Source organism: Phocoena phocoena, chromosome 7 (genome assembly GCF_963924675.1).
Source record: "Phocoena phocoena chromosome 7, mPhoPho1.1, whole genome shotgun sequence".
NCBI lineage: Eukaryota > Metazoa > Chordata > Mammalia > Artiodactyla > Phocoenidae > Phocoena > Phocoena phocoena.
The window spans coordinates 22,460,368-23,613,800 of record NC_089225.1 but is presented as its reverse complement, the minus strand read 5'-3'; the positions used below and the strand labels follow the sequence as shown (position 1 = coordinate 23,613,800).

The following is a 1,153,433-nucleotide window of genomic DNA, read 5'->3' as shown; positions in this document are numbered from 1 at the left end:
CCGCTGCTTCTGTGGCTGCTGGGAGAGATTTCCCTTTCTCTTCTTTGTTCTCACAGCTCACAGGAGCTCAGCTTTGGATTTGGCCCTGCCTCTGCGTGTAGGTCGCTGGAGGGCGTCTGTTTTTTCGCTCAGACAGGACGGGGTTAAAGGAGCCGCTGATTCGGGGCCTCCAGCTCACTCAGGCCGGGGGTTGGGGGATGGGGGAAGGAGGGGCACTGCGTGCGGGGCCGGCCTGCGGCGGCAGAGGCAGCATGACGTTGCGGCAGAGGCCGGCGTGACGTTGCACCAGCCTGAGGCCCGCCGTGCGCTGTCCCGGGGAAGTTGTCCCTGGATCCCGGGAACCTGGCAGTGGCGGGCTGCACAGGCTCCGCGGAAGAGGGGTGTGGAGAGTGACCTGTGCTCGCACACAGGCCCCTTGGTGGCGGCAGCAGCAGCCTTAGCGTCTCCCGCCCGTCTCTGGGGTCCGCGGTTTTAGCCGCGGGTCGCGCCAGTCTCTGGGGTTTGCGCTTTCAGACGCGGCTCGCGCCCGTCTCGGGGGCTCGCGCCCTCAGCCGCGGCTCGCGCCCTCAGCCGCGGCTCGCGCCCGTCTCTGGGGTTTGCGCTTTCAGCCGCGGCTCGCGCCCGTCTCGGGGGCTCGCGCCCTCAGCCGCGGCTCGCGCCCGTCTCTGGGGTTTGCGCTTTCAGCCGCGGCTCGCGCCCGTCTCGGGGGCTCGCGCCCTCAGCCGCGGCTCGCGCCCGTCTCTGGGGTTCGCGCTGTTAGCCGCGGCTCGCGCCCGTCTCTGGAGTTCCTTTAAGCAGCGCTCTTAACCCCCTCTCCTCGCGCACCAGGAAACAAAGAGGGAAGAAAAAGTCTCTTGCCTCTTCGGCCGGTGCAGGCTTTTCCCCGAACTCCCTCCCGGCTAGTCGTGGTGCACTAACCCCTTCAGGCTATGTTCAAGCCGCCAACCCCAGTCCTCTCCCTGAGCTCCGTCCAAAACCAAAACCCGAGCCTCAGCTCGCAGCCCCGCCCGCCCCGGTGGGTGAGCAGCAAGCCTCTCGGGTTGGTGAGTGCTGGTCGGCACCGATCGTCTGTGCAGGAATCTCCCCGCTTTGCCCTCCGCACCCGTCGCTGTGCACTACTCCGCGGTCCCGAAACTCCCCCCTCTGCCTCCCGCAGTCTCCGCCCGCGGAGGGGCTTCCTAGTGTGTGGAAACTTTTCCTCCTTCACAGCTCCCTCCCACTGGTGCAGGTGCCGTCCTTATTCTTTTGTCTCTGTTTTTTCTTTTGCCCTACCCTGTTACGTGGGGAGTTTCTTGCCTTTTGGGAGGTCTGAGGTCTTCTGCCAGCCTTCAGTAGGAGTTCTGTAGGAGTTGTTCCACGTGTGGATGTATTTCTGGTGTATCCGTGGGGAGGAAGGCGATCTCCGCGTCTTACTCTTCCGCCATCTTCAAGGTCCCCCTGAACAAGTTTTTAAAAATTTAGATTTACTAATTTTCTCTTAGCTCTACCAGTTGGTCCTAATTTTTCACCTATACCCTTAACTCCAACCTTTTCCTCCACCCCTATATCTGCATAGAGAAAGGAAAGGTTTTCCTCTTTCATTCATACATGTAGTCATCTGACAAGTCAACTACTGTGTATATAAGGTGTGTGTTTGTGTATTTAGTGCCTACTACATATTAGGCACCATGCCAGATACTAGAATAAAACAATGATTAAGGTAAAACGTGCAGCAGCCCTCAGAGAATTTACTGGCTAGGAGTAACATGGACAGATGAACTGTCCATTTCAATATATGGTCAGTAGTTCAAATCTTTGCATACAAGTTTTGGGAAATAACTTTGTATTGAATAACCTTATCTGTGTTTGAACCTTCCCACTTTTCAAATTATTAATATTAACAATATATTATATTTGTACAGTACTTAAGATATAATATTGCTTACACCTGTACCATACTTAATAGAATAATAATTACAGACCTTGTTTATAATAACTGAGAGTGCCGTTTCAATAGTAGTTTAATGTGTATTGTTACCCTGACCTCATTAAGTATGAAGAGACTGAGATTCATCCAAAGGACTTATTCAAAGTCATAGAATTAGTGAGTAGAAGAAAGAGATTCAATATTCACTTCTCCAACTCTTAGGCCTCTGCTGAATATCAGCTATGGAGAAAGAATCTTTGCTTTTGCATGGGGAAGGGGGATTCTCCACTTTTGAAACAATCCAATAAAGTGATAGTAAACAGTACAAATGGCAAGCAGTTCCATCAGTGAAATGCACATTTAAAAAGGACTTCTTATATATATGTATTTAAAATAGGAATCTTTATAAAAATGGTTTTAATTGATGCTCAAATAATAATGATATGGTGATAAGAAATACAGCACTGCAATTTTAGAACTGAATAATTTTAAATATGTTTGTAAGAAACAAAGACACTTCTTTAAGCAGCCCTGGGAAAAAGTATTGAGGTTGTCTCCATTTACTATTCTAGGGGACTTCAGGATTCACCCAGTCAATTAAACCTACTGTAAATAAACTACAAAAATAGTTATAAATACCAAGGGGCATCACAGAACATTTGGACTTCACAACTCTCAGTATGTTATCTTGAGTAATTTTGAGAGTGATGTCTGGTAAATACACATTGTCCTGAAATGTTAAGGACAGAAGAGGCAGGGTCACTAGTTATCCCTGGAACATTTTTCAGACATTACCCCAAATTTAATGTAAAATATTAATTTTGCTCACTTCCCACCCCTGCCTATGATAAGCACCAATCTGTATCTATGAGTTTAGTTAGGTTTCTTAATTCGTAGATCTTTTGAGTTTTAATCATTTAAGTTTAGATCATTAGTTTAGTTCATTAGTTTAGATCATTAAGTTTTAATGATGATTGTGGTAGAAAAAATTTTGCCCTCCATCCCCATGTTCTTGAACTTCTATTTAATATCTGCCTCATTAATAACAACTCTATTATCATGTCAAGATGCCCTATTGTCTCTGGCAGCTCGATCATACTTTTCTTTTTTTTTACATCTTTATTGGAGTATAATTGCTTTACAATGGTGTGTTAGTTTCTGCTTTATAACAAAGTGAATCAGCTATACATATACATCTATCCCCATATCTCTTCCCTCTTGCATCCCCCTCCCTCCCACCCTCCCTATCCCACGCCTCCAGGTGGTCACAAAGCACCTAGCTGATCTCCCTGTGCTATGCGGCTGCTTCCCACTAGCTATCTATTTTACCTTTGGTAGTGTATATATGTCTGTGCCACTTTCACTTTGACACAGCTTACCCTTCCCCCTCCCCGTGTCCTCAAGTCCATTCTCTAGTAGGTCTCTGTCTTTATTCCCGTCTGACCTCTAGGTTCTTCATGACATTTTTTCCCCTTAAATTCCATATATATGTGTTAGCACACAGTATTTTTCTTTCCCTTTCTGACTTACTTCACTCTGTATGACAGACTCTAGGTCCATCCACCTCATTACAAATAGCTCAATTTCGTTTCTTTTTATGGCTGAGTAATATTCCATTGTATATATGTGCCACATCTTCCTTATACATTCATCCAATGATGGACACTTAGGTTGTTTCCATCTCCGGGCTATTGTAAATAGAGCTGCAATGAACATTTTGGTACATGACTCTTTTTGAATTATGGTTTTCTCAGGGTATATGCCCAGTAGTGGGATTGCTGGGGCATATGGTAGTTCTATTTGTAGTTTTTTAAGGAACCTCCATACTGTTCTCCATAGTGGCTGAACCAATTCACATTCCCACCAGCAGTGCAAGAGTGTTCCCTTTTCTCCACACCCTCTCCAGCATTTATTGTTTCTAGATTTTTTGATGATGGCCATCTGACTGGTGTGAGATGATATCTCATTGTAGTTTTGATTTGCATTTCTCTAATGATTAATGATGTTGAGCATTTTCTCATGTGTTTGTTGGCAGTCTGTATATATTCTTCGGAGAAATGTCTATTTAGGTCTTCTGCCCATTTTTGGATTGGGTTGTTTGTTTTTTTGTTATTGAGCTGCATGAGCTGCTTACAAATTTTGGCGATTAATCCTTTGTCAGTTGCTTCATTTGCAAATGTTTTCTCCCATTCTGAGGGTTGTCTTTTGGTCTTGCTTATTGTTTCCTTTGCTGTGCAAAAGCTTTGAAGTTTCATTAGGTCTCATTTGTTTATTTTTATTTCCATTTCCCTAGGAGGTGGGTCAAAAAGGATCTTGGTGTGATTTATGTCATAGAGTGTTCTGCCTATGATTTCCTCTAAGAGTTTGATAGTTTCTGGCCTTATGTTTAGGTCTTTAATCCATTTTGAGTTTATTTCTGTGTATGGTGTTAGGGAGTGTTCTAACTTCATACTTTTACATGTAGCTGTCCAGTTTTCCCAGCACCACTTATTGAAGAGGCTGTCTTTTCTCCACTGTATATTCTTGCCACCTTTATCAAACATAAGGTGACCATACGTGCATGGGTTTATCTCTGGGCTTTCTGTCCTGTTCCATTGATCTATATTTCTGTTTTTGTGCCAGTACCATACTGTCTTGATTGCTGTAGCTTTGTAGTATAGTCTGAAGTCAGGGAGCCTGATTCCTCCAGCTTAATCTTATGTTCTCAAAATTGCTTTGGCTATTCGGGGTTTTTTGTGTTTCCATAAACATTGTGAAATCTTTTGTTCTAGTTCTGTGGAAAATGCCAGTGGTAGTTTGATAGGGATTGCACTGAATCTGTAGATTGCTGTGGATAGTAGAGTGATTTTCACAATGTTGTTTCTTCCAATCCAAGAACATGGTATATCTCTCGAGCTGTTTGTAACATCTTTAATTTCTTTCATCAGTGTCTTATAATTTTCTGCATACAGGTCTTTTGTCTCCTTAGGTAGGTTTATTCCTAGGTAATTTATTCTTTTTGTTGCAATGGTAAATGGGAGTGTTTTCTTGATTTCACTTTCAGATTTTTCATCATTAGTGTATAGGAATGCCAGAGATTTCTGTGCATTAATTTTGTATCCTGCAAGTTTACCACATTCATTGATTAGCTCTAGTAGTTTTCTGGTAGCATCTTTAGGATTCTCTATGTATAGTATCATGTCATCTGCAAACAGTGACAGCTTTACTTCTTCTTTTCCAATTTGGATTCCATTTATTTCCTTTTCTTCTCTGATTGCTGTGGCTAAAACTTCCAAAACTATGTTGAATAAGAGTGGTGAGAGTGGGCGACCTTGTCTTGTTCCTGATCTTAGTGGAAATGCTCTCAGTTTTTCACCATTGAGGACAATGTTGGCTGTGGGTTTGTCATATATGGCCTTTATTATGTTGAGGAAAGTTCCCTCTATGCCTACTTTCTGCAGGGTTTTTATCATAAATGGGTGTTGAACTTTGTCAAAAGCTTTCTCTGAATTTATTGAGATGACCATATGGTTTTTCTCCTTCAATTTGTTAATATGGTTTATCACGTTGATTGATTTGCGTATATTGAAGAATCCTTGCATTCTTGGAATAAACCCCACTTGATCATGGTGTATGATCCTTTTAATGTGCTGTTGGATTCTCTTTCCTAGTATTTTGTTGAGGATTTTTGCATCTATGTTCATCAGTGATTTTGGCCTGTAGTTTTCTGTCTTTGTGAATTCTTGTCTGGTTTTGGTATCAGGGTGATGGTGGCCTCGTAGAATGAGTTTGGGAGTGTTCCTCCCTCTGCTATATTATGGAAGAGTTTGAGAAGGATAGGTGTTAGCTCTTCTCTAAAAGTTTGATAGAATTTGCCTGTGAAGCCATCTGGTCCTGGGCTTTTGTTTGGTGGAAGGTTTTCAATCACAGTTTTAATTTCAGTGCCTGTGATTGGTCGGTTCATATTTTCTATTTCTTCCTGATTCAGTCTTGGCAGGTTATGCATTTCTAAGAATTTGTCCATTTTATTGGCATAGAGTTGCTTGTAGTAATCTCTCATGATCTTTTGTATTTTTTCAGTGTCAGTTGTTACTTCTCCTGTTTCGTTTCTAATTCTATTGATTTGAGTCTTCTCCCTTTTTTTCTTGATAAGTCTGGCTAATGGTTTATCAATTTTGTTTATCTTCTCAAAGAACCAACTTTTAGTTTTATTGATCTTTGCTATCGTTTCCTTTATTTCTTTTTCATTTATTTCTGATCTGATTTTTATGATTTCTTTCCTTCTGCTAACTATGGGCTTTTTTTGTTTTTCTTTCTCTAATTGCTTTAGGTGCAAGGTTAGGTTGTTTATTCGAGATGTATCCTGTTTCTTAAGGTAGGATCCTACCTTAAGGTAGGATCTCTTAAGAGATCCCTCTTAGATCTCCTTTTGCTGTATCCCATAGGTTTTGGGTCGTCGTGTCTCCTTTGTCATTTGTTTCTAGGTAATTTTTGATTTCCTCTTTGATTTCTTAAGTGATCACTTCGTTATTAAGTAGTGTATTGTTAAGCCTCCATGTGTTTGTATTTTTTACAGATCTTTTCCTTTAATTGATATGTAGTCTCATAGCGTTGTGGTCGGAAAAGATACTTGATACAATTTCAATTTTCTTAAATTTACCAAGGCTTGATTTGTGACCCAAGATATGATCTATCCTGGAGAATGTTCCATGAGCACTTGAGAAAAATGTGTATTCTGTTGTTTTTGGATGGAGTGTCCTATAAATATCAACTAAGTCCATCTTGTTTAATGTATCATTTAAAGCTTGTGTTTCTTTATTTATTTTCATTTTGGATGATCTGTCCATGGGTGAAAGTGGGGTGTTGAAGTCCCCTACTATGAAAGTGTTACTGTCGATTTCCCCTTTTATGGCTGTTAGTATTTGCCTTATGTATTGAGGTGCTCCTATGTTGGGTGCATAAATATTTACAATTGTTATATCTTCTCCTTGGATCGATCCCTTGATGATTATTTAGTGTCCTTCTTTGTCTCTTCTGATAGTCTTTATTTTAAAGTCTATTTTGTCTGATATGAGAATTGGTACTCCAGCTTTCTTTTGATTTCCATTTGCATGAAATATCTTTTTCCATCCCCTTACTTTCAGTCTGTATGTGTTTCTAGGTCTGAAGTCAGGCTCTTGTAGACAGCATATATATGGGTCTTGTTTTTGTATCCATTCAGCCAATCTGTGTGTTTTGGTGGGAGCACTTAGTCCATTTACATTTAAGGTAATTATCGATATGTATGTTCTTATTCCCATTTTCTTAATTGTTTTGGGTTCGTTATTGTAAGCTTTCTCTTCTCTTGTGTTTCTTGCCTAGAGAAGTTCCTTTAGCATTTGTTTGAAAGCTGGTTTGGTGGTGCTGAACTCTCTCAGCTTTTGCTTGTCTGTAAAGGTTTTAATTTCTCCATCAAATCTGAATGAGATCCTTGCTGGGTAGAGTAATCTTGGTTGCAGGTCTTTCTCCTTCATCACTTTAAATATGTCCTGCCAGTCCCTTCTGGCTTGCAGAGTTTCTGCTGAAAGATCCGCTGTTAACCTTATGGGGATTCCCTTGTGTGTTATTTGTTGTTTTTCCCTTGCTGCTTTTAATATGTTTTCTTTGTATTTAATTTTTGACAGTTTGATTAATATGTGTCTTGGCATATTTCTCCTTGGATTTATCCTGTATGGGACTCTCTGTGCTTCCTGGACTTGATTAACTATTTCCTTTCCCATATTAGGGAAGTTTCTAACTATAATCTCTTCAAATATCTTCTTAGTCCCTTTCTTTTTCTCTTCTTCTTCTGGAACCCCTATAATTTGAATGTTGGTGCATTTAATGTTGTCCCAGTGGTCTCTGAGACTGTCCTCAAGTCTTTTCATTCTTTTTTCTTTATTCTGCTCTGCAGTAGTTATTTCCACTATTTTATCTTCCAGGTCACTTATCCGTTCTTCTGCCTCAGTTATTCTGCTATTGATCCCTTCTAGAGTGTTTTTCATTTCATTTATTGTGTTGTTCATCGTTGCTTGCTTCATCTTTAGTTCTTCTAGGTCCTTGTTAAATGTTTCTTGCATTTTGTCTATTCTATTTCCAAGATTTTGGATCATCTTTACTATCATTATTCTGAATTCTTTTTCAGGTAGACTGCCTATTTCCTCTTCATTTGTTAGGTCTGGTGAGTTTTTATCTTGCTCCTTCATCTACTGTGTTTTTCTGTCTTCTCATTTTGCTTATCTTACTGTGTTTGGGGTCTCCTTTTTGCAGGCTGCAGGTTTGTAGCTCCCATTGTTTTTGGTGTCTGTCCCCAGTGGCTCAGGTTGGTTCGGTGGGTTGTGTAGGCTTCCTGGTGGAGGGGACTAGTGCCTGTGTTGTGGTGGATGAGGCTGGATCTTGTCTTTCTGGTGGGCAGGTCTACGTCTGGTGGTGTGTTTTGGGGTGTCTGTGGACTTATTATGAGTTTAGGCAGCCTCTCTGGTAATGGGTGTTGTTGTGTTCCTGTCTTGTTAGTCATTTGGCATAGGGTGTCTAGCACTGTAGCTTGTTGGTCATTGAGTGAAGCTGGGTCTTGGTGTTGAGATGGAGATGTCTGGGAGATTTTCGCCATTTGATATTATGTGGAGCTGGGAGGTCTCTTGTGGACCAGTGTCCTGAAGTTGGCTCTCCCATCTCAGAGGCACAGCACTGACTCCTGGCTGGAGCACCAAGAGCCTTTCATGCACACGGCTCAGAATGAAAGGGAGAAAAATAGAAAGGAAGGAAGGAAGGAAGCAAGGAAGAAAGAAAGAAAACAAACAAACAAAGAAAGAAAGAAAGAAAGAAAGGAGGGAGGGAGGGAGAGGGAGGGAGGGAGGAAGGAAGGAAGGAGGGAAGGAGGGTAAGAAAGAAAGAAGATAAAGTAACTTAAAATAAAATAGTTATTAAAAGAAAAAATAAATATTAAGAAAAAAAATTTTTTTAAGGAAAACAAAACAAAAAACGGACGGAGAGAACCCTAGGAGAAATGGTGGAAGCAAAGCTATACAGGCAAAATCTCACACAGAAGCATACACATACACACTCACAAAAACAGGAAAAGGGGGAAAAATCATAAATCTTGCTCTCAAAGTCCACCTCCTCAATTTGGGATGATTCGTTGTGTATTCATTTATTCCACAGATGCAGGGTACATCAAGTTGATTGTGGGGCTTTAATCCGCTGCTCCTGAGGCTGCTGGGAGAGATTTCCCTTTCTCTTCTTTGTTCTTACAGCTCCTGGGGCTCAGCTTTGGATTTGGCCCCGCCTCTGCATGTAGGTTGCCGGAGGGCGTCTGTTCTTCACTCAGACAGGACGGGGTTAAAGGAGCAGCTGATTCGGGGGCTCTGGCTCACTCAGGCCTGGGGGAGGGAGGGGCACGGAGCGCGGGGTGAGTCTGCGGCCGCAGAGGCCAGCAGAACATTGCATGAGCCTGAGGCATGCTGTGCATTCTCTCGGGGAAGATGTGTCTGGATCCCGAGACCCTGGCTGTGGCGGGCCGCACAGGCTCCCCGGAAATGGGGTGTGGATAGTGACCTGTGCTTGCACACAAGCTTTTTGGTGGCGGCAGCAGTAGCCTTAGCATCTCATGCCCATCTCTGGGGTCTGCTCTTTTAGCCACGGCTCATGCCCGTCTCTGGAGCTCCTTTAAGCATAGCTCTTAATCCCTTCTCCTCGCACACCAGGAAACAAAGAGGGAAGAAAAAGTCTCTTGCCTCTTCGGCAGCTCCAGACTTTTCCCTGGACTCCCTCCCGGCTAGCCATGTGGCACTAGCCCCCTTCAGGCTGTGTTCATGCCGCCAACCTCAGTCCTCTTCCTGCACTCCAACCGAAGACCAAGCCTCAGGTCCCAGCCCCGCCCGCCCCGGCGGTATCAGACAAGCCTGTCGGGCTAGTGAATGCCGGTCAGCACTGATCCTCTGTGCGGGAATATCTCCGCTTTGCCCTCCGCACCCCTGTTGCTGGGCTCTCCTCTACCGCCCCGTAGCTCCCCCCCCTCCGCCACCCTCAGTCTCCGCCCGCCAGGGAGCTTCCTAGTGTGTGAAAACCTTTCCTCCTTCACAGCTCCCTCCCACTGGTGCAGGTCCCGTCCCCATCCTTTTGTCTCTGTTTATGCTTTTTTCTTTTGCCCTCCCCAGGTATGTGGGGAGGTTCTTGCCTTTTTGGAGGTCGAGGTCTTCTGCCAGCATTCAGTAGGTGTTCTGTAGGAGTTGTTCCACGTGTAGATGTATTTCTGGTGTATCTGTGGGGAGGAAGGTGATCTCCATGTCTTACTCTTCCGCCATCTGCCCTAATCTCAAAGCTGGTTCCGTTTTGGTGTTAGCAGTCCGAGTCCCTCCCCTGCTCAGCCTTGGGGCCTGAGCCCGGTCCCCAGCACCAGGCCACGGGCCCCTGTGAACAGGTGCCACACAGTGACTCTCAGTGGGGGAGTGAGGCATTGATGAAGATGGGGTTTGCTTGATAGGTGATGAGAACCAGAGTCCTTGTGAACGAGTCTGGGACCAGAGGCCTCTAGCCTCCGCCACACACCGGTATTTCTCACCCTAGGGCTGTCCTGCCAGCCCGATCATACTTTTTTTGCTCTTAGTTGGCCACAAACGTGTAGACTGACAACCTCGCTGAATAAATAGTTGAAGAATGATTTTTTTAGTAAAACTTAAGAGGACATATTATTTTTTTGATACCAGTAGCTCTAAAATACATTTATTTGGTACTTTGCATAAACATGATTCACTTTAACAGTAACCGAACAACTACTCCCATACAACCAAATTTCTCTATTCATAAAGTATAGACACCAATGAATCATTGTTAGTTGAGACCCCTGAATGGAAAATGCTGTGAAGGGGACTAGACAATACATGTATCATGTATTTCAGATGTCTCCGCTTTGAGAGTTAATTGCAGTCACAAAAGCAGTTATTTATTTACTAATGGATAATGTTGATGGAGCATATTACTTTGCTTGCATGCTGTAGCCAAGCCACTGAATATAATCATGTTATTATTCCTGCAAAGAAGTGAGGTTGGTGTTCTAACCCCCCTTACTGTCTTCTCTAGGAGTAACTGCAGAACAATGGGTATATACCAATTTATTTTTTATTGTTTGGGATATAAAGAAATATCTGTAGGTAACACTTCATATATAGATATGTATATATAATATACCTACACCAAAAAAATCCACCAAACAAGATTTTAAACAAAAGGATCAGTAAGTCATGTGTTCTTCCTTAGCACACATTGGCAAGAAACACAGAAAATTTGAAAATAACTTGTGTTGAAAACAATGAAGCAATAGTTTCTTAGACCCATACCCTTTCCATGAGAAGGGAAAAGGTCATAGTAGACACCAGACCCCATTTGAGTTTGCCCTGAGAGTTTCTAAAGATAATGCCAAAATTAACAGCTCTTGCTTCATACATATGCTGCCATTGAGGGTACTGTTGAGGAAAAAAATATGGACGCAGAAAATAAGAATGTTCTATAGAAGCCCATCTATAGTCTTTTTCTTTGTAAAAATTTCCTTTCATTGGTTACATCTCAAGTAGCTTGAATTAAGAAAAAATCAGAGCATGTGGAAAGGAGGGCCTCTGGAGTGTGGAGTTCCAGAGTTTGGAGAGATAGGACCTTCAATATGGCAGAGGGGTAAGACGTGGAGATCACCTTCCTCCCCACAAATACATCAGAAATACATCTACACGTGGAATAACTTGTACAGAACACCTACTGAATGATTGCAGAAGACCTCAGACTTCCCAAAAGGCAAGAAACTCCCTACATACCTGGCTATGCGGCTGACAGGGTCTTGGTGCTCTGGCCGGCTGTCAGGACTGTGCCTCTGAGGTGGGAGAGCCGAGTTCAGGACATTGGACCACCAGAGACCTTCCGGCTCCACGTAATATCAAATGGTGAAAGCTCTCCCAGAGGTCCCCATCTCAACGCTAAGACTCAGCTCCACTCAATGACCAGCAAGCAACAGTGCTGGACACCCTATGACAAACAACTAGCGAGACAGGAACACAACACCACCCATCAGCAGAGAGGCTGCCGAAAATCATAATAAGGTCACAGACACCCCAAAACACACCACCAGATGCGGTTCTGCCCACCAGAAAGACAAGATCCAGCCTCATCCACCAGAACACAGGCACCAGGAAGCCTACACAACCCACTGAACCAACCTGAGCCACTGGGGACAGACACCAAAAACAATGGGAACTACGAGCCTGCAGCCTACAAAAAGGACATACCAAGCACAATAAGTGAAGGAAAATGAGAAGACAGAGAAACACACAGCAGATGAGGAGCAAGGTAAAAACCGACCAGACCTAACAAATGAAGAGGAAATAGGCAGTCTACCTGAAAAGGAATTCAGAATAGTGATAGTAAAGATGATACAAAATCTTGGAAATAGAATAGAGAAAATGGAAGAAACGTTTAACAAGGACCTAGAAGAACTAAAGAGCAAACAAACAATGATGAACAACACAATAAAAGAAATTAAAAATTCTCTAGAAGGAATCAATAGCAGAATAACTGAGGCAGAAGAACAGATAAGTGACCTGGAAGATAAAAAAGTGGAAATAACTGCCACAGAGCAGAATAAAGAAAAAAGAATGAAAAGAATTGAGGACAGTCTCAGAGACCTCTGGGACAACATTAAACACACAAACATTTGAATTATAGGGGTCCCAGAAGAAAAACAGAAAAAGATAGGGACTGAGAAAATATTTGAAGAGATTATTGTTGAAAACTTCCCTAATATGGGAAAGGAAATACCTAGTCAAGTCCAGGAAGCACAGAGAGTTCCATACAGGATAAATCCAAGAAGAAACATGCCAAGGCACATATTAATCAAACTATCAAAAATTAAATACAAAGAAAAAGTATTAAAAGCAGCAAGGGAAAAACAATAAATAACGTACAAGGGAATCCCCATAAGGTTAACAGTGGATGTTTCAGCAGAAACTCTGCAAGCCAGAAGGGAGTGGCAGGACATATTTAAAGTGAAGAAAGGGAAAAACTTAAAACCAAAAATACTCTACCCAGCAAGGATCTCATTCAGATTCGATGGAGTAATTAAAACCTTCACAGACAAGCAAAAACTAGGAGTTCAGGACCACCAAACCAGCTTTACAGCAAACGCTAAAGGAACTTCTCTAGGCAGGAAACAAAAGAGAAGCAAAAGACTTACAATAACAAACCCAAAACAATTAAAAATATGGTAATAAGAACATACATATTGATAATTAGCTTAAATGTAAATGGATTAAATGCTCCAACCAAAAGGTATAGACTGGCTGAATGGATACAAAAACAAGACCCATATATATGCTGTTTACAAGAGACCCACTTCAGACCTAGGGACACTTACAGACTGAAGGTGAGGGGGTGGAAAAAGATATTCCATGCAAATGGAAATCAAAAGAAAGCTAAATTAGCAATTCTCATATCGGACAACATAGATTTTAAAATAAAGACAATTACAAGAGACAGAGATACTACATAATGATCAAGGGATCAATCCAAGATGAAGATAAAACAGTTGTAAATATTTATGCACCCAGTATAGGAGCACCTCAATATATAAGGCAAATAAAAATAGCTAACCGCCATAAAAAGGGGAAATTGACAGTAACACAATCATAGTAGGGGACTTTAACACCCCACTTTCACTAATGGACAGATCATCCTAAATGAAAATAAATAAGGAAACATAACCTTTAAATGATACATTAAACAAGATGGACTTAATTCATATTTATAGGACATTCCATCCAAACACAACAGAATATACTTTCTTCTCAAGTGCTCATGGAACATTCTCCAGGATAGATCATATCTTGGGCCACAAATCAAGCCTTTGTAAGTTTAAGAAAATTCAAATTGTATCAAGTATCTTTTCCGACCACAATGCTATGAGACTAGATATCAATTACAGGAAAAGATCTGTAAAAAATACAAACACATGAAGGCTAAACAATACACTACTAAATAACCAAGAGATTACTGGAGAAATCCAAGAGGAAATCAAAATGTACCTAGAAACAAATGACAATGAAAACACGATGACCGAAAACCTATGGGATACAGCAAAAGCAGTTCTAAGAGGGAAGTTTATAGCAATAAAATCCTACCTCAAGAAACAAGAAGCATCTGCAATAAACAACCTAACCTTACACCTAAAGCAATTAGAGAAAGAAGAACAAAAAAACCCCAAAGTTAGCAGAAGGAAAGAAATCATAAAGATCAGATCAGGAATAAATGAAAAAGAAATGAAGGAGGCAATAGCAAAGATCAATAAAACTAAAAGCTGGTTCTTTGAGAAGATAAACAAAATTGATAAACCACTTGCCAGACTCATCAAGAATAAAAGGGAGAATACTCAAATCAACAGAATTAGCAATGAAAAAGGAGAAGTAACAACTGACACTGTAGAAAGACAAACGATCATTAGAGACTACTGCAAGTAAATATATGCCAATAAAATAGAGAATCTGGAAGAAATGGACAAATTCTGAGAAAAGCACAACCTTCCGAGGGTGAACAAGGAAGAAATAGAAAATATAAACAGACCAATCTCAAGTAATGAAATTGAGACTGTGATTAAAAATCTTCCACCAAACAAAAGCCCAGGACCAGATGGCTTCACAGGCAAATTCTATCAAACATTTAGAGAAGAACTAACACCTATCCTTCTCAAACTCTTCCAAAGGGTAGCAGAAGGAGGAATACTCCCAAACTAATTCTACGAGGCCACCATCACCCTGATACCAAAACCAGACACAGATGTCACAAAAAAAGAAAACTACAGGCCAGTATCACTGATGAACAGAGATGCAAAAATCCTCCACAGAATACTAGCAAACAGAATCTAACAGCACATTAAAAGGATCATACACCATGATCAAGTGGAGTTTATCCCAGGAATGCAAGTATTCTTCAGTATATGCAAATCAATCAACGTGATACACCATATCAGCAAACTGAAGGAGAAAAACCATATGATCATCTCAATAGATGCAGAGAAAACTTTTGACAAAATTCCACACCCATTTATGATAAAAACCCTGCAGAAAGTAGGCATAGAGGGAAATTTCCTCAACATAATAAAGGCCATATATGACAAACACACAGCCAACATCATCCACAATGGTGAAAAACTAAAAGCATTTCCACTAAGATCAGGAACAAGAGAAGGTTGCGCACTCTCACCACTCTTATTCAACATAGTTTTGGACGTTTTAGCCACAGCAGTCAGAGAAGAAAAAAAAATGAAAGGAATCCCAATTGGACAAGGAGAAGTTCAGCTGTCACTATTTGCAGATGACATGATACTATACATAGAGAATCCTAAAGATGCTACCAGAAAACTACTAGAGCTAATCAATGAATGTGGTAAACTTGCAGGATACAAAATTAATGCACAGAAATCTCTGGCATTCCTATACACTAATGATGAAAAATCTGAAAGAGAAATCAAGGAAACACTCCCATTTACCATTGCAACAAAAAGAATAAATTACCTAGGAATAAACCTACCTAAGGAGACAAAAGACCTGTATGCAGAAAACTGTAAGACACTGATGAAAGAAATTAAAGATGTTACAAACAGCTCGAGAGATATACCATGTTCTTGGATTGGAAGAATCAACATTGTGAAAATGACTCTACTACCCAAAGCAATCTACAGATTCAGTGCAATCCCTATCAAACTACCAGTGGTGTTTTTCACAGAAGTAAAACAAAAAATTTCACAATTTGTATGGAAACAAAATAGTCCCCCAATAGCTAAAGCAATCTTGAGAAAGAAAAACAGAGCTGGAGTAATCAGGCTCCCAGATTGCAGACTATACTGCAAAGCTACAGTAATCAAAACAGTATGGTACTGGCACAAAAACAGAAATATAGATCAATGAAACAGGATTGAAAACCCAGAGATAAATGCATGCATGTATGGTCACCTTATCTTTGATAAAGGAGGCAAGAATATACAATGGAAAAAAGACAGCCTCTTCAATAAGTGGTGCTGGAAAAACTGGACAGCTACATGTAAAAGAATGAAATTACAGCACTCTCTAGCACCATACACAAAAATAAGCTCAAAATGGATAAACACCTAAATGTAAGGCTGGACACTATAAAACTCTTAGAGGAAAACATAGGCAGAACACTCTATGACATAAATCACAGCAAGATCCTTTTTGACCCACCTCTTAGAGAAATCGAAATAGAAACAAAAATAAATGAATGGGACCTCATGAAAATTAAAAGCTTTTTCACAGCAAAGGAAACCATAAACAAGACCAAAAGGCAACCCTCAGAATGGGAGAAAATATTTGCAAATGAAGCAACTGACAAAGGATTAATCTCCAAAATATACAAGCAGCTCATGCAGCTCAATATCAAAAAAGCCAACAACCCAATCCAAAAGTGAGCAGAAGACCTAAATAGACATTTCTCCAAAGAAGATATACAGATTGCCAACAAACACATGAAAGGATGCTCAACATCAATCATTAGAGAAATGCAAATCAAAAGTACATTGAGGTATCACCTCACACTGGCCAGAATGGCCATCATCAAAAAATCTACAGGGCATCCCTGGTGGTGCAGTGGTTGAGAGTCCACCTGCCGATTCAGGGGACACAGGTTCGTGTCCCGGTCCGGGATGATCCCACATGCCACGGAGCAGCTGGGCCCGTGAGCCATGGCCGCTGAGCCTGCACATCCGGAACCTGTGCTCTGCAATGGGAGAGGCCACAACAGTGGGAGGCCCGCGTACCGCAAAAAAAAAAAAAGAAAAAAAAAAACTACAAACAATAAGTGCTGCAGAAGGTGTGGAGAAATGGTCACCCTCTGGCACTGTTGGTGGGAATGTAAATTGATACAGCCACTATGGAGAATAGTATGGAGGTTCCTTAATATACTAAAAATAGAACCACCATATGACCCAGCCATCCCACTACTGGTCATATACCCTGAGAAAACCATAATTCAAAAGAGTCATGTATGACAATGTTCATTGCAGCACTATTTACAGTAGCCAGGACTCAGGAGCAACCTAATTGTCCATTGACAGATGAATGGATAAAGAAGATGTGATACATATACACAATGGAATATTACTGAGCCATAAAAAGAGTTATTTGAGTTATTGAGTTATTTGTCATGAGGTGGATGTACCTAGAGTCTGTCATACAGGGTGAAGTAAGTCAGAAAGAGAAAAACAAATACTGTATGCTAACACATATATATAGAATCTAAAAAAGAAAAATTGTTCTTAAGAACCAAGGGCAGGACAGGAATAAAGATGCAGATGTAGAGAATGGATTTGAGGACACGGAGAGGGGGAAGGGTAAGCAGGGATGAAGTGAGAGAGTGGCACTGACATATATACACTACAAAATGTAAAACAGATAGCTAGTGGGAAGCAACCTCATAGCACAGGGAGACCAGCTCGGTGCTTTGTGAACACCTAGAGAGGTGGGATAGGGAGGGTGGGAGGGAGACGCAAGTGGCAGGGGATATGGGCATATATGTATGCATATAGCTGATTCACTTTGTTATACAGCAGAAACTAACACAATAATGTAAAGCAATTATACTCCAATAAAGATTTTTAAAAATTCAATGGCTTTTAGCATATTCACAGAGTTGAGTATCATCACCAAATCAATTTTAGAACATTTTCATTTTCCCAGAAGGAACCTTGCCCCCTTTAGCCATAACCTCACAATCCCCCATTCCCTCCACCATCCCTGCCACCAGCCCCAGATGACCACTAATATACTTTTTGTCCCTATAGAAAATTTTCTATCTGAAAATTTCATATGAAGAAATCACATAATAATATGTGGTCTTCTGTGACTGGTTTCCTTCTTTTAGCATAATGTTTTCAAGGTTTATCTATTCTATAGCAGATATCAGTGATTCATTCCTTTTTATTACCAAATAAAACTCCATTCTCTGAATATACCACATTCTGTTTAGTAGTTCATCAGTTGATGGACATTTGGGTTGTTTCCACTTTTTGGCTATTGTGAATAATGCTGCTATGAACATTCATATATAAATTTTTATGTGGATGTATGTTTTCATTTCCCTTGGGTATATATCTAGTAATGGAGTTGCTGGGTCATATGTAACACTGTGTTTAACCATTTGATGAACTGACACACTTTTCCGAGGTGCCTGACCATTTTATTTTTCCATAAGCAATGAATAAGTGTTCCAATTTTTCTCACATGCTTTTCAATACTTGTTATTGTCTGTCTTTTTGGTTTTAGCCAACCTAGTGGATGTGAATTGGTACCTTATTGTGGTTTTAATTTGCATTTCCCTAATGATGTTGAGTATCATTTTATATGCTTATTGGTCATTCATGTATCTTACTTGAAGAAACATCTAACCAAATCCTTTGCTCTTTTTAAAATTGGGTTATGTGTGTTTTTATTGTTGAGTTTTACATGTTCTTTATATATTCTGGACATCAGATATATGGTTTTAAAATATTTTAACCCATTTTGTGGGTTGTCTTTATTTTCTGGATAGTGTGTTTTGAAGCACAAATGTTTTTGTTTCATTTTGTTTTGTTTAATTTTGATGAAGTCCATTTTATCCCTTTTGGGTTTTTGTTTGTTTTTGCCCTCGGTGTCATATTTGAGAAACCACTGCATAATCCAACGTCATGAAGATTTACACCTATATTTTTCTCTAAGAATTAAATAGTTTTAGCTCTTACATTTAGGTTTTTAATTTTGAGTTAATTTTTGATAAGATGTGAGGTAAGGGTAATGCAACCTCCTTCTTTTGCATGTAGATATTCAATTGTTTGAGTACTATTCATTGACTATTCTTTCTCCATTTGGTTGTCTAGGCACCTTGGTTGAAATCAATTGACCATAAATATATGGGTCCATTTGTCTTCATTCTCAGTTCTATTCCATTGATCTATATGTTTATTCTTACACAAGTAACACACTGTCTTGATTACTGTAACTTTGTAGTAAGTTTTGGAGATGGGAAGTGTGAGTCCTACAACATTGTTCTTCTGTTCCAAGATTGTTTTCACAATTGTGTCTTTTAAATATCTGTATGAATTTTAGAATCAGCTTCTCAATTTCTACAAAAAAATGTCAGCTGGGATTTTGATAGGGATTACATTGAATCTGTAAATATTTTGGGGAAGTATTACCACCTTAAAAATATCAAATCTTCCAATTCATGAACAAGAAAGGCTTTCCTTTTTTTTTTAGGTCTTCTTTAATTTATTTTCAACAATGTTTTATATTTTTCAGAGTACAAATTTTGTACTAGTTTGATTAAATTGGTTCCTATTTCATTCTTTCAGATACTATAATAAATGAATTTTTTTCTTAATTCCATTTTCAGATATTTTATTGCTAGTATATAAAATATAATTGTTTGGGTATATTGATCTTGTATCATGCAACCTTGCTGAACTTGCTTGTTAACTCTAATATTTTTTGTTTGTTTATTCATTTGTGAGGCTTCCTTAGGTTATGTCATCTGTAAATATAGATTATTTTACTTTTTATTTTCAATCTGGATGTGTGTGTGTGTTTGTGTGTGTGTGTCTAGAACCTATAATGTTAAGTAGAAATGTCAGTAAGGGACATCCTTACATGTTCCTGATCTCAGAGGAAAGCTTTCAGTCTTTCACCATCAAACATAATGCTGGCTGTGGTTTTCCATAGATGCCCTCTATCAGATTGAAGTAGTCCCCTTTTATCTCTAGGTTGTTGAGTTTTTTACTAGGGGTAATATACATTGATTTTTCATAGCTCTGAATAAATTTTGCATATTTGGAACAAATCCCACTTGGACATGGTATACATCATTTTTTGTGTGTATTGCTGGATTCATTTGCTAGTATTTTGTAGAGGATTTTTGTATCTACTTTCATAAGATATATTAGCCTTCAGTGTTTATTTTCTTGTGATGTCTTTGGCTGGTCATGGCATCAGGGTAATACTGACCTCATAAAATAAATTATACTTTCTCTTCTATTTTTGGAAATGTTTTAAAGTATTGATGTTAATTCTTCATTAAATATTAGAATTCACAAGTGAAGTCATCTTGTTCTTTTCTTGTGGGAAGTTTTTGATTGGTAATGTAATTTCTTGTTTTAGGTCTATTCAGGTTTTCATTTTATTTTCTTGAGTCAGTTTCAATAGTTTGCATCTTTCTAGGAATTTGTCCATTTAATCTAGGTAATCTAATTTGTTTTCATACAAGTGTTCATAGTATTTCCTTATAATCTTGTTTTTTCCTGTATGATTGGAAATAATGTTTCCTCTCTATTCCTGACATTAGTAATTTGAAATTTCTTTTTTCCCCCTTTGTCAGTCTAATTAAGGTTTGTAAACTTTGTTGATGTTTGTGAAGAACTAACATTTGGTTTTGTTGATTTTCTATATTGTTTTTAGTTCACTATTTTTCTCACACAGTAATATTTATTACGTCCTTCTGTTTGCTTTGAGTTTAATTTGCTCTTTGTTTTTACTTTTTTAAATAAAAATTTATTTCTTTGAAACTTTCTACTTTTTTAATAAAGGTGTTTACTGACATAAATTTTCCTTTAGGTACTGCTTTCATCACATCTCATAAATTTGGTATATTGTGTCTTCATTCTCATTCATCTCAAAATATTTTCTAATTTTCCTTGTGATTTCTTCTTTGATGCATTGGTTATTTAGCAGTATGTTGTTAATTTCCACATATTTGTGAATTTCCCAAATTTCCTTCTTTTATTGAATTCTAATTTTATTTCACTTTGGTCTGAAAGGATACTTTGTATGATTTCAATCCTGTCAACAGTTTATTGACATTTGTTTTATCTTCAAATATATATTGTGAAGAATGGTCTATGTGCACTTGAGTAGAATGTATAACATGTATTGTGGGTGGAGTGTTCTATAGATGTCTGTTAGTTCTAGCTATATAACAGTTTCGTTTAAATCTTCTATTTCCTTTTGATCTGATCTTCTGCCTGGTTGTTCTTTTTTTTTTCTTTTAACATTCATCTACGTGCTTTATTTGATGCTCACCAAAACTCTGTTGGGTGGACAGGACAGCACCAGCATTCAAAGCTAAGGTACCAGAACTCAGAATGTAAGGTAGATGAGATCACATGTTTAATAAATTGAGGAGCTTCCTTATAGCTACACTGTCTTTTTTTTTCTATTCTTTTTCAAATTCTTTTCCCACTTAAGTTATTACAGAATATTGAGCAGACTTCCTGGTGCTATACAGTAGGTCCTTGTTGGTTATCTGTTTTAAATATAGCAATGTGTACATGTCAATCCCCAACACCCAGTCTGTCCTGGTTGTTCTATCCATTATGAAAAGTGGGACATTGAAGTTTCAAACTATTGTTGAACTATTTCTCCCTTCAAGTTGGACAATTTTGCTTCATAAATATTAGGGCTCATTTTTTAGGTACATATATATTTATAATTGTTATATCTTTTTAATGGATTTGCCCTTTTAGCTTTATAAAATATCCTTCTTTGTGTCTAATAACAATTTTGTCTTAAACTCTATTTTGTCTGATATTAGTACAGCCCTCCAGCTCTCTTTTGTTTACTCTTTATGTGGTATATCTTTTTCCATGCTTTTTCTTTCAAACTACTTCTGTCTTTGAATCTAAAGTGTATCTCATGTAGGTAGCTTATAGTTGGATCATATTTTTTGTCCATTATGTTAATATCTGTCTTTTAATTAAAGTATTTAATTTAAGTATTATTTAATTAATAAGGTAAGGTTTACATTTGTTGTTTTTCTGTATCACTGATGTCTTTCTTTTTCTCTATTACTTCCTCCTTCTGTGTTAAATAGACATGATCTAGTGTACCATTTTAATTCCCTTTTTATTTGTTTTGAGATATATGTGTGTGTGTGTGTGTGTGTGTGTGTGTGTGTATACACACACACACACACACATTTTAGTTTTCTTAACAGTGACTCGGGATTATAAGTGACATTTTAATGTCTAATCATCTATTTTATGTTAGTATCCACTTAATTTCAATAGTATATAAAAATTTTGTTTCTATATTAGTTCCCTTCCCTCCCCATCTTTATGCCATTACTGTCATACAGTTTTTACATCTTTATATATTATATGCCAATTAACACAGATTTATATAAGCACTTTATGCAGTTGCCTTTTAAATAGGAGGAAAAAAGATTACAAATAAAAAATACATCTCTTCTCTCTTTTATACTTACTTATGTAGTTAAGTTTACTGTTGCTCTGTATTTTCAAAGAGTTTCAGTTACTGTCTAGTGCCCTTTGATGTCAGCCTGACGAACTCCCTTTTGTATTTTTTTTTTAACATCTTTATTGGGGTATAATTGCTTTACAATGGTGTGTTAGTTTCTGCTTTATAACAAAGTGAATCAGTTATACATATACATATGTTCCCATATGTCTTTCCTCTTGCGTCTCCCTCCCTCCCACCCTCCCTATCCCACCCCTCCAGGCTGTCACAAAGCACTGAGCCAATATCCCTGTGCCATGTGGCTGCTTTCCACTAGCTATCTACCTTATGTTTGTTAGTGTGTATATGTCTATGCCTCTCTCTCGCCCTGTCACAGCTCACCCTTGCCCCTCCCCATATCCTCAAGTCCGTTCTCCAGTAGGTCTGCGTCTTTATTCCTGTCTTACCCCTAGGTTCTTCATGACATTTTTTTTCTTAAATTCCATATATATGTGTTAGCATATGGTATTTGTCTTTTTCTTTCTGACTTACTTCACTCTGTATGACAGACTCTAGGTCTATCTACCTCATTACAAATAGCTCAATTTCGTTTCTTTTTATGGCTGAGTAATATTCCATTGTATATATGTGCCACATCTTCTTTATCCATTCATCCGATGATGGGCACTTAGGTTCCCTTTTGTGTTTATTATATGCCAGGGTTTGCTAGTGATAAGTTCTCTAAGATTTTTCTTATCTGGGAAACTCTTAATTTCTACTCGTTTATGAGGGATAGTTTTACTTGATTTATAATTCTTGATTGACAGTCTTTTACAGCACTTTGAATATGTTATTCCCTCTGCCTTCTATCTTCCATTAGTTTCTGATGAGAAATTAGATGCTTATGTTATTGAGGGTCCCTCGTACAAGATGAGTTGCTTCTTTACTGCTGCTTTTAACATTCTCTGTCATTAACTTTTGATAATTTGATTATGATGTGTCTAGATGTGGGTATCCCTAGGTTTATCCTATTTGGTGCTTGTTAAGCTTCTTAGATGTCTAAATTTATCTTTTTCATCAAATCTGGGACATGTTTGGATGTTAGCTCATCAAATATTCTGTGTACCTCTTTTTCTCTCCATTCCTATCTGGAGTCCCACTATGCATATGTTGGTATGGTTGATTGTGTCCCAAGGTTTCTGAGGCTCTGTTCACTTGACTCCACTCATTTTTCATTCCTGTCTTCAGACTGAATCATCTCAATTGATCTATTTTCAATTTCATGCATTTTTTTCTTCTGCCTGCTTAAATCTGCTGTTGAGTTCCTGTAGTGAATTTTCCATTTTATTTGTTATACTTTCCAACTCCAGAATTTCTATTTGGTTCTTTTTCATAATTTCTACATATTGCTATTCTCTATTTAGTGAGACATTATTTTTACTTTCTTTAATTCTTTAGACATGGTTTCTTTTAGTTCTTTGAACATTTAAACTGGTTGATATAAAATCTTTGTTAAATCCCATGTCTGGCTTCTTCAGAGATAGTTTTATTTCTTTATTTTTTTTCCCTGTGTATGGGTAATACTTTCTTGTTTCTTTGCATATCTCATAACTTTTCATTGAAAACTGGACATGTCAAACAATATAATATGGCAACTCTGGAAATCAGATTCTCTCCTATCCCCCAGGCTTACTCTAGTTGCTTTTTGTTATTTGTTCAGTAATTTTTTTTCTAAACTAATTTTGTAAAGTATGCACTCTTTGTTGTGTATGGCCACTCAGGTCTCTGCTCAGTTAGCTTAGTGGTCAGCTAATGATTGGATAGAAAGTTTCTTAAATGCCTGGAACCAATATGTCTCCCTGTCTTTGTCAAGGGGTTCTGTGCATGTGTTCAGGTATGCCTTCAACACCAAACCAGGTAGGTGACAACTCTACCTTAGCATTCACTTCCTGCTTTTACAGAGCCTCAAGTTCAGCCAGAAGTGAGAGGCTGGACACGGGCATGTCCTGTTACATTCCAAGGAAAATGTCAGGGCTTTTCAAAGTCCCTATGGACGTCTTATTCCCCCACTTTTCCTTTGTAGCTTTTTGGTTAGCCTCTTGTTTGTACCTCTGTTATCTACCACCTCATGCAGTTTGAAGTTAAGTAACTGTCTCTAAATATTTTCATCACCTGTGGGAGAAAGGCTGTTCATATTGTGTGAGCTCTGAGGCAGGTAAAATAAAGACAGCCTGTGTGTGGGGTCTTCCAAGGAACCACCAGATGAATAAAATAGTGACAATTCTCTGAGAAAAGTAATTTCAAGGAGCTTTAACCCATTATGCCCTTTACAGTGGCTACCAGGCTGCTGTTTTTCACTGAGGTTGCAGGCTGTTTTGCAAGCCATAGCAAATTTGGAGGGGTGGAATCGGAATAGAGCAGGTAAAAGAGTCACAAAACTAAATGTTTTTATTGATATTCTGCCATTTCTTTGCATAGCTGCAAATCTTATTTAACTTTTAGAGTTCTGAAAACATTGATTTTGATAATCTTTGCCAGTTTTCTCATTGCTTTTATAGAAATGGGAATTTTTGAAGGTCCTTACTCTGCTGTTTTTATTGCCACCACCCCTGAAAAAAATCTCCCTCGAATGTAATTGATAATGGTGTGTCTGTTATAATGAAAAGTATTTTATAATAATAAACTACATATGCTTTGCACAATGAAGGATACTTTTTTAGTATGAATTATGAGAAATGTTTTAATAATATATGTCCAATGATTTTGGATTTTTTTTTAGCAAAATCCATCACAAAGGTAATGAATTTCTGAGGCAAGCAAGAGTGCATCAGCCTATCCTGGATTAAGCTGTAGGTAATCTCATGGCACAGGCAGTAGCAACCAACCAAACAGTTTATGTACCCCAAACAAAAAGAGGGTGCCCATTTTAAGCAAAGTCTCCAGAGCATGTCCAAGACAAACAAGAAGTAGGTTATAAAAATAGCAGAGGCTATGTTTGCCAATAGAAAACCATCCCTAGATGAAAAAGCTTCAGTCATACACTGAAGCTCTTAGACACATCTGTGAGCACAGCTGTGTCAGTTTGAAAAGTCACATTAAAATAGGAAGGCCAAACATCAACTATTACAGGAGGATTCTAATAGCCAAATATTCTGAGGGGCTGTTCTTGTGTTTGAGATTTCAGGTAACATTTTGGGAATTGTCTTTTATAGACTTATGAAAAACACAAGGTTGCTCAAAAGGATAATCCTATATTGTAAGCATTTTTCAGTCTTCATGTTTGAGAATGCTATTTGGAACTAAACTAAACATTCTACCACTGCAATATTTAGCTATCTAGTCATTTTTCTAATTTGGATTTAATATGAATGTGACCTAACAGTGATTAGTATGCTTTGTTGTTTGAAAAAGTTCCAAAATAATGCAGTTAGATCAATATTTAATAGAAGCTTCCCTGAAAATCAATCTAGTTTACCAGTGGAAAAATGTTGAATAAATCATTTTACTTTGTTTCATTGTGAAATATATGTATAGGAATGTGTATACAATTATGACTTATATGTAAAGTCTAAAAAATATTTATGTAATATCTTGCAATCAAATATAATTATTGCAATCATGGTAATGCTGCTGCTGCTGGATGCCCAAATTATACAAAACTGATGAGTGGGAATCCTTCAGGGTATCTCCTATATCCTTTTAAGATGTCCAATTCATTTTTTTAAACACAACTTAAGATATCCAGACTCACCTTATATTTTCCTTGCCTCAAGCATGGAATTAGCCAGTAGCTCTGATTGTTTTTAGTGAACAGTGATATATAGAAACCAAATAAGGGTGCCAGTTATACCCATTGCCACTAGCATGAGATTGCTCCCTGAAATGTTCAGTGAACTGAGATAGAAGTATACTCATACACACATACATATTTAAATATCATAAGTTAGTTCTGATATTTTCAATTCAATTTTAACATGACATTTATGTTTATATTTTTATTCACTGAATAATACTATTTCGAACAGCATTAAAAAATTTACTTTATCCTTCCTATAACACAGGATTTTCAAATGTTAAAAATGGTTTTAAAATTATCGTATCATTATTTCTGTTAACTATAACAACAATAAATGAAATTTCAAATATCTTTGCACTTTTTTTATAATTAGACAGTTTTGGGTCCTTTTAATTTGTTTTATTTGTTTTCACTATGTAAAGCATTACATGATTCAGAAGCCAAAATTAATATAAAATGGCAGACTCCACATTCTCACTTCAATCCCCCATACTGTGAACTCCCCACTCTCACTTTTTTAAAATAAAATTTTAATATTAAAACAGTTTTAGATTTATGAAAAAAAAGCCCAAAGATAGTAGAGAGTTCCCATGTGTCCTAAACCTAATATCCCTTACTGTAACACCTTACATTAGTATGACACATTTATTTCAATTAATATATTACTACTAACTAAAGACCATAGTTTTTTCAGATGTTCTTTGATTTTTATCTGATTTCCTTTTCCTGTCCCAGGATCCTGTCCAGGACACTACATTATATTTAGATGTTATATATCCTTTGGCTCCTCTTGACTGAGAAAGTCCTTCAGACTTTGCTTGCTTTTGATGACCTTGACAGTTTTGAGGAATACTGCTTAGATGTATTATAGAGTGTCCTGCAATTTGAATTTGTCTCTAATCCATTTTGAGTTTATTTTTGTATATGGTGTGAGAAAATGTTCTAATTTCATTCCTTTACATGTAGATGTCCAGTTTTCCCAATACCGTTTATTGGAGAGATTGTCTTTTCCCCATTGTATATATTCTTGCCTCCTTTGTCATGGGTTAGTTGACCATATAATTGTGTGTTCATTTTGGGGCTTTTGTGTCTGTTTTTGTGTCAGTACCATACTGCTTTGATTACTGTAGCTTTGTAGTATAGTTTGAAATCAGGGAGTATGATACCTGCAGTTTTGTTCTTTATCAAGATTGTTTTGGGTATTTGGGGTCTTTTGAGTTTCCATACAAAGTTTTACATTATTTGTTTTAGTTCTGTAAAAATGCCATTAAATTTTGTTAGGGGTTGTATTGAATCTGTAGATTGCTTTGGGTAGTATTGTCATTTTAACAATATTAATTCTTCCAGTCTATGTGCCCAGGATATCTTTTGATCTGTTTGTGTCATCTTCATTTTCTTTCATCGGTGTCTTACAGTTTTCGGAGTATAAGTTTTTACCTTCTTAGGTAGGTTGATTTTAAGTATTTTATTCTTGATGTGATTGTAAATGGGATTATTTTCTTAATATCTCTTTTGATAGTTAATTGTTAGTCCGTGGAAATGCAATAGATTTATGTATATTAATTTATCTGTTTTGTTTATCTTTTCCAAAAACTATCTTTTAGTTTCATTGATCTTTTCTAGTCTCGATTTCATTTATTTTTGCTCTGATTTTTGTGATCTCTTTACTTCTACTAACATTAGGTTTTGTTTGTTCTGCTTTTTCTAGTTCCTGGTTGGTGAGTCTGGGTCATGGGCCCTCTGGTGGGGTGGGGCCATGTGCCAGGGCTCCTAGGGGCTCAGTGGGTATTAAGGCAGCAGCCTGCTTCTGGGCAGGTCCCAGCACTAATAAGCTTTGGAGGGTTCCAAAATGGCGTTTACCAACACTAGTGTCCTCATGGCAGAATGACCTCCCAAAAATGGCTGCTGCCAGTGTCTTATCCTCAGGGTGAGCTTCAGTTGCCTACTGCCTCTCTGAGAGGCTCTCCAAGATCAGCAGGTAGGTCTCACCCAGGTTCCTTTCAAATTACTGCTTCTGCCTTGGGTGTCAGAGGGTGTGAAATTTTGTGTGCACCCTTTAAGAACAGAGTCTATTTCCGACAGCCCCCTGGCTCTCCTGAAAGTAAGCCCCACTGGCCCTCAGAATTAAACTTTCTGAGGGCTTATCTTCCCAGTACATGACCTCCAGGCTTGGGAGCCCAATGTGGAGCTCAGATTCCTTGAGACTTGGGGAGAACCTGTGCAACTGTAACTATCCTATTGGATTACTCACCTGTGGGTGTGAGTCTTGACAATCTTCTATCTCTGCTCCTCCTACCCATCTTGTCGTACTTTCTTCTTTATATCCTTAGTTGTAGAAGATCTTTTCCGGTAGTCTTCAAGTCTTCCTCATCAATAGTTGCTCTGCAAATAGTTATAATTTTGGAGTACCCATGGGAGGAGGTGAGCTCAGGGTCTTCCTACTCTCCCATTATGGTCACTCCTGTACTTTACAGTATTTCTGTACATTGCACTTTGCACATTGCAATACACTTACATGTTTATTTAAAGTCCTATAGGATGATATTTGGATTTACAATGGAATGGGTGCTTTTTTGATTAATCAATAAAATGCATTACTGTTCAAATTTTTACTTTACTCATATTCAAAGGAAATTACATGTATATAGTATCTTCCTAACTAATATTTAGGATTCCTAAAGAGCAGCTATTGGTTTATTCTAGAGACATCATTTGAATTCAAATCTACCACTGTCTTGCTACAAAAAACAAAGCAAAACAAAAAAGCCCAAACAACAACAACAGCAACAAAAACCTTGCAAAATATAACCATGGCTTACATATTGTCTTCTTTCCGATGAGGAATAATGGGACAGCTGAAAATTGTCTCAGCCTCATGACAAAGATGGGAGAATTACTTTATGGTTTCTAATTATACTAGCTAGAACAAACATGTGAATTGTCCCTGTAATATTCTAGCTTTTGCAGAGCCTATGCTAGCATCTTTTAAACACATTTCCATTGTGGTTGAGTAATTAAGTGCACTTCATTTTGCATTTTTATTCCTGTGATATTTACATGACAATGGCAAAGTAAGATAGGACCAGAATAGCACAGTGATGTCCCAATATCAGTTCATTTGAAAAGAACAAGTACCTTATAAAGTAGGCGATAGCACTGGTTATTAATCCCCTTTCAACCCTTTTTTATCCTGTTCCTGTGTCATTTGCCCTTTGGATATGACTAAAGAGGGCATTGGCGGATGGTCAGAGGGCAGGAGGAGAAAAAGTTCTGTATTCCTCAGATTGCCTCTCACCAGTTAACAGTAGTTGTGCTGCTCCAACTACACCCAAGGCTCCTGTTGGGCAGCCCCTCTGTTACAGCTGTAGCTCTCACAGGTTCTGGCAACCACTCACCCTCTTCACTTCAGGCCTTGCAGCGGTAATGGCTTTATACTTCTTGTTTTCTTGTCAGTTCCCTTAACCTGGCCTCCTGCTTTCTAAATAGTCCCCTCATTAAACTCTTTCAATAGCCATGCTCTCTACACCGTTTGTCTCCTGTCCAGGTCCATGATTCATACAGTCATCTATTATGTACTGCATCCTACAAAAATGGTAAGGATGAGAATAAGTTATAGTTTTCCAACTGGCAAGTCTTTTTAAAATCATAAAAATGAGAATCAATTAATCTAGCCTCTCTTTCTAATAGATTTCTTTTGACACGTTCTTTTTGCGGTACGCGGGCCTCTCACTGTTGTGGCCTCTCCCGTTGCGGAGCACAGGCTCTGGACGCGCAGGCTAAGCGGCCACGGCTCATGGGCCTAGCTGCTCCGCGGCATGTGGGATCTTCTCAGACCCGGGCACGAACCCGTGTCACCTGCATTGGCAGGCGGACTCTCAACCACTGCGCCACCAGGGGAGCCCTGACACGTTCTTTTGACAACTGGGTTGACTCTAGTTTTCTAATCCTCTTCCTTAGTCTAGGTCCCAAATACTTTGACTCCCCAAACCGGTTGGGACCTGATGTCTATTGAGGGAAACCAGGTGGTTTACCTGATTACTTGGATTTTTTTAGTATATTGGGATAATTTATTCACTTAAGAGAATCCTTTTGTGTGGGAAAAAGATTTTTGCTGTGGTTATTTAAAAATATTAGTCCTTCTTTCTAATGACATGAATAATACATGAATATATTATAATATGAAAGTGGTATTTCAAATATCAATATAAAGCATATAGAGTAACATATAAAAAACCCTCTTGGTTACCTCCCAATCTTCAGTCCCCAGAAATAACTGCTCTTTGACAGTCAGTTAAGCCTCCTTTCAGTCTGTGTCTGTGTCTGTGTACTGATATGCATAACTTATTTTTGTCCTTAAAATCAGTGGAATCATATTATATGTATAACTATGTGGCATATGCATTATATATATATGATATATCTTATATACGATATATGTATGTTGTATAAATGCATATCTTGACATGTATATTGCTATATGCCATATACATATTATCATATAAAAGGCATATCTCTATATCTCAATTTGTATAGTCTATCTATATATGGCTTTGGTCTCTTTCCAAGTCTGTACATATTATTATAATTTGTAAGTGCTGCATAATATTCCACAGAATTAATATATTTTCTCACTGTTGCAAACAATGTGTTAATAAACAATTTTCTCATAACATGTTTAATTGCTTACTTTCTTTGTACACTTTAGATCTCTGAAAGTAGATTGCTGACTCAAAAATTAAGTTCTGTAATATTTTTGATAGATACTCTCACATTGCCATACCCATTAGCAGTCACTCCCCATTCTCCCTTAGCTCTGGACAACCACTAATCTACTCTCTGTCTCTGTAGATTTGCCTATTCTGGGTGTTTCATATGAATGGAATCATACACATAGCCTAATGTTTTTAAGGTTCATCGTATAGCGTGTGTCAGTATTTTCATTCCTTTTATTTTACCAAATAATATTTCATTATATGGATATACTACATTTTTATTTATTCATCAGTTGGTAGAAATGTAGGTAGTTTCTGCTTTTTGACTATTATGAATAATGCTGCTATGTCCATCCATGTACAAGTTTTTGTGCAGACATATGTTTATACTTCTCTTGGGTATATAAGACTGGACATGCTGGGCCATATGGTAACTCTAACGTTTAACATTTTAAGGAATTTTGCTAAGAATATTCAACAATACATTTGTTTGTAATTCTGTTGGTGACATTTGCAATAGCATCACTATGTCTATAAGATAAAGTTTTATGAATATCATAAATATTTTGTCTGTATAATTAATCAAGAGATATTATAATTTTGCTCAAAATTAGATTTGCTATTCCAAAAATACTCATAGAAACTATAAAGAGAACACTAAAAAAAATAAATTCTATGTTTTGAACTAATTCAATTTAGATTATGGTCTAGGTTGAATGATTATTAGAAATGTTTAGAGTTTCAATTCCAGAGCATTATAGATCTTAGAAGTCATTATTTCAGATTTTTAAATTTTACATTAGAGGAAAAAGTAATTATTGTTCACATATGACAGAATTGGGGATGAAACTTGGGTTTTACATTGTTAAAGCCCCATTTTTTATCATGAGGGTCATATGATGTTATGTTGTATATTTGTTTTTATTTGTTTGGGGGTTGTTTGCTCAGAATTAATATCCGTCTCTCTCTAAATGGTTTGGAGTAGACAGAGATTTTTCAATAAAGCCTGACTTGTTTGGTTAGATAAAATACTATATGTACATAGTGGATGACTTCTTGACAGTGATAAAGGTTAAAAATCATTATATATAATTTTATGTGGAAATTTTAGTTCATGTCTACATAAAAAGGGTATGTTCAATCTAATAGCTTCTATATGCTAATCACCATGATAAGTACTTTAAAGTATTTAATTAATTAATTTTTTAGCAAGTTATGCTACAAAGATATTATTGTGTTCATGTTTTAGGTAGAAACCAAATACTGAGAGTGGTAATTGATTTTTTAAAAGTCAAATGGTAAGCAGATGTAATTTTAATCCCCTTCTCCTAATTCCGTATGTAGATTTTTATATCACAGCTACAAAGATTTGAAGATATAAAGGAAATTCACTTTCTGGATTAATTACCCATGATAGGTGACTTTCAGTGAACTGTGAACGCTTCAGGAGAATATTATTTAAACCTTATTATACTGCTACAGGTTGCCTAGGAAGAACTTTGGTGAGATGTGGTGTTTCTAAGAGATACCTGCTAGGATCACAGAATATATTTTAGGCCTTCTCAAAGGGTTCATAGGGGTAACTTTACTTTAATTGCAACCTTAGTTGAAGGATATGTAATTTGTAATAAAGAAAAATGCTTTAAATCAAAACTGTCTTGCATTGTTGTGTCACAGCTATAGTTATTCAATGATATTTTCTAAAAAGGTACTGACAGTTAATACTGACATTTTCATGTCAAAAGCTCTCAGGCCTGTAGGATTCATCCAAACATTTTTCTTTGTAACAAACAATATCAACAAAAGACATTAGAAGTGATGACTTCTAAGGTGTATAATGCTGCTTTTATAAATTCAATATATTCTGGACTCTCTATAGGTAGTAATCAATATTATTTTTTCTTAATTATTATTTTATTTCCTAGTCTTGGAATTAACTACTTTCTATGTTCACCCTTTTGACCTTCCTTCCTTTGTATTTTTATTTGTTTTTTGAATTCCAATTGTCGACTTTTCTTGTATGCCTGTAGATTCTTGGGTTGCTATTCATATTTAAGAACAAGGCAGTTGAAAAGTTGACGGAGGCTTTGGTTTACACGAATGGGCATTGTTAATTGGCAGGAATAACTAAGGGAGAAGTAGATAAACTATCCCATTAGTTGGGCAAATTTTAAATGATTGAAGCCAGATATCTTTGAGTCAGGGCACCAATCCCCATAGTAGTTGAACTACTTCATCAAACGGTATGTTTAGTTATTGCTGTGTATTCTTATCTTAGGAAGAAGAGAAGATAAGCACTGTGCTCAAGCCACCGTCTAGGAACAATTTATATAACACCTATTAACATTATTTTGGGGATTGCTAGGCTCAAAGGATATAATTCTAAAACTTGGATTTGGCCTAAAATGAGCCCATACTGTTTTCTTGTTGTTAAACCAAAACTTATTTTATTACTGGAAACCAGCTTGTTCTCTAGTTTTTATAATACTATTTCCATTAGTGGCCCTACTCTATCCCATATTCAAACACTTGAAGTTGTCCTTGGATCCTCATCTCTCTTCTAGAATTCAATTTAGTGATTTAGCTTGCATCCGTTCATCATCTCTATTTCTCCTGGAGCCACCCTTTGCCTGGACTTCTTTTTTTTTTTTCTTTCGGTACGCGGGCCTCTCACTGTTGTGGCCTCTCCCATTGCGGAGCACAGGCTCCAGACGCACAGGCTCAGCGGCCATGGCTCATGGGCCCAGCCGCTCCGCGTCATGTGGGATCTTCCCGGACCGGGGCACGAACCCGTGTCCCCTGCATCGGCAGGCGGACTCTCAACCAATGCGCCACCAGGGAAGCCCTGCCTGGACTTCTATAAAGTTCTTTTAATAAATAAATTATACTCATCATGAATGTGTCCACACTTGAAGGAAGATAGTGTATATACTCTAGAGCCAGGTAGAACTGGGTTCAAATCCTGGTTTTGTCACTCATTATCAGCATGAAATAAGGAACTTATCCTCTGTAAACTGCTATTTCCTCTTTTATGAAGTTGAGATAATCATAATTCCTACCATAAAAGGTTTTGGGGAAGATTAAACAAGATAAAGAACATAAAATACTTCATTCAGTGCCTGACACATAACAAGCACTAAAAATGTTATGTATGGTTATTTTTAATTGTATTATCTGTCAAAATTTAAATATTATAATTAATCCAACATTCTTAACACATAAAAGAAGAACTATAGTTATTTCTTTCAAGTACTTTCTCTTTTCTATAGCAAACCCCTTCTAGATTCTTAATGACAAATCAATGACTTCTGGCATTTTGCTTTTTTAAACCACTTACAATCTATACCCTACTTGGAATCTAAAAATCACAGATTCCTATAATGACTTGTTGCATGTCCACCTCATACTGAGAAATCTTGACTTTTCTTCAAATTGCCTGGATAATAAAGCTAAGATGTCTTAGCTGATATTCAAGGTGCTTTCCTATCTGGTCTCTACCTACTTTTGATACCCTGTTATTTCTGTATAGGAATGAACCATTCATTCCAGCAAAATTCATTTGTTTATTTTATGCAAGTATACTGTTATATATTCCTATCATTTTTTCTGATGAAATGATCTAAATTATTCCTTGAATTCACAATTCCAGATTCAGTTCCTACTTTAAGTCTGAAATTTTGGTCCTTAGTTTCTGCATCATAGTTTTTTCACATTTTTGACATGCTATGTAGTACTTTTGTTAATCTTTTTTACAAATATGACGAATCTCTAAACATAAAGTCAGGCACCAGATATAGTTCACTATTATCAGTTAGTAGATGGTAAATAAGGAGAGGAAGGCTACTTGTAATAGAGTGTTTAAAAAGTATACCCCTTGGGCTTTCCTGGTGGCGCAGCGGTTGACAGTCCGCCTGCCGAGGCAGGGGACACGGGTTCGTGCCCCGGTCCGGGAAGATCCCACATGCCACGGAGCGCCTGGGCCCGTGAGCCATGGCCACTGAGCCTGCGCGTCGAGAGCCTGTGCTCCACAACAGGAGAGACCACAACAGTGAGAGGCCCAAGTACCGCCAAAAAAAAAAAAAAAAAAAAAAGTATACCCCTTAAATGCAGCCAATCCAGTTGGCAAAATCTAGAATGAAGAATAACGCAAAATGCAGAAACAGTGTTATGCATACAGATGTTCATGATGAGTTTGTTTACAATTGCAAAAATTTCAAAATAACCTAAATGTCTAACTATAATTAGGCTATTAAAAACATCCCAGTGCATTCATTTGGTGAAGAAATATTAATATATATTGTTAAAAATTAAGTAGCAATCTGTCTGAAAAACAGGGAAATACTACTCATATTCTTTACCACTTACTGAATACTTACCCTATGCCAGAGTTGAGTTAAGAGGTTATACATCCATTAATTTCATTCTACCTATATCACCTGATGAGGTTGGTATTACTACCCTTTTGCTATTTACCTATTTACAGCACTGAAGCCACTACATTTGCAAATACTCTGGAAAGCTTGCTGACAGTATTCATAATAGTCACAGGACCTGTCTATCAAACAAAATATGGAAAAGTAGAGCTCTACCACCATTTTGCATTTTGATCATTTTTGGAAGGTCTTGTCTTCATGGGTTTAGGCTGTTATAGTCATAGATAGAAGTAAGGTTGAGCTTCCATATCATTGCCAAGATAGGTGGCCTGGAGTCATTATCTTGTTATGGGTTCTAGCTTTCTCTAAGGGTAGTCATCCATCTGCAGAACAGATGATCTTCATAATGTTTACAAACTAAAACAGCATGGACATTAACCAATCAGAACAATGCCACAGCCAATCAGAATGTATACCTGCACAAGTAAGCCATAAGACTATACCTGTGCATACTGGGTGAATATCTGCCCTGGTGGTCAGAAATTAGAGAGTTACTTATGCTATCCTGTGCCCTTTCAGTCACACTTCACCAGCAAACCCAAAGCCATTAGGCTCATAGGAATCAACTTGTGCTTCCACAGACGGCTGAGCAAAGTTTTAATGAGACGCTCCTCTAAGACATTGAAAGCAGTTTCCTCATGAAATGGCAATAACCAAGATACGTAGGGTTTCCAAAAAGTTATCCTGGGAAATCTTTACAGAGTTCTTAATGATGTGGCAAAGATAATTACAGACTTCTAATTAACTACTTAATTGCTATGAATTAGTAAATCTCCCAGGTTGGATCACTTTTACCCAGTTTTGTAGTTGAAAAAATACATTCTCTTCGATGTTCTTCTTCTTCTTCTTTCAGTGTAATTAACTATTTCCTTGAACCACTGACCTTTCTAAGAGACACTTAATTATTGTTAACCCATAGCTCTTATTTTTAATCATCCAAAAAATTAATGGCTTTAACAGCAGTAAGCACCTTAGCTTAGAACTGGGTCTATGTAAATTATAGAACATTGAGTCACATGACTTTGGGACTAATACAGCCTATTTCTTAAATAGATAAGAAGCTGTACCAAACATCAATTACCAGGAAAAGGAAAGCATTAGCTAATATTTTATGATACATTCTGGGCCTTATTATGTGTTAATGCATTTCTATTCATCATCACCTTTTCATTATAAGATAAGGAAGTGCATTGTAATGAGACAGTTGAGTTTCACCTTTATTTCAGGCCGTTGAAGGGGAAACGTTAAGTATCTACTTCAAAACAATCCTTTTCACTTACTGGACTTATTCACAGAAGCTTGACACAAATACCTGTTGACCCTTTCTGCTGATTGTAGAAATAAAGAATCATACAGCAGAAATGAAATTTTAATTCAGTGTGCTGATAGAGGAAACCAAGAAATTTTGTCATATTTAATATATACCATGTAATGTATCTTATCAAACAACTGTCCTTCCTTTATCTTATAGCTGGGATAAAACATTCTATTGACTTCCACTTTCTCCCACCGGTTACTCTTAATAGTTATTGTACCAATCTGCTTATCTATTCTTATATGATTTTATTTGTTTAAAAATTATTTTTATTATTAAGTTTTTTATTTTAAAGTAAATAATTTAAAATAATTAAGATATATTTATTTTATTATTTTTATTATGTATTTATTTTATTTAATAATCCTGTTATCGCCTGGATTATCATTTGTCCAAAGGGGAAATGATAGTTCTTAACCCATTATGAATGCTCTCAATGAAAATGCATCCCATAAACAATCCAAATGAGATAGACCCCTCTCGGACTCACTTTAATATGATGTAGCAGGGAGGGTATAGAGGCGACCAAAGTTGAAGAGGGGACAAAGATAAATTGTGTCTGAGGAGACCAGTTAAATAAAAATTAGCAAAGTCAATTAAATATGTTTAAGACTGATTAGTTTTTTGGTTTATATATATATATATATATATATATATATATATATATATATATATACACACATATATATATTAGCTGCTGTGTTCTTAGGCAACATAGAGGAAATCAAAGGGGTTAAAGATGTGAGGGAAATATCAACATTCATCTTTACTCTCAGTGTGAACTTGGGAAAATCATTTGACTTCTTTAGACCTCAGTTTCATCAGTGATTAATTCTGCCCACCTAATAGTGTGGTTAATAAATAATGCATATATATATGTATGTTTAGTAGAGTGTTCACCATTTATAAGGAACTAAATAGATATTATCAGCCAGTTTGATCCAAGTTCTGAATTGAACTAGCTGCTTCTTTCTAAAAGCTACACTCCACAAAACTTCAGGGTTCAAAATATTCCCAGTGAGGCAGAGAGGAACAAAATATGCTGGATTTTTGGGTGAACCCTTTCCATCATGCCTGTAACAGAGCTCACCAACTCCCAGGTCTGCTGCAATGTGTCCTTAGCTACCACCTACTGGACTGAGCTGGCAGTCTTGCCACACTGAATTAGTGTGCTGCCTGGCATTTCCATTGAGCTGAGGGTTGGAGACTTCTCAAGTATAAAGCTCCGTGACTTTCTCTGAGGGAGAAAGGTGCTTGGCATATTCACAGCAGCGCCATGGGATGTTCTTTCCAAGGTACAGCTGCCTACATACTCTGCAGTAGCCTCGTTACCTAAGCCATGACCACCTCCCCCCCAAGTCAGCCTCAGCCTCAGCTGTGTAAAGTCAAGATAGAGGTCTGGTTTGTCAAGCCGCATGCGATATCCTCTTGCTGAAGTCCCCGGGATTTAACAAACGTTAAGCTTATGCAAACCCGAGAAATACGATCTTGTTGTAGGTTCTAGGTTTTCTAGTTGCCATGTAGTCCTTCATCTCCTGAGGTTTAGAGATGCCATCAGGAGTAGAACTGTAGCCACATCCAAAATGCAGAGACCCTTCTCAATGCTGCCACCTAAGTGAGAGGGTTGACAGAAAGTCAGGAAGGACTGGTCATGGCCAAACTCTCCCTTTTTGTTCCAGGAAGCTCTAATAGGCCTGGAGGGAAGTGTTCCGTTTTCTGATCCTCTTGGGGGAATCAAAAAGGCCATAGGGATAAAAGAAGAGCTTAAAGTTTGGGTGTCCTTTTTTATATTTCTAATGTGCAAAATAACTTTTAACTCCATAAGTTTCTGTATTCAAAAATTCATACACGGGCTTCCCTGGTGGCGCAGTGGTTGAGAGTCCACCTGCCAATGCGGGGGAGACGGGTTCGTGCCCTGGTCCGAGAAGATCCCACATGCCGCAGAGGCTGGGCCCGTGAGCCATGGCCGCTGAGCCTGCACATCTGGAGCCTGTGCTCCGCAACGGGAGAGGCCACAACAGTGAGAGGCCCGGGTACCGCAACAACAACAACAAAAAAATCATACACCATAGGCGTGAAAGAATTATATAAAATCCTAAAATAGAATATGCATTAAAAACAGTGTATGCTACAAATTCAGAAATTTTTACAAGTTGCAGAAGTTACCTTCTCGAATGAACATGTTCCTAAATAAGCTTATTATTGAAATAGCATTATAGGAAACACATAGATTTAGCCTATGTAAAAGCATAATTTTTTTCATAATTTGAGTACACTATATATGGATGGCTTATAACCAATGAACTTTTTCATTCATTATTCAGAACTTCCACTTGAAAATAAATTTTAGTATCCTAAGAAATTTTTTGTTTTTGCTTTTTAACATTTAACTTCATTGCCCAAAATTTCTTATTAGGGTTAAAAGAGATTTTGGTATAATTTGTTGGCATATATACATGTATGGTAGCTATAAACATACATACATATATATGATGTTGCTGCCCTCAGTTAGCTTTAGGGAACAAGTTAGGATGACCATCTTTCTGTGTGTACCCTTATGCAATATATAAATAGTCACTGAAGTGTTGACATAGGTATGCATATTCTAGAGAATGAAGACTAGGCAAGAATGAAGGAAACATTGTGTTTCTCTTCTATGACGTCTTCAAATGCACCCACGTAAAGGTGTCTGACTGGGCAAATGCTATACCTATACATAAGGTACAACAGAAGCCTTCATTTACCCATTTCAGAAGAAGAACCTCACGGTACCACAAGTTTTGGTCTCCAGTTTCACATATGAAATCTCATCCCATCCACTGGAAGTAACTCAGTGAGGATAGGCACTGTCCTTTCCTTGTTCCCCAAGCATCCAGTGCAGTGGTTAGTTAGGTGTTTAGTTAACCTCTCTTTGAAGATTGAATGGAAAAATCCTCATTCTCAGAAATTGTTCCTTAGGACAATCTGAGATCATCACATAGTGCCATGTGCTCTTTGGAGGTTCTTTTATTTAAGCCTTACAATGATACTATGAGAAAGATATAGTGACCATTTTAAGGTTGAAGAAACTGAGCTTAGAAATGCTAAGTGAGGGCTTCCCTGGTGGCGCAGTTGTTGAGAGTCCGCCTGCCGATGCAGGGGCCGCAGGTTTGTGGCCCGGTCCGGGAAGATCCCACATGCCGCGGAGCGGCTGGGCCTGTGAGCCATGGCCGCTGAGCCTGCGCGTCCGGAGCCTGTGCTCCGCAACGGGAGAGGCCACAGCAGTGAGAGGCCCGCATACCGCAAAAAAAAAAAAAAAAAAAAAAAAAAAAAAGCTAAGTGAAATACTCAGTAATGTATTCAAGCTTTCACGTGTGGGGATGAATCTTAAACTTAAGTCTATCTGAATCTATGCTCTTATCTACTGTTAAAGGCGACTTGGAAAAAGTGAAGGTAGAATTTCAGGGTGGATATGTCCTCATGCATGCCTGCAAGGCTCCTTGCAGTTTTGTGAAAGTGGGGAGGGGGTGGGAGGGGAAAGAAAGGACTCTGGATGGTGACTGGCTCTCCCAATGCCACCATGACCCACAGTATGAAACATTCCAGTCAAGATTTCTCTTCTCTTGGATGTTGGAGGGGAAGAATCCCTCCACCGCCACCCCCCTGCCAATGCCAAAGATGTCCATACCTTAATTCCTGGAACCTGAGAATGTATTACATTATATGGCAAAGGAGAATTAAGTAGCAGATGGAATTAAGGTTGCTAATCAGTTGCCCTTGAAATGGGGATATTGGCTATTATCCTGGATTACTGTAGTGGGTCCAGTGTAATCATAGAGTCCTTTAAGGTGGAAGAAGGAGACGAAACAGTGAGAACCAGAGAGGTGGAAGTGTGAGTAGGCCTGGGACCCACGTTGCTGATTTTACAGACAGAAGAGACCCAATCCTGCAGGTAGTCTGTAGAGGCTGTAATAGGCTAGGGATCGGATTCTCTCGTGGAGCCTGCAGAAGGAATACAGACCTGCTGACATCTTGACTTTAGCCCGTTGACACCCATTTCAGTTTGTTGACCTCCTGAATTGTAAGGTAATAAACATGTATGGTTTTGAGCTAGTAAGTCTGTGGTAATTTGTTACAGCAGCAGCAGCGGGAGACTACTGCTAATACTAAAAGATGTCTCAGGGGCCTTAGAATGTGTATTTTATAGTGGGGTGATCAGAGCTGCACCTTCCTGTTCGACGTTTACACAGAGGCATTCATCATTGCATTACCTATGTTGAGGAGGAAAAAATTCTCCTCTACCCTTTTTGGTTCTTCTGGCTGGTCTAAGAATTAAATTGACGTGAGACAGATTAACAGGAGAAAATCAGACCAAAGTCTAATAACGTGTATACATGGGAGAGACTCGGAAAAACTGAGTGACTCCCCCAAATGGCTGAAACCCTCACCTTAAATACCATCTTCAGCTAAAGACAAAAGAGGATGTTGGGGGTAGTGGTTTGGGACTCCAAATGGGGAAGAAGGTAATTCACATGGAGATGGAAAAGCAAATGTTTGGTAAATAAATGTTTGCTGGGTTGGGCAGAGACAAAGGGACAGAGAGAGGAATTTTAACAGACTTTGCTAGGTTTCTCCCTGCCTACTCACTTAGTTCGTACAGTAATTATATATGGTGATAGCTCCCTTCCTGGAATAGGTCCTGTATCTATCGACAGGTTCATATAAGCAGTTAGGGGGAAGGTCAACGTTTGCTTCCTGAGTCTTTTGGGCCTTGATTGTTTTCAGCTCGAAATAAGCGGCATGCCAAAGACACTTCGAGGCGGCAGGATTTTGTTCACCTACAGCTAAAGGTTGTCTTACTCCAGGGGCCAACTCACATCCATGTGTCCTGAGTACTATTAGTACCAGAATCAGCTCTGCCGTCGGCTTAGCATAGAAACTATTTTTGATGGACAGAAATTGTGTTTTCAGGTATGAAAAATGATTCAAAGCAAATCTGTTAGTCATTTTTGTCTGAACTCCTCCCTAAAATTGTTGCCAGATTAGAGTCAGAGGGTCACAGTTTAGTTAATGGGACGTCAGGAGAGCATAGGTTTTTTGCTTGTGATTTTAACTATTGCTCAACTGCAGTCTGAGTCTGTGTGTTGAAGGTGAGCCTAATTCTCTCTCTCTCTGTTACAGGTGGGGTACATTTATGTGAGACTGGTGTACAGAAAAAGTGTGCGTGTGCGTGTAGAGGCAGGGGCAGGAATTTGATGTGGATTTTGATTGGGTCACAATTTCAAGAGCAAAATTTAAATACAAATTAATTACCAATACCAAAAAACGAAGATGCCAGAAATGGCCTATTCTGCCATTAATTATTTTCCCACTAGATGGCAGTGCAGTGTAAGCAAAAAGAAAACCAGGCTCCTTACCCTTGGCTTCTCTTGTTACTGGTAGCGATGCTTACTTGCCGTTTCAGGAGAAGAGGAAAATCAGCCAGGTCAAGGCAATCAACGTAGAAGTGTAGGGCTAATCTAGACTGATTCCAGGGCAGTGGAGTCATAGAAAGAGCATGGACTTTGTGGGTCTCAGCACCTGTAATTCCTAGCTGTAGGATCCCGGCAGATTACTTAACATCTCATGGCCTCAGTTTCCACATTTGTACAATGGGTGTGAATGTTAATATCTTCCTTGTAGGGCTATTATAAAGAGAAAATAGCAATATCATTACAAATCTTAGGACATGATAGGCAGTCACATACTAATAGTTCTTTCTCTCCCCTGCTTAGAGGGAAAAAATAAATAGCATTTAAATTTTGGATCTTAAGCTCATATAATCTCCAGGCATGGTTGTGAGAAGATGAAGGGTCTTGTAAAATAAGGAGAGATGATTTATTCTTTACTCTGCATCAGTTTCGCAAAAACTTTCCAAAAATCAATGTCATAACCTTTGCTTCATGCTCTCAAGTGCTGTAGCTCTATCTCATCTCTCCCTTACAGGTGAGGTTCATCTCCTGTGAGAAGGTCTGTCAACTTTCCCTGAGGTCTACAAGGCTGGACTAACATTTCCTTCTTCCTGTGCCTGCAGCAGGTTGGCCTTTAGTATGTGGGGCTGCAAGAATCATGTCCATAGAGCAGAATTGGATGGTATAGTGAGTTGAATGATGACTCCCAAAAGATATGTCTACCTGAAACCGGGGAATGTGACCTTAATTAGAAACAGGATCTTTGCAGATGTAATCAAGTTAAGGATCCTGAGATGGATCATCCTGGATTATCCAGGTGGGCCCTAAATCCAATGATAAGTGCCTTCAAAAAGGCAGAGGGAGGGCTTCCCTGGTGGCGCAGTGGTTGAGAGTCTGCCTGCCGATGCAGGGGACACAGGTTCGTGCCCCGGTCCGGGAAAATCCCACATGCCATGGAGCAGCTGGGCCCGTGAGCCATGGCCGCTGAGCCTGCGCGTCCGGAGCCTGTGCTCCACGACAGGAGAGGCCACAACAGTGAGAGGCCCGGGTACCGTAAAAAAAAAAAAAAAAAAAAATGCAGAGGGAGATGTATGAGAGAGAGAGAGAGACAGAGAGGAGAAGGCCGTGTGAGATGGTTACCGAACTAAAGTTGGTCCGCTCCGGTTTCAGGAAAGCATTTTTAAAGGCCAGGGGAGGGAGGGGAGTCGCGAGGTATGTGATCAGCTCGTGTGCAGTAACAGGGTGGTGTCAATCGTTAACATTATCAATCCTCAGGGTCTAGTAGGTCTGGGGGCTAAATGCTCATGGTCATCAAGTAGTTAATGTCTTCCATTTGGTGGGGGTTTTAGCATCTGTAAAACAACTCAGGAAACGTGCATCAGATACTGTTATCTCTGTAATTCAGGGAGGAACTAAAGATTCTGTGACTGCCATATGGCTAATTTACTGCTTAAATTGTTGCCAGTTCTTCTGGCCCAACTGCCATTTTTGTCACTACATGTTCACATCCTTTCTTTTTTTTTTTTTTAACATCTTTATTGGAGTATAATTGCTTTACAATGGTGTGTTAGTTTCTGCTTTATAACAAAGTGAATCAGTTATACATATACATATGTTCCCATATCTCTTCCCTCTTGCATCTCCCTCCCTCCCACCCTCCCCATCCCACCCCTCTAGGTGGTCACAAAGCACTGAGCTGATCTCCCTGTGCTATGTGGCTGCTTCCCACTAGCTATCTATTTTACGTTTGGTAGTGTATATATGTCCATGCCACTCTCTTGCTTTGTCAAAGTTTATCCTTCCTCCTCCCCATATCCTGAAGTCCATTCTCTAGTAGGCCTGTGTCTTTATACCCGTCTTAACCCTAGGTTCTTCATGACATTTTTTTTTCTTAGATTCCATATATATGTTAGCATACGGTATTTGTTTTTCTCTTTCTCACTTACTTCACTCTGTATGACAGACTCTAGGTCCATCCACCTCACTACAAATAACTCAATTTCATTTCTTTTTATGTCTGAGTAATATTCCATTGTATATATGTGCCACATCTTCTTTATCCATTCATCTGTTGATGGACACTTAGGTTGCTTCCATGTCCTAGCTTTTGTAAATAGAGCTGCAATGACCATTGTGGTACATGACTCTTTTTGAATTATGGTTTTCTCAGGGTATATGCCCAGTAGTGGCATTGCTGGGTCATATGGTAGTTCTATTTGTAGTTTTTTAAGGAACCTCCATACTGCTCTCCATAGTGGCTGTACCAATTCACATTCCCACCAGCAGTGCAAGAGTGTTCCCTTTTCTCCACACCCTCTCCGCATTTATTGTTTCTAGATTTTTTGATGATGGCTATTCTGACTGGTGTGAGATGATATCTCATTGTAGTTTTGACTTGCATTTCTCTAATGATTAATGATGTTGAGCATTCTTTCATGTGTTTGTTGGCAGTCTGTATATCTTCTTTGGAGAAATGTCTATTTAGGTCTTCTGCCCATTTTTGGATTGGGTTTGTCTATTTGTTATTGAGCTGCATGAGCTGCTTGTAAATTTTGGAGATTAATCCTTTGTCAGTTGCTTCATTTGCAAATATTTTCTCTCATTCTGAGGGTTGTCTTTTGGTCTTGTTTATGGTTTCCTTTGCTGTGCAAAAGCTTTGAAGTTTCATTAGGTCCCATTTGTTTAATTTTGTTTTTATTTCCATTTCTCTAGGAGGCGGGTCAAAAAGGATCTTGCTGTGATTTATGTCATAGAGTGTTCTGCCTATGATTTCCTCTAAGAGTTTGATAGTTTCTGGCCTTATGTTTAGGTCTTTAATCCATTTTGAGTTTATTTCTGTGTATGGTGTTAGGGAGTGTTCTAGTTTCATACTTTTACATGTAGCTGTCCAGTTTTCCCAGCACCACTTATTGAAGAGGCTGTCTTTTCTCCACTGTATATTCTTGCCTCCTTTATCAAACATAACGTGACCATACGTGCATGGGTTTATCTCTGGGCTTTCTGTCCTGTTCCACTGATCTATATTTCTGTTCTTGTACCAGTACCATACTGTATTGATTACTGTAGCTTTGTAGTATAGTCTGAAGTCAGGGAGCCTGATTCCTCCAGCTCCATTTTTTGTTCTCAAGATTGCTTTGGCTATTCGGGGTCTTCTGTGTTTCCATACACATTGTGAAATTTTTTGTTCTAGGTCTGTGGAAAATGCCAGTGGTAGTTTGATAGGGATTGCATTGAATCTGTAGATTGCTTTGGGTAGTAGAGTCATTTTCACAATGTTGATTCTTCCAATCCAAGAACATGGTATATCTCTCCAGCTGTTTGTATCATTTTTAATTTCTTTCATCAGTGTCTTATAATTTTCTGCATACAGGTCTTTTGTCTCCTTAGGTAGTTTTATTCCTAGATATTTTATTCTTTTTGTTGCAATGGTAAATGGAAGTGTTTTCCTAATTTCACTTTCAGATTTTTCATCATTAGTGTATAGGAATGCCAGAGATTTCTGTGCATTAATTTTGTATCCTGCTAGTTTACCAAATTCATTGACTAGCTCTAGTAGTTTTCTGGTAGCATCTTTAGGATTCTCTATGTATAGTATCATGTCCTCTGCAAACAGTGACAGCTTTACTTCTTCTTTTCTGATTTGGATTCCTTTTATTTCCTTTTCTTCTCTGATTGCTGTGGCTAAAACTTCCAAAACAATGTTGAATAAGAGTGGTGAGAGTGCGCATCCTTGTCTTGTTCCTGATCTTAGTCGAAATGCTTTCAGTTTTTCACCATTGCGGATGATGTTGGCTGTGGGTTTGTCATATATGGCCTTTATTATGTTGAGGAAAGTTCCCTGTATGCCTACTTTCTGCAGGGTTTTTCTCATAAATGGGTGTGGAATTTTGTGGAAAGCTCTTTCTGCATCTATTGAGATGATCATATGGTTTTTCTCCTTCAATTTGTTAATATGGTGTATCACATTGATTTATTTGCATATATTGAAGAATCCTTGCATTCCTGGGATAAACCCCACTTGATCATGGTGTATGATCCTTTCAATGTGCTCTTGGATTCAGTTTGCTAGTGTTCTGTGGAGGATTTTTGCATCTATGTTCATCAGTGATACTGGCCTATAGTTTTCTTTTTTGTGATATCTTTTTCTGGTTTTAGTATCAGGGTGATGGTGGCCTCATAGAATGGGTTTGGAGTGTTCCTCCGTCTGCTATATTTTGGAAGAGTTTGAGAAGGATAGGTGTTAGCTCTTCTCTAAATGTTTGATAGAATTCGCCTGTGAAGCCCTCTGGTCCTGGGCTTTTGTTTGTTGGAAGATTTTTAATCACAGTTTCAATTTCAGTGCTTGTGATTTGGTCTGTTCATATTTTCTGTTTCTTCCTGATTCACTCTCTGCAGCTTGTGCTTTTCTAAGAATTTGTCCATTTCTTCCAGGTTGTCCATTTTATTGGCATAGAGTTGCTTGTAGTAATCTCTCATGATCCTTTGTATTTCTACAGTGTCAGCTGTTACTTCTCCTTTTTCATTTCTAATTCTATTGATTTGAGTCTTCTCCCTTTTTTTCTTGATGAATCTGGCTAATGGTATCAATTTTGTTTATCTTCTCAAAGAACCAGCTTTTAGTTTTATTCTTTTCTATTGTTTCATTTCTTTTTCATTTATTTCCGATCCGATCATTATCGTTCTTTCCTTCTGCTAACTTTGGGGTTTTCTTGTTCTTCTTTTTCTAATAGCTTTAGGTGCAAGTTTAGGTTGTTTATTTGAGATGTTTCCTGTTTCTTAAGGTAGGATTGTATTGCTATAAACTTCCCTCTTAGAACTGCTTTTGCTGCATCCCATAGGTTTTGGGTCATTGTGTCTCCATTGTCATATGTTTCTAGGTATTTTTTGATTTCCTCTTGGATTTCTTCAGTGACCTCTTGGTTATTAAGTAGTGTATTGTTTAGCCTCCATGTGTTTGTATTTTTTACAGATCTTTTCCTGTAATTGATATCTAGTCTCATAGCATTGTGGTCAGAAAAGATACTTGATACAATTTCAATTTTCTTAAATTTACAAAGGCTTGATTTGTGACCGAAGATATGATCTATCCTGGAGAATGTACCATGAGCACTTGAGAAAAATATGTATTCTGTTATTTTTGGATAGAATGTCCTATAAATATCAATTAAGTCCATCTTGTTTAATGTATCATTTAAAGCTTGTGTCTCCTTATTTATTTTCATTTTGGATGATCTGTCCATTGGTGAAAGTGGGGTGTTAAAATCCCCTACTATGAATGTGTTACTGTCGATTTCCCCTTTTATGGCTGTTAGTATTTGCCTTATGTATTGAGGTGCTCCTATGTTGGGTACGTAAATATTTAAATTGTTATATCTTCTTCTTGGATCGACCCGTTGATCATTATGTAGTGTCCTTCTTTGTCTCTTGTAATAGTCTTTATTTTAAAGTCTATTTTGAGACTTTTGATATGAGAATTGGTACTCCAGCCAATTGATATGAGAATTGGTACTCCAGGTATTCCATTTGCATGGAATATCTTTTTCCATCCCCTCACTTTCAGTCTGTATATGTAGCTAGGTCTGAAGTGGGTCTCTTGTAGACAGCACATATACAAGTCTTGTTTTTGTATCCATTCAGCCAGTCTGTGTCTTTTGGTGGGAGCATTTAATCCATTTACATTTAAGGCTATTATCAATATTTATGTTCCTATTCCCATTTTCTTAATTGTTTTGGGTTTGTTATTGTAGGTCTTTTCCTTCTCTTGTGTTTCTTGCCTAGAGTAGTTCCTTTAGCATTTGTTGTAAAGCTGGTTTGGTGGTGCTGAACTCTCCCAGCTTTTGCTTGTCTGTAGAGGTTTTAATGTCTCCATCAGATCTGAATGAGATACTTGCTGGGTAGAGTAATCTTGGTTGTAGGTTTTTCTCCTTCATCACTTTAAATATATCCTGCCACTCCCTTCTGGCTTGCAGAGTTTCTGCTGAAAGATGAGCTGTTAACCTTTTGGGGATTCCCTTGTGTGTTATTTGTTGTTTTTCCCTTGCTGCTTTTAATATGTTTTCTTTGTATTTAATTTTTGATAGGTTGATTAATATGTGTTTTGGCGTGTTTCTCCTTGGATTTATTCTGTATGGGACTCTCTGTGCTTCCTGGACTTGATTAACTATTTCCTTTCCCATATCAGGGAAGTTTTCAACTATAATCTCTTCAAATATTTTCTCAGTCCCTGTCTTTTTCTATTCTTCTTCTGGGACCCCAAATTCCAAATGTTGGTGTGTTTAATGTTGTCCCAGAGGTCTCTGAGATTGTCCTCAGTTCTTTTCATTCTTTTTTCTTTATTCTGCTCTGCAGTACTTATTTCCACTCTTTTATCTTCCAGGTCACTTTTCTGTTCTTCTGCCTCAGTTATTCTGCTATTGATCCCATCTAGAGGATTTTTAATTTCATATATTGTGTTGTTCATCATTGCTTGTTTCCTCTTTAGTTCTTCCAGGTCTTTGTTAAATGTTTCTTGCATTTTCTCTATTCTATTTCCAAGATTTTGGATCATCTTTACTATCATTACTCTGAATTCTTTTTCAGGTAAACTGCCTATTTCCTCTTCATTTGTTAGGTCTGGTGGGTTTTAATCTTGCTCTTTCATCTGCTGTGTGTTTTTCTGTTTTCTCATTTTCCTTATCTTACTGTGTTTGGGGTCTCCTTTTTGCAGGCTGCAGGTTCAAGATTCCCGTTGTTTTTGGTGTCTGTCCCCAGTGGCTAAGGTTGTTGGTTCAGTGGGTTGTGTAGGCTTCTTGGTGGAGGGGACTAGTGTCTATGTTCTGGTGGATGAGGCTGGATCTTGTCTTTCTGGTGGGCAGGTCCACGTCTGCTGGTGTGCTTTGGGGTGTCTGTGGCCTTATTATGATTTTAGGCAGCCTTTCTGCTAATGGATGGGGCTGTGTTCCTGTCTTGGTAGTTGTTTGGCGTAGGGTGTCCAGCACTGTAGCTTGTTGGTCATCGAGTGAAGCTGGGTCTTGGTGTTGAGATGGAGATGTCTGGGAGATTTTTGCCATTTGATATTACGTGGCGCTGGGAGGTCTCTTTTGGACCAGTGTCCTGAAGTTGGCTCTCCCACCTCAGAGGTACAGCACTGACTCCTGGCTGGAGCACCAAGAGCCTTTCATCCACACGGCTCAGAATAAAAGGGAGAAAAAATAGGAAAGAAAGAGAAAGAGAGAAAGAGAGAGAGAGAGGGAGGGAGGGAGGGAGTGAGGGAGGAAGGATGGAAGGAAGGGAGGAAGGAAGGAAGGAAGAATATAAAATAAAATAAAGTAATATAAAATAAAGTTATTAAATAAAAATTAATTATTATGAAAAAAAAATTTTTAAGTAAAAATATAAAAGGACGGACAGAACCCTAGGACAAATGGAGAAAGCAAAGCTATACAGGCAAAATCTCACACAGAAGCATACACATATACACTCACAAAAAGAGGAAAAGGAGAAAAAATAATCTATCTTGCTCCCAAAGTCCACCTCCTCAATTTGGGATGATTCGTTGTCTATTCAGGTATTCCACAGATGCAGGGTACATCAAGTTGATTGTGGAGATTTAATCCCCTGCTTCTGAGGCTGCTGGGAGAGACTTCCCTTTCTCTTCTTTGTTCGCACAGCTCCCGGGGCTCAGCTTTGGATTTGGCCTCGCCTCTGCGTGTAGGTCGCCTAAGGGCGTCTGTTCTTCACTCAGATAGGACGGGGTTAAAGGAGCCGCTGATTCGGGGCCTCTGCCTCACTGAGGCCGGGGGAAGGGAGTGGCACGGAGTGTGGGGCGAGCCTGCGGCCGCAGAGGCCAGTGTGACGTTGCACCAGCCTGAGGCGCGCCGTGCGTTCTCCCGGGGAAGTTGTCCCTGGATCCCGGGACTCTGGCAGTGGCGGGCTGCACAGGCTCCCCGGAGGGGAGGTGTGGATAGTGACCTGTGCTCACACACAGGCTTCTTGGTGGCGGCAGCGGCGGCCGTAGCATCTCATGCCCGTCTCTGGGGTCCGCGCTTTTAGCCACGGCTCGCGCCCGTCTCTGGAGCTCCTTTAAGCAGCGCTCTTAATTCCCTCTCCTCGCACACCCGGAAACAAAGAGGGAAGAAAAAGTCTCTTGCCTGTTCGGCAGGTCCAGACTTTTCCCAGGACTCCCTCCCGGTTAGCCGTGGTGCACTAACCCCCTGCAGGCTGTGTTCATGCCACCAAACCCAGTCCTCTCCCTGTGCTCCGACTGAAGCACGAGCCTCAGCTCCCAGCCCCGCCCGCCCCTGCAGGTGAGCAGAGGAGCCTCTCGGGCTGGGAAGTGCCGGTCGGCCCTGATCCTCTGTGCAGGAATCTCTCCACTTTGCCCTCCACACCCCTGTTGCTGTGCTCTCCTCCGCGGCTCCGAAGCTTTCCCCCTTCGCTACCCGCAGTCTCCGCCCTCGAAGGGGCTTCTAGTGTGTGGAAACCTTTCCTCCTTCACAGCTCCCTCCCACTGGTGCAGGTCCCATCCCTATTCTTTTGTCTCTTTTGTTTATTCTTTTTTCTTTTGCCCTACCCAGGTACATGGGGGCGGTTCTTGCCTTTTGGGAGGTCTGAGGTCTTCTGCCAGCGTTCAGTAGGTGTTCTGTAGGAGTTGTTCCACGTGTAGATGTATTTCTGGTGTATCTGTTGGGAGGAAGATGATCTCCACGTCTTACTCTTCTGCCATCTTCCTGGAGCTCCTCCTCACATCCTTTCAATCATTAATTCTTGAGCCAGGCTTTTGTGACTCAGGGGAGGCCTGGGAAACTACAGCTTTTCCTCAAACAAGAGTCAGGCAGAGGACATGGAGGGAGGGATCTGTCCCAGGAAGGCTCCATAGGGTCCTGCTCAGTTACAGGATGGAGGCAGAGATTGGGGTGATGCAGCCACAAACCAGGGAACAATTGGAGTCACCAGAGGCTGGACGAGGCAGGAAAGGAATCTTCCCTAGACTCTTCAGAGGAAGCACGGTTCTGCTGACACCTTGATTTCAGACTTCTGGTCTCCACAACAGTGAGCAAATTAATTTCTGTCGTTGGAAGCCACCAAGTTTGTGTTAATTCATTATGGCAACCCTAGGAAATGAACACAGATTTATAGCAAGAAAATTCCTGTCTGCAAGTACATTTCCGCTATTGTTAAAAAATCTATTAGCAAATTTATTCCTTTGGTTTAAATAGCAGCCTCTTTTAAAACAAAATTCATAAGGTCCCTTAGGAAAAGTAACATATTTCAGAGAATGAATTTTCACATTATGTCCTCCGTGAATGGAAAGCTTGGCTCTGCAGAAAAGCCGTGAGTACTTAGAAGGAAGTGATTCTAAAGAGGTGAAGGGAATTGGCTTTAAAAGACCAACTTGACTTGCAAAGCCACTTCTCTGGCATTTGGCCCAGTGATTCCTCATTATTTCAATGGTTCTGAATGAGAGAAGCCAGGATTTAGAGAAATGTCAAGCAATATTGCCATGTAAGAAGATCCCACTCTGTACTAATTGCAGTGTGCCCTTTGCTGCAAGATAAGGCCTCCATGAGGCCAGTGCAACATGCCCTCAGAACGGGCACCTGCCCCTCCCAGACCATCATCCAGGTGCCCAGAATCTCAGAATTCATTGCCCAAATGGCCCCCAAGCCCTTTTCCAAGGCCCACCGAGCCTTCTTCTCTAGATCTGCTCTCCCTAGGGTGGATCACACCGTAGGCATGCACAGTCCTAGGCCCAGGGTGGTGAACATGAGAGGCCCTTCTCAGCACAGAATGGAGCCAGAAGTGGAGAGAAGAGGCTTACTGGGGCCCAGGGCCTGTCTCTTTTTTTTTAATTTTGCGATACGCTGGTCTCTCGCTGTTGTGGCCTCTCCCATTGCGGAGCACAGGCTCCGGACGCGCAGGCTCAGCGGCTATGGCTCATGGGCCCAGCCGCTCCGCGGCATGTGGGACCCTCCCGGACCGGGGCACAAACCCGTGTCCCCCTCATCGGCAGGCGGACTCTCAACCACTGCGCCACCAGGGAAGCCCAAGGGCCTGTCTCTTTTGGCATCACCACATTATCAAGGAATCTGATAATTCTAAACTCAAACGTAGCCTTCCTGGTTATTGTAAAGGTATGCTTGTCAAGGTAGAAGGACTGAACACGTTTTATTAAACAGTTTGTTATCTTGGTCTGTAAATTAAATATTTCGACACATGGAATGTGGGCCTGCATTGATACTCTTTCCCGTGCCAGCAGAAGCCAGGGATGTCCCTGACTCGAGATCGGCAGAGGCTTTAAGAGCCCTCTGGGAAGGCAGAGTAGGCAGCTAGCAGCAGTCCATAAAAGGCAGGGCGTTCAAAACAGAATCGTGGTGCTGGAAGTGCCACAAGGAAAAACAAAACAAAACAAAAAAGGAAAGGAACTGGTAGTAAAACCTAAGAATTGTACCAGGCATGCAAATAACTCCACGGTAGGAAGCAGATACAGCCTCCCCTGTCTCTCAGGTATTTGACTTTAGAAAAGACTCTTGAAGGCTTTGAACTGCAGTTTCTTCAAATATAAAATCGGAATGATTAGACCTATGCCAGAGAGTTTCTATGAGAATTCAGAAAGGAATAAACAAAAGTCATTGCTTTAATTGAGGACACATACCGAGTGCCATATAAATCGTAACTATCCTTATGATATTGATGATTTCTCTCATGATATCACTGGGACTTGGTAGGATGAGACTTGGCATGCGACGCGGAACTAGAATGGACACCCTGCTCCAGACATCATATATGAGGCAAACTCTGCTATCCACAGTTGAGTTTTATATGGACGTCAACCTATGTATGGTGAAAGTCAGCTGCATAAGACAACATTGCAAAAGGGACTGCTTATCCGCTCTGCTTACTGTAAGCCCCAGAGTCATAAGTGTGAGTCTTACATGTGATTTTCAGTTTGGGTTAGCTCAGATCAGACCTCTCTCTGACATGAGACAGGGAGAGTAATTATTGTTAATTTTTAATAATAGGGTACTTTATGAGAAAATAGATGGGCTCTTGTGAAATGAAAACTATACGTAGGTTATTAAGAAGTAACTTGAGAATAGTTACATATAGTAAACTAAAAATGATAGATGGCACACTCTTACATTTCATTCTCTCTTTAGTCATATCTGGTGAATCTTTGGTCAGCTGGGAATGCTGATGGGCATGGCTTCTGGCTTGGGTTAGCTCAGAGTTCCTTACTTTCCTTCTCTGAGCAGAACTTAATTTCCTTTGTGAGTTGCATCCCTCTGGGTCCCAGGCTGCTGGGATGATGGCATCCTTGTATCACAATGTTTATTGTAATTTCTGAGATATTTCCTCCCTATAGCTACAACCAGTGAAAGATTTTAAGTAACAAAGCCTTCACCAAGTGTTTCTAAGGGGCACTCTTTCTCCACTAGAGTCTGCAAAAAGCCAGCCCGCCTGCTGTGGGTTATTCAATGGCCAGGAGTGAACGGCCTCTTTTTCTGCTTTCTTGGGTCTGTGTACTCATTCTGTCTCGGCCTCTTGTACTTGCTCTGTGTTCTGCCCAGTTGACTCCATGTTGTTCTTAAAGCTGTGGCAGTGGGTAGGCTTTTAAGATCCATGAAACGTTGTTTTCTTTTGGTATGAAAGAGGAACTTTCCAATGAGGTCATTACTAAATATTGATTCTCCACTAAGCAGAAACATAAATACCACTTCATTTCCTTTGTTAACACCATTAAATGTCCTCCCTGGCTATAGTAGTCCAAATTTTATGATGTTTATTATTTATTACCCAGTGGCCATTTGGCTGCTGAAGCACCCAGGATAGTGAAGAGTGAGAAAAAGAAGAGACTGGCCAATGTTCTGTCACTAGGCATGAATACTGTAGCTTAGTGGAGATCGATGATTTCAATTCTAATTTTTAGGCACGATCCAGTAAGATCTTTCTTAGGAGCTTGTCAATAGCTTGATTAAAGATATTGTTAAATGTGGAAAGCTGGAAAAGGTAGCTAATACACAAAAAGTCAGAATCAGGAGACAAAAATATCTTGATGTTGGAATGATGAGGGGAAACCAAGAATGTCAAATGTAGGATGGATACGTGTAACTTCCTGCACTGAAGTTAGAAAACCTGCCATCCAGGTGCAGGATGGGGAGATGTGTCTTCACAGCTGGGCGTTTACTGGAATTTTAGTCTCCCTGTCAGCATTAGAAGCTGGTGTGGTCTTTAAAGCACTACACACTCTGGTCTTTACCTTCCCGTCAGCCTCATATCTAATGACCTTTTCTCCCAATCCCACTCCCTTCACACAGGTAATGGGGAGGTAGATTTTAGCTCAATATAAGGAAGAATTTTCTAACAACAGAGCTGTCCAAAAATAGAATGAACTTTCTCCAGAAGCAGCCAATCCCCCTGGCAGTAACAGGGGTTCCAGCTGAGGCTTAATAACCTTTTGTAAGGTATTTGGAAAGGGGATTGAAACAGTGTAATTAAGAAAATAGACTTTGGAATTAAAAAGTTCAAAGGCTGTCTCTAAATAGATGTGTTATTTGGGGCAGAGTGGTGCTTTCTAGAGCTTGTGGGCCTCTTTTCAATACAGGTCTGCCACTTACTAGCTGTGTGACCTTGGCAGGTCATTAGAACTCTCCTGGTCTCAGTTATCTCATCTATAAAGTGTAGACAAGAGTACCTCCTTCCCAAGGACTGTGCTCAGTGTTGTGTGAGGACTAAGAAGCCAACATAATGTAAAACTCTTGGAATCTCATCTGGCATATAATAAGCACTTGATAAATGTTAATAATGATTATTATTATTTAACTACTTAAACCTATGTTTTCTCGTTGGTAAAAATAAAGATAATATTTATCTCATAGATTTCTTTTGAAAAACTGAACAGCTATGGTTATTAGTGTGATGAAATGTTTTGCAGTATATAATATCTAACATTTCTTATAAACCTGAGATTCTGTGATTAAATGACTCACCAATGGCCAGATGACAGGAATTTTCCCTGCATACTCTGTGGAGGCAGATGCCTATAACTTGTGTATAGAAACAAAACATTCCATCATTCCAGCCAATACATGAATGATGAAAGAGGAAGAGAGGGAGAGAGAGAGAATATGAATGAACGAGGGAGAGGAAGAAAGAAAATGAAAACTCGAAGATTATAATCCTTATTCCCAATATTCCATGAAACAATATATGGACAAATTGGTACCAAAAGAGAGATTTAAAAAACTGCACTGGTTATCATAATCTTTCTGATATGCAAGGTATTTATTTTTCCTCATTGTCATTGTGTTTTTATTGCGTTTTCAGAGTATGCATTTTTTAGGCTGAAGGATGGAAACTGATGTTAAAATTCCAACATAATTTTTCAATTATATTCTAAAAACTATGAATTCCTTCTCAGTTTAATCACTTATACTGAACTGTCAGTATCAAGACACATGTGAATTGTGCTTCTCTGTGAAAAATATTTTTAGTATATAGTTTTTGTCATTGTGGATTTAAAGACATTTCTATCTTTTAACTTAGCTCTTCTATTCTGGTATTAAAAAGTTAGAATAGAAACACCCATTTTCATGGGTTGCAAGCTCCTATGAATTGCAATTGAGCTCTTTCTCCAGCTGCTTTCAGTGGACAAAGGGAGTGCAAGATCTCATCCCAGATTCTAGTTTAATATACTCCAGCTGGGGTGGAGCAAGGGGGAGGAAATAAGAAGTGTGTCTACAGAATAGTTAAGTAACAGCACAAGCAGTTGGCTGTTTACAAGGTGGGCACTGTCAGTACTTTGGGGTTCAGAGATATTGCTGGGCAGATGTGGGGAGGAGTTATCATTTTTAAGAGGTGCTTCTGCAGGGCAAGAGAAGATGCTGGCTCTTGACACCTGTGCTCTGTGATAGTGGGCAAAATAACCTCCCAAAGCTTCCGCTGCTTCATCTATGGAATGAGCATAATGAGGTCTCCCTCTTCTGGTGGTGTAAGAACTGAAGATAATACACACACACACACACAAACACACACACAGGAATACTACTCAGCCATAAAAAAGAATGAAATAATGCCATTTGCAGAAACACGGATGGACCTAGAGATTATCATACTAAGTGAAGTAAGCCAGATAGAGAAAGACAAATACCATATGCTATCACTTACATGTGGAATCTAAAATATGACACAAATGAACTTATTTATGAAACAGAAACAGACTCACAGACATACAGAACAAACTTGTGGTTACCTAAGGGGAAAAGGGGGTGGTGGAGGGATAAGTTAGGAGAATGGGATTAGCAGACACAAATTACTATATATAAAATAGGTAAACAACAAGGTCCTACTGTATAGCACAGGAAACTATATTGAATATTTTATAATAAACCTTAATGGAAAAGAATATGAAAAAGAACATATGTATATAATTGTATGTATGATACACATATACATTTGAATCACTTTGCTGTACACCAGAAACTAACACAACATTGTAAATCAACTTTACTTCAATTAAAGAAAAGGAACTAAAGACAATGTATGGACGATGCCTATCACATGAAAATAACCAATAACTATGAGTTTGGTATCTTTATCTTTGACATGCAGTGTGGCTAGGGTGCCAAAGGATAGGTAGAATTCAGACACATACCCGAAGGTTTGAGGGGAAAAGGAGTAAACAACAGGAGGAGAAGTTCCTTGCTGACAGTCATGGGGTTGGGGAAATTTGGAATAAATATGAACATCCCAGGAGAGAGGGCACTGAATCCCAAACTAGTCGTATTTAAAAAATACACATAATATAAGCAGGAGTGGATCTTTTTTTTTTTTAATCTTGACGCTTATATAATTGGGTACCCTCATAAGAATTTTTATACAAAATTAGGTACAAATGTGTATTTCAAGTGGGGAAATAAATCACAACATATAACAAATTTTTAAAGGCTGACAGATTTCAAAAACATTACAAAATTTAGGAAAATAACACAATGTGATTGTGAACCAAAGAGGATATATAGCAGTAAATGGGACTGAAGTGTATTCTCTAACTAAAATTCCCATTATACAGATCCAAAATACAGATCCACTACTCCATCAACTCCTGACAAAAGGGGGTGTGTCAGCAAGGGGAAGCCAAAGCAGAAAGACATGGCAGTCTTGATGTGGATTAAAATATCTTACTTCTGCTAATTTTACAATAGCATATGACCACGTGAACATGGTGCTGGATTCAATGCCAGGGAGTACCCTCAGCGTTACGCCTCATTAACTTTGTGGCAAATTCACCTTTGCCTAAGGAAAATGGGAAAACCACTGGAGTGAGTCGTCAGCATTATCCTTTAAGGAAGATGAATCTAGTGTTGTCATAGCTAGAAAAGCAACTGAGTATGGAGAGAACAACACTTAGAAGTCAAAAAGTGAGAGACATCAGAGAGAATATCAGCACTTACGAGATGTCTGACAAGATACAGTGACAGAGAAGGAGGTGCCCAAAGTGACAGGAAGGTTGAGAATATAAACTAGAGGGTTTAGCAAGGAAACAGCTATTGCTTGTAAGAAAGTCTGTCCGCTTTATATTGGCCATGGAGCTCAGGAGGTAAGAACACCCAGTGGTTGAAGAAAAAGAAAAAAATGCCCCTTTTCTGGCCTGAATGACCACATCAAACGTGGAAATAATATGACTAGTCATTCCAGTTCTTACAGTGGTTAGCAATCATGAGAAGTATGCCGTTCTCCTATGGCAGTACTATTTCCAGAGTCTAGGGGTACCCAACATAACCGAGACCCGGTTTTTAGAAGATTGCAAAGGAAAATACTCATAGCAAATAGAAGGTACAGTATTCTTGGCTACTGTGGGTATTCTTTGCCAGTCACTGAAAGAGAACTGTAGAAACTGGGTTCCACCATGTGCAGAACTCCTTTTGCTCAGGTTAGAAGCCTTCTCCTTAAGTCTGATCCTGAATCCCAATCCCAGCCATGATGGGGGTGGAAGCTGATAGACAGCAAGAGAAAGAGTGTTTGCCCCTAGTGCCTCTGCTGAGCTAGCCCGTCCAGGAGCCTGGGTACTAGCCCCACCTGGCTTCCAGGTGAGATGAAGAGTGAACATCCAGATTAAGAGGGGGTAGCTCGCCAAACCCAGGTAAGATGACCCCTCCAGCCATGGAAAGGAGACGCGAGAAGGGGACCACATCCATGTTCTGTCTCTAGTTGGCAGCTGGACTCCATTTGCCATCTTCCTGGGCAACGACGAACCTAGAGAATGATTCCAACTCCTTGGCAGCAAGTTTATTTTTTCATCTAATCATCACATTCACTAACAGGCAAGCATTGTTATTCTACTTCACAGGTGACCTAACAGGCTCCAAGGTCAGCTACTTTATCCAAGACTATGTAGCTACAAAGACAGCACCAAGCTAATAATAATTGTAAGTAGTTATGCTGTGTTAGCTCAGTTAATCACCACCACAGCCCTCTGAGGTGATGCTATTATTACTCGTCCCTTTCCACAGGTGAGGCAGCTGAGGCACAGTGATGTCAGGTAGCTTGTCTGAGGTCACCAGCTTATGAGAGGTGAGGCTGGCATTTGAATCGATGCTTTAGGTTCCAGAACATATGATAGTCACCATGTGCTATTCTGCCTCTCCAAGATTGCAAACTGTGACTTCTGATTCCACAGCCATCCTTCTTCAGCTCATTCCATCACCCTGTCCTTCGTTCACCTAAAGACAGAGAGGATAAATCTGTCCCAAGCATCAATAGGAGTGGTAGGAAGAGGAAGAAGCACTTGGAGGGAAGGTGATCAGTCCATTTTTGGAAATGTAAAATGGAGATTGGTGAATGTCCCCAAGGAAAAGGGGCCTTTAGGGATTTGTCCTAGAAATGCAGATGTGAGAGTCAGCAGCAGGAGGTAGGAGTCAGAGCCTTGAGATAGAATCCGCTCGTGTATAATTATGTAATTAAAATAATGATACCTTAGAGTCATTTAGTATTTGATAATTTTCGAAACACTTTTATATATACCATTACATTTAATCGCCTGCAATGTTTTTAAATGTGATTCGGAACCTGCTGCATGTCACAAAAATGTTTGACTATGTTTCTATTCCAGAGATAAAAGAACAGAATGATACAGGAAGGTGAGGAAAGCAGCATGTGTTGAACTCATGCTGTGTGCCAGGAAATGGGCAAGGTGTTTGTGCCATTATCTTACTTAATGCAACAACAGATTAATGAGAGCAAAGCATGTCCTCACTTTACAGACGAGGAAACAAAGGCTCAGAACATTTAGGTCACTTGCCCAGCATCACACAACTAGCAAGTGTTGGGCCAGGCTCTTTCAGGACTGCCATCTAGCAGATGACACTGCCCAAATATATATTCCCACTTGTGGTTTCTCATAGTGTTCATTTATGAAGTTCTCTTTGTTCTGGACACATATCATTCACACATTCGTACAAAATAAATAGAATGACGATTAGAAAATCTGTTCATCTGCTTGAAATTGTCCACATGGACAGCCTTGTCTCTGGAATCAAGCAGTATCCCCATCATCGTTGCTATTTCTCATGTACCAAGACTTGCTGAATTAACCCATTTTTATTTTCCTCCCATATTATTTACTATCTGTTTCCCAGGATTTCTGTTGGCCTTTAGAACTCATCAGTTTTGACCCTGACACCTGCTATGTCTCCTGTAAGCTCAGTCCCCAGTTGACCAAGCCAGATTGTTGACCACTGTTGCTAAGAGATTTAGGGGTCAGGAAGATCACTCAAACAGCATGACATCATCGTAGATCCAGATAGAAAAAGACCACCATGCCAACTTGAATAAATGTGTTTGTTGGACCCAGTCTTCCCTGGGCCAAACCCTTTTCTGGGCAGTCTCTAGGCTGCATGTTCAAAGCTACTTGTCAAGCACCTAGGGCAAGGAGTCCTGGGTAGGGGCAGTATGATATAGTGGTTAAGGCTTTGGGGTGAATCTTGTGTTCAGATCCTGCCCCCATTCTTTACCTACCTTGTAAGTTCGAATCATGTTTTTTAAGATATTTGAGACTCAGATTCCCCATTTATAAAATTGAGGAATAATATCTACCTCAGGGTTGTTACATGAATGAATGAATGTGAAACACTTGTTACCTATGAAGCACTCCGTGAGGCTGCTACTGCTACTATTACTTTTATCACTGAGAGTGACAGGCATAAAATTTTTGAAAATTTATGGCCTGTTCGTAACGTTACTATAGCTGTCTAAGGGGCTAAGTGTGACGTAGACCAGTGGTCCCCAAACTTAGCTGCATATTAGAATCACCTGGGGAACTTTTCAAACTTCAGATGCCCATCTCACCCTAGTTTAATCAGAATGTCTGGATAAGGGAACTAGGCGTCCATAGTTTTCAAACATGCACAGGTGATTCCAATGTGCAGAAAAGTTTGGGAACCACTGATGTAGACAGAGTTGCTTTCAGTTCTTCCAACACCAATTTCAAGGACCAATGTCTCTCCATGCGCACCTCCACGGCCCAGCAAGAAGGGGCAGTGACCCCGGCTCCGCTGCTCTGCTCTGCTTTCTCCCCTCCGTACACGTCCTCCATCAATGGAACCATTGCTGAGCCGATGGCAGAAGAACGTGACATATTAAACAAAAAGCAGGTGGGGAGGTGTGGAGGCCACAAGTTCAACAAAATCACAGATGAGGAATGTAGGGCTTTGGGGCTCCAAGATGATAAGAGCAGTTATTTAAATCCTAGTCTGTCCCTCTCTGGAGCCAGAGCCCTTTCAGTGCCCCCAGGATAATTTCACTCCCACTTTTGCTCCTGCTAATGGGCTAAAATGGGAAAATGCAGAGGAACTAATGAATAGGGAAATTAAAGGCTCTAGAGAGGATATTTCTGTGGAGATTGTCAAAGAGAAAGCCAGACACTAGTTAGAAGTGTAGGGATAGCTTCTAATCTGTAGTAACTGTTGCAAAAGCAGAGTCCAGCATGAACCGAACTCAACTTGTGACTGGGTGTCTGAAGGGGAGGATGAAGGATTAGCAGGGGGTCGGGGGGGGGGTCAGTAGAGTCAGTGGAAAATGACAACAAGCTAGAAGGGGCTGGTCCACGTGAAACCCAACTGGGTTTGCTAACTGGAGCTTCTTGAAGTTGGATTCCTGCAGTCCCACAGAGCCCAGGAGGCAGGGGCCAAATCTTCAGGTGTTGGCTGGAACGAACAGTAAATTCTTTTAGCAGCCTTGAGTTTTCTTAGGCAGGCACTTTAATGGGAGCTAAGGTCACACTAGGGATGTGGCCTTGAGCTATTACAACCATGTTAGTGCTTGTTCAAGTCTTTATAGGCCAAGGTTGAGGTCTCGTGGAGAAGACGGCTCGGAGGAGCCTGGCTGGCGTTTGGTCAAGGAGGGTCTTTGGCAAGACAGAGGATTGGTGAGTGTTGTTTACAATCTTTCCTTCCCTTTGGTGCCTTTCTGCCATTCTGCACAAGTAAGGTTCAACATGTATGTAGCATGAGCTATGTAACCCAAGCAAAACAAGGAGCAAGGGCCTGACACATAATGAAAGAGGTTTGATGTCAGGACCTCCTCTCATTCAGCACTGACTCAGACCCCTTGTTCTTCTCCACTGTCCTCTCTGCTTCTTCTTATCAAACATATGGTTCTCTGCTCTTTGGCTTCTCTGCTCTTTTGGGGAGAATATGCCAAAAGGAAGGTGGCAGATAGTCAAAGAAGCCCTCACAGTAGTGATGGTCCTGGCCTTTGAGGTCTCAGCCCATTTGTCAAGATCTCGCAGCCCCAGGGCCACAGAAGCTGCATGTTGCCATGGCAACACAAGTACACTGACCTTCGCTGGACTCCTGGAAGTATTTTTTTAGGATTGGAAAGGAAAAAATGCAGAAAAGGAAGAATGCAAGCCAGGTTATTCCGTAAACCACCACTACACATCCAGATGGGAAAAACTATCACTTACTTCACCATTTGTTTTAAGCATGCTATAGTCTGGTCAGCGTAAGTGCCATTCTCCTGAAACTGTGGCATGATGGAGAAGGATGTACGTGCTTATACCAGACTCTGTGGGTGGCATTGCAGCTCCGACACTTACTAGTTGGCTGACTTTGGTGATTGCTTCTCTCTGCATCAGCTTTCGATCTGTAAAATGGGATAATAAGCTTGTGATTATTATACAATTAATATGTATAAAGTAGTTAAAACAGTTCCTGACATATAATAAGCGCCTTTATGTATTTGTCATTGTTATCCCAAAGTTTCCAATACCTTTCCACTTGTTTTTCTCCCTGGCAAGAATTTACACTGTGAATTATGGATTTTTCTTGAAATTTATTTCTGTGACTCAGACCCACTTCTGTCTTCTGGTTTCCTCTCCTTCTCCATGTTCTTACTCTTTCCTCCTTCCCACTATCCACCCAAATTCGACTATCTCAACATTTTGTTCATGGCCATCTTTCTCTTGATTGCTATATGTTCCCTTCAAACAACTTCAGTTTCTCCCTGTAGTTTCTCTCATGATAGGGTAGGCAGGGTTTCTCTCTGTCCGTGCCTTCAGATGGAGCTTGAGATCTGGTCTTTTGTTTGGAACTTGTGTATTTATTTAGTGGTTGATTAGCTTTGGCGTCAGAAAGACTTTGTTGTTTGGGCTTTGATAGATGAAAGGTATAATTAGCACATCACTTTAATTTCTCTAAGTCTTCATTTTCCTCCCAATAAAACAGGAGGTAATAATAATAGTTTCTAGTGCATAGAATAATTGTAAGCACTAAATGGATATTCTATAGCAATCGCTTGGCAGAGTGCCTGGTGTACAGAACGTGTTCTAGGTATTCTGGCTGACTCCTCAAATCTCACGTGTCTAAAGCCCAGATTATTGCCCACTTCTCACAAAACCAGCTCTTCTTCTAAATTTCTTAATACTCTTAATGATACTGTCATGTTCTTAGTCACCTGTTTTCATGAGTTGAGTCATCCTTGACTCTTCCCTCTTTTTCACTCCTCTGGTGGGTCAGCAAATTCTGTTGACCTTCGCTATTCAGATTCTTGGCTAATATCTACACTCCCTCCCCCATTTTCATTGTCACTGTCCTCTATCTTGTTTGGTGTAATTCAGTAGTCTCCTCAATTATCTCTTTGATTTCAGAGCCCCACTACCTATATTAGTATCAGCAATTGCTACTGGCAAAATCAGGACACGGAGTGTTAAAGGCCTGAACAGGATGAATATGTGTGTGTGTGCGCACGCGTGTGTGTGTGTGTGCACGTGTGTGTGTGCACACGCGTGTGTGTGTGTGTTTACAGTTTTAACACTGAATGTTCTTTCTCTTTCCATTATGTCACAAACCCCATTACTTCCTTTACTCTTTTATTCTGTTTGGCGCTTGAAGATTTTTGGACTTGTCACATCTGTTAATCCACTTAATTCCAATCCTTTGATGATATAATAAGCAGAATTGCCCCCAAAGTAACCCTGGCAGCTAGCTGGGACTTGCGACCTCCATCGAAACTCAGCCTCCCATATGGTTTCCTCTTTCCACAGAGGATACAGCAACACCTCATAGGTCCCAAGGGCTCCAGATCAAGACTATCTGCCTTCCCCAGATGCTTCCTATAAATACCTGGCACCACAAATTCAGACTCAGTATGACTAGGTAGTCTGAGCATTTACCCACTGTGATGCTTAATTTTATGTGTCAGCTTGACTGGGCCATGAGGTACCCAGATTAAAATTATTTCTGGGTGTGTCTGTGAGGGTGCTTTTGACTGAGAAGAATATTTGAATCAGTGGACTCAGTAAAGCAAATGGCCCTCCCCATTATGGAGGCATCACCCATTCTGTCAAGGGCCTGGAGACAACAAAAAGGCCGAGAAAGTAGAAATCCATCCTTTTTGATTCCTGCCTGGTTGCTTGAGCTGGGACATCAGTCTTCTCCTGCCCTTGGACCGGGATTACACCACTGATTTTCCTGCGTTTCCAGCTTGCAGATGGCAGATAATGGGACTTCTCAGCCTCTGTAATCACATGAGTCAGTTCTTCATACTGAATCTTTATATATATATATATCCTATGGATTCTGTTTCTCTGGAGAACCCTGACTAATACATCCACTGATGGGCTAGGTTCCCATACTTATCCTGTAAGAAGTGAGAGTAACAGAGGAAAGTAATCTGATGACTGGTGCATAGAAACTGGGCAAGTTCAGCACTGCCTTGACCCCAGTACAATTCTCTGCGGTATGAAGGGAGTACCGGGGACTCCCTGGCTTCTTTTCCCTTGCTTACCTTTGGCTTATGGAAGCTTCCCAGTGACTCCTGTTCCTTAATCCATACCACGTGAAGCTGTGAACTTGGTCCTGAACCCAGATGTATTAGAGGAGGGAACGCAGAGGTGACCTAGCTTGCCACAGCTACCTTTTAGTCTGTCATGTAGAGTTCATTATAACCCTGTGACCAGCTTTTCTCTCCAGATGTTTCTGCCATTAGTCCTTCGGGTTGACCTTCTATGTACACCGAGGGACTTGCCCTTTTAAATCACCACCTTATGGTTTGCTGCCTCTACCTTTAGTAAGTTCCCACCCCACTCCTAACTCCTCCTACAGAAATCCTGCCCACATCTAATTTAAAGGCTACCTTCTCTAAGAAAGCTTCCCTTACAGACTAGTTCAGAGCTGTCTTCCCTTATACATTCTTTTTCAGACCATCCTTGCGGGATATAACCCACAGTGCCTTGGGTTGTAAATATTTGGACATACTGTTTTAAACCTCCTTATCCAATGGATATAGGACTGCTGTTGCTTCTCATTGTACATCCCATAATCAGCACACACTGCTTGGCTTGAAGTAGTCAGTAAATGTGTGGTAAAACAGGGCTTCTGTGTCATAGCATACATGAAGAAAAAGATGGGCCTTTGAAATGTTGGGGGCTTTCAAAACTAACACAGAGGTTTTCTTGAATTGTAAAGGCTGCACAGGCCACTGATTTACTGAATGCAAACTACAACTACAGCCTTTCCCTGCTATTCTGACTCACTGGAGATATGTCTTCCAGGTCTGAATGCCTGAGAAGTACTCTGAAATTAGTTTTTATTTGTTGTCTTTCTTAGCTGTACACAGTGAATAGCCCTGATATTTTTATTTGATTGTGTTTGGCCTTTAAATTACTCTCAAGCAATGTGGCTGGACGTGGGACCTCATTTCCTAACCGGCCTGCTTATCAATAAGCCAGCTGTTTTCTGTATATAGACCACCACACCTATTTTACTGTGTGACTGTCTTTTTTATTCAAATATATTTCAAATATGAGTGAATACTTGAGAAGAAATCTGCATGATAAAATATCTTTCATCTTCTTTAAGTAAGCCTTTATCAAAAGGGTGTAAAACTTCTGGATGTGATGTCAAAAGAATACAGGTGTTTGACATAAGCCCTACATCCTCTAAGTATTGGCTTTTTTCTCCCACAAGATGTTCCGGATCCTTCAAAAGACATTTTTAAAATTTGTGATCTTTGGACTGATTTATTGTGGCCTAAAATAGGGATGAGTGGAAAGCAAAGCTATCTATACTTATGTTCTGACCAACAGCTAGTTTTTGACCAAAACCAAGTGGACATAACATAACTAAAAATTGCAGAGGAACAGCTTCCACTCCCAATCAAGAGTAGCAAGATTGAATTTCTCTCTATATGGACTGAATGTATGTGTTTCACTAAAATTCATATGTTTAAGCCCTAACCGTCAGTGTGATGGTATTAGGAGGTGGGACCTTTTTAAATGAGGTTATAAGAATAGGGACCCCCTGATGGGATTAATGTCTGTTGTAGGGCAGAGATATTGAATAATATTCTCCAAACTGAGAAGGAACTTTAAGACTGAAAAAATGAAGCAGGCATCTCTGTAAAATGCAATTCTGAAGTTTATTGTGGGTAACTCACATACAGGCAGTATCAGTTGGACTGCAATCTAGAAGCATTTACAGCTGTATTCTACACCACCAAAAGGGGTACAAGGGGATTTGAAAGGGCCAAAGCTAAAGACAGGATCTGACTACTAAGGGAGAATCATATTCACACCAGTGGGAACCAGGGGTTTTTCCTCCCCCGAGGTAACCATCTGCATCAGCAAAAGGCATTCTTCCAGCTTTCATATCAACTGAAGGCTCATTCCTTGTGAGTATCTCAGTCATGCAGAAAGGGCAGGGGATGGGGCTGTGGGACCTAAGATGGAGCTAACAAAATGGAGTCAGTGAGGTTCAGCCACACAGTGTCCTTATAGGAAAAGGAAGAATGACCAGAGCTTGCTTACTCTCTCTATCCCCACTATGTGAGAACAAAGCAAGGAGTCAGCTGTCTGCAAGCTAGGAAGAGCGTCCTCACCAAGAACTAAATACAGGGAATTCCCTGGTGGTCCAGTGGTTAGGACTTGGTGCTCTCACTGCCTGGGGCCTGGGTTCCATCCCTGGTCAGGGAACTAAGATCCTGCAAGTCACGTGGCACAGCCAAAAGAAAAAAAAAAAAAAAACGAAATCTCTTGGTATCTTGATGTTAAACTACCCATCCTCCAGAGCTGTGAGAAATAAATGTCTCTTTTTGAAGCCATCCAATTTATGGTACAGAGCTAAGACACTCTCCTGTCTTAAACAACTAAAGAAGACAAAATATGTGAAGTGATACTTTTCAGATATTGAACAATAGAGAGTGTAGACCACAAAAGACCCTGAATAGCCAAAGCAATATTGAGAAAGAAAAATGGAGCTAGTGGAATCAGGTGCCTTGACTTCAGACTATACAAAGCTACAGTCATCAAATCAGTATGGCACTGGCACAAAAACAGACACATAGATCAATGGAACAGGATAGAAAGCCCAGAAATAAACCCACACACCTATGGTCAATTATTCTGTGACAAAGGAGGCAAGAATATACAATGTAGAAAAGACAGTCTCTTAAGTAAGTGGTGCTGAGAAAACTGGACAGCTACATGTAAAAGAATGAAATTAGAACATTCTCTAAAACCATACACAAAAATAAACTCAAAATGGATTAAAGACCTAAATGTAAGACCAGACATTGTAAAACTTCTAGAGGAAAACATAGGAAGAGCACTCTTTGACATAAATAGCAGCAGTAACTTTTTGAATCTTTCTCCAAAGCAAAGGAAATAAAAGCAAAATAAACGAATGGGGGACTTCCCTGGTGGTGCAGTGGTTAAGAATCTGCCTGTCAACGCAGGGGATGTGGGTTTGATCCCTGGTCTGGGAAGATCCCACATGCCACAGAGCAACTAAGCCCATGCACCACAACTACCGAGCCTGCACTCTAGAGCCCGCGAGCCACACTTAACTGACCCCATGTGCCTAGAACCCATGCTCCACAACAAGAGAAACCACCACAGTGAGAAGCCCACACACTGCAATGAAGAGTAGCCCACACTCGTCACAACTAGAGAAAGCCCAAATGCAGCAACAAAGACCCAACGCAGCCATAAATAAATAAATAAACTAATGGGACCTAATTAAACTTAAAGGCTTTTGCACAGCAAAGGAAACTAAACAAAATGTAAACACAACCTACAGAATGGGAGAAAATATTTGCAAACAATGGGACTGACAAGGGATTAAGCTCCAAAATATACAAGCAGCTCATACAGCTTAATAAAAAACAAACAACCCAATCAAAAAATGGGCAGAAGATCTAAATAGACATTTCTCCAAAGAATACATACAGATGGACAATAGGCACATGAAAAGATGCTCAACATTTCTAATTATTAGAGAAATGCAAATCAAAACTACAATGAGGTATCACCTCACACCAGTCAGAATGGCCATCATCAAAAAGTTTACAAATAATAAATTCTGAAAAGGATGTGGAGAAAAGGGAACTCTCCTCCACTGTTGGTGGGAATGTAAATTGGTACAGCCACTATGGAGAACAGTATGGAAGTTCCTTTAAAAGCTAAAAATAGAGCTACCACATGATCCTGCAATCTCACTCCTGGGCATATATCTGAAGAAGACCATAATTCGAAAAGATACATGCACCCCAGTGTTCATTGCAGCACTATTTACAATAGCCAAGACATGGAAGCAACCTAAATAAAGTATAAAGATGTGTTACATATACACAATGGAATATTAGCCACAAAAAAAGAATGAAATAATTCCATTTGCAGCAACATGGATGGACCTAGAGATTATCATACCAAGAGAGTGCAGAACGATGATCCTCCAGAGAAAAGGTACCAACAAATATGAGTCCTATGATTGTCCCAGCCCACAGACTGGAGAGAATTTTTGGGCAATGATGTAGGGAGAGGAACCAAAATGGAGCCTGGCAGTCTTTCTGAGTTGAGGCAAACCCATTTGAATTTCAGATAGACCAAGACAACTAGAATTTATGGGGCAGAATACTAGAGACAAAATAGCTTCAGAGAGAATTAGTTCTAAAGTTCTTCAGAGGGTTTTCCTTAGGTCTTTACCTAAGTACTGATTAGTACATGTGAAGGAACTACCAATACCAAGCAAAGAATTATCAAAAAGCAGCAGGAAGTATAATACTCAGAGCACATACGAGTCCAGAAATAGTTTGTTTCCAAGCAGCCAAAGTGGAAATATCTCCTAATATATGTACCTCAAGAGGGGTCTTCAAAAGCCCCCAATTAAAGGCTATTTTATCCCCAACTAACACATTTAAAAGCAAGTCTCAAAAAGATAAAACAAGTGATTTAACTGCATCCCAGAACAAAGCTCCAAAATATTTAAAGAAATTGGAAAAAAAAAAAAAAAGTCAGACCCACCAACACAAAATTCACAATGTCTGGCATGCACTGATAATATCATGTATACCCTAACTCACGGGGGAAGGAAGAAACATACTGCTTTTTGACTGAATGAAGTGAATGGCACTTGAGCTATCCTTTGCTAATATTTGATTGGTGAAGAGGATATGGTGGGGGAGGACTGAATTAGGTTTAACCTCCTTTACTGTCTGTCTCATAGTTTGTGGGAACCAATGCACAGCATCTGTCGTTTTAGCCTTGATTTGACATTGAACAATGCTAATATTTGCATCTTTGTCACTATCTCTGAATAATCTACAGAGAGGAAAAGAATATATAACTGCTTGGATTTCAGTGAACAACAGGGAAACAGTATACCCACTATTTATGCCGCTGATAAAATGCATTTTAAAAATGTCTCCTTTATATAGAATTTCTCTGAGTTTGGAAATTGCAAATAAATAACATCTATTTATTGTGTTATTCTCTTATTTTGAGAAACAACAAGATACAAACAAACTACAATGTTACAGCATTCAGTCTAAACCATTTAAAATCATTCAGCATGCTGTGAAGGAACTAGCAGATGATTTGAAGCCAGTCACATCCAGAGTTGGTTCTACAACTTATTAGTCCTATGACATGGACAATTTATTTAAACTCCCTGAGCCCCAATATATACCTTTATAAATTGGACATAGTGACACCTAACAGAGTTATTGTACAGGTTAAATGAGGTTATGCAAATAAAGAATCTCTCTCACTCAGTTCTTGGCACTCAGTAGGTGATCAACAAATTTAGTCCTCTTTCCTTCCCATCTTATATCATTCTTGCCTAAATATCTTAGTATAATTAAAATATTTCATCTAGTAATGAACAGATTCATAGTTTTATTCAATAGTCAGAAAAACTAATTTGGTAACTTCCTAAGCAAGAGAGCAGCCTGAGATACATGGACACAGCAATCAGAAAAGAAAAGAAATTAAAAGGAATCAAAAACAGAAAGGAAGAAGTAAAAGTGTCACTGTTTGCAGATGACATGTTACTATACATAGACAACCCTAAAGATGCCACCAGAAAACTACTCGAGCTCATCAACAAATTTGGTAAAGTTGCAGGATACAAAATTAATATGGAGAAATCTGTTGCATTTCTATACACTAACAACAAACTATCAGAAAGAGAAATTCAGGAAACAATCCCATTTGCTATCACAGTAAGATACCTAGAAATAAATCTACCTAAGGAGGTAAAAGTCCTATACTCAGAAAACTGTAAGACATGGATGAAAGAAATTGAAGACAACACAAACAGATGGAAAGATATACCATGTTCTTGGATTGGAGGAATTACCATCATTAAAGTTTTTTCACAGAACTAGAACAAATAGTTTTAAAATTTGTATGGAAACACAAAAGACATCAAGTAGCCAAAACAATCTTGAGAAAGAAGAATGGAGCTGGAGTATCACACTCCCTGACTTCAGAATACACTACAAAGTTACAGTAATCAAAACAGCATGGTACTGGCACAAAAAGAGATACATAGATCAATGGAGCAGAACAGAGAGCAGAAATAAACCCACACACCTATCGTCAATTAATCTATGACAAATGAGGCAAGAATATACAGTTGATAAAAGAGTCTCTTCAATAAGTGGTGCTGGGAAAACTGGACAGCTACATGTAAAAGAATGAAAATAGAATATTCTCTAACACCATATACAAAAATAGACTCAAAATGAATTAAAGACCTAAGTGTAAGACCACATACCATAAAAATCCTAGAGAAGAACATAGGTAGAACACTCTTTGACATAAATTGCAGCAGTATCTTTTTGGATCTATCTCCTAAAGCAAAGAAAATAAAAGCAAAAATGAATTAATGGGAACTAATTAGACTTAAAAGTTTTTACACAGCAAAGGAAACCTGCGACAAAACAAAAAGACAACCTACAGAATGGGAGAAAATATTTGCAAATGATTTGACCCGATAAGGGGTTAATATCCAACAGATGTAAACAGTTCATACAACTCTACATCAAAAAAAAAAACTGATTTAAAAAAATGGGCAGAAGACTTGAATAGACATTTTTCCAAAATGGACATGCAGATGGCCAACAGGCACATGAAAAGATGCTCAACATCACTAATCACCAGGGAAATGCAAGTCAAAACCACAATGAGCTATCACCTCACACCTATCAGAATGGCCGTCATCAAAAAGAACACAAATAACATGTTGGCAAGGATGTAGAAAAAAGGGAACCCTCATATACTGTTGGTGGGAATGTAAATTGGTGCAGCCACTGTGGAAAACAGTATGGAGGCATCTCAAAAAACTACAAATTGAACTACCATATGATCCAGAAATTCCACTCCTGGGTATATATCTGAAGAAAACAAAAACACTAATTCAAAAAGATACATACACCCCAATCTTCATAGCAACATTATTTATAATTGCCAGTATATGGAAGCAACCTAAGTGTCCATCAACAGATGAATGGATAAAGAAGATATGTGTGTACACACACACATACACAATGGAATACTATTCAGCCATAAAAAAAGAAATTTTGCCATTTGCAACAACATGGATGGACTTGGATGGTATTACACCAACTAAAATAAGTCAGACAGAGAAAGACAAATACTGTCTGATATCACTTATATGTGGAATCTAAAAACATAAACCACTGAATATAACACAAAAGAAACAGACTCACAGATACAGAGAACAAACTAGTGGTTACCAGTGGGGAGAAGGAAGAGGGGAGGGGCAATATAGAGGTATAGGATTAAGAGGTACAAGCTGTTTTGTATAAAATAAGGTACAAGGATATATTATACAACACGGGGAATACAGCCAATATTTTATAATAGCTATAAATGGAATATGACTTTTAAAATTGTGAATCACTATATTGTATACATGTAACTTACATGATTTTGTACATCAGTTACACTTCAATTTAAAAAAGAAAAAAAGAAAGAAGGGAAATTAAGGAGGAAAATTAATTAATGAAGGAGGAAAATAATAAAATTTATTGGAACTAGAGGGAATCAGAAATGTTTAATTGAAGTATGAATGAAACAAGGTTGATACCTAGACACATTCTTGTGAAAGTTCAGAACACCAAAGATAAAGACAAGATCTTAAATTTTCTTGAGAAAATATCTCAATAGCAAATAAATGATAGTTAAATTGGTATCAAACCTTTCCTCAAAAGTAATAGATGCTGGAATAGTAATTCAGAATTACTTAAAAAAAAATCTCAGCCATGCATATCAAGCCCATATCAGTGAGAATGGACTACATAATGCTGAGATAACAAATAATGCCACATGCTTAAGTTACAGGTTAAAGAGCTATGACTGTTCCACAGTGTCTTCACCCCAGGATCCAGGCCTTTTTCTGGGCTATGGCTGTTCTGGGGAGAGGAAAAGCCAGTACAAAGAAGACTGACTAAAAGGTGGAAGTGTCCTTATTCATCAAATATTACTACTTAAAATTTGGAAGATTTCAGTGATGCTATAAAGAAAACATGATTTCTTTTAATCAAGAGAAGAGAGGGCTTCCCTGGTGGCGCAGTGGTTGAGCGTCCGCCTGCCAATGCAGGGGACACGGGTTTGTGACCCAGTCTGGGAAGATCCCACATGCTGCAGAGCAGCTGGGCCTGTGAGCCATGGCCGCTGAGCCTGCGCGTCCGGAGCCTGTGCTCTGCAACGGGAGAGGCCACAACAGTGAGAGGCCTGCGTACCGCAAAAAAAAAAATAAAAGAAGAGACATGGGACTTTTCCCTGGTGGTCCAGTGGTAAAGAATCCACCTTACAATGCAGGGGATGCGGGTTCGATCCCTGGTCAGGAAACTAACATCCCACATGCCGCAGGGCAATTAAGCCCGCGTGCCACAACTACTGAGCCCATGTGCCAAAACTAGTGAGCTCGCACGCCTCAACTGGAGATCCCGCGTGCCACAAACTACAGAGCCCACGTGCCCTGGAGCCTGCGCGCCACAACTAGAGAAGAGAAAACCCACCCGCCACAGCTAGAGAGAAGCCCACGCACCACAACAAAAGGTCCCGCATACCTCAACAAAGATCGTGCGTGCCTCAACTAAGACCTGACGCAGCCAAAAATAACATGAATAAAATAATAGATAAATCTTAAAAAAAAAGAGAAGAGGCATGATTGCAAACCATCAGACAAACAAAGATCTGTACGAGAAGGTCATGCTTGAAATATACAGCAAAGCAAAATGTGGCATGCTTTGAACAATTGATAGAAAATTGTAAAAGATAATTATTTTGATTAATGAGAGGCACATTCTCTTGTCATCAACATATTCTACATGATGTTGAATTATATTTCTTTCTGTGGGTTCAAGCACACTACTTGGTTCTAAAAGGAGTAGTATTCAGTCAAAATATTAATACTCTTTATTGGCATGCTGATTTTTAGAGTCTCAAACTGTGAGGTATCTGAATTTTGGTTTTATGCTATAAAGTAAATTTCATAAGTCTTGAAACTCCAATAATGGTACAGGAGGAAAGAGGGTGTGGAGAGAGTAGAGTAGATTGGTGTATGAATTTTATTCTCTTTTTTAGGTTTAAAGTTGATGGAACAAAAATACTGGCCCAGGTATTTTATTTATACTTTAACGAAATGCGTAGAACTAAAATAATCTCTCTCAGAACTTAGAATAAAGGGAAAGACTTGGTGGGTGGTGAACTGAATTTTTAGTCTTCAATAGCTGAATAAAAGAACATTATCCTAAGATGGTAAATCAAGCAATGGACTTGTATCCATATTATTAAAATATGGTTATCCTCTAGAAATCTAAAAATGCAAATAGTTACAAGTGTGAGGTTAGCTGTGAAGTAAGTGAGAATAGCAATCATGTCATGGCTTTTTTCACTGCATTTTATACGTGTACGTATTGTTTTATAATGAAAATATCGATCAAATTCGACCGAATATGATAGAATTTAGACAATTTTAAAGTAGAAAGTGCCTGTAACCCATCATAATACTTACACGGCAAAGTTATTTGAGGAGTAAATGGGTTACTGAATTCAGGAATGATTAGCAGATAGTACCTACACATCCAAAAAATTAGGTTGTATATCGTTTTTTCAAAATTTATATGTGTCATCCTAGTTTTTCCATAGAGCCTAGTTTTATTTATTTATTATAATCACATTTATCTCCTCACAGGCCCTAAAGGAAACCGTACTGCTTTTGACTATCATGTCTTTTGTTCACTTTTCTGAAACGATTGACAAGTTGATGTCCCATTTAACTAGAATATTCTTCTTATCATTCAACCATGTGATAATTTTTTGGAGTACCCTTGAGGGGCCAGGCATCATTCTAGGGGCTGGTGATGGAGCCCATTTATAGACCAAGGATATGCTGCCTTTGATGAGCTTATAGACCGTCAAGGAGAAGGCAATTTCAGGACATTGTGGTAACTTCTAGGACAGAGGTAAAGGAAGATATCTTAGCAACACACAAAAGGGGTTTCCTGATCCAGCCAGGTGGGGTCTGAGAAGCATCCCAGAGTAAATGATGTTTGAGTTGCTTTTGAATGGCTAGAAAGTTGTGGTCAATATAGGGTGAAGAGTTGGGTACAGCTTTCTAGGCAGAAGGAGTAGCAAGTGCAAATCATGGAGGCATCACACCAAATGGGGTTTGGGGGTAACATTAAGTAGTCTGTAGCCTAATCCAGAAGTTTCATATGAGGGAATGGATGAGGATTACGCCAGAGATGGAAATGGCTCAATCATGGCAGAGTTTATTCTGGAGTATTATTCTGGAGCCGCTGCTTCCTGGAATAATAACTGGATCTGACAGGCCAGAGTGATCACTCCCTACTCAAGCCTTTCTCTGCCACTTATTCAGGCTTTTATTCAGCTTGTCTTGCACTCATCAAAAATGTCATGCATTTCACTTTTCCTCTGCACGATTATATTCCAGGAGGCACAGACCGTGCTTCATTTGTGTCTTCTATCGATGTTAGTATTGTTCTTGGTGTACAGTGGCCCTAACTATATAGTTGTTGCATTAAAATGTTTAGGAACATATTTATTAAATACAGTGTGATCGATCTGTGACAGTCTGCTTCTTAGGATGTCAGCTAAACAGATAAACACAGTGTCATTGTAGTTTTTATTTCTTCCACATGAATTTTGGCACATCTGATTTTAGAATATTTCTCTTTTTTGGGTTGCTGAGATTGAATGAGAAATACAGATGAAATGCTACACTGTTTTCTCAATTTATTCCTACACTCAAGCCTTTCCCTAAGTTTAAAATGGAAATGCTCTCATCAGAATATGTCTACATATTCAAGAATATCATCACCATAAAATGAATGTTAAAAATAGCTTTTTGTTCTCCTGTCAGTCCAGACTGCCATAGTATTGTGGCATTTTTAGCAAAGTCTAGATCCTCATTTTCAAATGAGAGCTTGATTTTGTCATCTAAATTCTGGGCAGTGTATCAGCCAGACACATCATTAAAGCCCAGCTTTACTAACATAGAGGAACTAGCAACTCCTAGCATTGCTTCTATAATGTGCACTATCTATAACAAGCCCAACAAATAAAACTTGAATGGCTGTAGAGTAAGGAAATAACTGATTAGTGAGATGCATTATAATGAACTATGAGAAGTTAGAATATACAACCTGAATAATATAAAGCCAGAATGTTTTATGTATAATCACAAGGGAACTCTAGGAAAATATCATACTATTTCCAGGGCTTCCCTGGTGGCGCAGTGGTCGGGAGTCCGCCTGCTGATGCAGGGGATGCGGGGTTCGTGCCCCGGTCCGGGAAGATCCCACATGCCGTGGAGCAGCTGGGCCCGTGAGCCATGGCCGCTGGGCCTGCGTGTCCGGAGCCTGTGCTCCGCAACGGGAGAGGCCACAACAGTGAGAGGCCCGCGTACCGCAAAAAAAAAAAAAAAACACCAAAACTAAAACAAAATATCATACTATTTCCAAATAATGTAAAACATTATTATTATTATTATCCCTATGGGAGAGCAGATAATTAAAGCTACCCCTTTTACTTTTGGTTTAATTATCTCTTTTTATGCCATGGTAAATGAAACTATTGTGTTTTTTTTAATTTTTTAATTTTATTTTACTTTTTATACATAAATGAAACTATTGTTTATTTTATAATACAAAATAATCTCCCTCTACGGCCGCATCTTTACTATCCAGACCATAGAAGAATATTCTAGTTAAATGGGACATCAACTTGTCAATCATTTCAGAAAAGTGAACAAAAGACATGATAGTCAAAAGCAGTACGGTTTCCTTTAGGGCCTGGGAGGAGATAAATGTGATTATAATAAAGAAATAAAACTGGTTATATAACAAGTGCTCGGTAAATGTTGTTTGGATCGAATTGAACTCCCAGATCCCCCATCTTTTTCTATGTATTTAAAAAAAGCTTTACTGAAGTATAGTTGATTTACAATGTTGTATTAATTGCTGCTATACAGCAAAGTGATTCAGTTATACATATATATTCTTTTTCATATTCTCTTCCATTATGGTTTATCACAGAATATTGAATAGAGTTCCCTGTGCTATACAGTAGGACCTCGTTGTTTATCCATCCTATATACGATAGTTTGCATCTGCTCATCCCAAACTACCAATCCTCTCCTCCCTCCAGCACCTTTTTCTGAGATGAAAGACAAGAAAGCCAAGTCAGAATAAATCCTCTTTTAAATTTTTTAAAAGATTTACCTCCCTGCTTCCCACCTTAACCTTTTCAGAGCTGCTTTGGGTCCACATCTGTTAACTTTTCTAAGTGCCACATCATCTTCATACGGTTTCCTAAGTGGAATTATAGCCTATCCCCGCTACAAACCTCTTCCTTCTCAATTTTCTCTGAAGAAGTCCTCCAACTAGGCATCCACTGCAGTTATAAATTTGTGGTCACCAACCTTAACCAGACTGTCATTTCTGTTGTGTTTCTGTACTCAACTCTGTCCCATTTTCTTTAATCTTCCAGCACTTACCTCTGTGGGACTCACAGCAGAAAATCTAGTCTTCTATTTCTTTGAGTAAACAAATGCTAACAGAAGCAAACTATTTCAACTTCTTAGGAAAACCTCAAATCTCCCTGCCCCTAAACCCACCTGTTCTGCCTTGCCTTTTGTCAAAGTGAAAGCAAAGCCCCTCCTCCAGTCTAAGGCCAGTCTTCCCTCTGGTACACTGATGCCTCCTCAGAACTGTCATTCATTTGATTATCTTCTTTCTTTTTGGTACCTTTAACCTCTCCTTCTCTGCCAACTTGTACATACTATGTTTGCAATATGCTCCAGACTTCCTTGTTTAAAAACAAACACACTTACCCAACTTTCACTCTTAGCTACTACGCTCTCTGTGCTCCCCTTCACAGCCAAATCTTTTTGGAAAGAGTTTTCTACACTGAGTATTTTCAATTATTTAACCCTTGCTTATGCCTCAACCCATGGCAAACTAGCTTACCCTACCCCTATGCAGAGACCACTTTACATCACCAGTAAGAGCCCTGTCACGTTATTTAATCAGGCTCTTAGCTCCCTCTAGCTTTAACCCTCTTAAACAACATCTTACCCTTTGACGCTGTGCAGAAAAGAGTTAACAAAACAGGTCTGACTGCTTATCCTTAGGAAGGCCTGTTTGCAAGGTTGGCCCTTGGGAAGCATCTGGGGAACTTGAATTTCAGGAGGGTTCCTACCACTCCCAGAACTAATACGCGTGGCTCCCTATACCTAAGCTGTCTGTGCAGACAGCAGGATTTACGCTGAACACCTGCTTTCCTGCAAGGACCCTGGCATTTTGATTGCACCATGCAGAGGGTGCCTACCCGACCAGCCTCCAAGAAAACCTCTGGCCGTGGAGTCTCTAATGAGCTACCCTGGTTGGCCGCACTTCACTAGTGTTGTCACAACTTCTGGGGGAATTAGGCATGTCCTGTGTGACTGCTCCCAGGAGAGAACACTGGGAAGCTTGTGCCTAGTTTCCTTTGAATTTCATTCCCGTGCCTTTTCCCTTTGCTGATTTTGTTTTGTGTCCTTTCACTGTAATAAGTCATGGTCGTGAGTACAGCTCTATTCTGAGTCCTGTGAGTCCTTCTAGAGAATTATTGAACCGGGGGATGGTCTTGGGTGCTCCAACGCAGATACATAACCCCTTTTAAAAACTCTCTCCACCTCTGGAAACGCACTTTTCTGGTTTTATTCTTGCCTCTCTGTCTCTTTCTTAATTCAATTTTTAGATGCCCCTTTCTCTCCCAATCCATTAAATGTTACTGTGCGGTGGGCTTTCTCTTTTGGAGATGCTTCATTCACTACAGCACCATCAGTGACAGTTTTTAGGCCAACGATTCCCAAATTGGTATCTTCTCTCCAAGTCTCTCTTCTGAGTTCCAGTCTTTATATCTAACTGTCAAACATCTCCACTTTAGTGGCTCACAGATTTGTCAGATATAACGAATCCAACACTGTACACTTGCTTTCCTCTTCCAAGTCTTTCCTCTCCTTGGCTTTTCCACCTTAGCAGTGGCATCACCTCCCACATCCAAACCATTTACAAGTTCTAATGTTTCTACCTCTAAGCATTTCTTGAGTTCATCTACTTTTCTCTAACATGCTAGCATTAATTGCTCCAAGTCCCAGTCATGCTCCTAACATACTTGTGTCTTTCCATTTCTGTTCTTGACCTCTAATCTTGTTATGGGCTGAATTGTGTCCCCAAAATTCATATGTTGGAGTCCCAACCCCCAACATGACTGTATTTGGACATGAGGCCTTTAAGGAGATAATTAAGGTTAAATGAGGTCATAAGGCTGAGGTCCTAATCCAACAAGACTAGTGTTGTTACAAGAAGGGGAAGAGATACCAAATTTCTCCCTCTCTGCACATGCAGAAGGAAAGAAATGAGAGGACACAGCAAGAAGGTGGCCATCTGTGAGCTAGAAAGAGAGGCCTCACCAGAACCCCACCCTCTGACACCTTGGTCTTGGACTTCCAGCCTCCAGAACTGTGAGAAAGTAAATGTCTGTTGTTTAAGCCCCCCAGTCTGTGGTATCTTGTTATACCAGCCTGAGCTATCTATTGGAAATCAATTCCCCATACAGCAGTTAGAATAATCTTTAAAAACCTAAAGCATAAAGGTAATATAGCAGGTCATGTTACTTTCTGTTTAAACTTTCAATAACTTCTCATTGCTCTTCAAATGAAATCTAAAGCCTTACTGTTGCCTGAAAGTCATCTATGACCTGGTAAACCTTCAACTTCACCTCCAATCACTCTCCCTTCCTTTTACACTCCAACCACAGTGGCTGTCTTTCATTTCCTCATATTTCCCAGCATATTTCTCTCCTCTGGCCTGTACATATATTGTTCCTCTACCTAGAATCTTCTTCATCCCACTCTTCATGTAGCTGCCTTCCTTCTTATCCTTCACTTATTAGCGTAAGTTGTAATTCCTCAGAGAAATCTCCTACACCACCTTACCTAGGTGGGTTACCTGTTATTAATCGCTATCACTATAAGAAGGTTTGTTTCTTCGTTATGCTGATAGCAGTATTGCATATTTGTTTCTTTACTTATTGTCCATTTCTCAACCTTCTTCATAAATTTCACAAAGACAGGAAGTGTGTCTCTTCTCTCACACAAAGCTAGTTCCTGCTACAGTGCCTGCCACATAATAGACACTTAATAAGTATTTGTTAAATAAGTATATATATATATACACACACATATATATGTGTATATATATATATATATATATATATATATATGCTTGTTTAAGCATATATAGGATAGATGAATGGGTGGAGAGCTATCTTAAATTTCAAACACAAAATATAAATTCTTTAAAATAATTTATAAGACTCTCCACAACCTGGCTCCTAGTGACTAGTCAATGAGTGGCTGAACAAGAAAGCCTTGGTGTTGGATATGGACTCTTCTCAGAGGTCACTGATCTGATCCATGGATATATTCACTGATTGATATTTTTTGAATAATTGTTTATGCCAGTTACTATGCTAGCTCCATCTGTCCCCAGTCTCCCTTTACCCTACACTTATGTGCAAATCATAGTGAACTCATTGTATTTCCACCAGGGTCAGTGCTCCCTTTGTGTTGCTTATCCTCCACACATACTATTCTTGCTGCCTAACACGCTTTCTACAGCCACTTTCCCTTGGATCATCCTATTCATCCCTGTGGTTTTGGCTTTGATAAAAGAAAATTTCACATATTGAGATATAGGGAAGTCATTCTGGCTTATACATGAGTTAACTTGAATTTTATGCTAACTAAAGCAGCCTGTTTGTGACCTATCACACATACATTGTACATCTGCTTTAATTATTAGAGAAAAGGGCACACCAGAAGTAAAGACTGTCCATGTTGAAAATAAAGATGAAATGCCCCTCTTCTTGGGACACCAGTGCTGGTCGTCCTTCAGTGATAAGACTCCCTTTCCAGATGCCAAGGCTGTACTGACTTGGTGTATATGTGCTGATCTGGTTTTTTTTTGAAATCTTCAAGGAATGTATCCCTGACTTGTTTGATATTCTTTGTTCTGAAAATATATAAAACTGTGCTGGAAACTCTGCTTCTCTGGAGCAGTTTCTAAGAGTTATCTGGAAAGCAGGCTTCCAGGCTAGTCCTCAGTTTGGCTCAAATAAAACTCTTTTCTATTCTTATCATTGATTGTTTATTAATTATTTTCATCAACAGCTTAAACATCAGTTTTGAAAGGAAGGCTCTCTATGCTTCTAGATTAGTCAGGCCTCCTGCTGTAACTTTCCCAACCCCTTGAACTTTTCCATAACTCTCTTCTCACAATGTCATTATTACTTGTCTTAACTGTCCGCCCTCCCCTTAGACCAACAGCTGTATGACATAATGGACCAGGACACACACTTGTGCCCTGCCAACCTCTAGGAGGTAGCACAGTGACTAGCAAAAACTATCTGTGGGATTAGCTCGGTGTTCTCTAAGTTAGCAAAGTTAGATTCCAACTCTAGGCTTTCTGGATCAACCATCCATCAACTGGTGGTTGTTAATATGAAGACCCTACTTACCAAATTAACTTCAGAGCTAACAGGTTATAAAACTCTGCCTTTAAACAATGTGTCACAATATTTTGTGACCGGGCAGGCTTTGTACCAAGGTACTCGACTCTCTACCCTTCATTCAGTCCTTCTTAAGTCAATGGTTCTGAAACCATGGGTAATCAGTCAAACCCATTTCACCTGCCTTTAATAATCAAGGTCGTTTTAATTGTTGCCACAAAAGATTTGCGTGTCTTCTGACCACTCATAGCCTAAATAATAAGACATTGCCTGAGTTGTTTTCCAGGAACTTGGAGTCAGCTGTGTCTAGTTCAAGCTGAGCTGGTTAAGACTGGATAGGACCAGTGACCCTTTAACTGGGCATGCGCGAGTGTCTGCTTGGTGACCTTTTGAATGTGCAGAGGCCTGTAGCTTAGTTACACCTGCGTAGAACGATGATTATCACACGTTTTTCCAATCACATTTCCCCATGCTCCCCACGCCTCAGACCGCCCTGCTCCTTTATTCTTTATCCCATAAATACCTCAATCCCCTGGCCTTTGGGGAGGTAGATCTGAGGCTTGCTCCTTTGTGTCCTCACTTGGCTGCCTTGCAAATAAATCCTCTCTGCTGCCAACCTCGGTGTCTCAGCATTTTGGCTTGCTGTGTGTCAGGCAAAACGAACCTGGTTCGGTAACAGTTCTACTTCAGAGGCAGTGATCCTTCAGCAACCAAGAGATTTTGTGAATGCTTAAATGAGCACAAAATGGAATAATCCCCATTTTTCTCTGTGTTTTAAATTCTTGGCTCCTTAAATAGGATTTAAATAAGCCCAGTGCTTCCCAGAGAAAGCAGGCTTCTGCTGGCTCTGGATTTTCACATATGATTGCAGTGTTAAAGAAGACTGGTTGGTGCCCTTGTCCAAAGACAGACATTTTACTAGGAAACCAAGCATTGCATTGGTTCACTGAGGCTGGTTGGTGGAGACCAACATGCAGGAGTATACGATCAAGAGGCAGAGACCTTGGTTACTGGGAACCTGTGGAATAGTACAACCTGCAAGACATCCCCTGATTCACTGGATGCATTGGGTGAGTGGACCAAGTTGTGTGCCTTAGACTATTTCTTGACCTGTGACCTATCCTCAAATCGTTGATGCTGACACATGTCTCATGTTCCATACCAGCCTTATCTTCCTCTGCTCCGTTTCTTCTACCTGTCCTACACGTCCTTTAGGCTCTCTTCTTTGACACAGAACCTTGATTACACTCTAGCAATGCTGCTTTCTTTATCTCCTAGCTAATTCCACTCTTTTAGTCCCTATTTTTAATTTTACATTTTGTACAATTTTAAAGGTTACTTTCCATTTACAGTTATTACAAAATATTGTCTGTATTTGTACAGGATGTTTAGAGCCTCTCTCACACCCAATAGTTTGTACCTCCCACGCCCCGACCCCTATGTTGCCCCTCTCCCCAACACTGGTAACCACTAGTTCTCTAGATCTGTGAGTCTGCTTCTTTTAGGTCATATTCAACAGTTTGTTTTATTCTTTAGATTCCACATAAAAGCGATGTAATACAGTATTTATCTTATTCTGTCTGACTTATTTCACTTAGCTTAATGCCCTCCAAGTCCATCCACGTTGCTGCAAATGCAAACTTTAATTCTTTTTATGGCTGAGTAGTATTCCATTGTGTGTGTGTGTATGTGTATGTATATATATATGTATGTATATATATATATATCACATCTTTTTTTTAACATCTTTATTGGCGTATAATTGCTTTACAATGTTGTCTTAGTTTCTGCTGTATAACAAAGTGAATCAGCTATATGCATACATATATCCCCATATCCCCTCCCTCTTACGTCTCCCTCCCACCCTCCCTATCCCACTGCTCTAGGTGGTCACAAAGCACCGAGCTGATCTCCCTGTGCTATGTGGCTGCTTCCCACTAGCTTCTCAACTAGCTAGTTGAGCTCGCTATTTTACGTTTGGTAGTATCACATCTCCTTTATCCATTCATCTGTTGATGGATACTTAGGTTGTTTTCACATCTTGGAAACTGTAAATAATGCTGCTATGAACATTAGGATGCATGTATCTTTTCGAATTAGTGGTTTTGTTTTTTTTCGGGTATATACCCAGGAGTGGAATTGCTGGGTCATATGGTAGTCCTAATTTTAGTTTTTTGAGAAACCTCCATACTGTTTTCCACAGTGGCTGCACCAATTTACATTCCCACCAACAGTGTAGGAAGGTTCGCTTTTCTCCACATCCTCGCTAACATTTGTTATGTGTTTTTTTAAATTAATTTATTTATTTATTTTTGGCTGCATTGGGTCTTCGTTGCTACGCACCAGCTTTCTCTTGTGGAGAGCAGGGGTTACTCTTCATTGCGGTGCAAAGGCTTCTCATTGAGGTGGCTTCTGTTGCAGAGCACGGGCTCTAGGCATGCAGGCTTCAGTAGTTGTGGCACGCAGGCTCAGTAGTTGTGGCACCCAGGCTTAGTTGCTCCACAGCATGTGGTATCTTCCCAGACCAGGGCTCGAACCCATATCCCCTGCATTGGCAGGTGGATTCTTAACCACTGCGCCACCAGGGAAGCCCCATGTGTGTTCTTTTTGATGATAGCCATTCTGACAGGCGTGAGGTGATATTTCGTTGTGGTTTTGATTTGCATTTCCCTGATGATTAGCTATGTTGAGCATCTTTTCATGTGCCTGTTGACCATCTGCATTTCCTCTTTGGAAAAATGTCTATTCAGTTTTTCTGCCCATTTTTTAAATTGGGTTGTTTTTTTGATGTTGAGTTGTGTGAGCTGTTTACAAATGTTAGATATTAATGCCTTATCGGTCTTAACATTTGCAAATATTTTCTCCCATTCAGTAGGTTGTCTTTTCATTTTGTTGATGGTTTCCTTTGCTGTGTAAAAGCTTTTAATTAAGTCCCATTTGTTTATTTTTGCTTTTATTTCCTTTTGTACTCTGAGTAAAAGATGATTTCTCATTTTACCTTATTATATTTTAATACATCAACTATTGCAAGGGAGAACAATACAATCTGAAGCATCTTAAAAAAACTAATAAAATAGAAGGCATTTATTGGCTTAGGAAGCTAGAAAGGATACCAAGATTTGAGGAAGAGCTGGAAGAACCAAGGCCTCACCCCACAGAATAACCCTGGGATTCAAGTCCCATTTCTGGTTTTTGTTTTTAACCTTCACTTTGAAAATATCCCTCTAAGTGGATGGGAGACACCTTCCAACAGCTCCAGATTCATACCACCGGTTTATTAATTCCTGTGCAAGGATGGCTTCATTTTCTCAGCATCTGCGTATGCAAAACAACACAAAAAACAAAAGCTAAAAGTCAAAAGTAAGAAAGGACTGTCTATCTCTTGGACCAAATACTTGTTCAGTTAGAAGGTATATAAAAATTGGCCAGACTTAGAACATGTGCCCATTCCTATATCCTAAGGAAAGTAGATTAAGGAAGTGTGGTTCTCTGGAAGGAGTGGGAGAGACCGACATTGGGCATATCTGCTGATGTGCTGTAAGAATCCTGTGATAGTAAAGAGCTCATGGACTGACCCAGCCAATAACTAGCTGAGTGGCTTACCTTCCCTGTGTCTCAGTGTTCTCTTTTTCCATCCCACCTAATAGATTTATTGCATTATGAGTGCAAGGACATAACAAACTATTTGAAAACTTTTTAGAATGTTGTACATAATTAGGGGGTTGACATCTTCCAAATTTTGTGTAATAACTTTTAGCTTTTGATGGTTGTCATTTTTTTTTTTTCCTCTTTACCATGGCAAATCCTGGCTTAGATGACTTCTGGGGTCATATCACATCTGACCAATTTGAGTTTCAAAATAGGACAATTTCTGCTATGTTGTTGTAAAAAAAGTTGTATCCTAGATGCATTAAGCCCCAAGTAGGCCTGGAGGATTGTCACTCTCTGCATGTCCCAGGAGAGGGCTGCAGATGTGTTCACCTGCCCTGGCTAGGTAGTCTGCTGCCTGGTGGCCGTCTTGTAAGTTACTCTATCTTAAATCTGAGAGGTGCCCTGCATCCTGGAGGCTAGAGCATATGCCCAAATAAGACTAGGGATAGCAGTCCTTATTCCACAAAGCAAGTGCACTGAGACACCTATAGATACAAGATGACGCAAACTGAAAGTTCAGGGTCACGTCACTCAGGCGTCAAACCAGACAGCCAAGGAGGTTGAGAGAATATATTTTAGAACATGATCTTCCTGTCCCTGTTCCTCACTTGTTCTGACACAATGATATCTCGCTTTGAACTCAATCCATTTATCCACATCTGTATCTGAATTTCTTTGTTTTTTTTTTTTTTTAAGGTTGCAAGCAGGAGGTGTAAACATGTTTCATTTGGTAACACAGCTCTTTCAAAGATACAGAGATCTGAAGGGCAGCAAAGAACTTCAGTACTTCATCCAGATAATTTTTCAGGCTTCCAGTATTTCTAAGACTGGGAGGGAGGCAGGTCCTATGGAAAACTACAGAAATGTCTCAGAATTCTTCAGGGGTCACACCATAGGCATATGTATTGCCTCATCTTTGCACCTATGATTTTATTTCCACAAGAGTGGAACTGATAGGTGCTTTGGCTACCATACAAAAGAGCAACCCTACTGGGTAGAATTTTGCCCCAATATATTTTACAGGCTGCCTTTCCTTCAAGCGCTAATCCATGACCTAATGAGTTAAGACTAAGAGAAAAAGTTTGCGATTATACAATACATGAACCACAGTTATTCCTGCAACTTCTTTTCTGCAAAAGTAGCTGGGCTTATGGCAGGAACGTGAGGCTTCATTGTCTGGTGAACATCCTTTCCCTAATCTAGAAATTCAGACCTAATTTCCAAAGGGAATAGACCCAAGAATTTATGCATGAAATTCACTCCTTCTTTCACTCATCGAATGAATATCACCTAAACATTGCAGGTGCTGTTACACTCTGGAAATTGAAAGATAAATAAACCAATGTCCTTAAATCTGGAGGAGCTTAAAATCAAGTGAAAGAGAAAGATATGTAAATTGTCATTGTAATTTAATATGCTAAGTTCTGTGAAAGATATACAAATAGAATGTTGTGGAAACACAGAAAGATGAGTTGAAAACCCTGGAGGCATTTCTGGAGTGACTAGAATACTCCAGTTATCCGTCTCCTAGAAGATTGCAGGAAGAGGAAGTGAAGGACTATTTAGAACTGTTGGCTCCAAACTAAATCTTGAAATACAGGTAATATTTTCTGCAGTTGAGTCCAACAGTGATACATCCTGATATATAATGACAAGGCTGACTATCAGCTACCTACCTATCCATGCATAAGCTGAGAAACCTGAGACAAAGAAGGCTCTTTTCAAAATTACCCAAGGACAGCAAGCATGTCTCAGGGTTTCTTCCACCAGATGCAGAATTGGAGACAAGTATTTGAAAATAAGCCACTTATTTGGGAGGTTCCAGGGAGCAGCAGTGGGACATGGAAGAACTAAGACAAGGACAGGAGGGAGGCCAGTAATAGATACACATCAAGTCAATTACCATCGTGGTCATCAGGGGCCCAGTCGCTCTGAGAAGCTCACTTTAGAATACACCTCAGAGTTATCCCCCAAGGTAAAAAGTGTTTATTCTTCACCTTCCATCTTTCATTGTCTGAGGCTCAATCTCAGAAGCATAAACAACTATACACTCTGGCTCGCCTCTATTTTGAGCCAAGAGAAAGCCATTATAGAGGAGAGTCCCAGGTGCCTACACTGGGACACCTTAGACACGGACTTGAATGTGATGCCAAGGTGTTATAGGTGAAAACCAATAGCATCTTCTATGTTAACTGAGATTGTCCCAGGCAAACTGGGACATATGGTCTCCATACTGTTGGCCTCATATATTAGGAATATGTTTGTCTTTCCCTACTTGAATATGAATCTGAAGAGTTAAAAACAATTAAATTTTGGGGAGGCAAATAAAAACTTCCATTATTAGATTTCCACTAAGATCCTCTCCTGATATCTTGCTCATACAATCCACAACTATATAAAAACTCAGTGGCTTGCATTGCTGTTTCTTCATTCAGTTACGTTTGCTCCATTTGTACTTGCTTGTGGAAATTCTCTAATTATCAAGTACACATTTAATTAAGCACCTTTTTAGTCACTTAGCATGAAGTTGTGAAAGTTGAAAAAGTGAGAGTCATATGAGGCGAATAGCAAAAAGCATAATAGACCCACCTGTTCAAATTGGTGGAATAAAATGAGTGTGTAGAGTATTAAATATTCCGAGGAGCAACTTCCACTTTATTGTTTTGCAAAATGGCTTTTGAATCATCATTAATGTTCTTAGTAATGAATGAACACCAGATGGAATATGCACGACGGGACCACATCCATCCAGAGGTGTTTTCTCAGAGTTAAATGAGGCAGATCGTGGAAAGTTTCCTCCTCCCTTAGTCTTGGATCAAGAAAGGTCCTTAGATACATTTTTACATACTTTGGAGGAAACCTAAATGCGTGCCTTGGCCTCTCTGATACCCAGATATGAGACACTGCACTTTCCTGCCACCCATCTATTTCTAATACAGAATTCTGCGATCTGACTCCAAATGTCTTCAAGCAATTTTCCTTCTTTCCCACTAGGTAGAAAGAACAGTTTTGAGAAACTACAAATGGGTGAAAAGAGGAATAAAGCAAGCCGTATCATTCCATGTGGCTGGATCATGGAAGTGAATGAGCCAGTTGTTACTCCATGACTTGGGAAAGCAGGTGTACATCCACAGCTAAAGCAATTAGTACTTCCAAATAGTAATAGAAACACAAGTTTTGAGGTTCTCTACGGTCCTGAAGGACAGGGTATCGGGGCATAATTTAGGGAACTTCAACGTGCAGAGGACTGATTGAAGATGAGATATGGTGGGATTAGGTAGTAAATCAAGGTACAGTGGCTATGCACCATAACACAAGAATGAGAAGATGATCTGTTCTTTAGACTTTTCTATAGTTTTTCTTTTATCTGAAACTTGGAGAAGTCTCAGAGAATGGAATGAACTCTTTAGTTCTAAAAATAAAAATTATTAGAAGAGGTGGAAAAGAATCAGAGATGAAGCAAGGGAGGATGAGCTATAATGTAGGGAAGTTCTCCTAAGAAGTGAATAACACACAAATGTATATGGATAGCTTTGTTGATTATACTCCAGGTCCTGAGTTTGCTTCTTATCCAAACCAGTTAGAAAGTTGGAAATAGGTGTTACGTACGTTGGAAATAGGGGTTAAAAATGAACAAATTTCTACCTTTCGAGAATAATGATATATTGAGCTGTTTCCTTGTTTGACCTTACCACGCTCACTCTCAAATCTGGGCCCCTGGTCATGTAGTCCCCATTAATTGAATTACTGTCTCCCATTATCTTTGCCCTTCCGTCTATCTGTATGATGGAACTACCTACCTTAAAGGCCCAACAAAAGTCTAACCCTCTCTGGGAAGATTTTCTTTAACCTTCGAGTCCACCCTGATCTCTCCGTCTTCTGAAATATTTTGACACTCATGATCTGTTCCACCCAATTCATGACTGAAATATAGTCTGTTCTATAATGGTTGCTATTACTTTATGTGAACAGCCTTATATCTCCAACTAGACTATAGGTTCCTTGAGTCATGACTGTGATTTATACTTCTTCCGTATACCCATAGCACTGAACGTAGAACAACATGGATTCATGGACTGTTTGAGCTGAAATAGATTTAAGTTAAAGTCCTGTATTTAAGGATAAGGCAAGTGAGACCCATAAAAGGAAAAATACTTTTCCAATGTCTTTTAAAGAGTAAGAGTGTCAAAACTTGGGTATAAAATTCTGACCCAAGTCTAATGCTTTTTCTTTTATACCAGATAGCCTCCAACATCTGATATGTATCGGGATAAATTTAATTACTTTAAAGACCTGGAAATGCTTAGGGGCATTCTCCAAAACACATGGATCGGAACCCACCACTTATTTTGCAGGGGGAGCATTTTTCAAAGTTGGCAAACTGAAGAGTTTCCATTGAAAGCACATTTAATCCATTTTGGTTGGAGCAGAGAGCTTTGGCTTTTCTCACCACTGTCTCTGCTTTTTGGTTCTATCTAATAATCATCAAGAAGGAGAGTTAATATCATTTAAAGGAAATCACCTACATGACTATGAGAGCTTCCTTCTGTCTCCTCTAGCAGTTAGGAAGTCTGAATGTGGTGCCAAGTGACAAGTGGAAAAGGTCTAGCTCGAACTTAAGACTTCATCAGAACCCCGCCCGTCCCTTCCAGCTATAGATCTCTCAGCATTTTCCCAGCAGCATGTAAACTTTCTTCCAAACGAAAAGGAACGAACATGCAGTAAGAGAAGGAAGGAAAAGGGCAGACAAAAAGCAAAAGTGACAGAAAACACCAGACAGGTCTCTCTCTTGCAGAGATTATACTACCTGACCCCCATCCCAAACCTTGCCCACAGACAGGTATGTAGCAGCTGCCAGCCTGCAGACACAGGTGTGAGCTGCCAAAAAGTGTACACTAGTCGGCTTTCTGAAAACCTGAAAGCAAAGATTAGCCTGATGGAGTTTTATAGGGACAGTGCACATTGAGCATAAGGACACAAGTTGCTTGAAAGCAGCAACGATGGGGATGTACAGAGCGCCCTGTGAAAGTAACAATCAGTATACATTTCCCTTGAATCCTGAGCAACATAGCTGAGCCTTAATCTTAGGGGAAAATGGTGGCCAAATAATGAGTCCTAGGCTTGGAAACTTGAAGTGTTGCTAATCAACTTCTTGATTTTTAAATTCAGTTTGGACTAATATTTTTCTTCTCTCTGCTGGGCTAGGAAGCTATCAGAGCTGCCTTAAAATCCTCTCTCACATTTCTTTCTCTTTTCAAATGCGTTCGCAAAGTTGGATTTCTCAAATGTGCCAATTTATAAAAATTAATTCACACAGGAGAGAAAACACCAGGTATCTTTTATGTTCTGAATATCTCAGAAAAATAACTGAGGCTGTACTGGACAACTAAAGCAAATTAGAAAACATTTTATGCTTATTGCCTCTTTGAAAACCACTCCTTCACCATACCTATGATTTTCTTTCTGTTGTACTGAACCACAGTGGTTCCTGGAAACAAAGATAGTAAAGGCATGTCCTACATGGTGTTGATTAATTATAAAATAGTTTGTTACTGAAATATATTTGTGTATGGTGTACACAGTTTAGCACTGACTTATAGTTCACTACAAGTTAAAGCTGATTTTTTTTTTTTTTTTTTGCGGTACGCGGGCCTCTCACTGTCGTGGCCTCTCCCGTTGCGGAGCACAGGCTCTGGACGCGCAGGCTCAGCGGTCATGGCTCACGGGCCCAGCCGCTCCGCGGCATGTGGGATCTTCCCGCACCGGGGCACGAACCCGTGTCCCCTGAATTGGCAGGCGGACTCTCAACCACTGCGCCACCAGGGAAGCCCAAAGCTGATATTTTTTCCAAGCTTCAAATGCTATTATACGTTTATAGCCAAATGTGATGATACTGTCGCAGTTCAGGGCCAGGACTAGGGCGAAATCAGGAGACACTCTCAGAGCTGACACTGTATTTACACGACTCTCTGAATGAGCACCTTCTTTTTTTTTTTTTTTTTTTTTTTTTCTGCTGTACGCGGGCCTCTCACTGTTGTGGCCTCTCCCGTTGCGGAGCACAGGCTCCGGACGCGCAGGCTCAGCGGCCATGGCTCATGGCCCCAGCCGCTCTGCGGCATGTGGGATCCTCCCAGACCGGGGCACGAACCGGTGTCCCCTGCATCAGCAGGCGGACTCTCAACCACTGTGCCACCAGGGAAGCCCCTCTCTGAATGAGCACCTTCTTAAATTTTGCACCCTAGGAGTTTCACTGGCCTCACCTTGGTTCCAGCCCTAGTTGCAAATTATGTTCTTCACTCTTTGCTAATCAATGATCTGCCATATTATCTTGAACTGAGTATTGCAGTGTTGTCTTCCCTGATAGTCTCTCTTCTTATCACCTCTTTGGGTTGTAGTAAAGAATTTAGACCTATAAGTGTCTGATTAAATGTGTACAAGGGATAGGCATGGATCAAAGGCCCAAAAGAGAATATCACACTAGAAGCTAAAATGCCAACTTCATGGTGACTGAAAGGAATGGAGGAAACCGTGGTCAAATTCCAGAAAGTAACTGGGATGGTGGAAGAGTTTCGGAATTATTATTTTTCTTCGTAGCCTTTTTTTTTTGATCTTTAAGATGTGCTGTGCTTTATTAATTGTGTTATTGAAACCCCATTGCACTTTATATTTTCCTAGGTTGAGTTTTGGAATTATAAGGAGCATTATAAATTTCTCCATCTGGGATTATTTACCAACAGTTATTTCAAGTGTAGGTAGAAGAAACTATGGGTGGGAACATGTCCAAACATCAGGGGATTTGAAGAGAACAGAAGAAAAATTGCCAGTTTACGGATCTGACAACCATCTCCTCGGAGACTAACCTATAGAAGCTCAGCATAGCCATGATTCAGCTATCTCTGGAGCTCACCATTTTGGGAGCGTTATTGACCTTGTTCCAGATATTTTGCTAGATATCCATCTAATTTTCACAGCAACCCGTTTTACAGATGATATTACTAAGTATCAGAGTGATTGGAGTAATTGTTTGCACCCATAAAGCTAACAAGTGTCAGAACCTACATTTTAAGCCAAGTTCCTCAAACCCCAAAGCCTTCAGTATAAACCACTGTTTGTGTTACATGATTGTAAAATGGAAACAAACAAACACTACCATAATTAAAGAAGCCAGGATGATGTTATAATCCATTAGAATATATTGTGATTAGGCTTATGACTTGGTCAATATTTAAGCATCTCACCCTAAAACTGTTGCTGACACTTTGGCCTCTGTTCACTGGTGCTGAATAGAAATGCAGAGGCAGAGTTTTGGGTGAACTAGAAAAGAATAGCTTTATTGCTTTGCCAGGCAAAGGGGGCCACAGCGGGCTAATGCCCTCAAAACCGTGTGTCCCACCCTGGGGGGGCTAGTGAGGAGACTTATCGTGTTCAAGGAGCAGGGCCTGATCAGCTCGTGGGCGTTCTTCTGATTGGTTGGAGGTGAGGTAATTGGGAGTCAGCATCATCAACCCGATGGTTCCAACCGGTCTGGGGTCTGCCTGCTTGTGGGCCGCATACGGTTAACTTCTTCCACCTGCTGGGGGTTTCCGTAGCTGCAAAACAGCCCAAAGGAGGTGGCTCAGAATATTATCTATAGCCCTTAAGGAGGAACTAAAGGTCCTTGGCTTTGTTTAATGGCTAAAGTATTATTATTTTGCCTTGCTTGACTGTTTTCCTTTCTTTCTGCATTTTCTCATTTCTCTGATTAAATTTATTCTTTGACTAAAGATTTTCTACAGACAGAAGGCAGGCAGAGGACATGGGTGGGGATCTATTCTGGGAAGGCCTCATAGATCCTGCCTGGTTCCAAAACCAGATCACTAGACTCTCTTGATTGGATGTTAGAAACACTGTAGAAACAGTAGAAACACTGAACTACACTGGAACACAGACTCAAACAGAAACATGTTTCTCTCATCTCAGTATGCAGAATTAAAGATCATCTTACTTCCTCAGTGCTTTCTGGGTTAGTATAACCTTGCAAATAATCAGCTTCCCTATAAACTTTTAGCAAAGCAAATATCTCAGCCAACTGGCAATCACAGCAATGTTGCATGGGTTCAAGAAGATTCAAGTTCCTCATATTTTAGCATTATGAGCCTTATTTATCAATAGGAAAATTTTCATTTGCATTTGCTTTTCATGTATTTGAAGAGGAGCTGCTATATCTAGTGTTTACAGAAAGTGAGAAAAATAACACTCTCCTTTACAGAGAACACATGTGCCTGACCCCATAGTTATTAAGATATATTTTTCTAAGTTGTTCCTTTCTGATTTGGAGGATACATTTGAATTACTCCATCTGTTCTCATACATGTATCACTGTTTGTGTTAGAACAGGAAGTGTGTATGGGGGAGGGTGGGAATCTGTTAAACATCTTACATGTGACCTGTTCAGCTCTTTACGTTGTTTTTCATTTCACAGTCACAAAATTTGATGATGCTCTATATTTTTCAGAACTTACAAGGGACAGAAATACAACTCAACATGGCTTAGGCAAAAACAATGGTTTATAAAACAGGCTTATATAACCACAAATTCAGGGGCAGCCTGGCTGCAGTCACAGGTGAATTCCAGGGGCTCATATAATATCATCAAAATGCATTCATACTCTCCAGCTCTGAAGTCTAAACAGTGTCATCTTGGCTCAGTTGTCCAGGAATCTCAAATCATATTAGCAAAATGGCTGCCAGCAACTTTTATCTGTATCTCATCAGCCCCAAGAGAAACCAAATTCGTCTTTCAATTACTTCATCGTGTCCCAGGATTGAGTCCACCTGGACCTCTTTGGGTCACATGACCAGCTTTGAGCAAGAAACAGTGCCACGGAGACTTTAGTGCCTGATTAGCCAGACCTGTGTTCTATTGCCTGTTTAGTTTCTTAGACAAGAAACTCTCTACCAGAAACACATGGGCTTACTTTGAGGGTTGGGTAGTTTCCCAGGGAAAATCAGGAATTCTCAGAGAATAGGGGGATGGGCGAAGCATAGGGTTGCTGGATAAAATGACAGGATTCTCATTTAAATTTGAATTTCAGGCGAACAACGAATGTTTTTAGTATAGGTATGTCCCCAATGTTGCATCAGTTTTAGTATAAATAAGTCCCATGCAATATTTGAGACATTCTTACACTGAGAAATTATTCATGTTTCCTTGAAATTCAAATTTAAATGGATGTCCTCTACTTTTATTTGCTAAGTCTGGCAACCCTAAATGAGCAGAAACAGCAGAGGTCCACTACAGAGATCCTATTATTTACATTTTTCACATGAAAATATTTTAGCCCAGAGCAATTTCGTAACAAGCCCCCAAATCATACACATATCACAGATCTTGACAGGATATTGTCTCATGGCTACCTGGTTATAAAGCCCCTGTTTATTCTACTCCCAACCTTACTGATCCCAAACCCCTTAAAATAAGAGGTACCAGGCATTCCCTGGAACTAAGGAACTAATCTTGGCATTCAGCTTAGTAGTGCTTACCTGGGGTTCATTGAGATTAGCTCCTGACTCCAGGAAGATCAGCAAACATTTGCAAGCTTCACTTTTTTCTAAGAATTCAAATCAGCCAATATTGTATAAAACGTGCCTTTTCCCACTGGGTCCCTTGAAGAGAAAGATAATCTGGGAAGGAACACAGAGATTACACAGAAACTGACCTCCATCACACACAGCTTACTGAAAAAGCAATAAGAAAGGGGTTTTTGTAGTGTTGGAGCCAGAGGGTTCCTCGTGACAAGAAGAGCTGACAACTTGGATATTACAGCAGATCAGGAAGGTAAAAACCTAATAGAGGGCTTAAGAAGAAGAAAAATCTTCTTTCATTGGCTTTAAGTACATAAACTAAACACCTAATTTTAGACTCAGTTTTATCACACCAGTGTTACCCGCTTTGCTGTCATTTCAGGAAGCAAAATGCAACTGGTTCCGTTTCGTTTCCCGATACAGCAGATCCATAGTTTTCTTTAATCACCTCACACAAATTGTACATTAAGGTTAAATGAACCTTTATTTTAACGACCGATCTTCTCACTGTGCTTACAAATGTCCCTCTGGAGACAAAGTACAAAGAATTGAGAATGTAGACAGGGAAAGAGCCAAGAGAATGCCTGCTTAGGTGGATTTATTAGCTCATTCAGATAAACATTAGCCCCTGTCACTTACGGACACTCCGTCTAGATGAAACCAAAACAAGAGGTTGCTTCAGACAAAATAGTAAGGTGTAGTAATGAAATCAATCATTGGATTCAGTCGAGGAATAATAATCGGAGTCAGTTAATGATGACTGAGTCCTGTTCAGTCCATCCATGTTTCAAGAATTGAGATAGGCTGGAACCCTTTCCCAGAGTGCTTGCACTTGCACCTGGACAGATGTCTCCTCCAGCAACAGCATACAAAGAAACTAGAAGGAACTAAAAGTAACTACACAAATATTATAACTACAGGCATGGGCGGGGGTGGGGGGGTGGGGGTGGGGTCGGGGGGAGCAATTATGAACAATAAGATACAAAAAGGGCACAAATTAACTGCCGCTTCTGAAGTCCTGGGAGCAAAAGCAGGGTACTCTGCACGCATAGCACCACCAAGGGGGCGGGCAGACCACCTAAGCCACTCTCCAGCCCGACCCACCAGCCCACCTACCCTCACCCCATTTAAGGACCAGTTTCTTGTTTTTGCTCCCTCCTGCTGCCACACAAGCCCCAACGAAGCCTTGCCCGAATTCCTCCTGTGGTCTCCTATCGGTTTCTATTGATTAAAGAGTCCAAGGACCCTAGTTGGTAACAGAACGATCCAGCACCACCAAGTTGACGTAATCAGGAAGAAAACAATCATAACCATGACAACAACACCACTTTCAATGATGTAGACTCTAAATACTTGTATTAGCTTATTTAACATGTGCAACAACTACATGAGGTAGGTTTTATCTTCACATTTTACAGATCAGGAGCCTGGGGCTGCAGGATTTGTAATGAAACTTGCTCAGTGGCAGAGCTGGGGTTTGAACACAAATCTCTTCAGTTTCAAAATCCATGCCGTTTACCACTGCACCATAATGCATCTCTGGGTTGCAAAATAAGTATGAAAGCAAGGTCAGAAAAAGCTTTAAAAAACCTTTTAACAATGTTCGAAAGCATCTTTATTCACACACTGGCGACTCATCAAAATAATGTAAGTAGATGACCTCTAAGATTCTTTTCGGGAAAATAATCAGGGAATCTGTCTTAACTGTGGGACGCAGAGCTTTTACCTGTGCTCTGATGCTCAGGGCTCTCATCTCAGGGCCTGACCTAGCACTTCCTTCCCTGTTTGGCGCCTGAAGGTCCCAACAGAATTCCCCCACCTGGAATGGGCACTGCGGCTCTTATTATGTGGAGAATCTCGGCTGGCTCTTCGTGGCTAACACCCCAAGCAGAAGGGGATGAGACACCCTCATCAAACACCACATCGTGGGTGCTGTATTCTCAGCCCTGCTGCTCCTCTCTGTACCCCCTTTTATTTCCAGTCCAGAATGATGCACCAACTAGTTAATTTAAAAACTACTATTCTTCAGGACACAATTAAAGAACCATCCAGACATATATTTTGGAGGTAAAACTCATATAGGGGCTGGTATTCATTTTTCCTGATGCCCCCAAATTCCCAACCTGACCCCCCACCACTTAGCTGTTCAGACCACCAATCCTGATGGACTGGTCAGATAACTAATCACCTATGGCTGTGGGGTTGATAAGGGTGCGTGTTAGGGTGGAAAATAAACCACAGCCATCTGGCTGAGGACTCACAACTTGTTTAACTCTCTGGTCAGTTTTGTGCGTGGTGTTACCTCTCAGATTAACTGTGTGCTCTTTAACAAGGACAATACGGAGTGACCTTAAACCCAGGAGAGTGAGTCCCCAATCCCAAGTGATGAGTACAGAGAGTTATATAAGGAGAACCGTTATTTTTTTTCATGCCTCCTCATGCTTTCACACATGGATGCCATTTCATGTTTATCCAAAGCCAACCTTAGCAGGGTTGAAGGAAAGAGCCTGTACTGGGAACTGAATCCAGAGAACCCTGTTATTATATTGGCTGCCACTAAAAAGGGGGGGATTTGGGGGGAAAAAGCCTTTTAATCCCTTTAAGACTGATTACAGAATTGTAGAAGTTCTCTAGAACTTTGTCCAGATTGCTATGCTTTTCTGATTCCATATAATCTAGTAAGAGGAATCTTTTTACCTAGAAGCATCTGAGTACTTGACTCAGTTCAGGCTGCTGTAACAGAATGCTTTGGTGGGATTGGGTGAGACCGTGTCTCTGGTTTGCAGATGGCTGTGTTCTTGTCAGGACCTCATGGAGGCTGTGCGGAGTGGGTAGGTCTAGTGTCTCTTCTTTTTATACAGGCATCACTCCCATCATAAAGGCCCCATTCTCATGGCACACTGGCATCAGGGCTTCAACATATAAATTTTGGGGGGACAAACATTTAGTCCCTAATAATACTTTCTGTCTAAACATTATTATCATTATGCTCATTAAAAAGTATTTAAGTGTCTGCTAATGTTTCTGTGCCCACAGGAATTCCACAGACAGGGAACTTTCCTGGGTAATTCTTAAACAGTGCTTATTAAGTACTTGCTATGCTCCAAAAACTGTGCTAATACATGTTCTCATCTTTAAAATAACTCTTTAGGGTAAACATTATTACTCCCTCTTTGCAGGTAAGAAGACTAAAGCTCAGTGAAGTTTGTAACTTACCTAAGGTTAAAAAAAGCTAGTTGGTAGATGCAGTAAGATTTAACTCTAAAGAACTAGATTCTGCTTCTGGTCATAGGTATGAACAGAAAATTAGTATCCTTTCTGTATTACTGTGTTGATGAAAGTAATAAACAATCTAAAATAGGAATAGAAAAGATTTTTATTTGAACCAAACTGAGGACTGTAGCCCAGAAACTAGCTTCCCAGATTACTCTGAGAAACTGATCCAGAGAAGCATGGTTTTCAGCAGTTTTATGTCTTGTCAGAACAAAGAACGACATCAAACGAGTCAGGGATATATTCCTTCAAGGTTTCAGAAAAAAAGAAAAAAGACAACAACAGGTCAGCATGTACACAGTGAGTCAGTATGGCCTTGGCACCTGGGAAGGGAGTCTTATTGAAGGAGGACCAGCATTGGCGTCCCAGGAAGGGAGGCATTTAATCTTTATTTTTAACACGATATTCTTTACATCTGGTCCGTGTGCCCCTTAATAATTAAAGCAGATCTACAGTGTTCGATAGACCACAAACAGGCAGCTTTCATTAGCGTAAAATTCAAGTTAACTCACGTATAAGCCGGAATAATTTCCCCATACCTCAATATGTGAAAATTTCTTTTATCAACTGCTAAGTGGAGTAACCTGGACAGAAAATGCAAGAGATGGAGGAATATCATTTCATTCCTCTGATGAAGTATAGCAGAGTTATTAAGGGATTGACAGTTCCGTAGCCAGGGTTCAAATTCTGCTTCTGTTACTAGCTTTGTGACCTTGAGTGTTACCATGTGTTTCTGATGTTCTGACATCTGAGACCCCTGGAGAGGCTGCCCCTCCCAGGCTTAGCCTATTTCTAGAAATATTAAAGGACTCACCTGGAAGTTCACCTTTTCCCTGCAAACCGACCAATACAGAGCCTGTATCCTCAACAGCCTCCATTAGGGGACTCCTACACACCAGGCCACTCTCCGCCTGCCTTAATCACCCCTACCAGACAGCTAGGGGCAGCCCTTACACCCTAGAGCCAGCTGAAATTGTTCAAACTAGCCAACCAATCCTAAGCCTGTTTACCCTGCCTCGCCCATTCCTTGTCCTGGGAGGAGAATAAAGGCTCTGGCCGTGTCTTCCTCCTGCTACTTCTGCCTGCTGACCAGCCCTGGTGCTTCTCTGCGTGGCCTTCCGTGGCGTGGCGTCATCAGTGTGATGTATCTCCTCCACTCGGTAACCGTAAGAAGCTCTTTTTTAAATTACAGTTGTTTCCTGATCTGTTGGCTTTTCCATACCTGAAAGTTAATGAAATCTATGTTTTGAAACACCTTGGGAAATTCATTTAGCCTCTTTGAGCCTCGATTTTTTTCTTTTTCTATGAAATTGTTGCTCACAGGTTTCTCTATGAAAATGTGCAAGAAAGGCTCAGTACAGAGCCAGGCTTGTGGGAAGAATTCAACGGGTAGTATTGATATTATCCTTAATCAGACTATTAGTATTGTTACATAGTACGCCTCTGGAAAGCATGGGCCAAATCTGGTTCACCTCTAGCATGCATCTGTAGTAGCTGACAGAGAGAAGACACTCAAAAAAAGTTTGTTGAATTTTAAGTAAGTTAAGGCGTTTATTCTTCTCAGAGGTCCCTGTGACTGAAATTAAAGACCTAATTAAGCAACCTGCCTTTGTGAGCAGAGTGCTATGAATTAGCAGCACCTTTGCAGGATGGCTGAGCGAAACCATTCATTCTTGGGTATATGTATTTTAATTTATTTTCTAGGTAAACACATGAACATAGCTAAACACACGCAAAAAATAAAGTGACGGGACAGTTCTTCCACGTACACTTTTCTCAATCCTGCACTATAAACTATTAAGAGTTTGGAATTTGGGATATATCCTTTGAGGAAAAGAATTTTTAAAAATGCAATAAAATAATAAATGTTCTTCCCTCAGAGCCTGGTGTCTGCCGGGGACGAATGATTGCCACATTAAGTGGAAAGAGTGTGCATCCTTTATTAACAGGGCTCTTCTAAAATTGCTGCCTCTTCCTTGTTTTATTCTGATTGTGAATTCCAGTGGCATAGCGTAGCAGTGAGTCCTGGTAAGTGAAGTGGAGCCACTCTCAGGAAGGCTTTGGACTCAAATGACAATTAGTGAGGAATGAGATGGTCTGAATTTCTGTCCCATATGTGCAGGCTCTGATCTGCCTCCAACGTGGATTTCTTTGCTCTGCTGGGGAAACGTTACCCAGTGCGCCAAGCAGGAAGTGTTAAGAGCAGATACTGTTGTGTCTGGGCAATCATTTCTTGGAACCTAAAATTCTCTATAATAATTTCAGAACTTATGGTGGCTATGGGGGAACAGGATATGAGAGAGAAAAAATGTGGTGCTGTGGGAAACTCCTAAATACCATCAGCGGTGATGCTGACTGACAAGGTGATGAAGCGGTAATGGCTACAGAATTGCGCACGGATCCCCTCCTCTCCTTAATCTTGCCTCTCAGGTTGCCCTCTCTCTGGGCTGATGCGTATTGGTTTAAAAAGGAACATAATTTCTCTTTTTCCAGGTCATAGAGTCTCCCTTCTTTTCTTGCTGTTTGTCTTTTCACTTGTGTTGCGACATTTAGCCCTTATTTCAATATATATTAGGGCAATAGACAAGTTTGGACCCATATCAAGAACACATACCTTCTTGAGAGTTTGATTTTTTTTTTAGAATTTATGATTTTTTTAAAGTACTTTTAAACACTGATTTTACATGGCCAAAATTGCTTGTTTTTTCCCAACAATGGCTAACTATTAGGGTTGGCCTGAAAAAATAATCTATAAATAATATTAAATCATTACTTACTGTGTGCTAGACACTGTGCCAAGTTTATTGCATTTATTACCTCTTATCATTACAAAAGTTCTCCAGGTTATACGTACGCATGTTACAAACGAGGAAACTGAGACTCAGGTTCAGGTGGGCAGCAAAAGTCACTCAGGTGTAAGTAGTGGCTTATAAACCCTACAACTGAGGTATTTTTCTATCTGCTCCATTTTAGTGCTTCAAATCACTATCATTTTCAGTGAATTCCTAAAGTATGAAAAAAGCATTCATTTGGTTATTTAATATAGACATTCACGTTATTTGTGTCCTTGGGTAGATTAAGAAACAGGAAAAAAGGATAGATTTTCTGGTTGATTCAGATAGGTCTAATTCCATAGCATTTCTGAGGAAAGCTGATCTTTTCAGTCTTGTCCAGGCTCCAAATTGCGTGTCTGTAACTGGATGCTTTTTCATTTCCTGTGGAAACTTTCTCCTCAATTGTGAGGAATCCCAGGAACGCACCAGGCCCCCTCCTGATGTCACAGTCCCCAAAGCTGAGTTAGGGTGGCAGACATTACAGGATTTCATGAAAGCCTGGGATTAGGTGGGCCTTTTGATGAGGCATTTAATTTGGAGTTCAGCTTTAGCACTCTTTCACACAGCAGTTACCGCTGAGTGGTGGATAATGCCTGGGGCCTAGGCCTTTAATCACCGGATGTTTGTTCTGTCTTGCTAGAGTGATTTCTTCAGCTTAGCATAGAAAACAATACACATTATCAAACAAAGCTGCTAGAATGCCAGCGAACAAGCACCTGTCTGAAAAGTTTAATAAAAGTCGTCCACAAAAGGCTCATCCTAGGGATAAACAGTGAAATACAGAGGAAGGAGAGGGCTGAGTTTCTCCCCTCCCCCTGCCCAGGACCCAGGGAACCAAAGGGCAGCCAGCTTTCTGGTTTGTTCCCTCTGTTAGCACCCACATGAACCGAAGGCCATTGTGGCTGTGATTTTCTTTTCCCCCATCTCTTTTTCTTTCCTTTGTTTTTGCTTCTCAAATGTTCAAGGCTTAAAGCAGAGGAGGTTTGCTTGTTGTTTTCCCCCAGCCTTGTCATAAAGTGTTAATGCTGAGAAACTGGAAACCTCTCAGGACTCCTGCCCCTCTGTGGCTTCAGCTGTTCAGTGGTGTCAATCCCAAAAGGCTACATACTGTACAATTCCAACTATGTCGCATTCTAGAAAAGGCAAAAATATGGAGACAGTAAAATGATCAGTGGTTGCCAGGGTATGAGGGAAGAGAAGAGTACATAGCTGGAGCACAGAGGACTTTTAGGGCAGTAAAACTATCTGTATGATACTATAATGGTGGATATGTCATTAAATACGTGTCAGTACTCATAGAATATACAACTCCAAGAGTAAACCCTATTGTAACTATGGATTTGAGGTGATAATGATGGGGCAATGAAAATTCATCAGTTGTAACAAATGTGCCACTCTGGTGTGGAATGGTGATAGCAGGGGAGCTTCGCGTGTGTGGAGAGGTGGACAGGGCAGATGGGGCATATATGAGAACTCTCCCTGTACTTTCCACTCCGTTATGCTGTGAATCTAGAACTGCTCTAAAATATTAAAAGTACACACGAAGATGAAGTGTTAACAAAAATAAGAGAATGTTTTTTTTAATCAACATAGTTCGATGTTATTTTCTAGATATCAAGATAGGTTGAATGATTTATAAATAGATGGATAAGAAATAGATATAAGTACTTGTATAAAATTATAAAGTACATGCTATTTTAATAACAAGGTGTTGACTATTCTGGGTCTTTTGCCTCTCCATATATACTTTAGAACCAGTTTGAGATAGCTATAAAATAACTCGCTGTTAATTTGACTGGGATTGCATTGAATCTATAGCTCAAGTTGGGTAGAACTGACATCTCGACAATATTGAGTCTTCCTATTCACGAACATGGAATATCTCCCTCTTTTTTAGTTCTTTGATTTTGTTCATTAGAATTTTATAGTTTTCTTCATATAGATCTTGTATGTGTTTTGTTTGATTTATATCCAAGTATGTCATTTTGAGGGGAGGTACTAACGTAAATGGTACTGTGTTTTTAATTTCAAATTCAACTTGTTCATTGCTAGGAAAGCAGCTGACTTCTGTAATCGAGCTTTGTATCCTGCAAACTTGGTGTAATCACTTATTAGTTCCAGAAGATTTTTGGTCAGTTCTTTCAGGTTTTCTGCCTAGATGATCATGATATCCATAAATAAAGACAGCTTTATTTCTTCCTAATCTGTATCTCTTTTATTTCCCTTTCTTGACTTATTGTATTGACTATGACTTCCAGTATGATATTGAAAAGGAATGGTGAATGGGGACATCCTGTCTTCTTCCTGATGTTAGTGGGAAAACATCTAGCTTCTCACCACTGAGTATGATGTTAACTATAGGGTTTTTGAAGATGTTCTTCATCAAATTGAGGAAGCTCCTATCCCAAGTTTGCTAAGAGTTTTTATTATGAATGAGTGGATTTTGTCAAAGGCTTTTTTCTGCATCTGTTGATATGATCACGTAATGTTATTGACTTCCATATATTATATATTTTTTGGAATTGATACTTTTACAGTCAATTTCTCTCTGACTGCTTTAATCTTCAGCCCACCCCTCCTAAAGATTGACTTTGCTTCTGTTACGAGGTTAGGCTAGGGCAGATTAATCCAGTCAGGAATTGAGCTAATTTGGAATTGGGTTTCTGTCTTTGAAAACTCCCTATTTCCAGTTTACCTTTATTTCTTGTGTGTGGCCCTCCTATCGTGTGGTCCTTTAAGGTTGGTTACAACTGGAAATCTGGAATACTTAACAAGGCTCTTTCTCCCTAGTGGTTCCTGAGCTCTAAGTTTTGTTGTTCATTCCTGTGAAATAGCCCAAATCCCTGCTCAGATTCTCAGTTTCTCTACCCTCTGCTCACATTCTCAAACTCTGTGCCACAACTTTGAACTAGCAAAGTTTAAAGTGAGAAAGTGGCACAAATATGGGCTTCACCTCTCTGGGATTCCCCTCACTCTATGCTTTTAGCCCTGGACTAACTTTTTGCTTTGTTTCTTTTTTAATCTCCAGTAGTGAATTTAAATATATTTAATAATATATTCGTGTTTTTATTTACTGAAGGAGATTTGGTCTGAATTGTTTGTCCACCATTGCCAGAAATGGGATTTTTGTTCTTTGTTTTTGAAAGATATTTTAGCTAGGCAAAATTTTTTTGACTGTCTTTTTTTCTCAGAACTTTGAAGTCATTGCTGTTGTCTCTGACATTGAATAATGCTGGGAGAAATCTCAGTCTCACCTTGACGATGGATTTGAGTTTTCTGCTTAGGTACCTAGCCTAGGTATCTAAAAATAACTTTTCTGTTCCTGACCTTTTACAGATTGCCTAGTGTATGTCTTTGTATAAAGCTTTCAGGATATATTTTTCTTAAAAATGAAATAGAAATTTTTTGATATACAAATTTTTGTCTTTAGAAATTAAAGTATTCTTGCATTGTATTTTTCCTATTTCTTGTAGTATTCTCTACCAGTTAACATTGTGGTATACTGTTGTCTGTTGAATTTCTTTAACTTATTTTTACTGTCTTTGTTTTTCTTATTTTCTGTGTTTATATTATGTTTTACATCTATGTCAGTAATTTGAATAACAGAAATATTCTGTTACTTTCTAATTTATTTAAATGTATAATGTTTTTGGTTTTCTTTCTCATAACAATGGTTTTTGTACTAGTTCCCTTCTTATGCATCATTTTGTTTTAATATGTTGTCTTTTGAGTTCTTTTTGCACTAAGATTTTATAATTTGAAACAGTGAGAGACATTTACTTCTGATCTTTGAATTTTATTTTCATTTATCATGGACTTGTTTTCTATTATTTGCTTACACAGTGCATTTGTTAAGGTAATGCTAGCTGCCATAACAAAGAAATAAAAAATACCTATAACGTTTCATATGCAATATAAGTTTCTCTCTTATATGGGCATTCCTGAGAGTAGACAGCTCTGACAGGTTTCCTCCCAAGAACCCAAGCTCTTTCTCTGTTGTGGCTTTACCATTTTCAACCCGTAATTTTCAGAGTCAACGTATTTGTCTGTAGCAAGCTGGTAAAATGCAAGCAACCATATTGTATCTAATGTGGAATTTTTGAATGGGCCAGTTCGTTCTTCCTTCTTCCTTTTACCCTCCCTTCTCTTTCTTTCTTTCTTCTTTCATCCTTTCTTTTCCTTTTATTTTTTCTTTAGCCTAGCCTAGTAGCCAAGGTTGCTTTATTTTCTATTTTGCTCCTTTTGGGGAGTCTGTATCTACACATTCTATTTCTTCTGATACATTGTGGTTAACTTTTAGACACACCCCATAGAAGTATATCTTTCCTTTATTATTTTATTTTTATTTTTCATCATGAGCTCTAGTGAGAGCTGAATACTTTGTATTATTTCCATTTTTCTGCAGCCTGAGGAAATGGCAAAGAAATGGGTAAAACTTAGCTGAGGTGTTGTGTATTCTTAGTTGGAATAGTTTTAATCTGTTCTCTCTCCTGAGACTTTCATAATGGAAATAATGAAGTAGTAACATGTATTACTGTGGCTAGGGTGAACTGGTTACACCATTCTGATGGGAATAGACCAGAGAGATTGGTTTTATTGCACTTAATCTAGGTGGGGGAGGGAGGGATGCACTATTTCCTTGGCAACACACCTTTATATAGCCCTCAGGCTTTTCCATCTCTACAAGAAGGTTAGTTCCCTACTTCACTTTTTTCAATTACCTATTATAGGGATCTACAGTCTTCTTTCCAGCATTCTTGTCATTATAATCCAGAATTTCCAAAGTGTTCTCAAGTATGCAAGTTGTTCAGTTCCTCTGGATCCTTAGAAGCTAGAGTAAAAACCCATTACCATACAGTCACATAAAGCAAAATAAACATGTCACCTCATGTCCCCTGACTATAAAGAGGGCAACAAGTAATAGATTCCTGATAGATAAGAAGCCACCTTACTGTAAAAAATGTTCTACCTACATCTCTAATAAAGGAAAAGTGATTCCTAAATCTTATTCCCTCTAATTAGGCTTTTAAATTATTTCCTTTTGCCAAAGCCACACAGAAAACTTAGGGCTCCCCTAAGGAAAAGATTGCCTTGGATAAATTGGATCTAGCCTGGCATTAAGTGAGGGTTTCTACCTCAAAACTCTCCTTTTGGCAACCCAAATAATATATTTAAGGGTAAGACATTTATAGTCAATTTAGATTTATTAATGAAAAAAAAGAAACAACTTTTATGTTCCCAAATAGAGGAACAATTATGTAAACAATTGTAGTTCTCAATCATGGAAGGATTGTGATGCCTGAAAATGCTTAAATAGTTGTAAATGACATAGCAAAAACTGTGATAAAATGTCATAGCAAGTTGTCAAGTCTGCAAAGTCAGATACAATGTCTGCTCTTCACCATTTTATCCCTATGCCTATTACAGTGTCTGGCTGTATAAATGGACTGGAGGAACAGATAAATGAAAGGTCAGATCTGACTATAGTTGACCCCTGAACACGTGGGGGGGGTGCTGACCCCCGCACAGTCAAGAATCTGCATATAACTTTAGAGTCAGCCCTCCATATCCAAGGTTCCACATCTGCAGATTCAGCCACCCACAGACCCACAGATCATGTAGCACTACAGTACGTTTTTTTTTTTTTTTGGATTTGCTTTTGTGTATTTTGTTAACTTTTTCCATGTAACAGATTTCCCTAGAACTTTGTGGTAAAATTATCACACACTTTCTGTGGGTCAGGAACCTGGGCATAGTTTAGCATGTGCCTCTGACTCAAGGTCTCTTAAGGGGTTGCAGACACACTGTCAGCTGGGCTGGAGGTCTTATCTGAAGACTTCACTGGTGAAAGATTCATTTCCAAGCTCACTCATGTTCTTGGTAGGATTCAGTTCCTTCCAGGTGGTTGTTGAACTGAGGGCCTCAGTTCCTCACGGGCTATTGGCCAGAGATGCCTTTAATTCCTTGACACATGGGCTCCCCCATTGGGTACAGTACGTATTTATTGAAAAAAATCCACATATAAGCAGATCCATGTAGTTCAAACCCATGTTCAAGGTCAACTGTACTTTCCTTCAAGAAAAGGCAGATCAGGTGATAGGTGGTCAATGTAATCAATTCCAAGACACCACTCCCAAATAGAGGTACGTATCTAAAGGACACTACCTAAGATACTACACAAATTAACTTTTTTTTCTCCAAATGGAATTTGAAGTTTTTGAGTCTTCTTAATGAATTCAGTCCATTTAAAAATCTCAAAAGAAATATATCACATTGAAATTCTACCAAGTTCTAAGCAGCCACATTCTTTTTTTCTTAGCTCAGCTCCTAATTACTATAAAATTTTAACAAGTAGTTCACACATTCAAAATTCTGTGCTCTGCTCTTCAGATACCCCAAATCCTTTAATCATCTCAGCACTGCCAGCTGTGTCGGCACAGAACCAGGGAGGAGTACCGTAGCCAGTGAGGAGTGGAGTGGCCCAGGGCTTCCTTCTTTCAAGCCTAGAGTAGCAGACAGGATGCAAAGTAAATCACAGTCACAAAGCTTGGGTGTGTTTTTCAAAGACCAACTGAATATTTAATGAAAGGGGAAAGTTTTCAATAAGCTGAAGAATCAGAGAAACCGAAAAAGTTTGAGACATTTCTCTTTTAGAAGAGTCAGGAAATAGCAACTTTGAAATCAAAGAATGTTGAGCGTTTTGAATACATGGTCAGGTATTTTTAAAATACCGACTCTGCAAAGTTACCTGTAAGCGTACAAAGAAGGAGAACAGTATGACAGTTTTCATTTCTCAGCACTTCAAAGTTTATTCATCTGATCATCAGAGTTTTGTGAATTATTTGACTTATACTCAATGAGCTAATAATTCATAAAAGAGATATGTTGTCCATTCATTCATTCTTCATTCAGCAGGTGAGTGTAGAGTTGCTTTCTAAGCACAGGAGAAAAATACACACCCAGACCATGTTGTGCACAGGCAGACAAATGAACAGATAAGTAAGTACAGTAAAATTCTGGCTGGCTATCAGGAAAAGACACATAGTTTGATCCCTACCTCATTCTGTGAAGTAAAATAAATCCAAAATATTCGTGTGGCATTGCTTAAAATGCATACAGAAAGACTCGGCTTAAATGTTTATGCCTCACTTTTTGAATGGTGGGAACAGACAAAAATAGTTAAGCAGGAAACATGCTATTATATGTAAAGACTTCAAGTTCTTCCAGGTTTTCTAGGGGCCAGCCAGCCAGCAGAGGGAGAAGAGTGTGATTACCTGTGTTTGCATCCCAGCTCTGCTTCTTTCCAGCTGGGCGAACTTGGCTAAATTATTTAATTCCACATACCTCATCATCCTGAAAGTTGAACAGTAATAGCACTTAGGGGGTTTGTCTGGGAAGTCCAATTCATTCGTAAGTCCAACAAACTTAGCCTAGGTACCCAACTAACACAATCAGCCATATAGTACTGTACTGTAATAGGTTTATAATACTTTTCACACAAATAATACATAAAAGACAAAAAATAAAACATTTTAAATCTTACAGAGCAGTACCTTAAAGTACAGCAGTCCAGTACAACAGCTGGCATCCAGGGGCTGGCATCGAGTGAACAGGCAAGAAGAGTTACTGACTGGAGGAGGGAGAGGAGATGGGAGATGGTAGAGCTGAAGGATGATTAGTAATAGGAGACAGAGGGCAAGCTGCAATTTCACTCACGCCTGACGTTGACAGAAAGCACGTTCACATCTTTGAAAGTGTGGAACTTTGAAGGTTCGTATGTAGGGGACTTACTGTATACGCAAAATGAATATTTAAATAAAGTAGTGAAACAAAGGTAGAAAAAAAATCCCCAGAAAGCCGAGATACCAACAACAGGGTTACAGGAATATATCATGTATTTGAAATAAGCTTGGAACTGGCAGAAACTAAAGAATTTCTGCTCAACTCAGCAACATAAGTATATGTGAATATTCTGAGAGTTTTGCCATCATCAGTATGACTCGGCTCCAAACTCCCAATCTCTATTTGCTTCTATTACAAGTTACATATTCCCTGAAGGAAAAGGCGAATGGGCCCCATCTTTATTTGGCTGTGGGCAAGAGGAGAGGGTGATATTAAGCAGACCTGGGCTAGTAGCACCCTCGCCAGTACTCTCAGAGAAGAGGAAATAGTTTTGAGCTAGGAAGACACACCAAGATATTCATACTACATCAAATGTCCAGTTTTCTTTTATTATTCTCCATCTTTTATTCCCAATTTAGAACATTTGTTATTTCTTTTGTTGAAATTACCTTCTTGCATGTATCTCAGGAAAAGCCAGACAGGATTTATCTAGTTCCATGCTAGTCATTTTTCTTCAGTTGTTCTAGTGGTGATAAGTTTTCTTAAAACATTTATTTGAAGAATCATCTAGATCAATTAAGTAAAAAACTAACAATGAGACTTTTCACATTGTTTCTCTATGAGTCTTATATCATTAAATTAAAAAGCAGTTCTAGGCTTACAATGAGTAAGCCCAGTTTAGCTCACAAATAATTACTAGGTAGGTCATGTGAAATTAATTTTTTAAAAGTTACATTATGAGGCAATTAATTTTATCTCAGTTACCTAGATTTGTCCAAAGAAATTCTTGAACCTTAATTATTTGCCACATACTGTCAAATTCAACAATTCTATAGCATTAAATCAAGAAAGTAAACAACTTTAAAGATATACATATTAGGAGTAAAAATATTAATTGCAATTTATCAGTTTCTCATTGTTAATATTTCATTGCTGGCTTCATGAGGAAATTAGATTTAATAATCCATATAGTTTTCTCATGCTACCATTGATAAAAATGGTACAGTAGAAGGATCATTGGCTTTAGGAGTAGACAAACTGAATTCAAATCTTAATTCTGCTCTTTTAGCAGGCATATAATTGTCTTCAATTTCCTTAACCACGGTGATCTCATTTGAGTCACATATCATACAAAAATGATGTATAACATGATGTGTTATGAGATAAATTGATAATGAAAACATTAAGGCAGAACCTCACACATAGTGGTTGTTCCATAAATGGTTACACTTATAAGTTTTTCTTATATGAGAAGGAATGAACAGAAATGCTGACACATGGCTGAACATAAAGGATAGTGAATGAATCCTTGCTTAAGAAGGGGGAGGGGAGAGAATGAGAAGGAACAGAGAGAATTTTATGATTAATATCAGGAGACATCAACAAAGGTATGGAATAGACAATCTTAAAAACAGCAAATGGAAGACGAGAAGAAAAGCTCATAGTTTTCTATTTCCAGAAGCTGTATTCTTCTTCAAATATACAGAATCTGTGGTGCTTTAGAAATAACAGAATGCTCTTTGATAATTTTATCTATGTTCTGTGGTGATAAATAACCTTTCTTACGGCCCCTATGTCAGATAACTTAGACTAAGTATCAAATAACTCCCTAAATCTCAGTGACTTCAACAGAAGTTTCATTTTTGCTCAAGCTATATGTTCATTTGGGGTTAAATTTAACTCCTTTTCTTCGTTCTGGGACACAGGATGAAGGCATGACCCCCATTTGGGACATTTCCAATCTCATGGCAGAGGAAGAAGGGAACAGTGACAGAAGGACAGGATAGTTCCAAAAGCTTCTACTCATCAATAATACCCATCACTTCCGCTCACATTTATTGGGCAAAACAAGTTATGGGTAAGACCGAAGTTAATAATCTGGGATATTTAGTCTTCCCACAGGAAAAGTAGAGAATTCGTTGTGTAGTAATATAATAATCTAAAAGAGGCTCCATCCCTTTCTTCTCTTCCCAGAAATAGTCTTATGGATTAGATAAGTACTTAAATACTGCTATGGCCGTAATTTGATACTCTGCTTTTCGTTAGCAGTAGAATGCAGTATCCTTTCACTGTATGTCAGGTATATCCTAAACAAACAAGAATTCTCTCACATGTCTGGTGATGATCTCAAGATATATAAAGGGTTGAACACTGGCCTTTATCATGCTATCAAAATATTATCTTCAGCTGACATGAATTGTTATACTACCAAAATATTTGGAGAACTATTGAAACCCAATTCTGAGGAAAATTTCTGAAGTCTAAAACATGTAAGAGTTAGGAAAGAAAAAAAAAAACTTTAGAAGGAACTAGAGAAAACTAGCCTTGTTAGTTCAGCAAGTTCATCGCTGATATCTGCCGGCTAGAAAATTAAGCAAAAAATTGACTCAGCTTAGGAGAACTGTTGTTCTGATTGGCATATGTTGCATTAAAAAAAAATTCTAGAATTGGCTATTAATTTTGGGGGGGACCCATCCAATTACACTTGGAAGTCACTCTTTTATGGTATTATGATAGTAGCTATGGCCACCCCCCCCACTATTTCACAGTAATAGTTTATTGAAAAATTTGACCAATCGCTCTGTCAGTATACATTAAGCTTTCCTGTGTGCTAAGCATTGTGATATGCATGGGAACGATCTCTGACAGCTTCCAGTATTAAGGTTACTCATTGTATTAGGAACTTGATTAGCTACCTATGTATAATGTTTCACCTTGCCTTATTGTCATGAATTCTGAAGGTTCTGAGATTTTACTCCTCTTGCAGACTAGCAAGTTAACCTGCCACAGTTTTATGGATGCTGGTAGATTACATACAGAGACTCCTGGTTCAGAAAAGGACTGTTTATTACTCATAGTAATAGTGATAGCTAGAGTAGTTCCCTTTTTTTTTTTTTTTGCATCGTGAGTCCAAATCCCAATTCCTGTGTGGTTACGTGAAGAGGAACAGAAAGCACTTGCACATGTTTTACAGGAGACAAACTGTGATTAGAACCCTAATATTTTGTAATAGGAACTAAGCATGCCTGTCCTTTGCTCCATTATATTTGACAGTAAGCATGTTTTCTCTTAGCTCTGGTGTGTGTGTGGGGGGGGAACACTGTATTTTCAATGCTGTTCTCTCTACAAACATCTTTAAAAGGATCAGAATAAATGACTGTAAATTCCTCCTTTTATAAGACATGCAAAAATATGAGAGGTCCCTGGAGAATTCTTTCCCAACAGTATCTGCTCCTCATTGGTACTCATCTTGTCTTCTGGCGAATTTCCCCATGAGTACGCCACTGTTTTTCATGCTTATTGATCTGAACAATGTAGGATGGGACCAAGTCCATTGATTTGCTTTATATGCCTTAGCTCTTTACTGTAGTTACAGTTGATTTTTACATTTTTTTGTCTTTTAACCTTCATACTAGCTTTTTAAGTGGTCAATCCACTGTGCTTACCATATATTTGCCTTTAGTAGTAAGATTTTTTTTCTTTCATATATTTTCTTATTTCTAGTTATGGCCTTTTTTTGCTTAAAGAAGCCCTTTTAATATTTCTTGTAAGGCTGGTTTAGTGGTGATGAACTCCTTTAGGTTTTGCTTGTCCTGGAATTCTCTCTCTCCAATTCTGAATGATAACCTGACCAGGTTGAGTATCCTAGATTGTAGCTTTTTTCCTTTCAGCACTTTAAATGTTATCACACTGAATGAAAGAGGTGGGAGAGTTGGGTGAAATAGGTCAAGAGGATTAGGAGGTACAAACTACCAGTTATAAAATTATGAAATAAGTCACAGGGATGTAAGGTACAGCTCTGGGAAAATAGTCAATAATACTATAATAGCTTTGTATGGTGTGTGATATATAAAAATATCACTGTTGTACATCTGAAATTAATGTAATGTTGTAAGTCAACTATGCTTCAATAAAAAGAAAAAGAATGCATCAGCAGGACTCCAACTAGCAGGAGGCAGCCAGTCTGCAATATTGACCATTCCCCACAGCTGGACTCAGCCAGCCGAATGAATTCCGTAAATCTTCAGGGTCTATTACAGAAATACAAGTGATTTTCTTAAAAATATGCGTTGACCTTTCTACTTGGTCCCAAATCGTAATCCAGGTACAATAAGGGGCATCAGTGATTTCAAGTTTCATCTTGTCCCACAAAGAGGAAGTCTGTGGCAATTCTAGCCCATATCACACCTCTGGCCATTGAGTTGTTGCTTACCTGAATGGATTTTAGAGCTGAGATGGTATGATTGATCATGTCAGCCAAGTTAAGGGCCAATTTCATACAATCTTTCCTAACTGTATATCTCCCATTATAAGAATAACTGCCCACAGGGTGTATATAAATAATGAGCCATTTATCTCAAGAAATCTGAGTAAGTAAGGGTGACCAGATTTGGGGGAGATTTCCACAGTTATCTGAGGGTTATATGGTCTACTGATAGTGTTTTCTTAAATACTTGAAGGTCTTCTGAGGTCAAGTCATCGTGCTTTCAGGAGGAAGTCAAGTTAAAGCCTGACTTACACACAAGAAGCAAATGGACATGGTACCCTTGGGAATAAAGTGCTATTTACAATTGTTGGTGCCCCCAAAGTAAAACCTCCATTGGTCAGGGTCACAGGTTAACAGGGCATCCAACATGGTCATTTGTTTAGTCGATAGATCTTAGGGTCCCCAGCTCAGTTAGATGAGAACTTGTCTCAATTATATTTGGAGGAACTGCTTGAGGGAAGCCTGTCCCGTTTGTCTGTGCTACCAGTTGGGAGGAATTAACCTCATGGGACTGAGGAAGGGCTTTAAGAATGGAGGTGGGAAAAAGATCCACATGTGTTGACAGATGTACTAAATGGGAGATATAGGAGATGCTTTTTCCAATAGACTTCTCTGTGAGGTTAAGAAAGATGGTGATCAAATCATGGTCACAGATACCTGGTGGGGGTTGGAGGATGGTACCTCAAGTGGTCAGTTCAATTTAAAGCTCTTACAGCATTTTTGGAGGACAAAATCAGGAGATTTTCCTTTGTGAAAAGGCTCTAGAGGTAGTTGTGAAAAACAAAGATTGTTAACATTCCTCCCTTCTGGTGTCGGAGCCATTTCTCACTCTGGTGCCAGGATGTTGTTCTCTCTCCACTGCCACAAAATCAGTGTGCCCCATTTCATTATCAGTAACTTCACTTTTTTTTTTTTTTTTTTTACAATTATCCCCTACTCACAGCTAGACTTCTCATTGAGAAAGCCATGTATGAGAAAAAAGGGCATTTTTACAAAATTACAGAAACCTATTATGTTCCCCAGTTTGGCCTGGATGGGCCACTGCAGGGGGACTCAGTGAGCAATGTAGTCAACCATTATCCTGATAAAGGACAATGTCAATCCAACAAGAGAACTCAAGTGGTTGAACCAGAATTAAGTTTATGTCCTTTATGCCCCCTTTTGGCTGCCATCCAAAGAGTATACCAACCAAGCTGGTCTGGGCTTTCCCTTAGGGGAAGGTAAAAAGCTTCATGCCCAGGAATGGTAAGGGAGGAATCCTGAATTTTTAAAATAGGTTTGTATAACCTTCTACCCCATTGATTTTGATCATTACCCAAGAAACAGCTGAAAGGAGATGATACTTTTCTGGGGATAGTTGCATTCAGCGTCCAAACTGCCTTACTCTAAGGTAGGTTGGAGCAGGAAGAAATGAGAAAGGTAGAATTAAAAACTGACAAACAATTTCAGGGAATGATTTTGCAATGCACAATATCAGATATATGTGGATGGAAGGAAACATTGAAATTTCATCAAATATCTTGATAATCAACTCATTAAGTGATTTTTTTGTGATAAAAAACACTTATTAGACTGCAAATGATTTGGAAGGCCAAATACATGACAAGGATTGGTTTCAAAGGACACAACTGTGGCCAGATACAGCTGATCATACAGGAACATCATGACAAAAAGTGTAAAGAGTACTGAAACACCACTGTTAGCCTTCAGAGGGAGTCAAAGCTTTGATCTAGTCAAGCTATATGAGTGGGTAAGAGCTATGCTTTGTCCAGTGTGGTTTCCCACGCTACAAGACAAATGGGTCAACTTTTGTCATGAGTAACAACTCTGGCAAGTGGTGGTAACAGAAATGGTACATGGGACTACCCTTGTGGCCCAGTGGTTAAGAATCCACCTGCCAATGCAGGGGTCGTGGGTTTGAGCCCTGGTCTGGGGAGATCCCGCATGCTGCGGAACAACTAAGCCCATGTGCCACAACTACTGAGCCTGCACTCTAGGGCCCGCGAGCCACAACTGCTGAGCCCGTGTGCCACAACTACTGAAGCCCACGTGCCTAGAGCCTGTGCTCCGCAACGAGAGAAGCCACTGCAATGAGAAGCCCACACACTGCAACGAAGAGTAGCCCCCGCTCGCCGCAACTAGAGAAAGCCCGTGCACAGCAACGAAGACCCAACGCAGCCAAAAATAAATAAATAAATTTATATATTAAAAAAGTGGTACATAAAAAATGGAGTCCTTGCAATTGTGTCCAGCCTATGATGGTGGCTGTGTTGCCCTATCTGGTATGATGCTGAATTCAGGCAGCAGTGATGGCAATCTGAATAGCACAAGCTCTAGCCGTCAGTCTTATCAAAGAATGGACCCTGACCATGGTCATCTACATGAGTAACCAAGATGGCTCCATTAATAGCCATGATTTGTTTTCACAGTTTGTGGCCCCAAAGAGGGTTTACTTTAGTCTACCAGTATGTAATGTAACAAGTGGTAGACCAAACAGCTAGGCTATTGGCAAGAGCCCAATAGCCAGTAAAAAATAAGAAGGTTCACCAAGGCAAGTATTACCCGCCAAAGAAAGCGATCGCATCCATTTTGGTTCTTCATAGATGGTTGAACAGCACCGTTGGGTTTCAGCTTAGGTGTGCCATCACAGCAAAGACACACAGCCCAGGCAGTGTATTGAGAGGACAACTGCACCAGTTGTGCTCTCAGTACACTGCCTGGGCTGTGTGTCTTTGCTGTGATGTTGCTTCAGACAGTGGAGTAAAGCATAAAGATTCCCCCAAAGTGATAGTTGTCAGATTAATATAACGCCAAGTTGCTGCCTGGGACAGGCTTCCATTTGGCAAGTGAGACTTGATGGGCCCTTTCACAACCTGTTAGCCATTGAGTCTAAACTGACCCATGCCAAGATGGGACTATCGGGCTGGAGAGTCATTAAAGCCGCCATAGGGCCAAGGTTCAGTATCAACAAGAACCCGATAGCAAGCCAGTAGCTGCTTTTCCTTAAGGATGTTCCTGGTAGCCGTGGGAAGAAGTGGCAAGTCCAAAACCCAAAGGAATGCCTGCAGATGGAGGCTGTCTCTCTTTGCAAGGGGATCCAATCGACAGAATCATCAGTTACAGAGATTTGTAGCTTAAAGGGTCATTAGAGAAATCCAAGCAAGATGAATATAATGAAAGCTATACCCAGGCACAAACATAACCAACCTGCTGAAATCTAGGGATTAAAAAGAAATTCTTTCAAGAAGTAAGAGAAAAAGTGATACATTACATAAAGAATAATAACCATAATAGCCAACTTCTTGTCAGAAAAAGGTCAGCAGAAAATGGAAGGGCATCTTTAAATTGCTGAAAGAAAAAAAAATCTTTATCTAGAAAAACTATCCTTCAAACCAGAGGGCAAAATAAAAATATTTTTAGATTAAAAAAAAAAAGAATTCATCTCAAGCGCCTTGTGTTGTAAGAAATGCTAGAAAAACATCCTTCAGTCTAAAGGAAAATGATACCAGATGATAACCTGAATCTCCAGAAACAAAAATCATGGGCAACGGTAAATACAGAATACTATATATATAAAATACCAATTTCTTCTCTTAATTAAAAAAACCCATATATTTAAGACAAAAATTTAACACTGTATATGTTAATATATATGGATATGAATATATGATAGCACAAAAGGCAGGGTGTTAAATGAAAATATTGTTACAAAGTTCTTATACTTTACACAAAATATATATTTTAAGTATATTGTGATAACTTAATGATTCATACTGTAACCCCTAGAGCAACCACTAAAAAAAAGCAATACAAGGAAGTACAGCAAAAAAGCCAAAAGATGACTCAAAATGGAATACTAAAAGTATATTTGTTTAACCTAAAACTGGAAAGGAAAGAAGGAACAGAGTGACAAACTGATGATCCAAATAGAAAAATATTAAATGGCAGATTTAACACATGCATATTAATATATAGGTGGGCATCAGCTCGGTGCTTTGTCATCACCTAGAAAGTGGGATAGGAAGCATGGGAGGGAGACGCAAGAGGGAGGAGATATGGGGATATATGTATACGTATAGCTTATTCACTTTGTTATACAGCAGAAACTAACACAATAATGTAAAGCAATTATACTCCAATAAAGATGTTAAAAAATAAAATTTTAAAAAAATGTGAAAGAACTTAAAAAAAAAAGGCAGAAATCAGGCTAGATAAAAAGCAAGACGCAACTATTCTCACAGAGATGCATTTTAAATATAGAGTAATTTGTACTTGATATTCTCATTGACAATAGTCACACTATCTTAGCTAAACTTAAGTCTATAGTTTGCAAATATATAGGTAAAAAGTGTAGAGATTTAGAGAGTCAGACTGGAATTTATTGTTATTATCACAAGAGAGCAGTCCTAAGTCCTACAGAGAAAAACATGAAAATCTGAAAGAAGAAAAAACTGGAATGGGGGACAAATTGGATACAAAATGGGATGAAAGTGTGAGAAATGACTTAGGACTTATTACAGAGGCATTTTGAAATTAACATTGAGCAGCGTTTTTTTGCCCAGTGATTTTAGTGGTTAGCATAAAGAGAGTAAATATAGTTTTGTGCATTTGATTTCTTCTCCCTCTTTCCCCCGCTTTTGACCTCAATTAGTGACAAATATGTTCCAGAATGGGGAGAAGCTACCATCCAGAGCCTTAAATTGTAAGAAATGGCAGAATTCAAGCAATTCATGAGAGAAGAGAAATTAAGTTTCTACCAATTTTGTTCATAAAGGTGTTTTTTTTTTCCTCCTATTCCTTAATTAAATTTCCCCTTCTAGTACTGTCAGAATGCTCAGCTACCTTTTTCTCCTTACTAATTCTTACACATAATCTTACATGTAATGGAAAAGCTTATCTTCCCCAGGATGTAAAACTCCAGATACAAAATTTAGTCATAGTACAAAGAATCCATAGTGTGTTCGCCATCTCAACTCAGTATACAGAGACATGCACGTTATCACATTATGAGAATCCGAAGTGAATTCCACACATACAAACCTATTCAATTTCAGTATCTCTACCTTTTGAATAAATGACACCTAAAATCAAATCTGCTTTGGTTTTTCCGTGAAGCAAAAATAGGATTCATCCTATAGGATGAATCCTATTTTTGATCCTATTTATGATCCTATGATAGGATTCATCCTATAATCATTCTAGGGACCCGCCTGGAGGGAGAGAATGTTGTGTTCATTACCCTTTATATTTGTTATTTCTTGGCCAAGTCTCATGGAGATGTTTTCTGAACAGATCTTTTGATTTTTTTTTTTTTAATGTCAGTGGTGCCCCTATGTTCAGATTAGTTTTATAAGCTCACAGCAGGATAAAAAATAACCTCATGGGGAGAATATCCCTGAAAAAGAGACATTAATAATCCAAATAAACCCACTGTCCTGAAGAGATAAGATATGAAGAAATGAGTAGAAGGCTGAATGTAAATTGAACAAGAGACATCAGGTACACAAAAGACTATTCTAGGAAGGAACCTACCTAGTATTCTCCATTTGAATACACACAGTGTTAGACACTGATGTAGTGATTTACTAGAGTAAGCATTGCTAAGGCTGATAAGAGTTCCTGTATCTTCCAAAAGCACATATCCTAAGTCTTAAAACATATTGCATTACAAAGTCAGTTGAGAGAGCACCATATAAAGTAATTCTACGGTTTTCTTCCTTTCCCAATCCTGCTGAGATGTCATGAGCTAAAGCAAGGAGACTTCACATTCGATGGTAAATAGAAAGTATTTTGGAATGTAAATCTGTTTCCATAGTGTTAAAAAGTACAGTCTTGGATAAAATATATATTTTTGGAATAGTTATTGATTTTGTGTCTTGGGCTATATATTATTCATTTGTGTGGAGTGTAGAGGACAGAAGCCTTATTAGGACTGTGTTCTATACACACGACTGCTTACCTGTTCCATCCACTCAGGGCACCAGAGTTTTGACTCTAATTTTATAAGATGGTTTCCATTCAATCCTGTATCACAACAGGGAGGGCTCTTTAATTTGGTAGTGTATGAGAGGACAAAAAAGGACCATAAGAACTACATAACATTTCATGTGCCCACATATAATGAACTCTAAAGTAATTCAATGGCTTTTGGTGTTTTTTTGCTGTTCTAATTACCAAGGAGCAGATAATTTCTAACCGTGTAATAAGGGTCTAGTTCTGCTCTTCTCTGTGTTCTCTTTTTGGCTATGTTCAAAAAGAGAAGTCTGCTTCTTTCTTTAGGTTCTAATGCCTTATTTTGTTTTCACTTTTGCTCATGGGACAGCCTTTAGCAGTTGATTTCCATAGAAGCTGTATTTTACTCCCGTGAGTTCTGCTCAATGCTAGCTTCCAGTTTTTCATATTATCAAAAATAGATGTGGGGGGCTTCCCTGGTGGCGCAGTGGTTGAGAGTCCGCCTGCCGATGCAGGGGACACGGGTTCATGCCCCAGTCCGGGAAGATCGCACATGCCGCGCAGAGCGGCTGTCCGGAGCCTGTGCTCCGCAATGGGAGGGGTCACAACAGTGAGAGGCCCGCATACCGCAAAAAAAAAAAAAAAAAAATAGCTGTGGGCTCTTGCAAGCTCCTCCCCTCTCTCTGAAGCCTGTGGCTGTGCTCTCTGTCATCTGTGTCCTCTCTGTGAAGTCAGTATTATCCTGGGTACTGTTGAGATGGGAGGGGCATTTCAAAACCTCTTCAGTGGAGAAAGTCATTTTCTGCCCAGAGACTTTATAGAAAAGGCACTGCACTCTAAACCAATGTAATAAGATGTTTCAAAATTGTGAGACTCTCTTTTGGTTGATACTGGGAAGTCTCCAGTACCTTGGAGGTGGTTGAGAGCTATAGATACTTCCCTTACAGACTCACTATGAGGTAGTAGGTTACAGTGAAAACAGATTCTGTTATGCACATCAGGATTTGTTAGCAAGCGTGCACAAAAATAATCATGGAACGTGTTCGGTAATATTGATGTGGTCCCAGGTCTCTGTCCATTTCACTGTTCCAACATCGCCGTATGTGATGACTAAAGGCAGATGTGACATCATTCTAGAGGCAGCACTGACAATGTTATAGTTGGGGCAGATGTCAAATTCTCTGATAGGCGATTATGATGGTTAATTTCGTATGTCAATTTGACTGGGCCATGGGGTGCCCAGATATTTGGTCAAACGTTATTCTGAGTGTCTCTGTGAGGGTGTTTTTGGATGTGTTTAACACTTAAGTCAGTAGACTGGGTAAAGCAGATTGCTCTCCCTAATGTGGGTGGGCCTCAACCAATCAGTTGAAGGCCTGATAGAACAAAACAGCTGAAGTTCCCCCAAATAAGAGGGGAATTCCTTCTGCCTAAATGCCTGTGAGCTGAGGCATGGGTTTTATCTTGACTTCGGACTCAGACTGAAACATCAGCTCTTCCTGGGTCTCAGACCTGCCTGCCTTCCAACTGGAGCTTTCACCATCAGCTCTCCTACGTCCAGCTTGCCTCCTGCAAATCTTGGATCTTGTCAATCTCTGTAATTGCTTTAGCCTGTTCCTTACAACAACATAATCTCCTGTTGGTTCTGTCTCTCTGGAGGATGCTAATATAGTGATAACATACAGGTCTCATTACAGAGTCCTAAGCCTAAGACAACATTCTGTAGGACTGGGTTTGCTGTCTCTTATTCTCTGTTCTTACAAAGGTGCTGGAGTGGGCCCTGCTGCCATGAGCAATAACTCTCCTCCACACTCATATTAAATGCCACTCAGTTCGCTGATGAAAACACATTGTATCACCCAGTATGTTAACTTTGAAGGGCCCTGATGGTGATTGGAGATAAAGACAGCTAAAGCCTCTGGACAGGAGAATACAGAGTTATAGGCTGGTGTATTCCCAGTCAAGGCACTTTAAATGTTCACTCAGTGCCCCTAAGTTATAGATTAAAAATAACACACACACATATATTGTCTGTACTGAGGTATTTTAAAAGTAAGTACAGACAATATAACTAAAACAGGCTCCTTATTGCTGGTACATGGGCAGCAGAACGCTTTCTACATAAGCTAGTAATTTCCTCTCGGCAGTGTAACTTGAGCCCTTCCTGTTTTATTCTACATTCTATATTACGGGGCTTTGTGAGAAATACGGCATTTCATATTTTGTACAAGACCAAATCTTCAGATTCAGGCTTTCTTATCAACTTTTAAGAGCATTTAGAGACAGGTGTCTTAATGTGACACATTCTCACAGGCTTGTATTCAGAACCTTAGCACACAGGTTTTTCTGAAGATAGGACATTTCATTTTCCAAGTATAAATGCATCTTGCAGCATTTCATGGAAGCCAATTGCATGGCTTCTGGGTTCTTTTGAGTATGTGAATTCACAGACACAAAACAGATACTCACTCCGTATTATCCCAGCCTCTCAGTCGGATAGCTCTTTCTTTAAGTTCCTACACACTTTCCTTCATATTCATATTCATTTCCTTGGAATAAGAAAATAATATATACTTCCCTGTCTTTTTACAATGTTTTAAAAAAGAATACCTTAGGACATGGGGCTGGTCCTCACTACCCCCCTGTGAAACCCTGGCATATAGATGGGATTATCCAGGGACTAAAACCTCTTCTCTTTCGATAATAACCTTTGTACTTTAACATCGCCATTGCTGGTCACCTTCCAGTGTTGACTTAGCTCAGCAGTGCCACCAACGCACTGGTTATCAATAACCACTAGCTAACCCTGCTAACTGTGCTGGTTTTCAGCCTCAAATGCAGTGACCAATTTAAATTCCACGTATATGAAAAATATGTGGAAATATCAAGCCAAAGGCGATATCAAATAAAATGTCTCTCCCATCAATTTGGTACTCAACACAAGAGAGCGACACATTGAGGGAACTTCTGCGTCTAACCTGAGTGCTCCTGGGGAGACAGTTGATTCCTTTCTCCTGGATCCTTCTCGAGTCTCATCAGGCCATCAGGAAAGCTTCAGCTCCATTTTGGGCTTTTCGGTATCATAACGACATACTCCTTAATTAAGCTCACAGCTTGTTATTGGGGTAAAATGTGGGCTGTTTCCCTTGGATACAATCTGAAATGGAGGCATCGGGCCTGGTCCCCAGGTTCAGCCAACTAATGTGCAAAAATAGTTTTCACGATTCCTTAATAACAGGCCAATTAGCTAAAAGCAATAGGCCAGTGAGTTATTTGAGCAACCCTGTTAATTGACTGAACTTAGCAGCCTGTTTAGTTAAAATAAGTAACCTGGAAATATCAAGTTAATTAAGTGGGGTCCCTTCTTTCTAGTATGTTAGAAACTACTAGCAGTCTCTATGGCCTGACTGGATGGATTGTTGTAGCACTTTCTAAATTCGATGACACAACCAGTGGGAGAGGGAACAGTGATTTTATGATTAATTTTGCTCTTGCATCCTCCTTCCCATCTCCAGAGTGATTTTGGAAGCCCCTGTGAAGGCCAGAGAGGCCGCTAGAGGCTACGAATGTCAGATACTTTTATTTTGGCAAGTTTTAGTTTTACTCCATGGACCTGAATGCCTGGAGGGTATGGGAGGGTACAGGGCTGCAGCTTCAGACTGCCTTTGGGTCTCAGGTAGAAAAAGTATCCTGAAACAAGATGTCAAGGGCAGAAAAAGAAGAGCACAGTAGAAGCTTCTGTGGGTGACAGGGAAGAAGTACAGTGCAGAAAGCAGAGGACGTAATGACCTGGCGTGACTGGGCATCACCCCAGTCACCCCCAAAAGTGACACAGCTGACTTGGTTGGGAGGGATTAGAGCACCTTCATGGGCTGGGGCAGCAGAGTGAAGTGCCTATTTAATAATCAGATCAGGGGCTTCCCTGGTGGCGCAGTGGTTGAGAGTCCGCCTGCCGATGCAGGGGACACGGGTTCGTGCCCCGCTCCGGAAAGATCCCACATGCCGCGGAGCGGCTAGGCCCGTGAGCCATGGCCGCTGAGCCTGCGCAACCGGAGAGGCCACAGCAGTGAGAGGCCCGCGTATTGCAAAAAAAAAAAAAAAAATCAGATCATTAGCCGCCTGTGCACTGCGATAAGGAAATGCAAATGTGACACGGTTCAAGTAGGGGGCATAACGCACCATGTCTTCAATTGACAAGTTCTAATTGTCCTGTAGGGCTGGGAAAGGCTCAGCTTTCTAAGGAATGCACTTCTAAAAATACTGGGCAGAAGCCTAAGGTCTTTCAGGCTGCTTGGAAATCTGCGTGCCCTTTCGGTATCTCTCATTTAAGGGAGCACGCAGCCTTGCAGCGTTCAGCTGGTGGTAAAGCCACCGAAGGGGAGGAGCTGAACAAATGGGCGTATAGCAGGCTGAACTTCCAGGTCAGCATTTTGGAAGCCAGGGTTAAGACTGGTTTTGTTTTTTTTGTTTTGTTTTTCCTTAAAGCAGTATTAGTAACTGTTCAGAAGAAAAGTTCTGGAGTCATATGGATTCACATTCTAAGAGCTCTGCCACCTGCTCTGCGACCCTGAGTCGCTCAAGTTCTCTGCCTTGCTTTACTCAACCTGTAAAATGAGGAGGCTCATGTTGTTGGGAGGATAAAAGGGACGATGGGTATGGAGGGCTTCGAGGAACTTGGCACAAAAGGATTGATCAACCAGTGTTCGCTGTGATTTCTCTTGGAGCCCACATCCTGTATGTGCCTCGGCTGAAAGAAAGCCTTTAGAATTCTATGCCTATCTATGAAACAGAAACAGAATCATGGACATAGAGAACAGATTGGTGGTTGCCAAGGGGGCGAGGGTTGGGGGAGGGATGGAGTGGGAGGCTGGGGTTAGCAGATGTAAGGTTTTTTATATAGAATGGATAAACAAGGTCCTACTGTATAGCACAGAGAACTATATTCAATATCCTATGATAAACCATAATAGAAAAAAAATAGAATTCCATGCTTTCTCTTGACAATGAGAATGTGCATGGTGGCATGGTCCCTTTCTGTGTGCCTTTTTAAGGGAGGGATTTGGGTGGTGATTAAAGGAAGGAAGCTGACAAAGAGACCTCCAGGGAATGGGGGTCTCCCTCAGAAGTCTGCTCAGAGGAGACTGCCAGGCTCCCACACACAGACAGGATTGGGGGATCATTGCTGTTTTTGTCTTCTTTTCTTTCCATATTTAACTGAAGCAACAAAGCTTCTTCATGTCCATTCTTGGCATTTTCATCACATGCCTTTATCTGGTCCCTGGTTTCACAGTGGGATAGCTTGGTGGTGCTAAGCTATTTCCAAAAATCTGTTGGAAAACAGCTTTTGAAAGAAAGAGGCCAAGCACCTTACCCAGCTAAACTACATCACATACTGTGAGGAACCAAAACCGTTTGCTCAGTTATTGAAATAACAGTCTCTCACCTACGGCTTACATCACCTTGTCAGTTCAATTTACCTTCTTGCCCATTTTCCCTTCAGAATGCAAGGCTTTCGGAACTGAGCTTCGTTTCTTTTTGTGGAGGTACTTTTTATATTCATTTAGTTACTGTGTGGCATTTTTCTGTCAGAATGACCGCATTTGCTGTCATGAAATGACCCTAACATAATAAACCATGAATTATCTTTAAACCTGGTAAAGGATTTTGAAGTTATAAACAAGTAATAAAATAATTTGCAGGCACTGTTATTTCCCCACCAGATTTCCCTAAAGAGACTTCTGTGGCAAGATCAATTTATTATACAAATCATTGTAACGCTGGTTAATGGCTGTTCCGATTTTCATTTACTTTACTTTCAAATTGAGAGAGAGCTGCGGGTGGAAGGTGTGAGGGAAAGTTCCAGTATCAGGTTCATTGAAGAATTAGAGAAAGAATTTTAAAGTGAGTAAGCACTTTTAAGGTCTCACATCATGTTTAATGTAAGTATAAGAAAGGGGGGAAGTTGCTTTGAATCTGGTATGGAATAAAATTTTAAATGTTCTTGTATATGCATACACACTGACATTTTATGACAGCAAGTGGTATGTCATGCTATGAAAATTGCTAGGATCAAAGATGTAGCAAGAGGACTTCTATTTTTCTTTTTTTTTTTGCCAGTAACGTGTTATTTTATAACAAAAGCTCTCTCCAAAGAACACTGACCAAGTGTGTGTATAACACACGTGTGTGTGTGTGTGTATTTGTGTGTGTGTAGCTAGTTCACTGACACTGTTAGTCATTGTGTTTGCCTGTCTCCTCTTTTTATTTTCCAAGATTTCAGTACCGCAGGCATTTGGGACGGTGAGAGAGAGAGAGAGAGAATCAAATATTAACTGATTTTTCACAGCTGTATATTTTAAAATGCATAAAATGGAAAAATAGATTAAAGAAGAAAAGAAATGGAGGTGAGGAAGAAAAGATAAGAGAAAAAAGGCAAAGGAGAAAGGTAGAACAAGAAGGAAAGTGATGGGATATTGAAGAAAAAGAACTGGAAATCAGGGAAAGGAAGTGAAAAAGAACGCGGAGACACTGTCTCTCAATTATCCACAAGTAAGAGGCTCAGAAATAGTTCCTTGAGGGGAGAACAGCTTTATTAAAGAATGGGAGAAAAAGACAAGGAAATGACTACTGCCTGTCTCATGATTGAAGGGATGATGGGAAAAGGAAATCTTGCCAACCGTATACTAAAAGGACAGAAAGCAGACCTGAAAACAGTTTTGAAAAATCATCATCTCTTATACTCCACCTCCTCAAATACACATAATTCGCTCCCTTTTTATTTGTTTTTCCCTGAGCCCTGTAACTATTAGGGGTTGAATTTGTTTGCCTGGCTTCCTGTCATTTAAACAAATTGGGGATTTATAGTCCACTCACACAAGAAGTCTGAAGCCAGGTATTTGCAGACATTGGTCCTGCTGCTAAAAGGTCTCCACACCAGGTTTCTGTGTCTCTCTTGGCTTTTCATGAATAGTTTTAAGAGGACTATTGCAGCACCAGCTCTCATTCTGGCAGCAGGCAGGAGGGAAGGTGATGGCAAAGGGTAAAAGGGTGTGAATCCATTGAGACTATTCCCTTTAAAGAGGCTTTTAAGGAAGATCTGTTAATTACTTGGACTTAGATCTAGTTGGTCAGAATTGCTCACTTGGCCATCACTGTTTGAGAGAGGGACAAGCTAAAGCAGGGGTTTTGGTCGTCTGTTTAAGCTTAGCCCTTTGTTGCTGCCCTTAAAATTGGGATGCCAGTAAAGAAGGAAGGAATGAAAGCTAGGTAGACAGCTCTTTTCAAACTACATACATTAACTATACTGATGTTAAAATAATGGATGGGACTGGCCTTACCATTTTGTTGCTGATGATATAAAAGTGTTGTATATTTCAGTGACTACTTACGTCTTAGAAAAAATGATTCGTCCTAAAACAGAACTAAATGTTTACCAGTGGCTGCATTTTCTTTCCTTTTTAATATACTCCGGATAATCACTGGGTGAAGTTGAAAAATTGACTTAAATAAATGTAAAGAATGAACTATCTACATGAATGAAATCAACAGGAATAAAAACTATGAAAGTACTTGTGTCCATGACCTGGATGTCCACAAATCTCTGGAAACACTTGGGAATCGTTTGTAAGCAAGATTTCCTTATTTTAAAAATAATAACAAGCATGTTTGGCACTTTCTCATGGGGTTTTATGATAAAATAAGTTAGGATTAGTTTGTCTGCATGAAAGAAAAAAAATAACAATGAGATAAAAACACGTAAAAGGAAGCTAATCCAGTCTCATCTGATGATTTCACGAATGACTCAGCCACCTCCTAGTTTTCTGCTCAAATATCTTCACTACAGGGCTTCTATTTTCAAGTTTGCTTCCTGAACAAAGATGACTTCTAGGGTTAAGTCATCTTTATCTTCAATACAGACAATACACAAGTAGAAGGAAGGACAGAGAGGCTGTGGAGCTGAGTCAACTCCCCCCTAAGTAACTTTAGTGGATGTCCCACACCGCACCGCTGTATATGTCTTCCGGGCTGTAATGTAGTCTCATGCCCACACCTTGTGGAAAAGAAGGCTGGAAAAAGTAGTAGAAGGTTGATTATACTGTCTCTCTAAATAAAAATTGAGTTCTGTTTTTATGGAAGAAGTAGAGAATGGATATTGGGTGGCAATTATCAGCATCTCTGCTTCCAGCAGCTAGCAGGGTTCTTGACACACTGTGTACCTCAGTAAATAGGGCAGTGGCCCCCCAGCCCAATGCATGCTTAGAAATAGCAACTTCATGGCATACATAATGCAACAATTACAGCAAAGCCAAAAGGTTTTGGTTGCTAGCGGTAACGTGTACCTTTGCAGTCTCTGCCCCGCTTGTGTTCATGGCCAGGCTAGTCTTAGCTTTTGATAGCCAAACCCCCAAATCCCAAATATCCGACCTTGAAAGCTTTGCTAAATAATAAAGATATCAAGGAAGCTTTGTGTGGGGAAAGAGATGTTGATCACTGCACATCTCGCAGGAAATGTCCCTGGATGACACTTTAAACCAGTAGGTCTTCCTTCATGGGTGTTTCCCTCTGGTAACATCTCCCCTCTCTTCCAATCCTTTCTTCAGAAGTTTCTCCTGCCTTCTGTTCGGGCCAAACTCTTACTCAAATTCCCAAAGCCTTCGTATTTCATTTATGGTAACACCAACAGCCCGGAAGTCCTTCAAACAAGGACCAGTGTCCCTTATTTAACCTTATTACTTATTAAGCAGTTGTTAGCTAATAGATACGACAGGGTTCTGGATTCTTAGCAGAGTACAAACGTGTATAAAGCATGGTCACAGGGCTCCAGAAGTTTGAACTTTGGTATAATGTAGAATGTCAGTTCCATGGGGACAAAGCTTGCTCTGATTGGTTACCAGTGAGTGCTGTGAGCATCAGTGAGAAAACTCGTCAACAAGGCTTCATTTCTAATGGGGCCCAACGTACCTTTTCTGCAGCTCCTTGATTCGAGAGATTTGATTTATTTGTAACAGTAGAAGAAGGTGTCTTCCCCACAGGGCTAATAAACATAGCTATACTTATTACACTTTAATGTGTGCCAAGCACCTTACAGGTGTAACTTCATTTCATCCTCTAAACAGTACATTGAGCTAAGTATTTCAAGCAGAGCATAACTAAAATACTTGAGGGAGACAGGGGTCTTGACTAAAATTGGGTAGTGTTTTCACCAATACAGAAAAAAACTATAAATTGTGTTTCATAATTTATGTGGATGCTGTTTTCTACTTTTGACGGTTTTATTATAATCTCAGTGATTAAGATATTTCCTACCCAGCAATCCCTGACCTGCATTTTGGAGGTTGAGAGCAAGGTACCTGTCTCTGTTCTCTGTACCTGGACCACATATACCTTACCTAAGATAATTAACATATCTATGAAGTATAGGTGAAGAAGCTGAAGCCTAGAGACATGAAATAACTTGCCCAAGGTTATGTAACTAGTAGCAGGACAGGCATTTAAAGCAAGAAGTGATCAACCAGAAAGTTCATTCTCTTAACCATTATGCTGTTCAGCTTTTTAGGTTCTTAATATTAGGGGGAGGCTTTCCCATAAACAAAGAATTAAACTTATGGGGGTCAAACTTTGAATGACCAGATCTCTCATTAAAAAGAATATCCTGGTAAATGTTTAATGACTGGCTGTCAAAGAAAGAAAACCAGCCCCGATTTTTAGCATTTGCCAATTCTGTGCCATAAATACCCCTCTCCTGGCTGATGTCAAGCAACCAAGGTGACAACATCCAAAGAGGGGCTGGGGAAAGATGTACGCAAGAGGCTCTTGTTGGCCAGTGTGAGCCCACATGTCACTCATCTATGATCATTAGTAACAATATCTGTGCTCTGCATTCACAGTTAATTAGATCATTAACCAATCTGTGAACTAACAAAGGTAGTATGTTGTGTGGCAAAGGCTTAAACGGTTTAGCCAAGTCAGTCAGAAGTGAATCCTGGCCACACTACCAAATAGCTACGTGCCCATGTGATTGTGGACAATTTACCCACCCTTTTGGAGCTTCAATTGCTTTATCTCTTACATGGAGGTAACACCACCTACCTCAGGAGATTTGGTGAGTTTTTAATGTAATAACATATGGAAATTGCCTGATACAGGGTGAGTGTCAAGTATATTTAGTTGCCTGTATACTAACACTTATTTCTCTTCACTCATTTCATTGACAAGCACTGATTACTAAAAATAAAAGAATAATATTTACTGGCTTTATGAAATATTTGTTTTCTTAATCATATGAAATCTTATACCTTTTATTTTCCAACTTTTCAAAGCGATGCTAATGTAAGAAGTATTTTACTTTCCTCTAATGCTACTATTAAACAACAAACAAAACGACACACAAAACTAGCACAGGTTAAATGGTGACTATTACCTTGGTCTCAGTAGGGAGTAGTGGGGTTTGCTCCATCTAAATAAAGCAGCAAATACTCAGATCCTGCCAATTTTTCAATACTATGAGACAGGGGCTTCCCTGGTGGCGCAGTGGTTAAGAATCTGCCTGCTAATGCAGGGGACACGGGTTCAAACCCTGGTCCAGGAAGATCCCACGTGCTGCAGAGCAACTAAGTCTGTGTGCCACAACTACTGAGCCTGCGCTCTAGAGCCCGTGAGCCACATACTGAGACCTCACGCCGCAGCTGCTGAAGCCCACGTGCCTAGAGCCCATGCTCCACAACAAGAGAAGCCACTGCAATGAGAAGCCCGTGTCCCGCAACGAAGAGTAGCCCCCCGTTCGCGGCAGCTAGAGAAAGCCCACGCGCAGCAACGAAGACCCAACACAGCCACAAATAAAATAAATAAATTTAAAGAAACTACCATGAGACAACACGCAGGCTCAGTGTTGCCAGATCGTTCCATTTTGCTGAAGAACCAGGACTCAATCTTTTGGTGAAACCTCCTAATTTTTAAACACCTTCTTTTAAGATACTATAAACCCAGTACTCCAAGCCAGATCTGACAGATCAGCTACCAGTTTGCAGCTTCTGAATTAATGGATAAGGAGGGCTTGGGTAGTAGAAAAAGTGGAGAGAGAAGCCTGAACTAGGCAGAGAGGCAGGAATGATGAAGGGAGGGGCATACTCCAGGCAGAGTAGGGAGCCTGCCATGCTGGAGAGAAGCACTCTTGCGTAGATAAGCTTGGACCAGTACCTTTGGGAGAAATTGAGCCTAGTCTATCTAGTAGTCCGAGAAATAGGATTTTTCTTCCATTAAAAAATGGAGAATTTTTTTTTGTCATGGAAAATGATATAATGAATCTGATAGTAGTTGGAGATGAATTCAAGAATGGGAAGCAGAACGTGTGTTTTCAGAGCCTCATCCTTGGTGCCAAACTTGGTGCCAAGTTTATATCTGGCTTAGCACTTTATACTTCTGCTGTAAATGGGGAAGATACTTTATCCCTCTGGGTCTCACAGTAATAGACTGTTGTGAAGATCAAATGAATTACTGATTCTGAAGTGTTGAGGCAGTGCCTAACACATAGGAAGCATTCAAAACAAACTTAGCTGTTATCGTGAGTGTTCAAATAAAGAAAATGAGCAGCGTGAACGTTAGTTAAGAGGTTGCTATAAATTGCAGGTGTAAATGGTTCGATGAAAGGAAGTCATTTATGGCCATAGATAAAGAAATGAAAGTGTAAAAGTAAAGACAGTGTTTTTACATTTTTAAAAACATGGCTAACAGGAAAAATGTCCTACCTTGACAAATATAAGGACTTGTTAAAGAGGAATCTTATGATCATGGGAAGGTGAGTTCAACTTGAGATGTGAGTAGAATTCGAGCTAAAATATATATCATGTGCTGTCATCAGTTGTGTAGAGCAAGACAGATTGCACTTTAGATACGACACATTTACTGAAAAGGGAATGGTGTGCAGCACCTTGTGTTCAGTGCTTTAGAAGAAAACCAGATATGTGAAATGCAATCTACACCCTTCATCAAACGATATGCATTTTATTTAACATGGCAAAGTAGACAAGGACACACATGGCCATTCCACCAGTAAACGCTGGACAAATGGCGGCTCTGAGTGTTCACAGGACAGAAGGATAAAGTAAGTTGGAGATGGAGGAGCGTGGGGGACTAAGTCTTCCTATGGAATGTGTGACAATGCGGTGCAGAATCTGGAGGGAAGAAAGTAAGCTTGAGAAAAGATACACTGGGGAGTATATAGGTACGTCGGTTGGGGATCAAGAATAAAGTTAGTTTGGCTGGAATGTGGAGTTTTTTGGGTATGTGTACACGTTGTTGAAGCGGGAAAGATTGGGTAGGGGCCTATTAAAGAGGGTTCTACTGTCAGGATGAGGACTTTCCCTGTATAAGGTGAGGAGTTCGTACTGTGCATTTTGGCAATGCAGTAATACAAGGAATCTCTGCTTTTGAAACATGGCCATCTGTCTACGGGACTGAGTCGACAGATGAGGCAAGTACATGAGGTGCGATCTGCGTCATTTTGTTCTATATGAGGGTACTTGGAGGAGGAGATTAGATATGCCTTTAAGAAAAGCAGCAAAATTCTGCAAAGCAGCTGGTGCCCAGGAAAACATCTGTAATTCAGGAAAGAGAATGGGATTTAAATTGCAAATTTAATAATCACCTAGAAAGCATTGTTGAAAGCAGAAAGTAAACGAGATTTTCAAAGGAGCATATTCAGAATAAAAGAGATTCTGTGTTAGAGCCTTGGGTGATACCCATATGGGAGGAATGGGAAGAAGAAGAAGACTTAGTTTTCTAAGTTTTCTAAGGACAGAGAAAAAGGGTCATTGAGGTGGAGGAAAAGCTGAGACAGGGCCCTGTTGTGGAAAACAAAGATGCCAGAGTGCTGGGCAGCAGAGAGCCAAAATCATGCTTGGAGGTGAGTTCCTGGGGCACCTCCACTCTTTTCCCCCAAAGAAAAGAGGACCTGTGGAAAAAGGATAAGGGACCCCTGAGCTCAGCCAAGTCTGCAGAAGTCCGTAGTATTCCAAATTATAACTACAACTGCAACTGGATTTATTGGATAATTCATCTATGTGATATATGCCTATATAAATTAAACTATTTAGATTTTATAAAGTTGCTTACTTTTAATGGAAGTGTCTGGTTCTATGTAGACATATCTTGATAATGAAACTCCATAGCACTAAGGTAATAATTCTGTAGTTCAAGATTTATCAAACTTGGCACTAGTGACATTTTGGACTGGATATTTTGTGGTGTAAGACTGTCCTGGGACTTGTAGGATGTTTAGCAGTATCCCTAGCCTCTGCCCACTAGATGCTAGAAGCACCTCTCAACAGTTGTGACAACCCAAAATTTCTTCAATAGCCAAATATCCTTGGGAGAGCAAGATTGTCTCTTCCCCCTGCATTGGGAAGCACTGCTATGGTGTAACAGTAGCCAAGGAAAGGTTTTTTTCTTTCTTTCCTTCTGCAACGGGAGAGAAAACATACCTAGGCAATGAAGTTCTTGGAGTAATAAAATTATAGTTACCATATTTGTGACATCAAGATCTTTATATGACATAGACATATACATATTCATATATTTGCAAAGAGAAAGTTACACTTTTGACCATGAAGAGAAAGAGGCTGAAGTTATAAAACCACAAAATAAATTATTATATCTAAACAGATATGCCAGAGGGTAGTATTTTCATTTAGTGGCAAATACAATTAAACAGGCATTCAGTTTGAAGCAAATAAAATCCTCCACGTATCTGGTGGCATCTTTATACTGATATAAATTGCAGTGAGAAGCAATTTGTATAAATCACTATTATTCCAGAGAGAGAGATATAGACCAAGCAAATCTAATGGGACAGATGTTATAAATGTCATCATTATGGTTTTTCATTTCAATTCAAACAGTTCATAGACTTCTGATGGTATTAAATAGGGGATTGGAGCTTCTACTGTCAAAAAAGACAGTAGGCTTGTCACGTAGCAACTTTGCGCACGTTGAGCATTTTTACCTTTTTGTGGATAAAATGGGCTCCGTTATATGGTCTTCAAAGCAAGTATCTTAGAGTCTCAGCCTATTCCTGATCCATCTGAAATAACAGATTAAGACAGAACAAGAAAGAAAATAATTTAGTCAGTATGTAAACAATTTTTGATGTCTATGTAAAACAATAATGGATTTTATTTTTTTCATATCAAAAAATATTAAAATGCACGATACAGGGCCATACCAATAGTTCACAGAGGTCTCAGTTCTCATATGCAGAGAACATAAAACTGTCTTGTGCAGAAGTTGGCAATTTCTTTTTACTCCCTCAAATGCAGTGGATGATGTAGAGCAGAATTTATGTGTCTATAAATGTAGGTTTGTAAGGCTATTTCATGAGAAATATTATTTCCCCTGAAGATCTTTCCTAAAACAGCGATATATGGCTATCTACTGGCTAGAGAGTCCATCTTCCATATTTGTGGGTTTCTCATCTGCTGATTCAACCAACGGCAGATCCAAACGTGGTTAGTTGAACTTGTAGATGTAAAACCAGTGGATACAGAGGGCTGAGGGTCAAGCGTATTCTTTGCACTGTACCATTTTATGTAAGGGACTTGAGCATCAGGAGATTTTGGTATCCAGAGGGACTCCTGGAACCAATCGTCTGTGGATACAGAGGGAGGACTGTATATTCTTTTTTTTTTTTTTTTTTTTTGTGGGGAAAGTTTAAGGAGTTTACTTTAGGTTAATACTATTTAAAATATGTGACAGCATGATTTAAAATATGTGACAGCATGATTTACTATTCTTTTTTTAAATTAACTGTAGTTGACTTACAATATTATATTAGTTTCAGGTGTACAACAATGATTTGATATTTTTATACATTACAAAATAATCACTAGTGATTTAGTTACTCTGAGTCTAGTCACCACCTAGCAGCAAAATTATTACATTAGTATTGACTACATTGCCTATGCTGTACATTATATCACAGTGACTTATTTATTTTGTAACTGGAGGTTTGTATCTCTTATTCTCCTTAACCTATTTCACTTATCCCTCTGCCCCTCTCCCCTTTAGCAACCCCTAGTTTGTTCTCTGTATTTATGAGTCTGTTTTGTTATGTTTGTTCAGTTGTTTTGTGGATTCCACATATAAGTGATATCATACAGTATTTGTCTTTCTCTTTCTGACTTACTTCATTAGCATAATGCCCTATAAGTCCATCCATCCCTTATTGGACATATCATGTGCAAATATCTTCTTCCATTCAGTAGGTGGCCTTTTCATTTTGTTGATGGTTTCCTTTGCTGTGTAAAAGCTTTTAGTTGAATGTGGTTCCATTTGTTTATTTTTGCTTTTGTTGCCCTTGTCTGAGGAGACAGATCCAAAAATTACTGCTAAGACTGATGTCAAAGAGCATACTGCTTATGTTTTCTTCTAGGGGTTAATGGTTTCAGATGTTACATTTGAGTCTTTAATCCATTTTGAGTTTATTTTTGCATACAGTGTAAGAAAGTGGTCTAGTGGCCATATTTTTACATGTCCAGTTTTGCCATAAACATTTATAAAAGACTGTCTTTTCCCCATGGTATATTCCTGCCACCTTTGCCATAGAATAACTGACCATATAAGCATGAGTTTCCTTCTGGGCTCTCTATTCTATTTCATTGATCTATGTGTCTATTTTTCTGCCAGTGCCATACTGCTTTGATTACTATATCTTGGTAGTATAGTTTGAAATTAAGAAGCATGATACCTCCCGTTGTGTTCTTCTTTCTCAAGATTGTGTTGACTTTTCAGGGTCTTTCATAGTTCAGTACAAATTTTAAGACTATTTGTTTTCATTCTGTGAAAAATCCCATGAGTATTTTGGTAAGAGTTGCACTGAAACTGTACTTTGTTTTGGATAGTATGGACATTTTAACAATATTCTTCTAATCCATGAACACATTACATCTTTCCATTTATTTGTGTCATCTTTGGTTTCTTTAACATCTTGTAGTTTTCAGAGTACATGTCTTTCACCTACCTGGTTAAATTTATTCTTATGTATTTTATTATGTTTGATGCAATTGTAAATGGGATTTTCTTAATTTCTTATTCTGATAGTTCATTATTAGTCTATAGAAATGAAACAGATTTCTTCACATTTATTTTGTATCCTGCAACTTCACTGAACTAATTTATTCTAATAGTTTTGGGGTGGAGTCTTTAGGGTTTTCTAGGTATAGTATCATGTCATCTGAAAATGGTTGACAGTTTTACTTCTTCCCTTCCAATTTAAATGCCTTTTATTTCTTGTCTGATTGCTGTGACTGGACTTCTAATACTATTGTACGTTGATTAAAAGTGATAAGAGTGGACATCCTTGTCTTGTTCCTGATCTTAGAGGTAAAACGTTCAGGTTTACTGCTGAGTATGATCTTAGCTGTTGGCTTGTCATATATGGCCTTTATTATATTGAGGTGTGTTCCCTCTATACCCACTTTGTTGAGAGTTTTTTTTTTTGAAACCATAAATGGAGGTTGAATTTTGTCAAATGCTTTCTTTGCATCTATTGAGATGACTGATCACGTGATTTTTATCCTTCATTTTGTTAATGTGGTATATCATATCATATTGATTTGTGGTTATTGAACCATCCATGTATCCCTGGAATAAATCCCACATGATCATGGTGTATGTTCCTTTTAATGTATAGTTGCATTCAGTTTGCTAATATTTTGTTGAGAAGTTTTGCATCCATGTTCATTAAAGATATTGGACTGTAATTTTCTTCTTTTGTAGTGTCTTTGTCTGGTTTTGATATCAGGTTAAGGCAGGTCTTGTAGAATAAGTTCAGAAGCTTTCCTTCCTCTTCAATTTTTTGGAATAATTTGAGAGAAACAGATACTAACTTTTCTTTAAATGTTTGGTAGAATTCACCAGTGAAACTTTCTGGTCATGGGCTTTTATTTTGGGGGGAGTTTTTTGATTACTGAATCAATTTTACTGATAATTGGTCTGTTCAGATTTTTTAATTTCTTCCCAATTCAGTCTTGGAAGATTGTATGTTTCTAGGAATTTATTCATTTCTTCTACAAGGGCTATCCAATATTTTGATGTATAATTTGTATTTTTGTGGTATTGATTGTAAATTCTTTCATTTCTGATTTATTTGAGCCCTTTCTCTTTTTTTCTTGATGAGTCTGACTAAAGGTTTGTCAATTTTGTCTTTACAGAGAATCAGCCCTTAGTTTCATTGATCTTTTCTATTTTTTTAGACTTTATTTCATTTTTTCTGCTCTAATTTTTTTCTTTTACTAATTTTAAGCTTTGTTTTTTTCTTCTTTTTTTTAGTACCTTTAGATATAATGTTAGGTTGTTTGAGATTTTTCTTGTTTCTTGAGGTAGGCCTGTATTTCTATAAACTTCCCTCTTAGAACTGCTGTTCCTGCAGCCCATTGATTTTGGAACATTATGTTTCCATTTTCACTTGTTTCCAGGTATTTTTGGATTTTCTCTTTGATTTATTTGTTGATACTTTGGTTTTCAGTCACATGTTGTTTAGTCTCCACATGCTTATATTTTTTCCAGTTTCTTCGTATAATTCATTTCTAGCATACTGTTGGAGCCAGAAAAGATGATTAATATGACTTCAATCTTCTTACATTTACTAAGACTTGTTTTGTAGCCTAGCACGTGATCTATGCTGCAGAATGTTCTATGTGCACTTGATAAAAATGTGTATTCACAGTTTTGGGGTAGAATGTTTTGTAGATATCTATTAGGTCATCTAGTTTAATGGTGTCATTGAAGGCCAGTGTTTCCTTATTGATTTTCTGTCTGGATGATCTATCTATTCATGTAAATGGAGTATTAAAACCCCCTACGATCATTGTATTGGTGTCTGTTCTCTCTTTAAGTCTATTAATATTTGCTTTATATATTTAGGTGCTTCTATGTTGAGTGTATATATCCTTACAAATATTATGCCATCTTCTTCGATTGGCTCTTTTATCATTATTTAATGCTCTTTGTTCTAGTCTTTGTTTTAAAGTCTATTTTGTCTGATATGCATATTGCTACCCCAGTTTTTTTTTTTTTAACCTCTTTATTGGAGTATAATTGCTTTACAATGGTGTGTTAGTTTCTGCTTTATAACAAAGTGAATCAGTTATACATATACATATGTTCCCATATCTCTTCCCTCTTACGTCTCCCTCCCTCCCATCCTCCCTACCCCACCCCTCTAGGTGGTCACAAAGCACTGAGCTGATCCCCCTGTGCTGTGCGGCTGCTTCCCACTAGCTATCTATTTTACGTTTGGTAGTGTATATATGTCCATGCCACTCTCTTACTTTGTCACAGCTTACCCTTCCTCCTCCCCATATCCTCAAGTCCATTCTCTAGTAGGTCTGTGTCTTTATTCCCATCTTACCCCTAGGTTCTTCATGACCTTTTTTTTTTCCTTAGATTCCATATATATGTGTTAGCATATGGTATTTGTTTTTCTCTTTCTGACTTACTTCACTCTGTATGACAGACTCTAGGTCCATCCACCTCATTACAAATATCTCAATTTCGTTTCTTTTTATGGCACTACCCCAGTTTTTTTGTTGTTTTGTTTCCATTTCCATGAAATATCTTTTCCCATCCTTTCACTTTTAGTCTTGGTGTGTTTTTAGATCAGAAGTGAGTCTCTTGTAGGAGGCCTATACAAGGGTCTCATTTTTAAAATCCATTCAGCTACCATATGTGTATGTATGTATGTGAGTGTGTATGTGTGTGTATATTTTAATTGAAGTACAGTTGATTTATAATGTTGTGTTAACTTCTGCTTTACAGCAAAGTGATTCAGTTATACATATACATACATTCTTTCTTATATTCTTTTCCATTGTGGTTTATCTCAGCATATTGAATATAGTTCCCTGTTCTACATGGTAGGACCTTGTTGTTGATTCTGTATGTAATAGTTTGCATCTACTAACCCCAAACTCCCAGTCCATCCCACCCGCACCCCCCACTTGGCAACCACAAGTCCGTTCTCTATGTCTGGAACTCTGTTTCTGTTTTGTAGATAGATTCATTTTTGTCACATTTTAGGTTTCACATATAAGTGATATCATATTTGTTTTTCTCTTTCTGACTGACTTCACTTAGTATGATAATCTCTAGTTGCATCCATGTTGCTGCATATGGCATTATTTCGTTCTTTTTTATGGCTGAGTAGTATTCCATTGTATATACGTACCACATCTTCTTTATCCATTCATCTGTTGATGGACATTTAGGTTGTTTCCATGTCTTGGCTATTGTGAATAGTGCTGCTGTGAACATATGGGTGCATGTATCTTTTTGAATTTTAGTTTTGTCCAGGAGTGGGATTGCTGGATCGTATGGTAATTCTATTTTTAGTTTTCTGAGGAACCACCATACTGTTTTCCATGGTGGCTGTACCAGCTTACATTCCCACCAACAGTATAGGAGGGTTCCCATTTCTCCACACCCTCTCCAGCATTTGTTATTTGTAGGCTTTTTTTTTTTTTTTTTTTTTTTTTTTGCGGTACATGGGCCTCTCACTGCTGTGGCCTCTCCCATTGTGGAGCACAGGCTGTGGACGTGCAGGCCCAGAAGCCATGGCTCACAGGCCCAGCCGCTCCATGGCACGTGAGATCTCCCCGGACCGGTGCACAAACCCATGTCCCCTGCATCGGCAGGCGGACTCTCAACCACTGCGCCACCAGGGAAGCCCATTTGTAGGCTTTTTAATAATGGTCATTCTGACTGGTACCTCATGGTACTTTTGATTTTCATTTCTCTAATAATTAGTGATGCTGAGCATCTTTTCATGTGCCTATTGGCCATCTGTATGTCTTCTCTGGATAAGTGTCTATATAGGTCTTCTGTTCATTTTTGTATTGGGTTGTTTTTTGTTTCCAGCTTTCTAATTGTTGCCTCTGCACTTGGACTTGGAGTGAGTTTGTGCATGAGCCCTTTAAGAGCAGAGTCTCAATTTAGTACAGCCCTCTGGCTCTCCCAGACTGAAGCCCCATTGGATTTCAAAGCCAGTTATGGGAACTTACCTTCCATGTGCCATTGTCAGACCTGGGGTGTTTGATGTGGGGGTTCAAACCCCTTGCTCCTTGGGGAGGACCTCGATGGTTGTGATGTCCCCTCCTGTTTGTAGGTCACCACACTGGGGTTTGGGTCCTGACTCGGTGGTGTCTCTGCTCCCTTTATCTATCTCAATGTGTTTTTTTCCTTTATATCCTTAATTGTAGAGGAGACGTTTGGCTACTCTTTAGGTTGTTCTGAGAGTGAGTTGCTCTATATATTGTGGCCTTTGTGTGTTCGTGCAGGAGGTGAGCTTAGGATCTTCCTACTTCACCATCTTTTGTTTTTAATTTAATTTTTATTTTTTATTGGAGTATAGTTGATTTACAATATTGTATTAGTTGCAAGTGTACAGCAGTGATTCAGTAATACATATACATACATCAATTCTTTTTCAGATTCTTTTCCCGTATATAGAATACTGAGTAGAGTTCCCTGTGCTATACAGTAAGTCCTTGTTGAATATTTATTTTATATATAGTAGTGTGTATATGTTAATTCCAAACTCCTATTTAATCCCCTGCCTCAACGTTTCCCCTTTGGTAACCATACGTTTGTTTTTGAAGTCTGTGAGTCTGTTTGTGTTTTGTAAATAAGTTCATTTGTATCATATTTTTAGATTCCACATATATGACATCATATATTTGTCTTTCTCTGTGTAACTCACTTAGTATGATAATCTCTAGATCCATTCATGTTGCTGCAGATGGCATTATTTCACTTGCTTTATGGCTGAGTAATATTATTGGGTTGACCAAAAAATTCATTTGGTTTTAAGTAACAATAAAAGACACATTTTTCATTTTCACAAAGAACTTTATTGAACAGCGTATTCACTAACCAAACAAACTTTTTGGCCAACCGAAAACATTGTATATATGTACCACATCTTTATCCATTCCTCTGTTGATGGGCATTTAAGTTGCTTCTATGTCTTGGCTCTTGGGAACGGTGCTGGGATGAGCATAGAGGTGCATGTATCTTTTCGAATTACAGTTTTCTCTAGATATATGCCCAGGAGTAGGATTGCTGGGTCGCACTGATAGTTCTATTTTTAGTTTTTTAAGAAACCTCCATACTTTTCTCCATAGTGGTGGTACCAGTTTACATTCCACCCAACATTGTAGGAGGATTCCCTTTGCTCCACACCCTCTCCAGCATTTATTGTTTATAGACATTTTGATGATGGCCATTCTGACCAGTGTGAGGTGATACCTCATGGTAGTTTTGATTTGCCTTTTTCTAATAATTAGCGATGTTGAGCATCTTTTCATGCTATCTCACTGTCTTGATCCCATCTCTTGACCATGTAATCTTAACAGCAAAATGAAGACTTTATTTTGAGAATCTTTTCAGAATTTTAAGTGTAATACTCTATATGCATAAATATGTATTATATAATAATCTTTATATGATTTGTTTTATATCAGAATGCAGCAACATTAAAGATTATTCCTTTGACAGGGCAGATACCCATGATATCCAAGAATCCCGAGTTTTATTAGATCTTATGGGCTGGATTGTGTCCCTCCCAAATTCATGTATAGAAGAAGCCCTAACCCCCCACTGTGACTGTATTTGGATATAGGGCCTATAAGGAATTAATTAAGGTTAAATGATGTCCTAAGGGTGATGCCCTAATTCAATATAATTAGTGTCCTTATAAGAGGAAGCGACATCAGGGTTGCACATGCTCAGAGAAATGGCCATGTGAGCACACAGTGAGAAGTTGCCATCTGGAAGCTGGGAAGAGAGGCCTCTGGAGAAACTTAATCTTTTGACACCTTGATCTTGGACTTCCAGCCTCCAGAAATGTGAGAAAAGTAAATTTTTGTTGTTTAAGACACTCAGTTTGTGACTGTGATATTTTGTTATGGCAGTCGTAGCAGACAAATACACCGAAGAGTCACCTTTGCCTGAATTTCCCAAAAGTCCTATGCTCACTGCTATCATCTCTTAGACTTACAGGAACATACAGACTTTGAAAGATTCTGCCTCTTCAAACATCTCCAAAATTCCCTAGGAATGCATATGTTTATATCCACAACTGAGAATTTAGTGAGACTTGCTATTCTCTCCCAGTAGAATAGCAATGCATGTGTGCCTTTCAAGAGAGGATTCTACAAACCTTTGACTTAATGATGTTACCCAGGAAAATTTGGACCACTACCATCTTGTCCATTGCTCCACGAAGATAATCATATAAAATCTGACAAAATGCTACTGTTCTTGACAGATTATCCTGGAAATTTCATTGCTGCCATGATATTCTAGATGTCATTTCTACAGAAGTGAATGGGGCTGCTGCTACCACCTCTGTGGTATTTTGTGGGCACAGATTTAAGAGCAGCAAGGGCAAAGTCCCTAGTCACATGAAGCTTGTAATACTGTGGGAGAAGCAGCAATTAAGTTATCTTGTAATTAAAATGAGAGCATTTTCATGTAACTGAAGTACCTAATCTTGGAAGTTGGGGAAATTTTCTCTGAAGAAGCACCTTTAAGGCTGAGGCCAGAATGATGAATAGGGGTCAGCTACTTGAAGAGTTAACCAATGAAGAGAATTAATGAAGACCTGAAGAAGCACAGAGCTGGGGGAACCCAGGCAACAGAATACCCATATGCTAGATCATAGTGAGTGTGCTCAATGGGGCTGGGTTGGTAGTGGGAGAAAAGCCTGGTAAGAATACACACTAGAGGAGGATGGGGAGAGCCCATGTGACATGATATCTTGGAAACCACATTTTGTGTCTAGCAAAAAGTGAAATCTACTTTGTAATACTTCCAGGTGATTAATTTTACTACGCCAAGTAATCATAAAACAAATTACCTTGAAGTGATGATTTAACATGTGTATTGGCAGTAACTGAGTAGTCAAGTGAGATTAATTCAATTGATTTCGTTATGTGAGAGTATTTCTTTGGAGCTGGTGCAGAGACTACCTGTGTTGGATCTGTTGCTTGAAATATATTCCTGTGGGAAGCATTTAAGGTGTTGGAGACAGAGCTAGAGAGTGTGTTCACAGTATGTAAAAACTCTGACTCTTGATAAGAGTCTCCGCTTGCCCAAAAAAGAATGGGGTTGTCTCTTAGTTTGTGGCAGCCCCAGAAGTCATCTGCCTGAAGACCTCTGAGACTGTTTGCCAAACCAGAGAGTTGCCCAGACTCTGATAATTGATACTGCTAGGACCAGAACTCCACCTTTCTGCCATATGCTGTGTCTCCAGTAGGAAGGCAGAAGAGCGGGTTCCTCCTGCTGCGTTAAATGCCTCACTTAGTCTTAGATACAAGAACATTATCTTTTATGACAGAGCTAGTAAGTTTATCCTCAGTTTACAATGTTAGTAGAGAAATACTCGTGCTTACTTTAGAAATCATTTCTAAGTCAAAGTAGTTTTTGAAAGTCTTAAGCAGCAGGTGCCTTAGCCACAATCTGTTATAACACAGCCTGATAATTTTCAGCAAATGAGTCTTAAATGCAAATGGCTCAACAATGCCTTTAGCTTATAATTTATTTCTAAGACACTTACTATTGTCTACCCCAGAGCTGTTGAAATTGTTTAAGCTAGAAAAATAGTGATGCCTTTAAAAATGAAAACTAAGTAATTAGGGATGGCCCTCACAATATCCCCTGGGTAATCACTGGATCCATAAAGCAAAGATAATTGGTGAAATAAGACTTTAAGTGTGTATCATTGTGAAACTAGTTGGTAGTCTATACAGTAAAGATTGGGACATTGTAGGTAAAAGAAATCTTGGTTTGCCCAAACTTTATTTTCACCTATTTCTCATTCAACGACGCACTGAATTCTTTTTTTTTTAATCAATTGCTCCTGGGTCACATGGAGGCACAACCTAGCAACTTATTACTGAGCACTGGCTGTACATCAGACATGTACTAGGGGCTGCCTGGGTATGATGGGGAAGATGAAGATAAATAAGAGCAACATTTTTTTTCCTCAGGAGAATAACACTTAATGGAAGACAGAGAAAGATACATTAATAAATATAATACTGTGAAATGACAGGTACTAAAAGTGAAGAATGAAACGTGCCATCAGACCAGGGCTTTGGTGCCAGTTGATCATGAAATAAGGAAAATGTATAGAAATTTTTCATAAAGTTAAATATTTAATTGAAAGGACTTAATTCTAAGGTAAATGTCCTTCCTGATTTTTTTGAGGTGAACATGATTATTTTATGAAAAGATGGTGATATAGATGGTAACATGGGAAATTCTGTGATGGACTCAGTCTCTTTCCTTTAATGGATAGAACAGCTAAATATCTGAGATCCACTGTTTCGAGAGCTGAAGAGGAACCATTCTGTGCCTGTATTTAAGGATGTCTTCAGGAAGGAGGTAGCTTTGAGGTGGGTCTGCCTTGAATGAACTACCTAGCATTCTATCTGATTTTGTTCTCTGCTGCCCACAATTCAAAACTAAAATGTTGTTGATAGAAGAATAAATGTTGAACAGATCAATCTAGTCACCTTAGTATTCTGAAAATAGTGAAAATGTTCTTTACAATCAAGAGATGTAACTCATACATATTGTATTAGTAAAGTCTCTTTCATTGAAAGAAAAATAAATCAGGTCAAGGAAAAATGTAAACACTAAATATAAAAACCCATAAGTATTCCCTAAAAGTCAAGAGATAACTACAGCTGGGCCTCAACAACAACAACAAAATTAAGCATAGCCACAACCACAACTCCTAAGTTCACTTGTTCCAATTCAAGTTATGAACAGACACTAACCTGTTCTCTCAGTATAAATTCCATATTCCCAGGAGATTATCTGCTTAACTCAGCATGAAACAGTCAAATTAATTTCATCCTGGGATGAAGATGGGGAAATGGACCCATGGGTTTCTGTAAAGTAATAATCATATGTCAGATACTCTCTTAAAAGCAGTACTTGTATCAATATTATTTAGTTACATTAGGGAATCAGTATTGTATTTATTATTTAGTCCACCCAGCAATTCAGTGAGGAAGTATTATATTCATCATCCTCAATTTGGAGAAAGGGAACTAAGGCCCAGTAAGGTTAAGATCTTTGTTCAAGATCATATAACACTTAAGTAGAAGAGCTGGTATGAAAACTTACGTAACTTGGCTGTGGAGCCAGAGATTATGTGACATAACCCCTAGGCTCTCATGCCTGTGGATGAGAGACCAATTCCCTCAAAAATGGGGATCATTGTGAGCTGCAGGGTAAATATATGAGAGCTATTCTAACTGCAATCACTGAAGGATTCAATCATTCAAATTGCAGGAAGAGCTTTATTTTTTAAGACAACTACAAATGGAAAGTTAATTTTTAGAATGTGCAGTTAGGATATGACCACAGATATAGCATATTATTAATCTTGTTCTCATTTTGATACAGTTATGTAAATATGTTCTACCTGACAGAGAAAACTCTATTTCTCTGTATTAAAATAGGAGTAAGATAATTGTCATGCTGAATTCTTTCTTATTGAAATTACAATATTATATAATCTTAAAATTAAGAGAGAGAACAACAACTTACGGATATTTTAGTATCCACACATTAATGAATATGCTGCTTTGGACGTTAGAATATATCTTGACCATAACAGTTATAAATATCAAGTCATTTTAAGTACCATAAGACAATGCAGGGTTATCATTGTGATAAAACACAACATCCAAGATGAGATGGGGAAATGTTATTTAAAAGATAAATTTGTGCAGTCCCTCCCATTAGGAAACTTGCACAAGCCTCTTAGATAGCCTCATCCACCAGAGGGCAGATAGCAGAAGCAAGAAGAACTACAATTCTGCAGCCTGTGGAACAAAAACCACATTCAAGAAAGACAGATAAGATGCAAAGGCAGAAGGCTAGGTACCAGATGAAGGAACAAGATAAAACCCCAGAAATACAACTAAATGAAGTGGAGATAGGCAACATTCCAGAAAAAGAATTCAGAATAATGATAGGGAAGATGGTCCAAGACCTCGGAAAAAGAATGGAGGCAAAGATTGAGAAGATTAAAGAAATGTTTAACAAAGACCTAGAAGAATTAAAGAACAAACAGGGGCTTCCCTGTTTGGTGGCGCAGTGGTCGAGAATCTGCCTGCTAATGCAGGGGACACGGGTTTGAGCCCTGGTCTGGGAGGATCCCACATGCCACAGAGCAACTAGGCCCGTGAGCCACAACTACTGAGCCTGCACGTCTGGAGCCTGTGCTCCACAACAAGAGAGGCTGCGACAGTGACAGACCCGCGCACCACAACTAGAGAAAGCCCTCACACAGAAACGAAGACTCAACACAGCCAAAAATAAATTAATTAATTAATAAACTCCTACCCCCAACATCTTCTAAAAAAATAAAAAATAAAGAACAAACAAACAGAGATGAACAATACAATAACTAAAATGAAAAATACACAAGGAGGAATCAATAGCAGAATAATTGAGGCAGAAGAACAGATAAGTGAACTGGAAGACAGAATGGTAGAATTCACTGCCACGGAAGAGAATAAACAAAAAGGAATGAAGAGAAATGAAAACAGCCTAAGAGACCTCTGGGACACATTAAATGCAACAACATTCACATTATAGGGGTCCAGGAAGAAGAAGAAGAGAGAGAGAAAGGACCCATGAAAATACTTGCAGAGATTATAGTCGAAAACTTCCCTAACATGGGAAAGGAAATAGCCCCTAAGTCAAGAAAGTATAGAGTGTCCTGGGCAGGATAAACCCAAGAGGAAACACGCTGAGATACATAGTAATCAAATTGGCAAAAATTAAAGACAAGGAAAAATTATTGAAAGCAACAAGGGAAAAACAATGAATAATATAAAAGGGAACTCCCATAAGATTAACAGCTGATTTCTCAGCAGAAACTCTAAAACCCTGAAGGGAGTGGCATGATACATTTAAAGTGATGAAAGGGAAGAAGCTAAAATCAAGATTCCCCTACCCGGCAAGGATCTCATTCAGATTCAATGGAGAAATCAAAAGCCTTACAGACAAGCAAAAGGTAAGAGGATTCAGCACCACCAAACCAGCTCTACAACAAATGCTAAGGGAACTTCGCTAAGTGGGAAACACAAGAGAAGAAAAGGACCTACGAAAACAAATACAAAACAATTAAAAAAATGGTAATAGGAACATACATATCGATAATTACCTTAAACATAAATGGATTAAATGCTCCAACCAAAAGACACAGGCTCGCTGAATGGATACAAAAACGAGACCTATAAGTATGCTATCTAAAGAGACTCACTTCAGACTTAGGGACACATACAAACTGAAAGTGAGGGGATGGAAAAAGATATTCTATGCAAATGGACATCAGAAGAAAGCTGGAGTAGCAATACTCATCAGATAAAATAGACTTTAAAATAAAGAATGTTACAAGAGATAAGGACGCTACATAATGATCAAGGGATCAATCCAAGAAAAAGACATAATAATTATAAATATATATGCACCCAGCATAGGAACACCTCAGTACATAAGGAAACGGCTAACAGCTATAAAAGAGGAAATTAACAGTAACACACAAATAGTGGGGGACTTTAACACCTCACCTACACCAATGGACAGATCATCCATACAGAAAATCAATAAAGAAACACAAGCTTTAAATGACACAAGAGACCAGAAAGATTTAATTGATATTTATAGGACATTCCATCCAAAAACAGCTGATTACACTTTTCTTCTCAAGTTCACATGGAACATTCTCCAGGATAGATCACATCTTGGGTCAGAAATCAAGCCTCAGTAGATTTAAGAAAATTGAAATCATATCAAGCATGTTTTCTGACCACAGTGCTATGAGATTAGAAATCAATTAGAAGGAAAAAATGTAAAAAACACCAACACATGGAGCCTAAACAATACACTACTAAATAACCAAGAGATCACTAAAGAAATCAAAGAGGAAATAAAAAAATACCTAGGGACAAATGACTCTGAAAACACGACGATCCAAAGCCTATTGGATGCAGCAAAAGCAGTTCTAAGAGGGAAGTTTATAGCAATAAAGCCTACTTCAAGAAACAAGAAAAATCTCAAACAATCTAACCTTACACCTAAAGGAACTAGAGAAAGAAAAACAAAACCCAAAGTTAGTAGAAGGAAAGAATTCATAAAGATCAGAGCAGAAATAAATGAAATAGAAACAAAGAAAACAATAGCAAAGATCAATAAAACTAAAAGCTGGTTCTTTGAGAAGATAAACAAAATTCATAACCATTAGCCAGACTCATCAAGAAAAAGAGGGAGAGGGCTCAATTCAATAAAATTAGAAATGAAAAAGGAGAACTTACAACAGACATCACAGAAATACAAAGCATCCTAAGAAACTACTACAAGCAATGCTATGCCAATAAAATGGACAACCTTGAAGAAATGGACAAATTCTTAGAAAGGTATAGCCTTCCAAGAATGAACCAGGAAGAAATAGAAAATACAAACAGACCAATCACAAGTAATGAAACTGTGATTAAACATCTTCCAACAAACAAAAGTCTAGGACCAAATGGCCTCACAGGTGAATTCTATCAAACATTTAGAGAAGAGCTTACACCCATCCTTGACAAACCCTTCCAAAAAACTGCAGAGGTAGGAACACTCCCAAACTCATTCTATGAGGCCACCATCACCCTGATAACAAAACCAGACAAAGATACTACAAAAAAAGAAAATTACAGAACAATATCACTGATGAATATAGATGCAAATATCATCAACAAAATACTAGCAAACAGAATCTGACAACACATTAGAAGGATCATACACCATTATCAAATGGGATTTATCCCAGGAATGCAAGGATTCTTCAATATATGCAAATCAATCAATGTGATACACCGTATTAACAAATAGAAGAAAAAAACCATATGATCATCTCAATAGATGCAGAAAAAGCTTTTGACAATATTCAAAACCCATTTATGGTAAAAACTCTCCAGTAAGTGGGCATATAGGGAAACTACCTCAACATAATAAAGACCATATACAACAAACCCACAGCAAACATCATTCTCAATGGTGAAAAACAAAGTATTTCCTCTAAGATCAGGAACAAGATATGGATGTCCACTCTCACCACTATTATTCAACATAGTTTTGGAAGTTCTAGCCAAGGCAATCAGAGAAGAAAAACCTAAAAGGAACACAAATTGGAAAAGAAGAAGTAAAACTATCACTGTTTGCAGATGACATGATACTATACATAGAGAATCCTAAAGATGCCACCAGAAAACTACTAGAGCTAATCAATGAATTTGGTAAAGTTGCAGGATACAAAGTTAATGCACAGAAATCTCTTGCATTTCTATACACTAATGATGAAAAATCTGAAAGAGAAGTTTAGGAAACACTCCCATTTACCATTGCAACAATAAGCATAAAATACCTAGGAATAAACCTACCTATGGAGGCAAAATACCTGTATGCAGAAAACTGTAAAACACTGATGAAAGAAATTAAAGATGATACAAACAGATGGAAAGATATACCATGTTCTTAGATTGGAAGAATCAATATTGTGAAAATGACTATACTACCCAAAGCAATCTACACATTGAATGCAATCCCTATCAAATTACCAATGGCATTTTTTACAGAACCTGAAAAACAAAAATTAAAATTTGTATAGAGACACAAAAGACCCCCAATAGCCAAAGCAGTCTTGTAGAGGAAAAAACGGGGCTGGAGGAATCAGACTCCCTGACTTCAGACTATACTACAAAGGTACAGTAATCAAGATAGTATGGCAACTGGCACAAAAACAGAAATATAGATCAATGGAACAGGATAGAAAGCCCAGAGGTAAACCCACGCACCTATGGTCAACTAATCTATGACAGAGGAGGCAAGGATATACAATGGAGAAAAGACAGTCTTTTCAATAAGTGGTGCTGGGAAAACTGGACAGCTACATGTAAAAGAATGAAAGTAGAACACTCCGTAACACCATATACAAGGATAAACTCAAAATGGATTAGAGATCTAAACGCAAGACTGGATACTATAAAACTCTTAGAGGAAAACATAAGAAGAACACTCTTTAACATAAATCACAGCAAGATCTTTTTTGATCCACCTATAGAGTAATTGAAATAAAAACAAAAATAAACAAATGGGACCTAGTGAAACTTATAAGCTTTTGCACAGCAAAGGAAACCATAAACAAGACAAAAAGACAACCCTCAAAATAGGAGAAAATATTTGCAAATGAATCAATGGACAAAGGATTAATCTCCAAAATATATAAACAGCTCATGCAGCTCAATATTAAGAAACAACCCAATCAAAGAATGGGCAGAAGACCTAAATAGACATCCCCAAAGAAGACATACAGATGGCCAAGAGGCACATGAAAAGCTGCTCAACATCATTAATTATTAGAGAAATGCAAATCAAAACTACCATGAGGTATCACCTCACACCAGTTAGAATGGGCATCATCAGAAAACCTACAAGCAACAAATGCTGGAGACGGTGTGGAGAAAAGGGAACTCTCTTGTACTGTTGGTGGGAATGTTAAACTGATATAGCCACTGTGGAGTGGCTTATAAAACTTAAAATAGAATTAAAAAACTAAAAATAGAGTTACTATATGATCCAGCAATCCCACTACTGGGCATATATCCAGAGGAAACCATAATTCAAAAAGACACAGGCACCCCAATGTTCATTGCAGCACTATTTACAATAGCCAGGTCATGGAAGTAACCTAAATGCCCATCGACAGATGAATGGATAAAGATGTTGTACATATATACAATGGAATATTACTCAGCCATAAAAAGGAATGAAATTGGGTCATTTGCAAAGACGTGGGTGGACCTAGAGACTGTCCTACAGAGTGAAGTAAGTCAGAAGGAGAAAAACAAATATCGTATATTAACGAATATATGAGGAACCTAGAAATATGGTACAGATGAACTGGTTTGCAGGGCAGAAATAGAGACACAGATGTAGAGAACAAACGTATGGACACCAAGGGGGGAAGTGGTGGGCAGGGCATGTTGGTGGAATGAATTGGGAGATTGGGATTTACATATATACACTAATAGGTATAAAATGGATAAGTAATAAGAACCTGCTGTATAAAATAAATACATTTCAAATATCCAAAAAAATTTTAAAAACAGAATAAATAAAAATAAAAAGATAAATTTGTGTGTGTGTGTATGGTAAATTTTCTTGATCCAGGAAAATAATATGATAAACTAGAATTCACTATGGAAGAACTATGATGTATCTCAATGTCTTAAAGGAATATCCAAGAAAAATTAATAAATCAACTGAAGGGTGGAAGAGGCCAATTATTCTTTTATATAAACATAAAAGTAGGTTGAAAAGTAGATTAAATATACATGAATCATATAAAACAGCAATTTTTATTAAATATTTGCCATAAAAGGATGAAGAAGAATAAAAATATATTCATAAGGAAGAAAAAATCAACATTAGAAAAGAGAAGCGTGAATCCTCTATGTAATTATTAACTATTCAAATAAACATTGAGTATTTCAGATGCAAGGTAGCTGAATGGAAAATACAATTTCATTAAATTAGTGGGTAAATGTTTTGGTTTAAAAATTCTATCATGAAAATGCTATTTTTATAAATGTATTAAAAGTCTTGTGTAAACAAATAGTATGAAAAGTACACTTATTTTTAGTCAATCTAAAGTGAACACGAAGATGTTTTTAACCCTTAGGAAGCTGGAAATAGGAAAAAACAGCCCTATCTTTTCAGCCTAAAAAAGAGCTGGATTCCCCCTTTCCTGTATTGCAGGTCTAAAATCTAGGCCAGCTGATCCTACGGGTACCTCAGATTAGATGTGTCCCCAAATCATCTCATCATGTTTTTCCTCAAACAAGACGCACATAACTTTTCAGTTCATCTCCTTTTCATTTCCATAGCAACTTCCTCCTTGCCTCTATTACCCTGCCCCTATTCCATGTTACTAAAATACAGATCAGAGTTGTGTTCTGCTTAAGTATACTGAATGGATCTCCAGGCCTTTGGATAATTTGCACGCTGCTTATTATGTTATGGATAACTCTCTAGAATTCAACTCTTCTCTACTTCTCAAGAATTCATTCCGTATTCCCACTTATATCTATGCTCCTGTAATTATGGTCTAATTATAGTTTCTAAATATTTCAGGTATCCTATACCTCCATGATATCCTGCCTCTGTTTTATTTGCCTGGAATGCCATACCCCAATCTATCCCAAAACTTAGTTCTAAATCCTTTGAGAAGACTTCTCCTGATCATTCCAGGCAAATTTAGCATCTTTGGGCCTCTAATATATTCTGAACATGCTTTTTATAATGCTAAATATTTTATTGCTAAATGTTTTATTGTACCATACCATTCATGAGTCTTTCTTCCCCATAATAAACCATAAGTTTCTTGAGCATAGCATGCATATCTATTACATCTTTCTGTCCCCCAACCCCTAATGTTGAGTAGGTGTGGTTACATACTAGTATCCTAGCAGTTGTGGCTACACAATGTCCTAGATAAACTAGAAAAGACAAAGACATCCTGGATTGTAATGACTTATGAGATTTTATTATCTTTCTGAAATCAGGACTATCAAAGCAGGTAGCAAACAGAACTCCCATGCCTATCTCAAAGGCATATATTTGACATATGTTTATATCAGAAAAAATATTTCTTCTCTCTTTTTAGTTATGATTTGCTTATGGATTTTGGCCTTTATATGTTAACAGTGGCGTCATTTTGAATAATGACAGTGCCTTTCCATTATTTGTCTTACCACACGTGATAGGATGTTTAAAATAATATTGAATAGTAGCAGTCATACTGTGCACCCTTGAGTTACTCCTAATTTTCAGAAGAATACCTCTGACATCTCCATTAGCAATGATAAGTCATGTAGATGACTCACATTAGGCTACGGGAGTTCCCATTTATTGTTAGTTTGCTAGAAGTTTTTATCATTAATGAGTATTGAATTTAATCAAATGCTTTTCATAATTTTGAGATAATAGATTATTTCTCTTTAATTTCTAAATGTAGATAGTTACACGTATAAATTCATTTTTAAATGTTCACCGTCATTCTTGGGAAAAACTGATAGAGTCATGACATTTAAAAAAAATTTTATTTTGTATTGGAGTATAGTTGATTAACAATATTGTGTTCGTTTCAGGTGTACAGCCAAGTGATTCAGTTATACATATACATGTATCTATTCTTTTTCAAATTCTTTTCCATTTAGGTTATTACAGAATATTGAGCAGAGTGCCCTGTCCTATACAGTAGGTCCTAGATGGTTAATTTTTAAAATATAGTAGTGTGTATATGTCAATCCCAAACTCCCAATTTATCCATCCCTCCCCACCTTTCCCCTTTGGTAACCATAAGTTTGTTGTCAAAGTCTGTGAGTCTATTTCTGTTTTGTAAGTAAGTTCATTTGTATCATTTTTTTTAGATACTGCATATAAGCAGTATCATATATTTGTCTTTCTCTGCCTGACTTACTTCACTTAGTATGATATTCTCCAGGTCCATCCATGTTGCTACAAATGGCATTATTTCATTCTTTTTAATGGCTGAGTAATAGTCCATTGTATGTATGTATCATATCTTCTTTATTCATTCATCTGTTGATGGACATTTAAGTTGCTTCTCTGTCTTGGCTGTTGTAAACAGTGCTGCAATGAACACTGGGTGCATGCATGTTTTGAACCATGGTTTTCTCCAGATTTACACCCAAGAGTTGGATTGCAGGGTCATATGGTAGTTCTACTTTTAGTTTCTTAAGGAACCTCCATACTGTTCTCCATAGTAGCTGTACCAATGTACATTCCCACCAACAGTGTAGGAGGGTTCCCTTTTCTCCACACTCTTGTCAGCATTTATTGTTTGTAGACTTTTATGATTGCCATTCTGACTGGTGTGAAGTGGTATCTCATTGAACTTTTGATTTGCATTTCTCTAATAATTAGTGATGTTAAGTATCTTTCATGTGCTCTTGGCCATCTGTATGTCTTCTTTGAAGAAATGTCTATGTAGGTCTTCTGTGCATGTTTTGATTGGGTTGTTTTTTGATATTGAGCTGCATTGGAGATTTTGGAGATTAATCTTTTGTCGGTCGCACTGTTTGCAAATATTTCCTCCCATTCTGTGGGTTGTCTTTTCATTTTGTTTTTGATTTCCTTTGGTGTGCAAAAGTTTTTGAGTTTAATTAGGTCCCATTTGTTTATTTTTGTTTTTATATTCATTACTCCAGGAAGTGGATCAAAAAAGATACTGTTGCGATTTATGTCAAAGAGTGTTCTGCCTATGTTTTCCTCTAAGAGTTTTATAATATCCAGTCTTACATTTAGGTGTTGAACCCAGTTTGAGTTTATTTTTGTGTATGGTGTTTTAAAATGTTCTAATTTCATTCTTTTACATGTAGCTGTCCAGTTTTCCCAGCACTACTTATTGAAGATAAGTGCTTTTCTCCATTGTATAGTGCTTTTCTCCATTGTATAGTCTTGCTTCTTTGTCATAGATTAGTTGACCACAGGTGTGTGGATATATTTCTGAGCTTTCTTTCCTATTCCATGATCTGTATTTCTGTTTTTGTGCCAGTACTGTGTTGTTTTGTTGACTGTAGCTTTGTAGAATAGTCTGAAGTCAGGGAGCCTGATTCCTCCGGCTCATTTTTTCTTGCTCAAGATTGCTTTGGCTATTGGGGGTCTTTTGTGTCTCCATACAAATTTTAAGTTTTTTTTTTCTGGTTCTGTAAAAAAATGCCATTGGTAATTTGATAGGGATTGCATCAAATCTGTAGATTTCCTTGGGTAGTATAGTCATTTTGACAATATTGGTTCTTCCAATCCAAGAACATCTTATAACTTTCCATCTGTTTGTGTCATCTTTGACTTCTTTCATCAGTGTCTTACAGTTTTCTGGGTACAGGTCTTTTGCCTCCTTAGGTAGGTTTATTCCTAGGTGTTTTATGCTTTTTGATGCAATGGTAAACGGAATTGTTTCCTTAATTTCTGTTTCTGATCTTTCATTTTTAGTATATAGAAATGCAAGTGATTTCTGTGTATTAATTTTGTGTCCTGCAACTTTACCAAATTCATTGATGAGTTCTAGTAGTTTTCTGGTAGCCTCCGTAGGGTTTTCTATGTAAACAGTGACAGTTTTACTTCTTGTTTTCCAATTTGGATTCCTTTTATTTCTTTTTCTTCTTTGATTGCCATGGCTAGGACTTACAAACTTATGCTGAATAAAAGTGATGAGAATGGAAATCCTTGTCTTCTTCCTGATCTTAGAGGAAATGCTTTCAGTTTTTCACCCTTGAGTATGATGTTAACTGTAGGTTTCTCATATATGTCCTTTATTATGTTGAGGTGGGTTCCCTCTGTGCTCACTTTCTGGAGAGTTGTTTTTTTTTTTTATCATAAATGGGTATTGACTTTTTTCAAAAGCTTTATTTGCATCTATTGAGATGATCGTATGGTTTTCATTTTTCAAGTTGTTGTGGTGGTGTATCATACTGATTGATTTGCAAATATTGAAAAATCCTTGCATCCCTGGGATAAATCCTGATCTAGTCATGACATATCTTTTTAAAGTAAATGTTTGGATTTGGTATGCTAATATTTTTAAAAAGATTTTTGCATCTATGGTCAAAGTTGGCCTGTAATTTTCACTTTACTTATTTCTGGTCTTTTACACTTTCTTTTAGAGCTTTAATAATTACATTTTCTATTGTTTATCTTGTATTTACACTACTGTTCATTAACTGTAAATGTGGTCATATTATTAGGGTTGTATTTTTCTTTTTAAATGTGCCTAATTCTGTTGTTCTCATCTTTCCTTGTGTATCAGTTCTAACCTTCTATCTAAGAATGTAAGCACTATTGAGAATTTCTCCAAGATCTCACAATAATGTATAAATAGGAATATGAATATAAAAGATATATTAATATGCATTCAAACATATAGATAATTTTATAAAAATTGAAAACCCTACACCATTTTCTTACTTTTCAGCACTTTGCTTTATTCACTTGATATTTCACAGAAATATTTCCAAGTTCAATGATAACTCTAATTTCTTCTAATGGCTGCATAATATCCACTATGTGCACATATCGTTACTTATTAAACAGTCCTTACTGAAGGCCATTTACCTCTATTTTTTTTACTATGAAAAATGCTGCAATTAACATTATTGTATACATGTTGTTATACACTGGTCTAATTTTATTATATCCTAGGAAATAGATTCCTGGAAACATGTAAATGTATATATGATTCTTTCTCAGTAAACTTTTAATAACATACACCATACGTACTGAATGGTGCACAAATCATAAATGCACACCACATAGTTTAAGATATAGAAGATTAGTAGTACTCTATAGTTGAACATTACATAGACTCAGACAGTATACACTCTCTTTTTTTTTTCCTCTGAGTATTTGGTTTTTTGTTTTTAATTTTTTTTTGCCTATCTTTAATATTTTATTTTAACGGACATTTAAATGTATACATTTATTGGCAAATCTTTTAATGTGGAGCCAAGGCCTTTCATTTGACTAGGATCCAGTGATGGAGCTTCTCACTGTCTTCTAGGCATAAATAACACCCATGATACAATGTCAAAGATTCCCAGGTTTGTTTTCTTTAACGAAGAGTGAAAATTTAAAGACACTTGTGAAGCAGTATGAAAACAGAATCTGGAAGCTGCCCATATTTTTATGATTTTCCCTGATCTTTTATAATTGACTCATCTTTATCCATCTGATAGTAATTTGTCTTTATGGAGTCTTTCCAAAGGTTTTCACGGAAATGACAGCTTTCTCTATTTTAGCACACACATTTCATCAGTTTTCATTCCATTTAATTAAATTATGCCAATCACAGTAACAAGAAGACCACATATAAACATATTTGGGAACAGAGTGCCTCTTGGTAAGCATTTAACTCAGTGAGTGGGCATCTTCCCCTTTATTTAATTTTTATACAGCAGGTTCTTATTAGTTATCTATTTTATACACATTAGAGTATACATGTCAATCCCAATCTTCCAATTCATCACGCCACCCCCACCCCCACCCCTTTCCCCCCTTGGCGTCCATACATTTGTTCTCTACATCTGGGTCTCTATTTCTACCCTGCAAACCAGTTCATCTGTACCATTTTTCTAGGTTCCACGTATGTGCATTAATTTACAATATTTGTTTTTCTCTTTCTGACTTACTTCACTCTGTATGACAGCCTCTGCATTCATCCACATCTCTACAAACGACCCAATTTCGTTCCTTTTTATGGCTGAGTAATATTCCATTGTATATATTTACCACATCTTCTTTATCCATTCATTTGTCGAAAGGCATTTAGGTTGCTTCCATGACCTGGCTGTTGTAAATAGTGCTACAATGAACATTGGGGTGCATGTGTCTTTTTGAACTATGGTTTTCTCTGGGTATATGCCCAGTAGTGGGATTGCTGGGTTGCATGGTAGTTCTAGTTTTAGTTTTTTAAGGAACCTCCATACCATTCTCCATAGTGGCTGTATCAATTTACATTCCCACCAACAGTGCAAGAGGGTTCCCTTTTCTCCAGCATTTGTTGTTTGTAGATTTTCTGATGATGACCATTCTAACTGGTGTGAGGTGATACCTCATTGTAGATTTGATTTGCATTTCTCTAATAATTAGTGATGGTGAGCAGCTTTTCATGTGCTTCTTGGCCATCTGTATGTCTTCTTTGGATAACTGTCTATTTAGGTCTTCTGCCCATTTTTGGATTGGGTTGTTTGTTTTTTTTAATATTGAGCTGCATGAGCTGTTTATATATTTTGGAGATCAGTCCTTTGTCCTTTCATTGATTTGCAAATATTTTCTCCCATTCTGAGGATTGTCTTTTTGTCTTATTTATGGTTTCCTTTGCTGTGCAAAAGCTTTTAAGTTTCATTAGGTTCCATTTGTTTATTTTTATTTCCATTACTCCAGGAGGTGGATCAAAAAAGATCTTGCTGTGATTTATGTCAAAGAGTGTTCTTCCTATGTTTTCCTCTAAGAGTTTTATAGTATCCAGTCTTGCATTTAGATCTCTAATCCATTTTGAGTTTATCCTTGTATATGGTGTTACGGAGTGTTCTACTTTCATTCTTTCACATGTAGCTGTCCAGTTTTCCCAGCACGACTTATTGAAAAGACTGTCTTTTCTCCATTGTATATCCTTGCCTCCTCTGTCATAGATTAGTTGACCACAGGTGCGTGGGTTTACCTCTGGGCTTTCTATCCTGTTCCATTTATCTGTATTTCTGGTTTTGTGCCAGTACCATATTGTCTTGATTACTGTAGCTTTGTAGTATAGTCTGAAGTCAGAGAGTCTGATTCTGCCAGCTCCGTCTTTTCCCTCAAGGTTGCTTTGGCTATTTGGGCTCTTCTGTGTTTCCATACGAATTTTAAGATTTTTTGTTTTAGTTCTGTGAAAAATGCCATTGGTAATTTGATAGGGATTGCATTGAATCTGTAGATTGTCTTGGGTAGTATAGTCATTTTCACAGTATTGATTCTTCCAATCCAAGAACATGGTATATCTCTCCACCTGTTTGTGTCATCTTTGATTTCTTTCATGAGTGTCTTATACTTTTCTGGGTACCAGTCTTTTGCCTCCTTAGGTAGGTTTATTCCTAGATATTTTATTCTTTTGTGGCAGTGGTGAATGGGAGTGTTTCCTTAATTTCTCTTTCTGATCTTTCATTGTTAGTGTACAGGAATGCAAAAAATTTCTGAGCATTAATTTTATATCCTGCAACTTTACCAAATTCATTGATTAGCTCTAGTAATTTTCTGGTGGCATCTTTAGGATTCTCTCTATATATTATCATGTCATCTGTGAATAGTTACAGTTTTACTTCTTTCCAATTTGTATTCCTTTTATTTCTTTTTCATCTCTCATTGCCATGGCTAATACTTACAAAACAATGTTGAATAATTGTGGCGAGAGTGGACCTCCTTGTCTCCTTCCTGATCTTAGAGGAAATGCTTTCAGTTTTTCATCTTTGAGAATGATGTTCGCTGTGGGTTTGTCATATATGCCCTTTATTATGTTGAGGTAGGTTCCCCCTATGCCCACTTTCTGGAGAGTTTTTATCATAAATGCATTTTGAATTTTGTCAAACGCTTTTTCTGAATCTATTGAGATGATCATATGGTTTTTATTCTTCAGTTTGTTAATATGGTGTATCACACTGATTGATTTGCATATTTTGAAGAGTGTTGAAGAATCCTTGCATCCCTGGGATAAATCCCACTTGATCGTGGTGTATGATCCTTTTAATGTGTTGTTGGATTCTGTTTGCTAGTATTTTGTCGATGATATTTGCATCTATATTCATCAGTGATATTGTTCTGTAATTTTCTTTTTTTGTAGTATCTTTGTCTGGTTTTGTTATCAGGGTGTGATGGTGGCCTCATAGAATGAGTTTGGGAGTGTTCCTACCTCTGCAGTTTTTTGGAAGGGTTTGTCAAGGATGGGTGTAAGCTCTTCTCTAAATGTTTGATGGAATTCACCTGTGAAGCCATCTTGTCCTGGTCTTTTGTTTGTTGGAAAATTTTTAATCACAGTTTCAATTTCATTACTTGTGATTGGTCTGTTCATATTTTCTTTTTCTTCCTGGTTCAGTCTTGGAAGGTTATACCCTTCTAAGTATTTGTTTCTAAGTTTCTTCCAGGTTGTCCATTTTATTGGCATAGAGTTGCTTGTAGTAGTCTCTTATGATGCTTTGTATTTCTGCAGTGTTTGTTGTAAGTTCTTTTTTCATTTCTAATTTTATTGATTTGAGTCCTCTCCCTCTTTTTCTTGTTGAGTCGGGCTAAATGTTTATCAATTTTGTCTTCTCAAAGAACCAGCTGTTCATTTTACTGATCTTTGCTATTTTCTTTGTTTCTATTTCATTTATTTTTTCTCTGATCTTTATGATTTCTTTCCTTTTACTAACTTTGCGTTTTGTTTGTTCCTTTTTTTCTGGTTCCTTTAGGTATAAGGTTAGATTGTTTATTTGAGATTTTTCTTGTTTCTTGAGGTAGGATTGTATTCCTTTAAACTTCCCTCTTAGAATTGCTTTTACTGCATACCATAGCTTTTGGATTGTCCTGTATTTGTTGTCATTTGTCTCTAGGTATTTTTTGATTTCTTCTTTGATTTCTTCAGTGATGTCTTGCTTATTTAGTAACATATTGTCTAGCCTCTATGTGTCTCTGTTTTTTATGTTTTTTCCCATGTAACTTATTTCTAATCTCATAGCATTGTGGTCGGTAAAGATATTTGATATGAGTTCAATTTTCTTAAATTTACTGAGGCTTGATTTGTGACCCGATATGGGATCTATCCTGGAGACTGTTCTATGTGCACTTGAGAAGAATGTGTAATCTGCTGTTTTCAGATGGAATGTCCCATAAATATCAATTAGATCTGTCTGGTCTCTTGTGTCATTTAAAGCTTGTGTTTCCATATTAATTTTCTGCCTGGTTGATTTGTCCATTGGTGTAAGTGAGGTGTTAAAGTCCCCCACTATTATCGTGTTACTGTCAATTTCCTCTTTTAGAGCTGTTAGCATTTGCCTTATATATTGAGGTGCTCTTATGTTGGGTTGATATATATTTATAAAATTGTTATATCTTTTTCTTCGATTGATGCCTTGATCATTATGTAGTGTCCTTCCTTGTCTCTTGTAACATTCTTCATTTTAAAGACTATTTTATCTGATATGCGTATTGCTACTCCAGCTTTCTTTTGATGTCCATTTGCATGGAATATCTTTTTCCATACCCTCACTTTCAGTCTGTATTTGTCCCTAGATCTGAAGTGGGTCTCTTGTCGACAGTATATGTATGGGTCTTGGTTTTGTATCCATTCAGTGAGCCTGTGTCTTTTGGTTGGAGCAATTAATCCATTCACATTTAAGGTAATTATCAATATGTATGTTCCTATGACCATTTTCTTAATTGTTTTGGGTTTGTTTTGTAAGTCCTTTTCTTCTCTTGTGTTTCCCTCTTAGAGAAGTTCCTTTAGCATTTGCTGTAGAGCTGGTTTGCTGGTGCTGAATTCTCTTAGCTTTTGCTTGACTGTAAAGCTTTTGATTTCTTTGTCAAATATAAATGAAATCCTTGCCTGGTAGAGGAATCTTGGTTGTAGGTTCTTCCCTTTCATCACTTTAAGTATATCATTCCACTCCTCTCTGGCTTGTAGAGTTTCTGCTGAGAAATCAGCTGTTAACCATATGGGGAGTTCCCTTGTATATTATATGTCATTTTTCTCTTGTTGCTTTTAATAATTTGTCTTTGTCTTTAATTTTTGTCAGTTTGATTACCATGTTTCTTCTTGGGTTTATCCTGCCTGGTACTCTCTGCCCTTCCTGGAGTTGGGTGTCTGTTTCCCTCCCCATGTTAGGGAAGTTTTCAACTATAATTCTTCAAATATTTTCTCAGGTCCTTTCTCTCTCTCTCCTCCCTCTGGGACCTCTGCAATGTGAATGTTGTTGCATTTAATGTTTTCCCAGAGGTCTCTTAAACTGTCTTCATTTCATTTTATTCTTTTTTCTTTGTTCTGTGGCAGTGAAGTCCACCATTCTGTCTTCCAGGTCACTTATCTGTTCTTCTGTCTCAGTTATTCTGCTACTGATTCCTTCTAGTGTATTTTTCATTTCAGTTATTGTATTGTTTATCTCTCTTTGTTCTTTAATTCTTCTAGGTGTTTGTTCTTTAATTGTTCTAGGTCTTTGTTAAACATTTCTTGCATCTTCTCGATCCTTGCCTCCATTCTTTTTTCTGAGGTCCTGGATCATCTTCACTGTCATTATTCTGAATTCTTTTTCTGGAAGGTTGCCTATCTCCACTTCATTTAATTGTTTTTCTGGGGTTTTATTTTGTTGCTTCATCTGGTACATAGTCCTCTGCATTTTCATTTTCTCTATCTTTCTGTGAAGGTGCTTTTCATTCCACAGGCTGCAGGATTGTAGCTCTTCTTGCTTCTGCTGTGTGCCCTCTGGTGGATGAAGCTATCTAATTGGCTTGTGGAAGCTTCCTGATGGGAGGGACTGGTGTTGGCTAGTGCGGGGTGTTGCTCTGTGGGGGCAGAGCCCAGTAAAACTTTAATCTGCTTGCCTACTGATGGGTGGGGTTAAGTTCCTTCCCTGTTGGTTGTTGGGCTTGAGGCAACCCAGTACTGGAGCCTGTAGGCTCTTTGGTGGGGCTAATGGCGGACTCCAGGAGGGCTCATGCCAAGGAGTACTTCCCAGAACTTCTGCTGCCAGTGTCCTTGTCCCTGTGGTGAGCCACAGCTTCCCCCCGCCTCTCCAGGAGACCTTCCAACACTAGCAGGGAGGTCTGGTTCAGTCTCCTGTGGGGTCACTGCTCCTTCCCCCTGAGTCCTGATGCACACATTGCTTTGTGTGTGCCCTCCAAGAGTGGAGTCTCTGTTTCCTCCAGTCCTGTCAAAGTCTGGTAATCAAATCCCACTAACCTTCAAAGTCTGATTTTCTGGGAATTCCTCCTGCAGTTGCCAGACCCCCAGGTCGGGAAGCCTGACATGGGGCACAGAACCTTCACTCTAGTTGGTGGACTTCTGTGGTATAACTTTTCTACAGTTTGTTTGTCACCCACCCAGTGGTTATGGGGTTTGATTTTATTGTGATTGTGCCCCTCCTACTGTCTTGTTGTGGCTTCTCCTTTGTGTTTGGATGTGGGCTATATTTTTTGGTGAGGTCCAGTGTCTTCCTGTCAGTGACTGTTCAGCAGTTAGTTGTGATTCCAGTGCTCTTGCAAGACGGAGTGAGCTCATGTCCTTCTACTCCGCCATCTTGAACCAATCTCTACATTCTTGTGTGTATAACTGCTTTTGCTTAATCTGTGTGTGAAATTAATCATTGTTGCAAGTAAAACTGTTTGCATCCTTCTCATTGTATAGTATTGATTGTGTTACCACATTTTATCCAGTTCACAGTTTAACATTTAAGTTGTTTCTAGTTTAGGGTTATTAATAACAGTGAGGTTATACATTCCTCTGTATATCTTTTGGTGCACATAGGTCCACACATACCTATAAATGGAATCCATGTGTCACAGGATGTGCTTTTATTCCACTTCATTGAAGTTTATCTAAACTTGCTGTATCAATGTACACTCCCAATTGTATTAATAGTATATGAGGGTTTTTATTGTGCTACATTTTTACCAACATCTGGTACTATCTTTTTCTTTTAATTTTTTTTTGTGTGTGTGTGAAGAGAGCAATGAGGCCTTGGGGCTTAGAGTCTTCTTTTATCAGCTTAATGCCCTGGAAGACCTCTTTACTTATAAGGTATTGATTACTTCTAGGGAGAGGCTTTGAAGGGTCAATTTGGATCTTAACAGGAGGTGCACTGTGGATTCTGCCAATATCACTTGAGAATATTGCCCATAAGGAGGGTGGCAGCTGATCCAAGAGGGACAAATGATTGGTGTCTTTGGAAATTACTTTAGCATCTTCAGAGACAGAGCAAACAAAAGATGCTGAAGGATCATTTGATTCATCTGATTGGCTATTTTGATTGCTGCTGTCAAATCCTGAAATTATTTTTCTTTTTTAGGATAAAGTAATTCCAGCATAACATTTTTCTAAGATATCTCAGCCCAATAAACGAATAGTGACAGAGTAACTAAGGAGCAATGGGTGGGTATCTCTTAGAGGGCCTAAACAAAAGGGGATAGTTTGGAGACAGGAACTCATTGAGGTTTGTTTGAGATTCCCACTATTTGAATCATTTTAGAACTCCAAGGCAGGAGTTGTTTAATGACAGTGGATTTCAGCACAGAGAGTGTAGCTCTGGTGTCATTAAAGAGAGAGAGAAATTTATTCCCAATCTAAATAGGAATTCCCAATTTCTCCAAGTTAATTATGGGGAAGGACTGGGCAAAGCCCCTGTAGTTTCTAAAAGTCCCATCATTGGGAGATAGGAGAGCATTGGAAAGACTGGTCAGAAAACTAAAGGCACCTGGAGGGCTTAAGATTGTAATTGCCTCTTTCAACGTCCTGCTTTTTGTAATAATGGCTAGAGGATTTTGGTTTTGTTTAGGGTTTCCACCTGTTGGAGTTGGAAATTAAGGATTTCAGTGGGTTTCCTTTTTTTTTTTTTACATCTTTACTGAAGTATAATTGCTTTACAGTGGTGTGTTAGTTTCTGCTTTATAACAAAGTGAATCAGTTATACATATACATATGTTCCCATATCTGTTCACTCTTGCATTTTCCTCCCTCCCACCCTCCCTATCTCACCCCTCTAGGTGGTCACAAAACTTTTTTTTTTTAATTTTTATTTTTATTTTAGCCATTTGGCAAATGTGTAGTGACATATATTTGTGGTTTTAATTTCAATGTGTTGAGGACTAATGAAATTTAGCACTTTTTCATTAATTGGCCATTTAGATATTCTCTTCTATAAATTGGTTTTTCAGGTCTTTTTTTATTTTCCTGTTGTGTTTTCTTCCTTTTATGGACTCATAATAGTTCTTCATATATTCTGCATACATATATATCTTCTTCTTGTTTTACATTTTCTCTCTCTGTAATGGTGGCTTTTGATGAATAGGTATTTTAAATTTTTATGTAGTTCATCAACCAGTCTTTCATTTCATGGTTTATGTTTTTATGTCCAGTTTAAAAAATCTTTCCTAATCCCAAGCTTATTAATATATTCTAACATATCTTCTTCCAGAAGTTTTATTGCTTTATCTATTACATTTTATAGCCCTTCTGGATTTGATTTTTGCATATGATGTGAGGTACGTGTCAAAACTCAATATTTTTCTATATGTATATCCAATCGACTGAGCATCAATTATTGAAAAGACAGTACTTTCCACACTGTATTAGAGTCAACTTTGATATAAATCAAGTGATTATACATATATAACATATATAATAAGATAACATCATAATCAATATAATTTATATTACTAATGTAATATATTATAATTAATATATAAATATTATATATGATAATATATATAATATATAAATCAAGTGATTATATATATTATATATATATAGTTTTTTATTTTATTCCTTTGATTTATTAGTCTGTCTTGAACCAATACCTTAATTGGTGTAGCTTTATAATATGTTTTGATATCTGGTAATAAAATTCCTCCAACTTTGTTTTTCTCCTACAGATTTGTCTTGTTTATTCTTGGCCCATTGCATTCTCACATATGTTTAAGAACCAGCTCATGATTCTCCACACACACACACACACACACACACACACACATATTCTGAGATTTCACTTAATTTATGGATCAATTTGGATAGAATTGGTATCTTTACATCTCAAGATTGCAATTAATAAAGCTCCATTTTCTTAGGCAGACCACCTTTAATTTAAGCATAGTGGAGAAAGGTGAAGTTTAGATATTCAGGGACATAAGCTAAACATGCATCCTTTTTCTTCATCAGACTTAACTTTCCTCTTTTGTTCCCATATGAAGTCCCAACAGATAGCAATTCAGTCATACTTCTTTCTGAAATCTAAAACACTACTCTTTGCTCTTTTTTGTGTGACTATCTATGACTTAATTGAGATAGCAAGAAAAAATGTACATTGCAGTTTTGATATCAGTTAAGTCATAGATAGTCACAACATCAATTGATCACTCTTGTAACATTAAGAAAAAACAGATGGACTTTAAAAATATATACTTTTTATGCTACAGTAATCAAGACAGTATGGTACTGGCACAAAAACAGAAATATAGATCAGTGGAACAGGTTAGAAAGCCCAGAGATAAACTGACGCACATATGGTCACCTTATCTTTGATAAAGGAGGCAAGAATATACAGTGGAGAAAAGACAGCCTCTTCAGTAAGTGGTGCTGGGAAAACTGGACAGGTACATGTAAAAGTATGAAATTACAACACTCCCTAACACCATACACAAAAATAAACTCAAAATGGATTAAAGACCTAAATGTAAGGCCAGACACTATCAAACTCTTAGAGGAAAACATAGGCAGAACACTCTATGATATAAACCACAGCAAGATCCTTTTTGACTCACCTCCTAGAGAAATGGAAATAAAAACAAAAATATCCAAATGGGACCTAGTGAAACTTAAAAGCTTTTGCACAGCGAAGGAAAGCATAAACAAGACAAAAAGACTACCCTCAGAATAGGAGAAAATATTTGCAAGCGAAGCAACTGACAAAGGATTAATCTCCAAAATATACATGCAGCTCAATATCAAAAAACCAAACAACCCAATGGAAAAATGCGCAGAAGACCTAAATAGACGATTCTCTGAAGAAGATATACAGATTGCCAACAAACACATGAAAGGATGCTCAGCATCACTAATCATTAGAGAAATGCAAATCAGAACTACAATGAGATATCACCTCACACCAGTCAGAATGGCCATCATCAATAAATCTGCAAACAGTAAATGCTGGAGAGGGTGTGGAGAAAGTGCACCCGCTTGTACTGTTGGTGGGAATGTAAATTGATACAGCCACTATGGAGAACAGTATGGAGGTTCCTTAAAAAATGAAAAGTAGAACTACCATATGACCCAGCAATCCCACTACTGGGCATATGCCCTGAGAAAACCATAATTCAAAAAGACACGTGCACCCCAATGTTCATTGCTGCACTATTTACAATAGCCAGGTCATGGAAGCAACCTAAATGCCCATCGACAGCTGAATGGATAAAGAAGATGTGGCACATATATACATTGGAATATTACTCAGCCATAAAAAGAAATGAAATTGAGTTATTTGTAGTGTAGTGAGGTAGATGGACGTAGAGTCATACAGAGTCAAGTAAGTCTGAAAGAGAAAAATAAATACTGTATGCTAACACATATATATGCAGTCTTAAAAAAAAGGTTCTGAAAAACCTAGGGGCAGGATAAGAATAAAGATGCAGATGTAGAGAATAGACTTGAGGACACGGGGAGGGGGAAGGGTAGGCTGGGATGAAGTGAGAGAGTGGCATGGACATATATACACTACCAAATGTAGAAGAGACAGCTAGTGGGAAGCAGCCACATAGCACAGGGAGATCGGCTTCATGCTTTGTGACCACCTAGAGGGGTGGGATAGGGAGGGTGGGAGCGAGACGCAAGCGGGAGGAGATATGGGGATATATATATATATATGTATAGCTGATTCACTTTGTTATAAAGCATGAAAGTAACATACCACTGTAAAGCAATTATACTCCTATAAAGATGTTAAATAAATAAATAAATATATATATATACTTTTTAAAGTCATCAGAGAGCTATGGGCACAAAGAAGTCTAAATAAAATAATTTATAAAGATGGTAGCCCTTCAGAAATGAGCAAAGTCCAGCAGCATTCTTTATTTCCCAGTGCTGTTGCCAAGTGTATATAAACAACTGGATGGGAAAATAAGACTCTTCTATAATGGTCTTACGTTAATGAGAAGAGATTTGCTGAGATTTTACCACTGGAAAATGACTTACATGGCTGCTTACCAATTCTCCACATAAAGAATTTCTAGTGTTCCTAGAAAATAGTTGGAAAATAAAGAGAAGTTGCTTAATTTCTCTTTGATTAAATTTCAAAGTCCTGCTGGAAGCCAGGGCTTGACCTCACTGCGGAGAACCAGAACACGAATCACATAAACTACTAATTAAATTGAAGTTATAAGCACCTAGCTGAATAACAAAGGAACAAAGCAAGTCCTTTCTGGAAGAATTTATTATCCACATGAGTCTCTACTGCTATTTTATACCCTAAGTACAGTGTATACACAAAAATCTAGAAGACATGAAAAGTAGCAGAACAGTGTGACTCAGAATAAAAAGTCAAAAGAAGCAGACCATAGATGACACAAATGCAGGAAGTAGTAGGCTAAAAAATAAGAAAAAGATGGATGAAATGGTGTAAAGATGAAGAATTTCAGCAGAAAAACTAAAAAATTGTAAATCCTAGAACTGAAAAATGTTACATTTGAAATGAGTAATTCATTTGATTGGCTTGCAAGTAGGCTGGACACAGAAAAAAGGATTATTAACTTCAGAGAAGGGCATTTGGAATTATCTGAAATGAATCACAGAAAAAGAAATAATTTATAAATGGGTTAGAAACTCTTTAAGAGACTGTAAAATGTTCTTACATAGTTTATTAACAAATAAGTACAATTGTAAAACGATGCAATTGCAGCCCTCCAACATATAAAATACTTAATAATTTTAAAGACCTATGTGTAAGACCTATATATTAAAAATTGTTAAAAGAAATTAAAGATCTAAATAAATAGATATACTATGGTCATAGATTACAAGTCTGAGTATTAAGATGCCATTTCTCCTGAAGTTGATCTATAGGTTCATATTTATCCCATCCCATTCCTATTCAAATTCTTTTTTAGAACTGGAAAGTTTATTTTTAATAAAAGAATTATAAAATTATATATAATTATACATTAATATATAATTAATGTAATAATTGTAATGTATATGTTATACATTATATAATTATAAAACATAATGCATATGTAAGTTTATAACATATACGTTAATGCAGAGAAAGAAGAACCAAGGCAATCTTGAAAAAGAAAAATAAAGATGGAGGACTGACTTACCATACTTCAAGACTTAGAATAAAACTACATTAATTGAGCCAATGAGATATTAGTAGAGACAAACAGATCAAAGAAACCAAAAAGAGAGTCTATAAATAAACCTCTATATACAATTACTTGATTTTGACAAAGGCATCAGTGTGATTCAATAGCTTAAGGAAGGGTTATTTTAAAAATTATTAGGGTTCTTCAGAGTACTAGAACCAATAGGAGAGATGATAGCTAGCTACCTGGATAAATAGGAAGATAGGAAGAAAGAATTATGATAGGAACTTTCACACAGTTATGGAGGCTGTGTCCCATCATGTCCATCTGCAAGCTGGAGGACCAGGAAAGCCAGTGGTATAATTCAGTCTGAGACTGGGGCCTGGGGCTGGGCAGGACTTGTGTATGTCCCTGGGTCCAAAAGCCCCAGAACCAGGAGCTCCAAGGTCTGAGGACAGGAAAAGATGGATGTCCGAGCTCTAGGGGAGAGAGAGAGCGCGCACGAGAGCGAGAGAGAGCGAGCGAGCGAGAGTGAGAGAGAGCGAGAGAGAGGAAGGACAGGAAGGAGAGGGGGAATCCACTCTTCCTTCACTCTTTTGTTCTATTCTGGCCCTCAGTGGGTTGGATAATGCCCGCCCTCTTTGGTGAGGGTTGATGTCTTTACTCACTCTGCTGAAACAAGCGCTAATCTCTTCCAGAAACATGCTCATAGATACACCCAGAAATAGTGTTTTGTCAGCTATCTGGGTCTTTCTAAACCCAGTCAAACTGATACATTAGGTTAATCATCACCACAAGTATTGCTGGATATCCAAATGGCAGAGTGTTTACAAAATCAGTTACAATTGACCCCCGCATTCTTGCTCCTTACACCAAAATTAATTTTTAAATGTATCATAAACCTAAATGTCAAAGCTAACATTTGAAAGCTTCTTGAGGGAAACATAGACAAATCTCCTGGTCTAGGCAAATATCAGTATTTCTTAATTAGAATGAAAAAGGCACTACCCATAACACTTTTTAAAAATCGGGCTTAAAATGGAAATCTTCTGAACACCAAAGATAAAGAAAAGGAAGTAAAGAGACAAACCACAGACTCGGAAAGTATATTCATAAAACATATATCTGGCAAAGGATTCATATCCAGAATAGATAAATCCTACAAATCAATAATAAAACGACAAGCAACTCTGTTTCTTCAAATGAGCAAAATATTTGGATGAACACTTCAGAAAATGAGATACTGAATGACAACGAAGCATATGAAAAGGTTCTCAATGCCATGGCTAATGCAAATCACACTCACAGTGAGATTTTAGAATTAAAAACAAGTAAAAACAAAAACTACACCTATCGGATCAGCTAACCTTAGAAAGACTGAAAACTCCAAGGATTTGTGAGAATGTAGAGCAACTTAAACTCTTGTGTTGAGAGTCACATTGTACAACCACTTTGGAAAACTATCTGCTAGTCTTTCATAAAGATTACCAAACTTTGATCATATAACAAGCATTTCTGCTCTAAGACTGACTTGCACAAGGTGTTCATTAAAATTCAACTTATGAAAGCTCATAACTAGAAACAACAAAAATTTTAAGCAATAATAGATTGGCTAAATGAATTGAGGGCTCCAAGACCTTCAAACACGTTAAATCCCCAGCTGCTATGAATAAGGAGGTAAAATTTCTTTGTTGGATGATTTGGTGGAATCCTAAGAGGAATCACTCCTACCCTGCAATGGACTGAATATGTGCCCCGCTCCCAAATTCATATGTTGAAGCCTAATCCCCAGTGTGATGGTCTCTGGGAGGTGATTAGGTCATGAGAGTGGAGCCCTCAGGAATGGGATTAGTGCCCTTATAAGAAACACCCCAGAGAGCTCCCTATTCCCATCATGTTGAGGTTAAAGCAAAAAGACTGATGTCTAGGAAGTGGGCTCTCACCATACATTGATTCTGCTAGTGCCTTTATCTTGGAATTTCTAGAACTACAAGTTCTTCTACTTCTGAACTGTAAGAAATAAATTTCTGTTGTTTATGAGCCATGCAGTCTATGATATTATGTTATAGAAGCCCAAACGAACTAACACACATCCCCCATTTTGATTTTACAACCTGTTCATGGGGGAGACCATGGCTGGTTTAAGACAACTTAAAGGGACTTACTGTATCCACAGTCTCCTAATTGATATCATCCATAAGCAATTCCACCATTTGAGCCCGCTTCTTATGGTTTATGGAAGCATGTGGTAAGTCTACTGAATTTAGTGAGCCTATTTTCACACCTCATGTGTCATACAATGAGTTCCATAGTTCAAGGTAATATTTTGTGGAACATTGGCAAATAAGAATACATTCTGTAAGTCCTTTAATGGAGGTGCTGAAAGAGGAAAGGGATACTAAATCTGACCCCAGAATGTATTTTAATCTCTGTAAGATCAACTCTTTGTTCCCCTTCTTTTTTTTCATTTTGAATTTTATTTTTTAATTTTTTTATTCAGCAGGTTCTTATTAGTTATCCATTTTATACATATAAGTGTATGTATGTCAATCCCAATCTCCCAATTCATTCCACAACCACCAACAACAACCCCCAATGCCACTTTCCCCCCTTGGTGTCCATATGTTTGTTCTTTACATCTGTGTCTCTATTTCTGCCCTGAAAACTGGTTCATCTGTACCATTTTTCTACGTTCCACATATATGTGTTAATATACAATATTTGTTTTTCTCTTTCTGACTTACTTCACTCTGTAGGACAGTCTCTAGATACATCCATGTCTCTACAAATGACCCAATTTCGTTCCTTTTTATGGCTGAGTAATATTCCATTGTATATGTGTACCACATCTTCTTTATCCATTCATCTGTCGATGGGCATTTAGGTTGCTTCCATGACCTGGCTATTGTAAATAGTGCTGCAGTGAACATTGGGGTGCATGTGTCTTTTTGAATTATGGTTTTCTCTGGGTATATGCCCAGTAGTGGGATTGCTGGGTCATATAGTAATTCTATTTTTAGTTCTTTAAGGAACCTCCATACTGTTCTCCATAGTGGCTGTATCAATTTACATTCCCACCAACAGTGCAGGAGGGTTCCCTTTTCTCCACACCCTCTCCAGCATTTGTTGTTTGTAGACTTTGCTGATGATGCCCATTCTAACTGGTGTGAGGTGGTACCTCATTGGAGTTTTGATTTGCATTTCTCTAATAATTAGTGATGTTGAGCAGCTTTTCATGTGCCTCTTGGCCATCTGTATGTCTTCTTTGGAGAAATTTCTATTTAAGTCTTTTGCCCATTTTTTGATTGGGTTGTTTGTTTTTTTAATATTGAGCTGCATGAGCTGTTTGTATATTTTAGAGATTAATCCTTTGTCTGTTGATTCATTTGCAAATATTTTCTCCCATTCTGAGGGCTATCTTTTCCTCTTCTTTGTAGTTTCCTTTGCTTTGCAAAATCTTTAAAGTTTCACTAGGTCCTATTTGTTTATTTTTATTTCCATTACTCTAGGAGGTAGATTAAAAAAGATCTTGCTGTGATTTATGTCAAAGAGTGTTCTTCCTATGTTTTCCTCTAAGAGTTTTATAGTGTCTGGTCTTACATTTAGGTCTCTAATCCACTTTGAGTTTATTTTTGTGTATGATGTTAAGGAGTGTTCTACTTTCATTCTTTTACATGTAGCTGTCCGGTTTGCCCAGCACCACTTATGGAAGAGACTGTCTTTTATCCATTGTATATCCTTGCCTCCTCTGTCATAGATTAGTTGACCATAGGTGCGTGGGTTTATCTCTGGGCTTTCTATCCTGTTTCATTGATCTATATTTCTGTTTTTGTGCCAGTACCATATTGTCTTGATTACTGTAGCATTGAGGTATAGTCTGAAGTCAGAGAGTCTGATTCCTCCAGCTCCGTTTTTTTTCCCTCAAGACTGCTTTGCTATTCGGGGTCTTTTGTGTCTCCGTACAAATTTTAAGATATTTTTGTTCTAGTTCTGTAAAAAATGCCATTGGTGATTTGATAGGGATTGCACTGAATCTGTAGATTGCTTTGGGTAGTATAGTCATTTTCACTATATTGATTCATCCAATCCAGGAACATGATATATCTCTCCATCTGTTTGTATCGTCTTTAATTTCTTTCATCAGTGTTTTATAGTTTTCTGCATAAAGGTATTTTGTCTCCCTAGATAGGTTTATTACTAGGTATTTTATTCTTTTTATTGCATGGTAAATGGGAGTGTTTCCTTAATTTCTCTTTCAGATTTTTCATCATTAGTGTATAGGAATGCAAGAGATTCCTGTGCAATAACTTTGTATCCTGCAACTTGACAAATTCATTGATTAGCTGTAGTAGTTTTCTGGTGGCATCTTTAGGATTCTCTATAGTATCATGTCATCTGGAAACAGTGACAGTTTTACTTCTTCTTTTCCAGTTTGGATTCCTTTTATTTCTTTTTCTTCTCTGATTGCCATGGATCGGACTTCCACAACTATGTTGAATAATAGTGGTGAGAGTGGCCATCCATGTCTTGTTCCTGATCTTAGAGGAAATGCTTCCAGTGTTTCACCATTGAGAATGATGTTTGCTCTGGGTTTGTCATATATGGTCTTTATTATGTTGAGGTAGTTTCCCCCTATGCCTACTTTCTGGAGAATTTTTATCAAAGGCTTTTTCTGCATCTATTGAGATGATCATACGGGTTTTTTTCGTCTATTTGTTAATATGGTGTATCACATTGATTGATTTGTGTATATTGAAGAATCCTTGCATCCCTGGGTTAAATCCCACTTGATCATGGTGTATGATCCTTTTAATGTGTTGCTGGATTCTGTTTGTTAGTATTTTGTTGAGGATTTTTGCATCTATTTTCATCAGTGATATTTTTCTGTAATTTTCTTTTTTTGTAGTAACTTTGATTTTGGTATCAGGGTGATGGTGGCCTCATAGAATGAGTTTGGGAGTGTTCCTGCCTCTGCAATTTTCGGAAGAGTTTGAGAAGGATAGGTCTTTCCTCTTCTCTAAATGTTTGATGGAATTCACCTGTGAAGCCATCTTGTCCTGGTCTTTTGTTTGTTGGAAGATTTTAAAACACAGTTTCAATTTCATTACTTATGATTGGTCTGTTCGTATTTTCTATTTCTTCCTGGTTCAGTCTTGGAAGTTTATACCCTTCTAAGTGTTTGTTTCTTCCAGGTTGTCCATTTTATTGGCATAGAGTTGCTTGTAGTAGTCTCTTAGGATGCTTTGTATTTCTGCAGTGTCTGTTATAACTTGTTTTTCATTTCTAATTTTATTGATTTGAGTCCTCTCCCTCTTATTCTTGCTGAGTCAGGCTAAATGTTTATCAATTTTATCTTCTCAAAGAACCAGCTGTTAGTTTTTCTGATATATGCTGTTTTTTTCTTTGTTTCTATTTCATTTATTTCTGCTCTGATCGTTATGAATTCTTTCCTTCTACTAACTTTGGGTTTTGTTTGTTCTTCTTTCTCTAGTCCCTTTAGGTGTAAGGTTAGATTGTTTATTTGAGCTTTTTCTTGTTTCTTGAGGTAGGCTTCTATAGCTATAAACTTCCCTCTTAGAACTACTTTTGCTGCATCCCATAGGTTTTGGATCATTGTGTTTTCATTGTCATTTATCGCTAAGTATTTTTTGATTTCCTCTTTTATTTCATCAGTGATCTCTTGGTTATGTAGTAATGTATTGTTTAGCCTCCATGTGTTTGTGTTTTTTACGTTGTTTTCCCTGTAGTTGATCTCTAATATCATAGCATTATGGTCAGAAAAGATGCTTGATTTGATTTCAGTTTTCTTGTATTTACTGAGGTTTGATTTTTGACCCAAGATGTGATCTGTCCTGGAGAATGTTCCGTGCGTACTTGAGAAGAAAGTGTAATCTGCTGTTTTTGGATGGAATGTCCTATAAATATCAATTATATCTATCTGGTCTATTGTGTCATTTAAAGCTTGTGTTTCCTTATTAATTTTCTGTTTGGATGATCTGTCCATTGGTGTAAGTGAGGTGTTAAAGTCCCCCACTATTATTGTGTTACTCTTTTAGAGCTGTTAGCAGTTGCCTTATGTATTGAGGTGCTCCTATGTTGGGTGCATATATATTTGTAATTGTTATATCTTCTTCTTGGATTGATCCCTTGATCATTACATAGTGTCCTTCCTTGTCTCTTGTAACATTCTTTATTTTAAAGTCTATTTTATCTGATATGAGTATTACTACTCCAGCTTTCTTTTGATTTCCATTTGCATGGAATATCTTTTCCATCCTCTCACTTTTAGTCTGTATGTGTCCCTAGGTCTGAAGTGGGTCTCTTGGAGATGGTATTTAAATGGGTCTTGGTTTTGTATCCATTCAGTGAGGCTGTGTCTTTTGGTTGGAGCATTTAATCCATTCACATTTAAGGTAATTATCAATATGTATGTTCGTATTACCATTTTCTTAATTGTCTTGGGTTTGTATTTCTAGGTCCTTTTCTTCTCTTGTGTTTCCCACTTAGAGAAGTTCCTTTAGCATTTGCTGTTGAGCTCTTTTGCTGGTGCTGAATTCTCTTACTTTTTGCTTGACTGTAAAGCTTTTGATTTCTCCGTCGAATCTGAATGAGATCCTTGCTGGGTAGAGTAATCTTGGTTGTAGGTTCTTCCCCTTCATCACTTTAAATATGTCATGCCACTCCCTTCTGGTTTGTAGAGTTTCTTCTGAGAAATCAGCTGTTAACCATATGGGAGTTCCCTCTATGTTATTTGTCGTTTTTCCCTTGCTGCTTTCAATAAATTTTCTTTGTCTCTACGTTTTGTCAATTTGATTCTATGTGTCTCGGCATATTTCTCCTTGGATTTATCCTGCCTAGGAGTCTCTATGCTTCCTGGACTGGGCGGCTATTTCCTTTCCCATGTTAAAAAAGTTTTCGACTATAATCTCTTCACATATTTTCTCAGGTACTTTCTCTCTCTCTCCTTCTGGGATCTCTATAATGCGACCGTTGTTGCACTTAATGTTGTCCCAGAGGTCTCTTAGGCTGTCTTCATTTCTCTTCATTCTTTTTTCTTTGTTCTGTTCCATGGCAGTGAATTCCACCATTCTGTCTTCCAGGTCACTTATCCATTCTTCTGCCTTAGTTATTCTGCTACTGATTCCTTCTAGTTTATTCTTTTTTCAGTTATTGTATTGTTCATCTCTGTTTGTTCTTGAATTCTTCTAGGTGTTTTTTCTTTAATTGTTTTAGGTCTTTGTTAAACATTTCTTTCATCTTCTCGATCTTTGCCTCCATTCTTTTTCTGAGGTCCTGGATCATCTTCACTGTCATTATTCTGAATTCTTTTTCTGGAAGGTTGCCTATCTCCACTTTATTTAGTTGTCTTTCTGGGGTTTTATCTTGTTCCTTCATCTGGTCCATAGCCCTCTGCCTTCCATCTTGTCTATCTTTCTTGAATGTGGTTTTTGTTCCTAGGCTGCAGGATTGTAATTCTTCTTCCTTCTTCTTTGTGCCCTCTGGTGGATGAGGCTATCTAAGAGGCTTGTACAAGCTTCCTGAAGGGAGGGACTGGTGGTGGGTAGAGCTGGGTTTTGCTCTGGTGGCCAGAGCTCAGTAAAACTTTAATCCACTTGTCTACTGATGGGTGGGGCTGGGTTCCCTCCCTGTTGGTTTTTTGGCCTCAGGTGACCTAACACTGGAGCCTACCTGGTCTCTTTGGTGGGGCTAATGGCAGACTCTAGGAGGGCTCATGCCAAGGTGTACTTCCCAGAATTTCTGCTGCCAGTGTCCTTGTCCTCATGGTGAGCCACAGCCATCACCCCTCCCGCCTCTGCAGGAGACCCTCCAACACTGGCAGGTAGGTCTGGTTCAGTCTCCTATGGCGTGACTGCTCCTTCCCCTGGGCCCTGATGCACACACTACTTTGTGTGTGCCCTCTAAGAGTGGAGTCTCTGTTTCCTCCAGTCCTGTCGAAGTCCTGTAATCAAATCCCACTAGCCTTCAAAGTCTGATTCTCTGGGTATTCTTCCTCCCATTGCCAGACCCCCAGGTTGGGAAGCCTGACGTGGGGCTCAGAACCTTCACTCCAGTGGGTAGACTTCTGTGGTATAAGTGTTCTCCAGTGTGTGAGTCATCCACCTAGTAGTTATGGGATTTGATCTTGTTTTCGTTTTTTTTCTGTGGTACGCGGGCCTCTCACTGTTGTGGCCTCTCCCGTTGCAGAGCACAGGCCCTGGACACACAGGCTCAGCGGCAATGGCTCACGGGCCCAGCTGCTCTGCGGCACGTGGGATCTTCCCAGACCGGGGCATGAACCCATGTCCCCTGCATCAGCAGGTGGACTCTCAACCACTGCGCCACCAGGGAAGCCCTATGGGATTTGATTTTATTGTGATTGTGCCCCCTCCTACCATCTCATTGTGGCGTCTCCTTTGTATTTGGATGTGGGGTATCTTTTCTGGTGAGTTCCAGTGTCTTCCAGTTGATGCCTGTTCAGCAGTTAGTTCTTTGTTCCCCTTCTGATGAGAGGTCTGTTAGAGGCAATCAGCCATCTAGTGCCTAGCTGGTCTTCCTTGGAAATGGTGCCATTTGGATCTCAGTGTTGGTCTCTGTTATTAACAGGTTTTGCACACAATAAATTTGAGCTTCGTTGAGAGAAATTTCAGGCTGCTGAGCTCTGTATAGCCTCTACCCCTCTATCAGGGGCTCATTGCACATGAGCTCATTGAGCAAACATCAGAGTGCCTGGAGAGAGAGGCTGACTTCAGAGAATGAGTGTTGTGTATCTAATTCTTGAGAGCGTCTGATGTGGATAACCTCTGGTGGGTATTTATGTAGAACACTTTTATACTCTGTGCCAAGATATACATCAACTTACTTCACTCTCAGACCTCACTGTCAACTTTTTTCAAGTCTGTAATTTATCAGCCAGCATATAATGTCACCTAGGAATTGGTGTCAGTTTTTACCATGAGCCATCTCCATCTTATGTAAAGTGGAAAACCAACCCACTGGGAAGATACCCCATCACCACTCTCTTTCTCTTTTCTCCATTTCCACCTAGGACAGAACACTGTGTATGTACAATTAATAATGCAGATCTTTCCTTTTTTCTTTTTCCATTAACGGGTCTTACAGTGTTTTCTGTGAGGCTGTAAGTCGGATGAGGAAGAGACAGTGAAGCAGAAGGTGTAGGCACTGAAATCTGAACCACTTTGTGCATTTTACCCATACACTCTGGATTGCTAGTGTTGGATTGTGTGCAGTTTCCACTTTACAGTGCAGTGACTGCTGAAAATGTCCCAATTTTATGATTGGTAAATGTACAACACCAAGTACATCATAAGTGATTTAGATTGCATAGGTACTTGGTACCCTGTAGTCATGTATTCAGTTTCTTCTTGTGCCCAGTCAGCAAAGCAGAGGCTGCTTTCCAACTGGAGTATAGTTGTCAGATAAAGAAGGCCAGCAGGACATAACCCAGCTCCAGAGTGCTCAGGGTCTGCACTGTGGTTCTTCTATCGGAGTTTGCTAGATGTTTTATTCAGCATCTCTCTAGCACAGGTATTTCCAGAACAGTATGTCTACAAGTCCCAAATGACAGGGCGGCATGCACTGCACTCTATACTTGCTGCAGAGCCTTTTTGCTTCAAGCCCTCACTCAAAATCAGGAGGCTTTCAGTTAACACAGTAAATACCTTGAAACAGTGTGCTGGAATAAATGATAGTTACCCCCAAATTTAGAGTACCACTACCATTGGGTCTCTTTCTTCATTGGTGAGCCGCCATCCTATCCACAGGCTCTGCTCTCACAGAATCCTCTGTGAGAACCCATACAGAACCCATGGATACGGAGGGCTGACTGCACCACACCATTTTATATAAGGGACTTGAGCATCCACAGATCTCGGTATCTGTGGGGATCCTGGAACCAATCTCCCGCCCATATCGATGGACGGCTGTGTAGCAGGGGTTTTTTTGGTGGTGGTGGTGGTTGGGTTTTTGTTGTTATTGTTTTGTGGTGTTGTTTTTCGTTTGTTTATTTTATAGAAGATACTCCAGAGTGTTACAGGTCAGTGGGTCCAGAAGCCTCACTGTGGCAGGCCTCTAAATGTTCATGGGTATTTGGTGCCCACCTCTGGCACACATTTGTTAGTTCTTACTCATTAGGTTCAAAGGGGAAAATATTATCAATATAAGGAGCCAGAATAATATTTTTTTGGCTATCAGGAAAATCAAGCTCCCTTTGGAATATATTATGGACAGAGAAGAGGAGGTTAGTATAGTTCAGTGACAAGATAATAATAGCATAGTCTTGTCCCAAAGATGTGAGGACAAACAGCTTCTAACTAACTTTGCACATAGTAATAAGGGAAGAAGTCGTCAAGTTAATATCTGTATACTGGGTGCCAAGGAATGTGTTGTTTTGTTCCTGAAAACGACCGCATTCACGAAGACCACTGTAATTGACATCATTGCCTCACTAAGTTTGTGCTGATGTATATTAGAAAACATGATGGCTTTTGCACTGTTCAGACAAGATAAAAGGGAATGAATGGCTCTCATTACGAGGGTCAGAAGATCATTTTTTGAGGACTGCTGACTTAGAACACGAGTTGGTTACCTGAACCAAAGAACAAGGGCTATTATGATAGGTAGGGTTCTCAAAATATGATGCCCAGACTAGAAGCATTGCTATCACTTAGAAACTTAGACATGCAGATTGATGGGCTCCATCAAAGCCCTACTGAGGCAGAGACTTAGGAGGTGGTACCCAGCAATCTGTATTTTAACAAATCCTCCAGATGACTCTGGTGTATGATAATATTTGAAAACTACTGTTCTCTACTTCTTAAATCTATACCAAGTCTTAATTCTTGGACAGCGTAAATCATCACAGGATGTCTTTGAGCTTTTGAGATGGATTGGAGTCATCAGTCTACCTATGACCTGACCTCCGTAAGTCCCCTCTGTGATTTGTGAAACATATTAATATTTTCAGTACCTAGGGATTAGCATTAGTGACTAGCCAGTACCTAATTATATCCAGAAGGTCTGTGCATTTTCACTTGTGTAATGCACAGAAATGGTGGGAAATGGCCACAGGCATCTCTGGGTAAGGCTCGATCTGTGATTTTTAGTATACTGCTCTGGTTACATTGTAAGGTCTGCTTTTCTATCAAGGGATTCTAGGTCCCTTAAATTAGTTTAAGTCTGGGCATTTTATAAGAGGCCACAATTCTCTAGTTAGTCATATCTGTGCCACCAGACATAGACTCTTTCTCCCTATATATGTAAAGCACTGCCTTAATAAACTTTAGTCTATTTTTTAATTGAAGTATAGTTGATTTACAATATTTGTTCCAGGTATACAGCAGAGTGATTCAGTATTTTTACAAATTATATTATAGGTTATTACAAGGTATTGGGTATAATTCCCTGTGCTACACAGTAAATCCTTGTTGCTAATCTATTTTATGTATAGTAATTTGTATCTGTTACTCCCATAGCCATACTTTGTCCACCCCGCCCTTTGGTAACCACAAGTTTGTTTTCTGTGTCTGTGAGTCTGTTTCATTTGTATATCATTCATTTGTATTGTTTTTTAGTTTCCACACATAAATTATATCATATAGTATTTGTCTTTATCTGACTTATTTCACTAAGCATAATATTCTCTAGATCCATACACATTGCTGAAATTGACAATATTTCATTCTTTATTATGACTGAGTAATAATTTATGGAGATTTTATATACATATAGAAAATCTCCACATCTTCTTAAGCCAATAACTTGTTGATGGGCACTTGAGTTGCTTCCGTGTCTTGGCTGTTGTAAATAGTGCTGCTATGAACATTGAGGTGCATGTATCTTTTTGAATTAGTGTTTTCATTTTTCCAGGATATACACCCAGGAGTGGAATTGCTGGATCATATGGTAGTTCTATTTTTAGTTTTTGTGAAGAACCTCCATACTCTTTTCCACAGTGGCTGCACCAATTTACATTCCCACCAACAATGTATGAGGTTCACTTTTCTCCACATCCTCTCCAACATTTGTTATTTGTAGAATTTGATTCTGACAGGTGTAAGGTGATATCTCATTGTGGTTTTGATTTGCATTTCTCTAATAAATAGCAATGTTGAGCTTTTTCTGTGTGTGCCTGTTACTCATCTGGATGTCTTCTCTGGAGAGATGTCTATTCAGGTCTTCTGTGCATTTTCTGATCGGGTTATTTTTTTGATACTGTGTTGTATGTATATGTTGGTTGCATTGTTTGCAAGTATTTTCTTTCATTCCATAGGTTGTCTTTTTATTTTGTTAATGGCTTCCTTTGCTGTGCAAAAGCTTTTAAGTTTAATTAGTTCTCATTAGTTTATTTTTGCTTTTATTTCCTTTGTCTTAGGAGACTGATCCAAGAAAACATTACTATGATTTATGTCAAAGAGTGTTCCACCTGTGTTCTCTTCTAGGAGTTTTATGGTTTCAGGTCTTACATTTAGGTCTTTAATCCATTGTGAGTTTATTTTTGTATATGGTGTGAGGGAATGTTCTAATCTCATTGGTTTACAAGTGGCTGTCTAGCTTTCCCAGAACCACTTGTTGAAGGGACTGTCTTTTCTCCATTGTATAATCTTGCTTCCTTTGTCATAAATTAATTGACCTTAGGTGCACACGTATATTTCTGGGCTCTCTATTCTGTTCCATTGATCTGTGTGTCTGCTTTTAGCCAACATCATGCTGTTTTGATTACTGTAGCTTTGTAATATAGTCTGAAGTCTGGGAGGGTTAAATCTCCAGCTTTTTTCTTTTTTCTCAGATTACTTTGGCAATCCAGGGTCTTTCATGGGTCCATATACATTTTAGGATTATTTGTTCTAATTCTGTGAAAAATGTCCTGGGTATTTTGATAGGGATTACACTAAATCTGTAGATTGTTTTGGGTAGGTTGACCATTTTATTGATAATAATATTGATTTTTCCAATCGAAGAGCATGGGATATCTTTCCATTTCTTTGAATCATCTTCATTTTCCTTCATCAGTATTTTACAGTTTTCAGAGTATAGGTCTTCACCACCCTAGTTAAGTTTATTCCTAGGCTTTTTTATTCTTTTTGATGTAATTTTAAAGAGGATTTTTAAAAACTTCCTCTTTCCTATAGTTCATTATTAGTGTATAGAAATGCAACAGATATTTGTATGTTAATCTTTTTTTTTTTTTTTTTTTTTTTTTTTTTTTTTTTTTTTTGCGGTGTGCAGGCCTCTCACTGTTGTGGCCTCTCCCGTTGTGGAGCACAGGCTCTGGACGCATAGGTTTAGCGGCCATGGCTCACGGGCCTAGCCGCTCCACGGTATTTGGGATCTTCCCAGACCGGGGCACGAACCCGTGTCCCCTGCATCTGCAGGCGGACTCTCAACCACTGTGCCACCAGGGAAGCCCTGTATGTTAATCTTATATGTTGTAACTTTGCTGAATTCATTTATTAATTCTAATAGTTTTTAGGTGGAGATTTTAGCGTTCTCTATACACAGTATCATGTCATCTGCAAAGAGTGACTGTTTTACCTCTTCCTTTTCCATTTGGATACAGTCTATTTCTTTTTCTTGCCTGATTGCTGGGGCTAGGACTTCCAAAAATATGTTAAATAGAAGCAGCAGGAATGGGTATCCTTGTTCCTGGTTTGGAGTGCTAAAGCCTGTGCAGGGCTTAAGGCAGGACTTCCTCTCTGCACCAGGGCTGTCAGGGGCAGGGTCTTCTCCCCAGGTGCTGGAGCAGAAGCCCTGAGGGTCAAGTTTGAGCAGGCTCTGTTCCCTTAGAGTGCATGTTTTGCCCCAAAGGAGGGGAGTGCTGAAATAAGTGAGGGTTGTGCACTCCCTAAGGTTCAACATGCTGCCTGTGTAGCTGTTCACTGCTCTGCTTTGACGAAGGCCAAGGTTGTGTCCCTTCCCCTGTTGTGGTTGTCCCATATCTAGTACCAGACTGTGGCATAGGGTAGGTGGAGCTGACACATTCGCTAGGCTGGGGCTGGGGTTCGGGCCATCGTGGCTGAAGGAATTGAAGGGGTGGCACTGTTAGCAGTAGTTTATGTTGCTTCTGTGGTGCTGGTTGAGTATCAACACTGGCTGCTGCTGGCCCTCCTGGAACACACCTCAGGCCCCTGAGCCTCCTGTGCATCCCTGGATCAAGTCTTCTCCCAGGACCTGTCTGCCCCAGATCCCTCACTAAGCAGTGGTGTGGAGTGAGTAGAGCAGGGCTGTTCACCCAGCTTGGACTGGGGAGTGCAGCAAGGTGACAGCTGCCAGTGCAGAACTCTTTCTGCCCTGTCTATTTGCTAGATGGCACCCACACACTCCTTGCAAGTGGAGTCTAGGCTTCTCCACCCCTTTTATCTATCCTAGTGGTTCTCCCAGCAGCCAAGGGGGCTTGTCTCCTGTGCAGGGGACCCCAGGACTGGGACTCCCAGTTTGAGGCTCAACCTGCTGACTCCCCAGGGTGAGTATCTGCCCTTGCTTTCCTTCTTTTCCTTTCATATCCCTCCCAGGGTCACTGGTCCCAACCTGATACCCCTTTTCCATCTACCTGGTTATGTGGAAATCCCTTGATTATATAGGAGTTCTGCTGGCTTCCAGTTAGTTTTCTGTAAGAATTGTTCTACATGTAGATGTATTTTTGATGAGTCTGTGGGGAAAGGTGTGCTCCATGTCCTCCCATTCCACCATCTTGGTCCGACTTCTCAATCTATTTTATTTCTAGGGAACTTGTGATCAATTAACAATCACCACAGACCCCTATGGGTCAGAATATTCTGATTATCATACTGCTCCTGTGAATTTTGGTGAAAATTGTGCCGAAGTTTTGTTGCTGACTTTTCAGTATAACAACCTGCCCCTTCCCATGTAGAGTCTTATTATTCTCTTTAAAAGCAGGGATCTCAATTCCATTGCAGCATCCTCCAGCATTATCTCTGACCTGCAGAAGTTAGCTACCAGAGAACTTGTTTTGGAAGCTGGTGCTCTTTTGTCAATGTATTTTTTTAAATTTTTCTTTCAGTTTTATTGAGATATAATTGACATAGAACACTGTACAAGGTTAAGGTGTACAGTATAACGACTTGACTTACATATATTGTGAAATGATTACCACAATAAGTTTAGTTAACAGCCAGCTGGGGGAGCCAGATGTCCACCCCAGGTTCTCTTTATCCCACCGGAGGAACTACCTGTAGGCTCAGGGAAGTCCTCTAGGTTTGGTGCTGTTCCAGCCCTGGGGAAGGGCGAGGGTGGTCAGTGTGTAGCCATTACTGTTACCCTTCTAATGCCGTCCATCTCTGTCTCTGAGGTGCAGGGTGTGCTTCAGCCACACCCCCATGTGCTAGGATTTTCAGTGTCCATAAATAGTTCTTAGTTGTTCTTGGAAGGGGAAGTGAGGTCAGGAACAACCTCTGACACCATCTTGGTGACATCACTCTCCCAATTTGCCAATGTATTTCTTAATGCATTTCTGAGCCTTCCATGAAGATAAACTGAGTGGGTGGCTGAGCAACTTCAAAGTAGTTCCATTCAGACATCTCCATCTCCTTGAGCTTTTGTTCTCTTCTTCTAGAGAAGGTTTAATCCACCATTGAATCCAGGCTTAAATTAGCCAGCCTAGATGTCTATTAATATGACTCCTAGATGCTCAAGGTAACACATTAAATCATGAATTCTGGGTGACAATATAAACTCAGGTTAATAAAGTCTTATATTGTTTTGCATTTTTGGTCTAACATCCCTAGAATCTACTCACATGAATGCTCCTCAGATTCCTGCCTAAACAAATTTGATGAATATTTTCATTTTTCTCACCAGGTCTATACTTGATATTGTGATCTAATTCTCCTGTGAGCCTCTAGGAAGTAAGTAGTGATGGTAATTGGTCCTGAGAAGAGTTGGCATCTTCTGTGATAACAACTTTCAAATGTTTCTGTGCAAGGAGAAAGCTAGTTCCATTCAAAAAAATAAAATGGGGAGAGGAGGTGTCTGTTTGGTAAAGGAGTCCTAGGGATATTTGATGGTTTAAAGCAGCAGTCCCCAACCTTTTTGGCACCAGGGACCGGTTTCATGGAAGACAGTTTTTCCATGGATTGGGGGGATGGTTCAGGTGGTAATGTGAGCAATGGGGAGTGGCAGAGGAAGCTTCGCTTGCTCCCCCACTACTCACCTCCTGCTGTGTGGCAGGGGTTGAGGACCCTGGTTTAAAGTTCACAAGATTATTTGTGTCTGCTTAAATGCCCTGTCCCCATATCTCAGAGTCCCATGATTATAATCAAGACTTGGGCTTATGTTTCAGCCATAATTGTCCGGATTCACCAGCTGGCATATAGGTGTTCTAATTTTTCACCTAAGTTCTAAATTGGCATTCAGGGCCTTTGATTTCTTTCTTTTCCTTGTTTGCACTCTCCTGCATCTTTTTAATCACCTTTGTCATCATAACAATGAAGAGTCATACATGATCTCTCAACGTGTTACATTTTATTTTCATTCCATGACACTTTACCACAAATGTTAATCTGGGTATTTGTGAATCCATTACATTGTCATCAATTACTAGAGCAAGAAAGTAATTTGTGTTCTTCTTAAACATATGAGCAATGCAATACTAGAGTCCCATTTCCTAGGGTCACTTGTACAAATTACTTGATCCCTCAGAATTTAAGCAGAAAAGAAGTAACTTACTCAGTTGATTAATTTGAGTTTAATAAAAATATTTTAAAGTAAGTGAGCAGGATTAAGGGAAACCAACAGTCACGGGCAAGTATCTCTCTTATGTCTGAAGGGGCAAAGGACAGGAGAAAGAGTGAGTGGGAACCAGAACCAGGAGGGAGAATCTCTAGTCTTATGAGAGAGTCACTTGACAGAAGCTGTAACCTTCACTAGAGGGATGTAATCAATCCATTGCAATCCAGCAGGGAGGTGGGTGGATGAATAAATACTCTCTCTTTGCTCTCTGATCTCCTGCAATTACCTCTTATTGGCTGATGTCTAACAGAATCCAGAGTTCAAGGGAGCCCATTATGTAGTCCATAAATTCAGTCTTCCAGAATTGGAGAAGAATTGAGAGTAGGTCTGGAGAAGTCATGGAAAGCATCTAAGATACACTCCCATTTATTTGAGTTTTCTTTATTGCTTCTAAATAAACTGTTATCCTACAGAAAGGTCTTATTTGGAGGGGCTTACTATTTAAAATGGCATTTTAAAAATTGCATTTCTAACTATATTTCTGTTGGTATAAGGAACGGCAGTGGACGTCGATATATTTTTGGTTTCAGGTATACAACATAATGATTTGATATTTGTACGTATTACAAGATTATCACCACAATAAGTCTACTTGACATCTGCCACCATACATAGTTACAAATTTTTTCTTATGATGGGAACATTTAAGATTTACTCTATTAGTAACTTTTAAATATACAATAATGTATTATTAACTATAGTCACCATGCTGTACATTACATCCCCAGATCTTATTTATTTTATAACTGTAAGTTTTTACCTTTTGACTTCTTCCTTCATGCATTTTACACACCCCCGAAACCCTACCTCTGACAACCACCAAACTATTCTCAGAAGCTATGAGCTTGTTTATATTTTATTTTGTTTTTAAGATTCCATATATGAGAGATCATTGGTATTTGTCCTCTGTCTGACTTATTTCACTTAGCATAATGCCCTCAAGTTCCACCCATGTTATCACAAATAGCAAGATTTATTCTTTTCTATGGCCAAATAATATTCCATTACATAGATATACCACAATTTCTTTACCCATTCATTCATGGATGGACATCTAGGTTGTTTCCATTTCTTGGCTATTATAAATAATGCTACAATGAACATGGGGGTGCAGATATGTTTTCAACTTAGTGTTTTCCTTTTCTTTGAATAAATGCCCAGTAGTGGATTGCTGGAATATGGCAGTTTTAGTTTAAATTTTTTGAGGAACCTCCATACTGTTTTCCATAGTGGCTGCATCAATTTACATTCCCACCAACAGTGCACAAGTGTTCCCTTTTATCCGTGTCCTTGCAAACACTTGTTATTATTGTTTTATTGAAAATGGTTATTCTAGTGGGTATGTGATATCTCATTGTGGTTTTGATTTGCATTTCCCAGATGATTAGTGATGTTGAGCATCTTTTCACATACCTGTTGGCCATCTGTAGGTGATCTTTGGGAAAAAAGATCTAGTCAGATGTTCTGCCTAATTTTTAATTGGACTTTGTTTGTTATTCAGTTGTATCTATTCTTTATGTGTTTGGATGTTAGCTCATTATCAGTTATATGATTTGCAACTATTTTGTCCCATTTGGTAGGTTGTCTTTACACTTTGTTGATGGCTTCCTTTGTTGTTCAGAAGCTTTTTAGTTTGATATGGTCCCCCTTGTTTATTTTTGCTTCTATTTCTTTTGCTTTGATGAAAGATCCAAAAAAATCATCAGCAAGACCAATGTCAAGGAGCTTACCGCCTATATTTTCTTCTAGGGGTTTCATGGTTTTAGAGTTCCATGGCTACATTCAAGACTTTAATCCATTTTGACTTGATTTTTGTGTAAGGTGTAAGATAGGGATCCAGTTTCATCATTTTGCATGTAGCTATCTGGTTTTCCCAACCCACTTATTGAAGAGACTTTCCCCATTGTATATTCTTGGCTCCTTTGTCATAAATTAATTTGTCATATAGGCATGGGTTTACTTCTGGTCCCATTGATCTATGTGTATGTTTTTATGCCAATATCATACGGTTGTGATTACTATAACCTTGTAATATAGTTTGAAATCAGGGAGCATGATGCCTCCAGCTTTGTTCTTCTTTATCAAGATCGCTTTGGTTTTTTGGGTCTTTTTTGGTTCCATACAAATTTTGAGATTGTTTGTTCTGTTTCTGTGAGAAATGCCATTGGAATTTTGATAGGAATTGCATTGAATCTGTAGATTGCTTTGAGTAGTATGGGCAATTTAACAATACTAATTTTTCCCATCTATGAGCATAGAATATCTTTCCATTTGCTTGTGTCTTCATCAATTTCTTTCATTAATGTTTTATAGATTTCAGTATACAGGTCTTTTACCTCCTTAATTCAATTTATTCCTAGGTTGTGTTTTTTTTTTTTTTGATTAAACTGTGGGACATATGTTTGGCTATAATTTTTTTTAACATCTTTATTGGAGTATAATTGATTTACAATGTTGTGTTAGTTTCTGCTGTATAACAAAGTGAATCAGCTATACATATACATATATCCCCATATCCCCTCCCTCTTGCGTCTCGCTCCCACCCTCCCTATTCCACCCCTCTAGGTGGTCACAAAGCACTGAGCTGATCTCCCTGTGCTACATGGCTGCTTCCCACTAGCTCTTCCTAGGTATTTTATTCTTTTTGATGCAGTTGTAAATGGGATTGTTTTCTTAATTTGTCTTTCTGGTTATTCCTTGTTAGTGTATTGAAATGCAGCTAATTTTTGTATATTGATTTTGTGTCCTGTAACTTTACTGAATTATTTTGTTAGTTCTAACAGTTATTTTGGTGGAGACTTTAGGGTGTTTTATATATAATATGTCATCCGCAAATAATGAAAGTTTTACTTCTCTTTCCAATTTGGATGACTTTTATTTCTTTTTCTTGTCTAATTATTTTGGATAGAACTTCCAATATTATGTTGAATAAAACTGATGAGAGTGGGCATCCTTGTCTTGTTCCTGATCTTAAAGGAAAAGCTTTCAGCTTTTCACTGCTGATAATGAAATGATGCTAGCTGTAGCCTTGTTATATATGGCCTTTATTATGTTGAGTTATGTTCCCTCAATACCCAGTTTGTTGAGAGTTTTAGTCATAAATGGATATTGAATTTTGACAAATGCTTTTCCTCCCTCTATTGAGATGATGATATAATTTTTTTATCCTTCATTTTGCTAATGTGGTGCATCACATTTATTGATTTTGTAGATGTTGAATCATCCTTGCATCTCTAGAATAAATCCAGCTTGATCATACTGTGAATTTGGGTTGCTAATATTTTGTTGAGGATTTTTGTATTATGTTAATCAGGGATATTGGACAGTAATTTTTTTTTCTTTTGAATTCCTTGTCTGATTTGATATGAGGGTAATGCTGGCCTTGTAAAATGAGTTAGGAAGTGTTCCCTTCTTTTCTAATTTTTTGGAGACTTTGAGAAGGGGATGGTATTAATTCTTTGAATGCTTGGTAAAATTCACCAGTGAAGCCATCTTGTCCTGGACTTTTCTTTGTTGGGAGGTATTTGTTTACTGATTTGCTCTCCTTACTAGTAATCAGTCTGTTTAAATTTTCTATTTCTTCATGAATCAGTCTTGGTGGGTTGTATATGTTTCTAGAAACTGATCCATTTCTTCTAGATTGTTGAATTTATTGACATATAATTGTTCATAGTAGTCTCTTATCCTTTATATTTCTGTGGCATCAGTGATAACATCTGTTTCATTTCTGATTTTATTTATTTGGGCCCTCTTTTTTTCTTCGTGAGTCTGGACAAAGGTTTGTTGATTTTGCTTATCTTTTCAAAGAACCAGCTCTTAGTTTCATTGATCTTTTCTATTTTTTTAATCTCAATTTTATTTATTTCTCCTCTGATCTTTATTGTTTTCTTTCTTCTACAAACTTTGGTCTTTGTTTGTTCTTCTGTTTCCCTGAGATGTCATGTTAGATTGATTATTTGAGGTTTTTCATGTTTACTGTTGTAAGCATGTTTTCCTATAAACTTCCCTCTTAGAACTGCTTTTGCTGCATTCCCTGTTTTGGTATGTTGTATTTCCATTATTATTTCTCTCAAGGTATTTTTTTAAATTTCTCTTTTGATTTCTACTTTGACCCATTGGTTGTTTAGTAGCATGTTATTTAATCTTCACAATTTGTGAATTTTTTCAGTTTGCTTCTTGTAATTGATCTCTAGTTTCTTGCCATTGTGGTTGGAACAGATATTTTATATGATTTCAGTCTTAAATTCATTAAGACTTCTCTTGTGGCCTAATATATGATCTATCCTGGAGAATGTTCCATGTGCACTTGAAAAGAATGTGCTTTTGATGGAATGTTCTGTATACGTCAGGTTCATCTGGTCTAACCTGTCATTTAAGGCCAATGTTTCCTTATTGATTTTCTGTTTGGATGATCTAGCCATTGATGTAAGTGGCACATTAAAGTCCTTTACTATTATTGTATTGCTGTCTGTTTCTCTCTTTAGGTCTGGTAAATTTTGCTTTATATATTTAGGTGTTCCTGTGCTGGGTGCATAAATATTGATAAATGTTATACGTTTGATCCTTGAACAATGCAGGAGTTAGTGGTGTTGACATCCCATGAAATCAGAAATTTGCATATAACTTTATAGTCAGCCCCTTGTATAGATGGTTCCACATCTGTGAATTCAACCATGGATTGTGGAGTACTATAGTATTTTTTTGAAAAAATCAACATAAAAATGGACCTTTGCAGCTCTCTCTCTCTCTCCCCCTTTCTCTCTTTCTCCCCCCCCCCCCCTCTCTCCTTTTGGGATCCCTATAATGTGAATGTTAGTCTGCTTGATATTTTCTCATTAGTCTCTTAAGCTATCTTTACTTTTATCTTTTTTATTTTTTCTGCTCTGATTGGATGAGTTCAAATACCACGTCTTTAAGGTCACTGATTCTTCTGCTTCATCTAGTCTGTTGAACCCCTTTGGTGTAATTTTAGTTTGGTAGTTACATTTTCTGTCTCATTGTTGAAGTTCTCACCATATTTATCTATTCTTCTCCTGAGTTCAGTGAGCATCCTTATGACCATTAGTTTTAACTCTTTATCAGGTGAATTACTTATCTATGTCTCATTACATTTTTTCTTTTGTTTCTTTCTGAGTTTTATCTTGTCATTTTGTTTGGAACATTTCCTTTGTTTCTTCATTTTACTTGACTCTTTGTGTTAGTTTCTATGTATTAGATGAAACAGTCAACTCTCCCAGCCTTGAAGAAGTGGCCTTGCGTAGGAGATTAACCTTATTGTTCAACCCTTCCCTAGCTCTTGGTTATCTTTCAAACCTTTATGATTGTCCCAGCAGCCTATTTTATTTCTAATAGCTTCCAGTAGTTGAGTATTTGCCAGGACCTGTCAGTATCCCACAGCGGAGGGTCTCAGTCAGCACCTAGATTCAGGCTGATGCAAGCCAGATCCTAAGGCAGCAGCTTTTAAAATGATCAAATATATATAGTCCTGTGGGAACACAAGTGTATGACCTACTGGCCACCAGAGCCAGGCCATCTGGAGTCGTCACCTGGGTGTCAGTTGCAAAACTCCATGCTCCAAGCAGGTGTATAAACTCCTATCTGGGTGATACTGGGGAACTGTAGCAAGGCAGAGGGAGAGTGCAAACATAGCATCCATTGGCCTACATTCCCTGAGAGCACCTCCATAGGCCTCTCAATGTGTGCCAAAACCTGAAGCCTGGCCCTCGGGCTGAAACTCCAGAACAAGCAAATAGGCCTCTTTCATAGAAAGACTTGGGGTGTGTTTCATTCTGCTATCTGTGCAGTGCCCTGGGAGTGTAGCTTGCCGAGAACTGCAGGGGTGTTGCAGTCCCTGGGACCCAGTAATGCAAGCCACTTGACCACCAGGGCCAGGGGCTCAAGGGGTGTCCCCTGGGTGGCAGTCATAGAAACTGGGGTGCCAGATGTGTGTCAGAGCTCCCCTCTGGGAGACACTGGCACTCAAGAGCACTGCAGAGGGAGAGCACACATATAATGCTGACCCTCCAAGGTCTCTGGAAAGCGTTATAGTCAGCCGTTAGATGTGTGTTTAATTAGAATTCTGCTCCTCAGGCGGAAGCTATGATGAGAAACTAATAGGCCTCTTTCACAGAAAGACTGAGCTCCTGGGTCTGTTGCCTTTTGCTGAGCCCTAGGAGTGGTTGCTCTTTAAGAATTATTTGTCGGTTGCTTTTAGTCCTGTGGGACCTGTGAGCATAAACCCCGCTGGCCACCAGGGCCAGGTGATGTAGAGCTGTCCCCTGGTAGCAGCCACTAAAATGGGGGCACCAGACAAGGGTATAAGTTCCTTTCTAGGGAACACTGGCAAGCTAGAGTAAGGCAGAGGGAGAGTGCAAAGATTGTCTCTACTGGCCTCTGTTTTCCGACAGCCCCTATGCATGCCCCTAGGTGTGTGCCAAACCAAAAGCCTGACCCTCAGACCAAAGCTCCAGGATAAGCAAATAGGCCTCTTTCTCAGAAAGATTGGGAGTGTGTTTCATTCTGCTGTCTGTGCAGTGCCCTGGGGTTGGTGAACTGCCAAGAGCCATCCCTCCGATCGTTCTAGTCCTGCAGGACTGTCGTCCCCCTGACCTCCGGAGCCAGGTGATCAAGGCACATGCCCAGGGTGGGTCCCACAAAAACCAGAGAACCAGAGAAGAAACCCAGGGCACCAGACACATGTAAAACTTCCCCTCTGAGAGATCCTGGCACACTGGAGTGTGGCAGAGGGAGAGCGTGCAGGTGGTAACTGCTGGCTGGAGTGAGGCAGAGGGGGAGAATAAGGATAGTGCCGCTGGAAGGGAAAAGAAGATGGTAAGTGAAGATGGTGCCCACCAGCCCCTGACCCCAGAGATGATCCCAGCAGACTTCTAGGTATGTGGTAATGTAGATGCCTGCCCCTCAGGCTGATGCTTTAAGAGTAGCAAGTGAGCTTCTTTCATATAAAATCTGGGCAAGATCAGCTGTTTCCCCGGGGCGAGTGAGTACTGAGTGTGTGAGCCCTTTAAAAGCTGTTTCTCAGATTGCTATTGCCTTGTGGGTCTCGTGGTCATGACCCCCAGTGGTTTTCAGAGCTAGGTGTTTGGAGGCTCATATCTCAGGTGCAAGTCTTAAAAGTTGGGGTGCCCAATGTGGGGCTCAAACCCTTCACTCTACAGGGAGAAGCTCCTGATGGGGGGTCATTACTCCAGGGGCGGGCTTTATGGCAAGATTGTGTCTCAGCTTCTCCTACCCACTTCATTGTGGGGTTTTTTGTAGTTCACTTGATGTGTAGTCATTGTTTAGCTAGTTTTTAGGTTTTTCTCAGAGGAAATTGTTCCATATGTAGCTGTAGATCCAGTGTGTCTGTGAGAGGAGGTGAGTTCAGGATCTTTCTATGTTGCCGTCTTGAACCAATGACGTCAATATTTTGATTTCCTATCTGTCTAACTTACTAAATTCTCTTACTTACAATTTTTAAATTTTTTTTTTTTTTTGCGGTACGCGGGCCTCGCACTGTTGCGGCCTCTTCCGCTGCGGAGCACAGGCTCCGGACGCGCAGGCTCAGCAGCCATGGCTCACGGGCCCAGCCGCTCCACGCCATGTGGGATCTTCCCAGACCCGGGGCACGAACCCGTGACCCCTGCGTCGGCAGGCGGACTCCCAACCACTGCGCCACCAGGGAAGCCCTTACTTACAATTTTAAGTGTGTCTGTATATTCCTTTGCATTATCTATTGAGACAGCTTTTTATCTGTAAAGAATTTTTTTTTTTCTGATTTCACAATCTTTGTAACTTTTCCTCCCATCTGTTTTGGTTTGTTTCTCACTGCCTCTTTGATCAGATCTTTATTCGAAATGAGCTGTCCAAAATGATTTGACCTTTTGATGGAATAAATAAATTTAAGTTTATGCAGCAGCCTTCTTCTGCGGATTTCTTTTCTGCTGGCTTTTCAGCTGGTGGTTTCTTGGTAGCAATCGCCTTTTTTTCTTTCCCTCCAAAGCTTTCAAGCACCAACAGTCTTTTCTTTCTACACTACCACTGGCTTCTTGCCTGGAAACCCCTTCTCATCTGATCCGGCTTCTAGTGCTGTGTTGTCTCCCTGGACTTTGTGATTCTTGGCCTGCTGAGGAATGTTCCAGTGCATGGTTTTTGCATATGGGTTTAGCTTCAACGTGATTCTCAGATTTTTAAGTGGATTCTTCTGTAGGAGTCTGTGATGAATCTTCTTGCGTGGTTCTTGGATCTTTGGATCTCTGGGCTTTTCAAGATTCTGCTAAGGTCTGTATTGAGCATCTTATGCATGGGAAGGTTGCAGTCATTCTTGAGGGAGGCAGCTTCGCATCAAGCGCCACGCACATCACATCCTTTTGTGGAAAGCACTTTCAGTCCAAATGCAGAAACGTCCCACATGCCCACCAGGAGCAAGTTTCAACATGTTCACTTTGCTTATTTTAAGCAGAGTGATCGTAGGAATGTTTCTGAAGTCCTTGATAATGCAGGGCTCCCTGTGCCGGATACAGTTATAGCTTCTCATTTTGCTTTGCCAGCTCTCATTTGCTGAGAGGCATAGACCTTTTTGATATCATTCCAGGCCCTAAGCTTCTTAAGAAGCAAGATAACCTCCTTGGTCTTCTGGTAGCCTTCAGCTTTATCTTCAGCCACCAAAGGAAGTTCAGAAACTTCCTCAGTATGATGAGCTTTAGACAGGACCAGCACAGGCAAGGCTGAGACAGGGCACAGCAAATGGCACATCACTTCTGTGTTTTTGGTTGATGCCAACATGCAGCGCACAATACATATTTCCAAAAGCACCCTAGCCATAATCATGGGCTAAATACTCACTACCTCGTAAATAAAACTGTAGGTCACTTTGAAACTTTGTGGCATCCCTTGTGTTTTCTTTCTAAGACACACACGCTTAGTGGACATCTTACTCTTCAAAGCAAGGAACGGACTTACTGGGTGCGGATTGTGGAGGTACCAGCAAGGTCATGCTAGTCTAAAGAAGAGTGAATTTGTTGGCAGTTCCAACCCAGAATTCTTGATGGCTATCTGGGGGACAGGTACCAACACTAGAACAAAAACAAACAAAGGTTTCTCAAAATTTGGGAACTGGACCAATGACCAGATGAAAAGCAAGCTGGATGTGAACATGTTCTGGGATGGCTGCCTGAAGCCCAGAGGATTTCTGATGCATTGTCTTTACGTACAGGCATTGCTTGCTGTGTGTATTGAGCTGGCATGAAAGTATAGCAGCAACTGGGACACACTGGCTTTTGTCTCTTAATCTGCAAGCCCGTGGGTTTCTAGTGGGCAGAATGGTGACAGTGTGATGATGATTCTCAGCTCATATGAAAAAGCTAATTCTTTATGGTAATATAAATCCATCAACCACGAGCTGAGTATAGCTGTGAAGAAAATTTGTCAGGTTAAGCAATTATAGCACCTTGGTGACACAATATTTGACAGAAACCACATTTCTGTTACATTAAGGCATCCAAGTTGATCTTTTAAAGCATGACTTTCTCTTATTTTTTAAACTGTATTATTATAACATGTCACTTTTGAGCATCTAGCAATATACCATCCTGCCCTATTTCTCTTGAATTTGATATGAGTGAATGTCTGCCTTAAAATGCTCACAGTGACACGTTCTTTGCTCCCCAGCCCCCAGGGAACAATGTGTTTTAATTAACATATACATTATACAGATACCTGCTCATCTTGGTTTTCTGCGTGAAAGGGATTGAGACTTATTCCACCAAAGAAGCAAAATCAACACACTCAAAGGCTGGGTACAGGTATATTAGCATTTCAGAGGCTCAAGTGTCATAACTGGTTTAACTAAACAAAGCCGTAATGTACATTTCAGAAAACTGCCAGGAAGGAAGATCAATTCTGTATTTGAATTGAATTCAAATAAATCCAGCACCATGTATCTGCACTCAGCATATCCCTACTAGGGTTTCTATAGATTATTTGCAATCAAAATCTTAAACTTGTTTGAAAAGAGACGAAACTGAAAGGTTTGTCCTCACAGAGTTATGGAAATATTTTGTGTCCTTAAGAGTGGTTAATGGTGACAAGCTACTTTTCAATTTCTACCTTGGTATAATTAGTAACATTTTAGACTTTACTAATAAATGTATTCATTTTGTTTGGGAGATGGACTGAGTGAATAGATGGTATATAATGCCTAGAGTCAGATTGATCAAATGGTAGTGAAGAACGCATACCAGCTATTATGTGTACATTTATATGTTTCTGCAGATTGACAGGAAATTGGTCTTTTAAAGGAAATCTAGGAAGCTGAGGAATTGGGATTACTCTTTAGTACTTAAACAGTTATTTTTCATCTATTCTGAATCTTAGGATGAGGCAAGATGCTGGTGTAGTGTTATAATATTTCAAAGATACGGTGCAGCTGGAAAGCTGACAACTTTAAGATCTGTTTAAAGAATAAAATCAACAGAACACAGTTTTTCAGGTTAAAAATAAATTTATAGGATTTCTTTTTTCCTTCAAGTCTCTGTTTATTTGGCGCTCTAGTTTGTGTGAAACGTTGTACCTTATTCTTCAGTTAAAATATGAAATATGATACGTTTCTTTTAGAAATGCTAATATTAGAGGCAATTATTCCACATCATGAAGCCCACCAGAGCTGCAGCATTGCACAGCTGCAGTTGGAATTGTTCATATAGAAAATGGCAGCCCCACTATGCAACTACTTGTGAATGGAGCTTGCCGGTGCTGAGCAATGCCCGGCAGCCTCCGTGAGGGCTGTGAATGTTTCTCATCTTTTGTATCAAGTACATAAAGAGGAGGACTTGAAACTCTTCACTAGTTTTCCACTCTCTGTGTCTCCCCCACTACTGACAGCTCTTTAAATTACCTGAGTATCTTCTCCATTCCCCTGGAGGTGATTAGCCTCATTGGCTTGTCCTGTTATTGTGTCCAAGGGAGATGCAATACAGAGCCCTTAAGAGAGTGCTAGCTTCTTTTTCTGTTAAAGATAAAAGAACGGGAACAATAAACCAGGATTCTTCAGTGACCCTATGTAGAGCACAGCCACACGTTCTTGCTTGACATCACAGACAAATCTGTATAAAGATCTTAGCTTGCAACGTGATACCCCGCCGTTGTTAACATTGGTTAGGCTAGGAGCTTGCAGATCATAGCCTGTCTTGGTTAAAAGATGAATACCCTAAGTACTTGCAGGCCTATTCTAGTGGATTCGTTACAACTTATTGATGGAATCGTGTTTCAAAGTACTTACCTCATTTGTAAAATGAGGATAATTCTTTCTTGGCTAATGTAGTGACTCTACAATGTATTAATATATTAACTCTTGAATGGTCTCAGATCTCCTCTTGTTGGTCTTAAATTTGGGTCCCCCGAGGAAATGCGTACACACCTATGTATCTGTGTGTGTGTGTGTATATATGTATATACATACATGTGTATCTGTGTATACACATCTCTATATGTATTCTCAGACAATTTTAGTTATGAACAAACTTTCATAAGTTGTTTCTTGTGGCAATGGCTTTGGATCCTTTCAATTTATGATGCAATATTTAGTGATTGAAGATTTCTGTACATTTTTACCTCTTTTTATTCAATATCTCTGCCACATTTTGCTGTCTCCTGCCTGTGTTCCAATTGCATGTTTCGTGGTAACTTTTTTTGTTATATGTAAGTACGATGATGTTAGCTAGGTATTAATCAGAGATGTTTGGGTAAAGGGTCTGATAATAGAAAACTTGGGGGAAAGTGCATATTACTCCATTTTAAAGACACCCTCTATAAAAATAATGTCTGTACTGAACATATTTACTAGGGGTGAGTGATCACACACAAAAAGTCCTTTGACTGCTCCCCTTGTGCTTTTAAATATGCAGCAAATCAATAGTGTTTGGTAGGGCTTCCCTGGTGGTGCAGTGGTTGAGAGTCTGCCTGCCGATGCAGGGGACTCGGGTTCGTGCCCCGCTCCGGGAGGATCCCGTGTGCCGTGGAGCGGCTGGGCCCGTGGGCCATGGCCACTGAGCCTGCGCGTCCGGAGCCTGTGCTCTGCAACGGGAGAGGCCACAGTGGTGAGAGGCCCGCGTACCACACACACACACACAAATAGTGTTTGGTAGAAAGATACTTGGGAGATTTGAGAAATAAATTGAAGCTGTATTTTTAGTATCCAAAACAACAACAACAAAATGAAGCTCAAGTGGTTATTTATTCCTGAAATGAAAACCAAGCCCATGGAAAATAAACATGCATATCTAAAGCTCTAATGTATTCACGGCCCTTCAGAAACACAATTCTGACTGGCTGTGTATCAAAATCTCTTTGGGATTACGTTCTCCGGATTTTAAATTTATAAGGAAAACACTGCAAAACACAGCATCTGTCAGATATGATGTGAACTACTAGCTTAAGGCAGTTAATATTTCTACATTAGTTTGTACTCCATTTCTGTCGATGATGTCATATCTTTAAGAAGCTGGGTTTTCATTGATTGTTCTGACAAAAAATAAATACTGAACAAAAATCAACATGGAATGGGAAAGGAGGGTGGCAGCATCCCATCTGATGCCTTGATCTGATAAGTTCCAAGAGTTGGGGACTTCCCTGGTGGTGCAGTGATTAAGAATCTGCCTGCCAGTGCAAGGGACATGTGTTTGATCCCTGGTCTGGGAAGATCCCACGTGCTGTGGAGCAACTAAGCCTGTGCACCACAGCTACTGAGCCTGTGCTTTAGAGCCTGCGAGCCACAACTACTGAGTCCACATGCCACAGCTACTGAAGACCACGTGCCTAGAGCCCGTACTCCGCAACAAAGAGAAGCCACTGCAATGAGAAGCCCGCGCACCGCAACGAAGAGTATCCCCCGCTCGCCGCAACTAGAGAAGAGCCTGCGTGCAGCAACGAAGACCCAACGCAGCCAAAAATAAATAAATAAATAAGTTTATTTTTAAAAAAAAAGTTCCAGGAGCACAAATCCATTTAGTGGGTAACTGTGGCTATTTTAAAATGAAACATATTCTTTTTCTCTTTTAATTTATATGCATTATTTATTCAAAAGTTACTAAGTTGTTAAGACATAAATTATTAAGTTGTCTGAACCTAACTACTTCATAAACAGAATGATTAGGTGTTGCTTTTGGCCTATCAAACATCATGGAAATATTACTGAGACACTAAGTGTCCTGTAAACCAAGGGAATCTGGGAACCTCTGAATTACACAGTTTTGTTGTTTGACACTTGAAAACTTTGGATCTGTTGTTTTTCTTTGAAAATAATCAACAAAGGCCAAGTGATACTCTAGGAAGTTTATTTTGGGGGGGTGTGCGTATGATTTCTAGACTATGGCTAAATATTCCCCAGATCACCAGTCTCTAACTCCCAATGAATTGAACTGGCGTTTTCTTATTTAGATTAGTTTAGTTTAGTTTAGTTCTACTTTCCACAGCCCTCACTTCTGGTGTGAGACCGATGAGGCTGCTCCACGGTAGACACAGAAGTTCTTTACTAGGGGGACTCCTAGTGATTTGGTTCTGAGAAGCCCAGCCATAAGGAGGTGTAAATGGGAAACCATTTCACACTGCTTGATGAAGGAATTGTTACATCCGGGTTTGGGATTCATTCTTGGACCAACCTGAGAATGTGAAAATTATTCTCACCTTGGTCCTCATTCCAAAGGATATGAAAATTATCTTAAATCTCCAGGGCAGCAATACAGAGTCAATTAGCAGTCACCTTTCCTCTACCTCATCAAAAAGTCTTCACTCTTCAGTGTTTAGCTCAAATTCCGTTTTCTTCCTGAGTCTCGCCTTAATCCCCCAAATGGTCCAAGGCTTCCTTGGATACTCGTTTATATCAGTGTTCCTTATTGTTTATTTGTGCTTCCCCTTGTTTGTAAATTCATGAAAAATAGAAATATACTTAGGAAATCTTTTTCCAGTTGTCCTAATGAGCTTCATAATCGCAGCAGTAGCCACAGACTCAATGACTTCTTTGTCTTTTGGAAAACAAGTATCATTAACAAATTATTACTGTTGTCCATTGCAAGACTTCTTAACCTTCTGGCACTCATATAAAATGATAATAATTCTATAACATATCAGGATAAATGGATAAGGGCATGACTGACTGAGGGGGAAGGCTCTGGTCACCCCCACTGTTGTGAGGCATTGATATCTCAGCGCACCTGTAACCCATGGGTGGCACACCAGTGCACTCTGATATATTGATTGGTAAGCTGGGTTTTATTGTACTTTGGTTACAATAACATCTTTGTGTATTCTCAGAAGACAACTTATAAACATTATAACAAATGTAATGTGTAAAACTTACAAAACTCCCATAAAATTTCTCTGTTCCAAAATCACTGAGCTTGCTATTTAACGTTGTTATTGAAGTACTGTGCAGAGCTTGCCAGGAAACCCATCTTTCCCTGGGGCTTCTGCCCACAGAGGGATGTTCTGGGGTCGAGTCATTGAACACTAGTCTTTTGAGATTCCATTACTGTAATCATTTCTCATTCATGGACTATTTGCTGGACTGAGATCTGGAGTGTAAGTCAGGGAAGTAAGACAGATGAATAGGCCTGAGTCAGTTGCAGGGTAAGGAATGTAAAAAGTCATAAGACCATAGTAGTCTGGATCCATCATGTAACACCACTGTTTAAAACCTTACAGTGACTGTCCGAAAATTTAGAATATCCAAATTCTTCACTATGATTTCCATGGTTGTATGCTGTACACTGCTTATTTCTCTAGCCTTTCAATCATTCCACAAATAGTCATTGAGTACCTACCATATTCCAATCACGTGGGATATGTATGTGAACAAAATTAAGATCTTTGCTCTCATGGTGTTAACATCTGAATGTAAAGAAAAAATAGACGATAAGCCATAAAATAAACATGTAAATAGAATTTTAGAGGTGATAGGGCTGTGAGAAAAATAGCTGGGGAAGTTATAGGGGATTGAGAGTACCAACAGGAATGGAGTCAGCAATTTTTTTTGTGTGTAAAGGGCCAGATAATATTTTAGACTTCGCAGACTGTAGGGTCTCTGCTTATAACTCAAAGAGAGCTACAGACAATATGTCAATGAATGGGCGTGGCTATGCTCCAATAAAGCTTTACAAAAGCAAGCAGTTGGCCTGATTAAACTGATGGGCTGTAATTTGAAGACTCCTAGATTACAGTATTAAATCATCACTCAGGAATGCATCATTGAGAAGGTAGAATTTGGGCAAAGTTACTTTCTGTCCCATTGTCCTATATCATTTTAATCAGAGCATTTATCACGTTAACATGTTTTACTAGGATGTTTGTTGGCAAGCTTTGTTTCTGTCTCTCCTAATGAGTACGTAAGTGCCATGAGAGCAATGAGCTGATTTCCTTTTTGCTCAGCACCTAGAAGAGTGATGGCACATAGTAGATAGCAAATATTTGTTAAGTGAATGAGTGCAGAGTGAATGTCATTCTAAAGAGAGCAGCCTATATTTAGTTCCAGCAAATTATAATCATGGTAGATTGAGGTGTTTGTTACTAGATCTTCTGAGTTTGCAAGAGATTCTAGAGATCCAAATTTATATGTAAAATCTCTCAATTTCAAATGACTGTAACTAATAGAAAATATAAAAACATTTGCATGTCAAACTAAATATTTGTGCAAATATTTATCCTGGACTTCTATATTCATTTATGGGGTGAATCAGTTGGTGTTTTTACTTGAGTATCTTTTCTACACTGTGTGGTATGAAAGGTGATTTAAGTGACTTGTGTAGGTCAATGGGTAGTTAGTAGCAGTATAAATTGCACTCACTTCTTATGCCTTCCTACCAAATATATTCTCTGCCGGTAAGAACTGCACATGTTAAAATCCCATAGATTTTGGGTTGGTGTGTATTCCTTGTCATTTGTTTCTAGGTCTTTTTTAATTTCCTCTTTGATTTCTTCACTGATCCATTGGTGGTTTAGTAACATACTGTTTAATCTCCACCTTAGTGTTTTTACAGTTTTACTTTTTTCTGTAATTTATTTCTAATCTCATAGAAATAGATTGGAAAAGTTGGTTGGAAAAGATGCTTGATATAATTTCAATTTTCTTAAATTTACTGAGGCTTGATTTGTGGCCCAATATATATCCTGGAGAATATTCCATGTGCACTTGTGAAGAAAGTGTATGCCTTCTTGCTGCTTTCAGATGGAATTCCCTGTAAATATCAGTTACATCCATCTGGTCTAACCTGTCATTTAAGGCCTGTGTTTCCTTATTGATTTTCTGTCTGGATGATCTGTCCATTGGTGTAAGTGGGGTGTAAGTGGGGTGTTAAAAGTATTGTGTTACCGTCATTTTCCCCTTCTATAGCTGTTAGTATTTGGCTTATATGTTGAGGTGCTCCTATGTGGAGTGCATATATATTTACAATTGTTATATCTTCTTGGATTGATCCCTACATCATTATGAGGTGTCCTTCTTGTCTCTTGTAACAGTCTCTATTTTAAAGTCTTTTTCTCTGGTATGAGTATTGCTATTCCAGCTTTCTTCTGATTTCCATTTGCATGGAATATCCTTTTCCATCCCCTCACTTTCAGTCTGTATGTGTCCCTAGGTCTCAAGTGGGTCTTTTGTAGGCAGCATATATACGGGTCTTCGTTTTTGTATCCATTCAGCCAGTCTATGTCTTTTGGTTGGAGCATTTAATCCATGTACATTTAAGGTAATTATTGATATGTATGTTCCTACTGACATTTTCTTAACTGTTTTGGGTTTGTTTTTGTAGGTCTTTTTTCTTCCCTTCCTCTTTTGTTATCTTCTCCTGTGATTTGCTGACTATCTTTGATGTTGTGTTTGGGTTGCTTTTTCTTTTTTGTGTGTGTATCTCTTGTAGTTTTTTGGTTTTCTATTCTCTTGAGGTTTTGATATAGCAGTCTATATATGTACAAGGTTGTTTTAAGCTGCTAGTCACTTTCCCACCTAGAGAAGTTCCTTTAGCATTTGTTGCAAAGCTGGCTTAGTGGTGCTGAATTCTCTTACCTTTTGCTTGTCTGTAAAGCTTTTAATTTCTTGGTTGAATCTGAATGAGAGCCTTGCTGGGTAGAGTATTCTTGGTTGTAGGTTTTGCCCTTTCATCATTTTAAATATATCATGTCACTCCCTTCTGACCTGCAGAGTTTCTGCTGAAAAATCAACTGACAACCTTATGGGGATTCCCTTGTACATTATTTGTTGCTTTTAATATTTTTTCTTTGTCTTTAATTTTTGTCAGTTAGATTAATATGTATCTTGGCATGTTCCTCCTTGGGTTCATCCTGTATGGGACTCTGCGCTTCCTGGATTTGAGTGTTTCCTTTCCCACGTTAGAGAAGTTTTTGGCTGTAATATCTTCAGATATTTTCTCAGGCCCTTTCTCTTTCTCTTCTCCTTCTGGGACCCCTGTAATGTGGATGTTGGTGAACTTAATATTGCCTCAGAGGTCTCTGAGATTGTCCTCATTTCTTTTCATTATTTTTTCTTTTCTCTGTTCTGTGGCAGTGATTTGCACCATTCCATCTTCCAGCTCACTTATTCATTCTTCTGCCTCAGTTATTCTGCTATTGATTCCTTCTAGTGTATTTTTCATTTCAGTTATTGTATTGTTCATCTCTGTTCTTTAAATCTTCTAGCTCCTTGTTAAACATTTCTTGTATCTTTTTGACCTGCGCCTCCATTCTTTTTCTGAGGTTTTGGATCACCTTTACCATCATTACTCTGAATTCTTTTTCAGGTAGACTGCCTATCTCCTCTTCATTTAGTTCTTCTTGTGGGTTTTTATCTTGTTCCTTCATTTGCAGCATATTTCTCTGTCATCTCATTTTGTCCAACTTTCTGTGTTTGTGTTCTCCTTTCCACAGGCTGCAGGATTGTAGTTCTTCTTGCTTCTGGTGTCTGTCCCCTGGTGGGTGAGGTTGGCCCAGGGGCTTGTGCAGGCTTCCTAGTGGGAGGGACTGGCACCTGCCCTCTCGTGGGTGGAGCTGTGTCCTGCCCCTCTGACGGGTGGGGCTGTGTCAAGGGGTATTTTTTGAGGTAGCTGTGAGCTCAGTATGGCTTTAGCCAGTCTGTCTGCTGATAGGTGGGGCTGTGTTCCTGTCTCACTGGCCTGGGCGTTCCAGCTCTGGAGCCTGTAGGCTGTTGGGTGGGGCCTGGTCTTGGTCCAAAATGGGGACCTCCAGGAGAGTTCACGCTGATCAATATTCTCTGGAGCCTCTGCCACCAGTGTCCTTGCCCCCACAGTGAGTTATGGCCAACTGCTGCCTCCCCAGCAGACCCTCCCAGACCCCTAGTCAGGTCTAGCCCTGGTGCATATGGACGTCTTGCTTTGTGCTGGATCCCAGTGCACGTGAGGTCTTGTGTGCACACTCTAAGGGTGGAGTCTCTGTTTCTCCCTGAGTGTGGAGCTCCTGGACTCAGGCCCCACTGGCCTTCAAAGCCAAATGCTCTGGGGGTTCTTCCTCCTGACACCTGACCCTCACACTGTCTTGGACGGCTATTTTAACGTGGAAACACCCCTGTATAGTGTCTGCATGTTTAATATTTTTTGATGCAAGGGCTGTTTTTATTTTTATTTATTTGTTTATTATTATTTTTAAAAATTTATTTATTTTACTTATTTTTGGCTGTACTGGGTCTTTGCTGCTGCGCGCAGGCCTTCTCTAATTGTGGTGAGCGGGCTTCTCGCTGCGGTGGCTTCTCTTGTTGCGGAGCACAGGCTCTGGGCACAAGCTTCAGCAGCTGTGGTGCACGGGTTCAGTTGCTCTGTGGCACGTGGGATCCTCCCAGACCAGGGCTCGAACCCATGTCCCCTGCTTTGGCAGGCGGATTCTCAACCACTGCGCCACCAGGGAAACCCAACAAAGGCTGTTTTTAGAATGGATGTCTGCTACCTCTTTCCTCAGTGTATGCTGGCCATTATCCCCTTGATAGGAGATGTGACAGTTGTTGTGGTGACCTAAGCCTGCAGTGGATATTAAGCGGGGCCTCCCCTTTGCTCGGTGGCTGTTACTGCTGTCAGGGGCAGGGTGTACTCCCTAGTTGGTGGAGTAGAAGCCCCCAGATCTGTTTCTGAGCTGTGTTTCTGATCTGTGGTGTGAGCTAGGTGGGATTGGAACACTCCCACTGGGAGAGAAGCCACTGAGTTTTCCTCCTCTGGAGGTGTTCACCTGTGAGTATACTCTGTTGTGTCACTTTTCACTCATTGTGCTGGCTCACAAATTACACTGTTGTTGGAACTGCTCTCCGCCCCACCTGAATCATGGGTATGAATTGATGAATTGGCCCTGGTGTCTCTCAGGCATTGTTTTCACCAGGCCACCAGCACAGATCCACCAAAGTCAGGTCCCAGAACTGCAGGAACTGTGTACGTGGACCTGCTGCGGGAGCTATGGAGGCAACTCAGATTCTGGCCTGGTCAAATCCCTGCATGTACATGCCCACAAAGCCCACAGCTGCTAAAGCTACACCCATGTCAGCTGTGGGAGCACTCGTCCGTTCAGATATTCCACAAGCACTGAGTTTACAAAGCAGCATCAGGGGTGTATATTGGTGGTTTCTGCAGCCACGAGGAGAGATTTCAGCTCTTCTTCCTTCATTACATGGCCCCTGGTTTTCAGCTGTGGTTTCAGCCCCACCTCTGCCTGTGTTCCTCCCATGAGCATCTGCTTCTCTAGAGTATCTGCTTCCCTAGAGCATCTGCTTCTCTAGGCTTCCCTAGAGCACACACAGCTGCCCAGGCAGGTGGGGGCAGCGGCAGTGATGGGTCGGGGTGGAGGTGATGATGGGCGGGGCGCATGATGAGCTCACTGGGCCTGGTGGGTCCAGAGGAGGCATTGGTGGGCAGGGCAGGTGAACCTGCTCAGGCACATGTCCCTCCTAGTGCCCACGGAGGCAGGAGCTGGTGCATGGAGAAGGGGGCTGCAATGGCGGCCCCGCCTCTTATGCACCACTCAACAATGACACCCTGCTTCTATGGTGGCCTGGGCTTCTTCCACTAACATTCCCAGTTGTGGAGCTCCTTACTCCCATCCCTTCACTATGTCTCTTCACAGCCAACAGCTGTCCCCTTCCTGGGTCCGCTCTCCAAACCCCATGTTCCAGCACCCAGCCCCCTTTTGTACCAGCAGACACATGACTCAGGCTGGGGCATGCAGGGTTGCAGCATGTACCATCTGTGTAGGTTTTTTTCTGTCCTGCCTGCCACAGACCAGATGCTGTGCTCTCCTTTGAGCCCCCAAAGCTTCCTTTCTGTCCCAGTTGATCTCCCTGCCACTGAGGGGGCTTCCCTCAGAGGGGGAACCTCTCCTCTCCTTCAGCTCCCCACACCAGGGGTGCAGGTTCTGTCCCATTTCCTTTTTTCTTCTTTTCTTCCTTTCATCCTAGCAGGTTGTGTGGGGATTTTTCTTGTCCATTTAGGTGTCCAAGGTCCTCTGCTAGTGTTCAGCAGGTGCTCTGTGAGAACTGTTCAATTTGTACATGTATTCTTGATGTAACTGTGGGGAGAGGCGAACTCCATGTCATCCTATTCTGCCCCCTAAAATCACATTATTAATCTTATACTTAGTAAATGGTAACAGAACTATTAGTACATACTAGTAATTTTAGTTTTTCCTACATTTTTCTTTTTTGTTCTTAATTGAGATAAAATTCACAGATAACATTAGGTTAACTTCAGGTATACAATATAATGATTCAATATATGTATATATTGTGAAGTGATCATGGCAATAAGTTTAGTTATTATCCACTACCAAATACAGTTACAAGTTATTTTCTTGTGATGAGAACTTTTTTTTTAATACTGCAGGTATTAGTCATCAATTTTATACACATCAGTGTATACATGTCAATCCCAATCGCCCAATTCGTCACACCACCACCCCCATCCCCCCGTGGCTTTCACCCCTTGGTGTCCATACGTTTGTTCTCTACATCTGTGTTTCAATTCTGCCCTGCAAACTGGTTCATCTGTCACATTTTGCTAGGTTCCACATATATGCGTTAATATACGATATTTGTTTTTCTCTTTCTGACTTACTTCACTCTGTATGACAGTCTCTAGATCCATCGACGTCTCAAAAAATGACCCAATTTCATTCCTTTTTATGGCTGAGTAATATTCCATTGTATATATGTACTACATCTTCTTTATCCATTCGTCTGTCGATGGGCATTTCGGTTGCTTCTATGAGCTGGCTATGGTAAATAGTCCTGTAGTGAACATTGGGGTGCATGTGTCTTTTTGAATTGTGGTTTTCTCTAGGTATATGCCCAGTAGTGGGATTGCTGAGTCATATGGTAATTCTATTTTTAGTTTTTCAAGGAACCTCCATACTGTTCTCCATAGTGGCTGTATCAGTTTACATTCCCACCAACAGTGCAAGAGGGTTCCCTGTTCTCCACACCCTCTCCAGCATTTGTTCTTTGTAGATTTTCTGATGATGCTCATTCTAACTGGTGTGAGGTGATACCTCATTGTAGTTTTGATTTGCATTTCTCTAATAATTAGTGATGTTGAGCAGCTTTTCATGTGCTTCAGGGCCATCTGTATGTCTTCTTTGGAGAAACATCTATTTAGGTCTTCTGCCCATTTTTGGATTGGGTTGTTTGTTTTTTTGATATTGAGCTGCATGAGCTGTTTATATATTTTGGAGATTAATCCTTTGTCCGTTGATTCATTTGCAAATATTTTCTCCCATTCTGAGGGTTGGCTTTTCGTCTTGTTCATGGTTTCCTTTGCTGTGCAAAAGCTTTGAAGTTTCATTAGGTCCCATTTGTGTGTTTTTGTTTTTATTTCCATTACTCTAGGAGGTGGATCAAAAAAGATCTTGCTGTGATTTATGTCCAAGAGTGTTCTTCCTATGTTTTCCTCTAAGAGCTTTATAGGGTCCAGTCTTACATTTAGGTCTCTAATCCATTTTGAGTTTATTTTTGTGCATGGTGTTAAGTGTTATAATTTCATTCTTTTACATGTAGCTCTCCAGTTTTCCCAGCACCGCTTATTGAAGAGACTGCCTTTTCTCCATTGTATATCTTTGCCTCGTCTGTCATAGATTAGTTGAGCATAGGTGCATGGGTTTATCTGTGGGCTTTCTATCCTGTTCCATTGCTCTATATTTCTGTTTTTGTGGCAGTACCATACTATCTTGATTACTGTACCTTTGTAGTATAGTCTGAAGTCAGGGAGTCTGATTCCTCCAGCTCTGTTTTTTCCCTCAAGAATGCCTCGGCTATTCGGGGTCTTTTGTGTCTCCATACAAATTTTAAGATTTTTTGTTCTAGTTCCGTAAAAAATGCCATTGGTAATTTGATAGGGATTGCACTGAATCTGTAGATTGCTTTGGGCAGTATAGTCATTTTCACAATATTGATTCTTCCAATCCAAGAACATGGTATATCTCTCCATCTGTTGGTATCATCTTTTTTTTTTTTTTTTTCAGTACGCGGGCCTCTCACTGTTGTAGCCTCTCCCATTGCAGAGCACAGGCTCCGGATGCACAGGCTCAGTGGCCATGGCTCACGGGCCCAGCCACTCTGCGGCATGCGGGATCTTCCCGGACTGGGGCATGAACCCGTGTCCCCTGCATCAGCAGGCGGACTCTCAACCACTGGGCCACCAGGGAAGCCCTGTTGGTATCATCTTTAACTTCTTTCATCAGTGTCTTACAGTTTTCTGCATACAGGTCTTTGGTCTCCCTAGGTAGGTTTATTCCTAGGTATTTTATTCTTTTTGTTGCAGTGGTAAATGGGAATGTTTCCTTAATTTCTCTTTCAGATTTTTCATCATTAGTGTATAGGACTGCAAGAGATTTGTGCATTAACTTTGTGTCCTGCAACTTTACCAAATTCATTGATTAGCTCTAGTAGTTTTCTGGTGGCATCTTTAGGATTCTCTATGTATACTATCATGTCACCTGTGAACAGTAACAGTTTTAGTTCTTTTCAAATTTGTATTCCTTTTATTTCCTTTTCTTCTCTGATTGCCATGGCTAGGACTTCCAAAACTATGTTGAATAATAGTGGTGAGAGTGGCCATCCATGTCTTGTTCCTGGTCTTAGAGGAAATGCTTTCAGTTTTTCACCATTGAGAATGAGGTTTGCTTTGGTTTGTCATATATGGCCTTTATTATGTTGAGGTAGGCTCCCTCTATGCCCACTTTCTGGACAGTTTTTATCATAAATAAAATGCTGAATTTTGTCAAAAGCTTTTTCTGCATCTATTGAGATGATCATATGGTTTTTATTCTTCAATTTGGTAATATGGTGTATCACATTGATTGACTTGTGTATATTGAAGAATCCTTGCATCCCTGGGATAAATTCCACTTGATCATGGTGTATGATCCTTTTAATGTGTTGTTGGATTCTGTTTGCTAGTATTTTGTTGAGGATTTTTGCATCTATATTCATCAGTGATATTTTTCTGTAATTTCCTTTTTTTGTAGTATCTCGTCTGGTTTTGTTATCAGGGTGGTAGTGGCCTCATAAAATGAGTTTGGGAGTGTTCCTTCCTCTACAAGTTTCTGGAAGAGTTTGAGAAGGATGGGTGTTAGCTGTCTTCTAAATGTTTGATAGAATTCACCTGTGAAGCCATCTGGTCTTGGACTTTTGTTTGTTGGAAGATTTTTAATCACAGTTTCAATTTCATTACTTGTGATTGGTCTGTTCATATTTTCTATTTCTTCCTGGTTCAGTCTTGGAAGGTTATACCTTTCTAAGAATTTGTCCATTTCTTCCAGGTTGTCCACTTATTGGCATGGAGTTGCTTGTAGTAGTCTCCTAGGATGCTTTGTATTTCTGCGGTGTCTGTTGTAACTTCTCCGTTTTCATTTCTAATTTTATTGATTTGAGTCCTTTCCCTCTTTTTCCTGGTGAGTCTGGCTAATGGTTTATCAATTTTGTTTATCTTATCAAAGAACCAGCTGTTAGTTTTACTGATGTTTGCTATTGTTTTCTTTGTTTCTATTTCATTTATTTCTGCTCTGATCTTTATGATTTCTCTCCTTCTGCTAACTTTGGGTTTTGTTTGTTCTTCTTTCTCTAGTTCATTTAGGTGTAAGGTTAGATTATTTATTTGAGATGTTTCTTGTTTCTTGAGGTAGGCTTGTATAGCTATTAACTTCCCTCTTAGAACTGCTTTTGCTGCATCTAGTAGGTTTCATTTGTCTCTAGTTATTTTTTGATTTCCTCTTTGTTTTCTTCAGTGATCTCTTGGTTTTTTAGTAACGTATTGTTTAGCCTCCATGTGTTTGTGTTTTTTACCTTTTTTTCGCCTGTAATTCATTTCTAATCTCATAGCATTGTGGTCAGAAAAGATGCTTGATATGATTTCAATTTTCTTAAATTTACTGAGGCTTGATTTGTGACCCAAAATGTGATCTATCCTGGAGAATGTTCTATGTGCCCTTGAGAAGAAAGTGTAATCTGCTGTTTTTGGATGGAATGTCCTATAAATATCAATTAAGTCTCTCTGGTCTATTGTGTCATTTAAAGCTTGTGTTTCCTTATTTATTTTCATTTTGGATGATCTGTGCATTGGTGTAAGTGAGGTGTTAAAGTCCCCCACTATTTTTGTGTTACTGTTGATTTCCTCTTTTACAGCTGTTAGCAGTTGCCTTATGTATTGAGGTGCTCCTATGTTGGGTGCATAAATATTTACAATTGTTATATCTTCTTCTTGGATCGATCCCTTGATCATTATGTAGTGTCCTTCTTTATCCCTTTTAATAGTCCTTATTTTAAAGTCTATTTTGTCTGATATGAGAATTGCTACTCCAGCTTTCTTTTGATTTCCATTTGCATGGAATATCTTTTTCCATACCCTCACTTTCAGTCTGTATGTATCCCTAGGTCTGAAGTGGGTCTCTTGTAGACAGCATATATATGGGTCTTGTTTTTGTATCCATCCAGCAAGCCTGTGTCTTTTTGTTGGAGCATTTAATCCATTCACATTTAAGGTAATTATCAATATGTATGTTCCTATGACCATTTTCTTAATTGTTTTGGGTTTGTTTTTGTAGGTCCTTTTCTTCTCTTGTGTTTCCCACTTATTGAAGTTCCATTAGCATTTGTTGTAGAGTTGTTTTGGTGGTGCTGAATTCTCTTAGCTTTTGCTTGTCTGTAAAGCTTTTGATTTCTCCATTGAATCTGAATGAGATCCTTGCTGGGTAGAGTAATCTTGGTTGTAGGTTATTCGGTTTCGTCATTTTATCATGCCACTCCTTTCTGGCTTGTAGAGTTTCTGCTGAGAAATCAGCTGTTAACCTTATGGGCGTTCCCTTGTATGTTATTTGTCGTTTTTCCCTTGCTGCTTTCAGTAATTTTTGTTTATGTTTAATTTGTCCCATGTTTATTACTATGTGTCTCAGCATGTTTCTCCTTGGGTTTATCCTGTATGGGACTCTCTGCACTTCCTGGACTTGGGTGGCTATTTCATTTCCCATGTTAAGGAAGTTTCGACTATAATCTCTTCCAATGTTTTTCTCAGGTCCTTTCTCTCTCTCTCCTCCTTCTGGGACCCCTATAATGCAAATGTTGTTGCATTTAATGTTGTCCCAGAGGTCTCTTAGGCTGTCTTCATTTCTCTTCATTCTTTTTTCTTTATTCTGTTCCGCAGCAGTGAATTCCACCATTCTGTCTTCCAGGTCACTTATCCGTTCTTCTGCCTCAGTTATTCTGCTATTGATTCCTTCTAGTGTAGTTTTCATTTTAGTTATTGTATTGTTCATCTCTGTTTGTTTGTTCTTTAATTCTTCTAGGTCTTTGTTAAACACTTCTTGCATCTTCTCAATCTTTGCCTCCATTCTTTTTCCGAAGTCCTGGAACATCTTTACTATCATTATGCTGAATTCTTTTTCTGGAAGGTTGCCTATCTCCGCTTCATTTAGTTGTTTTTCTGGGATTTTATCTTTTTCCTTCATCTGGTACATAGCCCTCTGCCGTTTCATTTTGTCTGTCTTTTTGTGAATGTGGTTTTTGTTCCACAGGCTGCAGGATTGTAGTTCTTCTTGCTTCTGCTGTCTGCTCTCTTGTGATGAGAACTTTTAATAATTTAATCTCTTAACAAATTTATATATATAAAATAGCATATTATTAACTATGGTTACCATGCTCTGGATTACATCTCTAGGACTTATTTATTTTCTAACTGGAAGTTTGTAACTTTTGATGTTTTTACCCATTTTAGTGACCCCTACAATCTGTACCTCCCAACTCTGGTAACCACCAAGCTCTTCTATGATTCTTTTTAAGATTACACATATGAGATCATATGGTATTTGTCCTTCTCTGATTTCTTTCAGTTAGCAAAATGCCCTCAAGGTCCATCCATGCTCTCATAAATGGCAGAATTTCCTTCTATTTTATGACAGAATAATATTCCATTTTATAGATATCACATTTTCTTGATCCATTGATCTGTTGATGGAGGGAACAACTTAGGTTGGTTCCATGTCTTGGCTATTATAAATAGTACTGCAGTAAAAATGGGGTACAGATAGCTTTTTGAGTTAGTGTCTCATTTCCTTCAGATAAATACCCAGCTATTGAATTTCTGGATCATATGGTAGTTCTATTTTTAATTTTTTGAAGAACCTCATACTCTTTTCCATAGTGGCTGCACTAGTTTACATTCCCACCAACAGTGCACAAGGGTTCCCTTTTTTCCCACATCCTCACTAACACTTGCTATTTCTTGTCTTTTTTAATAAAAGCCATTCTAATAGGTGTGAGATGATATGTCATTGTGGTTTTGATTTGCATTTCCCTGTTGATTAGTGATATTGAGCACTTTTCATGTACCTGTATGTCTTCTTTGGAAAAAAAAATTTCTGATCCTCTCCACATTTTTTAATAGAATTGTTTGGATTTTTGCCATTGGGTTGTATGAATTCCTTAAATATATTAGATTTTAATTCCTTATCAGTTATATAATTTGCAAATATTTTCTCCTGTTTGGGAGATTGCTTTTTCATTTTGTTGATGGTTTCCTTTGCTGTGCGGAAGCTTTGTAATTTGATACAGTTCCAGTTGTTTATTTTTTGCTCTTGTTGCCTTTGCTTTTGTTGTGAGATCCAGAACTATCACCAAGAGCAATGTCAAGAAGCTTATCACCTTTGTTTTCTCCTAGGAGTCTTATCGTTTCAGGTCTGTGTCCAAGTCTTTAATCCAATTTGAGTTGATTTTTGTGTATGATATAAAATGGGGGCTCAATTTAAATCTTTTGTATGTGACTGTCCAGTTTCCCAGCACCATTTATTTGAAGAGACTATCCTTTTCCCCACTGTGTATTTTTGGCTCCTTCATAATCAATTAATTGCCCATATATGTGTGGGTTATTTCTGCATTCTCTATTTGTTTCTGTTGATGTATATGTCTATTCCATACCAATACCATACTTTTTTGATTACTAAAGCTTTGTAATATAGTTTGAAATCAGAAAATATGATGTCATCAGCTTCATTGTCCTTTCTCAAGATTCCTTTGGCTATTTGAGGTCTTTTGTCATTGCATAAAAATTTCAGGATTGTTGTTCTATTTCTGTGAAAAATGCCATTTGAATTTTGGTGGGAATTGCACTGAGTCTGTATATTTCTTTAGGTAGTATGCACAATCTTAACAATATTCATTTTTCCAATCCATAAGCATGGAATATTTTTGCATTTATTTTTCTTGTCTTCAGTTTCTTTCATCAGTGTCACGTTATTCAGTGTAAATATCTTTCACTTCCTTGTTTAAATTTATTACTAGGTATTTTATTTTTTTGCAATTGAAAATTGGATTATTTTCTTAATGTCTCTTTCTGATAGTTTGTTATTAGGGTATGGAAACACAACCAATTTTTAAAATATATTCATACTGCATTCTGTAAATTAATTTATTAATTCTAACAGTTTTTTGGTATAGTCTTTAGCGTTTTCTATATATAATATCATGTCATCTGTAAATAGTGAATTTTTATTTCTTCCTTTACAATTTGGATGGCTTCCCCCCCCTTTTTTTTTTCCTAATTTCTCTGGCTAGGACTTCCAATACTATGTTGAATAAAAGTGGCCAGAGTAGACATCCTTGTCTGTTCCTGATCATAGAAGAGAAGCTTTCAGTTTTTAATATTAAGTAAGATGTTAGCTGTGGCCTTCTCAAATATGTCTGTATTATGTTGAGGTACAATCCCTCTATACCCAGGTTTTTGAGAGTTTTTATCATAAATGGAGGTTGAATTTTGCCAAATGCTTTTTCTGCTTCTATTGAGATGATCATATGTAATTTTATCCTTTGTTTTGATAATGTGGTATATCACATTGATTGATTTATGGATGTTGAACCAACCTTGCATCCCTTGGATAAATTCACTTGATCATGGTGTATTATCCATTTTAATGTATTTGAAAATTCAGCTTGCTAATATTTTATTGAGGATTTTTGCATCGCCATTAATCAGGGATATTTACCTGTAGTTTTCTTTTCTTGTAGTGTTCTTGGTTTAGTACCAGGCTAGTCCTGCCTCATCAAATGAGTTTAGAAGTTTCTTCTCCTTTTCTATTTTTTGGAAGAGGTTGAGAAGGATTGGCATCAGTTCTTTAAATTTTTGATAGAATTCCCCAGATAAAGCCATTTGGTCCCAGACTTTAGTGTGTTGGGAGGATTTTGATTATTGATTCAATCTCCTTACTAGTAATGGGTCTGTTCAGATTTTCTGTTAACTGTTGTCTTTTAAGACTCCATTTCATTTAATTCCATTGTGACCTTTATTATTTCCTTCCTTCTACTAACTTTGAGCTTTATTTGATCCTCTTTTCTGTTTCCTTGAGGTGTAAATTTAGGTTGTTTGAGCTCTTTCTTGTTTACTAATCTGGGTGTTTATTGCTATGAACTTCCCTCTTAGAACTGCTTTTGCTGAATCCCATAAGTTTGACACATTGTATTTCCATTTTCATTTGTCTCAAGATACTTTATTTATTTTTTTCTTTGTGGTACGTGGGCCTCTCCCGTTATGGAGCATAGGCTCTGGACGTGCAGGCTCAGCAGCCATGGCTCATGGGCCCAGCCGCTCCGCGGCATGTGGGATCCTTCTGGATCGGGGAACGAACCCGCATCCCCTGCGTCGGCAGGCGGACTCTCAACCGCTGCACCACCAGGAAAGCCCTCAAGATACTTTTTGATCTCTTTCAATTTCTTCTTTGACCCTTTGGTTGTTCAGTATCATGTTGTTTAATTTCCACATATTTGTGACTTTTCCAGTTTTCTCTATAATTGGTTTCTGTCAAAGACACCTGATATGATTTCAATCTATTTAAATTTATTAAGATTTATTTTGTGGCCTAATATCTGATTTATCCAGGAGAATGTTCCTTGTGTGCTTGAGAAGAATGTATATTCTGTTGCTTTTGGATGGAACGTTCTTTATATGCCTGTGATGTTCATCTGCTCTCATGTGTCTCATAGGCCAATGCTTCTGTATTGATTTTCTATTTGGATGACCTATATATTGATGTAAGAGGGGTATTAAAGTCCCCCTACTATTATTGTATTCTTCTTGATTTCTTACTTTGGGTCTTTAATATTTGCTTTATATATTTAGGTGCTCCTATGGTGGGTGTGTAAATATTTACAAATGTATCCTCTTGTTGAATTGACATCATTATTATTGTACAATGACCTTCTTTGTCTCTTATTAGAGTTCTTTGCTTAAAGTCTATTTTGTCTAATATAACTAAAGCTACCCTAGATCTCCTTTGGTTTTCATTTCCATGGAATATCTTTTCACTTTTAGTCTGTGTGTCCTAACATTTGAAGTGAGTCTCTCATAGGCAGCATATAGACAGGTTTAAAAAAATAAAATAAAATCCATATAGCCACTCTGTCTTTTGACTGGAGAATTTAGTCCATACACATTAATGTAATTTTTGATAGATATAGACTTATTGCCATTTTGTTAATTGTTTTCTGGCTGTTTTCTAATTCATTTCTTTCTTCTACTCTTGCTCTGTTTCCTTGTGATTGGCTGATTTCTCTAGTGGTATGCTTAAATTTCTTTCTCTTTAGTATATCTGCTGTTGGTTTTTGCTCTGTGGTTAGCATGAGGCTTACACATAACAATTTATATTTATAACAGTCTATTTTAGTTCATATATCATCAGTTTGAACACATTCTAGAGCTCTACATATTTACTCCTCCTCCCACATCTTATGTTTTTGAATTTACATTCTTTTAATCTTGCATATCCATTAACAATCTGTTATATTTTTACTACTCTTGTCTTTTAACCTTCATACTACCTTTTTAAGTGATTAACTCACCAACTTTACCACATTAGATTTTTAGATTATTCTCACTTTTACTATGTATTTGCCTCTACCAGTAAGATTTACATTTGCATACATTTTCCTGTTACTAATTAATGTCCTTTTGTTTCAGCTTAAGAAATTTCCTTAACATTTCCTGTAAGGCCTGTCTTATGGCTTTTTGCTTCCAGACAGCTGTTGCTTGTCTGGAAATCCTTTATCTTTCTTTTAATTCTGAAGAACAACTTTGCTGGGTATTCTTTCTTGGCAGTTTTTTTCTTTCAGTACTTTGAATATATCATGCCACTCCCTTCTGGCCTGCAAAGTTTCTGCTGAAAATTGCTGATATTCTTATGGGGTCCCTGTATGTAACGAATTGTTTTTCTTGTGTTGCTTTTAAGATTCTTCCTTGTCTTTAACTTTTGAAAATTTAAATATAATGTGTCCTGGTTTGGGTCTCTCTGTGTTCATCCTATTTGGAACAGTCTGGACTTCCTGAATCTACACATCTGTTTCCTTCCTCAGGTTAGGGAAGTTTTCAGCCATTATTTACGTAAATAAGTTTTCTGCCCTTTTCTCCATCTCTTCTTGTGGAAATCCTATAATGGAAATCTTGCTCCACTGAATTTTGTCCTGTAAGTCCCTTAGGTTGTCTTCACTCTTTTTCATTATTTTTCTTTTTGCTGCTCTGATTGAATAAATTTGTCTTGTCTTCAAGTTTGCTGATCTATTCTTCCACTTCATCTCATCCATTGTTGAACTCCTTTAGTCTGTTTTCTAGTGCAGTTATTGTATTCATCAGCTCTGTGACTTCTGTTTATATGGTCTTATATTTTCTGTCTCTTGTTGGAACTCTCAGTTCATGCATTCTCTTGACCTTGATAAGCATCTTTATGATGATTATTTTGAACTCTTTATCAGGTAAATAATTTACCTCCCATTTCATTAAGGTCTTTTCTGAGGGGTTTTCCTGTTCTTTCATTTGGAACACATTGCTCTGTTTTTTCATTTTCTTTGACTCTCTTTGCTGGTTTCTATGGAGTAGATAAAACCATCTCTCCCAGTCTTGAAAAAGTGGCTTTTTGTAGGACATGAACCTTTGCATTCAACCCTGACCTTTCTTGGTTCTCTATCAAACCTCTTAGATTGTCCAGTTAGCCTACTTTGTTCTTAGTAGCTACCAGTAGTTGAGGGTTTGCCAAGACACGTCCGTGTTCCAAATGAGAGGATTTCTGGTAACAACACCTAGATTCAGGCTGAATGGATGCTGGGTCCTCAGGCAGCAGCTTTTAAACTCTGCAGATATACTTTTTCCAGAAAAAGACTGGGAGATGGACATTTCTGTCTGTCCCTTCTGCACCTAGCCCTGGGGTAACAGACAGTTAAGAACTGTCTCTTTGTTTGCCATCATCATGTTAAGCCCATGAACACAGACTGCACTGGCCAGAGCCAGCCTCAAAGGATGTGTCCTCTAGGCAGCAGCCACAAAAGCTGGGGTGCCAGACATGTGCACAAGCTCCTTTTTGGAGATACCAGTGATCTGGGGTGAAGTAGAGAGACAGCCCAAAGATAGCACTCACCAGCCTTTCTGGTTTCCAGAGAGGATTGCAGTTGGCTCTTAAACGTATGCCTGTGCCTCAGAGGACAGCTATAAAGAAAAGCTAATAGTCCCCTTTCGTGGAATGACTGGGCATTTCCGCCTGCTGCCACCTTGCTGTGCCCTGGTTGGGGGGAAAGCTGGTTAAGAAGTGTTTCTCTTATAGCCCTGTGGGACTAATAATGTGTGGGCTAATGTAAGCCCCACTGGCTATCAGAGTTAGATGTTCAGGATGCCCAGATGCCTGGGTGGCAGCTGTAAAAACTAGGGCACTAGATGTGTGAACAAGCTCCTTTCCCGGAGATGCTGGGGACCTGGGGTAAGACAGAAGGAGAGCTCCAGGATGGTTCCCACCAGCCTCCATGGCCTTTGGAGAGTATTTCAGTTAGCCCCTAGATGTGGATTAAATTAGATGCCTGCCCTTCAGGCCAAAGCTTTAAGATATGCAAAGAGGCCTCTTTCACAGAAATTCTGGACACTTTTCGGTTGGGTGCCTCTGTGTTAGGCCCTGGAAGGTGGCCACAATGAGTCCATGCAAGCTTTTTAAGAAGTTTCTTTGTTCACTGTGGCCTTGTGTGTCTTGTGGTCACAAGCCCTGTTGGTTTTCACAGCTAGATGTTTTGAACGCCTGTCTCTCAGGTGCAGGTCTTAAAAACTGGGGTGAAATGTGGGGTTCAAACCTTTTACTTCTCAGAAGCTGGGGATTGTGTCTCCTGATGAGGGTCACTGCACCAGGGGTGGGGCTTACGGAGAGAATGTGTCTCAGCCTCTCCTACCCATTTTGATGTGGGTTTTTTCTTGTGTGCCTGATGTGTAGGAGTCACTCGGCTAGTTTCTGGATTTCTTTTGGAGGACTGTTCCATTGGTAGCTGTAGATTTGGCACGTCTGTGGGAGGAGGTGAGTTCAGAATTCTTCTGTGTCGCCATCTTGAACCAGAACCCCCTTTTACATTTATTGTTAACGTCTACCTTAGGAGGAAAATGATTTCATTATCTCACTTTGTGAGTCAAACAACTGAGGCAGAGACAATTTGTCATCCTTGCATAGGCTCATACAGGCAGTAAAGGGCACAGCTAGGATTCGATCTCTGAAGCAGGATCTCTTGAACTACCATGAAGACTACTGAAGCTTTAGCTAAAGTGAACTAATGAAAGGACAATTCTAGGAGCTGTTTCCTCAACCACAGTATTGACATAAGCTATTCTCTTTTCATGTACTTTTTTCATTTAAAACCATGGTGCCATTGAAGAAAATCAGTTAGTGTTAAAATGGTTATCAAAAGTCCTAGTATAAATAAAAACATCCTCTATCTTGCTCATCGTATCACATTTCTAACAAACAGTTCCATTTTCTCGGGCCTCTCAGTTCATTTACGTGTCAGTGTTTGCATTATTATTACAGCGGTCTGTTCTAATGTTAGCTAAGCTTTAAATATTCCTTCAAAGCTACTCTGTGTAATCATGCTTGGCTCCATTCTATAGCATAACCATTAGTGCTGAGAATGTGGGGTAAGAGTCCTTTTTCTCTGTCAGTGATTTCAGCTGTCAACCTCTAAAACAGTGACACTGGGAATCTGTTATTAAAGCTGTTTTCCTCAAAGCATGGGCTCTTCAGTAGGGAGTAAGAAGTCTGCAACAGTTAACATTTCAGTCTCTTGAGCACTTTATTTGCTATAAATACAAGTCAATACCACAAGATGGCACCGTCTTACTTTCCAACATCTACAGTTACAAACATCGATCTTCATAAAATGGTTTCGGCTTTTTCATGTGTTGTTTTAGATTTTGAAACCTTATAAAAGCAAGACTTGCTACAAACAGGATCAGCGTTCGATATATATTAAATGAGGTCAGATAATTAAATTCAGAAAAAGAATTTATAAATATTCAATAAGAAAATTGAAATTACAAAAGCGGCGTTTTTCATCATTAAACTGAATTACAACTGTGTATGGTTAATGCTGTATCTACACGACTAAGTTTTTTTGTTCAAATACACAGTTTTAGTGATGAAATAATTAATTTACCTCTTTCTCCAATATAACCACCTATTACTTCATTTGTACACCCTCACAAACATTCAATACACATTTCATTCAAAACCACCTAGCTTTCATCTAGTCCAGCAATTACACACATTCCATTTGTTTTCAATAGATGCAACCCATGAAGTACCATCATCCCCCTGGCTACAAAACAAAATACAATTTGTAAAGGTAAAAACTCAGAGAATTTCTGAAATGGTAACCCATTCTCTCTATGTTCATGAAAATAAGCAATCCAATTTGAAAGTCTTTGAACTGATGTAAGCTCTAGAAAACTCAGTGTTGAAGTATGGGAAGAATAAGGATTTGCACTAACATAGTGCATAACAATGCAGTGTCAGGCGACTCATCATTTACAGTAAATGCCTCGGTTGGACTTTCCTCTGGATTGTCATCATGCTGCTAAGGATAAAGTTTATACTCGAGTCTGTGGGAATTCCATCATGTTTTCTTCTTCCCATTTCCAAGCAGGAGGAGAAGGGTTTTCCGGTCCCTTGGGGAAATCAAAGAATTAAACACACCCACAAACAACTTGAAAGCAAAATGGCAGACAAAATATTCCTTGACTCCGTGTCCAAATGAAGTTGAGTCAATATTACTTTCACAATATTTGTATCCTGCCTCGTATTAACGCATCATGAGATTCCTCAAAAAACTGAGAATTCTGAGAGCTACAAAAGAGAAAGCAGTTAAGGCAGTTGATGTCTACATTTGGATTTCTTTTTCAGGTTACATGTCTAAGTCTCCGTCGTAGGCTAAGGTCAGAGGCTTCTGTTGGGGAGGTGTGCTTTGATGTGGTTTTGGCTTCTTGCTGTAAAGGGAAAAGAATTCCTGAGATAAAGAAAGTTCACAGAGCTCTGTTTCACGTGCCAGACACAATTGTGAGGTTCAGAAATTCAAGTGGTTAGGCAAAAGATTGATTTCTCTGGACTGGTGGGTTCCTTTTTGGAATATTGGTGTACTCTGACCCTTAAACCAGGAGAAGCCTTTGGTTTTTTTTTTTTTTTTCAAAATGGTTTAGCAGAAACAATGAATTTGGTAAAGGCTACTTTCCTTTGTTTATAGGCAGTAATGCGAACATCTGTTGCTAATTCCTGAACTACTACGACCTCCACAGCACAGATGTTTAACATCATAAGTAGCTAGAACAGCCAGACTCCCGTGCCTTACTCTGCTCTTGTTTTCAAGTAAACACGCTTCTGCTCTGGCCTGAATCCTGACATCTAGCTGCCAAGTCACCAGAGCCTGTCAGTCAGGAAAAGTTCACTGGTTCTGCACCAGGCAAAGCTATTCTCCCCTGGTCTCTGTTCTCCTTGAGGTCAACCACTTTGCCAGATCAGGGAGGGCTGCCATTCCTTCTCACAGAGAGAGAAGCTGAACTTGATTGAGTTACATTCCCAAATCACACAGCGATGCCCCAGATCTGGGTGAAACATGCTGCATTATGCCCTTTGATTCTCAGTATGTGTGAATCTCAGTTGAGGAGTATTTATAGTTTGAATTCTCCCACACAGTGCCCCACCTCCCACCGTTCTGTCTCCCTTCCCTCCTCAGTGCCTTGGCTTTGCTGTGACTTCGGAGCTCAGCTCTCTTCGGGTTGTCCTCAGCAGCAGGGGAGCCATCAAGTGCCAAGCCCTGTGCTGAGGATTTACAGAAGGTATCTCAATAAATCCCAGGACAGCACTGAGAGGAAGGCATTAGGATTACTGCTACTTGACAGAGAAGGACTAGAGAAGTTATTTACCTTCCCTCAAGTCACTGAGTGAGTGGCACAGCCTGGAATGTAAATGCATCTAAAACACACAGCACAAATGCCTTTCACCCTTCAGTGCATCCTCCCTCTATCCAATTCATTAATTAGGCACTTGGTGGAAACAACTTTTTTGTCTGTATGTATTAATTTTTATACTTCGAGTGAATGTAAATGAAAAACAAACATTTCAGTGTGTACAACTGGCTGGCATTTCGAACACTGCATTAGAGTGTTGTATAACCATCACCCTAAAGGGAAACTGGTCCCACTAAGCAGTCTCTCTCCGTTCTCCTACTCTGTCCCTGGCAACCACATATCAACTTTCTGCCTCTGTAAATTTGCCTATTCTCGATATTTCATATGGAACCATACTATATGTGTGGCCTTTGGGGTCTGGCATCTTTCACTTAATGGTTAAATTAGAGAATCGTTTGATATGTGAATTTTACCACAAAAGAAAAAGATGTTTGATAACATGGTTGTAGGGAGAATCTCCTAGGTTAAAATACTCAGGTTCTAATTCAGGAGAAATTTTGATGTTTGAAGCGATTCATAGATGCTTAGGAGGTAAATTACAGCTACAAGGAACCAGAGATCGTACTGTGTCCCTGCCCGGCACCCAGCGTGTAGCAGGTGCTCAGTGTCTGACTTGCTGAGTGCTGGCTGCAGGCAAACAAACACCTGCCTCGCAGCAGAGGGGGGAAGAAATATGCTTTAAATTCTCTGCAGAGGCGTCCTCGACCTATGATTTCCCGTTTCCCAGGTCTGTTCCGCTTCTCAAGAGCAGTTGCTGTAATTATCTGAATAACATTCAACTTTACCTATATTAAATATATATTCCAGTGTCTCTAGTCATATTGCCAGGCCCAGGCTCCTGCTCAGTTATCTATTTTATATATAGTAGTGTGTCTATGCCAATCCCAATCTCCCAATTTATCCTCCTCTCTTTCCCCCCTGGTAGCCATAAGCTTGTTTTCTACATTTGTGACTCTATTTCTGTTTTGTAAATAAGTTCATTTGTACCATTTTTTAGATTCCACATATAAGCAATATCATGATATTTGCCTTTCTCTGTCATACTGAGTGAAGTAAATCAGACAATCTCTAGGTCCATCCGTTTGCTGCAAATGGCATTATTTTGTTCTATTTGGCATTTGCTAAGGGCTGTTTGTTTGACAGAGAAATGGGAGAGCTGAGTCCTGGGGCGTGGGGAGGAGGGATAGAGATGGCTGGATCTTTACAGAGACAATAATATTTGGTTCCCAAAGTGGATGGGGGGGATGAGAGATAAATTAGGAGTTTGGGATTAATATATACACACTACTCTATATGAACTAGGTAAACAACCAGGACCTACTGCATAGCACAGGTAACTCTCCTCGGCATCTTGTAATAGCCTATAATGGAAAAGAATCTGAAAAAGAACTGATGTGTGTGTATAACTGAATCACTTTGCTGTACACTTGAAACTAATACAACATCGTAAACTAAGAATTCCATAAAAAGAAACAATAATAAAGTTGGCCAGCCTCTAGGACTGTGCCTGGAAAATTCTGCTCAAATATGAGACAGATTTTTCTGCTCAAATATGAGACAGATTTTTATAGCAGCTTCCAGGTATGGAATTATTATGAACATTGTGTTCACCTCTAGGAAAAAAAAAAAAAAAAAGAGAAAGGGGGTTCCCAGTATCTAGGTCTTGGATTTTTCTGGCTCGTGGTGTGTGTTGGGATGGTTGTGATGAAGGCTTCATTTCATATGCATCTTTTCATACCGTGTAAGCTCTCAATAGACAGATACTAAAGTCACGTCGATGAATGTGCGAGATCCGAGAACTTTTAGAGAGTTTAAAAGTTAGCAACCACTGGATAAGATGGTGACTTTGCTGGGGAGCTGTGGCTTTACAAAGCTTCCTGGCTGGTTAAAAAGAGCCCTAAGAGGAAGAGCTGAGTGGGAGGCTGCCCTCTGCACAGGCAGCAAATAGGAGACTTGTCCTTCAAAGTCCCTGTTCCCTTTCCTTTATTAGGCAGCTCATTTAGGGACCATTTTGTAAGTCACTTTCTCTCCTCAACTCTGGTATTGGGGAAGGTGTGACCACCTCACTCCTACTAAATCGGGAGCCACCAATGCCTGGCCCATGGGCCGCCGCCACCCCTAGGCATCCTGTACCCGTGGTGGACGTCTCCCATCCATCACATTATTGTTTACTGCTGAGCCCAGGAACAGCCTCATAACTCTTCCTAACGGAGCACTCTTGACAGCCACCATCACTTTCAGAGTTGGCCCAAGGGAGAAAACCAGTATGCAACCCCGGCTGTAAGAGATCATTGATGGACACGTTTTAAAGTCACCTCTTCCATGACCATTTGCGTTTTAGCAAAGGATAAACCCATTAAGCCAGAAAAGTGAGCTCATTGTAAACGGGCAGGCAAGTGCTGGCACTTCTCAACACTCTTGAAGTCAAGCCACAAGGACCCATCCCCAGACCAGAAGACATTCACAGGCAGCTACTCAGGAGGGCCGCGCCTCGGAAGTGGCGACACCACCTTCAGACTTTCACATTTGAGAGCCCCTTTCCTGCGTTGTGCTGAGCAAGGTAGAATAGCTGCAGTTCTCTGAGTAATTTCCAGGCACTATGTCTAGATTACCTACAAGCTCACCCAGTGGTCGTCCCCACTAAATTACCTCATGAGTCTTTATTGCCAGGGGAGCCGGGCATCAGTAATATTATTTCAAAAACTCCAAATGCTAATGGCAAACGGTCATATCTGCACGAAGCAGTCCTCGAGAAGACGATTTTTCTCACAAACATGTCCAAGTGTTATCATAAATTGCCTTCATCTAAAGTGTACACCTAACAACTGGCATATTTATTAGAGGCGCTCTCTTGTCCTAAGCTTTTTATTTTGGGGGAGAAAATATAAAATCTCCAAAACTGTCATCCTCTAACTCTTCTGCAAGCTATTTAATAGAAATAGATGGTGTGAAAATACCTATTTGGATTCTTTAGGTAGCTCCTATATAACAGTAACTGTTTTGATATCAATAGGGCTGTAGCTTACTTGGGAAATGAAGAGCCCCTAAAAAATGTGAAAGGTGTAGACACTACCTCGAGTCTAAAGAGTTTTTAGGATTACTCGAGGGAAAGAGACTGAAAGTCCAGTGGAAAGAGTGTACATTTGGGGGTTAAGACAAACCTGGAGTTGATTTCACCAGGCTGATGTCCTTATGTAAGTTATTCAACTTTGCTGAGGATTACTTACTCCCCTTTAAAATGAAGGTGATATTAGCAACGCCTCATTGGATTATTATGAAGACTGAATAAGGCAATCTATGCAAAGCACTTTGATGTATGAATATTCGATTTTTTTTTCCTGGCGGCCCGGGTGTGATCCCTGGTCAGGGAGCTTGATCCTACGTGCAGCAACTAAAAAATCCCACATGCCACAAGTAAGAGCCGGCACAGCTAAATAAATAAATAGGCCTATCAACACACCAGGGTATAGGGAAACAGTAGAAAATGAAGTTGAAAGAGTTGTTTGTTTGGGCTCAAATAGTGGAAGACTTTAATTGACTGGTAAGGCAGCCGGAACATGACTTTCATTTTGCTGTCAATGGGTGTCTGTCTGAGGAGGAAAGGGTCTGATCACTTGGCTAAGTTTTAGGAAGATTCATCTGGCTACAGACTGCTGAAGGCAGCATTTGTAAAGAATCCAAATATGGAAGTAACTGTGCTACTTCCAACAGGGGATTATTAAGGCTGGGCATTGAGGATGAAAAAAATAGGTATGAGAAATACTGTACATAAATATTTATATAATTTGGCCACAAAAAAGTAAAGGGCAATTCCATTGATCTTTTATAATAAAAATTTTCCAGAAAATTATGTTTGTCATCAGAATTCAGTGAGGCACCTAATTAATCCCCAGCACCTAGAGTTATACAGAAAGGGCCGCAATAAGTATTTATTGTTGAAGGAATGGATTAAGGGTAACACAATTTTAAGTTGAAGGAAATGGAGAAATGTAAAAGGGTGAAATTTATGACTAAATTTTAATTTTTAATCTTTTAGATATTCTAGGGAAGAAGGAACCATAGAATCTGGAATTGGGGATGTGGCTATGAAGTAGAACACATCCAAGCTTTCACAGACTAATAGACTAGCTGATTATCTTACACTGTATTGGGCCATTGCTTTGAGAGCAGTGTCTCAATTTAAGACGTTTTCCTCCTTCTAATCTTTTTTAGTGGTGAATGCTTCCTATCACTCTCAACCTCATATAGGGCTTTCCACTTCACATTTGTTCATTAAGACAGGACCTAGACAATACTCACAAAACTTACCAATTCAAACATAATTGGTCGAATCATTTGATTTTAGGGTAAACGACTAACTGAAGGTGTTCCTTTTTACTACAACACTGTGGAAATATTAGTTGGATAGAAATCCAACTTCTAGAAATTCAATTTCAATCAATGAAAGTCACTTAATTTTCTTCACTAACCTTCACTGACCAAGAGCAAAGATTTAAAAACCTGTGTAACCTTGGAAGTACAAGCTAGAAATACAAAGACTGGATGTGAGTTGCAATTAAAACTTGGGTGAAAATTCTCAAGGAAATAGTTTGAGACAGATGATGAATATAAATATCTTGATTTAGAGAAAAAAAGGAACACTTTGATCTCATGAAAATTAAAATCCTTTGAAAATTCTTCTTAGGAAGCTAATAAAATATTCTCAACACACTTGAAAACATTCAAATGTATTTACTTCTGTCTGGTTTCAAGACCAGCTCATCAAATAAAATATATTCTATACGATAAGCTAATCATCATTTTCTGAGAGTAACATATTTTGAGGAACTAGTCACTTACAAATTGGGGTTCCTGGAATGGACAGTCAGTTAAGTTTTCTCTCATGGCTGGTCAATGTAGATAAAACAGCTGGCTCTACTATTCAAAATGTACTAATAGGTTGTTTGAACCAACTGGTCAAAATTGGTCATTTTGAGAAGAAAATTTAAGAACTAGCTAGAGTGATGGTTCTCAGCCTTGCCTGGGGCACTTTTAATTATTCCTTCATGTGGTCAGGTTGTTTGGATGCTTAAATCAGATTCCCTGGGGCTAGAAATATCAGAAAGGGAATGTAAGAATACAATACCTTTTAAAATCACACTCCCAAAATAAAATACTTAGGCATAAACCTGATCAAGGAGGTGAAAGACTTATATGCTGAGAACTATAAAATATTAAAAAAGGAAGTGGAAGATGATTTAAAGAAATGGAAAGATATCCCATGCTCTTGGGTGGGAAGAATTAACATTGTTAAAATGGCCATACTGCCTAAAGCAATATACAGATTTAATGTGATCCCTTTCAAATTACCCATGACATTTTTCACAGAACTAGAATAATCCTAAAATTCATATGCAACCATAGAAGACCCAGAATTGCCAAAGTAATCCTGAAGAAAAGGAACAAAGCAGGAGGCATAACCCTCCCAGACTTCAGACAATACTACAAAGCTACAGTAATTAAACAGACATATGGATCAATGGAACAGAATAGAGAGCCCAGAAATAAACCCATACACCTACGGTCAATTAATCTTCAACAAAGGAGGCAAGAATATACAATAGCAAAAAGACAGTCTCTTCAGCAAGTGGCGTTGGGAAAGTTGGACAGCTGCATATAAATCAATGAAGTTAGTTAGAACATGCTCTCTCACCATACACAAAAAAGACTTATACATAAGACATGACACCATAAAACTCCTGGAAGGGAGCATAGGTAAAACATTCTCTGACATAAATCGTACCAATGTTTTCTTAGGACAGCCTCCCAGTGCAATAGAAATAAAAACAAAAATAAACACGTGGGATCTAATCGAACTTACAAGCTTTTGCACAGCAAAGGAAACCATAAACGAAAGGAAAAGACAACCTATGGAATGGGAGAAAATATTTGCAAATGATGCAAGCAACAAGGGCTTAATTTCCAAAATATACAAATAGCTCATACAGCTCAACAACAAAAAAACAACCCATTCAAAAAATGGGCAGAAGACCTAAATAGACATTTCTCTAAAGATGTACAGATGGCCAATAGGCACATGAAAAGATGCTCAACATTGCTAATTATGAGAGAAATGCAAATCGAAACTACAATGAGGTACTACCTCACACCAGTCAGGATTGCCATCATTAAAAACTCTACAAATAACAAATGTTGGAGAGAGTGTGGGGAAAAGGGAGCCCTCTCACACTGTTGGTGGGAATGTAAGTTGGTGCAGCCACTATGGAAAACAGTATGGGAAACTCTTTCTCAGAAAACTAAAAAGAGAATTACCATATAATACAGCAATCCCACTCCTGGGCATACATCCAGACAAATTCGAATTCAAAAAGATACATTCACCCCTATGTTCACAGCAGCACTATGCATAGTAGCCAAGACAGGGAAACAACCTAAGTGTCCATCGACAGAGGAATGGATAAAGAAGATGTGGTACATATATACAGTGGACTACTTACTACTCAGTCACAAAAGAGAATGAAATAATGCCATTTGCAGTAACATAGATGGACCTAGAGATTATCATACTAAGTGAAGTAAGTCAGAAAGAGAAAGACAAATACCATATGCTATCTCTTATTAAAATATGACGCAAATTAACCTATCTATGAAACAGAAACAGACTCATGGACATATAGAACAGCCTTGTGGTTGCCAAGGGGGAGGGGGTTGGGGGAGGGATGGAGTGGGACGTTGGGGTGAGCAGATGTGAGCTTTTATATACAAAATGGCTAAACAACAAGGTCCTACTGTATAGCACAGAGAACTACATTCAATATCCTGTGATAAACCATAATGGAAAAGAATATAAAAAAGAATATATGTATGTGTAACTGAATTGCTTCTGTACAGCAAAATTAACACAACATTGTAAGTCAACTATACTTCAATAAGCAAAATTAAAAAAAAAAAAATCTCTGGGACTAGGATTCAAATATCAGTCCCCAAGAGGTGCCAGGAAATGCCAGTGTGCCATCAAAGCTAAAAAGTACTGATCTAAGTCAAAATTCTAACATGGGAAAGCCCTGACTAATGACGTGCCTCTTATACCTTCTGATAGTATTTGAAAACCAAATAAAAGAATGTTATTTCAAACGAGGACAATAAAGATAATGATTTCCCATTTCAACTATTCACCAATTCTACTGTTGATGATTATTTGTGAGTTCAAGGGTCCTGTTATAATGGCCAATGATCTTAAGTTTTCTTTTAGTATAACATGCCACCCCTGAAAATATGGAATATTAACTTTTGACTAGTTAGTACTTACCAAACAAAGTAGGAAGTAAATACGAGGAAAATCACGATAAGAAAACCACCACCTGAAACGCCATAAACCCAGATTTTCACTCGGCCATCTGTTTAAAATAGAAAATAACAAACTTATCAACAAAAGCTTTATTTCTTATCTAAATTACTGTATTATTTATTTCTCAGCTGAATTCTGAGATTTGCGTAACTCAGAAGCATAGGTGGAAATACCCACATGTGACAGCTATCAAATGTCAAGAAAAAGGTGAAAATATAAAATGTGAGATAGTCTGTCATTTTTTCACAATGCCAAACAAAGACCAGAAACCAGTACTTCATAAAATCTAACAACTGGCAGGATATTTTGAATTTATTTTCATTTGTATATACTTCTAATACAAAAGTACTACAAGACATATGTGTACAAGTATATATTATTTTGGACTTGTTATCTGCTGGAGTTAAAAAAATAGAACCAAACAGTCTGATCTATTTTGTGACTTTTACTGTGTGAGGTATACCCTGACTGTATGTATGGTGTGCATGTGTGTGTATAAATTTGAGCTGTTTCTGGAAATCTCATGGTTTTTGCTCTGTTTTACATGAGCGCACAGTTAACTAAACTTAGAATTGCACTGACAGTAGCAATGCCTTAGCATCTCAAAGGACCTATGTTCCTTTCTGAAAGATATACACACCAAAGGTTCATTATACTACATGAATGTAATTAACTGTGGGTCCAAAGAACATAGCAAAATCTTATGCTAAAGACTTTCGTGAGATGAAAAACAATCAAAATCTGTTGTAAACAACACTTGTTTGGAGGAAAATCACAATTATTTTCCATTGTATTATGACTACCTATTACAATTTTTGCTTACAAGACACTTTCAAGCCTCAGTCAGGTTTTAGAAGGAGGTTTCAATGTAGTAATGATATATTTCTATGGTCATACAACTTTTAACAAAGCTTTGATTCTCATCTCTTAGAAACACTAATGATGAAATTCCCTATTCTGAATTTTTTACATTTGCAGTAAGAAAAAAAAGTCTTTCCTGAGTGAGACTGCATCTGTCATCTTACTACCCCTTAACCTCATAGAGCTGAAGTATTGGAAGATACAGTGTTTTTCAATCCCTAGTACAGAGGTATGTGGTCCATGACCTTTAAGCCATGTTACTTAAGAAGAATCAATATAGCTTTTTATGACAGCATAATGGATAGGATCAACGTTCAAACTATTAAAAAAAGATAATGTAGTGAAAAGCCAGTCTTCCTGCCACCCTCTCTGAGCGCCCTACACAGCCACTACCACTGTAACCAGTTTGCTTGCGAACCATCTTACAGTTTTCTCTGCACATGCAAACAAATGAGTACAAACAGAATACCTGCACTTTTTAAAAAAGACACAAATGGTGCGTATCACTCACTTTGGTACTCTTTTCTACGTCACAATATATATTGGAAATATTTCCATGCTAGTTCATAAAGACAGGTCTGTCTCATTCTTTTTAATACCTCTGTGAGACATATTGCAGTTGTATCTATTTTTGTTTTTCTGTTATTCTACTTATAGACATTTAGGTTATTTCCACTCGCTATGTAATAAGCAATCATATAATGAATATCATTTACATACTTCTCTTAGTATACGTGTGTATATTTGTACGATGAATTCCTAGGAGGAAAATTTTAGGCCAAAATGTATGATAGATTTTTGCCCAATTGCCCTCCTGAGAGGCTGCTCAAGTTTACAATCTCATCATGAGAACCTAATGAAAGTTACTAACCTCCCCAGACTAAATATATATTTTACATATATACTTACACACATACATACATATGTATACAATAGTGTATATATGAATATACATATATGTGTGTGTATGTGTCTTTGTATCTGTATATATACACACACGCACATACACATATACTCACATACGTGCTACTGATGCTTTAGTGAGACCTCCCAAGGTTAAGGACCTCAAGTGTGGATTTGAACACTCATCTCCCTGGAACTTCACCCTAATTCTCTTCCTGAAATAGGGTCTACGAGCAGTGGGTGAACCTAGCTACATTTCATATCACGCTTCCCTCAAATTTAAGTCTATTGCTATAAATTAGCTAAATCACTCAACGTCACAAAATGAATAAGATGTTTTTGAATACCTATGGCATATGCCCCGACATCCACAGGAATCAAAGCTTGAGTAAGATATTGTGGCCATCCTTAAAAGTTAGTTAAGGAGGGTACATCTTGTTTCTTCCTCTAGATGTAGGGTCCTTTGTGCCCGGGCTCTGGTTTTGCTTCATTTAAGCATGTCATTGAGGCACTTTGGTATGGCCACCGCCTAGGGTCTGGGAGGAAAGTTCCCAAGGTATATTGTGGCTGAGATTTCTGGGTCTCTTCCCTCTCAATGCTCCGTTCCCTCAGTCATTCACGGCATTTTGTTTTCTAGAAGAGGTACGTACAGTAGGCACAGAGAATTTTGCTTTCATTTTCTGCCCACTTCACAGAGTGGGAAGTAGAGACCAGTGCTTTGTAGAGATCTTATTGGCCTGCCTTTCAAACCTTCCCGTCACTTACGGGTGATGGGTCCTTGGTCAAATTAGTTTGCCAGTTTCAGCATCCTAATCACTAAAATGGGGATAACGGCATCTCATCAGGTGCAAGAACGTAATGAGTCATGCACCACAGCCAGCATGGAACCACAGGGTACACAGAAGGCATCTAAAACATGTTCATTCTTGTCCCGAATACCCACTAATTTTTGAGTCCTGCAGGCCTGACAATGTGCTAATAGTCATGACAGTCGTGCAGGGCAGGTGCCTCTAGATTGATTCGTAGATGAGGAAACAGTTCCGGAGGGGTGAGGAAACTACAGTCAGTCGCAAAATCAGGACCTTCTGAGCTATGATGCCCGTTAAGGTCTGTTGGCCTCGGAAATGGATGCTCTTTACTATTTCACTGGTGTTTCTCAAACCAGATAGGGTCCCTGGACATTTCCCTAGGTACCTACCTGCATGTTCCTGAGAATCTATTCCAATTTTTGCTTTTAATTTCAATTATATACACAAATTCACAGTTATAAAAATAAAGTCTTTGGCAGAGATAATTTACAATTCAAATATTCTTAAAGATTAATATTTTGGGGCTTCCCTGGTGGCACAGTGGGTGAGAGTCCGCCTGCCGATGCAGGGGACACGGGTTTGTGCCCCGGTCCGGGAACATCCCACATGCCGCGGAGCGGCTGGGCCCGTGAGCCATGGCCTCTGAGCCTGCGCGTCCGGAGCCTGCGCTCCGCAGCGGGAGGGGCCACAACAGTGAGAGGCCCGCGTACCACAAAAAAAAAAAAAAAGATTAATATTTTGGTTCCTTAAGTCAGTGTCTCTTAAACTGGGATTGACAGACTTATCTTCAACCACCCCATGAGAACATTTTACACCACACAACGCTCAAATTTGAGAAACCTTGAACTAGACCATGTTGCTTTTTTCCTTCTCTCCTCTTTTCCTTCTTCCCTCCGTTCTTTCCATCATGAGCAGTGGTCACAATCTGAACCCCAATCCCCCATGAGAGAATTTACGTTTCTGACTCATAACCGATATGTACCTGGATCAAGGGGTTGAAGAGACCATCCTTTAAAAATATCACGTATTTTTGAATTCACAGGTCTGTTTTTCCCAGCAAGATTTTTCACATCAGCTTTTTTGTCCTCTGAGCCAGGTACTTTCATGCAGTAATCCAGGAAACCATTGGACCTCATGATCTCTGTATAGCCCTTCTCACAGCCGCACACTCCACCCTATAGCAGAAAAAAATGTTGACGGTTACACAGTGAGTTGTGTAGATGAAACAAGAACGCTTTAACTGCTGGAGGCACTTAACATTTGCATGGTATGTCATGGCAATTTAGGGTTTTCCAGCACCAGACTTGCCAAAGAGGTGAAAATTCAATAAATAGTTCATCTTTTTGAATTCCAAAGTCAACCGTTAAATAAATCATCAGTTCTTTCTAGTGGTTTATAATTCTTATACCTTCCAAATATGAAACCGCAATTCTTTGTCAATAGTGGGCATTAACTACAACCTTTTCTCTCTTACAGAGATGTTTAAAGCGTCTAATTAAAAATTAGCCTCAACTCTTCCCCCAGCTGTTTCAGATTCCTGCCCACTCACTCCAACCTGCCCTTGACACTGAGAAGCAAAGCAACAGGAATTATGTACGTATCTTCTTTGAGCTTTATGCTCTTTGAGGTCTATTTCTGCCTCTTTCATTTTCTGCCATTGATCACTAACTAGTCTGAACTGCCTCTCCACTCAAAGGCTTAGTTCTTCACTCAGAGGAGACAGCCCAAGACTGTGGAGAAAAAAAGACTTCACCAAAGGCACACGTCCAAGAGAGGGAGGAGAGAGAGAGAGATAGATAGAGATATTGATATCTTGTAGTAATCCGAGTGTCACATCACATCATCACATTCCTAGTTGGCGTCATGACAAGATGACCTTCATATTTGTGGATTCTTGGTAATTTTCATGTACAATAAACCTCTCCAAGAAACTGATTATGATAAAATATAACGGACGAGGATTTCTATCTGTCTCTGGAAGTGAAACTGAAAATAACTGCTCTTCCTTCCTTCAGCAAACATAAAAGCAATAGAAAAGAATAGAAAATAAGCATACGATTATGAATCTCTATAACTCTGCTATTAGGGCTCCTCACATAAAACTATATCTGGAATTTTCTGAACAGCCTTAATAGCCACTCACATCAGTCCTTATGCATCAGCCAGATTTACTTAGGTCATCAACTCTTGAACACATGATTTTGAGAAGCAACAGATACTAAAACTAAAAATAGGGTACCACAATCTTCCACAAAAAGTACAAGAGACTTCCCTGGTGGCGCAGTGGTTAAGAATCCACCTGCCAATGCAGGGGACACGGGTTCGAGCCCTGGTCCAGGAAGATCCCACATGCAGCGGAGCAACTAAGCCGGTGTGCCACAAGTACTGAGCCCACGCACTGCAACTACTGACGCCCACGCGCCTAGAGCCCGTGCTCCGCAACCAGAGAAGCCAACGTAATGAGAATCCCACGCACCACAACTAGAGAAAGCCCGTGTGCAGCAACGAAGACCCAACACAGCCATCCATCCATACATACATATTTATTTTTAAAGCAAAAGTCAGAAAAGCATATAATTAATAAATGCCTACAGTTTAGGTAGCACTCGTATAATAATGCCAATTATTATAGTATTTCCAGCGGTTTTAATTGAAGACATTATTCAGGGTTCAATGGGGAGAACTAATTACGAAAAATTGGTATATGCTCGGCTATGAAAGCCATCTTTTCAAGATGCATCTCTATTTAGTTTGAGTGAAAAGTTGTAACCAAAGTTTCGAGGGAAATGGTAATTTATGTTTTATTAAAGAGGGTATCCAGAGAGTTGGGGGAAAGCCACACCTTCTACTTAGCAACAGCCTTAGCCCATGAAGTTGCTGCTGATCTCTTTTTTTTTCCAAACTGGAAGCTTAATCACTCACTCGCTTTTCTGTGGTAAAGAATTAACCTAACTTGAAGTAGAAGAGCCATATTAACAGGATGGAGCATCTGAATCATTTTTAACCAAATCATTTTTGGAAAGAACACACTATAAGAAGAAACTCGTTTCTTTGAAAGACAGGGCACACCTTTCTTCTATGCGCACCGCACACAATGAGTGCCACTGTTGAGAATACGTGGCACATTTTGCATTAATTCCTGAGCAGTGGTTGACGGGAATTAAGGCAGAGAAAGGGGAAGAAGATTTTCTGCTTTAAAAAAATGTATACACACACACACACACACACATATAATTATTACCCATAACCACATATTCAACTTATGTAAAATCAACTAAAATTTAGACACAGTACAGTAATCATAGTGTAATCAATTTTAATACATAATATTTAGCAAATATGAACATGCCCTTTTTAATATCTTTCAAAATAGTTTAGGTATATAAAAGGCTAAGAAGGAGGAAATAAATCAACTGAGAACACGTTGATAAATAGAGGATAAACGGAGCTAACATAGATGAGATATCTGAAAGACAGGGTCGGCTGTAGGTGGATTTAGAGAAAAAAAGGCTGCTTTCTTGAACACATGCCCTGGAAAGAAATTCTGAATAGCTGTGATACTCCTGCAAATGCCTCTCTGTGGTATCGTGGGCCCATGGAATTGCTACTTGGGCTGCAGGAGACTGGAAAACATCAGACAGCATACATAGAACACAGCGATTACCATACTCGTCCAAGCCTCCAGCACATGACTCACCTGTGTACAGTAGGAGAAAGGTTTTCTGCAGGCCGGGTTACACTGCCGGATAGCAGCAGGGCGTGCCTGAGGGGAACAGCCTCCTACAAAGGAAATCCCACCGTCATTTACAGATTTTTCTACGATGAATACTCATTTCTTTTCCTCTCTGGCACTGGCTACCTTGTAACAGTATTATCCTTAAAAAATCTGTTTGCTGACAGTGTGGCCCAGTTTGATATGATTGATTACAGTACTCCAGGAAGGGCTGTTTGAGATGGGAAACTCTGCTACAGTAGGGAAGCTGTTTACCGTAGAGATTTTATACCTGTGCATTGGCAGTGTGATTCCATCATATGGCCATGCTTGAGGGCAAAGCCTGTGCGTGTCAGGATCAGTAAAAGAATTAATGAAATCTCAAGTGAAGTTCAGGAGCAGAAAATATATATGCGCGAAGATCTTTCTACATATTTTTTTTTCCCATCTCCCGCATACCCCAACTAGGCACTAGACCAATTCCCAATAACCAAACGGTAAAAGAATGCCACTAATCAATTCATGGGACCACAATATCAAACATTTTGGTAACATCTTAAATGTATTTCAACCCGAATACACAGTCACACAGTCACATACATACTCCCACACCTATTTTTAACAGCAAATGTATACACTCCAGGAGGGATAATCACAGATCTGACATAGTACTTGCAGGTCCTTATTAAATATTTTTGAGTAAATGGATGGGATAATGTCTCTATAGTCTGAAAATCACTGAATATTAGTCATGCCTTCCTGGATTCGAGGTACTGAGCAAAGGAGTTGGCACATGACTCAAGGGCAATATTTAAACTATATTTATATACTACTGGTTGCATTTATAGATTCTAGCCTCTGCATTACTATAATTGTCAAACAATTATAGTTTATGATTTTGTAACTAGCGAAAAGCTTTGGGCTTAAGGCTGTGTAGGGAATAGATCTACATTTACCCTAAGAATGAAACAGCTGAACTCCCACTGTTACTTGAAAAAATAAAACAAATAATCCACACAGGAAAAACAAAACAAAACAAAGCACCACCAGGATCCGGAATGAGCAGGTAGGTGTGAAATTGATCACGTGGGAGTTCGTGCTGCCAGCACAGCCCCGTTGCTGCCAACAGAGCTTGGAGGGGGTGTTTTGCACTCAAACCAGGGATCGCCACCATGCAGTGTGTGAACCCCATGGGGAGAGGATCTCCTGGGAGTCGGGAAGAACCTGTTAGAATTTGTACGGTTTATCTAACATTTAAAATTTAAGAATGAAATTAAGGTCTAATAATACTTAGCAGGTGACACTGGTAGCCTGAACTCATTCATCAGATGGCCCCGTGAGGTACACTGGGCACTCCATACAGAGAATTTGATAGTGGAACCCTTACCAGTCCGTTAACTCTCAGCATGGTGCAGTGTGTGATGCTTTCTGTGGTCCTGGTTAGGTAGATTTACCGTATATTAAGTTTTAACAGTGACTTACAAAATGGACGAGCAGCTTAAAATAAATTATTGTATGGAAAAACTGTGGATTAAAGGGACAACCACTAATGCAAAAACAGGTTAACTAGAAAAAGGTGACGCTAACAATCTTTCTATTCCAATAGAAAAATCAAAATTCTCCTATTCTGATGAGCTCTTAGTCAGCCACAGGACTGAGTAAAAAGAATGACAATTTAATTTTCTCTGATACGAAGGCATCAAAAAAAAAGCCCTTTCAAATGACTGAGAAGACCATTTGTAGAATCAAATTGCATTCACTGTCACAAATGAAGACACCTTCCCTCAATCTATAGTCAGATATTAAATAACGATCATGACTAACACATTGTTAAAAAGTGAAGCTTTCAGTACCTGAACATAAGCATCTATAATTTAAAGCAAAATGTTTTTTTACATCGTTAATATATTTTAATTTTTATTATATCCTTATCAACCCTTTTAATTTCACTTTCTGTACATGTTTCATATCATGATACATTAGCACAGTAGTGAAGGATTTTAGAATACGTTGAGATCTGTTCTCAAATACTTTTTACTGAAAAGGTACATCTTTAAACATTTTAGAGACCATTGTTTTAAACTAACATCTGTCTCTTTCAGTCTTTGTCTCAGATCATGATATTTAAGGAAATCTTATTGTGTTTCAGCTTATTTTTTTAAGTTGTCTGATATATGGGACTTCACATAGAAGTGTTTGCTTTCTAAGATGCAAAGGTCTAATGGCAACTTGTCGTGAAGCTCGTCTAAGGCCACTGCCCAGTCTTTCTTTGCTTATAATTTGTACGCTAATTCTTCTCACCACCAGCAACACTCAGAGATCTTTTTGAAGTGCCCACATGAATCTTAGGCAGGGATACCTGTGACGTTAATGCCATCTGAACGTTGGCACCATACAGTTCGTTCATTATTGTTCCAAAGACTTGCTTTCCATGTGTAGTGATAACATTTACCTCCTGCAAGTAAATACGATAACAGCGGTTCTATTATACGTCACATCAAAGCAGAATAAGCATTGATCAGTCAAGGCTAAGAGTTGAAAAGTGCTCTTGGTACCTGTACAAGGGCGTGTTTCTACAACCTGCTGGGGGCAACTGTCTTGGTTCTCAAAAGACTGAATTATAAATGTCCTTGACCTAGACTGGCGACCCATAGTCTCGAAGCTTCTTCCCTCGATGCAGGTCAGTTCACACGTGCTCCACTCTGACCATTCCGTTAAATGGCAGTCTCCTGGAGGATTGCACAGCACAGAGCAGAGGAAAGAACGTGAAAACTGGCCCTTAACGCCATTTACATGCACAGGTTCATGGTGAGATTTGTGTGGCGGTCCAGTGATGGGGTGGGTTCCAGAAACTATGCATTCCACACTGATAAATCTTCTAATTAGAAAATACTAAGAATGAGGAAGTAATCTATGGTTTAATCTAGTTGAGCAAAAGAGCATCAGACACTACACTGCCATCATTTTGCTTCCAATCATGGCAGTTTTATCTAGAGAACGCTGTGACTACTAGCGGTAATAAAATTTTTAAAAGGAAGTGTAAAGATTACATCAACTCAGTTTTTAAAGAGCAGCGTAACATCATAAAATAGATGTTCACAGAAATCATATAAAGGGAATAAGTCAGTTACTGAAGTGGAATATCTTTGAACTTAAAGAACGTTTAATAATCTAAACATACACACATTTATGTGTATACATATATGTCCATATGTAGGTATGTGCTTTTACACACACACACGTTACATGCCATGTTATAAGGATATATTAAGCCACCTTAAACTCATGTCGTATAAGCTAAGCTGTGTTATTAGGATTAAGATAAACTCGTAAATCTTCTGTAACTAATAATGACCTTCACGATTACATAGAACTTGACTGTTTAACAGAGTGTTTCTGTGCACTTACAGCCTTACTTGTCCCCACCCATGTCATCACCCAGGGGTTCATCCACTCATGGATTCCGTCAATATTTTTTGAGCGCTGGCCAATGTGCTAGGTGCTGTCAGGTCAGGTATTATTAACACATTTTCTAGATGGAGCAACCATTGCTCAAAGGGACCAGACTGTATGTCCCAGGTAAAACACCAGTGAAGTGATACTGACAAGATTCTAACTTAGCTCTTAAATTTCCAAGTCCAGTGCTTTTCTTCCCCCCTCTGGCCTACTTTGCCTCTGTTGAAGCTGTGAGGTATATTCCAAAGTGATAACCACAATGACAAATGAATTAAAGTTAGTTAAAAACTTCAACTTGGACGAGAGAGAACTCAGGAAATTAACAGAAAAGAAAGAAATAGAAAGGTCACCATGGAAGGCATTCCCGATCATTTAAAATTGCCTACCTGGGCAAGGCACAGAACATGGCTGCTTCAGGATGCCATCTTGAAAGGGCACCTCTCCACACAGTGCATTGTCTACAGGTACAGTCCAGTGAGACATTGAACCACTGTGGACCACACAGGAGAGGCTGCGGGTCTGGACTCCTTCCCCACAGTCTCCACCCTGTCAGAGGAAAGGATGCTGTCAGCATTACCCAAATCATGATCATCTCAAAGTTTGGGCTCCTGCCATCTCTTGCTCAACAAAACCCTAGTTGCGTATTCCGGCAGCTTCCTCCTCTTGAGAGTTATCTTTCAGTTGTTGACAATAAGGCATCCCTGAGCAATTCTCCTAGAGCTGATAGAGCAACTAAAAGTACAAATGAAGATCTATGCCGTGGAATTTATGCACTCAGAATATGATGATTCATTTTGGAACTCAGCCAGGATTGACTGAAAAAAAAACAATACCTGATTTGTCTAGGTGTATGTGATAAAATGGCCTAGTCCATAATCACTCCCCCAAGAGAGCATGTACAGCCACAGAGCGTTCATTTCTCTTTTCTTTGCTTCTTTTTCTTTTGTAGGGAATTCAGTACTTTCTCACATGGATTAGGTTTGGGTTTCCAGTAAAACGCTGATTTTCTCTATTGCCACGAGAAGTTGTTTTCCCAGAATGCCTTCTGTGCTGAATACTATTCTTTGAAGATATTTCATACAAGTCCCGCTGATATTATTCTTGGCGACTAGAAAAAAACTGTGCAGTGTCTCACAGAAACAGAAGTTTAGAATTGGAAGGCACGTTGTGGTTATCTAGTGCAACCATCTGCCTGATGAAAGATTTCCTACCGTAACATTTTTAGCAGATACCCATGAGATGAGTATTATCTCCTCAGTTTTAGTCAGGTGCTCCTACTTCAAGAAAAGTCCACTGGCTATTTGGATAACTGTAGAGGGGTGGCTCTGTTTTTGCACAAATGCCTTAGAAAACAGAGCCTAAGACAAAGCTTCTACACTAAGGATGTGAAATCCCGGGATAGCAAGAGTGAGGGTGAAATAGCCATCGCAGGTATGGAGGAAAAGGAAATACAAGGTAGTGTGTTGTCAACTGGCCTAAACTTCCGAGCAAACACAGCTGGTTTCTTGGTCAATCACATCTTCTAGACAGGCTGTAGGACCATCCATGAGGTGGGGAGGGAGGAAAAAGGGAGAGACATTACATGTAGCTCCTCCTTGGATTCAGTCCTCATTGATCAACCTTCACCCCGTGGAGTATTAACTCCTCTGTATTTCCAAGGTATGTTACTCAGCTCCCGCTAAGTCCAGAAACTGGTGGAAGAGCTACAGCTTTCATGACTACTACTGGTACGGATGGAGAGAGAGAGAGGGAGAGAGAGGATGACCCTCTGCACGGGCTGTGTTGCTGCAGGTAAGGATATGCTCCACGTTACAAATCATTATTAGGTGACAGTCAGACAACCGGGCTCTGTACTGGGAAACTGAGTTTCAGCTCCTTCTTATTTCCCACCCGCCTCCCACCTCAACAGAACCCAGAAACTGCATTGCTAGGCCTGGGAGCTTCTGTGGCCGTGGCAGCAGCAGGAGCGAAGAGGGATGGGGTGGGCGGTTTCGAAAGCAGCCGTGACAGTGCTTCTGGGCATGCAGCGGGTGACCCAGGGGTTGACGGGCCTGCTGAGCACCAGCCAGGTCAAGGCACTGAGGCAGCGCCTGCTGAGCGTCAAGGGCAGGTTGTGGATGGACTGCCGGATGTGCAGGATGGTACAGAGCGGCTGCTGAGAAAAATTCTTTACAGAAGGAAGTTCGGATTCAAAGCCACACTGGCAGAAAGGAAAAGGGGAGACTTGGAGGAGACTTTTCCTGTCCTCCTCCTGAGTTGCAGCAACGTAGGGCCTGATGAAACTGAGCAGACACACAAATAGGAACGACCACCTCATTTTCTAGAGCCGTCTTCACGAGAATTATCATTTGTTTATCTAACAAGGGCAAGCCCCACACTGGATCTATCAACACCTCATAGCTGCTCTACTCGTCTCTACGGTCACCGTGAAACTGTTTAAAACAGGCAACCTAATCTTGAACCTAAGTGTGCTTCTTTTTGGAGAAGTAGAAGTTCAACACCAATTCACAATATATTCATTCAAACCAAATGTTCTGGTAAATGTTCACTCCCTAAAGTGGAAAATACCTAGCGTAAGTTAAATTTCTGTTTGGGATTCTCTCTAAGTGATAGGATTCTCTCTATCACTTATTATTCCAGATGATGGGTCCACGGCAGAATTGTCTAAGGTGTACGTTTCGCTATAGAGTGTCAGAGTTCGTGAACTTGGAGTCTGAAGATACTGTAGCATGTCTGAAATTTGAAGTTACTGCTCTCTGGAACCTCCGGTAACAAGGAGATGCAATTGATTAGAGCTTTGTTTGACATTCCAGGAGATGGGGTGTGCAGAAGTGACAGGAAACAAGTCTACATCAGGGATCACTTTCAAAACCAAGACGAACAATAATGTGCTCCTAGTATGTATCCATGATCAACCTTAATCTCGTACCTTGACAACAACAGCTACTATATGAAGAGGAATCACCGTCAGCATGATAGCTTCATTCATAAAGCAAGCATTCATTCAATCTCACTCACGAGACTTCACACGCTCGGGCTTGAAAACAGAGCCTGGTGTCTTAGAACCAGATGGTCAACGGCAAGGATCCTGTCACTGACTCTCTCCTGTCCAGATCATTAAGGGACTTTCTGTATACTCTGAATCGGCATCACCAGATGTGGATCAGCAGATGGTGCTAATAATCATAGTCAGAGCTGTAATCAAACCTGTAACAACAGCCTCAATTTACTGAGCTCTGAACTTACGTCAGATACTATGCTAGGCACTACATATTAGTTTGTCTACCCTACCAAAACCCCCTAGCAAAACAGCTACTCTTGCTACCCCCCATGATATACATAAGAAAACAGAGGTTTGGAGAGTTTGAGAACTTGACAAAAACTGCAGAGCGAGGAACTGGAAAAAATCTTGACCAAAATGAGGCCCTGCTGGACTCCAGAGTCTGACCTCCGAAACGGGTTTTGCAGCATACGTGTGGATGCGTGCTATCAGCTGGGGAACTTGGGAAGAGTTAGGAAACCCCAGAAAAAAACTGAAGCCTGAGGATAAAGATTTCCATTTGCAAATCCCTTTCCACATCAGACGGAGGCAGGATTGGCATATCCACTGAGCCCTGTGCGAGCTTCTCTTATTAGGGTTCGGTACATTTGATGGCAATCAGCCACTTCAACATCTCTACCACCTCCAGTGAATGAGCTTTCAACCTGCATTTGGCAGGTATTACAGAACGAGGAGAAGCAGGACAGCTGTGGGAGAAGTGCGCTTCCTTTGTGTGCGGAGGCCCACGTGTATTTTCATCAGGAATTCCCCAAACTCAGCTTACATAAATGTTTAAGAAAAGGCAACTCGCTGAAAAGATATTGTGTTAATTTACCTCACAAAGCATTCACAAGTAGGCTTTGAAGAGCGGGAGTACAGTTCAAACTCAGGAAAAATTCAACTCAAATATCATCAAGATTCACTTTCTCTTTTGCCTCTGCTTTTTAGCGTCACCTTCTTTGTTCTTCTTGCTTCTAAGTGACTAACTTTACCTACAAGGTGGGAAAATGTGGCAGCTAAGAATTCCTGAAGATAGTATCTTTGAACAGCTTCAATGCCATTCCAGATTCTTGGGGAAGAATGCTGACTGGCCTCCTTTGGGTAAGGTGCCCACAAAGGAATAATTACTACAGCCTTGGTTTTTGAGAGCTTTGCCTGGATTGAGTCCAACTCCAGTTGCCTCCCGACTGGCAGTGTCAGTGAGGGAATAACCTCATCTAGAAATCTGAGACACTTCTCAAATTTCTAGATACACCTGCTCTCATGGTCTCCAGGGCCTCCGTGCCCGGGTATCTCCAATAGAAGCCACAACGCCCCCTCTCTATCCCCACCAGCACTGCTACAGAGAATGTTCGCAACCCACCACTCTGGCCCCTGTGGTTCTGGCTAAAGCTCAATACTTGACAGCAAACTGAAACATTACATTTGACATTTCCCCTTAATGTTCCTATGGGACAAATTGGCAGACATGTCTATTAAAAAAAAAAAAAGGTTCCTGATACCTGAGAAGGTAAAAGGGAAAGTACAAAAGAACATGTGAGGTACAGTAGCAGTTGTATGGCTGGTAAGACGTGGAGTGTGGAGTTTGTCCCCCATCCTTCCCCTCTTCTTCCTGTGTTTTCTCTCCCTTCCCCTGCAATGGGTTCCTGAATTCTTTGAATTTATTTTCTGTACTTTCTCAACAATTATCAGGAGAAATCTTCCATTTTCTTAATTGTGATTCCAAGCAGCACTTAAAAAATTGCTGAAGGTTCAGGAAAGAGGGTTTTAGCCTAAGACAAAGTATTCGTATTTAAAGCTATTAGGTTACTATTTAATTAATTAGCATGGTTACCTTCTTTTCTGTAAAAAGGAGACTGAACAAATGTACCACGCATTTTTGTTCCTCTGGGACTTATTAAAATACATGGGCATTTAACTTCTGCAAGGTAATAATGGTGCATGGCAATGTCATCCTGACAGGAACGCTAAACATCTCCATGAGAATACTCTGCAGGTTTCTTAATGCATAATCCAAGTTATTGTTACCTAATTAAAATCTGCTTTGGAATATGAACTGAAGGATAAACCAGTAAAATAAGAATAGAGAAAATCAACGTGCTTTTCTTATACAAGAAGCCAGAGAGAAAAATGCCCTAGAGGATCTTTGCTGACCCAGCAAAAGTTCTGGGTATGTGATATATTATGTTACTAGGCATTTATATTTCAGGTCAATAAAAAGCAATCATTGAGGAAAATGTAGTAACCTTGGTTCGCGTAATGATGTTAAAATATAACTTTCATACACTTTTGGTTTTCTGCCCACATGCAAGATTTTGTCTAAGCCTAAAAGTGCTTTTTTAGGAAATAGAGTCTACGGCAAGCTGTGCATTTCCATAGCATCAGGGTTTTGCCTAATTGCATAATGCTTTGATATTTCCAACAAGCCAAGAAGATAGAGAATTTTTGAGAAGGCCAAAGAGATTGGAAGTCCCCTGAACCAGCTTATTATAAATAGTGCCTAATGAACGGCTATTTATTTTCCTAGCAATATCACTCTGTGTGAGGTTAAGTCATTTGGTTCTTTTTTCCATGTTCTCCATTGCATAAAAATACACCGTGCCAGGCCCCTGGTATTGTGAAATTTATGCCATCAGCACAGAGGTTTGACTAGACAAGTGCTTTGGACATACTGAGAAGCATTTCTCTGTCATTCCATGACCTACCTCCAATTTACATGCAGACCAGTTGCTGAGGACCCAGCTGTAGCAGGGGGTCACTGGGCAGGTTTTCTGCTGGGTAAGCTCTGTGGGGCATGGCCGTCCTTCTCCTTGGGTTGGCATAATGATAAATCGAGTCCGGCTCATTCGACCTAAAATGATAAGGAAGATGTCAGCTTTTCCCTTAGAGTTTGGCTTGGAAAGGGAATTAAAGGACAGAATGTTGCCTTACATACAAAAGGCTTCATTAAAACACACTGAACTTTGTCACGTCCAGGTTTCAGTTTTTCTGCCATTTTAATTTAGGTTTCTATGGAGACACAAGTTATCTAAGGTCTGCATAACGCTTAAGGATCTGAACTTCTGTCTGTCTTCTACTTTAGCCGGCTTAACTCCAAACTCTGTATTGTTGCCAAATAGACTGATCGCCATAAACACTGGCTGAATGTCAACAAATATTTATCTATTAAGCTTTAAAATAATCCAAGAATCCTGCCTTGGGCTAGGGAATATAGTGGTGAAAACGCCAGATGTACCTTCTACCTTCACAGACCTTATATTCCATGCTAGGATTACAAATACTAAAGAAAAATAGAGTTGTATCTTCCTTGTTAGGTTCTAAATCAGAAAGGTAAAAATTGCATATAATCCAAATTACCCTGGAAAATTCCCTAGGAGGGTGCCACCCTGAGGTTCCAATAGTGTCTCTCCATTAATTCAACATGGCCAATTTTCCTAGATTTTAGGACCAATTTCTTTTTTCACTGAGTACAAGATAAAATTGTTGACTTGTGTGAAGAAGCCATGTTGTTTGAAACACATATGTTCAAATGCTGGTCCTCCATTTCCTAATGAAAGGAAATTGGTTAATAAGAATAGCTCAAGAAAGAGTAGGGCTCCCATGTCATCTTATACCCACTCCTAGGCATCAGGTCATAAGCTCATTAAGTGGAAGAGGGGATAGAATTTAAGTGTTTTTGTTTCTGTCTCTTGCTCTCCCTCCTACTCCCTCTTGTCCTTACTCCTTTTTTACTGGTGAGGTATGATGTGCATATAGTTTCATTACTATTAGCTATCTGTGAATCCATGCCCTTCCATTGGTGTTATAAAGTTAATTATGTAATTGTATCTGTGATAAATGTTAACGGAAAAACAGAAGGTCCTATGAGAGCATGTTATGGGGATGCCGCCCGGTCTGGGAAGGAATCAGTTGAGCAGTTGAGCTTTAAGCAGAAATCTGAAGGAGCAGAACAGGTTTGAGGGCCTGACAGGCCAGTGTGGCTGGACAGAAAGAGCTAAGAAGAGACTAGGTTGAGGGAATACTGTTAAAGCTATTAAAAGTGGGGTCTTTTCGTTGATGTCAAAGATTCTACATTTACCTCTTAAGAGAAATGGAAAGAGAGTAATGACTTCACTTCTGCACAGAATTCACTTGAAAACCTTGGCTAAGAATTCCCACATGCCCTCAAGTTCAGGGAGAAGTAAGGGTAACTCACACCTTCAGTGAACTAGACCTCTTAGTGACCACCAGAATATTATCATAGATTTGGTGGTAAACTAATTCTCTCTGAGAAGACCCTTGAGGAAAACTAGGAAGTTCTAGTCATTGGATTCTAAATTCCTTGAGGCCTGGGATTCTGTCCCTAACATGGTACTCCATATATATTAAGCACTAACTGAATATTTGTTTAATTCATATTTTTATAAATTGTCTATATGATATTATCTGGTATCTGAAAATGTGTGATGATATATCACCGCAATTATTTGGCAGATACCACGTGGTAAGCGATTTTCTAAATACTTTAAATATACTGACTCACTGAATAATCATAACAACCCCGGAGGGAAATGCTATTATTTTTCCATATTATAGGTAACATAGGCTTTGAGAATAACAGAATCTACCCATTCTGCCCCCTGGGCACTGAGAAGAACATATGCTTTGGACAGATGTTCCTTCCCAGCACCACTCAAATCAAATCATACAGGTTGGACATCACCTTATTCATATGAAACACTGTCCCTGCTTGATGAACACATTTGGCTCAAGATTTCACATTAATTCTTGTTTAAATACTCTTCAGTTTTATGATAATCTTTATGTTTATTCTCTTGAACTAAGTATCTACTACCCGAATGTCATTATCATTGCACTCTGGTCTCTATCCATCTATGTAAGAATAATGACAACGTAGTATCACTTTTATCACAGCTAAAGAGGTTCTATTTCATTAAAACCAAATAACTTCAAGCTTGTTCTTGAACTGCTGGCATGCATCATGGCCATTACTTTAGGACTATTTTATTGATTTCCATTAAAGTGACAGATATTTTCTGCTGGACATCAAGGTGGGGGGAACCTAATGAAGTCAATGGAAAAAAAAATGATGCCGTTACTTTTTGAAATAATGAAGTCTTACAACCACTCACTGAAAGCACATCCATATGGTTTCTCTGCCTTTTGCTATCCAAACACCAAGATACGATTTTCAAACGATGCCAACTTCTATCAAGAAGCATATAATCATTCTACATTTTGAAGTATATTATCATGTTTAATTGGCTAATATTAAAGTTCGTAAGAAAAATATTGCTAATGAAGGCACGAGGGTATAAAAGGTACCTACTGCACCTCAAGTTTCTTTGGGTTACTTGATATCTTTTAATAAGTTCCTTTTTCTAAGTCAGGGGTATTTGGCTGTCTAAATTAAATAATCAGAGAAAGTATCCCTTAAATTAGGCACTTTCCCCACAATTCCTGAAGTTGTAAATATAAAATCTAGCTACATGGAATACAGATGGTATAGACAAGGAGGCCCACCATTTCCAATGGTCCTGGGAATTCTAAACATCACACTGGATGTAATATTCAACCTTGCACCTATCTCTCGGCAGTAATTATTCTATTATAAAAGGGACCTCTAACGGCAGGAGACTTAAGGAATTGTTTTGTGATAGTGATTTCTCATGACAGGAGAAAGCAGGGGAGGATGTGGGCAAATGAAAGATATTTAAAGTTATGATCTGATATAGAATATGAGAAAAAGAACATTTTAAAATAGCTGATGAATGGTGCTAAGAAACCTGGACTTGGCATCAAAATTCTCTAGTTGGAAACAGTTCTCTCAAATTAACAGCTTGTAAATGATGTGACTGTATGAAAGTACTTTAACTCCTCTGAGCATAAATTTCCTCTCCTGTAAAATAAAATTAAGTATACGGAGAGTCACTATCTGAGGATAATTCATGCTGGGGAAAATGCTACTTAAAAATGAATGTATTTCAAATAGGAATTCAATTATTTTTAATAAATAATGAAAAATGTCTAAATGGGACTTTTTCTGCAAGTAAAAAGTATGCAAGTGGGTTTATTTTATCTAATATCAACTACCATGCAGGTAATTGCAACTATGCAGTTATTATTAGGACAAAGAATAAATCAACCATTGATATTTTTTACATAATTTTATGATGACCCTATGAAAGTTTTATTCTATTGTGACTGGCTTTTGCGGTTTGATCATAGAATCTTTGTTATTTGAGTCACTTTTCATCAATTTTCTCAAGAGCTCCGCTTAATCTTTGGTGTACAGATTGCTCCATTTTGTGCCCCTTTTTTGTGGGTAAACATTCCATTTGCAGCTAGAGACGGACCAACAAATACCTTGATGCAATGACAGGGCATGTGCGTTAATCCAGGAGACTCGTTGACTGGGGGACGGCTTTATAAGTGGTCAGTTCAACAGCAAATATTTTAATAGTATGAGGGGTTTTGCTTCCTATAGATCTCACAGTTATGCTGATTCAGGTGAAGAATACTGAGATGATGAGGACTCCTTGGACTAATCTCATGTTGTATATGAATTTAAAAATACCATATATGAACTACCTTAACAACATAACTAAAATAGAGTAGGTGCTGGCTAAATCTTAATATTTTTAATCATTTATTTTGACAACTACTATTTCATATCAATTCCTAGACCTGGCCCTGGAACAAACCTGTAATGGGTATATAAAGCATGCTACTTGTATTCTATTGGGCTTTTTCACATTAAATGCACACAGCTACGAAGTCCATAATGATTTAGCCTGGTCCCACCCAACCTCTTACACCCTAGCCTACACTCCTTCTGCCCTCGGAGTAAGAGTGAAGGTGGCTGCCGTCCACATCCTCATGCTTCCAATCTAAGAATAAGAGAAATTTCTTGGACACTCTCCAGACAACTCTTGTTTGGGTTTACAAATCTATTTGAAACCTGAATTCAATAGTTGATATAGACAATATGTTTAATGGGTAATACCAATGAGATATAGAAACTGATTCTCTTATTCTTCTGCACTTCAGGCTATAAAAGAGAGAAAAGCACTAGCTCCAAAATGTTTCCACTTGAATAAAGACCCAGATTACTGTAGGTTAAGTTTGCTAGCAATTCTCTCTGAAACTTTTCCTCCCCTCCCTTTAGGAATATTGGGAACTCATTATAAGCAACAGTGATACTAGGCCTACTGTTAAATTAGCAATAATTTCTGGCATTGAAGGAAAAAGGATCGCATGGTAAGACTTCCAGAAGAAAACAGATAGTGGGGCACACTAGTTGTAACAACACACATCCCCCCTCAAAGAAAGGCCAATACTGGTATCTGCATACAGGTTTAAAGCATATTGGACCAGATCACACTCCCATTGAACTCAGCAGCGGTCAGGCTTCACTCTGAGGCTCCACTGACAAAGGGGATGTGGGAAATTTTAAGCAGTAAAAAAAAAAAAAACCCTCAAAACACGTTACATAGGGCTTCCCTGGTGGCGCAGTGGTTGGGAGTCCGCCTGCCGATGCAGGGGACACGGGTTCGTGCCCCGGTCCGGGAAGATCCCACATGCCGCGGAGCGGCTGGGCCCGTGAGCCATGGCCGCTGAGCCTACGCGTCCGGAGCCTGTGCTCCGCAACGGGAGAGGCCACAGCAGTGAGAGTCCCGCGTACCGCAAAAAAAAAAAACCAAAAACAACAAAAAACTCGTTATATATTTGTCAATGTATACATTCATAAAATAGAGATGGAGTCAAACACAATGGTTCTCTGTTCCGACCATACACTCAGATCCGGGGAGCCAGTCACCAACACTGTTACAGTGATAGGCTCTACACAATGGTTCTTCTGGGGCCCTGACAGATGCTCATCGAATTAACTGAAAATCATGGTTTTGATAGCCCTGGACAATTTGAATACGACCCAGGCACACAATGCAAAGTACGTTTGAATGGGAAATTGGAAAAGGAAATACAAGAATAGAGCAATGAAGAACATACCTGTTTAACCTTAAATAGTTCATTAAATATCTGAGCAATTTATATGAACCTACCTATAAACTCCAACATACCGTAGCCATGTAAATACGAAGACAGTAGTATATGAAGTCACTTTGAGCTTATAGAATGTTATTTGAATATTACTGTTACTGGTTTGCTTTCCACCTGGGAACTATTTTTTTTTAACCATGAGTTACATTTTCAAGGCGTGTGCACAACCGTTGGCAGGGAATGGTCTTCCTGAGCTGACATCTGTAAGGGTTGGCCAACCTACACCACAAAGAATGACGTTCAGTGTCACTAACCTCAAGGTGATGACGGTCCTTCCTGATATGCACCAAAAAATTAGGTTACTGAATAAACTGTTTCCATTTTTAAGTATTTGCTACTTTGAATTTATTCTTAAGCCTTTGGTGGCTGCTACCTAGTATCAGTCAGTTGAAAATACTAGCAGATTACAAAATAAATGAAAACAGAAGCAAAGGGATACTAACAACCACCTCGTTAATAGCTGGTCAGGTCAATCTATTAATCAGTTTTAATCACACATGTCTCTGTGGTTAAGGCAATTTATTGTATAATACCTTTTGTCATTATAAAAGTATTCCTCATTATGGAGGGAGGGTCTAAATTAATTGAGTGAATACAACGTTCTAGGATATAGAGATGATATAGCATATTCTTGCTTAGTTCTGTTCCCTTCCTTATCCTGCTTTCTTTGTTTTCTTTCCCCTGAGAGCACCTGTTCTCCCCACCCGCCTCAAATGTATCACTTCAACAAGAATCCCAGTCTCATTTCCTATGTGATAAACTGAAGCCCAGAGAAATTAAATAATTTTTGCAAAGTCACACAGCTAGAAGGATGGGAACAAAAATTGCTTTTACTCCAAAAGCATCTGCTTTCCAACAGATCTCACCTGGTCCAAGTCAGGTATCAGATGCTATGCTGAGGTCATTAGGCCACTTGAACAAGTTTGAGAAGTACACTTAGGCCTCCCCTCTGCAATAAATGGGCTACCTGTATTCACACATTTCATATTTTCCTTTAGAAATAACTACTTACAATTATGGTATTAACACCTTACTCTGTGATAACTCTTTATTTGCTTTTGGGTACTTGTCAGAGTAAATTTCTGAAAGCAGAAGTAAGTTAGATTGTCTATAAAACGCTCGGTTAATTTCATGCAGTTCTTTCTGCTGGACATCTGTTTTTTACTTCTTTTAACACACATCATCTGGAATTTTTATCCAAGTTTATTTTTTAAGTGCCAAGTTTGTCGTAAATACACAGCCTGGATTGACATGGATTGGGGATCAAGGTTATTTTCTAATATAACGGAGTGGAGAAAAACTACGATCTTGATCTGCAGCCTCAAGATAGATCTTCAGCATGTGTTTGGCATTGCTGAAGATGGAAGGTGCAGTAACGATTCTGCCTTCAGAGCTACAGCCCATGAGTTTCCCCTATAGAGGGACTCCTTGGCTTGTCTAAAAATGGCTTCAGGCATCCAGACACCTTTCATCACAGAGAACACTCAAGTTAGGCAAGGCAAAGAGTCCATAAGTTTTTCAGAGTGAAATAGATGAGCCCCAGCCATGACCATCTATTTGGGGGTGGGGTTAGCGAAGTAAGGAAGTAACAAGACCACAGTTTTAGAGGTCAAGATAGACCATGGTATCACGGGAGTGAGATAGGTCTCTTAAAGGCAGATTAGGCACCGTTGCCTTTGCTTGGAGATAGAGCTCCAGATTTCTCTGTGACAGTGCGTATGCATTCTAGCTGCTTATTTTCAGTTCTATTCCCAACAGTCACATTCCAGACCCATTAAGAGGTATCAAAACTTGACAGACCACTGTAAGTATACAGCAGAAATACCCACAACGAGGCTCTCTCCGTGAGATGCAAGATGACAAAGTCACAGAGAGTGATTTTCGCAATCTTGGAGCTATTCTATCAGTCTCACACATTCCCTGTCTGGAAGACTGGCTCCCTGCAGCTATATTCCAATTAGATGGAAGAGATAATAATACGCAACACTGCTAATTATGAGACAAGTATACATTTAGGAGGCTTAAAATTCAGAGAGACTTAAAGCCCTCACTGCCCTTTATGTTCCAATCTGAGATCCATTTCCTCTGCTTATTCTTAAATACACCTAAAAATGATGAGAATTTTTATAAAGTGACATAGCACCCAACCCAGGACCAAGTACATAACATGAACATTTACATATACAGTGTCAGATGTAAAGGGGCACAGTGGAGAAAATGGGGCTTAGAAGACACCTGAACTTGGGTTCAAATGTTTCCTCTACAACTGACAAGCTGTGTGACCTTGAGCAGGTTACTTAATTGCCTGTCCCCGTACCTGTAAAGTTATGCCTATAATTTCACAGTACTCTTGTAAAGAGCTAAAATACTCCTGGTACCAATAATTGTGCCTTTGACCAATAGATATTAAAAAGCAATTATTCTAATATTTCATCTTTTTACCGATAAAAGATAGTGGAAGTGAATTCTGCAAAGGCTGGCTCAGTCTTACAACTGGCCATTGGAAAAGCCAGCTTTAAAACTGGATATTCTCCTCTAGTCTTTCTTTTTTCCCATTCTATAATTCAGCTGCTTGTTCTCTGTCATAGGAACTAATTACTTGATATAGTCAGTAAGTTTGAGCTGTTATAACTATTGGACTGTGTGTGATCAAGGATATGACACTGATCATGTTTTATTCAGACACAAACTGAAGGTTACTGGCTTGCCTTTTAAAATCTTTAAACAAAAAGAGAAAGAAAAAAGCTGGAAAGCACAAACTTGTGGTGCTTTGGAGTTAATACAAAATTATTATTTTCATTATGGACTAGCGTGGACAGAAAAATCATATGCCATCTGTGAAACACAAGAGGCAGGCTGGATTACATAGTATAGAAAAATATTATGAACTCATACACCCTGAATTAAAAACTACGAAAGAGGAACAAATCATAATCTGGGATTAACAACCTTCTTGGAACGTTTTGCTTAAATAATAATTATGAATAATTCATGATATGCTAAATTTAGGGAGTTCTACATTCCACTGAACTGATGAAAATTCAACAAAGATCATCACTAATCCAAATATTAAGCTCTTCTATTACATGCTTTGATCTTGGAAATCTATCTAAAAAGATCCCTTAGTGGAAGTCTAGAATCAGTCTCTCTTTAACGTGAAATAAATTGGATTCAAGCTGTTCTAACCTTGAAATCTTTAACACAATTAGAAAGTATATGCCAAGCATCAGGTGTACATTAAAGAGACAACCCAGACTCTTGGAAATAAAGAGCTCACTTCAAAGTTTCCCCTCAGATCAATGTAGTTCTGTGGGTTTGATGGGGAAGTGTGGCTATGGGGGAAGCATCCAGGACACCCAGCTTGCTAGGATTTGCCCGACAGCCCGGTGATTTCCTAAACGGAGACAACGGTGTGCAGTTTGCTCTTGATAAAGAAGTCAGCGGAGAGCCGCAGGTGCTGAAGTCAGACTCCCCTGCAACTTGCTTGCGCACTTTCATGTGACTAAATAAACTCTGTCTCCTCTCGCGGTCCCTGCCCCATTGCCGTCACCACTTGGAAAAAAGAAAGCGGCTAGTACAAAAGACAGCTGCGGGGCCGCATAGCACAGGGAGATCAGCTTGGTGCTTTGTGACCACCTAGAGGGGTGGGATAGGGAGGGTGGGAGGGAGACGCAAGAGGGAAGAGATATTGGGATATGTGTGTGTGTATAGCTGATTCACTTTGTTGTAAAGCGGAGGCTAACACACCATTGTAAAGCAATTATACTCCAATAAAGATGTTAAAAAAAAAGAATAATAAAAGGTGGCAAACTTATATTAATATAAACTGACTATGGAAAGGCCCTAAATAAATATATTCTGAATTGGAAAAATAAAATAAAGTGATTATTGAAAAAAAAAATTTTTAAAGACAGCTGCGGGCACACCATTTTAGAAGAGACAAGGCGCAGATGTTTTTCAATGGTAGTTTCCAACCTTTTCGGCGCCAGAGTTTGGTCTCTTTTAAGAAACAAGTTCATCTGTGCCATACATTGCTGCATTTGATTATTTGCTGTTTGTCTGTCACTTTTAGCTTGTGCTGCATGAGGATTAAGGCATGATTTAAATGCAGAGTTGTCTCATTTTGGAAACAGTACTATCTACCAGGGGGCTGGTGATCAGAAAAGAGAGGTGCTGGAAGAGTACTGATAGTTTGAGGGCTGGTAGAATAGAACAGAACAGAATAGAATAGAATAGAATAGAACAGAACAGAACCACAAAGGCTGTCTCAGCAGTGTCCTGACGGTAGCTGCCTAAAAATTCAAGGACTATGTGTCCTATTCTTTGTACTGGTCATTTTATTTATTTTTGTAAAGATGAAGATTGGGCACAAATATAATTTATAAATGGTCCTTTTTATATTTTTGTTTGTAGGTTCTGATATAGAGCCTTGAATGCAACAGGCAGTCAAAAAATGCCTGTGAGATTGAACCCTGAGAAGCCTAGTGAAGAAAACACCAGTTACAAGAACTACGGCACCTTGTCATTCGATTCTGACATAAATATCACCTCCTCAGTGGCCTCTCTTCCCACATCCCTCACTCCCCTGCAAGACACTTGTTATTCTCCATCACATAACTTGTTTTTTGTTTCGACACAGCACTCATCAGTGTCTGTTACTTTTGTGTATATTCACTTGTCTATTTGCCGTCTCCCTGTCTTGTCATCACCATCTAGTTTCCTACTAGAATGTTAGTTTTATGAAGTCAGGGGACTTTGTTTCCCTGGGATCTTATCCTTTCTATACATGGTGTATCCTCAGCTCCTGGGAGAATGCCTGGCTTTGGGGAAACTTCCAGTGAGTATTTGTGAAATATATGAGTAAACGTCTCTACAGCCCTGACTTCTAGAAGTCAAAATAGCAGGATGACCATATAATGTATTTTCTGCACTGCCACTTTTGACAGTGAAAGAGTGCGCCAATAGGTGTCAGGATATGGATAATAGATGTAAACTTTATAAATCCTGGTTCAATAAATAAAGGAAAAATAGAATACATATAAATTTAGATTCCTGGAACGTTTGCCAAATATCAGGATTATGGAATATTTTTTTAAAAGGCATTATTACATCTTAATTCAGGAGATCAAGGCATCTAAAGGTCAAGAAAGGATTCTCAAGAACTTATCCTAGCAGACCCTTAGAAGCTAGCTAGAGGTGATTTATAACTAGTGCTATATTTATGTGCCAATGGAAACTATCAAAGGACTTCCAAGTGCTTTACACAATTCGATTTCTCTACGTAGTTAACATCCCTTCTTTAGTCCTTCTGTGCCTTAGGTCACACGATGACTTTCCTTAGGAAATTTTCGATCGTTTGTCTTTGTTTATTATTCTAAGGATTAGAAAAGGTGAATTTAAGTTCAAACTCTAATCGCCTAGAAATCTCTAATAGTGGGATTCAGATTTGGAAAGTATTTTTCCTTGTTTGTTTTTGTTTTTCAAGTAGACTAACGAGGTCTCATGAGTCCACAGCACTAACAGAACTGCTTGAAAAATTAAAGTCATATTTTATAATACTAAACTTACAATTGGGGGTCTTAGTTTCAAAGGTAGTGTATTAGCATAACATGGAGATCTGTTACGTTTCACTGACTTTGTACAGTGGCAGAATTAGGATATCTGGGGCAAAAATAATGATAAACAGAGGTTCTGTCTCCTTGCATTGAACACATTCTTGAGTAGTGATACTCAAGACTTGTGAGTTTAATTAGAGAGAGGAGAAAATAGCCCCTGGCAGGGGTTGGCTAACTTTGGGCTTACGATCCAGTCTGCAAGCTTTTCCCCTTCAAACTTTCCCCTATAGTCCAGAACCACCTGGGCAGTGACAAACGTTAACTGAGATTTCCCCCATGTGCCAGGTACTGTGCTTCATGGGAACTAGAGGGATTCACCTATGAAGAACCCAAACAAGGTCATTGATTCCTTAGACAGATGGATATTAAAATTGATTCAGGGACTTCCCTGGTGGTCCAGTGGGTAAGACTCCACACTCCCAATCCCCGGTTGGGGAACTAGATACTTGCATGCATGCCTCAACAAAGATCCCATGTGCCGCAACTAAGACCCGGTGCAGACTAACTAAATAGATAAATAAATAAATATTTTTTTAAAATGCCATTTGAAACATTGTAAAATGTCTATATTGACACGATGACAAAATAAAAATTCTAAAAAAATTGATTCAATTTATACATAATTAAAGTATTAGAAGGTGATAGTGGGGGTGATGGTGAGATATTCCACGGGAGGCAAGGAATCAAGGTGGAAGGAAGCATACACTCAAGATCGTGACTGAAATATACTATATCACAGCAGAGAGATCCAACATGATGGTGGAGGGTGATGGGGATAGAGAGGCAGGCATGCGGGAGATCCTACAGGTCCCCGTGGACCATGCTCACAATACAGGACTTCATCCCTTCTCTACTTTTCCATGCTACCCTTTATGGCTGTTCTCATAGCTGTAAGAGAGTCACACCTCCTAGCAGAGGCCCAGGAGGACAAGACTGCAGTGCTTCTGGCTGTGGGATAACCAGGGTAGCTCACGCTGGACAGGGAAGCAACCAGTTATTCACATCACTAATGCAAATAACACCTCTAGTTTAATGAACTCATCTACATGTAATATTACCTATTTGTTTACTGTGTATTGTCCCTCAACTAGATTGTAAGCATCATGAGAAGAGGGAAATTGTCTTCCCCCCCCCCCCCCCACTGCTTCATGTCCAACACATTGTACTATGACGGGCAGATTAGTATTTGTTTAATGGATAAATGACTCTTAAGTCAATAGGAAAACAACTCTTTGGCTTTGCATTTTCAAAATATTACTTAGACTGTGATTTTAATGTATGGACTTTGAGTGGGGTAAAAGGACGAGATGTGAGAGTGGACCATGAGAGGAACTGAGTCTATGGGAAAATCTTTAAAAGACCCTAGGGAGTCTCTGATAACACTCTTTCCTGCTGGCGCGTAGGAAGGTGGAGATGGAAATTAACACATAATAAACACCAATGCTGTGTCAGGTACTGTGCTAGACGCCTACATATACTTCATAGCATTTAATTCTCAAACCCCAAACAAAGCCTCTAACATGTGCATGAATTCCATTTTAGAGATGAAGAAGCTGAGACTCAGATAGAGTAAGTCATTTGCCTAAAGAGCTGCAATTTGAAACTCGATTTACCCAACTTTAAAGTTGATGCCCAGCTGGAAACTATACATGCTGCCAATCAGAATATTTGAGAAACTAATATAGGTCAATCGATCACTGAAATCTTGGTCCTAAGATTTGCCATTTGGTTTCCTGAGGTGCTTTGCAGGCTCTCAATTGTGCAGGAGATGGCATGCTGTTATTTCTGGACATTGTGATTCCCAGAGTTTCATTTTGAGTGATGCTCTTTATGGAAATAAATTTCAACTTCCTTAGCTGTGGTTTTCTAAGGCATATCCTGAGTACTGTTGTCAGCTCTGCCCTCTCCAGGATCTTAGAGTTGACTTCGCAGGTGAGCCCCTTTTCCTGCTACATCCTGCGTTTGCTCCTCAGACAATCCCAACTAAGGCAGAGAATTATCAATATGCCCAGTATGCTCATTTGTGAATAGCTTAGAAATGAGCCCATATCCTAGTTCCAGTGGTCCAGTCACAGAGCTTCTAAAAACCTCCTTCCAAATATCTTTGTTTGGTGATCAGATCCAGGTCTTTTAACCCCTTTCCCCATCAGATTCCATGATTCCTCCAACATGCAATTCTTCTTCCCTTTTCCTCCCCTACTTAGTGACTAACCATATAGCAGGATTTTCCCTAGGTCCCTATTCCAAATTTCTGACATTTACCTTGTGATAAACTGTAACTCTTTTTCAGGATGAGAACCCTATCCTAAACCACAGCTCTGTGCTTGCCTGTTATGCTCTCCTTGTTCTCTGTATATGGACACATGTTTTGATCCCTACTTTAGCCTGATGGCTGGAGTGCCATCTGTTGCTGCCATTTGCCTAGCTCCCGAGTATCAGCTGCCCCCTGAATTCCTTGCCATTGTTCATTATTTACCCAGGAACTTATAGTATTAATAGCTATCTGTTCAGCAAAGATTTATACTCCCTTTCCTCCACAGGAACCGTTTCCTCCATAACACTGTTGCTAAGAAGCGACTAGCCATCCAGAAACTACATTTCCTACTCTGCTATCTTGCACTGAGCTGGAGAAGTGCAACCAAATTTTATCCGATGGAATATAGATAGCAGAGATATACACAACTTCCAATCTGGTCCATAAAAACCTCCCCAGGACGAGCTGGATATCACCCTCCAGAGAAACTTGATTATGCTTAAGCGGTAGGGCCTCCATCAATCTGTGTCCATGGTTGACTTCGTGAAGCAGAAACTACCCCTTCCTTTATGGGAGTGAAAAATTAGTTTCTAATCTATGATATGAAGCCACTGTGACTGGGGGGGTTTACCTGATACAGGAACTAATTTTACTTATAGGATACATCTTCTTCTAAAAGCCACAGAGGCTAACAAATTTTGAATTGGTTGAACTTAGGACCTTTACAATAAACACCGTCCCATGGGGTCAGCGGCCCCTCCGGGGTCTGTCACTGTTACTAGGCCAGTTCTTCACCCTCTGCCTCATTATAAAGGACTGATACTACTCAGCCATAAAAAAAGAACGAAATAATGCCATTTGCAGCAACGTGGATGCCACTAGAGATTATCATGCTAAGTGAAGTAAGTCAGACAGAGAAGGACAAACACCATCTGGAATCTAAAATATGGCACAAATGAACCTATCTATGAAACAGAAACAGACTTACAGACATAGAGAACAGACTTGTGGTTGGTTGCCACGGGGGAAGGGTGTGAGAGAGGGAAGGTCTGGGAGTTTGGGCTGAGCAGATGTAAACTAATATATAGGAAGGATAAACAACAAGGTCCTACTGTGTAACATGGGGAACTATAGTCAATATCCTGTGATAAACCATAATGGAAAAGAATATTTAAAAAAAGAACGCCTACTATGTGTATAACTGAGTCACTTTGCTGACAGCAGAGATTGCCACAGTATTGTAAGTCTACTATACTTCAACAACAAAAAAGAAACATTAAAAAATAAAAAAGGACTCATAGGAGGCCAGGCTCGTTCCCTCTGCTCCCCTGGGTCAGCCTCATGTGATGTCCAGCTGGCCAACATGCCTTATCCCGTGTGTCAAGCTATGGCATACGGAGAGATACTTAAAGACTAAATTGTTTTGTGGGAACCAACACAGGGAAGCCACATACCTCCATGACCACAAGTCTGTGAGCACTCTGTCCAAGCCGTCCACCCCGAGAGCTGACAGTTGACCACGCATTCCACCAGGCAGTGAAGGCTCATCCTCTGGGGCTTCTCCAAGTTATGCTGCAGATGGGAGGGAAATGTGATTGTACTGGAGAATTCACAGCAACATCCAATCAAATCACTATCCTTTTATGGGATAATAATCTTTATTCTATGAGAATAACCTTTCTGCATTTTTGTGGGGAAAAATATCCTGGCTTGTAGAAACTGATGGCAAGCCTAGAAAATGATGGTCCTTATTTCACGAAATAGAAACTTGTCAGCCCCAATTTTTTTTGATAAAATCCTCAACTTTAGAAGTAGATTGGCAGTTAAGGTACCGGGAAAGCAGGCAGTTATGTGACACAGAGATCTGTCCTGTCACTCAGCCAGTAAGGAACCAGGAGGATGCCTCGCTGTTAAATCTAGGCTCCTTGCCCTCTGGATGGGCCAACAGTACATAGAGAGCTCAAATTAATAGCTACCTAGGCTAAAATAATAAATAGAAAAAGAATAAAACTCAAATCTACAAACCACCTAAAGTTTGTAAAAAAGACCAATTAGCTAAAAACAGTCACGGTCTTAATCAAGGGAAAAGTTGATGATACTGTTTCTTTTCCTCTTATCCTCTCTGAAATCCACATCTAGGCAAAATTACACATTTCCTAATGGCCAAGGTAGAAGAGGTCTTAGTGAAAGAATAAATCATCCAAGAAACACAGAAAGAATAAAAAAATTCTGTTTTAGGAATCACACACTGTGTGATTGGGGAAAATGCTAACACTCAATACAAGTTACATATTAGCAATGTCCACACTGAGATAAAATTAATGATTATAGCATGATTACTTGCTAAGTGGGCAAAACAGAAATGACCACATGGGATCTATGACCCATTTGAGATATATAGGTATTCTAGTTAGGTTAATTTGGGACTTTAACGTTCTTTAAATATTTGCTGGATATATGGGAATTTAGAAAGCAGAGAAACTGATTTTTCTATTAATGAATAGTTTATATCGCTCTTTGTATCAAAAGGAAAGCTTTATTATGTACACTAAATGTAAGATTTTCACTTATTTGGAGTTGTTGTAGATTGGTGATTTATTTGTCTTGAAGCAGACAACATCTTGAGAGGGAGATGAAATTAAACAAAATGTTAAAATAAATCACTGACACTTGGTAGACGGAACTCTGCCCTGTATTAGCCAGTCTCAGCATTTCATTAAATGGGCTGTTCAATTTCAGATGGTCTAGTCTCAGGGCTGGTGTTGGTCCATGGTGGTACTGTTGGTTTAAAGAGATGTTATGGCAGTACTTAACAAGGCTGAATCAGGATCGGTGAGGAGGGTTTTGTTCTGATTTTAATTTCCACTTGTGGACTCTTCTTACTTAAGGAGAAATGGGACAACTTTTATTTTGCTGGTTTCCGTGGAAACCTGAGCTAACTGGCCCCACCTATTTCCAATTATTCCAAAGACTGTTTTAGTGATTCTTATAATGGGACAGCATATGGTCATCTTTATTTCTATTAAACTGCCCCCATCGTGCATTTCACTTATACATTGGGAAGGAAACGCCAACTTTCTTGGAACAGGTTTGATTATAGTTTTTGTCCAAACTCCACATATTTTGTCATTGGGAAAAAAAGGGAGCAATAAAATTACAAAAATTCAAAAGCCACTAATTTGAAACTTGGTAGGCAGGCATTTTGACTTACCTTGAGAAGAAAAACGCAACTGTGCTAATTACCTAGCAATCATTTGCTCAGCAAATTAGCAAAGTATTCTAATAGCAAGTGTCAGTGTTCATCTTATATGCAAGGAACGGTGTTTCCTATTTAGGCAAATGAATCACCCGCCCGATACAAAGAGTCATATTTAAATATTAGAGTCACCTGATGTCAATAGTTTGTTGGCAAATAAGTTCTTTAAAATAATGGAAAAAACTGTATTTTTAATGAATCCATTTCCCCAATGCAAAATGACCTTTCCTGGTCATTTTAACTAAGTTCAAACGAGTGAGATATAACTGTATGATACTAGTACCTCTACTCTGACTGAACCTAAGCTGTGATGAGTAGAAATCAGACTGTCATTTATATCAAGCACTGTGGAGGTTGCAGACCAATATTCAAACAAATAAACAAACAAACAAAGCCATGGGTGTGGGATACAAGTATACACAACTCACCTGCTCGCACTGGTCCACACTGACAGGCTTGCCATCACTGCGCACACAGCTCAGAAGGCGGGTCCTGATGCCTTGCCCACAGGTCGCATTTTCACTCAGCTGGCACGTGCTCCACTCTACAGGCACAGGGTCACCACACTGAGTTTCAAAGTTATGACCATGTGAGCAAAATACAACACACCTTTGATTCTCTGCATTGGTGGAGGAGAGTGTGCACAGAATCCTAAAACCACTTTCAAGTGGCTTCTAAAAGCATCCTGCAATTCTTTTATTGAAAAACAATCAATCAGATCACCAAATAACAAAAGTGAGCTACCTTCCTAAGTTTGGTTTCTTGAGGTCAAAAGCCAAGTAATTTTTAGAAACCGTCTCATAGTTGGCTGAGGTAGGAAAAGAGAAACACTAAGCACAAGGGCAAAGGAAAACCAGTTTGGAATCATCTATTTGCTGGGGATAATTGAGAGAGGAAAACAAGAACAACAACAACCAGAAATGATGCTAGTCTTTGATGTAAACTTGAAGATGTTTTCAAGGAATAAACATAATTTTCTAAAGGTACATTGGAGCCAAGAGAGGTACCCCAGAAGGGAAAGGGGGCAAGATATATGCACTATTTCAGGAACTCTCATTTTAAGAAAATTATTCTCTCATGAGAGAAGCTTTTGTCAGTCTGGCTAATTGTATTACAAACTGGACACCAGGAGTTAGAATAAACCATCCCATGACTAATTCTTTTTTAAAAAATCTTATTTTGTTCTTGTGGGTAGAAAAAAAGAAAAGATCCTAGATCATATACAGTAAGAACCTATCTAAGGAGATTTTTCATATGTGGTAGATGATCTAAGAGTTTAATAGGAAGAGCAAAGCCATATATAGTAAAATCAGCATTTTAAAGACATGCTCTTCCAGTAAAAGGAAATTTTACTGTATTTCTCAAAAATTATTATGAAAACTAATGATCTGAAGGACCTTTAACTAAAGAAAAAGGGAACATATGCCAGGTCAATGTTTACCTATAAAGACAATCAGACAGCCCCATAGAATTCCCTAGGAGGTTCTCTACACGAGAAATCTCGGTAGTGCCGCTGTGTCCTCAGTGGGGAATTAGTTTCAGGAAAAGGCTATTGTTTTGCCTCTGCAGGCATGTGGCCATTTGGTCATCAGTACTGAATTCTATGCTGAGACAACCGCTTCCACATTTCGTGGCATTCTGTGTGTCTGCCGCTACAGGGAATGGCAGGGAGCAGATCAATGTGACTACACAGTCCTTTGGTATCAGACTGAGCCCTGTGGTGCCCAAGAGAAACCTGAGCTGTGTCTGAATGAGGCTGTGGTGATTTTCAGTGCCTCTAAAACATCCCTATCCAGTCAGGTCCCCCATTCATCCTTCGTGAGCCCCATAGAGCAAGTACATCACAAGCTTGAATTTCTGGAAATAACAAAAGCCATGGACCAGCTCCATTCTATGACAGCTTGGTTCCTTGCTTCGTGGTTTTCAACCGTACCTGTTAGATTGTACTGGAACTGGAAGCAATTTTCATTGAGGAGGCAGGGCCGCACCTGTGAGTCTTCAGCGCACGTCCTTGAGCTCAGTGACGGCCTCAGCAGATGGCGGGTCCTTCTCTGCGTTGTGTGTGGATCACACGACTGTGAAAATCAAAGAGCAGGCAGAGTTATAAAGGACCCCATGTTTGTTGATAAATTCTATGTGCTTATCTGTATACACGGAGACACATGTACAGCAGCCACAGGGTAGAGACTGTTGAGAGTATGAAACAGAATATTTAGAAAACAAAACCATTATGGGATTCAATGTAAATAGTTTTGGGGGTTTTCACCTGACAGCTCTTTCTTGTTCTACATTACACTGAAGCCTACATTTCTATCTCCCATGTATACTTAGGCACATGAGACTATTTTCATCCATTAAACACTCTCTATTCTAAAATGCGTCTGCCATGTAGCAAGAGACGAATGCATTTTGATGTTTCAATGAATGAAAAAAAGGAAGATAATGTCCCTTGTGCCCTCAGATAGTCTAACCCAATAGAAATAATCACACAGAACATTTTAATGAGAAAATCATTAAAAAAAAAACAGAGAGAGGGAATTATGAAATCAATATTGCCGATATACCAAAACTTTCCTCTTATTTGGGAGGACCTCTGATCCACAGAAGATGAGCCACTGCATGCTGTTGCCATTTCAGCAAAATAAATGTACAACTATGAACTTCAAAGATCTCCTGCAAAAATCAAAATCTACCCAGGGGTCTCACATGTCCTCTTATAGCCTCAACTCATATGACATTCTTGAGCCAGGTAAAGCTACCTGCTACCTGTCATCCATCTGCTCTACTCACAGAGGACCTTCAGAAGTTCCCCACTACTGCAATAATCTCCTTTCACATGTCCTAAATCCTAAACTTCTTCTTCTTTAGAACACTAACCAAGGCTTCATCGTTGACAGTCTTTCTCTTAAGAATGACAGATCCTTCTCTTCCTTCCTAAGCAACCCATGCTGAAGAGCACAGGCTTTGATTCTAAACATATACATATAAGTTCCACCTGCCCTTATATGATCATTCTTTGTTTATTACTCTGTCTCCTTTTCTTTATAAACTCTTTGAAGGCATGATGGATCATGATTTCTACTTCCCATATCACTCCCCGAAAATCTTGATATACATTTTACCCGCAGTGGTTGTTCAATAAACACCATTAAATATGGTCACGACAATGTAATTCCAGACCTAAAAACCTCGGGCACATAGATGTTTAAGCCACAGGAAAAAGAGAAGTCTCTGAAGTGATGTCATCAAATCATCATTTCCATATTTGGGATGTTTATTTTTTTATTCCTTTACCTTTTCAGATATTGTAGCAAGAACAACCTGTAAACTTAATCTTGGCTGTTAATTAAAATGATAATGTTGGATGGCACTGAAATATGCAGAAAAATGCCACAAAAGTCTCTTCTAATTTTAAATGTTTAGAGCCATTGAAACACATTTACTATCCATGTGGCTTTATAGTTGAATCATCTCTCAATACTTTTTTTTTTTTTTTTTTTTGCAGTACGCAGGACTCTCATTGTTGTGGCCCCTCCCATTACAGAGCACAGGCTCCGGACGCGCAGGACCAGTGGCCATGGCTAACGGGCCCAGCCGCTCCGCGGCAAGTGGGATCCTCCCAGACTGGGTCACGAACCCATGTCCCCTGCATCAGCAGGCGTACTCTCAACCACTGCACCACCAGGGAAGCCCTGTCAATACTTTTAAAGTCATTTCATGTTTTCATTGTATCAAATTGTCTCTAGATGATCAAGAAGAGCCACTGAAATCAGGTAATTATTCTGAATTATCTGAAAAGGAATCCCATGCTAAATGCTTACAAATAATTTCTTATTGGTTCACCAATTAGTTTGTTTGTTCTCATGGGAAGGAATAATAACTTAAATGATTTACCAATGAAAGAAAATGAAAGTATCTTAAAAGATACTCCTTCTTTGAGAAGATAAACAAAATTGATAAACCATTAGCCAGACTCATCAAGAAAAAAAGGGAGAAGACTCAAATCAATAGAATTAGAAATGAAAAAGAAGTAACAACTGACACTGCAGAAATACAAAAGATCATGAGAGATTACTACAAGCAACTCTATGCCAATAAAATGGACAACCTGGAAGAAATGGACAAATTTGTAGAAAGGCACAACCTGCCAAGACTGAATCAGGAAGAAATAGAAAAAATGAACAGACCAATCACAAGCACTGAAATTGAAACTGTGATTAAAAATCTTCCAACAAACAAAAGCCCAGGACCAGATGGCTTCACAGGCGAATTCTATCAAACATTTAGAGAAGAGCTAACACCTATCCTTCTCAAACTCTTCCAAAATATAGCACAGGGAGGAACACTCCCAAACTCATTCTATGAGGCCACCATCACCCTGATATCGAAACCAGACAAGGATGTCACAAAGAAAGAAAACTACAGGCCAATATCACTGATGAACATTGATGCAAAAATCCTCAACAAAATACTAGCAAACAGCATCCAATAGCACATTAAATGGATCATCCATCATGATCAAGTGGGGTTTATTCCAGGAATGCAAGGATTCTTCAATATATGCAAATCAATCAATGTGATAAACCATATTAACAACTGAAGGATAAAAACCATATGATCATCTCAATAGATGCAGAAAGAGCTTTCCACAAAATTCAACACCCATTTATGATAAAAACCCTGCAGAAAGTATGCACAGAGGGAACTTTCCTCAACATAATAAAGGCCATATATGACAAACCCACAGCCAACATTGTCCTCAATGGTGAAAAACTGAAAGCATTTCCACTAAGATCAGGAACAAGACAAGGTTGCCCACTCTCACCACTCTTATTCAACATACTTTTGGAAGTTTTAGCCACAGCCATCAGAGAAGAAAAGGAAATAAAAGGAATCCAAATCGGAAAAGAAGAAGTAAAGCTGTCACTGTTTGCAGAGGACATGATACTATACATAGAGAATCCTAAAGATGCTACCAGAAAACTACTAGAGCTAATCAATGAATTTGGTAAAATAGCAGGATACAAAATTAATGCACAGAAATCTCTGGCATTCCTATACACTAATGATGAAAAATCTGAAAGTGAAATTAGGAAAACACTTCCATTTACCATTGCAACAAAAAATAAAATATCTAGGAATAAAACTACCTAAGGAGACAAAAGACCTGTATGCAGAAAATTACAAGACACTATGAAAAAAATTAAATATGATACAAATAGATGGAGAGATATACCATGTTCTTGGATTGGAAAAATCAACACTGTGAAAATGACTCTAGTACCCAAAGCAATCTACAGATTCAATGCAATCCCTATCAAACGACCACTGGCATTTTTCACAGAACTAGAACAAAAAATTTCACAATTTGTATGGAAACACAAAAGACCCCGAATAGCCAAAGCAATCTTGAGAATGAAAAATGGAGCTGGAGGAATCAGGCTCCCTGACTTCAGACTATACTACAAAGCTACAGTAATCAAGACAGTATGGTACTGGCACAAAAACCGAAAGATAGATCAATGGAACAGGATAGAAAGCCCAGAGATAAACCCATGCACATATGGTTGCCTTATCTTTGATAAAGGAGGCGGGAATGTACAGTGGAGAAAGGACAGCCTCTTCGGTAAGTGGTGCTGGGAAAACTGGACAGGTACATGTAAAACTATGAGATTAGATCACTCTCTAACACCATACACAAAAATAAGCTCAAAATGGATTAAAGACCTAAATGTAAGGCCAGAAACTATCAAACTCTTAGAGGAAAACATAGGCAGGACACTCTATGACATAAATCACAGCAAGATCCTTTTTGACCCACCTCCTAGAGAAATGGAAATAAAAACAAAAATAAACAAATGGGACCTAATGAAACTTCAAAGCTTTTGCATAGCAAAGGAAACCATAAACAAGACCAAAAGACAACCCTCAGCATGGGAGAAAATATTTGCAAATGAAGCAAGTGACATAGGATTAATCTCCAAAATTTATAAGCAGCTCATGCAGCTTAATAACAAAAAAACAACCCCATCCAAAAATGGGCAGAAGACCTAAATAGTCATTTCTCCAAAGAAGATATACAGACTGCCAACAAACACATGAAAGAATGCTCAACATCACTAATCATTAGAGAAATGCAAATCAAAACTACAATGAGATATCATCTCACACCAGTCAGAATGGCCATCATCAAAAAATCTAGAAACAATAAATGCTAGAGAGGGTGTGGAGAAAAGGGAACCCTCTTGCACTGTTGGTGGGAATGTAACTTGATACAGCCACTGTGGAGAACAGTATGGAGGTTCCTTTAAAAACTACAAATTGAACTACCATATGACCCAGCAATCCCACTACTGGGCATATACCCTGAGAAAACCATAATTCAAAAAGAGTCATGTACCAAAATGTTCATTGCAGCTCTATTTACAATAGCCCGGAGATGGAAACAACCTAAGTGTCCATCATCGGATGAATGGGTAAAGAAGATGTGGCACATATATACAATGGAATATTACTCAGCCATAAAAAGAAACGAAATTGAGCTATTTGTAATGAGGTGGATAGACCTAGAGTCTGTCATACAAGGTGAAGTAAGTCAGAAAGAGAGAGACAAATACCGTATGCTAACACATATATATGGAATTTAAGAAAAAAAAAATGTCATGAGGAACCTAGGGGTAAAACAGGAATAAAGACACAGACCTACTTGAGAATGGACTTGAGGATATGGGGAGGGGAAGGGTAAGCTGTGACAAAGCGAGAGAGAGGCATGGACATATATACACTACCAAATGTAAAATAGATAGCTAGTGGGAAGCAGCTGCATAGCACAGGGAGATCAGCTCGGTGCTTTGTGACCCCCTGAAGGGGTGTGATGGGGAGGGTGGGAGGGAGGGAGACGCAGGAGGGAAGAGATATGGGAACATGTGTGTATATATAGCTGATTCGTTTTGCTGGAGGGCGGAGGCTGGCACACCATTGTGAAGCAGTTATACTCCAATAAAGATGTTAAAAAAAAAAAAAAAAAAGATACTCCTGATTAGTGTTCTGCTACTTTTCTACCTTATAAAAATCCATTAATGTTTGAACCAAATGAGCATGTGTAAGGATTATGAACCTGCTTAGTCTAAACCATCAAATAAAGCAAAAGAGAAAATAACACCCACAAACATACAATTGAAATGACTATGTAACCTTGAACAATTCACTTATATATTCTGTATCTTAGTTCTTCATCTAGACCTGGGTGAGAAAGGGGTTTGAAGAAGACAGGGGCATAATTTGATAGTCTTTAAGAACACCTTCCCTCAGACCTTATATGCGTATCAGTCTCTAGTCCGCTGGATATGCTTTTAAGATGATACCCTCTCTCTGCCTGTCATTCATAGCCATGTAGACTTTAATTATCACTTTCTAGAAATTAATAATATTGAAAACTAACACTGCAGCTAACTGTCTTACTAACACTATCCACAGAAACAGGCAAAGAAGAGGCGCAGATGACTGAAATCCACAAACACAATCCAACCTAATCTCAGGTGATATTTGTACATTCCACCTTTTAAAATTGCCCTAGTGCTGCTAACAAGTCATAGATTGACTTAGTGTGTCTCCTCACTCCTTTCTCTTCATTAGCTATTTATTGGAAGTTCATAAGATAATGAATAGGTCACTAGGGAGATGAGGGTGGGCTAAGAAAAAAAGAATGACAGAGGAGGCTTACACCCAGATGATTTCTTTATTGGATCAAGACTCTTCAGATATAAACTGGGATCTTTTCTCCTCTACAGTATTTATACAAAGACATACTGTCAACTTCCTGAATAGAGAAGCGAGAAACTGATGTGTTGATAACTAACTGAAAGTCAATTTTGGACCAGTCTCATTATAAAGGACAAAGTTATATAGCTAAAGTTTATTTGCTAGGGAAGGAGATGACCAATAAGAACCAGTAGAATCTGGTACGTAAGCCCTTTTATGAGACTAGATTTTTGAACTCTGAAAACCAGCACTTACCGTAAAGTTCAATCCTTCATTACGACATTGTGCCTTCACACCTTTTGTTCTCTCTAACAACAAGGCCTTTACCCCTGGGCCTGACCTAAATATTTGTATTCATCTGTCAAAATTAAATCAGATAGTCCCTCTGAGAGCCTCCACTGACTTCCCGGTACTCTTATAAATGGACTCACCACGTGTAGTAAACATTTCCACTGCACTAGTATTGATATGTGTGTATTCCTTCCCATGGGCTATTTGGAGAGCATGTGTCTTAATTTTCTTGGACATTGAGAGCCTTGTCCTGTGTCTGACATACAGTATGTAAATAATAAATATTTGGTGGTGTAGGATAATTTGGTTCTTTCTGGGCGATAAGACTGGATTTTTGTAAGCTGCCATTAGCAGACAAAAGGTCAACCCTCGACTATGATCACACTGTCTAAATGTAAGGGTTCCCCATAGGTCTGTAAGTCTGATAAAATGAGAATATAATATTTTCTCTCCTTCCCATACTTCTTCTATAAAATCCAAATGGTATTTCCCAGAATTACAGTCTATCATTAAACTAATAAATTATATCAGTAAATGAGTTTTTAATTTACCCATATAAAATAACAATTTAGATGATTTATCTTCAATAAATCCAACTAAGAATGTATAATTTGATACTTTTCTCACAACACCGAACTATTAACAATGACAGTTTAATAAAACCTGGCATAAATCCAGGCACCTGTGAATTGAAGTCGCTCTGTAAATTTCTTGTCTTGAGATAAGCATGACTCCCTAAGGCCTGGCCTTGTCAGCGCCCATCAGATATTGAAACCCAAGGCCTTTACTCTGTTACAGGGTATCTCTGATAATTCTGAGAGTGTCTCTCCCTCATTTAGCCAATTAGCCCTATTGTCAGTCAGTAGTTCTGCTTTCTCTCTGTCTTTCATGAGGCAAAAAATAAAAAAAAAAACATTGCGATGCTTTGTAAGGAAATTTTTGAATGAAACTAAACCCTGATTCTCAAAGGTTGATAAGAGAAAACCTCTAGGATAGAAAAGTTGCCTGAAGAATGTCACTCATGCCTCTCTTGTTTAAAATATTTCTCAGAGATTCTGAGAAACCCATTACAGGCATGAAAAATAAACGTTCTTTGTATATCATAATGCAACAAAGAGAGCAAAGTCAAAACCATACAGACTCTATGCTCAGTAAAATTAAGTGACAGTTTGTCTCCACAAACCTCAAACTATGAACAGGTGGGGACCAATGACTGAAGTTACGGAACTGTGTGAAATCCGCATCCAGCAGGAGAAAGGAGAAGGTAAAAATGGGGCATCTGACATACCCAAGAGTACCAAACTGGAAGACTAAACCTGGGAGTAGGAGATTTTTACATTCTCCAAAAGCAGGTGACTATAAGGGATCCGTGGAGAGATCAGTAGGTGATTATCAGTTTCGGCAAAGTTTCTCCTTACAGTAGTACTTCCACAAGTAAATGAGAAAGGATGAAAGAATTGGAAGGTTGCCATTTTGTGTTTCCTAAATGATAAAGAGTTTAGGCTTTGACCATCAATGATAGCCAAGCACATAAAAAGGGATAACCACACCTTGCGTGCCTCCTGAAAAAGAGCACATCTTCTATGAAGGAGTCTTGCCAAAGACCCGAATCTGATTAACTCTTTGCATCCAACTTCCAATTTATGGGATATTCCAGGACAGAGGAACATGTTAAACTTCATCACGGGGATGCAATTTAAGAGACAGACTGGGAAATTCAATAGGAAAGGTGACCTGTTTCCTTACCAAGAAATTGCTGGAAGAAAAAAAAAAAAGAAAGAAATGGAAGAAGCTAGATTAAAAGAGATTTAAAGACATACATAAAAACAAGCTTGAACTTAATGGCTAGCCCACACAGATTACAGATCTAAAGAAAAAGTAAGAAAAAAGATTATCATAGAAGTCTGTGCAGAGTTGCCTTTTGAGGGAAGTGAGGAGGTCATAAGCTATGAAGCTTTTTGTACGTCACTGGCAAGTTTCTATCTCCTAACCTGGGTGGCTACTTCAAGAGTGTTTACCGGATCATTAAACTGTACAATTTGTTTTACATGGTTTTCTGTATTTGTGTTAAAATTAATATTTTAAAACATTTAAAAAAGTTATCTCTCCTATCATCCTTGGAAAATTTAGGTTTCTTTTCATTATGGGATTTGATAGTCTCCTGATAGCAGTCTTTCCCGAAGTATGTCATTTTCTACAGTGTGTTAATAGGCGCCGAGAGACAAGAGTTTCACAGTCAAATGCATTTAGGAAATATTGAGCTAAATAGTGCTAAACAAGGATCTTTGTAATAGAGCTTTACTATGTTTTTACAGAGTCTTCTATTAAGGCATCAAAATCTGTTTTCTCCTTTCTTCCAGGGCACGGGAGTAGATCATATATCCCAGCCTTCCTTGCAGGTGGGTGTGACCAGGTAACTGAGTTCTGACAAATGAAAGGTAAGTAGGAGGCTATGTGTGACACCCCACCTCTCACCCTAAAACCTCCCACATGCTTTCCTCTGTGCTCTTCACCCTCTCCAGGGATCTGGAACGGTGATAATTGGAATGGCTTTGAAAGCCAAGCTTGAAGATGGCAGACGCTCCATTAGCCTGGATCCCAGGATGACTGTGTGGGGCAGAGTGTCCTATCCCTACCAGGAAATCCCACCTAGGACTGTTTGCTGGGAGATAAATAAAATTTTATTCCATTTCAACAGTTACAATTTGGGGTTGTTTTTGCAAATAATCTATTATTACACTATATATTGTGATTCTCTCAGAGTCTCAAACTTTTATGTATCCATTTAGCATTCCACATAACACATTTTGGGAAGCATGGACTTGCAGATTTTAAGATATAAATGAACAGGAAATTCTTCATAAATTACAAATTTATTATCTATATGAAATCAATTGTTCTCCTTAAGAACTCTTCTAGTAAGGTTTCCTTTCACTATTTTTTTTTTTTTTTTTGGCCATGCCATGCAGCTGTGGGATCTTAGTTCCCTGACCAGGGATTGAAGCCGGGCCCTCGGCAGTGAAAGTGCAGAGTCCTAACCACTGGACCCCCAGGGAATTCCCTCCATTTACTTTAAACAAATTGTTTTTGAGAAAACATTAAATGCAAGGCACTGTAGCAATGAATAAAACATCATCTCAGGGAGGATTTTCCTTTTATGCTTTGGATTTCCAAGAGATCATGCCTTGTCTCCCCCATAGATTTACATTTTAGAAGAACATTTTAAGGTTTTAGAAGGAAATACAGTTTTTTCATCTTCCCTATAAAACAAAGGTGTTTACTACATTTGCCTCTGAGGAAGTTTAGTTTACTAATTCGTGTCTGTTGTAAGGGAAGGTAGCAGGTGAGATTGATCTAGGTCATCTGAAGAGGTGGTTTTTACAAACTTCAAGTTATGACAAATTAGTGGGTTGTGAACACACTTTTAATAACTAATAATTTTATAGTGCTTACTATGTGCTGGTCACTGTTCTCAGTTCTCTAACTCATTTCATCCTCATAACAGCCTTGTAAGGTAGATATATTATTTTCCCCATTTTACTGATAGCACAGAATAGTTTAGTAATTTCATCAATATCACACAGCTAGAAAAGGGAAAAGCCAAGATTTCAACACCATCAGTCCAATACTACAGTCCATGTGGACTATGTTCTCAGTTTAGTGGGTAGAAGTCAGCACTTTAAAAACTGATAGAGCATAGCATGGAATATGTCTGTCATATACTCAGGGTGAGAATTATTTCATGAAACTGTTATTTCTGAGATATATATATATATACATGTATGTATATATATATATATATATATATATATATACACACACACACACACACACATATATACATATCTCCAGAAGTAAGTGATGATGTATGTGATCATTTGTGATATAAAATGTATTTCTCACAGTGTGTCATGGTCAAAAATGTTTAAAAGCCACCAATCTAATAAAAAATGCTTATCAAAAGAACTTTTCCATTAAATAGACTGTCGTGATCATTATTGCAAAACTGCTTTTTCCATTATGTAGGTATGTGGTTTTCATTTTCCAAGTATAAACTATTACTCTATTTAAGAGGTAGATGTTCATCCTATTTTTCATTCTACAGTATTTCTATCAAAAAACCTCTTTTATTCTTTAAATACCAGGATTAATTTCAGGATAGAACAATTATTAAGTTTTTATCTATAAAACCCACATTTGGGCTTTCCTGGTGGCGCAGTGGTTGAGAGTCCGCCTGCCGATGCAGGGGACACGGGTTTGTCCCCCAGTCCGGGAGGATCCCACATGCCGCGGAGCGGCTGGGCCCGTGAGCCATGGCCGCTGAGCCTGCACATCCGGAGCCTGTGCTCCGCAACGAGAGAGGCCACAACAGTGAGAGGCCCGTGTACCACACACAAAAAAAACAAAAAACAAAAAAAACTCAGAAAAAAACCAAAAATCAAACAAACAAACAAAACTCAGAAACCACTGTTCCCCATTTAGGCATGAGCTAATACACAGTGATCTTAGCCCTAAGGGGGTTCTCCCACAGTAAGGCACAAAGAACATTCCAGCACCTGTGATTTCATTCCTCTCATCTAACGATCTGGGCATTCTCTTAACCTTAGCCAACGTCTTCTGCAGATACACCCAGTACTAGAGTAGTGGTTCTCCAAATGTAGTCCCAGTACCGTACCAGCTTCGTCAACATCACCTGAGCACTTGTTATAAAGGCAAATTATGGATCCCATCCCAGACCCACTGAATCAAAAACTCTGGGTGGGGGAAACCCCCAGGAACACCAGGGGTGGGGTTCAGCAACCTGTGTTTTAAGAAGCCCTCCAGGTGATTCTGATATACTCTGTAGTTTGAAAGCCACTGTCTTTGAACCGCTGTTTGAACTTTCTATGTACGATAACAAACTCCTAGTTTTCCATACCCCAGCATCTTCCTCTAGTCTTTCCTATCTTTTTCAATGGCAACTCCAGCCATCCAGAGGCTTGGGTCAAAAACTCCGGAGTCAGCTTTGATTCTTATTTACCTTACACCTTATAACCATACCCTGAGTAGATCCTTTCAGCTCTAACTTCAAAGTAAAATCCATGATGCAGCTGCTTCTCATCCTCTGCACCAATCCTACCCTGGTCAAAGTCACCATCACCTTTCACTCAGATTATAACAATAAGCTCCTATCTGATTCTGCCCTTCCCATTCGATGATTATGTTGAACTATGGCACCAGAATTATCCTTTTAAGATAATGCAAGTTAGATCATGTAACTCCTGTCTGCCACACTCTTCAGTGATTTCCCAACTTAGCCTGAAAACCAAGTCCTTTCCTCGGGCCTACAAAGTCCTGCCCAGTCTGGTGCAGCACTGCGTGTGAATGCTCACAGCCTTCTATGCTCCCTGTACATGGCTTCATAAACCACTTCCTAGTTGTTCCTGGACAGCTGCAAGCACTCTTTGTCTCAGGGCTTTTGTTCTTGCTGTTCCCTCTGCCTGCAATGCTCTTCCTCCCACACGTGCATGATTTGCCACCTTACTTCTTTCAGGCTCCTGCACAAATGCTCTGCTACTTGAGAGGCTTTCTTTGAGCAGGCTATATAAAAACATCAGTAACTCTTCCATATCACTTTGTTTCCCTATAGATTTTTTCTTCTCCATATCACTTACCACTATCTGATATGCTATATACTAAGTGGGTGTTTTCTGATGTGTTTTGTTTGTTTTTAATTCTCTCTCTCCCCTGTATCAGAACGTAAGCTCTGTGAGGCCTGGAACTCCTAGAGGAAAACATAGGCAGAACACTCTTTGACATAAATTGCAGTAATATTTTCTGGATCCATCTCCTTAAATAAAGGAAATAAAAACGAAAATAAACAAATGGGACCTGATTAAACTTAAAAGCTTTTGCACAGCAGAGGAAACTATTGACAAAATGAAAAGACAACCTACTGAATGGGAGGAAATATTTGCAAATGATATGACCAATAAGGCATTAATATTCAACATATGTAAACAGCTCATACAATTTAACATCAAAAAAACAAAAAAAAAAACCCAATTAAAAAATGGGCAGAAGAACTGAATAGACATTTTGCCACAGAGGAAATGCAGATGGCCAACAGGCCTATGAAAAGATGCTCAACATGACTCATCATCATGGAAATGCAAATCAAAACCACAAGATATTCTCATTGATTACTGATATTTCCAGTACCTGGAATATGCCCAGGCCCCTGAAAAATACTCAATAAATAGATTTTCACAAACAGTGTATTAGTGAGTGACAACCCACACCTTGCAAGGGCACTCTGGCCTTCTCATTGGCTCAAACAGAAAAAGCATTTATCACTTAGTCTCTCCAGGACTTTGGGATATTTAATGAGTCAGATGAGATTAATGAATGTAAGCATTCTGAGTGCTGGAAATTTTGGATTTTGCAAGTGCAGGGTACTCTTATTATTGCTGTATTTTGCACAGGTCAAAAGATAGCATACAACAAAGGAATATTTACTATGACATCATAGCAAACATGATCAGAAATTAAAATACTGTAAACTAAAATTACCGGTCAATCAGAAGGGCCACAGGTTAAATTCCTGGGTCCTACAATGATTGGCTCTGTTTCTTCTGATACTTTACCCTAGATGTGAGGGGTCCAAAAAGATATGCAAACCTATGTATAGCAGAATAGCCTCTTAGAGCTTCTGCTTGTCTTTCGAGAGATTAAATGGATAATAACAATAGAGACTGAGACTATATTCTGGATGTGGCCCTATCCCCCAAATAATAGCAAAAGGCAACATTTATAGTATGAAGACATACCTAGCATTGTGGTGAACATTCCATGAGATTATCTCCTTAAAGCCCTTCAACCTCCCAATGATCTAGGTGTAGTTTGAATATCCTTGTTTTTACAGATGATAACATTGAAGGTCAAAGAATAAAACAACTTTATAGTAGGTGCTCAAATCAGGATTTATATCTGGCAGGGCCCTTTGTCCCTCAGTATCTTCAACTGTTCTGCTTGAAAAGTAGCAGTATTTGTGGACCATGTTGAGGTGGGGACAGTGGCTAAAACAAGGCATCACAGTTTCACTGTGATTACTGTGGTTATACGATATGTGGTTGTTGTGACTGCTATTTATTTTAACCTGAAAAACATTTAGTATGGACAATGGTAATGAGAGATGGAAAGGAGAGAGAGAACAGACACAAGGAACTATGGCTTATAAACCAACCAAAAAGCCAGGCAAATCACAGACTGAAGAATGGGAGAGTCAAGCTAAGGTTAGGACAACAAATAAGGCTTCCTGCCTGCCTTTGAGGAGCCTGCGGTTCATGAAAGATGGTCCCAGTCTAGAGGCTGGCTCGTCAGATTTAGGGAGTTAATTGGAAGGAATGCCAGACACGTGTCTTAGTATAATGGGACTGACAAGAGCAGGGGCAGAAGCTACGATATCATCAAGATGATATAATGTTCCCGGTAAGGCTTTGCTGGACAATTGCAAAGAGGAAGTTAGGATGACACATAAATATCAGGAGATTTTTGCTTAGCTAAGATGTTTGGGTAAAAATTTTATAATGGTCAGGGACAACCCCACATAGTTCTTTCGGCTGGTATTTTATGACACCAAGGAGTTGTGAAGGTACATATTTATAACCCAATCAGAGGCCTTGGAACAGATGAGTGATGTATGGCATATCCAATCAGAGAATCCTACTGTCACCTATTTATATTACTGTTGGGGCTTGGGAATGAAGAAAGGAGAATGGCCTAAACACAAGCCAAAATACTTTCAAAGTCATGAAAGAGAAAGAAAGATGGAAGAGACTTAAAGAAATATGCTTAGTGAATGCGGTATGGTTTGGAGCCTGTAATGAAAGGAATGTAAATGCTACAGAGGGCATTATTTTGACCATTGAGAACACGGGAATATGGCCTACAGTTAGCTATAAGTATTGTGTCAATATGGCCTACAGATTAGCTATAAGTATTGTGTCAATAGTCAAGAATTCCTTGACTATTCTGTGATTATGTTAGAAAATATCCTTGTACTTAGGAAATGCATAATGAATTAACAATATTATGGTGTAAAGGGGCACGATGCCTTCCTCATATGCTTAAATGGTTCAGAAATAATACTAGGGTGTGTATGTATGTACACATATACCATTATGTTTTCATGTGTGTGTGAGAGAGAGTTAATAAAGCTTAGGGGGCTAACTTCAAGATTGAGGTTATGAATTTTTTGTAAATTTGAAATATTTCTAAATAATTTTTGTTCAGTAAGAGAACTATAAGTGACACCGGCACACCAACGTTCAGGAGACACTAATGAATGTCATAAATGAAGCTCGATTCGTAGCCATCTCTACGGCACCCAGAGGATCCTAGGTGGCAACTCCTATTTGAGTTGAGGGCAGATAAACTCCTAATCTCAATCTCAATCACTCTCCCTCTCCTTGCTTTCCTTCTCTCCTCCTTCTCCCTTTTAAAAAAATGTTCCATGTGATGCTTACGTCTCTTTCTTTACTCTAAACCCCAACCATTCAAGGACCAAATAAAAAGACAAGCCAGACTAAGCAATAAACTGCGCTGGGGCTCCTGGCCTATAATGGGCCCCAGGATGCCATCTGGAATGAGAATCCCAGGATGAAAGGTTTGGTCTCTGCCAGCAGGGTAGGAGTGCCGGACCCCTCTTTCGACCCCAGAAAGACTGAATGAAAGTCAATTCTGTGATATTTTTGTGCCCCATTCCATTTCCAGTCCCCACCATAAACCAAAGAAAAGGGGTCCATCACTGCATCAATAGAATGTGTCAGGGATCTCCTTCTCCACTTTTGCCTTTCCTCTCCCACCGAAGAGTACTGGGCCCCTTTCCTGTCAGAAGTATCTTATCCTCTGGTAGCCAAAGTCATTTGATCTGCTAGAGGAAGAAGTGTTATCAAGTTCTGTACACCGGGCTAACAACATAGAGGACGCCCGCACGGCACTCTGATCTGGGTTCATTCTTCCTAGTCATACCATTGCTCTAGGCTCTCACTCACACTGAATCTTTTCTTCCTTTTTTCCCCTCCTTCCCCATCACTCCTCCCCTCTCCTTTGCCTAACTAAACCTTACCCATCTCTGAGGTTTCCTAAGAATGTTCTCTCCCTGGAAAACTTCCCTGATCCTCCCAGAGGTTAGAAAATGTGCCAACATATGCTCTCATTATACCCTTCGCTTTTTCCCTATTAACAGCTTCTACTCTGTTGAAATGGATTAGGAATTTTCTGCATTCCCCATTAGACTGGAGGCTCCATGAGGACACGGAATCTTCACTGCCACAGCCCCAATGCTTAACATAGCATTTATCACAGAGGAGGCACTTAATATTGGTATTCACATAATACTTACAATTTATTTTTGTACTTATATGCTAGATACGTGCTAAATGATTTGCACATATGAGTCAACACTCTGACTTCTGAGATGTGCACTACTATTCCAACTATTTAACTTCCTGAGGTTAAATAACTTGCCTGAAGTGCCAGTACTAAGAAGGAAAACAAGGAGGAAAGAAAATACAGTGCACCGGGGATGCTTCTAAATCTCAGACTTATTTCCCACAATTGTTATTCAGCATTGCTATGTACCTAATGCTTGCCTTTCAACATGGAAATGAGGATCTCAAAAATAGACATGCAACCAAATTGCATTTTATCTGGGCACCTCCTGGAATGGGGGAAAAATCTGCAGGAGGAGACTATGGTCTCCATAAAATCTGTAATTATAAACTAATTTTAAGGTTAAAAACACCCATAGTATTTCTATCTGCAAGTACTATTATTTTTCTCTATTACTACCATGTAGCGAATATAGTATTTTAAAACTTAAAAATAAAAACCCTGCAAATATGAAAACCTAAGGAATACTAATAGGATATGATGAATCTAATATAGTCAAACACATTACATCCTTCTTTAAGAAACCATAGTTCACTTGAAATTATTCATAGGGATTTTTCAAGGTAATATGTATATTGTGACCAAAATGGAAAGGAAGTTAAGACTTGGAGAGGAACACATAAATTTTAAAAAGCTGAAGTGTGTACAAAAATCAGCAAGAGAGCTCTCTGTCCATTAAGACCCGTCAGACATACCATTTTACGGAGAGGTTCCCTGGCAATCAATGCTGTAGTGCACCATAAGAGAAATTATTTTTTCACATTTTTTTCCCCATGTAACCAACCTGGGGGATTGAAACGATGCAAAGGAGGACCTGTAGGATAACCCTCTGGTTCTATAAACACATGTTTAAAATTCAAAGTGAAAACCTGGCCTTTTCTTCTTGGACATGAAACATACATTTGGGATGGAATACAAATCACAAGTAAAATGGAATACGGATCACAAACCTGAGTTCAAAACCATTAATACACAGTAGTTTCACAGGAAAGTTAATAAAAGCCATCACAATAATGAAATATCATTGACAGTGAAGACAGATCTCACATAGATCAAAGAGGAATTGAGTCATTTCAGAAAATTAAGTTTTATAGTTCACTATTTAAAAAAGTTGAAATAGTTGCTCTTTTCATACTGTTTGAAGAAAACTTTGTACCTACTTTCAGAAAGCTATGAGCAGGGCTTCCCTGGTGGCGCAGTGGTTGAGAATCTGCCTGCCAATGCAGGGGACACAGGTTCGAGCCCTGGTCTGGGAAGATCCCACATGCCGTGGAGCAACTAGGCCCGTGAGCCACAGCTACTGAGCCTGCGCGTCTGGAGCCTGTGCTCCACAACAAGAGAGGCCGCAATAGTGAGAGGCCCGCGCACTGCGATGAAGAGTGGCCCCCGCTTGCCACAACTGGAGAAAGCCCTCACACAGAAACGAAGACCCAACACAGCCATAAATAAATAAATAATTAATTAAAAAAAAAAAGAAAGCTATGAGCAATTACAAATATTTATTATAAGTGAATTTGGGCTCTGCCTCTGATGTTTTTAAACATTACTAATGCTTTTAAATATTACTAATTTTTGACGTACTTGTAATGCCAATAAAATCATATTTGATACTCCAGAAAGCAGTTATTATACACATTTTTACAGACTAGTAAACAGAGCTTCAAAGAGTGTCAGCAGCCTGTCAAAGTGACACAACATAAAAAGCAGAACAGAAATCAGAATCTCAATGTCCCCTCTTTGCTGTCTTCCTGAATGTCAAGAACTGCATCAAGTACTTTTTGTTTAAATTTGCTAACACCAACATATTCATTTATTAAACAAATTATTTTCATCCAGTACTATCTTTATATGTCTGCTTTATGAACAATGTTTTACCAATATTCATTCAATACCAAGAAGACTAATATTATTATTCTAACAGTGGCTAATTAGTCTTCATTTCCCCGTTTTAAATTATATGGGTGACTAAAATCCTCCAAGTATACTTCAATGATCTGGATGCTCCTATATCAAAACTGTCCTATAAAGAAACAGATTTTTCAGAACCTATGTTAGCACATGGTGATTATGAAGCAGGCACTGGCAGAAGTCAATTTCCTTAAAAACCTGAAGTCATTGCCTCCATAAATAAATAAATGTAATTTTCCTGTGTCTTTGTTTCTTCACTCATCGATTTACCCTATGTGTAATTCACAATGAAGTCAAGACAGTGAAATGAGATCAGATTGAGAGTACTTTGAAGAACAAAAAGCATTCTACAAATACAAAGTAGCGCTGTCCACACTGCAACTGGGGGGCACTCAAGTGAGGGGGGAGCTCATTCTGGGCTGTGCCGAGAGACAGCAGTTCAGCAAAGCATCATCTAAATGAAAACCAAGAGCTAGCAAGTTCCAACTCATCACCAATTACCTGAAGGTTGGAGCCACTCAATCAAGTGCCAACAGAAACAAATTGAAAACTGGTGGAGCACAAAACAGATGGCAGTCAGACAGACCCTGGAATGTGAGTTAGCATGAGAAGGGCTGATGTCCGTTGAAGCAGTGTCTTTGGGGAGGGTAGACGCACATGTGTGGTGTGGCACTAACAGCCCCATTGCAAGGAATCTCTCTACTCCCTATTGCCACAGACTCAGAAATAAGCAATACTTTTTTTTTTAACATCTTTATTGGAGTATAATTTCTTTACAATGGTGTGTTAGTTTCTGATTTATAACAAAGTGAATCAGTTACACATATACATATGTTCCCATATCTCTTCCCTCTTGCGTCTCCCTCCCTCCCACCCTCCCTATCCCACCCCTCTAGGTGGTCAAAAACTACCTAGCTGATCTCCCTGTGCTACGTGGCTGCTTCCCACTAGCTATCTATTTTACATTTGGTAGTGTATATATGTCCATGCCTCTCTCTCACTTTGTCACAGCTTACGCTTCCCCCTCCCCATATCCTCAAGTCCATGCTCTAGTAGGTCTGTGTCTTTATTCCCGTCTTACCCCTAGGTTCTTCATGACCTGTTTTTTTTTTCTTCTTAGATTCCATATGTATGTGTTAGCATACAGTAACTGAAACCATTTTCACTAAGATCAGGAACGAGACAAGGTTGCCCACTCTTATTCAACATAGTTTTGGAAGTTTCAGCCACAGCCATCAGAGAAGAAAAGGAAATAAAAGGAATCCCAATCGGAAAAGAAGAAGTAAAGCTGTCACTGTTTGCAGATGACATGATACTATACATAGAGGATCCTAAAGATGCTACCAGAAAACTACTAGAGCTAATCAATGAATTTGGTAAAGTAGCAGGATACAAAATTAATGCACAGAAATCTCTGGCATCCTTATACACTAGTGATGAAAAATCTGAAAGTGAAATTAAGAAAACACTCCCATTTACCATTGCAACAAAAAGAATAAAATATCTAGGAATAAAGCTATCTAAGGAGACAAAAGGCCTGTATGCAGAAAATTATAAGACACTGATGAAAGAAATTAAAGATGATACAAATAGATGGAGAGATATACCATGTTCTTGGATTGGAAAAATCAACACTGTGAAAATGACTCTACTACCCAAAGCAATCTACAGATTCAATGCAATCCCTATCAAACTACCACTGGAATTTTTCACAGAAAACAAAAAACTTCACAATTTGTATTGAAACACAAAAGACCCCGAATAGCCAAAGCAATCTTGAGAACAAAAAACGGAGCTGGGGGAATCAGGCTCCCTGACTTCAGACTATACTACAAAGCTACAGTCATCAAGACAGTATGGTACTGGCACAAAAACAGAAATATAGATCAATGGAACAGGACAGAAAGCCCAGCGATAAACCCACGCACATATGGTCACCTTATCTTTCATAAAGGAGGCAAGAATATACAGTGGAGAAAAGACAGCCTCTTCAATAAGTGGTGTTGGGAAAACTGGACACTTACATTTAAAAGTATGAAATTAGAACACTCCCTAACACCATACAAAAAAATAAACTCAAAATGGATTAAAGACCTAAATGTAAGGCCAGACACTATCAAACTCTTAGAGGAAAACATAGGCAGAAAACTCTATGACATAAATCACAGCAAGATACTTTTTGACCCACCTCCTAGAGAAATCGAAATAAAAACAGAAAGAAATAAGCAATACGTTTAAAGGATAATTTGAAGTGTATTCCGTCAAGAAGCCTGGTGTGCTCTCTTAGCCTGGAGGCCCAATGCAACCAGAAAGAGGCAAAGGAAAGCAACAGAGGTAAACGTGTGAGGGAGCAGATCACTGCAAGTTTGGAAACTCAAGCACGTTAACGGAGGCACAGTTTCAGAGCATTCTACTGAATAGACATGATGAATTTTCATAAGAATAGAAGAGCTTACCATAGTTATGAACAAATAGGTCAACTTGAAAGAACACAGATGCTGGCTTTTGAATTAGGCTCAATTTCAAATTCGGACTCTGCAACCTCAGGTATTATGAGTACAGTTAGTTATTCTACTTCTGTATCTTTCACTTTCCTCCCTAATAAAAGAAGGCTATATTATGAGTATTAAATGCCTAGCACAGAGAAACACTTTTTTTCACCCTTATTTACAGGAGTGGTTCCAAGGATATAACTGAAATCAGTGGTCTATATTGTTTCCAAAGCTGAATGCCCATTTTACTTCTGATGTGTCCTAAATTCTAATAAAATTGATGGCGTCCAGAGGAGACAAAATGTGTCTGCATTGGTTCCCATATCATAACGCGTGGGGGGTGGGGAGAAGGAGGAGGAGGGAGGAGAAGAAGAAAGGGGAGAAGAGAGAGCACAAAGGAAGCTTAAAGGCACTGGAAAATGGTTACCCCCTGTGACTACAAGCCTACAGGGAATTCCCGAGTCTTCCAAGAAGGATGGCTTTGTAGGGAAAGGGCAAAAGGATACCTGAGTGATTGACCCAGCTGTGAACAGGGAGTCACTCCATATGCTTCTGGTGGATTCCTTCCTGTTATATATTAAACCCTCTACCTTCTATTAAAAAGTAAAGCTTTATAAAAGCATTCAAAATGAATTTCTTTGAGCTAGATGTTTGCCGATCTAGCTCATATGAGAAGGGAGAATAAAAAAAACAAGAGAAAAATCTCTAAGGTTTTCTTTGGAGAGTTGCAAATCATTGAATTATGAATTACACAGGTATTTACAAGCTTGGCCTACGTAGAGTATAGTCATCTATAAATGCTGTGCAAGTGATTTATGGCACAACTGTTCTAACACATTAACAACAGCAGGAAATATATTTAATTTGTTCTCAGGGAGGCACACTTACATTATTCACAACAAGCCATTTATAGGGAAATGTGCAACCCTTAAACTAAAGTGAATGCATCTCTAGTGGGTTTTGAACAGTAATAACTGTCTAATAAATGCTTGTAACCTAACTTACTGTACAGCCAATGTAAATGTTCACTAGCTATCCTGTAAGCACTTTATTCTCTGAATTAGCAAACAGCTGTGGGACGCATGGCAGAATCTGTAATCTGACGAAGTTCTCTGAGTACTGAATGATAAAGAACCTACTTTCCTTGCTGAGATTTTGCTGAAGTGTGCAAAAGAAAACAGTCTTTTATTCCTGATCCTATATTCTAGATTTGTCAGATGTAGCAGAATGATATATTTCAAGATTCTGAAGATCTCTAAGCATATTTGGCAACTGTCTGAAAATGTACCACCTGGCAGACTACTATGGCATTGGACTAATTTGCATTCTACTGCACCAAGACAAAAAAGCTGTCATAAAATGTATCCTGTTTTTATAGTTCCCATATATCTTATTTTTTCAAAGTTGTGCTGAGATTTACTCTTAAACTACCCCTAACATTAGGTACTTCCAATATACTAATCTCCATTCTACCAAATTTCAAAACCACACAACACATTACCTCATACTCATGATTTTGGAACCTGGACTACCAGAAATACTAGTTTCAAACTTTTAAAACTTTTTTTGTGTGTGAAATACCATATAACAGCTTAAATATTTATGAAAGCAACAAACGTTATATTCTTATATTCTATTGTTTCTATGGCAATGCACGTTCTGTAGCATCTCTGAAATTTATACATGCTCACCTTGCTTTTATGATTATTACCTCACTTCAAACCTTTATAAATAATGTCAAATATACAGTAATGGGGGAGTAAATGTACTGATCAAAACACTGTTACTGGACCACAGAAAATACCACACAGTGCTACCAATTGTGAAGAGAAATGAAGAAGGTTCTTTAAAAAACTAAAAATAGAAGTACCATATGATCGAGCAATCTCACTCCTGGGCATATATCCAGAGAAAACCATAGTTAAAAAAGATACATGCATTCCCTATGTTCATAGCAGCATTATTCACAATAGCCAAGACATGGAAGCACCCTAATTTTCCATTGACAGATGAATGGATAAAGAAGACGTGGTACATATATACAATGGAATATTACTCAGCCATAAAAAGGATGAAATAATGCCATTTGCAGCAACATGGATGGACCTAGAGATTATCATACTAAGAGAAGTGAGTCAGGCAGAGAAAGACATATATCATAGGATATCACTCATATGTGAAATCTAATTTAAAAAAAGATACAAATAAACTTATTTACAGAACAGAAACAGACTTACAGATATTGAAAACAAACTTATGGTTACCAAAGGTGAAACATGGGTGGGGAGGGATAAATCAGGAGCTTTGGATTAACACACACACAACATTGTATACAAGATAGATAACCAACAAGGACCTACTATCTAACACAGGGAACTCTACTCACTATTCTGTGATAACCTATATGAGAAAAGAATCTGAAAAAGAATGAACGTATCTTTATGTATAACTGAATCATTTTGCTGTACACCTGAAACTAACACAACGTTGGAAATCATCTATACTCCAATAACATTTAAAAAGAAAAAGAGAAAAAAAAGAAGAAAGAGGAAGAAGAATACTGTGAAGAGGAAAAGGAAAGGAAGGAAGAGAAGGGGAAAGAAGAAGAGGGGAGGGGAGAAGTCGGAAGAGGAGGTAAAGGGGGATGGGAAGGGAAGGGGAGAGAACAAAGAGAGAAGGAAGAAAAATAAAAGAAGCTATACATGTTAGAAACTCATAGCACAACTCTAACATTAACTCAATTTGTGTGCACTTTGATTAATGTGATTGAAGTCAGTTAATTTTATTTCAATGTAAGGTAAGTACAAGTTGAGATACAGCTAGGAACTGTTTGATACCTGATCAGAGTCTGTTTAACTATGAGGATAAGATTTTGGTTTCAGGAGCGTTACCTGCTCAACTGAGCAATCAGAAAATGATGTCAGAACACAGCTAAATGAAGTGCCATTAAAGGAATATTTTTAATGGAAGTCTTTAAGAAGTGTGCAGTTTTCAAAACACATACTAATTCTATATGCTGGCAATTAAAAAATAATTCCTTAATTTGCCATGCAAAACCTTTGTTCTCTGTTCCCATTTAGATGAATTTCTGCTGTTTGTTAATAGCTACACCGTACTTGAGGTAAGAAGCATTCTGCCCTGTCCATGGAGGATGCTATATCATACAGTATGTATTGCTTTTTGCCTGTGTTTGATGACTTTATCATCTTTCTCAGCTTCTTGGGTTTACAATGATCTCATGACCCCACAATAAGATTTAAAGGCTGAAATATATTTGACTATTTTGTATTGCTCTCTGTTTTTGCCACTTGTACCATTTTTCAATACTTAATAATTTGAACTTAAACGGACATCGAATATAACCTTCCCCTAAAGGAGTCTGTAATAAATTACATTATTTTAAGAAGTTTTGTGTGACTAATACATCATTCATGATGCATCTATACCTATGTTCATTACTGTATGTGTAAATGTGTGTATGTGTATTTTTAAAATCAGATTCCTCATAAAGGACAATCAGCAAAAAGGGATATTAGCTTATATATAAAAGATCGTTCATTCTTATCAAAGTGAAAGTTGAGTTCTCCCAAACCAAGCCAATATAGTAAATATTTACTTAAATTGCTCTGGATCAATATTTGAAAAAGTTTTAAGCTAAACTGATTTGGAAATATACAAACAAGACAACGAAAGTGTTAGGAATCAGAAAGGTTTTTTTTTTTTTTTTTTTTTTTGCGGTACACGGGCCTCTCACTGTTGTGGCCTCTCCCGTTGTGGAGCACATGTTCCGGACGCGCAGGCTCAGCGGCCATGGCTCACGGGCCCAGCCGCTCTGCGGCATGTGGGATATTCCTGGACCGGGGCACGAACCCGTGTCCCCCGCATCGGCAGGCAGGCTCTCAACCACTGTGCCACCAGGGAAGCCCAGAAAGTATTTTTATGTATTATACAAACAAGACAACAAAAGTGTTAGGAATCAGAAAGCATTTTTATGTATTACATCACTCTCAGCCTTTTGAGAATGTGTGTGTCTCGGTTTTTAGGATGTGTCTCCTTTAGGGCTGCTTACTTGGCCATATGCTATATATATGATATAAAGCATGCCAAGACTTATGAAATGCTCCACAACAATCTTCTCATACTACTTTCCATGAGAAGATATGAACAGACTGACAAATAAAAGGAGCAGGTGTGACATTTTCATATCTTTTCATACCTCCTTTTAATTAAATATTGTCATTTGGAATAGATAAAGCAGTATAGGAAATGCATCAAAGAGGAGGATTTAGGTTTTGGAGACCATGATATATACTATGGTGATGAAATATAAGGAAAGGAGTCCATCTCATGAAGACTGGAAAGACTGTTTTCTACAGAAAAAACAGTGCTTTTAGCACTAGTGATTCTAGCATAGTAATGACATATAAGGTCAATTTTTGAAAATTAATGAACATCAATCAACAATGGGAAAGTGAAAATAGCAATTTCATTTATAGTACTAAATAACATCAAAAATACAAAAACAGAAGCAATAAGTTAACATATGCAAGACGTCTATATTGAAAACTATAAAACGTTGCTGAAAGGAACTAAAGAAGACCTTAAAATGGAGAGACATACCAGGTTCATAGACTGGAAGACTATTTTTAAGATATTAATCCTCTCCAAATTGATCTACAGACTCCATGCAATAGCAATCAAAAGCACAGCAGCGTTGCTGGAAGAAATTGCTGATTCAATTTTAAAATTTATATGGAAATGCAAGAGACACAATAGGTATGACACTCTTGAAAATTTTGAAAATGGAAGATTTTAATTACCAGATTTTAATTCTTACTTTAAATCTATAGTAATTAAGACTGTGATATTGGTGTGTGGATACACAGATCAATGAAATAGAATAGACAGTCTAGAAATAGAAACATACATAACTGTCCACTTGATGGTATACAAAGAGAGGAAAAGAAGATCTCTTCAACAACTGATGCTGGAGAAATGAGCTATCTGTATGGACAAGGGGAGCATGCATTCTACAGTATATACTCTTGGTGCACTATTTAGATTACTTTGCATATTTTTAATAGTTCTGAGTACCCTTTGTCTCTGTTTCTGCATGCTTTGCTGCTAAGGACTTATAACCGAGACTCTCAGATGATTGCACTTGGACACTTATCCTACCTTTCTGAAACCTTAAGGAGAATCAAGTGCCTATAAGATTTAATACTCAACCCAAAAAGGCATCTTATAGTGGATGAATGACTAGTAGCAGGATACATGAACCTAGTTCTTTTGTCTCAAGAAGGGAAAACTCTGTAGTGTAATTATGCTCCAGATCTGCTTTCAAAATCAGGCTGAATCGTGGACTTCACTTGAAATGGCACCCTTGCTTGGCTTCTTTACCTTTTCAATTCTGCTTCCCCACTACCTTATTGGTTTCTCCTTGGAATATTTTCTTAATAAATCATTTGTACTGAATTATTGGCTTAGGATCCAACTTTGGAAGAACCCAACCTGATACACACCTAAACCATGCTACACACATACAAAAAATTTTGAGGTGGGCCACAGGTCTAAGTGTGAAAATGAAACCTATAAACTTTTTAGAAAAAAATATAGGAGAATGCTTTTATGGCCCTGGGTTAGGCAACGATTTCTTAGGACAAAATAGATATGAAACATAAAACAATAAATTGGATGACATCAAACTAAAATCCTCTGCTAAAACAAAACAAAAAACCTATGGTAATGAAGGTAAAAAAGATAAACTAGAGATTGGGAGAAAATATAACATATCTATCTGACAAAGGATTTATATCCTGAATATATAAAGAACTTCTTTAAATCAATAATAAAAATAGGAGAGTGATGTTTGCAAGATGGTGAAACAGGTGGTTCCCAACTTCAACCCCCCTTATAGAAAGGCCGAATAGCAACTATCCATGGACAAGATGCCTTTGTAAAAATCCCAGAACCTGGAACTAAGACTGAAGCAAGCCCTTGGACTACAAAAACTGAGAAAAACAAACTACATTAGAAGGTAAGACAAATGGTTTCACTTTGACTGCAATGCCCCAGCCCCATCTAAGCTAGCACACTGCTGCCTCCAGAGGGTCCCCCTGGGCCTACAGTTTCTCCAGTGGGAAAAAGAGAGCTCAAGATGGGCATCTAGCTTCCCCAGTGTTGCAGGATACTTCCCAGAAGGCCCACTTAGGTCTTGCCTCATGGGGATCACTAGGAGAATAGGCAAGTTAGACAACTGTGGGTAACCTGGAGATAGAAAAGTGGGAGGGGGCTCACAGCAACCAGCACATAGATCTTGGCTGACTATGTTTCTGCTGCTGGTAGCACCCAATATACTTTGCCCATGTGCATAGCTGAGCTGGTCGCTCTCTGTGGCCAGAGATCTCGATCAGCAGATCTGTCTGATTTGGGTCCCCAGCAAATGGGCCATCCTGGCCATGGACCCCATTTTATAGCCCAACCAGGACAATGAAGCACATCAGCAGCCCTGCTCAACTACTGAGCATAGCCTCTAGTCCCACCTAACCAGGAAGCTTTGCCAGAGACCACAGTCAGCCATGGAGTTCAGCCAATGGCCAGCCTTAGCAGAGGACCAAGCCGGCAGCCCTCCACAACTGTTAGGGAGAGCTTCCAGTCATGCCTGACCAGGGAGTCCAGCCAAAGACCCTGGGCAACCATGGAGGTCATCCTACAGCCCTGCTTAGGCAGAGAGCCAAGCCAGCAGCTTGGCCCAAATGCAAAGCATAACCTCCAGCCCTGCCTAAGCAGGGAGCCTGACAGTGATCATGGGCAGGCTTGTGGCCCAGCCTACAGTACCATCCCACGTTGCAGCTCAGCATACCACCCCACCAAGTGAAAGAACCTGTCCTGTGGTCCTTCCCAATTGCTGAGCACAGCTTGTGGCCTCACCCAGGCAGGGAACACTGCCAGCAACACTGCCCAATTATGGAGTCTACCAAGTGGCATTGCCCTATCATAGAACACCGCCTATGATCCTGTCCAACCAATGGTGGTTGCTGAGGCCAGGTAGTGGCTCCATCTGATGCCAGAGCCCAACCAGCAGCCCAGCGTCACCAGTGAGCCCAGCCAGTGGTCCCACTTGAATGTGGAGCCTAGCCAGCACTCCCATGACCTCAGAGCCTGGGCAATGGCCTGACCCAACTAGAGATCACAACAGCAAGTCTCATCTGCCTGCATATGTTACCAGATAACCCATCCAAAACCCCAAACTGAGCTGACGGGTGAGGTCTTTCCTTGCTGAAGGGAAACTATAAAGCCTGGAAGAAGAGGCTGCTTCCTCAGATGCACAGATAACAATGCAAGGACACGAAGACCACAAAAATATAAGGTAAACATGACTATATATATATATATATAAAAGAATAAAGATCCAATAACTGATTCTAAATAAATGAAGATCTATGTACTGTCTGTGAAGAGTTCAGAAGGATCTTCTTAAAAATTTCAGTGAACATACAAACAGCTAAACAAATTTAGCAAACACTGCATGAACAAAATGAGAAGTTCAACAAAGATATAGAAACCATCAAAAAAACAAGCAGACAAACAAACCAAGAGCTGACACATACAATGACTGCACCAAAAGCATTCAACAGAGTTTTAACAGCAGACTTGACAAAGGAGAAGGGAAAATTAGTGAACTCAAAGACAAGTCATTTGACATTAACCAGTTAGAGCAAAAAGAAAAATGAAAGAGTGAAAAAAGCCTTTGGTGCTTATGAGACAACATCAAACAAAACTATATGTATGTTATGGGAATCCCAGAAGAAAAGGGAGAGAAAGGGATAGAAAGTCTATTTAAAAAAGAATGGTAGAAGGCTTCCCTGGTGGCGCAGTGGTTGAGAGCCTGCCTGGCGATGCAGCGGACGCGGGTTCGTCCCCCGGTCCGGGAGGATCCCACATGCCGCGGAGTGGCTGGGCCCGCGAGCCATGGCCCCTGAGCCTGTGCATCTGGAGCCTGTGCTCCGCAACGGGAGAGGCCACAACAGTGAGAGGCCCACGTAACACACACACAAAAAAAAATGGTAGAAAATTTTCCAAATGTGGGGAGAAAAATGAACATCCAGATTCATGAAGCCCCAAATCCCCAACAGGTTGAAACTAAAAACAGTTAGAGCAAGACACATAAATAAATTGTCAAAGGTCAAATACAAAGAATTCTGCAATCACAACACAAAATATACATAAAAACATATGAATGTATAAAACTCACAAGTAAATATATAGTCAAGGTCAGATTCTCTAGTATGTACTGATGGTGCATAAACTGAAATGGAGCAGGACCCTATGGTCCTTCCCCCACCCCGTCCTCTGCCTGCCTTTTGCCTGTGGAAAAACTTTAGCCAAAGAATAAATTCAATCAGAGAAGTAAGAAGATGCTGAAGCAAAGGAAAGCAGTCAAACAAGACAAAATAATAATAGTTTAGTCATTAAGCAAAGTCAAGGACCTTTAGTTCCTCCTCAAGGGCTATAGATAGTATTCTGAGCCATATCCTGTGAGCTGTGTTATAGATACTGAAAGCCCCACCAGGTGGCAGGAGTTAACTACAGGATGACCAGGCTGTAGCCATAACATAAGCTGCCACCATTCCGAGAGCTGGCCTCAAAGAAATGGGAACAAACTGACCCTGGAACTGAAGATTAACTGTACCTAAAACGATCAAGATGACACTGATCAGACCACCAGATGACCAATTTCAAGAGGACTGTCAGAGCTCACTGTGCTGTTTCTATATGTAGCCCCCTCCCTCGCCTATAAAAGCTCTTGCCCACGGATTGTCATTGCGGGGGAGTTGGTCTTTTGACAGCAGTCTGCCCTCCCTGCCCCCCACCCAGGTTGCCAGCATCCAAAATAAATCAAACTTTCCTTTCCACCAACCTTGCCTCTTTATTGGATTCAGAGTGGTGAGAAGCCAGATACCCACTTTTGGTAAGAAAATCACTTTCAACTCTAGTTTAAAAGGTAAAATAAAAGGTATTAAAAGTAACTATAATTACAATAATTTGTTATTGTATATACAATATTAAAAAAAGATGCCAATTGTGACAGCAATAGCCTAAAATGTGAGGTGGGGGAAGAAAAAGTATAGACTTTCTCTATACTATCAAAGTTAAGTTATCAGCTTAAAATTAGATATTACCACTATAAGGTATTTTATGCAAGCCCCATAGTAACCACAAAGGAAAAATCTGTAGCAGATACACAAATGATTAAGAGAAAAGAATTAAAGCATAGCACCCCAAAAACTTATCAAGCCACAGAAGAGGACAAACAAGAGAGGAGGAAACTAAGGAACTACCAAACAGAACACAATTAACAATATGGCAATAAGACAACATAACGATAATTACTTGAAACATAAGTGGATTAAATTCTCTAATCAAAAAACACAGAATGGTATAATGGATTTTTAAAAACATCCAACATTATGCTGCCTACAAGAGAGTCATTTTAGCTTTAAGCACACACAAGTTGAAAGTGAAAGGAGGGAAAAAGATTCCAAGCAAATGGAAACCAAAAGAGAGCAGTAGTGGCTATACTTATGGCAGGCAAAATAGACTTTAAGTCAAAAATAGTCACAAGAGATAAAGAAGGTCATTATATAAGGATAAAAGGATCAATTCACCAAGAAGATGTAACAATTGTTAAGTATGCACCCAACACTGGAGTGCCTGAATATATAAAGCAAATACCTACAGAACTAAAAAGAAAAATAAATAGCAAATAACAATAGTAGGGGACTTTAATACCCTATTATCAACAGTGGATAGATCATCCAGACAGATAATCAAAATGTAAACAGTGGATTTGAACAATACCATAGACAAAATGGACCTAACAGACATTTATGAACATTTCATTTAGTAGCAGTAGAATACACATTATTCTCAAGAGTACACAGAAAATTCTTTAGGAGAGATCATATGTTAGGCCATAGAACAAGTCTTAACAAATTCAAGAAAATTCAAATTATATCAAGTATCTTTTCCTACCACAATAGTATGAAACTAAAAATCAGTTAACAGGAGAAAAGTTGGAAAATTCACAAATATGTGGAAATGAAACAACACACTCCTGAATAACCAATTGTTCAAAGAAGAAATCAAAAGGGAAATACAAAAATATTTTGAGACAAGTAAAAATGGAAACGCAACCTATCAAAATTTATGGGATTCAACAAAAGCAGTTCTAAGAGGGAAGTTTATAACTATAAAAGGCTACATTAAGAGAAAAAAAGAAAAATCTTAAATAAATAACCCAACATTACACTCAAAGAACTACAAAAAGAACAGACTAAGCTCAAAGTTAGCAAAAGGAAGGAAGTAATAAAGATGAGAGCAGAACTAAATGAAATAGAGAGTATGAAAACAATAGAAAATATCAACAAAATTAAGACTTGGTTATTTTAAAAGATTAAAAAAATTATAAACATTTAGCTAGAATCACCAAGGAAAGAAGATAGAGGACTCAAATAAAATTAAAAATGAAAAAGAAGACATTACAACTGATACCAAAGAAATACAAAGGATCATAAAGGCCTCCTATGAACAATTACATGTTAACAAATTAGAAAACTTAGAAGAAATGGATATATTCCTAGAAACATGCAACCTACCGAGACTGAGTAAGGAAGAAATAGAAACTCTGAACAGACCAAAAATCAGTAAAGAGATGGAATCAATAATCAGAAACCTCCCAATACAGAAAACCCCAGGACTAGATGGCATCACCAGCAAATCCTACCAAATATTTCAAGAAGAATTCCAATCCTTCTCAAACTCTTCCAAAAAATAAAAGAGGAGGGAATACATCCAAACTCATTTTACAAGGCCAGCATTACCCTGATACCAAAACAGAGCACAACAAAAGAAACAATTAACAAAATGTAAAGGCAACATATAGAATAGAATATTTGCAGACCATACACCTGATAAGTTTATTTGAAGAAAAACTCATAAACTCAATAGCAAAAATCAAATAATCCAATTAAAAAGGGCAAAGGACCCAACTAGACATTTTTCCAAAATACATACAGATGGCCAACAGGTACAGGAAAAGATGCTCAATATCTGTAGAGATGCTGCATCAGGAAAGTGCAAATCAAGATCACAATGAAATATCACTTCTTAACTGCTAGCATGGTTATCATCCAAAATACAAGAGATAACAACTGTTGGCAAGGATGTGGAGAATACAAGAGATAACAACTGTTGGCAAGGATGTGGAGAAAACCACTGTGTACTGTCATTGTGAATGTAAACTGGTATAGCTATCATGAAAAATAGTATAGAGGTATCTCAAACAACTAAAAATAGTATTACTGGGCTTCCCTGGTGACGCAGTGGTTGAGAGTCCGCCTGCCGATGCAGGGGACATGGGTTCGTGCCCCGGTCCAGGAAGATCCCACATGCCACGGAGTGGCTGGGCCCGTGAGCCATGACCACTGAGCCTGCGCGTCCGGAGCCTGTGCTCCGCAACGGGAGAGGCCACAACAGTGAGAGGCCCGCGTACCGCAAAAAAAAAAAAAAAAAAAAAAAGTAGTACTACCATAATATTCAGCAGTCCCATATCTAGGTATATATCCAAAGGAAGTGAAATCACCATCTTGAAGAGGTATCTGCACCTCAGTTTTCGTTGTAGCATTATTCATAATAGCCAAGACACGGAAACAGCCAAAGTGTCAGTCAACAAATGAATGGATAAAGAAAATGTGGCATATATATGTACATATATAGACACACATATATAAATGTAATATTATTCAGCCTTTAAAAAGAAAATCCTGCCATTTGCGACAACATGGATGAACCTTGAAGGCATTATGCTAAGTGAAATAAGTCATACAGAGAAAGAAATATACTGTATGATCTCACTTATATGTGGAATCAAACATGTCAAATTCATAAAAACAGAGTTGAATAGTGGTTGCCATGGGCTAGGGAGTATGGAAATGTTGGTCAAAGGTACTAACTTTCACTTACAAGATGAATAAGTTCTGGGGATCTAACATATAGCATGATAACTATAGTTAACAATACTGTACTGTATACTTGAAATTTGCTAAGAGAGTAGATGTTAAATGTCCCCACCACAAAACTTTTACAAAAGGCATTTATATGAGTTGATGGATGTGTTAACTGACCTTATTGTGGAAATCATTTCACAATACATATACATATCAAAATATTACATTATATACCTTTAAACTTACACAATGATATGTGTTAATTATTTCTCAATAAATATGGGGGGGAGAAGAAAACCACCTCCTCTCCCCCCAAAATAAATCGATGCATTTAAAAAACAAACAGGTAAATGATTTGAACAGGCAATTTACAAATAAGATACCTAAATGGCCATAAGCCTATGAAAAGTTATTCAATATTATTAGTCATCAGGGAAATGCAAATTAAAATAACAATGAGATATTACTACAAACCCAATGGAATGTCTAAAATTTAAGAAGGAAAAAAAAGAGAAGAAACCCCAAACTCCAAATGTAGGTGAGGTTGTATTGGAACTGAAACTTTCATATATTGCTAAAAGTAGTGTAAAATAGTTCTGTAACTTTGAAAATTGCCTGAACGTTTCTAATAATAAATATACTCCTATTTTATGACTTAGCTCTTTCACTCTTAAATATGCACTGAAGAGAAATGAGTGCATATATCCACAAAATGACTCAGAATGTTCACAGTAGCTATATTCATAATAGCCCTAAACTGAAAATGACCCAAATGCCCCCTAACAAGAGAATACGTAAATAAATGATGCCTACAATGAAATACTATTTAGCAACAAAAAAGGACAAACTACTGACCTTCTCAACAACACTCATAAATCTCAAAAACATTATATTGAGCAAAATAAGCTAGACACACAAAAACATACTGTGTGATTCCATTTCTATAATGTAAAAGACAAAATATTAAGCTAATGATTTCAGACATAAAAGAGTACATATTGCATTATTCCAACTATGTGAAGTTCAAGGCAGGCAAAAGGAATTAGGTCTGAAAGAAGTACAGAGAGTGACAAACTTGGGGCAGGGAACTAGGCATATAACTGAAAAGTGGCATTAAGGCACCTATAGGGTACTGAAATTAGCCTATATTTTGATGTGTTTGGTGCTTAATCAGATGTATAAAAAGTAAAAATGCATCAAGTTGTAACCTTAAGATTTGTGCATTTTAATGTATTACACTTATACCTCATCAGAAGATTATTAAAAATTTCCTAGAATTGGAAAGGGAAAATGCAGATATAAAGACCTAAGCCATACAACAGTGGATAATAGAATAATGCAACACGGATAAAGAAGCATCTAGTAATGGGTGAAAATGAGAGGTAGTGTAGGAGAAATGGTTATGGGCTTAGAATACACTGAAACACTTGAACTTGAAATTTTGTTAAAATGAAGTAAAGAGAAACATGAGGTTTCATTTCAACTTACTTGAGGTGATATAATTAAAACACAACAATTAGAGTGTAACGTGCTCTTAAAAGCAAAAATGGTCTAATCAGAAAAGAGAAAAAGATTAACATTTCCTATGTCGAAATCTACAAATAATGTGATTAAGTAAGATACAGAAACTGACAAAAAAAATCATCTACCTATAATATCAGATTATATTGACAAAGATAGGAAGTTTTGGGAAGAAATAAAACAAGCTAAATATCTTTGATATACAGGGTTCATAATTTAATATTTTTCATAAGTTTAAAACAGAGATATATATTCAATATTGTTTATAAAAATGAAAGAAAGTAGTAATGTTAAATTATGCAAGTGCATAGAAAAATGAAAGCAAACGGAAACAGTCAAAACTTCAAGGATCCTTCTTTTAAAGCATAAAACACAACAGATGCCAGTTTTAAAAATTAGAATAAATTTTAAACGGTCCTATGAAAAGCCAAAGAAAATGAATGTATACTTGTAATAGAAGTCTTTTTCAAAAGAAAATAGCATAGAAAATATTGAGTGAACATAACACAACTAAAAAGAAAGTAAAGTAGAAGGAAGACAAAATAGAATAAAAAGGCAAAGTTTTGATGAAAAAAGATCCACTGAAGCAAACATTTATGAAGTTTATTGTGCTAAATACCATGGTATCAAACTATAGAAATGAAACACAATTATAAAAGCAAGGAGAATCTGACAGAAATACAATCATAATAGCATGCTCTAGTAGACCACTGTCAGTCTATAACTTTTCAAATGGCTAATGACAAAGATGGACACAAGAATATTGAAAACTACTATAAACAGAGCTGAATTTTTCCATATATGTGCATGCATCCTAAGAAAGGCAATAACTCGTTTTTTTTCAAGCATAGCATATTCTTGAAAAAAGCATATGTCAATATTTGTTGACATCAACAAATATCACACACAAGTCTCCTAAGTAAACCACATTTTTTTTTAACATCTTTCTTGGAGTATAATTGCTTTACAATGTTAGTTTCTGCTTTATAACAAAGTGAATCAGCTATACATATACACATATCCCCATACCTCCTCCCTCTTGCATCTCCCCCCCACCCTCCCTATCCCACCCCTCTAGGTGGTCACAAAGCACTGAGCTGATCTCCCTGTGCTATGTGCCTGCTTCCCACTAGCTATCTAGTTTACATTTGCAAACCACTTTTTTTAAAATGGAAATAGAAATAAATAAAATAAGATTAAATAAGTAAGAAAAGCTTTGAAATTTAAAAATGTAAACAGCTGTTTTACAAAGTATATGTAAGACACAGAACATCTGTATTTTGATGAGCTTTTTAGATAACACTGAAAATGGGAATACTTCATATCAAACTTAAGGTCAGAGCAAAACTCTTAATATTCCAGCTGGTCTCACCCTGCCCAATTCTATTATAAATAAATCCTATAATATCCTTGATATTAACATCCTTGAATGTTTTCATTACTACAAAATGCAGTATTAACACACATTAACAAGTGCTTTATTCTAGTTGGAAAAATATGCACCTTAACCCCCCCCAAATAGATTAAGTACAATAAACAAAAATAAACTAGAAAATTAAAAGATTAGAATTGAGAGAAAAAAATTAAAACTAAAATAGACAAACTTCTGGCATATCTAGCCAAAATAAATGAAGAGAAAAGAAATAAATGAGATGAAAATGAAAGGAGATACAATAACAGATACAGAAAGCCTCCTCCCCAAGGGAAATTTTAAAACTTACTGAAATATATGTATATTATTCTCACAATTAACTCAAGGGATAATATGGAGTGGAGACAAGCCCCCTTGGTTGGTTGGAGGACAAGTGGGAATAAAAGAAGGGCTGTTAGAAGCCTGGACTCTGCTCATGAGGAATGTGTGGGGCTGGCTAGCCCCCAAGGCAGGATGGAGAGGGGTCTGCTTTAGCAGCTGCTGGTTTCCCTGGGCTGCCCTGACACATGCCCCAGCCTGAGACAAATGAACACTCCAGCTCCACTCACTCCATGCTGTGACACTGGATTTGGGGTGGTCACAAGCAGGGAAAGGACTTGACCATAGGACGCAGAGGAGACCCGATCCCAGGGAGGAGCCCGGGTGGGGAGGCGGTGGCCATTGGTGGTGTTTACACAAGCAGTGCCTCAGCAGGAGCCCAGATCTCTGATGGCAGCTGCTCCACCACAGCTCACCCGCTGATATAAGCCAGGAGTCTACAGGGGCCCTGCCTACCCTGTGGAGCAGTTCCACAAAAGGGCAGGGGCAACAGAGGCTGGGGGCAGTGATTAGCTCTGAAGGACCAAGGGGACTTGCACCTAAGGCTGCATCTGAATGGAGCCATGAGCACCTGTACAGGCAGTATATCTAACCTCTGTCTGCTGCTGACATGAGCCAAGAGCCTGCATGGGCCCCTCTTGCTTCAACACTCTGCCCCTCTGAGGTAAGGGTCCTGGTACAGGGAGAGGGAAAAACATACACTTAAAGGGAACAGAACCAGCTTGGGGCCGACTCTCCAAGTCGGGATCAGACCCCACCCTTGGGATCTGACCCCACCCTTGACAGTGCAGTGATGACCCTTGAGGAGAGGGGAAGTCCTGCCCAACATCTGGCACCAGCTGTAGCACCTAGCCCCTACCAGGCAAAAGCTGCCAGCAACCCTGAGGAAAGATGTGACTTGCATCCACATCAAATCCAGCTCTCCCACCAGTGACACAGGGCACATGCAGTCTGTATAGGGGTGCTCCCACATAAGGACACCTTTCAAGACTGCTATATTCATGAAAGGCAGAGAAAGTTAAGCCAAATGAAAAGGCAGAGGAACTAGTCTCAACTGAAAGAGCAAGAGAAAACCCCTGAAAAAATACATAATGATACAGAAATAAACATTTTACCAGATAAAGAATCCAAGGCATTGGTAATAAAAATGTTAACTGAATTAAGGAAAAGAACTGATGTCCACAGTGAATGTGTTAATAAGGAAGGAAACAGAAAATATAAAAAAGACAAAATCATAAATGAAGAATTCAATAGCTGAAATAAAAAACACACAGGAAGGAATGAATAGCAGACTAAGCAATAAAGAAGGAGGCATAAAGTGACCTGGAAGCAGAATGATGGAAACCGTCCAATCAGCACAGCAAAAAGAAAACAAATTAAAAAAACAGAAACAGGACTTCCCTGGTAGAGCAGTGGTTACGAATCTGCCTGCCAATGCAGGGGACACGGCTTCGATCCCTGGTCCGGGAAGATCCCGCATGCAGCGGAGCAACTAAGCCCGTGCGCCACAACTACCGAGCCTGTGCTCTAGAGCCTGTGAGCCACAACTACTGAGCCCGCACGCCACAACTACTGAAGCCCGCGTGCCTAGAGCCCATACTCTGCAACAAAGAGAAGCCACCGCCATGAGAAGCCCGCGTACCACAGTGAAGAGTAGCCCCCACTCACTGCAACTAGAGAAAGCCCGCACACAGCAATGAAGACCCAACACAGCCAAAAATAAATAAATAAATATATTAAAGGAAAATAAATTAAAAAAAACAATTTAAGAGATCTATGAGATAACATTAAGCATACCAAAATTCACATTATAGGGGTCCAGGAGGAGAAGAGAGAGAGAAGGGGATGAAAAATGTATTTGAGGAAATTATGGCTGAAAACTTCCCAAAACTGAAGAAAATAGATATCTGGATACAGGGAGCACAGATGGTCCCCAACAAGATGAACCAAAACAGACCCACACAGAGACATATCATAATTAAAATGGCAAAGGTTAAAGATAAAGAGAGAATTCTAAAGGTAGCAAGAAGAAAAACAAAGTGTCATATACAAGGGTATCCCCATAAAGTTATCAGCTGATTTCTCTACAGAAACTTTGGAGGCCAGAAAGGAGTGGCATGAAATATTCAAAGTGCTGAAAAGGAAAATCCTGCACCTAGGGTACCCTACTCAGCAAAATTATCAGTTAGAATAGAAAGAGAGATAAAGAATATCTCAGACAAGTAAAAACTAAGAGTTCATCGATCCTAACCTAGCCTAAAAGAAATGTTAGAAGGTCTTCCCTAAGTAGGAAAAAAGTAAGAATCTATAGGAGAGGGAAAATTCCACTAGGAAAGGCAAATGTATAGTAATGATTGAGGATCAACCACTTAAATAAGCCATTATGAAGATTAAAAGACAAAAAAAAAGTTGTAAAAGCAACTATAACTACAAGAGACAGTTAAGGGATAAGCATGAAGATGTAAAACATGACATCAAAACCACAAAATGTGGGGGAGGGGAGTAAAAAATGTAGACCTTTTAGAATCTGTTTGAACTTAAATGATTACCAATTTGAAACAAGTAGATATAGTTAGAGGTCAATGTACATGAACTCCATGGTAACCACAACTCAAAACCTATAACAGTTAAACAAAAACAAAGGAACACAAACATATTGCTAAAGAAAATTATCAATCAACAAGGGAAGAAACAAAAAGAAGACATGAACAGGAAGAGCTACAAAAACAACCAGAAAACAAGTAATGAAATGGCAAAAGTATATACCTATCAATAATTACTTTAAATGTCTATGGACTATATCTTCCAATCAAAAGACATAGGGTGGCTGATTGGATAAATAAAAAGGACCATTCAATACGCTGCCTACAAGAGACTCACTTTAGAGCTAAAGAAACAGACAGACTGAAAGTGAGGGGATAAAAAACGAAAAGAAAAGAAAGCAGGGGTAGCAATACTCATATCAGACAAAACAGACTTTAAAACAAAGGCTATTACAAAAGACAAAGAAGGGCATTATATAATGATAAAGGGACAAATACAAGAAGAGGGTACTACATTCATTAAAATACATGCACCAAGTATGGGAGTACCTAAATATATAAAGCAAATAATAATAGTCATAAAAGGAGAAATTCACAATAATACAAAAAATAGAAAAATAGTTAGCAATTTTAACACCACACTTACATCAATGGAGAGATCATCCAGACTGATAAAAAACAAATCAAACAAACAAAAAAAACAGCAATAGGACAAGAGCGGTCTTAAATGACACATTAGACCGTAGGACTTAATGGACATCTACAAGACATTACACCCCAAAACAACAGAATACACATTCTTTTCAAGTGCACATGGGATACTCTACAGGATAGAACACATGCTAAACCACAAAACAAATCTCAACAAATTTAAGAGGATAGAAATTATATCAAGCCTCTTTCTGACAAGTTATGAAACTAGAAATCAATTAGAGGAAGAAAAATGGGAAAATAACAAAAACGTGGTGTCCAAACAACATGCTACTAAAGAACCAATGGGTTAATGAAAGAAAAAACCAAAGAAGAAATCAGAAAATACCTCAAGACAAATGAAAATGGAAACACAATACTCCAAAATCTATGGGATGCAGCATAAGCAGTTCTAAGAAGGAAGTTTATAGCAATGCAGGCCTTCCTCAAGAAACAAGAAAAATCCCAAATAAACAACCTAACTTACTACTTAAAAGAACCAGAAAAAGAACAAACAAATCCCAAAGTCAGCAGAAGGAAGAAAATAATAAAGAGAAGAGAAGAAATAAAATAATGATTAAAAAAATAGAAAAGATCAGTGAAACCAAGAGCAGGTTTTTTTTTTTTAAAAGATAAACAGTATTCATAAACCTTTTGCCAGGCTCACCAAGAAGAAAAGAGAAGGGGACAAATAAACAAAATAAGAAATGAAAGAGAAGGAATGAAAAATGATACCACAGAAATACAAAAAATCATAAGATAATACTACAAACAGTTATTATGTCAACAAATTGGACAGCCTAGAAGAAATGGACACATTTCGAGAAAGCTACAACCTGACAAGACTGAATCAGGAAGAAACAGATCATTTGAAGAGACTGATCACTAGTGATGAAAGTGAATGCAAAAATTCCTAGCAAACAGAAGTCCAGGACTGACCAGCAGGCTCCACGGGGGAATTGTCCTAAACATACAAAGAACTAATACTTATCCTTCTCAAACTATTTCAAAAAATTGAAGAGTATGGAACATTCCCAAATTCATTCTACAAGGCCATCCTTGCCATGATACCAAAACCAGACAAAGACACTACAAAAAAAATAAAATTACAGGCCAATTATTCTGATGAATACAGATGCAAAAAATCCTCGACAAAATATTAGCAAACCAAATCCAACAATATGTAAAAAGGATCATACAACATGATCAAGTGGGATTTATTTCCGAGTTATAAGGATAGATCAAGATTCACAAATCAACTAATGTGATACACTACATTAACAAAAGGAAGGATAAATATCACAAGATCATCTCAATAGATGCAGGAAAAGCATTTGACAAAATTCAATATTTATTCATGATAAAAACTCTCATCAAAGTTGGTATAGAGGGAATTTATCTCAACATAATAAAAGCCATTTATGACAAACACACGGCTAACATCATCCTCAGCAGTGAAAAACTGAAAGCCTTTCGTCTAAATTCAGGAATAAGACAAAGATACCCACTCTCACCTCCCCCCCCCCCACCATTTAACATAGTATTGGAAATCCTAGACACAGCAACCATACAAGAAAAAATGAAAATAAAAGGCATTCAAATTGGAAAAGAAGAAGTAAAACTGTCACTATTAGCAGATGACATGATACTTTATACAGAAAACTCTAAAATCTCTACCCCAAAACTATTCAAATTAATAAATGAATTCAGCAAGGTTGCAGGATTCAATATTAATATACAGAAGTTTGTTGCTTTTCTATATGCTAATAATGAACTATCAGAATAAGAAAGTAAAAAAAAAAATCCCATTTAAAATCACATCAAAAAGAATAAAATACCTATGAATAAACTTAACCAAGAGATGAAAGGCCTATACTCTGAAAACTATAAAACATTGATAAAGGAAATTGAAGATGATATAAAGAAATGGAAAGATATCCTCGTGCTCTTGGATTGGAAGAATTAATATTATTAAAATGGCTATACTGCCCAAAGCAATCTACAGATTTAATGCAATACCAATCAAAGTACCCATGACGTTTTTTACAGAACTAGCACAAATAATCCTAAAATTCACATGGAATCACAAAAGACCTCTCATTGCCAAAGTAATCTTGAGAAAGAAGAACAAAGCTGGAGGTATCACCCTCCCTGACTTCAGATTGTACTGCAAAGTTACAGGAATAAAAACATCATGGTGCTGACACAAAAACATAGATCAATGGAACAAAATAGAGAGCCCAGAAATAAACCCATGCACCTACAGTCAATTAATCTACTGCAAAGGAGGCCAGAATATACAAGAGAGAAAAGACAATCTCTTCAATAAGTGGTGCTGGGAAAACTGGACAGCTACATGTATAACAATGAGATTGAAACATTACCTCACACCATATACAAAAATAAACTCAAAATGGATTAAAGATCTAAATGTAAGATCTGAAACCATAAAACTCATAGAAGTGAACATAGGCAAGAACACTCTTTGACATAAATCGTAGCAATATTTTTTGGATGTATCTCCTAAAGCAAAAGAAATGAAAGCAAAAATAAACAAATGGGACAAACTGAAAAGTTTTTACCTAACAGTGGAAACCATTGACAAAACAAAAAGACAACCTGTAGAATGGGAGAAAATACATGTAAATGATATGACCAACAAGGGGTTAATATCCAAAATACATAAACAGTTCGTAGAACACAATATCAACAAAACAAACAACCCAATCAAAAAAATGGGCAAAAGAACTGAATAGACATTTTTCTAAAGAAGACATACAGATGGCTAAGAGGCTCATGAAAAGATTCTCAATGTCACTATTAGAGAAATGTGAATCAAAACCACAATGAGATATCACTTCACACCTGTCAGCATGGCTATCATCAAAATGTCTACAAATAACAAATGTTGGCAAGGATATGGAGAAAAGGAAACCCTTGTACACTGTTGGTGGGAATGTAAATTAGTGCAGCCATTATCAAAAACAGTATGCAGATTCCTCAAAAAACTAAAAGTAGAACTACCATACGAACCAGCAATTCCACTCCTGGCTATATATCCAGAAAAAAACCCAACTAAAACAGTAATTCAAAAAGATGAATGCACCCCAATGTTCGTATCAACACTACTTACAATATCCAAGATAAAGAAGCAACCCAAGTGTCCATCAACAGACGAATGGATAAGGAAGATGTATTTTATATATACAATGAAATATTACTCAGCCATAAAAAAGAATGAAATTCTGCCATTTGTAGCAATGTGGATGAACCTAGAGAATATTATGCTTAGTTAAATAAGTCAGAGAAAGACAAATAATGTAAGATATCACTTACATATGGAATCTAAAAAATGATGCAAATGAATGTACTTAGCAAAAGAGAAAAGACTCACAAATACAGAAGACAAACTAGTGGTTACTGATGGAGAGAGGGGCACGTTAGGGGTATGAGATTAAGAGATACAAACTACTATGCATAAAACAGATAAGTAATAAGGATATATGGTATAGTATAGGGAATTATAGCCATTATCTTATAATAACTTTCAATGGAGTATAATCTAGAAAAATACTGAATCACTATGCTGTACACCTGAAACTAATATAATGTTGTAAATCAACTAAACTTCTATTTAAAAGAATGGCTCAAGCATCACATTATGATTGAAACCAGTAAAAAACTGAAATAATTTTTATTTGATTTTTAGCATTATTTAGAAAGTTCCTTCTAATAAAATATGTCCAGAATAAAATGATGTAAATATCAAAAAGCTAGATAAAAATAGTTATTTGCAGATTATTTGATTATATGTAGGTTGTATGATTATATGAGGAAAACCTAAATACATGAACCAATAAAGAAAGCAACCAGAATAAGAAAATTTAGAAAACATGCTGAATGCGATATATATAGTTATATATACATATATAAACATATATATATAATACAATAGTTTAATTAGACATCACATCAGAGCTCAAGAAACAAAATATTATTAGCAGTGCCTAAGTCCAGATCATGCCTTCTTCTAGTCACAAATCATTCTTAGACATTGTGAATGTTACACTGTTCAATTTTTATTTTTTTTAATTAAAACAAATTTTGTCTTCCATTTAAGTGTGTTGAAGTTTGTTCTGGCAGGCAGTAAAGTTACTGGTGGATCTCCTTGATCCTTCTAAGGTTTGTCTAAATTTCACTAGGGTAATCGTAGAGTAGACTTTACACTAGGGCTAATTTAGCCCTTCTTCTAGGGCATAACCCTTGTCAGGTCATTGTCAAATGGCCTGAGGGCTTGAAGAGGTATCTCTGAACTGGCTCGGTAGAATTGAAATATCTCCCAGACTTATGTGACCTTCGGAATGTGTACACCTTGCAGCTTCCCAGGAGTCATTCTTTGTCTGAACTCATGGAGCTTCACTCCATGCATGTGCAAATTAGTTTTAACCAAAGACTTAAAGGGACCCCTATATGGATATCTAGATTTCTTTCTTTGCCTAGCTGTACTCTCTTCAATATTTTGCCCTTCAAATTTCAGCCTCCTCTACCTCTCAGACCTCTGACTTCTGCCGTTTCACTATATTCTTGTTGGGGTATCGTTCCTGGCACCATAATCCAGAAAATTCTCTATCCAGAAAGCCATGGTGATTGTAAGGCTCACCTCATTTGGTTTTCTTCCCTTAGGATCATGGTTCCATGCTACCTATTGGCCAATGTCTAAAAACTGTTGTTTTATATATTTTGCTTTTCTTTTAGTTGTTTACAATGGGAGCATAAATTGAATCTAATCCAAATAAAACAATTGATATTCCATCCTTGCTAGAAGTTCTCTGTCCTCTCCAATTCTCCTTGAACCTTACAATCATGCTGCTTTAATCATAAATGAGTTAATTTTTGACACTTTGTATGAGAGTCATGTTTTTAATTTTTTGAAAATCCTCCTCCTACAAGGTGTAAAAAATACTGTGGTTTTTCTGTTGTCATTGTAATTAGTCTTATTTCTTAGGAAGATATATAAAAGTATTTATGGATGAAATGATACAGTGTGGGATATACTTTAAAGTCGTTTATAGGAGAAGGGATAAGAACTGGGGAAGAAGAAATGAGTAAAATTGTCATATGTAGATAACTACTGAAGCTGGGCGATCAATATTGAAGCTGGGCGATCAATATTGAAGCTGGGCGATCAATACTGAAGTTGGGTGATTAATTTATGGGGCTTATTACATAATTTTTTCTGAGAATTTATATCATAAAGTAGAGATAAAGACAGGTAGAGAGAGAGAGGGAGAGAGAAAGACAAGCATAGACAGAGACATTGAGAGCAATGGAACCCTTATTTTGTATTTCAAATTGGTGTTAGTGAGAGTCAGAAATTGTACTGCATAAAAAAGAACGATAACAAACATTAAATTTTAAAAACTGGAACAGCTCAAAGACTGCTTCTATAGGATTGTCATTTGCTGCTAACCTGAATGAAATGAGATACCTTCTGTTATAGGACCTAATGTGGTTGTGGAAATAAGAATGGCTCTGAGTGATATGAAAGCTCACTGCACACAGGGGTGAAATACTCCACAAGTCCCTGAGTAATGAATTACTGGCTTCTGACAAGAGCCAGTATCAATTAAACAGAAGCAACCAGAATTTGCAATCCAGAATATAGGAAATTATCATCTTTCTCCTCTGGCTTTCAGTTGTGAGTCAAAGGAAAGCACAGGGCAGCCTGAGGGTCCTGATCATTAGACATGCCCTCCAGAGACAAATAGAGGTTGTCATGTGCATGTTACAGACTGTGAGGAAAGGCTGATGAAGCACTTGGAACTGAGGACCAGTCGTAAACATTGGGGTAAACTGCTTTCCTGGAAAGGTCACTTTCAGAGGTAATGCCAAGGTGCTGAAAATGCTGAGTCATCAGCAATAGAATGTCCCTGTTGATAGCCCTTCCCAAAAATAACACAGGAGCACCATGAAAAAAGAAAAAAAGGTATTTTTCTTAACTTCAAATGTTTAATTCTGGAGCACTTATCAGAAAACTGGCATGAATTTCTCCTCTTTTAAAGCAGTGTCGGTGTCTTTGCCTGCAGGAGTAATAGCAGTGTGTACATGCCGGTATATATCTGCACTGGCTTTCATTAGTGTATGCTGTATAGATAAAGAATTAGAGAAAAGAGTAAAGTATAGAAGAAATATGTATTTTGGAAGTACACTAAGACTACGATAGAATCTAGATTTGATGACACTTAAGCCCTATATAGTTTCTTTGCAAAGTTTCCCTTTGTGATCCTTCTCCAGAGGTTGTTCTGGTGATAATGCAAAGGTTTGAATCACTGTTTGATCGTGAGCTTGCATTCGGACCACTGTTTAATGAGCCTCCAATTTCCACAGTGTGAGAAGATGCCCAGCTGCAGCTCTAGCCAGCCTTTGATGCATTCAGCTGAGAGTGAATCAACTGAAGTTCAAATACGTTTGCTAAACTTAAGTCATCTTTCTGGAGAGGGTTTGTGCAGGCTTCCTTCTGTAAAGTATATAGCAGCTTGGAAATTCATCTCCAAGACCCTCCTTGCTGCTTCTTATCGATACAATTGTTTAAGAAATTTCTTTGCCAAGCCTCCAAGGAGAATCATAAATAGGAACTCTTTAATTCTCAATGGAGATTTTCTGTCGGGGTTGGTATCATAAATAAAGAGAACCATGTATCCCTTCAGATGTGCCAGGGTCTGAGAAGTTTGTGAATTCAGAAATGTATAAACCTCTCCTGAAGATTCTGTGAATACTCATCAGCATAATTTTGAAGTATGAAGGATAAGGAATAAAAACTGGAAAACATTAGGTAGATTAAAGAGGAATATTGGGTAATAAACAATGAACTATTAAATATATACATATATGTACTTATACATATATGTAGATACATACACATGTATACTTATACACACATGCCTGTAGAGAGTGAACACTATTTCAAAAGGTTTTATATGTATAATTCCAGAAGCTTCCTTTCACATTAAAGCATTCTACAGAAGTGAGCATATTGGAGTCAAAAAATATACATACATATTGATGTGTGTGTGTGTATCTTATGGGAACAAGAAAAAAAACAGAACATGAAAATAAGTGAAACACATAGTTTTCCATTTTCTTCAAATTCTGCTTTGAATTGTGTTTGTTTCTGCTTGATCCATTTATAGTCTCCAGTTCTTCCCAGGACAGTTAAAATGGTCCCATTCCAATTTTTACTGCCTCTGTCTTGTTTCCTTTTCGTTATAATCGGCAATTGGCAGCTACTGTACGTGCAGTAACCCATCCATTCAGAGTTGTCATTCGGATGCCTTGCTTTTGGGGACCACTATTAAATTAGGCATAAGTCATTTTTCAGCAAAGAAGGTGACATTTTATTTCTGTAAGACCAAGTGTTAACTCATTTTGTGTGGGGGAAGGTTTCTTCTGTTTCCTGACATTATAAACAATGTAAGGAGGAACTGTGATTTGCTTCTTCTTCCTCCTTCACCTCCCGCTTCCTCTTTTTTTTTTTTAAACAAACCTGTGCTATTCCTTTTATAGATATTATCTCTAATCCTTAAGCAATCAGGAAAAACAGTTGTAATTATCCTTATTTTTATGATAAGGAACCTACAACTTAGAAGTGTAAGTAACTTGGCCCCAATCACATAGCCAGCAAGTATTTCAGGGCATTAGCTCACACCCTCTGTCATGACTCCCTTCCCTTCCTTCTTTGGCAGACTATTCAAATGAAGTAGACTGTTCAATTTAGAAATATCTTCCTTCACAAATATAATAACCACGTAAACCAGAAAAGGAGACTACAAGTTTACAGGAAGTGTGGCTTCTATTTCTTTTGCAGTGGGTAGGAGGGTATACGGTCTCCTGTGCTTATATAGTCACTGTGCCTCTTCCTGCTCTTTAAAAGCAAGAGGTTACTAATTTCTCTGAGACTCAGTTTCCTCATCTATACATTGTGGGGATAATAGTATCTATTTCATACTCACATTATGCAGATTAAGTGAGATAAGAAAGTGCTAAGTACCTTGTCTGGCAGGTGGAAAGCATCTATAAATATAAGCTAAGTTTCCACATAATGCTAGGTGCTTATTCAGTATTCAACTGAAGCATGTTGTGTGACAGAAACTTACAAAGTTTCGTAGGTCAATTATACTTCAGAAACGAACAAACTCACAGAGAAAGAGATCAGCTTTGTGGTTAGCAGAGGCGGGGGTGGGGGGAGAGGGAACTGGAGGAAGGCAGTCAAGAGGTACAAACTTCCAGTTATAAGGTAAGTATGTACCAGGGATGTAATGTACAACACAATGCATGTAATTAACATGGCTGTCTGTTACATATGAAAGTTGTTAAGAGAGTAATCCTAAGAGTTCTCATCACAAGAGGAAATATTTTTCTATTTCTTTAATGTTCTAGGTAGACGAGATGATAGATGTTCACTAAACATACTGCGGTAATCATTTCATGATGCATATAAGTCAAATCATTATGCTGTATACCCTAAACTGATACAGTGTTGTATGTCCATTATACCTCAATAAACGTGGAAGAAAATAAATTTTAAAAATGCCAGTTCCCCCAAAAATGAATAAGTAGGATTATGCCAAAAAATTTAATTCAAATGAGACTGAGAAATAACATGACTTAGAGGTAATGACCAAAAGCCTTGTGAGTGGAAAGGTGTTTCCAGAATAGCAGAATCAGCATCACCTGGAAAGTTGTTAGACATGGAAATTCATGGGAACCACCCCAGGCATGCTGACTCGGAATTTCCGGGCTGGGGCAGAGGATCTGTATGAAAATCATTGACCCAGAGGTTAGAAAAGTCTATTTTTAATTACTTTATATAGTGCCTACCATCTTATTAGGGAACACTGTGTGACTACTGAATCCTTTGCTACAGTACGTATTTATAAAAGATACTGAGAGCTGTAAACCCCTCGATGTACTGATACTCTGGTAGACATGTTTGGCCTCAGAGGGTAGGACACATACAGGAATTCAAGAAATAGTTTTAATTAGTTAATTGGTTTTGCTGAGTTTCTTTTCATTAACTGCCAAATCTATTTACTTAACCATGTTTAAAAACATTAGTAAGCTTATTTCACAATAAATAACGTTTTTATAGCTAAATCAAAATATAAATTTCAGAGCATTTTGTGGATATATAACAGAAACATATTTTTGTCTCAGAAATACTGGTGGGTTTTTTTGGAACTTATTTTTTTGTTTGTTTATGCGTTTGGCTCTAAATAACCGTCCTGGGAAGAAAAAGAAGAAAAAATAACAGTGAATTGGTTTCATTAACATATGTCACACTGCAGACTATCAAGGAGAACTTGGTAAAATAATGGCCAATATTTAGAATCCATGAATCCACACAATTATACAATAATTGTTTCCTTTTTTCTCAGGAAATGCACACTGAAGTGCTAATTAAACTTCAGGCACGCAGATCCAGCTTGCTAACTTTGCTATAATCGTGACCATGATCACCATCAAGCACCACTTAAGTACCCGTGATGTTGGGGCATTATGCCAAGATGCTGCCATTTATTAAAATGATGCAACATATCTGGAGATAGAGAAGACACTCAGGCATGAGTCCTGATTACCTCTTTTTGTTTCCCCCATTCTAAAGTCTTTATTTACACTTGAGAGCAGGGTGCATCTGAGAAAGAACGAGGCCATTGTGGTCGGAGAGACCTGAGTGACCGTGGATAAGTGTTCTAACATCTTAGCAAAGTGTAGTTATGAAACTTCAGCATGGTGTCAGTTCCATAAGATGTGCTCAATGACAGTGTTGTTGTTGTTGTCAGAGCTATTATTATTACTATGTAACAAAGAAGGAATATAAGCAGTTTAAAAAACAACCTTCTCACTTCATGCTGACAGGCAAGTGACTGTCTGTGTCATCCTCCAGACACATGAAAGGAAGTTAAAATATTCTCTCTAGCTCCAATTTCTAAACACTCCAAAAATAAAGTGATTATGTTTAGAGAAGCAGACCTTAAAGAAAATTGCCTCCAAGAAACCTGAAGAAGCAAACACAGAATGCCAGGGCCATCACAACATTGTATAAAATGCTCCCAAGACAAATATGTTAGCTCAGTGGCCAGATACCTTGACTTAAGGGGGCAACGTTTTCATGGCAAAGTGATTACAGCTTGATGGAGTCTTCTGTGAGCAAATTAGAAAAAAAGAAGCGACGAAGGTAATGACCTCTGCAATTAATTAAACTTGTTCAGGTTGCTAATTCTTCTGCAAGTTGATTAATAAAGAGTATATGCTGTCACACCTTCTAAAGTGTGAATGTATGTCCTCAGTCATGGAATAATCATACAGACAGCTCAAACAACTAGCTGTTCTTAAAATAAATGTTGCAACTTGAAGAAAGAGAAGTAGTGAGTCTAAATCTACCTTAATTCTTCTAAGATAAGTGAGCCAAGAATGTGAGATCAAAGGCACTGGCTCCATCAGACAGAATACAGCTCATCCCCAGCTCCAGCAATGTGTAAATGTGAAACTTTGTGAAAGCTACTTAGCCTTTCTGAGAATCAGTTTCTTCAGCTGTCCAATGGGACTGGTAACAGGATATACTTAGCAGGATTATTGCAAGAGCTAAAGGGAATCATTCTTACACATGCCTTGCACAAAATAAGTCCTCATGAAATGTGAACTCTCATTATATTCAAGTTATACACAAAATAAGTGACTTAGTAGGACGAGCATTCCACTCCTACAAATTATCCTTTATTGGTGCCTCTTTATCTTTTTTTTTTTTTTTTTTTTGCGGTACGCAGGCCTCTCACTGTTGTGGCCTCTCCCGTTGCGGAGCACAGGCTCCGGATGTGCAGGCTCAACGGCCATGGCTCACGGGCCCAGCCGCTCCGTGGCATGTGGGATCTTCCCAGACCGGGGCATGAACCCGTGTCCCCTGCATCGGCAGGCGGACTCTCAACCACTGCACCACCAGGGAAGCCCCCTCTTTATCTTAATACTGTATTGTCCTATCCCCAAAGGACAAGGAAAATCCCTTTCAGGAATAGAATTATAGAAACATCAAAGATAAATTTTCAATAATTAATAAGGAATCAACAATTAAAAACTGCAAATATAAGGTATTAACTAACTTCAAAAATATTTTCCAGGCAAAACATTCTCTGACGTAAATCATGCCAAAGTTTTATTAGGTTACTCTCCCAAGGCAATAGAAATAAAAACAAAAATAAACAAATGGGACCCAATCAGACTTACAAGCTTTTGCACAGCAAAGGTAACCATAAACAAAGTGAAAAGACAACCTACAGAATGTGGAATGGGAGACAATATTTGCAAACAATGCAACTGACAAGGGCTTAATTTCCAAAATATACTAATGGCTCATACAACTCAACAACAACAAAACGAACAACCTAATCAAAAAAAATGGGCAGAAGACCTAGACATTTCTCCAAAGAAGACATACAGGTGGCAAATAGGCACATGAAAAGAGGCTCAACACCACTAATCATTACAGAAATGAACATCAGAACTACAGTGAGTTACCACCTCACACCGGTCAGAATGGCCACCATTAAAAAGTCTACAAATAACAAATGCTGGAGAGGGTGTGGAGAAAAGGGAACCCTCCTACACTGTTGGTGGGAATGTAAATTGGTGCAGCTACTATGGAAAACAGTATGGAGTTTCCGCAAAAAACTAAAAATATGGAGTTGCCATATGATCCAAAAATCCCACTCATGGGCATATACCCAGATAAAACTATAATTTGAAAAGATACATGCACCCCTATGTTCATAGCAGCACTATTTACAATAGCCAAGACATGGAAACAATCTACATGTCCATCAACAGAAGAATGGATAAAGAAGGTATGGTGTATATATATATATATATATATATATATATATATATATATATATATATACAATGGAATATTACTCAGCCATCAAAAAGAATGAAATAATGCCATTTGTAGCAACATGGATGCAACTAGAGATGATCATACTAAGCGAAGTAAGTCAGAAAGAGAAAGACAAATACCATATGATATCACTTATATGTGGAATCTAAAATATGATACAAATCAACATATCTGTGAAACAAAAACAGATTCACAGATATAGAGAACAGACCTGTGGTTGCCAAGGGGGAGGGGGACAGGGGAGGGATGGATTGGTAGTTTGGGATTAGCAAAGGCAAACTGTTACATATAGGATGAATAAACAACAAGGTTCTACCGTACAGCATAGGGAACTATATTCAATATTCTGTGACAAACCATAATGGAAAAGAATATGAAAAAAAACATATGTATAACTGAGTCACTTTTCTGTACAGAAGAAATTAACACAACATTGTAAATCAACTACACTTCAATAAAATCTAAAAAAATATTTTCCATTTTCATACAAAGATTTCCACAATCTCTCCATAAATTGTCAGTATCACCACTGAAATCAAAGTATCCTAATTCTTTCCTTCCCAACATTTGGAGCCATAAAATATGCTCCTCATCTTCATTTTGTTTTTTAGCTTTTTAGGCAGAAAGGTTAAGTCTAAAATATCCAACGTTATCTTCTGAGATTATTAAGTCGAACCACACTACATGAAGAATATTTTATCATACTCCTCTTATGCTTCCATTTTTTTTTTTGAAAAAAAAAAAAGAGGAAAAAGGCAAGTGCTTTAGACTTTTAAAAAAAAAGTGTTTTTTTGGTCAGCTTTGGAAGAAGACCATGGCAAAAGAACACCTCATTTTGGGAAAATAGCACAAGGCAAAAACAGATCATCACTAACGGAAGCTAAATCACACAGTGGAGTTAAGCTACTTAGATATATTGATTCTGCAAGGGTAAAAATGGATTAGAACCAACAGATTATAATGAGGATCATTTTGGTACCAAAGAAGCCCCTTTAACAATGGGCGTGCATTCGAATCCTAGTGTGATCATTACAGGCTCATTTTCCTTGTTCGTGTTCCCAGGATAAAGGCCTTAAAGGAAGCACTGGCATTTTAAATTGCTCAGTTTCACTTGCTGAAATTTTTTTTTTTCTTTCTTAGGCAAAATTATTTTCCCATGTTATGAGAAGAATGCTTTGGAGAGCAGCACTGTGAAAGTGCAGAGAACAAAAGTGATGGCAGCCCTGGAGGATTAGGCCACTGACAAGGGAAAAGAAATTACCTGTGGGCATTTGCTCCAAGGTCCCCACTCAGACATGACACATTCACTGGGACACAGAAGAGAGCAAGACTGGGTTTCTGAGGGAATTTCATCCTGGTTGCAAAGGCTGTTATCCACTGCTCCCCCTTCACCATCGGCAGCATTCACGCATCTGCAAAGCAAGATCACGAGATAGCTTGATCGCTTAAAACAGTGGGAAGTAAATTTAAAATAGCTGTGATGTATCGTAATTACTTACCCCTCAGAGATAGTAAAACATAAAATAAGAGCAGCAGAGAAACCAGGAAAAAAAAAAATCCTTTCTCAGCCAGTCTAGCTTTATTGAGTGATAACTCAGGGCAGAGCCCTTTATTCGGCAAAGCAGAAGACAAGGGACAATTGTCATCTTTGAAGAACTCTCCATCTAAATAGAACTATCTACTGCCGTGGCCTCTCCCATTGCGGAGCACAGGCTCCGGACGCACAGGCTCAGTGGCCACGGCTCACGGGCCCAGCCGCTCCGCGGCACGTGGGATCTTCCCGGACCGGGGCACGAACCCGTGTCCCCTGCATCGGCAGGTGGACTCTCAACCACTGCGCCACCAGGGAAGCCCTTTTTTTTTTAATTGTAACAAATCTTGAAGACGCTCCTCTGAATAAATCCATCACTTTGTAATAACTAGACCTTTCACAGTTCCCGTGACTCTCTTAGACCTTTCCTAGACTTCTCTTTCAGAGCATCTAAGCTTCCCTAGTTTTTGTTTAGTACAATTAAGGTCATAGCAAAGTTATGCAAAAAATAATTGAACATATTTTTCTTTCAGGTATTTTCTGCATTTCAGTAAGGAATTTTCGTAGCATAAACCAAAGGGCAATTAGCAAGCATTTTCATGCGGCAATTGAGCACATGCTATAGAGATGCACGTATTGTAATTGCTCTGAGATAAGTGCTGATGAAGATGAGATAAATCATGTTATTGATTCAATCAAATTAAAACCAAAGTGTTATACTACTATATACCTGCCAGAACGGCTTAAATCAAAACCATGGTAAATATCAAGGGCTGGCAAGAACGTGGAGCAATTGTAGCTCTTCTCACTCTGCTGGTTGGAGCATAAATGCTTTGGCAAACTAGTTGGCAGTATCTACTAAATCTAAACATATATATACTATGTAACCCAACAATTTCACTTCTATTTATATACACAAGAGAAACGTGTACAAATGTGGACCACCCCCCAAAAAATAAAACCTGCCTGAAAACGTTCATAGCACCACTATTTATAATCAACCGAACTAGAATCAACAGTAGAATATCTACAATATTTATTCAGCCACGGTAAAACAGAGAAATATATTGTGATAAACTCATTGAATTAAATGCTATAAAGTAATGAGAATTCATAAACTACTGTTGTATGAATGGAGCTCACAACCATAATGTTGAACAAAAGAAGCTGGACACAAAAGAGTATAGTCTGCATGGTTCCATTCATAGAAAGTTAGAAATAGGCAATACTCATCTATGGTGTCAGAAGACAGAATAGCAGTTACGCTTGGTGGACTGGTTGATACCTAGGGGCTTAGGTAGTCCTGGTAATACTTTGTGTCTTGGCCTCTGGGTTGGTTACACAGGTGAGTTTGTGTTGTGAAAATTCATGGAGCTGTACCCTATGCTGTGGGCATTTCTCTGCATTTATATCATATCCCAATTACAAGCTCATATTTAAATTATTTTCTCAAAAATGTTTAATAAAGACTTGCTATATATAAGCCTCTTTTGCTAGGTGTTGGGATACAAAGATATTTATTAATAATGATTCATTTCATAAATATTTTGAGCGGCTTACTCTGCACCATGCCCTTACTTGGGTGCTGGGGTACAGAACTGAAAAAAAAAAATGGGGACAAGATCCCTTCTTCTTCCAGTGATAATGGTCAAGGTAAAGGTGAAAATGACAATGATGATGAGCTGAATGGTGCCATTTACTAATCTGGTAATTTCTGACAGAAAGCCGCAGCCAAGGAATAAGCATTTTAAGAGGGCTGTGCTGGAGAGCTTTTGGTGCTCCCCAAATCATGCTATGCTGGAATGAATTACCCTATACATCCTGAGTTTCTTTTATACAAACAATATTCTTTTTTTGATTCAGGAAAACTGCAAAGTAGTCTATCAGCTGGTGCAAAATAAAATAAACTTTATGAGGTGCTAAGTAATACAAACTTAGATATTGTATAAAGCAGGTTAACAGAGGATGGTGAAAGGAGAGAAAATGTCGTGCCTTCTAATATAGGGAGGCAAGGTACAGAGTCATCTACGGACTTTAATTTCTTTTGTGGTAACAGTCAATAGTGGAAGGAGGGACCACGAAATGGCTTTAATGTCTTTCCCTGGGCAAACTTAAAAGCTGAAAATTGCTTTCCTTCTTGCCTTCACACTCTCAGCTGATGTTCTTCTATGATTTCACTGAAAAAGAAAAGGTAATACTTCTGGTCAATGGTGTCCAGGTGAACATATGCATTAGTCTTTGTTCACTCCCAATAAGCCACAAAGACAATAGTAAAGGATTTTGTTACAAAAAGACTAACAAAACAAAAAAAAGGAGGGAGGGTAAGGCAGAATCCTACAAGGACAAAGAACATGGGAGAGGACAAAGGCAACAATGGAAAATACATGGGCTAGTGGTAACTGACTTAGCACACCCAGAAAACTGATTACTAAGCCTTCAAGGGAAAAGAAAGAAAGTCACTCCATTTACACATCAGAACACATGGAAAATTCAGGCATTTACCTTTGGAAATGTGAATGAAGGTGAGGTAGAAAAACTGGAGGATTTATTGAAAGTGTGTTTAAGAAGTACCTAAGCTCTCAAATCCCAATTCCCCAATTCCCAAAGCTAGGTGATGGCCCCAGCCCTGCCCCTGCAGGTAACTGAAGGTTTATTATCTGGAAAGGTTCACGACACAGGTCTTTGGATTAGAGAACACATGGCCCAATTAAGGATGGGAACATCATATTGAAAACAGGGTTTAAGGAGAAGTTAACATACTGAAAAGAATGACTACTACCTTAGTGACTTAAACAATGCACATTTATTATTTTTCAGTTCTGTAGTACAGAAATCCAACATGGAACTCACTAGGCTAACGTCAGTGCTCTGGCAGAGCTGCATTCCTTTCTGGAGGCTCTAGAGGAGAATCGTCTCCTTACCTCTTTCATGTTCTAGAAGCCACCCACATGCCTTGGGGCCATGGCCCCTTTCTCTGTTTTCAAAGTCAGCAGCCTTGTATCTCTCTGTGTCTTGCTTCTTTAGTCACATTTTCTGTTTTTCCTTTCCCATCTCCTCATCCACTTTTAAGGACGCTGGTGAATAAAATGTTCCCATCCAGAGGATCCAGGACAATCTAATCTTTCCATCTCAAGATATTTAACTTAATCACAAATGTGAAGAATCTTTTGCTATTTAAGGTAACATATTCACAGATTTCAGGGGTTAGAATGTGGATATCTTTGGGAGCCATCATTCTGTCTACCACATCAGCCTTTTTTCATTGGGTTTCCCAAATACTGGTTGCTAGGATTATCTGTTTCACATGTGATTTAAGAAGAGCATCTTCTAGGGGTCCTGACAAGCACAAGAGTAAAGACTTAAAAGACTGAAATTGAAGGTGTTCCCAAATGAAAATGCCCCTGTAGTTACATATCCTGCATCATCGATTTCCTTGCCATATCTCCCTTTGATCATCACCTTCATTTCCACTCAGGCTCATGACAAAACTGCTTTAAAGCACGTCTATATTTGCTATCTCCACGCCCTCTCTCCTCTTCCTCCATTATTACCTCTTGGACTTACTTTAATCACACTTTTACTACCATTCCAGAGAAAACTCATATCATCAACAGAGTCCCCTTTGCCAAACTCAATAGCCAATTCTTATCTTAGTAAACTTCTCAGAACCATTTGAAACAATTGATTACTCTTCCTTTTTTGAAAAACTCTCATCTTCCCATTTTCTTGGTCTTCCTTCTAGTTGACTGGCTCTTTCCCAGTCTCATTTGTAAGATCTTTCCCTTTGCTCTAATCTATGAATATCTGTGTTCCCCAGGGCGCTATTTCTTTCTTTCTTATAAATATATTTCAGATTTATAGCTGACGCCTAATTTATACCCCCATTACTCTCTGAACTCCAATCTGTCACTCCAAGCCTTCTCAGTTGGAAAGCTAATATCTCAAATTTATTGTGTTCCAAAGCTAGCTTTTGATTTTCTCTCTCAAATTTGCTTCTAATATTTCTCATCTCAACAAATGGCACCACCATTCTCATGATTGCTCAGGCCCTGAAACCTAGCAAGCATCTTCGATACTTCTCTTTCTTCCACATTCTACGATCACTTTATAAGCAAATCCTGTCATCTGTACCTTCCAGATACAGTCCAAATGTGACCACCTCACCACCTTCCCTAGTACAAAGCCCGTCTAACCATCAGCCTCTCTCACCTGGAATTCTGGGATGTCACTCAAACCTTCATCCCTGCTGCTGCTTACACACCCCAAAATTCCTTCTCTATACTCCCATCTAGCAAGGTCCTTTTCAAACGTAAATAAGAGCATGTCATTCACTCTGTCTCAGACCTCCCATAGCTTCATGATGCTGTTAGAAAAATATATTTTAACCTTATTTTAGAAGACTATACAATTTGAGTACTGACACCAGCCATATGGGACGTGGTGTAATCCATCTTGTTATAACAAGCCAAGAAGGTTCCTGCTTTGGAACTCCTTCCCCTCGGAATTCTCTTAATATAGATCTTTACATTCATTTAAGTCTCTCACATTTTTCAAGTCTCTGCTTAAATATTTTGCTGACCAGCCTCTCCAAAACAGTAGCTTCCATCACACCAATCCAATTTTATTTTTTTCTTGGCATTTCATAGCAAAGACATTCCATTATATAGTATTTTATGCATTTATTTTTTTTCCCTGCTGCTCTAAGTTCTTAGAGGACAGTAACTTGTTTTGTTCACTTTTGCATCCCCAGTGCCTGATACATAGAAGGCAAATATTCATAAATATTTTTTGAATTCATAAATGATTGCTGTCATGTATGAACCATGAAGATGTCCTCTAGTCTGGAGGTTTCACGAAAGATAAACGGATCAACTGTTTCACTCATTAGAACACCATTTTATTAAGGTCAATAATGGTTTGGAAAGCAATATGGCTGGAAAACCTGCTTCACATATATATAAAGTATGTAACACAGTGAGTTTGCGTTAGTTAGCTAGGGCTGCCATAACAAAATATCACACACTGTGTGGCTTAAACAACATACGTGTAAGGCTTGAGGCTGAAAGTCTGAGATCAAGGTGTTGGCAGGGTTGGTTTCTTCTGAGGGCTCTCTCCTTTGACTTGTAGATAGCCACCTTCTACCTGTATTTTCACATGGTTTTTTCCTCTGTGTCTATGTCCTAATCTACTCCTCTTATAAGGACATCAGTCAGATTGGATTAGAGCCTGCCCCAATGATCTCATTTAACATTAATTACCTCTTTAAAGACCCTGTCTCCAAATACAGCCACATTTTGAGGTACTGCGGGTTAGGACTTCAATACATAGATTTGGGTCAGGGGGACACAATTCAGCCCATAACACATATCTAGTAGTTGTGTTATTTTTATTATATCAGGCTTCATCCATCTGAGCTGAGAGGCAAGGCTTAAAGGCCCTCTTGTTCAAGTGTGTTTTTCCTCAATCAACCTGCCACAATTCTGCCACTAGCAATTTATTCTCTTAAAGCTTTCCTTTCTCTCCTGAGACTTTGCTTTAATACTGCTAAGAGGCCAGGCTGGGATGAGAGTGAGAAGTGCCACAGCTCATTTACACATATTACTTGATAAGCTAGCCTGGTCAATCATTTCTCAAAGCCATGAGAAAATAGGACGTAAGAGACACAGATTTACCATGTGCTAACACATATATATGGAATCTAAGGAAAAAAAATGTCATGAAGAACCTAGGGGTAAGACGGGAATAAAGACACAGACCTACTAGAGAATGGACTTGAGGATATGGGGAGGGGGAAGGGTAAGCTGTGACAAAGTGAGAGAGAGGCATGGACATATATACACTACCAAATGTAAAATAGATAGGTAGTAGGAAGCAGCTTCGTAGCACAGGGAGATCAGCTCGGTGCTTTGTGACCACCTAGAGGGGTGGGATAGGGAGGGTGGGAGGGAGGGAGATGCAAAAGGGAAGAGATATGGGAACATATGTATATGTATAACTGATTCACTTTGTTATAAAGCAGAAACTAACACACCATTGTAAAGCAATTATACTCCAATAAAGATGTCAAAAAAAAAAAAAAAAAGAGAGAGAGACACAGATTTTGAAGAAAAAGAGGTAGACGCCCAAGTTTGGCGGCCTGAGCAACTAGCCCCCAGGGAACAGGCAGTGAACAAAGGGAAGGAAAGACAATTTGTCTATTAGCCCTTTGCCTGGGTTGGTGATCAGGAGCACGTCTATGATTGTGCTAGCAGCTATTTCTTCCAACAGGCTTACCAGTGATGTTGCAACATTGGGACTAGGTAAGACTCGGAATTGGTGGGTACTGAATTACTGAATCAAGTAAGTTCACTGGTGTTGAATAACAATAAACACATAGAAGTAAGCTCTGCCTTGGCAACTGACTTCATAGATAACTTGATAGGGAGTTACCTGCTTTGGGCACCGCGTGTCCACTTGAAATGGAACTTCCTAAATCTAGCAAAATGATACACTAAGCTCATGCAACTGAATAGTCGACCACACTGGGTTTTCTTCTTGATTCTACATACTAAATCATTGTCTACGATTAATATTTTGGCTTTTGCTTATTCATTCTCTAACATTTATTGCTATTTTCCTCAGTTGGTAATAAAATTATCCTTCTTTCTTCCCAAATCATTTCTAAATAGACTTTTTCGATGAACTCAGGCCAGCTGTTTCCTTTGCACCACTGCTATATTTACCAAACAAAAATGTTAAACAAACTCCCTCAGTAAACAACTGAGCATTCACTAACTTCTTTCAGAGCTGTGTTCTTTTTACATTAAAATATATCATTACTGTTCACAGGTATTCTCATATTAGTTTCCAAGGCTAACAGTGGAAATTATTAAAGGCCTTAAATTGACCTTTCAATGTACTGACATCCAAAATTAAGATAATGCCCATCAATTGTACTAACACAGCGCAAAAGAGAGACATGGCATCACAGTCAGAATCACCTAATTTGTTAGCAGTGATGGCCACGTATCACTGCAGGGATGTGGGCGTGCTCCATGCAGTTGGTTTCTCCACTGATACCATTTGCAGGCAATGTTAAGGATTGTGGCTGCGATGCAGACGGAATCCCACAGTACACGTGGCAGCTCAAGGCACATGTACTTCCAGGGATACTTAAAGATGACCAAAAGCCAGAGGATATTGTGTGAAAATCAGAGTGTACTTGGATAAGCAACACTGTTGTTTTTATAAAAATATATAAATTCCACTGCCACATTTCCCCAGTGTCTCCATTTCCACACACCTGATTTTCCTAGATTGCATTCCTCCTCCACAGCGCAGGGACCTCAGCTCATTGTGGATTTTGCATGGAGACCAGTGTTCTACAACCCAGGAATACTGATTGCACTCACTGTAACACGGGACTGCCTCGTGTACCTGTCAAGAATAGGAAAGGAAAAGAAAATTATGTGGCACTATCCAAGTTATGGAAAAATAGCCTGTCTTTTAGTAAAGTCGGCTGAACAGAACCCAAGAACTATACTCTGGCCCCAATAGCCAAGTTGCGTTCCCCAAAAGCAAGATATATTTGGCTTCTCTGAAATTACTGACTTACCTAAAGAAACATACAGGGGAAATCAACTAGAATATGATGGCATGCCTTTGCAGAAGAGAACAAAGGACAGTCCTTACCTACCGCCAAGAACAGGAATTCCATTACCTTTTCATTTCCTCAAAGAGCTCACACAGCATCTATTAAGATGGTCCAGCTCTCAATTATATGGTATACTGTATTCTCAGATGTACTTCACAATGTCAATTGACACAAATAGAGGTAAGGCAAATTTACTCTTGAATATAAGGTTCTTAGAATGCAAAAGGAAAGTGGTATTATTTGCACCAGAAATTTCTTTTTATGTCCCCAAATGATCAATGCTAATAGGCAATCATTTAGCCTTCTGGGCATTGTGGCTTTATATGAATTTAGAGATGTGTAGGGTGTTTTCAGAGCATAGCTACAACACACAGACACACACATACACAAGACAAACACACACATGTTAGAGGCTGTGCATGATTACTAACTGTGAATATATATAGATTTATAGTAGAAACAAATACAGTCAATGAATTCTTAGGTTACTTCCTATGCATTTATTTGTGATGATTTTCTCCTGGAATTTTATACCATTGGGTGGTCAATTGAGTTTGCCTCTTCAAGACTGAATTTAAAGGACATTCCTCCTCAATAGTGAACACAGCGTTCTCCCTTGGTAAGAAAAAAAATTGTTGTGTCATATGATACGTTACTCTAGATCACAAAGATGGCTCTAGTGTAGCATGTCGATGAGTAGTGACTCAACCTATTACCAAAATAGTTAATTAGTGCTTTTCCTTTTAAACAAGGACTTAAGCCCCATGCCCTTCCTCCCCCTTGCCTTTCCAATTCCATAAAATTGCAAATGATGACTAGGCTGTGCTATCCAAACAGAACCATTACTTGCAAGTTTCCACTAAATGCAAGGGAAAGCACTATGTAATGGGATAACCAGAAAACAAGATTGGAGCACTGTCAGCAGGTGAGATGGAAATCAGATGAGAAAAGGTTATTGGCGAGACTACATCTTAGGAATCACAAATAATGTCAGAAACTATTTTTAACTGTGGGGTTCGATTTGGCTCTCTCATGTAGAGCATACAACAATAAGGGAAACCGCAAAGTGAAAAATATGTGAGGGCAAAATGAAAGGAGATGGGAAAATAGAAGTGGAAATGGATGTGAGGAAAGGAAGGAATTAAGTAATAAAAGAATCACATTTCATGCTGTGAATGCTGACAAGAATGGAATGAAAGGGTCAGAAGCAGTGCCTACATTAGAATAAGGAAGTAATAACTTGGAAAGGAAAAAAGTCTGCCCCCTAAAACTCATAAAGGTAAGAGAAAAAAATCTATAAAAATGAAAAGACGTGACCCAAATCTAAGAGACACCAGGGAACGAAGCTCATGACAGTTGAGGGTTTAGCTGACCCAGCTTCACCATGGAAATTAGGCTGTCACTGAATTTACAGCTTTGTTCTATAAACACTTCAGTATGTATCAGACAATTTAAAGAAAGCTTTTTGGCTTTCCTATGAGATATAAGAAAGTCTGCTAAAGCACTCTGCACAAATGGGGGAGATGAAGAAATTAATTAAAAAAGTAATTTTTCCCACAGCCCATGCATGAATCTGAGAGCAAGTGGATAGTATAGACTCTGAGATGGACCTATTTTTCTAAAGCTCTCGATACTAAGCAGAGCTTACCCTGTCCTCCTCCCTCCCGTATAAAGCCCCAAGGTCAGATGGAAAATGAAAAACTGTTTAGTTGCATGTACCTTTGATATACACATTTGAACACCTGGTCATGTATTGGCTTACTGTTTTTATTCTCTATGCCCCAGTGATCTACATCTGTAGCAGAGTCGCTAACCTCATCGCCAAGCTACTGGAAGGCAGGGAGCAGGTCTGTGTAGGGAGATATTGACCCACCTTCTTGAATAATGGTGTAAAAACGGGACCTCTTGAAGGAGATTCTCCATCACATGGATTTACCTGATTTTTTCCCCAATGTGTCTGCCATTTTAGTCACTTCTGGCTGACAAATCCCTACCTTCATCGAAAGTCCAACTGACTCCCGCCACTTCCACAAGGCCTTTCCCATGACTCCAGTTGGCATGTCTTTGGTACTCAGTGAGAGTTTCAGTTTTAAGCAGATTTGTAGCCAGATGATAATGTCAGGTGCCATGTGCAAGGCTGGGCCAGTGGTGGCAATTAGGGCCACATTGTGTGGAGCTTGGGGACGAAACACATTCAATGAAGTCATCACCTTGACTCCTCTCTATGTGTCTCCTATTCTCTCATCTACTTGAGCTTTTCTGCTAACTTTAGTCTTAATGTCTCCTTTGTACTGTAAATCATACTGAAAGAATATGCCAAGAGAAAAACAATGTGAACCCTCTACTCATAAATACGCTTCTGGTTTTGACCAAAGCCAGACCCGGACTCTCAGTGTCTGTTTATATGACTACCTGAACAAAACTTATCTTAGGAAGCCAGGGACTATGCTTCTACGATGTCCGCATTTTGTAAAACATTCCGAGGAGGGGGTGATGCCCAATCAGTATTTGTTGAATTGAAACAGATTTTTGAAGGGGCGCAGATTGCTAAATGACCCTCACTTAATTTTCCAGAGAAAACAGGCTCATAAATGGAATGTATAAGAGATGTTTTACAAAGCTCAGAGGACAATAAGAGGGAACAAAAATGAAACCCTTTTCTTTCCATTATGGGGCTTTGGTGAAGAACAGCCATCATTACATTAGCAAAAGGTGCTGCCTGACGATTTTCGTTATGGGAAAGAAAGGCTGTCCCTAAAGAACTGTGAGGGCTGTTTGTTTAGAGACCTTGTTCATCAGGCAAGGAATCTTACCTAGAGGATCGAAAACACCCACAAGAGGCAAAAAGGCAGCAGGCCATTAAGAATAAACATTTACTACCCAGATGCCCGATTTCTTCTCATGTCAGTCCTTTATGTTCTGGCTATTCCATACTGGTATCTGTTTGGCACTTATTATAGTTTCATAATGGAAATGTGTTAAAGCATTGACTTTATCGGGGAATCATGCGGAAATGTTCTGAAGGAGAAAAATGAGCCATGGGAAAGTTAAATGAAAATCATTTCTAAATGGCACAAATTAGGAAGAAAATAACAGGGTTTAACAGGGCCACCGATGCTAAGAAATGCCACTGAAAAATCTAAATCCTCTGAGAGAAGTAACATTTCATTCTCCTGGTAATGAGTCCTATTTATTACTTCTTTATTGGGGAATTGTTTTTCTAACATCTTTATTGGAGTATAATTGCTTTACAATGCTGTGTTAGTTTCTGCTTTATAACAAAGTGAATCAGCTATACATATACATATGTCCCCATATCTCCTCCCTCTTGCGTCTCCTTCCCACCTGTTTAGGTGGTCACAAAGCACTGAGCTGATCTCCCTGTGCTATGCGGCTGCTTCCCACTAGCTATCTGTTTACCTATTTTACACTTGGTAGTATATATAAGTCCATGCCACTCTCTCACTTCATCCCAGCTTACCCTTCCCCCTCCCCGTGTCCTCAAGTCCATTCTCTACATTTACGTCTTTATTCCTATCTTGCTCCTAGGTTCTTCAGAACCATTTTTTTTTTAGACTCCATATATATGTGTTAGCATACAGTATTTGTTTTTCTCTTTCTGGCTTACTTCACTCTGTATGACAGACTCTAGGTCCATCCACCTCACGACAAATAACTCAATTTCATTTCTTTTTATGGCTGAGTAATATTCCATTGTATATATGTGCCACATCTTCTTTATCCATTCATCTGTTGATGGACACTTAGGTTCCTTCATGTCCTGGCTGTTGTAAATAGAGCTGCAATGAACATTGTGGTACATGACTCTTTTTAAATTATGGTTTTCTCAGGGTATATGCCCAGTAGTGGCATTGCTGGGTCGTATGGTAGTTCTATTTTTAGTTTTTTAAGGAACCTCCATGCTGTTCTCCATAGTGGCTGTATCAATTTACATTCCCACCAACAGTGCAAGAGTGTTCCCTTTTATCCACACACTCTCCAGCATTTATTGTTTCTAGATTTTCTGATGATGGCCATTCTGACTGGTGTGAGGTGATACCTCATTGTAGTTTTGATTTGCATTTCTCTAATGATTGATGTTGAGGATTCTTTCATGTGTTTGTTGGCAGTCTGTATATCTTCTTTGGAGAAATGTCTATTTAGGTCTTCTGCCCATTTTTGGATTGGGTTGTTTGTTTTTTTTGATATTGAGCTGCATGAGCTGCTTGTAAATTTTGGAGATTAATCCTTTGTCAGTTTCTTCATTTGCAAATTTTTCTCCCATTCTGAAGGTTGTCTTTTGGTCTTGTTTATGGTTTCCTTTGCTGTGCAAAAGCTTTGAAGTTTCATTAGGTCCCATTTGTTTATTTTTGTTTTTATTTCCATTTCTCTAGGAGGTGGGTCAAAAAGGATCTTGCTGTGATTTATGTCATAAAGTGTTCTGCCTATGTTTTCCCCTAAGAGTTTTATAATGTCTGGCTTTACAGTTAGTTCTTTAATCCATTGAGTTTATTTTTGTGTATGGTGTTAGGGAGTGTTCTAACCTCATTCTTCATGGCTGTGCCCATGGCAGACATTACTAGTCATGTATAGTGTTCTTTTTCAGCATCTTTTCCTACACTGAAGGCCAGGCAGCCACTACCAATGGATTACAGTATGTGTGTGCAATCCTGATCGATGTACATTAGAGAGAGTGGGCAGCTGGACCAGCAAGACATCCCTATGACACCAGATGGGGGAAGGGGTGTATTGCTACAGACCCAAGGAAACAAAATTTTATAACATCAACTTAGGTTTCCACACCTTCCAAGAGAAATTAAGGAAACACTCCCATTTACCACTGCAGCAAAAACAATAAAATACCTAGGAATAAATCTACCTAAGGAGACAAAAGACCTGTATGCAGAAAACTATAAGACACTGATGAAAGAAATTAAAGATGATACAAACAGATGGAGAGATATACCATGTTCTTGGATTGGAAGAAACAACATTGTGAAAATGACTGTACTACCCAAAGCAATCTACAGATTCAATGCAATCCCTATCAAACTACCAATGGCATTCTTCACAGAACTAGAACAAAAAATTTAACAATCTGTATGGAAACACAAAAGACCCCAAATAGCCAAAGCAATCTTGAGAAAGAAAAACAGAGCTGGAGGAATCAGGCTCCCTGACTTCAGATTATACTACAAAGCTCCAGTAATTAAGACAGTATGGTACTGGCACAAAAACAGAAATATAGATCAATGGAACTGGATAGAAAGCCCAGAGAAAAACCCACACACATATGGTCACCTTATTTTTGATAAAGGAGGGAACTGTGTTTTTATAATTTTGTAGTTCCAGAGTCATATCATAAACTCATTCATTTAGTCAGTCTTTTAATATTTATTAAATAAGCCTTTGCTCACTGTAACTGATCAATTTAACTAAGGACTGTTTTCTGAAATTACTCTCCACCTATGGACTGACTGGTATAAACTTGGAAGCAGGGTCTCATTGGGGTTCAGTAGGTATCAATATTGTACATCAGAGTCTTAGCGTTCAAGGGCTCAAATAAAGCAAATAATCCAACAACAACCAAAATTTTAAAAAAAGAAAGAAAGAAAGGAAAAGTCATGGCCTCCAATTTTCTATAGAATAAATTTTTGCTCCAGTGAAGATGCCAGTGAAGACCCAGGTAGAAAACTTCAGGCTTGAGACCTCCATGCTGGGCACTGTGCTGCTTGGAACTTGAACATGAGTTCAAAGGTCCAATTGGGACTAGAGATTCCTGCAAGGCAGAGCCAGGGTCTGTCCCATTGGAATGTGAGAGGAAATAGTCTCTAGGAGTGGTAAGATCAGTAAAGCACTACGGGCTTCCTTCTCCCAAAACTCGCAAAAGGTTGTGAGTTCGCAGCCAAAAGTGCACAAATCTGCCTCTGATTAGGTCTACGATTCTCATCCCTTAATTCAAAGAACTTCCGTGCTAGTCCTTTTCTGCTGGTCTATACTTTCTTTCTTCCTCCAGGGCTTACGCTTTCCTTTCAGAAGGGTCCTCTAGGCTACACCTTCCTTCAACTTACCAAATTCTGTCCCTTTTCTTATTCAGTCAGCCGTGAAGTTATGCTCTCCTCCATTACGACTTGTCTTACTGGCTGGAAATTATCACATTTACACAAATAATCTTTTGGTTCCATTTTTTTCATCATGCATTTATAATTTGTTTGTGTACAATGTAGTGTGTATATGCAATGCTAAAAAGTTCAGTCCTAATGCAACTGCAGCCGCATGCTTTACAATGAGCCCATCCATCACTAGTCCTTGGTCATCAGTGGTAACACAATAACACTCTGTGGATCTTTATGGCTTATACAAGACATTCCATGTCTTAGGTCTTGATCATCACAATCGTTTGAGTTAGAAAATGTTGGTGTGATCCCTATTTACAGGTAAAAGTAACTGAAAGTTGAAGAAGCTAAGTTAGTCATTTATGGCTTATAAATGACGAGGCTGGTGCTTAAACTGAGATTATTTGAGAATCCCACCCTGGTGATGCCCAGAGTTCACAGGCTCTGCCTGTTTAGCTTGTACAAGCACATCACCATGCTTCGAGAGCCAGTCACTATCTTTTCAGTGATGAAGATAATGCTAAGATTTATAAATTCCTGAAAAAGGAAAACCAAGAGCGGAATCTTCAAAGATGTCTATACAGTAAATGATGCATATTACTTTATGTAGAAAATAATATTGCCTAAGTGCTTCATTCCTAGTTTTTAGGTATGGAATATCTTTTCACAATTTCAAAAATCCAAAAAATGTCTCAGAAAACTTGCAAATTTAAAGCAAGATTAGGCCTGTGTCTTTTGAAAGGTTGCAACCCTTTGTGTGAAGATGATGGGTTAAAACAATATTCCACGAATGGTTTTAAATTGGTATCTGTGGGAAAATCATTATGCCTGTCATTTCGTGCTATGAGTTGCTCAAAAGGGCAGCACCTGGAGTCAGGATTTTATGGAGATCTGAAGTCTGGTGATCCATAATATAGGGTGTGGGTAACTGTCAGTTTTAGCCCAGACGTTCAAGTCTGAGGCCCTGACTAATCTCCTCTTCCCAGATGTTTTCCCACACTACCTCCTTAGCTTCTTGAGAATTCTCTGAGCTTACCATCATCCCTGGTATGTAAGATTCACCATTGGTTTTATTTATTTATTTATTTAATATTTTTGGCTGCGTTGGGCCTTCATTGCAGCGAGCAGGGGTTTCTCATTGTGGTGGCTTCTTTTGTTGCAGAGCACGGGCTCTAGGCACGTGGGCTTTAGTAGTTGTGGCTCACGGGCTCTGGAGCTCAGGCTCAGTAGTTGTGGCGCACGGGCTTAGTTGCTCCGTGGCATGCAGGATCTTCCCGGACCAGGGCTCGAACCCATGTTCCCTGCATTGGCAGGCGGATTCTTAACCACTGCGCCACCCGGGAAGCCCTCACCGTTGATTTTAAACATGCATTATATATTTTCTTTTCAATTTTGATGTTAAAAAAATCTAAAAATGAACTTAATAATGCTGAATGAGTTTTATATGCAAGATCTATTGACAAAGTGTTGAAGTTTAAAGCCAATGGGAAGTTTATTAAAATAATGACCATGGTAGTTTCATTCCCTATCTCCTAAGTATAGTGGTTTCCAAGATTGCAGATCCGAAGAACTGTCACATTGTTGCAAGGGGCCCGTGAGTTCATCCTCGTTCCAAACCTTGTCTGTAGTCTCAATGAATAATATAATCTCATAAATGTTAGTCCCACCACTTGTCAAATGAAGGCAGGGAATGTGATTTTAAAGTTTTAATTTCATTTGAAGGAACTGCTGAATTTGAAATCACTCATTAGGAATTTTCTCAACCCAGGCTAACTAAGAGCACAAGGTCCTCATATCAAACACTCAGGGAACCACTGCCTTTACATGTAAAGAAGAGAATAAATAAACTGAAAAGGAGGCTATGCCCTACATTGTTTATATTTTGATAAGATGTTATACAGAGAAGCCCTCTTTCTAAAAGTGAATATTGAAATAAAATTTTCCTGAGAAGTTCTAACCTCCAGATTCTTTACTTTTTATTTTCCAGTGGTCTATAACACTTAACCCCTTCCTTCTGGTCTGAATATCACTGCTGACCTTTTAAGCACAGGGTCCTTATTATCAAGACCAACACCCATGCACGGCTAAACTGTCTCTACCATCCACATAGTCTTATTTTCCTCCCCCGACAGCAGGGGGTGGAGGGATGGGAGATGGGAGAGCTGGGTACTGAGATTGAGTAAATGTGGCCTCAAGCCATGCATGTACTTCTTCCCCTTCCCCATGTTTCCTTCCCATTCAAGGATGTCACACACGGGCCACCCATTACAGAGGGTATTTAAAAGAGGAGAACCACAAAGCCCTCATCCAAAAGGCCATGGTTAAGCTCAGTAATCCGTGCTGATGTAACGTAGATTATTTATAATGGTGAAAAAGCAGAAATGCCTTAGTTTTTTTTTTTACTGCATAGCATTATATTTCTCCTTTAGCAGATTTACATTTCTTATCTGTGACATTTAAGCAACTATAAAAATAAACCATGGTCTTAAAGTGGACTACGTGGTAAGGGACATTCGCAGCAGAAGTTGTAGGTGTGCAGATCCCATAAAGCACAGGATATCCTACAGTAAGGTGTGTGTGCGTGCACACACGAGCACTAGGCAGAATCCCTCTGTGCCTGGTACGTGATACAGAACTGGCGGAGCATACTGACACAGGCAACTTGGGGCAAGTTGAACCATAAAGCCCACTCTCTGTACCACGGCAGTGTAAACAATCATAACCAATAGAATGAGAGAGGGAAACTCACTCCAGAGTCTGGATTGCCTTCTCCAGTCCCCTGGGAGATGCTGCCCACTGCCATGCCGTGATATGAGAGCAGATGGAATTGTGTAGATTGCTCACGGTATGCCAGGGACTACTGTCACAGTGGCCCTTTGGATTTTCATAGAACAGATTGCAGTTATCAGTCAAGCTGAAGTGGAAAAAAAAACAAACAAAAAGCAATCCCATGCCAGCTATGATTGATACTTCCAGAAGACTTTGGAAGAGCTGAACACGTAACCCTTCAGAAAAGAGGTTATGGATGAATCTTGAGGATATTATGTAAAATAAGCCAATCTCATAAGGATAAATACTGTATGAATATACATATATGAGGTATATCCGATAGTCAAACTCACTGAAGCAAAGAATAGGATCGTGGTTGTCAGGGGCCGCAGGGACGGAAAAACAGAGAATTGCCAATCAATGGGCAAAAAATTTCACGTGAAAAGTTCTGGAGATCTGCTGTACAGTACTGCGTATGGATAACAATACTGTATTATCGACTTAAAATCTGTTAAGGGGGTAGGGCTATCTTATGTTAAGTGTTCTTACCACCATAAAATTAAAAAGAGTTACATGTCTCAGAGCGGGTTGGATTGTACCATGGAAACCTGACCAGTGAAAGAACCTTTCTGCTCTTAGCAGGTATAAGATGCTGCCTAGGGGTCTAGTGTACAGATTAGATAGATAGATAGAGAGACAGATACAGACAAAGTAAGTCTGGGTCCAGAAGAGGACCACCAGAAATCAGGTGAGAAAGGAAAACTTTCTTTCTCTGTTGCAACACAAAAGAGAGTCTGAAACAGAGACTACTTTGGCTTCTGGCAGGTAACAAAAGTTTTACAAGTTATAGGTATAAGGCAGTGCTAAAGCAGAGATTAGCGGATCTCAGTTCTCACAAACAGATGCCCAAAGGTTAAGTCAGAAAGGTATATGCTATTGTTTAAGGTTTATCAAGAAAGGGAGGAGAAGGGATTTAAGCCCGAGACTTGCAACTCATTATGTAAGTGTCCAACACAAGTGAAGGCTTTGGGGAAAACCGTTACCTTCCTTTGCTGGGAGAGGGTCTTGTATAGCTCTCACTCATTCTCAGTAGTTGAGAGCATTATGCTATCCTTACTCTAGGATACAGGCAACTGTCTCTGCACTCGAATGTAAGAAGCCTATTGGAGCATGCCTAGGAAGTCAATGTAATTTGAGTTATAAAAAAATGTATTTGTGTAAAGAAGCAGTATGACCTAAGTTGCACATTCCTTGGGCAAAGAAACCCTATGTTTGTGTGGCTGAACTATCACATACAAATGGACAAGGATGGGTAGCCCTAGTTGGGATTAATCTACTAGGACCTACTTCAGATGAGAGATTTGTCAATCAAGCAAACAAATCTAAATCTAATTCTCATAAACTATACACAAGGCCCTGATACATACAGGATGAAGCTTGAAGACTGCAGCCACCTGGGGTAAGAAAATGGGAAATTTGATGAGGTAGAACTCAATTGGTAGATAATGGGCACACGCCACTAAAACTTCTGAGATTTATATCAAGAGAGATATCCCAAATGAAGTTTGGGACACGTAAGTCATCTTAAATGTGAGGAAGAGGAGATGGGAACGTGTGAGGGCACTGACAAAGGTGAAGTGGTCCCAATATGAGGTTACGGTTATGAAAAAGTAATCATTATATCTACTATTTTCACAAAGCTTCCAACATAACAAGGAAGAAGAGATACCAAGATTTGGTGGTGAAAATGAAAGAGGCAAGTAAAACCTTAATGCTACTTTTTGAACTCATTTAAGATTAGCATATTCTAGAACCTAGTGACGCGTTAAAGTTTCCTCTTTTTTACCAACAGAATTGGAAGAAAGAAGACAAGGCATCAGCTACCCCAGTGCCCTGAATTCCAGGGGGTATTGCTAATGAGCAGAGCGGCAGAAACTCGGATGTTTGCCAAGAAAACTTCTTCACATAATACTTTTACCATCTTATTTCATCTTAGCTTGGCTTAGTTGGGCTAAATCTGAGACCATGTGTGACCTGAAAAGCAATCTAGTCTTTGGGAGGTTTGCTCAGAACTTCCCAATATTCACAGTAGGCAAGCATAAAACTGGCTTCTAGGACCAAGTCCAAAAGGAAAGCCCCAAATTGGCAAGAAACGACTTTTCACGTGTTTCCTAACATGCAGTGAGAACTCTGGGCCCAGCATGTTACCGTCTCTTAATCATTGCAACAAACAAATCTTTCCTCCTCTAAAATGCATTGGTTCTCATCTGTCACTTACTCCAAAGTCTATCAGGGAGTTAGAGAGAACAGAACAAAAGAAGGAGCCGTCAAAAATGGCCTTTATTCTGCCTAGTAGAAGGAAAGAGATAAGAATTGCAGTCTGCAAACTCCATTCCTAATGTGGCTAATTTCTAAATGCTCCCGCTATCACAAAAGGCAGGAGAGAACAGTGTATTTTTCACCCAAGAAAAAACCAGATAATTATTATTTTCATATAGTTTGGGGCAAAAAAGAAAGAAAATAAAAAAATATTATAAAGAGATTTTTGCACAAAGATATTATGTGTCACACACACACACACACACACACAAAGTAGTCTTTTTCTTCTGCAGATAAATGCATGAGGAAGCAGTTCTAAGGCTGCATTGTGCCCTAACAGTTCTCCCAGTTAAAATACAAGGCCAGGCACAGCACAAAATGGCTTTTAAAAATATGAACTTAGTGTGAGTCCTTCCATAACAAACCCGAGGTGTCCAAGACAAAGTTAAAGTGAAACAGAGCCACAAGTGATGCTTTATAACCAAGGATGGCACAGCCTGACCTTTGCAGAAATGAGAGGCAAGATTGATTGGCTAATGGAATCCCTGCCATTCACTTACATGGTGATAAATTGCGATCCTGGCTCTGATTTCCACCCTAATTTCATCAGTTGGAGGCTCTTATTAGGGACTAATTGAAAGCTGCTTCTTTACGGAATAAAGAGTATTTTGTTGGAAACAGGCTTCCCCTGAGGCAGAAAGTGAAGAAGAGACAAAGACTGAGACAGACCTTTTAGGCCCTTCACAAGATAAAACCAGAAGATGATTGCTGAAGGAAAATGCTAGTTTAAGGCAGACCTGTTCCTGACCTCCATTTGAGTAAATTTTGTTTTGACCAAAGGAAAGACAGCTGATGGTAAAGTAGAAGTCATGTCTAACAAGCAAATATCACTGTATACAACACAAACGAAGAGCCTGTTCCTGGGTACTTGCAAAACACAGGTTATTTGAAAAACTTGACAAAGAAGTTCTTAAAATGTGTTACAGGGTGATCAATTAACCCATTTACATAAAGTGGGCAATTTTCTACAAACCTGGACTCAATAAAAAACTAAAACATGAATACATAGCATGTGTGCAACCACTGACAGCTTTTCTGAGACATTTACTGAGAACTAAGATTTCCAGATACCATATTTTCTATAAACAAGCCTTCCTCCACCTCCACCCCCCAAATAAGAGAACTTATACACTGTGTCCCTGGGTTACACTCTGTGCTCAATAGATATATATTGGTATAAATATGAACAAACGACTACAAAAATATTCACCCAAGCATGTTCCTAAAAAATGTACATAGACCAAACCGTGATGCTGGTATGACCTGGAGTTAAAAGTTGTGCCCTCTTTGTAGTTAACTTTACAGAAACATTAGTATTATGTATCAATTATTCAAATCTAATTGCTTGTAACTGTACTCTGGTCCCAACATTTCAAAGCAGATATCCAAATGAATTCAGAGATTTATATTTCTTAGATTTTATTATTTCAAAATTCTCTCATCTCTGATTTCATTTTTGATTTCTCTGAATATAGATGATAGTAATTAGACAGTGTAACCCCAGTTCCCCAGCCCAATCATGGATGCCTTGAATTAATTATGAAAAATACAAGCTCCTGAAAGGACTTTTTCTCTCCCTGAAGGCAGGTAATATTCGAGGCGCCCAGGACTCAACATGTCTGCTAACTAAAAGCAGACCCTGCTGGTATGAGGAAGCCAGGCTCACAGTGACCACTGGATCTCTCTGAAGATAGGGACCATCTCTTGCACATCTCTTATGTTGCATTTAGCATCTGACATATGCAGGGCCCATAATAGGCTCACGATAAATGCATGTTGAACTGAATGCTAGGAAGTATAGGGCTTATGGTTCTAGATCTGAGCTGGCATCTCACTTGGTGTGTGTGTGTAGGTCTGTTAAAATAGTCTTCCTTAGCAGGAACCACACTGCTTTGGATCGATGACATGGCATCCGTAGAGCAATTTAGGAGATGGGCGGCATCAAGTACTTTACTTGGATTGAATTCCTGTCCTCCATTATTGGATTCCTTGGTTGGATCCTATTAAGTTGATAATGAGTTCCTCTGTGGGGGTGGCTTCATTTCAGTGATGGGTGACATGATCCTTTATACTGTGTTAAAGATTATCTGTGGTCTAGTGAGCAGAGGAGTATGAAGAGAGCCATGAGAAAGGGGTTATGATTCAGGTTCCGCCATTGATTCCTGGCAGCTAACTTAAGGGTCTCTTGGGGTCTAGCTTTTCTCTTCATAACCTGACATGAATACTTATTCTCAAGAGAAGTACAGTAATGGTATATGAGTCTGAGAGAGTTCACTATAAGAAGTAATGTTTGTTTGAGTAAGATTAGCACTGAGGCATGGAGTTGAAGAAATTTTGGAGCTGGAAGTAAACTGTATGATCATCTCTTCCAACTGCATTATTTTCTTCATCAAAAATACACCTGCACTCTCACCTACATTAACCTAATTAACTTTGAACATGAACAGTTATTAACACTGCACCCTCAAAACTTGGGAGATGTGACACATTGAAAGAGACAAATGTCTTGGATTTTTATCCTTCCTCATCCTCCATATCACCTAATACATTAAAGAGAAAGAGATGCCCAGTCAGTAACAGCTAAGCCAGCAAAACAACCTGGATCATTCTAGACATATTATTATTTCTGATAAGGATACAAAAGACTATTTACAATTCCACAGTCACATCCATTTTTGACATTTCTCTTGAGCACTAAATGATTCCTTCTAAAAAGGAAAAGTCTTTAATTTTATAGCTGAGACATAAAACGTGCCCTAGGCTGAAAGTTTTAATTTAAAACTATTAACAATTTAGGGATCAGTTACTACATACAAGGTAGAGATTAAGTTATTGATTAGGAATAGAAAGAGAAGAGTATGAATATCATGAAAATTATTCTGCATTAAAGATAAATGTCATGTGATAACAACAGTTAAGGATCTTTTAACAGTTGGAGCTTTTAACAGTTGCAAGCAGACCTCTTGTACTTACTTTTTTGCTAATGCTTTAATTCACCAGGCCTTTACTGATTTTCTACTGTGTAAAACCCACAATCTCCTTAGACACTGGATAAAGAGCACACAAATTGTTTTCTCTTGTGTTGGTGTTGGAAAATTATGTCCATGGGTCAAATGTGGCTTACCACCTACTACTTTCCTTCTTTATTAAAAAAATGGTGTATAATTTATATCCCATAAAATTCACTCTTTTAAAGTATACAATTCTGTTTTTAATATATTTACAAAGTTGTGCAACCATCATCATTATCTCTAACTTTATAATATTTTATTCACCTCAGAAAGAAACCCTTTATCTGTTAGCAGTCACTACCTGTTCTCTCCTTCCCCGTCCCCCTGGCAACCAACCACTCATCTGCTTTTTGCCTCTACATGGATTGGCCTATTTGGACATTTCATATAAATGAAATCATAATACATGGCCTTTTGTGTCTTTTTACTTTGACTTAGCATAATGTTTTCAAAGTTCACCCATGTCATAGCATGAATAAGTATTTCATTATTGTTTATGAATGAGTAACATTCAATTTTATGGATACACCAGATTTGTTTATCCGTTCTTCAAGTTGATTAACGTTTGTGTTGTTTCCATCTTTTGGCTCTTATGAATAATGCTGCTATGGACATTTGTGTACAAGTATCTGTGTGGATATATATTTTCAGTTCTCTTGGTTATTTACCTAGGAGTGGAACTCCTGTGTCATGTGGGAACTATGTTTGCCTTTCTGAGGAGCTGTCCATGAGTTTTCCAAAATAGCTACAACATTTTACATTTCCACCAACAATGCATGAGGGTTACAATTACTCTCTCTACATTCTTATCAACACTTATTATTGTCAGTGTTTTGTTTTGTTTTGTTTTGTTTTGTAAGGCCAGATACTATAAAACTCTTAGGGGAAAACATAGGCAGAATACTCTATGACATAAATCACAGCAAGATCTTTTTTGACCCACCTCCTAGAGTAATGGAAGTAAAATAAAAAATAAACAAATGGGACCTAATGAAACTTAAAAGCTTTTGCACAGCAAAGGAAATCATAAACAAGACGAAAAGACAACCCTCAGCATGGGAGAAAATATTATTAGTTTTTTGATTATAGGCATCTCAGTGCGTGTGAAGTGCCATCTCATTGCGGTTGCATTTTGTACTTCCCTAATGAATACTGATATTCAGCATTTGAGCATCTTTTCATGTGCTTACTGGTCATTTGTATATCTTCTTTGGAGAAATGTCTATTCAAGTCCTGTGCCCATAGGTTAATTAGGTTGTTTGTCTTCTTAATTTTGAGTCATAAGATTTCTTTATATATCCTGGATACTAGATCCTTATAAAATATATGATTTCCAAATATTTTCTCCCGCTCTGTGGGTTGTGTTTGCACTTTCTCGATTACGCCCTTTGAACTGCACAAGTTTTAAATTTTGTTGAAATCCAAATTACCTTTTTTTCCCTTTGGTTACTTGAACTTCAGGTATCCACTGCCTGATCTAAGATTACGAATATTTATACTGGTGTTTTTCAAGAGTTTTATAGTTTTAGCTCTTACATTTGGTCTTTGATCTATTTTGAGTTAGTTTTTGTATATGCTGTGAGAGTAGTACAGATTCATTCTCTGCATGTGGATATCCAGCTGTCGAAGCACCATTTGTTGAAAAGACTATTTTCTCTTCATTAAATTGTACTGCCTGCCATCTGTGTTACGCTGAACAATGGCTTCACCATGTCCTAGTCCCTGAGGCTAGTGAAAGTTACTTTATATAGCAAAAGGGACTCTTGCAGATGTGGTTAAGTACCTTGTGATAGAGAGATAATCCTGGATTATGAGGTGGTCAAGATGTAATTAAAAGGGTCCTTATAAGAGAATCACAGAATGGTCCAATACAGAGGGTGATATGAAAATGAAGCAGAGGTTAGACTGACGTAGCCATGAATCCCAGCAGCCTCTAGAAACTGGAAGAGGAAAGCAACAGAATATCCCTTGGAGCTTTCAGTAGGAACTAGTCCTGCTGACACCTGTGAGACTCATTTTGGACTTTTCACCTCCTGCACTGTAAGACAATTTATGTTGTTTTAAATTTTATCACTAACTTTGTGGTCATTTCTTACAGCAGCGATAGGACACTAATGCAACATCTTCATCAAAAATCAACTATCGTATCATGGTACATGTTTAGTATCTGATTATTTTAAAAGATGCGACAGATCCATGTTTTCCGGCATAAAAAATGTCCAAGGTATACTGTTGAATGAAAATATAGTCACAGAAAAATATATAACATCCATGTTAAATATATACACACTTAACTATGTCCTGAATATAAATACCAGTAACTGCGATAAAACATTCTGAAGTGATAGCTATAAAACTTTAGGGACTCCCCGCTGCAAAAAAAAATCAACTATCACAAATGTGTGGTTTATTTCCAGATTCCTGGTTCTATTCCATTGATCTATAGGCCTGTCCTTATGTATAATACAATATACTGTTAATTATTGTAGCTTTGTATTAAGTTTTGAAAACGTGAAGAGTTCTCAGACTTTGTCCTAAGATCGTTTTGGCTATTCTGATCCCCTTGCACACTTTGTATGATTTCAATCCACTTAAATTTATCGAGACTGTTATAGGCCCTAACATAAGCCTATCCTGAAGAATGTTCCATGTGTAATTGAGAAAAACGTATACTCCAATATTATTGGCTACAGTGTTCTGTACTTATATGGTTTTCCTTTACCTTTACCAGTACTCTTTATTTCTTCATGTAGATTTGAATTACTGTCTAGTGTCCTTTCATTGTGACATGAAGTACTCCCTTTAGCATTTTGTGTAGGGCCTGTCTGCTAGCAATGAATTCTTTCTGCTTTAGTTTATCTGGGAGTTTTTAAAGTTTTCCTTCATTTTTGAAGAATGATTTGACTGGATATAGAATTCCTGGTTGAATCTTTTCTTCCCCTCCTAAATGTTGAATATGTCTTCCCACTGCCTTCTGGCCTTAATGGTATCTGATGAGAACTTAGCTGTGAATCGTGATATTGATGATCACGTGAATATGATGAGTCACTTCTCTCTCGTTTCAAGATTCTCTTTGTGTTTGGACAGTTTTTATTATGATGTATCTATGTGTAGATCTCTCTGACTTGATCCTACCTGGAGTTTGTTGAGTTTTGGAATGTGCAGATTAATGTTTTTTTTCCCACCAAGTTTAGGAAGTTTTGACCCATATTTCTTTAAAAATTCTTTCTGTTCCATCTTTCCTCTTGCCCTGGGACTCCCATCATGCATATGTCTGTATGCTTGTTAATATCTCACAGATTTCTGAGGCTCTATACATTTCCCTTCATTATTTTATTTTTCTTTTCTTCAGACTGGATAATCTCAATTGACATATCTTCCAATCAGATGATTCTTTTTTTCCACCTGCCCAGATATACTGTTTGGTCCCTCTAGTTAATTGTTTAATTTCAGGTTTTGTACTTTTAACCTTCAGATTATCTATTTGATTCTTCCTTATAATGTCTATTTTGTTATTGATATTCTCTATTTAGTTCCTTCCTTTAGTTCCTTAAATATAGTTAATTAAAATAACCAATTCAAAATCTTTGTCTAATAAGACCAATTTCTCAGCCTCCTCAGAAACAGTTTCTATTGCCTGCTTGCTACGTATGGACCATACTTTTTCCTTTTCATGTCTCATATTTTTGGCTGAAAACTGAACACTGAAAATAACATAATATGGCAACCCTGGAGAACAGATTTCCCCCTCTCTCTAGTGTTTGTTTCGTTGCTATTTATTATTGCTACTGTTTGTTTGTTCAGTAGCTTTTTTGAAGTCATTATGAGAAGTCTGTGCTGTTTGTCATGTCTAATGATGTTTCTGTCTGACAGAGATTCCCTTTAATGGCTGGCACCAATGAATCTCCTAGTCTTTGCTGAGGGGCTCTACGTGCTGGGGCACACATTCAACACTCAGCTAGGCTATTTACAGCTTCACGTTTGTCCTCACTTTCTGCTTGCACAGAGACTCAAGGTTAGCCTGAGGAGAGCGGGTCTTGCCAGGGCTCTCCTAAACATGTGCACTGCCCCATGCTTGTGCATGGCCTTTTACATTCCAGGAATACATCGGAGTTTTTCAAAACCCCTATGGACATCTCATCCCCTAGCCTTTCCTTTTGAGCATTTTTTAAAAATTGAAGTATAGCTAGCATATAGTGTTGTACTAGTTTCAGGTGTACAACATGGTGATTCAACGTCTATATATATTTCTAAATAACCACAGCAATAAGTCTAGTTACCATCGGTCACCATACAAAGTTAATACAATATTATTGACTATATTCCCCATGGTTTATATTATATCCCCATGACATTTGAGCATTTAGACGAAGCTTAGCCACAACAGGAGTTACGACATCATAAAAGTCTTTGGATTTGCTACCTAGCCCCCAATCAACAAAAGACTGGGTAGGTCTGGAGTTGCACGTTTTATACCCTCCCCGGTACCTGGAATCCAAACTACTTAGCCATTTTAGTTTTCCTTCGTCCTTGTAAAACTTTGCACATGAAAAGAAATCCGGATTTTCCTGTGACCGACAAGCTCAGTTTAACTGCACTTAGCTCCAGGTCCCTAAGGCATCACAAACATTACTTTAGTCTACTGTACAGGTAGCCTCTGAAAATATTATGAAAAAAAAAAAAAGTGTTTTTTTTTGTTTTTTTATTACTGATCTTTTTGTTCATTATATGACCAACATATAATATATTTCAAATAAAATTGAGGTGGACAGAAGTAGCATGTGGATTTATTAAAACTATAAAAGTAAAGAACCTGAGATTTATATGAGATATTGATGTAATCTTGAAAAAAGATTAACACCTTTAAAAAACAAGAAGGGACAGAGATTGAGAGAGAGAAGGCTACTGATATTCTGAAGACTATTTGTTAAGAATTTGGTGATCCTAGAATCAGCATCTTGATAGGAGGCTACGTATGGAATTCTCCATACTAAGTCTGGAGCTACAGAGATGGTGCACAATGCCATCTAATATTACTCGGAAAGGAGAAGGTTAATATCAGAAACCTTTTCAGTCTGGTATATTCTGCTGATTCTAAAATCTCAGAGCATTGTTTTCTTTATATCATAAAATAAGCCAGGCATGGCCAATTCAAGAAGACATAAATCCGTTTTCTGGATTTCTGAAATAGTCACTTTGCTGATGTAAAGGAATTCATTCAACAGCAACATATACGTAACTAACTCTCCTATGGGAGGATTTTTTTCTTCCATGTGTGAACAATGTTTTGATCAGGGTTTACAAAGAGAAAAAAAGCTGATTTGTGAAAGAAAACATCAAAGCTTCTTTTCACTAAATGAAAACAGTAAAGATCAAAACGGATTGCAACACCAACCTGAGCCTTTGTAGAAATCCATGTTGGCAGTGCATGACAAGCAAAAGGGAAAGAAAATTATATATGCATTAGTTGAGCTGCTATTATAATGCAAATTAGAAAAAAAGTAGAAATTCTTTCCCTTGGTTATTCAAAATTAATGGCTTACACTTTAGCTCGAATGTGAATGTTTCCCTCCCATTTTTCAAGCAAAATACCCCCTCTAAGTGGAAATCAAACGTATGGGTGTGTGGAAAAATAAAGAACACGTGGATCTGAGAAGGTTGGGCAGACTTCCTCCAGCTGTCCTCTGGTTATGATAGCTGATTCCTAAGACCAAGGCTTAAGGAAATACAATAAAGCTCTGAAGCTTATCCCAAACTCCCTAAGAAGCAGCACAAGTATCACAGTCACAGCTTATTAATCATGGCAAAGAAAGAAAAGAAAAAAACACATAAGACTTATTATTTTTGAAGGTTATAGCACACACAGACCAGACTAAATCTTAGAATACGGATTCCATGACACTTGGTTCTACTGCCCACTCCCCCCTACCATGTATTTTTACTCCTCAATCTTACCACAATTATAATTTTTAATTTACTTAAGTGGTTGTCTAATTACTGTCATCTCTACAAATAGACTGTACGCTCCCTGAGGGCAGGGTTAGCACCATTTTGTTGTTGTTGTTGTTCATCAGTGTATTCTCAATGCTTATCCAGTGCTTGGCATTGAGTAGATACTTCAAAAATATTTTGGAAAGGTGAATGAATGAATGTAGTCCCAAGGCAATATAAATTATAAATATTTAGATTTATCTAAAAATTATAAACCAAATCAAAAATTCAGGCTCAATTTGAATTCCAGTTTTACTCTTTTATGTAACAGATGGAAATCTTAATTTACAGAATATTTCCACAGGAACTAGGTTGGGTAAATTGATCAAACATCCATTTACCTGCATCTTGGGAATTCTAATCACATTGAAATCAACCCACCATCATCACAATGTATAACTAATGATTGTTTACACCTAGAAGTCACTGAACCCAAAGGGCTTCACAAACTTAGCAGGAGGCGAGACTTAACTATCACTACTTCAAAAATAATATTAAAATTGATATATTTGCCAGCTATAAATTAGATAGGTTAATCATAAGAAGAATATATTTGGCTTTAGGTAGAGATATTAAAAGGCTTACAAGTCCTTAAAGATAAGAAGCTCAGGAAAATCTCTGACCTGAGAAAATGTCTGTTCTCAGGATAATAGCTAGATATAATTAACTCAGTTAAGTGCTCAATGAACAATCTTCACAGGATTATTTTATCGCACATCAGTATCACATCTTATGGAAATGATTTATGGGCTCTTTTAATATAACTGTCAAATCTTGATGACTATTGCCCATGATGGATTTAAATCAATGAACCAGGAAACTTGGGTGTATTGCCTCTTTCACTCCTGTTTCTGTGTAGAACTCCTACACATTTTGGACTGTCCAGAACTTAGAGCTCTAGGTATACAGCTCCATGGTTCAGTGATTGCTAAAACTACTTAATTTCAGTTCACTGCACTTCTAGAGCAAATATGTGTAAAAAAACCCAAACATATTATTAACATTAAAGGCCAAGAATTCTCTCCATGAATAATAGTAGGGAATTTCCTTGATACAGATGGTTAAATTTCTACAAGGCAATAAATAAAGGCAATCAAAAGTACCTCTTTTGTTATTCCCCAGGATACTTACTGAAGAAGCTTTCCAAAGCACTGGTAAACATGTTGGATATGGGAATCTGACTGTACTTTGAAGAACTAAGCTCTCCAGAAATTACATTTATTACTTTTCCTTTTGCTGCCTTTTAAAAAATTTGGTGCCATAATTATTTAATTTCTGGTTAAAATATATACATTTTAGATAAAGATTAATCCTCTATCCTCCTGGCTCAAAAGTCTTTGAGATATTTCAACGTCTTTACTTCTATATGCAGCTTCCATTTTTCTCTTTGGCTTTAGTCAAACTGCTTTTTTGGCTATTTCTACTTTAAATACTACTATCATGTAAATATAGGTGCTTAAATAGACCCTGCTTAACATTTCCTACTGGGCCTCCATTTCTACATGTCTAAATACTATTCTTTCTTTAAGATCAATTCAGGTCTTAATTTCTCTTACCTTAAATTTTCCCAAACCTGGGCTTCCATACTCCCCTAATTTCCTGAGGCTCAACAGATAGTTCCACAGATGTGGTTTTTTTTTTTTTTGGCGGTACGCGGGCCTCTCACTTTTGTGGCCTCTCCCGTTGCGGAGCACAGGCTCCGGACGCGCAGGCTCAGTGGCCATGGCTCACGGTCCCAGCCGCTCCGCGGCATGTGGGATCTTCCCGGACCGGGGCACGAACCCGTGTCCCCGGCATCGGCAGGCGGACTCTCAACCACTGCGCCACCAGGGAAGCCCGCAGATGTGGTTTTTTTATACATATGTTTTATCTCCCTAGATGAAGTCCAGGTGTGTTTTGAGACTGGGATCCATAGCACATCCATTAGACAAGTTCAGACCAATTCACTTGACTACTCAAAACACTGCAGGGCTATCACACTTAGAAACATACCTGTGGTTCTCTTCCTCATGGCCCACTGAACTTTAAGTGATCCCACCCTGCCATTTGCCTAAAAGTATCTCCGACTCTTTCCCTCTAGCTCATTTTCTCCAGCTACACCACCCTTCATGCACATAAAATTTCCCCAGAAGTTATGCATTTATTTGGTATTTAGTGGATGGTGGTAAGAATGAATTAGGTATTATATACATTTTCCAATTAAAGATAGAAAAGTTGAACGACAGACACAAGTCAAACATGCTTCCTCTTTCCTTAGAGCACCTGTTTTTTGCTGTCTCCTCAAAGATGAAATGAGAAAAAAAAAAAAATGCATTGTCCCGGAATCTCATCAATGTTATTTTCAAAGAGTACAACTGCTAGTTGGTCATAATATGCCATTCTATGCCCACAATCACATAAAAGGGATTGCTACACACTATTTAATAGCCTACAATGACTTCTGAAAAATAGATGTACTGCTGCTAGAACCCTGGTTCTCATTAATCCTCTGAAATCCTCCAAAAATAGGCAGGAAGGCAGAAAAAGAAATGACTATTTCTATTTGATGGTACAGAAACTAAAAATGGAGGAATAAACCTGGATCAAAGGCAAAAGGGGAAATGGAAGGATTAGGAAAATAATCAGTGTTTCAAACTCTGTGGAAAATCAAAGTTGGAACAAAACAAGCTCCTTTGCTAATACCGTTAACTGTGGTGTGTGTGTGTATGTGTGTGTATGCAAGCACATGCATGCCCATGGGCACATGTGCGAACATGTGTGCATGGCAGAGTTATTTAACATATACTTTAAAAAAATAAATTTATTCATTATTTATTTACGGCTGTGTTGGGTCTTTGTTGCTGTGCGTGGGCTTTCTCTAGCTGCGGCCAGCCGGGGCTACTCTTCGTGGTGGTGCGCAGGCTTCTCATTGCGGTGGCTTCTCTTGTTGCGGAGCACGGGCTCTAGGCACTCGGGCTTCAGCAGTTTTGGCTCGTGGGCTCTAGAGCGCAGGCTCGGTAGTTGTGGTGCATGGGCTTCGCTGCTCCGCCACATGTGGGATCTTCCCGGCCCAGGGCTCGGACCCGTGTCCCCTGTATTGGCAGGCGGATTCCTAACCACTGTGCCACCAGGGAAGTCCTAATGTACACTTTTACAATATTTGAATAAACAAGAGTGATATTGGAGAGAGAAAGCTCCTAAGACGAGCTGACAAATCAAGTGTTTAGTCAAAGTTTTCACTGTGATTCCATCTAATAAGAGAACCAATCAGGCAGTCAAACAAACAACATTATCAGAGGCAAATTGCTGGGTCTAAGAGTCCTTTAATCAGATGCAACTTGCTGAAATCTCAATAACCTAGAAAGCCCAGTGGCAGCCAAGGCTAAGGGCATGCATGCTATGACTACATTAAGACAAATATATTAATCTATCTAGGGAATCATTACTTTCTTCTTTTGCAGAGAGCTATTTACATAACATTTGAAATATGCTGCTTTGCCTATCACTGGACTACGTCACTAAACAAAGCCTTTGTTGGAATGGGAGATCCAAAACAAACAAGGCAAAATCCAAAACAATAACAACAACAACGAATGCTCCCACAGCTTTGCTTAACTTCTTGCTATCTATCAGAATAGCAAGAATCTTTTTTTTAAAGTAGGGAGTTGAGATGAAGGATGGGTAATAGAGTTACTGGATTAAGGTAAGTCTGATAGCTATAAAGTAACATGACAGAGGAGTTTTTATTCATGTGCATATAGAGAGGAGAGGTAGGTTTAACCAGTGTAGGAATAACAGGTTTTATTCTGTATTTTACTTATTTTCTATGAGACAAAATTCTGGACAGTCATGTTATAGGGAATTGGAACATTCCCAATACTAAAGGAATGAGTTAGGAATAATGCATTCTGAAGAAACTAAATTAGCAATAGGGAGTCATTTATACACAAAGCAATTTCATGAGTTAAAATAAAACAAATATATTTTGTCTTTTCCATCTAATATTTCTAAGCTACATTGTTAAAATTATGCTATTTCACTATGCATTTCTGTATCACTATGTATTTATATATAAATATTATGTATTGTGTCTATTACATAATATACATTCAGTATTACATAGATATGTATATATACCTAGATATATACCACAGATATACCAGATATCTATACCATATAACTATATCTATCTTATCTGAGCAAACAATGTGTGGGTCAGATACTCACTGCCCCATTTTTCTAACCCATATATTTTAAGATGTATGAATTAAATTTTTAATATCAAAACCATGGCTTATCCACTACTTTGATTCATTATTTGTCATAAAACTTATTTGTCCTAATGACTGCGATTTTATTCCTACAGTCACTAACAAGTTTATGGACTTGTTTTCATCATGATCAGTTATTAAAAAATTTCTAAATCGCTCATCATTTAAAAAGAAACCAGAAGTGAGATCATAAAACCCTGCAGATAGGAGGAGAGTCAGAATAAGAAACAGAAACGAGGATACAAGGAAAAAGCCAGCCATACTCTGTATCTGGAGACAAACTCTGAGGGATATGAAAAATGTATTTAGTCTAAATTCCATAACCAAGCAGTTCAATTGTTTATAGCAAAGCATTTAATTTCTTGCACTCTCTAATAAGAAAATCTTACCTCTGAGATGTTAATTTTTCCCCAAAGGCTGTGATCTCATCAAATTAAATCTAAATTAAATGTGTTTTATATAGGAATTCAGTAAGTTGTAAAACAAACAGAATCAGAATAATCTAGAATAATTCTATTTTTTCCTTAATCTAAAAGTTTTACCTTTTCTATAATTAGATTATCTCTAGTTTCTTCAGTGATTAGTAATAGCAAAGATCTAAGAAATTCTCTTTTAGACGCTAAGTCAGTAATAGCTTCATCTGTTTAGAAAAACATCCTTTACTGGCATTTAATATGCAGAGAAACTAGCAAAATACATTTGATCAAGATGGTTCTAATGATACCCCAAGATGCAGATTCAAAATGGTCCTAAAGTAATTGCATTCACCAAACATTTATCGACACTTACTGTGTTCTCAATATTATGCTAAACAACTACCTTGGTAAATCAGAGCTTCTAAACTCACTTCTTGAAGATTCAACTCCAAAAATACAATTAATATGAGTTCTTCCTTTCAAGTACACCTTGCTCTGTCAAATACACTCCCTCTGTTTATTTTATAGAAGTTTAATCATCTCTATTTGGCTCTGAGCCCTACATTAGGGCTCATTTCTTTGCCCTAGATTAGGGCTCAAGAAAACACTGCTTCACATTCTGTGAGCAAAATACTGCAACTCACCCAAAGTCTCCATGTCACTCCAGGAAGACACTTTACCTACTGAGAATTTAAAATAATGCTAAATTAAGCATAAGATCCTAGGTAGTGACAGAAAGCACACAAGCACTGAGGGGAAACAGTCACCCAGGCTTCTTTTTCTTACGTGCACCTTTAGCCCTTGCACGTAACTGCAGGGGTACAAAATTGCATGCAGATATAACTGCACCTGAAATTAGCTGACTGCAGGTGTAACTGGTCAGTTGTACCCTCCCAAGTGAGTCTTTGGTTAATTATGCCAATTATTAGCTAATTATAGGTATAATTATATGAAGTTCCATGTAAGTTTATTGCTTAAAAAACCCTACTGCAGAAACTCAGATATGAACATAAGCTTTCATGAAGTTTTTCATTAAGTGAGAGCGCTTCTGGGTTTGAAGTGCTTAAGAACTGAATTTCCCACTAACAGTTCTTAGCCTGGGGGCCTGCCTGTGTAGGCAATCGTTGTTTACTTGAATCATACCCATAGGTTTTCCAACAAAGTGATATGGCAAGGGCATCCGTGACAGGAGATTTTCTTGGGCTCAGTGCCTAATGGGCTCTTGCCTAAATGCCATCATTCATTGTAGAAAACATTATACTCTGATAAGACTGCTTTACTGATCTTCAGAACCCAAGCAATGTAAATACTGTACAGTCCAGTGCTGTTGTCAGAAGAAAGCAGGGTATGTACCTCACCAGGTCAGGCCTTACTGCTGTGAGACAGAATGCCTAAACTCCCCTAGTAGACTGGGCTTGCTCATTGGGATTTTATTTTCTGGCAGTGGAAACAAGGAGGTTGCAATCTTTAAACCCACCTTTTAAGAATAAGATCCAGGCTACAAAAATGCTCAGTACTGGGACTCCCCTGGTGGCGCAGTGGTTGAGAATCCGCCCACCAATGCAGGGGACACAGGTCCGATCCCTGGTCCGGGAAGATCCCACATGCCTTGGAGCAACTAAGCCCTCGAGCCACAACTACTGAGCCCGCGTGCTGCAACCACTGAAGTCGGGGCGCCTAGAGCCCGTGCTCTGCAACGAGAGAAGCCACCGCAGTGAGAAGCCTGCACACTGCGACAAAGAGTAGCCCCTGCTCGCCGCAACCAGAGAAAACCCGTACACAGCAATGAAGACCCAACGCAGCCAAAAATAAATAAAGTTAAAATGAAAAGAAAAATGTTCAGTACTGATAGAAAATCTAACCCGGTTTGAGAATGGATAAATCTAGCTGGATATACAGCAAAATTCAAAGACCAATGGTGCCTCACCTCCTGTGTATTCTAATTCCAGCTACTAAGCTCTTGCCATATTTCTTGTGGGATCATACCCTGTCACTTATCACAATTCTAATCATAGGTCCTATTCTTGTTCCTATATGCTTTAGTCTACTCTGTGCTTTACACAACCCTGTTTGCTCTTTGCAGGCCTCCTGGAGTCCTGCTTCTGCACCCTGGCCCCGAAAATCAGACCTATAATATCGATCACCAGGACTCTCCTTAATGCTGCCTCTTTGGACCTTCCAATTTTGCCCGCAGCGGTGTAACTCATCTTCCTGTGTGAGTAAATGAAAGCGCCTAGTGCTAAAACAGCATCATTAAACAACCAAGGCCAGCGATCAAGCTGACTTGAAGCTCTATCTTGTCGTCATTGTAGGGATCATCTGACAAGTCCAAGAAACACCACTTCTTTTACAATTCAGTCCCATTTCAGTTGTGCTCCAACAACAGTATTTGCAGGGACGACAATATACATAGTGCACCTTGTCACTGAGAAACACGGTGAGGCCTGGCAGGTCTTTTGGCCACGTGCAGCAACACCCCATGCAAATCTCACAAATGGCTTAATAGATCGGACTGCAGCATCTTTGTGGTCAGAGAAAAAGCTGTACCTCTGTGAAACATTCACAATCTCTGAAAAGGTATGCAGTCAAAAACATTTGTGAGACTTTGCATTATATATGTACGTCACCTTTCTTTCACAATGCATATTTATATATCGGAAGTTCTGAGACTACCAGAGAGAAGCAGTTTTAAATTTGTTAAAATTCATGTTTTTTTTTTTTTTTTTTTTTTTTTTTTTTTTGCGGTACGCGGGCCTCTCACTGTTGCGGCCTCTCCCGTTGCGGAGCACAGGCTCCGGACGCGCAGGCTCAGCGGCCATGGCTCACGGGTCCAGCCGCTCCGCGGCATGTGGGATCCTCCCGGACCGGGGCACGAACCCGCGTCCCCTGCATCGGCAGGCGGACTCTCAACCACTGCGCCACCAGGGAAGCCCCAAAATTCATGTTTTTCAAACTTATTTTAATACAGAATCCTTTTGCGAGCAGAATATCTGATAATAGCCTTTATCACATCCCCGGGACATGCTCTGAAAAACACTGTTCAAAAGTTCCTTCTGTAAACATGGCTCACTCATTTTGGATCCCTAGAGCTTCTTTACTCACAATTTAGTCAACTGACTACTGCAAAGGATAGAAGAGATAGACGCATCTCTATACTAATTGCAAGAGCAAAGGTAGGATGCTAATTTTTCCCTACAGATTCGCACAGCTTTTAAGTTCTAATCCTTCCAGGTGTACTACAGAACACACTGCATTATTAACAGTAACTTTTTCAGTTAACAGTCAATATTTAGAGGGAGTAGTAAAAAAATTTTAAAAGGCTCCTTTCTGCTTAATTTTCCCATGCGCTGCTTAAAAGGCACTTTTTTCCCTTTTAATGTTAATTGACTGATCACCCACTTGTCACTCAAATTTCAGCTGCATGCAGGACACTTCTCTAAGGGCTGCCATGTAGTTATACGGCCACACTCTAAACCCACATGTCTCTATTCTCACCTCTCGTCTCAATCACAGCAAGAAAAGCGTGATCGCTAAAGGACAGTGTCATTCTCCAGATGGTTAAAAACATCCCTCTCTAAAAGCTTCAACTTTCTATTTGAATTTCTGAAGTCTCCTATGGTTTCTCTCAGCACAGATGCACTTAAGATGAGAACAGACTTGTGCTTGCCAAGGGAGGGGGGAGGGAGAGGGATGCACAGGGAGTTTGGGGTTAGTAGATGCAAATTATTACATTTAGAATGGATAAACAGTAAGGTCCTACCGTATAGCACAGGGATCTATATCCAGTCTCCTGGGATAAACCATACCAGAAAAGAATATAAAAAGTGAATGCATATATGTGTATAACTGAGTCACTTTGCTGTACAGCAGAAATTAGCACATCACTGTAAATCAACTATACTTCAGTAAAAGAAAATTGGGGGCAGGATTCTATGTTCCTTTTCCAAAAATTTTTTTTTAAATTTTTGTCTGCATTGGGTCTTTGTTGCTGTGCGCGGGCTTTCTCTAGTTGCGGCGAGCATGGGCTACTGTTCATTGTGGTGCGTGGGCTTCTCATTGTGGTGGCTTCCTTTGTTGCGGAGCATGGGCTCTAGAGCGCAGGCTCAGTAGTTGTGGCTCACGGGCTTAGTTGCTCTGCAGCATGTGGGATCTTCCCAGACCAGGGATCGAACCTGTGTCCCCTGCATTGGCAGCCGTATTCTTAACCACTGCGCCACCAGGGGAGTCCCTATATTCCTTAAAATATCCAGACTCCTTGGACATTCTACATTACACTTGCCTGTTTTTACTGCTTGTTTATTCTTCTCCTTCAAGGCTCAAGTCCTACTTCACTTTCTTTATGAGGCCTCCCTAAGCAGAGTGAAATTATTTAGCCTTTATCTTTTAAACAATAGTTAGTCCCTTAGCACCTGCAGGCCTTATCTTGTTAAATAAACCTTAGGAGAAAGAGCTAATTCCCCAATAGCACTGAAAATCCTCACTTTGCCTGTATGTCATTGTATTTCTAATGCCTGCTACAACGAATCATTCATTCTGTCTTTCATTCATTTATTCAACACACATCTATAGAGGACCTCATTATATAATAGTGATCATATCTCACTCATAGTCCAGTGGAGAAAATAAGGGAGGGGAGGTGGCAGTCATGTAAAAACAAATAATTCATAAAAGTGAAAAGGGTCTTAGAAAGAAAAAGGACTATCTCTGTCAAAGTGGGGGAACCCTGAAAGATTTCACTTAACCTCTCTCACTAGAGATAAGTAGGAATTTGCTAAAGAGTGAAGGGAAAGATTTTTCAGGTGAAAATGATCCAAGTATGAAAATTTAATGACTAAAGATAATTGTATGCTCAAAGAATGCCAAGAATTTTTGGTGTGGCTGGAATGTAGAGGATGGAGGAAGAACTAAGTGGTAGAAAGATGAGTCTGCAAAGTGCCAGACAGCTGAGAGCTCTGTGTACCATCCCAAGCAATGTGACCTTTACCCTGTGGGCCAGTAGGTCTTGAACTCTGGCGTGTACTTCAGAAACTCCTAAGGATTCTAATGGAGGAGGTCTACAGTGGAGTCGAGGAATATGTATTTGTAACATCTCTGGTGATCCTGATACAAGTTGTCCACAGATGACACCTTGAGAAAGGCCATGTGTGTGCAATAGGAAGCCTAAGGGGGTTATAAAACAGGCAATGTGGAGGCCAGATTACACTGGGGAGTTTAATTCTCCATTACTTCGAGGCTTTGGCATTAGATCAGGCAAGAGGTGTCGATTTTAATGATATTGATTATAAACAGATTTATTTAGTTAACTCCTTGCTACTATTCTTGCATAAAACAAGACTGTACCTGAATGATCTACAAGTAAAGGCACTGAAATACCTTTTGTTTGATTCATAATATTCCAGCATCTATCACTCTTCTCTTGTTATACAATATGCTATCCCACTGAAGCCTCATAAAAACCCTACGAGGTAGTCATTGCTGTGTCTGACAGATGAGAAAACAAGGGCTCAGGGAGTTGAAATGACACACTCAGTGTTACACAATACATACATAAAAGGAATGTGAATTAAAATCTAGGTCTATCTGACTCCTTTTCCTAGCCATGTTGCCTTCCCAAATAACTGCAAAGTATGCCATGAAATGCAACAGACATCAATTCTGTGCACGACAAAACTGCACAAGAATTTGATATTACTACAGGTTAAAAATGTAGGTGTCCAGGGAATTCCCAGGTAGTCCAGTAGTTAGGACTCAGCACTTTCACTGCCGGGGCCTGCGTGGGATCCCTGGCCAGGGAACTAAGATCCCACAAGCTGCGCAGCATGGCCGGAAAAAAAAAAAAAAGAACAGAAAAGAAAGAAAAAATATAGGTATCCAATTAGCTTGTAACAGGACTGTCCTTACTGCAAACGGCAAAAACTTAAGCCCAAAGAGTTTAAGCAAAAGGGGAATGCATTGATCCTTAGGGCTGAAAAGCCCATGGTAGACTCTAGGTATTACTTGATTCAGGAAACCAAAAAAGTGACTCTAGAAAGCAGTTTCTCCCTCCGCATCTCTTGACTGCTTTTTCTGTTATCTCCGTGTCCGGTTCCACTGATCCTGGCAAGACGGCTTCCTCCAGCGCTCCAGCCTCAAATCCTCCAAAGTTCAAGTCTAATGGAACACAGTGCATTTTTTCCCCAGCAATCTCTGACAAAGGTCAATCACAGTTCTTATTGGGTCACATGTCCACTCCTCAGTCAACCCCACACCCAGGGCCACTCAGTGCTCCGATTCTCCATGTGGGAGTCTCCGTTTACCTGTGGATCCAGCACAGAGTCAGTTCCACCCAAACATCACAGACTACATGTGGGGGAAAATGGTTCTTCAAAGCAAAGTTGGGGTTTCAACCTGGGGACGGCAACACTAGCAAATATCCACCACGTTCAGCTAAAGAGAAGAGCAAGATAACTGACCACGGTTTTATAGTTTTATGACAGAATCAATTAAACTCATTGATGAATTAGATAATACTTCCCTAGGTTGCCCTATTTCCTTAGGATAACACACCACCAAAATAAATAAAACTTTATTTTAACGAAGAATATGTTTATTTTATTATTTTTTCACACACACTGTATTTTATTTTTACAAGAGATGAATCAACTGACACCAAGCATTGTAAATGGATGACCACAACAGAAGCAACAATGATTGCAATTACCAAACACACTCACACTATGTCATAATATTGACATTCAGCCCAGGAATCCTCCACTGTGACAGCTCCTTTATATCAAAGAACATGTTTTAGATGGTCTCTACACACACACACACACACACACACAGAGATTTCTACAAGACTGCACTGTTGATATGAATTGAAACCATAAATAAGATTACTCTGTAAACAACTGACTGAATTCTGTCATTTCGTTTTCAAAATAACCCACTGATCGATCTAATTCAAGCACTTAAAAAAAAACACTTTAATCTGTGTGCACACAGAGCTAACATCATTCCTCAGTCAAAATACATTGGTTCTTTTAAGCCTTTAATCAATACTTCCTTCCAGCAATTCGTATTTCTTTACTCCCTTTCCAAAACCATTCATTTCTCTAAAGAAAGTAGAAGGTTTTTACTGATCTGTCTCTTTGGCGGTTTGTTTCAGATTGGAGAAGCAGTACAAAATTCCTGGCCGTTTTCCTGTTTGGTGATATTTTATGTACCTTTGAGTGTATGTGTTCATTTTCAACCTGCTAATTCTTCAAACCACAGTTCAAGCCTCTAAGACACCACTCCTCTATACTGATACCCCCTTATTTCAAACATTTAGCGCCGTGGGTCGCAATTAAGTATTCAAACCATCATAATAAAATTAATTACACAAATAAAAGAATTTAATTAAACTAAAAAAATCAGTTTATTCCTGCATCAACTGAAAGCTCATTGAGGTCACAGCCCTGATTTTTCAGCCTCCAGTGTGGTGTCTTGTAAATAATAATGGTTGGCTGAATGAACGAGGGTATTATATGCAGTTATATGGTAACTGAGTATTTTGTATTTTCAAAAAGCTGACTTTGCTCCATCCTCCTGGATGAAAAGGTTAGAAATGGAATATACCCAGGAGCCAGGAATGCTATTCTTGCAAGGCAGAGGCTGGTAGGGGACATAGGTCTATCCCTCCCTCTCTCTAGGCAGTAAGTGTACTGACACTGGGGAAAGGAGAGAGAAGTGAGTCAGAGAAAACAGGTCAGATAGCTGTCAGATTGGGAGGAATCGGCTCCGTGCAAATATCTGGAGCTGAAATGTCAGACGGAGCTGGCAAGCAAAGACCCAGGGGCAAGAGAGGAGATACTTACAGACTAAGGAGGAAAGGGGCTGGCTGGCACTCCAACTTTGACAGTCTGGGTGAAGCTGGCTCTTATGTGAGCCCTAAATCGGGATGTATGACTATATTATGAGCTAGAAACAGAGGGAGTCATTTGGTTACAGACACTTATCCAGCCCCCTCTGACTCATTAGATACTTATAAATGTGTGAACTCACCAGCAGCGCTTTACTCTTCAGCTTTGCTTGCCATTAGTTGCTCCTTTCCGACTGTAAGATTTCCATTTGTAAGCAGGGCGCATCATGAGATATTGGTATTCATGATATTTAAACAAGGTAAACTGCACTATTATTTTTGCCAAGTGTGGCCCACATCGATCAACACAACAAATTACAAATGTGAAATGCTACTTAGGCTGCATAATGACAGCATATTTTAAAATCTGTCCCTGAGTGGCAGAGAGGAGTTTCACGAGAAGAGAGAAGAATTGTAACATGGCTGGGAAATGGATAAATAAGTAACCTGTTCTTGCAAAAGGGTTTGCCTCATGCAATGTGTGCTCCAAAGGCATGCCAGTAAGCTGCCTGCAAAGTGAGGAGGATTTGCTGCTATCAAAGAAGTGAAAGTTCCCGCCCCAGCCATCATCTGGGGCGGTGGTTCTCTTTTTCGATGTTAAGAATTAGAACAAACTGAGATGTCTGGGGTCAGTCAGAGAGAGTGCTAGAAATTGTGCACGGTATGTATTTTATTGTCTCTTTAGCAGTTCACGCTCTGGAACTATCGACTGGAGAAAAACGCACAACCTAAAAATTGCCAGTTAGGGGACCGTACAGAGGACTAGAGCCTGGGAGACAGCCTCTCAGATGCTCTGAGGAACTGATGCAAAGAGGTATGGGAGGAGCCAGGACACATAGGAGTTTTTGGCTGGAAAAAAACAAAACAAAACATGTAGTCGAACATCAAAAGATGACTGCTAATCGCGAAAACAGACATCTCAAGTTAATGATTTTAGCACTTTTCTATGTATGGTAAAATGCAAGAATCTGAGCTCAATGAAATTATTCTTTAGATATGCAACTTAACTTTCTAGGGCCAGTATCCAAAGCGCATAATAGGTCCAGTTTTCCTCTGTCCTGAATTCCCCTAGGGCACACTAGGGGAGGGTAGCTGATGGCTCGATCCTTTACTGGAATGGCAGGCAACATTGCTTGTCCACAAAGCCATCCGTTTTAACCGTATTGCTCGAGTGAACAGAACAGGCATGAATGATCCCACTGCTCTTGGTACTGTGAACCTCCTAACCAAAAAATAAATATTTATTTCATACTAAGTACCAAGGATGTGCCAAGCATATGGGAAATATAAATCAAACTCAAGCCAAGGAACAAACAAAAAGTCACACCAACAACAACCCCACAAAACTCCTCTCTGTCTTCAATCCTGGTTGTTGTCACTCATGAAAAAGAGGAAGCAGCAAAATACCAAAAACTATTATCAATAATTCAAGTGAATAAAAGTTCTAGAGCAGTGATGATATTCAAAATACTTCAACCTGTTTGGCTGTGTGACATAAGAAGAAATATATATTTAGTCTGTCCCCTGTCCCTGACCCAGAGCTCCTAAATCCTAAATCTCTTGGAGTTTCCCGGGTGATAAGAGCATCCTTTGTTCTAATGAGGCAACTCTTGATGGTCTCCCAGATAGCTTCAAGATGTGGACTGGTCACCAGGGAGACCAAGCCATGATTAGGAGCCTGGATCTTTCAGCCCCAACCTTTGACTTTCAAGGTGGAGAGAGGGGCTAGAGATTGAGTTAATCACCAATGACTCATGATTCAATCAACCATGCCTAGGTAATGGAACGTCCATAAACTCTAAACAAAGGGGATTCAGAGAGCTTCTGGGTTGGGGAACACATCCACGTGCCAGAGGATGACACATCCCACCTCCGAGAAGAAGAAGCTCCTTCATACGGGACCCTTCAGGACCACACGCTAAGTACCTCTTCAACTGGCTGTTCATCTGTATCCTTTATAGTAATACCCTTCATAATAAATCAGTGAATGTAATAAACAAATAACTGTTTCCCTGAGTTCTGTGAGGTGTCCTAGCAAATTATGAAACCTGAGTTGGGGAGGACTGTGGGAACCCTTGACTTTATAGTCAAGTCAGACAGAGATGTGTGGTACCTTGGGGGCCCAATACTTGTGACTGGCATCTGAAGTGAGGACAGTGAACCTTGAAGCCTGTGGGATCTGAAACTAACTCTGAGTAGTTAGTATCAGAACTGAATTTAGTTATAGGATATCCAGTTGGTGTCCAGAGAACATGTCTGTCCTAAGAGGATGGGCTGCCCCACTTAGGAACGACCTAAGATTGGAAGTTCACCTCAAACCACTGCACATGGACTTCGTGACCTTATGAACGCATATTCTTTTTCTGCACACTCAATGTCTAAAGAGCAGAATCTAAGCTCTTTGTGAATTGGCACTGTTTCTTATTCAACATTTAATGCATGGCGGGTGACTCTCTAACATTGGTTTGGCAAACAGAAACAAGGAAACTGGAGGCACCTATTAAAACTGGAGACACTTCTGTTCTTGATTGTGTGGGAAGCTGAGGAGGCACACTGTGCTCCAGAATACCCTGGACCCAAAAATGGTAGTGAGCAGGAAAGAAAGCAAAATCTACCGTGAGCTCTAACAAGCATGGGCCCCGTTGTGCTGCCCACCAAGCGGCAAATTCCAGTAGCCAATGGCAGGGATGGGGAGGAGGGGGTTCCACACAACAAACTCCTTCATGAGTTGGAAAATGTCTCTTAGGCGAACTGCACAGCCTCCTCAAGCTGGGCTGGGATTTTCCAGTGGCTTACCAAACCTCAAGGCATTCTTTTAAAAATGAGCTTTTGATGTCAAATCTTTTGATATTTTGACAGGCTACAAAACTCAAAGCAGCAGGAATTTCTGTTTGTTGCTGTTGTCTGGGTTTCAATGCAGTAACATACATGCAGTTTCACTCAGTAGACTGTAAACAGAGCTGGATGAAATCCAGACATTGATTAGTAGACTATTTTAATGGGGGAAGAAATCCATAAAGAAACTACCTAGATATAAATTAAATCCCCTCAATGTGTTTTTTAACTAAGAGGCATGTGTTGAGAATGTATTTGTTCAAATGTGCTACAGCAGTGGTTTTCCACCATGGCTTCACATTTAGAACATAAAATGATCTTTAAAAAATGATGGTACCCTATGCCAAACAAATAGCAAGACAGGAGCACAACCTACCCATTAGCAGAAAGGCTGCCTAAAAGCATAAGTTCACAGACACCCAAAAACACACCACTGAACATGGTCCTGCCCACCAGAAAGACAAGAACCAGCTTCATCCACCAGAACACAGGCACCAGTCCCCTCCACCGGGAAGCCTACACAACCCACTGAACCAACATTACCCACTGGGGCAGACACCAAAACCAACAGGAACTATGAACCTGCAGCATGTGAAAAGGAGACCCCAAACACAGTAAGTTAGGCAAAATGAGAAGACAGAGAAATACACAGCAGATGAAGGAGGAAGGTAAAAACCCACCAGAACAAACAAATGAAGAGGAAACAGGAAGTCCACCTGAAAAAGGATTCAGAGTAATGACAGTAAAGATGATCTAAAATCCTGGAAATAGAATGGAGAAAATACAAGAAACATTTAACAAGGACCTAGAAGAACAAAAGAGCAAACCAACAATGATGAACAACACAATAAATGGAATTAAAAATTCTCTAGAAGGAATCAATAGCAGAATAACTGAAGCAGAAGAATGGGTAAGTGACCTGGAAGATAAAATAGTGGCAATAACTACCACAGGGCAAAATAAAGAAAAAAGAATGAAAAGAATTGAGGACAGTCTCAGACCTCTGGGATAACATTAAATGCACCAACATTCGAATTATAGAAGAAGAACAGAAAGAGAAAGGGACTGAGAAAATATTTGAAGAGATTATAGTTGAAAATTTCCCTAATATGGGAAAGGAAAGAGTCAATCAAGTCCAGGAAGCACAGAGAGAACCGTACAGGATAAAACCAGGGAGAAACATGCCAAGACACATATTAAGCAAAGTATCAAAAATTAAATAAAAAGAAAAAATATTAAAAGCAACAAATAACATACAAGGGATTCCCCATACAGTTAACAGCTGATCTTTCAGCAGAAACTCTGAAATCCAGAAGGGAGTGGCAGGGCATATTTAAGTGATAAAAGGGAAAAACCTACAACCAATATTACTCTACCCAACAAGGATCTCATTTAGATTCAAAGGAGAAATTAAGACCTTTACAGACAAGCAAAAGCTAAGAGAATTCAGCACCACCAAACCAGATTTAAAACAAATTCTAAAGGAACTTCTCTAGGCAGGGAACAAAAGAGAAGGATAATGGGCTTCCCTGGTGGTGCAGTGGTTGAGAGTCCATCTGCCGATGCAAGGGACATGGGTTCGTGCCCTGGTCCGGGAAGATCCCACATGCTGTGGAGTGGCTAGGCCCGTGAGCCATGGCTGCTGAGCCTGCGTGTCTGGAGCCTGTGCTCCACAACAGGAGAGGCCACAACAGTGAGAGGCCTGCGTACCGCAAAAAAAATAAAGCAAGAAAGAAGACCTACAATAGCAAACCCAAAACAATTAAGAAAATGATAATAGGAACATATATATCTATAATTACCTTAAATATAAATGGATTAAATGCTCCCACCAAAAGACACAGACTGGCTGAATGTATACAAAAACAACACCCGTATATATGCTGTCTACAAGAGACCCACTTCAGACCTAGGGACATACACAGACTGCAAGTGAGGGGATGGAAAAAGATATTCCATGCAAATGGAAATCAAAAGAAAGCTGGAGTACCAATTCTCATATCAGACAAAATAGACTTTAAAATAAAGACTATTATGAGAGACAAAGAAGCACATTAAAATAATGATCAAGGGATCAATCCAAGACTAAGATATGACAACTGTAAATGTTTATGCACCCAATAGGAGCACTTCAATACATAAGGCAAATGCTAACAGCCATAAAAGGGGAAATCGACACTCACACAATCATAGTAGGGGACATTAACTCCCCACTTTCACCAATGGCCAGATCATCCAAAATAAAAATAAATAAGGAAACACAACCTTTAAATGATACATTGAAAAAAGTGGACTTAATTGATATTTATAGGACATTCCATCCAAAAACAACAGAATATACTTTCTCTTCAAGTGCTCATGGAACATTCTCCAGGATACATCATACCTTGGGTAACAAATGAAGCCTTGGTAAATTTAAGAAAATTGAAATCATATCAAGTATCCTTTCCGACCACAGCACTATGGGACTAGATTTCAATTACAGGAAAAAAATCTGTAAAAAATACAAACACATGGAGGCTAAATAATACACTACTAAATAACCAAGAGATCACTGAAGAACTCAAAGAGGGATCAAAAAATACCTAGAAGCAAATGACACTGAAAACACGATGACCCAAAACCTATGGGATGCAGCAAAAGCAGTTCTAAGAGGGAAGTTTATACCAATACAATCCTACCTCAAGAAACAAGAAAAATCTCAAATAAACAACCTAACCTTACACCTAAAGCAATTAGAGAAAGAAGAACAAAAAAACGCCCAAAGTTAGCAGAAAGAAAGAACTCATAAAGATCAGATCAGAAATAAATGAAAAAGAAATGAAGGAAACGATAGCAAAGATCAATAAAACTAAAAGCTGGTTCTTTGAGAAGATAAAGGAAATTGATAAACCATTAGCCAGACTCATCAAGAAAAAAAGGGAGAAGACTCAAATCAACACAATTAGCAATGAAAAAGGAGAAGTAATAACTGACACTGCAGAAATACAAAGGATCATGAGAGATTACTGCAAGCAACTCTATGCCAATAAAATGGACAACCTGGAAGAAATGGACAAATTCTTAGAAAAGCACAACATTCTGAGACGGAACCAGGAAGAAATCGAAAATATAAACAGACCAATCACAAGCACTGAAATTCAAACTGTGATTAAAAATCTTCCAATAAACAAAAGTCCAGGACCAGATGGCTGCACAGGCGAATTCTATCAAACATTTAGAGAAGAGCTAACCTATCCTTCTTAAACTCTTTCAAAATATAGCAGAGGGAGGAACACTCCCAAACTCATTCTACGAGGCCACCACCACCCTGATACCAAAACCAGATAAAGATGTCACAAAAAAAAAGAAAACTACAGGTCAAAATCACTGATGAACATAGATGCAAAAATCCTCAACAAAATACTAGCAAATAGAATCCAACAGCACATTAAAAGGATCATACACCATGATGGAGTGGGGTTTATCTCAGGAATGCAAGGATTCTTCAATATACTCAAATCAATCAACGTGATAAACCATACTAATAAACTGAAGAAGAAAAACCATATGATCAACTCAATAGATGCAGAAAAAGCTTTCGAAAAAATTCAACACCCATTTATGATAAAAACCCTCCACAAAGGGCTTCCCTGGTGGCACAGTGGTTGAGAGTCCGCCTGCCGATGCAGGGGACACGGGTTCGTGCCCCGGTCCGGGAAGATCCCACATGCCGCGGAGCGGCTGGGCCCGTGAGCCATGGCCGCTGAGCCTGCACATCCGGAGCCTGTGCTCCGCAACGGGAGAGGCCACAACAGTGAGAGGCCCGCGTACCGCAAAAACAAACAAACAAAAAACCTCCACAAAGTAGGCATTGAGGGAACTTTCCTCAACATAATAAAGGCCATATATGACAAATCCATAGCCAACATTGTCCTCAATGGTGAAAAACTGAAAGCATTTCCACTGAGATCAGGAACAAGACAAGGTTGCTCACTCTCACCACTCTTATTCAACATAGTTTTGGAAGTTTTAGCCACAGCAATCAGAGAAGAAAAAGAAATAAAAGGAATCCAAATTGGAAAAGAAGAAGTAAAACTGTCACTGTTTGCAGATGACGTGACACTCTACATAGAGAATCCTAAAGATGCTACCTGAGAACTACTAGAGCTAATCAATGAATCTGGTAAAGTAGTAGGATACAATATTAATACACAGAAATCATTTGCATTCCTATACACTAATGATGAAAAATCTGAAAGTGAAATTAAGGAAACACTCCCATTTACCATTGCAACAAAAACAATAAAATAAAATACCTAGGAATAAACCTACCTAGGGAGACAAAATACCTGTATGCAGACAACTATAAGACACTGATGAAAGAAATTAACGATGATACAAGGAGATGGAGAGATATACCATGTTCTTGGATTGGAAGAATCAACATTGTGAAAATGACTCTACTACCCAAAGCAATCTACAGATTCAATGCAATCCCTATCAAACTACCTATGGCATTCTTTACAGAACTAGAACAAAAAAGTTTACAATTTGTATGGAAACACAAATGACCCTGAATAGCCAAAGCAATCTTGAGAAAGAAAAATGCAGTTGGAGGAATCAGGCTTCCTGAGCTCAGACTATACTACCAAGTTACAGTAATCAAGACAGTACAGCACTGGCACAAAAACAGAAATATAGATCAATGGAAAAGGATAGAACACCCAGAGATAAACCCACAAACATATGGTCATCTTACCTTTGATAAAGGAGGCAAGAAGATACAATGGAGAAAAGACAGCCTCTTCAGTAAGTGGTGCTGGGAAAACTAGACCGCTACATATACAAGAATGAAATTAGAACACTCCCTAACACCATACACAAAAATAAACTCAAAATGGATTAAAGACCTAAATGTAAGGCCAGACACTATAAAACTCTTAGAGGAAAACATAGGCAGAACATTCTATGACATAAATCACAGCAAGATCTTTTCTGACCCACCTCCTTAGCAAAATGGAAATAAAAACACAACTAAACAAATGGAACCTAATGAAACTTAAAAGCTTTTGCACAACAAAGGAAACTATAAAGAAGATGAAAAGACAACCCTCAGAATGGGAGAAAGTATTTGCAAATGAAGCAATTGACAAATGATTAATCTCCAAAATATACAACCAGCTCATGCAGCTCAATATCTAAAAAACTAACAACCCAATCCAAAAATGGGCAGAAGACCTAAATAGACATTTCTCCAAAGAAGATATACAGATTGCCAACAAACACATGAAAGGATGCTCAACATCACTAATCATTAGAGAAATGCAAATCAAAACTACAATGAGACATCATCTCACACCGGTCAGAATGGCCATCATCAAAAAATCTACAAACAATAAATGCTGGAGAGGGTGTGGAGAAAAGGGAACCCTCTTGCTCTGTTGGTGAATGTATATTGATACAGCCACTATGGAGAACAGTATGGAGGTTCCTTAAAAAACTATAAATAGAACTACCATATGACCCAGCAATCCCACTACTGGGCATATACCCTGTGAAAACCATAATTCAAAAAGAGTCATGTACCAAAATGTTCATTGCAGCTCTATTTACAATAGCCAGGACATGGAAGCAAGCTAAGTGCCCATCAACTGATGAATGGATAAAGAAGATGTGGCTCATATATACAATGGAATATTACTCAGCCATAAAAAGAAATGAAATTGAGTTATTTGTAGTGAGGTGGATGGACACAGAGACTGTCTTACAGAGTGAAGTTAGTCAGAAAGAGAAAAACAGTACTGTATGCTAACACATATATATATGGAATCTAAAAAAAAAAATATCATGAAGAACCTAGGGGCAAGACAGGAGTAAGGACACAGACGTAGAGAATGGACTTGAGGACACGGGGTGGGGGAAGGGTAAGCTGGGACGAAGTGAGAGAGTGGCATGGACATATACACACTACGAAATGTAATATAGATAGCTAGTTGGAAGCAGCCGCATAGCACAGGGAGATCCGCTCAGTGCTTTGTGACCATCTAGAGGGGTGGGATAGGGAGGGTGGGAGGGAGACGCAAGAGAGAGGATATATGGGGATATATGTATATGTACAGCTGATTCACTTTGTTATACAGCAGAAACTAGCACACCTTTGTAAAGCAATTATACTCCAATAGAGATGTTAATTAAAAAAAAAGAAAAAATGATGGTGCCTGAGTCCCACCCTTGAGCTTACAAAGAGATCTATAAGTAGAGATTGTAAGAACTGGGTCATGGGCTGACTAAAGCAGCATCATGGAATAACCATGGCTCGCTTAGACCATCTTGATAAACTCATTGGAGCTGAATGTATAATTGACTGAACACATTTGGGTTGAATGAGCATGAAGAAAGGAATGGAAAGAAGAACTGCTATTGGCAGTTAATCGTTGGGTGGGCAACCGACTGTGTCTGTCATATAATCTAAGTATCTCAAATGGTTCTTAGAAATTGTCAGAGTGAGATGAGAAACTTACCAGAGCACAGTTTGAAAATAAAGTAGTTATCATATCAACTCTTCTAGTACCCTTCCTGTTCTGTGTGAGGGCACAAAGTAATTGACAGTGGCTCAGGAATCTATGGATTGGATTCAGTAATTTCTAAGCTTCTTCTTACCTCTAAAAGCCCATGATTCAAGACACTATGGGAAATTCCAAATGTGAGAAGAACCAGGGCTTTCTGGCATTGAAAATATGATGATCTCTTATGGAGACGTAACATGGACACATGGAAAACATTTGAAGACTATACTGACAAATGAAATTAATGTAGCAAAACTTGAACTTTGAATTAATGAAAGCAAAAGCGATTAAGATAACAAACACAACCTATAATCAGAGCACTGACTATCCTCACGGTCCATTTCTGTATCCGTGAATCTGAAATGATATTTATAGCATTACATTGGCCTAAAGAAAGTACATCACTCCTTGCAGATTTGTAGATTGTGGCATTTACAATGTCAAACACTAATCCTCCAGCATATTCACTCAACACACATGTCTGTTTAGTAACTGTGATGTGGAACATTCTCCACCATGTGTTAGGGATATTTAAAGATGAGTAAGATGTGATCCTTGCCATCAGACAGATACACAACTAGTTTGAATGCAATCACCCAGCACAAATGGTAGTACCTGGCAGAGTCTTAAATGCAGAAATGATCTATCTGGAGTAAATATATATTGTATCACAACGAATAATTCTAAGTGCTCCATTCTGCTCTGCTCAGAGATTTCTAATCAAAATCTGCTTTGTTTTCATTCAAGCAGCAGGTGGGTTTACTGCAAAACTTTGCCGTCATGAAGCTGGGTTTATAATGTCAATGAAATAACACAAAGGAAAAGAAAGTGCAGAGCCAAAGGAGTTGCAACTAAGGTTTCTAACTGCTAAGGAATTTCATTGTTACCCCATCCTTATTCTTTCCTCATTTATTAAAAAAAAAGCCACTTGGAATTGCTTCCTTTCCCTCTCCTGAAATTCATTCAACAAACATTCATCAAGTCATTCCTACGTGGCCGGAAAAATGCTAACCACAGAGAAGAAAAGTAAGCATGAAAGGCAGTCACAACACTGTGGGATTTCTGGGTTGTTATCATTCTGCTTTCGAGGTGAAGAAACTGAGACACAAACTGACCTACGTTACAAAAGAAACATGCACAAACTTAGGAATTAAGTGTAGGTTTTTTACACCTAGATGCTATTTATTCAGAGCATCCATAGGGATGCTGTGGTTACTGCACCAAGAGAAGGTTATCTGAGCTGGTCCAAACCTCAGAAAAAGATGGCCCAGCCTATACAGTCCTCAGGCTGAGTTCAGGAGAAAGGGACATTTATCTCCTTGTAGGAGGCTGTACAGGTTTACGGAGGGCAGGGCCAAGGAGGACTGGGACTGTGCTTTATAACCTCCCCAGGGTGGGGGGGTGAGGTGGGATTCAAGCACTGGGTATCTCATGATCAAAAGTAACACGGGAGGACACGGGCTGAGGTTACTTAACAGACCAGGGATACCCGCCAGGGACACATGCCTGCTCGGCTGTGTGGATGCCCTATAACTGCCCTCCAATGCTCTGCCGTTCGACACGGTGGCCACATGCTAAGGAGCACTTCTGCTGTACGGGAAGCCAAATTGTCAGAGAAGTCTCAACAGCCAGGCCGATGCCAGCATCCCTCTACTGTCCCTGATCTTCCAACAACAGCCTTGCCAGCTGTCATCTCCGCCCCCTCCAACCATGCTCTGATCACAGACAACAAACAGGGCTGAGACACTAACAGCTCGATTCCCCCGTATCAGGACAGCCCTGCCGGTGAGGGGTGAATGCATGGGCCAGGGAAGGGGTCCAAAGAGAGGGCAGAGAGGCAAGGGGTGAGTCTGACTGTGCCTTCCTCTGGGCTTCTTTTCCTTAGACAAGCCTGCATTGCACTTTGCATGACCCATTCTAATTTATCTCTTGAGTAGTTACCCCTACCCATCAGAGTTCCAGCTTCTTGGTGACAGGGATGGTCTCACGGTCCTCAGTGGTCACAGCTCCTACCTCGCACGATGGCTGGGACAGAGTGAAAGTTCAATATGTTTTGGGGTTTTTTGGTCAAGAATGATGCTGTGGTGATGAACTGAGATAGATTTCCTTCCAAACAAGGACTGTGCCATTTCCGTAAGGTGGGACCCTGAGAGCCCAGGAACAGCTCCTTCTCACCCAGAGAACCATACAAATTACATGTCGCTCCACACACTATCCCCAAATGGCTAATTGCCTCTAGAGCAATTTCACCCCTGTGCCAGCTATACTGCCAGGCGGCAGAAACAACCACCACCACCACAACCCCACTCCAGGTCAGAGAAATGACTGGAAATCAGGAGTGCTAATATTAACTTCTGTCTGACCACTGAGTTCACCCACAACAGTTCACTAGACATAGCTTTCAAACAATTTGGAGATGTGTTCAAAGCCCAAGTGCTGATGCCTTCTAAGCACTAATCATGACTCATCGAGGATATTAAATTATCAAATGTAATTCTGTAGAAATTACATCACCCTCAAGCATTATGAAAGCAATAATATATACTTGCAATTCAATGTGGAGCATTGCCCTATTTATTGGTTTCCTAACATCAATACGTATAGTGTGCTGAAGTATAAAGACATAAAGATGCTGAAGATAAAGTACCTTATACCAAAGAACAGCACATGACTGGACTGGTAAAAAGGAATCAAGCATTAAATGACCTTACCATTCTCCCAGGTGTTCCTGCTGTAACAGTGCCTACCTAGGAGCCTTTGGACGTAAAACACATCTAGTTATTTACAGGCATCTTTCTCCTACACATTCAATGCTTTTATCGGAGAGTCGAAAATTAGTTTCAGTTCTGGATTCAGCTGTCTTCACATAAGCAGGGTAACTAGTTCACCTCCTTACACCTAATTTGCTCCTCTGTTAAATAGGGGTGCTTCAAATATATTAATTAGGATGATTATTTTATGTACAGTGTAGAGTCTAGTGTCTGGCACATGGTTAGCTAGAATTCATAACAATTAGATCCTATTAGTTATAGAGTTTGTCCTCATCATCATCTTTGATGAAACAGAACAAAAAAGCTGGACGAGACCTTAAGAGACCTAATTAATCCAAGCTCTCTTTTTTCTCCAGAGAAGAGAAAGCACACTGTGTTAACCAATATCGTACACCAAAATCATCCAACAAGGCAGGGAGAAAAATGAAAACAGGAATGCATCCTAACTCCAGGTCTAGAGCTTTTTCATACAACTGTTAAATGACATGTTTTTAGGTTACTAAGGGCGTTGGAACAGGAGGTCTCTATCTGTTAGCATATCTTTTGCCAAGTTCCTGTGACAATGCTTCCCATACCTCAGGGCTCTCTGTCAGAAAGGAAATGACAACAGGTATTGAAAACTTTTTATAGTTTTTTGCTAACATTCATTCATTCTTTGACGTGTATGTTTCCTTTTAAACGTCTCAGTGACCAAGTTATTGTTTCTACATTTTAAGTATTATAAACTGTTTCTAAGAAACCATTTTTAAAGAAGACTTGAAAGACATTATAAAAAGGTCTAAATGTATAAAAATAGGACCACTAAAACTCCTACCTTACGACAGATGCTTTAGCTTTTGTTTCCTTTTAATCTGTGAGACGTTTACCTATTACTTTTCAGCCCCAAACTTGTCCTTCTAGGTTGCCCTTAAACCTGCTAGGGCAATTTGCAGGCTTCCTTGCTAGCAAGTTTCTGGTTATATTCTGTCACTTAGAATTACTCCTGCCAAAATGGAAATCAGTAAGAAGTCAGACATTCTGTTTCTGGCGGACACTCTCAGAAGTGGTAGCCACAGCAGCAGGACCAGCAGCTCAAGTTCCACTAATGAAGCATTTGAGAAGCAGGAGCTCCATCAAATGAAGAGACAACGGCACCCGCTCACAGCTACCTGCTGCGGTTTCAGCAGCACCGAACGTGGCAGTTCTAACAATTTTGGGGGCAAGAATGCTCTTATGGGTATGGGCCTGCAGCTGGTAGTGTCTACCTGACATCTGGGTAAGGTCTTCTCCTTTTACTTCTCCAGCTCTTCGGAGTCTTTCATAAGCTTTTCTATTAAAAAAAAGTCCTTCTCTGACTTCAGTATCAGATTGGTGTTGATTTCCTGACTGGACAATGATACTGGATTAAGATACACTTAATGTTTACAATGACTTTTACAAATTTAGAATGACTCTTCAAGTCCGTATTTTTATCTCCACTTTACAGATGAAAACAATAATTCTTAGAAAATTTAAGTGATGTGCCCAGGGTAAGCTGGCTAACAAGTAAAAGAATTAGAATTGGAACTATAGTTTTACAGGGCTCAGATACCCTCATTATTCAATGTTAAGTACTACCTATTTAAGCAGGTTATGAACACTTTAAGTGGGTTTTATTCTAATTTTCAAACAGTCCACGGTAAATTTTTAAAACTTGGAGTAAAGAAGAAATAAACATTGCTTTTAAGTCTCCAAATGAACTGAGCAGCTCTCTGATCATTTCCCACGGGCCTTTAATTGATGTGATATACAGTATAGTATATTTCACATACCTGTCATATATATCAGCAGTAAGGGAGGGTACAAGGTCAATTTTAAGGCATTCATCAATTTTCAGTTGCTGTCCAGTGAGAAAACACTATCAATAATGAAAAGAGACCATCATCAGAGAAAGGGGGAGAAAAAGAGAAATACAGTGAGGTATAGAGGTTGAAAACAACTGAATTACTACTTTGAGACACATAGAAACTATATTTAACAAAGGTAAATGGAATGGTATAGTCAAGCTCTGCGTCTGACACAATTCATGTGCCCTCTCAGAGCCTCTGGATATGACGTGTCTCCTAGTACTCGGGCTTTGTCCATAAAGACTCCCACCTTCCACCACTGCCCCATCTGCAAACTCTACTTGTCGCCTGGACAACCCCTGATTAAGCATTTGGTTCCAGAACACCCCTCCACCATGCTTCCTCTAGATTTGTGCCAGTCTCTGTTTCCTAGGGTACCTTGAACAAGACAGAAGGCAAAGAAAATCATTCTTAACGAAAAATTTACCTATTTGAGCTAAATTACAGTATTTTTGGTCAAATTCATACTACAAGATGCTTATTGGGTTTAGTATGTGACTATATACACTGTAAGTTACTAAAAGTTTGAAGTTATCAATGCACACAATGTATTTATGCCTACCTGCGATATCTGGATCATAGTTTTCCGACTATAAATTAAAGGATCTTTTTTTTCGCTTTTCTGCTCTATTGATCAAGTCTAGATTTTTAAGTGAAGCTGAATCCTATACTCTCCATTTCCTCCCTCTCCAATTAAAACATCAGTGCTATAGACATGTCATGAATTTTTCAACAATTCACTTTATTATGTCCTTTCAGATACATGTTGCAGCAAAAACCTCCTATCTTCCCCAAATTCTTGACCTCAAAAAAGTCATGCAGAATGGCAATGCAACCTACTGCATATTATTATTTCACTGGTTGACAGTACTAAGTATGGGGTGCTAGAGAAATAAACACCATTGTTAAAAATATGATGAATATGTCCCAATGGCTTAAAGAACCTTGAATTTTTCTATGTGGGAAAGCTTTAGGGAAATATCAGAAATCTATACTTTCACCCTTCTGAGGTTTTCAGTGGTGTTGCTTGGACATTTTCAGCTTTTTTTTTTTTGGTTAATTCAGCCAATGTCAGAAGGTGAATAACAGTCTTTGAGAACTTCTGATATGATGTCAGGTTTGTTTCTCTAATATTATGAAAGAAGAGATTGCGTATGATGGTGATTGTCCCAGAATGCCTGAATTTGAACTCTGTCTCTGTCATTTAGTAGCTGGGTGGTCTTAGGCAAGTCATTTATCCTGTTTCTGCTTAGTTTACTCATTGAAAATAAGGATAATAATAATACTCCCTCCTTGGAGTGCTGTGAGGATAAAATGAATTATTATAGGTAATGAATTTAGAATTGTGCCTGAATTAAGTTAATCTTTAGGAAGACTGGGATTGACATATATATACTAATATGTATAAAATAGATAATTAATAACAACCTGCTGTATAGCACAGGGAAATCCACTTCGCTGTACAGTAGAAACTAATCCAACATTGTAAAACGACTATACCCCAATAAAAAAATAAATAAATAAATAAATAAAAGTTAACCTTTAAATACATGACATCTTTTATCATAGGCTTTTCAAGGACCTTTAAAAGTCTCTAATGCTGTTTGAAAAGAAAATAAAACTTATATACATACAGATTCTATGAATGATTTAAATAATCTATGGAAACATTTAAAATAAAGTTTAAAAATTTAAATTGGTCAAAAATATTAAAAATAATCATTTCAGGACATTGAAATATGACCAGAGGTAAGCAATTTGAAAATTGTTTATTTGTGAAACACTGCTAACTCATTCATAAGACTAGTGATTTTGTGGCCATAGTGCTGGACACATTTCCTTTCCCTCACCTCAGGTGGCACAATCCTGTAGCTTTACCAATTGGTGTTTGCAGACTCAGTTCAGGGCAGCTGGCAAAGCAACTAGAAATTTCAGTGAGGAATTTTGGAAGTGAGGAAGATATAGAAAGCCTGGAAAAATAAACTCTCCACACATCGCTGGCTTATTCTTAAACTATACATGCAAGTAGGACACACCAGGGATCCAGGTACAAACTGAACATCTGGGGAGAATTGAGCATTTGTCATGCCTTTGAGACCATTTGTCATGCCCTTGAGACCATTTGTCAAGCAACACATAGTTCAGGTGACAGAGGATGGAAATCTCACAGGAGCATAACGTCTGCATATATCACTGGTTGACCATGAACTCTACAAGGGATCCAAGCTATCAAACGCTGAGCAAACACATTAGAACTGTACACTGTAGGGCATACAGGTATTGCAGCTTAAATCCAGGAAACCTAACTGCCTGTTAAAACAGCACAACAACCCTCAGAATAAAAGGACACTGACATAAAAGGAATGAAAACATATCATCTACATGGTTCAGTTTCTCACAAAGTAAATTACTAGACATGTAAAGAAACAAGAAAGTTACCAATGCCCAGGGAAAAAAGACAGTCAATAGAAATTGACTTGAAGTGAATTTAGCAGACAAAGACTTCAAAGTAGGTATTCTAAATCTGCTCAAACTTAAGGAAAACATATACGAAGAACTAGAGGAAAATACACTCAAAGCATTTGAAAATATGGAAATAATAATCAAAGAAATAAATCTGAGGACAGATCAATATCTCATTAAAAGAACAGAGAGGAAAAGTGCTTAAGAGAAATGAACTAGAGTCTCAGAAATCTGTAATACAGTATCAAGCATTCCAACACTCATATAATTGGAGCCCCAGAAGACAGTGAAAACAGGAAAGGGGAAGAAAAATATTTTAACACTGATGGCCAAAAAATTCCCAAATTGGTAAAAAATATTAACTTATGAACCCAGGAAACTCAGCAAAACTCCAAGAGATTGCACCGATATACATGATAGTCTACTGCTGATATAGACTATCTTAAAAGTAGCAAGAGAAAAATGACAAATCACATACAAAGGAAAAACTATACAATTGATGGCAGAATTTTCTTCAGAAACAGTGGAAGCTAGAGACATTGGGATGCCGTTCAAAGAGCTAAAAAAATTCAGAAAAAAAAAAAATCAATGAAGAATTCTATATCCAGCAAAATCATTCTTAACTTCTTTAAGACTTAGAATTGTATAAAGCAGAATTTATATTATATTTGGGGGCTTATAATAATACAGATGTAGCATACTTAACAGTGCAAGGATGGGGGAAATGGAGCTACACCTGTGCAAAGTTCCTATAATTTATCAGAAGTCAGTGTTATTTTATGTTAGATTATAATAAGCTAAAGATGGTATTATAATCCCTAGAGCAATCACTTTAAAAAAGTAAAGGAATACAGCTAAAAAGTCAATAGAGGGTGAAATTATTAACGTATATAAATGAGGATAGAAAGGAAAAAATAGAGGAATGAAAAATAAAGAAATAGAAAACTAGCCAAATACCATATGTAAATCCAACCATATCAATTATTATATTAAATGTGAATTTACTAAACATATAAAATGGTAGAGATTTTCAGACTGGACAAAAACCAAACTCCAACTATATAATGTCTCTAGGAAACATGCTTTAAATTCTAAGACATAAATAGGATAAAGGGTTAGAAAAAGTTAAACTAAATAAATAATAAATAGGAAAGAGATGGGATTGCTATACTAATACCAGACAAAACAGACTTCAAGAGAAGAAATATTAGAGAAAGTATTAGAGAAATACTAGAGAAAGGAATTTCATATTTAATGATAAAAAGAATAATAAATCATAAGCCTATAACAGTTACAAAAGTAGAAGTATCTAACCAGAGGAGTAATTGCAAAAGGGCAAGAGGGAAATTTAAGGGATAACAGAAATGTTCTAAAACTCGATTCTGGTAGTGGCCAAAACTCTTCTCACAGTATAGTTAGAATGGCTGGATTTTATTGTACCTAAAGAAAGCTAAAGAAAAAATGGAACACACACACACACACACACACACACAGAGGAAGGTGACCTTAGACTACATAGGGCTGTCATACGGGCTGCAAGTCTCTGGGCAATTATTTTTGATGGCCCTCCTGTCTCCATAAATGAGTCCTCCAAAATGAATGTCAGCACTCTTCTGGAAGCCTGATCTCATATGATGCTGAAAAAGAAATATTGCTCTGGTTGGCAAGAATAATTCCCTTGCCAGGTTTTCCTTTAAAAACCAGAACTTGGCCATCATACACTAAGACACTGGTGAGTCTTGGGAATTCTTGGTTAACCCTGCATTTCTCTGAGGCAGAAAACAAAACAAAATCCCAACTAGGTCAGGTCTAGTTCTGGCTCAGGACCCGACCCAGACAGCACTGCTGATCCTGGATGATTCTAGGCTCAGGATATTTTCTATCAAGGAGGGCATTCCAAAAACTCAAAGTCCTTGAGAAGGTACAGAGGCCCTACTTTCCCAGGTATAAGGGCAGTACTGAGACTACACTTATGCACATAAATTCACTGAAACTAATTCACTTTCAAAATTATTTCTTTCAAACCACTGAAATCTAAACTCAGGTCAACTCAGCTTGTCACTTTTCAAATAATACTTTAGGCATCTTTTTATTTAACAAATACAGTGATTATCATATGCCAGTCAATATTTTCACTGTTTTGCAAATATTAAGGTATTATAACAATCTCATGAAGTAGATACTATTTTTTTCCCCCACTGTAAAGATGACAAAACTGATGCACAGAGAAGTTGAGTAACCTGTCCATATTTACACAGCCAGTTAGTGGGAACAGGATTTAATCCCAAGGAGCCTGGTTCCATAATACCTGCTCTTAATTACTATGGTACGTTAATTAAAGCCTATATATGCAGAAAACCTATTGTTTGGGGTAATGTTTTCAGCCCAAAACATCTTTCAAAAAACATCTATTTCATGCAACATAATTTTTTTTTTTAAAGGAGGGAAAGAAGGAAGGGAGGAGAAAAGAAAAGAAAATGGATCTGAACGTAGCAAGAAGGATTCAGGTTTGATATTAATCTACTATTTGGAGAGAAATTACAACTTTTCAAGGAGCTTGGTTTCCATTTATTACCTATTTCAGGCCTTTATTAAAGTCAAGAGGGAGGAAGTGGGGATTTATGACTTCATGGAGGTTAAGCCACCTACCCAAAGTGGCAAAATAGCTAGTAACAGAGCAGATCTGATTCTGACCCTACCGAGTTTATTCCATCAAATGGCACTCCAGAATTTTTAAATCACAAAACTCCAAAGTCAGGGGAATTTGTTGCTGAGGACTTTCTCGCATGATTTATATTCTGAAAATCCCAAATTTACAACGTGTGATTGCTGTTTGACCTCCCCTGGGGCTGGCCATTCTTGGACTTCCTGTTGAGGTGGCCCTATTTCAGCGGTTTGAAGAGACACCTGAAGGTAGAGCGCTACCCACTTGTAACTTCCCTCCTACTGCTGTCACTGTAAGGTGATGGTTGAGAGGCCAGATTTTGGATGAATGAGAATACTCCATTCCTGGAGGGATTATCTACTTTCTTTACAAGGATATAATTATGCACTCCCAAATATCTTCAAGCACCTCAAGTCTGCCAGCCGAGCTTCTACTGTTATTCTAAAGTAAACGCTACTTTCTTCAGAGAACACCGATTACGATCACGTGGTTGTTATGTTTTGCAAACCTCTGGGAATGAGTGTGTTTGCTTAGTTGAAGGTTGCCAACTCACCTTTCTTTAAATGTGCTGTGCAGGACTCCTTTCTGATGCAGAGATTTTTACTATTTGCTGCCTCCTGAGCCCAAGAGACCAGGCAAGTCGCCACAGCTTCCAGGACATTCCCAGACAACAAAGGCTTCAAGTGCATTACCACTGAATTGGGTTTTCCTCAGGAGGTCATCACAAAACTTGAAAGGACATTGTAAAAGAGATAGTTCTGGAGAGAAAGATGCCACTCTGAAGCTTTATTTTGTTGTAAATGCTAATGTATGAGTCTCCTTGTGGGCCTTCCTGACCCTCCCTCCTGAGTGTTTACTTTCCACTTCCCCTTTGTTCTCCACAAAGCAATGTTTGAAACTCAGAACTACCGGAAGTCAAAGGAAGGTAGATTCAGCCTTCTTAGAGAAATAAAAGGGTTATTTTAATTGACATTAACTGATATTTGTACAGAAGGAAGGATTCGCTTAAGTTTTCATCCAGGAGTATTAAAGAAATCAAGAGGAGGGGTAAAAAATGCTTATTCTGACTAGAAAGTAGTTCTCCCAAGGGCATAACAAACCTCTAGAGCAAATCCCCCCTTGGGTATAAGTGAAAATGCTTAGGATGAAGAGGCATCTAAGGGCTTTTTCTGCCCACAAGTCACTTCTGAAACAAAGCCCCTGGCTGTATTAACCACAGTTCTAGCTTCTGTAAATTTGATACTTCAACATCTAACCTACATGCATATGCCGGACATCCCTAGTTCTGGACAATCTGACAATATGCCAGAGCCACCTTGCCATGGCCTCTTGACTCCCTCATCCAGCCCCACCACTCCTCAGGAGGAATCCTTTTTCCTGGGGATGCCCTTTTCAAACACAAACCAATCAATCCAGAGCCCACATTCAACCATCTCCGTTATTGGGCTCTCACACTCTGGGCTACTATACACCTGCCTTCATCACCCTAGGGCCAGATATCAGATAGCTAGAGACAGTGCCTATGTCCAAGAGCCTGCTGGAATCATTCAGGCCAGTCCATCCTAAGCATGCTTACCCTGCCTTGACTGTTGCTCCCTGTAGAAACCACAATAAAGACCCTTACCCACCATCCCCCCCACCCCTTCCCTCTACCTCCTGCCAACCCTCGTGCTATCTAGTGTGGTTCCCCATGGCGTGATATGCCCCGTCCTTTTGGGATCAGTGAAACCATCTTTTCCAAAGCAGTCATTTTCCTGATCTATAGGCCTTCTAGACATCCAATTTTCTAATCATTCACTGAATGCTCTCTACCACTGCAACCCAATGGTGGGCCTTGAACCAGCAGGTTAAGCAGTTCCTGGGGGCTAGTAAGAGCGGCAGAATCTCAGTTCCCTCCAAAGACCTCCTGAAACAGAACCTGCACTATAATGGAAATCCCTAAGTGGTTTGTATGCTCATTAAAGTTTGAAAAGGACCACGTGTGGTAGTCATGGGAATGAGTCGCTCAGTACCCCAAGCTGCTGAACTCTGAAATCCTTCACTGTGTTTGCACGGAGGCCAAGCTTCCCATGGGCTGCTCCCAATCTATGACTGATTGCAACAGGAATACTCTGCAGGCCCGTTCTTGGGAAATGTGGGCCTCCCCTGACAGGTAAATTTGGCTCAAGGACTCTGATGGCCTTGGTAAATTTTCCTTAGAACGGCATTCTAAGATGTTTGCCCCATCCTTCCTTCCTTCCCTCTATCCTTCACCCAGGGTCAGACCTGCATGGTGGTCCAATGGCTCTCTCAACACACTGCCATTCCTTCTCACTGCCATTGCCCCCAGTAAATTGCTCAAGACTTTAATTCTGCCTTGGAGTCTGCCTTTAGGATTAACACACAGGTCTATACCATTTCAAGTGGCAGCTTTCCAGATCTTCAGAGGTTACAAACCTGACATAAAGAAAGAAACTGGTTGGAGTTGCAGTTACATGATTAAGGCAATATATATATATATCCCTAATGATGCCTCACTAACTATGCAACCGTCTTATATATCCCTTCCTGAGTTTATGATCCAAGATTGAATATCGGATAGATGTTGGACCCAAGATGACTATGCAGAAATGAGCAAAATATGTAGTAAGACTCCTACATATCAAAGAGTTCCATTCCAAAAGTGTGTTCGTAAGTCCAATTTGTTTGTAAGTCCAACAAAGTTAGCCCAGGTACCCAACTAACTCAATCGGCTATACAGTACTGTACTGTGATAGGTTTATGATACTTTTCACACAAATAATACAAAACAAAATAAAATACAAAATAAAAAACAAACAAAAAAATAAAACATTTTTAATTTTACAGTACTGTACCTTGAAAAGAACAGTAGTACAACAGCTGGCATACAGGGGCTGGCATCGAGTGAACAGGTAAGAAGAGTTACTGACTGGAGGAAGGAGAGGAGGTGGGAGATGGTAGAGCTGAAGGATCATTAGTAATAGGAGACAGAGGGCAAGCTGCAATTTCACTCAGGCCTGATGTTGACGGAACGCATGTTTGCGTCTTTGAAAATTTGCAACTTGAAGGTTCGTGGGTAGGGGACTTACTGTACCAAATCTGCAATGAGGATCTAATTTTTGTTCGACTCAATTGTATTTGTATTACATCAACAGCCTTTTTTTTTTTTTTTTTTTTTTCTGGTACGCAGGCCTCTCACTGTTGTGGCCTCTCCCGTTGCGGAGCACAGGCTCTGGACGCGCAGGCTCAGCGGCCATGGCTCACGGGCCCAGCCGCTCTGCGGCATGTGGGATCTTCCCAGACCGGGGCACGAACCCGCATCCCCTGCATCGGCAGGCGGACTCTCAACCACTGCGCCACCAGGGAAGCCCACATCAATAGCCATTTTAAGTAAAGAGAGTAATAAGTATCCTTGTTTAAAGAATAGGTGTACCATGGAGAACAGTATAGAGGTTTTTTAAAAAGTAAAAATAGAGCTACCATATGATCTGGCAATCCCAGGCCTAGGCATATATCTGGAGAAAACCATAATTCAAAAAGATACATGCATTTCAATATTCATTGCAGCACTATTTACAATAGCCAAGACATAGAGGCTACCTAAGTGTCCATCAACAGACGAATAATAACGAAAATGTGGTATATTTATACAATGAAATATTATTCAGCCATAAAAAAGAAGGAAATAATGGCATTTGCAGTAATATGGATGGACCTAGAGATTATCATACTAAGTGAAGTAAGTCAGACAAAGACAAATATCATATGATATCATTTATATGTAGAATCTAAAAAAATGATACAAAGGAACTTATATACAAAACATAGATAGACTCACAGACATAGAAAACAAACTTATGGCTACCAAAGGGGAAAGGGGTGTTAAATTAGGAGTTTGGGATTAATATATGCACACTACTATATATAAAATAGATAACCAAAAAAAAAAAAAAGATAACCAACAAGGACCTACTGTATAGCACAGTGAACTATACTCAAGAGTTTATAATAACCTATAATGGAAAAGGATCTGAAGAATAGATATATGTATATGCATAACTGAATCACTTTGCTATACACCTGAAACTAACACAACATGGTAAATCAACTATACTTCAATAAAATAAATAAATAATTAATTAAAGGACAGGTGTTGGAGTTGCTGCTGTTATTTTGGGTTAGCTCATAAAGAAAAAAAAAATAGTCTATGTGGATTAGATGAGAGGGAAATAATCCAACACCACCCTTAGACCCTGATCTCAGCAGCACAATAGGAGTTAAGGCAGAATGGCTAGGACATACTTAGATTACACAGATGTAAGAAAGACTATCTTCTTAAAAACACACAGGGAAAGGCTTTTTCCTATTACACTGTATTCCATGTATGAACGTATATACTTCCCATGAATTTCTGAAGTATTCTAAGAATGCTATAAATTCAATTCATCATCCTGAACATAATAACCCATGGAGTTAGAGATACTGACCAGGGTTAAGACAGACCAGAAGTGGTCTTCAGAGTAAAAGTAATTTGAGGGTGAGGTATGGCTTAGCACCTTAAAGGTGACAATCCCTGCACTGAGTGAATCATCCATGGGATCTCATTTACTCTTTTGTATTCTCTATAAGTAGATGTCATCTCCATTTAACAGGAGAGAAAACCAGGCTTCACAGAGGTTATGTAACTTGAATAAGAATGTTGCATCAAGCAAGTAAGTAATCTGGAATTTGAAAGCACTGAAGCCCAGTACTGTTTTTATTACTCTCCATCTGCTTTGGTTAATGTTCTCCCCATGAGAAAGGTATAAACATCAAATTTTAAAAACTGTAGTGTCTACATGTACAATTTTGAAAATATTTTCATGTGTCTCTGTCCCCTAACACATAGCATGTTTATTAGTACTGAATATGAAGACAAGCTTCAAATGGGGAATATCTCTGATTTTCAACCATACCATAGAAACTGAAGCAAGAGTGATGGTGACTGAAAAAAGGGCATGAGGAAACCTTTTTGGGGAGGAATGTTCTATATATTGATTGGGGTGGTAGAAGTATTTTGCATTTCAACTGGGTGGCAGTTACACAAGTGTATACGTTGGTCACAACTCATTGAGCTGTACCGTACACTTAGGAATGAATTTCATTATATACAAATTAAATCTCTAAAGTTGATAATATGAGTTAAAAAAAAAAAAGTCCCAGGGTTACAATAATGGTATGCTTACAGATTATATGTTCTTTTTGGATACATGTTTCTCTGCAAATAGCAATGACAGAATGAAAGTTTTACTTAAAAATATGCATTTTTCCCTGCTACTACTTTGAAAAGGTTTCTTACTGTTTATAGCCTATTATAGAAAATATATAATACATAATAATGACTATCATCTTCTAAAAATGACACAGGGAAAAATTTTTTTCCAATTGCCTTGTATTCTATGAACATATACACTTTGCATGATTTTCTTCAGTACTCTAAGAAGATAAATTCTTCAGCCTGAAAATAAACATTCCAAATCACGACCAATGTAGTCAGAGACATCATACAGGGCTGAGATTCACTAGAAGTAGTCTTCAAAGTAAGGGTAATTTGAGGACAAGGTGTGTCAGTGAAACCGAGCAGGACCCTGTGGGGCTCCTGGTACAAATCTTTTCCGTCCCCCATTTCCTGTTTGTAGGAAATGGGCTTCAGTCAGCCTCTGTGACCTTCCCAGAGTTCCAAAGGGCAGGTTCAAACAGCTGCTAATCAGGGAAGGGAGGGGATGCAGAAACAAGGGAGGAGCAGTCAAGAAACCATAGTGCAGCCTTGGGGCAGCGTCCTGTTTCCTCCTCAAGGGACATATAGAACAGTATCTTTGAGCTCTTCTGCAGAACTCAGGCCCCAACCCAGGTGGAGGATGGCAACTTCAGGCTGAGCACAAGATTCCTGGAGCACCACCTTGCTACCTCACCACCAGCCAATGAGAAGAAAGTCACACACCCTGCAGCCCTCACCCCAGATATTGCCTATGAAAACTTTTCCCCATAAACCACTGGGGAGTTCAGGGTTTTTGAGCATAACCCACCCGTTCTCCTTGCTTGGCCCTTGGAATAACCCTTTCTCTGCTCCAGACACCAACGTTTCGGTTTGTTCGGCCTCACGGTGCACAGGGTACACCAATTTCATTTGGCAGCATCAGCTCTGGATTAAATACAGTGGGGTTGTCCCAAGGTGTAAAAATCCCAATTCATTTACATTTATCCAGCTAATATTTATTGCAGCCATGATGAAAATTTTAGCTTGACAGTCAGCTGGTCTCACCACATTTTAGTCTTAATCCTCAAGAAAGGTAGTGCTTTGGAAGTGTTTACTTAGTGCCAAGGGTCAAGTTTGGCAAGAAGCTAGATTGTATTATTTTGCTCTTGAAGGTTTATTAACAGAATCAGTGCACTCCCTTTCAAATGTCAGAGTTGTTTCCTCTCTTTCTCTGGGTCTCTGTCTCTCTTTCTCTAGATGTATGTACGTATGTACACTAATACATATACACAAATACATGTATGTATGTATGTATCTAGTTCCCTATCGTTAGGATTTATGTTGCATAGGGAACTGCTAATCTGATTTATTCTCTGACTTAGTAAAAGAACTACTAAAGTGCAAAATCATTATGATGAAAGAACATTAATGTTGGAAGAATAATAAATACAAGGATCCTATCCTTAAGGCACAGAACCTGACTTCATCATTCTTGGTTTTATTAGCTAACATATTTTCAGATTACGCTAAAACGTTTCACTATTCATCATTCATTGGTTTATGAGTTTCTTGTATTTAGGATTAGGATAAGCACTGAGAGCTGACAAATCAACACTTTTAGCTTATGCATTGATCATCAGTGCCCATTTAATCCTTTCCTGTTTAAAACTACACAATTCATTAGCCAAACCACAGTCACCAAGACATTTGCACTTGCATTCAGGGGAAACTCAATGTTCTTCATTGAGGGAGAGCCCAGTTTAGATTTCTATAACAATTTCCCTTACAATTAGCTGCTGATTTTAACTTACCTCTGCTCTTCTGTGGTTTCAGAGATGTTAATTTCCTTACTAACTCACAATTAGAGGAGTAAAGCATGGGCAATTTTCTTGAAGAAATCTTGAGTGAAATGCAAATTACTTGAGTGATTCCTATAAGTAAAATCAAATTGCTCATGCACTGATGACCCTTTGTGTGCGTTTAGAGGGGGCGATTAGGGTGCAGAGGATAGGGATCGTATGTCTCTTTTATTCTACTTTAAGGCTTCCCATCTCTGAAGCAATCTAAAGAGGCATCAACCAATATGAGAAACGCAAAATAAACGGAGGAATGGATTAATTTTCACGATGTCATAGGGTAAAACCCAATCAAAATCTTTTTTTTGAGATTACGTATTTTGACCTCTGATAAAATACCTTTATCAAATATATTATCTTCTTTTAAAAGATAGAAGCGGAACACCTCCACGTAACACTGACGTGATCCTAACATTAGGAATGAATTCATTTAGCATTCCACACATATTGGGCATTTTTTTTGGGGGGGGGCTAGCATATTATTAGATACTTTGTGGGGAGAGACATACCCACGTATTCTACTGTAGGTGAACAAAATTCTGCCACTTCTAAGTGTCTCTTTGGCATGCTGATTATTTTAGGCTAAAAACAGTCAAGGACAAAAAGACTCAGGAAGAAACTTTGACCTTCTCTCTAGCTGCCTGAAGAATGTAGATAGAGGACCTGTTCCAGGAAGGGAGCTATCACCACAGATAAAATAGTATGAACTAGGTGTATAGACAAGGAGGAACCTAAGAAAGTCCGTCAAAATTCCTCTCTGTGTCCCATTATCTCTTCATGCCCCAGCAAACATTTGTTTATGAAACATTTGCTTTTCCATCTCCATGTGAATTGCCTTCTTCCCCTTTGAAGTCCCAAATCACTACCCCCAACATCCTCTTTTGTCTTTAGCTGAAGATGGTATTTAAGGTGAAGGCTTCAGCCATTTTGGCAAGTTACTCAGTTTTCCTGGGTCTCTCCCATGTATATATGTCACTAAACTTTTACTTGATTTTCTCCTGTTAATCTGTCTCATGTCAACATATTTCTTAGACCAGCCAGAAGAACCTAGAAGGGTAAAGGAAATTTCTTCCTTTCCCTGACGCTATTCTATCAAGAGAGGTATTTCTATTAGGAGAGGTAATCTGTCCCCCACCCTTTTGCTAGATTGTGGAATCTCTTCTTTTCAGTATATGAATACCCTTCAACGTTGATTCCTGCTGCTGACTAAAAACTGTCACTTGCCATCTGGTTCTACAAGAATGAAGTCACTAGCCACTGCAGTTACTGACCTTCAAGACCCCCTGAAAGGAGTTCAGGGAGGAGATCAGGATTGAGGTACTCTGTGCTCTGGGAAAAACTGGCAGAACAGGCCCTCAGATAGTTAGACATTTTCAGGAGAAGATTTTATGAGCCCAATTCTTGCATCTCCTCGTATCTAGAAAGGCACTGAAATCATTAATGGTGACATGTGCTCCTCGTGACTGGCAGCAACCTTCTTGAGACTAGCAGCCAGCCTCTGCCAAAATGTGTACCTGACTGCACGTACCCCCTTCACCCAAATCACGTATATACTGACCTCCTCCCTTGCTTCTTTGGATCAGTTCCTCAGAGCTCTCTGAGATGCCATTATCTGGGCTATAGTTCTAATTTTGCCCCAAATAAAACTTAACTCACAACTCTCGTGACGTGCATTTTTTTTCAGTTGACACTGTTTCCCTATATCAATGGTATCTAATTCCAAAAGGAAGGAGGTCCTAGTTCTATGACTTTAGAAAAGGGTGCTAGGTAAAGCCCTACAAGAACTGCCCTTTTAAAGTAAATGTCACAATTCAGGCAGTTGATTTTACTCTTGTGTGAGGCACTAGAATGTTTAATCTTACAAATCTAACAAAATTGGAAGATGTTCCTGTTTTTCTTTACTTTTTTTTTTTTCCTTCATAAGATAAGAAGCCACAAAATCTATAAGGTCTGAAGGTCAAAGTCACAATGTTCATTTTCAGTAATTCTTTCTTGTGCAACTGCCATGATCTAGGCCGTAGGTGAGGCTGCAACAAGGCACCAAGTGATAGACTTAGTGGATATACAGCATCCACTTCTCACGTGTACTGTAGTACTTAGAAATGCCCCAAATACGTTTTATGAATGTGTGTATAAACAAAATGATACACATTACTGAATGCTTGCTGAATGGCAGATTCCATGTTAGAAAATGTACACACATCATTTTGCTTAATCCTCGTGGAAAACCTCGGAAACACAGGACATGTGTGCCTGTTTTACAGATTTAAAGAATAGCTTCAGAGCTAAGTGACTCTCAGGGTTGCACTGTTAGTAAGTGATTGAGCTGTAAAGCAAACAAAAGTGAGCCGGACTTACAACTTAGATCTTTTTCTCATTTGCTTCCTTTGCTTTGTTGTTGAGTCAACTCTATAGGCCCTGGAAACTTGACAGAACTGTGGCACATACTGAGCTGAAATGAGGACTGAGCCATCAGCCTAAATATGCACACCTACACTATCTAGATCTTTGCTACTGAGTCAGAAAGCCGTGTCTCTCAATTATCCACATAATTGCTTTAATGTACAATTCCTGTGGGAGATCTAAACATAGAGTCAAAGTTTATACTTCTGTTAGGTTGTTATGATATTATCTTATGCTCACCTAAGTTTTGTTATTCAACATTCAATTCTTTATTCTGAGATTTCAAAATGGATATCTTAATTAGGTCAGGATTTCGCTAGTGAGTGATGAAAGAATGGGTTTTTCAAAGAACAGGGAGACTTTAATTGGAATTGAGAGTTTTTGTCTCAACTCTGTGCTGAAACAGTGGGTGTCTTGAAATCTACATGCTTTTGTTAACTTTTCTCTATATTAACAGGGATTAGACACCACTACAATTTTTTATTATCCTAATTTTCTTCATAATCTTTTTTTCTTCTTAGAAGATTTTACCCTCATCTTTTCCCCTAGGATTTGTATAGTTTCAGTATCCTCCTCATTGATTCTGGATCATACTGTATTGCCTGATCTCTTGCAATGTACTCCTTCTCCGAGAATATCTGACAGTCTTCAAGGTGTGGAGCTACATCTAGCCACTTTCTTGTCATTCAGCTACAATCACCGCATGGTGTTTCTCAGTCAGTCAGTCCTCTCCTGGCCCAGCTCATGTTCCCCATTGCCGCTGTGCTCTGTTCGTGAGGCCACTTGAAGGAGCTTCAATTGTCATGGCTCATGGTGCAGCTGGAGAGAACACTATTATCCATTGATGGACATTGGTAAGAACTTAAGCAATTTAATACTTTTCATATGTAAATAACATTTGGAACATATGAAAACCCTTTGGTGCCGTTGGCTGGTAATCTTTGCTACAAAATGTTGAAAGAACATAAGAAGAAGATGAGACGGATCCTCCAGTGCAAAATTGGGAATGAGTGTAAAACTAGAGAACTTGTGAGAAGATGATGAATGTCGCAATGAGGAAATTTTGCTGTTGCTTATGCAAGCATTCATTAGAATATACTTGTGCCTTTGCCAGGCTGAAAATATCCATATGCTTGTTTCCCCCAAGGTATATTCAAAATTTCTCAAAATTCTGCAGGTTGGACAGGTCCCTGCAATCTCTATTTTACCTTATGTTTACAATAAACAATTGAGTCTAAAAGAGAAATTGGATCCTGGAATAGTTTGAAGCAGTAAATACTCTCTGTATCCTACTATTACATACATATAATTGGTCCCATTACACTAATTATTGAGATTTCCTGATCTTGCCTCATTTGCTCCCAACATACCTCCACATTTACCCCTCTCCTAGAAGAGGTTCCCCAACTACCCCAAGTTTCTTATAGTTCTGAACAGGAGTCTACAGATGCTTGTGAGTCAGACTCTCAATCACAATGATACACAAGAGCTTCAGAACCTCTTTGCCCATATTCTGTGCCCAGGAAGCCACCAGAGGTAGGCTCAGTACTGCCCCTACCGGTGGTCACGGTCATGCTCACATCCATGTCAAATGTTCACTCTGTCTTGATCCCTCAGAGGTAGAACACCACTGTATTCTCAGCAGAAGTGGGGAGTATATCCCTTTCTCCAACATAGCACAGCTCACTCTCATTTGGGTCCTGGGATAGTTTTGCTCTCTCCTAGAGTTTCACAGAGGCTACCATGAAGATCATTTTCTTCAGGTTATAATACTCATCTCTCTACCTTCTTACTCACATCTAATCCAGGTGGCCAATTCCTACCTTTTCCCTTTGTGTATCCCTTTGTCTCTGAATGATTTCTATAGGTGACTACAAAATATCCAACAAACCATTAAAAGCCTCCTTCTTCCACCTTTGACTTCTCTCCTCAAAAATAAAATACCCCCTTAGAATATATCCAATGAAGGTCACTGGCCAGTAAACTTTATAAACTCTGAGCTTAGTTTGAGATTGGGAGGACATCTGTTCTAGATTATTCAACTTGAGAAGATACATACGATCACCTGGTCAGATGCTTTCATTTAAGGATAAGAGACTGAGACCTCAGAGGCATACCCGGTGTCTTAGAGCTACTTGGTGATGAACTCAATTAAAATAATCCAAATCATGATAATAAACTCTGCACGTAAACCAAGACTTCACTCTCCCTTTACAGAGATGTGATATACTAAACTCAATAGTCTTAATTTTTTTTTTTTGACGTGCACCACTTTTAAAGTCTTTATTGAATTTCTTACAATATTGCTTCTGTTTTACGTTTTGTTTTTTTGGCCACAAGGCATGTGGGATCTTAGCTCCCTGACCAGGGATCAAACCTGCACCCCTTGCATTGGAAGGTGAAGCCTTAACCATTGGACCACCAGGGAAGTCCCTTAAATTATCTTTTTATTCCCTGTGCCTAACAAAATACCTTGGCATACAGGGAGTGGGGTGGCTCAAAAAATACCAGTGATGGGGGGGGGCAATATAGGGGTGGCGGAGTGAGAGGCTCAAACTATTGGGTTTAAGATAGGATACAAGGATGTATTGTACAACATGGGGAATACAGCCAATATTTTGTAATAACTGTAAATGGAGTGTAACCTTTAAAAATTGTATTAAAATACATTAAAAAATCATGAAATCACAATAAAAACTATGTTCTCAATGAAGTCAGAGAAGGTAGTATAATGTCTAAATTAATTTCATTTCATATTTACCTGAAAATATTTAACAAATCACAAGAAACATTAGTTACCATACTACCATTTTATATCTGGCTAAGTTCTTTATGCCTTAGATATTCAAATTGCAGTGGTAGTGAAGCCAGTATTCTATGGTACAGCGAGTTCTCCTATGGTGCTCAGCATCCAGGATTACAAGAAAAATAAATGACCATCGAATCTATACTCTCGACCGGAAGGTTACATTTTGTCTCATCTTGGTAGAAAATATTCCCTTGAGATTTCTGATCCTTAAAATGAAACCAGCTTTCCATGCAAACTAATATTAGTTTACTCTCTTAAAGTTGAACATGTGTGACTTTAAAAATGGGAGCCATTGGGCTTCCCTCGTGGCACAGTGGGTGAGAGTCCACCTGCCGATGCAGGGGACAAGGGTTTGCGCCCCGGTCCGGGAAGATCCCACATGACGCGGAGCGGCTGGGCCCGTGAGCCACAGCCGCTGAGCCTGCGCGTCCGGAGCCTGTGCTCCGCAACGGGAGAGGCCACAACAGTGAGAGGCCCGTGTACCGCAAATAAAAAAAAAAAAAAAAAATGGGAGCCATTGAAGGAGTCATGAAACCTTCCTGCTATTTTAATAATGCCTTTATTTCATAAGGGCGATTTTAGTCAGCAGCCTGTAGCAGTCGGAATTAAGTTATACTGCTGTTAGAGATTTTTTAAAGTAGTCAATAATTTTTCCTCATATTTCCAAGGGAAATTCTTCGTTCAGGTAATTTATTATTTTTTTTTTTGCTATATTCTATCACAGAAAGATTATATGCAATTGGCACATTTGGAAATGAATCTAGTCTCAAAACAAGGCTAAAATAACCATGGTTAATAATATGTTGATCATGGATATCGATATAGTTTACCAAAAAGTTGAAAAAACTTTTAGGATCTCAGATTCTTTTGCCAGGAAGTTGAAAGAGAAGCTAATTATATTAAAAGTAATTGTATCATCAATGTTAATAAACAGGCCTTTAGGCAAGGGTTGGCTTGAATTAGTATTTCTTAACCTTTTTTTTTTTTTTTTAATGAAACTTTGAAGAACCAAATGAAAATTATGGCTATTTTCTGCAGGAAAAAAAAAAAGAATAAACAATCACATAGAATTTTTCCTACAATTTCAAGTGGTTCACTGATCCCAGAAGAACAGATAATTGGAACCTCTCAAGGGCAACCACTGAGTGTATTAATTTTTAAATTCTTAAGGTCAGGTACATTGTAGACACTCAAAAACTGTGACTAGATTAAAAAATTATCTTTATGAAAAAAATTAATGAGAAGTCACAACTCTGTCTATAAATTATATCCAATTTTTTAAACTGTCCCTACTCAGAGTATTTACAACATAATAAGTAATTCTAATCACTTTAGAATTCTTCCAATGATAAGAGTTTATCTTATAAATAAGTGGAGCAGAGATTTATGCTGCCAGAAAGATCAAATACTGCCCATGGTTGTTTAAAAGTACAGTTGAAAGAGGGAAGTTATTGATGTAACGGTAATTATAACTAGTAATAACTTAAAAGAGCTGGCTACATGAAAGAAATCTGTATATAATAAAAGCTGGCCATATTTTTGGGAGTGAAAAAAATTGTAAAACAAACAGGACTCAAAGAGGTAAGAAATGGGCCTATGGGTGGGAGGGGACAAAATTTTGACAGGGAGCCTGATTAATACACCTAGACTTAAGTCTCTTTAAAATGTAAGAGGAGACAGACCTAGATTAGCTAGGGTGGTAAGTGTACTGATTTGGTTGTCAGGAGACCAACAAATCAGTCACTCTTTGGCTACAGAATGAGACCTCAAAAAAGTCACCTAAGAGCGTTGGGTCTGGAATCCATCCATTACTTGTAAAATGAGGGGGCTCATTACCCGAGCTTGAAAGTCTTTGGTAGCTTTAAAAATTAACTTTCCTTTTTTTGTTGTTTTTTTTTTGGCCATGCTGTGCAGCTTGAGGGATCTTATGGATCTTAGTTCCCCAACCAGGGATGGAACCTGGGTTCCCTGCAGTGGGAGCGCAGAATCCTAACCACTGGACTGCCAGGGAATTCCCCCAAATTAACTTTCTTTGACACCTCTTTACTTACAGAATTTCAAAGGATGGCTTAAACTACAACTCACCAATTTCTTTTGTACAAAAATTATTTAGGAAGCAAAATATATCTTAAGACAAAAGTAGATACAAGGTAGGAAAAATATGCAGGAAGAGTAAAAAGCGTAGTGAGGAGGGATGGTCAAGTGCTATTTAATAAATGCATATGCTTCCTAAGGAAGATGAGATTTCTATTTTGCTTTTATCTGCTAAACTAGATCCTTAAAAAGGGCAGGAGAATAAACAGACAGATCGTATTCCCTGTCCATATATCACATGATCATTTCTGGTTAGGGTACAGAATGAAACCAGAATGTATAGGATCTCAACTAAATACTCTCCTCATTTTTTTTTTTTTTGTCTGTACTTAACTTCCAGAAATAAAGACATATGAAGAAAAACTAGCAATAAGTACCAATTGATTTTTTTTAACAGAGTAAATTACAAGGAATATATTTGATACAAGATACAACTTACTTGCCTATATCTTATGAATTATCATCTACTGTACTCTTAGGTACAAAATGATGATATTAAGGAAATATAGGGATACAATCATCAGAGAATATTCTATTCATTATATACAGCATACATCAGAGAATATTTTATTCATTACATCCAGAATACTACTTAATAAGGCTATGAAGTAGAAAAATAATTTTTAAGCTATTCAACAGTAAAGATTAAATTAGTAACTTTCTGTTAACCACAGCTTTAAAATATAATAATAAATGTCCTCTCCTCATGCATCTTGGTTAATCAAGAGGCAGGAAGATTGACTTCTCTTGGGAAAATGATATGCTATTCTTCAATTTACTAGTAAAAATGTATAGTCAAAAACAGCATGCATCAAATTTAATTACTAAGCAGATCATTCCATATAAAAAAGCATAAAGTAATATGAAGTGTGAAGATTTAAGTTGAACTTTTAACACTATCATTTTCCAAAATGATGCAGAGAATATAACATCCAATGGTAGGTAGATTTTTATGAGTATTCATATGACTCTTCTTAAAATACAGCTTGATCAAAATGAAAAATTAAAAAACTAAAGTAGGAGCAGGGGATAACACTTCCATCATGTTACTATTCTTTGCCTTTTAGAAAATTTCAGATTTTAAAGGTTGTCAGCATCTTGCCTTACATTTGTGTGGCTTTGTTTCTCTATGATTCAGAAACCAAAGGTAAAATTGGACTCATGAGCTGACCTTTACCACCAGCCATTCTATTATTTGAAGATGATAATGGATCTTCCTTATGGTGGAAGTTGTGAGCCAAGAGTGCCCTCACTTAACTTACTGTTCAGGCGTGTGAAGTGGTGATAGCAGTGGGGAGCAAGAGGAAGCAGCTCTTAGGACAACAGAAGCCAGGCATAGCTGCATCATGGTTTATTAGCCTCAGAATGTTCTCTGATTACATATAATAAAGTTAATCTCTTGCTGACATTTAACCTGCATCTTTGTGGCCAAGATAATAAGACCCATTCTACAAGCTGTTAGAGAAAGCAATTGTTAAAACTATAAAGGAAAGGCCTCTGTGAATTTCGTTCCTAGCTTCCTATAAATCTCTATCCAGAAAAACAAGAAAGATTCAAAGAATACTATGGATATAACATTAAGGAAAAAAAAAAAAGAACTGCTGTCCAAAAATATCTTCCTTAGTTTATTGCCACGGTACTTAAAACTGCACCATTTCTAAGTGCTAATTTTTTGTATTATTTATTAACTGCAAATTTATATCAGACGCTATGCTTGGTACTTCAGATACATCATCTAATTTAATCATAGCAAGATTCCTGAAAAGTAGCCATTGTTAAACCTTTTTACAAAAGAAACTGAGGAATAAATTGTGGCTGGAATGACTACTCAAGTGTTCTGGACTCCAAATCTCAAACTCTTTCCGTTAAGCCCTTCTACCACCTCTTTACTTAGCTTGAACTGGGAATTTTTCTTTTGCAAGGCAAATTATATTGGGAAGGTGACAATACTAAGCCTATCAGCCACTTACTCAGTTATACTATAAGGTGACTTGTTTCATGTTAGATGATTTCCCCCCTAGAGTTGGTTTAGTTGATGTAAGAGTGGGAGCAGGGAGGCACCTAAATAGAGAGAGATGATAAGAGGCTCCTAGCAGGCACAGGGACAAAATGGATATTTGGTAGATAGGAACACTGAATCCTGGAAAATAGGTGTAAGATGGAATGAAAAGGAAGTTTTAAAAATTAATCATTTTGGTGTTAGCCAGCCCTACTTAACTAGGGTTAAAATCTGTTCTGAAAGTTGGAAGATAAAGTCTTGTAGATAAGAAGAACAAAGAGTGTCACTCATCATCCTGTTATATAAAGGGTTGTTACAACCCACTGAAGTTGTCCAATGACAGTGCACCCTGAGGGGAATCTGGGAGGGGAAAAACAGGATGATGGCTGTATGGGCCCCTACATAATGAAGATACATATCTAAGGAAGAATTTCAATGATCCCGGATTCTTACATCTTCCCAAACATAGAAAAGCAGTAAAATCATTAACTTGAGTTATTTTTTCCTTTAGCAGTAATCTTTCACCAAGGTGTACCCTTGACAACACGTATTTCCCAGGGAAAAAATTCATATATATATGTACTGGCTCCTCCCCTACCTCTTTGGAGCTACTGAGAGGCTGTTTCCAGTGCTATAGTCCTTAGTAAGGTCCCTGAATAAAACTTAACTCATAACTTTTCTGTGGTGCATTTTGCTTTCATTCAACAGTTTTGGCAACCATGAAGGGACCCAAAGCAGAGTTTTCTCTCTCACTTGAACTCCACAAGGATCTGGAGCTTTGTTACCAGCAAGGGCCCCTTGAGACCGTTCAGCATCTTGGTGAATATGTCGTAGGCTGGCCTGACATTTTTCCTTGAATTGACTACTCTAACAGAGTTTGTTGGAATAAAAGTGAAAATACCATATGAAAGCTCTCAAAGCTCCAAAAGTAAGGGATACAGCTCCTCCTGGCTGGTTATGGCTTTCTCAGGCAACTGTGAAAATTACAGGAGTGGTAGAGGCAAGCCTTCACACTATGCAACAGTCCCATAGAGAAATCCACTCATTAATTTAAAGAAACTTGCTCATCCAGAAGCACACACATAAGGATTGGCCATCCAGTGTTCCAAGTGCCCGTGGTGGTTTTAGACTGCTAGAGGGAGAAACCAAGACACGTCAGAGCTGAAATGACTCTAGGGTGCCACCTAGAGGAGTGAAGCTCACAAACAGCACATCAGCCCACCAGTCTTCAACAGTAATTTTATCCTGACAAACTGACCCTGAAATGGAAAACAAAGCTTTCAAAACAGAAGAAAGAGGGATGCTAGAAAACTAACCTCCAACTAACAGCCTGGCCTGGTTTATATACATCTAGAATTTATACTTAAAAGTACTTATTTAACTGGGGACTAAGAAAATCTTGCCCTTGAAATGGCCAAATGGGGCACTTTTGACATTCCCAAACTGGAGAGAACAAAAGTCCTTCTAGAAGGATCTTGCATTTCTCTCCTTGTGCCTTTGAGATGTAAATATTCTACCAGGTCAGGGAACACTTATCTAGATCATCTTCAATTCCAGAGATTAAGGGAAAAAAGGGAAAAGAGCCCTGTTTAAACTCAAGCAAAGAAACTTAACTTATTCCAACTGTTACTTATAAACTAGTGAGTTTTATATTGTAATACCTGATTTCTAATAACTTTTAACATAAAGCTATGAGGTCTGTGGTTATGACTGCTCTGCTTTTATGTCTGTGTGTACATTATAGATATGTTATATCTCTACCTTCAGATGGTATTATCTACACTGATTTGTAAAAGAGCTCTATTTAATTAACTTAAAAGTTCTTATAGGGCTTCCCTGGTGGCGCAGTGGTTGAGAGTCCGCCTGCCGATGCAGGGGACACGGGTTCGTGCCCCGGTCCGGGAAGATCCCACATGCCGCGGAGCGGCTGGGACCCCTGAGCCATGGCCGCTGAGCCTGTGTGTCTGGAGCCTGGGCTCTGCAACAGGAGAGGCCACAACAGTGAGAGGTACGCGTACCGTGCAAAAAAAAAAAAAAAAAAAGTTCTTATAAATTATTTCTAAATATAGTAGAAACTAACCCAAATGAACTTCAAGTTCACATGATCTGGGAAATGTTCAGTATTAAATTAACATGTGATATTAAAGTTTGTTGGTTTAATTAGTATAGACATGTTTTACTTCTATTGCACATAGGTTTACTAAAAGTCAAATAAGATCATATTACTTCTGTTACAAAATATATCAGCAAGAAAAATAGCTTGGGGTGATAGCTGACTTGGTCTAATGTCTCATGAAGTTTTCGTGGGTAATCTAAACATAATTGTTGGGAACAAGTGAAGTAAATAAATACAAATGGGGTAAGAGCTTTGAAGTGAAGTTTTTTTTTTTTTTTTGTGGTACGCGGGCCTCTCACTACTGTGGCCTCTCCTGTTGCGGAGCACAGGCTCCGGACACGCAGGCTCAGCGGCCATGGCTCACGGGCCCAGCCGCTCCGCGGCATGTGGGATCTTCCCGGACCGGGGCACGAACCCGCGTCCCCTGCATCGGCAGGCGGACTCTCAACCACTGAGCCACCAGGGAAAGCCCTGAAGTGAAGTTTTTAAGAATAATCATGCTTTATGATATCCTACTTCAAAATAGTTTCTTCAGATTTTTGGTAACTTGAAACTTTAGAGTTTTGCTAAATTAAGTTAAATGATAAAAAATTTCTGACTATGTCATTTCCAAATAAGATAAAATACTGAACCACTAATTATGAAACAGACTTCCTTTTACAGAGAAACTAAAGATATTAGTATTACGTATGTTTGGTGCCACACTAAGAGATTTTCTATAAGAAAGCACATGTTTTTAGAAACTATAAACAGTATTTATAAGTTTGCCAATATATTGGGCTGGCCAAAAAGTTTGTTCAGGTTTTCCCGTAACATCTCCTGAACGAACTTTTTGGCCAACCCAAACCCAATACAAATGTTAATGTAAAAGAGAGTTCATAATTGCGTACTTAATAGTTTTCACTAGAAAATAAGGTTTTTAAAGGTTAAGGCATCTAATTAAAATATATAATTAAAACCACTAAAATTAATAAGGAAAACATCTTTGTATGCACGGGAAAAGAAGGTATAAGGAATTGAAATGCATTTTGTTAAGGGGAAAAAAAGGTACTTTTGTCCAAGAGAGAGGTTAAGAGAGAGGGAGGGAGGGAGGGAAGGAAGGAGGAGGGAGAGGGAGAGGGGGAGAGGGGGAGAGAGAGAGAGAAAAGAAAGTCATAGGACAAAATCTGAAGTTAAGGAATTTATAGAAGGTTATGAAAAAGGAATCCTGGGGAAAGAGTTTAATGGGTGGTCAGGACTGGCTAAAAGTAGAATAAATTTAATTGAGTAGATAAATTTTTAATATTAAAGGTAAGGTAATACAAAATAGAATTAGGTTTTCTTTCTCTGTTAAGAGGACAAACTTTTCTTGATGTATTGATCTGCTTCTGATAACAGATTGTAAAGTTTCTTTACCTTTTAAGCAATCTTGTTATAACTGTAAATATTTGCTTTTAAAGTCTTTTACTGTCACTTTGGTTAAGTGAATAAGTATTGTTTCACAGTGACCTATGATCCTTTTTGACAAAGTGTTTTAAAACCTTTTGACAGCTTTGAAAAACTTCCTCAAATCAAATTCTGAAGTTCTTTTGATCTCTAGCTAACTTTGGGATGCTTCAGAGGGCCCATGAAACATCTCAAAGAGAGATATTAAACTAATTAGGCTTATTTGGTATGTTAAATTACACGATAAACATTGTCAAATGAGTGATGATAAACCTTCTCAGGTTATACTGTACAGCTAAATGTTATTATAAAAATTACTAAAATTTGGATATTACTAACATATGTCCTGGTATGTTATCAGTCATATTTCTAGTTATTATCTTAAAATGTTGTATGTCACAGAAATAACCAAAATTCCTTGTCAATTATATTGTAATCAGATCTTTAACCATGCCATTTAAAGCCTTTTGTCATTTCTAGACAGGTATTATTTTACTCTAATACTTTTATAAAAAATGGTTCATCTTCAAGAAGTTTCACAGAAAGGACTTTTTGACATGTATAGATTTCCAGAAACATTCAGATCACACCGCTGAACTGGGTAAGAAATTAGAGAATTCTAATGGAAAACCTGATGGCTTCATAAAACTGTTAACAGAAGATCAAGATTCACAAAAATTAGTTACATAGGGCTGAATGGTAATTTTTACGGCTTTTTGTCTGAAATATTCCTGGCTTTAGATCTTTGTTTTCAAGATATGAGAAAAACCTTTCTCCCTTGGGCTAAGTATAACTTACAGCAATTAGGTAGATTACACCTTTGTAAACAGAGTTGAAACATTTACCTTTGCTCGCTACCTGATCCCTCCAGAATTTGGAGACTTATAGTGAATATTCTTATTTTCATGGCAATACAGTTATTTGCATAAATTCAATAAGAATCTGTTCTCCTTATAACAGGACACAGTTGTTATATTACCATGGCTTTGACTAGAATGTCATATTTGAGACTATGCATAGAATAAGATATGACCAGACAGCTTCAAAGAACTAAGATAGACTTTATGAAGTAGTAAAGTCCCTTGGAAAAACAACCGAGTACTTTGCTGAAAGGTCTCCCAAGCAGCCTTATCAAGTAAATAAGGAAGGCTACTTCCTGGCAGGTGCAGAAATGTCAAGATATATTGGGGACCTCAAGAAGAGAGGAATCCACCCAAATCTGTATGTATTACAGGCAGAATGTGATGACAAGTCCTTGGCATGGCTTTCCTGGTCTTGAGAGGCCTTCTATAGTTCAATCTGAGATAGCTTATGAAAAGGTCCACCAAAGTTAATTTAAAAGAGCTTATCTGATCAATTACAGCTATGTAAATAATCAGGCCAAGTTTATTGAAGCCAGACTTATTTTGCAAACACATTAGTCTTAATTTGCCTATATTTGGTAAAAATGAGGGTAATTTTAGAGAGAAACATTATGTGTCAGTGGATATTAAGTTCTAGTATTGTTAACTGTATTTGCGGTTTGGTGTTTACTACCTAAGACTCACTTCCTAGATGGTTCCTTGTTACTATTTTGCATTATTGTAAGGTTTAATTGAATTATTAAAAGGACATCCTAAGCTTGTTTCTGGAGCTTATCACTGTAATCTATCTTTGGATGAAGATCAGGTGTCCTACAACCAGGAGATTATGTATACTGGAAGAGATACCGTTTAAAGGACTCTCTCCAGCCTGGATGGAAGGATGCTTATCAGGTCCTCAACCAGCTCAAGTGCAGCAAACCTGAAAGAATTGACTCTTGGACTCATATTTCACACTTAAAAACACGAGTCCCTTACAGAGAGGACTGCTGACCACAAACTCACCTTACAACAATGTTCTAACAGAGAAGAAATGACACCTGTGCCAAGACAAGAAGACAGCATCCCAAGTAGACAACTATCTTAAAAGGCTAGACCTTACCCGTACGATTATTCATAGTGTTTTCGTGAATTCTTGAACTTTTGCACAGGAATCAAATGTTTTACTGTCATAAGCACAATCTTAACGCAGATTTTATAAATCAGTCCAATTGTTGGGTTTATGGTCAATTACGTACATCTAGTACTTCTGGTTTACCCCGGTGGATTTCTCTTCTCCAAGTCTCTGATGGGATGGCCCTTAGAAATTTCATTTTAGAAGAAAAAAGTGGTAGTTCTTTCCAGGCCACTACTGATATAACTCGATGGGATCCCCTCACTTTGCCAATCGATCATATTTGCTCTGACCCTGGCCCTAAATATGAATTTTCTTTCAAAGTTACTCAAGCTCAATGAGATCAGTGAGCTGAACTTCAGTCAAAGAATATAAATTCCTGATTATTAAGAGGGACCTTTCCTCAGCTACAGGGTAGATTTTTATGACTAACACCAGGCTATTGTCTTTTAAGTTTAAAGTCCCCCTCTATGTTGGGAACAATTAAATTATACTAAAGATAATCAGCCTAATAGCACTTGGAAATTAGGCTGGGTGCCTTATGAAAAATGTCAACGTCTCATCTCCCTTAAAGAGAGCAATTGGTATGAGACAGACAGGATTAGGCAATCAGGAATTCACTGGGTCCTAATGGAACTCAGTAGGTTTGCAGCACCTATCTGTGGCCCTGGCTTCTATCAGGATGGGTAAGAAGATGGTCCCTAGGATTATCTTGAGTCAAGATCACATGTACACCAGCAAATTTAACATCAGTACAAGCCCAATGGATCAAGAGATCTGTATTTCACTGATATAATCATTTAGCAGCCATTTTTGTGCCCTTGGTAGGATTGGAAGATGCAATCGCCCACATGGAGGCCTTAACAAAATTCACCTAACGGGCCTTAAAAGATAGAATCAGGCTTTTAGCTTACTGATAAAAGAGGTATTACAAAATCACATGACCCTCAATATCCTTACAGCATCTCAAGGAAGTGCCTGCAACATAATTCAAGATGAATGCTGTCTTTTTATACCAGATGAATCCTCTAATATAAAACATTTTAAAATGAAAAATCAGATTTCTGCCTTAAGTGATCCACTTTCTAGTCTTGGTTATCTTTTAAAGAGCCAGTTTGATTCTGGAAACTCATGGTTTAAATCCATATTTATGATCTTATTACTGTTACTAGCTATATTACCTATATCCTGTCTATTTTATAAGATTGCTGTTTCTTGCATTACCCAATGTGTAATCAGATCTCCAACAAAATTAATGATTGTTAAACATCCTGAAGCAGTTTATCACATATATAGCTCTATATAAAGTTAAATGGAATAGTAGAACTCTAGATATGGAAGAAGCAACAAGGGAACACATTCCCCGGATCATAATAGACTAGTAAAACAGATAACCCAGAGAATTTTGAGTTCATTAACAGGGCCTAATCCAGATATAGCACATGAACGGACTATCATTGAAATCCTGACTTGACCTAGGCGTGAGCCTTCCTAGCACCGTGGGAAAACTGGTCATGTAATGCCTCCCAAACCTTTGTCAAATTTACGTCTAAAAGGGAGAAGCTCTAAACAAAACAAAGAATGTCACTCATCATCCCGTTATACAAAGGGTTAAGTCACAATCCACTGCAGTGGCCCACAAAAAGTGCACCCTGAGGGGAATTCAGGAGGAGCAAAACAGGATGAAGCATTCTGTGCTTGGACATATGGGCCCCTAGAGAGTTAAGATGCATATCTAAGGACAAATTTCAATGACCCTAATTCCTGCAGCTTCCCATAAATAGAAAAGCATTAAAATCATTAACTTGAGATATCTGTTCTTTGTGATTATCAGTAATCTTTTCCCATGATGTATGCTTGACAACATGTATTTCTCAGCCAATACATATATATGAATATATAAAAATATATTAAAAAAATATGTGTGTATATGTGTGTCTGTGTGTGTATGGCTCCTCCCCTGCCTCTTTGGGCAGTCTCCTTAGAGCTACTGAGAGGCTGTTTCCTGGGCTATAGTCCTCAGAAAGCCCTCAACAACACAACTCACAACTTTTATGTCGTGCATTTTTATTTCAGTTGATAGTCTCATTTCCCTTCCATTGCAATCCTGGGTATGTACTTGTATCCCAAAGTAGCAGAAAAGGAATTCAGGGTTAAATGTAAAACTATGAAGGATGGATACATTTGAAAATAGAGCTAATCAAGAAATTGAAATGCAAAGATTAGCTCAGACCAAGACCAGATTAGAAGTAGTACTCTTAAAAAAAAAGAAAAATAACAGCTTTAGATTTTGAAAAGATCAAACAGCACTGATTGCTTAATAAAATCAGGTAATAATCACAGCACATAGAATACCGGAAACAATCTGGAAATTAACAGAGTTGTACACTAATCTTCTAGGAATAACGTAATTCATTTCCTTCAAAGAATTCTCCCCCAACTTGTAACTTTTAAATAGTTTAGCTTTCTTCCAGTTGACACTGAAATTAGAAAAGGCAAAATCTTTCAAAAAGGAACTGGAATATAATTTCAACCAGAGTAGCGTGAAACAGGTTTCAGCTCAAAGTTGTACTGGCTTCCAGCAGGCTGGGGTGAAAGAAGCTTGTCAACAGCTAAACCTATTGGCAGTCCTGCATCCAAACTTGTACTCATCTGACAGTAAAGAAATGGTCCATCTAGATAAAAATATTGAGGATAGGGGAATAAAAGTCAGCAATCAATAGATTGCTTGGTATTATGTAAATAGAACTGAGCAGTTCACTTGACTTTATACATTTCCTTTGGTTCCCAGCTGTTACATAAGCCCAGATTAATGGACAAAGTCAGAAATATTGATAGTGCAAATGAAAAAAGTTGGTCACACCTGTAATTCCTGATAGTCCTTTTCAGTAGTTAATTCAGGAAAAAAAAAAAAGACGAATGTGTTTTCTCTCTCTCTTCACACTTCTCTCTTCTCTTTTCACTTTAAATCTGGTTAAGGGTAGAAAAAAATCACTATTTCTGGTGTGTGTGTATGGGCTGCATGTGTATTTCCTTCAATGATCAACTGAAAAGTTCATCTTTGTTTTGAGAGTTCCTAGCTTTATTACACAGTATTTATTTTTTTGCACATAGTAAGTACTCAAATTGAAAACAGCCTATCTGCTGGAGAATACATCCTTGTAATAATCTGGAACAACGTGTCTCTAACTTAAAAATACAGGGACACAAGTAAAACTCTGATCCTATGTTGACTGCAGCATTATTTACCATAGCCAAGATGTAGAAATAAGCTAAATGCCCATTGACAGATGAATGGATAAAGAAAATGCAGTATATATATACAATGGAATATTATTCAGCTTTAAAAAAGAAAGAAATCCTGCCATATGTGACAACATGGATGAACCTTAAGGACATTATGCTAAGTGAAATAATCCAGTCACAGAAAGACAAATATGGTATGATTCCACTTGTATGAGGTCTTTAAAATAGTAAAACTCATAGAAGCAGAGAGTAGAATGGTCATTGCCAGCAACTGGAGGGAGGGGGAAATGGAGAGTTGCTATTCAACAAGCATAAAGTTTCAGCTATACAAGATGAATAAGTTCTAGAGATCTGCTCTATTACATTTTACATTGTGCCTTTAGCTAACAATACTGTCTTGTACACTGAAAAATTTGCTAAGGGGGTAGATCTCATGTTAAGTGTTCTTACCACAATAAAACAAACAAAAAAAGAGAGTCAGCTGTCACTGTCACTAGTCTGTGGATCTCAAATTAAGATTTAAGGTAAACCATTTAATTAATTACTTGTTATTAGTGTGACTAGAAACAGAAATGTGAAAAAGGTTCAACTAATCATATCACTTGTTTGCCTATAAAGCATTTATTTGGATAATCCAGAATAAGTAATACATAAATTTCTTTTCACAAGAATTATCTTTGTAATTAAAACAATCATAAATACATGCATGCACAGTTCTCGCCAACAATTTATGGGCGGTCTAGACTATGTCCATTATCCTCTGGGGATACTTGGACCCCAAAGGGATAAACTTTCATATAGAAGATTAGCATATTCTTCACTTTCTCAACAACAGTGCTTCTGTTAGAATCTTGTGAGGGACCACAAAAATTATTTTTAATTTAAAAAGCTCTAGCATCCTATTAAAATCTTTAACTTACTTTAATTTCTAACATCATTAGGAATGAATTTTTTAAAATATGGTCTTGTGTATTTAAACTGTGAATTATCAACATGAAACAATTTACATTTTGAATTCTAGAACATCTAGCAAAAATAAATTTCTGAAAAGTCACCGCCCTATCAGTTACCAACTGCACTTAGTTGGTACTTAATGAGTATCTTTTGAATGTTCATAAACAAATGCTAATTAATGGTGAGGAAATATACACATTTTTGCTGTACTCACTTTACCACTCTTGATAACGTCATCATCCATGCTAGCTTGGTGATTACTCTGATTTTATGTTCTGTTCCGTGGTGAAACTCAAATTACCATGGTTTCTTTAATGGGTTTTTCTAATGAATATCTATTGTTCTTGAGTTGATCAACTGTTTTTTCTACATGATAAATACACAGAAAAAAAAAATGCCCTTCCATGGACTTCACAATCAGTGGTGTTTGTGTAGCAACTGGGGAAGGAGACAATGAAGGAAGGAGAGGTTTTCTCTTCAAACTCTGAGTGGTTTGAGATATGATCAGTGATTTTAGGATGGCAACACACAAAAACATTCTATATTGAGGATGTATTTAGGAGATGTGTGTGTGTGTGTGTGTGTGTGTGTGTGCGTGCGTGTACATGTGTATACATTAGGAATAATACTGGGTTCCAATTCAGGATTTCCTTTTTATTTTTTTTTCATTAAAAAAAATTATTTATTGATTTAAGTATAGTTGATTTACAATATTTCAGATGTAAAGCAAAGTGATTCAGTTATATATACATTCCTTTTCAGATTCTTTTCCATTATATGTTATTACAAGATATTGAATATAATAGTTCCCTGTACTATACAGTAGGTTCTTGTTGTTTATCTATTTTACATACAGTAGTGTGTATTTGTTAATCCCATATTCCTAATTTATCCCTGCTCTCCCCTTTCCCCTTTGGTAATCATAAGTTTGTTTTCCACATCTGTGAGTCTATTTCTGTTTTGTAAATAAGTTCATTTATATCATTTTTTTTAGATTCCACATATAAGTGATATCATATGATATTTGTCTTTCTCTGTCTCACTTATTTCACTTGTATAAAAATCTCTAGGTCCATCCATATTACTGCAAATGGCATTACTTCATTCTTTTTTATGGCTGAGTAATATTCTATTGTGTGTGTGTGTGTGTGTGTGTGTGTGTGTGTGTGTGTGTGTGTGTATGCACCACATCTTCTTTACAGGATTTCCTTTTTTTTTTTAACAGTTTTATTGAGGTATAACTGATACAGAGTAAAAGTTGTACATGTTTGATATACACAGTTTGGTAAGTTTGGCATGTGCATGTTATGAGCTTGACATGTGCATCACCAACCCATGATATCATAAGCACAATCAAGGGAAGAAACATATATATCATCTCCAAAAGCTTCCTTGTGTCCCTTTCTTTTTAAGAACCCTTAAGATGAGATCTACTCTCTTAAATTCTTAAGCGCACAACATTGTATTGTTAACTATAGGCCCTATGTCAGGATTTCCTATTTTCAACCATTCAAATCATGATTAATCTGGATCATATCATCTACAGAGTGACTCAACCATGATTTTTAAAGCTATGGTAAAATTTTTCAAATATACACTTGATTTTAAATCAATGAATGCACTTCTTAAAACAAAAACAAAGCAACTTATGGTCGCTAAGACTAAATTGGTAAACACTATTAAGAAAAAACCCTAATTATATCTATTCTAGCTGTTATGGGATTGAATGGGTTAATATTTTCTTGAGAAGAGGCGATATATAAGACCAAATCATCAGTTGCTATGTCTTTTCTCTTTGTTAGCATTATAATTATACCCATTGTAAATTATGAGTAAGTCCAGTCCAAAACAGTCCCACCCCCAAATCTACTTCTTGATAAATGTTTTGAAACTCAAAGTGCTTTTTCTCATAGAATTTTATATATATAGTATATAATATATATAGGTACAAATGCATTATAATATGTATGTGTATACATACATAGATGAGAATACCTTACCTAGTTATTAAGTATTATTTATTTCATAACATTCTTTAAGTATAAGAAGTTACTTCTGATTTTATTACAAAAGTTACTCTCAGTTGAAATATTTCACGCTTTTAGTTACACCTCAGTGTGTCCCGTATTGAGCATTTTCCTACACTTCAGATCTAATATCCATCTATTGACTGGAAATCCACACCTAACTACCTTAAGGAACCTCAAGCTAAGCATGTCTGGAAGTAATCACATCACATCCAGCCCTCAAGGTGTTCTCTGTCTATTAATATTGTTAGCATCTCACCATCCATCCAAGCTTGAAAGATGATTCTTCCTTAGCCCTCTCTGCCTCAAGTTCCAATCCATCAACATGTCTTATAAATTCTGTCTCTGAAATGATGCCATGAGCTATAACCAGCTGTACCTGACATCTCACTGTTCCCCGCCTACAGCAGGGGCTGTGGGCATTTGTGTTTTCTCCTGCTCAGAAGGACTTCCTTCTGCTTTCTGTTTGTTAAAATCCTCCTACAGACTCAGCTCCATGTCACTTCTATGGAACCTTCCCTAACTTCATTAATTAGAATTAATTGCTCCTCCCTCAGTGCTTCTGAAAATCCATCTATAAAACAATAAAAGCAAATACACAGTAACTAGAGAAGCAATGCCGTGGGTAAGTACCTTCAGGGAAAATGGTGGATCATATTCACTTCTGAGTGTCCTGCTTCTGACGCAGTGCCCAGCACATTCAGTGATCATTAAAAGGCTTCAGCTGGGATTAGGGGTGTCTGCTCCCTTACGCACTGGATCATTAGAGACAGGCATTAGCTAGGACTCTGGAGACAAGTTCCCCGGGGTTTCAGTCCTAGATCTACGACATACTAGCTATGCAACTTTGGGCAGTAACTTAAACCTTTTTCCTCATCTATAAAAACAGCGTGATAGTAGTACCTTCTCCTCAGGGGATTAATCCAGCAACTAAAACAGATGATAGAGGTAAAACATTCTGCTTATTAGTTGGAACTCTTACTTTTATAATTCCGTGGAGCAGGAGAGCCACTAAAACACCAGAAAAAAATGACAGCTGGTGGGCTTCCCTGGTGGCGCAGTGGTTGAGAGTCCGCCTGCCGATGCAGGGGACACGGGTTTGTGCCCCAGTGTGGGAAGATCCCACATGCCGCAGAGCGGCTGGGCCCATGAGCCATGGCCGCTGAGCCTGCGCGTCCGGAGCCTGTGCTCCGCAATGGGAGAGGCCACAACAGTGAGAGGCCCGCGTACCGCAAAAAAAAAAAAAAAGACAGCTGGTGCAGAAGAGGGTAATGGGATGAAGAGTGGTAGGTTCCAAGGCATCTTTGTGGGGACACTTCTCAGTTCCACGTAGGACAAAACATACTCTCATAGCTTTTACCCATGGCTTCTGTCACTTGAAAACTCCCTATTCTTTCCCCCTCATTAAACTGTTGGTTAGAACCAGAGCACTCTGCATGTTTGTATATCCAGAGGTCTTAAGTATATTTTATCTCTATTTCAGAGAACCTAGGTTGTTTCAGGCATAAGGATATACCCCAGCTTTACTTTTTTTTTTTTTTTTGCGGTACGTGGGCCTCTCACTGTTGTGGCCTCTCCCGTTGCGGAGCACAGGCTCCGGACACGCAGGCTCTGCGGCCATGGCTCACGGGCCCAGCCGCTCCGCGGCATGTGGGATCTTCCCGGACCGGGGCACGAACCCGTGTCCCCCGCATCGGCAGGCGGACTCTCAACCACTGCGCCACCAGGGAAGCCCCGCCCCAACCTTCTTTTTTTTCTCCTCACCCTTGTCCGTTCTTCCTGTTCTGGAGCAAGGGGAGAGTTCGGAACACAAAGTGGAAAAGGTGGTCTGAGAGTACAAGCTGAGGAGAGACAGCCCTAAATGGAGGCTGACGAGATACCCAAGTCAGGACTACCTAGACTAGCATTTCTCAAACTATGTTCCATGAATCTCCCATGATTACTCCATGGGGGTTCTATGATTAAATAAGATTGGGAAACATATCACCTCCACACTGTCACCCGGAGATTTACAGTGTATCACAGTATATTAAAAGTTTTATAAATAAAAACTGTAAATAAACACATTTGATTTTGTTCAATTCCGTGTTTCTGAAAATTATTTGTACATGAGAATTCACATAACCATCTCTACCCTTATTATTAATTTCTTAGTGAACATGCAGATTATAGATGAAAAGCTGCCCTATACTAATAGCTAAAGTAGCCAACAATTTTGTATGCAAAAACGAACCTTTGGCTAAGCATTTATAGAATGCAGTTTCCACTAGCGCAAAGGAGCCACAGCATCTAATTTTAACAGGCACTGTGCCTGGATGTGTGAAGGGGCTCAGCTATTTATGTGATTTCTGATTTTTAATATCGTTGCTAACTCCAGATATTCTGAAAAACTCTTCATTTATAGGGGTGAGGGTTGGTAAACTATAGTCCACAGGCCCAATCCAGTCTACTGCCTGTTTGTGTAAAATTTTTGGTGGAATCCAGACATGTCCACTCGTCTACATATTGTTTATGGCTGCCTTTGCCATACATCAGCAGAGCTGAGTGGTCCTGGCAGAGAGAACATGGCCTGCAAAGCCTAAAATATTTACTAACTGGTCCTTTATAGAAGACAGCTGGTGACACTGATTTCTCAGATTATTTTTGATTTAGAATTAGACATCTTTCTAAAACTAATCTTACAGAATTTGTTGTCCACATTATTTCAATCTGCAAAATGTCTAGTTAATAATCTCCTCTAGTGCCAGGACAAAACCTTACAAGTGTCATAGAGGTAAAACTACAACATCAAAAACTGGTATTTCTATATGAGCTGCAAAAGTCATGGCATGAAGAAAGCCTCAGAGTTTTGAGAGGTAACTAACAGTTGGCCATACAGTACTTCTGGGAGACTTTTTTTTTTTGCAAAATTCGGACTTCATTTTTCAAAAAAATAAATCTATTTATTTTTGGCTGCATTGGGTCTTTATTGCCGCGTGCAGGCTTTCCTCTAGTTGCGGCGAGCAGGGGCTACTCTTCGTTGCAGTGCACGGGCTTCTCATTGCAGTGGCTTCTCTTGTTGTGGAGCACGGGCTGTAGGCGTGCGGGCTTCAGTATTTGTGGCATGTGGGCTCAGTAGTTGTGGATCGTGAGCTCTAGAGCACAGGCTCAGTAGTTGTGGTGCACGGGCTTAGTTGCTCCACAGCATTTGGGGTCTTCCCGGACCAGGGCTCAAACCCGTGTCCCCTGCACTGGCAGGCTGATTCTTAACCACTGAGCCACCAGGGGAGTCCTGACTTCTTTTTTAAAACTTTATAAAGTTGCCTTTTTAAAAATCTAGATGCTTCCCACAGTCCTTCACATGGTTAAAATTTTAATATTGTTAATTCATTACTGAATGCACTTAAATGTAGCCTCTTCTGAACACTAATGAACATCTCTATTTGAATTATAATTAATTAGAAAGTTCTTGAAACATGCAATTTAGGTTAATCAAAAGTGAAAATTTTCATCTTTTCTCAATAAAGAGAACTCCAGAGTAATTGCTCAGTATGTCGAACACTCTACATGTGAAGTTAATAAAATAATCCAATACCTAGAGCTAGTTTTTTGTTGAAATGCAGAATTTGATGAGAACTACGTGAGTACTATGATAAATATCTTGTGTTGGTATTTTAGATTAGTGTAATAGACTACAAATCAAAATGAGTTTCTGAAAACTCTATAAGATAGCATGGGCACAGACTTTTTGTAAACATGGAGATGATAGCTATGATTTTAAACTGTAGATGAAAGAATGTCCTGAGCATATTCTTTTTAGAATTGCAAATGGTAGTCTAATCTCTATTCTTATCCCAAATGTTAAAGAACATTCCAGAAGTACTTCAGAAGTGATAAAGCCCAACGACTTTAACATTCGTTAAGGTTAAATACATAAGAACAGAGACTCCAACATGATGGATAGAAATACATATATAAAAATAAATGACATCACTCAAGCACATTGAGGACACTGGCCTTTCTGAAAAGAGTTTCTTTCTTTCTTAGAGTCCCTGAAAAAAGAATACCCAGTCCTGGTGAGCCTTACGCTTGGACAGAATGACATAGAGCTAAGAGGAAAAGTGAGTAGAAATGGGAGATGAGCTTTTAGAATGACTTATTAACATTAGCAATGACAGCTATCATTTATTGAGGATTAATACAGCCACAGACTGTGGCATCTTTATATTATTTTTATGTGCTAATAATGTAAATACGATTATCACCATTTATAATCAGGACACTGGGATTCTGAGAATTTAACCTTGCTGGAGATCAAACAATAAAATAAATGACTACAAATTTTAAGACATGTTTACCAGACTCCAACGCCCAGGCCCTTCTAACTGTGTCCTAAGACACTAAAGAGAGGTTCTCTAATTAGAGCAGATCAAAAGATGGGCCAAGAAAATACAGGTAACACTTTAAAAAATCTTAATTGTCTAAGGTGTATGTCTTTTGATCACAGTTTTGAACTAACGCCAAGCTTACAGGGGTATATAAAGGAATACTTCAAGACTTCCCTGGTGGTGCAGTGGTTAAGAATCCGCCCGCCAATGCAGGGGACACAGGTTCGATCCCTGGTCCAGGAAGATCCCACATGCTGCGGAGCAACTAAGCCTGTGCACCACAACTACTGAGCCTGCACTCTAGAGCCTGCGAGCTACAACTACTGAGCCCACACGCCACAACTACTGAAGCCTGTGTACTCTAGGGTCCGTGTGCTGCAACTACTGAAGCCCATGTGCCTAGAGCCCATGCTCCACAACAAGAGAAGCCACCACAATGAGAAGCCCGCACACCACAACAAAGAGTAGCCCCTGCTCGCCACAACTAGAGAAAGCCCATGTGCAGCAATGAAGACCCAATGCAGCCAAAAAAAAAAAGTGTACTTCTTGAGAAATATCTGGCAGTCCCATACATCTTTGTCAAGTTCAGTTGACTTTGTAGTCTATATCTTGGGAGGCTGGAGAAAGAAAGTGCCACCAGTAAAGCTAGGAAAAAAAGAGAGAAAAGCCTCAGACTTTGACAAGTAAACCTGAAGCCATTCCATTTCTTCCTTCCAGGTCTGATGACTTAAATGAGACCTGGAATAAGAAGAAAAGAATCCAAGGGGAAAGACTGATCGATGACTTACAAAAGTTTTTAAAGAGCTGAAAGTTACCAAAAACAAAAATACAGAAGATCGAGGAGCAACTTAAGAGCAGTATTTACAGAGAGGAATTATAAGTGACGTGGGAAGACTCTGTACTAACACAATGAAAACTTCAGTAGGAAGGATTTTGGTCATCAGTGAAAATAGCTTTCTGAAAGTGAGCAGCATAAGAATTGCAATGTCTTGGAAGAAGAGGTTAGGCGGCATTCTTAAAAAAAAAACACCTCAAGTTGTTTTATAATGGATTTAATATGACTAAGTGGGAAATCTAAGAGGAAAATGCAGTTTTCTCCTCCTCTATCTTTCAGAAGGTTCTACACTCATCCTTCTACTTTTAAGGTAGTGGTTTTCGAAGTGTGGTTTGTGGATACCTAGGGAGTGCTTGAGACACTTCCAGAGAGTCTATAGGTCAAAATTATTTTCATAATAATACAGGTGTCATGTTTTAAAGCTCTTAAGACATTTGTAACAATTCAAAAGCAATGGTGGGTAAAAGTGCTGGTCCCTAAAATGAACCGAGGAGTGGCACAAAACTGTACTAGTTGTCATTGTATGCCTCACCACTACACACTGATTACACATCTTTATAATATTCTGCCTAGTTTTAAATGCATGAAGCACTTCTACCGCGTACTGAAGTCTGCTGGTTCTGTCGAGAAAACACACTGTGAGACGGAGGCACAGGCTGAACTAGCTCCTTTGACCATAGAATAACACTTTTACTTAAAAGAATGTTTTGCAGACAAACTCTGGTTATATAGAGAGACTTAAATATTTAGCAGACAATTTCTCAATAAATGGGGTCTGTCATTTTCAGTAAAACAGCTAAGTGTATTTGCGTGCAATGATTAAAATTCAAGCTGTTAAGTGAGATTAAAATTTTGGAAAACTTGATCTGTCACCATAAACTTGGGAGCTTCCCAATACTTAAAGACTTTTCTGATAAGTGGCGATATTAATAAATATGAATTTTTGATACTATGTAGTGAAATAGGTCAACATTTCAGAATAACTCAATAGACAAATAAATTCCAAATGACCCATGCACGATGTTACAAAATCGTGCATGGATTAAAGATTTATTCAAAGTGCCGGGTAGCCCAATGGATTTTAATGTAACAGAGTAGAAAAAGTGGATTGTTATGATTTCAGATTTCACACTGCAACTAAACTTCGAAAAAAACTACCACCTGTCAAGTTTGTGTATATTACCAAACACTATCCAAAGTTACCTCAAAAAGGTCTACTAAAATACTTTTCCTTTTTCTATCTGCATATCTGCGTAAGTCTGGAATTTCTTCATGTACTTCACTAAAGCAACCTATTACAAAAGGCTGAATGCAGAAGCAGATTGAGAATTCAGCTGAATTCTGTGATGCCAGATACCAAAGAAATTTGCAAAAATCTAAAACAGTGCCTCTTTTTACAGCTATTTGCTTTGAAATATATAGTTGTTTTTAATAAATGTTAGCATGTAAGGGATTTCATTTTAATTACTTCTAAATAAAGTAATACTTTTTCAGTATCTTATTTTCAATTTAGAGAACAGTAAACATAAGAAGACACAACCCATATAAACAAAAGCTCTGTGAGATCCTCATTCCTTCTTGAGAGTCTAAAGGTTACTAAAACCAGAAAAGCTGAGCATCACTGGTTTAAGGGTACTTTCCTAAAAGGCATTTTAGATGAACCTCTCCTAACTTCTTTCTTACTTCGACTGAAATAATTTAATAAGTGTTCCACAAATCTCACACTCTGGCATTGTAACAAGCCATGAATAATCGTTAGCAGCCACTATGTATCATAAGCAAGACACTACAATCTAGGCAGGAAGATGACTAAACCAAGGGCCTCAAACTCAAACACCTGCAGGCAAATACAAGGCATATGATACGAGTAATCTCCATCTGAAAACGAAGCCTTTTCCATTTTCTTGAAACTCTCTAAGTTATTTTTCTATCATTTATGTTGTTTTACGATAGAGACTTGAATTCCAAAATTAACGTTGTCATCTTAAAGGTACCCTAAGAAAGCAGTAGTGCAAGTCTCATCATAAATGGTCACTGACGGTACTGCCTTTTGGCTTTCCCCTCAGCACAGAGAAAGCTTCTCTGCCCTCCTCCAGCTGTACCCCTTCCGGATGGGTGAAGAGCCTGCAGAGACAGGCCCCTGGCAGCCTTCTCTCTGCCTCCCTCTAGAGTCTGTTAGATCACATTCCACAAACCATGGACCCCAGAATTCTCTGCCAAATGAGTCTGAGCCGCCTTCATGCCCCAGATCTGTCCTCCTGAGGAGTGGGTCTGCATCCCCACATGAGTATCCCTAGGCCTGGGCATGGGGGTGTCTATCTGCAGCTTGTCCGAGGAACTAGGGTGTCTGGACAGAGTCGAGGCTGCCAGACCAGAAGCACAAACCACAGGCTGAAAATTGGATCTCCCAATGGCATCACATTCCACCTCAGAATTTTGAGAATCTCAAATCTGAACTTAGCCTTCTGGGCTGTGATGAAGGTATATTTGGTAAGGTCGGATGATAAAACAAACGTGTTTCATAGAACAGTTCTCTGCCTTGGTTTGTAACTTAATTATGGAAACAGAGGAAATGTGGGTGTCTTTTTGTCTTCTCTCCCCAGCTCACAGATATTCAGAGATGAACCTGGCTACTGATGCTTGGCCTAGGTGTAGGGGAGCACTGTGGGGAGAGAGAAGGAAGGTGGTCATTATACTGATAGAGTCTGTTTAAAGAGGACAGGCATTCTCAGATTCACCTGAAACTGGCTAGATATTCTGATTTTAAAAAAGATTTTAGAAATCCAAATTTTCATGCAAACTTTTCTATTTTAAAAGTCTTGACAACTAATCAAAAGTATTAACACCTGGTAGCAAACACTGAACAGTCCAAATAACACTCTGGCATCTAGAGCTTGCCAACAGACCACCAGATTAGGAACTCTGGGCTTGAAGAAAGTTTGTAATATGGTGGGGTTTCCATAAATAATGATGTGACTAATAATAGCTACTACTTAGAGAATGCCCAGTACAAAGCCAGGCATTATATTAGGACCACTGAACACATTCTCTCAACAGCATTCATACTTCCGAATGTTTTTTCATCTATGAAAAAATGTTTTGGAGTTCAGCCATCAATTTTCACCTAGCCAGTCTCCTTTATAGTAAGTCTTATCAGGAAATCTGTTTATGCTTTCGCATGGTGCCTTTACTGTAGCAAGGATAAAGTATGTGCATATAAGTTAGAACAATTTACTTGGTCTGTGGAGGGATTAAACTTTGGTACAAATTGTAATTAAGCGGATTAACCTCCTTCCCATATCGATTCCAAGCCTGTTATTCAGTAACAGATTCTGGGCAAGTGAAACCTGAACCCCTCTGAGCAAAAACTCTTCTGCTTCTATGCCAATAAAGTGCCATCTCCTGATTATGACTTCGTTTACAGCCTTTCCAAAACTCCTTCAAATGTTATTCTGGATGGGCTATAAAGTAGTTAGTCAGAATAAATTAAAATTTGTACTTAGCACTAAAATGTAAATTAATTGTATGTTTTCTCCCAAATCTAACCATTTTAAACATCTGGTATATATTTTTTAGTGATTCATTCACTCTAATGGTGATAATTTTAGCAAGTTGTTAAAACTGCTTTTCACTTCCCCATCATAGCAGTCCAAGGGATGCAGCTAATGTGTCAGGACTGAAGCATCTCTTACAAACTCATTAGAAAAACAACTGGTCCACTTTGGTTCATCATAAAGTAAAATAGAGCAGAACGTTATCATCTGCCCACCGCCAACCACACAATGAAACCACTGGCCTTACTGTGAAGAAAGCTTAACGTTTTCACGAATCAAGGGCATTGAGTCCAGAAAATTAATTTTTCCACTGTCATGTTTTATACTTTTGAATATCAATTTTCACCAGCTGTGAGAGCTTCTTTTGTAGCATCTGCTAGAAAGTAGAAAAAAATGTACAGCGATTGTACGTAAGCACAGCAATAGTTTTTTTGATGATTAAGGCCAACGGAATTATGGGAAATTCATGACTTGTAAAATATACAAATTATATAAGATTGAAAATGCTCATAACTTACTTTTAATTAAGTAATAAGCCAGAACAGATTTTTCTATAGTTCTGATTAATGTGCATTTCAAATGACAGGCAATAATTCATGCAAAGACTATCCTATATAGAGTTCAAGATGTCCATATTTCACTTTTACATTCCAAAGCTGTTTCAGTTCCTCTCTCTTAGTTCTTTGCTATTCTTATTTAGCATTAAATAGCTAACTTGACCAATTGTTCCCCCAGAATTATTCAGCATTCTAACTCAATTATCCTTCTGGTTTGATTTCCTAGACATAGAGGGCTTTAATTCCAATGCTTAAAATTCCAAGGAGAAAAAAAACCAGAATGCAGACAGGTCTATATTCAGGTCACCAAATGTTCCATTTTCATGGATTCTTTTCCCTTGACTTTACTGAATTTGTCATTTGTTTCAGCTTCATATAGACATGGCTTCAGGGATTACACATAGAAAAATCACCATTTTTTAAAAAGTGGACACAGTTAGCGATTCAGATGTTAACAAAAAGCTGCAATCTCTTTTAACCAAAGAGAGGAGAATGAACCATTCTGATATAGCAAAATGACTAAATTAAACTTTGCTTCTTACTCTAGATCCCAGGGCTTGATTCTGCTTGTCTAATTGCTAGTTCTGAGTGATAAATTCAAACACCATAATGAAACCATAAGGGCAGTAAATAATAAGGCTAAAAACGGAATCTGAACATAAAGTACCTAAACAGTTTAGTTAGGGCTTCTATAACAGAAATACCATAGACTGGGTGGCTTATAAACAACAGAGACTTATGTCTCACAGTTTTGGGGGCTGGGAAGTCCAAGATCAAGGTGGTGGCAGGTTCAGTGTCTGGTGAGGGCCTACTTCCTGGTCCACAGACAGCCATCTCTTCTGTTTCCTCACTTGGAGAAAGGGTTTAGGGAGCTCTCTGGGGTGTCTTTTATAAGGGCACTAATTCCATTCATGAGAGTTCCACCCTCATGATCTAATCACCTTCCAAAGGCCGCATCTCCAAATGCTATCACATTGGGAATTAGATGTCAAAATATGTATGCTGGGTAGAAATAAACATTAAGCCTACAGCACTCGGCCTATTCTCCAATGACTCATAATTTACTCAGAGCAAAGAATATTACAGTTTCACCATGTCAGAAATTCTATACACATATAAAAAATCCATTTGCCTCTAAAATATTTTTCTTTCCTTCTTTTTTTAATTGTTAGGGGAGCACACGGAATTTACTGACATGGTTGTGAGTGCTCAGTCCTTGGAAGAATTATGATGGCAGTAGAAAACAAGATGTTTACCTTCTAGCAGCCTAAAAGTCTCAGGATGAACTAGGACAGACACACAAATAAGAAGAACATTACAGATAACTACATGGGTATGTACATATGAAACCACGCTCTAAGTGTCCGATGTCTCATTGTTTTGTATTTTCTAAGATTCCACCTGTACCTATTCTGAACGTATCATCCCTCAGGGTCTGTTAAAATGTTTTCTAGCAGCTATATATCTAAATCTAAATATATAAATCTCTTTAAATGAACAATTTCACTGAGATTTCTTTTCCATAAATATGAGCTCTTATTTCACCTTCATACAAAATGATACTCAGCTCTACTTATTCCTGCCATCTGCTATTGTCACCCACAAAACCAAATGGCGCTGCAACACTGAATAGTCTATAGAAGGTTTACTTGGATCGAAACACTCTGGAGAAATCCAAAGGAGATATTAGACTTGGCTTCCTTCATTAGTGTTGTTGAGCCCTCCCCAGTACATGCATAATTCCAATATGACTTAAATTATTGATAAATAACCCAAGAAAATATTGCATGGGCTACACAGAGTAGAGAAAACAGGAGAGACACGTGGTGTATGAATGTATTACTTATCTGATATTTAAGTCTGCTTGTTTATCATTTAGAGTGAGGCACTGGTAGGTTGGTTATGCCAAATAACTTGCAAAATGGAGCGATGTCCTTATCAAAAAAAAAAAAGTGTCATGGAAGAGCCCTAGTCGAGGCAATTCATATCCTCATAGGGAAAGTATTAGGTCATATTTCTTAACACAATAGACTTTCAGATATTCAATTAAAAACACTACTTAATTTTTCCACCTTGACATAAGGCTGAAAATGTTACTTAAAACTAATTACACTCATCATATTGAATGCCAAAAAGAGTTAAAATTAAGAGTATATAGTGGACATTTAGGTTGCTTCCATTAGGAAAATGTGTATGTATGTGCATAGATTATAAAGAAGTAATTAGAAAGAAATAAGAATCGAGACTCCTGATATTCATTTCCATATATTTACTGTAATTATTTGAAGAGCATGAGGTTATCAATGCATTTCTTTTTCACATACATACAATTAATAAATTTTCCAAAATTAAAAAAAAAGAGTATATAATAGATATTTTCATTCACTCTCCAACAAGCATTCCACCCCAGGTAATGTCTAGGAGAGAGCTGCCAGCTGGTGCACGTTAGCATCTCAAGGAATAATGTGTATACCAGCAATTTTGCCACCACCTGGAAGCTTGTTAAAATTACAGTCTCTTTGTCTGTCCCCGCAGACCTACTGAATCAGAGTCTGCATTTTAGCAAGCTCTGTTATGTAATTCATATGCACATGAAAGTTCGAGAAGCAGGGTCCTACCATACCAGGGTCTCCTATGTGGATTTCAGGGGAGCCTGAGACATTGCTAGCACCATCCCATGGAGACTAGGGTCGCAGACCATTCACTCCTGACATAAGTAGCTTTGAATACATTTTCCACTTTGCCAGATGAATATTATAGTTTTATATGTGTCATGAAGTTTAGAAAAGTTTTGGTTGGAAAACACTTGCTTGAGCTAACAAGTTTATCCCATGACTCCTTCCAGAGATTAGTTTAGGAATGGACACAAAATCCAACTTCAGTCATTGAGGTGTGAGGTGAAGTCCTTGCCGGGAGTGGGGGATATTCTGGGAAAACCGTACTGTTCCTAGGATTCCCCAAAGAGAGACACTCTCTTACTCTTTTGGTCATTGCTGCACCAGGAGGCTACGCCTGGCACTGCTGATTGTGCTAACATCCTGAGTTTCATCCTTCATTCTTCAGTTGGCTTCATGCCAACACTGATGACGGCAAAGCAGAGACTGAAAAAAACTATGTCCCTGATGACGTTGCTGAGCCACAGAACCAACCAATCCTGGAGCCCACATGATCACTGTGTTTCCTGTTACATGAGGTACCATTAATACTTTCAACCTACCCAATCCCTCACTCAAGTTTCTGGGAATGCAAGTTCCCAATGGAAACTCTCGGAGGAGTGGCGTTGAAATGAGCTTCGGTAACTCCTCCTGGCACATCATTCATTCTTAGAAGTGTTGGCTGAATGAATGAATAATGGCACAGATGCAGAGAATTATAGTTGTCTTCCAAAACATTTACGATTACCCTAAGTTCGATTTTGTTTTTACCTCTTCTCTTTTTGAAAGCTACCAAAGCTCATTAATAAATTACTGTTGCTTAGAAGTCCCTGTCCATGTCATACACTCACATAATTTACCTGCCACATTAAATTTTTATATGTCTGTCCCAATGTCCCTAATTATACAGCATGAGGACATACATGTGAGATTTGTTGAATAACACGAAGAAAAATACATCCACTACCGTATCATACCACTCCAAACCACGGATCCATGCAGTATATTTTTCCACCTTTTCAGGGGTATTTGCACAGCCACCAGGTAAGTTCCCTCATACAGGAAAAGGAAGTTGTTGGAGGCCTTATGATCAGTTAAATCATCTCCCAAAAGAGGTCACCTGCTCATGGTAAAGGCCATTTGCCTTTAGTGGGCAGAGAGGTGAGGGGGGAGGATGTTGCAGGATGAGGTCAGAGGGCCCCCTACTTGTTTTCCTAAGTGAATAACACAGGGATAGAGCACATTCACATCACTGACATTTCTTATTGCACTTGTGTTCATTCAGATGGAAGAGGTGTTCAGATAGGAAAGGAACGACAGACAGGCAGGGTCCCTGTTCTGGGTGGTAATTAGGTGTCATGTCACCTCCCTGAGCTCCAGTTAGCTCATTTGCAAGATGCTGCATTCAACAGTTCTCAACCCTAGCTGCACATCAGAATCACCTGAGGATTTTAAGAAAGATTGTTGGATACCATCAGCACAAATTCTGATTTAGTTGGTCTGGGTGGGGAGGTAGGGAATGTAACACTTCTCTCTAGTAAATCAAATGGGCAGCCATGACTGAGAACTGGCAGACTAGATACTTATAGGTTTCTTCCTAACCCGAACTATGATTGTCCTGGAACTCCTTAGTTGTGTTCAGACAGATACCCTTTTCTCATGCATGGAGAATGCTGCCTAAGAGTCTCACATGCCAGTCCCAGCCTGCTCTGCCTCCTCTTATATCTATTTTCAGGCCAACAAAACAGTATGTGGTAGTAGCCATAGAGAAAGGGATATAATATGCTGTACAACACCTAAAGGAAAAAATGAGGATATATGTAGGGTGGTTCTGAAGCCCCGTTGAATTATCTTATTTCCAGCTCATGAATCGGGACGTGGTTTGGTCTCCGTACCCAGATTTCCTCTTTCCCATCACCTTGGTCCAGCATCCACAAAGGGCATGGGACCAGTTTCAAGGGAGAACAGATGAGACTACACAGTCAGATAAAGATAAATCTAGTTTTACCCCGAATGCAAACTACTCAAAATACACATTCCACCGGCCGCTGGGCTGTAGTAACGTATGCTTTTATTGGAAAAAAGTGGACTTCTGGTTATGACATGGATTATACAGACTACATATAACCCCAGTTAAAAAAAACAAAAAATACCAACCAAGCAACTTCAATGCATCTTGGTACTGTAAATCACAGAGGGATGACACCAGTAGCAACCTTTCGCTGTGCCCTGGTTAAATTACAGCTGCCAGTATCTGGATCCCTGTGCCTATGAGCTTTTTCCAAAATAGAAGACTGCCTATGCTTAGCCCAAAGTGCATAGACTGAACATTCTCCTCTACGAGGGACTCTCAGAAATTTCCATACAAATAATCCAGTTTCCTGGCTCTTCGGGTCTGATCAAACCATGTGTTTTGCACAGTCTCCCAGAGTTTAGGCTTCCACAAGCTTAGGCTTCAGTGGCCACTATGGTACCTGGCTTCGTAACACAGGTACCATATTGTTTCTTCCCTTCCCTGTGACACTTCTTATTCTACCCTAATGGTGTGCCCTGCACTTGATAAACACAATTCTTGCTCTTGAATCCTATCTCAGGCTCTGCTTCTGGGAGAATTCAACCTAAGACAACACTATTGTCAGCTTTCAAGGTGCTCAACGAGAACTGGGCAGTATATCTGTTTTGGGGGGTGGTGTGGAGAGACAGCCAAAAAATAAAAGCAAGAGTAAATGAGGAAATCATATAGTAGGAAAAGTAGAGCTAAGTAAGTGTGAATGGAAGGAGTGGGGGTGGTCAGGCAGACAGAATACAGTACAGATGGTCCCTGACTGTAAACATAAAATAAAAATAAACATTTAATGCATCCGTATGGCTTTCACACCTCTTTTCATGGTGTCAGACAGGTCACATTTCAAGTCATTATCTAGAATTATGTACTAGCTATGTTTAGAAAGATCTGTGATAGTTTACAAGTGAAAATGAAATGCCAATTATCTACTGAAGTTGAAAATATGCATAGCCTATGACCTAGGAATTCAACTCTTAGGTCTGTATGCAACAGAAATGCACACATGTGAGCACCAAAGACACATACAAGAATGGTTGCAGCAGGGTTATCTGTAATAACCCCAAATTGGAAACAACCCAAATGTCCATCCATTAATGAGAACAGACAAGATGTTGTATATATAATCTAATAATGTGATATATACAAGGACACAACATAAAGCAATGGAAATGAACAAAACATTGCTATACATCGCAACACGGATAAATCTCACCAACATCATGCAGAGGAGAAAAAGGCAGACACAAAAGATTATAGTGCAGAATCCATTTATGTAAAGGTTTTTTTAAAATGATGAAACGAATTTATCCTGTTAGAAGTCTGAAGAGTAGCACTATTTGGTGAGAGGAAGGTGGTAGAGGAGGAGCTGGAGCTCAAAAGGAGGCACGCGAGATACCGATAAAGTATTATTTCTTGATGTGGGTAGTAATCGAATGGGAAGATTCGATTTGTGAGAAGTCATAGAGCTCTACCCATAATGATCTGTGTATCTTTCTGTTACACACCTTAATAAAAACATTTATATCCAAAGAATCACAAGTTGATAGAAAATTAGTTATAAACATGTAAACAGTTACATCCCTTTTTGCCACCAGGAAAAAAAACGCAATGCCAAATGAGATATTGAGAAACAAAATAAAGCAGACTTCCCATACAGGAAGCAGTGACAGTAGGTTTTCCTATATATATAAGCTGAGTGATTACATCTAAAATATTTGACTTCAAATATTCCAGTAGCTAAATATGAAAAGAAAAGCAATCTGTATAACTTAGGTCTAAAAGGTAATATAGATGAAAACAAACTGAACTGGAAACAGAAATTATGTGTTAGAGACCACGGAAACATAATCCTAACATTTATCAAGTACTTAACTATTTGCGAGAAACATTATTTTCATTTTATATTAATTAATACAATAATCTTATAAGGTAGTTGTTATCGTTACACCCATTTGACGGAACATGAAACTGAGACTCAATTTGACAGAACATGAAACTGAGACTCAATAAGGTTAAATAATTTTCTCATGTTCTCACAGCTAGAAGATGGCAGGGTAGCATTTGACCTCAGACCTGAATGACTCTTAACCCATTATACACGTCAGTGGGTAAAGTTGGTCAAGTAATTACACCCCTCTAAGCCTTAGTCTCCTCCTCTACAAAATGGGAGGTTCCTCCCAGACTTGCTTTGAGTAGCAAAGAACTAGTGGTTGTATTCATCGTTGATATTAGAAAGGGCAGGTTAAGTCAACTGCAGATAAATTCTTTTCCAGAGCTGACTTCAGCAAAAATGGTAGGCTCAGTGACAAGACTCTCAAATCAGCAGTGCTCCTCAATTTGCCTGATCAGAAAAAGGAGCAAAGACAAAGCTTTGTTAACAAATACACTTTCCTGAACTTACTCAGAGCAGGAGCCTGGGAAACTGTTTTTATACCAATTTTTCCCCCACCCATATGGTGATTTTTCTACTCTTATGATCAGTAAAGGTTATGAAGCAATACTCTATATTCCAAAAGATTTAGATAAGCTTCTCAGGGAGACTCTTTTTATATGGACTCTTAAGTCATACAGAAGAATTAAATCATGATTCAACAAGTGCTTTTCTGCAGGGATCTATCACAGGACCTAGTCAGGACCTAGGTAACTTGCTTTCTGGTAATTTAATAGTGGGATAAAGCTTGAAAAATCTAAAGGGTATAAACTTGCAATTAGTAGATAAATAAGTCCTGGAGATCTAACGCACAGCATAGTGATTATAGTCAACAATACTGTATTATAAATTTCCAAGCGGCTAAGAGACTAGGTCTTAATTATTATCACCACAAAAAGGAAATGATGATTATGTGATGTGAGAGGTGTTTTAACTAATGCTATGGTGGTACTCATATTACAATATATAAATGTATAAAAATCCACACAGTGTACATCTTAAACGTACACAGTGTTATATGTCAATTATATCTCAATAAAAAAAGATCTAGAGAATGAACATGCCATTTAGAATCTTTCTTTTAAAGGAGTCTTAAGCAAGTTATTTTTAGAAGGTGCTACGCTCCCATCAATACATGGTTTAACATTCTAAATGCTTGTGGTTAAAGTCAGAGCCCTATCTCTTTAATGCATGAGAGGAGGAAGGAAGTTTCCATTTTGCATTTAAAGGTTAAAAGACAGGATTATTCAGGAAAGATCTGAAAAGTAGGTTCTGTCAATATTTTTTTCTAGAAAAGTACATAAACACTTCTACTTGAAGTCCCTGGTTAAGAAGATAGTTTTGCAAAATTTCCAATACAGATGATGTGATTTCCTGCTGAGGCTGATGTTATCTATTATAATATTTCAGAACTTCAGGAGTTCAGAGGCTAGGGATAATATGAGGTATGACAGCACATTGAAAGGGTTCCAAAGACAAAATCTGACAAAATTTGCCTGTTTCACAATTTTATAGCTGTCTCCTGCCAATCCTGGAAACCCTGCCTAGGGACAGCATTAGGGACATTTGCCAAGCCAGCTTAGTAGAGAACGTTCTAGAGGTACCTCTTGCATAACAACTAAAAATGAGTTTGAATATGTGCAGAGTAGCAATACCCAGTATAAAAAAAAAAACACAGTAAAAGACAAGAGAGAGTGGACAACAGGTAGGGGAAAATTGGTTCTCATGAGTGACTCTGGTAGTTCTCAAGAAAAATGATCAAAGTTGCAAAAGATTTCAACAAGCATGAGGGGTAGTCCTATGATCAAGAATAGGGTATGTGTAGACACAAGTGTGGCGGAGAGGAATCTCTTGAGAAGAAAACATAATTTGTTTGCTTGGAAATGGTGACAGGGCAGGAACAAAATAGAAAAACTGCCTCTCCTGCAGGCTCCACGCAGCTCAGTTAGTGAAATGTCACAACTTGAGAGCACGGTGTTTGCGTTGGCAGACAGGCATAAAGGGTATGAATGGATGAACACCAGCCTTCAGAAGTCATTTCACTCTGCCTCTGAGACGGGGTGTGGTGTATAATAATCAGTATAATAATTTGCTATCATAATTAGTATGTTGGCGAGAAGTAAAACGTTTTAGGAGTATCTGCCTTTATTAAATCCTCCCAAGTAACCCTGAAGAATAAATCATTCTGCATCTCTTAATTTTATGACATATGATATTTCATAATTAAAACAAGTTCTTCTCAAAGGTGTAGTCACCAACCCCTACTTCCCGACACAAGAACGGTACACCTGAACGTGCTTCAACATGGATAACTGTGGGCTTTCCGTATTAACGCCCAAGATGATGACCTCCAGCTCCATTACAGTCTGGAGCTCCTGCCAAAGTGCTAAGTCCAAGGTGAGCAGGACTCTGCCAGGAATGATTTGGACTAGGTTAGGACGAGTGGAAGTCGGGCAGGTCCAAAAGAAGCAAGAGGCCAAAACTGGTTATATCAAATTAAACTTTTTTTTTTTTTTTTTTTTTTTTGCGGTACGCGGGCCTCTCACCGTTGTGGCCTCTCCCGCTGCGGAGCACAGGCTCCGGACGTGCAGGCTCAGCGGCCATGGCTCACGGGCCCAGCCGCTCTGCAGCACGTGGGATCTTCCCGCACCGGGGCACGAACCCGTGTCCCCTGCATCGGCAGGCGGACTCTCAACCACTGCGCCACCAGGGAAGCCCCAAATTAAACTTTAAGTGAGCCGTATTGTTCCGGGTAAACAAACATTCAGTTTGAATGACAGTTATCCTCTTTCCATATCCTAAAATGCTATTCATAATTAATGAAGCAGTATCAAAATGAGCATAAGATACTTCCCTATAGAAAATTTTCTCATCCAAAGCCACCTTATAAGGGAGAAATGATCTCGCGAAAATATACCTGTTTATCTTTGGAAAGAAAGTATTCTTTAAAATAGTATTACCCTGCTATGGGAAAGAAAAAGCACTATACTCAGTATTTCCAAATTCAGGCCACTTCTCTTCGTAGAGAAGACACACCTTTAAAATAGCAGGTGTTTCTAGAAAACCCATATATTTAATTTATATCCACTCGTTCAGTTGCAAGCACAATCAAAACTCTTTCAAAATTGTGTTTAAATAGATGCATTTTAAAAAGCACAGAGAATGAAGCTCACTGCCAGATTTTTATTCCAGCACATGGGACACACAAATGTGCAACATATAAACGACATAGAATTTCCTGGCACTCCCTTGCCTTCAATTGTGTAAAGAACTCATAAAGGGAAATGTAAGTCCAATGGAGCTTTAATGTCCCTATATCTAATCTTCTAGTCAGCAGAACTCCACAAGGAAAAAGATAGCAAAAAGATCCAGTACAAGTGCACTTAGATCCACTCACCACATCATAGACTATAAAAAATTAAAATACATTATGTATTAGATAAAGATCCAGTACAAGTGCACTTAGATCCACTCACCACATCATAGACTATAAAAAATTAAAATACATTATGTATTAGATGAGGCACAGCGTAGTCAAGGGTATCAGTCAACTGAGCTGATAATTCAATAAACTATTTAGCGGTTTTCCAACTAAATAAACGCTTTGGGTCAGCTGCATGCTCGAGCTATTTATCATCACAAATCTACTTAGCAGAAAGCCACCAAAGTACTGCTGTCACTTTGGCACTTCTGGAGAAAGAGCTATCGTGTTGATAGGTTTTAGTTTAAAAGGGAGGTTTTTTTATGAGAGATTATAAATATTGATTTCACAAACAGATTCAGAGCAGTTTATGAGCTTGTGTAAGTAATACCAACCTTTTCATTTATATCACTGAGTTAGATTTCAGTGGGGATGCAGACACCCAGGATTTTTCAGGCAAATCATGAAAAACTCTTTGGGCAGTAATAATGTGGAGGTTCTCTTTTCTTTCTCCTAGAAGAGCTCATGTGTTTTGACAATTCGAATGACAAATTGCAGCTTAAGAGACCAGAGTTCTAAGATATTTTTTTTTCCTATGGAGCTAGCCACACACTCATCCAGAGAGGTTTCTTTTCAGCTAAAGCATTCAATGAATATAATTTGACAATCCACAGGATGGTGTACCAGGAGCTAGAATGAGTTACAAAAGTAGAAAGACACCCTTTGCCCTCAGAAAGACCTCATGTTCTAAAGAGAAGCAAAGGAGAAGAAAGATTAAGTACATGCAGGTATACTAACATTTACATAGTATATGCATAATATATATATACACATAAGAAAGTTCTTTCTTTTCTTTTTTTTTTTTACAAACAGTATGTTAGACTCAATATACCATATACTGAATTTTCCTCATTCACAGGTATTAAAGATATGTACCTCTCTTACTGCTATAATTTGGTTACATTTTTTGTAAGCTCTTACTTATGGGTGAATGGATGAGAGAGGATTAATCTGGTTCCAAAAACAGAAAAATAAATCTAGACCCAAAAACCAGTTGGAAAGGAGACCAATAACCTAAGGCCAGTAGTAAAATTGAACTTTAAAAAACAGCCTCAGTGGGTGTACCTCTCACTAGATCATATTTCCAGCTTAGGGAAACAAATAGTGAGCTCTTCTAAAGAAGAATTGCCATAAGTAATAGAAGCTGAGAAATATTTCCTAAATCACGAAGATTCCTGACAACCCAATTTATATTCAGATGAATTAAGAAAATGGGGATATCTTCAACAATTTCAATATATAACACACACACACAAAGGGGATTCTACCATGTATAAGAGCAAATACATAATGAAGTCCACAGATAGCTTTCCACAAATACACTTACAGGTAAAAGTGTGCTTTCTTTAGAAAAGGAAGAGCTCTGGGGACAATCTCCTTTAAATTTAGGATTTTTTACAATAGCATTTTTCCTTGACATTCACAGACTTACAAGTGAGACGGAGGGCTTATGATTTACTGTCTTGATCAATTAACTTATGTTAAAACGTAAAGTATGGATTGGGGTGAAGTTTTCCAATTCAAGTTTAAGCCACATACATTCTAGATACCTGAAACCTCTTTACATCAGAATATATGCTACACTAAATTTGATTTCTGATAATTAAATTAAATTAAATTCTGATAATTAAATCCCAGGATTCACAACAAATGTCTTTGGAATGCTACAATTTCCTTCCCGAACTCAAAAGCTAGAAACAGCTCCTGCAGACAAACCCACCCCTGCTTAGTTTTCACATATGGGATTTATCTAAATTAGTCTTGAACTTGGGCTTAATTTCCAGCATGTACTACTTCTTAAGGTTACAAGTTTTATATGTCGATTAAGTGTTTAGAACAAGTTTTCTTTAAGTCATAACAGGCTTACAAGTACCCTTACCTTACGCATACTCTCAAATTTGATAGACACATTTCCATGCATTTGCCTATACACACTGAGAATACAGTTTTAGTGTCTGTGCTCCAATGAAGTCCTTTTACTCACTTGATAATTTCCTAGTTCATAAAATTAGCATATTAAAATTAGTGTTTAACGCTAGTGCTATAAAGGCTCAGGTTTCATTTGTGTTGAGGAGAGAGAAGAATTTTCATACATTATTTATAACTATAAAAGCTTAGTAGTCATTTCCCTTTTTAAATGCCTGGAAAATCCCCTAGGGAAGGTCAAATAGCCTTCGTACCTTCATATGAGTATTTGAAAGTTCTTCTCTTGACCATCAACCTGTATTATTCCTTTCTTCCTAATGAAGAGGCTTCTCTCCTCAGACTCTCTCTGCTCTGATTATTTCTCTCCTGTTTTCATTAATCATATCCCACTTTTCCCTTCCCCAAACTACTGTACTTGTGAAGGTTTTTTTGGCAACCTTTATGTTGATTTTACAATCCTCTGCATCATTTTTTTCCCAATATGCTTTACATCTGCTTTGAAGGAAGAAACCAGGGTCATCACTTTATCCCACGTAACCTTAAAAAACAAGACTCGCCCAATACTATGCCCTGTCTTGGAACATAAATATTTTTTGCCAGTATGATAATTTTTCATTTTCAGTGAGTTATGTGTCTTTTATCAAAATTTAGGAAAAAAAACAGCTAGAGATGTCAGTCTTGAAATGACAAATGGTATCTACATACAAGCAGTACTAGATACGCTATTCAAATTAATTAACAACAGATGCGTGGATTTCCCTTCCATTAAACAACCTGTATAGAAAGTCTAATCAAAATGGAGTTAAGAGGGCAGAAATGAACACAATAGAATTAGGAATAGAAGCCTGTGTAGCTATTTTCTTAAAAGTTCCGGAGTCACAAAGAATCTACAGACCCATATAAGACACAATTCACCTCTCTAAGAATAAAGAACTTTTCACAATCATCATCTTGTACTCCACCTATTGAACTGATTAAAATGTATATATCAGTCCTAATATAATAACAGTATGCAATCATGGGAGAAATTTCAGTTCTTTATTATAATTCTTAATTAAATCTTAGACTCCATTATGTAGGTAAGGCCAACTGAAATACTCTAATCAACTTTGATTGCTCAAGATGGCAATTTTATTAGATATCTACATGGAAGAGTATCCTTTAGGGTTCCATTTATGAAAACAGCTTTGATCTTGGGGGAAAAGGTAGAGAAATAGCTCAGAAGAGACATGAAGAGCTGTGGAAACATTGATAAGATTAGGAACAAAGAAAATTAGTATGAAGAGTTAGGTGTGGGAAAATTAGAACACCATTTTTGGAGTATGTGGATGAGACCACTAATTGTATCTATAGCCATAAAGTAATTGACATTCTCCCAACATTATGACACACACACACACCTTTCATAATATCATGATTAATCAAATGACATTTCAAGGTAATTTAAAAACCAACTGGATTTAATTTTTGTACACATTATTATTTCTAATATTACCAAGTCGTTCTCGGCATTGCCTAGAAGTGGGCAAGGCTTCTCTTCCTAATTCTATTATATTAATTTGTACCCTCTTATCCACTCTTCTGAACTTGTAATAACTTTTTGCGAGCTACTTATAACAAGATGATGACTTCAATTTCAACAGGAAATAATAAAGGAGATACTTTTTCAGCTTTGTATTTGTTGCTTCATGCACTTTACCTGATTCTTGAGATCCAGTTTGGGACATGGGCGACCTCCATTGTACGGTTTTTCTTTCAGCCATTTGGATCGAATTCTCACTCCAACACAAGATGAACTGCAAGACCCCCAACTAGACCAATCACTTAACTTGCAATCAAATGGACAGGGGATGACACATTCTTCTTGAATATAACCTGAAAGAAAAAGATTTAAAAGAATGGAGGAAAGTCTGATCAAAATATACTAATCAAGCTTACTTTCTGTTTCTATTATCACAGATCAGACTGCCTAACAATAATGCTGCAGAGGTTTCAATAAACAGACACAAGATTTCAGAGACAGATACATATGATTATTTCTGCATTCCAAATTTGTGCCATCTTTCTCCTTCATAGACAATTCTGGGATTGAGGAAGCAGGGAAAAGTGCACAGTAAGTCTTGCTATCTGATAAAAAGAAAATGAAGAAAGAAGAAATGAAGCAGCTCAGGGCTAATGATGATACCATCTCCCTCCAATGGACCTACAATTCCCTGTCTGGGAATAGAGAGCGTAATAGAGTCAATCTTAGCGCCTGTGATCTGCAAGGCTTTCACAAAGATTCCTTTTTAAAAATAAAGCAAGGTTATTTTTTTAAATTGAAGTATAGTTGATTTACAATGTTGTACAGCAAAGTGACTGAGTTATACATATATGTATATATATATGTATACACACACATATTCTTTCTTTATATTATTTTCCATTATGGTTTATCTTAGGAGACAGGATACAGTTTCCTGTGCTATACAGTAGGACCTTGTTGTTTATCCATCCTGAATGTAATAGTTTGCATCTACCAACTGTAAACGCCCTGTACATCCCTCTCCCCCTACCCCTTGGCAACCACAAGTCTGATCTCTGTCTGTGAGTCTGTTTCTGTATTGTAGATAGGTTAATTTGTGCCATATTTTAGATTCCACATATAAGTGATACCATATGGTATTTGTCTTTCTCTGTCTGAGTTACTTCACTTAGTATGAAAATCTCTAGTTGCATCCATGCTGCTGCAAATGGCATTATATCATTCTTTTTTAATGGCTGAGTTGTATTCTATTGTATATATGTACCACATCATCTTTATCCATTCATCTGTTGATGGACATTTAGGTTGTTTCCCTGTCTTGGCTACTGTAAATAGTGCAGCAATGAACATTGGGGTGCACGTATCTTTTCGAAGTATGGATTTCTCCATATATATGCCCAAAAGTGGGATTGCTGGATCATACAGTAGTTCTATATTTAGTTTTCTGAGGAACCTCCATACTGTTTTCCATAGTGACTGCACCAACTTACATTCCCACCAACAGTGTAGGAGGTTTCCCTTTTCTCCGCACCCTCTCTAGCACTTGTTACTTGTAGACTTTTTAATGATGGTCATTCTGACCAGTGTGAAGTGGTACCTCTTTATAGTTTTGATCTGCATTTCTCTAATCATTAGCGATGTTGAGCATATTTTTATGTGCCTACTGGCCATCTGTATGGCTTCTCTGGACATCACAAAGAAAGATCTTGATTCTCACTTCTGTGTAGTGTGACTTAGAGGTGGGAGGAGGACAAAGAGTGGACCACAGACTAGGAAGAGCAGGATATTATCAAAAGAAGAAAGAGGAATAGTGAAAAGTTGTATATGAGATATTGGACTGGAATCAAGAGGTGTGGGTTGAAATACAGATGCAGATGTTCTGGCTTTGCTAGCTCTTGCTCCTGTCCTCAGCCCACTTCTTGCTACAGTCTTTCTCTGGATGGTTAACTGTCACCTCCACCGATCACTACCAAACATGTATGTTCAATTCCCATCTCTTTACTAATTTCTCTGCCACCTACTGATCCACTCTAATTGGGTGCCCAAATACCCCCAAATTCAACATGTCTAAAACTGAGGCCACCAGTTTCCTCCTAAAACATTCTGATTCTCTTATATTCCTCACCTTAATTAACTGCAACATATCTGACTCCTGTACGCTGGTGTATATGAGTGTATAATCTCTTCCCTTTGAGTTTGGGCAAGATCTGTGAATATGATAGGAAGTCAGCCCCATGATTAGGTTATGGTATGTGGCAAAGGGGAAGGGAACGCACAGATACTATTAATATGCCAAATCACTGATTGTGAGTTAATCAAAAGGGAGATGGCCCTGGCTGGGCCTGAATTAATCAGGTAAAAACCCTTAAAAGAGAGACTGGGCCCTTTTTGTGGAGAAGGAAGCTCTCCTGCTGGCCTTGAAGAAGCAAACAGCCATGCCATAAAATGCCTATGGCGTGGCCACAGGGTAGGGGGCTGCAAGCAGCCTCTAGGGCCTGAGGGCAGCCCTTGGCTGTTAGCTAGTAAGAAAACAGGGGTCTCAGCCTTATAGGTGCATGAAGAGGAATTCTGCCAACAATTCCAAGGGAGATTGGAAGAGGAGCTTTCCCCAGTCACACCTCTGCTGAGACCTGACTCTTGGTTCACATCTTGGTTATAGCCTGGAGAGACTCTTAAGTGGAGAATTTAGAGAGGCCATGGCTGTACTCTTGACTCATGCAAACAGTGAGATAATAAATGTTTTGAATGGCTAGGTCGACAGTAATTTGTTATACAGCAATTTAAAACTAGCAAATTATCCAAAGTAAAAAAAATCTCACAGTTATCTTAGACCAGCCTTCATCATTTTACACATATATTAATGGGTGTAATAAGCTCTTATGCTGAAGCATCACAGCTACGTCCCCTGCTCTATAATTCTTTTGCTCGTCCCTGGTTCAAGATCATACTCTTTCTGGCCAAGAATACTGAAATATTCTCTCCACTAGTCTCCCTTTCTCCTAATCATTCTCTTTTGGTATTGGTTAGTCACTCTGAGGATAAAGTTACTTTTCTAGAATAAATGATAATTTACACTATCCCTTTTTAAACCCTTTGCTGATTCTCCATTGCCTTGAAAATAAAGTGACCACCACTTTGCAAAAACTGTAAGATTCTTTGTAAGAGGCTCTAAACAAGGGTTTTCAACTTTGGCTGTAAAATATGTTCCCATTGCCCAGGATATACTATGGACTAATTCAACCAAATCTCAGAGGACGGGACCTAGGCAATGGTAGTTTTCAAAGATCCCCAGAGAATTCTAATGTGTAATCAAGTCCAAGAACCACCTCCCTAACTTGTTTTCCTCCTTCCCTTCCCCCTCCTATATCTTGAAATCTTTGCACATAGACTACTTCATCTTCTGCAATAATATTTATGTCTTTCCTCATGAAAAACTCTGCCCTTTCTCTATCCAGTTTAGCCTTCATTACTACAATGACTCTCTGGCCAGTAAAGTAGACCATCTGGCCCCGTTGCTCCTTCTGCCATGCCAGTCTGGCAAAACTTCAGAGCTAGATTGGTCCAGCTGTTTCCCTACTCTGTTCTGAATGCTGGACATCAAGTGGAGACTAAGGCACTGCTAATGCCACACACTGCCTGGTGATTCTTCTGAGCTTTCTTCTCACTCCCATTCCACGTCACAGCTTTTTCAAACCTTCTCTACCTATCTTCAAACTTCTTAGATCTCACCTCTTCTTTCCCAGAAAAAAATAGAAAGAAATGAATAAGAAGAACTCCTTCAATTCCCTATGAATATATCTGTATGAATTTCCATATTCTTCTTCTATCTTCATATCATGATGGAAAAGGCACTCATTTTCTTATATAAGGCCCATTTTCACCACTTGCTATCTCTCCAAGCTCTCTCACTCTCTCTCATTTTATAGTTATATTTCTCTTACATTAACAGTATAATGACTTTACAGTATCTAAATAATACTCACTGATAAGAGAGAGTACATCAAACACCTAAGTCACCAGGAAGGATCTTTCTAAGGTTGAAAAAAAGAAGGTCTATTTGAGATTGTTAAAAATTCTCTATTGTTTACCATAGTTACAATTCTACAGTCCTTTCTAAGGAGGTTTGACAGTTAATTCAGTATTAGGTATATAATAAATGCTAACTGTAGGATTAAATATAGGCCACAGGCATTACTTAGTTTTACAGAGAAACTGAGTCACAAAATGATTCCATTTGCTACTGAATGAAAACAGCAGGACTAGTAATTAAGCAGAATTAACTCTCACGGTATAAATGCTTCAAGTATGAAATTTCAGGAGACTTCATATAAATAACTTGTAAATATCTGAGGGCCTATTTAGATCCTATTTTAAAGCAGATTTTGAATCAGATGGCCTTTTAATTTAATGAGATTTTAAATCATTTTCATATATACTTGCATACTGATGGATTTTAATTAGAGAGCCTCTTAGCAATACTGTTTTCTTTTTATTCCCTATGATAAGACATAAACCCAGAGGATCTCTATGAAAGTCAAGGTCATAAATTCAGTGAGTATAAAATAATTCTGAAATTCAACAGGTCTAAGCAACAGTGACATTTATTTTTCAGAAAAGTTATTTTCATGCTAGAGTATACCCCAAAGGAAAGCCCATAGTGAGAACCATTAATAACTGCATATTCTTATACCTATCTCATAATGGAAAGGATCAGTTCTACCCACATACTTAATACTTACAACTGCTGGAAGCAGAGTATGACCAAATGTGACTACCTACAAGGTTAACCTCCCATAAGAGAATTCCAATTCCTGACTATGGAAACTTCACTAATGTTTTAAAAACTCATTTACATAAAATATACCACAGACTAGCTGAACTGGCACCATTCAGAAATCTAAATCTAGCTTCAATGAAAGAAGCAATTTTCCTACTGAAAATATTTGATGCTATAATTTATATGCAGAATACACTGCTTGGACCATCATATTACTTAGCCTGGGGATGCTTTCATGTTCTATTTTAGTTATCTGTATGCATATGAAATTCAGTAGGAAGTAGTCATTACAGAATTATCAATAAAGAATGCATCCAACATGGTGATTCTGTAAGCCATATACATTGTACATAGCAGGTGTTCAAAAAGGATCTGTTGATATTATAGATGAAGATGAACTGAATAGAATCCACTAATAGAGTCTCTATGTTATAATTGGAGGAATTTATTGAATGACTTACACCCAATAGGGCTGAAGCCCAGGAACCTGGCTTCAGTCTATATAACTAACCCCCAAATATTGCTCCAATAGACGTAGGTGGAAACACTGCTCTCTTAACACAGTGGTCTCATTGATAAAACCATTTCCCAGGATAGTACCTGCTGTGCATTTTTTTCTCTGGCATTCAAGTACTAACATCTCCCCTGCTCCTCCCCCTGCCCCAGTAAGATCTTGTTTTGGAAGACATGAAAGGCGATATTGATGACATTAAGCCTGAGGAAATAACCTAGGTTAATTTACTTATATTTTCCTACTGTGTAAAGTAATGGCAAACATCCTCCCAGACAGTGAATGTTCTATTTACTGACACTTTGCTGAAATAATGAAAACATACTACCAAAAATAAAATCAGGAGAAGATAAAGAAAATGCTGATCACCTCCTTCCCTAGTTCAAAGTGAAGATCTGGGAGAACTTTTGAGTTAAAATGATATCATGCCTTCATTTGTCAATATTTAAAGATTTATTATTTTAATTTACACATTTTAGTTCTACTATTTATCTAGTAACATGTACTATACTTAAAAGTATCTGATGACTTAAGTCAGAGTGGTTTAAAGTAGATATCCTTTAGGAGAGGTGGGGAAAGTATGGGGGCAGATGTTTTGATATTGTCACAAGAAAGAACTTGAGAAATTAGACCAATACTTTGCCATTGTTCTCAAGGGAAACACTAACTGTTAAATATTTATTTAAAATCTCAATCCATTAGTGTGTGGCTATGTAGTGCAAACTCAATAAGGTTGCCAGCTTGCTTTGGTGAATTTATATTTTGGCCTGGGAATACCGCTTATGAACAGGAGTTACATTCTTTCAAAGATACAGTCTTTCAAAGATGGGTCCAACCTTGTTTAGGCTTCTGTGGGGCCTGAGAGGGGAGAGCTAGAAAGCACCTTAGTTATCGTTATCTCTTCCTTTAAAATTTTGAGTTATTAAAAGAATATTTTTGAAAATACTCCCTACTCGTTGAAAAATACCTTTACTACATATATAAGAACGCATCAGCAAAGACTCTCTAATATTAACCATTATAAAATGATGGTTATGGTATTGCAGATAACAAAATACCTTATTTGGGACCCACAACCTAATCAGATACCTGAATACAGCTGAATGAGAAGTTGCACAAAGTTCAAACAGTCACACTGTTTGAAAGTTTTCCTGGATTCCTTAAAACTCACATATTTCACAGCATAATTATGTATTAAAGTTTATTACATCTACCAGAAAAAGTCATCTAAGTGTCAACCAGTTTTCTTAATTAACAATATAATTTACTGGTGAACTTTTAGATGATGAGCTATTCAAAGTCATCAAGGCCAAAAGCTTCATTTTATAGGCTGGTCAGAATTAGAAAGGGATCTTGAATCCAGACTTGATGGAGATACACAGCTCACTATCAAGTAGAAAAAAATCATTTTTATGACCTCAGAATGTTCTCTTTAGTGCTGGAGTAACAAAGTAGATAATCAACCCTGGCCTTAAAGAAATTCATATTTTGCTAGAGAGCAGTCTTATAAATAAGAAAAAAACCATGGTATATAATAAATGACATATTAAATGATACAAATACTATATACAAATTACACAACAATCTGAGGTAACAAATGGATTCTGGCTTCAATTTTCTAAGTATTTCATGTGAAAATATTTATTGGCAAATTTTTGCAGTAGACACAGGCTTTTGACTAATTGCTTAACCTGGTTCACTTGCTCTAACTAAATGTATCAGTGTCAATTTAATCAATCAACCAAATCGTATAAAGAACTGATCTTTTAAATTGAATTGGCCAGGCAATTTAATCAAGAAGGTATCTGCAGCTGTTCATATAGACAGAGTTTCAGCATTTACAGCCTCGTGTCTGGTTCCTCCAGGCAGAAAAAAGAGATATTTTGCTCTTAGAAGATATTAAGGATGTTAGGGACAAATGAGATGCTAGACACAGAATCATTTGAACCGTTCAATTAGGACTGTATGTACCAGTTTTTAGCATTACTGCAAATAAATGCTGTTAAAATTTAAGTGACTGAACGCTTTTAGCACATAATAAACTTGGCATTTGAAACACTACAAAGATACAGATTGTTGACAACATAATATTACTGGGTAATTTGTAGAACTGTGGCTGCAAGAGCCTGTATTAACTTCTCTCATGGTATCTCCTTGCCCTGAGAAAATCTTGACTTAAATTACAACAGACATTCTATAGTTTATATTTCCTTCCAAAGTTCTGAAAGCTGATCTCAGAGCATGTCTGAGTCAGCGCTATTCTCCTCACGTTGTCAGTGCTGTTCTCCAAATATTTTAGGTTTTGCTCCTGAACATGTGGTATGACTACACTTCCCTGCCCCTGGAAATTAGGTGTGATCTTCTTACTTGCTTTAGCCAATGAAACGTGAGCAGAAGTGAAATGTGTCACTTCTAGGTGGCAGCTTTAAGAGCCCGAGTGTAACTTGCCCTCCTCTTTCTTTCTCTGTACCACAGGGTCCAAAAATGTGTCAGATAGTGGCTGCCCCATCCTGGAGTGAAGAAGAAACCCAGCCAACGCAGGATGGACATGGATACTGAATGATCCTGGTGGCTTTCAACAGCTGAGATTTTGAAGTTGTTTGTTTCATTTGTTCCCATACTACAACCTATCTTATTCTAATGCATCAACCTTGGCGTAGGAAAGTGTATCTTCAGAAGACAAAGTAAAAAGCCGCACGGAACAAATATTTAGAGTACTTCGAGAATCTATATATAATGTCCTGAGAAAACAAGATTAAGCTATATAAGCAGATAGCACAGTCTGAATGGCAGCACTATCCAATGAGAATGTGACTTTGCAAAAGCTGAACCTATATATATTTCAGGAAAAATGTATTCTTTATTATTTAAAAAAACTAGCGATATGAATTATAAATCAAGGTCTGAACTTATGCGATCTGAAATAAAACATTAAACCTCAATTGTTCAGTTTACTCGTGTGAAAATAAAAATGTGTAATACATGTCCTTTTAAACTCCCTTTAATACTGTAAGGTCAAAAATTATAATAAGTAGGAGTCTGTGGAAAAATTAACATACAATATAAGTGGCATACTAGTATTTTACCACTACTAAAAGCTATATAGCAAGGTAAAAATGCTTCTTTTAGTCTGTTTTTCATGCTAGTGATTGATAGAAAATATAATTCTGTAAAGATGCTTAAGCACAAAAATTACAGGGTAATAATTTTCAAATTTGGGTGCCATTTCTCATTCCAGATTATTTCCATGATAATTAAAGGCTAGGATAACATTGACAAAATGAGTGATTCTGCATTGGATCAGTAAATCAGTTGTGTTTTGAGTCCATCTCTGTCTTTCCAAGTCTGCTGCCACCAGCCGAGGCCAGATGCTCATTATCTTTCACCTGGACTATCATAATGGCCCCTTAACTGGACTCCAGGTGTCCAGTCTCTTCTAATCCATTACATGTCTGATCAGCTGCCATATTAAGGGTCCACAAGTACAGCTCTAAATAGATCATGGCCTAACTTAAAATAAATAATCTCTAAAGCATGGCAGAATTATGATAAAACGAAAGACGTGCAGAAGGCAATCTAGGCAGGAGAGATCCTACAAATTAAATTAAGAAGACGAGCGTGAACCCCAAATGTTCACAAGTCAACAGAGGAATCTTCTGTGCAGGAATTGAGGTTGGGGAGAAGTAAAAAATTGGCTGTTGGGTGGATCCACATTGGGAGGTCATGCTGGAGGGCTTAAAAAGTTAAGAATTCTGATCATTAATTCAGGTGTGCTATTGGATTGAAGACAAGACAGCATGAGAACAGGGCACCTTCTCAAGAGATGACTGGAAAATTCACATGTAAAGTAACAAATGGCTAAGCCTTAGGCTAAAAGACCACTAAGTGTAATTTTATATATATAATATTTATAAATATATAAATATCATATATAAATACATATTAAATGTAATATATATTATATATTGTTAAAGAACATAATGAAGCATGATAGAATATTACTTATAATTAACTAGCCCTGACATGTACGCATGGCTAATATACTGTCTAAATAAAATGGACTATTCAAAATGACCAGTGAACCAGCTCTTTAAATAGCAGCTTCATTTCCTGTAAAGACAGGTTTCATATAACTAATTCTAACAACCAGCAATGGCCAGTTTATGAGTAGATATACTTCTAAGTATCCCATGGGATTCAGAAATATATGCACTTAGAAGAAAAGTGTCCTTTTGCTCCATCTCAAAGCTCCCTAGAGGAAGCTCTGACCTGAATCCAGACATTATATTGGAATAAAATGGATTTATTATCTACCTGCTTATTTACTTTCTTGTTTATATATTTATTTTGAGACCAAAAGTTCAAAATTGGGGGATTTCATATGAAAATAAAGATTTCTGGCTTCTCTTGAAAAGTGGAGCATCTGTGAACACTGGGTCCTCATTCTAGCCTGTCAACCATTGGCTAGAACCAAGAAGTCAGGCCTCTTCAGATAAAATATGCCTTTGCCGTCCGCTGCAGTCTCTTAGATGATCATTTAAATTTCTAAACTAAGTATTTCTCCCCCAACTAAAGCAAAGCAAAAACCCAATTCATAATTCCAATATAACGCGAGGCCTCTTGTATTGCAGGAAAAGGCGGAAGATACAGAGATCTGCCAGTCAGGGCTCCCCCGCTACTCATCACATGAAGGGAGCCAGGAGGCATCTATCTAGAAAGCTCCACCTTAGAAGACGCCCATGCAAGAGACAGGTCCTGAAGTTTAAGCTTCATTGTGTGGACTGAGTTCTATTGCCATCAGTACCCTGAATATTACGAACACCAGCATTTAAACATAATTCCTAAAGGTGGCAACAAGAGACATCAAAAATACCTACAACAGCAAGAATACCTAGAAAGAGGTAGATGAAGGCATCCTCCATTCAGAGACAACCTCCTCCAAGCCCTGGAGTACATCAAAGTGATAAGGTGTACGTGGAACAAACTGCAGGATGAAACTCCAATTATTATTATTTTTTAAATATTAAATCTTGTCTTCTTGGTCAGTACATTAGTCCTTATACCTTACATTTTTATGTAGAAGCCATATTCTTTTTTTTAACATTTTATTTTATATTGGAGTATAGTTGATTAACAATGTTGTGTTAGCTTCAGGTGTACAGCAAAGTGATTCAGTTTTTTTATTTATATTTTATTTTTTTGGCCACACCATGCAGCATGCGGGATCTTAGTTCCCCGACCAGGGATCGAACCCATGCCCCCTGCACTGGGAGCACAGAGTCTTAACCACTGAACCACCAGGGAAGTCCCAAAACTCCAATTATTTTTTATTTGCTGGAATGTTGGGTCATCCAGACAATAATTTGTATTCATGAACAACGAAATAAGTTGTTACTATAAATTCTGAATTATGGATTACGTGACCAAGCAAATTTACCTCCAAAAGTTTGCTTTCACCAAAGAACTGCATCTTTCACTGAGCTAATGCAGAAATCAATGTACTGGAATGAATGCACAGCACATTAACTCCTTGCAAGTTACTGTAAAAACCTTTGAAATATCACCAAGGTGTAAAACTAAATAGGACTCCCAGCCTTGATTTATAATGCATGCTGCTGATAATGGTGAACTTGTCTCACTTACCAACAAATTTGTTTCCTAACGGATTGTGCATCAGCCAATCCAGAGATTTACATTTAGGCTTCTCTTGTCTTCTGTAGACAAACGGATAACTTAGGATTTAATTTAATTATATTTAATGATATAACTGCTAAGTGAACAAAAGAAGAGGCAGGGGAGGGGGAGATGTTTAATTTTAATTAATTTTCTGAAATTGAAATAGTCAACAATCTTCTAGCTGAAGTAATCATGTCAAGGAACTGTGGATAATTCCAATTCACAAAGAGAGAGGGCCTTTTAAACCAGGAAAAAGTCTCAAGAGCGACCAGAAGTATCTCTCGGAGGAGAGAACAAAAAGCGACAGAAGAAGAGAGTTTATTCATTTCCTGGGGCTGTCATAACAAATTGTCACAAACTTGGTGGCTTAAAACAGCAAAAAGTATTCTCTCATAGTTCTGGAGGTTGGAAGTATGAAATTAAGGTATTGGTAGGGCTATGTTCCCTTTGAAGTCTATGGGAGAAAATCCTTCCTTGTCCTTCCAGTTTCTGGTGGTTCCTCACGTTCCTTGGCTTGTGGGAGCGCACCTCCATCTGCTGTCTTCTCTTCACAAGGTTGTCTTTCCTGTGTGCCTCTGTGTCTCAAATCTCCCTCTCCTTTCTCTTAAAAGGACAACAGTTATTGGATTTAGAGCCCACCCTAAATCCAGGACGATCAAATCCTAAGTTCCCTAACTTAATTATATCTGCAAACACCTTGTTTGAAAATAAGGTCACATTCACAGGTACTGGAGGACTTTAACACATCTTTTGGGGACAAAATTCAACCTACTAGAGAGAGGAATGAAGACTATGATAAGGAAGATGATAAAACATATGGATGAGAATTTGGCCTTTGATATCATGCCTTCCTAGGCTCATACCCCATTTTAACAAGAGCTACCTAAATCCTCAAGCTAAATCCTAAATCCTAAAGCTTCACTTTCAGCATCTATAATAAAGATTGGCCAGCTGTGGCTTTCAGGTCAAATCCAAATTGCCTCTTTTTGTAAACACAGTTTTGTTGGAATAAAGTCGCAGTCATTTGTTCAAGTGTTGTCTGCGGCGACTTTTCCACTGAAACAGCAGAGGTGACTGGCTGTGACAGAGATAGTATGACCCACAAAGTTGAAAACATTTATCATCCGGACCTTCATAAAAATGTCTGCAACATCTGATTTATAAAATGGTAATAGTAATAGTACCCGCTGCATAAGACTACCATGAGGATCAAATGAGAGCACCAAACAGTGCTGACCACACAGCAAGCGCTCAGTTTCTATAAGATAGGAACAGTGCCATGTTGGATAACAGCACGGGCTTAAAAAATGAGAAAGAATTAATTTCAAAATCAACCAGGACACTTACTATTAGTGGCTTTAATTTGCAGCTGTCACTGAACCCCTACAAGCCTCAACTTTTTTGTCTGCAAAACGGTGGTAATTATTACACCTACTTCAGAGAATTGCTCTGTGCATTAGAGGGTCTGGAACGAGGGGTTAACCATTGCTGCTGCTATTCTTATTTGCAAAGAAAAGGTATAACATCATCTTCAGCACATCAAACGGGGATGGGCGGTAGGAAGATAGTCCCAGCTTGAGAAATCCCCTATAGGAGAAGATCCAACATCTTGAGTTTTCGCACGAATGCTGCTTTCACATCAAGACCCGGACCTCTACTGCATAGAGGGATGGGGAGAGTGCGCATGTGAATTTTTGTCTATTTGTTGATCAAATAAATAGAATAGGTAATGATTATCTTTCGGTACATGTCAATAGTCCCATGCTAATTATAATAGGCATATTTAAAATACTGAACAAACAGAGCTTGAAGGCCACTAGAGACTGGGGCAACGTTAACAAGACCTTAAGGAAAAACACATTGAACTCATTACCATCTCCAGTCCTAACCAATCGTGTTCCTCCTTCTGAGTTCCCCAACCTACTCCTATATTAAAGTCCTATCTCTTGAAATGACTTGGAGGGACTTCCATAAACTGTTGCTTCCATGTCTCTCCATTATGAAACTCCGTCCATTTACAATGTTCAACATGTGGTAATAATTTCAAAAAGTAGAGATATAATTCAGGAAACACGGAAAACAGCTTCTTTTGTTTTATTTCATGCTCTACACAACCATCTTAGCTTTATATGGGTGTCTTTACAATCATCATCGTATCAACAGAGATTATGGCTGTGTATCTTTAGACTATAACTCTGGTCCAGGAAAGGGCTGAATTATTCCATCTGGAGTTAAAATGCAGTGCACTCATCCTTCTAATGCCCCAAAAGATGATTCAGAAGAAGAGATAAGATAAAATCCTCAAGTCTTATCATTTAAGCGAATTGAGATAGTACCAGCTAAGGTATTTTAAGGTGTGAAGTTTTGTTTTGGAGCTGTTGGAAATACTCAGGTGAAACCAACCCATACCTAGATTAAGCGAAACTTCAGGGACACGATATACAGACCACACACCTAAAAATTTGGCTCTAGCTCCGATTTCATATATGAGACTCAAAATCTGAGGGTTGTCAATGGTACGATTCTAAATGTAGAGATACGGAAATGGAAAGCAAAGAGAAGAAAGAGGTGGAGGAAGAAAACATTCTTAGCGTTCAAATGCTCTCAACTATTATCATTTTGGTATATTTCTCCTTATTTTGTTAACTTTCTCATTTTGTTTCTCTGGTAAATTATACTATCTTACTAGCTACCTAATGATCATACTGTAGTGCAGGTGCCATATTAGGGCTGTTCACATCAGTAGTTGATTGGCCAAGACTGGAATGAAGCATGGATAATTTATCACTATTGGAAAAGAAATATAAAACGATAAATATGTGTAAAAGATAGAATACTACGCAGTGCCTGCAAAAGAATAAATAAATCTACGTACAGAAGAATGAACAGAGGTAGTGAATATACTAATTGAGAGACACACTCTGGAACCATATTGCCTGGATGAGGAAACAAGCTCTGACATTCCTAGTTGAGCAAGCTTATAGAAGCTCCTTTACCTCTCTACTCCTTGATTTCCTTATCTGTAACATAGCAATAGAACTAATATCTAATTTAGACTGTTGATATAAGAATAAAAAGAGTTAATAGAGAACATTTAGAGACAGGTACAGCCTGCTGTAAGTGTTCAATAAACGTTAGCTATAATTATTTATCAGGGAAAAAACCAAAGAAATAAAATAGCACTACCCTGTGATTCAGCAATCCCACTACCAGGTATAGATTCAAAGAAATTAAATCAATGTCTCAAAGAGCTATCTATGCTCCCATGTTCACTGCCGCATTATTCACAGTAGCTGAGATACGGAAACTATCTAACTGTCCATGGATGAACAGATAAAGAAAATGTGGTATATACATACAATGAAACATCACTCAGCCTTATGAAGGAAATCCTGCCGTTTGTGGTAACATGGATGAACCTGGAAGACGTTATACTGAGTGAAGTAAGCCAGACACAGAAAGAAAAATACTGCATGATTTCACGCATGTGGGGAATCTACAATAACTGAACTCCTAAAACCACAGAGTAGAACCGTGGTTGCCAGAGGTTGGGGGATGTGGGAGCCATGGGGAGATGCTGGCCAAAGGGTACAAAGTTTCATTTGTACAAGATGAATAAGTTCTGGAGATCTAACGTACAGCATGGTAGTTAACAATACTGCATTATATACTTCAAATTTGCTAGGTGGGTAGACTTCAATTGCTCTTACCGTACACACAAGAAATGGTAACTATGTGAGGTGAAGTACATGTTAACTCTCTCGATTATGCGGATTATTTCACAATGTAGATCAAAACATCAAGTTGTATACCTTAACTATATATGACTTTTATTTGTCAATTATATTCCAAAAAAGGTGAAAAAAGGAGATGGATATATACTCTGAATATACATTAAAACACAAGCTAAATAATTATGTTTATACTTCAGAAATACAAAGGCTTTAATATAAGCAGATGCAGAGAGGATTGGAAGGTTATAAATTAAATATGAGGGAAGCTAATAGGATTGGAGATATAGAGTAATAGGGGAAATTATAAAACCAAATTAAAAATAAAAGAAGGATGTGCACGGACTGAAGATGAGAGCACACAGCAGCTCAGTCTAGGCTGTCAAGAAAGACTCAGGAGACCAAAGGCACAGTCACAAGACTGAGAGAGTCATACCGTGGGGAGTAGAAGCAAAGAGCAGAACCAGGAACCACCGTGTTCCCTCCCGAGATGGAAAAGGTTCTTTTTGCTCCCTTAGCTCCCCATGTACCCAGCAACGGGCCCTAATACATGATATTACTTCAGTCTGTCCTCATACTTTGAAATTAAAAATAGCCTAATACTACGCCTGTTTGATGGGGCACTCCACAGAGAAAATTTCCCTAGGACATACATGATAAAGTGCTTTAGTTCAACTTCAGACATAAAACACAAGGACGTAGAAAACTATTACAATGACCTTCAAGATAACTTGTTATTTTTGTCCTGCTCAAACCCCAGCAGGGGACATGTTGTGGGACAGCAATGGGAGAAAACAGTGTACTTAAGATCCCTGTGCATGGTGGCCCATTGTCCCACTCCTTTGTATCATGTCAAGAGTTTGAAAAGATGTTAAATATTTTAGTTTCTTCCAATGAGATACCACATCGAGAGTGAGCTGTGTGGGCCTTGAGATTTTATTGCTGTTAAACAGATGTTATAAAAAAGAAAAGAAAAGCCCCTGGCAGAGTGCCTGACACACAGCATACATTCAAAAAGCTAAGATTTTAACCCTAACCTTCCCCAACTATGGCTCCAATATCCAAGAAAAACCTGTCAAGCTTGTAAAATTAATTGATTGCAACTTACATAGATGATATAAGTGGAAAGGAATATGACTACTGATGAGAAATCTGGAATGAAGTTCCTGGGACTTAATAGTCTTAGATATGAGGATAAGGAACTTGGTGGGGAGGGGTAGATACAGCTGGTATTAATAGTTTTTTCCCCTAGAAGAAGCCTCTGAGAAAGAGGAAGAAGGACATAGAAAGTAAAGCGCTTGTAGTATAGAGAATACTGAAGGTCATAATTAAGTATTTTAGGCTAAGAAATAAAATGGACCTCTTGGCAAACAAGTACCAAGAGGGGAATCAAAAAATGTTCTGCAGCCGACATGAACCATGGGGATTTAAGCCAAATTTGAAGGAGAGGAAAAACAAATGGACAGGAGAAATTATAAAACTGAGAACAAGACTACTGTCAAGAGTAGGGGAGGTCCAAGTGCTTGTAAAGAAAATAACAGAGTAGGAACTGAAGAAGAATAATCGTAGCCACTGCTATCTTTAGAGCAACACACAGAATATGGAAAATAAATACAGGAAAACCAAGACTGGGGTTAAATCAAGGTAAGAAATATATTCTGCAGTTATATCCCCACATTTCTTGCCTGCCTACTGAACAGCATCACTACCTGAAAGGAACTATGAACTGTTAAGAGACCCATACTCAGTGGATGCAGCAACTTGGCCTGGGCTTCAAGCCACTTAGACATTACCTTGGCCCAGGGGGGCTAGGCATAGCTCAAGGGGACAGAACTATAGGTGGTTACCATAAAGCTACGGCAGTGCCCAAATCTGACAAAAGTCCATAAATCTACTATTAAAGAGCTTGTCAATACTTCAATATAGAAGTAGTGGGCGTTGGACATCAAAATGAGCTCACTGAGGTCAATTCAGAAAGTGATCTAATTTATTATTATTATTTTTGATTTAATTTATTTTTGATGGAGTTAGACTTCTCTAGACAAGCAAAGAAGAAAGAAGAAGATGCTATAAGTAGAAAGTAACATACCAAAAAAAAATCTCTCCTGACACCCTCATAAACAATTTTAAGAAGCTGGATGAATTTCTGTAGTTACCCAATGCTGATTAATAGATCAGGGCCATCAGGAGGGATGGCTCCCCGTAGCTGGATGCTGAGAGGGAAATGCTTTGTTCTTTTTTGGTTAATATTTTGATTAACAACTTAGATAAAGACACAGATGGCATGCTTATCAAATTTGGGGATGATATAAAGCTGAGAGTTACAGCTAATACGTCGGGTGTCAGAATCAAGATTTAGAGAGCTTAACAAGCGGGAATAATGAACCACAACTACGACTATGAATGGCAACACAGGGAAAAGCACGGTTTTGCATTATGGTATCCAACAGACAACTGAACACATATACTCAGAATGGGGGTTCAAAACTTTATAGTTGTTCCTGAAAAACAGACTTCAGGATTATTTTTTTAAATGCAAACTGAAAATACATCAATAGTCAATAAATTAAAAATTTAATTAAATTTTAATGTAAATTTCATCTACCAAGAAGTATTTGAGATGGTTTACAAAACAAAACCTGACAAAAGTACTATGAAAATGGTCCAAAGAATGTGGAAAAATACAATACAATATTGGGAAAATTGTACTTCTCTTTATTCAAAAGACATTATTTGAGCATGTACTCAGGCTGAAAGAGTATTCTTTGCCTATTATACACTCATTCTTGACATTTTAGATCCTATTTTCTTCCCTAGAGTGGCCTTCTCTGATTCCCCAATTTAGATAATGCTCCCTTTTACTATTCTATCACAGTACCCCCATCAAGTTTGTCATAGCACTTAGGACAAATTGAACTTACATATTCCGTGTCTATATTTTCTTAATCTCTCTCAAACACTAGACTGCAAGCTCATTGAAGGCAGTGACCACGTATTTTGTCTAACGCTATGTAACCAAGGTGTAGCACAGTACTTGTTTGGAAGGTAAGACGTGTAAAGACATGCAAAGAGGTAAAGTCTACTATAAATCATGTTCTACAAGAAAGTATGACTATATTTCTGTGAAAATACAGAATTGGTCTAGCAAAGTTAGGGAGGAGGCTCTCTGAAGAAATCAACGTGATTTCTGGCTCAAAAGATGAGCAGGAGTTCACTTTGAAAAGAAAAAGACACCTGACAAAGGAAGGAACATGGGCAAAGGAATGAAGTGACACAAGGACAGAAGGTGTGTGGGGAACAATGGGAAGAAGTCCAGTATGGATGCAGCATATGGTACATGAAACATGGGGTTGAAAGTGACACTGGGACACCTTGTTCCCTTAATTATCACTTAAGGTTTTATTGCCAAATGGAAACATACTGGAGAAAAATAAGCACAATAATGAAGGAACTAGAAATTGTACACGAGTCAGAGTACAAAGCACCCTGGATATTTAATCTGGAGAATAAAACATTTATATATTTATTAATATGTCATTACATATATTTTCAGATTTTGGGAATGTTCTTAGGTAGATAATATTTTAGATCTATTTTTAATTGAATAAAGTTAATTTGGAACCAATGAGTGGAGGAAGTTGCATTTCGATTTAAAAAATAAAGACCTTTCACATTTTAGAGCTGTTCAGTTGACTGTGATAGTAATAAACTTCTAGTCGGTAAGTAAGTCGAAGGAAGATGACTTCTATTACCATCTCAAAGAAAAATATTTTTTAGAGTTCTGTCTGGGGTCATCTCTTCCAACTGTCAACATCATTTGTATCATCTACCTTGCCACCTATAAGCTATTCTAAAATCTCTATTCCAAATCTGTAATTAAAGAAGTTTCTCTCTTGACTTCAAATATTCTCAGTTGTGTGGGGTTTTGTTTTTACACCTCTAATAATTGTTCTGCTCAGTCCTCAAACCGTCCAAAACTGAGTTTTCTATTTTCTACTCTTGAGTTTGTACCTTACCCTTGTTAATGTCACCATCCATCACTGACCCAGTTTTCAAAAGTTTTCCCAATTCTGCCCTGTTTCTCTACCTTTAATAAGTGTTACCCCTCCTGACTTTCAAATACTTTCTTCTCTCCCCATCCCCACGGACTCTGCCTTGTTTCATTCTCACAGGGGTCACTGCAACCCTCTTCTGAGGATTTCTCTACGTTTCTCTTTTATCTAATCCAACTTCAACCCTGAAGCCAGAAATACCTTGCTAAAATAAACACAGAATCCTATCACAGCCCTGTCTAACAGCCTTACTTTCTAAAGCAGCAATGTCTTGACAGTTTGGGATTTGAAGAATCAGTGGGAGAGAGAAAGGTAGTTAGGACAAGGACTTCTGGGTTTCTCATACCCTCAGGCAGTCTTATCTATGAGGCAGCCTGTAGGGACTATCCACTTCCAATGAGTATCTCCTAGGTATGGATACTTCATTCTTCTAATTGTCAAGATAATTTGCATTATATATGCTACATTTTATTTATCCACTTATCAGTAGATGAAAATATGGGATGTTTCCGCATTTCGGCTTTCATGAGTAATGCTGTGACATATTTGTGGGTTTTATGTGAATACACGCTTTCACTTCTCTTGGGTGTATATTTCACTACTGTTGGGTCATATGGCAACTCTGTGTTTATCTTTTGAAGGAACTGCCAAACTTTTTCAAAGCAGTTCCATCATTTTACATTCCAACCAGCATGTATGAGGATTCCGATTTTTTTCACATCTTCACCAACACACTGTCGTTTTGACTGTAGCCATCCTAGTGGATATGAAGTGATATATCATAGTTTTGATTTCCATTTCCCTAATGACTAATGATATTGAGCATCTTGTCAGGTGCTTATAAGTCATTTGTATCTCTTCTCTGGAGAAATGTCTATTTAAATCCTTTGATCATTTTTCGACTAGGTTGTCTTTCTTTTTGTTGACTTTTAAAAGACTTTATTCTGGATACAAGTCTCTTCTTATCAGATATATCATTTGCAAATATTTTCTTCCATTCTGTGAGTCTTTATACATTCTTGATGGTGTGTTTTGCAGTAGATAAAATTTTAATTTGGATGAAGTCCAACTTATCTACATTTTCTTTTGTCACTAGTGCTTTTGGTGGTGTATCTAAGACAACTTTGCCTAGCCGAAATCACAAAGATTTACTGCTGTTTTTCTTCTAAGAGTTTTATACTTTTAGTTACCATGCTTAGGTCTATCAACCACTTTGTGTCCATTTTTTGTGCATGGTATAAGGGAGTGGCCAAACTCTGTTCATTTACATGTGGATATTTAGTTGTTCAGATATCATCTGTTGAAGAGAATATTCTTTCTCCATTGAATAGTTGGCAGACTTCTTAAAAATCAGTTGAGCATAAATGTAAGGGGTTTATTCATGGACTTTCAATTCTGTTCCAAGGATCTATATGTCTATCCTTATGTCACTGTCTTGATATCCACAGCTTTGTAGTAAGTTTTGAAATTGGAAAGTGAGTCCTCCAACTTTGTTTTTTTTCTTTCAAGATGTTTAATTATTCTTGGTCTCTTGCATTTTCATATGAATTTTAGTATCAGTTTACCAATTTCTATAAAAAAGCCAGCTGGGTGCTTCCCACTAGCTATCTACCTTACGTTTGTTAGTGTATATATGTCCATGCCTCTCTCTCGCCTTGTCACAGCTCACCCTTCCCCCTCCCCATATCCTCAAGTCCATTCTCCAGTAGGTCTGTGTCTTTATTCCTGTCTTACCTCTAGGTTCTTCATGACATTTTTTTTCTTAAATTCCATATATATGTGTTAGCATACGGTATTTGTCTTTCTCTTTCTGACTTACTTCACTCTGTATGACAGACTCTAGGTGGGAGGGAGGGAGACGCAAGAGGGAAGAGATATGGGAACATATGTATATGTATAAGTGATTCACTTTGTTATAAAGCAGAAACTAACACACCATTGTAAAGCAATTATACCCCAATAAAGATGTTAAAAAATATATGCCAGCTGGGATTTTGATAGGGATTGTGTTGAATCTGTAGCTGAATTTGAGAAGTAGTGGCATTTTAACAATATTAAGTCTTCTGGCCCATGAACATGGTATATCTTGCCATTTATTTCTTCAATTTCTTTTAACAATGTTTTATAGTTTTTAGAGTACATATTTTTACTGATCTTGTTGAAGTTATTCTTAATTATTTTTCTCCTTTTGTGCTATTATAAATGAAATTGTTTTAATTTCATTTTCTTATTATTGCTAGTGTATAGAACTGCAACTGGTTTGATATATTGATCTTTTACTTTTTCCAGCTTTGAGATATAAGTGATGGTATATTGATTTTGTACCCTGAAGATCTGATGAATATCTTTATAAGCTCTATAATAGCTTTATAGGAAAATTCTTCAGGATTTTCTATTTACAAGGTCATGTTGTCTGTCAATAGATACAGTTTTACTTCTCTCTTTTTAATCTCGATGCTTTTTAATTTGTTTTTCTTGCTTAATTGCCCTCACTAGAACCTCCATTAGAGTGCTGATTAGAAGTTAAAAGTGGACATCCTTGTTTTATTCCTGATTTTAGGGAGGTTTTTTCTCTTTTTTTTTTTTAAGGCAATGTAGGCAGAGAATTACTTTGCACTTCATAAGATATCTAGTTGTTTGCCTCAAAGGAAAAAAGAATAATAGATATTGATTTCTTGGAGAAAAACAGTTTAGATGTCCTGGTTATTTCTGATTTAGAATAAGCTATGCTGCTTTTTATCTCAATTAGGTTAAAAGAACATTGTACAAGGATTTCATCATGGGCCCACAGTTTCTCCAGAGGAAGATTACAACACACACTGCATTTTCTAGAAAGGTATTCCAATCAAATCCACAGACACTAGGCTATAGGGCCCTAGTCAAATCTTCTCTCATTGTCTACCTCTAGTCACCCAGAGAGAAACCTTTATTCCACATCTGGACATAATTCTGGATAAGAAATATAAGGTACATGAAACTGTTTGACTGGTTGATGTACTGAAATTTTTGTTTCATTTTAATTCCAAAAACTAAAGTATGCTCTGACTCAGAGACGGAAGACAATCTCAAATTTCGAAATCCCTAAAACAGTCCTGCATTAGACTATAGACATCTCCAATGAGTATTACTTACTTATCTTTATACACCGTTATGTAGAAAAGAACATGATGAAAACCAGATGTTCCTTTGATGTTAAAAAGAATAAATGAATATATAAACAAATGAACCAGTTTCCAATGTATCCTTTCATTAGGTGAGTTCTTGAAACATTTTCAGTAACAGAACCAATCCTCTCTTCAAATGAGATCTTATCAGTAAATCTTTATCTCTAGTAATTATTAAATAGGTCAAAATTAAAACACAAAATGTAAGAAACAAATAAGGTGAAGCTAATATATGACCTGGAGAAAAGGGTGTAGCCCATACCCTATTAAAAAAAAAAAAAAGTGAAAAGAAATACTGATTCCATATATTGTTCAAGGAAATAACCAAAAGCCGCATTTGCTTTCTTCACATTTTAGCCATTATATTTTGCCTAATAATTTTCCAGATGATGGTATCAACTGTCCACATAAATCCCCTTGTGTAGACACTACACACATGAAGAAATAAAGAAGATAACACTACATGAGTGTTTCTGGCACTTGAGAGAAGTTTCCAATTCTTTTTCATTTGCACATCTTTAAAAGGTTTAGCTTCAAAAATACAATAGCCTTAACACATTGTGGTATGTTAAATAATGGCTCCCCAAAATATCCGGGTTCTAATCTCTGGAACCTCTGAATGTTACCTTATATGTAAAAAGAGACTTTGCAAATGTGATTAAGTTAAGGATATTGAGATAGGAAGATTATTCTGGAATATCAGTGCAGGACAGACAATCCTAAGTGTCCTTATAAGGAGGGGGGGGATTTGGCACAGAATTGACACCAAAGAAGGTAAATAAGACACTGAAGCAAGATGTTATGCCACTGGCTCATGGAAGAGGCCATGAGCCAAGGAATGCAGCTCTAGGATCTGGACAAAGGCCAGGAAACAGATTACCCTCTAGAGCTTCTGAAGGGAGTGAGACTGACTACACCTTGATTTTGACCCAATGAAACTGATTTTGGACTTCTTACCTTTAGAAGTGTAAAAGGGTAAATAAGTTATCTTAAGCCACCAAGTTCGTGGTTTTGTTAAAGCAGTCATAAAAAAAAGAAAAAAACGAATACATATATATATGTACATGAAAATTCTTTACACAGAGCATAGATTTATATTCTATTTTGTTAACAATTATTGAGCATGTATGATGTGCTGACACTTTGCCAGAGGCTTGTGATGACACAGTGATGAAGTAGACACAGTCCTTCCCTCAAGAACCCCACACCCATCTGTGGCAGGACAGACTAGCTGTATAGTAGGTAAAATATGAGAAGCACTAGGATTGGGGACCTGCATCTAGGGGTTGGGGAAGAGCGGACTGGCAAGACTGCCTGGTGTTTCCCAGAAAAGGTGAAACCTAAGTTTCTAACCTAAGTCCTGAAAGGTTATTAGGAGTCTACTAGAGAATTAGGCTGCAAGGAGGAAAAATTAAAGTCACAGCAGAATTAATGTATGTAAGTAGAGAAGGCAAAAGTCCCATGAGAGAGAATGGCATGGATTGAGATATGTGAGATTCCAAGATGGCTGAGGCTCAGCATGGGAAAGAAGAAGGATGAGGTTTCAGGGGTCAACAAAGGGTAAAATCATGAAGAGACTTGTACGCCATACTAAGGGGCCTGGGCAGTTGGTGGACAGTGAGAGTGATCATCATATTGGCCTGTGGGAAAGATTCTTCCCATTGAAATGGGACAAACGGGTGGTGGAAGGAAGGACTGAGTCCCCACTGCAGTGGATCTAATGGAAAGGTGAGAGAAGTCTAAGCAAGTAAGGGAGAGCCACTGAGATGGAGAAACATGGATAGAGGAGAAAAACATCTTTAAAGTAGTGATTTCATATGAATTTTTATAGCAACATTCACATGAAAAAAGAAAAAGCAAAGGAAGCAAAAATCTCAACATGAAAAACACAGAAACATATTCATCTTCTCAAACCTAAATTTCTTTGCCCCAGAGTAGGCACTATTATTCCTCCTCAAATGGTGATTTGAAGAGCTTTCCAACGTCTCAAAAAACATACAGGTGTAGAAGATTTAGGAAACAGGTCCTTGGCAAATTTACAGATGACTAAAGATTATCTATTTCTTTCTGCAAGAAACATAATTATTCAGTCCCTCTGCCTGGTAGATTCATAAAGGAGAGTTCACAATAGTTTTAAAAGTTTGTCCCATCTTTGATACAAACAAGTCTTTGCCAGGACACTTTATAAAATGCTCTCTTAGCCAACTCAGTTAATAAAGATGTAAATTTCAGTCTCCTATCTTGGCCGAAATAAACTTGTCCATATGTAGCTGTGATAAATCTTTCAATAATACAAATTCAATACATACAGAGAAACTAAACTTTCTAAAGATATTAAGATTACATTCACATTTTTGCCAGTAACTTCGAATACATGAAATATTATTCTTTAAATCACAAAGATTTTATAGATTATTTTGCTTTGTCTGCTATCCATACCTCCTTATATATGACAGCAAATTACTGAAATTGCTGTACTGGAGTTAACCTGCAAATGCCAAGTTATTTCTGGATGAAATATTAATGATAATTAATTGCCTATCAAAATCAATCATAATTTACCTAGAATCAGATATGAAATAGTTTACATTTTTACTTTATAATCGGATGAGTTAAAGTTTGTGTGTGTGTGTGTGTGTGTGTGTATGTGTGTGTGTGTGTGGTACACGGGCCTCTCACTGTTGTGGCCTCTCCCGTTGCAGAGCACAGGCTCTGGACATGCAGGCTCAGCGGCCATGGCTCATGGGCCCAGCCTCTCCGTGGCATGTGGGATCTTCCCAGACCGGGGCATGAACCTGTGTCCCCAGCATCAGCAGGTGGACTCTCAACCACTGCGCCACCAGGGAAGCCCAAGTTAAAGTTTTATTCACATAATTATCACTGGATCCCTAGGAAAATTGTTTTTCTGCAGTTTTTCATCCTTTCAAAAACATTCCTTGTCCACTGCTTGCAGAGCAATTTCATTTCTTCTAACCCCAAACTGTATATAAAGGGCAAAATAGAACCAAATATTCTAGTGTTTGTCTGACAACTTCTCTATGGCTCTGTGTTTATTATACATAGTTATTCTACCCAAACATCTCTTAACACACACACACACACACACACACACTGCAGAACTTTTATCTGGGCATGCGTGTTTGAGGCAAGAGGCAGATGGGCTCCGGGTTAGAATTTACAGCCAGCATCTTGTTTACACTTCCAGACAGAAATAACAACAGGAGAAGATTGGTTCAAGATGGCAGAGTAGAAGAACATGCTCTCACTCCCTCTTTCGAGAACACCAGAATCACAACTAACTGCTGAACAATCATCGACAGGAAGATAGTGGAACTCACCAAAAAAGATACCCCACATGCAAAGACAAAGGAGAAGCCACAATGAGATGGTAGGAGAGGTGCTATCACAATAAAATCAAATCCCATAACTGCTGGGTGGGTGACTCACAAACTGGAGAACACTTATACCACAGAAGTCCACCCACTAGAGTGAACGTTCGGAGCCACATGTCAGTCTTCCCAACCTGGGGGGCTGGGCAACGGGAGGAGGAATTCGAGAGAATGAGACTTCGAAGGCTAACGGGATATGACTGCAGGACTTCGGCAGGACTGGGGGAAACAGAGACTCCATTCTTGGAGGGAACACACAAAATAGTGTGTGCCTCGGAACCCAGGGGAAGGAGCAGTGACCCCATAGGAGACTGAACCAGACCTACCTGCTAGTGTTGGAGGGTCTCCTGTAGAGGCGGGGGCAGCTGTGGCTCACCAAGGGACAAGGACTCTGGCAGCAGAAGTTCTTGGAAGTAATCCTTGGCGTGAGCCTTCCCAGACTCTGCCATTACCCCATGAAAAAGCCCTGGTAGTCTCCAGTGTTGGGTCACCTCAGGCCAAACAACCAACAGGGAGGAAACCCAGCCCCGCCCATCACCAGACAAGCCGATTTAAGTTTTACTGAGCTCTGCCCACTAGAGCAACACCCAGCTCTACCCACCACCAGTCCCTCCCATCAGGAAACTTCCACAAGCCTCTTAGATAGCCTCATCCACCAGAGGGCAGACAGCTGAAGCAAGAAGTAATACAATCCAGCAGCCTGTGGAACAAAAACTACATTCACAGATAGTCAAGATGAAAAGGCAGAGGGCTATGTACCAGATGAAGGAACAAAATAAAACCCCAGAAAAACAACTAAATGAAGTGGAGACAGGCAACCTTCCAGAAAAAGAATTCAGAATAATGATAGTGAAGATGATGCAGGACCTCGGAAAAAGAATGGAGGGAAAGATCGAGAAGCTGCAAGAAATGTTTAACAAAGATTTAGAAGAATTAAAGAACAAACAAACAGAGCTGAACAATAAGAAAACTGAAATAAAAAGTACACTAGAAGGAATCAATAGCAGAATAACTGAGGCAGAAGAACAGATAAGTGACCCAGAAGACAGAATGGTGGAATTCACTACCACCAAACAGAATAAAGAAAAAAGAATGAAAAGAAATGAAGAGACCCTAAGAGACTTCTGGGACAACATTAAATGCAACAGCATTCGCATTACAGGTGTCCCAGAAAGAGGAGAGAGAGAGAAAGGACCCAAGAAAATATCTGAAGACATTATAGTCAAAAACTTCCCTAACATGGGAAAGGAAATAGCCACCCAAGTCCAGGAAGCGCAGCAAGTCCCATACAGGATAAACAGAAAGAGAAACACGCCAAGGCACACTGTAATCAAACTGGCAAAAATTAAAGACAAAGAAAAATTATTGAAAGCAACATGGGAAAAATGACAAATAACATACAAGGGAACTCCCATAAGGTTAACAGCTGATTTCTCAGCAGAAACTCTACAGGCCAGAAGGGAGTGGCACGATATACTTAACGTGATGAAAGGGAAGAACCTACAACCAAGATTACTCTACCCAGCAAGGATATCATTCATATTCGAGGGAGAAATCAAGAGCTTTACAGACAAGCAAAAGCTAAGAGAATTCAGCATCACCAAACTAGCTCTACAACAAATACAAAGGAACTTCTCTAAGTGGGAAACACAAGAGAAGAAAAGGACCTACAAAAACAACCCAAAACAATTAAGAAAATGGTAATAGGAACATACATATCGATAATTACCTTAAACATGAATGGATTAAATGCTCCAACCAAAAGACACAGGCTCACTGAATGGATACAAAAACAAGAGCCATATATATGCTGTCCACAAGAGACCCACTTCAGACCTAGGGACACATACAGACTGAAAGTGAGCGGATAGAAAAAGATATTCCATGCAAACGGAAATCAAAAGAAAGCTGCAGTAGCAATACTCATATCAGATAAAATAGACTTTAAAATAAAGAATATTACAAGAGACAAGGAAGGATACTACATAATGACCAAGGGATCAATCCAAGAAGAAGATATAACAAATATAAATATATATGCACTCAACATAGGAGCACCTCAATACATAAGGCAACTGCTAACAGCTGTAAAAGAGGAAATCGACAGTAACACAATAATAGTGGGGGACTTTAACACCTCATTTGCTCCAATGGACAGATCATCCAAACAGAAAATTAATACAGAAACACAAGCTTTAAATGACACAACAGACCAGATAGACTTAATTGATATTTATAGGACATTCCATCCAAAAACAGCAGATTACACTTTCTTCTCTAGTGCACACAGAACATTCTCCAGGAGAGATCACATCTGGGGTCACAAATCAAGCCTCAGTGAATTTAAGAAAATTGAAATCATATCAAGCATCTTTTCTGACCACAACGCTATGAGATTAGCAATGAGTTACAGGGAAAAAAATGTAAAAAGTACAAACACATGGAGGCTAAACAATATGTTACTAAATAACCAAGAGATCACTGAAGAAATCAAAGAGGAAGTCAAAAAATACCTAGAGACAAATGACAATGAAAACACGATGATCAGAAACCTACGGGATGCAGCAAAAGCAGTTCTAAGAGGGAATTTTATAGATATACAAGCCTACCTCAAGAAACAAGAAAACTTTCAAACAATCTAAGGTTACACCTAAAGGAACTAGAGAAAGAAGACCAAACCAAACCCAATGTTAGCAGAAGGAAAGAAAACATAAAGATCAGAGCAGAAATAAATGAAATAGAAACACAGAAAACAAGAGCAAAGTTCAATAAAACTAAAAGCTGGTTCTTTGAGAAGATAAACAAAATTGATAAACCATTAGCCAGACTCATCAACAAAAACAGGGACAGGCCTCAAATCAGTAATATTAGAAATGAAAAAGGAGAAGTTACAGCAGACACTGCAGAAATACAAAGCATACTAAGAGACTACTACAAGCAACTCCATGCCAATAAAATGCACAACCTGGAAGAAATGGACAAATTCTTAGAAAGGTATAACCTTCCAAGACTGACCCAGGAAAAAATAGAAAATATGAACAGACCAATCACACATAATGAAATTGAAACTGTGATTAAAAATGTTCCAACAAACAAAAGTCCAGGACCAGAGACATCACAGGTGAATTCTATCAAACATTTAGAGAAGAGCTAACACCCATCCTTCTCAAACTCTTCCAAAATTTGCAGAGGAAGGAACACTCCCAAACTCATTCTATGAGGCCACCACCAGCCTGATACCAAAACCAGACAAAGATACTACAAAAAAGGAAAATTACAGACCAATATCACTGATGAATATAGATGCAAAAATCCTCAACAAAATACTAGCAAACAGAATCCAACAATACATTAAAAGTATCAGATACCATGATCAACTGGGATTTATCCCAGCAATGCAAGGATTCTTCAATATATGTAAATCAATCAATGTGATACACCATATTAACAAATTGAAGAATAAAAACCATATGATCATCTCAATAAATGCAGAGAAAGCTTTTGACAAAATTCAACACCCATTTATGATAAAAACTCTCCAGAAAGAGGGAACCTACCTCAACATAATAAAGGCCATATATGACAAACCCACAGCAAACATCATTCTCAATGGTGAAAAACTGAAAGCATTTCGTCTAAGATCAGGAACAAGACCAGGATGTCCACTCTCACCACTATTATTCAACATATTTTTGGAAGTCTTAGACATAGCAATCAGAGAAGAAAAATAAAAGGAATACAAATTGGAAAAGAAGAAGTAAAACTGTCACTGTTTGCAGATGACATGATACTATACATAGAGAATCCTAAAGATGCCACCACAAAACTACTAGAGCTAATCAATGAATTTGGTAAAGTTGCAGGATACAAAATTAATGCACAGAAATCTACTGCATTCCTATACACTATTGATGAAAAATCTGAAAGAGAAATTAAGGAAACACTTCCATTTACCACTGCAACAAAAAGAATAAAATACCTAGGAATAAACCTACCTAGGGAGACAAAAGACCGGTATGCAGAAAACTATAAGACACTGATGAAAGAAATTAAAGACGATACCAACAGATGGAGAGATATACCATGTTCTTGGATTGGGAAAATCAATATTGTGAAAATGACTACACTACCCAAAGCAATCTACAGATTGAATGCAATGCCTATCAAATTACCAATGGCAGTTTTTACAGAACTAGAACAAAAAAATCTTAAAATTTTTATGGAGACACAAAAGACCCACATAGCCAAAGCAGTCTTGAGGGAAATAAACGGAGCTGGAGGAATCAGACTCCCTGACTTCAGACTATACCACAAAGCTACAGTAATCAAGACAATAATGGTACTGGCACAAAAACAGAAATATAGACCAGTGGAACAGGATAGAAAGCCCAGAGATAAACACACGTACCTATGCTCAACTAATCTATGACAAAGGAGGCAAGTATACACAATGGAGAAAAGACAGTCTCTTCAATAAGTGGTGCTGGGAAAACTGGACAGCTTCATGTAAAAGAATGAAATTAGAACACTCCCTAACAGCATACACAAAAATAAACTCAAAATGGATTAAAGACCTAAATCTAAGACTGGACACTATAAAACTCTTATAGGGAAACATAGGAAGAACACTCTGACATAAATTACAGCAAGATCTTTTTTGATCCACCTCCTAGAGTAATGGAAATAAAAACAAAAATAAACAACTGGGATCTAATGAAACTCAAAAGCTTTTGCACAGCAATTAAACCATAAACAACACAAAAAGACAACACTCAGAATGGGAGAAAATATTTGCAAATGAATCATCAGACAAAGGATTAATCTCCAAAATATATAAACAGCTCATGTAGCTCAATATTAAAAAAACAAACAACCCAATCCAAAAATGGGTAGAAGACCTAAATAGACATTTATCCAAAGAAGACATACAGATGGCCAAGAAGCACTTGAAAAGCTGCTCAACATCACTAATTATTAGAGAAATTCAAATCAAAACTACAATGAGGTATCACCTCATACCAGTTAGAATGGGCATCATCAGAAAATCTACCACCAACAAATGCTGGAGAGGGTGTGGAGAAAAGGGAACCCTCTTGCACTGTTGGTGGGGATGTAAAGTGATACAGCCACTATGGAGAACAATATGGAGGTTCCTTAAAGAACTACAAATAGAATTACCATATGACCCAGCAATCCCACTACTGGGCATATACCCAGAGAAAACCATAATTCAAAAAGACACATGCACCCCAATGTTCATTGCAGCACTATTTACAATAGCCAGGTCACGGAAGCAATCTAAATGCCCACTGACAGACAAATGGATAAAGAAGATGTGGTACATATATGCAATGGAATATTACTCAGCCATAAAAAGGAACGAAACTGGGTCATTTGTAGAGACGTGGATGCATCTAGAGACTGTCATACAGAGTGAAGTAAGTCAGAAAGATCAAAACAAGTATCGTATATTAATGCATATATATGGAACCTGCAAAATGGTACAGATGAACCAGTTTGCAGGGCAGAAACTGAGATACAGATGTAGAGAACAAACGTATGGACACCAAGGGGGAAAGCCATGGGGGGTGGGGGGGTGATGAATTGGGAGATTTGGATTGACATGTATACACTGCTGTGTACAAAATGGATGACTAATAAGAAAAAAAATAAATTAAAAAAAAAAAGAAACAAGAACAGAAACATGGTATATAGCTGGACTTTGCCTCCGGTGAGCACTTCAAGATAACAGTAATGGCAGGGGTAGAGCGGAACTGAGTCTTGCCCAGACAAAAGATAAAGAGACCACGTATTTCTCATTCTTAAGGTCAGGGAGACCTCCCCAACTACACATGTGCAGAAAGGCTCTTGGGGGTCAAAAAGGAGAGGGTACCACCCCATAATAGGTAATGCCAGCCCTCCCATAGGCCTGTGGGCTAGACTCTATCTTTGAAAAAAGTTGTGTACACATGTTGGGGCGGATCCTAGGGCAGGTCAGGTGTGGAAAAAGAAACAAGATAATTGGCCAAAGGTAAACAGAGACCTGGGAGAAAAGCCCTATATAAATGACTTAACTGCCTCTGTACTGCACTCCTCATTAGGGGGGATGCCCACACCCTTTTCTCTCCGGGTTGTATCTCTGCCTTGCTTCTCTCTTAAATAAACTGTATCTCTGCGTGCTCTCCCACTTCTTGTTCTGTGTTTCTAATAATAAACTTTGTTCCAGTTTTACAGTTTTTGCCTCCTTGAGAAATGCATTTTTCAGTGGGGGCAAAAGCCAGGGGAACTTTGCTTCTAGCCTCTAGCCTCTGGTGGTCTAGTGACTAGGATTCCTGGTTTTCATCCAGACTACCCAGGTCCAATTCCTGGGCAGAGAACTAAGATCTCGATTCAAGCCACCCCTTGAATCTGAGATCATATTGACTCTTGTCATATCTAAACTCATCTTTTCATTCATTCAGCCAACATACACTCAGAGCCTGTGATGGGCCAGACCCTGTGTTAGGCACTGGGGATGGAGAAATGAACCCGCTTCAGTACACCTGAACTGAAATGAGCCTGATTCAATAAACAATCAGGTTAGTAACAGAAACAGAAATATGCATGGGGATTTAAAAAAATAAAACTAAATATATTGATAAAGAAAAGCATAGGACTCATGGGAATTCTCAAGGATGATCCCTCACACACCCTGGGATAGGAAGTAGGAAAAATGCTTCCTGGACTAGGCATCACTTGGTCTTATCCCAAAGAAGGAGGAATCTCACGAAAGGAGGATAAAGAGCATGCCAGGCAGACTACATAGTCATGGAATTCCTTTGATGTCCTGTCAAGGAGCTGGTATGTGAAGAAGAGGCCGGGAGAAACTGACAGCAGAGCACGGGCATGGCCAAGTTTTCCTTTTCCTGTGATGGCTGATGGCTCTTGGCATAATAAATATCAGGTGTGAAAACAAGATTGTAACATCTGCCACTGGGTGTAGTAGATCGCAAGAGAAAAGGAAAAGTTTGAGAAATGCTAAGGTGGTACAATTATTAAGACCTGATGGTACAGTCATGTACTCAAAAATACATTTTAAATACCTACTAACTTTCAGGTACCATTCTAGGTGCCATGGATACAGTTGGGGAAAAAAAAACCCTAAAAAGCAGTTCTTTCTTTCTTGGAATTTTACCATCCAATCATAGGAGACAGTTTTTTTTTTTTTTTTTTTTTCAGTACGCGGGCTTCTCACTGCTGTGGCCTCTCCCGTTGCGGAGCACAGGCTCCGGGCGCGCAGGCTCAGCAGCCACGGCTCACGGGCCCAGCCGCTCTGCGGCATGTGGGATCTTCCCGGAGCGGGGCACGAACCCGTGTCCCCTGCATCGGCAGGCGGACTCTCAACCACTGCGCCACCAGGGAAGCCCAGGAGACAGTATTTTTAAAATGTAAATGCATAATATTTTAGTTGGTGATTAAGTACTATGAAGAAAGATGAAAACTGGTAAGGGGAATAGGAAGTGATAAGGTAGATTGATTTATTAGAGGAGTTAGGCAAAGACTTGCTATGAGCAGAGACTGCAGTGAAGAGAGGGCTGAAGGCAGGGAAAGGGAGAGAGAAGAATGAAGTGTGTTGAGGTGTGGGGTGCTTTTATGTCCTATTCTTTGTCCAAAAAAATCACTGGGATAAGAGACATAGTTGGAAGTAATGCACCTCAAGTATCTTTATTTTGGCACACGCTATTCTGTTGACTGAATTAGGTAATCAGAGTCAACATCTGCCCTGTTGTCACGCACCGTTGGGAACTACATGCAACACTTTAACATTAGGCAGTGATGGAACGCAGTAGGAGCAAACAATTGCTGACAGGATATAGATCCAAATTCTACTCTGAAGTTTTTTTGTTTCTTTTTTTTAATGAAGCGTGATTTTACTACTGGTCTCCTCAGTGATGTTCCTAAAGACAAAGAGACCTGGCTAGTATTATCTGTGGTTCGGATCTTCCATGAAATCCATCAGCACAGATAATTCAGAATTTAGTGAACTGTGTTGCCCACAGCTGTATGTAGCAGCAGGGGCCACCTAGGACACCTCAGCATGAGGAATAATTATCCTCATGAGGAAATTTCTCTGATATTATCTTGGGGAATCCCATTTGTGTCTTCCAAATGCAGATGGAAGACAAACCTATGTTGGAGCTTAAAAGGGCAAAGCATTTACTGTTCTTATTAGGAAAGCCAGATTGAGGTCACTGCTCTCTGCTTCAGTTTGTCTGGGATGAAAATAGAATTCTTAATAGTGAGTTAGTACTCATGGATATTTAAAAAAAATGTCTATTAGTAACCATTAAATGTTTTCTTTTCCCTTGATAGATGGATATGTCTCTTATCCTCAGAAGTGACCCATTGTGAGTATTTTCATTTACTATTCTTAAAAATCTTTTTTTGAAAAATGTATTGTAAAAATATCTTAACACACATATCATAAAAGTTACAAGTCTCTGGTAAATCTTGATCAATGCACTGTTTTCATTCAGTGAAAATCTTTTAGATTCTCTAACAGCTTTTGCTATTGCTCTGTAAATTGGTTCCATTTTCAATGCTTCCTCTTCCTTGAGGATATGTTCTTTTCTAACCTGAAATGATTATTTCTAAATTAAATGCCACATACACACATATAAACCCTTGAAAAATTAGAGATGAATGATAGATAATGTATTTTTTAAAAGATGACTGGCATTTGGAATAATCTTAATTCTATCTTTGAATTTTATCTTAACACTATATTTGCTCTATTACTGCCATCTTAAGTCTTACCTAAAATCATGTATTACATTGACTATTGCAATAGTCTACTAATGGCATCCTTGCTTCATTGAAGCCAATCTATGCACACTAGTCAAAAGTAATTTTTTTAAACACCTAACTTGGATCACATGATCTACCACTCTTCCCACCTGATGACTTCACTTGAATTACATCCAGATTCTGCCTACTTCTTCCACAGCATTTCAAAACAACTCTCCTCATTCCTGAGGGCTTCCTTTGTGTTATTTTGCCGGTACTTCTTTTCTGCCTTATATGCCCTGGACATGCTTATCCCACTAACTGAAATTAACTTGTATGTACTTTTCACATGGTTGTCATCTCACTCTTCACATCTCAAATGTATGTCACTTCAGTGAGGACTTCCCTAAAGTCTCAAGATTTTCTGTTCAGCATCATAAGGGCTAATAAAGACTTGAAATTCCTTTATTAATTTGTTTTTTTTCTATCCTCCACTAGACAATAAGCTGCACAAGTCCCTGATTTCCCCATGATTGTATACCGAAGTCATAGAAGACGACTAGGTGCATAGCAGGTGATCAGTATACAGGTTTTGATCAAATGACTAATAAACCAATATGTAGGTGACACCAGCATCATGGTGTCTCTCTTCTCTTCTCTTTCCTCTTTGTAACAACTAATTAGACATCTATTACCAAACAAAAGTGCTTCTGCATATTTCACAAAGGGATGTGGAGGTTTCTAGTCCACCTGTGCATCCAAAAATAAACAAGGGGGATCTCAGTGAGGGTTGCTGATACGAGGGAGTTGGCAAACTGGCCCCAGTCCCACTCACTGAGATTAGAAAAGAAAGAACCTGGAGAGTGCAAAACTGGGCAGGTAACCATGGAGAAGAGAATGATTGGAAGTCCAGCCTGCCTAAAGGGAGATTCCAGAATGCCACTGGAGTGAGAAAGAGAAGAGTTTGGAAGCAGAGGAGAGGTAGAAATTTTCCAAGGTGGCCTCCCCTCCCCACAGATGAACAACAAGGGGCTGGGCTCTTGGAAGCAGCACTGGCTACCTCTCTGGCAGAAGAGGTAGACAGTGGTGACCTCTTTCATAGAGGAGGTGATAACCACAAAGCAAAAATCTAGAGTAGATTCACAAAACATAAAAAGGGGGAGACAGAGCATACCACTATAGAACACCACTGCTTTGCAAAGGCAGGGAGAAACAGGGGGAAGAAATAATGAACATACAAAACAACCAGAAGGCAGACAATAAGATGGCAGCAGTAAGCCCTTACGTATCAGTAATCACTCGAAACATAAATGGACTGAAGTCACCAATCAAAAGGCAAAGGGTGGCTGGGTGGATAAAAAACAACAGCAATGAAAACATACAGAAAACAAACACACAAAGAAAAAACAACCAAAACAGAAAAACAAGATCCAACTATATGCTGCCTACAAGAAACTTCTTTCAGTTCTAAAAACACACAGAGGCTCAAAGTGAAGAGACAGCACATATTCCATGCAAGTGCAAACCAAAAGTAAGTGGGCATAGCCATACTCATCAAACAAAATAGACTTCAAGCCAAAAACTGTAACAAGACACAAAGAAGGTCATTTTATAATGATAAAGGGGTCAATATACATAGAAGATAGATCATGAATATATATACACACCCAACACTGGAGCACCTAAATATATTAAGCAAACACTAACAGATATGAAGGGAGAAGTATACAACAATACAGTAGTAGTAGGAGACTCCAATACCTCAGTGTCAGCAGTGGATAGATCATCCAGACAGAAAATCAACACGGAAATGTGGGAATTGAACCATACTTTAGACCAAATGGACTTAACAGACATATATAGAACATTCCAACCAACAGCAGCAGAATATACATTCTTCTCACGTGCATACAGGATATTAGATCATGAGAGGACCAAGATAAATCTTAGCTAATTTGAGGAGACTGAAATACTATCTTTTCTGACCACAATGGTATAAAACTAGAAATCAACAAGAAGAAAGCTGGAAAATCTACAAATATGTGGAAACCAAACAATACACTTCTGAAAACCAATGGATCAAAGAATCAAAAAGGAAAAGAAAAATCTTGAAGCAAATGAAAATGGAGAGAAAACATATCAAACCCTAGGGGATGCTGCAAAAAGCAGTTCTGAGAGGAAAGTTTATAGTGATAAATGGATGTATTAAGAAATTAGAAAGATCTCAAGTAAATAACTTTACACCTCCAGTACCCAGAAGGAAAAATTAAGCCCAAAGTTAGCAGAAGAAAGGAAATACAGATTGGAGAGAAAACAAATGAAATAGAGACCAGAAAAACAATAGAAAGAATCAATGAAAGAGCTGGATTTTCCAAAAGATAAAGTTAACAAACCTTTAGCTAGATTAAGAAAACAACAGAAGACTCAAAATTAGAAATAAAAGAGAAGACACTACAACTGATACTACAGAAATAAGAGAGTACTATGACCTGCTATATGCCAACAAATTAGACAACCTACAAGAAATAGATAAATTTCTAGAAACTTATAACCTACCAAGACCGAATCTGGAAGAACAGAAAATCTGAACAGACCAATAATGAGGAAGGAGACTGAAACAGTAACCAAAAATCTCCCAATACAGAAAACCACAGGACTAGACGGTTTCACATGATGTGAATTCTACCAAACATTTAAAAAATAATTAATGCCAATCCTTCCCAAACTTCTAAAAAACTGAAGAGGAGGGAACACTTCCTAACTCATTCTACAAGGCCAGTATTACCCTAATACCAAAGCCAGATATAGTCTCTATAAGAAAACTATAGACCAATATTACTAATGAATACAGATACAAAATTTTTCAACAAAATATTAGCAAACTGAATTGAGCACACTAAAAGGATTATACACCATGAGTCTGGGATGCAAAGATGGTTCAAACTGATAAATGTATTACATCACATTAATAGAATGAAAGAAAATAATCACATGATCATCACAATAGATACAGAAAAGGATTTGACAAAATACGACATCCTTCCATGATAAAAACCTCAAAAGAGGTACTTCCCTGGTGATGCAGTGGTTAAGAATCCACCCGCCAGTGCAGGGGACACGGGTTCGAGCCCTGGTCCAGGAAGATCCCTCCCACATGCCGCAGAGCAGCTAAGCCCGTGCGCCACAACTACTGAAACCCATGTGCCTAGAGCCCATGCTCCGCAACAAGAGAAGCCACTGCAGTGAGAAGCCTGTGCACCACAACAAGAGTAGCCCCCACTTGCCACAACCAGAGAAAGCCCACGTGCAGCAGTGAAGACCCAACACAGCCAAAAATAAACAAATAAATAAATTTATTTAAAAAATAAACTCAAAAGATTGTGTATAGAAGGAACATACCTCAACATAACAAAAGCCATCTATGACAAATCCAGAGCTAACGTTATACTCAATAAAAAAAAAAAAAATTGAAAGCTTTTCCTCTAAGATTAGAAACAAGACATGGTTGCCTACTCTTACCATTCTTATTCAGTATAGTATCAGAAGTCTAGCCAGAGCAATTAGGCAAAACAAAAAAAAATAAAAGATACCCAAATCAGAATGGAAGAAGTACAGCTGTCACTATTTACAGATGATATTATTTTGTATATAGATAATTGCAAAGATTCAACTAAAAACTGTTGGAACTAATCAATGATTTCAGTAAAGTTGGAGGATATAAAAATCAAAATAAAGAAATCAGTGTTGTTTCTATTTGCTAATAATGAAACATCTGAAAAATAAATTATCCCATTCATAATAGCATCAAAAAAAAATACCTAGGAATAAATGTAACTGAGGAAGTGAAAGATCTGTACAATGAAAATTATGACTTCATTGAAAGAAACTGAAGAAGGCATAAGAAATGGAAAGACATCCTTTACTCATGGATAAGAATATTGTTAAAATGTCCATACTACCCAAAATCATATATAGATTCAACACAACCTCTATCAAAATTCCAGTGGCATTCTTCACAGAAATAGAAAAAGTAAACTCCTAAAATTTTTAAGGAACCCCAAAGAACCCAAAAGAGCCAAATAAATCCTGAGAAAGAACAAAACTGGAGGTATCACACTTCCTGATTTTAAACTATACTACAAAGCTACAGTAATTAAAACAATGTGATACAAGCATAAAAATAGATACAGACAAATGGAACAGATTAGAGAGCCCAGATGTAAACCCCCACATATTCAGTTAACTAATATTTGGTAAGGGAGTTAACTAATATTTGGTAAGGGAGCCAGGACCACCTGATGGAGAAGTGATCGTCTCTTCAAAAAATGGTGCTGGGCGCATAGCACAGGGAGATCAGCTTGGTGCTTTGTGACCACCTAGAAGGGTGGGATTGGGAGGGTGGTAGGGAGGGAGATGCAAGAGGGAAGAGATATGGGGACATACGTATATGTATAACTGATTCAGTTTGTTATAAAGCAGAAACTGACACACCATTGTAAAACAATTATACTCTAATAAAGATGTTAAAAAATAAAATGGTGCTGGGAAATCTGGATAAACACATGTAGAACAATGAAATTGGACCCTTATCTTACACAACTCACAAATATTTACTTGAAATGGATAAAAGACTTAAACATAAGACCTGATACCATAAAACTCCTAGAAGAAAATGTAGAAAAGAAGCTCCTCAATAGTGGTCCTGGCAATGATTTTCTGGATATGACACCAAAAGCATAAACAATAAAAGTAAAAGTCAACAAATAGAATCACAACAAACTTAAAAGATTTTGCACAAAAACAACTAACATAATGAAAAGACAACCTACAGAATGGGAGGAAATTTGCAAACCATATATTGGATAAGGGGTTAATATCCAAAAATATATAAAGAATCTTACAAAACTTAATAACAAAAAACAAACAACCCAGTTAAACACTAGGCAGAGAACCTAAATAGACTTTTTCCAGAGAAAACAACCAAATGGCCAAGAGGTACATGAAAAGATGCTCAACATCACTAATCATCAGGGAAATGCAAATCAAACCATATAGCAACAAGAAGACAAGAGATAATAGGTGTTAATGAGGATGTGGAGAAAGGGATACTTGCACACTGTTGGTGAAAATGTAAATTGGTGCAGCTACTATGTAAAACAATATAGAGGTTCCTTAAAAAATTAATAGAACTACCATATGATCCAACAATTTCACTTCTGGGTATATACCTACAGGAAATAAAAACAGGATATCAAAGAGCTGTATGCACTCCCACGTATTTACAGCACTATCCACAATAGTCGAGATTTAGAAATAATCTATGCACCCATAAACAGATGAATGGATTAAGAATTTGTAGTGTATACACATAATGCACTATTATTCAGCCATGAGAAAAACATCTTCCATTTGTGACAATCTGAATGGACCTTGAGGATATTATACTAAGTGAGATGAGTCAGACAGAGAAAGAAAAATAGTGTTATATCACTTATACGTGGAATCTAAAAAAGCCAAACTCACAAAAGCAGAGTAAAATGGTGGTTTCCGGGGCATGGGAACAGAGGGATAGACAGGGATAGAAGAGTTTGTTTAATGGTACAAACTTGGACTGAGTAGTAGATAAGTCCTAGAGATCTAATGAACAATACAGTGAATACGGACAACAACATCGTGTTATAATCAAACTGGCTGAGACTAGATTATTCCAACCACTAAAAAGAAATGATAATTCTATAATGTTATAGGTATTAATTATCACTACAATTACAATCATATTACAACCTATAAATGTCTTGAATTAATATGTTATAGCATTGCATAAATTCAAGGTGTATATGTCAAATATATTTTAAGAAAAAAATTTAAAAATAAACCATTATGTATATTAAAGGTGAAAAACAAAGGCCAGAGCAAACCAACTTGGGCCTCTGTAAAATGGGTCCATTACTTGCTTGTGATGTGTTTAATGTTTCTGAAAATAAAATCACTGAATACAATTCTGTAGACTAACCTAGGAAGTAGAGCAATGATGACACTAATTAAAAATCGTTAAACCTTAAATTGCATTCCTATAATGATCCAGGTATATCCTAACTAAAACGAACTGATACATCAGAAATAAAGAATAAGGATGAACTACGATTTACTTGTGTGTTAAAAGTGAATTCAATTTGCCATTTCTGGTATTATTAGGAAGCTTATTAGGATATAAGACCTTGATGACAGAGACAAAAATCTTTCATCTTTTTTTTAGAGTTTGCCATTCCAGCATAAATTCTCTCTATCCATACCTTCTGTAAAATCCCTAACTTCAGTTTCTTAAGGTAATTAAAAACCAAAAAAGAGAGCAAGAAATTCATAAGTTCCATTGTAATCATTACTCTCAGCCTCTTCCATCAATGTTTACCCCAGCTGTATTTAATCATCATTCCTTTCTCTGTTCCCCATATCTTTTAAATTATCCCAATGTTCAAAAATAAATAAATAAAAATACAGTCTTCTCCTTGATTAACAACTCAAAAATTCTGCCAGATTGCCTCATTCCTTTTCTACAGTCTTAGTCTATAAATTTGGGTATACTTACACATTGTACCATAAAACATTGAAAATTAACTTTTTCATAGGTATTTTGTCAACATCCTTATAAGGGATTCAAGGACTGATGCCTTCTATATATATATGATCAGAGTACCAATAAACACTGTAAAATATATTCATTTGCATTGGGCTTTGGCTTTCTTAGAGGAAGAGCAACTGAGCTCACCGCCAGGAAACAAGTGGCCAGAGGTGAAATATAGAGTGAGGTGAGTCAAAGATCCCGAACGATCACGTTCCAGATAATCAGTGTGATGTGGATATGTGCATTTCGTATGTCCATATTTTATGAGAGGTGGTGTGTTTTTGACAAAGAAGAACTGAAGTAATTACTAAGGAACGAGCCTACCAATTCTAGACCTGGGATGGCCCTCCCAGGCTGTATGTCAATGTCCTCATCTGTTACTCCTCACCCATCTCCTTACCAGAGCTGTTGCAGTGGGTGGGGTCAACAGGTCTTCCATTTTTATCAGAGCAGGCTATTGCTCGAAAACGCATGCCTTCTCCACATTCTTTGCCGTCTTCTTGTACCCGCAGTCCTCTCTGAGGCTCCCTTCTGCCTTCAGGAAGAATGCAATCTGACCAATTTCCGTAAGGATGAGATGTAAACACATCACAAGGACATGGTTCTGTTTCCACTAGAGGGTACAGGTCAGCATCCTGGCACTTCTCCTTCTTCCTGCTCTTCCCTGTTCCAATGAGAGACATTGATGTATTAATTTCACATCTGCTGTTTTGTTAAAAGTCGCTCACATTTTATGTAAAAGCTCTTAGACTATTAAGTCTTAAATAAAATAAAGCCTTTCTTTTTTACACTCTTTTTTTTCTTAAACACAGAAGGAAATCCTAGGACAATGAAAGCAATTCCCACAGCAACTGTGAAATTTAAGTTAATTTGAAAAAAAGAGGTCTCATGTTAGAGAGAGGCAAAAAATACTTAGAAGATGTTTGCTACAGTGGCTCAACAGATAGAAGAGTCCTTGATGTATTTAATATCGGTTTCCCTATAATTTGTTGATAAAAAAACAGATAGATTACCTTGTCTCCATTTTCCGTGAAATTATGGTTACCAGGGAAATGAACAAAACGGTGTAAGTATTAAGTCCTTCCCTTTTTCTCAAGTAACTTTTTAAAAGCAGTTTATTTATTCAAGGAACAAAATGATATCCTCCCAGACAATGGCCCTGGCGTGAGCCTGGGTGTCACGTGGTGTGTGGTGGACAAACTGGAACTTATTTTTGTTCCTCTTATCAGGCAGCTCACAAATGCTGACAGAAACAATAGATTGAAATAAATGCTCAATTCATTTTGGATAATTTAATCTGAGAAAAAGGTACGACTTGCACTCTGAGAGACCTTTTTAGGTTATGTATTTTAGAATATGACCTTACCTTACCAGCTGACTTTGATGGACCTTTGAGGTGTAATCCCAACTTTGAGTAATGACAAGGCAGAGTCATTTTTCAAAGCTGTGAGTACTTGATCATTATGGTTAATGGATTCCAAGATGGCCTGTAACTTGACTCAACTTTGCTACCAACACACTTCCTCTAGATTTTTAAAAGTATTCCTAGATCTAATAATTCCACTTTGTTTCCTTATTAATGGGTCATTAGTGAGAGCCTTGGCTGGTTATATATATATATATATATATATATATATATATATATATATATATGTATATACATATAAAATAGGCAGCTTTATTAGTTTATCTCCAGTCCTTATGGCTGTTTTGGAAACGCTTGCAGTAGGCTGATGCACAGACTACTTTCTTACTGTCAGTCAGTTTACTTTACACACAGCAATTCTACAGTTGTCACCTGGACGACTGGCTTTATGCCTTCTGTGATGCTTATGGCCACAATAAATAAGGATTCCTGCAGGACCTGAAACGATCTTGTAGAAGGTTCGGTCACACCACTGTCCCTCTGGGAGGAAGTATTCACTTGCCTCTACCATTAGGGGCACGTCCTGAGAATACGTTTGAGGAGCAGAGCATCTATCACCACTGTGAGAATTGACTGCATGAGAGATACATCAATGGATGAGGAGGATTGGCGCCTTCTCATCAGCATTTAACACGTAACCCAAGTCTCTGGTGCTTTTCAAATGTCCACAAAGTACCGTTGTCTCCATCGCTTATATTACCATTCTATTCTCAACACACTTAACCCTAGATCTTGACTCTACTTATTCCTTAAAAGTACTTACTCTTGCCAAAGTAATAAAGTCATGAATTTTACGTCTTATCTTTCAGACCTGATCATTCAACAATAGTTCTGAGTGTTGACTATGCCATCATTCTTGAAATATCTTTCCCAAGTTTCATCACACCTTACCTTTATGTCCCTCACCCCTACTCCACACCCTCACCATCTCTCTGGGCATACCTTGTTTGTTTGTTGAATTCTTCTCCCTCTGTACCTCTCTTAACTGATAGGTTTCCCCAGGGCACTGCCCTAGATTCTCTTTTCTGATCCTACACCTTCACCACCCAAAGAGTTTAAATAATCATCTACAACCTTTAAATCCCTAATTAGTATCTTCAAGCCCAGATTTCTTATTCAAGCTTCTGAGCCATAGACTGGAAATCTACACCTAAAGAACCAGTCAAACTCAACGTGGCAAAAGCTACACTCACCTTCTGACCATCACAACCATTCTTTCTCCTGCATTTCCCAGTTCTACCAATATGACTGAGTCAAAAACTGGAGTGTCACATTTGAATCGTTCTGTTGTGCTACCTGTATCAGTTTAACGACAAAGATCTATCATTTCAAATACCTAAATATCTCTTGAATCAGTCCACTGTATCCATTCTGAACGATACCACCCATATTTAGCCCTCCTCCAAATCTCCACCTTAAATCACTACAATGGCACCTTCCAAGATCTTATTGCCACCATAACTCACTTCCGTCAATCTATTCCCTGCACTGCAGCCAGGACCAACTTACAAACGTGGAAATCTGATCACATGACTCATCTATTTAAAACTCTCCAATGACTTACCACAGCTCATGGAATGAAGTCTAGACTCCTCACCTTGGTCATCAAGGTTCCATAGGATCTGGGTCTATTAGTGTTTGCCTCCGACTGTGTTGCATCACTCTGCCTCTGGCACGTTATAAGTAATACTGAACATTTTTTAGTTCTTAGAAGCTACTCATTTAACTGCTGGCCTTTGCATGTTCTACGCCAGAAATTGTCACCAGTTCTACCTTCCCTCCGTTTCCTAGCTAATGACTATTTGTCCTTTAGGTCCAAACTGATAGATCACTCCCTCCGGAAAGTCATCCTTGAATACACTCTTCATCTCAGTTCTAGAAGAGGTGTCCTTATGTACTTGTGTAGCATGTGGTAGGCAGAATGATGGCTCTGCAACAATTTTTTACATCCTAATCCCTGGAACATGTGAACACGCTACTTTAGATGGCAAAATGAACTTTGTAGATGTGACTAAACTTGTGGATCTTGGGATAAGGAGATTATCTTCCTGGGTTCAACATAATCACATGATCTTAAATTCAGAGAACCTTTCCTGGCTGAGGAAAGAATCAGAGGCAAAATAACTATGAAAGAAGGATCAAAAGGTGATGTAATGTTTCTGAATTTCAAGACTTTGGAGGAAGGGAGCCATGAGCCAGCGCCTAGAAGCTGGAAAAGAAAACATTTTCCCCTAAACCTTCCAGAAAAAAATGCTACCCTGCCAACATCTTGCTTATAGCCCCGAAAATCTATGTCTGACTTCAGACCTATAGAATTGTAAGAGAATAAATTTGTTGTTTTAAGCTATCAAATCGGTGGCAATTTGTTAAAGAAGCAATAATAAAAAACTAATACAGCACCCTATATGACAGCTATTGTAGAAGGTACTATACTGTGTTGTAACTGTCTGTAGCAAAACTCTATCTCTCATTAGACTGGAAGCTCTTAAATTAGAGTCATGTCTATCTATTCCCTTACAGTGTCCCCAAGGCCTAGCACACATAAATGGTAAACAAGAATTGTTCCTTGAATAATTGAGCAAAGTTTTTTAAAACAAGGAAAAAAAAAGTAAGGAAGAAATGAGAGAGAGAGAAAATAGGAATAAATAATAAAATGTTCATGTACAAAGTAACCAAAAGTTACTGGCAGAACAAATATTTTGTACAAATATATGCTGTCTCTATATTTGTGATATCCTTCTTAATTACATGGCATCACTGTTTGAAGAAGGCTTTGAGCAAGTTAGTTAATGTAGAGATGGTTTTCACAATAAGAAACCGATTACCAGCGGTCCTTAACTTTGATTACATTCTAGTCATAATCAGTATTAAACCTTGGATTCAGGACCAGCCAGTACTTTAACAATTTTAAAAATCAATCTCTACTACAACTCTAAAGACTTTTTTTCCCTCTTAAGTCTGAGAGAAATTTGTAACTGATTCCACAAAAACACAAAACTACAATATTTAATAGGTATTAGTTACCCAGTTTTTTTTTTTTTTTTTTTTTTTGCGGTACGCGGGTCTCTCACTGTTGTGGCCTCTCCCGTTGCGGAGCACTGGCTCCGGACGCGCAGGCTCAGCGGCCATGGCTCACGGACCCAGCCGCTCCGCGGCATGTGGGATCTTCCCGGACCGGGGCACGAACCCGTGTCCCCTGCATCGGCAGGTGGATTCTCAACCACTGCGCCACCAGGGAAGCCCTACCCAGTTATTTTGAATATATAGATACATATGAATAACCTAGATAGATTATACTATTTGAAGGATTATTTACAGCATTGTGTAAACAACTGCTTTAATTATCACTAAATCTGAAACCTGTGATTATCTAGTTTGCATACAACAAACACCCAGATATTAAATTAAGGTTTCTGGTTAAAAAAATGGAAAAAGAAAAATAAACACCGTAGATGGTCCCCTATACAATGAAGATGCGTGTACTTGTGTCTGTACGCTCTTCTGTGTGTGTCTGTGTTAGAGAATCATACTGCTTTAGCCTAAGCCCATCCCTTTTTCCTATCATTCATGTTAGGGAAAACCCAAAACACAAGCATTAGTATCACAATAAAAATAAAGCTTGAGAACTGCAGATTTTTCACTACTTGTTTTTCTACCAATGATGCTGCAAACAAAAGAAGAGTGAAGAGTATTTTGCTCTCCAACTATGTCTACAAAGATTAAGCCATTGAAGTTGCTGACTGACAGTGGTCTCAGTGTTTCACACAGAGGAAATTAAAGACGATAACAGGATGCTCTGTTGCTTGGACAGACAGACCCTTAGATAGTTAGATGCATTTCAGGAAGAATTTAAATAAACCCCACTTCTTGTATCTTCCCATACACAGAAAAGCATTATGACCATTACCTTGAGATTGCTGTTCTTTGTGACTAGTTCTAAGTTTCTACCGAGATGTATGCTGACTGCATGTATTCCCTAACAGCAACAAAATCACATATAAACTAGCCTTCCCTCCCTACCTCTCTGGAGCACTTCCTCAGAGCTATCTGAGAGGCTGTCTCCTGTGCTAGAGTCCTCAGTAAGACCCTGGATAAACCTTAACTCACAACTCTCATGTTGTGCATTTTTCTTTCAGTTGAATGTTTTGGTGACCACAAAGGGACCAAGAGCTGACTTCTCTCCTTTGCCTGAACTCTACAAGTATCTGGAGCCTTGGGCCCAACATGGGCCCCTTGTGCTGGTCCACTTCCTTGGGGAGTCCAGACAACTAGGTATGTCTCTCCTGGGTCTTGGATCTCACATCTTGATTGATGATTCTGAGTTTTATTTGGTGGTTGTTAAACTCCTTGCCACGAGGGGTAGGTTTTCCCTGAACTTAGGTTCAAGAAGAGGTAGCTGGGTTACCAAGTCGAAAGACACTGGGAAAAGTTTGCTCAGTTGAAAGATACTGAGTGGGTTACCCCCGTTGAGAGACAGCGGGAGGTTGCTCAGTTGAAAGACACCAAGTGGTGTGGACTAGGTGATTAGGTAGGGGGCTAGCCTGGTGTCTTTCTTGAATACCTTAACAGAGTTTGTCTGAATAAAAGTCAAGATACCACGTGAGAGCTTTCAGCTCCGAAATTAGGGACACAGCTCCTCCCCACCAGTTGCAGTTTTCTCAGTCAACTGGGAAATTTATGGGAGTGGCAGAGGCAAGCCCTCACACCATTCAGTGTGAGTAACCCACTCATTAAAGAAATTTGCTCTCAGGACGCACACATAACATTGGCCAACCAGTCCTCCAGTCTCCATGGAGATTTTATACAGCCAGGGGGAGAAACTGAGACCTGTGAAAGCCCTGAGATGACTCTAGGGTGCCACCCAGAGGAGTGACATCAGCCCACCAGTCTTCAATAGTAATTTTATCCTGACAAACCAACACTAAAACGGGAAACAAAGCCTTCAGATCAGAAGAAAGCGGTACCAGATAAACCCGGCAGGGTATGAGCCAGAGGTTTATGTTTATAAGGAGCTTACACATGCAAGTAGTTAATTGGGAAATGGAGGAAATGTCATCTTGAAAAAGGTCAAGATGGGACTCTCTTGACATTCCAAAACTGGCTTTTACATACGCAGTCAGAGGAAGCTGGCTTTATAAAACATCTTTTCAAAATTCTGACCCAAAGGGAACAGAAGTCCTTCTAGGAGGAGCTTACAATTATCTCCCTGAGGCTTTGAGATGTAAATGTTTTACCAGGTCCTCTCAGGAAACTCTTATCTAGACTACCTTCAATTTCTGAGATTAAAAAAAAAAAGGGTGTGTGGGGGGGGCGGGGGGGGGGGAAGAAGCCTTTTAAAACCCAAGTGAGGTAATTTATTCCAACTGTTATTATAAACTAGCAAGTTTTATATTGTAATACCTGATTCATGACTTAAGTTTTAAAATGAGGCTATGCGATCTCTGGTTGTGCCTATTTACGTCTGTGTGTACATTATAGATATATGTTTCTACCTTTGGTGATGGTATTATCAAAATTAAACTGTAAAAAAGAACTATTTAATTGGCTTAAAGAAAATTAAATGCTTGTATACATTCTCAGAAATACAATACAAATTAACCCAAACGGTTTTTTTAAGATCACGATTGCCAACTGAAAAAAAAAAAAGCACAACCCGAGAGTTGTGAGTGAAGTTTTATTTGGGGCAAAATGAGGACTATTGCTCGGGAGACAGCATTTCACACAGCTCTGAGAAACTGCTCCAAAGAGGTAATGGGGAAGGGCAGTATATTTATGATTTTGGTGAAGGTGGCTACATGCAATCAAGTGCATTTTTTTTGCAGAAGGTTTCTGCTAGTCTCATGAAGGTTACTGCTAGTCACAAGGAGCAGATGTCACCATGAAGGATTTTAGTGCTCTTCTAGATACGAGGAGATACAAGAATTGGGTTCATAAAATCATCTCCTGAAAATATCTAACTATCTGAAGACCTGTTTTTCACAGAGCACACAATGCTTCATTCCTGATCTCCACCCTGAACACCTTTCAGCGGGTGTTGAATGTCAGCAGCTACAGCAGCTCCTGATTTAATCCTTGTAGAGGTAGATGGCAAGTGCCAATGCCAAGTGCCAGTTTGTAGTTGACATGATCTACGATTAATCTTTACCCAATAAAAACAAGTTTGTTGGTTTAACTAAAAGAGTCCTATCTTTAGAATTAAGAACATTATATATACAACTGTTATTGTATCCGTTTACTAAACGTCAAATAAGATCATGTTATCTCTAAGAAAATTTGTCAGCAAGAAAACTAATGATATTTTCGTAAAGAAATTTAGATCCAAATGGGCTAAGACTTTTTTAGATGAATGCTTTAAGAACAATTATGTCTTATTGTATGTCTACTTACAAACAGTTTCTCCAGATCTTTCAGTAACTTGAAATTTTAGAGTTTTACTAAGGTAAATTAAATGATGGGAATTCATTGAATGTCTAGATCATTTCCAAATAATAGAAAATACTGGGAAATTAATTGCTAAGTCTACATTTATCTACTTTTGTCTTCTTATTTAAAAAAAAACCTAAAGATGTTTGGTTTATTGGTCACATGTCTTATATCACAGTGAGGAAAAATTACACTGTGAAAAAAATGTGTTTCTAGAGGTAATGGAATATGTTCTTAAGTTTGCCAATCAGGCACGCTCATGTGACAAACAGTTCATAACTGCTGACTTCTTGGGTTTTGCTAGAGATTGGGGTTTTTAAGGGTTGAGAATTCTGATTAATATGTGTAATTAGAACCATTAAAATAAATAAAACATCTTTGTATGCAAGAAAACTTTTAAAAAGGGTAAATGAAAAGGAAATGCATTCTGTTAAGGGAAAACAAAGTAATTTTGTCCTAAAGAGAGGTTAAGAGAAAAAGAAAAAAAGGGCAAGGGAAAGCACAGGACACAATCTGGAAGAAAAAAGGCAAATTACAGGGTTATGAAAAGAAACCCTGAGAAAGAATTTGATGTATGACCAGGGCTGGCAAAGATTAAAATGAACTTAATTGGCTGAAAGAATTCTAATATTAAAATAAACTGGTGCAAAACTAGAATTTGAATTTCTCTGTGTTATGACCTCTAGCTAATGTTGGCATGTCTTCAGGGGACCATGAAACATCTCAAAGAAAGATATTAAACTAATTAGGTTTACTTGGTATATTAAATTACATGATTAGCATTGTTAGATAAATGATGATAAACCTTAGGTAATATTGTATGAGTAAATGTTATCAATATAAATATTCTAGAATTTCCAGGAAATTCCTAAAATTCAGATGTCCTACTCTAATGTTATCATAGTCCAATTATCTTAAAATGTGTGTAACAGAAACAACCAAATTTCTTTGTCAATTGTAATCGTATCTTTAACCATGCCATTTTAAGTCTTTTGTCATGTAGAGATAGTTATTTTACTCTGTTGCTTTTATTAAAATTTTTCATCTTCAAGAAGAGTCACGGAAGGACTTTTTTTTTTTTTGACAATTACAGGTTTCTGATAGCTTTCAGATTATACCGCTGAACTGGGTATGAAATTAAAGAATTCTAGTGAAAAATCTGATGACTTCATAAAACTGTTAACAGGAGATCAAGATCAACAACACTTAATTGCATATGACTGAATGAACTGATGAATATGGTTATAATTTTTATGACCTTTTGTCTAAAATATTATTGTTTCTCTTTGTTTTCTTGATATAAGGAAATCTTTCCTCTTATGCTATGACTAACACCAATTTGATAAATTATACCTTTGTAAGCAGAATTGAAACATTTATCTTTTTCTCTCTTCCTGATCCCTCTAGAAGTGGAAACTCCTTATTCTTTTTTTCATGGAAATATAGTTATTTGCAAAAGTTCAATAAAAATCTCTTCTCCGTTTGACAGGTTACAATGGCAACGCTGGTTATATTAACATAGCTTTGACTGGAATGCCTTATTTGAGAATATGCATAGAATCGGATATAACAAGTCAGGTTTAAAGAACTAAGATGGACTTTATGGAGCCATAAAGCCCCTTAGAGAAACAGCCTAGTGCCTTATTTGCAGCGTTCCCAGCATCCTTAACAGGTGAATAAGAAAGGACCCTCAAGATATTTTGGGGACCTCGAGAAGGGAGGAATTCACCCAAACCTATACAGGTAAATCTGATGGCAAGTCCTAGGCATAATTTTTGTGGCCTTGAGAAGCCTTAATAAAGTTCAGTCAGGGACTGTTTATGACAAGCTTCAAAAAAGAAAAATTTATAAGAGCCTATATAATCAACTGCTATTCTTCGTACACTTATGTAAATAATCAGGCCGAGTTTATTGAAACCAGACTTACTTTGTAAACAAGTTAGTCTTAGTTTGGCTGTATTTGGTGGAAATGAGGATGACTTTAGAGAAAAGATATGTTTCAGTAATATACGTTTATAGATATCAAGGTTCTTGTGCTATTAATTATCTATAAGGTTTTGGTATTTACTGCCTGAAACTCACTTCCTAGATGGCTCCTGTTGCTATGTTACATTATCACAAAAGTTTAAGTCACTTGTTAAAAGAACGTTTTTAGCTTGCTTCTGAAGTTTATCACAGTAATGTATGTTTGGATAAAGATCGGATACCCTATGACTACAACCAGAAGAATATATACTGGAAAAGACATCATTTAAAGGACTCTCTTCAGCTTAGATGGAAAGGCCCTTATCAGGTACTCTTAACTAGCTCATGCATAAAAAGACTAAAGGGAATTGACTCTTAGATTCATATTTCCCGTTTAAAAAGGGCCCTGCACCGGACTGGTACATAGAGAGGATTGCTAACCTCAAACTCACCTTGACACAATACTCAAACAGAGAAGAAACCGTACCCACAGCAGGAAGAGATGAGGGCGTCGGAAGCAGATAGCTATTCCAAGATGCCAGACCGGACCTTGATTTCTTGGATTTTTACATGTGAACCAAATGTTTTTGTATCATGGGCACAATCTTATGCAAAATTTTAAAAACCTATCTCATTTTTTGGCTTATGGTCAATTACCTACGTCCAGTACTTCTGGTTCACCCTGGTGGATTTCTCTTCTCCAAGGATGTGATTGGATGGTCCCTTAGAAAATTTATTTTAACCTAAATATGCATTTTCTATCAGAGTTACTCAAGCTCAATCAGAACAATGAGCTAAATTTAATTCAAAAAACATAACCTCCCACTTATCAGGAGGGACTCCTCCTCAGTTATGGAATGGATTTATATGGGTAACACCAGGCAACAGTCGTTAAAGTTTAATGACTCTGTTGGGCTTGTAATAGAACACATTTAATGACTCACATAAAAAAAATCAGATTTGTGCCTTAAACAATCCGCTCCCTAGTCTTGGTGATCTCAAGAACTGGTTTGATGCTGGAAGTTCATGGCATAAATCCTCACTATGACCTTATTAATACTTCTAGCTATAGAACTTGTGTTCCGCTTATAAGGTAGTTGTAGATTTGGTAATGCAAGAATAAACAGCGTCTCCAACAAAAGCAGTAATGACTAAGATTTGAAATGTTTGATCGAATATATAGTTCTATATAGAATTAAAGTGATTATAATCGTGTAACTCTAGATATGGGAAGAAACAATCAGGGAGAATCATTTCCTGGACCGTAACAGACTAGTAAGACAGGTGGTCCAGAGACCTTTATGGTAACCATTAGAAGGGCCCAATTCAGTCATAGCACACTGAGTGGCCTATCAACGAAATCCTATGAAATCCTTGACGTAGGGCCCTAGGACAAATTGGTCATGAAATGGCTCTCAAACTTTGGTTGAATTTACGACCAAAATGGGGGAACTTCCAACAAAAGAAGAGCAAAGAGTATGTCATTCTCCATCCAAGTCTACAAAGATTAACCCACTGCAGTCACTGATTGACCGTACACTCAGTGCTTCTAACAGAGGAAATTAAAGACAATAAAAGGATACTCTGTGCTTTGAACAAACAGACCCTTACATAGTCAGACGCACTTCAGGAAGAATTTTAATAAACTTCACTTCCTGCGTCTTCCCATACACAGAAAGTGCTATGATCATTACCTTGAGATTGCTGTTGTGACTAGCAGTACGTTTCTACGAAGATGTATGCTGACTGCATACGTTTCTTAACAACAACAAAATCACATATAAACTAGCCTTCTCCCCTACCTCTTGGGAGCAGTCCCTCAGAGCCATCAGAGGCTGTCTCCGGGGCAAGAGTCCTCAGTAAGCCCCCTGGATAAACCTTAACTCATAACTCTCACGCTGTGCATTTTTCTTTCAGTTGACACTACTATATAATTCATTTGATTGATTTTAACAACTCATGTATTTCATGAAATTAGCCAGTTGTTTAGGTGTCATCTAGATACCGAAACATACAAAGATCAATCAGCTAGGCAAAAGCACAGCAGTTAATAATTTAGAAAAGAAATTCTAAATATTAGTGTAATTCTTAGGATAGAGTTTGCAAGCAAAAATATAACAGTTCTTCAGTATTTACCTTAAAAGTATATGTTAAATAAAAGTCAAATTCATCAAAGTTTTGACAATTGATAACACAAACTGTACTGGTTGCAAAATGAATAAGTATCCTAGGATTTCAATTATTTCATTCTCAGTTTACAGATACAAAACATCATTAGCAAACCTTCAAGACAAAGAAAAAAATTGGCCATTAATTAAAAACTTTCTTTCCCTCTCAAGGAAATTCTCTCTCATCTCAAAGATATAGACAGAGTTGCTAGGATAATGGCTTCCGAAGGATTATGTAGGAACATGCAAACCAAGTTCCATTAAATCGCCCCTGAACTTGGAATTATTCCTGTCGTATACATTCTATCCCATCATATTGTTAGAGAATAAGAAACTCGTTTTATCTTAGAAACATAAGCAACGTTGCATAAAATTATATATGAACAAATTTTTATAGAATAAGTATATCATTTAATTTGATGTTTCTATTTGAGAGTATACGTTTCACCTGTACTTACAAATGGGCTTCTGATTTGTGCGCAGAAATCCTGTTAAGCGCTCTCATGGATTTCGTCAATCCATTAGAGTGAGCTAAATGTAAAACAATCTGGTATGCAATGCTTTCAAACAAAGGTCTTGAAACTGAGAGAATTAGCACTTGAATTGCTCATGAGAAAAAATGGTCATCTGTGCTTAATTCTTCAATGTCAACACCAATTTTATTAACCCAATTATTATTTTGGCATTTTCCTTTGATTCTTCATTCCCTGAATTAAGTTTTCTGCGAATATGAAAAAACATTCAATGAAGAGATGTTCTGCCATATTTACCTCGATAAGAAGTAGGATATATATTACTACATCAATTATTTGTATATTATAGGCAAAAATTGCTCTAAGACCTTGATTAAACTATTCATTGCTTTAATTTCCATTAAATTTCAAGGATGTAAATAGAACCAATAATTAGCATATGCCACAAAAGCAGAATCTATGTATGTAATTCGATTTGATTTTTCTATCACTGGGTCTTCCTTGCTGCACACGGGCTTTCTCTACTGAGGTGAGCAGGGGCTACTACTCTTAGCTGCCGTGTGCAGGCTTCTCATTCTGGTGGCTTCTCTTCTTGCAGAGCATGGGCTCTAGGTGCAGGGGCTTCAGTAGTTGCAGCACGTGGGCTCTAGGGCATGTGAGCTTCAGTAGTTGTGGCGTGTGGCTCTGTAGTTGTGGCTTGTGGGCTCTAGAGCGCAGGCTTAGTAGTTGCGGCACGCAGGCTTAGTTGCTCCGCGGCACATGGGATCTTCCCAGACCAGGGACTGAACCTGTGTCCCCTGCACTCACTGGCAGGCGGATTCTTAACCACTGCACCACCAGGGAAGTCCCTGTAATTCAATTTTTGCCTTCCACCACTAAAATTTTTAAATATCAAGTTACTTATAAGGTAATGGCAAAAGATAATGACATAGGTGAGATCTGCCTTTGATGTTCTTTACAAATCAGAGACTGCTTTCAAACTTGCTGAGATCCTGGCATGGAAAACATCAGAAACTCTGCCATTAACTACTCCAGGAAGTTGGTGGATATATTGCCATTTATGACTACAAAGATTATAAGCTGTATAGAGAAGAACTTCATAGCTTTGGAATGGTTCACATCTTTCATTTGTTTCACAAGTATTAATTGAGTATCTATTATGTGCCAAGCTTTGGCACTGAGGATGTATAATGGCAGGGAGGGGAGGGGAGGGGAGAGACCTGATACAATTTCCCATCCTTCTGGAACGTATATTCTCCTTGATCAGTTTCAGGAGAGCATCACTTGCCTGAAGCTAAAGAATGAAAAGCACACCCTACCTGTGAGCTGTCGCCGTCTACTTCGAGTTGTTTCACAACTCGTGGAGCAGGGCGTAAACTTGGACCAAGCAGTGAAGGTGCAGTCATCATGACAGGGTACTGTACATTCTTGCACAAGGGGAGGCATGCCATTTGTCTGCTTTAGGCATTCCGTCATTTCTGCCGACTGGTTATTACCAGAGATGCACAAGACAGCTAAAAAAAAATGGATTCTTTTGTTATTATTTTAATTAAATCAAGCTGCTGCTGGTTCTTGGACGAAATTGCAGAATTCCCCAATGTTTGAAAAGTTTGGTTATCACTGTGATTGCAAAAGGTGTTCAACATAGCTAACCTTATTTCTCTCTGGAAATTAAACATTTATTGTTGTCAGCGGAGGTATTTGAGAATTTAATTGGTTTCGTTATTAATCCGAACCCAGCATTGACAGCAACCAAAATAACATTCAGTAATTTTCCGTATGTCCTGCCTGTGAGCATTTGATCTCTAGAGATGATACAAAACTAGAAAAGAGAATCTGTAAAAGAATAATAATAGGAGGTCCACCCACATCTCTACAAATGACCCAGTTTCATTCCTGGATGGACCTAGAGTCTGTCATACAGAGTGAAGTAAGCCAGAAAGAGAAAAACAAATATCCTATATTAATGCATATATGTGGAATCTAGAAAAATGGTACAGATGAACCGATGTGCAGGGCAGGAATAGAGATGCAGACATAGAGAACGGACATGTGGACACAGGAGGGGAAGGGGAGGGTGGAACGAATTGGGCGATTAGGATTGACATATATACACTATCATGCATAAAATAAATAGCTAGCGGGAACATCCTATAAAGCACAGGGAGCTCAGCTCGGTGCTCTGTGACGACCGACCTAGATGGGCGGGATGGTGGGGAGGGGTGGTGGGAGAGAAGTCCTAGAGGGAGGGGATATAGGTATACATATAGCTGATTCACTTCACTGTATAGCAGAAACTAACACAACATTGTAAAGCAATTATACTCCAAAAAAAAAAAACCAACAACTAGAAAAAAAGAGTAATAGGAGGACAAAAAAGGCCAAAACCACCAAAAGATCATCTGAACTTTTCCTAGATTTTTGTTTACTTGTTTAAATGGCACTTATGTAAATGGCCCTATTTTTCACTTCAGTCAGTATTTTAAAAGGAATTTCTGCTTTCTACAAGTAAACTTTTTTTCCCTTGCTAACATTTCAGGATCAGTTAAAATTTTTATTTCTTTTTTTAAATACAGGCATAATCTATCCAGATAATCCCCAATACAAATATTCTACCAGTTGCAGATGTTTCTCACATACTTTTGCAGCTGGAATGTCTCCAGTCATACCATGAACTGATAATCTCAAGATAAGACATTTTTGAGATTTTTGCTTAATTTTTTGAGTCTTTGGACTAATGCCATTTATTTTATTAAGAATGAATGATATTTTTGTGCATCTTTTATTCACCCTAATTATGGACTCTAAGGATATATCTTTATTTTCTAGACCAGCATGTCTCAACCTTGGCACCACTGACGATTTAGATTGGATAATTTCATCTTGTGGGTACACAAGTGTGTCCTGTACATTGTAAGAGACTTAGCAGCATTCCTGGCCTCAACCCATTAGATGCCAATAGCACACACACCCTCCCAGTTTTGAAAACCAAAAATGACTTCACACATTGCCAAATGTCACCCCCTGTTGAAAACTACACTTCTCAACTGATTCCTAATCACGGATGTCTTTGAGAACATAGAGATCTGATGGCATAACTTCAGACCTACTAAACCAGCATCTCCGGGGAAGAAGTCCAGGAATATTTTTGTCTTTAAGTGTCCCAAGTGGTTCTGATCCAGCCTGTCCACTGACCACCCACTTTTAGCATGATGCCTTTGGACATGGTATTTGTTAATGGATATTTGCTGCGTTCATCATCCTAAAGAAACTATGGTTTAGGATCATTTTTATTACAGCTCTTTAAAATCTACCAAGTCACAAGGAATAAAGAGACCACAGCCTAGGAACAATGTTTTTAAGAACTCTTTATATACACTTTTTTAACACAGGGTAAGTATACACAGGGGCTTTCAGTTGCCCATTTCTCTTATATTCTGAATTCCTTTCTTTATTCTGAGCACAGCAGAGAACAAGTCAATCTGAACACCATTTATCCAACTATCTATCTATCTATCATTTACTGGTGAAAGCCAAACCTAGCTAATGTTTTAGGACAAAGGAATCAGCTAAGATGACAATGGATACACGCACACTTCCCAGTTTGTACATCTGCTCCACAGCAGGTGGGGCTATTCATTAATTTTGAATAGTTTTTGTTCTTGTTTTTATCCACATCCTAGGAACAAAATCCACGGCACATCAAACCAACATCACCTGCATTTTCTTTGTTGGGACTATTATAGCCATTAATGATGAATAAAATAAGATACTTTCTTAAGTAGCGTACAAGCAAATGTGACTTGAATTTCATGTTTAGGTAACTAATTTGGAGTTAATTTAGGGGATTTTCATCATGCCAAGTTTTCTTTTCCAAGATGACAATGCACTGAATAATATGAAGAGGAATTTTAAATACTTTCAAAAAGTACTGCTATTTGAAAGTTAAACCTCTATGAATATACAAATGAAGAGTTTTTCCAATGATAATACATTATTTTAAAATATTCACTTTCTAGGACTTCCCTCATGGCACAGTGGTTAAGAATCTGCCTGCCAATGCAGGGGACACGGGTTTGAGCCCTGGTCCGGGAAGACCCCACATGCCGAGAAGCAACTAAGCCCATGTGCCACAGCTACTGAGCCTGTGCTCTACAGCCCGCGAGCCACAACTACTGAGCCCACGCACTGCAACTACTGAAGCCTGTGCACCTAGAGCCTGTGCTCCGCAGCAAGAGAAGCCACCGCAATGAGAAGCCTGCGCCCTGCGATGAAGAGTAGCCCCTGCTCGCCACAACTAGAGAAAGCCCGTGCACAGCAACGAAGACCCAACACAGCCTAAAATAAATAAATAAATTTATAAAATATTCACTTTCTATGTTTCATTTCAATAAGTTTAAAATTTGAAAGCTATGATAAACATTCAATGATATTTTTAAGTTCCACAAACTGTCTAAATTAGAATACACTGGATTTATGAATGTCTATATTGAACTCTTTGCACAAGAAACTAAGAAAGAATAGCTTTAGCATATAACAGAATTCACAGACACTGTTGTTAAGTGCCATGAATGCAAAATTCCATCCCCAAACACCTGGGTGTTATGTGAACTGAGATGAGTTATTTAAATTGTTTATGCTTTGGTCTCCTCATCTTTAAAATGAGTATTATAAGAGCACATAAACAAAGGGCTGTGAGAATCCTCAAAGCCCTGTCTCACACCCACCAAGAGCCAAATAGAGGCTATTATTGTTATCCTTTATATTTGTTTTAAATCAAGCAGGCTGATAGTTCTAGCAAGCATACATGCACACACTCTCGCTCACCACACCTCATTTCTTCCTTGGCCATCCTCAGATTAAGGTGAAGAGAAAACTCAGTGAATCTTCACCTGATTCTGTACTACACTTACAATCACCATTAGTCAACCGGTATGCTAGATATGCCCTTAACACATTCAATGCATTCACAGAACTACGTAGAATAAATCAGATCCATCACTCCTGCCCAAAGTGACCCAGTAGTCTAATGGAGGCTTCAGAGGATTCTAAGGGCCACAGAATGCATTCAGAGTTGTAGTATGAACTTGACCCACATTAGACTGAAGACCATTGCTCTAGGTTATCACTGATGATCAGCTCAGGGGTGACCGGCAATCGATACGCTACATAGCATGCAATCATCCGTTTAGGCCAGGCATTATGGTTCTCAGATTTCTTCAGGTTCAAGATCCTAATTTACTTTCAAGTGTGAAAAGAACCACTAGAAATAAAAACATGAACAAGTTGAATAAAACAATCTACTTCTTGGGCATGTTCTAGTATAAAAGGAATCATTTAGTAAACATTTATCAGATGACGGGGCATTGAATGATACTAGAGGGTAGGCAAAAAATGAAGAAATAGCGGGCGAGAAGTATGCAGGACTGGAAACCCAACAAAGGAAAGATGACAGATACATACAAAGGAAAATGAAAAGGGAAGACATTTAGAGTAAGTGGGGATAACTAGTAGCTAGAGGTACAACCCAATTCAGAGGCCCCTTCCACTGGGCAACTCATGGGCAAAGGATGTTTTTTAAAATTTTTATCTCGTATTGGAGCATAGTTGATTAACAATGTTGTGTTAGTTTCAAGTGTACAGCAAAGTGATTCAGTTATACATACAGATGTATCTATTCAAAGGATATTTTTAAACTATGTTATTTTTAACCTACAATATAGTTCTGTGGCCAATATTAAGTGTGTATAGACTCCTTAAGTCAAATAATTTCTTTGAGGACTAAATCAGAGGTGGTAAGTAGAGTGTACTTATCAAATTGTGGGCCCTGGTGTTTAACAGAACTAAAGAGACTTCCATTTTTTTTTTTTTTTTTTACCGTTACCTTGGGCAAATTATGTAAATTCTACTAAAACAATTAACTCATCCATACAACGGGAATGATAACACCTACATCTTATGATAAACTGATGCAGATGAAGTGTTTAGCACAGCACTAAGCACTTGGTACATCTGCCTAGAGAGTTTCTATTATTATGAGGAAGGCTATTGGAAATGAAATTTAAGACATGGCTGCAAAGAAGATTCCACCATCTCTTGCCTTGGCTCAGGAAGAATTTTCCAAATCCTACCAAACCCTCTCGACCCCGAAGAAATGTGACTGGAGCCTCCCTTAAATTATAATATTGAAGTCAGTTGGCTCTTCCAAGGACTGCACGGCCCTCCCAAGGATACTGTGTTATATTTCCAAGTGATGCTCTTGCATTATGCATAGTGTCTATAAAGACGGGGCTACAGTAAAAGCTACCATGTAAGACCACAACTCCAGGAAGTCAGAAACTGGAATCTAAGGTCTGCTGGGAATTCTTTCCAGAAGCACCAAGATCAAAATCCCTAGTACTTAAAAGAGTCTAATGAGAAAAGCGTGAGTATTTGCACAAAAGAGTGCTGGCCACATTTCCACCTCGCTTACGGAGGTGGTCATATCCAACAGAAACAGGTGCCCCTCTGTGCTAACGCTGAATGCATGAGAATTTTAACATCTAAGTAATACTTAGGGGCATAAGTTGTAGCAACGCTTTTCAGACCATGAGGAGCATTTGAGCTTCATTACTGATCACAAGAAGAATAAACGTAAGGCAGGAAAAATAGCTCATGCCCTGGGATCAGGAATAAACCTTCTTAAGGTCACTTTCTCTACCCCCATGGCAGACTAGACACTAGGCTGCTTGTACACCTGGATCTTTATTACCTATACCTTCTTCCCTAATAGACCTTACTGAAATTGACCCATTTATTCATCCATCCATCCAATCACTTGGTCACAAAATATAAGGAACTATGAATATTTATAAAAGTATTTTCTGTGTGTGTATGCAGATATACATGTACATATAAATAATCTAGCTTTGGGGAGGCTACAGTAGTGGCAGTGACAGGCAGGTAGACAGATAATAGTAGCACTGGAATGTAGTTTCCCTAAAGGCAATAGCCAGTGAGGAAATCCTGGTAAACAAGAGAAAAGTAGGTACTTCAGTCTTGAATGGAAAGGATGTGCTCAGGGCAGGCATGAAAAAAAATAGGCCATTACAGAGAATGGACCTGTCAGGCACCTGCTATTTAGTTGAACTCTGAGTTCTGGGACTTGTGGATCACAGCACATCACTTGCAGGTCACAATCTAGAGAAAAGATGTCTCTTTCGATGTTTCTAAGTATTTAAAATACTGTACTATACTAGGGGGAAAGGTCTTTCCATCAGGCAAGGAAGAGGTATTCACTAGTGACCATTCCTGCCGTGTATTTCTACCTGGAAGGAATCATTTAAGCAGAGTGGTAATTGGATGCTTAATTATATTTTATTTAGTAAACTTGAAATACTGCTGTCTTTACTGGAGGAAAACTGTACTCCCAGGTAAAATTAGCTCAAATAGCTGCAGAACAACCTCACCGTGCATTGTTTGAAATTTAGCTATCTTAAGCTTTGCGCAGAAAGCTCTCAGAGTAGCTGCCGGGAACAGATGGGTATTCTCATTAAGGAATGTTGGAGAAGCAGGTGGCTGGGCTAAGCTATTGAGACAAGAGCTCTCAGACAAGAACAGTCCCCTGGTAAGTGGATATGGTCGGCTGACCTGGAACCCTCCAAATATCTCCGTGATGCCTGAGGTCACATTTTCCTATTCATAGTGTCTAGCAATGTACATAACACATAGAATTGAGCTCAGCTTGATCTTTCTCTTAATCACCACAGCGCCTGAGCCTTGGGAGAAAAAAATCACCAAAAAGGAGAAAAAGGTTACTAATTGCTTTCCACTGTTATCTAATTATTTTCAGTTCTAGCGACATGAAAAGGAATGGCTTCGCAGGAAATGTAAAAATTATCAGAGAATTTAGCTAAAGAAATAAAGCAAGGACCTGTATGAATTCTCAGTGTGTCTCGTAGTTAACGTTTTGAAGACGCTGGCTGTCAATGTGGGACGGTTAGGTGGCCTTCTTAGGCTTTAATGGTGACTGAAATCAGCAGATTATGAACTACTACTAAATGGCTCGTCTTTCTGTCCCCTATCACCTCTAAACTCTGACAGTGAGACATGGATAAGTCTGTCTTCTTTTCAGTTATGGTACGCAGAGGGCAGGGGCTGCTGGCCTTATAACAGGAGATGATAAAGTTCTACCTGGAAAGACTAAGTAAGCAATGGAACCTGCTACTTCACGTCTATTCACGTTCATCGTCTTCACCAAGGACACCCACGTTACTTCCCCAAAGTTGCTCCTGACCAGAGTTCAACTCTAACAGTTGACAAGGAAGAGTAGGAAGAATTTGTTTCAAGAGGTCATGATTTCCAGGAAATGAGGGTGACGTGCTAGAAAAATAGAAGAGCTGTGAGCTTGCTGTCCTGCAGTCACGAACAGCTTCAATCAGGTACAGAACCCAGTTTACATGCACATCAAGGAGAGGAGAGGAGGGGAGGGGGCGGGCAGCCACTGCTCAGCTAACACGACATTCGAACAATGTGTTCTATAGGGCAGACCCTGCACTGGTGGCCTGGGATACACAGATGAAAGAAACGTGGAAATGAAAGTTCACCATGCCCAGGGTCCTGCAAGAGCATGGCTCTGGGGCCTCAGGCACTGCACAGTCAGGAGCCTTCCTGGATGGAGGGGACGCACGAAGGATGAGTAGGAGGCACCTAGTGAAGACAGGAGCCTGGCACACCTTATGCCTGTGCAGGCGAACAAGCAACATAACAGGCCAGCTTCCTGCCCTTGCTATGCACGTTCTAAGACCCTTGACCTCTCCTTTGCTAAGGCTCGCAACATTTGTAATGACATGTTCCATGTCTGTGTAGCAAGGTCCCTAATTTAATGAAGCAATGCCAGGTTGCCCCTAACACATGCGGGGACCAGCATTGGAATAGAAGAGGAGGTCACGAACCACAAGACTAAAGAGTTAGAAGTTATCTTTGAAATTTACAAACCTGTAATAGATCAGTTCCATTCTCCTACTTAACATGTATGTCTTCATGACTTGGAACATGAGGGTTCAATAAAAAGCCTGGAATGGCTTGGAGTTTCAGGCTGGAATGTGGCAGCACACGGACTGTGGGCCCAGCCCTGGGTGTCTGGCTAGCCCTCTTCTCCTTTCACTCCCAGCTGGATTCTACCCCCAGAGGGACCGTCTTACACTTGGAGTGGGCACTACAGTCAATCCCCCAAAGCTCAATTCACAAATCAGCCACCCCTGTCCACCCATCAGATCTAGGCTGTAGAGTCAGACTCAGAGAAGAGGCCCCATAAGTTCTTGAAGCTGGTTCAGGGCCATTAGGGCAGGGAATTCCAAGGTCCTGACAGCTGAGCAGGGTTTAGATAAGGGGATGGATGGGGAAGCATGGGCTCCAGTGAGGCTCCTTGCCTGTGGGAAAGAACAGGCTAGAAGAAGGTCAGAGAAGGGCCCTCTAAGGCACGGAGGCCAGGGCAGGCCCGCTCTTGCCGAGTCTAAGGACAGAAATGCACTCCACTCCAATGATTTCATTATAGACTGATGCAATCTTTCTTAAGAACTCCCTTCCTAGCAGGTAATCAGGAAAGGTACAAATGCCAGTTAAAGCTCTCTCAGCTTTGGCCATTTTAATTAGCCTCCTTCCTATTTGAAATAATTATTTTCAGGTAAACGTGCAGTTTTTCTTCCAGCCATTTCCCTTTCCCCCCTCCAGGATGGTATCTGGGTGCCTGGAAGCCAGCAACGGTCTCAGATCTTCATGAAGAAGGGCCCTGCCAGCGTCTGCAATAAGAGTGGCCCTCGTCCACCGGCTGGCTGCTCACCCTGGTGACATCCACCAGGAAAGTCTCACTTCAGGGTGAAAATCTCGCCAACCATTCCCTCTCGGCCTGATGAGGGGCTGTTGTCATCTAAGCTGATGAGAACTCAGCCCACCTGGCTCCCTCCTGGTGTGGTATATCCGGCTGGGGCCCCGTGATCAGTGCTCTGGGAGAGTCAGAGCAGGTTCTCCTGTGAAGCCTGCCGGCACCAGCAGCTATCCCACCCTTCCCCGGGGCATGAAGGCATTTCTGCAGACTCTGTAGCACGGGAAACCCAGGGAGCTTCTGGGGCGGCAATAAGGCCCTACTTCTGGAGTGGCGCCTCGTAGGGCATCTCTTCCCAGAGTTCTTTTTTTGTTACTGTTTTTTTATTGTGGTAAAAGTCACATAATGTGAAACATACTATTTTAACCATATTTAACTGACAGTTCAGTGGAACAAAGTACATTCACATTGTTGCACAGCTCTCACCATCATCCATCTCCCGAATTTTTCACCTTCCTAAACTGAAACTCTGTCTCCATTAAACACTAACTCCCCATTCCCCCTCCCTACCCCCTCAGCCCCTGGCCCCTGGCATCTATGGGTGTACTTTCTGACTCTATGAATTTGACTATTCTAGGCACCTTGTATAAGTGGAATCCAATAGTATTTGTCTGCACCTAATGCGTACTGGAATGCATTTTTAAGGTTAACTCAATATATGTCCTGCAGACAGATTGCACCTTTTTTTCCTGTGCTATACAGTAGGCATTCACCAGCCATCTACTTCATACATAGTAGTGTACACACGTCAATCCCAGCCTCCCAATCCATCCCAGAGTTCTTCCCAGAGTTCTAAACAAGACACGTTGCAGAAAACCTTCAGCTTTCTTCTGTTTCCTTAGTCAAACTCTCACCTCTAAAACATCAGCCCTGAGTCAGGGAAAACCACGACACACGTTTCTTCTGCTCTGCTTCCCCACCCTGCAAGCCTCCCTTCTCTTTTACTATCAATCACCCACCCTGGCAAGAAGGAGGGCTTTTCCTTCTCCCTGTTTGAGAGACACATCCGCCTCCCATCTGAGGTGGCCTTTATCCTGTCCCTTTCCCTGAAGCCGTAATGGCAGACAGAAGGCAGAGAGAGAAATCTGATTGGATTAAAGACACTAACTTAAAAGCATTTTAAAAATATTGATGTGAAGCCTGCTATACATATGCTTCACCCCCAGATGCTGAGGCCCTGGAGAGCTGAGCCTGAACTGACGTTGTCTCCTGAAAAGGGAGCACACCCATTAAGGCGCCCCTAAATACAGTAGACAGATTCTCTGAAGCCCCACAATGAGGTAGGAGGCAGGGGGTTTTGGGCAACCCGCCTCTGGAGAGCTAGGTGTCGGTGCTGAGGACTTAGATGCTCTCCTGGACAGTTCAACGTCATTGGTCCTTTACTTTCAGGAAATTTTTTTTTTTTTTTTTTTTTTTTTTTTTTTGCGGTACGCAGGCCTCTCACTGTTGTGGCCTCTCCCGTTGCGGAGCACAGGCTCCAGACGCGCAGGCTCAGCAGCCATGGCTCACAGGCCCGGCCGCTCCGCAGCATGTGGGATCTTCCCGGAACGGGGCACGAACCCGTGTCCCCTGCATCGGCAGGTGGACTCTCAACCACTGTGCCACCAGGGAAGCCCCGGAAAGATGTCTTTTAATGTTAATTTGTTTCCAGGGTATTAGTGTTTTCTGTTGCCGCTGTAACAAATTACCAAAAATTTAGCCGCTTTAAAGAACAGAAAATTGTTTTCTTACAATTCTAGGAGTCAGAAGCCGCAAATCAGTTTCCTCAGGCTGAAGTCAAGATGTCAGCAGGACTGCTTCCGCCTGGAGGCTCTACGGAGAAACAGGTACCTCGCCCTTTCCAGCTTCAGTGGCTGCCTACACCCCTCACTCCTAGCCCCTTCCTCAAACTTGAAAGCCAAGACTATGGCATGAGCACGACCGCTTCTTCTCTGTCCCTTTGCTTGCGTCATCATACTGCTTCCTGCCTCCCTCTTATAGGGTCTTTTGTGATTGCATTGGACCCACCTGAGTAATCCAGCCTGTTCTCCCCACAAGATGCTTAACTTAATCAGTCACATCTGCGAGGTCCCTTTTGCCACTTAAGGTAAGATATTCACAGGTTCTGGGGATTAGGGCCTGGTCATTTTGGGGGCTGTTAGCCAGCCTACAACATAGGGCAAAGGTATTTCCTCCTAGCTCTGAGGCACTGCATCGTCCACTGGAGTAAGAACCAAGCCTACCTCGTCGACTTCCAAAAATAAGAAGAAAAACAGTTGACACAATCAGGTTTACCGTGCCTTCCCCAGTCATTGTTTTCACAGCAGGTTGGTTTTGTTTTGTTTTAATTCTCTGGTTTTTCAGTCACCCTGCCCGGCTTCCCTCAGCCACTCAGGCTACCTTTAGAATTACTCTCCCCGCCCTCTGTTGGGTATCCTCAGGGAAAAGAAACAGGCAGACTTATTTCTTATTCAAGACGAAGCATAAGTAAGAATGTACGTCTATATCAAACAAAAGTGCATTCCAACGTCAAATAGCAGGACTTGGGTGAGTCTGAGCCACGTGAAATGCAAAGCCACTTTCTCCCATCCAACTATAACGCTTCAATTGTTGCCTTCATGAGTGAATGAAGGGACAATCTCTGCAGAGAACTATTGAAATTGAGAACGGAGTGAGAGCAGCCAGAAAGAATAGGAAGTTCTAGGTCCTAGAAAAGGAGGCTACGTCCGTCTAAGCCCTCATTCACAGCAAGCGTGGCTTGTTGACCCTGCTCTGAACTGTCCACTGTGAATGATACAGTCCACCTCATGCTTGAGAGCCAAGAGCTGGCCAGGGTTGGGATGGACATCAATACGGGCTTTCAGATGCTGTGTGGAATCGTCTTCCCAGCTTGCTTGTGCCTATTTAGTCTGGCCTCAGGGAGAGGGAAGGGCTGCTCTAATCCTTCCCCTAGGTGGCCAGCACTGGTGTGGGGCATAGCCAGGAGCGTGGGTAGCATAAATGGGAACTGACAAGGAGGCCCCCTAGTATTGCATCTCCCAGGACAGAGACGGGGGTCACCCTGGCCTGACCAAGCCAACTTCACTCAAGGACCAAACCCAGGCCCTCCCCCTTCAGACGTCAATCACCTGAGCTCAATCTACCGGCCATTCCACTTAGTGTAATTCTCCCAGTGGATGTCCTAGCGATTCCATTTCTGTGCCAACTGTATGTAGTAGAGAAGACATTTTCACTTGCTGTTATCCAAATGAGGCAATTTGGAATTAAAAGCCAGTTCTTGCCATATTCCAAGGGTTTTCATTTTCCCCTTGTATTTTTTCTCTGTGCAGAGCACAGTGGGTAGAAGCACAGTATTTGGAGATCCCATTCTTCAAAAACTACACTTGAATAAAATGTGTGCTTATTATTACATGCTAAATGAATAAAATGTGTGCTTATTATTACATGCTAAATGACATAACATGCAACTTTTGAGTGGAACACTGAGCTGTGGAAATTGAATTAAACAGTAAACCCGTAATTGCTTGTTAGGGTGCTTTAATTGACTCATAAGTACCATATGGGAAGCTGTGTGCCTGCAGGAGCCCAATTAGAAGCTTGCTTATGGAAAAATACAACTCACTTTGCATGCTGGAAACATATTCCCCAGTTATTGTTGCCCTCTCAGGAAAAAAAAAAGAATTTTCAAATAAATAAGAAATGCTTAATAAGCTAATAATGTAAACATAGCCCCTTGGTAACTTTGAAGCATTGTATTCAGGTTCTAATACAAGATCAGGAAATGAACAGTTAAAAATGCCCATTCATTTTATTCTAAGGGATTTTTAAGTCCTGAATCTCTCTGTGTTCACAGCTAACCAAGGAAATATACACAGGTAGGGCTCTTGGCTTCAAGGGATTTGTCCTCTAATTGAAAAACACAGGCTTCAAGGGACTTGTCCTCTAATTGAAAAACACTGGCAAGAATGAAACACTTCAGGAAAAAAGTGAACAAAATAAAATTACAAATGATTCATAAATTATATCAAAAACAAACAAAAAGGATAGCTAATACAGGTGAGAGTAACAAAGGAGGAAGGGAGATCTTAAACTCTGACAGCTAATCTGCTGTGGCAGATTCCAGAAGGGAATGCTAGGACTTGTGGTCAAGTTACCCAGCCATGGTTGGAAGCAAAATGATCAGGATCATCTGTGGGCCTTGGGGAGTGGGAAACACAAGTCCAAGTTGACTACCGAGTAAAGTCAGGAAATCAGAGTTTCCAGACAAGCAGGGTGAGCACCTTCAAAAACTCGAGTTGAGAGCTTCCCTGGTGGCGCAGTGGTTGAGAGTCCGCCTGCCGATGCAGGGGACGTGGGCTCGTGTCCCGGTCTGGGAAGATCCCACATGCCATGGAGCGACTGGGCCCGTGAGCCATGGCCGCTGAGCCTGCGCGTCCGGAGCCTGTGCTCCGCAACGGGAGAGGCCACAACAGTGAGAGGCCCGTGTACTGCAAAAAAAACAAAAAACAAAACAAAATAAAAAAAAACTCGAGTTGAGAAAGAGTAGTCATTAAGAATCCTAAATCCAAGGAAAAAAAGCATGAAATTGTCCTTCTCTAGGACACAGTGTAGCCTGACAACTATGTCTGCATGCACACAAGTGGTCCTGGAGTAGCTTTAGACCCCCAACGATCTCCATTAGCCACAGTGAAACCATCCAAAATAAATATTTAAGTACAGAGAGTAGCTTGCTTGTTGATGAAGCTGCAAGACAAGGCTCTTAATTAATCTCCAACCACTCCCTCCCCTAACCCAGACCAAAAAAAATATATACTCAGAACAGACAGGACAGGTTATGCAAACTCAGCTTTAAAAGTTCTCAGCCTCTCCTTCCATTTAAACTGCCTCTCTGAGTCCTTCCTCCTATGGAGAAATATTAAAACCTGTGTGGAAGAAAACCATTTATAAGTGCATATAAATCTTCACATTCAGTAAGACATTTGGCAGCCATCACTCTAAATTAAATCATGACAGTGAATAGGAAGGAGCCATCACCACAACCAAGCTTTTTATACATCAGTGACTCTCCCCCTGATTTTACAGCACCTTAGAGTAGCTCCATTTATCTCAGGTGACTTTCTTTCATTAAAACTAATTCAGTGGGGAATGACTGCTCACGGTAGAGTGCTTCTTTTGGGGGGGTGGTGAAAATGTGCTGGAATCAGATCGTGGTGATGGTTGCACAACTTTGTAAATACACTAAAAACTACCAAATTGTAAACTTTAAAGAGTGAATTTTCTCTCAGTGAAGCTACTAGAAAAACTTCATCATTTAAATATTCTGAATCTCAAATAAATCAATATAATTTTAGAAAAAGAGCTCAGAAGTCATATCACAAAATTGTCAATTAGATGCTGCATTTCCAGAAATCCTGGGAATTAGATCTCTTTACCAGCCAGCCAGGAAATTATTCTCGCAAAACTTATGCTCAACACCATTTATATTAACTTTCATAAACAATTAGTAATAAAGTTAAGATTTTATTATTAATGCAGTTCTTTTCTCTTGTTTCTAACCTGCTAGGTTTTATTTTTAATTTTTTTCCTTCATTAAGAAAAAAAGACATTTGCCTAGACTTTCTGTGGTGCCATATTTACCAAGTTAGAATCCTGCAGAACTCTATTTGGAGGATATAACGTAACAGTTTAATAGAAGACAGAATTTCTGCCCTATGAGGGCTCATAATACACAACAGAATACTCAGCTTCCGGCAGGTGAGGAGAAAAGGCTCACTAAATATATCAATATCTATGAATCACCTGCCTTTAAATGTGTTTAGAATATACGAGCATTGCATGGTGGTTAATTTCTCACCATGTGATAAAAATCTGTCAGGTAAGAAATCACCTAACTCCCCTCATAAACGTGTGTTCTTTTTCTTTCCTTCCCTCTATATCATGGGCTCATTAGAGGTGTAAACTAATGATGAGATGCTTTCTAGTGTTTCCAAGTCATTTTTCTCACAGCCACGAAAAAGACATCAGATGAGATTCCTTCAGAAATATCTTCCACGTCTAAATTCTGTGTTCTTCTGTCGAATGAAGCCCTCAAGTCAAACTGTATGACAGTTTTTTGAAATTTCTTTCATATGTCTGGAAAAAATTCATACACACTTTGTTCTACAGAATATTGTCTATAAGTATGCAATATGCTAGAAGCTTTATGCTTCTCCGGTCCCTACTTTATGTACACGTATAAGGGAAATGTATATTTGGCAGGGGTGAAAGAATGAATATGCTAATTCACACACTGCATGTGGAAAGTGGTTTATTCCATCTTTAAAGGAATATGGCAGTATTTACATAAGATTCACCTGTACCTCTGCAAACAGCTGTTGTGCAACCAACGACTAAATCAGGAGGGAAAATGGGCTGGGTATTTTTTAACAGTTGCTCTGGGTTTGACAGATGGATGGTGCTTTAGTTACCTGCTGCACTTCACAGAAAGGCACAGGGAGGAGTTGGGCCAAATCACTGCAGCAAATAATTATAGATTTTTTAAAAAAACGTACTTCCTCTTGGAGCATAAGATTCTTCAAAGCCTTTGTAAAACAGAAATTTTAACTATATCTGCCACGAAATAAGCTATCTTGATAATGAGTGCTATATTATTACTCAGAAAGCTAAACTTCATGTCATATAATCATTCCAGTACCAGTAACTAAGTAACCAATGAGATGTGAAACTCGAATTTAGAAATAATTTGGTGTTCTCTATTGAAAAGCAACTTCAAACACCCAGGATATTAATTGTTGCATTGCTACAGAGAAACAATAACTCAGCCCCGTATCCACATTTATCTTCCCCCCACCCCCTTACTAAAGCATACTACATTTTCTTGTGGATCTGTTTACTTAAAACATCTAAGGAACTCTCCTTTTTCTACAAATGATTTCCTCTTTGTAGATCACTATGGGTACTCACGCTTTACATGGAACCATAATCACTGCCATTATAATAAATTGTCTGTCATGTGCAAAGCTGATGTCATGTCAAGAAGACATTTGTTTTCATTTTCTTGTCTCCTTCTCCATAGACTCTGCCAAGATGCTGCTGAAATTATGTTTATCCATTCCCATTTCCTCTTTGGTCCTCTGGAGACCATGCATTTGCTACATCCTTTATGATAGGCAAATTTGTTACACTTTTTAATTCTGTTCTAGAATCTCAAACTTAATAAAACCCCATAATAAAAGTCTGAATAATGGTGTATTCAGAGGATCGTACGCACTATATATATTCACTGGGCATACAATTTCGTTTCTCTCTCAAGACTTTTTAATGAAGAACAATTCTCTTCCCAGAATATGTAGATAGATTCCTGAAAAGTTGTATGCAAGAAATATGAGGGAAATGAATCTATTTTAATGCAACAGGGAAGCCTGCTATGGAAAGGCTTTCTATCCAGAATAATGTTATTTAACCTCAAAGGTGCATTTTTTAATGTAAACAGCCAATATTGTGCTTATTGTGTGAAACTGAATTTGTTTAAAGTGATATATATCTCAAAAACAAATGCCTCCAATTTCTTTTTCTTTTTTTCTAGATTTTTTTTTTTTTTTTTTTTGATGCGGACCCTTTTCAAAGTCTTCACTGAATTTGTTACAACATTGCTTCTGTTCTATGTCTTGGTCCTTTGGCCGCAAGGCATGTGGGATCCCAGCTCCCCGACCAGGGATCGAACCCACACCCCCCATATCCGAAGGCTTAGTCCCAACCACTGGACTGCCAGGAAAGTCCCTCCACTTTCTTATGTGTAAGTTTTTACCAGCTAAAATTAGCTGAATTAAGGTTCAAACTGTCTTCCAGTGTCTTACCAGTTATGAGTGAAGTTGGGAACTTGATCTAATTTTACTTTTAAGCACTGAGAAATAATGAATCTTAACGTGACTAACAATATTCAGTCCATACATTTAACTACTTTGAGGAAGTACTGGCCACCTGCGTGATTGTAATCAGATCTTCTCCTAATAACACGTTTTACACATTTGTTTCAAATCTTCACAGCACCCAAGTGAAACTTGCTTTACAGCCAGAGTTCATGCCAACAACCCAGACCCAAGAACAACCTGAAGAGGCGACGTGACCAGTCAGGAGAATGAGTCTGGCTCTGGCTTTTCCTATAATAGCTGCATGACCCACTGGGCTAGGCTCATTGAGACTTAAGTGTATTTATTTGCAAAATGAAGGAGATGGACCAGGATAATATTCCTTGATTATATTATGGGTACACGCATGTACAAAGCATTTTGTTGTGTATTGTTACCGTCCATGGTTCTACTGAGAACGTGCAAGATTAGCACAGCCAGCTGGTACTAAAGCATTTATGCATAATTGTTTTTATTTCACTTAGTGACATATTGTTAAGTACACACAGCATGCTAACATATGATGGAAAACATTCTAGAATTTTGGTTAAAAACAAATTCCATACTTCTTTTAAGAAGGCATTTTAGATAACAAATATAAATTAATTAGACTTCCAGGTAAAGGTGGCAGAGTGGGAACTTGCATACACTTCTGATTCCTGCTTAAACTTCATTAAACTTTTGTGAGTCCTTAACACACTAAAAGAATGGGACAGAACAGAATGGTGTCATGGTTCTGGAAGCTGTAAATCAGGGGACGAGAGGTAAAGGATTAAACAGACTGGAGAAAATATTAAATTCTAAAGTGTAAACTGCAAAAGCCAAAGATTAAGCTGTCTTACCTCACAGAATCTCTAGAAGTGGGGTTGAATGGGGGGAGACAGGGGGGTTTAAAAGAGCAGAAATTGCCCAGAGTGTTTATAAAGCAATCAGATGCCCGGCTCACTCCTCATGACACATTGCAAGAATATTGACTCCCCTCCACCCCGCCCCTTTGCAAAAGACTGGAGGTTAAAATGACCATATCATAGGCTCACTGAACTGGAAGCAGCCCAAGACCTAGTTGAGATTTAAGATTACTTGATCATGGTCATACTGAACACTGAAACCTCTGACCTTCTTCCCTAACTCAGCTCCCAGAAACTGACAACTAAGTCTACCTCCTCAAGGCACCCAATGTGGAAGTCTTCTTTAGGAAATACAAAGTACAAGAGGAAAGACCTAACTCTGTTGACATGAAAAGTTTCCCAACTGAACAGCCCAGCTCGATCATGCTATTCTTAAGCTAGCAGGGGCAGCCAAGTTCATGTAACTCGACTTTGCGACTTGTAAAGAGAAGCAGAAAAACAAGGATTATCAGGTATCTGAGGAAAATGTCAACATAAAAGAAAGAGAAACCAATACAAACCATGAGATAAAATGTTGAAACACATTGAAATCTTGTAAGGGGAAGAAAATTGAGAACAAAAGGAGTAACACTAAAACAATATAAATATTTCAACCATGACTCTGGAACTGAATAGTCTGGAAGAGGAATGTTAAGCAAATAAAGATCCTTTAGAAATTAAAAGAAAGTAGCAGAAACTAAAAAAGAAACTCAACAGAGCATAGGATTAAGTTGAGAAAATCTTTTTCAAAAGCAGAGTGAAAAGACAAACAGATGGAAACTAGGAGAGGAAAAGATTTAGAAAATCTATCCAGGAGGTCTAACATCTGGATTTTAGGAGTTCCAGAGCTAGAGAACAAAAAAGTTTACGGGGAGAAATCATTAAAAAAATCGTTCATGAGAATGTAAAGGGTATATATTTCCAAATTAAAAGGTAGTTCTGAATGCTTAATAAATACAATATAGATCTACTGAGGGTACATCTTCGTGAAATTTTCGAACAATGTAGACAAAGATCTCAAATGCTTCTAATGTCTCACCCCTACTAAAATCCAGAAGGAAAATATCTACAAAATTCTGTTTCCAGCTTAAAATTTTATACCTCATCTAATTATCATTCAAATGTGAGAACAGAATGAAGGTGTTTTCAGACATTCATGGTTATGGAAACTTTACCTCCAAATCCTTCTCAGGAAACTACAGAGGGATGAATTTCACTAAAAGAAGAGAGTAAATCAACAAAGAGCAGAAGACAGAATGAGAAGAGAGGATGATGTTGGAGAGAGGTCCCAGAAGGACAGATATGAATATAGCAATTGAGCCGAGATTGAATAGGTCAGAAAGATCCATGAGAGTTTTTCTGAAATATGAAACTGATGGATCTGATCATCTTGAGAAGACATTTACTCAGTCAGCAGAGTTTGCGGTTTTTTTCAGGGCTGAGAAGATGAAAAAAAAGTAAAGAAAAAAATCTAGAAAATGATTAACTCCAGGCGTAATAAAATGTTACATGAAAAGAATGATTATCATAGTTTACTTACACATGTTAAGGCTTTCAAAAACACTGATACAGTTATGCTAATATAAACATTGAATATATTGCTCTAATAAAATTACATAATTACTGTACGGGGTAATGGGAATTGTGCCTGCCTAGTTAGGGCAGGGTGAGACAAGAGAGCTACATCCTTATAATTCATAGTGGGAAGGCAAAAGTTAATGCTTAAATTTGAAAATAGAAGAAGCCACAAACCAAACACAGTTTTTGGAGACATGGTTCAAAAAACAACTTAATTAGTTAGAATAAATGACAGTAGTTGACTCTGGGGAGGGGCAAATGGAGGCAAACATCATAGATTATTTAAATTTTTTAGTTTTGTTGTAGAACTATATGACCCTTCAAATTATGGCCACGTATATATCTGATAAAAATAAAAATTAAAATGAATGAGGGAGTGATTAAAACATTAAATCTAACATTTAAAAATACTCTCACAAGTATATATAATAGTATATTGAATCAAATGTATAATATACTGGAATATGTATCATAAATACATACAAAGCCTTTCAATTTTCCTCCTGTGGCCAATATAATACAAGGGAGCATAATTCTATATTTTGGTACTCTAGTATTCTGCCTGCTTATTTCTTATCTTTCTCAACAAAACCAACAGAACAAAAAGTGGCAGGTTTCTTTTTTCTTCTGACTTTGTGAAAAGAGCAGAAACAGCTAGTCCTGCATTTCATTTATTAATGGCTTACGATGTGCCAGTTATTCTATTTAGCATTATGAAGTAAAAACACAAGAAAAGAAGTCCAGTCCTTGGCTTTTGACAGCTTACGTGGTTGGTTGAAAAGGTGGTTGGTTAGATGTAATTTACTTTCAACCTCCAAAGGAGAAACTAGAACAGGATGCAGAGAAAACTGCTGATGACAGAAGTCAAACTGATGAAGATGAAATGCAATGGTTATCAGCTCATAATGAGACAGGAACTAGCAGGAACACCAGGGCTTCCAAGAGAGAATAGTTATTACTGATCTGTGAGGAAAGGTAAAGGTAGCTGTTTACTTAGAAGTTCTTGGTTCACTTCCTTATTTAGAACTATTCTGCCTTTTTCAGGACATTCAACCCCCAGTGGTTACTGGTTAAAAATCACATAATCTCAGGGTTTTTTTCCCCATGTTTCTATTTCTCCATTTCTAAGAAAGAAGCTTTAATTTCTGTATCTCTTTGATTTCACAAGTCACAAAGAAATAGTCCAGTGCAAATCCAAGACACTGGACATGAATTCTATTATTGAGGGCATGCCTACTCCTCCAACCTGCTGCTTGCTAAAGCAAATAATGCCAGAAATCAATTTGAGAGACTGCTGGCTACAGTTAACAAAACCAACTCGAAATAATCTCATTTTATTCTCAGCCAAGACAAACTCATTAGTGACTGTGAGGGATCTGCTTCTGTCCAAACTGTGCAACCTTTTGGGGAAAAGAGATGCAAATGTACATTATCTGAAGTTGTTTCAAAATAAAACAAAACAAAACCCAGGAAGGATAGTGGGCAAGTACAACCCAAAACGTCCAAGAAAATGGTTGGTGGTCTGGGTGCAAAAATGATAAAAATATTCTTGAAGTACTTGGCTTTAACACGTTTAGGTACTGCTAACATTCAAGTTTCCCAGTAGCCTGTTTTCTCAGAAAAGTTGAACCAACGAAACCAAGAACACTCAGTAATCTATGTCAAAGTGAGAGTGAGTGTGAAAAATTCTAAGCAGAGTTAAAAGACTGCTATTTAAATATGATTGAAGATTCCAAGTGTCATATTTGTCTTTCTCTCTCTGACTTACTTCGTTTAATACAATAATCTCTAGTCCCTCCATGTTGCTGCAAATGGCATTATTTCATTCATTTGGGATTGACATATACACAGTACTATATATAAAATGAATAACCAACAAGGACCTACTGTATAGCACAGGGAACTATACTGAACATTTTGTAATAACCTATAAGGGAAAAGAATCTGAAAAAATAGATATATATGTATGTATAACTGAATCACTGTGCTGTATATTTGAAACTAACACAACATTGTAAATCAACTATGCTTCAATAATAAACAAATAAAAAATAAATACAATTGAAGATTCTGAAAATTACATGATGGGAGTTTTTTGTGGTCAGGATTTCAAATGCAAATAACATAATGAACCCATTTTCTGGGTAAGTAAGCATTAGGAATTAATGAACCAGGATAGAGCTAAAACACACAGTCTTCAACCTAATGGGTTGTTATGAAAATTTAGTTTCCTTTTAAGTTACTTTCTGAATGGTGGAAACTTTCATTACATCTGTTTTTTAACTGTGAAATGCTCTTGGCTCTATAATGTTCAGTTCTGATTGTCTAAATTAGCACAGTAAAAATATGTCTGGAATGAAACCCAGACATTTGAATAGGACATCATTGACGAAATGAGTTTGCGCTAAAATCAATTGAATTTGTATGTTACCCTTTTACAAACAATTGAATGGAAGCTAGCAGAAGAATCCAGTATTAATTTACCTAATACCCTCTTTACTGATAACTTAATTTTCATATGGCTAGGAGAAACCTAAAGGGTCAAATAAATGCCTAAATATAGTGATAAATGCCTAAGAAAAGTGATCCACACTTTTTTTTTTTATTTTAAGAGAAAAAAAAATGAGGGAGAAAAGAGGAGAAAAAATAGCTTAGTCTTTTGGTAAGGAATCTTAGCACAAAGTTTTCTAACTTCTTTGTAATCTGGAGATTTGGTTGACTTTCAGATAATGTTTATTTTATATATCCTAAATTCATCCCTCTTTAATTTTGGGAGATAGTTCCTTTTTCTTTCATCAACAGCAAAAGAAAACAATGAGCTCAGATTCTCTGCATCATCTTCAGATATAGGAAAGCTTTTCTTCCTTCTCAATCATCCACCATCAAAGGAAAATGGCCTTGAGTCCTTTAGAACCTTTAACTACATAACCAACCCTTTCCAATATTTTCAGGCAGACACACTAAAAGGGTTATGTTATGGACTGAATATTTGTGTTCCCTAAAATTCAACATGAAGACCTCACCCCCAATATGATGGTATTTGGTGATGAGGTCTTTGGGGGATAACTGGGTTTAGATTAGGTCATAAGGATGCACCCTCATGATAGAATTAACGGCCTTAAAAGAAAAGGAAGAAAGAGAGAGATATCTCTCTACATGTCCACAACCAGGAAAGACCATGTGAGGACACGGGTAGAAGGCAGCCATCTGCACGCCAGAAAGAGACTTCTCACCAGACCCTGATCCTACTGGCATCCTGATCTTGTACTTCCAGTCTCCAGAACTGTGAGAAGATAAATTTCTGTTGTTTAAGCCACCCAGTCTGTGGCATTTTGTTATGACAGCCTGAGTTGGCTAATACAGATTATAAATATTACAGAATTTTAAAGCTGGAAAGGTATTCAGAGATGACTCATACCAAGGATTAAAAATTGGTGGCCTTTTGAACTAGCCTATAGATTTGCTTTGTAGGTGTCCACAGAATTTTAAAATACCTAAAAGCATACCTTAGGGGTGATAACTCTGTAATTTTACACAAGCCCCGTCACTGTCAATTGCATTGTCCCACCCTAATAACACATTTGTGTTAACTTGATGTACGCTTGTGACTCTGGTTACTGCTGATCTTCTCCTTTTATACATGGGGAAAATAAAGTCCAGAGATGTAAGGTGACTGCCCAAGCTGAGACAAGTAATTAAAATGAAAAATGGGTCTCGGATCCAGATCTCTTGATAACCTATCTGTTTTATTCTACACAGCCTGCCTAAGGGATATATCAGTGAACCATAGCACAAGGATATGAGGCTAGCAAATAATCTGATTACCTGAAGCATGGACACCAGGGAAAAATATCAAGCAAAAAGGAAAAAAAAAAAAAGGTCATTTTTACAAGATTTTATCTATTCATCCATCCAGATGGATTAATTCTGAAATAGTACACAGTAACTTTGAAGATGAAATATCATCACTTCGGTAGCAAAGAGGCAAAACAAAAATTCTCATACTCTATTCGTACTTTGAGTTCTGTTACTATTGACTTCAGAAAGAATTTAAAGTGCTTTTCGTAGGAAAATATAATAGAGATTATATCAAAGGAAATAACATAAAAAGTAAAAATAATTATGGAAATTCTATATTCTATTATTGTAATAGAGTAAGTAAATCTATTAAAATGTCTGCTTTTTAGTCTAATTACATTATGTAATTCCCCATGAAATATTAAAGAATTATTATAATTGGTAGTGAAAAAGTTTCCCTTTCCAACACAACCTGTGTGCTACATCCCCTTATGATATTTCTTCCCTTCAAAACGTCCTACTGATATACAATCAGCAAGATAAAACTAGGCATTGATAGGACTTTCTTTCAAATCTTGCAAAGACCTGAAAAAGGCAAAAAATCAAAGACTCATTCCCTAGCTAACAGGCCCTTGAACTCCTCTCACCGTAAACGTGTATATCAGTAAAAGTGAAATGTAACATTTGTATGATGTGATAGTTTACCAAGAAATGTCCATAGGTATTATTTTATTTGATCCCACCCCAAATTCTGGGAAACAGATAAGGCAGGGAATTATCTCCGTTCAGAGAAGAGGGAAATGAGGCTCAGAAATGCTAGACCTCATGTCCAACAGAGTCAGCCACAGATCCACATTTTCTGCAGCCTTACGATTCCACATTTCACATGTTAGGAGGTAATGTTTCTGAGGACATTGCTATATTCATGTGAACTTCAAAAAAGTTCACAGAATTCAACATGTCCTGTTGGGCAGGGTAACTTTTAGCATTATCTAAGCCTAAAAAATTTGCAGTTACTCACTTCATGTAGCCCTGCCAGACATATTTTAAGCCTGCCTTTATATTTCGTACTGGACTTCATGTTAAGAGTCCTATATTACAAGTGAATCACCTATTCATTAATTTATTCATTATTTCAATAAAAATAGTTTGAGTGCCAACTGTCTTGGGGGCTTGTATGTGTTTGTGATTGTGGAGTCCGAGGGCTGTGGGGAGGATAGAAAGATAAATATAGAACAAACCCCAGAATCTACACAGGACCTTACAGTAGGGCAGGAGAGACATATCATACATACAACTCAAAAGAGCACCTGGCATACGGCTTGTTTTCCTAGAAGTTCATGGATCCCCAGAGGGGACTGAATGTTCTTCCAAGTGTCCAAGGTTACAAGAGCCCATAGGTTATCATTCCTCTTTAAATGGTAGGTCTGGAGTAAATCCAGACCAGATAAAGGCCAGAGGCCTCTTGTAGCATTCTGCGCCTCTGTCCTACTGCCCACCTTCAATGAGAATCTATCTTGAAAACACCCACCCGCCTCTCGGTGGCCTTCCTTGGTTGTGACAGAGTTTAAACTTCCACGTAACCCCTCTAGATTTCACCTCTTTTTCCTCTGCTCTGATGCCTTGACACTGACTCCTCCCCTTTGCTTTCATTTAACTCACATGCCATTTTTATGTAAAGCAGTTATTTTCTGTATCCTGGTGCTAAGCCCCATCAGGTCTCTCTTTTAAATACAACCTGTCAAAGTCCCAGTCCATCCCCCTCTGCAGGTCCCCCCACCTCTGGACAGAGTTGTGGCTGAAATGCCTGGAGGAATCCCCTTCCGAGGACCAGGAAGGATGCATACAATTTTGCCTGATAACATGGGGAAGAGGGAGGTCCTACAGAGAAGGAATGGCATGGCTAATTAGCCCTCCTCTGACTAAAACCTTAAATTTCTGTAGGAAATAAGACTATAAAAGTAAGTACATGCAAAATTGTGGAAGGCCCTGAATGCCCTATTAAGGGCTTTGGTCCCTACAGGTAATGGGAATCTGTGGAATTTTTTTGTTTACTTTCAGCAAAGAAATGTGTGTTTTAGGATATGAGATAAATGTCCGTAAGTAAAAACCTTCTTTGAAAATAGCTGCAGGCACCCAGAGAACCCACAAGTCCATGAATTTACAACCAAAGACATTGATATAAATGGTTTACGAAAGCTGATCGTGTTAAGATGTCTGAAAAAAGTTATCAAAACCCCGTTGAAATAGTCACCCTCTGAATAAGTATTTACTAAGTACCTTCTAAATTTGAGATACTGCATTTGGCACTGAAGGTATCCGAAGTATAACATATGGCTTCTGCTCTCAATGGGTCTACAAGCAACTCCCGAGAGCTCTCACTTCCCTCAAAGCTCTATGTGGTGACAAGTGACACCACAAGCAGCATGCTGAAAGTCACTAAAGCTGCCAGCAGGGCTGCTCATTGGAGAGCTGCTCTCCAGAACACATTCCCTTTGTTTCCTGGGATGTTATCTTTCATAAACCAATAACATGTTTGGCACTGTAAGATATTTTTCAAATTAATTTAGGATAGTTATATCCACTCTTAAATAAACATTTTTTTTGTAGTTGTAGTAAGTTTACATCAAAGTTATTTACTGACTGCAAATTAAATCAGACCTCGGGGCTTCCCTGGAGATGCAGTGGTTAAGAATCCGCCTGCCAATGCAGGGGAAACGGGTTCGAGCCCTGGTCTGGGAAGATCCCACATGCCTCAGAGCAACTAAGCCTGTGAGCCACAACTACTGGGCCCACGTGCCGCAGCTACTGAGGCCCGTCCGCCTAGAGCCTTTGCACCACAACAAGAGAGGCCACCACAATGAGAAGCCCATGCACTGCAACGAAGAGTAGCCCCCAACTCGCCACAACTAGAGAAATCCTGCGTGCAGCAACACAGACCCAATGCAGCCAAAAATAAAATAAATGAAATAAATTAAAAAAATAAATCAGACCTTAATTGTGACCAAAAATACTATCGCAGGTGCTATTACATGAGATTGAAAGGTTAGGTCTATTTGAACCATTTCATAAAATAAGAGAAAGAGGAATAAGGTTCTCATTAGAATCTTGGCTAGCAATTTAAAAGATGTGTCTTTTCAGGGAACATGTCCTTGAGGAAATTTCAGTAGGAATCTCAGAATTCCTTTTAGGTTAAAAAAAAAAACTGACTAAAGAGACTTCTACCCTGCACAAGAAGCTTGCTTTACTTGTTCTCTGATATTTGAAATAGGCAGCATCTCAGGATTGGTACCCGAGGGCACAAATGCTCACTTATGCCAGGAAAACAAACAAACAAAGAAAAAAACATTAAGAAAAAGAAAGTATCGGGGCAAAGGCACAAGAGAATAAATGGAGAAATACTCTGCTCTGAAATGTGAAAAAGTGGTAACATTAAAATGCACACTTAGAAGGGAAGTATTTGAAGCACAGGCTAAAACCTCACCATCTGAAGTATTCTAACAGGTGCGAATAGAGTGAGCTGCAGAGTGAATTATTATAGCTCTTCCAACAGTTACTACAGGGGCTACTGCACTTTCATCACTATTATCTGTCTCATCCTATAGCACTGTTGATCAATGTCTTGACATATGGAGATGAAAGATTAGAGAGTGGGGTAGCAGCACTGGAGCTGCACTAGTGCTCAAAAGAGAGACAAATTAGAATATCCATTTTCTCCAAATATAGTCTTCAAACAGGAATTATTTCCAGTGGTTTCATTTAAAGTATGTCCAGATGTCCTCAACACTAGCAAATGGAAATAGGAAGAAGAGAGAACTTACTAAACAACTACTAAGACATTGAAGGCCCAGTATTTTCTTTTTTGAGGAATAATTGATATACAATATTAAATAAGTTTCAGGTGTACAACATAGTGATTCACAATTTTTAAACTTTATACTCTATTCATGGTTATCAAATATTGGCTATATTCCCTGTGTTTTACTATATGTCCTTGTAGCTTATTATTTTTTTACATAGTAGTTTGTCTGTCTTAATCCTTTTGTCCTTCCCTCACCTGACTAGAAACCACTAAGTTTGTTCTCTATATCTGTGAGTCTGTTTCTTTTTTTTTTTAACATCTTTATTTTTTTTTGATAAATACCCAGCAGTGGAATTGCTGAGTCATATCGTAGTTATATTTTCAGTTTTTTGAGAAACTTCCATACTGTTTTCAATAGTGGCTGCACCAATTTACCTTCCCACCAACAGTGTCAAGGGATCCCTTTTCTCTACATCCTCGCCAACATTTGTTATTTGTGGTCCTTTTAATGATAGCCATTCTGACAGGTGTGAGGTGATAGCTCACTGTCGTTATGATTTGCATTTCTTTGATGATTAATGAGGTTGAGGATCTTTTCATGTGCCTGTTGGCCATCTGTATATCTTCTTTGGAAAAATGTCTATTACAGTCTTCTGCCCATTTTTCAATCATGTTATTTGTTTTTTTGATGTTGAGTTGTATAAGCTGTTTGTATATTTTGGATATTAACCCTGTTGATCATATCATTTGCAGATATTTTCTACCATTCAGTACGTTGTCTTTTTGTTTTGTCAATGGTTTCCTTTGCTGCGTAAAAGCTTTTAAGTTTAATTAGGTCCCATTTATTTATTTTTGCTTCTATTTCCTTTGCTTCAGGAGGCATATATCCAAAAAAAAAATATTGCTACAATTTATGTCAAAGAGTGTTCTGTCTATGTTTTCTTCTAGGAGTTTTATGGTTTCTGGTTTTACCTTTAGATCTTTAATCCATTTTGAGTTTACTTTTTTATATGGTGTTAGAGAATGTTCTAATTTCATTATTTTACATGTAGCTGTCCAATTTTCCCAGTACCACTTACAGAAGAGGCTGTCTTGTTTCCACTGTATATTCTTGCCTCCTTTGTTTGGATTAATTGACTATGTGTGTGGGTTTATTTCTGGTCTCTCTATTCTGTTCCATTGATAGATGTGCCTGTTTTTGTGTCAGTACCATACTGTTTTGATTGACTAAGTTTGACTATACTAACTATGACTATAAGTTTGACTATACAAAGTTTGACTATACTAACTTTGTAGTATAGTCTGAAGTCAGGGAGCATGACTCCCCCAGCTCTGTTCTTCATTCTGAAAATTCTGTTGGCTATTCAGGGTCTTTTGTGTATCTATACAAATTTTAAAATTATGTGTTCTAGTTCTGTGAAAAATGCCCTGGGTATTTTGATAGGGATTGCACTGAATCTGGGGATTTCTTGGGTAGTATGGTCATTTTAACAATATTAATTCTTCCAATCCATGAACACACTATATCTTTCCATTTGTGTTGTCTTCAATTCCTTTCATCAATGTCTTATAGTTTTTGGATTTATAGGTCTTTTACCTCCTTTGGTGGGTTTATTCCTAGGTCTTTTATTTTGATTGTAAATGGGAATATTTCCTTAATTTCTCTTTCTGATACTTTGTTGTTAGTGTATAGAAATGCATCAGATTTCTGTATATTAATTTTGTATCCTGCAAGTTTACCAAATTAATTGATGGACTGCAGTAGTTTTCTGGTGTTGTCTTCAGGATTTTCTATGTATAGGGTCATGTCATTTGCAAACAGTGACAGTTTTACTTCTTCTTTTCCAATTTGAATTGTTTTTATTTCTTTTTCTTCTCTGATTGCTGTGGCTAGGATTTCCAACACCACTTTATTTTTTATTTTAAATTTATTTATTTATTTTTGGCTGCATTGGGTCTTCTGTTGCTGCATGTGGGCTTTCTCTAGTTGCGGTGAGTGGGGGCTACTCTGCATTGTGGCGCGTGGGCTTCTCACTGCGGTGGCTTCTCTTGTTGAGGAGCACGGGTTCTAGGCACGCAGGCTTCAGTAGTTGTGGCACACAGCCTCAGTAGTTGTGGCTAGCAGGCTCTAGAGCACAGGCTCAGTAGTTGTGGTGCATGGGCTTAGTTGCTCTGCAGCATGTGGGATCTTCCCGGACCAGGAATCGAACCCGTGTCCCCTGCATTGGCAGGTGGATTCTTAACCACTACACCACCAGGGAAGCCCTCCAACACCACTTTAAATAAAAGTGGCAAGAGTGGGCATTCTTGTCTTGTTCCTGAGCTTAGAGGAAACACTTTCAGCTTTTCACTGTTGAGTATGATGTTAACTGTGTGTTGTCATATATGGCCTTTCTTATGTTGAAGTATGTTCCTTCTATGCCCAATTTCTGCAGAATTTTTATCACAGATGGATGTTGAACTGTGTCAAAAGCTTTTTCTTCATCTACTGAGATGATCATATGGTTTTTAATCCTTCAATTTGTTAATGTGGTGTATCACATTGATTGATTTACAGCCTTTGAAAAATTCTTGTATTCCTGGGATAAATCCCACTTGATCATAGCGTATGAGTGTTTTGATGTATTGTTTAATTCGGCTTGCTAATGTTCTGTTGAGGATTTTTGCATCTATGCTAATCAATGATATTGGCCTCTAATTTTTTCTGTGTGTGTGATATCTTTTTCTGGTTTTGGTATCAGGGTGACACTGGCCTTGTAAAATGAGTTTGGAACCATTCCTTCCTTTGCAATTTTTTGGGAATAGTTTGAGGATAGGTGTTAACTCATCTCTATATGTTAGGAAGGATTCACCTGTGAAGTCATTTGGTCTTGGACTTTTGTTTGTTGGGAGTTTTTTTTTTTTTTTAATTACTGATTCAATGTCATTACTGGTAATTGGTCTGTTCATATTTTCTATTTCTTCCTGGCTCAGTTTTGGGAGATGGTACATTTCTAAGAACTTTATATTTTTTCTAGGTTGTCCATTTATTTGGGCATATAATTGTTTGTAGCAGACAAGGGCTCAACATTTTGCTACATGCCTTAGGAAATCGCTGTCTAGTACTTGCAACAATCCTTTAGATAATATAGTGTTTGGTTTGTAGGCAAACTAAAGCTCAGAAAAGTCTATTATTTTTCCCCAAATCAAAACCTAGTAAATGGAACTTCCAAGATTTATACCTATGGCCACCCAAGCTTCACAGCATGTGGTCATTTGCTTCTAAATGGGGAAATAGATATTTTTGAAGTATAAGCACATTAAACAATGTTTAATTGTCAATTTTTAATATCATTTTTTTTTCTCTTCACATTTTTTTTTAAGGGTTACTTTTCTTAATACCCAGTCAAATCTTTTCCTGGGCATTTACTAAATCTTACATTTAGTGAATCATATACATATAATGTCAATAATATGTTTTGACAGTATAATTAAAAAACACATTTCTTAAAAACACATAATGTGTTTGCAAGACAATTTTAACAATGTCTTCTACTCCAGAATAAAAGTGTGCGTGTGTGTGTCTTAACTAGGGAGAGAAGTATTTGAAAGTACTGTAGCTTGAATAGGAGGCATTGACACTGTATCCATTACCTATTTCTGCATACAAACTACCCCAAAACAATGGCTCACAACTATGGGTTGCATGGGAATTCTCCTGGTTTTGCCTGGGCTCACTCATGGGACTGCTTTCAGCTGGAGGGTCAGCTAGAGGCTGAGCTGAGCTGTCACAAATGGGAGAGCTGGGCTTCTTTTCTATGTGATTTTGCACCCTGAAGGAATACAAGACTTCCTCAAGTGATGATGGTAGCTATCTAAGAGGGCAAGTCCCAATGGGCAAGCTCTTACAAAATCTATGCTTCTGTCATCTTTACAGATATCCTATTAGCCATAGCAAGTCACATGCATAAGCACAGAATCAATGTTGGAGGGGACTATACCAAGGACATAGATTATTAGGCTATAAGACTCACTAGGAGCTATTAATGTAATACTCTACTACTGATACCTTTTTGGACTTGAAAATAGCTTTCCTTGGGAAGGGAAGCCTTGATGTTCAGGATCATAAAGAAATGTCATCAGATGATTGCTGTTTGACGATTTAGGAGGAAAGGTGTCTAACCTCTAACGTTGATTCCTATAGAGATAAGAGGGGAAGTTTTAACCCATGAATTGCTGGATCATGTACTCAGTCCTGAATGGACACCGTAGGCCTGGTAGGCTAGCCCTCAGATGCGGATATGTGTGAGAAATAAAAGTATTGAGCATAAAGATATGCAAAACTGGTAACCCACTACAGTGCTCCCTTGGGTCAGAGTTCACCCTAGGGACTGCAGAACTGTCTTCACACTAAGAACCCTGGTGGCCCAGTGATACTCAGTGAGGATTAACATGACAGGATCACCACAGTAGACTAGCCTTCAACAGCAAGTCCCTGCGTCACTGAGAAGCCATGCCTGCAGCGGACTTCACAGATGCCCATTCTTTCCCTGTTTGGATGTGCATGACAGACTACCACCTCTATAATTTTCAGAAAAGAATAAGATAAAACAGATGGGCAAAGAGCATAGTGTTAACTTTACAGAGTGCTTACCACGTGCCAGGTACTATTCTAAACACTACAGTTGGATTCTATTATCATGTCCATTTTATAGAGAAGAAAACAGAGGCAAGAAAAAAGTTATTTAACTTTCCAAGGTATTGTTATGGGGCAGAGCTAGGACTCAAAGCCTGGAAGTCTGACTCCAGAGCCTGGGTTCTGAACCACTGGTCATTCTGCCTTTGTAGGGGACCAATTAATTAAAAACTTAATCGTGTGACTATATTTGCAACTCTTTGGAAAGTCCATGCTGATTTTAAAAAGCATTCATGAATTGGGAATTGTCTATTAGTATGTTTTAACCTTAACCATACTTCTACTCCCTTCCCAGATACCTGTGTCTGAGAAAACATATACTTATTTTTCTTGACAGTGAACTCATATTTTGTACACTTTTCATCTCGTCTTGAGAAGATTTTACTTTTAGAAGAATATATTGGTGTTAAAATATATCCTTACGAAAGAAATCCTTTATTCTTATGTAAATCTTCCTGCTCGAGTGTGTCATTCAGTTCATGTAAAATAAATATCAATCATACAATAGTACTTTTTTTGTAACACAACTTTCATGGACCATTCTGATCTTTGGGCCTTGTGGTATTTAAACGACCGTCCACGTTTCAGTGTTAGAGCTGATGGCAACTGGTTTATTTTTATTGCTTTGGCTCCAGCAAAAATAAAACCTACCCTAAGAACCTGAGGCACTTAAAAAGCTTTAAAGTTTGTGGCTCTTCTTAAAAAAACATAAATATTTGAGGTCTGAAATTCATTCATGATTACTCCTTTCACAAACCATCAAAAACTCGAATCGTTCCAAATAAATCTAGTAACGATACTTACAGTGACTGCTTACTAATTTTTTTTTTATTTGGTTGTTTACTTTGCCATTTCCTTGCTAGACTGCAGTAGTCCCTTGTTATTCTTTTTATTTAACAGTTATTTCCAGTCTCTCATAACATCTGCTTGAAGCCTCACTGTTAATTTCAGGCAAAATGAAAATGCATTTAGAATATTCCCTTTTGATCAGATGATCAAGACACAGAAAAAATGACTGCTCAGATACCCAGAGGGACCTGAAATTCAAACATCAATCAAAATAGGACTGAGTTTATGAGCTGTTTTTTGAACAAAAATAGTCCCACCTTGATTCTAAATTTCACAGCTACCAAAAATATGCAAGATTACCATAGATTTCGTAATGGAATATATAACCATAAAGGCAGCCACCAAACAACTCAGTCACAAGCAATGATAAAACCTGATGCAAAACTCTTAACGAGGCTATTTCCTACCTGCCAGATGTACCCCATGTTATTTAAAAGGAGAAAAGTATAAAACTAATTAATTATAGTAAAATCTATAACAGAAAGAATCTAAATGTAACAATATGTGATTTTTATATTGCTCAGCAGAGGATTTGAATATATGAATATTGACGAAAAATCCATCCATTTGGTCAAACTATGAATATGATTATAAGTTATTGGTTCCTCCCAACAGTCTACCTGTAGGGTATTTAATCAATTTCCTTTTCTTCTTAAAAGAGAGATTTTTCAAAGGTAACGTGCCGTGCATTACGCAGTTATCAGAATTAAGATAGCCAGAGTAAGGAGTTCTTTTCTGACTGTATTAATTATATTCACGCATTCAACACCCAAGATCTACGAAGCCGTGGGAATGGCAAAGGCAAGTAAGACACTACACCAGCCCTTAAGAAGCTCATCATCTCATGGGAAAGATAAATATATAAACAAATAACTATAATAACAATGTAACGAAATATTTCAGTGGAGGGATGCACATAGTTGTCTGGAAGCGGAAGGGAAAGAAATACTAGCTTTGCCTTTAGGACCAGCCATGTAGCTACAAACACGATTAGTCTGAGACAGAGAAGAAAGATCAGACATCAGACCCAGTTGGGGGGCTGGAAAAGCAGACCATATGGCTGGAAGATTGCCCTTCTCTAATAAAAAGTGACGCAGAAATTGATTTAAATGTGTTGTATTTTTTTTCTTGTAGCTACAGCCTACTAATTCTTCCAAAATATACTCTACCTCTTTTGCAACCATATGTGGAATCTCCTGCAGTATGTAAAATAAGGATTCTGAAAAGTTTGAAGGAAGGCTTCTATGTGGTTGAAGCCTCTATTTTATTTGGCAGAAGTAAGTATATAAGATCCTTTCTATTCATATGTATTTTTTTCATATTTTTAGTTTCACATGATTCTTTTTAAAAATGTATTTTATATTATAGTTGTGAATGGATATATGTATTCATATGTATTTACTTACCTTTATCTAGAAAAGCCTTTATCTAGAAAAATGAAGAGGATGAATCCAGATGGATTCTCGCTGATAAAGAGTGCCAGGCCTGAAGACAAACTACCTCATCTACAATGGGCTCTAGGAAGTCTGGAAGAATAGACTCGTCACTCCTGTGATTCTTTGGGGGAAATCCAGGCCCTTGTCCAGGATACAATACAGAGTCACCTCCTGCTCTGGACACACTCCAGCTTTTTAGGAAAAGGAGCCTGGTTGGTTAGGGCAGTGAAGGATACACAGGGAAGCCGGGATGCATAGACCACTCACTGTTCATAGCCAAACACTCGGCCTTGTGGAGAATTAGGACAAAGCTTCACCACCAACCAGATGGCAACAGCAACAGGAACCATCTAACGGTAACTCTGGTGACTGACGCAAGCTGCTGCACTCTCAGATGAGGCTGCTTGTGTCTCCCTAAGTTAGCATTCCACTGTTATCACTCAGTTTTTTCTGACCATTCTTCTAACTATCCGCATCTCCACATACTCCTGACTTCCTTCCAACTCTGCATCTCTGTCTTTCCAAAAATGAGAGTCTGACATTCGTCACCGACTAACACAGAACATCTAAATTGAACAGAATTCCAGACCTAGGCCAATTCATAGGTACCTAGTCCTTTTTATGGATAACTCAACATTTGTATTGTATTCCATGGGACGATGATTCTAGGAGATGTTAATCAGAGTTTATTCTGCCTTCAAAAGAGCTACAGAAAATTCATACCAAATCTACCTGTTGGAAACTCACAATACAGACTTATATACTGAAGGCTCTAAAATGTTACAGTATAAAAAAAAAACCTGTTGAACTCTATTGAATTGTTTAAGGAATCTCTTTTAAAGACAAGACCTTATTTTTGTCTTGAACACTTTTTATTGCTCTGAACTTTTTAAAGCATTGCCACAAAGAGCTTAACCTTTAGTCTAGTTTGAGAAGCACCGCTTTAGTTGGCTTCAACTGGGATGCCGAGATCTGCTTCCACGAGCTGTGGGCGGAGGGTCAGAGACACATGACACATACTCTGCAATTTACACGTCAGGACCCACTGGTGGACATTTGCCTCAAACGAGGCCTGCAGTGATGGCAGGAATTGTGAATCCTGTCAATCCCACTCTAGGTAAACCCCATAAACCAGGAGACAATGACTTTAAAAACAAGACTGGTTAAAAGAGTCTCTAAGGCTGAGAGGATTAAGTTATTCAATGCATGAGCCAGCTCAGGTTCCTGAAGCCCCAACAGAACCAAACTGTTTTTGAGTGGGAAGGGAAAAAAGTTTTTGTCCCTCCTTAAAAAGAGACACATTCAAACATGCAGACTTTCAGAAGCAACTACGGTTCATCTCATATGATTCATCTGTCCATTAACTTCATCTGGATCAGGCAGGCAGATGAGAAAAGAGAGCAGAGGCTCTGTTTTGTCCTGACTAGCATTCAGAATCCATCTTTCCCTTATAATTATATAAAATGCTTTTCTTCCCCCCTCTCTTTTCCTTTCCCTTTTTAGGTAAAGTGCTGCTTTGAAGATAGAATAAATAATGCAACTCTTTGGTGCTTTATGGTTTTTAGGCAGGATTAAAAGAAAACTATCAGTATGATTAAAGGGCCATCCTTAAAATAAACTTGCAGTTGGCAACATTTATGTCCATGCTTTCCCATCTCCTAGTTGTCTTAGCTACATCTGGGTCTCCCCTCTACCTCCCTTGTGTTCAGCGTCCTTACGCTGCAAGTCACCTAGAGTCCCATGCTCTTAATCTTCTACATTTTGTCTATTTCCTAACCTCTATCAAGACTCACTCATCCAATGCCTCATTCTATCAGAACTGTTTTCTATTTAGCTGGAAAGAAATCATCCCTAGTAAAAATGTCTACTAAAGTGAAAATCTACTCTGCTCATACACAGTTGGGTAGCCTGTAATTTTACCAACAAATAAACTGAAGCTTTAGAGGCCACGACTTGCCTGAAGTCTCAGAAATACTGTATGTGTCCTGCTGAAAACACAGTACTTCACTGGATGGCAGTTAAAAAATATATATCACGAAAACAAACTTATGGTTCCCAAAGGGGAAAGGGGGGAGGGATAAATTAGGAGTTTGGTGTTAACATATATACATTACTACATATAAAATAGATAAGCAACAAGGACCTACTGTATAGCACAAGGAACTCTACTCAACATTTTGTAATAACCTGTATAAGGGAAAATAATCTGAAAAAATATATATAACTGAATCATGTGCTGTACACCTGAAACTAACACAATATTGTAAATCAACTATACTTCAATACAGAAAAGAAAAAAACCCAAAAAATACCACATATATGACTTTGATGTTCAATGTTAAGCATACCTTGCTAGTTACTTAAGTTATTAAGTGGCACCTAAACTCATACGATGTTCTGCCACTTGCCCTTTAAATGCTGGAGTTCCTCAGGGCTTGGTCTTGAGCTTTCATCTCTTCTCACTTAATATACTCTCTCTCTCTCTCTCTCAGACTAGCAGGTCGCATCAAATCCCAAGGATTCAATTACCAATAGTGACACCACTGACTACCACGTTTGAATCTGCAGCTCAGACCTCTCCATTTAGCCCTAGCTATCTACCAGGCATCTCCTCTGGGGTATTTTTTGGGGCTATGCAAACACGACATGTTTACAGTTCTATTAAAGATCTCTGCATCTTGCTCCGCTCTAAAGGTTAACTCACTAGTGGCCATCACCATCAATGCTGTCCTTGCTCAAGCTGGAAACCTCAGTGTTGTCCTGAATACTTCTCTCCTTTTTACTCCCCTATTCCATTAATCTTGGGTATTCTACTTTTTAAATATCTCTTCAGCACATCCTTTTCTCTCCATCTCTCTGGCATCTTGATAATCAAAGCCACTCTCCTGTCTACTGGATTATGAAAATAGCTTCTTACCTGGCCTCTCTCCCTCTAGCCTTCCTTCCTCCCAGCTCATTCTCCACACTGCTGCCAGAGTAGTCTTTTTAAAACAGAAATCTAATCATGCCACTCTTGAGCCCGACGCTCTACACTGGTTTCATTGCTTTCACCACAAAGCCTAAGTACATTACTGTGGCTTACGTGCTTCTGTATGATCCTCCTTCCCTGCCCACCAGCTATAGTCACCACAGTTCTATTTCAGTTATTCCAAATGAACTGAGCAACGTCCTTCCGTACAAATTAACACTTAACATTCCCTTTGTTGGAAATATCCTGTCTCCTCTTCTCGACCAATCAAGTTCCATTTATCCAGTCTCGACATTATTAAACTCACTCATTTTACTCTGAACGTTTCACGTATAACACAGAATAATAATTGCTAAAAATATATTTGTTAGAGGGAGATCAGCTCGGTGCTTTGTGACCACCTAGAGGGGTGGGATAGGGAGGGTGGGAGGGAGGCGCAAGAGGGAGGGGATATGGGGATATACGTATACGTATAGCTGATTCACTTTGTTATAAAACAGAAACTAATGCCATTGTAAAGCAATTATACTCCAATAAAGACGTTAAAAAATAAATAATTAAATATGTTTAAAAAAGGACAAAATATATATATATTTGTTTAATACATAATCACATCATTAAAAGACCCACAAGGGTAACACTGCATGTGTCCTGTTCTCCATTCTATCCCTGGTACCTTGGTACATAGCAGGCTATCAAATAGTACTTCTTTTTGTAAATAATTAATAAGAAACACCTAATATTTAAGAGACCTTTTGAGTGACATTTGATAGCAATATCACTCTTTCCAGCCCCTAACTGTGTGTGCCATAGTAGAAGCATGAGAAACTTAGTCTAGTAAAAATTGATTAACAATTGCCACACCTTATGATTTATCTCAGAGTTAGCAGAGAAGATAGATACTTTTTTTTTTTTTTTTTTTTTTTGCCGTACGCGGGCCTCTCACTGTTGTGGCCTCTCCCGCCGCGGAGCACAGGCTCCGGACGCGCAGGCTCAGCAGCCATGGCTCACGGGCCCAGCCGGTCCACGGCATGTGGGATCTTCCCAGACTGGGGCATGAACCCGTGTCTCCTGCATCGGCAGGCGGACTCTCAACCACTGCGCCACCAGGGAAGCCCGATAGATACTTTTAAAAAGACATTTCTGCCTCCTAATCTCTGGTGTTGTTTCTTGTTTTTTGTTTTTTTTTTGCTGTACGCGGGCCTCTCACTGTTGTGGCCGCTCCCGTTGTGGAGCACAGGCTCCGGACGCACAAGTTCAGCGGCCATGGCTCACAGGCCCAGCCGCTCCGCGGCATGTGGGATCTTCCCGGACTGGGGCACAGAACCCGCGTCCCCTGCATCCGCAGGCAGACTCTCAACCACTGCGCCACCAGGGAAGCCCTCTGATGTTTTTTTTGATGTTATACCTTTAGCATATTTTAATTCTCGTTGGCTGATCAGTGAGCAAGGTTTTGAAAAAGCATGGGCTCCTTTTTAAAACGAGAGAATAGAAATTTGAAAGAACTATCACAGGTAACTACCTGGGTATTTAAGAGTCAAAGAAAAACGGTCTCAATAAAATGTTGAACACAGCAGGCAATGGCAATAGCCTACTTTGAAACTGTAACTGGAAACAGAGTTTGCAATAACTATAAGTGGGTCAGACAATGTTGCCCCCATGGCATAAGTTTTCAAGGCAATTGAAAGATTCATGAATTAAAGATAGACCTCTCTAAAATATTACAAATCTATTGCTATCACCTGGCACATTATTTAACAAATTGCTAAGGATTTTCATGAACTCTGCACACGCCAGGCGTGATTCTTACAAACAGCGTTGCGGTACTGAGTCCCAGCTGGCTTTAATCAGCTGAAATGGAATGCAATCAGCATCACAAATTAATAATATTCCTTTTCATGGTCATTTTGTTCCATAAAGAAATGACAAATGGGTATAAACGCTGTTAGAAAAAAAATCACAAAATAATGTCTCCACAGGAAACATAAGTTAGTTTGATTTGAAGATTCCCGTGATTGCTCAATACATGATTTCCCAAAGCAACAGACTTGAATGGCTACTTCCGAAGCCATTTTCCTTTTTGATCATAGAGTCAAATAGAGGGCTTTGCCACAGGACAAAATGTATCACCAGCCTTATCTAAATGTATAATAGACTGTGGAAATAGTTACACACACGCAATACAGTTACACACACACACAGGCGAACATATTCACATTCAGGAAATCACCGTTTTCGATGGCCAGAAAACTATTATTTCATAATTATTTTATACTGTTATTGACTTTTCAAAACTTTCAGATTTATTATCACTTTTTAAAACCTCAAGAAAAGTAAAGAACAATATTTTGTAGCCAGGGATATTCTATGTACATGCACAAATTTCTAAACTTTCAAGACAATAGGAATGAAAAAGTCAGCATTTAGATTCCAGAGCCTTGACTTTGACCTTAAGTTAAACTTTTGTGATCCACCACTCCCTAAATAAAACTGGAAAGGTAAAAAGGAAAAAAAAGAAAAGAAGAGAAAAAAAAAAGGCGTTCTTAGAGATAGGATAACGAACTATTCTACCCAGCTCGTGAAATACGATCACTGCTTCAGATAGACGCTTTGATTGAATGTGCATTGGCAGACAACTCAAAAATTATGACTGGGTTCTTATGTAACAAACGTACTCGCTACAAAGCTTGAATTACTCATGTGTTTATCTCATAAAGCACAGGCTGGTGCAACATAAGGGCATTTCTAGCATCCTCCATGGAGACATAATCTGTAACTGTTTAAAATGACAAAAGGCTAACAAAACGGATTGAACATGGCGTATCGAGGGCATATGATTAACAGCACTCAGGAAATCAAAAACTAGAGAAAATGTCAAGAAAAAGCATGAGTCTGAACATCTGGCCTTGCAGTTATGGATATTGTCACTAGGCATTCAGTGGCAAACAACTGCTTTTTAGTTACTAAATCATGCTTGGCTTTTGACATCACTTTGTATAACCTGAATTCAGATCGTCTATTGGTGACATTTTAACCATATCTTTTGCTGAGTGTCTACAGCAACTGGATATCCATGAAATGTTGCACTTGGTTCTTTCACAGAATCTTTCTTCACATGAGAGCCTTTAAGATGGATCAAATGCCTCCATCTAGACTTTTCCACAATGCTGAATTAACACAAACAAAATGATTAATGGTCCAGTTTAAGTGCAGCTACTGTGAAACTGTGGTCTAGATTCTCCAAGTAATACCACTTTTTTTTTTTTTTTTTTGGAAAATGAATCTCCTACAACTCAACAACAAAAAGAACAAATCACTTGATTAAAAATGGGCAAAGGACTTGAAGAGCCATTTCTCTAAAGAAGATGTATAAATGGCCAACAAGAATATCAAAAGATGTTCAACATCACTAGTGATCAGGGAAATGTACATAAAAGACCACAATGAGATTCGCCTCACACCCATTAGGATGGCCACTATCAGAAAAACGAAACAAAACAAAAACGAAAAACATAAAGTGCAAACAAGGTTGGTGAGGTTGTAGAGAAACCAGAACCCTTGTGTACTCTTGGTAGGGATGTAAAATGGTACAGCCACTGTGGAAAACAGTAACAGTAAGACGATTCCTCAGAAAGTTAAAAATGGAATTACCCTATGATCTAGCAATCCCAAAGAATTGAAAATATATATCCAAAAGAACTGAAAGTAGGACCTTGAAGAGATTTTTTCATACCTACTTTCACTGTAGAATTATTCACAATAGCCATGCTGTAGAAACAACCTAAATGTTCATTGGCAGATGAATAAAGAAAATGTGGTATGTACACGCAATATCATTCGGCCTTAAAAAAAGAAGGAAATCCTGTCACATGCTGTAACATGAATGAACTCTGAGGACATTATGCTAAGTGAAATAAGTCAGTCACAAAAAGACAAACGTTACATGATTCCACTTCAGTGAGATTTCTAAAGTAGTCAAATATGGGAACAGAAAGTAGAATGGTGGTTGCCAGGGGCTGAGGGGAGCAGATGGGAGGAGTTGTTTTTGAATTTTGAATGGGTATAACGTTTCAGATTGGCAGGAAGAAAAAGTTCTAGAGATCAGCCATACGACAATATACATATAGTTAACGCCTCTATACTGTGCACTTAAAAATGGTTAAGGTGCAAATTTTATGTTATGTGTTTTTTACCTCAGTAAAAAAAAAAGAGGCCCTCAAAACAAAGGTAAAGGGTTACGGAAGGTACACGAGGCCGAGAAGCAGCTGACCGGACCTCAGCCTTACGCAGAAACAAAGGGGCAAGTTCTCTGCCCCATTCTCCCCACCACACTAAGCATCCCAGACACTTCATCAAAGGGGGGTGGGGCACAGGTGTTCACTAAATTAAAAAAAAAAAAAAAAAGAATATATCTTGCTTAGATTTCTTATACTGTTTCTTACTTTTTCCTTTTATCATTTATTTATTTATTTTGCATCAGCTGAATTGTTTACCTCCCAGATTTAATTCCTAATCTCACAGGCTATCTAGTCCATGATATCTGCGTGTCCCCGTCTTCCTCCTGTTCTAATCTAGGCTAACTGCTCTCTAGGCCTGATGCACTGCTGAGTTCCCTTGTCTTTGTTTAACTGATCTTCTTGGTCACAGTCACTACTTCCTGGACCCCATATTCATTCCTTCCTTCCTTCCTTCATTTATTCATATTCTCTCTCTCTCTCACTCTTTCCTCCCCTTTAAATTTTTATCTCTAATCTTGATTGCAGATATCCTTAAGTATCTAAGTAGCATTGATTCTTATATTTCATTATTTTCCTAAATTATTTTTCTTGTTTCTGAGACCCATCTTTACTTTTCCTCAGAGAGGTCTGTGTCTAGAAAGTCTAATTTTTTTTAAAGTTTTATTTTCTCTTCTCACATGAATAGAACGGTGGGGCTTGGTGTGACATTCTAGGTGGCAAGTTGTTTTCCCTTAGTTCTCTAAGATATTGTTCCATTATCTTTGTGTAGCCAGAATGCTGAACCAAAAAAGCCAATAATCACAATCCGCTTTATTCTACATGTGCTTCCTCAATCAACTCTTTTTTTTTTGTAGGAGATTCTTCCATTCATTCAGTTTTCTTCCTTGCTTTGGTGATGGTGTCTTTCCTTAAATGTTTGAAGACTAATAGCTATTTGGATTAGTTTATAGTTTTCTATAAGACAACTGGATGTATCAGTACATACAGCCTATCTGAGGGTGGAGGTTAGGAAAGGCAAGAAATGACTTCTTTGGTTTGTATTCACATTTGTTTTCAGAAGGAAGAAGTAGGGGGCTGAATATGTAGTCAAAGAAGACCCTGGCGTCAGTGTCTGCATAGGATACTCCCTCTTCCACTTGGATATCACCAACTTGTCTTTCCCATATAAGCTACCACATATCAGGCTCCATCTCATAACAAGTCTCCCCACCACTGCTGTTCGACCCAGGCTGGAGTAGGGAGATATGCAAGGGTCTACCCGTTTCTCTTCTGTTAATGATATAACTACCCATTCTTTCATTTGCCCTTGGACCACCCTCATGCTCTTTACATCCACTCATTCCAGGCATGGTGCCCTCTTGCCTTTGCAACAGTTAATTCTTATGTAATCATTAGAGAAAAATGATTCTTCCCAACTTGCGATCTTTCCTCCACGTGAAGGAAGCTTCGCTAGCTCTTAACGCTCCTGGTCTGTCTCATCCTTTTCAATATCCCTCTCCTAGAGGGGAGGAAATTGACTGAGGTATTCGGAATAATGTGGGCAAACCAAACCCAGTGCCTTCCTTTTCCTTCTCACCCCAAAATGGCTCTGCCTGTGGAAATCATGGGGTCCTCTCCGCTCAGCCACACTGTGGATGCTACGAGGGCATCAACCACATTTTTCAATGTAGGAAGGTCTGCCCCAGTCCGGTGTTGCCACAACTGACTAGTAAGTCTGTCTCATTCGCATATTCAGAAACTCATTTGTCCCTAGGCCACATTCTCCAATATCAGTTTAACAAGTGAAATATTTAATTTCGAGTCTTAGCCCATTGACCTTTTCTCTCAATTGATTCAGAACTCAAGGAGCAAAGAGGACCACTATTTATGAGGCACCTCAGAGCTGAACATGTATATCTGAGACCATTGCTTTCATCATCTATCTAATCTTCCATTTTAGCAATTTCTGGTCCACCAAGGAGTCAGTGTATTGCCAAAGAAATAAGTTATGCATTAGTTAAATTACTTTTTCTATCATTTCTAAGGATTAGGTGTGCGAGTTGTGCACTACAGTATGTGCTCAGTCTAGTATCTGGAAATATATCCCTTCTTATGAAAGAAATAAATATCTAGTCTAGTCCAGAGGTTTTCGACTGGGGGTTAACAGTGCTCCTCTAGGTAGAATTTAAAACTGAGGAGCATTGTGGCTGTCACAATGACGAGGTGGCATTTGGTATCTAGGGACAGAGAGGCTAAACATTTTGCATCTTCCATGTCAAAAGAATCCTATGACGTAATCACTAAATCACCAGCCTAGAGAAAAGAAAACTAGGGTATCAGGAGATTCAGAGACTTGCCAAATATCACCTGGTTGGTAAGTAGAGAAACTGGGATAGTCTCAGGTCTATCCGATATAGAAAAAAGCCCCATTAGTTTCCTAAACTATTTCTCTTCTTTCTGAGGCACATCTTTCCATATTTTCAGAGCGGCCTGTGCCTAGAAAACAATGCATGCTGCTTCCTCCACAGGTTGGCCCCTTCTCCTAGAGTCACATCACAATAACCACTTGGCTCAAAGCACTTGCCTCTATTCCTCTCACTGAGAGACCAAGTTATTAACAATAACTGCCTAATAAATTTCCCCCAAACCTCAAACCACAAGTGGAGAGTCTTTCTTTCTTTTTATAATTCGATTTAGAAATGAGGGCATCCACGTTAATAGCCCCAGTTCCCAATGCCTCCCTTCACAGCCCTGTGCTTTCCCTCTGCTCTATCCCTTCCCATATTCACAAATACGGCGAGAAAGACTTTCTCTGGCTATTTTTATCTTCCCTTCTTTCCCAGCACTCAGTAGAGCATTAAGGAACTTGTGCTCATTTGCTCTTCTCTAGTTATTTTTGCGTCTACCACAATCACACCTGCTCCAGTGATTTCTGGATGCACTGGACGCCCACCATCTGACAGGAACAGTTGTGCTTATTTGTTTGAGCAGGAGGACTCCATGGTTAACGGCACAGGACTCTGACTGATGACACCGTTCGTGGAAGACAAGGACCAGAGGTCAGTCCTTAATTTGTCTTAAAAAATATTTTATTCAGAAAAAAAAAAAAAGTTTGTCCTTGGTCAGATTTTAAAAGAAAGTTCAGGCTGGTAGTACCTTACGTTACAGAGAAATAGTTTGTAAGTTCCTTGACAGTGGAGACCTGTATTTATTATATACGCTACCTGTGACTACACACAACTAGTCAGTTACAGAATCACAAAAAGAATAAATTCCTGATGCTGAGGGACCTTAATAAAATCTCTAAAGAATAATTCACATCCACAGGCATGAGCTTTACTATTTTTTCTGTCCTCGACCCCATCCATCTCCCTCCATCAGTAAATGATTTCATGATATGCAGTATACCTAGAGGCTTTGTAATTAATTAAACGATGAGGTTCTGGTGTGTCAGATTCAAAACCTCCTTCTCTGCAGCACTCAGGACCACATCCTAAGCAGAAGTTTGGTTGCAGTGAGGCGACATCAACTGTCATGTTAAATGACATCAACTATCGTGTTAAATTAATATTGTTAATCAAAAATACATGGGAATTTTTCCTTGCATCTAACTTGTATTACTGTACAATTCATAAGCCCTGTAAGCCTAAAGAATATTTCTTAGTTTTATGTATTTAAACATAAAAATGACGTTAAAGTTAAACTAATTTAAATCAAAACTAGGTGTGTCTAGCGGCTAGTCTCTAAGATGTCATCATCAATTTCTTCTCTCCATTTTGTGCAACCCATTCCCCCACTGAGAGGAGGAGACCAGGCCCCCAACTTCCCAAACTTGAATCCACTGGCCTATAACTGCTCTCATCAACAGAATACAGCAGAAGTAATGATGTATGACTTCTGAGGCTAGGTTTTCCAGAGCCTTGTAGCTTCCACTTGAATCCCTTGGGACATTTGCCCTGGCAGAAACTACCTACCATGTAGGATGTCCACCTATTTTGAGACTGCCATAATGTGAGGAAGTCTAACTAGCCATGTGAAGGAACGACATGGAGAAAGAAGTACCTGATGAGCCCTCATGTTTTCCAAATTCTTGGCCAGGCTTCAAACATGTAAGGACAGACTCAGAGGCCTTCAGCAGTCTTAGCAGCTGTTTGACTGCAGCTATTTGAGGGGTTCCAAGTGAAAAACACCTAACTCAGTCTATCCCCAGAAGCACAAAAAACAATAATATAATGTCGTTTTGAGCCACTGAGTTTTGGGTTTGCTACATAGCCTTAAATAAGCAGAATGGTGTCCATATTTTTTTTCCTCTTTAGAAAAATGTTAATACGCAGAGCCAACTTGAATGAGCTCCCAATGGCCAAATTTGGAACAATGTGAACAACAAAATAATGATAGTAACGGATTATAACTCACTGACTAAAATAACTATCCCTGAGTCCATACTGTTATAAATAATTGAATAATTAAATTGATGGGGAAGAAGAGACAATTTTCCTGCCAGTGGTATTCAAATGAATAAATAGAGTTAGAATGATGGAAAATCACCACTTGACAAATATTACATTTATAATTTTTGCTGATAAGAATCATTGATGGCTGCTAAAATCCACAGGCAAAGGAATGATGAGAAACAGGGTATTTGTAGAACCTCAAAGTAACTTTCCACAAAAACACTCTCACAGAGAAAAATAGCTACTTTACAGTGGAGAAACTTACCAGATACCACATTAGCAAAGTGCTCAAAATGAATCTATAATAAGACATGCTGATATCATGTAACTTTCATGCTATTCCTGCCTAAAACTGTATAACTAGGCAGGAGAAAAAAAATCAGACAAACCCAATCCTGGAGACACACTGTAAAAATAAATGATGATCTTCATGATTGTTAGTGTCACCAGAAAGACTGGCGAACTATCTCAGATGGTGGGAAATGAAAGATGCATGAAAACGAAATGCAATGTGGAATCCGGGATTGACTCTTAAACCAGAAAAACAAAAACAAACCAAAAAAAAAGAAAGTCATGGGATAAGTGGTAAAATTTGAGTAAGGTCTGAAGATTCCTAATAGTATTACATCTATACTACTTTCCTGGTTTAGATAACTATATTACTACTGTTATCATGTAAGATGTTAACAGCAGGGAAAGTTGGCATACGAAAAATTCCATGTGTTACTTTGCAACTTTTTTGTAAGTCAAAATTATATTAAATGGAAAGTAAATATCAATACATCACAGGATTACGCTGGAGGAAGACTGGGTGTGACCTCCAAGTTGCTTCATTTTATCCTTGAAGAAGAGACATTTAAATGGTTACTTTAAAAGACATTTAAAAGAAAATAATGGAGAACTTTAGTGCATGTAATGTTTTAATAAACAATTCACAAAAAAGTTGGCCTGTTACTGAAGGTTGACAAACACAACTGTGTGGACTTCTGTCCAAAAACACAGTTTCATAACTTAATTGCCTGTCCTGTGGTCTCATTGCTGCATTTCAGGTTCCCAGCACAGAGAACAAGACCGTGATAAGAGCTGCCATCTTGCAACTGTAATTGATCTGCTGATAGTTTTACACGTCTTGATTTTGGTTTGATATGCAACCCATTCTGGAGGTGGACATGGAAGGGAAGGAGGTGTGGGCTCTCTAACACCATCTTTGTAAAGAATTTTCTGATGCACGGGGTAGATCCTTGGCTGGCAACTGAATACTGCAAAACCCTGCCCCACTGGCCATAGCAGGTTGAACCAAGAGCTGAAAGATGAAAACAAAACTTTTGTGGGTTGAAGTGGAGTCAGACAGAGGCCATCATCCAGTTCCAGAAGAGCTTCCACAGATTATAAAAGTAGAGGGTGGGAAGGAGGCACATCACTTACTAGCTTTTCCTGCTTCAGCTCTTTATACTTCAGACTTGGCAGGCAGTTTTCTTAACATCAGACATAAATAGTAAGCTATTAATAGTCCCCAAATATTGAAAGTCACCTTGAATATTTTGGATAATCTAATCCTCATGATTAACTGCTCCCCTGACGCATTAGTATTGATAGTTGAGAACTTTCTTCTACTGTCTCAAGAAAGCAACACTTAACTTTTAATGACCAACAAACCTTGATACTTTATACTTTTTTTTATACTCCTCTAATTAGTAAGCATCTGTGTTCTTTGAAAATTAAGGTTATTAAATAATATTCATTAACGGTTCACTAGTGGAATATCTTATCACCAGAATGAAGTCCCAAGTAGATCAAGAAAATATATAAATAAAAATAAAGCAGCAGAAAGAAACAAACTACTAAAAAGTTAAAAAGGAAAGAAAAACAATATGGGAACATATGTATATGTATAACTGATTCATTTTGTTATAAAGCAGAAACTAACACATCATTGTAAAGCAATTATACTCCAATAAAGATGTAAAAGAAAACAAACAAACAAACAAAAAACACTTCATTTCAAGCTTGACAGGGCAATATTCTTCACTTAAAACCCAAGAAAGTTTCCTCTGAAGGTGTTACAGCTGAATCCTAATCACCATTCTCTGTGCAGGTAAAATCACCTAAAATCAATATTCTGGCCTTTCTTAGGCTTTTGTTATCTTCAAAACCAGCATTTGGCCTATTTACACAAAGTGCACTGAAGGGCAATAACTACTCAAAATCACCTTACTACCCCCTCTGTCCTTAATCTGGTTCTAATCTGTCCAACTAATGTAATACACGTCAAGCATTATTTCTCTTCCAAAACTAATATTATCACCAACTGTTGCCGATTTATTTAGGGGCTGTGAGGATGGGTTACTCCCTTTGGCAGGAAAATTCAATGTGGATGAGAGAAAACTCTTTCCAAGAGGGGAGGATAAAAGAAAGGCTAAAATAAAACTCCTTCCAAGAGGAGAGAAAGAAAACAAGCAAGAATTGATGTATCAGCTGCTAATCTGTTCTGTGTTGTTCTATGAACACTTTACGGAAACAGCAGAAGGATGAAGATCAGAGACTGTTTCCAGAACCTATGGAGAGCACTCCCCGCCCTTGGCCATCTATGGCTCACAGTCAGTGCTCTGGTTACCTTATCTGTGAGCACTCAAAAAATCCCAACACTGAGCAATTCTTGGCTTAAATAGGATGAAGAGGTAGTTTCTAATTTATGAATGGTTGTATCCTAAAAGTTCAAATGTTATGACTAACTCAATTTGAATCTCCAAATAACTACTGTATTTGCCTATATAAAGAAAAATTTCCTGGGGTACATTATAGAAATCCAGTTAGCCCAATTCTAAACATATTCAACTGTCTTCTATAACATAATCTATATGGGAAAAACACACTCAGAAGTACATGTCTTTGGAAGGCCAGGGGTATATGTCCTTGGCAGACGTCCTGCTGGGTCAGTCACTGGCACTGACCTGCTGGGGCAGAGGTCACAGGAGAGGGGGCCCGGGGGGATGGGGGGATGGAAGCATTTGTGGGAGGCATGATGAGGAGTTAATACTGGGCTGAAGGGTCAGGAAGAATTTGGCACAAGACGTGGGGTATGACAGAAGGGCTTGGGTGTGGAATCAGGGTGTGGAGAAAAATACAGGCAGGGTTTATCCTCCCCCTCCCATCACTGCCCTTCTCTCTCCCCATCCACATCCACATCCTAGCTCTAGTGGAGCTGATACTGGGCTGGATAAGCTGAGCAGGGAAGGAAAGATGGTGGAGTAAAATGTATCAAATGTTCTTCTGGCTTTCTCTCCTTCTTTGGCCACTAGCATTGAGGTAGAAAAGGGATGGTGTAGCTATGAATCAGATTTGGACTGCTGCCTGTTTGTAAATAAACAACAAGGTCCTACTATATAGCACAGGGAACTATATTCAATATCTTGTAATAAACTATAATGGAAAAAATATGAAAAAGTATATATATACATATAACTGAATCACTTTGCTGGAAAGCAGAAATGAACAAAACACTGTAGATCAACTAACCTTCAATAAAATTTCTTTAAAAGGAAGAAATAAAGTTTGACTGGATTGCAGCCACACCCATATGTCCACACATCATCTATGGTTGTTTCTTTGTTTAATAGCAAAGTTGAGTAGTTAGGAGAGACATCATACGGTCCACAAAACCAAAAATATCAACCCTCTGGAGCTTCACAGAAAAAGTCTGCTGACTCCTAGTTCAGATTCATACTGAAGAATGGGTTGCGGTATGGATTAAGAAAAATCGTATTGAGAGAGAGCTTTTCCATCCTACCCTCTCTTCGCTGCTTCGCGCCATAATCACTAGGCATGTCCTGATACAGGCTACTGTGACACTGGAATCACGCAGAAGAAGGAGACCAGGGATGATATGGAAGGATACCAGGGAGACTAAGGGGATCAGGGATAATAAAGGATGATAAGTGGTCCAAAGTGCAGAATTAAGGAGAGGAAGTATAGAGAGAGTACCTGGGAAATCAGAAGGAAATTAAGTATCTTTAGCTATCCAAGGAAAGCCACCTTTCTTACCAAAGGTTAAAAGGAGGCTCCTTGGGATTCTCTTTTATCTAGTTAGTTGTCTATGCTATAAAATTTTGCATTTCATCTTCTTTCTGGCTCTCTTTTTAATCCACATGCAGATCTTATTTTCCCAACAGGCAATATCTTCTTTATGTGCAAGAGCTATATGTCTTTTATGTCTTCCATGGTGGCTGGCACAGTCCAGGTACAGGCTGAGTAACATAATCAAGAGTGACTGATTGATGGATTAGGTACAGAAGCTATTTAGTCGTGTAGAACTGCTCAGAAGCAAGAAAATACAAGATTTACTTTAGTCAGGTGAGAATCCCTGAAAATTCTCAGAATGTACTGATTAAAGTACTACTATTTTTACATATCTTCCCTAAATTTTCCTGAATTTCAAGAAGTTGCAACTGGAAAATAAATGTATTTGTATTAAAGATTTTTGTTTCTTATCCCTTTTAGGAAATTGCATCCTGAAAAGGTTGTCATTTTATCATTATTATTTTTTTCTTTCAATATTGGCTCTCCATTGCGTGCTTGTTATGCCAACATTCATGAGACTCTGAGTGGTTACATGCTGAAGAAAGACACTACAGAGACATTCCAATGACGAAAGAAAGCCAGTTAAAAGAGATCCAGATGTTAACAAAATCCAAAAGTTTATAGCACAGACAACTAGAAAAAAGTAGACAAAATCTATAACCTAGAATTTTTATAGCCTAGACAACTAAAGAAAAGAGATCCAGAAATAATGTTCAATTCCTAATGTCTGATGGCTCAAAAGAACTTCAAAGAAATACCAATAAAAGACTGCATTTTTAGCATCATTCTAACCATGCAATTTGGCTAGCTTGCTATAAATTGCCCTTAAGGGAAATTAGAATGTTGATTAATGCAATATTAACATAGAGCTAAATATAATAGCAATGCATAATAGTAATGGCATGACATTCCTGGCAGTAATTTTATTGAGACATTATCTAATTTAATCTTTACCATCACCATGTGTCACATTATTAGCCCTGTTGGAAACTGAGTCTATGAATGATTATGTAAGTTGACCAAAGTAAGTGCTTTGTAGTAAGTGCTAGAAGACATGAGGCATCATAGAAAGATGTTAGCAGTCTAGGGGACAGAGAAGTTTTCACCAGCTGAGGAGAGGATCTCAGAAAGAAAGGAGAGGTCTGCAAAGGACTGGAAGTGGAAGAGAGCAATATCTGTCCTAGGATCTGAGAGGGGACTGGTGTGGCTAGAGCACGGAGTCTGAGGTGTTTTTTGGTTTTTTTTTTTTGGTACGCGGGCCTCTCCCCTTGCGGAGCAACAGGCTCCGGACGCGCAGGCTCAGCGGCCATGGCTCACGGGCCCAGCCGCTCCGCGGCATGTGGGATCCTCCCGGACCGGGGCACGAACCCGTGTCCCCTGCATCGGCAGGCGGACTCTCAACCACTGCGCCACCCAGGAAGCCCACTGAAAGGTACTAAGCAAGCAAATGGTATCATTTAAGACACCACCTGGGCAGCAGAGGAGAGCATGGATTGAAATGCTACTCTGAATAGTGGTGGTGGAGACAGGGAGCTCTTAGAAGGTAGATGTGTGAGAACTTGGTGCTGGGCTGGAGGTGAAGGGGGAGAGATGTCCAGGATGACCTCTAAACTGGCAGCATGGGCTACCTTCTTCTCCACTTGTATAACTGTTTCCTCAACCGCACAGACCCTCCCAATATTACTCTGGGCAACTTACGGTGAATTGATGCCCTTGGTTTCTTTAGTTCTTGGATACATATGATTATGTGAACACCTAACTCATTCTATGGCTCACTAAACCTTTCTGTGTGAAGAGGATTTGGGAAGGTATGTTGGAGAACAGGAAAACTACTCAGGCATCCCTGGACAGTAACTTTCGAATGCCTCCTTTCAAAGGAAGAAACGTAATCACTGCTAGTATATATTCTGCTACGATGTTTTCTTTCTTTTTTCTTATTGAAGTATAGTTGATTTACAATGTTGTGTTTGTTTCAGGTGTACAGCACAGTGATTCAGTTATATATATATATGTTCTTTTTTACATTCCTTTCCCTTATAGGTTATTATAAAATATTCAGTATAGTTCCCTGTGCTATACAGTAGGTCTTTATTGTTATTTATTTTATATACAGTAGTGTGTATATGTTAATCCCAAACTCCTAACTTATCCCTCCCCACCCTTGCCCTTTGGTAAGCAAAAATTTGTTTTCTATGTCTGTGGGTCTATTTCTGTTTTGTAAATAAGTTCATTTGTATCTTTTCTGTTTCCTTCATTCACATTTTAGATAATAAAAAAGATTTTGGTTTTGTTTGTCCTAGTAAAATAAAAATAATGGGATAATTTTTTAATGGGATAATTAACAGTGTCCTGTTTAACACTGAATTTTTTTAATGAAATTTCAGAAGTGTTCTCCATGAAATTCAATAAAATCAAGCCTTAGAGTAAGGGGACAACCTGTTGCTACTGGAAACTGCCTACTGTATTTGTTCGTGAACATTTTTCTGTATAATTTTTAGTAGAGAAACTCTTATGGGGTAAAATAAATTCAGTGGAAAAAATTAGATATTTTTTCAATTGTATTTTCTAAAATTATGTGTTTTCTTTATCTAATTGATTAGATCCATACATGTTTTTCTAAGAATAAGATGTCAAATCTCATAGAAGCATGTCCCACTTATAAAGAGGAAGCAGTGAAAAATGCCAATTATTTCTAAATAGCTAACTAGAAAGCAAGAATCCCCGTATGAATACGGGAAAGACATTGCAAGAACTTTGTAACTTTTTGCCTTAGTGTTGTCTTGAAAATTCATCCAGCTGAGGAAAAATGTCAACTTGGACTATGTGCTTTTCAAAATGTCAGCCTACCTTTCACAAAAAGGTCCCTGAAGAATAATTGGGGAAACTCCGAAGGCCACATCTGTAAAATCTGACAGCTTTTATTTAAAATAAATAATGCTGTTTAGCTATTGTGCTATAAAGAAATACATGTTTAGGACTAGAAATTCGAATTATTTTCAATCTAACAATTCTGAAACTGTTGCTGGAAAACATCTTTTTACTGTATTGAGCTCTACATATTTCAAAGTCAGAGCTCACTTAAAATTACACGCTATAAATCATGGTCTCATGTTTATTGATCTATCTACAATAAGCTTGCAATAAATATTTAATGAGGGAGAAAGGTAGAGGAGAAAGGAAGGAGATGGAGGGAGGAAGTACAAAGGGAGTAAAGAAACGTAAGAAGAGAAGAGGATAGGTAGAAGGGAAGGAGAGATGGAGGAGACTAGAGGTTGTGAAGAAGAAGAGCAAATGGAGAAGGAGGAGGGTCAATAGAAAGAAGAGGAGAAAGGCATTATTGGAAAAGCATCAGCCAGAGGTCAGATTAACTAATCATAGTAAGACAATGTGAGTTTCCCCTCCTTGGTATCATATGATAAGTTAAAAAGAAAAGAAAAATCACTATAATGAAGTACTTCTAATATTAACAAATCAAAACTAACCAGTTAAATCCTGAATCCACTGGCTAGTTGGTAGGGACCAACACTCTTGGGCAAGATCAATAAGGAGGTCCACTTGGATACACAGCAAGGTCCTGCTGTGTAGCACAGGGAACTATATTCAATATCCTGTGATAAACCATACTGGAAAAGAATATGAAAAAGTATGTATAACTGAATCACTTTGCTACACAGCAGAAACTGACACAACACTGTAAAGCAACTATACTTCTATAAAATTAATTAAAAAAAAATAAGGTCCACAGTATTCAGCCTGTGTCACTGAATGTCTCAGGCTTGGCAGTGGCCTGGCCTGGCCAGACCCTTGCCTGGCCAGATTGCCCAGCTTTCTCTAATGCTTGCCCGCTCTTTAAAACAGGGACCTCAGACTTCCCTGGTGGTCCAGTGGTTAAGACTCTGCACTCCCAAGGCAGGGGGCACAGGTTCGATCCCTGGCCAGGGAACTAAGATCCCACATGCCGCCTGGTGCGGCCAAAAATATAAAGAAAGAAAGGTAAAGTAAGAGCAAACATTAAAATACATACATAAAATGAAACAGGAACCTCAGTGGGAGACAGGCAAATCCTGCAAAACGTAGACTCAGCCTTCATTTGGAAATGACAAATAACTCACTAGCCACTAAAGGAAGGAAGGATGACTTAGTCAAGTAGAAGTAAAACCACTAAATGTGTGGATAAATGTGTTTTCCAGGAAAGAATCAACAACTTAAGTGTTCTAGCATTGACCCACAGAGAGATTTTATGCGCTTGTTATATTCGTACGTGAACATTTATCACAAAACACATTTCAGCATCCCTGCTGTGTGTAGGAATTTGCTCTCCAGCTTACACTCTCAGAAAGTCTAGTGTTTACAAAGCAAAAGGACACATATAGACATACAAGTTAACAGGTTGACAAACAGCCTTTGAAACTACTATTTTTCAACTGCATATATCAAGGGCGGGGGGTGCATTCTTGTGACATCCTTATATTGATTTGTGCTGGTTTACTTGCTATTTTGTGAAGACTCAAGTCATTTTCCCCTGTGTACATCTAGTTTCAACAAGTATTTTGTTTCCAAAGAAAGTTCATTCCAGTGTCTTCTATTTATTTTGATATCTCCAAACAGCTCTGCATTTCATAGGCCTGAAATCAATGCCTTGGACTGACAACTTTTCTTACTAAGAAGGGCAGTACGGGAGAACCTGCAGGCATGATTTTGGGTGGATATCGTGATTAAAAAATAATAATAATAGAGTACCGTTCCCTGTCAATCATTTGCCTACCACTTTTAGGAATCTGAGGTGCCTTGTCTAATCTGCTATGAAGTTTCACTGGTTAAGTGCACACTGAGCAACTACATGCCTGGCAAAGATGAAGCATGTTCACATATTGTTGAAATGCTGTTTGATGTTTACGCATTACGTATTCACTCTTCCCCTTCTCTTCCTGATGGAACCCTCATTTTCCTTTGAGTATCTACTCCCCACCACTATGACCACGTGCCTCCATAGGAGTTAAGGCCCTCACCAGTGCCAAAGCTAGGCTTGAAGAGGCTAAAGGTAATACTTCTGGAACTACTGATTGGATCAAGAACTCAAGCAAATCCGTTCTTGATATTCCCTTATTAATAAGATTGGTTCTGGAATGGGCTTGCAACCCAAACCAAGTCAGTGATACATGAGGAAATTTCCAAGGGCTTCTAGGGAAAATGCTCCCTCTCACTTAAGAGAGGACCCTGGAAAGATATGTTTCCTCTCCTCTGGATGTCGTGGCAACATACGAATGTTACGTCTAGAATTGTATAGCATGTAGAAGCCACTAAATGAAGGCTGCAATGAACAGAGTCAAGACAATCAGAAAAAAAAAAGAAGCAGACACAAATCTCGACATCTGGGTAGTAGGAGAACTTGAAGAGAGTTGGCAGCCAAAAACATCCTTCCAAATACAGTTATTGCATCTCATTCTATCAAACATAAGAAATAGGTATTATTCCCATTTTACAGATATTAAGCTTAGCTAACATGTGTTCAGTGCCAGACACGGCACTAAATATTTTTTTGCAGATAATCTCATTAAGCTCTGAAGCAATCATCTGAAATTGTGTCTCCTCATGTTAAAGATCATGAAACTGATGAAGGATATGTAATTCCACCATCATCAGGCAACTAATGCATGAAAAAACTAGTGCAGGTCCAGCAAACCCCATCAACAGGTTTCCTTCTGAAAAATCATTTTGTTGGGCACAGGGATTTTCAACCTGATTTCACTCCTGCCCTTGCTTTTTTCCAAAAAAAAAAAAAAAGAGAGAAATTAAAAAAAAAAAAAAAAAGAGCCATGAACGAAAAGCAAGCCAAAGTACAGGTTAACTGCTTGCTTTCTCTTCGGTTTAGAGATTTCCTTCTCCCTGCTCCAGGTGTGGACTTCCTGTCTAAGTCCAGCATTCTTTTAAAAAAGAGGAGGTGGGGAAGACAGCTAGAAATCAGAGATGACTTCTCATTAACCTGCAACTGCTTGTCTAGTGACTACTTCTTTCTACAGCAACAAAATCCCTAACAGACCTCCCCACTTAATGCCAAAACCTATGGCAAAATTGCAGACTGGATTAGAAATAAAAACAACTGAATCTGAGTAAATCTGTCATATCATATAATAAAAACCAAACAACCAGTTGATGCAGTTAACTATGAAATGGAGTTGGCTGACCTCTCTTCATAAGGAAGAAGCCTGTATTGATCAAGTTGACTCAGGTCTCAGGCTTTCTTCCTCCTGGGAGAAAGCTCCTCAGAAAAGGGTCAGTCATATGGAGCTTTGCTTTTGCTCGGACTCCATTTTAATTTGTCTTCTTGGTTCTTTCTTTGAACTAATCCCCTTCTGTTTTTATACTGTTGATTTTATTAGTATTTCCCTTGGTTTATACAAAACAATAATTTTTGAATTTTTATTTTTCTACAGGAATACACATTTGTTTTCTTAAATTGTCCACTCTTAACAAAGGGAGAAAAACTTTGCTTTAAGAATCAATGAGTAAGTCACAATCCCTCCAAAAAGTATGTCTGTTAGAAATCATGTCATTTAGTTCCTTATTAACTATAACCACTTTGAGGGTAGGAACTATAGAGGTGATTTTCTTTTTTGGTTATTTCAAAAGGTGTCTAATAAAATCCAAAGCAATGAAAGAGTGGGTTCTAAAATATTTAGTAATTTCTCATTGAATGGAATAAACATGATAGATTTCATTATTGGCTGACTACATTTTTCTCCACAGGAATATTAATTCTAGCATTGTAAATAAAACCCCGCGCACATAACTCATTAAGGATGGGATATAACATCATTAGCTTATATTTTTGTCCATTAAATGTACAAACATTTATTGAGCACCAATTGTGTGTCCAGCTACTCAAGGCTTCAGGGCTATAGATGTTAAAGGGTTTGATCTCTGCCTTAGGGTGTTTAGGACACAGAGAAGTAATTACAAATTGCAAAACGGTGTGACAAGTGAAAGAAAAATAGCACTATGTGTCAACTTCCCAGTGTAACCTCTCACTGTTACTTCTGAAACACATTACATCCCTAAGAGTTTTGACAACAGGGGTAAAGATAACCGAAGTCTAAAATGATGATATCTCTTTGGGTCACTCATTGCTGTGAGCCTCAAAGAGTGATGTATTTTCCTATTTAAAATTCACTTCCAAAATGATTATGACCTCAGGAAAACATGGAAATAAATGAAAGGCATTACTGCTGACACTACTGCAGCATTTTGTTTTGCCAGGACTGGACCCTTTATTCTTGTCAAAAACAATCTCATTCATCTTCCTAAATTTTCTTATGTCAAATGATGAATATTCATCTGTGAAATTTATGGAATTAATATCTTTAAAAATTACCAATTCACTGCAGTTTGTTTCCAATGTGGCTTGGAGACCAATTTGTCATCAAGTTTCCAGTCAAATTCATTCATATAAGCAAGAGATGAAACACTCAGTCACTTAGTCACTACTACTTCATCAAAACAGCTTCCTTCACTCCCTCAGTAGCTAATAAGTGTCAGAGAAGAGATTCCAGCCCAGAGCTCTGTGTAGCCAAAATTCTTTCCTTAATGCCACACGCTACCTTCCAGCATAGTCAGTAAAGAAAAGACGCTTTCATTGTTTTGACTGAAAATGAGAGGTACTTACAATACTTCAGTGGAGAGTGGGAGAGTGCTGGCAGGTTATTCTGTCAGGCAAGAAAAGAGGAAGACTTCATGGGAATACAAGCGGACACTTTGAACACCAAGCTCCCAGTGTGAGAAAGACACTAGGGTCCACAGCAACTAGAAGGTTAAGCTACTTGTTCCCTTGCTCATGGGCTGGACGGTGTTTCTATTATGCCATCTCTACCTCTACGTTAATATTTGCTTCACTCTACTCTCTCTGTCAGCTCTGCTCTGTTTTATTTTTTTTTTATTTTTTATTTTTTTTGGGGGGGGTTACGCGGGCCTCTCACTGTTGTGGCCTCTTCTGCTGCAGAGCACAGGCTCCGGACGCACAGGCTCAGCGGCCATGGCTCATGGGCCCAGCCGCTCCGCGGCATGTGGGGTCTTCCCGGACCGGGGCACGAACCCGTGTCCCCTGCATTGGCAGGCGGCCTCTCAACCACTGCGCCACCAGGGAAGCCCTGCTCTGTTTTATTGATTGATTGATTTGCTCTTCTATTTTGTACATTATTTTTAATCCCATGGTTTCTGCTCACACACAGTTTTTCCCATTCAAAATTTCATATTGAACATGAGCCATCATGGCCTTTTCGGCTTCTTTATCATCACATTCCTTGAGAGTCCACTAAACTATGTGTATAATTATGCGTTAACTGGCTTAGGTCAATGAGCTTTATCCAGGAGCTGGGAATGTGAAGCCAAATTGTAACAACAGTGGCTGGGTAATGGCTGCCCTTTCAGCAGGAGCTTTGGAATGACTCTCCTCTACAGAAGTTGAGTGTCAGCCAATATTATTGATGTGTTTTGTGATAGAGGTAACAAAACATCCTCTCCTCCGTGTCCAACTCCCACACCAGCTACGACTAGGTTTCTGTACCTTCAAGACAACAAGGTGAAGCGCTGTGACATACAGAGATGTTCCAAGTCTGGAAATCAGAATGGATCAGAGGCTATTCTTGGAAATTTCTTATATCCATCTAAATTTATCACAACCATTCCTAAGACCATGGGTAATGTCTGATGACATCTCAACTCAAGGTCTAAGTGATTTTTTTTATCAGCTTTAGTCAAAGATTTACCAGCTAACACTCATGAAAAAGAGCACAGTTCAGGATGCCAGCTCTGGAGTAAAACTGCACGAGATTGAATCCCGCTTCCACACTTCCTTAAGGAATGAGCCTGGCAGTTAACTTCTCTTGAGGTTTAGTTTCCTCAAACATAAAGTGGGTACAAAAATAGTACCCACCTAACAGGATTTCCTAGGTACTAAATACAGCAATCCATATAGTTAGAGCTGAAAAGTCACTTTAATTAGTTATTATTATTACTACACGCCAGGCTCCCTGCTACACGCTCTCCTCCTGTAATTGCGTATTGATCATCATAATATCTCTACTGGGAAAGTGTTATCACCTGTCTTTGACAAGAGAAGGTGATTGATCTGGGACTGGAATTAACGTTTTCACAGGAACTTCCAGTCCAGCGATTTGCACCTTTATAAAAGCATCTACTCAAAATCAAGATTAGGGTTGAAATGATGATGCCACACCAGGGAGGAAAAGGGAACTGAGTTTTGGAATGAGCAAATGACTTTTTAAAGTTTCAAAATTATATTTCCACTGTTATTAACACTTGACAACCTTAATGCTCTACAACCTCAAAGCCCTGCTTAATTCAACATACGAGGAGTAATGGCAACGCATAGGCAGCCACAATGCAGAAGCCTGGAGTGCAGAAAAAGCATCTGCTTCTCCATAATGTCTCAATGAATCATTATGACAAACAGAAATAAAGCCAATGCATCTCACTGTATAGCTGACCCTGCTTTTCTGCTCAAAAGGCACAGGAGTTAATTATTATGAACAGACTGTGCTTAGACTGGACAAGAATTTATACTCCATGAAATTCAGCCTGGACTATGTGATTGGTATATCTGTATTTCTTGGTGGTTGCTAAAAGTGACGCTCACCATCCCTGAGTGTAGATTTGAACGCCCTTGTGGGCTGGATTTTCCTATTGCCAGCCACTTCACATATACCTCACTCCAGAAGAATCCACTTTATGCATTGCCATACTGCTTCACTCTTAAGGTGTAATTGGTTGGCTCAGTTGTTGACGTGCCAGACTGAAGAAGCTAGGAATATGGGTATCTTTCACATCTGGGGTGTCAATTTTATTCAGTATCTCACCCCTTTCTCACACCTTATGATCAGATAAGAATACATGGATTCAGTAGCACAAACAAAATACTTCTCCTATAATAGCTCAGAATGTATATGCATATCTTTATATACAAAGTACAAAGCACACAAACTCAATTATTAATTAATCCATTCATTCAAAAGATACTTGTTCTAGATTTATCCTCTTCAATAAATGTGTTGCTTACCATTTAGGGCGAGGCTACTCAAGGACAAATAAGAAACTTTTCCTTTTCTACACTGTACAGAATTTAGCCTCTAAGAGACACAATGCTCTAAACCAATGGCCTAAATATATAGAGGTGAACTCAAAATGAAGGACAAATTCTTCATCTAATGTTTTTCCCTTAATCAAAGACTGATAAACATTAATGAAGTTACATGATTTCAAAATAGTTATACTTTCCAATAAACTTGGATGATTCTTTTTGGAGGAAAAGGGCACATTCTTTTCCTACTGTAAGTATTGTACAGTAAGCTAAAAATATTTAACAGCACCGTACTATGTAACAAAATACACCGATACATATAGAAAAATATATGATGGGCTACAATGTAACGTAATTATATTTAGACTTGTATGAGATCATATGCATATGACAAGAACAAACAAAAAGGGAAAGTCTATATGGGAGTCTATCAGTTAGGAATTATATTCAGCTGCAAATAACAGAAATCCAGCTATCGTGATTTGAACACATTAAATTCTCTTCCAATTTTATTCTCTCATATAAAACGAATCCAGTGATAAGTGGTCCAAGATTGCTAGAGAAGCTCCCCTAGGCTCTTTCTGTCTTTGTGCTCTATAATCCTTGGTGCATGCCTACCATCCTCAAGGGCACAAGATGGCAGCTGGAGCTCCAACAGTCTCATCCACAAGCTAGGCCAGAACAAGCTGAGTGGCAAGCTGAGTCAGCCCCATTTAAGAATATTTCCCAGAAGCCCTACCCAGTAATTTCTGCTTATCATTTACTTGCTAACTCTAGCTTTGAAGCTTCCTTGAGGAAGCCTGGGAAGCGATGATTTTTTTTAAAGCCGGGCACCACTAAAAACATCAAAATCTGTTATTAGGGGAAAAGGAGAGAATTAAAACTGTGTAGACAACTAGAAATCTCCACCATAGTGTCTGATGAATAATCCAAACTGTTAAATAAGTTGAAAAAATGGCAGTGAGAGTAATGAGGACATCTTTGTAGTGCTCTACACTTTATAAAGTGCTTTTGCAGTCCACACAATATTGAACATGAAGCGATTAAACAGCAATTACCTAGATTAAACAGACTTGAGCATGCAGATACTAAGATACAGAAAGTGTCACTGAGGGATTCCTAATGAGAAGTAATTCTTTCAGTCAAGAGCATTCTAAAGCACTCCTCTGTGGCCATCACAGACCAAGTGGCAGGTGAACATAGATACATCGTCCTCAGGTGAGAATTATAGCTGTAGGTAGCAACATGCAGCCGTGTTCATTATCATATGGAAAAGGAAGTCAGCAGCCGGCAGAGAACACTGGAGGCAAGAAAAATCTTCCAGGGAAATGAACAGATGAGCACTCATTCCCTAAGCTTTGAACGAGGGCACAGTGAATAAGTACTCTGTATATGAGAAAAACAAGACTAGCAGCCCTCTGAAGAGAGTAGTAAGAACCTTGAAGCTGGAGGCGGACATCACGAAACAGGTCATTTGCAATAAAATGAAGGAGACCTAACAGCACTCCCAAAGACATGGAAGAAGAGTACAGAAAGGAACGTCTCCAAAACCCAATGTGAGACACATTACGCTCAGCACCTTAGTGAGGATGAGCTGGCTCTCAGGACACACTACAAGTGCTTCGCAGAAATATACACATACACAACTAGTAAGATCCAGCTGTATAAAAAAATAAAATTCAAAAAAAAAAAGAAATATACACCTACAGAGTAGTCACTTTAACAAAGCGGTTTTTTTGTTTGTTTTTGGTTTTTTTTGCTTCAAAAAGCCCCAAGTTTAAGAACACTCTGTTCTTCATGTGATTATAGAGTAGAGAGAGATACCTTGTAGGAGGTATTATACTCTAACAGAGTAAAGGTTTTAGGGTCAGAAAGAGTAAGACAGAAAGGCAACTTCCATTCCAAAATCTTGCTTAATGAGTCTTATTCCTAGTTTTGCTGAACATGACACCTTTCCAAATTTGATGCAATTCAATATTCATAACATCCTTTGAGAGAAACTCTTCCCATTTTAGAGATGGGCAAACTGAGGGACGGGGGGATAGAGGGTTAAAATCAAGGTTACACAGCTACTAACTGTAGAGACAAAATTCAAATTCACGTAATTAGATTCCAAATTCTACCCTGCTTCCACCAGAAAGGGATAGAGAAATGATGTAGGACCATGGCTTTCCAAAGTTACTGTCACCCAGCGTACACTCCCCTCCATCCTATTCTGTCAGCAGCCTGCTTTTTCCTTGGAGCGGGGCTAGCTTTTAGTAAATGTGTTTGTGATACTCAACCCCATCTCACACCTCCTGGCGTGGGTACCAGTCTTAGGGCTGACATAGGAAAGTAATGGTGATTGGTTTGAAGACATGACCCCAAATCAGGGCATTAAGCCTCAATTTGCTGCATTCTTTGGAAAGGCAAAGTTCTCACTGTCCTATGGTTATTAAGTCTGAACCAGAGAGGTACTTCCTCATGGCTCGGGGCAGCCAGAGAATGTAAGAGAAAACTCAAGTCCTGATGACATCATTTGATTCCTCAGATTCACTCATGCTTGACACAAGATCTAGATTCTAGTTTTCAACTATGTGAGACAATAAATTCCTTTTTTATAATTAGCATAGTTTGTTATATTTTCTGTTATAATAAGTAAAACAATCTCAACTAATGAAGTTTATAAAAGATAAAAAATATGATGTAACTATAGGATGTAATTAATATTGATTATTTAGAACTTAATCAGGAAATACTACATGTAACCTAGGATCAATACTTCTTATTTTTTTTAAGCATTTCTGGCCCATCCTGACATAGATAGACAGATAGACATATACACATATATATTTATATATACATACACACATGCTTATTATATACACATAATTTATTTTATATGTAAATTTATTACATATGCATTTATGAAATTTAATTACAGGCAGGCATAACTCATTGCATTTCACTTTATTGTGCTCCACAGATATTATGTTTTTTTAAAATTTACTTTAATTTACTTTTTTATACAGCAGGTTCTTATTAGTCATCTATTTTATACACATCAGTGTATATGTCAATCCCAATCACCCAATTCATCACACCAGCATCCCCACCCCCCCTGCCGCTTTCCCCCCTTGGTGTCCGCATGTTTGTTCTCTACACATGTGTCTCTATTTCTGCCCTGCAAACCAGTTCATCTGTAACATTTTTCTAGGTTCCACATATATGCGTTAATATACGATATTTGTTGTTCTCTTTTTGACTTACTTCACTCTGTACGACAGTCTCTAGATCCATCCACATCTCTACAAATGACCCAATTTCGGTCCTTTTTAAGGCTGAGTAATATTCCATTGTATATATGTACCACATCTTCTTTATCCATTCATCTGTTGATGGGCATTTAGGTTGCTTCCATGACCTGACTACTGTAAATAATGCTGCAGCGATCATTGTGGTACATGACTTTTTGAATTATGGTTTTCTCTGGGTATATGCCCAGTAGAGGGATTGCTGAATCATATGGCAATTCTATTTTCAGTTCTTTAAGGAACCTCCATACTATCCTCCATAGTGGCTGTATCAATTTACATTCCCACCAGCAGTGCAAGAGGGTTCCCTTTTCTCCACAACCTCTCCAGCATTTATTGTTTGTAGATGTTCTGATGATGCCCATTCTAACGGGTGTGAGGTGATACCTTATTGTAGTTTTGATTTGCATTTCTCTAATAATTAGTGATGTTGAGCAGCTTTTCATGTGCTTCTTGGCCCTCTGTATGCCTTCTTTGGAGAAATGTCTATTTAGGTCTTCTGCCCATTTTTGGATTGGGTTGTTTGTTTTTTTAATATTGAGCTGCATGAGCTGTTTATATATTTTGGAGATTAATCCTTTGTCCGATGATTGGTTTGCAAATATTTTCTCCCATTCTGAGGGTTGTCTTTTTGTCTTGTTTGCAGTTTCCTTTGCTGTGCAAAAGCTTTTAAATTTCATTAGGTCCCATTTGTTTATTTTTGTTTTTATTTTCATTACTCTAGGAGGTGGATCAAAGAAGATCTTGCTAAAAAAAAAAATCTTGCTGTGATTTATGTCAAAGAGTGTTCATCTTAAGTTTTCCTCTAAGACTTTTATAGTGTCCGGTCTTACATTTAGGTCTCTAATCCATTTTGAGTTCATTTTTGTGTATGGTGTTAGGGAGTTTTCTAATTTCATTCTTTTACATGAAGCTGTCCAGTTTTCCCAGCACCACTTGAAGAGACTGTCTTTTCTCCATTGTATATCCTTGCCTCCTTTGTCATAGATTAGTTGACCATAGGTGCATGGGTTTATCTCTGGGCTTTCTATCCTTTTTCATTGATCTATATTTCTGTTTTTGTGCCAGTACCATATTGTCTTGATTAATGTAGCTTTGTAGTATAGTCTGAAGTCAGAGAATCTGATTCCTCTAGCTCTGTTTTTTTCCCTCAAGACTGCTCTGGCTATTCGGGGGCTTTTGTGTCTCCATACAAATTTTAAGATTTTTTTGTTCTAGTTCTGTAAAAAATTCCATTGGTAATTTGATAGGGATTGCCTTGAATCTGTAGAATGCTTAGCGTAGTATAGTCATTTTCATAATACTGAGCCTTCCAATACAAGAACATGGTATATCTCTCCATCTGTTGGTATCATCTTTAATTTCTTTCATCAGTGTCTTATAGTTTTCTGCATACAGGTCTTTTCTCTCCCTAGGTAGGTTTATTCTTAGGTACTTTACTCTTTTTGTTGCAGTGGTAAATGGGAGTGTTTCCTTAATTCCTCTTTCAGATTTTTCATCATTAGTGTATAGGAATGCAATAGATTTCTGTGCATTAATTTTGTATCCTGCAACTTTACCAAATTCATTGATTAGCTCTAGTAGTTTTCTGGTGGCATGTTTAGGATTCTCTATGTATAGTATCGTGTCATCTGCAAACAGTGACAGTTTTACTTCTTCTTTTCCAGTTTGTATTCCTTTTATTTCTTTTTCTTCTCTGACTGCCATGGCTAGGACTTGCAAAACTATGTTGAATAATAGTGGAGAGAGTTGATATCCTTGTCTCGTTCATGAGCTTAGAGGAAATGCTTTCAGTTTTTCACTGTTGAGAGTGATGTTTGCTGTAGGGTTTGTCATATATGGCCTTTATTATGTTGAGGTAGGTTCCCTCTATGCCCACTTTCTGGAGAGTTTTTATCATAAATGGGTGTTGAATTTTGTCAAAAGCTTTTTCTGCATCTATTGAGATGATCATTTGGTTTTTATTCCTCAATTTGTTAATATGGTGTATCATATTGATTGATTTGCATATATTGAAGAATCCTTTGATCCCTGGGATAAATCCCACTTGATCATGGTATATGACCCTTTTAATGTGTTGTTGGATTCTGTTTGCTATTATTTTGTTGGGGATTTTTGCATCTATATTCATCAGTAATATTCGTCTGTAATTTTCTTTTTTTGTAGTATTTTTGTCTGGTTTTGGTATCAGAGTGATGGTGGCCTCATAGAATGAGTTTGGGAGTTCCCTCCTCTGCAATTTTTTGCAAGAGTTTGAAAAAGATGGGAGTTAGCTTTTCTCTAAGTGTTTGATAGAATTCACCTGTGAAGCCATCTGGTCTAGGACTTTTGTTTGTTGGAAGATTTTTAATCACAGTTTCAATTTCAGTGTTTGTGATTGGTCTATTCATATTTTCTATTTCTTCCTGGTTCAGTCTTGGAAGGTTATACCTTTCTAAGAATTTGTCTTTCTTCCAGGTTGTCCATTTTTTTTGGCATAGAGTTACTTGTCATAGTCTCTTAGGATGCTCTGTATTTCTGCGGTGTCTGTTGTAACTTCTCCTTTTTCATTTCTAATTTTACCGATTTGAGTCCTCTCCCTCTTTTTCTTGATGAGTCTGGCTAATGGGTTATCAATTTTGTTTATCTTCTCAAAGAACCAGCTTTTAGTTTTACTGATCTTTGCTATTGTTTCCTTTGTTTCTATTTCATTTATTTCTGCTCTGATCTTTATGATTTCTTTCCTTCTATTAACTTTGGGTTTTGTTTGTTCTTCTTTCTCTAGTTCCTTTAGGTGTAAGGTTAGATTGTTTACTTGAGAAGTTTCCTTGCTTCTTGAGGTAGGATTGTATTACTATAAACTTCCCTCTTAGAACTGCTTTTGCTTCATCCCATAGGTTTTAGGTCATCATGTTTTCATTGTCATTTGTCTCTAGGTATTTCCTGATTTCCTCTTTGATTTCTTCAGTGGTCTCTTGGTTATTTAGTAACGTATTGTTTAGCCTCCATGTGTTTGTGGTTTTTACGTTTTTTTCCCCCTGTAATTGATTTCTAATCTCATAGTGTTGTGGTCAGAAAAGATGTTTGATACGATTTCAATTTTCTTAAATTTACTGAGGCTTGATTTGTGACCCAGGATGTGATTTATCCTGGGGAATGTTCTGTGTGCACTTGAGAAGAAAGTGTAATCTGCTGTTTTTGGATGGAATGTCCTATAAATATCAATTAAGTCCATCTGGTCTATTGTGTCATTTAAAGTTCTGTTTCCTTATTAATTTTCTCTTTGGATGGTCTGTCCATTGGTGTAAGTGAGGTGTTAAAGTCCCCCACTATTATTGTGTTACTGTCGATTTCCTCTTTTAGAACTGTTAGCAGTTGACTTATGTATTGAGATGCTCCTATGTTGAGTGCATATATATTTATATTTGTTGTATCTCCTTCTTGGATTGATTGCTTGATCATTATGTAGTGTCTTTCCTTGTCTCTTGTAACATTCTTTATTTTAAAGTCTATTTTATCTGATATAAGTATTGCTACTCCAGCTTTCTTTTGATTTCCGTTTGCATGGAATATTTTTTTCCATCCCCTCACTTTCAGTCTGTATGTGTCCCTAGGTCTGAAGTGGGTCTCTTGTAGACAGCATATATATATGGGTCTTGTTTCTGTATCCATTCAGTGAGCCTGTGTCTTTTGGTTGGAGTATTTAATCCATTCATGTTTAAGGTAATTATCGATATGTATGTTCCTATGACCATTTTCTTAATTGTTCTGGGTTGTTTTTGTAGGTCCTTTGCTTCTCTTGTGTTTCCCACTTAGAGCAGTTCCTTTAGCATTTGTTGTAGAGCTGGTTTGGTGGTGCTGAATTCTCTTAGCTTTTGCTTGTTTGTAAAGCTTTTGATTTCTCTGTTGAATCTGAATGAGATCCTTGCCGGGTAGAGTAATCTTGGTTTAGGTTCTTCCCTTTCATCACTTTAAATATATCATGCCACCCCCTTCTGGTTTGTAGAGTTTCTGCTGAGAAATCAGCTGTTAACCTTATGGGAGTTCTCTTGTATGTCATTTGTCATTTTTCTCTTGTTGCTTTCAATAATTTTTCTTTAATTTTTGTCAATTTGATTGACTGTGTGTCTCAGCACGTTTCTTCTTGGGTTTATCCTGCCTGGGAATCTCTGTGCTTTGTGGACTTGGGTGGCTATTTCCTTTCCCATGTTAGGGAAGTTTTCAACTATAATCTTTCATAGCTATCTGAGAGGTTGCCTCCAGAGCTTGAGTACTCAGAAAATCTGCCAAATAAAACATAATTCTCAACCCTTGGGTTTTGTACTTTTTCAGTTGACATAGGGAAAGACAAAAAGCTATTATAAAAATAGACAAAAACATTTGAGAGGCAGTGTTTACAAAGAAATATAATTGACTAAGAAATACTAGCAATCAAAGAAATAAAGTAGAAAAACAAGTTATCACTTATCCATTTTGACTGACAAATACTAAAATTCTTGACTAGACCTAGCATTAGCTAAAGGAGTGAAGAATAGGCACAGTCCTATGTTTCTATGTTGAGAGAATAAAATGATACAACATTTCTAGAAGCCAATTGGAAATATTTAGTGAAATTTTAAAGATACATGTTCTCTCACTCAGTACTTCTAGAGGTAAATTCTAAAGTTAAAAGTGGACAAAATTGTTGTGAGTTCTATTTCTAATAAACACCTTCACATCTGTCAGTCATAGGTTGGTTACCACAGAATGGAACATTCATGTAATGAGTAGCTTTGTATCAATAATAAAGGGACTCTTAGAAAGGTCTATTTGTATTAGGAAGTATTAAGAAGGAAAAGAGTAGGTATGTTTCCACATATATATGTATAAAAAGCTGTCTGGAATGTTGCTAACTAACATGTAAATAGTGGTTTCCTCAGGCTGGTGAGATTTCTGGTGATTTTTATGATATTATTTTCCTACAGAATTCTGTGAAACAAGAGGAGTTTTTTGCAAATATATATAACATTTTTAAAATATATATAACATTTTTATCATGATAAAGTAAATTTTATTTTGGAAACTAAGAAAATTATATAACTACAGAAAACAAGCCAAAAAAAAAGAGAAGTGGCTTGTCTGAAACCTGTAACTTGACAATTATGTGTTAATGTGTGGTAATGGACAATTTAGGGCTAGGATATGTCAAATACGTGTAATGATTCTGAATGAAATCTAAAATAGGTCTTCTGAAATGTGGCATGTGATATCTAATGGTACTCCATCACTTAGAAAGCCCATACATAACTTCAAAGTAGAAAATTGGTTTTGCTGGATCTCTATTCACAGATGAAAGATGCTTAAAGAGAAAATAACCTGCTCTGGAACCTGGTCAGGAAACTCAGAGCCATTAAAATGAACCATCACACACTGTTTGAAAAGGCTCGGTCTCTTCCTCCTGGTGGTCTTTTCTGCTTGAAGCTCAAATAGAGCAGGGCCATCTTCATCACAGCTGGGGTTGTGGCTTGAGTTTGTGTGAGTGTGACGTGTGCAACGTTGTAGGAGCAAGTGGAAGAAACGAGAAGGTGTTAATTGAAAGACTGGAGGAAAGGATAATGGGGAGCCTCCATATTTCTCCCTATGGTGCATCACAAATGCTTATCAGATGAGACAGCAGGGACAGAATGATAGAGCTTGTATGACAGGAAATATTGCCCTACTTGCATCCCTACCTCCCAGAAGAATTCTTACCTCCTGCTGGCAGGTGATAACTGCTTCTGTGCATGAGCTCTAAGACTTCCTCTGTCAACAGAAAAAGTCCCCAGAGAGGGATATCCCTGCTGGTCAGATTTTGGAGTCCTCTGACTAACAAAGGCCCCAAAGCCAAGAATGAGAAATCCTACAATACATGCTAATCCTACAATTCATTCTGAGAAGAATTTAACAGACGTTTGTGCAACATATATCCAATTGATGCCTAACAGTGTCCAAACTGCACACAGAATAGTAATTTTCAGTGGTATATGAGCATTGTTTTTTTACCTTTCATGAAGATATCTGGATGGTCTCCTAGGAATGGAAGGCTGATAGGATTTTTAGGGACACGTTTCACATTTGGCATTTGAGCTTCCCATGTCCACACTTTGATAAATAACACTGCAGTTTATCCAGAGCATTCTCATGATTTTTCTAACATTATGTCATCAGAAGGTAAGTGAATACCACCTTTGAATTCAGGATGAAGTAGAAATTGCTGCTCACTCAGAGCTTCCTCTTATTCCTGACTTGTCATCACACATTCCTGGAAAGTTTAGTGTCTCTTTTGTTTTTTACATGCCTATGGTCACCTCATGCTCCCTGTCATAGTGGGGTTCTGGAAGTTACCTTGACTGAAGGTGGTCTCTGCTAGGAGGGCTAAAAAAGGAGCCTCTCCCAGGTCTGCTGGGAGCACCGGCACCAAAGGTTATTAGTAGCAAAAAGTCAACTTGACTTCTTCTTCCATTAAAAAACTGCATGTGTTGTTAAACATGAAAGAAGGGCTAATCCCCAAATAATCCTTCTCTTCCAAGGGAATATGCCAATTTGTAAAGCTGCTGCAGAAGCCCATGTTTCAAACTAGTCCTTCAAAGCAAATATAAATGAACGAAGAATCCCAAGACATATGAGGAAAACTAAGGCTTAACGGCCAAGATGAACAGAGATAATGCAGATTACAGAAGAGAATTTAAAACAATCCTCTTCTCAAAGATTTAAGAGGACCTTGCATCATTTATTTTAAAAGGCTGTTACTTGAAAATATTGTTATGTTCTATGTATCATTTATCTATCTATCTATCTAATCTATCTAGCTACGGCTTTCTTATACTTTTTGAAAAAAGCAATCAGAAAATAAGAAAAAATGAATTAAAAAAATAACATGATTGATATTTACAAACAATAATGTTAACAATGTTAAAAATAGAATAGACATGGCTGAAAACCATACCAGAAATCTGGACGATAATTTTTTTTTTTTAATTCAAGGGGAAAAAGAAAGAGATAGACAATAAGAGAAAAATTAAGCTATAGAAGATAGAGACAGAAGTTATTCATCAGTCTAAAGATATAGAAAAAAGAATAGAAATTATTGACACCATAAAATAGAATTCTTTCCTACAGAGATGTAAATCTTCAAATTTTGCCTACTAACTATAGAGAAAGACTACAGTAACAGTATCTTATTATAACAATAAATAATATAGATGAGGATGAGAATAAAGATAATGGTGATGACAAACACATTGGCAAGTTCTGGTAAAATGTTAGAAGTCCAGGGTAAAAAGAAAAAAAGTTTGTAAAAAAAAAAAGAATAAAAGGACACAAAACAGGCTACCTAAAAAGGCCTGTGATAGTTTTGAATCATGTCAACTTAGTTAGTTTCCCAGAAACTTGACTCCTTTTCACAGAAAACCCTTACTGGTATATTTCAGGTTACACTGACCCATAAGGGAGATTTTTAGGGATTTGGAAGGAGGAAAAGAAGCTGCAGCCATTTCGTAGCTCTTATGCATTGTTGCTGATCTGCTGACTTGCTTCCTTGGCATGAAGCAGTAGCTAATCCTACAACTGTTCTACTTTCTGGGTCCTCTTTTAGCTTCTCCCACTCCTGGGCTAGGTTGTGTGTTTAACTCTGACACAAACAAACAAACAACCCCCCCACAAAAAAACCTAGCTTCTTCAGGATACCCTCATGACTAAGGTCAGAGTTTCAGTTTATCCTGCAAACAGTGCTGATGAGTTTAGGCTACTCATGATTTCTTCTTCCTGAGTGCACAGCCTGTAGACTTCAAGCTTCAGTATCATTCTACAGAGACTTGCTTAACTAGTTTCCACAATTCTGTAAACCAAGTCCCTTAATAAATCCACATCCCCTACTGGTTCTGCTTTTCTGGTTGATCCCAGACTGATACAGTGAATGTCTGATTGGCATAAGATTTCTGACCTGCAACATGGGAAAAACTATTTCAAAGCCAGAAATCTTGTACTCAGTCAAACTGTCACTTCAGTTTGAGGGGAAAATCAAATCATTTTTGAACACATAGGATCTCAGAAAATTTACCACCTCAGGACTCCCAAAAAGTAAGCCAAGCAAAATTAAATATAAATCCAAGAGAAAAGGGACTTCCCCGGTGGAACAGTGGTTAAGAATCCGCCTGCCAACGCAGGGGACACAGGTTCGATCCCTGGTCCGGGAAGACCCCACATGCCGCAGAGCAACTAAGCCCGTGCGCTGCAACTACTGAGCCTGCGCTCTAGAGCCCGTGAGCCACAACTACTGAGCCTACACACCATAACTACTGAAGCCCACGTGCCTAGAGCCCATGCTCTGCAACAAAAGAAGCCACCGCAATGACAAGCCCGCACACCTCAACGAAGAGTAGCCCCCACTTGCTGCAACTAGAGAAAGCCTGTGCACAGCAATGAAGACCCAACACAGCCAAAGATAAATAAATAAAATAAATAATTTTTTTAAAACTCCAAGAAAAAAGAAGTAGAACTAAATCTAAGTTCAAGCCTTAGTTTTATAATCATGTAATAGGTCCAGAAAGTTCCACGGATATGTGCTCAAGAAGACGGTATACACCATTAAGTAGACTGTATAATCAAAATCCGGAAAGTACGGTTATGATACACAGTTGCTAAGAAAAATGCATAACATCTTTTTTTAAACACGTAAACAAAAAAAAGAGGAAATTTTAGGGGAAAAATGTCCTAAGGAGAGCCATGGTTCAGAGACGAAATAAGCTAAATGTGGTGTGACTTGAAGCAATTAACAGCACATACCAGAATTTTGCAGAAAAAACACCACCATACACATACCAGTGATGAAACTGCAGAGATTTGGGGGCCTACTGAGAATATGAAGTTATGTGATTTATCATTTTATATAATTTATAAGTATTATTATAATAATTATCTAACGATGTACTACTTTTTCTTTAAAAATCTTGTATCACTGATAAGAATTTTGCCTTTAAGTTAACCTTTCCTTATTACTATTTCTAAAAATAGATTTACATCTGAAAATGTATTCTTGTTTTTAAAATAAATGTAAGTTTCAGAGGCAAGGCTTCTACCTGCATTGAAATTATTGCATTTGCATTTTCTAAAATAATGCCTAGCACAGAGTACTTGATAGATATTTCCTGAATTAGTTAATTAATTTTTAAAATTTAGGAAGATATAGTTTGCTGTTTAGACATCAGTGGCACATTCTAATTTTTAGGATACAATTGACTAAGTGTTATTACTGAAAATAAACATAAGACCACTAAGAAACACACAAGTAAGATTACAATAACTCCAACTTATTAATGTTTCTCAATTAAATAAAATTGCAAAGGTTGTTATACAGTATGAACTTGTATTTTTAAAGTGCCTCTCTGTGTGTGTGGCTATGTGCACATATATTTCTGGAGAGATACACACCAATAATTACTTTTGAGTTTATTTGAGAGGTAAAATTGTGGTTGGAGGAATGATGGGTAAGGATTGTATTTATAATAATATATTGTTTTTCTTTTCTTTTTTAATGGTTATAACTTCATTTTTTAATACATAAAAGAATAAAAAAGCAAAACTCATCCCTTCTTGCCTTTATTTAAGGACATCCTTCCAGCAATTCTCTTCTCTTTGTCCCTCCTGAGTTTCTCTCTCCACTGGATCATTCCCTTCATCTATTATGTTTCCAATATTAGAAACAAAATCAATGAACAAAGCCCCTTCTTTATTTCCAGCACATCAAAAGTTGTTACAAAGTTTTCATTTTACTTTATTTTCCAGGTCACTGTCTCTAGCTATCTCTTGACCCCCTGTAATCATGGTCTTGCAGTCCTCTCCACACCTCTGTGTAACTTTTTCTGTCAAGATCAACAAGGACCTCCACATTGCTACATTTTATGGACAATTTTCCAACCCACCTTACTTGTTCTTTCAGCAACATTTAGCCAGTCAATCCTTCCTCCTCCTAAAATATTTCCTTCTCTTCATGCTCAAGACTCCACACTCTCCTGGTTTTCTCCTATACCCCTGGTCTCGTTTCCTGTCTCCTTTACTGATTACTCCTTATTTCCCTAATCTCTTAGCCTTGGCTCAGTCCTTGGACTCTTCCCCAGCTACATGGAATCCCTGGGTGATCTCATCTAGTCCCATGGTTTAAATATCAACTATGTGCTCATGACTCTCAAAACTGTATCTCTAGTCATCCTTGGATAACCTTTCTCTCGTAACATTTATCCAATCCATCTGACCATTTGACCATCTCATACCTCTAATCATTGTGTCTCGGTCAAAATCATCACCCCCATTCCTCATATCATTCTAGTAGCCTCCTAATTGGATTCTTGCTTGGATCCTTCCACTTACAGTTTACTATCCACTCAACAGACATGTAAGTCAGATCATATCAGTCTTCTGCACGATGCCTTCAATGGCTGCCCATTTCACGCAGAATAAAAATCAAAAGTCCTTATAAAGCTGTTCACAATTTGTTCCTTCTCCTTCAACTTTCTGGCCTCCTCACTCCCTTTTCTCCTCCTAGGTCTTCTGCTCAACCTTCACTGTCTTTAGCTGTTCCTTGAATGCAACAGGTTCTTTACTATCCCTGGACTTTTGTATTTCCCTGACATAAGCATCATTCACTCCGTCTCCTCCTCCAAATCTTTGCTCAAATACCACTTTCTTAGCAAAAGCTTCCCTGATCAACATATTTAAAATTACATAATTTTTCTTCTGCGTTCATTATCCCTCTTTCCTGATTCATATTTCTCCAGCACTTATCACCATGCAACACACATAACATTCCTTTATTTTGCTGACAATCAATCTCTCTTCATAATAAGTTCCAGGAGGTAAGAGATTTTTATTTTGCTTATTATTATATTCTACCATCTAGAACTGGTGCTCAAGATACAGTAGGTGTGAATATTTATTCATAAATAAAAAAATAAGTGAATGAATTAATAAACAATAATGTCTGAAAGAGTCACAAGTAAGTATTGACAACTGGCGTCCACAGTCAGTTACTTGAGAGTCAGGAAGGGAAAAGCAAGAGCAGCAGTTCCAAAGGAAGCTGAGAGCAGCTGGGTTAATGCCCATAATAAACATTAATGGGCCAGCTGTGATGCAATGCCGGGTGTAGTAATTTCTGTAAAGAGCCAGTGGGAGGGAGGTTTTTATATTGTTTTATGAATTATAAGAAAGGTTATAAATTACAATTATAAAAAGACTTTAATTCTTTTGTCAGTGATGAGAATTGTAATAAAACACTTCACATCTAGCACCGCTACCTATACTCTATTCTCCACACGCCCTCCAGTGTGGTTTGTAGAGCTTCAACGCTTTTTTCCCAGATATTCTCTGCTGTCTCTGTCCTCACTGGCCTGGTTGTCTTCTACTCTCCCTAGTCACTGCAAAAGCCTTTTCAATTTTTCTTCCCATACACATTTGTTCCATCATCTCTTACTTTTGCCATATTCCAGTATCCAATCAACCATCATCATAAGTATGAATGTTTCTTCTTGACTGATTTCACTTTTCCTTTTTCCACATTGTGCATTCAATTACTGCTATCCTCTCATGAATTCTTATAAATTTCCCATCTCTAGATTTTCAGGCAGTATATATTACATGTTGAGGACAACTTAATCCTTCTGTTCCACAGAGTTGTTAATAAATTTTGAAATTTCATTTTCCACATGGAAATGTCCTAATGAACAGCAGTGGGATAGGCACACGCACGTACGCACGCGGACGCACACATACACATACACACACACAAACTTATCCGATAATTCTGGACCAAGTTGTGTCACTAAAAAGATAGATGAAATGCAGATGACATAAAATACCATTAGTATTCAAAGAAAGGAAGGAGGGAAGGCAAGCTTCTAAATTTTCATAACCTTGTATAATTACACAATAACTTGCCCAGGTTAAGTTGGTCATTATAGCCTTTAAATGATATTGCAATAATCATTATGGGTATTTTGGCTGGAATATTTTTTTTTCTTTTGGTTTGGAAACATGAAGAAGGCAGGGGTGGGTAGGAAAAAGAAGCAATAAAAATAGAACTAAATTTATAACTACTAAGTATGAGATTCGTATGTGATTTCCCTTAGCACATAAAACGTAGAGGAACAATTTCATCCATGAAACAGACTTCTGAGAAATCATAATCAACCTTCATCTATTCCTATTCATTCCATAAAGTAGATAAAATATCTTTCATCAAGCACATAACAGACAGACATAGCAATGCTCCTGTAAGGAACATTGTTTAATACTTCATTGCCCAATTGAGAGAACAGATGTAAAAGACTGCATATAATATCATGTTTTATGGTAAAGACAATTTCTCAACAATATAAATCTATAGAGAAAGTTTAAAGATCATATCTATCATTCACTGGTGGCAAATCAATTTTCTATACTGAATAGAGAAAAACCCATGATATAATAGCAACAATTCAAAGTTAAAAATATCTAAAATGTTATGTTTAATAGCCAGTTAAGCACAGAAGTTTAGATATTTTTAAAAGTGTATTGAGAGTGTAATGTTGTTTTTCAATCAAAGATGTTTCCCAAAGTCTTTCTATACCTTAATAAAGTGGCTGATAGTTACACTAAAATTTTGCTGTTTTGTAACCTTGCCTTCTGACATTTCTTGATCTGAAAAATCTAAATGCAACGTTTCAATAGCACAAAATAAAATCAATAGCTCTTGTAGCTCATCATATATTTATACATGTTTAAATAAAGACTACTACAAATTAGTTTAGTAAAATTGCACTAGAATATTGTCTGTGCTATAGAAGTTAGGCACTTTGGATTCAGTCCAAGAGTAGGAGAGGAGAAAATGATGTACAATACTAACTTCAAGGTCATGTAATGAGTCATGCTGGAACTTGGCTTTAAATATTTAAATTGCCATACTTATGGAAACACCTTTTGGTGATAAATTTATTCCCTTTTAAATATCTGAGTATTTCTGGAATTTGTCGCTTTAAAAGAATTTCAAATATGACCAAGTTGAACTCAGTATATTTACCTATAAAATATGTGGAAAGGCTTGGGAAAGGATGGTACAACAGTGAGGTCACCCTACCAGCTATTTTCTGAGATCCCCTCCAGTGCTCACATCTATAATTCTTTGGAAAAGACAATAAATCTAAACAAAAGTGCACAAGTCTCAGCATTAAAATAATAATAATAAAACCATTCACTGGAGACAAAAACAGAAAAGGCAAAGCAGTACATGAGCCAAGTAATGTGCTATGCGAATTATAGGGAAGTAGATTTGAAGAAGACAGGTTGTTTTTTTGATTTATGTGTGTATGTGTGCTTTGTTTTGTTTTTTGGGGGGCGGGGGTGGGCAGGAGCAGCTGAGTGCATTAGAATGGCCCAAGAAATGAGCAAGGAAGTCACAACATCCATGAATTCCCAGTCACTGTGAAAGCAGCTCTTTTGCCCCTTGCCTGTTTGCCTATTTCTGTCCCCCTCTAACCTTGAAAGAACTGAATTAACCTGTCAATTCCCTAGATAAAAAGAAGAATGAAGAATGAAGTAGCTGAAGAATGACTAGCTCTCTACTCCCAACAGTCCCCTTAGTAATCCTGCAGGCAGATCATGCGGCAAGATAACATCTGAAGAGAGAGTCAGCCAGCCTGCATGCAATGGAAACTGATGCAGAACCCAACCTCCTGCCTCCGTGATTCACTGAGATTCTTCCCCCTTTCTCCCCTTTAAAAACTGTCATGGCTAAGAAGAATTTTCGGAGTTGGTCTCAGGACATGAGTCCACCTTCTCCCCAGATTGCCAGCTTTTTTGATTAAAGCACATTTCCTTTCTATTGACACTTGCCTCTCGAATTATTGGCTTTTGCGTGGTGAGCAGCTGAACTTGATTTTGGCAATAACAGGAGCTTGCCCCTAAGGACCAGCTACTGGTGAAGGTTAATTTTGTGTGTCAACTTAACTCAGGTGCCCCGATATTTGGTCAAACATTACCCTGGGTGTGTATGTGAAGGTGTTTCTGGATGAGACTGACATTTGTACTGGTAGACTGAGTAAAGCAGATTGCCCTTGTGGGTGTGAATACACTTCATCCAATCAGTTGAAAGCCTGAATAAAACAAAAAGACAGAGTAATTGGGAATTTCTCCTACCTGATTGTTTGAGCTAGAACATTGTTTCTTTCTGGTTCTTCCTGGGTCTCAAGCTGCTGACATTCACATGCAAATTTACACCATGGGTTCTTCTGGGTGTCTGGGTTGCCCACTGCAGATCATGGCTTTTCAGCCTCCATAATTATGTGAGTTAATTCCTTATAACCAATCATTCTTTCTCTCTCTCTCTCTCTCTTTCTCATTCTCTCTATTTTTCTCTCTGTCTCTGTTTCTGCCTATCTATATCGTTTTGTTTCCCCAGAGAAGTTTTTGGTTTGGTAACCAAACCAAATGGAGGCCCAGGGGATAGGAGCTGTATTCTGCACCTGACAGGTCCTGCTTCTATGCATTTATTGCCAACAATCATGGTGGTTAGGGAATTAGGGAGGTCCTTCAAAATATCTTCAATTTATCTGTCCGTGTATGTGCAGAGTATTTGCTTGTCAAAACTGTCATTTAGCATTCAATTGTAGTATTGGTGTTAATCATTGCTAAGTATGAGCTACACAAAATGATTTTAAATCCTCTCTGGCATCATAGGTTTAGAGTCTAAGGCAGCTACATTGCTCCCAGTCGCAAAATCTGAAAGGGACCAGGAATCCCTTCTACAGCGTTCCTAAGAGATAATCACTTAGCATCAACAGCTCCATGAATGCTGCCTTATTAACTCCCATTTTAGAGCCTCATATTGTGGAATATCTCTATTTCATAGAAAGTTCTGTGTTAGCTGGGTAGCAGACTGAGTCACTGCAACCAAGAAAGTAACACCAGATAATTTTTAAGAAATAGGTGAAAGAAAGAAAGATAATCTTTAAGTGTAATAAGGGTAAAACTGAAGAAAATCAGTAAAAAATTCCAGTTAAACATAATATAAATGACAATAAATTTGCAAATAATACGGCATGAATTCCCTTCATAAGTCTAGGAGCTCATAGGTCAATAGAGAATGTTTGGAAGAAATTTGTTATAGGGAGTATATGAAGAAAAAAGTCATTTTCAACCCAAATGGATTTTTCCCCCAAAGAATCCTGATCCACTTACAACAGGAGAATAATGGTATGTGATTTTTTTTTTTTTTTTTTTTTTGCAGTATGTGGGCCTCTCACTGTTGTGACCCCTCCCGTTGCGGAGCACAGGCTCCGGACGCACAGGCTCAACAGCCATGGCTCACGGGCCCAGCCGCTCCATGGCATGTGGGATCTTCCCGGACCGGGGCACGAACCCATGTCCCCTGCATCGGCAGGCGGACTCTCAACCACTGCGCCACCAGGGAAGCCCTGGTGTTTGATTTTTGATGTTCTGGGTTAACATGCTATACTGTGACTTACTCGTAGCCATAAAACATGTATCACCAAAAAAAAAAAAAAAAAAAATCAAAGGAAGAACTCAATCCTTAATGAGTGAAAGAGGGCAGGTCACGAAGGACGTGGATTTATATAGCTTAATCTCGCTTGGCCAACAGAAGATGACGTATTTTGGGACTCCAGATATAATGGAAACAAATCAGTCACCAAGAATCTGATCATTTAAAGATGCACAAGCCTGGAAATTCTACAAACTAAAAGGACATTTTCATTTCACTACGGTAAGATGTTCTATTTAATACTGATAACGTTTTTCATTGTCTGTTTGGCATCTGTGCTCTGTTTGAGGGGTGGGAACATGATATATAGCAAAGTTCAAAATCCCCAAGGGAATCATGTAAAGGGAATAGATACAGAGGGGAAAAAAGACAGGTGTACTGTATGTGTATATTAAATATATTTTAGAGAAAATGTCAAAGAATCTGTCATTCCGATACTGTATTATAAACTAGATAAAACAGAAACATAAATATTTATTCAATTGACAGTTTGTGTCATTTATTCACATTATTTCTTTAGCATCTGTTGTTATGATATTGCTGGCTGTGCTAGTATTTTAATTGGTACAGACTTTGCCGTTTATCTTTAGTGACTCCGATGAGAAAACGTGCAGAAAATGGAGATAATTACAAGGTCACCTAAGAAATTACAACTGAGAGGAGTGAGCAAATGTCAGCAGTGATGCTAGGAGAAGAAGAAGGGGGGAAAAGGAAACATGAAAGTAGTATATTAATAATTAGTTAATATGGGCATGAGTTGTAGTTTTGAAACTTTTTCCATAACAAGTAAAATGTCAGTATTAGTTAGAATTCCATGACAGTAAGAAAAGATGAGCAACAAATTATCAATTTTCTAGATACTTATTGGAGACCTAGAATGTGCCAGACACAATGTACAGGGGATACAGAGATGAATAAAGCACAATTTGGCCCACTGCTAGGAGACAGATAAGTAAACCAACAATTACAACTAGCACTGAATGAACCTAAAAGAAGGACGCTATGGAAGAAGAGAATCTCCCATCCTGAAGAGCATGGTAAAGAGTTTGAGCAAACAAAAGAGAGTGGACAAACAATCCAGGGAAAATTCTGTGTTAAAATAACAAACAACCCAATCAAAACAATGAGTGGAAGACCTAAACAGACATTTCTTCAAAGAAGACATAGAGATGGCCAAGAAGCACATGAAAAGCTGCTCAACATCACTAATTATTAGAGAGATGCAAATCAAAACGACCATGAGGTACCACCTCACACCGGTCAGAATGGCATCATCGGAATATTTACAAACAGCAAATGCTGGAGAGGGTGTGGAGAAAGGGGAACCCTCTTGCACTGTTGGTGGGAATGTAAATTGATACAGCCACTATGGAGAACAGTATGGAGGTTCCTTAAAAAACTACAAATAGAATTACCATATGACCCAGCAATCCCTCTACTGGGCATATGCCCAGAGAAAACCATAATTCAAAAAGACACATGCACCCCAATGCTCATTGCAGCACTATTTACAATAGCCAGGTCATGGAAGCAACCTAAATGCCCATCGACAGATGAATGGATAAAGAAGATGTGGTATATATATACAATGGAATATTATTCAGCCATAAAAAGGAACGAAATTGGGTCATTTGCAGAGACGTGGATGGATCTAGAGACTGTCGTACAGAGTGAAGTAAGTCAGAAAGAGAACAACGAATATCGTATATTAATGCATATATGTGGAACCTAGAAAAATGGTACAGATGAACCTGTTTGCAGGGCAGAAATAGAGACACAGATGTAGAGAACAAACGTTTGGACACCAAGGGGGGAAAGAGGCAGGACGGGTGGTGGTGGGATGAATCGGGAGATTGGGATTGACATGTATACACTCACGTGTATAAAATGGATAACTAATAAGAACCTATTGTATAAAAAAATAAATTGAATTAAAAATTAAAACAAAGAATTTAGCACTACTCCAGCTTAAAATGCATTTGTAATGAATTTACAGATATGCATGCCATTAACCAATTATTAACAATGAGCTCAAGTTGTAAGAAATATTAATTATATGCAAAGCATTCTGATTAGTCCTTTAAATAAAAGGTATTTTTAAATTAGATGTGTTTAATCATGAGGAAGTGAAGCTAACACTACACTTCTGGTGCTAGAAGCAGGATTTCTAGACCTCAGCACTACTGGTATGCCAGAGCTACATACATCAGTTGTACCTCATGCTCCCTGGTCATGACCATGAAAAATGTCTCCAGATGTTGGCAAATGTCCCATGGGGAGAAGATTCACTGATGGTGGAAAACCACTATTTTGTAGAAAGTGAAGCAACATCTTTTGTCCACTCTGCTATAGGTAAGGGACAAAATCCTCCCACTTTCACATGCATTCATGGAAAGACACCTACCTGATAACTATACAAGTTCAGTTCATGAACCTGACATCAGAGAATTAGCTTGTATGGTATTTTATCATCACCTTTGAATCCTTCACTAGAAATACACTTTTGAAGCAATTTGTAAAATATACACACTATAGAGTACAGCTGATACAGCCTCCACCCTCTAAGAGGCTAAACTCTCATAAGTTCCTTTTTCCATTACTTGATCTAAGCATAGATAAAATATTTTATAATAGTAATTTTAATGTCATAATTTCTGTTTCTCCCTTTACAGAATAAAACTATACATGCATTACAGGTACCTTTATTCATCATATTTGGCCAAAGTTCTGAACTTCTTATTCTCGTACACAGAGTAATAATTATTGAGCAAACATGTATTGAGCAACTACTATGTATATAGTATGGGGATATTTGGGAGCATCGGTGATATGAAGGTGAATACGGTACATTCTCTGCATTTTGGAAGTTAAAAGATATAATAGGGCTTCCCTGGTGGCGCAGTGGTTGAGAGTCCGCCTGCCGATGCAGGGGACACGGGTTCGTGCCCCGGTCCGGGAAGATCCCACATGCCGCAGAGCGGCTGGGCCTGTGAGCCATGGCCGCTGAGCCTGTGCATCCGGAGCCTGTGCTCCGCAACGGGAGAGGCCGCAACAGTGAGAGGCCCGCGTACCGCAAAAAAAAAAAAAAAAAAAAAGTGCACTTAAAAGCAAGGATTATGGGAAAAAAACAAGAACAATGATTATGCAGAAGCCTCCAAAAGTTTTCAAAATTCCAAAATAGCTTCACTGCAAGATTAACTGTAAAAGGCTAATGAAAAACAAGAAATAAAAGGTGCCTAAAACAAAAGATGGTAAGACTGACATGTAAGACTGACATCATTTCAATGGTTCCTCTCTATCCTCCTTTATTTGGGTACTATGCATTTTAAAATAAGACCACCTGAGACTACAGGAGATCCTATTTCGATATCTTTTACTCTTAGATCAAAGGCCAATCTAAGGGTCATAGTTAATTTCTTAAACCCAGCAAGGATCCTCAGAAGTTTTTGTAAATGGATTACTTCCTAAAATTCATGAATAAATAAAAAGATGAAAAATAAAATGGGAGGCCACCAGTCTGACTGAACTTTGATCATGGCTGATTAACAGTGCCTGCCAAGAATCTTTTTTTCTTTTTTTTTTTTTTTTTGGTCTTCTTCTAAGGTAGATGTACCCAGATGGAAAGAAATATTTCAATAATACATGAATTGAGTGTGTCAGTCTTTTTGCCAATTCCAAAACCTCCCCTATTTATCTCCAGATACTTGTAGATATTGGGATCTTAGAAACAGAAATGTCCCACAAATATGGCCTCCAAAACTCCATGTTGGAGGAATCTTGAATACCTTCACTGTGCCTTTGTGATATAGATTTTCTACCTCCATCTTCTCTAGGATTTAGAACCATTCTTTGAAGTGCAAATGTTTCTCACCAGAAGTGAAAAAAGGAAGCACTTGGAAATTGGGCCAAAGAGAAGTCTCACAAATCTTCTCAACAGATATTAGAAACTATACGGTCGCTGGGTCTTTGTGTCTGTCTGTATGTCCATATATATGTATGTTGCAGATAGGTGGTATTTTTCTACCTCTAGATGGTATTACCAAAATCAATTTGTAATGAAGTTCTATTTAACCGGGTTGAAAGTCAAGCATTTGTAAGGACTATTTTAAAACTCTCATCAGAAATATAGAAACTAACCCAAATGATTATTTCAACTTCATGCAATCTAAGATCATCCTTAGTAAATAAAAGCCAGTTTACTTTGTTGGTTTACTAAAACAGACATGTCTTTAGAGTTATCAGCATTAAATATAATAATTTTATTCTACCTAGGCTTACAAATTTGTCAGCACGAAAAATAACTCAGTATGATGAAGTTTTCGTAGGTAATCTAAACCTAATTTGGGGGATCAAATGACTCAGATAGATGTAATTGGGATACGGGATATTGGAAAACTTTTTAGTAATAATTACATTTTATAGTATATGTACTTAAAAAACAGCTCCCCAAATGCTTTTTGTTAACCTAGAGTTTTGCTAAGTTAAATGATGAGGATTCCTTGAGTATCTAGGGTATTTCCAAATAAGAAAAAAAATACTGAAACATTAATGAACACAGGTTTATCCACTTTGGGCTTCTTATACAGAAATACTAAAGATAAATTTGGTTCTATTAGTAAACACGTTTAGTGCCATGCCAAGAAATTTAGATGTCTCTAGAGATTATAAAAAACATTTATTATTTTGTCAATATAAAAAGTGGTAGTTTAAGAGAAAGTCCATGACTCTTTACTTCCTAAATTCTCACTAGAAATTAAAGTTTCTAAGGGTTAAGAATTCTAATGTAATTAAAGCTACTAAAAACAAAAGAAGGAAACATCTCCTCATGCAAGAAAAGTAGGACGTGTTTTTAACTAAGGAAAAGGATGAGAAATAAAGATGCATTTGTGTTTTGGGAAATGAGAGTAATTTTGTTTAAACTAGAACTTCTGCACATAAAGGACAAACTAAAAGTATACAAAAGGTTGAAGAGAGAAAGAGAATTTTTCCTTGTGCAATCAGACAAAAATTTAATTGTTATTATAAGGGGCTTTTAATTAAGCTTTAATATCAACAGTGTACTTATGCAAAACTAGAACTTAATTTTCTTTCAACTGCTAAATAGGTAACTATTGTTTCATATCTATCCGTGATCCTATTTAGTCGCATGTCCAAATCTTTTGATATCTTTGACAAACTTCCCCAAAGCAAATTCTAAAAATAAACTCTTTATGACCCTGAAGAAACTTTGGGATTTTTCCAGAGAACCCCTGGAACATTCCAAAAGATGTGATAAGCTAATTAGGCTACTTGATATGTTAAAGTACATGGGAAACATTGTCAAATGAGAAGTTGTGATGTTGTGTCTGTTTAGGAATATGTGAAATTATGTGAAATTCCTAGAAATCTGATATGTCCTGGCATTAACTGTTGCTAGTCATCAAAATTGATGCTCACACTAAGAGGACTGAACCTGAGAATCAGGGAAGTACCCTAGCTAACTTTCAAATAAACGCAGCAACAACAGAATCTATAAAGATTATGGCACATGTGGATAAAGTCCATTCTACTTCTGCAAAAAATAACCTCTCATTGCCAGACTTTTGCCGTCCTGATGTCCTTGTGACATGGCAACAGTCTGCTCCTGAATCAGAGGAATTAAGATGGGTAAACATCGGCTGTAAATGAGACAGACAGCTGGGGCCACCGGGAAGAAAACCCAAGACAGCTGCTTGGTTATTCCTGGCTCTCTGGCAAACTCCAATTTAGGGCTTTGCATTTCTTCACCCATCATAGTGCATTTACGCAAAACTATTTTCATCCTTAGAGGCCTTAGACCTCCTCCCTCTGGACCCTTTGAACACATACAGTGGGACTTTTTTCAACTGCCACTTAGTATGAGTTGTCAGTATGTTCTTATTGTATGTATGTTTTCCAGAAGGGTTGAAGCCATCCCCTCTCACAAGGCTGGTGCCCTCAGAGTGGCAAAGAAACTGTTAGAAAATGCTTCCCACTTGAGGTACACCTTCCACAATCTTCGGTGATCAAGACACCCCTTCACTGGGCAAATCATACCACTCTTAATGAAAACCTTGCAAACTTCTTGGAATTAACACTGTCCCTGTCACCCTCAATCACGATTGAGAGAACAAATGGGAAAACTGGATTCAAGCGGAACAAGTATTATTTACATGGAACTACATAAACTGAGGAGAACGCTCTAATGTTTTGTTTTTCCAGTTTTAAGGAGACCTTTTCTTTTATGCTATCTATGACATACAGCAACTGGTAAAGTATACCTTTGTGAACAAAGATGAAACATTTTCTTTTTCTCCTTACCTGATCCCTCCAGAATTCAGAAACGCTCAGTGAATATTCTTATTTTCATGACAATATATTTGTCTGCATAAGTTCAGTAAGAATCTGTTCTCCTAGTAACAGGACGCAATTGGAAACAGTGGCTATATCACCATGGCTTTGACTGCAATGTCATATTTGAGAGATGATCATAGACTCAGATATGACTAGACAGCTTCAAGCAACTGCTTGGAAAAAATGAACCTGGTACCTTGCTTACAAGGTTTCAGCAAAGGTGTCTTTAAAAATACTTTATAGGGCTTCCCTGGTGGCGCAGTGGTTGAGAGTCCGCCTGCCGATGCAGGGGACACGGGTTCGTGCCCCGGTCCGGGAAGATCCCACATGCCGCGGAGCAGCTAGGCCCGTGAGACATGGCCGCTGAGCCTGCGTGTCCGGAGCCTGTGCTCCCCAACGGGAGAGGCCACAACAGTGAGAGGCCCGCGTACCGAAAAAAAAAAAATAATAATAATTTATATGGTCAATCATTATTCTTGCTTCACTTACATAAATAACTAGGCCAAGTCATATATAAACAAATTAATTTTACTGTGATTATATCTGGTGAAAAATGGGGGTAACTGTAGAGAGAAAAATTAAGTTTGCAGCTTTGTAGATATTAGATTCTAGTCCTGTTAACTATCTGTGAGGTTTTGTTAGATACCTGCAAACTTGGATCTTGAATTCTTTCAGTTGCCTCAAATATCTGGCTATGACTCACCAAACTAATGTTTCCAATTTTCTCCTACACTTCTGATCTGGACTCACTAAGAACAAAGGCAGAGCTACAGCTCCACCAAGTACCTTGAAGGAAAGGACCTCACCAAGTACTCCTGACCACTGACATTGCTGCAAAACTACAAAGTATTGATACACATCTCACAGTTCAGGAAGACTCCACCTGACACCTGGTCCTATACAAATGCTGGAGACCACTGAATCAAACTGAGGGGTAGAGAAGTAGCTGACAAGAATGTAGGTAGATTGCTTCCACTCAAGATGCTAGATCAGGGCTTCCCTGGTGGTGCAGTGGTTGAGAGGCCGCCTGCCGATGCAGGGGACATGGGTTCGTGCCCCGGTCCGGGAAGATCCCACATGCCGCGGAGCGGCTGGGCCCGTGAGCCATGGCTGCTAAGCCTGCGCGTCCGGAGCCTGTGCTCCGCAACGGGAGAGGCCACAACAGTGAGAGGCCCGCATAACGCAAAAAAAAAAAAAAAATTTAAAAAAGGATGCTAGATCAAGACTTCCTCCTTTAGCTAAACATGAAACGCTTTCTTCTTTTCTTTCTTTCCTTCATTCTGTCTTTGTCCCGGGAAGATAATCCTGTCATTTCTATCTTCCAGGCATTGCTAAGGGGGTGGGGGGGTAACCTCTAGAATTTAGGTTGCCTCTTTATTGCAGGCTAAGATACTGTCTTTTCATGTGTGCTAAAAACCTGACTGACCCCTGGCTTGAATGGGTAAACAAAGCAGTCCCTGTGAATGAATCCATTCATCGTACCTCCTAACAGGAATGGGTTGTGCCCTGACAGGTCTCGTGTTTGTCTATGGTGGTTGTCATTCTCCTTGGGCCTATGAATGCCTAGATGGCTGGCTCCAAGCTGGGCTATGCCTCTTAGGCTATCTAACTGTGTCCCTAATGGTTCCAGAAAGGACCTACCAGGAGGCATTCATGCTTCAAGAACTGCTTCCTTTGGCAGGGCTCTACTTCCCTGGTTAGGAGTTAACACAAATGAGAATATGATCAGGAACATTTCCTTAACTCTTGGAGACACTGCAGATTCCTTTACAAAGATACCAGCTGTTCAACAAAACCCTTGGACTCTCACACCAAGCTTGTTCATGATAATAGGATAGCTCTTGATCATCTTCTGGCTGAGCAAAGAGGTGTCTGTGCTGTACTGTACTTGCTGTACCTGGATTGACACTTCTGGGGAAGTTGAAACTCAGTTACGTAAAATCAATGAGTAAACCACTTGTCTTAAAAGGGTGTCTCCTTCAGCAGGGTCTTTCTTTGATTGATTTAGACATTGGGGACCATGGCTCTGAAGTACACTCCGAACACTGGGCACTATCCTGCTTATAATTATCATAGTAGTCTCGCTGGTGCACTGTATCCTCTCAAAAGTTTCAGATGCTGGTTTGCAGCCACTGACCAGTAGGAAAATGATCTCCCTAAGATGAGAACATCAGAAAAGAAGCAACAAGAATGACCAACTTAAAAATTGTGGATCTGAATAAAAACCATACGACCATCTCAATAGATGCAGAAAAAACATTGGACAAAATTCAACACCCATTTATGATAAAAACTCTCCAGAAAGTGGGCATAGAAGGAACCTACCTCAAAATAATGAAGGCCATATACAACAAACCCACGGCAAACATCATTCTCAATGGTGAAAAACTGAAAGCATTTCCTCTGAGATCAGGAACAAGACAAGGATGTTCGCTCTTGCCACTATTATTCAACATAGATTTGGAAGTCCTAGTCACGGCAATCAGAAAAGAAAAGAAATAAAAGGAATACAAATTGGAAAAGAAGAAGTAAAGCTGTCACTGTTTGCAGATGACATGATACTATACATAGAGAATCTGAAAGATGCCATCAGAAAACTACTAGGGCTAATCATTGAATTTGGTAAAGTTGCAGGGTACAAAATTAATGCACAGAAATCTCTTGCATTCCTATACACTAACAATGAAAGATCAAAAAGAGAAATTAAGGAAACAATCCCATTCACCCCTGCAACAGAAAGAATAAAACACCTAGGAATAAACTTACCTAAGGAGGTAAAAGACCTGTACTCAGAAAACTATAAGACACTGATGAAAGAAATCAAAGATGACACAAACACATGGGGAGAAATACCATATTCTTGGATTGGAAGAATCAATACTGTGAAAATGACTATACTACCCAAAGCAATCTACAGATTCAATGCAATCTCTATCAAATTACCAATGGCATTTTTTATAGAACTAGAACAAAAAAATCTTAAAATTTGTATGGAGACACAGAAGACCCCGAATAGCCAAAGCAATCTTGAGGGAATAAAACGGAGCTGGAGGAATCAGACTCCCTGACTTCAGACTATACTACAAGGCTACAGTCATCAAGACTATATGGTACTGTCACAAAAACAGAAATATAGATCAATGGATAGGATAGAAAGCCCAGAGATAAACCCACGCACCTATGGTCAACTAATAAGGGAGGCAAGGATATACAATGGAGAAACGACAGTCTCTTCAATGAGTGGTGCTAGGAAAACTGGACAGCTACATGTAAAAGAATGAAATTAGAACACTCCCTAACACCATACAAAAAAATAAACTCAAAATTGATTAAAGACCCAAATGTAAGACCGGCCACTATAAAACTCTTAGAGGAAAACATAGGAAGAACACTCTTTAACATAAATCACAGCAAGTTCTTTTTTGACCCACCTCCTAGAGTAATGGAAATAAAACCAAAAATAAACAAATGGGACTTAATGAAACTTAAAAGCTTTTGCACAGCAAAGGAAACTACAAACAAGGTGAAAAGACAACCCTCAGAAAGGGAGAAAACATTTGCAAAGGAATCAACAGACAAAGGACAAATCTCCAAAATATATAAACAGCTCATGCAGCTCTGTATTAAAAAACAAACAACCCAATCCAAAAATGGGCAGAAGACCTAAATAGACATTTCTCCAAAGAAGACATACAGATGGCCAGGAAGCACATGAAAAGTTGCTCAACATCACTAATTATTAGAGAAATGCAAATCAAAACTACAATGAGGTATCACCTCACACTGGTTAGAATGGGCATCATCAGAAAATCTACAAACAAGAAATGCTGGAGAGGATGTGGAGGAAAGGGAACCCTCTTGCACTGTTGGTGGGAATGTAAATTGATACAGCCACTGTGGAAAACAGTATGGAGGTTCCTTAAAAAACTAAAAATAGAATTACCATATGACCTAGCAATCCCACTACTGGGCATATGCCCAGAGAAAACCATAATTCAAAAAGAGTCATGTACCACAATGATCATTGCACCCCTATTTACGATAGCCAGGACATGGAAGCAACCTAAGTGTTCATCGACAGATGAATGCATAAAGAAGATGTGGCACATATATACAATGGAATATTACTCAGGCATAAAAAGGAATGAAATTGAGTTATTTGTAGTGAGGTGGATGGACGTAGAGTCTGTCATACAGAGTGAAGTAAATCAGAAAGAGAAAAATAAACATCGTATATTAATGCATATATGTGGAATCTAGAAAAATGGTACAGATGAACCGGTTTGCAAGGCAGAAATAGAGTTACAGATGTAGAGAACAAATATATGGACACCAAGGGGGGAAAGCGGGAGGGGGCTGTAGTGGTGTGAATTGGGAGATTTGGGTTGACATATATACAGTAATATGTATGAAATAGATAAGTAATAAAAAAAAACAAGGTCCTACTGTATAGCACAGGGAACTATATTCAATATTCTGTGATAAACCATAATGGAAAAGAATATGAAAAATAATGTATATATATGTATAACTGAATCACTGTGCTGTACAACAGAAATTAACACAACATTGTAAATCAACTATACTTTGATCAAAAAAGAGACTGAATGCACAAAAAAAAAGAAAGAAAAGATATACACACCCCAGTGTTCATAGCAGCATTATTTACAATAGCCCAGATATGGAAACAATCTACGTTTCCATCAACAGACGAATGGATAAAGAAGATGTGGTATAAAAGGGGAAACATGGCAGGGAGGGATAAATTAGGAGCTCGGGATTAACATATACACACTACCACCTATGAAAGAGATAACCAACAAGGACCTACTATATAGCACAGGGAACTATACTCAATATTTTCTAATAACCTATATGGAAAATGAATCTGAAAAAGAATGAATATATGTGTATGTATAACTGAATCACTGTGCTGTACACCTGAAACTAACGCAACATTGTAAATCAACTATACTCCAATAAAATTTTTTAAAAAAAGAAAAAAAAATTGTGGATCTGAAATTTTGGCCTGTGAATATCACCAGGGTTTAGCAAAAACATCATGACCTATGATTATCCCACCAAAGATCGGCAAAGCTGCAAAGCAACAGCTGAGAGTAATGCTAACGCCTTAAATTTTGATCATATTTCTCAGTTAGGCTGATATCCGATCAAAATGGGGTAACTGTTGAAGAGAAAAAACACAGTCCCAAAATGGTGTTACATGTGCAAACTTGGTAGCAAACATAGATTTAATACCTAACCTAATTGCAGTTCAACCTTCTCCAGAAATGTACCAGTCTAGAATTTGCTGGTCTGCACCAGTGAGCTACTTTGCCATACAGGCCCTCTGCAACCCCTGAGGAAGAAGGGAAAATATGCATGATCGACCCTAACAACACCACTCTTCCCACAAAGAAGGAAGTCCTGGCTTCACAATCCTTTCTTTTCTTTTGTTAATAGCTCGCTTACCCCATCCTTCTCCCTATATAAACCTTCCATTTTGTACAACCCCTTGGAGCATCCTTCTAGTTGGCAGAAGGGATGCTGCCCAATTCATGAATCACCTAACAAAGCCAATTAGATTCTCAAATTTACTAGGCTGAATTTTTTAACAATACTCAAATATTGTATCTCTCTCTTCCCATTTTTATGTTGGTTATTTATGTCAATTATATCAATTTTTTGTGACAATATTGTCCATTTTCATTGACCTAAAACCACTGAATCTTTCAAATTCTTCACTATCCTTTACTCTGTATATAAATGTAGCTAAACATTCTGATTTTTCCATAACATGCCTTTTATGCATATTCCTTGTAATCCATTCCCTAAGTCGCTACTGTGGTACAGGCTTTCAAAACCCTTTGCAGTGTAATTACAAAGCCTTAGTGACTCCCAACCCAGTCTTCCTACTTTCAGTTCCTACTTTCAATATCTTATTAAGAGGTTAATCATCTTATAAACGTACTGAGTTTAATTGACTATAATAGATTTTTAATTCTCATTTTTCATGTGTCTGGGTTAAAAGATTGCTTTGTGTCCCACTATGTGAATCCTTCAAAACATGGTTGGCCTCAAAGAATTACCTGTTTTGCAACTTCTGAATCTACAGTCAGCCCTTGGTGTATGAAGGGCTTTGGTTCCAGGACCCCCATTCGGATGCAAAGTCCATGGATGCTCAAGTCCCTTATATAAAATGGCATGGTACAATCGGCCCTCTATATCCACTGGTTAAAGCAATGCCTAATCTGTGGATTCAAACAACCATGGATTGAAATTTGATCCACAGTTGGTTGAATCCTTGGATATAAAACTCATAGAAATGGAGGGCCACCTGCATACTTACTGAAAAATACCTGCATATAAGTGGCCCCATGCAGTTCAAACCCATGTTGTTCAAGGGTCAGCTATATTCAAATCCAGAGCAAAGGTGTGTCTGAATTTTGATGCTCCTCTGTTAGTTTTTAGGGCCTCTCTAAAGGGGGGGGGGGGCTCCTTCACCTCTTGCTGCTACTAGAGGAAGGTTGAAGCTTCTGTTTTCTTTAGAAATGCAAATTAAAATGTAAAAACATAACCTCCTTTTGATACAATCCTAAGATTGCCCCTGGGCCAAACAGAAATGAATACCTTGACCTTAGTAACCTGAGAGCTAAGGGAAGCCAGGAGATTCACATCTATCTGAAGATACTGAATTCTGGTTCTGAACAAGAGAAGGATAATTCTATTACATTTACAAAGTTTGCAGTAGACTTTGAAATTCATATTAACATTCCTGAAGGGGAAGATAGTTCTGTAACAAAGAGCCATGCAGTCAGAAGAGAAAATTATTGCTCCTAGTTTAGCAAATAACTGCATTCTTCAAACGAAAAAAAAACCAAAAACCCCTTCCCATCCCCACTCCTCATTTCATCAGGGAAATACCTGCTGGTGATGTGGGTAGCGGGGAGGCGGACAGAGGAGTTACTCTGTGGTTTGCATTATAACTTACTATGTTAAAAACGGAGAGGCCGGCATGAGACAACATCTCTGAACCTTAGTTCACATTATGTCACTAAAGCATCATGCCTTAGGTCACTCACTTCCTTTAATATTTATTTCTAATTTATTGCCAATTTTTGAAAAATGTACGGATTTTACCTGCAGCAACCATGAAAGCCACGAAGCTAATCCTACCCTAAAACATGCAAAGGAGATGAAAAATAACTCTCAGAATCATTATTCACTTATTAAAATGCAATCTGTGCTATAAGTCCCACACTTTACTCTCTAAACCAATGCCTATGGTATTGTAAAACCTATTCTTTTGTTAAAATCTAAGGATATTTTCACTTAGAGAGTTGCCCTACATTATTAATTTAATTTCTACACTCTAACCTGATCTTTCTTTTATTTTCACACTTTAAAAAATTGTATTTAGAAGAGATTTTTTAAAGTTCCTTAAAATATTTATAATGAATCATTTTGGTATCAGGGACTGACTAGTAAGATAAATTAGCAAAGAACATTATGTCCTCCAATTGGTTTTTCTAATGTTTAAGTCAGAACTGGTTAGAAATCCCTCCAAGAATGATATTTGATACAAAGAATAATGGGGTCTGATCTTTTTTCCTAGGAGATGAGCACTCAGTTATCAAAAATGAAAACACAAAAGTTATTGAAAATAGTGTTTCTCATTGCCTAGATTGTAAACCCTAGTACTTTGATTTGGGGTCACAAATGGTGTCATGCACTCCCTTCTTGAAATAGACTGGAAAGATATCACCAAATATATTTGCTCATTTAAGAAACAGTTACAGGGCTTTCCTGGTGGCAGAGTGGGTAAGAATCCACCTGCCAAGGCGGCATACACGGGTTCGAGCCCTGGTCCAGGAAGATCTCACATGCACAGAGAAACTAAGCCCGTGTGCCACAACTACTGGGCCTGCGCTCCAGAGCCTGCAAGCCACAACTACTGAGCTCGCGGGCCACAACTACTGAAGCCTGCATGCCTACAACCCATGCTCCGCAACAAGAGAAGCCACCGCAGTGAGAAGCCCGTGCACCGCAATGAAGAGTAGCCCCTGCTTGCTGCAACTAGAGAAAGCCCGCGGCCTGCAACGAAGACCCAATGCAGCCATAAATAAATAAATTAATTAATTAATTAATTAATTAATTAAAATTTATTAAAAGAAAGAAAGCAACAGTTACATCTACGGACGGAGTTCTGGAGCTAGCTAGAGTTACTCCTGATTCTCCTGGAAATGCCCACAGTTCATAGCTATGTAACTCATTTTTGTTCAAATCTTGAAGCAAATGGAAGAAGTTACCTTTCCCCTCTCCCTCCCTCACCAAATATGGAGATGACAGTGACTGTCTTTGTCTTAGACTATTGCTCAGTCTAGTTGAATCCTGTATGTTTTTTTCCTCTCTGAATCCACTGAAACGACTTCCTGCTGGATCTATGTAGATGAATATGACAGAAAATAAACTTGTGCAACTTCTAAGGTTAAATGACTATGACTGCCTCCATGTGGAGAATAAAGTCCAATCATCCAGACTCTTAAAATGCAAGGATACTTGTAAACTTCACTTCTTCCTATTCTAACTTCCTGCCTTTTAAAAATAAAAGTAATCCAGAACTTATTCTGAAAGTGGATGACTTTGCCCAATTTTTTTTTTTCTGGAAGAGTACCTTTTAAAGAGATCCCTTGATTAAGAGGTACAGACTGCCATCTATAAAATAAATAAGTCATGGGGATGTAATGTACACATAGGGAATATAGTCAATAATATCGTAACAACTTTGTATGGTGATGGATGGTAACTGGTCTTATTGCTGTGACCATTTCATATGTTGTACACCTGAGACATACAATACTGTATGTTAATTATAACTCAACTTAAAAGATAAAGCGATCCTTTGAATGAAAAGAAACACACAGATTCCATCAAAACTATTGTGGAAGAAGCCTGTGCCTCTCACAGTAACAAAAACCAACTTAAGGAAGAACGAAAAGATTTGACAGAAGATTTGAGACCTTCCTCCTTTGGTCCACATAAACATTGTTCAGTGAGAACAAACCAGAAAAAGAATGCAGGTACTTCCTGGAAGTCAAGGATATCTAAGGCAGCACAATTTTGATCTCCGGCACCTACTCTGTATCCATTACAGAGATGTCAAGTCTCTCTGCTAGGATAGAGTATACGCATAAACTTTTGAATGAGGGGAAAGCACTACCCTAAAGAAAATTACTGGCAAGTCCATTAAGCCAGTTTTAAAGTAGTCACTGTGAGTAGCAAAACAAGAATCAGATCATATCCATAGACAAATTCATTACCCCGGCATCCTCACTTTGTCTTGTTTTAGTACTGATAAGTCTACCCTATGAAGGGCAGCTACATCAAAGTATGTTGCAATATTTAACTTTCTTCCTCTTATATTTTCATTTGCCATAGAAGCTGAGCTATCATTCCTTCTTAATTCAGATAAAGTACAAGAAGCTGTGCAGAGAGAATACCCAGCTCTCCCTGAAGGATGGTACAGCTAGGACAATGGAACCTAAATTCCCATTTCCTTGAAGATGGTATAAATGCTTAGTGACAGCTGTAATTCTATCTGCCCTTCTGTGTTCTTTTCTTTTTCTTCTTTTTTGATTAGAAAAGTATTAAAGTATTATATAAATGTATTCTTACTGTAAGTCAATTAACCAGGTCAGCAATATAAACACAATGAGATAAAACAAGGAGAACTTCTGTCTGGGGCAGTTTAATGGCTTAAAAATTATAAAAGATCTTTCTAATGAAAAAGAAAAAAAACCCCACTGGATCAAATATATATCTTCTAAATGGACTGCTGGGCTGGCCCAGAGGAAAGGAACCCATAAAGCACAAAACAAAGTAAGAACTTGGGATGCAAGGTAAGCGAGAGACCTTTATCCTCAGGGTTTCTATTAAATTTTGGAGAACCAAGTTTCCACTTTCATGACTTCAAGAACTGTTATGGAGAACCTCATAAAATACCCCATACTAGAAGTGATGACCACAAAGGCTGGCCCTCAGCATAAGGGTAGACTGGAAATAGGCCAAGTAACATGTCTTGGCAAGACCATTTACATGTCTACAATTTAACATTGGGTAGTGAGAGGACCAAAATTTCTTGTGAGAATTTATAATCCCAAACTGGCCTGAATTCATGCCTCCCTCTGTGATTTAAAAAATCCTGGGGCTTCCCTGGTGGCGCAGTGGTTGAGAGTCCGCCTGCGGATGCAGGGGACACGGGTTCGTGCCCCGGTCCGGGAGGATCCCACATGCCGCGGAGCGGCTGGGCCCGTGAGCCATGGCCGCTGAGTCTGCGCGTCTGGAGCCTGTGCTCCGCAACGGGAGAGGCCACAACAGCGAGAGGCCCGCGTACCGCAAAAAAAAAAAAAAATCCTGAAATAGAAATTTAAATGGAAAGTGTTTCCAGCTTGCTCGGGCTTCCATGGGACTGAAGGGTGTAAAAGCTGCCTGACTAGAATGCCCAAGCAGGGGAGGAAGGGACTGAGGGTCTCCTAATTCCTTCTTCAGACTTCCCTTTGATCCTCCTGACTTCAGGACAGCCCCTTGCCTCCACCCTCCTCTGCCTCCACCCTCCTCTGCCTAAGTCCATAACCTCTCTGGTTCTAACATCCACAGAGAATAAACCTCCAGGCTCCCACAAAAATAGCAATAGGTCGGAGCCTGACTCTGCAAGGTGAAGGGCTGGGTGTGGAGAGTGTTCACTGCTCTTTAGTCAGACTCTCAATAGCTCCTGATTTTTCTCGCATCCCCTACACATGCGCGCGCTCACACGCGCGCACACACACAGCCCGCACACACACACAGCCTTGCTCACTTCCTTTTGCAGAGATGGTGCCTTTCCAGAGTTGTCCAGGCCAAATCATCTTGTTTCTCTTCAGCCTCCACACCTTCAACTGCGCCAACACTTAGGTATAATGCTGCTCTGCAAAGTACTTTCCCTATATCTCCATCCACTTTCTACATTACACAGTATGACTGAGGTTACAGATGGCCCTAATTTACTTGAAGGTGAGCTTATTGCGCTCCTTGTTTTTAGGAACAATTTTATAGAGGGGATCTCATTGAAGGTTACTTTTTTCTTACTCTTTCATGTTTTCCGTGCTGGTTTTGAAGTAATTTTAGAGAAAAGATGGGAGTAGAAATATCTTGGCTCCACTGTCTTAAAATTGGAGACCCATCCTACTGCTTTAAAAGTGTAAATTTCCCAACAAGTGAAACACAAGGAATTCTCTAATGGTGGAGTCTAACTTGGGGAAAACTCAGGTATCTACTTTGCCTACTTTAAAGGACGATCTGGCCTCCAGCCAGAATCCATTTAAAATACTTCTAAGACAGATAGAATAAGTTACCGTTATAGGATAAGATTCCACACAGTTGAGGAGCAATGTCTCTGCAGAATGTACTAAATGGCTTTGCAATGAAAACAAACCATAATGATACTCCAGTATCACAGAGCATCAAAGTCCAGGTCAACATATAGAGTTAAGTTGTGCCCTGCACAAAGGTACCATTTTTAAAAGACTGTTTATGTAGATTTTGCTGATCTAGATATTTTATAGCAACTTTGCAGCAGAAAGCAAGCACAAGTCTTGTAATAACAAGATTATATTATTATAATTTTCTGACATATGGAAGTAAAATGTTTTCAGGAAGTGGTCCCTTCTTGTAAATTACAGAATCACTGTATAGCCTCCTAGCAGCCCTGAATCAAACTACCTTGCAAATCAAATGTACATTTGCAAATGTTCCCACAGGGACATCATTTCCAAGGCGTAACTATTATGGACTGAATTCTAACCCCAAAAATTCATATGCTGGAACCCTGACCCCAAATATTAATGTACTTGGAGAAAATAAAGACGGCAGAAGCAGTCTGCTCTAATCTGGCAAGGCCAGCAATATACTCTCACTGTCCTTCCTTGGGGGCCTATCAACTTCTAGCCCTATTTCATATATTAGTTTGCAGGGATCTGATCACTTTTCCTTCAACAACATATCACATTGGCCTTTACACTGGTGACTATCTTGATGGGACCTAGTGAGCAAGAAGAAACAACTACCCTGGACTCATTGGTAAGACATCTTCATGTCAGAGAGCGGGAAATAAAAAACTTGAGAAAACTCAGTAGCCTTCAACCCCAGTGACATGTCTAAAGGTCCAGTGGTGTGAGGCATGTTGGGATATCCCTTCTACGGAGAAGACAGGTTGTTACATCTGGCCCCTCCTACAACCAAGATAAAGACACAACATCTATCGTACCTCTTCGGATTCCAGGCAACATAGTCCTCATTTGGGTGTGTATTTACTCTAGCCCATTTGCCTGCCAGGGGATCTGAAAAGCTGCTAGTTTTGAGTGGGATCCAGAAAAGAAAAGGCTCTGTAACAGCTCCAGACTGCTCTGCCACTTGGGGCACAGAATCAGCAGATTCAATGGTGCTTGAAGTGTCAGTGGCAGACAGGGATGCTGCCTGGAGCCCTTGGCAGGTTCCTATAGGTCAATTGCAGTTTAGGTCCTTAGGATTGTGGAGCAAAGCCCTGCCATCCTCTGCAGGTAGCTTTACTCCATTTGAGGGACAGCTACAGCCTTAGTAGAGGCTGAATGCTTAACCATGGGCCACCAGAGTTACCATGCAAACTCGATATTATCTGACCCTTCAAGCCACAAGGTAGGGCATACACGGCAGCACGCCATCATCAAATGGAAGTGGTATATGTGTGACTGAACCCAAGTAGGCCCTGAAGGCATAATAAGTTACATGAAGAAGTAGCCCAACTGCCCATGGTCCCCACTCCTGCTTAGCTGCCTTCTCTCTCCCAGCCTGCACATATGTCCTCATAGGGAGTCTCCCACAATCAGCTGACAGAGGCAAAGAAGACTTGGGCCTGGTTTATGGATGGTTCTGCATGCTATGTGGGCACAACCCCTAAGTGGGCAGCTGCAACACTACAGCCCTTTTCTGAGATATCCCTGAAATACAGAGGGGAAGGGAAACCTTCCCAGTGAATAGAACTTCAAGCAGTAAACCTGGTTGTTCACTTTGCTAAGAAGGAGAAATGGACAGATGTGGGATCATGTACAGATCCACAGGCTGCGGCCAATGATTTTGCTGGATGGTCAAGGACTTAGAAGGAACATGATTGGAAAATTGGTGACAAGGAAATTTAGGGAAGTGGTACGTGGAAAGACTTTCCTGAATGGCCAAAAACGTGAACATATTTGGGTCCCATGTGAATGCTCCCTAAAATGTGACCTGGGTGGAGGAGGATTTTAATAATCCAGTGGATAGGATGACCCATTCTGTGGATACCAGTCAGCCTCTGTCCTCAGCTACCCCTGCCATTGTCCAATGAGCTCATGCACAAAGTGGCCATGGTGGTAGGAAGGAAGGTTATGCGTGGGCTCAGCACCGTGGACTTCCATTTACCAAGGGCGACCTGGCTACAGAGTGCCCAACCTGCCAGCAGCAGGGGCCAATGCTGAGTCCCCAGTATGGCGCCATTCCTCATGGTGATCAGCCAGCTACACGGTGGCAGGTTGATTACACTGGGCTACTTCCATCATGAAGGTGCAGTGTTCTGTTCTTACCAGAACAGGTACTTACTCAAATAGGATAAGGATTTGCCTTTCCTGCACACGATGCTTCTAGCAAAATTACCTACCATCCATGGACTTACATAATGCCTTGTCCATAGTCATGGTATTCCACACAACACTGCTTCTGATAAAGGAACTCACTTCACAGCAAGTGACATGTGGCAATGGACCCATGCTCATTGAATTCATGGTCTTACCACGTTCCCCACCATCCTGAAGCAGCTGGCTTGATAAGACGGTGAAAAGGTCTTTTGAAGACTCATTTATAGTACCAATTAGGTGGCAATACCTAGCAGGGTTGGGAAAAAGTTTTCCAGAAGCATCCAATATATGGTGTTTTCCCTCCCATAGCCGGGATTCACAGGCCCAGGAGTCAAGGGTGGGAATGCGAATGGCACAACCTATTATTACCCATAGTGATCCACTAGTAAAATTTTTGCTTTCTTTTCCTCTGCAGTCTTATGCTCTGCTACCCTATAAGCCCTTATTTCCAAAGGGAGGAATGCTTCCACTAAAAACACAGCAATGATCCCATTGAACTAGAAGTTAAAACTGTCACCCGCCCACACTGGGCTTCTTATGCCTGTGAATCAACAAAGAAGGGAGTTACTGTGCCAGCTGGGATGACTGATCCTGATTAATACAATAAACTATCCAACAGGAAGAAAAACAATTCTCAATATGCCTTTTAGTTGAATTGTGAGACCAGCGATACGCAGCTGGTCCTACAAGGTCCGATTTTGCTACATACATCCCTTTAGTAACAGAGTGGTCAGATTTTTAAGAATAAAGCACTTCTTCTCATTCCGCACTTTGGTCTGAGTGCTCCCTGGTTGCAAACTGTCTTTTTGGTGTGTACACAATAAACTTTTACTAATTAAAAAAAAGAATAAATAAAATGAAGAAAAAAGACTAAAGCACTTTTTATCAAACCTCAAGTCATTGGCATCTAGATTACGAATGCAACAAAACAGTGAGCAGTCTGATGAGTTTCTGAGTGGTTTTCAGAGATTTCAAAATGCCACACCTTCTAGACATTGATGATAAGAGGCACTTTTACTCAGATCCAGAAGCCTATGCACAGCATCTTCCAGAAATTTTAATGGTTCCTTTCTATGTATATTACATATAAAACATACTCTAAGTATGTGTATAACAACCAGGTTTAAGTCATGATTATTATGATTAGTTAATTCATTCAACAAATATTTAATGAGCAGCTAAAAAGTACAATATGTACTATTGGGTCCAATCTTGACACATCCTTCATTCCTTGACTAATATCCAACATGCACTTGGACCACCAGCACTGGCGTATGCTAATGGCTGAGAACAGATATTTGCTTACATTGCATTAGTCCTTAGGTGCACTAGCTAGTTATGGTTAAAATATCACCATTAACTAATGCCAAACTTAAACTCAAACAGTAATAAATATAAATAATCCAAGCCAATAAGATCACAACTTATTCAAATATAAAAATAGGCAACAGTTTATAAGAGCAACATAATTTTGAATAGCATTTGAATAGAAAAACTGTTTTAAAGTTCCCTTACCTCTTGTTTGCACCCCCTTTCCGCAGGCTTCACTGGTGCCCATTATTCCCTGCCTGACAGACTCTGGCACTAAGATACAGGGGCTCCATTTCTGTGGCCTCCACCTGTGATGACAAAGAATAGCAGACTAGAAATTTCACCATGACAAACATACAAAAGAAATATCTGAAACAGGTGAATTTGAAATCCAGAAACATAAAGGTAGTAATTCAATAAAAATGGATTTGAAACCAATGTCATAAAAGGGAGCTCTGGCACACACTAGGGATGGTAACAGTCCCTCTGCCCCAGATCCATGGTTAATGCAATAATTCCACTTTTTAAAATGTGGACGTTTTGCACACAAAGTGGCCATAAAAAGCATTAGAAGCATAGAACTAATCTAGAAGGCTTAGCTCTTTACGAACTAAAAATTGTTTAAAGAAAAACAGTAAAAGAAAATAAAAGAGAGAAAATCCCTATGTCCCATTGGAGAATTAGAGAATCAAGGTTTGAACACCTGAAAATTTGGGGTGCAAGCTTTCACACTTGATCTTCTGCTTCAAATTTTTCACAAGGTGTTTCCTAGGACTTTGGCGTAGCTCAAATGTCTCAGTAGGTTATAGAGTAAAAGGGAGGTGGGGGGCCATGGGGACTTATCTTATGTGATCGTTCCTCTCAGGGAAGAGGAATGGATCTGTCTCTGAGGAATTACCAATATTTCTTCTCCACAGAGGAAACGGTATCTAAGGAATCCTTCTGGCTTTCTTTTAAGGTGAACAAAACTCTACTTTTATGATCCACAGGACAGACTATGATGTAAGCCCTACTGTGTCTTCAGAATAGTCCAAAAAACCCAAACTCTAAATGTAACCACAGATTCTCCTCCTTCACCGGGTATATTTTTACCCTTTTTCACATGGGCCAATACCTCTGAAAACAGATGCTACTTCAAAAAATGAAACAGAAACATGAAGTAAAAATATTACTGACCAGTTCTGCAGGATGGAACAATTCAGAGATCCATTGCACATCAACGTGCATGTAATTAACGCTACTACGTTGTATACTTAAAAATCTTTAAGATGGCAATCTCTGCTGTACAGCAAAGTGACTCAGTTTTACACATATACACATTCTTTTTTTTAATATCCTTTTCCATTATGGATTGGCAAAACATTGTAAATCAACTATACTTCAATTTAAAAAAAAGTGAATTTAGCAAAAATAAAAAAAGTTTCAGATGGTAAGTTTTATGTTATGTGATTTTACCGCAATGAAAAAGAAGTCTCAGCAAAAGAAAAAATAATGTATATCACAACATGGAGCAGACTTTCTTTGCTCAGGAAAAGTCACTTCAAAGGATTCTCTTAGTCATGTGAACCTAGATTCATATAGCGTGTGGAGATCACTTAACATAGCCCGGCTTTAATCTCTGCACTCACCACCACCTCTCCCCCACTTAGACTAGGTGAGTCTCAGGTGTCTTGAACAATTGGAGGTAAGTGAGGCAGTGGTGGTGTTAAGGGATAGATAACAGACCATCTTTCAGAATCAAGCAAAGTACATTAAAATATAAAAGTAAAAAATACATATCATTGAACTCATTCAAGTGGCCTCCATAATGAGAATAACTGAAGAGCTAGGGAGAAATCAGGAAACAGGTAAATAGAAAAACCTGTCACATTTAAAGAAATCACCTATTACTTTTAAGTAGTAGAAATTTACTTTGTAGATGCATAGACGCATTAAGCATAGTTCCAAAACAAAGAAACTCAAATGGTAGGGGGTTTAATTTAGCTTTTCAACTAGGACGTGTCATTCACTCAGATCCCTCAAGTTCACAAAAGACTTTCTAAAGTGAGATCAAGGGATTCAATCTAGCTTAGCATGCTAAATAAAAGGAAGACATGTCCAGGATTCTCTTGCTAGACTCTTAGTTTTAGAAGGATAAGCCTGGGCTCAGAGATGTTAAGTGACATGTCTGAGATCGCACTTGTCAGGGCAGGCCAGCTGTCAGTCCTAAAGCCCTCAATGCTCAGCCACAGACTCCTGGGGACACCCCACTGCCAATTCTATACAGGGGCACATCGCCCATGCTGTCTTCCCTTTTGCTTATACTGTCGGCCACTCCAAAATGTGCCTCAATTGCATATTGATTATTTTGAATTAAAGTTACTTTAAAAATGGTTCATGTAAGAAGGACACTCTGACCCTCCCTTCTGTCTCCCTGAAAGCAGGAAATAGAACTCTCCTGTGAAAGGTGCCCTCCTTACATCTGGAGGTGGAAGGACACCCTTATCACCAGAGATAGGGAATTCCGGGCTATATAAACAAACATGTTACTATTTAAACTTACTACCCCAAGCCCAAACTCTTTCATGTCAAGATTGAGCACCCAAACCCTACGTTTCTTCGTCCTGTCAATTCTCCACAGATTTATCATTGCTCTGTCTAAAAAGTCTAACAGTTGCCTGCTTCGGCCACTTTTAAGGTACAATTTCTATGGGACCTCCATGCATATGAATTAAAATTTGTCTCATTTTCTCCTGTTAATCTGTCTCATGTCAATTGTATTATTAGGCCAGCCACAAGAACTCAAGAAACGTAGAGGGGGAAATTTCCCCTCTCCGACACTTACTAACTTAACATGGTGGGAAATGCTCAAACTTACAGAAAAATTTCTATAGGCATTTTGATTCTGTTTTAATTTGGTAAACGTGAGAATGTCTCACCTTAATGGAATTAGAAAAAGAAGAATCAGAAGAAAATGATAAAGGTCTACATTAACTTGCCTCCCTAACAAACCAATGAGGGGAAAGCAAAATCTAAATTGGAAACATATTGCTCAAAATTCAAGGATGTTTGACTAAAGGGCATAGACTCACGCTGGCAACTTGGACACATGTTAAACGACGCATCAGGAGACATGATACAATCATCCCATCCATGTACAGCGGAACTGATTTCTGGGGAAAATGGCAGGAGGTCACTGATGGAAACTAGTTCAAACATGAGTGACTAAATTGAAGCGCGACACGAGAGTAAAGAGAGTGAATAGGAAGGAGAGCCCACTAACAATTTCCAGGATTTTCTCTGATTATAATAGCACTGGGCTCATAAAATGTCTAAAAATATTTGATTTGGCTAATTTTTTCAATTGGCTACCTTCCCTGAGAGCTTTTCTTGTTGAGCTCAGAAGTCTCCATATTTATACGTGGCACAAAAGGAGGGATATTGACAGTGTTCCCACAATGGCCCTGTGGATGATGAGCAAAAACTGGTAGTCTGGGCTTGTTCCAGTGTTTTTTTTGCTTTTTGTTTTTTTTCTGCGGTACGCGGGCCTCTCACTGTTGTGGCCTCTCCCGTTGCAGAGCACAGGCTCCGGACGTGCAGGCTCAGCGGCCATGGCTCACGGGCCCAGCCGCTCCGCGGCATGTGGGATCCTCCCGGACCGGGGCATGAACACTTGTCCCCTGCATCGGCAGGCGGACTCTCAACCACTGCGCCACCAGGGTAAGCCCACTAAAGGCATTTTTAAGTGTGCTGATGACAGCACAATTTTTAAGACCGTGGTCTTGTTTTCACAAATAAGTAAAATTCAACAGTGATTGAATTTAATCCAGAAGTCCTTTAAAGCACTGTTTCAATCCAATGTTAAAAGAATGGAAGTTTATGACTAAACACACAAACCTCAGGTATTGTTTTTATAAATAGTAATCACCAACTTGCCAAAGGGGCACATATAGAGTTTAAAAGGTACTCATTTTCTTTTCTAAAAACAAAAATTTCTCCATAGGTTAAACTTTTTTCTAACATTTCTTGAAATGTGTATATGACAAAAAGTGCGAACCAGAACCATTTTTAAACTAAAATACAGAACTATTATAGAGGTACACATTTGTTCTTAGTTCTTGATTAAAGTCTTCAGGATGAGAACAATAGAATGAGGTAAGTTGTGAGTGTGTGTGTGTTTGCAAGTAAGGATCTCCTCCTAAATCTCTCTGGATCCTGATCCTGGAAATTGATTGCCTGGGTGGCGGAGCTCCAGCAGCTCACTTGCAATCAAAACATGATTGTTTCTTTTTTTTTTTTTTCCTGTTAATTAGACTTTGATATTCTTTACTCTTCCAAAATCTACTCCAGATAAGAGGGGAAAAACAGTGAGATATCCGAAGATAAACAATGCTACTACCGGCTTTGTATTTCTCACTACAAGTATTTCATATAATAATCATATATCATATGAAAGGAAACGGGTCATGACTTATTCTAAGGTCTAATGATTATTTAAAAAGGTAATTAATTACCGATATATGGGGCACAATGACACATCTTCACACTCTCGCTCTTCAAATAAGGTATCTGGGCATTCTTGGCCTCCATTGGCTGCTTCTTGGATGATAATCCTGTATCGAGACTGTTTTATTGTGGCATTTCCTGAAGTAAAGAAAAAATAAAATTATAGTGCCCTTCTATGTGGATGCAGAAAATAGTCCAGGGTTAGGGAGCAATTGATAAAAGAAAAAAAAAAAGAGAAGAAATAAGAACCTGTGGAAAGACTACTTGGGAAATGAGAATAACAAGCAAAGACCAGGGATTAATACATAATCTTACATCTATGAGGAAGACACGTCACACTTAATAATTGTAATTTCAAATCTATATGTTCTAATATGCGAAGACTGTTTCCCACTGTCTTAATATATTTTAAATTAATCAGAATCTATATTATGTTTGGCATAAAAGTTCCATGGCATAATCCAAGAAACTCCAGAAATGCTCTTTATTCTCAAAACAACAGCTCAGGGGGCTAATATTTTACTATTAGCGATTCACTCCCTCAGGGGGGACACTTCCTTCTTTAGGCTACTTTTTACTCTGCTAATACGCTTATTAAAATTAATACATTAGTAGCATATTTATTTATAGGTATTAGTTTATTTGATTTCTTATTCCTCATAACCTGAGATAATATGGGTATAACTGGAATTTAGAGAAGAGGCACTAAAATCATGACAGAACGAAACATAGACATATGTCTTGCTGGTGATTCTGCTGAGCTGCAGAAGTGGTAACAGGCGCCTCGATAAAAAGACAGCTGATGTTCACTTTAACATGGGAGGACATTCATTTCATAATCTGTAGATGCCTTCTAGTCAACAGCAACTACCAAAATCAATGATGCTGTTCAGCAGCTACTTCAATTACCATGTGTAAGATATTGCACTTGATACGCAGATACAAATTCTTGAACTTACAATTAAACAGAAAGAAGAGGGGGCAGATAGATACGCAACTAGTTATGAGACGTTGTAGAGTAAAAAGCTTCGGACAGTGGACACTGTCAGGAGAGTATAGAAGAAAACGTCATCATTTTTAACTCTGGAAATCTAAGGCAGCTCCTTGGAGAAGGCAGATTTTATTCTGGCACTTGAGGGCTAAGTAGAAAAAAATTTTTTTTTCAGAAAGAGAAAGACAAATACCGCATGATATCACTTTATGTGGAATATAAAATATGACACAAATGAACCTTTATGAAACAGAAACAGACTCACAGATACAGAGAGCAGACTTGTGGTTACTAAGGGGGGACTGGGGGGAGGGAAGGATTGGGAGTTTGGGATTAGCAAATGTAAGCTCTTATATATAGAATGGATAAACAAGGTCCTACTGTATAGCATAGGGAACTATATTCAATATTCTGTGATAAACCATAATGGAAAAGAACATATTAAAAAAAAGAATGTATATATATGTACAACTGAATCATGTTGCTGTATAGCAGAAATTAACACAACCATATTTCAATTAAAAAAAGAAAAAGCAATTTTAAAGCCTGAAGCCATTTCAGGTCAAGGGAACAGTTTGAGAATAGGCACTAAGATATAGGGTGCATGGACTTTACAGAGAAAGACACATAATTGCGTTCAGGAGAAAGATGGGTGTGTGTGTGTGAATAGGGCTTGCGGGCCAGTGCTTCTAGGGGCTTGGGGAGAAGCACAGAGAGGATTATAAAGAATGGAGAGAAGGGGAAGCATAGGAGAAAACTGAAAAAATTTTTAGGTTTAAGACAGATAATGGGGACTTCCCTGGTGGCACAGTGGTTAAGAATCCACCTAGGGGACACAGGTTCGATCCCTGGTCTGGGGAGATCCCACATGCCAAGCAGCAACTAAACCCACGAGCCACAACTACTGAAGCCCGTGTGCCTAGAGCCTGTGCTCCACAACAAGAGAAGCCACAGCAATGAGAAGCCCGCACACCGCAACGAAGAGTAGCCCCTGCTCGCCAAAGATAGAGAAAGCCCGCGCACAGCAACAAAGACCCAATGCAGCCAAAAATAAACAAAAATAAATTAATAAAAAAAAAAACGAACCTAGGAGACTTATACCAAAAAAAAGACAGATAATGGACATAACCATATAAAGAAGAAAATCTCTAGAAAGCCAGTACACTAAGCGGAGCAAAACAAAAGGACAAAAAAGGAGCTTTCATTAATATTATATATTCACATGGTTTCTAAAAAATTGTAGCACAAAAAGACTTACTATATAAGTATAGTGAGAAGCGACTGACCTAAAACCCTTTCCCTGTCCTCCTCCTCCCAGAACACTCTGAACTCTTTCTGTATTTAGTTCTTCTGTGGTTACCTCCAAATCTATAAATAATATGTTCATGTCATCGCTTCTCATTTTATTAACTTTAGACATCATCTATTGATTTTCTGCTATAACTGATGAGTATTTACTCTGCACCATCTTTCAATTTTTTATAATTGTGTCACTATTTTTATGCCTCTCCCAGTTATTTAAAGGCTTTAAATAACCTGTATTTTTTTCCATCCCATCTTCATTCCCGTCTTCCATCAGATCAGCCACCATGGTTCTAAAGAGTCTTCCTGGGTAGATGAGCTTCCTCGTCTATTGCCACCCACTTCCTGCTAAGTTAGGTCCTGGCTTCCTGTGCTGCATCGCCAGTTTCTCTGCTCTTCACTCTGTCCACTGAGCCTTTCATAAATGAGTTTAGATCTCTCACCCACTGGTGGTCCTCTCCTTCTGTTTTTGACAAGGAACTGGAGCTTTTTAAATTCATTTCTACCACTTTAAGAGATTATGAAAAGGGGAGACCAACACACTTGTATATTTCATGATCCTGAACTGAGTTAAGGAGATGCATGGGGTCTTTTCCATCTACTCCATTTTTTTGGCTCTTCTTTAACCTGCTTTGTACCGAGAGATCTGACTACAGAAGGTATGTACTAGTGGCCACCTTGTGCATTGGTTTCTGGTTGGCTTTGGCCCTAAGTGATTTGGGGCACACAGTGGAAGGAAAAAAATGTTGATAAAAGGAGGGAAAAGGAGAGGGGAAAAGGAGAGGGGGAGAGAGAGAGAGAGAGAGAGAGAGAGAGAGAGAGAGAAAGAGAGAGAGAGAGAGGGAGGGAGGGAGGGAGGGAGGGAGGGAGGGAGGGAGGGAGGGATCAGGGTATTTATTCCTCCAGATTTCATCCTCTGAATCAACTCACAAAGCCACAGTTCCTATGGAGTGGTGCTCTCCTGCAGCTACTTTCTCTGAGTTCTTCTAACTGCTCCTACCCATATCAACTTTCAGGCTCCCAACTTTCCCTAGCCAGGTACTGTCAGTTTACATTAACCCTGTCCACCCCTTTGTAAACAGTTCCTTCATTGAATTTTCCCCAGTTACCCGATATGAGTGGGCCGTCTATTTCCTGCCAGGACATGCTTATAAAATCAAAGGAAAGTTGCTACTACTTGACAGAGAGGAATGGTATAAGTGGCCCCTTTATAATGTAGTTAAAGCTCAGTGAGGAGTATGGAAAAAGAAGCTTAAGAAGAAAAAAAAGTGCAATTAAAACAGTTCTGTATAATAATATATTAATACAATCTATCTCCATTTGGGTGGGGGCAATCCAGATAAATAATTGTGCCTTTAGGAAAAAGAAAAAGTCTCTTCCACCACTGTCAACTCATTCCAATCACACTGTACTTACTCTGATAATTATTGTTTACCCTTAGGATGTACACATGAATATGTGTGTATGTGTGTGTTTTGTCCAAGTGTTATCTCAGGAGACTGGAAGTAAAGATTGAAGACAATAGGAAAAACTAAAGGGTTGACTTTACGGCACATTGAGAGAGAGCATGGATCAATGCCTCTCCCTTCATAGGGCATGCACAAGCGCACGCACACACACACCACACACAGTGAACACTCACACACAGAGGTATTCTACTTTATGGTGTAATCCCAGATCAAATAATTCGCAGTTTGGGAAAAATAGCTGCATTGATTATCATGCCCTGTAGATGTTCAGGTGAAGGCTGAGAAGGGTGTGTTCTATGGGCAAAACAAACTTTTAGAATTGAGCTCAGGTTTTTTAAAGAGAAAACTGATTGGCACTGTACAGAAATTAAGAAATATTTATATGCCATTGAAGAGAGAGAGAACCAAGGGAGGATCCTGATGAAGGGAAACGCCACCAGGATCTGGGAGACACCTGTTAAGAGTTTCTAAGTGAACATGTGTGTTTCTTTTGCCTTAAACATTGGAATGGTCACATTCAGCATTCAGTTTTTTGTTTGTTTGTTTTTAACATCTTTATTGGAGTATAATTGCTTTACAATGCTATGTTAGTTTCTGCTTTATAACAAACTGAATCAGTTATACATATAAATATGTTCCCATAACTCTTCCCTCTTGCGTCTCCCTCTCTCCCACCTTCCCTCTCCCACCCCTCTAGGTGGTCACAAACCACGGAGCTGATCTCCCTGTGCTACGCGGCTGCTTCCCACTAGCTATCTATTTTACGTTTGGTAGTGTATATATGTCCATGCCACTCTCTCACTTTGTCACAGCTTACCGTTCCCCCTCCCCATATCCTCAAGTCCATTCTCTAGTAGGTCTGTGTCTTTATTTCCATCTTACCCCTAGGTTCTTCATTACCATTATTTTTTTCTTAGATTCCACATATATATGTTAGCATACGGTATTTGTTTTTCTCTTTCTGACTAATTTCACTCTGTATGACAGACTCTAGGTCCATCCATATCACTACAAATAACTCAATTTCGTTTCTTCTTATGCCTGAGTAATATTCCATTGTATATATGTGTCACATATTCTTTATCCATTCATCTGTCGATGAACACTTAGGATGCTTCCATGTCCTGGCTATTGTAAACAGAGCTGCAATGAACATTGTGGTACATGACTCTTTTTGAATTATGGTTTTCTCAGTGTATACGCACAGTAGTGGGATTGCTGGGTCACAAGGCAGTTCTATATGTAGTTTCTTAAGGAACCTCCATACTGTTCTCCATAGTGGCTGTATCAATTTACATTCCCACCAACAGTGCAAGAGGGTTCCCATTTCTCCACACTCTCTCCAGCATTTATTGTTTCTAGAAATTCTTTTTTTTTTTTTTTGCGGAACGTGGGCCTCTCACTGTTGTGGCCTCTCCTGTTGCGGAGCACAGGCTCCGGAGGCACAGGCTCAGTGGCCATGGCTCACGGGCCTAGCCGCTCCATGGCATATGGGGTCTTCCTGGACCAGGGCACGAACCTGTGTCCCCTGCATCAGCAGGCAGGCTCACAACCACTGTGCCACCAGCGAAGCCCCTGTTTCTACATTTTTGGATGATGGCCATTCTGACTGGTGTGAGATGATATCACATTGTAGTTTTGATTTGCATTTCTTTAATGATTAATGATGCTGAGCATTCTTTCATGTCTTTCTTGGCAATCTGTATATCTTCTTTGGAGAAATGTCTATTTAGGTGTTCTGCCCAGTTTTGGATTGGGTTGTTTGTTTTTTTGGTTATTGAGCTGCATGAGCTGCTTGTAAATTTTGGAGATTAATCCTCTGTCAGTTGCTTCATTTGCAAATATATTCTCCCATTCTGAGGGTTGTCTTTTGCTCTTGTTTATGGTTTCCTTTGCTGTGCAAAAGCTTTGAAGTTTCATTAGTTCCCATTTGTTTAGTTTTGTTTTTATTTCCATTTCTCTAGGAGGTGGGTCAAAAAGGATCTTGCTGTGATTTATGTCACAGAGTGTTCTGCCTATGTTTTCCTCTAAGAGTTTGATAATGTCTGGCCTTACATTTAGGTCTTTAATCCATCTTGAGCTTATTTTTGTGTATGGTGTTAGGGAGAGATCTAATCTCATAGTTTTACATTGGCCTGTCCAGTTTTCCCAGCACCACTTATTGAAGAGGCTGTCCTTTCTCCACTGTATATTCTTTCCTCCTTTATCAAAGATAAGGTGACCATATGTGCGTGGGTTGATCTCTGGGCTTTTTATCCAGTTCCATTGATCTATCTTTCTGTTTTTGTGCCAGTACCATACTGTCTTGATTACTGTAGCTTTGTAGTATAGTCTGAAGTCAGGAAGCCTCATTCCTCCAGCTCCATTTTTCGTTCTGAAGATTGATTTGGCTATTCGGGGTCTTTTGTGTTTCCATACAAATTGTGAAATTTTTTGTTCTAGTTCTGTGAAAAATGCCAGTGGTAGTTTGATAGGGATTGCATTGAATCTGTGGATTGCTTTGGGTAGTAGAGTCATTTTCACAATGTTGATTTTTCCAATCCAAGAACATGGTATATCTCTCCATCTATTTGTATCATCTTTAATTTCTTTCATCAGTGTCTTATAATTTTCTGCATGCAGGTCTTTTGTCTCCTTAGGTACGTTTATTCCTAGATATTATATTCTTTTTATTGCAATGGTAAATGGGAGTGTTTTCTTAATTTCACTTTCAGATTTTACATCATTAGTGTATAGGAATGCCAGAAATTTCTGTGCATTGGTTTTCTATCCTGCTACTTTCCCAAATTCATTGATTAGCTCTCGTAGTTTTCTAGTAGCATCTTTAGCATTCTCTATGTATAATATCATGTCATCTGCAAAGAGTGACAGCTTCACTTCTTCTTTTCCAATTTGAATTCCTTTCATTTCCTTTTCTTCTCTGATTGCTGTAGCTAAAACTTCCAAAACTATGTTGAATAAGAGTGGTGAGAGTGCGCAACCTTGTCTTGTTCCTGATCTTAGTGGAAATGCTTTCAGTTTTTCACCATTGCGGATGATGTTGGCTGTGGGTTTGTCACATATGGCCTTTATTATGTTGAGGAAAGTTCCCTCTATGCCTACTTTCTGCAGAGTTTTTATCATGAATGGGTGTTGAATTTTGTTGAAAGCTTTCTCTGCATCTATTGAGATGATCATATGGTTTTTCTCCTTCAGCTTGTTAATATGGTGTATCACATTGATTGATTTGCGTATATTGAAGAATCTTTGCATTCCTGGAACAAACCCCACTTGATCATGGTGTATGATCCTTTTTATGTGCTGTTGGATTCTGTTTGCTAGTATTTTGTTGAGGATTTTTGCATCTATGTTCATCAGTGATATTGGCCTGTAGTTTTCTTTCTTTGTGACATCTTTGTCTGGTTTTGGTATCAGGGTGAAGGTGGCCTCGTAGAAGGAATTTGGGAGTGTTCCTCCTTCTGCTATATTTTGGAAGAGTTTGAGAAGGACAGGTGTTAGCTCTTCTCTAAATGTTTGATAGAATTCGCCTGTGAAGCCATCTGGTCCTGGGCTTTTGTTGGTTGGAACATTTTTAATCACCGTTTCAATTTCAGTGCTTAATTGGTCTGTTCATATTTTCTATTTCTTCCTGGTTCAGTCTCAGCAGGTTGTGCGTTTCTAACAATTTGTTCATTTCTTCCAAGTTGTCCATTTTATTGGCATAGAGTTGCTTGTAGTAATCTCTTATGATCCTTTGTATTTCTGCAGTGTCAGTTGTTACTTCTCCTTTTTCATTTCAATTCTATTGATTTGAGTCTTCTTCCTTTTCTTCTTCATGAGTCTGGCTAATGGTTTACCAATTTTGTTTATCTTCTCAAAGAACCAGCTTTTAGTTTTATTGATCTTAGCTATCGTTTCCTTCATTTCTTTTTCATTTATTTCTGATCTGATCTTTATGGTTTCTTTCCTTCTGCTAACTTTGGGGTTTTTTGGTTCTTCTTTCTCTGATTGCTGTAGGAACAAGGTTAGGTCATTTGAGATGTTTCCTGTTTCTTATGGTGGGATTGTATTGCTATAAACTTCCCTCTTAGAACTGCTTTTGCTGTATCCCATATGTTTTGGGTCGTCGTGTCGCCATTCTCATATGTTTCTAGGTATTTTTTGATCCCTCTTTGATTTCTTCAGTGATCTCTTGGTTATTAAGTAGTGTATTGTTTAGCCTCCATGTGTTCTTATTTTTTACAGATCTCTTCCTGTAATTGATATCTAGTCTCATAGCGTTGTGGTCAGAAAAGATACTTGATACGATTTCAATTTTCTTAAATTTACCAAGGTTTCATTTGTGACCCAAGATATGATCTATCCTGGAGAATGTTCCATGAGCACTTGAGAAAAATGTGTATTCTGTTGTTTTTGGGTGGACTGTCCTGTAAATATCAATTAAGTCCATCTTGTTTAATGTAACATTGAAAGCTTGTTTCTCCTTATTAATTTTCATTTTGGATGATCTGTCCATGGGTGAAAGTGGGGTGTTAAAGTCCCCTACTATGACTGTGTTACTGTCGATTTCCCCTTTTATGGCTGTTAGTATTTGCCTTATGTATTGAGGTGCTCCTATGTTGGGTGCATAAATATTTACAATTGTTATATCTTCTTCTTGGAGGGATCCCTTGATCATTATGTAGTGTCCTTCTTTGTCTCTTCTAATAGTCTTTATTTTAAAGTCTATTTTGTCTGATATGAGAATTGCTACTCCAGCTTTCTTTTGATTTCCATTTGCATGGAATATCTTTTTCCATCCTCTCACTTTCAGTCTGTATGTGTCTCTAGGTCTGAAGTGGGTCTCCTGTAGACAGCATATATACGGGTCTTGTTTTTGTATCCATTCAGCCAGTCTGTGTCTTTTGGTGGGAGCATTTAATCCATTTACATTTAAGTTAATTATCGATATGTATGTTCCTATTCCTATTTTCTTAATTGTTTTGGGTTTGTTATTGTAGGTCTTTTCCTTCTCTTATGTTTCTTGCCTAGAAAAGTTCCTTTAGCATTTGTTGTAAAGCTGGTTTGGTGGTGCTGAACTCTGTCAGCTTTTGCTTGTCTGTAAAGGTTTTAATTTCTCCATCAAATCTGAATGAGATCCTTGCTGGGCAGAGTAATCTTGGTTGTAGGTTTTTCTCCTTCATCATTTTAAATATGTCCTGCCACTCCCTTCTGGCTTGAAGGGTTTCTCCTGAAAGGTCAGCTGTTAACCTTATGGGGATTCACTTGTGTGTTATTTTTCCCTTGCTGCTTTTAATATGTTTTCTTTGTATTTAATTTTTGATACTTTATTATGTGTCTTGGCATGTTTCTCCTTGGATTTATGCTGTATGGGACTCTCTGTGCTTCCTGGACTTGATTAACTATTTCCTTTCCCATATTAGGGAAGTTTTCAACTATAATCTCTTCAAATATTTTCTCAGTTCCTTTCTTTTTCTATTCTTCTTCTGGAACCCCTATAATTCGAATGTTGGTGTGTTTAATGTTGTCCCAGAGGTCTCTGAGACTGTCCTCAGTTCTTTTCATTCTTTTTTCTTTATTCTGCTCTGCAGTAGTTATTTCTACTATTTTATCTTCCAGGTCACTTATCCGTTCTTCTGCCTCACTTATTCTGCTATTGACCCCTTCTCGAGTATTTTTAATTTCATTTATTGTGTTGTTCATCATTGCTTGTTTCCTCTTTAGTTCTTCTAGGTCCTTATAAAATGTTTCTTGCATTTTCTCTATACTATTTCCAAGATTTTGGATCATCTTTACTATCATTATTCTGAATTATTTTTCAGGTAGACTGCCTATTTCCTCTTCATTTGTTAGGTCTGGTGGGTTTTTATCTTGCTCCTTCATCTGCTGTGTGTTTTTCTGTCTTCTCATTTTGCTTATCTTACTGTGTTTGGGGTCTCCTTTTTGAAGGCTACAGGTTCGTAGTTCCCGTTGTGTTTGGTGTCTGTCCCCAGTGGCTAAGGTTGGTTCAGTGGGTTGTGTAGGCTTCCTGGTGGAGGGGACTAGTGCCTGTGTTCTGGTGGATGAGGCTGGATCTTGTCTTTCTGGTGGGCAGGTCCACGTCTGGTGGTGTGTTTTGGGGTGTCTGTGGCCTTAGTATGAAATTAGGCAGCCTCTTTGCTAAGAGTGGAGTTGTGTTCCTGCCTTGCTAGTTGTTTGGCATAGGATGTCCAGCATTGTAGCTTGCTGGTCGTTGAGTGAAGCTGGGTCTTGGTGTTGAGATGGAGATGTTTGCCGTTTGATATTACGTGGAGTTGGGAGGTCTCTTGTGGACCAGGGTCCTGAACTTGGCTCTCCCACCTCAGAGGCACAGCAGTGACTCCTGGCTGGAGCACCAGGAGCCTTTCATCCACACGGCTCATAATAAAAGGGAGAAAAATAGAAAGAAAGAAAGAGGATAAAATAAAATAAAATAAAGTTATTAAAATAAAAAATAATTAAGAAAAAAATTTTAAAAAGTAAAAAAACAAACAAAATAAACCGGACAGACTAACCCCTAGGACAAATGGTGGAAGCAAAGCTATACAGACAAAATCTCACACAGAAGCATAAACATCCACACTCACAAAAAGAGAAAAAGGGGAAAAAATAATATATCTTTGCTCCCAAAGTCCACCTCTTCAATGTGGGATGATTCGTTGTCTATTCAGGTATTCCACAGATGCAGGGTACATCAAGTTGATTATGGAGATTTAATCCGCTGCTCCTGAGGCTGCTGGGAGAGATTTCCCTTTCTCTTCTTTGTTCTCACAGTTCCCGGGGCTCAGCTTTGGATTTGGCCCCGCCTCTGCGTGTAGACGCCCTGAGGGCGTCTGTTCTTTGCTCAGACAGGACAGGGTTAAAGGAGCTGATTCTGGGCCTGCAGCGGCAGAGGCCGGCATGACGTTGCACCAGCCTCAGGCGCGCCGTGTGTTCTCCCAGAGAAGTTGACCCCGGATCCCGGGACCCTGGCAGTGGCGGGCTGCACAGGCTCCCCCGAAGGGGGGTGTGGAGAGTGACCTGTGCTCGCACACAGGATTCTTGGTGGCGGCAGCAGCAGCCTTAGCGTCTCATGCCCGTCTCTGGGGTCCGCGCTGACAGCCGCGTCTCGCGCCCGTCTCTCGAGCTCCTTTAAGCAGCGCTCTTTATCCCCTCTCCTCACGCACCAGGAAACGAAGAGGCAAGAAAATATCTCTTGCCTCTTCGGCAGGACCAGACTTTTCCCGGATTCCCTCCACGCTAGCCGTGGCGCACTAATCCCCTAAAGGCTGTGTTCAAGCCGCCAACCCCAGTCCTCTCCCGGTGCTCCGACCGAAACCCGAGCCTCAGCTCGCAGCCCCGCCCGCCCCGGCGGGTGAGCAGACAAGCCTCTCGGCCTGGTGAGTGCCGGTCAGCCCTGATTCTCCGTGCGGGAATCTCTCCGCTCTGCCCTCCGCACCCCTGTTGCTGCTCTCTCCTCCATGGCTCTGAAGCTCCCCGCTCCGCCACCCACAGTCTCCGGCCGCGAAGGGGCTTACAGGTGTGTGGACACCTTTCCTCCTTCACAGCGCCCTCCCAGAGGTGCAGGTCCCGTCCCTATTCTTTTGTCTCTGTTTATTTTTTTCTTTTGCCCTACCCAGTTACGTGGGGGGTTTCTTGCCTTTTGGCAGGTCTGAGGTCTTCTGCCAGCGTTCAGTGGGTGTTCTATAGGAGTTGTTTCACGTGTAGATGTATTTCTGATGTATCTGTGGGGAGGAATGTGATCTCCGCGTCTTACTCTTCCGCCATCTTCTCAAATCTCCCAGCATTCAGTTTTAAAGGGATTTTCCCCCTCCCTATGATGTAAAGTGCCTCAAATTATGACCAAACCTATAGCAGAGTTGGTTACGCAGAACAGACATGGTTTAGCAGGTGTAATAGGAAACTCAGGGTCACGCAGCCCCTACACTTGGGATGAAGCAGCCAGTATAGTCTTCTCACATTGTATTGTTGTTTTAATTTTTTGGCTGCACTGCATGGCATGTGGCATCATAGTTCCCCGATCAGGGATCGAACCCATGCCCCCTGAATTGGAAGTGTGGATTCTTAACCACTAGGGAAGTCCACTAGGACCGCCAGGGAAGTCCCTTCACACACCTGTATTTTGAAGCCAGCACGAGGGCAGCAGTTTTGTATCAAAGTAGGACAATCATTCCAGAAATCTGAGAATTAGCAAGAAAGGAAGTGGATGCCCCTGATAGCACCCAACATCATGGTTTGAAGCAGACAAGAGAGGATGAGCAAAAGGCCAAGTAAAAGCTCTCAGGAAGTGATGTCAATGTCTCCCTTTCCTTTGAATACACAAGAAGAAAATGATTTCTGGGAAGTAATAGAGAGAGGCAAAGACCGTGGCTTTGCAGGTGGAAAACATTTGTATTACATATGTATCTAAAAAGTATTAGAAATTTCCTGGAATTATCACCTTAATCGATATCAGATCCACTTCTAGGCATTTTGCATATACTCTCTCATTTTATTATTACAACACTTTATGAGGTTGGTATTATTACTATTGTTGTTTTTATTGTTATCATTATTATTGTCATGATACCCATTTTGCAGATATGAAAATAGAGGGTAGAAGAGATAAATAATTTTCACAAAATCACCTACCTACGATTAAAATCTCAGCTAAATAGACATCAAAACCCATGATTTTTTTATAAAAGAGACTTTATAGTAAGATGAAGAGAAATAAGAGGGCATTCCAAGTCTTCGTTCACACTGCAGGTTCTTTGTTATTCCCAAGGGATACCTTTTCTTTTCTACTCGATTCTTCAACAGTACCCTGTTGGCAGAAGGCTTCAAGTACCAATAAAAGCAATGTTTGTAGGGCTTTGTGAGTGATGCTTTCAACCTCATTATGAAAAGTAACAATAAATTGAAGTGCCTGTTCGCAAACAAACAGCCGCTCAAGCATGATTACATCTAATAAACCACTAGTCTACATTCAATTTTAATTTATGCATATTTATCATTAATAAGTCATCAGGCGTAATTAAACTGAAGTTATTAATTATAGTCAAACGAAGTTAACATTTAGAAAAGATGGCAACTTAAAGATCAAGAGCCATATTTCATAAAGGAAATATATAAGTGGGCTACAAACATTGAGGGATATTTATAGATTCTCTGTGAAGTCTTTCCCAGAAAGATGGTAGCCAAGGTGGAGGAAACGGTGCATAAAGAGTACCTCTGGGTATTCACAGCCAGGTAAGCTGGAACACATTACACTGAATTGAAGAGTCATGGGTGTTGAGCCCTGATACCAGGGTTATTCAGTCAATGATTTGAAGTAAAGAACTGGACCTCTAGATTTCCAGTTGATTTGAAATGTGAGAGTAGGGAGCAAGGAGAGCCTGGAAGAGCACAGTGAGTATAAGCAGTGTCTGACAGGAGTTGGAGATTCTCCTAGAGGCAAGAGGATGTGCAAAGTAGATACAGGATGGATAGGTAACAGCAATGCACAGAAGTCATCCCAACACCAATCTGCAGAATTCTGATGGTACGTTTATAAAAAATGACCTCTCCGGCTCTCCCTTGTTTCTCAATTGTCTCAATTACTAATAGGTCTAATTACAATTGTCTCTAATTACTAATAGGATTTCAGTAACCCACTCTGCTTCTAGGCACCAATATCCTTCCAGGCTTATCGCCTTGTAACTCTTGATTCCCACCTGACACCCTTTTCTCCTCCCCACTTACACGTCCTGTTCACCATTAAACAAACAAAACCAAAATTCTATTGATCATTCCTCTCTAATCAATCAATCTGGAAGCAAAAGGATGGCACCAGTGATATTTTAAGATCCATATCATGTAAACAACCACACATTAAATACTTCCTGGGGTGGAGTTACAACTCTAGTCCCTATTAGATTTCAGACAATTCCTTTAAACACGCTAAGCCTCAGCTTCCTTGGCTATAAAACAGGCCAAAGATAAGTTTTTATTTCATATGATTTCTGTGAGGATTAAATGAGATACTGCATGTAAAGCATGTCCATGCTGTGTGGTACAGGGAGTCTTTTCCAGCATAGTAAAAGTTCATGAGAGAAGGTGAGAAGAAAGGTTCTGAAAAATAGTAGGAGAAAAGCTTCAATAGTTGAGGCTCTTTCTAATTAAAAGCAAGATGTGAAAAAATGGTCTTCTATTCAGTTCCGGGTCGCATTCATGTTCTGAGCATCTAAAGGTAGACCACGAGTGGCTTGAAATCCTTCCACGTTTCTGGTAAATTAAACTCCAACTGCAAGGCAGTTAGCACCAGCCACCTTCTGATAACACTGGAGAGGGATGGGTAGGGTGATCAAACATCCTGGTTGCTCAGGGTAATCCTAGTTAATGCCTGTTATCCTGACTTAAATATTAATAGCTCATCTACTCACTTTCAGAAAGGCATCATTTTGTGTAAAAAATTACATGATCACTCAGAAAAAGACCATCACTCCCATATGAATGCAAGGAACAAGCACATTTTGCTTCTCACTGCACCAAAGGGTTGCATTTCAAATGTGTGGAAAAAGCAGACTGCACTGCTGTTCTTATCAATTCAGTCCGATCACTGGATCTTATTGCTTCTTGCCACAGAATTTTGCTTGAGATAGCAGTTCATGCAGTCCAAGAAAACTGTTTTGTGCCCCAAACACACTTGCTTATGAATCATGAAATTAAAAATTAAAGGGAAAGTAGAGTATAAGGCTTACCTCAAAATCATCGACTAGAGCTACGATATGTGTTGTTATGATAGAAACATCACACATAGATGCTATGTAACTAAAGAGAACCGGCATTGAATCAAACTGTGTAAGAATATGAGGAGAAAACAAGTTTCACTTGGCAAAAATTCCAAATGGTCATTAAGAAGTCTGTTTCCAAGTCGATTCTACAGACAAACAGAGATTAAAGTAGGATGTTAGGCAGCCCGAGTTTCTTGAACCTCAAATCCCCTAAAAAGTAGATTCTATCTACTAATTCATCATACACAAGAGAATTTCCCTTTCTAGCTTATTCACAACCATTTTTGAGATTCAGAGCTCATTTCCTTTTTAGAAAAAGTACCAAACCAGGATTCACCAACCCAACTGTCTCCCACTTAAATTTGGAGAAATACTGTGACATCTGAGTTCTCAGAAGGAAACACTTACCACATACAGTGTTGTTATCACTGATAAATATTTATCAGGTATCTGCTATATATGGAGGAGACACATGTCGGTGCTGTGTGTTATACTGAAGTATACATACATGCATTATTAAATCTCCCCAGGGGAAGCCTCCTGCACTGTTGGTGGGAATGTAAACTTATACAGCCACTATGGAGAACAGTATGGAGGTTCCTTTAAGAACTAAAAATAGAACTACCATAAGACCCAGCAATCCCACTACTGGGCATATACCCAGAGAAAACCGTAATTCAAAAGGTCATGTACCACAATGATCACTGCAGCATTATTTACAATAGCTAGGACATGGAAGCAACCTAAGTGTCCATCTACAGATGAATGGATAAAGAAGATGTGGCACATATATACAATGGAATAGTACTCAGCCATAAAAAGGAATGAAATTGAATTATTTGTAGTGAGGTGGATGGACCTAGAGTCTGTCATACAGAGTGAAGTAAGTCAGAAAGAGAAAAACAAATACCGTATGCTAACGCACATATATGGAAACTAAAAAAGAGGTACTGATGAACCTAGTGGCAGGGCAGGAATAAAGACACAGATGTAGAGAACCAACTTGAGGACACAGGGGGTAAGTGGGAGCTGGATGAAGTGAGAGAGTAGCACTGACATATATACACTACCAAATGTAAAATCGATGGCTAGTGGGAAGCGGCCGCACAGCACAGGGAGATCAACTCGATGCTTTGTGACCACCTAGAAGGATGGGATAGGGAGGGGGGAGGGGGGGAGGGAGGCTCAAGAGGGAAGGGATATGGGGATATATGTATACATATAGCTGATTCACTTTATTGTACAGCAGAAACTAACACAATATTATAAAGCAATTATACTCCAATAGAGATGTGGAAAAAAAAAATCTCCCCAGTGAAGCAGAAGTGAAACATGATGGATGGATAATAATGTAGAAGTTCTCTATAGTTTTATAAACATTCAGAAATGCTAGTATAAACGTTGTATTTACTATCCAAAGGCCATTAATCTGGTATGTTCTCTCTTTGCTCAAGGACGAATGGAGGGCTGAAGTGGTGAAAATGCAATGCCCTAGAAGAACTATGAATAGGAAGTTTTCATTTACGTCCTTCCTATCCATCTTGGTCTTCTATATATAGAGCAAATACATCAAGAGCAGCCTCCTCCCCCAGAATTCCCTCCCAGCTGAGACCTCCAAGTACTTCAAAATGAACACTGAGCCTGTCTATACATGGAAGAAATTAAACAAAATCGCAAAGCTTTTCTGCTAAACTTCCCAGGAATGTTAAAAAAAAAAAAAGGTTCCAGGATACTCAAATACGTCTTTCATTTTGAAATGTTGCCTGAAAAAATGTATTCTATATTCTTAAATTTTCATAATCATCATTCACTTTGCAACAGAGGCCAAATTCAATGGCTCTGGAAATAGACAAGTCCTCCAAGGCTCTGATTTCTGAGCCCAGCTCATTACCAAATTGCTGTGTGACCTTGGGCACTGCACTTAACCTTTCAGAGCTTCAATTCTCTTGCTTGTCCTATGTGGGTAATACCGTTGAGCCAACTCACAGGATAGTTGCTAGGAATGCCTAATTGAATGAGATTTAAAGCATTGTGTAAATTTTATATATATACACACACACATACAGATATATATGGCCACTATGCTTAATGCAAGCCTTTAACACAGATTTCAAAAGAAGCAACTCGTGTTTGTATCTGCATAAACCATCAGGATGACAGTCAAGGCAAGTAGACATTTTCCTTCTAAGGCAGGCACTCACGGAAGCCTATAGGCGATAGTTCTAATTTCTAGGGAAGGGTTTCCAGGTCAAGCTCATGTTTCATAGCATAGTAAGAACACAACTCAGGGGCACAAACCTCAGAGGCTTCAGAGATAGAAACTTCAGCTGGAAACTTCAGAACCTCAGATCCTCCAAACTTTTTACAAGAGTGAAATGTATCACTTGGCCATTTGCTGTATGGATGGAGTCTGCTATGTTGTAAATGCACCATCGCTCGTGATGGCTCAACCACATAAATCCTGGTTTCTGCAACTTTTTGCAACACCCTTTCCAGGATGTGTCTACATGTAAAAATTAATTTACCTGAAATGTAACCTGTGGGGAGTCAATCACACATTAATATCAGTTATGATATTAAACTTTTTGGTTTGGGAATCGTGGTAAAACAAGTTAAAGAAAAATAATTGTGAAGGCAAACCGACCGTTTTTCATTCAACTATAAATATTAACACTAATTATCCCTTTTATGCATGAGGTACATGCTATCACCCGTCTTGCTGTTTTGCTTTGCAGTGTCAACCTAAAGTCACTACATTTCGAAATTCCTTTTTTGACTAAGTGTTGATGGAATAACAACACTAACTTTAGAATCAGGGAATCTAGAATCCCAGGTTTGTGAACTTGGGAAAATTACTTATCTCCTGGTGTCGCAAAGGGAAATAATTAGAATACCTTCTTTGGGACTTTGAAGAAGAAGAATTAGATAAAGCGATGGATGTAAAGGTGTTAGCTCAGCGTTTGGCATCCGGTAAGTACATAAAATTGTTAATTGGTAGACAGGTTAGTGTGGTAGACAGGTTAGTGTGGAGGACAGGGTAAGTGCATTTCCTCTCCCTCTTCATCTATATAACCCCTCAGCTTTCTTTGAGACCCAACAGAGGATCATCTCTTTCAAGTCTTTCCCACCCAACCCTCAGCCAAGGGGCCCTCCCGCCATGCTTCCTTCCCTCTGCTTCTACAAAATCTGCGCTGTATCCTATTGTCTTCTTGCCTCTTTTGGCCTCCAAACAGTAAGCCTCCTCAGGTCTTGTTGTAGCATGTAAAACCTGGTAGACAACTAATGAATGATTGCTGAATAAATAAAAGGATGAATGAGTGATGGTCATGTCTGCATGAACATATAAACATCGACCAAATATTTATTTTCTTAAAAGGGAAGTTGGAGATATTAGTTTCTACCCATGAGGCAGAGAACATGTCTGGAGAAACTCTGCTGGCATAGAAAAATAATAGATTGCTGGAGAAGTTTGTTTTTTAATTCATTTGAAAATGTTTATCTTTTTAAATTTTGGAAATTTTCAAACATATTAAATACACCCAATGTATCCATCCATCAGCTGCAATAATTATATGCCAGGCTGGTTTCATCTATACCCCTACCCACTTATTCACACCCAAATTATTTCAAAGAACATTCTGACATCATATAATTTCATCTGTAAATATTTCAGGACAGATTTATAAAAGATAAGGGCTCTTTTTTAAACAAAACCATAGGAACACTATCATACATAGAAATATTAATACCAATTACCCTAAAATACTTATAAACACCCAACTGTCATTGAGCTGCAATTTGGGTCCAGTTGTTAACTGGGCTACAATTGGCTGATATGTCCTATAGGAGCCTCCTCCTTTTCTTTTTGTTTCCTTTGCAATTCTCTTTGAAATGAGTTAAAAATATTTTATGAATGCATTGTTTAAAAATTGGACATTAAGGAAAAATTTTGGAGTACTGGCTTTTGGGAAAATTTCTCCATTGCTGATGGTAAGAGCCTGGCTTTTAATGGATGTCATAAATCAGGGAACAAGAGACAAAGTCTGTGGCCAGAGTACTCTCCCCTACACACACACACACACACACACACACACACACACGCGTGCGTGCAAAAAGCCTGAATCCCTTAGTGTGTGGACTGGGAAATCACCTGTTTTGACAGAGAGAAAAGTGGGGTGCTTGTCTGTCTTGGCCTTGGTTCTAGAAGGAATAGAAAAAAAAGAAGTCACCCAGAGATTTGCTAATCAGATGCCTACAATTAATATACATGTGGAGCTGGAATTTTCACTATTCTCTCTGGAAGAAGAATACATAAGACATAACTGTTCATAAGGTGTTCTGGATTATTCTGGAAGTGGAATACTGAAATCCTCTAGGGAGGAGATACTGTTCTAGAAATTGAGAATACAGCAAAAGAAAAACATTATTCCTGTACTCATAGACTTTACATTCTAGTGGAGGGAGACAAATACAAAATAAGTGTCAAATATTTAGTGTTTCATATGGCAATTAAATGATGTGCAAAAAGCCAAAAAACAAAACAGAACAAAATGTAGAAGGGAGTGCTAGGGAATGTGTGTGTGTGTGTGTTAGGGGGTAATTTTAAACTTAAAAGCCTCAATGAAAAGGGAATATTTGAGCTGGAACATGAAGGAGGTTGGGGGGGTCATCTGTATAATATGTAAGGAAAGAGAAGTCTAGGCAGAGTGAATAATATTTGCAAAGGCCCAGAGTCAAATTCCAGAAAGAAAAAGGGAGACAAGAGTGGCTAGATCACTGGGTATACTGGGGTGTAAAGGGAAGATAGAAAAGGTCAGTGCCTCCACATGGAAAAAGAAATTGGATTCTTATCTAATAGCATACATAAAATGAATTATTACAGACGTACGTAAAATTTTCCAAAGGTAAAGATAGGGAAACTTTATGTCTTTGGGATAGGAAAGAATATCTTAAAACACAAAAATGAAAATCATAAAGTAAATGATTGGTAAATTTAACTACGTTGAAATTAAGTATTTCTGCTCACTGAATGACAAACCGTACCCTGAATGGTAATATTTGCATTACACGGAACCAAGTAAGCTTCACTCTTCAGCATACAATCTCCAAAATAATAAGAAAAGAGCTTCCCTGGTGGCGCAGTGGTTGAGAGTCTGCCTGCCGATGAAGGGGACGCGGGTTTGTGCCCCGGTCCGGGAAGATCCCACATGCCGCGGAGTGGCTGGGCCCGTGAGCCATGGCCGCTAAGCCTGTGCGCCTGGAGCCTGTGCTCCGCAACGGGAGAGGCCACAACAGTGAGAGGCCCGCATACCGCAAAAATTTAAAAAATAAAAAAAAATAAGAAGAAGAAGAAGAAAAAAGACCCAAGCACTTACCATGTTTCATTCACTTGCCAAGTGTTTTACATGAATCAACTCAATCCTCATAACAATCCTAAACCACAGTTACTCTTATCATTCCCATTTTTCAGGTCAGAAAATGGAGGCACCGAGAGGTTTGGTACCTTGTCCAAGGTGCCAGTAAAGTGATAGAGAGAAGACGTGAAACCCAAGCAGTCTGGGTCCTGAGCCTGTGTTCTTACCTGCTTTGCTTTGCTGTCACCCTCCCCCACTTTGTTGCAAAGCCCTCTGCTCCTTCAACATTCTCAGCCACCTGCAAGAATTGCAATCCAATACAACGGTAATCCAATAATCTGGGTTAATGTCATAGTCACGGGGTGTGACAACTGTTCCCAGGAATCAGAACTCCAAGTCAGTTAGGATCCTTGGCCCCTAGAGGAAGCCTATGAGCACCAGGACCAGCACCATGGGCATATGATCCGTGCGGGTTCACACAGGCTCAGTGGGGCTCTTGGTTTAATGCTCTCCTGCAGCTAAAAAGTGTTAGTAATTTTTGAGCAAGGCACTCACGTTTTCGTTTTGCACTGGGCCCTGCAAGTTATATTGCTGGTCCCTGATAAGAACAGATGATGGTAACGTGGTGAATTAGTGAAAACCTCTTTGTCTTTGGGCTCATTTTCCTCCTTGGAAGTATATACTCAGAGAGGTGACTAGGAAGGGTTTGCTCTATCCTGGAGTTGACAGTTGCTTACTGTGTATTTCTCTCTTAGCACTGAAATATCTTGAGCCGGAAAAGATTTACATAATAAGCCAGTTACGTGAACTCCACAGGATGGGCGAAGAACTCAGTCCACTCCGGGTCATGAAGACATGCTATTAAACAATGTTGAGTTATGGAAATTTGTACGCTTACCTACACATTTTATTTTTATTCAAGAAAACAGATTCTCCTTATTTCTTGGCCAGATAATTGAACAATCTCATACTTTTCCCAATGGTTTCCAATGCTGTTTAACTTCATTATTTTCTGTACTATTTTTTTTTCCCTAAAACACACCCATGCTTAAAATTTAACTTGTCTATCAGAATTCCAGGTAATGTCCATACTTCTTAGAAAGGCACAAATCTCTTCATGAGCTGGCTCCTGTATGTCTCTCTAGCCCTATTTCTTATCACTCTCCCATGTGAACTATACAACTCAAGCATCACAAGCTACCTGTAACTCGTTTAATTAAAATGGATTTTCATGCTGCCAAGCCTCTTCACACACATCCCCTCTTCTATCTTTAAGATACTTGTAGTCCATGTTAACCTGGAAACTCCTGATCTACCAAATCTTGTCTCCTCTAACCACTTAGCTAAAGCAAGACACCCTCCTCCTGGCTATTTAATACCCTGTGCTCATTCTTGTTATAAAAGAATATGTTTACATACTGGAATCCCCTAATAAAAAGCCCCCCGATTAAAGTAACCTCATCTTATTCATCTTAATGCTACTAGCAGTTGGCACAAAACTTGGTATAGTCAGCCCTATGCAAAGCTTCCCTGAATGAATGATACCTTCGTCCATTATCATTCATTCAATAACCCATTAGGCACGTACTTTGTGGCAGCGTTTCAGTGTTTCTAAACAGTGAACAAGACAAAGAGCTTATGAGTTTCTAAACAGTGAACAAGACAAAGAGTTTATGTGTTTCTAAACAGTGAACAAGACAAAGAGCTTATGAGTTTCTAAACAGTGAACAAGACAAAGAGTGTATGTGTTTCTAAACAGTGAACAAGACAGAGAGCTTATGTTCTAGCTGGGAGACTGGGCAGTGCAGTGAGGAAACTAACACAGGGTGATGAACAAGAAAGAGAAGGGGAAGAAGGTGATTTCTAAGGTAGTCAGACAAAGACTCTCTGAGATATGGCATTTGAACTGAAAACAAAGCGTTGATCGAAAGGTACCCATGCTAAAGGCTGGGAGAAGAACACTTTAGGGAGAAGGAATAGCAAATGAAAGTCTGAGCAAGATAGAACAAGCTTGGTCAGAAAGGAGGCCAGGGAATTCCCTGGTGGTCCAGTGGTTAGGACTGCACGCTTTCACTGCTGAGGGTCCGGGTTCAATCCCTAGTTGAGGAACTAAGATCCAACAAGCTGCACGGCACGGCCAAAAAAAAGTTTTTTTTTAAAAAGAAAGGAGGCGAGCATAACCACAGGAATTTAAACAGTGGAAGGTAGGGCTTGAGTTCACAAAGTTGCCTATTAGAAAGAGACGGTGAGGGTGAAGCCTCCTGATGATTTCGACCATGTGAGGGGAGGTCCACTTCTACAGCCCTCATCATCCCTGGACCCGCTCTACCTCCCGTACTTATGTCTCCTTTGGGAAGGATAAGTGGCCCCTAAATCATGACTTCGCGAGAAAGAAGTGTACAGACATGGCTCCTCTTTCTCTCGCCTTCTCTTTCTTCGGGATACACCTGCTTGGAGGATGCACGTATTCTGATCTGTTTTTAACCAGACTCATTCAAGTTTTTAGGTGTCCAGCAGGGGCTGTGATCTGGTAGTTAAGTCTGTCTAATTCTTTTCTCTTTTTTTTTTTTTTTTTTTTTTTTTGCGCTATGCAGGCCTCTCACTGTTGTGTGGCCTCTCCCATTGCAACGCACAGGCTCAGCGGCCATGGCTCACGGGCCCAGCCGCTCCGTGTCATGTGGGATCTTCCCGGACCGGGGCACGAACCCGTGTCCCCTGCATCGGCAGGTGGACTCTCAACCACTGCACCACCAGGGAAGCCCAAGTCTGTCTAATTCTAGGGTTGAGAATGAGCTAATATTTTGATCTCCCTCTGCTTTGACGAACTCATTTGTTACTGAATTTGGGACGGGGAAAATAGGTGAGAAAAGACAGACACCCCCCCTCAAAGTCTAAAACCCCATGTGAGCTTGTTGGTCACGTAAAATGTTATTTCATGTTCCATGCAATGTAATACAATATGTATTTATTAAACTCTATTATTGTCCTGCTAGAAGAGTGTGTGTCTCTCTCTTTCTCCCTCTCTCTCATTTTCTCCTCACACATATGTGCACACACACACACACACATACACAGCACTAAGTATCTTCTGTTTATAAAATTAACAATTTTTGTGGCTTGGGCTTGGGTACTCACAAATCCTACAGTTTACCCAAGGAAGGCAAAGTATGAATCAGAGGACAACGTGGGTATTCTCAACTGAGCAACTGTTGCTGAGGTAGCCTCTTCACATAGGATAAGAAAACCCTAGGGAGCAAGCTGACTTATAAAATCTGTAGTTCCAAGTTGACATATTAAGATCACAACATTTAACTCTAACTCTAGGCTTTGTTTTAGTAATACAAATTAAATCATTCATAAATCTACCACCATGAGTCAAAAACCAATGAGTCAAAACCTCCTGAAACCACGCTTTCATTGAAAGTCATCTTAAAATTGGACCAAAGCCAAGGAAGTGAAAATTAATTAATTCCTTCTTTTTTTTTTTTTTTTTTTTTTTTATGCGTTACGCAGGCCTCTCACTGTTGTGGCCTCTCCCGTTGCGGAGGACAGGCTCCGGACGCGCAGGCTCAGCGGCCATGGCTCACGGGCCCAGCCGCTCCGCGGCATGTGGGATCTTCCCAGACCGGGGCACGAACCCGTGTCCCCTGCATCGGCAGGCGGACTCTCAACCACTGCGCCACCAGGGAAGCCCAATTCCTTCTTTTTAATTGTAGAAAACTATTTAATAAACTGAAAGTAACACTCCAGCTAAAGCAAAACTAATTTATTCTATTTCTTTGTAGAAAGTACACTGAAAGTCTAAAAATAAACTTCTAATTAGAATGGGTACCTTGATTTCTGAAAGGCAACTCATTCACCTCTATAGGGAAATAAGGATTACATTGTGTTGCATTGTATTGTCTGAAGAGAATTCTAGAGATATGAGAAAGAAACCAGCCGGAAGTAAAAACATTTTGACAACAAAGAGCATTCACATTCAAGGAAACACAGACTTTTGCTAACAATAAACCATTATGAACATCCATGTAAGCCACAGGATTTATTTATGGTAAAGTAGCTTGACTGTTGAATGAAGAGAAATAGTGTTTGAAAGCAACTTTTAGATGCAGACTAGAAGGCATAACAGTGGATTCCAGGCATAAAAGACAGAAGAACCTCATGCATCAAATCTACATTCGATTCTTTTGTTTGCTTTTTTATTGATTTGATTTTGTTTGGTATGTTAGCTTTTTTTTTTTTTTTTTTTTGCTGTACGCAGGCCTCTCACTTTTGTGGTCTCTCCCGTTGCGGAGCACAGGCTCCGGACGCGCAGGCTCAGCGGCCATGGCTCACGGGCCCAGCTGCTCCGCGGCACGCGGGATCTTCCTGGACCGAGGCACGAACCCGTGTCCCCTGCATCGACTCTCAACCACTGTGCCACCAGGGAAGCCCCGCTTTTTTTTAAAAAGACAGCCAAGACAACACTGTTTACGATAGATAATGGATAGGAACAATAGCATACGTATTTTGATATGAATTCAAAGTACACGGAGACTCCAGATTTTGTTTGTTTGAAGTAAACTTTCTGGCTCAGATCACGCCCAGGGTGAGTGCCTTCTCCCTCCTCCCAGTTTCTGTTCTACATGAAGCTGTCATTCGACTGCATTTATAACCCCTGGAGCTTCATTTTCCTTTTCTAGATTTCTACTTAATTTACGACAGCCCTCTTCCTGAGCTGAAACTTTGAAGTGAAAAGAGGATGATGTTTGTGGTGGAAGCAGGCGGGCAGGTTCTGCACTCCTCTGCCTATATAGTTCAGCACTGAGAGGGATGGACAGAAACCTAAGGAAGTGAAGGGAGTCAGGGTCTGAGTTCTCTCCCAAAGGGCTGAGCATGGGTGTCCTGGAGAGGCTGGTCTCAGCGGTGAACAATCAGTGTCCCTATCGGTTCCTGCTGCCTTCCAGCACCACTGTCCCCTTCCCCTTCCAGATACCTCCTGACCTGAAGGGGGCTGATGAATCCACGGGCTGCTGCGTGATTGAAGGACCAATCTGATACAAACTGGGCCATCAGACTCTCTTACTTGGTAAGCCGAATAAAGACCCTGAAGGGAAGGAAGCTTCTGTGGGTGCTGGGTTCTTGACTTCCCTGGTGTTTTGTAGAGTAAGGACTAGAGAGCCATTCTTGGGCTCTATAACTGCTACTTATGAGAGTAGAGATTCAAAGGAAGCCTGTTAGAAGGGGCAGGACAGCAGGTATACACAGAGAAGCAGAGATGGAAGAATCACACTGATTCTGACAGTTGAAGAGAGAACCCTCAGCTCCTGTTTGCATTTCTAGTTATCATATGTCCATAAATTTTCTTTTTCTTATTTTCGGACATCTGTGAGATTTCCTGTTCTAACTTCCCAATAAGCCTCTTTTTACTTACTGTAGATTGGAAAGCTTCACAGAAAAACCTTTGATTCTTGAAAACCAAAATAGACTTGATTAGAACAATACTGTAGAGGGAAGTTACACCTTTTTTAAAGACTCCATTGGCTCATAGTTAAATTAAATATTTCTACAGGTCAGTGGTCCTCAAAGGTTAATGTTTCTTAAAATGACTAAGGCAGTTGGTTTGAAAATGCAGATTTGGAGGCCCCAATCCTGACTTCAAAATCAGAATCTCTTAGGGTTTTAACAAGCATTCCAGGTAATTCTGAGCTAGAATTCCATGGGCCACACTTTTAGAAACTTGTTCAAACTATTCTAAGTTTTACCCCTTAAACAATCCAGGCCACTGAAAGACTGCACATGACCGTAATTCTGCATTTCAACATCATACCCTTCAGTCATATATTAAAAAGACTCTATGACTTTAACGCACTTCCTATAGACATATTGCCTCAGTTGATGACCTCAGTTAAAATGTGGAGTTCCAGTAGGAAATTACTTGAAATATTAATAACCAAAAGAACAGACTGACTGCACAAAAGAATGACTGAATGAATGAGTGAGTGAATGAATGAATGAATACAAGGGACGGAATGTGTTTCCACTTTAACCACATTTGCCAGGAAACCAGAGACAGATTTGATTCCCGAAATCCCACATCTTCTATTGCCGCCATCATCACGTGTTACAGAAGATATTCAGTTGTAAAGGCAGATCACCTTTCCTTTCAGCAGTCAGTGAGGTTTGGCTTAAGCACGTAAGTTCTAACTAGCATCCATTTATTTGACACAGATATACTGAATTCTATTCTGTGTTAAGTTTCTTATGAGGCATTTTGGGAAAGAAAACTGAAAACGGTTTAGCTCTCAAAGACTTCGTGTCTCTTCGGAGGGACCCAAAACACGTTTACCAAGAGTGAGAATGCAAGCCATTCAGACAGCGTTATGAGACTCAGGAGTGAGAAGTGGTTATTTCCAGCAGAAGGATCAGGCCAAGTTCTCTGGAGAAGGTGGGGCTTTACATCTGGTAAGACGGGCAATGAGTAGAGATGAGAAAGGTACTCTAGGCAGGGTGGAATTCTGATTTTCCTTACTACCTTTCCTTATAGCTCCTTGAAGCTCTGCAGAGCGCATACTATATTTTGTAACTGCATATTCATTTAGGCAATTATATATTCGATGCCTCCATCTTCCGTCACTAGACGGCACTCACCACAGCAGAGGGCTGTGTGCGTTTTCCTCACCGCTTTACACCTATACTTACAGTACTTAACACAGCGTCTAGAACACAGTGATGGTTCAGCAAATACCTGCTACCGAATGAGTGGTTAAGAGCCTAGGCTTCCTCGTGCTTTTGCCATTTATTCGCTTTGCAATCTTGGGACCCACAGCTAAGCCTCTATGTCCTCCTATGTAAGATGGGGTCGTAATAGTCCTTTCCATATAAACGTGAGGTAACAAATAGGACAATGTATGTCAATAAATTATAGCTATTATCACTTTGATAGGAAGAGGCAGTGATGTGAAGCAAAGTAGAAGTTACAGGCTTTTAGCAATAAGCGTTTGAACTTGTCTAGATTTTTTTCCTGTAACTTTACAGGCTCACCAGGCAAAGCAGTGTAGCAAGTTTAATTTAAACTGGGTATTTGGACCTGGTCTTTGCTCCTGTTGGACGAGGTGGCCAGGAGGGCTTCCCTTGAAGATCCCGTTGCTTCTTTTATGGAATAGGACTAAGAGAACGGCTGTTCCTTTATCACGAAACTGCCCTGATGGTCAATGAGAGAGCACACGTGAAAGCTCTGTGTGACAGATCTGTGCTGTACAGAGCCTGTGCTTCAGGTTTGAGAGTACCTGGCTCTGAATCCTTGAATTGCTAGTAAACAAGGAAGATGAGCTGTGCCTCTGTGAAAACAGGGCTCGTTGTGGCATGAAATCAGGCAGTCTCTCAGGTCAGAGAAATCTGGATTCCAACCCTGGCTCTAGATCTACCACCTGGGGCCACTGGGGGAAGTAAAGAAAAATCCCAGCTGGCGATACTGTGAACTCCAGGTCCCGGTAAATACACATCAATCTCTGGTCCAGAAAGAAGGGGGGCTAGAGGGTAGGAGGAAGAGTGTGGACTGAGAAGGCGACCCAGTCAGCTATTAAGTGGACTAATATTCGCTCTGAGTGAGGGGTGTGGGTAACGCCCATTAAAAGCCCCGCCCTCTGAGCAGCAGCTCCCCTCATAACCCAGTGGTGTTCTGAGTACTGGGGCTATGTAGTGATCTCTAGGCTTTAAATTATAGACTAAAGGGGGCACATCCTCCCCAATGGAGCCTATAAAAACAAAGGCACCTATACTCTGTGTATTGGGGCTGTGGCTTGGGATGTATATGTAAGATACACATCTTATTTTATTTAGTTTTTCAAAAACACTTGGGAATAGAAAACATCCAAAATTTATAGAGGTTGTAACCTAGATTTAAATTAAGTCACTTTCTCAAGGAAAGTCATTAGATGATTATATTGCCTTCAACACTATTTTGGGGGCTGGTGTTCCAGGACCCAAATCTTCATTACTCAAACACAAGAGACTCTTCATTCTTTTTTTTTTTTTAAACAATTCCTAAGATTTTTTAAAATTAATTAATTAATTTATTTTTGGCTGCGTTGAGTCTTCGTTGCTGCACGTGGGCTTTCTCTAGTTGTGGCGAGTGGGGGCTACTCTTAGTTGCGATGTGCAGGCTTCTCATTACGGTGGCTTCTCTTGTTGCGGAGCACAGGCTCTAGGCGGGCAGGCTTCAGTAGTTGTGGCGTGCGGGCTCAGTAGTTGTGGCTTGCGGGCTCTAGAGTGCAGGCTCAGTAGTTGCGGTGCAAGGGCTTAGTTGCTCCACGGCATGTGGTATCTTCCTGGACCAGGGCTCGAACCCGTGTCCCTGCACTGGCAGGCAGATTCTTAACCACTGCGCCACCAGGGAAGTCCCGACTCTTCGTTCTTTGGGTATAAATTAGTACTCCATCCTCTATTTCCCAGGTGGAGAAAAGTACAGATGATGGGCCTTAGGGGGGAAGGAAGGGACCATATGCACTTGAAAGGAGTAAGTAAAGAGAGAGGCTGATGTTAGTATGCCTCTGAGTGGGAGAAAGGTGATTTTTGACCTATCTGACATTCTGAATGACCAATACCTCTTCCCCTAATTGGCCTGGACGCACTGAACACTCTGTTAATGCTTTGATTTCATCTAAATGGAAGCAAAATCTTTAGGAATTAGAGCTGGTAGTAAGACAGATATGGAGTTCATTTAGTCATTCATTCAACAATTACTAAACACCCATCATGTGCCTTCTAGATTTTATAATCTAAGAAAAATACAGACATGGAAACAAGTGCATTATACCAGCACATGGATGACTAGACAATGCAGGATAGCAACAAAATAAAAGACACAAGTTCCCCAGTCTTAAGGAACTTACATCATCATCAAAATTGCTGCCATGTGTCCTATTCTCATTTAATCCTATGAATTGGGTGCCAATATTACCTCATTTTAGAAAGGAGAAAACTGAAACACAACAAAGTTTAAAGTGCATCTAATACGACTTGTACAGCAAAGATCGGATTTGAACCAAGGAAGTCTAACTTGAGGTGCCATGTTCTTCACCACTAAATAGTACACCACCTGGACATTAAAAAAACATTACTGTCTTTGACACTGGAAACTCAAGATGTAACTCCAGGAGGTTTGACGCAGGAGCAAAGGATCCCACCAAATAAGGTTGCCTAGCAATTCCCAGCAGTAGTTTGCCTTCGGCCTTCCTATTGCCATGACACTGCTCGCCAGCAGGCCCCTTAGAGATGAAAGTTAAAGGAGCTCCCTCAGCCTTAAATTATTAAGACTGACAAATAATTAATCATTAGCTCCATGGTTTCTAGGAATTTACAGAAAGACCTATTTTGAATATGCCACATTTTATCTACTCAAGTGTCTAATAACTTTACCTCTTACATATTTTTCCCTTCCATGGAAGTGATATACACATCTGGGAATCATGACAAAATTAGCCACTGGCAGTAAAAAGGAGGGTAACAGTAAAACAAGCAAAACAAGGGTGGCCATGAGCTGATGGTAATTTTTACTTGGTGATGGCTGCATAAGAGTGCATTCTATTAATCAGTAATATTTTATATTAGCATTATATTAATTTATGTAGATGTCTGAAATTTGTATTATTAAGTGTTGAAAATATAAAGTGAGCTCCTTTAAAGGTAGCTTGAGAGAAATCTTGGAAAATCAGTACTGATTTGTGACTTCAAAGTAAAAACATTAAATGTGATAGTTGTGAGATCAGTGGCCAAGATAATTAATTTCCAATATTACCCAGGCAAACAATTATCAATGATAATTGATAAATGTATTTGAAGATACCCTGAAAGGATAAAGCACTAAATGAGCGTGCCTCATCCCTGCCCACGTGTAAGAGTCACTTATGGTGAGTTTTAATACTGCAAAGTTCCCTTCAACGTGAAGAGATTCTAACGTAGGATGAGGTGAGGCATCTGTGTATTGAAAAAACTCCATGGGGCTACCTCTACAATGAACAAACTGTAGCTATTATTAGGCAAACGGTATTGAGTAGTTATGCAGGTATTTGCGTTATAGGCTGAAGGAAGAATAGAGAAATTAGTAAGAACATCACCAAAGAATGGTTCTTGATCACTTGGCTAATTTTTTGCTGGGACTTAAAATTTGGAGAGTCCACAGGAGCGCCACAGCTTGAGAGTTATTTGATCTTCTTCGAAGAATGTGGGACCACCATTCATCCTTTAAGGAGAGACTCAGATGAACAGGAATAAGAAGACAGGAAGCAAGGCTAGCCACTAGCTAGAGATTGTTCATGGCTTGAGAATACTTTTAAGTTGTAAGGATTTTTAGATCATGAACACAGCCAGAAGCAAATAAAACCTCATAGAACTCACCCATTACTAACACACAAATCACTCCTGGTACACTCTGCCCCTGGGAAACCACCTTGGCTTTCTGAGAGGTTCAGAATGGATTTGGTTTGGGATTCACGTAATCAAGTGATTCCCTGGTCATACCAAAAACCTATTAAATCGTAATACCTTGGAGTAGGCCCCATGCATTGGGATATTTAAGAAATCTCTAGGTGATTACATTATGCAGCCAAATTTAGGGACTAGGAGTATAAGCTCTTCTCCACTTCGATGACCCAACCTGAAACCACAGGTGCAAAAGAGTTCCCCCATCCTCATTAGTGGAGGTTGCCACCTACTCAGGCCCATCCTTCTCTTGATCTCTCAGTTTAGGTTAAGCCACTTCACTCCACCCCACACCCCGATCTACCTGTGTCCCCACTTGTTGGTCTGTCCCTAGTCCACTCTTTTCACTTTATAACTCTGACCATGTCACTGCCTTGCTAAAAAGTGCCTAACCCCACCTCTACCTGGAGCTTTGTAATCAACATACAGGTTATCACCTTGGCGCTTGTAGAAAGGTCTAATTCCAGGTCCAAGTATACTGAATTAGAACGTACATTTTAATTAGATCCCCCAGGGACTTGTAAAAGCATTTCATTTTGACCAGTACTGCTTTAAAACACTATTTCCCAAAGTATCTTTTGAAGGATGTTCCCGAGAGCAGAGAATCTACTGCCTGGATTCAAAACCACACTCTTCTCTCTCTTCACAGGACATCTGTCCATTCAAAACATATTAATTGAGCGACAACTCTACCTTTTACTACGCTGGGATTAGAGGATCTAGTGGTGAAGATGACAGAAGTGGTCCCTGCACTTGTGGACGTACACTCCAGCAAAGGCAACTCTAGCAAAGGCAACAGGATGCTGTGGGATGACCTAGTCAGTAAAGTGCATGGGGAGGGTCTACTGCTGTCTAGGAGATGAACACAACGTTCCCGGGGAAAGGCTGCTATAGCGGGTCCCTGCTGATCTAGAGCTCAGAGGACCAAGAAGGAAGCGCAGCTGAACACAGCTCCAGCACCACACAGGGCAGGTGCAAAGGCTTGGAACGACGATAGAATTGCCTGCCCCATGCCTACCCAAAATACATCACCATTCAGCTTCTTACAACACAAATTTTTGGAAACATCCCATAGTTATTGAGTCAGAATATCTAGTCATGGAGTTGAAAATCTGCCTTTTAATAATGCTTCCAGGTGATTCAGAACTCCATCATCATAGATTATTTTATCTTCTTGCATTTTCCCAGTGTTTATCTTTAAGAGCTTGAATGTTTTGCAGGTACATTACTATTAAAATTTCAAAAGCCAACCTGCTAGATGTTACCTTTCAAATGGTTCAGAATAGAGATCACAGCTTTTCTGTCCTACTCTGTCTGGAAATGACATTCCCCTGGCTACTCTACAAACCCTGTTTATCCAGATCAATCACTTTGAATTTTCATTTAAGAAAATAAGTTTTGGAGCGCCTCTGGAAGAGATTGCTATCTCCACCCCTCAAAAGATCAGATAAACATTCCACTGTATTTTCAAAGCTCTTTTGTATTCCACACATTTGGTTCTGATTCTCTCCATAAGCAAAGTTTACTGGATGCTACTCGGTTAACACTGACAAAGGACAGTTGAAATGGCAGTTAGAAAACCTTACGCAGGTGCCCCATCACTGAAATACAAGATACCGATGATGACCATCTCCAAGAGCTGTCATAACCCCCTTGACAATCACTGAGAGGCGGTTTGAAGTGGCAGGCAGATCTGTGTCAATATTGGCTATATTGTCATGCCACCGCCACGAAGATGTGGGAGTCAAAGAGCAACTGGGGGATCCTAGATGCACAGGGCCGGAATTTTCCGAGGAAAAGTGTTAGTAATCTCAATCTTTGTGGCAGGTTGTCTCTTCGCAGAACTGCATGCTTCCCTCTCCCTTCTTGCAGGAGGCTAGTGCAGAGATACAGTGAGAGCCAGGCCGTGCTTGAGAGGACGTGACAGCCAAGACAAGGCCAGGGAGGTGTGGATGAGACTCATTTTACTCTGAGCACTAGGGTCAATATTCTTCCATCCTTCCTTTTCCTGGATGTGCCTTTTCTTGCTATGACAGTGGTATGATCCATAGGACCAAGGCTAGGGTGTCAGACTAGGGGAAATGGACCAAGTTATGAAGTTTAGGTCTTAGGCCAGAACGGAACTTTGGGACTAGGAGTTTTTGGATCTCCACGTGGACTAGCTCCATCACGGGACTGAAATAAGTGTAGGGGAAAAGACCTTGTCTAAGAAAGGCAATAATTTTACAAAGGTTCTCCTGTGTGTTTATTAGGACTTAGCTATTAAGTAAATTGAATCACAGCACTCCAAATACACCCAGATGTATAAAGCATCACCGTTAAGAGTAAAGAAATAGAAATCATATATTGCCAATGTCTGTACCTGTTCAACACTTTGTAATGTATTGGCCCCTATTCTTCTGTAGGCTTATATTTATCAGTGAAGTGCATATAGTGTTTAAGGCCCTACATTCTAATGAAGATACCTGAGTCAGGCTTAAGCACACAGGAGCCACAAAGGAACTGTGATGGTATTCATGCTTTATAAGGAACCACGTTTGAATGGCCGTTCAAAATGCCACAACAGGGTTAATAGAAGATGAGGACCCCTACAACGCACACCTGTAAAATAATGGCATGTAATATGTTTTCCCTGCCAAATCTTAATGGATCTGGAAATCCAAGACTTCATTTACAAATGTCACAAACTTTGCTCCCAGGGTGACATGCAAATGGAAAGGAAGGGAGCCCCCATACCACCATCTCTCGCTTATTTAGCAGTGGGAGAGGCATTCAGGAGATCAGGAAGGAAAGAAAACACTAAGAAAAGAGCATCCACCTACCTGGTTGGCACAGCCTTGGGCAGGGCGTCCACTCACTGAAGGCGGTCACAAGACAGTCTTTTTTGCACGGGAGCAGGCAAGGGCGTACTGTTTCCGGCCGAGTAGATTCCGGACATCTGCCAATGTGAAGAGACCAGATCAATATTTCCTGGAGAAGGTAAGTGGTTTAGCCTAGAACCATAGGATTTCAGAACTGAAAACACTGAGACCCTGTTGTTCCTTTTACACACGTGGGAAGAAAGACCCAGGAGCAGAAGCTACTTGCCCAAGGGCTCAGAGCCAGAGGCAGAGCACAAAACAGACTTCATCTCTCTTGATCCAGAGACCAAAATATTTTTCACTAGACCAGGAAAGGAATAACAATCGCTGAAACCAATGAAAGACAAATCCTAAGTGAATTTCTCCCCATTGCATGAATTCAAATAACATTTGATTTTTTTCAGAGTGGACAAATCTGATATATTTTTTGAAAAGTGTTTTATCCAGGGTAATACATCAATTCAGTGATATTGTACAAGGCAACATGTGGATATACTGGGAAACAAAAAACAGTGAAGACCACTGAAAATAATATACATATTTGATAATTAACATGATTTTAGAATATTGAAGTAATTGGCAGGTGTCTTTTTAGAACATGTAAATTGATGAGTTAGAATAAGCAAGACGTGAGAATAGTATGTTTGCTTGCAAATAACAAACACACTAACAAGTGAAACATTTCAATTCTGATATTTTGCTGATAATGTAATATTCAGACTTGGGAGGAACGTAGTCAGTGGATTCATAATCACTTGGAAGAACTAAAGTCTCAGAAAATGGCAATCAAGTTTTTTTTGTTTTTTTTTTTTTGCGGTATGCGGGCCTCTCACTGCTGTGGTCTCTCCCATTGTGGAGCACAGGCTCCGGACGCGCAGGCTCAGCGGCCATGGCTCACGGGCCCAGCCGCTCCGCGGCACGTGGGATCTTCCCGGATCGGGGCACGAACCCGCGTCCCCTGCATCTGCAGGCGGACTCCCAACCACTGCGCCACCAGGGAAGCCCAAGTTTTTGTTTTTATTTGCATGCTTATCTGCTTCTTTTTATGAGTGCAGGGGGCTAAAATCCACATTTATTATCTTATAAAGCAGTGATATGCTAAGAGGAAAAACAGGAAAGCACTCTGCAACTTATATTTGCATTTTAAAATTCTTTTTCCTATAAATTTCTTATAAAGCACAGAGATGCAGTGTGTATAAAGCCTGAGAGCATGAACTTTGGTATTGGATAGTCAGTGGTGAGTGAAGTGCTTTTCCCACTTTCTTTCATTTATTCCTAAGGACAGCAGTGAAAGGCATTATAATCTTCATTTTCAGATGATGAACTGAGGTGCTGAAAGAATAAGTAATGGATCCAAAGTCACATGGATTAAGTAAATTAAATTATTAGTAATTTAATAAAGTATTGATTATCAATAAATTAGTGGCATTATTATTAATCATCCTTAATACACACAAAAAAACTGTCTATCAAATAGATCAATGAACCTAAAAATAGAAAGAAAAAAGAGTGTCTTTCGAGGAAATAGCATTATTTAAACAAGATATTCTAGTAAGGAAAATTTATGTCATACTTTAGTAGAACTAGCAAAAAACACTAAACTCATTCCCGAGTCCTGTGTTCGTACCCTGAAAGCTCCTAAAATTAAATTAAACTGCTATTTATTCTATCTCCTCTCCAATCTCTCCTGGTATCTAGCTGGAAATGAAAGTACAACGTGAGGAATGCCATTTTCCTGTGTGGTCAGCGGGGCAGCAGGGCTTGGGGGTGCAGGGAGCCAGCTAGGACACACTCACTCAGACATCCACAAATAGCTCAGAAATGCTTGCGGTGCTGGTTTGGTTTCAGGCTTTCTGGGAGAGTGGCTTTTTCTGCAGGGACTTTGTTCACTTCAATTAGCAGTAGGTGTTAATCTCTTTTTAAAAAAATATTTTAGATATACCTTTATTGAGGTAGAATTGATACAGAAAGAACTGCACCTATTTGCATAATTTGATGAGTTTGGACATATGCAAACACCTGTGATACCATCTCCACAATCAAGGTAATAGACATATCCAACACCTCCCAAAGTGTTCTTGTGTCTCTTGGTTTTTGTTTTTATTTTTGTGTGTGTGTGGTGTTAATCTCTTTTGGGGAACTGATATTGCCTACTTTTCAATTTATACTTTATTAACAGCACTCACAATAAATATTCACTGGGCACAATGTCAACTCTTCGTGACATGGTGCCCTTTCTCTATCTGTGTTGTTCTTCTAGGTCCACAAGTGAGAAACGGTATCACACCCTCAATGGCAAAGGTCAAGCTCAGGTGTGTAACCTGAGCTTGACCTTTTATAGAGACCATGAACTGAGGGCTTTCCTGAAATGTGATCCCTGGTCTGATAGGTGCCAAATATTCTTTTAGGAGTGAAACTGTCTTTTTGTTCATTTCTTTTCCCAATAATGTTGACCTTTTCATTAGAGGTTCAACTTCCTCCTCCCTTCTATTTACATGCTGTCTACCTCTCCCAGGATCATCACATTTCTTTTGTTGTTGTTGTTGATTCAATTAAAATATACTTGCACGCAAACTTTCAAAATTACATTTATTTTTGTATATAGTCCTATCTATACTCTTGAGATAATGTACATACCAATAAAAGATAAATTAAAAAATGAGAATCAGAACTGTAGGGTTAAAATTGGTTTGAAAAGTCATTTACCCCAACCTCTCATCTGAGTTTTCTTTTTTTTTTCATTTTTGAATTTATTTTTTTATACAGCAGGTTCTTATTAGTCATCAATTTTATACACATCAGTGTATACATGTCAATCCCAATCACCCAATTCATCACACCACCATCCCCATCCCCTGCCACTTTCTCCCCTTGGTGTCCATACGTTTGTTCTCTACACCTGTGTCTCAACTTCTGCCCTGCAAACCAGTTCATCTGTACCATTTTTCTAGGTTCCACATACATGAGTTAATATACGATGTTTGTTTCTCTCTTTCTGACTTACTTCACTCTGTATGAGAGTCTCTAGATCCATCCACATCTCAACAAATGACCCAATTTTGTTCCTTTTAATGGCTGAGTAATATTTCATTGTATATACGTACCACAACTTCTCTATCCATTCGTCGGTCAATGGGCATTTAGGTTGCTTCCATGACCTGGCTATTGTAAATAGTGGTGCAATGAACACTAGGGTGCATGTGTCTTTTTGAATTATGGTTTTCTTTGGGTATATGCCCAGTAGTGGGATTGCTGGATCATATGGTAATTCTATTTTTAGTTTTTTTAAGGAACCTCCATACTGTTCTCCATAGTGGCTGTATCAATTTCCATTCCCACAAACAGTGCAAGAGGGTTCCCTTTTCTCCACACCCTCTCCAGCATTTGTTGTTTGTAGATTTTCTGATGATGGTCATTCTGACTGGTGTGAAGTGATACCTCATTGTTGTCCCAGAGGTCTCTTAGGCTGTCTTCATTTCTTTTCATTCTTTTCTCTTTATTCTGTTCCGCAGCAGTGAATTCCACCATTCTGTCTTCCAGGTCACTTATCCGTTCTTCTGCCTCAGTTATTCTGCTATTGATTCCTTTTAGTGTAGTTTTCATTTCAGTTATTGTATTGTTCATCTCTGTTAGTTTGTTCTTTAATTCTTCTAGGTCTTTGTTAAACATTTCTTGCATCTTCTCCATCTTTGCCTCCATTGTTTTTCCGAGGTCCTGGATCATCTTCACTACCATTATTCTGAATTCTTTTTCTGGAAGGTTGCCTATCTCCACTTCATTTAGTTGTTTTTCTGGGGTTTTATCTTGTTCCTTCATCTGGTACATAGCCCTCTGCCTTTTCATCTTGTCTATCTTTCTGTGAATGTGGTTTTTGTTCCACAGGCTGCAGCACTGTAGTTTTTGCTTCTGCTGTCTGCTCTCTGGTGGATGAGGCTATCTAAGAGGCTTGTGGAAGTTTCCTGATGGGGTGGGTAGAGCTGGCTGTTGCTCTGGTGGGCAGAGTTCAGTAAAACTTTAATTCCCTTGACTGCTGATGGGTGGGGCTGGGCTCCTTCCCTGTTGGGTGTTTGGCCTGAGGCGACCCAACACTGGAGCCTACCCGGGCTCTTTGGTGTGGCTAATGGCAGACTCTGGGAGGGCTCACGCCAAGGAGTACTTCCCAGAACTTCTGCTGCCAGTGTCCTTGTCCTCACGGTGAGACAGAGCCACCCCCCACCTCTGCAGGAGACCCTCCAACACTAGCAGGTAGGTCTGGTTCAGTCTCCTATGGGGTCACTGCTCCTTCCCCTGGGTCCCGATTTGCACACTACTTTGTGTGTGCCCTCCAAGAGTGGAGTCTCTGTTTCCCCCAGTCCTGTCGAAGTCCTGCAATCAAATCCCACTAGTCTTCAAAGTCTGATTCTCTAGAAATTCCTCCTCCTGTTGCCGGACCCCCAGGTTGGGAAGCCTGATGTGGGGCTCAAAACCTTCACTCCAGTGGGTGGATTTCTGTGGTAAAACTGTTCTCCGGTCTGTGAGTCACCCACCCAGCAGTTATGGGATTTGATTTTACTGTGATTGCACCCCTCCTACTGTCTCACTGTGGCTTCTCCTTTGTCTTTGGATGTGGGGTATCTTTTTTGGTGAGTTCCAGTGTCTTCCTGTTGATGACTGTCCAGCAGCTAGTTGTGATTCTGGTGTTCTCAGAAGAGGGGGTGAGAACACGTCCTTCTACTCCGCCATCTTGGTTCGGATCATTACATTTCTAATTTTCCTAAATTTACTCTTAATCTCCAAAAATACTCTCCTTGACTATTAGCAACTTATGTGTCCTCCACTTCTAAACACTACAATGTTTATTTTATGTATTGTTTATTGTCACTGACTAAAAAAAAAAAAACCTTTTGATATCTTCTGCGTTGCTGGTTTTCTGTGTGTGTGTCTGTGCGTGTGTGCACGCACATGGGCATGCGTTATACATACACTAATTTTGAATGCCTTGATGGTAGAATTCCATCTCATACCATATCTTAAAAATACCAGGTCTTAATGCTGTGTAAGTATTTAGTAACAGTAAGTGAATGACTGACAAGTATTCTATGCTGCGGAGGCTGAAGACAAATCTCTGGGAATATTAGGCAAATTTATCCAGCCATTTTCAAAACAAAATTGAAGCCTTAAAAAGCAGGGTAACATATGGATTCATGTTTTAGTGAGTAAACACAGTATGGCTTCTTGCCTTTTGTCATAATTTATACTTCTTGCTCTCGTGCAACACTCTGATTCTAGATTGGCAACACTCTTGTTAAAAGGGTGAATACACTTCATTTCAACACATATATTTTCCTGGACTTGCACTGGAGTATTTCATAATGACTGCCTCTTGGTCACGCTGTAGGTTTTAGTTCCTGTGCTGAAATGCATCAAACTGAGCTACAAAGGTCTGCCATTTCTCAGTTATGTGTCCATAATCATGAGGCAGACACTGTGCTCCATCTCCGGGAGCAGTCCTCCAACCCAGGGACTGAGGGATCATCTCAACCTGCCAACTTTTGAAACATTAAATGTGTAAACGGAGCTCGCCATTACTATATCTCACCAAATGCCCAGTGTTTTCCCATGAAAGGCAGAAAGTGTTTTACATGACCTTTGGATGGCTTTGAGTTGTGTGATTTAAATCTTTATTATTATTTTTTGCACACTACAACTGAAAAAATACACATTGGGTAGTGAAACAAAACCAAACAAAATCCCCCAAATATCCCAACAAGCTCTCACTTCTGTTTGAGTTGTGCCCTAGCTAGTCCTCATTTTCTGATATGATCAGTTCTATTACTCACGCTATGGTAACATTCTCACCTATACAATTACGTGGAAACCAGAACACCAACCCTGGGAAGCAAGAACTTGCAAGGAATTCTGTGCATCCCCGTGCAGTGGGTTTAGAGATAAAACATATTACGATAGCCCATCCAATCCATGGAGACATGCTTCTTTTTTCTACTGTGAAGGCCGCTCTTTCTTTAGGATATTTTCTCTTTCTTTCCTCTTTCTATTGCCATTACCCTCACCCCAAGGATTTCACAAATGGAGGGACATTTTTTCCACTGCAATAGCTTTCACATAAAAAAGAGCGAAAGCATATTATTCTGAAAGGGCAAGGCAAAGGATACTTTCTCTTGCTGATAATCTCACTATTTCACTACGGGCTTCACTGGACACTGGGTATTATTTTCTTAGCTCAATTAATCTCATTAACCTCAAGAATTTTAATTAACTTTACTTAAGTCAATGCAGGCTCCTCTTGTTTAGCAGGATCGTTTGGAGACATACAGTAAGAATTAAAACTAGGTTGTTAGGTCTCCAGCCTCATTAAAAGTGCAAAAAGTAATCAGCAACGTCTTTCTCTCTCTCTCTCTCTCTCTCTCTCTCTCTGTGTGTGTGTGTGTGTGTGTGTGTGTGTGTGTGTGTGTGTGTGTGTTAGGGAAAACATCTGTGCAATTCATTTTTCTATGTTGGAAAACCGAGTAAAACTGGAGGTTATTCACTGTAATAATATTTTAGTCTTACTTATGTAGATTATCAAATAAAAGCATATGCATTTGTGAATTATGCTTTAAACTATCAACTCTCGGCCCTGTGGTTTTTCTGGTCACAAAATATCATTAGGTTAACATCTGTATAAGCTGATGGGCTCAGGGACTTTAATAAAAAATTGTCATTCAATATGATCACGAGGCTAGCCGGGGAGGTGCGGGGCTATGTGAACACATAATCCATCCCCTCATGTCCAAATAGCCTTTCAAGTGTGATGATAATGTATCTGGTAGTTGTCAGTCTCAATTCTAATGCTTCTTTACTAAGAAAAAAACCAAATTACATTCATATCAAGTGGAATTTTCTTGTTGTGGTTCAGAGGTAAAAGTTGTGTGGAAGGGAGAAGATCAGACTTCAGGAATGCTAAATTTTCTCATCGCTCTAAAGAATAATAATTTGCTGCGTTTCACATAGCATTTATTCCTATACCTAAGCTATATTTATTTCTATTTGTATATTCAAGCTGATATTTCATGCATCTTTTTTTAAGCAGTTGAAAATTTACATCATAAAAATAACATGATCAGGGCTGCAGTACTTTTCAAGATAAAAGGAGTTCTCTTGTCTGCATGGTATCTTTATAAGCCTTTTAGGATTGTACCATAACCCCATGAATTAGATTATCACCTGATCCAAGTGATACGCAAACATTAATGTCCATGTTTGGCTATATCGGCCCATTGACCCAATCGGTCCACATGGTATTGTGGATACCAGGTAAGTTGAAACACGCAAGTGATATAAATTGATGCTCCAAAAATATCACAAGCAATTTAGAGTTGGATGCTAAAGCAGAAATAACGTTTATGAGTTAATAAGAGCAGAAGGTCATACATATGATCTGTTCATTACTCTTCAAGGTAGTCCCCTTTGCCAAACTTTATCATGGTAGATAAAATACTTTTTCTTAAAGCAAAGGATAAATGTCAGCTTCTCAGACTTCTGCGATTCATATCCATTCCCCGTCAAACCCTTTAACTTTCCTACACACAGGTCTAATTAATTCATGACTTCTAAAAATGTTTATCTACAATAGCTACATGTCAGATACTGTTCTAAAATCTGCAGTGGCAACAATGAAGACTATCCAGCCCCAGCCCTCTGGAAGCCACATTGAGGAGGAGAAAAGGAGGAAGTCTTACTGACTGTGCTTCACTTCAAGTCATAGTCATCTTCCCTTGCATTTTCATAGCCACCTGCTTATCAAATGCTCCAAAACCGGCAGTATCTAGCCAGTCTGCCCTATATCTGCCGTTAGCAGTTCATTTCCTTAACTGAGCTTCTCTGACTTTCCTTATACACAGCTGAAGTGGCTTCCATAGCAGTGTGGATAACGCCCAGAGCCCATCACCACGGGGCCCCCAAGATGAAATTAATCAGGTGTTTGAGTTGCCCATGACAGCAACACAAATTGGACTGAATTAGGCAGAAGAGCAAATGTAGTTGCCTATGTTGCCAGGAAAGGCGGGAGTGTACTTAGGGGGGCTGGGACCAGGGCTTGATGCTGCCAGCATTTGTTCTGCTTCAGTTTCTGAGCATCAGCTTTACTCTCTCCTCCTGCTTTTTCCACCAGGCAGGACCGTGGCTATGGCAACCGTCCATCCATATACTTAGAACATCATGAATAGAAAGAAGAGAGGGTTTCATTTTCCCAACTTAAAGGTTCCTGGGAAACAGCTCTAAGTTGCCTAGCTTGTGACACTAGACCAAAGCTTGCACCAGCCCATCCTGTTGACCCATCACTACTGTGGCTGAAGTAGGGGTCTTTCATCACTTGAAGGGAACTAGTTCAAACATGGCCACTTGGAAATCTCTATGGACAGGCCAGTTACCCAGTCTCTGTATATGACTTAGGTGCCTTACGTTTTCTTTTCCATGAGGCTTCCTGCAGGGACTTGAGGAAGAGTTATGTCTTCTCATTTGGTCTATGTGGGAGAAGAAACTCCCACAGCTGAGCTCTCCAGTCGATTACTCTTTTTCCTCTATCTCTTGCAATTGTTCCTGACCCTTTTTGATATCTATATCCTAGTCCTCATGTCCAAATTCTCCGACAGTTTTTAAAAAATTTACATCTCCATGTGCAGAGTATAGTAGGTATGAGATTGTAAACCTACTTGAGGACATGGATTAGTCTATTCAAAATATCTATATGGATTTATTGCTCACTGCAGACAAGGTCCATGAGATCTAAAGAACAGTATAACACGGCCCCATATTTTCAAAGTGCATGACCTACCTTCTTGTGGACCTAGTCTTTATGTGATTGAAAAAGAGCCCAAAATATTGATATCAGCTCTAGAAAGTTTATTACTCAAGCAGATTCAATATTTGTGGGCATTATATTTACTGTTCTCCATTAATTAATGCATACATAACAAAAAAGTATCTACCTTTGGTTGAGGCACATTTTTTAGTCTTTAAGAGGCAAATAAAACAAAACAAAAATCTCTTACTCTAGCACAGACTGAGACATATTCAGTGCATGAAAAATGTTTCTGACTAAAAATACTCAACTATGCAATAGTCCTATGCACTTTCAATTAATTATTGATAATACCTTTTTGTCATCACTTGTCCCACATGACTCTTGACACAGAAGACCCTCCGCATCTGAATGCCCACACCACACGTAGCTTCTCCATTCCAGCCAATGGTTGCATTAAGGGCAGTTACCAATGTGTCTTCGGAACAGGGGCCCCAAGCTGATGTCTCCCAGTAGAGTTGCATACAGGAATGGTCATTGCATGAACGATATTCTTGGAGGGCCTGACTAGGGGGGCATGGTTTTCCACCTGCAAAAATCAAAATAAAAAAGAATACAGAGTTGTTGCTGTTATTACCATGTTGCTGTTGCTGTTGTTACTGCCATTCTTATTTTTTGTTGTTTTTACTGTTTTAATGGTCTAGAAAGACAGCATTTTGATACAATCTTCCAAAGGCCTGGGCCACCGCACCCCATTTCTGACGCTATGGTCATGGTTCTTTTATCCTGAGGACAATACATTCCACCCTTCTCTCCTCAATAACAGGCAACGGTATGCCAATTAGATTTTAAAAATCAATTAATTCTACTGCTCACCTCTGCGTCATGCATCTCTGAGATAAACTCCAAAGAAATCTGCTTTTATTTTAATATGATTATGCCTACATAAATTAGTCAGTTAGATATAATAGCCCATGACCTTGAAGTGATATAAGATCAAACACAAATACTCACACACACACATTACCTACATATAGTCTCTCTTTCCTAAGACAGTATTGTGTTTCTCAGAGAACCACTTTAAGACATCCATCCTCCCTCAAGCAGTGCATTTTACTGCAGTTTGAGAAATCCAGAAATCTCTCTTAAAGTTTGGCAGGAGAGAGCCCATCCTTAAACTCTGAAATAATATCTGACAATGTGTTATACACTGGCAGGGAGACCAGACAAATGTGCAGCCTTATATTCTTGGGTGAGTCAGACAATCAGATTTCATTACTATCTTTTCTTTCACAATTTTATATCCATGTCAAAACTGGTATTTATCTAAACTATTGATTTTTTCCTACTCTGCCACACCACAATGTTTTATTCAGTGGGCCAAATGCTCGGGAAGACTTGTGACCTTAGTTTTGTTATTCCTGTTATTTTTTTCCCCATTATATTGACTTTTTTCTCCTTCCAGAAATATAACAGACAAGAGGGGGAGGCCACTGCACTTTAAGAATATGAAAATTTTCATTCCTCTTGACCCTGGCCCCATTTCTTAGGACCACAGAGAGAATCTTGTCTAAAAAGGAGTCCCTCAAAGCCAGGGGCCATATTGCTCTGCTGTCCCAGCTGAGCTGTCGGCAGAGGAAGCCAAGGGAGGGCCTGAAAGAAATGAAATGACATATGTGTCCGGGGACAGAGACCATTGCTTTAAATGACAGGAAGAGCTGCTCCTCTAATTTGTTCTGAAGTCACCCGTTTATATCCCCATAGCACATTTTAGCTTCTTGAAAGCCGTTTTCACAGCCTTCATCTTTTTCCCTCTCACCACATGCCAGACTGACAGAGCAGGAAATGAGGACATACAGATCAGGTAGTCTGCCAATGTTAGTGGCAGCTCCCAGTCAAGAAGCCATGTCTCTTGATTCCTAATTTAGAACTCGTTTTACCAGACATATTCCAATTATGTTCCCAACTGCATGAGCAGTCTGAAGCTGGATGTGTATCAACCAAGCCTTGTTTCCTTCCCTAAAAAGGTATAATGAAAACTGACACCCACCTGATTGCCATGGCCTGTACATAGTATGGGCTAAAACAAGTCCTATACATACGGGAAGCCAGCATAGATAAACTAGAGGATTAGAGAGAAAAGGCATGCATGGAGAGCAAACTGTTCATTTGGATTTAGGGAACAGAAACCTTTCCTATTACTCACCTTCTCCAGCCAACGCCAGGATAGTCCTTGACCTGGTCTGTTTCCCATCGGAGTTTTTATTTGAACAAGACTGGGAGCAAGATGACCACTCTGTCCACTCGCTTACCACACAATCCATCCGGCAGGGAATTTCACACACCATCTCTTCAGGAGGAGGAGATGCTGGGCAGAGAGTCCCTGATACATCTTCTCCTGTAGTCAACCAGAGCAAGACAGATGTCGATTAATGTAAAATCGAGGCAAATCCCAGGAACATTTAGGTTCCTCTATTACTTCAGTTTAGCTTAGAAGACTTCACCTGGTGTCTCTAAACCAATAACGTGCAAAAACTGATTATTTTTTTCAGCCATTCATAATATTTATATCAAGAAAAACTGTCAGGAGATAATTTGGCATTTAGAAAGGTAGATACAGCATCAAAACTGTGATTTGTCATCCTTCCCAGGGACGAGTGAGCTTCCTTCAGGAACAATTTAGCCATGGATGGCTGGAGACAGACAGGATTGACATGCTATGGACACCATGTGTAACAGGTACATGTATTTCTGCAAAATGGGAGTCAGAGGAATCTTTTGGCCTGAAAACCACAATTTATGTTGAGTAATCTATTCAGCAGCCCCTCGCAAATTATCAGTCTAATTTTTTATTGGGTGCTTTCACCTCCAAATATGTAACCTTAAGCGAGATTATCACACAGTGATACTTTTACTCTGTGCACAGTGGTAAATGTGCACAATAGAAATGAATCTGTGGCTAAAATTATATAATGTGTTGAGATAAGTTGAAAGCAAGTCCAAAATTTTCCCTAATCTATTCCCTCTTTGATGATGTGATGATTTAGTCCAACCAAAATACATACACACACACACACACACACGTATATATGATAATGGGGGATGGAGTTTTACAATTATCAATAACAGACAAGACTAAGGGGATCATTTCTAAGTTGCTTTTCCATATCTCAAATGATTACAATGAATTTTTTCTAAGCTCTCTTTTAGGTTACTTATTCACCATTTTTAGAATTCAAATATTCTTCTTTATAGATAACAATTCAACTCTTACTATGCCCCCCCCCCCCGCCATTTACAGTCACCTCTTAAATACAGAAGACATGAAGAATAGTAAAACCATTTATGGTTTGAAGGAACAACATGGAATGTGGAATGGCAACTCTAGGAGACAGGTAGTTTTGTCTTTGTGACTTATGCCCATGGAATTCTCCTGTCAATCTGTCTGACACAAAAAATAACTAATATTTATGCAGTATCTCCCTTGTGCCAGGCACTGTCCTTATAAGATGCTCTTACAGACAGGGTTGACCCATCTTCTTTTATAGATGAGAAGTCAGTGGCTCTGGAAGGAAAACTTGCTCAGGGTCACACAGGCCTGAGTTGGGAAGCAAATGAAAACTTTCTGACTCCAAAAATTCTGGTTTCCCCATTAGACATATTGTATCTAATTCCAAGAGAAGGATATTCCTTTTCAGAGGAAGTAAATAAAACAAGCTGACAGTGAGCAAGACTGCCTGGAGGAGAAGCTAGTGCCCTCCTAAGATCTGCGTTCATATTTGTAAATGAGGCCAGGCTCATTGCCCTTGAGGTACAAATAAAACTTTTCAAGCATATTATGAGAAGTAATGGAGATTCTAGTAGATCATCGAGCTGAAAGACCAGTTCCAATCACTCTCTTTTCAGTCTCAATCTATTTTCAGGTTGAGTCCACACTGTATAGTACATGCAAACATGCACACGGATGTGCATGGATGCATGCGTGTGTGCGCACACACACACACACACACACACAAACACACCCCCTATACAGCTTAGGGGGAGTGCTTTCCCAAGTACAGAAGTAGGCAGGTCAAACTAAACATACAAACTACATCTAATCAAAATTCAATTTCCACATCTGTGAATATTATGAGGATAATTTTTTTATAGAAAAACACTTTAAAGCAGTGTCTTGCAAAGAACATTTTGATGAATAAGAGATATTTGAAGAGCTCTTACTTTAAACAGTGGGGGGGAAAGCTGAGACGTCCTAGATTAAAATAGTAAAACTGGTCTCACCACTGGAGAGTAGTGTGTGTTGAAAATGCCAATTGCCATGTAAACTTCCTTCGATGGAAATGGTATGTAGTATTTTTCAGTCTTATTTCACTAAAGGCCATCCTTTTTTAGGGAGCACCTCTCCCAGGAATGGTATTTTTACTAACAAGTTTTGAGAAAACCCTGCCTTCAAGAGTTACAAAATTATCAACTACTATTTGATGAGCATATACCATGTCCAAGTCATATAATGGGATAAATATATAAGTGAAGACACTACACTTTACCCCCCTAGAACTCATGATTAATAACAGAGATGAGCTATAAATACATAAAGATAAAACCTAGTCCAAAAGTAAATGTCAAGTTGCAAATGTGTGTTTTCAATAAAGAAGTGCTGTAGTGATTTAGGGAAGAGAAGGACCTCTGGGGAACCAGTCTGAGAACAGAAGGCTTTCAACAAGGAGAAAGAGACAGGGTGAGAATTGGTGGCAATCAGGGAGGGCATGCCAGTCAGTGCAACTGTCAACAAAGGTATAATGATGGGAAAATACAAGGTATGTGGAAGACAGTTAATCCTGAAGCTGCCTGAGGAGAAGAGGAAGCCCATGTTGGAAGAGTTGTTTGACATCAAATTCTGAATAACTTAGACTGACACACCAATTTTGTTCTATTTCCGCCTTCCTTCAATTCCCAAATGCTCAGGTTTCCCGTGACCTAAATTTAACTTCCTCCCCAGTCATCCATCATTCAGCACCCTTAGTATTCACTTCTGGTGCTGGGATGCTTTTTAAGACCTAAGCTTTCCCATAAACTGATATATCCATTTCCACAGTGCAGTGAAATGTCAATACTCCCACCAACACTTTGATAGCTTGTCGATATGGACTAATTTGGAAATGTGAGCAATCAGATAAGTTATTCTTTAGCGAAGCCAAGCTAATAGTCATGGGCAGGCTCTTCAATTCTTGTGTGAGCTATTTTAGAAGAAATCTTGCCAAAGAAAAGCTGCACGATGGGATCCTAGTCACAGGTGGCCTAGCCAGACACAGTTAAGTATCTGAAGGTGAAGCCCAGCACCACTTATCCTCTGGAGCATATCACTTAACTTCTTTGAGTCTCAGTTATCTCATCTGCAATAATGAAATAATAACACTTACTTTTCAAAGACAGTCTGAGGATTAGAAATCACTTATACAACAAACACAGCAGGGTGTCCGACAACAGAGGGAGGACTCAATATAGAGGAACCTTTAAAACCTTTTAAAAAATGTTGTTTGGGGCTTCCCTGGTGGCACAGTGGTTAAGAATCCGCCTGCCAATGCAGGGGACACGGGTTCGGGCCCTGGTCTGGGAAGATCCCACATGCCACGGAGCAACTAAGCCCGTGCGCCACAACTACTGAGCCTGCGCTCTAGAGCCTGCAAGCCACAACTACTGAGCCTGCGTGCTGCAACTACTGAAGCCTGCGTACCTAGAGCCCGTGCTCCACAACAAGAGAAGCCACTGCAATGAAAAGCCTGTGCACCGCAACGAAGAGCAGCCCCACTCGCCGTGACTAGAGAAAGCCCACGTGCAGCAATGAAGGCCCAACACAGAGAAAGAAAGGAAGGAAGGAAGGCAGGAAGGAAGGCAGGAAGGAAGGAAGGAAGGAAGGAAAGAAAGAAAAAAAAAGTTGTTTGCAAAGATGTACACCGCCAAAACCCAATGGCATTCTTGATCTAAAAAATCTAGATACTTATGCCATAACCATGGAAAGCACTTGCTTTACTGTGCATATATGGGTACAAATAACCACCAACAACTTCACAGATGAGTTCACATGATATATAAAGACTGCTTATAATTATCCAGATCACTTTATTTATCTGTGGTCTCATCTAAACCATTTAAGAGCCAAAAATAAAGCACTTGAGCCTGAATAACCTCATCTGCCCATCTACACTGGTAATAATGATCTTCCTATTGCACAGAGAGAGCTCATTTCAAAAGAAGAGCATTTATGCTTTCTTGTTTTCATTTTCATGGATGGATCAATGAGACCAACTGAAATCTCAGGCAAGTGTGGAAAATAAAGCAGCATGTGGGACAGAAACTTAGTCATTAAAAGTGATTTTCACAAGCTCTTAAAATCTAATATTAAAAAAAATTGAGTATATTTAAGAGGGAAATTGAATTCACTTTTCAAGAAGACTCTAAAATTACTCCAGTTCTCGTCACACTCCCTGGGATCAATAATGACAAACTCCACATTCTCTCCTCATAGAGTAGACTTATTTAAACCAGTTGTGATTCTGAAAATATGGGATATGGTGCCGCTCCAACCTTGTCACTCACGATTTTTTAATAATTTAATTTGGTGAAATCCACATTACATAAAATTAAACATTTTATTTATTATTATTATTATTTTTTGGCCACAAGGCATACGGGATCTTAGTTCCCCGACCAGATATCGAACCCGTGCCCCCTGCAGTGGAAGTGCGGAGTCCTAACCACTGGACCATCAGGGAAGTCCAAAGTTAACCATTTTAGAGTAAACACTTCAGCGGCATTTAGGAAGTCACGATGTTTTGGCAACTACCACCTCTATCTAGTTTCAAAATGTTTCATTACTCCGAAGTAAAATCCTTTACCCATTAAGCAGTTTCTCCCCATTACTTCCTCCCTCAGACCCTGGCAGCCACCAACTACTGTTCTATCTCTACAGATTTATCTATTCTGAATAGTTTATGTCAGTGGAATCATATAAGTTGTGACTTTTTGCATCTGGGTTCTTTCACCTCGCATAATATTCTGGAGGCTCATGCAGGTTGTAGTATATATCACTACTTCGTTCCGTTTTATGATGGAATAATGTTCCGTTGTATATACATACCAAGATTTGTTTATCCATTCATCCAAGCTCATACTTGTTTGAGTCTCTGAGTTCAATTATTTTCAGTATATACCTAGGGATGGAATTCCAGGGTCACATTCATCACTCAGTTTTGTTTGTGATTCTGGAGACCTTGGAATAGATGACCGGACTGGGGCCTGGCCCTAGTTCATACTACTCTTCTCATGCTTGGCAATTCCTGGCTAAAGACAACAGTTCTTAGATGAGAGAAAGAAAGATTCTTTTCTTTTTTTTTAAAGTATAGTTTATTTACAATGTTGTGGAAGTTTCAGGTACAGCAAAGTGATTCAATTATATATATATATATATATATATATATATATATATATATTCTTTTCCAGATTCTTTTCCATTATAGGTTATTACAAGATATTGAATATAGCTCCCTGTGCTATACAGTAGGTCCTTGTTATCTATTTTATATACAGTAGTGCGTATCTGTTAATACCGAACTCCTAATTTATCCCTCCCCCTGCCTTTTCCCTTTTGGTAACCACAAGTGTGTTTTCTATGTCTGTGAGCCTATTTCTGTTCTGTAAATAAGTTCATTCCTATCATTTTCTTATAGATTCCAAATATAACTGATCTCATATGACGTCTGTCTTTCTCTGTCTGACTTACTTCACTTAGTATGATAATCTCTAGGTCCACCTGAGAGAAACCTTCTTGAACATATGAATAAACTCAAGATTCCCTAAAAAATGCTTCTGTTTCTGGTTCAAATGTATACGGTACTTAAAGTATAAATAGCTCATGACAGACTCTCTTTGGCTACTGGTCAAGCAACCATGTAGATTTAACACTAATGTAGCTTTCAGATTTTGGGCTTTCCACATCAACTAATGTTTAAACCATACCTATGCTATATACTATATCCTGTGGCTTTCTTTGTTTTATAATCCTAAGGAACTAGAATTTAATATTATGAGCTACCATCTCTCTTTTGTAGTGATAGAACAAACAGCTATAATTCTTAGTTTTCTAACCTATACTGTAAGTATCCAAAATTAGAAAAGTTGTAGACAAAATAGAAAGAGAAACCCAGATATCCACAAATCTACAGTCATATTTTTAAAGTAGACCAGCATTTTATCATTATACACACTTCAAACTACCTTATCTTTCAAAAATAATGCAATTTGGGTACTTTGTCGATATTTCTCTTGTGTGTTATTACACTCTCTATGGAAAATAATGAAGCAGTTATCAGAAATACATGTCATAAAATTGTATGTCCTATTTAAATCTCAGAAAAGAATGCCAATAAACGTTGATTAAACACCTGCCGACAGCTGAGTAAGATGTCAACGGATGGCACATAGCAAATTTACTGGAATCCATATGCACTTAATTCCGTCTTTTAAATTTAAATATCTCCCTAAATGCAAGTAGCTTCTGGCCACTTCTGGACTGGGACCCTAATCAGCTAAGGAAATGTTTATATTTCAAACCAATAAAATATGAAAGAAAGCTAAGGGCTAAACAGAAGCCATGTGCAACGCCAGCAATTCAATTAATGTTTCTGCTTGCTGATTTTCCCATTTGAAGTGTATTTGTCTATCTAGTTTGCACATATAGGAAGGCAAATTTTAGAACTCTGATGTTAAGTATTATCATATTTATAATAACAGAAACAACAACTGCAATAACAAAATGGCATCAGCATGTGATGTTTGGGAAAGCACAGAGTGGGCTGTACTCTGAGCAAACCATATGGTCTACTGAATATCCGTATTGACATCATTAGTTAGGTACTATGGTCACACCTAAGGTACAGAGAGGTTAAAAATACTTGCTCAAGAGTCACATGGGGGCCTCCCTGGTGGCGCAGTGGTTGAGAATCTGCCTGCTAATGCAGGGGACACAGGTTCGAGCCCTGGTCCGGGAAGACCCCACATGCTGCGGAGCAACTGGGCCCGTGAGCCACAATTACTGAGCCTGCGCGTCTGGAGCCTGCGCTCCACAACAAGAGAGGCCGCGACAGTGAGAGGCCCGCGCACCGCGATGAAGAGTGGCCCCCGCTTGCCGCAACTAGAGAAAGCCCTCGCACAGAAACGAAGACCCAACACAGCAAAAATAAATAAGTAAATAAACTCCTACTCCCAACATCTTCTTTAAAAAAAAAAAAAGCCCGATCACACTTGATGTCTCAACTATTCCTTTATAGAAATCTACCTGCTTTAGTTTTATTCTAAAAAAAAAAAAAGAGTCACATGGCTTGTACGTGTCTGAGCTAGAACTAGAAAACATACCTGTTAGACATTACAAGCTATATTCTTAGCTGTTTTGCTGTATTGCATCCTGGTTCATATCTCACATATGTCTTTCTCATTACATTACTTTTAGCTGATGCCAAACCACAAAGAAGGGATTCTATACAATTCATTGGCAGCTAGCCAGTAAAATTAGTATTGGAAAAAATAAGCTGAAAGGAGTGAGCAGTTCCTTGATTATTTAGGAACTCTATCATAAGATGAGGCAGAATAGGGCAATACTTTTCAAAAATAGAAAAGATAAGCAGATGAAGAGAGTTCAGAATGGAGAGATGGAAGATTAAGATAGAATGCAAGACCAAATAGGAACAGGTATGGACATTCAGCAAAAACAGTACAATGTATGAGTAGATAAATGACACAAACACAAGCAAAAACTATAATAATGATGTAAGGATGCTCACAAAGTGAAAAACAACAAAACTCTAATAGTTGATAAAAGGAAAAAAAAGAGAGAACGTAAGTGCAAAGGCTAAAATAAACATAGTGGAAAATTCAAATGTTAAAAGGAAAAGACTTTAGGAAAGCAATAATAACAGCTAAAAATAAGAAAACAATATTTCCAAGGTTAAGATGTTTACAAAGGCCAGAAGTTAGCTGAAATTGCACCTAATGGCAGATGAGTTGTTTGTTCAGAAGCCTAACTGACCAGCTATATGAAGTTCCAGCTCACACTTTGATCACTTAGAATGTACCCAGCATAATGTTACATTTTACACCTATTTATTGACTCATTTAAACATCAACAGTAGTAAACAAAAAAGCATCAATAATAGTAAACATGTATATTGTACATAATAGATGTTAGTGATTAAGTGAACTACATGTATCAACTCATTTAGACGTCACAACAAAACTATGAGGTAAGAATTACCATTATGTTCATTATCTAGATGAGAATATTGAGTCTTAGATAAATTAAAATTATTTGCCCAAAGCCAAACACAAGTAAAATGCTGGAGCTTGAATTTGGACCTGGGCAACGTGGCTCTAGAGTCCATTTCTTAAATACAATGCTTTATTGACATGCACTGCTTCTACTCACCGTCAGGACAATATATGTACCCGGCTACATAAAACCCGATCTAGCGGAGAATCAGTCAAGTGTAAAGCATCCCAATACCTTTGGCTCATGAATCCTGTGTGTTACTCAGGGTGAGAGAAGATGCAAAACGGCAGAAACAGTATATGATTTAGGAGCAAACTACAATTGCTCAAAAAAAAAAAAAAAATCCAGGTAAAATCTAATAAAATGTCTCAGTGGGGAAATGTCACATTTTCTTGGTCTCAGTCACACATTCCAGGGGGAAGTAACCACTATTTTATGTGTGTGGGAAAGGTCTGAAAATTACGCACTTAGGTTTACAAAAAAATAACTATGTAGTTCTGTTTTTGACACCTACCAAAATGGGACCTTGAAAAAACAATTCTTTTTTTCTAACAATGACATCAATTTGCTCACAAGCCCTAATTTCCGGTTGGTAGCCAGGGCCAGATGGGAGTTGGGGAAGGAGGTGGGGAACAGAAATATATCCATTTAAAGTAACTTAACACCTCATGATCAAACTAAATCTTTTCAAAGTTAACTCAGTCTCAGTTTCTCAACGTTTCTTCCTCTCCTTTCCTCCCTTCTCTTTGGGTAGCAGCGGAGTGTAAGAGGAATGTCTGTTTCAAAGTTGCACATTCTCCTTTGAATTCAGCTGGTTCCCTACTGAGCTATTTCCATCGACTTGGTCTTTGAGTCTCATTACCTAGTCTTTGAAGGTGCATCCGCATCCTCTGGTAATTTCCAGGGTCCCTGTCACAGCTTCTGATTTTCTAATCCACACGCTTTATACTCACCTAGACCTGACTCCGAGCTAGTCCCAGTCTCCTGGGGCGGTCAACACCTCCACTTCCCACAGTGGGGCATGATTTCAGGATCACCCCCATGTTATAAATAAGCTGGGGCCCTGTGCGCAGAGGCTCTTCCTACAGTCTCAAACCTGGGAATGAGGCACCGGCCCCTCTGCTTTTGCTTTCCCTTTAACCTATCTGAAATGTCCATAGTTTTCATTTCCTCAGCCCAACGTTTCATGTGCAGAATGAGATGGGGCCAAGGACCCTCATGTCCATGTACCTCTTCTCAACATCCTCCCTAGATTCCTCCTTTCTGATCCAGAAAACTGGCCAATGCAGGATTCTGGCTTATGCTAAATCTGTATTCTGAATCTTCTGGCCTCTCATCTTGATATCTGGAGGGAGCTCTTTGGAAGTTACAAAACACTTGTCTTTCATATGCCTGGCTCTTGCATGCAAAAGCCTGTTTTTCAGGATTATTGTCTCCGAAAAGAGCTTCAAGATTTCATTCTTGGGCACTAACTTGTTCTGTCTGTTTGCATTTGAGATATAATAATCCTAACTTTTTTGGACACAGTAGGTAGTTCAGAAATTTGGCGAGGTTGCACCGGGGTGGGGTGGTGATAGGGTGGGGAGGTCCTGTCCGAGAAGGCACAGAAGCAGACACCAAAAGAAAAGCACGCTGATATATCTGAGAACAAAATTTGAGGACACCTGCTTAGTGTGGAAACCCTGCTTCTCATGAGAATTTTATAGAAAGACTCTGTATAATTTTTTAAAAGATGAATGCAGAATGACAATAATGGAATAAGTGCCCTTAGTAATGCAAGACATGTTTCTTCAAAAGGGAAAATCTTGGAGTAAATAAACAGTGCATTATAAAGGGCAGAATATTTGATGAGGAGTTGTGACATCTGGATTTCAGTTCTGCCTTGAATACTTACCAAAATGTGACCCTAGAAAATGGTTAAGCATTTTTAGCCTTCAGATGCCTTGTGTAAGTAGGAGGTGGGGGACTGCTATCATCCTTGATTGTAGTATCAGGTCTGATGATAGATCAAAGAGGCTAATGTAAAATAATACTTTGGAAATTGCAAAGCACCATGGATATATAATGTAGTTTTTAATTACTGGTGAAAATTGGGCTAAAGGACATTCCAAGTAGGAAAATGATTGGAGTCAAAGATACTATCCTTCTTCTCCATCCCAATTTTGTCTTAGCTAAAGAAATAAGAGGAACTGAAATGATTATAAAGGCAGAAATAATATTACTCATGTCATCTACCTCTTGTCTAGCTATATATATAGCTATTAAGAAAAAGGATTTGGACCAGCTTGAATATGTGGTATACCTTTAGAAAGCACTGCAAGTTGTCTAAAAGTTTTCAAATGTTTGAAAATCAATATTTTTAAGTTAAACTGGCGAAGTCAACAGAGTAAACTGACATATCAGTAAAGCATGATCATTTCTCTCTGTAATTAACCTACAGGAACATAAGTTTAATGCCTATAAGTGGGAAATATATTATGATTTATTTAACTACCTCACTTTAATTGCACAATTAAGATGTTTTCAATTTCTCTGTGATAATACTGCAAAGAACATTCTTCACTGTATCACTGACTGCTTTCCTAAGAATAAATTTCTAGAAATGGAAAAACAAAGTCCAGGAATGTGAACTTCATTAATGTCCATGCATGAAAAATACTGCCAGTTTGCTTTCTTTCCATTATTTATCATCACCCTTCATTTTTAAATTTATATACAATAAAATTCACTCTTTGTGCTATACAGTGCTATGGGTTTTGACAAAATGCATAGAACCTTCCATCCACTACCAAAACCAAGAGACAAAACAACTCTATCACCACAAAAATTTCCTTGTGATGCCCCTTTGGTGTAAACCCCTGCCCCGATCTTAATGCCCAGGAAACGCTGATCTGTTCTCTGTCCCTATAGTTTTGCTTTTGTCCCCCAGAACGTCATAAAAATGGAATTACACAGCATGCAGCTTTTGTAGCAAAGTACATTTGAGATGGATGCATCCACATTGCTGCATGTATGAAGAATAATTCACTCTTTTTTGTTGCTAAGTAGTATTCCATTGCATGGAGATAGCACGTTTTGTTTATCTATTCTGCTGAAGGACATCTGGGTTGTTTCCACAGTTTGGTGATTATGAATAAAGCTGATATACAGGGTCTTGTGTAAATACAAATTTCCATTTCTTTGGGGTAAATGGTTAGGAGGATAACTGTCGGGTCATATGTAAGTGTAGATTTTTTTTTTTTTTCCGGTACGCGGGCCCCTCACTGCTGTGGTCTCTCCCGTTGCGGAGCACAGGCTCCGGACATGCAGGCTCAGCGGCCATGGCTCACGGGCCCAGCCGCTCCGCGGCATGTGGGATCTTCCCGGACCGGGGCACGAACCCGTGTCCCCTGCATCGGCAGGCGGACTCTCAACCACTGTGCCACCAGGGAAGCCCAAAGTGTAGATTTTATAAGACACTGTCAAACTGTTTTCCAAAGTGGCCATACCATTTTTCATTTGATCAACAACGTATGGACTTTCTGGTTGCTCTGTCTTCTTATCAGCACTTGACATGACAACTTCTTTGTTGCTTGTTTAATTTTCATCATTCTTACAGCAGTGTAGTGGTAATGCACCGTAAATTTGGTTTGCATTTTCCTCATCACTAATGATGTTGAACATCCTTTTATGTCCTTATATGCCATTTCTACATCTTCATTGGTGAAGTGTCTATTCAAATCTTTGACTCATTTTTTAAATTGGATTGGGTTGCGGATTGAATGTTTGTATCACTCCAAAATTCATATATTGAAGCTCCAACCCCCGATGTGATGGTATTTGGAGGTAGGGCCTTTGGGAGGTGATTAGTTTTCGATGAGGTCATGAGAGTGGGACTCTCATTATGAGATCAGTGTCCTTATGAGAAAATGAAGAAAGGGCACACAGCGAGAAAGTGGCTGTCTACAAGCCAAGAAGCAGGCCCTCACCAGACATCAATCTGTCTGACATCAACCTTGATTTTGGACTTCAGGGACCGTTCAAAATAAATGTCAGTTTTTAAGTCACCCAGTCTATGGTATTTTGTTACAGAAGCCGGAGCTAAGACAGGTTGTTGGTTCTCATATTATTGTTTTGAGAGTCCTGTGTATATTCTGGATACAAGTTCTTCATCTGACTTGCGATATGCAATTATATGCTCACTGTCTGTGGTTCTTCTTTTCATTTTCTTAACAGTATCTCTTGCAAAGCAAAGTTTTTCATTTTTAACTTAAGTCCCATTTGTCAACTTTTTCTTTATGGGCTGTGCTTTGATGCCATATCCAGTTTGCTTTTAAAAAGACAAATTTTCAGGAAGGAACAGAAAGTGGATTGTCTGCTGCAAACAATGAGTTGAAACTTACATATTAGGACCTAAAATTTCATAATTTTGGATATAGTCACCTCTCTAACTGGTGTATCCTAGTATCTAATGCTAACGTAAGTTTTTCAAATATGGTGTGAGAGCCTAGTTTTTCCATGGAAATTATTTACTGATGTAACAGCTGAGAGTCCAGCATTATAACATACTGACAATATGTGTGATGCAATGATAATTAGCTTCTGGGTAAAACCCTCATGTAGTATCCAAGCAGTATAATGCACAATCTATGAAGATGGGACTTTGTCTTTTATAAAACTGCATCAAACATCTGGCACAATGTCTGGTACGTAGTAGATCTCAACAAATTTTGGCTGAAGGAATGAATGAGAAGGGAAAGATATTTAGTCTATTTAAGATATGAGCTGTAGCTTATGCTTTTGTAGTATGCATCCCAACCCCAGTGGAGTATGCACTGAGATACCTGTGATGAATTCATATGGGGATGTCAGGCACTAACTGGGAAATAGGTCAGACTTCTAACCCCAACATTAACTGAGAGATAGTATAGCATAAAGGATTCTGGAGTCAGACTGCCTGGGTTCCAATCCTACCTCTGACACTTATTTCCTAATACTTAACTGCTCTGCGTCTCAGTGTCCTCATCTGTACAATGGGGAGTTCTATTTCATAGGGGACCGTGCTGAAAAGAGTACCTTTTTCCCAGCACTCCTATTCTCCTAGGTTATTGTAAAGATACAATCAGTTGATATATGTAAAGTCCTAAGATGGGAGCCTGCAACCTAGTAGTTAATATTATAGTTATATAATTGTGGTAGTAAGGTACTGAAAGTTACAGCTTGTCTTTGAACAAAGGTACTGAAAGTTACAAGCTTGTCTTTGAACAAAGCACAAGAAAATAAGCTTGCGTTTTTCTTGAGTTGGTACATCCTCTTCGTTTCTGTCTAAATCACATGCCTGCAACTGTGGGAACTATAATATTGTCAGTTCTTCCCTTCAGACTCTGCACCATTTGAGATCCAAGAAGAATATGTAGAGTTCACGAGCATCTTCTAAGGATTTTTGTACTGGGGAAGAATTCTACAAAAGCAGAACTTTTTAAAGCAGTCAGCGCTTCCCTGGTGGTGCAGTGGTTGAGAGTCCGCCTGCCCATGCAGGGGACACAGGTTCGTGCCCCGGTCCGGGAAGATCCCACATGCCGTGGAGCAGCTGGGCCCTTGAGCCATGGCCGCTGAGCCTGCGCACCTGGAGCCTGTGCTTCGCAACGGGAGAGGCCACAACAGTGAGAGGCCCGCGTAACCGCAAAAAAAAAAAAAAAAAAAAAAAAAAGCAGTCAAATAACCCCGATTGTGTAACTCTCAGGGGACGACCATACTATTTCCTTTGAAAAGTGTTGTTGATGCCTTTTTTTCTATGCCTGATCCCCTGGCTATTAAACTGTTCCTATGCAATTTTGCAGAACATGGCAGGGGTCTAATGATTACTTTTTGTACCACGTTAAAGAAGTATAATAAAAACACCAAACCACAAATCTACATTGAAGGTTTGCAGTGTTGAACTAGTGGAGAATCATGCTTGAATATCGTTTTCTTATTGAAATGTTGCAAACTAATTAAGACTCTAAAATCATTCTTGGATACTACTTTTACAATTTGTTTCATGAACTTATTTCAGATACGGGACTACAGTGCCACAGACCAGAGAACACATAAACTGATTCTCAGAATATGTTTCATCATCCGGCAGAATTTGAGACCAAAACAGAAAACAAATAGCTTTTAAAAACTTAGTTTGGTCTTTTAGAAACCAGACAGATGAAAAAACTAAAATCTCCAAATGAAAATTAGGTAGGCAATAATTAGAAAAACAGGATGGTGAAAGAATGAACACTGAAGGTTTATTATTCTTATTCAAGTCAAGCTGATGTCAGGTGGATATCTGTATGTATAATAAGCAAAAATGTTTTCACCTAGATGAATTATGTGGTTGGTACGAGGTCCAGGAATATAATGATTTCCACTATAATAATTTTTACCTACTATACCTCACTAGTATTTCTTAAGACTGATATTGATATCTTCCAGCAATTGAATGAATTCTAAAGTAGAATAAACCCTATCTCTATTTGTCTATCTTCCCCAAACTGATCCACAATTATAATAATCATTCAATTGGCACTGCCGTTTTTTCCAGCCAATCTCAAGAAGCCCCAAAAAATCAATAAATAAACTTAAGTAAAGTTTAACAGATTAAAATAAAATGTATGCTGAGAGACTTCAAAATACAAGGTTCAAAGTCGAGCAAATATTTCAAACCTCACTTTATACCATTGCCAAATTTGCCTTGATACTTCATCAGAGTAATTGTTACATTTGATTCAAGCTGTGCGCTCAGAGTAATAAAAGATGAATACAGACACTTGAAATCTGTGTACTCCTTTTTCTTCTGCACTGAGCCCAAGAAGAAATACGTTCTTATTTCATGAAATAAATATTATTTTATTGGATGTCTGCTTTCCTTAAGAGGTCAAATCCTTAATTACATCATTAATAATTATGTAGACATTTACTGCCTGCAAGGCATGGTTTCTTTGGAAGCAAGTTAAGAACACTAGATATTTCAGATCATTTATCTTATTCTAACTGGCCCACTGGTTAGAAGAATAATTTTCTAATCCTTCCAGGCAGTTAACATAGCACTTACTAGGTTATTTGTAAATAGGCACTTTTTCCTGAGATGTAATAAATGGAAAGAAATGTCTGCTTAATAAATTTAAGGTTGCATAATGTCTTAAGTCTTTAGCCCATTACATTGATTGCTTGGCCTGAGAAAACGATGTGCCTTCTATATTTCTGAATGCCCAGTGCCTAGAACAGTACATCGTTCATAATAAATATTCAATAAATACTCATTGAACTAAAGTGTAATTGAGCTGAACAGATGTTTTATTAGAGTCTGAGACATTTCTGGCACCCATAGAGGTAGCACAAATTGAGGACCATTTTTAAATGCCTAGGAATGTACCAATACAAATGTATCTGATCAAGATCCTTCTGCTATGAGTAAAAACATTGATTTAGAAGCAGAAAGGCCTGGGTTTGAATTCTAGCCTGTCCTTAATAGTTGGGCGTCACTGGGTAAGTTATTTCAATTCTCTATATTGGCTTCCTTATCTAAACACACGAATAACGATTCCTACCAATACATCACAGAGTTACGTGATAATTAAATGAGTTACGATTAAAGTAACAGGTGCACAATAAGTGTTCAGTATGTCTTGGTGGTGACGGTGATGATCGTGACAATGACAACGATGATGACATATGTCTACAAACCTTTATTAATGCCTTTAGATTTTGCGTAAATTCACTGTAGATACAAGCGGATGTGTGAAAGACTATTCTAGCACAGGAGAGGAGTTAGGAAGGATGTAGAAAATAATGAACACACCAAAAGGCATTTATGCAAAGATATGCAAGGCACCACCTGATCTGTCAGTTTGCTTGCTTAGGCAGTGGGTTTACCTATCCATGGCTTTTATTTTGCTTGGGGTAATATTCCATTAGCATACATTTCCTTAGGGGGAGATGCTGAGAAACAATGCTGACTGGCAAGAGGAACGTGTCAAAAGGAAAAGTTTGCAACAGGGGTTGCCTTTAGGTAATCAAAAATAACTGAAAGTGCCAAGGGGGAAGATAGCAGAATATTCAAAAAAGAGTCAAATTCCCATTATAGTTACCTCTCAGAAGATCCAGGAGCAAACTTGCTCCGAGGCAATCAGGGGAGGTAAATCAGTGCTACTGAGCAGCCTTGAAACAGGAACACTGGCATTGGCCGCCTGAGCATCTGATGCGTTACTCTGCTTTACAGACCTGGCGTCCTGTGATTTTCCAATCTAGTTTGCACAGATCAGCCAAAGCTCGGGAAACCCCATTTTTTCTTTCCCGGTGAAATTTCACCAACTGTGACCGCTTAATCACCAGTCTGTTTCATACAGCAAGCGAAAGCCTGGCTGACTTACGAGATCTGCACTAGGCCTGTCAAACCCATCCTTGGACATCTGGGTACCACGGGGCACTTGTGTTCAACTCAGAAGTTATTGTACATTGTTTACCATCAGGCTTGACAGAGGTTCCAGTAATGTCATACAGATGAAATTTCAGCAACACAGAAAGGGAAATCTATTCTGTTTCCCTCATTAATTGCTTTACCTGAAATCTCAAGTCGGTAGGGAATAATTTGGACCCACTCTTCCAAACTGAGATGTGTAAATGGAAGAGGAATATGTGTGATAATTTGCCTCAAAATACAAAACCTCCAAAGTTAGAGAAAGAAATATTGTTTCTCTAACTTAGAAAATGCTCTTCAATTCTCTTCATTATTCAGTTATAATGGAAGAGGATATCCTGACAACTGATTTGGGCAGAAGCTGTTATGTGTGCAAAGGAAGAAGTATATAAACGGAGAAAAATATAAAACTTTCAGTGCTAATCTATATTTTAATACCCAAGCATATCTTGACAAACTTTCAAATACAGAACGCATGAAATCCATAAAATATATATGAGCATGATTGCATTACTGTTTCTAATTTATTTTCCCCCTCAACAAAATTCTGCCTTTGAATTCTTATTTATTATGCCTTTTATTCAACTGAGTACCCAGGCAAAAAATACGATAAAGCTTTGCTAATTTCATAAAATACTGAAACTGCAAATAGAATTCCACTATCTTTATGTACTCTTGGTCCTATCTCACAGCTTAATCTAAAAACCTAGTTAAGGAAGGCATGATTTCTTAGACCCTTATCCTGATAAATAATTACTTTCAGCACCTCAGAGAAGAAATTTTCAGACAAAACTCAGAAATAACATTTCCACTTGTTCAAAAGAAGTCAAAGAGCTAATTCACAAAGATCAAGAGATTAAAGAAGACAAAAATGTGGCCAATGTCTTGACACAATCCTTCCAAAGCAAGTACGTCTCCTACCCTCTTGCAAGGTCTAGGACTGAATCAAAATCTTGCGAGAAAGTTAAAACTACTTCTAGGTGGTCATCTTTATTAGGTCAACATTTTAAAATGTACTGTACTGTCCTAATTTCCTAATCTATATATCTCCTTCTGCTGAAGGCATATGGCACTCTCCAGGCCACCATTCTCCTCCGTACATTACAGAAAACAAACGCTTTACTCCAAACGACTCCTCTCTCTATAAAGACTTTGACTATCGGTTTTAAGAATTTGTATAACCTGCCTCGGAATCTGCGGTGCCTGTAGAAGAAGTTGAGAGCAGTCTCTGTTAAAATGCTTATATCTCTCTTTACCTTCTACCAAAGGCATGACTTTTAAAACTCGAATATTCATTATAAACCATGCTAGAGATTCGTATTAGAGTTCACATTCTTATTTTAATAGGTCCATTTCCATTTGTTCCCTAGTCCTTAATGTCAGCAACCTTATATGTTAAACACAGGAAAGACAGTAAACAGAGGGAAAATCCAGATAAAAAGTATATAAATAGACATAGTAACACTGTTAAATGTTTCTTATTTCCCAAAAATGGCTTATATGGGAAAAGCACGCATACTACCATTAATACATAAAGTCTATGGGATAGGTTATCATCTAGAATCAGAGCTTTCAACTTACTAGTTTATTTCTTTTTCTCCCACTTGAAACATACTGGCATGTAAATTCTCATAATAAAGTTCAACATTATTACCATTATTTTTATTCTTATTCTTACATGAGACTCTGAATTTTACTACAAAGGAAACATTTTTAAAAGTCTTCTAGTTTTCATTGTTAGATTATTGTCAGTATTCTTTCCTCTTTCTCTATTACGTTAACTTGATTCTCCATATATTCTAGGAAGTAAAATATAGTCATCCTATTAAAAACAAAGGTTTATGTCATAATCTAAAGGGCATGTGTATTATAATATATAATATGCAGGTGTTTCCTTACGTGTATATCTGACACATCCACATTTACGTCAATCATAATAACTGCGTACAACGAGAATAACTTTTTTTTAAAGCTATGTTTGTATATCATTTGTTTAATTGAGACACTATACTTTGATGGCAAGTGTGAGCAAATAAAACTGGCTGAGGTCTTTGGTTTAACTTTGGTCTTTAACTTTTCCTTCTTTATTTGAAAAGAAGTGGAGACTTTTGTCCATACTTTTAGAGGTTAAAAAGGCAATCTTATTTAATTTTAAACAGCGCAGAATTTAATTTTATACACATTAAAACATAAACAGAACTTGAATTCATGACTTCGGCATATTAAAACTCCACCCTAATGCAATAAAAATTTTAATTGCATAAAATATAGAATTGCATTTTTGTGAGGTTAAAGGAATGCCTGGGATGAGCCTGAGTAGTTAGCTGGGTGTTCCTGGATCTGACTGTGATCCAGTCCCGCCTGCCACTTGTCATCACCTGGTGGCTGGTGGTTTAAATGAGAACGGGAACAATTCCAGGTCCTAAGACTGGCTGAGATTTCCAGGATCAAGATCAAGATTCCAAAATGAGTTTGTCAGTATGGGTTTTATCAGCTCAATTTGGCTAAGGAGAATACTGGGGATGAAGGGGGCAACTCTCTGCCTGTCCACTTGAATTTTGTTTCAGCATTAGTAGATAATGATATATGTTATGTATAATAATTAATAGTATGATATGGCATATATAATGGCAGATAATCACATAGATAATCAATAGATCATCTGTTACCATATTTGCCATACCATGCTATTATATGTGATCATCTGCTATTATATATGCCATATCATACTATTAATTGCATTATGGTATAATTATATACTATATATAAGCTAATATTAATGTTATAACCTAAAAATATTGTATCACATATTACCTTTATATTATATAGATTAGACAAACAGTACCAACTAAGATCAAAGGTATTATATATTATATGTACCATATATTATATATTATACTCTATATTATATTATAATTATATATATATAATTATCTGCTAATTTAGTAAAAAAATTTGAGTGGAGAGAGTTGGTGTTATGCAATACCAGATATACTGAAGATGTGTCAGATATATACAGTGTATCTGATAACTGGTATCTATTTATCTGCATCTATATATATCATTGGAATATAAATTTTAAAAGTAGTCACAGAAAATTTTGACAGAGATTATGTGCTCTGTCAAAGAAAAACCAGAGATGGATAGTAGTCAAAGTGGTAAAAACAGATTCTATTCAGGAATCTTGCAACTGGGGAAAAGAGACCTCAGTACAGAACTGGGCTCAATTCTGAACACAATAAGGAAAAGTGGGGCTTTATAGCCAATGAGCACAGCAGTGAGTTGGTGGATGGAAAATTACTAAGAGGGTGGTGCAATCCTTGCTAAAATGACCTAAGAGGATTCTTGCTGAAGCCTGGCCAGGATGATCAGATATCACCTGGGGGTGATAAAGGATGAGGAATTTGGTCAGGTATTGAGGGTGATCAGATCAGATATCACTGGGGCTTCTGTCTAACCTGACTTAGCAGGATTCTTCTAAAAATGGACACTACAAGGACAGAGATGAAAGCCCAAGGTGTGGCCTAGTTAAGGAGAGGGTTCAGAGGAGTTTGACTAAAGTTTGGTCAAGGAGAGAATCTTTGTCAGCCCCAAGTATGCTATTTCTCAGTGTATTTTGAAATAACTCACAGCTTTCTTCAAATGCAAGTTTTCAAAGATACTACATATCTGATAAGGTTTCCCCGTAACTTTTTTTTAGCATACACATATTAGCTTATAGAATTTAGGACAGTTTCTGTTTAGACAGATTCCATAAATCTGGGCCTGAGTTGAACTACATTCCTGTCCTTGAAACTTTATTCAGGTACTAACTATCAAGAAAAGTATTCTAGTTCTTATTTTGATTCCTGAGCCATAATTTTATATAATTTGCTCTTCTTTCCCAGGCCTTCTCTTCCTAGCGTTTCAGCTTTGTCCCTGGAGCTGTCCTCAAGACTTAGTGCATCATTTTACATATTAAACATACTCAGAACTCATCGTAAAAATGCTTTATGTTTGTGACTGACTAGAGATTGCCTTCAGCTACGTAGTTTCTGAACTAAAAGTCACAGGACAAAAATGACACTCTTTGTATAGTAAAGAAAATGCCAACTTAACGATAGGGCCTGCCTTAAAGCACTTGGTATTACCGTATCAGCTCTCAATACCGTCCACTTTCAAAGCCACTGGCCTCGATTCAGATCATGTTTTAATTTGCCTTAAAATTATACTACATACTATTTCTCTTGGGCACATTTTCTATTACCCAGTTTGACAAAATTTCTTGACAAATCAAATTAGCTCTGAATAATTTTCAAGCATTCTCAAATCTTTCCGAATATGGGTAAAGAGTTTCCTTGTGAAGGTTTCTTATACTTCTCACATGAAGAGCTGACTCCGTACCATTTCAATGGCTCTCAAATGCTAGTGGAGACACAGCCTTTGAAAATAAAACCAAAAGTTCATTCATGACAAATGAATCCAGGAAAAGACATCTACAAAACTATGGTATCTGCCAAAAACAAACAAAAGGTAAAAACTGACGAGAATCAAAGGGTAGTAAATCCAAAATCCAAAAGTGACGTAGTTTTATACAAAATATAGCTTTTAAAGATATGTAATGAAAGAAATATTTAACAAAATTGTTGACTTTTCAAGCACATATTAGAAAGCATCATTACAAGTACTATTGTGGTTTTACATTTGTGTGATTTTTTTTAAATGCTTGGATTAATGTTAGAATGCCCCTTTCCTTTATTAAGCTCCAAGATGAGTCTTTTCCTATTTTTCTCAGCATGGTGTCTTCACTCCCACCACTGAACCTAGCACAGAATACGAACTTAATAAATACATCTTCAACGAATGAATGTAGGCCTAACAGGAAAGACTGATTTATTTTCCCCCCACCTTTACTGAGGTATAATCGAGATAAACATTGTGTTAGTTTAAGGTGTACAATGGGATGATTTGATACACATGTATACTACAAAGCGATCACCACAATATGGTTAGTTAACACATCCTTCAGCTTATATAATCACCATTTTTTTCTGTTTGGTGGTGGTAAGAACATGTAAGACTTACTATCACACACACTACGATACACAGAAGGTAACTGACAAGAGCTTGCTCTATAGCACAGGAAGGCCTATTCGGTGCTCCGTAATGACCTCTATGGGAATGCAGTCTAGAAGAGAGGGGATATATGCATATCTACAGCTGAGTCACTGCGCTACACAGCAGAAATGGACACAGCATTGTCAGTCAACTCTACTCCAATAAAAATAATTAACAAAATAAAGACTGACTCTCTTAGCAACTTGCAAATATACAAGAGTGTTGTTAACTGTAGCCACCATGCTGCACATTAAGTCACCAGAACTTATTCACGTTATAACTGAAAGTTCGTACCCTTTGACCAACGTCTCCTCACTTCTCCCACCCTCCAGCCCCCGTCAACCACCATTCTACTCTATGCTACTACACGTTTGGTTTTTCTAGAATCCACATATAAGTGAAATCATACTGTATTTGTCTTTCTCTTATTTCACTTAGCATAAAAACCTCAAAATCCATCAGTGTTGCCACAGATGGCAGGGTTTCCTTCCTTTTGTGGTTAAAATAATATTCCATTGTATGAATATACCACATTTTCTTTCTCTGTCAATAGACAGGTTGCTTCCATGTCTCGACTACTGTGAGTAATGCTGCAATGAACATGGGAGTGCAGATATCTCTTTGAGATAGTAGCTTCATTTCTTTTGGATATATACCCAGAAGAGGGATCTTATGGTAGTTCTAATTCTAATTTTTTGAGAAGTCTTCATACTGCTTTTCAATATTAGCTGTACCAATTTACATTCCCACCAGCAGTGGACAGGGTTCCCATTTCTCCACATCCTCACTGATACTTGTTATCTCTTGTCTTTTAGATGTTAGCCATTTTATCAGGTGTGGGGTGATATGTCCTTGTGGTTTTAATTTACATTTACCTGATAATTAGTGAAGTTGAGCATCTTTTCATGTATTTGTTGGCCATTTGTGTGTCTTCTTTGGATAAATGTCGATTTAAGTTCTTTACCCATTTTTCAGTTGGGCTATTTGATTTTTGTTTGTTTGTTTGTTTTTGCTATTGAATTGTGTGAATTTCTAATATATCTTGGATATTAACCTCTTGTCAGATATAAGGTTTGCAAATATTTTATCCCATTCCATATGTTGCCTTTTCATTTTGTTGATTGTTTCTTTTGCTGGGCAGAAACTTTTTAGTGTCATGTAGTCTCTCACTTGTTGATTTTTGCTTTTGTTGCTTGTGCTTTTTGTGTGATATTCAAAAAATCGCTAAGACCCATGTCAAAGAGCTTCTTCCCTATGTTTTCTTCTAGTTTTAGGGTTTCAGGTCTTACTTTTAAGTCCTTAATCCACGTTGAGTAACTTTTTGTGAGTGGTATAAGATAAGGATCCTGTTTCCTTCTGTCATGTGTGAATATCCAGCTTTCCCAACACCATTTATTGAAAAGACTCTTTTCCTGAGTCTTCTTGGGTTTCTTGGCAAATACTAGTTGACCATATATGGGCTTATTTCTTGGCTCTCAATTCTGTTCCCTTGTTCTACGTGTCTGTTTTCATGCTAGTATCATACCGTTTTGATTATTAGAGCTTTGTAATATAGTTTGAAATCAGGAAGTGTGATGCCTTCATCATTGTTGTTTCTCAAGATTGCTTTGGCTATTTGAGGTCTTGTTTGGTTCCATACAAACTTTAGGATCGTTTTTCCAATGAAATTTTACTAGGGATTACATTAAATCTATAGGTGGCTTTGGGTAGTATGGACATTTTAATATTAACTCTTCTGATCCCCAAACACAAGATATCTTTTCATTTCTTTCATCAATGTCTTAATAAATATTTCATTTTTGTTTTTTTTTAATTTTCATTTTATTTTTGGCTGCACTGGATCTTCATTAGCTGTGCACAGGCTTTCTCTAGTTGCAGCAAGTGGGGGCTGCTATTCATTGCAGTGCAGGGGCTTCTCATTGCAGTGGCTTCTCTTGTTATGGAGCACGGGCCCTAGAGCACGTGGGCTTCAGTAGTTGTGGCATGCGGGCTCAGTAGTTGTGGCACATGGGCTTAGCTGCTCTGAGGCATGTGGGATCTTCCCAGACCAGTGATCAAACCCGTGCCCCCTGCATTGGCAGGTGAATTCTTAACCACCAGGCCACCAGGGAAGTCCCCATCAATGTCTTATAGTTTCAGTGTATAGATCTTTCTCCTCCTTGGTTAAATTTATTCCTAAGTATTTTATTGTTTTTGATGTTGTTTGAACAAAATTGTTTTCTTTATTTCTTTTTCAGACAGTTCATTGTTAGTGTATAGGAATAGAACTGACTTTTGTATGTTGATTTTGTATCCTGAAACTCCACTGATTTTCTGTGTTATTCCTAAGAATTTTTTTTTTTTGGTGGAGTCTTTAATGATTTTCTACCTATAAGAGCATGTCATCTGCAGAAAGAGACAGTTTTACTTTTTCTTTTCCAATTTGGATGCCTTAAGGCTGCTTTTCAATCCTCAATTTTCTTTTTGTTATCTGATAATAGGCAGGTACTCAGGTAAATTCCATGAAAAACTCCTTGAAATAATAACCATTATTTCAATGACAAAAATAACAACAACAACAACAAATAAATTCATGAAGCACTTAACTGTCTATTAGTTAATTTCCCACCTTGTGAGTTATATAATCATCACCATAGGTATTAGTAGAGATCTCAGCACTAGTCTTATTTTCACAAGGAATCTGAGGTAAAAGAGGATTAATTGGGTTGCACCAAGTCAGCTAATGCATGGTAGAGCCATATCTTAAACGTCTTTCTATTAATAATGTTTATAAATTCTATGCTAAAAGTTCATCTAAATAATTAAGATAAGTAATTATAATAGTAAAATACACGATTTGAAACAAAAATTACATAATGTACATATGCTTCCCAAGTAGTTTAGTGTTTTGCATTATCTTTTATATAAAATGCTGGCTTTACTGAGAAAATCTTGAGTTGGAGACATTAAGACCACCGTTATGGCATAACCTTGTATGCGTGTATGTGTCTCTGTGTGTGTTGTGAATGTAGGATGGGTAGAGTCTGGGTGAAGTCACAGACAGGCAAGATGGGTTAATAGTTTTATATGGGCTATGTCCCATTGTTCAATGTCAAATTTTATGAACAAAAATATCAAACAGTTGGACCATAAAATACACTTTCTTATGGCCAGTATCTATTTCTGTTTATGCAAATCTCACCTCCTGAGTGGGTGTGAAGGATATTTGAGATCACTTGCTACCTTTGAAACATTAAATGCCTGGAAAGTACCTTGCCATATAATAGGTTCTCAATGAATGTTCACCTTCACAAGCTGCCGAACTCCAGACAAAAAAAGAAAAAAAAAAGCCAAAAAAATACAGCTAAGAAAGAATAGCTAATATTCCTGCAATCAACAGGATCAAAGTTTGAAAGAAACAACTATAATATGAATCAATTCTCTTTTCTCTCCCAAATGAATTTTTCTAAAAACACTTCAAAATAAATGAAAGATAGATAAAGAGTTCAAAAGCCGTATGACATCCCAAAGCCTGATGTACCTAAAAGGCTAAGTTCTATCTCCTGAAATAACTATTTTAAAACTCTAACTAGAACATAATCTCATTAAATGACATAATGCAAAAGTGAACATAAAAACTGTACAAGAGAAACATTAAACACTTTTCAGAAGAAGTTAATGTTTATTACCATAGTCTTTGATATACCTCTCATCTCTAGGTTAAATGCTGTGTAAATGCAGTGCTGTGCACCAAACTAAGTCAGCCTAGTAATTTCTTATAAAATTGCCCCACTCACAGTTTATAAAGTTTGGCAATGACTTATAGGTATTTTAGAGAGAGATTTATCCTTGAATGTTTTCAATGTTTAAACTTGAAAAGAAAATAATAGAGGTTCCTACCCGACTATAACAGCAAATACTTGAATCTGCTTCGGTAGGTAATTTAAAATAAATGTATATAGTTTAACATCACTTTACAGAGGGCTTCATTTCCTCATATACCTCTGCATCGATTATGCAAATGTCTTCCAACTACATGTGGCAGAACTTGTTAATATTGTACGCCTACATGCTTAGGCATGAGCTACTTATGCTTATTGATTACGTAGTGGTAACAGCTACTTAAATGTCAAAAAGTGGAAGCTTGATCGGCTATGAGGAACTTAGATGATGTAGCGTCATAGAGGAAAAATACACAGCATGCTGTCTTAGTTTGCTCGGGCTGCCATAACAAAATAGCACAGCCTGGGTGGCTTTAAACAACAGAAATGCATTTTCTCACAGTTCTGGAGGCTGGAAGTCCAAGTCAAGATGCCAGCAGTTTGAGTTTCTTCCGAGGCCTCTCTCCTCATCTGGAGAATGGCGGCCTCCTCGCTGTGTCCTCACATGCTCTTTCATCTGTGAACGCACCTCCCTGGTTCTGTGCACCTGAATTTCCTCTTCGTATATGGATTCTGGTCACATTAGATTAGGGCCCTAACTCTAACTGCCTCATTTTAACTTAATCACTTCTTTGAAGGTCCTGGCTCCAAATAGAGTCACATTCTGAGGTCCTGAGGGTTTGGACTTCAACATATGAGTTTTGAGGGGACACAATTCAGACCATAACACACACCAAGTAACTGTAACTCTCAGGTTTCTTAAATTCAGATAATATTTGGTAACTTGCTCTCTACCTCCGTGTACTTAGAATTGCCGGTACATTAAATAATTATTTGGGCATTACTGTAGGGATTTAATCATTTGCAGAATGCAGCAGTACCTAGTTCCTGTTCTTACATTTAAATGTGAAACAAGTTAAGTTTCCAGATATGACCAGATTCTTAAAACAGGTAAAAGGTATAGCAGTAATTACATTACTTCCAGGTAACAATGTAGTCACAATTGCATTAGAAATAATTTAATTACCGCTGTACCTCTTAACTGTGTCTGACCACAAATCAGGCACGATGCGGGAACTAGTAATAGTCACTAGTGAAGAGATTAAACTCAGTCCATTCACTCACACATGTATTTTTTTCTTATCCATTTATGTTTTATGAAAGAAAACTTCCTGTGCCAGAGTTACGGATTCAAGAAGAATTAAAGCCTAATTCCCGCCTTCAAAAGGCTCAGGCTCCAGTGGAGTCAGCCATGTAGGTAAAGACCTATTTGATCAGTGTAAGAGGTATTTGAGAACAGCAAGGATGGCACATAGGAGGTCATGATCGATCACAGGTGCCGAGGTCAGAGAAGGCCTCACCGAAGTGGTGGCAAAGGGACTGAGGCTTGAATGAACTGGAGGTCACTGAACTCCAGGAGGAAAGCACGTAGCTCAGGTTTCTGTCCTTGTGTGCTTGTCCCATCCCCAACTTCTTGAGTCCCCACCCACCACTGTGTATAAAATATTCAATTCAATGCCATCTCATAACATCTAAAGCCACAATGGCTGCCCATCCTACTGCTCACTTCATTTGTCCTTTTTTCTCTTTCCACCTGTTTTCATGTTGCATGATTTGTTGATGTTTTTCTTCTTGTAAATGATTTGCCTCCTGCTCTGGTGGCCAAAAGGTGAAGAGCCAAACACTATGTAGAAATTTGTCATCACCTGCTGCCTCATATGCATTAATTCAATAGATCTTGATTAACTGAGGGTTCTTTATAATATGTATCCATTCTAGGGCAGTGGGGTTTGGTAGAAAAGTGATGTAGTAAAATGAGCCAAGCTTTGGACCAGAAAGACCTAGATTTCTAATCTTCTGGGCTTGAACAAATAATTTCAATTTGCTGAGCTCAACTTCCTCATTTGTAGTAAAAAAAAAAAATGTTGATTATAAACTCTACTTGGTTTAGTTGTTAACATATGAAAGCACCAAAACACAGTAGGTACCCCACTAGTAGATGCATTACCACCATCTTCCTCCTCTTTTACACCTTGCTTTATCTCTTCATTCCTTCTGACACTGTCCTAAATTACCTATTTAAATATCTCTTTCTTTCTAACATCAGCATCCTCTTTCCCTCTAAACTTTCCTTTCTAGAAAAACAGTGATAACTTTTCTTAAGCATCACCTGATCCACTCTCGCCCCTTCCGTGAACAGTAGACACTTCTGCTCTAATTAGATCAAATCCTTGTTTATCTAATTGCTTTCATTTCTCTCAATATATTAATTTGTATTCACAGCTCCAGCCATGAACTTGCATCTATTACTCTTCTCCCATTCAACTTCAAGTACTGCGTCTCTGCAAACAATATGCCCATGAATAGTGACTGCCTAATAAAGTTAAACAAAATGTATCCCTGCCCTTACTCTGATACATTACCACAAAACATACCTCTTCCCCCTACCCAGAATGCCTCCTGCACAGAACTCTCCAAGAGTTTATTTGGTTCCCAACATGAGCCCTGTTCAATTCTTCAGTAGAGAACAGTGATTCTCAGCCCTGTTTGCATATTAGAATCACCTGGGAATTTTTTAAATACATATTGATGCTAGGGTCCAAACGAAATTCAACTAAATCAGTGTGTTCGAGGATGCAGCACACTGATATTTCTTTTAAAAGCTCAGCAGGTAATTCAAATGTGCAATCAGGGATGAGAACCTGCGAGTGGCAAGCGGCTACATAGGACTGTGTCTTTGGGGCTTTAAATACTTTCATTTATGCTTATCCTATCTCCTTCATTAATTTTATTGTTGAATGCAGAGACCATTTCCCTGTTAAGTTTGCCCAGGTACTAGATGCATGTCCTTAGGCAAGTCATCTAACCTCCCATAACCAGTGTCCTGATTCTCAGAACTTAATGGGGCCTCCTACTCCCAGGGAGTGTCAAGAATTAAATGAGAGCGCACTTGTAAGGTAAATATAGAGTATTCAACACCTGCTAAAGAATCACCCACTAAAAATAAAATGCCTTGCCTCCACAATCACCCTCCCCAATCCGCCCCCTTTAAAAAAAAGGAAATATGAAGACATGCAGATGGAAAAAAAGCAAAAGGAGACTCTTTGCTGAAAACATAAACTACTTTCTTTGTCAGAAGAGGCACAGATTTGGGACCTCCCTGGTGGTCCAGTGGTTAAGACTTCACCTTCCAATGCAGAGGGTGCGGGTTCGATCCCTGGTCAGGGAGCTAAGATCCCAGATGGCTCGCAGCCAAAATACCAAAACATAAAACAGAAGCAATATTATAACAAATTCAACAAAGACTTTAAAAATGGTCCACATCAAAAACATCTTTAAAAAAAAAAAGAAGAGGCACAGATTTGTATTGTAAATGAAGTTCAGTAATATAAGAAAATAAGTTAGTAAATGCTATTAATGTGGACAAATGTGCTGACAACAATCTGCTGTTGACATTATTCTTAACACAAGGATAACTAATGTATTAGAAGAGCAAATGGGGTCTGAATTAATGCAAACTACTATAAAATAAATGTACAGCTGTTGCAGAATCACTGCCCTGGGATTTAAGATGCGCATAATGTTAAAAGTAAAGATACTTAAATTCAAAAGTAGCGCTCTCCAGGACCCTAGAACCTGAAAAGATGGCACCATTTCTATCTGTCGGCATTTTTGCAAAAAGGAACAAATTTGGATACAACGAACTTCCAGAGTTGAGAGTGATGTTCAAAGTCATCCAAAGCCATAATGCTGTAGAGGTCTCAAGATATCTACTGAACTCAGAGATAACAGTGAGAAACAGCATTTGCCTCTATTGTACTATAACCAAACAAACGAGAACTAAAAATTACATAACTGAGAAACAGAATAAGCATGAAAGGACTGGGTTTAACTATCCAATTTCTTTAATTTCCTGAGAAAATTTTCAGTAAGTGGTCCATCATCACTTGAATTTTTCCAGAAGCAATAAACTTAAAATCTTCCTGATATTGACTGAAAAGATTTCTTACAAATTCCATTCATTTGTGGTAGAAGAATCTTTGTGATTCTCTGGAGTCCCATCGAGACCAAACAGAACAAGTTTAACACATGTTCTACATGGCAGACTTTTAGATGCCTGATGACAACTTTTACAAATCCCAGGAATCTTCTCTCCAAAACGTATGGTTTTGCCACTGTCAACACTCTATTCAGCAATAAAACTGGCATTAGAAAAATGGTACCCTCTGGCATCCTGCCATCTTCCTTCCCTTGGGATTTGGACCATAGGGGGATCTGAACCTGGTTTACACAGAGACAACAAAGAAACTGATGACAGTAGTAGATCAAAGACCCTATTTTAGATCATCCACTTGTGGTGTACCCTGACCTTCTCGCTTCTTATAGAGTAATTGGGCATTATATTCAGATCCAGTATTCCGTGATGATGATGATTTTTGTCATGCATTAGTGATACCTCTTGACTCCAGTTTTTGTTAATCTTTTCACAGTCTTACAAATGCCAATGTTTTAGTGGTTTTTTTCTTTTTAGTAAATCTGCTAAAATTCTCTATAAAATCACTACGTCATCAACTATGAAAACTGCTACATATCATAACTCACACTTTTCAAGTGTAACTTCTTAAGAGTTTCCGTTGATTCTTGATTTCCTGATATACTTCATGTAGGTAATATGCCTGAACAAAGCCACATTTATACTAAATAAATGTATGTGTATACAAATAAAAATTGTATATGTATTCCTTTGAGAAAAACATCAACTGTAGAATGTCAATTATAATTTCTCTTTTACCTCAGATCTCAATCACACATAGACAACTGAACACTAGAGCCGCTGACACGCCAAAGGTTGCTAATAAAAATTCACGGCTGATACTGCAGCACAAAAAATATGGAAATATGAAGAACACAGCACCAAGGGATAATAAGATGCACCATGGGCCTCCTGACCATTACCAGGCATTTTCTACTAGAAGTCAAGTAAATAAGCCGGAGAGCCAATGTCTCTCTTTGTCTCTTCATTAGAATTGGGGTGTATTCATATCTTAAGTTTTTTTAGGGAAAGAGTAAAGCAACTTTTTAAAAATGGACTTTTCTTTGAAAAAAAAGTTACAACTTTAACAGATTGGAATGTTATTTTCATGGTGCCCATCCCAGGTGCCATGTAACAGACTGTCTTTTACTTAGAACCTCAGAACACTCAACAGCACACCTCTTATCTGTCATTCTATTCCAATGATCATCACATCAATACTCAGAAAAAACATTTAATGTTAATTCCCTTGCTCTAAATTGTTCCTTTCCCCTTGAAATTGTCTATGGTAATCTTTTACACACTTCTATTTCTCATTTAACGGCCTCCATGCTCCCACCGGACTCTATTTTCTGAAGTTCGAAGACCCTACTTTTTAACACACACACACACACACACACACACTCACACACACCCCTTACTCTTTGTTGATATGATTTAAAGTTCCCAGTGTCAAGAAGGCAAACAGATGACCAAGAAGCACATGAAAAGATGCTCAACATCACTAATTATTAGAGAAATGCAAATCAAAACTACAATGAGGTACCATCTCACACCAGTTAGAATGGCTATCATCAAAAAAAATCTACAAAAGTGAGAGAGAGAGAGTGGCATGGACATATATGCACTACCAAAGATAAAATAGATAGCTAGTGGGAAGCAGCCACATAGCACAGGGAGATCAGCTAGGTGGTTTGTGACCACCTACAGGGGTGGGATAGGGAGGGTGGGAGGGAGGGAGACGCAAGAGGGAAGAGATATGGGAACATATGTATATGTATAACTGATTCACTTTGTTATAAAGCAGAAACTAACACACCATTGTAAAGCAATTATACTCCAATAAAGATGTTAAAAAAAATCTACAAACAATAAATGCTGGAGAGGGTGTGGAGAAAAGAGAACCCTTCTACACTGTTGGTGGGAATGTAAATTAGTACAGCCATTATGGAGAACAGAATGGAGAGTCCTTAAAAAACTAAAAATAGAACTACCATATGGCAAAGCAATCCCACTACTGGGTATATACCCTGAGAAAACCATAATTTGAAAGGATACATGCACCCCAATATTCACTGAAGCACTATTTACAATAGCCAGGGTGAGGAAGCAACCTAAATGCCTGTCAACAGAGGAATGGATAAAGAAGATGTGGTACATATATACAACGGAATATTACACAGCCACAAAAAGAACGAAATAATGCCATTTTCAGTGACATGGATGGACCTAGAGATTGTCATACCGACTGAAGTAAGTCAGACAGAGAAAGACAAATATCATATGATATCGCTCATATGTGGAATCTAAAAAATGGTACAAATGAACCTATTTATAAAACAGAAGTTGAGTCACAGATGTAGAAAACAAACTTGTGGTTACCAAGGGGGAAAGGCGAGGGGAGGGATAAATTGGGAGATTGGGATTGACATATACACACTACTATATATAGAATAGATAACTAATAAGACCTACTGAATAGCACAGGGAACTCTATTCAGTTCTCTATAATGACCTATATGGGAATAGAACCTAAAAAAGAGTGGATATATGTGTATGTATAACTGACTTCTTTGCTGTAGAGCAGAAACTAACATTGTAAATCAAATATACTCCAGTTAAAAAAAAGAAAATTAAAGTTCCCAGTGTTATTATCAGCCATATCAGTTCTTAAATGTCTTAAGCAATCTGTATACCTACTAATAAATTACACTTTTAATTACTAAAAAATTAATTAAAAATCTTTTAGTTCTTCCCTCATCTCACCTCTCAGTGCAAACGAAAGATGGAGTATTGGGCTATAACGGGAAGCATGACCAAGGTCCTGTACACTTGTAAAGTAATTAAATTATTAACAAATAAAATTAGATACTATTTATTTTCCATTCCACTACTGAGAACCAGAGAAATGTACCTTATTAAAATTTGAATGATCTGTCTTTACTCCCTTACACTCATACCACTGTCAGAAAATTGAATGTAATTATTATTTTCCTATCCAGACAAGAAGAAATCAGGAAACAGCTTTATTTCAGGCATTTGAAATATTAATACCAATAAGGAAGACAGGAGTTCTTGTTCTATTCACTGCTTGTTACCTTAGATCAGGGAATACCTTATTCAAGAATTAGATAGAGTTATTTTTCTTTCTAGAGAACAATGTATATTCGGGAAAAAAGTAGGAAGAGTTCCAATTTTTAAAAAAGTTTACATAAGGGCTTCCCTGGTGGCGCAGTGGTTGAGAGTCCACCTGCCGATGCAGGCGACACGGGTTCATGCCCTGGTCCGGGAAGATCCCACATGCTGCGGAGCGGCTGGGCCCGTGAGCCATGGCCGCTGAGCCTGCGCGTCTGGAGCCTGTGCTCCACAACGGGAGAGGCCACAACAGTGAGAGGCCCGCGTACCGCAAAAAAAAAAAGTTTACATAAGACTTCTGTTTTGGGCTTTGATGGAATAGCTCAATACACACCAACAATCACACAGAGAACAAAGTAGGAAAGTCAAATAAAATACTGTTTGTCTATCAATCTATTGAGTGATTGCCATAGAACTGCTGAGTCATAGAGAAATCTGCAGGTCAGGATTTCAGAAAGATGGAAGCACAGGGACTAGACTAGAATCTGCAATCTCTGCCCTTAGCACATTTGACAATTCTTGGAGTGAACCTGGGCTAAATTCAGGCAGTCATAAACATAAGAAGCCTATGAAGCCTGTAGTAGTTTCCTAGGGCTGCTGCAACAAGGGACTGTTAACTTGGTGCTTAAGACAACAGAGATCTAGTCTCTCATGGTTCTGAAGACTGGAAGTCCAAAATCAAGTTATCAGTGGTGCTGATCTCTCTACAGAAGCTGTAGGGGAGAATTTGTTCCTTTATTTTTCTAGCGACCGGTAGGCAGCTTTTGCCAGTCCCTGGCTTACAGTCACAAAGGAACCTGCTTCTGTCTTTTTACTTTGCTTTTTCTCTGTGTTTTCTCCAGTGTCTTCTCTTCTGTCTTATAAGGATCCTTGGAATGACATTTAGGGCTCACCTGAGATAATCCAGGATTATCTCTTCATCTAAAGATCCTTAAACTTAATCATATCTGAAAACATCTTTTTTTCCAAACAAAGTAACATTCAGTTTCCAGGGATTTGATGCAGGTATCCTTCTGGGAAGCACTGTTCGGCCTACTATAAACCCAAGGCAGATAATAAAAAGAAAATCATACATGAGCTCATTCAGAAAAGCAGAATCATTAAAAGAAAATTGTACTAAATTTGTTACATGGAAACGAAAAACTTCTCTTCAGAAGACACTGTGACGAATGTGAAACTGCACAGTACACAACGGAGGAAATGAGTGTGTGAAACAAAGAGCCCATAATCAGAGTACGTTGATAGCCAAGTACTCTTAGAGATTAACAAGAGAAAGGCAGAGTGACCACTGGGAAAAGGGACAAAGACCTGAAAAGGAATTTCAGAATAGGTATACAAGTGGCTGACAAAGATATGAAAAATCATCTTTTGCATTTAATACAAATTAAACGACACATGAGACACAGCTACTCTCCCACCTAAGGGGCTAAAAGGAAAAAAAACAATGGCACCAAAAGTGACACAGGTGTGTAGAACCTAGCATTCTCCCCTGACACTGGGGTCCCAAGTGGTACAGCCACGTTGGAAAACTGTCAGGCAGCTTTGACTAAAAGTGAATATACACGAACACCACATGACGTAACAATTCTGCACTGATCTTTCAATGCAACAAAGTCACTCATAGAAATGACTGTCGACATAGAATGGATAAATAAATCTATCATAGCCAAAGGAGGGAATGCTTTTTAGTAATGAAGGACAATAAACTGTGTGTATATTTGTCAGTAATATTCAACGTGGATGAATCTTACAAACACAATGTGGACTGAAAATATGTTATTTCTGCATAAAGTTCAAAAACGGGCAAAACTAGAGTATGATGTTAAAGTCAGAATATTAGTTACCTTGGAGAGTGTATATAACTGAGATGGGGCATAAAGAGGTATTCCGGGGCCTTAGGAATGTTCTATTTCTTAATATGAGTACTGTGTAGATATGGATTATATTTTAAGGCTTCATACAGGGAACAGCAATTTATGCTGATTTCCATATATATATTATAGTTTATAAAAATTTACTTTAAAAGTAAATAGGGTAAACTCATTTAAAAAAATCAGTTCCTAAAAAACCAAGAAAGAATAAAACTGTGAAGAGTAGTCTAAACCAACTTGAACACTCAAGTTAAAGTTTCTACATAAATTTTATGTATATCATGCCACAATAGCATAGGTTCAAATGGAAATTTAAATTTAAACTGATGACTTAGTTCCCTCACTAATTCTTCAAGCACATATACATGTCATACCCAAATTAGGGTGGGACTGAGTAAAATATACAGGAATATACAAGATGAAAAAGGCACTTCCATGATCTTGAATATTTTATAGCCATGACAGAGAAAAGATATATACGTCTAAAATATCTAAGGGAGAATGCAGTGGTACAGATGTAACGATTTGAGTAAAAGGAAGATCATTAAAGATTCAAAAATATTCAAGTTTCCAATGTTCCTTGTAGAAGTAAAAGAGGGTAATTATGTGAAGATTCTGCAACAGTCAGGTCAGATTCTGAGGCTATTTCTTTCCAAATATCAGATATGTCTCTAGGAATATTTGGCCACCAGCACTGTTTTCTCATTAATCACTCTGGACACCTGGCCATTGGAAAATATTTTACACTCACTTCATATTTCTCATTTTCTGTATAAAACCTATTTCCAAGTAAAGTTCAAAAGTGTAATGCAAGGTTCTCATATTTGCATATTTCCCTTAGTTAAGCAGAAGATAAAGAGGAATTTTCAAAAATCTGAGATAGGGAAACAAATTACCCTCACTTATCAAAAGCAAAGATGCAATGTGGGATGTTTATTTTCAAAATTCTTTTAGGGATATTCGTCACAGAATGATTTTTTTTCCTTCACTGCATGAAATGAGGACTGCATTAGCTTTAACAATCCTTTTGGGATGCTCACCACTGAAACCAAATATTTAGGACCCTTAGAGATCAACTAAAAGGAATCAGCCTATAAGTCTGCATTTTAATCCATGACAAATATAAACATATATTTATAGGTATGTATATGGAAATATTTTTTAAAAACATTAAGTTAATATGCCAAGTCTTATCAATCATTGGGGCTAGAGGGAGGGGGTGACTGGGGAAGGGGCTTTATAAGGGCAACATGCATTTTCAATGTTATATACAGTCTTATTTATAAAGTATTTATAATGTGTATAAATCTGTATATTGCATATTCTTAAAGTTCTAAAAGATTAGGCACATCATATTCTCTTTCAATATATTTTCTAGGGCAGAAAGAGAAATGAAAATGAAAGACTGAGAAAAGCATTGTTCTTAAAGCATGTTCACCATTGCCAGTGAAGAGCTAGACATAGAACATTCTGGAATATAACTCACTTGCAGAATGGCAGGGTACAGCCGTTACTCATCCAATCACACTGCAGGTCACACAAGACTCTGCTGGGGACGCTGCATAACTCACCTCTGCCCCCAGTTGGAATGGTGAAGGACCTCAGAATTATCCATTCTTCCCATTGTTCATTTCAAATAAATAATGCAAACCTAGGACATTCAAATTCCCCTACTCAAAATTCTTAAGTGAAACCATAGATATCCTCTCCAGAGGTATCCTAATATTCAAATAATAAGGGTAAAAAAATAACAGTAAAGTAATTTAAATTCTTCATCTAGAAAACAAAAATGCCTTCCAAAAGATTTTTCATGTATAACTGCTCAGTTACCAATCTATCTCAGAGTAAAAGTTTGTTTTGAGAGATACAACCATTTAATGAGAGTCCACGGAAATCAGGAGTTAATCAAGATATGTGTTCCCATTATATGTATAAAGGCCCTCCCTTCAGCCTCTTTCTAAATACATTTTTACTACTCAAGGAGCACATACACAGTGGAGGGGAAGGGGGAACACCCTCCCTCAGATGTTGCAGGCTAGCGGAGGAGACCCTGAGTCTCTTTCCCTCAGAAGGTTAAGTGGTAGCAGTAGTAGCAACGATAGCAGAATGGTCTTGTAAGTGTAGCTTCTAAAAGCTTTGGAGGAACTGCAGAGGAAATGTAAACTTTTCCCTTTACTCTCAGTGAGCAGATTTTAGTTAAATAGAAGTCATCCCTCTCCAAGTGTCCAAGCCTCCCTTCAGAGGTTTAGGGATGTTGATACAGGTTACACCACTGAAAGATTACAAGGAGAAAATACCACTTCTCATATTCTCCTTTCAGAATCAGGGGAGAGGGACAGGCAGCGGAGAGAGGAATCCCAGAAGGAGGAAAACAAATGAGGATGAGAGAAATCCACTCATCCCGTTGATTTCTGTACCCATAAAGCCTCTGAAGAATTTCTGAAAAATGACCATATAGACTCATTAGTATTTCTGCTTCACTTTTTCCCCTTTGGGAAAGAAGTAAGGAAAAGTAGGAACTAAATAATTGAAGAGCAGGCAAGCAGAAAGATGGAGTATAAACAGAGGCACAAAGGATGTACGTGGTAGTCCTTGGACATAAAAACTAAACTTACCCACTGCCCGACCCCTCCTCCCTCACACCCACCCCATGCATGTGCCTACACGCGTGCCTGAGTGTGTGTTGCAAAGGAAATGGCCCAGGTCATTTGATTTGATACAGGACTCAGTGGACTATCAATGACCCTGTAGATATGATCTTACTCTCATTAATATAATGGGAACCTCCTACACTGAAGGGAATCATGCATTCTCAGCTTTTACAAACAGTGTGTACTAAACTCTGAAAAAATGTCAATGCCCTAAGATTACGGCAAGGTAATGCTGAGGCTGTTTCAGGGATGTTCCTATGCACCCTTTAGCCGAGAACAAAGATTCCTCCTGCCCGTCCTGACTAGAGCATTTCTGAGCTGCCAACTGTGCTCTATGCATCCCCAATTCATCTTCATAAAACGACTTACTCTGACGTCGCCTACTCAAACCTTCAATAGCTCCCCTTTTCATAATGTCCACATTTCTCTCTATACATAGTCTGGTATCTCTGCTTACCCTGCCAAATGCTTTTTAACTGACACATATTTTGGTCAATTAATCTTTTTTATTTTTTAATTGGGGTATAGTTGTTTTACAATGTTGTGTTAGTTTCCACTGTACAGCGAAGTGGAGTTCCCTGTGCTATACAGCAGGTTCTCATTAGTTAGTGTATATATGTCAATCCCAATCTCCCAGTTCATCCCACCCCCTCTTCCCCACCCCCCCCCCCGGGTGTTCATATGTTTGTTCTCTACATCTGTGTCTCTATTTCTGCCTTGCAAACAGGTTCATCTGTACCATTTCTCTAGATTCCATATATATGTGTTAGTACACGATATTTGTTTTTCTCTTTCTGACTTACTTCACTCTGTATGACAGTCTCTAGGTCCATTCACGTCTCTACAAATGACCCAATTTCATTCCTCTTTATAGGTGAGTAATATTTCATTATATGTATGTACCACATCTTCTTTATCCACTTGTCTGTCAATGGGCATTTAGGTTGCTTCCATGATCTGGCTACTGTAAATAGTACTGCAATGAACATTGGGGTGCATGTGTCTTTTTGAGTTCATTTAATCTTTATTTTATTTTTAAATTTTTACATGATGGTGCCTTGATCTTGGACTTCCCAGTCTGTCTGTAGTATTCCGTTATAGCAGCCTGAATGCACTAAGACACAGACTTATATAAAAATTACAAGAATAAACCAAAGTATTCCTGCAAACCATTCAACAAGGCTGCCTGAAAGTTATATTTTACTATACACTACACTGGATTCTTTTTCTCTCTCTCTCTGCATTTCCGACCTCTTCCTTCCTCCCTCTCTCTCTTCTGCATTTCATAAACAATGTAACTTAACACTGAAAATAATATCCTCACCTAATTTCCAGGCCTTTTTGAGATTTTGCTACCTATACCAACAATGCAAATCCAAATTCATACCATATTTTGCATTCAGTTATTATGACTCTTTTTCTCCTTTAATCTGAAAGAACTCCTCAGTCTTTTTCTGTATTTCATTATTGACCTTTCTGAGGTTATTTTGCAGAATGCTTTAAATTTGTGTCTGTCCCAAGTTTCTTCTTGATTCCATTAGATAATCTCTCAGGATTAGATGCAGGGTACACAGCTTTGGCAGGCAGGGATACCATAGAAGTGATGCTGAGCTCTTCCTAGGGTATCATAACAGGAGGGGCACGCTGTCCATTAGCCTCATTACCGCTGATATTTGACCATTTAAAGTGATATCTGCCAGTTCTTTTCATGTGTAAAGTTCCCATTTTACCCTTTGTAATTAAAATGTATTTTGTGGGCACAGACCTTCAGATTATGTAAATATCCTGTGTCTCCTCAAATATTCATCCACTAGTCTCAAAATCCATCGATATTCTTGCCTGACTAAATTATTATTATGATAGTTTCAAATGTGATTTTCAAATTCCATCATTCATCGTATATTTATTAGTTAGCTCTTTTCTGCAAGGAAGAGCTTTCCCTTCTCCTCATTCATTCATTCGTTCAATCAATCAAAGCAGATTTATACTTTATCCAATAGATTCTAATACTTAACTATAATTTATTTGAAGTTCCAATCGTCCAAGATTTGTCTAGTAGGAACCACTTCAAAATGGCCCCTGCATTCTTTTGCAGTAACCTTACCATTCTTTGAGTATTTTCTTACTTTCGGCACAAGAAGATGTTCCAGTCTCATCTTGTCCTTTTCCTAACCCAATCCCAGAATCAGCTGTTTTTCCAAGGAGCCCAGGGTCATTTTAGTGGAGAATGACATTTAGAAACCAAAATCTTGGATCTAGGAGTATTCATTGCTACTGAGGTATCACTGCTTCTAGACCCTCTTCAGGAAACGTTGAAAACTCACTGTATGTTTACATACAGACACATACATATACACATGCACACATATACATATATGCATGCATTCCTTTATATACAGTGCTTTTTCCAGCTTTTAAATAAATATTTTATATTTATAGAAAAGTTGTGAATATATTTAGTACAAAGAGTTCCCATATATTCCACATTCCACTTCCCATATTATTTACATCTTACATTGGTATGATGTATTTATCACAACTTAATGAACAAATATTGATACCTTACTACTTAGTAAATTCCATATTTTTCCAGATTTCCTTATTTTTTTATCTAATGACTTTTTGTTATCCAGAATCCCACCCAAGGTACCACATTAAATTTAGTCATTATGTCTCCTTTAGTGCCTGTTGGCTATGACAGTTTTCCAACTTTTCTGTCTTTTTGATACCCTTGACAGTTTTTTTTTTTTTTTTTTTTCCAGTACGCGGGCCTCTCACTGCTGTGGCCTCTCCCTTTGCAGACTACAGGCTCCGGACACGCAGGCTCAGTGGCCATGGCTTATGGGCCCAGCCACTCCGCGGCACGTGGAATCTTCCCGGACCGGGGCACGAACCTGTGTCCCCTGCATCGGCAGGCGGACTCTCAACCACTGTGCCACCAGGGAAGCCCCCTTGAAAGTTTTGATGAGTATCAGTCAGGTATGTTATAGAATATTTTTCAGTTGGGGATTTTCTGATTTATTTTCATGGTTGGACAGAGGTTATGGATCTTGGAGGAGAAGACAGAGATAAAGTTCATTCTGATGACCTCGTACAAAGGGCATATACTGTCAAGATGATTTAACACTGTTGTCAACCACGGCCTCTTGGTAGAAGAATTGAAGTCACGTTGGTCCGGCTTCTCCACTGAAAAGTTATTATTTTCCCCCCATACCACAAGCTGGAAGAAAATCCACATGTGCAGCTACACGTAAAGGTTGGGAAGTTATACTATACCTACTTGAGGGTGGAGTTTCTAGATAAATTATTTGGAATTCTTCTACATGTGAAATTTGTTTCTTCTTCCCTGTCTATCGATCGATCTAGTCAATCCTTTATTTATATCAGTATAGACTAACAGATATTTATGTTATATTTTGGGTTATAATGCATACTACTTTATTTTCTCGCTCAAATTGTTGCAGCTTTGGCCATTGGGAGCCATTTCAGATACGTCTGAGTCCCTCTGACATACCCACATCACTGTGTGTGTATATGTGCATGTGTGCGTGTGTGTAAAAAATGTTTAGCACTTCCTCATTTTTTTTTTTTTTTTGCATTACAAGATACTCCAGGCTCATTACACCTCAGTCTTAGGTCTTATTATTCTTCTTTTCTCCAAGAATCGCTGGTTCCTTTTATTGGAGAATGGTATTAGAAACCAGTGTCTGGGTTCTAGGTGTGCTTATTGCTACTGTGATGTCATTGCTTCTAAGCCCTTTCAGCTGACAGAATAAGGAAATGTATGTTTATATAGAGCAACCCATGTAGACAGACATATCTATATATATTTCTGTACATATCCATCTGTAGCTACATTAAGCAAAACTGAATTCATCCTGATGTCTCAAACCTATTATCACATGGATCATTCTAGCCTTCTTCTCTTCTTTATCTGCAACCTTCCATTCCAACAGTGAGAAACCTGGCTCCCATCATCCACCATCTATTTATTTAATTCTTCAATTCCAGTATACACGTATAATGGTTTCAGAGTTGTTAACGTACACCCCTCCATGTGGGAAACAATCTAATCACCTGGAGTTGCTTATGTATAGCTCCTTTTGCCCTTACTCTTATACTTTCCAGTCATTTCCAAAGTTACTTAGGTAACTGCCCACGCTTTCAGTGAAGTAATTTCATACAGTTTAACACAGATGGATTATTTTGTCACAGTATGAATCCCATCCTAGGATCCTAAATTATTTTTAAAAAATTTTTCCTTATGGCTTTCCTGAAGATTTTCTCTTTATCTTTGGTTTTCTGAAGTTTCAATAAGATATACCTAGGTGTTTTTGATGCTGTTTTTGGTATTTATCCATTTTCCCCTTCTTCTCCATCTGTCAATTACTTCATGTTATACCTTTGAAATTGTCCCATGGATCTTGCATGTTCTAGTCTATCTTTTTCATTCTCTTTTAATTTCATGTTGGGACCTTTCTATTGATCTGTATTCCAGTTAACTGATTCTTTCTTCACTGTGTCCAGTCTATGGATGGAACCATCAAAGGGCTCATTCTTTCTGTTACAGTAATTTTTATTTCCAGCACATCCTTTGATTCTTATATTACTCATCTATTTTTGCATGTTGCTACTTTTTCCACTAGAGCCCTTAACAGTTTAATCATTATTTTAAATTCCCTCTCGATAATTCCCACATCTATATCATATGTGAGTCTGGTTCTAATGATTGCATTTTCTTTTCAGAGTGTGTTTTTTTTCTTGCTTTTGGCATGCCTTGTGATTTTTTTGTTGAAAGTTCGACATGCTGTACCGGCTGGTAAGAACTGAGGTAAACAGAACTTTATTGTGTGGATTTATGCTAATCTGAATAAAAGGTGTGCTGTGTTTAATTTTGCTTCTAAGTATAAATATCAAAGGCTTCCAAATTCTTTAGTGACCTTGCTTTTGTCTTCCCTCTTGACTTTGGCTTGCTTATATATTCCTGCTTGGAGAGGGTCTGTGCTTTGCAGCATTTTCAGCTGTAATCTACTGTTATTATAATGGAGCCCTGGTGGGGCTCCTCCAAGAAAGGAGGAGCATTCTACAATCTCGTGATTAAACCTCAGTCCTTTAGTGGTCCTGTGTCTCGGGACTGTGACTTTAACAGTATTTCTATGATACTATACCTTTTTCTGTCCCCTATTCTGTTCTCTGGCTGCCGCATTCTTAATGAATTCTCTCTGTTGACTTAATCCCACCCCCACTTAAATGAGAGGAGGGCTGGAGGAGGGAAGAATTCCCTTCTCCTGGCTAGGATAAAGCTTTAGTCTTGAGCTCTGGTAAAGTTCTTTCTCAGGAAGAGTAGGCGTTTGTGATGGAGGAAACTTGGCATATTTCACAAATGTTACTCTTCCTCTCCCCCTGCCAGTGCCAGAAGGGGATCCTCTGATACCTTCAACAGAAGAACCTGATGGGGTTCCTGAAGGGAGAGCCCATAAAAGTGTGGGCCCAGCCCTCAAGACTGAAGCTCCTAGGAGTTGCTCATTAGCCCACATTCCACCTCTAATAATTAGTCAAAATTACTATTTATGTGTTCCGATTTGTTTACAGTTCCAGCTGTTTCTGCTCAATATACACAGATCTCAGGTGCTGTATTTCTGTGGATGCACCTGTCTCTCCAGATGTTAGAATGACATTTTGCTGAAACCCGAGTTCTCTAATGGTTCCCAAAAACTAGTTAATTTTCAGTTTTTCCAGCTTGTTTTAAATACGGAAGCAAAGACTTTCAAGATCTCTACATGCTAGAATTGAAGCTGAAAGTCTCTATCACATTTTTATCTATCTATACCTATCTATGTATCTATGTATCCACCTATCTATCTATCATTTATCACATAGTGAAGGCCATAATTTTATAGTGATATTGTCAATTCTAAACCAAAACGAGGGTTTATTCCATGATTTCCCCTTTCCAGGTTTGAAACTCATTTCTCCAACAGTGCAAAACCTGGCTTACAGAATGATTAAAAAGTAGTTTCGGAATTGCTAAACCATACCTCTGCAAAGAAAACTTTTTATTAGACAATTAGAGTTCAATATGTCTTTATAGTTATTTAGTTTTCTGTTGGCTTTTTTTTTTTTTTTTTTTTTTTGTCTTTTGATCAAAAGCATATGATCCAAATACTCTGTTTGAAAGTTACTTGAGTAAATGCTGGAGAGGGTGTGGAGAAAAGAAACACTCCTGCACTGCTGGTGGGAACGTTAAATGGTACAGCCACTATGGAGAACAGTATGGAGGTTCCTTAAAAAACTACAAATAGAACTACCATATGACCCAGCAATCCCACTACTGGGCATATACCCTGAGAAAACCATAATTCAAAAAGAGTCACATACCAAAATGTTCATTGCAGCTCTATTTACAATAGCCCAGAGATGGAAACAACCTAAGTGTCCATCATTGGATGAATGGATAAAGATGTGGCACATATATACAATGGAATATTACTCAGCCATAAAAAGAAACAAAATTGAGCTATTTGCAATGAGGTGGATAGACCTAGAGTCTGTCATACAGAGTGAAGTAAGTCAGAAAGAGAAAGACAAATACCGTATGCTAACACATATATATGGAATTTAAGAAAAAAAAATGTCATGAAGAACCTAGGGGTAACACAGGAATAAAGACACAGACCTAGTAGAGAACAGATTTGAGGATATGGGGAGGGGGAAGGGTGAGCTGTGACAAAGCGAGAGAGAGGCATGGACATATATACACTACCAAACGTAAGGTAGATAGCTAGTGGGAAGCAGCCGCATAGCACAGGGAGATCAGCTCGGTGCTTTGTGACCACCTGGAGGGGTGGGATAGGGAGGGTGGGAGACGCAAGAGGGAAGAGATATGGCAACATATGTATATGTATGACTGATTCACTTTGTTATAAAGCAGAAACTAACACACAATTGTAAAGCAATTATACCCCAATAAAGATGTTAAAAAAATAAAATACAATATAGGTTTTAAGAGGAAAAAAAAAAGAAAGTTACTTGAGTTAGTTCTTCTCCCCCCTCTCTCCACTCCACTTCATTGTGACTATGTTTATTCATTTTAAACAGAGTTCAGTTCATTTATTTCAATTTGTTTTTGCTTTAACTCCACCTCCCCCTTAGTCTTATGAACTTTATTTTTTATTATTTTTCTATTTTTAATATGTGAAACATTGACATGGTTCTAAAAATCAGGTCTGTAAAAAAGATGTATTCACAAAAGTGTCATTCTGTATCTACCACCACCACCCCCAATTCCTTCTATCCTTTCCACTCAATTCCTACTCACACACTGTAGGTAAAAAATCTTAATCTCTGGGTTTCTTTTCTGTTTCTTACACAAAAGGTAGCATAGTACAGTAATTTTTTTGTACTCTGTATCTTTAATTTAACAATATGTCCTAGAAATTAGTCTACATCAGTTCATGAAACCTTCCTCATTCTTTGTTTACAGCTGCATATGACTTCAGTAGGTGGATATATCTTAGTTTATTCGCCATTGTCCATTCAACACCTTTCCTATGTATGGGCATTTTGATCTTTACCAGAATTTTTCAATCACAAATAATGCCACAATGAATAACCTTGTGATGTTTTTGGTTTTTTTTGTACTGTGGGAGGTGCATTTTCTGGGTAAATACCTGTAAGTGGGAATGCCAAACCAAAATATAAAAGCATATATAATTTCAATAGGTATTTCCAAATTTCACTTCATAAGGGTCAATACTAATTTTTATTCCAACCAGCAATATGTAGAAATGCCTGTTTCCCCACAGTTTCACCAACAGACTGTGTTATAATTTTCTTAACACATGACAATCTGATAAGTGAGATATCACATCTCAGTGTAGTTTTTGGTTGCACCTTCATGAGTGAATGTGTATTTTTATAGGTATAAAGGTCATTGATATATGTGTTTTCTGTGAATTGTCTATCATGCTTTTTCAAAATTTTATATTGATGTTCTTACCTTTTCCCCTCATTTTTAGAAGAATTCATTATATAGAAGGAGTGTTGACCTTTTAGCTATGATATACAAAATAAGCAATGAAAAGGAAAAAATAACTTCAATCAGAAGAGATTTAAAAAACACAAGAAACTATTTCAGTTAACTTTCATGCAAATAAATTTGAAAATCAAATGAAATGCATAATTTCCTAGAGAAACACCGTTTACCAATATTCACTTCATTGAATATAGAAAGCTGAAACAGATGAATTTTCCTAGAATAGAGAACGTAATCATAGAACCACACCACACCAGGCTCACGTAGTTTCACAAAGGAATTATTTCAACCTTCAAAAACCAGACAGCCCTCATGCTCTATACAGTACACTGTTAAAGAAAAGAGCATTGATAACTTAACCTAATCATTTAAAATAACCTATTTAAAATGATACAGAAAATAAAAATATGCCTAAATATGCCTAAGTGTTAATGTAAATATTCTAAATAAAATATTAGTGAACACAATTATAATAATATGATTTTTTTTTAACATCTTTAATGGGGTATAATTGCTTTACAATGGTGTGTTAGTTTCTGCTTTATAACAAAGTGAATCAGCTATACATATACATATGCTCCCATGTGTCTTCCCTCTTGCGTCTCCCTCCCTCCCACTCTCCCCATCCCACCCCTCCAGGCTGTCCCAAAGCCCCGAGCTAATATCCCTGTGCCTTGCGGCTGCTTCCCCCTAGCTATCTACCTTACTACGTTTGTTAGTGTGTATATGTCCATGACTCTCTCTCGCCCTGTCAAAACTCACCCTTCCCCCTCCCCATATCCTCAAGTCCGTTCTCCAGTAGGTCTGCGTCTTTATTCCTGTCTTACCCCTAGGTTCTTCATGACATTTTTTTCCCTTAAATTCCATATATATGTGTTAGCATACGGTATTTGTCTTTTTCTTTCTGACTTACTTCACTCTGTATGACAGACTCTAGGTCTATCCATCTCATTACAAATAACTCAATTTCATTTCTTTTTAAGGCTGAGTAATATTCCATTGTGTATATGTGCCACATCTTCTTTATCCATTCGTCCGATGATGGGCGCTTAGGTTCTTTCCATCTCCGGGCTATTGTAAATAGAGCTGCAATGAACATTTTGGTACATGACTCTTTTTGAATTTTGGTTTTCTCAGGGTATATGCCCAGTAGTGGGATTGCTGGGTCATATGGTAATTCGATTTGTAGATTTTTAAGGAACCTCCATACTGTTCTCCATAGTGGCTGAACCAATTCACATTCCCACCAGCAGTGCAAGAGTGTCCCCTTTTCTCCACACCCTCTCCAGCATTTATTGTTTCTAGATTTGTTGATGATGGCCATTCTGACTGGTGTGAGATGATATCTCATTGTAGTTTTGATTTGCATTTCTCTAATGATTAATGATGTTGAGCATTCTTTCATGTGTTTGTTGGCATTCTTTATATCTTCTTTGGAGAAATGTCTGTTTAGGTCTTCTGCCCATTTTTGGATGGGGTTGTTTGTTTTTTTGTTATTGAGCTGCCTGAGCTGCTTGTAAATTTTGGAGATTAATCCTTTGTCAGTTGCTTCATTTGCAAATGTTTTCTCCCATTCTGAGGGTTGTCTTTTGGTCTTGATTATGGTTTCCTTTGCTGTGCAAAAGCTTTGAAGTTTCATTAGGTCCCATTTGTTTATTTTTGTTTTTATTTCCATTACTCTAGGAGGTGGGTCAGAAAGGATCTTGCTGTGATTTATGTCATAGAGTGTTCTTCCTATGTTTTCCTCTAAGAGTTTGATAGTTTCTGGCCTTACATTTAGGTCTTTAATCCATTTTGAGCTTATTTTTGTGTATGGTGTTAGGGAGTGATCTAATCTCATACTTTTACATGTACCTGTCCAGTTTTCCCAGCACCATTTATTGAAGAGGCTGTCCTTTCTCCACTGTACATTCCTGCCTCCTTTATCAAAGATAAGGTGTCCATATGTGCGTGGGTTTATCTCTGGGCTTTCTATCCTGTTCCACTGATCTATCTTTCTGTTTTTGTGCCAGTACCATACTGTCTTGATTACTATAGCTTGGTAGTATAGTCTATAGTCAGGGAGCCTGATTCCTCCAGCTCCTTTTTTCGTTCTCAAGATTGCTTTGGCTATTCGGGGTCTTTTGTGTTTCCATACAAATTGCGAAATTTTTTGTTCTAGTTCTGTGAAAAATGCCAGTGGTAGTTTGATAGGGATTGCATTGAATCTGTAGATTGCTTTGGGTAGTAGAGTCATTTTCACAATGTTGATTCTTCCCATCCAAGAACATGGTATATCTCTCCATCTATTTGTATCATCTTTCATTTCTTTCATCAGTGTCTTATCATTTTCTGCATACAGGTCTTTCGTCTCCTTAGGTAGGTTTATTCCTAGATATTTTATTCTTTTTGTTGCAATGGTAAATGGGAGTGTTTTCTTGATTTCACTTTCAGATTTTTCATCATTAGTATATAGGAATGCCAGAGATTTCTGTGCATTAATTTTGTATCCTGCTACTTTACCAAATTCATTGATTAGCTCTAGTAGTTTTCTGGTAGCATCTTTAGGATTCTCTATGTATAGTATCATGTCCTCTGCAAACAGTGACAGCTTTACTTCTTCTTTTCCGATTTGGATTCCTTTTATTTCCTTTTCTTCTCTGATTGCTGTGGCTAAAACTTCCAAAACTATGTTGAATAAGAGTGGTGAGAGTGGGCAACCTTGTCTTGTTCCTGATCTTAGTGGAAATGCTTTCAGTTTTTCACCATTGAGGATGATGTTTGCTGTGGGCTTGTCATATATGGCCTTTATTATGTTGAGGAAAGTTCCCTCTATGCCTACTTTCTGGAGGGTTTTTATCATAAATGGGTGTTGAATTTTGTCGAAAACTTTCTCTGCATCTATTGAGATGATCATATGGTTTTTCTCCTTCAATTTGTTAATATGGTTTATCACATTGATAGATTTGCGTATATTGAAGAATCCTTGCATTCCTGGAATAAACCCCACTTGATCATGGTGTATGATCCTTTTAATGTGCTGTTGGATTCTGTTTGTTAGTATTTTGTTGAGGATTTTTGCATCTATGTTCATCAGTGATATTGGCCTGTAGTTTTCTTTCTTTGTGACATCCTTGTCTGGTTTTGGTATCAAGGTGATGGTGGCCTCGTAGAAGGAATTTGGGAGTTAATAATATGATTATTATTAATAATATCATGCCAAGAAAATAATACACCATGGCCAAGTGGGACTTATCCAAGGAAAGCAAGGTTGGTTCAACATTATTCCTAACTTATATAACACACCATTTGACAAAATTCCACATGCATTCCCAATTAAAAAATATATAAGAAAATAGAAACTGATGGATACATTCTTAAAATATATTTACTGTAGTCCTAAAGCCAGCATCTTTCTTAATTGGGAGACACTAAATATATCTCTACTAAGATTAGGTAAGAGCAAAATTTCTCACTGTCTCTATCACTATTCATCATGTATTAATCAATGAATTTAGACAACAGAAATTAATCACTTGGATAAAACCTGAACTAAAATAAAGTAAAATAATATTTTTGTACAGATATAGTTATGTATTTGGAAAACCCTGGAGAATCAATGGTAAAATTAACCCAAATAGCAAAAGAATTTAATAAATAGCAAGCTATAAAATGAACATAAATCAATAGTCTTCAGTTACACAAATAATACTTAATCAGAAGACACAAAGAGAGGAAAATACACCATTTACAACAGCAACAAAAGGATGAAATATTTAGGAATCACTTTAATATGAAATTTACAAAACCTATGTAAGGAAAATATTAAAACAGTCCTGAAAAACACAAAGGTTGACTTGAGCATAGGTAAAGACACACTTGCTCTCTGACAGGAAGAATCAACGTTAAAGACGGAACTTCTCCCTAGGTTAATTTATAAAGTTACTGCAATCCAAATAAAAATACGAACATACTTCTCTCTCCCTGAGGGGTATTACCTTTCCAGGACCGCCTGGTCAGATCAGGCATGCACTTTTAAGTCTCTTCCCAAAAGTGAGAGCTCTGAACTGGAGTGCATTATTTTAATATTTTCATATGTAGGGTGATTTTTTTCTTTCTCGTGGTGACTTTAGGTCTGCTGTTGGCTCGCCTGTTCTCTCTTTCCTACAGCGCACCCCTCTCTCCCCAACCTCAGATACCCTTGTACTCCCTGAAGGCAGGGGTGCTGGAGACAGCCCACTGGATTTGGTGGTAATTTTTCTACTTGATGTAATTGTAAGTTTGGTTCTTCTCTGTCTTCTAGTTATACTTATGTTGTGAATTGTGTGTACTTTTATTTGTTACTCTCACTATTCCCTACTGTTTTCAGAGGAGAGGTTGGGAATATCGATTTTACGTGGCCTGCATTGACTTGGCTAGTACCTCATTTAATCTTTACAGGAATACTGTGAGATTAGACTGTCAACTCAATTTCCAGATAAGAAAGCTGAAACTGAAAATTCACACTCTCATCCAGTGTCAAAGAGCTAAAGAGATAAGGAGCTAAAAACTACAGCGTCTGGAGTATTATCTAGGATGCACAAGTTTATTTCTATGATTTGCCATCTAGGTCTAGGAGAAGGCTGGTGCTTCAAGACATGCAGGCCAGAAGTTCTGTGTGCATCCCCTATCCCAGGGCTTCTGGCTTTCACAACCCAGTTTATATAACTAGCATCCCTTAAAAAACAAATTCTTAACTTTATAAGATTCTGCTCTTTCTGTTTACGGAAAGTCCAATGGCACGCTTATTATTGGGGGTATCAACAAGGTAGGACCCCTTACTGCCAAAAGCAACTGCAGCATTCTCTCCCTTCAAAATCTGGGTCTACTGCCTCGAGAGACTTTCTTATCAATCAGATTTGTCCTGTCGCTTCTTGTTTCCATCTTCACAGTCCTCTCCAAAATTAGCTAACGTACAGTCACATACAACCCAGCTTATACATATACATTAACACTCAGGGGTGTGCATGTACGCAGGCACACACACACACACACACACACACATACACACACAGCTACTGGTGTGGCATGGTACCCACCAGGTTGCTGGACTGTGAAGTCTGGTAAGTCTTTGGAGAAGGGCTGGGCTGTGGAGGGGTACAGTACCCCATCCACCTAGGAGTAGGTGGATGAGCAACCATTTACCAAGGGTGCTAAACTACTTTACTATCTCCACAACTAGTACATATCCTCTGAATATTAGCCAAGCAAACGCATACAAACACACATACCCTCACATACGTACACACACACTGACAAACTTTCCTTTGTAGGTTATGGAAAAACACATCAAGATCAGACTTCAAAGTAACATGTCCAATAACTTAGCTTAATATAAAAACCTCATCGAGCATTTTCTATGGCTCCCCTTCCTTTGTCCCAGGTTTTCCAAAGGTTAAGGTGAACAAGGTTAAGGTTTCCTTTTAAGGAGAAATCGTTTTCTTTTTCATACAGTTATTTACTTAACAAGGCTTTTTAATTTCAAAATATATATGACATGAACAAAGCATGCAGTTATAGCAAGAAGCATAAAGGTGGTGTACAACTGACAAGAGTTTAGAAAATAAGCACGGATTTTTCTTATTCATATGGCAATTGGAAACTCTCACTATTCTGGAAAAAATGCCCATTGATTTTCTGCTTCCAAGCTTTGCTTTCACAATTCTTTCTACTTAGAATTTTCTGTCCATCTCCCAGTTCTCTCCTCCAGTACATCACGCCAATGCTTTGAGTCTCATTTCAAATGCCACCTTATCCAGAAAGCTCCTCTAACCCCAATCACTGTGGTCAGAAAAGATATTTGTGATTGATACCAACAGCACTTTAACTACCCTTCCCTTATGAGTTTTTCCCTGCTTATACCATTTCTGAATGCATCTTGTTCACCTCCCTTACTATAAAATGCTTAGTGACTATTTTACACATCTTCCCAAATCCTAGAACTCATATACATGCCCTCACCCTGTTCTGTTGAATAAACACATACTGTATAATAGCATATTCTTTGTGATACGCCTGTGATCAAACTGGAATAAACTTACACAGTCACAGGACTCTGTGTCAGAAGGAGGACCCCACCTCCTTCTTTTCTCCCACTCTGAGGTTAACTCTCCAATCCCAATAACAACACAGGAGATAAAAACTCACAAAACACAAGTGGTAACAGCAGTAATTCTTCCTCTAACAACTCATCCTAAGGAAAGCACAAACATTCAGTTATACACATATTCATCTCAGCATTGTTTATAATAACCCCAAAATGGAAACATCCCGAATATCTAACAATAGGTGAGTCTTAAATAAACCATGGTACATTTATCCTATGATATAAAATGAAGCTATGAAAATGATGTAGGAATCCATATAAATGATACATAAAGTGCTCTTACACAGTGGCAGGACATTATTCAGTATATATACTATAATCTGTATCTGCAGAACTAGGGCTGTAAGACTGTACCCACGCTGCAATGGGAGGAATAAATGGGGGGTCCCGAACCAAATGGGGGACGAGAGACAGCATCTCACAGGAGACAACACCTAAACTGAGATGACAGATTGAGTGATGATGGGAGGGCAGTGATGGGGGAGTGGTATAGAACACACTCCAGGAAGATGCAATGGTGTGAATAAAATCCCAGAGGCAAGAAGAAGCCTAAGTTTGGGGAACCCCACGTAGTTTACTAAACATGCACAGACACCTCGTAAGGAAAAGGCAGAAGTATGACAAGCACAAGCTTCCCTACTTCTGTGCTAGGCTGGATGAAAGCAGAGGCAAGTCCTCATTCCAACCTCAGCCGCAGACTCAGTTCCCAGCTGAGCCTTGAGGCTGCAACAAAGGAACAATGAAAAAACAAGTGATAATGAGAGAATTCACGTAAATATTTGAAAATTAATTATATCTGGACTATAGAAAACCACAATGATATTTTGTAATAACAAACTAATGTGGAGAGGATGAAGTTGAGGAGGAAATCATAAACCCTGCCGCTAATGGACAATGTCTTTTATTGAATAAATACTTGCCAGGCCAGTAGTGAAGGGCACTAGGGCGGCAAAATACGTGCTTTTAAACCTGCTTCCCGTTCTCGAGAAGACTGATTTCTTCTGCCAAGGTTATCACCAGCATCTCTGCAGGCTGAGATTAAGACAGTAGCCCCTCCTGGTCCCCAAGACCTTTTGTAAGGTCAACAGCACACTGCAGTGGGCAGCTTGGCTTGCGTGATCCCCTCTCAGCAGCGGAGTGGCTGTGAAATGCAGCAGCTCTCAACCCTGGCTTAGCCCCTCGATAAGCGGTCTGCCCCGAGGAGACATACGGCAAGTCGTTGCCAGCTGACAGCGGGCAGCCGTCTCCCAGAGGACCAGTGACAGCAGATGGGGCGTGTGCCCACTGACTCTCCATGGGAGGGAAAAGGTGCAATCCCTTAAAATCCCTGAAAAAAAAGCCGACCATTTTCAGAAATGTGATTTCCTGACACTGCGAACGGCAACTCTTTTCCTCTATGAATTCAAGTGGTAGATACGCACATGTGCTTTAACCGGCCCTGGGGAGCCTTGTCCAGTATTTAGTGCTGAAGTTGTCACTCTGACTCACGCAGTACAAAAATCAAAATCGGGGCCACAAACACCCAAGGAGACTTTTGCCAAGTGTCGTCAAAGTCAATGGGTTCAGAAGAAGAGCAAGCTCCCTTGCTGCAGGAGGGTCTGGCAGAATCTTTGTCACCATGGCAACCCCACACTCCTCACCCTCCTTGGAGACGGCTGGGAGCAGATGTTCTCATGTTGATGCCTCACATATGCTGCCCCAACTCAGGCAACTTGCTCCAGTTCTTTGAGCAATTTCAACACAGAAGAATTGGAAACTGGTAACACAACAATTGATATGAACTGTAATATATCAAATGCCTGATATGTCCCAGATTCTGAATAATATATGACATGGACACTGTCTCACGTAACCCTCACCTCGAGCCTTCAGATTTCGTGAAACCACTCCATGCTGTTGATGATGGGAAATACTGAAGACACAAAAAAGGGCAAGTTCCCTAGTCGGTCAAAGCCAGAACAAGGCTTCAACCATCCAGACCTTCAGAGCCTTAACTGTGGGCTACTCCCCTCTTATGAATCAACAAATTTTCCTGGCAACCTGGATTGACCTTCCACACATAGGTGACCTCATGCAAGTTGCTGGAAATGTTTAAGAGCTGAATGAGATGATGTCTAAAACACCTTCTATAGTTGAAACTCCCTGATTCATTTGAGCCTTACCATATGTGAGGCAAGGCAGGCAATTTAGAATCATTAAGACAGTCTCTATTTTCGAGAAGTATGTATTATAGGAAAGAAGCTCAAATTAAAATGTACAGTTGAGAGATTAAGTGTAAAGCTGTGTAGTAATAGCTACACAGAAATAGGAGAAGTAGGGGAAGAAATAAGGAAGTAGTCAATTAAGGTAACATAGTCAGAGCAGGCTGCACCTGAAATGCAGAGAAAGGTACCATGACCAGTAGAGAAAGGGAGTCGATTGACCAGAAGACCCAAGTGAAGAATCAGGAGGCTCCTGTGGATGGAGCAGACTTGAACCTGCAAGCACCATGAGAAAGGGCAGGGCCTACAGTGGACACCATGATGGGTATGGACAGCACAGGACCTCAGCTGGACACTATGTTACGTGGCCCATTTATGTACAGTCATCTTGTTGGTTTTAATTTTCTGATTATTTCCCTTAAAGGTTCTTAGCAACAAACATGAAAATTCTTAGGTGGGGAGAAATCAGATTCCATGTCAAGAATTTTGAGAACCTCCCTTCTGGTGAAAAGAGCTGGCCCCCAGATTTCACAAAGCTGGCAGGTGACTCTGCATAATACAGCAGCAATAGGGGAAGCAGCGAGAACCGAACATGTTGCGGAGGAAGGTCTAAGAGGAAGATGAGATGGGAACTAGCTGCCAAAGGAGAGAATGAAACGAAGAGAAATGGTGACTAATGTGGTGGGGCTGAGCTTGGGAAGATTACTATGTGCCCAAACCGGGACACTTCGGAGACTGAAAAGGGATGAGATGTGTGATTGTGGAAGGACAATGGAATAAACTGGGTTTACTGAGCAAATCAGGGTGGACGGTCACTCTATGCAAAACCCTTCTTCTGTCCTTCCTACTCCCAAATGCTTGGGTGTGACTAGTATCTTTCAGGGAAAACAGTTCAGTTCTGCCTTCAGATTATAACACTGCAAAAAAACAGCAGAACAGAAAACAGGCTGCTCCAAAGGACTGCAAAGCACTGGGTAACTTGGTCAGCCCTGGAAGTGAGATGCCAGCCATCCCCAAAATGTCATCCCTGGGAACACTGTTCTACAAAGTGTCAGTATGCACCTGACAACTAAAGCGTTCCATGCTCCAACAATTGTAGGAAACTCCCAAGGAAATGCAATTAAGTAGGTTTCTTCAAAGGTGTTCTTCTTGGAACCCTTTCTATGGCAATGTGCATTATGAGTTTCCGTAAGAGAGAGAACGTGTGCAGCGTTTTCCACTTTTATTGAATCAGAAAATTAATTTTTCCAGCTTGCTCACTGGAAAACCCTGAAACTAATGTCCCATGGTACAGAATTTGGAAAATACTCTGTGAAAGGGATAAGTGAGATTTCCAGATATAGTATCTACCCACGATGTCCCAACTCATAAAATCAGGAACATCAAAGTAGCTCTGCTTTGAGAAATGGAATATCCAGTTGTTGATAAACGGAGTGGGAGAAAGAGGACTTGGTAGGCTGCTAGGTGACTGGATTCCAATCTCAACTCTACCACCTCTTTGAAAAATCAAGCTTCTTTGGACCTCAATATAATGGCAGGATTGAATTCAATGTCTAAGAGTCTTTCAGTTCATAAATCTTATGATCTCTATGGGCCAATCTAGCATTCCTTTACCTCGTCCAACAAATCCTGAGTGCCTAACATGTGTCAGGTACTGTACTAAGTTTGAAAGCTACAGGACGAGCAATGAGACCTACTTTGCAGTGTCTGGACCTGGTATCTTTATCCCGTGGTGATTCCCCACGAAAAGCATACAAACTGCTCTTTTAAATTGGGCATAAAAACCGTAGATCTTAAATAAATACACTGTTAGGAAAGGGTGTGGATGGAGGGTACCATTGCAAGAAAATTAAATATAGTTAAAATCAATTACCCAAATTGAAAAACATCGAACCATATATAGAAACATACATCAAAGGAAACGCCGGTTGAACGTTCTACTCTAATCAGCACAAGCTATTATTTCACGCAAAATAAACACTAATATACTTCTCAGCTCAGGCCCCTCTCTCAGGATTCTCATGCTTGGTCTGGGGTGGCAGCAGTGCTGGTTGTTACTCAGACATCGGCATTTATTTCAGGCCTCCCAAATCATATCTCCAAATCTTGGGACTTCGAGCCTCTCAAAAACTGAGGGATCAGGAACATGTCTGCTAAGCTGTGCACTGGCCTGTCACCTTTATTCAAGATTATTAACACCCTTTCATTTTTAAAAAAATTTATTTTAGTGATGTAGAGTTGATTTTACTGTACAGGAAAGTGATTCATATATACATGCTCTTTTTCATATTCTTTTCCATTATGGTTTATTACAGGGTAATGAATACAGTTTCCTGTGCTATACAGTGGGACCTTGTTGTTTATCCGTCCTATATATAACGGTTTGCATAATACCCCCTCAGAGCAGAACTTCCGACAACATCAAGGAATCTAGATTCCAAAACACTCCCTGCCCTCTAAGCCATAAAAAGGTAGTCCTGGTCTTCTTGAGTTTTGTGTAAAACTGGCACACATGGTCTGTTTGGTGGGTCACTGTGTACAGTGCCCAAATCTCCTGAGCAACAGACACTTCATCCCTTCCTGACATGCATCCACACTCCGGTTGGTTCACACACCCACCGTCCATCCTAATCCTTGAGAAGACAACCCGCCATTCCCCGATGCCTGCCTCTCTTTTCACAAAGCAGTTTGGAAGAGCAGTAGCTACTCAGTATGAAAGATTAGGCAATGGTCTATGTTTTCACAGACACAAAAATGCCTTCAAACGTCATCCGTTAGTGAAAGAATCAGATTACGGCATAGGATAAAGAGAGTGTGGGCTGGGCTTCCCTATCGCTTAAGCCACTTGGTTTTCCTGAGCAGAGTTTTTATAAAGCACCAGGGATAAAACTTCACGGCTAGCCCTGTGGCTAGAAAGTCCCCACAGATTTTCTTCCTTAACGAGTGTTGGTTTCGTTTCGTTTTTAATATGTTGGTTGTATTATGGGGAGTTTATTCTTTTCCGAGTTGGCATTTGCCATTCCTGGGGTTCTTTTGGGGGGATATTCTAACATTTGATCAAGCAGGTCCTTTTTATTCTCCAGAATGTAATTCTACACCATTTGTTGTAGTACATTAGTCACTGGGGAAATGACGAAATAAAACAGAAAGCTAAAAGGTGGTCATCTGTGACTATAAATAAGTATATATGATTAAAGACAGAGTACAGAACTCCTCCCAATAATTTCACTTGGGGTGAGTGAAATGAAGCCTCATATCCCGAAAAACCTATCATCACCTCCAACCATATTTCAAATTAGCTTTGGCCCATCTATGCCTTATGAATAGATTTCTAGAACAGTGGACACTATTATTTTTCCTTACCTCTGGCTCCCTAATTTTTTTTCCTCCTCTTCCCAAAAATATGGTCTAGGGAATCAGGATTTTAGATGTAGCTAGGTATAGATATAGATTTAAAGATATAGATATAGACATAGGTGATATAGACATAGATGGATATAGAGATGTGGATTTTTAAACATTTCCCCTAGATTACATAAGGGATATAAATATTAGTCAATGTCTCATGTATATTTCATTATTTAGTAATAACTGTCTCAACTCTGTTTTCCTATATAGAATCCCAGGATTCAGTAGCCAGACCTTGGAAACATACCAGTTCAGGAGTAAGAGGGCAGCACAAGCGTTATGCCTGTGACATCAGACAAGTTACTTAACCTCTCTTGTCTTCAATCTCCGCTGTTGTAAAATGAGGGTGAGCCACTAGTTCCTGACTACCACACAGGGCTGTCCTGAAGGGTGAAATGAAATAACGTAAGTGAAAGAAAGGGTTTTGGAAAGTGCAAAGTACTCTATAAATGGAAGGTGCCGTTATCTTTCATCAAGACTGCGGGAAAACATATGCATTTTTCATCCTTATTGCATACCATAAACAAATTTGAACTCTAAAAATGAAATCAGCCCAAAGTAAACTGTTAGAAATGACAAGGAATCATTTTTCAACAACAAAGAAATTGATTTTCCATAGACGCTCTTTCCTGTTGCATGTAAAGTTCCAGATCCATCAATGCCTAGGTCCCCTGTTTTGACCTGGGTATAATTATGGCTGATCACATCGTCACTTGGCTCAGTTTACTATCAGAGCTTGAGGCCACTAAGTTTCCTCCCTATTACCACATGAATATGACAGGATTTATAGTAAATTGTGCTGTTACCGAGGCATTTTCTTTAATTAATTTGAAAAACAAAAATAATTCTTTTCAAGAATACGATCTAAGCCTGAAGCTTCAGCTAAGCATATACCTTCCAGTTTAAAAGTTCTATATCTAAAAAAAAAAAAAAAAAAAAAAAAAAAAAAGTTCTATATCTTTTACGATCGTTTTCTTTTTTTTGGTACGCGGGCCTTTCACTGTTGTGGCCTCTCCCGTTGCGGAGCCCAGGCTCCGGACGCACAGGCTCAGCGGCCATGGCTCACGGGCCCAGCCGCTCCGCGGCTTGTAGGATCTTCCCGGACCGGGGCACGAACCCGTGTCCCCTGCATCGGCATGCGGACTCTCAACCACTGCGCCACCTGGGAAGCCCCACGATCGTCCTTTTTAAGTGATGCTTTCAAACATCTAAACTGAAGAGTACCAGACACCCTACTTTAGCAGACAAGATCCACTTCTAGAAAAATCAAAATAGCCGCCAGAGCCTCCATTAAGGCTTTTTATTATTTTAGTTAGTCCCCAAAACCAGCTATATTGTACCAGTTAATTATTGGTTTTTAATAATAGAACTATGGTCATGTGAGACGTTAACAATGGGGGAAGTGGGTGACAGATATAAGGGAACCCTTTGTACTGTTCTTGCAACTCTTCAATTTTTCTGCAAGTCTAAAATTGGTTCAAAATAACAGGCAAACAATCTCACAAAATAGCATCTTATTCCCATGAGTCTGGATACTAGGCCTCAGAGAGTAATCATTTGCCTAAAGTCAATTATCATTTCCATTACCTTATGCTACCAATTCATTCTATAAAGTATTTAAGGCAGTTTGCTTACACAAAATACAAGTTAATAATTGTAATAAAAAAGATAGCTAACATTTTTGTAGCAGTAACCACATGCCAGAAACTGTCTTGGAACTTGACATAGATCAAATCAATACCTACATCAACCGTAAGATGTAGGTCCCATTCTAATTTCTACTGCACAGGAGAAAATGGAGATGCCAAGGAGACTGGTAACTTGCTTAAGGTCACATATCTAGCAAGTGGGGAAATGAGGATGATACCCAGGATACAGGACGACATTCACATGGCAGGGAAGAAAGGCAGAAACTAAGAGAGAACATGAAGTGAATCAGGAGGGAGGCAATATGGGTGTTGGGTCAATGGTACAGTTTTCTGAGTACATTCAACAAAAGCCGACCGTATGATCAGGTCATACCTAGGACCAGCCAGCGCTTCTTCTAGGGATCCTCATACAGGATGCTGATACATATAATTTAAAGGACCTAACTCTCATAGCTTTTGAGGAAGTGACAGTGAGTTTTGTGGGAAAGAGTCTTATAACCTGACACACTATGGGCAAATGACGTCAGCGATTCTGTAAAAACAATTTGTAGGTTGTCAATATTATATGCTCCAGGCACATAGCTCTCCTCTTCCCTGACTTAATTCAGGGAAAGATTTCAGAATATCTGGACTAATATTGTTTCTCTCGGCTGCATTTGTGAGAAGTATTGGATGGAAATGATTCTGAGATTGTGCTCCTAAAGTTCAGGGTTCTACTTCTCTCAATAAACACACTCCCACTTGCCTTATACTATTCTTCTAAACAGAAAGACACACTTCCCCTCACATCATTCTCCCACCCTCCTGGAACATCCTATAACATGAGGAACCTTATTTACATATCAGGAAACTGGCCCTTCTAGATAAGTAAAATCCCTATTTACCTGAAATCTAAAATTTTAACTTCCAGCATGATCTTATTTTAGCAGGTGCTTTGAATTGCAATTCATTCAAAATATGCTGCAACATTCCTTGTCTTAATTTTTATTAAGTATTTAAAATCGATGAATTAATTAAAATTCATTATTTAATTAAGCATAACCTTTTCTTGGTGACTTTGGAAGGCCTCTGGGCATCTCCCTGTCCATAGTCTTCCATCAGGAGAAATTCTCCTGGGGGTGACTGGAAATATGTGAGGCCTGATATGGGCTGACGCAATGGTTAGAGAACACAACTGGCATTTTATGGGGAGAAACGGAGATGCTAATTATCCTCAAGTACAGGAAAATTAAGAATAATGCAGAACTCTCCCGTCCAAAATAGTAATGAAAGATCCACAGAGCAACCTTCTCTTGCAGAATAGTGAGGAGATTCCCACCACAGTAACCCTGAGAGGGGGTCTCCAGCCTCTGTGTAAACGTCTTCAGTGACAGTGAACTTGTTTTTCTAATCACCATTGCTAGATACCTGTGGGACACGTATTCAGCTGTTGAAATTTCATTTCTACCTATTTCTTTTTGGACTAAAATGTCATAGAGAAATTATATGCTCTTCTGAATGAATCACGATTCAAATATATTTTAATAAATGTTGATATAACCTGAAAAACCACTTTTGTGTGTAGAAATCGTTGACTTTTTACCAAACTCCCTAAAACTTCATGACACCATGTTATTAGTGGTTCTGTTACTGCCTCTCTGTGTAATTCCTCTACTATGAAGCAGTGAAAAGCTGGTTGTCCCTGAAGAGCTGTCCTCTACTTTCTCCTTTATGGTTTCGCATATCTCCTTTTTCAGAGAATCTGCTTCTCTCTGTACTCTCAGTCTAGTTTGATGAATAAATTCTACTCTGCTTAGCTGTCTGAATACAATCAGGATTAGAACTAAAGTTACCAGGGAAAACCAGATAACTAAGTCCTATATATCAAACTCCAAGGCAATTTGTGCCAGATGAAAACAGGAAACGTGTGTCGGCTTTATGTTTTCATTGTACCCAGTGATCTCTCTCTTGCTGTTAGCTCACACCAGGGGAAAGAGTCAATATGCTCACTGTACATATAGAAATGGGTTTCATGTTGTGGACCTACACCGGTCAGTGGGCAGTGGTTGCCTTTACTGCTGCCTTGAGAATGAATTTCAGCCCAAGCCTCACTTAACAAAAAATAACATCTTAACCAATGAAAATTATTGGGTGGGTCTGAGACATGGCAACGTCAGTGTTGTTGGTACATGTGATACGTATTTGCTGACACTGATACGGTAGAACAACTACTGGTTAGAAGGCCTAGGTCTGGAATTCAAAATTCTGGTGTTAGAACTGACTGGCTGAGTGACACTGGGCTATCAACATCGCTGGGCTAAAACATCCTCATCAATAAAATTGAAATAATAATTATAATTCCCAATTGGGCTGCTGTGCAAATCAACTGAAGTAACTAAGTTCTATAAATATTTATTGAGTACATTCTAATATGCCAGACACTCTGGCATCATGCCAAGAATAACACAAGGAACGAGTCAAGGTCTCTGCACTTGAGAAGTTAAGAATCAAATGGGAAAAACAGATAAGTAAGCAGATAATTTCTTTTTTTTTAATTTATTTTTATTTTTGGCTGCATTGTGTCTTTGTTGCTGTGTGCAGGCTTTCTCTAGTTGTGGCGAGCGGGGGCTACTCTTGGTTGTGGTGCGTGGGCTGCTCATTGCAGTGGCTTCTCTTGTTGCGGAGCATGGGCTCTAGGCACGCGGGCTTCAGTAGTTGTGGCTCGCGGGCTCAGTAGTTGTGGCTCGCAGGCTCTAGAGCACAGGCTCAGTAGTTGTGGAGCACGGGCTTAGTTGCTCCGCGGCATGTGGAATCTTCCCAGACCAGGGCTTGAACCCGTGTCCCCTGCATTGGCAGGCGGATTCTTAACCACTGCACCACCAAGGAAGCCCAGATAATTTCAATATAATGTAGTAAAGACACTGATAACTGAATAACAAAGTGTTAACGAGAACACAGAAGACAGTCACCCCATCAAGTAGGATGATTTCTGCAACAGCTGATACAAACTCTGATATAAACTGGCTTTATAAAAAGGAAATCTATGGACTAACATTACAGCCAGGGCTCAGACTGTTGATTCAGCAGCTCAGCAATGTCTTCCAGGACTCAGAGTATCTTTACATCTCTACCCTACTGTACGTAGCAGTGCCTTCATCCTGAAGCCAGACCATACAATGGATCGTGGCAGCAAGTGAAACACCTTGCCTTAGTTGTGTCCCTCTTCTCACATCTCATTGGTCCAAACAGATTTAAACTGACACATTTCTGAACCAATCATCTATAAAGGAAATGGAGTTATCATAATTGACTGTGACAAGAATCTGAGGTAGATGGTAACTATAATGTTCACTTGAGGTTCTGGACCAGCTTAAAGAGGTAGAGTGGGAGTGGAGAGATGGTTTCCTGTAAGACATCAATTGAAGTTGTTAAAGGATGAGTAAGAATTGGCCAAAGGAAGAAGTGGATGAGCATCTCAGACAGGGGAATAACATGATCATGACTGTGGAGGCAAATTACCATGGAGGTAACAGATAGCGGCAGCACTTATGGTGAGCTATGGAGTTCCTAGATGCTTGTTGTTGACTGAAATCTACCAATGGAGTAAGAGAAGTATCATGGTCTTAAGATATTCCTAAATTAACTTTCAAACTATTTTTTCTTTAGTTTATGTTTCTTTGATACAAAATGTATGATTTCTCGAAACATTTTTTTTATTTCTACTTCTTAGATATCTCTCCACGGAAAATTATGTCATTCTTTGGGCATAGCATACAACTCACTAAGTGCACATAACTCACTAAGTATGGAATGAACAACACAGCACAAAGGGTTATACACTATGAATTCTTAATTTTGAATCATCAGTCAGTTAAAGTATATGTATAAATTATTTTAATTTAGAAATACAAAACTTCCTTAAGTAAAATGTTCTTCTCATTGGTTTTGTGTGGGGTGGATTAGCCTATCCAGGAAAGTTTTGCTTCATTATATTTTCCTGAAAACACTCAAATGGGTACAGACAGCACAGGTTATCCTCTGATTGCATTTACTAATTGAGTCATATTGGCTATCTTATCAGTGGAAATTACTCCATCATACTAGAAGTGTGTTTTAATCCAAGTTCTTTACTTTTCCTATGTCTACATAGAGGAGAAAGTAGAGAGATGGTATGTCAGGAGTAACCAGTCAAAGGCCATTTGAAACATCCATATACCACTTTAAAATGCATTTCAGAATGAGAAAGCAAAATTATATCCCTGTGACTAATGTTATAACTAATCCCTGTTAGTAATACTAGTGGAATACACAATGGAAGAGGGAAACTCAGAGCATGTCCAGAAAGTTGAAAGTAATGGGAAGGGTGACAATCTCACATTAATTCCCACTGAAAGGTCGGGATGACCATTTAATCGTGTGAACTACATTTTGAAGTAGCAGTACAATTTAAGATTTATTTTGCTTTTTGACACAAGGAATGGGAACAGAAAGTAGACTGCCTAGTGAGAATTTCAGAAGAGACAGAAAAAGGAGACAGTCTTTCAATGAGAGACTTAGGCACACTCAGGAAGCAATTTACTCTAAGCTATTTCTAAGTACTATAAATCTGGAGAAATCCGACTGTATTTAGTCTGATTGTAGAATACTGCTGGGTAGTGATGTGAATACAGTCACTTCTTTAGGCATCTCAGCAAAAGAGAAAAGAGACAAAAGCTCTCTTGCCATGTCTAGGTAGGTAACAGAGTGGAAAGAGGATATAATTTAAAGTACAATACCTGTTTATCGACATACAACATACAATAGACATATTTAAAACCACATTGCAGCTCCTCCTTCTTTAGCATTTAAATTGATTCACCAGCTTACATCTACTCCCCACCTTCCCGTCAAACATGGATGGGAAAAGTCTGATTAGAATGAGTCTATTTTTCTCTTTTGGGTCCCCTCACTGCCAAACATTATTAAAGTTTCACCATTAATTTCACTGCAAGACATCTAAATGAAAGGGAATGATGAACTTGGATACAGGAACTCTCAAATTCAGTCTCCTTTACAGTCTGATTCCTGCAGTGTGAATAGCAGCCTGATCTTATTGGCACTTTCAACTGCAATGTCAGGTTCATTTCAAAATTTAATACCACGTATTTGTCATCACCACACTTCCTTCGGTAAGGACACTGACACCAAACTGCTATCAGTTGGTGGTCGGAGAAAGTTAGCTTGCTGAAAATGAAAATTCTCTCCTCTAAGCCTAAATAACTCATCTCACATATTATTTGTCTTCTGTTTCTGCAAGAATACACTATTGCTTTCCACTATTTGATCTTCTAGTAATCCATCTAGGTAACAATAAAGAAATAAAAGAATATTTACTCACTGCTTCCTTCTGGAAAGACAGTAATCTATTTCATGGATTTCAAGAATAATTTCCCCGGCAGGAAAGAAGAAACGACAGATTAGAATCGATACCACTGCTGATTATGAGGAAGTGTAAGATATGCCTTTCACTGTTCTAGCCTACCTCCGTTATGTACTAACCTGATGAAACTGCCCACAGGCCCCTTTCTGCCTGGAACAGTGTTTTGCAAATTATGGTCCCTGGACCATCATCGTCAGCATCCCTTGGGAACTTGTTAGAAATATCAGTTCTTGGGCCCCATCTCAGATGTACTGAGTCAGAAACTCTGGAGTGCGGGGTGGGTGGCAGACTTTTGTGCTTTTATAACCTCTCTGAGTGATTCTGATACATACCATCATTTTAGAACCACTGATCTAGAAGAGAGGAGATAAAGCCACATATCCCCCAACACAAATAAGTCTGTTAACATCCAAAAAAGTCTGATTGTCTCGTTGTTATTCAGAAACATTCCAATACCCTCTGGAATCACTACAAAATGAAAATATGAATAACCTAGTCCTCCCCTGAGAGTCATAAAATGACTCGACTGTTGGAAAACAAGACTCAGGAGGATGGTATAAGTTACTAGCATTGCCTAACTGGGAAAGAAATAGGATTCAACAGTGTTTTTTTGTTTTGTTTTGTTTTTTTATGTTTTCAAAGGGAGGAAAGAAGCAGTATATTGAAGCCCTTCAGATATTACCCAACAATTGATAAACAGTCAGAGTTTCTCAAAATATTGAATGAAATCTCATGAGAGACTATATCATTTCTTCCTTGTAAGGTGAGTTTTAAATGTCATCATCACTATGGTATGATTTGAATTGAACCCTGTATCTCCTACAATAGTGGATCCACTAAGTATCTTTCCAAGCATCCTTGTCTTAGTTTGAGATGTACCATAACCAAATTCTGTGATAAAGATTTATGGGCACGTATTTATTGTATTTACTGGGGAATAATGCCAGGGAACCAGTGCAAGAGTAGGGGAGTGACACAGGAAAGGGAAGGAGGCTGATAAAGTGTGTATAATTTAAAAAATCAGACCATCAGTAAGTGGTGTTTCATCTCACTGGGAACTCTATGACACAGCATAGAATATACGCCTCAAGGTTAATCCATCTGAGGGGCAAGGGAGTTGGTATTTATACATCAACTCTCAATCACTGCTTGAAGCTTGCTCCCTGGCATTGTTAACTCCCTGGCACTTCTAACTGCATATATGGGCAAAGAAGGCTCCAGTGACTGAAGAAATTCCTTAGGCAAAGAGATGCAGGTGGTGTCAGCTGAATTTCTGGCTGGCATGCACAGATATGGTAAATTGCCAATAGGATCTGGGCAGGACACAGTAGTACTTGCTAAGTCTGAGTACTCTAAAAAGCCATTTCTCTGAATTTACATTGCTGATATAAAATGCATGTCCATGTTCATTCCCCTCTCTTTTGAATTCCTCTGAACACCTGGCAGCATAGGGCAAAGATTCCCAAACATTAGGCAAAGGTTAAGTGTTTTATTGTGCTTTTTTTTAAACTAAAAATAGAAACAAAAAATTAAGAGATTAAAGAAGAAAATGATAGTTACATTTTTAAAAATAAAATCCCGGGCTTCCCTGGTGGTGCAGTGGTTAGGAATCCGCCTGCCAATGCAGGGGACACGGGTTCGATCCCTGGTCCGGGGGGATCCCACATACTGCGGAGCAACTAAGCCCATGCGCTACAACTACTGAGCCTGCGCTCTGGAGCCCGCAAGCCACAACTACTGAGCCTAAGTGCCACAACTACTGAAGCCCACATGGCTAGAGCCCATGTTCCACAATGGGAGAGGCCACCGCAATGAGAAGCTTGTGCACTGCAACTAAGAGCAGCCCCCACTCGTCGCAAATAGAGAAACCCGCGTGCAGCAACAAACACCCAATGAAGCCAAAAAATAAATTAATATTAAAAAAAATCCCAATTACTATTATCGTTTCCAAAATGCACAGCTTAATAAATGTATACTTATTTGAACGAAGCTGCCATTGTTCAAAACTTTTAGAAGACCCATATTTGAAATTTAATTTAGAGGCACCGTATTCTCTATCATGGCTCTCATTGTGTGGTGTCTCTTAAATAGGTTGATTTATTGCAGGAATATACTTGGATGGCAAATACATCAAATACCTGATGAATATCCCTTGTTCTTCCTAAAATACAAGAAAATAAATACTGTGCTGAAACAGTAGTTAGAAAGTCTTGTTAAAAAAAGAAAAATATATACAGAGAGGTAAAGCAGTACTCATTGACCAACATGAGATACAACATGATCAAAAGGTTTAAAAAATAATGAGTTGAAAACACAACAGGGGTTCTATTTATTGTTCTGGTGAATCACAAAATATTCCAATCAACAATTTCCCATATGAATGGAGTCTGACCTTATTCTCACAGGTCAGCCCAAGAACATTTCTTTTTTTGTTGTTTTTGTTTTTTGTTTTGTGGTACGCGGGCCTCTCACTGTTGTGGCCTCTCCCGTTGCGGAGCACAGGCTCCAGACGCGCAGGCTCAGAGGCCATGGCTCACGGGCCCAGCCGCTCTGCGGCATGTGGGATCTTCCCGGACCGGGGCACGAACCCATGTCCCCTGCATCGGCAGGTGGACCCTCAACCACTGCGCCACCAGGGAAGCCCCCAAGAACATTTCTTGAGATTTAAAGATAAAAATAAACAAAACAAAACTTCCAACTCCAATCACAGACTTAAAAACATGTTTAAACATTTTAATCCAACTCAGGTAAACGATTATTCTAGCATGCTTTCCACCAATTAAATTCATCCCAGAAAAGGCACTTATGGTTGTTAAGGATTGCAAACAAATGCCATTTTAGCTAAGATTAAAGATCACATTTTTGGATTGTTCAAGGTTAATGATACAAGGCAAGAACTCAAAAAAAAAAAATGCCTCTAAAAGGAAAAGCCAAGTCCCCCTTAATGATGAAAATCATTCCTCATGCTTTCTGTGCAAATATATATACCACTTAAGGAAAGTATTTGCATGGAGAAGGTCAGTGGGACTGTGAAAATAATAAACCTTGCATGCAAGGGAGTGGTGAAGAGGTACCAGAGAACTCTTAACTCCTTGTACCTGTCAGCGTGTGAACCTTGTTCTTCCTGACGTATTACACTCTTCTCCAGCAGGGGTATTAGCTTTCTACAAGTGCAGAATGTACACTGCATTATCTCTGAATAAAGATGCTTGATGAAATATACAGACACTTTTTAAAGACAGCTTATTTGGTAACTTATGGAGCAAAATATGTGGCGAGTACTCAGGGTCTGACCACACCAGTGGGCAGTCTGGTGTTTATCCAATGACTCTGCGGTGTCTACCCACTTTGCATCCTGGAGACATGAACAATGATAAATAGTGGTCACCTGCCAGCCACTGGGAATGCTGTCCACTGCCCTGGCATTATGGGGATCTTCCCAACCTGCTCTGGGAAGATGTCACCTGATGCTAAACCTTCATCTATTGCCAGTGAAACCTAGCAACAATAAACCAGTTACATGTCAGAGAAACAAAGCTGAAAACAGTGAATTAACTTGAAAATCTAAGGGGAAAATATGTCAGCATGCAGTTTGGATCACACTCCATTTACTTTCAAATGCCCGCCTTTTTACTGAAGTATAATTGATTTAATATGTTGTGTTAGTTTCCAGTGTACAGCAAAGTGATTCAGTTACACATATATGTGTATGTATGTAACTGAATGTGCTATACAGTAGGACCTTATTGTTTATCTATTTTACATATGGTAGTGTTATCTGTTAATTCCAAACTCCTAATTTATCCTTCCCTCCCTCCCCCCTCCCTCCCCTTTCCCCTTTAGTAACCATAAATTTGTTTTCTCTGTCTGTGAGTCTATTTCTGTTTCATTAGTAAGTTCTTTTGTATCATTTTTTTTAGATTTCACATGTAAGTTATATCATATGATATTTGTCTTTCTTTGACTTCTTCACTTAGTATGACAATCTCTAGGATTGGAAGAATCAATACTGCTAAAATGACCATACCACCCAAGGCAATCTAAAGATTCAATGCAATCTCTATCAAATTACCAATGGCAGTTTTTGCAGAACTAGAACAAAAAATTTTTAAACTTCTGTAGAGCTGGAGAGGGTGTGGAGAAAAGGGAACCCTCCTGCACTGTTGGTGGGAATGTAAATTGATACAGACACTAAGGAGAACAGTATGGAGGTTCTTTAAAAAACTAAAAATAGAACTACCATACAACCCAGCAATCCCACTGCTGGACATATACCCTGAGGAAACCATAATTCAAAAAGAGTCATGTACCACAATGTTCATTGCAACTCTATTTATAATAGCCCGGACATGGAAGCAACCTAAGTGTCCATCGACAGATGAATGGATAAAGAAGATGTGGCACATATATACAATGGAATATTACTCAGCCATAAAAAGAAATGAAATTGAGTTATTTGTAGTGTGGTGGGTGGACTTAGAGTCTGTCATACAGAGTGAAGTAAGTCAGAAAGAGGAAAACAAATACCGTATGCTAACACATATATATGGAATCAAAAAAATGATTATGAAGAACCTAGGGGCAGGACAGGAATAAAGATGCAGATGTACAGAATTGACTTGAGGACACAAGGAGGGGGAAGGGTAAGCTGGGACAAAATGAGAGAGAGGCATGGACATATATACACTACCAAATGTAAAATAGATAGCTAGTGGGAAGCAGCCGCATAGCACAGGGAGATCAGCTCGGTGCTTTATGACCACCTAGAGGGGTGGGGTAGGGAGGGTGGGAGGGAAGGAGATGCAAGAGGGAGGTGATATGGGGATATATGTATATGTATATCTGATTCACTTTGTTATAAAGCAGAAACTAACATACCACTGTAAAGCAATTATAATCCAATAAAGCTGTTTTAAAAAAATTTAAAAAGTTTTTTTCCTCAAAAAAAAAATTTCTATAGAAACTCAAATGCCCCCTTTGAAATGTAGAAAACCTACTTGTCAATGAGACAAGAAAAACCTATATGTACTCTATACTTAGTAGACTTCTTTTGACCCATATTAATGATTAGATGTGCAGAGGAGAGAAATCAAAGCTAATTCACCAAAGTACTGGAAATCAGATTCTAAACCAGAATACTCATTCATGTAATCTATAATACAATTTTCTTAATGAAAATAAATATTACTAACAGAATATTTGCTACAATCACAGGCTGGGTGAGAAATAGCAACTTTAGTGAGACTGATTGAAGAGTATCACTAATAAATCAAATAGAATGGGTCAAAGTACTATATATCTACAGAGATAGCTGTAGAACTTCATAGATGACTACTTGAATTTTAAGTAGTCTGAAGTAGATCACATTCTTAACTAACCCACAAGATTTACGTATATCAAAACTGCTATTTCCAGTTACTTCCTAGCTTCAATGTGGCATAGATTGTGTAATTTTTAAGTTCCCAAGCTAGTGGTATAAAGGAGCTTCTGAGGAAGAAAAACACGTCTTTCCAGGGTCAGGAGTTAATGCTCCACAAAATACTGTCAAGAGTCCTACAGAGGGCTTCCCTGGTGGTGCCGTGGTTAGGAGTCCGCCTGCTGATGCAGGGGACACGGGTTCGTGTCCTGGTCCGGGAAGATCCCACATGCCGCGGAGCGGCTGGGCCCGTGAGCCACGGCCGCTGAGCCTGCGCGTCCGGAGCCTGTGCTCTGCAACGGGAGAGGCCACAACAGTGAGAGGCCCGCGTACCGCAAAAAAAAAAAAAAAGAGTCCTACAGAATCTTGGGACTTCCCCGGTGGTCCAGTGGTAAAAGAATCCACCTTGCAATTCAGGGGACGCAGGCTTGATCTCTGGTCAGGGAACCAAGATCCCACATGCCTTGGGGCAACTAAGCCCGCATGCCACAACTAAGCTCGCACACCTCAACTAGAGAGCCCACATGCTGCAAACTACAGAGCCCATGCGCCTTGGAGCCCACATGCTACAACTAGAGAGAGAAAACCCGCACGCCACAACTAGAGAGAAGCCCATGAGCCACAGTGAAAGATCCCGCATGCTGCAACTAAGACCTGACGCAGCCAAAAAAATTAAGAAAATTAATAAATTTTTTTTTTTTTAAAAGAGTCATACAGAATCTTGATCATGGCTATGCGAGAACCTCTTGGCTCCGCTATCTGAATGGGTTGTAGACATTTTGCAAGGACACTGAATGTTCCTTTTGGCATAAGGGATACCTGGAGTGAGTCAATATGGACAAGCTTTTAAATAAAGGACATAGCAAGTAACCTTGGAAATTATAGCCAGCCTCAAGTCCAATTAAATCTAATATGAGTTTGTTTGATTTTTTAAATCAAAAAACATTTATTTCTTTTGGTCTCATCCATTTACGGATGAATAAACTCTGAAATAAAAGGCCTATGAAACAATTAATAAACTCAGAGTGATGAAAAGGAAAGTATCAAAAGTTACAAGAAAAACTCACAGGAGATTCATTAAATAGATCTCAGTCCTTTTTTTTCTCACCAAGCATTTAAATGTGTCAACAGTTCTGTCAATTCCTATCACTAAGGAAATGCTATGATGATATGTAGAGGGTCAAACGGGAGCATTTCTCCGGCAAACTTTGATCGTCAATCATCCACAACCTCATTGAAGCTGAACTTCAAAAAGTGCAACCAGATCACATTTTCAGTTTTTCACTGGACAAAAGACTGCTTCAGTCATCAGGAGGCCAGTATGTTCTTGTAACCACAGCTGTGGCTGTTACCTCACAAAACCCACAAAGATTTCATGAAACTGTTCTGAACCAGTAGTAATTCCTACATATGCCATAAAAATGGAGAGGGTAGGTCAATGCTGAAAAGTAGTTATTTCACACGAATAGCAATAAAACTGTAGAATTTCTATAAAATGGTAGAGTTGACAGCTCTGTAAAAAAGTGTTCTATGTTCAGTCACAATGTGTGCGTATGTTGGGGGGGGGGGTTATTTCCCCACCTTACACTAAGCGAATTCTCCAATACCAGCTGGTTATCCTACTATTCAACTCAATTCTGACACTTTCTATCTGGAGGTAGCGTCCTATTCCACAGGTAAAGGGCTCGGTCCCATAAGGCCGCCCTCCGCTTAAGACACTGATCTCAAGCCCCGGTTATACCTGTGCTTCTGACCAACGGGCTACAAATTGGGGGTTCCAATGACCTCCTCCAACTCAGGATGCCACTCACAAGTCCAAGCTGTTCCCTGTAGTTCTGACCAACTGGCTATAAATAAGAAGTTCCCATGACCCCCTTCTTGAGTTTCATTAATTGGCTAGAGAGGCTCACAGAACTCAGGAAATCCACTTTGCTTACTAGATATCCAGTTTATTATAACAGGATAAAACTTGGGAACAATCCGATGGAAGACATGCACAGGGCAAGGTATGGGAAAGGGCAAGGAGCCTCCCTGCGCTGCTCTTCCCAAATCTCCATGCATTCACCAACCCGGAAGTTCTCTGAACAATGTCCTTTGGGTTTTTATGGAGGCTTCATTACGTAGGCATGATTGATTAACTCACTAACCATTAGTGGTCGATTCGGCCTCTCGTTCCTCCCCCTCCCCCGACATCAGGGAGTAGGGTTGAAAGTTCCAACCCTCTATTCACAGTTGGTTCCTGTGCAACCAGCCCCACCTTTAGGTACTTTCCAAAAGTCATCTCATTCATATAAACCCAGTTGTGGTAGAAAGGGGCTTGATGTGAATAACAAGACACCAATTTCACCTTCATGGAAGTCATTTCAGGAACGGAGGGCCGGAGACCGAACATTATAACAAAACCTACTCCCACTGTTCTTACTCCTCAGGAAATTCCAGTGGTTTTAGAAGCTGTGTACCAGAACACGGACCAAATATATATTTCTAACTACAAATCAGAATCTCACACTCTGCAATACTGTAGAAGGGACGGTACACATTGTGAAAGAAGTTCCTGGCCCTGTGGCCATAGTATGACAGCCTTGTAAAGTCTACAGTTCCTGCTATGGGATGACAAAGCCTTACAGTCATCTGTCATTGGGTCTCAACCAAACAAATGATTTTGTTCCTACAGCTGGAGGTTGGGAAGACGAACTAGTATGGTTATTCTAACCCTCATTATTATTTTCATTCATTTCATTTTTAAAAAGAATGCTCTTTGCACAAATCCCCCAGGACAGAGGACAGTAATAAATGTACATTACAACTAAATAAGCTCATAGCTTATTTTGAATGGTTATGTGCCGGACACTTCACTAATCACTTTTACGTAAGTAATTTAATTCTCATAGACTGAGAGTGAGAGGTAGGTTTTATTATCCCCACTTTACAGCTGAAGGAAAGGATGCCTTCACAGTTAAATAATTTTCCTGATATTATCTAGCAGAAGAGGAGCAGACTGGAAATTCCAACCTGTCTGACACTAGAGCCCAGGTTTTAAACATCTATACTACTTTTCTTGAACTCAAAAAGTGATCGTATGGGCTGCTGGTAATAAATTTCACACATGTCACCACAATTCAAAAATTATTCAGTAATATTAGAAGCCACTGTGTTAACTATTTTAGTCAAAAAGGACTGTAGCTAATATAATCTGGTGTGGCCCTACTTCATTAAACAACTACCTGGCTTCATGAGGTAATCAATTACATCACCTGATAAAATGTATATTTGTCTAAGTAAGGTAATGATTTAAAAAAATGAAGGAACAATGGATGGAGGGAGAGAGGGAGGGATAAAAAGAAGAGGGAAGAAGGAAAGAAAGAAGGAAGTGATGGGGGGGTGGGGAAGGAGAGAGAGACGGGGTGGGGAGAGAGAGAGAGAGAAGGGGAGAGAGGAAGGAAGGGAACAGGAAATGCATTGCTGAATGTCAACCCTGTGTGGATGCTAATATCCATTCTGAATCCACTTTGAAATTTCCTTCTGTTCTATAGATTTCTTTACTCCATAAGTCAAAACATTTCACTCCACACGCCAAGAGCATTATAAATTATGACTTCTCATGGCAGAACTCATTAATAGACATACTCGATACTCTTCCAAAAGACCGAATTTTTTTAACTCTATTTAAATGTTACTTTTCTCATCTCCATGTGACTTATCTATTTTCTAAATCACCCTTCATTTCACACAACCAGAAACTTGGTGATGAAGGAAAGACACCACTGTTAATAGTTTTGTAAATCTTGACAACTTATATTTTAAAATGGTTCTTTAGAAACGTAAGCATTATGTCTAGAACTGATTCTAATCTAATGTTATATAATTGAAAAGATACAGCTTAGTACTTTTTTTTTTCTTTTTAACTCGGAGGGAGCTGCAGCCCTGGAATCTTTACCAGGCAGTATTTGTTAATAATATATAAAAGCATATTACATATCAACATCAATAAAGGCAAATCAAACTTGTTTTGTACTGATAAGTTAAAGACTCTCCAGCCAATTTCTGTATTCTGTTTGCCTTAATGAATTAAAAACTCCAGAGAACACTCTGGGTTCACTGTATTACATTTAGGTATAATCAGACAGTGTTCTTTTGTCATGGAGTACTTGGCCCTGTATTAAGTCAAAGCAGCTTACTCTGCAGCAATAGGTCACTTGACTTAAACGTGAATATTCAAGAATAGGAAAGACTGTGCTTCTCTCCCTGGGAAGATGGCCTGAGAGTGGTGACGTGTTATTTGTCAGGTATTACTTAACAATCCTCGTGTTCCTTTGAGTCATACCTTGCTCATTCTGGCAGACAGCCTTCAGGATGCGATGTCCGGGGCCACACTTGCCATGATCAGGGATACAGATCCCTTCAGATGTCAGCCACTGATAACACACCGGATCCTCACAAGGAACAGATTCCACCAAGTGAGGGCAGTGCCCTGCAGGCCCTGTGGACTCCATGAGGACATGGCGCTGTCTCATTCTAAATCCTAAAATGAGAAAGAATAAAAGGTTCATGGGATTCCATCCTGATCCAGCAAAGGGAAAGAAGCAGCAGCTAGGAAACTGCTGAAACTTTTATTTGTGTACCTACAGCTGACTCTAAAGCATGTATTATTTTTATGTGTTTTATTTTATGGGAAATGGGGAGATGAGAAGAGGAAAGGAAAGACAAAAGGGAAAAGAACTGGAACAGAAAATCTGTCTTCTAAGAGTTTACAATTTAGGAGTTAGAGCGGCCAGGCATAATCAAATGGAGTAATAAATAGCATATGTCCAATGGTATCAATAAACCAGAACAAATAAATAAAGACTCACAGAAACAGCCTAAACACAGATGAATCCCCATTTTCTTTTTGTTTTTTTTTTGACATTCTTGTTACTCTGTATTAAGCTAAAATACATCTATGCTTTGACATATCCCAGGTCGCTGTGTCAGGCCCTGAGATCTCCCTGTATCACTCTCCTGAGATTTCCAGGTCAGCCTGCCCTGTGAAGACAGGACATCTTTGGGCTGCACTCCCCACCCTGGCTAGACATGGGTCCCTGGACAATTACTCAGTTTTAAAAAATGTACTGTGGGACTAGGCCCAAAGTTATACCATAAAAAGGACGTGAATGGGTCTTACATGCTACAAGCCTACAGAGTCACAAACTCAATGTCAAGCAGGAGTCAAGCAGGTACAAACTGAGGGATGGGATATGGGTCGACCACAAGACTGTAGGGAGTGGTGTAGTCTGTGGTAAAACGGAAGATGTGTGCTTGCTTTAAAGTGACTATTATTCAGTTTCCACTGACTGTTACCACAAGGAAATGTGAACCCTATGTTGTCAAATCTTCCAATTTTGACTAAGAAGCCAGAAATGCAAGTTACGTTTGTTTTTTATATGACATCTCTCTATTTTTAAATGATGGGAATTAATTTACATTTTAAAAAGCCACATAAGCTTTAAAAAGCCACTGAGAATGAGATGCAACCGTTTTGTTTGTGAGTTTTCCATCCCTGGCCCTCAGGACATATCACTTCTAAAACCTAGGCCTACCTTCCATGGATCTCATATCTTACCGTCCATCCTTTATTTATTTATTTTTTTAAAAGAAGATGTTGCGGGTAGGAGTTTATTAATTAATTAATTAATTTTTGCTGTGTTGCGTCTTCGTTTCTGTGCGAGGGCTTTCTCTAGTTGTGGCAAGCGGGGGCCACTCTTCATTGCGGTGCGTGGGCCTCTCACTATGGCGGCCTCTCTTGTTGCAGAGCAGAGGCTCCAGACGCGCAGGCTCAGTAATTGTGGTTCATGGGCTTAGTCGCTCCGCAGCATGTGGGATCCTCCCAGACCAGGGCCCGAACCCGTGTCCCCTGCATTAGCAGGCAGATTCTCAACCACTGCGCCACCAGGGAAGCCCCTGTCCATCCTTTAATTCTCCAAATTCAGTCAACGGATTTAATTCCTTTAATTCCTTTTTTTTTTTTTTAAACGAAACCAATCTTATTACATAATAGCATCTTAAGAAATGACCATTTATTCCTTGGGACAGGTAAAAATAAATAAATAAATAAGAGACTTTTAGGAAGATAGCATGAGAACACTGAATTCACAGCAGAAGACTGTGGTACCCCACCACTCTTCCCACAAGAGGAGGGGAGAGAGATAAGTTTGGGAACATGAGAGGTAACAAAGCCAGGTGTACCCCTCTCAGTTTGCCAGGGCCATGCTTATTTCCCCACAAATAGTAGTGAGACAAAAAGAATACAAGGCTCAAGGTGTAATTGGCAAAAGATTGGCTCCTCTTAAGTAGCCAAGGATGGAACAAATGGACACTTGGTTTTAGGCCACAAGATGGAGCCGAGCTCCCTTAGAATATTGCAGGGCTGGGCAAGTATTTTAGATACAAAGTTGTAAGGGCTTTATCGGTTTTTTTCTTTCTTTTTTTTTTTTGGTTCAGGGTTAACCCATGAGCTCCTTTTAAAAGACAGACTCTTACTTTATGGATTGACCACCTGTGGGCAGGCATCATTTGGCCAGTCAGAGAACATATCCTCATGGCATTGAAAATATTAAGGTCAGAAGCAATTAAAACAATAGATGGCTTCTGTTGCGCTTCATACCTCCAAGTTTATGTCATTAATTAGCCAAAATAAAACCTGCAGGAAAATTCAGCTCCTTTCCCGGGCCACCTTGAGAAGAGCGGCAGGAAACACACAGAGCTCTAAACTACACTCGACGGCCATCAAACTACAATGACCTCTGAGGCCTCATTGCCACACAGCATGGATGACCCCTGAGCCCTCATTGCCACACAACTTGGATGACCTCTATTCTTACATGTAATGTCCATATGCTGCTTATTTATTGTCTTATGTTTGTGCTTGTTTAGTTTATATCTTTGAGCAAGACACGGCATGGGTCTCCATGATTTACAATGTTTGACAACCGGCCCAGAAACTTAGCAGTCTTTACGCAGGGATGCTGAGTGTCCTATTACCTAGAGCTTAACACCAGTGAGGGGTAGGTGCAGTTTTCCTCTGTAAATCAAGTTGCATCTATCTCGCCATAAATCTGTAGATTACATCTCCTCAGTCAATAAATTCTTGCAGTCACTCATTTGTGCTGCCCTTGTCCTGACTCTAACTAGGATCACATCAAAGCACAAGCTCAGCATAAACAAAAACCTTGGATTCTCTTGTTAGCACTTAACTTTAATCACACACTGGTGTTCAGGGCTGCAGTAGACATCAGGCTTCCTCTGGGTACTTCTGTCCTGAGAGATACGCAACCGCCAAGTCCACAGTGGCTGGGCCCAGCCAACCACTTACCTTCATTCACTGAATTCTGTACTAATCAGATAATACCGTTCAGTAAACAGTAACTGCCATATGTAGATCGCTATAATACACTGTGGCAAGCCACAGGAGGAACAGAAAACATAAATCTATTCTCCACAGAGCACACAGTCCAACAAGTCAAAAAGCACATATATTAACTAAGCATCCACCCTATACCAAGACTGTGATAGCCACTTTACTTCTATTATCCCAAATTAATAAATCCCCTAAACAATTTCATAAGTTACTATTCTCATTTTACATACGTGAAAACTAAGACTAGATGATAACTTATTACTTCTCCTAAGGCACATAACTGATTAAATGGATATGTATGAGGGATAAATTAGGAGGTTGGTATTAACATATACACACTACTATATATAAAATAGATAACCAACAAGGACCTACTGTATAGAATAGGGAACTATACTCAATATTTTGTAAGACCTATAAGGGAACAGAATCTGAAGAATACACACACACACACACACACATATATATGCATATATGTACATATGTATACATATATGCATACATACATATATATAACTGCATATATACATATATACGTATAACTGTGCTGTACACCTGAAACAAAGTATTGTAAATCAACTATACTTCAATTACAAAAATGGATATGTATGAAATTCAGCTGAGGTCTTCCTGAGTTGTTACCTCTTCACAAGAAAGAATTCAATTCAGCTCTTGTGTATGACGTGCTCTAGCCCCACTTAGAACAGTGAATCTGACAGGTACAATGGGTCATTTCCTTAAAATAAAGCTGTGCAGATTACGTATCAGAACTTTAGGTACTGAGTAGCAAGAAGGAGTTTTAATAATCGCTTCCTGGCCACAGATTCAGTTCACCTTTAGTGAAACTATATTTGCACGTTTTTTCTCTGTGAACCCAAGGATTTTGTATATATTCTACTATGTTAGTGCATATGCTACTGAGGATAATTAAAAAAGAATGATTCGTGGGTTGGGAAAAGAAAAGGAAAGAAGTGCCAGTGGCAGAAGAGAGGTCAATGTTTTTTAACTGAAGCCATAGAAAACTTAAAGGAGGCTCAGGAGGGCCAATCCAGGTCTAAGGACCTACATCTTCACATGCTAGTGGCTCAGAAGTGTCCACGTGAGCTTCTACAAAGCCACCAATGCCAACACTTGTCTCTACACTAACTCTGTTGGGACAGGCTTGAAGAAGCATCCAGCAGGTTGACCAAGGATAACAGAAGCTTATTCTCTCTTAGAGCATTCCAGTTGCCCCTCACCTCGGCAGCCTTGGACGCTGGTTAACAACTCTGAGTCAAAGAACCTGAGCAGGGCTTCCCTGGTTGCGCAGTGGTTGAGAGTCCGCCTGCCGATGCAGGGGACACGGGTTTGTGCCCCAGTCCGGGAAGATCCCACATGCCGCGGAGCGGCTGGGCCCATGAGCCATGGCCTCTGAGCCTGTGCCTCCGGAGCCTGTGCTCCACAGCGGGAGAGGTCACAACAGTGATGAGAGGTCCGCGTACCGCAAAAAAAAAAAACAACACACACACATACAAAGAAACTGTCTTACATATGATCTGTGACAAAGCAAAATTATTTCACAGACTTCTCATTAATGGTGGATCTTTCTAGCAGGCATGGATGAAAATGGAAATTTTCCCCATTCTTGTTATATAAGATCTAAAACATGTCAATATTTTCCTACTTTAGTGTGTCATCTAAATTGATTTGTTTCAGAGCATAAAAGACTATGTTCATAGATAGTCATGGCTTCTCAGTTTCACGATGTCTTTTCCTATAGGGATTTTTAGACCTTTAGGTGCTATAATGGGGGTAGGGGTAAGGGATACTATACTGAGGGAGGGTAGGATTTCCTGAAGTCCTAACACACAAGCAGTTACCAATTGTAACGCCATATCGGGAAGCCTCCATCAAATTTCTCTTAAGAACAACTTCTGTAGGCAAGGTTGCCTTTCTAGAATATATCTGAAAAGGGACAAGGATGTCATATAAATATATGTCTATGTATCAAAAAGAATTTTTAGAAATGCACTATACCTATGGGTAGAGTTCATCCATCAGCAAGTTTTTCAGGGTATTTACCTTTCATATATCTCTAATTATAACCCTCTGGGAGAGTACCAAAGATAAAGCAATGAATGATAAAAGCTGATCCAATTTAAATTCCTCTGAAAGGTGTCCTAGCTTCACTCGACAAGTACGGACCTGCCGAACACCCACCCCCTTGTCTGCCTGTCACAGACCTGACGGAAGGAGCAAAGGCTGTGTACGACGGCGGATTTCCTAATGTACTTTGAACGGCTGACGGCCACAAACCTCAGATGATTCCTGATAGAAGGGTGTCTGCCTAAAAATAACAGCCACATGGAAGATAATTTCTATAGTAACTAATTTCTTCTATTAGATAATAAAACATTTCATGCTTTCCTGTCCTCTTCTACTGTATTTTACAAAAGGGACCACACCAAAGCGATAACATGTGGCTGGGAAAAAGACGAGTGAGGAGAAAAAGTCATCACCTCCGACTTCACACATTTATCTCTTGCCATGGTGGTTTGCTTGTTTTTCCTCCTCAAATCCTCCACCACCCATACATAAGAGGAGTATAAACTATCCAGGAAAATATGACTATCCTAGATTTCCGCTAGGAGGTTCACTGCATTTCTTTAGGGTAGGCAATTCAAATATGAAACTAAACAGTTCAGTTATATCCCAGAGTTGTGTGATGTTTAATGCATTAACCAGTGTACTCCAGCCTCCGTGGAATTCTCAACTGCATTTAGTTTGTGACAGTCAGAGACTCTGGCAGAACCCACGGTAGGACCATGGGACAGACCTAGATTGAGAGGATCCTGGAACTCATGCTCACGAGTCAATGGAAATAACAAGATGATTTAGCCTCATCATAACATGCTTGGACTCCTTGTAGGTACAGAATCATTTCCCTGGAGGGAGAACTCTATTTTTTATTCTTCTCAAGAGGGATGACAGGCAGGTGGTCCTGGCAGGTTTTAGTAAGACCTTACAAATAAAAATTCTCTCTACTCTAGGGAGACATCTATAAAACTACAAACTCCCAGACCTGAATAACAATCACTGCAGCTTATACTCTCTCCCGTCTCTGATTACTTAGTTCCTAGGGCAGGTCACTTAGCCTCAGCAATTCTCACCAATCCCAACATGCCCCTAAACTCTGCAGGTGGCTGGCAAAACTACCACCTTCAGATAAAGAAGTTCTACTGTCTCTACCCTTTCCTTCAAGCCCCAAAGGCTAAGCCTTTCTTTGAAAAATTTATTGTTGAAGGCAAAAAACACACATCCCAGATACCTGGTGCTCTCCAGCTGTTCTTGGAATACCCTCCCCTTCTCATATAACTGCAATCTACTTTTGCTTTCTCTCCAAAGATGACGCACTGGAGCTAAGGTGAATCCCATGCCTCGCGCCACATCTCCTACATCAGGCTCAGTGATTCGCTCTCATGGATAATGGTTCCCACTGGCCTCTGGGCAGAGGGCTTCTCTGCTAACCTCAGTGTTGGACTTGTGCCTTGATCCAAACTTCTTTAGACTTACAGAGGAAATCATTAAGGAAGCCAGTGTTAGAAGGAACAGTGGACTGAGAAGACAGGAACTCAAGTTCTTAGTGCTGGCCTGGCCATTATTAAATCGCTGTGGGATTTAGGATAATTTCTTTACTTCTCCACACTTTAGTTTTGACATTTTAGGAAGTGTTGGATCCTTGCTGAAACTAAATGCTGATACAAAGTTGGGCAGCATATTAGTTTCCTTGGGTGACCAAAACAAAGTACCACAAACCTAGTAACGTAAAACAACAGAAATCTGCCTCGTAATTCTGGAGGCTAGAAGCCCCAGATCAAGGTGTCAGTAGAGCCATGCTCCCTCTGAATGCTCTAGGGAAGGACTGTTTTCATGCCTCTCTCCTAGCTTCTAGTAGTTATTGGCCTATAGAAGCGTCACTCTAATGTCTGCCTCTGTCTTCACATGGCCTTCTCCTTGTCTTCTGTGTCTTTGTATCTTCATAAGGCACTCTCCTCTGTGTGTAGCTCTGTGTGCAGATTTTCCTCTTTGTACAAGGATACCAGTCATTAGAATAGGGCCTAGCCCAATCTAATACGACCTCGTCTCAACCTGATTACATTCGCAATAACCCTATTTCCAAATAAGGGCATATTCACATGTCCAAGGGGTTGGTATTGAACATATCTTTTTGGAGGACACAATTTAACCCACAACGGGTGAAGTCTAATGAACGATGCACCAGGGTGCCTTTGTCAGAGCTGACTTATGCAAGAGGGGGAGAGAAGCCAATGATGACGTAGTTTGGCATAAAAGCATCTTGGGAAAATGGGTTGAATGAAAGGGTCAGAATGTTGTGAGTTTCCCAGATGGGTTCCATGGACCTGTTCTGAGTTACGTGGAAGAGGAAGACAGAAATAAAAGTTGCAAGTGCAGTTTTTCACAAAGGGTTTTGTGAAAAGTTGGCTCAAGTAACCAAAACTGCAACACAGGATTGGGAAAAAGGAGCATTTTCTGAATTGTTACAGAGACTCTATGGGCCAGAACAAAGGGGGACAAAGCATTTAATAAACATCTATTACGTTTGACCCCTGCATTGCTTCTATCTTCTTGCAGGATCAGGACCTCGTATTTCCTTAAGGGAGTTGCTCCTGCCCCACTCTCAGCTTGCGAGGCTTGGATGGAGTTGTCCCTCCAGTGGTGGCCACATGCCTAGGACCTGGCTGGTTCAGCCCCACATCCCGCAATCAGAGCGTTTGGGTCAGAGAGGAACACATGACACAAAGCAGCCAGTGAGAGTCAATTCCAGGACTCTTCCTGAAATTATTAAGGAAGACACTTCTTGCTACTTTATTTACCATCGAAAATAAAAATTACCTTATATGTGTATGCGTAGTGAGAACTTTTAAGATTTAATCTCTTAGCAGCTTTTAAGTATAAATACAGTATTGTTAACCATGCTATACATTGGATGCTGTACATTAGATCCTAAGAGCTTATTCATCTTGCAACTGGAAGTTTGTACACTTTGATCAACATCTCCCCATTTTTCCCACCACCTAGCCCCTGGCGACCACCATTCTACTCTCTATGACTATGAGTTTGGGTTTTTTAGAATCTACATAAAAGTGAGATTATACGGTATTTGTCTCTCTCTGTCTGACTTATTCCACTTTGTATAATGCCCTCAAGCTTCCTCAATATTGTCACAAATGGTAGGATTTCCTTCTATTTTTATTGCCAAAAAATATTCCTATATATATATATATATATATATACTTTGTATATATATGATATAAATATATATATGTGAGATATATACATATATATGTGTATAACATTTTCTTTATCCACTAATCTGTCTTTGGGCATTTTATCTGGTTCCATATGTTGACTATTGTGAGTAATGTGTCAATGAACACAAGGGTACAGAGAGAGAAAAATATTAAAAGTCTTTACCACAAAAAAAAAGGTAACTCTGTGAGGTGATGGATATGTTAACTAACCTCACTGCAGTAATCATATATATATATATATATATATATATATATATGATTATATATCAAATCATCATATAGTTGTGTACCTTAAAATTACACAGTTATATGTCAGTTATATCTCAATAAAGATGATAAAAATTAACCATAAAAATAAGATATCATCCTTTATAAGATGTTATGTTGATTTTATTACAATGCTCTAGAGAAAAAAAACCCTCCACATAAAATGTGCTTATTGATTTTGTGACACAATTAGATCTAGAAGCCAAAACGTGTGAAAAGAATGGATCAAGGAAACAAAATTTTTATCTTTATTCTCTAATTTGTGATCTGCAGACCATGTTGATGTTAACTGACCTCTGAAAGTTTCTATGAAATTGAGAGATTTTTACAATCTGCCCCAGTAAAATCATAAATGGATTTTACAAATTGAGCTGAGATAATTAGGATGATATAGGGCTGTCTAACTTTTTGTTTTGTTTTAAATCAAACATCAACTGCATAAAATAAGGTTCGAATGTAATATTGCCTCTTAAGCAATAAAAGACAATTATTTATATCACTGAAGGGATTTAGAACAACATCTAATACTTGAATTTTTGTTAACAAATTCTAAGAAATAGATGTTTCAAATCAGAGTGCCTCAAATAGTTACAGAATTTTGTTGTTGCCTTGTTATCCATCTGTCAAGGACACCAATAATCACTAAAAGGCATACGTTAACCAAAACTAAATCTACCAACAAGAAGGATATACAATAAAAGTTTAGTGGTTGAAAAAAAGAAAAGAAAGAAAATGAATGCCTGGTCTTTGCTCCATGGAGAGGACCTGCCTTAAACTGAACCTAATAAAGGGAAAAGTAGACGCAAGAGATGGAGAAATAGATTATAAATAGAAGGAGAAAAGAATAGAAGATTGTAGAAACAGAAGATTATAAAGAGGAAGATAAAGAATGAAACTGTGCTCTGTTGACCTCTTGATACTTTGGGATGCCACCCTACGTCCCCTTCTATTTTTAGCTAGATGAGCTAATAAGTTCCCTTATTTTGGCTTATACCAGTTGGAATTGGGCTTCTGTCACTTATAACCAAAAGTGTCCCGATGAATATAGGGTCCACTTGGCCTGGTGTGGGTTCTCCAGCTTTGAAAGCAAAAGAAGGCAACAGTCAATGCAGTAACTTTGTGCCAGCAGGGACAGCCACGGCCACAGTGGCTGCGGGAGCCTAAGTCCAGCCTCAAATGATGTTCTAGACAGAGACCTTAAAACAGAGACACACACATCAAACATAAGAGGACTGGTGCTAATAACAGGTAAGTCACCCTGGGGAGCCTCACATACAACTACAAGAGACTTGCATAGTCCAGTTATACACGTGTGGACCACAAGACAACAAATCGTGAGTGTTAGAATTAATGGGAAATTATTTGTACCTATAAGCTAAAGAGGCTTGGGGGGGGCATTCTGGTTACATGTCTAATACAGGAGTAGCATGAGCTTTCCAATAGACCCCCCATATTCTATTGAGATTCAGATTTCTACTGTTTGACCAAAGACTTAAATTTAGTCTTTCTGTCCTAGATGCAGTACACATACTCCTCTTCTACCTTAGAACAAAAGAGACAGAATAAAGAGAAAAGCCAAGGGACATGGGTGTGTGAACCTGGGCATGCCCATGTGTGGCTGTGAGCCCTCTGCGGAGTGCTGAAATGTGAGTTTTCAAATGGAGGTAGAATTAAGCTGAGAGCATCAGTATCGTAGCATCAAGCACTTGGCCATGTGATCTTCTTTTCCATGGGATAACTGGAAGGATTAGTGCTTAGCAAACACAACCTAACTTGTGGAATGTCCTTGGATCTCATTTCTCTAAGTAAAATGAATATTTCCTTTTAGCACAGTATCAAGAAAAACTGAAGGATCAAAAATAAACAAAAACAAAAAAAACTGAAGGATCAATAAAAGTCAAGATGCCACTAAAAATGTACATTTGAAGATGCAGATGTGTATATAACAGCAAACCAAAGAAAACAGGACTGCACAGACCTATAAATTTTTTTTTAACATCTTTTCTGGAGTGTGTATATATATATATATATTTTTTTTTTTTTTTTCACTACAGTGCCCATCAAGGGCTTCTTTTCTTTTCTTTTTTTTAAAAATGTTATTTTTGGGCTTCCCTGGTGGCGCAGTGGTTGAGGGTCCGCCTGCCGATGCAGGGGACACAGGTTCGTGCCCCGGTCCGGGAGGATCCCACATGCCGCGGAGCGGCTGGGCCCGTAAGCCATGGCCGCTGGGCTTGTGCGTCCGGAGCCTGTGCTCCACAACGGGAGAGGCCACAACAGTGAGAGGCCCACGCACAGCAAAAAAAAAAAAAAAAAAAAAAAAAAAAAAATGTTATTTTTGATTATTTAAATTTCTTTATTTTATCCATTGTATCTGTCTCTTGGCCACTGAAGAGTTTTGTGGGGTTTTTTTTAACATCTTTATTGGAGTATAATTGCTTTACAATGTTATGTTAGTTTCTGTGGTATAACAAAGTGAATCAGCTATACGTATACCTATATCCCCACATCTCCCTCCCACCATCCCTAACCCACCCCTCTAAGTGTAAACAAAGCACCAAGCTGATCTCCCTGTGCTATGTGGCTGCTTCCCACTAGCTATTTATTTTACATTTGGTAGTGCATATATGTCAATGCCACTCTCTCACTTCATCCCAGCTTACCCTTCCCCCTCCCCACGTCCTCAAGTCCATTCTCTACTTCTGCTTCTTTATTCCTGTCCTGAACCCCGTAGGTTCTTCAGAACCTTATATATATTTTTTAGATTCCATATATATGTGTTAGCATATGGTATTTGTTTTTCTCTTCCTGACTTACTTCACTCTGTATGACAGACTCTAGGTCCATCCACCTCACTAAAAATAACTCAATTTGTTTCTTTTTATGGCTGAGTAATATTCCATTGTATATATGTGCCACATCTTCTTTATCCATTCATCTGTTGATGAAAACTTAGGTTGCTTCCATGTCTTGGCTATTGTAAATAGTGCTGCAGTGAACATTGTGGTACATGACTCTTTTTGAATTATGGTTTCCTCAGGGTATATGCCCAGTAGTGGGATTGTTGGGTAGTATGGTAGTTGTATTTTTAGTTTTTTAAGGAACCTCCATACTGTTCTCCATAGTGGCTGTATCAATTTACATTCCCACCAAGAGTGCAAGAGGGTTCCCTTTTCTCCACACCCATTTATTGTTTGTAGATTTTTTTGATGATGGCCATTCTGACTGGTGTGATTTGCATCTGATTTGCAATTTCTCTAATGTAGATCTGATTTGCATTTCTCTAATGATTAATGATGTTGAGCATCCTTTCATGTGTTTGTTGGCAATCTATATATCTTCTTTGGAGAAATGTCTATTTAGGTCTTCTGCCAATTTTTGGATTGGGTTGTTTCTTATTTTGATATTGAGCTCCATGATCTGCTTGTATATTTTGGAGATTAATCCTTTGTCAGTTGCTTCGTTTGCAAATATTTTCTCCCATTCTTAGTGTTGTCTTTTCGTCTTGTTTATGGTTTCCCTTGCTGTGCAAAAGCTTTTAAGTTTCATCAGGTCCCATTTGTTTATTTTTGCTTTTATTTCCATTTCACTAGGAGGTGGGTCAAAAAGGATCTTGCTGTAATTTATGTCATACAGTGTTCTGCCTATGTTTTCCTCTAAGAGTTTTATAATGTCTGGCCTTACATTTAGATCTTTAATGCATTTTGAGGGTTTTTTTTTTTGTATGGTGTTAGGGAGTGTTCTAACTTTATTCTTTTTTTTTTTTTTTTTTTTTTTTTTTTTTAATGCGTTACGCGGGCCTCTCACTGCTGTGGCCTCTCCCGTTGCGGAGGACAGGCTCCGGACGCGCAGGCTCAGCGGCCATGGCCCACAGGCCCAGCCGCTCCGCGGCACGTGGGATCCTCCCAGACCGGGGCACGAACCCGCGTCCCCTGCATCGGCAGGCGGACTCCCAACCACTGCGCCACCAGGGAAGCCCTAACTTTATTCTTTTACATGTAACTGTCCAGTTTTCCCAGCACCACTTATTGAAGAGGCTGTCTTTTCTCCCTTGTATATTCTTTCCTCCTTTATCAAGGGTAAGGTGACCTTATGTTTGTGGGTTTATCTCTGGGCTTTCTATCCTGTTCCACTGATCTATATTTCTGCTTTTGTGCCACTACCATACTGTCTTGATGACTATAGCTTGGTAGTATGGTTTGAAGTCAGGGAGCCTGATTCCTCCAGCTCCGTTTTTCTTTCTCAAGATTGCTTTTGTTATTCGGGGTCTTTTGTGTTTCCATACAAATTGTGAAATGTTTTGTTCTATTTCTGTGAAAAATGCCAGTAGTAGTTTGATAGGGATTGCACGGAATCTGTAGATTGCTTTGGGTAGCATAAGTAATTTCAAAATGTTGATTCTTCCAATCTAAGAACATGGTATATATCTCCATATGTTTGTATCACCTTTAATTTCTTTCATCAGAGTCTCACAGTTTTCTGCATACAGGTCTTTTGTTTCCTTAGGTAGGTTTATTCCTAGGTATTTTATTCTTTTTGTTGCAATGGTAAATGGGAGGGTTTCCTTAATTTCTCTTTCAGAATTTTCATCACTAGTGTATAGGAATGCAAGAGATTTCTGTGCATTAATTTTGTATCCTGCAACTTTACCAAATTCATTGATTAGCTCTAGTAGTTTTCTGGGAGCATCTTTAGGATGCTCTATGTATAGTATCATGTCATCTGCAAACAGCGACAGTATTACTTCCTCTTTTCCGATTTGGATTCCTTTTGTTTCTTTTTCTTCTCTGATTGTTGTGGCTAAAACTTCCAAAACTATGTTGAATAACCGTGGTGAGAGTGGACAACTTTGTCTTGTTCCTGATCTTAGAGGAAATGGTTCCAGTTTTTCACCATTGAGAACGATGCTGGCTGTGGGTTTGTCACATATGGCCTTTATTATGTTGAGGTAGGCTCCCTCAATGCCTACTTTCTGGAGGGTTTTTATCATAAATGGGTGTTGAATTTTGTTGAAAGCTTTTTCTGCATCTTTTGAGTTTATCATATGGTTTGTTAATATAGTGTATCACATTGATTGATTTGCATATATCAAAGAATCCTCGCATTCCTGGGATAAACCCCACTTGATCATGGTGTATGATCCTTTTAATGGGCCCAGCCGCGGCATGTGGGATCTTCCCGGACCAGGGCACGAACACATGTCCACTGCATCGGCAGGCGGACTCTCAACCACTGCTCCACTAGGGAAATTGTTTTGAAAGATTTTTAATCACGGTTTCAATTTCAGTGCTTGTGATTTGTCTGTTTATATTTTCTATTTCTTCCTGGTTCAGTCTCGGAAGGTTGTGCTTTTCTAAGAATTTGTCCATTTCTTCCAGGTTGTCCATTTTATTGGTATATAGTGGCTTATAGTAATCTTTCATGATCCTTTGTATTCCTGCAGTGTCAGTTGTTACTTCTCCTTTTCCATTTCTAATTTTATTGATATGAGTCTTCTCCCTTTTCTTCTTGATGAGTCTGGCTAATGGTTTATCAATTTTGTTTATCTTCTCAAAGAACCAGCTTTTAGTTTTATTGATCTTAGCTATGGTTTCCTTCATTTCTTTTTCATTTATTTCTGATCTGATTTGTATGATTTCTTTCCTTCTGCTAACTTTGGGGGGGTTTTTTTGGTTCTTCTTTCTCTAATTGCTTTAGGTGTAAGGTTAGGTTGTTTATTTGAGATTTTTCTTGTTTCTTAAGGTGGCATTGTATTGCTATAAACTTCCCTCTTAGAACTGCTTTTGCTGCATCCCATAGGTTTTGGGTCGTCATGTTTTTATTGTCATTTGTTTCTAGGTATTTTTTGATTTCTCTTTGAGTTCTTCAGTGATCTCTTGGTTATTTAGTATTGTATTGTTTAGCCTCCATGTGTTTGTATATTTTACAGTTCTTTTCCTGTAATTGATATTTAGTCTCATAGCGTAACAAATATAAACAAGCACCCAAAGGTTGAAGATTTTGCTTTAAGCCTGAGGACAACATCAATAGAAAACAACACACATAAATGCCCCTCATGAAAATTTGAAGTATAACATCAAATTCAGTATGTGATTCAGCCTTTGGGAATCTGAAAATAATAAACAGATATGGAAAACCATTGTTTCTTGATATGATTATAGAAATCATATCTAATTTCTACAGTATAACCATTACATATAAAAAAATCATTAATTTATGGTTAGCAGCTATTTGATCCAGTCCAAAATGTCCATAAGACATTTGGTGCGTGGCAAAAGCTCCTTGAAATTTGGTCCTAATCAAATCATGTGGCATGGGATAAATATGCTCATGGATGTTTTGGACAGGACCAAATATGAAGGACATTTTGGTGTGGAACAAATGTCTTATGGACATTTTGGACAGGACCAAATATGAAGGACACTTTGGTGTGGAACAAATGTCTTATGGACATTTTGGACAGGACCAAATATGAAGGACACTTTGGTGTGGAACAAATGTCTTATGGACATTTTGGACAGGACCAAATATGAAGGACATTTTGGTGTGGAACAAATGTCTTATGGACATTTTGGTCAGGACCAAATATCTTGTGGGGTTAAATTATACCATTTTTCAGTAATAGTCACTTCACCAGCTATGAGCCTAATTGGAAGGTCAACCAAGGTAGGATTCTGTGCCCACAGAAATGTCTCCAATGCTTCCTTAATAACTGAATGCTGTCAGACTTGAGTTGGTTATCTACATTTTACAAACAAATATTGTCCTAAGCAGACTTAAGAGGCTATTTAGTGACCAGAATAAATAGCGTGCACTGGAAGGAAATGAAGCACATACAAACAAGGCACTCACCTTTTCTTCCCTGAGGATCGTGGCAGTTTTCATGGACGCACAAGCCCCAGGCTGACCAGGAAGATACTATACAGTCTGTGGAGCAAGGGATATTGCAGAGCTGAGAAGCTGAAGGGGCAGGTCCCAAACATAACGTCTTTTCCACCGGTCTCGAGACTGCATGGACAGAAAAAAAAAAATGGCCTGAGTCACATTCTCTGAACATCCCTAGAATGTTTCCAATCTTTATTTGGGTGGTTGCCTTGTTCACATCAGCTTTATGGTTAAACAGATTATATGCAAACAAACTATCAACACTCTTCCAATATGTACTACTTAGCTCCACATTATTAGCATTTGGGGTGAGGAAAGGCAAGAAAAGACAGTGACAAAGGGCATGCATTTGAGTTTCCTGTTTGACAGAGTATTCCCTGGGAATCCAAGAGAGGACTGGAAACCTAGATAAAAATTATCTAGAGTTATGAAGTTTAAAAAATTAAGTGGCTTTGTGAAGTTCTAAGATGAGTCTATCCTGACTATACAAATGACTGGGTTGTTGTGAAAAATTCAAAATTGAACCCCGAGGTGGGGTGTTTACCATAACCAACCTACTGCTCTTACTCCCCTGAGGGGTGGACCTCTCGAAGACACGGAGGAAAAATGGTTTTTAGAAGAAGAAGAAAAATCAGGATCTGCAGTGGCAGAATTAGCCCCTGGAAGTCAGTTTCATTAGAAAGCCTAGCCAGAGGCACAAGGAGTGTCTGCGCAGCCACAGGAAATGCCAACTAGGAACCTTCCAGCTCTTCCTGGTATGCACCTGCGCCCGGAGAATGCCCAGAACTGGGTCAAGGCAGGAGGAAGTAATCATCTGTCCATCAGTGGTGCTCATCAAGTGTCCTCTCTATGCAGACCCATGCTGAGAATCATGAAAATACACAGATGAAGAAGAAGATGGGCTCCTGAATCTCATGGAGATTATAACATAATAGGAGCTAGGATAGCAATACCCCAAAATGACCCAATAAAAGAACAGCCAAATGCCTGACTACACTTGCACAGAGTGATCCCACACTAAGCGGGTTTCGGAGCAATTCAGAGTTTGTGAGCCAATGGTTTAAGACCAGACGGTTTTATCTTATGGGTTGCCTTGTACTATGATTGAAATATTTCCTATATGTCACTTCCATCTGTTAAGCAGATCAGAAGTGCTTCAAAGATGGAGACCGGAATGAGACAATAGGGAGGTAAATCACCCCATCTACTTTACTTCCTCACTCTTTACATAAGATGCGAATTGAGTCAGATACAGATCGAACTAAATCACAGCTGTGACCAGCAGACTTTGAATGTACACCAAAGCAAGAGCAAAATCAAAAAAATACTGTCATGAAGATGTTTTAACCATCGGAGAAAGAAGTGGAGCGGCTGGAGGTGTCTACGAGGGTGAATGGGGAAAACAAAAGCTTGCAAAGGAAAATGATAATAACGGTTTGTTTGCAACTAATTCTTTTACAGTTTACCAAAAGGATTTGACCTGACAAAATAAAAGACAGGAACAAAGCAAGATTGCTAACGTAAATGTCAAAGCTTGCAAGCCGTGTGGAAGAGACAGGCAAGGGAAGAGAGAGCAGATATTGGGGGAAAGTAAAGGGGTTTCCTGGGAAGGCTGAGGAGAGGTGATGATCAGAAATTGTGCTGAAGATAACAACAGCTGGGTGGGGAGGCTGGAGTGACCAGGACTGTGCATGTACATATGACACTGATGGACCACAGGTAAAGAAGAACCTGTGAGATGGGGGAGGGGTTTGCAATTCCTTCCCCAGGAGTGAGTAAAAGACCAACAAGCAGCCATTCACTGAGTACAGCATGCATTCATTCCAAAACCACTGAGTACCCGTTTAAATTAAGCCCTATTGCATGGTGTCTGCTTTCAAGGAACTCTCAGTCGAGAAAGGTAAGTCAAGTAGCATTTTAACAAGATTGATGGAAAGAGATGCTTTAGAGTATTGTATAAATAGAAAGCTGCACAGCCAGAGGTCTTAAGGCAGAAGTGTGTTTCGGTCCAGGCCCATGCTTGGTTAGCATGTGTTCTCACAAACTCAAACTTTAGTTCCAAAAACAAAACCTAAGTAATGATGGAAAAGGACGTGGGGGCATGTAAACTGATTACTCTAGCTGTTTAATAAATGTTTATAGTGCATGCCAGGCACTGGTTATAAACATCAATTCATTTATCCTGCATAACTTTGAGATATATACTATTATTATCCCTACTTTAAAATGGGGAAACTGAGACACACCTTACTCACTTGCTCACATTCCCAATTAGCAAGCAGTGGAGCCAGGATTTGGAACAAGGTGGTCTGGTTCCAGAATCTGTGCTGTGAACCACTGCTCTGTGTGGCCTCATCATCGGTCATTCAACCTACATTGCTAAGTACTTACCATGAGTTAACACTGTGTTAGGTGCTGAAGCTAGATTTGTAGTGAAACAGACAAGGTCACTTGTCCTCATGTAGCCTCTTTTTCAATGTGAGTTGGTACTAAGCATTCATGAGTCCATGAGCCTCAACAATAAGACTAGAAAGGCATGATTGCTGCTTCTCTTTCCTTTGCCATGGCTGTCTCCCTGTAACACCAGACAGAACTTAAGTGTCTGATGATCAATGCTGAGAAGGTACCCCAAACGTCTCAGCTCCAAGATCCAGCAGACACTTGCTGTCACAGTCTCTGAACTTGAGGTTGGACCCTGCAGTTGAAACTGGTCAATGCACCAGCGCAATACCTAGGCTCACAGCAGGTCTGAACTAAATCTCGTTAGAAGCGCCAGAATGGCTTAACTGTCCAGAAGGTAGTTAAGCCTTAGGGTTGGTAGTACAGTAGGAAAGAGACTGGGGAACTTGACATGAAGCTGCATTTGTCAAAGACAATGTTTTTACAGATATTATGTTTATTTGGCTTATTTTTGGAGGGCTGTTGATGATTATTGGGAGGTGAGGGGTTAAGTCCCCTAAGGTCCCCTTTGATAAATACTTAACTGTCAATCAACTGACTGTTTGACATTAGGGTTAATGGTACTAAGATATGAAATTAGGGAGAGACACGGTATGCTGGCGAGGAATGGGGGGATTTCCCTGGAGGCTACTAAGCGACATAATTGGAGGCCCAGGGGTGGGAGTGAGGCCATTTGTCAGAGCACTCATGCCTCTTCAGCACCTGCTGCTTTGAAAGACAGTAGATCTTAATCCATGTCAATAAATTCTCCCAGTCTCAGGGACATGTCTAAGATGCTTCATTTAGGCATTGAATCAATGGGCTTGGGTCAACTTTTCTCTATTTCAGCCCCCTGGGACACATTTGTTCTAGAAATAAATCATGAGTAAGTCACGAAGCACTTACCAGCTTCAGATCACTTAGGTAGTCAACTCCCCAAGAAAACTGAACATAGGATATCGCTACGCCTATTGACTCTTAGAGCTAGAAGGGGAGCTTTAGAGCTAATTTAGTTTAATTCAGCAATTTTACTGAAAAACTGAATTCCAAAGACCTTAGGTGGTTTCTCCAAGTTCACTCAGCCAGTCCAAGGCAGAGCAAGACCTGAGCCTTGTCCCTGGTGGCTGACTCACCTCCACCTGTTCCTCTTGGATTTCCTTCCATGGAATGAAGGCATCAGACAGAATAGATGAGGTCATTCGTACCAAGCATATTTTGTTTATGAATCACAGTGACCACAGTGGAGGCAACCAGTGACACAATAGATCCAAGATATTCATGAAGGTTGCAGGCTGTTTAACCCTTAAAACAAAATCCAAATTCCGCTCCTACTTTACTGCCACTTCAATACTCCTTCAAGCTCCATCCCACACCTCCCTGACAAAGCAGGAGCTAGTGAGACCAAAATGTGCTCCACTTTAAACTGTTCTTTTATTTGTAGCTGTTCATGATGTAATAAAATTATCCTGGGAGGTGGGTGGGGTAGGGGGGCATATCTGAACCACCTCAAATTGGATGGTCTGGGTAGTTTACTCTCTACTGAGCCCTCAATTCTTCTTGACCAAACTCCAGCCATGATGTCTGTGGGAAGAGAAGCTGCTTTTCTAGTCACCTGAAATCCTTTCTCTAGATATACTGACTGAAACAACTTTATTTCTATTTGCTAATAACTGTCTGCTCTAATGCAATGGATCCCTGCTGCAATCAGTGTACCTATTCAGTGAAGGTCTGTGCTGGTCCAACTTTCTCCAGCTGCCTTAGACCATGTCACCTTGACACCTTCTGCCATTCCTGTGTTGACCAATTGCCTGAATAGGTAAGCAATTAGCCAAGGTTTTATAGGCTATTTAGGTTTTGTAGGCTGCAATGTTAGCCCCTATAAAGACCTCTCATGGCCACAAAGTGTTAAAGAGACAAAGTAACTTTTAACTCAGATCAATTGAGATCACTACATAGCAGTAGCTTTCTAAAGCTAGGGAATATATTACAGTCTGATAAGTGATTGTACATATGCAGTAGTCATTAATGCTTTGAATATTTCGGTGCCTAACCTGGAATTTTTCATTTGCAATAAGAAATTATTAAATTGACCTGCCTTACAAGAAATGTGCAAGTCTGCTACTGATCACCTTAAATAATGAATTACTCCATGAACAGAATGCTAATTAACAAAGGGGGTGGGAATATGCTGGAGTTGATACATTTAACGTTAAAGAAAAAACTGTTCTTAATTCTAGCAATGTGCATAGTTCATGATTTTCCTTAAGGACAAAGTGATTTTAGATGAACATACAAATTCAATCGAAATGATTTGTAATTAAGAAGAAAAATGCCTGTTGTTGTCATTAGCATGTGACCACCACTGTAAAGAAAAATGAGTGCCTTCACATCTCCTTCTTTGAAACTAAATCAAGCTCTGATCCAAACAAATTTGAATCAACACAGAAATAAGTTGACAAAGATTCAATAAGAGTATATTACCCCCCCCACCCCTACTGCTGGCCATTTTGTAAGATCTAAACTTCAATGTCATTTAATGCCTCAAAAAGAAATTAAATAGAAATTGTATCATCATCATCAAAATTAGTTAATTATAATTAATAACTAGGTACCCTCTGTATTTTATTTAAAAAATGAGTAATGTTTGCTTAGAGTAAAAAATGTTATCACAGGAGCCAATGGCATTTTCTTGTTTTTTAATATGTCTATTATCAGATGAAACATCAAATGAGTCTTTAAAAATTTAGCAAGAGTTTCAGGTAATTCTGCCATGGCATAATGGAACTCAGCTTTCCCTCAGAACAGAAAGAAAGATCTTGATCATGGGCAAGAAATTAGTCAAACATATTGATTTTTTTCCAGTACTTTCAGGGAGGTAGAGATGAAAAGAAAGTAAAGGTGATGCTACTTCCTGGGAACTCTTAAAACCCGGATGATTTTGCCTGCTTTCTATCTTAGGGGTATCTGAGAACCCCTGCATTCTATCTTCAGTTGATTTTACATAAGATATTTGATTTGCAGAAAGACATCAGCCTTCACAAAGAACTTAGACCAAAAAGTTATATTCACTTCAATTTTCCAAATCAAACGCAGGCCCTGTCAATCCCAAAGGGAATTCTCACTCAAAACTCAGAACCCCCTCGTTCCACAGGGTGTCCAGGAAATCATAATATAAACAGCAATTGCTCAGAGTTAACTCAAAAATAATGAAAGAGCCTACTTATGTAAAAATGCTGCTTTCTAAATGGTTTCTGAGAAACAGTATTGCCTCTGGCATATTCATTTAGGGAGCATACTGACTTGGCAGAAATTCAATCCACCTAACTGCTGAAATAAATAGGCTTCCACAAACTGAAGGAGTCAAACGGTTGAAGGGGAAAGATAAATAATATTACAGTTTTAACCAGAAAGCTATTTTCCTTAAAGAAGCTTCATGTATTATTTCAATTGCCTTTTGCCACTGGGATTTGCAAAATAATGCATCATTCTTTTAACTTAGTGGTTAGAATAAAAGCAAATATGTCTTCTAGCACTTATAGACAGCTTAAAGAATTAAATCCCATCTCATCCTATTATATCTAATAAAGCTTAATTTTAGCCATATTGTGACTCTCTTGGCAAAGTACTGTACAATACAGTTTGGCAGGAGGATGTATGTACCATAAATATAATATCTAAAAATAATCATTTCTAATTGCGGGAATTATGTGAAATTCGGCCACATGTCAAAAAATTTTCCAAATTTCATTCATTTCACATAGTGAATTCGAAAATACCTACCAACTAGTGATTTTCTTAATGCTACCGAGTAACAACATGATAAGTAAAGATGGAAAACAATATTCAGAATAAAAATGGACAAAATAAATGAAGTATGTATTCAGTTTTAGAAAGTAATTAGATCAATATCCAACAATTACAAAATTAGGGGAGAAATACAGTAGCCTTCAGACCTATATTCATATATTTCTTTATGATATATTCTCTCCTCTGTTCCTCTATTTTTAATTAATTTTATTGGAGTATATTTGATTTAGAATGTCGTGTTAGTTTCTGCTGTACAGCAAAGTGAGTCAGTTAAACACACACACACATATATATCTTCACTCTTTTATAGATTCTTTTCCAATATAGTCATTACAGAGTACTGAGTAGAATTCCCTGTGCTATACAGTCGGTTCTTATTAGTTATCTTTTTTTTTTTTTTTTTTTTTTTTCGGTACGCGGGCCTCTCACTGTTGTGGCCTCTCCCGTTGCGGAGCACAGGCTCCGGACGCGCAGGCTCAGCGGCCGTGGCTCACGGGCCCAGCCGCTCCGCGGCATGTGGGATCTTCCCGGACCGGGGCACGAACCTGTGTCCCCCGCATCGGCAGGCGGACTCTCAACCACTGCGCCACCAGGGAAGCCCATAGTTATCTATTTTATATATAGTAGTGTGTATATGTCAATCCCAGTCTCCCAGTTTATCCTTCCCCCACCTCCTTTCCCCCTTGGTAACCGTAAGTTTGCTTTCTACAGATGTGATTCTGTTTCTGTTTTGTAAATAAGTTCATTTGTACCATTTTTTAAGATTCCACATATAAGTGATATCATATGATATTTGTCTTTCTCTGACTTACTTCACTCAGTATGACAATCACTAGAGCCATCCATGTCACTCCAAATGGCATTATTTCATTCTTTTTTACGGCTAATATTCCATTGTATATACGTACCACATCTTCTTTTGGAAATTTCTTTCTGATCGTTTCTCAGACTAGTAATAATTAATTAGGAAAATGAATAAGTGAACACTATGTCCCCTTCTAAAAAATTCTTAAAGAGAAATAAAATGAAAAAAAATAGATTTAAAAATATCAGTATTAAAGGCCAAACCTCAGGAAAGGTAGGTGTTTTAGAGGAAAATGAGGAGCAAGGTGGGTGTTTTTGATGTGATTCTGAAACGTACTTAAAATTATTACTGGGGCTTCGCTCGTGGTGCAGTGGTTGAGAGTCCACCTGCCGATGCAGGGGACACGGGTTCGAGCCCCGGTCCGGGAAGATCGCACATGCTGGGGAGCAACTAAGCCCATGTGCCACAACTACTGAGCCTGTGTTCTAGAGCCCGCAAGCCACAACTACTAAGCCCACGTGCCACAACTACTGAAGCCCATGCACCTAGAGCCCGTGCTCCACAACAAGAGAAGCCTGTGCACCACAACCAAGAGTAGCCCCCGCTCACTGCAACTAGAGAAAGCCCATGCGCAGCAATGAAGACCCAATGCAGCCAAAAATAAAATAAATAAATACATTTATAAAAAATAAAATTTAAGATTAAAGTCATTCCTAAGTTATTACAATGAGTTCACAATAAGCAGCCCACCCCTAGATTTTCTTAAAGAGCAAAGGATGACCAAAGAAGCCATTAAGGAAGCTTGGAACTTGGAGAAGGAGGGCTGTAAAGCTCACCCTCCACTGGGTACACATAGCATCACTAGCCCAATTCTTTTTCCTTATCAACCATATCCCTTATCAACCCATCAACTGAAGAAAAACAGAGGTGACCGTAAAACATCCCTAAGTCCATTGGGCAAGAATTGGAAGGAGGGCTTCCCTGGTGGCGCAGTGGTTGAGAGTCCGCCTGCCGATGCAGGGGACGCGGGTTAGTGCTCCGGTCCAGGAAGATCCCACATGCCGCGGAGCGGCTGGGCCCGTGAGCCATGGCCGCTGAGCCTGCGCGTCCGGAGCCTGTGCTCCGCAAGGGGGAGTCCACAACAGTGAGAGGCCCGCGTACCGCAAAAAAAAAAAAAAAAAAAAAAAAAAAAAAAGAATTGGAAAGAAAATGGATATTTTAAAAATACAAAAAAAAAACCCCAAAAAACGTGGTTGAGATAGAAATGTGTCAGAGAGCAGGGACGGAAAGGGACACGGAACAGACCTGGTAAGACCTGGTAAGAAAGGTCTGAAGGTGGCAAAAGAAAACAGACCTAAGTCTCCCAGACTTCGGTACCGGTCACAGGATGCCCTGTTACTCCATCAGCAAGAAGGGCCTTCATCTGATTTAGAAGGTCTGATTTAGGTGGATATAGAAGGTGGATGTTTCAACCCGGGAATAACTCAGTGGAAATTTTATATAATGGTAACGAGAAGGGGAAATCCATGTTCTCTGAGGTGACACAGTCCTCCAAGAACATCACAAACTCCAAAGCTTAAAGCCATTCCTAAGGGGCCACAAAAGGGGAAATACGTGGTGATTATTTAAGAGAGCCAAGAAAGAACTATTGCTCTCTAAAACAAATATGCGCACCATCCTGTTTTTAAAGGAAGGGAAAGAAAAGGGCTCACTGTACCTGACAGCCTTGTTAGCATACACTGCTTTAAATCTGCAAATTGTTTTAGACTGAACAAGTTAATTTGACTTCAAAGGAAGGCTCATGGGATTCACCAGGTTCCTAAGTAGTGAGGGGAATGAGACACCACCTAAAACATTTTTAAATGCAGAATAGTTCACTCTTTTGCACGAGAAATTGCATTATACATTTTTAGAAGTAACACAATAATTACAAACCAAAACCCCTGCATTGCAAAACTGGTTGAAAGTTCTTTTCCTCCCAGGCCTATTCATATATTTCAAGTCCTACTTTCTATGGCTCTTCACTATGTCAAGGCCAATATTACAAAGTAGTAGCTTCCCACTTGGATAAACCAGTGGGGCCTAAGGTAGATCCAACTCAGAAGAACTGGGTCAGGACTGGAAAGGGGATAGCGGAGAGTGCAGTAAGGACTTTTATCTTCGAAAATCTTTATGATTAGCAGGTCAGGGAGTCAATGTTCTGAATAATTTATTGAGTATGATTTTGCAAAGCCAATTGGCCAAATATCAATACTATCATTAAAATCCATTAAACTGAAAGTCTACCAGTACCTGTGTAAATTGGGCAAATTGTTTAGCAACTGGTCTTCTGTAAAATAAAGAGACTATCCAATGTTTCTCACCTTTGTTGTGTTATCTCCTCCCCAAGGAGCATTTGTAAACATTTTTTCCCTTATTTTCCCTTTTTCCCCTATAACATTTTCACACCACAAATATACTGTGTGTAAGTAAGTTTTATACACATACACTTTATATGTAAAAAGTGTACGATTTTTTTCACCCCAAGAACCTTTTTTTGTCCCCTTGGGGGCAATATCATCTCCTTTGGGAATGCATGGACTAGACCACATATTGACCTTAAGTTTGTAGACTAAGCAGTCTACAAGTATATTCTGGTTCAATTAGCAAAATATTCTATGAGACAAGTACTACTAGTATCTCCAGTTTCCAGTGAGACAATTGAAATTTTAAAATTCTGCCCCAGCTTCTATAATTAGCAAAAGCAGAGGCAGGACCTGAACCCGGCCAGTGTGATTCTGGTTTTCCCTTTTCCTCACCATGTTTTACTCTTCCAGCTCGAGGCTCTGAAATTCTTGAATTCAGTGCACATTTTCATGGCTGTAGGTTGGAACCTATCTTTTTAATTTGACTACAGTGCTTCTCAGTACCTGTGTTTTGCTTGAAGTTGGAATCTACGTGCTGAATTTTTTTTTGCAATAATCAGGAGGTAATACATTAACTAATACGGTATGTTACTCTCTGGCAGAATTCTAATGCACACAGACAATACAGACATTTAAAACAGCTGAAATGCTGTAGAATTTTACAAATTTTGTCTTTTGTTTAGACAGTAGTCAAATTATTAAAAAGCTGTCTTGAGAAGTTGCATACTCCAATTTTTTGTACATTTAAATATATCATCAGAGCAAAACAGGTTATAATATCAAAAAGACAGTGATTTATGTTTTAAAATATTACAGCTGCTTTCTATGAAGTCTTAATTTGAGAGAAAAAGCAACAAAAATAATGAGATAATTATTTAATTTAAAAACACGATTAGATGATTTTATATTAAAAGCAGTGTGGATGTACTCATAGCTTATTTAAATACAAATAAACATTAATTCTGAAAGTATTCCTACGCATTTTTAAAAGGGAGGGTGAACTGAATTTTCCAAAGTAATATAGATGTCTTTATATCATAAAATGAGATACAGCTGCACACAGCAATTTTTTTTTTTTAATGTTTGTATATCTTTTTTTTTTTGCGGTACGTGGGCCTCTCACTGTTGTGGCCTCTCCCGTTGCGGAGCACAGGCTCCAGACGCGCAGGCTCAGCGGCCATGGCTCACGGGCCCAGCCGCTCCGCGGCATGTGGGATCTTCCCGGACCGGGGCACGAACCCTTGTCCCCTGCATCGGCAGGCGGACTCTCAACCACTGCGCCACCAGGGAAGCCCCTATGGTAAAATGAGAATTTTAACTGCGCAAATATTTTATGAAAATCTCATTCAACCAAAAGCAGAACTTCTAGAAGAATCTATTGACAGTACATTCATAGTGGAAGTTGTAAAGAAAGTAGGGCAAGGAGCTGCTACCCCAGAACAAAGTCTGACAAATGAGAGGCTATCTTTGGCAGTGTAGACATGACAAGAGCACTGGCAGAAAGCAATCTGAATGGGATTAACTGAGATTCTGTCCCCTATAGTCCTATTTAGTGGCAGTATATAGACACTATTTTTCTAACCCTCAAACTTTTGATTGGCTAAATATAGTATGGTTAACATAAAAAGAAGTGAATTGTCCTAAAGAAGGAGAAGAAGGAGAAGGAGGAGGAGGGTATGAGTTTAAAGAGGAAAAAAGATAAAGAAGCCACCAGAGAATAAGAATTTGGAGGAGAAAATTGAGGCAGAACACTGTGCCTAATGGCCCAATGAGAAATGCTACTGAGTTGAAGAGTATGATGTAGGATATGTCTCTTCATTTTTTTCTTCCTCCAAATCTTCAGGAAAACATCCATTTCTCATTAAATCATTGTTTCACTGGAGCTCTGTTTGGAGACGGCGTTCAGAGACTGAGCCTTGTTCCAAGACGGAGATGGGTCCATTGGGAACCAGCCATGGATGGTCCTGCTGCACCCTGGTTTCCCCTCAAGTTCCTTCAGAGTTTGTGACAGACGCAGGAGCTGAGCTACACTTGCACCCACAATTCAGAACTGAAAGTTCCAAAACTCGTGGGCGAAATCTCATAAGATGGAATACATTTTATGGTGTAGGCTCACCCTGAAAGGAATTCTGACCCCCCAAATTACAAGAACACCATAGAGGATTTGACAGAATAAAGCTCCAAGGGGGCTGTGGGGCTGCATGGGAACTCTCCGATGAGCACACACTGTAAAGGCTTGCACACATTTAAAAAGAAGGAAACACAGCCGAGACCATATGTTAGTGAGCTTAGCATGGCATTATAATAATGTTATAAGGGCTAAAGCTTGGAATAAATTGGGCCTGTAAAAATGCTAAAGAATGCAAAAGAGGGCAAGGGACACTTTAAAAGTTTTACGGTTAAAAAAAAAAATGACTGGATGACTTTTCAGCTTGGCAAATAGAATAATGAGACATAAGGGGAAGAATAGCAATGATAGTTTAAGAGCTAACATTTACTTTTCTCAGTGCCAGGTACTGAGCTAATAATCATTTTATGTTTACTGTTTTATACGATGCTTATAACAGCCCTGTGTAACCAGAGCTATTATTAATTGGTCTTATTTTAGGCTTGGAGAAAACAGGTTGCTAGAGGGTAATAAGTGACTTTGTCTAGGTCACACAGCTTGCAGGGGATATGGACTGAGTCTGAACACAACATTCTGAGTCCAGAGCCTGCCCTTTTAGGCACCATGCAGTAGGGCACCTTTCAAATTAGCATTGTTGCTGTAATTACTGAAATCCTTGTCTCCAGGTGAAAAAGGTAGAAACATCTTGGTTAAGAAGGGATCAAAAATCTAAAGTAGACAAAGAGATCCTGTAGCTTCTCAAAATAAAATTAACCTCCTGCTCCAGGTAAATTACAGCCCGGAATAGATGGAACTTATAGAACCAATGCCTCAACCACTGCTGAGATGGGAGAGCAGGGCCCACAGGTTTGCTGTTTCCCTTTGGTTTGCAAACCAAAACATCCAAGTCCTCACCCCACACAGCTGTTGGAAGGCCTGGCCCTGGGAATGGGTCTGAGGATTCCCCCAGAGTGCAAGATCACTTCCTGGGGCAGATCCCATTTCCCCTCCGGACCACTGGGCCAGTTGACCCAGGTGCCTCTGTGGCCTTGGTTCCACCACTGCAGGTGTAGGTCCAAAATCCCCCCTACTTCCCCTGCAACCTTAATCCCCACGGGCACGGTCAACAGGCAGCCTCTGTTACTAACCTGTAAGTTAATCAACACCACGAAAGGCTTAAGGATACCATAGGGAAACTACATCCATCCATAAAAAGCAATTTGCACCTCAGTGTCAGAGTTTAGTGGCCACACCCCATCACAGGGAACCATCTTGCCTGGCCTTTCCTTCCCAAATGCCAGGCCCACTGCTCCCATTTCTTGAGGACTTGCTTCCCTCAGAGGGCCCCCTGCCCTGGAGCAGTGGTTAAGAACACAAGCTCCAGAGTCAGACTCTAGATCAAATCCTGGCCCTGCCATTGTGACTTTAGGCTAGTTACTGCCAGCGTAGAGCCTTCTTTCTTATGGGTATAATGGGGAATAATAATGACTCATCTAAAGCATTTATATAGCACTTATGTCTCATAGCAGTGTCACGTACAAAGCAAGCATCAACAAATACTAGCCATTTGTATTATTCCCAGGTTCTGAGATATCCAACTCTCTATACCTTGAGCTGTACGATCCAATATGGTACCCAGAAGCCACATAGCCACGTGTAGTTAATGAGCACTTGAAATGCGGCTAATCCAAGAGATATGCTATAAGTACAAAATACCTACAACATTTAATACAAAAAATAATTTAATAATAATTAATTTAATAATAATTTTAAAACATCTCAGTTATTGTTATACTGATTGCATGTTGAAATAATAATGATTTAAATATGTTAGGCTAGATAAAGTATATTACTAAAATTAATTTCACCTATTCCTTTTGACTTTTTTCCTTTTTGAATTTTTTAACGTGACTCCTGGAAAAATTACTGGGTGACTCCTATTTGTGACTCACATCAGACTCCTACTGGATAGTGCTGTTCTAAGTGTGGTCCATGGAGCAAAAGCATAGGCATCTCCTGAGAGCTTAGAAATGCAGGATCCCAATCCCAGCCCAGACCTACTGACTCATGATCTGCATTTTGAAAGATCGCCAGGTAATCTGCACGTTCATTAACATCTGAGAAGCACTATTCCAGAGGGAAAACCAGTCAGCCTTCCATATTGTCTGCATGGCAGGGAGGGGAATCCCTTTTTACGCTGTTAGAGAAAGAAACTGGGGCCCCATTTTTCAGACTCCACATAACTAGATGACCCATTAAAATTCCTATACTCCCCACCTTCACCCAGGGAACTCTGTCCCTTTAGGCTGCTTTAAGATAAATTATTTAGGGCCTTACTACGTAAGAAATTTTAGACATGGAAGTGGAGGGAGAAAACAAACCAATTCTGAACAGGGAAAGAGGGTAGATTTCACAGGGTATTCAGTATGATAATAATCCCAGGCCAAATCCAAAGGCTTATTTTTAAAGAGACAAGTAACCACAATGAAAGGAAATCATACTTCATTATGAAATGATTAGAGTTCATTAAGCATCCTTTATGATGAAAGAATATGAAAATATGACCCTTGAAGATAAAGTTGAAGATGGGAATGTTTGGTATAGAGAGAAAAAATGTAGGGAGTTTAGTGTGGCTAGCTTTACATTCTGAAGGGTTTTCATATACAAAATAGATCAATTTTATGTAGCTCCTAAGCACAGAGCTGGGACAAATTAACAAGAAGCAATTCAACGTAAGAGAAGTCTATGCAATAACTGGAAGTTTATATAGTAATAAATTAGTTATCACTAGCATGCAATCTCAAACTACACTGAGGGACGCTTCAAAAGGAAATCACCGTGTCAGAGAAAGGTCTGCACCAGACAATCAATCCGGCCCCTTTCAAACTGCAAACACTATGATTCCACCATCTCAGTTAGTAAAGATAACAGGAATGGTCACAATCACACTGCTAAGGTTATACTTCAACTTCTAGCCTTCACCTACATAAAGAGAGAAGGGTTAGTCTAGAGCTGAGAGACAGTCACTTAATATTAGGCAGTTAATAAATGTATTGCTACTATGTTACCTGAACGCAAGTAATAAAGTTTCCTGGTCTATTCCAATACTCTCCAATTAAAAGGAAACATTTCCAAGGACAGATGTGTACATGGCTTCTCTGAAAACGGAGGTGGGTTTGAGGTAGGAGTGGGAAGTCTAGTAATTATGGAGATTATAAATGATGATACAGGGCAACCCTTTGAGCAAGTAGGGTAAGGCTACATATACTGTTAAAATATGTTAAGGAATTAGCCCTGCAACATGTGTCTTTTCAGTGACTGTCTCATCCAGGTCCTTGAAATCAACCTCACCTGCCCATAACCACAATTAGTTATGGGCCTCACCCACCTGTCAGTTCCATCCCCCAGCCCCTTTCTCTCTCCTCTATCTCTCCAACGCTACCCCCTCCCAAGGCGGCTCTTACTTGAGTTATGAAGGACCTCCCTTTCTCCACCCCCCAGCCTCAACAATTCTCTGGATAAACATCAAAACATATTCCGATATGTCCTCTAACATCAAATATCAAGTACACTTGAATAAAAATTTCTTTCAAGTCCTACATTTTCCCCCAAATGCTCACCTATATTCTCATCTGGAAATGATGATGAGGCACTCAGAAACAGATCTATTTCATAAGTTCCCCACCCCAGGATAAAAATGGTCAACAGATAGGTAAAGAATGTTTATAATTATAAATGGAATGAGGAAACTGCTGTGGAAAGCTGAGTTTATAAGTATTATATAGTGTTCAAAATAGGACGGGAAGAAAAAGAAAATAAAGCTCCTTTAAGAAGCCTTCTTTCTGACATAAAAAGAAGAACAAAACACATTTACTTGTGACAACAGGGTCTAAATTATACTGTATAAGGCTTCCCCCACTACTAAGAATAAAAGAGAAAGCCAGAGAAAGTCTTACTAAATTAAGATTCATAGACTGATGCCTGGTATATAGCCACCATATCTTTTAAGCTTTAAGTCTACCTCAAGCCATTTGCAAACTGAGTACAAAGATAATCATCTTCGTCTTTATAACCGGTCACAGATTTTCAAGGATCTTTGACACGGTATTCTCACAATAGAAGCTTTCTGCAGGGTCATAAAGAAAAGCCGCGTAGCTTCTATAAGATGTAAGAATAACCAGGAAACAGAAACCCATAAAATCCTAGCTGAAAAACAATTAGAGTTAGCAAATCATTCAAAGCTTCGATGCTAAAGCTGCAGACTCCACACTGAGCCTCGACGTCTAAAGTTATCATTGGAACAAGTCCTTACAGGAGCTCTGTAATTCCTGGGGCTGCTTTCCAGACCCTAGAACTTGAATAGTTGCCAAATTTAGCTGGAAAGAAAGTATTAGACTAGTCACTGTGAAGAAAAAAATCAGTGTAAGTTAGTATAGATGGTGCGTATTTTGTAAGCACATTAACTTTTAGGCCAGGGTAATAGGTGAAAAAAGTGGGCAATGAATAGAAGTCTAAGGCACTGGGCTTACCCTTAGGTCTGTGACGAACCAATGCTGAGGATCAGTCAAGTTCAACTACTGCAGGTCTCAATTTGCATATTTAGGATGAAAACATTAAATTGTGTCAATATTCCCTAACCTTCCTCTTGTATAAGAATCACCTGTTTTATCATTTTAAAAATTTACAAATTTCTAGACCCACTGAAGCAAAATGTCAGGGGAGCAGCTGAGAAACATATACATTTGACAAGTACCATAGGCCATTCATATCATCAGGTTTGTTGATAATTACTGCTTAAATGTTACCTAATTTTCCTCTCAATTAGTTCCAAGATTCCATTTCTTTAACTCTTGCTTCAAATAATAGTTTCTCATAGTCTAAACACACAAATGCGGAGAAGTACTCTTAAATCAACAAATAACTACATAGTTTATTTAAATGAAGTTATCAGTCTTGAAAATGATAGATTTGGTTTCAAGCTTTATCCGGTCTAAAGAATACGAAATGAGTCTGGCCAATCTCATAGCACACCCTAACTAGAAAAAAGAAAATTGCAGGTGTAGAACTGTGGGGAAATGATGTACCTGTAGTGTCTCCAATCAATTCTATTTCAGGGAAAGGAGACTATACAGGTAACCAGAAAAAGATAACTACATATAAACAAATTTTCTTCAGAAAATAACTAACTTGTATTTCCCACTAGTATTTAATATACCTATGAGGTGAGAATGAATACATTCTATCGTCTTTAATTTATAAGAGGATAAACTGAAGCCAGAATTGATAACCCATCTGCCTAAGGCTAAGGATCATCATCAGTGGTACAGACAGAATTAGAATTCTATTTACTTCGTTCTCAGTTCAGTATTTCTTTCCACATAATTCCATTTTATCGAAGTGTAGTAATTATTATCTCAATTCCATGTACATCTGAAAATGCCCACAATAAAATCTTTTATTTTTTTTAAAGTTTGTTACCTTGAGATTAATAGGTGGCAAGTTATACGTACAAACCTTTCATTGTCTGGAGTAGAATTTCCAAAATATTAGCTCTACCAACCAACAATTTGGCAGAATCATTTAAAATTTCACATCTCAAAAACTTCTGCAGGAGAAGCCAATCTGTTACCTATTTGTTTCTCTACCCTTAATAAATTCTTAGACCTTGCTGGATAAAGGTGCACATCAATAGCCCAATACTTTTACAGCTTCTGTTTGATTCAGGGAAATAGAACACATTTCCCAGAAGTCTGCATGCTGTAATTTTCAAAACAGAGAGGACGTTTTCTAAATAGAAGTATCTGTTGACTGTGTGTTTTTACTGTAATAATTGCCTTTTATGAACTAACACCGCAAGATAGGATACTGTAAAATGAGGTTGCTTTTAGCCAATCAAAGATTTTGGAGAGCATGGGGCACTCTATGGTTTCATATAGTGGAGATACTAGGTCTTGATTATAATCAGAAAACCAGCAGATCACTCACTATATATAATTTGTTACATTTTTCGTTGTAAGGGATATATTAACCAATGTGTATGCATGTGTGTTGTTGTTTTGTAGCGAGAGTTTCTCCATGGATCTGTCTATTTCTGCATATCTTGTGATCAGAGATAATGACAGATTTTGTTCCGGACTATTTTTTAAAGTATGTTTACAGAGCTAACAGCCTTGGAAGAGAAGGATAAAGTCACCCTCTAGGGCAAAGGTTGTACAGGTTTGCTTCTAGCCCATTATGAAGGACTGGGGTCTCTAAGGCTCAATGTCTCTCTCCCCTTACACAACTCACTATGCGTGCAGGCACCACAGGCCCCTGTGTGTTGCACTATGCGAACTGGGGCTCCAGAAACCAGTACGAATGATGACATTCTGGCAACTGACATGGCTGTGAGTAACAAATGCCCTTTGTCTCTGACCAAGAGGTCTGATGTCTTCTGCCAGTATCTATGAAAAGATTGCAGGCAAACATGTTTTCTGGCAAGTAGAATAATATCTGAGACCCTTTACTCTTCTTGAGATGCGTGTGTCAGCTATTCACATTTGAGCTTACTAACAGCTCTTGCTACAATGACTTTGCACAATTTCTTTAGAACTGTTTGTCTTTCAATTCTCTGTTTACATACTAAGAAATCCTGGAGAGTCATTTTATGACTGGTCATTTCAATTAAATAACTGAACAGCCCTGGGGAACATTTTGAAAAAGTCAAAACTTTTGTTATATGTTCTATTTATTATACCATTCCAAAATTCGCACATGTACTGCTTTTTCTGTGTCAAACTGGTGCAACAGAAAGCTTAAGTCATGGTCTGTGGACTTCATCCATTAAAGTCAACTGGGATGCTTTGAATGGGATGTTTACATACCCACCTCCCAATTTCTAGGGAAGTACCAAATCTGTTAGCAGTCGATTCTGAAGGCACTCGTAGAGAACTCACAGATTAGTGCCATGTTCTTGGTGACTGACTAATCTCAAGAAGATATTAACTGACACGGAGCTTCAGGAGTGACCTTTCCTATACACATCATACCAGATGCAGGGCAGTGAAGTATCTGGACAGTGCCTGAGTCACGCCCTTCCCAGAGAGAACTGATCACATAATCTTATTAGCGAAAGAAACTCTACTGTTGGATCGTATTCTAATTTCCTCATTCTACAGATGAAGAAGCTGTAGTATTTGCATTTTAATAGAAACTTTAAAAGACGTACTCCTCTCCTCTTCTGGGTTGCTTGCTTTTTAACCTTGCATTTGAAAAATACTTTTTACACACCTGGAATATAATATTCTTTATATTATACCTACATAATTCATTTTTATGTTTCTCCAAATTGGCTTTGACCTCCTGACAGTCAAGGTTGACTTGTGCATCTCTCCATCTCTAATATTTGATACACTGTGTCACCAACGGCAGGGCCCCGATAAATGTGCGAATACACAAGAAAGCAAAGCTTTTTCTGTCCGAAAAAGAACAGATAACACTTTGTACTTATTGAGTGCTCAGTACATATCAGGTACTGGGCTATGATTTTTTTCTCCTTTAAATATGGATCATCTCATTTTCTCCCGACAACTCCACTGTCATCTCCATTTTATTTTATTTTTATTCATGTATTTATTTTTAGCTGTGCCGCACGGCACATGGGGTCTTGGTTTCCTGACCAGGGATCGAACCCTCACCCCCTGCATTGGAAGCACAGAGTCTTAACCACTGGACCACCAGGGAAGTCCTGTGTTATCTCCATCTTACAGAGGAGAAGACTGAAGGCTTAGAGAGGCTATGTGACCCATCTAACATTATATAGGTAGGAAACAGGGGAGCTGGTGGTCAAACATGGCAATCCCAACTTCAGCACCTAAATTCTTAATTATAAGCTAATTGGACCTCTGTACCCCCTAACATCATACTACATACCCATATATTCACAAGGACCACCCTCTTGCTTAATTTCAGTAAACCGCAAGTATTGGTTTATTTCTCAGTAGAGAAAGGGTTTGAGTAGTCAGAATAATGTCTAAATCTTACTCCCTACTACCTGTGATACATTATGTTACATGGCAAAGGGGAATTAAGTTGGTGTAGAATTGAGATTCCTCATAAACTGACTTTGAGATGGAGAGATTATTCTAGATTATGCAGGTGGGACCAATGTGATCACAAGGATCCTTATAAGTGGATGAGGGAGGAATAAAGGTTATAGAAAGACATCTGAAGATGTTGCCACGTAGCTCTGAAGACAGAGGAAGGAGTCATGAGACAAGAAATAAGGGGGGCCTCCCGAAGCTGGGAAAAGTGAGGGATGGATTGTCCCTTAGAGTCTCCAGAAGGAAGACGGCTCTGCCCACATCTTGATTTTAGCCCAGTGAGACCCATTTCACACTTCTGACCTCCAGAACTGTTAGATCATCAATTTGTGTTGTCTTAAGTCATTAAGTTTATTACAGCATCAAGAGGAAATTAATACAGGGGTAATTAATTAATAGAAAAGAATACCGGTGGCAGAGACAGCGAGTTGCCCCACAAAGATCTGTGTTTCTCTTCCAAAGTGTGCAGCCATTGCTGGAAAATGCCTGCTTAGCCAGGGGATTCCCCCTTCCCTCATTCTTCTTCATTGAAACAGGGACACAATGACTAGTCTCTTAAATGTACTGTGCGAGAGTATCAGCTCTGGATCAAGACGTTTAAGATCTGGGTCCATGATTCTCCTGTTCTTTGCTGCCTAGGTGACTACGCGATGCTAGCCTCTAGCCACAAGATGGAAACTCAAGCACGGAAAGGTCAACTAACTTGCTCAATGCCACACCATGTGGCTGGAAAAGAATGAGTGGAAGGGAGGGTGTTGAGGCTGGAGAGGTATGCCAGGGCCAGATCGTACATGGCTATGTGAGAGACGTTATGAAGTTTTAATTCAGAGGGAGTCACTGAGGTCATTTTGCACGGGAGTGACAGACTCAGGTAAGCTTTCTTGTAAAGTTGCTTCAGCTGAGCGTGGGAAAGAAAAATAATAATAGCTCATAGTTATTCAGTGCTTATTGTATAAGGCTCCGTTGTGAGTGATGTGTAAGGGCGTGTGTTCATGAGCTAGGAATGATCATCATCCCCACACAGCTTGTAAGTGACAGAGTGCGAATGTGGACAGAGGTAGTGTGTCTGCAGAGACCATGTGCTAAACCACATTAAATAGGCCCCACTCTATTTATATGGGGGTAAGAGTAGAAGGAGGGAAATAAGTCAGGAAACTGTTACAGTAGTTCAAACGAGAAATAATGCTAGAAGGGAGATAGAAATAAATAGAATAAACAAACAAACAAAAAAATAGTAGAGCTGTAACCAAGCAGGACCCCGTGGGGCTTCCCAGAACAGTCCCGTCCCCCTTATCCTCTGCTTTAGCTCCTCTGTGGAATACCTAGATAGTAGTATCTGATGCATGTTTCCTGAGTTGCTTTACAGATGCTAAAACCCCACCAAATTAACTGCTTGATGACCATGAGCACATAGTCCCCAGACCTCCTGGCACCTGAGGATTGATACCGTTAACCCCTGTGTCACTGCCCTGTTACCTCATCATCAACTGATTGGAGAGTTATGCACAAGCTGATCACATGCCCTGGGACACCCCTCACTCACCTCGTCTTTAAAAATGCTTTGCTGAAAGCCATAGAGGAGTTCAGACTTCTTGAGCGCTAGCTGTCCCAGATACCCTGTAAAGCGCCTTACAATAAACGCTGCACTTTCCTTCACCACAACCCAGCATCAGTAGATTGGCTTTATCGCATGTGGGCGAGTGGATCCAAGTTTTGGTTCGTTAACAGAACTAACAAAATTTGGTGACAGACTGAGTGTGGGCAAAGAGGTGAATGACAGTGAAATGCCAAGGATATTGCCCAGGTTTTTAGCATGAACATTTGGCAGCAGGAGAGTCAATATCCTGAAGTTTGGAACCCTGGGAAAAAATCTGATATGGGGCTGGGCAGGACAATAAAAATTACAATGTGGGAACACTGCATTTAAAATGCTACAGCTTATTCAAAAAGAAATATCCGGGTTCAGTACTGAGCTTCAAGCCTAAAAGAATTGGGACAACTCAGGTACATTTCATCAACAGTTTGAAATAAAATCAAAGTCTTAGAAAAGCAGACCTTGAAAGAATAAAATGAACTACAATTATATTCCACATGGAGACACAGAGAATCTTAAAATTAGAAGGGGTATCACAATTCGGCTGCTTTTTCAGCTTTTCTCTTGACGTGGAAATTTTTTTTTTTAAAGCAAAGTGTCTTTTATTTATTTACTTATCTATCTATCTATCTATTTATTTATGGCTGCGTTGGGTCTTCGTTGCTGTGCACAGGCTCTCTCTAGTTGCAGCGAGCAGGGGCTACTCTTTGCTGCGGTGCACAGGCTTCTCATTGCACTGTCTGCTCTTGTTGCGGAGCACGGACTCCAGGCGCGTGGGCTTCAGTAGTTGTGGCTTGAGGGCTCAGTAGTTGTGGTGGCTGGGCTTAGTTGCTCCACAGCATGTAGGATCTTCCCAGACCAGGGATCGAATCCGTGTCCCCTGCACTGGCAGGCAAATTCTTAACTACTGCTCCACCAGGGAAGTTCCTTGACATGGAAATTGATTCTTCCCTCCATTATTGAGAAAATGGCCAGAAGACACAAAGAGTAATTTAGCCATTCTTAAACACACAGAGATCTTATTAAGTGACTCTTCCCTCTTGAGGACAGAACCCGGTGTGAAGTTCAAACTAGAGCATGGAAAAATGCTAATGACTAAAATAAATTGGTGAGAAAGTTGTGAAACTTTCCTGCAGGAAGAGCTGGACAATAAGTGGATATTTCTTCTATGCCCTACTTGCATTCACATATTCAACAAGGCTGGAGAAATAGATTTGGAAGGGATAACTTTGTTTCAGAAATTGCACTGCCAAGAGGAACCTCATTACATCTTGGCCTGGTGTTGGAGAAAAATCTAATCCAGCTGACAAAATGAAGTTTCGTGAGACAGCCAACTAAAGATTGTAAATGCACTAGTCTCAGCAGATTTTTTCCAAATGCAATCTTCGACTCTGAAAAGAACTTAACTGTTCACTAATGAAGTGCAGGTGTATGTGAACGATTGCAAAGAAGAGAAGAGCTGTTCCAATGTGAAAAGAAATGCCTGAAACCGAATGGTAAGACTAGATGCAGGGGTTTGAATTCATTTGTTCAAGAAATACCTACTGAGCTCTTCCTCCTTTTGCTGGACGATGTACCGACTGCTGTGAAGTCGACCACAGGTACTGACAATGTTGTTATTCTCAAGATTTATGCCAGATGAAAAGAAGAGGGAAAGGATGAGGAACAGGAAGAAATGAAAAAAAAAAATTGGATGATACATAAAAGAAGAGGCAGGAAAATGAGGTTAAGAGAGGAAAAAAAGAGAAGGAAAATGAAAGAAAAAGAAGAGCTTTTACAGCTGCCACCATCCTTCAGGCTCATACTATGTCTCATCTAGATTATTATTATAAATCCTTAAAAATAGCATCTCTCGGGCTTCCCTGGTGGCGCAGTGGTTGAGAGTCCGCCTGCCGATGCAGGGGACACGGGTTCGTGCCCCGGTCCGGGAGGATCCCACATGCCGCACAGGGGCTGGGCCCGTAAGCCATGGCCGCTGAGCCTGCACGTCCGGAGCCTGTGCTCCGCAACGGGAGAGGCCACGACAGTGAGAGGCCTGCGTAACGCAAAAAAAAAAAAAAAAAAAAAAAAAAAAAAAAAAGCATCTCTCATTCTTTCTTTCAATACTCATTGACTTTTGTTGTCGCTGAGCCCTCTAGAAAGTAGAGCTTATGATGAGAATTAAGGTGTTAATATTTTATCTGGGACTTCCCTGGCAGTCCAGCGGATAGGACTAGGTGCTTCCACTGCAGGGTGCATGGGTTCAATCCCTGGTCGGGGAACTAAGACCCCACATGCCACAGGACACAGCCCAAAAAACCCACTTTCTTTGCAAGCTGCAAGGCAAGGAGGCAGTGACGGGAAAAAACACCAGGAGTAAAGCAAGGAAAATATGAAGCAATGCTATGCAATGTGTTTTGCTGGCTACCATTTTATTGGGTTGGCCAAAAAGTTCATTTGGGTTTTTCCAGAAGATGGTACAAAAAACCTGAACGAACTTTTTGTCCAACCCAATACAGTAAAACACAAAGGTATATAGGCCAGATTTGTGTATTTGGAAAACCGGATTTCTCTGGAAGGATTAAAAAGAAGATATTGGAATAATATACAGGTGCACTGGGAATAGCCTGGCTCCCTCCTAAATCACGTTTCCCTTGAGTGACGTTTCACTCCTCACGGAGCTAAGTCTCCTACCCTTTCAGGTTGTATCTCCCAGGTTGAACTACCGGCCCCTCAGCTGCTACTCAAGAGGCCAGATCCCAGGCACTACAATATGCTGTTTTATCCAAGTCTGAAAATGGACTGAGAACCACGTCCTTGTAGAGCATTGGCCAAGAGAAAGAAAGACAAAGATGGTAAAAGAAACATGAGAAGCGGCAACACTTGAATTCAGTTCAAACATCTTTTATTCACCAGACACTGTGCTAAATGCTGGGAAAATAACATTGAACAACACAGATGAGGTCCCCAACGTCACAGACCTTGCGTGGTAGCCTGGTTAACAGCGCACACAAGCAGTGCAATTACAACGCAGTGAAATAACGTGACTGGGGAGCAGAAAGCCTACGTCATCTCAAAGGATTCCCAGAGGAAACAATTTCTAAGAAGTAGAGGTTATCCAGGTGATAGGTCAGAGCTAGGGAGAAGTTCATGAGGGTGAAGGGGAATGAGGGAAACCTTAGGATCATGGTCAGTGGTCAGACAGAGACTAGCTCCAAAGGTCTAGAATGTTCAAAAAAAATGTTTAGTATTGTTGGAGCTCAGAGTGTTGCACAGGGATAGAGAGGGTAATACTTCAAGTTCTAGCATCTCATGACCATTATAAGGCCAAAGACCACAGCCTAGAATTCTGTCTCTACCCTAAATCCATGGCCCTCACCTCCTCACCTTCATCCACTCCATATCCATGTCCAACTTGATTACTGGTTTTACTCTAAATATGTTCGATGACTTTCCACTTCTGTGTCTTTACTCACATGGTTTGCTTCACCTGGGATTCTGTCCCCTTCATATGAACCCCTGTCTAAAGCATGCCCTTCTGCTAAGGCCCATGTAAAAGCTTTCTTCTTAACAAACATACCCTATCGCCCTCACATCTCACTGGTTTAGCCTCCCTTTCCCTAAAATTCCTATTTTCTCTTAAGCCACTTATTTCTGTACTTATTTGTTTGTCTCATCTCCCCTCCTAGACTGTTAAAGATCAAAAACTGATAGACATAAATAATTTGAAATCATTTGTGGTTTCCATGATCTCTTTTCTCTGGGGAACAACAAAGGGGGCAATATTTAACTATAAAAATTATTCAAAAATCAACTACCTCGTGTATTGAGCCAAGACCGCTGGGTAAAGCCACAGTTTCAGTCCAAGCTGGCCCACTGACTGTCTTTGTTTTCTCTCCTTTACCTTCCTCCTCAATCTTTCTGCGAGTGATGGACCATTTCCATCACTTCATGATCCTCATATCTTCTATTTAATATGATTTCATTCCAGGGCCTCTGGACCACCTGGCCTTGGCATGGAATGCTGATCTCCACACAGGAGATCATTTCGGTTTTGTCAACAGTAAAACAATTTCTTCCTCTGTGTTACCCAAAAAGAAAAAAAAAAAAAAATTAACAAAACTCAGTATTTCACTCTCACTTGAAGAGCTTTCCATTTTGAATTCCACAGCATTAAAAATTTGTCCTTTACATGATAGATGCTGGCACTTGGAAATATAAAGAAGGACCCCAGCATGTCTTTCAAGGGCTTTACAGCTTAATGAGTAACAAAGACAATGAGAATGGCCAGATATCAGGCAAAAAGTGATGTGCTGTTACAGGAGTATGGTCTTAGCGCAATTTTAGGATTAGAAAAGCTAAACGGTTACTGGCAAAACCACTGGAAAAATCCAAACTCACATCTAGTTCTAGGTTCTTGACGATCTCCCTCCTCTGTGATGCCACATACTCTGGTTTCAGTAGTATAAATTCTGAATAAATATATAACATATTAAACAAAAAAGAACGTGTGTTCTTCCTTTTTAGGAGATCAAATTAAGCAGGGCTCACATGTTGTAAAGAAGGCCCATTTTTCCACAAGCTTATTCTCCCCCGCAAGGAGTAACTTCTATTCAATGGTAGACTTTCTCCTCAAATACCCTGCCTCTATCATTTGTCAAGGGAAGCTCTCTCCTGCTCTTATTTCAATCATGTGAATTAAACCCTGAGATAAATTTAAAAAAATTTTAATGTCAAGAACAGGCTGATAATCTAATGAATGCTTAAAGTAGGCACTCTTCAATATTTTCACGAAGTACGGAAATTCAGTAACCATTTGCTATATCATACTAAGATAAGTCTGTTACACTTGATTTAAAAAATCACTAAAGTGAGACACAAATGCAATAAAACAGAATCACTAGAAACTAATCTCAATTTAGACACCAGGTGACCTAATTCCCTCTAAGTATTTAATGTTCCTTTCCTTTTAAACTTTTATCAGCTTTCACACTTTTGGAGAGAATATTTGAATTATATTCGTATATACTCTATATATTCCTAATAATTGAGTATGTTTCCAAGGTAGAAATATTACAGGCCAAAAGTCTTCTATCTCTTGGGCTCATGTGAACTGCCATCCAATATCCTGCTGTTAATTAGCAAAGACTACTTCATCCAGTTACCTGTGATTCTCTGTTACTTTAAAACAAGAGAAAATGCTGTAACCCCATTGAAGCAGTCTCATTTCTCCTCTAAGGGTTGATGCTAAGGGAATTTCTAAGCATAGTATTTTCCTGACACTTTATTCTCACACCCAAATGAGCCTACTGACTTTTAAACCAATTTCTAAAGACAGGTAAAGGACATTTCTAGACCCTCAAATGATGGTGGAATACCTCCTTCAATCGCCCCTTAAGAAATCTGTTCATAAGGTAAATTAGTTTATTTCATATCTCAAAAAGTTCTTGTATAAGTTTTTGCAAAATAAGTTTGCAAATAGGACATGACCATTCACGAGAATTCTCTTAGCACACTGACATTTGTACTTTTTAACCCTTTACCCCTATATTGCCCCTCCCCCTTACTCTCTCCCCACTGTTAAACACTAGTTTGTTCTCTATATCTGTGAGTCTGTTTTGTTATATTCATCCATTTGTTTTATAGTTTAGATTTCACATATAACATCATGTAGTATTTGTCTTTATCTGTCTGACTTATTTCACGAAGCATAATACCCTCCAAATCCATCCATGTTGTTGCAAATAGAAAAGTTTTGTTCTTTTTTATGGCTGAGTAGTATTCCATTGTGTATATATATATATATATATATATATATATATATATATATATATATATATATATATATATACCACATCTTCTTTATCCACTCATGTAATTGGTGGATGTTTTGGTTGCTTCCATACATTGACTATTATAAATAATGCACTATGAACATTGGAGCACATGTATGTTTTCAAATTAGTGTTTTTGTTTTCTTCAGATATATACCCAGGAGTGCAATTGCTGGATCATATGGTAGTTCTATTTTTATTTCTTTGAGAAACCTTAATACTGTTTTCCATGGAGGTTGCACCAATTTACATTCCCACCAAGAGTGTAAGAGGGTCCCCTTTTCTACATCCTAGTCAATATTTGTTATTTGTGGTCTTTTTGACTATGTTCATTCTGACAGGTATGAGGTGATATCTCATTGTGGTTTTGATTTGCGTTTCTCTGATGAGTAATGATGTTGAGCATCTTTCCATGTGCCTGTTGGCCATCTGTATGTCTTCTTTAAAAAACGTCTATTCAGATCTTCTGCCTTTTCAACTGGGTTGTTTGTTTTTTTGATACTGTGTTGTATGAGCTGTTTGTATATTTTGGGTATTAACCCCTTACTGGTCACATCATTTGCAGATATTTTCTCCCATTCAGTACACTGTCTTTTTGTTTCATCTATGGTTTCATTTGCTGTGCAAAAGCTTTTAAGTTTAATTAGATCCCATTTGTTTGTTTTTGCTTTTTTAATTTTTTGCCTTAGAAGACAGACCCCAAAAAAATATTGCTATGATTTATGTCAAAGAGTGTTCTGCCTATATTTTCTTCTAAGAGTTTTATGATTTCCAGTCCTACATTTAGGTCTTTAATTCCTTTTGAGTTTATTTTTGAATATGGTGTTAGAGAATGTTCTAATTTCCCTCTTTTATATGTAGCTGTCCAGTTTTCCCAGCACCACTTATTGAAGATATTGACCTTTCTCCAATGTATATTCTTGCCTCCTTTGTCGTAGATTAATTTACCATAAGTGTGTGGGTTTACTTCTGGGCTCTCCATTCTGTTCCATTGATCTATGTGCCTGTTTCTGTGCCAATACTACGTTTTGATGACTGTATCTTTGTAGTCTGAATTCAGGGAGTGTGATATCTCCAGTTCTGTTCTTCTTTCTTAAGATTATTTGGCTATTCTTTTGTGTTTCCGTATAAATTTTTAAATTATTTGATCTACCTCTGTGAAATATGCCACTAGTATTTTAATAGGGATTGCACTGAGTAGTATGGTCATTTTAACAATATCAATTCTTCCAGTCCATGAGCACAGAGCATCTTTCCATATGTTTGTGTTGTCTTCAGTTTCTTTCATTAGTGTCTTATAATTTTGCAAGTACAGTTCTGTTACCTCTTTAGTTAGGTTTATTCCTAGGTATTTTATTATTTTTGATGTGATCGTAAATGGGGTTATTTGGTTAATTTTCTCTTTCCAATAGTTTGTTCTTAGTGTATAGAAATGCAACAGATTTCTGTGTATTAATTTTGAATACTAAAAATGTACTGAACTCATTGATGAACTCCAGAGATTTTTTTAAAGTTATCCTTAGGATTTTCTATGTATAATATCACATCAACTGCAAACAGTTATAGGTTTACTTCTTCCTTTCCAATTTGGATTCCTTTTATTTCGTTTTCTTGTTTGATTGCTGTGGCTAGGACTTCAAATATTATGTTGAATAAAACTGTTGAGAGTGGGCATCTTGGTCTTGTTCCTGATCTTAGATGAAATGCTTTCATACCACTGAGCATGATGTTAGCTGTGGACTTATCATATATAGCCTTTATTATGTTCCTTCTGTATCTACTTTGTGGAGAATTTTTATCATAAATGGATGATGAATTTTTTCAAAAGCTTTTTCTTCATCTATTGAGATAATCATGACTTTTATTCTTTGAACTATTAATGTAGTTTATCATATTAATTGATTTGTGGATATTGAACCACAAATGTGGTTAATGTACTGTTGAATTTGAACTGCTAAAATTTTGGTGAGGATATGTGCATCTATGCTCATCAGTATACTGGCCCATAATTTTTTTTTTTTTTTTTGTAGTGTCTTCGGTTTTGGCATCAGGGTGATGTTGGTCTCACACAATGAGTTCAGAAGCATTACTTCCTTCTGAATTTTTTAGAGTATTTTGAGAAGGATGAGTGTTAACTCTTCTCTAAGTGTTTGGCAGAATATACCTGTGAAGCCATCTGGTCCTGGACTTTTGTTTGTAGGGATTTTTAAAAATTACTGATTCAATTTCATTACTGGTAATTGATCTGTTCATATTTTCTATTTCTTCCTGGTTCAGTCTTGGGGGCTGTACATTTCTAGGGATTTGTCCACTTCTTCTAGGTTGTATATTTTACTGACATAGTTGTTCAGAGTAATCACTTATGATCTTTTGTATTCCTGTGGTGTCAGTTTCATTTTTTCCTTTTTCCTTTTTGATTTATTGATTTTTCCTTTTTCCTTTTGATTTATTGAAAAGGTCATCTCCTTTTCTGTCCTGATGAAGCTGTATAAGGGTTTATCAATTTTGTTTATCTTTTCAAAGAACCAGCTCTTAGTTTCATTTATGTTTATATTGCTTTTTTGTTTTTAGTCTTTATTTCATTTATTTCTGTTCTGATATTTATAATTTCTTTCCCGCTACTAACTTTGGGTTTTGTTTTTCCTTCTTTTCCTAGTTCTTTTAGGTATAAGGTTAGGTTGTTCATTTGAGATTTTTATTTCCCGAGGTAGGCTTGTATTGCCACAAACTTCCCTCTAAGAACTGTTTTTGCTGTGTCCCATAGATTCCGGGTCATTGGGTTTTTGTTTGTTTGTTCGTTTTCATTTGTTTCCAGGTATTTTTGATTTCTTCTTTGATTTCTTCAGTGGCTGTTTAGTAGCATATTGTTTAGCTTCCATGTGTTTATGTTTTTTGAATTTTTTTTCTTGTAGGTGATTTATAGAGTCATAGCTTTGCAGTCAGAAAAGAAGCTTGATATGCTTTCAATGTTCTTTAATTTAATGAGACTTGTTTTATAGCCTAGCATGTGATCTATCCTGCAAAGTGCTCCATGTGCACTTGAAAAGAATGTTTATTCTGCTGCTTTTGGATTGCATGCTGTATATATCTATTAATAACTATTAAGTCCATTGGTCTAATGTATCATTTAAGGCCTGTGTTTCCTTACTGATTTTCTGTCTGGATGATCTGTCCATTGAGGTAATTAGGATGTTACAGTCCCTTACTATTATTGTGTTACTGTCAATTTCTCCCTTTATGTCTGTTAATGTTTGCTTTATGTATTCAGGTGGTCCCATGTTGCCTGCATATACATTTTTTTTTTTTTTTTTGCGGTACGCGGGCCTCTCACTGTTGTGGCCTCTCCCGTTGCGGAGCAACAGGCTCCGGACGCGCAGGCTCAGCGGCCATGGCTCATGGGCCCAGCCGCTCCGCGGCATGTGGGATCCTCCCACACCGGGGCACGAACCCGTGTCCCCTGCATCGGCAGACGGACTCTCAACCACTGCGCCACCAGGGAAACCCTGCATATACATTTATAATTGTTACATATTCTTCTTGGATTGATCCTTTAATCATTATGTAACATCCTTCTTAGAGATTAGCTTTTAAATGTTATTTAACTTCCTTATTTCCTTCTTAGAGACTAGTTTTTAAGTGTTATTTAACTTCCTTATTTCCTGTGCTCCTCTCATACCACTTCACATGCCACTACTGAATATAAACATCTCCGTTTATTTCCATATGTTCTCCCTGTCTCCACTTAGAACATGCTTTCGTGTTGATCCTCCAAACTCTCTTGAAGCGTTATCTCCATTATGAAGATTACTCTCAGGCATCATTAAATGGTTTTAACTATGTCATACATATATATACGGCCTATATATTACAAACATATGTATATATATAAAATGTAACGCACTACTGAAGACACATTACCTAAGACATTATAGCATAATTGTTAGTACAATTGCTGTCACAATTAAAAGGCTGTATTAATGAGGCATCTTTACAATTCCAGTGTCTAGGACAGACCCTAAGATATAGCTAGCACATAACAAATTATTTTTGAAAAAAAAAAGTTATGTGTGATGGTCATCCACTTTTTACTCACCAAACCAACATATTTAAAACTAGGACATGTTCCCTTATCTTATCATGTACTGTCTTAATGCCAACTCTGGGCCCAGCATTATAGAGACATAGGACTTTCAAGAACTATCTTACTGGTGTGGAGTAGTTAACTAACACAATTAACAATTCAAAGCTAAATGGTGTGCATTCTAAAGTAGCTGTGTCCATTTAATGCCAAATACTGAATTTAAAACATGGTGGTTAACTGCCACCATACCAATATCTTTTCCCAATTTTTTATTTAGTTTTTAGGTTTTTGTTTTGTTTTGTTTTCTTCACCATATAAATACACTGCATCTCTAAGCCATTTCATCCCACATTTGTTGATATGCCAATCTCTAGGCCACACTGTCATGAATGGAATAAATTTTTCCCTGTCTTTATTAGATTTTTGAAAGTGCATCCCTTCTTTCAATGTTTTACCATCTGAGAAATATCCCTTGAATGCAAGCTGAGTGGTTTTAATTTCACCTAACAAAAGGGCAAGAAGAAAATGGCCTCACCAAATCCAAGCTTTTAGATTTATAGGTTAGCATCATTCTTGCTGGTGCTTCTGAACTATAAAAGAGAAATACAATTCTCTCTACAACAATAACTGGTAAACAAAATCATAAATACTCTGCTACATTTTCATTCACAATCTATTGGCCTGTCTACTATTACTAGTAACACTTCTCATATTGATTATTATAGCATTATTTTGGCTGCAGTTAAAACACCACATGGACAGTGAACAGCAGAACCAGGTAAATATGCCATAGATGTTATTATACTATTCCAACAAACACCCTGAATTGAGGTCAAATGGAGAATTGGCTAGCAACAAGAATAAGTTGGCAACAGAACTGCACGGAAGTCCCATTCATCCTCAGCATCCAGCAGGAGACTCTGAGGCCCTTGGGAGAGAATTAGCGCTCTTCTCTGGGTTTTGTTGTTGTTGTTTTTATTCTGGTATCTAGACATTCTATTACATTTTATTTCATGAGAGATCCATGGAAATTAACCTAATTTTTTCCCTAAGATTGTGGGTTCCTCTAAGATCAGGTTCTTGGAATGCAGAGTAATTAATTTACAGTGGATGGTGGGATTTTCAAGGAAGAAAAGTCTAGCAATTCCACTTCAGAGAGTGAACAGAGTATCCTGGAGCCAAAGGAAAACTTAACCTTGTGGAAAAGTCAATTATGACTGAGAAAAGAGTTTCCAAAATCAATGCTATTAAAATCCCTTCTCCCTTCCAAATCTAACAATGATTTTAAAAACCCAAAACAAAAAAGCGGTTCTTTACAAAAACTGAAATGCAAAAAATGTCATCAATTTTGGCCTTTGTTACTGCATTAGCAGAAAGGTTAGAAATATTTAAACTCTGCCTCTTTAATTGGGCAAACACTCTTTGGTCCCTTAAAACTGCAATTCAATTGTTCTCTTGAACAATTTGACTTGAGCCAAGGAGACATTTTCATGTTGCCAGATTTGTCAAGGTATATCCATAAATAATAACAGCAGGAAATTAAAGCATTTATAAGAAAGGAAAGTAATGGCTAAATAACCTTTCTGGTTCACTTCCAAACAAGAGCAAAATCAAACCTTTGTAATGATTACAAAGATAAGTAGTAATCTTTACCATGCCTTTAATGCAATGTGGCTGTTCTGTATTTTCCAATGCAGCAATAGTTTGACTACTGTATTCAAATTTCTACAAGAGTACATTGTTGCGTTATATACATCCATGTGTATGTATCTTGTCCCCACATCTAAGTGCCCCCCCTGAGAACTGGGTTACCAGGCTTAGGCTTTCTAAGGGCTTTCTGTTTCCATGTGTACCAAAGTATTAATTTGGAAGTATGCCTTGGCCTAAGATTTTTTTCCTCTTTTTTAGATGCTTGAAGCACACTGTACCAGGGCTTAATAGGCTGCTAAATCTGCACTTAACATCCCTCCTCTATTTAACATCCCCCAACATGTAGCATATGACTTCCAATGCTAGAACACCATCCTTCCACTTTCCTCCTAATTACAAATTTCCTGCCCAGCACGTTTCCATTAAGAAAGCTGGAATGATTAAGGTTGAAAAAACTTTAGAAATAGGTGATCGATAAGAAAGCTATTTTTACTAAAGAAACTTTAGGAAGATGAAGATGTCAATAGAAGATTAAATGTTGAAGCTGAAAATTGATCATAATATATCATTTCTACAAAATTCTTATATATGTGCTGACCCCTGAAGATCCTAGTACTGTAGACAACAGTAAAAGTGAAGAAGGAGAAAGTAGAATAGAAAGATCACCAAGGTCTGAAAGAATAATCTGAAGCTTTTCATCTAAATTTGTTCTTCCAAATTCAGAGGAGTAAGCACAGTCATGTTCTATGCTGGAAGAGAAAGCGTGTAATTGTCACTTTCCAAAGGTGACATTAGAGAAGGAAGAAAATTTAACTACTAATTTTTAAATAACTCTACCCCTATAAATTTGACACTGTAACTTCAATTGTTGAAGCAAATGCTAAGGTATCTGTAAAGATGATCCTTCTATGAGTCATGAGCTGAATCACCCAAGGCTACGGTCATGGCCTCTGAAATGATGAGAGGCCATGTCACACACACAAAAAAAGGCACCTGGTATGAAAAGCTTTACAGGATGAAACGGATGTATTTCTACAATAAGAAATCTCACATCTTCTCTCTCTAACCGAGTCCTACATCAGAGAATGTACATGCACACTCAAGGAAACATTCTCACCTTGATCACTTCTACAGAGGGCACTGTTGGGTTCCCCAATGCGCCTGGAACAGGCCATATATTTTTCTAGAGGGGAAGCATTGCTGCACTCTTAGCTTTTCAGTCCATTGACTTATATAAATCTGGGCCAGTTTTTCAGTCCTTATATGTTATCACTATCCTAAACTCTGAAACAAATGGATTGTATTATACATGCCTAATAGAGAGCATACCATGGAGAAACTTGTTTTTCCTCCTCCTTTTCCTCCTTCTTAGTTTCATATTATCTAAAACCTGGCAATAAATGAATGGATTCTTGATATCTGAAAGTGATATGTCTGTAGAATTTCCCACACTCACAAATTCACAAAAAACTTCTTATAGAAAAAAAAAAAGACTACTACTAACTCTTCACCAACTGACTCACTCCAGCGTACCAGCCCCTTAGCCTGTAGCAGTCATTTCTACTAGAGAGCTTAGGTATATTTTCTCATTTAAGTTTCACAATGATCCTTTGAGACTGATATTATTAGCAGTACTATTTTGACTATTCCAAACTACTTCAAGTAACAGAACTTACAGATGGCTTGTAAAGAGTCAACAAAACGTTAAATTTGTGAATGCTGACGGTCCATTATATCAAGGAGGATATGAGAAGATGGTGTTGGTGTTGATTTCCCTTCCAATCAGTAGCAGAATCTGTCCCCAGAACTGGCGGCCTACCTTCCTTGGCCCTCTGTGCCGTGGGGGCTGGTGTGCTCTGGGCACAGTACACCTCCCGGGTCTGGATCCCACCTCCACAAACGGGTTCCGTCACATGCCCGTGGGGGTCTTGCTGCTCAAGGAGGAGAGAGACTTGGCATTCTTTCCATTCAGAGGTCCTCCAGGAATACCTGTTTGGTTTGATTTGTTTAAAAGAAGAAGAAGAAGTAAGGAAAATACAAAATTCTACAGGAAACTTAAGTCATCGAAATCAAATGTACGTAATCATCTCTCTTTCTAGTACCAAATCTTTGCCTATGGATAAAGACGTTTACCAGCTTTGAATACTAAATCCCTTTTATTTCCTACAGCAAAATCACAGCAGCCTATCATGCTTATAGTACAGGCCCAGAGGAGCGAAGGAAGGAAATATGGATAAACAGTAGATATGTCTCAGCCTTAAAGCTCTAAGAGAGTACAGAATCAAGGGAAGGAGCTGGAAACCAACTGAGCCTAATACATAGCAGGTAAACTTGTCATGGGGTTTCATTTTACAAACCTCTAGATGACTTTGTGTGAAAGTTGGCCTTTCTTTTTAAATTAGTAGGCCAGTGTATGAATGTCTGAACATATTAGTTTAAATGGACAGAGATTACCTCCAATTTTTCAACCTTCTTGATAGAGGTATTTCTATCAGTTTGACTCCACTAAGATAAGGGTATACATGTTAAAAATGAGTTCACAATGTGCCACTATATTTAATTGACAAGTACTTTTTTTTTTTTCTTACATAAACAGACATGCCATGGTTATACTGATTTAGAATATGTCTTCCAGGTTGACAACTGGTTGAGATACGCACTGATAGACACACACACGCACACACACAAATAAAAGGAAAAAACACAGTGAAGTTTGTACATAACTTACAGAAAACACAACCACCATAACAACACTACACTCATACCTGGAGAATGATTTCAGACAGAATTTCCTTTTGTGGCTTATTACAGCATTCCTCAAGCCCATAGCATTAACATAACCCTACAGCATTCCCATAAATACCAGAAGACTCATTAGCTTCTAAACAGTAAACCAAACCTAAGAACATTCTCACATCCGCTGTCCCATTTCAGATTTAAGGAAAGTTTTCTCAGTTATGTGATTGTTTAAAAGAAAAAGTAGCAATAAAATTAAACATGTGTCACCAAGGCCCTGGCCTTACAGAAACCAGAGTACAAATGAAATCAAGTAACAGACATCAAAATCAGGAAGCAAATCTCTAAGAAACTTAAGAGTGAGCAAAGCCTCTCACAATGAGTGTCATCATTCTAAAAAGCTTGAAAGCTGAGGATCAACAGTCTTGTGAAAAGCCCATTGTAGAAAAAGAATCCGGACAATCCTGTGGGGTTTGTTGTAATAATTCTTCTCCCTCTGCCTCACTATTTGATCTTCACAGGGTTTTCCAAGTGAAAATCAGTCACCGGGCTGGGCAAGAGTCTGAAATGTAGAGTTCAGGTCCTGTTTATTACTAGGGGAATATAGACAATAACATGTTTCTAATTCCTGGGCATGAGATCGAGAAAAGTCCAGGTCTTCCCAGAGACGGTCCTTCTCCAGAGGTGATGCTCCAAAGCCCTTTCTCCTCACTAGACAGAGTTGTCACCCTTGGCTTCATGGTGATCCAGGCAGAAGGCTTGTCTCTTGTGTCTCTGAGTCTCAGGGTACAGGTAGGTCATTTGTCTCTGGACTCCAGGGCAAGGCACAGTGAGGTAGGGGTGGGTTATTGGATGGTTATCACATTCTCATTTCAAACCCTCTTCCTCCAATGATTCCCTAAAAGAAGAGCTCTCTGTCTATTAAGGAGGTCAGACATAGCCCTGACTCCAAGGCTCCTATGATATAGTGAGCACATAAGGTAGGCAAAAAGGGGCAGTGTGGTATAGACAGCAAGCATGCTTTCGAGTCAAACCAACGTGGTCTGAATCTGAGCCTTGCCACTTACTAGTCATGTGACTTTCACTGAGTTCTATTTTGTAAAATAGGGATAATAATACCAAATGTGAATCAAGGAGTATAATAAATGTTCAATAAATGTTCATTCCTTTTTTTCTTGTGTTCTTCTACACCTGCCTTTTGTCCCCTGCTGATACAGAAAACACACACACACACACACACACACACACACACACACACCCAACACTGTACTTATAAGAACTTAATTGATTTCATCCAAAGTCCTAATATTAAGGATCCAGGAATGCCATGGTCTAACTTCCAAGAACCTAAGTTCAGCAAAGAGCATAAAAGAAACTTAGAGAGTTTAGAATTATAGCAAGTCATAGTAATCTGTTCACTTGTTTGAAAGGAATGGGTCATGCTGTATAAATTGCTTTTTCAATTAATTTATCATGACTCTATAAGAATTAGCAATGGAGGAATTTGGGAAGTCATTATGGAGAAAAATGAAAAGGAAAATTTAATAACTATATATATATATATATATATATATATATATATAGTCTTATATATAATGTAACAAAAACCCTGTTGCTAGCTCATTAACCAAAAACACCCAAATTCTATTCATTGGCAAACAACGAATTCTCTAAAGATAAAGAAGACATTCATCACTACTGCTATTGTTTACTACCTCAGAGAAAATACCAACCCAGAAAGAGGCAAAGGAAAAAACACACCAGTGAAGGGCTTCTAAATTCCTTTTTAAAATGCAGGTCCTTTCATAGTCTGTCTTTTTTTTCTTTATTTTTTTTCAAATGCACTATCTATGTTTAATCACAAATCACCCAGAAGCCATGAAAACTGAACAGTCTGAATTCCACCAACCTGGGAAAGTGTCTCTAGGATCTGACAGAATAAGAAATCAAAGGAGACCGCTCAGCTAAACGTTGCTTGCTATCTCCTTTAGTAGTTGTTACAGGGATAGTCCTCCAGGCTCCGGACAACTTGGCTTTCTGACTGCCAGGGGCATCCTCTTTAATGGCTAAGTCCACGTCAAAGATCAGGCCTTTCCACCCACTCTCTCTCAACTCTGATGCCTTTCAACCCAGCCTCACTTTGTCCTTCTGCTTAGGAGAGAAACGGGGGGCATTTCAAAGGCCAGTGTCCTGCCTTTTGTGGGTGAGCAGCATTCTGAAACCAAGTGTAGAAATGCCTCAAGTAAATGGCCATGACATGAAAACAATTAGTTGATCCTCATAGCCCCTTACGAACGTGACCTAGGATCCCCTTGTCTTGTCACACACCCCAGCTGAACAGGATAGACAAAGCATTCATTTATTCAGGCTTCTAGGGTATCATGACAAATCCCCCAAGGAATAATAACATCCAAATTGTTCTGCATGCTTACTCAGTACCACGCACTGCACTAACAAATCTAGGTGCATGACTTCATGTCATCCTCCCAACAAGCCTATGAAAAAAATATCATTTCCTCTTTTACAGATGGGAGAATTGGCTTAAAGAATAAGAAAGACATTTGCCAAGGTCACATAATTAAGTAAGTGAAAGAGCAGGATGCAAAGACAAGTATATCTGATTCTAAAGCACATCTTCTTAATGAAATGATTCTCTGGTAGATTACAACGGTGAATGGTAAACTCATGAAACTTGGTCTGCGGATATAAAAAGCAAGTCCGTAGATGACAGGTAGCTACCTGCCCAGCCATGATGAAGACAAATAAATGTTGGTCTTGGTCTGAGGAATTGCTTTCTGGGATGAAGCAAAAAAATATCATCAGTTGATGACAATGATACTGTCACTGACAACTGACCAGTAATATTTTACAGTGCCAGTATAATATTCCTTCCAGTCTCAAACACAAAGACAGTTTGAGAATATCACACAGCCAATCACTTTATAATTCGCACGTTAAATGTGGTCACATAGGGTCAGATTTTAGCACTTTCAGGAGATAAGTACAAGTTAAAAAGAGAAACAAAATATAAGCCAAATAAAGGAATCTCTAATTGTAAAAATTCAAATTTCCACCAAATGGTGGAATGACACTTCTTTTGATGAGTAATGCTTTTTCAAGGCCCTGAAGTCAAATCCTCCATTTTGCTCCCTGGTCACTGTGAATGTTAGGTAAACCTGCCATCATCTGTTCATGTAAAAATGACTCCAATGTCCCCACCATTAGTGACAGAGAGCACTGTCAGCCACTCATATACTGAATACACAGGGGAAACAACTTGTGAAAGAATATCTCAGCTAATGTAAAGGTATGTATGAGAGATGGATGGCAGAAGGAACCGAAAAGCAGGACTCCCTAGCTCCTAGGAACAAAAATAAGCCTGCCCAAGAGTAAGCAAATCATTTACTCAACCATGTGTTCATTCCTCCTTTCTTTCAAGAACTAAATCTTGAGCTCCAACTGTGTGCCAAGTATGATTTCTGACAATAGAAATGCATAGCAGTGAGCAGGACAAAGTCCCTGACCTTGGGAAGATGACCTTCTAGTGGGGCAGACAGACAGAAATGAACCAGTACATAACACGGCATCAGTAACATGTCCATCAGAGAGAAATGGAGGAGGAGAGCTATTTCAGTGCCATGACCAGGAAAGTCTGCAGAATCCGGAATAAAATGAAACAGTGGGCATAAGAAAAGGTGGACAGGGAGCATTCTGGGCAGAAAGAAGAGCATGTTCAAAGGTCCCAGGGAAGGACAGTGCTTGGCACTTTCTAGGAAAGCACAGAGGCCAGTGTGGTTGGGATAGGCAGCTCAAGGCAGGAGGGAGAGGGAGTGAGAGACAGTCAGGGCCCAGGCTACAGAGAGCCTGGTGGGCTGAGGAAGGGCTGTTTGAGTGTTACTCCAAATGTGCTAGGAAATCACTGCCAATTTTTGAGGAAGGCAATCGTATCATGATGAGATTTAAATTTTTAAGAATCATCCTGGCCACTGATTAAAGAATAGACTATAGGGGAGTGGAAGAAGGGAGATGAATTTGGAGGCCTTTGCCAGTGCAGGAGACATGATGTTAGGCCTTTAATTGGGGCAGTCACGGTGAATGTGATGAGAAGTGATAAGATTCTGGATATACTATGAAGGTGGAGACAGCCTTCTGATGGATTATACGTGGATAGGAGATAAAGAGAGAAGTGAAGAATGATTCCAAATTGCTTTTGTCCCAAATACTAGCAGCACAATTGCTTGGCACTGAATTCTTACCTGAGACAGCCCAGGAAAGGGGACAAGAACTCAGACATCAGGGCACCCATGTATTATAACTGTGAAATTCAGTTTTTCTGCATTTACCCTCTAGAATCTGCTTTCTGAAGCTTTCTCCCACCCCTGGAACTCACTGCCCGATTTCTTCATATGTACCCCATAATTTAAGTCTATTCTTAGGCAATGATCAATAAATGTATTCACAAGATACATATTAAAAGTTAATATTAAATATTTTATCATTCTAAAAAGGTATATGCAGTTTCAAAGAAGAAACCAAGATTAAGCCAAAGAAAGATATTTCTAATGGTGGGAATACATATTCCCATGAAGAGACAGAGGAGACAAACTCTGGATTAGGAAAAGCTACTCGAGGGCCAGAAATTCTATCGCCCAGGTAGCCAGCTTGTCTTCCTGAGAGTGATGTTGTCTAACCCAAGGAATCCTGTATTCAAACCATTCTCTAAATTGATGGGGGGAGGGCAGAAGGAATGAGGAATGAATGCATTGTTCTGAAGCAAGGAATAGAGATATCCTAAATTAGCAAAGCCAAAATTAGAAAAGTAGGCACATTTAGTGACTATTTTTAAAAGACTTCCATCCTACTAAGGTGACATAAAGTGATTCTAATAGCAGTAGGATGGCAGGACCATCAGAGTTTTATAGCAACCCCTGCTCTTTAGAATGCATGCTTTGTCACTTTCAGAACGCTTAGAATTGCTTACAAAATGTGAATTTCTTTTCTCCTTCTTCTAAAGGCTTAGATTTAAAGCAAAGCAACATGGAATAGAATCTTAAGTGATTTAATGATGACAGACTGAAAGAATAATTGCATTAGTGAATGGTCCTGTTTTGACTAAGCACATATAGATTTGCAAACACTCTTGGAATTGAAACCCTAGTGCAAGGTATTCAAATTAAATGCGCGTATATTAAAAATCAGTGTACTGCAGCAAGACTAATTTATGATAATATCTGTTGTTCTTTTAAAGTTGTAAATTCATTTAGAAAAGAATTAACTTGTCATTTTTTGCCGAACAGACGACCAAAATAAAGGGAGCCAATCAAGCTTTATGCATCTTACGCTCTAGTAATCTTTTATTGAATAGAGTGGGACTATTGATTATGGAAAGCTACTCTGAAGTGCAAAGCTCTTTGGCAGATGGCTTTGCTAGCCAAACTCCACATATGTATTATTAATAGATTTCTAGCCCTATGCACAGCACTTAGTAATACATTAACTTTCTTACACTAACGGGGGAACAGATCTTCCATCCAGGAGAGCTGAAAGTGGCACAATGGGAACTCATGAAACAATATGCACCAGTAAAAGCTGGACTCAGCAAAAAGGCATCAGTCTCCTTCTGCTGAAACAATTTACAGATTCTTTGAAACTGTCGTTTCTTTCCTGAAACAGATTCTCCTGAGGGTTCCAGGTCATGACTCCTTTACTCCTCAAGTCCTACAAAGAGCTGCTTAATTAAAACAATTTTTAAAAATGCTTCCTTAAAGAACCCATTAATTCATTTAGCAACCATTTATTGAGCTTCTATTATGTGCAGGGTGTTAGGTGCTGTGGCAGACAATCAATTGAAAAGATACATTAGAGATGGTAGGTGACGTGTGTGCCATTCTTTTCCAGAAGGCAAACTTACATATTCAGATTGTGATCTCATTACTCATCCTTCTCAAAGCTACTCTTATAACCAATGAAAACAGAAACTTCTTATCTGGAAAACCAGACACACGTAGCAAAAGCAAGGCCGCCATTGGGGACAAAGTCACATCAAGCTCTGTGTGTTTATTCCTTCCCTGGGTCGGCATCCTTATGTAATCTCCTTGATGATGCCAATTTTAGATGCTCTTTATAAGAAATGACTTTGAATCCTTCACACACATAATAAGTATCAGCCTGGAATAAAGTACCCTGTGCATAATATTGTTCTGGATCTGCCCCACATTTAATGATTCATCCTTTGTCTGCTGAGCATTTACTCCGAGCCAGGCACTTTTATAGGTGCTACCCGCTCTAAAGTAGAGGAGAAAAATGCATTAACAAAAATTCCAGATACATATGTTTGGAATGATGTGCGGGAACATTACTAACTATGAAACACTCTTAAAGAACATGGTTATCAGTTCAAGATGCTCTAGTTTTTAATAAGTATATTACACAGGATTCTGAAAATGAATAAACTAAGTGAACACAGACTAAAATTTCCTGAATTCTCCAGCAATTAGCACAGTGACAGTCTGAAGCAGGTGTTGAACAAACATCTCTTTCAAGACATGTCAACCCTGTTCCAGCACTCACTTCGTTCCAACGGGCAGAGGAAGCCAACTACCAAGCCAAGTTTTACTCACCATCCCTTCTGCTGGCACCATTCCTGGCTTCAACACTCATCTAAAAAATCCATCAACTAATCCCCAGAGTTTTCTCAAGGAAAACTTGAGAAAATTTTAGATTTTAGAAAATCTAAAATCGGGTTCAGTGCCTTAAAGAGATGGTAGGAAAAAACAGGCTGGTCACAGGGGGTTGTTTTAGAAGCACATCGAAGTGGGATGCAGGAGACCCAGATAGATCTCTCGGTATGAGTCTGCACAGACAGACCTTTTGCGAAGAATCTCTAGTTCACCCATAATGAACTCATACATACCAGAGATAAGGAGGGACAAATTATGAGACCCCATCTATTCAGTGCCAGACTGGAGTGTTGAAGCAATGTTTAGGAAATTGGCTTTTCTGTGCAGTAATATCACACAGTCTATGTAATACTATCAGCCATGCAGCTTCTGCCTTGAGATCGTCTTTAAAGTTTTACTCTATGTTGGTCTTTATAACAGCACTGTCTTGTATTCAATTTTAAACTCTAGATGATCATTTAAGAAATAGAACAGCCATTTTGGTGTGAAAGCCTCCTTGTGAGGTGGTGGAAGTTGCTGGTAGGTCATCTGAGGTGTCGCTTCCAAGAAAGATGTTGACGTTTTTCAGTATTCTTGTGCGTTACAGTGTGAAGGATCTGGAGTCATAGCTGTTCCAGCATCAAGTCATGTCTCAGCTACCTGTGTCCTCTGCCTTTCCTTATGCTATCCAGTAAGCAGGGCCACCTTATCATTTATGGTCTTAGAATGCTTTTCACCTCCCTCTTAGTTGAGATGTAGGATCTAATGCTTTAGATGTTAATTAGGACAAAAGAAAGAACCCAAGTGCCAAGGCATCTTATAAAGCACATATCTTTCAGTGTTTTGAGGCAGATAACATAATGCCTAAAGCCACGATGACAATGATAAGAGGTAAACACACCAAGAGAAAAGGCAGCCAGTGACAAGCAGATTTGTTCCATCTCTCTCATTTCTATCCCAACCCCATAATGTACAGTGTGAGTTCTTAGTGTTACGTTGGAGGGGGGAGCACAAAATTTCAAGGAGACTGTATAATACCGAAGAAAGGGGTTTCATGGAGTCTATACATATCTTGGTCAAAAATAGCATACTTCTGAGACGAGCTTAAGGCTACACAATGCTAACTCCCTCATACAGCTGACCCTTGAACAATGTGGGGTTAGGGGTGATAATCCTCCATGCAGTCAGAAAATCTGCTATAACTGATAGTCACCCTTTGCATCCATGGTTCTGCGTCTATGGATTCAACCAACCTCAGATCATGTGGTGCTGTAGCATTTAGTATTCAAAACTATCCGCCTCTACGAGTACCTGTGCAGTACAAACCCCTGCTGTTCAAGGATCAACTGTAGTTCTAAAATTCCCCAAGTTAGCTTAACATAGGCTGGCCTCTGTCTCCTTTCAGGTTAACTTACGCTAGCTGCCCTGAGGCGCCTCCAAAGTGTTCACTCTCAGGGAGCTCTTCGAGAAGGGGTTCCTCATGGTCACATTTCTTTTCATGTAATCATGCCTTAGGGATTGGCACACATTTTGTTCACAGTGAAAATGTCGACCAGTGGAGTCCAGCTGGTGAGATGAGTAGTCCCCAAGCTAGGCAACTAAAAACCGTTGTGAGCATTATGAACAGGCAGGAACCAGAGCACATCTCTAGCTTATCTCTTCTCGGAATATTCTTCCTCTAATTAGATGAAAGGCTAACTTCCTCACTTCCTTCAAGTCGTCCCCACAGATCCTGCTAGTTCAAATGAGGCTTCTCTAAGGACAGTCTCTTTAATTCTGTAACCTGAGCTGATCCCCCATCACAGTACCCCAGAAGCCTCTATCTTTACCCTGCTCCAATGCTTCATTTTTTCCATATCTTGTACACAAAGTATATAGCTTATTTTATTTATTTTATTTATTTGGTATATCTTCACTAAAATTTAGGTCCCACAAGGGGGAGGGAACTTTGTCTAATGTGTTCTCTGAGGTATCAGAAACACTTAACATACTGCTTGGCACATAGGAAGAGCTCAGAGTATATTTATTGAGAAAAGGAACACATCTCCTATAGCAAATATGGTGGAAGGGTAAAAGCCAAACCACATTCTAAGAGAGGACATTTCCCTGCTGAGAAGGATGGTGAATTAAATTGCTTGATGTATATGAAGTGCTCATGAATTCTGGGAAAGGAAAAATGGACATTTTTGTTCCCTAAGAGATTTTTGTTTCCATTTCCCTTGTTCACAATGAATTTTAATCACTGGTGTCCAAGCAGAAACAAAAGTTAGCACACGGCCTTTATGCTTTCCTGCGGTAGAGGCCACAGCTCGGATTTCAGACAAATAAGAATGTCAGCCAATGTTAATTTTGTTGCTATTATTTATACATGCTCTTTTCCACCACAAAGTGGAATCATTAGTTAACATGTCAGTCTCCCTAGGAAACACTGGTTGGTATTCAGTGAATTTTCGAAGACTCCTATTTCCTACAAATTCACTATCTGAGAAGGTTTTCAGAAAATGTCATACTCAGTAACATTTCCAAACAGCAGAACTAGAGGCCCAGGTTCATCTCCAGTGAACTTTGTCAGGCCCTGTTTTCAGATGTTAAGGTCCAATCAAATGAAAAATACAGAAATTAATCTTGGGTACGTCTTGAAGTATTACCATTCCACGGTATATTGTTGGAAAAAAATGATACATGTGAATACATGTATATGTGTGTCTATACCCTTATCTGGGTGTGTGTCTTCACTATGATTATCATTAGGGTCAGTGTGATGTATTGGAAAGAGCACTGACCTTGAAGTCAAATGGACTTTAATTTGAATCCGAACAGTACCGAGTTACATCCCTTTTACTCTCAAAAATGTTCTATTTGGATAATACATTCTATGTTATTCTAAATAATCTTTATAAACTCTCTGATATAGTTATTGGCCAACAGTAGACGCTCAATAAAAGGTAGTCGTTCTTTAACAAAAGGTTATCCAACTCAACTTTCTCAACATCGTCAAGGAGGCACCACTCTGATGATTCGAAGAGAATCGTAATAGTTATTAACAAAGAAAAGAGAAGAAAAAAAATAGGCAGGGCTTCCCTGGTGGTGCAGTGGTTGAGAATCTGCCTGCCAATGCAGGGGACACAGGTTCGAGCCCTGGTCTGGGAAGATCCCACATGCCGCGGAGCAACTAGGCCCGTGAGCCACAACTACTGAGCCTGCGCGTCTGGAGCCTGTGCTCCACAACAAGAGAGGCCGCGATAGTGAGACACCCGTGCACTGCGATGAAGAGTGGCCCCTGCTTGCCGCAACTAGAGAAAACCCTTGCACAGAAACAAAGACCCAACACAGCCAAAAATAAATAAATAAATAATAATAAAAAAAGGAATTCCTTAAAAAAAAATTTTTTTTAAAATAGGCGGATGTCTATAAATCAAAAAACTGTCAAAAATATCAGGAAGAGGTCATGCCATTCCGTGAAAGGAATGAAGAAAAAAGGTGCCAAGGTCAAGGTCATCATTAAACCCAGATTCTATTCCTAGCAGCCTAGCATTGAGAACCCTCCTAAATAAGGCCTCCACGGGGGAAAAAAAATCTCCAAATCACCCAGAAGAAATAACTTTCTACTCCATTAAATTACTACAGTATGCCTTCCAAGGAAAGGAGGGATTCTCTTACTGGAGGAAATGAAACCAAAACCCACCTGCAAAGAGCAACAATAAGAGTCAGTATTCGTGTAGTGCCTCGTGTGTTGAGCACTGGGACGGACAGTGCTAGTCTGTAGCTGTTCAACCTTCAACACAGGCAGTATAATTAGACACTTTTATTGAAGAGGGGAAATGTCTTAGAGAAGTTGTACAGCTTGTCCAAGGACACACACTTTAAGTGTGATGGCGATGCAATTCTAACCCAAAGCCTATCCAAGTTCAAAAGGGACAGAGACCTCAGGTTTTCTTTCCAATCCCATGTTTTGCCCCAAATTAGTGTCTTGAAAGATTGGACACAAACTCAATACAATTAGGGAGGATTCTGTGACAACAGGTTAATCTGTCAAGGATCGTGAACTACATCTGCTCTCTCCGCTTTTCAGGCAAGAAATGATGTAAATCTAAGGAGTCATTTTAGTGAAAAATGAACAATCAATATGTAAGGAGTATGTTGAATCCACCCTGATTTCAATGGTGAGGTGGAGGAAGTGAATGACTATGAATGTGTAAACAGGAACTTGCTCCTCTATACCCGCCCCCAACCTCAACCCCTGCCCCGCCCATACATGCTTTATTTCAGGTTTAAGGAATAACCAGGCCCATCAACAACACCAGCTGAGTTTGTAACCCACTTACCCTTCACATATCCCCAGATGATTAATTTCTACAAGAAGTTATTTTTTGCCTCATTTTATTTTTCACCGAGGGAGTGATCTCAAATCTCAGAGACTATAGAAAAGTTCTATCTAAAATAGCTATTTAGGGCTTCCCTGGTGGCGCAGTGGTTGAGAGTCCGCCTGTCGATGCAGGGGACGTGGGTTCGTGCCCCGGTCCGGGAAGATCCCACATGCCGCGGAGCGGCTGGGCCCGTGAGCCATGGCTGCTGAGCCTGCGCGTCCGGAGCCTGTGCTCCACAACGGGAGAGGCCACAGAAGTGAGAGGTCCGCGTACCGCAAAAAAAAAAAAAAAAAAGCTACTTAAATCTAAAATACAGATTTAAGATATAGTTCAGGGCAGCTGTCCAGCAGGAATTATTACAAATTCATCCGCAACAGACTTCTAAACAGCCAGCCCCAGTGATTTCTGTCGTTATCAGACCGATCCCACTGTAAGCCAACAACCAGAGGAAAATGCACTGGAGGTCTTCACCAAGGGCTACACAATCAGGCAAAATATAACTAATATCAAGATATTAAGTTTAGCTACTAATTTATGTCGACCCTTTTCTCAGCATTCTCTGGTTCCCTAGGGACTCTGAAATAGAAACAATGCCCAGAGCAGCAGTGACTTTCAAGGAAAGAGCCTTAGAATCAGGCGGCTGTCACTCATTAACTATGTAACCTCAGAAGTTACTTAATCTCTCTGAGCATCAATGGCCTTACTTGCAAAATGAAGATGCTTATGAATGGCTTCTTAGGTTGTCATAAAAATTAGGTGTGACATGTCAGGTAATGGTAACTAATGGTTATGAAGCACTTATGATGTGCCAGGTGCTGGATGAAGTAAGTACTGCTAGTAGAAAAGTAAACTGAGGCACTAGATTTAAGCCACTTGCCAAAATTCACATAAATTAGAAAGTCATAACAATCACATAATTAGAAATAGGATTGGAGCCCAGGCAATCAACACAACCCATGCTCTTACCCCCCCTAGGCTTTACTGCCTAATACGAAACTCTGCACTGAGTCATAAGTCACAGCTACAGTTATTGTTAACCTCTCTATACCACATAAAACGAGGTTATATAGAACAACTGAACACTCATGCCAAAGAATACACAATACCTGGGACATGAGTGCAAAAGTTCTCCTTCAACGATGCAGGCCTCTTTCTCGAGAAGTTCAGGGCAGTCCTCTCCGCCTCCAACAGCAACGTGCTTCACGTTCCGGCTCCTGCTTCTAAATCCTGGCGAGAGGCTCCCTGAACGGCACGTCTTGGAGCAGGGGCTCCAGGAGGACCACTCGGTGGTTTCGCAGTCTTTCGGCATGATGCAGGACTGGATGGTCACAGGCAAGGAATCTTGCGTGCAAAGGCTGAAGGAACAGAAACAGAAAACAGTAGGCCGTAGACTAAATGGGTACAACCGACATTATGAAGTGTCTATTCTGGATGAAAAGAAAAAGCCTGAAATCTGGGATAGCGCTCAAGTAGGAGAATTTGTTTTTTAAATGTTAGAGGCATCATGATAAAATACTGAAGGACATACATTTTAAGAATGAACGCTCTATTTCATCTGAAACTGTGAAGTTATTTCACTCTCGCAAGACACATGTGTAAGGTGAGTCCACATTGTACCTTGTCCAAAGCATCATCAGAAATAATGGAGGTTCTTCTCATGTGCTTTCACCTCTGATACAGCCTAGAGTTACCCTTCGTTCAGTGGTTCCTAGGTGTCACACACTGTCCTGTACTTCACAGGCACTTTCTTACAACAGTCTCTTGAGTATACATATTATGATGTCCATTTGTAGATGACAATACTTAAGGTCAGGAAGGCTAAATCATTTGTCTAAGGTCAAAGAAAGGTAAACTTAAGCTTTCGAGTACTATTCTGTCCATTCTTTTAAATACTGAGCGATTACAAAATAAATAAATGTGGTATTATGTTTCCCCGTACTGTTAGGCTCTGCGCATCAATTTCCTCATCTGCAAAACTGAAGTGCTTTCAAATACTAACAATGTAATTGGAAAACAGATAAATAAAAAGATAACATGATAATGTGATGAACTCAACATAACAGCACTTACAATGATGAGGAGAAAAACTGATGAGACAGTGATAGACCACCTGGGAAAGCTGGGGGTAGGGGTGAGGCAGGTTCTAAGACAGAAGGACATCTAAGCTGCATTTTAAAAGATTAATGGAAACTTCTCAGGCACGGAAAGAAGACTATTTTAACTCAAGGAAGTAGCATATTTGAAGCCCTGAGATAAAATTTGTGGGTATAGGAACCAGTGGTATGCTAGAGCTGGATTTACTGTTTAACAAGGACCAATCTGTAAAATTTTCAGGAATTTTGCAAGCCCGTTGATTTCATGTAAGTAGCTTAAAATTAGCCATGGTGGAAGTATTTACACTATAGAAACCAGCAAATGCCATAAATCAAGTCCCTTTACCCTACCCTGACCCCTTCAACCTCCAGAACTGGTGGTCAAATATTCACAAGCACACCAATGGGGGAAAGTAAAAGCCAACTTGTCAATTGTCATAAATGTGTCCATTTATGACACATAAAGCTCAAAGAGGAATGTGGATAAATATTAGGTATGTAGTTCTTCAAAAGGGATTTCTGGAAAGGCTAAGGAATTTGGATTTAATTGAGCATTAAATAATGTTAAAGGGAGAAAATCAGACTCACGTAGGGAGACAATATTTTGAGTATTATTGGCATTTTTTTCTTTTTTTCACTTTGTTGTTAGTATTTCCCTTATTCAGTCAAAGGCATCCATTACTTTGTGGAAGAAAAGGATAATTTTGACAGGAATGTAAATCAAAGAAAGGGTCAATGTTCAAACACTGACTTCCAAAATTGAGCCTATGAAACTTGGTGGAATAATACACAGGGTTTGGCAATAGTTCCTTTGTATGTGTTTAAAAAGAGAGAAGTATTAAAATGTTTCCAAATTTCTGACTTGGGAAAGTATGTAGAGTAAGGGAGCCACCAACAGAAATGGATTATAGTAGACAGTGTGCAGGGGAGAATGAAATACGTTCATATTTGGCCACAGTGATGAGTAAAATATAGTGAGATTTCCATACTGATATTCATCATGAAGCCATAGAGGATTAGTACGGCTTTCAAATTTCACAATGATATAAGATAAACCTTTGGTCCAATATTTTTTAAAAGTCTATTCAGATCATATTATCCTCTTCAAAATGAAAAAAGCAATGCACACCTCATTACCATCACTCACTCCAATTAGACATTTGGGGGGCCTGGGATCAAGAATAGGAAGAACCTCCCTTGAAAATGCCCCACATAAATCATAATGTATCATCACTGTACAATGTGGAGGAAAGAGGGAAGGCCCACCTATTTTTGGTTTATGATATAACAGAAAGCTGTTAAACAACAAGTTTCTACGTTTTGACATGTCAGAAATTATTATTGGCTGAGTTATGCCCCTCTCAAATTCATATGTCAAAGTCCTAACCTCCAGTGCTTCAGAATGTATCTGTACGTGAAGACAGTCTTTTAAATGTGGTCACTAGGGGTGGCTCCTAATCCAGTATGACTGGTGTCCTTGTAAGAAGAGATTAGGACACAGACACACACAGGAAGAGTATGAGAAGGCTTGGAGAGAAGACAATGGTCTACAAGCCAAAGAGAGGCCTTAGAAGAAACCAACCCTGCTGACACTTGATCCAGCCTCCAGAACTGTGACAAAGTTAATTTCTGCTGTTTAAGTTACAGTCTGTGGTACTTTGTTAAGGTAGCCCTGGCAAACGAAAACAGAACTTTAATAAAGTTTTTAATTTGTGTATGTTTTTAGATAAGGAGTTTTAATTTCTCGGAAGGATTTTCTTCTTCCTTTCCTAAAGAAGATCCCATACTATACAGTTCTCTGTCTACAGAAATAGTGGTTTGGTTCTTACCATTTCCTAGCTGTCACTCTCATCTTTACTGAACTGACTCTTCCTATTGGACCAGAAGAAGGGGTAAGATTCCAACAGTACAAGTACTTGCATGGAGTTGCAGGGATTAATCAAGGCTTTTTTTTTTTTTTGCGGTACGCGGCCCTCTCACTGTTGTGGCCTCTCCCGTTGCGGAGCACAGGCTCCAGACACGCAGGCTCAGAGGCCATGGCTCACAGGCCCAGCCGCTCCACAGCATGTGGGATCTTCCCGGACCAGGGCACGAACCCGCGTCCCCTGCATCAGCAGGTGGACTCTCAACCACTGCGCCACCAGGGAAGCCCTAGTCAAGGCTTTTGTAATTTTGAAAAGGGCTCCTAATTCTTGGAATTAGGAAGGGCATATATTCCACTGATTACATATTTACTTATTTTTAAAGTTATTTTTATTAACTTGCCTCCTTGGTTAAAAAAATAATAATAATAAAAGGTATGACATGGGGCCCTGGTCTAATGTGATCACTGAGATTTCTTTTTACCGAAATAGTGGAATAAGCACTAAATGGTGAATCAGAAATATGTGTCCTGAAATTTGCATCACAATACATTAGCACGACCTTAGTCTCATGGCTACTTAGTTTCATTATTTGCAGAAAAATAAAAAAAAGAATAATAAAATGTGATCTGCTTAGCTCCCCAAGTTACGGTACCCTTCAGTTCAAGTAGAATCACCTTATAAACTAAAGTCCAAAACAAACATTCCTGCCTTTACACAGAATTGGGACTCAATCTTTCCACAGAAGGTGGTAGCCCTTTTTAATAAAACAGACATATAGTGTTGATTTATCTTAAAAAAAAAAAAAAAAGAGAAGCTACGGTAATTAAACCTCCTTGAGATTTATAGAGTATGTTGTCATTTGTAAATTACTTCACAAGTATTCAACTGTAAAGGAAATCTTTGAAACCAAAAATAACTCCTTATTGTTACTTCCTCTGGAAATGTAAGGAAATCTCTTTACATACAAATTAAGGACAGAGCTCTTAAAAGATAAAAATCAACAGAAAAATACCCTCATTTCATTAACACTTCAATTACCACTTTAAAATAGTATAAAATGTCTCAAACATTCAGAAGAGTAGAGTAATGTAATAAACACTCTCATACTTTACTAGCAAAGGCTAACATTTACTTCAGATTTCATTAAATAACTAAAAAATGATAAATTCAGGTGAATTCCCTGTGTCTTTTGCAATCCCAGTTCCATCTCTCTTCCCCAGACACAGCCACTATCCTGAAATTGATTTTTAGTATGCTCCACCGCATTTTTATACTTTAACTAAATATGTACGTCTTCATAAATAGCATTCATTGTCTTGCATGTTTTTACAAGTCTTACTTAAATATTATTTTGTTATACATATTACTGTGGAAATTATTTTCCTCACTTAATATTATGACTTCTAGATCTAACCACGTTGATAAATGCAGATAATGTACCTTCATTTTTATTAGTGAGTAATATCCCCATGTGAATACAGGGCAATTTATGTATTCATTTTCCCTTTAGTACACCTTTTGGTTGTGCTTAATTTCTTATGATTCCACAGGATTATGTATTAAACCTTCTTTTACATGTGTGAGAGATTTCCTGAGTATTTTTGCCTGGAGTTAGGCCATAAATAGTCATGTAAACAAATATAATAGGTATTGTGGTATTTTCCCTTTCCTACATGCTCAAAATTCTTGGTTTTATCAGACTTATTTTTTCCAAAATATTGAGAAAGTGCACTTGGTTTTTCAGGTAACCACTGAGCTTTATTCATATTTTTCTCAAATCATTAGTGATTACTCAGATTTCCTATCCCATGAATTAATCATTCATATTGTTTGTCCACTATGGTAGGTGGACTAATGGTGCCCCCAAAATGTCCACATCCTAATCCCTGAAAGCTGTGAATATGTTACCTTACGTGCCAACATAAACTTTGCAGATGTGACTGTTAAGGATTTTGAGAGGAAGAGATGATCCTGGATTATTCAGGTGGGCCCAGTGTAATTATAAGGGTCTGTCGAAGAGGGAGGCAAAGGGGTCACAGACAGAGAAGTAGATATGATATCAGAATCAGAGGCTGGGATAATACATGACCCAAGGAATGTAGGCAGCCTCTAGAAACTGAAAAATGCAAGAAAACGGATTTCCCCCTAGAAGCTTCAGGGAAAAAAAAAAAAACAAACAAACACAGAATAATGTCTTCATTTCAAGATTTCTTAACTTTTAGGCTTCTGACCTCCAAAACTCTAAGATAATATATTTGCATTATTTTAAGCCTCTTAGTTTGCTGTAATTTGTTACAGAACCTGTAGGAAACTAATACATCTATCTTTCCATTTGGCTGCCTTTTTCTTATTGAATTTCATAAGTACACACAAACAGATGATGATGACAGTAAATAGATATACAGAGAGAAATACAGATTCTTTATAGTACCCTGTTGTTTTCTCTATATGCTACAAATAACTTTTCCCATAATTTTACTTTTAATTTTGTTGATAGTGTCTTTTTGTGGTACGTAACATTTTAGTTTGTTTTTCAGTCTTTCCCTTTATAGTTTGTGCTTTTTTTACCACAAACAAGATTTTTTCCCCATTCCAATGCCAAAAGTTGTGCTCTCATATTTTTTTCTTCTAGAAATGTTTTATATTTCCAATTTGACATTTGGCTCATCAGTCAAATTGATATATATTTTCATGTACTGCATTTTATAGGAAGGACCTCCTATTTTGGAAACATCAACATTAAACACATTTGTTCTTCTTGTTTAACCTACATAATTCTGATTTCCCCCCCCTATTTTCAGTATTCTTTTCTTTCAAAGAGATTTCCTCAAAATTATCTTCAGATCTTTTTTTTTTTTTGCATTTTATTTTGCTGACTTCATTATAATAGATCCCATTCATTGTCCCTTTTGAGGTATTTTCAGTACTTGAATGGCAGATCTGAGTTTTTCAGAGTATGTGTTTTATCTGCTAGTCTTCTCTTCTCTCTTCTTCATAACTTTCTTTCCCCTGACTTGCTCCTTTTGAGTTGCTTTGAGAAATGTTTCTTATACCTAAATTGGAGGCAAGTGTGATAGAAATTATGTAGCTCCTTATATTGGCAAAGGAGTTCAATATGGTTTAACTTTGTATAGAAGTTAGAATCAGCTATTGTTACATGTAATATTTCGGTTCAGGATTTGAACTGAAGGAAGGGAAGAAAGGAATGTGATTTTCACCTTTTTTAACAAATGTGAAAGAATCAGTTTTAAAAATTTCATAATAGTGAGTTGTTTGGCATTTGTTACATGTATAGAGAGAAGACTAATAATCTATATTTATAACTAAATCATTGAAACAGAAAAAGAATCCCATTGACTCTACTTTCTTACACTTTATTTTTCTTTCTATGTCCTCTTCAGATTTGGCTTCAGGACTTTGGTTTGTGCCGCTAGTTTCCCCTTCCCTCTTTTTTTCCCTTCATTTTGGAAATAAGTTTCTGTATATGTTGTAATTTTAACTACTTTGTTTTTTAATTAACCCTTTCTCACCCTACTCCTCCCCCCACTTCCCATGATAAATAATAACCACTGAATTTTCAGAATTTAAAAGTTAACTTTTTTTTTTCCATTTAAAGGTAAAAAATATTTGGAGCTAGCAGAGACAAAGTGAGAGGCTTGAACCTTGGTGAGCTCTAAAATAGATAAGATTATATTCATGAAAGAGAAATGTCAGTTACTTAGAGATGCAGTTTCTGACCAGTAAACTGTAGAGATTTGTTATAAACATTGTTCCCAGCCCATTACCAACATTTTTACTGTCTGTGAGAACTTAAGTGACAAAGTACTTCTTGGTAAATTCATGGGTCATTTGAGATGTTGAGTTACTTTAGATTTTTTTCAAATAAGTAAATAATATTCATGTAAAACACTGGAGAAAGAAAGAATAATGAAATGTGCTTGTCGATAGCAATACTTTTTTTTGTTGTTGTTGTTTTTTGTTTTGTTTGTTTTGTTTTTTTTTGTTTGTTTGTTTGCGGTACGCGGGCCTCTCACTGTTGTGGCCTCTCCCTTTGCGGAGCACAGGCTCTGGACGCGCAGGCTCAGCGGCCATGGCTCACGGGCCCAGCTGCTCCGCGGCACGTGGGATCTTCCCGGACGGGGGCACGAACCCGTGTCCCCTGCATCGGCAGGTGGACTCTCAACCACTGTGCCACCAGGGAAGCCCAACAGCAATACATTTTTTACTTTAAAGATTTAAAAAAGGTCTGTGACCTGTAATATTAATTATTAGAGTGCCCTCTCTTCTCCCTTCCCCTCCTCCCTTCTTCTCTCATCATTTTAATTGTTTGGCTTTTGGAGGCAGTATTGTCCCTTCTGACATGCCAAGGGCCACATGAAAGGGAAAAATATGTGCTTTGGTTCTGGCTTTTCGTTCCCACCATTTGCTCCTAATTGACTTCACACCTACTTGCCATCCTGCAATAGTACAAATCATGAATAAAAATAATTTTGATGTTTTGGAGTACATTAGGAGAATATGAGTTTTATTTCCTATCATTCCCATCATATCTCTGTTAAGATACAGGTATAAGGATAGAAATGGCTGGTGGTTTGTTTTTTTTCAAATTGGTAATACAGGAAGGTTTTCACAAAAATACGTAAGATAATTAGTGAAACTTGTATCTAGAGCACTTAATAGTCTCTGTTTTCAATTTGATTCTTGATTTCATTTTTCTCTGGATTATACTGGCCTCCTACAGCTATTACTGAATTACTTTACAGAAATAAGCTGGTTTATTTCTGGTGGAAAGCTACAGTGTCTGTTGAGTTCCAGATTTGAACATTCTTTGTAAATAGTTGTCTGCATGGATTATGATAAAGGAGATGCTACCAATGAAATAGAAAACGAACTAGATGGTATAAGACTGTGATCCTCATGACCACTCTAAAAGGCACTTCCATGCGTAAGTCATAAAGGCCATATTCACTGAATGCACTGCCAATGCCCCATTTTTATGCCTGTGACTCAACAAAGGTCTTTTCAGTTTATAGAAGCAGTTTGGGGTTTGTATTTACAACTTCCTTGATGGTTACCTGCATGTCCATTGCTGGCAACGGACTTTGTCATTAAAATCTGACTCCTAGGTTAAGGGAGCTACGCTGTGGTTTATTCTTTACTTACCTGGATAAACTAACTTGTAATAGAAATGTACTTTGGTTAATTCTGAAATGTGTCAATTTTTGAATAATCAATCTTAAAAGCAATACAGAATTGTGATTTATTAATTTTAAATTAAAATGTTCACATGTTGTTGCAAGAAAAATTATATCTGAATCAAGATTCATGGTTTTTTTTTAATAACTGCCTTTTGTATTTACCTTTTTGTCATTACTTTAGGGTGAAAATTCCCATTTAAATCTAAAAATCAAACTTTTTATTAATTATTTTGCTAACATATTTTGTAAGTTTTTAATGCCCAATATTTCTTTCTTATTTCCTACTTATTTATTTTTAACATTACCCGGCTTTTATTTCATGAATGAATATTCAATATCTTTGACAATATTAAATGTAACCTTTGTTTTTACTTTCATGATCCTTTGCTCTTATGGATTAGAATGAAGTATCACAAGCACAGATTGGAAGCTCTTTGATCACAGGTGGGTCTCATCAAATGGTAAGCATTTCTGTTGGCTGATTATGCGGAACTCAGACCATTTTATTGGAGACCCTCAAATGTTGGCCTCCATCAGTCTTTATTCTTTAGTTCATGTTTTTCCTAAGATAAGAACTCTCCTATCTCTTGTACTATGTGTATAGAGCTGGCTGTCAGCTTTATGAAAACTGATTGGAGAAAAAGCTGTCAGGACACTCTCACAAACTATGGACAGATTTTCACTTAACCTGCATGTTCACAGGATGATGTTTCACACACTATGTTCTGCAGGTAAGGGAGTAATTTTTAGGCACACTGAACACATTTTTAATCAGAGCTGCTTACTACTACCTATAATTCTTAAACCTTCCAAGAATCTTGTACTAGAACAGAATAGGCTATACTGTGGTAACAAATAAACCCTGAAATCTCAATGGTTTAACAAAATAAGTGTTCATTTTCCCTTCACAAAGACTTTGATGCAGGTTATTCAGCCCTCTTAGAAGGCTCTTTTCTACCTGAAGGCTTAAGGACCCAGTTTGTAGCCATCTTAAAAATTCACCATCTAGAATACATGGCTTCCACGTTCACCATTAGTTAGAAAGGTAGAGAGAGCAGAAGGATGGCCCAAAGTGATTTATGATTTTACCCTAGATATGGCTTATGTTACTTCTGTCCACATTGCATCGGTCAGATCTCAAGTCAAATGGCTCCGACATAAGTGCAAAGCGGACAGTGAAATATCTTTCTATGTGCTGTGAAAGAGGCAAAAATGTGATAGGCAGGGCTTCCCTGGTGGCGCAGTGGTTGGGAGTCTGCCTGCCGATGCAGGGGACACGGGTTCGTGCCCCGGTCCGGGAAGATCCCACATGCCGCAGAGCGGCTGGGCCCGTGAGCCATGGCCGCTGAGCCTGCGCCTCCGGAGCCTGTGCTCCACAACGGGAGAGGCCACAACAGTGAGAGGCCCGCGTACCGCAAAAAAAAAGAAAAAAAAAACTTGTGATAGGCAAATGGGTGTGTGTCTGGTACAGCTGTGTCATGTAAACTGATTTGCTCCTTGCAGATCTTCCAACTGAAGGGGAGCATTCAGCTTTTTCTACTCTGCTAGGTAAATTACCACTCATTCATCTACTTTCCAGCTCCCCAAATTCATTGAACTTTCTTTTTAGCTATTATATCCTTTCGTGTTATATTTGTCCTTGAGAGTTCATGCCTTTTTTATTACTTTACTGTTATTTAAGTGAGGTTCCAGAATACAGCAGTAATAAATGATTATGTTCAGTTGCCACCTTTAACCAGAAACCCTAAAAAGTTCTTTGAGAAAAAGCTTTGTGAAAGCACATAATGATCTCATCTATAAATAAACAAATTTCTACAGAGCTAAATCTGCCCTACGCATGGAAAAAAATACTGGTTAGAAGTAATTAAAAATGGATGAGTAAAGTTTTGAATTGTGAAAGAATTTTCATTTCCATTATACTTGTTCTAAATTATGTAATATTTGTTTATAGAATTTAGTACTTCCAAAATGTGCTTTACAGTTAAAAAGTTATTTTTATAGAAGTAAAATTGCAACCAACTAGGAAAGTACTTTAGCAACCTTTATAAAACTGTGGGTCATTCAAAAGTACAGTTATTCCAGTCATTTAGCAAAAATACTGCTATCCATATGGTAGCAGCTTACCCAAATTATAGCATAATAACAAGGGAACAGTTGCTTCTAGAGCTTACGTATTCTAACTTAGAGAATGATTGCAAGATCACACCATGAAAATAACACCAGGGAATAAAATGTGAATGGTGAAATGAAGAGAAAAGAACCAGAACCTAGATAGGCTTAAGAGAGAACAGATTTGGGAAATCAGATATAATATATGTTATTTATTTAAATGATTTTGACTGCAAAGTGGTAGCATTTTTCTGCCATAAATCAACCTAATAGGAATATCTGAGAAAAACAAGAATAATAACTTGAAGAAGGAAAACATGCACATACCAAGGTTTACGTGAAATCCCTGGCTGCTTTAGAAACTAGACTAAAAGTAAGCTGCCTACTATATATATGATTCAGCAAGTGAAGACATTGGAATAAAAGGTGAGTTTAAAAATTTTTTTCTGGAAGACAATTTTGAAAATTTAAGAAATAATTTCAAATTACCAAGAAAAATATTAAGGATTACTGAGAAATTTTAGCTGGAGGATTATGAGTTTCCTTTTCTAAACTCCCTTCATGGACAAAGTAGCCTGAGGTAATTTATGTCTTATATGACAAAAAATATTTATATTATGTTAGAATTTATAACTAATGGGGGCCTCTGATTGAGATATACAAACTTTTTCCTTCTAATTCTCAATAAAATAAAACTGAGCTATTAAAATGCCCCTTGGGACTTCCCTGGTGGTCCGATAGTATATCTGCCTTCCAATGCAGCAGATGCAGGTTCAATCCCTGGTCATGGAACTAGGATCCCACATGCCGCGGGGCAACTAAGCCCACATGCCACAACTACTGAGCCCGCGCACCTCATCTAGAGAGCCCACGTGCCACAAACTATAGAGCCCACGCATTCTGGAGCCCGCACACCACAACTAGAGAAGAGCCCGACTGCTGCAACAAAGAGCCCGTGCACCGCAATGAAAGACCCCACATGCCGCAACTAAGACCTGACACAGCCAAAAAAATAAAGAAAATAAATATTAAAAAAATAAAATAAAATGCCTCTTAATGTTTTATTTTGATTTATACCATTTTAAATTGTTCAATAGATAATAAACCTAAAATCATGCACTAAAGCTAAAATAGCAATATGAAATTATATTTTAAATATGCTGTTCAGTTGCTTCTGTAGGATAGAGAGATTTTTCTATGGATAAAGAGATAAGTGCACAGATATACTACATATTACTTTCCTGAGAAGAAATATCCTTGAGTGATATTATATCAAAATGGAATGCTTTTAGTATTGTCCTCATTTCCTGTTACCAGAAAACATTATTCAACAGAGATTTAAAATGCAGTATAAGTCTCAGAATAAAAGGGATTCTATCTTCTCCAAATTTCTTAGAGTACTAAGAATATGTTGATACATATTTGTGAATGCTTAGAGATGAAAGCAATATCAGCAATCAATTGAAGGTCTTAGCAGCTACCTTCAATTTACAGAGAAGTACACTGATGCCCAAAAATGCTATGTGACTTTCTAATGGGCACACAGCAAAAAATTACAGAATGTCCAAGACTAAAATTAAATTTCTCTGCCTTTTAGGCCAAAATTATGTTTACAGTTAATCCATGTGAGAGCTCTTCTTCTTAGAGACTCAAATTTATGACCTGAAAGTTGCATTAAAAAAAAAAGCCTATCTTGACTTTCAGGTTTGGAGAACATTGGCAGTTGCCTGACTCTGAATTTCTCCTACCACCATTACCTCCCCAAAAATAATAAGAGTAAAACAAACCACACATTACCCTTGTGTTCACCGTTACTGGATAAAGAGAACACACACACACACACACACACACACACACACCCCTTCAGATCACAAGTAAGTAGAAAAACACTCTGACAGACTACCCACTGACCTCCTTCAGATGCAGTTTACTAGGTGTGGAAAGTAGAGGAGAGGCATCCTAAAAGAGTCTTATAAAAATTACTACAGAAATTATCATACTAAGTGAAGTAAGCCAGACAGAGAAAGACAAATATCATATGATATTGCTTATATGTGGAATCTAAATAAAAAGGATACAAATGAGCTTATATACAATACAGAAATATACCCACAGACACAGAAAACAACTTATAGTTACCAAAGGGGAAAGGGGCAGGGAGGGATAAATTAGGAGTGTGGGACTAACAGATACACACTACTATATATAAAATAGATAAACAACAAGGATATAGCACAGGGAACTATACTCAGTATTTTGTAATAACCTATAAAGGAAAAGAATCTGAAAAAAAATATATATATACATATGTATAACTGAATCGCTTTTCCATACACCTAAAACTAACACAACATTGTAAATCAACTATATTTCAATTAAAAAAAAAAGACTACAGAGGAGTTAAAAACTTAGATGAATCAAAGACAAATCTTTTCCAGAAAAAGTAAGTTAACCAAACATCAAAACACAAAATACAGGTCAGAAATTGGTAGTCCTAGCACACATACAGAGGAGGGCCTTGAAAGTGTGCAGGACTGGAAGTGGCAGTCTTGGAGAAGCATACCTTTGGAGGATAATCATATATAGAGAGGATGGCTGGTAGTCCATAGAGATGACACAGTGAAGGAAAGGAAGGAAATAGTGGAGGAAATTAAGAATGCTATACAAACAAAGGTGAAATAAGACACACCTGGGACTTCCCTGGCAGTCCAGTAGTTAAGACTTCTCCATGCAAAGCAGGGGGTGCGCATTTGATCCCTGGTCAGGGAGCTAAGATCCCACATGCCTTGTGGGCAAAAAACCAATACATAAAACAAGCAATACTGTAACAAATTCAATAAAGACTTTAAAAAATGGTCCACATTAAAAAAAAAAACAAGGCACACCAATCTTTCCCCACCACCACTACAAGCAATAAGGTCCATAAATGACACGTCACAAAAGATGGCAGTACTCACAGAAGAGGACGTTTTCGAAATATGAACTGTGTTCAGGAAATGAATGAAAACAGAAATAAAGCAGACTACAGCCATTGAAATTTACAACAAAAAATCAGAAAGTGTGAAAGATTTTCTGCTGGTAAGAAATATCCTCTAAACAACCAGAAACGGGCTTCCCTGGTGGCACAGTGGTTGAGAGTCTGCCTGCTGATGCAGGGGACACGGGTTCGAGCCCTGGTCTGGGAAGATCCCACATGCCGCAGAGCAACTAGGCCCGTGAGCCACAACTACTGAGCCTGCGCGTCTGGAGCCTGTGCTCCGCAACGAGAGGCCGCGATAGTGAGAGGCCCGTGCACCGCAATGAAGGGTGGCCCCCGCTTGCCGCAACTAGAGAAAGCCCTTGCACAGAAACAAAGACCCAACACAGCAAAAATAAATTAATTAATTAATAAACAACCAGAAACAAAGTACTGATAGAAAAATACTGTCATTCAACACACAAAACTGCAGTAAATATCCTCAAATAAACATTGAAAGATATTAAAAGAAAACAACCTAATTTGAATCAGAAATACAAAAACTAAGACCACAATGGATTTAAAACAAGATATAAAATGAGAATTCACTGAACTCAGGAAGAACACAGAAGGAAAAAAATCATTTAAAAATGAATACCGAATTACAAGATGCCCAAGAAAGAACAAATTCCAATGAAAATACAATATAGGGTGCTGAAGGAAAGTAGGGGGGGAAAAAAAGAGAAATAAGATGAAATAAAGAAGTAAAATGGGTCAGAGAAAGTAGGAACATAGGCAGAGATGTCCAACACACATATTAGATATGCCTGGGAAAAAAGAAGTCAATACACTGGAAAAAGCTAATGTTTACAAATATAACCCCCCCAAAAAACCTTTCCAAAAATAAAAGAAGATTGGAATCAATACATTTAAAGGACCCATCAGGTACCCTGGAAATCTGACCCAGAACAATCAACTGCAAGACACATACTAGTAAAACCATTAAACTTTAAAGATAAACAATCAGGTTTTCAGGCAAAAAGATGAAATAACTTACAACTACCAAAACATTAACTGGCAACAGACTTTTCAAAAACAACATGTAAATCAAGACTACACTGGAGTAGCAATTTTCAAGAAAAGTAAAGAGAAAATGTGAACTAAGAATATTATATCCTGCTAAGCGGTTCTTCAAATAGTTTTTAATCTGCCAAATTCAGGAAATACTGTACACGGTGACTTTACATAGGAATCTACTGGATGTTGAGCTTCATCCAACCAAAGACAACTTGTAAAGCTGTGGCAAAAGAACTGACCTTAGGCATTTCATATATATAACTGTAAAGCTAAGACTACAATGAGAGTGGGATCATGGGTAGAATAATATATAAACGCTACATGTTCTGACAAGTAGAAAGAATTCACCTAAAAGATGAAAGGATAAGAGAGAGAAAAAATGGGGAGGTAAAATAAAATTAAAGGTCTCAGTTGGGAGTCATTTAAAACTGATATAACACATAATAATAGATTAGAAAAATGGGAGTGAAGAGCACTATAAAAAGTTTTAATACAAAGATAAACCCTAAAATTAGAATGTACCAGAAAATATGTAAAAGTAAAAGCTATACACCAAACAAAAATACAATTAATATGATATTATATATACTGCAACTTAATCTAAGATAATATGATAAAATGAGATGAAACATAAGTCAAGTCCACAAATGTGAATAAACTTAATTCATTTATTATAAGAAATTTAATGTTTACATTGACTCAGGAAGCAAAACCCAACTCCACACTGATGCTGAATATGAGACGTACCTAAAGTGTGATGATTAAAAAGGCTAAATATAAAGGGATAGAAAAATATTTTTCAGGAAATTGAAAACAGTAAGAATGCACATGTTGTAATCCTAATATCAGACAAAGTAAAATTAGTCAAAAAGATTAGAAGAAACAAATAAGGATACTTTATAATGCTAAAAAGCTACATTCCACAATGAAGATATGGCACCAAATTATACCAACAGCCATGCATAGAAAAAATATAGAAGATACAGGAGAAAAAGAAACACACTAATAATAGGAGAATTTAACAACCATTTTCAATGTAAGTCAGGCTTGGCAGACAAAATATAAGGAAAGATATAAAAAACCTACAAGGTATAATCAATAGGTACACATACATCAAACAATTCACACCAGTAACAGAGAATATACTTTCTTCTTAAGTGAACATAGAGCATTCATAAAGACTGATAACACATTATAACACAAAGAAAACATCAGTAGGTTCTATAATGTAGAATTACTATAAACAGCAATCTGCTTACAATGCAAATAACTAGAAATTAAAAATAAACAAAAACAAAACAAAAAGCCCTTTCTATCTGGAAATTAAAATATCTTGCATCAAACACATCTTGGGTGAAAGAGGAAAAACAAAAAGAATCTATAAACATTTTTAAATAAAATGATGATAAATAAAAACACTACATGTTCAGAATCTCTGGGATCCATTTAAAGCAGATATCAGAGGAAAATTGATAACCCTAAACATGCATGTCAAAATGAATAAAGATAAATTAATTAAACACCCTATCTAAAATCCTAGAAAAAGAACTAAAATAAACACAAAGTAAACATAAAGAAGTAAATAATGTAGATAACATAAAGACAATAAAGTAAAATCCTGTTTTTTGTGGGGGTTTTTTTGGTCAACCAAATAAACAAACCATTATTTTAAACAAAACTGAAGACAGAAACATGCATATATAAAAATAAAAAATGACACAGGATAAATAACTCTTTGTACAGGATATACACCAACTGATATAAATAAATTTGAACATCTGGAGGAATGAGTCATTTCTCTTAAGAATATAGCCTATCAAAATTATTCCCAGTATGAACAGATTAGTCTCCATAGAAAAAAATAGAGAAAGTTTTCAAAGAAATACCTCACAACAAAGCATCAGGTCCAGCTGGATTCACAAAGAAATTCTACCAAACTTTTAGTGACCAGATGGTCCCAAAGCTATATTAATTGTTTAGAACATAGAAAAATCAAGGAAAACTTCCATATCATTTTTATAAAGCGAGTATAATAATATCTCAATGAGATAAAAAGAGCAAAAAAAGAAAGAAAATGACAAATGAAAAAATGGTTCAGTATTCAAAAATATATTGATATAATTCACCATATCAATAGGTTCAAAGAAAAATATCATATGATCATCTGCAATGACACTCAAAAAGCCTTTGACAGAATTCAATATTAATTCCTAACACAAACTCTTGGCAAAAACAGAAATGGATGGATACAGCCTGAATATGATTAATTACACACACAGACACACACACTTGTGACAGGGAGAATACCACTCCCCCAAAAGGTCCATACTTTAATTCTCAGAACCTAAAGGTATTTTGCATATGTGATTAATTAAGAATCTTCAAACGGGAAAATGACCCTGGATTATCTTGGTGGCCCCAGTGTAATCTCTAGGTTCCTTATAAGTGAAAAAGCTGTGCAAGAGAGTGTGGGTCAGGGAAATCTTTCAGACAAGATCTGAAGAAACGACACTGCCAGCCAGAGAACACAAGCAGTCTTTAGAAGCTGGAAAAGGCAAGCAACCAGATTCTCCACTAGAGCCACCAGAATAAAGCAGCCTGCTGAGAACTTAATTTTCTTCCAGTGAGATCCATTCCAGACTTCTGATCTCCAGAACTGTGAAATAATAAAGGTATTGTTTTAAGCCACTAAGTTTGTGATAATTTGTTATAGCAGTAACAAAAACTAACAGATACCTCAATCTTAAAACCAGAATCTTACTTAATGGGAAAATTCTGGAGGCATTCTCAATGAGACTTGAAAAAGGGAAGAATGCTCACTGTGTTCACTACTATTTAATATTTTTTCTGAATTCAATACACTAGACTAGAGAAAACAATGAGAGGCATGATATTAGAACAGAAGATCTAAAACTCTCTGTGTTTACTGATAACATGATATTATATTTGAAACTGACTAAAAAATAAATGATAAAAAATACTCAAATAAAAGAATTCAGTAAGCTACAAACTATAAAATTAGTATATATAAATCAACAGCATTTTCTGTTAACTACTTAGTGAATACAACAGATGACAAAACATCTACAGTAGCAACAAAAATATAAAATACTTAAAAAAACAACTTAAGAGTTGTTCAAAATTCCTATAAACAAAACTATAAAACACTAATAGACACAAAAATAGATTTGAGGGACCTCCCTGGTGGTCCAGTGGTAACGAATCTGCCTTCCAATAGAGGGGATGTGGATTTGATCCCTGGTCAGGGAACTAAGATCCCACATGCCACAGGGCAACTAAGTCCGCATGCCACAGCTACTGAGCTCACACGCCTCAACTAGAGAGTCTGTGTGCTGCAAACTACACAGTCCACACACTCTGGAACTCGCGCCACAACTAGAGAAGACAAAACCCGCATGCCACAACTAGAGAGAAGCCCCTGCGCCACAACAAAAGATCCCGCATGCCTCAGTGAAGATCCCTCATGCCACAACTAAGACCCGATGCAGCCAAAAAATAAAATAAATAAATAAATCTTTAAAAAATTGATTTGATACAAATGAAAAGACATTCCTTGCTTTTAATTATGATCTTTCAACAGCAAATGTTAGTTCTTTGTACTATTAGAAGTTAGATTAAGAAAGCAAATCCCATTTACAATTGCATAAACAAGAATAAAATGCCTAGGAAAAATTTTAACCAAGGAGGTGAAAGACCTGTATAACGTACTATTAGACATTAATAAAAGAAATTGAAGAAGACATAAATAAATGGAAAGATATTCCATGCTAATTGATTGGAAGAATTAATATTATTAAAAAGTCCATACCACCCAAAACAATCTATAGATTCAATTCAATCTCTATCAAAATTCCAACAGTATTTTTCACAGAAATAGAACAAACTATCCTAAAATTTATATGAAACCACAAAGGACTCCAAATAGCCAAAGCAATCCTGAGAAAGAAGAACAAAGTTGGAGGCATCATGTTTACTGATTTATAACTATATTACACAAATATTGTAAGCAAAACAGTATGGTACTTGCAGAAAAACCGACGCACAGATCAATGGAACAGAATGGAGAGCCCAGAAATAAACCTCCACCTATATTATAAAAAGAGAGAGCCCAGAAATAAAATTACATCTATATGGTCAATTAATTTACAACAAAGGAGCCAAGAATATACAGCGGGGAAAGGACAGTCTCTTCAATAAATGGTGGTGGGAAAACTGGACAGCAGCTTGCAAAAGAGTGAACCTGGACCACTTTCTTACACCATATACGAAAATTAACTCAAAATGAATTAAAGATTTGAATGTAAAACTTGAAACCATAAAACTCCTAGGGAAAACAAAAACATAGGAGTTGACATAAGTTTTGACCATGACTTTTGGATTTGACACCAAAAACAAAAATAAACAAGTTGGACTACATCAAACTAAAAAGCTTCTGCACAGAAAAGTAAACCATCAACAAAATGAAAAGGCAACCTACTGAATGGGAAACAATATTTACAAACCATATATCTAATAAGAGGTTAATAGCCAAAATATATAAAGAACACATGCAATTCAATAGCAAAAATATAAGCAATCCAAATAAAAAATAGGCAGAAAATCTGAATAGTTATTTTTCCAAAGAAGGCATATAGATGGCCAACAGGTACGTGCCAACAGGTACATGAAAAGCCACTCAACATCAGTAATCATTAGAGAAATGCAAATCAAAACCACAATAAGATATCGCCTCAGCCTGTCAGAATGGCTGTCATCAAAAAGACAGAATAACAAATGTTGGCAAGGATGTGGAGAAAAGTGAACTTTTGTGCACTGTTGGTGGGAATGTAAATTTGGTGCAGTCACTATGGAAAGCAGTAGGGAGGTTTCTCAAAAAATTAAAAGTAGGTGTATCATATAATCCAGCAATTCTACTTCTGTGTATCTATCTATATTTTATATTTTATGTATAATATAATATGTTACATATATATAACGGAATATTATTCAGTAATAAAAAGAATGAAATCTTGCCATTTGCAACAATATGGGTGGTCCTTGAAGGCAATATGCTAAGTAAAATAAGTCAGAAAGACAAATACCATATGATCTCACGTATACGTGGAATCTAAAACAAAACAAAACAAAACAAAAAACCAAACTCATAGATACAGAGAACAGATTGGTGGTTACCAGAGGTGGAAAGTGAGGGGAGAAATGGGTGAAGTAGGTGTAAACATCCAGTTTTAAAATAAATAAGAATGGGGATATAATGTACAGCATAGCGACTATAGTTAATAATAATACTGTACTGAGTATTTGAAAGTTGCTAAGAGAGTAGATCTTAAAACTTCCCATCACAAGAAAAAATATTTCTGTAACAATGTACAGTGATGGATGTTAACTAAACTTATTGTGATTATTTCACAATATACACAGATATTGAATCATTATATTGTATACCTGAAACTAATATGTTATATATCAAATATATTTCAGTATTAAAAAATAAAGGGACATATATTATTAAAAAATGTTAGTTCTTCCTATGTTAATTTATAAATGTAATATAATCATAAGAAAAATTCCAATGAGCTAGTTTTATTGAGCTAGACAAATTGATCATAAATTTTATGATCAGGAATGATTATCTTTCAAGTAAGCTAGGAAATACAGAAAAAGAATAGTTATAAGAAAGGACTACCCAATCAGGTATTAAACTATTAAATTATGTTAGCAAAGCCCCTCTAATTACAATAGTGAGGGACTGGCTCATAAATAGACAAACAGAATAGAAGTCCAGTAAGAGACCAAACTATATATAGATATCTAATACACGATAAAGATGGTATCTCAATTACAGGGTCAAAGAGAGAGCTTTTTTTATAAATGGCATTGGAACACTGGAAAGACTTTTGGGAAAAGATAAAATTAGATCCATTCCCCACACCATATATAAGAACACAGTGTAAATTGATCAAAGACTCAAATATAAAAACAAAATTAGGCACACACTAGGAGAAACTATGTTATATTTAAACTGGATGTGTAAAAGAACATGACTAAATTTCCAAATGCAGTAAATTAAATAGAGAGACCAATATGACTATTAAGAAAAATTTTTTTTAACTTTTGCATAATAAATATTACCATAAGCAAAGTCAAAACCCAAATTGCCAACTAAGAAACAATGTGAGAACACATATCCCAGATACAAGGCTAATATCCCTAACTACAAAGACTGGGAAATGAGAGCCGAGACAAAACTTCCTATAGAAATATAGGCAAACAACATAAACAGGCAATCAGCAAAATGATCTAGAAATATGGCCCCTGAATACATGGGCAAATGTTCAAATTCACACATATTAAGAGAAATGCAATTATGATACCATTTCTCATATTTCAGATGTTAAAAAATTTCAAAAGCTTGACAATACACTCTCTTTTTATAAACTTGTTGATGGAAATGTAAGATGGCATCACTCCCACAAAGGAGAATTTGGCAATATCTAACAAAACTTGTATGTATTTATCCTTTTACCCAGCAATCACACTTCTAGGAATTTATCTTGAAGATATACTTGCAACAACATCAAAATATATGATCAGAGTTTATTTACTGAAGAATCATTTGTAATTGAAAAATACTGGAAACTACCAAGATGGCCAAGCATAGGAGTTTGTTCAAATAAGCTATGGTGTAGAGTCAGCAAAGTACTATGCAAATGTAAAAAAAAAAAAAATGAAGAAGACCTTTAATAACTGATGTGGAGCAATTTCCAGGAAATAATATTAAGTTTAAAAAAATGCCAAAGAGATTAGATAGTATGCTCCTTTGTGCAAGAAAGAAGAGAAAGTATAAGAAACACAAGGAAGATAAACTAGAAAACAAGAAAATGCATTATCTACCGTATTGAGGACGGAGTAACACTTCTCTGAATTTAACTTTATGTATACATTTGGCTTTAGAAACATGCTAAAATTAAATATATTTTTTAATTAAAATAGATATTAAATATATTTTTTAATTAAATCAAAGATGAGGAGGGAAAAAAATCTAAAACTTAAGGAAAACTGGAAAAAAGAACAAAAAGTCCTCTATTCCCATTCCCACCAACACAACAAAAGCAACAAGATATTCTCTACTGTTTTCAAAGAACGACGTATGAAAATAACGTTTTTGTTTGGGGTCTGCATGTGTTTGTGTCTGGGGAGTTATAAGAATAGAAAATTTCTTTCCAAATCTACTATGGCAGCAGAGATAAAAAGCAAACAAAGTAGTAATGCTATTTGACCTTCAGGAATGATGCTTCTTTTATGGTCTTAAAATTTACTATCAGGATTTCCTTTCAGGGGAAATCACAGAGTATTCAACTATAGTGGTCTGAGAATTCAAGGTATGTTTAACATGTACCAAATGATCACAGGGCTTAAAAGATTGTCCATGTTCCCCTATACTAAAAGTAAAATTCATTCATCTAAATTTTATTCATCCAAACAATAAATAGGAATCATTTTCCTACTCATATAAACAGATTGCCTAGTCTACAGCTAAGAATTCCTAACTCAGATATCCTCCTACTTTAAAAAAAAAAAAAAAAGAAACAGTGAAACAAAACAAAAAAACTGAATAGAAAAGACTACTTCATTTCATGAAGTTAAGGCGTGGTAAAATTTCAATAACAGCATCACTCATGATCTGAGAAAAAGAATGGCTGTAGGACAGCTATGTTAAAATGTAATAATGGAACCTCAGAGAAAGTCCTGTCAAAATAAAAGAAAAAATAGGATATGCAATAAGACAATTAATAGATCTTTAAACCCAAGAGGCAAATCAATGATGAGGGAGAAGAGTGGCGCCAAGAGTAATACAAACTGCCTACCACATTGCAAATAGAACTGTGAAGGGAAAATTGCTTGAGGTGATTATCAAAAGTTACAGTAATCAATGAGAGAGCTACTACAGGGCATCAATTAAAGCTCTGTGGTGTCCTAGATGAAGAAAGTGACTTTCCAGCAAGGCACAAGCAGGAGCTTGCATTATGGAAGTAAAGACGAGGCCCTCCTATTCTAAATGCTAGGACAACCAGCCATTGCCATAATCGAAATAGAGGAAGCAAAAGGACATTTGTCCCTACAGTATCACAGAGTCTACCAAAAGGAAAGCGATCTAAAGGTGCATACAAGTACAGAGTAAAAGGAATCTGTACTTGAGGATAATTTTTACCTACTAAGGGAAACAAAGTTCATCCTAGAAGTCAACAGTTACACAAAAATGACAATGTTTTCTTGAATGAATGAGACCCACAAAAAGAAAAATGTATACTTTTTAGAGTTGGATTTGAGCCTTTTTAGCAAAATCCTGTGGACTATGTTCACATAGTTCATCAGGTTTGATAGAAATAAGACAATATTGTCAACAACTCAACCACACAGTTGTCAAGGATAACGTTTCTGTTTATTGCAGTGGAAGGTAGAGGAAAAGAAATGTCCCCACTGAACACCATATTTTCCTAGTAACTCTAATAACACCATATTTCCCTAGTTTGTGAGTAATTTTATAATTCTTTGCTGGCTGAATGGAATGAATAGTATAGATTTCATGGAAAAATGGTTTTAAAATTTTGCTTTAGCTCGACATGCTGCCTAGTACTCTAAAGAGAACAGGGTGACTTCTGGCTCCCATTTCAGCATGTAAGCAGCTTAGAAGGGATCACTTCAGTCCCTACAACAAGACTGGACAAACTGAAAATCAACAACGTTTCTTAGATGCATCAGAGAACTGTAGTCATAGGGCAGATAACTGCTCCAGAAATTGGAGAGGCAAAGGTAGATAAAGAGTATCACACATTACTATTGCAGGAGCATCCCAGGAGCAGAAACTGCCACTGGAGCCAGTGGCACGGTAGAAAAACTTGAACTGAAATTGACAAATTACTGGTGGTTCAGTATGGACAAGCTTTTCAGCTAAAAACTCTGGGGGACGGGGGGGCAGTTCTGTTAAAGAGTCCACATTTTCACGAGTATCACCTCCAGAAGTCCTACCAGGTTATCACAGTGAAGACAAACATCTCTTCATGCTTCCAGCAGGGGAAGGGAAACCTAGCTATTCTGAAATACATCCAGAGAATTCTTAAAAAGGTCTGCCCACAAAGGAAACTATTTTACCAAAGCCTAACCAACTGGGATTTTACCAGAACCTAATGGACCTGGGGGGAGGAAAATACGCAACTCCAGCCCCCTCTAGCCTTCCTGTTTTACCTAAGTGGGGAGGACGAAATGAGAAGTATTTGTGAAGACCTTATCGCAGGGGCACATGTTCAATAAAAGATTGAGACCTAGTCACAGGACTATAAAACACTTCCCCTCTCCTCAAAATTTGACATATCATCAGTAAGTCTGTTGCACAATAAAAGGAGATTAAAACAGAAAAAAACTGTATGTCTCAGACTTTATTTAGGAAGAATTCTCTAAGTAATCCCCCCCAAAAAAGGAAGGAAAAGGAAAATAAAAACAAGGACACCAGAGGAAAATTTTAGCCTTTAACACCTATAGCAGTAGCAAACATAGCCTAAGTCCTAGCTAGATAAATACAAAACCTCACACTAAAAGCCTATTTATCTCCATTCCTTATACCCAATACATCATATCCAGCTTTCAACAAAAGATTACAAGGTATACTAAAAGACAAAACACAGAGTTTGAAAAGACGTAGGAAGCATCCAATTCAGAATCAGATATAGCACAAATTTTGGCATTATCATGCTGGGAATTTAAGACAACTAGGATTAATATGCTGAAGGCTCTCTAATGTAAAAAATAGACAATATGAAACCAAAGATGGGTATTATGAGCATAGAGAGTGAAATTCTATGAAAGAATCAAAAGGAAATGATAGAAATCAAAAACACTGAAACAAAAATGAAGAATGTCCCTCAATAGACTGGACAGAGCCAAAGAAAGAATCACTGAGCTTGAAAAAACATCAAAAGAAACCTCTAAAACTAAAATTTAAGGAAAAAAGAAGAATGAAAAAGGTATAACAGAATATCCAAGAACTAAAGGACAATTACAAATGGTTTCACATGCCTGAAATGGGAATACCAGAAGGAAAAAAAAGAGAAAGGAACAGAAGAATTGCTTGAAGTAACCATGAGTGAAACTTTTCCAAAATTAATGACAAACAACGAAATCACACATCCAGGATACACAGGGAACACCAGGCATAGGATAAAGATACTTAAAAAAAAAAAAAAAATCAACATTGGGTATACTATATTCAAACTGCAGGAAATTAAACACAAAGAAAAATCTTGAAAGAAGCTGGAGATGAGGACGGAAGGTGGAGAAACATCTTACCTAGAGAGAAACAAAGATAAAATTATATCAGATGTTTTTTTAACATCTTTATTGGAGTATAATTGCTTTACAATGTGTTATCATCAGATTCTTTTTTCAGAAACCATTCCAGCAAAATGAGTGGAGTGTTGAAAGAAAAGAATACTGCCTACCTAAATTTGATATCTAGTGGAATTATCTTTCAAAAGTTGAGAAATAAAGAATTTCTGAGGAGACGAGGGGAAGACGGCGGAAGACTGAGACGCGGAGATCACCTTCCTCCCCAGAGATACACCAGAAATACAGCTACACGTGGAACAGTTCCTACAGAACACCTACTGAATGCTGGCAGAAGACCTCAGACCTCTCAAAAGGCAAAAAAACTCTCCACGTACCTGGGTAGGGCAAAAGAAAAAAGAATAAACAGAGACAAAAGAATAGGGACGGGACCTGCACCAGTGGGAGGGAGCTGTGAAGGAGGAAAGGTTTCCACACACTAGGAAGCCCCTTCGCGGGCAGAGACTGCGGGTGGCGGAGGGGGGGAGCTTCAGGGCCGCGGAGGAGAGCGCAGCCACAAGAGTGCGGAGGGCAAAGCGGAGAGATTCCCGCACAGAGGATCGGTGCCGACCAGCACTCCCCAGTCCGAGAGACTTGTCTGCTCACCTGCCGGCTCGGGCGGGGTGGGAGCTGAGGCTTGGGCTTCAGTAGGAGCGCAGGGAGAGGACTGGGGTTGGCGGCGTAACACAGCCTGCAGGGGGTTAGTGCACCACAGTTAGCCGGGAGGGAGTCTGGGGAAAAGTCTGCACCTGCCGAAGAGGCAAGAGATATTTTCTTCCCTCTTTGTTTCCTGGTGCGCGAGGAGAGGGGATTAAGAGCGCTGCTTTAAGGAGCTCCAGAGATGGGCGCGAGCGCGGACTCCAGGGACGGGCATGAAACGCTAAGGCTGCTGCTGCCGCCACCAAGAAGCCTGTGTGCGAGCACAGGTCACTATCCACACCCCCTTCCGGGGAGCCTGTGCAGCCCGCCACTGCCAGGGTCCTAGGATCCAGGGACAACTCCTCCGGGAGAACACACGGCGCGCCTCACGCTGGTGCAACGTCATGACGGCCTCTGCCGCTGCAGGGTTGCCCCGCACTCCGTACCCCTCCCTCCCCCCGGCCTGAGTGAGCCAGAGTCCCCGAAGCAGCTGCTCCTTTAATCCCGTCCTGTCAGCAAACAACAGACGCCCTCCGGGGACCTACACGCAGAGGTGGGGCCAAAACCAAAGCTGAGCCCCGGGAGCTTTGTGAACAAAGAAGAGAAAGGGAAATCCCTCCCAGCAGCCTCAGGAGCAGCAGATTAAAGCTCCACAAACAACTTGATGTACCCTGCATCTGTGGAATACATGAATAGACAACAAATCATCTCAAACTGAGGAGGTGGACTTTGAGAGCAAGATTTATTATTTTTTCCCCTTTTCCTCTTTTTGTGAGTGTGTATGCATATGCTTCTGTATGAGATTTTGTCTGTATAGCTTTCCTTCCACCATTTGCCCTAGGGTTCTATCTGTCCATTAAAAAAATTTTTTTTTTCTTAATAATTATTTTTTATTTTAATAACTTTATTTTATTGTATCTTACTTTATTTTCTTTTCTTTCTTTCTTTCCTTCCTTCCTTCCCTCCTTCCTCCCTCCCTCCCTCTGTCTGTCTGTCTGTCTCTCTATCTCTCTCTTTCTTTCTTTCTTTCTTCTTGTTCTCCCTTTTATTCTGAGCGGAGTGGATGAAAGACTCTTGGTGCTGCAGCCAGGAGTCAGGGCTATGCCACTGAGGTGGGAGAGCCAACTTCAGGACACTGGTCCACAAGTGACCTCGCAGCTCCACATAATATCAAACAGCGAAAATCTCCCAAAGATGTCCTTCTCAACACCAGCACCCAGCTTCACTCAACGACCAGCAAGCTACAGTGCTGGACATCCTATGCCAAACAACTAGCAAGACAGGAACACAACCACACCCATTAGCAGAGAGGCTGCCTAAAATCAGAATAAGGCCACAGACACCCCAAAACACACCACCAGACATGAACCTGCCCACTAGAGACAAGATCCAGCCTCATCCACCATAACACAGGCACTAGTCCCCTCCACCAGGAAGCCTACACAACCCACTGAACCAACCTTAGCCACTGGGGACAGACATCAAAAACAACGAGAACTACGAACCTGCAGCCTGCAAAAAGGAGACCCCAAACACAGTAAGATAAGCAAAATGAGAAGACAGAAAAACACACAGCAGATGAAGGAGCAAGATAAAAACCCACCAGACCTAACAAATGAAGAGGAAATAGGCAGTCTACCTGAAAAAGAATTCAGAATAATGATAGTAAAGATCCAAAATCTTGGAAAAAGAATGGACAAAATGCAAGAAACATTTAACAAGGACCTAGAAGAACTAAAGATGAAACAAGCAACAATGAACAACACAATAAATGAAATTAAAAATACTCTAGATGGGATCAATAGCAGAATAACTGAGGCAGAAGAACGGATAAGTGACCGGGAAGATAAAATAGTGGAAATGACTACTGCAGAGCAGAATAAAGAAAAAAGAAAGAAAAGAACTGAGGACAGTCTCAGAGACCTCTGGGACAACATTAAACGCAGCAACATTTGAAGTATAGGGGATCCAGAAGAAGAAGAGAGAAGGAAAGGGACTGAGAAAATATCTGAAGAGATTATAGTTGAAAACTGCCCTAATATGGGAAAGGAAATATTAATCGAGTCCAGGAAGCACAGAGAGTCACATACAGGATAAATCCAAGAGAAATATGCCAAGACACATATTAATCAAACTGTCAAAAATTTAATACGAAGAAAACATATTAAAAGCAGCAAGGGAAAAACAACAAATAACACACAAGGGAATACCCATAAGGTTAACAGCTGATCTTTCAGCAGAAACTATGCAGGCCAGAAGGGAGTGGTAGGACATATTTAACGTGATGAAGGAGAAGAACCTGCAACCAAGATTACCCTACCCAGCAAGGTTCTCACTCAGATTTGATGGAGAAATTAAAACCTTTACAGACAAGCAAAAGCTGAGACAGTTCAGCACCACCAAACCAGCTTTACAACAAATACTAAAGGAACTTCTCTAGGCAAGAAACACAAGAGAAGGAAAAGACCTACAATAACAAACCCAAAACAATTAAGAAAATGGGAAAAAGAACATACATATTGATAATTACCTTAAATGTAAATGGACTAAATGCTCCCACCAAAAGACACAGATTGGCTGAATGGATATAAAAATAAGACCCATATATATGCTGTCCAAAAGAGACCCACTTCAGACCTAGAGACACGTACAGACTGAAAGTAAGGGGATGGAAAATGATATTTCATGCAAATGGAAACCAAAAGAAAGTTGGAGTAGCAATTCTCATATCAGACAAAATAGACTTTAAAATAAAGACTATTAGAAGAGACAAAGAAGGACACTACATAATGATCAAGGGATCCATCCAAGAAGAAGATATAACAATTGTAAATATTTATGCACCCAACATAGGAGCACCTCAATACATAAGGCAAATACTAACAGCCATAAAAGGGGAAATCGACAGTAACACAGTCATAGTAGGGGACTTTAACACCCCACTTTCACCCATGGACAGATCATCCAAAATGAAAATAAATAAGGAAACACAAACTTTAAATGATACATTAAACAAGATGGACTTAATTGATATTTATAGGACATTCCATCCAAAAACAGCAGAATACACATTTTTGTGAAGTGTTCATGGAATATTCTCCAGAATAGATCATATCTTGGGTCATAAATAAAGCCTTGCTAAATTTAAGAAAATTGAAATTGTATCAAGTATCTTTTCCAACCACAACGCTATAAGAATAGATATCAATTACAGGAAAAGATCTGTAAAGAATACAAACACATGGAGGCTAAACAATACAGAACTTAATAATGAAGTGATCACTGAGGAAATAAAAAAATACCTAGAAACAAATGACAATGGAGACACGATGACCCAAAACCTATAGGATGCAGCAAAAGCAGTTCTAAGTGGGAAGTTTATAGCAATACAATCCTACCTTAAGAAACAGGAAACATCTCGAATAAACAACCTAAACTTGCACCTAAAGCAATTAGAGAAAGATGAACAAAAAAACCCCAAAGTTAGCAGAAGGAAAGAAATCATAAAAATCAGATCAGAAATAAATGAAAAAGAAATGAAGGAAACAATAGCAAAGATCAATAAAACTAAAAGCTGGTTCTTTGAGAAGATAAACAAAATTCATAAAGCAGTAGCCAGACTCATCAAGAAAAAAAGGGAGAAGACTCAGATCAATAGAATTAGAAATGAAAAAGGAGAAGTAACAACTGACACTGCAGAAATACAAAAGATCATGAGAGATTACTACAAGCAACTCTATGCCAATAAAATGGACAACCTGGAAGAAACTGACAAATTCTTAGAAATGCACAACCTGCCAAGACTGAATCAGGAAGAAATAGAAAATATGAACAGACCAATCACAAGCACTGAAATTGAAACTGTGATTAGAAATCTTCCAACAAACAAAAGCCCAGGACCAGATGGCTTCACAGGCGAATTCTATCAAACATTTAGAGAAGAGCTAACACCTATCCTTCTCAAACTCTTCCAAAATATAGCAGAGGGAGGAACACTCCCAAATTCCTTCTACGAGGCCACCATCACCTTGATACCAAAATCAGACAAGGATGTCACAAAGAAAGAAAACCAAGGCCAATGTCACTGATGAACATAGATGCAAAAATCCTCAACAATATACTAGCAAACCGAATCCAACAGCACATTAAAAGGATCATACACCATGATCAAGTGGTGTTTATTCCAGGAATGCAAGGATACTTCAATATAGGCAAATCAATCAATGTGATATGCCATATTAACAAACTGAAGAAGAAAAACCATATGATCATCTCAATAGATGCAGAGAAAGCTTTTGACAAAATTCAACACCCATTTATGATAAAAACCCTTCAGAAAGTAGGCATAGCGGGAACTTTCCTCAACATAATAAAGGCCATATATGAGAAACCCACAGCCAACATCGTCCTCAATGGTGAAAAACTGAAAGCATTTCCACTAAGATCAGGAACAAGACAAGGGTGCCCACTCTCACCACTCTTATTCAACATAGTTTTGGAAGTTTTAGCCACAGCAATCAGAGAAGAAAAGGAAATAAAAGGAGTCCAAATCAGAAAAGAAGAAGTAAAGCTGTCACTGTTTGCAGATGACATGATACTATACATAGAGAATCCTAAAGATGCTACCAGAAAACTACTAGAGCTAATCAATGACTTTGGTAAAGTAGCAGGATACAAAATTAATGCACAGAAATCTCTGGCATTCCTGTACACTAATGATGAAAAATCTGAAAGTGAAATCAAGAAAACACTCCCATTTACCACTGCAACAAAAAGAATAAAATATCTAGGAATAAATCTACCAAAGAAGGCAAAAGACCTGTATGCAGAAAGTTATAAGACACTGATGAAAGAAATTAAAGGTGATACAAATAGATGGAGAGATATACCACGTTCTTGGATTGGAAGAATCAACATTGTGAAAATGACTCTACTACCAAAGTAGTCTACAGATTCAATGCAATCCCTATCAAACTACCACTGGCATTTTCCACAGAACTAGAACAAAAAATTTCACAATTTGTATGGAAACACTAAAGATCCTGAATAGCCAAAGCAATCTTGAGAACGAAAAATGGAGCTGGAGGAATCAGGCTCCCTGACTTCAGACTATACTACAAAACTACAGTAATCAAGATAGTATGGTACTGGCACAAAAACAGAAAGATAGATCAATGGAACAGGATAGAAAGCTCAGAGATAAACCCACACACATATGGTCACGTTATCTTTGATAAAGGAGGCAGGAATGTACAGTGGAGAAAGGACAGCCTCTTCAATAAGTGGTGCTGGGAAAACTGGACAGGCCCATGTAAAAGTATGAGATTAGATCTCTCCCTAACACCATACACAAAAATAAGCTCAAGATGGATTAAAGACCTAAATATAAGGCCAGAAACAGTCAAACTCTTAGAGGAAAACATATGCAGAAAACTCTATGACATAAATCACAGCAAGATCCTTTTTGACCCACCTCCTAGAGAAATGGAAATAAAAGCAAAAGTAAACAAACTGGACCTAATGAAATTTCAAAGCTTTTGCACAGCAACGGAAACCATAAACAAGACCAAAAGACAACCTTCAGAATGGGAAAAAATATTTGCAAATGAAGCAACTGACAAAGGATTAATCTCCAAAATTTACAAGCAGCTCATGCAGCTCAATAACAAAAAAACAAACAACCCAATCCAAAAATGGGCAGAAGATCTATATAGACATTTCTCCAAAGAAGATATACAGACTGCCAACAAACACATGAAAGAATGCTCAACATCATTAATCATTAGAGAAATGCAAATCAAAACTACAATGAGATATCATCTCTCAACAGTCAGAATGGCCATCATCAAAAAATCTACGAACAATAAATGCTGGAGAGGGTGTGGAGAAAAGGGAACACTCTTGCACTGCTGGTGGGAATGTGAATTTTTACAGCCACTATGGAGAACAGTATGGAAGTTCCTTAAAAAGCTACCAGTAGAACTACCATAGGACCCAGCAATCCCACTACTGGGCATATACCCTGAGTAAACCCATAATTCTAAAAGAGTCATGTACCAAAATGTTCATTGCAGCTCTATTTACAGTAGTCCGGAGAAGGAAAGAACCTATGTGTCCATCATTGGATGAATGGATAAAGAAGATGTGGCACATTTATACAATGGAGTATTACTCAGCCATAAAAAGAAAAGAAATTGAGCTATTCGTAATGAGGTGGATGGAGCTAGAGTCTGTCATACAGAGTGAAGGAAGTCAGAAAGAGAAAGGCAAATACCGTATGCTAACACATATATATGGAATTTAAGGGAAAAAAAGTCATGAAGAACCTAGGTGTAAGACAGGAATAAAGACACAGACCTACTAGAGAATGGACTTGAGGATGTGGGGAGGGGGAAGGGTAAGCTGGGACAAAGCGAGAGAGTGGCATGGACATATATACACTACCAAACGTAAGGTAGATAGCTAGTGGGAAGCAGCCGCATAGCACAGGTAGATCAGCTCGGTGATTTGTGATCACCTAGAGTGATGGGATAGGGAGGGTGGGAGGGATGGAGATGCAAGAGGGAAGAGATATGGGAACATATGTATATGTATAACTGATTCACTTTGTTATAAAGCAGAAACTAACACACCATTGTAAGGCAATTATACTCCAATAAAATGTAAAAAAAAAAAAAAAAAAAGACTTTCTGAAACTACAACTGAGGGAATTTGTCACCAAGAGACCTGCCTTGCAAGAAATTTTAAAAGAAGCTCTTCAGAGAAAAGAAAATAATATAGCTCATGATGACATATTTAAGATCATTTAAAAATAAAAATGGAGTAACTATTGTTCAGGCATCCAAAATGGATCCAGGTGGCTATTACGGATGTGGTTTCAGACACGTTCCTGCATCACTGAGAACCTGAATTTTCTGAAATGTATCAAACTCAAGGACACCACCCACCATTTTCAAAACAACATCTGCTAGCAGCTGCCAGCTGCACCCTTATGGTCTCAAAGTCTCCCCCTGTAAAATATGTAACCATTTTTGGACCCCAAATAACCCTTGCTTATCAAGCACCCTTAGTTCTTGACAGCTCCAATCCTAATTCTTGACAAACAACTATGTAACTTTATGGTTTTACCTCCATTTTCCATTTACTCCATTCAAGTACTTCTTGAATATGTGTCTCCCGGGCTATAGTCCTCAGCTTGGCTTGAATAAAACTCTCTTCTGTTCCTTATTATAGATTGTTTACTGATTATTTGTGTTGACACTCAGAAACTTGGATCTACATAAAGAAGGACTGTTTGAAAAGGAATACATGAAGGTAAAATAAAATATTTTATTTTTCTTATTCATAATTAATAGATAATTTGTTCAAAATTATAATAACAATGTATTTGGTGGTTATAGGTTATGGGTAAGTGAAATTAATGACAACAGTGTCTTAAGGGATGGGAAAAAGGGATGGGGAATACTCTTATTTATAAGGTACTTGCACTATGTGTGACGTGGTATAGTGTTATCTGAAAGTCACTTGGATTAGTTGTAAATTTACATTGCAGACTCTAGGGCAACCACTGAGAACGGTAAAAAAAAAAAAACATAACTGTTATGCTAAAAGAGGAGAGAAATTGCATAATATGAAATGATCAATTAAAATTAGAGAAATGGAAAAACAGAGGAAATAAAAATGTGGAACAAAGAACAAGGGCAGTGAACAAAAAAATAATAAATATGATAGATATTAATCCAAATACCGCAATAATCATTTTAAATGTCAATGATATAAATATAGCAATTAAAGGACTGAGACTGTCAGACTGTCAGGGTGGATAAATAAACACAATCCAACTGTTATCTATAAGAAACTTACTTTAAGTATAAAGATGCAGACAGATTAAATGCAAAGGCATAGAGAAAAATACATCATATTATCAGTAATCAAAGGACCCTGTAATAGTTATATTAATTCCAGACAAAGCAGATGTAAGAGCAAGGAAAATTATCAGGAATAAAGACAGGCATTACATAACCATAAAGGGGTCAATTTTCCAGGAAGACATAGCAATCCTTGATATGCATGCACCTATCAATACTGCATCAAAACATGTGAGGCAAAAACTGACAGAACTGCAAAAAAAGAATAGATGAATCTGCTATTATAGTTGGAGACTTCAACACCCCTCTATCAGTAATGGACATATACAGTAGGCAGAAAGTCAGTAAGAACATAGTTGAACTGAACAGCACCACCAATCAACTGAATATCATTGACATTTATAGAATACTTCATCCAACAATGGCAGAATACACATTCTTCTCAAAATTATACAGAACATTCACCAAGATAGACCACATTTCTGGGCTGTAAAACACACCTTAACAAACCTAAAAGAATAGAAATTATACAAAATATGCTCTCAAGACACAATGGAATTAAATTACAAGTCAAAAACAGAAAGATGGCTGGGGAACCCCCAAATACTAGAGGATTAAATAGAACATTTCTAAATAATACATAGGCAAAGAAGAAATCTCAAGAGAAATTAAACACTTTGAATTAAATCAGAATGAAAATGTAACTTATTAAAATTTGTGGGATTCAGTAAAAGCAGTGCTTAGAGGGAAGTTTATGGCACTGAATTCACAAATTCGAAAAGAAGAATTATCTAACATCAGTAACCTAAACTTCCACCATAGAATACTAGAAGAAGATCAAATTAAATCCAAAGTAAGCCCAATGAAAATAATGAAAATTAGACTTGAAAGCAATAATATTAGAAACAGAAAATCAATAGAGAAAATAACTGAAACCAAAAGCTGGTTCTTTGAAAAGTTCAATAAAATAGATAAACCTTTAGACAGGTTAACTAAGGAAAAGGAGGGATGGGGGAGAAGGAGGAGAGAGAGAGAGAGTGGGAGAGAGAAAAAGATATATATAGATATAGATATAGGTATAGATATAGATATATATAGAGAGAGAGATAGAGGGAGAGAGGGAGAAAACAAAGCACTAATATCAGTAATGAAAGAGAAGTCATCACTACCACTAATGATCCCCATGGACCCCAAGGATAATAAAATAATATTATAAACAAGCCTATACCCACAAATTTGTTAACTTAGATGAATGGACCAAGTCCTTAAAAGACACAATCTCCTAAAACTCACCCAAGAAGAAATCTATAATCTGAATAGATCTATTATCTATTAAAGACATTTAATCAATAATTAATAACGTACCAAAGCAGAAAACATCAGGCCCAGATGGGTTTCATTCTACCAAAAATTCAAGGAAAAAATAATATCAATTCTTGACAATTTATTTCTAAAAATCAAAGCAGAGGACATATTTCCCAACTCATTATATGAGGCCAGCATTATCCTAACACTAAACCTAGACAAAGACTTTATGAAAAAAGAAGACTAAGTCCAATATCTCTCATGAATATGTACGCAAAAATTCTCAAGAAACTATTAGCAAATAATATCCAACAATGTATAAAAATATTAGCAAATAATATCCCAGAGTATACTTGGCTATACATATTATATAGCCAAGTATAATTTATTCCAGGTACGCAAAGAGGGTTCAACATTTGACAATCAATTAATGTAATCTATCCTATTAACAGACTAAGTAAAAACAATAATATAATACCTATATATGCAGAAAAAGCACTTGACAAAAACCAACACCTATGATGATAAAAATTCTCAGCAAACTGGGAATAGAGGAGGACTTCTTCAACTTGATAAAGAATATCTACAAAAACCTACAGTTAGCATCATACTTAATGGTGAGAAACCAGATGCTGTCCTGCTAAGATCAGGAGTAAGGCAAGAATGTTCCTTCTCACTACTCCTACTGGACAGCATACTGGAAGTCCTAGATAATGCAATAAGGCAAGAAAAGGAAATAAAAGGTGTACTTACTGGAAAGGAAGATTCAAAACTGCCTTTTTTGCAAATTATACGCTTGTCAACATAGATAATTCCAAAGAATCAACAAGAGCAATAATAACCGAAAAGAAAAAAAAAAACCCTCCTGGAACAAATAAGAAACTATAACAAGGTTATAGGATACAAGATTAATATACAAAACTCAACTGCTTTCTTGTATAACAACAATGAATAATTAGAATTTGAAAATAAAAACACAATACATTTATATTAGCACCAATAATATGTAAAATCCTTAAGTGTCAGTCTAACAAAATATATACAAGACCAATATGAGAAAAAGTACATAACTCTGATGAAAGAAATCAAAGAAGTTTTAAATATATGGAGAAATATTCCATGTACCTGAATAGAAAGACTCAATATCATCAAGATGTTAGTTCTTCCCAAATTGTTTATACATTATAAGCATTTCCAGTCAAAATCCTGGCAAATTATTCTATAAATATCCACAAACTGATTCTAAAGTTTATATAGAAAGGCAAAAGCTCCAGAAGACTCAAGACAATATTAAATACAAAGGAATTCAGAGGACTGACACTACTCAACTTCAAGACTTACTATAAAGCTTCAGTATTTAAGACAGTGTGTTATTGGCAAAGAATAGATAAATAGAAGAATGGAATAAAGATACAGGGCCCAGAAGCAGATCCACACAAATACAGTCAACTGATGTTCAACAAAGAAGCAAAGGCGATTCGATATAGAAAAGATAGTCTTTTTAACAAACAGTGCTAGAACAAATGGACATTCACATGTAGAAAAATGAATCCAGACACAGACCACAAGATTTTCACAAAAATTAACTCAAAATGGATCACAGACCTAAATGTAAAACGCAAAACTAAAACTTCTGGAAGATAACATAGGAGAAAATCTGCTTGACCTTGGGTTTGGTAATGTTTTTTCCGATATAACACCAAAGAATGATCCATGGAAGAAATATTGACAAATTGGAATTCATTAAGATAAAAAACTCCTTTTTTTTTAACATCTATATTAGAGTATAATTGCTTTACAATGGTGTGTTAGTTTCTGCTTTATAACAAAGTAAATCAGGTATACATATACATATGTCCCCATATCTCTTCCCTCCTGCATCTCCCTCCCTCCCACCCACCCTATCCCACCCCTGTAGGTGGTCACAGAGCACCGAGCTGAACTCCCTGTGCTATGCGGCTGCTTCCCACTAGCTATCTATTTTACATTTGGTAGTGTATATATGTCCATGACACTCTCTCACTTTGTCCCAGCTTACCCTTCCCCCTCCCCGTATCCTCAAGTCCATTCTCTAGTAGGGCTGCATTTTTATTCCTGTCTTGCCCCTAGGTTCCTCTGACCATTTTTTTTCTATTTTTAGATTCCATATATATGTGCTAGCACACGGTATTTGTTTATCTCTTTCTGACTTACTTGACTCTGCATGACAGTCTCTAGGTCCATCCACCTCACTACAAATAACTCAGTTTCGTTTCTTTTTCTGGCTGAGTAATATTCCATTATATATATGTGCCACATCTTCTTCATCCATTCATCTGTTGATGGACACTTAGGTTGCTTCCATGTCCTGGCTATTGTAAATAGAGCTGCAATGAACATTTTGGTACATGACTCTTTTTGAATTATGGGTTTTCTCAGGGTATATGCCCAGTAGTGGGATTGCTGGGTCGTATGGTAGTTCTATTTTTAGTTTTTTAAGGAACCTCCATACTATTCTCCATAGTGGCTATACCAATTCACATTCCCACCAACAGTGCAAGAGGGTTCCCTTTCCTCCACACCCTCTCCAGCATTTATTGTTTCTAGATTTTTTGATGATGGCCATTCTGACTGGTGTGAGATGATATCTCATTGTAGTTTTGATTTGCATTTCTCTAATGATTAATGATGTTGAGCATTCTTTCATGTGTTTGTTGGCAATCTGTATATCTTCTTTGGAGAAATGTCTATTTAGGTCTTCTGCCCATTTCTGGATTGGGTTGTTTGTTTTTTTGATAGTGGGCTGCATGAGTTGCCTGTATGTTTTGGAGATTAATCCTTTGCCAGTTGCTTCATTTGAAAATATTTTCTCCCATTCTAAGGGTTGTCTTTTTGTCTTGTTTATGGTTTCCTTTGCTGTGCAAAAGCTTTGAAGTTTCATTAGGTCCCATTTGTTTACTTTTGTTTTTATTTCCATTTCTCTAGGAGGTGGGTCAAAAAGGATCTTGCTGTGATTGATGTCATAGAGTGTTCTGCCTATGTTTTCCTCTAAGAGTTTGATGGTGTCTGGCCTTACATTTAGGTCTTTAATCCATTTTGAGTTTATTTTTGTGTATGGTGTTGGGGAGTGTTCTAATTTCATTCTTTAACATGTAGCTGTCCAGTTTTCCCAGCACCACTTATTGAAAAGGCTGTCTTTTCCCCACTGTATATTGTTGCCTCCTTTATCAAAGATAAGGTGACCACAGGTGTGTGGGTTTATCTCTGGGCTTTCTATCCTGTTCCATTGATCTATATTTCTGTTTTTGTGCCAGTACCATACTGTCTTGATTACTGTAGCTCTGTAGTATAGTCTGAAGTCAGGGAGCCTGATTCCTCCAGCTCCGTTTTTCTTTCTCAAGATTGCTTTGGCTACTTGGGGTCTTTTGTGTTTCCATATAAACTGTGAAATTTTTTGTTCTAGTTCTGTGGAAAATGCCAGTGGTAATTTGATAGGGATTGCATTGAATCTGTAGATTGCTTTGGGTAGTAGAGTCATTTTCACAATGTTGATTCTTCTAATCCAAGAACATGGTATATCTCTCCATCTATTTGTATCATCTTTAATTTCTTTCATCAGTGTCTTATAATTTTCTGCAGACAGGTCTTTTGTCTCCTTTGGTAGGTTTATTCCTAGATATTTTATTCTTTTTGTTGCAATGGTAAATGGGAGTGTTTTCTTAATTTCACTTTCAGATTTTTCATCATTAGTGTATGGGAATGCAAGAGATTTCTGTGCATTAATTTTGTATCCTGCTACCTTACCAAATTCATTGATTAGCTCTAGTAGTTAAAAAACTACTTCTCTGTGAAAGACACTGTTAAGAGAATGAAAAGACAGGTTAAAGACTAGAAGAAAATATTTTTGATATACATATCTGATAAAGGACTGGTATCCAAAATATATAAAGAACACTAAATTCAATAATAAAAAAATTTTTTTTAAATAGACAAAAGATCTGAACAGACAACCCACCAAGGAAGAGAAAGATGGAAAATAAGCATATGAAAAGATGCTAAACAACATATGTTATTAAGGAACTGCAAATTAAAACAAGGTACTACTACACACCTCTTAAAATAGCTAAAATCCAAAACACTGATAACACCAAATGTTGGCCAGGGGGTGAAGCAAAAGGAATTCCCATGATAAAGCCACTTTGAAGAGACTTTGGAATTTCTTACAAAAGTGAACACAAATTTATCATAATATCCAGGAATAGTGCCCACTGGTATTTAGACAAATCAGTTGAAAATTACATTCACATAAAATCTGCACCTGAATGTTTACAGCATCTTTATTTATAACTGCCGAAACTTGGAAGTGACAGTAAAATGATCATTGGTTTCCAGGGGTTTGGGGAGAGGAAAGTTGGGATCAGTAGAGGCAGTACAAGAGATTCTTAGGGCAGTGAAACTATTGTGTATGATATAGTACAGGTGGATACATGCCATTATACATTTGTCCAAAGCTACTGAAGGTACAACACAAAATATGAACTCTAATGTAAACTATGGACTACAGTAATTTATCAGTATTGGCTCATCCATTGTATCAAATGTATTACACAACTTGTACTAATGCAAGATGTGTGTATGAAACTGTGTATGTGTGGAGAGGGAGTGATGAGGAGATACATGGGAGCTCTAGATCTGCTGTTCAATTTTTCTGTAAACCTAAAATCACTCTAAAAAGTAAAGTCTATTAATTTGTTGATAAAAAATAGAACATGGTAAAGAAAACAAGTAAACTATAGACTGAAAACATTCTGTGTAATATCCAATATAGGATATTACGGAACAATGTTTGTACAGAATCACACATATGTATTCAAACAATAATCACCCAAATCATCTGCTTAATCTTTTTGGCTTCACAGAGGCAGTCAATGAAATGCAGAAAATCACTCTTCAATGGACTTGCCAAGTTACATCACATAAATCAGAAAGAAGCATCAAAGATAAAATATGCTCATTTGTAAAGTCGAATGGGAAAAAAACCCAAAACTACAATCATCACAGTACTTTGCTCTGAAATAGCAGAGGTAGTCTTTGAGCCAGCTGTGGATCCTAAGAAAACAGTAACTGATGCTAATGATCAATTCTAGCAATGAGTATTTCATTGTTTGGTAATTCCAGTACTACTGAAAGGCATCTTAATTTGGAAGAAACTTGGTAATATATCAGTGATTTCATTTAAGACCTTTCAGGAGAAAAGTAAACAGATACTACTTTTAACATATTTCTATGATTTACATCAAGATAAGACCATGTAAAGTAAAACAATTACAAATAATTTTGAAGCCTAAACTATTGTTTTTTTTGGGGGGTGCGGGGTTTGCGGTACATGGGCCTCTCACTGTTGTGGCCTCTCCTGCTGTGGAGCACAGGCTCCGGACGCGCAGGATCAGCGGCCATGGCTCACGGGCCCAGCCGCTCTGCGACATGTGGGATCCTCCCGGACCGGGGCACGAACCCGTGTCCCCTGCATCGGCAGGCGGACTCTCAACCAGTGCGCCACCAGGGAAGCCCTAAACTATTGTTTTTAAAAGTTTTAGTCCATTCCCTCTATAGGTTTGTAATTCTAATTATTGCTGTGCAAGTTAATATTTTTAATCAAATCAACGCCAAAGAAAACATTCTTGGATTAACTTATTGGTATTATCACTACTATAAAATATCTACAGTTCAGATGTAAAAGAACCTGCTTAATCATTGAAACAAAGTAAACAAACCAAAAACAATTTTAAAAAACGTAAACATGAAGAACAATAAATATTTACATAATTTATATCCCAAATTTGAGAGTGAACTTGAATTTTTATCATTATAATAAATTGTTTAGTCTTTTATTACTGTAGTAACAAAAGACCAATTTTTTTATGGAAGGAAAGATTCTTTAAATTCTATAGTGCTTTACAATTTTCAAAAATTTTACACATATGGTTTCATACAATCCCATAATAACCCCGTTTTTCCCCTACCCCTATATTGCCCCTACCCCTTCCTTCTCTCCCCCTGGTAACCACTAGTTTGCCTTCCATATGTAGGTGTCTGCTTCTTTTTTGTTTTATTCACTAGTTTGTTGTATTTTTTACATTCCACATATAAGTGCTACCATATGGTATTTATTTTTGTCTGACTTATCTCATTTAGCATAATGCCCTCTGAATCCATCCACGTTGCTACAAAGGGCAGAATTTCATTCTTTTTTATGGCTGAGCTATATTCCATTATATATATACATACCACACCTCCTTTATCAATTCATTTGTCGATGGATGGTTATGGCACAAGATCTATTTTTTTAAGTGACATACTGATAGAATAGATATGTGACAATAGATGACTTATCCTATATGGTTGCACTACTACACTAATTACCCCAGAGTTCAGAGCACTGCTGGCCTAGACTCTAAAATACTTATACTTGAAATTGAAGACTTCTCAAATGAGACTTTTAAAAGCTCAAATCGCAAACCTGATTAAAATTTTCCTGCTGTAGAAAATCATAAAGAAATCTTATAAAATTACACTGTAAAATATTTAAGTGAATCAAAGATATAAACACTGAAGGCCTCCTACCTTAATGTAGCATTTTTTCCATCACTTCTTGTACACCAAACCTGGCGGGTTTGGTAACCTATCTCTATGTCGCGGGACTTGGAATGGTGATGTGCCTTGTAACTTTGATGTCTAAAGGTGACCAGCTCCTTCGAATCAGAGCTAAAATCCAGAATGGTTCTTCCACTTAGGTTAAGTTCTTTGAGAAGAGGCAGTCGGCATTTACTCCACGGTCCAACTTTAAGGCTAAACATATATTCCTCTGCCCCAAGAGGACAGGAAATGGGAGCATCACAGGCTCTTGACTCAGTCAGGTTGGGACACTGCAACCCTCCATAGAGAGGGGGGGCAATGGTTGAGCGAGTTCTATACTGTAACTGCTTCCCACATCCCTTGCTACACCTGGACCACTGTGAGAACTCAGAGACCACACAATCCCGTGGGCAAGGGATGAGACAAGCTTGTTCTGTGGGGGGCTGAGGGGCAAAGTGTTCACATATCTCATTCACAGCCACAGTTCTGTTCAGCTTCTGAACACAACGCACCGTCCGGTGCTGCAGCCCATGCTGGGCTGTCACGCACTCTGTAGCCCGAGGTCTGGCTTGCCCCAGGGCGGGAGGAACAAGCACACAGTGGTGCCAGTCAGAAACCTCCCACTGGAAGAGGTTTCTGTGCCAGTCACAGACTCGGAAGCAGCTTCTTTCCTTCGGAGGCCTATTGTTCTCATCACAGTTAGACAGGTGACTCGTCCACCCTTCAAAATGGAAACACCAAAGAGCACGACTCTGGAATCCTCCTGGCCCACAGTCTCCTGTACACCTTCCCCAGGGGCCTGTAGGCAGAAAGACAAGGGTGTCAGTTACTCCAAGATTCCACACCACCATCCACACAAAAACGGGTCAATCTGCACACCTCCTGACACAACCAGTGTGAAATTATGAATTACGATGAAAAATATAATTGAGTGGCTAAAAATGTGGATTCTATACCAGTTGGTCTTTCTTGAAATCCCCAATCCATCTCTTACAGCAGTATCAACTTGGATGAATTACTTCAACTTTCTAAGCCTTAGTTTCCTACATAAGGGAGAAGATAATAAAAGCACTGACTTATAAAGATGTTCTGAGGATCAGTGACATAATGTGATGGGAAGCAGACAATACACATTTAATAAATGATTGGTCTCGTTATAATTATTATGTTCCAAAGCCTATATACCTAACTCAATATTAATACTTTCTCGTTAGGCAGAGTTTCATCTAAAAGAAAAGCCCTAAATCCAGGATTTTAATAAACTAGGATTTTTCATGTTTCCAGTCCTTCAGCTCACACCTTAAGTAGCTCAGAAGAGAAATACATTTTTAAAAATAGCTTGCAAAGCATCCTAAATATATTTTCATTTTCTAAATAGCTCTCCTCAGCTCTGGTTTTTGCTTGCAGAGTGAATTGCGTGAAAAAGAAAAATCTGATACAGAGGGGCGGGGTGTGGGGGAAGGTAAGTTAATAAAAGAAGCAGCAGTACTGAACTGTCTCTGGAAATTCTGCCCCGACAATCCTTGAAATATACCTGTTGGGTAAAGCTTCCAATGTTACCTTGTAATATGCCAAATCTTTTCATTAATGAATTAGTTTTGTGAGAGAGGGTTCAAAAGATGGACATATAAAAGAGCTACCCACTGATTTATTTATTTATTTTTTGCATCTAATCTATAGACATACCAGCTGGCCTCATCCAGAAGGCTGAGCATCTATCTTTCCACGAGGACAGCAAGTAATCACATTTTGTGTCAATGGGGAAAAAAAAAAGTTTCCTCCCTTTTGCTTTACTTAAAAATGTAATATGAGCCTGAAAAAAGTGTATCAGCTTAACCATGTTACGTTTAACCCTTTACTAGGTTTGTGATCATCATAAAGGCATTTCACACCCCGAGAAACATTTTAATTTACACAGGCGGGAGAAAGAAGGTGCAGTCTTTCTTCCCTTCCCCAAATCTGATCAAACCCCAAATGCCACTTAATTACTTCCTGGATTGTATTTTCATGCACATCCAGTACATTTCTAGGAGCAATAAATGTGTACACAGGCACGTGCATTTAGGAAGAGACGTGCCTCCCCAGAGAAGCAAGTATTTGCACTTGGGGCCACATGCGGAAATGAGGATCTCTCACTTTAGCAGGACAACAGTTTTGGGGTTCTAATGTACACAGTCCTCCTGGTTCTTCCTCCCAGCGCTGTTCTGGGTGTGCAAACCTGCTCTTCTAGGTAATACCATGTTAGGTACAGGGCCGATGATTTCTGTCTCATTTTAGTGAGCCCACGCTAGAGTCTCCTCTTGATGAAATGGACAGAGGAGTTTTACTGGATTAAGTCAGCCTATAGTCACCAAAATACCCTTGGGTTTGCCCACACTCTTCCCTAGGTGAGTTATCCCAGCACTGCCTGCTCAGGGTGCAGTAAGTGCACATGGAAAGTGCGGCTTTCAGCACAGGATGATTCAATCAACCATCCTTAATTCTGATGATTGCCTCTTCAATCACCCACAGTTTAGTACTCTGAAAAATGAGAAGTTCACTGTTACATGACAGCTATTTGCAGGCTCCACATGTCTAGATGTTCTGGAGCAGTTTCAGGTCCAGTATGCCATTCCTTATCCGAATCTCAGACCACGCATGAAAATGTTTATTATTACCAAAAAGAAAACCAGGTTACTTAGCAAAGGACTATTTCAAAAAATACATGGTTGCAGCAAACTTTAAAAATCTAAAATCAGTCTTGACTTATCTAGGAATTTGGGGATAATATATACACACTACTATATACAAAATAGATAACCAATAAGGACCAATAAGGACTGACTGTACAGCACGGGGCACTGTGGTCAATATTTTATAATAATCTATAAGGGAAAAGAATCTGAAAAAGAATATGTATATAAAGAATATATATTCAGTTTATATATATATTATATATATATATATAATATATATATAACTGAACCACTTTGCTGTATACCTGAAACTAACACACTGTAAATCAAATATACTTCAATTAAAAAGATTAAATAAAATCAGTCTTGAATGATATAAAACAGTTATTGGTTAAAATGAAAACAAAGCTTTTTTGTAAAGTACTGGGTTTTAAAATATAGGCTGTCAGTTTCTCTCTGTTTAGGTACCAAATACACGCAACTCTCTACTTAGGATTTGTTCATGTAAATTAAAGAATATAAGACCAAGAATGTGGAGCCCCTTCTAACCAATCTTGAAAAGCTAACATTAATCAATCTAGAATATCTTACAAAGTAATCCTTATTCTTACTTTTAAAACATCTGATTAGCACATTTTCTTATTATTAATATTGTTTTCTTCTTCTTTTTGCCTACTTTCAAAATTGTTAAGGTAGCTCTTTTTTATTTGAAATCATTAATATTTTAAACTGTATAAATTACTATTCTTCCCTCAGCTTTCATATCTCCATCTATACAGAATTTCACCAAACAGCCAAATTTTTTTCTAGATCAATGGAAGACAAAATATAACTATTAAGAAATAATTACCACCATTTGTTAAAGGCTAGCAGTGGTGTGCTGGGCTTGGCTGCTACCAGGGGACTGTTAAATATTCAGGAACTTTACCAGGTGGTTGTTAAATCATTCATGATTTAAAATCAGCCATGGTGGGAGTATTTACACCACATTACAAATCAAGTCACATCAAGGCTTTTTTTCTTTTAAAACAGAGAGACAGCTGGTTTATAGTACACCAATGGTGATTTCACAGGTGCCTCCCTCCCTTCCTTCCTTCCTTCCTTAAAACAATCCCATGAGGTGGGGCTAGTTTGCTCATTTTATCAGTTGTGGAAAATGAAACTCAGAAGTTACAATGCACACCTAAGGTTACACAGCTAGTGCATGCTAGGCTAGAATGGGACTCCAGATCTGTGGGACCCCAAGCATGGGCTCTTGGCCTGCATTTGAAAAGCGTCTTTTCTAGGGTGTGCATTGGTATGTGTGATCCTATGATCACAAGGCAGATCCGTTTGTTCGCTTAGCTATGATCTCTCCTATTTGTTAATATTCCTTTGGATATGAGTAGAACAAGTCATCAAGGTGGTGTGTGCGCCATGATTTCCCCCTCTTGACCCTAGAAATTTAGGGCAGCAGCTCTTGCATAGTAAGACACAAGTGTGTTTATAAACATTAGTCAGTGCATTTAGGAAGGCACAGTCAAGGGAGAATAGTTTTTCAACATGTTAAAGCGAATTCTGCAGACCACTGAAAAACATGTGAATAACAGGCAAACATAAAGTGAATTGGGTATGCTTGGAATGAATGAAAAACAAATTGCAAACAAGACGTCCAAGATACAAACAAGACCTCTCAGCAACTGACCTATAACAATTTGCATTTCTCAGGCATGGAGAGAAAATGTGTTCCAGGATTTATTCAGTTGTGTTTGGAAATGAACTTTAAACACACACACACACACACACACACACACACACACACACACACAATAGTGAAAATCACACAACCCTGAGAGATTTTGCCATTTCAAAAAACATGCATATTGAAGTAATAAAATGTGACCTGCAGTTTGAAAAATCTTAAATCCCTTGTCCAAGTTCAGAAATAGAAGAGCCAATTAAAATTTTGAGCAGTTGCATGGAGAAAAAGAATATCACTTTTAAGTTTGACATATATATAAAACATATGGTTATATTCAGAATATAAATCTGAGATAAATAATCTAAAGAAACAAATAAGAAACCTATGTGTAAACAGCAGTCATTTTATACTTCTTAATTGGAAATAAGCCTCAAGTAATACAAATAAAACAAAATTTTCATTACTCTAGGAGATGGACCCTAAAAGATATTGCTGTGATTTATGTTAAAAAGTGTTCTGCTTATGTTTTCCTCTAAGAGTTTTATAGTATCCAGTCTTACATTTAGGTCTTTAATCCATCTTGAGTTTGAAGTTTCCTTAAAAAACTAAAAACAGAGCTACCATATATGATCCAGCAATCCCACTGCTGGGCATATATATGGAGAAATCCATAGTTCGAAAAGATACATGCACCCCAATGTTCATTGCAGCACTGTTCACAATTGCCAAGACATGGAAACGGCCTAAATGTCCATCAAAAGATGAATGGATAAAGAAGATGTGGTACATATATGCAATGGAATACTCTTCAGCCATAAGAAAGAATGAAATAATGCCATTTGCAGCAACACAGATGGACCTAGAGATTATCATACTAAGTGAAGTAAGTCAGACAGAGAAAGACAAATATCATATGTTATCAATTATATGTGGAATCTAAAAGATGATACAAATGAACTTACTTACAAAACAAACAGACTCACAGACTTAGAAAACAAACTTATGGTTACCAAAGGGGTAAGGGGGGTAGGGGGAGGAATAAATTAGGAGGTTGGGATTAACATATGCAACTATATGTAAAATACATAAACAACAAGGACTACTGTATAGCACAGGGAACTCTACTCAATACTCTGTAATAACCTATATGGGAAAAGAATCTGAAAAAGAATAGATATATGTATATGTATAACTGAATCCCTTTGCTGTACACCTGAAACTAACACAACATTGTAAATTAGCTATACTCCAATATAAAATAAAAATGTAAAACCAAAAGAAAGAAAAACAAAATTTAGAACAATTAAAGGATTAAAAGTTTAATTATATACGTAATGGGGCTTTAAATTAACACTTGAAAACATTTCAATGGTATAATAGGAATAGTAATTTTATACTTGTTTATGTGCACGAAGATTATGTAAAAACACCATCCACCTGCAACTCACTATCCTTTCTATGAGATAAGCACAGCCACTCTGGAATAAACTGTGAAGTATTTTAAGTCACATCAGTTTTAATTAACACGTTAACATTCTGGTTTAGTAAATATTTTGGACACGGAAGGGTAGCATCAGTGAATTCTCAGGTTACATTCACCTTTAGAACCGTGTGATTCCTCTTTTTTTGCCTGTGTTTTTGCAGAAAGTGCAAATCGGTGAATGCTCTAATGTAATATTCCTCTAGAAGCAGAAAAGTGCTGGCAAATTGTATTCTCTTAATTAAGTTATCCTTAAGTGGAGTAGTTTAGATGAATGTATCACCCAAACTAAATCATCACAGGTAAGGCAGCCCGCTGGACGCCTGAATTTCAGGTGTAGTAATCAGTAAGAAGCCTGCCACAAAGAAAAAAGAGTATTCCAGAGAACGGGGAATAAACATATTCCCAGGAGCTTTCACACAGTACTCGCCACTGTTTGAGGAAGCAACCCTGATTTAATACCATTCATGCAATAGGAAGAGATGGTTGCTTTATTTTCAATTTTTTTTCAACCACAGCTTTTATTACCCTGACATTGCTTTATATTTAACTTGGGCAAGAGTACTGAGGAATGACATGAATGACAAACCCGAGCATTAGAGCCCTAAACAAATTACCGGTGGATAATTACTATGCCAAAGCACTCAGAAGCCTCAGCATTATAAAATGTGACATAAAACAGCGCTGATCAACTTGTAAGATGACTCACCTCCAAGAAATGGCTTGAAATTTCTGTCATAATTTTCACATCTCAAAAAGCTTTCACACTGATCATGGAGGAATTAAAGTAATATCTCCATTACATAGTGGACAATTATCTAGGAAATCACACTTTCTAAAATACATCAAAGAACCCAAGGGATGAAAACAAAAGCAGCCAGCGAGCATTCATTCAGTGAAACAACCATTCTTCTTTACCTGCTAGTTGATAAGTAGTGTGTTAGACTCTGGGAATATAAAACTGAATGAGACGTTAAACACGCGTCATGAGAACTGTGCACTAATATAATGGCAACATGCTCGTGAAGAGGACATCTGGCCACTCCCTCAGGCCTAGCTACACTGAGTTTGTTCACATTATTAACCATCTTAATTTGGTTTCCCAGAGCTCATTAGATAGAAAGCAGCAAACCAGAAGTTGAGAGGGACTACTGGCGGCAGGTACACTGGCGAAAGTCAGAAGAGATGATAGTTCCTGAGTCTACATTTCAAAATCTATCATGATAATTAATAACGTCCACTAGCAGGGGATGTATAAAGCCACCCAACACTTTCTAACCTCTCAGAGCAAACCTGCTTATTAGATATATCCATTTGTGAGTTATGCCTCTGACAGAAACAGACACACAACATAAAAAATGGAGAAACTGAAAAAAATATTTAATGGGAAGGAATTTAAACCCTAATGCATTTCATTTATTTCTTTTTTATTTTATTTTTTATAATATTTTATTGGAGTATGGTTGATTTATAATGTTGTGTTAGTTTCAGGCATACAGCAAAGTGAATCAGTTATACAAATACATGTATCCACTCTTTTTAAGATTCTTTTCCCATATAGGCTATTACAGAGTATTGAGTAGAGTTACCATTGCTATACGGTAGGTCCTTATTAGTTATGTATTTTATCTGTAATAGTGTGTATATATTAATCTCAATCTTCCAATTTATCCCTCTTCCCCCCTTCCCCCCTGGTAACTTTGAAGTCTATCTCTGTTTTGCAGATAAATTCATTTGTACCCTTTTTCTAGATTCCACATATAAGCAATATCATATGATATTTGTCTTTCTCTGTCTGAGATACTTCATTCAGTATAACAATCTCTAGGTCCATCCATGTTGCTGCAAATGGCATTATTTCATTCTTTTTTATGGCTGAGTAATATTCCATGGTATATATGTACCACATCTTCTTTAATTCCTCTGTTGTAAAAACAACAAGCACATGGAGGTTTAACAATATGCTACTAAATAAACAACGGATCACTGAAGAAATCAAAGAGGAAATCAAAAAATACCTAGAGACAAATGACAATGAAAACATGATGATCTGAAACCTGTGGGATGCAGTAAAAGCAATTCTAAGAGGGAAGTTTAAGCAACAATCTTACCTCAAGAAACAAGAAAAATCTCAAACAACCTAACCTTATACCTAAAGCAACTAGAGAACAAACAAAACCCAAAGTTAGTAGAAGGAAAGAAATCATAAAGATAAGAGCAGAAATAAATGAAACAGAGACAAAGAAAAAAATAGCAAAGATCAATGAAACTAAAAGCTGGTTCTCTTAGAGAAGATAAAATTGATAATCCTGTAGCCAGACTCATCAAGAAAAAAAGGGAGAGGACTCAAATCAATAAAATTAGAATTGAAAAAGACATTACAATGTACACCACAGAAATACAAAGGATCATAAGAGACTACTACAGGCAACTATATGCCAATAAAATGTACAATCTATAAGAAATGGACAAATCCTTAGAAAGGTACAACCTTCCAAGACTGAGCCAGGAAGAAATGGAAAATATGAACAGACCAATCACAAGCACTGAAATTCAAACTGTGATTAAAAATCTTCCAACAAACAAAAGCCCAGGACCAGATGGCTTCACAGGCGAATTCTATCAAATATTTAGAGAAGAGTTAACACCTACCCTTCTGAAACTCTTCCAAAACATTGCAGAGGAAGGAACACTCCCAAGCTCATTCTATGAGGCCACCATCACCCTGATACCAAAACCAGACAAAGATATCACAAAAAAAGAAAATTACAGGCCAATGTCACTGATGAACATCGACGCAAAAATCCCCAACAAAAAAAGTAGCAAACCGAATCCAACAACACATTAAAAGGATCATACACCATGATCAAGTGGGATTTATCCCAGGGATGCAAGGATTTTTTCAGCATCCACAAATCAACCAATGTGATTCACCACATTAACAAATTGAAGAATAAAAACCATATGATCATCTCAGTAGATGCAGAAAAAGCTTTTGACAAAATTCAACACCCATTTATGATGAAAACTCTCCAGAAAGTGGGCATAGAGGGAACCTACCTCAACATAATAAAGGCCATATACGACAAACCAACAGCAAACATCATTCTCAATGGTGAAAAACTGAAAGCATTTCCTCTAAGATCAGGAACAAGACAAGGATGTCCACTCTCACCACTATTATTCAACATGATTGTGAAAGTCCTAGCCATGGCAATCAGAGAAGGAAAAGAAATAAAAGGAATAAAAATTGGAAAAGAAGAAGTAAAACTGCCACTGTTTGCAGATGACATATAATACCATACATAGAAAACCCTAAAGACGCTACCAGAAAACTACTAGAGCTAATCAATGACTTTGGTAAAGTTGCCGAATACAAAATTAATAAACAGAAATCCCTTGCATTCCTATACACTAACAATGAAAGATCAGAAAAAGAAATCAAGGAAACTATCCCATTTACTATCTCATCAAAAAGAATATCATTTAAAAAATTCCACTGCCCTTTTTACAGTAATCAAAAAAAATCCCTTATTAATACTAAAACTATTTTCAAGATACATATTTGTGGCCTGAAAAATAAGTGTGCTAAAGAGTTCTAACAATTATCTTCAGAAAAATTTAACAGCAACAGTTAAGAGCTACCAAACATTATTTTCATAAGTATATAGATATACTTTTGAAGACAGTTCATGATTCCAAGTTCAAGAAAACCACAGAGGATCTGGACTGAATATTTATACTTCCAGTAAGCATACGTACTGCTGCTAACATCCCAAGCTCTTTTTGCATGATTGTGTTTTGTTTGACACCTAACAGCATGTTCTAAGTCTATTTTATCACTGTGGACAGATACCTCTGTCACTTATCATTTATGATTATAAATTATTAGTTGCCAGTGGCTAGAACATATATTAAAAGAAGCCTGACAGCAGAGCAGATTAGAAATATATCTGAATGGCTAATCAGCTAATGCAAACACCACAGAGACAGAAAACCACCTTTTAAAAACTATTTATCAATATTTCTGGTTTCTAAAAATTCTGAATCCTAAAAGGGCATCTCAAACCTCATATACTTCATTGCATCTTGACACAAAGTGGGTCTTTTCAGATTACTCAGATCTACAGCCTGCTAACCAGCTAGATTGTGGGAATGGGAAGGAAATCTTATAGCCCACAGGTTTTGGAGGAGGAAAATGAAGTCCCGACAAATTCAAGGACTTGCTCAAGGTCACACAGTCATTTGGAGCAGAAATGGAACTGACCACTACCTTCCAGAGGCCCAATCCAGTGATCTTTCCAGTATATCACACTGGCTTCCATTATAACACTCTACAAATGTAAGGGAAGAAAAAGGGCTCCATCAGTGGTTGTAATCCAAGGTGGAGGGGAGGGGAGGGAGGAAAAAGAGAACAAACAAATGGAAATTACATAAAAACACACATTGCACAAGCAATGAATTACCCGTGAATGCTGAGGGAATTTAGTCTCCTAGATTAGCACCTAGGAGCAGACAGCTGTTCCCAGGGGCCCTTCACAATTGATTATGTGAAATGGGATCCTTCCTGCCTCTGCACGCTTGAGAACATGGACAGAGCTACTGCTGAGGTACATCCAGCAAGGCTCAGGGGTTGAGCGCACAAAGAAAGCTTCAGGCACCAATAAGAATGGTGTGTCCCTAGAATAAATATAGCAATAATAGTAACAGCTGTCATTTTTGAAATACCTACTATCTTCCCAAAACCATATGCATATTATTGATATTGTTGTGCTTTGCTAGATGAAATCATGAAAGCCTGGGGTCAAAGAGCTTTCTCAAGGTAAACTGCTCAGGTGCCCTGACCAGAGCAGTTTCTGGCACTTATATCGACTCCAAATCTTTCCCACAATAATTGCAATTTAGAAGCCATATCTCTTGAGCAAATGAAGCCTTGAAATGCCCATTGGGTAAAATATATTTAGGAGGGGATCCGTCCTGAGTGCAGCTGGTGTGAGGTCCTCGGGGTCCTGCCCTTCCTCTCCTGCCTAAAGCCCCTCAGCCCTGCCTCAGTCCCAGCTCAATGGCCTGGCTCCCTGATGGCCCCGGAACTCCTGGGGTACTGATACCTGTCAAGGGATATTGATGGGGTGTTCTCATCCTATAAATATGGCTCCACTCAACTTTGACTTTACTTACAACAAACGCTCCAGCTAAGCCCTCTCGATTCCCTGGAGAAGCTGAAGAAAATCATTTATTCAGCTGTTTTCTTTTTTTGTTTTGTTTTGTTTTGATTTTATTGAAGTATAATTGCTTTACCATGGTGTGTTAGTTTCTGCTTTATAACAAAGTGAATCAGTTATACATATACATATGTTCCCATCTCTCTTCCCTCTTGCGTCTCAATCCCTCCCACCCTCCCTATCCCACCCCTCCAAGCAGTCGCAAAGCACCGAGGTGATCTCCCTGTGCTATGCGGCTGCTTCCCACTAGCTATCTACCTTAGGTTTGTTAGTGTATATATGTCCATGCCTCTGTCTCACTTTTTCACATCTCACCCTTCCCCCTCCCCATATCCTCAAGTCCGTTCTCCAGTAGGTCTGTATCTTTATTACTGTCTTAGCCCTAGGTTCTTCATGACATTTTTTTTTTCTTAAATTCCATATATATGTGTTAGCATACAGTATTTGTCTTTCTCTTTCTGACTTGCTTCACTCTGTATGACAGACTCTAGGTCTATCCACCTCATTATAAATAGCTCAATTTCGGTTCTTTTTATGGCTGAGTAATATTCCATTGTATATATGTGCCACATCTTCTTTATCCATTCATCCGAAGATGGGCACTTACGTTGTTTCCATCTCCGGGCTATTGTAAATAGAGCTGCAATGAACATTTTGGTACACGACTCTTTTTGAATTTTGGTTTTCTCAGGGTATATGCCCAGTAGTGGGATTGCTGGGTCATATGGTAGTTCTATTTTTAGTTTTCTAAGGAACCTCCATACTGTTCTCCACAGTGGCTGTATCAATTTACATTCCCACCAACAGTGCAAGAGGGTTCCCTTTTCTTCACACCCTCTCCAGCATTTATTGTTTCTAGATTTTTTGATGATAGCCATTCTGACTGGTGTGAGATGATATCTCATTGTAGTTTTGATTTGCATTTCTCTAATGATTAATGAGGTTGAGCATTCTTTCATGTGTTTGTTGGCAGTCTGTATATCTACTTTGGAGAAATGTCTATTTAGGTCTTCTGCCCATTTTTGGATTGGGTTGTTTTTTTGCTATTGAGCTGCATGAGCTGCTTATAAATTTTGGAGATTAATCCTTTGTCAGTTGCTTCATTTGCAAATATTTTCTCCCATTCTGAGGGTTGTCTTTTCATCTTGTTTATGGTTTCCTTTGCTGTGCAAAAGCTTTGACGTTTCATTAGGTGCAATTTATTTTTGTTCTTATTTCCATTTCTCTGGGAGGTGGGTCAAAAAGAACCTTGCTGTGATTTATGTAATAGAGTGTTCTGCCTATGTTTTCTTCTAAGAGTTTGATAGTTTCTGGCCTTACATTTAGGTCTTTAATCCATTTTGAGCTGATTTTTGTGTATGGTGTTAGGGAGAGATCTAATCTCATAGTTTTACATGTACCTGTCCAGTTTTCCCAGCACCACTTATTGAAGAGGCTGTCCTTTCTCCACTGTACATTCCTGCCACCTTTATCAAAGATAACGTGACCATAAGTGCATGGGTTTATCTCTGGGCTTTCTATCCTGTTCCATTGATCTATCTTTCTGTTTTTGTGCCAGTACCATACTGTCTTGATTACTGTAGCTTTGTAGTATAGTCTGAAGTCAGGGAGCCTGATTCCTCCAGCTCCATTTTTCATTCTCAAGATTGCTTTGGCTATTTGGGGTCTTTTGTGTTTCCATACAAATTGTGAAATTTTTTGTTCTAGTTCTGTGAAAAATACCAGTAGTAGTTTGATAGGGATTGCACTGAATCTGTAGATTGCTTTGGGTAGTAGAGTCATTTTCACAATGTTGATTCTTCCCATCCAAGAACATGGTATATCTCTCCATCTATTTGTATCATCTTTAATTTCTTTCATCAGTGTCTTATCATTTTCTGCATACAGGTCTTTTGTCTCCTTAGGTAGGTATATTCCTAGATATTTTATTCTTTTTGTTGCAGTGGTAAATGGGAGTGTTTTCTTGATTTCACTTTCAGATTTTTCATCATTAGTGTATAGGAATGCCAGAGATTTTTGTGCATTGGTTTTCTATCCTGCTACTTTACCAAATTCATTGATTAGCTCTAGTAGTTTTCTAGTAGCATCTTTAGGATTCTGTATGTGCAGTATCATGTCATCTGCAAACAGTGACAGCTTTACTTCTTCTTTTCCGATTTGGATTCCTTTTATTTCCTTTTCTTCTCTGTTTGCTGTGGCTAAAACTTCCAAAACTATGTTGAATAAGAGTGGTGAGAGTGGGTAACCTTGTATTGTTCCTGATCTTAGTGGAAATGCTTTCAGTTTTTCACCATTGAGGACGATGTTGGCTGTGGGTTTGTCATATATGGCCTTTATTATGTTGAGGAAAGTTCCCTCTATGCCTACATTCTGCAGGGCTTTTATCATAAATGGGTGTTGAATTTTGTCAAAAGCTTTCTCTGCCTCTATTGAGATGACATATGGCTTTTCTCCTTCAATTTGTTAATATGGTTTATCACATTGATTGTTTTGAGTATATTGAAGAATCCTTGCATTCCTGGGATAAACCCCACTTGATCATGGTGTATGATCCTTCTAATGTGCTGTTGGATTCTGTTTGCTAGTATTTTGTTGAGGATTTTTGCATCTATGTTCATCAGTGATATTGGCCTGTAGTTTTCTTTCCTTGTGACATCCTTGTCTGGTTTTGGTATCAAGGTGATGGTGGCCTTGTAGAATGAGTTTGGGATTGTTCCTCCCTCTGTTATATTTTAGAAGAGTTTGAGAAGGATAGGTGTTAGCTCTTCTCTAAATGTTTGATAGAATTCGCCTGTGAAGCCATCTGGTCCTGGGCTTTTGTTTGTTGGAAGATTTTTAATCACAGTTTCAATTTCAGTGCTTGTGATTGGTCTGTTCATATTTTCTATTTCTTCCTGATTCAGTCTTGACAGGTTGTGATTTCTAAGAATTTCTCCATTTCTTCCAGGTTCTCCATTTTATTGGCATAGAGTTGCTTGTAGTAATCTCTCATGATCTTTGTATTTCTGCAGTGTCAGTTGTCACTTCTCCTTTTTCATTTCTAATTTTATTGATTTGAGTCTTCTCCCTTTTTGTCTTGATGAGTCTGGCTACTGGTTTATCAGTTTTGTTTATCTTCTCAAAGAACCAGCTTTTAGTTTTATTGATCTTTGCTATCGTTTCCTTCATTTCTTTTTCATTTATTTCTGATCTGATTTTTATGAGTTCTTTCCTTCTGCTAACTTTGGGGTTTTTTGCTCATCTTTCTCTAATTGCTTTAGGGGCAAGTTTAGGTTGTTTATTCAAGATGTTTCCTGTTTCTTAAGGTAGGAATGTATTGTTATAAACTTCCCTCTTAGAACTGCTTTTGCTGCATCCCACAGATTTTGGGTCGTCATGACTCCATTGTCATTTGTTTCTAGATTTTTTTAAATTTCCTCTTTGATTTCTTCAGTGATCACTTCGTTATTAAGTAGTGTATTGTTTAGCCTCCATGTGTTTGTATTTTTTACAGATCTTTTCCTGTAATTTGTATCTAGTCTCATGGCATTGTGGTCGGAAAAGATACTTGATACAATTTCAATTTTCTTAAATTTAGCAAGGCTTGATTTGTGACCCAAGATATGCTCTATCCTGAAGAGTGTTCCATGACCACTTGAGAAAAATGTGTATTCTGCTGTTTTTGGATGGAATGTCCTATAAATATCAATTAAGTCCATCTTGTTTAATGTATCATTTAAAGTTTGTGTTTCCTTATTTATTTTCATTTTGGACGATCTGTCCATGGGTGAAAGTGGGGTGTTAAAGTCCCCTACTATGATTGTGTTACTGTTGATTTCCCCTTTTATGGCTGTTAGTATTTGCCTTATGTATTGAGGTGCTCCTATGTTGGGTGCATAAATATTTACAATTGTTATATCTTCTTCTTGGATGGATCCCTTGAACATTATGTAGTGTCCTTCTTTGTCTCTTCTAATAATCTATACTTTAAAGTCTATTTTGTCTGATATGAGAATTGCTACTCCAGCTGTCTTTTGGCTTCCATTTGCGTGGAATATCTTTTTCCATCCCCTCACTTTCAGTCTGTATGTGTCTCTAGGTCTGAAGTGGGTCTCTTGTAGACAGCAAATATATGGGCCTTGTTCTTGTATCCAATCAGCCAATCTGTGTTTTTTGGTGGGAGCATTTAGTCCACTTATATTTAAGGTAATTATCGATATGTATGTACCTATTCCCATTTTCTTAATTGTTTTGGGATCGTTCTTATAGGTCTTTTCCTTCTCTTGTGTTTCTTGCCTAGAGAAGTTCCTTTAGCATTTGTTGTAAAGCTGGTTTTGTGGTGCTGAACTCTCTCAGCTTTTGCTTGTCTGTAAAGGTTTTAATTTCTCCATCAAATCTGAATGAGATCCTTGCTGGGTAGAGTAATCTTGGTTGCAGGTTTTTCTCTTTCATCACTTTAAATACGTCCTGCCAGTCCCTTCTGGCTTGCAGAGTTTCTGCTGAGAGGTCAGCTGTTAACCTTATGGGTATTCCCTTGTGTGTTATTTGTTGTTTTTCCCTTGCTGCTTTTAATATGCTTTCTTTGTACTTAATTTTTGACAGTTCGATTAATATGTGTCTTGATGTATTTCTCCTTGGATTTATCATCTATGGGACTCTCTGTGCTTCCTGGACTTTATTAACTATTTCCTTTCCCATATTAGGGAAGTTTTCAACTATAATCTCTTCAAATATTTTCTCAGTCCCTTTCTTTTTCTCTTCTTCTTTTGGAACCCCTATAATTCAAATGTTGTTATGTTTAATGTTGTCCCAGAGGTCTCTGAGACTGTCCTCAGTTCTTTTCATTCTTTTTTCTTTATTCTGCTCTGCAGTAGTTATTTCCACTATTTTAGCTTCCAGGTCACTTATCCGTTCTTCTACCTCAGTTATTCTGCTATTGATCCAATCTAGAGTATTTCTAATTTCATTTATTGTGTTGTTCATCATTGTTTGTTTCATCTTTAGTTCTTCTAGGTCCTTGTTAAATGTTTCTTGCATTTTGTCCATTCTTTTCCCAAGATTTTGGATCTTTAATGTCATTATTCTGAATTCTTTTTCAGGTAGACTGCCTATTTCCTCTTCATTTGTTAGGTCTGGTGGGTTTTTATCTTGCTCCTTCATCTGCTGTGTGTTTTTCTGTCTTCTCATTTTGCTTATCTTATTGTGTTTGGGGTCTCCTTTTTGCAGGCTGCAGGTTCGTAGCTCCCGTTGTGTTTGGTGTCTGTCCCCAGGGGCTAAGGTTGGTTCAGTGGGTTGTGTAGGCTTCCTGGTGGAGGGGACTAGTGCCTGTGTTGTGGTGGATGAGGCTGGATCTTGTCTCTCTAGTGGGCAGGTTCACGTCTGGTGGTGTGTTTTGGGGTGTCTGTGGCCTTATTCTGATTTTAGGCAGCCTCTCTGCTAATGGGTGTGGTTGTGTTCCTGTTTTGCTAGTTGTTTGGCATAGGTTGTCCAGCACTGTAGCTTGCTTGTCGTTGAGTGAAGCTGGGTGCTGGTGTTGAGATGGAGATTTCTGGCAGATTTTCGCCATTTGAAATTATGTGGAGCTGGGAGGTCTCTTGTGGACCAGTGTTCTGAAGTTGGCTCTCCCACCTCAGAGGCACAGCACTGACTCCTGGCTGCAGCACCAAGAGCGTTTCATCCACACGGAAAAAGAGGGAAAGGGGAAAAAAATCATAAATCTTGCTCTCAAAGCCCACCTCCTCAATTTGGGATGATTCGCTGTCTATTCATGTATTCCACAGATGCAGGGTACATCAAGTTGATTTTGGACCTTTAATCTGCTGCTTCTGAGCCTGCTGGAAGAGATTTCCCTTTTCTCTTCTTTGTTCTCACAGCTCCCAAGGTCTCAGCTTTGGATTTGGCCCCGCCTCTGCGTGTAGGTTGCCGGAGGGCGTCTGTTCTTCGCTCAGACAGGAAGGGGTTAAAGGAGCCGCTGGTGTGGGGGCTCTGGTTCATTCAGACCGGGGGGAGGGAGGGGCACGGAGTGCGGGGCGGGCCTGCGGCGGCAGAGGCCAGCGTGACATTGCACCAGCCTGAGGCACGCCATGCGTTCTCCCGGGGAAGTTGTCACTGGATCAGTGGACCCTGGCAGTGGCAGGCTGCACAGGCTCCCCAGAATGGGGGTGTGGATAGTAACCTGTGCTCTCACACAGGCTTCTTGGTAGTGGCAGCAGCAGCCTTAGCGTCTCATGCCCGTCTCTGGGGTCCGTGCTTTTAGCCGCGGCTCGCGCCCGTTTCTGGAGCTCCTTTAAGCAGCGCTCTTAATCCCGTCTCCTTGCGCACCAGTAAACAAAGAGGGAAGAAAAATTCTGTTGCCTCTTCGGCAGGTCCAGACTTTATTCCCGGACTCCCTCCCGGCCAGCCATGGTGCACTAACCCCCTGCAGGCTGTGTTCATGCCACCAACCCCAGTCCTCTCCCGGCGCTGCCACTGAAGCCCGAGCCTCAACTCCCAGCCCTGCCCGCCCCCGTGGGTGAGCAGACAAGCCTCTCGGGCTGGTGAGTGCTGGTTGGCCCTGATCCTCTGTGCAGGAATCTCTCCGCTTTGCCCTCCGCACCCCTGTGGCTGCGCTCTCCTCCACGGCCCCGAAGCTTTCCCCCTCCGCCACCTGCAGTCTCCACCCACGAAGGGCCTTCAAGTGTGTGGAAACTTTTCCTCCTTCACAGCTCCCTCCCACTGGTGCGGGTCCCGTCTCTATCCTTTTGTCTGTTTGTTTTTTCTTTTTTCCTACCCAGGTACGTGGGGGGTTTCTTGCCTTTTGGGAGGTCTGAGGTCTTCTGCCAGCGTTCAGTAGGCGTTCTGTAGGAGTTGTTCCACGTGTAGATGTATTTCTGGTGTATCTGTGGGGAGGAAGGCGATCTCCATATCTTACTCTTCCGCCATCTTCCCGGCAGCCCTCAGGTGCTTTTTATTGGTTCAGCAGGAAAGGCAGTGAAGAGTAAGCCAGACACAGAGTGAATCCCACCCAGTGTTTGTCTGAAGGACTTTCTCCCTTTCCTTTTTGACCACTAGGCAGTGATGACCCTTCGGGGGTACCAGAAATCTGTTTGCTTTATACCACAAAGGCAGCAAAGTGGAGCTGGTGCTTGGGATGCTGAAATTTTTAGGCTGTGTCTCTGCCCAAAAGACAAGAATCAAGTATTATTTCCACAATGAATAATCAATATGTGTTGGGCTTGACGAAGGAGGCCTTGCTTACTGTTGTCTATTAGAGGTTCACAGGAAAGGCAGCAGTGTTGGCACTATACACACAGGCTTTAAAAATACATAAAGCAAGGGCTTCCCTGGTGGCAGTGGTTGAAAGTCCGCCTGCTGATGCAGGGGACACGGGTTTGTGTCCCGGTCCGGGAGGATCCCACATGCCACGGAGCAGCTGGGCCTGTGAGCCATGGCCTCTGAGCCTGCGAGTCTGGAGCCGGTGCTCTGCAACGGGAGAGGCCACAGCAGTGAGAGGCCCGTGTATCGCAAGCAAAAAAAAAAAACAAAAAACCATAAAGCAAAGGGCTGGATGGCATCCAAACGTTTTATTTACCATTAAGCAACTCAAGAGTTAATTTTGCCTAGGATGAAAATTATGCCAGAGCACACTTGAGATAATATTCTTTCTCAGTAACTTCAATGTTTTAATGGTTCCATGGAGTCTATCTGCCTCTTAACATATAACCTCTCTTTCTAGAAGCAGATCTTCATCTGGCTGATGAGTGAGAGAGAACAAAATGTAAGCTGCATTTGGGTGGACAGAACATCTAGTGCAGCAGGAATAACTACTTCTGTTTTGAACCAGTAATTTTAAGACTATTCAAGCTCTACTCTTGTCATCTGGAAAATAATTTCCAAGTAACTGCATTTGAAAAAATATTCCAGAAACTGCAGTACCATGGCATAATCACAGTATTTTTTTCTATCTAGAAACAACTGGAAACATCTCTTTATGCTGTATAGTCTAATAATTATACTGAAGATTCTACAAAGGCTTTATGAAGATCAAATCCAATCCATTACTCATCAGCTTTATCTCCTCAACATCAATCCAATCTGTCCATGTTTCTTCATCCCTACTGTAACCACCCTCGGCAAAGTTATCATCTTTTCTTACATGAATAAGAGGAGTAGCCCCCTGTCTGGCCTTCAGAATCCACTGCCTCACCCCGCTCCCTGCCGTCAGTATTTTCTCCTTATTACAGATATATATCTTTTAATAATTCAAATCTGTACCACTTTTGGTGCAGTGTGTTGTCTATGTATCATTTCCATGCTCAAAGCCCATCGGCAGCTCCCTATTCCTCTCGGAATAAATAAAACCAAATTCTTAACATAGCATACAAGTGTCTGCCTGATCGGGCCCCCCATCCTTTCCCCTTAGTATCCCAATCGCCTGACTCACCCACATTCACTCACTGCTCTCCCATGATGTTTGCCCTCTTCCAATTCCTCCGATGCTCCAAGCTCCCTCCTAAGCCTGGGCAACCACATGCACTGTCTTTTAAGCCAAATCCCATGCTCCACTCCCTACAGCCCAACTCAATTTCTACTCACTCTTCACTTTCTTAGGGAACTCTTTCCTATTCTCTGACTGTACCTTACTCTTATACATAGCATTCATCAGTCTTGCAATCGCAAATCCAATGGTATGGTTCATTGTTTAATACATGTCTCTCTCACTTGATTCTAAACTCCATGATGGCAGAAATGTGCCAGACCTGTTCACCACTCTATTCCCAGCACTAACCCAGAGCTTGGCACATGGTAAACATCCCATCAATACCACACATTATTGAAGCTAGAACAAACAGCATAGTAGGAAGCAGAATCATGTCTTCATGCAATTAGCAGTAATGTCACCACTGAAAACTCATCACACCAATGGGTTGATGGTTTTACCCAAATGAGGAAAAAGTTAAACAGTCTCCTCTGTGTTTCCTTAGCTTATGCTTAAAAGAAGAAACTTCCAACATAATGCCCAATGGAATTCTTAAATACTGGTTTTTACAAAACTCCACTTGTGGGCTTCCCTGGTGGCGCAGTGGTTGAGAGTCTGCCTGCCGATGCAGGGGACACGGGTTCGTGCCCCGGTCCGGGAAGATCCCACGTGCCGCGGAGCGGCTAGGCCCATGAGCCATGAACGCTGAGCCTGCGCTCAGCAACGGGAGAGGCCACAACAGTGAGAGGCCCGCATACCGCAAAAAAAAAAAAAAAAAAACTCCACTTGTGATACCCATTACTCTTTGTTGCAACTCTCTGGACTCCTTATTGTCAGGCTCCACAAAGGCCATGCACTCAGGGATGGAGTGTCCAATCTTCTTATGGTGGTTAGCATGTTAAATGTACTGAAATACACATGTCTACAGAAATACCTTTGATCTTAGTCATAGCTCTGATCAGAAAATACTAATTGCTTCAGGAACATCACTGAACAAGATGCTATTGTCTTTTTTTTCTTAGAGGATTCAAATAAATAAGAATTACATATCAGATCTTATCATCCCAGCCTATGACTCACATCCTAAAAAGCGGCAGGAGGCAGAATTATCATGGTGGTCACAGGCTTTTTAAAATAACAGCAATAGCACTGTGGCAGACGCTATGCCCGACACTTTATAACAATCATGTCACACAGTCCTCAAAGCAGCCTTGCAGAATAGGCTAATTTGAGAAGAACTTCTGGATGCCCTAAGTTCCCTGGATATTTTCAGGAAAATCAGCAGAAGGAATAAAAAGAGAGCAAATATGATCTTTTCAGAGTTTGTTCCCAGGAAAACACCTAAGAAGGGAAGGGTCTGGAAGGCCCACGTTAAGACTGTTAACTTGGACCACTCCTCAGCCTGAAGAGGAAGCCTCAGAAGCAGAGAGAAACCTGAGAATCCAGCCAGGATTAGGTTCCCAGCTGGAACCTTGAAGATTCTGTGGAAATATCTTCATGTTCACATCCTAGCGGGGCTTTGAGTGGTACCATTATTCTGAAGGGTAAAGTTTAGGTCAGAGACCCAGTACCCACATTCGTATGGGGTTGAGGGATGGGAGAACCATGTTTAAACGGTATGTTTCGTTGACAGAAACACAGAGATTTATTAGAAGGAAAATATTTTTGAAAATGAACATAGCCCAACTAGTTTCTGGCTTTTGTGTTGCCAGAAGTCTAGTCCATTAAGGTTCTGTTGGACGTTCCTGAAGAGGTTTCCCTTCCCCTGGCACGTGCCTCCTGGCTCAAAAATAAAAGCTTCCCCTGACTCTTCTCCTGTCTGGAACAAAACTGATAAGAATGGAGATACTGATGTTAGTGAGAGAGAGATAGAGAGAGCCTATATTTTGCTTCCCCAGAAAGGAAATGGCAGCCATGGGTGTCCAGGCAGAGCAGGCCAAGGCCACTGGGCACCTACTAGAGATCCAGGGCTCAGCGCAATGGGGAAGCAGCACAAAGGGCCAGATGCAGCACAGAAGTTCTAGAGAGAGTTCCCAGCCCACCTGTCAGGAATAAGGGCCTTCTAAGTGGTGACCAGTATGAAGTGATGGCTGAGGAATAGGTGGATCTCCCAGACAAAAGAGAAAGGACCCTGGTGGTAGAAGGGTTCGAAACAATCAAAGTAAGCCAAAGTTGAATGAAAAATAGTATATTTCTTACACACCTAAATTTTTGGGGGGTGTTTCACTAATTTATTCTGGAGGAATCTTGAAAGAAAGTAGAAATATAATGCCATAAAAATGCATATAGTCAGTAAGGCAGAAGCAGGAGGGTAGAGAGGTAAAGCGTAATGCCCACCAGGACTGGTCACTGGTGGTGTCCAACTGGAGACACCCCCTCCTGCCATTACCCATTCTAAGGCCAATGCTTAATTCTAGGCAAAATGAGATTGAAGAACAAAATGAGAATTAATCACCAAAGAGCAGATAAAGCTGATTCATTTCTGAGCTGGTATAAAATGGTACAAAGAACTTGAAGACTTGGCTGCATAAATATTAAACGAGAAATTCTGGAATAGACATTGTCCTCCTTGGAAGAAGGTGGGATCTCAAGAAAACATCCCTTTGAGGTGAAGGCTGCTGCTGGCAAAACTGGCAGCCCGAGTTTTCAAGAGCTAGGGTGCATCAGACATTCTTATAAGTGGCCATGGATCAGCATGAACCGAAGAAGGCCTACCTGGGTTCATGATCTACTCGGTTCATATAGTGGTGCACCCAAAGTTTTTAGCTGAGATGGGTACCCAGTATAATAATCACCACCACATATAATAATTAAAGGGAATCAGAGAAGTAATAATAAATACATCCCCCACCAGCGCAAGGTCTGACAGCCGCACAGGACAGCAAGCCCTTCGCTCAAAAGCGCATTGAGAAAATCCATCCTCATGACCCTTTTCTAACTGGGTGAGTACAGGGCAGTGGCCTGCAGCCCGTGTCAACTCCTTTTAGCCCCTCCACCTCTCCACTCACGCATGATAGGAATTTCCCAGAGTGCTTTGTGGGAATTCAACTTACACTGAAAGTGAATTGAAGAAATGTCATTTGAGATATAGGGGTAGTTTACAGTCACATAATGAAAATAATGAGTATTATAAGGTAATAATCACTTGATAGACTTAATATTAGTATTTACACAGATGATTGAGAAAAAAAAAAATACTGGATTTTAACCGTTCCTGGGGACAAGTAAGTACTGTGCTGCCTCCCTGCCTTTCCTGTATCATCAGATTCCCACCTAGATTCCCACCTAGATCACACGTCATCATTCAGGGATTCCTAAAATGTTTTCAGTGGAACGACGGCATCCTCTGAGATCAGTAGGCAGGGACAGGCTCTGTTATTAAATAAATTTGGGAACAATAGAGAGTTAAACCAAACTTAAGGTTTTCTTTTTTGTAGGACTCCTCCAGTGTATGTAAGAGCTTTTAATATTCATGGCGAATCCCCAAGAATTGATCCCTAGTGTGTAATGTTCACAAATTTCTTTGCCTACCTCACTCTTTTCCAAGACAAACAAAAAGAAAACATTTTGTACGTGTGATGTTTTGCTCTTGTTAGATGAGGTAGTTGATCATACTTTATAACCTTAACAAGTTGAGATAACATGAAATAAAAACACTTTTATGATTTTAATTTCAGGATCCATGTCCTGCATCAGGGTTGAAATGCCACTTCCTATTCAAAGACTAGCACTTACATCCCCCCCAGCATATGAACACAGAAAAACAACACAGCAAAGACCACGTCAGAAGTCTAAGATCTGCCACCTGTCTACAAAGGAGGAGACAGATGTAAAGCACACAGCAGAGATTGCAGATTTGTTAGGCATTAGTTGAGTGATTTAAAAAGTCTAAGACACAAGACCAAAGCACATGGAATAGTGACAAGGCTTAATGCTGGAAAGGCACAAACCAATTCAGAGCAATCATTGAACATGTCACTAATTTACAGCCCAATAAAAGGATCTAGCATACAGTACCCATCATCTAGGTTTAGATTTTCTGTATCATTTCAAACATAGCTCGTGTTATGCTGGGTTTTACTTCAGGATATGACAGGGTGTACTTTATAGGCCATGCATTAGTGAATTATAGCAATGTAATCATCGATTCCAAGTTTAGAACACAACTTACTGACTCTGTATGCCATGCTAGGAGTATTACGTGAATCTAATATTCTGCAATAATACACAATAAGCAGGACTGGTTTATACATATTTATATAATTATATTAGCATTTTATTATATTAAATATACAGTACATATGATATTATCTTAATACTTATATACATTTTAGCCAATTCAATTTCTTATGCATGCTATATTTTATATTTCATTACATATATTATGTACTATACAAAATATATAAATGTTATATAACCATAGATATAGTATGTATGAGTTTGCGTGTAAATATATATATATACATACACACACATGCACATATGTATATTGCCCACTTAATCTGTTAAGCTCTTAGTATATTTCAATAGTACATCTCAATACCCGCCCCTAATATGTATCACCTCAATTAGAGACAGTCCTGCTTATCTGCAACTCCCAAGCTCATCCCATCACCAATAACCTCAAGAAGTCTTTCTGCTTCTCTTCCCTCTACACAAACAAATGGGTAACTATCCCCCTTAGTTAAAATTCTGTGCTTATGAATACAACCATCAGAGTATCGATATTCAACATGTGAAAAACGTTAGTTCTCTCTCCATACAGAGACCACACAGAAACTGATGGAACATAGGTATTTCTGAATCATGCCCAAGATGATTAATTTACATTCATTGTCATTTTAGAGTGAACTATACTCTGTTATATCCTTGTTCTCCAAAAATCAATACTTAATTCATAGTCTAGATGGGGCAATTTAATGTGGACCATACAATTCTACTCCCTGGGCACTGGCTTACTGTAACACGCTATTAGAACTCATTATCTCCCTTGTGATTTCAGAGAATTAGTCTGAGCACCTTGTAATTCCTATCCTGATGAAAGACATTATCAAAAGCCTATACCACTTGGAAGTAATTGAAGTCCACACTTCCTAATCCACATTAAAATTTATTTGAGGTTTTTTTTTTTTTCTTACTCTGTTCAAGACAGATGTAGTCTCAGCATGAATCCCTGCCCTTTACCTTTTTCCAGCTGGACAACATAAACCATGGGATATGTTAAGCAAGGGATCTCCTAGGTCCCAGAAAGAGATCACGCGACCTCTTTGTTCACCTAGGGGAAGGGAAGAATCAAAATTAGCTTTCATACTTAGTCTAGGGTTGGGGGAGGCCGGTGACCCAATAGCTCCTGTATGCCTTTCTACTGGAACACATTTTCAGCACTGTCCAACCTTTGGAATTCTCACTGAACAGTCCATTTGGGAGTGAAACACCCCGACTCCTCTTTGACATGCTTCTTTCTTGTGACAATCACCAAAAACAATGAAGGTAGAGCATCACTCACAATGTGGCCAAATCTTTTGCTCTACTACAGGGGTGACTGCAGATGTGAACATTTTGTCTGTGGTCTGGAAGCCTGGCCAGGAAATCAGCACCTTCCCTGACCACCTGGACCTGCTAAAAGGACAGAAACACAGTAGAGTAGGCGGGGCTCTGTTCACAGCACCCCAACAAACTAGCCTTAAATGTTTACATTAATTTATTCTTCTAAAAATCTAAAGTGAAGAGTCAAGGACCTCAACTACTTTAAACTAGGAAGAAACAGGTTTGTGGGAAGTGCTTCGTAGCTATACAGACTTTAGTCCAAATCTTTATTTTGCTATTCAGCACTCTGTGACCCTGAGCAGTGCTTTTGGCTTCAACCTTCAATCATTGCAACCTGTAGGCACGTGAGAACAGAGACAAAGTACGTAAAGCTCCTAATGCAGTGCCTGGCACAAAGTGAGCCCTGAATGAACAACAGGTCCCTGCGGGAGGTGCTGTCTGTTACCAGGCGCTTGTCCTACACAAGTGCTGATCCCAAGTTTGAAATTTGACACTTGGGGTCAGATAATTCTTTGTTGTGGAGGGTTGTCCTGTGCGTTGTAAGATGGTTAGAAGCATCCTTGGCCTCCATGCATTAAGTGGCACTAGCACCCCTCCACCCCCAGTTGTGACAGTCACAAATGTCCCCAAACGTTGCCAAACGTACCCTTGGGAGCAAAACTGCCCCGACTTAAAACTGCTGATCTACACTATATCATTCATTCCTAATAAAAATCCTGGGAAGTGGGTGACTCGTCCATTCTACAAAGAAGCCATATTACCTGTGCAGGACCCGGGCAGTACTAAGGGGGCAATCCGGGAGAGTGAGTCAAGAGCCTGAACTCTGCCCCTGTGTTCCAAATCTATAAAATGGGTATTTTTAAAGAAGAAGAACAGAAGTGTCACTGATGTGTATTCAGCATTCTAAGTTCAACTTCTGGCTGCCCAAAGCCAGAATGTTTATATGATTGCACGTTTCACCTCTCCTCTGTTTTTATTAACTTTCAATAAACAAATTTTCAGAGCCACCCTCCCCATATACTTCAGTGCTACTTTATTAAGGTCCACTTTACCCTCCTCCTCTGCTCTAGAAAACAACCCGGACTTGGGAATCAAACAGACTGGATTTGAACTGCAGTTCCTCCATTTTCTAGCTACGTGACTGAGGGCAGGTAACTTAATCTCACCTTTGTATCCTACATAAAACGCACACCAGATTTTGCAGACTTCCCAGCTGAGTGGACAGCCAGTTCTCCAGGGCGGCCTGCTATGCAGAGCATGGGTAAAAGGTACAAAATTGCAGTTGCGGAGCTAAACCCTGCCCTCAACCTTCTTCTGCAGGGCCCTCGCCACAGGTGGTGTGATTCTTTCCCCCTCATTAAATGTACTCTGCCTATCCACAAGCTCTAAAAGATTAATTGTATCTTCCCCAGAGACACACAAATTAAAAATAATCCAACTTCCTCAACAAATTGAATACTAGTCAAATGTAACCCAACTGCCCCATTTACTCTATGACAAAGAGAATGGGGAAATGGACCTGGCAATAGTGCCTGTTAGCGGCCAAAGGCAGTAGTGGCTCTTTTCCAAGGAAAGGGGCCAGGGTCATCAGCAGTGGGAACTGTCCATGAGCGGGGAGTCAAGACCTGCTGCCCAGCACAGAGGAATGATTCCTTTTCATCAGGTGCGCTTGAACTTGACCCTTTAGCTTTCAACCCCTTCCCTGTAGTGATTTTGAATGAGGAGGTTTTAACATGATGCTTAAAAATCTCATAGAGAAAATGTCAAACATCTCAATCATCTTCCACTCCTAGAACTTCAAAACTCATGAAACGTTCTTAGAAAGGACATCTTTAAAGACACACAGCCCCTTAAATTCCAAACTGGGTGATAACTCTATGAACATTTTGAGCCCAAATGTAGAGTGAAATGAAAAACTATGGGTCAGCGTTCCATCTTGTGTTAAAATTTTACAAGGTTAAAAAAAAAAACCCCGAGTGATTCTCCAAAGGAAGAGACCAACAAAAGTTTTATTTTTCTTAAGCATTAAATAAGATGAAAATCTTAACACAAAAATAAGAACATTTGTGATTATCCTTCTCACAGGTGATATGACCAATGTGCATTCTGCTTTATACATTATTCCTGATTTAAAACATCCTCCTTAACATCCCTAAAGTTATTTTTAATATTCTCTGAATACCCTTTTCCATACTTTAAGAATGCAGCTAATACAAATTGCACTGTTTATACTACCTTGTCACACAATTGGATACATGTGAGCATGAAGGAAAAAGCAATCCTTAGATACAACTTGTTAGTGCAGAAAGTACTTCAGCCAGATAAACCCATATTTATCTTCTTAAGAGATGAAGAGAGGAGGGAAAAAAGCGAAATTGTGATTTCAGGCCCCCCAGGTCAAGACTTGTTGGGAAATAAAAACAAGACTTTCTCTCAGACACAGAATGTGAAAAATGAAAACAGCAGACTATAGTTACATGGAAAAACAAACTAGATTCATAAAGGTCCGTTCCTTTAGCACAAAAGTACAATATTCATAGCATATATATATATATATATATATATATACACACAATTGTCCCTCACTATCCACAGGGGATGGGTTCCAGATTCCCTATGGATACCAAAATCTATGGATGCTCAAGTCCCTTATACAAAATGGTGTAATATTTGCATATAATCTATGCACATCCTCTTGTATACTTTAAATCATCTCTAGATTATTTATAATAACTAACACAATGTAAATGCTATGTAAATGGTTGCCAGCATGTGGCAAAATCAAGTTTTGCTTTTTGGAACTTTCTGGAGTTTTTTTCAAATATTTTCAGTCCAAGGTTGGTTGAATCTACAGATGTAGAACCTCAGATAAAAGGGTCAACTGTACGTATATGTGTGTGTATGTGTATATTCAGTTCAAAATACATGAGTTCCATTTTTATATGGCCCTTCATAGTCCAAGTAAAAGAATCTAGTGTCCATTTATATTTAGATTATTTTAATATATAAGCATAAAATATTTTAATAGTTGAAACAGTACCCACCTATATAAAATATTCAATTAAGTATTATGTGCTATAAATAGTATTATGGTAGTATTTAAGTACTATAAATAGCACTGTAATACTAGTTACTACTGTAGTATTGCAGTACTATTCACAGTACTCACATATACAAACTTAATTCAATTCAGTATTGAGAAAATGCTGTGCAGAAAACATAGGTAACAAAATTATACCAGAAATATCAAAAATTGGTACCTAAGAGGTCATTTCTGCCCTAAGATTGCTTAGAATTCCACAGGGAAAGAAAACTTAGCTCCAACCAATGTACAAAGACTTTAGAAACCTTGAATCATAAAATTATTTTACTCAGAAAAAGGGGTGTCTCGTGGACAGTTGATTGTGATAACTACACTTTCTTCCCAATTATGGATGTGGAAAATGGGAATGATGTGGGCACTTCATTCTAAAGGGTCTCGATCTTTTCAATCAAATGGAGAGAAGCAGAGAGAACAGTTCAGTCCAGCCACTGTGAGACACATGAGGAATCCAGTAGGGATGAGTAACTGTCCCTCTAAACCTGCTGGTTGGTATTACACTACAGAAATAGCTAAAGGTATTGCATCCGTGATAGAGATACCCTTTCAATGATATTCCAGTCCTTTGCTAAGTCCCTCTGGGAATGGAATGCACACACCATTCTGATTTAATACTTACAGAATGATGTTCTTCTACAGACACTATTCAGCAGTTGGAGGTATTTCAAAATAACCTTATTTAAGCAAAAGTCTACCGTGACAGGTATGTCTTCTTATGTTTGTGAAACACATAGTCAGAGAGTTGTAATAGTTCCCTCAAGTACAATGAAGTGAATAAGCACTCTTTGGCAACATTGGTAATGATAATACATTTCCATCACTCACAGTCCCCATAAGTTGGCTAGTATAATTGAGAAGGAGAAATGAGTATTTCTCTGAAAAAAATTGCAAATATATTTACCATGTTGGTGACATAAAACAAAGGTGTAACCAAAAGATGATATGTGCTGACACTTCATTAAAAACTCTATGGATGTTTGTATACAGCTATTAAGCAGGAACATCAGGAAATAAAGATCACCTTTTTAAAAAAAGAAATCATAAGGTAGTTCTATCAAACATTTTTCAGTGAATAGTATTTCATGAGAATTGGTGAAAATAACTAAAAATTGCAGCGTTCTTGATAGACTTAAAAATACTTAAATTCCACATGAAAAAAGCCTCTGAATCATTTAACTTTTTTTTTCTGAAGGCAGCTAGTCATTTGTTTTAAGTGTTTGTACATTTTGAGTATATGGAAGCACATTTTATGTACTTCAGAGTACTGCTGATGTAGTAAGTAGTATATCATCAAATCACTGCTGCAGCAATTCTAAGGTCAAAGCTATTGCTTTTGGATTTGATACATTTTGTGTGTGATTTATGGACTAATTTTATGGAAAATATGTAGGCTATATGTCCCAAAAAGCACTTGATGGTATTATTACAATGAAACATTATAGTTATGGGATGCCCTTCATCTAGGCATATCAAAGGCCTTTCCTGACATTAGTTAATCCTTGCAATACCCTCAGAGGCAAGGAAGTACACCTGCACCACCTTTTTTTTAGAACATAAAGAGCACTGGGGATTTTCACAAATCTACCTAGGTTTAGAAATACTCTTAATCATTCATGCCTTTATTCATTCATTCTAATACAATGAGCTTCAGACAATGTGCTAGGACCTGGGGATAGAATGGTGTGGAAAAACTAGGAGCACCATCCCTGTGCTCCCTCTTGGAACTTACTGTGAAATATGCGAAGTGCTTTCGTTTATGGTAAACAAAACAACATAGTAGCTTTTCTCTTATCTAGGATTTTACCCTTACAATCTGAAAACACACCTCTCAACAATATCTTCTAGCAGCAAAGAAGTAAGCTTCCAAGTTGTGAAAATGTATTACAAACAGGAGTGCTCCTCCTACCACAAATCTTTCTGAGAATTCAGTTTACACGTATCCCGAACCCACATTGGTCAATGGGATTATAAGCAAGAGAGTCAAAGCTAAATTAAGCTAAATGAGCTTCAGATTCACATGAACTGGGAAATATTCAGTATTAAATTAATACCTGGTATTAATATATGTTTGTTGATCTAACTAACATAGACATGTCTTTAGATTCATCAACATTAAGTATAACACTTTCACGGCACCTAAGTTTGATAAAAGTTAAATGAAATCTTGTTATATCTGTTGCAAATTTGTCAGCATGAAAAATAACTTAATATGATGAAATTTTAAAGTATATGTAAACGAGATAAGAGCAAGAGAGACCTTCAAGATGGCAGAGGAGTAAGACGTGGAGATCACCTTCCTCCCCACAAATACATCAAAAATACATCTACATGTGGAACAACTCCTGAACGCTGGCAGAAGACCTCAGACTTCCCAGAAGGCAAGAAAATCCCAACGTATCTGGGTAGGGCAAAAGAAAAAAGAAAAAACAGAGACAAAAGAATAGGGATGGGACCTGCACCTCTGAAAGGGAGCTGTGAAGGAGGAAAAGTTTCCATATACTAGGGAGCCCCTTAACTGGCGGGGACAGGAGGTAGTTGGGGGAGAGCCCCTTACTGGCGGGGATGGGAGGTAGGTAGGGGGGAAGCTTCAGAGCCATGGAGGACAGTGCAGCAAAAGGCGTGCAGAGGGCAAAGCGATGAGATTCCCACACAGAGGATCAGTGCCGACCAGCACCCACCAACCTGAGATGCTTGTCTGCTCACCCACCAGGGTGGGTGTGGGCTGGGAGGTGAGGCTAGGGCTTCAGAAGTCAGACCCCAGGGAGAGGACTGGAGTTGGCTGAGTGAAGACAGCCTGAAGGGGGCTAGTGCACCAGAGCTAGCCGGGACGGAGTCCAGGAAAAAGTCTGGACTTGACAGAGAGGCAAGAGACCATTGTTTTGGGGTGCACGAGGAGAGGGGATTCCTGCTCCATGTGCCCACAGAAGGCAGAGCACTGCCTAAGAGAGCTCCAGAGACGGGCGCAAGGTGTAGCTATCAGGTCGGACCCCAGAGACGGGTATGAACCACTAACGCTGCAATCGTTGACAACAAGAATCATGTGTGCAAGTGAAGGTCACTACCCATAGCCCCCCAGGAGCCTGTGGAGCACACCACTGCCAGGGTCCCCGTGTTGCAAGGACAAACTCCCCGGGAAAACACATGGCATGCCTCAGGATGTTGCAACATCAGGCCAGCCTCTGCTGCCAGAGGCTCGCCCTGCATTCCAATTATGACGTCCATACCCCTCCCTCTCTTCGATCTGAGTGAGCAAGAGAGCGTTAATCAGCTGCTGCTTTAACCCCCTCCTATCTTGGCGGGGAACAGATGCCTGAGGGCAGCCTACATGCAGAGGCAGGGCCAAATCCAAAGCTGAACACCAGGAGTTGTGTAAACCAAGAAGAGAAACCGAAATTTATCTGTGCAGCCTCAGGAGCAATAGATTAAAACCCCACAATCAACTTGATAAACCCAACATCTTGGGAATACCTGAATAGACAACAAATGTTCCCAAAATTAAGGCGGTGGACTTTGGGAGCAACTGTAAACTTGGGGTTTGCTGTCTGCATCCGACTTGTTTTTGGTTTTATGTTTATCATAGTTTAGTTTTTAGTGCTTGTTATCACTGGTGGATTTGTTTATTGGTTTGGTTGCTCTCTTCATTTTATTTTATTTTTTATTATTGTTTTCCTTTTTTCTCTTTTTGTGTGTTTGTATGTGTATGTTTCTTTAAGTGATATTGTCTGTTTAGTTTGGCTTTTATCATTTCTCCTAGCGTTCAGTCTGTTCGCTTTTTTGTTGTTTTCTTTTTTCCCTTTTTATTAGTCTCTAGGTGTATGTTTCATTCCATGATTTTGTCTGTTTAGTTTTGCTTTCACCATTGGGTTTGGGGTTCTAACTGTTCATTCTTTTTTTTCTTCCTTTTCTTCAGAACTGTGTGGCTGGCAGGCTCTTGGTGCTCCAGCTGGGTATTGGGCCTGGGCCTCTGAGGTGGGAGAGCCGAGTCCAGGAATTGGACATCAAGAAACCTCCTGGACCCACATAATGTCAATCAGCAAGATATCACAGACATCTCTGTATCAACATTAAGACCCAGCATCACCCAACGGCCAGCAAGCCCCAGAGAAGGAAACCCTATGCCAAACAACTAGCAAGACAGGAACACTACCCCACCCATTGGCAGAGAGGCTGTCTAAAGTCATACTAAGTTCACAGACACCCCAAAACACACCACTGGACATGGTCCTGCCCAAGAGAAGGACAAGATCCACCCCATCAACCAGAACACAGGGACTAGTCCCCTCCAACAGGAAGCCTACACAAGCCACTGAACCAACCTCACGCACTCGGGTAAGACACCGAAAATAAAGGGAACTATGAATGTGCAGCCTGCGAAAAGCAGACCCCAAACACAGTAAGTAAAACAAAATGAGAAGACAGAGAAACATGCAGCAGAAGAAGGAGCAAGGTAAAAACCCACCAGACCAAACAAATGAAGAGGAAATAGGCAGTCGCCTGAAAAAGGATTCAGAGTAATGATAGTAAAGATGATCCAAAATCTTGGAAACAGAATGGAGAATATGCAAGAAACGTTTAACAAGGACATAGAAGAACTAAAGAGCAAACAAACAATGATAAAAAACACAATAAACTAAATTAAAAATACTCTAGAAGGAATCAATAGCAGAATAACTGAGGCAAAAGAATGCATAAGTGACCTGGAAGATAAAATAATGGAAATAACTGCTACAGAGCAGAATAAAGAAAAAAGAATGAAAAGAATTGAGGAGAGTCTCAGAGGCCTCTGAGAGGGACAACATTAAATGAACCAACATTCGAATTATACATGTACCAGAACAAGAAGAGGAAAAAAAAGTGACTGAGAAAATATTTGAAGAGATTATAGTTGAAAACTTCCCTAATATGGGAAAGGAAATAGTCAATCAGGTCCAGGAAGCACAGACAATACCATATAGGATAAATCCCAGAAAAAACATGCCAAGATACATATTAGTCAAATTTTCAAAAGTTAAATACAAAGAAAAAATATTAAAAGCAGCAAGGGAAAAGCAACAAATAACACACAAGGGAATCCCTATAAGGTTAATGGCTGATCTTTCAGCAGAAACTCTGCAAGCCAGAATGGAGTAGCAGGACATATTTAAAGTGATGAAAGGGAAAAACCTACAACCAAGATTACTCTAACCCAGCAAGGATCTCATTCATATTCGATGGAGAAATTAAAATCTTTACAGACAAGCAAAAGCTAAAAGAATTCAGCACCACCAAACCAGCTTTACAACAAATGCTAAAGGAACTTCTCTAAGCCGGAAACAGAAGAGAAGGAAAGAACCTACAAAAATAAACCCCAAACAATTAAGAAAATGGTAATAGGAACATACGTATTGATAATTACCTTAAATGTAAATAGATTAAATGCTCCAACCAAAAGACACAGACGGGCTGAATGGATACAAAAATAAGACTTGTATATATGTTGTCTACAAGAGACCCACTTCAGACCTAGGGCCACATACAGACTGAAAGTGAGGGGATGGAAAAAGATATTCCACGCAAATGGAAATAAAAAGAAAGCTGGAGTAGCAATTTTCATATCAGACAAAATAGACTTTAAAATAAAGACTATTACAAGAGACAAAGAAGGACACTACATAATGATCAAGGGATCAATCCAAGAAGAAGATACAATTGTAAATATTTACGCACCCAACAAAGGAGCACCTCAATACATAAGGCAAAGGCTAACAGCAATAAAAGGGGAAATCAACAGTAACACAATAATAGTAGGGGACTTTAACACCCCACTTTCACCAATGGACAGATCATCCAAAATGAAAATAAACACAGAAACACAAGCTTCAAATGACACATTAGGCCAGATGGACTTAATTGATATATATAGGACCTTCCATCCGAAAACAACAAAATACACTTTCTTCTAAAGTGCTCATGGAATAGTCTCCAGTATAAATCATATCTTGGGTCATAAATCAAGCCTCAGTAAATTTAAGAAAACTGAAATCGTAACAAGTATCTTTTCTGACCACAACGCTATGAGACTAGATATTGATTACAAGAGAAAAACAGTAAAAAAATACAAACACATGGAGTCTAAACAATATGCCACTAAATAACCAAGAGATCACTGAAGAAATCAAAGAGGAAATCAGAAAACAGCTAGAAACAAATGACAGTGAAAACATGACGACCCAAAACCTATGGGATGCAGCAAAAGCAGGTCTAAGAGGGAAGTTTATAGCAATACAATCCTACCTCAAGAAACAAGAAAACTCAAATAAACAACCTAACCTTACAGTTAAAGCAATTAGAGAAAGAAGAATAAAAAAAAACCCAAAGTTAGCAGAAAGAAAGAAATCATAAAGATCAGGTCTGAAATAAATGCAAAAGAAATGAAGGAAACAATAACAAAGATCAATAAAACTAGAAGCTGGTTCTTTGAGACAAAAGACAAATTTTATAAACCATTAGCCAGACTGATCTAGAAAAAGGGAGAGAAGACTCAAATCAACAGAATTAGAAATGAAAAAGGAGAAGTAACAACCAACACTGCAGAAATACAAAAGATCATGAGAGACTACTATAAGCAACTCTATGCCAATAAAATGGAGAACCTGGAAGAAATGGACAAACTCTTAGAAAAGTACAACCTTCCAAGACTGAACAAGGAAGAAATAGAAACTATAAACAGACCAATCACAAGCACTGAAACTGAAACTGCGATTTAAAATCTTTCAACAAAAGCCCAGGACAAGATGGCTTCACAGGCGAATTCTATAAAACACAGAGAGCTAACACCTATCCTAGTCAAACTCTTCCAAAATACAGCAGAGGGAGGAACACTCCCAAATTCATTCTACGAGGCCACCATCACCTTGATACCAAAACCAGACAAGGATGTCACAAAGAAAGAAAACCAAGGCCAATATCACTGATGAACATAGATGCAAAAATCCTCAACAAAATACTAGCAAACATAATCCAACAGCACATTAAAAGGATCATTCACCATGATCAACTGGGATTTATCCCAAGGATGCAAGGATTCTTCAATATAGGTAAATCAATCAATGTGATACACCGTATTAACAAACTGAAGGAGAAAAACCATATGATAATCTCAAAAGATGCAGAAAAAGCTTTCAAAAAATTCAACACACATTTATGATAAAAACCCTCCAGAAAGTAGGCATTGAGGGAGGCTACCTCAACATAATAAAGGCCATATATGACAAACACACATCCAACATCATTCTCAATGGTGAAAAACTAAAAGCATTTCCACTAAGATCAGGAACAAGACAAGGTTGTCCACTCTCACCACTATAATTCAACATAATTTTGGAAGTTTTAGCCACAATAATCAGAGAAGAAAAAGAAACAAAAGGAATCCAAATCAGAAAAGAAGAAGTAAAACTGTCACTGTTTGCAGATGACATGATACTATACATAGAGCATCCTAAAGATGCTCCCAGAAAACTACTAGAGCTAATCAATGGATTTGGGAAAGTAGCAGGATACAAAATTAATGCACAGAAATCTCTTGCATTCCTATTCACTAATGATGAAAATTCTGAAACAGAAATTAAGAGAATACTCCCATTTACAACACTCCCAATTGCAACAAAAAGAATAAAATACCTAGGAATAAACATACCTAAGGAGACGAAAGACCTGTATGCAGAAAATGATAAGACACTGATGAAAGAAATTAAAGATGATACAAATAGATGGAGAGATATAGCATGTTCTTGGACTTGAAAAATCATCATTGTAAAGATGACTGACTGTACTATGCAAAGCAATCTACAGATTCAATGCAATCCCTATCAAACTACCAATGGCATTTTTCACAGAACTAGGACAAAAAATTTTACAATTTGTATGGAAACACAAAAGACCCTGAATAGCCAAAGCTATCTTGAGAAAGAGAAACGGAGCTGGAGGAACCAGGCTCCCTGACCTCAGACTATACTACCAAGCTACAGTAATCAAAACAGTATAGTACTGGCACAGAAACAGAAATATAGATCAATGGAACAGGATAGAAAGCCCAGAGATAAACCCACGCACATATGGTCACCTTATCTTTGAGAAAGGAGGCAAGAATATACAATGGGGAAAAGACAGCCTCTTCAATAAGTGGTGCTGGGAAAACTGGACAGCTACATGCAAAAGAATGAAATTAGAACACTCCCTAACACCATACGCAAAAATAAATTCAAAATGGATTAAAGACCTAAATGTAAGGCCAGACACTATAAAAGTCTTAGAGGCAAACAAGGCAGAACATTCTATGACATAAATCACAGCAGGATACTTTTTGACCCACCTCCTAGAGGAATGGAAATAAAAACAAAAATAAACAATTGGGACCTAATGAAACTTCAAAGTTTTTGCACAGCAAAGGAAAGCATAAACAAGACAAAAAGACAACCCTCAGAATGGGAGAAAATATTTGCAAATGAAGCAACTGACAGAGGATTAATCTCCAAAATATACATGCAGCTCATGCAGCTCAATATCAAAAAAAAACAACCCAATCCATAAATGGGCAGAAGACCTAAATAGACATTTCTCCAAATAAGGTATACAGATTGTCAACAAACACATGAAAGAATGCTCAACTTCATTAATCATTAGAGAAATGCAAATCAAAATCACAATGAGATATCACCTCACACCAGTCAGAATGGCCATCATCAAAAAATCTACAAACAACAAATGCTGGAGAGGGTGTGGAGAAAAGGGAACCCTCTTGCACTGTTGGTGGGAATGTAATTTGATACAGCCACTACGGAGAATAGTATGGAGGTTCCTTAAAAAACTACAAATAGAACTACCATATGACCCAGCAATCCCACTACTGGGCATATACCCTGAGAAAACCATAATTCAAAAAGAGTCATGTACCACAATGTTCACTGCAGCTCTATTTACAATAGCCAGGACTTGGAAGCACCCTAAGTGTCCACTGACAGATGAATGGATAAAGAAGATGTGGCACATATATACAATGGAATATTACTCAGCCATAAAAGAAATGAAATTGATATATCTGTAGGGAGGTGGATGGACCTAGAGTCTGTCATACAGAGTGATGTAAGTCAGAAAGAGAAAAACAAACACTGTATGCTAACACACATATATATAGAACCTAAAAAGAAAATGGTTCTGATGAACCTAGTGGTAGGACAGGAATAAAGAAGCAGATCTAGAGAATGGACTTGAGGACACAGGGAGTGGGGAGTGTAAGCTTGGATGAAGTGAGAGAGTAGCATTGACATATATACTCTACCAAATGTAAAATAGATGGCTAGTGGGAAGCAGCTACATAGCACAGGGAGATCAGCTCGGTGCTTTGTGACCACCTAGAGGTGTGGGATACAGAGGGGGGTAGTGAGATGCAAGAGGGAGGGGAATGGGGATATATGTATGCATATAGATGATTCACTTTGTTATACAGCAGAAACTAACACAACCGTGTAACTCAATTATACTCCAATAAAGATGTTCAAAAAAAAAAAAAAACGAGATAAGAGCTTTTAGGTAAAAACAGGCAAGTATCGTATATTAACACATATGTGGAATCTGAAAAAATAGTATACATGATCTTATTTACAAAGCAGAAGTAGAGTCACAGATGTAGAGAACAAACGTATGGATACCAAGAACTGGGAGATTGGGATTGACATATATACACTATTGATACTATGTATAAAATAGATAACTAATGAGAACCTACTGTATAGCACAGGGAACTCTACTCAGTGCTCTCTGGTGACCTAAATGGGAAGGAAATCCAAAAAAGAGGGGATATATGAATATGTGTAGCTGATTCACCTTGCTGTACAGTAGAAACTAACAATAGATTGTAAAGCAACTATACTGCAATAAAAAATTTTTTAAATAAATCAATGTAGCTTTGATTTTTTAAAAACAGTAAAATTAGAAAAGAGAGGGATATAGTTAAATGGCTTTGAGAAGCAGGCACGTCAACAGCAAAGATAACACAGACAGCCTAATGATAAGGAAAGAGACCCACGTACTCCCCAAAGAAAGCCAGTAATAGAGCTCAAAGTCCACACTGTTCTGAGGCCAATTCGCATCAGGAGCTGAAGTCTTTGAGTTCACGCTTTCTTGATGATGCTATAGTAGGTTGTTTGCAAGAGAGCCCCCCACATTTTCAACCCTCCCTGTATCTATACCTTATGCAATATGACCCTGCAGCAATTCCACCAAGATGTGGCATTTACTTCTTCACCCCCTGAAACTGAGCTAACCTCGTGACTTACTTTGGTCAAAAGAATGTAGCGGCAGTGATTATGTCAGTTCTGACAGAGGTCTCAAGAGGCCTTGTGGACCCCTGCTTCCTGAGCACTCCTGCCACTGCCATGTGAACAAGCCTGGACTGGCCTGCTGGTGGATGAGACACCACATGGAGCAGAAATGAATCATACCAGTTATGACTATCTTAGGTCAGCCAGCTTCTAGCAGACCCTCCCACTGACTAGATATGCAAGAGCAAGTCCAGTCCAGATCAGCTGGGTCCAGCTCAGGTAAGAAGAACCACCTAGCTGATCTGCGGATACAAATAATAAAATTATTGCTTTAGGCCACTGGATTTTGGGGTGTTTGTTACCAAGTAATAACTAACTAATGTAACTGAATTTCAGCCAATATTATCTGTTCCATAATGATGAACTTGAACCACTAGAAAAATATTAAATTCTACCCTGATCCTCTGTTGAAAAAGGCAAAGACACATGAACACATTTTAGAGATATTTCTGTCTGAAATGGCCATGAAAAATACATAAAGGGAAAAAATCCAAAACCTCTTAATAACTCCAATTATCCAATGTGGTTTATTCATGAGGTGCCGTATAATCTCAGTTTTGCTAGACATGAAGATCAGAATTATAAAAATGACAAATTAGAGGGTACTAGACATATTATATAATATTTTCATGCTTTGTAAATGATCTGTTACATGGCTCCAATATGCATTTAAACTCTAATCTAACTTTTTGAAAAATCTACCTTTCAAGCAAATTTTCAGAAACACATCATATGATACAAAGAACACTTTATTATCTGGACTCCATGCCAACCAGGGCCTGCCTGGAGGAACTTTTGTGCCAAATTTGTGAAAAGCTAATTTGACTAAGTACCCTAATATATTCTAGGGGAGTCATGAGGCTATTCTAAGTGAAGTGGGGCATTGGTGAGCATCTGCTGGAGATGCCTTTTTCCTTTGGGGGAAGACCTGGGATAGACAGAAAATATTATGAGTTAAGTCCCCAGCTGGGAACTACTCAATCCCTTATGTAATAGGGAAGAGCAAATCTGACTCCATGTTGGATCCGTTTCTTTTTCTTTAACCTTTCTGCTCTGTGGCCTGTGCTTAGTCATGCTGGCTCTGCACCTTTTGTAAAAGAATGTTGCCTGTAGCCTGAAATATACAAGAAAACCTTTTCTCAGGGCTCTGACCTTTAAGAGTCCATTCATACAGAGATTAAAAATGGCAGAACAGAGAATAACATTTGTCTTGTTGCAGGTTTAGGGCAACACGGTGACCTGACCTACACGGACAGCTGCAAGAACAAAGGATTTCTGCACCAAGAAGTTTGCAAGAACCAACCACCCTCCTCCCCTTTTTTAGTACAAAAGAAGCCTGAATTCTGACTGGGTTAAGACAGTTTTGGGGGACACTAGTCTGTCATCTTCTCGGTCTGCTGGCTTTCCGAACGAAGTCATTATTCCTTGTGCCAACAATTCATCTCCCAATTTATTAGCCTGTCGTGTAGCAAGCAGAATGAGTTTGGACTCGGCAACACTTATAGACTCAAAAAGTACTTCCTGAGCACCTATTATGTGTCTGGTTAGACAGTGTTAGACACTAATATATACAGGGATGACTAAGACAGCTCCTGTCCTTGAGGAAATGTGATGTCTTTAAAGAGACCAACAAGTCTGAGTCAGGGATCTAAGTGTCAAACAAAAGACCTGCAGTCAAATATCAACATACAACAAAAGATACTTTTTTTAACCTCATGCCTCAACTCATCAGGGTGCTCTTGGAATGCTGTGTTAAGAAGGTTTATGAGACCCTATCCCAGCTCATTAAAAAACATGCAACGGTTGGTCAATAATGTAATACACGGGTAAGAGAATGTGATGTGGTGACACAGGTAATTTTAAAGCAAATATATTTAACAAATATATTGTATCATTCTCCTCTGTGAATACATTAAATGAGGTACTACTATGAGCTAGGTGTTGTGCTAGTCACTGGGAATATGCTGGTGAACAAAACTTACATGTCCCTGCCTTCACAGAGATTACAGTCTAGTGTCATCCCTGTCATACTGCCTCTAGGGCAAGGTGTGACAAAATGCAAGGGCTTCAGTAAAAATAAGAGACTACTCAGACCACTTTCCATAGAGAATTGGTAATGGTATGTAAATATTTTTTGCTGCTTTAAAATTTCATGCTAGTTTTTTATGGTATGCCAGTAGTGGGGGCATGAATATTTAAAATTAATATAATATTCGTAATGACAAGAACTACAACCTAGTGTTTATGGAAAACTTACTTTGTGTCAAGTGCTTAAAATATGTTATCACTGAATGTTCACAACACACCAATCATCCCCATGTGGGAAGCTGGGACCTAGCAAGGTTAAAGTATCTCTTCAAGGTCACCCAGCTCCTGAATTGCAGAGATCGGATTTACATACACAACTTTCTGATTCACAGCCCAGACTCTTAATCAGTAGGCCATGCTACCTTGAATGACATATTCTTGACATATGCTGGTTAAACCTAATATAATATTTCATATCTAATCTAATACTAATGATGAAGAGTTCCAAAGGAATGACCCTAACACCCACATGCATATTAAAATATGTTTTCCTAAGCTCTTCAGCAAGCTGTGAGATCTTTCTCTAAGTATCCTGCATGTCCCTCTCCTGGAGTATTTATTGTGGTCTGTATACAATACAGATATTTGTGTTTATACCACCAACCCTTCTCCACATGCATATACTCATGCCACCCTGCACACACACACACGTACATGCCCACACACACAGTTATCTTGATACAGTAAACCCTCAAGGGCAGGATCTGCTTCTCATATGCTATCATATGCCCCACGGGGGTGTAACACAGTCTTATACAGAGCACAAATATTTGATCAATGTGAGTTGAATTAAGGCACAACCCTTCCCACCTTAGCTAATATCATCTTTCAGCCAGCAACAGGCTGCCTAAAAGTTATCATAAATCAGTCTCTCCAAGTCTGTGCTCCATGGCACACTAGTGGAGCACATGAGGAGTTCGACATAAACAGGATACCACGCTCAAATATCTTTGGGAATCTCAACGTAGTGATAGACCGCCTCTCTTAGAGATTAGCAGTGCAGGTTAGCATATTAAGGGCGCCAAGGAATCCCACAATAAACTGTTTTATACTAAGTAACATTTTGATGGACCTCTTGGTTCACATAACACAGAGGAACAGAACATGATAATGACTCTAGAAGGATGATGGAGAGATCAAAAATATCAGAAGATTCTGTTTTGCCGTCGTGTAACGAAGGAAAATTCATTCTTCCTCAATTTTACTTTTTGAGCTATCCTCAGGAGATGTAGATTTTGCCATATTATGACAAGTTTTACTGACCTTCTAGGCTAGGTCTGGAGACCTCTTTAGCTCATCACTGTAAGCCCAATGTCAAGCACAGTGATTGGATGTAGATGTTAAGTGTTAAACATTTACTGAATAATTGAAAGTTTGCATGTTTTCTCATTTCCTGAATATGTTGCATAAAGCATGGCAAAGATAATATAATATCAGTATTCTGAAACCAAAATGATCACTTCCCCCTTTACACGGTATCTTTTCTTAAGGCAGCTGACTTGTGGGGTAACTTGTCAATAATTTAAATTTCTCATGAAATTTTATCGACAAGCCATTTCCTCCATACCCAGTTAAAGGATAACGGGGATCCCTGCCATTTGTTATATAATTCTATCAGCACGACTACCTAAATACTATAAAGTGACACATGCATGGGTGCCACTGGTTATATAATTTTACCAGCGCGACAATTTAAGTACTGTACGGTTAATATATGCTCCTGTTGAAGGCTCTCAATTTGCTTCAGGTTAGAATACAATACTCCGAGATTTTTGAATCCAAAACAGTGAACTGTTTTAACATCAAACTCCTGCTTAGGTCCCAAAACAACCATTTTAATAATGGACCCTGTTTTAATTCTACTTAATTCTAGTGAAATGCTGTCCAGTTACCCTCAAATTTTCAAGATATGGTACTTGGGATAGACGTATACATATATAATAACAAGAATAATACTAACATTACCTAATACTTACTAGATGCTTACTGTGTGCTGGGAATGATGCTGAGTGATATATATACCTTATCTAGCTTGACCCTCACTTTATGGGGTAGACAGTATGATTTTACTCTTTGATGATGGGAAAATTGAAGCAACTATCTTGAGTTTACGATAAATGCCAGAGTCAGGATTATGAACCCCAGAGTCCAATTTGTAAATCACAGTCATTCCTTCTACAAATATTTATTGAGTACCTACTCTAATCAAGACATTGCTCTGTATCCTGGGAATAAACAATAAACCAATAAACAAACAGAAAGTCCCTGGGCTTCTACAGCTTACACTTTAATCAAGATAGACAGAAACTTAAGCATAGGCATGTATGTGGCAAAGATGGCTGAAAGTCCATCAAAACATTTATTTCCTCTTTCATAGAATGGGTTTGTCACTGGTGAGCAGTTGTTCAGCCAGGATTAAAATCTCAGCTCCTGGGCTTCCCTGGTGGTGCAGTGGTTGGGAATCTGCCTGCCAATGCAGGGGACACAGGTTCGAGCCCTGGTCTGGGAAGATCCCACATGCCGCGGAGCAACTAGGCCCGTTAACCACAACTACTGAGCCTGCGTGTCTGAAGCCTGTGCTCCGCAACAAGAGAGGTCGCAATAGTGAGAGGCCCGCGCACCACGATGAAGAGTGGCCCCCGCTTGCCACAACTGGAGAAAGCCCTCGCACAGAAACGAAGACCCAACACAGCCATAAATAAATAATTTTAAAAAAAAAACAAAAAACTCAGCTCCTCTTGCATATAGATATGGCCATGTGACTATTTCTTGCCAATTGAATGTGAGCTAAAGAGACTTGTGTTCCTTTTCAACAAAGGCTTCAAGGAATCAGGTTTGGGGTGCAATCCCCACTTCTCTTTTTTGTTCTGTGATCTGAATGAAGACAATAAAAATACTGAAATCCTGAGAAATAAAGGAGCTTTCACAGGGAATCTGCCTGAGTTTCTAAATCACTACTTGGAGGAAAGATGCTTGCCAACCAGGAAGACATATCCTGCACTGCTCTGTGAGTGCTAATAGCCATGTATGGGCTAAGGCATTACAATGCGAGGTCTGTTTGTTAAAGCAGCTAGCACCATCCTAAAGAATACAGAACGTGGTGATTTGATTTGGGTGCTGCCATGAAAGTAACCTAAATATGTGGCATTGATTTGATGGTCAAGCACTGAGTGGCATGGAACAGATATCGTAGGCTAGAAATATGAAGATCCACAATACACAGTTACAAAATACTTGAGAACACTGTTGCCTACAACAGCTGGGAAGGCTGACCAAGCATCTACTTAGCCTACAGCTCCAAGGAGCATTACTTCTGAGTATTAGTTTGTATCGGGTTATAGTTACTGCTTTTTCCAATGTACTATAAAAAACTAATAAGCTCAGGGGAAAGGTGACTGCTTAGTAAACAGAAACTAAAGGACTTGCTGGGATGGAGAGACAAATGATCAATGACCATAAATATGAGGAGATGAAAATAAAAAACGAGGACAAATGCTTATTAAAAATTCTAATTTAAACAGACTCCACTAGAAACAAAAATATGATTATGAGTATTGCTTTCCAACGAATACATATTGTTTCAGGAGGCTGTCATAAGACCAAGGGTGAGAGGCATGGGTTTGAGGAAGCAAAGAACCAAAGCAGTTTTAAAAAGCATATATAGGGGAAAAAACCATGGATAGGGAGACAGACACACAACGCTGATCAAAACAAATAGATTTAAAGGCTAATAAGTTTTGAGGGAACTTTATTGCCAAAGAAACCATGAGTCTGGCCTTTAAAAAGCCTTGGATTCTCAAATCCTTAAAGCAATCCTTGATCTCCCAAAGGTCTCCCATGAGCAAGAAGCAAGTTGCAAAAATTGCACCGACTCTAAGGAAGACCAACTCCCAAAGCTCACTGTAGATGTGACCAGGGAAGAAACTGAGCAAGGAAGAGCTTCTGAGAAGGCAAAGCAAAGAACCACAGAGAACAATGGAGAAGGGAGTTCCTCCTAAATGCAGTCTAGGTTCTAACCAGGTAACTTCCTTCACTGGAAAAGCAGAGTCTTCAAAATCCCTGTCCCAAAGATTCTGTCATTGTTCTGGACTACTGACTCTGTGTGCTTCTCAATCTTCCCTTTACTGAATGGGACTTGTGGTGTACACATATTGTCCCTGTTCTACCATTTATTTAGGGGTGGGAGAATAATAGCTCATCTTTCAATTAAGTCATCAGAACATGAGGAACCATATCAGGACTTGATGGAAAGAACTGAGCATGACTCAGAGATTCTGGATGTTGAGATGGATGTAGTATCTGAAAGGGGGTTTGGGTTGTCTGGCTTGGAGAGGACATGAGTTATGCTCTAGGTGGAAAGAAAAAAAACAAAAAGGCCATGCAAAGAAATTTATGTTCAGAGGAGCAGATGTGGCAGACATGTCAAATTGCCAACAAAATCTGCATCTCTCCTTCCGTAGTATATTTTTTGGTGGTGAGCAGCTTGCCAGTTAGGAACTCAATGTCATCACCTCCACCGCCTTGCAAGTAGGTAAGGCCATGTGACTAGTTATCACCAAAATAATCTGAACAGAAGCGATATGGGCCAGTTCTGGGCCAACCATTTTAGGAAGTGAGCATTCTTCCCACACACTCATTTTCTCCTTCTGCTGACTTCAGGCTTGGGAGAATTAGCAGAGCTACAAGATGAGAGGCATCTGGGTCCCTGAGGCCTCACAGGAAGGAGAACGGTCAGCCAAACAGGAACACTTACCTTCAACTATTACGCGAGCAATAAATTAACTTCTGTAGTGTTAGAACTAGGATATTATTGGGGGATCTCTTTGTTACTACCACTTAGCCTACCCTAAATAATTCACCATCCACACATAAGATTCCAAAGAGTGATGTTCTAGGAAAAAAACAAAACAGGGTGATAGATAGAACTATATCCCAATTAGTTGGGGCGACTAACTGAAACACGAAGATTAGAGAAGGTCTCTCTGAAGAAGTTACATTTTAGTTGAAAAAGGAATAGTCTGGCAATATCTACGGGACAAGCATTTGGGGCAAAAATTATACCACATAAAACTTTTAAGGTAAAAACCAATTTTACAGTTTTAAGGAGGAACAAAAAGGCCAGTGTGGAAGACACATAGAGAGAAAAGGGAGCGAGACAGGGCTAGCTGGTATTTGGGTCTTACTGGCCTGGTGAGAAGATTAGATAGATTTTAAGTCTAACAGGAAACTTTTGGAAGGTTTTAAGCTAAAAGATGACATAAATGATACAGTTCATCCTTCCGGCTGCATGGAGAATGGCTTTAGGGAGGCAAGAGGAAAGGATGATATCAGACAGGAGGCTACTGCAGGACTAGGCCTGGGGGGATGGTGGATTCTGAAAGGGTGGTGGTGTTGATGGTGCGATGTAGCAGGTTGGGCTATATCTTGAAGCTAGAGCTGAAATAGCTTGAATATGGATATTGTGGGTGAAGAAAATATCCACAGATCAGATATTATGGATGAAGAAAAAATGAAAAGCCAATGATACTTATATTTTTGACCTGAAAAGCTAAGTGGATGGTGGTGTTCTTTACTGAGATGTGAAAAATTGAGGGAATATTCAGTTGATTAGGTATGAGAAAACTAAATTGTGTGTGTATTTTTATCAGAGTGCCTGACACAGGTTATGTATTAAATATCAACTTTGAATACAAGTATGCTAATACATGCTTTTTTTGCTTTCAGGTCACCCCTATTATAATAAGAGAGGGCTGCTTACTTTTGGAGGTTTTAAATAAATATATCACATCTCCCTTCGCCTCCTAAATTTGAAATCGACTGAGAAAAAAATCCAGGGAGCAACTGTATGGAGATCTAAATATCACTTGTATAAAGGATGATGCTGATTAGAGAATACAAATTTAGACCCTCAAATAAGTACCCTTACTAATTCTAAGCCCCACTTCCTTCCCTGTCACAGGCAGCTCTGAACAAAAGCATGCCGACACTGTAGGGAAGTCCATAAACACAGAACCTGGAACACATCGTCAATGCATGCTTTCTGAGAAACAAGCCCAGAAGGGCCTGAGCCACACATACTTAGATTATTCCCCCAACTCCACCTCCAGTCAGTAAAGTCTGTCCTGAGAAGAGGGTGAGGCAATAGATCAGGAGTTCAGGAAATGCTGCCTACACAGAAATACAGAGAGAAGGGAAAGGAGTTTCTCTCTTAAAACAAAGACAAATAAGTGAATGTTACTGATGTCTGGAAAACATCCATACAGGATACAATGGGGACAAAAGAAGGGAATTTTCAATGGATGGATGTCATTTCAAAGATGAATGAACATGTCCTCAATGACCTTTGCCTTTACACTTTCAAACCCAGTTCTTGGAACTCAGGAACAGATTCAAGCAAAATTGAGATTTTACCTTATTTCAGGTAGTAAAAGAAGAAGAAAAAAAAAAAACTGGAAGAGAGGAAAAAAAAAGAAAATGTCTTGTCCATTAGTTGGATTTGGAGTGAAATTCTGTTTTCCTATTTTCCAATCTCATATTACATGGGTGGCTCCTACCCAGAGGGAAGAACTGCCTCCAGCTTAAAAAATTCCAGCTCGCATTCCATCACTGCCATCACATCTCCCATGCTCCCGATGACTTACTGACAGAACTGGTAATTCCATCTGAAGACTTTGTTCCCGGGCCTTTCATCTTATTCTTTCTTGACTAACCATCTTCCCGGAGGGATTAAAGAGTAAAACTACTAAAAAACAGTGCACGCAGAGGAAGGAGACAGGCTGCACAAAATGCTGTTCTTGGCCACCAGGCTAGCTCAAAGCTCCTTACTTCCCTTTAAATTTAGGTTTAATCTGCGGACTGAAAAGGCATTGCTCTGAGGTGCCTTCCTCACACTTCCCAGGCTCTGCTGTGCGTTGGGGGGTACCACATTGCACAGATTCCCTTCCCGATGTAGGACTACCCACTGTCAGGCACCTGTAGAAGACTAGAGATGCAGAAGGAAGGGGGAAACTCTGGCAGCTACTGGACTTCTTCCAGAGTTTGGTCCCACGGGACAGCTGTTCTCTCTGTAGTCCCAACCCTGAATGGCAGCTCCCAATACGGCACTGGTTCCCACCAGGTGGTCTCTGAGAACATAAAGCTCATGTAACTTCATGACACACACTGTCTAAAATATTTACCTGCTGGCCTTTCGCAGAACATGTCTGCTGACTCCTGCAATAAATAAAACAAGGCCCTCTGTCGAGAGGCCCAGGTGGGCTCTGTGATCCAATTAGTCTAGACCAGCACTGTCCAGTAAAAACATGGTGTAAGCCACCTCGTAATTTTACATTTTCTAGTAGCCACATTCCAAAAAAGAAACAGGTTATAATCGATTACAAAAATATACCTTATCTAAGCCAATGTATCCTATAATCGTTTCAACATGTTATTAATATAAAAAACTGCTGAGATATTTTACATTATTTTTAGTAGTGAGTCTACCAAATTCAGGGTGGATTGTATACTTAAGCACATTTCATTTTGGATGCTCAATTTGCCTTACAAATACTTGATCTCTACGGAGATTTCATAAAATTTACAGTTGAAAAAGTAGATTCACACTACACACCTAGCAGAATGGATAAAACAAAAAATGGTGACAACACTAAATGCTGGCAAAGATGCAGAGAAACTGGCTCACTCATACAATGCTGGTAGAAATGCAAAATGGTACGGTGACCCTGAAAACAATTTGGAAATTTCTTATAAAACTAACATGCACCTACACCACGATATGGCCTTGCACTCCTGGGTATTTATCCCAGTTAAATAAAAACATGTTCACACAAAAACCAGTATGCAAATGTTTGTGATAGCTTTAGTCATAATAGCCTGAAACTGAAAAAACCGCAGATGTCTTTCAGCAGGTCAGTGGTTATGCAGACAGTGACGCAACCAAACCATGAACTATTACCTAGCAATAAAAAGGAGCTAGCTATTGAAACATGGCACGATATGGGTAACTCTCAAATGAATTAAGTGAAAGAACCCAGGCTCGAAAAGATGCTTAGTATACGATTCCATTTCTACAGCATTCTTGGAATGACAAAATTATAGAAATGAAGAACAGATTAGTGGTTGCCAGGGTCAGGGCTGTGGGAGGTGTGGAGAGATGTGGGTGCGACTAGAAAAGTATAAAAGGGCACATGAGGGACCCCTGTGGTGATGGAAGTGCTCTGAATCTACATCATTGTCAATATCCTGCTTATGGATCTGGTGCTACAATTTTGCAAGATGTTATCACTGGATAAACTGGGTAAAGGAGACGGGATTTCCCTGTCCTATTTCTTACACTTGCATGTAAATCTACAAAATAAAAAGTTTAATTTTAATAAAAGTAGATTCACATAACCGAGGCTCTGCAATAACTGAAAATCTTTCAATAACTCAAATATCATGTTTTTAATTTTAAAAATTAAACTTAAAAAAATTCAATCTTTAGTCACTCTTGCCACGCTTCAAGTACACAATAGCCACACGTGTCGCTAGTGGCCAAAGTATTACACAGAGTGACTCTAGATCCTCTTTTGGGGCTAGAATGGCTAAAAACAGAGCCAAATTTGAGGCATTAGAGAAGAAAATGGCCACACCATACTACTCCCAGAAAGCACGCTTCCTGCAAAGAAACACACATTTCTGCTCTAAATACTCTGCAGTTCCAAAAGAGGTGATGAAACCTCCATGGTATTAAAAAACTAACCAGTGTGACAAACTGCTTATAGAGAGGCATTGTTCTCTAGACAGTTCCTCAGCCAGCTAACAGGATGTTGTCTCCTAGACAAGATGTGCCTTTCCTCCTTAAACTCACATGTTTGAAAAACATGAATAAGATAAATAAAAGTGAATTATTTTAGATTACAGCTTTCCCCACCAACCCCTATTTCTGCACCAACAATGGAGTTTAGCATGATGAGCGCTGATGACACACATTTACAAGAAGCTGACACTCATCTCAGAAGGTCCCTGTCTTTGACAAGCTGACAGATGACATTGGAAGATGAAATGTAATTGTGACTCCTCCAAGCACTGGCTGCCCACCACGCAGAAGGACCATGGGAAACGGGGGGGGGGCGGCGCGGGGGGCGGTGATGGTCTCTGTTAATGGACCGCTAGAGAGGGATGTGCAGGGTTCGGGGGCTCTGCTCTCCTTGGTGATCACTGTGGTTAGATTCTCCAGGAAATAATGGGGAGCCTGGCACAGCTTCATGTGCTCTTCTGCTTACGTGTGTTCCCAGTGGTGGGGCCTTGGGTGCCGTAGGTGCCTTTTAAATGGACAGTAACAGATCACACTGCGAGAAAATCACCAGGAACAATGGTCTAAAGGGATTGCAGCAGCTGATCAGTTCCGGAAGGAAGTCAACAGACCCTCATTCTATTGAGCAAGATCCCCCACCATCTGGACCTTTCTGCCTGGTCGCTTTATGTGCCTCCACCCTCCACTCATGTTGGTTTAACTTGCTTCCTTCCTTCAGAATCCCGCCTGGTTGACCCCTATAGCTTTGCTCAGGTTGTCCCTCTGTCTCCACCAGTTCCCTTTACTTAAAAAAAAATTTTTTTTTGTCTTTATTTTTTTTAAATTGAAGTATAGCTGATTTACGATTTACAATGTTGTGTTAGTTTCAGATATACAGCAAAGTAATTCATATATATATATATATATATATATATATATATATATATATACACACACACATATGTATAAATCTATTCTTTTTCAGATGCTTTTTCCCTTATAAGTTATTACAAAATACTGAGTGGAGTTCCCTGTGCTATACAGTAAGTCCTTGTTGGTTATCTATTTTATATACAGTAGTGTGTATATGTTAACCCCAAACTCCTATTTTATCCCTCCCCGCCCTTTCCCCTTTGGTAACCATAAGTTTGTTTTTTGTGTCTGTGAGTCTACTGCTATTTTGTAAATGAGTTCAGTTGTATCTTTTTTTAGATTCCACATGTAAGCGATACACCATATTTGCCTTTCTCTGTCTGATTTACTTAGTATCATAATCTCTAGTTCCATCCATGTTGCTGCAAATGGCATTATTTCATTCTTTTCTATGGCTGAGTAATATTCCATTGTATAAATATACCACATTGTTATTCATTCATCCATCGATGGACACTTAGGTTACTTCCATGTCTTGGTCATTGTGAAGAGTGCTGCTATGAACGTTGAAGTGCATGTATCTTTTCAAGTTAAGACTTGACATAAATCCCATTTACTTTTTTTTTTTTAACCCATTTACTTTTATTAGGGTCTCATTCCTCCCTTAAAGTCCAGGTAAAACCACACCTCCTAGAAAAACAACCTCACTGTAAATGATCTTGCCTTCTGCAAGATTTCCATTGCTAATAATAACAGCAGCATTTCCTCGGGCAACTATCTGTTCCCAGTTCTGCGGCTGACAATTTCATACTCCCTAACTTAATCCTCATACGCTTACTGTGTGTGAATTATTACCATTTTCCAGACAGGTAAACTGAGGATGTGAGCTATTAAGTAGCTAGCCTAAGGTCACACAGCAGGTGACAATCAGAACGAGTATTCAAACTAAATCTGTTTTTCTGTCTCCAAAAACCTCTACTTTTATCTCTGTACTATTCCATTAACTCAGGACACAGTCATTTAATCAGACCATATTTACAGAGCATCTGATAGACGCCAGGCCCTGAGCTAGGCTCTAAGGACACAACAAATAATAAATTAATGATGTTCATAATACAATCATATAAGTGCATTTGGTGAAGAAACGTACAAAGAAGTATAAGGCTTCACAGAAATATGTCATTTATGGCGGGTTTGCAAGATGTATGAAAGTTTACCAGGTGGAAAGGACCTGGCCAAACGCATGGCATGGGGGTGGGAAGATGCAGGGCAATATAGTCTACACCGAGAAAATGCACGTGCAAAGGCAAAGAATTAGAAAAGTCCACAGAGGGTTGCAAAATAATTCAGCAGCATGCTAGAAACGCTGTCAAGGACAGGGTATAAAGGCTTGCTCTGTCACACACAGGAGCTGCAAGGTATTCTGTGGGTAACGAAGCCACAGAAAAGGATTTTTCGGCAGAAGGTGATCAGAACACATAGGCATCCCTTTCATTTAGTCATTAAGTATATATCGAGTACCAAGTATTGTGCTGAAATTGGAGACATAAAGAAGAGTTTTCAGTTCAGTGGTGGAAAGAATCAAATAAATCAACAATTAGAGAAAAACAGGGCAACTCCTGGACAGAGGTGTGGGCAGGATGATACGCAGCACAGAGGACTGGGCACTGGTTAGAATGGCAGGAGGTGGCAAGTGTCGGGAATGGCTCCCTGGAGAAGACGTCACACTGGGGGTGGCTGGAGGATGGACTGGAAGGTGTTAGATGGGGGATACAATGAGGGAATTGAAACTGTAATGAGAATATATTTGAGAGTTATTTCATAAAAATTATTGAAGTATTTAGCGGCTTGCTGGAGGGGGGCAGGGACAGGGCAGAAGTAGAAAGAAGAATAGAGCTTGTGACTAAAATCTTGAGTCCACTGAGGTTACGGGAAGGCAAAGTACTGGGAACAGAAAAAGCAGTAAGTTTGCAGAGAAAAGAGCCTGCATTCAGTATTGTACACAATAAGAGAAAACTGTCAATAATTCACAAACAGGACAAGCAAAAAGAGAGTTGAATAGAAAAAAAGTATTGGAAAGAATAAACGGAAAGTCAGATAACAATAACATCATACTTATGTTAATTTATGTTATGTTAATTTTTAATACCAATTATTGCCTTATTTAGCAATAATGGTAAATATTGAGCCATCTCACTTATCCAAATAGTACATGTTTGAGCTTACTAAAATAATAAATACTATTTTATTTGCTTTCTTGCTCTATAGGCTAAGCCTCTTGCTTATCCATGAATTCCCTGCAACTTTGTACCCTGCACTTTTAAGTATACAATGGAGTCTTCTAGAAGCTATATTTTGTTTGATGACAGCATCACCCACCCTGAAAGCATGAATGAGTGCTTATGCACCCTTGTGTGTTTCCAAAATTTTTCAATGTTTAGAGTATAGCTATATACATTTCCAGAGATGAACTCAGCTTGTTTTCAGTACTACTACTGTGCTCTTATGACGTTTCTTTGGTTCTACCTGCTATCATCTTTGTGACCTCATTACCTACCAATAAATCATTGTTTTGAAATCTTAAAAATGTTCTTCTGCCTACATGGAAACACAGTAAGGGGTAAGTATACAATATTTTAAAATACTTTTTGAAATTTTTCCAAAGCTTAAAATTTTATCTGCGTGCTATAATTTGAATTTAATAATATTTTATCCTAAAGTGAAATAAAATGTATTTATAATGCATTCTCCTTACAGTTTAAGGACAGATTGCTGTTTTTTAAAAAAAGAGAGAACTCTGAAGTCTCACCTTCTCAATGCACAGCAACAGAGATCTACATCTAAAGATGTTGAAAAAGTTCAGAGTTCTTGACTGAAGAAAGGGGAGAATCTACTCCAAAGAAAGTTAGGATGAAATGAAGACAGAAAATCTCTTCGGCCTCATAGATGTTAATAATTTCTCTTGTTGAGTCTCATACACCAGAAACTTTGGAAATATATTTATAACAGTGCAAGCTAAAATGCAGCATTAATTTTTAATCCACTTCTCAGGATTTAAAGAAAAAGGAATTGGATATACCTTTCTGATGAGATATTTAGAAGTTAAAAATGGTTTTCTGCAGCTTTTCAAACTAGAAGTGAAAAAGCCACAGAAGCGTCTTACGGGGTAAGACGTCGTATCGCACCGAGTGGAGAAGGGCCCACAGCACCCGAGGGACTAATAAGGTCTGTACAATTGACAGAACATAAGGGATGCCCTGAAGTCAAAAGTTTGAGAACCAGGAATCTACACTTCAACTGCCTCCTCTGCTTTGCTCTTCCACTTGACAGTCTGACTCACACATCAGCATCTGCCCCTTCCAGCCCAAAGGTTGCCCCTCTAACACTGAGATAACACCAGACCCCTGTGATAACGGAGGACGAGGGTACCAGAGCTGACCTCCATGTCCTGCCTCGGTTCACATCATACAAGCCAGCCGTTAGCCCACACTCTCCCCCTCCTGCATAAGAGTTGGCCATCCTGGCCCTCCTGTTCTCTCAAAGGTATGTCTCTCTCTTCTAAGCTTTTCCCCAAATTGGTTCCATCCCTGCTAATAATTAATTTTTTCTTACAAAAAGAGACAGACAGACAGAAAACACACAGAGCCTTCTCTTTCAACTCCAGTTTTGCCTCAAGTTACTATTACATTTTTTTGGTTTTCTCTCTGGTTAATAAGAGTGGATACATACTACAAGTCCACAATCTCTCTCATCCACATGCTAACAGTACAGAAAGCTGTGAAAATAAATGATTTGGCAACTCATTTGAGGGCCACACCCGATCTTCGGATTTGGCAGTAAAGTCTGATGGAAAGTGCCACCTGAAGTGAACAGTCATATTCTGCTGTGGAAACATCACTCTGGTTGGTTGGGACAGTGCACTGGGTGAGGGGATCGTAACATAAAGTGTACAAGCGCTCTATTACATTTTCAAAATATCTGCATTTTGAAAAACATCTGGCCCCAAGCATCTTGGGGAAAGGACAGTAAGCAGGCACTATCTTTCATATCAATCTCAAGATTTAGGAGCAAATGCAAAAGTATTTACACTCTGTCTTTGATTAACACAGAGGCTGATACGAAACACCAGTGGTTTCCGATTTAAGAAGCCTGTCTATAGAACTGTGGTCTAATTCACACGGCAGGACGACATGAAGGTACATTAACATGTCTAGACACTCTTCATATACCACTTAATATTCTCAGAGGATGTCTCCTTGTGTAAGTACAGAGAGTTGTCTTAAGGAAATAAACCTTGGTGATTCCCATGAGAATCAACAGATATAAAGAGAGAAATAACTATGGCCATTCCCCCTGCCAGGAGCCTCACAGATCAGTTTTCCCAGAAAGGTGGGTGGACTAGTGACAGCGTTTCACACTCAGATGTCAATGCTTGTCCAACTTAGCATGGAGGTGAGTAAGAGTATATGCACCATCATTCCAAAAAGAGGTCAAAATTGAAGCTCTCTAAAAGGTGTAGTTCGAGAGAGATGGTGACATTTGTCAAAAATGTCTCCCAAAGTCTCCTGGATACTATATTCTTCTATACCCTGAAACTCTCATATTTGTTGTTATTCCTTAGGAAATAAAAATAGGGCTACCTGCTTGCAAAAAGCTGCTGGTAAAAATTCATTTTTATTATTAGGTGGTTAGGAAAGCTCTCCTCTTCAGTGACTTTAGGACATGACCTAACCTTTCTGAGCCTGTATCCTCACATATGAGATTATTGCCTACCTCAAAGCGTTCTTGTGAGGATGACATGTGATTTTCTACGTAAAGCATTTAGCAGAGTGTCTGACACATAGTAAACATTCAACAAACGCTACAGTAGCTGAATATGAACACTTGGGCTCCTTTATTATGCACATTTAATTCCTTTGTTTTACCATTCACTACTGTGCTAGAAGAAAGGAACACAAATATTTCCACTTCTCTTCATTTGCCAGGCGGTTTTGATGATTAAGGCCTCCCTGATCTCAAGGGAAGGGGAACTGATCGTTGTGCTACTAGTTTAGATTCTGAACTTTATAGGACACCGAAGTCTACTTTGGAAAGAAAAAGAGAGTGGCTGGTGTTAGGGAAGAGATAAAGAGTCAGAGAAGCAGGAGGCAAAGACAGGTTTCCTGAAATTAGAAAGAAACTTTAAAGTACGAGTAATGGTACAAGAGAGGTCTTGGATTCTAGAATAATAAGGGCTCAGCTCTTATGACACTGACTGTACCCAGGGAGGCAAAAATTACCTTCAAGGAATGAAATATGGCGTGACAAAGGAAGAATGAAGTTCATATGAAATATGGGATGTCAAGGGAGGTGGCTGGGAAGGCCTTGAGGTATCCATCCTCACCAATGATTTCCAGTGCCATTCAAGACACTAAAGCACCAGAAAGCTGCAGAAACAATGGATGTCTCAGCAGTAACCTCTGTGGACACATGAGAGATAAGGGATAACTAGAAAATTTCCAATGTTATGGCACAGCCAAGTCTAACCAAGTTGAATTTCCTAATAGTCCACCAGAGTAACTCAGAGTTAAAAAATATGTTGACTCGTAGCAATAAATAAAGGCCACATTTCTTGGATACCTGGTTCTTAGAATGAGACTGACATCCTCTACTTTAGTTATCATCACTATGACGCTGTACTCCTATCTGTGATAGATGCTGGGTATACAAGAGTGAGCAAGAGATATGGTTGCTGCCCGCGGGAGTTCATAGCTTAATAAGGGAAACAGATACTTTAAAAGTAATTTTAATAAGCAGTGGTGATATGATAGACGAAGTAGAAGATAAAAGTGGATTCAAGGGAACAGAATCAAGCCCAGCAGTCAGAAAAGGCCTCTCTGAGGGAGTGCAGATAACACTGAGCCTGGAAATGTGAGGAGTTAGGCAGGTGAAGTGCTCCAGGCTGAGAGAACGGTGTGGTCAAAGCTCCAGAGACAAGAAGTAAGAGCATGATGTAGGTAAGGAAACAGAAGATATCTAGTGAGACTACAGCACAGAAAGCAAGGAGAAAATGGCTTGAGGTCTGAGGGAGGCAGAGGTCTGATCATGGGGGGCCAACCTCTCTGAATGACTGTGATGAACTGACAAGGGCAGTTTCCGGTTGGGTCAGGGCAGCCCTTGTTGTCATGACCATGAAAATCAGGTAAAGCCCTGAGGCACCAGATGAGGGAGAGGCAGATACTAAGCAGCCTGGACGGGGAGCAGTAAAGGAGGACCAGAGAAGCCTGGGCAGAGCATCAAAGAGCTGGATGTGGTGGCAGTGTATAAGTATTTGTGTGGTATGTTTTCCTGTAAATTAATGAGAGCGTTAAGTGGAAATTAATTAGGGAATATACTCTCCCTTACTGGATAGAGAACATTTCCAGTCCAGGGTACTGATATGAACTGAATGTTTGTGACCTCCCTAAAATTCCTATGTTGAAACCCAAATCCTCAATGTGATAATATTAGGAAGAGGGATTTGGGGAGGGAATTAGGGTCAGATGAGGTCATAAGGATGGGGACTTCATGATGGGATTAGTGCCCTTAAAGGAAGAGACTAGTGAGCATTCTCTCTCTCCCTCTCCCTCTCTCTGGCTCTGTCTCTCTCACCCTTTCCCCACACCCCCCATCCCCCCTTGCCGTGTGAGGATATAGCCAGAAGGCAGCCATTCGCCAGCCAGGAAGCTGGCCCTCACCAGAACTCAAACACACTGGCTCCTTGATCTCAGACTTCCCAGAGCTGTAAGGAATAAATGCCTGTTGTTTAAGCCACCCAGTCTATGGGTATTTTTTTATAGCAGCCTGAGCAAACTAAGACAGCCATTTACATTTTTATGGACCAAATAAAAGTACTCCAGGGCTGAAAATCCTTGAAAACCCTAAGCTGAGGGAATGACTGGCTTTAAGTAAGCAGGCATGGCTCTAAGCTGTTGTGGAAAAACAGCAAAGACAGACAAAGTCAGTCCTGGCCTGCAGGAGTGGAGACATATCCTAAGCAAAGTGTCCAGCTGGACGCAGGTACAGCAGCACCACAGTAAGGACCACCGTCACTGAACGGTCCGATCCCAAGACCACTCACAGCACATCTATCCTGCAAAATTATTTACAGCCACACTAACCCGTGCTGATGGAAACCAGGACCACGAAAGTAGGTGCAGTGACACGTGAATACTGAGCACAGGGCTTGGATCCCGACTCAGCCACATCTGAGCTGCATGGCTCCGGGTGAGTTACTAGGTTCTTTGAGCTTCACTTTTCTCATTAGGAAAACAGAGGAAATAATTTCTTTCAAGGCTCTGTGGCTGGCAGAAACCCAGTCAACCAGCCCAAGCAAAAGAAGATGACTGTTTTCAGAATGAGGATGATGACATGGAACATGCTGGCAGGACATGCAAGACAGGTCTCCCCAGGGAAGGGAAGCAGGAACCAGAAAGCTGGTGGGAAGCAATGACTCTTCCAAAGGCTCTGATTCCTGACCACTGCTTTACTTTCTCCTCTACATCCTCTGCTTCCCCAACAGGAACCTGATGAACTATGGCTCCCTATGACCCCCGGGTTAACATTTAGTTACTAGAAGAGGCTGACTAGTTTCTGTGAATCGTAATTTCTAATTCCCAGGAGAACACCTGAGTGCCCAGCTCTGTCCTAGGGGCAGCAAGTCACACACACACCAGCCTGGCCCCCAGAGCCCTCTCAGAGGGAGGTGGAGAGTCGGGCTGGGGAAAGATCTTAAAGAAGGCTCTGTGAAACGACAAGTACCCCAAAGGCGGATCCTCTAAAGGGAAACCTCACAAAAGGTTGTGGTTAGGATTTCTTTAATTGTTCCATGCGGATCAGCTAGCACATAAAATAATCCGTATGTTATAACCTAGCCCCTTACTGTACCCTCACAATGAATTTAGTAAATATTTGTTTTAAACAGAAGGATCCTGAACGGCTAAAATGAATCTGAGTGGGTACGGCCTCCTTCACCACGTGGGCATTTCACAGGTAAGTCTAGACCACAGACAGTTTATATCCAGTTGTTATATTTGGAAATAATACGGTTCACTTGACAATTTAAAAGAATTTATTTATGAGAAGTCTGAGATAGGGCTGTGTCTCAGAAATCCCTACACAGTCTGTGAAATGTACACCTGAAAGCAGAGGGATGGCTATCAATCACGACGTAAGTGGAAGAAACACATAAGGAGTGCTAGCAGGTGATGTTAGAAAGCCGTGGTTGTCCTACACTTCTCAAATGTCATCACAGAGACCTTGAATTTGGTTTGTCAACGTTCAATAATTACCTGAATGCCACATGAGTACTGAATTTACTGAACAAACTGATACCCTCTGAATAACAAGTTGTGTTCAGACAGAGAAAGAATTGAATGTGCAGGCTTTTCTTCCAGTGACATCTATGCACCTTCCCTTCAAAAGTTAATCCAAACCATCAACTTCTGGAAAGACACATGCACGATTTACCTGAATGGATGACCCTTTCCAAATATTCCTCTCAAAGGACCTTATTACCTTGTTACCAATAATGATCTACTTCAAGGTCCTAAATGGTTACGTAACCATCTTTTGCATAAAGAGCTAAATTAGGTGGAGCCTTGCTGCTGAGGTGGAAGACCATTACTTACAGTGTCTGACTCTCCAAACTCTAGATCACCCTGGGTTAACATCTTCCTTCAGAACAAGTAGTTCTATAAGCTCAGCCCCTCCAGTATCGGTTACTGAACCTCCACTGGCATTAGATGTTAGTTTTACAAAAAAGAATTTTCCAAAATGCTTGATTGTTATAAAGACAATACCAGTGATGTTCTCTATCACTTCTCCAGGTTAAAGATGGGGTTGTTGGTGGAGGTTTTTTCTAGATGCTCATGAAGACGCACAGGTGACTAAGGCATGGTCCTTTCAAAGAATTCATTATCTAGTTGAGATTAAAAGATGTAAACCTTTCAATAAACAACAGTGGGCTCAGCTAATGGATGAAGATGGGAATGATCAAATAGACAAGCTTCAGAATAGTAATTTAGAAGTAGAAGAGGGGGAACAGGCTACGGTGCATACAGGAAGCTTTACGCAGGAGGTCAAGTTCTAGCTGAGTCTTAAAGGATGGGCAGGATTCAAATGATGGGAGAAGAGAAAGGAGCCTGTGGTGCTCCAAACACGAGTGGGGCAGCAAAAGCCCTTGTATATAGTGCCTCCTATATGCAGTGCCTCCTATATACAACAGTTGGAAAGACTGAGAAGGTTCCTAAAACGGAGCAGTTTTCAGCTGGGGCTGACTCTGTTCCTCAGGGGACATTTGGCAATGTCCACAGACATTTTCGATTGTTACAACTAGAGAGAGGGCTCTAGTGGGTACAGGTCAGAGATACTGCTGAACATCCTAGAATATACCCAACAGCCACCCACAGCAAAGAATTATCTGGCTCCAAATGTCAAGAGTGGCAAGGTTGAGAAACCTTGCTAGAAGAAGAGATTAAAAAGGATTTGAAGTGGCTCACTGAAGTTGCCTTCTTTATACCAACAGAGAGAAAAATAATGGGGGGGGGGGCGGGGGCGGTGGTTAGGAAACAAATAGTATATAAATTTACTTCTAAATTTAGAGGTAAAGCTTCCTTATAGAGGGCCTCCTAAGCAGACTGGCTGATTAAGGCCACAAGTTTGATTCACTCCATGCTCAAAATCTCCATTTCAAAGTGGTAAGATCTACCCTCAACCCCATTTCCTACTGTTGGTCTCAGGGGGAACCAGGTCAGAGAACATGAATATTTCAGCATCACTATTAGGAAGATGAATCAAAGTACAAGTTCTCCCAATGAAAGGCTAATAGCATCCCCTTGATGATAATATTAATTATGATAATGATAAAAATTACAAGGTTAATTATTTCCTGAGAAGCCTTCCCTTGCCACTCTCTATAAAACAGTTCCCCCCATCGCTCTCATCTCATCTTGCTATATTTTTTTTCATAGCACTTACCCATTTACAACTCTCAGAAGTTAGGGAGGTAGGTAAGCAGTTAGGCAGGTAAGTAGAGAGATGATTAACAGAGGTTTCAGTTCTTATTGGCTGCATGACCCACTAGAATGCAAGCTCCATGAAGGTAGGCACTTTCATCTACTCCCTGCTATATGTATTTCTGGATCTAGAGAGTGCCCCAACTTGGCTTTGAAAAGCAGGTGCTCATTAAACATCTATTGAATGAATAAATGACGACTACTAACATTTCTACAGCTTACGCTATTACAAAGCACTTTCATGCTTTATTTCAGGAAAAACATGCACTGGCACTGTGACCCAAACTCTGGTGAACGAGAAAGATATGAGCCCGCCCCTTACATACCTTACAGGCCAGCAAGAGTGCAAGCAAAGGAAAAAATAATTATAACCAAGCAATGAGTATTCCAATATGGAACGTTGAGAGTAAGAGGGAATCGCATAGCAGAGACCCAAAACAGGGTCAGAGGAGGTAGATCCTACTGTTCTTTCAATTTTATCAGTGAGAAAACAGCAGGTCAGAGAACTCAGCAGAATTATCCCAAGTCATGTAGTTGAAAGGTGAAGATGAGATTCTCGGAACTATATACTGACCCCTTAGATATGAAGATTCATACAGTGTTACTATAACTGAAGAAGGAGCGTTATCTTCGCTCTGCCAGTATCTAGTTTCTTCCACCTCTGCTGGCTGTGAGGGTGTGTATGCATGGCTCTGTATCTGACTGTAACGTATTCCACCACTTCTCAAGTCAAAATGAGCTGGAGATGTCTACACAGCGACATGACTCACTGTCAGCAGTCTGCTGGCATTGCACAGCTGTAAGTCCTCAAGCAGAGACTTGAGGGAATGGGACGGCAGTGGGGGACAATAGGGAAAGTCACCCAAATTTACTGAGAGTTAGATAACAGAATTGGTGGCAAAACTGGAGCTGCCTTTCCACTCTGACATGACTAAATAATATTTTCGGAGCCATTCAAACCCAGAACAAACTTCTGTATTCACCGGTAGAGATGTTACCGCTTTATGATGTGTCAATAATTGCACTTACTTCTTCAGAAAATATTTACTAAATGTCAACCATGGTCCAGCTCATGTGCCATGAGCTGGTCCTCATCTGGAGACTTTTTTTTTTTTTTTTTTTCCTCTGGTACGCGGGCCTCTCACCGCTGTGGCCTCTCTTGCCGCGGGGGACAGGCTCTGGATGCGCAGGCCCAGCGGCCACGGCTCACTGGCCCAGCCGCTCCGCGACATGCGGGATCTTCCCGGACCGGGGCACGAACCCGCGTCCCCTGCATCGGCAGGCGGACTCCCAACCACTGCGCCACCAGGGAAGCCCTAGAGACATTTTTGATTGTCATGACTGGTAGGCGGGGTGTGCTGGCACCCAGTCAATAGAGGCCAGATATGGCGCTAAACAATCTACAATGCATGAAACAGCTCTGCATCAACGAATGATCTGGATCAAAGTGTCAACAGTACCAAGCTTGAGAAACCCTGATGTAGACCTTAAAGATCCAAAGAAAGAATCCCCACACTCAAGGACTCAAGGCATGCAAATAAAGCCAACCCAACACGCTAAGCCCCATAAGACAATACCTAAGATGCCTGAGAAGCACCAGAGAAGCAGCACCTATATCCACAGTCCTGAGAGTCACAAGAGGAAATCGTGGCTCTCTACCCTTGCTCTCAGACACTCAACATTGTTCCTATGTCATAAATTCTGGTGCCAGATATCACATCAAATCTTAAGGAAGTTACTCCCAATGATTTTTAACTTATTCTGATCCTTCACTGTCTGCAGAAGAAAAAAGCCCCATGTGGCATTTCAGGTTTAGAGACTGTCAGAAGCATTTTAATGTCAACCTTTAAGAGCAGACCACACTGATGTTTCAAATCACAGAAATTACACTGTAGTTTGCACATGAATGTGGAACAAAGGACTTAGTTCAAAAATGAATGAAAGGAGACGACTTTAAGGTCACTTATATCTCCAGTGGTTAAAAACAGGTGTAAGGTGGAGCTTCCCTGGTGGCGCAGTGGTTGAGAGTCCGCCTGCTGATGCAGGGGACACGGGTTCGTGCCCCGGTCCGGGAAGATCCCACGTGCCACGAAGCGGCTGGGCCCGTGAGCCGTGGCCGCTGAGCCTGTGCGTCCGGAGCCTGTGCTCCGCAATGGAAGGTATGAACTATCACTGTTACCTTCACAAACAAACAATATCTTTACTATGGCACTCCTCATTTAAGTGAAACAAAATGTTCTACAAATTGTATAAGATAAGCTTTTGTAGAAAATTTGAGTTCTATCTTTTTACTTTGAACACACACACATACACACACACACACACACACAGAAAGCAACCACATCAAACAAAAGTGTATACTCAAATTTAATCTTATGCCAAGAGATCATACTTCATCTGATGAACTAAAGCAATACACCAAGCGCTTCTGACTCTCCCATAGGTCATAAATTCAGTTTTATTAACTGCTAACAGAGACATTTTACAAATTGACATCTAAAGATGCAATGTGCCCTAAGGGCTGAGTAATTTGTTCCATAGTTTTCCCTTACAGTTGATTTCCATCTTACTTTTTATTTAACTTTTTTTTTTTCCAAAATGGGTTTCTTAAAATAATGCGTTTCTACATGTTCAACTCACTGTCAAAAGGACATTCTCATTAAGACGCATTTCCACCCACTCCTCTATCATGACATCATTTAACAGTGCCCTGCAAAGGGTAGAGAATTTAGAAAGGGCTTTCCACTCTGGCTTGCAAATAGAAATTTTGGCCAAAGGGTATTTTCCCGATCCAGTCCAATCTAGGATACAGTCTTTTTCTGATAATACAATACTTATTCATGCCTTTGCTAATAGAATGGATTAAAGAGGAAACCATTACGCCTCATAGATTTGACATCATATAAAACTTACCTGGATAGCTGAATCCTCCAAGTAATTACTGCTGAAACCAAGCCAACTAACATCAGTTATGCTCAGAAAAGTAGTCCAAAAATATCACTCCATATTTTACAATGGATATTGTAAATATCTATGTTTCATAGATATTTAAAGAACTAGTGATAACATCAATTGACCTGGATTTAAAGTGACATTTAGGTGATTCACAGTTAAATAAAAAGACTTCTGGCCTCATGAATTCAACATATAGAGTTCTTTGTCCAACTTCTTCATTGGCAATATGATCCCTATAGAAACATTACTGCAGTGTCTGCCTTAATTCCTGCTCTTTTATGTTACCACCAAAATGGCAAGAGTGTCTTTGTAATTCTTATCTAACTAGGATGTACCTTTGCAACAATTAATGGTCTGAGTTTAGAATTCAAGATCTGACCGGGCTACAGACTTCATTTCTCTCTCACTGATGCAAATTTTACGAGCCATCTTCCATCACCTTGTATTTTTTTCATGAGCTGTTTATTCTCTGATATAGAAACATATTAAATGAGGCCCCTCTAATCTTTGCTAGAGAGCCACTGCTTCCATTTCTCCATTATGCGGGCATCTGTCTTTTTTGGATGTTACTGTGATTCAAATCCACAGGAAACTTAATTGCTGAAATGCTTCATAGTGTAATGTAAACATTCCTGTGATAATTAGTATACCTTTTCGTCGTCTAAATTTTCTCAAACCTAATTTACGCTGCCCACAAAGTGACTTTCCCTCAAAGTGACATATGTCTGACAACTACAGCTTCTTTCACTACTGCCCCTTTTTATAACAGGAATGTTTACCATCTTAGAACTGAGACAGCCTACACATTCACACTCAGGAATGTCTGTCTGCGTGCAGATTTTCACTATCAGTCATATGCAATGATGTGACACAGAAAAATTTTTTAAGTTACCCTTATAAGATTTAAATGTAATACCTTCCAAACTGAGAGGACACTAAGATTAATTTGCTTCCCATCTACACAGCTAGGAAGAAAATGTTTTGTACAATATGGATTTGAGTAAAATTTACATTTTTATCATGGAAAATTCTCTTTAAATTATCTACATTATAGCCACTGACGTCACAGTTTCATAGCGGCTCTGAGTGCAGGTTCAAAAATATTCAAATCTACTATGAGAAATATTTGATAACTATAGAGAACACTGGAGACCAGATGACTTGGCATCTGAAAAATGTAAAATGGTCAATAAATATGAAATGAGACACATGACATTTAATTAATTCATATCTGCTACAGGGTTAACCTGGGCTGAGGTAAATATGTAATTATTTAGTTACGCCCTGCTGACATCTACAAGGACTTGAGAGACTTGGTTACATTTTCTCTTTCAGCATTAGCGGCAGAGGGTGGACAGGAAGTATAGCAGGGACGTGTCAAACAAACCAGTAGGATGAAGATGACAAGAAGCATTCTTTAACTTTCATGACACAAATTCCAGGCCACGTCACAGTCAAATGCATATGCTTCACACAAACAGCCCATATTTATCCCTTAGAACAACTCAGACGGCACGTTTTTTGAGACAGTTCTCGTTGCTTTTATTTAAAGGTGTGAAAATGGTTCTCTATTCAATGTTGCTATTAGCTCAGGTCTTTCTTCTTAACAATTTGAAAAAGATGTAAATTCAATGATTTATTTCAAATTGCACACACACACACACACACACATAAAATCTCAAATGAGTTCTCTCCCCACTCTGGTAACACCCAAAATTACATAATCAATACTTTATTCGATTTAGTGTAATTCTAAGGCAGAGACAAAAAAAAAATCTTTTGAAGGTGAAACAAGCTTCAGTTAACAATATAACACAACTGTGCTATTTGAAACATGTACAAAAGAATCTAGAAAAATAAGCTTTTTCTTCCTCTTTGTATAACGAAGAGCTTAGATTGCGGGTTCATTTTTCTCTACACTAGAAGCCAAATTAATTGGCTAACTTGAAATTCATGAAACTTGGCAACTGCAGAAGTCGTTATGACACAGAGTTGCCAACAGTACAGGTGTACAATTACTTCTGCTCAGATATCTCAATTTCTTCCTATAATCATGCCAGCACATGCAGCCTGGTCTCCAAGCATTCCAACATCTCACAGCTCAACTGATGTGAAAAGTCACAAGGTGACTACAAAGTAAAGGATGGGCAGCTTCACTGGTGGCCAAGCAGAGCTACTGCCCTGGGGAGAGAAGATAGCGGATGGTATTTTCTGGCTCATACCCTACTTTTCTTTTCCTTGGGGAATTCAAACATAAAACAACCGACATGCTTTGGCAGGCTTCAGAACCTTTCAACTCCACCAGCTGACTTGATCATAAACATTTGCTGGCTCAAGAGGAAAATGACTGGTAAAGTATGTTGGCCAAGTACTCAAATCATATTTTCATTTAAAAAGCCTGAAACCATTCCAGCTTTCCTGGGCTGTATCAAATAGTGCTTTAAGGGATTGGCAAAAGAGTTTCTTCTGATATATAATATACAAACTTCAGAGGATTTTCTGAGCAGTAACACGTATTTGTTTAGTAAGACTGTTTATTTTGTAAAAGTATTTTATAAAAGTTAAGAAGAGTTATAAAATGCACTCATGCATGAGGAAATGGTACTTTTATATTATATCCAGCCTCAAAAAAAGAATATGATGATTTAATTATTTACAGATATTTAGAAGTGATCTAAGGAAGGTAGAATACATTTTACAAAAAAATTCAGTGAATTCATGAATATAAAGGCTGTTGGGATTTTTAAAAGCAAATTTTTTCATAGTTTGATATACAGCCATAATTTTCCAGAAAGACAAATTATCTGAGTCAGACATGCAATTTTCCCCTTCATGGGGAAAGCCTGTTCCTTTGTATTTCACTGTCTTTTTTTAAAAATCCATCATGGGTGGGACTTTGAAAGACTTTAGTAACCTCCACGAACACATCAGTAAACAATCGTTCCCTTAAGAATAATGTGATTTACAGAATAAAGAGCTGTAGTCACATGACCTTACAGCGATTCTTCTACAATGGTGTGTGTGTGTGTGTGTGTGTGTGTGTGTGTGTGTGTGTATCGGATCAGGGGAAGGAGGATGAAGGTGGATGAAGGTCTGAAGACCAATCTATGAACGTGTAAACGTGCACACTTCTAATTTTACACAAAGCCATCTTTGAACCCTCAACATAATGACAAGTTTTCTTTTGACTGATGGAAAAATAATTCCCTCCATAATTATCAATTAATGTTGATTTTTCAGAGACTTCCCATTTTTTCACAACCAAGACATGAAGGCAGAGTTGTAACTGCACCAAGTGCACCATTACATTAAGGAGGCACTGGTGAGAGTGGGGAGGGGAAGGGTGTTTTTTTAGGCATCAGTGGAAAAGAACAGACCCGGTAGGGTTTTGTGACTAGAGTTCATAAAATCTATACGGTATGTTTAACACCGAGAAGTAATGTAGCCGAGAAAAAAAATTTCATGCTGTAAAGTCAGATAACTGTCAGAGTTGAATCTTAGTTTTACCACATGCATTGGTCATCTGTGGACATACTGCTTGACTCTTTGTGACTCTTTTCCCTTGTCTGTAAGAAGGAACTGATAACACTCCCCGCAGAATTAGCCGTGACGACTGACGAGCTGATAAACGCAAAGGAAGGCCTAACACAGAGTAGGTACAGATTAAACAGGGGCTTATAAGGAGTTTTTCTATGTGAAGAAGGTCATCCAGAGAAGGTACTGGGTTGGCCAGAAAGTTCTCTTGGGTTTTTCCATAAGATCTTACAGAAAAACCCGAACGAACCCAATATACTTTAAAGAAATTCATGTGAAAGTCAGAGCCTTTCCAGTCCTTCAAAGGAAAAGACACTTTCATTTAATGAGTTTGCATCCCAACAGTTGCCATGTCTTGCCTTATATTTCCTTTTGATACCAAATAGGAGATTTTGGGCCACTGGCTTCAAGAATTTGAGCAACTCTTCTATTCTTAGACCCTATTTTCTCTTTAATCCACTCTTTGATTTCTGTCAAAGGCAGGAAAACACAGTAACCTGCTCCCTCTCTCCCCTCCAAAGCAGTAAGTCATGCCTTTTCTCATTCCTGGAATGGTCTTCCCACCTTCCTTAGCAAAACTTTCAACCTTCCTTTTTCAATATTGTTTTAAAAGAGCAGGACTCCAAGACAATCAAATTATATCTTTGAGCTTTGTATGTTACGCATTTATAAAAAGTAATGTCTGGATGCTTCCAGTTCATCAACACAGAAAAGCAGCATCCAGTTCAACTCTTTCCATCAGGCACAATACCATATAGCTGTTAACTGATTTACAAACCAATAAATAGATTTCCCAGTGAAAAATGTCAAACACGTCAGAAGGTCATGAAGGAACTGCAGTCAGCTAGATAAAAGACTTGAGTTAGACATGGAGGGTTAATTTATTCAGACTCCGTGTAAATAAATAAAGCTTAATGATGCCAACAATACTCGACACCCTGCCATTGGTTTTTGCTGCCCACCTGCTAAAAAAAGAGCCATTAACTACCTACCTTTTATCTTCTAACTGAAATCTAGTTATGATATAAGAAATATAAGAAGATATCTGAGCACAAAATGGAAAGTTAGTATGAATCGGATAACTATAATTTTAAAAGTAATGAGAATGTGGGACGGGGGAAGGAACTAAGGCCAAAACAAAGAGGGGAAAAAAAATGAAAAGAAATAGGAACAAGGATATGGCATCAAATATACGGACATTAAGGCAGAAAACAGAAAATAAAACTGGTAGAGTGATCCAGACAACATTTAGGAATATTTACCAACATTTAGTGAACACTTCTAGAGAATTCAATTTGGGTTAGATATTATGGAGGAAGATGGAAGAGAAAAAGCAAAGAGGTATAGTTCATGATCTGGGATAGCCCAAGTAAGCCACTCTAGACCACTGTTTTCTCACCTATAACATGAGAAGATTTGACTGCATGATCTCAAAGATACTTAGAATAGTCTATGATTCCAGTTCACTGAGGAGGCATACCCCATAATCGAGATGTAAAAGATTCTTGAAAGAACGCAATTCTGAGGAGAAACTTAAATAAGAAGGCAGTGGGGGGATTGGACTATTGATAAAGCGCCAAAGAGGAAATGGCAGACAAAGGAAAAGTTATGTACAAAACCCCAAAGCTAGAAATGAGAATCATACATGAAAGGCAAAACTCATACCTGGTTGGCTGCCATGTGGACTCAGTCAGAAATAATAGTAATGAGATGGGGAAAAAAGAGAGGGTCTTAGAGACCAGAAGCTTGAGTGAAGACAGGGCAACCTCAGAAAATACATAGGTATAAAATAATGAAGACGGTATCTGATGAATGAGAAAAATATTTTTAAAGGCAAAAAAACATGTTTGAACAAAGGGAGCAAAGAAATTGAGGTGCAATTAGAAGTCAGAAAAGTAGAAAAATAGCTGTTGGACTGATAAATAGGAGAGAAGAGTAAGTAGGTGTGAGAAAATGAATGAGCAGGTAGTTTAGCTAAAGTGGGTTCAAGTTAGAAGGCAGATAAATGGTCAAAGATTTGAGCATTATTTCTGAATTGCAGCCTTTAGTGCTGCATCAAAATGGGCATTTCAGGGTCGTTGGAGCAGCCAAGAGAGTTTGGCTTCAGCAAACATTTTAACTGCCAAACTCGAAGCATCTCCAAGCAGCACAAGTGTGGAAGAGGGAGGGAAATTGTTGGAGAATTCTGATGAAATACTTGCTTCCTCCTGAGCGCAAAAGCAATTCATTGGTCTAAAATTGGACTTCCAGAAATAGCAAATGCGATGTAATCCAAACAATAATTATTATCTTAGCTAACATTTATTGAGCCCTTCCATGAACCAGGAACCATGCTGTGTTTTTTTTTTTTTTTTTAAAACATCTTTATTGGGGTATAATTGCTTTACAATGGTGTGTTAGTTTCTGCTTTATAACAAAGTGAATCAGCTACACATATACATATGTTCCCATATGTCTTCCCTCTTGCGTCTCCCTCCCTCCCACTCTCCCCATCCCACCCCTCCAGGCTGTCACAAAGCACCGAGCTAATAATATCCCCGTGCCTTGCTGCTGCTTCCCCCCAGCTATCTACATTACTACGTTTGTTAGTATGTACATGTCCATGACTCTCTCCCGCCCTGTCAAAACTCACCCTTCCCCCTCCCCATATCCTCAAGTCCGTTCTCCAGTAGGTCTGCGTCTTTATTCCTGTCTTACCCCTAGGTTCTTCATGACATTTTTTTCCCTTAAATTCCTTATATATGTGTTAGCATACGGTATTTGTCTTTTTCTTTCTGACTTACTTCACTCTGTATGACAGACTCTAGGTCTATCCATCTCATTACAAATAGCTCAATTTCATTTCTTTTTAAGGCTGAGTAATATTCCATTGTGTATATGTGCCACATCTTCTTTATCCATTCATCCGATGATGGGCGCTTAGGTTGTTTCCATCTCCGGGCTATTGTAAATAGAGCTGCAATGAACATTTTGGTACATGACTCTTTTTGAATTTTGGGTTTCTCAGGGTATATGCCCAGTAGTGGGATTGCTGGGTCATATGGTAATTCTATTTGTAGTTTTTTAAGGAACCTCCATACTGTTCTCCATAGTGGCTGAACCAATTCACATTCCCACCAGCAGTGCAAGAGTGTCCCCTTTTCTCCACACCCTCTCCAGCATTTATTGTTTATAGATTTGTTGATGATGGCCATTCTGACTGGTGTGAGATGATATCTCATTGTAGTTTTGATTTGCATTTCTCTAATGGTTAATGATGTTGAGCATTCTTTCATGTGTTTGTTGGCATTCTGTATATCTTCTTGGAAAAAAGGAGCTGGAGGAATCAGGCTCCCTGACTTCAGACTATATTACAAAGCAACAGTAATCAAGACAGTATGGTACTGGCACAAAAACAGAAAGATAGATCAGTGGAACAGGATAGAAAGCCCAGAGATAAACCCACGCACATATGGACACCTTATCTTTGATAAAGGAGGCAGGAATGTACAGTGGAGAAAGGACAGCCTCTTCAATAAATGGTGCTGGGAAAACTGGACAGGTACATGTAAAAGTATGAGATTAGATCACTCCCTAACACCATACACAAAAATAAGCTCAAAATGGATTAAAGACCTAAATGTAAGGCCAGAAACTATCAAACTCTTAGAAGAAAACATAGGAAGAACACTCTATGACATAAATCACAGCAAGATCCTTTCTGACCCACCTCCTAGAGTAATGGAAATAAAAACAAAAATAAACAAATGGGACCTAATGAAACTTCAAAGCTTTTGCACAGCAAAGGAAACCATAACCAAGACCAAAAGACAACCCTCAGAATGGGAGAAAACATTTGCAAATGAAGCAACTGACAAAGGATTAATCTCCAAAATTTACAAGCAGCTCAGGCAGCTCAGTAACAAAAAAACAAACAACCCCATCCAAAAATGGGCAGAAGACCTAAATAGACATGCTGTGTTTTAAAGGCATCATCTCATTCAGTGCTTCCTGTGGAGAGAAAAAGACGTAGGTGGCCAGAAATTGTGATTCTAGCCTGCTTACCCTATCCTCACTTACATATGAAATTCAACACTCCTAGTAAGCAAGACTATTAAAAAGTCAGGTGCTGAGGGCAAAACTGTACTCTTCATCAGTTGTCACCACACCAGGGAAGAACGGGTAGAAGTATCATTACCACCTCACACAGGAGAGTCCAAACGAAACCACGGCATTAAAAAGAAATCAGGGAAACCTCAAACGTGAAAAGGACTGCAGTGCATGAAAGTTAAATGAGGCAATCTAATAGAACACATGCTCTTAAAACCTCCAGCCTCCTGTTTTTATTCTGTAATGTAAACATAATATTACTACCTGGAGGGTGGATGAGAAACAGCTGAGGACAGTTTAGCTCTCATGAGGAGTAAAATAAGGGAACATCACTCACATTTATAATTAACTACATCGTTTCTGTAACTACTATGGGAACCACTCAAAATGCAATGGCTTGAGGTTTCCTTCTCGTAACTAAAAATTAAAAAATAAAATAAGAACATCGGCAAAGGTACGCCTGGTAGTTCTCTAATTAATGATCAAAAGTGCATTTACTTTGCACAATTTCACATTTTTATGTAAAGTCTTATTTGATTGTAATTAGCACAGACTAGAAAACTTAATTAGGACCAGTCATTCCTTAATGCAATCAGAATCCCAGAAGAACAATATCAACAGATTTTTTATTGGTATTAGTGATGCAAACTTGTAAAATATAGAGCCAATTAACCTATAACATGCTTCCAAAATAAAAAATAAAAATAAATTACGGTGCATTACCAAACAGTTTAATGAGTACACTAGGAACATAATAAGAGTTAATAATCAAACCTCACAGGATCGAGCCTCCTTCTTAAGTACTAAAGACAGCAGTTACAACTGTGAAGCGTGTTAAAATATGCTACCTCTCAATGAGATTAAGCATTAAAAGACTTTCTGAGACACTGCAGGTTCTATGATGTCAACACAGCTCCCAAGCTAAATTCTGAGAGATAGGAGTTCCACAATTTCTAGATCACATAACAAAATTCAATTACAAGTCTCCGTATGTTTTGAAAAGTTAAGCTTAGGGGAAAAAGTAAAGGTGATGGAACCTTAGTAAACATTTCTGCTTTGCAAGCTTCAGGAGCATAAGCGGCAACTGTATTCCTCTTGTCCATTACATCCTAACTTTGTAAGATTCCCTTTTCAGCCTCATGAAATGGTTTCAAACCCCTCCAGAGAGAAAAAAATATCTGCAGTGAGACATTCCAATTTCTGAAAAGACAGTCAATAGAATCTGTCTTAACACTGAACTCTCTAATGAAATTTCTCCAATGGAATTGGAAGCCACCCTAAAAAGTCTGGAATATTTCACACAATTAGATTGGAACTCCAACTGTTCTCCAACCGTTTGGCAAAAGTGCCAAAGTGAGCACGTTAGCTCACGATGGATTCTCTTGACTGAGCCTTGAAGCAAAACTTGAAAAATACAAATTGGCATACAGCTTCCACTGAACCAAAATTACTTCCCAGCTGGGCTTTAGTCAGACATTAAGGGGGAGGTGCAATATTTGAAATATGTAATCTAAACAGTATGCTCCTATTTCTTAAATATTGTGAGTTTCCCCTCACAACACTGCAGTTTCATAGCAGCTTGCTACCGACGCAGATGCCAAAATCACATGCTAGGAGGGGAGGGGAACAGACTTTTAGACTTGGAGAATTAACTGATCCCTTACCTGCTGTCATAATTTGTCAGTATTTCTAGGGGATGTTTAGCCAAGTTCATATTGATGTGCCAAAAGGATAAATCAAAACCACCACGATTCAACAGGTAACAAAATCTCTGACTTCATCTATCATCCTCCCCACTTTCGGCCAGAACCTTCCTAGTTCTCCTTTTTTTAGTCAACACACAAGTTCATCACGTGCAGCCTTTTATTAAACACGACTTAGTAGAGCTGATTAAAAGGGTTCACCAGGTATTTCTAAAAGATTGTGTTGTTTATTTGGGATTGTCGAGTGGCTTTAGTGTTAGTTACCAAGACCTAGTTAATCTCCTTTGTGCCCAGAAGGGTAGGCTGACATCGTAAGACATGAGTGCTGTCTTTATGGGGCTTATAATCTTTCCTGAGGAAACAGTAAACCCTCATAATACTATTGACAATTCTTGAGGCAAAATATAACGAGTCCCTGGGCTGCCCTGGTGGTGCAGTGGTTGAGAGTCCACCTGCCGATGCAGGGGACGCGGGTTCGTGCCCCGGTCTGGGAAGACCCTACATGCCGCGGAGCGGCTGGGCCCGTGAGCCATGGCCGCTGAGGCTGTGCATGCAAAGCCTGTGCTCCGCAACGGGAGAGGCCACAACACTGAGAGGCCCGCGTACCGCAAAAAAAAAAAAAAAAATTAGTGTAACTTAAAATAACACTATCACATTTTAAAATTATATGTTGCTGTTCAAAGATACAAAATGTTATATGAAATGGAGAAAACAAACAAAGTTGATTCCTTAAAACCTTTAGGAGAAAAATCAGTTGGTAGATCTAAAATGAAGGCTGAAAAAAAAATTGACTCAATATGGCATATAGAATTTCACCTTTAACCAGTTTTTTTTTTTTCCTTCAATTTCCTCACTAAAATGAGAAGGACAAAAGCAGGTAACAACCACCTTTCTTTCTTAGCGAGATGCTTGAGATTTGGGGTCCTTAAGATGATGCAGTCAGGACAAGTCTTTATTTGCCAATCATCTTCTTTTCCCAAGTAAGGGGAAAACGATGGCTTCCATATTGATTCATATCACACTTCCCCAAAAAATGCCCCCTTAAATGGGGTCATTCCATTTCAAGAAACAGAAACATAATCAAGACTAGTGTGAATTAAAAATAGGTATTTATTGGAAGAATGAGGAAAACAGAACAGAAATACAGGGAAGACGAACAGCTTGGTCTCAGAGGAGGGAGAGATGAGGAGGCACTCACTGTTGCTCTCTCCATTTCTCAGGGAGGCTGGTTCCTGCTTCTCTCTGTGATTTTGGCTTTACTACTTACAATCTATCCATCTCCCCTTCTCCACCTCCAACTCCCTCCCAGCTTTTTGCTGCTTTGGTGACGCATCACATTCAACAGCCACTGGCAAACATCCATTTCCCACCTCTGGTCACAGTCCCCACCACAGTTTGCTCTGAGACAGCCATCCTCAGCCATGAAGTTCTGGGTTAGGGAGAACCGACCCTCCCCCTCTACTCCAGGGGCAAGTTTTGAAATGCTCGAGATGTCTGTTGATGGCTTAACACATTGCTCTGAAAAATCTACCTAACCCGTTGGAAAGACTCCAAGAGGCACATGGGTCATGGGAGGAATGCAGTCAGGTTAGGTCAGGCACCATGAAAAGTACAAGCTCTACCGAAAGTCCTCAATCGAGCAACAGTTATCAACCTATATTCCAAACAGGAATATCACACATAAATACAAATTAATGCCTAGTTCCCTACTTTCTGGAAAATGTAAACAATTTTGGCTGCTTAGAAAATCACATGTACAGGGCTGCATGCATACTTTAAGGAGTATGATCTGTATATGAGCCTTGGTGCTTAATGTGTATTATTTCTATAATCTGGAGCAAGTCGTTTAAATTCTAGGTCTTTGCGTACAGCTATAAATAGAGGGGTGTATTTTCCCTTTTCCAAAATGGTTCCTTAACACCATACAAGATGGTTGTTGGAACCAAATGAGATAACAAAGGGAAAATATCTATCTCAGGACTCAGCACCCAGGAACTCTCAACATATGCTGTTTCTATTCTCAAGCTACGATCCAAAGTCCTTACAAACCTCTCCATGCCTTCCTCTCTCTCACAAAATAAGCAGCGTAAACCTCTTACCTTATGCCAGACCTATCGAGTTATGGATTTCCCTGCAAATCTGCCTACACACTAAGAAACCCCTCTTGCAAAAATCTTTTCTGATAAAGGCAAGGAGTCAGTGATGTGGCAATGGCAGAGTTGGCCTTGAAGTGGAAACGTGATGGAAGTGGCAGGAGTATATGGAAAATAGTTATCTTTATATCCTCCCTACTCATCCTCTCAGAAAATATACTTAGTTCATTGTCTTCAATAATATGTATGCATATATTTATACACACACACACATATATATATATATTTGTCATGAGCACAAAGATGATTCTCTCTCCCTTCCCTCCCATCCTCCCTCCCTCTCTCTGTCTGTCTTATACAAACACACACACACACACACACACACACACACCTCTTCCACATTCAGCAGTGGAAGTCATCTGGTATTCATACTTCTCTCTGCATCAGAGGCCTCCAGCTGAATTTGGCCTGCATGTTGCATTTGGTCAGAAAATGTGTTTTATTTGAGCTACATAGTGTTTCAAATGTTTACGAATCACCTACTCATTTAAAACTTTCAACAATGTCACATGAGCATCCATACACCTACTATGGAAAGTTCAGTTGATCCATAACCACTGGGACCACGTCTCCACATGGCAACCTGTCCGCTTTAGACAGAGCTCAAGTTCTTCAGTTTACAAAAGATGCCACCACTCACATTATATTCTTGACCATGAGGATAAGTGTTATCTACTATCTGTCATATTACACCTGGCTCGCTTTCTCACTCACTTTACCTTCATGGCCATTAGGGGCGCTTGCTTTTGTGCACCCTGAACTATGCTTTTACATCCATTTCAGGATATAAGTGTCTTATTCAGATTTTAGACTCCAGGGGGAAAGGAGCACATTGGTTTGACTTGCTTTTTATATCGCCTAAAAGTGTCATGTCATATTCAAATGGAGATGCCTACTACATGTGTGACATTATGACACTGACACAAGCACTAGTTGATTTGTTCTTATATTCAGCTGAAACATCTAAAGCATCCTCTTAGTTGCAAAGGATTCTGACAACCCTTGATTATGCATGGCCTGCTTCTCCAGTTTATGAATCATTCGAGTAGCTTTGTTTCTTCTCATTTTGCCCACTGCCTGATTGTCTCGGAGTATTTCTTCCAGGGAGAGAGCATAAACAGAAAGATGAAGGAATTCAAATCTCTTGATTAGACTATAGATAAGGGGAAAAGAAAGACAGAAGTAATGGCTTAAAAAGAGAGCCAAGATTTTAGGATTTAACTTTGTTCTACTCCTCAGTCTTTCAGATAATCTAAAATTGGACCAACCAGTTGGAGTAGGGGCTGTCAATGGCCCCTGCATTTTCCTGGGACCATTCTGTGTGCTGGGAGTAGGCTGACTGCCAATTGCCAGTGGCTGACCTTTGTTTCTGGAATGATGGAAAGGTGGGTTGCCCAGATGTGCTACTGCATGGCAGGCCAGAAGTGCCAAGGAGTTAATACTCCGGGGGCAGGGCAGTCTTCAATCAATGTCTTGAGACTCGATGTACTGTATGTTTTGCCTCGTTTTCCAGACACCCATTGCAATGTTGGTGTAATAGCTCACCTTTATTGGCTGCCTTCCTTTTCCTGTATCACTTCCTCACTCCCCATAGGCTTTTCCTGCACTTCCCGAGTAAATTACATTCCCTCAATCCTGATCTCTGGATCTGCTGCTGGAAGAACCCATAAGAAAACATGTACATCAGAAATAGCTAAACTACCAAGAAACAAACAAGTAACTCGGTTCCCATGATTTCCACAGAATCAAAATGACACTTTAAGATGGAAATGCCTTCAGATCCGTTACAGCCTTCCGTCAGTGAAAGTTTTGCTAGGGAACAAATTTTATGTGCCATACTTTAGCCACTTAAGTAAGGTCTTGGTAACTTGAGAAGGAAGATTATTGTGAAACAGACACTTGAGTCAAGCTTTTTATCTCGGTTGATCTAAAATGACTTTTTATTGCTGTATCAATCAACTAAATGATTTTTTCTAAGTCTGAAATAAAATTATATATTGGTGTGATGGGCAAGAGAGACAATGAGGATTAAATTTTAATTTGTTTGCCTCACCAGAACCCAACACCACACTTGGCCCATTAGAACTGCTCAAAAAAAAAAAAATCTCTTGAGTTAAAATGCTAAATTATATATCTAGTACTTTCTGATGAGGTAAAAATTATAGCCTTTCTATTGAATCTCATAATTGTTCAGACTCATCATATTTAACAGATAACCATCTTTCTTTTTTATTTTTTTTGGTATCCAACTGTGCCAACAGAGATGCTGTGACAGTTTTGGTGTCTTTTCCACGTCTGAATCTCCTGTTTTACCTGCCAATTCGTGTTACAAAAATCACCTCATCTGTCCGGTTATGCATTGTTTCACTTCTGAGTATTTTACCTTTAACGGAATTTTAATTTGTGAAAATGTGCAATCCTCAAAAGAAATGCCATCGGCCGGGCACTGTGGCAGGCCTTAAACGGTATCCATCTCAAACAGGGAATGAGAGAGGGAAGGACAAACTGCAAATACCTCCCTGCTTCCTCAATCGAGTGCATTTAACGTAAAAAGCTGTTGTGAACTTGTCCACAGTTACAGGAAATGTCCTATGAAATAAGACCATTCCCCCCATGTTTTGCAAAGCACCTCCATCACGAGTAATTAGTGTCAGTGACAGTGCCTCGTGCCCCATGCTCCGACGCAGCCCATCTGCTGACCGTCCTGTGATGCCCTCACACAGGCTCAGGTTCATCTGCTCCCTGCCTGGCGTTTGCCTCCCACCGTTCCGTCCATCTGCTGTCTTCATCATCACTCTGACCTTTTAAAGTCCTGTCGATTTGCTGACTCTCCGCCAACCTTGCTCAGGCATTTTGATCACCTTGGGTTGGCACAATGATCAACTCTGCCAGCTTGTCCTATTAGCTCAGGCCTCTTTTTTCCACTGACCCATCCATCTGACCCTCCCATCACAGAATACTAAAATGAGTATGTTTTTTCAGCACAGAAACCAGGCTAGACCTTAGCGGAAGGAGTAATCAATGACATACCTGGAGTCCTGAGTTCTACTCTTGGCTCTATCATTATTTAGATGTATAAGCTCAGACAAGTCACTGACTTTCCTCTTGACCTCAGCTGCCTCAATTCCAGAATAAGGAGCTTGCACTATATTACCTCTAAGAACATTTCTGATCAATGATTCAAAGTCATCCTCACTGTAAGCTAGCCAATTCCATGAAGACTATTTAAAAAAAAAAAAAAGAAAGAAAGCAGAAGATATGTCACTAACGGATGCACAAAGAGTGAAGAGAGAATGCATCATGTAAAGAATCAACATGTGAAACTACTAGAAGGCATTATGATCCTAATAAAAGTCACTGCCATTATCACCTCCAAATGGATCTCCCGGCTTCCTCACGTGAGACAGATTCCATTTTACACCCAGCCCTTAGTGTAATCTGGATTCAGTGTTATTAATCAGATCACACCACTACCCCTCTTCCCTCTGCCCCGTGGCTTCCTATTTAACTTAGAATAAATTCCAAATGCCATGGGTCCCAGCCTCTCGGATCTCACTTTGGATCACTCTCTCCCATCTCAAGTTGCGGCCACACCAATCTTGCTTTGGTCTTTCAGACACAGCACGCTCATGCCCTGCTCCTTCTGGCCATCACTATGCTTATGCTCTGTGCTTGGAATGCCCATCTAGCAAATCTTCTCTTGGCTGGCTCCCTGTGTGACTCCAGTCTAACCTAAAATGTCCATTTCCTTGTAGAAGTTTCTCCTGATCCCCTATTTATATTAGCCCCGCCATCTTGCATCACCAACCATGCCTCCTCTAACACCCTGCTTTGATTACTTTCTATCATCGACCTCTGTCTGAATTTACCTTATTTATTTGTTTATTATTCCTCTCCCCTTACTAAAACATAAACTTTTGGACAACAACTTTTGGGAAACTTCTGGGAAAAGTTTTTTTCTTATTCTTATTCTGCCTATCATGCAGAACAGAACAATGCCCACAATGACAAATTCTTGTTCAATGGGTGAATAAGAGAAGGGAGACTTACTGGGATATTAAAGCCTTCTTGGAGATTTGGCAGGCTTGATTTTGAACACAGCAGGAGTGGAACAGACTTTGAATGGAAAATAAAGAATAGGGCATCCTCGCTTCCAAATCTGCCAGACAGAGTTGAGAAGCTTCCTTAAACAGTAGTTTGAGATGGTTTGGTCCTTTCTCTGGCCAGAGTGTGACCTCAGGTGATTTTGGGGAAGATTGGCGTCCACTGACATGGAGTAACCTGGCTCAATGCGTGGGAAGCTTCCAGCAAAGAATGTCCTTGGTGTGGCTACAGGTGAGAGAACTCTGAAAATATTTCCATTTTCCAGGGAAACTTGTCTATAACCTTGAGAAACCTCTCATGGATTTCCACATTTGAGCTTGTGAATTTTTCCTCACAAATTCAGATTAAGTATTGTTTCTTCCACTTCCCAAGGCCATTTCTTGTACAACAGGTAAAAATCAAAAGACTTACAAAATTCAGACTGCAGTACCTGAGCTCATAGCTAGCATCCCTACCTCACTTCTGAGGCCAGAGACACCAAAATCCAACCAAAAATCTTCCTGGTCTATCTTGTTCTCCTTAAAGTAAAGCCTTTGTCAAACCTATATAAATCTAAAGTACATTAGTGGTTGCCTATAGCTGAATGGAAAAGGGGATTAACTAAAAAAGGGCACCAGGGATCTTACTGGAGTGGTGCATGTGTTCTAAAACTGGATTTTCAGGACAGCTGGGCAACGCAGTATATTTGCCAAAAATTATTAAATTGAATGCTTAAAAATGGGTGAGTTTTATGGAATGTAAATTAGATCTCAATAAAGTTTTGTTGCTGTTGTTTTTTAATTAAATCTTTGGTCTTAACCAGCTGAGTTCCCCTGGCTTTCAGTTTCAAGGGGGACAGTATTTCTACTCCATGTAAAAATGATTTTTTTTCTCATTTCTTCTCTCATCTGCATCTAAGGACCACTTAGATTAGTCACGTGATAAGACTGCCAGACGAGGTAGTTTCCGCTCCAAAAATAATGTGTTATTTCTACTTTAACACTTTTTGGCAAACAGAACGTAAAATCTTGCACACATTCGTGATCAAATCCAAAAGGACATAATTAATAGATTATGTGAAATGTTTAGGGAACAATCCAAACCGAGTTAAAATGACACCATTCTGGAGCTAAAGTCAGAAGCCTGCGTTGTGCGATGAAAGGCTGGTGAAAATGATGAGCTTCCACACCTTTCTTGCTATCCCCTTCCCAACTTGATGCTTCCAGTCTCCACGGCTGCCTCATCCCTCTCTCCATGTAGTGAAGATGAGGTCATCATTTCCCATTTAAAGCCATCGTCACATTGTTTCCCAATCCATTTATAGCTACCCTTTGATTCAGTTTTCACTCTATATTTTTTACATTTTTAAAAGTAGCCCTTTCATCAGGTAATAACTAAATGAATAGTCCTGGTGGTTCCCACCAGCTTACTGTCCCAAAAAGGACACACCAATCTTTGATTCTGTAGCAATTATAGCCACCTGCCCTGGCTAAATGACTCTGCAAAATCAAAAGAAGGGCTCTCTTTTTTTTTTTTTTTTTTTGCAGTACGCGGGCCTCTCACTGTTGGGGCCTCTCCCGCTGCGGAGCACAGCCTCCAGACGCACAGGCTCAGCGGCCATGGCTCACGGGCCCAGCCGCTCCGCGGCATGTGGGATCCTCCCGGACCGGGGCACAAACCTGTGTCCCCTGCATCGGCAGGCGGACTCTCAACCACTGCGCCACCAGGGAAGCCCAGAAGGGCTCTCTTTTAATTGCTCTCTAGCATATATTCTGAATGCCAGATGGGACAGATCTATAGATACGGTTCATACTGAAATGTGACCTGAACCACTGTGAATCTAAATGTTCTCATTGGAGAAGTGGAGGTATTGGTAACTACCTTTCTGTATTGATGACAGGTAGTAAGACAACACCGTGATGCTGTCACAAGTAGGTGGTGAATTCGGCGGGGGGCAGGGTACTAACAGAGTCAACATTTTGCCGTCACCAATACCTCTGGACTCTGGGATGGCACCGAGTTACTCCCCAAACCCACTAGACAAACCTTTCGTTTGTCAAAACAGCATTAGACCTATTTCCAAAATTATAAGCAGTCTTCAGAATCACACTTACTTACCAGTGAAAGCTGACAAAGTGACAGAAATAAACTTTCTGGGATGACGGTTTACAAAGGTACTCTTGCTGCGTTGGCAGGAACGGTTACCTGCCCTGTGATTCATGTTCTCAGATAACATACACTGAACTGACTCTGAACAACACCAGTGCTGCTGACATTTCCTTAGGAAACCCAGGAGAAGCATTCCAACCATCCCTACGTGTAGAAGCCCGTGTTGTTTGTGTCTATATACCTGCTTATTCCACCTCTTTTTCAGCTAGATCATTCGGTAGGATGTGATGGGCAGATAATACCTATTGAAGTGGAAGAATACGGACTTCATACATCATACTTATTGTCCAGCTGATAATTCACCACAGACCTCCTCGTTAGTGCTTATGGAGTCTTTTCTTTAAAAAAGGCTTACTTTCAAGGCTTTCCTGTCTGAGGATAAGTACCTTAAGGGCAGAAACTATGTTTACACTCTGCACCTTGCAAAATACATCAGCTGGCACACCCAGTGCCCAATGAATCTTCATTGATGTGAGGTGTTTGGACTGTCCAGAGACTTTCCATTCCACTTGGCTGCGCTACGTACTAAGCACACTCATGAAGTCCAGGTTAGCAAACAGCAGGTTCCTGAAAGGAGGGACTTATCACATTATATTTACCGTATCATGTGTATCATGCTATTTCTTCCATCTAACACAGGACATATGTTTTCCATAGCTTTCATTTTTTTAAATCGAAGTATAGTTGATTTACAATGTTTCAGGTGTACAGCAAAGTGATTCATATCTTTTTTTCTTTTTCAGATTCTTTTCCATTATAGGTTATTACATAATACTGAATATAGCTCCCTGTGCTATACAGTAGGTCCTTGTTGGTTATCTATTTTATATATAGTAGTGTGTATCTGTTAATCCCTCTCCCCTTCCCCCTTTGGTAACTATAAATTTGTTTTCTATGTCTGTGAGTCTATTTCTGTTTTGTAAATAAGTTCCTTTGTATGATTTTTTTAACATCTTTATTGGAGTATAATTGCCTTACAATGGTGTATTAGTTTCTGCTGTATAACAAAGTGAATCAGCTATATGTATACATATATCTCCTCCCTCTTGCGTCTCCCTCCCACCCTCCCTATCCCACCCCTCTAGATGGTCACAAAGCACCGAGCGGATCTCCCTGTGCTATGCAGCTGCTTCCCACTAGCTATCTATTTTACATTTAGTAGTGTATATATGTCCATGCCACTCTCTCACTTCGTCCCAGCTTACCCTTCCCCCTCCCCGTGGCCTCAAGTCCATTCTCTGCCTCTGCATCTTTATTCCTGTCCTGCCCCTAGATTCTTCAGTATCATTTTTTTTTCTTTTTTAAGTTCCATATATATGTGTTAGCATACGGTATTTGTCTTTCTCTTTCTGACTTACTTCACTCTGTATGACAAACTCTAGGTCCATCCACCTCACTACAAATAACTCAACTTCATTTCTTTTTATGGCTGAGTAATATTCCATTGTATACATGTGCCACATCTTCTTTATCCATTCATCTGTCAGTGGACACTTAGGGTGCTTCCAAGTCCTGGCTATTGTAAATAGAGCTGCAATGAACATTGTGGTACATGACTCTTTTTGAATTATGGTTTTCTCAGGGTATATGCCCGGTAGTGGGATTGCTGGGTCGTATGGTAGTTCTATTTTTAGTTTTTTAAGGAACCCCCATACTGTTCTCCATAGTAGCTGTATCAATTTACATTCCCAACAACAGTGTAAGAAGGTACCCTTTTCTCCAAACCCTCTCCAGCATTTGTTGTTTGTAGATTTTTTGATGATGCCCATTCTGACTGGTGTGAGGTGATACCTCATTGTAGTTTTGTATCATTTTTTTTTAGATTCCACATATAAGTGAAATCTTTCAGACAAACAGTTCACACTATGTGACACTCAGTGGTTGGTGTGTCTATCCCCTAACTAGGTCGTGATCTCCTTGAGAACACGATGGAGTCACATTCATCTTGGTATCCCAAAAACCTCACCCAGTGCCCCCAGCATAACAGCTCTTGAGAGCTCCGTCAGAGCCAGGCATTGTGATAGGCGCCAACAACAAATAAGTAAGACAAAGTCTTCAATGTCATGGAGCTCACTGGCCAATAAGAAAGAGAGTTAGTAAACAAATGATCACAAGACGCCACGTGAGGCTCAGGTGGCCTACAAACTTGAGTGGGCAAAGATCAGAGGAGTCAGGTAAGATTTTCCAGGTAAGCTGACAAAGAAGAGGAAGTGTATTGCACAAAAAGAAAAAAACTCATGTAGATGATTTAAATTATAAATGCCATATCTAAGGTGTAAGGTGGATCCTCACCGCTAAGTAAGGACACACGGCGGGACCCATATCGACAGAAAGCACTGCCTCTTCTTGCCCAGTACTCAGCTCTTTCTCTTCTTCTCAGCATCCTGTGCTCGGTGGGTACAACTAGAACCCTCAGCTCCTGCACCTGTCACCATGTTTAAGATTAAGGTCACCAGTAGAGCATCTTCTTGTCCTGTGTGGTTTTAGCACTTGTTTGCAGACAAACAGCTTGCTCTCATTTCTGTTTAGAGCTGGCGTGCACTGATGTCTTTGAACAACACTACAAAACACCTGGCAGTCCTCCCACAGGAAGAAATTTTGCCCAGATCCTCGATCAAGTCTCTAGAAGTCATTTCATAAGATGCACTACAGAGAAGGTTATTTAAAAATCAACAATTTGGATTTATGTTAGAGACTTCTTTGTTGTAATAGATATGGCAAATAAAATCTGCTAAGTTTATTTTTCAGTTTAGTATTAATTTTTTCCATATACAAAATCTCCTTTGGGGGTTATAGGAAGAAAATTGATACTTTAAGTTTTAATATAAAAATTATTTTGGAAGCTCATTCTATGGATTTCATCGAAAAAGAGGTCTAATACACCATGATTTTTCTCTAAATAGACACTTTAACATTCTAAGTGTGTATGTATTCCCAGTAGGAAGATAATTTTTAAAGAAAAATATACTTAAGCACATCCCCTTCATGTCTAATAGGACTAGAATTCATTTATTCATTCTCTCCTTGTTTTGAGTATACCAAGTTTAAAAGTACACAGCTACCTTTCATGGAACTAACTATGAAGACAAAGGAGCACATATTAGCTGAGGTAACTGCCCATCTCAGACAAGTTTGGGAAACATTTAAAAACATACACAATTATTTAAAATTCTTTTGTTTCGTTCAACGTATTTTTTTAAAGGTAGATTAACACTAATTAGACCTTTTTAGATTATGCACTCATATTCCTATGTAACATTATTTTTTTATTTTGGCACACCTACCCACACACATTCATAAATACAACAAATAGTGATATTGGGCAATGCAAACAAATTAATCTGAATGATATAGATAAATTTTATGAAACAAAACACTTTTAAAAAATTGAATTATGACAGACAAATTGATAATTTCCCAAACAATTCAGGCATTTGGCAATAGTAGCCAACTCTTAAGCAATTCGATCACTGTCTGTGCCAATTTGCTTGATTACCAAGCTGTATAAATTCAGTTTTTGTTTTGTTTTGTTTTGTTTTTTTGCAGTACGCAGGCCTCTCACTGCTGTGGCCTCTCCCGTTGCGGAGCACAGGCTCCGGACACTCAGGCTCAGCGGCCATGGCTCACGGGCCCAGCCGCTCCGTGGCATGTGGGATCTTCCCGGACCGGGGCACGAACCTGCGTCCCCTGCATCGGCAGGCGGACTCTCAACCACTGCGCCACCAGGGGAGCCCTAAATTCAGTTATTTTGATAATTCTGACAAGTCATACACATCGTGCAACAATCTGATCAACTGCTCAGTAATTAACATTTTTAATCTCGACTAAATAAAGTGATAAGCTGTCTACTCAGGGATAACCTGGATATACGGTCTTTTAAACCTCGAATGTAAGTTCCATTTATTTACCAATTATCTCTACCCAAGCCCACATCTTCTGTGCTCTGCTTTGTGATCCTGGGGCTGGAAGTCTCAGAACTATATACATTGCTCAGATTCCCTTGACAGCTGCCTCCTGGTTAGCTTCTGTTACTAGGAGACTCTGATGGAAGATGAGAAAGATGGGAAGGAGAAAAGGAGAGCTAAGGCTTTGTTTCCAATTCCTGTCAGTACTCTTCCAGCAGTGGTGGATAGCTCTAACTTTCCCTCCCTGTGGCATCTAAGGAGCAGCCCCACGGCACACCTGAAGGACGAAGACCAGCCTTGCAGAACTCTCCCAAAGGTCTTAGCCTGCTGGATGGTGTTTCTCAGAGTTACCAGTCCTGGCTCCACGGTGGTCGCTCCTTGAGCTATTTAGGTTCTCATAGCATTGCCTCTTCCCTTTGTTATCCCAGACAAAGAAGTGATAGCTACTTCTACAATTACAGTTACCAGTTTCTGAGTTATCGCTTTGTCTGCTTGACACTCTCTCAGCTTCCCAATACCTATACTAAGGTCATTCTGTTTTAAATGCCTATAGTATTTTCTATTTCTTGAATGGAACCTGATTGACATACTATACAATGTATTTTGAAAGAACAAACGTTTAACGTATAAGACCAAATGAGGCACACAATGTGTTTCAAACGTACGTCTGCCACAAGACCTGTGTGGATTCGGAAAAATTCCATAACCTCTAAGCCTCTGTTCACTCATATAAATTAAATATAATAGCAATACCTATTTAAGAGGTTATTATTTGTTTTGGTGAGGTTAAAAGAAATGATGCAGGTTCATCCTTCACAGTTTCTGGTATGTGAAAAACATCCAATAGATGTCTATATTATTATTATCATTATTACTATTCACCAAATGAAACGTTTTACCCAGTGTTGCCAGGTGGTGGTGCATATTTTCAAAACATACCTAGAAAAAAACCCCATAAAATTGATTTCTAAAACACCATAATTCTAAAACTATGATATTCTGTACCACCCCTTATACAAAGCATCACAGGAGAATGGTCTCCCTTAATTCTTTTATTTTAAGATCAACAATGAAATCTTTATTCGAAATAAACTTCAGTATCTCTAGTTCCTTAATCCCTAAATTTTACCTAAGAAAGTTAAATTCACCCTTTTATATATATTTCAATATAAAATGTAAAGTATAAAACTTTTTATAAAAGTAAAATGGTACGTTTTGACACAAACCATATAAAAGCATTTTTGAAGCCTAAGAATACCAAAATATTACAGAAATTACAATACACAATGCAAGGAGCAAATACTTTTCAATAGCAGGATAAAAATAAATGTCATAAGTTCAGATGAACATTCATTAAACTCTTACATAAACCGTAACGAGAAAAAGAGCATAATCTGAATCATTACTTAAGCACTTCCATTTCGTCTAACTTTCATTAAAGATAAACTCCTTTTGAAATTTGTCTCTATACAGAGCAGTATCTCACAATGCTTTAATTTTAAAATATTGTTTCCCTAACCAGTACAAGTCACTAAGGAATAAAATATCTGCTTTCATCAAAACCCCACATACTAACCTTTACCCCCAGAATGCCAGAGTTCAAAAATATCACCCTAAATATTACAACTCAAGGGTGTTACTCCAATGAGCCTAATTATGGAAAACAGCAGATGCAATAACGTGCTAAAAAACACAGCAATCTGAAACAATTACAACAGCTGGCTACAGATGGTATAGCAGTGCACTCCCTGTATCCGTCAAGTTTGGCTTTGATCAGAAAAGTAAACTGAAAACACTTTTCTACTGGCGCAATAATAGAATGAATATGTTGAAGACTTGGAAATCTGTTTTCACAAATAATTTTTGAAAATGATGAAGTGTGCTTGTCCTGTAATGACAAAGGCCGATTTTTAAAAACGCCATTACAAAGAAGCGTTTATAAAGAAGAATAAATAAAAACAAAGCTATTTAATCTTTAAATTCAATCTATTTGCCAAAATAGGATGTAAAAGTAGAAACTATGTATTCCACCTGGAAATGCAAGACCCATTCATATTGAAAGAAACCAAATGTGAGGGGTATAAAAATGGACAAGACATTAATCCCGTATTTGAAAGGAGAGTCAGGTCGCTTAAGGAAGCACATAGAATTCTGAATGGCCAGTACAGACAAGACATCGTCTGCTCCTCTAGAAAAATGAGAAGACTGGTTACAATATAAAGTAAGGAAAGAAGAAAGAAGCCATATCCCCCTGTTATAACTTTTGCACTTCCTAAGATTCCTTGCCTTGAGGCATGGTGTTCAGACTGTGAGTGACAGGGAAGGCAAGACTGGAGATGAGAGAAGATATGAAGAGGAAAGTAATAGGTTTAAGAAATTACATAATTTATAATCTTGATTAAATTTATACCAATGACATATTAAATGTTTTTAAATCGTGATTTTTTTAGAGGGGGAGGGTAATGATCTCCCTGAATTCAGTGATTTTCACACTTGCATATTAACTATATCACTGGAAGAATTTTCAAAATAAACCCATGTCTATGAAGCTGCCTCACCCCCAAAAGGAGTTCTGATGCAGCTGTTCTGGGGTACAGCCCAAGTAGTGAGATATTATAAAATCTCTGCAGGTGATTCAAATGCGCTGCAGCACACTTGAGACCCACAATTTTAACCCTTTAGGACTTCCTCCCTAGTAATAACTTGCCTCAACCCAGGTTTACTTAATGTCTATAAGTATGTTTAAAGTATTTTAAATGAACTAAGTCTCATGCTTCATGAGCCCTTCATGATTTGCAATAGTAAAAGTTTTCAACAACCTAAATACTTTTCAATAGGGGGCTGATTAAATGTTATGGGGAACTATGTAACGGAAGGTTATGCTGTTACTTAAAATTATGGTACTAGATCTTTTATTATTTTACTTTTTAAAATAGCATTTTATCAAATGCATGTGCATTGTTTAAAACACCAAATAACACTGAAAGACATAATGAAGTATTACATAAAAAAACCCAAAACCCTGTTGCTACTCTCTCTGCCTGTTTCCCAGAGTAACTACTTTGAAATTATTTTTACTGCTGATACTGACCACCGGATTTCTAAATAATATACTTCTGTATTTTAATTCATCAAATTGGACATCATGTACTAACTTCCACAGTAGATAAGAACATGGCTCTCACTACTTCTGAATACTTCCTATCCCAGCCAAGTTCAGCATTATGCTGGTTACCTATCCAACATTTACCCTTGGTCTAAGACTCTAAGCCCGTCATGGTGGTTCTCCTTGACAGTGATAAGGTTTTGGATGCAGACATATAACTAATCCTGTCATAGTGACCTGATGGGAAGGTTCTGGGGAGTTACTGGGAAAGGTTTCCTAGATCCTAAGAAAGAGATTTCAGCAGGGGTGATCCTCTTTCTGTTTCTGGACTGTTGTGTACAGTGATAAACAATGATTACATTTGCTTTTCTATGCAATAATTTTCTTGGAATTTAAAATATGACACATTTTTCATTTGCTTAGTTTTGTGCCTATAGCTTTTTCTTGTTACACCATACATAAGTCATTCAAGATAATTTCTCCCAAGAAAGGACATGTCTGGTGTGACCGTGTAATTTAATATCCTACCTGGGACACTTCTGAGGATGAAAGTATGAATTATCAATGATTATGCCAGAACAATAAGTATAAATCAGGACTGTACTGAGAAAAAGCAAGACAGTCTCCATAAATATACCTAATAATCTATCAATGCATTTTTAATTAAGGAGCTCCCTCCTTGTGTTCTCCTTTCTCCAGCTACAAACTAAACCAGCTACTTTTTAGGCCTGCGAGCCATAGTTCTGTAACTTCCCATCACAGACTTACTGGAAATTCCCTCTGTCTTACTCCTTCTTGTTTTAGATATTCTGTACATGGTTCTTGAGTTTTTCTCTTCATTTAGGTAGAGAATATTCCAGTAGTTTCTGCTTTCGTGGATTACTCCACTGTTTTGTTGGAACGCATCATTAAGTAGCTTCCTGAAAAAAGTTAAGTTTTGAAATATGGAAGTATGAAAGTCTCTTTATTCTACATTTAAGTATAATTATCTGGCTAGAATTTTAAAAGCTTTACTATACTACATTATAGCTTCCAATCTTACTAGCCTGAAACCCAAAGTAATTTTAGTCTCAGTTCTCAGTATATAAGCTTTTTTTCATTCTTTTTCTCCAAAAAAATTTTAGGATGTTTTATTTCTGATATTCTGTATTTCGTTATTTGTACTTTGGAGTAGGTTTGCTTCATTTAACTTACTGAGCTGGACCTTGATAGGACCTTTCAATCTAGTTACTGATATAATTCGATTCTGGGAAATTTCTTGTGTTATATCATTATTTTATCACTTCTTTTTTAAGTTCTGTATTTCTGAAATTATTATGTGTCAAGTGTTAGACCTCTAAAGTTGAATTTCTAATGGTTTTATATTTTCCTTTTGTTTTAACTCTTTCTTACACTTTTCCTTTTCTTTCTTTTTGTGTAGTTTTATTTATTTGGTTCCGAACATTCTTCAACTTTATCTTCTAAGATTTTACCTGATTTTTTTTTGTTTGTTTTTGTTTTCTCCAGTTTTAGTGAGAAATAACTGACATACATCACTGTATAAGTTTAAGGCGTACAGAATGATGAGTTGCTTTACATATATTGTGAAATGATTACCAAGATAGGTTCAGCTAACATCTATCATCTCATATACAATAAAAAGAAAAGAAAGAAGAAAAAAAATTTTTCTCCTTGTGATTAGGACTCTCGGAACTTACTCTCCTACCAATTTTCCAATATATCATTCAGTCGTGTTAACTATAATCACCATGTTGTACATTACATCCCTAGTGCTTATTTATCTTATAACTAGACCTTTTGACTGCCTTCCTCTAATTTCCCCTCCCTCCCCTCCACCTCTGGTAACAACAAGTCTGATCTCTTTTTCTGTGTTTTGGTTCTTGGTATTTTTTTTTGGATTTCACATATAAGAGAGATCATAGGGTATTTGTATTTCTCTGTCTAATTTCAGTTAGCATAATGCCTTTAAGGCCCTTCCATGTTGTTGCAAATGGTAGGATTTCCTCGTTTCATATAGCTGAATAATATTCATATATATATGCACACATACATACACCACAACTTCTTCATTCATTCATCCATGGAAAGATACTTTGGTTGTTTTCATGTCTTGGCTATTGTAAGTAATGCTGCTATCTATGTACATGGGGGTGCAGATAAATCTGAGTTAGCATTTCCATTTCCTTTGGATATATATCCAGAATTAGAATTGCTGGATCATATGATAGTTCTATCTTTAATTTATTGAGGATCCTCTATACTGCTTTTCTGTAGTGGTTGTACCACTATGGAAATCCCACTAAGAGTGTACAAGGGTTCCATCTTCTCACATCCATGCCAGCATTTGTTATCCCCTGTCTTTTTCATGATGGTCATTCTAACAAGAGTGAGGTGATAGCTCATTGTGGTTTTAATTTGCATTTCCCTAATGAGCAGTGCTGCTGAGCATCTTTTCACCTACCTGTTGGCCTTTCGTATATCTTCTTTGGGAAGATGTCTATTCAGGTCCTTGCCCATTTTTAAAATCAGGTTATTTGCTGTTGTTATTGCTATTGAGTTCCATAAGTTCTTATTATTTTATGAATATTAACCCCTTATCAGATATAAGGTTTGCAAATATTTTTCCCATTCCATAGGTAGTCTTTTCACTTTGTTGATGGTTTCTTTTGCTGTATGGAAGCTTTTTAGTTTGATGTAGACCCCCTTGTTTATTTTTTATTTTATTGCTTGTTTCATATCTAAAAAATCGTTACCAAGACTCAACAAGGAGTTTTTCCCTATGCTTTCTTCTAGGAGTTTTATGGTTTCAAGTCTTACATTAAGCCTTTAATCCATTTTGAGTTAATTTTTGTGAGTGGCATAAGATATGGGTCTAATTTCATTCTTTTACATGTGAATATCCAATTACTTCAGCACCATTTATTGAAGAGACTGTCTTTTCTCCATTGAGTATTCTTGGCTCCCTTGTCAAATATTCATTAACTGTATATACTTAGGTTTATTTCTGGGCTCTTGATTTTGTTCCATTGGTCTTCCTGTCAGTTTTAAAGTAGAACCATACTGTTTTAATGACTATAGCTTTATAGTATAGCTTGAAAACAGAAAGTGTGATGCCTTCTGCTTTGTTCTTTCTCAGGACTTCTTTGGCTACTCAAGGTCTTTTGTGGTTCCATATAAATTTTAAGACTGCTTTATTTTTACTTCTGTAAAAAAGTGCCATTGGAATCTTGATAAGGATTGCATTAAGTCCACAAACAGCTTTTGGAAATATACATTTTAACAATATCAATTCTTTTAATCCATGAACATGAACATTTCCACTTATTTGCATCTTCTTCAATTTTTTTCATCAGAGTGTTATTGTTTTTAAAATAGAGATCTTTCACCTCCTTGTTTAAATTTATCTCTAAGTATTTTATTGTTCTTGATGCTATTGTAAATGGAATTAATTCCTTTACTTCTTTTTCAGAAAATTTGTTGTGAGTAAATAGAAATGCTACTGATTTTATATGTTAATCTTGTATCCTTCAACTTTATTGAATTCAGCGATAGATTTTAAAAGTTTTTTTGTTGGGCTTCCCTGGTGGCTCAGTGGTTAAGAATCTGCCTGCTAATGCAGGGGACATGGGTTCAAGCCCTGGTCCAGGAAGATCCCACATACCATGGAGCAACTAAGCCCGTGTGCCACAACTACAGAGCTGAGCTCTAGAGCCTGTAAGCCACAACTACCGAGCCCACAAGCCACAACTACTGAAGCCTGCATGCCTAGAACCCATGTTACAAAACAAGAGAAGCCATCGCAATGAGAAGCCCCTGTACCACAACAAAGAGTAGCCCCCACTCACCACAACTAGAGAAAGATCATGCACAGCAGCAAAGACCCAGCACAGCCAAAAATAATAAAATAAATAAAAATTAAAAAAAACAATGTAACACTGAAGCCAAGAGATTTTAAGAAAAAAAGTTTTTTTGTTGAGTGTTTAGAATTTTCTATATACAAAATCATGTAACCTGCAAATAGAGACAATTTTACTTGTTCCTTTCAAATTCTGATACTTTTATTTCTTTTTCATCCCTGATGGCTCTAACTAAGACTTCCAGTACAATCTTGAATAGCAGTGGTCAGAGTGGGCACCTCTGTCTTGTTCCTGATCTTAGAAGAAAAGCTTTCAACCTTTCACCACTGAGTATGACATTAGCTAACAGCTTGTCATATAAGGGCTTTCTTATGTTGAGATATGTTCCTCTATGCCTAATTTGTTAACAGTTTTTATCATGAATGGATGGTAAATTTTGTCAAGTGCTTTTTCTGTGTCTCTTGAGATAACATGATTCTTTTCTTTCATTCTATTAGTGTGATGTATCACACTGATTAATTTGGGTATGTTTGAACGATTGTTTGTATCCCACTTTATCATGGTGAACAATCCTTTCAATGTGTTGCTGAATTTGGTTTGCCAGTATTTTACTGAGAACTTTTGCTTCTATATTCATCAGGGAAAGTGGCTTGTAGTTTCCTTTTCTAGTAGTATCATTTTCTGGTTTTGGTATCAGGATAATGTCAATCTTGTAAAATGAGTTTGGGATTGCTCCCTCCTCTTGATTTTTTGAAAGAGTTTGAAAAGGATTAGTGTTAATTCTTTAAATATTTGGTAAAATTCACTAGTTAAGCCATCTAGTCCTGGACTTTTCTTTCTTTTTTTTTTTTGCAGTACATGGGCCTCTCACTGTTGTGGTCTCTCCCGTTACAGAGCACAGGCTCCGGACATGCAGGCTCAGCGGCCATGGCTCATGGGCCTAGCTGCTCTGCGACACGTGGGATCTTCCCGGACCGGGGCACAAACCCGCATCCCCTGCATCGGCAGGCGGACTCTCAAACATTGCGCCACCAGGGAAGCCCCTGGGCTTTTCTTTGTTGGGAGATTTTTGATTACGGATTCACTCTCCTTACTAGTAATCGGTCTATTCAGATTTTCTGTTTCTTCCTTCCTGATTCATTCTTGTTAAGTTGCATGTTTCTAAGAATTTTTCCATTTCTACTAAGTTGTCCAGTTTATTGGCATATAGTTGTTCATAGTAGCCTCTTGGGATCCTTTGTATTTCTATGGTATCAGTTATAATGTCTCCTTTTTTGTTTATAATTTTGTTAATTGGGTTACTCTCCTTTTTGACTTGGTTAGTCTAGCTAGGATGTTTTCAATTTTGTTTATCTTATCAAAGAACCAACTCTTAGTTTGATTGATTTTTTGTTTTTCTGTTCTCTTTGTGCTTCCACTTTCATCTGTCTCAAGAAACTTTTTAATTTTCCATTTAATTTCTTCTTTGATCCATTCATTGTTGAGGAGAGTGTTGTTTAATTTCCATGTATTTGTGAAGTTTTCCAGTTTTCCTCCTGTTACTGATCTCTAGTTTTACATCACTGCGGTCAGAGAAGATACTTGGAATGATTTCAATCTTCTTGAATTTGCTAAGGCTTGTTTTGTGGCCTAACATATGACCTATCTTAGAAGATCACTTCTAAGATAGATCACTTAGAGAAGAGTATGTATTCCCCTATTATTAAATATAATGTTCTGCACATGTCAGTTAGGTCCATTCTGTTTATATTATTGTTCAAATATGCTGTTTCCTTATTAATTCTCAGTCTGGATAATCTATCCATTGTTGAGAGTGGAGTATCAAAGTCCTCAACTGTTATTCTGTTACTGTTTATTTCTCTTTTTATCTCTTGGTATTTGCTTTATATATTTAGGCACTCCAATGCTGGGCACATAAATATGTAAAACTGTTTTATCTCCTTGATAGATTTGTCATTATGTAATGACCTTCATTCTCTCTTTTTACCATTTTGAGTTTAAAATCTATTTTCTCTGATATAAATATAGCTACCTCTGCTTATTTGGGGTTACCATTTACTTGAAATAACTTTCTCCATCCCTTCAATCTAAGTCTATGTGTGTCTTTAAGGCTGAAGTGAGTCTCTTGTAGGTAGCATATCATTTGATATTAGTTTTTATAATCCATTTGGCCATTCTATGTCTTTTGATTAGATAATTTAATCCATTTACAATTAAACTATTGATAATTATTGATAGGTAAAGACTTACTCTTGCCCTTTTGTTAATTGTTTTCTGGTTGTTTGGTAGATCTATTGTTCCCTGTTTCTTATCCTGCTCTCTTTTTTGTATGTTTTGGTATCAGCATGCTTTCACTTCATTACAATTTTCTTTTGTGTAATTGCTACAGGTTTTTCCCTTGTGGTTACCATCAATCTTAGATAAAATGTGTTAAAATTATAACACCCTATTTTAAGCTGGTAACAGTTTAATTTGAACAGAATTCCTAAACTTCACACTTCTACTTCTCCACCCTGTCACAATTTAGATTACTGCCATTATAATTTACATATTTTGATACTGTGTAACTAATAACAGATTATTATGGCTATGGTTCCTTTTAACTTTTTAAATACAACTTTTAAAGGTTACACTCCATTTAGAGTTATTACAAAATATTTGCTACATTTCTCATGTTTTACAATACATCCTTGTAGCCTATCTTATACCCAATGGTTTGTGCCTCCCACTCTCCGACCCCTATATTGCCCTTTCCCCCCAACTGGTAACCACTAGTTCATTCTCTATATCTCTGAATCTGCTTTTTTGTTATATTCACTAGTTTGTGGTTTTTTTTTTTTTAGATTCCACCTATAAGCAGTATCATACAGCATTTTTCTTTCTCTGACTTATTTCACTTAGCATAATGCCCTCCAAGTCCATTCATGATGCTGCAAATGGCAAAATTTCATTCTTTTTTATGGCTGAGTAGTATTCTAGTGTGTGTGTGTGTGTGTATGTGTGTGAGTATATCTACCTACCACATCTTCTTTATCCATTCATCTGTTGATGAACATATCTTGGCAATTGTAAATTGGTTGCTTCCATACCTTGGCAATTGTAAATAATGCTGTTATAAACACTGAAGTATGTGTATCTTTTCAAATTAGTGTTTTTGTTTTTGTTTTTTTTTAATATATACCCAGGAATAGAATTGTTTGGTCACATGGTAGTTCTATTTTTAGTTTTTTGAGAAACATCTATTCTGTTTTTCACAGTGGCTGTACCAATTTACATTCCCACCAATAGGGTAGGAGGGTTCCCTTTTCTCCACATCCTGCTGACATTTGTTATCGGTAGACTTTTTGATAATAGTCATTCTGACAGTCATCAGGTGATATCTCATTGTGGTTTTGATTTGCATTTCCCTGATGATCAGTGATGTTGAATGTTATTTCACCTGCCTGTTGGCCATCTACATTTCCTCTTTGGAAAAATGTCTCTTCAGTTCTCCTGCCTAGTTTTTAATCAGATTGTTTCTTTGTTTGTTTGTTTTTTAGCGGTATGCAGGCCTCTCACTGTTGTGGCCTCTCCCGTTGCGGAGCACAGGCTCCGGACGCGCAGGCTCAGCGCCATGGTTCACAGGCCTAGCCGCTCTGCGGCACGTGGGATCTTCCCAGACTGGGGCACGAACCCGTGTCCCCTGCATCGGCAGGCGGACTCTCAACCACTGTGCCACCAGGGAAGCCCAGACTGTTTGGTTTTTTTGATGTTGAGTTATATGAGATATTTATATATGTTGGATATTAATCCCTTATTGGTCATATTATTTGTAAATATTTTTTTACCTTTTAAACTAGAGTTGTAAGTGAATTATGCACCACAATTATCAAATTACAGAATCTAAGTTTGACTATGTATTTATCATTAGCAGTGAGTTTTAGGCTATCTTTTTATGTTTTTATGATGTTAATTACTATCCATTTACTTCCATTCAAATAACTCCCTTTAGCATTTCTTGTAATGCTAGTGGTAATGAGCTCCCTCAGCTTTTATTTGTTTAGGAGTCTTTATTCCTCCTATTTCTGAAGGACAGCTTTGCCAGGTATAGTATTTTTGGTTGACAGTAGTTGTCTTTCAACATCCTGAATATGTCATCCTGCTCTCTCCTAGACTGAAATGTTTCTGTTGAGAAATTCACTGATAGTCTCATGGAGAAATTCACTGATAGTCTCATGTAACTTCTCTCTTTTCTCTTTCTGCTTTTAAAATTCTTTCTTTGTCCTTGACTTCTGACATTTTAATTTTATATTTCTCAATGGAGCTCTATTCAAGTTCAATCTGTTTGAGGTCTTTGAGGCCTCACAGATCTGTATGTTCACTTCTCTCCCCAGGTTTAGGAAGTTCTCAGCCATTACTGCTTTAAATATACTATCGCTTTCTCTTCTCTTTCTGGAATTCAAAAAATGTGAATATTATTTCTTTTCATTGCATCCCATAGGTGTCATAAGATTTCTTCACTTTCTCATTCTTTTTTTCTTTTTGCTCTTTTACTGGAAAATTTCTCATATCCTGTCCTCTGGGTCACTGATTCTTTCTACTGCATGGTGAAGTCTTCTTTTAAAACTCTTATTGCATTATTCAGTTCCATTATTTTCAACTCTAGGACTTCTGCATTCCTTTTTTATGGTTTCTGTTGCTTTGTTGAACTTGTTTCTTCACGCATTGCTTTCCTAATTTTGTTTAGTTATCCGTCTGAGTGTTCTTGTAGTTCACTACACTTCAAGAGAATTATTCTGAATCCCTTGTATGAATGTGGGTAGGTTGCTTTTTCTTTAAGAACAGTTATTAGGGTTTTATTAGTTTCCTTTGGTGGTATCATATTAACCTGTTTTTTTGTGTGTGTTCCTTTATTCCTTATATTGGTATCTGTGCATTTGTATAATTAGGTTCCTCTTCCAAACTTTGCAGGTTTGTTTTGGCAAAGACAGATCTTCACCAGTTAGCTCAGTTGGGTTTCTGGGTGTGTCTACTGGTAACGTCCATGGGCAGATGGGGCCTACTGCTGTGATCTATTTTGGGGTGAGGCAACTGTTCAAGCTCTGTGGTCAGGGATGGGGGGTGTGCCACTGGTTAAGAATAGTTGGATAGGACTGCTGGCCTGGTTCCCTACCAAAGTGAGGATGGGATCCACAGTTGTCAGAATTCTCTGGTCAAACTTACTAGATGGTCAGGACTGGGTACTATATTCAGCAGTAGATGGGGCTATGAATTAGCTTCCCTCCCTGTCAGGGCAACAGGATAGGACCTAGGTCCTACATGGTTCATTGTTTGGGGACCTTATTCAGGCAAAAAATGTGCACTGAATTCCCTGGTCAGGTGAGGCCATCACTTTTCCTCTCCAGACACACAAAGCCACAAGCTGTGCTTTCTGTTCAAGTGTCACTGTAAGCAGGGCTATTAGATGGGCTACATAGCTTCCCATGTGCTCTGATTAGGTCCCCTGGTTGGGCAGACTGTAGACTGTATTCAGCAATGAGCAGGGCTATGGATTAGTTTTCCTCTCTGGGCACAGTGAGACAAGCAGCACCAAAGCTGGTAAAGCCCTTTGTTTCTGCCTTACATCAAGTCAACCTGCACCGCAAGTTCCCTGGCTGAACAGGACCATTGGCTTTGCTCTGCAAACTATCAGTTCTGCCTGCCCTTCTCTCGGCTCAAGCAACACTGACCACAGAGATTTCAGATATTCTTGCCAGCCCTTCTGGTCACATGTGGGGGCAGGAGCCACACTGAGTGGGGCTATATCTCAGCTCCCCTGCCTGGGTGGGAAGGGGAAGAGCCACTCCAGGTAACTCTCAATTTCCCAACAGGTTCTGCTGTTGGAAGGGGCCAGGAGCTACCCTCAGCCGTGGCTATGAATCAATCCTTGCTTACGCATAGCAGGGCAACTCTCTGCCCAGTACTGCCTTTGCTCTGGGGGCAATCAGCTCTACCTGCTCACTTCTCGGCTCAAGGATTAGTGGGCTACACAGCTTTCAGGTGTTTCCACCAGGCCCTCTGGTTAGATGTGGTCAGGAGACATTCCCCACAGCAGATGGGGCTGTGACTCAGCTCCTTGCTCCTTGCCTGGGCATGGACAAACCAGGCCTAGGGCCACCAAAATAACTCATTTGAGGATCCCAATAAGGCAAATCTGCACCCCATCAAGATCCCTGGTCAGAGTGCACCACCCACTTGGTTCTGAAGATGAGCAAACCACAGGTTGGGATGACTACTTGGGTACTGCAGGGACAAACTCATTTGCCAAGATCCATGTGCTGATTGTTGCAAGCCCTTCCTTCCTTCTCCATCATCAACAGATTCTCAGTAGTTGACTTCCTCAGATTTCCCTGAGGGGCAAGATAAGAGTAGGGGCTCCCACAAAGCAACCTACAATGCTGGGAGTCTCTGGTTGTCCTTTTTGGGTTCTCCTTTCCCACTGGAGGAACCAGAAACTCAGGGGAGACCTCTCCCCTGAGAGGCCTGGGGGAGGGACAATGGGTCAACATGTAGCTGCTTCCCTTACTCTTCTAATGCAGCCTCTCTTGGTCCCTGTGGTACAGTTGCACCTAGAATATGGTACCTCCATATACTAGGATCCTCCCAGTGGGATCTTCTTCTTAAATAGTTGTTAGTTGCAATTATTATGAGGGGAAAAAAGTCAGGAATGACATATTGGTGACATCACTATCTGATTTTTTTTCTTTACTGTATTTTCTTTTTAATTTTCTAAAGCAAACTGATATTCTGAGTGTTTTTTTTTAAAGTGTACTGATCTTGTGTCATGGATTCAATATGTTCTCCTATTTCTCTCAAGTTATTAATTTTAAAAAATATTTTGTGTCCCGCATTGCCTCTACTTCCTTCCAGTTCCTACTGTGGATGTGTGATTGTCTTCTTGTTCTAGATTATGACTTTCACACTGCAGGTTTCCCTCACATGCATGGTGATCCTTGGATATTCAATAATATTGCACATGAAATACCAAAAAGCTGACTGGAAGCTTGTCAACCAGTGGGCTTCACTTAAGGTGATTAGGTGGTAGCTTTTTGTTAGGGGGGACTTGGTTCCCCAAATATTGGTATTTCTAGGACTTTCCTCTAAGTTTATCCAGTTTTTTATAAAGAAAAATCCCCTATGTCCTGCCTGATGTGTTCTGGGAACAACAGCACAGCAAATGAGGGCTGGAAGTCTCCATTTATTCCTTCCTTTATACTTTCAAGATTTTCACAAAATATTATTGCAAAAAATTACTCTTATAATTATATAATTTTTATAAACTCATGTTAAGAAAGAAAATGAAAAAGGATGAATTGATGATGAAAGAAATTTTTTTTTAAAATTTTTGAGATTCTACAATATGTAGAGCATGTTTGATGTGCTCTGAAATTGAAAAATTATTGAGATTTAAACATTTGCTCCAAAACAGTTCACAATCTACTGGAGAGAGACACTAGCATAACTAACAAACTAACTTACTCACTTACTTTATTTATTAATTTTAACATCTTTATTGGAGTATAATTGCATCAGCTGTACATACACATATATCCCCATATCTCTTCCCTCTTGCATTTCCCTCCCTCCCACCCTCCTTATTCCACCCCTCTAGGTGGTCACAAAGCACTGAGCTGATCTCCCTGTGCTACACAGCTGCTTGCCACTAGCTATCTATTTTACATTTGGTAGTGTATATATGTCCATGCCACTCTCTCACTTTGTCCCAGCTTACCCTTCCCCCTCCCCGTGTCATCAAATCCATTCTCTAGTAGGTCTGTGTCTTTATTACAGTCCTTCCCCTAGTTTCTTCATGACCATTTACTTTTTTTTTTTTTTAGATTCCATATATATGTGTTAGCATATGGTATTTGTTTTTCTCTTTGACTTACATCACTCTGTATGACAGACTCTAGGTCCAACCACCTCACTACAAATATCTCAATTTCATTTCTTTTTATGGCTGAGTAATATCCCATTGCATATCTGTGCCACATCTTCTTTATCCATTCATCTGTTGATGGGCACTTGGGTTGCTTCCATGTCCTGGCTATTGCAAATAGAGCTGCAGTGAACATTGTGGTACCTGACTCTTTCTGAATTATGATTTTCTCAGGGTATATGCCCAGTAGTGGGATTGCTGGGTCATATGGTAGTTGTATTTTTAGTTCTTTAAGGAACCTCTATTCTGTTCTCCATAGTGGCTGTATCAATTTACATTCCCACCAACAGTGCAAGAGGGTTCCCTTATTCTGAACACCCTCTCCAGCATTTATTGTTTGTAGATTGTTTGATGATGGCCATTCTGAGTGGTGTGAGGTGATACCTCATTGTAGGTTTTTTTTTTTTGCAGTACACGGGCCTCTCACTGTTGTGGCCTCTCCCGTTGTGGAGCACAGGCTCTGGATGCGCAGGCTCAGCAGCCATGGCTCACGGGCCCAGCCGATCCGCTGGCATGTAGGATTTTCCCGGACCGGGGCACGAACCCGTGTCTCCTGCATCGGCAGGCGGACCCTCAACCACTGTGCCACCAGGGAAGCCCCTCATTGTAGTTTTGACTTGCACTTCTCTAATGATTATTGATGTTGAGCATTCTTTCATGTGTTTGTTGGCAATTTGTATATCTTCTTTGGAGAAATGTCTATTTAGGTCTTCTGCCCATTTTTCGATTGGGCTTTTATTTTTTTATTTTTTTGATATTGAGCTGCCTGAGCTGCTTGTAAATTTTGGAGATTAATCCTTTGTCAGCTGCTTCATTTGACAATATTTTCTCCCATGCTGAGGGTTGGCTTTTCATCTTGTTTATAGTTCCCTTTGCTGTGCAAAAGCTTTTAAGTTTCATTAGGTCCCATTTGTTCAGTTTTGTTTTTATTTCCATTTCTCTAGGAAGTGGGTCAAAAAGGATCTTGCTGTGATTTATGTCATAGAGTGTTCTGCCTATGTTTTCCTCTAAGAGTTTTATAGTGTCTGGCCTTACATTTAGCTCTTTAATCCATTTTGAGTTTATTTTTGTGTATGGTGTTAGGGAGTTCTAATTTCATTCTTTTACATGTAGCTGTCCAGTTTTCCCAGCACCACTTATTGAAGAGGTTGTCTTTTCTCCATTGTATATTTTTGTCTCCTTTATCAAAGATAAGGTGACTATATGTGCGTGGGTTTATCTCTGGGCTTTCTATCCTGTTCCATAGATCTTTCTGTTTTTGTGCCAGTACCATACTGTCTTGATTACTGTAGCTTTGTAGTATAGCCTGAAGTCCGGGAGCCTGATTCCTCCAGCTCCGTTTTTCTTTCTCAAGATTGCTTTGGCTATTTGGGGTCTTTTGTGTTTCCATACAAATTGTGAAATTTTTTGTTCTAATTCTGTGAAAAATGCCATTAGTAGTTTGATAGGGATTGCACTGAATCTGTAGATTGCTTTGGGTAGTGTAGTCATTTTCACAGTGTTGATTCTTCCAATCCAAGAACATGGTATATCTCTCCATCTTTTTGTATCACCTTTAATTTCTTTCATCAGTGTCTTATCATTTTCTGCATACAGGTCTTTTGTCTCCTTAGGCAGGTTTATTCCTAGGTATTTTATTCTTTTTGTTGCAAAAATATTTGAATAGGTATTTAACAAAAAGAAAATCCAAATGGACAATAAACATGAAAAGATTCTCAACTTTACCAGTAATCACAAAAATGTAAATTAAAACTACAAAGAGAAGACTTTAAACACATATACATTCACACACATACATACACACAAATAAAAACAAAAAAATTTTAAAGCCTGATTATACCACATATCATTAGGGCATGGAATAATACAGATACCCATGTGATGCTAAAACAAATGTAAACTGGTTTCCTTACTTTGTAAAAATGCTTGTCATTAATAGTACATTAAAGATATACATGCCTATATATCCAAAGAAAACTCTAATTCAAAAAGATACATGCAGCCCAATGTTCAGAGCATCACTATTTACAATAGCCAACACGTGGAAGCAACCTAAATGTTCATTGACAGATGAATGGAAAAAGGAGAAGTGTACAAACACACACACACACAATGGAATATTCCTCCACCATAAAAAAGAATGAAATAATTCCATTTGCAGCAACATGGATGGACATAGAGATTATCATACTAAGTACAGCAACGTGGATGGACATAGAGATTATCATACTAAGTAAAGTAAGTCAGAGAAAGACCAATATCATATGCTATCACTTATATGTGGAATATAAAAGAGGATACAAATAAACTTATTTAAAAAACAGAAACAGACTCACAGATATGGAAAACAAACTTACGGTGACCAGAGGGGAAAGGGGGTGGGGGATGTTTTAGGAGTTGGGGATCAGCAGATGCAAACTACTATGTATAACATCGATAAACAACAAGATCCTACTGTATCACACTGGGAACTATATTCAATATCTTGTAATAAGCCATAATGGAAAAAAAAAAGATATACATGCCCAGCAAATCCACCCCAAATGCAAATTCCACAGAAACTCATGTACATCCATATTATGATATGTTTATAAAATGTTCCGAGCAGCGCTATTTGCAATGGTAAAAAATGGTAACAACCCAAATGCTCATTAATAATAGAATGAGAAAACAAATTGTAGAATATTCATTCAATAGAATGATATAGCAATAAAAACATACAGCAATATGGCACTATGTGGATGAATCTCAGAGAGGAATGAAAGAAGCAAATCACAGAAGATCCACATACAATATAATCTAATTTACATAAAGTTGAAAACTGAGTTATTTTCTTTAGGGAAGCATCCATCCATCAGTGGTACCTCTAAAGTAAAGAAATGGACACATTATTACAAACATCATGGAAAATGCTTCCCTCTGGCTGATGAGGATGAGCACATGGGGGTAGAGGAAATACAGCACTTCTTGGCCTGGGTTGCTGCATCATGGCTCATTTCACAATTATTCTATGAACTTACATTTACATGTATTTTCTCTAAGAATATCAACCAACAAAAAGTAAAATAAATTCATAAAGATTCTGAATACATGAATAAGGCAAAAGACTGGGAGAAAGAAAAAATCAGAAGTAGAGAGATGGGTTATTGTAACAACTCAGGAGAAGACCTGAGGTCTTGAACAATGACAGAAGAGGGGGAAGGAATGGGTCTGAGAGTTATCACAATAGAGATAGAAGTAATAGGATTTGGTGAATGATTAGGTCAATAACAAGGAGAAATAGAAGAAATGAAGATATCTTCAAGATGTTATTCAGGTGACTAGTTGGATAAATACACCATTTAGTACAGAAAGGCAATAAAGTAAGGTGAGAAAGTACATTCAACAGGAGAAAGGTGGTGAAGATGACAGGAACTGCTTGGGCAGTTTGTTTTTTTTTAATAAATTCATTCATTCATTCGTTTTTGGCTGCATTGGGTCTTTGTTGCTGCACGCAGGCTTTCTCTAGTTGTGGTAAGCAGGGGCTACTCTTCATCATGGTACACGGGTTTCTTATTGTGGTGGTTTCTCTTGTTGGGGGAGCATGGGCTCTAGGCACGCAGGCTTCAGTAGTTGTGGCACATGGGCTCAATAGTTGTGGCTCATGGGCTTTGGAGTGCAGGCTCAGCAGTTGTGGCACACGGGCTTAGTTGCTCCGCGGCATGTGGGATCTTCCCAGAGCAGGGCTTGAACCCGTGTCCTCTGCACTGGGAGGCGGATTCTTAACCACTGTGCCACCAGGCAAGTCCCTGCTTGGCTATTTTGAGTTTAAGCCCCTCTCTGTGACACTGTAGAGATACCCAATAGGCTTGAAATACTCGTTTAGAATATAATTCTATTGCAATCATTTCTTTCAAGCCAGCCAAGAAATGTTTTTTTGAGTAACTCCCACTTACAAGGTACCATGCTGAGAACTGTAAAGGACAAATAAAACATAAGCATCATTTTCTTCCCCAAGAAGCTTATACATTAGCCAAGGACATGGGACATGTATAATGGGAATGGCACCTAAATAAAAGGCAAGGATAAATGAGTTACAGAGACGATGAGTGACAGAGGAAGTATGGATGTTTGGGTAGATACATACATACATACATACATACATACATACATACATAGGCGAGAGAAAGGAAATCATTTACAACTAGTCTTTTTATGATCTGTGTCTTAGAAGATGAATAGAGCTTAGAAAGAAGAAAAAAGTCTTTCCAGACAGAGATGGCGCTAAATAATATATTCAGAGGACGCTAAAAAGACCAGTCTGGGAAGAATTAGAGGAATGGCAAAGACAACATGAGAATGGTAGAATGGAGCTAGATTTTTTCATTAGCTGAAGAGGAGATAAGAAAACAAACAGAAGATAAAGAACACAGGTCAGAGATCATGGTACTGCAGTAGTCAAGACAAAAAGATATAAGACCAGAGCCAAAACTGAAAGTGAAGGATCTGTCTCAAGAAATGTTGTTTAGGAAGAATTAATATAAAATTGATGGAGGGGGGAGACAAAAGCTAAAGCCACCTCTGAGGTTTGAAGTCTAGACAGCAAGATCCTTGAGACCACTGTGAAAAAGAAGGTAAGCAGGATGGGGAGATCCTGGAGAGGGACAAGAGCTCAATTTTAAGCACTGGGAAGATAATGCGACAGAAGCTGATTAATCAAGCAAAAAAATCTCAATTCGGTCTTGGAAAATTAAAGCATCTACTCAGGAGGAAAGCTAGCTCAGCAGAAGAATCAAGATGTATGCACAGAAAAGTGAAAGCTGAATCTAGAGAAGTAAAAAGATCTCTAATGAACTTATTGAAAAATCATGTATTAAGTACCAACCACATGTGGTATATCATAAAAGGAACTTTGAGTTAAGAAGGAAGAAAAAGCATTATAGGAAGAAAGTAAAAGAAATTCACAAATTTAACAAGTGAGAAGAAAAAAACATTTAAAAATTACCATGATTAGCAACTCCCCACTGCCCCCAGCCCTACCCCCAAGCAACCACAGGTATAAAGTTTTAATTATGCAAGCTAAACAGTTTCTAGAGATCTGCTGTACAACACTGTGCCTAGTTAACAGTACTATATTTACACTTAAAAACCCATTAAGGGGGACTTCCCCGGTGGTCCAGTGGTAAAGAAACCACCTTACAATGCAAGGGATGTGGGATGGATCCCTGGTCAGGGAATTAAGATCTCACATGCCACGGGGCAGCTAAGCCCGCGCTCCATAACTACGGAGCTCGTGCGTCTCAAGTAGAGCCCACGTGCTGCAAACTACAGAGCCTACGTGCCCTGGAGACTGCGCACCACAACTAAAGAAGAGAAAACCCGCACGCCACAACTAGCGAGAAGCCCGCGCACCAAAACGAATGATCCCACATGCCTCAGTGAAGATCCCACGTGCCACAACTAAGACCTGACGCAGCCAAAAATAAATAAAATAAATAATAAATAAATCTTTTTTAAAAAAGAAACCCATTAAGGGAGTAGATTTCATGTTAAGTGTTCTTATCACAATAAAAAGAAATTTTAAGATATGTTCCAAGAAAATAAAAGACAAAAGTCAAAAGCAAAAAAACAAAAACAGCTTATCTCAGCTGGACAGGAAAATAAGTGATTGAAGCAAGACTAATGCAGCCAAATACAACAGAGATGTCAGGGAGGAATGGACAGAGAAGGGACCTTTAAAATGCCACCGACAATCAGGAAGTTATTGGTGAACTTCAGGAAAGCAGTTTCATTGACGTGAAGTGGATAGAAGCCGTACTGAGAGGGGAGAGTTCTGCACTGGTCCCCGCTACCCAGAGCACTTTCCTCATGGCTGCTCCTTCTTCTCCCTCAGATCTTTGCCCAAATGCCATCTTCTGAGTGAGAACTTTCCTAATCCTCTTATTTGAAACTGTATCCCTTCAGCACTCCTTTTCCATCCCCATGCTCTGTTTTCATCACAGCACTTATCACCATGCATGTTATTACTTACATTTGTTTATTTCCATCTCATCTGATATCAACTCCATGAGAGCAGGGATTCATGTCTAGTGTTTATCACTCCCGGGCCTAGAACAGTGCCTGTACAGAGGATGTCCTGAAAACTAATTTGAGAAAGTGTATCAAGACGAAGGTGTAGTAACTGTGTTACATGAAAGGCCAGGTAACAAGAGGACAGAGAGTGGACACTAGGATTTTGGAAGATGACCTAAACAAGGGCAATTTCAAATGAGCAGTGTAAAAAAACACCAGGCTGCAATGGGTAAAAGTATTAATGGATAGGGGGGAGGTAAACACAGGAAGTATAAACAGCCCTCCTAAGGAGGTCTGCTATATAGAGAAGAGAAAGGAGATGATAGCTAGAGAGATATTTTTGTTTTTGTTTTGTTTGCAGATGGGCGATGTTATAGAATATTTGTATAAGGATGAGAATGTTCAAGTAAAGAAGAAAAAGTTTAATAATGTAAAAGAAGAGAGATAGTTAATAAAGTGACACCCTTGCAAAGTCAAGAGAGGGTAGATTCTGGCGCACACAGTTGGGAACGGCACCAGAGCCGGAAGGAGAAACAATTACCCCACTGGGAAAGACAGCGAGGTCTAGCCTGGAGGCAAGTTGACCAAAGACGAGGACATTCTCTTCTGATCCCTTTCTTAGTAAAAGGAGAATCGAGTCTGCTGAAGATTTAAGAAGATATGGAAAAATAGAAGATATGAAACAGTTGTCTTGAGCGTGAGACAGTGAATCTACTAAGGAGATGTATAGAATTCTTAGGTATTATTGAATGTCAATGGCAATTTCGGGGTATGGAATTTTAAGTGAGAACACTGAGCAACAAAATTGTGGATTCTTTCCCGGCTATGTACCGTTGCACAGGTAGAACTGTAGAGCAGATGAAGGGTTGGGTTGAACCACCATGACTAGCAATGTTTTCTACCAAAGGATGACACAGTGATGCACACAGCTGTAACCTAAATGAAGAGCAGAGCTCCCTGTGGCCTAGTCTCACCATTTCAGTACATTAACCCACACATACATAAGGTCTAGTAACCCAAAGGAATTATTTATTCAGACCTCTCAAAGAACACCTGAGAAGATCCAATTCATAACATACAAACACCATGTCCTAATTCTGTTCACTAACTGTCTCACCCAGGGATACCCTTGAAACTTTCCACCACAATTTATTCACAACTCTCCCAACCAAAACTTCTGTGACACTCGGTTGGCACCAGCTCTGCTCTTTCATCTTGATTTCCCTTTTCTGTTGTCTTCGTTCCTTTCTACTTCTCTCGAGCAAATCCTGAGCATTTCCAACAAATTGTCTACCTTTCCTTCTCTTATTCTTCCCTACTAATTATTGTGATAGACAAAATAAATGGATGGGTGGGGTGGGAAAGATGTAAGAGAGCATGCAGGCCATATAGGCCAATCCAAACTTTTCCATGAAGAGTAGGGACAGGAAAGCAATGGTAAAAATTCATACATTCATCCCTGTTACATAGCTTTAATTATGTAATTCTTGTGCCAAAGAGCATTGTTTTGAACTCTTGTCTCCATTTCTGGAATATAATGTTCAAAAACGGTAACATAATCTCCGTTTGCCATTCCATCAGAACTTCTACTTTGATCCTCTGTTGAAACAAACAACAAATAAACACACCAACAACAAAAAAACTGAGCTTCAAAATAAACATTTTATGATCAAAATTGAAGTATTAGTTTCTAAGTTCCTTTGTTCAAACTGTATGTATGTTTTTTTAGTTTGATTGAAGTAGAGTTGATTTACAATGGTTTGTTAACTTCTGCTGTACAGTAAATTGATTCAGTTCTCTCTCTATATTTTCTCACGTATGTATGTGTCACAAATGACAAAAAAATACCCCCGCACACTTATTTCCATAAGAAAAGAAATAGATCACTTTATTAAATTCCTCAGCAAAAATATATAGTCCTGTAACATCATTTTACTGGGAATTTTCCTCAAATGTCTTGTGAGTACTTCTACAGTGAAGTCTTAGGGAAGTTACTCTAGCCCAGAGCAACCCCTATCTCCTCCCTTTCTTCTATTCAACCATCCCCAGAGACCCTCTTTGCTAACAATCAAGGTGTCCTCGGGGGCGATGCTCCTTCTGGAGGCTCTAGAGAAGAATCCATGTCCTTCTTGCCTTTTGCAACTTCTAGAGGCTGCCTGTGTTCTTTGGTCACAGCCTTCTTCCATCATCTTCAAAGCCAGCAATGGCCGGTCTAGCCTTTCTCATGGGGCATCACTCTGATAATCACTCTTCTGTTTCTCCTTCACACATAAAGACCCTGGTGATTACATCAGGCCCATCCAGAAAATCCAGGATAATCTCCCCATCTCAAGTTCAACTGATTAGGAAACTTAGTTCCATCTACAACTTTAATTCCATTTGCTACGTAACATAATACGTGCCAGGTTCTAGGTGGGCCAATAGGCCGTTATTCTGCCTACCACAGATCCAAAGAGTACAAAATCTAAGAAATCTTTTTAAGTTCTCGAATTCATTTCCTTTAGTTCTCAATTCCCTTGCTGACGTAGTAAGTAACTGAAGTCATCTAAGGCCTCTATGCTCTTCCATTATTATAGCAAATGGAACTTACCACAATGCCCTGTTCACGAATAGCCCACACGGACTTCCCTCCTCTGTGATCATTTATCTTCCTTAAATATAAAGCTAAAGAATCGATAAATGCACAATAACAAATGCCTCCTGGTTTCAGTTGGACATACATATGCTGGAAGGCCTCCACAGTAAACGGTACAAATCCTGCCAGGAATGATCCATTCTGGGCATTCCCTCTTAGTTTAACTATTAACATTGAAAAATATATGCCTAAATACCAGTAACACCTATAAGTCAACATGACAGCTTTCCATCAGAAGCAGAAACCTTAATTTGTACCTGGGAATTTTCCAGAACTATTGGACTCATATTTTCAAGCAAGTCATTGCCCCCCACTGCCCAGGAAGCCCACTCACCCCCCATTCTTTTATTTGTTGGACTGTAAGTAACAGTGGCAGCTCCAGAATTTCTCCATACAAACAAGATAGGAGATGTGTTGGCTAGGGAAGCCCTGGCGTTAGGGGCTGTGCACTAAAGCTGCTCTTTGAAGGCACTTATCAGAAAGGGCAGTGAAATATCCATTTCTAAGCATGGAGAGAAGCTGAAGAAGCTCATGGAAAGACTAAAGGCATTCGCCTCCCAAAGCCTTCCTTGTGTTACCAGCAAGGATGGACAATCCATGGAAACTTACATTTGAAAGAGACCTTGGAGACCATTCCAGTCTGGGTCCCAATCCCCTGAACTCCCTCCTCTGAGCCATGGGTCATCCATCTGCTGCAGTATCACCGCAAACACCACCTAGAACTCACTAGCTCGGAATGGTGAGCATTTCAGCTCTGAGTTCTAAATCTGGGCGATTTAAATTCTGAATCAGGTAATCCTTACTCCAGTCCGGTGTCCTAGTCCTTTCCAGAAACTGAATTTCTGATTCCTGTCTCTGAAGTCTCCCTCCAGAGTTTCTTTTCCTTTTCAGTCCTCAGCTCCAGTTGCAGATAAATGTCAGAATTATTTCAAGCATAGAAGCATCCCTAGCTATCTCTGCAATATATATATATATGGGAGGATTTACAGAAGCAGGAACACCTCCCTCTTTTTATATATGTGTTCTATTTCTGGTCACCCAGATCTCAGGTCGGAAAACATTTGGCCGAGGAGCAGTAATGGCTTTAAGTGACTTGAAGTTCAGCCCACCCTGCTGAAACACCAACAAGGAAACTCCAGATGACTCCTCTGATCAGATAAGAGGCGTTCTTCGAAAAAGTGCATGAAACGCGTGTTCTGACAACCAGGGAATTTCAAGAGAATGCGGGAAGTGGTGGGTTTCTCCAAAACCTGTGTTTAGGGGCAGAGTGATGCAGTAAATTCAGAGAATGAGAAGTTCCATGACAAGAAGAGACAGGACATCACAATGCAGTTCAGTAATGCACTTCGACAAATGCTGTGAATTGGACTGAAAAGTGCTGAGCTGCTGTTCCAAGGAGAGAGTAGGAGCTTACCTGTCTCAATTTCTGCTTTCCTGAGCAACCTCAACTATTAGTCTGGGAAGAAAGCTGGACCATCAGACAAAGCAGCGGGAAATGATGACATCATCATGACTGAAGCAAATGAGTTGAAACTGTCTTGTATCAAAGTAGCTCTTGACTCTCAGATGTGCTAAGGATGCCGAGATAGTGTCTAATCTCTTAGGTTTCCTTGCACCTCTGCCCCTGATACCACTTGAAACCAATTCCACTTCTGACAGAATGCACCACAGTCCCAGGATGGAGGGAATCCTAAAAGTCAGCTGCACTGTCCCTCTCCACCACCTCCTCGCCACCTTGAGGCTTCTCTGTCTGAAACCCACTCTGGAGAAAATTCAGCCCACTTTGGGGCAGTTCTGACTAGGAGCCTGCTAAGAAACCTACCTCTAAGATATCAGGCCCAGCTTTGCTCTCCAGTGCTTGCCCAGAATATACTGACTCACTCTCCCATATAAATGCCATTAGAATATTTAATGACAATTATGTCACCTGAGTCTTCATTCCTCTAAGGCAAACGTGTCCAATTTCCTCAGAATACTGACAGATCCTCTCTCCTTTGTTCTCCCTTTCCTCTGAGCCCTACACTTTGGTCAATCTCCGCCAAGCACAAAGCCAAAAGCAACCACCTGACTCCTCAGATGTGGGATAACAATCCCAGAATGAAAGGTGACCATTACCTCCCTACTGAGTGAAACCAATATATGTATCTGAATCAAGGTGTCCAAATTAACTATTTTGGCCAGTACACCAAACTATTAAATCATATTGTTCTTGCAATCAACTAAAACCACTGAATTACTTTCACAGTGCTGCTGACAAACCAAACATCTCTATCCTGTGCTCATGCAGTCTGCAGCTTATTTGAAGGACATAACTCTAGATCTTTACCTAAAGAAATTCTTAGAGCTACTTTTGCTTTTAGTTTTTCAAAAATGGAGCTTCCAGTATTTGCATTTTGATAAACTCGAAAATATCTTTCTTCCGTCTCCTCGTTCATTACTTCTGCATTTGAACTTGTTTCCGCAAAGTAAATTAATTCAGATGGAAAGAAATATGAATTTGTTTTGGTAAATGCATTAAAAATGCTGTAATTAATAAGAAAAACAAGCGTGACAAATCTTACCACTGTGTTCCATTGTAAAAAATTAGAACTCTGTTAAATTTCACCTTGTTACGTAAAATAATTATTCTACTTATTGGAGACCTTTGCATATCCTGATTTAGGTATGCGAAATATTAATCATCACTTTCAGCTTTGTGTCCAACTCATAATATCTCCATTAATGGCTAATTTCAAGATGCTGAGAGAAATACTGACCAGATTTAAACTATTAACAGCCCTAAGGCACACTGTTAGCAACGAGTATTGGTTAATATGGCAGCTTCAATTCTCACTATTTGAGTACAGCCTTTCAATTTGTCAAGAGTCCCTCTAGCTTTGGACTATCATTCAGCTTACGTTTTTCACACTTTACCCACAGGTGATGAGCTCTGGCATCACGTGCAATACTGAAATGTACATGACCACATTCACTCAGATGTAGAGTGTTTTCATCCAAATACAAAACACAAAACTCAGGAGGCTCTTTAATATAACAATAAAGAAAATGAAATGCTTTAGTCTGACCCATGAAACTATTTATCAGGACTCTGCTAAAAGTTTCTGGAAGAAAATATTAATGATAATGATAACTGAACCAGTCAAGGTAAAACAGATTGTATTGGCTCATGTAACTGAAAAGTCTACAATAGCCACAGCAGGGTTCTGGGTTCATAGGGTACCGTAAGGACCTAGTTCCTCTCCATCTCTCAGCTCTGCTCTCCTCCAGGCTGGCTTCACAAGACCTCTCGGAATCAATTCCTGGTTGAAAAAGCATGTCTCTTTGTGGCAACACCAGCCCAAGGTCTGGGAATAACTAAATGAACCAACATAGGAACTAAATGACACTGATTGGCCAGACCAACTCACATGCTCCCCTCTGGATTCAGGAGGGAAGCCCTTCCTGAACACAACCTGAGGGAGGCAGTGGGAACTTGAACTACGGTAAGCAGAGGAAGGGGCAACGGATGTTGGATGGGCCTAAACCTCAAATGGCTACTACGTTAAGTCTAATTAAAATCTTACAGTACACTCACCACAGGAGAACACTTTGCCAGATAAAACAGAGAGGTGGACTGCTATCAGTGAGACCAACAGGCAAAGCTGCGACGTTTCCAGGCGCAAAGAGCTGAGAGATCTCTTTCAGATTTGCAAACCATATAACCACATTTTCCATTTTAGCCAGCATAAGTTCCATCCTCACTCAGGGCCAAACTGCCGGTGTGTGATGCCAAAGGATTGATTTTGCTGACATGCAGTTAAAAACCAATCATATCTGCTTTGCAAAGTACCTTTGAGAGCAAAGGTTTAGCTCAGAATTCATGCGGCTGGCCCCATTATGTATTTTAAAAATTTAGGGTGAATTTAATCTTACTCTATGCCTGATTTTTTTTTTTTAAATTTCTACTGCCTGAGAGTAAGAACCTTAACTTTTTTATGTGCAAGAAAACATGTAGTTTTTTTTTTTTGTTTTTTTTTGTTTTTTTTATGCGTTACGCGGGCCTCTCACTGTCGTGGCCTCTCCCGTTGCGGAGGACAGGCTCCGGACGCGCAGGCTCAGCGGCCATGGCTCACGGGCCCAGCCGCTCCGCGGCATGTGGGATCTTCCCAGCCCGGGGCACGAACCCGTGTCCCCTGCATCGGCAGGCGGACTCTCAACCACTGCGCCACCAGGGAAGCCCAAACATGTAGTTTTTATATTCCTCTTTTCTACAGATGAAATGCCCTCACTTTTGTCCTTCTTTTATATCCACATCCTTCATCTACAACACTCTGAGAAATTTCTGGAGATTTTAAAATCTAAAAAAATTTGATTTAAAAAAAAAACTCACATCCTAAAACTAATTATTACCAAAAAAAAAATTTTTAAATGTCAGGCAACTACAGCTTTATAGGAACTCTGAAGACTGATTCTGTGAGTGGATTTCCGGAGGTGGCATATCTGTTTCTCTGAGAGCTTCCTTTTTAAGGAGCATGGGAAGCTATTATTAACACATAGGAAGAATCTATACAGAGTAGATTATGTTAGTCATATCAAATCCAATTCCTTTCTGGAGTGAGGCTAATTTAGCTAGGTGATATTCTAAATTAAGTTACAGTTGGCTGTTATAGGCTAAAACTTACTCAGCTAAAGATCAGAGCAAACAATAGTTCTCGAAATTTCCTTTTATACATCAGCTCTACCAAGGTGACCCAATATATTCTAGCTATTTGAAATTCACCTTAAATTGCACACAATTCTGTCACTAAGTCTTTGGTTACAAAAAAGGTCAGAGTTACCCAATTTGGGACTCAGGTTCACCAGTGGGCCATCCTCATTTCCACACCGTTAGTGTGACTGGTCCTCCCTTCACTCTCCAAAATCGTCTTCCAGGCTCCCTCTACTGAAAATCAATACGAATATGTGGACTTGAAGGATAATAACAACTAAGAAGGCAAGATTACAATCTATCGATAAAAAACAAAATGGTTTAACTCTAGAGCCTATTCAAACACAAAAAGAACTTACTACAGACAACCATATGCAAATGCTCAATGAAAAACAAAAAATCTGGATACTGTAGGCTAAAGGCTGAGAACCCAGAAATGCATTCCTTTACAGTCTAGTAGAAGAGGCAAGAGAGAAAACTATAAGACAAAGAATAGGAATGCTTTTATGTGATGTCTTAAAAACAAGGCAGAGACACTAACTGGTCAATAGTTCAAATGAAGAGGAAAATCACTATGAGATGAGAAGACCAAGGAAGATTGCGAAACGCTTTACCTTTTTTCACCTGGCTACCCTTTGATGGATTTCTTTAAATCTCAGTTGAAATATGACCTCTTCAGGGAATCTCCTGACTCCCAGGGCAGATTCATCTCCCACACCCTTTAAACTCCTTCAGTAGCCCATTTTTCTCTTTTGGAGCACATTTCACAATCAAGACTTCATAATGAATGGAGTAATGATTTCTTAAAAATATCTGATTACTCTCTTGCAAACTCAGTGACTGCAGGGATCATGCCTTATTTTCCCAGCACTTACTTGTCTGTGTCAATAAATAATCCTCTAAGCAATTTTTGAGTGAATAACTGAATGAACCATCTAACTCTCTCATTCCCTAGAATACGATTCTAGAATAAAATCCTGAAATGTATCACTATTTAGATGACTGGGTGAGGCTGCATTTCTGACACATTTGTCACTAAGCAAATATCTTACATCTCTTCCATTCCAGCTCTGGCAACGTGGACAATTTTGACAACTCTCAGTCCCTTAGAAAAGAGTGAGCATAGTAAACAAGGTAATGTCCATGAAATTCTCAGAGGAGAATAAAAAAGCTATTTAAGGATTAGGAATTATTGGTGCTTTCAGAATAGATGCTTATTTGTGTTTTAGGGTTGAGGGGATTAATTTATGAGCAAAGTGATGTTTGGCTGATGCAAGACAATGGGGAAGTGGCTCTGGGGGTCATTTCTCTTCCGCTATGATGCCTCATTTAAACCTGACTCATGTGACTCCTCACCAATGAATTGCACACATATGCGCCTAAGTGGCATAATAACAAAATATCTCTAGAAATAATCTCTACATGTACCAGAAAAGCTTAAGTATAAGGATACACAATTCTTTCTTACTGCTTCTCTGCTTGAGTCCCTTATTACTTGGGTAGTAAATACTGTAACCTAGTATGGAGAGAAGTTCCCCAACCTGAAAATAGTTGTTCTTTAAAATAGCTTAATGTGTTCTTTGAAACCAGTAATCGGATTAAGCAGCAGGGTTTTAAAGGAGTTATTTAGCCTTTAAGTCTAATAAAGAAGTTTGTCTTTCCTACAAAATTAATCTAAGAGCGAATTTTCATCCTTACAGAGGGGCTTCGACTATCCATTCCTTTTTTTCTCAAAGTACAAGTTAAAAACTGTAAGTGGAAGATTTTAACCATGTTTATATTACTGTTTTTTCTCTATATACTTCTCCTTTATTTTTGTAATGTTCTGCCACTTTTTATTGGATCAGTAATAAATAAAGTCTCTTGCCATGTTACCAACACAGTATCACATATTAATTTATTTACCTTGGTCTTTATTTTTTTCCTAAGGAATGTATACCTTTAGCCAAACGACATGATTTATCTAATGTGGTTTGGTTAAAGTTATAAATTACCATAAACATTTGCTTTGGAAGAATCCATATGAAACTGTAATTCTAAGCGGTTTATGAATTTTTTTATTCCCACTAATAGCAAATTTCAGATATACACAAGGGAGAAGGTAACCCACTATCTTAATATTCTACACGGGTATCTCTAGAGAGTCAAACTTCATAGGACGTCCAAGGTCAAAGGTGAAATGGGCTCAAAGTCTTCACAGTACTTGATTCGAGAGAACACGATCAAGACAACAAAAGAATAACACCTTTCTGTTATTTATATTCAACATAAAATTCATGAAGAATTTTAGATTCTTCGAAGAATCTCTTTAGAGGTGCCAGTAAATCATGCATTTGACAAAGTTAATTCACAAAGAGGAAAAATACTAAAACGGATTTGGGTCTCTTAGATGATTTACTGTCTTACTCACATGCAAAACACTCCAAAGATTAATCCTTTGCCACTGAACAAGCCTGCACTTAAATCAGCTCAGAGGTTTCTAGGAAAGGAGAGTCAATAACTAACAAGGAAACAATACACTCAACTAAGAAAGTCTTCTGCCCGGACTATGTCTCTCAGTGCATATGTTATTTTTTTTTATGGAAACTGAGAAATGGAAGCTACAGTACATTACTCATATTCAAGTGCAGGAAAACGTCATTAAAACAATTAATCTGAAGAAGAACAATTTAAATCCCAAAATTATTTCCATATCATGATCCACTGAAATATATTTAGTTAATGGGATTTAAATGAGTTCATTATAAGTGCTATTTTTTTCCTGGCCCCTCTTTATTTAAAACATATTAGATTTTTTTAAAAATCTTGATGATAAATTACTTGCATTGCAATGGCAGAGAGAAGCTGATTTATGATTTAGGTTGAAATTGTGATAGTTCTTTTTTCTGACCATCAAGGAAAAATGATAATACTGGCAACTACCCTATCTGAAATACTTGAATTCAAAAACCCACCAACACTATCAAACCATCCTCTCTAGTAAAACACCATCATGTAGCTCTGGAAGTTACTGCCTGTGCTTTCTTAGATTTTACTACAATGCTGATAAGACTTAGTTTACAAGGAAAAGGAAGATGTTCGTATCAACAGAGAGCTGATGGTGTCATCATTCACAAAGGCAGGACTCTCAGGTGTGGGGCAGAGGTGACAAGAGCCCATTTGGGATACATCAGTGTGACGTGCCTGCAGGACATCCCCATGCAAGTTGGAACATGGCAGGGAGAGACATATTTGTGAATGGTCTAAATTGGGGTGCCAAGTTTCCAAGACAGAAAAAATGACAGAGGAAAATGCATCAATTATTACATGCAAAGCCACAATCATGTAAAAAGTGATCTATAGAAATCCCTCATGATTTATGCAAATTAACAGATTACAAAAGTTCAGTCTGATAGTTCAGTCTGATACGTATGTGTGTGCATCTTAGCATCAATGATGAAAGTAGGATTTCCCTTCTCTTGTTCCTTCATCTAATGGGAGATGACCAGGGACAAGACAAACAGAAGAGAAAGAGGAAAACCAAAATAATCTGCAAATTGGATAATCTCTGATAAGGGTGGGCTGTTATCACAAATCCTAAGATTTAACCTGTCTCTCCAACAGGAAGTCATACCTATAACAGAGTAACTTAAATGGAAAGAACCCCTGACGGGCATTTGACGTATTTTTCTGTGTTATAACAGGTAGCATTGTTTATGAAGGCATTCCAACAAATTTGAAAAATCATTTGAAACATGGTTCCCTTACCCGTGTGCTTAAGGAATTTTTTTAAAGGTGAAAGAATTATTTAATATATCAGAGACTACATATCATGAGAAGAAAACTAATCTCCATAATTCTTCAAAAATCTCAATTAACCAAATATTTCTAACTACCCATCACATCTGTGCCATTTCTCACCTCTCCAATTTTGCTTTTCAATGTGGTGATAGCTGAAAACACAACAATAAATAGAAAACAAAAAAGCTTCCAATATTTTCCCTGGTTGAAGAAAGACTTTCTCTCAGCTGTATACGATCACAGATATTAAGATTATACAAAAAAGACCTATCTGAGGGTTAGCTTTTCAGACCCCATTTATTATACACAAGGAAGGATTTCCTGGCTAGGATAGCAGTTATACACATTACTATATGCAATCCTTTATCTGCACAAAAACAAAAGCTCTGGGTCACCAGTGAGTACTCTGGGATGAGATGGCACTGGCAGTCAGTGCGGGTAGTGGGGAGGGAGTACTATATAATTTAAATTCTCTTGTCTGGAGATCCCTTTAATAAATGCTGCCCCTTCACAAGAGGGCTGAACAGAGTTAGGGGTATAATCTGTGTCTGTGAAACAAAATGAAGGGGAACAAACGGTCCAGATGTGAGATGGTGAGAGGCATCTACATTATATTAATGTTATAACAGAGAGAGAATATGCTATGATGGTTCCATAAAGAAAAAGATCATTGCTGTTGGTCAGAGAGAAAGGAAGCCTTCATGGAAGAGACAGAGATGAGCTAAGCCTCAAGAAATAGCTGGTGATAAGGAAAGTGTACACCACATTCATGGTAATAGGAAAGATCCAACTTGGCAAGAATGGTATTAGAAAATCACGGGGCAAAAGGTAACAAAGTCGTAAAGGCCAGCATCCCAGGTGAAAGTGAAGGGGATGCTTAACTATAGGTAATGGGACGGGGGGAGATAGTTAAAAATCCCAGTAGCATGATAACATAAGAGCAACTGTGTCTGGGGAAGATGAATCGAATATTTTCCATGCTAGAACTGATTGATAAAGAACATATACACACAATGGAGAAAAATCTGAAGGCTGCTGCTAGGGTGGCAGCAATAGGAATGCAAAGGCAATCTGAAGAAATTTTTAAACTAACATAGAAATGAATTGGACTTGGGAGACAAATGAGGGAACTGAGTCAAGGCAACTTGCAGCTACAGGAATGCAAGCTCAGATAACCAGACAAATTATGAAGCCAATGAAAGGGATAAGAAATTCATTTTGATTGGAACCTGCTGAAAGGAAGCAACTCAGGAAAGATGCCAGGGAATCTAGTTTTGCATGGCCAGGTGGATGAGTGGCCGGTAGTGAATCAAGGAATAGCTAAGAAGTTATGTAAGATCCTTTTCATTGCTATGGTCAAGGCACATAGATGTATCTTGATTTCTATAGCGCTGTGGGTTGTATTATTTTCCTTTTCCTCCCATTAATTCTCTAGTGATTAGAGTCTGCGTGAGAACAAAAATTCTATTTTGGCAACGACCTCTGTTATGCCACACAAAGTCAGACTGGTTTGTTCATCGAATTACTCTATTACAGACACGGACACAATGAGGGCTTCATCAACTTGGGTCTTCATTTCATTTTTTTCTTTTCAAAAGCTCTGTCCACTCATTACAGCATCAAATAACAACCCCCCCAGTGATGTGCCGTGGAACAGAAAGGGAAAATGTGTTTCAATACAGTCTAATCCCTGCTGTAACAAAAGCAGAGAACATTATCTGTGACTCCAGACTAAAGGAAAAGAACATCTATTTCAGATCCTACGCACTACAAGTGCTTGAATAAAAGCCAAACACATGAAGAATATGTATGCGTGTGTGTATAATATACATATGGAATAAATTAAAATATTGTATATGAGGGGAAATGGGGTAAGGCCAGTACAAATATTAAGGTTTAAGTGGGGTTTTTCTTTGGTTTGTTTCAAGTTGAACAGAAAGAAAAGGTATTGTTTTCTTTTTAATTAATTTTTATTGGAGTATAGCTGCTTTACAATATTGTGTTAGTTTCTACTGTACAGCAAAGGTAAGTGAATGTATACACATATCCCCTCTTTTTTGGATTTCCTTCTCATTTAGATAAGTGTTTTAAATGAACAAAAAGAAGACATTTCTGACTGCCTTTCGTCACTGAAGCATAAACTTGAACTGAACTATGCCTTCATCTTCCATCAGCTCCTCAGTTCTGGGTTCAGCATATTTCCCTTCCTTCTCCAACCCTGCCTTAGCATTCTTGGTTATTCAGTGACTCAGGATTATTTTCCTTCTTTTCAAGACTGGCTCCTCTTAAAATCCCACATGCAGCTGTTTAGAAAGGATGGGTGCTTCATTCTCTCCTAGCACTGCCTCTCCGGTTATCCCCAGACCGTCCCTCCTCATCAGCATCTCTTCAGCGTAGGCAAAATGCAGATTCCAAAGCACAGCTCAAGTCTAATGGAGTTGGACTTCTCACCCCTTCCTGTACCTCATACTTTTGGGTGAACTTCTTTCACCTCTCGAAATTCCCTTGTATTTTTCATTTACCCCAACTCAAACTTCATCAAGTTGGGTAGGAGTGGAGTATGTCTTGACACAAACCCTACCCCTATGGGATGCACCTACCTAAGACCATCTCTTAACTATGGCAAGTATGTTATTTACTCAATCACAAAATCAAGCGAGCACTCGACTCAACTGTTTCTTTAATATAGTTAAACTCAAGATCTCTTCAATTGCTAGTGAGGTCATAGTTTTTTCCAGACAAGAAGTATCCACCATGGGTCCAAGAAGCAGATCTCTTTCGTCATAACAAAACGTAGATGACTTAAAGACTAATTTGGGCAACTGTGTCAAGCAGATGAGTGAATAGAGATGACAGTTAACATTAATTTGTGCTTTGAGATAAAAATCAACAAACATTTACTGAATATCAATGCCATACAAGGAACCATTAAATACTCTGTAGGATACTTATAGATCAAGCATCCAGTAACTAATTTGGGAAAATAATGCCAATATACAAACGATTAAATAAGATTTCAGTTTAAAACTGCAGAAGGTTTGGCACAACCCTGTATAAAATATGCCTGCCAACTGGAGCGATCCAAGCTCAGAGGAGACATAATTCAATTCACCTTGATGTCAGCAAAGGTTTTACAGAGTAGATGAAATGTGAACTAGGATTAATTGGCTCTACACAGGTAGAAAAGAGAGGGACAGGGTTTAGCAAGGTGTGGGAACGAGATGATGGGACAAAAAGACAGAAATGGCAAAGAAAAAACCATTTACTGGCAAAATGGAGTAAACCAGAGGGGCTGGAGTAGAAATTCTAATCAGAGGAAATGCAAGAGAAAGGCTCAAAACTGAGGAAAGAAAGGAAATAGATTAGTGGTTGCCTATAACAGGCTGGGTAGTATAGGGAATGGCTGCTAATAGATATGGAGCTTCTTTTGGGGAGTGACAAAAACTTTAAAACTAGAATACAACTGTATAACAAATATTATAAATGGTCAAGTATTACGGTACAAGAACGCTATCTCAATAAAGCTGTTTTAAAAAAAGGGAGGGAAGATGGTCTTGACAATCATTGTCATTAAAGGATCTTCAAAGTTATCTCTTATATAATTATTCCAAAATCTAACAAATATCTCTGCATATACCAAAAAACGTGTGACCATCAGTGTTCCTTAACTCTACTCCCTGGCAATCTTCACAGAGTATAACCTTCCTTCTCTTCCCCATGTTCTTATTTATTCCAAAGTATGAACTTGGCTAGCATTCATCACAGCTTTGGGAAGAGCAAATTATATTAGTTACATCTGATTTTCTCATATTGGAGAAATGACACTGAGCTCCCAGTGTATCTCAATAGTCTGCTTTTAGCCCATGGGATTTTTCCATCAAGTTACAAACATGTGTCCCTAAATTCATTCATTCTTTTGCTATACAAATAGCTTAAAGTGGCTAGTGATTGGCGGATCCTAGGATATATTCAATATATTCCATCTAGCTCTATCCCCTACATTAAAAAGAACAAAAGTGACAATAAAAATAGCTTAACTAGGGCTTCCCTGGTGGCGCAGTGGTTGAGAGTCCACCTGCCGATGCAGGGGACACGGGTTCGTGCCCCGGTCCAGGAAGATCCCACATGCGGCGGAGCGGCTGGGTCCATGAGCCATGGCCGCTGAGCCTGCGCGTCCGGAGCCTATGCTCCGCAACGGGAGAGGCCACAACAGTGAGAGGCCTGCGTACCACAAAAAAAAAAAAAAAAAAAAAAAAAAGCTTAACTACATTGTTATTAGTATGTGCTAAACACCTTCTATAGATTCTCCTCATCAGACCCTCACCACAATGCCATGATACAGGTTTAAGGTCCCCCATCATATAGATGAAAAAGTTGAGGCTCAGAAAAGTATGGTAATTTTCCCAACCACTAGGAGGTAGTTCAAGAAGGTCCATCTGACACAAAGCTTATGAAGAAAAGTTCCAAAGGGAGAAAGAGCAGAGTTGTGCATAAGTACCAACATTAGCTGAAGTTAAAACATAGACAAGAAGGTAGTTTTACATCTGAATCACTGCTCAAAAATCTTTGGATGATTTAAGTCTGAAAATGAACCCCTAATTGTCTTTTGACATATGAGCCTATTCTCATAATCATAGTGTGCATAAATACTGCAATTTTATCTTGAAAGAATATAAACATCTTTTACATTCATCTTAATTTTAAGTTTCTTGAAAGTTCTAGAAATAATGAATTGTAAGTGAGTATTAGCCTGTCTATTCACTAGCTAAAATTATCATGTGCTCTAAGAATAAAAATCAAAATACATATGATTTAGCGTTTTTATAGAATGGACTGATAGAAATTTTGAGCTAGGCTAAAATGATTATAATTTAACATGCACCCAGAAAAAAAAAGGGAAATTACATGTTAAAATACTAAAATGGCTTAGGTATGCCTAATTTCTTTTTGCTACACTATATTTATTTTCTAAAGTTAATGCTGACCAATAATCTCTTTTTATTAAAAATGAATTTTCCCTGGTACATATACAACTGCTGTCTATCTTCATCTACAGAAGAGGCTAAGATTCCTGCATCTTTCCGGACACATAAAAATTCTGTGGGTGTACAAATTCACTTGGCAATAATTTGTTTATGCGAAGATAAAGCAGTGAAGTTATCCATGTTTAAGTGTAAAACAATGAAAGATATAAATTTATTTTTACTGGAAATGAGAGAGTGTTCCAGAGTTCTGCACAATCCATTAACTACTATACCTAAACAAAGTCTTTATAAATGTTATGTTTCTCATTTTATGATTTTATAGCTAATGTGTTTTCAGCCAAGAATAATGTGGTGATTAGAAGAGAGTTCAATACAGATACGTGGCAATGCAGTAAGTACAGAGGTTAATGAATTTCTCAGTGACTAGTAAACAATTATTGATCACCAATTTTTGGAAAGCTTTAAATCGAAATTTTTACTACAAAAAGATACTAAAAAAAATTCAAAGGAGCTAGATAAAAGGTTTTGAAACTAATAAGACATTGATTTTTCTAACTTTGTATGCAAATTTGTGGATTTAATAGTCCCTAATTTAATTAGACTAATGCCTTTTGCATGGACTGGCTTGTAGAGAAAGGCTACGTGACAAACTGTCTGAATTTGTGAACTGATGTATCTCCAAAGAGGGGAAAATTAATACTCCTCTAGTTTGGGAACCTCAATTAACAGCATAACCTAAATAGCTATGGATTTGGAAGATCCATGTAGTTTTATACCTGTTTCTTATTTACTTGCCACTTGAGGTCAGTAGAAAAGATTAGGAATTGGTTTAAAATTTGATCAATTAGGTCCACTACCAATTAGGTTAATATAATTCAGCATTAGAATATGAAAGAAGGGTGGACAGTCCATTTCTATGATAATGCTAAATGACTGGGGGTGGGGATGGGTAGGGGAAGCAGAGAAAAAAGGGGACAGACAGAGAGAAAGATATTGATTATAGAAATGAGACTCATGTAATTAACATCTATCAATAATAAAAAATCCAGGAGTCTCTTCACAAATTAAGAATTTTTTTACGACAGCTACTAGGTAGCAGTCACAGTAGATCTGAATTTAGCTTTTGTGTTTTCTGAGTCTAACCTATTTAAGAATGTATAAAACGGAGGGGGAGGGATAAATTAGGAGTTTGGGATTAACATATACACACTACTATACATAAAATAGATAACCAACAAGGACTTACCATACAGCACAGGGAACTATACTCAATATTTTATAGTAATCTATAAGGGAAAACAAATCTGAAAAAGAATATATATACATATATATATATATATATATATATATATATATGAATCACGGTGCTAACATAACATTGTATGTCAACTATACTTCAATTAAAAAAAACAAGGCATGGGAAAAAAAATAAAGTCTATCTTTGTCAAAAAAAATGTATTAAAGAAACAATGAAGTAGTTGAGTGCTAAACAGAAATAAAATAGGCAAGCTATAAATGAAGTAATTACCCCCTGAATAAAGTCTGCTATTAAGATACTCCCTGAGTGACAGGAAACAGATTCACAAATACTACTTTTCCCTTCGTTTAATCATTCGCAGCGCCACCAACGCTTTATCTACACCCCAGTCAGCCCTGCTGCCTGTGGTGTCCTCCAAGCTTCTCTGGGACATTACCACCCCCTGGTGGCCAGAAAGGGGAACTACTGATCCCTCTTGCTCACTTACCACCGTGTTTCTCCCCAACTCTAAGTATTCACAGTGTACCTTCACTGTTTCTGTATCTTCCAAGAAATTCCACCTCAAGGAATCAATGTTGAGATTCATTCATATATCCAAGTATCCATTTCTTCAACTTCTATATCTCTTCCAACTTTTAGTAAATTCTTTAGGAAAATAACTTTCTTCCTTTCTCCTTACCCTTCTATCTCACTCTTTGATCTCCATAATGAGCTAAAAATGGATCAATGAGTTTAGGGTTCAGGTAAATCATCACTAACAAGTGTATTACTTCTGGTGGTAGGACTTTAGAAAATTATACCAAAGAGACATAAATGGGATATAACTATATCAAGAAAAAAGTTACAAATGTAACTGAAATAAACATCAGAATTAGTACTCTCTACATCAAATGTAATCTTTAAAAATCTTAGAGCCAGTAAATCTACATTACGTGTAATTGAAATAAAAAGCAGAATTATTACTGTCATTAAATAATTTTTAAAGTGTCTAAAATGTCATTTGAAAACTCCACTACTGTTTCCCACACCTAGTAAAACCTTTTAACTAAATATACCTATATACTATAAGTGTTATACATTAAAAGCTAGTCCTAATTTAATTTTGCTGCTTTTTGTTTTGGGCAACAACACACTCTGCTTTTTTTGTTATTAACATGGAATATTTTATAGACTATGAAATAATATAGACTTTTATTGGCTAGTGTTTGACTCAACACTCTTTGTGACACTTTTTCTAGACAGAAGAGCTTTCCATGCCTCATACCACCGAGAGTCACGTGGATGTGGAGGAGAAAATATCACCTTCCTACAGCACAGAGCAGAACTACAATGACTGTGTTTGCTGTGAATACACCCTAGAATCATAAAAGAAAGACCAGGAAAGTGCAATTAATTAGTATTTAGTTCGAACGGACTCTCCACCACCATGACGAGAGGCAGTCTCATAAAGAAAAAGGTATGATGGTTTGGAACTAAGGCTTCAATTCTCAGTCTATCATGTAAGTAGCTATTTAATCTTGACCAAACGGCTAGGTTTTCTGAACAATGATTTCCTCATCTGCAAAATGTGGCTGTAAGCACCTGAAACTAACACAACATTGTAAATCAACCATACTTCAACTTTTTTAAAAATGTGGCTCGTAAGGCTTATATTATATTCCTAGGGCTATACTAATGTTTGCATGTGCATGTGCACACATACTTATACACGTGCATACACGCAAACACACACACACACACACACACGTATTTCCCTCCAACCCCTTAATTATTGATCTTCTCACTACATCTTTCTGCACTGGCTTCACTTTCTCAGATTTGCTCTCCCGTGAAGCTGTAACAATACTGGCAGACAGATCCGGTCTTATATCTTTATGGCTTCATGGCCAGAGAGAAATAGGACTTTTCCTAACTAGAATAACCTGAAAAAAATCTGGGAAAGCACTCTTATTGGCCCACAATGGGTTAAATATTCACGGCTAGACAAATTACCCTACCCCAGGGAATGCGCTAATATATTGAACCAGCTTGAGCAGGACTTAAGGGGCACGAGGTCTCAGCCGAGAGAGGCTGGGCGGGCCTCCTGAGCAGACAGAGATGCTGGTCTATACAAAGACCATGTTGGCATCTTGTTTCTTCATTTTCTAGTATTAATATACTCTTTCATTTTTAAACTAATTACTCACTATTCACTCCTCAAATAATTCTATCCGCCTGAATGACTGCAGTAGTTTTCTAGCCGGGTACCACTTCTAGATTCATCTTCCCACCACTGTCCTTTCAGATAACTTTCAAGTTCAAGAACCAACAAGGGTTTTGTGTGGCCTGTCATAGAAGATCAAACTTCTGCCATATAGCCTTAAAGCCCCTTCAATGTCTGGCTGTCCCTTATCCAGCCATCCTTATCTGCCATCCGTATTCATTAAGAGGAACTGTTCTTCTCAAATACTTTATATTCCCTGTCATGTCACAATCATTCTCCCCCAGGCCTCTGATTATGCTAATCTCATTAGCTAAACTCGTCTATTCCTGCATTTCCAAATCCCACTCATCTATTACAAACAAATGTTCCAATTTTGTCCTGTTTTTATATGCAACTCATACTGATCCTGCCCGCCCTTGAATTCTTACAGCATCCAAATGGATTCAATTATATAACAATTTATTACTTCCTATTTGTTTTGCCATCTCTCCGTTTAGGTTATAGGTGCTTAGAGAGGACAGACATATCTCAGAGTCACCTTCCTCTAAGATATCTTCCTTAGAGACACTGTCCTCACAGTGCCAGGCATAATGGGCACCACCAACAGATACTTGATTTTCATGCCCTTTGCAAACAAGAGAACTTCAATACCCTAAATAGTTAACCCTAGGATAAAAACAAACAGAATTGCCCTGTGATTAAACTCATCTGTCTCATTTCTCTGTAGCTGTCATGAAAATGCTATGTTTCTAATTCAACATTTAAGTCCAATTCTGCTGCTAGATAAAGGTCATCTTCAGATAGGTCATATGATATCGGGGGAGTCAGAAACTGGAAATTTGCACATGTTTACAACTGTTTTCATCACATGCAACTCTCCCACAGGGGAGACCCAGTACTCTGGTACACAAATAGGTCAGCAGTCTGTCATGTGGACATCAGCAACCATCTCATAAATACATCCGAAAAGTTTATCTCCTGAATCTTAAGTAGCCAATTCATCCTTGCATCAAGCTGATAAGAAAAACACCAGTTCTTCGTGTCTTAACTGAACTGCTGTCAGTGGTTGCTATTTTCTGGAGTGATGAAAACTTTCCAACCGAGTTGCTTCTTACGCTGCCATTTCTCTCTTTTTTTAAAAAACTTATGAATTCACAGAATGTAAAATTTACTAGAAATTAGATACAAATACCTGACATTCGGAAGCAAAGAGATGAGACCAACGACCTTGTAGAAAAACAAGATGTACGTAACGATTTATTTAAGTAGAAAGCCACAGAAATGGGGAGTCAAATCGGGAAGGGATCAGGAAAGTAAGCAACTGCTGATTTACAGTGATAAGAATTTCAAACCCAAATTGAATAAACTAAAGCAACCATCTGTTTAATAAACTGAAATTATTAATTTTTAGTAAACTTCTGATGGGGCACTATTTTGGGCAGAGCATTAATTTATAAGAAACAGAACAACAGGCAGTCCAGCACATTTCATAAAGGATAACTACATTTCCCAGTTATCCATCTGGGTCTTCTTCATTTCAGCGGTTTAATTAAAACTCAATGGTATTACCAATCTGTTACATTTTTCATGTTGATGGTTATCACATTCACAGTGCAGCAGGACTACAAATTAAAGTGAGAAGATGATAAATCTCATCTCCAAATTTCATTTCTGTTTTTCTAGTAACTAATACTCTGGGACTATTTTTTAGCTCACTCATGTTTATAGAACAATTTCCATTATTTTTTATGATTAAAATAAAGGGAAAAAAAGAGATGCGTGATTTTTTCCACAGCTTTTTTCTTTTTGTATGCATTATATTTTCTCACTCTTCTATCGACCCACTCTGTAGATCTATTTGAGTTGGGTGCCTCGAAATCTGTAAGAAACTTGTTTTATGACTTTCTTTTTAAAAACATTTGGGTTTTTTCATGAATGAATCTTTTAATATTAGACTTACGCAAATTGAAATAAGAAGCATACCATTCAATTATGAATTCTGGGGATGTAAATTCATATGTAAAATATGGTTATTTTCTGTTTAAATCACTAACATAAACAAATGATTACCTTTTCATATCAAGAATGCCTCTTCAAACCTATACCATTAAATATATATTCTTTGAGTTATACCAGAGATATAATCATACACTCTTGTTTATAGATGATTGGAAATTGGTTTAAGATAATGCCAAACATAGGATGCAGTGGGTTATACTGGAAAAAAAAGTGCTATACAAATGCTTTCAAAATATTAAAAGCTATACAGCTATATGCAAAGTTGTAAAAACTCAGACTGAGGCTGACTTTCAGAAGGAAAAGCATATATACAAAATACCTCTCCCACCTCCCTCCCTCCTGATCTCCAGACCTGGAGAGGATGCACATGATAAGAATGGATATAATCCAATGTGTCTTGATAGACAATCAAAAGGGCTTTAACTTGGTGACCACCCGTTAAGAAACAATTGTTTTGAAATAACTGGTGTCAAAAACTGATCTGGAAAATCTACACTCCTGTCAACATTCTTGCATTCCTAAGCATTGGTTGTTCACTGTCAATGTCTGCCATCAGTCAGTCTTGAATACCTACAGTCTCCTTGTTTGGACCAAGGTGGATTTCATTCCCTGGAGGCAAAATTTACTTGATTCAGCCAACCTTTCTCAGAAGGAAACACCCACTCCTCAGAAATGCTAATGAAGTGGCCTGCAGTTTGACAAACTTAAGCCCTGTGAGACGTACACAGATAAAGGCAGCTTTATCTGCTCTGCAGTTTGAACAAGGGCTCCATCCCTGAAGCCAGTTATTTAATAGGGATCCCATAACATTATCTAAATGTCAAAACATGTATGTTCTAGTACAGTGACAGTAGAAGAAAATCTGCTTGTTAGTATTCCAGAAGTCAATTTGCCTGAAACTCAAACCATCTTAGACAACATAACGATAAAAAGACAACTCCCCTGGAAGTCAGCACACCTGGGTGCCCAACTATGGTAGGCCTATTCTCACCAAGTGTGAATGTGTGTGAGGTGGGTGATCAGGGTGGAGCTCACACAGCAGGTAATGTTTTGGCTGGTCTTAAAAAACGACAAAGAAGAGAACTGTATTTTCCTGGAAGGACAAGAAGTTCCATACTGCTCAAAATCGTATGTGATGAAAGACAGAATATAAAACTGAGGCAGAAGACACATTATAAGGAGTATAATACTGTACATATTGTTGTACAAAAGAATTCAGGTTTTATCCTAAAACTGGTAGAGAATTACTAAAGGATTTTAAACAGGGAATTGTTAGAAACAGGTTTGCATTTCATGAAGATAACCTTGAACCAATTCAAAAGTTAGAGACAAGGAGGCCATTTAAGAATGATACGATAGCAATGCATCTGAGAAACAAGGAGAAATAATGGGAATATTTAAGGCACAGACAAGGGTAAGGGACTTAGTGAGTGGTGGGCTGCGATGAGTAATTGTCTATTAATACAGCCAGCATGACTGAGAAGATCTCACAGAAATTCATAGAAATGGCAAGTGGAATGGACAGAAGAGGCCCTCAGAGCTGCTGAGAACAGGTGCTGATGAACAACAGTTTGGACCAGCTGAGTATGAGATGACTGCAGCATCCAGGGAGATCTGCAGGCCACAAACATGTCTGGATTTCAGAAGAAATTTGGAAATGTGTGTATGTATCTCCCATGTATATATTCTGTATCCCAAATGAGTATTAAAAATGTAGATGTGCTTTTGAGTGCAAGAGCTCAAGTAGAGTGAGCACAGTTAGAAAGAGAGGTGAAGGCAAATCCCTGAGGAACAAAGACACTAAAGGGCAAGTAAAGGAAATGAGCCTATCAAGAAGAAAAAAGGAAGGGTTAGGGTTGTAGGAAGAAAGCAAGTAAAATGTTTTCAAGAGAGGAAACAATTTCCAGGAAGAAGATACTCCAACAGTGTCAAATGCATTAAGAGATGTCAAGGAAGGTTGACCAACATGTCTGTTTGATGATCTTTACAATCCCAACTTTATAAGGGAGGTATTATCACTATTGTTGGTATCCTTCCTTTAAATGAAGAAAATAAAGGCCCTAAAGGTTTATGTAACTTGTCCAATATCACAAAACAAGTGACTGTTAGAGAATTTTGAATCCACACTGCTCTTGTTGTATCCAAGCTCACAACCTTTCACAGCCTTTCACAATTTGACTGTAGAAATTCTAGGAGTAAATAGAGATAAATTAAGGTAAATTGAGAGGAGCAATTTTTAAGAGATGAAGAGAAAGCCAGAGAGAGAGAGACAGAGCTGATATAGAGTAGGACTACTTATTGGTGCAAGTTAATGGAAAGACATCATCAGGATAAAGAATCCTGGGGAAGGGATGAAACCAAAGTAGCAGAGGGATCTACCTGCCTCAGATGTGGGAGAAAGGAGGGAATAACATACACATAAGCAAATGCAGTGCCAAGAAGACTGTAAAAGTGGACAGATAATTGGCCTAAACTTTTTTCTTATTGTTTGTTTGTTTTCCTGGTGAAGTTGATCAAGAAGCTATTTACAGAGGGGAAGGTGACTGAGACTATTAAAAGAAACTTAACATTCTGTCTACCATTCCTAAATTATTTTACTCTTTTAAAGGAGTATTGTCATATTCCTTTCCTTCTCTAATAATGGCAACAAATACATGTGTTGTGTGTTTTGGAGGGAGGAGAAATCAAGAAAATTGTGTCATCAAATTTTTTTAAAATGTGTATATAGTAAAGAGATTGAAATAGTAATCAAAAACTCCCAGTAAAGAAAAATCCCAGGATAATATGGCTTCCCTAGAAAATTCAACTAAACCTTTAAAGAATTAACACCAATCCTCCTCAAATTCTTCCAAATAATTGAAGAAGAGAGAACATTTCCAAACTCATTCTATGAGGCCAGTTACTCTGATATCAACACTAGCCAAAGACACAATAGGAAAAGAAAACAACAGATCAATATCCTTGATGAATATTAATGCAAAAGTCCTCAATAAAATACCAGCAAACCTAACTCAAAAGCGATTAAAGGACTAAACACCATGATCAAGTGGGATTTATACATGGAATACAAGGAGAGTTCAACATACAAAAATCAATCAGTAAAATACACCATTTGGCAAAATGAGGCACAAAAACCACACAATTATCTCAAATGATGTGGAAAAAGCATTTGAAAAAATTCAACATCCATTTATTATAAAAACACTCAACAGACAAGGAATAGAAGGAAACTATGTCAACATAATAAATCCATATATAAAAAGCCCACAACTAACATCATACTTGATGGTGAAAGACTGAAAACTTTTCTTCTTAAATCAGGAACAAGGCCAGGATGCTCACTCTCACCACTATTATTCAACATAATACTAGCAGTTCTAGCCAGAGCAATTAGATAAGAAAAAATAAATAAAAGGCATCCAAAGTGAGAAAGCAGTGAGATTATCTCTGTTCACAGACAATATGATCCATATGTAGAAAACTCAAAAGATTCCACCAGAAAAATAAAGCTGTTACAACTGTGAAACAATTTCAGCAAAGTTATAGGATACAAATCAACACACAAAATTCAGTCGTGTTTCTATGTGCTAACAATGACCAATCTGAAAAGGAGATTAAGAAAACAATCCTATTTGCTGTAGGACATCATAAAGGATAAAATACTTAGGAATACCCCTAAACAAGGAGGTGAAAGATGTGTACACTGAAAACTACAAAACATTGTTCAAAGAACTCAAGGATGGTACAAATTAATGGAAAGATATCCCATGCCCATGGATTGGAAGACTTAATATTGTTAAAATGTCCATACTACCCAAAGCAATCTATAGATTCAATGCAATCCCTATGAAAATCCTAATGACTTATTTTATAGAAATATAAAAAACAACCTAAAATCCATATGGTATCTCAAGGGACCCAAAATAGACAAAACAATCTTAAAAAAAACAACAAAGTTGGAGGCCCCACACTTCCTGATTTCAAAACATAGCACACAAAGCAGCAGTAATTAAGACAGTATGAGACTGCCATACAGACAGATATTTGGACAAATGGAACAGAATAGAGAGCCTAGAAATAAACTCCTGCATATATGTCCAGATGACTTTCCACAAGCCAAGACTACACAATGGGGAAAGGACGGTTTGTTCAAAAAATGGTGCTGGGAAAACTGGATATCCACATGCAAAAAAATGAAGTTGGACCCTTACCTTATAACCATATTACAAAACTTAACTCAAAATGGATCGAAGACCTAAATGCAAGCACTGAAACTGTAAAACTCCTAGAAGAAAACATAGGAGGAAAGCCTCAGGACATTAGATTTGACAGTGATTTCTTGGATATTACATCAAAAGCACAGTCAACAAAAGCAAAAATAGACAAATGGGACTATGTCAAACTGAAAAACTTTTGTGCATCAAAGGAAACAATAGAGTGAAAAGGCAACCAACCTACAGAATAGCAAAAATATTTACAAATTATATATCTGATAAAAGGTTAATATCCAAAATATATAAGGAACTTCTACAACTCAACAACAACAAAACAAATTTGATTTGATTTAAAAATGGGCAAAGGACTTGAATAGCTAATTCTAAAAAAAATTATGTATGAATGGCCAACAAACATATGAAAAGCTGCTCAACATCACTAATCATAACAGAAATGCAAATCAAAACTACAATGAGGTATCAGCTCACATCCATCAGTATGGCTACTATCGGAAGAACAAAAACTAGCAAGTGAGGGGCTTTCCTGGTGGCGCAGTGGTTGAGAGTCCGCCTGCCAATGCGAGGGACGTGGGTTCGTGCCCCGGTCCGGGAGGATCCCGCATGCCGCAGAGCGGCTGGGCCCGTGGGCCATGGCTGCTGGGCCTGTGCGTCCGGAGCCTGTGCTCCGCAACGGGAGAGGCCACAGCAGTGGGAGGCCCGCGTACCGCAAAAAAAAAAAAAACTAGCAAGTGTCGGCCAGGATGTGGAGAAACTGGAACCCTTGTGCACTGTTGGTGGGAATGTAAAATGGAGCAGCCATCATGGAAAAGAGTATGGGGGTTCCTCAAAAAATTAAAAATAGAATTACTATATGATCCAGCAATCCCACTCCTTGATATATATCCAAAGGAATTCAAAGCAGGAATTTGAAGAGATATCTCCATATTTGTGTTTATCACAGAATTATTCACAAGAGCCAAGAGTTGGAAGCAATCCAAATGTCCACCAGCAGATGAACATGTGCTATATACACACAATGGAATAGTATGCAGCCTTATATAGGAATGAAATCTTGTCATATGCTGCAACATGGATAAACTTCACAGACATTTTACTAAGCAAAATAAACCAGTCACAAAAGATAAATACTGTATGATTCCACTCATACAAAATAACTAAAGTAGTGAAAACCATAGTAACAGACAATAGAAAGGTGACAGGTTGCCAGGGGCTGAAGGGAAGAGACTGGGGAATTACTGTTTATTGAGTATAGAGTTTCAGCGTTGCAAATTTAAAAGTTCTGGAGATCTGTTGTACAACAACGTGAATATACTCAACTCCACTCAACTGTACACTTAAAACTGGTTAAGATGGTAAATATTATAGTATGTGTTTTTTACCCCAATAAAAAAAAATTAGAAAACAAAACAACCATGGGTCCATGTGAACATATAGAGGAATGGCAATTAGGGTGAAAGAAGGGTTATAGGGCAGCAACGTTCTCTGATGTGCAAATAAGGGGGTTAAAAGTTTGGCTTTGGTGTTCTACTGGAATGGTGGGCTATGGCTAGCTTGATAAAAATATAAACTAGTCATGGAAAATAGGGTAGTACACGGTTTTATTTTAGAAAAATATATAATTCTGTCAAGGTTATCTACTTTAAAAGTTAAATATAGCAAACAACAGTTCATCAATCGAGTACAGCAAACAGAATGTATATCTCATCTCTATATTTCCAGCTCACTGGAGAAATTGAAAATGGAAACATATAGAGATAAGGAAGCTTATTACATTTTTTAGGTATAATTTCTGGTTGATAGGCTGAAAAGGTTATCAACTGGAAATTACATCATGGCCAAATAAGTGGATATTCACCTCCAAAATAATGTAGCTTGTTAGATACACCTCCCTTCTCCTTTCCACTATCTTCAGAGAGCTGGAATTGGCAAGATTCTTAGCCTAGAGAAATTGATTAAGGGGAGAAGAGAGTAGGAAGGGCATGGTCCCCATAGAATCTGGTGGGGAAAGAAGAGCTGAACTTAGGATATATAATTATATAACATATTATAATACTGTATGCCATCTATCCCGTCTGGTCTGTGAATTGCTGCAGTAGCCATCCACTCTGAGTTCACACAGTGGACCAGGCAGCCAAGTGGGAATTAAGGAAAAGTTGATGCCAGACACAGTCACCTTGGACTTGGCTGCTCAGGTCCACCAGAGGCGGGGCGCAGGTACTTGAGAACCAAGAGGACAGGCAGTGAAGGAGAAATTAAAGAATATTGCAGAAAACAACCAGGTCCTACTGTATAATACAGAGAACTACATTCAGTATCCTATGATGGGATTCCCTGGTGGCGCAGTGGTTGAGAATCCGCCTGCCAGTGCAGGGGACACGGGTTCGAGCCCTGGTCCGGGAAGATCCCACACGTTGCAGAGCAACTAAGCCCGTGTGCTGAGCCTGCTCTCTAGAGCCTGCGAGCCACAACTACTGGGGCTTCGAGCCACAACTACTGAGCCCATGTGCCAAGAGCCCGTGCTCCACAACGAGAAGCCACTGCAATGAGAAGCCCGCGCACCACAATGAAGAGTAGCCCCCACTGGCTTGCAAGTAAAGAAAGCCTACGCACAGCAACGAAGACCCAACGCAGCCAAAAATAAAATAAAATAAATACATTTATTTTTAAAAATCCTATGATAAAACAAAATGGAAAAGAATATAAAAAAAGGAATGTGTATATATGTATAACTGAATCACTTTGCTGTACAGCAGAAATTAACACAACATTGTAAATCAACTATACTTCAATTTAAAAAAAGAAGAATATTGCAGAGAACACTGGGGCCTTTTATTCTTTTGCTAAGGTGTATGAAAGCATACCTAAGATTAGGTAATAAAAACTAAAAAGAAACAAATTCTAAAAAGCACAAAAGCAAACCCAGGCTCCAATTCTTCCAACCTATGTTTACAGCTTGAGAAGCTTCTAAGTATAGTAGCCATTTCCCTGCAGAGTGACAGCCAATCAGAAAGATAAGGGACATCTGAGCTCTCCCAGTGTAGGGACAGGGTGCAAATTGGCCCAAAGGCTCTATTGACTAAAACCACAGTGCTCTGTTTTGTAAATAACGGTTTGCAAAAACAGAGGCTTTATGAATTCCATTATCTAATGATTTTCCATTAACATGTTAATTAATGCTATAATTAAGAAAACATGAAGACCCTTAAAAGCCTAGAAAATCAAGGAAATGCTGAACTGAAATTGCCATCCAGTCCTTAAGACAGTACTGCCAATAGTTAGTAACATCTGGAACAAATTCCAAGCATTTTACCTTCGTTATCAAACTGTGCTTTCCACCTTCCTTAGCTTAGTACTCTTACCTGGCCTACTGTCTGACCTTACAAGAGAAATAAAATCCAGTTTATGCTATATATAAAAGTAGCCTTGCACGTAAGTAGAGTACGATGCCAGCGGATACGGTGTTCTTTGTGGGTCTGCAGAATGAAATGTTCCCTGAACTTCAGTGTGGACAAGCCTGCCGGCCACGGGTGTAGACGGAGTCCTCTGAGTTAAGATGCACATTTAGAATAAACCTATTGGGAGGGAAGCATTCTTATGAGAAAGAAATGATATGATAAACAATCATGAACATAATTTGATCTGGGTCATCAGAAAGAAGCCAGCCAGGCTCCTAAGAAAAGCACACTGCTGAAGGTTAAAAGAAGTGTAGACAAGAAAGGGAGGGGGAGGGCTTCCCTGGTGGCGCAGTGGTTGCGAGTCCGCCTGCTGATGCAGGGGACACGGGTTCGTGCCCCGGTCCGGGAGGATCCCACATGCTGCGGAGCGGCTGGGCCCGTGAGCCATGGCCGCTGAGCCTGCGCGTCTGGAGCCTGTGCTCCGCAGCGGGAGAGGCCTCAACAGTGAGAGGTCCGCATACCGCAAAAAAAAAAAAAAAAAAAAAAAAAAAAAAAAGAAAGAAAGGGAGGGGGAACCATGCAAGGGAAATTGCCTCCTTTGGTCCTCAGGAGACTAGTCCTAATTATCTGGAAATAACCAAGAATCCATTTTGGCAGAAGGAACAAGATACACCATGGTATTACTATTTTAAGCAACTATTCCTTCTGTGGTGGTTTTATGTGACTGTCATCTTTAGTCAAGGGTTTCAAGAGAGTAAAAAGGACCAAAGCTATCGAATTGCCAATTATTTACTACTCCGTTCCTAAACCGCATGCATTTTTAAGGAATCCATCATTTGGGAAATTGTTTTGCTTTGGGGCTTAGGAAGCTCTACTTTGAAGGACTAGAACTAAAGCTACTTTTTAAAGGAGTTCTAAATTGAGTGCTTAACGAGGAAGACCCAAGGTAGAAAAGCCTCAGTGAGGAGAATGTCAAGTCCTGCCAGCACTACATTCATACGGTACTCATTCCCCAGGCCTCCAGGTGTTAAAAGGAGCTGTGTACTTTATTCGCCCAGGCCAGAAGACCAGTGCAGTATATGTACTAAGAAAGGGAAGAGATCAATTTGAAGAAACTAACATCCCTTTAAACACCATTGGCTGAGTCTGGATAATTTTCTTAAATGGGGCAGCCCATTGAACATTGCACTTCTGGAAATTCACTAAAGAAGTCAGGTTCCTCATCTGGTCCCAGCCGCTGGAATTCAGAATGCATCACAGAGGAGAGTAACAAAGCTCTGTTGCTATCCTTCACTGCAAGGAGTGTGAGTCATAAACCTTTTAGCGGTGGGTCTACAACTATGAGATGTGTAACTTCAGGGATGCTGTCACATGCCACAGTCTACCCCAATGTCTTCATTACACGCAGTCAGGAAGAAATAAGGACAGGCTCAAGGAACAGGTCTTATGCAGACAAGGATAAGAATAGATAGAAGGTAGCAACTATATTTAGCAAGTAATTCAACAAGAGGAAAGGGCAGATGGATTTAGTTCCCTTTTACTTTTCTATTTCCAACTTGCTGAAACCAGAGTGGGGAAATGAACATGAGAGAGACCTGGGCTTCGATTCTTTGCTAAAGTAGGATTATGTGAGTAGCAAAGACGATGTACCAGAAAGGTTACTCCAGAAATCAGATGACTTTGGTTGTGGTGTGACCTTCAACAAGTGGATTTTGTTTCTAGACCCAGAGCTCTTCACCTACAAATTAAAGAAATTATAGAAGAATAACCTCTGTGCTCTGTTTCATTTTCCAAACAATCCATGACTAAATACATTTATAATCAAACTAAATTTACAAGTGAAAAAAAAAAGAACTTTTCAGAGTCTATGAAAATGAATGGAGTTTACAGATTCAAGTTTCTTCAGACTACAACTAGTAATACTGTTTTGGAACTGCAATTAGTGTTCCAGAAATTTCTTCCATCCAAGCCTAAACCATTGTATTTCAGTGAAAGGATGCTAAGCTTTTGGATATTGTACTTGAGTCTTTACGCCAAAGTAATCGTTCAAGGCACATTTGAATTTTTATGACTCTAATGATGTCAGTTCACAAGATGGACTATTACCCTTGGAAAACAGAGAGTCCTCCAGGTGACAGAACAGACGGAGGGCCAACTTTTACTTATGGCTCAGATTACACAGACGCTGCACCTTAAATAATTTATACGATGTGATCATACTTGGGCCTCATCTGTGGGAACAGACTGAACTGAAACCAAATATGCCTCAATCTGTATAGTAATCACTGCTCAATAGCAGAGACACAGTGGAAAGTCCATTAGGCTAGCCAGAGTCTGGAGGCTCATGCTACTTAAGTCCTGAGCAGGTGATCGATTCTGGTTAAAATGCCTAGTTCCACCCCACTCCCAGCTGAGAGCTCAGCAAAGCTGACTGGCTGCCTCAACTAACAGCTGGCTTTGGGAGGCCACAGATGAAACCAAGCAGCCGTCAGCCTCTGACATTCCCCCACGAAAGAACCCAATATGGTATGCTATTTCGATAAGCTAAATAATATCTATAGACACCGTGGCAACGTGAACCTACTTCCATTTACTACGGGGAACTAGGAGAATAGGAATAAAGTGGGGAATGGTAATACTACCATTCCAAACTGAAGAGTTCATATAAATTCAAACGTTGTGCTCCAAAGTTGAGAATGGGTACTTTCATCATTTGGAAAAAACCAAAGCACGGTTGAAAATGTTCCTCATGAAAGTAATTGATGGTTTATCCAAATTGCCTCCTGTATGAGACTGCTACCAGTGTTAATCTGAGTGCTATTTTTCTAGGTATTTCTACAAATTTTCTTTTTAGAGCCTCAGAAATAATGCTGACTGTAACATAGGCTGGATGACTCTAATTATCCGTTTTATCATTAGGAGTCCTGAGGTTTAATTCCAAGAAGTGCAATGCCATGACTGGAGAATGAAACCATTGACTCATGACCAGCAGCATCAGGATTCAGGTCCTTTTCCACTATAAAGTGCTAAGTGCTATCTGCCTTCGGCATCCCTACCAATAAGTATGCAGTGTGGCCAGATGCCGTGGCCAGATGCAGCCTCCACATAGACGAACTCTCTGGATCAAAAAGGAGGCAAGGGGAGGTGAGAGACTCCAGAAAAAACACATCTGCTGGAAGCTGCACTTCATGCCCAGTGAGGAGCAATGGGGACCAAGCATTTTCTAGATCACATGCTTGGACTACTGTAAGAGGCACTACGGGATGGTGGGAAGTAGGCAAGAGTTGCAGAGATCCAAGCTCAAAGCTGAGTTCTGTTGCTCATGAGCTGTGTGACTTGGAGCAAATTTCTGAACTTCTTGATGCCTGGCTCTTCTCACCTATAATACAGGATAACTAGTCTACCTGGCATGGTAGGTCTTCCATAAATAGCACCTTTCTTACCACGCCTGCTGCTTGCAGCCACCAAGTCCTTTCAAGGCCACGAAGTTCAGTTTGAACCAACAGACCTGATATTCTCCTTGCCCATCATGAGTAGAGGCTAGTATATGCTTTTCCCATTCAATTCCCTACAGGCCACAGACAATCAAAACAACCCTACATCTAACAAGCACACTGAAATCTGCTCTCCAGCACTTTTCTTTTGGCAGCTAGTAGATTTTTTAAAAAATAAAATAAAAAGCCTGCCGTGTCTGGTCTCCTTCTTCCCTTTAGCAAAGATTAGACCAAAAAGAAAGCAATTTAACAATTATTAGGTAAAGTAGGAGTGGCTCTTTATCTCTTTTTGTACCAGAAGGGAAAGAGATGGTTGGTTATTTCTGCAATCATTAAAAAATGTGCTTCACGTACACACACCTGACACAAACCTGGAAATGAAGGGTCACGTTGAGCAGAGATTTCTTTTTTTTTGCTATATTTAACTGTAGCTATTATTATAACCATTCACAAATATTAAGCACTTATTATATAAGGCATTAGTTTAGGACTCAGGCTCTGGAATCGAAGTGGGTTTCAAACGTGGCTCCACCACTGACTTGCTGTGTGACCTTGGGCTGAGTTAACCTCTCTGTACTTCGGTCTCCAGCTCAACAAAATCAAAACGCTACTACACCAACCACAACCTGCATGAGGCAAAAGAATATAAAAATCCATGCAAAGCACTTGGGAGAGTGCCTGACTGTTAAGAAAAAGTAGTAAATGTTAGGAATTATGCTTAGTTATTACTGAGTGAACCTCACAGGTCTTGAGAGAACTGTGATAAATAAAGAATGGTTGGGCTAGTTAAACTCTTGAGAGTTTGAAATAGCATTTTATAACAAAGTCGATGAAAAACTCTCCCATACTCATGTTGCCTGCTGCTATCACAGGAGAGACAACATCCTATCACCACCTGATACAAGACACGCAGCAATTTATGAGAAAGCCTTTTCTCTGGCTCTGGACTGAGTGCCCTGATTATTTCTACACTGTGCAAAACTAACCATTGCACTTTGCTTCGAAAAAGATTTCTTTAAGTCTCGTAACTCAGTTCTGAGCACAGTTTGACCCCCATGTGAATGTTTCCTCAATACTGCAATGTCTTGAAAAAGACTGGTACCTCACCCTATTGCATGGATGTGGTTTCCCTACACCTCTCTGAGATCCCACCCTACAGATAAAACCCTCTTCTGTTGGGCGCATTTTATTGTACAAGCAGTCCAACTCCCATCTAAGATAACCCGGAAAACATATTTGTGTTCCTTCTAGCTAAAATCCAATTATTTTCATCTTGAATAGTTCTAGCACAAAATGGCATCTTAAAAATGTCATTGTATTTACCTTATCTACCTCTTTATCTTTTTTCAATAATGTTACTAATAATATAGCTCAAATTATATAACTATAAGGTACCTGTCATCGGAGAGACACTGATCACAACAATTCACATAACTCATTTTCATCTGCATAATAATAATGTCATAAGGTCATAATAATAGTTATATAATATTAACTATAATATATTGTATTATAGTTGTATGATATTATATATTGTATAATATCATATAACTATTATTATGACCTTTTCAAAGGTGATAAAACTCAGACAGAGAGAATGTAAGTGGCTCAGGATCAGAGAGCCAGAAAGCAGAGAGCCAGAAGCACACATACCACTATAGTACAGTTGAATTCCTCCCTTCCTTTCTGCCTTGCACCATCCATCCACCCTTTTATCTATCTGCCCATCTCCTCATCCAGCTATCAACCAATCAGTAGAGGGGAAAGAAGGAATTAAAGCATTTGCTTAGAAAGGAATTTGGAATTTAACTAATGCAAGTATATCAGTAGGATTTGGTGGTTGTAAAGTGCTCACTTGCAGTAGGTTCAGCATGGCATGCATCATTAAAGAAACTGCTTTAAATGAGTGTCAATTTTTCAAAATGTAAAAACTGGCTCTATTCAAGAAACCCAGCAGACTTGAAGGGATGCATACAATATAACTATACAGCGGCCACGTTACTAAGCTATGAACATTGTATCTGAAAGGAAGGACATAATCAACAATTATTCTTTTCTTTCAGTAAGAAGAAAGCTAGGTAGGAGTATGTCTAAACTATCTTTCCTTCCTTAATGAAACTGTTATTGATTTTTCATCCTACTGAAGCACTGCCTTGAAGCAATTTCTTTTACCTGCAGGTTCTCACATTTAATTTGGATGTATGCTTAAGGAAGAGTTTATCAATAAAAGCTCCAGAGGAATGCCAAAAGGTTTGTATTAGGAAGAAACAGTGAAAGCAATTCTATGAATTTTGTTAAACACAAAGATGATCAAAGAATTACTAATGAATGGCATTTAAAGAGCAATTTCAATGTGAATCTGGGTCATATCAACATAGTCATCACTCTGAATGTTCTCAGTGGGTATAAACATTAAAAATTTCCATGCACAAAACATAAATTTGATACTGTTAGAGGAAAGGGCAAATATATTCGTTCACCAACAGCTGGGCTTCAAGTTGACTTTGCTGACCAAAATTAATATCTCCCCACGTTCTTTTAGCATCATCCCTTATTATGTACCTGTTATTGAACAAAGCATGATCTATGTACTATCTCATTTGATCTTATAATTCAGGTACCATCAACCACAATATTATACACAAAGAAAGTAAGGCACAGAGAATCTAAGAAATTTGTGCCAAATTATATAATTACCAAATGGCAGAGCCAGCATTCAACCTCATGTTTGTGTGTTTCCAGAACCCACATTCATAACTCCAGGAAAGGAACAGTTCATATACACAAAGTACTTTGATTCTCTACCATGTACCAAAAAGCCTCTGAATAAATAAATATTTTCACAACATTCATCAATGCTTCAAGACCATGAATTTTTTTAGACTTAATGAAGCTATATTTGCACAATGTGACCAACCACAAAACCCATGTGCAATGTTAGAAAATGCTCTTGGGATTCAACCTACTTTAGATTCTCAAACATATGCTGGAACCATCAAGTCCCACACGGAGATGACTAAGTCCCTCTCAGAACACTGCCCCTTATCCCTAAAAGTGTGCCACTTTCTAGAACAACCCCACCACAGAAAGGACTAGTTGCAGGACCACCTGCATGGTGACTTTTCTCCGCCCCTCCTCTCTGAACTCTCCCCTCATTCTCTCCTGCTTTCTCTCCTGCCCCACACCCCTTGCTAAACTATACTCAGTTCTAAATGTTTATAGGTCAAGTTGTTTTCTCCCTCATGGATTAATTTCTCCAGAGACAGATGACACACTATTTGAGTTCCCTTTCCCTGGAAAGCTGTTCCAGGAGTCCCCAAACCAGCCCTGATCTTGAAAGGAGCTCAAACCAGGGAAGATACCTCCCCAAAGACCCCAGAGGGGCCCCAGCAGTCAATATAAATCTAAGAACATGACTGTCTTCTCTGCCTGCCAACAGCTCCTTCCTATGCCATTCTACTCTCAAGGTTCACAGCAAGTCATTCCATTATGCCAGCAATTTGTGCCCCCCCAAGGAAATCATGCAGGAAAATGAACAGTGACAATAGCCAAGACCAAAACAAAACAATCAGTAACAACAGAAAAGGACTTAAGTTGTTTGCGATATTACAAATACTAAAGTATCACATACAATACATTCAGATTTATTCATTTTGAACGTTGATGGAGCATGTTCACGAAACCTCCATTAACAATGCCATCCACCTTTCCCCTTTATTTCCTATATGGTTTTTGGCTATATGTTAGACACAACCTGACTAGTATTCAGGGTTTCATAGATCAACAGAAGCTCAAACTGGATTTTCCAAAGTCACGTATGTATTTTGTCATGCATTCATTCTTCTATTCACTACACATTCATTAAGCTCAAAACTGAACAAGAACACTGGGGTGCATGTATCTTTTCGAATTATGATTTTCTCCGGATATACGCCCAGGAGTGGGGTTGCAGGATCATGTAGCAGCTCTAGTTTTAGTTTTTTAAGGAACCTCCATACTGTTCTCCATAGTGGCTGTACCAATTTACATTCCCACCAACAGTGTAGGAGCGTTCCCTTCTCTCCACACCCTCTCCAGCATTTATTGTTTGTAGATTTTTGGTGCAAACGAACTTATTTACAAAACAGAAATAGAGTCACAGAAGTAGAAAAAAATTATGGTTACCAAGGTGGAAAAGGGGGGGAGGGATAAATTGGGAGATTGGCATTGACATATTCACACTACTATATATAAAATAGATAACTAGTAAGGACCTACAGTATAGCACAGGGAACTCTACCCAATACTCTGTAATGACCTATATGGGAAAAGAATCTGAAAGAGTGGATATGTGTACATGTATAACTGATTCACTTTCCTGTACACCTGAAACTAACACATTGTAAATCAACTATACTCCAATACAAATTAAAAAAAAAGAATATTATACTTCAAATTCCAACTCTACTACTCATCTATTTCCTCAGATGTCATACGGAGATAATAATCTCATACTATATTTGTGAGGATTCAATGAGATAAAGCATGTTAAGAGCAACCAGGGATGTAATAACTGGTCAATCAATATAAATAGTATCACTGCTATTACTTCTAGCACATTTTGTGGGAATTTTATAAGATTTTGCTTGTATGTGATTAATTTTGTGCATGACACAGTATCTTATGTAGCTCTAGAGATTTTTAAATGAGCCTAGGAAGCAAATTTTGGCAGCTCTACTCACATATCTCTGCAAAAAAAAAAAAATTAAAACTATTAAAAAACATGAAGTGTTTTAAATCAAAGCTGTCTTATAAATTCTCTGAAAAGATTAAATGAAAACTGAATCACTCAATTTTTGAGAACTTTAAGATACAAAATTTTCAGGCAAATATAAAAACTTCAGAAAAATGTTTTTTCATCAGCTATAGCTGCCTATGTCAAATTTCCTCTACTATTAGTGTCACACCTATCACCTAAAATACTGCACCAAAGGAGAAGTCCCCCTGCTTAATGTTGGTGACATTTATTCTTCAGCTTGGGAAGGCAAAACAAAAACCTCCAAACTGAAATATCTGTAGGCCAGTGAAATACAGCAGTTGTCTTTTCAAAAGAAGGAGAAAAAGACAATGTTTCATTATTTGAGACCATAATTACCACTTCAGCGGCTCTTAAACAAAAGTTCTCAGATTTTAAGTTGATTTTCACTACAAAACAGTTCATGAAAGTAAACTGTCAATTACTGCTTGGTGTACAAATTATTAAGATAATAGCTTTTATTACTTAAAAATTAAAATTATCCCACGGCCCTTGTTTATCGTATTTTCATTTTATCATTTTCTTGTTTTGTTTTGTATTTTCTCTCTTGGTTATCAAATATTGCTTTGAGGCAGTGCGCATGGTGGTCCCCCAGATCTGTCTCTTGCTTCAAGTGTTTGGACAGAACAGACCCAGGGACGCCCTTTGCTCCAGCCTCCGACCACCCTCCAACCTTTCTTCCAGTCGCGACCTTCGGAGTCAGACCCTCAGCTATCCTCAGGACCAGCCAACACCATTTTTTGAGCTTAATTCCTTATCAACTGTGAGCTCCCAGATTCGACAGAGTTATTCCACCGAGGTGGAGGCCGCCGTCAACCGTCTGGTCAACATAACATCTGTGGGCCTCCTACACCTCCCTCTCTCTGGTCTTCTATTTAGACACGCACCGATGTGGCTCTGGAGGGCGTGGGCCACTCATTCAGCGAATAGACCGAAGAGATGCACGAGGGCGCCAAACGTCTCTTGAAAATGCAAAACCAGGGCAGCAGCCGCGCCCTCTTCCAGGACGTGCAGAAGCCATCTCCCGATGAGTGGGGTAAAACCCAGGACGCTATGGAAGCCGCCATGAAAATGGAGAAGAACCTAAACCAGGCCCTTTTGAATCTGCATGCCCTGGGTTTTGCCCGCACAGAACCCCGCCTCTGCGACTTCCTGGAGAGCCACCTCATAGATGAGGAGGTGAAACTCATCAAGAAGATGGGTGACCACCTGACCAACCTCTGCAGGCTGGCTGGTCCCCAGGCTGTGTCTCTTTGAAAGGCTCACCCTCAAGTATGACTAGGAACTTTCGGAGCCCAGCGGCCTTTGAGGAGCCCCTCTGGCGTCAGGGCTTCTGCCTGAAGCCCGTCTCTGCAGCCACTGGGCAGCTTTCTAACCATCCTGGACCCCTCTCCCAAGCCTTGGACCAAATGGAAACAATAAAGCTTTTTGCAGCAAAAAAAAAAAAAAATTCTTTGATACAATGTAGGTGAACAAGTGGATTGAAATGTACCAACTTGTACAGATTTGAAAATAAAAAATTTAAATTTTCATAAAAAATTTAAATTTTCATTTAAAATTTTAAAAACAGTATTTCCTATCTTTGTAACTGATTCAAAGAATAAAATCTGAAGACTACTTAATTCTACATCAATGCTTCCATTTTTGTCCATTTTTAATCAAAGATATAATGAAACCTTTTTCACGTTTCTTATCTAGAAAATTTCTTCATGTGCTTAATTCTGCATATAAGTGAAATCATCACAGTATTTGTCTTTGTCTGACTTATTCCACTTGGCATAATTCCCTCAAGGTCCATCCATGTTGTCTCAAATGGCAGGATTTCCTTTTTTATGGCTGAGTAGTATTCCTGTGTGTGTGTGTGTGTGTGTGTGTGTGTGTGTGTATGTGTGTGTGTACGTGTGTGTGTAAAACACATTTTCATTATTCATTCAGCTGTCAATAGAAACTTAGGTTGTTTCTATGTCTTGGCTATTGTAAATAATACTGTATAATACTGCAGTGAACATGGGGGCTCAGATATCTCTCAGGACAGTGATTTCATTTCCTTTGGCTATATACCCAGAAGTAGGATAGCCGGCTCATATGGTAGTTCTATTTTTAATTTTTTGTGAAACCTCCATGCTGTTTTCCATAATGGCTGTATGATGACTCCCAAAATTTCAGGTTATTTTATGTGACTTCACCCCCCGCTTCCAATAAATCCTCCTTTTCTAGTAGGAAACACCTGCAAGTACAAGAAAATCAAGGTGTGCACTTTCCCCACCCACACACCTTCCTCAACCCTTTCCCTCCCTCCCCTTCCCTCTTCCCCTCTCTCTTTCTCTCTCTATATATCCACACATATATATACATGTATAAGTATATATACACAATATATATACATACACATTCTTTTTCTTTCTATCCAATATTCAGAACACACTTTGGAATACTAGAAGTTTTTAAGTTAGGAGGTTCTCATAGGGTAGAAATTTTTAAGTTAGGAGGCTCTCATAGGGTATCTGCCTGCAGCTGAACACAAAGAGTTCATCCCTAACCTCAGATTCCCCTGGAAATCCATCCCAAACAAGGGAAATAGGATAAGCAAGGGAATAAAGAGTATTTTAAAGACCTCTATTAAGAAATGGAGAGGAAATGAGAAAAGGGATCACAAAAAGCAGAGCAGAGGAAGTGGGGGAGACCAGGTTAAATGGGCTAGAATGCTGAGATTGGGTTCCCCCACCAGCGACTGAGAACCTCAGTTTATACTCGCAGAAAAATGCCACAGCTTGACTCTGCTGGTGGCTGGGAGTGTCTCCCACTGGTATGCAACATTCAGAGCCGCCTGCATGCCTCCCTACCCTCCCTGATGTAAAGAGGTTTTTCACACTAGCCCCGAATGTCCTCTTCTATCAGACTCTCACTGTTTTTCTGTCTTTGCAAGAGACTACATGCTCCCTCAATTTTAGATAATCCATAATAATAATCTGTCTCAATGTATAATGAGGAATTTGTCTCAAATTGGTTATCATTGGTATATCTACCTACAACAAAAAGTGATACGTTATTCCTGATATATGCTTTTTCATTACATACCAGAACATTCTATGGAAGCTTGGGAAAGAGAATAGGTACTATCAGGATTAGGAAGGATGACTATAAACCTAGATATTAATTTAGGGCCAATGAAATGGTCTTTCTAATACATAAAATAATTTGCACAAAGCACTTAGCATACTGCCTAGCATACAGATGATGATAGCTCTTTTCTACTGTTCAAAGAAATATTTCTCATACAATCTTTGTATTCTCATAATGCTTTCAACATATCTCTGTTGGCTTTTCTTTCTGCAATTGTCTGCTTATGTGCTATGCCACCAACTAGATGGTAAACTCCCTGAGAGTGAAGAAAAGGAAATCATCATTGTATCCTCAGGGCCTAGAATATGGTAAGCACCATGGCAACTGCCTCATAAACATCTGACAGCCAACTGAAGGAATGAAGGTAGAGTTCTGCAAAGTTCACTACCAATTAAGTAGGATGATAATAAGAGCACCCAACCACTTATCTGAAAAGCTGAATTTTGATTCCATCTCTGCCAATGACTTCCTGCAATGTCCTAAGCAATCCACATGGAATTGGAGACAAAGACTTACCTACACATTCCCTAGGGTTGCTATGAGGATCACATCAGATAAGTACGAAGAGGAAGGCCAAGGAGTCCATTACAGAGTCCCCTCCCCTCCCACAGGTTCAGTTTTCTTAGTTGAAAAAAAATAGAAGGTGGTACCAGCTCCAGCACTGTATGAGTCTCAGGAATCCCTCGACCACCTACACTAAAGAAGTTCTCAGATGAATGAAAACAAAATAATCGAATCAAATGAAACACACATTTTCTGGAAGCAAGAATTTTTTTTCTTTTCTCTCAGCTTGTGCTAATTCCTTTGTCCAAATTATTTCATTTGTTCCAAAATTACCTCCCAGTGAGATCCAAGAGCCAATCGTTGAAGGTTCCTGGAGGTCTCCAGACCCCTCATTGCTTCTTCCCAACTGGGATGCACCATCATTGCCTCAGCACCAGCTGTCCCACCCCTGGGAGGCCAGGGATGGCCCCGGCCAAAGAGCAGGAAGCCTCAGCCAGGTACCACCATGGTTTTCCCAGGCCAACAGTTCAACTCTAGCTCAATTTTACCTCCTAATTTGTGCTAAATGTTTTAGAACATTATCCAATTTCATATTTTAAAACAGCTTTCTGGGGTACATATAAATAACCCAGTTTGACAGAATACGGTAGAGGCCATAATAAATGCTACGTAAGTGTTTATCAAGTGAATGAGGGAAGGAATACAGAGCTAAGTAGAAGACTGAGGCTGGGTGGGGGGGGGGAGGATGCTCAAGTAGGCTAAACTCACACACTAGTAAGTACAAAGCTCTGACACAAACCAGTTTCATCCAACCTCCAAATGCCTTTGTGCTGGCCTAATCTGTAATGTCAGCCATGCTTGGCATTGATTTTAAGATGAGGTTTCCATTTATTTATAAAACAGAAATAGACTCACAGGCCAAAAATAAACTTATGGTTACCAAAGGAGACAGCAGTGGAGGGGATGGGGCGTAGAGGTGGGGAGATAAATTAGAGTCTGGGATTAACAGATACACACTACTATAAATAAAATAGATAAACCACAAGGACCTAATGTATAGTACAGGGAGCTATACTCAATATCTTGTAATAACCTATAATGGAAAAGAATCTGAAAAAGAACACATATATAGATAGATAGACATAGATATAACTGAATCACTTTGCTGTATACTTGAAACTAACACAACAGTGTAAACTTTCTTTCCTTTTTTTTTTTTAATTTTTATTGGAATATAGTTGATTTACAATGTTGTGTTAGTTTCAGGTGTACAGCAAAGCCACTATAAATTAACTATGATTCCATTTAAAAAAAAGAAACCAAAAAAATAAAATGAAGTTTCTCCCACATAAATACTGGGAAGTAGCTGCTCTCTTCATCCAGTTCCAGAGCTGCAAATTCTGGTCCAGATTCTCAGGTTCTCCTCCTCTAATGATGGGAGAGGAATCCTGACCTTCTGACAAGCCATTCTGAACATCTCTGCTATATTTTTTCATCTGTCTTTTCTCCTGAGAACTCCCAGCTGAATTCATTGATTTTTAGCTTCCACTTTTAATGACCTCCTATTATTTAGACTATAGAATGTAGCATGGGTACCACAAAGTCCACCATCTGCCCCCTTATAGGCAGGCTCTGGTCTTTCCATCACTGGCTCACGTGGAAGAGGGAAGTGAACTGTACCTGAAATGGGGCGCAGAGGACGGACTGAGAGGCTCCATGTCCCATTCTGTCCCTGTTGCTCCAAGCTGTCTTCCTGGCCCTCAGCTTGCTCACCTGTTACTGAGAAGGCCAGGTCTGATGATCTCAAGGTCCCTTCCAGCTCTAAAATTCTACGAAAGTATTTGCTTAAATATATGTTTCATAATGATCCAAATAATCACAGTAACCTTTGAAACTACTAAAAAATAAATTGTACATTAGCTGACCTCTGGTGTCAGTACTGACATCGGTGTTCAGGCTGCTAATTTAATCATCCTACAGTGTGGTCCCTAACCATCGACTTAATTAAGTATATCCTGCATTTGTCCTTTCCTCCATTTGTTAAGCTCTAGATTCTTTATCGGTGCCCCAATTTCCATTATGAGACAAGTGAACTCATCCCAGGTTAAGAGGCACCAATAAATTCAACCCTTTGATATTTAGAGTTGAAGACCTAAAGGAAAAGGCACCACTTTCAGGTCAACGTGAGGGTAGCAGATATCAATGACATACACTCCACATCTGTTCACTAATTCATCCTGAACACTGTTTCAACATACCATCAAATCTGATTTTGGTTCTTGGGTTCTGTAATAATTAAATCATTCTCCTGCTCTAAAAGCTGGCTCATCTATTTCAAAATCAATCAAGGACAAATCAGAGAGTCCAACAAAGATGGAATGAGAGATGGCAAAGCCTACCTTTGAATGCATCTGTGCCTTTAATATTGAATACAAAATGATTTTCAAAAAAACTTTTTAAAAAGTATCCTTGATTTGTGAAACTCCTGTTAAGGGTGTACATTCTTCTTGAGTATTACAAATGAAACTCCCTGGGGAGAATCTCTCCTTGTCAAAGTTCACCCTACTGGAAATGTCTTCAAAATATCAAAAGGACTTAAAGAGCTGAAGCTCAATAAATTTTAAAAATTTACCCTAAGTGCTGAGGAGTATTTAAATATCTGTGAAATTCTTCTCAAACATCCCCTTTCCAGTCATCTTGTGACCCTCCTTTACTGACCTCATTGTCTGTTTCGGAATGCAGTGATTAGGAAGCACTTGTGTATTCTCAGAAAACACATCCTAGGGCTTAAAAAGAAAAAAATGCAAGAAGCACAGAGTAAGGGATATATTCTTAAAACATCCAAAGTTTTGCATCAATAAAACTTCGAAGGAAATTCTTGGTGTTCTTTCAGGATGGGTCTTCGAGGGCCACACGGTCTATTCGCTCCATGTTGCAATCAGTCAACGGCAGCCCCTCCCACTAAAAACAGGAGCTTGTCTTGCTCCACCCTTTAGCTTTCACAGCACAGCACTTGCCACAGAGTAATGCCCAAGAACTATCTGGTGCATGAATAAAACCTTAGCATTCAAGCGTAAAGGCAGGAAAAAGTACCTAAGACATTTCAGATAAAAACTTCTTTATTAAAACAATCGGCAAATCCAAGGAATGAGAACCCTTTCCTGATTTACGGAAGCACTGAGTAAAAGTTCTTACGATGGTCTTCAAAGTGTCACGAATTTATACAATCCTCTCAACTTCATGCCTTATGAGAGAGACTTGTATATAAGAGACACTTTCCAAAAGAAGTATGCATGTGTTCTATTTATTCAGGGATGCACACCCACTCATTTACAGACTCAGAAACAAAACTCATTCAGTTTAAGCTCCATGCTAAAATCACAGCTGTGAATCCTTATCTTTATTTCATCAAAATGTGAACCCACCAGTTTTGATGGATGTTTTATTTTGCTCTTAAAAATTAAGTTTTCAGTCACTTCTAAATTGTCATAAAATATTTATTTTAAAAATTACAGAATACATGAAAATGAAAGGGAGTGGTATGTAAAAGATATATTTAAGATGAAAAGTGTTCCTTGAAAATATGAAGTATCAAATCGATGTAAACTGATAAAGTATTAGATAAATAGACCCTTTTTTGTTTGTTTTTTATAAAATGTAATAAAAGTTTTTTCTCGGTGGTCACACTGCTGTAATATTGAAGATGTTTTCCACATTAGAATATAGAAAGGTTCTGTTGTGCAGTGGTGTGTGTGTGCCCGTGTGTTCTAAATTAAGCCATGGTTCTGAAGCAACCTTGATGCTACTGATCAATAACAACATGCAACTCAAAGGCATCCCTAGGGTAAAGGAGCCAAAGGAAACTTTCCAACTGTCACAAATAGCTTGTTACAAAGACAGAGAATGGTAGCAAGAACAGATACACTCACACAGGTGTGCACTAGGTTATGAGCAAGACTCAATATTTTATAGACCAAGTGGATAAGTATCATTGGTTTAGAGATCCTATTCTCAGCACTGGTGGGACACCATGTAAGGGTACAACTCTCCACTGCAGAGATGTCAGATCTTCATTCATGGCGTTCCGATTAGATTCTCTTTGAACATATGCCCTTTCAAGTGGAATTAATCAATCCCTTTATCACTCTCACTGCATCTGGAGCCATAATCATTACTCAACTGCTGAGAAAGAAATGAAACAACTAATTGCACAGGGAGTAGAGCTTAAGTGTTCAGACCGGGAAAGTTTTTATTAAGTTCTAATTCAAAAAGTAATTTTTCATGACCAGCCATAGCAGACATGCTATGTGCAGGAGACTGCACCACCAAAGCAGCCAGCTAAGTATCCACAAGCATGTTATTGGCATGTTAACAATTATAGAACTTATACTTTGTTTAAAGTATTGCGCGACTGAATCTTAAATATCTTACAAGACTTTACGTGTAGTATTCTGGGTAGGAATATGAGAATCCTTCTGATTCTCTGAACTTAACATAAATGCTGGTAAGCATCAAACACATGACTATCTAGTTATTGGTAATCCTCAAATTTCCCCACCAGCAATTTTAGGAACCCCGCCTACAACTTTAATATAAACCCAATGAAATGCAACGAACAAGACTCTCACCTACTTGCTACTTTTTGAACTTTTTAAAACCTCCCACTATTTCAGGATACTAAATATAGCTGTGATTCACTGGAAACTATAGGCGTGTTCTGAACAAAACCAGTTTGTTAACTGAAATACACTGTCCAATTGATTTGCCTTATAAAACTGGACATGTGTTCCCAGAAGAAAAGTTACAGTGTCAGAATACAGTTTTAAAATCACATTTAAGAAGGCAATAAACATCTTTGCACCATGTAGTTGAAATGATAAATAGTAGTTACTTGAAGCATATAATAATACACAATGGAGATAAATATTAAAACAAAAACAAGACACTTAACTCTCAAGAGGCTAGAATTAGAGTGTACCAGGCATAGACTGCAGGACTGATCTCTAAACAGAGTTTTAGGAAACAGAAAAATAATACATCTTTTCCATTCAAACCAAGTACCCTCAAAAATATAAGCTAAAAGATACTGGCCAAGTTCTCCTATGTCTTAATAGTCTCTTCATTTAACTAAGGGTATTTTTCGTAACATGGTCCATTGGTACTTTAAAGGATGTTTTCTCTATTCATTTGTTTGCAGGAAAAAAGACTCTTGCCATGATAAGGTGCTAGGAGAGGCCTTCTGGACAAGAGAGGTAGCAGAGATCATTAAAAGGCTCAGTGCCCCCCTATTATACCCTAACACTACAAGCTTCTATTAGGCAGGAAGTACTGCAAATAAATTTTACTCCTACAATTAATACCCAGGAAGTCCAGAAAATTCTACATAGCTCTCTACTATCATCAACTTTAAGTCAGGGAGTAGCTTAATCATCAAATAATAAGCTTAACAAGCAATCATGGCACATACAAGATCTGTATTAAAAATACTGTATAGCACAGGGAACTCTGCTCAATATTCTGTAATAACCTAAATGGGAAAAGAATTTGAGAAAGAATAGATACATGTATATGTACAACTGAATCACTTAGCTATACACCTGAAACTAACACAACATTGTTAATCAACTATGCTCCAATATAAAATAAAATTCTTTAAATAAATAAATTGTATTTCTTTGTACTACCAGTGAATAATCTTAAAATGAAATTAAAAGAACTTCATTCAACATGAATAAAATGCTTAAGAATAAATTTAACAATAGAAGTATAAGGTTTATCCACCAAAAATTACTAAAAATTAGAAAATATTACTAGGGGAAATAAAAGAAATGGAGAGACATTCCATGTTCATAAACCGAAGACACAATACTGCTAAGATAGCAATTCTTTCTAAACTGAACTATATATTTGGCATAATCCCTATCAAAAGTCCATCAGGCTTTTATGCAGAAGTTGACAAACTGATCCTAAAATGGAAACAGAAATGCAAAAGACTCAAAATAGCAAAAGGAATTTTTAAATGAAACAAAGTTGGAGAACTTCCCAGTTACAAAATGTATTATAAAGTTATCAAGATAAGCTACAGTTAGCAAGACTGTGTAGTAATGGCATGAAGACAGACATTTAGATCAATGGAACAGAGCTCAAAGTCCAAAAATAAACCCTTATATATGACCTTATATTCATGGTCAATTGATTTTCACAAAGATGCCAAGGCAATTCAATGAGGAAAGTACAGTCTTCTCAATAAACAATGCTGATACAATTGGATATCCATATCCAAAACAAAAAAATGAACTTAAACCCTTACCCACACCATACAAAAAAGAATTTCAAAATGTATCACAGACCTAAATGTAACAGTTAAAACTACAAAAATTTAAGAAGACAGAGGAGAAAATTCTTTGACAACCTGAATAAGACAAAGGTTTCTTAGCTATGAGAACAAAAGTACAATCCATAAAAAAAATATTGATAAATTGGACTTTAAAATTCAAAACATCTGCACTTCAAAGACACCACTAAAAACTGAAAAGGCAAGCCACAGACTGGAAGAAAATATTTGCAAACCCCATATCCAATAAAGGGCTTGTATCTAGAACATAAAAAGAACTCTTGAAACTCAATAACAAGAAGATAACCAATGCAATTTAAAAATGTAAGAAGGATTGGAGTAGACATTTCACCAAAGAAAATATACAAATAGCTAATAAATACATGAAAAGACACCATAATTAGTCATTAATGAAATGCCAATCAAAACTACAATGAGATACTATTTCATACTCACTAAAACAAATTTAATCAAAGACACAGACAAAACACGTTAGCAAGAAATATGGCAAAACAGGAACCCTCTTATATTTGCTGGTGGGAATATAAAAGCTATGGCCACTTTGGAAAGCAGTTTGCAATTTCTTTAAAAATTAAGCATCTATTTGCTATATAACCCAGCAATTCCACTCCCAAGAAAAATGAAAATGTCCACACCAAGACTTGCACACATATATTCACAGCAGCATTATCCATCGCAGCCCAAAAACTGGAAACAAGCCAAATGTCCATCGACTTGTGAATGGATTAAAAAAATGCTACATCAATACGACAGAATATGATACTATTCAGCAATATAAAGGAATGAAGTATCGATATGCTGTAACACAGCATATATCAATGAAGTTCAAAAACGTTATCCTAAGCGAAAGAAGCCAGGCACAAAAGACAACTTCCTGTATGATTCCCTTTATATGCAATATCCAGAAAAGGCAAATTCATAGAGAAAGAAACTAGATCAGTGGTTGCCTAGGGCTCGGGGTGGGAATGGGAATTAACTGTAAATAGGTGGTCATGATGGTTGTATAACTTGGTAAATGTAGTAAAAATAATTAAAATATACACTTTAAATGGGTAAATTTGGGTATATAAATTATACTTCAATGAAGTTGTTAAAAAGAATCATTCTTTCATGGTAATAATTACTGTATTATAACAGCATAGACAGCTGTAAAGAGAACCCTCCACTTGGCATAAAACATTTGTTTATCTGGATCATCAACCACCAAAATGATAACCAATTAACATGAAATCTAAGGATACATAAAAAGTGGTATTTTTTTTGGCTCACAAGCCCCTCTGTTGAGAATGGCAACACCATTAGCAGTTCTAAGTTCAAAGTTTCAAACAAGGAAAACCAAAGACCTTTGCATAATGAAAATTTCACTAAAATTTGAAAGGGCACTGGGCTAGTGTTGATTCCATCACTTAATATCTATGCTATTCAAACTTGGTTTCTTCCCGACCCTTCCCAAAACATCTCAGGCTATCGTCAGGACCAGGTAAGATAAAAGAAAAGGTATTATAATATAAATTTTTGACCTTATCATCAAATATAAAGGTGTTGCTCACATCCTTGATTTTTCTCACTCCAAATTTGAAGATGGAGGAAGTCAATCATATGGACCCATCTAAGTTCAACTGCAGGTTTGGTCAAACGGGCTACACATTCTTGGCTCTTAAGTAAGCTTTGAGATTGCATTCTGCCTGGTAATTGTATTGGATAGAATCCCCAGCCCTTGCTTTAAAAACAATAAAAGCATTCTATAAATGGAAATGTCAGGGGACAAAATTATTGGAGATCCAATATTTGAACCAGCTAAGGTACATGAGGAAGGCCAATAGAAATAAGCAATAAAATAGAAATTTTAAAAACACTTATTTTAGAAGATAAACGTTAAAGTAAAAGAATATCAGATGACCTCTTGAGAGAAATAATATTCTTTATACTTGCATGTCTATATATCTAAACTAAATTGTGTTCTACATGTCAGGCAGTGGGAGGGACAGGAAATAATCTCTTACAGTAGCATCCATTAAATAGCAATAAAAAGGTAGCATTAATTGAGTACTTAATATGACTTTGATCATGTAATACTTTGAGTATAGAAAATGTACTTTGAGTATGTAATACAGAATATGAACTATGCTCTACATAGACTTTCTCATTTATTCCCATTTTAGTGATGAGAAAGCAAAGGCGTAATGTTGAGGTCACACACCTTGGCTTAGCACCCAGTCTGACTTTGGTACCTGTGATCTGAACCACCCCAGCACCCTACCTAATGTGTGATGTCAACATCTCTATTGTTTACAGGTTCTCTACAAATACAGCTAAGTAATTAAGCCTCAAAATGGTAGTCTAAAAAGATTTAAAAGGAAGCCATTCCTTTTCTACATAGTGAGTATACTTAGCAACAAAAATCCTTGAGCAGCTGCATTCAATTAAAAAAAATTATTAACCCTGAGGAAAAATCCACACAAAAAAAATCCATATGTTATTCTTACCAGTTTCATTCATGAAGTGCACCCATGAATGAAATTCACCGTTAGGTGATAAAACTACTTCTTTCCACAGTAGCTTATTGTTTTCCTCATTTGGGGGAAAAATGATCAAGGTAAGAGGGTAGTAATATCACAGATTGCCTACAGGAACCACAGTCTGGCTACCATAGTAATTCCAAAGAATAAAAGAAACAAAAGGATGAGATGGTTAATTCATATGCATACATTTGCTATGAAAATAAGCTTTAACAGTACATAGTATTAAAAAGAGTAGTAAATATGAATGGTGTTAAACATACACTTTTGAAATTATTTCTCTGAGTAAGTCTCAGATATTACCTGTGGCACTAATGTCTGTAGCACAGATGTCACCTGTGGCTGTAAAGTTGGGGGAACTTTGTTGATATATCAAAATAACTGCACAAATTGAGTAAATCTATAACCAACCCACAAGAAGCTAGGCTTTTTCTCCTTTTTTAGTTCCAATTAACACTGCCTGTGATTCATGGTAATAAGATGATGGCCATGAAGATGTTCATAAAATAAGCTTTTAAGGTTGCTTTAGGAATTTGTAATACTGTCTTTTGGTCTTTAATTCATATTTCAATCCCACTTTGATAGGTCTGACTAGTTTTCATCTTTGACTTTCATACTTCTTTGCATAGAATCCTCTGTTTTCTTAGTCAAGAAAAAATGAAACTTATCTTAAATATCAAAATTTCACCATGAAAGAAAAAGTTGAAGTAAGATAATTTCCAGGTGGCCGTAAAGGAATTGTTCCATTGATAATCTGACCTCCAAGGAGAAATCTTCTCCCTATAAATCCCCAATCCAACAGCTCAGTCTGACACCAATCATACAGAGCCAATGAACATTTAGATTAAATTAAAACAAAATTTTAACCTGGGAAAAGTTTGGTTGGCCAGTGAATTTTATTATAAAACAGATTTTGGAGTACATGCTCAAAGAGAATAACTGAGTCAATCACCACAAAAATTAACATTCAACATCCATTCTATTCCAGAATATATAGCCTAAAACAGAAGTGACAGAAAGGTTAGAAGACTTCCCATTAACTTGGGGGACATGAGACACTTGTATGTATTTTCACTCCTTCCTAATACTCCCTTGAAATGACAGTAAAGGTATTAAAAAATGGAAGTCAATAAGGGACAAAAATATAGAACTAGAGGTGGAGAATAGACAGCAATGAATTCTGGAACATGGGGAACAGGTAGAGGAGCAGTAAGCAAATTGAAAGTGTAAAGGAAGCTGAAGATTCTGCCTACAGAAGAATATGGTAACAACAGAAAAAACCAATTTATACTTACAGAACTCTGAGAAAGTTTGTGTCCTAAAGACCCTAGAAAAAAGTAATAAGGCTTATGGCTTGAAATATGGGATCATTAAAAGCCTATAAATGGAATTAATTAGCCCCTCAGATCCCTTCCTCTGTCCCTTCTTCAATATTTGCAGGAAAACAGGCAACAAAATTGAACTCCTCAGGAAAATTTTTTTTTTTTTTTTTTGCGTTACGCAGGCCTCTCACTGTTGTTGCCTCTCCCATTGCGGAGCACAGGCTCCGGACGCGCAGGCTCAGTGGCCATGGCTCACGGGCCCAGCCGTTCCGCGGCGTGTGGGATCTTCCCAGACCAGGGCACGAACCCGTGTCCATGCATCGGCAGGCAGACTCTCAACCACTGTGCCACCAGGGAAGCCCTCTCAGGAAGATATTTTTGAGAAGAGCACCCAAAGTGAAGGACAGTGATGAGGTATCATATTCAAAAGAGAGGAATTAAGTGAAATGCTGAGGACTAAATGTTAAGCCACTTCTGTTAAGATTCTGCCTTTATTCTTTTATCAGTAACCCAGTGTAGGCAGGGTTCATTTCAGGAAACACTAAGATAGTAAATTTCATGTGTCAACTTGACTGTACTGCAGAGTGCCTGGATGTTTGGCTAAACATTATTATGGGTGTACCTGTAAGGGTCCTTCCAGATGAGATTAGCATCTCAATCGGTAGACTGAGTAAAGCAGATGGCCCTCCCCAGTGTGGGTGGGGATCATCCAATCTGTTTGAGGTCTCAATAGGATAAAAAGACAGAGGAAAAAAGAACTCACTCTTTTTTGACTGTTTGAACTGAAACATTGCTCCTCTCCTGCACTTGCACTAGGACTTACATTAACAGTTTCCCTGGTTCTCAGCCTTTGGGCTTAGACTGGAACTACACCAATGGCTTTCCTGGGACTCTAGACTTCTCAGCCTCTATAATTGCACGAGCCAATTCCTTATAATAAATCTCGCTCTCTCGCTCGCTCGCTCTCTCTCTCTCTCTCTCTGTCTCAATTCCTGACTAATCCAAACACTGAATAGTCCCTGTTATGAAGACTGATAATCATGACTGAACCTATTTTTCCTTCTTACATGGCTGTCCAACTGCAAACTACATTTCCCATCATGCCTTGTGGCTAGCAGTGACCATGTGACTACATTCTCACCAATGGAGTGTGACCAGAAATGATGGGTCATGGCAAATTTAAAACATATTTCTGTAAATTCTTTGCTACTCCTCCAATCAAAAGATGAAGTCTAGGCCCCCTCCTTAGAGGCACCCTTGCAACCAACAGAATGCAGCAGAAGTGACCATGCACGGCTCCTATGCTACATTAGAAAAAGCCACGCAACTCCTTCCTATTTCTCTTTGGAAGCTTGTTCTGAGAGTCTTCAGATATCACGTAAGAATTCCCACCATGCTGAGGTCTCCATATAGAGAAAGCATGTGGACACAACCACACACAGAGAGAGAAAGAGATACCTCAAGAGTCCCAGTCATTCCAACCTCAGCTGTTTGAGTCTTCCCAGTTCAGGTACCAGATATGTGGATGAAGATGCTTTCCAGATGAGTCAGCCTCTGCCCCCATCTGAGCACCATGGTACAAGAGACCCGAAGGAAGAACATCCAGCTGGGCCCATCCACTCCCAGATGTGAGAGACAAAATGAAGACTGTTATTGCTTGAAGCCACTTTTAGAGTGGGCTGTTACACAGCTACAGAGAATTGGAACATATATGGAACTTCTATGTCACGTGTTGAAAAATCTTTTTTGAGATTTTAGCTCTGTGCTCTTTTCATCACTAAAATACGGAAATGCCTGTGATCCAGCTTGGGTGGGCACAGGCTCCGGAAGCACAGGCTCAGCGGCCATGGCTCACGGGCCCAGCCGCTCTGCGGCATGTGGTATCTTCCCGGACCGGGGCACAAACCCGTGTCCCCTGCACCGGCAGGTGGACTCTCAACCACTGCGCCACCAGGGAAGCCCTATTTTTAAACCATGTACTTGGGTACATCATTTTTATAGCAGCTTAGCCTTCACCTTAAATAATATCCATAATAAGCCCTGGATAAAAGACCTTCAGGTACTGATGGATATAGATTTTTTGAGAAATCCATCCCCCAATAAAAAAAGCCAGTGCACCACTCAGTAGAGCCTGAAAGAGAAGCCCAAACAGCTGAGTCACGTACACAGAATGGCAATCAGCTTTTAAGGCCTCACCCTCAATAATCAGAAACACTAAAGAAATAGTCAATGATCAGCAGACATTAGAAGAAAACTCCCCATATCACAGGCCATGATCAAACAAATAAAGGAATAAAAGAGTAACAGATTTAGAGGAAGCATAAATGGTACAGAGAATGAAAAGGAGAAGGTTAAATTATTATTAAATTATTAAATTATTATTAACATCCTCTCAATGAAAACTGCATCTGTAAAACAAGATGCAATTTTAAAAATTATAGGGTGGAGTTAAGATGGCAGACTAGGAGGACATGGAATTCGCATCTCTGCACAACTAGGGCACCTACCAGGCACCGGTGGTGGACCACGTCCACCTAAGGGGATGGAAGGAACCCCCAGCGACCGGGTAGGACATGGGGTGTGGGGGGGGAGTGAGGGGGGAGGAGAAGTGGAGGCAGGATGGGACCAGCCCCTGAGGAGTGGCTGGGGGTGGGGAAGGGATCCCACTCCCAAAGGGGGAAATTGGGGGGTCACTGGGAGGGCAGAAGATTAAAAGTGAATGTGGCCAGGTTTCCCCTGTCCACTAGGGCTCCTGGGAGCCTGCTGAGATGCCGGGCCTGATCCGCTGCCCACTGAGGCCCACTCCAGCCATTCGGCTCCTGAGGGAATGGAAGTGGGGGGAAGGGGGGAGCCAAAGTAAAGGCCAGACCTACAGGACTGGCAAGCCTGAGGGGCAGCTGGGGGAGGGGAGGAGTTCCTACATCCAGTGGGACCCACCCACTGTTAGGGGGTCCAGTGGCAACAGGGGAGACCCTGGGGGAGACAGGCGTTGGGTGGGAATGGAGGAACAGAAGGGAATGCAGCCAGTGCTTTCCCTGTCCACTTAGGCAGCGGGGAGGCTGTTGGGCTCCTGGGCCTAATCCTCTGCCCTCAGAGCCTCCCTCCTGCCATGCAGAGCCCAAGCCCCGCCCCTAAACCCCCACCCAGGGCCCCACCTCTACACTCGGAGACCCCCTCTGAGACCCCCTCCAACTACACTGGGCCTAAACCCCACCCACACACCCTCATCCAGGGCCTTACCACCAAACTCCCGAACTTCACACTCCAGAGGCTCCTCTTTGGACATGATGCTTTTCCCCTGCTGTGCAGGCTCTAAGCAGAGGCCCTGCCCTACGCGTGAACGTCGCCCCGCCTAGGCCCCACCCTCAAGGTCTTTTCTGGCTGTGCCTAGCACCGCCCCCCATGCTCAGATGTCACCCCCCCCAGGTCTAGGCACCACCCCACCCTAAAGCTCACCCCTGCCTAAGTTCCACCCCGACCCAAACTCCACACCCCATAGCCAAGGCTTTCTTTTTTTTTTTTCTTTTTTCAGGATGGGGTTCTGTCTTACCTTGTTGTTGCTGATTCATTTATATTTTTTTTTTTCTAATAAATCTTCTATTTTTCTAATTTTATTTTCTTCTTTCTACTTTGTTATTGTTCTGCCCTTTTTGGCTTGTTCCCCCCTCCCTTTTTTTTCTTTTTTCAGTTGTGGTTTTGTTTTACATTGTTGCAGTTTTTTCAATTACATTTTTATTTTTCCTAATATATTTTTTATCTTTCTAATTTTATTTTATTTTTTATTCTTTTTTAATTGTACTGCTCCTTTTTTTCTTTTTTTTTTTTTTTTCTGCTGTGCCACACAGCTTGCAGGATCTCAGTTCCCAGCTAGAGGTTGAGCCCAAGCTCCAGTGGTGGGAGCACTGAGTCCAAACCACTGGACTGAGAGAGAACCTCAGACTCCAGGGAATATTAATCAGAGTGAGGCATCCCAGAGGTGTTCATCTCGGCACCAAGACCCAACTATACCCAACTGCCTGCAAACTCCAGTGCTGGACGCCTCAGGCCAAACTACCAGTAAGACAGGAATACAGCACCCCCACTTCAAGAAAAAAAAATGAAATGACAGAAAAAATGTTACAGATAAAGGAGCAAGGTAAAAACCTACAAGACCAAATAAATGAAGATGAAATAGGCAACCTACCTGAAAAAGAATTCAGAGTAATGATAGTAAAGATAATCCAAAATCTCGGAAACAGAATGGAGAAAATACAAGAAAAATTTAACACGGATCGTAAAGAACCAAAGAGCAAACACACAGTGATGAACAACACAAGAACTGAAATTAAAAACACTCTAGAAGGAATCAATAGCAGAATAACTGAGGCAGAAGAAAGGATAAGTGAGCTGGAAGATAAAATGGTGGAAATAACTGCCAGGGAGCAGAATAAAGAAAAAAGAATGAAAAGAACTGAGGACAGTCTCAGAGACCTCTGGGACAACATTAAATGCGCCAACATAAGAATTACAGGGGTCCCAGAAAAAGAAGAGAAAAAGAAAGGGTCTGAGAAAATATTTGAAGAGATTATAGTTGAAAACTTCCCTAACATGGGAATGGAAATAGTCAATCAAGTCCAGGAAGTGCGGAAAGTCCCATATAGGATAAACCGAAAGAGAAACATGCTGAGACACATATTAATCAAATTATCAAAAATTAAATACAAAGAAAAACTATTAAAAGCAGCAAGGGGAAAGCAACAAATAACATACAAGGGAATCCCCATAAGGTTAACAGCTGATCTTTCAGCAGAAACTCTGCAAGCCAGAAGGAAGTGGTAGGACATATTTAAAGTGCTGAAAGGGAAAACCTACAAGCAAGATTATTCTACCCCGCAAGGATTTCGTTCAGATTCGATGGAGAAATCAAAAACTTTACAGACAAGCAAAAGCTATGAGAATTCAGCAGCACACAACCAGCTTTACAACATATGCTAAAGGAACTTCTCTAAGTGGGAAACACAAGAGATGAAAAAGACCCACAAAAACAAACCCACATCAATTCAGAAAATGGTAATAGGAACATACATATCGATAATCACCTTGAATGTAAATGGATTAAATGCTCAAACCAAAAGACACAGACTGGCTGAATGGATACAAACACAAGAGCCTTATATATGCTGTCTACAAGAAACCTACTTCAGACAAAGGGACATATACAGACTGAAAGAGAGGGGGATGGAAAAAGATACTCCATGCAAAGGGAAATCACAAGAAAGCTGGAGTAGCAATACTCATATCATTTAAAATAGACTTTAAAATAAAGAATGTTACAAGAGATAAAGCAGAACATTACATAATGATCAAGGGATCGATCCAAGAAGAAAACATAACAATTATAAACATTTATGCACCCAACACAGGAGCACCTCAATACATAAGGCAAAGGCTAACAGCCATAAAAGGGGAAATCGACAGTAACACAATAATACTAGGGGACTTTAACACCCCACTTACACCAATAGACAGATCATCCAGACAGAAAATAAATAAGGAAACACAAGCTTTAAATGACACAATAGACCAGATAGACTTAATTGATATTTTTAGGACATTCCAGCTGAAAGCAGAAGAATACACCTTCTCCTCAAGTGCGTACGGAACGTTCTCCAGAATAGACCACATCTTGGGTCACAAATCAAGCCTTGGAAAGTTTAAGAAAACTGAATTCTTATCAAGTATCTTTTCCGACCACAATGCTATGAGATTAGATAACAATTACAGGAAAAAAAAACAGTGAACAACACAAATAGATGGAGGCTAAACAGTGTGCTGCTAAACAACCAAGAGATCACTGAAGAAATCAAAAAGCTAAAAAAAATACCTAGAAACAAATGACAATGAAAACACGACGATCCAAAACCTATGGGACACAGCAAAAGCACTTCTAAGAGGGAAGTTCATAGCAATTCAAGCTCACCTCAAGAAATAAGAAAAATTTCAAATAAACAATCTAACCTTACACCTAAAGCAACTAGAAAAAGAAGAACAAAGAAAACCCAAAGTTAGTAGAAGGAAAGATTCATAAAGATCAGAGCAGAGATAAATGAAACAGAAACGAAGAAAACAAGAGCAAAGATGAATAAAAGTAAAAGTTGGTTCTTTGAAAAGATAAACAAAATTGATAAACCTTTAGCCACATTCATCAAGAAAAAAGGGAGAGGACTCAAATCAATAAAAATAGAAGTGAAAAAGGAAAGATTACAACTGACGCTGCAGAAATACAAAAGATCATAAGAGACTACTACAAGCAACTCTATACCAATAAAATGGACAATCTGGAAGAAATGGACAAATTCTTGGAAAAGTACAACCTTCCAAGATCAAACCAGGAAGATTTAGAAAATATAAACAGATGAATCACAGGTAATAAAATTGAAACTGTAATTAAAAATCTTCCAACAAACAAAAGTCCAACACCAGATGGCTTCACAGGCAAATTCTATCAAACATTTAGAGAAGAGTTAACACCTATCCTTCTCAAACTCTTCCAAAAAACTGCAGAGGGAGGAACACTCACAAACTCATTCTACGAGGCCACTGTCACCCTGATACCAAAACCAGACAAAGATATCACAAAAAAAGAAAATTATAGACCAATATCACTGATGAACATAGACGGAAAAATACTCAACAAACTACTAGCAAACAGAATCCAACAATACATTAAAAGGATCATACACCATGATCAAGTGGGATTTATCCCAGAGATGCAAGGATTCTTCAATATACGCAGATCAATCAATGTGATACACCATATTAACAAATTGAAGAATAAAAACCATATGATCATCTCAATAGATGCAGAAAAAGCTGTTGACAAAATTCAACATCAGTTTATGATAAAAACTCTCCAGAAAGTGGGCACAGAGGAAACGTACCTCAACATAATAAAAGCCATATACGACAAACCCAAGGCAAACATCATTCTCATTGGTGAAAAACTGAAAGCATTTCCTCTAAGATCAGGAATAAGAAAAGGATGTCCACTCTTGCCACTATTATTCAGTATAATATTGGAAGTCCTAGCCAGAGCAATCAGAGAAGAAAAAGGAATCCAAACTGGAAAAGAAGTAAAACTGTCACTGTTTGCTGATGACATGATACTATACATAGAGAATCCTAAAGATGCCACCAGAAAACTACTAGAACTAATCAATGAATTTGGTAAGGTTGCAGGATACAAAATTAATGCACAGAAATTTCTTACATTCCAGTATACTAAAAACGAAAGATCAAAAAGAGAAATTAAGGAAACAATCCCATTTACCATCACAATAAAAAAAAAATACCTAGGAGTAAACCTACCTAAGGAAGCAAAAGATATGTACTCAGAAAACTATAAAACACTGATGAAAGAAATCAAAAATAACATAGAGAGATATACCATGCTCCTGGATTAGAAGAATCAATATTGTGAAAATGACTATACTACCCAAAGCAATCTACAAGTTCAGTGCAATCCCTATCAAATTACCAATGGCATTTTTCATAGAACTAGAAAAAGAAATTTTACAGTTTGTATGGAAACACAAAAGACCCCAAACAGCCAAAGCAATCTTAAGAAAGAAAAATGGAGCTGGAGGAATCAGTCTCCCTGACTTCAGACTATACTACAAAGCTACCATAATCAAAACAATATGGTACCGGCAGAGAAACAGAAATATAGATCAATGGAACAGGATAGAAAGCCCAGAAATAAACCCACACACATATGGTCACCTTATCTTTGACAAAGGATGCAAGAATATACAATGGAGAAAAGACAGCGTCTTCAGTAAGTGGTGCTGGGAAAAATGGATAGATACATGTAAAAGAATGAAATTAGAACACTCCCTAACACCATACACAAAAATAAACTCAAAATGGATTAAAGACCTAAATATAAGACCCACACTATAAAACTCTTAGAGGAAAACATAGGCAGAACACTCTATGACATAAATCACAGCAAGATCCTTTTAGACCCACCTCCTAGAGTAAGGGAAATAAAAACAAAAGTAAACAAATAGTACCTAATGAAACTTCAAAGCTTTTGCACAGCACAGGAAACCATAACCAAGACAAAAAGACAACCCTCAAAATGGGAGAAAATATTTGCAAATGAATCAATGGACAAAATGATTAATCTCCAAAATATACAAGCAGATCATGCAGCTCAATATCTCAAAAACAAACAAAAATGGGCAGAAGACCTAAATAGACATTTCTCCAAAGCAGGCATACAGATGGCCAACAAATACATGAAAAGATGCTCAACATCACTAAACATTAGAGAATTGCAAATCAAAACCACAATGAGGTATCACCTCACACCGGTCAGAATGGCCATCACCAAAAAATCTACAAACAATAAACGCTGGAGAGGGTGTGGAGAAAAGGGAACCACCCTGCATTGTTGATGGGAATATAAATTGATACAGCTACTATGGTGAACAGTATGGAGCTTCCTTAAAAAAACTACCATATGACCCAGCAATCCCACTACTGGGAATATACCCTGAGAAAACCATAATTCAAAAATACATGTACCACAATGTTCATTGCAGCACTATTTACAAGAGCCAGGACATGGAAGCAACCTAAATGTCCATCAGCAGATGAATGGATAAAGAAGATGTGGCACATATATACAACGGAATATTACTCAGCCCATAAAAAGGGACGAAACTGAGTTATTTGTAGTGAGGTGGGTGGACCAAGAATGTGCCACACAGAGTGAAGTAAGTCAGAAAGAGAAAAACAAGTACCATTTCTAATGCATATATATGGAATGTAAAAAAGCGGTACTGATGAACCTAGTGGCAGGGCAAGAATAAAGACACAGATGTAGAGAACGGACTTGAGGGCATGGGGGAAAGGGAAAGCTGGGATGAAGTGAGAGAGTAGCATTGACATATATACACCACCAAATGTAAAATGGATGGCTAGTGGGAAACTGCTGCATAGCACAAGGAGATCAACTCGATGCTTTGTGACAACCTAGAGGAATGGGATAGGGAGGGTGGGAGGGAGCCCCAAGAGGGAGGGGATACGGGGATATATGTATACATATAGCTGATTCACTTTGTTGTACAGCAGAAACTAACACAACATTGTAAAGCATTTATACTCCAATAAAGATGTGAAAAAAATTAAAAATTAAAAAATTATAGAATAAGATACCTTAGAAATTTAAAATGTGCTGGCTGAAATAAAAAATATTCAGTGGGGCTTCCCTGGTGGCACAGTGGTTGAGAGTCCGCCTGCCGATGCAGGGGACGCGGGTTCGTGCCCCGGTCCGGGAGGATCCCACATGCTGTGGAGCGGCTGGGCCCGTGAGCCATGGCCGCTGAGCCTGCGTGTCCAGAACCTGTGCTCTGCAACGGGAGAGGCCACAGCAGTTAGAGGCCTGCGTACCGCCAAAAAAAAAAAAATTCAATGGAAGGGTTGAAAGATGAAATATAATAAATATTTTAGAAATTAGAATAAAAATGCAAACAGAAGAAAAAACAGTGGAAATATCTAAAATTTGAAGATCAATTAGAGAGGTAAAACATCTGTCTAAGGAGTTTCAGAAGAGAGACAACAGAGGTAGAAAATCATATAAAAAATAAATCTCAGAACTGCAGAGCATGAGTATATTGCTAAAATACTCTCCTAATGGCCAGTAAAATAAAGGAGAAAGGACTCACCCCAAAGTACATAATTATGAAATTTCAGAACTTCGTGGATAAAAAGAAGATTCAGAAAGAGGAAAAGAAACAAACAGGTAACATACAGAGATGAGATCAGAATGACAAAAACTTCTTAGCAACAATACTGGAGGCTGGAATACGTAGAGCAGAGGCTTCAAAATTCTGAGGGAAAAGCGCTTTTTAACCTTGAACTCCACACCCAAGCTATCAGTCAAGTATATGACAAGCAGAGACCCTTTCAGACATGAAAAATGACTTCCAATGTACCCTATTTTAGCAGTTCTAGAAAATAAAGCCACAAAGGCAAGGAAGAGAACTGGTACTGGAACTGGGAACAAGGGGTTCAAGATGAGAAACTGTGCAGCAGTCCACACTGAATCAGGAGGGCAGAGGGCTGTGGAAAGATCTCCCCCCAAAAAACATAATAAAGTGTTTTGAACAGTGCTTAAATGTTTCAAAAAATTAATATGGGGGACCTCCCTGGTGGTCCACTGGTTTAGAATCCGCCTTCCAATGCAGGGGACACGAGTTCAATCCCTGGTCGGGGAACTAAGATCCCACATGCCGCGGGGCAACTAAGCACGTGAGCTGCAACTACAGAGCCCACGTGCTCTGGAGCCCATGCCGCCACAACTAGAGAGAAGCCCATGCACCACAACAAAGAGCCCGCACCCTGCATCGAAATATCCCACATACCACAGCGAAGGTCCCATGTGCTGCAACTAAGACCCAATGCAACCAAAAATAAAATTAAATAAATAAATATTTTTAAAAAATAAAGATGCTCCACATCGCTAAAAGAAAAAAATTAATATGGGTATGTCAGCTGGAGCATCAGGGGGAAAGCAGCAGTAGACTTGAAGAAGGCAAAGCAAAAGAAAAGATGAGGCAATTTTTAATTTCTGTATAAAACAAAAAGCTGGAAAAAAAGGAGGCGGAAGTATGGTACACTGCTTGACTCAGCAGAGAACCGTATCTATGTAGAAATAATAATACAATCACTGTTCATTGATCTAAGTATTTTGATATAACTACTTTCAAGGGAGGCAATGAGGAGAGAAAGGGGTAGGTAGATGAGAGATAAATCTTCAGCTGACATAGGAGAAAATCAATAGGAAATATTCACAAATCAAGAAATATCAACAATGAGTATATTACTTAGAAATATGGAGGTAAACATCAGGATAAACAGTAAAAAGAGTTGAAACTGGCTGTCTCTGAGGAAATTAAATGGAAGACAACATGCAACTGTAATATCTCATCATGAGAATTGCAGTAATAGTTAAATTTCTTACTATGTGTACCTATTTCTTTTCATACAAATTGTGTTCAACATCTTTTCCAGAGATGATCAGAAATGGTACTGGAACCAAGGAACAAGAAAATACAGATCATTAATTTTCATATTTACTGATTTATAAGGTTGACTTTGGTTTTCATCATTTCATATCCTCTCTTCAATACATATTGGGTTGGCCAAAAAGTTCATTCGGATTTTTCCGTACCATCTTATGGGAACATCTGAACGAACTTTTTGACCACCCCAATATTTCAAGTTCTAGAATCACGTGTATCATATGTTCTATTTCTTCACCTCTTCACTTCTCAACTCCCCTAAATACACACACGCACACACGCACACACACACGCACACAGGCACACAAGACAGCGCCCCTCATTCTCCAAGTACTTAATGTGCTGGGGATATTTTATGCAACATTTATTTATGTTCTGAGTACTGGGAATATATCAGTGAATAAAACCAACAACATCTCTCTCCTCAGGGAGCCTCCATTATAGTAATACTTAGAAAAAAATCGGAGTAATTTATTTCAAATTATTTAGGTAATACAGACTTTTTCTGGCTTATTGGGAACATTACCAAATTAGTACTTGTGGCCTCCAAGGAGAAATAATTAGAGGTTTTAGCAGTGAATCCCATGCCATACATTTCTATGTTTTTTGATATCACAGAAATAACACCATTGAGAATTTACTATACACATAGCTCTAAGATAAATTAATAGCCATAGATGTAATTTAAATGATTCCAAGTTAATAAAATTCTCAGAAGAAATATTTTACTAACTTCTAGCACATATCCAAAAAATTAGCTTTATCCGAAGAACACTGTATTGTCTCTAAGATTCCTAAACTTATACATATAAATATATATATATAATATCATTTTTCCTTAAAGTCCTTTCAACTCTGAAAAAGTTATTATTTAAGATATAATTAAATATTAACCTAAGTAAGATCCTTTTTTCTTACCCAACATCATTTTCATAGTCTCGCTTTTTTCTTTCAAAAAGATTAATTTTAACTTATCTACTTAGTTCTTAGAACACAGGTCATTATTCTCACCCTTTTTATTCACCGGGAAGGATCTACTGAAATTAAAACGTTCCAAGAGTCTGTCATATAGAAAGTTTTAGAGCTAAAAAGTCAGCAAAATTACCTATGACCATTCACTAAGAAAGTATATATAGCTGTCAAGTTGATCTCACCTCTTTTGTGAGTCTAAAGGAAAAAAGTATGCAAAAACTGCATAACATAAAAGCAAGAATATTTCAAACATCAAATAATTATATAATAATGATAAATAGCTAACATTTATGAGTAGCTACAATACACTAAGTTTTTCAATATATTTGTTTTACTTTGATTTTCAAACCAGTCCTCTTATTTACTGCCCTCATTTCCAATAGATAAATAGGGCTCAGAGAGGTTAAATAACTTTCTCCTTTCTAGATGCTTAGGACTTGAATGTGAATCCGCCTGTGTACAAAGTATACAAAGTATGCTTTTTCTAGTATACGGAGTGACCTCTGAGGATGACTTAAAGCTATTAAAAGAACCTCTCACAAAAAGACAAATATGGATTTTTTTTTTCTTTCAGACCTCATTATTCACAGCAAATTGTTTTCCAGTCTTTTTATAAATACTTGTAAAATGTAATTTGGAACAGTGAAAATGTTCTGGAAGTAGACAGTGGTAATGTTTCCAACACACTGTGCATATACTAAATGTCAATGAATTGTATACTTTAAAATGGTTAAAATGGTAAAGTTTATGTTATGTGTATTTTACCACCATAATTTTTTTAATGTCATTTGGCCCAGAGGAAGTAAATTAGAAACTTATCCTTTATATACACAGGATCACAAATTTCAAGGTCGCCTCTTCATTTCTAAGGCTATACATTTAAATTCTACCTCAATGCTAGGGACTTCTAAACTTATATCTGTCGCAGAGACCTGACTCCTGAATTCAGACCCAACTCCCTGGTCAACATCTCCATGTGAATTTCTAACAGACTTAAAAACTGAACATGTCCTATACCAAGTTACTCATATTCCCTCCATGCCAGCTCCTTCCCAGTAGCCCAGGTTAAATGATGGCAACTCCACTCTCCTGGTTGCTCAGGGCAAATCCTCAGTATCACCCTTGTATCTCTCTCCCTCCCCCTCCCCACACCAGTAAATCATAATGGTTTTACCTCAAAACAATGTCTCTCAATCTGGGCAGTACTGACATTTTGGGCAGGATAATTCTTTATTGTGCGGGCTGTCCTCTACATTTCAGAGTGTTTAGCAGCATCCCTGGCTTCTACTCACAGATGTAGCTAGCACAACCCAGTTGTGACAACCAATTGTGACATTCCCAAATGTCCCCTGCTGGGCACAATCTCCCCTGGTAGAAAACCATGGCCTTAAATATATCCGATCTTCAACCCCTTCTCACCACCTTCTCTGCTATGACCTTCATTCAAGCTATTATCATCACTCATCCTTATTTCCATAGTAGCCTCCCAGCTGGTTTCCTCGTGACCACTTGCGCAAATGACCACCCAAGATAATCCTATTAAAATATTATTTTTTAAAAAAAAAGATCACGTCACCACTCTCTAAAAACTCCCCCATGTCTTTCTATCTCGCCCAAGAGTAAAAGCCAAAATTGTATTCCAACCTATGAAGACATACCTGATTTGGGCCTGATTACCCCTCTGACCTGACCTCCTATCACTGCCCTCCATGTTCACTCTGCTCCAGCACGGTGGCCTCTTCTCTGGTCCTCAAACATGCCACAGCCACGCCTGCCTCAGGGCCTTTTGCTCTTGTGGTTCCCCCCATCTGGGATATTCCTTGATATCCCCATGGCTGGCTCCCTCACTTCCTTCAGGTCTTTACTCAAATTCCCTTCCTCAGTGAGGCAGCCCATAGCCCACCCACTTCAAATGTCAGTCTCTCAGATATCACTTATGTGTGGCATCTTAAAAAATGATACAAATGAACTTATTTACGCAACAAAAACAGACTTACCGAGAGAAAACAAACTTATGGTTACAAAAGGGGAAAGGTGGGCAGGGGGATAAATTAAGAACTTAGGAGTAATATACACACACTACTATATATAAAATAGATAAACAACAACAAGGCCCTACTGTATAGCACAGGGAACTATACTCAATATTTTGTAATAACCTATATGGGACAAGAATCTGAAAAAGAATATATATATAACTGAATCAGTTTGCTGTACAATTGAAACTAATACACTATAAGTCAACTATACTTCAATAAAAAAATAAATTAAGGGCTTCCCTGGTGGCACAGTGGTTGAGAGTCCGCCTGCCGATGCAGGGGACACACGTTCGTGCCCCGGTCCGGGAAGATCCCACATGCCGCGTAGCAGCTGGGCCCGTGAGCCATGGCCGCTGAGCCTGCACGTCCGGAGCCTGTGCTCCGCAATGGGAGAGGCCACAACAGTGAGAGGCCTGCGTACCACAGAAGAATAAAAATTAAATAAATAAATTAATTTAAAAACTACAATGAGAAAAAAAACTCTTAGTCTCTCACCTATCACTGCATATCCTTCCTCCTTGCCTTATCTTTCCTCGTAAGCACTCATCACCATCCAACACACTCTCTATTTAACTTCTTGATCGTGTTTATTAGCCTGTTCATGAGGATCAAGGATTTGTCAGTTTTATTGTCAACTTATCTCATGTATTTGTAATAGTGCCTCGCACACAATAAGGTCTCAACAACGATCGGAGGAATGAATGAACCTCTTAGGACCAATATTGAGAAATTTTTTAAGAGACCACTAGTTATTGTGGCTTCAGAGTCCATGATCTGTTCATCTCTACAAAGCATGCAGACATGAATAGCTGTGTGTTTACTTAAAACAACACGCAGCATAGCATCACTCCTTATCTGACACGCTTGCTGACATGATCCTTCTTTCTTGGCATGGATGTCCAATTGCCCAACACTAAATATTGATCAACAGATCTCATCACAATGATGACAGCCTTGCCAGATCAATGGCCCCACAGCCTACATCTCATCAGACTCTCACGCAGTAGAGAAATCCTTAGCAACATAACATATCACTCACTTATTCTTCATCAATCCATTGTTTTTCCAAAGCCAGGACTCACTTAGAAATGCTTCTAATTTGGATGAGGCTGACTAACATCTAAACTATGGATTCAGGGGAAAAACAATAGATACCAGCAAAGAGCTTAAGTGACTGGTGCCACAGTCTAAATCCAGAGAATGGTTTCCAGCTTTCTAAAATAAGGTATGTTTATCTGGGTCTCCAGGGAAATCTATTCAAATTCCAGATTACACTGGACCTGAGTTGTTGGATTTGATAATATACTACAAAAAAAATGCAGTTAAACTGCAATTGAGCTTTTCTTTAAATGCAAATAAGAAATGATAAATCATGCATAAGTAGGTACAGATTCTAAGATGTTGAGGTTGTCTTTGAAGGTGATGACCCAGAATGATCTGGGGCATATGACTCCTCAAATTGATTTACTGCCTTTAAAATAATGTTGCATTCATGTCGGTACTATTTATAATACCAAAAAACTAAAAGCCACTGAAATGCCAGGCAATAGGGAAAGAAAAGATAAACCAATAGGGCACTGTTTAAATAAATTATTAAACAAAAGTACAAAAGAAAACTATGCAACCATTAAAAGATGAAACTGACCCATGTGCACTAATGTGTAATATTCATCAAGACATCATTATATGATAAAAGCAACCTGGAGAAGATGATTCTGCCAAGTATGATTCTGATTGTTTGAAACAGTGTTTGTGTGAATGTACAAACAGGTATGTAAAAATTAGATATTTTCAGATCCACATTCTCCACCATTCCACACTTGGCTTCCTGCCCAGGAGGCAGGTCTGTATGGACCTGGGACCTACAAGGCAAGGGATGGGTTCCCTTCCCTTGCCTTGTAGCTTCTGGTTGGATTCAGCCAATGAGATCCCTGGCAGGAGACGTGAGGACAAGGACGATTCATCACCTTGAGCCTCCTCCCAACTTTTCTCTGCACTTTGTTTATATCCCTCTAAAGGCCACAGCATCTCTCAAGCACCCTCTCCATAAAAAAGTTTTCTCTCCAGATTCCGGAAACTACTTCCTTCCTTTGCTGCTGCAGACCCAGTGTCATAAAGATTGATACCTGCTCAGGGGCACTCCACAATTCCTGGTAGCTGATCTTAAACCTTGTTCATACTTTCCTACTTCTGTAAATAGTTCTTTTATTAAACTCTTCTCAATGACCTACTTCGCATGTACCATTTCTTTTTTTGGCAGAACCCTAACTAATAATTATAGTAAAACTTATGTGTGTGTATTTCGTGTGATTTATATACACAACTATGCATAGAGATGTACTTACATGTGCAAGGAATGTTTCTGAAGGATATATAAGAAAAGGGAGAGTGGAACACATGGCCTAGACTTTGGCTTTTAGTTTTATATCTCTGAAATTTTGTCAACTTTTAAAATGTCTGATCACAAACAAGTAATAAATTTGTAATTGAGAAATAAAACCATATGGGAAAAGATATGTGTTATTATCTTTTTGATGGCACACTAATGAAGGAAAGAAGGAACGAATACCAGAGAAAATAAGAGTGATGACATGGATATTCATTTTGAACAGTGCAAAACATCTGATGGGAAGGATGCTCACTTCTGAAACTTAAGTGTGACAGCTATCAAAGTGTCCATCCCCGCTGTAGAGTGGGTCTGTACCAGCTTGTTCCATTGACCTACTTTTAGAAAAGCAGGCCTATTTTTAAAATTTCCTTCAAAATAAGCCCAGTTTCTTTTAAATTTATTTACTTTTTAAGTTTATTTATTTTTAGCCGTGTTGGGGCTTTGTTGCTTCACGCGGGCTTCCTCTAGTTCCAGCAAGCAGGGGCTACTCTTCGTTGCAGAAGCGCATTTTCTTAATGCATCCCATTCACGTTTCAGATTTGCTACTTTCCATCTTAATTGCACTTTTTTGAGAACTTTAGACAGGAGTACAGTCATATAAATGTGCTTATTTAGATCTGATAAAAGGTTTACTCTTTTCTGATTAAAATAAAATAGCCTCCTTCACATAAATGCAATCTTGACTTTTAGAACTATTTCCAAACTTCCTAAAACTACTGTGAGGTAAAACATGAAAATCATTAATGTGGTATTAGAGCCCAAAATTAAATTAATTTACAGGGGCTTTAATGCAATTCAATTTCCTCCAGACTGTATCCCTAATGGTGCTGGGATTTTACTTAATATACTTTAAAGCATAATTCATTTTTGTTTTTGCAAAACCGTTTAAATATTGCAAATGACACTATTATACATATTTCCATGGTGACATAATATGTTTGCAGTCTATTTAATTTACGGATGATGAGACTAAAGTGAAAACTCTCTGAGGACCATAGATCTTCTACAACATCACATTTTCCAGTTCTAAGATATCAGGTGTATAAGTTATCTATATTTGCAAGAATGGACTCTTGAAACAGTAATACATATTTTAAATGATCTAATTGTGAAACTTTAAGAAAATTAAAATCTAGGGCAAAGAAAAACCAGTGATACAAACAGCCAAGATATTTGGGGTTCATAATCTAAGCTGATAAAGTATTAGCCTTTAAAATTAAACAGATCTTTTCCAAAGCCACATTAAGGAAATATCTAGAAAAGAACGTAAGTTATATGCAAGTCTCCAAACCTCAACTCAACTTATTCATATACTTATGTACGAGGTAGCTAAGGATCTCAGAACACATTAAGGCAACTGTAAAATTATAACTAATGGGCAAAGTTGTTAGGATAATTTTTCATGCTCCAAAACTTAGATATACAGAATCTATGCGAGAAAACATTCAATAATAAAGAGCTAACTAGTTTGTACCCTAAGAGAAAGAGACATATATTACTGGTCCAAAGCATTTTTAGCTGAGGATATCAGCTAAATTCAGATGCCATTTTCGCTACAAATGTGCTACACAGCGGTGATATATTTGAGAAAGGAGCAGCAGATGTAACTATGGAAATCATCACTTTAATTGACAACAACATGAAAATTCAGAAGGATAACAAGCATCATGGATGGAGGTGACAATTATGCAGGAATAAGAATCAAATGTATTGTAAAGAAGAAGAATCGAGTTTTTCCCTCTCTGGAGATTTCCCACTCCTCCACAAATAAGAAGTACAAGGATGGAAAGAACAGTCTTCTCATTAATGAAAATGGGACAAAGGAAGAGCCAGGACATCCCTACCTGGTTTCCAGATGAACTGATTATCCTTTTTGCCTTCCAAATGAGCTGCATGGGACAGCAAGAAAGAAAGTAACAGAAATAGCTTCCTCACGCCCCTCCATAACCAGCGAACGACAGCCAGATTACCCTTTGGACACATTCTTCAGATTTTCAGCCTCTTGACTCGCCTATTCCTAAAAGAAAAAAAAAAAAGAACATCGCATAAGTTTCTTCTGTAAAGAAATTACAAAAACTCACTTGGACTGCTAGAAGCTTTAGCATAATGGCATTACAAATGTGCCATGACCATAAGGAAAGTTTACAAGATATTAACATTTTAGGGTCAGACGTGAATTAGCCCATGCTTTCAATCCTTACCCATGAAAGGTGTTATCAATTCTAGGGATTCTACAGTCCCCCAATCAGTTTACTTTTGCTTTTAAGAGCAGGGTTGACAGATACCTGGTTCATTCCCTCCTTCTACTCAGCCAAACTCCTTGAGGAGCCCATGATTTTTGGAGGAAGATCTGTACATACAGCAAAGTCCAAATAGGGCAATGAACATTCTAACAATGGTATTAAGAGAATGACAGAGAAAGAATGAGGAAAAGGCAATCAGTTCTTCTGTGGTGACGAAAAAACAGAGGGAAATCTCCACAAGGTAATATTTGAGAGGAGCCAGGGGAAAAGGGCTTGAAGGTGCCAGGAAGGGCATTTCAGGCCAAGAGAACTAGGTGCTGAAATACATTTTGTGTTTGGGGACCGGGGAGCGGGCAAGTGGCTACAGTGAAGGACACATGCGGGAGGGAGGAATGGACAGAGATGAGATTTAGAGCATAGGTTGGGAAGCAAATTATAAAAAGCCTTGAATGTCATGTGAGAGATTTGGATTTCATGCTGTAAATAATAACAATAAGAATCACAGGAGAGCAAATGACTTTTAAATAACTGACATCAGTGAACATAATGTTCATAACATGATTTCAGAGAAATAGAGTCCAGTTATGAAACTAGAGATATAGTCCACACAAGTACTGATGAATGAGAGAATCAGGAGAAGTTTGAAAGGTAGTGCAGAGGCTGGGTTTAAAGGATTTGGTTAACAACTGGGTGGGATGTATGAGAGAGAGAGAATAGAAAAGACAGATTCCAGACCCATGGGACCCGTCTACCAAAAATGAGAAATGGGAAGAGGGGAAGGTTTAAAAATGAAGATAAAGAGAATTTTCTTTAGAGAATATTATGTTTGATGTGCCTACAGGACATCTAGGTAGTTGCCCAAAAGATAATAGGAAAATTCTATGTGGAGTTAAAGAGATCTGGGGTAACCTGCCACAATACATGTATTAGAAAAATACATTAAGACAGATAAGTGTAGGGCAATAAAAGGATGGAACAGTAAGAAAGGTTGTCAAGGGTAGAAGTTTTTCCCCCTAAATATTTACCAAAGAATTGCTAAAAGTGGGTAGCAAGTCTGACTGTGAACTTCCTAGGAACCAAAAAAAAAAAAAAAAGTGGCTACTATAGCCCTCATATGTGTAGGAGTAAAGTATATATTCTTTTTTTATTGTTTTAGGAGAAGGCATTCTCCTGCTTCCAAGCACTGGTGGGATTTTACCCCAAGGGTTCTCATCAACACAGATGCTGTGCTGAGCGATGCACTCAACACATCACCTCATCTATAAAACAGACAACAGCAATGTGTGGTCAGTGGGGTCTTGGGCTCTTCTAGAACACTCCAAGGGTACAGCGGCAAAGTATAAATCAGTGAAAATGAGTCTACAAGGAATCAACCAATAGAGTTCAAGTACACAGCTCTCTGATGTCCTGCCTTGGTCCAGGGATGAAGATAATAGTTGGTAAGTAACCGAATGCTTTTCTTCAAATTTCTGCATTGCACGCCAATATCGAAAAGAGTGGAATGCTCCAGCTGAAATTCAACAGAGCTCCCCTGTTTGTCCCTATGAGTGGCCTGTTAGACTATTCCACGGAACCTTTGGGGCACTACTGGACCCAATTCATAAACCTCTGGACTAGATGCAAACTGTACCCCCTTCATGAGACACCTTTGTGTATACACACACACACACACACACACACACAAACACACACCCTAGACGATGGGTATTTCACTTTGCTAATGGCAAATCCACATGCTTAACAAGCAACACAACAGTGAATGGTTTGGGAACTGTATCATGATATTTTAAAGTCTACACACACACACACACACACACAAACACACACGTGAATAGGTGATTAATTCTTCATAATATAGATTTGCTACAAAACTTTAGTACGGACATTTTTTAGAAGGCACCATTGCCATGAATTCCATTAAGGCACCTGAAAAACATCAAAATACTGCCCCCATAGAACAAGATAACTTCCTAGTGAATCCTACAAATCAAGTTAGTTGAAAAATATACCCCTGGGAAAGAAAGTGAACTGGCCTTCTGTACAATGATGGATTAAGTCATTGTAATCTTAGAGAACTTTTGATAAGAACGATGATTCGTGTTTTGGGGTAGTTTACCCCTAAAGCTATTATTATTACTATTAATAAATTAGGTAACCAGCAGGACCAGCTGTCTACTGAGGCCACTTGTTTTGTGATGGGAAATGACCAGGGTACGGAAGATGACTCTGTTCATTCTCATTAGTGGGAGACATAGTTTCAGCATATCTAAAAGCGTATTCATGTCATTACAATGTAAGCCAAAGATATGGAGGACCAGAAGCATGTTTGTTAGACTCTAAATGGCCATAGGTGGGAACCCAAAAAGAGATTTAAAAGGAGTTCCAGCGAGACTGTATGTGAGCTGGATTGATTAGCCAGTAATTTATACATAAATATTTTGAATTTTGCATCAATTTTGGGTTTTAATTGCAAGACCTGAACACACGTTGCTGTGAGCCCTGGTCTTTTAGGCTCCCTCCCTGGCACAGAGCCCTGTATTGACTCTGCAGAGGGACCCACTGGCTTTAAGGGTCCTTTTGTGTTCACCAAAGCCAGTGGAAGATCCCTGAGCAGAGTGGCTTGGGGTGCCTACTGGACACCTGTGGTCACCATCTCCTGGCTATCACTAATTAACAAGGATAGGGACAGTACAGACATAGAGAACAGACTTCTGGTTGCCAAGGGGGAGGTCGGTGGGGGAGGGAAGGATTGGGAGTTTGGGATTAGCGGATGCAGACTATTATATATAGAATGGATAAACAACAAGGTCCTACTGTATAGCACAGGGAACTCTACTCAATATCCTGTGATAAACCATAATGGAAAAGAATATGTATAACTGACTCAGCTGTACAGCAGAAATTAACACATTATAAATCAACTATATGGCACTACATTTTTTATAAAAACAAGGATAGTGACAGTAGAAACCTAAGACTAATCTTGACCAAAAAAAAAAAAAAAAAAAATTCTGAAATAGAGCTCTTAGAGAATGCACCAAAACATCTGAGTTCAAGATACCACAGCAATCTTACTCCTAAAAACACCCACACATTTTTAGTATCTGTATTACCTATAATCCTATACCTCGTTACCTGTCTTTTCCCAAGAAGCGTGAGGACAGAAGATGGGAAACTAGATTTGATGAAGCTTCCACCATTCGCCATGCTGCAAGCTTTACATCCACTAGCAAATGGAGAATCTCTGTTGAGCTGATGGAACGTGCAGGATGGAATTTGAACACAGGTATGTCTTACTCCACTAAACTATGCTGCCTCGCTTCCCTCTAAAGACCTGAAACTCACTAAATTATTCCTCAGAAGACATCGGAAGTCATTCTTGTATCTATTACTTGAATAAGCCACACAAGAGTTCACAATAAACAGAATAAGAGGAAACAAGAAACAATTAGAGCTGCCACTCCTCTGTTAGTAAAACACAAATGGAAGAATGCTGTGACTATGATGAAAAAACATACTATGCAGGAAGCATGTGCTACCCACGATGGCATGAATAATTTACCTCAGGAAGATTGTTGAGAGTCCAAATCAGCATATTTACGCTATATCTTAGCATCCAAAATGTATTTGCAAGGTTAGCTCTAAACTGATGAATATTAAGAGAAATAAAAAAAGTTTCTCCTTTTAGCCTCAGTTTTCTAATCATTTAAAGGCCATTCAAACTATGAAAAATGTGCCTTACACTTCAGATGCATTTCATTTCCCCTTAAATGTAATCTTATTGCTGAAGTCCTTGAATATCTAAAAAGGTACAAAACTTAAAAATAAAATAAAAACTTCCAATTTGCTAGCCGCCTGAAGGAACAGCAATGAGGAGGAGAAAAGCAAACTTGAACGTGCATATCCCGATAGCGCCATCTGATGGCAACTGTGCAGAGACAACGGTTCAATAAAAATGGCCGAGTAACAAGGGCTGGAGGGGAGGACGCCCACTGTTAGGACCGACTCAACTGACCAGGATGGGGACTCCAACCAGTTGCCTAATTCAAGTTAACTAACACTGCTGGAGAAATCACAGAAGCATTTGCTTTTTCTCAGCGATTTGCCTAATTTCTGACTGCAATACGGTGCACTGCATTCCATCCCTCATAATCTGTCAATATACAAAATACTGACCTGAGCACTTCACCGAACTCTCACCACAGCCTTATGAATTAGTTATTCACATTATCCCCCACTTTAGAGGTGAGGAAACTGAGGCATGGAGAGGTAAGTGACAAGCCCAAGGTCACAGAGGTAGTAAGTTGTTCGCAAACGATCTCAGTGACCTTCCTCTGAAAGGAGAGAGACTTATAATGTGACCTAATACCAACGCAAGTAATTTTCCATAGCCCTGAAAATATACATCCTTTCTAACCCTGTGTAGGGTCTCTCAGCAGCTTGTGCAAGGCAATTTACATCTCATTTCACTTAATCCTCACATAATACTATGAGCAATTATTCTTATTTTTCAGATGTAGAAGAAACTGGTCATTGAGGATGTTAAATAATTATCCCAAAGTCACCTCAGCTAGAAAACATCAAAGCTGGATTAAAAATGGCCTGAGCAGGGCTTCCCTGGTGGCGCAGTGGTTGAGAGTCCGCCTGCCGATGCAGGGGACGCGAGTTCGTGCCCCGGTCTGGGGGGATCCCACGTGCCGCGGAGTGGCTGGGCCCGTGAGCCATGGCCGCTGAGCCTGCGCGTCCGGAGCCTGTGCTCCGCAACGGGAGAGGCCACAGCAGTGAGAGGCCCGCGAACCACAAAAAAAAAAAAAAAAAATGGCCTGAGCCCACAGCCCTGATCTGATTAGAGGATCACATGTGGTGACCCTGGCTGATCCCCCAGCCCGGGAGCCTCAGGGTCCCACCTACAAAATGAGGAGGGCCATCATCCCATAGCCCTTAGTGAGTAAGGATGCAATCAAATAATGGAGGGAAAGTTCTGAGGTGAGTGCCTGCCAGAGACAGAGAATACTCACTGAAGTTTTACGGTTCCTATTGTCAGGATTCTCTCAAAATTCAGAAAAACCCTGACTCTAGCAATATTTCAGGGAAGGTTTGAATGTTACCCTGCCCTGCGCCAAAGGACTGAGGGATGATGTTTTTCAACCTCCCAATCTTATGACTTCATGCCATATGTTTGAAGAGCTAAAAGCACTCTGTAGCAGGAGCCCCATTAAGGATTCACACTGACCCTGTTAAGGAGAAAGCAGGTATTATCATCTCTATGTTATGAGAGGGTAACCTCTGGCCTTGCAATGACAAGATGTTTAGTAATTTCCTCAAACCTTTTAACTGCCAGCCTCTTCTTCCATGTACCTCACTGCAGAATCCTAAATTACATCAAATACAAGCATGGGAGGCCTGCAAGCATACCATAAAATATACAATGAGTTTGGGTTTATGGTATTAAAAATTGCCATAGGTTTGTATCACATAACAAAGCCACAGAAAATTTTGCAATAAGTCCACACAAATATTTTACCTATCTCTGAAGAAACTTGTGCTACAGGACATACTGATAGAAAGAGGGCTTAAAACCAGTTTGCCAAGCCTTCTAAACCAACTTGGTAGCTGTGGCAGACATCACTATATTCTGTCTTCTAGAACTACAATTTTTTTTTCAACATCTTTACTGGCGTATAATTGCTTTACAATGTTGTGTTAGTTTCTGCTATGTAACAGTGAATCAGCTATATGCATACACATATCCCCATATCTCCTCCCTCTTGCATCTCCCTCCCACCCTCCCTATCCCACCCCTCTAGGTGGTCACAAAGCACCGAGCTGATCTCCCTGTGCTATGCGGCTGCTTCCCACTAGCTATCTATTTTACGTTTGGTAGTGTGTATATGTCCATGCCACTCTCTCACTTCGTCCCAGCTTACCCTTCCCCCTCCCCGTGTCCTCAACTCCATTCTCTAGGTCTCTGTCTTTATTCCTGTCCTGCCCCTAGGTTCATCTTTTTTTTTTTTTTAGATTCCATATATATGTGTTAGCATATGGTATTTCTTTTTCTCTTTCTGACTTACTTCAGTCTGTATGACAGACTCTACGTCCATCTACCTCATTACAAATAACTCAATTTCATTTCTTTTTATGGCTGAGTAATATTCCATTGTATATATGTGCCACATCTTCTTTATCCATTCATCTGTTGATGGGCACTTAGGTTGCTTCCATGTCCTGGCTATTGTAAATAGAGCTGCAGTGAACATTGTGGTACATGACTCTTTTTGAATTATGGTTTTCTCAGGGTATATGCCCAGTAGTGGGATTGTTGGGTCGTATGGCAGTTCTATTTGTAGTTTTTTAAGGAACCTCCATACGGTTCTCCATAGTGGCTGTATCAATTTACATCCACTGAAAGTGCAAGAGGGTTCCCTTTTCTCCATACACTCTCCAGCATTTATTCTTTGTAGATTTTTTGATGATGCCCATTCTTACTGGTGTGAGGTGCTACCACATAGAGGTTTGACTTGCATTTCTATAATGATTAGTGATGATGAGCATCCTTTCATGGGTTTGTTGATAATCTGTATATCTTCTTTGGATAAATGTCTATTTAGGTCCTCTGCCCACTTTTGGATTGGGTTGTTTGTTTTTTAGATATTGAGCTGCATGAGCTGCTTATAAATTTTGGAGATTATTCCTTTGTCAGTTGCTTCATTTGCAAATATTTTCTCCCATTCTGAGGGTTGTCTTTTTGTCTTGTTTATGGTTTCCTTTGCTATGCAAAAATTTTTAAGTTTGATTAGGTCCCATTTGTTTATTTTTGTTTTTATTTCCATTTCTCTCAGAGGTGGGTCAAAAAGGATCTTGCTGTGATATGTCATGGAATGTTCTGCCTATGTTTTCTTCTAAGTGTTTTATAGTGTCTGGCCTTACATTTTGGGCTTTAACCCATTTGAATTTATTTTTGTGTATGGTGTTAGGGAGGGTTCTAATTTCATTCTTTTACATGTAGCTGTCCAGTTTTCCCAGCACCATTACTGAAGAGGCTGTCTTTTCTCCATTGTATAATCTTGCTTCCTTTATGAAAAATAAGGTGACCATATGTGCGTGGGTTTATCTCTGGGCTTTCTATCCTGTTCCATCGATCTATATTTCTGTTTTTGTACCAGTACTATACTGTCTGGATTATTGTAGCTTGGTAGTATAGTATGAGGTCAGGGAGCCTGATACCTCCAGCCCCATTTCTCTTTCTTAAGTTTGCTTTGGCTACTCAGGGTCTTTTGTGTTTCCACACAAATTGTGAAATTTTTTGTTCTAGTTCTGTGAAAAATGCCATTGGTAGTTTGATAGGGATTGCATTGAATCTGTGGATTGCTTTGGGTAGTGTAGTCATTTTCACAATGTTGATTCGTCCAATCCAAGAACATGGTATATCTCTCCATCTGTTTGTATCACCTTTAATTTCTTTCATTAGTGTCTTATAGTCTTCTGCATACAGACAGGTCTTTTGTCTTCTTAGGTAGGTTTATTCCTGGGTATTTTATTCTTTTTGTTGCTGTGGTAAATGGGACTGGTTCCTTAATTTCTCTTTCAGATTTTTCTTCATTAATGTATAGGAATGCAAGAGATTTCTGTGCATTAATTTTGTATCCTGCTACTTTACCAAATTCATTGATTCGTTCTAGTAGAGTAGAGCTCTTAGCTCTTCCTGGTAGAGTCTTTAGGACTCTCTATGAATAGTATCATGTCATATGCACACAGTGACAGTTTTACTTCTTCTTTTCCAATTTGGATTTCTTTTATTTCTTTTTTTTCTCTGATTGCTGTGGCTAAAACTTCCCTTGATCATTACGTAGTATCCTTTTTTGTCTATCGTAATAGCCTTTATTTTAAAGTCTATTTTGTCTGATATGAGAATTGCTACTCCAGCTTTTTTTTTAATAGATTCATTTTTTAAATTTTTCATTTATTTTTGGCTGCGTTGAGTCTTTTTTGCTGTGTGAGGGCTTTCTCTAGTTGCAGCAAGCGGGGGCTACTCTTCATTGCAGTCCGTGGGCTTCTCATTGCGGTGGCTTCTCTTGTTGCGGAGCACAGGCTCTAGGTGCGCTGGCCTCAGTAGTTGTGGCACAAGGGCTCAGAAGTTGTGGCTCGTGGGCTCCAGAGTGCAAGCTCAGTAGTTGTGGTGCACAGGCTTAGTTGCTCCGTGGCATGTGGGATCTTCCCAGACCAGGGCTCGAACCCATTTCCCCTGCATTAGCAGGCAGATTCCCAACCACTGTGCCACCAGAGAAGCCCCTCCAGCTTTCTTTTGATTTCCATTTGCATGGAATATCTTTTTCCATCCCCTCACTTTCAGTCTGTATGTGTCCCTAGGTCTGAAGTGGATCTCTTGTAGGCAGCATATATACTGATCTTGTTTATGTATCCATTCAGCCAGTCTACGTCTTTTGGTTGGAGCACTTAATCCATTTACATTAAGGTAATTATCGATATGTATGTTCCTATTCCCATTTTCTTAATTGATTTGGGTTTGTTTTTGTAGGTCTTTTGCTTCTCTTGTGTTTCCTGCATAGAGAAGTTCCTTTAGCATTTGTTGTAAAGCTGGTTTGGTGGTGCTGAATTCTCTTAACTTTGCTTGTCTGTAAAGGTCTTAATTTCTCCACTTAATCTGAATGAGATCCTTGCTGGGTAGAGTAATCTTGGTTGTAGCTTTTTCCCTTTTATCACTTTAAATATGTCCTGCCACTCCCTTCTGGCTTGCAGAGTTTCTGCTGAAAGATCAGCTGTTAACCTTATGGGGATTCCCTTGTATGTTATTTGTTGTTTTTCCCTTGCTGCTTTTAATATTTTTTCTTTGTATTTAATTTTTGATAGTTTGATTAATATGTGTCTTGGCGTGTTTCTCCTTGGATTTATCCTGTATGGGACTCTCTGTGCTTCCTGGACTCGACTGACTATTTTCCTTTCCCATGTTAGGGAAGTTTTCAACTATAATCTCTTCAAATATATTCTCAGACCCTTTCTTTTTCTCTTCTTCTTCAGGACTCTTATAATTCAAACGTTGGTGCGTTTAATATTGCCCCAGAGGTCTCTGAGACTGTCCTCAATTCTTTTCATTCTTTTTTCTTTATTCTGCTCTGTGGTGTTACTTCCACTCTTTTATCTTCCAGGTCACTTATCTGTTCTTCTGCCTCAGTTATTCTGCTATTGATTCCTTCTAGAGAATTTTTAATTGCATTTTTTGTGTTGTTCATCATTGTTTGTTTGCTCTTTAGTTCTTCTAGGTCTTTGTTAAACGTTTCCTGTATTTTCTCCATTCTATTTCCAAGATTTTGGATCACCTTTACTCTCATTACTCTGAATTCTTTTTCAGGTAGACTGCCTATTTCCTCCTCATTTGTTTGGTCTGGTGGGTTTTTACCTTGCTCCTTCATCTGCTGCGTATTTCTGTCTTCTCATTTTGCTTCACTTACTGTGTTTGGGGTCTCCTTTTCACAGGCTGCAGGTTCATAGTTCCTGTTGTTTTTGGTGTCTGCCCCCAGTGAGTAAGGTTGGTTCAGTGGCTTGTGTAGGCTTCCTGGTGGAGAGGACTGGTGCCTGTGTTCTGGTGGATGAGGCTGGATCTTGTCTTTCTGGTGGGCAGGACCATGTCCAGTTGTGTTTTGGGGTGTTTGTGAACTTATTATGATTTTAGGCAGCCTCTCTGTTAATGGGTGGGGTTGTGTTCCTGTTTTGCTAGTTGTTTGGCATGGGGTGTCCAGCACTGTAGCTTGCTGGTCATTGAGTGGAGCTGGGTCTTAGCATTGAGATGGAGATCTCTGGGAGAGCTCTTGCCAATTGAAATTTCCTGGAGCCGGGAGGTCTCTGGTGGTCCAGTGTCCTGAACTTGGCTCTCCCACCTCAGAGGCTCAGGCCTGACACCCAGCCAGAGCACCCAGACCCTGTCAGCCACACAGTATAGGAGCATCCATAGACCTCAACCCTCATGCTGATCTTTCCACTTGGATTCCACTCCAGGGGCACAAAGCAAACAAACTGGGCTCTCGCGGAGTGCAGTAACTTGTGGTGCATTACACTGTCAACATTCATGTTTCCTGCAAAGGTTCATCTCGGTGATGGCACCACTGTGTGAAGATTCCCTCAAGATACTCAGTCTTGGTCAGATAGGCTGGGACCTGGGACCTGGGACCTTTTGCTGCAGTGCTTGCAATGTGGACCTAGAACTCCAATTTGTTAAGAATGTCCACTGGTTATTTTAAGGAAAAAAACCATATTTGCAAATTTCCTTGTAGCACAGTGGCCACATGAGACAGTTCTGGCCAATGATTTGCAGATACAAGTGTCAAGAAGAGGATGGGATTTTTCTCCAATATATAAAATCCCCCAAAAGTATGGTTCTTTGCCATTGGCCCTTTTTCCCATGATCCCTGCCTGGAACACAGATATTAATGCCTGGAGGTGTCAGAGCCATCTGAAGGCCATGGGATGAATGCCACCCACTAAGAATGATGGAGCGGGAGGCAGATGAAGTCTGAGACTCAGACGCCATCATGGAGCTACAGCAACTGTCCTAGATTGTCAACTTCTGGACTTTCTGACGTGTGAGAAAAATGAACTCTTGTTTTAAGGCACTTTTTTGTGTGTTTTCTGTTCCATGAGCTGAGAGCAACTTCAACGCCTATGGTATCCACGTCCCTGGATGCAGAGTGTCTATTTACAGACATACCTATTTGTGCCAGTATGCCTGTCTCTGTGACTTCTGCAGATTGAAACACAACTTCTCACATGGTTCAAGCAGCGCAATGAACCTCTCTGGAAACCTGAATGAAGATGTCCCTGTTTCTAAGCAGGTGAGGTTGGTTTATTCCCCAAGTTGGCTTCTTTAGGTAATACGTGCATTATTCAAAGAAAAGTAGCCACATCTACTGTCATGTTTCATAAGTGTCATCACAGTGAAGAAAGGGGCACTTCATCTATGATGAACTATATGTAAGAGAGAAGGAGAATAATTATTGTGGCAAGCTGCCTCAGATTCTCCAATAAGAACAAATCCACCCATAGAGACATAGTCTAAAATGAGAACATATTTCTGGAGCTACCTTCTATGCAGTTGCCAAGCCTTCTCTGGTTCAGAGGGTATTAGGACATGTTCTTGTAATTTTAGAACCAACTCATCATCACCTGACGGAAAAGCATCTTGATACCTCATGGAATCACGTCATGATTGAATCCCTGCTTGTTGCTCAAATCTTCCACGACTCCCTCCTTAATGACTTTTTTCACTTGGGACAGAGCAAACCAAATCTCATTTTTTTTACTTCCCACTGGCCCCTTCTTCTCAGCTCCTTTTCTAGTATTTCCTCTCATTTTGACCTCTAAATGGATATACCTCTAACTTTGTCATTTCTTCTCTAAGTTTGATCATTCCTCAAGGGATCTTATTTAGTCCCCCCAGCTTTAAATACTGTGCTTAATGATTCCCGTTTCTCCATATCCACTCCCATACCTCCAGTCCTGACTTCTTTCCTGAACTCACACATTCAACTTACCACTGAATATCCCCACTTGGATGTCTGAGAGCAGCTCACACAGAACACACATAATGGAGCTCATGCTTCTCCTATGTTGTCCACAGCCCATTCTCCCCTCGGTGTCCCCATCTCCATTACGGCATCACACTGCCCTAGACCAGAAGCCCAGGAGTCCTCCTAAAATCCTTTCTTTTTCTCACATCTGAAAACCAATCCATCAGCCAAACTAGTTGGCAACACCTTCCTAATCTATCCAGCATCAAACCACTTCCCATCCTCTTCCTTAGTGCCAAGCTGCCATCATTTCTCACCTGAGCTACCGTACCTGTCTCCTACCTGGTTTTCCTGTCTTCACTCTTAGTTGCTTCTATGCATGCTCCAAAGAAAATCCAGGATCATCTTTAGGAAAGAAAAATATACTTCCCTCCTTAAAATGCTCTCATGGCTTCCATCATAGTATAAAATTGAAAGATTCTGCTGGTTGGACTTTTGCTTCCTCTCCTACTGACCATTCTCCATTCATTCCTGTAGCCCATAACCCAGACACATTGGCCTCTTTCTTGTTCCTCAAGGATATACCTTCTCAAGGCCCTTGTACATTAGGTATCCACCATACAACATGCTTTCTCAGTTCATTAACCTCAAAGGCCTTCCCAAACCAATCTGTTCAGCACAGTTGCAATCACTCTATCCCCTTGAGGTTTGTTTGTTTCTCTGTAACACTTAGAAAAGATTAAAACTTGACAATCTAGTGTATGTCGGTTTATTTGTTTACTTTCCTCTCCTCTAGTATCATCTAAATAGTTTATCTTGTTCAGTGTTATACACCCAGCACCTAGTATATTGCCTGGAAAACAGTAAATGTTCAATAAATATTTATTAAACAAGTGAATAGATTATGGAGTCTACACGTGTAAATTTTTTCGTACTTACATTTTCTTGATCTCGGACCACAATCCTGATGAAGAGGCTTTTCCATGCAATGGGAGACAGATGGATAGAAAAGCCCATATTTCCACATTGGTTTGAATTTCTGAATTATCTTCTCTGTGCTCAGTAAAGTTAATTTAGGTAACTTGTGAAACCCTAAAAATCATGTGGGCAATGGTAAATAGCTGAAAAATTCTTTCCACTTTACAAATAAATTACAGACATCCCACTGTACCACCCCCAAAAGTTATCAAGAATAGAAAAAGTTCTATACTGTCTAAACTTTTTAAATTCTCAAGTGAAGGGCTTTTTTTTTTTTTTTTTTTACAGAGTAGGAAAAAATAAAGGTTAAATAGATTGATAGAAATAATATGAAAAAATCATAAGGGAGTCACTAAAGAAAAAATAAAATCTATGACATCTCCTGTTTGGAGAAGCTTAGGTTAATAAAAAGAAAATGCATTCAATTTGAAAGCATAACATTCTAGAAGAGTAATAAAATTACAATCACTTTGTAGATAGTTTAGGAAATAAAACGGGCATCTAATGGTATTAGCCTATAGTAGCCCTGCCTTCTTGAAGATGCAGGGAAGAATTTGATAACCTCTTTTTACCAAATTTTACAAGCAGATAAACGTGTGTGTGTGTATATATATATGTTTTATATGTATGAGCGCAGACAGAGTAATTTTATGTGGGCTTATATTTAACAGTTACTCTAAAGAGTTTTATAAGAATTCAGGAGAATTTGAATGTGTGAACAAGATAAAATTCTCTTCTCAAATGCTATTGACCTTTGAAATTAAAAAAATACTTAATTACTCATTAATATTTTCTGCAGTATAAGATCCTAAATATTTAATGTCAGGAGAGTTATCCAGTTAAACTATAAATATAGCTTTGCGTTCTCTTGATTAATTATGCATCTACTGTTGCAAAGGAACTTTTTGAAATATGTATCCACAGTTGACATAAAAATAATCACGTGTTTATAAGCCTATACAATTTTCCAGCAGTTCCTTCTATTATCTCTTATAAGTGTTCATTTATTATGGTTGGGCATTGGCCATTAACAAGTTGCTCATCACATTCAGGAGATTTGACAGAATTTATTTTTCATCCTGTCTCATCTCATTCTTCTCAAAAGAATGGAGTGATATCTGAAAGAGAACATTCCAAACGAAGTTGAAAAGCAAATGCTGTTTTTAGATTCTTCGTTTACTGCATAAACTAAAAGGAAAGTTGCAAGAACATGCTTGACCAATGGAAAACAGACTATGTTCTTTCTACCAGCATCTCCAAAGGTTTTCTACTGTTTCTAGACATTTCAAACAGATCAACAAAGCCTGAAGGCACTTGTTTTGAAATATATTTCATTTACCACTATCATACATTAAAAAGATGCAGTACATACATTTGATCAATATCATCTACCCCCAATTTCACAGAAACAGGCAGAAATTGATGATACTAAGTAAAAAGTACTTCACGAGGGCTTTCCTGGTGGCGCAGTGGTTGAGAATCCGCCTGCCGATGCAGGGCACGCGGGTTCGTGCCCCGATCCGGGAAGATCCAACATGCCGCGGAGCGGCTGGGCCCGTGAGCCATGGCCGCTGAGCCTGCGCATCCGGAGCCTGTGCTCCGCAACGGGAGAGGCCACAACAGTGAGAGGCCCGCGTAGCGCAAAAAAAAAAAAAAAAGTACTTCACGAACTATATCACACTATTAATGTGTGTGTACGTACACACACACACACACACATTCTTTTAAAATAGTAAAATGATCAAAACACAAAACCAAAATTTTCAGAGTGATTTCTCTCAGAGAAAAAAGAAAAGTTCACTGGATACCCTGGCAATTTGCCACTGGAAATTTTACATTTAGAAATTTAATTACAAACTTTGATAAGTGGATTATAATGAAAGATATCTCTAGCAAGGGAGCCCAGACAGAAGCATCATGAATGCATTAAAGAAAACACCAGAGAGAGAACTTTCCATCAGCAGAAAGACTTTAATTAAACAGCAATAGGATGTATCTCTTCTGTGAAATGATATTTCTGTCACCCGCAGTTCATTAAAACTATTTACTATATACTTTTTGAAACCATCCACTCTAGAAGGTATGTTTAAACCGTTCACTCTCAGTTATGAGGGCAGAAAACTGTGGGTATGGAGAAGCAAAAAGATCCATTGGTAAAATGTCGGAATGAAAACCCATCTCTTTGCATGTTGTCCTTGGTCAATTGAGCCTTAAGTGGTTCCACACTGCATGGAGACCCATGGGCTTCAGGAGAAGGCAAATGAGCCAGCAGTGACCACCAAAGCATCCAATGAATGTTAGCAGTGGTTCATTAGGGACAACCAAGAGGATGGCTGAGATCAGTGTTAATAACATCACTTGTCCACACTTTTATTTTTGGCATGAATTCAAGTATTTACTTGGAGTACCAGGTTGTTAAAGACATGCGTTTTCAAAAGCTTCAACAATATTCCTGTGACTTCTGCAGTGTCCAACCAAAAGTTTTTTCCTCAAGGTCAGGGGTCCTATTTTCTTCATTTTGTATTCCTAGCTTGTAGCCCAATATCTCGACCCAGTAGGTATACAGCAAATGTTGAATAAATGAAGGGATGAATGAAGTGAATAGGTACAACAGGATGCATTCTATTCTAATAAAATTATAATGAACAAAAAAATTGGGCTCAGAAAGCCAGTAACCTCAAACACAGACAAAAAAATTATTCTAATTATGCTTCCCCCCAACCATTGCAAAATTCTATTCTTCCAGACTTTCTTAGATATCTAATGTTTACTCTTCAACCTACCAACATCACACCTTTTCTAACACACACTTTTCAGACTGTTGCCAATTCCACACTTGGAATGAGGTACAATGGTGGAGGATCTCTATGGCCCCAAGGAGGGAAACTTTTCTGAGTGTAATAGTAGATAGAAAACGAAATGCCAAGTACATATTTTAATAAAACAAGTAAACATTAATTAAAGAATAGGTAGGGCTTCCCTGGTGGTGCAGTGGTTGAGAGTCCGCCTGCCGATGCAGGGGACACGGGTTTGTGCCCCGGTCCGGGAGGATCCCACGTTACGCGGAGCGGCTGGGCTCGTGAGCCATGGCCCCTGGGCCTGGGCGTCCGGAGCCTGTGCTCCGCGACGGGAGAGGCCACAGCAGTGAGAGGCCCCCACACAGCAAAAAAAAAAAAAAAAAAAAAAAAAAAAGAATAGGTAAAGTTCTTAAAATAACATGATTCATATCTCTTGGACTAGCAGTCTTGTTGAACTGTCAGATGCCTTATGATTTCTAGAAATAATGACTCACTTTTCCAGAGTTAAGAATGAATTTCAGGAAGCCTTCAAAGGACCTGGATCTTTAATATACTTTAATATGTTTTTGCACAGTATATTTTATTAAAATTCAAAATATAACTTCCGACACTTCTGCTATATTTTCTATATCAGAGAATCAGATATTAACAGCAACACAGACATGACCTCTTGTCAGTTAGGGGAGGAGGAATACTGCTTAGAAATCTGAAGGTCCGGAAGAGACGTCTGTGGGAACAAAAGCTACAGTCTGAGAGACAGAAACCTCTTAAAATCATTCAAATGAAAACGATACAATCTAAATGCATTAATTCAAACACAAGGTGAGCTTATGAAAAACTAGGTAAATGACAAGAATGAAACTAAAACAGGCATTCTCACAAATGTCTCAAAAAGAAATCTCTTTCTGCCCTGTTGGCTACATCACTGGAAAAGTGACAATCACACCCACTCCACAGGTATTTATAATATTTGGGGGGAAGCAGAGGTAAGGTTCATCATCCAAGCTGATCAAATCATACTCACGTAGAATTGTATATTAATGAGACTAGAAGTAACATAATATGTCACCTGTGGGTCATTTGTATCACTTTGTTCTGCGGCCACAGGTGTACTTTAATCCACCACCTACTTTAGAACTTCCCACTGTCACAGGGTGTGGGTGCTGACTAAGCCAAGGGGAGATGATTCGCTCCAACAAATCTTTGCCATTGTTTTTAAAAAGTAGACTGATATTTACAGAGGATCGATAGTCTTAAGAGAAGAACACCGCTTCAAACTGCTGATGTCAGCTTCCAGTGATGATATCAATTCTCAACTGATGATGTCATAGTCCCTTGACAATTTCCAATACATGCCACTGGTTTTCTATACACCTGATCCTCCTCTTCCTCTAGAGAAACTTTTCTTGCATATTCTAGCTCACAAACACAAGAGGAAGTGGATGCTGAAATCAATGTTGAAACATGTAAAAGAATATCGATAGCACTGACACAAACAATTAAAGGGTCAGCGTATTCAAAGGATGCTAGAAGAGATTTCTATAACTCAAAGTTTCTCAAATATTCTTAGCAGTAATTCGATATTTTCAGTGATAGGGAATTAATTCAATGCCCTACAAAGCAACCCATTCCATTTCGGGATAGCGCCGATTACTGGGACATGTGTCTCAACCCAGAATAGCTGTTCTCCTTTCTTTATCTAAAGGTTTTGTTCTTAACTCTTCCCTTGGCAGTTATAGCTAAAGGATATCTCATCTGTCTTCCACAAGACAAAACTTCAGTTTTCCTCTTTTCTAGGCTAAATATGTCCAGCTCTTTCAACTATTCCCCATTATTCTTGGTTTCCACATCCTTCACCGATATGACCCCTCTCTCCAGACATTCCTCCAAAAGGTGAAGGCCAGTCCTCTGGAGAGGGACAGGGCTGTAAGCCATCAGTGCTCAGAATCACAGTAGCTGGCCAGGTAAAGGGGATTTGGATGGGGCAACAACTGGCCCAGAAATAATCCTAAGTACAGGGAGGGAAAAAAAAAAATTGTGCACAGAAGTATTCATATCAGGGATTATTATTAGCATTAATTAGAAACATGGTTAATGGTAATTAGAAAGACAGTAACCTAAATCTCTACTCTAAAGAAATGATTAACTTTGCTATATCTACTCAAAGGAGTACTGTGTAGCCATATCACGCCGTTACAAAGAGTACAAAAATATGGCAAATGTGCATAAATAAAGTTTTTTTTTAACTTCGATATTTATTCTATTTGACTAAAATGATGAGGGAAAAATTTACGCATGACATTTAAAAAAAAAATTATACGAAGAATGTCAGTTGTATTTAAGTGGCAGAAATAGGAAAGTTTTTATTCTTTGTCTCCTTACTCAAGCTTAAAAAAAAAGTTAATTAGGGTATGCAATTCAGACTACCTTCATTTTACAGGTTTTCGAAAGAAACCCTGGAGAATACTCTGTGCGTACCCAACAGCAAATGCGGCACAACCCGGAGCGCATATTGAGTGCTTAGTAAGCATCTGGTGCCTGTTGGAAGAAGCCAAGTCAGTCAGGCCATTTTACTGCACTGTGTGATTTTGGCAATTTGTCAGCAAAACTATGTTTTTCCCAGGAAGAAAAATGATCTGCTGCAAAAGAAACGTTAATGACTGTTTTTAAAACAGTGTCATCTCCCGGCGTAGCCATTCTCCTTCAAGTAGCAAAGAGTGGGTGAGCTTCTCCCCTCCTCTGTGCTCCACAAAGAGCATCTAAACACAGTCACCATCAACTTTTTAATGGAAATGCCTGGAGCAAGACAGGAAGCAGGCCCTTGGGTTTTATGGTCCCACAGAAATAATCAAGGCTTGTTGCTGGATAACTTTTATACCTTTTATCATGAAAATTACAAAAAATGTAAACGATTCTTCCATGAAGGTAATCTCAGTTTGATTTATTTGTGTGGAAGCTGATCCCGGGCTCGATAATGAAAGCTTAAAATCAAACAGAGATCAAAATGTCTACCTCTTCTGCTTTCCTTTCCCATTCTTCATAGTTGCAGCCAGCCATGGAAGCCCCTTCCTAGTCCCCTAAGCCAACCCAAGTACATTGTAATATCCTCTTCTCCCAACATGCTCTGCTCCAGTTGGCTGGCCATTCAGAGAACTGAGGCCAAATTCTACCAGTGTTAGTCACTTCCCCCAGCCAGCTACCAGCTGATTTCATTTAATATTATATGAATTCTAGCACAAAAGCATCTGGGTGGTCCCTTGAATGCTGTTAAAATCTGACACACACGTAACTCCGTGATGTTATGTCTCTGCAACACAGTGAACAGAATCCCACGATTCTACTCCTACTTTAACATGTTATTTCATAGCAAATATTGCCATCATAAAATATTTAATAAATACCAGAATGGAGAGACAAAGGAGAGTGCTGGGCTCAGGTGAAACCAAGAAGGGGTGCATATGGTCCCCCTCCTCCTAGGATGTTCACCAAGGAATTGCAATTACTGGACATATAATAACTAAAAATTTAATTAACTAAACAAAGTAGCTTACGGAAGTAGCAATTTCCCATTACAGACCCTGAGCGTTCTAAGTGTTCCTAGAATGACTTCAAGGAGGAGAATCTGACAGATAGGTAGACATTAAACAAGGTTGAAACATGTAACAATACATGGAATTTCAAGCAAGGGAATGGCATGAAGACAAGTACTGATATTGGAGATAAAGCTTTAGAAGACTGACCACAAGGTAAATGGTCTGAAATGTGAAAGCTTCTGATTTTACTCAATAGGAAATGGCGAAGCAATCAAGTGCTTCTCCAACAGAAGACAATTTAAAACTGTACTTTAGGATATAACTGACAGCAACATATAGGGCAGATTAAAGAAGACAGACTCAAGCAGAAGACTAGGGCAGTAACTTACACGCGAAGACCTGCTGGAGATAAAGAGTGACCACTGTGGAAATAGAAAAATGGAAAGGCATCAAGAGACGAGACACAGAAAGTGCAAACTAGAAGAGAAAAAGAAATAGTCAAAGACAACAATGAGGTCTCAAGATGAGAAACAGAGTTGGAAGGAGAAGTTGGTTAAGGAAAGTGATGACAAGCTTTGCTTTGGCAAACGTTGAACATAATGAAGTAACGTTCAAGTAACAGTATCTATTGGAGAGCTAGAGAAGTGGAATCGAGGGGGTCAAAGTTAGAGAGATGATTTAGAAAATCAGGCCCAGTAAAGTTGGTAGCTAAGTCCATGAAAGTAGAAACTCAGGCCAGCTCTCCGAGTGAGAGAATGCAGTACAGAAAAAGCAGGAAGCTAAGGGCTAAGCCTAGTAGTCTGCTCATACTTGGGAGGAAGAAGAAGCAGTTTTTACTCATGTTGTCTCTTCTGGGTAAAATTCTCTTTTCTACTTGATGGCTTTATGAACTTTTCTGCAGCACAAAGGGCTAGAACAAATGGCATCTCATCTCTGGGATCTTCTCCAGCACATCTGGGCAGAATCACTCACTCCCTAATTTATGATCCCAAAATATGTTGTACAATAATCCTTTATACACCTCTTTCATCCATTAGACTGTGAACTCCACCATGATATTCTGCCTTATCATGTTTTATATTCCTAGCACGGTGCCTAGCACAGAGAGACAATTAATCAATGCTTAGTAAATGTTCACTGTCTAGCAAAGTTGAGGAAAAATGACCTGACAGGTAGGAGGAGACCTAAAGCAGCAAAATTGTGTAGAATAATAGTAATAATACCTGGACCTAATTTAGATGATGGGATTTTGGACATTGAGCTGATTCTGTAAGATGAGACTGTGGGGGACCAAGATGGGGGGGAATGCATTTTGCATGTGGGGACATAGGGAAGACTATGGAAGCCAGCCCCCAAAATGGTCTCCTACAATTCTCACCTCCTGGTATTCACACCTTGAACAGTGCCCCTCCCACACTAAATAGGAAATTGTGAATGTGAAGGAGGGCAACCTCCTAGGCTAGGTCATAAAAGAGATTGCAGCTTTTGCCTTACGCTCTCTTGATCGTTCATCTGGAGAACACCAAGTGCCATGTCATGAGGACATTCCAGAAACCCTACTGAGTCCAGGTGGCAAGGAACTGAGTCCTCCTGCCAACAATCAGCACCAATGTACAGTAAGTCCCCTACATACAAATGAGTTCCGTTCTGAGAGCACATACGTAAGTCAAAATTTGTTTGTAAGTCCAACAAAGTTAGCCTAGGTACCCAGCTAACACAATCAGCTATATAGTGCCGTACTGTGATAGGTTTATGACACTTTTCACACAAATAATACATAACAAAGCACAAAAAATAAAGAAAACATTTTTAATCTTACAGTACAATAGTACAATACAGCAGCTGGCATACAGGGGCACGTTCGCATCATTGATAGTTCGCAACTTGAAGGTTCATGTGTAGGGAACTTACTGTACCAGGCATGTGTGTTAAGTCCCCTTGGAAGCAGATCATCCAGCCCCCCTCAAGCCTTCAGATGACTAAAGCCCCAGCTGATGTCCTGACCGCAACCTCATGAAAGACCCTGGGCCAGATTCCTGACTTACAGAGACTGTGTGAGATAACAAATATTAATACTTGTTTTAAACTTATTAAATTTTGGAGAAATTTGTTGCACAGCAATAAATGATTAATACATTTAAGTTCTATTTTTCTAGAGCTCTCCCCCAAAAGAACGAAGAAAAGGGAAAGTCAACGGCAATGACTTTTATAGAAGAGACACTTTATTATTCTGCTGACGGATCAAAGACTACAAAGTAGAGTGAACCTGACTCAAATCTAGAAGTCCTCATTCTGTTACTGGCTTACTCTGTGACTCTGGTCAAGTCCCTTCATCTCTCTGAACCTCCCTTTCCACCTGTCCTGCAAAATGAGAATAATAAAACCTAATGAACAGGTTTATTGTGGGGTTGTCTTCAATGAGATAAAATTCCTTGAGCACCTGTCATCAGAAGATCTAACACAAAACAGATGCTCAATAAGTGAGTTGAATAAAAATCTAAAGACAATTCAAAGAGAAACCAGATTAACAGGCTGAGAGAAAAGTGGAAAAAACCATTATAGGAGATGAACCACAAAATAATGAGGTCCTAAAATTAGACTTCTGTCTCCCACAAAACATTTCTATGCCAAGTCTTGCCTCCTACATGTGTCAGAACAGGTCCATCTCACTTCTCTAGTAAATCCCTCCCATGCAACCCAAATCACTAACCTTTGGGCACATCTCATAATTCAAAATAATTTCATTTTCTCAAAACGTATTTAGTGAGTGTCCACTGTATACAAGTATTGTTCTTGGTGCTAGGGATACAGCAGTAAACAAAATAAACTTAAAGCAGATAAGGTGAGTGATGGGGATATCTGGAAAACAGTGTTCTAGGCAAAAGGAACAGTAAGTGCCCAACTCCTGAGCCATGGAAGCCAGTGAAGTTGGAATGAAGTAAGAAAGAGGAGAAATAGAGGAAATGATGCTAGAAAAGCAACAGAGTGAGTACAGGACCTCAACAGAATACTATAATCAATGTGGCTTTTACTATGAGTGGAGTGGGAAGCCACTGGAGTGTTTTGAGCAGAAGAATGTCACAACGTGACTTACATTAGCAGGATCTCTCTAGTGGTTGTGCTGGGAGTAGACTGCAGGAGGGGAAAATAGAGAAACAGGGGAACTGGAAAGGAGGCAGTTATGAGCAAAGGTGGTAAGAATTAGCCAAGTTCCAGAAATATTCTGAAGGCAGTACCAACGAGATTTGCTGGTGGATTAGATGTGGGTAACGGAGAAGAACCAAGGATGACTCCAAGATTTTGGACATGAGCAACTGAAAGCATGACTTGTGACTAACAGAGAAGGAAGGCTGGGAGGTGAGAGGAGCACATGTGAGGTAGAAGGGATGTCGGAGTTCAGCTTCAGATGTTAAGATTGAAATGCTTATTATAGAAATGACAATTAGGAAATCATATCCATGAATCTATGAGTCAGGGGAGAGACCTGAGCTAGTGATATTTGGAAGGCGTTACCAAAAGTGAGGTTGGATGACGTCACCAAGGTAACGGGAGTGCGGAGAGAACAGGGATGGCACCAGGTCCACCATCAACAATCATGTACTCCCTCCACTCACATCTCCAACTCTTCTATGTTCTCTCTCATCCTATTTCCCTGGCCTCCCAAGGTCCTGCCCTCCACTCCTCAAATACAGCATGACGCATCTTTTCCAATCCACTCCAATATTAAACTGGGCTCCACACTGAACTCTTCCAGTTCCAGTTTCCGGCATGATTTGGTTTCTCTCACTTCTCTCTTCATCCACTGATCAACAATGGGAGAACTGATGGTCAATCCCTGTCGTCATTCCCACCACGGTTCAGCTAATGTGCTGGAATTCTCCCTTCCCTTCTTTCCTGACACTTTTAGCTCTGGGCTTCTCTTTTGGGATCATGCCACTCCTCTTAAGAAAAGTAACAAACAGTTTGTAAGAAAGCTGTTTCCAAGGAACATTAAAAACCTCCTGTGGCTGCATATACTTGATCACTCAGGCTTCTCTCTCGGACGCCACCCATAGGCAGGTCTGCATTCACAACCACACCAACCTTCCAATCAGTCCCTTTCTTTCTCATTTTACTTGGTGACTGCCACTCACCCTTCCTTCAAGCTCACCTCTAGGAACTTTGTAAATTCTTTTCTCCATGGATGTGGTCGCACCCTCCTCTGTTGGTTGCTGTAGTGGCCATCTATTAGCACATCCATACAGTGTTTGTTAAACTTCGCTCACTTTAGTCCATCTTCTGCACCTAATCCAGTTATGTGAATGGAGAATTTTTAATTTTAGTTAAAATGGCTTTTAAAATAGGCCCACGCATAATCCTTATCTCCCGACAAAAATTATTCACAAGCATGTGACAGCCTCCTTTCAGACACTTTGAAATAGGTCATGTTTTCTCCTTTTGAAAATGATGAAATCATAGTTCATCAAGATAAAGTGACTTGTCTAAAGTGCTTCATAGTTAGGACTGATGGCTCCTAGTTTAGTAACCTGTTAACACATCACGGTTAAAGAAATAACAAGTTGATTAATAACAGGTGTCAACGGTAAGACACTACTAATTTCAGAGGACATTAGTTTGTTGATATATGTAGCCGAAACTATCTCACATTTCTTCCCATGCATGTGAAGGAAACTGGAATTGTCAGCCCAACCCAAGTTTCCAGGGAGGTCATAAGAATGCAGACTTCAAATTGTATCTCTGCTCCCGTAATTTGTCCTTCCCTGCTGTCACTCCCATTATGGTTCAATTAACAGCAGAAGCTGGGAGCGACTTGACGAACATCTGTCACATCCACCTGGAAATAATTCAATACGAGCTCACTATGGGACACCCTAAGTTTTGTTTTTTTCCATTTTCACACTGGGTGGCAAGAGTAATTCAGATAATGGAAGGAGAAAGGATATTCTATCACCTGGAAATATTAGGTCAATTCCCCAGTGTAGCATTCCAACACATACTGAAAAGGAATATAAAAATAATAACACAAATGGATTGGACTCATGAAGCTACATGATCACAATGGCATCACTGTTTTAGACCATATAAATAAAATATAGTGTTAGCAGAAGCTGCTGTCAAACAAAGTATCGCTATCTAAATAGTGTGTACTGTATAAAAGAACATATTTTTGACATATTACCTGAGCATTTCATGGGATGCCCAAGGATGATCTGGAAATGGACAAAAAACCGAAGTACCATTAGCCTTATACTGTGTGGAATAAACAGACAATGACAATAGCAATTTAAGATAAGCCTGGAATGCAACACACGTCTGCATGCCTGAAATTCCCAAATTAAACCCAGTTATCATCGGACAGACCTACAGATTCTTTTTTTAATGTTCATTATTTGTTAATTTCTTCAAACTAGATATTTTCAATGCCCCAAAGAAAATATTCCAAAAACATAGTAAAAATGTGCTGCCCAAGCCTAAAGAGCTATTTATTTAATAATCACCACTTTTAAATTGCTTTTAATTAGCATATCTAAATAACAAATCTCTTTTCACTTAAATTGTTAATTATTTTCCTCAAATGCTGTGCTCAGTTATGTTTTTAAGACATCTGTTTGTAATGCTACTCCTATCCAGAATAAAAAGCTGTGATACCAGGCTTAGGAAAAAAGGTTACAGAAACTACATGTATTTCAGAATAAAAAAAGAAGACAGCCAGTGAATAAATATAATCGCCTTCAAGCAATACAATGGGTAATAGACAAGGGAGGCAAACCAGTATTCTCTACAGATGCTAGAACAGCAAGAAATGGGCCTAAACTGCAGGTGCAGGAGACAGGATTTAGCTTAGACAGAGGAAAGATGATACATAATGTTCAACAATGGAGAACGAGTATTATGAAAGATAAAACTCCATTTTTCTCCCTCAAATGACTGTAAAACTGTTTGATTATTGTGTGAGGTTTTGTCAGTCATATGAATTTAGCAACCATATCTGGTGGACTGCAAATCACTCCTCTAGATATACGATTCTGCCTCCACCTGATAATTATGCTAACAAATTTCACATAGCTGTAGGAACATTTCACAGACATTGACTAGGAGAGATCCAAGGGCAAAATTAACCCCAGGGAAGAAACACACACAGGATGCCTAGGAGAACTTGAAAAAGGGACATCTGCTTTAACACTTTCAGGGTTAGGGAAAGAGAAGCACAAGCGTCTGTCTGCCACTTTCAGGCACGTACTGCGGCATCTAGTGGAAATGAAAGCAGGGACTCGCTGTGGGCACGTGAACCCCGTGGGAGCAGAGCACTTCCACCCCGCAGCCTGAGCCCAGGGAGGACATGCCGAAGGTCTCATGGAGAGCCCAACTCTGACAATTCAAGAACCTGTCGTTTTGTTTGTTGTTAAAACATTTAAACTTGGTCACATAATTGTGTGAACTCGTATCTCCAAAGTGGTAGCAATTTAAAATCAATAGAGCCAGTTTAAATTTTAATTTAATGCTTATACATCAAATGATTTTTCATAGAGGATGAGCCACATTTCTGGTGATGGATGAAATGAATCCACTCACATCAATAAATCAATCTTGGTCTCTATTCTAAAAAAATGAAAATGAAGCATGTGAAAAATGTAGTTTCTGAAATCTTGGGTTCTCTCTCTCTCTCTCTCTCTCTCTCTCTCTCTCTCTCTCTCTCTCTCTCTCTCATGCGTGTGCTGAAAGGAAGTACTAAAACGAAGATTTAAGGAAAACAATTCACAGGAATTCTGAACACTACTCAAATCTGAAGCTTATTATAATTGAGTGCTCGTATCTCTTGAAGAGATAAGTAAATTGACCTAAGCTCAAGAGAGGATTTAGCACTCACATTAAAAGTCATTTTACAGAAAATTTGAAAAAGAACCATGACACAGCAAGCAATAATAAGAGCCTTTAGGTGAAATGTAACAAGCAAGAGCTGGCCTCAGTCTATAAAAAAGGTAATTGGGGTGGGCTTTGAAAGATCCCATAACCTCCCCTTATATTTAAACCCTCCCAACTCCCTAAATGTCCAGATGTGTCTCATTCCATCTTAGTAATGTGGGAAGAACTCATTCTTTCATTCAACAGCTATTTATTACAAGTCTACAACACGCCAGTGACTGTCCTAAGACCACGAGTGCCTGCCCTCCAGTGACATGGAGGAAATTAAGAAGTAAATCAATACTTATACAAACGTCTTTCTGAGACTGATGCATGCTATGAAGGAAATAAAACAGGGCAGTATAATACAAAGCAGGAGTATGCAACCCAATCAAAAAATGGGCAGAAGACCTAAATAGACATTTCTCCAAAGAAAACATACACATGGCCAAGAGGCACATGAAAAGATGCTCAACATCACTAATTATTAGAGAAATGCAAATCAAAACTACAAAAAGATATCACCTCACGCCACTCAGAATGGCCATCATCAAAAATTCTACAAACAATACATACTGGAGAGGGTGTGGAGAAAAGGGAACCCTCCTACACTGTTAATGGGAATGTAAATTGGTACAGCCACTATGGAGAACAGTATGGGGGTTCCTTGAAAAACTAAAAATAGAGCTACTATTATGATCCAGCAATCCCACTCCGGGGCAGATATCTGGAGTAAACCATGGTTCAAAAAGATACATGCACCCCAATGTTCACTGCAGCGCTGTTTACAATAGCCAGGACATGGAAGCAACCTAAATGTCCACTGACAGATAAATAGATAAAGAAGATGTGGTACATATATATAATGGAACATTACTCAGCCATTAAAAAGAATGAAAGAACGCCATTTGCAGCAATGTGGATGAACCTGGAGATTATCAAACTAAGTGAAGTAAGTCAGACAGAGAAAAACAAATATCATATGATATCGCTTACATGCAGAATCTAAAAAAAATTGATACATATGAACTTATTTACAAAATAGAAACAGACTCACAGACTTAGAAAACAAACTTACAGTGACCAAAGGAGAAAGGTGGGGGGAGAGATAAATTGGGAGTTTGGGATTGACATATACACACTATTATATTAAAAATAGATAACCAACAAGGACCTACTGTATAGCACAGGGAACTCTGCTCAATATTTTGCAATAACCTAAATGGGAAAAGAATCTGAAAAAGAATAGATACATGTATATGTACAACTGAATCCCTTTGCTATACATCTGAAACTAACACAACATTGTTAATCAACTATGCTCCAATATAAAATAAAAAAATTTTTAAAGAAGAAAAGAGGGAGAAAATGAGGAAGGTCTGAGGCAAAGAGAGGGACACTTTAAGTGTATTTCAATGTTTTATCGCTTTTAAAAGAGAGAAATCTGAAAGATATATGACAAAACATATGTATCTGTTCATATTCTGTGGTGGGAACATAATAATCTCTTTTATTAGTTTCTGTTTCTTTTTTATTTTAATTGTGCTAAAATACACAGAACATAAATTTACCATCTTAATAAATAAAAAAAAAGCAGGAGTATGGACCTGGGTGGTATATAGGAAAAGCTTCCTTGAGAAGGTGCTGTTTGAGCTGAGACTTGAACGGTAAGAAGGAATCAGCCATGTGAAGATCTTGGGAAGGGGCAGGAGTTAATGCAGATGAAGGGAAGAGTTACTGCAAGGCCACACAAAGGGAGTGAGCCTGGAGTATTTGAGGGGAAAGGGGCTGGATTATAATGAATGAGGGAAAGAGTGATAAGAAAGGAAGTAGGGGAAATAAGTAGATGCCAGGTCATCTAGGGCTTTTTAAGTCCTAGTAAACAGTTTGGATTTTTTTCTAAGATAATAGGGAGCCTTTTAAGATTTTAAGCAGTGGGGACGTGGGGTGATATGATCTGATGGAAAAATGTATTGGAAAATAAGATACTCAACTTTTAGTCAAGATGTACTCACTCTTCACTCTATACATAGAAATAACATCCAAATAAGAAAAAAATACATACATAAACATACAGAAAGTCAAAGAGATATATCTCTACAGACAAGCAGTGAGTAAACTAAAACCATAAGTGTACTGCGTTCCATGTTTGGTAGTCACAGAAATAGACAAAAACTCATCTTCTGATACAGAAAGGAAACTAAAAATGCTTTATATAATAAAGGAGACAGAGGTGAAGCTAATTACTTGAAGCCAGTGCCTTGGAAGGGGGTTCTCATATTTGGAAAAGAGATTAAAAGAATAAACATCCTTTCAGTAAAAGAATACAAATCCTTTCTGACCATCATTAGAGATTCTAGCAACCAGGAACTGAACCAACACACCCACCATGGCTGGATCTCCCACATCCCCAATGTCACCAGGAGTCACGAGCACAAAATGCCACCTTAAAACCCTCGGCAGAGAGGGGTGAGTAAAGAAGGAAAGGAAAACTATGGAACTACTTCTCTCTAGCTGCCTCTCCTTTCACTTCCTCACTTCCCAAGTTCCCCTCTCACCTTTCCTTCCTTTTTCCCTTCCAGTCTTGGGGAACAGAGGTTTCGTGGAAGCAGGGCAATGAGGGAAGGTGAGTGGTGTCCTGAGCTCATAGTGAGGTGCATGGAGAAAGCAGAGAAGGTGCATCAACAGAGCCAGGTGGGGTGGTTGGGAAATGGGCTAACTGGGCAAATATGTTCACTGAGCAAAGAAGAAATATATCAAAGATAATGGGAGCCATTTCTCACTGTCTGAGGACTTACAAATACAGAAAGAGGGAAGACTAAAAACAACAACCCTGAGGTCTTCGATTAGAATTGGGAGTATTAAAAGATGTGGTGTGTATATATATATATATACATAAATATATATATACATACATACATACACACAATGGAATACAACTCAGCCATAAAAAAGAATGAAATAATGCCATTTACAGCAACATGGATGCAACTAGAGATTATCATACTAAGTGAAGAAAGTCAGAAAGAAAAATACCATATGATATCACTTATATGTGGAATCTAAAATATGACACAAATGAACCTAGCTACGAAACAGAAACAGACTCACAGACATAGAGAACAGACTTGTGGTTGGCAAGAGGGAGGGGGGAGGGAGACGGATGGACTGAAGATGTGTGGTTGGCGGATACAACCTGTTACATTTAGAATGGATAAACAACAAGGTCTTACTGTTGAGCACAGGGAACTATATCCAATCTCCTGGGATAAACCATAATGGAAAAGAATATAAAAAAAGAATGTATATATGTGTGTAACTGAGTCACTCTGCTGTACAGCAGAGATTGGTACAACATTGCAAATCAATTATACTTCAATTTAAAAAAGTGAGAAGAAAAAGAATTGGGAATATTAGTATGAGCTCATAGAATTCATAATAAATAAAGTATGTGTATGTATAACTCTACATATATAATTATAGACATAGGCATATGTTTGATTGTAATGTATACATACATATATATTTATTATGTCCATTTTTCCTAGCTCTGTTTCCTAAGAGGAAATGACACTCTTCTTAAGAGCAAATGACACCCAGTCATCCTAAGAGCAATGACATTCCAGTAACAGTGAGTATAGAGAGCTTCCCAATCTCGTCTGAAATACCACCCTCCAGAAAAAATAGTTGATTCCAGGCTGGGTCAGGAAAAGTACAAAATAACAAGATGAGCCTAGAACATCCTGTTATGCTAGAAAGTAAGGAAGTACTGAAAGAATGAGGGGGATATGTCCAAAGGACATAAACCAGCTTGAAGAGCTATCACAGGACAATCTGAGCAAAAAAGAAAAAAAGTTAATGAGAGAACAGGATTATTTATACCCTGTTGAATAAAATAAGAACCCATCCTTGCTCATATAAGTAAAATAAATGAGTAGATAAATGGCAGAAAAGGGACAATTCTCTTCTCACAGCAAAAATGCTCATCTGCAAATGTAAAAGGAGTGAGAGAACTCGAGAATCAGCATTTGGCAATCACGACAGTAGTAGCTCAAGCAGGAGTATCAGTGAATGTCAAGCCTGATCAGTGGAGCTCTGGCATAATATAGCAGTATCTCCCCTAATCAGACAAAAAGGGGAAATGGTGCTTACAGAAGTAATAAACATGACAGCCACCGTCTTGACCCTGCAATCAAGTTGGCATCAACAGTGATTTGGTGGGTTTACATTATGTGTCTCCTGATCTTATGCACTGAGAAGGACATAGAATCATTTCTACAGTGCCCTGCCAAGAATGCATAGCCTCAGTGTCATCATGGGAAAACACTGTTAAGGATCATCCTCCAGAACGGAGGCATGTACTTTTTAAGACTCTCGAGGAACATACGAGATGGGAAAAGATGGAGGAAGTGTGCTACATGGGGAAGGAGCCTATTGAGATCTGACAACCAAATGCAATACACTATCCTGGATTGCATCTGGACCACATAGAAAAGAGAGACATTCATGGAACAGATGGTGAAATTTGAGCGAGGTCAGGAGGCTGGATAATAGTGTTATTTACATCAGTGTGTATTTCCTGATTAGGAGGGCTATACAGTGGTCACGTAAGATTATGACTTCATTTCTGGGAGCCATACACAGGGTATTTAGGGATGATGGGCATTATGTCAGAAAAAAGACGATACACACACACACACACACACACACACACACACACACACACACAGAGATGGTGGGGGGATGGGAGAAATACAGCAAAATGTTAACAATTAGGGAAACTGAGTAAAGGGGATACAAGGGTTCCTCTACTGTTCTTTTAACTGTTCTGTTGATTTGAAACAATTTCCAAAAATTTTTAATTATCTATAAAATTTTCTAACCAAAATGCCAAAAAGCATAAAGAAATTTAATGGTAAGAAGACAAGCCAGTATCTCAACAAATAGAACATGAATTAACTCTAGATAAAATCAATTTTGTGTAGAACTATAAAAATAAAGTTATCCTGGATGCTCTTTTATTTATAAAATAAAAACAACTTTTAGTAAAAAGAGGAAATGAATCATCAAAGACAAGCATAAATTACATTAAAAGATACCAAATAAGAAAGAATACAATTGAAATCATGGAGATTGGATTCATTTTATACGGCTGATATAATAAATGACCACACCTTTAGCAGCTTAAAAACAACAACTGTTATCATCTCACAGTTTCTTTGGGTCAGAAATCTGGGCACAGTGTGGCTCAACTGGTTCCTTGGTTCCAGGTCTCACAGGACCAAAACCAAGGTGTCAGCAGGCTGAGTTCCTTTCTGGAGGCTCCAGGGAAGGATCCACCTTAAACTCATTCAGGTTGTTGACAGAACTTAGTTCTTTGCACTAAGACTGTAGGTCCCTGTTTCCTTGTCATCTGGCAGCTCAGGTCCACCCTTAGCTCCTATAGGCTTCTCTCTCTTCTGTGTCTATGTCCCCCTACACTGCAAAACCATTCTCAGTCCTGGAATCTCTCTGATCCCTTCTGTTACATCTCTTCAGCCTTCCTCTTCTGTCACAGCACTCTGTTTTAAGCCACATAAAGTTCTCTGGTTTTAAGGGTTCATGAGATTAGACTGAACCTCCTGGATAATTCAGCATCATCGTCCTATTTTAAGGGCCATAATATTAATTAAATCTACAAAGTTCCACATAATGTATCCACAGGGATTACGGTGTGAGCAACATTTGCAAGCTATTATTCTACTATGACAGAAATTTAAAAATATAGTGATTGCAGTCTACATTATTGGCCTCAATTCTTCATCTTTCAGTGTGGTTATACCTTTTATCATTGTCTTTGGAATTCCTCCCATAAAAGCAGAATATATCTCCACCTCCTCTGACTTTGGCCCAGGCAACAAAAATAACTTTGTCCATTACAAAGAGGCAGAAATGATGCAAGAGTGAGTCTTAAGAAATTTTGAGTGTTTTCATTTGCCCTCTTGTACCTCTACAATCATCATGAAAAGAGCATCCCTCTCTGGACCCCTGGTTCAAGGAAGATGACAGAAACATGCAAAACAGCCAACCCAGATGAGCCCAGACAAGATGAGCTGATTTCCAACGATCCACAGATGTGTAAGCAGTATACGAGATCGTTGTTTCAAGCCACTGAACTGGAAGATGATTTGAAGGAACAATAGCTAACGATATGACACGATAAATGCTAGCCTACACAGAGCCAAAGAAAAATAATCATCTGAAAGTATTATAAGAATTCACCCAGAATCCATACAAAGAAGAAAATAGCAACAACAAGGAAGCTAAGAGACATGGAGAGTAAAATGAAGGCCTACCTAACACTCAACTGATATCTGCAGAGAAAAGAATAAGAGGCATGATGGATGGACAAGAATACTTACAGGGCTAACAAATGAGAATTGTACATAATTTAGGAAAGACATGAATCTTCAGATCAAAAGAATATGTTTAGTCCAAGCAAGAAAATTAAAGATAAAGTTATATCTGGACATATCATAGAAAAACAACAGAATATAACAAAATTTTAAAAGACTATAAATTTTCAGAATGAAAAGAAAGATGGTCTATAATGGAACAATTACTCTGGACAGCAGAGTTCTCATCAGCAATTTTTAAAAATGGAGCAACATCTTTAAATGGTTGAGGGAAAATCAATTTAAGTCTCTAACTTTATAACCAGACAAATAATCACTCCTGAGTCAACATAGTTTTAGACATACAAATACTAGAAAAAAAATTTTAACTATTAAAGAGTACACTTCAGAAAGAAAAAAAGTGAAAATAAAGAGGATATGTAGGATATAAATAATAATGAGCACAAAATATTGATGAGAGTGCATTAGTAAATTTAAAATATAATTAAACATTAGCTATAACATAATTCTTTTTTATGCTTCAAAATCGTTAAAACCGTCCTTTACCCATTGCCAAACATAGGAAAGAAATGTTCAACATCACTAATTAGGAAAACGAAAATTAAAACCACATTAACATACCATTTTATATTTCCCAGACTGAAAAGAAATTCAGTATCTGATATTATAGTCTTATAATAAAGAACTCACATACTGCTAGTGATAGCGTCCACTGGTACAATGTTTTTGGAAAACTAGCATTATTCAGGAAATTCAAAGATGCATCATCCCTTTATCCCTGCAGTTCCACCTCTAGTTATCTTATATTATTTGCCTTACCTTTCTTTAGCATATTAGAGAAACCTTTCAAAGGTACTCAAGGAGAAAAATATACAACAATCCTCACTGTATCATTGTTTTTAATAGCAAAATATGGAAACAACCTAAATGGCCAGTCAGAAGAGAATGGATAAATGATCTTTAGTGTACTCATACAATACAGCATTAAACAGTTGTGAAAATCGATGAACGAAAATTACATTTATCAACATAGATAAATCTCCAAATACGTAAGGTTGAGTGAAAAAACAAGTTGCTGAATGATAATACAAAGCATGAAAACATTCATGTAAAGTTTAAAAACATCAAACAGTACAATATATTTCTATAAATGCATATATACGCAGCAATAGTACCAAAATACCTACTGGAATTATAAACACCAAATAAAGGCTAGTGCTTAACTCAGCAGAGGGGCGAAGAAGAATGGGTTTGAAACAACATAAGAGGCTTCCAGTGTATAAAAGAAAAATTTTTTAAAAAGAATATTAGAAAAACTTCTGACGCAAATACAGAAAATTACTAAGATTTGATAAAGCTGGGTGGTATATACACAGATATTATATTATTCGCTTTACCTTTCTGTATTTCTCTAATATTCTGTAACAAAAAATACCTGAACTTTATTTTTTCTAAAGACCATTCAGCTTATTTCAGTAGAGAATGAAATGCAGTCTGGGAGGGTGTTTTAGTGTATGAGCCCTCCCAAGGGAGGACGCATCTGCAAAAGACGACTGGAGAACAAGGCTGCATTTATACTTATGAAACACTAATGGAAAAATAGCAGGCTCTCCAGCCCCAGAATAGTTTACTAGGGAGGCAGGGTGGGGACAGGGCTTCCCTACGCTCTGCAAGTCTCTCCAGCAAGAAGATTTCCTGTTCTGCCCAGGGGCAGGTCTGACCATCCTTAGGTGAACCAAGCACAACAGTCATCAACTTGAATAAACATTTAAGGGAAGACCATTTCAAGGCTCGGGGAAACACTGTGGATTTAGGATCCAGAAAGACTTGGGTTCAAATACTGTTCCCCAAATTATTTAGGTAGGTCCCTTACTCTTTCTTGAGGCTTCAGAATTCTTATTCTCAAAAGGAGGTTAACATTACTTCATTTACAGGGTATAATGAGAAATAAATGAACTCACATATATACAATATACAGCATCCAGTAGGTACTCAACATGTCAGAATCTTAAGCTTCATTCAAGTAATTCTGATTTTAACAAAGACAAAATGCTTCAGAAACCAGAGGTATCATTTGTGGAAAACATGTGTTTTGTAATGAAGAACGTAAGTCTTCACAACCTAAGATATCAAACTACATATGTCTTTGAATAAAGTCACGTGACATTTCTTAGTATCAATCTCCTCACCTGGGAAATAGAAATAAAAAACAAAAGTAGGGGCTTCCCTGGTGGCGCAGTGGTTGAGAGTCCGCCTGCCGATGCAGGGGACACGGGTTCGTGCCCCGGTCCGGGAAGATCCCACATGCCGTGGGGCGGCTGGGCCCGTGAGCCATGGCTGCTGAGCCTGCGCGTCCGGAGCCTGTGCTCCACAACGGGGGAGGCCACAGCAGTGAGAGGCCCACGTACCGCAAAAAAAAAAAAAACAAAAGTATTGGGAGACTCAGAGACCCCATACATTAAAGTGCTAGGCATAAAAAGGCACTCAGTCACACAATAAACAGTAGTCGCTGTTTAGTAGAAAAATTTCTGAAGCGAATAGGAAAAATTTTGCTGTTGTTGTCAATGTTATCATTCTCTAAAACCAGAGGAGAGAGGAAAAGAGAAGAGGAGAAGAAATTGGGAATTTGTGATCACAGAGTAAGAATTTAATTATGAATTTTGAAACCACTAAAAATCCTGTTCAATCTAATGTATCTCTGAACAAACTTTCAAGAGAATAAGGACATTTCATCCTCAACAAAAATTTGCATAACTAAAACCCCTACAGCTTTCTCCAAATGATTGGCAGACTTACTCCTTGGCAAAAATGAATAAAAATGATCTAATAAATGCTTAGGTCTTAAGTCTTCATTGCTCTCAACAAATACATTCAGAGGAGCATAATAAAATCTAAAATTAAGATTTTTTCAAATGAGAAGCATACTTGAAAAAGTTATTAGAATTTATATTGTACACCTAAGTTAGCAACTGTCTTATTATTCCATGTTCTTTGGTTCATTTTCAAGTCTCAGGAACCATCCAAAACTGTAGGTTATATATCTTGGTTCTCAAAGTATAGTCTCTGCACTAGTAGCTCCTGGAAACTTGTTAGAAATGCTAATTCTAGGGCCTCATCCCAGGCCTACTGAATCAGAAACCACAGAGGTGCGTCCAGCAATCTGTGTTTCACAAGCCTTGCAGGTAATGGGGATACAGGCTACAGTTGAGAAGCCCTGGGTTACGTCACAGGAGATCCCAGTTTCCAGATCTCAAGAATAGCCCAGTGTTAGTTGTAGTGCCCTGACCACACCTGCCAGAGGCAAGCTATGCAAGGAATTCGTACATTGGCCTGCAGCCTGAATTAGAAGACCTCTGAGATCCCTTACATCCTTGATGCTTTAAAGAATGGTCTCTGTACTTGCAGAAGGTTCTTCAAAGCATAGAGGAAGAGAGTCCACATGATGAACTTTTAGGTCCCTTCCACCCCAAAATTCCATGATAGACAACCCAGGATGGCATGGGAAGAACTTCTGAATGCACACTGCAATCTTAGCAAATGTCTCACTGTAAGAAGAGATGAATCAGGTGGAAATGGGCTCTGTGGTTTTAGGATTCCACATGTTTTGCTTCTGAGGTATTCACTCAAACTAAATAAAAGCCTGAAGCGGAGAAAGAACCTGCCAGTATCTGAAGTAAAAATCAAAGCCACAGACAAGAATCTCAAAAGCCAAAGATCTGCTGGCATGCCCTTGGACATGGTTTTGAAGGGTGGGACTTAGGTAGAGCCGTATGTGGGCAGTGACAGAGACCCTATCAAGTTCAAGGATTCTGAGCCCCTCTTGAGAATCAGCAGACAATCACATATACATACATCTCTTACTCAGGCTTACTACGGAGAAATCTCTTAAAGGAACAATAATACACTGTATATGAAAAACGCAGTTTACCGTTTCAAAGTTAACAATAAATCCAGATATAAATTTACCTCTTTCCAAACTGGCCACTAAAGACTTTCTCTGAAAGGCATGGTGCCCCTCCCAGGAATACCCATCCCCTTCGCCTAGGAAACAAACATCCCAGATGACCCAAAATATTGGCCCAAATATTTCCCCTCTCAGCCTATAGTCTCACTCAACAGAAAGAGGCTTCCTGACTCTAAGACTGCCTTGCAGAGAGTTCTAAATGGAACTAAACTCAAACAATCCTCAATATATATTCATTTCCATCATGGAAGATTCTACTGGCCAAATTTGACTTTCTTATTCTGGGCTTATTCTTGGTTCTCCATGAGTGTATTAGTATACTGGCACCTTAGGCAGCCCCAGAGTATCTTTTAAACAGGGTAGCAGGCTTCCTTGCCAGAAGGTTTATTCCACATCAAAATGATTTCATTGATCCACACTAACATGTGTTCACGATACATCTTCATTCCCACCTTAAATTCAGCAACAAAAGTCTTCCGTGGCTGGGAGGGTGGGGGGAGTGTGGAGCACAGAGGGAAACTGTGTCAGACGAAAACTTTTCAAATGTGTCTCCTGGGGGCAGAACTAAGCTTCACAGAAACTCTAAATAACCCATGTGCTTACACATGGATCCAGTAGGATCTATCAAAATTGAAATCTCAACTTTTCGCCATTATTTTTATTACTGATACTTACTGCACATCAATAGAGTCCTAGGAAAGAGAGTTGCTAGTAAATTCTAAGGCTGTGCTAAAGTTAATATGGAAATTTGTGTATCATAAAACCCATACAGTGCTTCAACGCGTGACTGTCTTTTCCGAATACCAAGCTCGGGTCATATTCTCCCTGAATTCTACATCACAGCAGTAAAAAAGTTATATCCTAGTAGGGCAATTTTTAATGTATAATTATAATGATGCCTTTGTTGCTTGTACTCTGGATGAATTACCACGTAAGGTTAAAGTGGAATCACCAAGTGCTTTTTAATAAAACAAGGGCATCTATAAACAATTCTCATGTTGATTATTTAGCCTCAGCTTCATAACTAAAGAAAATCAGGCAGGTACTGGGGGTGTTGCTCCTGCATCTTGCAATACATAAATTTTCTTATCAAATCACCGTAGCAGAAAGTGTTTTCATTTCTGTATTGAACAAAATGATTACCTTCCCTAGTTATGGTTCCTTTCCCACACGACACTAGGCATAAAAGCGAATCCTAAGAGTGGCTTTCAGACATCTGTCTCAGTACCTGGTGTCTCCTTGGTCACCATATTTAGATCCCTATCAGAAGAGGCAATGCCTTGGTAAGGCCACTTCTCCAAGCTCAGATTGCTATGGATGTGGCTAGCCATGGCAACAGGGGCCTCATGTTATCAGGAAGGCCTTCCACTCTCGATTCGACCCCTGGTGGTAAGCATACATCATGAATAAAAACAGAAAATCTCTAGCTGATCTCAGGAATCTAAGGAGTGTTCTCAGGGCCAAGATGAGGGTCGGTGACAGGAGACATCTGACCACCTCCTGCGCCCACCAGAGTGCCCTCCTCAGGCCACCCACCATGACCAGTAATGGCAACGGTCCAAACACGCCTTCTGTGTATACAACATATCCTAGAGTTTTATAACGTCCCAAGAAATCAGTAGGAACTTTCCATTTAAGCTCCCAGATGTTCGGGAATAACTTTCGATGATACCTCTCTTCCTCAACATAGCTATAAAATATTATTTGCATTTTTAGCATAGCTATCCTCTTTAGCATGATAAATTCATGCTCACAGACCACCTAAATCTACTCTGGAAGAAACAGAAAAAGCACACCTTGCCTCTGTGTACTACCACACAATTCCTTTCCTATACCAAAGTTCATAATAATTCCATTATGTAATGTCTTACCGTCGTGCCTTTCTGATTTTCTTTCTTTCTAATAGGAGATCGCAGAAAATAAAAAGAATTTGTATTTGAACAATGACTTTTTCTACCTGGCTCAATGATGCTTTTGTGATTAAATGTTTTCATGGGGCAAGAAAACAAATGAGTCGGTATACAAAATCTTGTAAGACAGCTTATTTAAAATCTGCACGCCTCTCTCTGCCATACTGTGAAATATGCTTCCCCAGAGGCTGCACAGTGTAAAAGAAAAAACTCTTTCCCTTATCGTGGCTCCCAGTGCACCCCTGGAGCAGAATTTAGGACCCAGGACACGTCCGAAATTCTTGCACTACCTCTTGCACTACGCATGAGAACTCCCACTATTACACCTTCGACTGAGCTCTTCATGTCTTCCAGAGTTCCTCCTTCAGAGCCACCCACCTATCCAACCACACACTCCTTTCTTCTCCTCCATGATGATGGGCCCAAGGTCCCAAAGCTCAGAGGACTTGCCCTATTCTGGTACTTCTCTAATTTGTAAAGAGAACTACAATCTGGTTTCCCCTCCCAGATCTACAACGTGTTCTTTTCTCCCTCTGTCCTGGATCCTGTCTGAGGTTTGAATTGCTAACTATGTCTGTGTCCAAGTTCAAGTTATCTAGAAGCAGATGCTGAAATGGAGTTTGGGGTACAAGATAATTATGAGGTATCAACATCTGTGAAAGGAAGGAGGAGGAAGCAGAATTGGGACCAGGGAGAAGTCAAATTGCCCCTCAGACTTGACAAAGTCTCCAACCCACGTTGGAGCTGTGGAGAGAACATTGCTCTTAGGGTTGCGCCACCTCCAACTCAGATTACTGGGCCCTTACACGTTTTCTAACTCAGGCAGCAGATGTGGGCTGCCCAAGTTGGGTGTAACCGCAGGCCAGCTGGCTCTCCGGAGCTGAGACAAACTGAAACAGCTGACCGTTTAAAGCTGTCTACTGACCACCCTTCCTGCAGCTAGTTGTTGCCTAAAGAAGGGCCCACCTTCACGCTGGTCTCAGCGCTCATCACCTGTTTGCACTCAGGTTCAATCTTGACCCTTCTCTGACAAACTACCTTTCTCAAGTTTCCAACCCCCTTACTAGGTTCCAACAGGAGGTCATTAGAGAGCAGGAGGAAAGGACAAGCCAGGGTACTTCTTGCCCTGTCTCTCTGTTTGGCCTCTCCTCCCTGGTTCCAGCTCCTGCTGAAAAATCCCACCCTCTGGAGATCCAGCATCCAATAGGCGGGCCAACCACAATCCCAGCCTCTACCAAGTGGCCCCAACTCCTGGGCTTCAGCAACTCCTCTCCCTCCCCTTGTTTCTCCAGACTCAGGAATGGCAGTCACTTCCTAGTTGCCACATTGTCTACTGTTTGGCTTCTTTGGCTCTTCCATCACCTATGTTACCAAACCCCTGTGTTAAATTCTCTCTGTTGGAAATATCAAGAATGATTTTTGTCTGCCTGACTGGACCCTAATACAACCTTCTCAGAAACAAAACCATATACAGAAGCCCTACATCTAAAAAAAAAGATAAAAGTCATGGACCTCTGGCCAGAGGGTGTGGGGAGCATTGTGCTCTCTGTCCCAGAAAGCCCTTGGGCCTCTCAGAGTACAGTCTGCAATCCATGATGGATGATCCTTAATTACTACTTTACACACTGCCATCATGCAGCTGGAGTAAACTAGAGCTCAGAAGGGACCCCTGTGCTCCTAGGAGAACAAGGAGTATCCCCAAACCACCCAACTACATGACAATACAGCAGATAAGCAGCCACCTCAAAACTGTCAGGGTGCCCTATTCTGGACACCTCCTCACCTGCCCAGTACAGAAAAACGGGCTTACTAACACATGTGCCTTTTTTTTTTTTTTTTTTTTTTGCGGTACGCGGGCCTCTCACTGTTGTGGCCTCTCCCGCCGCGGAGCACAGGCTCCGGACGCGCAGGCTCAGCGGCCATGGCTCACGGGCCCAGCCACTCCGCGGCATGTGGGATCTTCCCGGACAGGGCACGAACCCGTATCCCCTGCATAGGCAGGCGGACTCTCAACCACTGCGCCACCAGGGAAGCCCCACATGTGCCTTTTATCTGCAAACCAGGGGATAAGTTACTGCACATGGATCACCTTTAGATGTCAAAAATAACAAATACATGACTCCATTATAGCACACTGTGTTTGCCATTGGTTCTTCATATATCTGTCTCTTCTACTGGAGTACGGCAATAATTCTGTCTTATCTATCAAAAGTCACCCATAAGGAAGCACATGGCATAGTGTCAACTCTCCTTAATTTTCCCTTCAGTGTTAAAATTTTTTATTTAATTTTTTTCCATTTTTATGGTTTACCTATGCAGTGGGATGGTTACGATGCAAGAGAAAAGAACAACGGGACATTCATGAATATGATTCCATTATGAGGAATAAGCATATTAACATAAGTATCATCAGAGATAACTTTAGACGAATCTAGAATTCCTCTTGGGAAACGTCTGTAAGAAACGTAATAGTTAAGCAGACTTGATAAAATTCTAACTTTCCCCCAACAGGCACCAGTAACTATAACAATGCGACATTGTCTGACTTCAAATGAATGACTACCCTTGACAATAGAGGTATAAACAGTGCTTTAACTCTGTTCAGGTATATGAAAGAAAAGAAAGCAATGTCTTAGTAGGAACCAAAGGAAAAAGCAAAAAGAAAGAAACCACTGGTATGAGTGAACAGTTACTTTGCTCCAATTCAAAATTACAGTAACATTTTTTTGGAAAGGGAGACCATGCCAACAACTACCTGATTAGAGTTCATTATTCAGGGAGAAAAAGAACACTTACTGAACAATTATAGTACATGAAGGATTGTGTTTGATGCTCTCACATATATTTTCTTGTACAATCCCTAAAATAAACCTGTGAAATATCACCCCACTTCATGGAGAAAGAAACAGAGACCTGTAAAGATTAAATTACTTGGCCAAAGTCAAGTAGTGAAGTGATGGGATCAAAGCCAAACAATCTGATGTCAAATCCCCATATTTCTCCATCCCCACTGCACTGGGATTTGGGTGAAATTATTGCTCCCTTAGTGAAAACATTTTGTTTATTATTCTCAGAAATGTTTTCCCAAAGAAAAGAGAAATCTACTCTGCACTCCACTTTCAAATGTCAATTTTAGGAACAAAGCTCACCTTTTATTCTCCTGATAATCCAGAGGCAGAAACTGGGGGTTGCATTTATGGCATTTTTTCCCTGAAATCACTTCCCTAAATAATTGTTCTCATTAGTGCTTTCTTGCTAAGATAATATCTGTTAAACGCATGCCTATTTATGAACTGGTATTCATCCACTTATTAGAATTAACCTATCTTTGACCCTTATAATGGGGCCAGATTAACATAGTTGAGATTAATGAGTCAATTATTTTTGGACAAGGTACAAGGAATACAAACTGTTTCACACTGACAGTACCTCATGGTATTCTTTACTTCCTGTGTAGCTTTTGATACCCATAAAATAACCCCGCGCAGCTTTTTTTCCCCTGACTTAACAATGATGAACACTGATATTTCCCCCAAAACAGAGAAATCATCTGGATGAAAAAGGCACAAGAGTGCAAGCTATTCTTTAAAAGCAATTGTCTTTAAATCCTTTTATTTGACAAATTCATGCTTCCACAGACTACCCTGCCTCAGAGTGTCCTTTTTATAATTCAATTAGCCTGCTAGGAGGACTTATGTTCCATTATTGGTGAAGCAGGAGACACTGACAAATTAGCAATAGACTAACACGGGAAAACACTAGAAATCTCCAGAATCGTTGAGAAAAACTGTCCCATGAGATTCCAGATAAATGTGCTTATACAAACTGATCCTGTCATTTCTTCAAGCAAAATCTAAAAATCTTTATTTTCTTCGTAGAGGGTTAGGGTCCATACAGTTGCGAGAGTTGAGTAGGATTTCATTGTGCTTTTTTAAAATTTATTTTCTCCGTTTTTTAGTTTATTGACAGGTTTCCAAACCTATCAATATCTACTGATGATTTTCAAATATTTTCCTCTGGCTCTGATTACTAGTCTGAGACCTAGACTCATGTATTCAAGCACCTGGAAGATATCCCCAGCTCAAATTCCCCCTCACCCCAATTGAAAGTTCACCAAGAACAATAAAGCCAAGACTTGGTTTTTTGTGTAGCAAGACCCTGAACGACCATTTTTCTTGTTCCTGTTTTTAGATATTTTCTCATTTATATAATGAGTGATCATTTCCTTTAAAATAGATAATAAATATACAAATTTATAATATTTATTAATATACAAATTCATAATATTTTAAAGCAGATTATGAAGTCAGTAAGACTGGGTTCAAATCTTGGCTCTGACACTTGTAGTTTGTGACTTTGGCCAAGGCATCGAACACTTTGGAGCCCTGGTTCCTGGTATGTAAAATGGAGGATGGTGATGGTTCTTACCTCACAGGGCTATTAGAAGACTTGACTAAGAGTAAGGAACACCAAGGGCATGGCACACAGCATGTGCTTAATAAATGCTAGCTGCGTGGATGATAGTTTAGAAAGCTCTTCTTGCTGTTTTCCCTGTTCTTTGGTAACACCACCAACTGTCTAATCATACACACCAAAAACTCTGGAGTCATTCCATATTTTCCCTCTCATTTTCCACAGCCTGTCCTAACCTCCTGTCCTGTCACTTTACATACTGCATGCCTCTGGTCTCTTTTTCCCTTTTCCCCTGTAGTCTTTGCCACTTGCTACCGGGATTCCCAGCAGGCTCACTCCCGGAGAGGAAATTCTCCAGGCAACACCCAGAGCAAATTCTCTGGAACTCAGTCAGACCATACCCTTCCTATGTTTAAAATTCTCCAGTGGCCCCCATTTTTAGGATAAAGTTCAAACTCCTTTGTAAGACATCTGAGGCCATTGGTGATCTGACCCTACTGACCTTTGACAACCTCATTTCTTGCTAGTTTCTCAAAATTCCTATGCCCCAAACATATAAATCTATTTAGAGTCACTGAAACTGACCATGTTTGCCTCATTGCCTCTGCTTAAACAGTTCCCCTTCTGCCTGTCTGCCAAGATTTTCTTCAACCTCCCACCCAGTGGTAAACTCCCCAGAGAGCCTATCCTGACCTGACCTGCAACTACCCAACATAAGTGCCCTTACCCCTTTCTGTACTCTGTATGTCTTCTTATAGCTGTGCTATCAATCTGGCTTGTACTGATTCTTTTATCTGCCTGTTTTCTTTACTAAACTGCATTCTCCTTAAAGCTAAAATCCATGTCATTTCAATTTAATATCCCCAGAATCATAACACAATATCACACATATAGCACTCAATAAATGCTTACTGAATAAAGGTTTAACCTATACTAGCTACTGAAGACTTAGCTGCTTCAATTTAAGCAGAATATTGAATATCTTTTAAACACTTTGTAACTAATCCTTGATAAATGAAAAATGTTCAAAATTCTAGATTAAAAAATGTTACTGTGATTTTTAAAAAACGCTTATTGAACACACGTCCTTGAAATAAGACGTGTACATAAGACATATACGTAAACGATGTCGTTTTAAAGCCCACTGACTCTACTCAGGTATGTGCATCTTTCCAGATCTGTTTGATTTCCTTGCTGCTTACCATGAAATTAGCAAAAAACAACATAAACAGGTGAGATCTACATGCTCATCAGGTGCCACAGAGCCAGGAGGAAAAGGGGATTACAAAACATTTTAATGCAGTGATATCATCAATACATTAAAGAGAGGCTTTGATTATTTCTTTGAAAATCTTTTCCCCTTGCACCTCTCACTTTTAAGGTCAAGTGTCTCCTGAGAAGAGGAGGGAGGGTTCTGCCTGGAGGAAGAAGATCAATGCTGGATGCTGAGTCTCCCGCTTCAGTTAATGAGTCCATAATGAGACAATAATTACAAGGTCAAGGTTTTCTAGCAAAACTGAAAATCCTAGGTTTTCTCTATTACAATTAGAAACTCCCCATTTATATAAGAAAAGTAAACCTGTTGAATTCAGATCACAGAGTTTTACAATGAGCCATAGAGTTCTGGGGATGGAGGATGTGATCCCAGGGAAGCTTGTACCTGACCAGAAGCAGAAGGAATAATTCTTCCCCTGCTTCTCCTTAGGAGCAACTATGGAGAGAGAGGGAGAAGCAACAGATGAAAGGAGCATCCTCCCGGCCAGGAGTGACCCTCAGGCAGTGGGGAGGGGGTAGAAATCCTCAAGTTGAGAAGGAAACTCCACTGTAAGGGCCGCCTGATCTTTGCTCCTCCGAGCAGTGTCTAGGAAAATCTGCCAGCTCCTTTGTCCAATATGGCATGGGGGAAACACAGTAGTGTCTCAAAGGTGATTTAGAAATGGATGACAAAGGCCTGGAACTGGGTCAGCGCGTTCTGTCGCTGACTCTGGACTTTCAGCCTGGTGAGGCTAAACAGCGGAGGTCCTGGCCTCCTCCCTGCCGCTCAGGGCTCTCCAGGAGCTGAGACAATAAAGGAACCTGAAGAGACCTTTATGTATAGACAAGGCCGGTGGAGACCTCAGGCAGGAAATGGAGATTTTTTTTTTAACCAAAAAAAAACCCAACAGACTTCAGCAGCAGTGCCCCACCCCGCAAATGTAGGGCAGGCCTGTCACACCCCTGCAGGCACAATGCCAGATGGCCAGGGCCAGGGCCAAACAGCCACAGCCCATCAGACTCCAAAACAGGCCCAGAAACCAGGGTGCCAGTCTCACAAGCCTCTCTTGCCACGTGGACCTGATTCTGGGAAGAAGGACGAGGAGAGCAGAGAAGCTCAGGAAAAAAATTTTTACCTGCAAAAAATTAAATGACCAAAATAGGGCAACACCCTCCACCTTTTTTTTTAATGAAAAGAGACTGGTATGCCCTTAATTAACAAGTTCATGTTTCCCCAAACTCTGGCACCTGGTGGAGGGAAGCTGACAAGCAAGATGAGATCAATTACAGAAAGCACAAAAACTACATTTATTACACAGCTTCACTTGTATTAGCTTAAATACTGACTCTACTACATATGTAAATGATAAAAGGCCACTGTGCCTCTATCTGAGCCCCAAATACCACCCTTCTTAATTAGGAATGATCAAGCAAACTGGCCCCCCTCCTTCCCTCTATATCCAAATCACAACCCAAGAAAGCGGATCCTAACAAAAACCCAGAATCACAACCAGTTCACCAAACAAAGAAAGACTGACAAATGTGATTACTTGATGAGCAATGATGTGATCACCAAAAAACTTGTTTACACAATTCTTTCATACCAAAACTAATAGTAACAGCAAGTACCCTATCTGAGCCTTAACTATCAACCAGGAGGTCTATATTTATTCTTTACCACAAACAAATGAGTGTGGTGTCATTACCCCCAGTTTAAAATAAGGAATGAGATCAGGGGAAGTGAATTAAATTGTCCAAAATCCGCAAAGTCAGTAATTAGACATCCAGCATTAAACTCAGGTCTGTTTCTTTCCAAGTCCTGTGCCTGGACCCATTATGCTTTTTTTTTTACTGCCTCTTAAATCAGATGCTCCTCTGTTCTAAAGGGACCAGAACATTGTTGAGTATTCATAGCAACACAGGCTGGGATATAAAGAGACGGTTTAAATCATCACAAGATGAAAATTAGATGGGTAAGGATATCAAGGAAGAAAGATTAACATAATTATATCATTTATTCATTCATTCATCACAGGCTGGAGACACAGCGACAGAGACACACTGTGCCATGTCCAAAGGGAGTATCCATACTTTCCGAGGAGACAGACAATGAGCAAACAAGTGAAACAGGCAATGCGACTTCAGGTAATGAGAAGTGCTATAAAATATTTAGCAATGATAAAGAGTAACAGGAACACTATTTTAACTAAAGTAGTCGAGAACGGAGCTCTGAATGAGATGAGGAAGGGAGCCCTGCAGGCATCTGGGGGAAGAGAAAGGAGGGCTGAATGAGGGCAGGGAGTAAGCCATGCCTATAACTGGGAGAAGCAGGCTGCAGCCAGACAGAAATGAGGCCCTGAGATAGAAAGCTGGTGGCCAGAAGGGAGACCAGTAAAGCTAAGGAAGAGTGAATGACGTGGGGCAGAAGAGAAGCGGGAGAAAACGAGTACAGAGCCAGAGGCAATGGGCAGACCATGGCCGACCTTGCAGGGCAGGATAAGGACTTAAGATTTCATTCTCAGTAGGACAGGAAGCCTTTGGAAGACAGGGGGTGGCAGATTCATTTTATATTTTCAGTGGTTCCCTGTGAATATAGAGGGTGGCCACCAGCAGGTTAAGAGTGGACACAAATCTTTTGAGAAGATGACATCAGTCCAATCTAGGAAAATATCAGTTGAACTGCTATGATTTATTACGCAATACATGTGGGATATACCTTGAAAGTATAGTGACAGGACTTGCTAAGAGACTGAATGTGAAATGAACAGTGAGAAAGAGAAAGTTCGAGACGAATCCCTGTGTTTTTTGGCCTGAGGAAGTGGGTAAATGGTAATGCCATTCACTGAGGTGGGGAAGACAGAAGAGAAGCAAGATGGGCAGGAATCAATAGTTATTATTTCAGACACACTAGACTTGAGATGATTTTAGACATCCAAGGGGAGATGTACAGCAGACGATGGACACAAAAGTCTGCATCTCACGAGCTACTGGGGCTAGAAATAAAAATATGGACATCTTCAGCATATAGATGGCATTTAAAGCTATAGGATTGGATGAAACCACCTAAGGAGCAGGAGTAGTTACATAAAAGGAGTGGTCCAAGAGCTGAGTCCTGGAGCACTTCAACACTTTGAGGCCAACAAAGGATGAGGTCGCAGAGGGGGATCGAGGAAAAGTGATGGGGAAAGAAGAGCCAGCGAAGTGCTGAACTCCCTGGGAGGATATCAGGCTGCAAGGTGGTTTTGCTGATTGTCATAATGCATATAAAATGTTAATGTACATAAACTAATGAATCTCAACCCTGCTAACTATGCACACACACACACACACACACACACACACACACACACCCCTCCTGACAGTGAAGATGGAAAAGGGTTCCTCAGTTCTCTCTTCTCAACTCTGGCAAGAGTTGAGTATGTACCAACTCAAAAAAGGAGACCAAATTAATATCTTTGTCCAATTTGTAGCTGTAGCTCAGCATCAGAGAAATTCTCATTTGTGATTACACCCATGGGATGTTTGTACAGCAGCACACATACACGTTTTTTTAATAAATATGTTTTTAAAAATGTAATAACATTTCCAAAATGGCCTACACTGTTTTGACTAGCAATTTCTTCAGCTCTGAAATTAACTTCAAGTTCTTTATTTTCATATTTGAAAACAGACACCCGCTGAAGGTTCATCCCACATGCAATGAGCTCCTTTTTAATAATGCAGTCTGCTGTTTTCTGAAACAAAGATTAAAGAGTATAGTCAGAAACTTCCTAAATAACTTCGATGAGATTAGTTTACTTTCTTCCCTATTTATATCCAACCCTGTTGCATTAATGATTTAAAACATTTTATTGCAGCACAAAATACAGAAGGTAACATAAATTTGTCAGAAGCCACCAGGGTCCTCTTCTCTTAATCAATCTTGGAATCAAAGCAAATCTTGGAGTCAAAGCAATTCAAATAGAATGCATTTGCACCTACACTCACAGATATCAAACCTACAATCCCCAATCCTAAACACCTCCAGCATAAAATTCTGAGAATTCCACTAATATTTCACACAATCTACATGCATTCCTTTGGGAAATAATGCCAATGACAAAACAAGAAAGCAAAAACAAGCATAACTGCACTCACTCTTGCCTAGATATATGGGGCTTTTTAAAGGCGTGTGTCTACCACTCGGAAGACTCTACTACTAATTTTAAACTGGAACAATGTCTGTGAAACAACATTCAAAAGCCAGCTCTCAGCTTGGCAAGGAAGAGGAAAAAGCCATAACCACTGAGCTACACATCTGTGCCTGTTCCACGCCAGAGAGACTGAGCAAGAACAACCCAGGGTGACAGTCAAAACAGCCACCAAGAGGAGCTGGCGAGGAGCAGGGTCCTTGGTGGCCTCTATGGTACTAGATAGTAATCCTTTAGCTCTTGGATTATGAGACACTTCAGCAGGCAGGGGCAGTGACTTTTACCAACCGCTAGGGAAATATTTCGATATTTTGATAACCAGCGTGGTCATAGGGCTGTGCACTAGCTACATGTTAGTCATGAGAACAACTGCTCAGCAGGAAAAAGTTTGGATATCAGTTCTGGCTACATTATTGAACTCTGAAATTCCAGTAATAAATCTCAAAAATATTTTGGGAGAATTTGGAGCCTATGCCATACATTTTAGACAAGCACTGAAAATTACGGTGAATATTTTTAGTATTTTAGTGAATTTTTATGAATTCAAGTGATTATCCGTGTCTCAACAAACTTTGCTTCCACCTGAGCCCAAGCCCCTTTCATTCCCTTGTCCTAATCAAAGGCTGGCTGAGTGAGTACACACACGAGGGAAAAGAAAAAGGATGTTTAATGATAGTCTAAATTATTTCACTGGCCTTTTGCACTTTGCCTGAGTGAAAAACACTCCCTTCTATGAACCAGGTTCTAAATCAGCACTTTTTAGAAACGTGGCTCTGAATACGTAAACGTAAAATCGCAAAGTAGGATATTTCTAACAATATTCTTTACAGAGTCCTTTAAATTATGAGACCCACACTTGACCCTTCATAGTTATCCATCCAAGCTTAGTTCTAATTATTGTCTTAAATCTAAAAAGGAAAAAGATGGGTCATTAAAGTACCAAACAGCTAACTGCTTTAAAAAAAAGAGAGGGAGAGAGAGAGAAGTCTATAGAAAATAATCAAGATCCATGCACCTAATTGCTCTTTACTTTTAAACTGGGAGGCTTAATTTCTACCTGTATGATACTCATCCATCACAGCGTCCATTAACAGATTGTTCAAAGAGTGATGATTTTATCTGGACAATCCACAAATTCTGACCTAGCTACCAATACGCTCAACAGACGGCAAAGACGAAAGCAAGATTCAAGTTATATCTAGAGGACACTGGGCAGGCCCCAAAAGACAGTGGTGGAAGAAAGAGTACATCCCAAGTCTTCTACTTAATGGGCAAGTTACTTAAATTCCTGAGTTTCAGTATCTCAACTATAAATTGAAGAGACCAATAGTATAAGGATCTAGCATACTGCCTGCTACATGCTAGATGCAAGACAAATGATAGCTGTCTTTGCAAAAGATTATATGAATGGTTGGAGACTGTGATGACCAGTGACACACTGGTTGGGCTATCAGGGACAATATCCATCCACTTTGGTCAAACTGGTAATACAAAGACCTTTAAGCATGGTTCCATCCTCGAATCACCTTAAATCCCTTTGAGAAAGCAGAGCATTTACAAGAAAATTAAGACAAAATATTTGTTAAGTGCTAAATGCGCAGAGCAGACAGCTATTGTAGGAGTCTCCCAAAAAGAAGAGAACCCAGTGTTCTGGGCAACATGGGAGAAGGCCCACCAAGAAGGGCTGTGTTGGACTTTGAGGAAGAATAAGCCTTTCCTTAAATGGATTAGGGCAGAAGAGGGAGATGGTATACCGGTCATCTGCCAAGACAAAGAAGCATACTCCCAAGTGGTGATATCTGATAAAGCCTCAAATTCTCCTAAAGCCCCCAAAACCATTTGCCTCTAACTACTGAACCTTTCTCCTAGGTACACTGACTTTTGGCAGGTCCACCAAGAGCTGATGTCCATGGATTATTGATCAAGTCTTTACTACTAGGCAATATATTGTAATAGATTATATCTTCACCACAGAGAAATACCTTTATCATCTACTTTGGGGGACACCTCTTTATAAGGAACTTCAAAGCACATCAGTATCCACTTATGGGCTAACTGTTATACCAAAGGCATGGTGGAAATGTGCAGGGAAAAGCTCAAACTCGGCTATCCAAGAGCTATAAGGCCTTTGCTTGTTGATTTAATACTTTGGTTTCCTCATTAATAAACAATATAAATATCTGCCTATCTATAAGGTTAGTTTGTTGTAAGGGTGAAATAAAAAGATGAATGAAAACCGAGAAGAAATGGACAAATTCCTAGAAATGTACAATCTTCCCAGACTGAACCAGGAAGAAATAGAAAATATGAACAGATAAACTACCAGTACTGAAACTGTATCAGTAATAAAATAAACTCCCAAAAAACCAAAGTCCAGAAACAGATAACATCTCAGGTGAATTCTACCAAACATTTAGAGAAGAGTTAACATTTATCCATCTCAAACTATTCCAAAATTTGCAGAGGGAGGAATGCTTCCTAACTCATTCTATGAGGCCAGCATCACCATGATACCCAAATCGGACAAAGATATAAGAAAAAAATGAAAATTACAGGCCAATATCAATGATGAACACAGATCCTCAACAAAATATTACCAAACCAAATTCAACAAGACATTAAAAAGATCATACACTGTGATGAATTGGGATTTATCCCAGGGATGTATGGATTTTTTCAATATCCACAAATCAATCAATGTCATGTATCACATTACCAAATTAAAGACTAAAAATCATATGATTGTCTTAATAGATGCAGAAAAAGCTCTTGACAAAACTCAACATCCGTTTATGATAAAAAAAAAAAACAAAAACTCCGGAAAGTGAGTACAGAGGGAACATACCTCAACATAATAAAGGCCGTATATGACAAGCCTGCATCATACTCAATGGTGAAAAGCTGAAAGCATTTCCTCTAAGATCAGGAACAAGACAAGGATGTTTACTCTTGCCACTTTTATTCAACATAGTATCAGAAATCCTAGATATAGCAATTACACAAGAAAAAGAAATAAAAGGAAAACTTGGGAAGGAAGAAGTAAAACTGTCACTGTTTGTAGATGACATGATACCATACATAGAAAATCCTAAAGCCACCATCAAAAAACTGCTAGTGCTCATCAATGAATTCAGAAAAGTTGCAGGATACAAAAGTAATGTACAGAAATCTGTTGCATTTCTATACACTAACAACAAACTATCAGAAAGAGAAATTAATAAAACAATCCCATTTACAATCACATCAAAAAGATTAAAATATCTAGGAATAAACCTACCTAAGGAGGTAAAAGACCTGTACTAGGAAAACTATAAGATACTGATGAAAGAAATTGAAGATGACACACACAGATGAAAAGATATACTTGTTCACAGAGTAGAAGGATTAATATTGTTAAAATGACCATACTACCCAAGGCAATCTACAGATTCAGTGCAATCCCTTTCAAATTACCAAGGGCATTTTTCACAGAACTAGAAGAAATAATTTTAAAATTTGTAAGGAAATACAAAAGACCCTGAATAGCCAAAACAATCTTGAGAAACAGAACAGAGCTGGAGGCATCACACTCCCTGACTTCAGGCTATACTACAAAGACACAGTCATCAAAACAGTATGGTACTGGCACAGAAACAGACACATAGATCAATGGAACAGAATTGAGAGCCCTGAAGTCAACCCACACACTTATGGTAAATTAATCTATGACAAAGAAGGCAAGAATATACATTGGAGAAAGGACAGTATCTTCAATAAGTGGTGCTGGGAAAATTGGACAGCTACATGTAAAAGAATGAAGTTAGAACATTCTCTAACACCGTATACAAAAATAAACTCAAAATGGATTAATGACCTAAATGTGAGACTGCAAACCATAAAACTCTTAGAAGAAAATATAGGCAGAACACTCTCTGACATAACTCATACCAGTACATTTTTTGTATCTGTCTTCTAAGGCAAAAAATAAAAACAAAAGCAAGAATAAACAAATGGGATCTAATAAAATTTAAAAGCTTTTGCACAGCAAAGGAAACCACCAACAAAGCAAAAAGACAACATACCAAATGGGAGAAAATATTTGCTAAGGATGCAACTGACAAGGGATTAATATCCAAAATATACAAACAGCTCACACAACTCAACATCAAAAAAAATCAATCAAAATGGACAGAAAACCTGAATATACACTTTTCCAAGAAGATGGCCAAGAGGTACATGAAAAAATGCTCAACATTGTTAATCATCAGAGAAATGCAAATTAAAGCCACTAGAGCTATCACGTCACACCAGAATAATGCAGAATGGCTATCAGCAAAAAGAACACAAATAACAAATGTTGGCAAGGATGTGGAGAAAAGGGAACCCTTGTACACTGTTCATAGGAATATAAACTGGGACAACCACTGCGGAAAACAGTATGGAGGTTTCTCAAAAAGCAAAAGATAGAGCTACCATATGACCCAGTAATTCCACTCCTGGGTATATATCCCCAAAGGCCCACTAATTCAAAAAGATACATGCACCCCAATGTTCACAGCAACATTATTTTAAATTGCCAAGGTATGTAAGCAACCTAAGTATCCATCAACAGACGAATGGATAAAGAAGATGCAGTATATATACACAATGGAATACTACTCAGCCATAAAAAGAATGGAATTTCCTATTTGAACCAACATGGATGGACTTGTAGGGTATTATGCTTAGTGAAATAAGTCAGACAGAGAAAGACAAATAATACATGATATCACTTATATGTTGAATATAAAAAATAAAACAAACTAGTGAATATAACAAAAAAGAAACAGACTCACAGATACAGAGAACAAACTATTGGGTACCAGTTGGGAAAGTTAAGGGGGGAAGGGCAAGATAGGGGTAGGAGATTAAGAGACATCAACTACTATGTAATAAGATAAATAAGCTACAAGGATATATTGTACAGCACAGGGAATATAGCGAATATTTTATAACCATAAATGGAGTATAACCTTTAAAAATTGTAAATCATTATGTTGTACACCTGAAACTTACATAATATTGTACATCAAAAATATAAAAATATTAGTTACTAAATATGTACATATATTATTTTTAATCTTTAGTTAAGATCCTTATTTCTTCTTAATGTAAAGATACTATTAGGAAATATCATTTTGAGTTGCCTCTGATGAAAAGGGGATCAGAAAAAAAATCCATTGGCAAAGTGAACACAGCTGAAAAGGATTATTCTGCAGGCCTACAGCACCATCCAAACATGGCAAACTAGGAAATAGGGGGCACAGTTCCAAAAGATTGTGAGAAGAAAAGCCAAATAGTTTTATTGATGGCAGTTACCAGCTGATGAATGTTTCGTGTATTTATAATTGATCCACATATGTCATCTTCCGTTAAGTAATGTGACTCCTTCCTTTTCTAAAAACAATCTAAAAATGAATCAATGGGTATTTATGTATCATATGCCACAAGATCTAACTCCTAATTTCAAGAGATGTACAATCAAGATAGAATAAAAAATTATCAAGCATTAAACTCAGAGCAATTCTGGACAGGGTGTAAGTAAGGAAGAAATCACGTATCGCACTAAATGAAATAACAATAATACAACCAATGAAACACATTTGGAAAAAATAAGCCACTGTCCATTTGAATAATCTAAGTAAAGTATGTAGAAGGGAAAGAGGTTTTAGAACCTGGAAGAAAATGAGTAACTGAAAAGTCTGAAAGGGTAAAGAGAAGAAAAAAATGTGCACTCACAGTGAACTTTGACAGTGGAGAAAGAAAATATTGCAGTATCTTACTGGAATTCTATTTCCAAATACTTTAAGGTTAGCGAAACTCAAAACACCTTAATGCACTGTCTATGTAGGCTGAATAATAAAGGCAGACACAAAGAACCCCCAAGAGGAAGCAAAAATGAAATCTGAATACTTGAAAAAACATTGAGGGCCGAACTTATTCGTTTGGTTAAGTTCCCCATTTTATTCATTTACAATGGAAAAAAAAATGTTCATTACAGTATGCAGCTAATTTTCCATCTTTTAACTTAATATACTAAAACAGTTTTACATAAAACATTTCATTTGTCAAACGCCAAACATCTGCACCCTTGATTACAGCCCTGCTATTGAGACTCTGGTTTTTTCAGGTACCATATGTCACACAGTATTTCACTTCAGCTCAATCTTTGTTTATGCACATGGAGAGGGAGGGAGGGAGTGTGTGTGTGTGTGTGTGTGTGTGCGCGCACTCACACATGAGTGCACAAGAAAGAAAAAGGCATCTGGTACCTAGAGAAAGAAAAGAAGCAGAAGGCCTGGTAGGAAAAGCAACGAGATTTATGTGTGAAAATAAACCAAGCCACACACACAAACACAGTCACCGACAATGACACCCTGTGGGGTCACAACTTAAAGCTTGTATGATAAATATATTTTAAAAAGATAAAAGGAGGCAAGAGAGAAGACAACTTTTTAAAGGAATGTTTTAATGTATAATTATTCTATATATAAAAAGTGGCAAAGCATAAGGAAAATAGATATAACATATACTTCCAACAAAAATAAATTCTAGACAAAGTTTTCACCTAATATATAATCCATCCCTCTTTCACCTGGCTTCACCCACCCACCAATACTTTCCCCCAGCATCTTCCTGGCTTTCCCGGTCCTGATTAATTTAGATTCCCAGCATGTGTGCCTCATCGTATTAATAAGGGCTTAATCATTCTTCTCGAAATTTAAATGATGCAACCCAGCAAAGAACAACTGGCCTGGAGTCACAGGACCCAAGTTATGGCCACAGCTTTTCCTCTAATTAGTTATGCAACCTGGTCCAATTGACTGCACACCTGCCTCGGGTAAAGCGAGAGCGGCTCCTCTCCAGTATCAGTCTCCTGATCTGAAAGGTGAGGAGTGGAAGCCTGCCCTCTCTCAGGTTCCATAAAGCTCCCACAGATAAGGGGGTGCAAATCAGTGACGCTACTTCCACCCCTTATCTGTCCCCACAAGCTCCACGTCTGAGGGTGGCTGGAGGAGAAAGCCAAGAAAAGAGGTTCCATGTGCAAAAGATTATGGTTGAACTTCCACATACATGAAACGAAGGTAAACCAATCCCCAAGGATTGGCTCAAAGCCTGCTTTGTGCTCAGAATCATTGGGGGCACTCTGGAGGACCGTTTTTAAAGCATAAGATATATTCCTTGTCCTCAGAGACAATTTGTCCTTTAGAGATTACTATCTAGTTAGAAGAAAACTGTAACATACATTTTAAAAAGAGAACAACGGAAGACTCACACTTAAGTGATGAATACTTAAGGGAGAACTTCACGGTATGAATAGCTAACACAGACTTCATAGAGGTCTATGTGAAATAAGATTTTGCTCATTTAACAAATATTTACTGAGTGCACACTCTGTGTCAGGTGCAAAAACAGGCGTAGTTTCTACTCTCATGGAGCTTATAATCTAGTAGGAAACAGTCATCAATAGAAAGGCCCATGCTGCAATGTGAGATAAAAGGGGGAAGGAATCTAGTAAGGAAACTCAGAGGTCACTTCCCAGAAGTGACACTAATGCTAAAATCTAAGGACAAAATGGCATTAACCAGGTGAAGCAGAGAGGCAAGGATATTTCAGACTGCGGATACAGCATGTGCAAAGGCCCTGCGGTAAGTAGGTGCTTGACACATCTGAAGACCTGAAAGGCCGTGGAGCTAGTGTACAGAGAGCATGGAACACAAATGATGCTCGGGAGGAAGTCAAGACCAGGCATGCTGGGTCCTGTAGGCCAGGTTAGCAGTTTTCACTTTGAGATGAGAACATCTTCAGATGGACATGTCTGGCTGCTGCTGTGTGGGGAAAGGAATGGAACAAGACAAGAGTAGATATGGGGAGGTGTTTAAGAGACAACTTCAACAGACCAGATGAGAAATGATAATAAGACTCTGGACCAGCTTGGTGGCCATGGGGATGGAAGAGATAAAGACAACTAAATTTGCTGATGAAGTGGATATGGGGGTTTGAAAAATAGAAGTGGTCAGGGGCAGCTCCTGGGTTTCTGATGTGCCTAACAGATCAAATGATAGTGTCATTAACTGAGAAGGGGACACAGAAAAGGCTATTTTGAGGAGAAGGTGCTAAGTGCCAAGTGCTATTGAGAGGTTAACTATTACAAGATGAGGACTCTGGATTTAGAGAACTGCGGGTTCCTGGAGAACTTAGACATTTTTTTGTTGTTGTTTGCAGATAACATGGTTTCTTATCTTTTTGCTTTTTATTGAAGTACAGTTAATTTACAATGCTGTGTTAATTTCAGGTATACAGAAAAGTGATTTGGTTATTTCAGTTATAGATATTCTTTTTCATATATATTCTTATACACACATTCTTTTTCATATTCTTTTCCATGATCGTTATTACAAGATATTGAATATATACATATACTATATTCTATATTCAAGACCTTAGCCACTTTCAGTGGCATGAGAGGTCAGGTGACAGGTGGACTGAGGAGCTGGAGATCGGGAAGTACAGGGAATACAGCATGAGTATCTGCCCCTCTTCCCTCATCTGTTAGCATCTTCATGGCTCCTATGTCCACTCATACAACACACAAGAACAAAGTACACACACATCTCAGATACTTCCTAGAAATTGGTACTCTCTCCCCTGAATAATTAGAAAGGCAAGAAATGGGCTAAGTTCAATTCTTGTAATCTGAAATAAAACAAGGCATGAAATGATCTAATTATTTTATCCCCTAGCTACCCTCCTCTCTTTCTCATTCTTTCTGTCTCTCTTGCCTTCTCTCTCTCTCTCTCTCTCTCTCTCTCTCTCTCACACACACACACACACACCCCTTTCAGTGTAACTGTCTCTAAATATCTCATATCTTTCTACTGACAACTATGGGCTACATCTTTGTAAGTATCAAAGTATCAACTCAAGAAAGTTGCCTGTGTCTTCTGCTAAAGAAAGTGGCCAATGACACATTCAGCACTGGGAGAGCTTCTGCTTGGTTTTTCATCCAGCATCTGAGGCTGTGAGGTCCTTTCTGGCACTCACCCCCCTACTGTAAATCTGCACGAAACTGTGGCAACATGCTGACAACAGAGGCTAGCCATCCGAGGGACATTCTTTCCTCAAATAAGACTTTGCTTTTATCCTCTGGTATATAGATGAACTGTCATCATTAACCTGGTCTAGGGAACTAAAGTTTCTCTCTCGTTGCTGCTTAAGGCCATATGTGCTTCTTGTTCTCTTTGTTCTACATGTTTTAAAAATACCTATTCATCTTTTATTTCCAGAATGTTGACCCACATAGGTCGGGACAATAGGATACCATACATATGAGTTTTCTAAATATCTTGGATATTATAACACTCTTTATTATGCTGAGCAGTCCAAGTCAGTGAGAGACCCCTAGAAAAACTGGGTCAGAAATCCTGTAAAGGTCTGGAGCTGACCTAACATTGCCAGAGGGATTAGTGACTTCTCATGATTCTCTTTCCTGTGGTTTGACTATAAGGTCGAATCTGCTTGTTAATCACAGAATCTATGTTAATTACATCACTACTTAGCATGTTTTCTTTTCCTGCACTTGTTCTGGTTTTCTAATACTAGTATTCTACTTATCAGCACATGCCCTTTGATAGGAAAAGTCAGAAACTCTATTGTCAAAGAGACAGATATAAATACATAAATTAACCAAGTAATCAGTAAGTCTACCCAGAGTTAGATACTGTGCTCAAAGTTATTGCTAAAATACATCAGTTCACTCCTGTTCTATCACTGGACGTGTAGAGATGGAGACATCGTCCAGTGCAGAGAAAATAAGAAGGAGGATAGTGTGCCTTGGGAACCACCAGGAAAGCATCACTGCTAAGACATCCCTCTTCGGGCTTCCCTGGTGGCGCCGTGGTGGAGAATCTGCCTGCTAATGCAGGGGACACGGGTTCGGGCCCTGGTCTGGGAAGATCCCACATGCCACGGAGCAACTAGGCCCATGAGCCACAACTACTGAGCCTGCGCGTCTGGAGCCTGTGCTCCGCAACGAGAGGCCGCGATAGTGAGAGGCCCGCACACCGCGATGAAGAGTGGCCCCCGCTTGCCACAACTAGAGAAAGCCCTCGGGGCTTCCCTGGTGGCACAGTGGTTGGGGGTCCGCCTGCCGATGCAGGGGACACGGGTTCGTGCCCCAGTCTGGGAGGATCCCACGTGCCGCGGAGCGGCTGGGCCCTTGGGGCCACGGCCGCTGAGCCTGCGCTCCACGGTGGGAGGGGCCACAATAGTGAGAGGCCCACGTACCGCAAAAAAAAAAAAAAAAAAAAAAAAAGAAATTCCTCGTTGCATCTGAAGCTCCATCACCTCTCTTCTTGGTAGTTTTCATGACTATTATAATGCAAACAAACATATTTATCCAGGTATCATGAGTGAAGAGTTTAACAGCCAATTTCGCTGGGACAAAAGGCTCCCCTTACCTTCCACAGGAGGTAAGAAGGGACAGTGTGACTTGGAAAGGAAGAGGAAGAAAGAGGCTGAAATCAGAAAGCACCATCGGAGCCTTGCCCCGTGTTTGTTGGACCAGACCTATAGGAGTTACTTAGTAATCAAACAGCTCTTGAACAGCAATCACCAGTGAAAGAGACCATGGGCTTGGCCCTGAGCACGATGCTTTGGGAAAGAGGACGGGTCAGATTTACCTCCTTCAGAATGTTTGGGAGTTCCAGTTTATTTGGGAACGACAACAAATGTACAAAGCAATTTTAAACCACGGAAGACAATATATTCTCTCAATTCTAATGCTGGGGCTTTGGCTTCTTAACCTGAGGAAATCTAGTAAATAGAGCCTCTTTATTTCATGTCTAAAACATCTTAAACATTTCCTTAAACCTATTCCACTGCAGTACATTTAAATAATTACGAACGACTTTATATTTCAGAAAGTCTGCTTCAGAGTATATAATTTCATAAGTGAAAGGATGAGACTAACACTCCTTCTTCAATCTGTGCATGACAGTGGAGAACCCATGGTAGGCAGAATAATGCCCCCTGCCCCACTGCCAACGTGTCCATGTCTTAATCCCCAGCATCTGTCAATATGGTATCTTACATCGCAAAGACACGGCAGCTGTCAGGATTTTGAGACGGGGAGACTGTCCTGGGTTATCAAGGTGGACTCAATCTAATCACAGGAGTCTTTAAAAGCAAAGAACCTTCACCGGATGGGTTAAAGAGATGAGAGGGAAGAAGGTGGGAGATTGGAAACATCAGAGACTGGACTGTTGTTGCTGGATTTGAAGCTAGAGGAAGGGGCATGAACCAAGGAATGCAGGCAGCCTCTGGAAGCTGGAAGGCACAAGGAAAAAGATTCTCCCCTGGAGCCTCCAGGAAGGAACATAGGCCTGCCTACACCGTGATTTTAGCCCAGTGAGGCCCGTGTCAGACTTCTGACCTAAAGAGCAGTAAGATAATAAATTTGTTCAATAAATTTAAGCCATTAGGTTTGTGATAACTTGTTATAGCAGCAATAGAAAACTAACTTGTTTTCCTCTATATTTTGAAATCTGTAAAATGGGGACAATTACCTTTTCATTTTTCTTTTAAACTGTTATAAAATTAAGAAGCAAATATTAAAGACTGTTAAAGAAAACAGGCTGAGTAGGAAGAAACAGCATTGAAAATTTTCTTCATTGCACCTCCTTTTCCTAAATTTTACAAGACCCCGCCAATCAGAAAATAAACCAGAAACCTAATATACCTTAACAAGTTTCATGGCATCCCCAGGTAATCAGAGGCAATCTCTCATATTGATCACAGTATAAAACTAGTTGAGTTACAGGGACACATATCTTATCAGTTCTTTGGCAAATATAAAGCTTCCCTTGGAAAAATACAGTAATGAAATATTCTCAAAGTCAGTATGCAGATCTCCAACGGCTAGGCAAGTTAATGAGATGCATAGCTAGGGACTTAGCATGCATCTGGAGCACTGGTGCTGCATAAGAAACACAGCTGATTCTGGATCTCATCAGCTTATCCATTTTTTACAGAAACATCAGCAAAGAGAAGACACTCCATGTATTAAAAGTTTCTACATCCATCCTGAGCTCCACCCTGAGCTATCAGAAACAGGACAGCAGGGCCATGTATTAGAGTTTTCAAAGCTAATAAAATATTTTGCAAGTAACATATTTTAGTCAGTCAAACATTGATTATATTTGGCACGTTCAAAATACCAAAGCCCGGCCACACAAAATGGTTTCTCAACATGCCAGGAACAGCCCTTTGAAAGAAGGAACTTTAGGGTTTATACGTTAGATGGGTCCCAAAAAATGAGCTTCCAAGTTAACAGAAAATCATTTTGTAGATATGAACAAAAAAAGGATCTTAGCCTCATATAATAATGAATAATCAGAAAGTGCTCATAAATAACAAAAGAGTACAAATTCCACAATTAATATTTATATAATTTTTAAAAAAGAAAAGCCAAGAAGGGACAAAGCATGTCAAAAGCAACTCTCTCTATTCAAGTCTTTGCTACTACTTTGCATCTTTGGGAAAGTTTCTTAATTTCTTTTCACCTTGGTTTCCTCATGTGTAATAGTATTTTTAAAGCATTAAATCGCATTTAATAGCTCTTTACAAAGGATTTAAAATAGTCTCTGAATTTGGGGATCTGCTCCCCACTCCTCTCCTCACTCCATTTGTCCTGTCACACCACTGCACCAGAGACCTGGCTCTTTCGACAACCCTGGAGTGTTTCTGCGTGAAACCTTCTCATTTACATTGTGGCATCAGAATCCACAGAGCACGGATTAGTTGCACTCCGGTAAACAGCAGCACCAGCACAATGATTAAAGCCTCTATTCCTATCTTCCCCGGTACCCTGGTGCAGGGGTGGGGTGGACAGGTGATGGGTAGAGGGTACCTCATGAAACAGTCCCTCTGGGATCCTCAGCCTAAACCGGGCCCCAAGGGACCACCTTTCCTTGGCTGTTACCTCTGAGGAGCTTCTGTCTTCAAACCATACCTCACCACCACCTCGCTCCCAGTAAAACAGCCTATTTTCCTTCACTCAATAGAAAAAAAGACTGAGCTCCGCACATAGATGTGAAAATTAAAGGAGGTAATAGACACAAAATGTTCAGTACAATGTCTGAGCCCAAGTACCCACTCAACACATATTAACAACTATTTTCATCAATTATGACCATCATCCTCGTGGTAGGAACATCTTGCCACAAAATCTGCTAAATAACCCAGTCAACAGACCACAGTTCATCAGATCCATGTTTTCTATGTCTTGGTCAATTTTCTAATGCTAATAGGAATAATTCAAAAGAAGAGACTTACCCAGATGCCCTTTGTTAATCTGGTAAAGAACCACAGAGAAATTTCCTTGGGAAATAAAACGTTAGAACCAACTACACAATAGTAGATTCTAAACTTTAAGGAAAGCAGGAGAAAAATCAGGAAGACAAGAAAAATGAACTTTAGAAAAGAAAAATGTGTCCAAGTAATAAATTGGCTCAGATGAGATCTTTGTGGAAAATAAAGAGCAAATGGGAATGTCATGAAAAAGTAAAAGTAAAAAAGTAAAAGTTAGGCCAGGTTTTACATAGAAAGAAGTAAATATGTGAAGACACAGGTTTAGAAAATGAAAAAAAAAAAAAACACGTTACTGGCAAAAGAATAGAGGACCTTACAAAGCAAAACAGAGACATGGGAGGAAAGGTTAACTGATAATTGTAAGGCCATCTGGTGTTTTCAACTAAACTTCCTAAAAGACGTATCATCTGCTTTCTGCTAAGCAAAGCAAGTACCATCTGACACAAGAATAAAGAAAATGAAACCAGATTTGAGAAAGAAAGTACTAAAATGTACTTTAGCAGCCGGCTACCTTCAAATCAGCAGAGCCTTAATGGCCCACATTGGAGGACAGTTGAGGAATTTCCAAATGTTATCACGAAGAGCCCCATTCTGCTTGGTTATCCGTTATCTCTGCCTTCTCATACGGAAATATCCTACACAGGAATGCACCTCTTCCAGACGATATACATTAAATAAGCAACCAACGGAAAGCATGCAGTGTGCCTACATTCTGAATACTACCCAAGTCATAAAAGGAGATGCTTATTGATAATTCGGCCTTGTAATTACAGCCCTAACTTCTTCAAGGAAAGGCCCCTAACAATACTCCATAAAATAAATTAGAATTCACACGTTTACTTAGGACAATTTAATCAATATGTATGGCTAAATCCAGTTAACTCTCTAGGGCAATTAGGACATCAGAATCACCTGGGGTGCTTTTAAAACTATTACAGTCCCCACTCCACCCACGGAGTCACGATGCCTGGAGATAGGTGTCTCCCGTTTAAAACCTCTCCATGGTGATGTTTACACACACTAAAACATGTGTCCTAGGCCTTCTTCCCCTAGCTCCTTCCAAGGGGTACTTCCTCCCTTCTTTTATTAGGCATATTTATGCATATTTTAAGACAGGGCCTAGGAGCAACAGACTATGAATCAATCAGAGCTAGAGTCAAAACCTCACTATAGAAAGTAATAGCCAAGTGACCGCTTGAAGTCTCAGGTTGTTTTTTTTTTAATTTTATATTGGAGTATAGTTGATTAACAATGTTGTGTTAGTTTCAGGTGTTTAGCAAAGTGATTCAGTTATACATATATCTATTCTTTTTCATATCCTTCTCCCATTGAGGTTATTACAGAATATTGAGCAGTGTTCCCTGTGCTATACAGTAGGTCCTTGTTGGTTCTCTACTTTAAATATAGCAGTGTGTACATGTCAATCCCAAACTCCCAGTCTATCCCTCCCTCCCACCCTTCCCTGCTAGTAACCGTAAGTTCATTCTCTAAATCTGTGAGTCTGTTTCTGTTTTGTAAATAAGTTCATTTGTATCATGTTTTTCTTTATCTGTAAAATGGGAGCAATAAAGCCTATTTCTCAAATTCTCTCTGTTGGTCTGAGGACTAAATGACTGCAAATGTTAACATGCTTGAAGGAGTGTTTGGCACTCCTCCATCCTTCAGTGAAGGACCATTAGTCAACCCCGGGGTGGTAGCAGCAACCAGTCAGTCTCCAGGAAGGCCTATGACAGCTTCTAGAAGGACAGGATGCCCTTTTGTGTTTCAGTACACTTGCCTATGCAAAAAGCCTAAGGTATCCTTTGCTGAAACTAAATCATCCTCAAGTGGTTTTGGTGGAGGCATGTCTGGATGGGTTCTCAGAGCCACAGTCCTCATAACCCTGACCAATCCCCTCATCAAGGATGGCAACGCACTGGTCTCTATATCATTTGGAGAAATACAAGACGAAAGAGGGTTGAACTTCTTCTTTATAATTCCCAACTCCTCCTCCAGTGATGCCCTTTTTACTTTGTCCTGTCCAGCATGAATATGGTTCATTCTCCCTCTTCAGAGAGAGGGTCTTGAAATTAAGTGATGTGCCTGGATCCGTGATCCAGAGCCAAGCCATCACATTATACGGCTGGTCATTCATGTCCTGATATAATGTGTTGTGTTCTCTGCAGACAGCCCATGTTTATTGATCTCCTACCAGGGCCCATGCACACTGCTAGGCTGTGCCCTGCTAAAGTCTGCAAGAAACGAGGCCGATTCATAGTCACGGGTGGGCTGTAGCAGGTATCACTGTAGACGTTAGAAAAGATGTGAAGACTCCCCTACAGGTCACTGAGTTTGGAGCCAGGACAGAGCACACAATTGCCTGTGCTGAGAAAACCAGTGCAGGAGAAATTCATAGGGGACCACAGTCAAAGAGAGCAAGGAGGCATGAAAGAAGTCATGGCCATGTACCACCAGAAGCAGCCGGAGAGGCAAGTGATAACAAAAGAGACCTCCTCCACCTGGTCCAGGTGCTCTGCTTGTCAGTCACAGAAGAGGACCCCCAACCCTGACCCCACAGGGCACTCCCACTCCTACACCCACCCAGCCAACAGCTGCTGAGGAGTCTGGGTTGGAGGAGAGAGGGAGGAAGGGGAGAGAATTCAGTTCATGGGAGCCAGTCCCAGGAGACACATTCTAGGGAAGCCAGAACCAGGGAGCTCTGAACTATCACACGGAATGGAGTTTAGAGTTTCAAACTCATTATAAATGAACATCAAGTATGACAAAATTATCAACAGGGACTGAGAAGCCACTAATTGGCAACTCTACATTTTCTTTCTCTCAGCAAATACACAGAATATGGGCGATTAAAAAAATCAGGCTGAGATAAATTACTGGGAAAAAATGTTCCATGTAAATACATCACTTAGTAAAGACTGTCCAGTCATACCTGCCACGTTTCCTTTCTTTTTTTAAATTTTTAATTAAAAAAAAATCAGACTTACAGAAAAGTTGCAAGAGTATTAGATGAACCACATGAAATTGGCACTTTTATAAATCAAATATGGCCAAATATTGGTTACATCAGACAGGGCTAACTAACAGTATTCTTGTAATTTATCTGTAAGTTTTTTTACTACAGTGAATTTTCATTTACCCTTCACCTAAATTCTCTAATTGCTAACGCTTTGTTCCATTTGTTTTTTTTGCTAGATAGATAGCTATAGGTATAGCTATACAGGTAATTAGATAATATATACAGATAGTGTTAAAATTTTTGAAAGTTGCAGACTCCATGATGATGTACCCCTAAGTACTTCAGTGCGTTTCACAAGAACAAAAACTGTATCTTATATAGTCACAGTATAATTATCAAGTTCAGGAATGAGACGTTGATATGTATGCTATTGGTACCTAATATACAGTTCATACGCAAATTCTTCCAACTGTCCCCATAATAACCTGTATAGCATTGTTTTCTAATCCAGAATCACACACTGCATTTGATTGCCATGACTCGGGTTTCCTTTAGTCCAGAAAGTTTCTCAGCCTTTCTCTGATCATTTTAATAATGGCATTTTTTTTGAGAACACAAGCCAGGTGTTTTACAGAACGTTACTCCTGTTGGATTTGTCTGATGTTTTCTGATGCTTCCTTGCAGCTGTGGCAAGATGACAGAAGTGATGCTGTGTCCTTCTCAGTGCATCGCATTAGGAGGCCCATGATGTCAGTTCAGCTGATTGTGTGTGATACTGACTTTGATCACTTGGTTAACATAGTGATTCCACCATACAAGTTACCATTTTCCCTTTAGAAGTAACAAGTCAGTCGTATCTGAAGAAATTAGCTACTATTTCATAACCAGTTCAAAAATATTTATTGAGCACCCACCCTATCCAGACACAAATCTCTTCCTTCAAGGATCTCACATTTCAGTGGAGGTGGGGGAAATCTGATGATATACAAATAATTAAGGATTTAATATTCTAGAAGGTATTTGAAGGGGGGGGGTTACGGAGGGACGTGTGTGCTTCCATTTTAAATGGAGAGTCAGGGATGGCCTCTTTGAGGAGGTGACAATTAAGTACTGGCTTGAAGGGGTAAGGACCAGAGTCATGGGGAAGATAAGAGCTTTCCAGACAGAAGGACCAGCAAATGAAAATGGCCTGAGGTACCTGGTATGTTTCAAAGTCGTCAAAGAGCCAATCAGGCTGGAATAGAAAGAGCTGAATGAGGAGAATAACAGAGTTTTCTCAGGATTCTTTCCATTACAGCTGACCAAAAGACTCCCTAAATACACGGAAGTAAGAGGAGGGGGAACAAAGGGGCTGTATTAGCCAATATAATTTTGACGTTCATGGTAGAGCTCATTTCAGCCACAGCTGGACTGGGGGCTTAAGTGAGGACCTCAGGAGGCTGTCTCTCTCCACGTCTTGCCTCTTGATTTCTTCTCCCCAAGTGGTGGCTCAGATGGCCATTCCACATCCAGCCTTTCGTCATACTCATTTAGTTATCCCAGGGGGAAGGGAGTGCCTCCTCCCCAGCAGATTGAAGACAAGTCGTGAGAGCAATGTCCATTGACCTTGCCTGCCTCATGTTCCATTCCAGAGAGTAAATCCCTAAGGGATGGGGGCTGAGGGAAAGGAGGAGGGGGAGGGTGTTAGGATTGACAAGGTCTGCATCCCAGATCCACCCCCAGGGCCAGAGAAAGAGGTCTATCCCACCCTAGGGACACAGTGAGAGAATGAGCGAGTAGCAATTCTCTCCAAAGCAAGATTAAGGTCCTAATTCTCAAGAAATGAAGATGAACTGAGCAGGACAAACAGATGTGTACTACTAGTGCATTTACATAATTATACTTTGTCTCCTTAAAAAAATAATAATAATCTTGACTTTCAAAGCCTCTGATAAATGACAATTTGACAGAGATTTTTTTTGTCCATTATGTTTTTTTCAAGGACACTAGCTTAGATCCTTCTGTTCCCAGTGTAGACATTGGAGGATTGAGAAGAAATAAGCAAAACACAGTGTTCAACACATAGCTTCTCAGTGGTTTTCATGTTCATTAAATCTGCTTTCACCCGTGCATAAACACCTAATTTTCTACTGGGATGCCAAGATATCAGGAGCATAAAAGTCTGACAGCACCTAAAATGACAATTCTCCTTTATAACAGCATATTATTAGAGCTATAAGCGGCCAAATCCAGTCTCCTAAAAATCAACTTATTCGAAAGCCAATGGACATTGCTACATGAAAAAAGAATTAGAAATGAGGAATCAGTGACTTTTTTTATACCATTGGCCTTAACCCACATGTGAAACAATTTCACATAGAGGCTGAAAAACTAAATTAAAACATAAATTCTGTTTTAAGCTAAAAGAAGCAAGGGACTGTAGTCATTTCCTAACTCATTCCGGGTTGTCCGTAAGGCTGAACACAATTCAATTCTTTTCTAAAGAAAAAACAAAGCCTTTTTTAAAAATGAATTTGAGAAGTAACACCAAACAAGACCTTAATATTTCTAAAAGTTCTACTTAAAAAGGGAAGCATTCAAAACTGCAGACTAATCCAGGTGTATTCACCCAAAGTAGGTGCTGATAGGATCACTGTCCTATCATTTTTCTTACTAGCGCTGTTTTTTGGCTCAGATAAGAACCAACCAACAAAAGAGACTTTTATGTGCAGCCTCACACACAGTGGGGAAAGTTGAAGATGTTCACTCCTAGGATTTACTCTAACCTCTCTGTTGTCTAAATGCAAACTTGAGAGAATCATCTTACACACTTTTAGAATGAATAGGCCAGTTCAGCAATATGACCAAATACAAAATATACCCCAAATCACTGTTTTCTTAAAATACCAACAGTAAGTCTATGGAAAATAATGGAATAAAGATTCTCATTCATCATACCAACAGATAAATGGATCTTTGGGTATAATATTTATGAGAAATGTGCCAGACCTATATCAAAACATTGTAAAACTTTTCTCAGACATATGGATATAGATATAAAAATAAATAAATAAATGAACAAACAAACACGGCATTCACCTACATTCTCAGTAAAATATGTAAATTTGTATAGCCTTTCTGGAGGGCAATTTGCATTACATATTAAGTCTTACAAATATGTATACCTTTTAACCCAAGGAACCCTGTGCAAAAATCTATCCTAAGGAAATTATCAGAAATGTACCCAAAGATAAAGGTTGTTTATTTTGGTGTTATTTATAATAGCAAAACAAAACAAAATCCAAAATTTTAAGAATAGAGAATTGATTAAACTATGTCTCATTCATGCAATGGAACCCTATGCAGCTACTAAAATCATAGTTTTATCTTATTTCAAGAATATGAACTAGACTTAAATAATATACCATTATAGCAAGATGCCAAATTGAAGAGGCAGAATATTCTCCATTTCATAAGATGTCTGTATGTAATAGACACTTAAGATTATAAAAATACCTTCCAAGCTTCTCAAATTCTCATATCTGCAAGCATCTGTATGATAATCTCTCCCATAAAAGGCAATCAGTTGTAATGAAATAACGTTACGGACCTCTTCACTCAATATGTGAATAAACTCTAAAGATTCCAGGACAGAGAAATGCTTTTCTTCATGTTCCAAATAATCCCAGGCCAAATTCTGACATCCCTCCCCTGATCCTGTCTCCCCACTAGAAGAATAGTCACTTTCAAATGCCCTGGATTTTCCAACTAAACTCATAACCTAATTTGTTTCCATCTTTTTTTAAATAGTGTTTTCCAAATTTGGGTCATTTGCTTCCTAAGTTCATAATATTACCAAACTTACAAATTATCTGTTACTCTCTATTTCTTCTTTATATTGGCTCATGTTTCGTGTAAATATTTTGGTCACACATCAGCCATGAAATTAAGGATTTGATATTGTAATTATTTTTTCTAATATATCTTAAAATACATACCTTGATCAAAGGAAATAAAGCATCTAACAAACTCTCTCATACACTTACATCATTGCTGTCTATTCCAATAGGAAACATAAGAGAAACACCAACTCCATGGATGCTGATAGGTGACCTGGGTATAGTGTAACCAAGTTTAAGCAATGTCTTAATCCAAATTAGTGTCTCTTAGGGCACCAAGTCAAGAGTCATGGAAAGTTAGCCAGGGAGCATCTTTTAGGACAGGCCACAAATTTAACATCCTTCTGCCTGAACTACTCAAATCAATTCTCCCTCTCGATCAATGAATCCTATGCTTCTTCTTTCCAAAATCCAAGAAGCAATACCATTTATTTAGGAAATAAAAGATCTGTTTAAAGCAATACAGATATACTTTCCTGTAACTTGCGTGAAATCAAGAGTTGGCAAATGTTTTCTGTAAAGAGCCATATAGTAAATATTTTTGAGTTTGTAGACCATACAGTCTAGCACAACTACTCAACTGTCATTATCATGCAAAATAGCCACAGGTATGTAAATGAGCGAGCTCAGTGTGGTTGTGTAACCATAAAACTTTATTCATAGACACTAAAATTTGAATATGATATAATTTCAAGTCATGAAGTATTATTCTTTTTTTAAATTTTTTCCCAACCCTCGAGAAGTATAAAAACTTCCTAAGCTCAGGAGCCATACAAAAGCAGGCAGCAGGCTAGATCTGGTCAACAGGTCAGAGCTTGCTAATCCCTGCTTTAGACCATCAGGGTTGGCAATCTTACTGTTTATACAAACTGATGGAAGCAAAAGTCCAGTGTTTGTCACAACTTTTCCTGAAGATTTGTTTTTGCATAGTCATAAAATTATTTATCAACATGTATTTTATCCAAAAAAACATATTTTTAAAAAACACTTCTAAGAAAAACTTCAAGTGGTGTCATTTTATTACGTATATAGTACATAATTACTATATACGTGATGAGTAAGAGACCTTTAACTTTTCTACTTCTTCCCATTAAAGGCCTGCTTTCATTTTATTTGGGACTTTAGGCATCTTCATCCAGGAACAGAACAATGTATGCACTTTATGTCATTGTTCTTCAGTAATTATTCCAAGGAAATTCTGACCCAGTTCAAATATCAAAGAAAAATAGAAGTCCAAGTTCCTGACTTGTGGTTCCGGAGAGTGTGTGCAACAGAACAGTGAGAGACACACAGAATGATGAGAGCCTGCAGCAGCCCAGGTCAGCAAACTGGAGGCCACCAGGTCCTGCGCTGCCACACACCGTGTCACCGCGCTGAGCCACAGATCTCCATCTGTCAAATGGGGATCACTTCCCTCACAAAAGTTTTCTGAGAATCAAAGGAGAAAAGCCCTCTGTCAACTGAGGAGGATAATACTAAGGTAATGAAATCCCAAAGAGAAATCTGGTAGAGTCGGAAGCATAGAAATGAGCTGCTCAGATTCATTAAGTAAACGTAACAAGCAATCTCACTTCGAAGAATATGTCCATCATGTCACCCCACAAGCAAAAGATCACCCTGTGGAGCTCCCTTAAGAAACGTGACAGAATATCACTTGAATTGAATCACGGCATTTTCATCAATATTCTTCTTCATTTTGCAGTTGACCATTCAAAGTTGTATGAGTTCAAACTTGAAATCAGGAGTTAAAGACCTGCAGCTGTCTCCAAACTAATATCATTGTAAATACAGTCAAGCCGTTTGTCAATTCCGCGTGTGTGTTTAAGTCATTTCAAAGAGCAGTGGCTCCATTTTTCCTTCTCTTCGGAAATGAGAAGCATCCATCATTAACTTGCCAACCAATGTGAGCCTTGCAGTCACACTGTGGGTCTAACCCAAGGGGTATAATGCTCAGCGGTCTCCGGTAAGTCACAGCAGGTCTGAGGGCAGGTTAAATGGCTTTAATTAAGAATAAGAATTAAAAAGAAAGATCATCTGACACATAGGTCAATATTTTTCCTTCATAACTGAGGTAGGCATACTGGGACAATATCATTGCATATTCATCAAAATGAAGCCAGTATGAGACCTCAGAAAGGATATTAATTAAAGAGAGGAAAAGTAATTAAACATTAGAAAAAGGTGGTAGATAAGACATACCTTTACCCAGCCATATTATTTTTTTCTCTTGTAAACCAACTGATTTAATAATAGCTGGGGAATTTCACTTACTGCTGGCTGAATGCCAACTGGGGTAGCTCATTTGCATCATCAGATATGTGTGAACAGATTCATATTCACCCAATAAAGACTGCTTGTATGGACTTTCAAAAATAATGTACTTTTAAAGCAAAGTTTACTATAGTCCAAAACACTTTGGTTTCCTCAATTAGAAGAGTTGAGGACTGTCACTTATTAGCAGGATTACTTAGAAAGCTCATGGCGGTGACATCCAGCTGAAAGGGGCCCGAGGCTGAATTCCACTCTCCTGCCTCTTTGTGTGTGACGGGACGACAAATTGCTTAGTTCCAAACTTGTCTCTTCATCTAAGAAAGGAAGATACTGATGCCTACTTCTGTGAGTTGCTCTGATGAGTAAACAGGATAATGTATGTAAAGTATTCAGCACTGTGCCTGGCACACAGAAACTTCTCCACAAACAGTAATTATTATTATTTTTATTATTAGTGCATTATCATTTTGCTCAGCGTCTAAGTTTCAGCTTACAGCTACTTCAACATTTTATCAGAATCGTATAAACTACAGCATGGAAACATGCTTTTTATTTTACAAAGAGCCAAATATACATAATATACTATTGTAAACTATCAAGCTTTAGGTCAACTTAATGCTGTAATTTTTTTTAGATTCTTTTCAGATAATTCACTGCACATGCCATCAAAAGTTTTCATGACAATCAATATACAAATAACGTGGGAAGGTGTTGGCCAGTTAAACAAGAAAAAAAAAAAATCACCATTTTTAGGCCAAAATAAGTGAATGTGCTCAAAGTGTGCTCCAGCGAATTCTGAAGGGCTCCAGAATAAGCTTCCAAATTACTGATATTTAAAAATTCAAGCTATACTTTATTTAGAATGAATTCATCACTTACTCATTACTCAAAAGATCCTCAAAGGTTTGGAAGAGATTGCTCTAACCGAGTATTTCGCTGATATTACACTTAATAATTCCTTTTATGTTCGTTTAGATAAGAGCTGAAACTAAACTCTCAACTGCAAAGCACAGTCTCAGCTCCGCACAGGGAGGGACACCTCAGGCCTTAGGATAAATGCACAGTAGACAGCAGGTAAACTGCCGAGTGAAATAGGAGAGAAACAAAGGTGAGGACTCAAACCTTTCCTACTTTGGAGTTTTGCCTTCTGCCTTCGTGGGATGGCTCATGATCTAGGTTACAGAACACTCAGCAATTACCATTGGGTCACTTCTTTAGATTATATATATAGTAATTCCATAGTTCACAAGAATTATTTATTTTTTATGAGAATTTCTTTTCCTCAGCTCTTTTTTAGCTCGTTTAGCTTATCGTTATTGTTAAAGCAAAAAGGTGGGACATTCACATACTGGGGCGGAGCTTAATTAAGAATGAGCATTTCAGTGGCTGAAACCAGCCTTTTGAGGAGAGGAAAGCTGAGGCACTGGAGATTCTATTTGGGAAGGACTTACTTTGTGCTGCATACATTTTGGTACTGTTTTGGAGGAAAATGGCATGTTAACTTTAAGAAAATATTTATTAGTGCATAGAGTTAATGCATGGACTGGAATACAATGCTCTCCAAGATTCCTTTCATTCTTAAAGTCTAGGATTCTAAATTCCTGTTGTGTGTTCAGATAGCCATTCTATATCCAAAGCAAGTAGAGCAAAACCAGTCTCTGCTACTGAGGGATTTATATTCTCAAAAGGTTGGGCACTGGTATATATATGCCAAGGAGAACATGAGAAATATATTGCCATTTATTTAGAAAAGCCTGGCTACCTTTTGTAGATCAAGTTTTCTAGACAGTCTTTTAAAAAATAACTTTTTTTTTTTTTTAGGTTTTGTTCATTGAAATTCTGGGTGTTTTTTTAAAATTGAAGTATAGCTGATTTACAACATTGTGTTAGTTTCAGGTGTACAGCAAAGTGATTCAGTTATATATATATATATATAACTGAAGAGTACATATAAAAAGAGTACATATATACTCTTTTTCAGATTCTTTTCCATGATAGGTTATTACAAGATATTGAATTTAGTTCCCTGTGCTATACAGTTAAGCCCTTATTGTTTTGAATCGAGCCTTTAGACAGGGTTTACTTTGTCTGAACAATGTTTAGCATCTTTCAGAATTCGTTTCCATCATTTAAAAATTAGGTTTTACATTAAGACCTGACGATTTCTGACTTCTGTTGAAATGTCTCCAAATGGCGACCGCGCTTACGCGTGGTGACCATTGGCACAAGCTCAGTAGTGGCTGTCCTCTTCTGAAGGCTGTGTGTTCTCCAAGTTCCCACAGTCCTCTGTATTCACTGATGGCCCATCCCTAATTTCAGTGGGTATTGGATTTGGGGGTCCTCTGCTCTACAGAATAAACTCTTCCAAAACTGTGCTTTGCAGTTGAGAGCTTAGTCCCAACTCCTATCTAACCTAACATAAAATGAGTTATGGATACATCCTGCTGACAGGCTACATGCCACATTCACCAGCATTCAGCATGTTGTTTTAGAAAGAAGTTGATGGATAGAAACCACCTCGACAGAGGGGACCTGAGGAGGAAATGAGACTCACCAGAAGCCTCTACCATGGCGGGGAGGGGGGGGACATGGGGGACCTGCATCTCCAGTGTCTATTGAGGTGACTCCCATCACCCCATGTTCAGTGCAGGGGCACAAGTCAAGCGTGATACCCCCATAAAGAAACTCAAACCCTCCATGCCAGGAGCACTGCTGACTTAAGGGTTACAACATCATCATCATTGCATTTATTTATTTTAATTATTTATTTTTGTCTGCATTGGGTCTTCGCTGCTGTGTGCAGGCTTTCTATAGTTGCAGCGAGCAGGGGCTACTCTTCATTGCGGTGCGTGGGCTTCTCATGGCGGTGGCTTCTCTTGTTGCAGAGCACGGGCTCTAGGCGTGTAGGCTCCAGTAGTTGCAGTATGCGGGCTCAGTAGTTGTGGCGCACGGGCTTAGATGCTCCACGGCATGTGGGATCTTCCCGGACCAGGGCTCGAACCCGTGTCCCCTGCATTGGCAGGCGGATTCTTAACCACTGCGCCACCAGGGAAGTCCCTACGTTTTATATCTTTATCTTTCAAATAGGTTTGGTGCCAATGCATGGTCCACAGGGCACATGCCTCAAAGATCAGACCATGTTGGCCTGAGTGAAAATGGCATACAAACCAGCTAAAGGATATAGAGCTGAAGGACACAGCTAAACACCCACTTGCCGTGCCCACTGCACTTCCAGAAAAGCCATGAGAGTGAAGCTCCCTTTCATAAGGAAACCCAACGTAAGCACCACCCGACGAGCTTGAGTAAGACATTCCCAGGGAAACCCCGCCACTTCAGCAGCTACAGAACACATGATGTACCTTCTTTGGTTGCAGTTTTGGACATGACATATCTTCAGACCACTTCCACAGTGGGAGCATGAGACGCAGCTTGGAACCCGGCAGAGGTATCTAAGGCTCTCTCCTTCTATACTCGGTAACCGCTTTTATAGTAGTGCAGAGACATTTTTAAAAAGATATCACTTCTGTCTGCTCACAGAGAGAAGCCTGAAATAAATGACTGGGGTCTGTTTTCCCTCTTGTGTGGCAGGAGCAATTGCTTTGAAAGACTGCTCTCTGGAAAATTCAAAGTTCAGCTGAGCTCTTCTGTAGCTGCTCTGCTTTCCAGGAAGAGCTTTCAAGGGCCATGAACTCAGTCAGCAGCACATGACAGCACAAGTCAAAACGAAAAGAGAAAGGCTTCTGTCACACCCCTCTCCTCTACACGTTAACTACCCAGAATCTCCTACACTAAATCCAACCACTTCCTGCCCTAACCATAGGTGACACACATCCTGCCTTCGCATGAATTATAAAAAGGTGCCTCTTCCCCTCTGGGGAGGAAGAATTATAGAAAGTGTTCCTCTCCCCCTCTCGGCTGATGAATTATGAAGTGAAAGGCTTAACAAGTGGAATGCAGCTGGACTGCCAGCTCAACCCACCAACTCTGCTGGTACCTTGAGCAGTGCGCCAACTACACAACTGTGCCGGCTGGCATTTTTCTCCTTACTGCCGTCACTGCCACCCAAGACCAAGCACCAGAATACTGTACTCAGACTCCGGCAGCAGCCTCAGAGCTGGTCTCCCTTGTTTCCTCAGACGATTCTCCACACAACAGGCCAGGGAGACTTTAGACTTTTAAATCACATCACATCATTCCCATGCTCAGAATCCTCTTCAGAAGGCTATTCTCATTCAGAACGAAACCGTGACCAGAGTCTGCAACTTTGCTATCCGTAGTAGGATCCATGGGCCAGCACCCAGAAGCCTATTAGAAATGAAAGGTCTCAGGTCCTGCTCCAGAACTACTGAATCAGAGTCTGCATTGCAAGAGATGCCCAAGTGATGCCCAGGCCCATCAAAATGTATGAAGTACTGGTCTACCAAATCCAACACGACCCAGTCCCGCCCTCTCTCCAACTTTATGTCCCCCCACTCTTGCTCACTCAACTCCAGCCACAGAAATCACTGCTCCTCCAAAATGGCAAGAGCCCTGCCACCTCCAGGCATCTGCTCCCATTCTTCTCTTTGCCTGAAATGCTCATCCCTCTGGACATCCACCTAGCTGACTCCCTCAGCACTTCCAGATCCTTGCTCACCGTCATCTTCTCAGTGAGCCCTTCCCTGATCACTCCCCTTCTCCTGAAAACTCCACGGTTCTCTGAAGTCCTAGACCCTGCTTTACATTGATCGTAGTATTTATCACTACCTTATATTGCATTATATTATATCACACATGAAAAGTTCTTCTCCCCCACAAATGTAAGCTCCACAACTACAAGGGCCTTGTCAGTTTTGGTTCACTGCTTTATCCCCAAGGGCCAACATACAGTAGGTAATCAATAAATATTTGCTGAACAAGAGAACATATGAAACTAGTGCTTCTAATGAACAGTGGATTAGGCAAGTATCCAAACTTGTTTTTACAGACATTAAAAAAGGTAACTTAGGCACCTCTGACTTCTAAGAGAAAACGAGCTATAGTTGGCAAGTAACACAGTCACACCTCCAGCACAAGGACACAGATTTTTAAAAGACCGATGGCCCTAGGTAGCGTTAACTGTGGCCAGAAGCTATAGAATAATTCAAAATAGAAAATACATGTGTTTAAATGTAGGTATTTCTAGGGATGAAAAGAATTGGTAATACCAAGCACTACTGAGGACATAAAGCAAGAGGAACACTTATTTACTGCTGGTGGGAATGTAAAATTGTACAGTCACTGGAAGTCACACACCTAGGTATTTACCCACCTGATTTAAAAGCGGATGTCCATACAAAAACCTGCACACAAAAGTTTACAGTGGTTGCCTTAATAATCAAAAACTAGAAGGAACCATGTTGTCTTTCAACAGGTGAAGGGATGTACAAAGAGTGGTACATCCATACTATAGATGATACTGTGGACTGATGAAAGGAACAAGTGATTAATCCACACAGCAACACGGGTAAGTCCTAAATGTGCACCTGCTCGATGAAAGAAGCCAGTCTGGGAAGGCTACATATTGTATGATTTCATTTATATGATATTCTGGAGAAGGCAAAAGTATAGACAGAAAACAGACTGGTGATTGCCAGGGCTCTTGTGGGGATGAGGCAGGAGACTTGAACAAGTGCAGCTCGGGGGATTTGGGGCAGTAGTGAAACTATTCTCTGTGATACTGTAATAGTGAATACATGACATGACACATTTTTCGAAACTCATATAATTTTACAATACAAAGAATGAATCGTAATGCACGTAAAATAAGAAAAAATATCAATCAGGAGGGCAAGATAGACCAAGATGGAATGCCAATTGTGACAAAAGGATCTAACTCTATTCCAAAGGTATGACACAACCTCACTGAAAGGAGGAGGGAAAAAGAGGTGCTGACTTAGGTAACTTCGGAAATGACTGGAAACTGTAAGACTACAGACAAAAGGAACTGCCCACAATTGTGTACTTTAGTTGATAAAGCTGTTTCTCAAGAGGATACAAGTTAACAATTCGGAAAGCACTGTACATGTGTACCTGAACTGGACAAGTAAGTAAATGAATGACTGATGGTGGAAGCCGAGTTTCTCACTATTGCAGTTGGAGATTACGGCCAACCAACGGGAGAAGGCTAGAATAAAATATGTGGTAATTGGAATTGGTGATACCAGTAGGAAGTCATGTTACACTTAATACAGACAGTTTATACATCCATATATTTCCTAGCTCTATCCACTGAGAGGGTCTAGAAGCAAAGAACACATCTAGTGCCCTGATCTTAGTTTTCTTTTTTAAGATTTTTTTGATGCAGACCATTTTTTAAAGTCTTTATTGAATTCGTGACAGTACTGCTTCTGTTTCATATTTTGGTTTTTTGGCCAAGAGGCAGGTGGAGTCTTAACTCCCTGACCAGGGATCAAACCCACACTCCCCGCATTAGAAGGCGAAGTCTTAACCACCGGACTGACAGAGAAGTCCCCAGATCTTAGTTTCTAATACTATTCTCCAATAAAAGAAAAAAAGGTTTCTTGGAGAAATGGCTGGCTCTAGGACTGGAATGGGAAATAATACAAGATGAGCCGGAAAACATCATAGTGCTAGAAAGTAAAGATGTGCTCAAAAAAAACCCCCAAATGCTGGGGGTATGTCAAAGGGATATAGGAACCAACTGAAAGAACACTCAATAGCCAAGACTAGAATAATGTGAGCAACAAAATAAATAGGGTAGGACTGCATTATAACCCAAAGTATGATAAACAGTCATGAGTCCATGCTGATAGGAACTGTTGGATAAATAAATAAATAGGGAGGTAGGAAACAAATCTACTGTACACAAAAATTCCAAATAACTTATGTAAATATATTTCCCCTCAAGGAGGTGGAGCACAACTTCCCATGCTTTAAGTTTGGGTTATACTAAGTGACTTGCTTCCAAAGAGCAAAGGATAGAAAAGGAGGAAATACAAAGTAACCCGACAAACATGACCTCAACCGGCTGATCAAGGTTAAAAGGTTAACATCAACGATGATGAGTCATGTTGATAGTACATACCCTTGATATGATAAGAATACTTCATCTATGTGGTCTTCCTCCCCCAAATCCATAACCCCAATTTAATCATGAGAAAAATAACAGGCAACCCCAAATAAAAGGACATTCCACAAAATTCCTGACCACTAACTCCTCAAAACTGCCAAGGTCATTAAATCCATGGAAAATCTGAGAAACTATCATAGCCCAGAGGAATCTAAGGAGACATGACAACAACATGACAACTACATCCTGGGTGGGATCCCGGAACCTAAAAGAAAATTAGGGAACAGCTAATGAAATCAGAATAAAGTATAGAATTTCATTAATAATAGATCAGTATTTGTTCATCAGTTGTGATAAATGTCCCAAAGTGATATAAGATGTTACAAAGTGGGGAAATTGGATGCTGGGGATATAGGGACTCTCTTACTATATTTACATCTTTTCTGTAAATCTAAAACTTAAAGTTTATTCAAAAAAAAATGAAGACAATATAGAATATAACATATTTATGTGTCCTCTTGCCAAGCTGCCATCTCTCATTACCATTTATTAAGTCTCCTATAGATACGCACACCATACTGTACTTGGTAGTTTGCATACATCATCCTACGTAGTCTCATAACAGCCCTCAGAGCCTAGTATTATTCTAGCATTTTACAGATGGAAAAATAAAGGTGATATAAAGTGCCCAGGGCCATGCAACTAGGAAGTGGGGCAGATGGTATTCAAACCTATGTTTTCCTGACTCCAGAGTCCACACTCTGTCCACTACGCCATTCTGACTCCATAATACAATTCCTAAAACTTCTAAAATACCATGGACTGGAAAAGGCAAAAAATAAAAAAGGAGGTTTAATTCCACAATCCTGAAGAAGTAGCTCCAACATTATGATCTCCAAGAGGGAAAGAGTCAACTTTGGCAATGGCCTGGCCAAGTTACATTTGGTCATATTTACCAGAAGCCAGCACCACCCCTTGCCTGAATCTCCCTGAGGTTCCCACCTGCTAAGTGGGCATCAGCATTAAATGACAGCAGCAGTCCCTGGAAGACATAGAGGGTACACAAAAACTGGGTAATACGAGGAGAGTTCAGTAAGGTATTATTTGGCTGGGTGTGGAGAAGCCACGAGGAATAGTGCAGTGGCCCAGAGCGAGCAACAGCAGAGCTGTTACCAGCCCCCAACCTGAGAGGACCAGAGGACAGAGCAGTTAACAGCCTGAGAGAAAGAACCAGGTGAGGAAGGCCACCGGACAGAAGCTACAGACCCTGCAGGGAGGGGGTCAGGGGAATAAAGGCTCCACTCTTGTTATGGAGACAAGAGAACCCTCCTACACTGTTGGTGGGAATGTAAATTGGTGCAGCCACTAGGAGAACGGTATGGAGGTTCCTCAAAAAACTAAAAATAGAACTGCCATATGATCCAGCAATCCCACTCCTGGGCATATATCTGGACAAAACTATAATTCAAAAAGATACATGCACCCCTATGTTCATAGCAGCACTATTCACAGTAGCCAAGACATGGAAACAACCTAAATGTCCATCAACAGATGAATGGATAAAGAAGATGTGGTACATATATACAGTGGACTACTAGTCAGCCATAAAAAATTTTTTTTGAAAAAATGGAATTCTTCCATTTGCAGCAGCATGGATGGGCCTAGAGATTATCATACCTAAGTGAAGTTAAGTCAGAAAGAGAAAGACAAATACCATATGATACCACTTATATGTGGAATCTAAAATATGACACAAATGAACTTATCTATGAAACAGAAACAGACACACAGACATAGAGAACAGAATTGTGGTTGCCAAGGGGGAGGGTGGGTGGAGGAGGGATGGATTGGGAGTTTGGGGTTAGCAGATGCAAACTATTATACAGAGAATAGATAAACAACAAGGTTCTACTGTATAGCACAGGGAAATATATTCAATATCCTGTGATAAACCATAATGGAAAAGAAATGTATGTGTGTGTATGTTTATTTATACATATATATATATGTGAATAACTTTGCTGTACAGCAGAAATTAACACAACATTGTATATCAACTATACTTCAATAAAATAAATAAAAAAGCTCCACTCTTACCTTTCTCCCACGCTAGGTGCCCCCTACTGGCCAACCCCAATCAAAAGCCAATGGTCAATGGGACTTGAAGATACATGCCCCTTGGAGCTCTCAGCAGGATAAACTAAAGGGGAAAATGGATCTGAAGGGACAAATAGCAGCTCTTCAACACACAAGGGAAGCTGGTTAGCTGTTGTAACTACACACAACTACAACTGACTCTGATTGTGTTTGACTCAGGGAGGTCTGTTCTCACTGCCACCATTTTAGAGCTAGTTAGAGGCTGTCTCCATTCAGACTCCCAAAACAGATCACCTTTCCCAATTCCCTGGTCAGGACAAAAAAATGCTCCCTTAATGTACTATATTTTCCCCTAATGTAAAAAGATTGAAGTTTGATCACTGTTTAACTGCCATTCTATAGGAGTCTATTCCAACAGAAGGTCTAGCAGTTGAAAGGAACTGATAAGAAACAGTGATTATTAATTGATCAATTCTCCCAAGAACAATAAGATAAGGACTGTATTGAATCACTTGTACTTGCAGTATTTTTCTAGGGAAAAGAAAGAAAGAACAGCCATGCCCTGAGTTCTTGAAGTTTTAGCTCAGTTTCCCAGTCTGCTATGTGGACATCACACATTTCTAACTGAAGTTTGTTTAGCCACCAGCCCAAAAAGGCCCAACTCCTGGACCATCAAATGCCTGTAGGGGGCACCATTTTCCTAGAACAACACGTGAACCTGCAGTGGTCCAAAATGCTGGCCCTGACCCCAAGGAAGTCATGCTTATCAGTATCCGGAAGCAGCATGACCCCTCAGTCTGAATAATTAAGCAAGTTTTCTTTAAAAGAAAGTACCCAAACAGAAACCACTTTATAGGTAATTCTTTTAAAATACCCAAACAGAAAAAGCAACTTCAAGCAAAAGGGATGCAAATAACTAATTAGCTCTAGGTTGTGTGCAGGAAGCATGATCCATAGCCTCTTCTTCAATACAATCTGAAGCTTTCATAGAATAAAGCCCAAGATCTTAACACCCTGGTTGACTAACTTACCAAGCACCATAACACTACTGAAACACCCCAAGCTAAACTTTGATAACCATACTGATCTTCATGGCCTTAAATTCAATAAAGAATCAGCTCTATTCTCCCCAGCACTGATATATTTAAGGATAAATCTCAAATGAAAAAGATGTGCGTGTGTGTGTGTACGTTGGTACACCATTTATAACACTGGTGCTAATGGACAAAAGGGGTGAACTAACGTTGAGCGTCAACCTTTACATATACATTAATTCATTATATCCTTTCTATAACTCTATAAGGAAAATCTTTGCAGCTGAGGAAACTGAGCATAGGAAGGTAAATTCCTGAAGACCACATAGATACAAGTGGCCAAACGAGTATTCACGGAGCGAGCTCTTTCCAATGCACCACATTCTTCAGAGATCATACTGTTCTAAGCTTTATATAGAGCATATAATCTCATTTTTTATTCTATATTAAACATCCAGGTAAAAAATTATATCTGTATTTTCTATCAAAAAGCCACTGCTGACCTTTAATTTTCATAGTACCCGAAGTTTTCTACATGTCGTCCTATGTAAAGTACTTCTTTTAGAATTTTGTGTTGATTTTTAAAATTGACGTGTTCCCTCCTTCCTGATAACAAGAATTATTCAACCATCATAATATGCCTCCCAGCCTTGACCGCCAGGAAAACCAGCACCAAAATTAAGATTCAATCACAATAGCTTGATTAGGTTTTTGGTAGAGAATTTGCTTTTTCTTCCTTCTTTTTATGGTTTTGAGTGTTCATGATATTAATTTACTGTATGCTTAACGAAAATTCAGGCAGAACAAACCAACGAGTCTTTTACATATATGTATGCACATTCCAGGAAATATGATTTGATCCAAGATATATCTAAATTCATGAAGTAGGAATCCATTCATATCAAGGATGTTCCTATACAGTATATCAAATGTTTTTTTAAAATGAGCATCTTTTCCTTAATCTGAACTATGACTCATAATTTTTTATGAGCTTAGATTTACTCTCTGAAAAATAACAGCGTTGAATCTGTTGTTAGCTATTAGCTGTTTGTTGCAGGAGAAATATTTCCTAGCATGCCCATCATTAGGTGATAATAAAGACCTAAATAATAATCATGGTGTTAATAATTTATCTGGTTATACAGCAAGTGTCCCTCTAAGTGAAGAGGAAGGGCTCACATTTCTAAACCACTCTGTGGCAGTTCAGCAGGTGAATTAAATATTTAGCAAGCTGCTTAATATTTCATTGTAGACAAATCATAGTGGGTTTTAACCACACTTGGGTACAAAAGCAGTGATCAAATGCCCCATGTATATCTAAATTTAATTGATAAGTTGTTTTAAAAGGCATTACAGTCAACAGTACACAAGAAGGGACCACAACACTGGGTTATCATAAAGCAATTATAGCAGTTTGCTGATGGAAGATTTTGTTATCCTCTCAGGAGAAACAATCTGAGGACAGGTAGATTTCACTCCTGCTCTGTACATTTCTGAAATCAAGAGAAACTATGTTCCCTGCTCCTGTTACAAAGGAAGCCGGTACTTCAGCCAAAATATTCTGGCTCCCTTGCTACTACATAGCTTTCCCCTTTGCCTTCACTGAACATATATTGCTAAAATCTACTTGGAAATGAAAGGAAGTTAATTCTCCAAGGATCCATGGGATTGTGTTCCCTCTGGCTGTTCTCACTTCCTTTCCCACCCCGTACATATCTGTCAGCTTTGAAAATCTCTCGTGATGGTAATTGGCAATTTACCCTATTAATGTTCCCCTTATATTTAAAGTGTTTTTCTCATTACCAGCTGCCTCTTATTCTGTCCCTTATAATGGGGAAAAATAATCCATCTCTACCCAAGTTAGTAGGACTCGGGGAGGGTTACACAGAATTGCTTATTAAACAGTTATTAACTGTTCGGAAACCACACATGGATTTGTGTTATTGTAACAGCCACTCATTTCCACACAAGCAGCTCCCTAAATATGCAGAAGCCATTTCTCTACAATAACAGTTTAACCACACGTCGACATTATGCAAGCAGAATGAAATAACGCTCCGGTTTAAGATACTCTCATTTCCTTCTCTGAAGTCCCCTCTTAGTTCCTGCCCTCCATATCACAGCATGTGCTGAAAATTACTGCCGTCGTTTATCCATTCAAAACTGCACAATCACACCCCAGCCCTCAGACACAACCCCACTCACTGCCTTGCCAAGTGCAGTACAATACCGTTCAAACCCTCCTCCTCGGTTTCAAATGCTCTTATACTTGTTAGAGCCTCTGTAATGGGCCCTTCTTTTGCTTCCCTGCCATTTTTCTTCTCCTAATGTAGAGACTAACCAGAGAACATTGAAACAGAGAGAGAAAGGGGGAAAAATAAACTGTGTGAAGTATATTTGAAGAGGTGGTCTTAACTACCTCAGGCTGAGGTCAAAACAAACCCTTCTAAGAGGCTTGATGATGAACCAGACCAGGCCCACCATCTCTATTTCTTAAAACGGGTTCATCCAATGCTATCTCAAATGATTCCAGACACAGCGAAGTCTGAAGAATGGAAACTGACCTCTGAGGGAACTCAGGTTTTCTCATCTGTAAAATGAGAACTCTGAACCGAAAAAATTTCAAGATTTCCTTCAGTTGAGCCCAGAGATAAACCCACACACATACGGTCACCAAATCTATGACAAAGGAGCCAAGAATATACAATGGAGAAAAGACAGTCTCTTCAATAAGTGCTGCTGGGAAAACCGGACAGCTACATGTAAAAGAATGAAATTAGAACATTCTCTAACACCATACACAAAAATAAACTCAAAATGGAATAAAGACCTATATGTAAGACCAGATACTATAAAACTCTTAGAGGAAAACACAGGCAGAACACTCTTTGACATAAATCACAGCAAGATCTTTTTTGACCCACCTCCTAGAGAAATGGAAATAAAAACAAAAATAAAGGGCTTCCCTGGTGGCGCAGTGGTTGAGAGTCCGCCTGCCGATGCAGGGGACACGGGTTCGTGCCCCGGTCTGGGAAGATCCCACATGCCGCGGAGCGGCTGGGCCCGTGAGCCATGGCCGCTGAGCCTGCGCGTCCGGAGCCTGTCCTCCGCAACGGGAGAGGCCACAACAGTGAGAGGCCCGCGTAACGCATAAAAACAAAAAAAAACAAAAATAAACAAATGGGACCTAATGAAACTTAAAAGCTTTTGCACAGCAAAGGAAACCATAAACAAATGAAAAGACAACCCGAAGAATGGGAGAAAATATTTGCAAATGAAGCAACCGACAAGGGATTAATCTCCAAAACATACAAACAGCTCATACAGCTCAGTATCAAAAAAACAAACAGCCCAATCAAAAAATGGGTGGAAGATCTATATAGACATTTCTCTGAAGAAGACATACAGATGGCCAAAAAGCACACGAGAAGATGCTAAACAGCACTAATTATTAGAGAAATGCAAATCAAAACTACAATGAGATATCACCTCACACCTGTCAGAATGGCCAACATCAAAAAATCTACAAACAATAAATGCTGGAGAGGGTGTGGAGAAAAGGGAACGCCCCTACACTGCTGGTGGGAATGTAAACTGGTACAGCCACTATGTAGAATGGTATGGAGGTTGCCTGAAAAACTAAAAATAGAGCTACCTTATGATCCAGCAATCCCACTCCCGGGCATGTATCTGGAGAAACCATAATTCGAAAAGACACATGAACCCCAATGTTCACTAGAGCACTAAATACAATAGCCAGGACGTGGAAGCAACCTAAGTGTCCATCAATGGATGAATGGATAAAGAAGATGCAGTACATATATACAATGGAATATTACACAGCCATAAAAAAGAATGAAATAATGCCATTTGCAACAACATGGACAGGGACCTAGAGACTGTCATACTGAGTGAAGTAAGTCATACAGAGAAAGACAAGTATCATATGATATCACTTAGATGTGGAATCTAAAAAAATGGTACAAATGAACTTATTTACAAAACAGAAATAGAGTCACAGATGTAGAAAACAAACATGGTTACCAAGGAGGTAAGGGGGTGGGGGAGGGATAAATTGTGATTGACACATGCACACTACTATATATAAAATAGATAACTAATAATAACCTACTGTATAGCACAGGGAACTCTACTCAATACTCTGTAATGACCAATATGGGAGAAGAGTCTAAAAAAAGAGTGGATATATGTATATGTATAACTGATGCACTTTGATGTACAACAAAAACTAAGACAACATTGTAAATCCACCATACTCCAATAAAAATTAATTTTAAAAATACCAAAAAAAAATACAGTTATTTGTGTCCCTGTTTCTCCAGTGGTCATGGCAGACTGCACTGCAAGTTGCATCATTTGCCAGAATAAACGTCTCTCCCTTCCAAGGGATAAATTATATCGGGGAGCAGAGACATGTAAACCATAAGGATTTAGGACCATTCCTAGAATGGATGACATATGTACAAAGGATGAAGGAGAACTAGGAGAAGACACTCCAGGGCTACCTGGGAAAGTCAGGAAAGGCTTCATGGATGAGGTGGCTCTAGATGTGTTTTAAAGGATGAGTAGTTTACATGGCAGACAAACAGGATGAGCACATGATAAGTCCAGGGAACCACACAGGCCATAAAATGAAAGTCTGCAAGATCCTAGGTTATTCTGGACACTACAGAAGTTCTGCGCTCTCTAGAAGCAAGAAAGTTCAGGAGAAGAAAATCCGGAGAGTTGATCTCTCTTGCTCCCTCTCGCTGAGAATCCCTCTCTCAATATCTCTCTCTCTTTTTTTCTCTCTGTCTGTCCTTCCCTCCTTCCTTCCCTCCTCGTCTCTCTTCTCTTGTTCTCTCATTCAGCTCCTACACAGTCTTAGCCCATCATCCCAAATGTTAAGATGGAAAACATGAGAAAACTGCAAAAGCCTACACAAATCCGCATCTACTTGAAAAACAGCTCATCTTGTAAACATTTTATTTCCCACATACAACTTCGGCAGGTTTGATACAAGTTAAACAATATACTACTCTCAACAGATTCACTTAGCTGTGTGATTAACAAATGAACACACCCATCTTCCCCTTGATCACAGGCTTGAAGCTTTCTATTCTGATTTGAAAGCAACGAGTCATACAATATTACAATCCACAATGCAGGGAAGATATCACAAAATTATCACCTACTGATAGATATTGAATATATGCCAAGGAGAAGTGAAATAAGCCAGGAGATGGTGGACATAGGTTTCAAACCCAGGCAGTCTAACCCAAGAGCTTATCCTCCTTAATAGTATGTTTAACTACCTCCCAAAGAAGGAGGTGGTCACACACAAAAAATTTATTGTAAAAATAGTTGAAACAGATGCAAATATAATGATGGACAAAATTGTGGTGGTCTATGAGTTGACGAATATTTTTAAGGATATACTACATAAAAGATTAGAGAACCTAACAATCTGAGAAATGACGTGGGAGTTCAGATACAAACAGGTCAGGATTTCCTTAAAGTATGGAATATAAAACTGTTTTTTCAAAAGAATCCAAATTTCTATAGACCACCCTCATCAGAATATCTTTTAGAGTGGACGCATACCTCAAAGAAAACTCTACACATTTAAAAAATCTTTCTCCTTTCAAATTACCATTTTCAAGTATTAGTTACATGGTTATTATATTTACATAACGATTCAATCATGTCCATGTTATTGAGAGCAGAAGTAAAATCAAAGTGACCCATCTTGAGATCCAGCACAGTGGAACCACCGTTGTACGTATAGACATGTATTAATTAAGAATGAGCCTCTTAAGAATAACTTACTTGGGGATGTAGAAATTTATGTCGAGCCCATTGAAAAGGCAATATTCTAATCTCTGAAAGTTCTATATTTCTGCCAAAGTAACACTAATCCAAAAGAAGTACTCCAAAGTGACAAAAAGATTATGTATAATATACAAATAAAGATATGCTTGGGCATCTATGTGTTTGTGGGGGGCGTGTGTGTGCACACACATACACACACACAAGTAGAGTCAAACACTCTTAGCAATTAACAAGTGACTTGGTGCAGCCACTGTGGAAAACAGTGTGGAGCTTCCTCAGAAAACTAAAAATAGAATTACCATATGATACAGCAATCCCACTCCTGGGCATATATCTGGACAAAACTATAATTCAAAAAGATACATGCACCCCTATGTTCATAGCAGCACTATTCACAATAGCCAAGACATGGAAACAACCTAAATGTCCACCGACAGAGGAATGGATAAAGAAGATGCGGTACACGTATACCATGGAAAACTACTCAGCCATAAAAAAGAATGAAATAATGCCATTTGCAGCAGCATGGATGGGCCTAGAGATTATCATAGTATGTGAGGTTAAGTCAAAAAGAGAAAGACAACTATTATATGATATTACTTATACGTGGAATCTAAAATATATCACAAATGAACCTATCTATGAAACAAACAGCACCATGGACGTAGAGAACAGACTGGTGGTTGCCAAGGGGGAGGGGGTTGGGGGGAGGGATGGAGCGGGAGGGTGGAGTTAGCAGATGTGAGCTTTTATATTTATTATAGAATGGATAAACAACACGGTCCTACTGTATAGCACAGGGGACTATATTCAATACCCTATGATAAACCATAATGGAAAAAGAATGCTAAAAAACAAGAAATGTATATATGTATAACTGAATCACTTTGCTGTACAGCAATAATTAATACAACACTGTAAATCAAAAAATGACCTTCAAAAATGTGACTCTGAACTCTGAAAAATCAAATGCTGATTGGCTGAAAAGGAGGTAATGACTTACAGTATATCGGTAATGACCTGAATTAAACTATAGACCTGCTTGAAACACAGGTCAGTGAATCTGAAGGTGAAATCGGGTTGCAAAAAAAAGCAGTCTATGGAAACTATCGATGAACGAGTAAGGGATTCTTTTTTTGTCACTAAAATGAAACAAACAGGCTCTAGTTAATGGTTCCAACTGTTTAAAAAAGAAACACTTCTAACGTTTGTAGAATTTAAGTGTTAAAATTGTCTGCTCAATCTCCTAAAACACCTCCAAAAAGTATTTTGTACTAGGAAACTGGATGATTACAGTATAGGTTAGTAATGACATTATAGTAAAATCCCAGGGCCAGCCAATGTCTTTCGTGCTATATGAAAATAAATCATTTTTCTTCCTGAGCTAACAGGTAAGTGTTAACAACTACCCTACATGGCAAGTTTAGATGGAAAATATTGCTTTTGCTTAGTAAAGAAGAGTAGGAAAAGGAATTCCTTCATCAGGTAAGACAGCATTAAGTTTGCAAAAGGGAATTTCAGATGAACCCCCAAAATGTACTGATTCACACTGAAAGTAGCAATATGAAAGTCTACTAGGGCAAGATGTCCAAAACTTGCAAGTGAATTTCTGGGTAAGGCCTAAAGGAAGTCAGGAAATGGATAAAGACTACAAAACCAAGAGGAAAACATCACCAACTACTTCCACTGTCTATTTGATCAATGTTTACAGGTGTTTGAGTTTTAAGAGGAAATTGGCTAGGTAAACTGCAAACAAATAATTACTTTTTTACATAAGTTCAACAGAGAGTGGTATAGACAGTGTGGCCTTTGTCGGTACTGATTTTGCAAGAGAGTAAGAATGTTTACTGGCCAGTTTGGTTGTTACTGATTTGGTTTTGGTTTTGGTACAGTGTTGATGGCATGTCAGTGGTTCCCAGCCTGGAACAGTACCACCTCTCCATGGGATCTTTTGGAAATGTGTATAGACATTTTTGGTTGGCTGAAGGTAGAAACTAGCATTTGTAAGATAGGGAAGGGGACAAGGATGCTATATGTTCTATATGCAGGATGGTTTTACATAAGGAAGGACTATGCCACCCAAAATGCTGTAAGTGACCCCATGAAAATATACTGGGATATTTCCCTACCCACCACATCCCCTCCCTTCAAAATGCATCCTGGGGTGTCTAAAGCAATCCCCAGACTTGGCAACCTTGCAAAGAGAGCCCAGAACTGGATGCACAGTTTTCAAGGAGCTGTTCCCAAGTGGTTAGCGGCCAATCAAACTAGGCGACAATCAAGAGAAGGTCAGGCATACTCTGATGTGTAAAATAAGGGTTGTGAACATGCCAGATTTAAGCAATTCAACCCCTGAATCCTGTTTTTCTAATGAAGGAGGGAAGACAGTCAAACTGAAGCACCTGATTTGAAAAGTATACTTTTAGAGCTTAATGTACTATATCAACCAGTAGCTAACCTTGAGCCTCAGGTAGGGGCTCAAGAAATGATATTCTAAGTAGGAAATAGAGAAAAGAGCATGGGGAGAGAAAAAAATCAACTTAAGGGAATGCATAATTCTTCTAGCTTCTTCTAACTGTAGTAACGATAGCCCTTTAAGTTCTCTGAGAATCATCTTACATGTCAGTGTTTGCAAGGATGTGACTTGCCTCGTGTATAATCGCCTCCAAGGAAGACGAACCTTCCCAGGCCGTTTGGCTCAGGTGTGCAAAATACCCCATGTGAAAGTTCTAGTTTTAAATAACTGTAAGTGTTTGCATACTGTAGAGAGTACTCGGAGACAACATTTTCTTTGTGAAAAGGTGCTCATGCTTTGAAACCAGCATCAGTTGATATCATCGGGCTACATGCCTTATGTGAATGCTAAGACTGAAAGGGAAGGATGAATGAAATGCAAACCATAAAATGTCCCCCCCAAACGTTCAGAAAATGGAAGTGCCTACACTCAATAAAAATGATTATAATGTGTGCAGAACTGCATTGCTTTCCATATGACCAGTCTCAAAAAGATCATGAACAATCGTTATGTGTAATCAAAGGCCTATTTATCTGCAACACACGAACAAGGCCATTTCAAATAAGCCCTGCTCCGTGGTCTTGACTCTGACGTTTCATCTGCACTAGTGAGGCTCCTCTGAGCAGACATCTGCTCTGAGTTCGTTCATTCTGATGAGGTGACCTATGGAAAGACTTATGTCCTCTCCAATTGTTTTTAAGTCCGTTAATTCAAAATGCAGAGAGGTTATATAATTAATGTGTGTGTTTTGGTGACTCATGGCCTTGAGAGAGCTAGAAAAATGTGATCATTTAAATCTTTCCCCTGACTTGGGGTTGGAAAGAAGTTGGTCTAAACCAACCTGTGGAGACTGGAATAATTTCCCAGAAAGAAAACTTCTCACCCTCTCTCAAAACCCTGCTCCAGGATCTGAATTTAGTGATTCAAATGCATACTACTCTATTTTTCTTCAAAGGCTCCTAAGTGAAAAAAAATTGGATTTCTACCAAAAACGTCCCAGACGCTTCACTTATTAATAATTATTCTTGCTCTTCTTTTTGACAAAAACAAAAAGACTTCTCTTTTTTGCAGATGATCAAATACAGTATCTTAATATCTTGGCCAGTAAAACTGACCATGGTGTATTCTGTCAAACACTTCCAAAGTTTAAGTAGGGTATCTTCATAAATGTCCCCGATAGAGAAGCACAGAAAATTCTGTTTACAATTTTCAATTACTGTTAAATAAAACCCCAATCTTAAAAATGGAAGCTCTTTAAGGAAAAAGAACATGACTTCAGTCTTGGGAGAAATTATATTGTGACATGCCTGTAACTTCATAAAGAGTTTCTTTCCAAATCTCAACAAATACTAAATTTAGAGGAACTCAAAAATCCCAGAATTGATTAGAAGCACAAATATAAAAATACTGGGGTCTATTTCAGCTTTATATTTTAGTAATTAATCAGTGAAGATCTTGAATTAGATTTTATAACTAAATGACTCTCTACTGCCACCTACAGGTAGTACCCAACTCTTATAATCCACTCTTTTTTTTTTTTTTTTTGCGATACGCGGGTCTCTCACCGCCGCGGCCCCTCCCGTTGCGGAGCACAGGCTCCGGACGCGCAGGCTCAGCGGCCGTGGCTCACGGGCCCAGCCGCTCCGAGGCACGTGGGATCCTCCCGGGCCGGAGCACGAACCCGCACCCCCTGTATCAGCAGGCGGACTCTCAACCACTGCGCCACCTGGGAAGCCTTTATAATCCACTCTTAAACGACTGCAACGAGACCTTTGTTCAAGTAGACTAGCTTCGAAAGAGAACCTCTCAGAGTTGTGTGAATTAGACAGCCATCCAGTCTACTGTTGAAGTTCCACAGTTCCCTGCAGGGATCCGTGCTATGTCCAAATTTACAGACCTTTCCAGGAAGAACCTACTAAAATCACAGGAAAACAAAAGCGAAAGTGTCCTTAAACACCAGTTCATGCCCCTTCTCAGGCTGAGCCAGGGTCTACATCAGGTTCCCTAACGTCTGCCTGCCATGCTGTCTGCAGTCCCTTTAACTTTACTCCCTCGCAAATGATATTTCCTGACTCGTGCTGTGAGGATGGTTGTAAAGGTCATGGCTACCTGTTGAGGTCCTGCTGAAGCTACTAAAAAAAAAGTATAAATTTCAAAAATCATATTTTCAAAGACATCAAAAACGTGTGGGAGCAATGAAGTCTAGATGAACTAAAATTACAGAGCCAGAAGAACACTTTCTAGGTAAGTAGAAGGTAAATGAGGGTAAGATATTTTGTGTGTATGTATTCAGTAAGCAAATGAGACAGATAATCAAGAGAAAAAAAATGACAGAAGCAGATTCACAAATGATCCAGGTATTAGAGTTAGCATATAAGAACTTTAAAAAATGTACGTGATAAAAATAATTATTCAGGATGAACTATATAATGCCATGGATACTTACTGAAATCTCTAAGGTAACCACAAAAAAACACAACTATGCATAGAAAGATTGGATGAGAAAAAACAGAATAATAAAATTCTTGTTTAATCTACAAGAAGGAAAGAAAAACAGAGCAACAAATAGAAAGTAAAAAGCAAGATGGTAGATGTGAACTCATTTATGCCATTAACTGTATTACATATTTATTACTTAAACAGATGAATAATCAAAAGACAAATTGTGAGAATAGATTAAAAAAATAGCAATAGCTAACTATATGCTGGTGTGTTAGGCAGATAACAGCTCCTGCAAAGATGTCCATGTTCTTTGTTACCTTACATGGCAAAAGGGACTTGGCGAATATGATTAAGTTAAGGATCTTAAAATAGGAAGATTATCCTGGATTGTCCAGGTGGCCCAGTGTAATCACAACTGTCTTTACAAGTGAAAAAGGGATTCAGGAGAGTCAGCATCAGAGTGATGCAATGTAAGAAATGCAATTGCTGGCCTTAAATATGGCAGGGGGGCCATGAGCCAAGGAATGTGGGCAGCCTCTAGAAGTTGGAAAAGGCAGGGAAATGGATTTTCCCCTAGAGATTCCAGCAGGAACGCAGGCCTACCAACACCTTGATTTTAGCCCAGTGAGACCCGTTTTGGATTTGCAACTACCAGAACTGTAAAAAAATTAATTTGTGCTAGTTAGGTCAACACGTATATGGTAACTTGTTACAGCAGCAATAGGAAACTAATATAATCGGTTATAAGAGAAACTTCTCAAATATAAGGATATAGATAAGTCAAAAGTAAAGAATGGAAAAAGATATATCAAGCAAATACTAACCAAAGAAGTCAGGTGTGCCTCTGTGAATACTAGACAAAGCAGACTCTTTACAATAAGATTTACTACACATAAATGGGGATATTTCATCAATATAAAATTGTCAGTAAAACTAGAAGACATGGCAATCCTAAATTTTTTAACTCGAGGGGAAAAAAATGGAACTAGACAAATCCGCCATCATCACTGGAGATTTTAACAGCCTTCCCTCAAGAACTGAAAGAACAGCAGACAAAAAATTGGTAAGGGTGTAAAAGATATGAACAATACAATTAACTGAACTGATCTAATGAAAGGTATACAGAGAAATGCCCATCAGCTGCAGAATACACATTCTTTTCAAATGCACAGAGAACACTGCCAAAGTAGATCATACACTGGGTCATAAAGCAAAACCTGACAAATCCCAAGGGATCGAATCATAGAGACAATGTGCTCTGATTCCCAAGAGAATTAATTTAGAAATAAAAAGAAGATAACTAGAACAATCCACCTTGAAAACTGAGTAAAACACTTCTAAATAGGGAAAAGTCGAAATTATAAAATATTTTAAGTGAATGAAAATGTAATTTATAAAAACGCAATGCAGCTAAAGCAGTGCTTGTAAGGAAATTTTAGCTACATGCATACATTAGAGAAGTATAAAGGTAGAAAATCAATTATCTAAGCTTCTGTCTCAAAAAGAACAAAAAATTAAAATTGAACAAATTACAAGGAAATATAAAGACATAAACTAATGAAACAGAAAGCAGATAAATACAATTCAATATAGTCCAAAAGTTGCTTCCCGTACAAGATTTGAAAATTGATATACGCTTAGCAAGACAGAACAAGGAAAAAAGAAAAACTACAAAGTTCACTTACCAGGAATTGATGAGGGGCATCACTACAGACAAAAAGATAATGAGAGAATATTATGAACAAATTTATGGAAATAAATTCGTCAACCTAGATGAGAGGGACAAATTCACTGGGAAATACAAATTACTAAAATGTATGGAAACATAAATGAATATCTGAATTCTTAATTAAAAACCTTTCCACAAAAGCTCAGAAGGCTTTACTGAGAAATGCCTTCAAACATCTAAGAAAGAAACAATACCAAATTTAAACATACTCCTTTATGGAAAAAAAAAAAAAGTGGAAATACTTTCCAATCTAGATTATGTGACTAGGATAATCCTGATATTGGAACTCAAGAAGAATATTACAAGAAAAGAAATTAGAGACTGTCATCCCTCATGAACATGGATACAAAAATTCGGAACAAAATGTTAGCAAATTAAATGCGGCAATATATAAAATGAAGACACAACATAATCAAGCAGGTTTATTCCACAAGTGCAAGATTGGTTTAATATTTAAAAGTCAATCAATGGAACATGAATAATAAAAGACAAAATTCCTGAACAGTACTATATCAAAAATAAATAATTTCCTCTTCAAAAGACACTGTTAAGGAAAGGAAAAGATAAACTACACACTGGGAAAATAGAAAAATTTTGTGATATATATATACATATATATATACATATATATATATATATATAAATTTCAAAAACATTCTGGTGAGAGAAAGAAGCCTAACACAAAAGGTATGTTTGTGTGATTCCACTTATATAAAATTTCACGGATAGGCAGTGTAACTATAGAGACAGAAGAAAGATCAGTGGTTGCTTGGGTGTGGAATGGGGATTTATTAAAAATAAACACAGAGAAAATTCTTAAAAAGGACATTATTTTTAGGAAATTTGGGGTTCAAAGCAAATCTTAAATGAAATACAGAGGTTTCCCATATAGCCCCGCCCCCATCCCCCCTCCCACGCACAGCCTCCCCCGCTAGCAGCATCCCACCCCACAAAGATACGTTTGTTCCAATGGGTGAGCCTGTGTTGACAGGTCATGATCACCCCAAGTCCATAGTCTACATTAGCGTTCGCTCTTGCTGTTGTATATTCTATGGGCTTTTGACAAATGTATGATGACATGATCCACTGTGACAGTACCATGCACAACAGTTTCACTGCCTTAAAAATCCTCTGTGCTCCATCTATTCATCCCTCTGCCCCCCTAACTCCTGGCAACCACTTATCTTTTTATCATCTCCACAGTTTTGCCTTTTCCAGAATGTCACAGAGTTGGAATCATACAGCCTTCATAGCTTGGCTTCTTTCACTCAATAATAGGCATTTAAAGTTCCTCACAGAAGAATTTTTGAGGGACGATGGAAGTGTTCTAACCCTAGACTGTTGACACAGAAAGATGCTCAACACCACCAGCCATCAAGAAAATACAAACCCAAAGTATGAGATACTACTTCACACCCACTAGGATCCAAAAGACAGACAACAACAAAGGATGGTGAGAAGGCGGAAAAATTAAAACCTTGTATACTCTGGTGGGAATGCAAAATGGGGCTCTGAAAAACAGTCTCGTCATTCAAAAGGTTGTACAATACAGTTACCCTATGATCCAGCAATTCCACGCCTAGGAATACCCAAGAGAAATTAAAACAGACTCACACAAAGACTTGTACATGCATGTTCATAGCGCTACTCATAACAGCTAAAAAGCAGAAACACTTAAAGGGCTATCAGCTGATGAATAAAATGTGGTATATCCATGCAATGGAATATTATGGGACAATAGAAAGAAATGAATACTGATAAATACTGATGAACATGGGTGAACCTTGAAAACATTAAGCTAAGTGACAGAAATCACAAAAGATCACGTACTGTATGATTCTATTTGTATGAAATTTCCAGAATAGAAAAATTTATAGCGAAAGAACATAGATTATAACAGCCAAGGGCTGGAATGGGGAGGCAGGGGGAGGGGGGAGGAGTTAAAGAAACCCAGGAGTGACTGTTAATGGAAATGGGGTTTCTTTGGGGGTGATGAAAATGTTCTAACATTTATGGTGGTGATGATTACACAGTTCTGTTAATGTTCTAAAAACCACTGAATTGTACACTTTAAATGGGTGAATTGTATGGTATGTTAATTGCACTTCAATAAGATTATTTTTTTAAAAAAAACTAAGCCTGCTGTTTTGATGCAGTTATGAAAACAAATGGCTTATGGAGATGGTTACATAACTATACCTTAACAGCTTTCTTTGTCCAAAAGCAATGTCTATTGGCACAAAGAGATGCAGGTTTTTGGGGGGGAGATGGGTGCCTAGGAGTGCTATATCTTCTGATTCACTAATTTTGTTTCTCTAAGACCCTTAGCTTTTCCCTTACTTTCCCATTACTACGAAGTGTCCGATGGACGCCCCCTCATGCCAAGTCACCCCCTTCTCCACTAGATGCAATGCCTCCCTGAGACTGTCATGTTTATTCCCATAAACATTTAAGTTATTTCCTTTTAATACCCCAGGGGCCAACACTGATCTACCAAGTCTTAGACCTCCTCTTAAAACCTCCAATCCAGGTGGTACTTTCCTTTATGCAAGTGAATATTCTCTATGTGTTTATCAATCCTCCTGTTTCCCTTCTCCTTTTTTCTCAGTTTCTTCTACTGGACTTGGGTGTTTCTCTAATTTGAGGTCAATTGAAGTTTGTAGTGTCCTGGGTCTCTCAGTTACGCTGTGGTTTTATTTGCTCTCTTTCTTGATCTGTATTCTTTCTTGGCAAGATATGTGGATAGATCTGGATTTAGAGAGACCCCATTATCCAATGGGAACTTAGAAGCCCTACGTAGCATTTTTACTACTACCGATATGCTATCATAGTGTCGATAGTGTAAATTACAGTCCTGGAAATCTCCAAGGACTTTTATCTTTTTAGAGAGAAAATGTTTTAACCCAGACAACAGGAAACAAGATACAAGGCAATATGTAACTGAAAGCTCTATTAGCTACAGAAATTGTACACATTATAGAAATTTGAAATAAAAGTGGAGATAACTGTGACAAATTATTGATAAAAGCTTCATAAAGAAGGCAGGATTTTATTTTAACTTTAATGAACAAATAAGATTTGTTATAGAATTGAAGTCTGGATATGATAACAATATCTAGTTTCAATACAAGTAACCAGATATTATTTTAGTATTTTGAGATATTAAATAGGTTTTATTTTCCTCCGCATTTTCTTTATTATCTATTCTTTCCCCCTTTCAGTCCGTGAGGTTTATTACCTATGGGGAAACATAATTCATCAAAAATGGGGTGGAGGGAGTTGAATTTCAATACACACACACACACACACACACACACACACACACACACACACACACACACACGCACACACACACCCCAAACTAGGAAAGGTTCCCAGGCACTAGGAGGCTACAGAGAGTTAGACAGGAAGCAACAGGTAGCTTACAATTTGGTAGGGCTTGGAGAACAAAGCCCCTTCCCTTCCCCAGGCCCAGGTAAATCTCTACATAGGTTTGGGAAATAAAAGAGCCTAGGATACCTCTCCAGAAGGCTCCACTCCTTTTGTCACTGAAACTGCAGGTCCCCATGTTTACATAATGCTTTAAGAACTAGGAATAAAAAAGCTATATGTTCTTCATTCTCTAAACTATCCCCTAGACAAAGCTTTTATAATGTCCATCTTAACTCTGTTTCTGTTCAGATTCAGAAGCCAATTTTGGAAGTAATATGTTTTCGTAATGTTTTACTCATCTTTCCCTATTTCCCCACAAGTGAATGAACTAACTCTCTCGTCTATAACATTCCCATTATGTCATTTATCAAGCTATTCCTTGCTTATTTTTTAAGGTTTCTATCTCCTTCATCAGGTTGTAAACCTCTTGAGGGCAGGGATCTCTTAATCTTTGTATCAGCAACTTAGCATAGCACACAGAAGGTACTCAGTGAATTGAACAGAAATCATTTATTCAAATTAAAACTAAGTAGTGATTATCAATTCTTTAGGATTGGGAAATCTGTATTCACCTTCTTTTTATGTTAAAAAGATTACTTTTTGCTGAGGACTGAAGTGTAGAAGGAAATGGCCCGCAAGCAATTTCAAAAACTCTAAAAACTTGAAAAACCAAATTGTTATCTTCTTAAGTATCAAATCTTGGCAATAATATCCCATTAAATAGTGATTTTTAAACATCCTTACACCTCTAAGAACCTAAGTCTGCACTGAATATGCAAATCTAGAGGTCATTTCATTTAATAAATACATACCTCCTAATCAGCTGCATACTAATGAGTTAATCTGAAGGCTAAATTTCAGTTATGAATTAGAGACCCTCATCTCTGTTTCTTGATCGCCTAAATTTTCTATATCCAGAAACTTCCAATATGTAGCAAAATGATCTGCTGAAAAGTACATCGTTTTGAAGATCAACTTCATTCAGCCAGGGGAGGTGAAACGTGATGTGCCTCTAATTCTTAATTTTTATGTAACTCTCCTTATACAGCACAACCATTTGTAACCACCTAGTAGGTAACTGAGCTAACTAAAGGCACACTGCACAAGTCTGGATGCTGAAACGGAGCCATAAAACTTAAGATCCCTGAGGTTTGTAACACAGGCCAATACTTCAGCAGGAGTATTTATCCTGTTCTGAGAAATTAATTTGAATTGAAAAGAGAATGGTTTTCCCTCTCAATTCATAGCTCTCAAAGTTTATTCTGAGCATGTTTTCTCCAAAGGAAAAAAAAAAAATTCAAGTATGAAGGAATTTTTTTTCCTAAGCTGAGTATGACATACAGCAGCTGACATTTATACTTCAGTTGAAAATTAATTTGTGTGACTCTAAAGGCAACAGATTGTATTATTTCACAATGTGACAATGTAGTTCAAATAACTATCTCAAATAGCACATCTGAAAGAAAAATAATTAAAAAGTCCCAGCTCACTTTCAGTGAATTGTTCCAACAGATCACTAGTGCTAACCACAGAAGAGAACAATGTTCCAATCAAAGATTCCTTCTCAGTCTTACAATCAGTTGAGGTCTGTGGTGTTAGGCATGACTCTAATACCTTAAGGTGTCTCCCAATGGGCACCTTAACCCCATTCTGGTTTGGCAACTCACTTCATTGAATCACAGAGCTGAAAAGAAAAAGGAAAGCCAGATACCTTCAAGTCAACTATACAAAGCAGTTCACCATCTTTAAAATTCTCATCCATACCCTCCAGATGGTATCAGCACAATCCTGTATTATACTCATGCATCTCATTCTTTGTGGCAGTCAGTTGAGTCTAAGTTATGCTGCAGTAACAAACAGACCAAAATTTTAGTGGCTTCCAACTGCAAACACGGTTCATTTCTCGAATACACTACATAGTCATCACAGATCTAAAAGCCAGCTTGGAAGAGCAGCTGCTATCTGGGACATGCCAGTCCCAGGGCAGAGGGAGAAAAGGGCGTTGGAGAGACTGCACAGTGGTTTCTACAACGTCTGCTTGGAAACAGCGCTCATAACTTATTGCCACATTTCATTGGTCAAAGCATACCACCTGGCCAAGCTATGGACAGGAGGCAACTAAACAGGGGACGGCGATATGCTTCTGATGATACAACCAATAGTAAGGTAATAATCCAATCATATAATGTACCATACCTCTTAAAACCACCGATCTTTAAATTTCCCGAGTAAAACTTCAGATACTACTCTAACTCTCCGAGAGACTTTGCTCTTACCAGACGAGGGGACGAACAGACCAGCCAAGTGCCTTTTCTGAACTTACACTCTAGGCCCCTTTTACAAAGCAGCCTGTTCCTGAAAACTAAGTCTTGAAACTCTTTAAGAATCCAATTCCATCTAATCCTCCCAGCTGCCTTAGAAGTAGTCAGTATGCCAGAGCACAGGGTAACCTACTCCCGGCAAACAGAAGAGAATAATTTACACTTGGAGAGCTGAAAAGAGAGGGCTTATGAAGACATTGTCAGAGTTCACAGAATTCGCATACTTAATCAAAAGGATACTCTACAGATATAAAGGGAAAAGTATTCCAACTTAAGACTTTCTTGAAAGAAAACTCATCCAACTTCAATTTTAGAAGCTTCTTAGATTTCATTTTTTAGGTGCCTTAAATTTTTAAAATAACATTAGATTATGGATTTCTCATCACTTTCTAAACTTTCACCCTCTTCTTACACTGATCGCAGGCATAAACTCAAAATCAACCGTTGTTAAAGTCACCCTATGCTTTCTTCCAAATTGTAGGCGTAATTCTTGATATTTCTAGCAATCCTGTGTGTCTCGGCCACCAAGGTATGTCTCACCCAAAGACTACTAAGATCTGGCCTCCTTCCTAACCTGAACAGGGAAAAGCTGATGTAGCTACATTTTTTTAAGATCTGCCATACCAATCTCCATCCCTATAGCATACCTAGCCATTTCTTTTGATTTACAGTATCTTCGCTCATTACAACTGGTGCTGAAACTATTAGCTGAATGGTTGATGAGGAATTAGACACTGAAATAATACCAAAATAACCAAATATACATTACTTGCTAGACAGAGGGGGAAACATATAACTTCAAAATGGAAGGATCCGAGAGTCACCACCCTAATCTTGCCATTAACTGTAGCATCACTAAGATGATTTCTTCTGATATAATGCAATCTGAAGCATCACCAATGAAGCAAAGTTAAACAAATAAACACTTCAGACAAAACGTCCTGTTCACAGAAACAGAAGAACAAGCTAAACAACACCTTAAGAAGCAATCAGGCAAACCCGTAAGGTAAGACATTTCCCAGGACAACTGGAACTGGACAGGTTCTTCAAAAGCCCGTGACATTGAAAAATGGACTGTTCTTAGTTAAAAGAAACATAAGAGACATAACAGACAGAAGTAACATGTGGTTCTCTTTTGGATGCTGACTGAGATAATCAGCAGTGAAAGACGTCTGGGGAACAACAAGGTAAACTGGAACACTCCTTGGTTCTAGATGAGATGAAAATTCATAACTTAACATATGCAAATATGTATATATACAGAGAGAAAGAAAGAAGTCAAAGTAAAAATACACTCAAGTGTTCAAACTAGTCATTTCTGCGTGTTGGAACACGGTGACTTTTCTCTTATTTTTGCTTGTAAGCATTGCTTAATTTTCTACAACACACGTGTACTGCTTCTGTAATAATACTAGACTTTTTCTAGGCTTTGCCTCACCGTGGTTAAATGAGTTAACACTTTGAGTTATAGCCTTGACATGGCTTTCTGATTCTATTTGATCCTTGTGTATCTACTTCACTTAAACCTTTCTCTGTCTCTGAACTATGGAGGAAGGGGGAAGAGGAGGGGAAAGGACTAACAGGTTTTGACTGGTCACTGGGCCTTGCACTCGACATAAGCTATCACATTTAATCTTCATAATAACCATCAAGCTAAGTATTATAACTCTTCTTTTACAGGTGAGGAAACAGGCTCCCAAGAGTTACACAACCTACTTTAAGAAAGTATAATGGGTATTATCTAAAGCACCCTCACCCCAGCTTTATTGCATTTCTTGGCTGTGACCTTAAGGCCTTTCCTCCAATCCCAAGGACTTCTACCGAATGGCTCCACTGCCTAAAGGGAAAGTCAAAAGAGAATCAGGACACAGAAATCTCAAGCTCTGGGATGTTTAGGCTTAAAGTTGGCCTTATGTATGTGTTTGAAAAAGAGCAGAAACCTTTAAAGAGAAACAAAAGAGCTAGATACAGTTCGGGTTTCTAAGAAAGGGGGTGGACGGGAACAATAAGACCCCCTCAGAGTCTGGTCCTGCTTTTCTCTGAGACATTGGGAAATGGGAAGTGACCCCGTAGCCTGGCATCTTACTGTTCCCATGCTGCCATGGCCCAGAAGACCAGGCAGTGATGAGAAAGGGGTGAAGCAGAGGAGACAGACTGCCTCAGCAAGCCCTCTGTGTGACCTGATGAAGCAGGGGGAGCAGGCAAACATCACCGTCACCGCCAAGAGGGCAAGAGTGGGACATGCAGGGCAAGGCAGCAGGCCTGAAGGACCTCCCGCGGTGAGAGAGGATGCTGTGCAGAGGGCAGGATGGACCTAATGAAGGGAGAGGAGGTAGGAGCTGGGATATGCTGCAGAGGCCAGCATGAGGAAGGCCTGACGATGCCCAATACCAGCAAAGGCTTCGCATCTCAGAGGATGCCAGCTTGGACCATGCCCCACCCCCGAGGGCCACATACCTCTCCCCTAACAAGTGCCATACAGGGGAGAAAGGCGAGACAATACCCGAAATTGAATGACGGAAAAAAACAAAACAAAAACAGAGATGTAATGAAGTTAACCCACAATCCTGCCACTAGACTGAAAAGCATTCTGAAAATAGAGATTGTCACGCAAGAGAAAAATGAGCATTCAAGTATGTGGCTTTAAAATACTATAACTAGTGTAAAAATGTATCTCCGATTACAGAGCCAATGGATATCAGTATAACTTGCCTTGCAAATTGCACTCCACAGTGCTACCAACAAAGGCTAACAAATATTTCATCACGAGGACAATTTTGTAGACTAACAATAAAAATAATCCTGCATATGCCTTTGAAATGCAGAACAAAATGTTAGTTCTGAAATAGAACTACAGAACATATAGAAATTCAATAATTTTTTGAAATTTAAGATACATTTATTAAAATTAAGTTGCATTTTTTATTTCAATAATACTTCCTCCTCATAAGGAGGTGTTAGTCAACGACTTCAAAAGCCTCTTATTTGTACATTTTTTATTTCTTTCGTATATTTTACAAAAACAAAGAATGGAGCCTACAGTGTAAGTATAGTATAGTCTTTTCACTGGCCTCAGCCCTTTAATAATCTTACCAAAAAAGAAAAAATCTGCGCCTAGCCATTTCTGCAGTATATATAGCACTGTTGTTCTAAATGATACAAGGAATGAACCAAATAAAAAGGCAGCCCAAACAAAAACAATGTTCTCAGTCTAAGGGAGAATCTGTGCTCAAAATCATTATTTGTAAAAGCTCCATTTTGATTACTTTTGCTTTGCCCTGGAGAATAATATTCAGCTGGAAATATAATTTCTGGAGGACGATATTGCCTATAAACTGCAAGGACAATAAGAAAGACAGGGTAAAGGTGAGAAGCGCTGCCTTGCTACCGTGACTTGAAGTCAAGAGACAGATTTCAATTATTAAAGAATATTTTGCATTATGACTCATTAGGGAAGAAGTTTCATGACGACACACGTTGTTCCCCTCTGGTTTGCTGGATCTGTGTGACCCACACCTCACACTTTTGATATCAATAATCCATTAACCGGTAAGTTTTCTCAAGAAGACTCTAACAGATGTCCTAACTCTTATGAATTCCTCTTACCAAGTTAACGAAGAAGGCTTTCTCGGAAGCATCCATAAGGCAGCACTGATGCCACTGAGCAATCTGTTTGTTGAAAAGGAGGCAGTGAACAGCGGGCTACGTCGATCATTTGCCCCATTGCTCTTTGCCTTAGCCCTGCTCTGCTCTGTGGGGCAGGGACCTGATTCCTGCAAACTGCATTCCCACCCTCCCTTGCCAGCAGGCTTCTGGTCAAGTTCTTCCAGTGGGAGGATCTGGCAGGAGACTGGGGGTGGGAGGACAGGAGAAACTGAGTGTTTTTTAAGCCCCTCACTCTCTCCACTCAGGGCAGCATTTTCATCATGGCCGTGACTCCTTTGTGGTGCCATATCCCTCTGGTTGGCTCTGGTAAGACCACCTCCTCTGCTGGCCTCTCCACTGAGCAGCAGCTTCCTGCCACAGCTAAGCTCTGAGTTGCCTCACCATCCTGTTTACTTATCTTTTTTTTAAATTTTTATTTTTGGCCGCGCTGCGTGGCATGCAGGATCTTAGTTCCCTGACCGGGGATCAAACCCGTGCCCCCTGCAGTGGAAGTACAGTGTCTTAACCACTGGACGGCTAGGGAAGTCCCCCGTTTACTTTTTTTTTTTTTTTTTTTAACCAAACTTGTGAGTATTTAAGGTGCACAGCATAATGATTTGTTATATATACAGAGTAAAATGATTACTACAGTCAGGCTAATTAACATATCCCCCTCAGAGTTACCGATGTGTGTGTATACACGTGGGAGGAGGACACCTGAAATCCACTCTCCTAGCAAATTTCCAGTATTCAGTACAGTGTTATTAACTACAGTCATCATGCTGTACGTTAGACCTCTAGACTTATTTATCCAACAAAACTGTAGCTTCATACCCTGTGAACAACATCCCCCCTCTTCTCCCGCGTCCCTGCCCTTTGTAACCACCATTCCACTCTCAGCTTCTATGTATTTAACTTTTTAGATTCCACGTATAAGGGAGATCACACAGGGTCTTTTTCTACCTATGGCTGGTTTATCTCACTTAGCATAGTATCTTCCAGGTTCATCCATGTTGGCAGAATCCTCTTTTAAGGCTGAATACTATTCCGCTGTATGTGTGTGTATGTCACAATTTCTTTACCCATTCATCCATTGACAGGCATGTTATTTTTTAGCCCTCTAAAACAGCTTTTGAACAAGTACCCATTTAAGGTCCCTCCACTGAATAACTTGGCTTGAGCTGTTTTCCCAGCTCAATTCTGCCTGATACAATGACCATGTGGAACATTAATAAAGAAACCATCCCAAGATTTTGCTCTCTAGGAAGAAAAACACACTAAGCCATAATCAACCATAAACCCTTCACTCAGAGGGTATACAGCAGGCATAAGAGTCCTGAGAAAAGGAAGATGAGAGGAAAGTATAACTGAGCAGGACCCTATGGGACCTTCCTGGGACAGACCCCTTCCCCATATCCTCTGCTGTAGCTCCTCTTGGAAGTACCCAGATAATAATATCTCAGGCATAGTTCCTAAAATTTTCAGATGCTAAAAACCACCACTAAATGGAAAAAATTAACTACTTGATGAGCACCTCGCCCCCAAACCTACTGGCACTTAAGGATTGCTAATGTTAACCCCTGTGACACCATTCTGTTACCTCACCATCAACCAATCAGAAAATTGTGCAGGAGCTGATCACAGACCCTGGGACACCCGTCCCTCACCTGGCCTTTAAAAATGCCTTGCTGAAACCCTTCAGGGAGCTCAGGCCTTTTTGAGCACGAGCCACCGACCATTTTGGTCTCTTTGGCCTCACTGGGCATCAGGCTCACGAACTTTCATTCGGTAACAAAAGGAGACAAAAAGATTCTTCCCTTTGCCAGGTGCCTACCACTAGCCAGGGAACATGCTGGATGATGGGGCTACACAAATGAGGGAAAGCAAACAAAGCTCGGCATCCCAGTCTCTATCCTAATGGGGAACAACATGGGCATCTGTGAAAGATCACACAAACAAATGTAAACTGACAACAGCGTACAGCTCAGTTCTGCTATGACCCTTGTTTTGAAAAGGTGAAATTGACATATGAGGGAACAATTTGAGCAGAACAAGCTTTTGTGTTTGCTTATGCAGGGATTTCATCTGTGAGACACACTGGATGAACATGCAAAAATCTGCACCCAGCTTAAGAGAACCAGGTAGGAGTACACAGACAACACCAGACCTCCTCCTGGGACCTGAGTTCACCAGGAGCCACACTTTCCCAAGGATTTCAGACAACCCTCCGCCCACCACTTCACAACTCACAAGCAGCAGCCTTCTGAAGGCCACTTCCACTGAGTAAACTTCAGGTCTTTTTCAAGGTACATTACTATATTTATGGAAGTCATTGTGCGTTTCTTAATGATTTTACATGTGCAAAAGCTTACTACCATTTTGGATTACTTTCCGGTCTATTTTTAGGTGTCACTGGGGAGGTTTTTGTTTGGTTTTGGTTTTGGTTTTGATTTATTTTTGGCTGCGCTGGGTCTTCGTTGCTGCACGCAAGCTTTTCTCTAGTTGCGGCAAGTGGTGGCCACTCTATGTTGCGATGCACGGGCTTCTCACTGCAGCAGCTTCTCTTGTTGCGGAGCACGGGCTCTAGGTGTGCGGGCTTCAGGAATTGTGGCACGCGGGCTTCAGGAGTTGTGGCACGCAGGCTTCAGGAGTTGTGGCTCGAGGGCTCTAGAGCGCAGGCTCAGTAATTGTGGCTCACAGGCTTAGTTGCTCCGCGGCATGTGGGATCTTCCCGGACCAGGGATCAAACCCGTGTCCCCTGCATTGGCAGGAGGATTCTTAACCACTGCTCCACCGGGGAAGCCCACTGGGGAGGTTTTTGATTGTTGTGACCCTACCTCATTTTCCCATAAACCCTGTGGTTTTTATTGTGCCATTTTGCACAGCATGGTGATTTTTTTTTTAATGTATATGTTGCATTATAACAGAACTGACTATATCTCGAAAGTAAGGGCAATGGTGCTCTGAAAGCATAAACCAGAAACAGAAAGGGGGGCCAGGGGCAGGGCTACTATCCCTATGGGCAAGAGGGAACAAGGCATAGTACAGGGAACTGAGAAAGGCTGGGGCAGAGTAACTGGAAAACAGATAGCAGTGTGGGCTGGGAGGAGGCCAGAGAGCTTAAGTGGGAAGCAGAGACAGTCTGTGGAGCCTGCCAGGGCAGGAATTGGTGAGGCTGTAACCGACCAGGACCCTACGAGGCTTTCCCAGAATAGACCCCTACCCATGTCCTCCATCTGCCTCCTGTCTGTAGAAAAACTTTAGTCAAAGAATAAATTTAATCAGAGAAGTGAGAAAATGAAGAAAGAAAGGAAAACAGTCAAGCAAGACAAAATAATAATACTCTTTAGCCATTAAACAAAGCCAAGGACCTTTAGTTCCTCCTCAAGGGCTATAGATAATATTCTGAGCCATGTCCTTTGAGCTGTTGTGCAGCTACTGAAACCCCCAGCAGGTGGAAGAAGTTAACCGTATGCGGCCCACAAGCAGGCAGACCCCAGACCAGTTGGAACCATCGGGTTGATGATGCTGACTCCCAATTACCTCACCTCCAACCAATCAGAAGAACGCCCACGAGCTGATCAGGCCCTGCTCCTTGAACACTATAAGTCTCCTCACTGCCCCCCCCAGGGTGGGACACACAATTCTGAGGGCCTTAGCCCGCTGTGGCCCCCTTTGCCTGGCAAAGCAATAAAGCTATTTCTTTCTAGTTCACCCAAAACTCTGTCTCTGAGATTTAATCTGGCACCGGTGTACAGAGGCTGAATTTCAGCAACAAGAGGCCAAAATGGACTAGCAGGACGGAGCTGGGCACCCAGACGTCTCCAAAGGAAGTGGTAAGCAGACCAAATATAAGGCAAGGCCCCGTTTTCTCAATGATAAAATGCAAACTGGTTTGGGGCCAACTTGAAATACACAAACCCACACACTTTTTGGTGTGTGTATATATATATATATATATATATATATATATATATATATATATATATATATACATATTACATTGAAAACATCTACTTGTAAAAATTTAACTCATTAACTATTACACAAGCACATTTAAAAATCAGGTGACATGAAATCACACAGTGATTTTAAAAGATGGCTTTTTACGCTTACACATGTCATGAAGCATTTTACTCACACACTGTGTGCACCTTCACATCCTTTTTATGCACTAGTGACATCAATGTTTACCTTCACGAAGGCTCCCCCACTTCTAACTAGTTAGCTCTTTAATTATAGGCAGAAATATGGACCTGTTTGACACTTCCCAGAGCTCAGGAACTTTGGGGAGCCCTAACAGACTGCCACCTGGTTTGTTCAGTGAAGAGTTTGAAAAGTACTAAATGCCTGGTAGATTTAAACACTGGGCCAAAGAGATCAGATTTTGGATAAAGAATCTAAAAGCTGTGCTTAAATACTTATTTGAAAATTTACGGTTTGAAAGAGAACCTTACCTGAAGGACTTCATAGGTGATTCTCACTACTCGAAAGGAATAATTTGGAGAGGGGGGAGTCCTTTACACACAATGAAAATGAAAGACGAGTCAAAGGGTAGACTCTAGGGAATGGTCAGCCTTGGGGCAAAGTGGAATCTGCTCACCCTGCAGAGAGGAAATAAATTCAGCAGGGGTGGGATGGAGGGGCATGCAGAGATAAGAGAAGGCCAAACATTCACACAACACAAAAAAACATATCCGTGTCGGACAGTCAGTCTGCAACCTTCTCCAGTCCACACCTCCTTCAACTCGGGCCTTTAAATTTCACCCAGATTCAGACCAGACTCCTTCGCTCTTCCACCATTTCTGTCCATTGTACGCAGTACACAACCTTCTTCAGCACCTCTGACGTCAATCCCTCCACAAAACTAACCCTCTGGTCCCCAAATAACCAGGGGACTGGTTATCTGCATCCATAACCAGTCTGTCTACTTTCTCCCATTGGGTAGCTGTAGACTGAATCAATCTTCATGCATGCATATCTATTCCTGTTTATAGCAAAATCCTATTTGTCTAAAACCCCAGAAAATGTAAATAAAGAGAATTTATAGTGTCATTCAATGGTAATTGATTTTCTTAGTGTTTCTGGGAGTACTCCAAGTTCCTAAAGGAACTCTAAATCATCAAAGCGAGATTAACCTACATTCAATGAAGTTTCCAAGTGGCTTTTTTTCACCTTATTCTAATATGATTCATTTAAGAAACGCTTAAATTAGTTCCTACTCTACACATAGTAATGGGCTCAGCATAACGGAGGGAATCCAAATGTAATACAAGGTTTGGGAACTTAAAGCAGTTATAATACTCACTCGAAAAGTCAGAACATTAAATTAAGCTACAAATATAACAGTATTTATATTAATGCCACTCAATAACAAAGACACTTTTCTTTCTGCTCTAATGTGTTCCTGAGAAACTGGGTCATAAATCAGATTATATTTCCCAAAGTAAAAACATTATAAATTAGAACATATAAATTATAATAGAAGTTGTTTGATCAAAGATGTGGCATTTAAAAGAATGTACTATGTACACACGTATATACACACACACACACACACACACATCCAATATCACGTCACAAAACAAACAAAAACGGCAAGAAACACTGGCAGCCATGTAACATAATGTGTCACCAAAATGGGATAATAATTATGTAGACATTATGCAGTGAGATCCAATGTACTCAAGTGTACACATAGCACAAAAATAAACCTCTAACGTAAACTCTAATGTATCATAAATTTTACTTAATGCCATAATGCCAGCTCTGATAAACACAAGCATATCATTGACTATAGTTTTCCTTGACTTGTTGGATTTGAAAGTACTTCGGGGATGGCTTGAGGGCCTGAGTCTTTTTTTAAAGTGAGCTGATAGGGAGGGTGGGAGGGAGGGAGATGCAAGAGGGAAGAGATATGGGAACATATGTATATGTATAACTGATTCACTTTGTTATAAAGCAGAAACTAACACACCATTGTAAAGCAATTATACTCCAATAAAGATGTTAAAAAAAAAAATGAGCTGATGCCTTCTTTTTCTCTAGATAAATTTCCCTGCAGTACAGCTGAGCTCTCAGATTTCCTCACTGATCTTAGAGCTGACGTAAAGGACCAAGGCAGGTGTCTAATAAACGTCTGCTCCTGACGGCTAGGGTGGCATTAGTGCATCCTTTTCTCTTTTAAAAAGGACTGACCTAATATGTATCCCCTTCAATCTCTTCTCTCTTGAATTTTCTTAAAGGGACAGTTTCTGAACAAAAAAAAAAAAGAAAGAGGAAAAGGTAAATATGGAATAAACCTAGCGTCTGCAAACAGGTATCTAAGAATTTCGTGGGGAAACCCTACCCACCAGCAGTTGCTAGATAGGGGATTGAGGTTTTCTTTGAAAGGTGAGTTCAATGGTAATGCTGTCAACCAGAGTACTCTACAAGCAGACCCTTCATTCTCTCTACACTCTGGATCAGTAAGTTTGGTGCTCATAAGGGCATCTGTGAGTAAGCACATGTTCATCTTTATGCATTCCTTTAAACTCTGACCGTTTTAACTTCTTCTTTAAAATTCCCCAGCAAGAGAAACATGTCTGTGTACTAAGCAATGTTTCCCCTCAAGCCCTATAGAGTTAATATGGTATCTTCCATAAAGGGTAGTTATATTTTTGACTAATAAATCCTAATTAAATTTCCTGCTACTTACCCATGTCTGCCTCAATTTCCAAAGGCTAATATTCCAATCTCAACTTTATTTTGAAGCTATCCTTTTGGGCAAACTGTCATACATTTCAATCTTTCCCAGTTTACATTCAGTCCAAAATTACCCATTTTGCTTCTCTAAATCTCCAGTAGTTATTTTGGCAGCTTTGAAACAGAGAATCAAAATGGTAGGATCATGGGAATGTTACCAGTCCATTCTTGGCTTCTCTAATACACTAAGATTCTTCTTTTAATCATCACAATTAAATGAGTCCGGGAAAAGTCCATTGGATTTGACAGCTAGGAAGCCATTCGTAACTTTGACAAGAACTATTTCAGTTGGAACAGTGGGGACAAAATCCAGGCTGGGTGATTTGAGGAGTAAATGCGCGGTGAAGACAGCAAGCAAATTCTACTGGCTTCAGAAGATAGAATTGGCAGGAAAGGCAAGATATAAGGAGGTAACTGGAAAAGGAGTCAACAGTAGATTTTGCTTTAAGTGGGAAAGACTTGGGCATATGAACTTCTCGTAGTATTATATTCCACAGAGCATTAAATTTCACTATGTCAACCACTGCTTCATAGCGCTCCCATTTGTTTTTCTTCTTGTTCATTGTTTTTCTAAATCTGAGAGAATGCGTAATCTGTTTGGGTTACACAGATTTCTCCCTCCTTTGCAACTGGCTTACTCTTTAGAACCAGCAGTATGCTTTCTTTCCCAAGGCTTTTCCTCTGCCCCCTTCTAACAGTCTCATTTGGTGGTTTCAATGGAATGGTATTTCTAAACACAGGTCTAGTGCCAACAGCTAAGAGCGTTAACTCCCTTTCAGGTGACTTGTTTTCCTCCTCTTCCCTCTTTTCCTGTCATTTCTCATCTTGGATTTGCTATCATTTTTTTTATCATTTAAAAATGTGTATGTTTTCTTCGGGGGGGAGGGGTGTGTGTGTATGGTCACATGTGCACCCTACCGAATTTCCATCATCCTATGTTCACTTCCTAAACCTTCACAGCATAAATGATTTCATACTATTTTCAGCATCTCTTAGCTTTCAGTTCTTGGGACTGACTACTTTGCTATTCTGATGCCTTTATCTTGTAGCCATCTACCAAACATCTATGCTTGCCAACCTTGCTGCCAAATCAATGGATAATTCTGTCCCTGTGTACATTTCCCCATCATGCCCAACACATGCCAGGACAAAACTGTTTACCTTAGCTTATAAGGATTTGGGTCTCACTTTATTGAGACTGCGAGCATCACAAATTTTCAAAACACAGAGTCTGAGAATGAGATCGAGTTCTATGCAGACCAGTAAACCAGGGATAAGCCATTCTGCCCCCATTCCCAGGCTGCAGGGGAGTTTAATGGTTACTTTTGTTGTTTTTAATGAATCTTGAAGAGGTTTCTTAAGCCACAGACTTCAAAATACTACGCGAAATAAGACTTTATATTAAAGAGAATATAAATATCCAGTCTAAAGACTAGCATATATGATCCAGAATCAGAAACAAAGTTGGAAAAACTATAAGAAAAACATATAGGGTGACAGGGAGCCCCATTTACTCCTTCTCATGCTGAATCTACTCATCTATAAAACCCCATGGATGCAATTTTTATCTTTGAGGTACTTTCCTTTTTTTTCTCCTACCTCCACATGAATTCCATGAAAATTCCTTAAGCAGATGGCCAATTCTTGGGTATGGCTGTACATTCCACTGGGCCAAGGAAGTGCACTGCATACCGTAGAAACACAATGTTCCTTATTGGTGAATATTTTCTTTTCTTTTCTTTTTTAAATAAATCTTGATTTTTAAAAAAATTTTTATTTTATATTGGGGTTTAGTTGATTTACAATGTTGCGTTAGTTTCAGGTGTACAGCAAAGTGATTCAGTTACGCAGATACATATATCCATTCTTTTTCAGATTCTTTTCCCATATAGGTTATTACAGACTATTGAGTAGAGCTCCCTGTGCTATAGACTAGGTCCTTTTTGATTATCTATTTTATATATAGTAGTATATATATATGAATCCCAAACTCCTAATTTATCCCTCCCCCTCCGACCTTTCCCTTTTGGTAACCGTAAGTTTGTTTTCTGTGACTGTGAGTCTATTTCGGGTTAATATTTTCCTTGAGGAACCAGGCAGTTTGAGAAGAATTATTGAAATCTATCAACGTGTACTGAAGCCCTTGCAGGCAAAATGATAAAGAAATGTCTTTCTGATGATCTGATGTCTTCACGTTTACATCAACTTTTCTGTAACTGATTACACAGCCACACTAGCAAAGCAGCATATTCTGTGCACTTGATGGGATAGTCAAAGGGGGCTCTACCTGTGTAGGTTACATAGACTTGCTAACTTTTAGCTGAGTCCTTTCGTTCACAAATACTAAGTGGTCTCCTGGTATTGCTTAGCCCTATGTTCTTCACCAGTCATTGAAAACCCTATGCAGGCACGTGTAAACACATTTTTACCCAACCTCTTGTGTGCCTACGTCCAAGAATTACGTCACATGACTGAATGTCAAGGTTCATCCTCAGAACACAGTAGCATCTTTTCTCGTATACTGAAAGAGTCTGTGACTGAGGTTAAATCATGACACGACCCTGGCATGCTGAGACAAGAGGCCTCACGCTTCCATCAGGTTAAGACCATCTTTTTCAAGTGCAGTAGAGCTGTCAGAAGTCACCAGCTGGATTCAGCAGAGCAGACCCAGCTAGAGGAGTAGCAAGGGAATTGGGATTAGCCTTGATTTGTCTTCATTATTTAAAACAAGACTTTTATAGAAACGGTCCCAATATAAATATGGCATTATAGCTATACTTTAGTTCACGATATAAAGAAAATTAACGTACCACTTTCATTTAATCCAGCATACACCTGTGGCAGTTATTCTTGGCAAGGTGCTGAAAATAAAAATATGAGTAAGATGCATTCTCCACATTTTTATAGCTCGTACTTAGCAAGAGAGCTAGCCGTATATAAATAAGGTAATTTGGCTTTGCCAAGGGCCAAGGACGTGTGTGTCACATCTCACCGGTTAGACTTCAAATTCCTGGAAATCGAGGCTGTTCTCCTCTATTTGCTTTCATCCACTCTGTGCCACGGACACAGCAGGTGCTCAATAAATACGCTGAGTTTATTCATATAGCTCACAAACAAATGCATGTTGCATTTTCCACTGGTTTGTCTTGCTGTGTAAAGGCTGCTTAGTTAAAAAAAGAAAAAAAGATGTGTTGCACGGGGGATATATTATGTCCACAAGCATTATGTTTTAATTCTACCAGCTCTATAATCCAAACGAAGTATCTAATATTCATGCACATAAAACTAGATGGCATATCCTTAGAGTCTATCTCCACAAGGAAATTCCTCCCTATGAAGTTTAGAATTTTTCTTGCTTTCCAATTGCAGCCTTGTTCTTAATATTTTTCTTTTACTAAGCAACTCGAGTCAGATTTAAGCTACCCATAAAATATGCTCCCCCCGCAAAAGAGACTTGGAATTATTAAAACGTTTCCCACCCTCACGTGCAGCCGAACAGAAGTTGCAGTAACAGAAGATACACGAGACTTGTTTCGACATGTGCCATGCAATGAAAGGCATGTCACATTCTGATTTTTCAATTGAAGCATGCCACGGCCCAGAAGGTCGGTTACTGTCAGAAATTCAACTTGAGAAAAGCCCTTCAGATCACTGAGAAGAATGCTACCTGCCAAGCCATGCATCAAACCTACCCGAAATTACTAGGATTTGATCAGAAATGTCACTTTGGTGGGCCGCATGTCATTTTTGACTTCAGGAATCATAAGAATGTAGTAAAAGAGGACTGAGAAACACACATCAAGTGTAAATGAGAAAAATTGGTTAAGTTCACTCTTCTTCGTTAAACGTGATTTTCTCCCTTCTCATTCTTACTTGAGATAAGGAGATCCTTGACTATGCCCATTTCATACGCATCAGGCTACACAGATACACCAGAAAACCAATAAAAGCAAAAACAAAATTAATAAGAAACAGCAAAAGAAACTGGGATTGTTTAGCCTGGACACAAGAAAGGAGAGGTGACTTAATCATGCATATGAATGGTTGTAAAGCTGAAGCAATCCAGCTATGCTCCATTGTCACGAGCGAAAGGCGTATGGGATTTACTTTTTGACAGATGAAATACAGAGAAATCTTCCTACTTTACAGGTTTTAAAAGTAAACAGGTTCCCGAGAGAAGTCATGGAAGTGTTTTAAGTTGGTTTTTTTCAAGAGATGATTCATACTGGCATTTAACAGCAAAATCAATAACGAGCTGAATGGCCTCACATATGCAGACCGGTGGTGTGTGCCTTGGAAGGAAACTTGGCAGCCAACAGACAGCGGTAGAGTGGGACTGTTCATAGCACGAGCTCTAGTCATGTCCCATATGGCAGCCCCAGCCAAGTGTGGCTACTGAGTACTGGAAACGCGGCTAGTTGAGCTGTGCTTATAAGTGCAAGTTACAGACTGGATTTCAAAGGCTTGGTACAACCAAGATCTAAAACATCTCATTAATAATTTTCTTGTAATTGATATATTTTGAACTAATATTCTAAATATATTAATAAAATACATTATTAAAGTAAACTTCGATCTTTCTTTTTTTCCTTTTTAACGTGGCTACTAGAAAATGTATGACTGCATGTGGGAACTGTTTTTGTGGTATGCATTCTATTTCTATCGAAAAGCGCTGCTCTGGAATCAGACTGCCCGAGTACAGATTCTGACCTGGAGCAAGTCACTTACTGTTTATGCATCTATAAGATGGGAATAATGATAAAACAATCAACTCTAAGATTTTTGAGAGGATTTCATAAATTAATATATGTAGAACAGTATCTGGCACGTAGTATCTATCGCCAACTAAGAGTTGTCACTTGCCGTCTGCCTCTACAAGGATTAGGTCACTAGCCACTGCAGCCATGGACCTTCAACACACCCTGAAAGGAGTTCAGGGCGGAGATCAGGATTGAGGTACTCTGTGCCCTGGGAAAAACTGGCAGAACAGGCCCTCAGATAGTTAGACATTTTCCAGAGAAGATTTTATGAGCCCAATTCTTGCATCTCCTCGTATCTAGAAAGGCACTGAAATCATTAACAGTGACGTCTGCTTCTCATGACCAGCAGCAAGCCTCTGTCAAAACGTGTGCTTGGGGCTTCCCTGGTGGCGCAGTGGTTGGGAGTCCGCCTGCCGATGCAGGGGACGCGGGTTCGTGCTCCGGTCCGGGAAGCTCCCACATGCCGCGGAGCGGCTGGGCCCGTGAGCCATGGCCGCTGAGCCTGCGCGTCCGGAGCCTGTGCTCCGCAACGGGAGACGCCACAACAGTGAGAGGCCCGCATACCGCAAAAAGACAAACAAACAAACAAAAAAAACGTGTGCTTGAATGCAGGTACCCCCTTTCAGTAAAATTATATATAACACTGACCTTCCCCCGCTACCTCTTTGGAGCTCGTACCTCAGAGCTATCTGAGACACTGTCTCCTGGGCTATAGTCCTCATTTTGCCCCCAAATAAAACTTAACTCACAACTCTCACGTTGTGTATTTTTTTTTCAGTCGACAGTATATACTCAATAAATCTGTTATTAATATCCCATGCACGTGTCCTCTCTGCAGAATATGGTGACATGTAGCTGCTAGTTCTGTTTGAAAACCCCCAAAGACAGGGAACCCACATTTTCTTGAGACAGCCTATGTCATTCCTGGACTTCTCTGAATGTGAAAACGTTTATTCCTGGAGTGAGTAAATATCTCTCTTTGCAACTTTGAATCTTCTGAGCTTCTTTATACACGATTGTGCCAGAGGCAGAGAGAAACTGGTCATATTTCAACACTATATTTCTACAGAAATTGTTGAAAGACTTTGGTATTGGAAATGGGGATATTGTCCATTCCCATGGAAGTTCATGTGAAGAGACCTCATGCTGACCCAGCAAAACCCTTTTAAGAAACAGATCTTCAAAAATGTGATTCATCATACATGCTTCACCGAAGAACCACCCTTCTCTTCTTAGCAAAGTTGGCCCTTTTGACCAATTACACTTTGCAGTGGGAAAGTGGAGAAAAGAGGACAGACACCTGACCAGATGGCTCAGCCCAATCATGAGAGTGACCAAGGCCACTGCCAATCTACCTACACTCACATCTGAAGACTTGTTTTCCCCTTTTTCCTGCTCTTTGTGCTAATTTCAAAAGTTAATGATTTGCATATTCGGCACAACCATTCTGTCTTAATGATAAACCATTAATGAGAAGGAATGTGATGTGGCTTTCCTAAGCATGCCTGGATTTTCAGAATCTTCCATGTTTCCTCAGGAAGCCCACATTTTTACATACGAATGTTTCAAGCTCTTTACAAATTCTAAGACACTATAATCTTCACGCATAGGATCTGCACCAAATGAAACTGCAGGCTTTTCCTATTTCCTGAGGACACGTCTACCTCCACATAGAGGTGACTCAGCAGTGCTCTTCCTGGTCGTCTCCATCCATCACATGTGTAGGCTCTGGCAGTAGGTGAGTGTGAGTGAGTGTGTGTGAGTGTGTGTGTATGCACTCTTGCATTCCCGTAGAGGTTAAGATTAAACTTGCTGACCCAAACATCGGGCTCTAGGGCAGTCTAGCGTATCAGAAGCGAAATGGGTCTTGCAGACCAAAAGACGGGGATGCGAATCTTGGCCCTGTGGTTTACCAGCTGCCCTGGCCTTATACCATGTGCCTAAGGTCCCTCAGCCTCCCTTTCCTAGTATGAAAAAATGAGGCTAAATAACGGACACCACTTTGCAACATTATTATGAAGTTTAAACGTGCTGATTCTAATGCACCTGGCCTGGTATGCAGCAGGTCGTAGGTAAGCAATAATTAGCAGTCACTCTTGTCGCCCTCCCAGATACTGTTAAGCCTTGCCCCAGAGACCCTCAAAGGGCTATTGTCACCCTGCTCTCCATCACTCTCTCCTCTCTAACACGTTCCAGAACCCTCGGCAGAGAGTGGTGCCCTTTCCAGTCCTTTACTATCAGAACTGCACAAGTAGATGCTAATAAGACAATAGATTCAATCAAACATTAAAATAAGAATTTACCACCTGAGTTGTTTGGACAGAAAGAGGGCTTTGTGAATTGGCATAATCAGAGAAAGCTCGGTGGAAGTATAATTAAAACTGGGTCTTGACTAAAATCTGGATAACTGGGAGCTGGTGGTGGAAAAAGCAACATCTGGGGCCTCTGGAAATCACAGTGGGTCTTATGGGTGACTTAAGGGAGACAGGCCTGAGAGCACAAGGTGGGTAATAGAAAATTAATGGCTGGCAAGAGTTTATGTGATGTAGGACCCGGATCACTATTTTTTCTGTTCACAAAAGAAGCATAACTTAAGCTGTGTTTTTCAGGGCCCATTTAGCACTGTTTCATTTTAGCTAGAAGAGATCCAGAAGAAAGCACCAAAGAATTCTCCTTATAGAGTCTGCAAGGTCGTCACCATCCCTTTCCTCTCCCCGATTGGCCAGAAGATATTCCAGCTCATGGAATGGGTTAATTATGGTGAAATGAAGCCCCATTAACAAGACAGTCACAAAAATGAAGACACAAAATAAATTAAATCTGAAGACCAGAAATGGAGATGGAAAAAATAATTACTTTTTCCCCCAAAAGAAAAAAGCCTTGTTGAACTACTCCCACATACATACATATATATTTTTTAATTAAGTGGTGTGAGACAGCTGTGAGGTGGAAGGATGTACAGCTGTAGCAGATGACCTGGGTTAGAAATCTGGCTCTGCCCCTTACCAAGAGTCTGAGTTAGTAAGCCTAGTTATGTTTGGTGGAGGCCCGGGGGGACACATTAAATGGAAGGTAGAGTGGCTTCATAGGAATTGATAACTAAAAGGGGTCTAGGTACTTTGGGATCTTTGGTCATAGAAGTATGTGCAAATAATAACAGTTAAGTGTTTTTAACAGATATAAATGTTAGACATATAAAAATGAAAATATACACTTAAACAGATTTCACGTTCGACTACTTGATAATGCCAATGGTTGCATTCATTCGTGTTATGAGTAAACATATCAAGGGATGATACCAGAAATATTTACCAAGTGGTAGGGCTCAAGCACCAACCAATCAGAACAGGCTCTAGCAACATCCCCGGGGCGGGTCCTCAGGCCCTCTTGCCAAAACAAGTCGTGACTGTCTCGGTGGCTCTAACAATAGATGATCTATGAGGTGTCAGGGGAGTGGCCACAGGACCAAGGTGGTAGTAGGGCCTTCAGGGGGCTTAGACCAGCACGTGTTTACCTACTGGTACAGAAGTATTTAAATATTTTACAACCAGTAAAATATTTGGCTGTATCAGTAGCCAAATCACCCAGAATATGTCTAAAGTAAGCACAAAGGGCAGAAATCAATAGAGGAGTGCCCAGGAGCCAACTCCACAAGCAGAGATTACTGCAAGCCTTAGTCTTACTATAATTAAAATCTTTCATTTATGTGTAGTACATGCTATGGTTTTAAAAATCACCACCTGAAAAAAGATAAATTCAAATCTGCGTTACTCCAAAACTACAGTCTAGGACCAAGGCAATGGTGCCTGACTGCCATGAAGCTGAGAGCTTTTTCCAACACTGTGATTCTTTCAGTTAAGTAATGAGCTGTTCACTAACGTAACACTAGGGCACAAATCTGCAGTGAACCCTCATGCAGACAAGTGGAACGCAGCAGAGCTGTCTCCCGTCAGGCAGGGAAGGACCGTTTGTGCATTAGTTACTTAGGATTCTGTTTTTAGCGGCAGCATATTTAATTACAAGAGGCTCATAATTAAAATATGCCTAGAAAGGCAAAATCAAAAGCAAGCAGCACGTCCCTTGCTGCAAAATACCCAAGTTCCACAGTGATAGCCTTTATTCCACATAGGGAATATTTCCACATTCTCACTGATCCTCACATCTAGGTCAATGTCTAACCTTTTCTGATAGAAAGACCTCTTCTTTTTTTTTTTTAATTTCAAAAAAGTCTACAGACTCCTACATCACAGGAAAAAAAATTGCAAAATTACCTAATGGCCAAAAGTGAGGATGAATAGCTTTCAAATGCACTGTGTGATTTTCATCACAAGAGCAAATACATACTCTTGAAATACAGTAGTTCTTACATGTGCTGGATGACTTAATCGTTCAGCTTATAAACCGAGCTTGGGTTGAACCCTCCTTCCCTGCAATAAGCCTGAGCCCTGACCGGCAGTGGAAATCTATTCTACAGCATCTCCAATATCGGTTTCAAAAGTCAGCCAAAAGACATGGAGTAAGTGGATTTCACTAATATTCTGTTTTCCCCTTCAAATGGATTGCTTGATCCAGTAGCTAGAGAATGCTCATAATCAATCATGGGTGGATTACAAAGGATGGAAATAACTAAGTATCCATATTTTGTTTACCTGGCCCACTCCAGACAACATGGCTCTGGATGAAAGTGTAATCCTGGGATTCAAGGACTGTGATCCCTATTTCCTCCTCAGTCAGAAGCTACATACAAGCTGAAGGGAACCGCACCTAATCCTCTCTGGCTTGCTTTCATCAATAGCTACTGTTAGCTCTTATGAATAACCATCCATGAAAATGCTAGTCAAAACATCAACAAAATAATCCCAACTAATGGAAAACTGTAAAGGGTGAATACAATGTTTATCATCTTGGGACAAGGCTGCCACAGACTTCGCATCTGCAAAACACTGATCCCCCTCGAACTCACACTCTCTACAACTTCTAGAATTAAAAGTGGAGTTTAAAATCCTCTACTTTCACAGGTCTGTGTCAATTATCACTTCAATATCAATCCTGTTAATAGCGCTCAATTAAGGACCTGTGTTATATTTGGGAAGCTACCTGGTGTTAACGGGAACGCAGCTGCTTCGTTCATAGTTATATCCTGGGGGAAAAAATGTCTTCTTTTAAAAACATAAAGCACTTATGCCAATAGTTTCTGATACTGTAATACCCTTTAGTTAGTCAAAAACCCAGCCTTTGTACTTCACCTGGAGAGGGTCTCTGGAGCTGTGCTGTTAACGGTGCTGTGTTTCTCTCCGCCAAGTGGCACAGTTGTCACCACTTAGAATCTTCTGTTTGTCTTGATCATGTGCTTAACATATTGGATCATTTGTCATCTGGGCTCTTAACGGGACCAGTCAACTCTTCTTCATCATTCTATCCAGAGTTTTGCAACGATGTTATTACTCTCCTGCCTAATCTTTATAAAGGTATGCAGCACAGCAGAACTGCAGTCTGAGCAAGAGTTTTTGTCTTTGAAGGAATCAAATGACTGCAGCTCCAGTTGGTGAAACGCAGTTAAAATGCGTTACATGCCTTGGAATTTTGTTGTCCTTTGGACACTCCTCTTCCACCCACTTATAGTTCCTGTCTTTTTATTCTGCTCATTCAGTCTGTTATTTAAGGACAAACTCTTTTAAAACAAATATTAATGAAAGAATTATTCCTTTAGAAACAGGATCTGCAGCAAGTAGACGCGGTCCCTAATAGCCTTTCTGATGAAGCATTGAGTACATTTTAGCAGTACCATTTTTCTCTAATTCTTTACCTTGTTTTTCTCAAAAGGCACACTCAGCCCAGAACAGAAAGGTACCTCTGGCTGCCAATTTATTAATGTCAATCCTCAAAAGTGGAGGCTGTGTGTTTATACTGCTTTTATCATCAGGAATTATTGTCTGCCCATCTCACAGTCTTTCTGTTTCTTAGCCCTTCAACTATTTAACAAGCAACAACTTTTATTAAAAATAATGGGGGGGGGGTGCTGAGGACTAAGAAACACTGTAAAGATAATTTTTCAAGTATTGATTTAAATATTAGGGTAGTTATAAAGTAAGCCCACTTGTTATAGACCCTCAAAATGGACTAGCAAAGTCTATCAGCAGTAGGCAGTCCTTCTGTGGGCTACATATCTCCAAGACCCCACCATGGGTTACTCTCAAGTCTTCAGAAGCCTAAATGGTTTGTAGGTGTTCAGAGCCACTGGAACTGTCTGTGCTAATGAACAAGACTATCCCACATTTTTTAAGTCAACAATTGTATCTGCATATGTTGTTACAGGGTCATGAGAATTATCTTCATAATTCTTCTCCACTTAAACTTGCATGCAGAAGTTTCCAGTCCCCAACTCCCAGGAGGCGTCTTCCAATCTACCCAGTTGGCTCATCTACCCACAGAAAGTAGAGAACTGGCTATATTAAGTTTAAAAAGAAGGCTGCTGGTTTTAATGGCGTCACGGTTAAAAACAGCAGTGCATCAAAGTGAAGCCTCATGACAGGTACTTTATATAGCTTTCAACCCACAAATATATAAGCTTTTCCCTTACCACTGGATAGGACTTCTTGATTTGGTTAGGAACATCCTAAGTGGCTTTCATGAAGCCTTAACCAATAGCTGAAATACAGTCCAGAATGCAAAAAGGCTTCCCTGGAGAGCACTACCTCCCAGTTACCCAAGAAACCATTACTGTCCTCGGAGACATCCAAAGATTGCCTGGCAAAAGGAAACTCCAGATGCACAAGTGCACGTGTACACACACACACACACACACACACACACCACAACCTGGCTGGCATGCACCCTGCCTGCATGGCTTACCATTTCCATGATAACACAGCACCCACAGGTGCACTCCTGAAAAACACCAAGGCGGCTCCTCCAGCCAGGTTGTCATTTGCAAGAGCACAAATGCACTGTAAAGGTGGGAAACGGCAGACTACCAGCAGACCACCCTGGCAAGGAACAGAGCACCAAAGAACCCTGGCGTCTCCCATAGAACATGCCAAAGTACCATGATCTTAGTCAATTCCACCTTGACCAAAAGGAACTGAATTACAATAGCTCTTAAGGGATGCTCAGAATAATTCCAGGAAAAAGTACCATTAGATCACCCACCCTTCCTAGAAATAAAGTTTTTTTCTTCCCTTGTATTTAAGAGATTGAGAAAGCTTAACGCCCCCTCCCCAAACACCCCCTCCCAAGCTTTCCAACTTCAAGACTCAAACTACGTGGACTGCAAAAAGCGGAGGGTTCGTTTGCATATTCAAATAACTTTCATACTACAGGAGGTGTTGGAAGGGAAAGGTGACAGGAGCATATGGGTGATGCTTTAGAAATTTACGCGCGTCGTCTTCGTTGCCCCTCACTCTCAAGGCCAGTTCCCAGTTTTCTCTAGATAAACCGCGTGATGTCACGCCAGACCCACAAGACCCATTCTCCCCAGCTGGCCCCTCGCCCCCTGCAGGGACACTGGACGTGTTAACTGTTGCTGCAGCCTCCCGACACTCCGCTGATAAATCAGAGGAAGCTGCAAAACTTCTTGGCTTGCTCGGCTATCCTCCCGGGGCACTGAACGCCCACGCGCAGATTTCGCAGTCAGCCTTGCGAAAGGGAACCCTCAGTCAACCTGTTTGCAAAGCCCGCAGAACTCCCCGCCCTCCGATCCTGGGGCTCCCCGCGCAGGACTGGGGGCCCTTGGCTCATTTCATCAGTACTCCCCAAAGCAAGCTGGAATTGGAGGCAAGAGAGCTCCTGCCGCCCCATTTCCATGCCTCGGTCCTGTTGCCTGCGGTCTGCGCCCAAGTCTCTGAATGGGGTACCTCCGCCTTCCCAACCCTGGGGTCTCCACACGCTGCGCCCCTGGCAGCTCGCCCTTCCCGCAGCCTCAAGGCAGAGGCGTCCGGGAAGCTCCGCCTGCAAGTTCCAGTGTCTGGCCGGGAGAAGGGGAGAAGGAGGCTGCCCGGGGAGGAAAAAGCAAAGTCTGTGCCCGCGGCGCGCTCCCCGCCCCGGGCCGCTGCCACCTCGAGAACCGGGTGCCTGGCATCCCCAGCTCGGGGAGCAGTGCGGCCACACTCACCCGCCTTGTCCAAGCCGCCGCCGCCTTCGCCGGCACAGCCTCCGGGAGCCGCCGAGCCCCGAGCTTCCCAAGCGCAAGAAAGATGGTGGTGTGTGTCGGGAGACCACCCATTCCAGCGTCTGGCTCCTCGGCGGCGACTCTGGCTCCTCAGCACAGAAGGAAGAGGAGGAGGAAGGCACGGCGCAGTCGAACGCCATCTGCTGTACACCTCAGCGCTGCCATTGGCCGCCTGGTGCGTCCCCGGGAGCCTCGGGGCGCGGGCCGCCGGGAGCCACCTTGCGCCTCGCCGCCCGCGGCAGCTGCTCCCCACCTCCCCTTCCTTCTTCCTCCTCCCCTTCCCCCGGCGGGCGCACCCACCCGAACCTCAGCTCAGCCCGCACCCGCAGACGAGAGTCACGGGCGCGCTGGCCTCAAGCTCGCCTCCTCCGCTCCCCGAGACTGTTTTCCGCAACTTTGAATCTTCGGGGTCCCCTGCCGGCCTGAGCCCAGGGTACCCAAGCCTCGGCTCGCCGCGGACAGGGCGAGCGCTTTGCACCTCGGGGATCTAAGAAGTGATAGGGGAGAAGGAGGCAGAGAAAGTGGGGGGTGATTTACTCCCCGTTTATAACCCCAAACACCTCCCCAACACTCACACGCGCGCGCGCAAACACCCACAAACACACTCACTGGCAGAGCCATCCCGCCCGCCCGGCGCGATAGCTTGGCGTTCCTCTGCAGCCCCCCCGGGCACGAGAGGGCTTCAGTGTTACAGGGGGAAAGACAAAGAAGATCCTAGCGGGACATGTGGAGAAGAGAAAAAGGGAAAATTGGGGGTGACTCCGGGGGAGCGCCCCGAGCTGAGTCCGTACCTGCCTGGACATCTCCCCCTGGAGGGGCTCCCAGAGGCTCTCTGCCCACCCAGCCCAGAGCCTGGGAAAACCCCTAGCTCCCGCCTCTTTTTTGAAGGGTTTGTGTCCTGGGGCTCGGGAGGCAGGGCGAGGGGCGTGCTGTCGTATGGGGTGGAGCGTCTATGGCAGCTGGGTGGTGGGTTACGGTGGCCGGGGAGAAGGTGAGAGTCAAGTCCGCCCAGGTAAGGCAGGAGTGCAGAGAACACGTGGGCACGCTGGAGCAGTCACAGCTCTGAGAGTCCTTCGCTTACTCCCTGACACTGTTCCAAACCCTCCTAGTTTTTGACACCTTTGATCTACGGAACTTCTTAGGCTTGTGCAGAGAGATGAAGTTTCTTCAACAGGGAAAGAACATGAGGACTACTTATTGCCAATTACAGGATATTTTGCCTGTCATGTCTCTTTAAATGTGTGAACCCAGCAACAGCAGGAATTGTATCTTTTCCATTTTATCCAATGCTTGGCACACCATGGGTGCTTAAAAAGAAGCAAAACAATCCTGAGAAAATTGAAGCTTGATGTCATAGCACAAATTAGATTTAAGAGATAAACAGAGCACCTAGGGTTGTCAAAGGGAGTAAAATTAAAAGAATGCAAGTGCCACTGGAAAGGGAAACGTGAATATGATGATGAAGGTTCTGATCCATCTTCCTGTGAGACTGGACTCTGTAAGTGGGAAAGGGAACACGCCTTACTTAATATTTTAAACAGCAACTGCTATTCTCCCGGTGGACACTGGCATCACACTCTGGGCTGTGCCTTTCTTTCTGACACCACTGTCTTAAATCAGCGGCCATCCAGATCCTAGAATATTTCCCCAGATCCAAGACCATGATTTATTACTCCCCAGAAGTAAAATGCCAATCCTGTGAGCCTGGGGAAAGAGAAACGGGTCTATCATGTTTTATCGTAATCTCAATATATACAAATCAATAGCCAACAAGTCGCATTTAAGTAACTTCAGGAACAACAGGCAAGGAAAAACATTTGTTTTCCAGGACTGTTACATCCTAGCTTCCCAGATTTCAGTCTTTCCAGAGTCAACGCAGCATTTTCAGACCACATCCCATGCACGCATCCATATGGTAGAAAGATCCGTGTTTGCAATCCTTGTGGAAAGAGGCCATCAAGGACCCACTTCTGAGTATGTCATTTATGCATGTTTTTATAGTTATGTATTCTCCTCCCTCTTCAGAGGCAGCGATACGTATGTTTTTCTTTTAGGCTAGCAATTTGATTTCAATGTGCATTTAATTTAATGTGCTAGCCCGTTCTCATTAACCCCCTGCTCTATGTCAGTGATCACTATGGTAATCCTAAGAAGATTTTGATTCTTAAGGCACAGTGTTCTTCCTCTGTTGCACTACATGCATTTGGTCTCCTGGTTTTTGACCACAATATAAGAGAGAATACCTGTATGGCAATCGTGTCCTGTCCACTGGGCTGCTTAATCAAAAATAAGCAATTCATAAGAATAAAATCTAAATTATTTCTAAAATACAAAGAGCGATGAATTTCAAGCACTGCTACCTTGTGTTAGCTTACTGACTCCTTCAGACTACAAAATAGTCACTTTTTATTAAGGCACTATGCCAACAGCGGGTATCTCAGTATAGTTAAATACTATAAGGTGCCTAAACTGTCTCTAACATTATTCAATTGCATACAAAGCTGGTAGAAGGAAAAAGCAACCATTTCTAGCTCATATTCTCAATTTATATTTTAAATACACATTTTACTAATATGAGTTTCTTGCCAAGATAGTCAGCTTTTGGTCCTTAACGAAAGCACATCCCTCAAAATCTAGATTAGGTTAGAAACATTAGAAGGTTAATCTAGGGAGGGAAAGATGTTTTCAGTGAAGATTGGGGGTGGGGTTTGGAGGGAACGACCAAAGAAAGGATTTGGAAAAAGGTAGCCTTGAAAAATAGGTGTCATTATTATGTGTAAGGAATAGATCAATATTCCAACAAGGAAAATAAACTGGAGATTATACATTCCCAGAGCTCCACAAACACAGGTGCCAAAGGCTCCAATCCCCTCCAGGCTTCCAGGGAGGATGAAGTGAAACAAGAGAACAGTAGAAGAGGAGAGGAGGTAGGAGGAGAAGGTCTCTTGGGACCAAGTCCCTGGTGAGAACCAACGGGGGCGGGGGGGGGGGGGGGGGCCCACAGAGGAAAGCAACCCTATCCTATCCAAATATCATTGGAGTTCATTTTCAGGTTTGTGTGTATTTCTCATTGTTTTTTTTCTGAACACTATCTTCTCCGTACAGTCTAATAAGCTTGGATGGGAAAGTGCTGTGTAAATAGAATAGACAAGCATTGGCATTAAACAAATAAGGGATAAAGAAGACACGGAGATAAAGCAGCCCAATTTTAAATCGGAGAAAGAAATGCAAGCCTGAGCCAGTATCTTGGGCTCACCGCCCAGGAAGTCCCTGCCCAGGTCTACATTAGCCCATCTATGGAAGCAATGAATTGTGTCAAATGTTCAGTCACCTTGGGAGGCAAAACCAGAAGGGGAAAGGGGAGGAACCGTGATTCTCTTCTTTACACAATTCATCCAGGCCAATTCCAGGTTAGATGTTCTATGGCAAATCGGGACATTTTTTTCTGCCAAAAAAAAGCATTTAATCTTGGCATACAAATGTAAGTTTTGAGCTGGGTCCAGTAATTTGATTTTGATGTGTCAATATCTTAAAATACAATGTAAAGACAATGCATTGAAAAGCAATGGAGTGGAACTCCGCTGGCTTCTGGCCCGGCTCAGTCCCTCAGAGGCACCACGTTGCCAGTGGACACTGAGCATTCACAAACCTAGTTAGCCCTGAGACATGAGCTTCAGTCATTCATTCAGCAAGGTATTTATTGAGTGCCTACTATGTCTCTGGCACCGTACGTGTTGGTTGTTTGGTGATACAGTGGGCTGAGTCCTTCCCCTCATAGAGTTTACAATCTGATAGGGACATCAGACAATAAACAAACAGGCATACAAATGGTTATAAACATATAAAATGGGACTTCCCTGGTGGTCCAGTGGTTAAGACTCCATGCTTCCACTGCAGGGGGCACAGGTTCAATCCCTGGTCTCCTGGTCGGGGAACTAAGATCTCGAAAGCCACACAGAGTGGCCAAAAAATAAAATAAAATGAAATGAAAGAAACAAGTTTTGTGAAAAAGGATGCAGTAGAGGGGAACAGAAAGGAAGGATGAGGCTCAGATGGGATCTCTCAGAGGAAACGACGTTTAGTCTGACACCCGAGGGATAATAAGAGGTAAATAACATTTATTGAAATTTTTCTAGATATGAGACATGAGCTAAGTCCTTTACATGTACTATTTAATCCTCATAACTAGCCCATAAGGTAGGGCCTGTGATCATGTTCATTTTATAGTAGAGACAGAGAGTTTAAGCAATTTCTATTCAAAGGCACGTGGCTGATGAGCAGAAAAGCTAGGATTTGGCCAGGCAGGCTGTACTGTGTACACTTTTAACCCGTAAGATACACTGCATCTCATGTAAGTAGATATCAGCCAAGAGGGGAGAAAAGAGAGATACCATGAGCAAAGACCCTGTGGCTTGAAGAGCTTGGCACACAAAGAACTCATTAGGACCTAAAAGAGCTGCAGACTAGTGACCTTGGGGGAGAACGGGGCAGAGGGGCAGGGTGAGAACAAAGCTTGCTGGTCCTGTAAGCCAGTGGACAGTTTTAACTCTGTGAGTGATATGATCTGATTTAGACCTTTAAAAGATCACATGCATTCTTTGCAGACACAAAGCAGCAAGAGTGGAACAGTCATCCAGTCAAAAGATGGGGGTGGTTTAATGGAAATGGAGAGAACGGCACAGGCAGAGGGGTATTTGAAAGGCTTGTCCATCTCTTCACTTCTGCTCTGCCTTCCCACCTCTCCCCAAGGCTGGCACCCAATCGTTTACCTCAGGATCCAAAATCCTAACTTCAGTCATTGGACCCTGGGTCTGTTTTCTTGTCACATGTCTGTAGTGTGGATGGGATGAATAGCGATGACCGCCCTCCATGTGGCCAGCTCTGGGACCTTCGCTTCTGAGCCCTGTCCTAGAATCTTCCCTCTGTGCCCAGTGTCATCTGAATTCTCTATTTTGCTGCTCAGCCTCCAATAATATTTACTGACCAAGAGATCTGGGGTGTGATGGATGATACCCTCTTCCCCACAACTCTCTAACATCACCAAGCCAAAGCCATATCAGAGAGGCAGTCACTCAATCTACACTAAACAAGAGAACGTGTGCAGGCAACCTCCATATATATAAGAAACGACTCTCATTAATTTGGAAATAATAAAACCCCCGGAGTGGCAACTTGGATCACATTCAAAATGGCTTGGTTTGTAAAGACCAGGTGTTATGTAGACTAAAGCTTGTTATTATCCAAAGATTTGGCAACTCTAATCTCTTCTACTGGGCACAAAGCCACACAATACTCACAGGCCTAACTCTGATGAGATGGGCAAGAGAGCCTCTATCTTCTATTGTTTTCCAAGGACGCCAGCCTATCTGATGGGCAGCAGGTCCCTTTACAGGTAGAAAGGATAGAAAACATTGGAAAATGACAATATAGCCAACAGATTGCAAGCTCGTGTTCATGAGTGTGGTATATGGTGTGGAACAAAGAGAAGAGGTTTTTCTCATTTCTTACTCATTTAACCTATAATACCCAATTACCTAGGAAACAAAAAATCCCCAATACATATGATGTTGAAAACATTTATACAACAGAAACTTCATAACCAAAACTTTCTAGCATATTCGTCTTAGATTCTAATCGTGCTATTTTTCTTGGTGCTACCTCACTGATTCTCCACTTTCTCCATATTACGTGTTATCTTCCTGAAATACTCTTTGTCATATCACTTTGATTCCCAGGAACCTACTATTCTCTTCATCTTGTCACTTAGTCCCTTCATAAATATCAGCTCCAAACTGGATGTCCATCGACAGAGGAATGGATAAAGAAGATGGGGCACATACAGACAATGGAATATTACTCAGCCATAAAAAGAAATGAAACTGAGCTATTTGTAGTGAGGTGGATGGACCCAGAGTCTGTCATACAGAGTGAAGTAGGTCAGAAAGAGAAAGACAAATACCGTATGCTAACACATATATATGGAATGTAAAAGAATGGTTCTGATGAACCTAGTGGCAGGGCAGGAATAAAGACGCAGATGTAGAGGATGAACTTGACAAGGGTTGGGGGGGACGAAGTGAGAGAGTGGCATGGACACATATACACCAGCAAATGTCAAATAGCTAGCTAGTGGGAAGCAGCTGCATAGCACAGGGACATCAGTTCGGTGCTCTGTGACCACCTAGAGGGGTGGGATAGGGAAGGTGGGAGGGAGGCTCAAGAGGGAGGAGATATGGGGATATACGTATATGTATAGTGGATTCACTTTGTTGTACAGCAGAAACTAACACAACAGTGTAAAGCAATTATACTCCAATAAAGATGTAAATAAAAATAAATAAATAAATAAGCATCACCTCCTCAGAAAAGCCTTCCCTGACCCTCCACTATAGAAAGAAAATGGCATGTTCCACTTCTCTGTATCTCCTTATCCTGCCTTACTTTGCTTCATAGCACTTATCACAATCTGAAATTTTGCTACATAGTTGTTTCAATATTTATTATCTATCCTCTCATGAAGAATGTAAGCCCCATAAGGTCAGGGTCTAGGCACACACCCCCTACTTAACAATAGTGCCTGGCACATGGTGGGCACTCAATAGATATTTCATGAATGAAAGAATAAATGAATGCCATAAACTACGTCTGCTGACTTTTGAAATCCTTCCCACTGTGGCTCTACCCTACCTTTCCAACCATGTTTCAGGGGTCTCCTCACTTGCCCCTTCACAGTCTATGAAGCTCTGATTCAAGACCTCTCCATGTCTCCCTCCCCAGCCTTGCAGGTCTGACCTCCCCTAAGAAGTGTTCCTAGATCTAATTTCATTTCACATTTATCTATTTCTTCCCTTACCAAACTCTTATAATGCTCACTGTCTGTGCCAGTTTTTCAATTAACTGTACACCATCTCCTACTGTTCTCTAATGCTTTCATAAGCCATAGCCTAGTCCTCTCAATTGCATCATTCTTCCTTAAGAGTAGAGGCTCAGACAGATACTTCTTTTCTTCTCTTCGATGTAGAACTTCTGGTATACTGCAGGCACTCAGTAAGTACTTAGGCTTCCTTTGGTCATGTGATGTTAAGAGAAACACTTATCACCTTATGTTTGTGACAACAAGGACCCTTATCACCTTACGTTTGTGGGAGGTGATCTTGCCAGGGCCCAGGCAAGACTGTTCATTCATTGAACAAACAGTGACTGAGAATCTTCTTTGTGGTAGATACCATTGTAAGTGCTGGGAAGAGTCCTGGAGGAGATGATTATCTGAGGAAACAGACCCTTAAGTTGCAATAGAACAAGCTTTAGAGGCAACACATGGATATGGTGGAAACCTCCAGGAGTAGCATGTAACCTAGGGTTGGGTGAGTCAGGAACAGGACTAAACAAGAGAAATCAGAGCCACAGGAGAAAGAAAGGAAAAATTCCTCAGATTTTGTGACCTGCTGGCTTGAAATAATTTACAACTGTAGCATTTTTATAGTGTGCTATGCTCCATTCATGACTTCATTCTAAAAAATCACAGCACAGGCTCTCTCTCACAACCAACAATCTAGGGTAAACGTAACTGCCATTGCAATGTCCATACATGCTGCAAACTCACTCCTCCTTCTGCACAAATACTCAGGATTTGAACTCTAAGATGCCATTTTTACAGTTCATTTCTTCTCTTAGCTTCCTAGGTACCACATAATCCTGGCTTTCCTCTTTCACCTAACTCCTGTGTTTTAGAGCATATTAAAGTTCCAGACTGGGCTCCCTTTTCCTCTCCAACTACACTTTCTCCTTAATTGAATATGTCCACTCCCATGATTTCAGGTAGTTATCTTTCTACCCTTATTTATTTATTTATTTATTTTGTGGCTGAGTTGGGTCTTCGCTGCTGCACCCGGACTTTTCTCTAGTTGCATCGAGCAGGGGGCTACCCTTCGTTGCGGTGCGTGGGCTTCTCATTGCGGTGGCTTCTCTGTCCCACAGCACGGGCTCTAGGCGTGCAAGCTTCAGTAGTTGTAGCACACAACTCTAGAGCGCAGGCTCAGTAGTTGTGGTGCACAGGCTTAGTTGCTATGTGGCATGTGGGATCTTACCGGACCAGGGCTCAAACCCGTGTCCCCTGCATTGGCAGGTGGATTCTCAACCACTGCACCACCAGGGAAGTCCCTCAGGAAGTTACCTTTTTACTGAAGGGGCCTAAATCTATTTCTCTGGCTATAGTAGTCAGTATATGCTAAGTTGTGCTACAGTAACGTATGAACCCCCAAACCTCAGTAGCTTAACACAAAAAAGTTGATATCTCATCCTGTACGACCAACATGGGTTAGCAGAGCAAACAGCGACTCTGCTTCACATAACCCACTCAGGGACCCAGGCTGAAAAGGGCTCTCCATCTGGAACATTGCTGGTTGCTATAATAGCAGGAGTGGTCAGAGAGAACTTCAAATTCCCTCTTCCGTGCTTCAGTCCAAAGTGACATAGCCCATTGGTTAGACTAATCACATGACCCTCACCAAAATACAAAGTGGTTGAAAATATAGAAAAGCACACAGATATACAGTGAGCAATAACTCTGCCACACATACAGTGGGCGTCCTTGGTCCTCCAACTCCATAAACAAATGCTTGGTTGCCATCTTAATTGGCATCACCTGTGTACTTTGAACTGACCATTGATTCTTTTTCCCTCCAAACCTGTGTACTTCACACTGAACATTTATTTTCCTCCCCAAAACTGCCTGCCTTCCAGTCTTCCTTGTCTTAGTATGTAGCACCATTACGTTGTTCAACCCCAAGCTCTAAGAATCACCTCTCATTCCTTCTTTCTCTCACTTTACTCACATGGACATAACTACTTCTGTTATTTCTAGCCCCCAAATAAATTCTACGTACATCTGCTTCTTTCCACCTCCACTGCCCCCATGCTGATCTATGCCACTACAGTCTTTCATGGTGGTGATAGTAGCAGATTCCTAACTGACCTCTTTTCTTACACTTTATCCTTATACAATCCATCTTCTGCAAAGCAGAGTGATCTTTTTCAGTGGTACGTTGATAAAATCTTTTCCCTGCTTAAAACCTTCCAATGATTTACCAATACGCCTAGGATAAATTCCAAATTCCTTGTGTCTGACTCCTATCGATACTGAGCAGGACCCTGTAGGGCTCTTGGGCACAAAAGCCTTTCTGTGTTCCCCATTTCTTGATTACAAGAATACGCTTCATTCAGCCTCCATGACCTTCCCTGAGTTCCAACAGGCAGGTTCAAACAGTTGCTAATCACGGAAGGGAGGGGAAACCAAGAAAAGGGAGGAACAGTCAAAAGAAACAATAGTGTAGCCTTCGGGCAGGGTCCTGGTTGCCCCTCAAGAGATATACAGAACAATACCTTTGAGCTGTTTCTCGCAGATACTGAAACCCCCACCAGGTGGGAGAAGTTAATGGTATGCTGCCCACAAGCACTTAGACCCCCGACCTGCTGGACCCAAAGGGTTGATGATGCTGACTCCCAATTAATTCACCACCTACCAATCGGAAGAATGTTCATGAACTGATCACGCCCTCTTTGAACCACTGCTATAAAACTTCTTGCTACTCCCTACAGGTTGGGACACACGGTTTTGAGGGCATTAGCCCACTGTGGCCCCCACTGCCTGGCAAAGCAATAAAGCTATTCTTTTCTACTTCACCCAAAACTCTGTCTCTGAGAATTAACACGGTGTCAGGGTACAGAGGCCAGATTTGGCTTCACTATGTTTCTCTGAGAAGTCATCTCCTACTTCTCTCTGTTGACACTAGACTACAGCTTGGCGTGCCCAGTCAGTGCTGCCTTAGGGCCTTTGAGCCAACTGTGCCTGGAATGCTGACCACCCCCCTCACCAGATCTGCGTGTGGCTGCCTCCCTGACATCATTCAGATCTCAAAGTCAATATCATTTCCTCAGAGAGGGCTTTCTGGACACCCAAATAAAGTAGCTGCCAGTTACTCTCTGTCACATCCCCCCTACTTGGTTCATTGCATAGTACTTGGCACTATTTGGTACTTTGCCATTTCTGTATTTGTTTGCCCATGGAATGTAGGCTCTCTTATAGCCACACTTTGTCTACCTGTTCACTCTTGTACCTCTCAGTGCCTAGAAGAACAGTGCCAGGCACACAGAGTAAATGCTCAATAGACATGAACTGAAGAAATGCATTTGTCGCTCACTTAGAAAAACTTTGGTTCCACTGCCCGTTCTCATCTTTATCTCATCTTGGTTTCTTTTCCATATATCCTTGTAAGGCAGAAGACTCAGACTGAAATCCTTATTTTCAACTGATGAAGACAAATTTAAAGAAATGAAACAGTGAAGTGATCATCCACGTGTTGGTGATTTGCAGTCTTCTCCTTGCCAATCAGAAGGAAGAAGTTAACTAAAGAGGCAGCTGCTTGTCATATCTAGAGGTTCTTCTGACCCCAGGGATTAAGATGATGTGCCTGATGTGGTGAACTTTTATATTATGTTGCCAGAGAACTGGGAAAACAGCCCTTTGTCACACTGAGATCTCAGTTTTGATGATGGCTGTCACTGTTCTGGAAGGAAATGACTCACCCAAGATGGGCAGAGGGGGACTTGGGGCAGTGACGGGACAGGAGACAGGGCTAATCGGAGGCTCTGTTTCCAAGTCCACTGGAATAAATAGAAAGTGAAGGTGCCATAATACACAGGCCCATGTTGATACCAGACAGTATATAACTTTGGTCCAATTTCTAAAGCCTTCAAGGAAGGAAAGCCCTATGTGTTCCACAGCAATTTCCTCTCCCTATACTGAGGATGCCCAGAGACTAAAGGCAGTTTATCTTCCAATGTTTGGTTCTATCCAGATTCACAAAAAGGTCAGAACAGGTAGCTGGGGGTCATATAAAGGAAGCCCTTCACAGTCTATCAACCTTCATCCAGCACTGCTTTCCCTGCATATATTCTCACATCTTGGTTCTGAGTTTGCTCCCAATCCTCCCCATCACTAACTCCTTGATTTGGCTTCCTGTACCTGGTCCATCTCTCAAGTGGTAAATGGCTTCAGTTGTTTGAGGACAACATCCTACCCAGTCTGGTCTGACCTCAGTGTCCTTATCTGTCAAAGAAGACTCCCACTTTAGGTCACTGATTACAGCTACAACTTTCTCAGCAAGAAAGCTGTTATGGATGGAGTGTTCGTGTCCCCCTAAAATGTATAGGTTGAAGCCCTAAATGCCAATGTGATGATATTTGGAGGTACAGCCTTTGGGAGGTAATTAGGTTTAGATGACATCATAAGAGTGGGGTTCCCACGATGGGATTAGTGCCCTTACAAGAAGAAACAAAAGAGCTCACTTGCTCTCACTCTCCTTGTACTCTCTCTCTCCCTCTGCCCCTCTCTGTCTCACTCTCTGTCTCTCCTTCTCCCCCTCTGTATCTCTCTCTCTCCCTCTCTTTCTCTGCCATGTGAGGACACGGCAAGAAGGTGGCCATCTGCAAGCCAGGAAGAGAGCTCCACCAGAACCGGATCGTGCTGACACCCTGATCTCGGACTTCTAGCCTCCAGAACTTTGAGAAATAAATGTGTTCTTTAAGCCACCCAGACTATTGTATTTTGTTATAGCAGCTGGAGGTAAGACAATAGTTATTCACCTCTCTTAAAAGACTGTACATTTCCCCCAAAACATGTTCTATTAACTCATAACCTTTAGAGTCAGTCGGGGAGGGAGGGTTCTTCTCTATTTCTAGTCTAAATTTCTCAGGACTTAATTAGACCTCATACCAAAATGGAGATTTTGACCTCATTGGAAAAAAAATGCTTCCTATTTCATTCCTATAAGAGAACGTTTCCAATCTTTACAGAACCTTATTTCAATGGTATTTGATCCATCCCTGATTATACAAATTATTAGCCTTTTGGTGACCTAACCAATGACATTTAAAAGGCTTGAATTATGAAATCACAAAACTTTTGAGCTGAAAGATGCCTCAGAGAAAATATAGTCCGATCCCTGTATTTAAAAGATAAGGAAAGTTGAGACCCAGATAGCTGAGGTGTCCTGTACGAGGTCACACAGCTTGTCGAGAAATAGAAGGGAAGAAAACATGTGAGATGGCCTTCTTACCATTCTACCTGTAGTTGAAGAAGAGTTTTTAGAAAGATAAAAAGGGAGAGAAATGGCTTTAGGGTCTTAAAAAAACGCTGATGCCATCCCAATGTATTTTATCACGCTTCAAGGATGGTATGTCATTAACATCGAGAAACCCTTAAGAACATAAGAATGTTGGCGAATCATAATTTTGAAAACAGGGGTTAATTCCCAGATCACTGGGGTGACGGGGCAGGGGAAGTAGTGGGAGGAGAGGTCTTAAGAAAACCAACCTAAATCATGCTCTTTGGAACCAACTGCTCCTGATTCTCTCCTATCGGGAGTCTTTTGTAAGAGAAAACTGGAAATACTCAGCTGCGTGCAGACTGCTTTATTTAGCAGACAATCTCAGAAAAACAACATGTTCTCCTGTGATCTGAGGCTTGATTATCTAATTTTCTCTTTGTGGTGCTCCTCCCCCAGCAACCACCTGCTAAACGGCTGGAACAGACATGACAACTCTGTTAATGGTCCTTGGTGCTCTGGTCTTCTCAGTCGCCATGCTCTCCCTGGGACCCTCCAGTCACTCCTGTGTCTCCATCTGGAGAGGCCCCAATTCAATCTCTAGGTCTTTCCCTTGAACTTTAGATTCATTTTTAATGCCCCAAGGTGTATCTCTATCTTGATGTGACCGGGCACCTTAAACTCAGCAAGTCTAAAACAAAATCCATGACTTTCTTCCCCATGACCCCAAATCCATCTCTTTCATAACCTATCTAACCTGCCTAGGTTAATGGTGTCACCAGGCACTCAGCTGCCTAAACTGAACCCTGAGAAGCATCCCTGACTCTTTCTTCTACCTCACCCACCACATCCAGCTCATCACTAGTCTCTCCTGCCTACCTCTTAGGCATCCCTAGAATCTGTCTCCTATACTCTAATCCCTCATCATCTGCCCAAAGTCCAGACTCCATCATCTTTTGCCTATACTGTTACAAGGAACTTCTAGTAAGATAATAATCTTATTTTCCCCACCTTGCACAAATCCAATACACTCTTGCTGAAAACCCTTCTGTGGCTCCCTATTACCTAAAGAATAAATTCCAAATTCTTTAACATGAAAAAAAAAAAAAGGTGACTTTAAATTTACTTACGTTTAACTTAGATATACTGAGCCTTAATATTCCATCTGGAAACTTTTACCCATTAGTAATGGATCTGTTCTCAAGAGCTGAATGTGGCAGAAGAATAGACCTAAGCCCTCATTCACAGAGAAGACTACGTATTGTGGTTGAGAGAATGGGCACAAAAAGCAGATGGAACTGGATGAAGTCCTGAGTCCACCATGAATCATCATTGCGACCTATGTCTTTATCTGTTAAATGGGGATGATAATAGTACATCATCATGGGAATTACAAGAAATGTGTGCAATGTACCTAACAACAAAACTATCAATAAAGTGCATATATTATTATTAATATCATTATTATTAACATAACAACTCCTTAAATGTTTTAGGATAATTATGATAGGCCCCTCATTATTCTCTTCTTTAACCTAAACGTTCCCACTTCTGTCAATTTCAAAATCATATCTTTTTGAGAATGGTTAACTCCTGTGGACCATTAAGAAACTAACCATGACTTTATCATAAGACTTCAAAATAAACAGGAACTCATCCTTCCTAACAGTTTAAAGGTAATTAATAAATACAAAGTCTCTTTTTCCAAGGGTGTTTTCTCTTTTAATCATTACAATTCTGAAGGATTAAACACCTTTTTATGTTAGTATACACTTTCGCTTCCTAATTGGGGCTTTCAAGGAAATTTTAGAGTGTCTATTTCAGACCACAAATTAGTCTCTCCTTTCTAAAAACGCACCTTCCTGGTTTTGGTCAGAGAGTATTGGCAGGAAGTTAGGTAAAGCCTTTCTGTGGCTTCCTAGAGCTGCGCTATCAATCTAACACTTTTCACCAGCACTGAATTTATAGTTGTTTTAATAAGTAAAAGAGGGTAGTTGATAGAGCAGCAAATTGGTCTTCTCTTGCTATGAAAATGAAAACAGAGAGCAAACACAGTAGTCTATTAAAGTAAGATAAGTACTCCCAAGAAGTCAAGATATCGTTAGAGATGTTTTCAAAATGTCAACTGATAATAAGATTGGGCAGTGAGCCAATGATACCCAAGAAGAATATATTTATTTGTTTCTTATGTGAATTAAATGATTCTTCAACCAAAAGTATCAGGGAATTTCCATTTAACACATTCAGAGTGTTGTTACTGTCATCTAGAGTATGAATATTGAGGACTTTTTTTTTTTAAGTAACATCATGAGAAAAAGCCCTGAAGTCTAAAATACCTCAGTCCCAATGTCGGCCCATCATTTAACTAGCCCTGTGACCTTGAACAAGATACTTAATCTCCCTAGATTTTCATTTATTCAACTCTAAAATGAAGAAGGGGAAATAAGAACATAAATCGGGGTTGGAATGAGGACCAAGTCAAGATAATTCATATCGTGTGCCAAACACAGAGCCTAGCACACAGTAAGTACTCAACAACTGTTGGCCATACATGACTAGATTTGGATAACAAAACTGCTGTGAATCTCATTTCATTTTTGTTTAGAGATCTAATGCAGTGACACCAAGTGAAAAATTCAGTCAACAGTTTTAAATTTTATCTCTTCATCCGTTTGTTTTCGATCAATAAAAAATCAAATACCAGCAGGCTTTTTCCTAAGGAAATGACCAGCTATTCTATCATCATGAAGAAATGCCCTTAGTGAATATTTCCTTTGATACACTGTATTTCTAGTTCCATAAACTTAGCTGCTTCATAGAGACCTGTAAATACTAAAGAAATTTTACTCTCTAAAGTTCTCTGCAAGGTCAGGTAGTAGCAAAAGACTAAGAAAAAATAATCCAAGTATCGTGATTGAGAATATTCTTCAAAGTGTTGATAATGAAAGGAAAGACTTTTCCTAAAAAAAAAAAAAAACCCACCAAGCAGACAGGTGGCTTAAATTAGGTGCTAAATACAGGAACATGGATAACTGAATCCAGTCATATCCCTGTCAATCTTGAAAATATTATTATATTTATTACAAGCAGAAGACATGTAGGCAGCAAGTTCTGAGAGAAGGTTGGGGACTACAGAACAACTATCCAAGTCTCAGAATTCTGTGGATTCAGTGGTAATTAGATTAGATATCCTTCTGCTGGATGTCAGATACAGAGGCATGCTATACCCCACCCCCATTGCTACACGGTGTTCAAGGGGCATTAATTAGTTGGTTAATACAGCATCATGATTAACTAAATCACGTCAATACAAAATGCCAAGATATATGTTTAATGAGCTGGGTTTTTTCCAGTATTAATCTAGATAAGTAAATAAACTACACTGTCTTAACACAAGAATATGTCAAATTTATTTTCTTTTGATTGATCAAGGTGGTTCACAGTAAATTAGCATCCTGTAGTGAAAAGGCTAGTGCAGAGAAAATGTTGATAATAATATCTGCTAACATATATTAATTTCTAGATATACACATGCATAGAGTTCTTTTAAATTGTTTACTGAAATATAATCGACATACAATATTATGTTAGTTTCAGATGTACAACACAGTGATTTGACATTTATATACATTACAAATTCATCACCAGGATAAGTATAGTAACCATCTATCACCATACAAATTTATTGCACTATTATTGACTGTATTTGCTATGCTATACATTAGATCCCTATGACTTATTTAATTTATAACTGGAAGTTTGGACCATTTCAATCCCCTTCGGCTATTTTTCCCAACCGCCCCACCCGCTCTCTCCTCTGGCATCACCAGTTCTCTGTATCTATGAGTCTGTTTCTGTTCTGTTTTTTGCTTTTTAGATCCCCCATATAAGTAAAATCACGTGGTATTTGTCTTTCTCTGACTTATTTCACTAAGCACAATACCCTCTGGGTTCATCTGTGTTGTAAAAATGGCAAAATTTCATTCTTTTTTATGGCTAATGTTCCATCGCATATATATCCCACATCTTCTTTATCCATTTGTCTATCGATAGAAACTTAGGTTTCTTCCATATCTTGGCAATTGTAAATACTGCTACTATGAACATAGGTGTGCATTTATCTTTCTGAATTAGTGTTTTTGTTTCCTTCAGATAAACACCCAAAACTGGAGTTGCCAGATCATACGGTGGCTCTATTTTTACTTTTTTTTGAGAAACCTCCATACTGGTTTCCAGTGGATGCACAAATTTACATTCCCACCAACAGTATAGGAGGATTCCTTTTTCTCCACATCCTCACCAACATTTTTTATTTGTTGTCTTTTTGATGACAGCCATTCTGACAGGTGTGAGGTGATATCTCATTGTGGTTTGGATTTACATTTCCCTGATGATTAGTTATTTTGAGCATCTTTTCACGTGTCTACTGGCCATCTGTATGTCTTCCTCGGAAAAATATCTATTCAGTGCTTCTGCCCATTTTTTAACTGGAGTTTTTGGTTTTTAAAAATATTGAGTTGTGTGAGTTCCTTATATATTTTGGATATTAACCCCTTAAAGGATATATCATTTGCGAATATCTTCTCCCATTCAGTAAGCTGCCTTTTCATTTTGTTGTTAGTTTCCTTTGTTACGCAAAAGCTTTTTAGTCTGATGTGACCCCATTTGTTTATTTTTGCTTTTGTTTTCCTTGTCTGAGAAGACACATCCAAAAAAACACTGCTAAGACTGATGTCAAAGAGTGTACTGCCTATGTTTTCTTCTAGGAGTTTTATGGCTTCAAGTCTTACATTTAAGTCTTTAATTCATTTTGAGTTTATTTTTGTATATGGTGTAAGAAAGTGGTCTATTTTCATTCTTTTGCACGTAGCTGTCCAGTTTTCCCAACACCATTTACTGAAGACACTGTCTCTTCTCCACTCTATATTCTTGCCTCTTTTGTCATAGATTAATTGACCATATGAGTGTTGGTTAATTTCTGGGCTCTCTATTCTGTTCTATTGATCTATGTGTCTGTTTTTGTGGCAGTACCATACTGTTTTGATTACTGTAACTTTGTAGGAGACTCTGGAATCAGGAAGCATGATATCTCTAGCTTTGTTCTTTCCCAAGATTGCTTTGCCTATTCAGGGTCTTTTGCAGTTCCATGCCAATTTTAGGATATTTGTTCTAGTTCTATGGAAAATGCCATTGGTATTTGGATAGGGACTTGATGAAACTGTAGATTTCTTTGGATAGTACAGACATTTTACAGTATTAATTCTTCCATTCGACACATACATATAGTTCTAAGCACTTCAGGGATATTTAATCATTTAAACCTTCCAGCGAATCTACGACTACCTAACATAGATACTATTATCATCTCCATTTTATAGAGGAAAAATCTGAGGCACAGAAAAGTTAAGTAAAGTACCCGTGGCCACTTACCCAGTAGGTTGGTGAGCCAGAATTTCAGTGCAAGCCTTCTAATCCAGAGCCCTTAATAATAACCTCTATACCAGCGATCCTCAATCGGGGGTGATTTTACCCCCGGGGGTATTTGACAATGTCTGAAGATAGTTTTGACCGTCATGACTGGAAAGGGAGAACTCTACTGGCACCTAGTGGGCAGAAGCCAGGGATGTTGCTAAACATCCTATAATGTACAGGACAGCCCACCCCCCGGCCGCCCCACCCCCCACCCCTTACCAAACAAAGAAGGAGCCAGCACAAACTATCACTAGGGTAGAGGCTGAAGAACTCTGCTCTGTATTATACTGCCTCTGGGATCAGTTATACCCTTGCTATGAAAAATGTGGTCTGCCGGTCAGCAGCACTGCATCACCTAGGAGCTTGTGAGAAAAGCCCACCTCAGACCTACTGAATTAGAATCTGCATTTTAATAAGATTCCCCAGGTGATTCATCGGTACCTTGAAGTTTGAGAGGCAGTGAGTTATACTATTAGCTCCATCATGCTGTGATAGGCCTCGAATAAGACAAACGCACCATTTGTCCCACACAACAGTCGAGTCTCCATTCATAGGTGCAGAGAGACAATGTTAGGAAGGTGGTGGGGGGGAGGGGAGGAGGATGGACAGACCCGTCAGGGATGGAATATCAGGGGCTGAAATTTTCTTCAGTTAGATGGTTACCTGAAGCAGTGGATGCAATCAGGAGGCACACACAATCTGGGGCTACCAAAGAGGGACTAAAACGACCCTCAAAATCCAACTCTGACCTCAGGACTAAGGACTCTGCAGACGACCAGGAGCCAGGTAAATACAGGTATGGAGTAGAGCCAGGTAAATACAGGTGTGCAGTACAGCTAACACAACTGGAGGGGTGGCAGGGCAGGATAGTTGTCACAAACATACAAACCAGCCAGGACAGCAAAGCTCCTTGAGTCTGGGTACCAGCTGTGCGGACCTGGGATCGGCCTGGTTTAAAGGCTCAAGTGCAGAGAAGGTCCACCTGATGAGATTTATATGTATTTCCACAAAATACAACTTTCCTAGAACACTTTTTTAACAGTCAATAAGGCAAAAGCACTAGCAAAATACAAAACTCCAACAATCATTGGTCATTCTTTTAAGACAAGACTCCCATCCTTTTAAGATATACACGCACAGTGGCTAATGAGACACAGAAAGAGTTCCTCCTCCCAAGTGGCCCTCAGAGTTGGCCACAAAGTGCTGTAGAACCGCCAGATCCTGATGCATAAACCGTTACACAATTTTGCATTTGGAGATTTAAGGCAATACTTTTGTCAAAACATGTTTCCTCCCCCACAGGTTTCTCAAAGCAATAAGCAAAATAACAATCTTTTGTGAGCTTTACCAAATGTTAACTGGGAAACCCTACTGTTTTTAATCGTGCTTGAATAAATGCAGACCAGGATCTGTGAGTGCAAATAAAGTGGTTTCTCTCCCGCTCTCTGCCTCCAAATCAGCTTTGCATTGATGGGTGGGCATTCCAAAGGCAAAGGCAAGATTGAGGGAAAATCCTCAGAGTCCAACCACTGTGAAAACCATTTCACGATAAACTAATAGTCAAGAATACTTTTGTTGTGGTTATCCAAATAATTTCCCTTTCCATCATTCTCAATTCCTAAATCGCCACTCTAACTATTGCATGAAAATCATAGCATTTGGGGATGAACTGGATCTTAAAAGATTTTCTAGTACAGTTGTTTCCAAATGTGGGGGTCCTCTGATTTGGGGAGAGAGGGATACTGAGGAAAAAGCCCAGAGCCTTTTAAAAATGCATATTCCCTGGGTCCTATGCTCAGGAATTCTAATCCAACAGGTGTCAAGTGGGCCCAAGGAAGTTGTGCTTTTAACAATCTCCCGAGACTCTTCTGATGCTCAGCAGGTTCTGGGAACACTATCAAGTTCAATTCTCCCATTTTACAAGTCAGGAAACTGAGAACCGAGCAGTTCATTTATTGCTATCATCCTAATCTCCAAGCTTAACTTATTTTGATGACCTAATCCTATTACTTTTTTCATTTGGTCAACACTGCATAAAGTAAAAGACAGCATTCCAGAATGTGAACTATCAAATGCAGAAGAATCCAGAATTTGGAGCTAGGATCTTTTCTATTTTTTCCACTTCCCATTCCTGCTCATTTTAATCATGTAAAAGTGAAACAGCCTCCCAGATATGCCTAAATGCCAGCCTCCTGGCCTTCACAGGAGAGGACACGAAAGTTTTTCAATGAACAGTCTGAAAACTAGCTAGGTAATCAATGACATTCCATACTTATATTTTCTCCCTTTTAATCTCTTACAGCTTTATTGTTCTTGAGCTTGCAGGGAATTTCTGGTTACCAAAAGAAGAACTGCATTATTCTAACTCAGGATCTGTTGCCTCCGTGGTCCTATTGAGTGGTCAAATTCAACTACTGTAATTGCCTTTATTTACATATATACATACATAAAAGAAAGTTAACTTAGGGAACACATCCACTGTTTTCTTTAATTTCCCTCACTGCATTCTTGATTTGCTAAGAAGTGACTTGTCTAACTTAGCTACAAAACAAATAGCATTAAGAAAGAAAAAGTGCAATGACAAAGACAATGGTATTGCTTTGGTTTGGGTTTTTGAGGGGTAAGAAATACCAAAAAAACACAAAGATTAATTATTTATTTTTAGGCAAAGGCCCACTCCTATTTGTGAAAATATATCTGCAGACAAAAACATGTCTGCCATTTCAGTAAACAGCGAATGTTACCTGCCATCAAGCCATCTGCCACTGTAGCCACAGACAGTGTTCCCCGAGGGGAATTCAGGATGAAGAAAAACAGGATACTGGCCCTAGATAATTAAGATGCATATCTAAGGAATAATTTCAGTGAGCCCAGACTTTTCCATCTTCCCATATACAGAAAAGCACTAAAATCATTGACTTGAGATGTCTGGTTTTTTGGGATTAGCAGTAACCTGTTGATGTTCAACTACATTTTTTCTTCGCAGCAAAAACTCCTATACATCCTGACTCCTCCCTTTCCTCTTGGGCGCAGTTCCTCAGAGCATCTGAGAGTTGTCTCCCAAGCTCTAGTCCTCAGTAAGGTCCCTAATAAAATGTAACTCGCAACTTTCAGGTTGTGCGTTTTCCTTCATTTGACATATCCAAATTCTGGCTGAGTTCACTCAGCTTGCAATTCTGCCCTGGGATACAAGTGTACTCACTGTGTCTATTCCTTTTTCAGGCATTAAGATTTAAAGAAAAGAAGAGTAGGTAGTCCTAAGAGCCATGGCCCTCCTGTACAGTGTACCTGCTGTTTAGTCCAGAAAACGTAAGCTCATTTTTGGTATCTTAGCCACATTATTTTCTTTTTGTTGTTGTTTTTTGTTTGTTTGTTTTGCGGTACGCGGGCGTCTCACTGTTCTGCCCTCTCCCGTTGCAGAGCACAGGCTCCGGACACGCAGGCTCAGCGGCCAAGGCTCACGGGCCCAGCCGCTCCATGGCATGTGGGATCTTCCCGGACCGGGGCACGAACCCGTGTCCCCTGCATCGGCAGGCAGACTCTCAACCACTGTGCCACCAGGGAAGCCCACATTATTTTCTTTGGTATTATCAAGTTAACAAATATGTTTTTATAAAAGATCCCAAAGCATATTATATTTTGTCTCCTCCATCTATCAAAATCCTACAAGCTTTAGAGCCCACACAGTTCCCTGCCACCTCTGGGAAGCACTCTGGCTTCCATTCTTTATACCCATCTAGCATCACATATGGTAGAAGACCCTGCTACTCAAAGAGTGACCTACACACCAGCACATCAGCACCACCTGGAAGCTTGTTAAAAATGCCAAATCTTGGCCATGCTCTGGACCTACTGTATCAGAATCTACATTTTAGTAAGATCCCCCAGTGATTCATATGTACGTTCAAGTTTGAGAAGCACTGCTCTGTGTAATATAAGACTTCATTACAGTTTGCTTTGAATCTCTTGTCTCCTCCAACTCAATTTTTATATCTTCCAGGGAACAACTTTTGTGTTGTCTCAGCATTTGGTACCATGAGAAATCTATGGTGGAACTGAAGACAATACTTATGTAGCAGACACTGTTTGTTGCCTGTCCAACAGCTATTCCTCTTCTTCAATCTAGCTAACAGTACCTAGGCTTCTAGCAGGGAGGCATGTCCAGGTGTCCTAGGGATGTGGGATCCAGCTCCATTTCCAGCCTCAAGCCCAACTGTGGTTTGTGCTGATCATGGTGAGCCATATGGTCCTACCTCTCTTCCCAGTCACTGGGGAGCAGAGAGTATGGGTATGGGACACAATTCTAGCCAAGTTACTGATGAGGGAGACATGGTTCCCTGGAAAAGTTTCTGAACGATTCCAAAGGTACACGAAGACTTAAAAACCCCACTTTATGACTCTGGACATTTCCTGATGAAGATATGATCCCTAAAACTAAAGAAACCATCTTGTAAAGAGAGCTAGCCCAAGGAGAATATTCAGAATGGTTGAGCAGAAAATTGGAAGGATCTGGATCTCCGCAGGCATTGAATTCACCAACCTTGGACCTGCTTTACTTCCAGACTTCTTATTATGTGACATATCAATCATCTTATTAAGCTATTAATGTTGGATTTGCATTACCTGAAACACAAAGTATTCTAACCGGCAGAACTGTTGACTAAAGGATCAACCAATACTTGAGGGTGTATATTCACCCTTTACATGTATTATCTCATGCAATCATGTCAGTCTTATGAGGAAGGCACCGTTGTCCCTAGTATACTGACATGAAAACTAAAGTTCAGAAAGATTAACATTTCCAAGATTCAGGATTTGAACTCAGATCTGCCAGAACCCATCACTCAGGCATCTTCTTCCATCCTCTTACCATGGTTTGACTGTTAAGAGCCAAGATAATTTACTCACACTATTTTCTTGGGCCTGTATAAGAGTTGATCTTTGGGAGGATTACATTCCAGCTTGGATGGGGAGGAAAATCTTTTATAGGTTTTCTTGGGAGTGATTTATTATTTGCTTTATTGATGACACTGCACGAACAGATGTGTGGGTTATTTTAAATGGGAGTAGTCTCAGCCTACAAAACTCTATTCCCAAAGAATCCTGCAGCATGCCAAGCAGGTTCAAGATGAATAAAATAATGAAGCTCACAGTTTGTGAAACTATTCATGGTAAAGAGATGCTGTGTTATAAAATTAATGAATCCCTCCAAGAGAGTTGATGGCAACGAACCGATACCCAATTCCGGAAGTGTACACATGGGTCTGAAGGAAGATGAAACCTCTACAAGTAGTGCCAGAGGAAAACATAACACTGTACTTCTTTTAATCTACCAGTTCACTTTGAAAGTATGTGGTTCAGCTTTCAAATTTGCCCAATTTAAGCAAGCATCTGCATTCATTTTTTCAGGTGTTTTGTCTGAAAGAGGAGATTAAAAAAAATATTCAAACATGTGGACGCCTCCAAAAACACCACCTAAATATTTCATTTGCCATTCCCACATGACGGACTGGTAGAGATGCTACCCTTGAAATGAGGCCGACAGTTTACTCAGGGTGGACTCCAAAATTATAAGAGATGAAAGGCTTTTGGATCAATCTTTAGCTCCCAAGAGAGTATCGTTCTTATTCTTAGAAATGTCATTTCCCAGGTGTCTAGAGATACATAACAAGCAGAAATGTTTCTGTAATAAAAGGAGAACACAGCTTAGACACAATTAGCAACATTAAAGGAAAGAAGCTGGCTTTGCAGGAAAATAAAGCCCTGTCCTCACACAAAAATAAATGTCTTGGAGCACTGGCCTTCCACTCTCCATGTGCAGGCTACGCTTGGAAGGTCACCCTATGTAGACAGAATGCTAAACCTGGCTCTTAATTAGGTCACTTAGTCAATACGGTAGAAAATTCAGTCCCAATGGTCATGTAATGCATGTAAACAATGTCTGTCTTTTTTTCAGTTCAGCCTTAAAGATCTCTTTAAATCTGTTGTTGGAAGTGACCAATTATTTCAGTTAAAAGAGATGAACTAATAATTCTGTGCAGACACGGGCACTGCTGATTAACTCTAGAAACGGCATAATTCATTCAGTAGTCTCTCAAATATTTCACTTTAGCTTCTTAAAATAAGGACTCTGACTCATTACAGTGAGAATCAGAAAACTGTTTCTCATTCTCAAGTCAACAGAACAATGAAAAAAGACTTAATTCAGTATTTTATCTTCCAATTGAATTTCTGAGTTTTGCACAGGTATCCTAGTAATTAGGAGGAAGACAAAAGAGGTATGGGAATACCGGAAAATGAACCATCCCAATTGCTAAAGTCAAACATGTTCTACCAGCTTGTCCTTCGTACAACCATGGCATTTTAATTTTTCCTCCTAATTAAGAGTTAATTTAAAACCATCTTTTTGGGTAGATCAATAAGTAAATCAAAGAAGTAAATCAAAGAAGACCTGTGATATGATTGATAACTTTTATATACATTTTGGAATATTAAATAGGCTCATCATGGTAGATTTTTTTAAACTACAGACATTTAGGGGAAGTTGGAATCTTGAAATATAATCAGTTTTTAAAAAGAAAATCAACTTAATAATTAATATAGTACTGATAGACATTTTGATTAAAATTCAATATGTAAATATCTTAATTTTAAGTTGAGCATAAATAAATGCTGTTAAAAGTAAGGCATGTTGTAAATAAAGAATACAACCTTTTTTTCTAAAAAAAAAGTATGGCATGTTATCTTTGATACACACGTACACATGATATTTTGATAAAAACATAATTCTAAATCAATGATAGACACGAAATAACCCAAGAATTAGAAATCCTGAAATCACAATTTCTGTTCCTTTTGTTTATATCATAACAACAACAAAAAACTTTAAATTGTGACACAGCATTAAAAAAAGAGACAAAAGTTTTCACTATTTTCAGCCAATCCTTAGCCCTTAAATTCTCACTCAATAATAAAGGTCTATGATTTTAAAATTTTTTACTAAGTAATATAAAACCATGACACTGTTTAGGTTGCATACGCTACCTATTCAGAGCCTTATAATTTACATGTTTGAATCGATTGTTTTCTAAATGATGAGCTATTTTATTAGAGCGAATGTTTATTCCTTTTATATAATGTTCGAGGCAAAGTCTAATGGCAGCTGGATGACAATCTCAAATTTTCCCTCACCGTGCACGTTGCTTCAGATTCCCAAAGCTGCCAGCAGACTTTATAGAAACAGAGAAGTTCTTTATAGCCACCTACCGGGAAACCTGCGAAGGTAGTGTTACACTATTACACTGACTATTCTTAGAGGTGAATAAAGGTTTTCTTCTGGGGAGGACAAAAAAGTTGCTATAAATGTGAATTCTAATAGCTATGGAGGTAGGTGAGGTAGGGAGGGATGGATCTCTCTCTCTTGAAAATCATTTTCCACTAGTCGGTAAAGATTAAACAATCTTTTGGTTCAAAAAATTTGTAAAGAGTGCTCTTTTCTAAACAGAGCTACAATTCAGTATGTCTATATTTCATTTTCCCCCTCTAGTTAAAGATTTGCTGACCCACCTAAATTCAAGAAGTTCTGTTCTTGGAGTCCTGCTTTCAGAGAAGAGTCTACACAATATTAGAAAGGGGGAAGAGACAGCAAACTGATCCATCCAGCAGTTTTTATTACATTTCAAGGTGGGGAACATTCTGTGTCCTTTTTATTTCCCCAAACTGCAACAGCTGATGTGATCTGAGAACAGAGTTCAAAGGATGTGCAGTAGGACCAAATGAAACGGGCTGAGTATGACCGACAGATCCTTGAACCCTCACTTGAAATTTATGAGTGCCTTCAAATGCATCTAATACTTTACAGGTGTGTCTCTTCCCAACTCAGCAAGCGTGTGACTTCCTCGCTCGTTTCTCTTGGACAGCCTGCAGCCTATCAGACGTCTCTGTGCACCACTGCATATTCTCTCCACCCCATCCCTTGCTGAGACACTGTGACAAGTTGTTTTCTGAGCAGTCAGCTTCACTTGGGAGTAACCTGACAGTGAAACACACCCCAAACGTAAGCCTGAGCCCCACACCCCTCCCCTCCTGCCCACCACTGCTAGAGAACCATGGAATAAATACTTCTTGTGGTGGTTAATTTCATGTGTCAACTCAACTGGCCAAAGGGTGTCCAGGGAAACATTATTTCTGGGTGTGTCTGTGAGGGTGTTTCCGGATGAGATTAGCATTTGAATCAGTGGATTCAATATAGACTGCCCTACCCAGTGTGGGTGGGCATCATCCAATCCATTCTTGTCCTAAATACAACAAAATGCGGAGGAAGGAGGGATTCGCCTCTCTTTTTCCTGCCTCACTGTTGAGCTGGGACAGCTTATCTCATATTCTCCACCCTTGGACTAGGGCTTGCAGTCATAAGTTCCCCTGGATGTCAGGTGCTGGAACTTAGACTGGAATGACATTGCTGACTTTCCTGGGTCTCCAGCTTGCAGAAGGCAGATCATAGGATTTCTCAGCCTCTTGTCATCACATGAGCCAATCACTCATATTAAACCTCCTTTTATATCCTATTGGCTCTACTGCTCTAGAGAACCCTAATACAGTTCCCTTTTCAGACAATTTTGAGACACCTTTCATAAGGCTCTCTCTCCAGAAAGTCCTAACTAGAGTGAATATGTCGCCTCTAGGGGCAGCCAACACAAACACTTAATAGGAGTTTCCCTCCTTCCCTAATCCATTTCCCAGCCACTCCCTCTTCTCCCTGGACTTAACTTCCCAAATCATCTACCTACATCCAAGGCTCTGACTCAGGCTCCACTTTGAGGAAGACTTAGCCTAAGAGACCTAGAACATCGTAATCATAACTTTGAGGGTGAGCCTGCCATAAGCAATTTTCTTAGAAAGCTGACAGTCTTAAGATCATTGGCACCGAGTGATGTAGTAAGGGTGTAAGTAGGATTCAAACCCAGGTGTGCTGGAGACTCGCAACATTGCCTTCCCTGTGGTCCTGCTCAAAACAACACTCTGTAGACACTGAGGCATCAACCAAACATAACATTTCAAAGTGTTTTAAGCTGTCCAAGTGCTTCCTGATATTAACAATAATAACCACTATTTATTGAGGGCTTCCTATGTGCCAGGTTCTGTGTGTCTTTGCGATCTCATTTCACCTTTAGACAAGCCTGTGAAATAAGCCAGAGGCTATTTCCTCATGTGTGTACCACGGATGCCTGCTAAATAAATAGACACTCGGTACTTGCTTATTGGATTAAACTGAACTGAAATAAAATTTAGAAACCACAGATCTTTTCTATCTTCCTACTTCCTCGCAGAAAAATGAAGTGGACCTCATGCTCACAAATTTCCTGAGAATCTCCACTTTGTTCTTTGATAACATATTCTGAGGCCTCAAGAACAAAGAGAAACATATTTTCAAAGCACGGGTTAGTAGTCTCTTCAAAGGAGGAATAAAAATGTAGATTCACTCAAGGAGATTAGTATCATGGAATATGGAGTTATAAGGAAACCTCAGGAGGTTATCTAGTTTATAACCTTGGCTCTAGGCAAAACTACAACAAAGCTGTCGTGAACACATCTCTGCCTGTGTCTCCAGTTCAAATCTTATTATAACCCACGATAATTCTGATCTCCAAATGATACAAAGATCCCTCTGATCCAACAATTGGCCAGTTTATTTCAAGCAGTGTTTGGTAATGCCAAATTTCAACAAGAAACATTTTAGTGGGCCAGAGTATGAAAACCCAAACAGGAGGAGAATTTCAAAAAGCTTCATAAAGGCCAAAGACTCTGCAAGCATGGATCTGCATCAGCGTGTTATTTTTGAAACTGCAAATCCTGAACTCTGGGAGAAATTAAAGAGCAAAGAAATTCTGAAACTAAAAAATTTCATTATACCAATAAAATAAATACCTATTTCTTATAGGTCAGGAGTAAATGATCATTACATGTACCTCTTTATTGGATTAATAAACATGATTTTGTTCAAGACCCCTAAGGCAAATGTACAATAAAATGTGAACAAGAAGAAGATGAGAAGGATAATATCTTTGAGCACCTTCTAACCCAACAAGTGAATTTTTATGTACAGGTATGTCCATTAAAAAAATGCAAAGAGGGCTTCCCTGGTGGTGCAGTGGTTGAGAGTCTGCCTGCCGATGCAGGGGACACGGGTTCGTGCCCCGGTCCGGGAAGATCCCACATGCTGCGGAGCGGCTGGGCCCGTGAGCCATGGCTGCTGAGCCTGCGTGTCCGGAGCCTATGCTCCGCAATGGGAGAGGCCACAACAGTGAGAGGCCCGTGTACCACTAGAAAAAAAAAAAAAAAAAAAAAAAAAAATGCAAAGATCATTTGTGAAAATAGGACGATAACGGGGCTTAAAGTGCATGCATCAGAAGTCCATTATAATCTCACTTGTTATTAGATGCTTTCTGCATTCAGCTTGGTCAAGACATTCCCTTGGAGACATCTCAACTATACTTAGCAAAGCACAGTATCAGGTTTTCTCACAGTATCAGGTTTATTAAAATAGAGTCGAGGGGCTTCCCTGGTGGCGCAGTGGTTGAGAGTCCGCCTGCCGATGCAGGGGACACGGGTGTGCCCCGGTCCAGGAAGAACCCACATGCCGCGAAGCGGCTGAGCCCGTGAGCCATGGCCGCTGAGCCTGCGCGTCCGGAGCCTGTGCTCCGCAACGGGAGAGGCCACAGCAGGGAGAGGCCCGCGTACCGCAAAAAAAAAAAAAGAGTCGAATTATCTTCATTCACTACAAATGAATGAAGATAGTGAATGAACTTAATTAATCAGTTAATTTATTAATTAAGGAAAGATGTCTTAAAACCACTGCTGTGTTGTCCATTAAGGATAAAGATGCTGACATTCTGCAGAGTCAGCTATCTAATGGGAGTAGAAAGTGGCTTTTCCATGATGAAATAATGTAAGAGTAGAGCATTGGTTTCCCTATTTCCTTTCATGCCTGGGCCCCATGAGCGTTTTCCATGCTGCCTCACTGTTACTCAGACAAAGGTTCTGCTGTATCCAATACCATATATGTCATGTGTCTATTATATTTTTAATTTTTTAATTGAAGTATATAGTTGATTTACAATGTTGTGTTGGTTTCAGGTGTACAAGCTATAGCAAAGTGATCCAGATATATATATATCTGAATACACACACACACACACACACACACACACACACACACACACATATATATATTCTTCTTCAGATTCCTTTCCTATAGAGGTTATTACAAAATATTGAGTATAATGGAGACACATGTCATGTGTCTTCAGACTCTGCCTTTTCTATTTGCAGTCATCCGTGCTTGAGACACAGACCAAATTAAACATCAGTACAGGCTGCAGGTATACTGGCTATTCGAAACCCCTGGGACATGTGTCCTCTGGAAAACTAACCAAAGTTGTTGCTGTTGCTCTTGTTGTTTTAATTTTAAGAATTTTATTTGAATGTCTTCCTAACAGATACGTTTCTGCCTTAATATAATATACAATTGTCCCCTGAACGACATAGGGTTTGGGGCACCCCCCACCTGTGTTCAAAAATCTGAGTGTAACTTTACAGTTGGCCCTCTGTATCCATGGTTCTACATCCACAGATTCAACAAATCATGGATCGTGTAATACCATAGTATTTACTAATGAAAAACATCTGCATATAAGTGGGCCTGCCCAGTCCAAACCCGTGTTGTTCAAGAGTCAACTGCATTGGTATAGTATAGTCTAGTATAATACTATAATATACTATAGTATTAGTACTAGTATTATAGTATAGCATTAGTACTATAGTAAGTGCAATACAGAAAAATATTAGAATTATAGTATATTATTAGCATTTATATCAGTATTATAGTAAAATATGTTATAGCATAGTATTAGTATAGTATGTTAGTACAGTCTGGAAGCATAAACCCAATATATATTTCTATAATAATGAGGTAGATAATGTTAGCTGCCGTAACAAATAAATCCTGGAGGCTTAATACAAAAACTTTTCCTTTTTCGCTGGTATCCCATCTAATCCATAAATACAGCAGGTAGGTTCCCAGGCTCTTTCCATTGTGTGCCATGCTGTTGTCACCTCCAGACGGTGGAAAGGTAAAGAGAAGGTAGAAGGGGGCACCAACTTCATAAAAGTCTTGAGTGGAAGTACCACTCATCATTTTCATTCTCATTCCACTGGTGAGAACCAGTGTGTGCCTGGGATAGCCAGAGGGCCATATCTAGATGCAAGGAGGGTTGGGCAATTCAATCCCTGGCTGGGCAAACATTCTCCAGCTAAAATTCCATCATGTGGATAATGCCAACAAATTCCACTGGGCATTCAGCCATCTCTCCCACACTGTTCTTTCTTCTGTCTCTCATACTGTTCTAGAGCACACCCTTAAAAGGCTTTTCCTCTTGTTGTTTGTTGAGAGGTGAGGGTTTCAGAGAGGTGCAATTTGACTGTACGTCTATGGCTGAAGTACAAGATATTTAATGAAAGGGTCATCTCTCTCCTTGATATACTTGCTTTACTCACAGCCATATTCATTGTCTGAAGTTCTTGTCCACTTGGGTAAAATATTTAGTAGATATCTAAGTGTCTACTCTCCTTCCTGCTTCTAGATCCCTAATTATATGATATCAAATTATCCTGTCTCTAACAAGCTTCATGACTTTTTTTCCCCCCTGAATTGAATAGATTCCAATGCTGAGGCAATGTTCTTTGGTGAAATACTTACAGACTTCATCTATCAGGGAAAAAAGAAATTCTGGTAAGCTCTTTATTTACTCAACACTTACTGAGCATCTGCTGTGTACAAGATGTGATGCTAGACTGTGGGAGTCCTGAGTTATACGAAATGCAGTTCCTACTCCCAAAGAATGTTTAGGTAACGTAAAGAAGAAATGCAGTCCTCCCTAAATTTTCTTTCTCCTTTCTCTTTTCCCTTAAAGAAAACACACACACACACACACACACACACACACACACACACACACACACACACACACACACACCAGAAAACTCCCAAATACATATTCAGAAGTTAGTCCAGTAGAGGGCAGCACACACACGTACACTCACTTCCACTGGCACCCCTACACCCCCAATAAACCTAGCTAAGTAGATAAAACAGGTGAAAGTTCTTTGCGCAGGACCCAGCACACCGTAGGTATGCAACTGATCCTTGGGGGGGAAAAAAAAAAGACATAGAGTAGCAAGGGAGAAAGCACTTAAAAAGAGGCAAACGAAAAAAAAAAAAAAGAGGCAAACGTGCATTAAATAAAATTAGTATTCTAAAAGATAACAAAGAACTATCTAATTTATTCCTCACGTCTTAGTAATTGTTTCAAAAACACAGTGTACATAGAATGCAGTAAAAATCCACTTATAGTGAAAATGCTCTATAATTCAGCTCTATTATCATATTACTGTGTCTGATTTGTTTTCTCTGAACTCTGATACAGCTACGAAAATGAGAAAGTCAAGTGTAACATTTTTTCATCAGTGAAAATAGAGACAGATGGAACGTAATTATTAAAACTGTCATGTACCTTAGTCACCCACATGCTTAGATAAATTGTCCAGTTCTTCAGCACATTTTAACCATGCAAGAGAGTAAGAGAGAAGCACTAACTCATTAACACTCTGTGAAATGGTTCAGTTTACTAATAAAAGACTCTCTAATAACAAAGCTTTGTGGGTCCATAAGGGAGATTTATTGTATAACTAGCATTCGCAGGAAAAAAAATGTATACATTTGCTGTTAATAAACTGAGAGCAAAAGCTTTTTCTTCTTGGAATAAGCCTATATACATAGGTTTGTGTACTGGGTTGTAATTACGGTCTTCAAACCAGAGAATTGCTAAATTAGCACATCTAATGAAATCAATACATTCTGGGGCGCCAAGAACCTTTGTGAGGTCTGCAAGGAAAACTATTTAGCAAGGCATGAGGGCCTTTTGTTTCCATAGAGTGCTGATTCATTACTTCTACTCAGACTACTGATGATTAAACTGGAAGAGTCAGTTACTGAAAGAGTAAGGTACAATTTTAACAAGCTAACTCATTCCTACTTAACCCATGAGAAAAAAATCCCTTTCATCTGAGAGTAACAAAGCTTCTTTGGCAACATCAGTAGTAGAATTAGCTACTGATTGAATTGAAGTGAGTAAATAAAAATTAGGAAAACTAAAATGGCACCAAGAGGAAAATAAGGCATTTTCAGGAACCCTGGGTCACAGAAGACATTTTATCCTTCCTTCCACTAAGGTTGCAGCCCATCAGATTTTCACCCTGACATTTGGGTTTTTTAATACTGTATTGGGTGTCAGAGTAAATATCTGTCATGCCTTCAGATCAATTTAGGAAAAAAAAAATTAATATTTTGAAAGAGTCTGTGTCAAAATGCTCCTACCCCTTTACCACTTTGAACTTTTTCAAGCTTTTAAAAGTTTTCTTCAATTTCTTTTTTCTAAAATCTAAGTGCTTTTTCCTTCCTATTTCATCAATTCTTGAAAATGAAAAAAAAATTGAACTATTCAATCTAACTTTGTTGATAAAGGAGAGAAAATGGGTTTCCATAGCTTATTCTCTCTGGGAATGACAATTTCCTGAGGCATAATTCTTGCAAATATATGCATTTTGGCAGAAGGTGCCATCTGAGAGGTAGCAGCATAGGGGAAGCCCAAGTTTGGCCTGGAGAGCACCTCAGCAACTAAACTCCCTTCTATCCTAGAAGGGAGACAAAAACTTAGAAGTGCTGCACCAATAGAATTTTTGCTTAACAGGCTTTTTAAAATGATGGAACCTATTCACTTTGATTTCATGAAATGTCTTTACATAATGCATTTTCCCCAAAATAATAAAAAGAAAAGGGTGGACTCTCGCTGGCTCCTGAGTTGGAAATGTTCTTATTTGGGTTGGAAGTTTGGAAAAGTTCAGTTCATTGCCCTGAGATTTACAAATTCTGTATTTGCCTTCCACAGTTTTAAGTTGGTCAGCTCTAAAGATCTTCATATTCATGATTCTCAAGTCTTATAATTTCTCACTGGAAGCAGCGATCAGTTTTGCAGTCACCTATCCTCTCCCTGCTGCCAGATAGCTATAATAAATGTTTGAGTAGCACTTTACAGTATGCAAAGTACTTGTATGATAGCTAGGGTAAGGCACAGAAGTACCGTGATGTAAACAATGTTATCTCTGAGGAACAGTGAACTATACCATACCGAACTATACACATACCAAAAACAGATACACATCGACTCTGCCAGTCATTAGGCATGCAATTATATACTACCTTGTGCTTCTACTTGGCTGCTTTGTGTGTGTCTGATGTTTTTTCTTTTCAAACTGGGTTTTAAAACCCTTCAGAGATCATGTCACATATTTTTTCTTAATCACCCTCACCTCTAGCACAATATTGAATAAAAAGTAAATGTTCAATAAATAATTGAAGGAATGAAAAAAAAAGGTGAATGAATGCAGGAACAAAGAATGACTCATTAGGGAAGAAGCCATTAAAATTCAGCCTGAGAACTCTAAAGCCAGAGCTTTTGAGTGTTAAGAAATGTGGCTTCATGTCTAGGCTGAATCCCTGCCTATTCAATTTCAGGCCTCCATCACTTTCACACTATGAAGTAGGGATGGAGCATAACTGATACCTTTTTTCTCTGCTGGGCAACTCTGCCTCAATGTCAAGATACATTAGGCCATTTTCCCCACCCTCCATAAAGTCCTCCTTGCCTGAGCCCTAAGATCTTCCCCTCCTCTGAATTTCTGTAACATTTATAGTCAAATTAACACTCAATCATTCCCTAGTTTTTTTTTTTTTTTTTTTTTTTTTGACAATCTTGTCTCTATTTTTGACTGTCTTCTACAACTTTTGGATCTGCCAGAGTATTTAGCATAGTAGCAGACTCACATGATGGGCATGTATTACATATTTTTATTCAGATAATGGTTTTATTCATTCATGCATTCAACAAATACTGTCAAATACCTAGTCTGTACCAGGGACTGTTCTGAGAATAGAGAGAAAGCACGAAACAAAACAAAGCCATTGCCTTCACGGAGCTTACATTCTAGCTGTGGGAGCACAGACAAACAAATAAGCTGGCATCTTCCACTCTGAGAATATGGCACCCTCTGTCAGCACAAAGAAGTTAAAGAAGCTGGACCTTTGCCCCCGATCCCATAGAAATGGAATGATGTCTGACAAATGCGGATTTGAGCCGCTCTTTTGCCCCTTTCCTGTTTGCCTACTTCTGTTTCCCTTAAACTTTAATTATAGAAATGAGATCCCTAGGCAATCTAACTTAATTCCTGATTTACACTCTCCTGAATGCACACCACACCTTGCCTAACCTGTTGACTCTTTCCCTAGATTGAAAGAAGTAAGAATGAAGAATTAAGTAGTTAAAGAATGACTAGCTCTCTACCCCCATCAGTCCGCTTAGCAATCCTGAAGGCAGACTGTGCAGGCAAGATAACATCTGAAGACAGATAACAAGGAGTCAACCAGTCTTTGTGCAATGGAGAATGATGCAGAGCTTGACATCCTGTCTTGATGATTCACTGACATTCTTTCCCCTTTAAAAACTGTCACGGCAGAGCAGAATCTTGGGAGTTGGTTTTGAGGACACAAGTCCACCTTCTCCCCCAACTACCAGCCTTCTGATTAAAGCAAACTTTCCTTTCTACCAGCACTTGCCTCTCAAGTATTGGCTATTTATTCTCATTTTTGTACCTGGGTTTTGTTACTGGCTTCTATTTGGTATCTTTGATGGAATCAGGGTATTCCTTTTCATCCCTTTTGCTCCCTTTTGTGCTTTTCATTTTCTGTTGTGATGTCTAAAGACGGTGTTTTTCATAAGAAAGAGAATCACAGGGTAAAATATAGGCATAGGCTATATTAGGCTGATGCTTGAGCTGGCCTCACAGACTGGTGGTATTCTCACCAGATTGGTGTCAGTTCAGACAAACTTGGCTTTGGGTCACCAATAAAACTGGATGAGGTTCTCCTTCTATTTTTTTTTTTTGGTTCTGAGAGCTTGGCTTTGATAGAGAGACTGTGTTCTTTCTGGTTTTCTGCTTGCTGGGGGTGTGGGTTGCTGGCTCTGCATTCAGAGGACAAACATCAGGGATGGGTACCCAGGACATGAAGTGCACAACTCTTACCACCTCTCATGGGGTCCTCTAAGTCTAAATCTTCTCCGCTTCCAGGAGAAACTCCTGCTTCTCCAATATACTCTCGTTATCATCCTTATTCTTATATCTATCTTTCTAAATGGCATCATTTTGCCAAGAATGATTTGTGCTTTCAGTGGCTCCTCTGGGAAACATTTGAGACATTTGAGACATGTGAGATGGACAAAATTGTTCATTTGGGAAGCATCATAGAAAAGAGAGCATAAGATTACTTAGTTCCAATTGGTAGCATTTTTGTATTGGTATGCAGAGGTTACCAAGTGAATTCTGAATCAAAAATTGCTTCACTAAAAGATTCTTTGTCCAACGCTAATGAGCAAAATTTGACGAACTTAGGCAACAATAAACTAGACTCATTTCCCTACTAAATCCTCCCTCTCCTGTCCTCCAGTTGCCTCTCTACATCCAGTCTCCTCTTCCCCTTTGTCCTGTTCTCTCTTCTGTCATCTCCTCGCTCCTTCTTCCCCTTTTCCAGACTCCCTGCTTTTTCCCAGCGATTCCAAAACTCCAAAATACTTGTTGCTTCAAAAGATCCATCTTCCTGTGAGCCAGGTATGCAGGCAACTGTAGAACCTAACCCTTAGACCAAAGCTTAATTAAGAGCTATAATTAAGGATTTCCTTATACTCAGAGAGGACCAGCAACTATCCACAGAAAAACTTAGAATTCTTTTGGGTGCACAGGGCCCAGGGTTACCTGATCCATATTAAAATGTACACATGTTGGACAGAACCTCAGAGGTTGAATCTTAAATGGCAAAACCTGATTGGACTGACCCAGAAAGTGACCTACAGGATCTTTCTTTCCACAGTAAACCTAAGGATCCATAATTAAAAAAAAAAAATTTTTAAAGGCCAAAACATAAGTCAAGGTTCCCCAAAAACGACATTTGAACATTCTAATAAAATTTGTTCAGACCATAATTCAATCATATAAACAAAAGAGAAAACTATAAGTAGATACCTAATTAAGGAACAGAAATTAGAATGAGAAATAGCTCCTTTACTTGAATTACAGCTCCTGGCAGAACACTTTGAAAGGGCTTAAGAACAAAAACCATACAGGACCGAAAATAAATGTATGGCCCTACAGATCGAACAGCTGGGGGCCCACTTCCCAACTGATCACCTGGTAACAAGGACACTTGTACATGTTGTAAACAGAAAGGACACTGCATAAAAGATTGTCCTAGCTTGCAAAATGGAAACCAAGATGATGAACTATCAGAAAATTCATGCCGATGTGTGTGCTCCAAAGAAGGAAAAAGTGCCTAATATTGCACCTTATCCTTAAACACTGAAGGTTAGTCAACCATCAATATAGATGGTTAACCTTGTCAATTCCTGGTAGATGTGAGGGTGACTCTTTCCACATTAAGCTCTGCCACTTTTTTTTTCAGCTTCTTCCGTGGAGTAGACATATCACACAGCTGGTAGGTATTTCAAATAACCCACAGATTTCTTCACATCCCAGTCCTTAACTGAAACCCTTGGGGCCTTTGCCGAAAAACCCCTTCCTACTCTATGACACCACTCCTGCTTTTTAATAGAAAGGGCCACGGGCTTTACTGTAGAGGATCTCTGCCTTCTTCATTGTGCTTCTAGACCAGGCCAATTCCTATGTTTCTGCCTTCGCCTGGGAAGGAAAACAATATACCTGACAGGCATGCCCAGTGGTTCATGAAGCCCCTTTTTACTTCTCCATGTTTTTCAATCAGACTTAAATGATCTCAATTTTCCTCATGATTCAGTTCTAATACAATATGTAGATGACCTCTGTTAACCTTTGTTCAGAAAACAAGAAAGCCTGTCAAGAGGACTCCACTTTCTTGCTCACAGCCTTAGCAAAAAAGGGACAGGAATTGTTTGCCAAAACACAGTCCATTATTTAGGGCATGACCTATCTAAGTAGGGAAAATCACTGTCCCCTGATATATTAAAAAGTATTCTAATGTATCCTAGATCCCTTACAAAATAACAACTAAGAAGATTTCTAGGTTTAAATGGATACTGCAGATAATGAGCGCTGAATTTTTCTGAGATTGTGACACCTCTGTGTGAAGTGACTAAGTCCTCAGTAAGAGACCCTCTCCTCTGGAAACCCAAATAAGAACAGGTCCCTGTAACTTGGATAAGGCTTTGCCACAGCCTCCTTCCCTAGACATCCCTGACAACAAAAAGCCCTTTTGTCTGGTTTTACATGAGATCTCGACAAGCCCTTGGGATTTTAATTCAGCTTCTTGGGAACCATCAAAAACCCATCACTTACCATAACCTCATCCTTGACCCTGTTGAAAAGGCTTACTACCTCTGTCTTAAGGCAATGGAACCTCATGAAGGACAGATGTTACTATTGACTGAGAACACACAACAGCCACACAATTAATCTCTTATGAGACTCTTATTCTTTCCTCACATTACTATTCACCGCAGTCACAGCCTGAATTCTGCCACGCACTTGACCCCACCAGAAGAAGGGAACCTCCTGACTGCCTTGACTCAGAGAACTTTCCTATACCTCATGCAGATCTGTTGACTCCCATTGAGAATCCTGACCTAACATTATTTACTGATGGAAAACTGAAACCAGAGGTTATCAAGCAGGATATGATATCATTAATTTAAGCTCTACTTTAGAATATCATTCCCTACCTGAGATAAAATCAGCCTGGATGGCAGAACTAATTGCACTTACTAGAGCTTATTAACTTGCCAAAGACCAGAGAGTAAACAAAGATGCAGATAGCAGGTTTGTTCTTGGAGTAATACATGACTTTTAGATGCTTTGGAAACAAAGAGTATTTCTTACTTCTACTGGAACCACCATAAAGGAACTTTTGAATGCACTGTACTTGCACATACAGATGGCCAACAGGCACATGAGAAGATGCTCAACGTCGCTAATTATTAGAGAAATGCAAATCCAAACTACAATGGGTACTACCTCACACCGGTCAGAATGGCCATCATTAAAAAGTCTAGGGACTTCCCTGGTTAAGAATCTGCCTGCCAGTGCAGGGGACACGGGTTTGAGCCCTGGTCCAGGAAGGTCCCACAAGCCATGGAGCAACTAAGCCCATGTGCCACAACTACTGAGCCCGTGTGCCACAACTACTGAAGCCTGAGCGCCTAGAGCCTGTGCTCTGCAACAAGAGAAGCCACTGCAATGAGAAGCCCATGCACCACAACAAAGAGTAGCCCCTGCTCACCACAACTAGAAATGCCCGCATGCAGCAACAAAGACCCAATGCAGCCAAAAATAAATGAAAAAAAATTTTTAAATTCTATAAATAACAAATGCTGGAGAGGGTATGGAGAAAAGGGAACCCTCCTACACTGTTGGTGGGAATGTAAATTGGTGCAGCCACTATGGAAAACAGTATGGAGGTTCCTCAAAAAACTAAGAATAGAGCTACCATATGATCCTGCAATCCCACTCCTGGGCATATATTCAGATAAAACTATAATTCAAAAAGATACATGCATCCCTATGTTCACAGCAGCACTATTCACAATAGCCAAAACATGGAAACAACCTAAATGTTCATCAACAGATGAATGGATAAAGAAGATGTGGTACATATATGCCATGGAATACTACTCAGCCATAAAAAAGAACAAAATAATGCCATTTGCAGCAACATGGATGCAACTAGAGATTATCATACTAAGTGAAGAAAGTCAGAAAAAGAAAGACAAGTATCATATGATATCACTTACATGTGGAATCTAAAATATGACACAAATGAACCTATCTATGAAACAGAAACAGAATCATGGACGCAGACTCGTGGTTGCCAAGGGGGAAGGACTGGGAGTTTGATCCTAGGAGATGCAAACTATTATCTATAGAATGGATAAACAACAAGGTCCTACTGTACAGCACAGGGAACTATATTCAATATCCTGTAATAAACCACAATGGAAAAGAAAAAAATTAAATGCAGTGTACTTCCTATAGAGGTGGCTATCATAATGGTTGTGGCCCATGCAAAAAGAGACAATATGGAAGCTAAAGAAAATGCTCTCGCAGATCATTCTGCCAAACAAGTAGCCTTAACCAAGATTATGAGTCTATGCAAATCCTCAAAGAATAAATCTCTGAAATGATTCAGAGAATCGTTATAAAATATTAATGCTTAGGCTCCAATTTCTAAAAGAAAGAACGGGGGAAAATCTGGTTTTACCTTTCACTCAGATAAGCTCTGGTTCTCCCAGGAAAAGCACTTGATGGCATCAGATGGTTTCAAACGGATATTAGCTAAATTTCTCCATGTAACTGCTCACACTGGTACAGACAGATTGGTCACTGTCTTAAATTGGCACTGGTGGAAAAACTTTGGAAAAGACAGTTGAAGTCATCTGTAGGTCATATGTTACCTATCAACAACGTAATCTTGGAAAAACTATAAAGTTGGGACACAACCAGGAACCAAAACCTCAGGGGGCTTTGGAACACCTCCAGATGGATTGTACTCAGCTTCTACTCTCCATGAGCTTTGAATATATTTAGTTATTGTATGTCTATATTTAGGATGGGTTGAGACATTTCCTTGCCAAAAACCTATAGCCTAATAGTTGCTAAAATGCTGTCTGATTTTGTGTTTCCAACCTGGAGCAGACCAACTTTTATACCAAATGACTGAGGATCACATCTTATGAGAACTACTATAAAAGAACTCTGTAAGGTATTACCCCTCACTCATAAACAATACTGTCCTTACCAACACAATCTTCTGGAAAAGTTGAAAGAATCGATATCATCTGTAAATTAAAATGATAAAAATATTCAGAAACGCTTGGACTCCTTTGGCCAAGGATACTAGCCGTTACAGTCATAGAGCCCTCTCCCCTGAGAACACATCAGTTATTACCTTATGAATTGGAAACTGGAAGGTCCATGCATTTTAGGATTTTACCTCTGATACTAGACTTGCCCTGATGCATGCAGCTATGGCAAAATACTGCAAAGGAATCCTATGGTTTAGCCAGTCCTATCACTGACAGTTTAAGACTGCCTTCATACAACATCTTCTTTTTTTTTCCTACAACATCTTCTTAAACAGCCTGGTCATGATCTTGGACCAGAAGAGATTTTGTCTACTGAAAGAGACATCAGAGAAAAACTGCTTTTTAAGCTCACTGGAAAGGACCTTATGAAGTATTGTTAATAACAAATGCCGCAATGAGGTTCCAGGTAGTCTATCGTTGGGTTCATACTTCACAACTAAAGAAGCAATTCCAAGTCTGATCCAATTGAAAGGCTACTCCAACTCAGACAAGAGCTTCAAAATGAGGCTCATCTTTCATTATTCAGGCATTTTACCTAGGTGTTCACATAACTCATTCTTTATGTGCAAAATCAGAGCAGTGGTCCCGTTGGTGGGAGTTATACAAACAGAAAGGACTGTAATGAACTTAGTAACTCTGGCAGCAGCTGTTAACAGTGCCATCTCTGCCCTAGATGGAATAGAGAGCAATGTAAACTCATTGTCATGAGTATTAATGGGCAATTACACTGCTCTAGATTTCTTGTTGGCTAACTACGGTTGTGTCTGTGCCGTTGCTAATACTGCTAGCTCTATTTGGATCAAGGAAATAGACCAGATAGAACAGTCTATCTTGTTCCACATTCTACGCCATATATCTTATGGCCTATGGGATTCGTTCTTTTGCTCTCGGGTTGACAGTTAGGGTTCCAGATTTTAAAGAATCTTACAGGGATTATTCACTGTTCTTGTTTTTGTAATAGTGGTCATGATGCTGGACCACTGCATGCTATCCACAACCTTAAATGCTTCTGCACAGCTGATCGCTCGTGAGATGATTGCCATGATGACATAACAAAAAGGTCAAGAAAAATCTCGTGATACTACTGACTGTATCTTCAAAAGGGGGAGAGCTGAATCTCTAGATTTCCATGAATTACTCAACCTTTCACAATCCAGAGACCAAAAGGAGGAATGAAGAGACTGAATATGTAAACGGATAATGGCCAGATCATATATGACAACAGAACTCTGACCCACAACTTCTGTAACAGCTAGCTTAGGAATCCAAACCATAACCTCTACAGCAACCAGTCCAGGAAGTCAAACCACCTCTGCAGCAATTGGCTCAGAATGGTCAGGACTTGGTCACTGACTGCCAGCTTCCATATTTTTGGCCCCCTCTTCCAACGCAAGACCAGCCAGAGAAAACCAGATACGCTCCTCAAAACCAATCACGTAAGGTGCTCCACTTCTAGTCAGCCTGCCCCTGGCTTCCCGAACAACTTCCAATCAGCACAACTGAAGCCGTCTTCTTTTTGCACCATAAAGCTTTCCTGCCATTCTGCTTGCCTTTGAGTTTCACGCCAAACACAAAGTGATGGTGGCTGACTGCCTTACTACAGCAAGCTCTGAATAAGTAACCTCTGTCCTTATTGGGGTTACTATTGTTTATTTACACACAGGAAAGAGAGGTAGGAGACAGACCTTGGCTGAACCCTGAGAGAAGCAGCCATGATGTGATTTAGAGAGTTATTAGAAATCAAGGTTTTCCCTGGATCTCGGATCCCTCAAAACAAATTCTTGCATTCCAAAGTGTCTGTGCTCAGGTTCTTTAAGTAGAAAAAATCTATTCCATGATATTATATCTTTTAATAATAATAAAAAGAAGTGTCCATTATTCAGCTGTCTTCAGCAACAGACAAGTTATTAAATGGGATTTCTATAGGCAATATCCCATGCTGTTTAGGGGAAATGAGCTTCTATAGTGTTTTGGATTTTTCTTCCCCAAATATCCATTATTCAATTATCTCCACAACTGAAATGCAACTTGATGTTCTTTGCCTTACAAAAAGAAAAATGCCATCCTAATTTTTTGTCTTGTTTTGTCTTAGGCAAGTATGTCTAGAATGGAGGAAACCCTGGAACAATGATAAAGGCTTGTCCTATCTCCTGATGGACAGAAGGAAAAACACTGTGCAGTCATTTCTGGGCTCAAAAGTCCAGCAGACCTCCAACAGGAACACTCTCAACGCGGAGCCTGCAGAGAGAGGCCTGCTGAGCTGGGAAAATGCTTGGTGTGATCTACATGTAGGTAATGTCACTTACGATTTAAAATTTAGGCTAAATTTAAGAGCCACTCTTTTCAAAAACATATTGATAGTTTGTAAGACTGTTGGATCTTAGGGATAACCTGTAGGAACCCTGGAGAGCAACACATTAATTAAAGGCCCCTCAAACTTCAGCTGATAATCAAGAAGGGTATTGGCAGAATTGATATCTAGAGTCAAAAAAATCTCACATTAGACCTTTGATCTCTCAGTGACTGGAGGGATAAAGGTTCAACTCATCTGCAAGTTTCACAAGGCTGAACTCTATGTTAGGAGACTCAGTAGAAAAGACTCAGGGATTCTTGACTACTTCACTTGGCAGTAACTGCAGATTTCAGCCCAGTCTTATAGCTTTGGTCTGGAAGCTTTTCTCAATGGCATGAAGTTCCTCTATGGCATATTGTGGGTGTTTTCTAACCCATCAAGGAGTGGCTTAAGTATTGTTGGGTGGCAAGTTTCTTCCCCAAGTCTGCTAATCCATGCCTGTAGTGAACTCAAACAGAATATCCTCATTACCTCCTCAGAATAATAATTACACTTCAGAGACTTTTCACATATATTAGGTCTTTGGTTTTGAAAGTATGTTCCAAAAATGTTCCAAAGACCACCTGGGATATGAGCAAATGGAGGTTTAGGGATCTCACACCAGCCCTACTGAATTAGACTCTCCAGGAATGGGATCCTAAAATTTGTATTTTAATAAGCTCTCCATGTGAATCTTACACATACAGCTATTTCAGAACCATTGCCTGTGATCCTCAAGCCATTCTTGGAGAGTGGTAAACCAGGGATCTTGTCTTACTTGTTCTCAGCAACAGATAAACATTTGTTGAATAAATGAGTGAATTATTAAATAATAGAAATTATTTGAAGTATGAGGCAAATAAGAGTCAAAGATCACTATCCTTATTATATATATATGTATATATTTATTCTTATATTCCATTTAGCTTTGTATCAGAATGCTTAGGGAGCCTGTTAGAAATTAGGGTCCCCTAGCCCCTTTCCAGACCTACACTCCCATTCCTACAACAATGGAGCTTTGCTCAGTACTCTGAATATCAGCCACCTTTCATGATTAACAGAACACAGTGAAAATAATGATGGTAATTAAATGAGATTGAATTTATGATCACAAAAGCCTGGAATACAAGGTTCTGTTATCCATATTTTATATATGGAGAAACATAAGGTGAAGAAGATAAATCCTTGCCTTATTACCCAGTAAGAAGGAGATCCACAAGCTTAATTCACATCACCAGTCCACAGTGCTTCTAACATCATGGAAAAGACAGCCTACACATATAGTATATATATACATGAGTATATTCATCCTCAAATCTTAAACGTTGAGATTAAAGGAGGACAATAGGCAAAGCTACCATGTCATAGAGTCTTTTCTAGCAAGTCAAATCAGTAAGTATTTAGTGATAGTCTAATAGGTACATCAAAAGTTACACAGTAATACTGGAGCCAGATATCATGGCAAGACAGTATAGAAAAGCTTCGGGACAATGTTCCATTCCCAAATTAACAACCAAAAAATCAACTGTAAATCCAATGGCGTTAAAGCAGGTCATGCTTGCAATAAACTGAGAGGGTATCTGGGAAAAGGGATTCAAGCTGGACTTTGCAGGGAGACAAGTTTTAATAGTCAAATGGAGTGAACAGGTGTTCTTTTTATCTCTTTATTCAACATGTATGGTTTATCTTTTAGAGACTAAAAACTATATTAATTAACAAGGAGGTAGTTCCCCCAATATTTCATCCTTTTGGGAATCATCTGTATCCCATTTCCTGTGGATAGAGTGGGACCGACTGTATCCACCTGCCTCAGGAGTAGACACATGACTCAAACATGGGCAGTTAAGTCCTCAGTTCTCTTGGCCACAAAGGGATAAGCATGGGACCCAAGATGAACTGATCAGAGTCCTCTCAGGAGGTATTCTTTCAGAGAAATTAAAAAGTATTAACTTTCCCAGCATAAGCTATATATTCCAAGTATGCAGTGGTTGCATATCATCCTCTCTGGCTACATGGAGGGAGCCTTCTTCCATGAGAGAAGATACAGGCAGTGAGCAAAAGAGTGAGCACTGATAATCATTTGATTCCCTGAACCCAGGTCTGACTGGAGCCTGGACCTTTTCAATATTTGAGCCAATAAACTTCCTTTTATGCTTAAGCTGGTTTGAGTTGGGTTCCTTTCTTTTGCAGCCAAAAGATATTCCAACCAGTAAAGCAATGACAGAAAGTAAAAAAAATCAACAAGCTTATATATAGTTAAGCAAATAAGAATACTAATAATTATAATGCAGTGTGATACATGTTATAATAAATCTTAAGCACAAGATGCTACGCTAGCACAGAAAAGGGCCACCTTATTCCTTATCTGGAGTTAGAACTATCACACTTCTGCTACTGAACGGTATCAGTAGGGATTTATTAGCCTTAATCCCTCTAACTAATCTTTCTCCTCTACTATAAATGGAAACGATCATTCAAACCGATCAGTAGACAAATCAACGTAATTGTCTTCTAAATACATAGCATATAAGCATTAAAAAATGGCCCAGAAACCACGGAGAAGATTCTTCCTTTATCTTCTTGACTTATTAAGGAAGCTATAATTTATAAGCAATTTTAAATAAGACCTTTCTTCACTAGAGAAACTGCCTGAAACTCAACATCAAAAGCACTATTTACAGTCTCTTAAAATCCTTTATTTTCTAGTTAAGTAGAAAATGCCCCGTTCAACAATGATCTTCAGGTCCGCAGACCCTATGGAGTTAAATATTCTCTGAAAACTGTCCTAATTTGTTTTTAGCCTCAAAGGAGTTGAGGACAGAGGTAGGACAAAATGAGGAAAGGGGAAGAACCTGATAGATAGACAGACAGACAGATAGACAGACAGACAGATAGATAGATAGACTCTACCTGTATAGTCAGTCATGTGTACGTTATGTTATCTTCAGTAATGGATAGATGTTAAAGTTAGGATGACTTCAGGTTACAGCCGGTATTACTCAATGGCAGGGGAAAAAAAAAAGCAAATGTTGTACAGGATTGTCAAAAGGAAGGAGCACCAAGATTTGGCAGGCTTCGTTGTAATTCAAGGGAAGGGAAAATTTCCAGCTCAGAAAATATAAAAAAGTCAGTGTGAATCCCTAGATGAAAGGGTAAAAGATGCGGGGAAGTAGAAGGAAGGTAGGTTTTGGAAATACATGACTAATTGGAAGTATGGAGAATTTAAGCAAAAATAATGGAATAAATTAAATTCTGTTGCAGGGACAAGCTGAGATAGTCTTCTACGTAGAGCAGAGGAAAAATAAACCCCTAAGATTATTTCCTGTTGGCTAATTCCATGATTTTTTTGAGGCCTGAAGACTTTTACTGAACCTGAATTTAAGCAAAATTAGCCCTAGTTGGTGCTCTCCCTTACCGCCAAATTGAGTTTGCCTTGCCACTTCAGCAAACTCGAGAAGCAACTCTTATACTACAGCTCTGACTCCAGAAGGATAGGAGAAGCAGGGGGGAGGAAGCACTTTTATCTGTAGTGTATAACTTGCTGTTTCTAAAAGAGGGCTTAAAGAAAACTCAACAGTAGACAGTAAACTCCTTAAGGATGGGCGCTCTGTCATCTCCATCTCCATCTCTCTGCCAACACTGCTCTCATAGCTCTGCACATGGTAGAAGAGGATTAATATGAGTCTAATGAATGCAGGTGGATTAATCAATATTCAGCAGAATAAACAAAGCTAAGAGGCCATCAATCGCTGGTCCTGCTAAAATAACTGAGCCCCTTGTAGCCAAATTTCTCTAGAAGAATCTCAGAGCCTAGCATAATGCTAGCCTCACAGGAGATGCTCTAAATAACTGGACTTTGAATGAATGAATGAATGAATGAATGCCGTGGATTCAAATTTCTGTACTGAACCTTTCATCCTGGTTCACGTACACCCCCAAATCACTAACACAGCATTCAATATAGAGAGATCATTAACCAAGGCAGAATGGCCAATTTCTCCCTGCCCTGGTCTCACAGTTTTGACAATGTTAGATGAGCTTTGGATACAGCAGTTAGAAAACTGTCCTTCTCCAAGGAAAAACTCCCCAATTACTGAGACAGTTTCTGCAGGCCCCCCAGACGAACTCACAGAGATGTAGATGTCGACCCTGAGGGAGGGAGTTTTTTCTTTCTCTGCTTGCTCTTATTCAAATGCTGTGCCCAAGTCAGTGACTTTGTGGCTTATTTGCAGAAGAGCTTCTGTACACAGGCGTGCTGCCCGTTTAGAGAACACATTGTGTGCCCGGCTCTGGAAGACTGCACACTATTTAACCAAAGGATCTGAATCCTTCGATACATTTTGTCTCTCTCCACCGCTTTATGCTTGATGGGAAAGGCAAGATGCAGAATATTTTCCAAGCAACGGATCTATGATTTTCACTGTAAGTGCAGAGTGCCCCAGGTAGGATTAGGCAAGCACCTTCTCAAGGGTGGGGGAAGTGTACTCACGAATGGGATGAAATTTAATCCAACTCATATTGTTTATCTGAAGTGTTTCTTCAAAGCAGGTGGTGACGCTAAGTGACACTTCAAAGTCTCCTGTCAGTCCTAAGAGAATGTGAAATCCCACGTAAATGGTCGTGTTTAAGCTACTCTATCCTGATGCCCCCACTTGTTACCTAGAAGAGTGTCGGAATCACAGCCTTCACTCCCGATAGGGAAGAAATATCAGCCTGACACCTCCTTCCAGGGAGGCTTCTTCCTCAAACTACCTATTAAGCAAGCATAGAAATAATTTCTTCCTTTGGGTGCAAATGCGGTGACAAAAACATCCAAAAGGGAGAAGGCTACAATTGAACAGAAGCAGCCTGTAGTCAGAGGAAGGCTTATTGGAGTCTATTTCTCCACAGCTGCACCATCCCTTCTAACAGAATCCCTGGACCACTTTTGTTTGAGAATATAAGAAAAGCTCTTTTTCCCAGAAGCGTACACAGAAACAAGTCATGTACCTATCATGAGGTGGTCTGCAAGGCCCCTTAAAGCCCATTCATGAAATTTCTAGGGGATCCTTGCGCTCCAGGTTAAATGTTCTTACACCAAACTTTGCTTTTTTTTCTGTATCTTCTTGCCTTGATCAGACTAGGGGAAATATCTCATACTGTGGGGAAAAATAAAAAAAAAGGAAAGAACAAGAATCTGGAACCTCTGGGCCAGCGCTAAGGTATTAAAAGAAAGCAATGAACCTTCCAATTACGCCAGCCAGATTCTTGATTCCCACTCTAGGCTTCAGAGCTTGCACGAACAATGAGAATAGGATGCATTCTTTCATCTAGCAAGTACTCCTTGAGCATCTCCTATGTCAGCCAGGTGCAGGAGAAGTCACTAAGGTTAGAGATGAAAGGTGCTCGGTTGGTCTATAAAGAACTCGTAAAAAATATAGACAAGTACTGCATCATAAAACAGTATGGTGCTAATATGGATGTCAAGATGAGTGTTTCGCGGGAGCGAGGCAGATTGGGGAGTGTTGGGAGCGGCTGGAGAGCAGCAAGGAGGTCTCCGTAGGAAGCTAACGCCTGGGCTGAGTCATCAGTGAACAGTAGCGAACTGTGGCGAGAAGGAGGCAATGGCAGCTTGGAGGTGAGAAGGAACAGGATGCTTTCAGAACGGCAAGCAATGGCATGACTGGAACAGAGGAAGCGGTGAAAGGGAAGGCTGGAGGAGTAGGCAGAAGCTATCTTGAAGAGCCTCGTAGAACGTGCTAAGAAGCCTGGATTTTATTGAAGAGCAACCAAAGAACTTAAGCTGAGGAGTGTCATCCAGTTAGCATTTTCGAAAGGTTATTTGTAGATGCCCCCAAATATTTAATTGCCGGATTGCCAAAGGGTTCTAAGACTTCATAGAAGAGATGTCAGTCACTCCAACTCTAGATGATTCCAAAGCAAGTAGCAATCAGAGCACTTATGCATTCATACCTTCCAAAGACCCTTAGCTTTATATGCATAGGCAGTAATTCACTTCGCTGCAAGTCCTTCTGGGTATAGAACATAATGACCTCATTCCCAATAAAAATGAAAAATACCTTTATTGTCATAAATATATTTACTTTCATTGTATGTTTTGAAATACAGTGTGTCAGCTTTCTATTGTTGCTATAACAAATTACCACAAAGTTAGTGGCTTAAACAACCCAAATCCATTATTTTACAGCAGGTTAGAAGTCCAGTATGGGTCTCACTAGGCTATAACCAAGGTGTCAGCGAGGCTGCATTCCTTCCTGGAAATTCTAGGGGAGAATATGTTTCCTTGTCTTTTCTAGAGGCCATTCAAATTTCTTGACTTGTGGTGTCCTTCCTCTGTCTTCCAAGCCAGCAAGTTGAATCTCTCTCTGACTTTTGTTTCATAGTAACATTGCCCTCTGACCAGAGCTGGGAAAGGCTCTCCATTTTAGACACTCATGTGATTAGATTGGGCCATCTGGAAAATCTGAGCTAATCTTTCTAACTCAAGGTCTGTACCTTTAATTAGATCTGCAATGTAAATCAATATATTCAAAGCTTTGGGGGCGGGCTTCCCTGCTGGTGCAGTGGTTAAGAATCCACCTGCCGATGCAGGGGACATGGGTTTGAGCCCTGGGCCGGGAAGATCCCACGTGCCGCGGAGCAACTAAGCCCGTGCGCCACAACTACTGAAGCCCGCGCGCCTAGAGCCCGTGCTCAGCAACAAGAGAAGCCACTGCCATGAGAAGCCCGCGCACCGCAACGAAGACTAGCCCCCGCTCAACGCAACTAGAGAAAAGCCTGCACGCAGCAACGAAGACCCAACGCAGCCAACAGTAAATAAATTTATTTTTTTAAAAAAAGCTTTAGGGAGGCTTCCCTGGTGGCGCAGTGTTTGAGAGTTTGCCTGCCGATGCAGGGGACGCGGGTTCGTGTCCCGATCCGGGAAGATCCCACATGTCGTGGAGCGGCTGGGCCCGTGAGCCATGGCCACTGAGCCTGTGCATCCGGAGCCTGTGCTCTGCAATGGGAGAGGCCACAACAGTGAGAGGCCCGCATAACGCAAAAAAAAAAAAAAAGCTGTAGGGGGTTAGGACATGGGCATTTTGAGGAGGGGGGAGGGAGCCTTACTCTACCTACGCAGAGGGATTTGGCAATTTCTCCTTCCTGCCACTGTTACCGCTTGACCAATGAAAGGCAATTTGACAACACAATATAATACAGCTTTATCTACTTCCGTCTTTTATTTTTAGCTCATTGAAAGCATTTAATAACATGCTTATTTACATCCAAGGAGTGGGTTAAGGCCTTGAACGTGCTCTCAATATCATCAACCACTGCAGAGAAAAATAAATCAGTGAAGGAATCAGTGTTGGCAGATGAGGCCAACCGTGGAAACTCAACATGAGAATCTGAGACAAGTGAAAGCTGAGGAACATGGTGGATACAGGCCTTTGAAGAATCATCTGAGTAATATGATTCCCCTGAGACTAAGACAAGCTATAAACCTGAAAATATTATCAAAGCATTGAAAACCAGTCAAGAAATCACAAATATCTATGTGTTTAAAATGAGCTAATTGGGGCTTTCCTGGTGGCGCAGTGGTTAAGAATCCGCCTGCCAATGCAGGGGACACGGGTTCGAGCCCTGGTCCGAGAGGATCCCACATGCTGCGGAACAACTAAGCCCGCGCGCCACAACTACTGAAGCCTGTAAGCCTAGAGCCCAAGAGAAGCCATCACAATGAGAAGCCCGTGCACCGCAACAAAGAGTAGCCCCCGCTCGCCACAACTAGAGAAAGCCCGCGTGCAGCAACAAAGACCAAACGCAGCCTAATTAATTAATTTTTTAAAAATTAAAAAAATAAAATGAGCTAATCAACATTGTCAACAAGCATTCCCCATCCACCATGTACGGCCCAATGGCAAAGCTAACGTATGTTGTATTTTCCACAGCAACAAGCCTATTGTCAATACTGCACCAATAAATTTTAACAGTTTAAGCTTACTGAGTCGGCCAGTGCCTAGAAAAGTAGTTTAGATTTCAGACAAGAACCAGAGTTCTCAGCCCTCTCTGGCCATTTACCATTTTAGAACACTCCAACTTTCCCAAGAAAAGCCCATCTGTTTCAAAGGACATTACCTTTTCAACGTTCACTTTGAGGAGAAAGTAGCCAAGCACGCATATAAGACAAATGTTAAATCTCAGTCATCTGGCTATATTCAATACATGTTTCTAGAACACCCAAACGCTCTGATTCTATTCCAAAAAACCACAAGTTCAACCTCAATTTCTTTTTTGACTCTTCGCTGTGTTGTCTTGAAATTCAGACTGTGTTCTATGATATCAATTCTAAAATAAATGGAAGATATTCTGCTTTGGGGAATGAGATGACTAGAGAGGAAATGAGGTCACCACCACATGGTGCCCTGGGATGCTCAGAGGGGACTCACACATTGGGCGGAGGTAGGAGACAGATTCTTTTCCAAATCTGAGGGCTACGGTTCAGTGGTGTGTAAGATATGTTCATCTTAAGGATGGTTCTGGATATTGCTGAGCTGTACTAGAAAGAAAGGCCCCTGAGAAATGTCCCCCGAAGGCTCTGTTCCAGATCAAGTCATCCTGCTTAGAGACATACGATGCAGTCCTACAGACTAAAAGTAGACAGCCAGCTCTGGGGTGTGATTTGAGATGCACCAAAGTCTGCCTCTCTCCCTGTTCGATGAGAGTCCCTCAGAGAAGGAGGGATATGAGGGATCCTAGGAAGCCAGATAGGATTTGTATCAGCTGAGAGTATTGGGGGATGATTCAAGGGAAAGGTCGTGAGCAAACAAGCTTGGTGTGTTTGGAGAGGTAGGAAGAGACAGTTGGAGGGGCCATTTAGGGTCTTCTAGTGCAACCCTGTACGTGAGCCCATAACGCAGAATCAGAACACGGAGGAAACTGACAGTTTACGGAGTCTGGACTCTGACCTCTAGGCAATGACAACTGGAAAGTAGGCACTGGGGAGGCAGGGCAACCCACCTGAAGCCACCTTGGGCAGGAGTTTGTTTGAGCAGACTGAGGAAAAAGACGGAGGGCCGTGTAAATTGCGACTGGAAAGAAAGACTGGGCATTCCCCCCTACTTCAATGGTTTGTTTATTCCTTTTACTTTTATTTTTCAAATTATTGAATTCATAATGTTTCAGAATGTCTCCATTTAGAGGCATACATACAATTTTAAAAAATCAATTTGTTTCATATAAAACATCTTCAAGCTGCTTACCTATTTCTCAGTAATTTATTTTCCCAGAATTTTTAAATACATATTGCTATATTGAGATTTGATATATGTATATGGACATGTATATATGTATGCGTGTGCATATATACACACAACTATATAAATATATTGGTATATAAGCATATGTGTATACATATATGCATACACACATATACATTTTTCTTTACTTGTGCTTCTCCCATTACTGTTTATCCTTCTCTGTAATGTTGTTTTTGAAAAAAATTCAGTGTCACCTAGCTGCACTGAGTGGAAAGGGAAGAACTGTGTATATATACACGTGCTTGTCCACATGGCCTGGGCATACCCCGTTCAGGGGAGCATTTATGCCCACAAACAGAAGCCCTGGGACAGAGGGCTGGGTACCAGCTGCAGGGGTGAAAAGGATTAGGGAGCCAGTGAGTCCTCAGAAGTTCATTCTTCCTAACTAGCACATTCCCAAACACTTTTTCAAGTAATATCTTGCCATGACAGACGTGAGGACCATAATGAAAAGGGATGAAAGCAAATGGATTAAATCGATAATTAGGTCAGAAGGTTTAATACCTAGAAGAGATGTATAGAGAAAACTGTCAAAGGGTGATACGTTTTTGTTTTTATACCTACTGCTCATCCAACAGCAGAGGCTCTGCCCCCAGACCCAGCAAAGGGTGATAACAGTA

The 1,153,433-nt window shown here is 39.1% G+C and overlaps 1 protein-coding gene and 1 pseudogene across 1 annotated transcript; both read right to left on the bottom strand.

The window, feature by feature from the left end:
- Positions 1-191,394: 191,394 nt before the first annotated feature.
- On the bottom strand, positions 191,395-192,339 carry LOC136125356 (large ribosomal subunit protein uL4 pseudogene; annotated as a pseudogene).
- Positions 192,340-218,254: 25,915 nt separating this feature from the next.
- Positions 218,255-979,210, bottom strand: THSD7B (thrombospondin type 1 domain containing 7B). Its single transcript, XM_065880761.1, has 27 exons — positions 979,072-979,210; positions 803,605-804,415; positions 762,600-762,848; positions 749,551-749,720; positions 714,917-715,072; positions 699,420-699,617; positions 625,675-625,866; positions 623,823-624,057; positions 614,651-614,766; positions 581,509-581,638; positions 577,220-577,323; positions 477,596-477,790; positions 464,222-464,485; positions 423,308-423,483; positions 319,789-319,922; positions 312,237-312,387; positions 260,563-260,704; positions 259,058-259,173; positions 256,828-256,945; positions 242,149-242,294; positions 236,790-236,949; positions 235,503-235,676; positions 235,307-235,402; positions 232,933-233,015; positions 230,218-230,410; positions 226,624-226,711; positions 218,255-218,336 (listed from the first exon to the last, which is right to left on the bottom strand). The coding sequence occupies exons 1-27, from the start codon at positions 979,208-979,210 to the stop codon at positions 218,255-218,257; spliced, it is 4,818 nt and encodes a 1,605-aa protein (XP_065736833.1).
- Positions 979,211-1,153,433: the final 174,223 nt, after the last annotated feature.

Bases quoted from the DNA above. Each gene is read 5' to 3' on its own strand.
- THSD7B (XM_065880761.1), bottom strand. From the start codon at position 979,210: ATGTGTCCAAAGGGTAATCTGGCTGTCGTTCGCTGGTTATGGAGGGGC. The intron at 804,416-979,071 runs GTAGGGATGTCC...TTCTGCCTACAG, and splicing joins TCAGTTCATCTGGAAACCAG to GCCCCTGGGGAAGGTGTACA. The intron at 625,867-699,419 runs GTATGACTCAAA...GGTTGACTACAG, and splicing joins TGTCTGCCAGAATGAGCAAG to GAGAAGATGTATCAGGGACT.